This window comes from Elgaria multicarinata, chromosome 1 (genome assembly GCF_023053635.1).
Source record: "Elgaria multicarinata webbii isolate HBS135686 ecotype San Diego chromosome 1, rElgMul1.1.pri, whole genome shotgun sequence".
Lineage (NCBI taxonomy): Eukaryota > Metazoa > Chordata > Lepidosauria > Squamata > Anguidae > Elgaria > Elgaria multicarinata.
In genome coordinates, this window is record NC_086171.1 from 34,232,226 (window position 1) to 35,274,558 (window position 1,042,333).

The 1,042,333-nt window shown below is 40.8% G+C and overlaps 4 protein-coding genes across 9 annotated transcripts; 3 read left to right on the forward strand and 1 right to left on the reverse strand.

The window, feature by feature from the left end:
• Positions 1-36,223: 36,223 nt before the first annotated feature.
• Positions 36,224-76,442, reverse strand: DYNC2I1 (dynein 2 intermediate chain 1). Of its 3 annotated transcripts, XM_063125865.1 has the most exons (25): positions 76,333-76,442; positions 74,501-74,554; positions 72,163-72,604; positions 71,143-71,195; positions 67,563-67,886; positions 65,900-65,967; positions 64,873-64,933; positions 61,850-61,927; positions 61,647-61,718; positions 60,689-60,935; positions 59,573-59,675; positions 58,504-58,633; positions 56,925-57,036; positions 56,652-56,737; positions 56,105-56,234; positions 54,446-54,618; positions 52,706-52,868; positions 51,292-51,405; positions 50,629-50,690; positions 42,860-42,911; positions 42,436-42,496; positions 41,750-41,849; positions 39,812-39,943; positions 39,141-39,364; positions 36,224-36,764 (listed from the first exon to the last, which is right to left on the reverse strand). In XM_063125865.1, the coding sequence occupies exons 1-25, from the start codon at positions 76,345-76,347 to the stop codon at positions 36,593-36,595; spliced, it is 3,228 nt and encodes a 1,075-aa protein (XP_062981935.1). In that variant the 5' UTR covers positions 76,348-76,442; the 3' UTR covers positions 36,224-36,592. The 3 variants fall into 3 exon arrangements, with proteins under 3 accessions (XP_062981935.1, XP_062981942.1, XP_062981943.1); XM_063125872.1 differs by lacking the exon at positions 51,292-51,405; XM_063125873.1 differs by lacking the exon at positions 36,224-36,764 and having other exon boundaries at positions 39,226-39,364; positions 39,751-39,943.
• Positions 76,443-83,248: 6,806 nt separating this feature from the next.
• ESYT2 (extended synaptotagmin 2) lies at positions 83,249-154,720 on the forward strand. Of its 4 annotated transcripts, XM_063125875.1 has the most exons (24): positions 83,249-83,597; positions 102,703-102,744; positions 103,410-103,544; positions 105,786-105,862; positions 108,014-108,086; positions 108,308-108,397; positions 119,505-119,560; positions 124,310-124,430; positions 125,692-125,868; positions 127,618-127,700; positions 128,534-128,582; positions 129,741-129,830; positions 130,650-130,745; positions 133,200-133,301; positions 136,847-136,909; positions 140,162-140,236; positions 141,134-141,220; positions 142,027-142,176; positions 144,154-144,539; positions 145,903-146,001; positions 146,966-147,097; positions 148,044-148,149; positions 150,921-150,970; positions 151,056-154,720. In XM_063125875.1, exons 1-24 carry the CDS (start codon positions 83,253-83,255, stop codon positions 151,099-151,101), a joined length of 2,730 nt encoding a protein of 909 aa, XP_062981945.1. In that variant the 5' UTR covers positions 83,249-83,252; the 3' UTR covers positions 151,102-154,720. The 4 variants fall into 4 exon arrangements, with proteins under 4 accessions (XP_062981945.1, XP_062981947.1, XP_062981956.1 ...); XM_063125877.1 differs by lacking the exon at positions 136,847-136,909; XM_063125886.1 differs by lacking the exon at positions 133,200-133,301.
• A 19,983-nt stretch (positions 154,721-174,703) lies between these two features.
• NCAPG2 (non-SMC condensin II complex subunit G2) lies at positions 174,704-209,836 on the forward strand. The gene is made up of 27 exons (XM_063125874.1): positions 174,704-174,802; positions 175,547-175,735; positions 177,310-177,424; positions 178,313-178,473; positions 178,843-178,977; positions 179,620-179,714; positions 180,922-180,991; positions 182,667-182,753; positions 184,218-184,313; positions 186,840-186,965; positions 187,402-187,581; positions 189,682-189,834; positions 192,340-192,562; positions 193,174-193,277; positions 195,014-195,187; positions 195,621-195,691; positions 195,892-196,045; positions 196,180-196,353; positions 197,501-197,617; positions 197,713-197,856; positions 198,569-198,668; positions 199,730-199,917; positions 201,177-201,323; positions 203,713-203,816; positions 206,079-206,176; positions 207,614-207,716; positions 209,647-209,836. The coding sequence occupies exons 1-27, from the start codon at positions 174,725-174,727 to the stop codon at positions 209,696-209,698; spliced, it is 3,438 nt and encodes a 1,145-aa protein (XP_062981944.1). The 5' UTR covers positions 174,704-174,724; the 3' UTR covers positions 209,699-209,836.
• Positions 209,837-224,518: 14,682 nt separating this feature from the next.
• PTPRN2 (protein tyrosine phosphatase receptor type N2) lies at positions 224,519-914,657 on the forward strand. The gene is made up of 23 exons (XM_063147608.1): positions 224,519-224,669; positions 267,035-267,085; positions 366,542-366,655; positions 438,985-439,102; positions 440,349-440,511; positions 453,196-453,646; positions 459,095-459,340; positions 462,628-462,668; positions 463,903-464,291; positions 487,797-487,883; positions 505,621-505,700; positions 626,046-626,110; positions 800,894-801,109; positions 836,109-836,303; positions 859,651-859,798; positions 862,710-862,783; positions 870,914-870,991; positions 881,133-881,252; positions 883,488-883,654; positions 891,926-891,979; positions 894,368-894,432; positions 909,953-910,026; positions 913,683-914,657. Exons 1-23 carry the CDS (start codon positions 224,519-224,521, stop codon positions 913,752-913,754), a joined length of 3,219 nt encoding a protein of 1,072 aa, XP_063003678.1. The 3' UTR covers positions 913,755-914,657.
• Positions 914,658-1,042,333: the final 127,676 nt, after the last annotated feature.

Here is a 1,042,333-nt window from a genome sequence, read left to right on the forward strand (position 1 = left end):
CCATGAATTTGGCTAAGCCCCTTTTGAAGTCATCTAAGCTACAGGCCATCAGCACATCTTTATTACATGCTGTGTGAAGAAGTACTCCATGCTGAATCTCCTGTGAGTCATTTCCCTGGCGTTGGGATGATTCTTCCAGATGCTCACTAGATGTATTATTTGTTATCTAGGGCCCAAATTATTTCCAGAATGTGTCCACCATGCTCTTCCACCTGTTGTGTTGATGGAAGTCATGGTATCAGCCCACACTGGCCCAAACTCAGCCTGGGCCATAGTTGCTGTTTCCAAGGGCAGACTCACAAGGCTTTGGTCCAGGCCTACCAAAGCCCATAAAAATAAGCTTCAGAGTGTGAGGACACTTTTAAACTTGGTGAAATCTAAGAAGCTCATGGGTGGGCTGGGGTAAGTCCTTATAGCTCAGATGGTACGTCCAGTGTCAGGCACAGAACCTTGCTGGGAACAAAGGCCTATGAAGAGAGACTGAAACCACTGGGCATGTTTAGCCTGCAGAAGAGAAGATTGAGGGGAGACATGATAGCACTCTTCAAATACTTAAAAGGTTGTCACACAGAGGTGGGCCAGGATCTCTTCTCGATCATCCCAGAATGCAGGACACTGAATAACGAGCTGAAGTTACAGGAAGTTAGATTCTGTCTGGACATCAGGAAAAACTTCCTGACTGTTAGAGCAGTACGACAATGGAACCAGTTACCTAGGGAGGTTGTGGGCTCTCCCACACTAGAGGCATTCAAGAGGCAGCTGGACAACCATCTGTCAGGTATGCTTTAGGGAGGATTCCTGCACTGAGCGGGGGGTTGGACTCGATGGCCTTATAGGCCCCTTCCAACTCTACTAGTCTATGATTCTAGCTCTATAAATATGGGTTGGATCCAGGATCTGCGTTCAGGAAGGGCTCCATTAGCGGAAGGTTTTTCCACTCAATTTTTGGAGATCTCCTCCCCACACCATAGCTCACCCCATTCAGCAGGGTCTTCTGACTCTTTGTTTAGGACGGGGTGGAGAAGTTCACTTTCTCCAACACCGTTGATCTAGTGTAAATCTAGATCCAACCCAAAATCAGTTGCAGAACTCAACTTGTATTAACAAAGAATTCTGATTGATTTGTGGGGGGGGGGATGGGGGGGTGTTAGTGTGTGTGTGTGTGTGTGTGTGTGTGTGTGTGTGTGTATCTTTGTTCATATCCTACACTGGACTATGCGTCCCTATGGCTACTGTGTGGCTTCTAACCCTATTCATTGATTGCTACGTTCAACTTCAAATTTGCCATCATATGCATTTGTCCTCTCAACAACTAAGCGATGGAGGTAATTATTATTACCATTTTACAAATGGAAGGCTGACTTGGCTCAAAGTCACACAACAAGTCTGAGACAAGCCCAAGGGGAAAGAAAGACCTCCATCAAACAGGAAACATGCATCCACCAAAACAAAATACACAGACTAACCAAACTCCAAAAATTGTAAAAAGTTCCATAACTTAGCTGAAAATACCCACTTTCTTAAAGTTTATACTGATTTCTAGGAAGAGATGCTACCTTCAAATCTCATGGATCGCCAGAGCTAGGATGCCTTTTACCAGCTTTTCTACAGCATTAGTGCCCTTTCCTAGTTAAGTTGGACCTAGCCTCAGTCAATGAAACCTTACAGAGCAATCCTAAATGGGGACTAGAAAGTTACATGGAGGATGATTCAGTGGAGGCTGTTGACGCCATGTCAGTCAGGTCGGGAATCCACTCCAGAGTTTAGTTAGAACCAGTCAGAACTCTAAAGGAGCTATCAAAGGTGTGGAGCTGGAGAATGCTGGGAGTTGTATGATTTTTTTTTCTGTCTAAACATGCATAGGATTGTGCCTTAAATTGTCTTTTGATAATGTTTCTGAGACTCTCGAAATTTCTAATTTTGTCATTACGGGTTTTCACAAATGCTATTTCTTGTGTGCATTTTTTTTTTTTTTTTTGGTTATGTTACTTCATCGTATTTTTTGCCTCTTCTCAAGGCTTGCCTTTTTGTGAGCTTGTGTATTCACGTCTTCAATTTTGGTGGATGTATGCCTCTATGGAGAGGAAGACTGTCATAATAAATATGTAGGATTTTTATAGTGCTTTAGAGTGTCCGGAGCACTAGATTATCTCAGTGGTCTTTACAACAACCTAGATCAATTTTAATATTCTCATGTAACTGATGGGGAGACTGGGTAATAGTGTTCATTTGAGACATAGACAAGGTTTAAAACAGGATCTTCTTGGTGCCCAGCTGTTTCTTAGTACAATCCTATGCCTGTTTACTTGGAAGTAACTTCCATTGCAGCCCCACTCACTATACTATACTAAAAGTATGTGATGAATGACTTTCCATTAATGAGTAACTCCAGCCCAGCTCCAAAACATATTGGAATAAAAAGCAGGGTTTCCAGATAAAAGGATGAAGCTGTCACAAGGCTTTTTATAAACTCTGCAATCAGAGCAGAATTTTGGTTCATATTCATTGGGTTTTTCTGTCTTTGCCTCCATTCATGTAAAACACTTCTAATATACTTTGAATATTGCATATTGTTTTCCTGGATTTTTTACATCCACTGAGCTCTTCTTCATTCATACTTGCATCACTCTTACAGAATAAGAGAAGGAAGGAAAAACTCACCTGTTTTTAAAAAATCAGGACATAATAATGGAGAATGACAAAATAGAGCTGAAATCCCCCAAGGTCATGTGGCTGACTTACCTGGGGCCTATCTTCACGGTGCTGAGTTAGCGCCACATTTCCCCCAAACCCTCACTTTTGCTCCTGCAGGGTTGCACCAGATAATCCCCATGCCAAGGAACAAGCGCACTATCATCTGCCCCGTCCCTCCCTGAGACCAGGAGGAAGCAGCAGCAGCTAAGTCCCCAACTTTTCAACTGTGCATTTTTGCCTCTTTGCCCCAAGGTGGCTTCGAATCTGTGGCTGCGTCATCTAACCAACACAATGCAGATTCGAAGTCACCTGGGCAAAGACGATGTCAAGACAAGCCCCCTAGTGTCTGAGAAAGACATCATCTGCTATGAGAAACAGGCAGGTGCTTGTGCAACTATGTCCTTCCAGCTGTGGAAGGAAGCATTAACCAGTTCGTCCCAGGCTTAGAAGACTAATTGTTTACGGTCACCCACAATAACTACAATAATAATTTTAAAAATTTTAAGTCCCTCAAAAAAGGGAATGAAAAACTTTACCTAGAGTAGAATACAGGGTTAGATTAGATTGAGGGGCCATACTTAGTGGTAGAGCACGTGCTTTTCATGCAGAAGGTTCCAGGTTCAACCCCTGCATCTCCAGGTAGACCTGGAAAAAATCGTGTTTGAAACCCTGGCAAGCCAGGGTTGGCAATACTGGGCAAGATGGACCAATGGTCTGACTCAGTATAAGGCAGCTTCCTGTTCCATAGGTTGGCTAAAATAAAAGTTCTCAACAAGAAACCTAAAAGGATACATGCCCGGATTATATATCCAGTAGAATCCTGTGGCAAAGCTTTCTCTGGGGCATAGGATACCGCGCTGATGCCACTCAAATGCAACAAGCTAGGAGCAAGACTGGGGTCCCAGGACCACGTGGTTCAGCAGCTGGGGTCCTTCCAGTGATGCTTCTGTGACTTGGAGAAGGAGCTGAAACAGCCGCCAGCCAGAAGCTGTTCCCTGTAGGGTTATTTTTCCTGGCTGGTGCTTGTAAGTGCTCTGCCCAGTCACAGCAGCTACGCCAGCAGGAGCATATCCTGGCACCTGGGATGCCCGAAGTTTGCTGGGGGCTCATCCAACTTCCTATACTAGTGCAAGAAAGAAGTGAAGCCCTTGATGCAATTGAATCAACCAATCAACAATGTAGCTTTGCCAGTAGCGCTTCCTATTTTATCCCCCCACCCCTTTTCCAACTTTGTCAGGATGTCGTATTTAAAATAAATTAACAGAAGGGACATTGATTGACCATAACACTTTGGAACACGCCAAATAAAAATAGCTTTACCTGAACGATTAATTTGGAGAGGTGGTGTGTGATATCTCGAAATTAAAATCATGAGCTCTTGCCAACAATTTAGTTTGTATACCTTTCTCCTGCCGCCCTGCCCCCAAAGATACTTCATAACTATTTGTTTAGCACTTCATGCTTAGTATATCAAATTGTAAATATTTCTGTAACTTAATGGGCTGTGTAAATATTCTTACCATAATACCGCATTATATCTGTGTGCTTTTCACTACAAGTTCAAACCTAACAAGGCCAAATAAGAAAAGGAAATTCTAACATGATTCCTTCTTAATTACCATAAAAGGCATAAACTGAAAGAGACTTTTTTATTTTAACCTCCCATCCTTATGCAGCCATTGCTAAGGGAAAGACATAAAGCTGGCAGGTTCTTATAAATATAAGCATGGCATGTCTACAATCTTAAAAGAAGGGAGCGTGGCTGTGTTTACTTTTGTTGTCGCCTATGACCACATCTTTTTTAAACAATAAATGTGAAGGCTGCTGGGTTCTTCTACAAGGACTTTTTTTTTTACCTCATAAAGTGAAGTGTTAGCAGAATACCACAGACAGCAAGCAGCATGGAGAGTTCTAGAGAATGGATTCAGAATTCAACTTGGACGGGGCAGAGATTAGGGACCTCTTCAAGTCTTCCGCATCAAGCAGTTCTCATAAGACTTATATAGATATAAAAATCCTGGGTATGTGAAAAAAATCTACACAAATGCCATGTGGGCAACTTCACCTCACCTGAAACTTCAGCACACAAGCATAAGGCAATATCCATAGGTATCACCTTTAAATGATATACTGACATCATGGAATGTCACATTGCTACACTTTTCTTCCACACCCAAGGGCTGTCTATACATGATGAAAGACCCGGGATGGGTGTGCGGTGCCACAGCATCAATTATATGAAGTAGAAGCCACTATGCAAGGCATCGCGGGGCTTCCCTCCGAAGCAAAAAAGTTGGGGACTTATCCCGACATTTTTATCAGGAGTGTGGCAAGGACAGGGCATTGTCATCTCTGGGGTTGTGGCGGAGGCGTGGCTGGACAGATGGCAACCCCTGATTGGTTGCCATCTGTCTGGGCAAAGGGAGGGGCGAGCTGGCAAGCTGAATGGCTGCTGGAATACCCCTGCGCTATCTCTGGGTGGGGAGAAGGGTCTCCCTTTTACTGGGGGGGGGAGTTCTTGAAAAAGCCATGGAGATTCAGGCAGAGGCGGCAGCTCCCCCCTCCTCAATGATCCATATAAACCCTACGCTCACTCCTTGGCATGGGGATAACATGGGGCAACCCCACAGGAGTGAAATTGCAAAATTTGGGGGGTTGGTGTCTCCAATGCACCATCATTAAGACAGCCCCTTAATGTCATATTTAAGTGCAATCAAAATGGGTTCAAGCCACCCCAAATATGTATTGTATCCTGATCCCAGAGTTGCTGAAATGACTCACAGACCCCATAGCTACTAGGGTTTGGGGGGAAATTTGTTTAGTTCACATTTTGTTGTGGATTTACCTAATTTCACACTTTTGAACTACCATGCAAACCAAAGCATAGTTACCCTTTGAAATTTGCACTTTCTCCAAATTTTGTAATGGAGTTCTCCAATCGCAAATGGAATACAAAAATGTGTACATTAGGGGGAAATATTCAAAATCACATTATATTAGAAAAATGTGTATATTAGGCCTTTACTTTATTCTCCTCTCAACAGGAGAGAAACAGCTTCAAGAAAAGTACAGCAAACAAACCCGGACATGACACAACTTCTTCATCTATCAGGGCTAGAGAAAAACAAGTTCCTCCGCATATTTCCTTGAAAACAAGCCCCATTTAAAGGATGGACATTTCAAGTAAATGTGTTTAAGACAAAGACTTGTTTTTCCTTTTTTTTTTTTTTTTTTTTTTAGTAATGGAGCATCATCAGATGGGGGAAACTGTGTCTCCTTACTATTGCTTCCACTCCCCCACTTCTGTCCCACAATACTTCCTCTTTACACAGGGAAGAAAGAGGAAGTAAACAATGACCATGTAGCCCATTCAGTGGGTGTTTTTATCCTGTTGCTTCTCCTGCACACAGCAGGAAATGGCGGCACATTTCACTACAGCCAAAAAAGTTGGATTTTCTGGGTCTTATTTTGTGCTGGGAAAATGAGCAGGAGATGCGCGGAAGGTGGACAGCAGCATCAAAAGGACCCACAAAAAACTGAGTGGCCAGTAACAAGCATGTGATAAAACGCATGTCTGGTGATGCTCCTGGACATAAGCAGCTCAAAGGAAAATAGGAAGCTTGACAACTTAGGTCCACATTTTGCTCTAAGGTGTCTGAAGATCCTAAGGAAGTACCATCCATTCAGTGTGCTCACACGCCCTTGCTCTTTTGGCCACTTGCCACATATGGGGTGAAGGCCTACTTGAAAGTATTGATTGGCGGAAGGATGTGGTGGCCCTCTGGCCATTGGCCTGACTCCTTTGTGGAGAACATCAAAGAACATCTTTCTTTTTCTTTTTGGGACAGCACCATCTTCTAGAGGCACTCAGGCAGGTAATCTGGGCTGTAGCTAGACCTAAGGTTTATCCCAGGATCATCCTAGGTTTGTACCTGCCTGAGTGCTGGATGCCCTGTGTGGCACTTAGATGAACAGGTTTGACCCCAGGACAATCCTGGAATAAACCTTAGGTCTAGCTACGGCCATAGGGAGAGTGGGGCTTGCCTGGCCCAAAGCCATCCAAGAAACATTCTTGGAAGCAGTCCTGAGTTCAGAGGAGGGTCTCCTTGAGAAGTCCCACAGCCACTTGGGTCACCAGGCGCCCAATGTGGAGATGCATTTGGTTTGGCATGTGGGCAGCAGCTGGCACAGGGCAAGAGGGGGCCCTGTCGAAAAGGAGGAGCGTGTAACTCCAACAGAGATCCTCACAGCAGCATAGCAGGATTCCGTGCAAATTTGGTCTACATTTGGCCCCTGAGGAATGCCACCAACTTCCCCACCCCCCACACAAAGGTGGTGGGACAATGGTATTTATGGCCAGGGCTGATGCTAGACCAGGAGTCTCCAAAATGGTGTCCGTGGGCGCCAATGTGCCTGTGGACATCTCCTTTGGTGCTCACCAGGTTCCTTGCTTCTCTTGGTTTTTATTTTATTTCTTGAGATTAAAATTTAAAACTTTTTTTAAAAAACTCAGAGAGGTTGGCATGTTGCAAAGTGAAGTTCTGCCCTCTTTCACCATCTTTATTTGGGTTCAAAAGAGCTTGCTCCTGCTTAGTATGGGCAGGTCAATTGTGTTATAACCTGACCAGTTTGACTTCTGGGAAATAGTGTTTGGTGACTGGGCATGCCCACCATGGCAGCCATTTTATGAATGGGCTAGCTCCTTGTGTCAGCCATTTTGTGAGAGTGCCCATGACACACACTCAAAATTCCAGCCACGCCCAATGATCCCAAAAGGTCCCATGCGCAAGACCAAATGGCTTACTAGGAAATGAGAGTTCTTAGTCCCCATGTCAATCCGTTCAACTTTCGAATATCTTCTTTTGTATTGCGTTTGTGGCCTTTTCCATGAGTTCGATGCAGTTTGCAGGCATGATTTATCCCTCTCATATAAGATGACAAATTTGTACTTGTTGCACTGATCACAATCACTCGCAGTCACTCACACAGACACCATTTCTTGAATGGACACTGATGTGACAAATGTTCCCACACATAAACAACAAGGTCAACGCAATGTTAGCCACGCAGGTCAATGTTGCCAGTTTTCCAAGTGAAGGTGAACCCCTAGGATGGCTTTGATTTTAGTTGTCAAGTGAATAGGTGAGTAGATCACACATGACAGTCCTCCACCCCTGCAAATCGGGTGGCCCAGGGGGTCATCTGGGCCACCTGTTCCTAAATCTGGCCCTGCCTGTGGCAACAAAATTACGAGGCAGGAGATTTTACATGATGAGGTGCTGATCCCGCCGACCATTCTTAATTCATTTTTCAGAGTAACCAGGGAAACAGAGGCCTGCGCATACCATGTAGCCTTAAGGAAAATGTTACTTTCGTCCTCCTCCTAAATCTGGCCCTGCCTCTGGCTACCCTTGCAAAAATCCTGAGTGAGACTTACCTATGGCTACCTAAAGAACTTCAAGAATTTGAGCTGGAATTTCTCACAGCCAAACACTTTGGGTTCCATCCAGACTAAATTAGTCACACTTAGTTCACACTGATTTTAGTTAGTCATGACTCAGTTAGGTTCCACTCATTTCAATGGGACTTAAGTAGTATTGACAGTTCAGACCCAACATTTATCCATTGCACAGGATTGACTCCAGCAGAGCTGTTTTTACTGTAGCTTACTACATTAATGGACCTTCTTTTGCCTTGGGAAACTCAAGCTTTATACCACGTTAATGAAGGCAATTTAAGCTGAGGTGTTAGGAAGGGCTGTCCACGTTCTTCATTAAGGACGGTGGGGTGGGGGATCAGGTTTTACACCCAGACAATCCCAACCCTAAACTCAAAATAAAAAAATGAAAGTGCATTAGCTTATTTTGTATAAATGACATGCGTCGTTTTGATGACTGAAGGTTACCTTGCTGCATCATGATCATTTAGTTGAGTTAATACACGCAGCATGACAGTAGGCTGGGAGTTGAATTGGATTTTGCTCTAGTTTCATGATCTCCCTAGGTTCCATCATCACCCCTAGCCAGGGATGATATGAATTGTCATCCAACATATCTGGAGGGTTGGAAAAGGCTGACATAGCTGAATGAAAACAATACTAACCACTGAATTGCAGAGAAAACCTTAGCATCCATGAAGCACAGTTTGCCACATGCTGGCAGAACAATAACCAAGTTCAGTGTTCCCTGAAAAAAGGCATTTATTCCATGTCACTGTTTGAATGAACATTCACAGAAGAAAATTAACCCTAATATCTCAGGTTGCAAATGAAGCAATGGGCCAGGATTGTGGCTGGCCATTTGCTAACAACGGATGCTCTTCATAAGGTAGTGGTTCATCTAAATTCAAGGTTTAGACCTTCATGTGGCAGGTACAGGTTGAGATCTTATCAAGGTCATACCTTTATGACCATGGGCATCTTTGACAAACAACTGTACAGTCAGCCCATTTTGATCACCTAATACTAAACCCATATGCCTGTGGCACAGATTTATTATATTATTTAGATGCCACTTACTTTACCAATACATGCAAAAGTTTTATTCTTTAGAATTAGGCGTTATCATAAATAGCTTAACCTAATGGCTAAAGTAAGGTTAGGTTAGAGCATATGAGTGCTTCATAGGGAATGGCTTTATCTCTGAACATTATATATTGAATTTAATATCTCCTGCCAGGTTTTCAGCAACAGTCTACTAAGAGTAGTTATGGTATTCTGTTTGATTTTCTGACAGCCTTTTTTTCTTTTAAACTGTCAAGTACAGTAAAATCCTAATGTAAATGAATGTGATTTTGTTTTGTTTTTTAAACAAAATGTACAAAATTTATGATGTGTAGGATACACAAGTGTAAATGGGCTGGCTTGTCATATTGTAAGACCACATTTATACCTCCTATTTCTGTTCTTTATTCTATAATATAGTCTACCAAACATATAAGGACATTCATGGTGGATTGTTTCCTACCAATGCTGAAGAACAGCCAAATGTTCAGAACTGTGACCCCCATCCCCAGTCATAAACCCTGGACCTGCTAGCGGTGGGTGAAAATCCTAGAAGGTGAACAAGGAGAGAAGTGATAGAGGTGTACAAAATGATGCATGGTGTAAAGGAAGTGGATAGGGAGACATCTTTCTCCCTCTAGCATAATACCAGGACCTGGGGTGGCCGTGAAGCTGATCTGTGGGAAATTCAGGACATGTGAAAGGAAGTCTTCCCACAGCATATAGTTAAACAATGGAATTTGCTACCACAAGATGTAGTGATGGCCACCAACTTGATTGGATTTAAATGAGGGTTAGACAAATTAATGGAGGACAACATCTATCAATGGCTACTGTACTAGTCATGATGCCTATATGGTACCTCCAGTACTGGAAGCAATATGCCTTGGTATATCTCAATGGCTGGGGAACACAATTGGAGGGTGCTATTGCACATTGGTCACAGTGCAAACAGAACAGCAGATCCAGTACGCTGGCAGAAGTGGACTCCTCCACTCCCTCCATCGCATGGCACCCCCCTCCAGACCCCTGAACATCCTACACAGAGAATCAGGAGACCCTGATAAATGGGGTGAACTGTGAAGCAGGGTGGGGGAATGGGCATCCGTCAAAATCAGGCAGAGGAGCCTTCTGCAAGGGGAGCCATTCCTCTTGCTTAACATCCCTCTTGTGGAAGACAAATTCTGGATCCAACCTCTTTTTTGCATCCTGCTTTCCCATTCATATGCTCAAGGGCGAAAACAAAATAAAAACTGAGTAAATTATGCTAAATCTTTTCTTCTGCCGCTGGAAATGGGAGAGGTCCCATGTGGACAAATGGAAGCAATTATCTGATTCCTCCAACTTGGACTTGATGTTCTCTGTTAGCAGTAGAGATAGCAAAGGAGGCAGTGTATAGCCACCCTACCTTAGTTTTGGGGCTCAACTTAGGGTGACCATATGGAAAGGAGGACAGGGCTCCTGTATCTTTAACAGTTGCATAGAAAAGGGAATTTCAGCAGGTGTCTTTTGTAGGCATGCAGCACCTGGTGAAATTCCCTCTTCATCACAGCAGTTAAAGTTGCAGGAGCCCTGCCCTCTTTTGTATCTGATCACTCTAGTATAGATCCAGCAGCTTTAACTGTTGTGATGAAGAGGGAATTTCACCAGGTGCTGCATGCATACAAATGCTGCCTGCTGAAATTCCCTTTCTTTAACAGTTGTATAGAAAAGGGAATTTCATTTCTGCACTTGCAATGTGATTTACGGGGCAGGCGGGCAATGCATTCGACAGCATGCATATTGGAGAAAAATGTGCAACAAATAATACAGACTTTTGAAAAATGCGCCCAAATCAATGGGAGAAAAATGCATATATTTCAAAGATGCACACAATTGATGTACGCCACCAGAATGCCACAATACCATGAGGTTTAGTGGCAGAGAGGCAGTGCTGTGAAGGCAACCCCTCTATTAAGACCCATGGAGTTTACAGGGTAGAATTATGTCCTTAATTTGATACTGCATATGCTGAAAACTTTATCGAAAGAGTTTTGTTGTTGCTGCTGCTGTTTAATCTATCCTATTCTGGTACAGCTTATTTATTTATTTATTTATTTATTTATTACATTTTTATACCGCCCAATAGCTGAAGCTCTCTGGGCGGTTTCCAGCTTGGAGCCTGTTACGGGCAAATCCATCATTTAAAACTTTCAAAATGCAGTTTACTAAAGCCTTTCCCCCCCACCCTTTGCTAGAAAAACAATATTCCTTCCTCTCCTTGTCAAATTAAAAGACAACAATAAGAGAGCATGAAAGAGACATTTCAATATGAATGCCACCCATCGGCCTGGAAGCCAAATGGAGGCAAATTGAAATGAAAAGCTACAGTTGAACAAGACTCTGCAAGTTCAACACAACTGATGTCCAGAACAGAAACTGAAAATCTGAGGTCACTTCAGGAGAGAGTCCACAATATTTCTCAGAGATGAGAAACAATAACATTAAAGAGCTATTCTTGGGAGTTTTTCTTCCGTGAGACGTGTTCAAAAGACTGCATTTGGAACCTGTCCTAATGCTTAGTGCTTTGCTTCCTATATAAATAAATCATGGAAGAAAGTTACTTGCGAATGAAAATGTCCAACTGTTGGTCCAGCACTGATACCAGTGCCAAAATGGCATTGTTCAGTGATTCAGGGGTTGATTGTCATGGGAAAGTTCCAACATTCTCTATTAAGATGCTAAGGCCCTTTCTACACCTAAGGGTGTAGAGGAAGGGAGGGGGAGGATCACGGACGTACATAGCAAGCCAAAGCAAAGATGGACACAGTTTCAAAACAGGGGCTGTGTTTAATGTTGGTTTACTGAACCAGGATGTGGAACCAGGATGTGATCTTCTACACTACTGCTTTAAAACAGTTTATAACAGTAGTGACAACTGTTGAGGGCCAGGACACACTGCATATACAGTTTTCAAAGTGTCATATCCTGCTTGGTGTAGTTCTGGCCTGTGTTTACATCCTGATTAGGTAAACTGACATTATATCCTGATTACGGAAAAACAGTTCTTGTTTTTAACAGAAAACTCTGGTTTAAAGAAACCATGATCAAAGTGCCAGAGGGGAAGCTTATGGGCCCAACGCTCATTCCCAGATCAATAAACCATAGTTTATTCAGCCAGGTACTTTACATTTGAATCTATCCTGTATGTGATAAAATATTATATATTATAAAGCACCTACTGATTTTAGGTGTTTTATAAATAAAATAGGTTGCTGATGATGTGCCACATTTTATCATAGTAAGTAGTAGACCAAATATCCCATTTTTCCACTATCAAAAATAGAAAATATTGCAGATTATTTTCAATATCACACCAATAAAAATATAGAAGTCCTCCTTGCTGTGCAAATGTTCAGGTTAGTCAGATAGCAATTTCCACCTCTCATGACCCACAATGCATCACTTTGGGGAGTGGAACATGCATCCAAGACGTTGTCCAAGCAAAACTATCCAAGACTGGTTTTGGGATAATGGGATAACAACAGCTGCATCTAATCAGTGACCAAAAGAGTCTTGGGAAAACCCAAATCCAGACTTCTTCCTTGACAGGCAGAAATGTTTTCACTGAGTGTGGGCCCACAACCATGTTACTTCCATTCACATAAATGGCACACACACATAACAGTGCTAACTGTGATGTGGCCTGAGGCCCCCCTCCTCTTACATTGATAGCTCTTTCATGGTAAATTTACAGTATTGGCAGCAGCAGCACTCCAAGGGTGGCTAAAGGCCACCATTTAAATTTCCCACAATGCACTGGAGTGTTCAACAGTTTCACTCTTGGGCAAGGTTGTATGACCTTTCTCACTCAAGGCCCACATCTGGGGTATGTTGGGTGTGTGTGGAGGATGCACATGATATGCGCACATGCACGCACACACATAGTTCTTATCAATTGGATATTTCCCCACTAAGCATTAAAGTGTAGTTCAGTTCTACGCATATCTACAATTCTATGCATACCTAACAGCTTTGAGCCATGCAAAGCACAGCCCAATTCCACAATTTAAAGGTATTTAAAGTTTAAATGCCCAGCAGAATAGTTAAAATGAAATGCCCAGCAGTTTAAATGTCTTTCAATTGCTCTTATCTCCAACCACTGATCAGAGATAAGAATGGTATTTCCCTGCTTACCACTGAAGAAAGCCTCCTTTCTGAGGTCTTCTTTTCTGGGGTCTTTTCCAGCAATGTATGGTAGCTACACAAGCCACAGCTGAAGGCTGTATGGGGGAAATGTATGGGGGGGGGCACACAACCCAGAGCCAACGTTTGTTCATCCCTATGGTGCGAAACTTTCTGGACCACTCCCCATTCTGATTGCTACCTTTTTTAAATTACTTGCTTTGTTCACTTATTATTATTATTATTATTATTATTATTATTATTATTATTATTATTATTAATAATAATAATAATAATAATAATAATTTCCCCCCAGTATTTTGCAAGTTTTGCATTTTGAGGGGGCTGGAGAGGCTTCTGTGGTAAGGAGGGAGCAGGGAAGTCTCACAGCCCAGTTTCCTGCACCTAAATCCAGTCCAACCCTATTTCCGTATGGCTCTCTTTGTTAAGATCACCTGTATGGTCTTAGATGCTATACAAGTAAATCCAGTTAGGGAGGCTGTTAGTCTCTCTCCTCTCATTATCCACTTGAGTACTCAAGTAACTCTGCTATAGAAAACAAGATGAGGCTTCTCCAATTATGTCATTAGTCTTTCACAGATGAACCCAGTTTTGCTCTTTTGCATAGTTCAAAAGACATCTAGGATGAATCACAGCTTTTCCCCTAGACCAATTAGTCCCCTGGGACTAACATTATTATTTTTTTGTCTTGCTTTGTAACATAGGGCAGAGTCATTTAGCTCACATCACAGTATCATCAGTCACATGACCCAGCCCAAGTGAAGCGCTTTTAAATCCTATTGATTTTAATGGGAGAATGGATTGAGAAATGCTCAATCTTTTCCATTTAACTCAAACTTTTCCATTTAACTCAATGGGGCTTAAGGGTGAGTTGTTGACTTGTAGCTCAGTCTTGGCATGGAAAGAGGACGGCCATTTTCTGTGGATCAAATATATTGTGCCAAGCTTTAAATTTTGTGGATCCTTAAATTTATCCAATGCTTCTATGAGTGAATGAAAAGCATCTGTCCTTTATTATGATTTTTCTGGAAAAGGCTAAATTAAGAAGAAAATACTCATGAAGAAAATAAGGTCTCTCTTGGTGCTTCTGACAATTATACACATTAGGAAAATGATTGTGGTAGTGAAGTCTTTGATACAAATAATGGCTAAGTACCTATAGAAACGGTTATTATTCCTGGTTTTAGGGAGGGGTTGTTTCTTCACCTTAATCAGAATTTTGGCTTTTAGTTACTTTATTTATCAGGCATCCAGCCCATAGTTTGTTCTGCCAAATTTAAAAAAGTATTGAGGACAAAAACTACTTCTTGAAATAGATCTATGGCAAGTTGTATTCCCATTAATCTAAAGTATGGTATGGCTGGCTCTCCCTCAATCCATTCATCAGAGCAAAGGAACTCCTATGTAAAACTATGCATGGAAAAACAGTTCTCCAGCCATTCACGTGGATTTTTAAATACTCTCTTCTGATTCAGAACATATGATTTCTTCAGGTTTTTATGTGGCTGGTTCATTCTCATTGCTACCTCTCTTTTTTTTAAAAAAAGAAAGAAAATATATTGGTTTGGATTGAGACAAGGATCCAAAGTCCTACTTCCCAAACACACCAGCTTGAGCACCCATACTGCATTGTGTGTGCCATTCTAGAGGGTGCCCTGGTCCCCAGAAACAATTTGTCTGCACTCACAGGGTCTGCAGCAGAAAGGGGGCAGGGAAGCCTAATGGATAGGAGGCATCATATTGTCTAAATAAGACTTCCGCAACCTGGTACCTTCTAGATATTCTGGACTACAATTCCCAGCAGCCCTGGCAATTAATCATGCTTGCTGGTGCTATTGCAAGTTGAGGTCTAAAACATCTGGAGGTTACCAGGTTGGGGAAAACTAGTCTAAATTGATTTCAGTGGAAACGAGCTTAGCTTATAGAGGAGGAGGAGGAGGAGGGGATAGATACCTCAAAATCCACATGCTAACTTTTTCTAGAAACAAGTCACATTTTCTTTTACTAGTTCTGGAATAGTCTTTTTGTGACTGTGAGCTCCATCCAATGAGCATTTTATTGCACACTCGTTACTGGGCACTCACGGATTGCTCGGAGGTCCCTCACATGATATCGTCTGCCTCTTGAGCCCCTTCTGGCCTAACCAGAAAAAGTCCAGTTGCTGCTCTCTCCTGCTGTGTGCGGGAGAAGCAGAGTGATTACAACACCCAACTGAATGGGCCTCGTGCTCATTGTTTACTTCCTATTTACAAACAGGAAGTAACTGAGCGACGAAGCCCTGGTAGCCAGCGTTTTCCTCCAGTGTGAAGGAGCTTTATAGGTAAATGAAAATGGATAGGAATCAGTCCGATTGCATTCAGTGAATATAATGTTTAGTATTAGGACCAGGAACAAAGTTTACCCAAGAATGTTTAATAAAATCGAGGAGCTAGATAACAGGATAAGGAAAAATAGTATGTCACTACTGTCCCCAAAGAGAATTTAAGTTGAGTTTGAGAATTTAATCTTCTTTGAGAAATTAAGATCATTATATTAACTTGGAAGAATTACAAGGGAGAACTGAAAGTGCATTTAAATACAATCATGATATGCATATAGATAAAAGCCATGTAGTCTGATCCTATTTGTGTTTATTTAGATGTAGGCCCATCTGATTCCAAGAACGTTGCATAGGATTGTAAATCTAAAAATATTTTAATCAAATTGTATGACTTTGGGTAAAATTCAACATAATTCCCATTTAGAATAGAGCCATTGAAATGGTCTTAAGTCCAAGTCATTTCAATGGGTCTACTCTAAGTAGGGCATGTTGCATTTTAAAATATGTATAAATCAAGCCAAAATTGTCTTTGGTCACTTATCAAAAACATTAAAGAAACTATTGAGTAGTAATGTTTGACATGAGAGTTCCATCACAAAGCAAGCTAGTAATCCATTTAAGTTATTTTTCATCCAGGTATCTGTTTCTATGCAAAACAAAAATAATTTATTTTTGCAACTGATTAAGAAACTCAGTAATGCTGAGTGTTTACCATATACTGTGTTGCTTGGTCTGTCAAATACTGGCATTAGAGGTTATGGTGCTAGTTATTCTTTGCACAGTCTGGTGTAACTGCACTGTAATGATGAGGAAATACGGATAAGTTTAGTCTTGTATTATTTTAATACTGCCTTCCCCAACCTGGGGCACTCCAGAAGTTTAGGACTATAAATCCCATCAGTTCTGATCATTAATCATGCTGGCTGATGCTGATGTGAACTGTAGTTCAAAACATTTGAAGGGGGCATTAGGTTGAGGAAGACTCTTGTGTTAAATAGTAGATAGCAATTTGTGTCTTTGGGATTTCTGATCTTCCTGATTTGATTGAACACCTCGCTCATAGATTGCAACATTTCTGTTTGGTTGTTGCTGTTTTTAACTTGCAGGAGGAACGTTTTGCTGTTGCCTTTATTTGTTTTATTGTTGATCTTAGTTAGCTGACTGGGACTTAAGTATAGGAAACTGTGCACCATCTTCAGGTGAAAAAATGCGTGTTGAAAGGTCTATTACATCTGGACACTTAGAAGAACATTTTGGAAGCATTGAAGGCCAGTTGTAACAAGCTGGCTAGGCATTTTGAGGATAAAGGTGTTTGTATTTGAGCTAACAGAGACACCATCATTGATACAGTTAGAAATAAACTGACCAGAAATAAACTGTCCAATTTTCTGTTTCAGTTGTTGCAGTCTGAGAATGTGGACAAGGTGGTTAGCGAGGTCCAACCACCAGTATTGTCAGCACTGATTGGCAGGGGCTCTCCAGGATTTCAGGAGAGCCTTGCTCTACCTGGAGAAGCCGGGGACTGGACTTCGGACCTTCTGCATTCAAAGCATGTGCTCTATCACACTGAGCTATGGCACCTTCTCTTCTTACATCATACCAAAGGGAATTGTAGATCTAAGAGGTTATTAATGCCTCACTGGGACAAGAAGTAGTTCCAGCTGCCTTGAAATAGGCAGGTATGAGACCAGTTCTCAAAAATTACTGGACTCAGAAAATTGACACAACCATTGCCTGATGATAAATATCCCTTTGGGGGCACAGTGTTGAAAAAGGTGTTTGTGATTCTAGGCACTTTGTGGGATGAAATGGATTATCTAGATCTATTTCAATCTGGGTTTAGCTGGGGTTTGGCACTGAAACAACCTTGGTTGCCCTGATGGATGACTTCTGCTGCAAGCAATGGAGGAGTCCAATCCTGTTGATTCTCCTTGATCTCATGCTAGACCAGCTCTGTGGGTTGAGTCTGAGGACCACAGCACTTCGATAATTCTGTTCATACCCATCACATTTGAGCTGTGGGGTCTTCCCATCTTGTCCCTCCTGATTGTTAACACCACTATGAAGCCACTAGGTGAAGTCATCTGGGGATCTAGAGCAAGGGATGCTGATGGTACCCAGCTCTAAGTACGTTGGAGCATCAGTACACTGATGGTACCCAGCTCCATCTCTATGAATCATCTAAATTAGGTGAGGAGATGCAACACCTCCCATATCATCCTGCCTGTTCATTAAGACTTTCAAAGGAGGCCCTCCTCTGAGTACCATCAGTGGAAGAAATACATTATGCATTTACAAAAGAGGCCCTTCTACCGCCCCAGAATGCTGCCTCTTCTTCAAGCACACCTCATTATGCAGCATGTGGGAGATGTGGCTGAATGAATGGAACCAGTTAGTCACCACTAATTGATGTCTCATGGCCTTCTGTGGAACTTTGTCACAACTAAACATTGCTGGAGTGAGACCGGTGTCTCCGTCTTCTGAATGGGAACTACCACATCGGCTTCCATTAAGTCAGGCCTCATTAATGGTATGCATGTATCTGAATCCAACTAAAAAGGAACGGAGTTGAAAAATCCCAGTGAAGTCCTTTGCTGAGCCTGGATCGACATCCTTAAAAGGTAAGCACATGCTTACATGCTTTTGCCAAAACATTAATTTGATAAACAGCAGCCCAAAGCAACAAAATGAGCTTACCTTCGGCTTTTGCTTTTATGAGTGCGTGTGTATATGTTCCTCCTACTCGTGGTAATCCTTTATCAATAAAAATGCATTTTATAGCTCGGTTGTTTCGTTACACCATGAACAGTTTATAATATCGCTGTGTATAACGCTGCTGATGTCTTAACCTCAATCCTCCACTGGCATCCGTGTGTTTGATGCATTTTATTTTATTGGGCTTCTTATCTGCTCCGATTCATGTCCAGCAAAGTGCACCTGCTGTGCGTGCGAACTCCAGCTTTGTGAAACAGTGTGCAGAATAGCTTGTGGTCTACAAACTATTGAAAAGAATGCTCCTTGTGCTTGCTGAATCCTGAGTCTAAAGGTTTCTCCAGAGGTTTCTCCCCACCTAATCTCTCGCTTTGGGAGAGGGCTCAAAGCGAGTGATGGGGAGTGTGTGGGATGGCTGTTCCTCTAAGCAGCAGGCAAGCAGGGCCAAGTTAATGGCTGCAATGACTGCAGGGGGCCTTCTGGCAGGGGAGGGGCCATAGCTCAGTGTGATAGAATTCACCCGTTCTTCCGCCAAGACTCTCATTCATGCCTTGGTTATTTCCCGCTTGGACTATTGTAATCTCCTGCTGACTGGTCTTCCTTCTTCTCATCTTTCCCCGTTGGGTTCCATTCATCATTCTGTGGCTAAGATTATTTTTCTGGCTCGTCGTTTTAATCACGTCACCCCGCTTCTAAAATCCCTTCATTGGCTCCCTATCTCCTACAGAATTCAATACAAGCTTCTCCTTTTGACTTTTAAAGCTTGTCATGGTCTGGCTCCCCCCTATCTCTCGTCCCTTATTTCACCTTACTCTTCTGCTCGCACCCTTCGCTCTCATAACACTATGTCTCCTACTCGCCCAAGAGTTTCTACTTCTCTCACTCATCTTCGCCCGTTTTCGCTCGCTGCCCCCTATGCCTGGAATTCTCTTCCAGCGCATCTGCGAACCATGACATCAATCCCAGTTTTTAAATCTCGTTTGAAAACGTTTCTTTTCTCAAAACCTTATAATCCGTAGTGTGTCGATACTAGTTTTTATTATTTGTTTTATTGTCCCCCATGCTGGTTGGCCTTTCCCCTCCCTGTTTGTTTGTTACTGTGATTTTAGAATGTAAGCCATATGGCAGGGTGTTTTGTATTCTGTTTTATTTTGTTCTGTACAGCACCATGAAAATTGATGGCGCTATATAATAATAATTATAGTTATAGTAATAATAATAATAATAATAATAATAATAATAATAATAATAATGCGCATGCAGAAGGTCCCAGATTCAATCCCCGACCTCTCCAGGTAGGGCAGGGAAAGAATCCTGCCTGGAACCCTGGAGAGCTGCTGCCAGTCAGTGTCGACAATACTGGGCTAAATGGACGAATGGTCTGTCTCAGCATAAGGCAGCTTCCTATGGTCAGATGTTCCTATGAGGTGCAATCCGCCACCCCTCTCAATCTGCTGCTCGAGCAGGGGATTCATAAGAACATAAGAAGTGCCATGCTGGGTCAGACCAAGGGTCCATCTAGTCTAGCAACAGTGGCCAACCAACTGTTGGCCAGGGAACAACAAAGCAGGACATGGTGCAACAGCACCCTCCTACCCATGTTCCCCAGCAACTGGTGTACACAGGCTTACTGCCTCAGATACTGGAGGTAGCACATAACCATCAGGTCTAGTAGCCATGGATAGCCTTCTCCTTCAGATTCACTCTTGCCTAATCTACACCTACTGCCGTTTCGCAATGGAGGAAGAATAATTGTGAGGTTTCCCAGTTCCACGGGAAAACTTACTTCTGAGCAAGCACACATGGAGCTGAAGTGCACCATGTCTTTAATCAGATGACAACCTGTCAGGTTGGGCTAATGGGCAGCAGGTGAAGATCAGCCAGGAGCTGTGGGACAATCCATATGGAAAGGAGGACAGGGCTCCTGCATCTTTAACAGTTGTACTGTAAAGGGTACTTCAGTAGGTGTCATTTGTATGCATGCAGCACCTGGTGAAATTCCCTCTTCATCCTAACAGTTAATACTGCAGGAGCCCTGCCCTCTTGACCAGATTCAAAAGAGGTCCATTTTATATGGTCACCCTACCACTAGCCAGCTATAGGATCACTTTTAGTTACTGGGAGAATTAGCCATAGGTTGGATTGCCATGGTGAAAACAGTTGGAGAGAAGTGGTGTTTACTGAGCCTGTAACTATAGTTTCCATAACTAACTGTGTGTTCGTCCTATGGGGAATGAGCAAAATTGTTCATCAGTTGACAACAGAGATTAGGCTTAATAGCTCAAGCGGAGAAGTCTCGCACCTTTAGTTTAGCAGCTCCCTTGAGTGGTAGCTTGTTGACAGGGTTTCACACATGTCCTGATTTTTTTATTTTATTTTTTAAGTGAAAAATTGTTCCAGTGACTTTGGAGGCATATTATCCGTTGGATGGAGCCACATTCTGTTTAGGCTACAAATAAAAAAAAGGGGTGTATTCAATTGGTACAATATTCTCTCAGTTGTTGATGTGTATTGAATTTGCACAATACTAGTCGGTAAACATATGAGTTATTCCTGTTCAGTTGGCACAATAATTGTTTATCTCACCGCTTTGCTAAGCTTTATGGAAGTTTGCTCTCTTGAAAATGCAAATGTTTTGGCAGAGAGAAAACGGATGTTTAGTACACAACAGGCTGCCCTATTCAGGTATTCACCTGAATGTGTGTATGGACTAAATGCGGTTACGGATGGGGGCCCACATGCTAGCCTTGTCCTTTACCTTCCTGTCCCTGTCTGCGCCACTCTTGATCATCACACCTTTAGGGTTCATCTACACCAAGGAGGATATTCCATTATGAAAGTGGTATATAAAAGACAGGAGCCACACTACTGCTTTATAGCAGTATTGAAGTGCACTGACAACTGTTGGGGGCCATTGACACATGCCATATACCTCTTTCATACCACTTTCATAGTGTTATATCCTGCTTGGTGTAGATGTGTCATGAGCCCCAACAGATGTCAGTGCACTTCAATACCACTATAAAGCAGTAGTGTGGCTCCTGCCTCTTATATACCACTTTCATAGTGGAATATCCTGCTTGGTGTAGATGAGCCCACAGTCTAAGGTGAAGAGGGTTTGACATGCATTCAGGTAAGCACTCGCTGAAAATGCCAACCCAGTGTGCGACCACTGTAAAGAAGGCAAACTCCATGTTAGGCATTATAAGAGCAGTACGACTATGGAATCAGTTACCTAGGAAACTTGTGGGCTCTCCCACACAAGAGGCATTCAAGAGGCAGCTGGACAACCACCTGTCAAGGATGCTTTATGGTGGATTCCTGCATTGAGCCGGCGGATGGACTCGATGGCCTTATAGGCCCCTTTTAACTCTACTGTTCTATGATTCTATGATTCTAACCCATTGCCTGTTGTAGGGTTGTGGGGTGGTTTGTTAACCACCCCAGCAAGCCACCCTTACTGGGTTCAGATGACACAAGAAGCTGTGTAACCACAGAGGAGCAATTGCAAGCAAAATGAAGGCCGGGATAGCGATGCTTCTGTAACAAAAGTGACTCTAGTGTAGACTCTGCCTGGGAATTCCTTAATAGACCTATAGGAAAAGCCAGTCTTTCCCGCTCTTTAGCCATGGAACAAATACCTCTTCTCTCTACTCAACATCTTCTTGAGATTGGAGTGGTGGCACCGCTCAGACTTCAAGAGCAAGTAGATAGTTGAGTCTTTGACAAAAGTGATCAACTGAATCCCCCCTCTTGCTGAGCAACGACTTCCTTGTAGCAGGGCAGGGGAGGGAGCGATGGGGCTGCCATATAAAATGCTGTTATGAATTACTCAGATGAAAATAACCAGATGAAAATGGAATAGGAGCTCTTGATTTAATTGCCACATGAAAATGGCTTCCGTTCACCTGACAACATCCTAGTCTTAAAGATAACAGTTGATTGTTGGATCTCACTGCATTTTCCTGTGAGAACAAGCTGTTGAAACCGACATTTCCTCTCTTCATTTTGGAACCGCATTAGAGATTTCAGATGCAAAATGGAAGTGGAAAGATGGACATGCAGTAAGAATAGAGCCGTAAGAAGATGAGCTTCAAAAGTAAATGAGCTTCAACCCAGACAGTTGGTCTGATGCAGCAATATTAAAATTAAAAGAATAATGGAAAAGCTTATGGGTTTGTCTATGGGGCAGTGATGAAAGAAAAGCACAAAGAGAGAACAAATAGTATAATTGCTCACACATTATCGTATGACAATGGCCCTTTTATAAGTCATTAAGAGGAAAACAGCATGCTCCATTAGTCAAACAATTAAACTTTTAGGGTCCAGCCCAGTTTGTTGCTTACAAGCAGCGTATCAGAAGGCTGATGACATGGACAACGAATTAGCAGTAGAAAAACTCTCCAGCATGTATAACAAGGGGTGGAGTGGGGCAAGGTCATACTTTGAAGAAAATGAAATATCACTCTGGTTTCTGAGTAACAACTCACAATTGGTGTTATAGTTAGGGCTTCATCAGATGGAGTGGGGGGAAATCATGGTTCCCTACCGTCATTTCTGCCCCACCCCGTTCTGTCACACAATACTTCCTCTTTCTCATGGTGAAGAAAGAGGAAGTAAACAAAGACCACGTGGCCCATTCAGTGGGTATTTTTATCGCGCCACTTTTCCTGCACACAGCAAAAGATCATGGCAAGATTCACTTCTAAAAATAAGTTGGACTTACTGGGGTCTTGTTTTGTGATGGGAAGAAGGCCAGAAGGAGCGGGAGATGCATGGGAGGTGGATGGCATCATCAAAAGGACCCACAAAAAAAATGAGTGGGCAGTAATGAGCATGCGATAAACACTTGTCTGATGATACTCTTAGGTGGTTATATTTGCTTTACATGGATAGGAAATGAGACGCCATATAGATCTCATTTCTGTTTTGATAAATTATGAGAATAGTGGTTGTCAAACTGTGACAACCTCAGAAGATCACCATGGTTTTCTCAATGAGCTGATCAGTAATGCTAGACAAGCTGCCCGTGATCCTGAAAGACGGCAAATACACAATTCATACCAATCTTATCCTGCAACGCACAGCTTTCCACACCCAGGCATCAACTCCTATCATCCCCAATCAGCATGACCACACTGACTGGAAATGATGGGAATTGTAGTCCAACACATATGGGGAGTGCCTGATTGAGGAAGGCTACAATAAGCAGTGAAGCCCAAGGGAACTGGTTCATATAAATTGTCTAAACTGAATCTGCACTCTAGCAGACCAACTGAAGTGGAAAAGCTGCCCTTGATGAGAATGTTTGAAAATCACTGATTTGTGTCATACAGTGCAGAAAATCTGTGAGGTTTCATGTGTCTATGATTCTTGAAAGCAAAGATTTTCAGCATTCTAGCAGCAGCTTACAGCAGGAGACGGGGCAGGACGTAGCTGGCTGTTCACAAACTATTATTTTCCTCTCCAAGATTTAATAATTTAAGAGTGCAATCCTACACGTCTGTAGACCAGGGGTGTGCACGGACCCCCCAATCCGCTTCTCTTCCAGATCCACAACTTCCGGATCGGGTCAGCTCCGATCCGCCTATAGTCCGCTCCGGTTCACTGAGAAGCTCCGGATCCAGATTGGAGCTCCACTTCCCCCCCACCATAGGCTTGCATTGAAATCCAAAAAAACCTACAACTTTTTTTCTGTTAAAGTTAGAAACCTCAAATTCGGCACCATGACACCTCATGCACATATACACACGTATGCCAAGACTCAAGCCAATCCAAGCCTCCCCTGATTTTTGGGGATTTTTTGAAAATCGGACACCTCATTTTCAGACATGGACTGTTCTCCAACATTTTGACAGATAAAAACCCATCATCCCCTGATTTTGGGGGGGGCTTTAACCTCCAACGCAGCACCCCTAACCCCAATTCAAACACCCCTTTCTATAGCTCCATCAATTTTCACATTAGAAACCTCAAGTTAGGCACCATGACACCTCATGCACATATACACACGCATGCCAAGACTCAAGCCAATCCAAGCCTCTCCTGATTTTTGAGAAATTTTTGAAAATCAGACACCCCAGTATCTCAGGGATTTAAAGCTGCAGACAGCTCAATTGGGCCATTTCAAAGGAAATCCCAACATGCCATGAATTGCGGAGTAGATAAACCTAAATATGAATCTTCTTCCACACTTGAAAAATTTATTTGGAACTTCAAAAAGTCTAAGTGAACGCAGGAAGGACTTATCCCCTGAGTCAAAGCAAGACACACACAAACCATCCCTGCGAGGCGGGCAGGGGAGGAGGGAGGGAAGGCAGGCAGGCAGCAGACATTTCTGGGGCCGCAAGGAATGAGCAAAGGATGGCTTGTTTCTTTCTAAGCCAGTAGTAACACATTGCAAACCAACCCTGCGAGGCAGGCGCAAGGAGTGAGCAAAGGATGGCTTGTTTCTTTCTAAGCCAGCAGTAATACATTGCAAACCATCCCTGCGAGGCGGTCACAGAGGAGGAGGACAGACGGGCAGAGAGCCAGGCAGAGATATGCCATAAATCTAGTATGGGGGAGTCAGTCCTGGCAGATGCCCCACCACAGCAGCACCCCGGGGGGAAGGCAGGCAGGCAGCAGACATTTCTGGGGGCACAACGAAGTGAGCCAAGGATAGTTTCAAAGCCAGTAATGCAAACCATCCCTGTGAGGTAGGAGCAGCATAGAGAGATGCCTTTTCTTTTGCACCCCATAACTAGGAGGCTAGGAGGATAAGAGTAAAGCTTTGTGATCCTTGCTTCAGAGTTGATTGACTGCACTGTGATCACAGCCATTATTAAACAACAACAACAATAGTAACGTTAATAATAGCAGTACTAATTAATATTAATAGCAATAACAACAACAACAATAAGGAGTTGAACCACAATGAAAGCCTGCCTGACTTCAATGAAGAGGAAAAGCCAGGAGAGCTTGGGCTATGGGGTGTAAATATAAAATGGAATAAATAAATAAACAAACAAAGGAGGGGTGGAATTAAAAGCAGCAGTGTTGCTGAATAAACAACAAGAAGAATTTTTTTAAAAAGGCTATGTCTGTCTTTTACCAGTAAGAGGAAAGTGGATGTGCCCAGGGGGAGGAAGATATGCCAATTTTTGACTGGCCCTAAGTAAGTACCAGTCTTAAGAAGCTACCTGTCACTTCAACTCATGACAGGCATTAGCTTCAGTATCTCCACTGGGTTACTCTTTGGAGGGCTCTGATGACCCTCCAGGGTGGGAGAGTGTGTGCACTGGGCACGTCCACATGCCCTAGGGGACCTCATCCCCTTGCACCACATCTATTCAGTTGTTCACCAAGGTTAGGGTGGGTAGCAGTGCTGTGTTTCCTATTGGTTATTTATTTGCTTAGTATATGATTTCAGGTTGTGTTTTTGCATTTGGTGGGGCTACTGTTTTAAAAAACACTGGGAAAAGTCCGTTCATAGACTAAGAAAGAGAAGTTTCCCAGTATCCCAAGTTACTAAGTATCCCGTTTTGCCTATACCCTCCTCCAACTTTGGGATCATGTGATCATGACTGGGAGTTGAATCTGCCTCTCAGCACTTCAAAAAGGTACCTCTCCTGCTTTTTTTACCCAATTTTTTTTAAAATATAGCAAGCGAACCACACCACGCAGAGTACTGAGAGTAGGCTCAAAATGACCCCCAGCCACAACTCTCTAAGCACAAGAAATTTCAGAAAGATAGCTTTAAAAACAACACAGTTATGCCTTAATCTTTTCCGCAATGCAATCCTATGGGCGAAATTATCCAAAATGGTGGGCGGATCGCTCCGCGAAAATAGAAGCGCTTCTCCTATGGCCGCTTCTCTTCACCATGCTTCTAAGGGTCCCCGGTTTGCTTCTACTCTGCCTCTGGGCAAGGCGGAGCAGGCCAATTCGCTTCTGATTCTCTGATTCTAAGCGGAGCGGAGCACATCCCTAGTATAGACAGAAAAAGCCCTACAACTTCCAGCATGCCCAGCTAGCATGACTGGCTGGAACATGCTGGAAATTGTAGGACCTTTTAAAAAAATTCTGTGGTTTTAGGAATGACTTTATCAGTATATCCATCTTGCCCAGTATTGTCTACTCTACTGCACCCTTCCCCAACTTGGTGCCCTTCAGATGCCTTTCACATCACCTTCTACTCAATCCTTTTTTTAACTGGAGAGGCCAGAGCCCGAATCACAGCGCTTCAAAGTGCAAAGTATGAACTCAACCCTTGAATGATGTATTTTAAAAGTAGGGAACCATTTTCCAATAGAATAGGAAACCCTGATCCTTCTATTCATACCAAAAATGAACCCTTGCCTTTAAAAGCTATAATTAGCCTTAGTCTGGTGCCCTTTATCAGATCAAAGACGCAATGCATCATCTTACTTTCATCCTCCTCTTTTGATATATTCCCATTTCTTCCTAATGAAGAAATAATCTGGAACAGCATAGTGTAATATATATCATCAGTGTCACTGAGTGACATTGTTCCACTAAACCAAAAAATAAAATGAAAATGAAAATAAAGAGAGGTCTGAAAAATGTAAAAAGACAAATAATACCATGTCAGAAACTCCTATTGCCTAATTGCTGTTAAACTTCATCACAGTGGATTTTGTGTCATGCCATCTCCTTTGTGCAGTGAAATTTGGCAGGAGGGAATGTATACATTAGAAAAATAGGCCAGTGTGAGGAGTAATTATACCATGCTGTTCACTGAAAGAGAAACACGGAACAATGATAATTAAAATGCTATCCTAACAAGACAGTTATCAGAGATAGCCTGTTTTTATAGCTGAGTTCTGGACAGTGTTTTGCACTCATATATTCCATTCATTCTGAAAGAAGAAAAGAAAAGATGTCAAGTTTAAAGCGGCAGATCTCGTATTATACGCCGCTATATTGCCTTACAAACTACTTTTTTAAAATTAGACCCAGTCTGCACTAAGCATGCAGTATTCGTCATACTTTATACCATATTACACCCCAAAAATTGCAGAAATATGTCTTTTCATGCCATTTTTAAAAGCCGATGCATGTGAGTTCTCTTGCATGATCTTCATTGCTGCTAAGAACTATAAAAGAAGTAATACAGTCCTTACTCAGAGGGATTACAAAGTTCAAGGAAAAGATTACTCACCAGTGTTTGAAGAAATAATTTCAAACATTGTTTGGTTTTTCTCAAACATGTGCTTACATGCATCATAAAGCAAAGACATTTCTGGAGGCTTACAAAGGGGGAAATTCTGAGTACAATGTTTAAGGAAGTTAAATTTGGAGGCCTATATAATATTTTATATCAGCCTTATATGCTGCGATTCACAGTGGTACAAATTGGCAACAACTAATGCAGCTGGTGGAATAAACGTGTCGCATCTCCCAGCTGCATGCCCCACAATAGGACACAGGGGGCTGGATTCAGCAGTAGCTGAAGTTTCTGAACCATCTTTAAAGTCTGTTCCTTATAGAGAGCACACTACAGTAGTCTAGCCTGGATGTCACTAGTGCATGGATAACTGAGGCAAGGTCAGACCTCTCCAGATAGGGCTACAGCTGGCTAACCAGCCTAAGCTAGTAAAAAGCACTCCTGGCCACTGCCACCAGCTGAGCTTCCCCAGTTAGCCCAGAGTCCATGAAAATGCCCAATGTGTGTATTTAGGATGCTTCCAGACGTTCATTGTGCAATTGCTCTGCCTCATACATGGAATTTTACAGGGGGTCCAGATGACAACATCTTCCAGTTATAACACACACTCTGATGTGTTTTATAACCACTACTTGTCTTTTTTTCTTTCAACAACAACAAAACTAAGGAAGGTAAGAAAACTTTTATTTATTTATTTATTTATTTATTTATTTATTTATTTATTACATTTATATACCCCCCCCCCCCATAGCCGAAGCTCTCTGGGCGATTTACAAAAATTAAAAACAATGAACATTAAAAACAAATATACAAAAATGTAAAAGCATAAAAACAGCAATATCCATTTAAAACAGCTATTCTGGGGTCAGTTTAAAAACTCTCATAAGTTGTGAAGTGCCTGGGAGAAGAGAAAAGTCTTAACCTGGTACCGTAAAGATAACAATGTTGGCGCCAGGTGAGCCTCGTTGGGGAGATCATTCCATAATTGGGGGGCCACCACTGAAAAGGCCCTCTCCCTTGTTGCCATCCTCCGAGCTTCCCTTGGAGTAGGCACTCAGAGGAGGACCTTAGATGTTGAGCGCAGTGTACGGGTAGGTTCATGTTGGGAGAGGTGTTCCATCAGGTATTGTGGTCCCAAATCATATAAGGCTTTATAGGTTAAAACCAGCACCTTGAATTGGGCTCGAGAATGTATAGGCAGCCAATGCAAACGGGCCAGAATCGGTCTTATATGTTCGAACCTTCTGGTTCCAGTTATCAATCTGGCCGCTGCATTTTGCACAAGCTGCAGCTTCTGAACCATCTTCAAAGGCAGCCCCACATAGAGCACATTGCAGTAATTTGGAGGTTACCAGAGCATGGACAACTGAAGCCAAGTTATCCCTGTCCAGATACGGGTGTAGCTGGGCCATCAACCAAAGCTGGTAGAAGGCACTCCGAGCCACCGAGGCCACCTGAGCCTCAAGGGACAGAGATGGTTCTAGGAGAACCCCCAGACTACGAACCTGCTCCTTCAGGGGGAGTGCAACCCCATCCAGAACAGGTTGAACACCCACTATCCAGTCAGAAGAACCACCCACTAACAGTATCTCAGTCTTGTCTGGATTGAGTTTGTTTATTAGCCCTCATCCAGTCCATTGTTGCACTAGGAGCTTAAGGAATAAGAGTGTATACCATCATGTGCACCAACTTTTTGGGTGGTAGTAAGGAGCAGCAGTGTGTCAGTAAAGGAGAAAAAGATCAGGCTGTGAGGAGAAGCTATGCTGGTTGGCATTTTCATTGTTTGTTCACCCTGATGACGGCAACCAAAATTGCAATTATAGCTGTACACTTTACTTGAAAAAAACAAACATCGTGCTTCCTTCCTTTGCCTCACTGGGTTCTGCCCCTTGATCCACAGGGTTCCACCCTCATGGCCCACAAATCCCATCCCTGGGCCATGAGGTGCTAAAATTAGCTTATAGAGTTGATTTAGGGCATTTCTACTTGAGGCATTTATCATTCATTCATCATTTGCTGCTCATGGTTGTTTTAGCAAGTTATTTTAGAGCAGGGGAAATGCAGCATTTAATTCTTAAAGCAAAAGAAATCCTTTTTTTCTCTTCTGTATTTATGCTATTCTCCTACACCACAGTGCCACCTAGAGATTATGTGCTGGAAAAGCAGGAAATGAAATGCTTCTCATGTAGTGCTTGCATCTCAATTCTGCCATGAAACCGAAAGTAGATACAGCCAATTAAAAGCCTCATGTAGGAAAGCTCTTTGACATTAAGTTATTTGTACCTCTGAAGCTTTGCTGGTAACAAAAAGCTTTCTCTCATCCCTTTTCAGGGGATTTTGCAGTTTGTCCCTTGGTAAGCCATGAAATTTTAGTTCTTGCTGTGCCAAAAGATAACTGTCGTGATTCTTTTCCAACACTAACAAGATCCTTGATGTAGGAAATGAATAGTGATATAATGGGGCCACCATTTTGCACCTGGCTCTGGTTGGTCCCACCAACCGGATTTCACCACCTCTGATTTACAAGATTTGAAGAGGTTTATGTTACTCCAAAGCCAGTCTTTACAGATGGGTAGATGTTTCTGCTACTTTTGTGTAAGTTAGGTTTTAATGCCCATTGAGTAGGAGAGAAGTGCTGTAATTTCAAGCACTCCCAGTGAGATGTGAGGCAATAAAGAGATCCTCTGTGCAATCCACAAAAGCTTTATTCAGTAAATAGGTAACTCTTATTTATTTATTTATTTATTTATTTATCATACTTATACCCCGCTCCTCAGCCAAAAAAGGCTCTCGGAGCGGCTTACACTTAGCAAAAACTCTTCACATCTGAAGGGAGTATGAATGCTAGGAACTATCCTCTAAGCTTAATTGGCCTAATAAAACAAGGCACTTGCCTATCAACCAAATGGCCATTTCCCCACTGTGCCCAACAGGCTTTACCGGACACCTCCTTCAGGGAGGGTCTTCAAGCTGTACCCTCTACCTTGTTCACTAGTCTAGCAGACCGCCTCCCACTTCCTCTCAATTCCACCCGCTCAATCCTGCAGCGGATTTGGGGATCTGTCAATTCCAATGCTCCCTCCTGGTCCAACAAAGACTGAGTTCCCAGGGAGGGGGAGAGAGAGAGAAGATGATCTCTGAGCCTGGGCCTCCTGTTCGATAAGCTCCTGGGAAGATTCCCCCTTGATTCCTGAAGAATTTCCTCCTCTGCTTCCTCACTCAGCTGGTCTTCTTCAGCCTCCAAGACAGATTCAGGATCCACACCAAGGAAAGTGGGCCTAATCCTGACACGAAGTATCTCTGGAGGTTCCGACAAATATGTATAGTGGCCTATGGAGGCTTGGTTTGACAGGCTTCAAAAGGACCTCAAAAGATGTCCACCTTTTTTTTTAATCCTTCTGCTGTTAATTAGCACCAGCCCCAATATTTTCTGCTTTTCATACTTTTCTGTGAAGTGCTGCTGTCTCTTTAGCCATCTTTTTGTTCTCTATCATGGAAATCCATGAATAATCCTTGTGCTCTGGCTGAAAACTCTCCATGCACATTTCTTATTTTAATTTGTCAAAGGAAATGTGGAAAAAAATAGTTTATCTCCTGCCTCAGATCAAAAGCTGTACTGGTTTTGGCACATGGCTAAAAGGGCAGAAAGTTCGAGATGAATTTATTCTTTTTCGTTTGTAACTCTATACACTGTCTTGGCAAAGGGACTGCAGGGATTAAGGTTGTTATGTTTGTGAGGGACTGGAAGACAAGCTTGTTGGGGTATATCATATAAATAGCCAGCTATTTGAGAAGTCCTGGGTAGTTTCCATTAGAAAAATTATTTTTATAATTTTATTAGTGTCATTTTTCTGCCTTCTATTTTCTCATCTGCATAAGAGAGATGGCAGCAATGAATTGGCACTTGAACAAGGCTGAGAAGTGGCTTGAAGTTTTTTATATTTTTGGGAATCAGTGGCAACTGAGACCAGTAACTTTCAATATTAGGAATTTAATTTGTTCTCTCGCATCTCTAATATTTATTTATTTTTTGAACGAAAGAAAGAAAACAAAGTGGGACATTTGCTTTGGACCAGAGTCAGTTGTGACTTTGGTTCTACGTGTGGAAGTAAGCTCTCAAGAGACCGTCCTCCCTCACAGAAGGCAGAGGAAGCTCCCTTCAGTGGGTCCTCCTAAGTAAGGATGCATGGGACAGCAGTCGTGCAACCTGAGCATATGCACATTTACTCCGCAAATTATTATTATTATTATTATTATTATTATTATTATTATTATTAATTTATATAGCACCATCAATGTACATGGTGCTGTACAGAGTAAAACAGTAAATAGCAAGACCCTGCCGCATAGGCTTACATTCTAATAAAATCATAATAAAATAAGGAGGGAAAGAGAATGCAAACAGGCACAGGGTAGGGTAAACAGGCACTGGGTAGGGTAAAACTAACAGTATAAACAGTATAAAGTCAGAACAAAATCAAGTTTTAAAAGCTTTAGGAAAAAGAAAAGTTTTTAGCTGAGCTTTAAAAGCTGCGGTTGAACTTGTAGTTCTCAAATGTTCTGGAAGAGCGTTCCAGGCGTAAGGGGCAGCAGAAGAAAATGGACGAAGCCGAGCAAGGGAAGTAGAGACCCTTGGGCAGGCGAGAAACATGGCATCAGAGGAGCGAAGAGCACGAGCGGGGCAATAGTGTGAGATGAGAGAGGAGAGATAGGAAGGAGCAAATACCCCACAGTAAACATCCCACTCAGTTCAATGGGGTTTTACTCCCAAGAAGATGTGCATGACTGATTTCGGGAACCAGAAGGTTTGACCACATAACACCTGTTCTGGTCCGCTTGCACTGGCTGCCTGTATGTTTCCAAGCCCAATTCAAGGTGCTGGTTTTGACCTATAAAGCCTTACACAGCTTGGGACCACAATACCTAACGGAATGCCTCTCCCGACGTGAATATACCCGGTCACTACGTTCAACATCTAAGGTCCTCCTCCAGGTGCCTACTCCGAGAGAGGCTCGGAGTGTGGCAACGAGGGATAGGGCCTTTTCGGTGGTGGCCCGCAGACTGTGGAATGATCTCCCTGATGAGGTTCGCCTGGCACCAACACTACTATCTTTCCGGCGCCAGGTTAAGACTTTCCTCTTTGCCTGGGCATATGGCGGCACATCCTAATTACCCACATGTTTAGTTTTTAATTGGTTTTTAATGCTCTGTGTGTGTATGTACTGTGTTTTATAGAGTTTTAAATTTTGTATTGTTTTTATCTCAATTTTAGAATTTCTGTAATCCGCCCAGAGAGCCCTGGCTATGGGAGCGGTATATAAGTATAATAAATAAATAAATAAATAAATAAATAAATAAATAAATAAATAAATAAATATAAATAACATACATTGGATGGCACCCTAAGAAATACTGTAAACGGCTATAGATAACAGAAGAAATTGTAAGCTGACCAGGAAGTGAGCACCAACATGTTTCTTTTCCAGGGCGCTATTTATCCTAGGGCCAGCCCTGGTAGTGAGATGTGGCACATATAAAAGATTATTTCAGTGATTTCAGTTCATGAGGAGCAGAGGTCTTTTAACCCTGGAATACCAGTCAGCATAGACAATGCTGAACTAGATGATCAGTAGTCTGGTTTGTGATATAAGGTAGATAGGAAGGTGTTCTAATTCTTCTGCTCAGTTTGCACTTCACTGATTTGGGAGCCAAACAGCGGAGCAACCTTTTCCCTTGAAACCTAAGTACAAAGGAACCAAGGTTTAATGTGCCACATGGAGTTAAGGTCTCTCTTTGTTTGCCCATTTCTTGGCTAAGATCATGTGAAGAAAGCAATCTGCATTTATCTTAAAAACATCAACAGAAAAAGAGGCTTTGAAGTTTACACGTGGCCAAAAGCCAAAACAGTCAAAAAATGTAAATCTTTGCTAACTATTGATATTTGAACTTATTTTCAATGTTTTTTGTAAGTAAACTGTGGTTTTGTATTAAAGTTACTCACATTTTGATTAGTTTTTATTTTATAATGATTATTTTAAACCAACCATTGAACAGTTTAAATCTGTAGCTGACAACTGGGCGGGTTTGCACAATCATCGTAGGCTAAACAAGCCATAGTGGTTTAAGTCAAGATGCATGCCAACACAATTTGCATAAACATCCAGCCAGCCTCAGCTTGTTATGCCATCCGAACCCAGGTGTCATGGCTTCAGAGGGAAACAATCCTCAAATAACCTGACAACAGCCCATGGGTTATTTGAGAGTTGTTTCGCCTCAAACAAGCAACGCTGCCTGAGTTCAGATGACATAACAAGCTGCTGCTATAGCTGTCATTATGAAATCGCACCCGCCATGTGCCATTGTTTAAACAAGCCATGGCTTGTTAGCCTACAATGATCATCCGAACCAGGTCACTGTGTCTGGGTTTGGACAGTCATGGGGATACAAGAAGACACTCCCATTATCTGCATAATTACGCTGCAGAGCGGATTGGCATTTTGCCCAGCATGCAGTGTGGCGGGGATGACTTCATACCCATCCTACAACCCACACTCCAGGTTCGGGTGACAGGCCAACCTGTGCTGCAAGGCGGCTAATTATGCAAATGACGGGCAGGCATGGAAGCGGGGGTGGGAGGTGGGGGAGAGAAGCCATAATGTTTTCTTTTACCTTTTTGATTGCACGAACACCCTGTTTGAAAATATTTTTAAATCTGCCCCTCTTGGAAATATATGTGAACTAGATGATGTGCATTACAGATGCCATTTTCTGGGAATGGGGTTAACAATTCATTTATGCACTATTTAAATGATGAAAGCACAACCTCTTCTGTGCCTCAAGTTTATTTTACAAATGCCCATATTGACTGATAATAGTTTGGTGCCCTCTTGTGGACAAAACTACTTAAGTGTAAAGTATATGAATAAAATTCACACCTTGAGCGAAAACCTTTTCAGAGACTAAAATTGCACCCAAGGTCTCAGGATACGCAGAAGCATGCTTAAAACAGCGGCGCAAAGGAAGTCCCTCCCTTTCGAAAAACAATAACCAGAAATTCTAGAGGTTTGTTTCTAGCCGCTGAAGAAGGACTTTACATTTTGAGGCAAGGGTTTCATTTCCTCCAACCCTAGATAATACTACACAATTTGGCTTCAGCTGACTTTTCTACTTCATGCACCACCTAAAATTAATATCTGGCTTTGCTATTTGGAAGCCTGTCATGTTTCCCTTTATTTCTCCTCTCTGCCTAGTCAAAGGCCTGTGTGTCTTTGACTAGGCAGAGACAAATGTGAGTTGCTGTCAGCCTCTATGTTATCAGAAATGGCGGTCAGCCACTGCTTCTTTCTGCCAGAATGCTAGGTGTTATCAGATACCCGCAAACACCTATCAGTAATTTGCTCAGTCTGCAATCACTGTCTTAGAATTGAGCCTAATACTGTAGGCCTCATTGGCCACAAGATCTGGCCTAATTGTTTTAACCTTTCTGTTACTTCTCTCACCCTCTGCCTCTTATTCGACCTAGCCTGATGAAGAGTTAGGGAGAACTCAAAAGCTTGCACTATCTTCTGTGGCGTTTTGGTAGGTCCTAATAAAAGGATTACCCAACTGTGCGTTTTGGATTCTTTTCTTGGATTTCAGATGTTTACTCTCGTAGAACAGTGCAGCTATCTTTGTTTCTTATGTTTTGAATCACTTTAACGTTTAGTTCCTATTAACTCTAAAGGGAGACTACAGTATCAAACTGCTGAATGGAAACTACGTTTTATGCTGCTATTTGGGCATAAATAGAGCCAATGGTTTCCTGTCCCACTATACCTGTAACACAATCCTCCTAGAACTGCTAATTATCACAGCGCTATTTTAAGCTTTAATTGAATTGTCACAAACTGTACAATTCATTCATTTAGGACTTCATTGAGACCAAGGCTTTTTCCTCCACTACAGATCTTAAATTAGTATCCTATGCGTAGGCAGTTCGTGTAACTTACCATCAATTACTGCTGTTAAGAATGTTCATTGTTGCTTATCTTGTATACGTCTGCACAGAAATGTCAGAGACTGTTCCACTTGCATTTCATTACCATTTCGGATCTACATCCAGAACCAGATCCTCATCAAATCCTGCTGCATTTGCAGTTCCTGATCCAGTGTCAGGAGCAGCATATAGCAACGAATGCAGGAGATTCAAGGGCACATCATCCTCTGATCCAAAAAGGGGATCTGTTATGTGGAAACCTGCATTTGTGTACTTATTTCCATTGCTGGATCAGTTGAAAATCCCCAGAGCCAACTGTCAGCAGAAAAAATGCTGGCAGAAGTAAATCGCCTAAAATCTGGATAACCAGTGAGATCTACAGAATGGTTGCTAGGTGCTTGTTTTTCTGCTCTCTATGAAAAAACACTGATAAAATAGAACATTTTAATGTTTTCTGATTTCTCTGTACAATGTGGGGCAGGAAGTGATGGAGGAAGTAGTCTCTGGCCCATAATGAGAACAACACAAATGTCAGTTTTGAGCCAGGGACAACGCAACCTAAATTCAGTAAAATTCTGCAAATGTTTGCAAATCAGGGTTCTAATTTCACATCAACAATAAACATAAAATGACTTTCAATGATAAATTTTAAAAATAATGCTTAAATTTCATGGGATTGCATATTTATAGTTTTATTTAAAAATATCTATAAATATTTACAGTGTATAGCCTATTTGAAGTAAATACATTCTTGGAATTAAATATGAATACAATTAATATCTCCTTTTTAGGTTTGATATCATGAATATTTGTTCTGTGTTATGTTTGATAAAATATTGTCTATTTCAAGTTCAAATACTGTGTTGATACTTTAATATATATATATATATAAATAGCATTTACAAAAATAAATGGAAAAATATGAAACAATCTCTTTTAACCAAGCGATGCCCGGTTAAAGCCCAAATATTAACAAATACATCTAAAATGATGAAGTCATATTTATGTATTCATGGAAAGGCATTTGTCTGGATTTTACAAGGCCTGCTGCAAAAGTAAGTTTAATTTCTCAGACTCCTCCAGTTGAGGTAGTGCCCATTTCTTCTTCACATACTTAATGTCTATTATTCCAGATTCTTTGGCCAGCGCAATCCCCAGGAGACCACTGGGTTTTTCAGGCTCACCCAGAACAGCCATAGTTATAACCCTAAAGGGGGCAGGGAGAAAAGAGCTTTTGTTTAATAGAGGGAGGGAAAGACATGAGGATGATTAGACAATTAGACTATGAAACAGAAAATCCTCCTCTATCAGTCCAGCTAGGACCAACTGCTAGCTAAGGACATAAAAACATCAGAAGTGCCATGCTGGATCAGACCAAGGGTCCATCTAGTCCAGCATTCTGTTCACACAGTGGCCAACCAGCCATCAGCCAGGGATGAACAAGCAGGACATGGTGCAACAGCACCCTCCCACCCATGTTCCCCAGCAACTGGTGTACACAGGCTTACTGCCGCGAATACTGGAGATAGCACACAACCATCAGGGATAGTAGCCATTGATAGCCTTTGCCTCCAGGAATTCATCCAACCCCCTTTTAAAGCCATCCAAATTGGTGGCCATCACTACATCTTGTGGTAGTGAGTTCCATAATTTAACTATGCGCTGTGTGAAGAAGTCCTTCCCTTTATCTAGTTCCTCCCCTTCCAGTATTGCCTCCATGAGCTTCCATTCCGCTTGGGGAGAGAGAGCAAGGCCCCCTCCAAATGCCTCTTGGATCCTCCCCTCCCAGAACTATCTCCACCTCTAGCCATCCCACCCTTACTGCATCAAAGGGAGAGGAGAGGCAGTCCTTTCCATTTGCTGGGCAGCATGGGTGGGAGGGTGCTGTTGCACCATGTCCTGCTTTGTTGGTCCCTGGCCGATGGCTGGTTGGCCACTGTGTGAACGGAGTGCTGGACTAGATGGACTCTCAGTCTGATCCAGCATGGCTCTTCTTATGTTCTGATGTTCCATATCCCTGACTGGAGCAACTGCCAACTTGCGGCTCCCACCCTACTGTCTGATGCAGTGCCACGCTAAGGGAATTTGCTCATTTCCCTCTTCCTGCCTTTGGAATTGTAAAACATTGTTTTAAACTGTAAAACCACCCATGGCAGAAAGGCAGCACAGAAATGTGATTTAAAGAAGCAATTTCTAAGCAAACCCAATGACTGGGAGTTGAAGAAAAGTCGGAAGTGTGTTATAGCACATCTATCATTCATACCGATGGGCCTCGTGGCATGAAATATTTACTCTTGGAATACAAAGTGTGTGTGTGGGGGGGGGGAATCCTATGCTTTTATTTTTCAACCTTCCCCAGGCTGTCTACGTGGGCACCTAAAAATGTCCTAATAGCAAGATGTACTTTGCCAAGGTGCTTCCTAAACAGCCAGATAAAAAGTCATAATCAGAAGTTTTGCAAAAGGTATCCTGCTAGGACAAGCAGCTAAAAAAGTAATTAAAGACTAAGTCTAGTTATATTCCTCATGCTGCCTAGCACAGGTCTGAGAACTTCTCTATATGGTGTATACAGATATAGTATATATGTATGGTCCCGGAATCATACAGACAGAAGGTGCCATCAAGATCTTCTATTATTGCTCCTTTCTAATGTACTGTGATTCTCTGTGATCAGAATCAATGCTTGGCAATAGTGCAGCACTTCAGACAATTCAAAGTCAAACATCATTTCAATAATTCTTACAACATCCTTGTAAGGCAGGGGTAGGGAACCTCAGACCTGGGGGCCAAATGCAGCTCTCCTGGGTTCTTCAGATGGCCCCACCCCCTGCCACCACCGAGCATTTAGTGGTTTCCTGGCTTCTGTGCAGTTCCCCCTCCCCCCCACACACACACATTCTAAATGGCTGAAATGCCTCTCCTAAACCTTAGTTACCGGCAGTAAGAGCTTTAAGCTGCAATATGCTGGCATTTTGTTTGGTTTTGACTCCACCCCTTTTTGCATATGCCCCTCCCCCTTTGCCTGTGGCCCTTGGCAGCTTCTCCAAAATGGAATTTGGCCCTTGGGCTGAAATAGGTTCTACTGCTGCATTAATGTCCCCATCGTGTGGATAGGAGGAGTGACTGAGGTTGAGAGGCATGGCTTGATCAAGCCACTTAATTCGTGGCAGCAGGGAGATTGGACTGGGGACTGCCTGGTTCACAACCCACTAGCAACCCAACAGTCATAGTAGCTTAATTAATAGAATAACACAGCATCTGAGTATTCCTTTTATAACATGAGGCTAGTAGGAATAAGGTGAGGCCCAAGTACAGCACTCAAGGGTTGCCTGTAACATGAAATGCAAAATCAGCTGGCCAAGAGAGAAATATGTATGACGTACCCAACGGAAAGAAGAAAATCTATCCCCAGCAGTGAGTTATCTGCCAACGAAATGAAAAACAATTGCGGGGGGAGAGAGGATTTCCTTCCTGACCCCAATTATGGGGATTACCTGGACTATGGCCTTAATATTAGTATGGATTAAGAAAGCAGAAGATTTATAAGGATCAAAGGTTAACAGCATTCATGTTATGGACTTACTTATCTGACCAGATAGGTTGCTTGGCTACGGGTGACAAGTCATTTTCCAACAGGTCCCAGATGTACACAACAGACGTTGCATCCAAAACAAAAAACACGGCTGGTCTGGTCAGAGCCCACTGGAGGGCAATTATTGGCTGCCCTGTTGTGCTGTTGTTCCACTGCATCAGGGGAAGCTCAGAAGTCATTTGGTGCAGCCTTATACTCCCATCTGAACAGCCCACCTGAAAATATTAAAGGAAAAGCCTGTCGTTACAACGGTAGCAAAAACACCATAAACACAAGCAATCCTGTTATTTATTAAAGCATCAAACAAGTTCTAAAAGGGCCACACGCAACTGCAGCATGTAGAAATTGCCCACTAACAACCAGATGAGGGGCAAACTACAAGTACACCCTGAAATGTTATAACTGCTTGTTTTTATTTCCTATGGCAGTCAAGGGGAGGCACGAAGCTTTGGATTTCTGAATCTCAACTAAGTTCAGTGTCCAAGTTTTAGTGGATGGCCTCTAAACTGGGCTATTTTCTGAAGCAACAAATCAAGGTCCAAGTCGAATCTTGTGGTCAGTGCACACCTCTAGTTCTAAGCCAACTTTCAGACACATTTGCCTCCATCTATATTATGCAGCCCTGACAATTCCGACCAAGAAACGCAGAAGGGAATCCATACCAAAAATATTGGCTTTCCAAAAGGGGAGAAGTCGATTGCATTGACTCTGGTTGATCTTGGTCCTCCCTGCTGGGGTTTGAACCACTTGGGAGGTACTCTTAGTTCATGCCTTGTACCATGACTCACTATAGCCTGTTGATTTAACAGAAAAGAAAGCACCTCTTATCTCTGCTATATTAAATGAAAAATGATGAGAAATATATTACAGAGAGATGTTGGTTTTAATTCAGACTTTAAAATGCAGCAACTGAATGCAAACTTAGCAGTCATGGAACGAGAGGTCCTCTTATGGATCAGTAGCTGGTTAAAGAACAGAAAGCAGAGAGTAGGAATAAATGGAAAATTCTCCCAATGCAGGGATGTAAACAGTGGGGTCCCACAGGGATCTCTAACGGGACCAAGGCTTTTCAATATAAATGACCTGGAATTAGGGCAGAGTAGCAAGGTGGCTAAATTTGCTGACGTCACCAAATTATTTAGGGTGGTTAAAACAAAATAAATTGTGAAGAGATCCAATAGGATCTCTCCAAGCTGGGAGAATGGGCATCAAAGTGGCAAATGCGGTTCAATGTAACCATATGCAGGCATTCAGGATCGATGTATAATCAACATGCGAGGAGGAGGTGCACTCTAGCAATGGTGTGAAGAGGGCAGCCTTCAGGATCTGTAGAGGCTCTCCAGGACCCCAGTGTCAATGAAGGGTGACAGAAACACGTGAGGAGGGGGCAGGGCTAAAGCATTCCTCATCACTTATTGGTTTTATGCAGATCCTGAATGTCTAAATAGGGCTTCTAAGTAATTGTAAAGTGATGCATATTGGGGCAAAAAATCCCAAGTTCACCTATATGTTGATGGAATCGGAGCTGGCAGTGACTGACCAAGTAAGAGACCTTGGGGTTGTGGTAGACACCTCAATGACAATATCAACCCAGTGTGTGGCTGCGGTGAAAAAGGCAAATTCCATGTTCGGCCTCATTAGGAAAAGAATCAAAATTAAAACTGCCCAAATCATACTGCTCTTATAAAAATCTATGGTGTGACCACACTTGGAATACTATGTAGGATTCTGGATATTGCACCTGAAAAAGGATACTGTAGAGTTGGAAAAAGTACAGAAAAGGACAACAAAAATTATCAAGGAGCAACACCCCTATGAGGAAAGGTTACAACACCCCAGACTGTTCAGCTTACATAAAAGGTGAGTGAGTGGAGACATGATAGATGTGTACAAAAAAAATGCATGGTTTGGGGCAGCCTTCCTCAACCTGGGGTGCTCCAGATGTGTTGGACTGCATCTCCCAGAATGCCCCAGCCAGCTCTCTGGGGCGCTCCAGATGTGTTGGACTGCATCTCCCAGAATGCCCCAGGCTGGGGCATTCTGGGAGTTGTAGTACAACACATCTGGAGCGCCCCAAGTTGAGGAAGGCTGGTTTGGGGGAAAACGGACGTTTCTCTCTAATAATACTAGAACCCAGTGGGGTCGTTCTAAGAAACTGATTGGCAGGAGATTCATGACAGATAAAAGAAAGTACTTCTTTACACTAAACTATGGAATTCGCTACCATAAAATGTAGTGATGACAACCAATTTGGATGGCTTTACAAGGGGATTAGACAACTTTATGGAGCATAACACTATCAATGAATACTAGCCCTGATGACTATATGCTGCCTCCAGTATCAGAGGCAATATGCCTGGGAAACCCAACCAGGGGGATGCTATTGCACCCATGTCCTGCTTTTGGGTTTCCCACAGGCAGCTGGTTGGCCACTATGTGAACAGAATGCTGGACTATATAGCTCTTGGTCTGATCCAGCATGGTTCTTCTCCTGTTTTTACATTTAAGGATCTTACCTTTAAAAGTTAATATATCCAAATCTACAACAATTAGGAGAGAAAAGGAGGCAATAATGGAATTCAGATGAGGATATTACTCACAACGTCCGTTCCGACAACAAAATGATTAGGATTTGAAGGCAGGAATTTAATATTCAGTGACTGGGGTACCCCCAGGAACAGGGTATCTTTTGGGGAAAAGCTGGGGAAATGCAAAAGAAATATATATATATCAACAAGTGGAACCGGCCATAAAATGTTGCAGTGCAGGCTGTTTCTGTTCATTATTACAGCTAGCCAACTTCATTCTATTCCTCTGCCTGATTTTATCAATAGGCATTTAGTACTCTGTGGGTCCTGAGGAAACCATTTTCCTAAAGGTTTTTTTGTACGTCTCCAAATTTTGGGTTTCCCCCAAGATTGTGGCTATTTCCTTCTTGTTTCTCAGTGGTCCGGTTTCAGCTAAAATCCTGTCAGCACTTACTAAGTTCGTTCTTCGAGGGAGTGATAAATGGGAATTCTTCTCCCAAAGGATTTTGTTATTTCATTTACAACAGAAAGCTTGGTCTGCTCTTAGGGTTAGTTAGAGATCCATAGCTATAGATGGGTAAGGCATATGTAACCTAAATAGCATCCCCCCCTTAGTAGGGCAATGGAAACATCTGGCAAGTGAGATTTTCAACAATACTAAAAAACCAAGAATGCTAAAAAAAACCAGAGACTAACAGCAAAATGATTGATTTGGTTATAGGGAACATTTACTTCAAGAAGCATGACGTATTTTTTACCTGCAATTCAGTTGAACTGTAGAGCTATGAACCAACTTTATTTTCCCCCCTGGAATTAAGCCTGAAAGCAATAAAACTTGACTGTAGTAATCGTAATCACTTAAAACTACTAACTTAGTTAGATGGCACCAAGATCCCAAGCAAACATAATCAGAAATGAATGGTAGATTCTACTTTTGTTCACAAAGTAAACTTGGCAGATAGAGGATACCATCTCAATGCCTAGAGTGACTCTATCTATACAGAATTATTTTAATATTGTTATTATTTTAATATTTCAATTAAATATTACATGCAACTGCACTGCAGACTGCTCAGAATACCTCCAATCTCCTGTGGTTACAAACAATGCTTCTCTTTCAATTAGCTACTTTCTCTTTCCCCCATACTATAAACAGCTGGTTCTGTAATGAGCTCTACTTACCTAAATCACTTTGTGAGCCAGCCAAATCCCCTTTTTGAAGTTCCACTACTACCTAGAAAATGGCAAAGAAAATAACACATAGCAAGAGGTACCATTGCAAACATTCTTTAAGATAGTTTCATTGTCGCTTTCCATGTCTTCTCTCCTAATGCAAGAGTGAGGAACTTTTTCAGTCTAATGGCTGAATTCCAACTTGGGAAAAGTCTTGGGGGCCACATTCCAACTGTAGGAGGGGCAAAAGACAAAGTGGGTGTGGCCAAAAATGTGATTCTTACCCATTTGAAGCAGGCTCAGAAGTAAGCAGGAAAAGCCTCTGTGCTTGTATTCGGAAGCAAGCAGGGCTGCATCATCCCGCATTACTTCCAAATAGCAGACCAAATACCAAGCCCCTGCAGTTGACTCACAAGTAAGCAGGGCAAGCTTTAGAAATAGTACTGAATCGTGCAGAAGCTTTGTCCACAGGCCCTGCTCATTCTCCCCTGTAGGGAAAAATGCAGGTTGCTTACCTGTAACTGTAGTTCTTCGAGTGGTCATCTATGCATTCACACATATGGGCTTTGCGCCTGCGCAGAGACCAGACCGGAACCTTCTATAGCTGAGTGGAACGTTTTTGGCGGGAACCCCTCCCCCACGCTACCGTGCATGTCCATGGGGTTCCCGCCCTTACCTCAGTTTACAGGAGTCCGACATTGTGCCCCCATAAACATAAGTGTAAATAAAATACAAGTACATTCCACATATAACTGTGTCATTTATAAGTCTCACACCACCAAGTGGGGATGGTGGGTGGGTTGTGTGAATGCATAGATGACCACTCGAAGAACTACAGTTACAGGTAAGCAACCTGCATTTCTTCTTCGTGGTCTCTATGCATCACACATATGGGCGAGTAGCAAGCTGACATATATTTGGAGGTGGGTTGGTGCATCATCTGAAGATCTCTGAGAGCACTGTCCTTCAAATGAGCAGTCCTGCCTCGCACGGGTGCCCAAACTGTAGTGCCTAACAAACGTGGATGGAGTGGACCACGTTGCAGCTCTACAGAATTCTGTCAAAGGAACACCTTTGCCGAAAACCACAGATGTTGTGACGGCTCTGGTAGAATGAGCTGTCACAGGTTTCACCAGTTCTAGTTTAGAGATAGAGTAGGCAAGTTCAATTGTCTCTACAATCCAGCGTGACAGACGCCGGTATGAAACAGGGAGTCCCTTATAAGGCTCCCCATAACAAATAAACAATTGCTTTGTTTTTCTAAAATTCCTTGTCCTAGCCTTGTAAAAGGCAAGAGTTCTCTTTACATCAAGTGTATGTAAAGCAGACTCTACAGGTGATGTAGGATTCGGAAAGAAAGCTGGTAGAGTGATATATTGGGACAGATGAAAAGTTGACACTACCTTAGGCAAGAAGGCAGGGTCTGTGCGTAACACAACCTTATCTTTGTGAAAGATAGTGTAAGGAGCAACTATCTTGAGAGCTCTAAGCTCACTTGCACGTCTAGCAAAAGTGATGGCTACTAAAAAGACAGTCTTGAATGTTAGAAGCCTAAGGTCAGATAAGGCCATGGGCTCGAAGGGCTTCTTTGTCAATGCCTGTAACACCACTGATAGGCTCCATGGTGGAACGATACTCTTTACTGTCGGTATCATATTTTTAAGCGCTTTTAAAAATCTACTCGATGTTGAATGCACAAAAGGTGTAAAACTAATCATGCCTCGATGAAAGACGTAATAGCTGCTAAGTGAACTCTGATGGAAGTGAGTTCGAGTCCCTGCTGATAAAGTGTCAGTAGGTATTTGAGGATTAACGCTAAAGGGCAAGATTCAGGTGCTTGATCGTTTTCCAAGGCAAAAGTTTGAAATCTTTGCCACTTTGCCGCATAAGATTTTCTTGTTGAAGGCTTTAGTGATGCCAAAAATATATGGTCTACAGATAAATCTTTGATACGAGAGGAGGAGTGGATGATATCCTCCATGCCATCATCTTGAGGGTCGACGGGTTTGCGTGTCGAACCCTGCCCTGGTGTCAAGACAACAGTGTCGGTATCGGCGGGAGTCTGATGTAATTCCCGTCCGACAGTCGAAGGGCGTGGAGAACCACGTCTGTCGAGGCCACCACGGTGTGATAAGGATGCAGTCCGACCTGTCCGACTGGATTTTGACCAGCACCTTCGTCAACAGTGGAAACAGAGGAAAGATGTAAAGAAGATTTCCTTTCCAGGTTCTGGTGAAAGCATCTCCTAGCGAGTGCTTTCCTCTTCCTGCTCTGCTGCAGAACCTGGAACAAGCTGCGTTTTCTTCGGTAGCGAAGACATCGACAGCAGGGAGGCTCCAGTACCGAAAGAGAACATCTCTTACTTTGGTATCGAGCTCCCATTCGTGGTCGACGTGGAAAGACCTGCTGAGGGCGTCCGCGATGATGTTTTCATTGCCCGCTACATGGGTCACCGTCAGGTGAGTATTTCTCTTTATGCACCAGTTCCAAATCCTGAGTGCCGATCGATACTTTCACCCCCGAAGAAGGAGGAAGGACATCGAGCTCGATAGCATACCCCGAGTTGATGATAGTGAGCACGCAGGAGTCTGATGTCATTGACTCCCATTGATGGTAATGGGGTGCTAGGCGGTTCGCAAAGAGAGGTGGACGTGGGACAAAGAAGTCAAAGTCGCTGCTTCTTGGTGAAGTCAGGCTGACGCTTGTCTTGTTGAAATGTAGACTGATATGGCCGCTTACTCTGGAGTTGTTGTTGTTGTTGCTGCTTCTGTTGGCTTTGATAGTAGGGCCGCTGCTGTTGTTGAGCAGGCGGTCTTGTTCACCGTCTCAGCTTGTATTGGGCAGGCTGAGCAGAGAAACTTATTTTCTTGGCTGATGTGCAAGCCTTGTATATAGAGTCCAAGGTCTTGTCCGTCTTGCTATTAAACAAGCCCTCGCCATCGTAAGGCATGTTCTCAATCCTGGCTTTGGTGTCATGAGCCAGATTAGCGGAGTGGAGCCAAGCATGTCTCCTCAAGGACACGGGTCCCATCATCGACTTGGAATGGCAGTCAACTTGGTGTCGCGCTGTCGACACTTGTTGCCTGGCTATGGCTGAAGCTTCACTTTGGAAGACTCATGCCCGCTCTTTTTTGTCCTCTGGGAGATGTTCACCTAGTGATCCTATTTTCTCCCAGAGGAAGAGCTGGTATCGTGCCATGGTAGCCTCGTAGGCTGATGCCCAAAGAAGCAGAGGAGTAAATCCTCCGGCCCGTAAGGTCCAACTTTCTGCCCTCTCTGTCCACGGGTGCAGAATGTGCCTTCTGTGAGCGGCCTTAAGCCGACTCCCTACAATCGAATTAGGTTTGGGATGTTGGACCAGAAACTGTACATTTTCTTGCTAGACTCGATAGAGGGTCTCTAGCCTTTACGATGTGGCTTGAGACATAGCCGGTGTTTTCCAGAATAATTGAGCCATTTGCTTTAAAGCATGTGGTGCTGGATCACCAGTCCTAATGCCTGAGCCATTCTAAGCATATGGTCAGAAGATCTGACCATATCGTCGGAAGGGGAAGAAGGGTCGTTGTCATGAACCTCATCTTATGGTGAAGGCATTGATGGAGTAGCCGACAACCCCAATTCAGAATCCGATGAATAATTTTCTTCAGGCAAGGATACTGTAACCACCTGGAGGTATACATGCTCCGTCGGTATCGTGGTAACCGCGGCAGTCGATGCCGATGGCTGTGTACGGTGTCGAGGCGTCGACACCGTGGACATTGGTGGGCGGGCGGTGGAGGCAGCGGTAGATGACACACCCTCGATGTAAGCGAAGGGTGCGCATAATACTCTTCTTGAGGGTACTGGTGGTCACCCTGGAAGTGGGCGATATCGATCCCATTCCGAAGGCGGTAGAGGGATTAGTCCCTGAACCTCTCACGGCCTGGTAGGCTCTCGGAAAGAGGCCGCTGAAACCGAATCCCGCAACTCGCCCTCCGATAGACTGGGAGGGTGCGTCGGTACCGTAGCCATCGGTAGCGGCTGGAATCTCGATACCGAGGGAGGCCTCGGTATCGAAGCGGTCGGTATGGCAGGAGGAGTAGAGTGACTCCTAGCCGGTTCCGCCGCTCCATTTCCGAAGAAGATTTGGGAGTCCGGGCCTTTTTTGGAGATTTTCCTGGCCGCGGGACTCGCCAGTGACCGTCCAGGCGTTAGGGGTATCTGAGCCCTATTAGCCGCTCTGGAATATTCAGGCACCTCAGTGCAACGGTCATCAACGGACTTACTGGCTGCCGTTTTGTCGATCGTCGAAGATTTGGGAGCCCGGGCCTTTTTTGGAGATTTTCCTGGCCGCGGAACTCGCCAGTGACCGTCCAGGCGTTAGGGGTATCTGAGCCCTATTAGCCGCTCTGGAATATTCAGGCACCTCAGTGCAACGGTCATCAACGGACTTACTGGCTGCCGTTTTGTCCATCATCGAAGATTTGGGAGCCCGGGCCTTTTTTGGAGATTTTCCTGGCCGCGGAACTCACCAGTGACCGTCCAGGCGTTAGGGGTATCTGAGCCCTATTAGCCGCTCTGGAATTCTCAGGCACCTCAGTGCAACGGTCATCAACGGACTTACTGACTGCCGTTTTGTCGATCGTCGAAGATTTGGGAGCCCGGGCCTTTTTTGGAGATTTTCCTGGCCGCGGAACTCACCAGTGACCGTCCAGGCGTTAGGGGTATCTGAGCCCTATTAGCCGCTCTGGAATTCTCAGGCACCTCAGTGCAACGGTCATTAACGGTCTTACTGGCTGCCGTTTTGTCGGTAACGGACTTACTCGCTGCCGTTTTGTCGGTAACGGACTTACTGACTGCCGTTTTATCCATAGTAGGAGCCTCCGTGGCTCTGAGAGCTTTTTCCCCCCAAGATGGAGGGAGGTCGTCAGCTCTGCTTTTCTTCGTTTGTTTTGTAAACGACATGCAATGATGGCAGGCCTCAACGATATGGCCTTAGCACAAACAAAGGACACAGAGGGAGTGTCCGTCAATAGGTGGAAGCTTGACCCCACACTTCACACACTTCGTAAACGGGGCTTCAACTGCCATACAGGCCTCACGCGACCGAAGTCGCTGAGGAAAACTATCTACAATATTTTTTTTTTTTTTTTAATATAAGAAAAGTAGTAAGAAGAGTCTTAGAAAAAGATCGAAAAACGAAGAAGATCGTAAAAGAGAGAATAAAGTTAATAAGAAAAACGCTAGAGGTTCGGTTAAACAGGTCTGTGCACAATGGCGGACGAAGAAGAACTGAGGTAAGGGCGGGAACCCCATGGACATGCACGGTAGCGTGGGGGAGGGGTTCCCGCCAAAAACGTTCCACTCAGCTATAGAAGGTTCCGGTCTGGTCTCTGCGCAGGCGCAAAGCCCATATGTGTGATGCATAGAGACCACGAAGAAGAAGTTTTTATTTCCAAGCAGCAGTTGACTGGAGATAAGAGCAGTTTCCCCATTGAGTGCTGCTGAGAAAAGCTCCCAGCAGTCAAGCTTCCCCCACCATAAAAACACTAGGGAAATTCGGGGCAGGGGGCAGCGAAGGGGAGAACCGATCAAGGGTAAGAGCTGGTAGCGAATTTTAAGACTGGAGATTCTTTGCTCCTGCCCTAAAGCTTGACTACATGGCAGCTTACCACAGCTACAACCTGTATTGGTTTGGTTTGGATTCCTTTACTTATAGTCTATTCAAAATAGACTTTGCAGACATACCGCCCACCCCCAAGTAATGCCTTCACATCAGTTTTTCCTTCCCCATCATTTTGCTATGGCTTTGCTTGCCTGATGATTAAATATATCCTTTTCTTTACAGTTATGATCTCCCGCAAAATGAGCAATTGTGCACTCCTGTAACACTAATAATGTACAAGTCATAAAATGCATGATGATAAGAAGCATAATACTGAAATATTATTGGCTGTTCTTTATGAGCGCTGTGGGATAAATGAAACAGATGTTCAAAACAAAACGAAACGTGAGTGCTCCTAAGCTTTAGTGAGGACACAACTTCAGAAAATTTACACCAATACAAGTTTACCAATAGCATAAGTATGGCAGTGACGGTGGTGGAGCAGCACACTTCTTTCATAAAACAAATTGGAAATCCAGATTTAAAAGCAGGATAATTAAAGTAACAAAACCAAATATTGCTAGTGTTTTTATAGGCACCAACCAAATGATATTTACAAACAGTACGCACAATCACAATGGGATGCCTGTGAAGAAACTGACTTTTTGTGAGGTAGTTTAACTGTTATGTTTTGTTTAAGTAACTGAAGGGAATAACAACAGAAGGAAAAATGCATGTTTTTTACTTGAGGCTTGAGTCAGAAGAGAGATCCACTGTACATGTAGTGTTCTGATGGCACAGCAGTTACTGTTACCATTAAGCGGTGAATAAGAGGCCAGGTTTTTTACTTATATATCAGAAGTTACCATCTGATTGGAGAATAACTGAACATTCTAAAGATGCCCATTGGTCCAGAGTTTAGACAGAAGTGGTGTGACGGAATGTTGGTCACCTCAAATCTAAGTGGCTGGAGCGTTTTGATTGGAACAAATATAAGGAGCTGTTGAAAGACATCTGGGGAAAGAGACCAGGAGATGTCTTCATGAGAGGCTGGGAACCTGAGGAAGACATCAGCTAGGAGGAAAAGCAGTTGCAAGACTGGAAGCCAATCTAAGAGCATGTGAGGCAGAAGCTCAAGAAGGTCTGCAAGTGAGGAGAGGAAGACTCCTGGAGCAGCCTTCGAAGGAAAAAGCTCAAGCCAGGGTGTCACCTGGTGCACTGAAGACAGAGCAGCTGATGGACTAAACTGAAGACTTTAGGGGTTCCAGGTGGAAGTCAACCCCTTCCAGAGACAAGATGCATTTCAAGTCCTCATTTCTAGGCCTGGGAGTTAACAGTAGTGGAGCTTGATAGGGGAACTGGCTCAGGCTTGGTTAGTGTTAGGAACTATGACTTCTAACACCTGATTAGTGGCAACAGTAACCATATAGAAGCCTTGTTTTTAAAGTAACAGTATAGAAATCTTGTTCGTAAAGTAACAGCAATTTTAAATACGCTTTCTTGTTTTATTTATTTTTAATATATAATATATATCTTTACTTTCCTCGTACCTTTGATCTGTCTCATGCCCAATGACCAGCTACCTTGAGAAAAAGGCTTATATTAAATAAAGGGGTGTAGTTTAATGGTGCCAGCGGAAGTGAAGGGAGGGATTGCCCAGTGGTGAGGGGTTATCCTCCACAAGTGATGGCTACAGCAGCAGGAATGCTCCAGTAAGAAGAGATGTTCCTCAACATTTGTTGATAGTAATGGGATTGCTCTGGAATAGAGTATTACACCTACGCAAGGTTCATCAATTCCTTAATGGGGGGGGAGGGAAAGAAATTGGATTTTCCAAGTATTAAACACTTTGAGTTGGATCTATATTTAGGCACATGCAACTGAGCTGGCAGAGGTGGACATCCCAGCCTCCTCTTCACAGCAGCCTTTCTAGCCCCTGACAGGGAGTCTGCTGAATGAGATGAGCTGTAGTGTTGTTGTGGGTGAGAGTGGATCCAAAAAAATTAGGTAGAAGAGAGCAGAACCCTTCCGTCCATTGGAAGGGATCCAACCCTTTATTTTAAATGTTTATGTAAAGCCTTTCTCAAAGAGAGCCAAGGTGGCTCATAATGCAGGAAAATACTTTATCCCTTCAATGAAAGCTCTATCCTAGATACTGTACAATAAATGAGTAGCTGCTACTACCCAAACTCACCCACAGACTGAGAGTCCCATTTTCATCCATCGAGGCAATCTGAAATGAAAGTCCTAACATTTCTGTAGAGAGAGAAAAGGATAAACTGGGAATTATAATTTGCATAAATTAAGGGTAAGTATTCTTATCTCATTTTATCTACATAAGCCTGACCCTTATAAAATGTTAGACAGAGATATTGACTTGCCCAAGGCCATGAAGGAATTTTATCCAAGCTGGAAAGAAACCCATCGTTTGATCATTAAAGGCGCAATCCTATGCATGTTTGGACAGAAAAAAAGACCTACAGTTCCCTGCATGGCTGGCTGGGGCATGCTGGGAGTTGTAGGCCCTTTTTCAATCTAAACATGCAGAGGACTGTGCCCTAAATTTATATGTTGCCTTTCCACCAATCACAGAAATAATTTAAAATATCAGTATGTGATGGAATACCAGACAAAAATATATTAAAACAAACGTAGCAGTGAAACTCAACAGCAGCAGCATACAATGCCCAGGTGGCCCCTTCAAAAACTCTAAACAATAAAAAGGTCTAGAACTGATCTCTGAAAGATGTTGCCTGATGAGTATCTTTCAGCAAGGAATTCCGCAAAAGCAACAACTGTGGGCACAGGAAGTCTCTCTACATAATGTTTACTGATTTCTGGAGAGGAGTCCACCTACCTTCTCGAGATGAGAGATAGGACAGCCCACAATTCTGCTCCTTGAAGACAGATGTTGAGATAGATTCAATTGTCAGTACAGGACATGTGTGGCTTACTGAGGCGAATACTCCATCTAAAGTTAAGTTTTTTAAAATAAATAAATAAATAGTTTATTGTTGTCAGGGCCAACCCAAGACATTTTGCTGCCTGAGGCAAAGGACAAGTTCCACCCACCCCGATTTCACGTACAGAAGCCAACTTCACTGGCAGTCGAAACTAACGTCAACACCAGCAACAAGCGAGTGTCCCCTACCATAACTGAGACCAGCAAACTAGTTTAGGGAGCGCAGGGCATGCAGTGCGGTGCACACACAGCTCTGACCTCCAAGGGAGAGGAATGCCTAGGAGAGCTCAGGAGGAGAGCTGAGTGGCTGCCATTGCTGCCGCCCAGAGTATGTCGTCTGAAGCATTTGTCTCCATTTTGCCTAATGGTAGGGTTGGCCCTGACTGTTGGCAATCAGTAAACCCATCCCCAGTCGTGTTATTCAGATCTGCAGTGATCGCTAAATTCCCCCAAAAGACATTTGAAATTAGTGCTCTGGTACTTTTAAGTCATGTTTCAATTACTGCATACGATAATAGGAAAAGTTATCCTATCCTAAGTGGGAATTAAGATTTTTTAAATGGAAGAGACCATATCCAATGCATTTCAAGTTGGCGTGATCTTCATCAGGAGATACAGAGAGCATAATTAATTTTAATTTCTCTAACAGACAACAACATTCATCATGAGTTATAATTAAAGAGGCCTAAGTGGCGAGATACACTTTTCTCTCTCCGTTTGGGAATGGTATTTAAAATTTTTGTAGCTAATATCAATCTCTAAGGACACGCCAAACTTGGGATTTTCTACAAAAGAATTTTGACACCTGCTTATAGTGCAATCCTATGTACGCCTACTCAGAAATACGTCCCATTGAGTTGAATGGTGCTTACGCAAAGATAGGATTGCAGTCTTACTGATCTTTTATCAGTCAACTGTTATTATAGGGGTTCATCTGTTACATTATCTTATTACTACATGTGGCACACATTTTTTGCACAGAATGAAGAAAATGCCTAAAACAGAATTTAAAACTTTTCTATTTTTAAACAAGCATTACTTAATATTTATTTATTGGCTGTTTCTTCTAGTTTATTGTGATTTTGTTTTTGCTGTTGCTTTTAGCTTGTTGTACATGTGTTTGAATGACTGGTTACTGTTTTTATCCTTTTTATATTATGTTATATTATGTAAGCTGTTTTGAAGATTTTTTTTGGAAGGAGAAAAGCAGGAGAGGGGACACTTAAATAAATATATCTTAACAAATTATGCTTGGTCATATATTATGAGTCATAACAAACGGAATATCCTTTAAGGCAGATCGACGAACCGGTAGAAAATGTTGGAGATCGAAATGTCCAGTCTGCTTCGTTGACCTTCATGCCGTGGTGCATCCTAGAATCTTCCCTGAGATCCCATACCAGCACTGAACCATCCACTGTTCCAGCAAACACTAGAGTGGCTTTACTGGGACTAAAACAGCAGCATGTCACCTACATGGCAGGACAAAGTATCTCACAATCACAAATCAGAAAAGGGACAGAGTTATGTTGCATGTGCAGTTTTCCTTCAAGCCTCCCCCCCCCCCCAGCTCCACAAAAATTATTCTGGTTTCACAAAAGTCCAAATTAATTGAAAGAAAGAACATTACAGAAAGCTTCCCATCTTCTCTCAAGAACATACTTGGCATTAGCACTATCCTAAAGACAAACCTATAAGCATATAGTCAATGTTTCCAATGTACAACAGGAGTGCACAACTCGCAGCCTGTGAAGGCCTTAACTGCACGCCTACCCCTCCAGGGTGCTCTGATGCCTCCTGCCATTGAATCCCCCGACCACCAATATACCACTGGTTGTACACCTGTAGTTGCAGCCAGCAACACTTTTGCTGCTGCTGCTTGCGTGCCTTCCCTCACCCTAATCGCTCTTTCCTCACTGGTAGCAGCAATATGAGGAAAGAACAATCTATATTTGGGCCCATAGCAAGGAGTGGGGTGCAGGCTGGGGTGCCCCCCTAGTTTTTCTCTGCTCCCCTAATTTTTTTTTTTTACAAACAAATAATTTAAAAAGTTTACAATTTTCTCATTAAACGGTCTGCAAAGCAGATGAACTGCCTCCCCTCTATATTTCAGGATGGCTACTAAAATAGGATTTTAGGATGGCTACTTTTAGGATGGCTACAGGCCTGTCTGTATCAGGACCACTCTTCACTCCCTTTCCCAGCAATCCTGATACAGAACCCAGTGAGTAAAGTGAGATCTGAAACAGGATTGCTCAGACCTGCGCCTTTGACTCCCAAGCCAGCATGTTATACAGCCCTTGTGCCAAAAAGGCACCCTGATACACAGCAAGGGAAAGAAGTTGTAGCCCTATACCCTTAATCCCATCCTTCTAAAACCCTGGATAAAATGTGATGTAAAGCAATCTGTTTTTCACTTGCTATACAGTATGGGTGAAGACGAGGAAATCAAACTAAGTCTGAACTAAGAATTGGAAGAAACCAAGACAGAACCCAAAGCATTATCTGAATGTTGCTATTGAATCTGAAATTCAACACAAAAACAAAGAAAAAACTGGTTACAAGTTCAGAATACAGGTTCTACCAAAATCACCTGATCTGACACACTCACTGGCTCAATCAGAATGAGTACATCAAATAAAACCAGCATCTAGGAAGATTCATATATTTTGGGCTTGTCCGGGCTTCACTCTCTTCAAGGTGGGCCTGGAAAGCATCAGGCAGTGACTGGGACTGGAGGACTGCTTTCTCTGTAAAGAAGGTAAATCATTGTAGCAGACTAGAAAGATCCAGTCACAAAGGGAAAATAGGCCTCCCAGGCCTTGAAGAGCGCACAGTATAGAGGTTTGTATAATCCCCCAAATGTGTAAATCCTTACAGGTATTGTTCTTTATTTTATGTGCTCATTTTGAATCTGGTGGTGCCAGAGAGTGAACACATCAGATATCTTGCTGAACCCTTATTCTGAACCAGTAACTTGCTTTCTGCTGCATTTGGTTCAGGTACAGGTTCGGTTTGACTCCCTGGGTTTGTCGACATTAAAGTATACCTGCGATTCACAAAACAGTAATTTCTGAGGACTAGAAGGCTGCCAGACATTCCACACACAGATGATGTATTTGCTGTCCAGTACTAGGTCACTCGACGTTTCAGGTAACCCATGAACAGACAGCAGAGCCTGCCTCTGAGCCTGTGAGATGTGCAAACAGGATACTTTCCGACCTAAGGAAAAAAAACCCAAAACTATATATTACATTTTTCAAAAATCTATTAAGGCCAAGAGACATGACATACAAGTGACCTGTGCTGAGATTGCCCAATGTTTCTCTTTTTAGTTAAAAAGCAGGCATGGGGTGGGGGGCTCTGAATTTGATTGGAGTAGGAGTATTGGGGGTGGGTGGGGATTAACTCTTTCTAAATTTCCCTTGTCCCCTGAAACTGCTATTTGCCCTATTGGGGAAAACACAGGCACTTCGAGGCCTTTACACTGCTGCCTGCAAAGCGCCTCTAGAAAAGAGAAGTGCACTGGGAAGAAAGATCCACACCTGAAGTCAAACCAACTAGCTAACATTTATTTTGCACTCGGCTAAGCTCTGATGGAGGACTCAGTGGATATGAAGAATGTAAAAGGGTGGCTGGGATGGTCTCATCGAGCAAAGCCCAGCCTTCAGGATCGTGGTTTGTTGTTTTTACTAACACCCCAGGATCCACCAACTGGAGCCTGGTGCAAAAGACATCCACTTAGAATTTAAAAACGGAATCCAGGAATTTGTTTTGAGTACCAAAACTGAATGGAGCTCACAGTCTTTTGACATTAAACTCTACTCTTATCCTAACCTTTCTTCATTTCAACAGTTTAATTTGGGTGGGGGGCGGGGGTATTTGTTGCTGCTTTTGTTCAACAATTGTACCTTTCTTTTCCTCCTTCCATGGCTAATTGCTGCTGTGGGAAGTGGGCTAAATCAGGAGAAGGTGTTGAGAGAAAGGGGTGAAACCTTCCCCCCATCACTGTGCTCCTCATTCAATATGCTCCCTGAGATGTTAAGCATAAAAGGAGTCATGAGGGGATCTAATAACAGTTCCCCCATATCCCATCTAGTTTGGTCCTCCATTTAGCAGTCAAAAGAGACTGCTATGCAAGGCTTGTGCATTGTGTATATCTAGATAAACTACCAGACATGATCCTATAACCACATGCATGGGCTGTAACCTTGTAGAGCGCTGCAGATGAATCAAACAAATGTAAAGTGGCTCTACACCATCTAAGAATTACTTAGCTGAATTAGACCAAGATTGATCTAGTATTCTATTTCCAGCAGCAAACAGCCTGGTAACTCTGGAAACTCACAAGCAGAATGTCCTTCTCCTATCTTTTGTTCCTGGGATCTGGTAATCAGGAGCTGTGCTGCCTCCGAATACCAGAACATGGAGGTTCTTTTGCACACTGCTCCACATCGTGTGCTGGTGATTGATCAATCACCAGCACAAGACCTACAGACTTCTGCAAAAAAGAAAAATTGAAGTTCCTACTATCCACTAAAAGATGCCCCTGAATCCCAATTGGTGGAGAACAACAGGAAGAGAAGGCCACAGCCCTCATATCCTGCTTGTGGAATTCCCACAGGCATCAGATTGGCCACTGTGGGAAATAGGCCTTTGGTCTGATCTCACAGGGTTTTTCTCATGGTGGAGAGGAGACATTTCTTACCATTCAGGAAAGGAAGATTGGTATTTAACTGGAAGCACCTATCGCTAATGGACAGACTGGATGGTCGCGATCTTAGGTTCCGTCTCGGCTGCGTGGCGACTTGATCCTCCTCAAGCAGAACTTCAATCACCTTTTGAAAATAATACATATATAAACATGTGGAGTGAAAAATTATTTCTTTTTTCCCCTTCAGTGTGGGTAACCTAGCCCTAGACTCTCAAAATATGTAATTGGGCATGACGCTTGCAGAGCTTAGCTCAACTAAGATGACTGTTCTATATTTTTCTGGTTCTCTCAAGGCATGCAGAAAAACTGAATCTGTATAGGGGTCATAGAGGAGTTTCTACATCGTCAAGTATCAGTTCCTGCCTAATTAGGAAAACCATCCCATATATTCAAAGTTGTGGGGGGCACGGCACACACATGCATAGGCAAAGTATTTCAAGTGATCATTTTATCTCTGTATATGCAATAAATATATTAAACTCCAAACTAGATGTATTAGTAAATATTGTAATAATATAAATACTAAATTTTAAAAATATACCTGGCAAGCAGATCGCAGAAAACTTGCTAGCCTCTGGGAATCAATTTTTGGTGTAAGGGCGGATACATCAGTGCTGCTTTTTGGACCTGAAATGAATCATTAGGTTATATGCAAAGCACCATAACAGTTTACCCAGAAAGCTCCATGCTGCCTTGTGACACTTTTTGATTTTGTGCTGTTGAAACTATAGAGATACACAGTGAGGTTTATCTTTTCAACATTTTCTTAAAGTGTATTGCATTTCATCATGTCTATATATCTAATACTAATCACCTCCAGACACAAGGGCAGTTTCTCCAGGATGCTGTGTCCATTTCTCTTGAGTCTCTATTTCCTCAGTCTGAACATCCCTGTCCAGATTATCCTCATTCCACTGAACATAGGCCTAAAGTAGAAAGGTGAAGTTACTGGCCAGAATTTCCTGCTAGCTCTGAATATTATTTAATATATGAATCCGCTGAACTCCAACATATTTCTAACTAAACATAACAGTCACTGTACTAGGTTTCATTCATTAATTTAATTAAAATGATTTTAGGCCACCTTTAAGGGTAGAACCCTTATTATCCTAGCTTGCAATTTAAAGAAAACATATTTCTTTTTTGCTTTGTATATTTAAAATAGACTATTTGAATGTACTTATTAGCAGTCTGCACACGCATGTTTGCACAATCCTAAAATGAAAAATATTTGTTTGGACTCAAAAAGAGTCATAACATCAATCTTGTCTCCTCATCTTGCTGTAATCCATGGAAACCTGGATGCCTGAATGATGCTTTTGGATTACAGTGAATGAAAGTCTATTTTGTTGATGCTAAATGGAAGCTGCTGACTAACAAGGAACACTATGACTGGGTTCAGATGACACGATAACCACTGACGGGTTAAATGTTGTGTGGTGGGATTTTTTTTAACCCATGGTGGGTTATTTTGCTGAAATGACCCACACAAATAACCAACGATGTGCAGAATGGATTATTTAAACCACTGTTAGTTATGTCGTGTGGAGGGCACCACTGGTTATTTTTGTCAACTACAGAACCTCTCGGCAAGAGCAGTCAAAGTGGTGGCTGCCACTCTACTCAAGCTGGCAAAACTCTATTTTCAGCCACAAGGGATGATGGGATACAAGTGGAAGAACTCAGAGGAGGAGGGAGGGAGGGCATGAGATGAGTTACTCAACACACTGTGGATTAATAATCCACTCACAGTTGCTCATAACCAACTCAGTTGATTATTTCTCTGATCGTATGGCGAGTAACCGCAAAATAGCCAATGGTGAGTTGACTCTTAACCCACTATTGATTATCATGGTGTCTGAATGCAGCCTGTATCTCACAATAACGGATAGTAACATCCAAACATTCCCGACCTGACACATTCAGTTAAGGTGCACAGAAAGGTTGTGTGCAGATGTGCATATGACTGCTCAGAGGAAAGTACAACATAGTGGGACAGGATAGGACTATAGGGTTCTCCTAAACCACTGGACAGAGTTCAGAGAGAGTTATAAAGTTATAAGGACCTCAGTGAAGCTCTGAAGTTTAACTAATTTCATTTTAGTGAGACTGACCAAGTATCTAACTTTTCCAAGACTGCACCAACTGTGAATGCTCTAATGTCTGTAATTCCGGAGTTCAAAAAATACTAGCACTGACCAACACCATATTTTTTTTCTTGCTTTGTCTCACCTGCAATATATACCTCATTGTTAGCTCCATTAATGGAATTTAATGGTAGTCTTGAGGCATTGCTGATATTGATACACCACAGCCTAATTAAATTACTGAAAGAAAAATGATTGTTCTGCAAAGAAATGTAAGCAATTGGAATGAATATGCTTTGCTCATACCTGCTTAGTGTTTGTTTTCCCAAAGTTCCGGATATACATGTCATATTCATTCACTGGAGGCAGATCAAACAAACAGAAACTGATGGAAAAGTCCAGATCAATAAGTCGAAGAAGTTCCGAGCTACGTTTCCTTGAAAACATGCCACAAGAAAGCAAAATGGCTAATGAGCACAAATTATATAGACACATAACTAGTATAGATGTTATCACTCACAAAGGAATATGAATGGACTTCAACACGGAGATACAAACATTGAAGGAATGGTTAATATTGGTCATTCCTGTGTCCTTTAAGGAGAATCAAATGAAGGTGACTGTGTGCCTTTCCTTTGGGGAGCACCAAGTATTTGCTCAACAGGGAATTGCAGCAAACCACAGCTCCCTGACACATGTATCTGTACATCTGTTTGCAAACACACATTTGTTACATTCATACTTTATATTTTAGGTGAACATTTAAAACATCTTAGGGTTTAAATCTCATGTGAAAGATGGCTCTGTGTTACATAGCAATAAAAGTAGGCAATAGCAAATACTCTGGAAGAAAAGGTAGAATGGATGTAATGATCTCTGCACTTATCTACACCAGGAAGGAAAATCAGAGCTGCATCTTGGAATGTGTTCACTGGATCATTCTAAGAAAAGCTAAAACTAGAAACCCCAAAAGGACATAATTTTTTAACTTCCAAAAGAGACCCGTCAATAGCCCAACACTGTACTAAAACTGGTGCAAAGCCAGAAATGAAGATGTTAAAGTGTCTCCAAGCGTAATGAAGGGAAAATATAACAGCTGTCTCCTACTGGGGATATGCAAAGCAAAGAACACAGCATTGCTCTCTGAATTATACAAACTGGCATTGGCTAAAATGATTATATCACTCTGAGTCCCAGAATTATGCAAACATATCTCTATTTCTATCTGATGTATTCAATCAATTTAGACCTTAGTACACTTGAATTGCACATTTAAAATACTTTATTGCACTTTGTTAGGTGAACAGCATTTGTAACATTACAATGTTTCATCTTGCAACAGTTACATGTATTGATTTATTTTAATACCACCTACTTCTGCTGACCAGCAATCTTTCTGATACTTTGCCGCTGTTTGGCAGTTTGGAAATCAATGAACTTTCCAGAAACAGGGCTTTGAGCAGATGACCCTTGCCTTTCTGTAAGATAATAAGGAAGTATATTAATTAAATATTTAAAATATAAGTGGATAACTCCAATATAAAATGCTAAACATATCAGAAAACAAGTCTCAATGTAACAGAGCTTCTTTCCATCTTAGGAGAACAGCCTGAGGGCAATTCAAATCTACAAAAGCAGCACCTGAGGCAGTCCTTCCTGGATTGTACTATCTTTCCCCGTGTAAATCTTTCCCTGCACATGGAAATGTTGGGGGGGGGGAAGGTTTTATCCTAGCCTTGTCCATTACTTGCTAGCTTTCCATATGCAGGAACTTTCTGATGTGGGGAACCACTCAAATATACAATGCTTTGTATATTTGTATATCCTTTGTATATCCTGTGGTCTGAATTGTAATGGGCAAAATAAGACACAATGTAGTTGAAGAAAATATAATATGCAAATAATTGTCATAGAGGTCTCGTGCAAGGTACTGGTTCTCCTCTATTTGGCACTGGTTAGGACTCATCTTGAGTATTATGTCCAGTTCGGGGCACCATACTTCAAGAAGGATACAGACAAGCTAGAGGGGGTTCAGAGGAGGGCAAGGAGGATGATCAGGTGTCTGGAAACAAAGCTCTACGAGGAGACACTGAAAGAACTGAGCATATTTAGCCTAGAGAAGAGAAAACTGAGGGGAGACGTGATAGCACTCTTCAAATACTTGAAAGGTTGTCACACAGAGGAGGGCCAGAAACTCTTCTCGATCATCCCAGAGTGCAGGACACGGAATAATGGGCTCAAGTTACAGGAAGCCAGATTCTGGCTGGAAATCAGAAGAAACTTCCCGACTGCCAGAGCAGTACAACAGTGGGACCAACTAGAGGCATTCAAGAGGCAGCTGGACAGCCATCTGTCAGGGATGCTTTGAGGTGGATTCCTGCATTGAACAGGGGGTTGGACTCAATGGCCTTATAGGCCCCTTCCAACTCTACTATTCTATGATTGGTTTGCTTTCATGATTTCTTACCAAAACAAGTCCCTAGTCACATACCCATTCTCATTTTCTTCTCACATTCTTTCGAGAGAAATTCTTTCTGCCTTTGCATGGGGAGGAAGGTCTCAATCTTTTCATTTTCAGCATTAATTGCTTTTTGAATTTCTTCTATTTCTGAGTTCTTGGCTATAGGAACTTTTCTTGCTCTTTCTTCTGCTTCTCTTTCATCTTTTTCTTCCTCTTGACTATTTTCATCTTCCTCGCCATCTTCATCATCTATCTCATCGAAATCATCTTCATAGTCCTTCCAAAACAATAGTAGCAATTACTTCTTTTAAAGTACAAATGAGCAGCCCAATCCAATGAGGGTACTTCGGATACCACAGTACAAAGGTAAGTCATTAATGCCTATTGTACTGCTATTTCTACAGCCTTTAAACCCTCCAATTTTTCTCTTATCACTACAAAGTGCTTTAAAAGGGTAACTGACATTTCATAGATATGATTCTTGTATAGGTAGCTTTTGTGCAATCTGATTTAAAGAAACAGCATCTTCTTAAAGGCTCTTCACCTTAATAGCAACCTTGGGTAGATGCCTGTATAGAGAACATACAGGGCTCCCTGGGACATGAGTTCAAGACCCATGGAAGTCAGAAAGGAGCCTTTGGTGAACATAGCTCAATGGTAGAGAAGATCCCAGATTCAATCCCTGGCATCTCCAGCCAAGGCTGGAAAGACCCTCTCTAAAACCCTGGAGAAGCCCTGAAAGTAAATCTATATATAACATTGTACTAGATAGACCAATAGTCCAACTCAGTTTAAACCAGCTTCCTATCTTCCTTACTGTGTTCCTATGACAGTAGCTGCTGGGATTTTTCTGTTAGCATTCCCCATCATGTATTTGCACAACTCATAAGCGACTGTGAAATAACATGGATTAAAATGTCTCGATCCTTATCCATTTTGGATGAGCTATGCTTATTTTATCCTTCGAGCCTTGTCTATTTGCATTTACCTCAAAATCATCTTCATAGTTCACTGAATAATCATAATCTGTATCTGGATAAGAAGTGCCCTTTTTCTGTTCCTAGCAAGAAAGAGAATTAAATCATAACGTAACTGTAAAACTGAAAACTGTAATGGAATTTATTTTACAAGAGAGATTGTTTGGCACATCTGTGCTCTTAAGAAAATAATTTAATGACATGTAGCCCTTACATTTTCTTCTTTTTCTTCTTCATTTGATTGCGTTTTGTGACATGGTCCCACCGCTGAAAAGTCATCACCTTTGTGGGGCTAATGTATCAATATATAAAACAACTAATAAGAGAAAAGCATTAAAATGTGGATGTGAACTTGATTACATGAGTTAAATATAAATGATTAAAAACATTAAAAATAGCACAATAAAATAATAAATAAAACCATAAGCATCAGCGGAACAAATAAACAAAAAATCTTGCCTACCCCAGAAATTTTACAACACAAATCTCAGAACAGCAGTTTTGAGAGGCCTAAACACATGAAAAATAAGATGGCTTTTAACTAACACTGGAAAACTGGCAGGAAATACAAATTCACATACAAAAATACTTTCTTGCAGCCCCTTTGTTCCTCCCTTTGGGACCTGGAGCAAAACAAGCCAGGAAGCGGGACTTAATCATAACTTCCTGTTATGTCTTGAACCAGGAACTATGATTAATGGTTTCCAAACAAGTTAAGATTGGAAACAAGCTTTAAATGATAGTTTAAACTTGGCTTATGAATCCTGGTTTGGAAGCCCTTAACAATAGTTCCTGGTTTAGATATAACAGCTTCCTGGCTTGTTTACTTGCTCGTATGAAAAGAGTAGTGAAGCGGCTACAAAGGGGATATAAGAAGGTGCATGCCAGTTGGGCATCTTCTGGTTTATTAAGCCAGGATTGCTGGTTTACCATGATGTTCAAGTAAGGCCAATAAATCTATTATGAGTTTAAGGTGTCACAAGATATTTTGTTGTTTTTACAACAACAGATTATGATGGCTATCCTTTTCAATTTTGGAAAGTCTCTACTGAACGAACCAGGAATAACACCCACAGAATAGTGGTGCCTAGGTTCAACAGGGAGAATTACATGGTATCTGTCTGACAATGCCCTCAAAGAAGCTGCAGGGAAGATACCCAGCTACAGGAACTATAAAGGATACATTGTATCATGTTCCACTTTTTTTCAAGCTCAGACTGTCTTATTTAGGATCAGCTGTGAAATGATTTTATTCCAGGTCAGATTAGTTCGCAGTTCCAAAAGACTTTTATCTCCTTGTACCTTGTTTATATCAGCCACCAAGTATGATCATGGTGAATACATTCTTTGATTATATTCATATAGGGCTTAATTGAGACCCAGGTTTTTTCTCCACTACAGATCTTAAATTAGCACTGCATAGGTTACCAGATTGTGTACTTTATCACCAATTACTGCTGTCATGAGTTTACCTTATATGCATTTGAGCTTTGCACAGAAATGTCGGAGACTGTACCATTTGCATTTCATGGCCTTTTGGCATCACTGCTTACATTTTCCCCCTCTATAGCCATGTGTATACATAACTGCCAACTGAAAATAACACTCATGTATCTGATGAAGTTGGCAAACTTACGCCACAATAAATCTATTCATTTTAAGAGCTATAAGCCCTTTTTTGTGTTTGCTGTAAAAGACGTGATACCTCTACCCCAATGAAAGTTGCTCTACTGACATACTACCCCTCTACAAGTTGATCTACTGACCCTTAGGGCCTCCCGCTTTCCAACAGTAATTGCTATGACCTGATTGGTATATGGGCTAATTGGTTTGAAGGGCTGCGATGGTTGTGTCTTTTTTCATCTTAAAATATATTTTATTTCCTCATTGGGTGCACACACCGGAAGGATTAACCTCTGCTAGTTTAACAACAACAACAACCAATAAAGTGCAGTCAGCTGGATACTAAATTATTTTTAGATGCATTTTATCTACCATCATAAATAATTTCAAGCATTTTAAAATGATCCAGAGGAAGAGACTGCATGAGTAGTTTCTAATAATATTTTTAATACATGGTATGATACAGGGTCATTTCAATCCATATAAATGTGACTTAAGGTCATTTCAATCCATATAAATGTGACTTAAGGATGTAATCTTATGCATACCCCTTTGGGAGTAAGGCCTACCAAACAGTAGAACAAACGTCCAAATGAACCACCCAGACAGCTTCAGCTATTGGGTGGTATGAAAATGTAACAAATAAACAAATAAATAAACAAACAAACTTAGCATCAAGCTTTAAGATTCAGTTTCCTGGTTTGCATGTAACGGCAGTAAATTGTGCAGTAATTAACTCACAATTCGCTGGGGTTGCATGTTGACTATGCAACCTCTGATCTGAGGTGATTTTGTGACGTATGAACACTATGGGTTAATTGTGTGTTAAACAACCGTTTACCAATGAATAGTTCTTAGATTAACTGTGGGTTATTTAACCCACAATTAATCCACAGTGTCCAGGTTTGCACCTCACAAAACAACCTCTAATCAGAAGTTGCATATTCAAATAGCACCAGTACACACTACATCAACTCATGGATTAATTAATCATGGCCCATTCACATGTAATCATGGGCTCATTTGCATGTAATGATGACAAATCATGGGTTAATTAACCCATGATCTGCCATCATTACATGCGATTAGGCCCAGTGTGAGTCTGCAGTGATAAAGAGCTTACATGTAGCTATGGAATTCCCTGCCTCTGAAGGTCAGGCAGGTGCCAACTTTGTATTCCTTCCGGCACCTCCTGAAAACGGTGTTGTTCCAGGAAGCCTTCCCTTAACGACCAGCTGTGGTTTATTTTGTACTTTGTTTCTTTTAAAATGTACTTTTAATGTGTCTTTATTCAGTTTTTATTCTATTTTATTTTGTCCACCACTCTGAAATTCTGAATAGGAAGCGGTATATAAATATTGTTAATAAATAAAATAAATAATAATCCAAATAAAGATAAGCTCTGTTAATGTATGATGAAGAAAGCTAAGCACCTAGGCAACACTTCAATTAAAACCAACAGGATTTAAAAGTGCATAACTTTGGCTGGATCATGCCTTATACTGGCAGGTCTCTCTTTTACTCTTCACTTCTTGTTTCTTTGTCCTTCCTTTAATGTACTGCCTATTCCTACAGCACTCCTGCATTCTAACACCCCAGATAAAAATATCTTACTTCTCGCTTCACGTACTCTCTTACAGTCTTGCTGTGTTTCTTTACTTTTTCTTTTGTATTCCTATAAGAAAAAAAAAATACACTGAATTAAGACTGCCTACCAAGAAAACTTTGTTTCCATGGAAAACAGGTGCTTTACACGTTTACAAAGAAACTGCCTAAGAGGAAGAGTGAGATGCTTCATCTATTTCCACTTCTGTTGTAACGTGGGACATAGTGGTATCCGTGACCCCAGTCTCCTTTGCTAGAATAGCACTAAGCTAGTTTTCATCACAATGCTTTGTTCCACTGTAACTTCTTTCTAACACAGAGAACATGCACTTTTCATGTTAGAACATTTCAAAGAACAATAGATGTACTTTAGAGTTCACCCTGACCTTTCTTAGTGGCGGGCTTTAATTTATTTAAAACATGGACCTCAGGGAAACCAAAACATCTGGAAAGAAAGTTAGATAGTTGTCATATTAACTTCAAAAAGCTGAAAAAAACAATTCAGGCATGATCACCAAAATGCCTAAATAAAAAAGCAGATGGTGGTGCTTAAGATTTTGGGGGGGGGGGGCAGTATTCAATGATGCCATTTTGCTCACACAAACTACATTACATTAACAAAAGGGAGCTCTGGTGCAACCTCTATAGCATTAGCTTGTGCATTGGGTTTTCCAGGGAATCCTGTTTCGCAAGCTAAAGCTATTGGCATTACGCTAGAGGTCCCTTAGGCTAGCGAAATGTAATTTGCGGTAGCAGAATGGCATCATTGGATACTGCTCATTGAGTCTAAAAAAAATATGATAAAACAAAATGAGCAAAGCAGAATCCCACGTTGCATTGCCTGTTACGAAGAGGTAGGTAAGCATTCCGCCTTTGCATTTAGAAACAAAGAAGATCGGTCACAAATAAAGCAAACAGCACAATCCTAGGAAAATATTTAACCAGAAGCTAGTCCCACTGTTCAGTGGGGCTTGCTCCTTAGCATGTTTGCATAGGTTTGCAGCCAAAGCATATCAAGTATGTAAAAAGAGCACACCTTTCATGTGGCTGGTCTGTTTCATCTTCATGCCTTGAGCTTTTCCCTTGGCTTCTGTGTTCACTGTGCTGAAAAAAATAATTTAAAAAGTATCATGGCTCACAGCATTTAACTCTTTCAGGTATCTTCTTATCTGAGCATACAGGTAAGAACTCTCTTATATCAAAAGTTCTTACCATATACAGCTTGATTCTTATACTAGACACAAACTAACAGGGAGGCTCCAGAATTGGCAATGACTAAAGCTACTGCTTATGTTGACTAGATATGCTTCACATATTATGTAAACAGTAGGCATAGCTGTGTTTGTAGGCTGCATTCACAACATATTCCTTTTGTTTCTTTTCTAACCCAATACACACAGTGTGAACATGCCATGGGGATCCATCATGACACAAGGCCAAAAGTTATTGGTAAGGCTCTGGTATGTTTAGAAAACATTGAGAATAAACCTGGCACACAGGCATGTGTCCATAAATCGATACCATGAAAAGCAGCCTTTATACTAGGTGAAGGCTGTAATCCTGTACATAGTTGTTGGATATAAGGTTCACTTAACTCAATGAGACTTAATTCCATGAAAACATGCACAGGATCAGGCTGTAGATTACTTTACACCATGGTTCTGCTACAAGGGAAAGTGCACTTTACATATACAAAATTAGGTAGATTTGAGAGACGAGTAAAAGTTGTTTCATTCCTTACACTGTGACTTTTTTATTGCTTTGTTCACAGGTTGATGCACCCTGAATTGACTGCAGAGTTATCAAAATGAATTGATATTGCGAAAAAGGAAGCAAAAATATATTTGCCTTGGTATTATGAGTCTGCTTTAGGAGTACCAACAAATTTTAGTTTTGTGTTATAAGCATGACTCCGCATGAGAGGAAAACTTGGGTTTCCATGCTTCCCTCTTTCCTTTTCTGCCCCTTTGAAAGCTTCAGCTTTTGAGTAAACTACAATTTCCTGTTACATTCAAGCCCGGGAAGCTGTGGTTTATTCTAACCATGGTTAGCTGAAACAAACCAGAATCAAACTGTGGATTGATATCCTGGTTTGTTTTAACTAACCATGGTTAGAATAAACCATACTATTCAAGCTCAGACATAACAATAAACTGTGGTTTATTTAAAAGCAAAGCTTTCACTCTCTTCCTCGCATATGCACATGCAAAGGGAGAGGGGCATGTGAGTCTGAGGCTTGTGCTTGTAACAGCCATAGTTCATTTTTACATCTGTTTGTGTGAACCATGAAAATGGAGTAAAGAATGCAATTAATCTATTTTGTGCAATGAAGCGGGGCTAGATTACTTCAGAAATAAAGACTATGCCTCAAGACCCTCAGATCAGATTATCTAAGGGTCTGCAAGTAGCAAACTTCACAGATTGCTGTGATGATAAAATAGGATAATCTAGTATCTGAAATTCCTTGGAGAAAGAGTGGGATATCAATGGGATTAATGCATAATAATAAATGAATCAATCACTTCATACAATGATTTTTCATCAAACTATACATTGGCCTTTGGCTTAATACTAATAACTTTCCTTTGTGGAAAAGTATCATATAATACTTTGTTTTAAGCCAATGTAAGTAATGTAATAATGTAAGTATCACAGTATGATACATTCTGTTGTGGATTCAAAGTCAATTTGAAGCAAACCTTATGGTCTCTCTTCGTTCTTCCATTGTCTTCTTTCTGCTGTCTTTCGCTGTTCTCCCTATGATGCCTATCTTCATAGTGAGACCGATCTTTATGTTTCCTAGACGTATGTCCTTCTTCCCCATCGTTGACAGACACTAGACTTCTTAATTTCAAGTACTTCTCTTTTCCTTCCACAGTTGAGAGTTCATGTTCTTTCTTCTGTCTCTGCTTTCTCTTTCTGTCCTTATCTGATTCTTGTTCCTTGTGTGATTTGCGCCTGTGTTCCCGTTCTTCATCTCTGTTGGTTGAAACCTCTCCCAAATTGTTCTTGCTTTCTTCCGTCTAAGAAAAAAAATGGCTCAAAACATTTAATATATTAGGTTCGATTCAGATTTAGTGATACTTAGAGGAGACACTGATATAAATGATTAAGTTAAGCCCCATTGATTTCAATGGGTCTATTGTAAGCCTGTGGGCAGGGACTGTCAAGAATAAAGACTCATTCCCTGATAATAGGTTCAACATAAGAACACAAGAAGAACCATGCTTGATCAGACTAAGGGTCCATCTAGTCCAGCACTCTGTTCACAGTGGCCAACCAGCTGTTGACTAGAAACCCACAAGCAGGACACAAGTGCAACAACACCCTCTTACCCATGCTCCCCAGCAATTGGTTTACCTAGGCTTACTGCCTCAGATACTGGAGGTAGGTAGCACATAACCATTAGGACTAGTAGTCATAGATAGCCTTCTCACCCAGGAATTTATCCAACCCCTTTTAAAGCCATCCAAACTAGTGCCCAATGCTACATCTTATGGTAGTGAATTCCATAATTTAACTATGCACTGTGTGAAGAAGTACTTCCTTTTATTTGTCCTAAGTCTCCCGTCCGCTTCATGGGATGACCCCATTGGGTTCTAGTATTATGACAGAGGGGGAAATATGTCTCCCTATCCATATTCTTCACACACTACATAATTTTGTACACCTCTATCATGTCTCCCCTAGCCTCCTTCTGCTACTAGCATGAATACCTTTAATACATCTAATCCAACCTCCAGGCTGTGCAAGGCTTTAACCCATCGCCTGTATACACTAGGGATGTGCTCCGCTTCTCCTCGAACCAGAGAAGCAGGAGCAAAGGGGGGGCTTCGCCTACCCTTAAGGCGGAGGCGAAGAGAATTGGGGGGCACACGGAGTGTTGCGGAGCGGGTCGAGGTGAAGGCGGATCCTTCGCCTCGATCCGGAGCTCCACCAAAAAGGTAAGTGGGGTTTACTTGGCTCTGCCGCGACGGCGGCAGGGCCAGGTAAAAAACCCCCTCCCTCCTCTCCCTTACCTACATCCGTCCGCAGTCCCGCGGCTGCTTCAACTGAGCCCGAGAACTCAACCAGGAAGACTAGGCCGCAACTGTGGCCTAGTCTTCCTGCTTGAGTCCTCGGGCTCAGTTGAAGCAGCCACGGTCCTGCGGACGGACGCAGGTAAGGGAGAGGAGGGAGGGGGGTTTACCCGGCCCTGCTGCTGCCGCCGCCTCTGCGGCGACGGCAGCAGAGCCAGGTAAGGGACCAAGGGGCTGGGGGGTCTTACCTGAGTCCGTCGCGGCTGGGATGGGCTGCGATGGACACAGGTAAGGGGGAGGAGGGGGGCCTTACCTGATGCCACTCCCCGCCACTGCGGAGCTCCGCAGCAGAGCGGAGTGGCCCCCAGGCGGATCGAGGCGGGGCGGAGCGGGCCTGATCCGCAATTTGCGGATCGGCCGCGAAGAGGATCGGGGGGTCCGTGCACACCCCTAGTATACACCTCTAATTCAGCAGGCATGGACTGATTTGGGACCAATGTTGTGAGTTCAGCTCATGAAAAGAAATGCTCTTCTTCCATAACAAGCCAGGCTCTAGAACTCTTTAGACTCACACAAAACTCTTGTGTTAACACAGTGGATTTTTTTTGGCCTTTTCTCTAGGTCTCATTGAACAGTTGACCTCTCTGCTGTATCACAAACTGCTTTTGCAACATCCTCAAAAGCCATTTGCGACAGAGCTACTGCTCAGGGGTGGGAAGGGGGCAGGGAGAAGAGATACCTAAACCTCCTTGGGCTAAAGGAACTAGCTGCAGTTTCCAACGAGGCTCACTGGAATCTCCTCCAGGTGATGGGGGAGAATTCTACCTCTGCCTTTGCAGAGTTGTAAAGCTCTCATGAATTACTGCTCTGGGCATGTCTACACCATACATTTATCCATAGGGCATCCTTAGATCGTCCCTGTGCATTCAAATGATGCACAGGGGGTCTTGGGGGCAAGCAGGGACAACCCTTCCATTTTCCCGGGATAACTGAGACCTCAGTTATCCCAATTTTGCCTGCAGTCCCGGGACCATATCAATGACCACAGGCAATGTTGCGCCTGCTCCTGGCTTCTCCCTTCCTCTGCACAAGTGGGGCTCTTAAAACGAGCATGGAGCTGAGCGGGGGCAGTCTGTGCCCGGTGGGGTGGGGTGAGGATAATAGTTCAAAGGGTTGTTGATGTTTTTTAAACTTACAGGCACTGGAGCGCAATTGCATGACCGGCTCTTCATTAAAAAAAAAAAAAGCGGCCGCGACATCCCTCTTACCTTCTGGGACGTCGCATGGCCGTTCAGACGGTGGGAGAGGATTGCAGAAGCAGGTAAGTCCACAATCCTCCCCCCTCCCATCCCGGAAAGCCCGTAGGTATAGACATGCCCTCTGTCTCTCCTTGGCTAATCTTTCCCATTACTCCTTGCCCCATTTATTTATTTACAATATTTCTATACCACTCCATATCTAAAAAAGATTCCACAGAGGTGAACACAGGTATAAACAGTAAAAAAAAGAAGATTTAAAAAGCAAATTAAAATTGTTTGATTTAAAATAAAGGACCAGGAAAAAAAGTGGCTAGTCAGTTGGCTAGCCCCATGAAACACCTTGTGCTTAGCAGTGCTGACCCAGGGTGTGGGACTATCAGATCCATGTGGAAGGTATAGTGATGGTCCAGCTCAGCTCAGCTCACTCTGGGGCACTGTCGATGCAGAGATAGGGGGCAAGTGTTGACAAGTGCTATGTCATTAACATTTATAAAAATGAAGATGTATTTAAAAAATCAGATTGGGACTATCATATGTATTATGATTGCTTCAAAACACTAATTTAGATACATATTTATACATACCCTATCATATTTGAAGGGTGTAATCAATTCCTTCAAGCACAGATTTTGCTCTTAGGAAGCCATATTCAAACCTTTAACATCACTGCTGCAAAACTGAAGTGTAAATGGCAACAGTGAAATATTCTGGACAGTATTTGTGAAATGCCAATGAAGTCCATGGTATGGAGATGGGGGTATTCCATTAAAAGATTTAGAATGCAGGTTGAGTTGGGTCCAAATTAGATATGTTTTCATGTCAAACAGTTTTCTGTGTCCATAAAAATAAAGCAAATAAATTGTTTTTGAACATGATGGCTGGACAGTATCTATTTGCACGATGTTTACTTTGGTATTGGAAATTTGCCTGAACTATTAATTGCCTTTCGCTTTTACCTTACATTGCTAAGCAACACTTCCTGATTTTTGGCCTTCTCTTACCTTTCTTTCTGAATGTTTTCTCTCTCTTTCTTCATCTTTTACTTTTGGGTGATCTAAAATATAATCACACCTATACAATTAAGAAGTTTATCTTGAGTACATTTCAGCTACTACTACACTCCATAGGAGGTAAAAACGATATACACTACATCTTTGCAAGAAGCATCTCAGGTTTCTTACTGCAATTTCAAGCATATTTCAAGAGAACAAATTCTGTATAAAGGTTCTTATACGATCCTAGAGTAGGGAATTACCAGAAACTTGAAGAAAACAAATACACACATCACAATTTTCTCCCCACTGTCTAGTTATTTTTTGTAGGTTTCCCAATCTGTCCTCATTCCAACCCCTCTTTGGGCCAATTCACACATTGTCCCAGCTTGTATAGTGTGGCATGGGAGAAAAACATCCTCCTATGATGGCAAAGACACCTAACGCCTGGAAAATGATCATAGAGGGAATGAGGGATACTGCAGCCAACCTTCCTGAACAAACATAAACCTGATTAAAAGACAAAGTTGATGAGAAGACATCACTGATGAGTAGACAGAGCACTCAAAAGGTGCAATGATGAATTTCACTCAAAGTAGAAATTCTCAAGGGAAGCACAAAACTCTGAAAAAAAAGTTGATTTCTTTAAAAACCCAAATCCCTATGGATAAGAACTTCTTAAGACTACTGAATATGCTGTCTTGTTAAGGCAGACTAGTGTTACAAAGCAGGAGATGGAAAAACCCATAGTTTAGAGGAGCCTTCAATCAGGGTTACTACCATGTTTCCTGTGCATTAGAATAGTATTGGTTTGGGTCCGTTTTCATCTTCATCTAACAGCTTTCTCCAACTTGTTGCCCTCTAGATATGTTGAACTACAACTCCCTCCCCCATCAGTATGGCCAAGCTGAATGGGGATCATGGGAGTTGTAGCCCAACAAATCTGGAGGGCAACAGGATTGAGAAGGCTGACTTACAGCTATCAAGAGGGTGATTTCAAAATATAAGCAGTAAGCAAACCTAACCCACCTGCATGATCCTTGCTCTCTCTTCTTCTATAATGTTCTTTATCCTTTTCCCCATATGCCTCTGTAGTATTTTGCACCAGTGTTTGATTGGGATCATCTTTCTTATGTTTCCTCTCTCTTTCTCTACCACTGTGTCTCTCTCCACTTTTTCCAGAGAAATGTTTTTCTTCTTTGGCATGTTTTTCATGGCCCACCTTTATTTTCTCTCTCTCTCGTTCTTCAGCGTGATCTTTTTCCCTCTCTTTCTCTCTCCTTTCATCTCTATGTCTTTCACTTGATTTAAATCTCACTTTTTCTCTTGCTTTTTCTTTTGATTTTATTCTGCCCTTGTCTTGATCCTTCTGCAATGCCACTTTATACTCATCAGCATCATTACTGTCACCATCTCGTAGTTTTCTCTGTCGATGCCTCCTGTCTTCAGACTGACTATCCGATCGAGACACCTGAAAAAAGGAACAATGATAACATATTGTTGTATACCAATTTCTGGATACATTTTACTTATTATACTGTGAGCCACAAACAACAGAAGAGCTCTAGAGGCAATACTGAATTAAGTCATTCTGAAACTTCTTAAAATCTGCATGCTTATATTGCTGTTGCTACTGTGGCTGTAAACATCCCTCTAATTTCCCTTCCAGTAATCAATTCATTCTGTGGCAGGGATGGCCAATTTATGTATTCTTGGAGGGCTCTTTAGTTTTCAGACACTAGTCTGGGCACTAGAACAATTAAAGTCCGTTGGGATCATAGTCAAGACCTATAACAAAGTTGGCATCAGCTAGAAGAGAGATGTTGTAGCTATAAAGAACAAATGCTTGGATTCCACAAGGTCATCATTTGGGGAGGATGGGGCTAAGGAATTAATGTTTCCAAAAAGATCCTCTCAGTTACCATTCCAGAGTGTACATGTAGTAACAATACAATAAAATAGGTGAGATACACGAAGAGTATACCATTAGGTATACACTGAGAAGTCTTGGCTTCTGCACTCCCTCTTTCCTTCCTTCACAAACTGCAGTTAGTAACTTTTGATCCCTGTATGCAGCAAACCATCGTTTTCCACTTAGTATGAAAAAGCAAACTGTGCTTTACACTTGCCCTGCAGCAAACTATTGTTTGCCTGCTCAGGCAAAATGGAAAGCTACAGCTTGCCCCAAACAAGAATTGGAAATTACTAATAAGATGTGAGAAGGTGAAGGAGGGAGTACACAAGCCTGAGATTCACTGGCATAATTCCAAGCCATTCTTCAGCATAATTTCTAAATGCCCCCAGGGTCTTCATGGGGTCTAGTCCTTGACATTAACATAAGGAATTCCCTTCTCACAGGTTAGTTTTCAATCCTTAAAGTCCAATTTCCCTCCTTCAGATGGGCAGTCCTCTTACATGTTTCCACCTTGTGTTTCTCCTTGGGCAAGTCAGGGTCTACAGACCACTGGTCCTAGATCTCTAGCTCCTCCCCTCCTCTTCAATGGGCTCCCCTTCTGGACTGGACTGCCTTACTTGGGGAACATAGCTGGATGGAGTAATCTGGTGAAGGGACTCTCCAGGTTTTTCAATCAGTGAGGCTAAGACCTATGTTTGGTGTAGGAGTTCCAAGTTGGGACAGCAACTTGCTGCTCTTGAGGGGTTCCCTGGCTGCCACGCTAGGTAAATGGCTCTTTCCCTGGTTCCTACATCATGAGTTCCTTGCTCTTCCTTCTGACTTCTATCCTCCTCTCTTTGTGCACACCATTTTCCACCACCATCTGTAGCCAAAACTCCACCTTCTCGTAGCTGCAGCATTTGTTCTTGGTCAGCTTGGGTGACATTTATTGAGATGTTTAAAGTGTTTTGCCTGGGCATTTCATTGTACTGACTGAGATGGCAGACTTGATGAGTCCTGGCAGCCTGTTACAGTATGCAACTATTCTTTCTCTTACTTAAAGCATATATATGTATCCTCTTGAGAAGAACCTCAACTAAGTAACTTGAATTTCACTGTAAAACTCAAATTTTCATAGAAATCATCATTAATCTGGGTTTCTATGAATGCTAACTTATAAATCAGACATATAGGCTGGAATCCAAATACCTGTGCAATTAGTTTACTACATCCAGGTGGGACTTTGTGTTTCTTTTTTCTGAAACAGTAAACATAGATGCCACATGATAAACCATAGTGGGAGGGGGGACTATCTTTCAAAAGCATTTTGTGATCTAGCATGGTGGTCTGCTATTCACAGAAACAAGTAAAAAAAAGCCACTGGTAATACTGAAGCTCTTGAGCATGACAAAAAAGTAGTTTGCCACTAAATTTTCTATAAAATATCCAACAAATAGTTGGGGTTTGTCTTACCTTAAGATGCCTCTTTAGTTCATCTGATTTCCAAGTGTCATCTTTGGTTCTTCTCTAGAAAAGAAAAAAAGAAGAAAAGAGGTAAGACATTTTTAATCAGGTCATTGTATTAAGAGGTTCAGGACATATAGTTGCAACTCATCCACATTTAGATAAGCACTTATCTTTCCATGCTAGCAGCACTCAGGGGACAGAAAGGTGTAAACCCTAGAGATTAAGAGAGTTAGCGAGGACTTAAAAGACAAGTAGCATGGTCCTCAAACAACTGATGGTTGTTTAGCCCAATGAAACTAGATGGTTTCAGGGTGGATTGCAGTTTCCAAAAACACCAGACACCTGTACAAAAAAGTTTAATAGGAGATGGGGGGCTGCTCCAATACAAGACCAGGTTTCAATGATGACATGAGATGCAGCACCTAGAGGAGGCAGCAGCTGAGGAATGTGGCCGTTTGTTGGGAGAGTTGCTGCACAACTAGAAGCACATGTTGTAGATCAGGGGTGAGCAAAAAGTAAATCTCTCCAGACTTTTTGGACTTCAACTCCCAGCATTCTTGACCACTGACCTTTCTGGAAGTTTAAGTCCCAAACATCTGGAGACTTATCTTCTGCCCACACCTGTTCTAGATCTTGTATTGAAGATCAGTATCACCTTAACACCCTTTAACCACCTTGCCATACTCAGGACTATGCATGTCTGCCATCCTTTTGCGTGCACACTTATGGTGAAGTGGCAACTATCAGGCTAATGTCATATGTACACTTAAATGGGAATAAGCCCCATTGAATAGAGTGGGACTTACTTCTGGGTAAACACATACAGGCTCTGGCTAGACAGATGATTTTGCAGCCTGATCCTATGCACATTTACTCAGAAGTAAGTCCTACCAAGTTCAAGGGGGCTTACTCCCAAGCAGCTATGAATAGGGTAGCAGTTTTACAGCATGACTCTATGTATGGCTACTAAGAAGTAGGTCCCACTGACCTCTTTGATGGGGCTTACTTCAAGCTCAGTGGAACAGTGCTTTTTATACTGTATTTTGTATTTGTGCTTTTAACCTGTTGTTTTATTATGGGTTGAATTTTTGTGAACCGCCCAGAGAGCTTCGGCTATTGGGCGGTATAAAAATGTAATAAATAAATAAATAAACAAACAGCATATGGTTGCTTCAACCCCTGACATCTCTGGTTAAAAGGCTCAGGTAGCAGGGTGATGTGAAAGCCTTGGGCCTGAGGTGCTTAAAAGCCACGGCTAGTCAGAGTAATCAGTACTGGCTAGATCAGAGGTAGGGAACTTCCATCCTCCAGATGTTGGATTACAACTCCAGTCATCCCTGACTGAGGCTGATGGGAGTTTGAGTACAACAACATCTGGAGAGCCTCAGATTCCCACCTCAGGGCTCAAGGACAAATAGTCTGACCTGGCATAAAACAGCTTCCTACGGTCCTATGCACCGTAGTAAGCCACATTAATCTCAATGGGACTTTTCTTCTAAGTACTCCTACACAGGTTAATTACGCTGTCTGTGCAGTGCCAGAGGATGAATTGTTCTGGATCTAGTACATCCCAATCCTGTGCATGTTTACTCATATTCAATGGTTTATTCTTAGGTACGTTTGAAGCTTAAGACAGAGTTACATGACTATCATTTTGTGGTGTAAGAGCAGGGGGATTACTTATCCCTGCTTAGTACTGTCCAGGTTGCAGGTTCTGTTGCTATCCAAGCCACGTTCCTCTCCCTTGGTCAAGTAGAGCAGACATACCCCTTCCACGGCCAGATTTCTACAACCGACTCCCTCTCCCTCCCCCTCCTTCCTCGCAGGCTGTCCCTCACCTTATCGCCTTCCATAGCGGAGCGTACTTGCTTGGAGGTCCAGCATGCCCGATCGTCCCCGTGACTTTACCTCGGGCTCTGGAAACTGCAGGCCGCAGCTGGGTTAGGAAACCTAGGCAACTGCGTTGAAGTTCTGCCTAGCAACAAGCCGGGAAAGCGAGATCATAGCCGATAGGTCGAGTCGATCTCGGCGGCCAATCGAATGAAAGCTAGAGGAAGACGTAAGATCGCAAAGGGTTCTGGGAAATGAAGTCAAGGCTTGCTTAGCCGCTTCTCCCTCGTACTTACATAGGGAGCGTCTTGGAATTTCAGAAGAAAAGAGTATTGGCAGATAATATTGCCCGAATGGTTTTGAGAAACTCAAGAGAAAGAGGGTCATGATCGTATATTGCTACAGCAAATATAACAACGAGCGTTGAAGGTGCTGCCACAGAGAGACTCTTCATCATTTTGAAGAAATAGATTCCCCCCCCCCTCCACAGCAAACTTTTAACTTTTAAAAATCAAGTGTTGCCCCAGCACCTGCAAAGCAAATAGTGGTCTTTCACCTTTGTGAATTGTCTGCTGGGGTGCAATATTGCATTGTTTCCTACCCCACCTACAGTGGCAGACAGCACTTTGGGGATAAATAGTGGAGCAGTAGATCTGGGCTTTGGGATTCAAAGACCCTGCAGCCCAGGGGGACCCAAATGACCACCCAAAGTGGCAGATGATCAAGGCAGCAAAAACAAACTCCGTTTTATTCCTGCATAGTTTTTATTCCTGCATATTTTAAACTCTCTTAAATCATAGTGCTATGATTTAAGAGTTTAAAATATGAATCTGTACATGTCTAGAGTTGTGTGTTTTTAAAATAAAGATTGGCAAACCATTTTGTGGTTCTATCATATCAGGAATGTATAAGCAATTGTAAAGCACAGAATGGCGGAGTGGAGAGCGTTGTGTGCTTCACAACTGAAGTCATACATATGGTCATCTAAAGAGGACTTCCATAAGACCTGAAATTACCTAGCTGCACCACTGCAAATGGCAGCCTTGTAGGAAGTGCAGGATGCAATCCTGTATTCACTTAACTGGGAGTAATGGGATCGTGGAATCAGATATAGGGCCCTGCCAGCAGCAATCTGAAGTGGTACAGTCCTAAATTCCAGTCTACAATTTCATTCCACTTCATTCTGCTAATGTGATTGATGACTCTGGAAATTTTGAAGGAAACCAAAGTCTGTTTCCAGTCCAAAGAAACTGCCCTATGCAGATTTTATAGAGCAGCTGGTAATTTCTTTCGGTTAATCAATTTTATGTTATCACTGAAGATCCGTTGATTTAACGGAGTCAGATCACAAAAAAGCAAACTAAAACATAAATACATCTAGGAATTTGTGTCTCTAGATGTTTTGGACTTCAACTTCCAGAAGCCCTTAACAGCATGGCCAAATAGTCAGGAATGCTGGTAGTCGAAGTCCAAAACATATGGAGATCTGCTTTCTGGCTACCCCAATCTAGAGTATGTGCTTTTAGTTCTGTAGCAACCCTCCCAACATACCACCACGTTCCTCTGCTGCTGTTGCCTTCTCTATGTGCTGTTCCTCTTGTCATCACTTAAACCTGGCCTTGTGCTGGGAACCCCGTCCCCATTAAATTTTCATGTATAGATGTTTGGTGGAGTTAGCACTTGCAACCCACCCTGAAAACATCTAGCTTCATTGAGCTAAGCAACCTTCAGTTGTTTGAGGACTGCACTACTGCTCTTTTATCCCAAGAACAGCCAGCCAGGCAACAATCCGTAGATTAAGTGCTCTCCTGGGGTGGTTTCTTTCAAGCTGCTCTGGCCGTGCTCTTACTGTTTGGGTTCATTCCAAGTTCTACCATTACATGGGGAGGGCTTGAAGCATCCCAGACAGCTGGCAAATTGTGAGGTGGGGAGCCATAGTGCAACTCCCTTACATTACATTCAACTCATTTGTTCAACCTGAATGTCACAGAAAGGCCTGCAGTACTCTAGTGTGGATACAGCCTCTGCTTTCCTACTCCTCTCAAAATATCCTAAGGTTGTAATGTGTCCCTGTGTGACACCTGTGTAAATCTCTTAGACAAGTTATACAAGTGTGGCTCGCTGAAATGACATAAACAGTTCTCTTGCATAAAGAGCTAACAGCCCAGTCCTAGGCATGTTTACTCAAAAGTAAGTCCCACTGTGTTTAATGGGCTTACATCTCAGAAAATGTGCTTGGAATTGCAGCCTGAATTTAGACTCTCCTCCCATGCATTTTTAGATCAGATGGGGCTGTCAAACTAACTAATGTTTTATCAGCAAACTCAATATTAAAAATTCAGCATATACAAAGAAAGTATACTCCTGGCAAAAATGTGTATGTAGGACATCTATGTATGGATGTCTGATCCTCTTGTAATATCTATATTCTTTTTAATGTTTACATGAACCATCTTGGACATAAATATTTTAAACAAGGCATTAATTAAATAATAACTGTTATAGCTTAGTGGTAGAACAAGTGCTTTCTGTGTATCTGCACAATCCCTGGCATCTCATATTAAAAAGATTTCAGGCAGCAGAGCCTTTGATTTGGTTGTACAGAGCACAGCGGCAGGCAGTCAAAGGTGGCACTAAGGTTGTGAAACTCCCTGCCCTGGGAGATTAGATTGACTCCTTCCCTTATAACCTTTAGACACCAGACCAAGATTTTCCCTGCTGAGGTCATATAGTGTTATGGATTTTCAGACATGTTGGTTCTCCATCATTTGTTTTGTGTGCTATATATTTAATTGGTCTTACTCTGACACCTTGGCTCAAGGTTCCATTTTGTTCCAGAATGCACAGATTGAAAAAGCAGGCGGTAATGTTATCAGTAAAGCTCTGGAATGCTTCAGAGATATAGGAACCACAGTATGTACATGTTTTCTTGATCAGATTAAAGGGAGCTGCTTCCTGTAACAATAGAAACATGAATATGCCTGTCTTGCCACCACTCTGTCAACTAACCCATGAGGGCACCTCTGAATTGGCCAATCCAGAGCCTTGGTGGGGAAAATAGCCCAGTCCTGAAGTGTTCCCACCTCCTGGACAGGTCAGCAAGGCCAAGCACTACCTGAACATCCTTGATTATGCCTTTTGTTGTAAATATCCTGCAACATTTCTCTGAATAACAGTGGTGAGGAACATCTGGACCTCCAAATGTTGTTTAACTGCAACTCTCATCAGCCCTGGTCAGTGTAGCCAATTCTGAGAGATGATGAGAGTTGCAGTCCAAATTCTGGAGAGCCACATGTTCCTTGTCTCTGCAGTATAGCCAGCTAGATATAAATTAATCAAGAGGCAAGTAAGCTCCCTAAGCTTTCTATTCATTCACCAGACCCAAACTATTATTTCCTTTGTTTTGCCCCATGATGAGCTTAGCCTTTGTACCCTTTGTTTTAAACCATATAACCACCTTGGAGTTCAGGCAGCAGTTGACCATTCTTCTTGGGCATCCCTCACACTTATTTGTTTTAGCTCTGAGAAAAATCCAGGATCCGACTGTCTTTAATACCATTCCTCATTACTCTTTCCTAGCATGATTCTCTGCTCCACTCTGGTGCCTACCCCAAGCTTCTAGTGCCAGAATACCTGCAATCTGATTAAACCACCATATTCCTGCATTTTACCCAGAGAGATCTGTTTGCCTTGCATACCTTGGAGAAAGCATTACCATCTCTAGTAAAGTGCCCATTGAGTCCCAAAGGCAGGTTTCCATATGTGAGTTGTGTCTTTCAGTCCAAGGGTTGTTGTTTGTTTTATATTTTTAGTCTTGAAGAGTACCTTAAATGGCTCAAATCCTATGCCTTTCCTCTGATGTCAGGTAATTATAGCTGCTCCTTCTCTATTTTCTTTCTTTCTTTCCATTACTGCCCCTTTGGCCCACTATTGTCACCAGTGCCAATCACATGGCCTTCCAGTCCCCTGCCTTGCCATTTCCCTAGCATTACCTTTCACTCCTTATTTGTTAATTCCCAATCTTCTTCTTCCTCTATCTCTTAGGCCAATTAGATTTAGTACACTGCCCCTTGTGCTACTAACCAAGCCATTTTTCTTTTATGTAATATAAATGTGCATGCATGTTTTAAGAACAATTTTTTCCCATGGTCCTGGGATGATCCCAAGGACCATGGGTGCTGTGGGCACTCATCCTGGCTTCTTCCCTCCTCCCTGCGAGTAGCGGGGGTCAGCAGAGGGAAGGAGCCGGGATGGGGGGAGTCCAGGGACATCAGGGGTAGGACGTGAGTGGGGTTAGGGCTTTTTAAAAAAAAACTTACTTTTTCGCTGGAGGACAAGTGCGCTCCAGCTCCTGCCTTTTTAAAAAAAGACATGGCAGACGCGACATCCTGCTTCCTCCCTGGATGTTGCGCACTGCGTGTGAACCCAGGGGGAGGATTTTACAATCAGCATATTGCGAGATCCTCCCCACTCCCTCCCTAGGTGTAAACATGCCCCTAGCCTATATATAAAAGACATAAATAATATTGTTGTAGAGTAAGAGCATCTTTTTGTTCCTCTGAAAATCTGTAACTTTTCTGTTTTCAGGTTCATGTTAGTACAGGTACTAAACTGATTACTTAATTCCAGACAAAGGTGTTGAAAGCAGCACAACATGCTATAATCTACACAAATAGTATCTAATTTATCAGCTTTTGTTGTCATATAAAATACAGACCGCCACATCAAAATACAGACTCCTGTGCTGCTTAAATGTTTTGGATTACAAGGCTCTAGGGCAGAGACTGTCTTGCTACACATTTGCTGTTTGTCTTAATCACAGTCCGCAATTACAACCTTTGGCATTATTCTTTCTACTTGAAAATTCTCTGGGTCAATATTCTGTAAAAAAATTCAAACTATTTGGAAACCAACAAACCCTCCTTAGAGTTGGGAACTGAAAGTTCAAGTGTCACTTCAGCCATTGGTTTGCTAAATGGTTTTTGAGGTAAATATAATTCCCTCATTGGTCTATATCTCACTGAAGTTGAACATGTGTGCCTGGACTATATCCTGTCAGACTGCCATGGATCTAGAAATCTGGCACTTTACTACTGCAGTAATGCCTGCTTTTGGTACCTCCCCATCTGACTGGGCAGTTTTAACTTCCCACAATACCGCTGACATAGCCTTGCCCCAGGACACTATGGTAAAACAAAATAATAGCTCTAAGTTGCCCTGACACTGCATGCCACTGCTCTCACCAAGTAAAGGCCACCATGGCCCACCAAGATAGGAATGGCCCACCAGAAGGCACTGTCAAATCCAGAGCTGCCTCATGGGAGGCTCACATGATTGAATGCTCCTCCACATGAAGAAAAATAATCCTACTGTAGATTAAGCTTGGCTAAAACTCATCTCCCAGACACATATTTTTCTCTACATGGAGACAATTTGAAATAGCACAGTCTAAACAGAAGTTTATCACCTCAGAGATAAATAACCTTTAGGGTACAATCCTACACCTGTTTAAACACACAGAGAGAAATCCCTTCTGGGGCTTAGCTGGCAGAAGTCATTCTGAGGTTCCACTTCCGGGATAAGCTAATTCACAGTCAGCATGCTGAAACACGTTGCCTTCTAGCTCAGCCTTTTTCTTGGCATTGGAGACCAGCCAATTCTGCCCTCCCTGAAAGGAAACCTGATTGTACTGTGGTCCTGAGCTTCCCAGTTGGGGTGTTTGAGCAGCTTCACACATTACATTTAAAAAAAATCGATTTGTTTCATTGTCTGCAAGCTTCCCCAACTTGGTATCCTCAACTCCCATCAGCCTCAGCTGTCATGGTCAATATTCAAGGATAATGGCAGTGGTAATCCAAATCATCTGGAGGGCATCTGATTGGGCAAGGCTGGTCTATATAAACAGCATTCAGTTGTCTGAAAACATACAAACAGCCTAGGAGCCATGGCCAGTATATTTGGGTTTTAATTCCATCTCCCATTCCTCTTTTCTGGGAATCTTAGGGCGCAATCCTATGCATCTGGGGTGGGTGGGGAAGCCTTACCACTTTACTGTTTGAGAAATGTTGGGAGTTGGAAGACTTTTTTCTGTCTAAACAGGCGTAGGATTGCGCCCTTAAGACTCAATTCCCTTGCTCTAAAACGGGAAAGCATCGGATAAAGGCAAGGGGTGGGATGCAGTTTGTCTGCAGAAGCCTGCTTTTTTAAAAAATGCATTTATTGATTTATTTAACAGCCATGTATTTGTAAACCCACGCCTATTTTCAGAATAGTTTTCAGTGATCAAATAACGTCTACGTGTGTCTAGTCTCCTTTTATGGAATCGACGGCGCTTGTGAGTGCGCGCTTGTGTGTATCTTCCGAGGCTGGACGTGCGTCAACGGGATGGGGACGAGCCAGGCACGAGGGATACCCTTTGCACGGAAACCAGTAGGGCGGGAGGGGGGCTCTGGTTAAGGGACAGGCGCCCATAGGGGGCAGAGAGGCGAGGGGAGGGGTAGAAAGGGGCCGAACCACGCTAAGGAGTCGTATATCCCGGAGAACAGGGTGACCCCTCCTCCTCCCCCCTGAGGTGTTCTCTCCCCGGCTCTGCCCCCTCCCCTGTCACATCATCACAGCGCTGCTCCGCTATCTCCGGCCTATCGCCCCCCTCCCAACGCCCTCGGGAATGGCTCGCTCTGAGGCGGGCGGGCGGGCTGCGCCTCCTCAGAACCCGGAAGCGCGTGCGGAGGGCGGAGGATGGCGGTTGTTGTTGTTGTCACTCAGCAACTGCGAGGCGGGCGCGGTGGGGCCGAGCTGGGCGCGGGCGCGCGCCTGAGAGAGATGCGAGGAGTCGCCTCAGCCGCCGCCGGTCCCGCCCCGCCTGCGTGCCCGCCCTCCTCCGCCAGCGCCTGCAGAGCGGCAGGAAGAGCACCCGCCGAGAGAGAGCATGAGCGGCGCAGGGGCCCAGCCGCAGCCGCCCCCCGGACCCGGGTCGAGCCCTGCTGGGCCCGGGGGGGATTCTGAACCGGAGCCGCCTCCGTCGATGATAAGCGTCGACTTGCCCGGTCTGGTGTCGCAGTTCGCGCGGAGCTTCGCGCTGGTTTTCCCCGTCTACGTGCTGGGCTACCTGGGGCTGAGCTTCAGCTGGGTGCTCATCGCCTTGCTCTGCCTGTTCTGGGTGCGAAGGCACCGAGGCGGAAAGAGCTCCCGCCTGGGCCGGGCGCTCGCCTTCCTGCAGGACGAGGAGCGGGCCGTGAGGCTCACCGTCTCCACCGGCGACCTGCCCGCATGGGTGAGTGTGAGCGGGCGAGTGGCTGGCTGGCATCAGCCCCACCCTGGCTACCCTACTCCACCCACAGGCCCTTCCTGTGCGTCTCCCTCCCAGCTTCCCTGCGGGCACAGATGGGGCTGCTTCTCGGCCACGGGCGCTTTTTATCCGCCCTCCCACCCGCGCTACCGATGCTTAACTTCTGAAGAAAAAGTGCAGGGGTTCAAGCTTTCCTTGATTGTAATGTCTCCTAACACAACTTCATTCTCTTCCCCTCCGGCTGACATTAACCCCCAATCTTAGGTGTGTTGAGACTAGTTGTGGTCCTTATTCCATGGCAAGATACTCATTCCTTCCTCAGTGCTGCCTTTCGGGGCTCATCGGTTGGCATTCAGAAGACAGTATGGGGTTTAGCTTCTAGAGCAAGCTGATTCACAGCCAACATGTGCCGAAACACGTTGCCTTCTATCTCAGCCTTCCCCCCCTTCCCCTTCCTTTTTTTCTGGCTTTGGGCACCAATTAATTTTTGTGAACTGCCCAGAGAGCTTCGGCTATTGGGCGTTATAAAAATGTAATAAATAAATAAATAAATTATTTCTGCCTTTCCCGAAAGGAAGCCTGATTGGACTGTGATCTTAAGCTTATTCCAGAAGTAACTTCCCATTAACCCAGTGCCTATATTTTAGTAGCTTCACACATTATAAAATGGAGCTGTATTTCATTCTCTGTAACTTTCCCCAGCCCTCCAGATTTTTTGGACCTCAACTCCCATCAGCCTCAGCCAGTATGACCAATAGTCAAGGATGGTGACAGTTGTAGCTGATAAATGTAAACAGCTATATAAACAGCTTTCAGTTGTCTGAAAACATACATCCAGCCTTGGACAGTAGATTTGGGTCTAATTCCTTACTTTTCGGGGAGTCTTAGAGCACAATCCTATGCATGCTTAGGTAGGAAAAAAGGAGTTGTAGGATTTTTGTCTGTGTAAACATGCATAGAATTGCACCTTCAGTCTCCTTCCTGGCTCCCAAAGAGTTTAATCAGCGCTTCCATTTTAGAGGAATAGTGTGGGATGTTTCATGAGTCCTCCTGTTTAATTCATTGAGAGCAACATGCTCCTAGTAAGGTGGCAATCCTACTCCATCTGTTTCCCACCCCTGTGCCCCATAGGATCTGACATTTACCAGTGAATCCTCAAGATGGACCTATACAGACTTTGCACTATTATGATGAACATGCATACCTTAGAGATGTTGTCTCTGCTTTATCTGAGGGTTTGTGGGAGGGAGAGTAAATAGCGCTTAATCTTCAAAGTACTGCAGTTGTCCATAAATGTACATCGGGTGGTACCTGCTTTTTCTTTAAACTAACTTGCTCACTCTCTTATGAATTCCAGAAGTTAATTTTTTAATTAAGTAGTTGTGTTCTAAATGAGAGCCCTGTTTTTTAAATGCTTCATCTCCGTTAGTATCTGCATGTAGTGCGAGACAGTAATTTGTGGGTGTGTCTTCCCTCTGCTCGCTAGAAACTTCAAATTGCAAACAAATCTTCAAGACTCCTTGAGTGATTTTATTTTAATTTTTGAAAAAATCAGGTTGTGTTGTTAATGTAGCTTTAGTATGACACACACATTTATTCACACTATTCTTAATTAAACAGGCTTATTAATAAAGTGTGATTTATTAAAATGAGCTGGGGAACTTGCCATTCCCAGGCCTTGTTGGGAGCAGCTCTTGTGAGGGAAAAGTGCAGTTTGATTTATCGGAGCTGCTTTATGTTCTGGAGCATGGGTCATTGTAGAAAGGGATACAAGAATCTGGATTGAATTGATGTTTAGCGAGCAGAAGAGCAATGGAATGTTTGTGAAAAGTAGTCTGTGGTTGGCTGAGGGACTGTGTTCATGCCATATATTTTAGACATGGTTATACAGAGGGACGAGTATCTGTATTAGTGCAAATGTTTAGTTAGGAACTCTGAGTACAGTGGATCTCAGTGTTGGAAACTATTTTTGGACCCCTAGGAAAATGTGTTCTGCAAGGTAGGTCTAGGTCTTTTTTCCAAGATGGCATATGTCCTAGACCCTGTCCTCAAAAGTTGGGCATCTTCTTGGGCCCCCTTCTCTTAAATCCCTTGTTTCCTGCAACCTTTGTAATGTTATTAGTAACTCCAATTAAATCAAATTTTGTAATTCAAGTCATATCACATATCAACCATAAGTCTAGGACTGTCTATTCACAGTTGCCCATAGAGTAGAATTCTGTTCTGTTCCAGGGGGTGGGGTGGGGATCCTAAACAAGGAACATTTAGAAGGTTGTTCTTCAAAAAGTTGAGTAAAATTAGAGTTCTTAAAATTTAGTTCCAGAATGATGAAAGAGCTTTTCCCCAGTTAATTTCCTTATGTTGAAAGATTTTATTGAAGCAGCGCTATTTGTAGAAAGGTAGAACTCAGCCGAGGGCCTTGTTTTAATGAACATAGGGCTTCACATTTTGGGGAATGGGGGGGGGGGTTGATTCGAAAAATGTTAGGATGTTTTGGGGGGCAACTGCCTTGCTAAGGGAACCAGGCTCATGCTCCCTGTCCTGCCATGGTGTGCTATGCAATGCAGAAAAATGGAAGTAGCACATCTGAGACAACTGGATTTACACTTCCTGTTTTGCCCAGTTGAGAGCACCAGTGATAAAACTGCTGTAGTGCAGCATGGTAAAACAGGGTGTGGCAAATTGGTTGTCTTGGCAAAGGGAATGTATTTCCTCCCCCCACCCTTGTTCAGGGAGGGCAAATTGATGAGCTGCACTTTACTGAAAAGGTAATGTAGCAAAATCTAGCTATGTAGTGTTGTTTGAATATGGCCTCTTATTGGTTGGGATCACTTGGGAAAGAATGCTGGTGGGAAGAGAATGGTGCAGCTGCACTAGAAGGTGAAACAAGACTTGCAAATTGCTGTGAAGACTAGCAAGGAAGGTATTGACTGGGAAAAACATTTTGTAATCCCTGAAAACTCTGCTTTAGCCTCACAAAAAGTTCAAGACCAAACATTCTAGCTCCAGTTAAAGATACCAGGGACTTCCAAGCACAAAACAGATGGTTCCCTCCTTTCCTTCTTGAATCCTTAACCAGTCTTGTATTTATGCACATTATTGGTAGCAACAGGTGAAAAGGAATTGCATGCAGATGAGAGAGCAGGCGGGCAGGGATTGCTCCATCCCCCCTCTGCTCCCAGCATAGAAACCAAATAAGCTGTGAGAGGAGGGAAATCCCTTCATCTGCACCCAGGCTGCTGGATGAAGGCTGAAGCTCGCTGTCCCCACTCTACTAGCTCCCTGTAGGGTATCATTCCCACCCACCCCACAAGCTAGTAACTTTTGTGGTCAAAAAGGCTGCCCTTTTCTCTCTGTAACTGCTTTGTATTATTTTAGTTCTTCTCTGCACCATTTATCTTGTAGTGTTTTCTCTGTCTTCCCAATTTACCATTTGCCTTTTCCCCTCATTTACATTTTTCACTTTGTTTCTATAGATGATACATTAAATATTTGTATGCCTGGTCTCATACATATTATTATTTATTTAAAAATATTTATGTCCTGCTCTATATCACTGAGATCTCAGGGCGGCGTACAGATAAAAACGTACAGTATAAAACAATACATATACACAGTTATAAACAAATTAAACCATAATCCAAGTTAAAACAATATATAATTTAAAAGCAATAGATGCAGTTAAAACAGTTAAAACAATGTGCCAGTGAGTTTAACCATCAAAGGCTTTGTTAAAAAGCCATGTTTTTACTTGTGTGAATAAATCTCTATAAAACAGACTTTGAAATTGAGAACATTGCTTATAATTGTTCATGTGTAGAAGCTTTAGAAGTATTATCGAAGCTGAAACCAATGTTGGCAACCTAAAATAATAACATTTAAGCAGCTTTGAGGTATTGGCTACATAGTTGGTTTTGGGTATTGGAAGCTCATTTATGCAGCTTTGTCACTGGCCTAGGCCAAGTCCTATCGCTCAGCTTAATCCAACGTGTCTCATACTTGTGATGTTCAGATACCACTGGAACCCCTCGGAGAAAACGCAAAACACATATAAGAAGTGCCATGCTGGATCAGACCGAGCATCCATCTAGTCCAGCACTCTGTTCATACAGTGGCCAACCAGTTGTCAACCAGGGACCACCAAAGCAGAACACAATGCAACAGCACCCTCCCACCCATGTTCCCCAGCAACTGGTGCACAACGGCTTACTGCCTCTGATAATGAAGGTAGCACATAACCATCAGGACTAGTAGCCATTGATAGCCTTCTCCAGGAATTTCTCCAACCCCTTTTAAAGCCATCCAAATTGGTGGCCATCGCTACATCTTGTAGTGAATTCCATAATTTAACTATGCACCGTGTGAAGAAGTACTTCCTTTTATTTGTCCTGAGTCTCCCATCAATCAGCTTCATGCGATGACTCCGTCTCTCAAATAGTCAGATCTAGACATTGACCTGGTTTGAACTCTCTGTCATCTATACTATGTTGCCCTCCTGTAGTGGATATTGGTGTACATCTTTGTAAGATGATGTGTTGTCATGAGATGTATCCATGGTAGGACAGGGTGAGGTGATGGGACATTTAGGATTTATTTTAGAATCTGGATACTAGACGTCCACATTGTCGAGGCTGTAGTATAAATCAAATATGTGTATATATGGAATAGGCTGTTTGTCCAGGTGCCAAGTACATACACTGGCATATGATATTTGGTGGCAGCATCAGTAGTGTGCTGGAAGAGATTCAGTATGCCTTTTTCATAGGTACATTTGCTGCTTCAACAAATCAGGCTAAGATATATATCAGTTGCTTAATACGCCTTTTGTCATAGATCTATTTATGGCTCTGTTGGTGAGAAGCGAAATAATTGTGCAAGCATTACAAGATGTCTTATTCAGAAATAGCATTTCTTAAATGTTAGGGACTGTATATAGCAAACTGTAGTAAATGTCCATTTTTATGCTGCATTTGTATATATCACTCTTTTAAATTCAGTTTTGATACATCATAAAGTTGCTTTGTGTACATTCTGTAAGCTTTGTGATTTTGAATGAATGCATTATATTGTTGCTTATCTGTAGTAATGGTAAAAAAGTTCAGATGAAAATTTCTTCTACTAATCACCTCATGGCCCTTGAGGACCTATAAGTAGAGATTTGTGGAATGTCTTGCCCCCATACGCTATCTGCTATGAAGAATTAGAACCTTGGAAGGAAATGGATGTTTTGAATGTGGCAGCACCGCTGGAATAACAGATGCCTTTCTTGCTGCAGGAATGCTGACTTCACCCTGAAGTTGCAGTGTTTTATTCTCCTGCTTCTCTTACCCATGTACTATAGCACATAGGATTGGGATTTTGGTTCTAAGCAAGGGAAAGAGACAAGAGAATAGAACACAACAGCATCCCATTCCTTTGGGTGATTTTTCCATTGGTATAAGACATGATCTTAAATGACTTATTCCTTAAAAGGTTGTGGGCAATGATTGGTGGAATCTTAGAAGCTAAAAGTGTGGTTTAATAAGAGCTGCAGTGATCGGGGACTGCAAAACTCCTTGCCCCTCCTCATGATCAGCAACTGAATATAATAAGCCTTAACTAGCTCTTCCAAAAATGTATCAAAGAACTTGAATATTCTATCGGTGCTAACATTCTTAAGGTCCTATGTCATGGATTCTTCCAACCTTTACTTTCACTGGTCATTGAAGCATGTTTCTGAATGAACTAAAAGGAGACTAGAGTGCTGTTTGTGCTTCGAATTTAGAAAAAAAAATTGTCCAGTTAATAAATGTATTATTCTTCCTCTCACATTTCAGTAGTATAATCGATTCAGATTTTGATTTTTGTTTTTGAGACTGACAATATAAATAATCTCAGGTAATAACTAAATAAACTAATAAACACTTTTAAACGCTTGAACAGTGCAATCTGATACATATTTCCTCAAAGTAAATGCTGCTGAGTTAGTTCAATGGGGCTCACTGAAGCTTTAAAACACTTTATAAATATCACTTAAATGCTTACAAAACTGTGCAAACTGTCAGCTTCTACATCTATCTAGTTGGACTTTTATTCACCTGGACAGGCCTAGGAGGCTAATTAAGTCTTCTTTCTTGCACAAACAACTTCTAGGGTGCAATCCTATGTAGACTTAGTTAGGAGTTAATCTCAATGATAAATATGCATATAACTGCCCTGTTAGGGTTTAATAACCTGATCCTTATTAAAAGGAAGTACTTCTTCACACAGTGCATAGTTAAATTATGGAACTCACTACCACAGGATGTAGTAATGGCCACCAGTTTGGATGACTTTAAAAGGGGGTTGGAGAAATTCCTGAAGGCTATCAATGGCTACTAGCCCTGATGGTTGTGTGCTATCTCTAGTATTCGAGGCAGTGAGCCTGTGTGCACCAGTTGCTGAGGAACATGGGTGGGAGGGTGCTGTTGCACCATGACCTGTTTGTTCATCCCTGGCCAATGGCTTGTTGGCCGCTGTGCGAACAGAGTGCTGGACTAGATGGACCCTTTGTTTGATCCAGCATGGCTCTTCTTATGTTCATATAGATCATAAATTTGCACTGTGATCATAAACTTATAATTAGAAATAAAGTATTTTTCTATTACGGTTGATTGCTCGAGGAATACTGGCCAAAATATGGTAGTCAAATTTTGTCCACCTAAATTAAGCAGATACACATGTCAATTGCAGAACTGGTGTGTTTATAAAAACTTCTGGAAGAATCTTATTGGCATTCCCCTGTAATGAGTCAGTGCAATAACATTTTCCAACTGACTTCTGGTGCAGCTGTAAAATTCCCACCAGCAAGTTAGACTTTTACTGATCCTGACTGTGCTTCCTTAGAAGTTCCACTTATTTCAGTGCAAGTTACTTGTAAGTAATACTTCATTGAAATTGATGGGACCTTTATGTATGCTTGGGATTGAAACATTTAACTGTAGCCAAGGCTCTCAGTGAACTCTGTTGAATAATGTACAATGAATTAGTTACTAAAAATGAGACAGTAGTTTGTCTTTGGCTGAAAATAACTGTCATATGATGTGCGTTGCATTGTCATTTGGCTGTCCTTATCATATAGCAGCATGGCTTAAGTGCTACATTTCCTCTAGTTCAAAGGCAAACCCCTTTGCATGTCAAGATAATTTGATTATGTCTACTAACATATGTGAAACACGTTTTAAGTTGCGTTGGATTTTTAATAATGAAGGTATTAACAAGTGTAATTCTTAGCATACCTCTCCAGGATACTATTTTCATAACCTTTATGTACCATCAACTAGTTGTCAACATAACTATCCTTATTTGAGCTTGTGTGTGTTGTGTAATTGTGATACAGCATTAAGTGTTCCATTGCATTCTGTATATATTAACAGTACTATTTTATCCTGGGCTTCTAATAGTTCTAAAAATATGTGGCCTAATGCCTTAGTATGTTCCAAATAGCTAAATTTTGCAAGCATTAACAAAGCTGTCATGAAATGATAGCTAGACAGCAGAGGCAGGGAATAGTAAGACTAAGATGTATGTATATGGATAAATGATATCAAGATGTATGTTATCAAGAATACTTGATTATTTGTGATATGATTTGGTGAGTGTGAAGTACCACATGACTTTTTTTAGTAATTAATGGTAGAAACATTGTATGTCCTCCTATATTCATGTGACCAAAGTATTTATTTATTTTAAACATTTATATCCCGCCCTATATCAATAAGATCTCAGGGCGGCGTACAGATAAAAGCATACAGTAAAAGCATACAAAGTATCATAGTAGCTTTGCCGCTTATGCGATTCAAGCTTTATTCCTGTCATTCCTGTCATGCTGCACTAGTCATTTCTTTAAACTTTGTACCTTGTGGCAGCTGTGCTTCAGCAAAAACTTTTCTTTTCCCTATAGCTTTTAAATATTGAGTTTGTTCTGACTCTATACTGTTAGCCTCACCCTACCCGGTGCCTGTTTACACTTCCCTGTGCCTGTTTGCATTCTCTTTCCCTCCTTACTGTTTACTACAACTTTATTAGATTGTAAGCCTATGCGGCAGGGTCTTGCTATTTACTGTGTAATCTGTACAGCACCATGTACATTGATGGTGCTATATAAATAAATAAATAAATAATAATAATAATAATAATAATAATAATAATAAAAAAAAAAAGTGCTTCTGCTCACATGTTGGCAACAGTAGATTTTCTCTGATCCTGCCTGCCTACTGCAGCTTCCTCTGCCATAAGTATTTCTTTCTTTCTTTATTTATTTTATTTTATTACATTTATATACCGCCCCACAGCCAAAGCTCTCTGGGCGGTTTACAACAATTGAAGAAATGGCAACCTTTTTCATTTGTGATTTGTTTTTCCTGGGGTTGCTGTGATTACTGTCGCCATTTTGTGGTCTTGTTATATCCTAGAAAGGGAGTGGACAGAAAGTAGATTTCAAGATGATTTGGACTTCAGCTCCCAGCATTCCTGATCTTTGGCTGTACTGGCTGGGGCTTCTGGAAGTTGAAGTCAAAAACATCTGGAGATCTACTTTTTGCTTTCTCCAGAGAATAAAAGTACAGTATTGGTCTTACTATCTAATTACCATACTATTGGGCTAGAAATTTTAAAGCATTTATTTATATAGCTTAGTCAAATTTATTTTAATATACAATATTAGCCTTTATCTTGATGTCACTACAGGCATTGTCAGAACATAATTGGCTCACTTTTAAATAGAGTACATGACATGTTAGTTAATGAAGCTCTACATCCATATGTTATCAGTCCAATTGTTTGTGAAGATTGGCATAATAATATGTAAAAATAGCAGATTTTTCTTTACACATTGTAAGTGTACTTGTGTGTTGCTTACATAACTCTTTTCTTAAGGAAAAATAGCTGTATTAGGTTTGAGACAAATATAGATCTAGGTCATACTTTCCTATCACCTCTTCTGCCATTTTTACTTTTTGGTTTTCTGGCTGCTTTCTCAAAACGTTGTTACAGCCATGTGTAAAACAGCAGGCATACAATCACAGGCCTTAAGAAGGAGTTGAGGATGACATAACTCAATCCCTACCCCTGGCTAGATCTCCAAGGCATTCAACGTGATTTGTGCCACACATCAAGCCTCTAAAGATTAACCCATTTCATACTGTCTATTGATGTGCCACAAACGGATGCAGAAGGGAACTAGATGTTTCATGTCAGATATGTGTGCCTGCAGACTTCAGCTTGAATGTTTGGGCTCTCTTGCCCACCCTGATGCACTAGTAAAATTTCAGTAGTTAAAACTGTTTTGTTTTGATTTATACTGCTAAATATCTGAAACACATAAAGGGAATAACTTCTATTTACAAAAGGGCTTTTGGAACACTTTGAGGGAAGTGCCTTGCAGTAAGAGAACCTGTAAGTTTCCTCTACAATAGTGCAGTGGGGGAGAAATAGGTACAGTTCTTCTTGAGTCTGAACAGTGGAAACATTTTAGTAGCTGCTAGCCTTAGTTGCATACCAGCCTGCCGCCCAGAACACAGGAAGCTGTCAATACATGAGACTATTGGTCCATATATTGTCAATGCCTAGTATTGTTGATACTGACTGGCAGCGGTTTTCCCAAGGTTTTGGGTAGGGTTTCTTCCAGCCCTAATTGGAGATGCTAGGAATTAGATTTGGGACCTATTGCTTGTGAAGTATGTACTCTACTTCTGAGTTGGCATTAATGTTAGGTGGTGTATTTACACTAAAACCCATCCAGGTAGCAGAAGAACAGATCCTGTTATTGTGTGCTGCTTTTCCAACCCCGCTGAATACTACTTATTCGAAAGAGAGCTTGAACAGGGAATTCAGAAAATTAATTAGAGTTTTCTGACAGAATTTATCATTTTGTTTGCTTGTCTTTTTCTGATCTATATAGAAGAGAACACCTGAGTCTTGTATTAGATATGTGCTGTGAACTTGGCCAGGTCATAAAATGCCAGTGTTGAAAACAACTTAAGTGTTTAAAATAGGATGATGCAACACTACGATGGCTGCAAGAAAGGCAAATGCTATTTTGGGCTGCATTAATAGAAGTATAGCTTCCAAATCACGTGAGGTACTGGTTCCTCTCTATTCGGCCCTGGTTAGGCCTCATCTAGAGTATTGCATCCAGTTCTGGGCTCCACACTTCAAGAAGGATGCAGACAAGCTGGAGCGTGTTCAGAGGAGGGCAACCAGGATGATCAGGGGTCTGGAAACAAAGCCCTATGAAGAGAGAGTGAAAGAACTGGGCATGTTTAGCCTGGAGAAGAGAAGATTGAGGGGAGACATGATAGCACTCTTCAAATACTTAAAAGGTTGTCACACAGAGGAGGGCCAGGATCTCTTCTCGATCCTTCCAGAGTGCAGGACACGGAATAATGGACTCAAGTTAAAGGAAGCCAGATTCCAGCAGGACATCAGGAAAAACTTCCTGACTGTTAGAGCAGTGTGACAATGGAATCAGTTACCTAGGGAGGTTGAGGGCTCTCCCACACTAGAGGCCTTCAAGAGGCAGCTGGACAAGCATCTGTCGGAGATGCTTTAGGGTGGATTCCTGCATTGAGCAGGGTGTTGGACTCGATGGCCTTGTAGGCCCCTTCCAACTCTTCTATTCTATGATTCTATGATTCTACTGTACACCAGTTATTGTTCATATATAAGCTGTGACTGTGGAATTTTAGAGATGCCCTTAGCCCCTCCCCGGATATTTCATATTTATTTGTAGTAATGTGTCTAAAATTTTCTAAGCACTGTACAGATATTGAAATATATGACAGTCCTGGACTGCAAGTTCAGAATCTAGCAGACGGAATATAAACTGAAAAGGGAGAAAAGATGAAAGCAAGCATTGGAGCATAGCTCCTATGGTTGATGGAGGGGAGCAGGTTAGTCTTCCTCTTGCCCTGATGTTCTTTCTTCCTGGGAGGCAGGGGGTTCAGTCTCCCAGGGGCCCTTGGTCTCTGGCCAGTAGGTGAGGCCAGAATGTTCTGCCTTCTGCTCTCCAGTCCCAGGGGATCTGTGAGCAACTGTGAGATTCTTTTTTTCTTTTTTGACAATGCTCTCCTTGTCAACAGCTTTCCTAAGTGGACTGCTAGCTGAGCTCTTTTTGACAGGTGCATGTTTTCTAGCTAATCTGTAGATCCCCATCTAGAGGTTCTTTTTGTGATGGCTCTTGAAGCTGCTTAGAAGCTCTTCCTGTATAACCAAAAAACAGTCTTCACATGGTTTCATTGCAGATTTATGGGAATTTTTAAATGTATTTGCTGTTAAGCCTACAGTATTTCTGCCCATGAATGTATTATTAAGGAAGCTTCTGTGTTGGAACTAAGGATAGGTTATTCCCTTGTCACAGGTACAAGCTGTTAAGTGGCTTCATAAATCCCCAAAGATAAGCATACTATTTGGGTTTTTAAAATTGACAATGTGAAAAACATCTCCCAAGCATATTAATCTAGGTACTACTTTTTTTAATAAAGCCTGATAACCTTGATGTCATGTAAATCCTCTTTGTGCATGGGGTTGTGAATGTAGACACTTCTGAAAATTGTGGATATAAACAGGATATCTTTATACTGTAATTTTTGCAACTGTAGGGAAAGTAGAATTGCAGATTTATTCTACAATAAGGAACTTACTGTGCTATTTTATTTAGGAAATACAGCCTACAGCAGCTGTCCACAATTCGACGTCTCCAAATGTGTTAGACTTCCATCATCCTCAGCTTGCACAGCCATACTGGTTGGGGAAGATGGGATTTTTAGTACAACACATCTGGAGACCACCAGGTTGGAGAAGTCTGTCTTATTGGCATGCTGCACATTTGGCACGGGAAGAGTTATTGCAGGAAAGTAGAATGTTTCACCTAATGAATAAATCCAGGCTTTGTGTGTGCACATGCACACTATAATATTTGGCTTGATACAGGTAGACGGTTTTGGATTTGACAGTGCTAGACAGCCAAGATCCTATCTGTATGCATAAGAGGTATTGGGCTGCTCTTAAAGTTTTCTAACTAATAACACAAATTATTTTAATTTTCAGGTTTTTGTAAACTGCTTTCAGAACATGCCACCCCTCTTTTCCTTCTTCTAAAACTTGTTTTAGTTGCTGCTGTGTCTTGTTCCATTAATAGTCTGTATGAATCACTTTAGTGCACAGGATTGGGTTCAGAATAAACATCTTTTGAAATGTAGTTTAATGACTAAGCCTTTTTGAAAACCAAACTCTCTATCAATAAAATATGTATTGCCATTTCTCTCTAAACAATATCCCTTTGCAATTGTTTGGCCTCTTAAAAATTACTTAAATACATCCTGGTCATGTTGGTTGTTAAGTTGCAGTATAATGGAATATAGTCTGGATACTAAGTGGTTCATTGTAATGGAAGGTACAATTGTTTTATTAGGTTGCAATAAATAGCTAGAATTCCTTATATCTGTTTTTGAAGATAATGTCATATTTCTACTATTTTCCTCTTGATCATGATCACAAAACGCAGGGGTGGGCAACTTGTGGCCTTTCAGATGTTTCGGCTTATAACTTCCATCATCCCTCACTATTGGCTATGGTGGCTAGGACTTATCAGAGTTGTAGGCCAAACATCTGGAGGGACACGGAGGCAGTATCCATTTGGGGCATTCTCCATGCAACCAGCCCCTCTGCTCGTTTCTGGAAGGGGGAGGCCCTTCCAAAAATGAGCATTTCTGCTCATTTTGGGCCTTGCCCCAAGAAGTACAATATCACATCATGCAAGTGGTAGGGGCCACTTGTCTATCAGGACTGGCAGGGCTGGCCACGTGCAGATCGGAACCGGTGGGGTTGGCCATGCGTGACACTTCCAATTGGATACTCTCCAAATTGCCCAGTCCTGACCTAAAGCACCCTTCCCCAACCTAGTGTTCTCCAGATATTTTGGTTTACAACTCCCATCAGCATGGCCAATGAGCACAGATGCTAGATGAATGTACATTTATTTTTAGTATTTCTATCCCATTTGTTTTCAAAGAGAAAATCAAAGGGGGCTAACAATATATTTTGAAACGTAATATTAAATCTATAGTAAAATCTGATAAAGCAGTTATATCAACAAAAATGAATTGTTAAAAATAGCTGCCTTAAATTTTCACCATCCTTCTAAGAGAAAAAATGGTGGTACCTGGTGAGCTTCCTTAGAAAAGGAGTTGTAAGAGATACAATAGTACACCTGGGAGCCCTAATCTGTTCTCTTGTAAATACTGTCTGAGAGGTGCAAGAATATGCTATATAAGGTCTTCTACATTCAGGTCTTGTAGGCTTTAATTACGACAGCCATGAATTGTCCCCCAAACCTAACAAACAGCCAATGCACAAAATCCAGCATTTTTAATAACCTGCTCCCAAGAGCAACATTTTGTACTGGTTGTTCTGAACAGTCTTCAAGAATAGCCTCCCATAAATTACAATGTATTGAACTCGTAGAAGATGCTTATTCATACATTGTCTGACACAAATGTCAAAGTACTGAATTGGCTATACAGACAAATCTTGAGATACAGATTCTACAAATCATAAGCCTTGTAAAGTAGGTGCCTTTTGTACCTAAAATCATACTTAATTCTGCATAGAGACAAAAATGAAAGCTGAGATTTATAGTAGGAATAGCATTCTGTCCATTTGTGATTTAGCCTGTATTGATAACCACTCTGAGAGAAGAACTGGATACCCTTGGGTTGAGAAGGGGAAGGCACTTGAAGGTATGAAGCTTTATTCTAATAATAATAACAACAACAACAACAACAACAACAACCCCCACCCCCACCCCCTGTACATGGACCTAGATAACCACATCATCAAAGCCAGGTTTGGAAGGTCTTGAAAACAACTCTGGGAAAACACAATTCTGCTCCGTCCCTCCTCCCGAAATTGCATGCAGTGGGTCTACTCTAAGCATGCATAAGAATTTGGCTACCAGGCTAGAGTTTGACTACAAAGCTGTCCCATGTACACAAAGTTGAATGACACTGATAGAGGATAATTGTAAAGGGTACTTGTAAGACAGCCATGATGCAGCTAGGTAATTTTAGACGCTGGAATTTATTTATTTATTTATGGTCTTATTCCCCCCTCTTTGAGACAGCTATATTACCTTTGATGTGGAGTGCACAACTAAAATTATTCCATGTTTTACAACTGCTTCTACCTTCCTAGTGTCTTAGAACATAATAAAACAAAGCAATAGTTTGCCAAAAACAGAAATACTCAGAGCATGTGCAGTTTCTCATTTTAAATTGACTTAAGTCATAGCACCATAACAGCAACAGAAATAAAATGAAGCTTGCTTTTGCTGCCCTAATGTTAAACACATTTCCTTGGGAATAAGTTCCATTTGTTTTGTAGGAAATGATTGTTTATTTATTATTTTATTTACAAAATTTGTACATTGCTCCATATCTGAAACAGATTCTGGAGCAGTAAGCATAAGAATTAAAACAGTAAAAGATACAAAAATTAAAACACCATTATTATATTAAAAAAAGAAAAAAAAAACACCCACAGAATGCCAATAAAAACCTTTGTTGTCAGTCAAGGAATGCTTCCTGGAATAAGACTGTTTTCAGGAGGCGCCTGCCTGACCTCTAGGGGCAGGGAGTTCCACAGAAAGGGGGCAATCACCCTGAAGGATCTTCTCCTGATGGATTCCAATCATGTATCCCTTTGGTTTTATTTTCTACTTTTGTGTTAATGTCCTGTGTTAAATGCTTATTATACACCAGACTTCCCCAACATGCTGCCCTCCAGATATATTGGATGACAGCTGCCAAGATTCCTGTAACAGGGCTGATGGGAGTTGAAGTCAACACCTTTGGAGAACACCGTAGATGTAACTGGTAGAATCGCCCAGTCTGCCTACTTCTGGTTTCCTTACATCCTTTCCCCGACCCTTGTGGCTCAACTGGCATCAAACATTCTGTAAGCTCAGAGATTTTTGTTGAACAGTTTGTGGAGTTAAGAAAAACCATGTTTTTTCTTCACAGACACATGTACTTCTGCCTACCTAGGGAGACCTCTGAGTGGAAGCGGCTACATTATTTTTCATTTTCAAATTGATATGCCTCAACCACCTGAGTTTGCTATTGGAATTAATGACAAGCATATTATCTTATGCTTGAATCATAAAATGTTCTTACCATTGCATTTGTGTTTACTGTCAAAGATGTGCTTTGACCTATGCCTAAGTTGATCCCAACATTAGTTTGTTGCCCAAAAGAGGGTTTCAAATGTAAATGAAAGTATGTTAGAAACCACAAAACCATAGAGAAGAGAAGGATGTTTTGTGAGGCTTTGGCTGTGAAAGGAGTTAAAGAATTTCAACAGCCATATACTATTTTTCAAGACAGTTATTTTAGCTACCCTATGATTAGAGGGTTTTTTTTAAAACTGTTTATATCCTGAAATAGTAAAAAACAAAACCCTGCTTTCATTTTAAACCTTGAGGTCGCTGTATTAACTTCAGGGCCAAGGTCTACATGAGAGGATCAGAAAGGAAGCTAAGAACATTTTATCTGTACACAGAATGGTTAAAACGTTTCATTAAATCAAGCTTCCACAACCTGGTACCCTCCAGATATTTTGGTCTTCAACTCCCATCAGCCTCAGTCAGCATCACCAGTGGTCAGCTGAGCTGGGAGTTGTAGTCCAAAAATAATAGTTGACATTTTATTCCAAATATTTCTCAATTGCTTCATGACCATCACAAGATGGATCTTAGCCTCTTCTTGTAAGGGTTAAATTGTGGATTTCATTTAGAGCAAAAATGGCACACTTAATTTTCCAGAGCTTAAATGAATAGCTGTGTGGAGACATCCCCTTCTTAATACCATAGCTGCCTGTCTGTGTCAGACTTGACTGCCCCATGTGTTTGAACTCAGTATAAATAAAAGATTATATTCTAGTACTTAGAAGTATCCAGTATACATTATTGATAGTTCTCATGTACTTAAGCTCATTAACTATGACAAGCATTTGCAACAAATAGCCCTTTTAGTCCAAGGCGTTACAGGTTTGAGACAAAATAAAACTATATGCAAGCAGTTTAGAAAATATGCTATTACAGTAACAGTGTGGGGCAGCCATCTATTTTTTTCTGCGATGAACCAGCATCAGCAGTAAAAATAAAATGGCCTTTGCCTAAAGAATGTGAGTATCCGCAAGCTGATGTTTTTTTCTTCCCACACCTGTGTATGCCACACCATTAGCGAGGCTGGTCACCAGTACACCTAGGGATGACTACATTACACCAGTTTTAAAATCTCTTCACTAGCTGCCAATTAGTTTCTGGGTGAAGTATAAAGTCTTGGTTATCACCTTTATAGCCCTACATTGTTTGGGTCCATGCTACCTACGGGATCGCCTTCTCCCGTACAATCCACCCCGCACTCTCAGGTCCTCTGGGAAGAATCTACTCCAGCCAACAAAAACAAGGCTGACAACTATTACCCAGAGGAGCTTTTCTTCTGCCACTCCCAGTTTGTGGAATGGCTTGCCGGGAGAGATTCGTCAACTTAGTCTTCCGGAATTTAAGAAAGCCATAAAGACTGATCTCTTCCCGCAGGCCTACCCACTTGAATTTTAAATTTGCCTTTTAATGATGTGCTTCTTTTAGTGATGTATTGATTTTAAATGTTTTAATTAGTTGTATGATGTTGCATTTGTGTTGTGCCCCGCCTCGATACAAAGGGAGAGGCAGGTAACAAATTATTATTATTATTATTATTATTATTATTATTATTATTATTATTATTATTATGCAAATTGTAATAGCCTAAGGCAGGGGTGGGCAACATGCGGGCCCTGCTATCCACCAAAATTCTTGATTATTTTTTTCTGCAAACAAAATGGCAGTTGGAGCTGTTACAGAGCCCCAAAAGGATGAAAATTAGTTTGTTTAGCATTCTGTAGCAACTCTGTGCTAATTGTGTGTGTGTATATATATAGTCCCCATTTCTGGCACCCATGGGGGCAGTTCAGGGAGCAAAAATGACCCCCATACTTCCTGAAGTTGCCCACCCCTGGCCTAAGAGATATGCAGACACATGCTCCTTCTCTCTTAACTATGGATTTGAAGATCATGAGTAAACCTGGTTAAGGTGGGGTTTTTTTTTTTGCTGAAGTAACGTTTAACCATAGTCAAGGTCAGTGGAGATAGAGTGGTGGGAACTTGTACACAAGGGTGAAGGAGAGATAACTTATGATCCTGTCTATAGGTCCCAATCTCTTAACAGTGGTTAACAATCTGGAGGATTAGACATAATGGGATTTGATAACAAGTATCTATCAAACATTTAGAAGTACTGTGGCTACATTAGAACTACAGTGGCCCCTCCTTTGAGGGTCAGAAATTATCAGCAGTCAGGCACACACTTGCTCACCCCATACTTCTCCTCTCACACTAACGTTGTAGTTTAGCAAACTATAGTTTCCTGTGACATGTCATGATTCCACAAACTTATGCTTAGCACTTGCCCAGAAAATCAGTTCAAAACATGATTTCCAATTCGTTTTGGTATGCAAGTGCCACTTGCAGTTCGCCAATTTGGACATCACAGCAATCTACAATTAGCACTAAAATTCAAGCAAATTGAAGCCATTTGTTAGAGGGAATGCATGGGCATGGCTTATTCTCAATTGTCTGAATTAAGCCATAGAGTTGATCTAAAATAAAAAGTTTGAAGTCATAAGGCTCATCTACACCAAGCAGGATATTCTACTATGAAAGTGGTATGAAAGCGGTATGTAAAAGGCAGGAGCCACACTACTGCTTTATAGCAGTATTGAAGTGCACTGACAACTGCTGGGGCCCATTGGCACATACCATATACCGCTTTCATACCACTATATCCTTCTTAGTGTGGCTCCTGCCTTTTATATACCACTTTCATAGTAGAATATCCTGCTTGGTGTAGATGAGCCCATAGTAATAGAATAACATACATTGGTCAGCATCTGATACAGAATGCCCTGCAACAATGACATCCAGGCTGGTTTACTGTAATGTACTGTACATATAATCGCCTTTACCCATACCATCCTGCCCACACTCTTGAGATCGCCACCTGTCAAAGCCATTGGACTAGTAGGCACAAGGAGTAAGGACTACTTGGTAGCAGCCCCCAGCTTGTGGAACCCTGTTCCAGTTGTCATCCATCAGGCCTTGAAGCAGGCCCCAAAGGCTTAATTGCTTACCTTGGCCTATAATTGAATTAGTTGTGTTACTAGGTGCCATGGTGCATATGGTGCTGTTTGGTTTTAATTGATTTTAATTGTTTTATTGTGTCACACAGTTTTAAATGTCACTGTATGCCACCTAGGAAAGTTTTACCCTGCAAGAATAGATAAGTACAATTATCAAATAAGTACAATTCTAATATTTGAAGATACAACAGTTAAATGAGCACCACTTGGATTTTCCATATAGTTGAGTTTTTCTTGGGAGGAGTAATGAGAGTATTTTTCTTTAAGGCTATGGTAAAGCTAGTTTTCAAAACAGCCTGTTTGCAGGGGTAATGTAAGTCTGTATCATTTTAGGAAACAGGCAAAATATACACAAACCATCTAAGGTCTCCTGATATGAGCCAACAGTGAGGCTGAGTGGACATTACTTTTCAGTAGAGAAAGTCAATACCTTCGCACAGGGATGAGTAATTTGTAGGCTTCCAGATGTTTCTGCTTACCACTCCTATCAACGGTAGCCAGCATTGCGAATGGTAAGGGATGATTGGAGTTGCAGTCCCAACAACATCCCAACATCCTACCTCTGCTTTAGCAGCTGGGACCGCACCTTATAATGTAAAAGGTAGTATTCAAACTGGACTGTGCTATATTTATGCTGGATCTCTGACTCCACAAACTGGTCTCCTTTTCAGTGGTGGGATCAATGGGTAAAGTATTGGGCTAGCAAACTTCTTGGGCACTAACAAGTTTGGAGCAGTTCAGCATTTTGGAACTCATTGACTTGTGCTCACCTGTCATTGTGACGTGGTGCTTGAAGGAACTTTCCTCTAAGCATTTGTAACTTTCTTTTTGTTAGGTCCACTTTCCAGATACAGAGAGAGCAGAATGGCTGAATAAGGTAAGCTATTCCTACTGCCGGAAGATTTGATAATAAAATTATTTTTATTGCCTCTTCACATTAAACCGCCTGTCTTTTGACACTCTCTTCTTTGTTACATACTTTCTGATTGTCGGTCCGGAAGCTCAGAGCCTCTTGTGTAGTGCTTGAAGGACCATTAATACTTGCACAAAATACAGAGGAGGAAATGAAGGTCGCCTCATTCTAATGTTGGTAGCTATAATTTCATGCTAGCTAGTTCAAATACTAAATAGAAAGTAATAATTTGAGGTCTTGTATGGTTTCTGGGATCAATCTCATTTCCAGAGAAACTGATGCTATCCTAGGGTGCAGAACACCTAATTTTTTGGAGAGGGTTATTTTCCATAACTGAATTGTCACTAAATCCTCTTGTCATCAGGAGGAAGATTGTCGTAACGTGCTGTGACTAGCAAATTCAGATATAAGCCTTTATTGAATTGAGTGCCCTAATTTAAGGAAGTGATCCTATTATTAACGTTAAGCCGAACTCATGTTTCTGTGTTGGACAATACAAGGAAACTTGACAGTGGTCCACTGTGTGCAGCACAACTAGTACCTGTTATGTTTAGGGTCTCCAATGTGGTTCTATTAACATGATTGTGTGTCACAATTGGAAACTTACAGATTTGTTTTTTATTTCTCAGACTGTAAAACACATGTGGCCTTTCATTTGCCAGTTTATTGAGAAACTTTTCCGGGAAACAATAGAACCAGCAGTGAGAGGAGCAAATAGCCACCTGAGCACTTTCAGTTTCACAAAAATTGATATGGGACATCAGGTAAGTCTCTTCTAGACTGTGCATAGTTCTCTACATACTCTGTTCTCATAGGGCATCAGTTATTGTATTAAGATTATGGGTACACTTTTATAAAAGGCTCATTGGGGCAAATGGATAGTGTGTGAACAAGATTTAAATTGATTTGTTCAGTAAACAATCGTTTGATGTTCTGGGGGGAAAAGTCTGATCTTGTTGATCTGTGTTAAATTATATTTTTGATAAAGGTTAAGAAAATATTTTAACTCAGTATTGGTGAAGCAGCAACACACATCTTAAGCTAAATATTTAGAGGAGTCTTGCAGTATTGACTCTTGGCAGCCATCTCATGATATATTTCACTACAGTGGTGTTATCTGCCACCTTTGTGCTTTTGTGGATTTTGTATTAGTAATTTTTGGGCGAGGATGTACTACTTCCTGTCTTGCTAGTAGTTGATCAGTTGCTGTACTGTTGCTGTGGTGATGGAACAACTGAAGTGGAAGGATTGCAGAACTTAAACTACTAATGTTACAAGATTATTTAAGTTTTTAAAAATCAATGTTTGCAATCTAGGTGGCTATTGAACAACTGTTGTTTCAGTTTCCTTTGGAAAAACTTGCTCTGAGTACAAGACACATAAGCACTGAAGCACTCTTGGTCAGAGCAGGTATTGTTTGCTCAACTCAGCTCTGTGTTGATTCAATAACCAGAATAGTAGTGTCCTGCTGTGCAGATAGTAGTTCAAATATTAGTTCTTTGGTTAATAGCAATGGACAACTATGTAGTAAGCACTTGGACAAAAATAACTTGGATAGACTATTAACACTTGCATATTTTGCCAGTGTGGATGATATGGGGTTTTTTTTTGTGTGTGGGATGTTTTTTGTCTTCATTTCTTAATTTAATTGAAATACAGCTTGGGGTGGGAGTGATGTGAGATATTACTCAGTCATATTTTTGTTTCCTGTGATTTCAGTTTCTAAGATTATATTTTCTAGAAATCGCAGGAAGTACTGACATTTTCCTTAGGTGGACATAAATTGTTAAAAATAATTCTTTCCTCTTTCATTTTGTTTATCTAAAATATCTATATCCTGCCTTTCTGCCTGCCAACAGGCCTCCAAGGTAGTTGACAATAAGTGAGAATGAATGCATAATAAGATTCTTTAAAAATCAGGTGGGAGGCTGGTGAAGACTCTGGGGAAACAATAATGGAAAATATCTACTCCCCAGACCTTAGATGCTGCTGGTAGGGGTGGTGTGATTCTAATTGCTGCTCTTTAAAGGTTCCATGGAGATCATAGGGGGAATAGCCCACTCCCCATGCACTGGATATTTTTGTCCCTGGGAGGATGGGGCAACTCATGATACATATAGCTGGACAACCTGCAACTTCTGGTTCTTCTTTGTGGCAAGGGGGAGGGAGAGTAGTGATGAAGGCTCTAGGGCAGACGTGGGCAATGTGTAACCCTCCAGATGTTGTTGGTCTGCAACTCTCATCAGCCCTAGCCAGCATAACCAATGGTGAAGGCTTATGGGAGTTGCAGACCAACAACATCTGGAAGCCCATCCCTGCTCTAGGGGGATGATAATTGAAAATGTCTGGTACAAAGGTCTTAGATGTTGCTGGTTGTGGTGTGGTTGTTTAAGCAGGACATCTCTCTTATTGTGTGTAAAATACTGAATATGGAACGTACAACGCCTTAGTAAGTTCTCAAAAATGTTTATTTGTCGGCCCATCTACATATACCTATGTTGGTCATTTATAATATGCTTACTGGTTTTTTTACTGCACATGTATCAGCGCTACTCAGGAAGCTCAGAACAATGCAAATGGTGCTCATAGGCACTCTCACTTCCAGGCCCTTGATCAGGCTGAAACCCATGTAGTTTTAACACTGTAATAGCAGTCCATTCCCTCGGCACTGATGGTGAAAGAGAAAAGAGAACGTTCTCTTTACTGAACCTTTCTTGCCTGGATACTTGGATGCAGTTCTTACTCCACACATGTAACCATGTGAGCTGCTTCATAATATTTGTGTATGGACACAGAAAGTAATCTTCATTCTTGCATAGTGCTAGTGTTGCGTAAACAACCTGCCTCTTAGAATGGATGGAATTAATTCATGGTATTTTTCTTGTAAACTAGTTTTTCTGAATCTTGTATTCACATTAGATGGCATTTTACAGTTAAGGGATGAGCTTTACATTTAAGCATAATTTTGATAGAAGTATTTATTAAAATGAAAATCCTTCCTTTAGCCCCTTAGGATTAATGGTGTTAAAGTGTATACTGAAAATGTGGATAAAAGGCAGATCATTTTGGATCTTCAAATCAGGTAATCTTGTCACAATTTATATTAAGTATGTTTAAAATTCTTAATGTGCCTTAAATTGTATTTCATTACATATTGAGGGAAATGTTGTAAAATGCTTTAACATTTTGGAGGAAAATGCCTTTTGTTTCTTTAAAAAAATTGAGAAAACTACTAAAGGTCAATGGCATGATTATGTAACATGAAGCAAGGAGACATTGCTGCAAAGAAATAAAACAGAAATTAGGATTTCACAACAGTGCTAGAATAAAATGTGAAAACACTTTCTCATATGTGTGGATATAGGTTCTGTCAGTAATGATAGGTTTTATTTCCACCTATTCAGGTTTGTCCATGTAACTGTGATGAAAGTAGTAATGAGAAAACTGTCAGCATGTAACTTACTAGGCCTCCTTTCCTGTGCAAGATGTGGCTCAAACATGGAGGGGAAATGGAATATTTGGAAACAAACCTTGCTTCTTCTGTTAATTAAGGAAATGACAGGATTAAATTTGAGATGGAGTGTAAAATAAACAAACCTTCAAGTAACTTGAAAGATCACAATTAAACAAAAACAAAATATGGACATATAGAACACACTCGCGTGCCTTGAAGTGGCTAAAAGCTTCTTCTTCTTCTTTTGGCTGATTTAACTATTGTTACCATATAGTAAAGGATTTTACAACAACCTAGATACAAAGAACCACGCAAATAGGAAAGTTTGGATTTATAGCAGCCCTCCCTCCCTACCCATAGCAAAACTCTTCTGAAACTGAGGGGACTTTCAAAAAGCAGCTTGTGATATGGACCACAGATGGGTGGTGGTGGTCTGCTGTTCAGAGGATGAAAAATCTTATTGGGTATTTGGCCACGATTGAAAGATCTACTTCAAGTCTTAACTGGGACTGCCAGTACTGACAATAGATAGCTTTTTGTGTACACTCATGTGTAGTAGTCTTATTGTCATTAATACACCTATAAAGTAAAGCACCATAAATTTCTCACTTCTTCCCCTAACATTAATCATCTTGCAAGTATTAATGAAAATAAAGTAGTAAATGGATTTAATGAATTCCCTATTAATATGCAACAAGTCTATCTATCATGTTTGGGATGTGCAGGTTAATTTAGCTCAACATAGTTCACAGCCATTATGCACTCAGTGGATAAAGTGTTCTACTTAACTCAGTGTCCCAATAGTAGATCATGTTTCATACAAGCTGTATTGCAAATACATAAGCCAGGAAATATGGGTTGAAGGGCAACAGTTTCATTAATGAATTGCATGGGTACAGCCAGCTAGCTTCTTTACTGGCCCTGTACACTTCTGTAAGATGCATTGATATTGTAAACTAACACAATGCCAAAGAGTCCAATAAAATAAAAAGTAAAAATGCAGGAGATAGATATAGATATAGATATAGTCTTATTCTTGCAATGTATTTAGTTTTTCAAAATATTTGACTGTGTATATATTTTAAATAACAAGCTCTCAAGGCAGTTTCTTCAGCAATGTACTCCTGCAAGGAACCGGTACTGAAGAGTGTGTATGGATCTAGCCAAGTAACACTAGAAAAAAATGAACTTGGTGTTCTCTGAAATTGATTTTAATCCAGGCAAGATATTGGTACTGGGCTGGGAAACCAACTAATCTGGATGGAGGTTTGTAACGCATTTTATATGGGGTTGCACTCCTCCTAAAAAAGTGTGTAGTCTGGAAGCATTCCTGGACTCTGCACAAATTGAGGAATGCCAGGAGGCTGCAGTATCCAGGAGTATGTTTTACCATCTTTGGCTGGTACACCAATTGCAGCTCTATCTGGAGAAGACGGACTTTGCCTCTGATATTCGCACACTAGTGTAGTTCAAGCTGGACTAGTGTTGGTGGGGGTGAGGCACCAGCTGTACTGGTTACCAGTGTGTTTCCAGGCCCAATTTAAACCTTAAACTGTTTGGGACCAAATGACTCTTCACCCATAACAACCTGCCCTCACTTAATGATCAGCAACAGAGGCCCTTCTCATTTGCCCAGCTTTGAGGGCAATTAGGTGGACATGTACACAAGAAAAGCGACCTAGAAATATTTTAAATAAATAAATAAAATTTAAAATTTGGTAATTATTAACAGATTTTTATGTCTAATATAATGCTACAATATGTCCTCACACTTTTCAGTTTTGTTGGCAATTGTGAAATTGACTTGGAGATCAAGAGATACTTCTGTAGAGCTGGTGTGAAGAGTATACAGGTAAATTTCATTTTTTTCCCCCTACTATATTCTTTACAAAAAATAAACTACATAAAACTATACAACTCCACCCCAGACTGGAAGGAAAACTTTATAAATAATTCTGTTCAGTTTAACATTGTTCTAAGTATTCAGGTGTACTAGCAGAGTTCTGCAAAAATATGTAGCTATTTTCAGTATTGGACTGTTCTGACTTTGGTTAATTTTTCGTTTTCTTTTAGATTCATGGTACAATGAGAGTTATATTGGAACCGCTGCTTGGAGACATGCCCTTAATTGGAGCACTGTCGTTATTTTTTCTTAGGAAACCGGTAAGTGAAAAATTTCTTAATTCCTGGCTCTTTATGGCTGCCTTCACACAAAACAATAAGGCAGAATTGCGAGAATACTCGTTTATTGGTAGTGAGCAAGCATGGATCCTTACGTATGTGGGAACAGCTATAGGAACAAAGAACTTCTAGAAAGCTTAGTGTTACACCCAAACCTGGGCTCCTGGTTTGTGTCTCCTCTATCAAGCCTGATTCTGTACCAGGTTTTGTGCTGGGCTTCCAGATCCTGGCTTGTTAGTGGAACAATAATCAAGGGTCAGGTTCAAACATAACACTAACATTTCTACGGCTGGTAATTTCCTGGTTTCTGTAGCTGCTCCTACTTGCGGGAGAAGCCAAGCGGGAACAGGCCAGTAGCTTACAGTAGCACATTCGCTCGTTACTAATAAGGCAGAATTCTTACAATTTCGGTTTACCGTTTAGTGCAAATACAGCCATTTTTACAAATTGTTGCTTCTTTATTTAAATAAATTGATAATGAAAATAATAAAATCTTGGGCTTGGATCCAGAATCTGACTGGTACAAACAGAAGGGCTCCTTCCATATGTGGAAGGCTTCTGGTCCAGCAGTGCATTTCTACTGCTGGAATAGGGGAGGAGGTGACCTTCGCTGATTCTCTTGTCCTCATGCGGTCATCTATGCCCCCCTGAAAATCGGGTCCAAAGGATTAGGGCCCTCTCTGGGAAGTGGGGGGGGGGTGGGATTGGCAAAATTTATCTCACCCCCCTTCCTGCCAACTGGAGTATTCTGAGCAGAATTCCACTCATGGAGTGTTCCTGATGGTCAGGAGAAAGCCAGAACTAACCCACTGTATGTCAGTTTGGAATTTATAGGTAACCCTAGCATTCTTAGGAATTTTATCTTGTTCACCACAGCTTTATATGATACTTAATAACTAGTTTTGAAGGTAACTCTTAAAGGCCTGCAGAAGCTAGGCCTGCCTCTACTTCCAGCTCCCAAAGTGGGTTCCTGGCAGGGTGGCTAGTCTCGTGGCTATAGCTACCACACTTTCTCTACACCCCTTTTCCTCCACAGTGGAAACTGGTCCCAGAGGCCACCCCTTGCTGAGTCGTAATCCAGAAGGTTTTACTATGAAGCAGAAGTTACAGTGCTTTCAGTAATATTGAAGTTCTGTATGTTTGCATTAAAAGAACTCAAAACTGCCTTAGTTTACACTTTCCCATTAGGGCTACTTGGCAAAGTTATAATTTCTGTAATCAAAATACTGAATCAATAATGTTTAGAAATTGGAGATTAATATTTATAATAGATCATATTTTCAGTATACAGTAGGGATGTTCAGGTTTTGTGAAATCCATCCCGTTTGTGTTTCGTGGATTGTGCAGTGTCATTCGTTCCACCATCTGTTCACAGACAGATTCGAATTTTCCCCATTATGCGGAAAAATATGGAAATAATTCCATAAAGGTGTTCATAATTTATATTAATACGTAACATTCAACATATTGTGTCCCCATTCTATTCACATTTTCCCTGTGTATATTTTCTATCATGGCAAATATTTCAGCAGAAACTTGTGTGTTTTCCTGCAAATGAATTTGCATAAATTTGGGGAAAGTAAAAAAAAAAAAAGAATCTGGAAGTCTGTGGACTCTGCGTGGCCTGAGGAAGCTGGTCCACAGCGGGTTCTGCAGGTCGGATTCTTAGAAAGCCAAACTCATTTTAGTCTATCTTGAATTCCTCCAGCTTCCCTAGTATACAGTATCCCACAATTCCCAAGGCTGGTATGGTTCATTAAGCATACTACAGTTGGAAATGACTCATTTAGATCTAATTTCATTGCATCACGGGTATGCAACATGGTGCTCATGGGCACTCCTAAATCCCAGACACTTTTCTTGACGCTTGCCAAGGTGCCCTACACCCTCCCACATTTTCTTACCAGCAGCTGGGATTGCTGTGAAATAGGTTTCTGTTGGTGCTGAAAAATGTGGATTCAAAGGAGTAAATTATGTTGGGGCTCAGACCCCACCTCTGCCTTGTATTCAGTCTTTTGGACAGGTTACTTGTACTTTGCCATGCCTCCCAGCCATTTTATCCTAGTACCCAGGACAGTTCCTCAAATTGCCAAACGTGTCCATGGCCCATAAAGTTTGCCTACCCCTGCATTACATCATTAGCTAAAAGGAAGTAAAACCTGGTGTAACGTAAGTCCAGTGGACTTTCAGTAGAACTCTTTTTAATTGATTTGTCTGCACATTTGCTGTGCAATCTGGTATAGAATTTATGAAAATCTTAGCTTTATTGTTATTTCAAAATGGGAAGTGTCAAGACCTCAGGATAGCCGAGCAGGTGAATCTGAGTATGGCAGTAGCAGTGTCTTTTGAAGGTTCTGAAATGAAACGGAGGCAGGACCTCTGTGCATTATATACTCCCTCCTTCTATGATCCAATTTTGTCTCTCTGCATCTACTGACTGCCTCCCTTACATCCTCTCCTTCACCTCACCAGAATATTCTGAGATCTACAAAAAAAAACACCAATATTGTGAAGCTATGTAAAACTGGAAAACTTCTTTATAGTATTTCTTTATACCATATTTAGGTCTCTTTGATGAAGAATCATGTTGGAGCTAACTTTAAAACAACTAGTTTTAGGAAACAATTAAAACTTCGAAATGATAATGACCCAATTGGAACAAAATACATGGTGTGGGGAAATTAGCTAGCAGACTCTCTAAACTAAAAGCCTTGGGAAGGTGTAGTTCCTCCAGCCATTGCAAATGCATAAATATCTGACCTTGTTATGTCATCTTCTGTGAAAATCATATTTTTCATAAGGCCATTTTGCTTTGCTCGGTTGTAATAGGGAATGCACATTTCCTCAACCTTGTTATATAGAGGATACATTCTTAGCTTAAAATGCCCAAAATTAAGAAATGGAATATAGAAAGCCAAAGTAGTGGTGAGATTTGAATGATTTGTGAGACTTGACGTTATATTGTGATTTTTTTAAAAGTGTTTTGCTGATAGGCAACACCCATCACTTCTCTGTGCCCCCTTTAATTTGAATTACAGCTTGCTGGAATGCAGTCTGGAACTTGTTTTGTATTGCCAAGGGTCAGCCCAGCAACATGTCTCTTGAAAATGAGTAAATATAAGAAGCCTTTTATAGCCCTTGAATTCCATACAGAAAGGGGTTTCTAGTCTAATTTGTCTTTGCAGCTGCAGGTTCAGCAGCAAATACAAGTGGATCTTTAGAGTTAATTTCACACCCTTTTGCAAGGCGCAGCCTTGAGTGCAAGGAAAAGGTAAATTGAAGGAGAAGAGATCTCCTTCCAACTCTCAGAACACAGATCTTAGATGGCGATCTGCGCTAAAGAGAGCTTCGGCTATGGGGCGGTATATAAATGTAATAAAAAAATTACAAGGTTACACACAGCAGAGTTCTTTGCAAAACTGAGCAAGAGACTATTGATACAAAAAAAAATGGTTTTATAATTTGAGTTCAGTCAACTATGTTCAATGGACTTTTTTAAAGGTAGACTATAAAGAAAGAAACTGGTGACAGACAGAATTTCTCATAAAAATTGAAAGGCACTATTATTGGCCATAATTTTCTGTGGTTGCAGAATATCACTCTTTGGCCTAATCTACACCAAGCAGGATATTGCACTATGAAAGCGGTATGAAAGTGGTATATAGTACGTGTCATGGGTCCCAACAGTTGTCAGTGCACTTCAATACCGCTATAAAGCAGTGGTGTGGCTCCTGCCCTTTATTTTCCATTTTCATACTGCTTTCATTGTGCAATATCTTGCTTGGTGTAGATTAGGCCTGTGTCTATGATGAAAAGCCTATATTATATACCTTGCACTGGAACTTAGAGAACCTAGGAAGCTGTATTATACTGAGTCAGATCATCAGTCCATCTAGCCCAGTGTTGTTGAGACTGGCTGGCAAGAGCTCTCCTGGGATTTGGTCTGGATTATTTCCCAGCCACCCAACCTGGAGATGCCAGCAATTGAAACTGGGACCTTCTGCATGCAGAAGTGCTGCCACCCTGTCAAATTTGGTGGCAGCAAAAATAATACCATATTTCTTCGATTCTAAGATGCCATCGATTGTAAGACGCACACTAATTTCAGTACCACCAACAGAAAAAAAGCTTTGATTCTAAGAAATAATAAATGCAGCTGCGATTCTAAGACACCCCCCATTTTTAGAGATGTTTATATGGGGGGAAAAGTGTGTCTTAGAATCGAAGAAATATGGTAATTACTTTTTAGGAGGAAATGGTGCTTTTAGCTGTCCATAGCACTCAAAGACTTAAATTTAGCTTTTTTGCAAGGTAAAGTTGGCTCTTAGAGCTCTGCAGTGCTAAAAGCACAAAACATCTCCTTGGCTTATCAGACAACCTCTATTAATTCTAGTTACCACCCACCCCACCCCACCCCACCCCACCCCACCCAAAGCTTTTTAGCATGTGCAGAGGGCTTCAGAGAGAGGCAGCAATTTCTCTCACTTGCACTGGGGAACAGAGTAAGGAAGCAAGCACAGAGGACACAAGAGAGTGATAGACAGGTCTTTCAGTGCCCCATAGCACTGTGGAGTGCTAAAGGAATCAAATTTAGCTTGCCTCTGAATTTTGGTGGCGAACCACCTTTTTTTGTTAAAAAAAATGGGGGGAATCCCAAGGACTATGACCCATATGGGGCCTTGGGTGGGGAAAATTGCTCCCAGATATCCCACAGTTGCCCACCCCTGATGAAAACCTATTTCACTATGGTTTCTGGCCAGATTACGGGACTGAATCAGCCTGATCACCCTATTGGCTGACCTTTATTGAGAGAGGGACAATGGAAGTGTGACCCTGTTAGCTCTGTTAAGAGTGGCAGAGTGGTGACTCTGATTCCTGTGCTGAATGCTTCCAAACTTTATGCTTGTTTTCAGTAGTGTACATTACATGTTCTGGCCCTAAACCATAGACATCCAACACATGAAATCTGCACATCTAGTCAATAGAGACAATTTCCCTAGCCCAAACACTCTCAGCTGCCTTCAACAGGATCTAACTTGCAGTTTTGAGCAGAGACGAAACAGAATGATTTTTCTCTGCTTGTTGCTTCCCTTGTCCAGACCTTTGAGAAAACTCCACCTCTCTCTCTCAAGCCCTTGAACAAGCACAGAAGGCTTGGGAGAGAGGTGATTTCTCTTACTTGAGTGGAAGTTTGGATAAGATAAGTGGAAGAGATTCCTGCTGTTCCGTATCTTCTTCAAATCTCTGCACATGTAAGTGAGACGACCTGTCTATCACTCTCTTGTGTCCTCTGTGCTTGCTTCCTTACTCTGTTCCCCAGTGCAAGTGAGAGAAATTGCTGCCTCTCTCTGAAGCCCTCTGCACATGCTAAAAGCTTTGGGTGGGGTGGGGTGGGTGGTAACTAGAATTAATAGAGGTTGTCTGATAAGCCAAGGAGATGTTTTGTGGAGCTTTGCTTTGACAGTGTGCAATAAATTGATTTTTAAAAAATCTGTAGTGGAATTCTTATTGAGGTTTCATGTTCCATTTTATGATACACGTTTCCTTTCCCGCCCCCTCCTGTATGACAGTCTGAAAATACTTTTTTGTGTAGGGTGAAAGTGTTACTACAGCCATTTTCTGTCACCTCTAACTTGAGGGACTACATCCAAGAAAAACCTTTCTGCAGTAGTTTGTGAATAGAGAAACAGAGGAATTATTTGGCAACTAGTTATGGATTTTTTTCTTTTTCTCATATTTTCCAGTCCAGAGTAACAATTGGCAATAATTCAGCATACTCTGCAGCCTGTATCTGTTACTGGCCTCAATGACTATATATGGCAATACTGGCTAAATTAATAATTCTGAACATACTTGTCTAATGAGTTTGCTTAAGCCTTGTATGGCTCATGAGCCATACAGAGATTTTGTCAGACATCCCCTAGTTTGTAATTGCTTCAGAATTAGCCATTGTGAACCGCCCAGAGAGCTCCGGCTATTGGGCGGTATAGAAATGTAATAAATAAATAAATAAATAAATAAATAAATAAATTGTGATCAAGTAACAAGATGGCATAAGTAGCCGTTTCTATGCTTATCAAGAGATGTTCAGCTAATGCACTGGAAATTATTTTAACAGCAAGCATTTCCTGGCTTGATAAATCCTTCATGTACAGAATGTTTGAAAAGGAAAGTTCTATATTTAATTCACATTGGTAAATACAGCTTGCTTTGTACAATTGCAGATCCTCCTGTTCCATTCTGGGACTGCTTTGAGTCTGCAAAAGGAAGAACATCCATGCTCACATAAGGGGCTTGGTTTGCTGTCTACTGTTATTGAGGCAGACCAAATCCCAAGGTCTGCGTGATTAGATGTAACATTCCCTCTTTCAGACTTTACTAGTAACAGGAGCGAGTTGGACTAAGTGTGCCAAATTTCAGCCCTTGATTCGCAATTGAAGGATCTTAACCCTTGAGAGCCATTCAAGCTCAAGATTTTAAGCCTTGCGCTCACAGACAGCAGATTGAGGTGTAAACTTAAATCTGGATTGTACTATTTCCGACTGCAGGTCGGGGCTCACATGAGTGAATACCCCTACATGAAAAAATTCCCTGCATAGATTAAAAACTGCTATATCAGGGAGAAGTATGCTAAATCCTTCTCTACACCAAGCAGGGTTTTGCACTATGAAAGTGGTACGGAAGTGGTATATAAAAGGCAGGAGCCACAGTACTGCTTTATAGCGGTATTGAAGTGCACTGACAACTATTGGGGCCCATTGACACATACCACCATATACCACTTTCATAGTGCTGTATCCTGCTTGGTGTGGCCCCCAGCTTTTACATACTGCTTTCATACCGCTTTCATAGTGCACTATCCTGCTTGGTGTAGATTAGCCCTCTGTGACATCTAGCTTTCTATATATGGACAGATTTTTTTGTATGTCTGTGGAAGAGCATTCAGGTTTTTTTTTAGCACCTTTTCTTATAGGGCTGTGGCATGTAAATAAAATAAATACATTCAGTCACAAGAGGTCCTATATGCAGTTTGAAGTGGTACATGTGCTGTTTGTGGGAGCTAGACTATAGCCACTATATGTTTGCCACTTAACATATACTTGATTGGGCTGTATTTACTTTATCCCATTTAAAAACGAGAGGCTCTTGTTGAAAACTGTTTTTTCAGAGAAGGAACTACAGTTGGAGAGTGAGAACCGTGGAGGAGGCAGGCAATGGGATACCAGATGAGGATCTTGGGGGTTATCATGTATCATACAAGTTGTCATACAAAGGTGGCAATGTGTGCTTTTCTAGCAAATGGATAGGAAATGGCTATTTATCCCTAGTAGTTAACATCCATTGTTCCATATCATACATCTAAGGTTTGACTTGCAAAGCAAAATTTATTTGACATTCATGTAGTAGATAAAAATCATAGGACTAGAAGACTTTATAGTCAGTCCAACACCTTCTGTGACGCATCAGTTAGGAGAGAAAAGGCTGCTCTTAAAGTTGAAAATGATAGTAGGGAACCACATAGCACTTGCCACTTAGGAACTTCTGTATTCTGCGGTCTCCACTCCCCCAAATAACACCACCCAACAATCCTCCTATCACTTGGTCCAACATGGGGGAAGAGATACTGGATCAGACGTGAGTGAGAGCCTCATTGCCTCCATGCATTGTAAGACTACCCCATCTACCCTTCGTAAAATATATTCATTCATAAGCATGAGAATACTGTGGGCGCAGAGTTACTTCCTGAGTGTTGGCACTGACAGAGAAGTTCGTCCTTTTCAAGGTGATCTGCTGTAGTACCTTCCCAAAATGATCCTGGGAGTTTGGTTTGCATGCAATGCTGTTTGGCTTATACGCAATCTTACTGTTCCAGCCTGTGGTGGTGGGACATTTTATTTATGTATTTATTTGTTTGCTTATTTATTTATCTTGTGCAACAGACAAGGATGTAGGGTTAGTAAAGGGAAGCATTTTTTTCACCATATGAAACTCTCAGGACAGGCCTCCATAACTGGGTTTGTGGGTTCAGAAAAGTTGCGTAACCTAGGAAGGATAAAAGCTTACCTGTGCCCTAGTTACAGCTAAAAACAGTATTGCTGCGTATGAAGAGGGCTGTACCAAGAGAAACAAATTCAGAAACAATGTTTGGAAGCATTTGGAAACTTTGAGATTTCTTAGCTGAGACTTCAGCTTCATCTTTAGTTGTTGTGGGATGCGGGAGAGGGGAGAAGAAACATGAATTATCGATGCATATATCCTTCAGGTTTGATGAGGCAAATACGTTTGGGTGTATTTACCAGAGTTCAAAAGTACAGTGAAAATCAAGCCCTGCGTATGCCATATGCAGGATTTTCTTCCCAAATTGCATTCCTTGGTAGTCTTATATTGCACACAATAGTCATATAAGGTGCAGTGACTCATCCTTGTTCTCATAAACGCCTGTTTAAAGTTTACTTTAAAGGGTCACTGAGCTGGTTCTTCTGCTATAGAAGTCTTTTTTGTTCTCAGTGGGGAAAAATATATATTCTAATCCCTTAATTGTACTAATGTCACTAGAGTTCATAGTAGGGGCCTTGTACTAGTGAAATGTTTGTCTCATGAGTCCATTACAAACTGAACCCACAACTCCACCAAACTTTGGGCCCTGGTCATAATGGGTCCACCACTAAACAAGCCTCTCTACTGTTTTCTCCACCCACCCACCCACAGTTTTCATTGCAAAGTTTTGTGAATGGGGAACTGGCAGCAAGGAAGACTATGGTAGAGGCCTTTTAGGCATCCTTAAGGCTCAGAAGAATCCATGGCTGCTAGAATTTGAAAAATTGTAATTCTCTAAATTGGGCTGAACCTGAAGTTTGAGGCCCATAAGGCTTCTGCCACTGCTGTCGTTCCCCACACATATGCACTCCACCAACTGTATATTTTCTCTCTCCTCGCAAGAGTAAGTTTGTTTGGTAAATGGGGAAAACAGGCCGGGGTGTCCCAAAGCATTACATTTTGTCTAATTTTTTGTCCGTGCATTTTGTGTACAGATATTGACTGGACTGGCAGTTGAACCTGCAACAGTGGTGACAGGCGGTGGCCTCCACTGCACTGGAAGCAATAGGTTAGCTTAGGGGGGGCGCAGGGTAGGCTATGTGGCATGCAGCTGTGTCCTCCCACACATCCCCTGGTGTCTGTTTGCTGCCAACTCCAAACCAATGCTGCAGTGCAGCACCAGTGTGTGTCAGAGGAGCAAAGCAATGCACGCTCACGCTCCATTCCTGCTGGAGCACGTGGCCTCAGATGGCTGCCTCCTTAGGGGCCTTTCCAAACAGTGCCACCTGTGAAGTTTTAAGGAAATTGTGTTTTCTGGCGATTTCCCCTCAGACTGCCTTTTAAAAATCGTAATAGGTTCCCATTTTCTGTTTACTACAATTTGGCGTGGGGCTCAGAGAAGTGGCTGCCGTGACACTGAGGTGCAGTGACTTTCACACAGAGGGGCTATAACTAGAATGAATGCTTTTATTAGAAAAAATAACGTGCATGCAAACCTTTCATACTTAATGTGGAAATAGAAAAAGAATAGAATGAGCTTACTATATTCACCACTGAATGATCTGTCTTACTTCAAAGACCCTTTGGAATCTTTAATGAAGGCAGAACATGGCACCAGGGGCATATCTCTGTTTTATACCCTTGAACTATGCCAATTTCCATGCTTATTAGCATACTTGCTAACTATTGTGTTTTAAGCTTGCTAATTGGTTACCATACGGTGATCTAGCTCCTTCTAAGTCCCTTACTTTAAATCTAAGTGCCTCCCATCTACTGACATCACTGCTGATGTCTTTGTTAATTCCAAAGAAACTAGAAATGTCCCCAACTTCTCCTTAAGCATCCTATCTCTATGTCCTGCTGTTGGCAGAAAGGTGCATCTATCATAACCATTTAGCAAAGTCAAATGACTACACAATAATTACTTATTGTAATTATTGTATTGTAAATCTGGCTCATACTAGGCCCATAAAACCAGTCTTTGCTCTTTTAGCTATCTCTCCTATATTTATCTATGGTATTTAATGCTACCTATGCTGCTCTTACATGCAAGCAAAACCTTGTGGCACGTTCACATAGCCTTCTGCCTTAAATAACCTCAGTTATAATGCCTTTTAAACTTCTTACAACGATGTCACCTCAATTTTCCTGATGGTATGGTTGGCCTTGCCTGCAGGAATTGTGCCAACATTCTAGGCTGTGTGTGCGCGTATCTATATATCTATATATATATAAATAGATACACTATTTCTTCGATTCTAAGACATACTTTCCCCCCCCCATATAAACATCTCTAAAAATGGGGTGTGTCTTAGAATCGCGGCTGCGTTTATTATTTCTTAGAATCAAAGCTTTTTTTCTGTTGGTGGTACTGAAATTAGTGTGTGTCTTACAATCGATGGCGTCTTACAATCGAAGAAATACGGTAGTTGGAAAACCAGAATTAGTTATGCGGTGAGCCAGGATGGTTAGTTTAAGCGTTGACTATTTTCCTCATGACCGTTTAGATTAACACGATGTAATGTAGCAATTCAGCCAGAAACTGAGGAGGCTTGCAAACGGGCCACAGTAATAAGGCAAGTTATCTCTAATAATTCAAAGTCAAATTGTCAACACTATGTTAATACTATACAATGCAGCTGCTTGTAATTTGTATAACATGTAGCCTCGGAAGAGCTTAGCACTTATTTTTAAAACACGTAAGCTACCATCTTAAACACTTTTAAGAATAGTCCTGAATGATTTAGATGAGACTATCTACAGTAAACTTGTTTCAGAATAACATGTTCTACGGAAGAAATTATTCTGGGGGCTATCCCTCTATTCTTAATCTGTAGCTATAAATACATTGTTTGTATCCTTCCTGATATTGTACGGTACCCATCAAGGGCCTAAAACAAATGCTTTCCTTAGTTTTGGAATTTTGCCTGAATTCTTGTATTAAACTTAATTCTTCCTGCTGCCTGACTGACATAACATATGACCTTTGTCCTTTTTCTTATGCTGTAGGATTTCTAAGCAATATTTAATACTGTTTTTTTCATGTCTTCAGCTTTTGGAAATTAACTGGACAGGACTGACAAATCTTCTGGATATTCCAGGACTGAAGTAAGCTGAAAATCGAATGTAACTATTTTTATCGACACATGGAATTTAGAGTGTGTGTGAACACTGTCTATTTGCCAAGAACTAAATGCATGTATTACATTTGCCTTCTTCTACACTCTTTAGCGAACTGTTAAAATAATATGACTACATACAAAAATTAGTTAGTCTGATCAGCTAGTGGGACTGCTGTCATGGCTCCCAGGACATCTCTTTGCCTTGGTCTGGGGTAGAGACTCATAGAATCAAGGCCCCAGCCTCTGTTGGCACTGTTTATGTGTTTGAAGTGTGGAATAAACCTGTACACAGCAGAGGACTCTGCACTGCACAAGGATCTGGGCTGAAAATGGTATGGAAAGGGAGGCAGTGCTGATGAGAGCCCTCAACAGAAGGGACAGGGAAGCAACCCAATTTCCTAGCAATGCATATGTTTGTCGAGAAAGTTACAGTGGGATTAAAAGGCAGTTCTGCCCCACTTGCCTTGTAGAGATAACAATTCATTAATATATAAGCTTCTTCCAATACAAGGCATTGATCACCTGCTACAAACCAGCAGCCTGATCCTAACAGCTGTAATAAGAAGCTTGAACATTGACAGTAATATGTGAGATTGGGAATACTTTTCCAAATCCAAGTTAGCTATTTTGCAAGCTACCGGGCTGATACACCTTGCACTGTTTGTTTTTACTTTCAGTTGTAGGAAAAATTGCAGTTTTGAGAGAAAGATCTACATAATTATAGGTGGCGAAGAACTGCTATGATGTTCAGCTTTCTAGAATCAATAGCATCTTTTGTAATCTGCAGCAGTCTAACATCTGGAAGTAAAAAAAAGTGTTATTATGCAGGGAAAGCTACGAGCATTCTAGCTATACTTGGCTCACCCTGTCAAAGGAAAGAATGCAGTCATTCTAGTTTTGTTGCAGTCAGAGAAGTCCCAGTCTTGAGGTGATGAATATCTGAGGTTAGCTTGTAGAGCTCCACCCAGTACCGTAAGCTCTGAAATCATGTGCTTGCTCTTAGTTAATGCTTTTTCTCTTAGAGCTCATCACTTAGGAAAATCTGACTCTGAATGTAAAATGTTCAGGCCAAAACTGTGTGTTCTCTCTCTCTCTCTCTCTCTCTCTCTTTTTTTTTATTATTATTATTATTATTATTATTGCAACCACCAAATGCAATGAATTCTGTTGAGTCAGAAGTTCGTAAGCTGATGGGTTAATACTTTTAAGGGAGAAAATATACTGGCAATGTACAGGTAAAGTCTTTGATTAGGTTGCCACATCTCCGCTGCATTTTTTCCCTTTTATCTGCCTATTGACAGGAATCATGGGAATAAAAATGCAAATATTAAATTTCTTAAATGAATTTATAGCAGAAACATCCCTGCAGTTTCTAATTATAACTTGCAGCCAGTATGTGACCACTTCCACTGGTGAGGAGGTTGTTGGTCCAATTTCTCCTGCTGTGCATTTAATGATGTGCTCCCAGCAGATGTATTAACACCTGCACAGGTGTTTGCATAATTACTCACTGTGTAGTGGCTATATGCATGCTGTTGAGTCAGCGGATTTGATCTTTAAACTCAAGCACATCTGACTTTGGTGGCTGAGTTTGTTTTTCCTCTGGGGAATTTCCCCTCCAGAAATCTTTGCATCAAAATCGCACTTGATGGTTTATAGTACCTCACTTTTAGGACATGACTACCTGAGTGTCCAGAAATCCAGAATAATTGTTCTATGTACAAAACATAGAAAATGCCATTTTATTTAATTTTCCTTCTTACTTTCCTGCTGCATTTAGCTTGCCTAGAATTGCTAGGCATGCTAAATGCAGTGTTGCTATTCCGCTTTTGGGAAACCCATCATGCCAGTTTATGCTATTGGCGTAGTTGCTAAAGGTCACTTACACTAGTGCTATGTCAATTGTGTAAGTGGAGCGGCAATGCCCTATGCTTTAAAAAGCCTGGGTGACTTGCTAAATCCTTTGTAATGTTGGCCCATGGGTTTTGAATGTTTTATAAATTATTTTATTATTACTAGTATCTTGGTATGATTTCAAATGGATCAGAAACACTGAGGTAGTAATTGTGTTCTGTCCCTTTGAATAAAGTGTAGAACTTATAAAATGCAAGTAACTTAAAACTTTCCTAGGCAGCCTAGCACAAAATTAGGTACTTCATAAATTGCATGTATTTAACCCTGAAGCTGTATGTAGTTCTGAGGTCTGTTTGTAGGAATAAATATCTGTCAAGCTTGGCACCTGCCTTTTACAAGATAGCAGATGTAAAAATAGGTTTCCTTAAAATGACCAAAGACAAGTCTAATTAATGTTATTCAGACAGCTGCTGTTATAAGAATATCAGCTTTTGATTAAATCTTGTCAGTACTTCTGGGTAGTACTAATTCTGGAGGTGGTGGAAGTAAATCATGGCAAACTGTGGACAAACAAGTGTTGGAAGACTTTCCCCAAAACTGCAACCGAACTGTACTCCATAGTAAAAAAATCCAAAAAAACAAAAACAAATCCATGGTATTTGCTGCTGTTTAAACTATACTTATATCAACCAAACTTGAATGTTTTCTTAGTCTGAATCTTTGCTACCACAATAAAAATCATAGAATCATACAATTGTGGAGTTGAAAGGGACCACAAAAATCTTCTAGTCCAACCCTCTGCATGTGCAGGAAAACCAATTAAACCATCCACGAGGTGTGGCTGTCCAGCCACTTCTTAAAAACCTCCTGAGATGGAGAACCCACAATCTCCATTGGTAGACTGTTCCACTGTTGTACAGATTTTACCATCAAGAAGTTTTTCCTTTGGTTTAATCGAAATCTAGGTAGCTGTAACTTGTACCCTTTATTTTGGGCCTAATTTCTGTGGAAATGGAAAATAGTTCTTGACCATCCTCCCTGGGGCACCCTTTTATGTACCCGAGCACTACTAACATGTCTCCCCTTTTCTCCAGACTGAACATTCCAAATTCCTTCAGCCTGTCCTCAAGTCCCTTTATCATCTTTGTTGCCCTCCTCTGAACCTATTCTAGGTACTGGGCTAGATTAAATATTATGAGGGTCCATTGAAAACCAATACTTTTGATGCAGGGAGGAATGCTATGCTCTCACCTGCTCTTATCACTGTCATTTAATAATTATGAGTCTTTTACGTCCCATTAGATTCATGCATGCAAATACACACCTAGCTCTGTTCTTCATCCTGCATTCAGCTTCTCTGCGGCCATTGTAGTCTACTAAACATCCAGTCTCTTAAGGACAGCTATTTTTAAGCTAGATGGGTGCTGAAAGGCATGCCCTTTCCTGTGGACTCTAATGGAACTATCTCTTTTTATTCTTTGCCTGCCTGCTGTGTTGCAGTACATAACTAAACTGTGTATAGAAAGACTACACTGTTTGCAGATGTGGAAAGAGCTGAATTAGTTTTAATATTTGATAATTGGTCTTTGAAAAACAACAACATTGATTCTTGATCAGAATGAGTGGTGTGTTTCATTAATTCCTAATTTGCCACATGCAGACTACCCACATCACCTTGCAACCATCCAAAAATTGAGGAAAGAGAGTTCTTCCATAGATGGGCACACTGTTCTAATTTTCACTATATAGAGCTGGTTTCCACAATTAAACAACTCATAGTTGTTTAGTTTGCCTTAGAACCGCCTATTTTGTATGTGCTGGCCCTTACGAAAGTGAAGTGATTAACTTTTACACATGGATCACATTAAGCTAACATCTGCTTCATCAATAATAATGTATGAAACCATAACCTGGAGTAATGAATCTTATACACTATTCAACAGTCTTTTATACTCAACAAAGATAACACTGGTAGCAATGAATGTCTAAACAAAGCTGGTTAGGCCTTCCCCTTATTCTGAGTCACTGTTTCCATCTTGTGGCCATTTAGCATAATGCTGGGGTCCATGTAAACTTTGGGACTTAATTGTTTGCTTCCATTTTGAGATCCTTGTGGATTCTAAGTGGTGGATACATTTTATGTATACCGAGGGCAAGACGGGTGGTAAATGCGGTGTAATAAATGCAAATAGTACTCTTCGAACAAAGCAAGTAGCAATAGGAATTATGTCAAATCCTCCCCCCCCCCATGAAAGGTCATCTGGGTGAAAGAGGGATGTAGAGGAGGGATCCACCACCACTGTCTCCATCAGGATCCAGATTACATTTTTTTCCATATTCACAGCTGCTGTTTTCCCTGATTTCCATTTTTTTTTCTTCCTTAGGCAATCCCAGCCAGTCGAGTCACATAGACAGTGTGATCATCCTATTTTGGCTTGCACAATATCATAGATGATTCAAATTCAATCTTAGAGAAGGGAAAATCCAGGATTTTCAAAAAGCCAGATTTCATGACTAGAGGTCTAATCCAGACTGCTAAATAAGATATAAATGGGTCAGAATGTTTTTTTGGGGTTGTCTGCCGATATATGTAGATTTGTTGCATTCTCTGTACATCTGATTGTTGCTTTTTAAATGGAAGTTTAAGAATACTGGAAAAGTGAATATGCTGCCAACTTGCCTGAAACTTTTTTCTATTCCAGAGAACTTTGGTTATGAGGAGGAATATAACTATCATGAATGAATAAATCAAAGAATTGAAATTTTCCAACTATAAAACCATAAGCAGAAATCCTGGTTTTTACTTCACCAGGAAAGAGAATGACTGTTAAATAGTTGACAGCATGTAAAAGTAACTTTGTTCATGTTTTCTCCCTGATAGCGGTTTATCAGATACTATAATACTAGATATAATATCCAATTACCTGGTGCTTCCAAATCGGATCACTGTTCCTCTTGTCAGTGAAGTGCAGATTGCTCAGTTGCGGTTCCCTATACCAAAGGTAAGAATTTTAGCATATTGTTCTGAAATAATACAGTGTTCATCAATACCATTTGAGTACCATTTGAAGAATCCCTCTAATTCATGAAAGAATAACTATTAAGTCTTCTAAAGATCTAGATGCTGAACAAACTATGTAAGTAGAGCAACGTCTGGAAGCTAGATAACAGTTCATTAATGTGCCTTTTATGTGTAGCAGTCAGGACTCCTTCATATGGTTTCACAACAGCATAGGATTCTCTTCCATTCTCCCTCCATTCCACCATGATATTCTTCAGAAGCCTGGGGCCATATGGATGAGGCCAGTTGGGTTGGTCCTTCCAAACTGATCATCAGGTAACTGGGTAGGACTCACTCTACTGGTTCCACTCATGTGATTCTGGGCTTCTAAACATTACTATGGCAACGTAGAAGAAGCCATGGGGAAGTTACTCCTGCACTTATTATAAATGGGCCCTGAGACACAAAGTAGCCCAGTATCATTGATCTCTAACTTTAGGTGGCTGTAACCTAGGCTGAGCCTAGGGATCATCCTGGTACAGTATTTTCAATTTCCTGCCCATGTTAAAGTTGTGGCTTATATTTAAACAAAATTATTAACGACTATTAACTTCCATAGGTTTTCCTCTTGTCTAATATGGTGCTTATTGTAGGGAACTTTTAAAATGGAGAAACTGTAGAATGGCAGTACAAAATCAAATGCACCGTTATCAAAGAATCTCATACAAGCAAAAATAAGATGGCTAAAAATGTGGACTGGGTCATCTTGGATAAACTGAGCAGCTAGAGGAGACACCACTTCTTTCCGCTTTTGTTTAAATCTTCAGACTGTGTTCATATCAGGTTTTTTTATCCTGCTCTTACATGTGGTTCCCATTGATCTCCCATCCAGGTTACTGAACAAGTCTGCACCTGCTTAGCTTTAGCACCTCAAGGGCTTTTCAGAGTTAATCGGCCTCCAAGCTGAAAGAGTTAACAACAAAATCATGAATTTATTTCTGTTCTATTGATAAAAACCATCCCAATGCACCATTCCGTCATAGAAACCTATGTGCACTTGTCCTTAGAACAGAATTACCTTTCTAGGCCTGTGGCACTATGCAACTAACTCAAAGCAGCCCTATGAGCTGTGGCCTATTAGGATAAACTCAGTCCAGTTAATGGCCAGTTCTTCTAGCTAGAAAGAGATTGTGATGATACTTTACCCCTGAGCATTGTATGATGGATAACTGTTTTTGTTTTTTGTTTTTGCATTTTGACAGGGTGTGCTAAGGATACACTTCATTGAAGCTCAGGATCTTGAGGGAAAAGATACTTACCTAAAGGGACTTGTTAAGGGAAAGTCTGATCCTTATGGAATCATTCGTGTGGGTAATCAAATTTTCCAAACTAAAGTCATCAAAGAAAATCTCAATCCAAAATGGAATGAAGTTTATGAGGTACAAATCCTTAAATTACTGACCAATTTTGCTACATTCCTCAAATTTCACTGAAGTACTTCTAGGGCCGTCAGGGCTGATTTGTTATATTACTTTTTCTTAGGTCGAGAGATCCAGAATCTCCCCCCCCCCCAAACCACACACACATCTACCTTTTCTTCTCTTGGTACATGGATTGCTACAAACACGAGCACAGCAGACTACTGCATAAATAAGCCCTGTGTTCCTGCATGCTGTCTTCCTCCTTATACCTTCGTTGCATGCTCTGATTTCCTATCACTTGTGATTTAGTAGTAATTTTCTGTTCGATCTGAACCATGAAAACACTAGTGTGCCCAACTTGGCTGTAACAGTAAAGTTTATTGAGTAAACTGTGATTTCCTATTAAATCAAAACTGAGAGAGGAAATTAGCACGGAGTTCATTCACATAGCCTAACACTGTGCTTTGGCATTTCATTTGAACCCATCAGCAGACAGCAGCTCTGTGTATGTGCTACATTGATCAGTAGGATGAGGCAAGAAGCAGACACCAAGATTAGAATTTGGTCTTAAATTATTGTAACATATTGCGAAGATTATAATATCCATTACAGCTGGTAGGGTCATCTAGTGGTCAGCCTCACTGGCTAAATATGAGGAAATCTCTGGATTGTATTCATGACCCTCTCAGTACAGAGATGTAACACAGTTCCTCTAATATTTATAACCCCTTGGTGTTTTCAAACAAGTTATTGCTCTTTAGAATGATTCAACCCTATCTTGTGACAGCTTTAGCCAGGCGTAAACCAAAAGGGAGATGTTTCCAGTCTCTTGGAATGTTCTGGCCTAGTTCTGTAGCTTTTATAACAGTGGCCTAAGGGACTGCATGTGTAGCTTTTGGTATGGCAGATTAACGGTGTGGCTGTTCATGTACTGTATATGACTTTTTGTACATGAGGATCAAGATTCTCTGTAGCTGGGCAAAAGTAATGTTTGAAGGAGCTTTCTTAATCTCCAAATCGTCTGTTTGCATACTGATTATAAATTAACTTAATGAAATGTCAGGGTTTTTTTTGGTTTATTTAAGGAGGCAGAGATTGCAGAGTGGTATTTTGAGACATTTTCACAGTTATTTTCTGTCCATAACTGTTAATCCACGTAAGCTGTCTTCAGGCATTCTCCTTCCCCCTACCACCCCACCCCACGCACAGGAGGGAGCCTGCTCTTCCTATGTAGGTCCACAGTACAATTTAGAAGCTTGGAAGATCAAGCTTCTAGATAATTTGGGGAGCCTACATGAGTAGAAAAAGCTCCCCATTGCAGAAGTTCAGCCTCCAGTGTGCCGCAAACTATAGGGCCAGGAATGGGGACATGATGGAGTGGGGAAGGGCAGGGAACATGCCCCTTCTCTCTCCCCTCATGTGATTGCAATTGTGAGGACCAGGGAATGCCTGAGTAGGGCTTATCAGTGCAATGTGGAACATCTCCTTCCACAAGGAAGAAGATGTGAAAGAGCTGGCTTTAATTATTTGTTTTTAATCTATCTATCTATCTATCTATCTATCTATCTATCTATCTATCTATCTATAATATTGTAAATGATAGCAGTATATCAGTATCCTTGTCTGTGTGTACTCAGCATTTTTCTACTTGTTTTGTATAGTTCAGTTGTAACTGATATTTTGTATAATTTAGACATAGGCTGCAAGCTGTACCTAATATTTATGTTGAATAGACCAGACTGTTCTTGCTAACTCGTATATTTCCAGGCCTTAGTGTATGAGCACCCAGGACAGGAGTTGGAGATTGAGCTCTTTGATGAAGATCCAGACAAGGATGACTTTTTGGGAAGGTAAATCCCAGGCGAGATATTTTTTATTATTGCCAAAATTACAAAGTGTTTAGTACTTCTTTCTAATCTGAATTTTAATAGCTACAAATGCAGGTCTCCTGTGTTTAAGTCTTTATGTCTTTAGTCCTAAATTTCTGTCTTAGCATGCTACTGTCAAAATCTGTATTTCTATAAATAAAAGGGGAGGGACAGTTAAACTCAGGGCACAGAAGGAAAATAGCTAGCCTCTCCAATACAGTTTAATTGCAGTTATGAACGTATATAAAATTCTATGTCTTTTTAAAATGCCATGATATTTTGTGCCTGGCATTTTAAAAAAATGCCTGCTCCCTAAAAAGAAAGCAAATAAATGTTGATTGTAATAGAGGTAACACTAAATGGTTCCAGTTACTGTGCCTTATCTCTTACTTTATTTTTAACATGATATGTCTGGCCTTAACTATCAGATATGTGCCTGAGGAAGGAATGACTGTAAAAACTTTTTCTTTACCATCTCAAAAACCATGCATTGGTTTATTCCCTCTTAGAATATTTTATCCCAATTCAAGGACCTAATCTCCATCTCCTATCCAGCAATTGCAAATGCTGCTGTTTTTTATGCACAGCTCTTAATGGACAGTTACCCTTTGCTTCATATCTCCTAAACAATTCCTTTCTTTCTAAATGACTTCCTGCCAATTACAGCTTAGATGCTGCTCATACTGCTTATAAATATGATTAGGTTTCCCATCATCTTTTTAAAATCCTTTATTCACCATTCTGCTCCCACTCTAGTTTCATGTCTTATAGTAGAGATAATGGTATTCCTTTAATGCATTGCATTCTTCTCCTAGTCTAATGATAGACCTAACTGAGGTTGAAAAGGTGCGCTACTTAGATGAGGTAAGTCTCTACCTGTTCATTCCAAGGAAAGGAGTGGTGGTGGGTTTATACTCTGATAGTGGTCAGCTGGCTGTGCATTATCACACGCCAGATTCAAACTTCAAAGACTTTGCTGGACTTAGATACAAGTTGCCAGTTCCCCCCCCCCCCCCCGCCCTTGAACAGTGGAATTGTAGGCACAAAGCACTTATCCTGAGTGTTAATTTATTATGGTGGCAAACTATAATGATCCTGAGATTCTTAAGTGATCAAATTGAAGCATGCATGGGTCACAGTGTGTGGAAATAGCCAGTAGTAATTAGGTAGAAAAAGACCACAAAAGGGATGATTGATTGGCTCCTGATAAATCTTCTTAGGGTGTTGTGAAGCAAGACATTGCAAGTGCTGTGCTATAAAAGGTAGCAAATAGACTTGGCTTTACACAAGTTAGAATTGTCCTTCGTTTTTATACATCAGTCACTTAAAGCATACTTACCCAGCTGTCACATGGTGTCTGCCCTCTTTGAGTGAAGCCATGCCCAATGGCACCTCTATAGCTTCCTGAGCAAGGGGTCTGTCCACTCCATTCCCATGAGCCCCCCCCCCTTCTGTGTGGATTGCATCATGGAAGAGGCCAAACGTAAAGCTCTTCTCCTCAGCCTACTAATCTCCGCTGGCTTCAGACTGTATACACTGCGAAGATATGTGTTGGTTAGGGATATCTATCCCAGTGGCTGATGTTACTGCAACCTTCAACAACATGGACACATTTAAATTAATGAAAATCAATTAATGTGTTTTACAATCAAAATAACCTGGAGGTGCACAGCCCAAGGGCCCCCTTAGCATACATGCCAAGTTTCAGAGTGTACGCTTCATGGTCTTGGGAGCTGCAGCAGTGTAAGACAGATAGACACACTTTTTCTTTTATTATTATAGGCCAGTCATTATAAGATCTTTTAATATGAAGTCATTTTAGAGCATAGACTGAATACAAGGGAAGAATGGAAACCATGACAGCTATTTTAAAAAGAGCATAGCTGTCTTCTGTAATTTCCACTGTCGTTTATGCTGTATCAGTGGTATTTCACTTCATGGACCAGGAAACTATAATAGGATAAGTTAATTTATTAGTGAGTGGTTTTGTTTCTCAACCCATTTTATTGACTTTGCTTACAGTGGTTTCCTTTGGATGAAGTCTCCAAAGGAAAATTACATTTAAAACTCGAATGGCTCACATTGATGCCTACTGCAGAAAACCTTGACCAGGTATTTATTTTATATTGCACTGTCACAATTTTAAACAAGTTGAGGCCATTTGAATAGCTTAAAAATTAAGATCTGTGTATTTATATATGCCTGTGTGCACACACATACATTCTTCCACTCACACTCTATTTAAAATGAACATGGGAATAACAACCAGGATTTCCGTGGCTATAAATAATCAGAAATTGACTCAGTAGTTCAAAAATAGTATTCAGAATCTCTTAAGAAAGGCTGCTTCTCATGTAGGCCCCTACACACACACAACGATTGGTGGTGAAGGACAGCTCCTTATTCGTCTACTATGAGAAGCAGGGCTGGAGCCAGATTTAAGCAGGATCAGCTGTGCTGGTGGAAGTGAACTTTCCCGTGCCTTCTTAGCATAGCAGCCCCTCCAGCCCACTGAAAATGCTACACAGAGTCAGGAGACCCTGCTGAATGGTACTGTTGGAGGGGGATCCCCAAAAAAATCAGTCAGAGGGGCATTCTGCGAACAGAGCCCTTCTTCTCAAGGAAGGGAGATCCTAGAAGTGTAACTACAGAAAATGTCTCTGGGTTTTTTCCTTTCCCAGGAAATCCCACTTGTGTCTAGCCTTGCATACATTCCGAGATACATGAGAACATTTTTAGATGAGTGTTTGCTTTCTCATTCCTTGATATAAAGTAAGAGTATTATTTTGAATTGGCTTGTATTTATTGTGTATTGCTACATTTTAATATGCATGCTGTGACTCGCTTTGGTTTTTATTTAGAAGTGATGTACAAAATAATTGAATTTGTAATGGGATAATTATGTTTTGTATTATACATCTTTAATTTTAGGTGCTAAAAAGCATTAGAGCTGATAAAGACCAAGCCAATGATGGGCTTTCATCAGCATTGCTTATTCTCTATTTGGATTCAGCAAGAAATCTGCCAGTAAGTCTCCTCGTGGTAATGACAGTTCTCTTGAATGATTCTTTAATCTTTCTTCTGTCGCACATTGCTTACTACTATGCCACTTTGCATCACTAACCCACATTATGCCATGTTTCTAACTACATTTTCATGTGTGTTCTGTAACATTAGAATATTTTTAGGGCAAACCTGCATTCTGGTTAAATTTATTTTGTGGTGCTGGTCTTCTAATTTTGGGTTTTTGGAATACAATTTTTATAAGTCCCAAAATATATTTTGCTGAAGTTGTGATCTGTAAAGAACTTATATTGAATGGTCCCATAAAAGGGAATTAGGCAGCCCTCAGCCCCAACTTTGTTTAGATTAGGAATATTTTTTTAGATTCAATAGTAGATATTTGGGACATGTATTTGTGAGGTTCTAAGATTGGGGCTGCAGTGCTGTGCACTCTTACTTTGAATCCTTTCATTTGTGAACAAAAGGAGGGTTACACATTCATGGAAGGCGCATTTCCATGACTGAAACTCTCCTTCTGTGAATGTGAAAGACACTGCTACCTTCTCCGGTAAAAGCTAAGTTAAAAGAACCCAAAATTGCCTTTGTACTGTACCTTTTCGACATTAGCTTGTACTGTGCTGAGTAGTTGGGACCTGCTATTCATTCTCCTGTAGTAGGCACATTCTATCCTGAGTGGTACTGTTGCTCAGTTGATGGGAAATGGACTTCTTCACATACTTAAGTTGGATTAGAGACTGCCCCTGCTTCTTGGCTCCACTTACAACTTCCTTTTGCAGAGATGGCAGACTTATTAAACACCTTAAGATTGCCTGCCTTCTGTCTTGTAGCAGGCAAGATGAAATTACAGAAATAGATCCTAGAATGAATCAGGTTTGTTAACATCCTAATGGTAATTTCAAGACAAAATAATAACTGGGTGATCTCATAGTGCGGGCGTTTTACACTCTAAACAATGCTGTGTACCAATAATGCATTTTAAATAACATTTTTGTGATTCATTTTCACTGCAACTGTTAAGATTGAAGCTTATAATATTTATACTTGCTATGTAGCAATTTATAAAACCATTCTTATTTCAAGGAAGTAACTTGCTACAATACGTGGGTACTAAAGTGCTGGTGACTATTTTCTGGATGCATGTTGCAGGAATGGCAGGTTGATCAGCAACTTTGGGACAAGATGTAAAATGTATTCTAACTAATAATCTGCCTGTACTTTGAGATCTTCTACTGAGGTCGTTTTTCAGGTGCCTCTTTTATCAGAGGTACTTTATTCAACACCAGAGGAGAGGACTTTCTCAGCAGTGTTTTCACCATTATGAAAGCCTCTCCTTAAAGAGGTTCACCTGGCACCTGCGCTGCTGTCCTTTGTAAATCAGGCCAAAACCCAAAGATTTTTATTTAGCCAGGCAAGTTAATCACTTGTAAGAATTGTGGATTTTTGTTCTATTATTATTCCTATAATATGATTTGATTTTGGTTGTTCACTGCCCTGAGGTCCTAAATAGGATGATGGACAGTATGAAGAGTCAGTTATTGTAATGGTTAGAGTGTTGGACTGGGACTTAGGAGTCCCGGGTTCTAGTCCCACTTGGCCATGAAGTTAACCGAGTGACTTCACTGATAATCAGTTTAATCTACCTTAAAGGGTTGTTGTGAGGATAAAATGGAGATGAGGAGGATCATGTACCTTGGGTTCCTTGGGGAAAAGCCAGGATATATATGTAGCAAACAGCAAACATATTTTTTTAAAACAACAACTATAAATGGGAATGATAGTGCGTATAGTTACAGTAAGACCTGATGCCACACAATTATTATTCAAATTTACTCTATGGTCTGCCTTTTAACTTGTTTATGTAGTGGAGAAAGTTGTATTATGTGGAAATCCTTATACTTCAAAGGTCCTTTCAGTCAGAAACATGTTTAAGGTAATATTGGAAAAACAGAACTTGAGCCAAATGTGTAAACAGTAGTGGCTTGTTGTAGTTTTAGTAAGATTTTCAACATTTGCTTAGAAGAGATGGAACCTTCCTTCTCACCCAGATAGGCCCTGAATCTGTTCAAGAAGAGGTTACACCACTAATTCCTGCATATTTAGTTTTAAATGTGTCAAAATGGCAAGTAGATGATCAAATGGTGTACGGATTGCTTCATTGACATCTCGTATAAAAGTATAACAAGGTTTTGTTTAAAAGGTCATGTGATTATTATTATTTTATTTTAATCTTGTTGTGCCTGAAACAAATAGAGAGTAATTGTCTTGCAGTGCTAATAAGATGAGACAAAGAGATGAAAAGAGATCCTGACGTGCCAACCATTTTGTGTGTGTGCCAGTCAGTAATTTCAGACTCCTTTGACTGTTTTCCTTAACTGTGCTAATGGTAAAGCTGCTTGAGCATTCACGCTGCCCCAATCCCATCACTCTCTGCTTTCTCCCATTTCCATCTTCCTAAAGAGTATCTACGAGGGAAACTTTGGGTGTGGATACTTAAAAGAGAGGAGAGCATCGGGACTAGTCTTTTGTGAAAATACTACCTCACTCTATAGAGCACTATTTGTGAGTTCTTGGGTGTTACATGTATATTCTCGTTTTTAACTTGCCAGAGTGGATTAGTGCTACTAAACCCACTTAGCCCTAATAGTGGAATGGTGGAGCATGCATTTTTTGTTTACATGCATGGTTTTAAAAGCGTGCATTGTTATACTTTTTACTGCATTTCCAGATTGTATTATCAGCTTAGTTTATTAGGTAAGTTCGCTGATTTTAAGTTAGCCTTTTCAAAGAATAGCATGTTTATCCATTAATCTATGTGACTTGCTAGACGAAATGCTGACATTTGCTTGCAGAGAAATGAAATTGTCATGAATTCGAAGAGTCAACCTCTTTTGTGATTCCTTTGAAAATGAAGTGCAAGTATTTGGTGTGGTGTATGTGAGGGGCTGGAATCTCCTTCATTTGGTTCAAGTTGCACAGTTACAGCAAATGCCCTTTTGTCATTAAGAATAACCCTGCAGAATATGTATTAACATCAGTTGAGAAATATTGACATTTGAGAAATAAAAACCCAAGAAAGGCCTGGATATGCTTTCACAGGCTGCAAGATGAAATGATGTGACCATTTCTTAGTTGCATAAACAAAACTTTAAAAAAAAGTCTGCATTAAGTTTAGCCTAAAGTTAGCACTCTTTCATTATTGTAACATCAGGAGCCTATTTTTACATGAGCATATTCTGTATAATTATTTGTCAGTCCTTCTGCATTTATTGGCTTTATAAACAGTAATCTATCATTTTGGACACATTTCCTGTTGATATTGGTTCCTCTTTACAGGTGTTGTCTTTGTGAGTATAAGACATACATAGACTTTCATTTCTAAGCAGAAAATTGCAGAAAATCCCCACTTCAAGCAACATAAACATAATTTGTCTGAAGTCACTGTCTTAAGTGAATTGATTTTTTCTCTCCAAAGTTTTCAAAAGCTTTGGAAATCTTGCTTGAACACAGAATATTGAGTTCAGTCTCAAAACATATGCTAAATACAACCTGAAAGAATTTGGAAGCATGTAGATGTTTATGTTTGAGATAAGCTAGCTAGCTTCATAAACAGCCAGTAATACTAACAACACAGGGGAAAGCATCATATTTTGATTTCATAATATCACCATGGCCTTCACCCCTTTTCTCACTATTTGAATAATGCAGCACCTAGAGCTTCTGACCATATGTGAATATTAAACAGTAAATGTTCAAATTTGCTTTATTCATCTTTAGTCTTGCACCTGGTGTAACATTTTGGAACATCTAACTAAACAAGAGATTTACCTGGCTGGATGTGGGGTAGGGGTGATATACTATGGCCTATTTCTGGGACACAGCAGAACTAAGCTTAGGGATTGTGAGCAGACCATGGGACTGTGCGAACCCTCCCCTCTCTCATGCAAAACTCTCAACACTGCACCACTTGGATTTGGTATTGCATCCAACTATTGCCAGACTCGGTTTACTTCTAAGCTTACTTTGAGAAACCAACTTTATGCAAGGTTCTCAAAGTCAGTTTTGGAGCATAGCCAATTTTGTGTTTAACCCAGGTGGGTGTTGGTCATGTGTAATGCTGAAACTATGTAGTCATGAAGAAATTTACACATGGGAGGAGAGTGCATGTAATCCCATGCCCTGCTACCAGTCACCAAATCCTGGTTTCACTCTGCCAACAGAATTGTGCCTCATGAGCCTAAGTGGGGATAACTTGTTATAGCTAATGAAGGTTTGTTTCAGAAAAAAATATTACAGCAACTTGACCCAAATTAAAGTGGAGTTCATGTTGTCTTTTCTTTTAGAAGTGACTGACCCCTTTCCCTTCTTATAATTTAAAGCTCCCTTAGCAGATATTTCTATTTGTTTGCATGACAAGGGCATGCAAACTGCACTTCCCCTTCTGCCATCAGTTGCTTTTATTCTGATGTTACTGCCTTCTCTTGATTTAAAGCAGTTACAGTGCTCATTCTAAGTTGGGAAGATTTTTTTAAAAGTAGCGTGAGGCAAAATTTCAGCATGATCGTGAACTTTAACATATTTATGGCGCTTGTGAACTCCTGCGATTGAAGCAGCAAGAACAATCAAGGACTAAACCTTGCATGTCAAGAACCAGTATGGAAAAAAGATGGGATGATTTCCATTGTAGGCAAACATAAGCGCAACATAAAGCCACTTGTGGGTTTGTGGGGGTTTTTAAGCACTTACAGGCAATCTTTCTGTTTTAGGGTATACACAAAGCACACAGCTATTCTCAGTGGTTCACAGGTGGTGCATAGAGAGAGGCCAAATTCCTGCACATGCTTAATTCTTACAATATAAGGCCAAGATGCCAATGGCACACATGTGTTTACATTTTCCTGAGTTAAAGGGAGAATCTTCCCTTAGGAAAAGAGTGCTAACTCAAACTGACCAGTCTTGAGTGTGATTCCTGGGTTACTTTTGTTCCTGTAAAATAAACATATTTTAAGGAGTTCTTATTTACAGTTTATAGCCTGTGCCCGTTCTCTCTTTTATCCACCTAAGGAAGGATCAAACAACACTCCCAACTCCTACATCCCTCAATTCTCTAGGCCTCCTATCAATTTCTGCATGATTCCCTTTCTCACTAAGGCCACAGCTAGACCTAATGTTTATCCTGGGATCATCCAGGGTTCGCCCCTGCCTGAGCACTGGATCCCCTGTGTGTCACCTAGATGAACAGGTTTGACCCCTGGACGATCCAGGGATAAACTTTAGGTCTAGCTATGGCCTAAATCTCATGCTACACCAAAAAACAGTATAGCGACAACTAGATGTGACTAACAACTTCATAACAAAATATCTTTTCTGCAGAAAATAAGGAAAATTCTTGAAATTGAATTATTAAACTGCCTTTTGGGGGACAAAGTAATTAAATTTGCTCTTCCTGTTTTGGGTTATAGCATGATTGCAAAGCAACTGATACACTCTTCCTAAACAACCTGATGTCATGGCTTTTAAACAGGACTTAACCATTGCAATGTGTTCTGTTTTTTTAAAGCCGTGGAATCCTGAACACCTGCTTTATTTGTTTAAAAGCTGCTAATTGCTAAAACAAAGACCTTCTCCCCTTCAACTGGTAGCATTGCAATTTTGCTTTAATGCTTAATAGCTTGCCTAGTTCACTTTCAGGATAACACAGTTTTTACTGAAATAGAATGAGAAATAGTTAAAGGAAATCGTCAGAGGGCTGGCTAATCTGGTTTAAACCACTCCTATTTCCACTACTCATACTCCAAATCCAATAAGAAACTTACATTGTGTTGTAGCAATTTGAAGAGTTTGTGCGAAGAGAATAACAATGGTGGGTGGAGAATCTTAGCCCTACTGCAAGAAAGGCTTTTTGAAATTTGAATGTAGGAATTAAAGATGGAATGAGAACAAAAAGCTGTGTAAGATTATTTTGAAATAACTTTTTAAGTTGTTTTTCCTTTGTTCTGAGAATGTTTGTTTCGTCTCCTGTCGTCCTGTCCTTAATTAACCAAGTGGAACTACTTCGTTGCATGTCTATTAACCCTTCGTATGTTCATTTTCTTCTGATTTAAAAGCATAATCCCCTAGATTATAATCCAGACGCCTTGAAGAAGTCTGCTGTTCAGAAAGCCCTAAAGGTAAAACTAATATAGCTTTCCATCTAAAGTCACACCGTTAAATGGAGACACAAGGTTGCCTACAACAAATAGATATTCTAATGTATAATTTGTGCTGGAGGACATAATGCCTGGTATCAAGAAGTAAGGTCAAGGGGTTTCCTAGAATCCTTCCCAATAGTGACAGCAGCAATGTAAAGCTATTGGAGCCCTTTTATGGCTTTATCCAGAAATGTGACAAGTTCCTTGGTCACCATTTAGCAAACAGTTTAAGATTTGCTGAATTTGGAGGATAAGCACCTTATCAAACAGGTATATCCTTAGAAAGCTCTGTTGAAAGCTGAAGTCCTATTATGAAAACTAGTACTAGGAGCCAAAGAAATTGACACGCACTTTGTAGCCTAGTTAATTCCAACATGTTACTTTCAGGAGCACCCTTCTCCAAATAGGCAGAGATCTGCATAGATAGGGCAGGGACTGTGGTTCAGTGGTAGAGCACCTGCTTTGCATACAGAAAGTCCGAGGTTCCCCAGCATCTCCAGGTAGAGCTCAAAAAATCCCTGTCTAAAATTCTGGAGAGCTGCTGCCAGTCAGTGTCAACAGTACTGAGCTAAATGGACCAGTGGTCTGACTTGGTATGAAGCAGCGTCCTATGCTCCTATGACAAATTGTCAGGGGCGACAATAGCAGGGGAGCCTCCAGTATACTCTACCATAGGAGTAAGTACTCCATATAAATGTTGGAAATACAGAATGAGGCCAGCCTGTGTGTTCTGGGGAGACACAGGATCAGTTTCATCACTTGAAGTGATGAGCTTGCTTCAAGTGCACCCACAAGAACATACGCACAACCACTTGTCCCTCCTCCCCTGTGAACAAGCGAACTGTGAAGCAGATATAAAACAAATATACCAACCTCTCTGTGTGGAGAAAGTCGTGTGAGAGATGAGTCCTGCCCTCTGGCTGTTAGGAACAAGCCCAGCCAAAATTTGCAGGTCCCTGTAGATATACTACTGTTGTACGGCCATATAATTTCTTCCTGTTTAATATTCCTGGAATATTTATGCACTACCTCATGCACACAAACACTTACAATGTTCCTGTCCTTGGAAAAGCAAAATACAGAGAAATGTCCTCTATCGAGAAGGATTTTATATTGGCGTGTATTTCAGGAAACTGCAAAAATAGATATTTTGGTTATTCTTTTCTTTTTTCTGGTAAATTACATGGTTGATTCTTATTGAAGTGTTCAGAGAGACTAAAAAGAGAGTAGTTAAAGGAAAACTTAGGAATAGCAAGAAATAAGAGGAAGTATTCAAAAGGCCAAGACGTTCCGAAAACAGTAAATTATATCTAGTAAAGGCAAGTGATTGAGGTCTGGCAGAGCTATACTTCTTACAGAAATGGAGTGATCACTAAAAGGCAGGATATTCATTTGGGGGGGGCATATTCTGTGGGGAGTGGTATTCAGAGGATCAAAGACAGTCTCCTTTTATTCTCCTGAGCATTACAGATGATTAACAATGTTGCTTACATATTTCTTTTTAAATGGAGTATTGGTCCAAGAAATGGAACACCCTTGAAGATGAATTCCAGTAAGAATATCTAATTTGATCAGATTCAGAACACATTGCATGACTTTCCCAATCTAGAAGTTTAAGCTTCAATCAGTGAGAAAGAATTATCATAAAAAGCAGAATGTTAGGGAAAGCTTGTATAGCAATTAAAACTAAATTCAAGTTGCTCTTACTTTAAAAATTCCAAACAAAAGCTTCTGTGACTAGAAAATCTATGTTTGTTGCCCTCTAACTTCATCTAACATGGTTTAGCTTGAGTTTTAATTGTGTTAATTTTATTCTGGAGTCCCAGTTCAAATTAATAATTAACAATCTCCATAACTGCATTAATAGAAGCTTCCGATTAACCACTGTAACTTCTTTTATTTTTAACGAAAGCTTTTCTCTGAGAAGTTGATGCAAAGCACATCAACAGATATTCATGACTGGGAAATGTTACAATTTCTGTGAAATTATTGTAAGTCATTATTTACTTTTGCAGTTTGACCTAATGCTAAAGAACTAGTGAGCAAGGCTCAAAAATGACACATGGGACCTTGCTAGACCAGGCCTTAGCTCGCCTTCCAACCCGGTTTCCCTGCTGTGTGTCCAGATGACGCACAGGGGAATCCGGCGGCAGGCTGCAGTGAGGCCTGGTCTAGCGCGCCATAAGCAAAGTCGCTTATGGCGCGCTTTTTCCCCAGCTCCGTCCTCAGGCCGGGGCTGGGGGAAGTGTGGAGACTTCCGTGGCTTTTTGCGGCTCCTCGCTTACTCACGAGGAGCCGCGAAAAGCCGCGGACCGGCCTGGCACAGCGCTCGTATGAGCGCTGTGCCCATCGGCCCGGGGGCGGGGGGGAAAGAGAGGGGAGGGGGAAGGATGGCAGGGTGGGTGGCAAGGGGGGCGGCGGGTGACAGAGGGAGCGCTGCGGCACGCCACCCCCTTGCCACCCACCCTGCCATCCTTCCCCCCCCCCCGGTTTTTTAAAAAAACACCCTTACCTTCCAGGAGTCTTCGGGCCACCCGCGGCCCCTTTAAACAAACAAACAAACAAAAAATGGCAGACGCCGCAGGGCTTGCGTCCTCTCTGCGGCTCCGCCGTCTGGAAGCGTGGGGGAGGCGCGCTAACGTTAGCACGCCTCGGCTCCGCCTCCCTGCCGGCATAAGCCGGCAGGTCTAGGAAGGCCCATGGTTAGTCTCTAGTAAGAGCTGGGTAACCCTATACGAAATCATAGCATACCTTCTTTACTGCTCAGAACAAGACACTTTCTTATTCTGGCCTACAGCTTAAGCCTATATTCCATCATACATATATAAAAATAAGCTTTCTAAGCTTGCGCTTCCTCCATAACCCCCATTTGCATGCAGATTGCAACACTCATTTATTTGTTCTGATGTTGCTTCATTGGCTTTGGGGATTGAATGCTTATTAAAGGATGAGAGGTTGAACTTTATAAAACAGTTTCATTAAAAAAAATATAGCGAAAATATGGAAAAGGGTCTGAAACTCTAGTTTGTTAGTAGTATCATGCATAAAATGTTTCAAGGTAGGTCATTGTGGGTACTGTATGCCCTATAAATTTCCCATGAATATATAAAGATTCATAAGGAGTAAAGAATAATGCATAGGAGATGGAGGGAGGGGTTCAAAAGCACTGTTAAAGCGATGGAGGTGGGAAAAGAATATATTAAAGGAGTGTCATTTTTTCCTCACCTACAGTCAGGAAAGAAATTGAACAGCAACCCCAACCCCCTTGTCTTACTGACACTCGGACATAAGGCACAAGAAAGTAAGGTAAGCTTCTACCACCTGAATTTATCTTGATTAGTCATAAAAGTAGCATGTAGTTGCAACCAAAAGTAAGAGATATGTTTGTAGTCACCCTGCTTCTCAGTAGGAGACAAAGAGCTAACACACACCTGGTGACATTCCATACAATGTTTTCCTTATATAGGATTTCATGTGAATCAAACTGCTGGCCATTGTGGACTGAAAGGCCAACTTCATGTGAAATTTTCCTCTCCTAATCCTGTGCGTGGTGGGTGGGTGACTGGCAAGCTGTATTCAGAGAGAGAGAGAGAGAGAAGTGGCAAAGAAGGTCAAAATTGATTAAGCAACTGCTAGTTCTGGAGCAGCAGCCTTCTCGGTATTATCAACCTATTGATCAAGAACTTGGGGCTACCATATATTTACAAGACCCATGTCTTCAGTAAAACTTCCTTCCGATGTCTCTTGCCAGAGGATTTCATATTACATCATTATTATTATTATTATTATTATTATTATTATTATTATTCATTTGTATCCCGCCTTTTGCCCAATACTGGGCCTCAAGGCGGTCAACAGTAACATGCTCATCAGTACTCTTCCTTGTATTTAAAAAGAAGTCAAGTTGTATTGTAACCCAGGCTGACGATTTGTACATTTATCATGTTTGTAATCTATTTTTTTCCTTCAAAGAGCCCAAGTCCTCATAAAAAAGGTTTAGTCTTCCTCAGAACCATTAGGTTAAGAGATGGTGACTTGGTCAAGACCAGCTAGTGAGCTTCATGGCCTCACTTACCACTGCTGTTTGGCCTGTTACTCCCAAGGAAATGTAGCCCTTGGTGGGGAAAGTTCCCCACCTCTGGTGTAAGTTTATCTTGTTTTAGCCATGAATTTTAATAGAGACTTCTCCTTACCCCTGAATAGATTCGCTACAAGACCAATGAACCAGTGTGGGAAGAAAATTTCACTTTCTTTGTTCACAATCCTAGACGGCAAGAACTAGAAGTTGAGGTAAGATGTTCCTTGCTCTTTACTTCTCTGAGGCATTTGCCTTCTCTTCTTTACACCATTCCCAGCTGCTGTCCCTTAAGAAATGCCTTCCAATATCGGTGGGTTATCTTCCTCCTTCCCTGTCTAGTAGAATGCCTAAAGTACCATGGTAACAACTTCCCTAGGGTAGGTGGCCATGTTTGTGCAAAAAGAAATCTTGCAGCACATTACGGACTTACAAATTTGTTATGCTATATGTGAACATGGATTCACCCACAAAAGTATAAACCACAATAAATGTGTTTAATGTGTCAAGTGCTTCAAGGTGTTTGATTCTTTGAACTAGCAATGGTAGTACTGCCTTGGGAAAAACCTATTTCTGGCAAAGCTGAACAGTTTGCACAATCAAATTTGATTTAGTAGATTTGAAATAGCTTCTGTAATGTACTTATTGGTGGTCATAGTAAAGGTGGCTTTCTGTGGAGCTGAATTTTTGGGTGCATGGAGAGTGGAGGGCAATAAACTACAGCCACAACTATAAAAACAAATAAAATCACTGTTAAACTCAACTAATATTAGTGGTGGTGGAATTTGTTTTTGAAGTTTTGGGGGTTTTTTCGCTAGGGAAACTCAAGGTACCTAGCAGCATTTTTGCTTGAATTCATTCTTAGCAGACATTTGCCTTTTTTCATAGAATTAGGATGGTTTAATAATTTGACTTTTCCCCATGCAATCAATAACTATTAGTAAGAAGCATGACATTTTTTTTAAAGGCCTTAAATTTAAATGTAACAATTCCTCTTCCCCCCCTTTTTTTTTTTCTCTAGGTCAAGGATGAACAACACCAGTGTTCCTTGGGAAATTTTAAGCTTCCTCTTAGCCAACTTCTTGCAAGTGAAGATCTAACTATGCATCAGAGATTTCATCTTAGCAATTCTGGTCCAAACAGCACTGTAAACATGAAGATTGCTCTCAGGGTATATTATAAAATTTCTCTAAATGAATATATGTTTAAGAATTGGGTAGCAATATGCAGATTGTATTTCCTGTCTTTGGAAGGAAGAAACCCTATTACTATCCATGTGATTTGTTTCCAAGGGATGGGGAAGAGGTTTACAGCACTGTGGGTTAGATCCAATAGTTTCATTCCACTAGGGCAAGAGAAATTGCTGACGGAATGGATTTCCCCTCCTTGGAGCCTACCATATCTTCACCAGAGGGTTGGGGACACTATGGAACAGATTTGATGGGGGTTGCTCATGTGACATTGGATTCAACCCTGCATAATGAGTTGGGAACTACCGTCCATTATTGATTTTCTATGTAGAGTTATGAATGAAAAAGCAAACATTCTTCAAAATAAGATTGCAGACACACAGGCCTTAGCTAGACCTACCTGATAGTTAACGACGGAGGAGGGAAGATCTCGCATTGTGCTCGTGCAATAAAGGTAGGTTTTTGAATTGCATGGAGCTGGGTCAAACCGCGGCAACGGGCCACACGTTCCGCAGTCTCGGGCACCCAAGACTGTGGAAAAAGCGGGCCCAAAGGGGAGGGCTCTATCCCAGGGCAAGGGAGGGATCAACCCTCCCTGATCCCGGGATCCCCTGTGCGTCATGGGGACGATCCTGGGGTTCGCCCCGTGATAAAGCCCGGTCTAGCTAAGGCCACAGTCTTCCATACTTTGGAGCTCAGTGATAGAGCACACACTTTGCATGAGGCAGGTTCCAGGTTCTGTCATTGGCATCTCTGTTTAAAAGCATCTCAGTTAACAGGATTGGGAAGGACTTGCCTGAAGACCTTGAAGATTGCTTTCCATATATATACTGGGCTAGGTGGACCAATAATCTAATTTAGTACAAGGCAATTTCCTGTCTTGTGTTAGAAAAACAGGGAGCTCCGTAACTGGAATGAGTAACTCTAATTTTTAGTAATGCTTTTTTAATTCGAAACATTTCCCCATAAAATTGCAAGGTCAAAAATGTTGCAAATAAATGGAATCTCTTTCTGAACTTAGGACTAGTTCGTACACTGCACTGTATGAAAAAGGTAGCAGCCCAGATGACCTTTTAAATCTTACCCATTGTGCCCCAAATGGCGTCTGGTGCTCCAATATATCTTGCTACAGGTGAAATCCACATAACTCACTTCCCATATTCCCTCATTCTTGTCTTTGTCTACTTTTCTCCATAACATCTGAAATATCTATAAAGTTCAAAAGTAATTGTGTTCAAGTAGTAACTTCAACAAAGATGGTGGGAGATTGAGAAAAGGGTTGGCGGCAGGGGTTATAAGCATATTGAACAGAATAAAAAGTAGCCAGTGCTTGACCAATGGAGGGGGCTGGACTGTTGTGTAATTTTAATATATTTATGGGCAATAGAAACTTCCATGGAAGAGAAGAGATGGGTTTTTTGCTGCAGAATGCATGTACCTAAAGCTTAGTCAATTGGATTACTCCCACCATATGGAGGAGGGTGGGGTGGGGGGAGGGGGCGAGTGGCAAGAGTTCTACTTGCACAAACCTCTCTCTGAAAGAGATCGCATTAGGGGATTTTTCAGGGATGTTTTTACAGAACCGTTTGCACAGATGGCAGGAATACCGATAGCAGGAATAGCTGTTTGGCTCACAAAGTAGTCTCCAAGCAGTCTTGTCTAGACTTCAGGTCTGGACCTGAATTGGTTGCTTGTTATCTGTTTTTGGCTTGGTTCAGACAACACACTAAGCCATGCTGCTTAACCACAAAATGGTTAAGGGAATGCATTCAGCTTAATGCATTCCATTAACTATTTTGTGGTTAAGCAGCATGGTTTAGTGTGTTGTCTGAACCAGGCCTATGTAAATAGGTTTCCACTCTTTATGTGTGGATTTTGCAATATTTGTATCTTAATTCAGCAGCATGTGAAGCTCTCCTCTGGAATTAATGTCCTGTTCTTTGTTCTGTGGCTGCTAGATCCTTTCTCTTGAAATGCAAGAGAGGTCACCAGACCACCAACATTCGGCCCAAGTGAAGAGGCCCTCTGTTTCCAAAGATGCAAGAAAAGGTTCTTTCAAGCCTCAGGTTCCCATTTCTCCAGCAGTTGACTTGAACAAGCCCCCTGCTTCCACAGCAACAGACACTGATAAAAAGACTGATGTGGTTGAAAAAAGCCACCCCTCAAATCCTAGTCCTCAATGGCCAACGGATCTCAGCAGAAGTTCCTCCAGTCTTCTTGCCTCCAACTTGAGCTATTCACCCAGCCACCTATCTGTCAAAGAACCTACTCCGAGTATTGCTTCGGACATATCGCTACCCATTGCCACGCAGGAGCTGCGGCAGCGACTGAGACAACTTGAAAAGTACAGTCCCAAATTCTTTGTTATATTGCTATGAAGTCATGCGCTTGGAGGGAATATATCCAAGCCTATAAAATAAATGTCAGAAGCCATGATCCCTTTACACATTGTGTTACATAGTCCATATCATGGGGCATTGTTTTGCAGGACAACTAGGATACACTAACAACAATGTGCTTTCAGAGCAAAGGAGCCAAGATGACTCAGTATAAAATTCCTTCACGTTTCCAAATATACTGATTATTTAGGGCCTGAGTATAAAGCAAAACCCCGCCAGTGAGTCTTTTTCAAAAAGTACAGTCAAATTTTGACAATGACTGCATTATTTTAATTACAAACTCAAACCTGGACTTGTGTTTGAAAATAAGGATTGTGCAGCTAGACGCTGGCTGGCTGGCATCCTTGGATTATTAATAGGAACAAAACCCAGTGCACAGATAAATTGACAAGTGCAATATTATCTAATGAAAACATTTATTACTACTGTAATAAATGTAAAAGCACCAGAGAGGATATCAATTAAGGAAAGAGTTGGGTTTTTAAAAAATTATATTCCCTTTTGTCAGCATGCTGAAAAATTTACCTATATAAAATATATTCAGTTTCGATTGGCACACTGCTGCATCCTTCAAGACCAAGTCTAAGACATCCATCTGTCAGGGATGCTTTAGGGTGGATTCCTGCATTGAGCAGGGGGTTGGACTCGATGGCCTTATAGGCCCCTTTCAACTCTACTATTCTATGATTCTATGATCTAGTGAGGATCAGTTTTTAAACTAATGTTGAAATTTTGTCTTGCCTGGTAACTTCTCTGTATCATGCTTTTCAGAACTTAAGACGTGTTTCTCCGTTCACATGTATAAGCCAGTGAGTGGAAGAGAATGTATAGTTTGCAGCTTTCTTAGACATATTTATATAATAAGCAGCCTTTGTTGCTTAAAATTGTCCTTGAACACCAGTTCTTGCTATCTGTTGGCATCTACACACAACAGCAATTGCTTTGTATGCTGCATTTGTATATTTGAATATACCCTCCACTGTATGGAAGATAAATTTAATATTTTTACTCTTCTTATTATGATGATTTAGATGCTGTTCCTAACTAACAGAAACTGAAAGCAAATGTGCATTATGTACATTCTATTTCTACTTTGTGCTATGATATACTCTCCACTGGGTGTGCACTGGAAGAGGAGATGAGTTAAACAACACTGTAACATAACTTCTGAAACTGAAAGCTCATATCCTTACTTCTGGGAAATAAAAAATTTCAGGAAATCTAAAAGAAAGAGCTGTCTGCTTAACTATGTGAACTGTTTCCCCTGTGGCAACTAAATACTGATTGCTAATATTATGATTTTCACAGTGGCACAACGTTAGGACAGTCTCCTCTGGGGCAGATTCAGTTAACAATTCGTCACAGCTCACAAAGAAACAAACTTATGGTTGTGGTTCACACATGTAGGTAAGTATAATTTTGTGCCTTCTATATATTGGAGCAAAAACTCTCCCAATATATCAGAACTCTCTGAAATTACAGAGAACTGAGACTACAAATTAGAGTAGAATAACAATCAAAGATCAGGATTACATGTACCTGTATTCACCAAATGTATATCTGTTGTTGGCTTTCCTGTTGTTACAACGTTTGCTGTCTTCAAGAGAGGCAAGCATTTTTAATACCCATCAGCCATATTTAGAAGTGTATCATGTAACACTAGAAACTCATTTACAGAGGCTTCATTATTTATGCAATTGGCATGAATATGGATGGATATCAGGCCATTTGACCTGAAGGACAATTACATGGCTAGGATACTAATATTGTTTCGAGGTACAGGCAGCTCATGCAATTGCCACTCGTAAACCAGAAAATTACAGTCTGGTACTAAAGTTTAGATTAATGTGACAGGAAAGAAAAGGCTTTAGTTTACTATTGCCTCTAATCTATAGGGTAAAACTCTATGCTCATGCAGGATGTGTGCGTGCATACATACACATCCAGCCCGGTCTAATAAGACTTGGAGCAAGAAATAGAGAAGCAATACTCCATTAGCCATACAATGTTCTGGCCTTATTCCTAAGATTTTCCTGAATAATGTTGACCCCCAAGAAGAAACGCCAATAGCCCATATTTGAGAAGGCAGTCAGGAGAGGGAAGCTTCTCCATGTGGCTTGTTGACAACCCTCCATGTCATCAACACTCCACTCTCCTCCCAGCTGCCTCAGCTTGAAAGTCAGCTGTGACAAACTCCGACCAGCCAGAATCCTCTGTCTAGGAAGCAGGAGAGTTAACTGCATATAGAGGCAGGCAATTGGAAAGGGAGAGCTGAAGCAGGAGTGCATACAGGAAGGCTAGCTTGACAGGATACGTGAAAGAGCTGGCGTGCTTTGTCCTGATGTGGTTATTTTGTGTTCTTTGGTCACAGAAATCTAATCGCCTTTTCAGAGGAAGGATCTGACCCCTATGTTCGAATGTATTTATTGCCCGACAAGAGGAGATCAGGAAGAAGAAAAACAAGTGTTTCAAAGAAGAATTTAAATCCAGTGTTTGATCAGGCGTATGTTGCAATCTCCATTTGCTGCTCTTACAACATGGAGCTAACAAATCATTAAACTCCTTTTGCTTGCACTGAAATAGAAAGAGAACCTTTTAAGACTAAATCAATTCAAGAGTCCTTTCTAAGTTTTATTTTCCATCACCTACTAATAGCCTTAGGTTCTGTCAAAACCTAATAGAAATAGTTTCAAGTAATTTATTGCTATTAGGATTCTAGTGACAGCTGCACCAGTAAAGGTAAAGGCCAAAACTGGTCTTTGGTTTATGCTTATTTCCACCACTGAAATATGGTTTTAAATTATGTGTCTTTGTGACAGTGGAGGCATAATGAAAGGTTTATGATCTAGAAGATTAGTAAGTAAAAACCTTTTATATATGATCTACTTAGGAAAGTTGCAAAGTTTTGGAATTTAACACAATTCTCCAGGAAGGATGTAAAGGCAAAATTTCCATGAATCCCTTTGAAATGTTTTATATAGATTTTAAGATGAAGGTAGAAAGTCCCAAAAGTTAATAATTTCGCAAGGGAAAGTGTTCACCACAAGACAAAAGCAGTTTTTGTCCATGAGTATTTTCTCAGGAAAGTTCAGTTGCAATCCCAAAAGCTGCTTGCTGATTTTAAGGGATCTTTCCTGTAGTCCTGTGGGTTAGAAATATGATTTAAAAAAATGAAGCCAGTGATTCTAAAGCTGCTGATAACCTGAACTAGATGCCTTATTCTGTCAGGTATGGGTCTCATGCAAGGCCGGGGAGAACTGACAGAGACAAGCGTGCACAGACATTCCAAACCAGTTGCCATCAAATCCACCTACAACCCTGCAAGGCCTCCCCAGCCTTGCATGAGACCCGTACCTGACATATTCTGTGTTTCCTTTCACAAGCACAAGCAATACAGATTTCAAAAGCCTTTCATGATATTCTCTCAAATGTTCCCCCTTCTTTCTCAGCTTTGATTTCAGTGTTTCATTAACTGACCTGAAGAGGAGAACACTAGATGTAGCAGTGAAGAACAGTGGTGGTTTCTTGTCCAAAGACAAAGGGCTGCTTGGTAAGGTAAGTTATGGAAAAAGGAAATGTAGGTGCACAAAGACGCACTGGGACACAGGTGCAGACATAGAATCATAGAATCATAGAAGAGTAAAGTTGGAAGGGGCCTACAAGGCCATCGAGTCCAACCCCCTGCTCAATGCAGGAATCCACCCTAAAGCATCCCTGACAGATGGTTGTCCAGGTGCCCCTTGAAGGCCTCCAGTGTGGGAGATCCCACAACCTCCCTACGTAACTGGTTCCATTGTCGAACTGCTCTAACTGGTTCCGTTGTCGTACTGCTCTAAATGTTCTGACCCGAGTCTGGGCCCACCAGCTTCAGCAAGAGCTTAATTCCTTTCTGTTGCTTCGTAATAGGTGCAATTCATTAAAACAACTCTGCAAAGCACAAGTCCTGAAACAAAACTTGGCAAAATTATGTGTCCCTGTAAGAATGCTCCTTTAATAGATCTATTTAGCTTGGGTTAAAAGAAGCTCACACAATGGTGAGATCTCAGCAAATGCCTTCTTGCAAGGTTAAGTGGGTGATCATCTTTTTAACTTAAATATCTTTTAAGGTAATTGTAATCTGTTTAGCTTTAACATCTCTTAAACACAAAATGCTGTATCTGATGGGGAAATCATGGAAGATATCCCATTCCATACATTGTGTATGAAAATGTGCTTAAATTTCCTTTATTTCCTTGTCAATGAAGTGGATTTTTTTCTTGCTGACAATAGCCAAGACCTCCTAAATACTAGCTGCCTATTGTTTGGCTTCTGTGAGATGCAGTCAGTTTCATTTAGGTGTGAGTGTAATCAAATGTCATCTGGATATAAGATATATTAGCCAACGCCTTTAAGTTTCTGCAGATGCTGTTTGTTTTGAAGGTTTGCTTTTAACTTGGTTTTGATGCTGGTGTGACTTTTTCATTTTTTGTGACCTATGGCCGAAGCATTTTTTTTAAAGTGGTGGAGAGGGCAGACTAATGTGGACACAGTGAATTTGGATTTTCAAAACACATTTCTGACAGTTCCTGAAAAGCTCTCAGGACAGCAGTAGAATTAGAAGAGATTGAAAGAAGGAAGCAGAAGATTTTCAGACAGCCCTTCTTGACTATTGTTTTAATTGCACAATAGATGTATTGTTGTTTCAAGGAATCCAAATGCCTTTTCCCTACCCAGTATGGCCATTTGCAGGGGAATAATGTGTTTGCAGCATTATGCAACTCTTCACCCGCCTAGAACAGCACTTGCTGTGTGTAGTGTGGAATGTAACTCGCAACTGCTGTAAGCACTGTTGGGTTAGGGATAGGTCGGAGCGCTTTGTCTCATTTCTTCTCTTGTTGAGTATTCAGGACGTTACAAGCAATGAGAGATCCCTTCTCTACTCCCATCCCCACCTTTCCTATGATATTTATGAACTGCTCTCCCTTTGTAGGCAAAAAGGCATTTGGCTCTGAGATGGTCCTACGTTTGGGACCTGGTAGACAAGGCTTATAAGGACTTACTGATGAGGTGACCCGTCAGTCATCTTCTTTGACTCCCAGTCATCTTCCTGCCTTGGTTAGGGAGGGCAGGGCTTTGAAAAATTCATACTTATACAGAGAAAGAAAAGGGATTAGAGAACAGAAAAGCTTTGAGTCTCGTATTAGCTGGAAGCCAGAGTCCTACTGACTCTGTTGTAACACTTCAGGGAAGGGATAGGGAAGGCACATGGTTCAACACAGTGGAGCTGGACCACCACCATCTTTGTCACAGCCCATAGTTGCTGAATGTGGCCTCCGCCAAAGTCACCAGCCCTTTCATGAGTAGTGAGAGGGAGGGCTTGCACTTAGCCTTGGCTCCTGACCACCAGCTTGGCAAGCAGGCAGCTAGAAACAAACCTCTCCTCTCAGGTGAGGTAATGGTTGTCTCCTGAGTCAACTCCCCATCTCTGTGTGACATACAGTGTATTTAATGGAGGTGGAGTGAGGGTATAATGGAGATGTTTGGTGGGAGCTATTGAGACAAGTAGCAGTACCTATACTGGGTTCTACCATTAAGCCTCACCACATCTCAGGGGAAGGGCAATGGCCTCCTCCATGTCAGGGAAGAAAAGGAAATTCTTATCTGGTGAACTTACTTTCTTCTTATAGGCTGGAGGGCATGCTGCCCACCCAGGTCAAGGATACATTGTGTGTAACCCCAAGTTTCCCCAAAACTGAAATAGTAGAGACAGCTGGGGGTTTCTTGCCCTATTTGAGCAAACTGTTCATTGTTCTATTCCCTTAATTGCTTCTCAATCTCTTAGTTTAGAACCTTGCTGGCAACATTTAGGGAGCCGTCCAACCTCCTCCAGATCTGCTCATTTGCTCTGCTTATGTGATCCCAGAGCTCAGGATCCTTCCTGAGCTGAATAGTTTCCTGCCTATGAGAAAAAGCAGGCGTCCATCAGGAAGAAAAGGTCTTGCATGCATTTAGCTGTCTTCTTTAGACACTGAATGCACTGAGGGGAGACTGTGAGATTCTAGGATCAAAGGCTTGAGTCATTGCTAGGTCCCACCTTTCCACCTTTGGGCATGCGTTCAGGTAGGTTCAGTCATACATTTGTACTGATCCACAGCAAAGGCTTACATGCGCTATTTACTGTGTTGCTGAACACTGACATACTAAACTCAGGCTTTTGAAGCTTGAGATGGGACATAAGCACATTTAGGGTGCTGATGTTTCAAAACCAGAACCTAAAATTACCCCCACAAGACAATTAGCTCATCCAGACTTCTCTGATCTCATCGAGCTTCTTTTCTCTTTCATAGGTATTGATACCACTGGCTTCTGAAGAACTTTCCAAAAATTGTACCCAGTGGTAAGTACAACCACCATGACCCACTTTCCATCTTACCTATTTTTTTCCCTTCAGTAAGACTGTTTTGCTTTTGTTCACCTCGTAGGTATGACTTGACAGAAGATGGTACAAGACCACACGGTGCACCTTAGGCTGCTTCGGATGCCAGAAGTTCCTGTTAGCAGACATTTGCCAACCTTTATATATTTTATCAGCATTGTTCACAAAGACGCACCAATATTATTTTTTATAACTCTTAGTTCATAGGCCCACCCCCACTTCTCAACCGTTTTATAACACCTGGACATTTTATGTAGGCTTAAGTCAGTTTAATTGTAGACCTCCTTTTCTTCATTTGTTACAGCTATTTTAATGTGCAATAGGGTTTCTAGAGTAACCATTTGTTTAAATGGAACCTTTTATGGCGTTTGTACCCTTGAGAAAAGTGAGAAGACCTTTATCTGTTTTTCCTACCTTGTTTCGTATCTCACCAAGGTGTCTGCCATGTAAATAGATACTATTTTTTTAAAATGAATTTTCCTTTGGTTTGAAGGCAGAAGAAAATGTCAAAGCAAATGGACATTTTCTTTTAAACGCATGCTGTAAAATCTTAAGGCAGTGTTTTGGGAATGGGTTTAGCAGCAAAATGGTCTTAATCTTACTAATATTATGGATTTCTTCTTTTAAAAAAAAAGTTTGGGAAGAATTATTGTAATGGTTAGCCCACATATTTCTGGCCTTAAAGGCTTGCAAAAGAGGAGAGTACAAAATATTAACTTTTTAATATTTATATAGAAATGTATTCTTGGAATTTCATTCAGATAATGCATATAATTCACAAATTCATTCAGATATTACAAAGAAAAGTATATATAAATGCTGTATAAATAAGATTATCAAGGTCTTGAAATCACAGTATATTCATCTGGGGTCTCCTATGATGTGAAAGTGAAGGGTTCGGTAGCACAATGTTTTTTAATGCACTTTGCAGCCATTGCTTCCTGTTAGTTTATTTGCCCCACCCATCGTCCTAGGAAAGTGTCTATGCAACAGTACGGTTAAGGTGCATTATGGATTAGGGTTTGATAACCACCTGGATGATCTAACATTTCTGGTGGTGTCACATTGATTGCTACAGATATGAAACTCTTTCACTGGGTCGTTAATATATTTTTTCTATTGATATCATAAAATGCCAGCAGGTCTGTCGTTGCTAAATTGAAACTCAAGTTACAGAAAGTTCCAAACCTAGATTTCTGGCTAACACTTTCCGCAGTTGCTTCAGTGCTGCCCATGGCAGCGCTTGGAGCAGTTATCTCTGTTTTGAGTCTGACCCACGTGAAATAGCCACATTCCAGTTAAACACTACTGCATTCTGCTTCAAAGACCATCACCAATGTTAATTCATTCAGGGCACAATTCTGTGCATGTTTAGACAGAAGAAAACTCCTACAACTCCCAGTGTTCTTCAGAGAGCCTGCAGGGCTGGCTGGGGAATGCTGGGAATTGTACGATTCCCCCCCGACCCCAGTCTAAACATACATAAGATTGCGCTCTCATACATCACCAGTAAAGAGCCCATCACAAGCCGTTGACAGGACAGAGTGTTTCTTCAGAAGTTCTGCTAAACCAACATTTGAATCTGGAATGCGTCACTTCTGAATGATGATAATGCTGTAAAGAAAATAAAAGAGCCATTTAAAATCAAATGTATTTTCTAATCAGTTTAGCCTTTTCATCTGATTTTTACAGGCCCAGGAAATGCAAGAGCAGTTTGCAAAAATGGACTTGATTATGATTTGAGAGTGAACTTTTCGCTTCATTTTATTCATTGTTGCTTTCAGAACAGAATCAGTGGAGCATTATACCTATTCATTTTTCAAAAAACCCTTTCTCAGACGGTTTTAACAAAAATGTACATTTTTGTGTTTTAATCTAGCACAATGCAGTTCCTCTGCTGTCAGTAGCTGCACAGTCTTGGGTAAATATGCAGTTGCTTTTTTAAAAAACAACCCAGAATCAAACAACAAATTGTCATAATTTGGATGGTCTTCGGATGGCTACAAAATAACTTTTAAGGGTGAATAAACTTCTGGAATATTAGCTTTATAATGAAACTTACAGAACCTTAATTCTAGCTTAGCCCATTGGTATAAACTTGCAGGAACTTTCCTGCACAAGCACCATTCAGTTGAGCTTGCACAGCAGATGTTCCTTATTGTGCCCTTTAAGTACGCTACTAAGAATACCAAAGTGCCTGTCATAATCATAGCAGACTGTTCATACCAAGTTTAAAAACATTCATTTTTATTTGTCAATCTGTAGTTCAACATGACACACACATATATGTGTACACATTGGCATCCATAATGTTTTATTTTGCATAGGCTTTGCTAGGCAGCATCATGCAGATATTTGGCTGTGTTTAGAACAGCATGATTGAGCTCTGTGAAAAAGAGCATACCATAAACTTAGACTAACGTGATTTCCCACTTCTTTTTAAATGACACATCCACTGTAGGACCATCATTAGAGAGTTCTAACAAGGGGGAACCTGTAATAGGAAGAGAGAAGAGCCATAAGCTATAGTTATGATGAGCCCTTACAAAAAACATGAAAAAATGAAGATGCAGAAAATGTGAATAAAAGGCTTAATGAAGAAAATCAGTAGTCTATCTAACCCAATATTCTATTCTGGCTGAAAGTCACATCATTGTACAGTGGTGTTTTTTATGCTGCGATTCCTAAATGATGATTTAATTTCTGCTAATGAGAGAGCCTTGGCAAATGGGCGTGGCCAAAACACCAGCATGTGTGTGTGTTTGAGGAAAAAAATAGAAAAAAATGGGTTTGGGTCAGAGGTTGTGCTTTATTTATTCACCATTCCTGCCAAGGCAGGGGTGTCCAAAAAATAAAACATGATTCTCTGGAGTTCACTGAATATGAAATCTGGAAACTGCTTCTTCATGTATCTGTAGGGTCTTCGGCATCAGAGTTTTGGGGGTAGAAATGTTTTAGGGGTAATGTGAACAGCTTTCAGCTCATTGTTGAAGTACAAATCCACTTCCTCCTGGTACTTCAGCAGTTCCAGTGTGCTTTCCAACATGCACAGGTTTCCTGTATGGAGAAATAACATTTTATGGAAGTATTGTCATGTTAAATAATTGGTGCAAAAAGGGATTTGATGTAATGTTAAAAGGTCTCGGGAGGTCCTCAAAGGAAGAGATGGAGAACTCTTGAAAATCTGGACCAAAATCAGGGCAAATATTACATACAAAAATCTTTCTGCCTTTGAAAGTTAGAAGCTGCATGCATGAATCTATTCTACCCACAATTTTGTGGGTGGTTCATAGAAGAATGATGAGGAAGCATGGAGTTTCCATTAGCAAACCAAGAACTGAATGTCATTGGTCTAGCTTTCCGTGTGTTTTTTTAATCTTGTGCCTTAAAGGAAAGCTTAAATAGTTTATGTGTTTAAACCCAAGCTTTGCTCTCTGTATTTAACCAGTCTTTCCATTTTGTGCTATTGAAACTGTTCAATGCAGTGTTTTGCTGGTGAGGAAAGCAGCTACTGTAATCCAAGCACTAAGTCAATGTGTTGCCCAGGTTTTGGATTTAAGATTAGTTTTGTTTGAACCCTCTCTTTATCAGACCTGCAGCAACTGGTGAAAGGAGAAGAAAGGGTGGTCTGTTTAGTACAGATTGCCTTTTTTGCTCATGTAATTTTGCAATTGCATGTATTTATTCAATAAATGATTCATATGGAAGTTATTCTGGTGTTTGGTTTGGGGTTTTTCTACATTCCATATTTATGCAACATAATTGACAGACATTCGCACACTATGAGTGCACTGCATTATCAAAGTGCTGTATTGTGAGTATGTACATTGACTACTGAAATCAAAATGAATCTCTTGTGGTTTAGGAGAGAAACTAATCAATGTCCCACAAGTTATACACTTAAAGACAACAGCTTGGCTTAGGAAACAGCTGCTAGTTAGTACTGAGCCTGTTGAATGGATCCCCACACTAATATATCCCCTCAAGCAACTTTTTTCAGAACTCTGCTGTATGATATCACAACTACAGTCTTGAAGATAGTTCCTTAGCTAAAGATATTTCAGAGAAGGTAGGACAGGGCAAATTAGACATAGTAAATCAGGCATGCCAGGTCAAGTCATGGTCTTCTCTTGTTTTCATCAGCTCCCACAACTTCTTCCCCACTTCAGAAGGCCTATCCTCAATAAATCTCCCTTTAATTCCTGCTAATGAAATACCTTAATAAATGTTTAATTAAATGCACCTTAATTAAAATGGGATAACATAATGCTTCAGTACTTCAAATATGGGACCTTATTTGGTGTATACATGATTCATTCTTTAAATTGATTGTGATTTAATGGAAAATTTATCTAGGAATTGTTATCCACATAACCGTTCTGGGGATGGGCTACAATCCTATACACTTCCATAGAAGTAACTCAATTGGGCCCTCTTTTGAGTGCATAGGATTGCACTGTAAGAGAGGACTTGACAAATAGTCTGAGGCTATATAATTTGCTGTGGCACTTAATATTCAAAGCTAAAGCTATTTATAAATCTTTAGATTAAGCATAGCAGTGATAAGATATTGAAAGTAGAAAAAAATTCTGGGAATAAAGAATATAGATGAAATGTATGAAATGTTCTTCACTCTGGTACATGTTTTCAATGCAATTTGTCCTTGTAATCAGCTTTGTGGAATGATGGTAATTCTACATAATTACAAGCCTTGATGTGCTCCTTAAGGCCTTTGATGGGGGTGCTGCAATAGGGGAAAATGTGAAGGTTGCTTGAAGAGTAGTTCCATTTGTATGAAGAAACCGGTGCCTCGATCTATTTCAGCCTTGTTATGTGGTCTCTGATCTTGATCAGAATTAGAAGCTCTTAAGTTGGATTTCATCTGAATTTTTAGGTTCAGGGATGCACAGAAATACACACTTGTTTTTAGGTTGCTATTAGTTTTCCTTTATAGTAAATAAGGAACTGCTATGGATTCCTAGCAGATAGGTTACCTATCCTTTCCTCCCTGTATCTTGCACCTTTATTCTTCATTCTTTGCCTAATGAACCTCTATGTTCTGAGGTCAGCTAAAACTCTGTGAAGAACAATTTTACCCCAAAATGCACACTATTTGTTCCAGAACAGTCATAATATATGAGTTGTGTATTTTTAATGGTTTACTGACTACTTTTAATGGTTAGCATGTTCTTCTAACTAATACCAATAAATTCTAACCTCATGAAAACCTTAATCATTGTGAATGTACCCAATATGGCTTCTAAATTGGATGTGAACACAGCACCCTATGCTGGCACTAAAACGTAGGTGGTTATACTTAAGTGTCCTGCCATTATTTACTGATTGGTTATAGGCAAATTAGACATTTAGATCTCAGTCCTAAGGCCAGTTAAACCTGATGGGAGTAAGGCCGGTTAAACTTGATGGGACTTAATTCTGAGCAAACATGCATAGGATTCTTCTGTTAATTATATAAATATCATGCTCAATATAAGTCTGAGACTATTAGGAAATTTTAATCTCACCATTCTTTTGAAGACATTCAGAATGTTCCTTGCCCATGAGGATGATTTTTGGATGAGTCACCACCTACCTGCAAAATATAAAACTCTATATCAGTTACCAAATTCATGCATATACCTTTTTGGTACTTCTTTGATTTACCCTTACTTGTCCTTAGTCTTATCTCCAAAATGGTACACAGTATCTCATTAGTGTTATTTTTTTTCTTTTACCTGTATTGTTATAATATTTTTCTATAACTTCTTTAACTTCTGTTACATTTTTTTCCATTATAAAAACCTGCTTCTAGGAACAGCTCTCTAAAATTAAAAATGTAATGGATGGTATGTTTTACAGCTCTCATCCTCACACAGCAAACTTCCCCAGGAATGCTGTAACCCAGTGGTCTTCAGCTGGTCCATACCTGAGACCCGCTTTGGACTCCCAACCTGCAACATCAGACCCACTTCCACAATTGTACAACATGGCAGCAACAGCTTTGCTGCAACCCATCTGGACTGATCTTATGACCCACTTTTGGGTTGCAACCAACCAGTTGAAGACTACTGCTATAACCTATACTCACTTTTCCAATGGGTAATTGATGCTGAGAGCCACTGACAGCACAGGCTATTTTGTAATTCTTAAAAAAAAAAAAAAAAAGTGGAGCATAATATATCAAATGTCCATCAACTCTTACATTCTCTTTCTTAGTGTCCAGCTGGATACTTAAGAGAAGCTAGCAGGCAAGGCGGCAGCAGCCCTTTCATGGTGCTCCCCAGCAACTGGTATTCAGAGAAGACATCAACAGGACAATCCTATATGCATTTATGCAGAGGTCCAATTTGTATAGAATTGCAGCTTTAGATTGCAATCCTATGTATGTTTAGACGGAAAAAGATCCTACAACTCCCAGCATTCCCCAGCCAGCTAGCTTGGGGGTTCTCCTAGAGCCATCTTTGAGGCTCAAGTAGCCTCAGTGGCTTGGAGTGCTTTCTACCATCCTTGGATGGTGGGCCAGCTACCTCTCTATCTAGACAGGGATAATTTACTTATTTATTACATTTCCTACTGCCTAATGCCCAAAGCTGTCTAGGTGGTTCACAAAAATTGAAAAAGTATAGCATAAAAACAATATCAAAGCTTAAAACTACAAGATAACCAGACTTCATTTGTCTATACTCTGGTAACCTCCAAGTTAGATTACAGCAATGCACTCTATGTGGGGCTGCCTTTGGGCATGTCTACACCATGCCTTTTTACCGGGGTCATCCCTGGATTGGGGATCCTGGAAGCAACTAAGGATGACCCCTGCATTTTTGCGGGATAACTAGTTCCCCAGTTATCACGATTTTTCCCATGGTCCCGGGACCATCCCAAGACTGCGGGAGGTGGGCACCCATCCCACCTGGTGACCACTTACTCGTGAGTAAGCACGGCACCAGAAATGGCCATGGAGCTGTGCCGCACAGCTCCATGCCCATCAGGGGAGGGGCCCCAGCAATTTCATCATTCCTGGTATGGCAGGGAGGGTTGGGGGGGCGATTTTGGGGGATTTTTTTTTTCACCTACTGTTTTGTTGGAGCGGGGTTCTCGCTCTTGCCCTGCTGCTCCCCACCCAAGTGGCGGCCACGACATCTGCTTCTTCCCCGGATGTCATGTGACACATGTGAATCCAGGGGGTTGATCTCGCAGTCAGTATATCGCGAGATCCTCCCCCTTCCCTCTACACCCATAGATGTAGACATGCCCTTTGAAGATGGTTCTCAAGCTGCAGCCTGTGCAACATGTGGCAGTCAGATTCATAACAGGGACAAGAAGGTTCTGATATATTACACCAATTCTGACTCAGTTGCACTAGCTGCCTGTATATTTCTGAGCCTGATTCAAGGTACTGGTTTTGACCTATAAAGCCTTTTCGCTCAGCACCACAATACCTGATGGAGTGCCTCAACTAGCATGAACCAACCTGTATGCAGGGCTGGTGTTACTATAGAGGCCACTCAGGCGGCTGCCTAGAGCGCCAAGCTAAGAGAGGCACCGGGCACAGCGCAGCACTCATGCGTGTTGGCTGTGAGCCTACCCGGCCCAAGGATTCAGCTGGGCCTGGGCGGGCGAGATGGCGCCCCGCACCCGCCCAGTCGAAGCAAAGCCAGGGATGCTGGGGTGGGGGTGGGGCAGCTCCACGTTCGGACTTCTGGAAAGCGCCCGGAAGAGAGAGAGAGAGAGAGAGAGAGAATGTATGCGTGCATGGGGTCTTTGAGTGAATGCATGTGTTCATACGTGTGTTTGTTTGGAGTGAGTGATGCTGAGTGTGTCTGTGCGTGTGTGAGTTGGGGGGGTGATTTGGAGGTGATATTCCTATTAAATAATGCATTTCAGACCCATAGACGTTCCTTTCCGATTTGTTTGCTACAATTGGCATGACGTATTTCTTGCACTTTAAAATAAATTTAACAGTTTCAAGTTTTGTGCTTCTTATTTTTTCCAGGAAACATATGTTCTTAAAAATCAAAGTTGGCATTTTTTTTTGTGGTGGTGGGGTGAAAGTAGCTCACCTTGCCTAGGGTGCAAAATAGTCTGGCACCGGCCCTGCCTGTATGCTACATTCAGCATCTAAGGCCTTCCTCAAAGTGTCTTCTCTGAGCAAGGATTAGAGGGTGACATCAAGGGAGAGGGCCTTCTCAGTGTGGCCCCCCAATTATGGCATGAACTCCCCAACAAGGCCCACCTGGTGCCAACATTGTTATCTTTTCAGCACCAGGTTAAAGCTGCCCTGTTCTCTCAGGCATTTGGCATCATATAGTGAGTTTTTAATCAGCTCCTGAATTGTCTTTAGTTGATGATTTAAAATTGTTTTTAGATATATGTTGTCTCTGTGTGCTATATGTTTTTATGTAAATGTTTTTGTACTTTGTATTTTATTGTTTTTTAATTTTTGTGCACCACCAGAGAACTTCAGCTATGCAATATAGAAATATAATAATTAGATGAAATGTTTAAACATGCATAGGATTGCGTCTTTAGTTATTGATAAGATCTGGAAGTTGTAGGACTTTTTTCTGTCTAAACATGCATGGGATGGTGCCTTTTGTCATTGGTGAGATCTATCCTTGATAAACTTATCTCTAGCCCTTTAAAAGAAATTATTTTACATAAGAATAAAATTACATGCACTGTGGCTTTTACAGAGGAGTGAAGCTCATCCATTAGAGATAACCTATGTGACTTCAGAGGATATCATGTTTGTTTGTTTGTTTTAAAACATGTTTCATACGGAGGGTTCCAGCAAATTCTGTTCTAAAAAAAGAGCAACATCACCCTCTTGGCCAATAGCAAAGCATTGTCTTACAACATCTGATTTTGTACTTTGTATGCATTGCATTTATGCTTCGTTTTAAGCTCCTATAATGGCACAAAAACGTCTAATCTTGGGACAAGGGTTTTTATGCATAGTCTCTAATGGAGAGATTTCTCTGTCTCCCACACAATGCTTGAGTAGCACTAGATGGTGCTGCAGATTCTGGTGAATGGCTGCTCTTCCCATTCACTTCACTTTGGGCAGCATTCATGGATAAAAGCTTTCTGATATCTAATTTGAGCCATGTACGTAATGTGCATGTGACCTCTACTGCCTACACTGAATCTGAAGGAATTTATTTTGCCCTACAGAAGATACGAGCTTAAAAGAGGGTCACATTTTCCAGCTATTACTGCACAGCAAAAAATGGATGCAGACAGAATTCTTACAAATAAGATGCTATGATTACTAGCTGTGGATAGAGCTTTTTCTATCATTGTAAACACCCTTGCCTGTACATTTAGACCTAGATGTGCATTCAAGCTACATAACACTGGGAATCCACACCGATTAACATTTATAATTTCCAGCAGGAGAAATTATCTTTTCAAAAATACAGAGAGTATACTGCCTGTATTTTCAAACAACAACTATAATTATTGCAAGACCTTTACAAAGGGGTGGGAGAATATAAGGCAGGCTATGTGCGTGATGGAAATTAGACCATGAACCAGAAGGAGCAGCTGCCACTTTCCTAAAATTACAATTTGGTGGAAAAATGGGAAGGTCAGGTATGCATGTAGGCAAGACGCGCACACGCGCAAAGAGATGCACCAGTCACAGATGTCTTTCTTCAACCTCATTCAAAGTAAACACCATCTGATGCAAGCTGGGTGGGCTTGGATCATGCATTCATCTGTTGCTCATCCTCTTAGGCTTCAATTGGACCAAAACGCTGAGGTTCTTATAAACCCTCTTCCAGCACGCCCTGTCTTTCTACTTTCTTGCCATGTTTTGTGTCATTACCTAGGAAGGAACAATTAAGATAGCCTTTGATGATGGGAGTATAGTTGTCAAACATTCGTGCCTATCGGAGGATTGGCTGTAAAAATAAAGAAAAGAGACTCGTGATATCTGGTCTAGCTGTTGCATGTTCTCTTGAAACCGGTACTTGGATTCAATTGCAGGCCATGCACTGGTGCAGCAACTTGTTCTATTGCATAATTTAAAGTTTAAACCTTGTTGAGCCATGCAAGGTGCATATTGGGGGGATCGGGTGGGGAGGTGTCAAACTTTTTACAGTCCCATTACCTTCAGGAGGCTGATGCTGAAATCTCAAGAACACTGGCCACAAAGTTGTAAATGCATTTGTAAAATAAATATATTGGCCAGAAGACTGGCGATCTTGCCATAAGTGTACCTTATTGTAGGGTGACCATATGGAAAGGAGGACAAGGCTCCTCTATCTTTAACAATTATATAGAAAAGGGAATTTCATCAGGTGTCATTTGTATGCATGCAGTTCCTGGTGAAATTCCCTCTTCATCACAACAAATAAATCTGCAGAAGCTATACTAGAGTGACCAGATACAAAAGAGGGCAGGGCTCCTGCAGCTTTAACTGTTGTGATGAAGAGGGGATTTCACCAGGTGCTGCATGCATACAAATGACATCTGCTGAAATTCCCTTTTCAATGCAACTGTTAAAGATACAGGAGCCCTGTATTTCTTTCCATATGGTCATCCTACTATGTTATGAATATGCCATAAGGCAATGTATAATAAATCAGGAGCAGTGGCCAGTCTTCCCTGCTGCTTACCAAGTACAACACAGTGCTTTAGAATCTGCAGGGCACATTATTCTAAAACCTATCTATAGGATCAAGCTCTAATAGCAGAGATACACCATAATTCACCCAGCACATTAAATAGGGGTATTCCTCCGCCTTGGTTCTTCTAACATAGAAGATGTTTGCACTGATAGCATTGACATAAGAATAAAATTAATAATTCAACAGTACCAAGTTGTTTTATTGTACAATAATTGCTCTGTTTAGCCATTTGAAATGTCACTTAAAAATCCTCCTTGTAATTTTTATTATAGTCAGTGGAACAAAATTACTCTGCAACATTAGAAACAAAGAAATGAAACTAGGCAGTTATTTCTAAATTACTCCTAGTGGAGAAGGCTCCTGACAGGTTTTCTCTGGGAAGAGCTGATCTTTGTAGTGGGAGCAGTCCTGTGATAGAAAAGCTTCTGCCCACCCTGCACATCATTGTCTGCCAGCCTAAGACATTTTTCTGCCTAAGGCTGACCAGCAAATGTGCATACACACACACACACACACACACACACACACCATTCACAAGGCAGGTCGAGTTATTTTGGCACCCGAGGCAGAAAATCACCATCCCTGGCAATACAAATACAGAGATAAATAACTTTAATGACATCTAAAATCAGCTGCCTGAGGGACCTGCCTCATTTTGCCTAATGGTAGGGCCAGCCATGGACTTGAAGATAATTTGATAAGTTTAATTTTTTATTTAATTATTTAGAGAATACACGATCAATGTGCCTAGCCTTTCTAAATTGAGAATCTTTGTGTCTAGAATCTCAACACAAAAGTTAGACATAAGTATCAGAGGTAACATGTGTATGAAATAGAGGGGATACCATATTGTTTCAGGTGACCATATGGAAAAGGAGGACAAGGCTCCTCTACGTTTAACAATTGTATAGAAAAGGGAATTTCAGTCGGTGTCATTTGTATGCATGCAGCACCTGGTGAAATTCCCTCTTCATCACAACAGATAAAGCTGTAGGAGCTATACTAGAGTAAACTGATACAAAAAAGGGCAGGGCTCCTGAAGCTTTAACTATCATGATGAAGAGGGGATTTCACCAGGTGCTGCATGCATACAAATGACACCTGCTGAAATTCCCTTTTCTATACAACTGTTAAGGATACAGGAGCCCTGTCCTCCTTTTCATATGGTCACCGTAATATTGTTTCCATAGGAAACAAGTTGCCTGGTTAGATAGGGAAGATTTCAGTTAGGGCAACTGTCTTTATAGATGCATTAGTTACTTCAAATCCTTCCCCCTCAGCCCCTCTGGCCTAACTGGAGTTAGAGAAATGCTCAATTGCTGGGTTTGTGCATTGGGGGAGAAGTTAGCTATCCTGGAGATTTAAAAAATTAACACACATACCTCCAAGTAAAGGTGTCTGTAAGAGCCTGCTGATTTCCTAACAGTAAAACAAACAAAAATCCCATTAACAACATCTGAATGATTACACTAGTTAAGAAGTACAAAGTTGGAAAATACACAACCTCGGAAAACATTTTTTTAAAGTTCACAAAATTGTGTCAGCATGACGATGGGGTTTGTTGCTTTTACTAATGACATTAGAGACAATAGTTTCCTGGAACATAAAACTGCATTCTACAAAGAAATCAGATGAATATGCTGAAAAAATAATTGCATTTTTTCAGGTACAAACAGTGGTGCTGTAGTACACATTACCATGTAAAGAGGGGATTCTTCCGCCTGTAAGACCATTAAGCCCATAGTCCAAAATTAAGTCCAGAATTATCTAACTGCACCACTAGGTAAATACAGTAATAGCATATTAAGTGAGAATTTGGAAAATTGCAGTATCCTGCAACAAAGGTGCAATCACAAGGGAATTTGTCTGTATAACAACTAGTCATGTGTAAAGGCCTTGAAACCTCTGAGCTGGCCATATTATATGTGAAAGAGAGAATCAAGTGCTTATCTTTTACTTTCCCAGATAGGCTTGGCTACCTGTTGGGGCTCCAAAGGTGTTTGTGGAAGAGGGGCATCAATTTATTGCCTGTGCCTTCTGTAACTTTGTCAAGTGGGACAGATGTCCCATTTGCCAAAGTGAGAAGGAAAGGAAAGCCCCTTATAGGAACTAGCGGATTTTCCAAGTGATCCAGCAATTTTATATAATCCCTCTCACGGCATGTGTGTTCGGTCTTTTCTTTAGTTGCTTTTAAATGAGCCTTTAAGAACTCCTTATTACAATCTGCTTTTAATTGCTGATGCTGACCTAAAGTTTTAAAAGTTATTTGATTTTTGCTGGGCTGGCTTGGGATATTTTTAAAGCTACGGTAAGTATTTAATCATGGAACACTCTCTCCAGTAAAGTTCACCTGGCACCAATATTATCATCCTTTCAGTACCAGGTCAGAACTTTCCTCTATTCCCAGGCATTTGACAGCATATGCTGGGAGATCCAGGTTCTAGTCACTACTCAGCTATCAAGCTCACCAGGTTGGTCCAGTCATGGACTCTCAGCCTAATCTACCTCACAGGGTAGCTGTGAGGATAAAATAGAGAGGAGGAGGTTTATGAAAGCTGCCTTGGGTTCCTTAGAGAAAGAAAAAGGCAAGATATAAATGTAATAATAAATAAATAAGATAAAGTTTTAAGTGATCTTGGGATTTCGGTTGTTTTTTTAAAAAATGTATCTATATTAGTATGGCTATTTTTTTAATTACATTTTTATACCACCCAATAGCTGAAGCTCTCTGGGCAGTTCACAAGAATTATTTGGGTAGTTATATTGTAAGCTGATTTGTGGAGGCCCTTTCCCCCGGGATAGCAGGATATAAAATAAATAACAAGAAATAGAAATGGATAAAAAGTTTAAAGAAAATAAACATTAAGAAAGTTTCCACAGTGGATATAAAGTAAACTTTACTGTAGTATAAATAGCTATTCCTGAATGGACTCCTCACAATCTGAGTGTTTATAAAAACAGAGGCTCATGTCAAAATAACTATTCCTGAATAGGCACAAAGAGTATATAGTCAAAAGGGTCTGCCAGCTATCTATTGTATAATGTCACAGTCTAGGAATATTTTACTTGTATTATTGTTGATAACAGTGGTGAATAATATCCAAAATTACACTGCCTTGCCTGAGGCATTCTAGGCTACTTGACAGCTAGGAAGAGGGCTCACTTAACAGGGAGAAAATGAGAGATTGTCTGGTGAAAGGACAGCATGGAAGCTAACCAGCATTTGCTGTTGCTCAGCAACATTGTGCGGAAGAGCCTCTTTTCAAAGCTGCTTTAACTAGATTTGACAGCAGAATGATAATAAGTAGCAGATTAATATAAAAGGTATAGATTATTCCAAACTGACGTGTAGACATGTCAAAATGGAGGTGTGCAATTTAGGTACTGCTGAAAAAGGGCACCCTATGAAAACTGACAATTGGGTGGTAGGCTCATTATTACTTGCACAAAGCAATTCTTAGCGGAATCACAAAGCCCTACATCCCTTCATTTTGGTTTTCTGGCATATCGCTTCAGATCTGATCTTTGTTATTATTCAGCCTGCTGTGATTTCCATGTCAGGTTTCAGTTGAGTAAGGTGGGGAGGGGGAGGGAAAAGCCCCCTGTATTTGATATGCTATGTCATATCAAATTTTAGAGAGAACTGTATTTCAGTTAATTTACGAGATGGGTATCTTTTAGAGTTGAAACAATAAATTTATAAAAGAAGAGTCTCTTGGCACCTTAAAGACTAACACACTTATTTTGTGACTAGTTGAAGTGCACTCTATTTCATAAATGCTTTTGGCCTAAATGGCTTGGGGCCAGGTTATCTGAAGTAATGCCTCCTCCCATATGTACTTGCTTGGATCCCAAGATCATCTTCTGGGGTACTTCTCCAAGAGCCTCTGCCAAAGGAAGTGAGGGGGTGCCTAGCAGGAAAAGGGCCTTCTCAGCTGTGGCACCCCAGCTGTGAATGAGCTCCCTAGAGAGGTTCGCCTGGCAGCTATGTTACACTCTTTTTGACACCAGGTGAAGATCTTTTTTATTTCCCCAGTATTTTAACATTTTACCATTCTATTCTTTTAACTTGCTGTTTTCAAATCTCTGCATTGCTGCTCAGCTTTATTCTGGTTCTATTTTTTTCATTGTTGTTTACACTTTATACCTAAGTGGTATTTTATGGTTTTAACTTTTATGAAACAGCCCAGAGAGTTTTGGCTATTGGGCAGCATAGAAATACAGTAAATAACTAATTGATAAAGTTTTAGTTACGGTACCACAAGGTTGTTATTGCTTGTTGTTGTTGTTTTGGATACAATAGATTGGCACCATTACTCCTCGGAATTATTGATAGATTTCTGCAATTTGAACCCTGATGTTGCTTGCAAATGGAAGCTCTAGCCATTTTTATTTATCTATTAATATACTTTTAAGCCATCCAATAACCCATAATACACTAAAACATAATACAGTTACTAGGAATAAAAATAGCACATAATAAAACCAAGATAAAATCAGCAGATAAAACCAAAGTAAGCCAATGTAACTTTGGGGTATAATCCCATCTTGCAAGTGTTAAGATTTAATTCTCCCATACAGGCCTCTTCTTGTTCAAACTGGCTGTACCTCAAAACTGCTGCTTGGCAGAAAATATTGTAACCAATGACAGATCCAGTTCTAGAATTTTCGGGGAGTGAATTTGCTAGTCTTCCATTGTAAAACAGATGAAATCAAGATTATTATAATTATTATTATTATTATTATTATTATTAATTTATTAATTTATATAGCACCATCAATGTACGTGGTGCTGTACAGAGTAAAACAGTAAATAGCGAGACCCTACAGCATAGGCTTACATTCTAATAAAATCATAATAAAACAATAAGGAGGGGAAGAGAATGCAAACAGGCACAGGGTAGGGTAAACAGGCACTGGGTAGGGTAAAACTAACAGTATAAAGTCAGAACAAAATCCAGTTTTAAAAGCTTTAGGAAAAAGATAAGTTTTTAGCTGAGCTTTGAAAGCTGTGGTTGAACTTGTAGTTCTCAAATGTTCTGGAAGAGCGTTCCAGGCGTAAGGGGCAGCAGAAGAAAATGGACGAAGCCGAGCAAGGGAAGTAGAGACCCTTGGGCAGGCGAGAAACATGGCATCAGAGGAGTGAAGAGCACGAGCGGGGCAATAGTGTGAGATGAGAGAGGAGAGAGAGGAAGGAGCTAGACAGTGAAAAGCTTTGTAGGTCAACAGGAGAAGTTTATATTGGATTCTGAAGTGAATTGGAAGCCAATGAAGAGATTTCAGAAATGGAGTTACATGGTCAGAGCGGCGAGCCAAGAAGATGATCTTAGTAGCAGAGTGGTGAACAGAAACCAACGGACTGATGTGAGAAGAAGGAAGGCCAGAGAGAAGAAGGTTGCAGTAGTCCAGCCGAGAAATAACCAATGCATGAACAAGATAAGAGTTAAATGGCAGAGCCCCCCCCCCCCAATCCATAGTTGGCTCATACCTTTATTAGAACCAACCAAAACTTCACAAAAGTGTGCAACCTTACAAGTTTATAAACCTTCCACACTTTTGTGGAATTTTGGTTCATCCTAATATTTATTTTATTTATTTATTACATTTTTATACCTCCCAATAGCCGAAGCTCTCTGGGCGGTTCACAAAAATTAAAACCACAAAAAACATCCAACAGGTTAAAAACACAATTACGAAATACAGTATAAAAAGCGCAACCGATAAAACCACACAGCAAAGTTGATTATAAGATTAAAATACAGAATTAAAACAGTAAAATTTAAATTTAAGTTAAAATTAAGTGTTAAAATACTGAGTGAATAAAAAGGTCTTCAGCTGGCGACGAAAGCAGTACAGTGTAGGCGCCAGGCGGACCTCTCTGGGGAGCTCGTTCCACAACCGGGGTGCCACAGCGGAGAAAGCCCTATAAAAGTATTGTCTAGCTATGCTCCCCCGCCCTGGACACGGAGCATGGCTATCCTTGGCTTGTTTTAAACAACATGAAGAGATCCTTTTTAAGAAAGAGAACCCGGATGGGAAAGATAAACTGCTAGCTGGTTACATCCCCACAAACACAATCCATGGGTGCAACAGAAACAATTATTATTATTATTATTATTATTATTATTATTATTTATTTATTTATATAGCACCATCAATGTACATGGTGCTGTACAGAGTAAAACAGTAAATAGCAAGACCCTGCTGCATAGGCTTACAATCTAATAAAATCATAGTAAAACAATAAGGAGGGGAAGAGAATGCAAACAGGTACAGGGTAGGGTAAGCAGGCACAGGGTAGGGAAAAACTAACAGTAGAAAGTAACAGTAGAAACAAGAAAATTATTTTTTTTGGGGTGCAATTCTATGCAGAAAAAAAGATTGCCCCTTTTTAGCCAGAAAACCCCCCACAACTTGGAATTGTAGGACGTTTTACTGTTTAAAAATGCACTCTACAATGCGTGGAGGGGAGGAAAAGGAAAAACGGCGACGCATTATCCCTGTGGTCTAAATAGAGCTTTAGAGCAAGCAAGTTACTATATAGCTCAATAAACAGATTTGAAACGCTATTTTAGTTATTTTCAGCATCCTTGGAGGCTAAAAGCATCTTTGGTTTAACTGCCAGGTCCAATCGTTCCTCAAAAAGTCTTACCACTGGGTGATGCTGAGAGTGGCAAGACTTTTTTCTGTCTAAGCTTGCATAGCACCGCCTCCTTCCTTTAAGGGGCAAAGCGGCCCTTGCAGGGAGAACCGAAACATGAAGCGCAAACAGGGCAAGCGGGCGAGCCTTCGGCTTCTACCAGAAGCTGAAGTGCGCATGCGCGCCAGCAGACCGGAAAAAAAACATCCCTGCTCTTCCTCCCTCCCCTCGAGCTCCTTCGCACGGAGTCGTGCGTCAAGTCAGCCAGTCGTCAACCAACGAGCGTGCGCATGCTCGGTGCGTGTATTGGGAGGACGGTAATCGTTTAGCGGCGCCGGCCGCGGGAGAATTCGAATCGTGCTGTGAGAGCGCCAAATGGAATAGATGTGAGTGCGGGCGGTGAGGGAAGATGTCGGGATGTGGGACCAATGTGAAATCTGAATTACTGTCTGATCACTTAGATGGGTCCAAGGAAGGGGCTGTGAATGTTCTGGCCCTACAAAGGGGGGCGGGGGGAAGGGTCGAGTCTGTTTCAGCTGCTTGTGGGGGTCTGAAGCTGGTGAACTTATTCTTATTACTTCTGCCTTGTAAACCCACAAACGCTGCCAACTTGCAAAGAAATGTTACTCGCTAGAGAGGAGTTTGCAAGGGAGGGTTGCGGGGAGCTCTAGTCCTTCTCCAACAGCCCGCTGCATTTTCTAATTAAGGCAAAGAGGAGAGGGGCGGTCCTTCCTTCCAGGGCCAGCCTGCTGACTAGCCTGTGGCTACTAGGCTAGTGCTTAAATATAGACCTACTTTACATTGTCATTTTGTCCTTCTCCAAGTATTTAAGGCAGTATATATGGTGACAGCAACCCCCCCCTCGTTGTATATCCTGACAACAACCCTGTGAGGTAGCAAAAACAACAAAGACCAAGGCTGGCATCAAGGGTGGGCATGATCAGGCACTTGCTAAGGGTCCATCCCCCAACAAGAGACTTCTCTTCACCTTTGCAACCCACAGGTTCACCTGCCTCTTGCTCTAGTTGGACTTGAGGGGTGGGGTTGGACTTGATGGCCTTATAGGCCCCTTCCAACTCTACTATTCTATGATTCCAGCACACTCAGGTCCTCTGGGAAGAATCCACTTCAGCTAGCAATAACTAGATTAACAGCTGTTACCCAGAGGACCTTTTCTTCCGCTGCTCCCAGACTGTGGAATGGCCTGCTGGAGGAGATTCGTCAACTTGACAGTCTTTTAGAATTTAAAAAAGCAATAAAGACTGATCTATTCTGGCAGGCCTATCCAGTGAAATTTTAGAATGTTTTCAGGATGTTTTAATCATGAATGGTATATTTTAATCCGTTTTAATGTGTATTTTATATCATGTCTTTATACTGTTTGTTTTATACTTTGAATTGTTTTAGTTTTTGTGAACCACCCAGGGAGCTTTGGCTATTGGGCAGTATAAAAATGCAATAAATAATAATAATAATAATAATTATAATTCTAGTCCTGACAGTGATGGTGCTGAGAAGGAGGAGAAGTAGAGGCCACTGCCTTCTTGCTCACTGGCTCTCTGCTTGGCAAGCAAGCAATTGATAGTAGTGATGAGGAAGAGGATGAGTAGCTAGTGTCAATGGTGGGGTAAAGGTAGACTCATTAAGAAAGGCCCCCATTAAGGTTGCCTTTCTCAAAGGAAGTGAGGCAGGTGGCTACTAGGAGGAGAGCTTTTTCTGCTGTGGCACCCTGGCTGTGGAACGAGCTCCCCAGAGAGGTTCAGCTGGCGCCTACACTGTATTCCTTCCGTCGCCGCTGAAGACCTTTTTATTTTCTTAGTATTTTAATACCTATTAACTTAAAACTTTGCTGTTTTAATTCCATATTTTAACCTATATCAATTTTTGCTGTGTGGTTTTATCCTGGTTGTGCTTTTTATATTGTATTTTGTATTTGTGTTTTTAGATTGTTGGTTGTTTTTATGCTCTTCATGATTTTAATTTTTGTGAACTGCCCAGAGAGCTTCTGCTATTGGGTGGTATAAAAATGTAATAAATAAGCCCACCCCCCTCAAATCTAGAGCCAGCACTGACAAAGAGGCTTATGTTAATTGATATACCTAATGTATTATCAGTAGGGTGTTTGTGTTATCAGCAACAACTGCACGTGAATAATAATGCGGTTGTCACTTTTTGCAATTGACTGTTTACAGTTATTTCCCTTGCTGCTACCATATAGAGTATCTAAACCTGAAACTCTTTGTCATACTTCACACATCTGAAAATGTTGGCTATAGGCCACAAAGGCTTATGCCAGGATAAATGTGTAAATCTTTAAGGTGCTGTAAGACTCTTTGTTTCCACCTAAGGTATTTTGTATATAGGCGCTATATAAATGAAAATAATAATAATAATAAAGCTGCAATAGACTAGCACAGCTATTTTCTGGAAACTATGAAGTAGATTACTCTGAGAGTGTCCGGTCCAAGGGCACCCTGTAAGCTTCATGGCTGAATGGGGGATATAAGTCCAGGTTTCCCCAGACCTATTCCAACACTCTTAATCACTACACTAAATATGTTTAATGAGTATGTGTGCAAAGAAATACTTGTTTTCTTGGCAGTTCTAATGGGGGAGAGGCTATATGGGATCATAATTTTTTTTATCACTTGCTCACATTGCCAAGTGTTTGTATATAACAACTAGAAAAGTTATTATGAACAAAGCCATCCATGTACTTTTTTTTTTTTGGGTGGGGGGAGGCACACTAGTATGAAAGAGCAAACTTACAGCAATTCAATTCCATCCTCTTCTTTTTAAAGATTTTTTTCAGTTTCTCTTTTTTAAAAAACATGCATTTAATAAATACTTGAATCATTTATTTATTGAAAAGATGTTAATAATAATAATAATAATAATAATAATAATAATAATAATACCCAACTCTCCCTCTGGATCGAGGTGGGGAACAACATGGATTACAAAATTCCATGTTATAAAATACACAAAATGGATTAAAACGTATGAAAACTAATACATTATTAAAATAATAGCCATCCAGACATCTTAAAATTTGACTGGGTAGGCCTGCTGGAAGAGATCAGTCTTTATTTAATAATAATATATTTATTTATTATTTATTTGATAATAAAAAGTTATTTTGATCAAGTGATGTTCAAGGTACTTTATAACAGATATAGACAGGCTCCACACCCACACAACCCAGCAGCCCTTAGGCCCCTGACTGATGGGTGGGGCTAGTGGCTCAGTTTTCACACAACAGCCGAGGCTTGCCATGAAACCCTGAGTTGTCATGAATGAGCAAGTGTGCCTGTCCCCGCCGTTCAATCACTCCTGCTTGGCTTCTCTTGCCAGTGGGAGCAGCTCAACAACCCAGAGATACTCTACAGCAACTGTAGATATCAGTCAGGTGCTTGTCCATCTCTCTGTGAAAGACAACCTAAGTCCAGGTGAGGATGTCACTCTGAATAACTCAGGGATGGAGTGTCTCTGGATGGTTTAACTGCTCCTCCTGGCAGGGAGAACCTATCAGCAGCGACCAGCTGCTGGTCATGACAGCCAAGGTGCGAACTGGGCCAGTGTGTGCTAACCTTTGGTTCTGCAGTCCCAGGGCAACTGGCAATTGGAACCAAGCTGGTCTGCTCCTTGCTGTGAGGTTCTTCCTGGGAGGAACAGGACAATACAGGAACATTCTGCCTTCAATTTCACAAATGCATGGTTGGGGAAGATATCTGCTTTGAATTATTTTTGGCACCTGGTGAATACTTTTTTTAAAAAAAATATCTCATGGTTTTTAGTTTTTAATGGGTTTTAAGATGTTCTGGCTTCTAAAATGTTACGACAGGTTTTTGTTGATTTTATTGATTTATCTCTGCTGTGCTGTTTTTATATTGTTATATTGTATTTTTAAAAATCATGTTTCTGTACTCTGCCCCAACAACTTTAATTATGGAGTAGCATAGAAATATTGTAAATAAATGAGGGTTTTTTAGTTCCTGGGGGCAATAAATGGGCACAGTAAGTGTGCTTTTACTACAAAGACTCAGCTGTTTTATAGAAATATTCTGCATGTTGTTGTTTTCTTCGTCATATCTTTTCTGAAAATTGAAGTAGTTGTGCAGGACAGTAAAGAGGTTAGAATGACCGCTAGCCATAATCAGAGAGCTATTTTCTGAATCGGTTGCAATAACCCCCTGGAAGTGTTATTTGTTCTGCCCTGTTGACATAGTAAACAGTCCATTTATTTATTTGAGCATGTACAAAACACAGTCCTGTTGAGAGACAGCACTCAAAGCAGTGTACAGGATGACCTAAAAGTGCCATTGTTGGCAAAAGCAACAATAAAAAATCCATTGTCGCCAATAAAAAGCCAGACAGCACAGCCAGGTGAACAATGATTCATAACAAAATTAAAAGATGAGCAGATTAAAATATCCATTTAGCTAGTGGGAAAACATCCTTTAGAAAGAAATAGGTTTTTATGTGTCACACCGAACGGCCATCAGTGTACGGGACAATTTCACTAAAAAGTTCCAAAATGTGAGTGTAGCCAAATTCAAAAGACAATATAGTGTGGGGCTGGGGCAGGGGGCTAGTGAGGCCAGGGATGATGCCTTGGGAGTCTCATGTTTTTAATACAAATGGTATGCTAGGTGCAGGCAAGGGTAACTGAAATGATCAAAGGGCTAGAGCAACTCCCCTCTGAGTGATTGTTTAGCTTAAACAGCTGGGATTGTTTAGCTTGGAAAAAAGGAGAGTAAAGGGAGACATGGTAGAGGTGTACAAAATTATGCATGGTGTGGAATGTGTGGATAGGGAGACATATTTCTCGCTCTCTCATAGTAACAGAACCCAGGGTCATCCCATGAAGCTGACTGTTGGGAGATTCAGGACAAATAAAAGGAATAAAAGGTGCATAGTTAAACTATGGAATTTACCACAAGATGTGGTAATGGCCGCTAATTTAGATGGCTTTAAAAAGCAGTTAGGCAAATTCCTGGAGGCGAAGGTATCAATGGCTACTAGTCCTGATAGCTATATGCTACCTCCAGTATCAGAGTCAGTATGCCTACTAGTTGCTGGGGAATATGGGTGGGACGAAGCAGTTACACTCATGTCTTGCTTGTGGGTTTCCCATTGACCACTGGTTGGCCACTGTGTGGGCAGAATGCTGGACTAGACGGACCCTTGGGGCATGTCTAGACTGGACTTTTATCCTGGCGTTGTCCCTAGGTCATCCCTGTGCGTCCAAATGACGCACAGGGGATACCAGGGACAACCCCTCCATTTCTCCCGGATAACTGGTTCCCCAATTATCCCAATTTTTCCCGCAGCCCTGGGACTGTCCCGAGACTGAGGGAGGTGTGGGAGCCTGTCCCGTCTGGTGCCCGCTTACTTGCAAGTAAGCACAGCACCAGAAACAGGCACAGAGCCACGCAGCTCAGTGCCCATCAGGGGAGGGATGGCAACAATTTTGCGACACCTGGGTTGGCAGGGAGAGAGTTTTGGGGCCAGTTTCAGGGGGGAAGTTTTTTTCCTTTCTTTTACTTTTTGTTGGAGCAGAGCCTCGCTCTTGCGCAACTGGCCCTGCTGCTTCAACAAAAATATGGCGGACGTGACTTCCTGCTTCCTCCCCAGATGTCGCATGACACGTGTGAATCCAGGGGGAGAATCTTGCGATCAGTATATCATGAGATCCTCCCTCCCTAGGTGTAGGCATGCCCTTGGTCTGATCAAGCATGACTCTTCTTAGATTCTTATGTGCTATTCTAGGAAGCTAATTCATAAGAGAGACTTGGGATGTGAGGATTCTTTGAATGTATATAACGTGGGCTGATTCTAAGAAAAGCGGTTTATTAGAAGAGGGTTCTTCTGTGGGTTTATAAAGCTGTTTTCAGGACTTACAGGGGAAAAAGAGTTGCAATCTTCGCCACATTTCCTGAAGGTAAATCCTATTTGTATGTGAGTTGTTAAAAAGGAGTATTTGAGCTGCTAATTTTAAATAAAATAAATTATTGGATGTGGATGGAGATAAGGATGTGGTTAGGGAATGTGCATAAGAACACAAGAAGCCTGATCTTAGTTCAGCATAGGGTTGTGGCCATATACTTTGTCATGGACTGATGTAGCTGAAAGTTGATATGGGCTGATGAAAAATTATGGCTGCTATGGGCTGAGGCAACTGAATAGAATCAGTGTCTATTCTGAACTACTAGTTATTTACTAAAGGAATTTCCAGACATATTTTATTTTACCGTGAAGCACAATTCCACACCTGCGTGGTGAAACTTATTTTTGAAATATCGATCTCGCAATCTGGTCTACATCAGTGCTACTATAAAGTTAAAGTTTAGCTGTCTGAATTGCTATTATATCATTAAACTGGATTTTCTGTTTCAATGCTTTTCCCTTAGACATTTATGAATTACAAATTAATACAACATGACAAAACGTGAGGCTTTCCTACAGGCTGTTTTTAATGGTGCCATCGAAGAGTTCTTGCATTTTATCCAGCTTCATGTAAGTAAATGTGACAAATCTATTTGTGCCAGGGGTGAAGTAAGAGATGGGTGGGGGTTCAAAACAGGTTGCACTTTTATTGAATAACCAGCTTCCAACTGTTTGTGTTAAGAGAGCAGAGACTATAGTATGGTAGTGCATGGAATATGCTGGGTAGCCCAGTGCCCTGCCTGCCACCTGGGTAAACTATTGGATGATGAACAGTGTAAGATACAGCACCTTTCAAGTTGCTGCTTGCTGTTTGAGGGTGTGACTGTTATGTATCCCTGTTGTAGGACAGTTTCGGTGCCTAACATGCTTGAGAGCTCTTAAGATGCTCCCATTGGATTGTCCCATTGTGCCCAACCTTTTATCTCCTCTAAGGTCCAAGTTTTTGCTTAAAGCCAAAGCACCAGTAGTTACCCACTCACAGAACAAGATTAATTATGGGGGGGGGCAGGTAAAAAACAACAACACCCAGGCCATCACAGTTAGGCAAGCAATATGGCAAAACTCCTTCCTGACCTCATCCACAGGCAGTTAATGGAAGTTGCTCCGGATAATCAAGGATACGTGGGTGTTCAGTGCGGCTGGTGGAGCTGTGATCATATTGCTTCCCCTGCTTTTCCTTGGGTAGAAATATTTATTGACTCTTCGTTTGATAACTGGTGGCATGTTAAAGGAATAACTTATCTGACTGCAGTATGACATGAAATATGAAACATTATGTTCAGTGACAAATGGTTGTTTTTGATCATTTTACAGGAAGATGCAGCTGATTCATTTGATCTGAATGAGCTGCTTCAAGAATTATCAAGGAAACAGAAAGAAGCATTATGGGAGAAGTTGAAGCACTTGTTAGCGCAGGTTTTGATAGAAGATCCAGTAGAAGAATGGCAGAGAGTTAGAGAAGAATGTGATGATGACATGGAAACTGAGAGAGCTGCTAAAAGGGTAATTCTTTATTTCAGGTTAAATACTATGTTCTTATGTGCTATCACCCCAACTAGTAAGTTAATATCTCATTTTCTGTTCTGGAGTATATTTTATTTTTTAAAAGCATTTAAAAATCTGTTATGTCCACTTCGTTCATTGTTGTGGTTGTCCCTTCAACTAGGAAACCTCGCATATACATTTCTTCTGTGTTTGTTTCATTTATATCCTTCACGTTCTGATTCAAAGTGGCTTACATGGGGTTTCCAGGCAATCTCTTCCTGACTGCTCTGAGACCTGCTTTGCTTTAATACCACACCAGTAGCATGTACCCTTAGACTGTTTCCTGTGCTTGGTTCCTAAAAGGTCCCTGCTGTGAGGTTGTAGAGCAGGGATCCCCAGTGGCCTGGTTCAGACAACACGCTAAATCATGCTGCTTAACCACAAAATGGTTAATGGAATGCATTGACCTTAATGCACTCCATTAACCATTTTGTGGTTAAGCAGCATGGTTTAGTGTGTTGTCTGAACCAGGCTAGTGTGTTCCTCGCTTCCCATAGTATTCCCCGTTCTTTCTGTCCTCTCCAGTTCCATTTGCCCACTAAACTCCATCTGCCACTTCACTGCCTAGCAATGTCTCCTATCCTTTCAGTCCCTCTTTCTGCCTCCCATCTTTGATTACTATCTTCTTTCTCTGTGCCCTTTCTTCCTTTTATGTCTCTTTCTCTTTCTGAAATTTTTATGTCTCTTTCTCTTTCTGAAAATCTCTCCCACTTTGCTTCCCCCACCTGCCTCTTCTCTTCCTTCCCTTCCATATAACCATTTCTCTGTCTCACACATTCCCGACCCCTCTCAACCACATTTTATGTGGTTGATTATCACATACAAACTCTTGGAACTAGGTAGGACGTATCATTACTTCTTAGCTTTATTCCCATACTTTTAAAATGCAGTTAAGGAAGTAAGTACCATTAAGCTCAGTCTTAGCTACTTCTGAGTAAATGTGCATCAGACCATACGTATAAAGAACACTAACCTGGCTTTTATTAGTGGCCAAATAATGCTCTCATTATCTTTACATTTGCTCTTTTTAAAGGCAAATTTAGTTGCTTGGATTCGCTTTAGTTTCTCTGGTTCTCAGCTCATAATTCAGTAAAGAATATTAAATGTTCTTTGTTCAAGTTCTTCAATTGTAAATTTGTAGGCATGTACTTACGATTTTTTAACATGTGTTTAAATCTTATTTCACTGAAATGAATGGGATTTAAAAGTGCACAGCTCTGGTTAGGTCTTTCCCATAATGTATAGATAGGCCCTTACTGTCACAACAGTTTGAAAAGTGGGTCAGGACAATGGTATTGTACCATAATTGTAAACATTATTGCTTAATCGAAAAATGTGTTATGTGCATATGATGTGTTTGGGGTTGGGGTACACACTTAAAAGTCTTACAGCAAAGTGATTTATACCTAGATAATATTCAGCCAGTTCATGTTCTTCTACTGAAAACTTATTTTCTAGAGCTTTTGCTTTTTTGAATATTTAGCGTTTGTAGCTTCTACTTAATACCCTTGTAAAATATACCTCTCTTTCAGGAGCAAACTGCAGCTGTGATTCAAAGTGTGATAACTGTAGTTACTTCTTCCATATCTATAGTAGATGAAAACATAAACTTCAAAGATCTTTTAGAATGCGCTGTGATATTAAACGGTATGTATTTTGTGTGACACAGAATACTGGGATTTACTGGGGTTTTTTTATGATGTGTTGAACATTTTTTACACAAGCAGGTAAATATTTAAAGTAACAGGAATGCCACTTGAGAATGGAGGCAGTCTTGGCCCATGCAGAGTGCATTACGATATTCCGATCTCATGTCATTACTACATAAGTTCATCCTTTCCAGGTGGCATCGCAGTTACTGCCCCAGCCTAAGCTGGTAAAACACTTGTGGCCACCACTGCTGTCTGAGCTTCCCAGTTAGTGCTGCATCCAGGAGAACTTCCAGACTGCATATGTGGTTCTTCAGGGAGAAGTCCAACTCCATCTAAGTCCAACTGCAAACTTCAATCCAGAGTACTCAGTTGCCCCACCCACTTGTCTAAATTAAGTCTAAATTTAGCTTGCTCATTATCATCTACTTCAAAACGGTCTCCAAACACCAGTTGAAGAGTTCCATAGCCTCCCTGGGATGAGTAGATGAATATGAGAGATAGAACTGAATGTTATTTGCATACTGGGAACACCTACCTCACCAGAGGGATGCTCAAATGATTAGAAATATCCTAACTGCGTGTTGGGTAGCTCACTCATTCATCTTTGTCATATTGTGCATACATCCATATGATATCACACTTCAATGGCTCCTGGCTCTATTGTTATCTAAGAATAGAAATTCCAAAAATATCCTTATGGAGTTAGCACATTGAGACCGACACTAAACAATTTTCCAAAATTGTGTCAATCTGGAGTAGCAACATACAAGAAAACTGCTTTGATATAAGTTTCTAGAGGCACATTAAGATTCCTAACAGTCTCTCTTTGACACTGAAATATTGTTAGACTTGCAGTAAATAACTTCGTTCAATTTTGTCATAGGCATTATTTATGCATTGCCCGACTCTGAAAAATCTCTGTTGAAAGCCATCCAGTGCCTATGTGAACGGTGGTGGGAGAAGGGTCTTGAAGGAAAAGAAGAATTTGGGAAAACTGCTTTCATTATGCTTCTGAAAATCAATCTTGAGAAGAAAACCGTTGTGGTATGCCGTATCTTTTTAGCCATCTAAACAAGATTATATATCAATGTTTATTTAATTCTGAGCTATTTATTCAAGTTTGAACTAATTGATACTGTAAGCCCTAGTCATTATGTTTTATATCACATGACTTAAAGGGACCTTACTATTTTCTGTGGATAGATAAATCTGTGTAAAGACAGAATGTGGTGGGTTAGTATTGATTATACTGCACAGAGCTACACCAGAATAGCACCAAGAAACAAAATTATGCTACATTCACATGTATACGTTGATGATCAGAGTATTATTTCTATTTCTCTGTTGACTTTCTCAGCTTTATGTTCCTTGATTCAGAATCATAACAAGAATATAACTGTGTGTCTCCTTTAGGGGGCGAATATAATCCATCTATGGCATCTTCACCGGGCTTTACTGTGTTTTGATTATGACTTAGAGGAGAGTAATGAAGTGAAGGATTTGTTACTTCGCTGCTTTATGAGTGTCAGTCATATTAAAAAGGAAGAGGTAAGGCTACATTTTTAAATGTGTTTTTAATGATTTTTAAATCATTGGGTTACAAGTAGATACCTTAAAAATAACAACAAAAGGAACTTTAGAAGAATGAATGTGGGAGCAGATTGCTGAGCTGAGTTTTCTCACAAGTTAGGTATTCTGTTAGGAACCTGGGGAATGTGAGGTAGACTCACCTGTCTTCTACTCAGTTCTTTGAAGAAAATGGTTAAGAGACCTACTTGCTTTGTCTGGTGTTTGGAAGATTGTAATATCTGGATAATTAATGGGTCTACTAATTCTTGTGTTTAAGGCTTACTATGTGCTGTTTCTTTGAAATATTTGTTTTAATTATATGCTATGCTGCCTTGAGTGCAAGTTCTGCACTGCAGTTTCATTGACGTTTGCTCAGAAGCAAGGCCCACTTTGTTCAATGGGGCTTACTCCAAGGAAAGTGTGTATAGGATTGCAACCATAAACATATGAATACAGACCATATGAATGTTTATTTATTTATTTATTTATTTAAGTATTTTTATGCCGCCATTCAGCCAAAAAAGGCTCTCATGGCGGCTTACAAAAGTATTTCTTGACATACTTCTTGAATGTTGTAGTACTTAACTGAACATTATAATATATGTCCGACTTCTTTTACAGGGCAGAAGATTCCTGAGTTTTCTTTTCACATGGAATGTAAACTTCATCAAAATGATACACGGGACTGTTAAAAATCAATTGCAGTGTTTTCCTAGGTATGATTCACTTAAGGTGATTGCCACTTGATGTGTTCACACCAAACAATAAACCAGAATTCCAGAGAATTCTGGCTTATTGTTCATGAGTAAGCATGCTGCTGCTTTTTGTCTGATTGCACTCCCTTGGTTCCCCCTACCAGTGGGAACAGCTTTGGGAACCAGGAACTCCTCAGCCATTAAAAGCTTAGTGTTACATTTGAATCCGACTCCTGGCTTGCAGCTTTCAAACAATTCAGGAATCTAAGCCAGATTCAGACCCTGGCTTCAAGCCCTGGCTTGTAAGGGGGGTAACACACCAGAAGTCTCAGTTCAGATGTAATGTTAAGCTTTTTCTTCCTGGTGAGTTCCAGCTTACTAAAACTATTCTTCTCACTGGTGGAAGGAGTCAAGGTGGATCGATCGGGCAGCTGACACCAGCATGCTTGTGAATAATAAGACAGGATTCTTTGAAATTCTTGTTTATTGTTCTGCATGAATGTGGCCACTGTGTGTGATTTGTGGCCCTTGCTACTTCCTTAAGCTGTCATTTTGTTTCATGTTTATGTTCATGTTGCCCTGCAACCCCTGCAGTGGGACCACCAAATGATTAGAGGAAATTGTTCCAAGTCCTGAGATATTTGTTTCAGTTCTACCTGAAATGGCCGCCTCCACTTCCGTAGCAAGAAGGTTTCTGCTCCTCATGCCCATCCTGGCTAATTAAAATTAGAGCTAATTGAGTGAACGATGGAGGTGGTAAATCCCTTCTTACATGAAGGTATGGTCTCAAATTTCTTCTGTGAGAATCCCACCCCACCCCCAGCGCCCTCTAAAGAAACCATTGCTTGATCCAACGAGTCTTAATAACTGTGGAAGGATCTGCCTTGGCTGTGATTACCTCCCCACCCCCAAAAGAACTTAGGATCAAAGTCTTGAGTAGATTCGCAAAAGACAAAAATAAATTACTAATGGCTTAAATAATAATAAAAAATAGAGAACAAAGGTTGATTGCCTATTAGCCACAATAACTAAATACACTCTTCATGTTTATAGGCAGTAGACAACTGAAACTAGATTCTGAGGTTTAAACTAAATTGATTCTTCTGAACTGCAAAGTGCCAAAATGAATTTTAATTCTGTGGCCAAGACTGCAAAATGCCTGGACGGCTCTATAAGCTCATCTTAGTGAGTCTGTTTCCCAAGTCTGTCTCTTAATTTACTAACATAGGTCCTTGATGACACACATTGCTGAAGTTTATTTCAGAGCTTGGAAGAAAGCATCAGGGGAGTTATTGGAGGTATGTTGTTTCAAAGTTATTGGGTTTTTTCATTTCAAGATAGATTTAAAAATCAACTGTTTCAGCACTTTCAGTCTTCATAGGCATGCAAGTAGGGGCAATCAGATTGTGTACATATCACAGTTGAGGAGCTGGAGACTAGTGTGGCGAAAGGCTTCCTTTTCTAAAAAACGTAGGTGTAAAGATCAATCCCAAATAAATACCAACACGGATACTATTTCTTCTGCTGCTCCCAGACTGTGGAATGGCCTGCCAGAGGAGATTCATCAACTTCACGGTCTTTTAGCATTTAAGAAAGCAATAAAGACTGATCCCTTCCGGCCGGCCTACCCAGTGGAATTTTAGGATGCTTTTAAGGATGTCTTAACAATGTATACTGTGTTTTTAATCAGCATTTTATGTATTTTATACTTACTGTTCTTCTCTGCCTTGATCAAAATGGAGAGGCGGGTAAGAAATAATAATAATAGTAATAATAATATCATATAAAAATGGTGTGTGGGTGTTCTTCATACAAGTGGTCAAATAACTTTTCTTTGTGGGGAAACTGGCACTGATGATCTTCCCTAGATTATTGATGAGAAGAAACTGGCTGAAGTTTAGGATTTGGTCCCAGGCGGACCAAAGTTGGGTGGAGCTACTTCTGCAAGTAGCAGGGCAGCAGGATGTTGATCAATTATATTAAGCGGATTAGAGAAACTAACTTGTCCTGTTCAGTAGTTTTATGAGGTCCTGTTCAGTAGTTTGTTTTAAAATATTTAAATCCCACCTTTCCTCAAGGTAGCTCAAGGTGACTAGTGACAATTAAAATTTAAACAATATAACAATAAAATACTAAGATCAGAATTTAAAGATAGAAAAGTACAAGCAGCCATTACAAACAAGTTGACCAAAATGTTTAAAACAATTAACTGACAGAGTTGCTGAATCTCAGGCCCGTGGGCCAAACCCAGTCCACTGGAGTCATGAAACAAAGTCCTGTGAGGAGAGCCTGAAAGAACTGGGCATGTTTAGCCTGGAGAAGAGAAGATTGAGGGGAGACATGATAGCATTGTTTAAATACTTGAAAGGTTGTCACACAGAGGAGGGCCAGGATCTCTTCTCGATCCCCCCAGAGTGCAGGACTCGGAATAATGGGCTCAAGTTACAGGAAGCCAGTTTCTGTCTGGACATCAGGAAAAACCTCCTGACTGTTAGAGCAGTATGACAATGGAACCAATGACCTAGGGAGGTCATGGACTCACTAGAGACATTCAAGAGGCAGCTGGACAGCCATCTCTCAGGGATGCTTTAAGGTGGGTTCCTGCATTGAGCAAGGGGTTGGACTCGATGAACTGAAAGGGAAGATTTTAGCAACCTGGAGCAGAAGTCTAGGAAGAAGTTTCAGAGCCTGTGCTCAGTGACAGAAAAGGCCCTATTTGAAACCTATTTGCTATTTTTTAAAAACAAAGTAGGAAGGGTTGGGCACATTTCTGGGCAACCCAAAAAAGGTCTCCAAAGGACACTCTGGTGCCCACAGGCAACAACCACATGCTGTAAAGGATTTTGAATGTTGTCACTGGCACTCTGAATAAGGCCCAGAAACAAATTGGAAGCCGATACACTTGATTCCATAAGGGAATCACTTGCTTCAAATTTTGTATATTAACAGGAATGTGTATTGTTGTTATTTCAGGTTATTGAGCATAGCTGTATCCAGGATTTCATGCATCATGCAATTCATCTTCCCAGGAACTCCCCACTGCACCCCAAATTGCGAGAGGTGTGTTGCCCATCTTCTGCAGCAGTGGCTTTAATACTTTTTACTTACCGGGTACCCTTTCCCTGTTGACTTGTCTACTGAGAAATACCTTGCGGATTCACATGTTGTTCTGCTGCAATTTGAACTGGGTTTCCACTTCTGATTGGAAGCATGCTATGATTTGCTGTAAGCTGGGGTGGGGAACATTATTCAGCCTGAGGACCACACTCACTCCTTGGAAACCTTTTGGAGGCTGCAAGCCAGTGGTGGAGGTTTGAGACCAAATTGGGGTGGTTGGAGCTATCCCCATGCTTTCTTTCACACACCCCATATAGCCATTCAGTTCTTTCTTTTCCCCCGTTCTTCTCCCCCTCTCTTCCATTCCCTTTCTCTCTCTCTCTCTCTTTTCCCCACCTTCCTCAAACTGCACCTTGCTCCACCCCACCCCTGAGTGCAGCAATTAGACTTTCAAATCAACCTCAATTGTCACCAATGGAGGCTTTTTTAAAATCTAAGTACTGCACAAGGTAGACATTTTTTTCACGAGCTGGTTGAAGCACACGGAGGGAAAGTTTAGCTCCAATGTCTGCACCAGGGGGATGGATGGATGGATGGGGAGGCATCTAGTTTGTGGACCGGAGGTACCCATCCCTGCTGTACCCATAGTTGCTTGATTTGGGCATAACGGCAAACTGTAGTTACCAGGATCCAGGAACTGAGGGAAGGAGTTAAAGCACCTGATAGGAAGACGGAGCACCTAAGCCCAAAGCCTGTTCACAGTAGCCTTGACAATAATTTATATGTGGCATCTGAACAGGACAGGTATTGCTGAGATGGTAATATGAGAACTCCACATATGAGAGAAGTGAAGCTCACAAATGTGGTTAATACTAAGTAGGGATGTTTATTCAATTTGTTTATATGGGAAAAGGGGTACTTCCAACTAAGGGGTACTTCCAACTTTATAACTCTCAGCCAGTGTTAAGTGGCAAAATAGTACTGGCTGCAATCCAAATAGCTGTTTTATGTGCACCTAAGATTTGAGGAATTCCCAGGGGGGATTTTTAAACTTTTTAAATAGCAGAGCCCACTCTCCTAGCTGGTTTTGAAAGAACCCCCCTGTTGATGTGGCATGTGGAGAGGAGAGGTTGCTCCTCAAGAAACCCAAGGTCAAACTCTCCTTTGTCACACAGAATTAAATGTGTGGTTTTCGGTTCTCTTTCAATACCTAATTGAAATATTAATATTTACCTTCTTTTCAGTGTATGAGAGTGAGTGAATATACTGTAGTCTTAAATACATGTTGTGGTCCAATATAGCTGCAGCACTTTGTAAGCATTACTTAGAGGTATGTATGTGGTTTTGTCTGCTTACACAAACCATAGGAATGCTCATTTTGTAAATGCTAATAACCGGATAAAATGGCATGTGTTTTTTTCAAATAGCATATGAAGTGACCTCTTGTACCGTTTTGCATTTTGTCAGTTGCTGAACTATTTCCACAAACAAAATAAATGTCGCCAAGGAGTTGAAGAAGTTCTATACAGACTTTATCAACCCATTCTTTGGAGAGCATTAAAGGTAATTATTTTTTCTAAAATGTCACCTTTTTCTGAAGGTATTTTCACATCAGTATTATTTTCAAAAGTGAATACTAATTTTAATAAGAAATATCTGCAACCAGAGTCCAGTGGGGGAATGGCAAATAAAAATAGAGGTCTTACCATTGAGACCGGCAACACAAAGTTTTGTGGTGGGAAACATGTGGCCCTCCCTCCAGATGTGGTTGGACAGCAACTCCCATCAACCCTGTCCAGCATAGCCAATGGTGAGGGACGATGGAAGTTGCAGGGCAACAACATTTGGAGGGCCACACATTCCCCATCCCTGTTGTAGGGTAGTGGAGCGCTCCTGTTCATGGCTCCAGGCAGCCCGGAAAGGGCTGAACATGAGTCATGTGAATGGGTCTTCTCTGTGGTTGCATTCAAACTGTGGAATTCCCTTCCACAGGAGACCTGTTTGGCTTTCTCTGCCTGTCTTCCACCATCTAGGAAAGATTTTATTATTCACACAAACTCTTAATTTGCCTGATTGTGTTTTAATGGGTTACCCAAATATGTTGGTTACATTTTAGTGGATGCTGTTGTCTTTTAATATATTTGAATTGGTTTTTATTATGTGTTTTATTTTTAAATGATGTATGCTACCCTGAGTACTGTGTTGTACTGTGGAAGGGCGGGACATGAGTTTTCTTAAATACACAGCTGGACAAATAGGCAGACAGGCTGGCTGCCATTTTGGCAGGCTGTTCATGCACTTTCTCTGCACCTTCTGGCCCTGTAAGACGTGAATTGGAAGAATGACTCACTAACAAGGGCAAAATGAATGGTAGTAAGCAGTAAAAAAGCTATGTTGCTTCCCCACCCTTCTCTGACTTAAGCCTGATGAAGAACTTGTCCTTGCTCAGAACATCATGTATTTTTGTCTTAATAAATTTTTATATTCTGGCTATTACTGACTTATTTTTCTCTCTGATTTTTCTTGTCTGGGTAGCCTTGCTCTGGTGTGGGATTAGAGAGTGAGGTAGTAGACCACTGCCTACGTAATTGTTGATCGACTCCCCCCTCCCCATTTTTGATCACAGATTAATTCTGTTGATGGCTTTAAGCATAGCTGGGGAACAGTGTTTAGAACAGGGATGGGCAGGATATAGCCCATGGGCTACAAGCACCCTCTCTTCTTGAATTTGCTCCAGCAGAAGAAAAAAAGAACCCTACAATAGGACATGCAGGAAAATCCACCTCCAGACAAGGAGCACCTTGTTGGCTTGCAAAATGACTCTCTTCTTCTTCTTTTTTTGCCATCACCACAGAAAATTCAGTGGGAATTTCAGTGGGTCCAGATAGTGGGTTCTGGGGAAGGAATGAAGCCCCTGACCCCTAGAAGTTGCCCCGTCCCTCGTTGAGCATGTATTGGGTGGTCATGCTATGCTCCCCCTTCCCCAGCGTGAATCTATCAGCCTTGCATCCTTGTGACTCGTCACTGAGTAGCTTGATGTATATGTGGAAGATATACTTATAATAGGCTTTCTGGTGGTCTATGAAGTTACGAGATTATAAAGCACTTGCATTTGCAATCCTTTGCCTTTATTTTTGCACGGTGAAATCTATGATTGGCAGCTTTTCCTGAAGCTATTCTGTCTTGGCTGCTTGACCTCTAACCTTAATTTCAGTATGGTAAAATCCATGTTCATGTTTGAGTGATGATTTGATGTTTGTTCATATAGTATATTTACTTTGGGCTGTATGGCTAAAGTGTCGGACTGGGAGTCGGGAGATCCGAGTTGGCCATGGAAACCCACTGGGTGACTCTGGGCCAGTCACAGACTCTCAGCCCAACCTACCTCACAGGGCTGTTATTGTGAGGATAACATGGAGAAGAGGAGGGTTATGTACACTGCCTTGGGTTCCTTGGAGGAAAAAAGGCGGGATATAAATGTAATATAAATAAATAAATAAAACGATGATGTGAAATTGCAGAATATAATTTTAGGATCAACGTTCAGCTTCCTAAGAATCTCAGTTTTTCTCATTAAAAAAAAAAAAAACACCAAAATGAGTTTCTGGCCTTTTATAGCTGTGAAACTATTTTTGAATATGGACAGCTGAATAGACTTGAAAAGTGACGACTGAATTAAGATTTCCAGTTGTGGAAGGCTTCTGTGCCGTCGTCCCTCCCTATGATTCACAGAACCAAAATAAATTATGCAAAATGATTTAAAAAATGAATGAAGCTATGCAGAATAAGAAATGTGCTTAATTAATGCAGATTGGGCAAATAAGCTCTTCTGGGTGCAGAAGTTAGAGTACCTTTATACAGGTGTTAAAAATAATTAAATGAACTCTGACTAATTATTACACAAAGATTATAGGTGACATGAAAACAAGATTCCCAGTTAGACTTACAGTACAATCCTGAATAGACTATGCATAGATATAAACCCCATTGAGTTCAATGTGACCTACTCCCAGGCATGTATGTGTAGGGTTACAGCATTATTTTGTTTTGTGGTGTTTCTTTGACCTCTTTTCCTTTCCTTCACAACAGGCCAGAAACTCAGAAGTCCGATCAAATGCAGCATTGCTATTTGTAGATGCATTTCCCATTCTCAATCCATGCTTTAACAAAGAGGATACAGATAATGAAATTCAAAGGCAGTTTGATGACCTTTTTGTGAGTAATTTGTTTTCCATCCCATCCCATCATAACAGTTTTAATAATGAATTCAGCATCTTTGTATTTACAAAGTTGTCTAAAAAGTCAAAATTCTGATAATGTAAACCCTCATTGGCCTGAATTGTCTACGTAGCAATTCATTACCAACAGAATACTGAATGTTGGTTACTTCCCTTTCCCCACAACACACACACACACACACACACACACACACACACACATATATATATATATATATAAAATTGATATGCCATAAAAAGCCAAGATAAACTTATAATATTGGCATGGAACACATAACTAAAAGTTGATTAAAGGACAATCTTATAAGAAGGTCTCCTATGCAAACTGTTGAAATGAATGTGAAAGCTCTGCCCAGTTGCACAGAAGAGTTGCATATCATAATATTATTCATTATTATATTTTCTGCTTATAGACTCTCTTAGAAGATCCACAACCTCTAGTCCGTTCAACAGGGGTGCTTGGTGTTAGCAAAATAGCTTTCAAATATTGGGAGATGATTCCTGCAACTGTGCTTGCTGATCTTTTAAAAACTCTCATTGAAGATCTTGCATTTGATGCCACTTCAGCTGACGTTCGATGCTCTGTTTTTAAAGTAAGTGCCTTTGTGACTAAATAAAATCTTTTGTGTTTTAGTAGTTTCTCCTTGAATTTATAGGCTTGTTAGGTTGGATCCAACCTTTGCACAAGCGTAAGTCTGTTTGCACAACAGGACTATGGGATTTCCGCTCCTTGAGACCTCCCTCTGTCCCCTGCAGCCTCCCATCTGTTCTGGATTTGGGGCACCTGCAGGGGACTGCAAGGGGGAGGGGGGAATCCATTCTGCCAGTGCTTCCCCCTCGCTCGTGGAATGACGCAATGTATTTCCCATTTAAAACAATTCTCGGTGCAGAATTGCTGCATTGAGATGTAACAGCAAACCGTTATTTGTGTAATATGCATGAGCCTTCTGCCTCATAGAATCATAGAATTGTAGAGTTGGAAGGGGCCTATAAGACCATCGAGTCCAACCCCCTGCTCAATGCAGGAATCCCCCTTAAAGCATCCCTTTCATTCATACTTGAGGATAAGCTTAGATGCTTCTGCTTAGCAGGAAGTCATAGTTTGCTGTTGTGTTTACTATGGTTTGGGATCCTGGTTTATGTGCAAACCATGACTTGCTGCAAAAGCAAACTATTATTTGACATTAATGGGAAACACAAATGTCTGATCTCTGCCTATTGCATCCAAAAGAAGGGGAGGAGGGAGTGCAAAACCTTGAGACTTGTAGCAGTTCATGCGCAGAAGAGCAAACTATTGCCTTCAGATATAGCTAAATTTGTGCCTATTACTCCCACTTGTTTCATGAATACCTGTGCAGATTTTCAGGAGGAGCAGTAGAGCAGAATAATAAACCCTGAACCTACCCCCTCCATTCAACATGAGCACACACAACATCCTCCTGTCTTGTACAAAGAGAATGCAAAGCACTTAACTATCCTCCTTATCTCTAAATGATGGAGCAATGGTGGGTGAGGCTGGTGGAGGCCTGCTGCTCATCTTGGGGGCCGGTTGATGTAAATGGTCGCCTGTTCTCTGTCTTCAAATCTCACTGCAGTGGCTTGGATGGGCTGAGGAAATTGAGCACAGAGTTGCCAATTTGGGAAATCAGGCAGTGGGTTATATTTAAAGTGTAGAGCTGCTCTCACTTCCGTCAATTCCAAACATTGGTGTTGACTTTTAAAGCCCTAAACGACTTGGGAGCAGAGTTCTCCTCCCATATGTACTTCCTTGGACCCATAGGCCATCTTCAGAGACCCTCCTCCAGGTGTTCCTGCCAAAAGAAATTCAGCAGGTACTTTCAAGACACTCGGGGGTGGGGGGACGACAGTTCACACAAGAACAGCCTGTGGGTTCTGGGTGGCTTGTTAACCATGGTAGCAAGTCATCCTGCCTCTGTCTCCATGATATGATAAGCCGTGGTGATTGCCCGCTGCAGCTTGAATATTCACAGTGGAGGCTGGCACGTGCCATAAGCCACCATGGCTTATTTAAGCCACACACCTGATTGCGCGAACCCCTCGGGGTTTTCTTAGTCATGACACTGTGTTTATGGATTGCCCTCTCCAGGAAGTTTCATTTGGCACCTACGTTGTTGTCTTTTCAGCAGCAGAGAAAGACCTTTATTTTCTACCATGAGTTTTAGAGTTTTCTTTTTTAATTTTTATGTCTGTTTTTATATTTTATATTACTATGCTTTGTGGTTTTGCATTGTATTTTATTCTTTTGCATTTTGTAATATGTCCACAGAACAATTACTGAACAAATTAAAAACAAAATAAATGAATGAATAAAATACACTTCCCACTAGTATGTTAACTACTGGTATGTCTTAAACTGAAATAAAAACTTCAGTAGGTGTACCGAGCTTTTAAACAATTCCTGCTCTGTGCCTCCATAAATATATTTGTTGTCTTTGTTCCAGTTCAGCAATACATTCCTAGAAAGAATGTTAATAGAGAATTTTTATAAGCACAACACATACCACTTTGCATTTAAACGGCATATTTTTATAAAATGTGTTGCTTTACTTTTTGCCATTCACCTGAGCTGGTTCTCTGAGCAGCATGTATTTAGCAATTAGAATAGTTTCAGCTCTGTATTCCCTGTTTTCCTGTGATAACCTTTTATTGGTGTTTTTCTTTCTCTCTTGCAGTGCCTGCCTATAATTTTGGACAACGTACTAAGCCACCCATTATTGGAACAGCTCCTGCCAGCCCTGAAATACAATCTCCATGACAATTCAGAGAAAGTTAGAGTGGCTTTTGTTGATATGTTGCTGAAAATTAAGTCTGTCAAGGCTGCTAAGGTAGGATAAATTAGGTTTGCTAGGCTGCAGACAAGATGCATAGAACTAGGCAATTTATTTTGGAAGATGTACATCCATCAATACTGCAACAATCTTAAAAGGAAAGGGGTGCAAGTTAACCCGTTAACATTTCACTCCAAACGATTTACTATTGTTGCATTTTAAATTAATCAGTGCCTGGAAACTTTAAGCATATTTTTTCAGGTTTTCTAGCAATTATCTTGATTGTATGTCCAGTAGTCAAGCAACAACTGAGAAGTGGTATTTAATTATCTCTTTATTTATTTTTAAAAATAATGAAGCCTGGTTCGGAGTCGAGACTTGGTATTTTGTAGCTGCAAAAATAAACTGTCTAAATGGGAAAGATTTGGGAAGTGAACGGAGCATTGATTGGATAGCAGATGTTTGGTATACCTGCTGAACAGTTCAGGAGGGTATAGAATTAGGAGGAAAACACAATTCTAACAGAATTCAGGAAAAATGGATGCTGTCGATTTATAAGGATTAGTCAATCAGATCACAGGGGTTATGGTGAATAAATATAATTTCACATCTATATACTCTGTTGAGTCCTTTGTATATCACTTATTTGGTTGTTTATGACAAAAATAATACAAATCTGAAGAAAAAAAACCTTAGAAGACCACTTTCCATTATAGTTGTCTGTGCACCAGCACCTTTTGGAATTTATTTTGGGGCCCACTTTGTCCTAGAACTTTTTTGTGTATTTTCTGTAGTATATCCATGAAGATGAGGGCTTGATTTTTTTTTAAAAAAACAAAACTAAGACTGAAGGGGTACACAAATACATGTACCTATTTTCAGGCTTGAAAAAAGAGGAAGTGTGATTTATTTTTCAGGACTCATGCTGCTATGCCTGCTTGCATGTACAATAATAATAATAATAAATTTGTTATCCGCTTCTCCCTCCGGATTGAGGTGGGGTTCAACACAAATGCAAATGCCATATAGTGTGGCAGTGTGCCATTTGACAGGAGGGTGATGATATTAGTACCTTTTTAAAGTACTGTGGATGGCTAGGTTAACTTGACCATTACTTCTCCCTCCCCTCTGTATGAAGTGAGATCAGGAATGCACCCTGGGCTCCCTTGCTTCCTTTCTGCTCCTTTTTCCATGTTGTAGAAGCAAATGTTCAAAGAGAGAAAGAGATCTGTAATGATTTGAAGGCCTTCTCTCTTGATCCTGGTTATTTGACCTGCTTTGGAGTCAGTATTCATAGTCAAGGGAGATCCCTTGTTTCAGTGAGTTGGGGTTCCCTTGGCTTGCAGGTTCACTTCTTCCTCCCTGCATTCCCATCACATGGATAATATGACTCGAAGGCCCACTCCTGATTGTGCTGTGCAAAAAAGTTGAGGGGGAAGTACAGCCCTTTAGCTGTGAAGAAATAATAAAAAAAGGTCTCTCAATTTCATTCTGCTGCAAAAAGAAAGAAAGAAACAAAGACATTTTCATATTCATGCAGGTGTGATGAGACAAGAGTGAGCATGTTAACTTGTCATAGCATGAGTAAGAGCTTCTATTCTCTGCTGATTATTTAACACCACTGGTGTGCTAGGCATTGATACAATAGATGTGCCATTCTGTCTCCAAGTGGCTTATCTGAAATCAATCCACTGGATTCAGGTTGGAGGCAGATAATTAGGCTTGATACAGCTGAGAGCAAGTTGGGAGAAGACTATTGCTAGTCAAAAGGCTGAAAGGATGGAAAAATGAAAGGGTAGAAGCATATGATTAATTTCAATTAATTACAAGACAGAGAAATCCTGGGTAAACCAAGTGCATTTACAGGAGCTATTTAAAACATACTCCATTTTCTGCCTCCATCACTGTATCGGACAAGTGTTCCAGATAGGGTGTGTACTGCCACTGAGAAGGCCTGCCTTTGAGATATTCCATGGCGGCATTCTGTTGATCGCCTTGCTGATTGTTCCTCAATCAACAGAACGTGGCCACAAAATATCTGGAACGTGGGCCTTCTTTGTGGCACCCATGCTTCCCCCCCCCCCCGTACAGTTCAGGATGCATAAAATGTATGTTTTAAACGCAACCCCAACTTTTTCTGGCTTGTAATTAACTGCAGTTAATCATTTGCTGCTCCATTTTACTGTTCCTTGTATTGCTTTTTATTGTTATTGTTGTTGAAATTGTCTTCAATGGTGTATTTTAAATGAGCTTTTGGTACTTATATGTAAACTGCTTAGAGTTTTTATTAGGTTAACTGGTATGTAAGTATATATCAGTACATAAATAAATAAATGGTGAAGTCATGGTGTTCTTCAGGGGCTTTTCAGAAGCGAGTTTTGAGTAGAGATTTTAGCAGGAGATGCTTTCCCAGACAGGCAGCGCAATTTGTGCGAGAAGACAAAATGGGATTTGGGGATAAGGAATTTAGAAGGCATACATCCAAAGGGAAATTCACAGATAACTATGAAGTATAATCACGATAACTTTTTTCTTCTTTTGCCCCACATCATCACAAATTAGTTTTGGAAAATCTGTCCCATCGAGCACCTCTTAATTCGCCTTGAAATTGATTCACGACCTGTGTCACGGCGCCTAGTAAATCTTCTGTTCAGCTCATTCTTGCCCATCGATCAACCAGAAGAAGTATGGTGTGAGCGCTGTGTTGCACTAATCCAAATGAATCCGGCCGCAGCTAGGAAGTTCTATCAGCATGCTTATGAGTACACTGGCCCGACCAACATAGGTAAAGTTCTGGAAAGTGGTATTCGTGTTGTTGGCCTGGATTATGATAAACAATCTATAATTTAAAAAAGTATTGGGTGGCTTTATTGTAAATGCCTATATACTGGTAACAGCTTCTGAAGAATGCTGTGCCAAATTGAAAGTGCCAGGAAGGAGGAGGGAGAGACGCCGCTATATGGAGTTGTATTCCTGACTTGCATATCGTATGCATGCATATAAGGTGGTATCTACTTGGCTTGCTTATTTTTAAAGGCAGATCCTACTTAACTTCTCCCTAGTGCATAGCCATTGAATGATGCAGCCGCATTTAAATATTTTATTTTGAAATATATACGCATGAACATGCTCAAGGCCATTTACAAATCAATTAAAATCACTAACAAGGAAAATGGTTAATAAAATATTAAGGCCTAAACAGCAGTATGTATTATTATTATTATTAAACTATTTTGCTTTTATATTTTGTTAAAATTGAAGACTTCAAATGCTTAATTTGTTCCTTTTTTAAAAAAATGAAACAATAACTGGGTTGACAGCTCTGTTATCCACTAAGTAAATTGCTCCTATTCCAAATAATTTTTTGTAATTGTACACTTTGTTCTTTAATTCCAGCTAAATTGATGCTTACCATTCAGCGCTGTTTGAACGCTTGTATCCAGCAGGGATTAAAGGCAGCTGACACTGATGATGAAGACAGTGAGAAAGAAAATATGAGTGTAAGACTGCAACAGTAAAGCTTCTAATATGAAAATCCTAATTCATTTTATGTAGCATACATTGGACCTTTTGTCTGATGTTCTTTGGAACAAAATACGACTGAGATTTGTTCATTACTTTATCTATAAAGAGTGTGTCTCGGCATTTTAGGTACCCTTCCATTTCAAAGGGAATAGAGGCTTAATAGGTTGTATTGAATGATTTTCCAGACTTAAAATTTTACCATGGGTCCCTGGTGAGTTTAATTGTTTTCAGGTTGCATTTAAGCTGTAGTATCTCTCCAATAGCTGGAGCGTGTTCAGAGGATGGTAACAAGGATGATCAGGGGTCTGGAAACAAAGCCCTGTGAGGAGAGACTGAAAGAACTGGACATGTTTAGCCTTGAGAAGATAAGGCTGAGGGGAGACATGATAGCACTCTTCAAGTACTTGAAAGGTTGTCACACAGAGGAGGGCCAGGATCTCTTCTCAATCATCCCAGAGTGCAGGGCACGGAATAATGGGCTAAAGTTACAGGAAGTCAGATTCTGGCTGGACATCAGGAAAAACTTCCTGACTGTTAGAGCAGTATGACAATAGAACCAAATGCCTAGGGAGGTTGTGAGCTCTCCCACACTAGAGGCATTCAAGAGGCAGCTGGACAGCCATCTGTCAGGTATGCTTTAAGGTGGATTCCGAAGATGATGATGATGATGATGATGACGATGATTAAGTGGTCTATGCATGGCATCCATTGGTCAGGCGTCAGCTGCCTTTCTTGGCGTAGTGAAGATCTGTGCAGGTGTTTATAGAACTGTTTTGCTTCAGTATGGCTAGGAATGACCAGCATCTAGGGCTGGTTCAGATAGTGACAGTAGCTGTAACACCCCACATGTAGTGGGGTGGAGACGTCAGGACTGTGGGTATCACAAAACTCAAACTAAGAACAAGCTCCTTCCTTGACCTGTGAGTGCCCTACAGGCATCTAAGCTGCAGTCTGCTACAGTGTAGAAAAGCTTAGGCCTACTCTAGATGCTGTAATATAATGTGGTTTGACTAAGTCAGTTAAGCTTGCCTGCCTGCCTGCCACCATGTATAGAAAGTAATGTATGAGCTAGACACACTGTCCATGCAATTCAACTAATTTATGCGTTTCATTTATGCTTTCAATTGCAGTTGTGACATACGTCATACACTGTGCCATCATGTGTAGAATATTACTGCAACTGTCAATATCTGAACTAGCCCTAAACTCTAACAATTCCTCTTAGTTATGACAGTCAAAGTGCTAATCCATTACTATTGCAAAGTTGGTATATAATAATCATGCAGTCATCGGGAAGCCTCACTCCAAAAAATGCTAGTTTCCTTTTGTGTGTGTGTGTGTGTCCTTTTCCAGTGTCTCCATTGGTTTTTGTGTATACTTTTATGTCTCCAATGTCCTTCAGGTGTAATAGTTGGAGTTTGAAAGATCATGAAATTTAGATTGTAGCTCTGAAACACACAATATAGCAATATATAAAAGAAAATGTCAATTTATGTTTGTTTTCCGTGATAACTAGATAATTGACCCTCTCTTATACAGTAGCAAACTTCTAAAATTGCTTTATTCTCAGAAATTAAAAGAACAGGTTCAGGGCATTTACATACTCATGACTTCAGAGAGGCTCTTTCCATTTCTTAAAAGCATATAAACTAATTTGAGACATATTATTCAAGAGTCATTGCATACTAATCCTCTAATATTTGAATTTCAGGTGCCGAATGATGTACTGTCAATTGATGACATACCTTCTATGGCAGGCTTACTTGAAGTTATTGTAATTCTCTGGAGAAGTATTCGTAAAGCACTTGATCGCAATGAAGGAGCCAAAAATCATATTGTCCAAAAATTTGCTACTGTGATTCCTGAATATTTAAAAATATTTAAGGTAAATGCCCTATTAAATATACCTCGAGTCCAGTCCTATGCATGTTTAGAAAGAAAGAAGTCCTACAACTTTTAGCATGCCCTAGCCAGTATGGCTAACTGTAGGACTTTTTTCTGTCTAAACATGCCTAGGATTGCACCCTTAGAAGAGTCATCTACCCATGAACATATTCAGATTCCATGTAAGCTCTAATAGTGCTGTTTATATTTGTAGCACAATCTGGACAGCCCGAAGGAACGAGAAGGAACTGCCAATAAGAATCAGGCTAATAGTTGCCAACCAGTTCTTGACTGAAAAGTTTGAGACTTTATTGCTATGCTATTAATGATTAGTAATTTACTATCAAAATGCAGGCATGGCACTTAAAGCATTTAGTATTCTTGTAATTCATATGTTTAATAAGGAATTTATAAACTTTTTTGCTTCAACCTAGGAGGATCGTTGTACGTCTCCAATAATTATCCTGGCATCTTTCATGCCACCTGCTGCAATTCCTGCATTCAGGTATTCCTTAATTATTATTTTTTAAAGGTTAAACCTGTGGATGAAAACTACCCCCCCCTCTTAAATGTGTGCTATACATATTTAATTCCATTAAGGACATGGGATATTTCTATTCATAGGGGTATTGAAAAGTTCTTTAGATTTTTTGAAGTTTGTTTATGTGTTTAAATGTTGAACATATTATTTTCATTTGTTTCTAGCTGTGGTGTGATCTCTAAACTGAGGAATCTGGAAAATGGTGTCACTGAAAATAAATATTCTACTTTGCTTGACTGTCTGTGTCGCTGGGGGAAAGTGGGACACATTCTTGAATTAATCTGTGATTGGATATCTGCTGAGCCAAATAGGAGAGAGGTGTGTGAAAGAATATCTGATTTCGAATGTGTTTATTTATGCAACTTTTGCAGTTAATATGCTTTGTTTAATATTTTAAAGTGATAACTTCCTAATGCTTAAAAATAAAGGGACTCTCTTCTCCCTGTTCTTAGAGTAATGGGACTGCTGAACGGCGAGTACGTATCCAAGACACACACGAATCAAAACCAGAATTGGCACTTGATTATATAGAGTACTTACTGACTCATTACATGAATCGGGATTGTCTTCTGTCACTCCCCAAAGAGAAACTGAACCAGCTTTTGAAAGTCCTTGAAGCTGCAAAGGTGAGATTTCACTTTTTCCACAATATTGCATGACAATCTGAATTAATTCTAATAACTCTTATAAGGCTTTCGCTAAAAAATCTTCCTCTTGTATGATCTTTTTCCATACCCTAATCGCACAATAAACTTCTGAAACTACTTATTCCAACAAACTAGCAAAGTCTTCATAAGCTATCAAAACAGTCACTTCTTGCAGTCAGATGTTGTGGTCCAAACTAACCTGTTTCCGTGCGAAGTGCGTAAATGGCAGTACATGGCTATGTGAATTCAGATGATATAGACTGATAATATAGGTCAGTGTTCCCCAAGAATTTGTGATAATCATACATACTTGCAAGGACCAGATGGATTGTGGGAATAATTTAATACTGGAGCTATCAACAACTGCAATCACAATAGGGCCTATATTTCCTCAGTGCTCTTTTGTAATGAGTTTCTTTTTGTCTCTTATTGTGGACTTCCTGCAATAAAATTTAACTGATTGGACAGAACAATGCAAATTAATGATAAAAGTCTGTGGTGTTAACAAACTGCTTTTCTGCCAAAAGATGCAATAGGCCAAATGTATGATGCTGGCCAAGAGCCCTGTAGGGAATGATTGGAAAGCTGTTATGTTGTTGGGGTTGGAGTGAATTGCCAGTTTTCCTGTGACTGCAGCCCTTTGTGCTGTATTGGATGTTTTTCCCCTGAAAAATTGGGGTGGGGCTGCAAGGAGCTTTAGTAAGAGGGGACAGAAAATCCGCAATATCAAAGCAAAACAATCCATTTGAATTCAGGCCACTGTGCTGCCAGTCCAGACGTCATAATGACCAGGATTTTAAAAACCCTGGGTTGTTGTGAGATAAGTGGGAATGACCAACCATGCTGGCTCCTATGCTTGGGCTGCAGCTGGGCAGAACTAGGCAACCCAGGAATCTCTCCCCCACAATATGTTAAAGAACCTAAAGTATGTGGATCGCAGTCTTTGAACTAAATACTTTAAGAGCATCAACTTTTGGTAGCTCGGATCTGATTTGTGAGTAGGACAAATACATCACTTCTAAAGTGAAAATTAAAACAATTATATTAATATCCACCTTTCATTCAATCTCTATGCAGAATATTCAAATTATTCCCACCCACCCTAAATGTGATTCTTAAATTTCAGGGTGTTCTAGATTCGTATATCAGAGAAACGGATGCAAGCTCTCCTGGCTTTTACCAAGCAACTGCACTGAGAGCCTTCAGTCTGTATTGCAGATTAAATATACATCTTCAATACAAGGTACTGTAATTTCAAGAGCTACTCTACCTTTGAGTAGAAATGGCTTTCAGATTCTGAATGACCATTATATTTGTGTACGTGTTTTTTCTTAATAGTTTGCCTCTGAAGATCAGGATTACGTGTCAGCTTTGGCAGAAACAGGAGCTTGGATAGAAAATAGCATTCTACCAGCTCTTTTGACAGATGAACAGGAGGGCAGCCTGGGGAGGTCAAGTGAAATCTCTCAACTGGTAGTTCAGGTAATGGATGATTGTGTTCGTGTGTGCTGTCTTACATATCATGGTTTTTGACATAATGTTGGCTCAGTTCAGATACTACTTCAGCATGGCTTAAATTAAGCTTAGCTTAGAGCAGTCCTAAATAGGGGTTGACTTCCAAACAGAGGCAACCCAGTGTTTAGAACTGCTTCTTCACTTTAATTGTCCATCTTCTTAGAAACTCGTTATTTTAGAGAGTTTTTTCTGTTTTTCTCTTTTTATCCTACTCACCTGTCAAGATACCCAGGGTAGCCTCATTTTCTTGTTCCTTCTCAGGACTCCTATTTATTTGTTGTAGGACTTTAAGAGGTGAACAACCATAACTATGCTTTGTCAATGAAAACTATATTCCAAACTATGGTGTGCAAACCTTCAGCCATTTTTTTCATTGTGATTTGCTGGCTGTTTTTCAAACCATGGTTTGTCAATTCAGGAGCTCCTACATCAATGAAAGTTAATCCAATAGCAAGGTCCTAATACCTTCCTTGCATCCTTATGGATTTAGTTGACATGAAAAAATACAATTTAAAAAAAAATCTGGCAAAAATATGTTTCTAATTGTATATTTCTTGTTAGGAATTTGGAATTAACCTAATTCATAACAAATTGTAATCTGAAAAGTGTCCTAATCTTGATTGATAACTGACTGTGCACAAAAATCTAATATAGATAAATTTTCTGCTCCTGTATGTAGACTTACCTTACAGTGTGTAAGGATCTTATAGCTGTTGGTCTTGGTGATTCAGAGTTTCAAGCTCACCTTCTGAACATGACAGGTGTGATTATACACGGAGGTAGGACATGAGTTTTTTATATCTTTTTTTTTTAATCCAGAAACCATTTAAACACTACAAGGCTACAGACAAACAATACAGCCTATAGAATATAACTTCAAATATCTTATATTCCAGTATTGTTCTACAATATAGATACCAGAATGCAAAAACTGGCAACATTGGCAAACAAGTGCATTGTCTAATACAATATATGTTTATTATAATTCATATTCTTTATTAACTTGTAAAAATGTCTGTAAAAGGAAGTTGTTGTACTCAGTAAAAACAAAGTTATATGTTGACTTCCTGTGCGATTCGGTTGCTAATGCAAAACACAGTTTTATAAATGTTTTTAATTCCAAAAAGAATCAGTTCCAGTTGTGGGCTTCAGTTGCAAATTGCACAACTACCATTATATGTCACTGATGCAGTGCACAAACCAGGTCCAATAGGCTCATTGAAGTCAGACTCCAATGAGTATCTGCAAGAATATACTTAATAAGTGCTGATTCATACCCATTTTAGCAAAATGTCTTATTTGTGGGTGAATTAATTAGATGGCAATGCCAAAAAGGAAGCATTCTGTATTGGCTATATCCAGCGTGCAGCCCCCATTGTGTCCCCTTGCAATGCTTGACACCTCTCCCATGTGCTTTTTCTGAATATATTTTCAAGACAAGACTTGGGGGCCTATTTGTTTCAGACTTCTAAAATGCACTTTATAAGTTAATTTTAGGTTGCCTTTATTTCTGGATGAGTGTGTGTGTAGTGCATGTGCAAGAAATAAATTTGAGCATACATAGCATGTGTGAAAATAGATGCATAAGCAGTGAAGAACCTTTCTTTCTTTCTTTCTTTCTTTCTTTCTTTCTTTCTTTCTTTCTTTCTTTCTTTTGACTTTTTTTTAAAGAGTGTTCTATGTACATAGGAACTTAAACGGATGGGGAGAGGAATACCTGTAACATTAGGTTTAGTGGAAGATTGTAGGATCAATAACCGCCAGGGATTAATCAGCCATATATGTTGGAGGGTAGAATAGGTAAGATTATATTCTGAAACTTCCGTTTTTATTTGCTTAGACAGAGGCTACATCTTCATTCCAATATTAGTTTACATCCTGAGAGAGGTGGTTGAAGCTTCTTTAGCCCATGACGCTGATAACAGTGAACATTTGGCAGAATTTCTTGACAATGTTCAGAAGATGTTCCAGAAAATTCTGGAATGTATGGCACTCAGACTCAGAAGACATCGAGAAGAAGGAATTCAGGTATTTGTTATAACTAAAGCTAACCAGTTTGAATTACTTACTTGGGTATTGTGATGGGGAGGAAAACCGTAATGTGATGTGAAAGGTTTTCTCCCTAACATGCACAACTATGTTGGCCAACCAGGCATGGCTACGTCTCACAAAGGAGAGTCCACAAAGAAGGCTATAGGCTTCTCTGAATATCTCCAATGCACCCCAGACTTTTCCTTTCTCCAAAAATAAGGATATCACATTGCTTTTTTGACCAACACATATTGTCAACTAATAATTTGAAAGCTGCTGAAATTTTTCTCCTGTGTGAATTATAAGAAACCCAATGCTTGTTCCTATATCTTTCATTGGAAGCTTTGAAAACTACATTTGAAGGTCATTGTTCACACCTACATTATAGCAAAGATCCGGTATTTCTAATTTTGCTTTTGGAAACACTTTTTAGAAAGGTTCATGATTATTGAAAATGCAAAGAAATTTACAGGAACATGCCAGTTAAATTTCTTGATAAACATGCCCAGAGAAGGAAAATTATTGCTTACTAAAGGAACAAAGTAGACATTAGCTGCCATAGCTTTTCAGTAGCTTTTATAGACATTGTGCCATGTTTTCCCCTCAGTCTCTCTGGAAGGGCTTGGCTGCAATTCAGTGCCTGTTCGAAAGCATTGAAGAAGGGCAGACAGGCTTAAATGGTGTGTCTAAACTTTGCATTCTACCTTCCAAAAGCTGTTGTCTGCCATATAGGAAGTTTGCCAGAAATGTGTGATCTTCACTTTCTCTGCTTTTCAATTCTTTCTCAGCCTTTGATTCTTTGTTTCAGATTATAAAGATTTGTGATTCTGTTTCTTCTTGAACCTTTTAACCTTTCTGTAAAAATAGAATTGTATTGTATGGATTTTGGCTGCTTTTAAGCTTCATAGAGAGATTTGGAATTGCCTTAATTTTGTAATTTCTCCTAAGGTTGGTGCAAAGGGCTAGCAATGGGTGGCTTGTCTGTGAAGTTCAGTCTATGAAACAAACTAATGATGGACTGGCTGGAACTGGGTGTTCTCACTTCTGAATGCAATTAGGCAGTTCACTACTGACGTGCTTTGTCAAGTGATCTGCAATGGCTACATGTTTTAAGCTACAGTGGTTGTCATGGGAGCTCTGTATGCTTCAAATTATGTAGATGTGCCAAAAGGGTATAAATGGCTCAACGTGTTTTTAAAAAAGGAAAATGTATGTAACGATCCGTATACAGTAACATTACTTTTTGCTTCTTCTAGTTAATTCACTCTGTTCAGGAGCCTCTTGGAGAATTTATACGTATAGTCCAGTGTTGTACTTTGACTTCTCCAGCTGTTCGCCATGGAGTCCTTTCTTCCCTGCTAGCTGCAGCAGTAGTTGAGATTGGTTATACCTTACAATATAAGGTACAAGATTTTGTTTTACTGTTTTTATGAACATGCTTTATGTGGGGACCATGGTATAAATATGGCTCATGGGGGTTCCTCATCTGACCCTCCAGCTTCTTCCCTAGACCCTGCCTCCTGTCCCAGACCTTTCCCCTGTTTCAGCACTGAAATAGGGGAAAGGGCTTCTAGCAATAAATCAGAAATAAGCCCTTCCCTGGGGCTGGGGAAAACCCTGGCAGTGACTGGGTTCGCACGAGACAATAAGCCACGGTCAACTGTGAACCTTGTTAATGTTAGTGTGGCTTAGCATGACATACAAACCCAGCACAGACAATTCAGCATGGGTTGTTTCTCCCAAACAAGCCACTTTGAGAATCCATGGCTTTTGGTAGGTTTATTGAGGGTAGCTTGTTCTCATAGTAGCTTGAAGTGAGGTGTGAACCCAGTAGCGTGGCTACCTGGATTTTCCTGGTCCTTCACAAGTGTGTAAGAGCGCAGATTTGCCTGCCTACTCTATGTAGTCTTGCCGCGTCAATTTCCTTGTTTGTTACAGCTGTAATGGGAAGTGCAGAAGTGGAATAAGTAACATACTAGGAAATCGGCAAGGCGAAACTCCGCATAGGCTCATCTTCACACACTTGCAAAGGACCAGGAAAAATAATAATACTAAGAGAAAGCCAGAACCCATTTGTGCAACTCAGAGGCACTGAAAAATATAAAAAAAACCCAAATGTGTGCAAAATAGGTGCTCTGAAAAGGATCACTGGGGGAAGGGCAATAATTTTTGCTTAGCGATGTAATCCTCTCACTATTACACCTTGAATTGACACTTGTCAGTGTCTTCCCCCCTTTCAACTCTTCCCTGGGTCCCAACAAAATTGACAAATGGCAGCTATTGGCCCCAGTGCACTTTTGAGGGCAATTATTTCTGGAGTTACTGTGCTTTGTACTGTCCATTGGGGCCCCATTCATTCAAGGGGTGGGGTGGGGAGTCAAGAGGAGGTGCTCTATTTTACTGCCCTGCCATGAGATTGGCAACAAAGCACTAAGGGGGTGGGGGTGGGGAGCTGAAAGTGGCCAGCAGCTGCAGGAGTGGGACCTTTGGGGGCTGGTGTAATTAGTTCATATGAAGCAGCCTTTTTTAAAAAAATGGTGTTCCACTAGCAAGGTAAGCATTGAAGTGGAGAATGAAATTTAAAAGGACAGTGAAAAGAGGGGGTTGTTGGTATGCTGGGTTAACAGCCTACAGGGAGTCTTGTGCACTTGCACAAGACGGTGTGGGGGGGAAAGGATAAAAGGTTTGCAAGTGCGTTGCAGTGTTTATAAGTGCTCAGAAAATTATTTCCTTTTTGCGATCTGATGCCAGGGGGTTTGGGGAATTTCACTTAGGAAGTGCTGAAGGGGAAGATTAAATTGGCATTGATAAGCTGGGAGGACTAAGGGGAAGCTACCCAAGCGACAGTGCACCGGATTGTCTGAACTCACCCATTGACACTATCCTGAAATGAAAAGATGACTTCTGATTAATGGATGGAGACAATTTGGCACTGCGTAACTTGACCAATACCAGAGCCAATACTATCAGAAACAAGAAACTGGCCTTATGAGCTTTGCATGTTAGCTGCCAGTGAGCAGGCCCCCCCTTTCATACCCAACGTGAAAGCACTACCAATGGCCTTTGTTTTCCATCAGTTATGACACCTAACTCACTGTTAAGCCAACATAATTTTTTCTCACTATTCTAAATAAATACCAGCAAGTCCAACAGACTGTTCAGTCCCTTTCCAGCTTAGTGTGTGTGTGTTTGGAGGTGGTTGGTAATGCACATAGACTATTAATATGCTTTTCATCGAAAGCATCATCCTGGTAAGTGCTACTTTTTGCAACGGGATTGCCATTTCAAAAGCCTCTTATGAGCTCTTCTGCATTCATCATAAGGTAGTTTGGCTTCCTGTACCCATAGGAAACCTGCACTTTTGTTCCTAGATGGATCTTAGTAACAAACAACAACAAGTCTCCAATACATGTTAAAATATTACTCATAGTGGTGTGAAGCAGCTAACCAGGAAGTAGCTGGCCCTGCATTTATCTCAGTCTTGGTATCACAAAACACCTAAGAACATTAGGTTGGAGGAATACTAAGAGCTGAGTTCCTTCGACTTTTAAGCTTTCCAATGGTTTTTTTTTTCATTTTATGCTTTTTAAAAAGCATAACTGAAGACAGTGTTATTCTTTTTCTGTCAGTACTATTATGCCTTACTCCAACCCACCCCTCCAGCCCCCAGACTTTAGGTATTTCAGTGATGGTTAATGATAAAGTAAAGTGACATAAAATGTTGATATTTTACCTGTTCTTTATTGATTTCTGCTTTGCCTGAAGAGTTCCTTTGTATCTCTCCTGTCTTAGGCATCAAATTCAGAGGAGCTAATTCCACCAAAGTCTTTTTCAGATCTCCCTCCACTTTCAAGCATTTTAATGGCAATTGTGAATAAATCAGCAAATGTGGTCAGGTAAGCTTACATTTCTCAATAATGTCCATAGAAAAGCAGTTTCTTAATGTCAATAGAAAAGCCAAGGTTCTTGCATTACCAAACAATTGTGCAGGAGTTAGTGCACCTCCTCTTCTGTACCATGCAGATAACTTCTTGTCTGAAATGTTCTTTCTGTGGCAGTGTTCAATTTGAGCATATTAAAAAGAGAGCTAAAGGGATTAAAATAAGTTTTAATTCCTTAACTCCAGCATACTCATACTTTATAATGGCAGTATAAATGCATACTATATAATGGAAGTATGAATGCCCCCCCCCAAACGTAGAACATTATTTTAGTAATAGTGATATATTGAAGACTCATTAACCATGCTTCCAGTATAGTGCAAAATGGGGTATGTGCACTTTTTTACAAAAATATATTCAGACATCTTTCTAGTTGATATGTAAAATAAATCAAGGACGTTCTGGAAACAATGTATTTATGTTCGTAACTTTTTAACTAAACATTTTGTAGGTTCTTTAGATTACCTATTGCGGCACTACAACCAGTTAGGCTGCTCAACATGCTAGCATGGTAGACAAACTTGTCTCAAAGAAAGAAAAGACAGCTTGCCCAGACCACTTCACCTATTGTTTCTGTCTCCCAGTGAGTGACACGCTCTTCTGCAGCTGATGCTTTCACCTCACAGCGAACTATTTTTCCCTGGGCTTTAAGCTATCAAGTTGCAGCCTCTTCTAAAATACATTTCTTTGAGCAGACTGGACAACCAAGGCCTCTTCAAAGTACACATGTTTGGGCAGAATGAGGGATGGTCTGTTATCTCTGGGATAATTAGAAAACATTGACTAAGAATCGTTCTTCTGTTCATATATTTGTTTCTGTATTTGCCAAAACAGAAGAAATAATAGAAAGATTATAATAACTATTGGAGCTCTTTTGGGAGCTAGCATCAATTTGTGGAGATTAGAGGAGGAAGCCTGTTGAATTTGAAACTACCTTTTTTGCCATACACAAATTCTTTAATCTAAAATTGCTTTTCCTTGTAGCCATTGTCACTGTAACTACTTTTATTTGAGTGTCATTAGCTTACTTGGTGTTCATCTGCACTTGCTTTCTAGTGATAAACCATCTGGTTTTATGATGAGAGTGTGGGTGTATAAGAGTGTGGGGGAATTATTTATACAGGTTATCAGTATTCATTTTGAACTGAACATTGCATTTAAAAGCAACACAAACAGCTGATTGTATTCTGTCTCCCCCCGCCCCGCCTTGCCCCCCCCCCCCGGGCTCATATGGGATGGTTATATTCTCACAGCTTTTTTTCTACATAAGTATAGCTGGATAGTGCTGTAAAAGCCATATGCTTACATGATTCATACATGAACCTGTACGGTTCAGATGGTATTGGGAAAGATATTGGATTCATTATGGTTATTGTTGGTTCTGTCGCGAAGAAATGTTAAGTACACACTGACTATGTTTCTGGATAGCAAAATGGTAGGCATTGGAAAAGGGAAGAATCATCATTCAGCAGTATTGATTGTAAGTTCCTTTGGGTGATAAGCAATTGGAATTTGATCAGTGAAGGAAGTAGTATTACATAATCACATGATAACTGTGAGCTGCCACCCCCACCCCCGGTGAATGTAATTCTTTGATATGTTAAACAAGGCATTTCCCTAGCAAGTATAGGGAAATATCCATGTTCTTGTGTAAGGAATACGATGTCATGTTTTGGTCACCTTTGTTTAAGATGGATACATTATTCTAGCTATTTGCTTGAATTCAACAAAGTGAAGTATATTCTCTAGGATTAAAGATTAAAGGCCTTGGTCTGTGGCAGTATAATAGAATACTGAATATAGCAGAGTTATGTAAGGACAGGAGTTATTTAACTGAAGGAATTATTGTGGGCATAAGAATGGATGACTTGCAAAAAGAGGATGATCGAAATAAGTTAGAAGAAGAGACTGGAAAGGTGACAGGGTTGATCTCTTAAGGGTGCTCCGATAGAGAGCTTTGAGGGTGGAGGGAGAAAGAAATGGTAATATTGGGCTAAGGGTGAAGAAAGGAGTAGCTTTTTTCAGGTTGCTGGGGAGGAAGAAGTGATAGCATGGAAGTCAGGTTTGGGCTTCAAACGTATTTGAAATGAACTTTTGGATCTAAGACCTCTTAAATGTAAGAACTCTGAAAGCTCATATTTCTTCAATTGAATTTAGATTTGGATGGTTCGTCTATTTAGTTCTTCTGTATTTAGCACATATTCTGTTCGTTCTTAGATCTTTTTTAAATGAGTTAATGGAATCCATTGAATCTGAAGAAATTGAAGGAATTATTAGCATTACAGCAATGGTGTATGTTGTTTCTTTAATTAAAGGTGAGTAAATATGTTTTGTCAAATTCACTGAAAGTTTTGTACGTTTAAGTCTGACTTCTGGACTTGCTAAATGCTTCTGACTCTATGCCTCATCAAAAAACCCACAGTAAACCTACTAGCCACGGGATTGATATCTGTTTAAAAAACAAGAAGCAGAGAGTGAGAGGAAAAGGTTCTCACAAGGGAGAGAATTAAGCCACGGTGACACATGCCTTAATTACATCCCAGTTGGATTACTGTAACGCACTCTACGTGGGGCTGCCTTTAAAGAGTGTTCAGAAACTTCAGCTGGTTCAAAGAGCTGCAGCCAGATTGCTGACCTGGACTGGTTACAGGGAGCACACAACTCCCCTGTTATTGGCTTCCAGTTTGTTTCCGGGCACAATTCAGAGTGCTGGTTATGATTTATAAAGCCCTATACGGCTGAGGTCCAGGTTATCTGAAAGATTTTATGCTCCCTTACAAGCCTGCCCGTGCTTTAAGTTCTTCAGGGGAAGCCTTTCTCTCAGTCCCACCAACATCACAGGCGTGCCTGGTGGGAACACAGGAGTGGCTGCTCCAGTACTCTGGAACTCTCTTCCCAGGGAAGCTAAACTGGCTTCCATCCTGATGTGCTTTAGGAGGCAGGCAAAGACTTTTTTGTTCCGGCAGGGGTTTGGCGAATGATCTGGATCTGTGCCAAGGACATTTAAAATTGTCATTTTAAATGTTTAAATGTTTTAATATTGGAATATGTTTAACATACTTTTAACTTTTGTATATCTGTTTATAGGTTTTTAATGTATATGTTTTAAATTTTGTAATGATGCCTTGAGGCCCAGCATTGGGCAAAAGGCGGGATATAAATAATAATAATAATAATAATAATAATAATAATAATAATAATAATAATATAAGATTGATAAGATAACACTAAAAGTAATTATGTTCTTGTATACTGGGCTTAAAAAGCTTTGATGTAAATGTCACACGTTCAAAACCATTATCTGTAAAATTGACATTACGTTATATTTCCTTCTTTTTATTTTAGGAATACATGTTAGTATTAGTTGTTAATATGTTTCTGGAGTATGGAACATTAAAAAAAATGCCATCAGAACACTGGGTTTTCCACAACAGTGCATTTTTTTATTGATAAAATAATTAGATATATTTTAAAGTGCAAAGGCCTAATGCTTATTGAAACGTTGTGCTTTAGAGTTTGTATAAATGCAAATATTTCACTGCATTTGATTTTTAAAGACACTTTGTGCCCAGCTTTTGCAGAACAAATTATTGCCTATTTTCACATGAAAATTAGATGAATGTCTAACTATAATTGTTACTTTTAATCTAGCTATTAGTGGTTTTAGTTTGATACCATAGAGGAGTATACAGACCTAGTTCTACTTCTCAATAAGGCTCACTTGTTTTCAACCTAATCATGTTTTTCAACAGGTAAGCAAAAGCCTTCGTATGTAAAGGACATAGCATCTGCCCTTCAGAGGAAGTTAACCTCATACAATGAAATTGCCGAGGAAGATGTTAGTGGCGTTCAAAGGTAAAGGAAGGAGGTTTATTTCCTTGAAATAGTTCTATCTTTTTTTATGCTTGTGTATAAAATATTGTACACACCGATTTCTATGGCAGTGAGTGCATTATATGAACTTTAATATTGAGTTAGGCCACAGATATGCATGCTTAGTCTCATCCTAAATGGACTGGACTATGGTTCTGGGGATGCTAAAGGAGTTGAGGCTAGGGAAATTTATTCATTAATTCAATCAATCAATTTATGAGTCCTGTAACTATAATTGAATTTATGAGTCCTCTAACTGAAGTTCTTAGTACTAATCTGGGTTCTAAGAATTTTTTAGAGAGGAAGATAAATTGGGGAGAGAACTTCAGACTTTAGATAGAAGAAGTTTCTGTACTGGTTTGTATGAGCCATATGCATAGCTTAGGGACGAGCCATTATAATAGATCTTACCCTTCTACACACACACAGTAGGAAAGCAGATTTTTTTTAAAGGCAGTGGCTGCAATTTTTAGGAAAACTACCACTAGAAAATGGAGAAGGACTGAACAGATATATCTCCAGGAACACTAGGCATTTGAGCACTGGGTTTTTATAGTATTTAGAACCTGGGCATTATGTCCCTGGGCAAAACGAGTATGGAAAGAATACTTCTTTTGAAACATCAGAATTCTCTATCCAACTCGAATCAGGCTGGGATTTCCCAAGGGATCGCTATACTTAATGGTGGGGACTCTGCCCTACCAGTAGAATCATAAAATAGTAGAGTTGGAAGGGGCCTATAAGGCCATCGAGTCTAGCCCCCTGCTCAATGCAGGAATCCACCTCAGAGCATCCCTGACAGATGGCTGTCCTGCTGCCTCTTGAATGCCTCTAGTGTGGGGGAGCCCACGACCTCCCTAGGAAATTGGTTCCATTGTCGTACTGCTCTAACAGTCAGGAACTTTTTCCTGATGTCCAGCTGGAATCTGGCTTCCTGTAACTTGAGCCCATTATTCCGTGTCCTGCACTCTGGGATGATCGAGAAGAGATCCTGGCCCTCTTCTGTGTGACAACCTTTCAAGTATTTGAAGAGTAATTATGCAACACTGAAGGGGTTTGGAACTCTTTGCTTGTCTCCTGATTAATGCACCTAATTCCTTTATGGAGCATGCAATCTTACTGTGGTTGATTAAGTCGTATTGCTACAACTTACCCTGAATATATGTCCAGAAATTCATGATCCTGGAGGTTCTCACTTACTGGAAATACTTGCTCCTTTCAGCCAATGATGCAAGCTCCTTCCCTCCTGCCACCCAAACCTGTCTTTACACTGAGTGGGTGCCAAGCTGAGCTTCTTAAAGTGACAGCACAGTGTCACACAAAATGCTGGAACGAAGTCTTGGGCTCTTATGCCAGGCAGCCTGCCAACAAGCCTGTTTATTCTCATTACGCTAAACTATGGTTTAGCATGAATTCCAAATGCAGCCATTGCCTTCCTCATTGCGAAGTTGTGTCAATATTTCTAAAATCTTCAATCGATAAAGGGCAGTGTAGGTGGAAACAGGACATCTTTTGTGTATCTCCTTCTGGCTCATCTGTTGGGCACAAGAACACAGGCCGGGGATGGGGGCGGGCAGAGAATAATACATCCAGCATAGGGGTCTCCTTGCTCAAAACTGCATGTTCTCCAATAATTTTTTCAGTACAGAGATCCTCGCGCGTTGCATGTGCTCCTGCTGTTGCAAAGCAAGATGCGTGGGTCAAGGCCTTGACGAAGAAAGATAAATCTTAGCAACACAATTCTTGCTAATAGTTCTGTGAAACAAATTCATTTTGATTTGACATCTAGTCTTTTGCATAAGAGCATCAGGAATGTCATCGTAAGCAGATGTTTGAGTTAATGGAAAACAATATTTGCTTATTTGCCAGTCATTCATATAACTTACGCAGCTGCTCACTGCTCTGTTTTCAGAACCCTGTATGAAACAGCTCTACAGATTCTGGATGAAATACTAAGTCCTTGACCACATAACTACCTTCAGGTCAAGGAAAAAGAAAAGAAGATGCGTTCAACCCTTCCAAAGAGAGCCAAAGTAGTTATCTGTACAGTGCCTTGCCTTGAAAAATAATGCTGTTTGGTGCTTCCTTGTAACAGAATTGTACATTTGTGGGGGGTTTTAACAATTGTTAAATGCAAAAAATATTTTTATACATTGTATTAAGTATGGCTAGTATACTTGATTTACATTTTGTATATATTTAATGAAGAGTTTTCTGTTCTTTCTTTTGAACAAAACCCCAAAGCTCGTCACATTAAATCTCCTTCTTTGAGAACATCAGTATAGACATATGAAGTACATCTTTTCAGGACAAAATAAGCCCCTTATATATATATATTAAATATGGTAATTGCTATATAAATCTATTAAATAAATAACTGAATAAATAAAAATATTACACATCATGTAACCATCTGTTAATGAAGAAACGTTGTGAGCGATTTTTAAATATATTTCAAATCTCAGAATTTAACACTTTAGTGAAAGGTGATAAGTCTTACTGACTTATTTTGACAGTTGATGCAGAATTGAGGAAGTCTTACTGACTTATTTTGACAGTTGATGCAGAATTGAGGAATGTATGTGTGTAATATATATATATATATAGAGAGAGAGAGAGAGAGAGAGAGAGAGAGAGAGAGAGAGAGAGTCACTAGAAGAGAGCCTCCTTAGCCCATGCATGCAAGCATCCATAGGTTGACCACTCATTGACTACCTTAGTTGGCAAATGCTAAATAAGACTTCTTCTGTACTGCTAGTGTCTCCAGCATGGAATCCATATGCACCAATGTGCCTGCAGACATCTCTCTTGGTGCCCACCAGGCCCCCTGCCTCTCCTGAAATTCATATTATTTCTTAAAATAAAAACAAAATAAAAACTGAGAAGCTGGCATGCCGCAAAGTAAAGTGCTACCTTCCAGTGTCATCTTCATTTGGATTCAAAAGAGTGTGTTTGTCTGTTTTGGAGCTTGGATTCCACCTCTGCCTCGTGCTTAGGTTGTTGGGTCTTTTAGTCTACCCGTTTGCCTTTTGGGAAATGAATGTTTTGTGCGACCGGCCATGCCTACCATGGCAGCCATTTTGTGATGGAGACCCCTGCTTTAGGGTCTGGTATGCAGAAGGAGACCTACTCTACTCTGAGCTTCCCAAAGAATTCTCCCGCATATTATCAGTCTTATTTGTGTCTGGTTCCAAATTCCATCAGGTTCTTTAGAGATTAAGTATGGGGCATGTCTACACCAGTCTATCCTGGGGATTGTCCCTGTGCGTCCACATGATGCACAGGGGTTCCCAGGAGCAGGGAGGGACGATCTTTCCATTTCCCCAGGATATCTGGGAACACTTTTAGCCTGTTTTTCCCCACGGTCTTGGGATGATCCCGAGGACCGTGGGTGGTGTGGGCGCCTGTCCCAGCTTCTTTACTCCTCCCCGTGAATAGCGGGGGTCAGCAGAGGGAAGGACCTTGGATGGGGGGAGTCCAGGAACACCGGGGGTGGGTGGGGAGTGGGGTTAGGACTTCTTTTTTACTTTTTTTGCTGGAGTGCAAGTGGACTCCAGCTCTTGCCTTCTTTAAAAACAATGGTGGACGCGACATCCTGCTTCCTCCCTGGATGTCGCTTGCTGCATGTGAACCCAGGGGGAGGATCTCATGATCAGCATATCGCGAGATCCTCCCCGCTCCCTCCCTAGGTGTAGACATGCCCCTAGTTTACTGGAAATTGGGGGGGGGTGTTTTAATGCTGCCATAAGACATAGTCTTGAGAGAGAGAAAAAAAGTAGACATTCTCCAAACAAAAAAACCAGGTTGTTTACTTATCAATGGTCACTTTCCTCTGGTCATCTGTGCCCACGCAGAGCACGTACTAGAAACATGTTGAAAATAAGAGTGGAGGAAGAGTATGTTCTGTTTTTCCATTGAAAATTTTGGGGAACACTGAAAAAAATGCAAAATATTTTCTCTTTTAGAATGAGTGACAAGATTTTGCTCACTCAAAATGATTTTTAATGTAAGATTAAAGCATTATATAATGATAATTCCTGTGTAGATTGTAGAACAACTTTTGGGGGTGTGGGTCACATTTCAGTTCTCCTTTATTCATCCATCTGTTCATTCATTCTCTCTCTCTCTCTCTCTCTCTCTCTCTCTCTCTCTCTCTCACACACACACACACACACACACACACACACACACACACACATATTCCCCTACTGCTCCCCCCTTGTGCAATTCAGCTATCTTGCCTCCCTCTCTTGCTCTGAGACAGCCCCCCCATCTCACCTACCTGTCTGCTCTGCTCCTGCTTTCCACCAATACATCTCTGCTTCTCCCCACATCTGCTTCAAGCAGCCTAAAGATTGAAATTAGTACTTAGAATCTTCTGGCCCATCTGTAGTAGAGATGTGAAATTTTAATTCCATCAGGAAACTTTTCTTGCCCTCCCCCCACCAAAAAAAAATTCTGGGGGAAGTTGAAATATATGCTGATTATTTTTACTTTAAGAACATGAAATGAATTGTGTGTAACTTGGCATGTAAAATTGCACTATTTCCTGTATTTATGAAAATCTAAGTGCTTTAGTTGTATTCAATAATAATTACAAATATAACCATTGTTAGAAAGAGAGCTGCAAGCTGTTTCACCCTAAGATGCCAAAGTATATCCTACTTGTTACCAGTTGAGAAAAATAGGCATAAAATAAACAGTAAAAATAGAAACCATTAATATAGTAGTAAACAAAAGGAAGATTTTATTTTCTGGGCTTCGAAACAGCATGCCGTTAAACAGCAGAAGTAAAAGGAACTCACTTTTAGAGGAAAAACTCAGAAAATTAGCATTCCTATAACTAAAGTAAGAGTGGCAATAAATTAGGCTATTCAGTTAAACTTCGTACTAGCACATCATTTGTACAGACCAGGGCTATGCACATTTAATTGGTAATGAGTTCTATTGAACTCTGGCACTCGCTTCTCAGTAAGTATGAATAGGAACAGACTGCAAGTATCCACATTAACTGTAGGGGAAAAAAACCTTGAACCATATTCATTCATTTCTATTTATTTGTAACAAAGTCTCAGTAAATAATTTATCCTTAAAAGTAACTAAATTTATTGCTCCACTCCTGGGTTCTCCAATATGGTGCCCTTGGGTACCAATGTGCCCAAGGATGCCTGGCCCCTCTTGATTTTGATTTTAACTATTTTAATTGTTTTTAAGACACTGGGAGAGGTTGGTATACTGCAAAGTGAAAGGCTGCCCCAATACCATCTTTATTTGGGTTCAAGAGAGTGGTTTTGTTGTTTTGGAGCTCAGATCCCATGTCTGACTTGTATTTCAGTCTTAGGCAAGTTACTTTTAGTCCCACTATGCCTTCTAAAAAATTAATGTTTTATGACCAACCATGGCAGCCATTTTATGAATGGAAAGACATCCCATGCAGCCATTTTGGAAGAGCACCCATTTCACTCAAAATTCTCAAATGTGCCCACACTTTTGCACCCTTGGAAGAAAATGCCATGGTATTTTCCATAGCAGCAGGTAAGAATGTGGCAGAAATCTCCTCTCAGATTTCCACTCCCAAAGTCATAAGTATATCTACAGCCTCAGGAGAGGAAATTTACTATATCCTATGGCCACTAGGATGTTGTCCCCAGGACAAAAGATTGCCCTCTATATGTCTCTTTTGAAGAAGATATTTAGACTGCAATCCAAAGCATACATCTGTAAATTTAGCACCAGATTAACAACGTCCTTGAAAATTGATACCACTGAAATTGAGGTGACGCCTTTCAGAGTATACATTACTATAGTCTACCCATTTTCACACCTATTTTTTCTGGAAAGTGAAAATAATTATTTTTTGTGCTGGCCAATATGTCTTTTTTGGTAGTTATTTCCTTCAACCTTTTGCTGATATAAACAAAATTTCAGAAATCTGCTACCAACAGAACTACGTCACTAATCTAAAACCAAATACCCTAAAATTCATCTTCCCTTGTTTGCAACATGTCTCTACTTTAGAGTTTTTGTTTCTTTGAATGAGTAATGGAGGCCATTCTGCTTTAAAATGAGTCTATTGTTCATACTGTCAAGAAGGAGCATTATCTGCAGATTTGTAGGACTAATCACTGTTCCTGTGTTCCTGAATGGAACTGTGTGGAAAATTTAACAGTTTCTTGTTCATGCTAGTGATGGTATCTATAGACTTGTTCCACAGAAATGCCAAATGTTTGGTTTGGTTTTTTTAACCTTGTACACCTCCTAAATTAATCCTCACTTCTGCTCTGTACTGATCTAGGGAGCTGTGTGGTTCACCCAAGGCAAAAGACAGATCATAGATACAGCCGGATTTTGTGTGTTCAGAGATCAACCATTGTGACTTTTCTTTCCTAAAATGCATTGCTACATGTACCACTGACTAATTCATTCAGTCTGTAGTTGCCATTTTGAGACTGAGTCTATCTAAACTGCAGACCTCATGGCCACCATGTCTGGCCAAATGTTTGGACTTTTCTGTTCCATCTAACCTGAAAAAGAGTTCTGCAGAACTCAAAAGCTTACATGTTTTTGGTGGAATTTTGGTTTGCTTGTTTATTTATTTATTTATTTATTTATTTTATTACATTTATATACCGCCCCACAGCCGAAGGTATTGCCCAACTTTGGAGTGTTTTTAAAATATTTCCCTCATAAACCAGTGTGGTTATTTTTGTGTCCCGTCCCCCCCGTACTTGTTTTTGTAACTAATAAAATGCAGATGGGGAAAAAAGAAGCAAACACGAATGTAGAGTTGAGCTCATTTTAGAGCCCACTGTGTGACAAATCGCAATTACTTCTCTGCCACCGTTGTATGTACACAAAATGCTGTTCAGTGAAGTATTCTGGATGGTTTTGCCAGCATCTGTTTACCAGAAACCCTAGTTGTGAAGCATTTTCTCGATAAGATCATTTTATCTATACTGACTTGGATGCCACACTATTTGCAGAATAAGTAGAGGGTATTCTCTTAGCTCCTTCTAATTGCTACTGTGTGGATATACCTCAGTTACTAAAGCCTGAATATGTTGACTATGTTTGGAAATATTTAGTCTACCATCAATATGCTTGAACCTTGCTTACTGTGGCTACTCACATTTAGTCTAGGAAGAATGAGTGAACGAACCTGGTAGGTGATTAATGCCTCTTTGAGATTCCTGGTCACCTTGAAGGAGATGGCTATGAAAATATTAGTTAAGCCCTATGTGGACCCAAGTTACTCATTTAACTATTGGCTCTCACAAATCTTTTCTCTTGGGGCAAAGTTTAGTTTCCAGCATAGCATTACATAAAAGAACTGTAGCTTAGAGTTGAATACATTAGCCTCTGGCTTGTACGTTCTTCTCAAACACAGTTGTAAACAGGAGATCAGAAGCTTTCACTTCCATTTTCAACTAACCATTGTTTGTTATGTCTGAACACAGACAAACTGTGGTCAGTGTTAACTATGGTTTAGAGGAACAAGACAATATCAAATCATAGTTAATCACCATGACAACATTAACCACAGTTCTCGTTTCAGACAAAACAAGTAATTAGGGTTAGTTAAAAATATAAGCTCAGTCTGATGACCTTGCAGCCACAACAGGGGTGGGAAGTGAGGAGCTTGTACGACAGGCTCATTCCATAGTGCTAGACCATGGTTTAGCATCATGTTCAAACACAGCTGTAACCCCCAAGCTTTATGGATCAGAAAGGTGAGTCAGGCTTGAAAAGTCATCCATAGTTCTGAAATTTGGTTTCTCTAGGGAGAGGGCAATCCTACAAATTACTTTACACAGAAATACAGATTTCTGTTCATACTAATTCCTGAAGGGTTTTTTAAAACATTGACTCAGCTTGAAATATGCCATAGTAAACACTAAACAGATGCTTAGAGCTTCAGTTAACTCTTACTTGCATTTTCTCTTAATGCAAGCCTAATCTCCAGCTATTCTCTCAGATAACCACTAACTGTACTTTCAGACTCAAATTTAGAATGCAACACTCCTTTTAAGCTCCTTTCCAGCTCTTCTTTGTAAATGTGTAAAAGTCATCATTTAGTTATGGTGTAGGGGACAACTGTATTGCCTGTACCTCATTGAGGCTCACCTAAAAGAAGCTTCATCTCAATTTCCTTCTCCTTGGTAAACTGCAGGTATTTGGCAAACATTAAATTGAAATGTGCTTGTATGCTTAAGTTGCAAAAGATAAAAAAATAAAGTTAATACTGTTGCGATTTTAATGAGTTAAGCAGGATATTAACAATTGCTGGCTTCTTCAAATATTATAGATTTTTTTTCTGAACTCACTGCTACTATTATGAAAATAATTCTGCAGTGTTTTCCCATCAGGAAAATGAATGTATTAATCTTAATTTGGGTCGCTCTTCCTAGAACATTGCACAGGTTAGAGTTAAAACATATCTTATTTTCCTCTGTGTTTCATTATGATAAGGCCTAAAAGGGTTTCAGTCTTACAAATATGTATCTAGTGTATTAGTATGTAATTGCAGCTGAGTCACTGTTCAAATAAACTTTACAACGCTGGCAACATACGCTGCTAAATAAACATTGTCAAATAAATATGGCAGTGACTTTAGTGTCATTTCAAACCCCTGGTCATAATCTTGGGAGTGAATGGCAAGAGCAGGGAAGAAGGAATATCCCAACCAGTTTCTGGGGCAAAAAACAATGAAGCAGAACTAGCAGAATGGCACTCTGCTGCCTGTCCCATTCCAGAAATGAGAATTTTGGCTCATTTCTGTGGTTGCTCTAGGAAGCACTAGCTTCCCCTTGCCCTTTCAGTGGGTTCCACTGGTGCAATTGCATCAGTGGATATGCTGTGGAAACGTTGGGTATTGCCCTTTGTTGTGCTCGTTTTGACTTTGGATGTAGTTTAATTTCATTATTGGCTTTATCTGAAATGATGATGAAGTCTTGTAATAATTGAATTGGTTAAACTAAATTCAACACTGGAGGAAAATTAAACTTGATGATACATTGTGCTTAAGCTTATTTCAGTAGGGGATGGGGATTAAAGACTTCTGCCAAAGTTTTAATAGAAAAAGTGTGTTTGAAGGAAGGACTAAAAGAAAAATAGAGAGGTGATATGATGGAGTTATTGTGGGAGGGGGTTCCTGGCATAAGGGGCAGTTTATTTTAAATATTTTAAGTATTTTAAATATTTATAGGCCACCTTTTTGGGCAAAGTGTCAAATGGTTGTATAAATATTAATACTGGCTTGGTGCCAACTTTTTGTTGCGTGGTCAAGACTTTTTTTTTCTCCCAAGCATTTAACAGCATACGCCGAGTTTTTAATTGACCCCAGATCTATATATAGGCCTAGCTGTGAGTTCACAGTTGTTTTAAATATATATTGCCCTTGTATGTTGTCTGTTTTTATGCTTTTAAATTTTGTATAACAATTTTTAATGTTCAGCGTTTTAATCTTTGTAAACCGTCTAGAGAGCTTTGACTATGGGGCGGTATAGAAATGTAATTAATAATAACAATCATCATCATCATCCAATATTGTATTCTATTAAACTTTAAAATGTCAAAAAATACAAAAGTAAGCTGCAGCACTAAGTTTAATTCAGGCAGTAGAAACTATTTTTCAGCAGCATGTCCAATGCAAGCACATCATTTAAACATACTTTAATAGTGAGAGGTTAATAAAGCATTTTTGACTGCTGATGAGGCCAACCATATATGCCTTGTGAGGAAGTTCCACAAAGTAGAAGCCACTACTGAAAAGGGTGAGTTGTCTAAGCAGAAGATCTTCAGAAAGAGGATGATATGCAGAATAGGAGGGTGGAAGGAGTTGGACCAGTAAAAGAATTCTCATCCTTATCTGCAATCTAGGGAATTGGACAGAAAGCCAGTGTTAGAGACAAAGGTTGCCCCTGGAAGACCAAGGCTTTTCAGTAAGGCTGTACTAAAATGGTACAGTACATATGCTTTGCATGCAAAACATTATATCTCTAGGTAGGCTTGGGAAGAACTGCCTGAACCCTGGAGAACCACTGCCAATCAGTGTAGATAATGCTGAGCTAGATAGACCAATGGTCTGACTTGGTATAAGGAAACTCCTGTGTTCAAGGCAGGAAGTAAGTGGTGTATGAGCCAAAGTTACCATGGAATGGAGAAGAGAAGTGATATGTACAAAGTAAAAATATCACTAGAAATATGCTCCCAGCAAAGGTCTCTGCTAAACAGTCTCATGTGAAGCATGTCAATATTCTATCCTAAAGGTGACTGAAAGCATAATCTTACGTCCCATCTGGACCAGCCAACCAAAGAACACAGCCATCTTGTTAGGCGAACTTGCTGGAAACTGAGAGTCTAGAATCTGGACCCTTGGTCTGATCCAGCATGGCAATTCTTATGTTCTTAAATGTAGCAACCCAATGAACATCCAGAGGCCATTGGCTAATGAACCTCAACAACAACAGGCTTTCACCATCCAAGATGGATATGTGAATTCCTCTCACAGATAGTCATATTCATTCTGGCAGGCACATCTGCATGAGGAAGCAAATATACCGGAAACCAATCCCAAATAAGTTTTACCTGACTCTCCAGTGCCTTGGAACTCTTAACTCCATACTCAAATTAGCATTCCTCAAGCTGGTTAATATGATCTTTGGAAACGTGATGCTTCTTAGCAGTTAAGCCTTTTTAACAGCTTGCATGACATATATAATATGCCTGAAAATTCTATTTCTAACCCTAAATATTTGAAATCATGTTGTTGGATGTGAAAAACTAATTTAAACGAAACCTAGAGATTACAAGAATAAATAATACTTTCTCTTTGTTTGCCCAAAGATTTTATTGCATAATGTTATTTTATTCATAACTGCAACTGCAAGATGAGAAGTCAAATCTATATAAAAATAAATAAAGGTGACCATTTCAGATTGCAATAAGAAGTTGACAAATAAAAGTATTACAAAGTGTATAGGGGCAGGGGAGAATATGTTCAGTATTTCTGTATATACATGATCTAACTACTTTAAGCTTCTAATTTATAAAGCAATTCTTGATCAGGTATTGAATTTAGTGTAGCGTATATTAGCTGGCAATATAGAAATAGAAAAACAAAAAGCTAGGTCATTGTGTGAATATTTTTAAAGCTATAGCTGACTGTAACATGCTCAATTCCTTATCCCAAGGGCTCACAGCAAAGCTGGCCACATGAGCTAGTTAGAGGTTGAAAAGGATGTTGCTAACTTTACTTTCAACTAAAGATCAGTTGGGTTTACTTTGTTAGCAAGTGAATCTGTGATGTAATAGCTCCACCTGGATCCTATGTACACATTCTAATAACTTTGTATATTTGTGGTACACCCTGTAAACACGGAACCTTCTCTACACCCTGTAATCATACAAATATATATTATGAAGTAATGTTTGCCCTCCTTCAGAAAGAAGAAAGTGGGAGCAGAACAGTAATGTTCTGGATGTGATCTTAACATGAATTTCTAATACAAAGTAAAAACCTGGCCCACCAATTCATAATTAATTATAAATATAATAGCTGTGGGTTGGATTCAGATTTAGTCAGAGTAGGCCCATTAAGATAAATGGGATTTAAGATAACTAAATGTCAATCCAACACTAGACATTTTAAGGTTTCTGTAACTGCTTTTTTTTTTACTGTAGTCACTTATTTCCTATTCAATGATATTTGATTTACTACTATCATATCCCTGCCTTTGAATGAGCCACTTTTCTGTGTGGTTTCTTTTATTTTGCATTGACTTTCCCAAAGATTCCTTCCATATTCGCCAATCAATTTTATGCAGAACAAAAATGGCCAAATCAATGCTAATACTGGTTTTGATAATTTTTGTACTTGGTTTAGGAAAAAAACCACCCATTTAGTAGAGACCTTTGATAATCAAAGTTGCCTTATCTATTCTGCTAGTTTGTACTCTTCAGTTTTGATTGAAAAATACTTGTTATAAGCATAACTGATGTGTAAACCTAAGGCTTCACTCTTTGATCAAAGCTTCTGGGGTTTATATAGAAGTTTCCCTGTTATTGCAAATTGCCAACCTCATATTTACATTTTTGTATAAATAAAGATGTTGTTACTAGTGATGCAGAGTTAAGTATTGTTATTTTTAATTACAACACACACCTGCCCCCATGCAGCAGGCACATCATTTGAGATCCTTGGTCAAGTAAGTAGTGGCTTAACTGCATTCATAGCTCTTGCATAGAGACACTGCACTGCATATGGTTGATCCGAATTAAATGGGTTCGATGGCATTTGCCATGTGGTAAAAAGTTTTATGTAATAAATACATGAGGCTACTTTCTACTGGCTTATCCAGGCAGCCCAGTGCTGTCTACTCTGACTGCCAGAAGCTCTCCGAGGTCTCAGCCAGAGTTTTCCAGCTCTGTTTGCCAATAGCCTTCAACTAGAAGTGCTAGGGATTGAACCTGGGACTTCCACCATGCAAAGCATGCTCTGTCTCTTAGCCAACTGTAACATTTAAATATTGTGGTGGAAAGCATGTGACCTGGTTCACACATAACAACAATCCAGAGTGTGGGTTGGTGCCTTAAGAGAAAATTGTGCAAAGTGTAGATTGTTTTTTTCAGTTCCTGGGTTATTTGATTCCCTCCTTTTGCCCACTTTCTCCCTATATCCCAAATGCCTTTGCATTGCTGTAGTACATGAACAATTCATGGTTATGAGTTTGTATGTAACAACAACCTATACTTAAAACAACCCAGAGTTCACAACCCAACAACAAACCATGGGTTCTCTTTCTGGATTGTTTGTGGTTAACAACTATAGTTAACCCATAGATTTGAATGTTCACAATCCAGGATTCAACAACCTATACTCAACCTATACTCTCGGTTGTCATTATGTGCAAACCAGCATTGGAATCCTACTTGAAAACAAACAAAAAGGTGTGGGAGGGATGGGGGTGGGGGAGAAAATATTTGCAGACTTCTTGCTTAGTTTTCTGTCATTGGAGAGGGAAAGGGTGTTCAGGATACCAGTTTGACTGCATAAGAGGTCTCCAGTCTCGGAGGGCATGGGAGGGAGAATTCAAAATGATTTTAAATGTGTTTTTATATCACTGGTGTTCATTAAAATGTTGAATTTTTATGGAGCATTTCCTTACCAATGCTTTATAGCTTTGTAGTTAGCTGATTGCAAACAATAGAGACGTTTAATTCGTAATATATTTTGATAAATGGTAACTAATAATAATGATAGATATCTTGACTTGTTATTTCTACCATATGTTCTTGTCTTAGTTGGGAGTTATTTTTTTCCACTTGATGTTCATTCAATATGGGCTCTTTTGCTGTTTTCTTTGCTATGCACACTCTCTCTCCAGCCATATGGCTTGCACAGCCCATGGGAATTTGACAATTTACCTTTCAGCAGTTCCATTTTTCATTGTGTCCTTTCTATATTGCCTATCTTTGCATTTTTGTTTGTTTCTATCTCATACTTTCAGTTTATCTTTCTGAAATTATGGTTCTAGCAATCGTGGACTTTCCTTAAACTATAAATCTTTTCTTAAAACCCCCAGTCAAGAACAACATCCTTTTCTAAATACCTTATCATTCTTTGGCATAAGCTTGTATCCAGAATACACACACACATACTCACACACACACGGTTGGCTATTAATAAATGTGAGTTAAGCAGGACTGGCATACATTATAATTTTGTTGTACTGCTTGCTGCAGGCAATGATTAGCCATAGATCTTAACGTCAGAAAAAGTAGATCTAATCTCACACACACACACACACACACACACACACACACACACACACACACACACATATATATATAATTTCCAGATAAATTGTTACAGTTGTCGTCCAATAAACCTTAATCTGTACCCTACTCTTTTGAATAATGAACCATTTTGGTGCAACCATGACTTAGGCAAGTTTGGGTATTTTTTACCATTTGCTCCAACTTTATTGTTTCACATCATGTTGCATGTCAAAAACATTGGGGCATGGATCACTGTAATGAAGTGATACCAACAGTTCACCTTTGCAATGGAAAAGACAATATGTAACTCATCTATTGGGGGGAATGGAGCTTTGAATTAATCCTTTTGCTAACCAAGAGCTTCACATGTTACTTCCAGGTGCTTTCATAATTTAAAAGGCATTTGCTGAAGGAACAAAGAGCACTGCTGGATCAGAAAACAGGTCCATCTAATGTAACACCTTGCTTCCTACAGTGGATAGACAGATGCCTTTGGGAAGCCTGCAACCAGGATTTGAAGACTGTAATAATCTTTTCCTGCTGTTGCTCCCCAGCAGTTGGTATTCAATGGTATACTGTCTCTGAACCTGAAGTTCCATAGAGCTATCATGATGATTTATAGCCATTCATAGACTTCTGCTCCAAGGAATTTACTTAATCCCATTTTAGACCCATCTCAGCTACTGCCCATTACTGGATTTTGTTGCGGTGAATTCTATTAATTTGTTTTGATTATTTTTAGGTCACCTAAAAACAAAGGTTCTCTAGGAGCCTTACAATGTGGAGCATTTTTTTAAAAAAGTGTTTTGTGAATAAGTACTTCCTGAATCTGCTGTCAATAAACTTCATTGGATGATCCCCAATTCTAGTCTTATGAGAGGAAGAAAACTTTTCTCTATCCACTTTCTCCAGAACAGGAAGTAACTCTACATTCCTCCACAGGTTCAGCAATAAAGGATTCCTGAAGTTTTACACTATTCTATTCTGTCAGTAGTAAATGTAACAAACTCAAAGTCACTTTGTACAATAAATGCCTGTGCAACTGCAACCAAAGTTAATATGGTAGCAATCTTTTGCACCTATCAGATGCAGTTATCTGATTACACAAATGTGTTTGTAGCGTTCTTGGGGATTCCAGTCCTCTCTAGGTGGTTCATCATACGAGCCTTTTATTGCAGGCTTGCTATTGTCCACTTACTGTATGGATGTGTGCACGTCCTTTAGACAACATCTACCTCCCGCATGCCTCCCGCTCCTTCTGCTCATTTTTCCATCACAAAATAGGTTCCTTTTAATCTGACTTTAAAAAAACAAACCCAAATGTGCTGCAATCTCCTGCTGCTTGCAGGAAAAGCTGTGTGATTAAAACAGCCCCTGAATGGGCCATGAGGTCTTTGTTTACTTTCTCTTTCCCCCCAGGGCAGTAGGGAAGTAATGAGGGACAAATGCACAGGGGCAGAGAAGTGACGGTAAGGAAACATGATTTTCCCCTGTGTGATGACGCTCTAGAAGCTTTTGAAGATGTGCATTTATGAGCACATACAGCTAAATGGTACCCCCTCCTCCTCTGGTTTTAAAAGAAACAATGCTGTTTATTTACCATAATTGCTGCAAAACTACATCTAGTTCAGAGGTGAGCAATTTGTGGCCCTCCAGGTGTTATGGCCTACAATTCATATCATTCATCACCATTGGCTATGCTGGTTGGGGCTGACAGAAGCTGTAAACTAGTACATCTGCAGGGTCACAAGTTGTCCATCCCTAATCTAATTTGTGCTTTGGGTTCCCCTTATAATTTCTCTATACTTGGAATGGCCTGCTAAATTGCATTTGGCTAAATAATTAAGGAGATAGCTAGATCGCAAATGTGCAACCTCTTTTTGTAGTGTAATTTGTCCATGTTATACTTTCAAATTTAAGGCAAGAGGACTGGGTGGTAGTCTGTTCTAAATGTTTCATCATTTTGTTTCCAATGAGACATGTTAATCCTGGTCCCATAGCAAATAGGCACTCAAATTGCCCCCAGCTACAGGAGACCTTGAATAGTATCTAATGTTAGTCCTATGTAGAGCAGACCCATTGAAATTAACGAGACTTGTTAGCAATGGTTAACATAAGCTTCATCATTTCAGTGGGTCTGCTCTATATAGGACTAACATTAAATACATCCCTTTTGTCGCTCGGCCCCTCAAGTCCACTGAGCCTACTGCTACGGACAATCTTACCCAGGCAGGGCATGATGTGTCACAAGCCATCTCTTCATGTTCTCTCTTCCCTCTTATTCACACATCAGCCCTCAAATCTGGTATCCAGAGTACTTAAATATTATCGTATCCGAACAGGGAGCTGAGAATCCATTTTGGGCTGTCAGGAGGACAAACCTCACATTCTACTTCTAGGCGGTGAATGCTGGTTTGAATCCTGGCCCTTATAATGGAAGAAGTTAAGCCCGGGAGGGAAAAATTACTGGCAAAGACATAGAAGACAACAGGCTAAAAGGAAAGGTCAGGGCTAAGGGCTCGCGTCTCCTTCATCTGAAAGACTAATGCGGGTTGGAGAGGAAAAACAATGTTGAGAGGAAAGACTGATTTGGGTTTGAGAGGAAAGACTGGTTTGGGTTTGCAGGGCTGTGATCTGAGAGCACCAGTTCTGACTGAGGAGCAGCACCACAGCGTGGAAAAGAGCTGAGGGAAGGAAGGGAGCAGCAATTGCAGGCGGCTCGTTGCGAGGAGGCGGAGGAGGCGCCTGCCGCTGCCAGGCGAGGAGAGGAGGAAGCGGGGAAGGGAGGGGCCGGCTGGCTGAGGCTGCCGAGCGAGAGAGCGAGAGAGCGAGCGAGGGACGGCGCTGGTCGCTGTCCTGGGTGTTGAAGAAGCCGGAGCCGGGGAGCGCTGCCAGCCTGCCAGGCAACCAAGCCGAGGCGCGGCGCTCGTGGCATGGACTGAGCCTGCGGCGAGGGGCCAGGGCGCGGGGGCCAGGCGGCGGGCGTTTGCCATGGGCCACGCATGATGGGGTCGCCCGGCTCCAGCCTCCCGTTCCGCCTGCTGCAGCAGCTGCTCCTGGTCCTCGTCGTTGCCCGGCACCGACACCTCCAACGAACCGGAGCCGCCGCCGCCGCCGCCGCCGCCGCTGCTGCTACCGGAGCCGAGGCCAAATTCGGTGAGTGGAGAAAGCTCGGGGAGCTGGGTGAAGGGACGAAGCGGCACGTTGTGGAAACAGGCAGGAGCCGCCGCCGCCGCCGCTGCAGTGGGCGGGAAAGGGGAGAGGCTGCTTGCTGGACACTGACAGGTGAGCCAGGGCCGCCCGCAGGCGGGAAAGTGGCGGCAGCGGCAGCCAGAAGCGCCGCCATCCTTGAGGTTCTGAGGTAACTTGTGAGGAGAGGAGCCCCGTCTTCTCCCTAGCTACGCTCACCATACCGCAGGGGCCTGCCACAGTCCCCACAACCGAAATTCCCCACATACCTATCACGAGGAGACCCTTTTCTACACACACACACACTGCCCAGACCGGCCATCTCATAAACAATTCCCTCACGTTGTGGTCCACACGTTGCATTATAGTTACTGAAGACTAGTCCAGCCAGCAAGTCAGCCCTTACAGAGGTTGTTTTTAACTTTTATACCTTCCCTCCCCACCCCCGCTCCTACACCTGCTTCTGCATCCATCGATTTAAATCCAGTCCCACTGCTCACCACAGGGAGGCCTACTAATTTGCACAGCCAAAAATCCACCCACCCACCCCAATATTCTCTCCCCCTTGACAGTTGCTAGGTGGAACCAAGAGGCCTTACACAAATCATCCTCTTACAATATAGCTTCTTGATGTTCACAGACACTCTTCAGAAAACCACTAACTACCACCTGAATATATTTTTCTTGCCCTCTCCCCATGTGCTACATACACCTCACTACTGCCCTCACCAAGGCCTACCACCATTTTTAAAAGTGTTCATTAACCTTAGTTAGGCTCACTCACTGTCTAGCTTGGTTTTTTTTAATGTTACTTACTAAACCTACCCAAGTAGATAGCCAGCTCATAACCAGCACCTTCTGCATTCACTATTTGCCACTATCTCTCCATTTAACACATCTTACCGACTTCTCAGTGAAGCCTGATTTCTTCATTACTTGCTTCACTTCATTTTTGATCAAGAAGTTCCCTGTTATCTCCCTCAAACTTTCACTGATTAGTTTCAGACATTCCCAAAGACACTTTTATCCTTGGCAGTCACAAGTTCTCCTAGTGAGGCTTTTACCTTTCAACTGTTTAACTATCAAAATGCCCCCAGTGAATTTGTCTTCTGCACTTCTATTCACCCAGCAATATCTAGGTGAGGTCTTCTTTAGTTATATTTACTCTGTGCACTATTTTCTTTTCTTTCTTGATCCATGCAGCTGAAATCGTGTATAGGTATACTTTCCGGGGAAATCCATCTTGGCATTGACTAACTTTATATCCATCTAACTGTCATGTCATTTAACACCCTGGATACACACTGAAACTTTCCCGATGATACTGCCTTTCTGTTGCTGAAAGTAAACCTTCTAAATCAGGTAAACTGAATAATAAATAATTACTCCTTTTCAAATAACTTCTCTAAATCAATGGTGGGGAGCAAGTGGCCCTCCAGACATTGTTCAACTGTAACTTCCATCAATTCTAGCTAGCTTATCCAATGGTGAGGGAAGGTGGGAGTTGCAGTCCACATGTTCTTCTTCCCTGCTCTAAATTGGCAGTCCTCAAGATAATTTCATAGACATACTTCAGCAAACATTTCCCCAGAGTTCTTTCATTCCTTCAGAGATATTCTCCTAACTAAACTAATCTTGTAAAACTTGCAGCACTCCCTTAACTCTTTCCTCCTCCTGGTAGAAGGTTTCCAGTTATAATGATAGATTTCAGTGATATTCCTAAATTAAAGTCTTCCTTACTCTGCAAGCCAAACTAATTTCTCTTGCCCAAAAGGCTATATCTTGCAGATTTTACAAGCAAATATTTCTAAACAATTCCATGCCACCACGACTATCATGATAAATCTCCCTTAATGGAGATTAAAAACTCCATTAAAAACTTAAAAACTAACAGACTATTTAGTTATAATATATCCTATGTTTTTTCCAAGGAACTCAAGGCAGCATACATGGTTTTCCCCAACCCTTTTGTCCTCATAAACAACCTTGTGAGGTAAGTCACTCTGAGAGCTCATCTACACCATGCAGGATATTGCACTATGAAAGTGATATGAAAGCAGTATATAAAAGGCAGGAGCCACACCAAGCAGGATATGGTGGAAAGAAAGCAGTATATGGAATGTGTTAATGGGCCCCAATAGTTGTCAGTGCACTTCAGTACCACTATAAAGCAGTAGTGTGGCTCCTGCCCTTTATATACCACTTTCATACCACTTTCATAGTGGAATATCCTGCTTGGTGTAGATGAGGCCTGAGAGTATATGACTGGTCTGATACCATCCCAGTGAGCATAGTGGCTGAGTGGAGTTTTGAACCTGGGCCTTCCCACTCCTAGTCCAACACCTGTCTTTACACCACACTGGTTTATTGTGGTATAAACTGAGTAAGGCTATACACACTTACCTGGGAACAAGTCCCATTGAACTCAGTGAGGTGAACTCAATGGGGCATACTTCTCAGTAGACATATATAGGATTGTATTGTTAATCTTTAAGATGCCACAATACTCAGTGTGTTATAGTCCGTAAAAATATGACTTTCTCTCTGCAATTTGTTCTTAGCAAGATTCCCCTGGAATGCATTTTATAATTGAAATCTCATTTTCTTATTAAATTTACATATATAGATACATTAATTTTTTAAAAAAAACACCTATTAAATCCAAAACGTATATACTGAGAATCTGAATCACTGCCATTAATTTATTTATCCTAAACTTATCTTATACTGAAAAAACACAGCCCTTTTTAATCAAGAAGCCACCGCCAGTTTTATAATGACCTATATAAGCCAAGGCAAGTGATCCTCATCTTTGCTATTCTTTTTGTAAGAGAACAGGTTGACCCAGCTTGTGTCCTTGTACTGCTTGGCACTATTGACTGCCTAGAGTAGGAAAAGGATAAGCATCCTTATTTTAGTCTCCATTAAAAGCTTTATGTTTAAAAGAGCAAACTAAAAGAGTATATTTTAATGTTTGTTTTCTAAGCTGACGGGGACTTGGAATTAAACTAATAATATTCACAAGAAAGTTTAAACTCGGGATTAAAAGAATAATGAATTGCATGTTGGTAAAAGGAGGTGACAGGTGTTTAACAAAGATTTTGGGCTAGAGTTAGCATTACTACCAGTTCTAATTGACCCAGATACCTTTCTTTCTCAGATCTTGTGAAAGGATGCATTTAGCCAGATGAATGCTTTATTTGATGGATATTACCCAAAACCCAACCTACCACTGTGCTTTAATATGCTTCATTGTGCTATTGAACATAGATTTGAAATAATTTGGGTGTCTCAAGAAAGCATAAGCAAAATCAGTATATATTTTTCCCCATTTGGTTTTAAAAAGTATGCCTGTGTGCTAGTTTTCCTTCAGATTGGTTTGTGCAAGCACTAAGCTCATTTAAAAGAACAAGCATGTCCATAAATTAAAAATTGAACTCAGAAATAGCAAGCTCAGGTGCAGTGGTAAAAGTAGCTCATTCTTCTTTTTTATAAGTTGGAAATAATTTGAAAACCTACCAGTGAGTTTGACAGGGATGAAGAACCGGGAAAATAAGCATTTGCACAGTTGTGGTAGAAATAGTTTACATATTACATGGAATGCTATCCATCACTTTAGAACATAGATTCAGTTTTACAAAATTAGTATTAGTAGTCCCCCACACCATGTTATTAGGTATTTGGTAATGAGAAAAATGTAGTAGTGGTAGAAAATAAGTTTCTACTTTGTTTTTTTCTGAAACATTTGATTGAATCTATCCAAAGTAAATGCCACTATATTTGAAGAGCAGATATGATAAGTGCAAGGCACTGACTTATGACAATGAAATATATTTTGTTGGATTTTCAATTTGCTTTGTTTTTGTTTCAAAATACCTCTTGGAACTGAACACAAAATATCTCATGGAAGTGAATACTAAATATCCCAAAAAACAAAAACACATATAAATAAAATGTTACTTAGTGAAGTTTACTCTGTACAGAGTAACTTTGTATTTATATGTGTGTTTGTTTATCTGGGGAGTTTACAACTTGCTCTTCAGTCCGAAAAGGCTTTCCACAATGGCTGACAATTGTTAGAAAAACAAATTATGTAAAACCAGATTAAAACAACAGAATAGCAAAAGAAACTTTAAAGACAGAAACAGGTGACACACTGGGATAAAAACAATTTAAAACAGAAGATCTGTAAGGTCTGGACAAATTTTTTAAAAAAGGTCCATTGGGATTGATAGTAGGCAAAGCATCACTAGAGAGAATATTCTAAAGAAGGAGAGCCACAACTGAAAAGGCCCTATCTTGGGTCACTTCCTGCCTTACCTCCAAAGGTGGAGGGACCCAAATAAGGACCTCAGGGGAAGCGCTTACATCTGGATATGATTTTTAAACATAAGCAAAGAAGACATGGTCCTTATTCAAATAATGTATATTCTACATTTTAATACTGGAGGAAGGTGAGAAAGAAAGAAAATAGAGGATAGGAAGAGGCAAAGGTAATGAGATGAACATGTGCATATGTAGTTACATGTGCTTATACTTAGGCCACAGCTAGACCTAAGGTATATCCTGGGATCGTCCAGGGTTCGCCCCTGCCTGAGCACTGGATCCCCTGTGTGTCACCTAGATGAAGAGGTTTGACCCCTGGACGATCCAGGGATAAACCTTAGGTCTAGCTATGGCCACAGTTTCAGTTGGGGACTAAGAGCTTTTCTACATTAGGCAAAAGTCCTGCACCCTTACTGGGCTTTCTTCTAGAGTCTTTCCAGTTTTATGATGTTCAATGAAACATCACCATTTAATGGCTGTATTATAGTGCTACACCAGCTGTGTTAATTTTTATTTCAGCTTATCTCTAATCTTGTTGAAAGCAGGATAAAGGGGGGAAAGTATGGAAGATGACTTGGTTAATGACATCCTGTAAAGTTTCATGAGTGACCAATCATGAACATGAAATAAATAACTTGTGTAGAGAAGCTCTTAAAGGGATGAAGATAACAGAAATATTTGGAGAGAGAGAGAGAGAGAAAAAAGAAAGAGATGACACTATGTAGATATTCTGGGAAAGAGTTCCCTAGATAAAAGGGAAAGCAAGTTATAAAGGATGGAACCTTTTAAAGAATTAGGAGTCCTTTGGAGGACTGAAAACCATGGGCAGCAATATGATGGAAAGTGATGGCAAAATATAAAGAGGGGCATGGTTGTGAAAAGCTTTATCAGTCCTTACCTTTAAGAGAGTTTGTGCAGGATGAAGATGAGTATAGGTAGCCAGTTGAGGAGGGGTGTCATATGATATGTGTGGTGAGAGGAGTGAATGCTTTTTGGAACAGAGTTTTAGATAGGTGTGAAAGGACTGGTATGACAAGGGAAGGTCAGAGAATAGAAAATTGTTGTAGACAAAGCTAAACAAAATTAACTTAGAATTTTAGCTAAAGGTACTGAGCAAGATTATACAGGGAGTATAACTCTAAATTGTTTAAATCATTGGTTGTCATTACATGTTGTGGATTGTTTTGCTGACTTACAAAAGTGGTGGTCAGGAGCGCCAAAAATACCAGCTGACCTACATGCCAGTACTACAGCATTACAAAGTAGTTTGGAATACAGGGAGGAAGCAGGCGAAAGAGGTGAGAAGCAAACTACCCAGGGATTCAGAAAACAAACCATGATTTGTTTGTTCATCTGCCAGAGAATGGCAACAAAACATGGTTAAAAGCATTATGTGTTAACTAGGGCCACAGCTAGACCTAAGGTTTATCCTGGGATCATTCAGGGTTCGCCCCTGCCTGAGCACTGGATCCCGTGTGTCACCTAGACGGCATCTACACGTCGTACTGAAGGCACTTGCGTGTGCCTCCAGTGCGCCCCCAAAACGATTGTGTAGATCCTGCAGAAGAGACGGAGGAAGAGGCGGAGGAGGAGGCGGCAGCGGCGGCCCCGCATCGCCCCTCACGAGGAGGAATGGCTCTGAGTGATTGACATCGTTGGGGCCTAGAGCATCCTTGCTGCCGCCGCCCACCTCCCTGCCGGCCTCCTGCTGCCGACGAAAGAGCCACCCGGGGCGGAAGAAGGCAGAGCTCTCCGCTCCGGGTGGCTCTTTCGCCGGCAGCAGGAGGCCGGCGGAGAGGTGGGCGGCGGCAGCAAGGATGCTCTAGGCCCCAACGATGTCAATCACTCAGAGCCATTCCTCCTCGCGAGGGGTGATGCGGGGCCTCCTCCTCCTCCTCCTCCTCCTCTTCTGCAGGATCTACACAATCGTTTGGGGGGTGCACTGGAGGCGCACCCAAGCGCCTTCAGTATGACGTGTAGATCCGCTCCTAGATGAACAGGTTTGACCCTTGGACGATCCAGGGATAAACCTTAAGTCTAGCTATGGCCTAGGTCAGTGTGGGTTACACCAGCTCTTCAAAGTAGCCCAGTGTTGTTATAACCATATTGCTGAGAGGAGGGGAGAGTTAGAGTAGTGCAGCCTTCCCCAACCTGATGCCCTCCAGATATTTAACTCTCACCAGCTCCAGGCAGCATGCCAATGACCAGGAATCTTAGAAGTGCAGTCCAAACATCTGGAGGATACCAAGTTGGGAAAGGCTGGAGTAGTGTAGTCTATACTGTTATACAGTTTTCGTGTGTGTGTGTGTGTGTGTGTGTGTGTGTGTGTTTTTTAAAGGAGAATGCAGTCTAGGGGCTATGAAGTTTGTAGAAGCAGGGGGCCCAACACAGGGGCTCCCAATACAGCGCCCATGGGCACCATGAGGAGCTCCAACAGCACCCAAAAAGTTCTTCACTCCCTGACCTCTTCAAAAAATGTTTTTAATATAAAACTTGAAAAACGTTAGGGTACCAGGTTCTCCTTCCTGTTCCTGAACCTACCACTGATCAGCTGTTCAGCAAGAGAAGGAAAGAGTTGTCTCTTCGCCCCTCCCAATCTTCTTCCTCCATACAGCCATTTCCCCTTTAATCTCTCTTTATTTCTCCACTCCCAGCATCTAGCCATGCTATTTCTCTCCCCGCAACCCTTTTTCTCACTTTCCCTCCTAGGCCCTAACCTTGCTCTTTCTCTTCCACTCATCCTTTGATTTTGTTGTTTCTCTCCAATACCAGCCTCTAGTTTCACTATTTCTCTCCCTCCACTTCTTTACCTCACTGGCCTCCCCTTTCCTAGCATTTCTCTTCTCTCCACCCTTTTGCCTTGTTATTTTCTCTTTCTTCCCAGCCTCTAGCCTTGCTACCCTACTCACCCAGATCTCTTTTGACTAACCAGACATGGAAGGCAGCCATTATGTGATTAGCCACATCCTCCATGGGAGCCATTTTATGGTGGTGCCCACAGCAATTTCTTAAATTCCTAAATGGGTCCAAATCAGTTGGGACTCCTGTATAAGGGATAGAAGGGATTGTAATGTATGTATGTATGCATGTATATAGGTTTAAGACAGTCTGCAAATTTTATTTCTCTTTCCTCCTAGAGGCCTGTGAAGGTGTCTCCCTCTTAGTGCAGGCACCATGTCATGCAGTTCTTGAGATGTTTGTGTTTTCCCAGAAATTTTATTATTATTGCATTTATATCCCGCCTTTTTTCCTTCAAGGAACCCAAGGCAGTGTACATAATCCTCCTCCTCTCCATTTTATCCTCACAACAACAACCCTGTGAGGTCTGTGAGTGGCCCAAAGTCACCCAGTGGGTTTCCATGGCCGAGTGGGGACTAGAATCCAGATCTCCTGACTCCCAGTCCAACACTTTAGCCACTACACCACACTCGCTCTCACACTGAATTGTAGTAACATAGAATCCTGTTGTGAAGGTACCTGCATTTGTTGAGTGATGCTCAAGAGCAGAGTGGACTGCAAGGCCTTAGCTAGACCTAAGGATTATCCCAGGCAAATGGAGGGGTTGTCCCTGCGTGCTCCCGGGATCCCCTGTGTGTCATTTGGATGCACAGGGATAATCCCGGGACAATCTTGGGATATAGGCCTGGTCTAGCCATGGCCCAAGTTGAGCAGGTTAGCTCACCTCTCATATTAACTACTTCCAATGGCCATTACAGTGATTTAGAGAAATATGTTGTCCAGACACCAGTTCAACAAAATTCAACCAGTTCAACCCAACCAGTTCAACCCAACCAGTTCAACCCAATATGGAAAAAACAAGTGTAGACCTGGTATACATTTCTCAGAAGCCACTTATCTTTGTAAACCTTGCATCCAGAGTTTGTCACTCATTAAGTCACCAGACCTAGTGGAAACAGTAGCCCTGCTCTCTTATGCTATCATGCTTTTGAAAATATGCAACCAGATAAAAAATATGCAGTTCAAGGGGGGAAAGGTGCCATTCCAAAAGAAAATTTGTGAAGTTCAGCATTCAAGTAATGCAGAAGTTGTATTATGGCTGATATAAAAACTGACAAATTATAATGTGAAAAGTAAAGTGTGTTGCCTAAGCTCCTCTAAAACTCTAACCCTGATTCCCATTTCTCCAAACCCAGCCAAAGTCACAACCGGCAGATTCCACTGTACTCTCCACAAAGTGCTCACCAACATTTCCAGAAGAAAGGAAATCATTCTAGAACATGCAGCCACTCTTCCTAACAAGTCAAGGGCAACCAAAATGATCAAGGGTCTGGAGCATCTCTCCTATGAGGGAAAGTTAAATCAGCTGGGATTGTTTAGGTTGGAAAAAAGGAGGTTAAGGGGATAGAGGTGTAAAAAATTATGCATGGTATGGAGAATTTGGATAGGGAGACATTTTTCTCCCTCTCTCATAATAATAGAACCCGCGGTCATCCCATGAAGCTGATTGGTGGAAGATTCAGGACAGATAAAAGGAAGTACTTCTTCCCACAGTGCATAGTTAAAGAATGGAATTCACTACCACAAGATGTAGCGTTGGCCATCAATTTGGATGGCTTTAAAAAGGGGTTGGATAAATTCCTGGAGGAGAAGGTTATCAATGGCTATTAGTCCTGATGGCTATATATTATCTCAAGTATCAGAGGCAGTAAGCCGGTATATACCAGTTGCTTGGGAACATGGGCAGTAGGGTTGCACTCATGTCCTGCTTGTGGGTTCCTGGTCGACAGCTGTTTAGCCACTGTGTGAACAGATTGCTGGACTAGATGGACCCTTGGTCTGATCCTTTGGTCTGATCTTATGTGAAGTTGTTAATGTTATGATAAGGGTGAAGTCAGAAAACACCCGATGTGACATTCTTATGAGTGATGTTCTGTCTTGGTGCATGTGGTTCCCCCACCCTACCTTCTTCATTGTTGTTGTTGGTTTATATTTCTTACTCCAAATGGAGTTTATGATGCCTCTTGTGTGAAGTTTGAATATAACATTCTTTTGCATTAGTGCAGTCAATTTCTAAAGATTTTCTGGCAGTGTGCGTAAGCTTCTAAATATTATGGAATGTGACTCTAAGCAACAAAGCACACACACAAGGAAAATGCAAAGGGGTGTTATAGCAGCATGCACATTATGTGCAAATTATAATCACATACAACTGTGCAGCTTTACCCTACTCCTGCGATGCTCTTGTTTGGAACAATAGATGCCGCTCTTATTCAAGTCTACTTGGAAGTACATTCCACTGAGTACAGTGGGACTTATTCTCAATATGTGTTATATATAGGATTACAGCCATGTGCATCATACTGGAACGCATCCAGATTAGTTTATTTTAATAGAAGTTTGAAACTACTAAAAGATTTGTTGTTTATTGTTTGAAATTAGAGAAGTCAGTAAATCAAGGGCTAAGAAGAAAGCTCTCATAGAGTTTGAATTTAGTATTGGTTGAAAGCATATAAGCTATTGTTTGTTGATTTTTCTGTGGTCAGTGGAATCCTTGGACAAGCCCTAGTCTTAAAGGGGTAACTCTGCAGAAATATGCACAGCCTCAGCTAAAAGAGCTGGGGAATCTGCAGTGAATCCTAAATGAATCCATTAAATGACAGCAGTACTTTCCCTGAGCTAGATCAAAAGAGTTAAACTTGTTGAACTTTACAGATCTCAGCGAGCTTCCCTTTATGTATAAGTGATGGGCATGTTTGGATGGCACGGGAGTGGGGGTGGCAGTGGGATTTCCAGTCCATGGAACTACTGAACCAGATCTCAGCCAGCTTCCCTTTATTAGGGGTGGACCGGGGCCAGTTTCCAACCCCCAGACTCTCCTGGGGATGGTATACTCCTGTTGCCACACTTCTTGCACTAGCAAAGAAGTCAGTAGCAAACTGCTAGAGAGATTCAAAAGGTCAATATTTAGCTTGAAAACAAGTTAATTTGGCATCTTTCAATCTTCCTAGTAGTTTGCTGCTGAATATTGGCAGCAAGCTGCCTTTTTTTTTTTTTGCCACTGTTAAATTTCAGCAGTGCAGGGGTGGCAGCAGGGATGTCAAGGGCTGCACTTCAGACCATGGGGGCCTCCAGGCCAGTTGTTGCCCTGCTTTATATACCGGATCTAGGCCCTCTGTCAGCTTCTATTATTTGTAGTAAACTGCCGTTAATCTGGCTACATTCAGTTGTGACAGGCTTGCAATATCCCAAAATGGAGGTCAACTGCCTAGCGAATTTTTCAGAGCTTGATCCCTTTGAGCTACTTCAGTGAGTGTACTAACCTCTGGGTCTGAAGATGGGGAACTTCTCTATGCTTGGCTCTTAAGAGTGATCATTGGGACTGCATAAGGCTGGGCAGCTTCTTTGGATGGTGAGTTTCCCTGAGCAGAGCCCTCTTCATGGAACAATACAGATTATTTAGCAAGCTTCCCTCAGCTTGCTCAGGGCTACAAGATTGGGAAATTGCACCTTTTCTCTCTCCTTTCATAGAATCATAGAATCATAGAATAGCAGAGTTGGAAGGGGCCTACAAGACCATCGAGTCCAACCCCCTGCTTAATGCAGGAATCCACCCTAAAGCATCCCTGACAGATGATTGTCCAGCTGCCTCTTGAATGCCTCTAGTGTGAGAGAGCCCACAACCTCCCTAGGTAACTGGTTCCATTGTCGCACTGTTCTAACAGTCAGGAAGTTTTTCCAGATGTCCAGCTGGAATCTGGCTTCCTTTAACTTGAGCCCGTTATTCCGTGCCCTGCACTCTTTGAACAGTTTTTAAATATAAGTTCCTTTTATGTAGTTCTTTAAGAATTCTGTCCTGCTGAAAGGACAACTTCCAGTACAAAAGCAAATTACATGAAGATTTAGCAGAGTCCAAGTTAGATCTTAATGCAATAACCGTTTTTTTAAATTGCAAGACAACATGTAGTAATGGACTAGTGACGCATATACTGTAGAAGCTTTCCATAATTTTCAATAAAGAAGTACTCATGCAATTCCATATTCAATTTTTTGTTAAGAGTGCTGCTCTTCGTGAAACATCTTCAGGTTGTGTAAAACATTCCAGAATATAGTAAATTTTATAATGTTTCCAACATTCACTAGACAGCGCCACATGATGCAATGCATGTTCTCTCTCTCTCCCTCTCCATACTTCTTATCATCCTCAAGTTTCTTTCCATTTAAAGCCCCAATAAAATAAAAACATGAATTTTATAACATTTTGTGAAACAGACTTCACACACATTCTCAATAATTAATTTAAATAATTCAAAACTGTTTAAACTTATAGCACTACTCATTTTTGATCTGCAAATTTTCTTTGAGTGCCGCTATTGTGACTGATTTGTGATAATGACAGCCCAGTCATGCAGAATGTCACTTTCACTGATAATTAATATTTCATTAACATTTTTGTCCCAAGCCAGCATAGTTTATATAACTTTTCCAGAAGTTTTGAAGCATAAATTACATTTACTTGGGACTGTATTGGAGTTTCTGCTGTTCTCCCATACTGCTAACTTCTATCATCCCACATAAAAATAGTCTAATCTGATTCCTTCACACTCACTGGCTGATCTGTTGAGTGCAATACTGGTTCTGATGAGCTTGGATTACTGAAACCCATGTTAATATCGCTAACGTTCCAGATGTCCACTGTGTAGGGCCTGATGAGGCCATGAAGGACTAATGGATTCCTGTATACCTAAAATCTCTTGCACTCACTATGATCAGTGAAGAGAGAATGGAAAAGGTATGTTTTAGGTTTATAGTGTGAGTGTGTGTGTGTGTGCGTGCGTGTTGGGGCAGGGAAGAATCTTTTTGGGGCTCTTGTGTGTGTGGCCTTCTGTCTTGTGGAAAGGAGGGAAGCTCTGAGGCTTTAGTCCTCCCCACTCCTTTGGATAGTCTGTGAGTGTGAATTGAAGGACTCATGCTAACTGAGAAGGCAGGATGGGGTATGGGCCTGGGAGTAAGATTTTACCAAGATTCTAACATTCTACCTGGTGCTAATTTACACTATTAGCTGGTGAAAACCATTTTTAAAAAAACGTATCTAGCTCTTGTAGGACCAGAGAGATGAGGCAAAATTAGGATAAATGGCAAAAAGACAGTATTCAGTCTATTATTTTGTAATCAACTAACTTGATATCACCCATACATTTAGAGGAACAATGCTAGTCATAGAAATTAAACATTGTAGAGTGACGCACACACACTGTCTAGAAAGGGAAATTTTTGAACTATTGTTTTTTGTTTATTTTTTGTCTTCCCTAGTGGAGAAGTGATCATTGCCCATAGAAAACAACAATGCATTTGACAACTAAGCAATGCATTTGACAAAGTGCCCTATGATATTCTGATTATTTATTTATTTAGTTGGTTATTTAAAATATTTCTTGGCCACATTTCAGGACTAGAGCCCTCTAAAGGTGGTGTACAAACATAACACTAGCATAATAAAAACTGCTATGCTAATAAAAACAGCACAACAATAAAACTAACATAAAAACTAATACAGTAAAAATAAACAAAAAAAGTAAAAACAGCAACATCAGCTACAACCCATTCCAGTAAAGCATAATCAAGGGAAGGTCAGAGTAAAGTAGTAGGTTTTCAGGGCCTTCATAAAAGCCTGCAATGATGGGGCCTGGAGGATGTCTGATGGCATCTAATTCCAGAGGTGTGGGACCACTGTGGAAAAGGCCCTCTTTCATGTAGTCACCCGGCTTGACAATAGTGCTTGTGAAAAGGAACTTGGAGTTGTAGTTTATCAAAAGCCACACAGACATAATTTCATCTATGGCTGATTAGAGCCCCAAACATGGAACACATTAGAATGTTTGGCAGCAAGGCCTATGCTTATATACCAGAGCAAATACCAAAGCAGAAGAGACTGTGTTAATTGGCTATGCTCTCCAGGAACCAAACGGTATAGAGTAATGAATTTATAAACAAAATGGAGCACACAGAAGAGGAACTGCATTAGATAGCTTAGAGAAGCCTGATGATGGATATAAATCCCTCACTAGTGCACTGGAGTACAATCATCACTACAAAAACAGATCATGAACCAGATATGTAGCAGAAAGATGAGGTAGATAATGCAAGAGGCGAACCAAAGACCAAGTTAGTACACCTAAAGAAGGAGATGTAAATGGAGATGGTGAGACAGATGTGCTGGAAGGTACTGCGACAGTGAATCAGATGCCAGAAGCAGCTCACTCATCATGACCCAACAAAGGCATACCAGCTTGAAGCCTGTCCTACCTTGCAAGGTTGTACCACACAATAAACTGTCAACAAATGCTGAAAGCTAAGGCCAGCCATGGAGGGAAGCAGACCAAGAACAAAATAGAAGCCCTGCACAAGAACAAGACATGGATCATAACCAAACTACCTTCAGGCAAGAAAGCCATAGAATGCAAATAGATCTTCAAGATAAAGCAAGGTGCAGAAGGCAGAATGGAATGCTACAGGGTGAGACTAGTGGCCAAAGGTTTTCTACAGAAGAATCGCGAAAACTTCAATGAAACCTTCTGCTCTGTTGTAAAATACAGCACTAACAGAATACTCCTCAGTCTAGCAGCCTCTGAAAAGATGCAAGTCAGGCACCTAGACGTAAACACTGCTTTTTATATGGAGTAACTTTAAAAACTTTTTAAAAATACAGTCTAAAACATTTTGCATTATAATGTAAACTGGAACTAAATCTGCCAACTGGTAGCAATCCAGAACTAGTAGTAGGCTACATTGATCCAGATATAGCTCCAGCCACAAATCCACCAGTGGATACTTATTCATGTATGGGAATAGGCTGAACAGGATCTACACTACTGCTTTAAAACGGTTTATAACAGGAGTGACAACTGTTGGTGTCCAGAACACACTCCATATACAGTTTTGAAAATGTTTTGAAAGTGTCACATCCTGCTTAGTGTAGTAGCTCTATCATCCACAGAATTTGAGTACATAGCAGCAGCAGAAGCATGCAGAGAATTATTGTGGATGAAACAGCTGCTGATAGACCTTGAAATAGATGAACAGAAATCAATTCAGATTATAGAAGGCAGACAGAGCTCTATTAGACTTTTCAAAATGAGAAAATTCAAGCATGCAGCAAGCATATTGGGGTAAAGTACCACTTAGTGTGCAACGTAAGAGAACAAGGGATTATTAAGATGAGCTACTGTCCAACTTCAGAGATGACAGCAGACATCTTGACCAAGCCATTACCAATAGAACAGTTTGTGAATTTGTTATTCAATTTGTTATTTCTTCTGTTGTCCCCAGAACAGGAAGCATCATTATCAAAGAATCCCATTAAGAAGAAGGTAAAAGGAAAGATAAAAAAGAGAGATAAAGAGACAGAAAGAGCAAAGAGGAGGGAGAAAGAAAAAGGGATATTTGTAGAAAGTGAGTACTAATCTATGGGTTGGACTCTGCAGTTTACTTTGGTGGACTGCAGTTTATGAAAAATTCTTTCTGAATCTTGTATCTGATCGCTCCTTCCTATCTCTCCTCTCTCATCTCACACTATTGCCCCGCTCGTGCTCTTCGCTCCTCTGATGCCATGTTTCTCGCCTGCCCAAGGGTCTCTACTTCCCTTGCTCGGCTTCGTCCATTTTCTTCTGCTGCCCCTTATGCCTGGAACGCTCTTCCAGAACATTTGAGAACTACAAGTTCAACCACAGCTTTTAAAGCTCAGCTAAAAACTTTTCTTTTTCCTAAAGCTTTTAAAACTTGAGTTTGTTCTGACTTTATACTGTTAGTTTTACCCTACCCAGTGCCTGTTTACCCTACCCTGTGCCTGTTTGCATTCTCTTCCCCTCCTTATTGTTTTATTATGATTTTATTAGAATGTAAGCCTATGCGGCAGGGTCTTGCTATTTACTGTTTTACTCTGTACAGCACCATGTACATTGATGGTGCTATATAAATAAATTAATAATAATAATAATAATAATAATAATCATCATCATCGTTGTGGTACGTGTACACTCTAATTTCACAGCTTGGTTGCTGGGTTTGGAAACTACTTTTTAAATGTGCAGCTGAATGTGTGAAAATAATTTATTGTGGTGGATGGCAAGAGGAAAACCTGAAAGCCTGAAGGCCCTGCCATTACTATCTCATGATCAATTGATTCAATTTTCTGATTAGGAGGAAAAACATTAGTATATAGGCATAATAAGGGAAGTATGTCAACTTGTGAAAACAAAGTAGAGTGCAACTGAAAGCATTTTTTCCTCCATGGAATGCACTTAATATGATTTTTTTATAACAAAATAGGAGATTACAGCAATTTTAGGTTTTGCAAATACGTGAGAAAACTGACAGCAGTGGTTTGGTTTCAAGACAAAAAACATCTGGCACATAGGCTATACTAAAATGGCTTTGAAATAGTAAATGGCTTCCAATATTTAATAACACAATTATTATGATTACTGACTATATTTTATCTGCATCTTTGTATTTCCCCAAACATTTATTTATTTATTTAATATGACTTCTTCTTTAATAAATAGTTCTCAGGGTGGCTCATGTAGTGGGACTGTATCTGAGTAAACATGTATAGGATTGCAGTTAGTCTGATTTAAATGAGTGATTTAATCACTCAGTTTAAAATGATTTAAACTCAATCAGACCTAATTATGTGCAGGAATAAAAGATAATTTACATGCAGTACTGTGTTTTCAAGAAGAGATTAAACACTTCTTCTGGCAATTTACTTTTCCTGCTTGTAGAAATACATTGTTTAGAAAAAACTTAACAGAAAAGATTAAACATACACAATAATAACAACAACAACAATACATTTATTTGTTACCCGCCTCTCCCTCTGGATCGAGGTGGGATACAACACAAATGCAAACACCATAAAATACATATAATTGATTGAAACATTTAAAACTAATACATTACTAAAAGCAGCACATTATTAAAAGTCATCTTAAAATTCAACTGGGTAGGCCTTACATTACTATTTTAAACCTGCTAATCTGACATGTTTATATGGAGAAAGCAGCCAAATCTGCACATGTCCTTCTTAACTATGATTACATAATTGCTTCCCCTTCCAAGAAGGCAGAAGTTTCCCTTTGATCAGTTAGGAGCAGATTATGGTTGGTGGTACACCAATAATTTTGGGATCTCTTCTGCAATAATACATACTATTATGATTGCCAGATGGAAGCTGCTTAAATCACTCAGTGGTGCAGGTCTTATCACAGAGTGAGCCATTTGTTTGTACTGGCTCACTTCATGGATTGTATGAGGTTTACTCTGTCACCACAACGGGTGTGGTATAGCATGGCACAGCAAATCTCTTTCAAGAAAGCAGGAGCCTAAACTGCCCTTCTCACTTCCCTTCAAAGAAGTGAATAATTGAATGTTATGTTGGTGGAACTGATTAGTAGAATGCTGGATTGATGAATCTTGATGCTTTTCAAAGCTAGTTGGTAGGCTAACTCCTGAGAAAAGCCTCATATGATATTTTTAAAAGCATTGACAGGACTTGAATGGGTTTCTTCCATAATTGCCTTTGTTTCTGTTGCATGGTAATTGTCCTTTGCATCTGTTATTTGGTAATTATGTAATTGTTCATGATCTCTTACCAAGAGTGAGATTTTCCTATTATTCATAAAAGTCAATAAGAGAAAATTAAATTTGAATATTGTGGACTGGAATTTACAATGTGAGGTAAGTGCCCCAATAACCACTGTAAACTAACTTCAAATGCTCTAACCTGAAAGATTTCTTAATAATGCCAATCTGCCAACCAACAAGGTATTTAAAGTGTTCTTAGCTGGAGTACTAGAATAATAGAACTGTAGATATGAAAGGAATCTGAAGATCGTGTATGGGTGAAAGAAAATATTTTATATGTATAAGAATTGCTTCATTGGACTGGACCAAAGGGAAGCATTTTGCTTCCAGCCGTGACCAACCAGATGCCTCTGAGAAGTTCATAAGCAAGGAATAGTAATTTCCTGTCTGCTCCAATAGCTGCTAATCAGATATATGTGGCCTCTAAGAACATAAAAATGTAAGAATAGCCATGCAGGGTGAGACCAAAGGCCTAGTTCAGCATTCTGTTCACACAGCAGTCAACCAGCTGCCTGCGGAGAAGCCCATATGCAGAACATGGGTGCAATGGTATCTTCCTTCTTATGTTCCCCAGCAACTGGTATACAGAGCCATATAGCCTCTGACAGTGAAGGTAATATATAGTGAAGATAACATATATCAGTGCCACCTGGCTTTCTGGATATAGTGGGCTCACTTTTGTTCTCTGAACTGGTGCTCTGGGAATTGTTTCCTTCTCTGCTTCATGTGTGTATGTGTGTGAGAGGTAAAAAGCTAGAGAAGGAATATGGTGACACAGAGACAGAAAGAACTATGCAATCCTGCAAATTGCTTACTTTTGGTTCTAGCTCTGCCCATTCCCATCCCCACTCAGGCCCAGTAGGTGCAAACACTGTCATATTTTTGGTGCTAGGTTAAAACTGCCCTCTACTCCGTTTAGTGCCATATGATGGGGCATTTAAGCTAGTCATCTAAACAGATGTATTATTTTACTGAAACTATTTTTAGCTGTCTAATTGTTTTAAATTTTGTATACATATTTTTATGCTGTATTTTATAGTATATTTTAATATTTTATGAATTGTTGTAAACCGCCCAGAGAGCTTCAGCTATTGGGTGGTATAAAAATGAAATAAATGATGATGGTGAGTCAACAACCCTTCATAGCAAAAAGCTTCCCTATCCCTCTCCCTTTCTCCAATGAGTGTTTTAGGCTGCAATCCTATACGCCTTTCTTGGTTTTAGGTAGCATTGATCTCTATAATACCGACTTCTCTGTAGGTATGCATAAGATAGCATTGTTTGTTAGTGATCTTGATAAATTAAACTCTAGTTTATCAAGATCATTAAAACACTAATTGGGAAAAGATGTCCCACAGAAATTAGGACAGTCCTTCAGAATAATATAGAAAATATGATATTATTTTAAATTAGTTATTATCCATGGCTAATCCTTTTGGGAAGCATGACTAGATTAGAGACTCTGCAATAAATGAGAGGTCTCGATTAGCTCATAAAATAACAACAGAGAATAATCTGAAATACCCATTATCCAATAGAGAGCAAATAAAACATTGATACTGCACCTCATAAAACTAGGAAACAGGCTTGCAGTAATTGAATGAATTTGGTTAAAAAGTGTTTATTAAAATCTATTTCTGTTTACTGACGTTTTTACAGAACTAATATGCTGCCCAGCGCTGTTCTCAAACCACCATAAGAATTAGGCAATTGTGCCACACTTCTATAGATCCTGATTCAAGACTTTCAGAGTCTTAGGCCTTAGCTAGACATACCTCATAGTCCACGATGGAGGAGGAAATATCTCGCATTGTGATTAATGTGAGATCCCTCCTCCATTTACATGTGAGGTGTGACGACCTCAGGAGGAGAGGTGTCGCGCCCCCCATTTTTTAATTTTTTAAAGACACTGGAGCGCACAAACGCTAGTGCACTAAAAGTAAGTTTTTTTAAAAAAAAATTAAGTACTTTTCCCGCCCCGCCCACCCTACCCCCGATGGGCACTGTGGTTCCGTGTGAGGAATCGCGGCAACGGGCCACACGTTCTGCCATGGAAAAAGCGGATCCCTCCTTGATCCCGGTATCCCCTGTGCGTCATGTGGACGCATAGGGATGATCCTGGGGTTCGCTCCGGGACTTCGCCTGGTCTAGCTAAGGCCTTAGAACCAGGCACCTGCCTTGATCAGGTTGTGGCTGGTTCTGATATCAGTGAATCAGCTTGGACTGATATAACATAACAAAGATCTTCCAGTAGCAGTGGAAATACATACCATCCAATCTAAGGCTGTCTAATCTGATTGACTGCTGCAGCAGTTGGGGCAAGGTGGCTAGAGCTATATAAAGAGGCAGTTTTGTGAAGGAGCCCAGCTCAATGAGCCCCACTGAAGATCCAACATGGCTAATTTGTAAACCAAATGGATGATCACATTTAGATTTAATATATCTTTTTGGGTTTCTCTTTCATAACTGAAGTGGTGGATTTAAAAAGGCAGAGAAAATGCAGTTGTAGTGGTGATCATTTAAAAATATTTCTCACTTTCATCCAACTGGGACTCCATAATACCACCATACCTGCTTTGATGCTAATGTCATTTTAGGAAACACTTTGATCTCTTAGCTAGCTTATGGATTCTGATTAACTCAGATAACCTTCCTCTCATGTTATTCTTTTCTTGTCCTTTATAGTTACATCCATACTATATATACAGAAATACATTACCATATAAATATATTTGCTATATTATGCACACACACATGCACTCACACAATATGCATGTGTACAATTTTTTCATTGATGTACATTTGTGATGAATAATTTTAATGCTTTGGAAAGAGGTCATAGCATGGATACAGAAAGAGATTCATAACAAGTAGATAATACAGATACTACTTCTTTCATAAAATTTTTTTTATTTATTTTATTTATTTATTTATTACATTTTTATACCGCCCAATAGCCGAAGCTCTCTGGGCGGTTCACACAAAAAAAGGAGTAATTGACAATGAATGTTATCGATAAGGATATACACTTCCAAGGCTTCAATTAAAAACTCTCTCACCATGCTATCAAATAGTTGCTCTAAATGGAAAAATGTTGTATTCATATTCCCATTTTGCCCAATACTTTCAAATTATATTTTACCTCATTAAAAGTGAATGCTAGAACAGTATAGACTAAAAATGTAATAGTATAGGTGGAAGGAATTGAAAGGTTTAAAACTGATGAAAAAATGTTTCATGTCATGGAAAGGAAGGGGAGGATTAGTGAATTGCTTGCTACCTCAAATTCTAACATATTTCATTTATAAGGGTGAGCAACTTGTAGTCATCCAGATGTTTTGGCCTACAACTCCCATAATCCCTCACCATTGACTATGCTAGCTAGGCATGATGGGAGTTGTAGGCCACCCCTGATCTTAGGACCTTTACACCAAAGTAATAATTAAGGATAACGTGAATATAACACATGCCAAAAAAGCAAAACAGAAATAATAATCCCATGAACAAAAGATGGTAAATGGATACTGTTGTTTTTATACTGTTTTTTATGTTTTTGATGGTTTTTAAATTTTGTATACTTTTAATGTTTACCATTTTTAATTGTTGTAAACTGCCCAGAGAGCTTCGGCTGTGGGGCGGTATATAAATGTAATAAAATAAATAAATAAATAAATAATTGCAGCAAAAAACAAAACAACCCCCCCTGACTTATCAAAAATAACCAAGTAACTGAAATGTGCCCAGACCACAGTTGTGTATGTGCATATCTGAATCAGAGCCATTGAATGTTTGCAAATATATGGTATATGGTATTCATAGATACCATATTCATATATACAACAGTATCATAAATTTCAAAATTTCAAGTGAACAATGAGTATCATTCAGAAATGCTATTTTGTGACTAAATGTTTGCTATATCTGTAGTGATTATAAGATGTGAGTATTTTCTAAAAGAGTTTAAAATCTTGCATTTTTATCCTGATTGAACAACCAATTTCTATGAGATAAGGTAGGATTCTGTTCTTCAGTTTTGTCTTTCTAATTCCATTAGTATCTAAATACAGAAAAAGGGATAGTTTTAAATTGCTTTAAGTCTAGATGAGTCTAGGGGAAAGGAAAGGAACGTCTCGTGCAAGCACTGAGTCATTACTGACTCTTGGATGGACGCCAGCTTTCATTGACGTTTTCTTGGGAGGCCTTTGGTTTGCCGTTGCCTTCCACGGCCATTATTTCCTTTCCCCCAGCTAGCTGGGTACTCATTTTACCGACCTCGGGAGGATGGAAGGCTGAGTTGACCCGAGTCGGCTGCCTGAAACCAGCTTCCGCTGGGATCAAACTCAGGCCGTGGGGAGAGTTTCAGCCACAGAAACTGCTGCTTTTCTGCCCTGCGCCACATGAGGCTCCCTAGATGAGTCTAGATAGGGTGAAAATTCAAAGCGTAATTGCCTTTCTTTTTTAATGGTTATGAAGTTTTCAATCCCAGTCTTTGATAAATTATTCAAATTAGACTTTAAATTTTGATCAGATTGTACATTGTATGTGGCTTCTAAAGAAAGAGACAAATTACTTATGTTAGATTGGGAGGGTGTCCTGATCTGTACCCTTTTGTCATCATCCTGATTAGGAACATTGAAATGTATCAAGGCTTTAATAATATAGTCTCTCACTTCAAATGGAGAATCTTTGTCTTAACTCACAGACTTTCAAAAGATAGAACAACTTTACCTATGCTTTTGTATGACACGAATAAGTTATCAAAACTATAGCGTTTTCAGTAGCCATTTCTAGCTTAATGATACTTTGCAAGGAAATAGAATGCTAATTAGTTTGTAAAATGGATGACAGACAAAAGTCCTGAAAGAGAATGCAAAATCCTCCTTCCAATGCTGAACAGATGATTAATGGGTGCGGTTATATGCAGTGGGTGAGCAACAGTGGACTGCCAGACTTAACAAATTCATCTCCCCGGTCTCCAGATGCAGATGACCTGGGCTGGATTTATACTACTGCTTTAAAATAGTTTATAACAGTAGTGACAACTGTCGAGGCCCAGGATACACTCCATATGCAGTTTTCAAACCATTTTCAAAGTGTCATATCCTGCTTGGTGTAGGTACTTATAGATCTATATAGTCCACCCATGAATCCACTGTTTTCCTACTTCAAGCAGTGTGGAAATGGGTAAAGTAGAATTAGGCCTTAGCTAGACCTAAGGTTTATCCTGGGATCGTCCCTGTCTGCTCCTGGGATATCCTGTGTGTTATTTACATGAACAGGGATGACCCTGGGATGATCCCAGGATAAACCTTAGGTCTAGCTAAAGCCTTAGAGACCACAGCTTCCAAATTCTTAAACTAATATTCTTGTAGAGAGGCCTTGAATAAAGATCAATATACTGTTTCATAGAGGAGACTTATGATCTTAGCAGTGTTCTGTGCAAGTAAGGAGGAGTGATGAGTTGTGTGTAATAGCAGAAGTGTGATACGAGCTTCTGGGGAATTTCCTGCACTTGATTACTTTAAACTGGGCTATCTCAGAGACTTGGGCCTTAGCTAGACCTACCTGTAAATCTGGGCTAGAGGAGGGGAGATCCTGCAATGCAACTATCGCGGGATCTCACCCTCGTTCGCATGCGAGACGTGACGGGCTCTGGAGGAGAGCCGTCACGCCCGTCATTTAAAAAAAAGTTTTAAAGGGCCAGCAGCGCAGGAACGCTCCAGTGATGGCAGGTAGGGGTTGTATGTGTGTGTTTTAAAAAAAAATTCCCGCTCCCCCACCCTAGCCTGAATGGGTGCAGCGCTCCTGAGGAGTGCTGCGCCCCGTGCATGGCTCCCAGCTACGTGTGAGTAATCACACAAAGCCGGGGAGAAGCCGCTTCAACGGGCTACACGCTCGCAGTCTCGGGCTCAGCCCAAGACCACAGGAAAAACCGGGCCCAAAGTGGTGCCCATTATCCTGAAGGAAGGGAGGGTTGATCCCTGCCTAAGCCTGGGATCCCCTGTGCGTCATCTGGACGCACAGGGGCGATCCCATATATCAGCTAAGGATAACCTCTCATCTAGCTAAGGCCTTATTTTTTGCGCGCCTCATTTGGTCCCTCACTTTGAAAACACTCAAAATTTGCTGTGTAGAACACATGGAAGAAGACATAATTAAGAGTGTGTCTTTTTCCCCCAAGGTGGGTATTATAATGTTGCCAAATACAAGCCATGTAAATGTGTCTTATGTAGGTTACTTTTGGAGGAGATAGTACTTTTAACTCTTATGCAAAAGGACATTGAAGTTAAGCAAAGTGTGAATGATGGGTAGGAGTTTTAATTATGCACAAAATAGCGGTTTGCTTTTGAGCAGCTTGGTGGAGCAAAATGTGTTGCAAAATAAGATATTGTTGACAGGCTGGAGATAATGCCATCTCTTCTCCATTACTTGACTTAAAACTGGAATTAGCAATATATATTTGGATGATCTGCTTGCCAGGCCTTTCTCCTTTAGTGCCAATTTCTCAGAATTACTTTATCACTGAAAGGAAGATTATTGCAAATAGCAGAGAATTCTGGATGCTCAATACTGCAAAACGTGGGGAAATTATCTCTTTAAATAATAATAAAAAAACTCTTGCCTGTCATAAGCTGCTTGAGTTCGTTGCCCCAATCCAATGTTTCTTACAATGTTTTCTATATGCACAAAAGTGACAGATCATTGTGTGGTGGGAGAGATTGTGTAATACTTTGCCCACCACCATCACCTCTGTTAGCACCACACAACCTGTGCAAATTAATTTCAATAGAGGAATAGGTCTGTGTGAGCATTTCTTTGTATCCACAATCAGGTCCCTGGATTGAAATGAATGGGATACCTGCATCTTGTCAAGAGTTTCATGTGCTTAGTCCCTAAATTGGCTTGTAAGAGCACCATCCAAAGCGCCACATGAATCTCTGCATATAGAGGGGCCACTGTATTATTGTCAGTGTCAGAGAATTCAGCCCTCAAATATTCTTCCCACACAGATTAGTTAAGCAGAATCAGAAAACACCATTTGAGCTCATTTCAGGTATTCTGTTTGTGTCTGTTGGTTTGTTTTTGTTTTACTCTCCAGGGCTTGAAGAACAGCAAGTATAAATATCTTTATATAAATCTGCGGTGCAGCCATATATAGAACAGTGTGTACAGTTCTGGTTACAGCATCTTTAAAAAAGTACAGGAAGGCAATTTGCAGCTTGATCCTGAGCATTTTTTCTCAGAAGTCCTAGTTCATTCAGCGAGATTGGATATGATTTCAGACTTAAATTATCAAAGGCTTGGAGTATCTTCTTATGAAGTATATCTAAAATGAGGCTTTTTGGTTAAGAAGAAAAGATGACTGGAGTTGGTGCAGCTTGGCATGATCATAAACCTAGGGTGCCGATATGGAAACAAGGACAGGGCTCCTGTATCTTTAACAGTTGTATAGAAAAGGGAATTTCAGTAGGTATCATTTGTATACATGCAGCACCTGGTGAAATTCTCTCTTCATCACAACAGTTAAAGCTGCAGGAGCCCTGCCCTCTTTTGTATCTGGTCAAGAGGGTAGAGTTCCTGCAGCTTTAACTGTTGTGATGAAGAGAGAATTTCACAAGGTGCTGCATGCATAAGAATTACACCTGCTGAAATTTCCTTTTCTATACAACTGTTAAAGATATGGGAGCTCTGTCATCCTTTCCATATGGTTACCCTAATAAGCCTGAGTTTTTAGGTCTGGCCCTTGGAATATAGGAACATAAGAAGCTGCCTTATACTGAGTCAGACCATTGGCCCATCTACCCCAGTATTGTCGACACTGACTGGCAGCTGCTCTCCAGGATAAGGAAGGATTCTTTCCTTTCCCTACCTGGAGAAGCCAGTGATCGAACTGGGGGCCTTCTGCATGCAAAGCATGTGCTCTATCATACTGTACTCCACCCTGAGATCTTAATGATATAGGGCAGGATACAAATGTTTTATTTATTTATTTATTTATTTATTTATTACATTTTTATACCGCCCAATAGCTGAAGCTCTCTGGGCGGTTCACAAAAATTAAAACCACAGTAAAACACCCAACAGTTTAAAACACATTATTTATTTAAAATAAATAATAGATAAATACTGAGCTATAGGCCCTTCCCTTGCATTGTTTACAGTTGAAAAAGAAGCAGAGGTTCTGAGCTTGATGTGTCTTATATAAAGAACTGTCTTGAAGAGCATAATCCAGAACTGGTGTAGGAAGACTTAATCCCTGTCATGGCAAAAAGGTAGATGAGGCTGTTGTTGTTGCTCCTGGTAGTAGCAGCAGAGATGAAACTGATTGCAATTAAGCAAAGGAACTGTGCTCATTTAGTTGATCTTCTTTTGCCTAATTATGCCGCACAATTGCTTATGATGCATATTGATTTGGGAAATTGTAAACCTACTGGAACAGGATTTCATAAATCATATGGCGTACCAATGTTGTAGCAATTAATTTATATTCCCAGGTGCTCAGAGCATCTAGGGCTGGATACTTAGAGGCTTTATTTCTGGAATCATAGCACAGGATTCTCTAATTTCTGAGGATACCTCTGTTTAAGTCTTAGACTGACACTGTGATTTTTTTTAAAGTAAAATGATTATAAGAGAAATGGACTACATTAAAGCAAGTGTTTGAAAACATTTTAGTTGAGACAGCTGTCACACAATTAAATGAAAACTTGCATGCCTTGGTTTTGTGTCACTATGTTTTAAGATGTGATTTTATGCAACATAAGTACAATGTTCCATAACATTTACAATGAGTAAAACTTTTAGGTCTTCTGTGCTGTGTGGTCCTTGATATAAATGGCACTTGAAGGGAGCATTGGATTTTTTAAAAATGTAATACCTAAACCATTGTTTTCAAATGGTGCTACCTGCCCAGGCCCAGATGTATTGTACCTAGATGGTGGTAGGCTGATGATCCAAACATGTGAATAAGGCAGGGCAATTGTGCAATAAGAGCCTCATCTAGAAGCACCCTAAGTGTACCATGTTGAAAGCTATGAAGCCTCTTGGGGCCTTGCTAGACGAGGCTTTAGCCCGGTGCGAGCCCTGGGCTCACCCTGTGCATCCAGATGACGCACAGGGTATCCCGGGCTCAGGCAGGGGTGAACTCTCCCTGGGCCCGGGGTAACCGGCACCACTTCTGGCCCAGTTTTTCCTGTGGTCTTGGGTGAGCCTGACACCACAGGCGTGTAGCCAGGTCCGCCGCTTTTCTTACTCCCGAGTAGCCGAAAAAGCAGCGGACGGGACAGGAGCACTGCGGCCATCAGGGCTATGGGGAGGACATGGGGGGGCAAGAATCGTGGCCTACAGGACATGAGGGGGCAGGAAACGGAGGCCATGGGGAGATTGGGGGCAGGAAACGGAGGTCAGGGGAGATCGGGGGGAATCACGGCCCAGGGGACATCGGGGGGAATCGCGGCCCAGGGAACATCCGAGGGGACATCGGGGCCCAGGGGCAATGGGGGCCATCAGACATGGCAGGTGGGCAGGCGGGGGGGCATCGGATATTGCAGGTGGGTGGGCGGGGGGCATCGGATATTGCAGGAGGGAAATCGGGGGCAGGGGGAGCGGGAAACCCTTTTTCTTTTTTTAAAAAGCCTACTTTTATCGTTGCTGCACTCCTGTGCACATGGCCCCTTTAAATTGAAAAAAAATGGCTGACATGACAGGGCTTTCCTTTACCCCGTCGCGTGTTACGTGTAGACAGGAGCGACAGCCCGCACTACTTCTAGCGCTGGCTGGCCCCTCCACACGCCCAGATTTAAAGGTAGGTCTAGCAAGGCCCTTGGTTATGCAGATTTATTTTTTATGTAAATCAGAGTATTTCTAGCAGTTCTGAAGTGATGGGATTGTTGTTGTTGTTAAATAGGTGCCTGAAAACATCCGTATTTATAGATTAATTTTCTATCTTTGGCATAGGAAGGTAATTGGATATGTAAAGTCATGTGTAACTGACATCTATTTCTGGATTAAAATTACATGGATAAGTAGGGAAGTCCAAATATTAATGCTTAGTTCTAGACTAATACAACATAATAAAGCTTTCATCTTGGAAACTGAGTCTCCATGTCAATATAACCAACACATATAGGAATTAAAGGTTTTTAAAGATACTTTGAGCAATTGTGTATAATGGACATAACTTACTGATTTTTTTTATTTAGCACCTTTAATATTTTGGTCTTAATGTATTTAGAGTGTGGCCATAGCTAGACCTAAGGTTTATCCCTGGATCGTCCAGGGGTCAAACCTGTTCATCTAGGTGACACACAGGGGATCCAGTGCTCAGGAAGGGGCGAACCCTGGATGAACCCAGGATAAACCTTAGGTCTAGCTGTGGCCTGTGTCAAGCAAAGTATAAGGAACAGGCACGATGTTAGTCATGTTCTTTAATGTCCTTTTTTTAAAAGCTTGGGGTACTTCTAGATGAGGTTTTATTGTGCAGTTGCTAGGCCAATTCACCAACTTTTACTGGGAGGTCCAAACAACATTGGGCTCATTCAGACAGGCATTTGTGTGTGTGTGTGATCATCATTCTTTGTTCACAGGTTTTCTTGTGAGCTTTAGCTGATGCCTTTGCCATGTAGCTGTTGACTCATGCCTTCCCCCCTTTTCCTGTGTTATTTTGTAATGGGGAAATTGCAGTATAATTTTGTGATCATGCAATGAATCCCTCATCATCTCAGTCATATTCAGCTCCATGTCTCAGGGGTGATTAAGCAGCTGGGAGGGTGGTTGCAACAGTCTCTACATGATACAGGCAAAATATGAGCACATGCATCCCATTTTCATTCAATCCCATCTCCCACTGTATACACAAATGAGAAAAGTGTTACTGCTTGCTTTTACAAGGACAATACTGACTTGCAATGTGGGTGGGGGGAAGTGGCCTTCTGAAGTTTCAGCACTTCACAATGACGCAGGGGGCACACTTCCAAAGTTACAGTTCAGCTCTTCACAATGGGATTGGGGGATTGCTCTGCAAGTGCTGCCCTGGAAACTTTTAACCCTTTCTATTCAATCCTCATGTACACACAAAATAGAGAACTGTAACCCCTTTCCATTCAATCCCCTTTCCCGATGTATACTCAAACAAGAAAAATATTACTACTTCCTTTTACAAGGACAATACTGCCTTGTACATGTGGCGTTGGGGAGGGACCTTTCTCTGTAGCCTTTGCTGATCCAATTGAGGCTGGCTTCTGGGCAAACAGATGGTGACAGGAAAGGACATAGGCTGGTTAGTTTAACATCTGTTCCAGGTAAGTTGGTTGAAAGCATTATTAAAGACAAAATTGGTAAGCATATAGAAAGACAAGTTCTTCTGAAAAAGAATCAACCTGGCCTCGTCAAAGGTAAGTCTTGTCTTACTAATCTTTTAGAGTTCTTTGAGAATGTCAGTAGACATGTAGATAGGGATGATGCGGTAGACATTGTTTACTTGGACTTCCGAAAGATTTTTGATAAAGTCCCTCTCCAAAGACTCCTGAGCAAACTTAGCAGTCATGGAATAAGGGAAGGGATCCTCTTACAGATCAGTAACTGGTTAAAGAATAGAAAGCAGAGAGTAGGAATAAATGGTAAAATCTCCCAATGGATTGTGAGGAGCTCCAAAAGGATCTCTCCAAGGTGGGAGAGTGGGCATCCAAATGGCAGATGTGGTTCAATGTAATTAAGGACAAAAAAAAAACCCCAACGCCCCCCCCCCCCCAAAAAACCTTCAAGTATAACTTGATGGGATCTCAGCTGGCAGTTACCAACCAAGAAAGAAACCTTGTGGTTGTGGTGGACAGCTCTGTGAAATTGTCAACCCAGTGTGTGGCTGCTATAAAGATGTCATATTCCATGTTAGACATTATTAAAAAAGGAATTGAGAATAAAAAGTATCATATTGTCTTTATACAAATCTATGGTGTGACCACACTTGAATACTGTATATGGTTTTGGTCACCACACCTTAAAAAGACATTATAGAGCTGGAAAAAGTGAAGAAAAGGGCAATTATAATTATCATGGAACTGGAGCATCTCCCCTATGAGGCATGGTTACAACAGCTGGGATTGTTCAGCTTGGAAAAAAAGAACCCAGGGTCATCACATGAAGCTGATTGATGGGAGATTCAGGCCAGATAGAAGGAAGTACTTCTTCACACAGCACATAGTTAAAGTATGGAATTCACTAACAAGATGTGCTGATGGCCATCAATTTGGATGGCTTTAAAAGGGGGTTGGATACATTCCTGGAGGTGAAGGTTATCAATGGCTACTAGTCTTGATGGCTATATACTACTTTCAGTATCAGAGGCAGTATGCCTATGTACACCAGTTGCTCAGGAACATGTGTGGGAGGGTGTATTGCCCTCATGTCCTGCTTGTGGGTCCCTGGTCAACAGCTCTTTGGCCACTGTGTAAACAGAGTGCTGGACTTGATGGACTCTTTTTCTGATCCAGCATGGTTCTTCTTATGTTCTTATGAATTCAATCTGCTTGGCTGCCAGGCAGCCTTAGTGCCTGTTCATTCAGAAGTAAGTCTTACTGAGTTCAAGGAGCTTATTCCAAGGAAGTCGTATTGTCTCATCCACAGTGGCTACCTTTATTGGAAGAAAGTGGGATAGGGATTGTAGTGGAAATGAAAAGGGGAGGCAAAGAAGTTGAAATAGAGATGTTCCATTCCATGTCGAGAGAGGCTATGCCAGAAGATGTGGACATCTGATACCATCCCACCAGGCTCCACCTACCACTGTAAATGGTATATAGTTATGCAATAATGCTGTGTAAAGAGCTAATTTAAGTCCCAGGGGAAAAAATCGGAAGATGGTACAGTAAATCGCGGGATAAAGGCCTCCATGTGAAGAACCCCTTTGTCTTCCTGTTGTAAACCTCCCATGTTTTCCCATCACTTCTTCTATTTGTTTTCTTACCACAAAAAACCGTTTAACAAGGAAAAAATGGAATAGCTGCACGATGTCTTTTGATTGGAAACACTCCTGGAAAGACAGAGTGGATCATTCCAAATTGCAACTATTATTATTATTATTATTATTATTATTATTATTATTATTCTATGCTGCCCAATAATTGAAGCTCTCTGGGTGGTTCACGATACTGACTTGCGTGTGCAGCAATATACTATGATTGAGTCACTGTTACCAAAGCCTAATCTACACCAAGCAGGATATTGCACCATGAAAGCAGTATGAAAGTGGTATATAAAAGGCAGGAGCCACACCACTGTTTTATAGTGGTATTGAGGTGCACTGACAACTCTTGGGGGCCATTTGACACATACCATAGACTGCTTCCATACCGCTATATCCTGCTTGGTGTGGCTCCTGCCTTTTATATACCACTTTCATAGTGAAATATCCTGCTTGGTGTAGATTAGGCCATAGTGACTCAATCATAGTATATTGCTGCACTATATTTGTAGTGTATGTGAAATTTGAGTTGTAGCTTAAGGAGTTGCCCTGACAAGAAAATGTCATACTATGCACTCCAGAAATATATTGATTTTGTACCTGGAATTTCTCAAAACATTTCTTTCAAGAGCATGATCCTAGTGATTATCTGTAGTTTCAGATTATCCAAATTCATTGCATATCCTCAGATTGGTGATAAACTAAATTGGTGGACTGGCTGAGTGGGTAAGTGGAGTGGTCAATGCTTCCCTTCGCCAAGGAAGGGTCCCAGCCTGTTTGAAGGAGGCAGTGGTAAGACCCACACTGAAAAAGCCCTCCTTGGCCCCCACTGTATTGGATAAGTACCGGCCAGTCTCCAACATCTCATTTTTGGGCAAGGTATTGGAGCGTGTGGTGGCCTCCCAACTCCAGGGATTCCGGGATGAGACGGATTATCTAGATCCATTTCAATCTGGCTTCAGGCTTGGTTATGGGACAGAAACAGCTTTGGTCGCCTTGGTGGATGATCTTCGCCGGGAACTGGACAGGGGGAGTGTGTCCCTGCTGGTTCTGCTGGACCTCTCAGCGGTGTTCGATACCATCAACCATGGTATCCTTCTGGGCCGCCTTGCTGGGATGGGTCTTGGAGGCACTGTTTTACAGTGGCTCCATTCCTTCCTGGATGGACGGACCCAGAAGGTGGTACTGGGGGACTCCTGTTCGACTCCTTGGCCATTGGCCTGTGGAGTCCCTCAGGGCTCTGTTTTGTCCCCCATGCTATTTAACATATACATGAAACCATTGGGAGAGGTTATCCGGAGTTGTGGGGTGCGGTGCCACCAGTACGCTGATGACACCCAACTCTACTACTCCTTTCCACCCAATTCCAAGGAAGCAGTTTCTGTGCTAAACCGGTGTTTGTTGGCAGTAATTGATTGGATGAAGGCGAACAAATTGAAGCTTAATCCAGATAAGACAGAGGTGCTCCTGGTCAGTCGAAAGGCAGATCAGGGAATAGGGATTCAGCTTGTGTTGGATGGGGTTACACTCCCCCTGAAGACGCAGGTCCGCAGCTTGGGTGTACTTCTGGATTCAGCCCTGAGCCTGGATGCCCAGGTTTCGGCAGTAGCCAGGAGTTCATTTGCACAGTTAAAGCTAGTGCGCCAGCTGCGCCCGTTCCTAGAGATTCGGACCTGGCCACGGTGACACATGCCTTCGTTACATCCCGATTGGATTACTGTAACGCGCTCTACGTGGGGCTGCCTTTGGAGAGTGTTCGGAAACTCCAGCTGGTTCAAAGAGCTGCAGCCAGATTGTTGACCGGGGCTGGTTACAGTGAGCAGACAACTCCCCTGTTAAAACAGCTCCACTGGCTTCCAGTCTGTTTCTGGGCACAATTCAAAGTGCTGGTTATGACCTATAAAGCTCTATATGGTTCGGGTCCAGGTTATTTGAAAGAACATATTCTCCCTTATGAGCCTGCCCGTGCTTTGAGATCTTCTGGAGAAGCCCTTCTTTCAGTCCCACCTTCTTCACAGGCACGCTTGGTGGGAACATGGGAGAGGGCCTTCTCGGTGTCTGCTCCGGTGCTCTGGAACTCTCTTGATGGGCTTTCGGAAGCAGGCTAAAACTTTTTTGTTCAAGCAGGCCTTTGGAGAATAATCCAGCCCTCCATCTATGTTAATGTCATAATTTTGTTGTGTATTTTTTAATTGTTTATGGTTTTGTTTCCCCCCCCCCTGTATATTTTAAACTTTGTAAGGCCGCCTTGAGGCCCAGCATTGGGCAAAAGGCGGGATACAAATCATCATCATCATCATCATCATCATCATCATCATCATCATCATCATCATCCTGGATAGATAGCATTCTAGAACATCTCCATATTCAGTCCAAAACCAGTCTTATTGTTAGTATTGCAAGATATATTTATAGACTGTACTGTTTTGTAATAATATAGGAAGTGGAGTGGGGGAGGTTAAACACATTTGATTGCTTTTCTCTAACAAAATATACAACTCAGGTGGAAAACAAATGTTTAACTCTTCCCACTTCCTGGTTCAAGCACAGAACAAAGTCCTGCTCTCACTAATTCATGTTATTCTTGGATGTTAATGATTTGCACATTCGTTGGGAACCTGGATAGAGCCTGGAATAGTGCTCTGCAACCTCCTCCTGTTTGCCACTCAAAGCAAGGGCTTTCTGCTTCACTCCAGGTCATCTGGGGTTACTACTCTTCTTACTTGATTGCATTATACATCCTGAACCCAGTTAAATCATTTTCACCTGTATGAAGCTGTTGAGCTTAAAGAGTAATTCAACCCCAGTATCTCAGCATAGATTGAAAGTAAGATGCAATCTATCTCCTGCAGGCCTTTCAAGGTACATGAATATTGCATTTTGAATGTGCTCTTTTGCTTGGTGCACTACAAGAGTTTTGTCAGGCACAGAAGTAAGGAGTGATCTTAATATTTGTTCAAATGAAAATTTGTCATATGTTTCCCCGCCCCCCTGAACTAAGCAATGCAGTGTTGCCTTGAGCACACTATTCATATATCTAGGCCTTAGCTAGACCTACCTTTTAATCCAGGACAGAGGAGGGAAGATCTTGCATTGTGTTTAACGCGAGATCCCTCCTCCATTTACACATGAGACACAATGACCTCAGGAGGAGAGGCATCGCACCCGCCATTTTTTTAAAAGCAACAGGAGTGCTCAAGTGCCAAAAGGTAAGTGTTTTTTAAAATTAAATTAATTTTCCCACTCCCCCCCCCCTACCCCTGATAGGCGCAGCTCCCAGCTCTGCAGCAATGGCCCACAATGGCCCTCCCTTTTCAATGGAGCGCTCATGCACTCATCTTCAATAAAAAACAAAATAACAGGCGCAATGTCCTGCTTCCTCCTGGGACGTCATGCGCCATGTGTGGACTGAGGGGGAGGATCTTGTGAGCAGAATACTGCAAGATCCTCCCCCCTCCCTCCAGGAATGCCGGGAGGGCTACACATGCTCTGTGTCTCAAGACATATACACACAGCCCTGGGGTGTTGCTAGGTCATTAAAAGATTAGGGCAAGGCCCATGATAAAAATTTGCTTGTGCTAATGTATGCACATCTAAAATGATTATATTTTATTTACATTTCATTGATATTAGCAACAATACCAATGAAATAAAAGAAAGCTTCAGAGCACATGCAGAATGTTCTTCCCTCACCACTAAGCAATTACAACCTCCCCAGCCCCACACATTTCATAGTGATGGAATATATTCTGCTAAGATTAGAACTTCAGCATTTCCTTTATAAAAGATTAAGCACTGGTCATACCTGTTTCAAGAAAACAACAACCAGAACACATACATTCTGTTACCCCCACAATAATCCCTCCTTATTTTTCCATCCTCCAGCAACTCTTCATCCAAACATGTTTTTTTTTGCAAGCCCCTTCTACCTTCTCCTTGTTATGTACAAGCTCTTGTGGTCTCCACCTCCTCATAACTTTGTGCCAATACTTCATCAGGATTCAGCTAAGGAGTATGCTTTCAGTACTATAGCTAAGTTATGGAGAAAGTACCTTTGACCATGTATCAAGTCCCTTTTGCTCACCACTGAAGCTAGAGTATGCAAAAAGCAATATGACAAAACGTGCATAGGATTGGGCTGAAAGGATAGCCAAGTCAGTGGAGTGGAATGGCATGGACAGTTTATTAAGACTACAGCATCACACTCACAATTCAGGAGTTATTTCTGAGAAAACTTGCAGAAGATCAGATTGCAAACCTTCCCCAAAACGAAACTTTTTCTGGAATCCAATGTTCAATTTCTAGGAGTAAGCCCCATTGAATATAATGGGGCATCTGAGTAAACATACATAGGATTGAATAAGTGAGCAGTATTTACAGTATTCCTCACCACCACCAAATAAACTCCTGGTTTGATTAAGTTTTGTCATTCCATTGCTGGATAATGGCAGCTAACAAAACAAAACAGCCCCAGATTACTTCCTCAGCAACCATACAAACACACTTTTATCTAAGAGTTGGGTCAGGATGAGCAGGAGGAGAAAAACATATCCTCTTGTCTGTTTATATAAAGTGAAATACATTTTAGGACTCCTTTTATCCATTGCCCTCCATAGCTCAGTGGTAGAGCACCTGCTCTGCATGTAGAAGGTCTCAAGTTTAATTCCTGGCATCTCCAGATAAGGCTGGAGAAACCCCTGTCTGAAATCCTGGAGAATCACTCCCAGTCAGTCTCAACAATACTAGGCTAAATGGTCCAAGGGTCTCAGTATAAGACAGCTTATGTTCCTAAGCTCCCTTTTGAGAATTCCCCAAGACTTTCTCTAAATCTTAGAGTTTTGATTGTGGTAGCTGTGGGCACCACTGTATCCACAAGGCCTGTCTGAGCTGTCCACCAAGCTATACTCGTCCCTGCAAATGAATGGAACTATTCTTCCATTCATTTGTATTGGGCTAACCAGACCAATGATCTGACTTTCTTGAGAATTCCCCAAGACTTGTCTTAGATCTGGGGATCTCCAGTGCAGCACCTGTGGATGTCACTGTTTCTGCCAGGCCAGGCTGAGGGATCCACCAAGCTATTTCTCCCCCCGTACGAGGGAATTGAGTTGTTCTTCCATTCACTTGTATAGGAGTTGAAAATCCTCCTTGCCTAAAAATGGCCAGAGGGGGACAAACTGCAGGAATTTAAGAAAGCCATAAAGACTGGTCTCTTCTGGCAGGCCTACCCAGTTGAATTTTAAGATGCCTTTTAATAATGTGCTGTGTTTTAATAATGTATTCGTTTATATGTTTTAATCAATTATATGTATTTTATGGTGTTTTGCATTTGTGTTGTACCCCGCCTCGATCCAGAGGGAGAGGCGGGTAACAAACAAAAATCATCATCATCATTCCCACAAGGGCCCTTGGGGTAACAGGTTCCTTCGTGAAGGGGTTGGTGAAGTATTTTAATGCCTTATTGAATATTGAACCACCAGACTGCTGTATTCTGAATCAATTGAAGGCCTTAGCTAGACCTAAGGTTTATCCCGGGATCATCCCTGTTCATATAAATGACACACAGGATATCCTGGGAGCAGGCAGGGATGACCCTGGGATGATTCCGGGATAAACCTTAGGTCAAAGTTTCTGGATAGTCTTCAAAGGTGATCACCCACCTAATTGCTCTCACAGGTGGACTAATGAGAAGAGTCTCTCTTTCTGATCTTAAAGTGTGGGCAGGCTGGTATAGGTGAAGGCGGTCTTTGAAGTAACATGGTCCCAAACTATTTAAGACTTTAAAGGCCAAAACCAGCACTTTGAATTGGGCTTGGAAGCACGCTGGTAACCTAGGTTGACCATATGAAAAGGAGGACAGGGTTCCTGTATCTGTAACAGTTGTATTGAAAAGGGAATTTCAGCAGATGTCATTTGTATATATGGAGAACTTGGTGAAATTCCCTCTTCATCACAGCAGTTAAAGCTGCAGGAGCCCTTTTAAATCTGGTCACTCTAGTATAGCTCCTGCAGCTTTAACTGTGGTGATGAATTTCACCAGGTTCTCCATATAGACAAATACTTGCTGAAATTCCCTTTTCTATGCAACTGTTAAAGATACAGGAGCCCTGTCCACCTTTTCATATGGTCACCCTAGGTAACCAGTGCAGCTAGCACAGTATAGGGATAATACTCAGGTGAGTCTTCTGAACCATCTTCAAAGGTGGTCCCATGTAGAGCACATTACAGTAGTCCAGTCTCGACGTGACTAGTGTATGGATAACTGAGGCAAGGTTCAGCCTGTCCAGATAGGGCTGCAGCTGGCATACCAGCCTAAGCTAGTAGAATGCACTCCTAGACAATGCAGCCACCTGGTCTTCCCCAGTTAACTCAGAGTCCAGGAAGACTCCCAGATGGTGCACTTGGCAACCCCATCTAAGACCAGTTGTAAACCTCCATCTGAAGTAGTTGGTTTCCAACCCACAGTACCTCTGTCTTGTCTGGATTAAGTTTCAGCTTGTTCACCTTCATTCATCTCTAAACCACCTCCAGACACTGGTTCAGGAGTTCCACAGCCTCCCTGGGATGTGCAGATGGAAACAAGAGGTAGAGCAGAGTTTTTGTTGTTTATTCGTTCAGTCGTTTCCGACTCTTCGTGACTTCATGGACCAGCCCACGCCAGAGCTTTCTGTTGGTCGTTGCCACCCCTAGCTCCCCCAAGGTCAAGTCTGTCACCTCCAGAATATCATCCATCCATCTTGCCCTTGGTCGGGCCCTCTTCCTTTTGCCTTCCACTTTCCCTAGCATCAGCCTCTTCTCCAGGGTATCCTGTCTTCTCATTATGTGGCCAAAGTACTTCAGTTTTGCCTTTAATACCATTCCCTCAAGTGAGCAGTCTGGCTTTATTTCCTGGAGTATGGACTGGTTTGATCTTCTTGCAGTCCAAGGCACTCTCAGAATTTTCCTCCAACACCACAGTTCAAAAGCATCTATCTTCCTTCGCTCAGCTTTCCTTATGGTCCAGCTCTCACAGCCATAGGTTACAACGGGGAATACCATTGCTTTAACTATGCGGACCTTTCTTGTCAGTGTGGTGTCTCTGCTCTTAACTATTTTATCAAGATTTGTCATTGCTCTCCTCCCAAGAAGTAAACGTCTTCTGATTTCCTGGCTGCATTCAGCGTCTGCAGCAATCTTTGCGCCCAGAAATACAAAGTCTGTCACTGCCTCCACGTTTTCTCCCTCTATTTGCCTGTTATCAATCAAGCTGGTTGCCATAATCTTGGTTTTTTTGAGGTTTAACTGCAACCCAGCTTTTGCACTTTCTTCTTTCACCTTTGTCATAAGGCTCCTCAGCTCCTCCTCGCTTTCAGCCGTCAAAGTGGTGTCATCTGCATATCTGAGATTGTTAATGTTTCAGTGCAAACTGCCTGATGACTTCTCCCAATGTTTTTATGTGGCAGTTAAAAAGCATGGCGGCAAGATAGATTAGCCCCACAGGCTAATGGCCTCAGGGCAGGAGTCTGCATTGGGCAAGTCCACATGCCCTATGGACATCATCCCCTTGCACCACATCTATTCAGTTGATCACCAAGGTTAGGTGCTGTGTTTCCTATCTGTTATTTATTTACTTAGTATATGATTTAAGGTTGTGTTTGGTGGGGCTACTGTTTCAAAAAACACTGGAAAAAGTCCGTTCAGACAAAGAAAGAAAAGTTACCCAGTATCCCAAGTTACTAAGTATCCCATTTTGCTTATTCCCCCCTCCAACATTGGGATTGGAGGATGCTTCATCAGGTGATCACGATTGGGAGTTGAATCTGCCTCTCATTCCTTCAAAAAAACCTTACCCCTCCTGCTTTTAGCCATTCTAAACAAATTAATAGCGAACAAACTGCAGGAGAAAAAAGTCTGAACATCTCCACAAATGACCCCCAACCACCATTCTCTAAGCACAGTAAGTTTCAGAGATGTGGGTTTCAAAACAAAAAAGTTATACGCTAATCTTTTCTGCAATGCAATCCTATGGGGAAAAATGTCCAAAATGGCGGGTGGAGCGCTCCGCAAAAAGTGGATCGATTCGCTTGTGGTCGCTTCTCTTCACTATGCTTTGCTATCCCCCCGACTTTATTCTCCTCCATCTATAATGGAGGCGAAGCCCCAGACTCGCTATCGCTTCTAACAACCGAAGAGAAGCGGATCACAGCCCTAATCGAAAGCTGCTGAGAAGTTCAGAAGAACCAACAGGGTTTCACTAAAGCCCTTTTGAGAGCTAGAAATATATTTATTTCCCATTTCTCCCCTCTCCTCTTTTAATATTCGAGGTCTTTTTGTATGGAACCCCTGAATGGCTTAGTCATCTAAACTTTGTATATGTTGTCACGACATGTAAATTCCAGCTATAGCTACATATACACTAAGTGCTTCTTTTGAACATGAGCACTGAATCAGTTCTGACAGCAGTTAGCATATTCTCGTTCTGGCAGCCTGAAATACTTGAAGAGGCAGAGCACTGAGTGCCACCTTGTTTCCTTCTGCACTGGGGAATTAGGAATGAGGGAAACAGATGAGTTGTTGTGTGACGTTGAGGAGCACATCTTCCATGCCTAAAAGCCAATGATATTGAAGAAAGGACTGAAACACCAGGAATATGTTTATGAAGCTGCCTAATTCTGTCCAGACTATTGGTCCATCCAGCTCAGTCCTGCCTGCACAAAATCTGAAATGACAGGGATGCCCCTTTCTGCTTCTTTGCTCCACTGCTGCTGTGCCAAGTCCTGCTGCTGCATGCTCAGAGAGGCACACATTCCATTCCCCCCCCCTAGTTTTTCCTCTCCATAGCCCTGATGACTGCAGCTGCACACCAATCAAATAAGAACATTAAACAATGAATGACAAAGCCAAACAGCCACCTGCCACAGCCACTGCTTGCCTGGCTGGCCATTGGAGCATTGTCCCCATGTTATTGGGAAAAAGTAACAGAAAAAGGTGATGCCACAAGGTGGATGAACTTCAGCTGTGGATCAGCCTGTGGGCCAAGGATGCCCCCATCGACCTCTACACTAACACTAACTGGTATCAGCTGTCTGAGGTTTAGGCAAGAGTCTTTCCTAGCTGCACATGGAAATGCCAGAGACCTTTTGCATGCAAAGCATGTGTTGTCCTGGTCAGCTATGGTCTGTCCCCTAAATACCGGGATCTTTATAATTAGGCATTGAGTATTTAGTAGATAAATTAATCAATTGGATTAATTGACTAAAATCATTTGAAGAGGTGTAACTCATTCTCTTTTTTAAAAAGTTAATAATTATTAATACAATTGTGCAAAAAAACCAGGAAATGGCAGGTGCCATTTTCTGATGCATTCCTTCTCTCATGCAGAAGAGAAAGAGTATCATCAGACGGGGAGAAATCATGTTTCCTTACCATTGCTCTTGCTTCCTGCTGCGCTCTGCTATAGCAAGGAGAAGAATCACACAGGAGAGAAAGGGGAAACAAACTGCAACCATGTGACCCATTCAGTGTAGTGGGACAGCGCCCTCTAGTGGCCATTTTATAGCAGAATTTCTCTGCACACAGCAGGAAATGGTGATCCAATTTCATTATAACTCAGAAAAGTCGCATTTTTTTTTACTGTTTTACTACGAAAAAATGGCAGAAGGAGTGGGAAATCAGTGGGAGGCAGGTCGCGAGAAGGATCTGCGAAAATCAGTGAGCATATCCTAAAACACTCGACTGATGACATTCAAAGACTCACCAGAAATTTGCTGCATTATCTAAAAATAAAAATAAAGAATGCCTCCTCTGTTTTTTTGTATTTTTCATATGCAAATGTATGCAGATTCTATTCAGTAGTCAATTAAAACCTCATGTGATGAGGGTTCTTTAATAATTGGGCAACTTCCTTCAGAACTGATTATCCCAAAGTGGCTGAAATAAAAATAAAATAGTTTTAAAATAAAATCTTGATATTTGAAAAAAGCCACATATTGTAAGGCAATGATTGCATTCACTTTTAATTTGTTTAGTACGAAGTGAACTGGGAAGGATTGTCAGAAGCTGGAACACCATTTTTGTAATGCATGAAATGAGTAAAGAATCTGCAGCATATGATACTGTTTTGCTCTTCAGTAATGATTTATTACTGTCATTAACATTACTACATAGATGATATTTAAAATGAAATATAGTGTTTCTTAATGTTATAACAAATAATAACAAAATAAATTAGTATTTAAATAAGTATTTTGGCTCCTGGGTGAAGCATGTATAACATTCAACTTCAGTTAATATAAAACTCCATTAAAATATCGTATAGTTTTCAAGGAGATTTGAAGGTCTTTTTCATTTGCTTTTCACAGAGTTTGCCATGCACAAATTTATTCATTTGCTATTCAAGACACAGATCCTCTGGTTAATTGCATCAGATTCCTAATTCTAATTAGCATGCAATTGCCAACTTTTGTTGAAACACAGAAAGTGTAGCATTATATAACCAGTTTTTCCTCTGCTTATTGAGTACATAAGAGTTAATACAAAAGAGACTAGGCAAAATTAGGATGTTTTATCTTAATTACATATTTGCTCCAAAGCCATTTCTTTAAATTTGGTGACTGGACAATAAAATGGCAGGCACTATCGGACGTAAGTCACTAGGAGCAGTCCGCACAATCCTGGGCTGGGGCTATATGATTGTACCAGTTACCAAGGGCAGCTGTTCAGTTAAGTTGTTTATGCTCTTCTTACAATTCAAAGAAGGTTACTTTGTGTTTCTGTAAGTTATAATAAATAGCTGTTGAGTTAGATGATATTTTTTTTGTGTGTTGCTGTTTCTCATATACTAAATTGTGGTGACAAGGATGGGATTATTTGATGTTGGGAAACATCATTTGTTTTCTCTTCTCCAAGTTGCTACTGTGGGAAAAAGGAAAAAATGGCTACATTGAAGAATTTGGTGTGAGTCAACCAACATCTTGGGATTCATATGCAGAAAAAGCTAATAAAATTGAATGTGCGGAACAGACGTGCGCAATGCTGGTAACACTGAGGACTTCTGGGCTTGCCTATTAAAGAGGCACTACAGAACAAGAGGAATGGTCAAAGGTTGAGGAAGGATTTGAAAGAAGGGAGAGATAAGGCACTAGTACATGTCCAGGGAGAGAGTTTTACTCATAGGGTCAGCAAGGGAGCTGGGAACATTTGGTCAGTTGAAGATGGTAGAGTTGGAGAAATAAAGGTCACAGGTAGGAATGTAATGAGAAACTGCAGATCTTTTCACTGGCATTCAGCCCTTCTTCTGACTTTTGGCCCAGGGGGTCATCTCATTGTCTGAACAATGGGAGAAGTGAATAATTTTGACAGTTCTGGATAGAAGGGGTGGGATGAGAAAGAGGAAGGCCAGAGAGAAGAAGATTACAGCAGTCCAAGTTGGAGATGATTAAGGCATTTAGCTGAAAATAAGACATATACCTTCAACACAAAAAGTAATCAATTATATCATTGTTATTACTGTTATCATTCCCATCTTAAACCATCTGAGTAGCAAATATGTGATACTCTGCCTCACCATGATAGCTGAGAAAATTAGGTAATAAGGCATGCTTCACTTTCAGCTATGATAGAGTGACTATATGAAAGGGAGGACAGGGCTCCTGTATCTTTAACAGTTGCATAGAAAAGGGAATTTCAGCAGGTGTCATTTGTATATATGGGGAACCTGGTAAAATTCCCTCTTCATCACAACATTTAAAGGTGCAGGAGCTATACTAGAGTGACCAGATTTAAAAGAGGGCAGGGCACCTGCAGCTTTAACTGTTGTGATGAAGAGGAAAGTTCACTAGGTTCCCCATATATACAAATGACACCTGCTGAAATTTCCTTTTCAATACTACTGTTAAAGATACAGGAGCCCTGTCCTCCTTTTCATATGGTCACCCTAAGCTATGAACCACAATGGAAAATTGTCAGAATAAATTTGTGTGTGGGTTGTCTACTAGAATTGAGACTACTGGGATGCACCTAACTTTCTAAATCTCTTGTTTGTGTTCATTTTTGGAAGCCACCTTGGGAGGATTCTACTTTTAAAGAAGGAAGCACTTAAAACTTTTTAATTAAATTAATTAATTAATTGTTAGTCCATGTGGATCTAATTTCCTTGAGAAAATTAGATAGCCACACTAGATTTGTATCCCAGCGCAGCTGGAAGTGTTGTATGAGGGCTTAGTCAAAGGAACAGCCTTTTGGAGATTGAGCGCTCAGTGACAGATATTACCTTCTGTATTTTTTTTTCATTCAAATTGACTTTATTGTTTTTATGTTCTTGGCTTTTTTATTGCTCACTTTAGTATTCTAGCATCAGCCAAACAAATGTCTGTCTTGAATTTGAAATTTTATAGCCTGAAATGTTAGACTGTGCTTCCATTTCAGCAATTATAAACAATCCTGATGTTATATTTTTATTGCATTCTAGGATGCCTATTTGAAGATGACCTCTGCAAATCTTTTGAAATCTGCATAAATGGTAAGTCTCTCAATACTTGGCACACTTTGCTAACCAGTTTATTGTACTTTGATGCATGTGGCAATTTGAAAAATCATTTGTGTTTCAACAAGTAAATCACTCAAGTAAGCACTTCATGTCTCATTCTCTGTAACAATGATTAAATTGTGCTACTTCTTGGATAGGGATGAGGAGCAGGAGGACCTAAATCCCCCTTTATAGACTTGCTGCTGCTACTTATATATGGTAGCAACATTCTAGCTACATGGGTCACACCATGATTTCTTTTTCTAACCAGAGAAATGGAGCATGGAGATAGTTCAATTCACAGTGGCATCTTCACTTGTGACTTCACATGTCTCATTGTTTGCCTCTGATAACAGCTAAATCATATTTACTTCCAAAACATTAGAGAGTCATTAAATACTTTATCATAAGCTTTTAAACATAAATTACTTGTGGTCTATTCACTTATAACATAAATTACTATGAAAGCTTTTATAGTTACAGTTTCTACAGCGCTTACCTTGCCCATAAAAAGGTACAGTCTTTCTGAAGGACAACCGGTATATTTGTACGGAGCAAGCACTTAGCCACTCTACAAGTCCTCTTCTCTGCTGATACTGGGGGTTGATCCTTGTGCAGTTGGTGGTGTACTCCCCTGGAGCTTTGGGTCGCAAACAAATTAGCAGTCATCTCAATAAATAAACTCCAGGCTTCAACCTGTCTCCCTTCTGGAGAAGTCTCCCAACTGCTACTGACTAAGCTAATTTGAGGAGTTTCCTCAATGACCTCGTTGCTCCCTGGTGCAAACTGGCAGAGCCATGTCTCAAAACAAGAATAGTTTTATAAAAAAATAATACATGGATAGCTAGATAGCATAAAGGAGCAGTAATGTAGGTTCTATTAATATACTTACTAGTTGAGGAGACTGAAGAAAAATCTTATGGGATGATGTCTCTGGAGATGGAGCATTTAACTTAAAGGACATAGGATTCTGTAAAAGTGGGCTTTTTAGTCTAAAAGACATATGCATAAAACCTTTCTACCCTCAACTTCCTATGGCTGGAATATGGAATTATCCAAATTAAATTATGCTTTAATTGCCATGGCTACCTGATGGTACATTTAATTAAATTTCTCCTTAGATGAGGTTAGTAAAGATAAATTATAATGGATCACCTTTCAGTATTTTCCAATTAGAAGTATCGTTACTCATTTGCCAGGTCTGGTAATTTCAGGCATTGTACAGTATTTTAGAGTGTGTGTGTGGGAAACGATGAAAGGGAACGAGGATTTGTCAAAAATATAATTTATTACAAGGAAATTCACAACAGGTTCCTGTTTTCACAAAGAAATGGGCAAAAGGGTTGCATAGGTCATTTGAAATCCATTTGGAAAGTGATGAAAGAAATGCTCTGATGTTAACATCATGGGCGGTTATTATATAATTAGTACACAATGATGCTTTACCCTATGGGGTTAAAAATGTTTAACTGTGAAATTAGTAAATGCTGGAGAGGTGTATTAGAGACGGTCCCCAATCAGTGTCTCAGGTCCGTGAAAGATTGGAACAAACTAAAACTTAATCTAATCAAGACAAATGTATTGTTAGTTGGTGTGGAAGACCTGATCTAGTATTGGCTAGTATTGCGCTTCCGCTTAAGAATCAGGTTTGTAGTTTGTGGGTGCTCCTGGATCCAGTCCTTCCTCTGGGTGTTCAGGTGGCGATGGCAGCCAGCAGTGGCTTTTTCTAATTTAAGATGGTCCTAAAAAGGCTTTTCTTTTCTGGAAAGTTTCAATTTAGCCACAGTTAAATTGGTGATGTCTAGATTGGATTACTGTAACATGTGTTATATAGAGTTACCTTTTGAAGAGTCTTTGAAAACTTCAGTTGGTCCACAGGGTGCGTTTGGGGGGGGGCACTGCATTATATTATTCCAATATTTTACCACATTGGATGCTTTCCAGCTTATTTCTGGGCGTAATTTAAAGTACCAATACTGACCTGTAAGGTATTCAGTGGCCAAATATTTGAAGGATAGTATCTTCAATCGGATTCCATTTTAGTACTGTTCACACAGCATGGGAGCCTATTGTGAATTACTTAGATCTTGATGAGCCACAGCATGTGCTGGCCGCCATTTTGAATATGCAACTCTCAACTGAGAGGTTGCCTTGTCCGAAACTGGCCATTGGGGGTTAAGCAAATGTTAAACAATTCTCACAAAACCACTGATAGCCAGGTTGCCAACAACAACCCCCAATATTTTACCACATTGGATGCTTTCCAGCTTATTTCTGGGCTTAATTTAAAGTACCAATACTGACCTGTAAGGTATTCAGTGGCCAAATATTTGAAGGATAGTATCTTCAATCGGATTCCATTTTAGTACTGTTCACACAGCATGGGAGCCTATTGTGAATTACTTAGATCTTGATGAGCCACAGCATGTGCTGGCCGCCATTTTGAATATGCAACTCTCAACTGAGAGGTTGCCTTGTCCGAAACTGGCCATTGGGGGTTAAGCAAATGTTAAACAATTCTCACAAAACCACTGATAGCCAGGTTGCCAACAACAACCCCCAATTCGGGGTTGCATATACTTAGGTTGTGGCTCACTATGGCTTAAATAACCCATAGCGAACTGCCATGTATTGTGTGACCCAGGTCATATTGTCATCAGAGGCTTTACTGCACATTCCTATATCCTCCGAAAGAGCCTTTATTGTGATTGAACTCAGGTTAGGGAATTTCCAGGCTATAGAATATGATCCTCCCTTTGGATGGTAAAGACCTTTCTATTCTGAAAGATGTTGAAGAATATGGCATCATATCTGCTCCTATATGTACATTTAATTTGATTGCTGGACATTTATTGTTTTGCTGTTGAGTTTTTATTGTCTTTATTAATTTTAGGATTTATTTAAGAACATTTTTTTTAATGTTTTGGTAGCCGTCGTAGATAGCTTATGATAGAAATGTGGGATAAAACTGTTTTAAATAAATAAAATGAAAACTCTAGCCAATAAGTAAACCTCTATCAGAAGAGTTAGAAAGGGGTGCAAAATGGTGACTAGGTCTGAAAGACTTGATAGAAGACTTTCTCCGCTGCACATATTTTATTTATCCCCACCACCACCATTGGAAAATTAGTTGGACCAGTTTCTCTAGTCAACAACGATATTTAAAGAATAGTTTTAGTACTATTAGACTTCTGTGGTTGCAGCATTGGGCATTGGCTTCTGAAAGGATTATGTTGTAAGAAAGAAAGTATTTAATTTATTAGCAGCTACATAATTATGTGTACTGTATTAATACTTTTAAACGTGTGACACACTTTACTTACAGTCCCAATAATGTGATTATTGAAAGGTTTTCTTAATAATGGCTTGGCTTGTTTTAAATGTATACATATAGTAATTTTATAAAAGAAAGAAAAAAGGAGTAACACCCCCACTCCAATCCTTTTTAGACTAATGTAAAACATATGATGGGAGAGCTTTACTCGTTGTCTCATACATATCTGTTGGACCACCAGCCTCTGTGTGTGTAACAATAACTATTGTTTTTGAGTGTTGATACTTTTGTCATAAAGACTATTTTTGACCTCTCTAATCTCATTTACATTTGTCCAGTAGCTTGTGGTAGCAGTCATGCAGTCTTAATTTTCTTTCATTTTATCAGTTTCCTGAAATCCACTGATTCAGAATTGGTTAAACAGAGGTGTATTGTTTTATGTTTATCTTAATGTCTGGAGGATTCGCCAAATGAGATTTCTCAGGATGTTTTTATCCTGAATTTTTCATTTATAGGTTGAGTTCATGCGCTACAGTTCTAGTCACTAACAGAAAACCGACTAATGTTGTTATAAGCTTGAAAAATGATGTTCCCCAGTAAAATACATGAATAACCAGAATGGAAGAACTAAGAAAGCTTGAGTGTATTGATGCAAGATGTTACTCAAGACACAAGTTACAATAGCAGAAGGCCAACATGCCAATGATCACATTTCACTTCACCTGCCAACAACCTGATTTGCATAACACGACAGCCCACCATGGGTAATCATGAAATTTGCATTTCTTTCCTGATCACCTGCACTGCTCTTTACCCCATATGTATATCTGACAGCTAACAATGAAGACCAGTGGAGGTAAGCAACAAGCATGAGAGGAGCCAAAAGCAGCTGAAGGAGAAGGAGTTTTTTGGGCAGGTGAAATTGATAGTACATGAAGCAGCCTTTAAAAAAAAAAAAGGTGTTCACTAGCAAGACAAGTGCTGAAGTGGGGTATAAAATTGACAAGAGCATTGACATGGTGGATATCTGTATTCCAGGCTAAATAGCAGACCAGCAGTCTTGCATACTTGTGCAAGAACCCTCCCCACAAAGTTCTCAAATGCTATGTTAATAATGGTTAAAAAAAAATCCATCTGGCAATCAGAGAGGGGTGGCAGGATTTTCCCTCAGTAGCTGGCATCTGATGTAGAGATTGAGAAAACAAGGAGTTTACCCACAAGGCACCTGAGATACATGCCGGGAACCAGTAGGAAAACTGAATGTGGAAAACCTCGGAGTGCCCAATCATCAGTTGGGTTAGCAAGTGAACAAGCAATCCATGATGGCTTATTCTCAGGGTGGCTTAGCGTGATGTGTGAATTTGCCCATATCTCAGAATTTCTGCTTTACCAACTTGGGTATCATATAAGGAGGCATCTATCTGGAACACCTGAGAATGTTATGCTGTGAAGGGAGAAGGAAGGGAGGGAAATTATCAATGGAGATAATTCTTATATTCCTGCACAACAGATGTATAGTAAGATTCTATTTCATTCTTTAATTTTGATAGCAAAGAATAAAAGGCAACAATGTTGTGGGGAAAAGTAATTCTATCAGAAGTCCTTTATTGAAATCTGGCATAAGTTCATAATAAAGATGGCTCTAGTTATTTTTCATTAGCATTCAGTGATTAAAGACAATTTTAATCTCGAACAGCATTTAGGAGATTTGGTGTTATGGAAAAAATAAAATTGGCTCATATAATAATGGTATGTAGAAAATGCAAAAAACGCAGAACAAGAGTAAGATCCTTTCCACCAGTATCTACAAATAAGAAACCTTTTGTACATCCAAACCAGGAAGTATAATTAATGGAGGTTTATAAACATGCAATTAAGATATGACCTACTGGTGTGTTTCCTAAATTTTATAAAACATGATGGACTGAAATGTCAGCATTAATTGGTATATTTATTGCTTGAGATCAGAATAAATGAAAATATTCTAGGCATTGGAAGGAACATGTAGAATTATCTAAAAGGAAGTGGCTGTTTAAGATAGAGAGAAGATTAAATACTATTTTAACTGACAGCATATAAAAAGCCATACACTAACATGCAGGCAAATGGTGACTTATGGCATCAGTCTATTGGATATGTTATGTTTACATATGCATCTGAAGATAAAGCAATATTATATTTCCCTTATTTTTTTTTGTACTGTTCTGTATGCATTGGTCAGATTTTCTTCTTTGTCTTTAAAGTATACTTAGTTTTCATATGATTGTTGTGTAAGTTTAGTGAATATTGTATATGTATTTTTCTTTATGTGTTCACAGGTCAGTTTCAGACGCTGCACATCCATGAATGGGGCCCACTGCTGCTTCCATTCTGCAAGTGGCCAGCTCTGCTGATTCCCACTGCTTGCACAATGGAGATTTAGCGCTTCAGGGGCAAGCCCCCAAATGAGCAGAAACTCTTGTTTCTGGAACAGGGTAGGTTGGCGAAGGTTCCTTGTGGGACGGACGCAAGAAATGAGAGACGACACAAGTGCTGGAATTAAACTGGGCCACTTTTATTCAAGATCTGCAAAGGGGGTTCTCCTAAGGCATCCAGCCAGGCCTGCTTGCAGGCCTTCCTAAGTGAAAGGGCGAGCATTCCTGGTACAGCCGGTGGCGCTCAGTTTCGCCACCCTGCTGTCCATCCCCAACCAGGGGTAGGGAGACCTTCCCTTGTCACCCCCAACCCCTGCCCCCCCGGGCTCAAGGTGGGTGAGCGAGGTCGGCCTCAAAGGTGGTCCTTATCCCCCGGCCTGGCCACAGGGCTCAACACCGGGAGCCCTCGGGAGTCACCAATCACTGGAACAGTGCCTTGGAATCTCGCCATTATATTCCCTCTGGATGCCTTCTCTACCTGCCACAGGGGGCGGCAAGCCACTTGCTTAGTCGCTCCCCCCCCCCATCGACCTAGAACGCCCTGAAGTCCCCTTTGAAGATCATACAGAAATAAGTCATTACCAACGTCGGACAGGTGTACGCCATCCTGTCGATATAGCTCCCTCCAGGCCAGTGTAATCACATCCCCATGTTTAATTAGATCGCTGAAGATTTCGCCATTGACATGGCGGCGCGCCCGCTCCATTGGCTTGATCTCTCCAGATCGCCACGCAAACCTGGGCAGTATGCAGGACCAGATTATTACCACGCCAGGCCACCGTTGCCGAATAATCTTGAAGTCGGCAATTGCTTGTAATATTAACGCCTTGCCCTTGAGTAACCCCAGGTCGTTTCCTCCAAGGGAATGATGAGGACCTGAGGTGGCGAGGCCGCAGCTTGAAATAACGTGGGAAGGAGCCGTTCCCACCGCATCCCGCGTCTTCCCAGCCATTGGATGTTGGCCAATTGGCTGGAGCCCAGCTGGGTTCCAAATGAAGAGGTCGCTGCCCTTCTGCCGGCCCAAAAGACCATGCTGTGGCCGCATATGACAACGCGAACAGGCGCACACCTCCTTCCGCGATCTAAAATAGACAGGGTAGTTAGGTATTTGAATTATATGACCGCATTATGACATTTTCTGACAACGCGACAGGCGCACACCTCTTTCCGCGATCTAGAATAAACAGGGTAGTTAGGTATTGAGTTAAATGACGGCATTATGACATTTTCCTGACATACGACCGGAAGGCTGCTGATTTCCATCGGCTTATGCTTTGAATGGTTTGCTGGGGGAGCTGTAAGCTGGCCACCGTGGATGCTGCCCCAATCTGGAAGGAGTGTGTGCCGTATAATGCGTCATGTAGTCCCAACGTTTGCAGTGCTGTTTTGGTTATGGACCAAAATTGATATTTGGTTAGTGGTGCTGAATCGCTGTGGCAGAAAAGGTAGCCCTCACGATTGCCCCGCAAGTTCCTGAAAGTGTGTAATGCGCTTACCGGGCAGATGTCAGTAATTTGAGCGCGGTTAAGAGAAATTTCAGCACCTTTCCCCTCCTGGTCGGTCTTAAACCTCCTCAGCCGCAAAGTGATGCCATGGTCAAATAGAGCTAGGTCACGATATTGCAGAGCTTTGCATGACCGGTCATTCTTAGAACACGCAAGTATCTCCGATATACGGAAGGCCCCGAAGAACGCTGTTACAGCTACTGCGTGAAATAATGCTGCCTCATAAGGCGAATGACATAAGGAGAGCCATTGGCTTTTTAACCTGGCCAATATATCTGGAGTGATTGGAAGGCGATTATCTAGCGGCTGAGGTGAAGCCTTAGACCGCCCTTTCAAGGTCTGTCGGAATCGAAAGTTGTTGGTGTTGTCAGGCACACCCTGCATCTTGGCCAAGAATGCCAAGCCGGCTAACTTCCCCGACATGGTTCGTGCAGAAAGGCCCTTCGAGTGGGAAAAGACACAGAACTGGAGGATGTGATCAACAGGGATGGGCCATGCTAGAGCCAAGTGCCTAGCTACTCTGAAAGCATAAAATTCCTTATCTGCGCGCTGGTATGATGTTCTAGTACTTGGTGCTACCGATTGCCATACAGCGCGCTCAACTTCCCGTTGCCAATGGCCCATAGGGATGGGGGCATGGGTTCCGGCTGCTGTCGCGCCCAAGGTGCCAGGTCTCGGAAGCGCTGCACCTGCTGACGCGATAAAGCGTCCGCTATGGAGTTATCTAAGCCGGGTATGTGCCGGGCACGGAATAAAATGTTATTACGCAGGCAATGCAGGGTAAATGTGCGAACCAGGTTCATGACACGGGGGTTACGTGATGGTTACGTGATGTTAGTGTATTAATGACCTGGACAGTTGCTTGGTTGTCACACCAGAAATGGACGACCGAAGAATTCTAGAATGTTAAATCAGCAGAAATGTCTGCGTGCTGCCATTCAGTCGGCCATTTCTCCGCGCACCATCTGTCCCCTCAAATAACGCCGAAGCCTAAGGAGCCGGATGCGTCGGAGTGAATCTGCATTTCTGCTTCTATCAGCAGATCCTGTCTCCAAAATGAAACACCATTGAATTCGGATAAAAATGTTAGCCACATATGCAGATCCTCACGCATCGCGTCCGTCACTCGGACCCTGTGGGAGGGGCGTTTAAGGCCTCTCATGGCATTGCACCATCGGCGGGTGAACGCTCTGCCAGGTGCGACAACTCTGCAAGCGAAGTTAAGGTGGCCGACCAATTCCTGCAACTGTCGTAAGGTAACCTTATTTGCCTGTGAAGTTCGGTGCAATATATGGCGTAGGGTGTGCAGTTTATCCAATGGCATTCTGCAGCATTGGCTGTTGGAATCCAGTTCGATTCCCAGGAATGTTATTGTTGTAGTGGGGCGTTCTGTTTTCTCATGAGCTGTTCTTCTTAGGTACTATGCCTAAAGGCGAAACTCTTTTAAGTTCGATAAAGGGGGCACCTTGTGAGGACCTGAGACCCTACTAGCGAGTTATTCACTATGTATTTTATCTTTTACTAGGGCTTCCATACTGTTTACTGAATTATGATTATTGGCAAATGTCGCAGTCCTGATCCCCATAAAGGGAATGCGGAAACCATAGGTGAAGCCTGATAACAACAATTCAGCGTCTTGTTTGCTGGGATAAGTGGAAACGAGGGATGAGAGGAGGCCTAATTTAACTGGGCTGGGGCCCTTTAGGAGGAGGCTGTTGCTGTTGCCTGCCCTGCCGCCGCCCCCCTTGTCCTTCCTTGAAGGGGTTATTGTTTGATTTAACTTTGTGGCAACTAGATGAGGGGTGTGCGCCCCCACATGCAAGACAGTCATGTTTGTACTTACATGGGGAGCGTAAGCACATTCCCTTGGAATTGTACTCCCAGCAAGGCGGGCGTGATTGAACCCCTTGCCCCGCGCTCCCTTTAGGGGTGGCGGGTTGATGTTTCGCTAGGACGTGTCCGCTATCCGCCCTATCACGTGAAACCGGTCTGGCTGGTGTCATAAACTGCAGCCATAGATCGTGATCCCTAATGTCCCAATGTGCCGAATGGTCGAAGGCCGCCTTTTTACGAAAGGCTTCGTCATAGGCCAACCAGGCGCCACCTTCGTACTCCATATACGCTCGATATATCATGTCGAGGTATTTCGTCAGCACGAAGGCTTTCGTGGGGAAGCGCTGCTGTAGCACACCCATATAAATGAGGAAGCCAGGCAGCCAATTGGCCCATGTCCGAGCGGCTTTGCGCCTCCTGAGCTGCTCAAGCGCTTTCTCAGACATTTTCTCCCTTTCGCTGCTCTCTAATTCCCAGAATAGCAAAGAAAATATGTCCACATATTCGCCCCTTACAATTTTATCCCGGGTTGATGGCAGCAAGTGGTAGCCCAAAGGGGTAGAAGCGCAGCCCTTTGGAAGAGCATTGCGTTCTGCCCCCGAGAATGGGTCTGAATTTGGTGTATCATTACTGTCTACGATTGAACCACCGCCAGCAGGGCCCTGCCATACTGTAGCACAGGCGGTGGTAACAGCCGATGGGCTTGTTGCTGGTAAATCGGTGCCAGTTGCCTGAACGGTTCCCCCCCTTGTAACCACAGATGAGGGCTGTGCTGCCTTGAACCCTACCCCCCCGATGTTGGCCACAGCTGAGCTGGTGGCCAGCATCCCCGGTGCAATGGATCCCGAGGGGAGATGAGCAGCTGGGGCATGTGGTTGTGGCATGGCCGCCGTAGGGAGGGATGGCATTTGCATATGTGGCATTTGCATGTGTGGCCATGACATGCCCTGTACCCAAGGAAACCAGCCCCATGGGTTCATAGGCATTCCCGGTAGCGTACCTGCATTTGGTGTAGTTGGGATGGGGGCGGCAGGCTGTATCCCGTCCAAAGCCATTTGCGTTTGCAGGCATGATGGCTCGTAGTCGTTGTTGCCGCTTGCGCCCTCCTGGTCAGGGACAGACTGCTGTTCCGTGAGCTGCGCATGATGTGGCTCAATGGCTTCAATCCTAGCAGCGAGGGATTGAAGTAAATCAGCCTGGGTTTGACACCTTGTTTGGCGATGCCTAACCCCCGTTGTTTGAGGATTAACCGCGGGCATGGAGTCCACCACCCCCCTGCCTCTCTCTAGGGCTTGTACTTTGGCAATTAGAGCAGCAACTTGTGGGTCCAGTTCCTCATCAGAGGAATCATCGCGGTGCCTTACCCGTTTTGCCTGTGTACGGGGGGGCTTTTCCCTTCCCCTTGGCTCCACCCAAGCCTTTTTTGGGAGGCATAGTGATAGTATAATACCTGGAGCAAGGGTTCAGCCCAAGTGGTTGAGTTTAAATTCTATACCACCAAATAGCTGAAGTTATCTAGGCCTACTACAGGGCCAGGGGAGGCCCCTAGAGCAGACCTTGGAGAATAGGGCCCCACACGGACGAGGCGCACACACCGCAGCCCCAGGAGAGGACTTGTTGCGCTGACAGGGAGAGCACGCGGCCAGCTAGTAACCAGCGTGCTCCTCCACTTACGCCAGCGCCCCCCCACCCCACGACCTTAGAGAGGGCAGGCCACGTTCACCACGAGGAGGCACCCAAGGTGATCCCACGTGGCAATACGGGCCACGCGGAGGAGGCAGAATAGGCGCGAGGCCAGTGGCCTGCAAGCTAATGCAGTCCGTGGGGCTAGCTTGCTAGCCGCCCCGCCGGACACAAGGACCTACTGCAGCCTCCGCGGTGCCACAACACCAGATCGCGGGGGGGGGGGTCCCTCCGAGGCGCGAATGCAGCGTCCGCCCAAATGAGTCCGCCCCCAAGCCCCCAACTCAGGCACCCCCCAGGCCTTGTAACGGCCGAGGTCAACAATCTGGCTTATCAGAATGCAAGCCTAAGCAGGTCTTGCTATTTACTGATTACTCTGCCCCTCAAATAATGGTAATAATGAAATTATTGCGCCTGCGCAGCAGAAGAAAGGGCCCTCCGCGATTCACCGCTTGCATGAGGAGGAGGAAGCGCCGGCGCACGTGGCCGCTATGCAGCTCTTGCTATTTACTGTTTTACTCAGCCCCTCAAATAATGATAATAATGAAAGTTTTGCGCCTGGGCCTCCGCGATTCCCTGCTTGCCCGGGGAGGAGGAAGCGCAGACGCACGCGGCTGCTTGGCGCTTATGAGGAGCCCACGCGGCCAGTGAAGGCAGGCTCAGGGGCGAGCGCAGTGGGGGAGCGGGTCAAGGACACAGCCCGTGCGAGTGACAACAAAAAAGGGGGGGCGGGCAGGCCGCAGCGCTGCCTATGGCTCCCGGACCCGGTGGAGCTGCTGCCGGGAGAGAGAGGGATCCGCAGCGAGAGAAGCGCCGCCGCACATGTCTGTTCGGGGCGAGTGACAACAACAACAACAGGGGGGGCGGGCAGGCCGCAGCGTTGCCTATGGCTCCCGGGCCCCGGTGGAGCCGCTGCCGGGAGAGTGAGGGATCTGCGGCGAGAGAAGCGCCGCCGCACGTGTCTGTTCGGGGCTTCCGGGGTGTGCGACGGCGGTGGAAAGTGGCCGAGCGCAGAGGCCGGGACTGGGAGCCCCGGCAGCGCCGGCGCTCGAGCGGCTCAGGCACGTTGGGCGGAAGCGGCGAGGAGCGGGGAGCGTGCACGTGGAGTTTGAATCAGAGCAGCCGATTCCTTTTTAGGGCTGCTCCGATAGGTTGCGTGTCCCTCCGCTGAAGCTGCCGGGGAGCTACAGCCCTTTAAAGGGGATCTGCAGCTTGTGGATGCTTCCCACCCTTCCCTGCCTCCAAACCTGAGGGCCTAAGCCCGATGAAGCAGTAGAATGCTGGAGGAAGCTGACGAGGTCCACGAGATCGCGCTCCCGAGGCAGGTACTGATCCCTAGTAGCCGCGGAGCACGAGGGCAAGAGGGCTTGGAGGGGTCGGGCATCCCCTGATAAAGGGCCCCAACCCCCTCCCAGTCCCCAGTGGCCCTGCCAATGCAGGGTGGCCACGTCTCTGGCTTGCCCCGCCCACAAAACCCTCCCCATGCCCAGGCTTTGCCGGGCATGGCAGAATGTGCCTTATGTGAGCTGCATCAACTTGCCCCATTCCAAAATCAACGGTTTCTGCTTATTTCAGGGTTGCCCCTGGAAGCACAAATCCTACGCTGTGCAAGCAGTTGGGCTGCCATAGAAAATAACAATTATTTTTTAAAGTATTTGAAACTTTTATGAACTTAATTGAGAGTAAACAAATTTTCCTCTGGTAATCTCTAACATTTACTATTATCTTCTATTTAGAAGCCATGCTATCTTCCTTTCTCTCTGAGGGTTTGTAATGCTAGGGCAGTCTTTATATAAGGAGGATACAGTTCCTGAAAATTTTCCTTAGTGTGAATCATGACCTGGATTGTATAGATGAAATCAAAATTGACCAGCTTAGTCAATTTTTTTTCAGAAGCAGACCTCAGTGTAATTATTTAATTGTAATTTGTATGAAGAATTGTAATTTATATGAAGAAAACAAAACAGGTGATAATCTTCTCACAAGATAGCAATCACAACCAGATGCAACTAGAATTGTGAGGTGATCTACACACATATATAAAATGTTATTTTTTGAGTCATTAAACGTATTGTTTTATTACGATTTTATACGTCCCCGGGCACATGTATTTATTAAAACATTTCTTACCGTTGTGTTGTCCGGAGAGAGAGAGAGGGGGGGGGGAGGGAGGGAGGGAGGGAGGGAGCCTCCAGCAAGGTAAGGGATTACTTTCAAGTAAATCCCATTGATTTCAACTGTTTACATCACATGCTGGCTTCCCTTTGAGGAAAGCCCATTGAACAGAGAGAGTCTTACTTCGGAGTAAACACATATTGAACAATGCCCATACATATGCAGGGAGCCTCCAGCAGGGTTAGGGGATTTACTGTAAAGCAAATCCCATTGATTTTAACTGTTTACATCACATGCAGATCATGGAAAGGGGAAGGGAAGTTGTGGCTGCAAAGAGGAACACAAGGCAAGAAAGTGTTAAAACGGCTGCTACTTTGGGCGGGAAACACAGGAAACACCCCCAAGGAAGGTGATTGGCTAAGGGAAAGCATTTGAAAACAATGGAATGTTTCTTAAAGACACAATCGGCCACATTACAGAAAATACAGCTACTTACATGGGTAAGATCAGAAAATATAACAATAGGAACAGTAAGTGATAAAATGACAAAAACCAAGCGTCATGTGGTGGAATAAGATGGAAAACGCAATTAAAAACGTTTATAAGAGGTTTATTCACTTATGTGTAGACCCACTCCCAGTACCAGTGAGTCTCAAATCAGTGATGTTAAACTCCCTCTGTATTCCTTCAGACATAACTTTCTGGGCATGTCTAGAGAGTTCACTCTCCGCTCCCTTTCCTGGTTGTGTTTGCATGATTACTTTACCAATAATGTACTTCCAGATCGATAATCAAGCATGGAAAATGTTGAATTTTATTGTATCAGGTGTAGATGTTTTCATCATTAATAATAGCCTGATTCTGTGAAACAGTACTTTGAGCCATGGTAGCCTTATCAAGTATATCTATGAGCCCATCAAGTACATTTCCTTTATATAAGTTGTATAAAAATATATCAGTCCCCACCAGTTCTGCATCCACCATTTGGTTACCCACAAAGTAATATTCCTTTGATTACCCACAAGGACTCTCACATTACTCTATCTCAGACCAACCCAGTGTAGCATTCCTATCCCAGTCATGGCATGAAAACTTCTGACACCTACTGGTGTTACTTCTTGGCGGTAGCAAATTGCCTACTGAGTGACTATCGGTTATGGATTTTTTGCAAGGAAATGAAGCTGAGTTAGTCCCAGATGTTCTCAACTTGGCCAGATGAAAGGTGATTTTTCTCCTTTTGCATTAGAAATTCCTACTTTGTTTCTTTTTATATATTTTGCTGGCACACTATAGTAAGCAGTTCTGTTCCAATAAGAAGTTCCATACTAATTATATAATCTGGAAGTTGGAATGGGTTTATGATAATGCTAGCAATGCTACTCCAAGCTTTGTATCTGAAACCATGACAATGACATTAAGCATTTGTTAAACAAAATCTGCTCTTGCATGCCATACAGTGTGTATCCTGTTTTCTGGTATAAGCTGTTGGCATGATTTCAAGTTTATGAATTTTGAAAGGAATTTAATTAAATGAGAGCCTGTGTGGTCTGGTAGATACAGGGCTGGACCTGGATATAGGAGATTTGGGTTCAAATCCTTCCCAAGCAGCTCTCAGACTATTCCCATCTAACAAATGACATTTTCATTAGATGAGAAAACATCCGTCTAAGTAAAATGCCAGCTCTGCATTAGATACATGTAAGCTTCCAAAATCGGAGGGTTATGTGTATCCAGAACAGATTCTAAAGTATTGCGCACTGATTGATTGTATTTGGTTCTCACTAATTAACCCTGAATCGTTCACAAAGCTTTAAAATTAACAGAATGCAATCAAATAAATTAAAAACAATCCACATAATAACTAAAACCAACATACAAATCAGCGTAAGACTATCACTTGTGTGAAACGCTTCCCAGGAAAATTGTACAGATCACTGAAAATATTTAATTTAATCATTGAACTGCCCACAATATATAAGTTGAAGTGCTCATCCCTTTTTGATAGCCTTCCTGTTGATTGTTTCATGAAGCACATTTTATTGGAAAGCTCTTGACATGCAAATTTTACCAATAACAACAGTTTTCACTATAATTCAAAGTCGGGAGTTTATTTATGAGCATAAAGCTTTTAAAAAAAATAATTAGGCTATTTTTTATTTTAACAATGTACTATACCGTTTTATTTTTAATATAAAAATGTCAAGTATAACTAAACAAACATAATTAATTGCAAGTTGGAGCAAAATGAAATATGAACACAAAAAGGTCTCTGTACAGGTGCAGGCCAAAGTACAATGATGTGCCAGTAACATACTGCTTGTAAACAAATCATAAAGAGATTCAGAGGAGGGCAACAAGGATGATCAGGGGTCTGGAAACAAAGCCCTGTGGGGAGAGACTGAAATAACTGGGCATGTTTAGCCTGGAGAAAAGAACATTGAGGGGAAACATGATAGCACTCTTGTAAGGTGATCACATAGAGGAGGGCCAGGATCTCTCCTTGATCATCCCAGAGTGCAGGACACAGAATAATGGGCTCAAGTTACAGGAAGCCAGATTCTGGCTGGACATCAGGAAAAAATTCATGACTGTTAGAGCAGTACAACAATAGAACCAATTCCCTAAGGAGGTTGTGGGCTCTCCCACACTAGAGGCCTTCAAGAGGCAGCTGGACAACCATCTGTCAGGTATGCTTTAAGGTGGATTCCTGAACTGAGCAGGGGGTTGGACTCGATGGCCTTATAGGCCCCTTCCAACTCTACTATTCTATGATTCTATGATTAAGAGACACCTACTGCTAAAAGTAACCCAGTCATAGTTTAGTTATTGCTCAGAAAGGAAGTCTCTATCTATTAAACTCTATCTGTAAAATGTTAAATAACATTTATATATTCCATGCATTATATATTTATATATAACATGCCTAGATGTCAAAAGCTTACCAGTAACAGCAACCAGCAGCCGAACCATGAGTCTAAGGCCATGGCTAGACCAGGCCTATATCCCGGGATTGTCCCGAGATCATCCCTGTGCATCCAAATGACACACAGGGAATCCCGGGAGCAGGCAGGGATGACTCCTCCATTTGCCTGGGATAATCCTTAGGTCTAGCTAAGGCCTGTGTCAAACTGCTGCATTAATTCTATCGCTTCAACTGCTTCAGAAGAAGCTTTATGTCCCCACCTGGATGCAGTTGCACCTGCCTCGCCAAGCCTGCATATGCATGTGATCCATTCGCCTTTTGATGACAGCAAAGCTCTGGCTGGCCTTGCATCAGTCAGTATCTCAAATCAGTCCAGATGTGAGGCAAACTGTGCCCTGTCAGTATGCATCCTACAACCAATATCGGCAGGTTTGATATCAGCAACTGTATCAAGGTTTGTGAACACTGTGATGCCTTGCTGTTCAGTGGCAAATCATCAACTCTTTGATGCCATGGCAGAAAGGTTCCAGACTTCATCTACAACCCTGACTCCAAAGGCACCGCTTTTGGCAAGCAATTCCTGAAGGACATTCACAAGTACAACAGTGTCCTAGGCTTTGCTTCCTTCTACGCATCACTCAAGACGGCACAGCCCCAAGCTTATTCAGTTGAATGCAAGGAACCCTAATCAGCTCTTTGCTTCCTTTAATTCTCTCCTGAAGCCCTGTTCCCTGTTCTTCAATTCTAAATTCAAACACTTCCTTCCGAACTGGCTAACTCTGCTCCTTCTTTTATTCCAGTCCCCCTATCTTCAACTCCCTCTGCCACCTTCTCCGAGTTCCCGCTGTCTTTGGTTGATAAACTCTCAAGAATACTGTCGTCTTCCAATCCTTCTACTTGTTCTCTTGACCCCATTCCTTCCCGGGTTTTTATTAAGCTTACTTCTGCTATTCTTCCTTCTCTACTTCACATTGTTAACACCTCCCTGGCTTCTGGTTCATTTCCCTCTGTCTATAAGCATGCTACTATTTCTCCTATTCTTAAAAAAAAATCTCTTGACACACTTTCACTCTCTAATTAGTGCCCTGTCTCTTTGTTGCCATTCGCCTCAAAGGTTCTGGAATGGGTGTACTCCCGGTGTCTTGACTTTCTCTCTTCTACCTCTTCCCTTGATCCTTTTCAGTCTGGTTTTCATTGTCTGCATTCCACTGGGACCGCACTTACTAGGATTACTAATGATCTTTTTCTTGCCAAGTCTAAAGGCCTTTACTCTGTCCTTATTCTTCTGGACCTTACCGCGGCCTTTGATACGGTTGATCACGATCTCTTGTTGAACTCCCTTCGCGACCTCGGCTTTTATTTATTTTATTTATTTTATTACATTTATATACCGCCCCACAGCCGAAGCTCTCTGGGCGGTTTACAACATTTAACTCTCTGGGCGGTTTACAACCGCTTTTGCAACTCGGTCTATGACTGGTTCGCCTCTTACTTATCAGGCCGGTCATTTAACGTATCGGTGAACGGCCTCTCGTCTGGTTCCTTTCTCCTTTCAGTCGGGGTTCCTCAGGGCTCTGTACTTGTGCCATTGTAGTTTTCCCTTTACACATTATCCTTGGGTAATCTTATTCGTTCCCATGGCCTTCAATACCATCTATTTGCCAATGATACTCAACTATATCTTTCTTCCCCAGATTTGTCATCTGATGTTCAGGATTGTATCTCGTCCTGTCTCGCGGATGTTTCAGCCTGGATGCTGCAGTGCCGACTGAAACTGAACATGGCAAAAATAGAATTACTAGTTTTTCTTTCTAAATCTCTTCCTTCTCCTTCATTCTCTATCACCATTAATAATGTTATGCTCCATCCTGTTGAGGAAGCTTGTAGCCTTGGTTTTATTTTTAATTCTTCACTTTCCTTTTCTTCACATATCGAGGCTGTAGCTAAGTCTTGTTGTTTTTTCTTGTACAACATCACTAGAATTCTACCGTTCCTATCGGTCTCTTCCGGCAAGAGCCTTGTTCATGCTTTGGTTATTTCTCGCCTGGATTATTCTAATCTTTTGTTAACCGGTCTTCCTTCTTCTCATTTGTCTCCACTGGTCTTCATTCATCATTCAGCAGCTAGAATTATTTTCTTGGCTTGTTGTTTTGATCATGTCACCCCGCTTTTAAAATTCCCCCACTGGCTTCCTATCTCTTATAGAATCCAATACAAGCTTCTTCTTCTTACTTTTAAAGCCTGTCATGATCTGGCTCCTCCCTCCCTTTCGTCCCTTATTTCACTTCATCGCCCTGCTCGTGCCCTCTGCTTCAATAACACCATGTCTCTTACCTGCCCAAGAGTTTCCACATCTCTCGCTCGTCTTTGCCCATTCTCGCTCGCTGCTCCCTATGGCTGGAATTCTCTTCCAGTGCATTTGCGGGCTACGACATCAATTTCTGTTTTAAAATCTCGCTTGAAAACATTTCTTTTCTCGAAAGCTTTTTAACCGTAGTGTGGTCATACTAGTCTATATTTAGTTTTAATGTCCCTACCCCTATTGGTTTTTCCCCTCCCTCCCCTGTTTGTTACGGTGATTTTAGATTGTAAGCCATATGGCAGATTGTCTTGTTTTGTTTTGAAAATTGATGGTGCTTTATAAATAAATATTAATAATAATAATAAAGGTCCCTGTCCATTCATGTTCAAGGTGCAAGACTCAGTTTTCCACCTGATGGGCATTTTGCAATCAGATAAGACTCCTAGCTACGGCCAGCAGTACATTCTTGATACGGACAAGGCCACTATGATTTGCCTCCAGTGAACACACTGGACCACATTCTGCTTGAGTAATTCACTAACCTACTACTTAATGAGTACTGCCATGTCAGTGAAATCCTCCAGCATGAAAACACTGTCACAGTTGTTGCTGGACATGCACCAATGGACATATCACTGTGCTTCCATCACGACTGTAGAATGATGAACACTGTGGCTCACTCTGGACTTTATTATGTTCCCCATGTCTCTGAAATTGCTGCTATGTTTCTTAACGCAGATGGCTTTCCTCCAGCTGATCGTTGTCTGGTAGTATAACCTAAAGGTGGACACTGCTGCAAGATTTCCTACATGGAGAGTCATGGTGACCCTTTGTTGCACTTCCACGCTGAGTCTGGATGGGGTCCTGGCATGTTGCATGTTGCAACCAGGCAAACCAAGTTGGCATCTATCTGCCTACAGCTGTCTTCTTCCATGGACAACTATATGTTGCCATGAGTCATGTGTGCTCATTGGCAAAAAATGATATTATAGTGGGCAACCTGGAGTTTTACACCAAGAACATTGTATAAAGAAGTTTTGTAAAGTTAAAAGATATAACACTTTGAATGTTTCACTAAACACAGTTAGTTAAGTTAAACCTTTTGCTAGATTTGATTTTTCCCACATGTAACCAATTTGTAAGTGGCTAACTGAAACTGAATAGCAAGCCAGAGATAACAGACAAATGCAACTGAATGTCATCGACTTAAATCTTGAACCATTAAAGGGAAATTTATCCCACTATGAAGTCAGTCAGATTGGATTCAGTGGGGTTGAAATTAATATTTGGGGGGTCAGCACCTTGGCTAGCTCCTTTAGAGTTCTGGCTGGTTCTGACTGAAACCCAGGATGGATTCACAGTCCCATTGAAATTGGAGCCACCAGTCTCCACTGCCTAAGATCCCAGTCCAAGATGGTAGGCGTCTCATGTGAACAGGAAGAAGTAAAAGAAGGTGACAGTACTTTAGCATAAGACAAGAAGGGAAATTAATGGGACAAGAATAAAACGTAAGGGTTATAATGAACTATACTATGTTTATATAATCAATATATATAGATAGATTTATTTTGATAAAGATCTATATAATGATCTATATTAAAATAGCTGGTTGGGCAATGCTGGGAGTTGTAGGGCTTTTCTCTCTCTAAACATGCATAGGGTTGTGCCCTAATTCAGCTTTGTAAATCCACAAAAGTTACTAGCCCATCAACATATTTTGTAGTTCATCTACCAAATATATATAAACAATGTGTCTTTATTAGCCTGGACAATGCAGTTTACAAAAGCTGTTGTTGGCTGATACCTGAAAGCAATCCTTACAGGGCAATCTAAGTTCAATGAGACAATTTTTGGAGCCTGAAAAGGTAGGATGCAGTTGTAGGATACCTGGCTTCATGTACTGATTAATTACCATTTACCAGCCACCCTTTGGCTGTAGACCTCAAGTTGTTCTAATTATATTTTAAAAATATACCCATTGCTCACCATTTCAAAATGGTAGTGGTAGCATCAACACAGAAGAGTTAAGTATAATATCTATCTATTCTTGATAGAGACTGCTCCCCATTTCAATTCTCAGTGTGGATCATTCCATGTCCTTTCTGCATATAAAATTAAATCTTGTCATTATGTGGACATAGTCTTTTCTGTAGAGAGACTATTTCTTTGGAAGTTATGCTCTCTCCAAAGAAACCTGTCAGGCTATTTCACTGGCTGCTGTCCTCTGCCAGCAGGTCAAGGAGGCCATTTTATATACATGGCCTTTAAAAGCTGATTTGATTATCACTTTTTTTATGCAGGTATTTTTATTTCTATTTTATACTAATTTACCTATTGGCTTGGTTGGCACATCATGGGTCCAATTGTGAATGACCCTGATCATTGCCTCTGCAAGTAGGAGCTGCCAAATCAATCATGGACCTTCAGTGTGCAGTTCAAATTAGTGTTTTGTACAAACCAGAAACTCTGGCTCATTTCTCCTCCAGAGAAGTAATCAAAGAATAAACCATGGGTTACCCTCTGCTTGTTGGGGGAGAGACAACCCAGAGTTCCTGGTTCGCACATAATGCTAACTAAAACATGCATGGAAGGTCCATGGTGTGTTTAGCCGTTCTTGCTTGCTGCAGGAGTGATTGACAGCATGCACCAGCACATTGCCTTGTTCATGATGATGTTGTATGGACTTGGACAGATAATTTTAAGTGATTGCTGTTTTTCTTTTTTAATATGCTGTTTTGGACAACTTAGAGTTACATGTAATGAAAATAAATCTAGTAAAGGAACCAATAGTATTTTAAGTATTTCACTTTTTATTTTGACGATAGCCCATCCTGTCTCATGATACATGGATAGGATTTAGATTTGAAAAGTAAACTGTAATGGTGATGAATGTTTTAATTGATGTGCTAATTCATATGTGGCTTTCTCAAAATGCTCAAGAGCAGCTAGCAGTCAGTAACAAACTAGAATTAATCACAATAAAATCATTAAAAAGTACATAAAATTTTACTCTTATCCTCTAATAAAAAATGTAAATAAATTAGGGCAGCCTATAGGAAACTGAGGCACTCCAGATGTTTTTGGGCTCCAACATCCATCAGCCTAAGGCATTAAGGCCAGTGCTCAAGGCTGGTAAAAACTGTAGCCCATCAACATCTGGAGATCCACAGCTTCCCGACCCATGGACTAGGGGGTGTTGAAATCAAGTTGGAGGAGGGTTCCACAGCAGTGAGAAGTTCCATCATGTGACAAAATTCTGTTTCAGAAAGAAAGGCTTTGTCATATTACAAAGGTGAATCCTGTTATTATACCAAGACTGGCTTCTGATCCCTAATGCAGAACAGTAATATTGTGCATCCTCTTACTTTGAAAGTTTACTGTAAAGGAACCATGACAACTCTTTGATATTTCTCCCTATACATCAAAGTCAGAAAGAAAAGCAGGAAGTTGAGAGAACTTTAGTATAGTAAATTCAATCCATAGGAGGGAACGGAGCAATTTCTACTAAAGAGCTACCAATAAATGAAATGAAACGAGAAAGTGTTTCTGTTGGCATAATAAATATTATAATATAAAAAGATTGCTATCTCAGTCTTAAGCACAGCCCTTAATTTGAAGCAGTGCTCTCCATGGCTTAGTCCTAGAATATTTAAAATTAAAATTCATATTACCAAATCCACATCAGATAGTAAAGAAAAATAACATTCTGTGTTCAACAAGTGGGGCATTTCCCCCCCCCCCATATAGTATCTCAACAAGAGTCCACTGAAATTGAAAAGAAAATACAAAGACTCCAACTTCTGACTCCAGTTTTCTTCTCATTTCTTTTCTATTTTTAATATATGGGCCCCCATTAATAAAAGAATCTGAGGGGCCACAAAATTGTTCAGAGACCCACCTCCAAGGTCAGAGACAGTGCTCTGATCTCAGAAGGGGGAGTTAGAGTTCTGACCCCCCTCCCCCTCGCAGCTGGTGCAGGAAGAATTACACCAGCTGCTCTCCAAGGTTGGAAATTCAATCTTTGAGAGGGAGGAAAGGGAGTATTTTGGTGGGTGGAGAGGAAACTGAGAGGCCAGGATGCAAGCTATCCCACGGCCTCTCCAAACTCCTTCTCACTCACTTTGAAGCACCCCAGCAAGATGGACGAAAAAGTCCATCTAGTAAAAAATGCAGGGTGGGAGGACAGGAAGCTGAAGATCACCTCTGCTGCTCTTCCTGCCCTGCATAGGATAATCCTAAGCCTCCGAGTTTGGGGGCTTACAATCATTGAGTGTGTAATCAATAGGATTGTGCCCTAGGAGGCATATGGTGACAAGAAATAGGCGCTTCTCAGTGGCTAAATAATATTGTAGAACACTTTGTCCTGTGAAGTGCAGGAGCCCTCTGCATTGTTTTTGTTGGTTTTGCACTAGTTGAAGGCATTTTTATTCCAGCAATCTTTTGCCTGCTAAGTGTTTGTTTTGTTTAATGATTGCTTTATCTATGGTCTCTGCCTCTAAATTTTGATTGCCTCTTTGTTTCTATTGTATTTTTAATTGAATGTATTGTTTTATAATGCATTTTGGTTTTCAAATGTGAGCTGCTTGAGTTTTGGATGGATACTAGAACGGTGGGATATAAATTTCTAAATAACTAAATAAATGTGCATCGATTTAAGGTTGATTAAAATGCCACAAGTGAGAGAGGAAGTTCATTCACTTTGCTGCCACAAGACTTGGGCCTCAGCTAGACGAGGGGTGTGTGGAGAGCGATGATCTCATGATCGTGAGATCGTCGCCCTTGTTTATTTATTTATTTTAAACATTTGTATCCCGCCCTATATCATTAAGATCTCAGGGCAGTGGACAGATAAAAGCATATAGTATAAAACAGTAAATATACACAGCTAAAAACAAATTAAACCATGAACCAAGTTAAAACAATATATAATTTAAAAGTAGTAAAAACAATTAAAACAGTTATAACAATGCACCATCTTAGTGAATTTAACCATTAAAGACTTTATTAAAAAGCCATGTTTTCATTTGGCACTGGAATAAAGTCAGCGTTCGCGCCAGTCGGGCCTCCAAGGGGAGGGCATTCCACAGTCGAGGTGCCACAACAGAGAAAGCTCTCTCCCTTGTCCCATCATAGCGTATTTATTTATTTATTTATTTATTATATTTCTATACCGCCCAATAGCCGGAGCTCTCTGGGCGGTTCACAAAAATTAAAACCATTCAAAATATAAAACAACAGTATAAAACCATAATATAAAATACAATATAAAAGCTCAACCAGATAAAAACAGCAGCAATGCAAAATTACAAATTTAAAACACCATGTTAACATGTATTTATAGATTGTTAAAATGTTGGGAGAATAAAAAGGTCTTCACCTGGCGTCTAAAAGCATATAATGTAGGTGCCAAGCGAACCTCCTTAGGGAGCTCATTCCACAGCCGGGGTGTCACAGCAGAGAAGGCCCTCCTCCTGGTAGCCACCTGCCTCACTTCCTTTGGCAGGGGCTCACGGAGAAGGACCCCTGAGGATGACCTTAGGGTCTGGGCAGGTACATATGGGAGGAGGCGTTCCTTCAGATAACCTGGCCCCAAGCCGTTTAGGGCTTTAAATGTTAATACCAGCACTTTGAATCGGGCCCGGACCTGGACTGGCAGCCAATGAAGCTGGAAAAGGACTGGCGTAATGTGGTCTCGTCGGCCAGTCCCTGTTAGTAAGCGTGCTGCCCTGTTTTGCACCAGTTGAAGTTTCCGGACCGTTTTCAAAGGCAGCCCCACGTATAACGCATTGCAGTAATCCAAACGAGAGGTTATCAGAGCGTGGATAACTGTAGCTAGGCTATCTCTGTCCAGATAAGGGTGCAGCTGGTATATCAGCCTAAGCTGGTAAAAAGTGCTCTTTGCTACTGAGTTCACCTGTGCCTCAAGTGACAGTTCTGGATGTGTTGTGCTGGTGGGATGCGGAGAAGGGCTCCAACAGATCTCAAGTCTCGGGCATGCATATATAAGGAGATATATGTGGTGCATGACATCGTGGCTGCCATTTTGTTTTTTCGTTTAAAGTAGACTGAGCACACGAGTGCTCGTGCACAAAACGTGAGGGGTTTTTTTTAAAAAAAATTCCCTGCCCCCCTCCCCCCGATGGGCATAGAGCTCCTCAGGAGCTCCTGGCACCTTGCAGTTACTTGCGAGAAGCCAGGACAAAGTGCGACGGCGAGCCACACTTTTCGCAGTCTGGGGATTATCCCGAGACTGCAGAAAAACTGTGAAAAAAAGGTAGGGTGATATCCCAGGGAAAGGGAGGTATCATCCCTCCCTGCTCCCAGGATCCCCTATGTGTCATGTGGATGCACAGGGACGATCCTGGGATGATCCCCAGGATATCACCCCATCTAGCTATGCCCATAGACCAATGTTTGATTTAAAGCAAATTATATTTGATGTTATTTGCCTGTTGGTGGAAGTGTAAATGTGTCTCTCTCCCCACCTACCCCACCCCAATTCCATATTTTCTGCATCTTCTGGCATACTTTGCTTCATAGCAGAACAGCAGGAAGTAATTTTATTTTATTTGGTAAGGATGTAAGGAAGTTTTCCTTGTGTGGCAGTTTTTGTTTTATTAATAATATTTTAATACCTACAAAACCTGGGTGAAATTTCAATGAGCATTTGGGAGGAAATTCACAGTTGGCAAATAGGCAAAATATATTTTCTCTAAAATCGCTCATTTTCACAAACCTCCTAAAAATGTAATTTCTACACATCTCAGCAATGTTACTTTGCTGCGGAATTACAGGACTTGAGGGCAGAGTAAAGTGTTTCAAGCTTACTTGTCCCCTGGTTTTTTTTAATAAACTCATTCCTTTCTGAAAGAGAAACAGATAAATACAGTGTCTGGAGAACTTAAACTTAAAATGATGAATTCTGCAATAAATTTCTGCATGAGGTAATGTTTATCTAGCATCGAATGGAAACATTGTCTTGGGAGCAGTTGTGGTGTCAGTGCCGCTCAGCTTGCTTTGCAGTTCTTGGTTGACCTGCTCATAAACAGATACCTCTGCTCACCAAGATGAATTTATTAGAGTGGTGCCTACCAGAGCTCCTGTGATTAAGGGTCTGTCAGCACTTCTGTTATGAGTAATATTTCATTAATTTATGCAACCTTTATTTTAACCAGCTGCCACTATCCTTTTAGAGATCAACTGTGGGTACATAGTACAATGTGTCCTAATGAGGAAAAATACTTTATGTTCATATTATTGAATATCCTAAACAAGGTTACAGGTAAGTAAGAATATTTTTTTAAAAGCCTACTGTGATCCCTTTAAGAACTCATGCCCTGATTCAGCAAGAGATCTTCATGTGCTGCCAATGTGGTTGTACTTCTGATGGATATCTCTGGCTGCATCTTCTCAGTGCAAACAGGGATATACAACCAGAGCCAACAGCTGTTAGGCATGACTAGTTGCCTGTGGCTATAGCTGGACTACAGCCATAAAATGTATATGCTGGTCTAAGTTTCAAAAATCTTTATTTCTTCCCGGTGTATATGTTTCACTCTCAGCTCCCCACTCCAGCACTTCCCTTGACCCTGAATTCCAAAAGTGGTATGCAGCTATTGGGGCAGGTGGTTGTAATTATTGTGGGAGGATGGCTGAGTTACTTATTGCAGGAGTATGAGTGTATGTACTCACTGTGAAAATGGGTTGAATTAAATTTTTATATTGTTTGCAAGTGACACTTCCAAATGACAGGAAAAACAACCACAAATACCCAATTTGCTGGGGAAGATGTTAACAGCCCAGGGACCACACAGAAGAGCTCCACCGGATGGCTACTTGAGGGCAATAGAGGCAGCAAAATAAGCAGCAGGGTGGGCAGTACACCAGTAGCATCCCAATCAGTCTCTATGGTACAACACCAGGTGCAACCCCTCAAAGCCTACTGCAAAGTGGAGTGGTTTCCTGGTAATAGAGATGGGGGTTCTATGAATCATGGTGACTCCCCCCACTGCCCTGGCCCTCCAATCTCTGTTGGTGCTGCACTGAGTACTCAAGTGGGCAGAGCTGACTTAGATTATCCTAACCCAGCTCACCCGCTCAAGTCTCAGTAATGCATGGCAGGTCAGCTTTCTCATCCATGATTAAATTGTGATTAAGTGCAGTCTTATTGAAGACTAACCTGGCATTAAATAGCAGCACCGCAAGAAAGCAGGGCTCAGTAGATGAGCTACCACGTACACGAGAGCTAAAGGAGGGGAGTAGAAGGAGAACAGTGTAAAGATACCTGTGGCCCGTTCTACTTTGATGTCGCAACCCCCTCCTCCTGCCGTATCTCCTTCTGCCCCAAGTCACTGGAATAATGGCACCTCCTCCATGTGCCCCTGCATCAAACATACCCTCAATCATTCAACACATACATTCCACTCATCCAACAATCATCCCCAGACAAACAGTCACAATTTATAGCTTGTGGTTAACTGGCCATTGGTCACATTCAGGACATCAGGCCTGCTAACCAGCCAAGCAACAGAGAGAATAGATAAAGTGCTTGTTTCCAAGCCCATTAGTCCATGCTCATTCTGTCTGCCACCTGGAGTGTGGCCACACTTCTCCTCCTGGCTCTCACCCAAAAGAAACCCCTACTTCAACTACCACAGACTCCCACCCTAGGCAGATGAAGCAGCTCCCAACCTTTGTCTCTCATTGAGGGTGGGTAAGCAATAAGATGTAAACATAGATTCCTGCTCTCACTCAGAGACACCTCACTCACGCAAACCAGGGCAGGATCTACACTACTGCTTTAAAGTGCTTTATAACAGTTTTGACAACTCTTGGGGCCCAGGACACACTCCATTTACAGTTGTCAAAACTGTTATAAAGTACTTTAAAGCACTTTAAAGCAGTAGTGTAGAAGACAGAGAAAAATATATGTGGGTATAGCTGTACTTGCGACATTTTTCAGGCTCTCTGATTAATTGTACTTTTATGTAAGATTTGATCATGGCTTTGGGTCCTTTGGACATGGAAGTCAGGGGTGAAACCTGTGGGTATTAGGGGTGTGCACGGACCCCCCGCTCCGCTTCACTTCCAGATCCGCGATTTGTGGATTGGGCCACCCCACCCGGCCCCTGCTCCACCTCTGTCCACTCCGCTCCGCTTGGAGCTCCGGATCGGAGCTCCGTTTCCCCCCCCCATAGGCTTGCATTAAGCTAAAAAAGTATGCAACTTTTTTTCTGTTAAAGTTAGAAACCTCAAGTTTGGCACCATGACACCTCATGGAGGTATACACATGCACGCCAAGACTCAAGGCAATCCCATCATCCCCTGATTTTTGGGGAATTTATGAAAACCGGGCACCCCATTCACACCCCTTTCCATAGCTCCGTCAATTTGCACGTTAAAAATCTCAAACTCACCACCATGAAAGCTTATCCAGGGGTGCACACGCACGCCAAGACTCAAGGCAGTCCCATCATCCCCTGATTTTTGGGGAATTTATGAAAATCGGGCACCCCATTCACACCGCTTTCCATAGCTCCGTCAATTTGCACGTTAAAAATCTCAAACTCGCCACCATGATAGCTTGTCCAAGGATACATACGCACGCCGAGACTCAAGGCAGTCCCAGCGGCAGAGCCCGGTAAAGGACCAAGGGAGAGGGGGACCTTACCTGCCTCCGTCCGTGGTCCGTCGCCATCTTCAATTGAGCCCGCGGTTCCACCAGGAAGTCTGGGCCGTGGCCCAGGCTTCCTGGTGGAACCGCGGGCTCAATTGAAGATGCCGACGGACCGCGGTCGGAGGCAGGTAAGGGAGAGGAGGGCGGGGAGGGGGGTTACCGGGCCCTGCTGCCGCATGGGCGACAGCGACAGTGTCAGGGCCCGGTAAACCCCACTTACCTTTCCAGCGGAGCTCCGGATCGAGGCGAAGGATCCGCCTTCACCTCGATCCTCTTCGCCATGCTTCGCCGGCCCCCCAATCCTCTTCGCCTCCGCCTTAAGGGCAGGCGAAGCCCCCCGCTTCGCTCTTGCTTCTCCAGTCCGATTAGAAGCGGAGCACATCCCTAGTGGGTATGATCCTGCTCCCTCTCCATACATTCATACCTTCAGATAAGTCAAGAAGAGGGCCTGTGTTGGTGGGAAATCTGTGTTTTTATATATATAATGTAGGAGCAGTGTGTGAAAAGGGGAATACTGTGGGTTTTTTAACCAGGAGTTAAAATATGTATTGGTTTGTTATAATGTAGTTCTGAATGACTTACATACAGCAAGTGTAGTTTTAGAGGTAAAATCATGACAGTCTGTCTAAATGTCCCAGCTTGCAGTTTTTGCACTTTTAGCCATCTAACATTGTTTTACTAAATGTAAGCTTCTCAGAGGAGCTGTTTTCTTCTTGACTTGCCTCATAAATGACTATGCCATAGAGATCTGTAAGACAGCTAATCACCTGAGCAGGTGGTTTCTGTTTACCTGAGAGGGTGGGAAGGGGGATGTTAATAGACTAAAACAGACCTATGTGAGTCCCAGTTTCATTAAGCTGCAGTTTAAAGCACCTGCTGGATCCAAAAAATATTCCATTCCATGATTTGCATACAAAAATTTGACCTGCAGGCTGCTTTAAAGAGAAAACATTTTCAATGTCTGTGCTGATACCCGTTCTGTGCTGAGACCCATTTACCTCCTGAGCTGAGTTTATTAATATGCACAACTCAGGAGGAAAATCTCACTGTGGACCAATTGAATAACCTTAGAATGTGTGATGTTATTTATTGTTTGTATGCATGAGTTCTTTTATGCCAAAAGAAATTGTCATTTGGGGAATGCATACAGCCAATTAACCATTTAGCCAGGAGCAATGAATGCCTACAGTAAAGGAGTTAGCTAGCATGTTACTCAATGCTGTAATAACATTGCATTGTATTATTTGAAGCTCAGGGGGATGTAATTAAACTGTTGCATTTTTAGCCAATATCAATACACAGCAAACAGTAGCATTTTATTTCTATAAAGCAGTGACCCTGGGGTTGATAACATGGTATCTTCGAGACCTTGCTAATATTATTAATTTATTTACATTCCCCATCCCATTCCCAACTGTCAGTTTGGTTAACAATGTAAGATCAACACAAAATTGAAATTGTATAGATTAAGAAGCAGCTGGACAGGTATGCTTTAGGGTGGATTCAGGGGGTTGGACTCGATGGCCTTATAGGCCCCTTCCAACTCTACTATTCTATGATTCTATCAAATATTCTAAATTGGTGAACTGATCTTTTTAAAACTTCTGATATGATACAAAGACATTAAAATATTGGCCCAAGTTCTACCCCTATTTTTTTTTTAAAAAAATATACAGTTTTAGTCTAGTTTATTAGAATTGCAGCTAATAATGATTAGGATTGCTGCCCAATCATTATTAGTTGCAATCCTAACCATCAATATCCTTTTGATAACATTTAATATTAGGTACAATTCTATATCCACTTTCTTGGGAGTAGGCTCTATTGAACTCAATGGGACTATGAGTAGGCATGTTTATGATGGTGATGTATGAGTCAAAAATGGTTTCCATTATTTCAAAAGGCTGCAACAGCTTGGTATCTCTCAATATAGGGAATAAATCCAATTTGATCCAGCTGAGGCATGATCCTGCAGCGTTGGCCCATTTGTTACCGGACAGGGTTGAAACGCTTGTCATTCATGTATAATGCCATAAACAACTTCGAACCGGAATATTTGAGAGAGTGCCTTCTCCTTACAACCCTATCCATTCACTGAGGTCATTAGATGAGGCGCTCTTGGTCCACATGATCCACATGGATCTGCAGTCGGTTTGAAATCAATTCAGACTAGAGACTTCAATGTTCTGGCTTCATCTCTATGGAACTCAGGGCTCTTGTCAGGCCAGCACTGTCATTGTTTTGTTTTCAGCACCTGTTGAAAACATTTCTATTTAAACAAGCCTTCCCTGATTGGCCGGCCATGTTTTACATAACACAATCCAATTTTAAACATTTTAATTCTGTATTATGATTCCTCGTCCTCCTCTGTAAATAATATTTGTCTATGCTAGAATATTATGGGATTAATAATCATAGCCCAATAAAACCATGTTGTCCAGACATATTTAGCATTGATTTGCTATATAGCATTTTACAGCCACCAATGTTTTTTTTGTTTGTTTATTCGTTCAGTCGCTTATGTTTCTGATGCATGTGCTTAGCTGGATGCTACATGCAAATGCATGTCACAGAACCCCAGTACCAGTTTTAAGTGTGTCTCTCTGTGTGTGTTTTAAAATAAGCTTCAGGAGGGAGGAAATTTGGAGCAAAGGAAGCAGGGTGCTTAACCTTTTCTTGCCTCCTCCTCTCCCCTTCTGACCAATCCCTCCATGCAGATTCCAGTTGCCTGATAGACTCAGCTATTCCTTTCCTCCAAATTCCCTACTTCTGAAGCTGTTATTCTTTAAAAACTCCACTAACAGAACTCCCACCCCCACCCCACAACAGTGGCCCCTTAGTGCCCTTTATTAAGAGACTTGGTCGGTCCCTTTCATATGTACACTGACAAAGAAAAACAAAATTAAAAATGCTATCTACCTATAGCAATTTGAAAATGTGGTGTCTTCTTTTCCTTGTTATGCCAAGATCTTGCTGAAGCATTCTAATGTACATATATGAATAATATACTTAGAAGACACTGCATGTAGTATTAGAAGTGAATGTTTGTGTTTTCATTTAATTATACAAAATGTTAATATGAAAAGTAGAGCAAGGTATTAGTACAGCAAATGTGTTTTCAAGCATTCTGATTTGCCTAAAGGCATATTGTCATTGGAAATATAAGTCTAGAATTTGTCTTTTTGTGAGGGTGCTGGGAATTCTTTTTTATAAATCACTAGCCTCTTTTCAACACTACAGTTCCCAAAGTTTAAATATGGAGTGCAGTGTGGGATTAAGTAATGTAACTATTTCATGATGCTAGTCAGCTGAGCGTTTCAGATGATCATTTAAACCTATGCAAATTTCTCTGTGTTTGAATTTTTGATTGTCTGATCTTTTATACATGCCCATCAATAATATGGTAGGATAAATAACTGGACAATAATTATCCAAAAAAGACCATATTAAAGCAAAACAAAGGGCACTGCAAGTTTAGATATGAGCAATTGCTTAAAAAAAAGATAGATTACCTCTACTCAGTCTCACACTTATCCATTTTCTGTCAAGGAACAGCTGCTTACTCATGTGACACAATTGGCTCTGAGACTGCCTTGGTGGGCAGATTTTGTGATGTGTGAAAGTACCAGTTTATAGTTGGAAGAAACTGTTCTTCATTACAGGAGGACATGCCAGCTGCTTTCCCCAACAGATTTCTATTGCATTTCTTTTCTTTCATAAAACACACTGGGTTTTCTTTGTCTTGATCAGACATTTCCTATGAATGTGCATCAAAAGGTACTATTTGCCAGGGTTTCATGGTACCGTTTTCAAATAACATCTCTTTCCCTTTAAAGCAGAATGGTTCCAACCTCCAGTGGTGCTTTCCACCTGTGCAAAGGAGAGTAACCATTTTTTTTGTTAGTTCACCCTGAGATGAGATGTTTAACTGCTATATTGCTATTCTAACTATAGGTGGCACTGTGTCCTAACCAAGGCAGTCCGCTGTATGGCTGTTCTAGATTACTACTGTAAATCTCATGTTGCCATGGGCGCTAGAAGTCTGAGATTGGTTGGATAAATTTTTCACCCATTTCTCTTGTTGTTCTTTAAAAGATAATTGATTATTTCTTGAGGTTTGAGGTCAAGAACATGTGATGTAAGATTTCTCTCTCTCTCTTCTCCCTCTGTTGTCCTTTCAGCTCTTTCTCTTTGTTCTATAAGCGACTGATTTTTCTTCAGTCCCTTTTCCAACATTCTGTGCCTGTCCTTTCATTGCTCAAGCTTCAGTTTAAAACAAAAATGTGCAAAATCGGTCTCGTACATCTCAAATAATAAGACTTACACTACCATATTCAAACTGTATATAATATTCTTGGCAATAAAGGTTCTGTTAGGCATCTGTTTGGTCTTAGCTTCTTTTCTGAAGTAAATTGACACCTCCTTCTCCCTGCAGCCCCAAAGGTCATTTCCCACACCCCAATCCTTCAGATCAGATTTTGTGGGGCATAAGGAGTGGCAGGGAGAAGGAGGGTGGGTGAAAATCAGCATCCCCTTTCCTTCTATTGGCACGAGCCTCTAGTGGATTGAAGCCATTGTTTCATATGGGTCAAAATTAAATTAACCCCCTCCCCAAATCTAGTGATATATTTTATCTCTCATGGATGAACAGATCCACTGTTTTAAATAAGGTAATTTTTGTGCCTTCTTTTTATCTCATCATCCAACCCAATGCTTTATTTGTTTTTTGGTGTAAGAAATGTATTCAGTCACCTGACCTACAACACTATGAATATACTTGCTTTTTCAGTCATCTGTCTTGATGTTAGACTAGCTTTGCTTTCACATCCAGCTCCTTCAAAATTGGGGGTGGGGTGGGGGGGGGGGGTGGGCAAGGTAAAAGTGATTCTCAGCAAAGCAAAAGTACAAAGGCGGGTTATCTGAGGGGAGCAGCAGATACCCCTAGATGCATAGAAGCTTGACTAGGACATTTTATAGGGTTGTCATTAGGAAGACTTTTCTCCTTTAGCCTGTAGTTAATTCTGTTGACCACAACTTGGTAGTGGTGCAAAGACTGAATCCCAACTGGTTGAATCCAATAAGTCTCAAATCCAAGGACCTGAGCGATTACATCTTTACCTCCAACCTGTCATTCTTTATATCAGCACTGAGAACCCATTCCACAAGTGTGTCAAAGCCTCAATCTTGCAAGGTATCCCAAGTCTTGGTGTTCATCCTTCAAAGGCAGAATATAATCCTGTATAATATGTACAGAGTGGAATATTTCCATGATAATTCATTTTTGTGTGCATCAGAAGATCTTGGAGATGCAATGTTTAATCAATTGTCAGTTTTTATTTCTCCTCTGCCACTGCCTCTCCCATTGGAAAAAATGTTCAGAACAGAGAGAACTTTCTGGTTTTATAAAAGCTTGCATAACACTGGGCAGCTTGCCATTTTTCTTCAGTGACAATTTATCCAAAGAAACATACAGGCAGAATGCACCTGTCCTCAGATTGGCATTAATTTGAGAGGGCAAAACCCTATAAAGGAATACATTAAGAAGCAGACAATGGAATATATCTATCTATCTATCTATCTATCTATCTATCTATCCCTGTCACAGGTGGACAATGGCTGTTACTTTAATGATTATATTTTTAGTTGTTCCCAAGATAGTGCTTTATTAAAAGGAATAAAAATGTAAGGACTTGAATATGGAATTTAATTAAATTCCAAAGACAGCATGAACATTTATTGATTTAGTATGTGATTTATGCTGAACTCACATGGTAAATTCAGTTTGGAAACCATTGAATATGTGCATCCTTGCATTCTCACCAAGTTCCTTGCATTCTCACCAAATAGTTAACTCTCCTATGAAATAAGGGATTGCTATGGACTCTAGGAACGTTTTGATATATTTGTAACAATTTTTAAAAGCAAACTTGAAGCACTTCATTCCCTATGTACTGTTCAACAATTATGGTGGCAGATATCCTGTGGTATTTTATCTCTCCCCGCCTCCCCACTAAATTTATTTATTTATTTAAACATTTATGTTTCATTTACTAAGCTATCTGATTTACCCCTGTTGAAATGAATGGGGACACTACCCAACTCCTAAGCTAATTGGGGTCCATTCTGTTCATAGCAACTTCTCAAAACAGTGCAGGGAGAACTCTACTCCAAGCTTTATCTTGATACAGAAGTTAACACTCCCATAGGGCAAACTTCCAACATTGTAGTATTCTTTTGGGGGTGGGGCAGATACATTGAATCACTTCTATTATTTACTATGACCTCAGTATTACCCTTAGGCATTTTTGTTTCTGCTTTGCTTTCTCTTCTGTTAATAACATGGGGCTCATCTACACCAAGCAGGATATTCCACTATGAAAGGGGTATATAAAAGGCAGGAGGCACACCAAGCAGGATATAGCAGTATGAAAGTGGTATATAGTGTGTGTCAATGGGCCCTAACAGTTGTCAGTGCACTTCAATACCACTATAAAACAGTGGTGTGGCTCCTGCCTATTATATACCACTTTCATAGTGGAATATCATGCTTGGTGTAGATGACCCCGTGGTATTATTCAATGTACTCCAATAGTTGATACTAATGAAATCTTTTTTGGGTTGCTGTTAAAGTGGAACCATTATGAAATCAATTATTATAAACTTTATTTCTAGCTAGGACTTCAAAGAGGTCCATTGGATGCCAACAGCGGATTGATTCTGTAAAAAAAATAAATGTTGGAGGAGTGTTAAAGGGCAATAGTTAAGGAAACTGCTGTCTAGGGAGGTCATTTATGTATTGCCAAAAAGGAGGAATTGCATCACCCAAAAAGACAAAAGATGACACCAATTTGCATAACATTTGCCGGTGCAAATTTATATGTATATGTGCAAATTTAGAAATAATAAGTAATTTAAATAGAAACGCAATGCATCTCACCATAGTCAAGAAGGCTGACCAGGTGATCTGTGTGTCTGTCAGTCTACCATCCAAGTGCTAACTGTTGATGGACAACTTCAAGGGTCATAAGGAGAGCCATGTTGGATCAGACCAAGGGTCCATCTAGCCCAGCATTCTGATCACACAGTGGCCAACCAGCTGCTAACAGAAAACTCACAAACAAGACATGAGTGCAACACACATGTTCCCAAGCAACTGGTCTACATAGACTTACTGCCTCTGATAGTGAAGGTAGTATATAGTCATCAGGACTAGTAGCCATAGCCTTCTCCTCTAGGAATTTGTCTAGCCACCTTTTAAAGTCATTGAAATTGGTGGCCTTCACCACATCTTGTGGTGGTGAATTCCATAGTTTAACTATTCACTGTGTGAAGAAATACTTCCTTTTATCTGCCCTGAATCCCACGAATTGTTTTGAAGTGTAACTGAAAAAATACACATTTTTTTTCTTGTTTCCATTGTTGGAGGTTTCTCTGTTGTTTCCCTATATTAAATTTTATGTTGTAAGCATCTCAGGGCAGGGGTGTGTGTGTCTTTCTTTTTGTATTCTGCAAAGAGTATTCTGCACATTGATGGTGCTATATAAATAAATCAAATAAATATAGATATCCTTGTTTTTATCTTGGTTGTGCTTTTATATTGTATTTTATATTATGGTTTTATACTGTTGTTTTATACTTTGAATTGTCTTAATTTTGTAAAACGCCCAGAGAGCTTCAGCTATTGGGGTATAGAAATGCAATGCAATGCAATGCAATGCAATGCAATGCAATAAAATAAAATAAATGAATAAATACATAAGGGTGCAGTCCTATGCATGTTGAGACAGAAAAAAGTCCTACAGTTCCCTGCTGGCTGGGAAATGTAGGACTCATTTCTATCTAAACATGTATAGGATTGTGCTCTAACTGACTTTTAAAATCACAACTTTTTGCTTATATACATATTTGCCTGGCCAAGATGTCAGTTTTACATCCATTTTGGCTTGTGCTTTGTTCATGAAATTGCACACTGTGTTCCTAATAGTTGAAAAATGAACTAACAATTATTCTTATAGTATTTTAGGAAATTACTTTGATTTTTTTTAATCCCATTGTTCTTGATTTCTGAGAGTCCTTTCATAATTGGAATAGTTAAAATATAAACTGTTTAACGTCTTTGCTATTGTAGCTATCTAAAAGTTTAGCATGCATCTTAGAAGTAAGGTCAACTGACCCCTTGAAAGGGCCAAGCTCCTGGCTCTGTTGTCGTAGTTTGTAATAGCAGCATCACTTACTCTCCTAGGAGGGAGTTTTTCTTTATGATCCAGCTAGAATTGGTTTGGGGTATGTTACTTTCTTTCGTTTATCTCTATCTGTTTTCTCCACTCTACATAATTTTATGAACGTCTATCATATTTTAGTCATATGTCTAGAATAAAAAGCATAGAGAAGGTGATCTAACCTCTTGATATATTAGGTTGCCCATTTTACTGAAAGCCCATACTGTAAAATTGCACAAAAATATTGCTAATTGGAGAACATATTGCTGTTTGAAGGAACTGTCATTGTATGTTTTATTTTCCAACAGATGGATGTTGCATATTAATATGGGAGGTTGTTTAACTTTATCAGGAGGCATTTGAAAGAAAGCTTCAGCAATATTAGTTCCTTTTAATTTGTATTCTTTTTCCATGCATGTGAGAGTTGTTTCAGTTTAAATTAAAGTAATGTTCAGTGAGGCATTTGCTACTAATATGTTATAATTAGGAGGTTTAAGAGCAATCAAAATTTAATAGGCTGCATTACTGAAAACTACACTGCTTTTTGCTCCTTAACTGAGTTCTGTTACAAGAAAGGGAGATCAAGTTGACCTCTTATTTCATCAGTTTTCTGTTTCTCCTTAAGAGGGTGTCCAATGTATAAAGAAGAATCATCGTTACTAATAATAGAGAATAATAGAGAACAGGGGTTATTAAATATATGGACTTGGTTGCTCTTATTATGAAAGCATTGCAAAATTATTTGGTTGAATTTATTCACAATTAAATATTAGAGTCTAATAACACATTTGGTTTGTCCCAGAGTAGAATAAACTTTACAAAACATAATGAGCACTTGAAGATTTAATTATTGTAAATAGCATGCGTCTAAACAGGGTAAAATACAGTTCAGAATTGCTGATAATGGAAATAGTTGACATAGCAATATATATTTCTACAGCTTAAACTCCTAAACCTTCTCCTCATCTCTCATTCTCTCTTACTGTCAATGATGTTACGCTTACTCCGGTCAAGGAAGCTCGTAGCCTTGGCTTTATATTCGACTCCTCGCTCTCCTTTATTCCTCATATTGAGGCAGTAGCTAAATCTTGTCGATTTTTCCTGTATAATATTGCCAGGATTCGATCATTTTTGTCTGTCTCTTCTGCCAAAATGCTTGTTCATGCACTGGTTATTTCACGGTTGGACTACTGCAACCTTCTTCTCTCTGGCCTTCCTTCTTCTCACATCAGTCCGTTGGTTTCTGTTCACCACTCTGCCGCAAAGATCATCTTCTTGGCTCGCCGCTCCGACCATGTTACTCCGCTTCTGAAATCTCTTCATTGGCTTCCAATTCACTTCAGAATCCAATATAAACTTCTCCTGCTGACCTTCAAAGCTTTTCACGGTCTAGCTCCTTCCTATCTCTCCTCTCTCATCTCACACTATTGCCCCGCTCGTGCTCTTCGCTCCTCTGATGCCATGTTTCTCGCCTGCCCAAGGGCCTCTACTTCCCTTGCTCGGCTTCGTCCATTCTCTTCTGCTGCCCCTTACGCCTGGAACGCTCTTCCAGAACATTTGAGAACTACAAGTTCAACCGCAGCTTTTAAAGCTCAACTAAAAACTTTTCTTTTTCCTAAAGCTTTTAAAACTTGATGTTGTGCAGACTTCTACTGTTACTTTCTACTGTTAGTTTTACCCTACTCTGTGCCTGCTTACCCTACCCTGTACCTGTTTGCATTCTCTTCCCCTCCTTATTGTTTTACTATGATTTTATTAGATTGTAAGCCTATGCGGCAGGGTCTTGCTATTTACTGTTTTACTCTGTACAGCACCATGTACACTGATGGTGCTATATAAATAAATAATAATAATAATAATAGTCAACTGTATGTATTTTATTGTCTGTAGATAAACACTGTGGTGCTGAAAAGGGACACCTTTTCCTGCATATTTCATTGCAACAGTGGCTAGAGCTACACTACTGCTTTATAGCAGTATTGAAGTGTACTGATAACTGTTGGGGCACAATCCACATTCCATATACCTCTTTTATCATGTTAAATCCTTCTTTTTATTCCACATTTGACACAAGGTGTAGATCTGGCCAGAGTCCTATTGTGTTCCTGTTCTCAGACCTCAAGTAATTGGTGATAAAAACCACTTATTTCAATATCATTGAGATATTGTAAGAAATATGACTGAGCATCTACCAAATGGAGTCACATTGCTTGGCATTTCCATGGTTGATACTGAACTAAAATTATATTTGTGCAATCCTGGTTGTGCAACCACTTCTGTAACTGCTCGTGTATCCATAATAGATTTGTGCAACAGAAAAAATTGATGGAGCTCCACTAGTGCTATTTGAGTTTGTGGAATGACACCATTGGATACTGCCCATAAGCCCTGCTCAGTCGTTCACTTACTAAGCAGAATAAATGCCTGATTTTCAGGAATTCTTAATGCTGTGGAACTGTTGTCCTGCACAAGTACAGGGTGAGAGAAACACATAAGAAGGGAGGTGGGGTTGGAGTATACCCTCTCCTCATACATTCACTCTATATGTGACTGAACGCATATATTCAGAATATATTCAGAACAACTGAATAGGGCTATAGTTATTTACTAAATGGATCAATCAAAATGGTAGTACTGCTCAAGTATGAATTGCCTAGGACTACGCAAGATGAACTTAGGTTCCGAATCCTTTAAGTAGAATAACTACTGTTTATTTAAAGGATTTGAATATCCTTTAATTTGCCTTGCTTTTTGTCTGTCTTGTTTATATTTTTGTTGTTCCCACTTAGCTAGAACTACCATTGAACCTATACTGTCTAGTACTGCTTTTGCAATTGAGAAATCAAATTCAGTGTGGAAATCATCCTTTCTGAGATGTGAGTCAGAACTGTATGCAGTATTCCAAATATGGCTGCACCATAGATTTATATGAGGGCATTGCAATACAATTAATAAGTTATTTACCATGTCTCAAGTCTACAGCACCAGTCTATAGCAAAAGTAAGACAAAATATTGAAAGGTGCTGTGGAAGGCTGGTTTTAATTTTGGGGAAATGCTCAGGTTCGTTTGAGCTTACATCACTTTTGTCAAGTGATGTCCTGCTTAGGCAGAGTCAGACTCAACATTAAGGCAACTGAGGGGCAAATCTACTGGCAAGTCAATAAACAAGAGAACAGTTCAAGGCAGGAGTACTAAGTAAACAGACAATGTATTACTTAGAGAAAGTTCTAAGAGAAACATCTGAGACACAGTCAAGGTTCAAAAACAGGTAATCAGTCAGATACAAACACAGTCCAAGAAGCAGAATAAAGGACAAATCCAAAAGGTTAGTAACACAAGGGTTCAGTCACAGAGCAAGATCATGGATACAAGCACTGGAGCTACTAGAAAGATGTTTCCAGCAGCTAGCAAGCTCTAACTAGAAGCTTATATAGCTAGAGTTTCCAGACCCCCTACTTGCTCTCAGCTAAAGTCAATCACAGACCCTCTGGCAAATGTCCTATTAGTGAGGAGGACTGTGATGTCCACGGCTCCTTTTACCCAGGCTTTCCCTTCACGCCTAGGATAATAAGCTTAAGGAGTGGGATGTCACTGCCAAATTAGTTGTACCCAGTGATTTAGCTAACCTTTTAGCTAGGCACAATTAATGTCTAGTGTGCTGAATTTACTGCTGTTATTGTTATTTCTAATTTAGAAGTGGGTGCTGGCCATTATGCATTCATGTATGAACTAACATAAATGAATACCAAGCTGACACATGGATTTAACTCAGTAACATAAAATAAAAGTTTATTGTTAATCTGGTACTAAAAGGGTTAAATTATGTTGCACTGAAGAGGCTAATTCAAAATAAGATGGCTAATTTGGTCTGGAACGGTAGAATAATTTGCGTGAAAGATCGCCCAAAAGACCCTATATTTTTATTCCAGACCCCTGAGCCATGGGTTTGAAGACCTTGAACTTTCAATACTATGCTAATTGATGTTATCTAACTAACCAAGGCCTTAGCTAGACCTAAGGTTTATCTCAGGATCATCCCAGGGTCATCCCTGTGCATGTAAATGAGACACAGGGGATCCCGGGACCAGGCAAGGATGACCCCGGGACGATCCTGGGATAAACCTTACGTCTAGCTAAGGCCTTGTGTTGTATTGCAAGAATCTTAAGACACCAGAGACATCTTCTTAAATACTCCTTTATTCTCGGCCTAGACTGCAACTGCAACTCTAACAAACACACTCCAATCTTCCTGACTCCACCCCTTTACTTCCTCTTCCTCTCAGCTCCCCTCCATGCCTCTCCTACAACTCCCAACATGCAATTCACCTACCACAATACCACATATCCCCTTTATTTAAACACAATAACTTTTCCCCACCCTAGTACATAACAGACTAGCACATCCCTGCAAACAACATAATACAACTTTTATCCTTGAGTCAATAACATTGTTAATTGCTGCTTATGTAATTACTTAACATAGTCTTTAGCCCATGCAGGCTGTTGTCTAGTGCGCTGAGGACGTTGATCAGGCAGGGGTCTTGGTTGGCTATTTTGAGCAAGGGGCAACACCCTGGAGTCATCAATGCCAACTAGGTGCCCTTCGTGTCGGTAACTGGATCATACTGACTAGGAGCCAGATTCCTGGTCTGCCATCTCTGTCCATTTGTAGATGAGTCAGAATAAGCATGAGCAAGATAGCGAGCATTGCATATACAGCCATCGGATAGTTTATAGGTGTATTGTCCTACCCTGTCAAGTACCTTCAGGGGTAAAGTGAATCTTTGTTCTCCTTTCCGAATGATTCCTGGTTTCTTCACCCGTACAAATGAACCACATTGTATTCCTGGTTCCTTGGCGCCATAACGGTGATCTGTATAAGTTTTATACTTTTGTTGTTTCTTTTGTACTGTTTGCCTCACATCCAATTGCAGGTTCTTTTGTACTGTTTGCCTCACATCCAATTGCAGGGAAGTATCTGGCTTAAGCATTTGTAGTCCAGCAACACTAAGCTTTGTGTGCATCTCCCTCCCATGTAATAGTTCAGTTGGTGACTTCTGTGTTGTGGCATGCCTTGTGGCTCTATATACTTGTAAAAACTCTGTAATGAAAGGTTTCCAAGCCTTACTTTCCAAATCAGCTGTTTGTAGACTTTCCTTCAAACTTCTATTAAAACGTTCTATCTCTCCATTCGCCTGTGGATAATAAACTGATGAACGTCTGTGTTTAATATTCCTTTCTGACAGGAAAGTTTCCAACTCTACAGAAGTAAATTGGGTGCCATTATCAGAGATCAGTTCCTTTGGATCTCCTTCTCTACTGAAAACTGAAGAGAGGAACTTGATAATTGTAGCAGAAGTAGCATTTGGAGTAAAAGCCACTTCAGGCCATTTACTGAAGTAGTCTATAAGGGTAATGGCATAACGACAATCAGCAGGGCCCTTTTCAAATGGTCCCACAATGTCAATGGCCAGCTTCTCCCAGGCTGAATCAGGCAATGGAATAGGCTGTAGTGGAGGGACATGCGTGCTTGCTGTCTTGTCATGAAGTTGGCAAGTCACACAAGATTTTATAGCAGCCTCAACCTGCTCTCTCAACCAGAGAGCTTCGGCTGTGGGGCGGTATATAAATGTAATTAAATAAATAAATAAATAAATAAATATCCATTCCAGGCCACCAATATAAATCACGCAGTCGTTGCTTGGTTCGTACAATCCCTTGATGTGTATCGTGGGCTAGTTGTATCAGTTTTGCTTGTAATTCTGGTGGAACAATGAGACGATGAGTACCCCGGATCACTAAACCTTCGTATAAGGACAATTCCTCACGAATCTTATAGAAAGGCAACAGGGTCTGATCCACATTACACACATTGTGTGGCCATTTCCCCATGAGGTAATCCCGTAGTTTGCATTGCACTGGACAGGACAAGCAAGCAGCTTTAAATTGCTCCTTGGAAATCGCTGCCAGAGCAGATGCAATGGATGCAATCACCTCTGTGTCCTCATCTTGTTCACTCTCTAAGGATGGCAAAGGTAGCTGGGATAAACAGTCTGCAGTAATGTTCTCAGTGCCAGGTCTGTACTCCATTTTGTATGTAAAAGCTAACAATTTAGCAGACCATCTGGTAATTCTCATTCCTGCCCTCCCCAAACCTTTAGTTGTAAGCAAGGTTGTCAATGGATTATGATCAGTACGCAATGTGAATGAACGACCCCATAGATATGTCCGCCATTTCTCTGTAGCCCATACACATGCCAGTGCTTCCTTTTCAACTGTAGAGTATGATCTTTCTGCCCCTTGTAATGTTCTGGATGCAAAAGCAACTGTCTTTTCAATGTTGTCTCCATGGATTTGGGTAAGTACAGCCCCAAGACCATAGTCAGAGGCATCTGTAGTCACAATGGTTGGTAATGCTGGGTCAAATAAGGACAATGCTGGACTATGTACAATCAGTGATTTCACTGTCTTAAAGCTGGTTTGTGCAGCCAATGTCCACATCCAGGGTGTAGATCCACGAAGCAACTGACGTAGTGGTTCTACTACAGATGCATAATCTGGCACAAATTTTGCATACCAAGATGTAAGGCCTAAGAAGGAGCGCAGTGTTTGGATATCTTTAGGTGGGGGGGCTTCTGTAACTGCCTTGACATGGTCAGGATCAGGTTTCAATCCATTTTGTGATATAATATGTCCAAGGAAAGGTAACTCCTTCTGTCTGAACACACATTTGGAAAGGTTCAACTTTAGTCCTGCATCTGTTATACACTGCAAAACAGTTTGTAGATGTTTGTCATGTTGTGCTTGGGTCTGTCCAAATACAATGATGTCATCTAGATAGCACTGGACCCCTGGCTGATTCTTAAGGATCAGAGACATCATCTTCTGAAAGGCACTGGGGGCTGATGCTAAACCATATGGGACACGTTTAAAACGAAACAAGCCCTCATGGGTGATGAATGCAGTGAGATCTCTACTGTCCTCATGTAATATGACTTGATGATAAGCACTTTGTAGGTCAAGGGTGGAAAATAATGTGGCACCCCGCAGTTCAGTAAAGACTTCTTCTATGTGAGGGAGTGGGTGGCTATCAACTACCACTGCCTTGTTTGGCTCCCCCAAGTCCACACACAGACGGATATTTCCTGTTTTCTTTGTAATCACAACAATTGGGGAAACCCACTCAGAAGAATCAATAGCTTCAATGATGTCATTCTGTACTAATTTTTTTATTTCCTGTGATACAGCGTCTCTCACAGCAAATGGTAACCGGCGTAGTTTCTGTTGTACTGGCCTCACATTGTGTTTAATTTTAACTTTGTGAATGAAGCCCTTTGCACAGCCAAAGTCTTCCTCAGTTTTGTGAGCTATTATGGTTGCAAGCGAAGTATGAACTGTGGTAGTGTCAGGTGATATTGAGGTGATAGTCCCATTAAGTACTTGCATGTGTAGTGCAACAAAAAGATCTCTGCCCAGGATGGGTGTTCCCTCTGGTACAACGTAGAACTCAGCTACCACACAATTTGTCTCAAATTCTACTTTTGTTGAGATACAACCCAGAACTGAAATTGGATTCCTTGAGTAACTTATAAGACGTAATTTAGGTGCTGTAAGTGGTGAGCTACTGAAGTATTGCATATAAATAGCCTTGGGCAGAATGGAGACTGCAGAGTCTGTATCTAACATCAACTCAATGTCCTGGGAATTCTGTACTGTAGGGACAGACACTCTAACAATACATGTAATTCTATCCGCTGTAGTTGCTTCAGCAAGGTCTTGCACACTTAAAACAGTAACTTCTGGTACAGCAACTTCACTTATAGACTGTTGAGACTGGGCACTCCGGCATACTCTGGCAAAATGTCCTTTCCTTTTGCACTGTCTGCACTGAGCCTCCCTTGCAGGGCAGTTAGCATAATTTGCTATATGTTGTGTTGATCCACAACGATAGCATAGTTAGTGCAGGTTTTGAGGGCTGTGAGCACTTTTTTGCACCATCTTTGCAGTTGACCAAAGGCCTGGGGACTGTTTGGAAAGGCTGCACAGCCTGCACTGGTTCTATCTTGTCTTGATCCATTAGCTTTGCCTCTGCCACTGCAGTTTCTATCTGGCTGGCAATTGTCATGGCTTTCTGCAAGTTAAGATCAGTTTCTAGCAACAGGCGTTCTCTGATGCGAGGCATCACTGTCTTCTCCACCAACTGATCCCGAATCATTTCCTCTGCTATATCTCCAAAATTACAAGTAACAACCATTTCCCTCAAAGCAGCAATATATTGATCTGTAGTTTCTCCTTGTTTCTGTCCCCGCTGGCGAAATTTATAGCGTTCTGCCACAATATTAACTTTAGGCACAAAAAAGTTCCTTAAAGCAGCCAAAGCTGTCTCATATTTATTATCCACAACAGGTAAATGATAGAAGATTCTCTGAGCTTTTGCTCCCAAGCAGTGGATGAGTACTGCACGCTTCCTTGCCTCTGGAAGCTCCCCTCCATGCCTCTCCTACAACTCCCAACATGCAATTCGCCTACCACAATACCACACCTTGGTTAGTTAGATAACATCAATTAGCATAGTATTGAAAGTTCAAGGTCCCTAAGGCCTAAGACTTTCAGGACTGGCTTTGAAGAAAAGGGGGAAAATGTACCTGATTTTACAAGTGGTTTCATAGAGCTTGTTCAAGGCCATGGTGTGCTGGTAGACTATATGACTGAGACAAACAGAAGAATTGAGCATGCTCAGATGCCTGCTAAGAGGAGGAAAAGTACTGTATACCTGCTGATAAGAGAATATCCTTACTCAACACTAGTTGGGTGGGGGAAGTCATAGCCCTGAGCATAATTGAATAGAGCTATATTATGGTATTATTTTACCAAAACTACTGGGTACAGTTGTGCCATGCAGCATGGGCAGGGCTATACTTTAATAATGTGGAGAACCAGTGTGGTGTAATGGTTAGAGTGTTGGACTGGGATTCGAGATATTCAGGTTCTTCTCCCCAATCAGCCATAAGCTCACTTTGGGTGAGCCACTGATTCTCAGGCCACAGCTAGACCTAAGGTTTATGCTGGGATCATCCAGGGTTCGCTCCTGCCTGAGCACTGGATCCCCTGTGTGTCACCTAGATGAACAGGTTTGGCCCCTTGATGATCCAGGGATAAACCTTAGGTCTAGCTATGGCCTCAGTGTAACCTCCCTCACAGGTTGTTGTGAGGATATAATGAAGAGGCAGAGGACCATGTGAGCCACTTGGAGTTCCTTGCAAGAGGAAAAAAGTGGTACATAACTGTAATAAATAAAGAAATAAAGAGTTGGGAGAGGCATGTCCAGACTGCCTTGGTACAGTTTTCAGTGAAGCTCTTACCATCTGCTGTTGCATTGTTGGCCTGCTGTTGCCAGCTTCCTTTTTCTTCATGGTGTCTGTGCACCAAACATATAGTCTCTGGGCCTGCATAGAGTTTTGATCAGAAACCTTTTATAGTAGAGGAATTTTTGATGGAACCCCCCCCCCCCCCGGTACTGTTCTAGCACACCTGTCTGTAGCAGGTTCATGCCTATTCCCTCAGTTCCTTTTTAACTGTCACTTTTCACTTTTTCCTGACAAGAACAACTTGCTGAAGTTTAGCTTTGTCTTTCTTTCTGTTCTACCTAAGGTTTATCCCTGGATCGTCCAGGGGTCAAACCTGTTCATCTAGGTGACACACAGGGGATCCAGTGCTCAGGCAGGGGCGAACCCTGGATGATCCCAGGATAAACCTTAGGTCTAGCTGTAGCCCTAGTGTCAAACCTGGCTCCCTTGAAACACCAGCAACCAAACACATGTTAAAGAATCAGAAAACTTTATTACAGCAGGGGACAAACACAGGCTCGCTACAAGACTCCATGGATCAGAGTTTCTAGTGAGCCCAAGTTCAAATAAAAAATAATCCAAACAGGAGCCAGAAAAAGGGTGATAAAGTTTAGCAATGTATTCCAGGCTAGTGTCCAAAGGCATGAGATTCAAGGCATGCATCAGCTCAGGGCTCAGAAGTAGTCCCAACGAAGGAGTGTTTGGTACCAATGACTTTTTACCTACGAACATCTTTTGTCTCTGCACCTCCTTTTATGTAGGTGGGGCAACTATGATTCCTCTTTCATCAGTCTTGCCCAATGGGAAAACTTAGCCTGTAGTGAAGAACTCCATTTAACTGGATGCCATTCCTCTTGCCTTTTGAGCTGTTGATGTTGCCTGGGAGACAGCCTTGGGTATGCCTCTTCCTTGGTTGAGTTTATCTCCTAGACACTTAACAAAGAATGTTCCCTTGGCTGTGGCAACTTGGTTGCTTTTTCCAAGGCTTGTTCTAGCTGTAGTTGAGAAGGAGTAGCTGCCTCCCCCTGACTGCATCCTTCTGTGAAACCAGGCAGAGACAAATTCCCACCACCCTGATATTCCAATCTTTGACTAGGCCTTAAATCAGTTTCTTCTATCTCTGAATCACATTATTCCTTTGAGACTGCAGCATCACGTCTAGCAATTGTTCTCTGTGTTTTTTGTTTAGTTCACAATCTGAGCGATTGCCTGAGGGCAGATGGCCCTTTTGGGCTCCTTTCCGCAAATGTGCCTGTTGATAGACATTACGACTGACAGACATTCATTCTGTCTATTTAGTTTGGGTGAAAGGCATTTTGCCAGGACTTTACAAAACGGGCAAGGTGTAAGTGGTCCATCAGGCTTCAAGGCTTGTGGGACCAGGCCTTGAGTAAGATGGAGCATGCAGAGGGCAAGACATATGCAAACATATCCAAGGTATCAAAGCTCCGCACTCCTTTGGGGCATCAGAGACCCAAATGTGGGTACTCCAGTGACTGATTAAAAGGACAAAAAAAACATAAGTTGCAATCAGAGCTGGAGCGGATCTACACATAAGTGGATAAACCACTTATGAACGTTTTTAATGGCGTTTTCCATCTTATTCCGCCACATGATGCTTGGCTTTTATCGTTTTATCGCTTACCCTTCCTGTCGTATTATTTTGTGATGTTATTCTTATAAGTTGTAGTATGATCTGTTATGTGCCCAATTGTATCGTTCCTAAGCATTCTTTCTTTCTATTTTTTTTTAAAGCCAATCAGCTTCCTAGGGGCGTGTTCCTTTTCTTTACTCTTTGCAGCCACAACCTCCCTCCCCCTTCTATGTATGGGCATTGTTCTGTATGTGTTTACTCAGAAGTAAGACTCTCTCTGTTCAATGGGCTTTCCTCAAAGGTAAGCCAGCATGTGATGTTAGCAGTTGAAATCAATGGGGTTTACTTTTGAGTAAGGGAACCAGCACACCTGTAGTTCATGAACTTGAAGATGCAAGCAAGCAGGGAGGGAGACTCCAGGCAGGGTTAGTGGATTTACTTTACTCAAAAGTAAATCCCATTGATTTCAACTGCTAACATCACATGCTGCCCCTTGGTCTGTGCATAGGAAAAGGGCGCAGAAAGAGGGGAAATCTTTCCAGCCCCCCTTCTCTCCGTTTCTCTCCCCTCCAAGCACAGACAGGGCTGGTGCTACCGTTGAGGCCAGTCCTAGAGCGCCAACCTAAGAGGGGCGCCGGGGCACGCGCGCTGGCTACATGAAGGACAGGCCGGGCAGCCTCCTTTTCGCGATGGAGGAACTGGGCTACTGGCAGGCAGCATGGGGCTGCCAGCCGCCTGATTCTAGGAGTCAGCTGGGCGGTTGAGATGGCGCCCGCCTAGCTGAAGGGACTTCCGTGCCCTAGAGCCGCCCTCCCAGAGCCACTCTAGCCAAAGCCTTGGTGGAAGGAGTGCAGAAGCGCACGAAGAGCAGCAGCAACAGACCTAGGCACACTTTCCTGGGAGTAAGCCCCGTTCGCATCAGTGGCTCTTACTTCTGAGTAGATGTGCATAGGATTGCACCATTCACCTCCCTTTCCATTCCAGAGAATGTTTAGTAACAATGCAACAGAACTCCCCCACTCCTCAATTTGCATCTGGCGAAAGTGAAGGAGGTTACTTTAAATACTCAATGCCTCAGCCCACCCCCAGTTAATCAGACCAGACCAGTCAATGGCAATAGGACTCCGTTCTTCTTCGCCTCCTTGGGATTTCATGCAGCAACGCTGCAAACTTGTTTGCTCGTCCCCCACCCCCCACCCCAGGGAAGGGGGCCATGTAGAACCGCCTGGCATATATTTGCAAAACAAGTGAGGGACATTCGGCTTTGTGTTTAAGTTGTTGCTTCCATTCCTCTCTCCCACCCCCACGACTTGACTTGCTCTTGCATTGTCCGAGCCTTCCCGCCTTCCCCTCCGCCACTCCTTAAAAACTTAAGTTACTGAGCCCGCGTCTCGGGAAGGAGATTGCAGAGCCTGGCTCACGTAGTCCGAAGCACTTTCCTGCAATACCTTTCCAAAGAGTTGGCACAGAGCAGCTGCAAATAACTACTTTTCCAATGGCTTCGATGAGCAAAAACCAAAATCACCCTCCAACTTCGTTTTCTGTTTGAAAAGCAGATTACAGTGGCTGGGTATGTGATCAAGATGTTGTTGTCAATGTGTCGTTCCCCCCCCCCCCCCAAGTCGCCTAGCACTAGCAAAGAATATTTATTCCCCCAATTAAGTAAAAACAACACCCATCTACTCCTAAGCTTCTAGGTGCGAAGAAAGAATAGGTTTGCTTACTACTGGCTGCAACGCTTGGCATACTTGCCTAGATCTAAGTTCTATTGTCTTCAATGGGGCTTCCTTCCAAGTAAGCAAGTATTGGATTGCACTGTCAAAATGTAGCTGATCTAGTCAAAATTGCAGGTTATTGGTTTGTTTGTTTTTCACAGTGTATGTGTTTACATGTTTACTCAGAAGGAAGGCCCATTGAGTTCAATGGGACTTCCCAGTTAAGTGTAGGATTGCAGTCTTAGTGTTGTGCCACAGACTTGCCAACAATGGCCTTTTTCAATTGGGATTTTGCTCTGGTTTTGCCTTCTACAATCTGCCTTCTTTAGACAGGTTGTAGTAAACTGAATGTTAATGTTCTGGGTTCGTTCAGGTTTTCTTTTTCTTTCTTTTTTAATGACGCGAAGTCTGATCCATGCCCGAAGTTTACCTATTTGTTTTCGTAGATTTCCTTCAAACCCAGCCTGCTTTCAATAGGGCTAAATCTGAAAGAACAGTTTCTCACGAGCAAAAAACTAGGGTGACCAACTGTCAGGATTTCCCTGGATTTGTCCTGGTTTTTGTTCTTTCCATGGTGTCAGGGGGGATTTTCTATAATTTTCAATAATGTCCTGGAATGAGACACCTTCCTCTTTAAGACTGCCATTAGCATGCTTTGTTGAGGCACATCATTCCCCCACCCCGAGCTCCAATTGAGGTCTTAAAGGGGAAAGTGGGTCATTCGTGGACATTATAGAAAAGGCCCCAATTGGAGTGGATGGTGGTGGTGCAGAATGAAATCCTTTCCCCTCCTCCACTCCAATCGGGTTCTTTAAGGTGGCGGGGGAATAACGTACTTTCTGCAGGACTCAGAAAGCTGCTTACCCACACACACACTAGGTGTCCTCTTTTTTGGTTTCCCAAATATGGTCACCCTAAAAAAACAGACCCCCCCTCCAAAACACAACCCACACACGCAGACATTTTACTTCCTTGTAAGGCCGAAAACTTGTTCAACTCAATGGGTATGAATGGGTGATCGTGCCCATCTCCTAAATCCTGGAGCTCAAGTCTTACTGAACAAAGCAAACAGAGGTCAAATAATTACATTGCTAGTGCAGGATGGATCCAAAGGAGCGATTGGGTCTCTTTCTCAGACTTGGACAGATTTCGGCATGTGTGATAAGGGCGTAATTATACTTGGAATGCTGAGCAAAAAGACACGAAACCAGCTCCTCACAGCCTGAGGTAGTCTTAGGGTCGCAGTTTTATACAAATTAGATGTTTTAAGAAAAAACTCAATAAAAGGAAAATATAATAGTTCAGAAACCTTTCTTATTTTTGGGGGGACGGACGGACGTGCAAGTAGTTCACCTTGCCTAGGGCGCAAAATAGTCTGGCACTGGCCCTGAGCACAGACCAAGGGGCAGCAGGTCATGTTAGCAGTTGAAATCAATGGGATTTACTTTTGAGTAAAGTAAACCCCCTAACCCTGCCTGGAGGCTCCCTCCATGCCTCCAGCTTAAGAAAAGCTCCCAGGTGTAGAAAGAGGGGAAATCTTTCCACCACCACCCTTGCCCTTGGAGGAGGGACAATGGAAAAAAGAGGAAGTGGGAGGAACAATAAGCAGAAGGGGACTTGAGAAAACAATGATAAACATACATTGTGTGACCCAGATCAGCAGATTTCTACAGACAACACAACGGTAAGAAACATATTAATAAATACATGTGCCTGGGGACATATAAAATTTTAATAAAATAATACGTTTAATGACTCAAAAAGCGCCGTTTCATATAGTGTGTGTGTGTTTTGTGCTTTTAACCTGTTGGTTGTTTTATTATGGTTTTAATTTTTGTGAACCGCCCAGAGAGCTTCGGCTATTGGGCGGTATAAAAATGTAATAAATAAATAAATAAATAAATATCTGTGTAGATCCGCTCCTGAAGCAGCAGCAGCAGCAACTGCTGCCTTCTTCTGTCCAACCTTCAGCAGCCTCAGCTTAAACCCCATCAGCATTGGAATCAGTAATATCAGTACCTCCACCATTATTCCGTTCAGCTGTAGAAGATTCCTGATCTAGATTCCGCATGGGCAGAGTCCATATGTGTGAATGCACAGGTGACCACTTGAAGAACTACAATTATAGATAAAGCAACCTGTCTTTTTCATATTCCAGATTATGTTAAATGGGACAGATCACATGGTTTTCAAGGCTTGGCTTATTAACATCCCACTTGAAAACTCTAAGGTTTGGGTAGACACCGTACAAACTGTAAATAGTGGGAGGCTAGAAAAATTGTACAAATTGGAATTATCCTGGTGTTCTAGAATACATCAAACCAGATATTTGACAAGGCGTAGCTCTCAGAATTGTAACTGGGCTTGTGAAATATTAGTGTGTGACCCAAGTAAATTTACAAATGCTGAATCCCAATGACCTAAATGATTTATGTTGGATTTCCTTTGAAATAATTGAGATTGCCCCTAAGGTTATACAAAAACTTTGAGCCTTGTGTATTGTTTTGCTACATCGTATCATTTTAATGGGACATTTGAAAACATTTCAAATATTCATATCAGAAAGCAAGCAAGCAACAAGAAGAACAACAAAAGATCAAGACATCTTTGATGTTTATAAGAGGATAAAACACTCTTTGCTTTTGTTGAAACTTGATTTTTATTTTTTGCAAAAGTGCCCCAGCTGTCCTAAAACTCCATAATTAATGGCTGTTCGGATATAACCCAGCCATCTGTTTACATCTCACTCTTCTTCTGAAATGGAACAAATTGCAGCATAGCTTCTGCTTAAAGGATTTTCTACAGAAGAAGAACATGTGCCAAAAATGGGTTTCTACAGTAGCATCCAAAAAGCATTAAAGGAACTACAGAATTCTAAACTATCAAAGGCCATTTTTCAGAACTAATTTTTTTCTGGAGTTCAGGAAAGCACCACTGGAATCAAAAATAATGAACAACTTGTACTAAATCCTGTGCAATTCACATTTTGAATGGAGGAAAACTCAGTAATCTTCAGCAGGTTAAAGGCTTCACTTTTGAGCATTTGATCCCTATCTGGTAATTGGAACAAGATTTTTATCTGAACAAGTTTGAGTGGATATAAAATGTTTCATTTCGTTGCCTTTAAAAATGGAATCATGCTATTCTCAAAAGACCTTTGTTTAGTGTATTGTTAGTGCAATGTTGCTTTTGCTTATTAAAGCATTTATTTGATAATGTATGTTTTAAAAGTAAAAATTAGGGTTTGTTTACTCTTAACTTGTCATAGTTTAATCGCTTTGCAACATCCAGAATGGTATGGAATGGAAGGGGAAGATCAAAAAGCTTTTAGAAACAAGTTTGAGATGAATAGCTTTGTTCATCATTGAATGTGCATAATGTTTCATACACAAATATTTATCTTATTTTATATTAATAACTTGCTCTATCCTATGGATCCATGAATGGCCCCATTAAGCTAATCAGGAATGACAAATCATGTTGTTGCCCCACACATTCATAGTGTGTAATCTTTTCCCTAGAACATAAATACTTCTATCCTGGATCTGCCACCCACATTTGTATTTGATCCCATTGTGTCATCAAACATTTTAGAGAGTTCAAATGGTTAATCTTATTCTTCTTATTCTTCTTACCATCATCATCATCATCATTTATATACTGTCCCAAAGCCAAAGCTCTCTGGCAGGTTTACAAAGAAATGCAATACAACTTACCACAGTAAGGAAAACTATGTCCCAGTGACCTCTGTGCCTGATCAGTGAGCTATTGTACTGGTGCTAAGTGTTTGATGGGCAACTTCAAGGCATTTGCTTTCCCTCAGTTCAGAGGGTTGATTATTGATATACAGTGATATTATTATATGATGATACTATATTATTGATATTATTATATTGATGTCAGCTCTGCAGAAATGTCAGTCTGAGATGAGGAATTATTATGCTGCTTTTTGAATCAGGGACTTTTACAAGGAAACTTGGCTGGTGCTGTTTTCAACTTGAGCATTCGCCACAAAACCTGAGATTGAGAGTTCTTAATGGAAAATCTCAGAATGTAGCTCCAATGCATTACTTATATCTAAGCCTTCAGTAGTGTTTGATCTCTCCTACATGCTTGCCTTTCCAGTCCTTAGATATAATTGCTGTCCTTGAAATGTTTTAGTTCTTAAAGCAACTGATGATATTTTGTGCTCAGATTATTTCTGACTCCCTTTGCTTGGAGAGGCGTTCCCCCCTCCCCCCATTGTACTTAAGAGAGAGACCTATTCTCTGGTTTTATGTAATGCTAAGGACATTGTGTTATGGAGCTTCATAGTTATTAGCATATTATTTATCAGACATCAAGTCTACCTATTTTTCCTGTGCTTACAAGAAATTAGTATAATAAATAATGTACTCAGTTACTTTAAGTCATTCTTCATTTAAACAGAAAGAAGAAAGTTAAGAACTGCATGGTTACACGTGCATTAGATAGTAGAGGAGCAGATTTCTGTTTTTAAATCTCACTTGAAAACATTTCTTTTCTGGAAAGCTGTTTAACCATAGCATGGTCATACTAGTCTATATTTAATTTTAATGTCCCCTACACCTATTGGTTTTTCCCTCCCCTCCCCTGTCTGTTATGGTGATTTTAGATTGTAAGCCATATTGCAGCTTGGCTTGTTTTGTTTTATTCTGTACAGCGCCATGAAAATTGATGGTGCTTTATAAATAATAATAATAATGGTATACTTCAGAAAAGTTTATTTCCAGCTTCATTCATAAGCAGATTTGGTGTTTGTTTGGTGCTTCTTTCTCAGAATTGGTCTGTTCTAAATTCTTAAGTGTATTTTCTAAAAACTTTAGGTTTCTAAAATTATTACAAAATATTATGCATGTATGTAACCATCCTAAAAGTCTTGCCAGAAAGAAGATGTACTGTATAGATGAGTAATTCCCAGTGACATCTATCACAAGGTGACTTTTTAATAATGCCAAATTTTTATTGTAATGTGATTTGTAAGGTTTATATCTTGCCTTTGAAATCACAAGGTCATTGGGGAGCTATGTAGCAGAACACCCTCTAATCTGGCCACTATGGCCTAAACTATACCAAGCAGGTTATTTTATTTTTATTTATGTATTTAATTTATTTATTACATTTTTATACTGCCCATCAGCCATAGCTCTCTGGGTAGTGCACAACCAAACCCCATAAAATATGACAAGTACAAATTCAAAACATTAAAAAGTTTTAAAAGGCAATATATTGCACTATGAAAGTGGTATGAAAGCAGTATATACAAGGCAGGAGCCACACTACTGCTTTATAACGGTATTGAAGTGCACTGAAAACTGTTGGGGGCCATTGACACATACCATATACCGCTTTCATAGTGCTATATCCTGCTTGGTGTGGTTCCTGACTTTTATATACTGCTTTCATACTGCTTTCATATTGCAATATACCCCTTGGTGTAGATTAGGTAGGGTGACCATATTTTGGAAACCAAAAAGGAGGACAACATGGTCGCCCCCAAAGGGGTGTGTCCAGTACCAAGGGGGCATGCCCACCTGAACATAGCCTTGGTCACATGTCTGATTTTACAGCACACATTTAAGACAAATCTGTTCTACATGACATCTTAATGTTAAAATCACTGAAATAAAGAACAAGTGAGAGATTCAATGTATCTGGAATTAACTTCACTCACTCCTACTTTTGTAGGTTTTGCTGTACTTTGAAGCTTTTGCTATACTCTGTGTGTTACATTCTCCCCTTCCCTCAAATATTTTTTTCTGACTGTATCTTCACTCATTGCAAGCTGCTGTTGTTGTTAACAGGGTTTGCTACTGGCCCCAGATCTGTTTCAAATTTGGTATGGCTAAAGCTCTACCTAAATCCTATCATGGTACAAAGTTTCAGCTCTTTATCTTTAAAAATGACAATTTTAAAAATAATAATTTTAAAACCTCAATTTTTAAAAAAAATCCTAAAAAATCAATGGATGAACAGATCTGATTCAAATTTGGTGTGGGTAAATCTCTACCTAAATCCTTTCATGGTGCAAAGTTTCATGTCTTTATCTTTAAAAATGACGATTTTAAAAATAATTTTAAAACCTCAATTTAAAAAAAAATTCCTAAAAAATTAATGGATGAACGGATCTGTTTCAAATTTGGTATGACTAAAGCCCTTCCTAAGAGCTACCATTGTGCCAAGTGTCATGTCTTTATCTTAAAAAATGATGGCGTTATAAGCATTTTTGTTAATTCCCATTAAAGCTGCTCTTGGAGGGGGGAATCCGGATTTCCCCTCCCCCTCCCGGATTTGCCATCAAAAACCCAGACAAATCCAGACAGATCCAGTCATATGGTCACCCTAGATTAGGCCTATATCTCTTGCCTCAGGATCTAGGTGTTTCCCTGTTGGAGAGGATGCTGTTAATTGATTTCACTGGGAAAGTCACAAGGAGCCCTGTCAAAACTTGAATGTCTTCTGTGCACCTGGGATCATGGTAGAAGTGGAGACTGAAAATCAATTACAGGAGGTTCTCCCTTTGTCCTCGTTCAGCAATACTGTGGCTTCTTTAAACTTTTATGTGGCATGTTCTGCCTAAATTGCAACTATGTGACACTATGCAATTAAGACAGTGTGGGTGTATGCTTTCATTTTTGTATTACTTGAACCCAAATTATCAGTTTAACATTAATTTAAATGAGATAACATTTATAAATGTTAAGTCCTCTCAAAAAAGGCAGAGAAATTTTCATAGGTTCACTAGTTTTTGTCCTTTTAGTGGTAAAGCTTTATTGTTTCAACCAATGGTTACAACAAGCATAATAAAAACAATGCTAAAACAAATCATACATTCTGAAAGGTCAGAAATTTTGCTCTATACATTTGGGCTGTAAGAGCGAAGTTGGCTAATGCCAATACAACAGTCTTGTTATTGCATGTAAACAAAAAGTATATTCTTTCTGAATCAGACCAGCTGAACTTGTTCTAAAAAAAATATCTAAATATTTAGAATGAATTTGAGAATAGATAGGGCTGTAGAACAAATAATGAAGCAGATCCTCCAGGGTGGAGTCCGGAGGCATAAGGAATTTTATTAAAGCCCTTCTAGCACTGCTATTTTCATTTGTTGCATCTTTAATCATGCAAGGGCTGATCTAAGACGAGGGTTAGAAATTAGAGTCAGCTTGTGTTCACATTCAAATTTAAGCTTAGGCCTTAGCTAGACCTAAGGTTTATCCCGGGATCGTCCCAGGGTCATCCCTGTTCATGTAAATGACACACAGGATCCCTGGAGCAGGCAGGGATGACCCCGAGATAAACCTTAGGTCTAGCTAAGGCCTTAGTCTCTGCAAACCAAGGTGCTATCTTATTACTTGAGACTGCACAGCGATCCATTTGAACAGATCTCTCCTTAAAGACTTCTTTGTTGTGAGCTAAATTCAAAGTAGTAAAGTATTGAGAAGAAAAAACATAATAATGAATTTGAGGAATCAGTTTCTGAAACCAAGATGATGTATTTGATGAATTGGCTCTCATTTGCTCTAAAAGACACAATTTAGGTAATCTGGTTGGAGGGGAAAAATAAGTCTTTGGTACAATGATGCAATCACCTTTTAAATTGGAAAAATCAATTATGTTTAAAAGATGTTTTACAGTAAAAAATACTTTTAAAAACATGTTTTAAAATTGGAATTCATTTATATTGATTATGTTGTTACTTCTACATTGGATTTTAACTTGAAAGTACTGGTAGTAGGATAACATAATGGTCAAAATCCATATTTTCCCATGTTATGAAGAAGGCACTAGAGAGGAGGTATTAAGCTTTTAAAGGTGCAGTTCTATGCATGTTTAGACGCAAAAAAGTCCTACAAGAAAGCATGGTTGGCTGGGGAATGCTGGGAGTTCTAGGACCTTTTTTTAATGTAACCATGCATAGGATTACACCTTAAGTACATAAGATTACACTTTCTTAAGTACATAAGAAAGCCGTGCAGGATCTGACCACGGATCCATCTAATCCCGCATCTTGTTTCCAAACACTGACCAGAAAGATGTTCTGGGAAGCCTGTAAGCACAGTTCTCTCAATTATCACCCACACCCCTGGTGTTCAGTACTGTTTAGCTATCATAGCTAACTGGCTCATCAGTAGCTATCTTTCTTGAGCAACCTTTTGAACACATTGCCTTTTGGTGTTGGTTCCAAAGCACAAAACGGCTAAGTCAATGCAGGGCAAAAACATGCACCTAGAGCACATCTCTTGTGGACTGATGAGCAAACAGACATTCTACTTATATGCACTTATTATAGTCATATTTTTCTGCAGTTAGCGTAGTTGGCCCAAGGCCAAGAAGTGCAAGTGCCACATACCAAAACTAAAAGCATTTAAAACATTCTTCATAAATTCATAGTAAATCTTGCAAACATAGTAAATCTTGCACAAGAATACCGAAATGAGTTAGGAGGTATACTGAATGCTTTTGCATACATTATATATCACCCTTTACCAGTATGTAACAGTTAGCTTTAAGTCATTGCAAATATACTTTTGCAATAACTTGATGGCTTTTCAGCAAATAAGATTGCATATAAAAGTTAATAATAAATATTAAAAATAAATATTTTAAAGCTCTTAATAGAGGCAAATCACTAGACATATACAAGAATCTACATCATGACTAACTGCAGCTTTCCTCTAGTGTTTACATGGGTATGAATGGCTTGTAGCCTGATATAAAGACCACTAAGGGCCTTGCTAGACCTACCTGGAAATCCAGCCTTCAGGCGCAGTGAGCCCATGCTACAATTAGCATGGGCCGTCGTGCCTATCCACAGGTCACATGCGACGAAGCCCTGTTGCATCTGCCATTTTTTTTTGTTAAAGCATAAGGATGCGCATGTGAGCTCATGCGCAAAGGTAAGTCCTTTTTTTTTAAAAAAAAATCTCCGCTCCTCCCTTCCCCACGACTCCTCCCAATGTCCCCTGGCCCACAATTCCCCCCCATCTCCCCTGGGCTGTGATCCCCCTCCGCTCGTCCCCTCTACCCTCGCCCTGATGGCCACAGCGCTCCTATGGAGCACTGTGGCCCATTCCACCACTTTTCCTGGCTACTCGCAAGTAAATGCGGTAGCCGGGAAAAGCGGTGGAACGGGCTACACGCCCGCAGTCCCGACTTGATCCCGGGACCGCGGGAAGAATCGCGTTACAAGTGGTTCCGGTGAGCGCAGGGCCAGGGCAGCTCAAGCCCTGCCTCTGTGTGTCATTTGGACGCACAGGGACGAGCACAGGCCTCGCACCGCCCTAACCCCTGGTCTAGCAAGGCCCTAAGTGTAATGTTATGGAACCACATACCACTCACCATCCTTACTTTTCTGAATGCTGTTGACAGATTTTGTGAGAGAGAATTTGAACAAAATGTTGAGCTCTGGGTATTTTTGGGTCATGGAATAGGAATATAGGAATCTGCCTTACACCAACTCCATACCTTTGTCCATCAATTTAGCATTGTCTACACCAGCCTTCCTCAATTTGATGTCCTCCATTTGTGCTAGACTACATCTCCCATGATTCCTAGACAGCATGGCCAATGCTAACTAAGAATTATGGGAATTGTAGTCCAGCACATCTGGAGGACATTGGATTGGGGGAGGCTGGTGTACACCCAGACTGCCAGCAGCTCTCTAGGTTTTCAGACTGGGTCTTCCCAGTTCTATTGGGAGATATCAGGAATTGAACATGGGACTTTCTGTATGCAAAGTATGGGCTCTACCACTGAGTTATGGCCCTACTCTAAATATTTGACTAGAACCAAATAATTGTTTGAGAAGTTAATTGCTTTACTATGCAAAATTATCTACCAAGAGATGGTGCTATATAAATAAATAAATAAATAAATAAATAATAATAATAATAATAATAACATAACCTATGAGGAGGGGTGGGGGAAACACACGTAGAGACTGGAATAAATGTTACATTTACATGTGAAAACATTCATTATTTAGGCTTAACTTCAGAACTGCGAATATGCATTCAGCAAATGGCATTGAGAATTATATGTTCCCATTTCTTCTTGTAATTATGCTTCTACTTTAAATGCATATCATAATGGCTGAAGCTGACTATGCTGAATACATTTTGAAGGCTGAAGCATGATTGAAGGGAGCCTGTCTCTATAACCTCGTAGAAATCCTATTGGAATGGGGGACTTGACTAAGTAATTTGAGCTGCAAACAGCCTAAATTTTTATCTGCTGCTCAGCAGTAATTACCAAGCTAATCCAATGTGACTGGAATTGAGAGGTGAATAAAATTGCATTTAATGTTAGACTCACTCTGACAGATTTCACAGATCTTAACCCTTATTTTCCCCTCACAAAGTTGTATACATTTGAGACAGGATTTGCCATATTTTAATTACTGTTCCTTGACCAAAAGTTTGGGTGAAAACTACTTTTACTGATTTACTACAAGCATCCAGCTCTTCTCCCTGCTGTCATTGCTGCTGCTGCTGCTACAAGAAGGGAGAGGGTAGTGTCTTTCCTTCAGATTGGGGTTTATGGGCACTGGTACTGGTGCACTCAGTGATATCTTAACCCCCAATTGTGTCAGTTCTAGATAAATTAGTGGAAAATATTACAAAAGATAAAATTAGTAAGCATATAGAAGGACAAGTCCTGCTGAAAAAAGAATCAACATGGCTTCTACAAAGATAAGTCATGTCTCATTAACCTTTTAGAGTTCTTTGAGAGTGTCAGTAAATATGTGGAGAGGGGTGATAGAATAGATATTGTTTGGTGAGGCAGGTGGCTACCAGGAGGAGGGCCTTCTCTGCTGTGGCACCCCAGCTGTGGAATGAGCTCCCTAAGGAGGTTCGCTTGGCACCTACATTATATTCTTTTAGATGCCAGGTGAAGACCTTTTTATTTTCTCAGTATTTTAACAGTCTACAAATTAATTTTAACTTGGTGTTCATTATATATTTATTGTATATTTATTATATAGTTATTGTTCATTATTTGATTTAGGACAGTTTATAAATATCCTAGATAAATAAGATTGATTTCATTGCCCTGCTCACTAGACTGCCATTAAAATCAGTTACATTGGAGAGACACTAGGGGACCTTTTCAGCCATTTCCGCTAGCTTTTGGGACTCCATCCCAAGGGGACATACGATTGTTTCTACCAGTGCCAGTATTCCACTGGTCATTTGATTGATTAGTTACTTTTTGCTGTTTCTCTGTTTTTAAAAGTTTGTTTAATAGGCATTTATTGTTTATTGTTTAAAGAAGCCGCCTGTAGCATTTTTTAGTGGACTGAAAGTGTGTGTGTGTGGTGGTGGTGGTGGTAGGTTTAAATCTCCTGTACCTGCATTTAGTTGTCCCGATCCAGATTGGGGCCTTACACTCTTACTTTAGAGCAACCAAGCAAGAGGATGAACTGCACATTATGTATTTAGCTTATCGTGTAGTTTAGCTCTTGAGTTGTTTGTATCTCATAGTACAAGTCAGTTGCTTGTCAGAATTGACCTTTCTTGTGATAATCAAATCCACTGAAACCTTTTTGAGATGGATCATGCTGAGATGCGCACATTATCCGTCATGAGCTTTGTTTGTCCTTCTTCCTCAAGTGCCCAATTCCCTCAATTCTTCTTTAAATTGTGACAGACATTTTGAAAGGATGGATGATCAATTGTATTGATCAATCATTATATAAACTCTAGTGGTATTTAATACAATTGAACAAAGGCATGCTTGATATTGCCTGAACATATCACATATCTCCTTTGGATGACAGCACACAACTACAAAATCTTTTAGGAGTTTGATTTCTTTTTGTATTATCTTAACAATTTTAATGAAATATTTCATATATATATATATATATATATATATATATATATATATATATATATATATATATGAGTTCATTTAATTTTTGATGAAGTGGTTGTTTTTCTTAGACAAGCACAGGTGGCCAGTTAAGCTGTAAAGTGCCTGCCCTAGGAACGTAGCAAACTTTCTCTACCACATTTTAGAATGTATGTTAGTCTTCGTCCAAAGTTTAGATGTTTCCAAAGCAATAATTGATTCAAATAATCATGTTCCCTCATAAACTAAGACCAAACTTTCCTTGTCTAGGTTGATTTTGCTTGAATTTTACAGACAGCTATTAATTGGGACTTTAACCTGAAAAGTATAGTTGGCAGAGAACCCACAGAAAAGGCTGTTGGCAGATTTCATGATATATAATTTCAATAATAAAGAAACTGGAGTTTGTGTTTTTTAATTTGCAATATTCTCTCATCTTCCACAGGAGAGGGCCCCATAGAGTTGACATTTGCAAGGCATATGTAACTCCACGTGGCTATAACATCTAGTTTAACAGGCATTTACTAGCATTTTGGCAGTTTATATAAAGCTGATGAAATTATCAGCTGCTCTTTCTGCCATCCTGTGGTTGCTTTTAAGTACTACACAGGCATGACCTTGTCAAGACTTACCTTAAATATACATTATATGAACAGTACTAGGATGGTGTTTTGCTAGCATGAGCTGTGCTTCTGTGGTGGTATAGTGACTCCTGGGCTGTGTCTATGATAGAAGTAGTCATACATGCACATTGTGGAAAGTCCCCCCTATAAATAATCCAAGTGTCAAAGGAGGTTAATAATCCAGAATGTGTACTTCTGAAATAAAGTTTAATGCCTGCTGTTTTACATGTCCATTCTCTACAGATTAGTGTTGTCATGCTGTTCCAAAAGATGGGGGTAATAAGTGTAACATCAATATGGCAGTCTCTTATTGAAATTACCTTTGTTAGTGCTGGAGTATGCAAATTCCGGACTTTAATATTTTATCAGGTAGAATGGCTGACTAGGGAATTCTTTCTGTCTAAACATGCATAGGATGGCACCCTAAATGTCTCTTCCTCTTTGCTAGCTTAAACCCTAACCTTCAGCAAACAGCCCAAACAGGTTACATGCTTCTCCTTAAAGATTGCAGATTTCTGAGAGGAGGGACTTCCATAACTGGAGTCTTGCCATCATAACTTCCTGTGAGACCTTGGTGTTTAAACTGGACATACAGAAGATATTAATATGTAATATCCAGTTGATCCCAGTTTGTGATGGGACACATGGACAAAAGCAAACTCTATGATATATAAGGGCTACATTCTGATGCATATATGGACCTTCTCTGCCAACATCAACTTTCCTATTCACTTCGGAGAAGAGAATTCAATCCATATGTAACTGAAGCTGGTCTCCTAGACAAAGGCCCTTTCTACACCTAAGGATTATCCCAGAAAAATGGAGGGATTGTCCCTGCCTGCACCCGGGATCCCCTGTGTGTCATTTGGATGCACTTGGGATGATCCCGGGATAAATGGCTGGTGTAGACATGCCCAAAGTCTTTTCAATCTCTTTAATGAGGTATTAGTTTTATATACTGGCAAATGCCTGGTCAGATATCCCTAAACCATTTTCTTTTCTGAATTTGCTTCCTCTCTCTCTCTCTCTCTCTCTCCCTCCCCCCACCCAATGTTTATGCAGGCACCTACTGATGTTTTCACACTTTAGGTCAAGTGTGGCCTAAAGTAATATATAAAAAATCTTATGAAAGATTCCCCTTGTTATATCTTAATATACCTCATTTATGTCAGCCCGAATTAGTTACGATAATAACAATAAATTGCAGCAAATTTGTGAATTATTTGATTCTACAAAATGAACAAAATACTGCTCTTTCATGAAACTGGCCCTGCCTTTGTCTAATTAATGAAATTCGGATGTGTGTGCAAAATTTCTTTTTGATTGGTAAAATTGGCACTGAGGATTTTATTTAATTGATTAATGAAACTGTATATTTGCTGTTTCATAAGCAGTTTCATAACTTTAACAAAAGTAAAGCTTTGGTTGTTAGTAATTTTGATTGGCTTTCTTCTGAGTACCTGTGTGTAATATTGGAGCCAGGGTGTGAGAATTCTCCCTTTTTGCATCTGGTACATTTTAAGATACCGGTACTGGGCAAAAGGTGGGATACAAACAACAAAAACAACAACTCTACTCACTATGTTTCAGGTAGGCAAAACTAGACATTGTTACTGGTGACCTTCCCTTATTATATTTTTTTGTGGATGTTATACAGGCTATTGAATGTTTTTTTTTTCTGTAACACTGTGGATTGTACAGCAGAGGGAGTATTTTGTCAGGAATAGAACATATTTGTCACAACATCACAGAGCACATGCTGTGGCTCTGTTAAAATGTGCATCAAATTTTTAAAACTGTAATAATCAAGGTCTAATCCAATATCAAATAAACTTGTGGACTGGAGTTAGACCAAGAATGGTTTCTGAAGTATAACTTTGTTCTGATTCTATCTTGTTGTCAGATTATATGTACACAATATAGCAATTCCCAACAGGGGAAGTAAATATGAAAGTTTCTCTAATATGTGAAAAGCTCAATTGTTGCTTTTTACTCATGAGGGAATAATTAATCAAGAGCAACACTATAATCTTATAGGAGAGTAAATTAAGATTTCTTATGTAAGGCTAAGTACAATTGACCTGTATTTGAAAAGAAAACAACTTTCATTAGGAAAATCCAGCCATGTTTTCTCCTTTCTCAATATATACATGCATACATGCTAATTTGTGTCTGTTTCAGACCTATACACAAGTACCAATCCTTGGAGGATAATACCTAGATGGTTTTAAAAGGGAATTGGACAAATAGATGATAAGGCTATCAATGGATACTAGTCATTATGGATGTATATTACCTCCAGTGTCGGAGGCAGTATGCCTCTGTATAACACTTGCTGGCTAACATGAGCAGCAGGGCGCTATTGTGCTCATGTTTCGTTTGCAGGTACCCACATACAGCTGCTTTGGCCTTCAGCATGGCTCTTGCTATACTAACGCATGTCTGTCTCCCTCTATAATTTTACAGTTTGGGTCAACATAGCTGCTTCAAATTCTCCTTAAATAAATCTCAGTGTATTGACTGTGAGCAGCTTTAAACCACGAATTTCGATGGCTAGAAAATTAGCAAATGTTCAATTGTAAAACATAAATCTTAAAATGATACAGTTTATTTAATTAAATAGAAGATCATGAGTATTTGAGTTCTGGTGAATTCAGGTACACATTACTCTTATTTTCTAACTTGTACATAATCTTGAAATGTAGAAATTTAGTGTAATAGGTGAAGACAAATTATTCCCACCTTGGCTGTAAATTCTTCAACCATTTTAGTTGTTCAGAGTTGATGCAGACTGCCCCTCTGCAGTGTAATACCTGAAGGGGTTATTAAATCTACAAATATAATTTTCTGCTGTAGTAAATGAGAACTTTTTATCTCCTATTTGCTGAGCATTCATTCTTGATCTTTCAGTGGCACTGCAACCTTTTCTTTATAGTAGAAGTTTTTCCTCTCTCTTTTATATCTAATATTTGAAATATTCTCACAGTGATCCTATCCTTGATTTACACTGGCTGGGTAAGTATAGAATTACTCCTAGGTCCTCTAGCACTAGTACATGCTGAAGCTATACTGGCATAGGGAATGCAGCCTGGCACACTGCTGCACTACTGATATCTACTGTCAACAGAACACATGCTGGTGGAGCCTCCATAGTGCAAATGGTCTTAGCAATTTCTTTATTTATTATTGTTTTTATATCCCACCTTCTTTTCCTACTTAAGGAACCCAAGGAGGTCTACATAATCCTCCTCCTCTCCATTTTATCCTCACAACAACAACCCTGTGAGATAGGTTGGGCTGAGGGTCTGTGACTGGACCAAAGTCACCCAGTGGATTTCCATAGCCGAGTTGGGACTAGAACCCGAATCTCCCGACTCCCAGTCTTCCAGCAAAGCAACCCTCTAATCCATGCAGTCACTAATCCTCCACATGTTAACTTATAGTAACTGTGCAACAAGAGTATGTTCTCCATAAATGTAAACTTTTATAGTTAGTTGGCATAAACTATGGATGAAATTACATCTCTGGCCTCTGGATCACTACCTTGCCCTCAGGAAGACAGAAATTGCACCTATCTAGTTTACAGAAGTTTTGCATTCTATGCTTTTCTCCCTCATTTTTGTTCTATCTCTTAAGTTATTGGAGCATTATATTTAAGGCTGAATTATCACGTGCACACCTAGACATTTTGTTAATCAGCTAATTTCCTTTTAAACAGAAGCCACATCCAACCACTTTATGGTCCTGTTCTAAAGTTCCACATTTTAAGATAACTTAGTCTAATATATTGAGGAGTACTTTGCTGTATAATTACAGTCATGCAAATACAGCTTTATTTTAGGTTAATAAAAGATTGCAGTTTGGGAATGACGGAGTGCACATGAATGGGAACTGTGAGGATAAGTGCTGGGATTGTGAGTAACAATATTAAGTTAAATAAAATGTAGAGTGCAGGTCTTGACATTGCTTAAAAACTGAGGCTATAACAGGCATGATTAAAAGGTCTCTATTCATAAAAAGGCACTTTCCAATAAAATACTGCCTGGGAACGTTGTGTTCAGGTTGCAGTGTGGGGAGATGGAGTGAGAAAATAATATCTTGAATGCCACTTCTATCGTCAGTCTGGATGAAAAGTCCCATTTTGCTTTGCTGCAGCAATTTCGTTTGCCCATTAGCAAGAGAAAACAGCAGTGAGTGCACCTGCTTCTTATCTCTCAGCTTTATGAAATAAGATCACATTTTGCAGAAATTATACAAAGAAAACTCAGCAAGTCTCTAGTGTTATTTTTACATGAATTATAAATATTTTCTCAAGATTGGAAACAAGGGCTTATATGCGGAGTTCACCAAGCATCAATGTCTGCATGTATATCATAGGCTGCGTTACATTATAACACTGTTTAAAAGAATTTATAGCCAGATATTTGTTTATGCGCTTATTTCTAGTGTAAGAATTTTAGCTGGGGAAAGAACACAGCAAAGATAATATTTTGAGAGAAATAAAATGAGAGCCTGATCATAAAAGAGAACTTGTTGGAACTAGATAATAAGTTAAACTAATGGTTCAATTGGGTTAAAAATGTATTGCATTACAGAGAGATAACTTTTGCATAGCTTGTATACATTTTAAACACCTCTAATGTATCTGAAACTAATGTCCAAACTACACCACATAATTGCCATTATTTCAGATTTGGTGTCCTGCAGCAGCGATGAAAGGTTTTTATGAACTCCCGTAATTGCATTGCATTAGCTTCATGCTTTTAACTATACGTCACATTAGCAACAAGTATTGTTTCTCTGTTATCAAGAGGCTTTGAAACTACTCGTATGATCAGCATCAGCAAGATGCCATCTGAAAACCTATGACATATAAGAGGAAATATACCTGATTTACTTCAACAGAAGATGCTCATAGACTTTGGAATTCAAGTTCTAAAGTCTTCCAAATTCCCCTTAGCACTCAGTTTCATAGCTAAATTGCATGCCTTGATCCTTTATGAACTGGTACACCAATGGTTCTATGGTTAGCCATAGGGCTTGCAATGCTAGGCCCACTGTGACATCAGAGCAGAACAGCCACTTACAGCCAAATGACACTTCCAGCTTCTGGGGTTAATCTCAACACACTTATAGGAGCAAATAGTCCTTGTCTATAGGGAGGTTGGTTATGGTATGATGCAGTTACCAAGGTGACAGAGAAAGGAGAAAACAAAGAGACAATTGAGATATCAGTGTCAATAAATACAATATATGAGGGAAGCCAAAGATTATGGGGAGATACAAACCTGTATGGATGGTAGTGTCAGTTGAGACCTGGCATCAGAATTCACTTCTATAAAGTCCATTTATAGAATTGATTGTTAGTTTTAGTCCAACCTCAGCACCATAGCAATATAATGTTTATCTGGATGTCTATCTGGATGTTTTTGTTTATAATTGAGAGAGGAAATATAATAGAATCTTTCAGTGATTTGCAACATTAAACCGCAATATTAAAAACACAATGTTAAAACATAGTATTAAAACACAGCATAAAATACTTCCAACTACAATAAAGGAGCAGTAAAATGGAGTGGCATAATTAGTTTATTATGGCCCAGGGAAAGCTTGGGAGAACAAGTGTGTCTTCAGAAGGTGTTTAAAAGGCGCCACATTTTCTGCCACCTGAACTATACACTACAGAGGGTTTTCCAAATGGTGGGTGCCACTACAGATAAGGTTAAATGCCTGTTTAAAGAGGAAGGTCTTAACCTGGTATCTAAATGTACACTGTAAAGACACTGAACAGATCTCATTGGGAAGGGCATTCCATAGCTGGGGAACCACTACAGAGAACTCTTTCCCTGGTAGCCACCTGTTGCATCATTGTAAGCAGCAGTACCTGGAGAAGAGCCTTCAAAGATGATCTTAGCAATCATAGGAACATAAGAATCTTCCATATACAGAATCAGACCATTGGTCCATCTAGTCAGTATTGTTGCCACTGACTGGCAGCGGCTCTCTAGGGTTTCAGGCAGGAATTTTTCCAGTCCTACCTGGAGATGCAGGGGATTGGGCAGGAATATTTGGGAAAAGGCACTCATTCAGTATATAATATGAACACAGTACATAATACAAACAGGTATAATACAAATCTCTGAAAAAAAAATGTATTTACAGATATCTGGTTCCTTCAGTTCAGAATTTCAGGCCTGCTGAATCTTTAACAGATGACCAATCCAAAGTAACTTTTGTATGCTTACGTCTGACATTTAAAATGCATCATAATCACATGGAAAAGTGTTACTGTATAGGGCTAGTCCAACCATTAGGCAGAGTGAGGTGGCTGCCTCATGCGGCAGATGCTGGGTGACAGAGAGTCCCTGCAAGATACTGGAGGACAGCTGGGTGTGCCATGTGGTTTGTCCTACACCTCTTAAACTAGCTTGCTGCCCTCAGGTGCAGCGAAAGATGCTCTACCATTGCCAGTATTAAAGTGAGATCCATCTGTCAGTTCATTTGGCTTCTGTACATGGAATAACATCTTTGGCTCAGGCGGCAAATGTCTTTGGTCAGCCCTGTTACTGTACAACATAACTGAAGGAGGAAGAAAAGTGATGTACTTTCTGTCTTATAGTTAGTGAAATTTGAAGTTGAACTGCAAGTCAAACTTGTATTGACATATGAAAACCAAACAAAAAAACTTATTTTCAGTCAAGTGCTAGAGAATTAAATGCATTAGCTAACACCAACCTATGGCTTGAATATTAGCACTTATCAACAAATTACTGTAGATGGCTCAGGGAGAAATAGGTCCTCTTGAAAGAAAAAGTAAGTAACAAAACACACAGAAGTTATGCTCTAATACTCAGGGCCTCCTTCCAGTATCATTATGGAGACTGAATTTGAGTTGATTTACTAGGGCCATAGCTAGACCTAAGGTTTATCCCTGGATCGTCCAGGGGTCAAACCTGTTCATCTAGGTGACACACAGGGGATCCAGTGCTCAGGCAGGGGCGAACCCTGGATGGTCCCAGGATAAACCTTAGGTCTAGCTGTGGCCGAGGTGTCTGTTGTGGGGAAATGTGGCCCTTTTGGGGCCTGAAAAATATCCTATAACCTCCGACTCAGCTTGTGTTCACTAACTGAGCCACAGGCCTCTAAACAGAACTTGTGGATTTTCACCACTGTGCTCAAGGCAGGATCTACACTACTGCTTTAAAATGGTTTATAACAGTAGTGACAACTGTTGGGGCCCAGGACACACTCCATATACAGTTTTCAAAATGTTTTCAAAGTGTCAGATACTGCTTGGTGTAGATCGGGCCCAACTCTCCTGTTCTCCTTGCCAGTGCCTGGCAGAGAGGACAGGAGAGTTGTGTATGGTTGCAGCAGGAGGAAGGGAGGGGAGCACCATGTTTGCCCTCCCCTCCTGCCACTGCTGTCACTGCTATAGTGAACAATTCTCTCTCTCTCTCTCCTTGCTGGTGCCCAGGAGGGAGATCAGGAGAATGGCACGTGGCAGCTGTAGCAGTGGCAAGAAGGAGGAGAGCCATAGAACTCTCTTCCCTTTCTGCCACTGCCAGAACCACTGTTGTGTGCAACTCTCCTGCTCTCCCTGTCGGTGTCAAGCAGGGAAAATCAGACAGCTGTTCACAACAGTAGTGGTAGGAAGGGAGGGCAGTGGTACCACCACTGCCACACAACCCTCCCTCTCTGCCTGCTAGTGTTGCCACTGTGAGGGAAAGAGACAAGGTAGGAGAAGAGCATGATGTGCAAAATGACAACACATTGAAGCTGCTATTTGGAGGCAAAGAGTAGCTTTGAAAGGTGATTTGTGCTAAGAAAATGATGTTGTGGAAAGGGTTTAAACTCCCTCCCCCCACTACAGAGCTGATCTGGACTCAGCCCTCCTAGACTTGGTGTGTGTGTACACATGTGTAAACAAGTATTTTATTTTAGATAACAAAGATATAAAATGAAAGCCATCAACTGTTTACATTGTTCACCTACAGAAATGCATTTAATGTATTGCCTGGCATGACCTATAGAAGCAGAATGACTACTTTGTAAAGTGCAGAACATTTTTTGCCAAGCAGCAGATGATTTTGTGTAAAGCTAAAAATGAACTGAGATCCTTATCTTCCGAAATCCATGGTACGTCCTTCGGAATTGTATAAGACAAAAACTGGTATGGGGGCATATTGGTATTCAACACAATTAGATAATGAAAAATATAATCGTTAGTTGATATGTTGGAAAGGTATTTAAAAGGTACAAAAAAAAAACCCCAGTATACCTTGTGTGCCTTTCCCAGCAGTTTTCAACACTCCCATGTCCCTGCAAATGTATTAGCACCTGCGAATTGAAGTGGCTCACCTTTAAACTGATATGCCTTTTTCAGATTGCATTATACAGCAATTTGCAACCCTCTGCAGGAGGTAAAAATGTATGTAGGCGCCCTGCTGCCAAAGGCAGCAAGTGCAGAGGAAGTGTTTCTTTGCAAGTATACAGCAAAGTTCTCAAAATATGTAGGAGGTACTCTAGCTGTGTGCCAGATCCTGTAAGGATACATTATACTGGCATTATATTCTACAGCATATGATATAAGGTTCAACACATGCTGCAGTGACACTAGTCCTCTTCATGTGGTCAATGTGTGTACAAAGAAAACACTTGAGGAGGAGTACTGTAGTCATGCCCCTCCTCTTTCTGACTTGTGTGGAGAGCCTATGCAGATAAAGGAGGGTCACCTCTTCAGACCATCATCCCACCTATGTACAGGGTGATGGAAATTCCTGAGAAGGGGGAGGGGCTAAAGTGCTCCTTCTCACATGTTCACCTTTTACATACAGTGAATGCCTGAATAGGGTACGTCCTTCGGTACCCTATTCTGTTTGAATAGGGTACCCTAAGCTGTTTGAAAGATAAATCCATTGTATCCTGCTCTGAAGTGCATGTAGTATCTAGCCATGCTTAGTTTCAAAGATGGAGCTACTTTAAAATACTCTCAGAGCCCTAGAAAAGCATACCGATATTTATCAGTTTAATGTCTGTAACCAGGATTCAATTATCCAGCCAGGGAACATTAGTTATCTGGCAGTTAACTAACTAAAAAGTAATAAATACATTATTCACCTCACCAGCCTTGCCATAGCAAGTGTGGTGCCACCCACTGACAAGCATGACCAGCTTTCCCCCCAACTTTGAAGCTGGAGAGATTGGCAGGGGTTGTTTTGGCAGTTGCACAGCAATCCCTGTCATTTCTTGAGTTCAAAGTTGGGAGGAAGGCTGGGGATAGTTTGGCACCTGGCAAACATGAAGAATCTTGGCCATGCAGGGCCAAACCAGCTAATTCCACCATTCCTACTTGGGAATAAGAAAGGAAGACAGGAAGGGTGTTGGTACATCACCCCATCCAATCAGTCTGTTGGGATTATGAGTGAGCAGTGAAGTGGCCAAGTTTGCCAATGACACAAATTATTGAAGGTTGTTAAAACACAAAGGGATCGTGAAGAGCTCCAATGGGATCTCTCCAAGCTGGGAGAGTGGGCATCCAAATCGCAGATGCGTGTCAATGTAAGCAAGTGTAAGGTGATGCACGTTGGGGCAACAAACAAACCCAACTTCAAGTATAACCTGATGGGATCCGAGCTGGCGGTGACCGAACAAGAAAGAGGTCTTGGGGTTGTGGTGGACAGCTCGATAAAAATGTCCACCCAGTGTGCAGCCGCTGTAAAGAAGGCAAACTCCATGTTAGGCATTAAAAGAAAAGGAATTGAGAATAAAGCTGCCAGCATCATACTGCCTTTATACAAATCTATGGTGCGACCACACTTAGAATGCTGTGTACAGTTCTGGTCACCACACCTAAAAAGGATATTATAGAGCTGGAAAAAGTGCAGAAAAGGGCAACTAAAACGATTAAGGGGCTGGAGCATCTCCTCTATAAGGGAAGGTTACAACAGGTGGGATTGTTTAGCTTGGAAAAAAGGAGGCTAAGTAGTAGAGCGGCTTAGCATCAAAAGGTCATAATTTATACCTTTTCCAACAAGAATATGTTTGCATCAATTGCATCATATGTTTGCATCAATTGCATCATATGTTTGCATCAATATGCATCTACTGGGGATGGTAGGGGGAGTTAGAGAAACAAAATAACTTTTATTTAACAAGTAATTTCATGCAGTTGATCAATCTTGTGGTTTCATTTATTGCAATACATGTTTGTTACAATACAGTATCCTATGTATCCTTGCCCACTCTACCCATGTCCAATCTATCTCTTCCTATTCCCTCTTTTCGCAAAATAATAAAACAGATCCTAATCTCTTCTAAACCCTAAATTATGAACTCTGAAAGTTTCAGGCTTGCAACATAAAGTGCAAGATTGAAATGAGGGTGAGATAGTGCATCTTATGACTTCTCAGACAAATAGGTAGGAATAAAACATTTATATCTCGACAAGGGTTACTCCTATGAAAAGATTGTTAATGAGTTTTTTTGTAGCAAATTGTATGCTCTTTAATTTTGTACTAAGACATCTTTTCTGTGAGATTACAAATAATAGAGTTATTGTGCTAAAACTGGATTTTGGGTGCCATTTCCCAAGATGGCAGCCATTACGATGATTTCCTGAGATGACTCTATATCTAATTTTAATCTACATGGTCATAAATACTACAATACCAAATTTCAAACTTGAATCACACTGTGAACGATTTGGCCAGAAAATGTCGTTAAAGGGGAGAGAAAGTTATGCATGGTATAGAGAATGTGGATAGAAAGACATTTTTCTGCCTTTCTCAAAATACTAGAATTTGGGATCATCCCATGAAGCTGATTGTTGGGAGATTCAGGACAAATAAAAGGAAGGACTTCTTCACACAGCACATAGTTAAATTATGGAATTCACTACCACAAGATGTAATGATGGTCACCAATTTGGATGGTTTTAAAAGGGGGTTGGATAAATTCCTGGAGGTGAAGGCTGTCAGTGGCTACTAGCCCTGATTGTTATGTGCTACCTCCAGTATCTGGGGCAGTATGCCTGTGTGCACCAGTTGATGGGGAACATGGGTGGGAGGGTGCTGTTGCACCATGTCCTGCTTTGTTGGCCCCTGGTCAACAGCTGGTGAACAGAGTGCTGGACTAGATGGACCCTCGGACTGATCCAGCATGGCATGTCTTATGTTCTTATGATGGACCATTGAACTTCACGGCATAAAGGTACACAGGGAGTGGAGCCCAACATGATGGGATCCCCAGTCCCAGTGGGGTTGACTGGTGTGGCAGCTGGCAATTTCTATTTTTGGTTTGGCCAAAGAGTCTTGTGGCATCTTCAAGACTAATACATTTATTTATTCTGGCATAAGCTTTTTCTTGCTACAGCAGACTAACACAGCTACCCCTCTGGACATTGTTTCAATGGAAGGCATCAAATTTAGCCATCTGGCATGGAAATCATCAGCTTCGTGAAGGAACTTGTCTCGATACACACAGATATCATATTTCTAATGAAATGCAAACAGAAGGATATCATTCCTAAGTGACTAAATATGAAAAACCAGTTGAAGTCTACATACTACACAGAGTATAGTGAGACATTGTGCCATGCTCTCTCCCAAAAGTTACCAAACCACCTGATTAGGGCCTTAGCTAGACCTAAGGCTTATCCCCGGATCATCCTGGGGTCATCCCTGCCTGCTCTCGGGATCCCCTGTGTGTCATTTACATGAACAGGGATGATCCCGGGATGATCCCGGAATAAACCTTAGGTCTAGCTAAGGCCTATGATTCTTTACAACAAATAGAAAAAGATCAAGAATGAAATCTCTGATCGTGAGCTCTACATAAAAAATAACATCTCACAAAGACCAGCACCTGGGAGAAATTTCCAAGGGAAGGCAGGCAACTCATTACACAGAGTTTGACTTACTAAAGAAAAAGACAAATTATCCAAACTATTGCATAAATCGATCAAGTACAATAGGAACAACCTGAATCCATCTGGCAAGACTGTGAATGATCTAGCAACACACTGAACCTGAAATAACTGCGTTCTTTCACAGAGTCCTTCCTTCTGTTCCACTACATCTACACACGTGATACAATTCTGCAGTGACCTAGAGGCTTTTTTCTGCTCTCTATGACTCACTGATCGTATATGGCAGATTTGACCAGCACACAACCACCCTCTTCCCAAAACAGTGCACTAGACATACAAAAAGCATTCTCTCAACTCTACAGGAAAAAGAACTCTGCATGGACCCTCGAAATGGTTGTATCTGGATGGTCGTATCTGAGCCCAAGCTGAGGTAATCAGCAAACAACATTTACCATACAATCTCAGGCACGCAGAACACGATGCCATCCACAGACTCAGAAACAACACTGAGATCATAATTAAAGAGGCTGACAAAGGAGGAGCTGTCGTTGTCATGAACAAGTTGGAGTATACTCTGAAATAAGTAGCTGTGCTTATGAATACTCACTGCTGCCAGATAGTAAAGAAGTTTTACAGGGCAGCATTAATTTTCTAGTTATTTTCTTCATAGTTCAGCAGTCTAGGCACTAAAAATGGTGATATAGTGATTACTTTGCCTAATATTGTTTCTAACATTCTTTAAATATTAAACTTGTTAAAGAACCTGTTATAATGTTGGCCATCAGTGCCCACTCCATGGAACTGAGTTCAGTTTGGTCAGGAGAAAGGACAAGGTGGAGCAGGGAGGGGCGGGGAAGAAAGCATTTATTTGTGTTTCTTATTTATAAATCTTCTGTGTGTTCATTTCAATGCTGCCATCTTGTTAGTGCAATACAGGAAAAGACCAACAACTGTTCCCTTTTCAGTTCTTCTAAACTCTTCATGCTTTTCAGATCCATATTTAGCCATAGTTCATGCTGTACCGAAGAGCTAATACTGTGTGTGCCCTTCAACACTTCATTGCTATCCTCTGTAACTTTTCCAGTTCTGCTGCATTGTACAATGCCAATATATTGTGCCCTCAATGGTAGTGGTTTTTGGCAGGCATTGCTATAACAAACAATTAAATTGTGTTCTGTAAATGGTACATCAGAATTGACAGGAGAGGCACATCTTTCATCTTTTTGATGTACGATGAAATTCAGAATGATCTCTGGTGCTCAGTTGTTAAATAGCCTGAAGAGTCAAGAGGTCCTATGGAGCTTCTTGTTTTATTTATTTATTTATTTATTTATTTATTTATTTATTACATTTCTATACCGCCCAATAGCCGAAGCTCTCTGGGCAGATTTTAAATTTTAAGATTAGCATGTGATCTCCTCTTGAACACATTGCATTCTGATGTGATCTATGTCATTAACAGTACATGCTGAATATGGAATTATGGAGTTCAAAATTGTCAATATTGGGACTCTTTTAAAAAAGGAAGTGATAAAAACAAGACGAGAAAGCACTGTTTTGGTAATAAGCATCTGTGTCACTTTTAAATTAAGAGGGAGGGGGACAAATCAATGCATTTGAATGTATTCCTGTCTTCATTGCCAATGTAATTCAATAAATATGTTAATTAAGTATTCTGAACAGGAAAAAGAATTGAGAGTTCATTTTAATTCTTATTAATTTTGACATTTTTTGTGTTATTGGTCCCCTGCTTAAGAAAGCTGGCTTCAGTTAGGTAGCAAAACCTAGAGGCAACTTTTTCTTTTTCTTTTTAATAGCACTCTTCTTAAAGCAAAAAAAGAAAAAAGAGACAAATTATTTCAATACTAAAATATTAAGTTATTTGTATAGTATCTATTCTCTATAGGCATGTGCTCTGTATAACAGATTATGACTGTGACATGATTAAGGTCCCTATAAGGCCCTGGTACCTGGACTTTCCCAGGACTATGCAAAACACCAACTGCCACCACCTACTGATTTATAGAGAGTGGTAGGTGTAAAGGAAGAACGCCCAGCAAACCGCTGGCTTCAGACTGGATTTAGCACGGACCCTTGGTTTGGACACTCAAAGCTCACACAGAATGAGGTTTAAGACCATTTATTCAGGATAAGGGTAGGAAATACATGGGATTCAGCAGAATAAAACTTAGTTACATGCATAAGTACCAGAACCCAGAGTAAGCAAGCTAAAATCTAAAACTACAGATCATACGTCACCCAGACCAGACTCAGCCGACTCTCCCTGTTCTTTTCACAGGGTTTCTTTATACTATCCTTTTCACTCCATTCCCCGCTCCCTTCAGCTTTGATGCAAGGAGTTATTTCACACTTCAGCCCGGGATGGCTAATCACTCAAGGCCAAAAGACAGTTACAATCGGATGGCTCTGTCTTCTCCCCCTCACGCAGCTGGTCTGGATGTTATCTCCCCTCCTAAAGAACCATAAAAACCATAAAATTCATGCATTAAAAAAACATGCCAGTCCCAAGATCCGCTTAACCCTTACAGTAGGACTCTCCTCTTTATACCACTTAGCATGTAGGGTGAGATGTGCCAATCTTCGAATCCACCCAGACCAGGGGCCTGTCTCGATGAGGGGGTTGCCCCGGGGTGGATCCGCAGTTGTGGCAGGTCATCTATATGACTCATCCGCCATCGCAAAGCCATCCAGGGACAAATCCCCGAAGCTCCAGTTTAAAAAAGTCAGGGACTTACTGTGACTTTTTCATGCCAGGGAGGCACAGACCCGCATCTCCCTAATGTTGCCATCCTCTGGCTTTGCGCCAGTGGCTTGTTCCCTGCCAATAGCGAACTGTGATTGGTTGCTGGGTGGCCAGGATGATGGGGTGGTACAGTGAGCTGAATGGCTGCTGGACTGCCTCCATGCCTCCATGGACTTTGTGGAGCTTCACATAAATAAATAGTAAAAACCAGAAAAAAACCCACAAATGGATTGCCGGCGTACCAGGACAGTGGGGAGATGGCTGCCCATCTCCACACCTCTCTCTAACTATGAAGCTTCGCAGTTAGAGATAAAGTTACAAAAAAGAAAAGACCACAACTGTCAAGGCTCCCCCTTGGCTTATTTTGGAGTTTTCCCACTTCCCTCTTCTATTCCCCCTCTTTCTCTCTCTCCCCTCCCCTCCCCCTCCCCAATCTATAAAAACTCAAATAGGGGAAGACTCCTTTACACACACACACACACACACACACACACACACACACATATGCAAGGTTGGGCACAGAGAAGAAAAACTGAGAATTGTCGCAGTTCTTTCCTAGAAGTAATAAATCTTTGGCTGGAGGAAAAGAAGCATTTGAGAGGCTAACTCTTTGAAGGGGGAACCAAAAAAGCAGTGCGAGTGCACTGGGACAGTGGGAAGGTGGGTGGCGGTCCATCTTCGTGCCTCTCTATAACTGCAGAAGTTTGCAATTAAAGATTTTCTTTAAAAAAAATAATTGCTCAAGGTCTCCCCACCCCTCCCCTGTAAACCTCGTGCTAGCTCCTTTGTGTGAGGACAACATGAAGGAGCATAAACGTGTGTGTTTCACGGCTGAAGGTGCCAATTCACCACCATCAAGACACCCCCCTGAACATATGTATGTAAAAGTATACAGATGTTTTGATTTATTTAACAGGTCAATGTTCTAAACAAACAATAATTGAATAATAATAATAATAATAATAATAATAATAATAATAATAATAATAATTCTAAGAACCTAACACCAAACTTAGCTTTCAATAGCTTCTCTCCCTTTTTTCTTATTCACATACTGTCTCTAATTGTTGTTGTTGTTTATTCGTTCAGTCTCTTCCGACTCTTCGTGACTTCATGGACCACATAAATAATGTGTTTATTTTATTGTATTTTGAAATCTGCTGTAATTCGCTTAAATTTGTTGCATTGTATTTTGACATTTGCCTTTTGAGAACTTTGTCCTGAAAGATAGGATAAAAATGGTAGTGATGATGATAACATCCAAAATCATTTTATTTCTATTAACCATAACTGCAACTTTAATATATGCTATTGTAACTGGAATCCGCACAGCTGCTGGTATCAGACTTGCCCTCCAATGGATAATCATTGAAGGATTTAAAGCATATTCATTCCAAGTCAGGGGTTGGGACAGGCAGTAGCTCACCTTGCAATAGACCACCAGCTGAATTCCAAGATGCAACTATGAGCTTTTTAACTGCAAACATTAACTACAAAATTATAATAGATGTCAGCATTATCATCAAATATAGTTCACCAAATAGTTAATTATATGAACTCCAGCTTCTAAGTTCCTTAGATTCCATACATGACAATGGCCTACATAAGAAGTCCCTTTGACTTCCAGTAAATGGTTTGTATCCAGTGGTAACATTCTACTGACAGAAGCCGTTCCATCAGCAGAACCAGGACAAGGGTGATCCCTCTCCTGTGTGCCCTTGTAATCTGCTCAGAAGGGCTGGCACAAAGGACTGGTATGGGGAGGAGAGAACGGGAGAAATCTCCATTGGGCTAGTAGTCTTTTGCTAGCTAGGGATGAATGAGAGATTCATTTCAGTTCCATTTTGATCAGAATTTACCCAGTTTGCACCTTCTCGATAGAATATAGACACTAACATGAGCTTGCAATGTAATTTTCAGACTCCCAAAAATGTGTTCAACAACATGTGTACATTTGGAAAATGCACTTTTGAAAAATGCACACAAACCCGTTTTAATCAATAGGTGAAGAATGTGCACATTTGGAAAATGCACGCAAAAAATCTGCATGAATTTTCATGCGAAAAGTTTGGCTTGTACGCATACCTACTACTAGTGCAGTGTTGGATTTAAGCCAATGTTAAGAGTTCAAACCTTATGCCTAATTGAAGGGTATGAATATAGGTGTGGATTTAGCCTAGACATGATAAAACTGCCTATTTTGTAAGATGAATGAATTGCCAATTCTAAATTTCTAGTTAGAAACTACCTAGCAGAATAAGGCGTACCATCTGTCCATGTTTTTTTTAAACTAGGGCTAGAACATAGACCACAGACTCAATATGACTGCTACTTTGTCTTAAGATGTGGGATTGAACAGTTCAGAAAGAGTCAGGACCTTGCTCCTTCTCTCCTACCAGGCTACAATGGAAGAGGGCTCTGTAAATGGGGATTTTGTGTCAATGCACCAACCATTTGTAAAAATTTAAGGGCATTTCAAACAGGCTTCTGTGGTGTGGATCTCTCATTGCCAGATCAGCCTATGTGCCTTTGGTTCAGAGATGCATGAAACTCCAAATACACTCCTGAATTGCAGTCTTATGTTATTGACTCTAAGGTGAACATAAGAGTTAAGTGTAAGGAAACAACTTTATTATTATTATTATTGATCTCATTCCTTGCCTCTACCCACTGGAAGCGTAAGTGCTTTATTCTTCCCAAGGCTTAAGAAATAGGCTAGAAAAAGTATTTGAATTCTCTAAAATAATGGAATTTAAGAACATCCTGTTTAATGCTGTGAAATTAATGGCATTCTTTTTCAGCTCAGGTAGAAAAGACTTCAACCCTTTAGGAAGAGCATTAGCAAATTACAGCCAAATTTTCATTTCACAAGTCATTTTCATCCCAATAAGCCAAGGCTCCAAGGTCAACTCGTCAATTTGGTATCCAATTTCTATTTCCATAATGTTGATCTGCAGCATACAGGCATTTTTCCTGGAGCTGTCCTCTTTTCCTCATATGAGTTTTATATGGAGCTTTTGTTACAGGTATATTGTTTAGAATTAAAATACACTCCTTAAGCAAAAACTGGGACACCTTCATGTCTTCATCATTGCTGTTATTTCCTGTTATCTACCTAAACAAGGTATTCTGGTTTAGCTCAAGTTGTAGAGTGGGTGACTTAAGTGACAGATATATAATATGCCCATTACTAGAATCTGCAAATTTTAAGAATACTTTAAACTGTAGAAACATCCTGGAAAATTTGAGCCTTGATTTTTGAATCAAGTAAATTTAGCATAGGTACTCAATTTGTCTTGCCTTCCTCTCTTTGTCATGATGTCTTTGCGCAAGTACTAGTCACTATGCTCTGGCCATAGCTAGAGACAAATGGCAGTAAGTTTTCTTTCCTCACCCTCCTCCTGTCCCTTGCCTCAAACTTTCCCCTTTCTCTCTCCCAGAACACCCTACAACCGAGATTTGCTTAGTCCCGACTTCAACAGTCCCGTCTGTTTTTGTTTGCATTTTATGCTTTTTATGGGTTTAAATTTTGTATATTTCTTTTTAATTTTCACTGCTTTTAACTTTTGTAAACCGCCCAGAGAGCTTCGGCTATGGGGTGGTATATAAATGTAATGAATAATAATAATAATAATAATCAGTTCCTCCAGTATCATAGTCCAGCTTATTCAAGCCTAGGCTTACAATGTATGTCTATGACCTAGCCAACCATGCACAGCAGCCCTCGGTTCAGATTTCGAGGAGACATTTGAACTAGGGCTGTGCTCCGCTTCGCTTTGGAGCGTAGAAGCAATAGCGAGGTGGCCTGATTCACCTCCAACAAAGGACGAGACAAAGCAGGTCGGGGGGGGGCTGCGGATCGAGGCAAAGAGGATCGAGACCAAGCAGATCCTTTGCCTCAATCCGGAGCTCCGAAAAAAAGGTAAATGGAGACTTACCTGGCACTGCCACAGTCCATGTGGCAATGGCGCCAGAGCCAGGTAAGGGGGCAGGGTGGCAGGGTCTTACCTGAGTCCGTCACGTTCCGGCAGCAGCTTTACCTGAGGCTGAGAACTCAAACCGGAAGACCAGGCCGCAACTGCAGCCTGCCCTTCCGCTTTGAGCCTCGGCCTCAGGTGAAGCCACTGCCAGAATGCGACAGACGCAGGTAAGGGGGGAAGAGGGAGGGGATCCGGCAGTGGCTGAGTACGTCGCGTTCCGGCAGCAGCTTCACCTGAGCCTGAGGACTCAAACCGGAAGACCAGGCTTCCAGTTTGAGTCCTCGGGCTCAGGTGAAGCCACTGCCGGAACACAACAGATGCAGGTAAGGGGGGAGGAGGGAGGGGGCCTTACCTGCTGCCGCCACTGTCGCCGCCACTGCGGAGCTCCGATTCGGATCCGGCGCTCCGCAGTGGAGCGAAGAGGACCATAGGTGGATCGACGCGGGGTGGAGCAGACCCGATCTGGAATTTGCGGATTGGGTGCGGATCGGATCGGGGGGGGGCGGGTCCGTGCACAGTCCTAATTTGGACTAATTTTCCCACTTCACAAACCCTGTGAATATCTACAGCATCCATTTTGCCTTTTGCTTCATTTCCTTGATATGTGTAGGTTTGTTGGGTTTATATAAACTGACTGCCTCCCTTCTAGAGTTCATATGATGCCTTTTACCAATTAGCAAATTCCCAAAGTAACTATTGTGCATATTTTTTTTATTCCTGTGCATCCAATAAATAACCCCCTGCATTTTGTGTAGGTGCTTATTGGGTCAAATCTACCAATACACAGTATGATCAATGTTCAAGGACCCTTATCTCTGCCCATGCATACTTTTGCTCAGAGCAGACATTCATTGTCAATATATATATAATCTAAGACAGAATCACAGAAGTACATATGTCATGTTGTTCTACTCTTACTGTGGCCCAACATGAGCAGTTAGCCATGACAGCTAAATACATTCAGAAGCAGTATTTATCTGAATACTGACTGTAGGGGACAAAAAAAAATGCTTTCATGACAGTCTTGTGGATTTCCTGGAAGCATTTGGCTGGCTACCATTTGAAACCAAATCAAAACTAGTTGGAACTTTGGTCCGATCCAACAGAGTCCTTCTGATATTCTTATAGGCAAGATTCTACTTCATCAAATGAACAAATGGGATGCCAATATAATATGGCATGCTCTTACATAGAGCTGTTCAAGTCATTTAAGGGGCTACTGAACTGTAATAGGCTTGAACTAAATTGGAAAACTGTTAGACTCAAAGCTGATCTTGGTTTAAGTATGGTGGTTTAACTGTTTTTTTCTCATGGATTAAGCTATTGGTATTCCAACCTTTAAAAATGCCATGAATGGCTTGTGTGCCAGTTAATCTAAAGTACCAGGACTATAATTTAGAGAATTACCTAATATTGTACTCCAAACTTCTCTGAATCTCTCCAAGGAGGTTTGGGCTTCTGGACTACCCTGTCTGGTAGTTAAGTTACTGTATATTAAAAACTGTCAGAGAAAGAAAAGCAATTTCACAAGGTCCCTAAATTAATGAGAGTCTTGTTGCATGTTGGTTGCTTTATTTCCACGCATCTGGGCCCTAGTTCAGACTGCCATTCTTAATCATATTTTAATTTTCAAATAAATTGCTTTCATTATCCTTTCATTTACAATACCATGTGTGCATTACTGCTCATTAATGTTTGTCATCTACTATTCTGAGACTGGGGTTTTAAATAACCGTGGTTGCAACATAGTAATTAAAGATGATCCATGTTGGTTTTTCAGAAATTATTCTGAAGCCTTTAAAAACAGCATACTCAAAGTGCAGCAAGAATGAATTGAAACATGTCACCACCCACCCCAATACAGAGAGTGTTTTAGTTTGTTTATAAAAAGAAAGGGGCTTAATAGTATTAGCTAACCCAAAGACCCACATTATTCTGTTTCCTCCCATGAAGCCATATTACTTGGTTATAACTGACAGACCTGCTGGTTCTTAGTTCTTGATATATCTTTGTGGCACTGATTTGTACATTAGTCCAATCTTGTTTATCCAAATGGTCAGGAAAGCAACAGAAAACATTTAGATAATTAGATGTTTGATTAGGCAAGAATACTGTTTATGTTGGTTTGTTTTAACATGGTGCTACATGTTAGCATACAGGGAATTTAGATAATTGGGAAAGATAATAGATGTCTGGCTAGTAGGACCTTGTTGTATAAAATAAAACATTTGCATCCCAAATGATTTTGCCACAAACTACTGTTAAAGTAATTTGATTGGTTCTCCTCCAAACTACTTGATGTCTAGTTGGACCTGTTTAATAATTCAAACAGTGCAGAATTATTCAGAACACTGTTTCCTTATCAACATGGAATCACTGAAAAGCAGAAGGGAGTCCTATAGTAGCTTGCAGTAAGTCTTCCAGACATAGCTATTTATTTATTTATTTGGCTTGTACCCTGCTTTCTGCCAAAAAATGGCACTCAAGATGGCTTACAGGTACAATCAAAATGGATTAAAACAATAAAATAATACATTAAACTATAATAAAATGTAACAATTACTGAGTAAAAAGTAATGAAACGTAAAAAAAAACACCCTTCATTCCTTGAAGTCTTAGCATGGGGCTTTTCTTGACGAGGGGAAAGTTCCAGGATGGATCTGCAGTGGCTCTAGGTCATTTATATGATGCAGCAGCCATTGTGGAGCCATCCCAGGGCTTTCCCCTGATGCTCCGAATTCAAGAAGTTGGGGACTTACCCCGACTTTTTCTTCTTTCAGTGAGGCAACGACGGCATCTGCTGTCTGTCGCCTAGCTCGGGGCTGCTTCAGAGGCATGTCTGGCCAATGGCTACAACTGATTGGTTGACATCACTGGACAGGGGGAGCGGGGAAGAGGGGGCAGGCCAGTGAGCCAAATAGCTGCTGGAATGCCTCCACGCTTCTCTGGCATGGGCAGAAGGACGCCCGTGCAGTGATGGCAATTGTGTGGCGGTGCATGGGCATGGCAGCACGAGTGTGGCTGTGCACGGGCGCAGCAGCGGCTCCTGAGGCAAACCCTGTGGAAACAACTGGCAGGAGCACAAGTGCAGGATAGTAGGGGTTCGAGGCACCAATGTGACCTCGTATAGACACCCCCATATTGTCTTTCAAGTTACTTTCAGTTATATAGTAAGCACGACCAAGATCAAAAATAGACGTCCCATGTATGAATTTAAGCAGACCTCATTTTTTACATGTCAAGTAGCAACCTAGGATTGGAAGGGGATGTGTCCATAGAAAAGAAAGGTGTGGCTCTATATTTTAAGAAGAACCCAGTGACTGTGCATATATTGTATCAAGGGCTAAACTCACATGACCCATAGTCCGTCCAGTCTTGGCTAGGAGAATCAAGCAAAATCTAAATGTTTGTTAACAGTTAGAAGTAGTTATAATTGCAAATGGCTTCTTCAGAGCTATGCACTGATTTTGATTTCTGGAGTGTGAGCAAAGAGGTAGCATACTCAATGAAATATGTGATATTATAAGGTGAAATTAGTATGTTCCTCCATCCACAAACCAGTTAAGGATATGGATTTGAAGTTTCAAAACGTGAACTTTAGTACTCAGAACTCTGTCACTCAGAGAAGTACAATATCCAATGGATAGTGAAGTTCTGATCCACACATTAGTCTGAGATGTGCAGATAATTTCATTTAGAATTTTTCAAAGATTGAATTCCCCAGCCATCCCGAGATCCAGGTGCACTATTTACTTTTCCTTCACCTATTCTTTTGGGGCTCAGCCTGGACACTGATTACAGATATAGGAATTGTAGAGATCTGGAATAAATTAAGCTTAAATTCAAATACTTAGATGAAACTAACTAGCTTGTGTGTTGGTCTGTCTTACTCCTGTGTACAAGAATCTTACAAGTCTTCCACCAGTAGCAAGCTTGTTGTTTCTGTTGCCCAATTCTTTGAATGCCTAAATTACCATTTTACCATCTAGAAAGTTGGGGCCAGGGTGGATAAAATAAATTACTTCTTTTAGTTAAAAATAAATAAATGAATTTTAATAAGGGAATAATTTAAAAATAATTAAATAAGTTGTTTTTTTTTAAAAAAGTAAATACTAAATTTCTGTTAAATAATTGTCAATATAAAATAATAAGCATGTCAAACTGACAGTTAATTTCTAAGCTGAATCAATGCATGTACTAGATACATTGAGTTAAAGGACTCCAAGGCCTTTCTATGTAAATGAACAACCAACTTGATCATTTCTCAAATATGAATATTTACCCTTTACCTATCAACACAGACTTTGCATTTTCACCTTATGAAAGTCAACTGCTCTAGTCTATCCAGTAATAATCAGATCTTCTACTCATCTTTTTTTTTAATTGCTGTGTTACATATGTCAGGGTAGAGACAGATTGAAGCAGAAAGAGATCCAAGAAAGGAACAGCAAATCAGCAGTGGGGAACCTTTTTTTCCCTTTGAGGGCTGCATTCCCTCAGAGGAAATCATCAAGGGCCACTTGCTGGCACTGGGCAGGGCCGGGGTGAGTGGAGTGTAGCTCAGTCTTAGAGCACCTGCTTTGCATGCAGAAGGTCCCCAGGTTTGATCCCCAGTATCTTCAGGTAGAGCTGGAAAACCCCCTGCATTGAGCAGGGGGTTGGACTAGATGGCCTTGTAGGCCCCTTCCAACTCTGCTATTCTATGATTCTATGAAGCCCTGGAAAACTGCTACCAGTCATGTCGACAATACTGGGCTAGATGGACCAGGGGTCTGACTCCATATAAGGCAGCTACCTGTGCTCCTGTCCCTTTTCTTATGTTTATGTGTTTGTTTATTTAGTACTTTTCTCATTTAATACTTTTCTCTCTATATCTGGTATTCCTTTTTTTTCTCTGGCATGTGTTTTGGCTGGGTGAACCTGCTTTCCAGATGAATCTTCTTCTCAAGACTTTTTGACTATTTTCTCTGATTAATCAAATGGGGCTGATATTATACTTTTTGTAAATAAAATACTTATTTTATTACTACTGTACGTAAATTAACCTTGTTTAGATGTCATATTTGTATAATTGTTTAGGAAATATCAGAAAAATTATCAGCATATGAAGAAGTATCAGTAGGAAACTTTAAATTGTCCTCCTTTCTTGCTGATTTAAAACAAAAATCACTTGATTTTCATCAATCTACTCTGCTTTATGCAGACTTGAAAATCCAAAGGAAACACAGCCTCCCAACCATTACTTCCCTCATAATGCTAATGTGGGGATGAGGACATGTTCCAAAAAATAATCAGCTGGCAGGAACTGGGTGCTTAACCCTGCTCCTGAATTGAATTCTTTTTTGCAAATGTTATTTGTTATTAATTTCTTTGTTATTGATTACAAAACCTGAAGTAAGTCTGGTTGAAGGGAAAAGTAACCTGGGAGACATTTGTATGGAATAATTGGCCTCCCTCCCATTGCAGATCTTCTGCCGTAAGTGCCTGCACGTTCCTGCTATCTCAGCAAATGTATGCTTTGGGATGCATACTTGCCAAAATAATGTCTAGTTTCCTATCCCCAAAGATACATATTATGTATTTTGAGCTGCAAGTATCTGTGGATGCATAATGTTGAAAATCAACCCCTTGAGAATTATTATGCAAATATAAACAAAAAAAATCAGCTATTCTTTGGGAAGTGATTGAGTACTGAAGGACCACTCAATTCTTTCTCCATAAATGTTCTTTAAATGGATTTTCAAGATGAGATGCTTTTTATATGTTGTAGAGAACAGCACAGAAACTTGTCCAAGGTACATAATTCTCACTCTGTCAGGTCTGGCTGATAACCCAGTGTTCCTTGTGCAGTTTCAGACTTCATTGGGGATGACGTCTATACCTGTAATCTAGGCTGACCATATTTTGGAAACCAAAAAGGAGGACAAGATTGCCAGGCCCTGAGGGGGCTTGCCCACCAACATGTCCAGCCCTCAGGGCACGTATCCAGCCCCAAGGGTGCACGCCCATCCGAACATAGCCTTGGTCACATGTACATATCAGCCAATAAAATTAGTTGTAAACAATAAGAAAAGGGACAGAAGCATAGGAAGCTGCCTTATATGGAGTCAGACTACTGGTCCAGCTAGCCCAGAATTGTCGACATAACTGGTATTTATGTGTTTGTTTATTTAATACTTTTCTCATTTAATACTTTTCTCTCTATATCTGGTATTCCCTTTTTTTCTCTGGCATTCTTTTTGGCTGGGTGAACCTGCTTCCCAGATGAATCTTCTTCTCAAGACTTTTTGACTATTTTCTCTGATTAATCAAATGGGGCTAATATTATACTTTTTGTAAATAAAATACTTATTTTATTAATATTGTATGTAAATTAACCTTGTTTAGATGTCATATTTGTATAATTGTTTAGGAAATATCAGAAAAATTATCAGCATATGAAGAAGTATCAGTAGGAAACTTTAAATTGTCCTCCTTTCTTGCTGATTTAAAACAAAAATCACTTGATTTTCAACAATCTACCCTGTGGATTCTAACAAAACTTTTATACATTTGAAAATACTTACCTTGAAGGCAGACCTTGAATTTCCTGAAGGGGAATAAGAGGTAAACTGCTCCATGTTCTAAATATTTTTAACATGCTGGAGTCCAGGGGCAGACCAGGCTGTGGCAGTGGCTCCAGGTCCAGGCTGGGCAGTGGCGGTTGCAGGCTAGGCCGGGCTGCTGCAGTGGTGACAGTTCCAGAGCCAGGACAGGCAGTAGCTGCTGCAGGACTAGGCCAGGTTAGTGCAGTGGCGGCAGCTCCAGGGCCAGGCTGGGCTGTAGTGGCGGCTGCTGCTGCAGGGCTAGGCCAGTCCAGGCCCAGCTGCCTGCCACTATCATGCCCACCCACCACCAGCTCCAAGGCTAGTCCAGGCTGTGGTGGCTCCAGGACCAGGGCTAGACTGGGTCACTGCGCCTCCAAAGCTAGGCAGGGCTGCCGCTGCCATCAACAGTGTTCATGGTCCCACCGCTAGCCCAGGTGGTCCTGCTGCTGGTGCCACAAGTGCTATTGGTGGTGCTGCCACCACCAGTGGTGGTGCTTCTGCCACCACCAGTGGTGGTGCTTCTGCCACCACCAGTGGTGGTGCTTCTGCCACCACCAGTGGTGGTGCTTCTGCCACCACCAGTGGTGGTGCTTCTGCCACCACCACTGTACCCTGGCCAGCCCCGCTTTTGCTGCTTCTGTGCCCAAGGTTGTCTTGGCATGAGAAAGTGCACTTTGCCTTCCCCGCAGTCTCAAATCTCACGAGACTTCTAGGATGCTGGAATTCTTGCCGGAAGTCTCGTGGGATTTGCTGGAACTTCCTGGAAAAAGTAAGTGGTGGCGAAAGAAGGCCTGACCATCACCGCTGGGTGCCCCAGTAAATTGGCCTCACCCCCGGTTGCCCCAGTCTAGCGTTGTTTTACCGGACATCTCCAGAGATTTCCGGGTTATATGGTCACCTTACTATAATCCAATCTTGCCCCTATCTCAATGTAATTTTTGCCTCATCCCATTTTTTCTATCTATTTGTCTCTTTTGAGTTCAATACATTGTTTAGCACCCCAATGGCATTAAGTAAGGGTGTTCAGTAGACTAATTACTTTCATATTTTGATATTTATAATATTGTGATATTCATATTATAATATAATATTTATTTAATTTTGTGTTCCGTATTTTGTTAATTACTGAGATAAAAAAAAAAATGCACTTGATGTCATTGTGGTCTTAGGTATTTTCTTAACTAAGGGTCAGTTCCAGACAGTAAAGGCTGGGATATGAAGCACTATGGCGTTTAATTTATTGTCCCCCAAAAGCTCTTCCAAAGTCAGGCAGTCTTGAGTGGCACTGCATGAGATGTAAAGGGCTTCTGCTGCAAGGAAATATCACCCCCGGAGTATGCTCAAAGTGTCTGTGTTGGATCCTATCATAAATAATAGTATTTATTTAGGTCTTTATATTGTTATAATTTTTTTAAACTGCCCAGAGAGCTTCGGCTATGGGGCGGTATATAAATGTAATAAATAAATAAATAAATAAATAAATTAAATTAAATCATTTAAACATTTCACATCCATAATCTTCCTGTAATTCTTACAAGAGTTCTGTAAAGTAAGTCAGCATTATTATAATCTATTGCAGATTTTGGGGTGTGATCTACCTGCCTGGCATTGCCAGGCAGACTTTGTCATTGTTAGTTTGGGCAAAGGTCAAGAGGGAGTGCAGCTGCCTGTGGAGCAGCTGGTTATTTCATCGGCCATTGTTGGTTATTTCGTCTGCAACAGAGTTGCAAAGCAAGAGCTGTCAAAGCAGTGGCTGCTGCTTTAGTTCAGCTGGCAGGATAGATTTTCGGCAGCAATAGCTGATGGGATACTAGCGGGAAGACTGATGGGGGAGAGAGGGCAGGGGATGAGTGAGTCAACCTGTTGGTTGTTTTATTATGGTTTTAATTTTTGTGAACCGCCCAGAGAGCTTCGGCTATTGGGCGGTATAAAAATGTAATAATAAATAAATAAATAAATAAACTCTTTAGTGTGAACTAAAAGTCAACTCAGCACTGATCCTAATCCACACCATGGTTGATTATTATCATGTTGTGTGGGGAGTACCCCCTAGATAAACAACTGTCGCATTGATTATTATCCCACCATTGACTAGGCTGACCATATGAAAAGGAGGGCAGGGCTCCTGTATCTTTAACAGTTGTATTGAAAAGGAAATTTCAGCAGGTGTCATTTGTATATATGGAGAACCTGGTGAGATTCCCTCTTCATCACAACAGTTAAAGCTGCAAGTGCCCTGCCCTCTTTTGAATCTGGTCACTCTAGTATAGCTCCTGCAGCTTTAAGTGTTGTGATGAAGAGGGAATCTCACCAGGTTCTCCATATATACAAATGACAGCTGCTGAAATTCTCTTTTCTATGCAACTGTTAAAGATACAGGAGCCCTGTCCTCCTTTTCATATGATCACCATACCATTGACTATCGTGTTGTGTGAATGCAGCCAGTGTCTACTCAGCCTCATAATGAATATTTGATTTTTAATTTAACACTTCAGCACTGGAAATCAGTTTTTCATTAAAGTATGAATGGAGAAAACAAGAAATTTCATCTGCCTAACCTGGAATCTGAAAGGACAAAACGTAGAGACTATATTAGTAATGATACAGTTGGAATTTTCGGGGCTTCTCTACATGATGACTTTGTGGTGCAATCAACATTCCTCAGGCATGGAACGTACTGGGAGTTTTACTTGACACCATCATTCTACTATTTCTTTCCCGAGATGTCCCGTCCTCTAACTTGTTATATTTTAAGCTGCGGGAAATGCAATATTTTTTTCTACTCACGCCATCAGACTGCCATTGCCTGCCTGTGTATTGTTGCCATATCACCTTATGTGGGTGAACTGAAGGGTGTGGTTATCAGGCTGTGACAACGATGGGGCGGTCTGTCACCTCCCCATTCCAGGCACTTCTGCCTCTGCCATTTCCAGTTGTGTTGGCAGGTCAGCAGGAACAATGATAAATGACATGGCTGAAAATGTGGAGTGCGTTTCTCATAGAATCATAGAATAGTAGAGTTGGAAGGGGCCTACAAGGCTATCGAATCCAACCCCCTGCTGTTCCGCATGTTGACCAGGGTTGTGGGGTTTCTTGGGGGAAACCAAGAAAGCCCCAATCGCCTGGATATTTGTGGGTGGGGTGGGGGGGACTAAAATACAGGAACAAGTAGAGACCTGGGTGGTGGGTGTTTTTTTTACAGTGAGGCTTGGCTGCATGGTGGCCCATATTGGAAAGCTGTGCCAAGCACAACGGGGTGACCAATAACCATCTAGGGGAATGGAAATGGGCATGAACCACAGAGGTAGACGCGAGAGTCAAACCTTCTTATAAAGGCTTGACTCACAACAATGCCACTACTCAGGAGAGGTGCTGCCTCTCCGTGTAAAAACAAAAAGTTCTAAAGGGCCCGTGACTGAAGATGGAGCAGAAACAGTGGTACAGTTGCAGGAAGAAAAGCCTCATGTAGAAATGCCCTCTATCCTTCTCTGCATATGAGAGAGAGAGAGAGAGAGAGAGAGAGAGAGAGAGAGAGAGGATGCTCTAGATAACATGTTAACATTGCCAATTTGGCATGCATTTGACTTTATTTCAACTAAAGTATTTCAACTAAAGATTCCCCTTCTCCTTGCCACGAATACTCTGATGTTCCAATGGAATATGTAAATGAGAAATGGCTGTTTGTCTATATAAAGAGTGTTGTCAATAAATTTCTAAGCTCTCACCAAGGAAGGCTAGAAGAATCTCCTTCATGCAAATATATATCCCACCTCCCAGTTTGTTTTGTGATTTAGAATGAGCAGAACTGAAAATTTCTCTCTCTCTTTCTCTTTAGCAATAGCCATTGACTATCCAGATAAAGAGAGGAGTAAAAGATTTCTCTTTTTCCTCCCACATAATGTGCCATTTTCATTTTGTGCTGCTTATAACCCTCCATGTCACAGCTTTCTATTCTTGTCTGAATAGTCAATGAAACATTAGGAAGCTGATAAGAGAAGTCTGGCCTGTTACTTGGCAACGGCTGTTGAGCAGAGCTGAGTGCTGTTGATTGAAGAGATTAGCTGCCATAGATAAACCTCCTCCTTTTTGCTGCCCTGCTGCTGCTTATCTTTCCACCCTTAACAGTTAACAGGTACTACCAAATATGACTGCAACTGGGAAGAATGAGCTTTACTGCAAACCAGGTTTGCTTGACAGGTTTAGGGTAGTACCTTCCAAATCTTTACTTCCATTAAATTGAGTGCATCATGGCTTAAATACTTCTTTTCTACTTCCAGTGTAAAACACCTTACTTTTTGGAAGAATGTTCATCCAGACTTCACGATAAGCATTTGTACCCTTCTCTACAACTATAAGCCCTGAGCCTAAAACCATTTAACTTCAGGGTAGTCTTACTGGTTCTGCAGAGATCTCTCCAGATTAATGGCTTTTAGAACTGAAACAGCGATAGTGGGAAGAAAGTAATATAACATTTGGCTCTGGTTTCTGTTGGCACAACAACTGAAAGAATGAAAAATTAATATGTAACTTTCAATTACTGCCATTGTTAAAATATGTTTAATAAAATAACATGACAATCTTAAATGATAGCTCTGGTATAATGTGACAGTGTAAGTTAAAGCAAAAGATCTGTATCCCCAGTGTAATTCCAATATAACTTATGTTAAAATATTCTCACTGAAAAAGTAGTACTTTACTGGTCACAGGATTGCAAACACAGGTAGTGGATCCAGACATAGGCCTCATCTACAACAAGCAGGATATTGCACTATGAAAGTGGTATGAAAGCAGTATATAAAGGGCAGGAGCCACACCAAGCAGGATATAGTGGTATGAAATATATTCCACAGGAATATCTTAGTCAGAGGCTCTGTTCGGAAGACACCTTAAACCACGGTGGTTAAGGCTTAACCACTGTGGTTTAAGGTGTCTTCCGAACAGGGCCATAGAGAGTCTGATCACAAGCAGTCTGAGAGTTGCTTCATGAGAGAGGTTTCTAAAGCTTCTAATAATAGACTGTTTTGCAGTTAAGAGGAATGTAAATTTGGTGAATATACTTGCAACATTGTTAGTAGAAATTAGCTAAAACTGCAAAAGGTTAAAATATAATGGGAATGTGAGTAGTAACTTTGGAAGAATGACAAATCTCTGGAATGGCTTCTATGGGTATAGCTAGATGGGCGATATCCAGGGGATCACCCCGGGATCGTCCCTGTGCATCCACATGATGAACAGGTCATCCAGGGAGCAGGAAGGGATGATCCATCACTTTCCCCGGGATATCACCCTACCCTTTAATCCTGCTTTTTCCATGGTCTCGAGATGATCCCGAGACCACGGAATGTGTGGGCGGGTGCCATGGTTTGTCCCGGCTCTTCACGAGTAACCACAAGGAGCCGGGAGCTGGACACAGGGTACAGAGCTCCTCAGGAGCTCTGTGCCCATCAGGGGTGGGGCGGGAGCAGGGATTTTTTTTTAAAAAAAACCTAATCTTTTGCGCATGAGCACTCGTGCGCTCCGTCTCCTTTAAAAATTAAAAATAAAATGGCGGGCGCAACGTCCTCTTCCTCCTAGGATGTCGCACGCCACGTGTAGACAGAGGGGGAGATCTCGCGATAACCATATCACGAGATCATACTCCCTCCATCGCGTTAGACCAGGTAGGTCTAGCCATGGCCTAAGAGAAAATTAGCTTCCTATTGTCTAAACTCCAGAGTATTTAAACGTAAGATAGAAAACAAAACACCTCACAGTGATGGCTGGTGATTTGTTAGTCTAAACTGCCAGCCCCCATTGCATACAAACACAAAGGACCTATGAGTAAGTCACTATGAGTAAGTTCCCCAACTAGTTAGAATTAAAGCATTGTGCATTGAAAGCTACATCCACTGTATTATTTAATGAATGCACCCTGTGGGTTGCACAATATGTAAAATACTTGAATAAATGAAGTAATATCCAGTATGTACTCAGTCAATCCTTTGTGTTTGTCTGCTTCAACCCATCGTGAGGGCTCCTCCTTGCTTTTTTGCTTTTTAGCCACCATTGCATGACAATACCGAGGGAGGGAAATTCTCATCTATACCTTTGCATACCAAGGTGAGGCAGTGGATAACAGGCGCTGCAGCCAGCATGACCCACTCTTTTCTCAATTACCTCACAGTGGTAGCTGGTGGTTTTGAGTAAGGAATTTCTTCACCGTATGCTATTGCAAGAGAATGGCCTGAGAAGGGAGAAAAACACATAATCATTAGCCCCAATGAAGAGAGGTTCTGGCAAAAGATTAAAAGAAAGACTGATAGGTAAATACTGTCTGAATAGAGGGAATAATGATATGAAAATCTGCTGATTTATATATATATATAGTGTTAAGGAAGTTGGTTTGATACAATGGCCACAGCATTCTTTACTATATGATAAGCCATAGAAACCTGCTCGAAAACTATTTTTAATGTAGCCATATTTGCAATTGAGCAAGAGCGAAAGGGCCAGCAATATTAGCTCCTCCCATTCATTCACTCATACAAGATTAAAGGCAGCCAAGGGGCTCTTTGACCACCTCTCCCATAGTATGCTCAACAACAAAGGCTTTGCAGAGCTTTGTCTTTGGGTACCTCATCTGTCCTTTGCCTTTGCAGTTATCTTGGGTTCTGTTAGAACTAAGTAGCTGAAATGCTGCCAGAGTACCTCAAACTTCGCACTGCTCACACTTCAGAAGTGGTGTCATTGACCTGTCTCTCAGCTTTGGAGAAGTGGCTGATGTGCATAATGAGGTAACAACAGTATGGAGATGAGTACTCCAGATTGTCATCAGATGGTAAATGATTTTGTAAGTACAGGCAGGAAACTTTATTCTGGTATGTCGAGAGGTAGAGGTAGACCAAATGAGGCTTTCTTCATGTTACAATATTCTTGGCTGTGCTGCTGATTTACCATGACATTACTCCAGGGCAAATAAGAATTTGTAACTCTAAAAAGTAAAAGTAAGACACCTTGAGGCAGAAGGGTGTTTGGAACAATCTCCCACCCTTCCTTTCTTATAGCAAGCATTAATGTTAACACAAGCTTTGTGCACATAGTCTTTACACATTCAATGAATGTGTGGAGGTATCATGATCCAAGGTTCTGATGCCCTCTTCAGGAGGAGAAGCCAAAATATCTGGACAGAGTTGCCTACCCCTGCAGAAGAAGGATGTGGCTGTGGAAGCACCCATTGACATCCCTCTTACCTCAGGTCTCTCGTCCCAGAAGAGCCCATCAGACTAGCTCTCATGCTTTCATGGAAGTCACATTGTCATCTTCAGATTCCGAGGATTCCAGTTCTGAAGCCACCACCACACTCCAGTTGCATCCATGCTGTTGCAGCCAAAGGCTTCACAAGCAAGCATTACTCCTTTTAGAAAGCTTAATGCACTGTGTGGGTGGAGGTACCAGCTGCTATGAAACCCAAGTCCTATTTAAGGCGCAGGGCCTTGCTAGACCAGGGGTTAGCGCGGTGCGAGGCCTGTGCTCGTTCCTGTGCGTCCAGATGATGCACAGGGGATCCCGGCCTCAGCCAGGCCTCGAGCTGCCCTGGCACCGCACTAACTGGAACTACTTGTAGCGTGGTTCTTCCCGTGGTCCCGGCCTCAGGTCGGGCTGAGGCTAGGTCTGCCACTTTTCCCAGCTACCGGATTTACTCCCGAGTAGCCGGGAAAAGCGGTGGACGGGCTGCAGCGCTCTACAGGAGCGCTGCAGCCATCAGGGCTATGGGGGTGGGTGGGAAATGGAGGCCGGGGAGATCGGGGGGAATCACGGCCCAGGGGACATCAGGGGGATTGCAGGCAGGGGGGACATCAGGTGGGGGATCGGACATTGCGGGTGGGTGGGCGGGTGGGGGAAGGAGAATGGGCCTGGGGGGGCGGGCGGGGGATCGGACATTGCAGGCGGGGGAAGGAGAACGGTGCTGGGAGGTGGAGATTGTGGATGGGGGGAAGGAGATTTTTTTTAAAAAAGCCCTACTTACCTTTCCTGTCTCCTGCTGCTTTAAAAATAAAAAAATGGTGGCCACGACGGCCCTCCTCCAGAGCTCGTTGCGTCTGGCGTCTGAATAAGGGCGTGGTCTCCCCTCTTCTCCCCCAGATTCTCACTTAGGTCTAGCAAGGCCCTCAGTCAATAACAGAGTTTGCCAGTAGTTGCAACTGGAGCTCTCTATATTGCTTTCCTATTCCTGTTACTGTGTTCCAGGGAAACCTGACTTCACCTAAAGCCTGGGAAAGACTCAATCAGTGGAGGCTGGTGAGTCCAATTTTGGTGGGGTTGTGAATCCATTGTCGGTTTCAGTCAGAACCAGACAGAACTCTAAATGAGCTATCTAAGGTGCTGAACCCTATCCCCAAAATTGTTTCAGCACCTTGGATACCTCCTTTAGAGTTCTGGCTGATTCTGACTGAAACCCAGAATGGATTCACAGCTCTACCAAAATCTGAGACAGCAGCCTCCACTGGTCCCAATTCATAGTTGAACCATGTAATCCAGGCCTCACCAGTACCAAATAAGGCTATGCCCTTACCATGACAGAGGCAGAACAGAACATCAGCAAGTCCTGCACCCTGAAACAGTATTGGAGGTGTGTATGTGCTATGGCTGTGGCAAGGTCTCTCCCAACTTGTGTGTGTTTATTAGAATGTAGAGAGCCCTGCACATAAATAGGGTCTCTTCAGAGATCATAGAATAGTAGAGTTGGAAGGGGCCTAAAAGGCCATCGAGTCCGTCCAGATGGTTGTCCAGATGTTCTAATGACTTTGTGTAGGCTGGGAGGAGCTTGCCTCAGTGATGCTATGTTCTCCCCTATGCGTTTTTTGAACATGTAAAGAAAGTATTATGTGGACTATAAGTGTTGTGGAGAAATGTCTGTTAAGATTAATTGATCAGCAAAGTAAAGATTATACAAACAGAAAACATAGTTGACAAGCTTAGATATTAGTCAGAAATTATTCTAGATAAATGGTCCAGGCAATGGTCCCACCACAAACTCAGCTCACATTTGAGTACACTGTCAGTATTCCCATCCTTGGGAAGGTTGTGGTCATATATCCTCTTCTCATTAGAACTAGGCAATATGGGTTTTTTCCCTTCTCAGTTTCTTTTAGAGTCATGTTCATTTAGAGCACTTAGACCTTTGTGATGGAGGGAATGAGTGGGCAGGACTGGTGGTGGGTGAGCCCAGAACACATGCACTCACACATTCTCTTTTATTCTCTCTCACACACCCAACAACACAGAGTGATCTTTGTCCTACCACCCAGCTGATGGCTGATCAGCTGGGCGGTGGGGAAAAGTTGGCAGGGTACCCTGGGGCTCTGAAGCCTGCAAGAAAGTGGCCAAGGGCTACATTTGGAGCAACTGTAATTTAGAGGAACTACTACACATTTGCTTGCTCAGTATGTGAAAGAGGAACCATAGTCAACTAATCTGTTTTTCAGTTACTCAAATGTTCCAAGGAACAATTGCTATTTTAAACATAGTGTTGGCCACTTCTTGCAAAGTGGCTATCATGGAGTTTCATCCATGCAGGAAGTCATTGGCCCTGTTCAGTTGTAGTGGAAGAGTGGTTAGGCTAAACACTGCATGGTTAGCACTAATGTCAAGTGCTCCCTCCACATGTGCACTAATCACCCTCCACCCTAACCACACTTCTTGAACATGTACAGCTTTTCCTTGTACTGATGGGGTGTGTGCAGGATCAGCTGCTTTCTGTAAGTGCTTGGAGAACTATAGACTTTTGGCCATCAGCTGTTTAGGCAAGGATGTTTTCGCTTTATGTGATGGCTGCAGGTGTTTGCACCTGGGAGCTCAGAGCTGTTAATATCAGTATAGGATGGAAAATAACTTTGTTCCCCACTAGGGATGTCATGCTCAGCCTCAGCAAGTGCCCAGGGAGTGCTGTGCAGCTGTCCATCTCCTTAGTGAACTGCCATTATGTGTAAAAATGGGAGCTTGTTATTCTGTATAAAATATCTTTTATGGAAATGTCAGCCATAGCTGCCGTTTACAGATGGTTATTCATATCTCTAATGGCAGCGCTAATGGCAGCTCTATATCAGTGTTCAGTTAACCACGGAGTAACCATGGGGGCCTGTCAGACAACATGCTAAGCCATGGTTAAGGCTGCTAACCCTTTTGCAGTGTGTGATTATGTAGCTACCATGATTAGGAAAAATGCTGTTCATACATGGTAAACCATCATTGTTAGTTCAAAATGCTTGACCCTCATAGCTTAGAGTATTGTCTGAACAGGGCCGTTCTGGCTTGCTACTAAGGTCAGAGCCCCCACCGCACACACACACACACACACACTGCATCAGGTCCAAGCTACACCAAACTACATTCCTGGAAGAGTTTTGCAATTCAATGGGAGAAAAAACATGCAATGGGGACTAATCCTTATAGTAGATTGGAATATATGCTGTAATTGTTTTAAGGAATGGCAACATGGAACCATATGATACGGAACCATATCATTCCTCTTCTAAGTCAAAATCACTGAATGCCCCCAATATGAGTTCAAGTTAAGAAGCATGAACAGTGAAATGCACATTTTTCAGGATTGACATCAGGAGCCTAAACAATTTTGCTTTCAGATTTGCTTAGATATATGGCATATTTCCCCAACTTGGTGGCCTCCAGATGTTTTAGACTTGAACTCACAGCATTTATGACCAATGGCCATCCTAGCTGGAGATAATGGGAGATGAAGTCCAAAACATCTGGATTGCACCAGATTGAGGAGGACAGATTTATGGGATCCCTTGAAAAGGAGAAAGATATTTCTACTAGAGCAGCTGTTTGGATGGAATAGTGTTTTCTTAGCAGGACAATTTTCTTATATTCTAGACTGCTAGAGGAAGGTAAATACAGCCAGTAATGTCTTATTGGATCATTCCATTTTTATAAATGAAACAACAGTTCCCAAGGCAGAAATCGGTAATGTAAATTTTAAAACCACTTCTTCACTGCATAAAGTAAAATAAACAGCTGACTACTCTGAATTGTAATGAGTACTCAGAAAATCAGAACACTAAAGATCATAGTTAGAACATATAGAGATATGAAGAAGGAAGTCTTAGGAAAGCACTTTAGGTTTTGCTAGAACAGACTCTGTATCAGGAAAGAAGGTAAACCAAAATAATGTTATGTGGAAAGGGGATTCTCTTAAGTGAAATTAGATTTAATCAGAAGTTTCTACAAAACTGATTTTTTAATCAAACATTTTATTATCCAGAGACTGCTATATTTCTCTTCTCTTCTTAATTAAGAAGCCATTTTGAAAGTGTATAATAGAACGCCCCACCTTCTCTCCATATACATGCAACTATATACATTTAGGGTTCTCTCCAAGCTAACAGAAGCACACTGGTCAGAGGTTGGGATAGTGTGTGACGTCCCACTCCCCTCATGCATTTTGTTGAACATCTGAAAGGGGATGATGTTGAGATTCTTTTTTTTTTTAAAGTGCTGTTTTAAGATAGTTGTTGCTAGGCTAGTCTCCAAGAACAAGAGGAACAAAATAGATAAAACCTTTTATCAGATCAACTTCTGTTACTGTGTACAAGAGGAATGAACGATATCTCCCAGCCTTTTTGTAACCCTTAATAGCTATCCATAGTTGTCAGATACATTTTTTGTATGACAAATATTGTGGCATGGCACGATCTTAGCTAAACAGCCATGCTTGTTTCAGAAAACATTTTGCTTCATGGTAAAATAAATTAAGTGTGCATTAATTGTGGTTCAAACTGTGAGTCAGAAATTATATCTCAATGTTTTTGGTTTTCTTTATTTTAACTTGCCTCTTACTGTTTTACTCTGTACAGCACCATGTACATTGATGGTGCTATATAAATAAATAATAATAATAATAAATTTAGGTTAATACTCCAGTTTATCATCATCATCATCATCATCATCATCATCGTCACCATTAGCAGTAGCAGCAGTAGTATTTTTAACCTGCCTTTCATCCTAGGATACATAGACACCAAAATATGACACAAAATAAAACTTCACAATAAAAACAAATCAAAAGCATAAGGAATGTAAATGACATTGGTATAGGCCTGGACTTTACAATACCACAGAAGTACTGCTCAAATTTTGAGAGCAGATGTTTTTCCTCTTTATTCTTTCATCTGTTGAAACCCCATAGAAATAAATAGGTACTTGTAAATTAATTCTTAACGTTATGTTCTACTAGTCAAATTGCACTGTCCCTTTTGATTATAAATGCAATATCTGCAGTAATTACTGAATTAAAAAAAGCAATATGAAGAATAGCATGCTAATTAAACTTGTTGCATTTGAATGATTTTCTTTGGATCACTGTGTACAGGAGAGAACAACAATAAATGCACCAATTTTGTTTTGTTTTTTGAAGCCTAGAGCTGCAGATGGTCAGAGGGTATTATAAGCACCTAGGTTCTAAATTAGTCTTTTGTATGGAAGGGAGAAAGGTAATTTGAATGTTTGAACTCCCCCTCCCCCTGCCTATCTTCTTCCCACACAGGAAGCTTGTCTTGAAATGAACAATTCTCTAAATAAAGACTAATTAGGACCTAAATTAATTAGAAGGTGTGATATGAAAGGAGTTTGATGAGAAGAGTGTGTCATTTTAGACGAATGGAATGGACCTAAATAAATTAGGTTCCATTAATATCTCATTGTTACACGAGCAGCTCTCTTATATTGCATTCATTAGAGGGTACTACATTAAACTAGCCTTTGCTGCCTATTATCGATTCAACATTCATTTACCACTACAGGGTTTCTGCATTAAAAGGAGAAAATAAAAAATCCTCACTGCCTCTGCAAACCAACATTCATGTTTCCTGGGCAATCTGGTTTTCATTAAGAGTATTTATTTTATTTGTTATAACATTGCCAGAAAGGAAGCCTTATCAAAAAGTGAAGTGAAGAATTTTGTAAGGAAAGATGACCATGAAAGTGTCTCAACAGCTTCTCTCACATTTAATGTAATTGTCATATAGCAGGACATAGTGAAGATAGTAATACGTATCTCTTTGTATATTAGGTGTGTCAGAGAATAATGTGATTTATCTCCTCCCTCCCCCTGTTTCCCCCCCTATCCCCTACCACCCTTTCCCTCTTTTCCAGACGCAGTGTTTGGAAAGTGCCAGCGGGTACCAGTGATAGACGTATACAAGTATGAAGTTTCACCACCCATCCTCCAGCGCTTGCAAATTGTCTTACAGAAGCTGTTGCACAGAGGTAATGTACAGACCAGAATTGGTACACAACATATGGATCTCTTGAATCAGTGGTGTAGAGGGGTGCAGTTTTTGCAGAGCTTTGAGACAAAAATTAATAATTTAAACAAATTTATTTTACAATAAAAATTATAACAATGGGCAAGATCTTCATCCTGCTCATGCCAGATTGGCTTGGAAATAGCTTGAGTTCTTTCCAAAAAAGTCTGAAACCTGTCTCTCTGCCACTTCCTACCGTAGAGGTTAGAGGATGACCTGTGGCTTGCCGCAGCAATCAATGACTAAACTCCTTCTGCTGCACTGTCCAAGGAGCAGGAACAATCCCTTCCCAGTGAGGCAGGGGAGAGTGGAACAGCTCCATGGATACTCTGCTGTGCTGCTTTAGCCTTATCTACTGTCATAGTCTGATGACAATGGGGCTACTAAATCCAGGAGCAGGGGAGGGGGATGTGCTGTTAATGGGTATGTAGTGCCAAAAAAAAAACAACCCCATGTAAGTTCATTAAATTGCCAAATATTGGGAAGAATCCTACTGGGTGTTTATGTCCTCGCCAATTATTTTCTGACCCACCAATTCTCTTCTGCAAGTAGTGAGTCCTGTTGATTGCATTACACAAGTGAGACCCTCCGCTTACGCAAGGGAGATTTAGAGCTTCCAAAATGAACAGCAACACTCATTTCTCGAAAGGACGCAGGTCGGCAGAGGTCCCTTATAAAAGCTCTGCTGCCCTGCCCTCTTCCAGAAATGAGTGTTTCTGCTTGTTGCCCTGGAAGTACATTGCACAAGTGGTGGGGCTGGTTGTACAACACAAGTGGTGGGGTGGAAGAGAATCGGCAGGGGCATAAGCCCCTTGTTAGATTCTGCCCATTATACAACAGATCTCTATTTTCATGAGTTTTTTTCCTACATGCTTTATTCTCTTCCATTTGAATTTATGTTTTCCCTGATAATAAAGTAGTCACCTTTATTGCTTTTACAATTTCCATCTGTGTTTTTCTTTCCTTTATACTGCCATTGATTACTTCCAAAATTATACCTGTGATCAAAGCGGAGATCAAAGTAGTTGTTAGATTCAGTATCAATAGGATAAAGGAAAAAATATTACCAAAACATTAATTCAGAAGACCTGGGTAGACAATTCTAGGAGACTGCAGAGTATAATATAAGGATAATTCTGCCTGCTGTTGATATCAAGCTCCCCCACCCTATTTTTTTTTATCAAAGGCTTTTTTCCTCATATGAAATGTTTCATTTTCATCCAAGCATTCAGTAACTGATTGTTTCTCTGTATACATTATCTCTTTGTTCTCCTTCACTTATTATAGTGTTATAGCTGATATATTGTGTACTATTATAATCAATGTGGAAATGCCAAAATTACTAGATTATCTGATACTGGAAAACACAGTAGTTGTCCATTCATGCTACGTCTTCACCAAACCATATTATCTTCATTCACTTTTATCTTCTACATGTTACTTCACCTGCTATTCAAAGTACATTTCCTTTTCGTAATATGTGTTGCAACATGGAGTCAGCTTGAATTCAACATCACTGCCAGTAATAGATAACAGACCCCATGATGGCCCATAGGTGCAGTTCTGTATGGTGAATTGGCCCATACAAATAGGTTGCCAAAAGGAGGCAATGTCAAGCCAGTTCCATAAGACAGCCATGTTGTGAGAGATGACTCTTAGGCCAGTTTGAACATAATGCGGAACCATAGGTTTGTGCTTCATATATGAACTTGCACAAGTCTTGGCTTGTGTGCTCCACTTCCTGTGTAGCCTCAAGGAGGAGGTAAGAAACTTTAGCTTCTTCCAAACTAACTGTGATGTCTGAAGACAGAGAACTGTGGTTTCTTTAAACTGTGTTTTGTTAGAGTATGGTAATGCAAAAACAACAAGCAGTTCAATATATAATTTGAATTTTGTTCAATAATTGGGACCTGCCACAAAATGCTGCAGTGCGGAGTGCTGCTGTTTAGGATTCCAGCAATTCAATTTAATCTTTCCAACCCCTATTTTTCTGTGCCTTTCCCCCCACAATAAACAAGTAAGCATTCCATGGGCATTAAGCATACTTTGTCCTCACTGATCTGTTTTTGGGGTGCTCCACATTAGGGGTTTTTGGGGACTCCACCAAGCGTGATGATACCTCCCGTGTGTGTGTGTGTGTGTGTGATGCTTTTTAGTCACACACCACTATGGTGCTGAGTTCTTTTTTTTTTGGTCCATGCACTACATTTTAATTGGAATCTGCATTATGTAGATGATGCCCTGAAGATGTAGTAACTTGTATAGCAAGGAAAGCAGGTGGGAAGAACACATCATGCTAGTGTGACATTAGTATGTGTTATTGGTTCTTTCTTTATGATCGTGTTCAAGAATGTAAAAAGTTTGTTATATTTTTATATTTTGGGTCACTTTAGATTTTACTTTTATTATTTAAATTATATCTGATATTTAAACTCCATTTATCTACCAAGAAATACTGAGATTATGGCTCTGTACTTAGAATCATAAAAAGCATAGCGTTGGAAGGGACTTCGAGGTTAGCTATCCAACCCCTGTTCGATGCAGGATGCAACTATAACATCCATGACAGATGGCCACGGTTTAAATATCTCAAGCAAAGGGAGCACACCATCTCCTAAGCCAGTCTGTCCCACTGTTGAACATATTTTCAAGGCTATCTTTGCCTTAAAAAAATGCTTCTTAAAAGTTAAAATTGGGATTCCTAGGAAACTGGATTCTGTGATTAATGTCCACTTCTGGTTATGTGCATCTCTTTTAATGTTTAGTGAACTGCTAGGCAGGCAATGACAGTAGATCTCCAAATATACAAAAACAAAAAACCCATGTTGCTATTGTGATGTGAAGATATAGAAAGATTTTGAAACTTTTTGTCCATTTAAAAAACAACTCTAGAAAATTTCTCTTGGGCATAGTAGATGATCACACTATCTGCAGCCTTATTAACAGCCTTCAGCTCTTCTTATGAAGTATTACATTTTGGGGTATGTGTCTTCAGGCATCATATATGCTTCAGCAAGCAATAGGAAACTGGCATTGTCTTGGGATGTATGTCCAAGGGGGAGGCTGTCACAAGCACTGTGATGCATCTTATGTGCCATATATACAACAAGCATAGCTTTGGCTATTCTTTTAGTATTACTGCATAATATGAGAACTACTTTTTAAATCTGCAGTGAAGCACAGGACCTGGTGGCGGGGAAGGGGGGAAACTACCTCTGGTACCATTCTGTTCACAAACTTCTAGTGCCTGTTGCCTGGCTCCTCTGAAAAACGGAATTATCTTCTCATTAGGTAATCCTACAGTGTTTTGTTCTCATTGGATTATTCCTTATTTTGAGGGTCAATGAGGGCCCTTTTACACATACAGACTGCAATTCTCTCTGTGTTTACTAAAATTAGGGTGACCATATGAAAAGGAGGATAGGGCTCCTGTATCTTTAACAGTTGTATTGAAAATATGGGGAAAGGAAAGGAAAGGAATCTCTCGTGCAACGCCTGCTTTCGCTGACGTTTTCTTAGCAGACTTTGTAGCGGGATGGTTTGCCATTGCCTTCCCCAGTCGCAGTTACCTTTCCCCCAGCTAGCTGGGTACTCATTTTACCAACCTCGGAAGGATGGAAGGCTGAGTCGACCTGAGCCGGCTGCCTGAGAACCAGTTTCCGCTGGGATCAAACTCAAGCTGTGGGGAGAGTTTCGGCTGCAGTAACTGCCGCTTACCACTCTGCGCCACACTAGGGAACCTGGTGAAATTTCCCCTTCATCACAACAGTTAAAGCTGCAGGTGCCCTGTCCTCCTTTAAATCTGGTCACTCTAGTATAGCTCCTGCAGCTTTAACTGTGGTGATGAAGAGGGAATTTCACCAGGTTCTCCGTATATACAAATGACACCTGCTGAAATTCCCTTTTCTATTCAACTGTTAAAGATACAGGAGCCCTGTCCTCCTTTTCAGATGGTCACCCTACTAAAATGTATTTACTAAATACCACTGTGTCTAATGGGACTTATTTCCCCACATGTGTATTTAGGATTTCAGCCACAAGCACACAAGTGATCAGATTCCGTGTGGTATAATGTGAGTGACTGACAGGAAGTTTGTGAGAATGAATGAAGCAATCGTGTGAACAGGGCCAGTTCCACTGCATGGGTCTGTCCCACCAATTAAACACTGTGGTGTGTGGTTGAAAGAGAGAGCGGTGCAGTTCATTTATTTTCCCCCACACAATTCATCAGAGTAATTGCACCACAGGGGACTATTGCCATGCATTTGTACTTTGTATGCATGAAAGAGTCCTGCCTATTATACATGTGTAAATATGACAAGTATGCATTTGATTCTAATGTTATTTTGTGGATTTTCTTCCCCCCTGTACTACTTACATCGTCAAAGCATACTTTATCAGAATTTTTGAAAAAAATGGGACTTGACCCCTATGCAATAGGTGTTAGGATCTTCTTTATTTTGAAGAACTGGTTACACATGGACGGATACAGCAGTTTATAAAACATGAAGTACAAAATATAATGTAAAGCCACACAAAAATTAAAACAAAAAGCATATATGTGCGTGGGCCTGGAGAAGGCATATCTAGTCACTATTGTAGCATGCTTTACATAAGGCTGCCCTTGAAAAGCATTTCAAATCTTCAGTTGCTGCAAAATCATGCAGCTGGACTTGTGATTGGAGCTGATTTCTTGGAACATGTGACCTAATTGTTGTATTAGCTTCACTGGTTTCCAGACTATTTCTAGTCTACATCAAAATGCTGGTGATTTAACTATAAAGTCCTCAATGGCTGGGGCCCAGGATACTTGAAAGACCATCTCCATCCCCATTAACCTGTTTGGCCTGTGAAATTGTTATGGGAGGCTCATCTCTGGATCCCACCATTCTTGTCAGACTTGGTCCCAATCTGATGGGATTTGTACCTATGCTGGACTTCTATCATAAATGGCACCATTAAACAGCTTGAACAAAATAAGCATGGTAGCAAAAGGAACATACTAAATGTAAATAAGTAAATTGATATTGGGCCCAGTTGTTGTAAGTATTCTTTTGCATCTGTCAATAATTGCTCTGTCAATTTCTAATTCTTAAGTGTCTAGGTGATTTGCTTGCAAATGAGTTATTTAAAACTAAGTTGTTATGAACTGCACTTACCTTACTGTGGGAATAAGCTCAATATTATAGGCTGGTTGGGAGCCCTTAAAATAGACATGAATTTTCCTGCAAATTTAAATGTTACTGGCTTAGAGTAAGAAGGATCAGTAAATGGGACAAGCAGTAGCCATGGCCATAACCATGCAAAGATTCAAAGCTTTACAAAAGGAAAATGCTTCTGCAGCTTCAAGTTGGGGTTGGTGGTGGATGGGTGGGCACAATGGAAGCGTTTACCATGCCATTCCTCCCAATCTTATGGAATCTTCCCACACCAGTACCACCTCTTGCTGACTGGCACTAGTGATGGAGAGGGTAGACACTTTAAAGAGGAACATTTCTCTATGCTATTATGAGCATCAGATGAGTGTATTATTGCATGCTTATTACTGGGCACTCACAGATTTTCATGGGTCCTTCTCCTGACATCGTCTGCCTCCCGCGTGCTTCACATCCCTTCTAGCCTTCTTTGCGCCACACACACAAAAAACCTACCCCTGTAAGTCCAACTTATAATAAAGATTATAAGTAGCCGCTATCTCCTGCTTTGTGCAAGAGAAGCAGCGCGATCAAAATGGCCCACTGAATGAACCACATGCATATTGTTTACTTATTCTTTCAAAAGAGGAAGTAATGAGGGAAAATCATGCAAGGGAGTTTGTTCTAGAGTTTGGGAGCAACAGAGAAGAAAGCCATTTCCTGCATGTCCAACAAGAAGCAGCCCTTTGTGAGTGGGAGTATCTCCAAAAGTCCTTTCCTGCTTATCTTAATAACCAGGCAGGTTCAAAAGGAAACAGGCAGCCCCTCAGACAGCCAGGCCCTGAGCCCTTCCAAACTTTAAAGGTTAAAAGAATTGATAATCAGTGTTGGGGAAATGTGATCATGATACTGCGTACCAGTTAGCAGCCTAGCTGCCATAGTTTGCACCAATTGAAGCTTCTGGATGCTCTTCAAGGTTAGTCTCATACAGAGTGCTTTGCAATAGTCTAACGATTATATAACCGTCTTGGGCTCTCCAGCTGAGCTGCATGTTTTTTTGGCTCCTGGACAGAGTATACAGAAAGTTCTGTAGCCCCTTCTTATTGTTATGTCCAAGCTGTGTATTCATCTGTTTCTAACTTGACTACTGCGTTGTAGTTTTAATTTTAAATGCAAGGTCTGGAAATGGAACTAAGAATAAATCACTTTTTGATGGCGAGACTATTCTCAGACTATTTATGCATGTTAAACTTTGTCGAATCACAAAACAGTCCCTTCTTATTGTGCAATCGACATCTAGCGGACAAAATTACTGTGAGGTTTGCTTAATCAGTGGCCTCTTCATGTTTGCTGTGCATTTTATCAGGGTTCATCAGGAATCCATTTGTGCAAGTAAGTGAGTGAGTCAATATATTCCATAAAACAGAAGATACTGAACTCAAATAGGAGATATAAAGTAAGCAACAATTGATCTGAATAGCTGGTTTGTTGTCATGCCTGCTGGTGGATTTGCTTACTGTTCCTGTCATTTTATGTGTTGTTTTAAATACTAAGCATGGTCATGTGACAATTTATGTTTTTTCAAAATATTGCAAATGCTTATAATAATTATTAAATAAAGTGTTAGTTGATCTTGAGGTCAAAATAAAATAATGGGTGCAGTAGAATTTCAGAGCTATAAATCCTAAAGAATCCAATTAGCCCTAGTTAGTCAAATGCTCCCTTAAACTTCCTCAAAACTATTCCGCTGCTGACAGAGTAACAGGCCTGATAATGTTTTGAAGTATTTGCTATTTCCAAGTGAAATTTCAAGATTTTATCTATGGAAAAACATGTATTTACCATGCTGAGGGGAATTGTAGCTTTTTGGTAAATTGTCCACATAGGAGATTGGTACTAGTTCTTGCCATGTGAGGGCATATTTAAAATTTAAAATGCAAAACTGATATGGCAAAGTCATTTGGTGAAGAGTTGGTCCTAATTCAGATTTTTTAAAAAGTGTTTGTCTCTTTGTGATACTCTGGTGTGAGGAATATTTATGGATCTGGGGAAAAGAAAATGTTGGAGCTATTATTGGCTGATGAGTGATAAAAGTTATTCAGGACTGGAAGTTATTTCAGAGTTCTAGTATATTTAAATTCCCATGAGCCAGTATGGTATAGTGGCTAAAGTGTTGGACTGGGAGTCAGGAGATCCTGGGTTCTAGTCTAGGGTGACCATATTTTGGAAACCAAAAAGGAGGACAACATGGTTGGCCTCCAAGGGGGCATGTCCAGCACCAAGGGGGTGTGCCTACCCGAACATAGCCTTGGTCACATGTCTGATTTTACAGCACACATTTAAGACAAATCTGTTCTACATAACATCTTAATGTTTAGATCACTGAAATAAAGAACAAGTGAGAGATTCAATGTATCTGAAATTAACTTCACTCACTCCTACTTTTGTAGGTTTTGCTGTACTTTGAAGTTTTTGCTATACTCTGTGTGTTACATTCTCCCCTTCCCTCAAATATCTTTTCTGACTGTATCTTCACTCATTGCAAGCTGCTGTTGTTGTTATCAGGCTTTGCTACTGGCCGGCCGGATGGCTGGCTTTTTTTAATTTCAATTTTTTAAAAAAGCTTGTGTATAATTGTCACAAGTTTCTCTACTCTAACATTAGGGTGGGTGTTGTGGCAGTGAACACTACTTTGCCTATTCTCACTTCTCACTTATATACATTAGTGTCTCAAGGCTTGTGTGTTGGCACCACTTCGCACATCCAGACTTTGAACTCCTGTCTACTTCATGCACAAACATGTGACTCTGAGACCCTCTTCCTAATGCCCTGCGTTTCATGCCAGCACCATGGGGCTAAGTTACAAGAGATGTCTCTGGGTTGTCTGTGCAGCCTCTGTTGTCTCTCACTCTAAGTCATTGCAGACAAACCAAAGCCTCCAGCCTCAAACAATCTCTCTCTCTCTCTCTCTCTCTCTCTCTCTGTCTGGTGACTCTTACATTATTATTATTATTATTATTTCCCACCTTTTGCCCAATACTTTAAAAACCTCTGCCACCAGCCGCCTCCAACTCCTCTCCTTTTGCACAACTTTGATGCGCTCTTAAAACACTCTGCGTGGCAAGCCAGCCTCAGGGCCAAGCTACAGGTGCATCTGGGTTGCCTTCAGCCTCTCTCTGCCTTATTCCAGCCTGCCAACATTTCCAGCCTCAAATAATCCCCCCTCTCTCTCTGCCAAAGTCTCCCAACTGTCCAGCCAGTTGGAAGACTGTCCAGTGCTGCTTCTGGGGGAGAAATGCTGGACCATCAAGGGTGAGCTATTCCACCTGCTCCCCTCCCTCCCCCTCCACCTGGAGACTTTAAAGCAAGGCAGGAGCTGAAGGCTGGGGAGTGCTGCTTCTGGGGGAGAAATGCTGGACCATCAAGGGTGAGCTATTCCACCTGCTCCCCTCCCCCCCCCACCTGGAGACATTAAAGCAAGGCTGGAGCTGAAGGCTGGGGAGTGCTGCTTCTGGGGGAGAAATGCTGGACCATCAAGGGTGAGCTATTCCACCTGCTCCCCTCCCCCCCCACCTGGAGACATTAAAGCAAGGCTGGAGCTGAAGGCTGGGGAGTGCTGCTTCTGGGGGAGAAATGCTGGACCATCAAGGGTGAGCTATTCCACCTGCTCCCCTCCCCCCCCCACCTGGAGACATTAAAGCAAGGCTGGAGCTGAAGGCTGGGGAGTGCTGCTTCTGGGGGAGAAATGCTGGACCATCAAGGGTGAGCTATTCCACCTGCTCCCCTCCCCCCCACCTGGAGACATTAAAGCAAGGCTGGAGCTGAAGGCTTTTTTCCCCTTACTTGGTTTGTTTTGCTGTACATGCGTGTTTAGTATATTTTGAATATTATTGTGATATTGTTGATTTGTACATTGTTAAATATTGTTGTAGTTTTTAATTTTTGTAAACCGCCCAGAGAGCATCGGCTATTGGGCGGTATAAAAATGCAATAAATGAAATGAAAATGAAATGCACTTGTACCCTGTGGCTGGGGGTAGGGCAACAGTTTATAGCTTTGTTGCATCCGGTGACACTTGTTTTTTTAAAAAAACTCCACCGCCAGCTGCCTCTGCCTGCACCAAAACTAGACTCTGACACTCTTAAAAAGGCTCTGTGTGGTACAGCAGCCTCTCAGGGCTCAGCTACAGCCATCTCTGAGTTGTGGCTTCAGTCTAACTCTGTCTCTAAGAGATATGCCAGCCAGCCAAAGCCAAATCTATCTATTTTTCTCTGGTATGCATTTCAAATGTTCTGCATTGCATCCCAGCAGTGCAGTCAGAGCCTAGCTCACAAGTGTACAAAGTGAAGTGGGAGGGAAGTGGTAGCGAAGCAAAGCAATGATATGCGTGAGAGTTTTTTTCTAAAGATGACCCTTCATCGCCCATAATGTAGAAATTTGAGAAAAAGGCCTCTGGCCCATTCTGTTTTGCCCTGTGGGCGACTTTGACTGACCTCTCCTTTCCCACATTTTGATTTGTGGATGCCTTGCCTCTGCTGAGCTCCAGTTACCCGACTGCACATCAAATCTGCAACAGGAAAGGTGCCCTGCTTGTCCAGGACTTCTTACCTAAAGACTGGAGATCCCCTTAATGCCAAGGGTTGAAACTGCTCACTATGCAATACTCCAAAGAGGAAGTTTGACAACCTGAATTTAAAGGATATGGCTCCAGCAGTTTTAAAACACAATAATTTTAAAACTTTGAACTTTTCAAAAAATCCTAAAAAAAAATGGATGAACAGATCTCATTCAAACTTGGCATGGCTAAATCTCTCCTTAAGAGCTATCATGGTGCCAACTTTCAGCCCTTTATCTTTAAAAATGTCATTTCAAAATAATTTTACAACCTCAATCTTTAAAAAAAACCCCTAAAACTCATTCGATAGGCAGATCTGTTTCAAACCTGGCATAGCTAACGTTCTTGTTAAGAGCAATCAAGGTGCCAACTTTCAGCTCTTTATCTTTAAAAATAACATTTTTTTAAAAAAAATTAAATCCTCAAATTAAAAAAAAATTCCTAAAAATCAATGGATGAACAGATCTGTTTCAAATTTGGTATGGCTAAAGTTCTACCTAAAAGCTATCATGGTGCCAACTTTCATCTCTTTATATTTAAAAATGACGGTTTAAAAATAATAATTTTAAAACCTCAATTTTTAAAAAATTCCTAAAAAATCAATGGATGAATGGATCTGTTTCAAATTTGGTGTGGCTAAATCTCTAAGTCCTATCATGGTGCAGAGTTTCATCTCTTTATCTTTAAAAATGACAATTTTAAAAATAATAATTTTAAAATCTCAATTTTTAAAAAATTCCTAAAAAATCAATGGATGAACGGATCTGTTTCAAATTTGGTATGACTAAAGCCCTTCCTAAGAGCTACCATTGTGCCAAGTTTCATGTCTTTATCTTAAAAAATGATGGAGTTATAAACATTTTCGTTAATTCCCATTACAGCAGCTCTTTGAAAAAAAACCGGATTTCCCCTCCCCCTCCCGGATTTGTCATCAAAAACCCGGGCAAATCTGGGCAAATCCGGTCATATGGTCACCCTATTCTAGTCCCCACTTGGCCATGGAAGCCCACTGGGTGACTGTAGGCCAGTCACAGACTCTTAGCCCAACCTACCTCACAGGGTTGTTGTGAGGATAAAATGGAGACAATGATGATTATGTACACCGCCTTAGGATCCTTGGAAGAAAAAATTCGGGATATAAATGCAATAAATAAATAAGAGGCACATCTTGGAGATATAATTCTTTCTGGACTGTGTGAAATATTCCATAATTTCATTAATTAGAATATAGCCAATTAATGTTCTTAAACAGAAAAAAAATCCAGCTGATTTAGGAAAGATGTTCTTTATCATTATATTTAAATGCAAATTGTTTAAAAGGAATAATATTTTTCCAGAAGAATGACGACCACATGTAGTGGTTGGGTATCTTGATGTTTTCCTCTCTTAGAAGTATACGTTAAGTTTGTGTAAACCCTCTTTAAAACTTGCAAGTTTTTTCTCTGCCTAAATCACAAAATATCCATAATTTCATCCAGTCCCATGACTTGCTTACCTTATCTCATCTCTGTCCAGAATGCTTCAGCAAAAAAAATCAATCTCTTATGTCATTCATACTATCACTCTTTCACAAACCTTTCTATCCCTGACGTTATCCTGCAGAAACTCTTTTTCATCACCCAACCCCATTTTCTGCTCCTTTCCGTTATAATCCTTCTTGTGACTGAGGTTTATCAGATGAGCATTTTATAGCACAGTAACTGCTGCCCACTTACAGATGTGTGTACGTTCTTTAGACAATGACATCAGCCTCCTGAGCGCCTCCCACTCCTTCCACTCGTTTTCCATAGAAAAATAGAGCCCTTTTTATCCCACTTTTTAAAAAATGGAATGTGCGCAATATCCTGCTGTGTGCTGGAAAAGCCACACAATAAAAACACCCAAAATCATGTGGTCTTTGTTTATTTTCTCTTTCCCCTCTGGGAAGAATGAGAAAGTGAGGGGAAGCGACTGTAAGGAAATGTGATTCCAACTTTGCCCTGGCCAAAATTCTACTCTCTTAAATGGGTCTGTCTATTATCGCTTGGTGCCCATTGCGAGCAGAGAATGAACCCATGAAATAACACGCAGACATCAGAGCTTCAGATAAATTAGGGCTTCTTTATTTAATTAGGAAAATTCTCCCCTCCCTGGATCTGCACGTGAAAGTGCAGGAATCTTAAACGCTTTTACTCTAGGCCACTAGCATTTATTTATTTATTTATTACATTTATACCGCCGAAGCTTTCTGGGTGGTTCACAAAAATTAAAACCACAATAAAACAACCAACAGGTTAAAAGCACAAATACAAAATACAGTATAAAAAGCACAACCAGCATAAAACCACGCAGCAAAATTGATATAAGATTAAAATACAGAGTTAAAACAGTAAAATTTAAATTTAAGTTAAAATTAAGTGTTAAAATACTGAGTGAATAAAAAGGTCTTCAGCTGGCAACGAAAGCAGTACAGTGTAGGCGCCAGGCGGACCTCTCTGGGGAGCTCGTTCCACAACCAGAGTGCCACAGCGGAGAAAGCCCTCCTCCTAGTAGCCACCTGCCTCACTTCCTTTGGCAGGGGCTCATGGAGAAGGGCCCCTGTAGATGATCTTAAGGTCTGGGTAGGTACATTTGGGAGGAGGCGTTCCTTCAGATAACCTGGCGCCAAACCGTTTAGGGCTTTAAATGTCAATACCAGCACTTTGACTTTATAGCATGCAAATAAAGGGTAAACCCGGCCCCCTTTCCAAGCTACACTTCAGCATATGGAGGGACCACCCTGCATCATCCCCACCTGGGGCTGCACAGCTCCAGGTAGATGAGACAGGAAGGTCACCAAAGGCAAACCATATCCTGACACGAGAGCTACACAGCCCCCGAGGAGCAGGACCTCTGGACTGCCAATCACCATAAAGGTGCCAGAGTGCTTACCATTCCCATTCTGACCTCATGTAATTACCACACAACCCGCCATAGGAGGAAGCCTATTTATTTATTTATTACATTTTTATACCACCCAATAGCTGAAGCTCTCTGGGCGGTTCACAGCCAAGCCTCAGGCTGGAACTCTTTTCTCAGAATGCCTACATGGCACCACTTCACATAGTTTTAAATTATTCTTCAATTTACTTTGGCTTAATTATTTAGTTTTCATCCAATTAAAAGACACCCTAAGACTGCAGTCCTACCTGTGAGAAAGTTCCATTGAATTCAATAGATTTACTTCTGAATAGACCTTCTATTGTGATGTAAGTGTATTTATCTGCATTTCCTTACATTTATTTCTTGCTACCTTTCATTCTTTCCCTTTCTCTGTTGTTTTTTTGCCCTTGCTTTCCCTTCCCTTCCCTTCTCTCTGTTATCTTCCCCAGTGTTGAAATTTAGACCTCAAGCTCTTTGAGGCAGGTAGCTACTATTTCTGTTTTGTTTATGCCCATTCTGTAAGCATTATATACATAAATGACACCATTGATAGTATAGTAGAAATCTTTCTTATGGCCAGAATTGCAGTTGCTGGAAGAATGGTGTGTGTTAGGACAGTAGTCCAACATTTAGTATGCCTATGTCTTACAGTCAATTCCTGTTTCAAAATGGCTTTTGCTCTCTAATATATACCAGTCTTTACTATTGTTGTATTCTTCCCCTGTCCCTCTTCTTACAGTCCTGATCCAATTTCAATCTTCCTCTTGTCTCCTTGCCCTCTCTGAAACCCTCTTCATTTTGCATTATCATTATCACACTTTGATGCCGCAGGTTGGTTGGACCATATTCCATAGCTGCATAAATAGGATTGTGAATTGCAAGATCACATGGATGGTAAACCGATACAATAATTTAAAAAAGTGACTGAATACGACTGAAGAAATGTGCATTGTTGCTGAATCAAAAGCTGGAATTGACATAATTCTAGGGCACACTTGCTACATTAATTTGAGCAAAATTAGTGTGCATATTGTTACAAGAATCAATGGAAGAATAAAAGGGATGGGGGGAGAGAAAGAGAGAGATAATATATGTCTGGGTGTGGGTGTGCACGTGTGTACATTTGTTTGTAGCAGCAGAAGGGGAAGGAATTGCATTCTTTGAATATATATTACCTCTTTTGTGCTGCTGCACAGTCCCAACAGATGGAGGCTAAGGGTTGTACTCTAATTCCCCTGGGACATGGCCCACAATAATCTGTTCTCATTCTTGCCTACCTGGAGCTTGTGGTATGGTTGATTATAAGTTCTGCAAAGAGCTGGTCTTTACCATTATGCTCAAAAATAAAATTATGATGGCATGAATAAGATATTTTCACTACTTTTGTCTCTTATGCATAGAAAAGTGGGGTGCTGGCAGCAGCTTACCTGGACAAAGAAACAATTATAGTTCCCTGTATGGACAAAGGGACAATAGTAGTTGTGGTCTTTTGATATCTTAAATAAAATAAAATATGGATAAGTATCTCTGCATTTCTGTTTTGCAAATATCTTTCATAAACTGCATGAGCCTGAGGACATTTTTACTTGTGACACTAAAACCACATGGAGTTCTTCTTGTGCTTTTAATATATATATATATATATACTAATGTCACTAATAAGGTATAGAAAGCAGATGAGAGTAACTTGTAAATCAAACATACATGCTAGCTATTGTGTTATGTGTATGTTGCAGAGCCTATCTAGATAAATATTGTGTCTCACTTTATATCTTTTCAATAATCTGCTTATGTATACATATAATAGATTATTCTAAACAAAATTGGTCACTGAAATTCTGATAATGTCTGGACCCATTGAATTCTGTGATTACAATTTCTTTTTCTTATATAAAATTAATGTTCTTTTTAGATATTTTATAGCAGACCATGAGGTTTGAATGGACAATTCAAGAGGACAGTATTTCCTTTCCAAACTGTTGTGGAAGCCACATCTCCATGCTTGACACTCTTAGGGCAGTATCACAGTCTTAATGTATTCATAATTATTTCAAGATGGAAGCCAGGGCATGAAAGGATACAACTACCTGTAAATTCTCCTCATATTCAAAAACATTTAAATTTTATAGGACATGTTTATATTGAGCAAACAGTTCCCAGATTTCATTATTTATTTAGGAATAATTATCTCTAGGGATATATCTCAAATGCTCAAGTTAAATTTAAACAAGTGGATTAATGATATTTTACGAGTTATAGATAGATGGGCGTCTTTAAAATTGAGTTTATGGGATAAGGTTAATAAACTCAAGAGGAGTACTAATACTCAAATTGTTTATGTTGTACATGGGATCCCCTTACATATACCTGGCAAATATTTCCCAAACCGTAATGCTTTGCTTTGCTTTGTTTTTGCGGATTCCCTTCCACCAAAAATATGTCTGAAAAGGATGCAACTTCCAATTAAGGAAGATAGGTTTAGTTTTCAGGATCTTGCTACATATCATCAGGCTTATCTGCTGACCTGTACTAAATTTTGGTCTTTTCTTCTTAGGCCTATGCTAGACCTAAGTGAAAATCTAGGGGAGAGGAGGGGAGACCTCGTGTTATGAATAACGTGAGATCGCGCCCTCGTTTACACGCGAGTTGCGATGAGCTCAAGAAGAGAGCCGTCGCGCGTGCACCATTTTAAAAAAATCTTTTAAAGGGGTGGCTATATGAGAGGATGAGCGGCAAGGTAAGTGGGTTTAAAAAAAAAAAACTTGATTTCCCCACTCCCCCCACCCTAGCCCCGATGGGTGCAGTGCTCCTGAGGAGTGCTGCACCCCATGCGTGGCTCCCGGCTATGCACAGGTAATCGCATATAGCCGGGAAAAGCCACGGAAATGGGCCACACGCTCGCGGTCTTGGGCTCAACCCAAGACTGCGAGAAAAAGCGGGCCCAAAGTGTAGGGATTTATCCTGAGGCCAGGGAGGGATGATCCCTCCCTGAGTCTGGGATCCCTTGTGCATCATCAAAACGCACAGGGGCGATCCCAGGAATCACCCTGGGATAACCCCTGGTCTAGCAAAGGCCTTAGATTTGATATTCCAACTCGGTCAGTTTTGGAATCTTCCTATCTGGAACTTCTCTCCAAATGGATGGCATTAGGTTCCTGGCATATTAAAGTGGAGTTATGTGGCATATAATGTTATGCAGACTTTATACTGTTAGTTTTACCCTACCCTGTGCCTGCTTACCCTACCCTGTGCCTGTTTGCATTCTCTTCCCCTCCTTATTGTTTCATTATGATTTTATTAGAATGTAAGCCTATGCGGCAGAGTCTTGCTATTTTCTGTTTTACTCTGTACAGCACCATGTACACTGATGGTGCTATAAAAATAAATAAATAATAATAATAATAATAATAATAATAATAATAATAATAATAATAATAATATGCCAAATACAGTGTGACCAATTTTTCTATGCGAAATTGACTTTATGGGGAAATACAGATTAAAAATTTGAAAGAAAATGTTTTTGTGGCGGACCTGGATGGATTAAAGGATTTTTACCCTGGATCTATTATTGAAAGTTGATGATGGTTTTTTGCCATTTTCAGCTTTGCGAGATATGTTTGATTTGACTGCTACAGCTGAATGGCAATATTTGCAATTGCAACATTTGTTAGAATCTAGATTTCATCCCACTGCTTTTACTACCTTGGAGTCCCTTTTGCCATTGGAAACACTTATTGAAGTTGACCAAGTTGACCCATGATTCACGTTTATAAATACTTATTATCAGTGAATAAATATGATACATGAGGTCTTCTACAGGAATGGAAGAAGGAATTGGAATGTCCTATTTTGTCTAATCAATGGAGTGCCATTTTAGCATCTGTATGTCTACGGACATCCAGTTATGTCTTATTCAGCAAAAACTTTGGTTTTGGGTTTATTGGTCGCCACAACATCTCTTTAATAAAGGTTTGTCTAACTTGGCTAATTGTTGGAGGTGTAATACAGTTAATGCTTCTTTTATTCATATGTTTTGGAAATGCCTAATAGTTGTCTTCTTTTGGGAGGAAGTTATCAAATGGATAAACTTTGCGTTGGAAAGCTCTTGAATATTTAGTGATGTACATGTTATTATTATTATTATTATTATTATTATTATTATTATTATTATTATTATTATTTATTTATATAGCACCATCAATGTACATGGTGCTGTACAGAGTAAAACAGTAAATAGCAAGACCCTGCCGCATAGGCTTACAATCTAATAAAATCATAGTAGAACAATAAGGAGGGGAAGAGAATGCAAACAGGCACAGGGTAGGGTAAAACTAACAGTATCAAGTCCGAACAACATCAAGTTTTAAAAGCTTTAGGAAAAAGAAAAGTTTTTAGCTGAGCTTTAAAAGCTGCGATTGAACTTGTAGTTCTCAAATGTTCTGGAAGAGCGTTCCAGGCGTAAGGGGCAGCAGAAGAAAATGGACGAAGCCGAGCAAGGGAAGTAGAATAATCTCTTAAATTATTTACCTGCTTCTTGGAATGTAACACATGATCAACGTAAAAAAAAATTTGTGTGCCCTCTTGACTGCCAATAGACTGATACTACAACACTGGAAGGATAAAAGCTCACTGCCTATAATGCAATGGATTGAAGATCTAACAATACCAGCAATATTTGAGAGAGTGTTATATAGGCACCACTCACGAATGGACTTATATTTGCTCATTTGGTCTGCTTTTACTGAAGTTAATGTGTTATTTATTTCCTTTTCCTTTTGTTTTTAGAGTGTTGTAATATTTGAAACTGAGGCTTTTAAAGCATGTAGTTATAATAAAAAATGCTTAAAAAATAAAAAAGAGCAAATAGCTGCTTCTCACTTAAGAAAAATAAAGGAAAAATGTTGACAAAAGTTTAATTATAATAAACTCAATAATTACATACAACCTATGTATCTAGTGGGCTATCACAGATTAAGGGCATCCCTTTCAATCCTTCATTTGAGAGGTAGAACCTTCTGTTAGAGTGGAATATTATGACACAGAAGGCAGACTGTATGAATAGTACAGATGTTCACAAAAAATGTAGTAGACAATTATTTGGTCCTATTACCAGTACTCGGGTTAACCATCACGCTATTCTACTTTCATTTGATGAGTTTTCTCAGCTGAAATCTTCTTCTTTGAAATTAGCTGCATTAATCTTAGGTATCATAAATGTGAGACTCTAGGAAAACTGGCTAACTAAAACCTTGTGAGTAGATAGTAAATTGTAACCTGTGATATGTTGTTCATTTTCCGAAAATGTCAGCAAAAGGAAATGAATGGGTCACTTTTAATTTCTGGAACACACTCTTTTCAAAAATGACTAGAAAAGAGGCTAAATGTTTTCAAAGAAATTGGCAAGCTCAAAAGTACAATTCAATGCTAGAAATCTTTCTTTTTAAATATTTGATCATTTTGTTTATAAATTATTACGCTTAAGATGTTATAAACCATTTTAAATAAACCTATTTGATTATATTTAGCGTGAAAATAAAGAGCAAATCAAAAATATTTCCAAATGCCAATATATTGAAAGCATTTAATCTCACCTCTTGAAATGCTTTTGTGTAGGTTACAGAGCAGCAGGAAAAAACTCACTATACAATGCTTGAGGCTGAGGTTGTAAAAAACGATGCTTTTGTCAGGTCACTGTCGATTTAATTGGACAGAACTGCCTCACATCTTTCTGCAGGAGTTGAACTTTTCAAGCAGAATGATGGTTAGTGACACTGGAACATAGTTTGCAGTTTGAGTGATGATGAAATAAACCCCACCACACAAGAACTTCATGGCCATTATTTTAATTAGATTGTAGTGTGCAACTAGTTCATAAAGAGAAAAAAATGCTAAGAAAATGTTATAAACATGTTTGTTATCATTTTCTTTAAATGCATATTTGTTAAAGAGGAGCAATATTTTTCTAGCAGGTTGACAATTGCATTGTGGTTGTTATCTTAATGTTTTCCTCTCTTTGATTCATAAGGAAAGTTTGTGAGTATCCTCTCTAAAACTTACAATAGATCTGCAGAACTCATTTTTCAATCATGCCTTTGTCTCTTTTCCATATTTCTTCCCAACTCCTCCATCTGCCCTTGATTGTGTTTTTATCTCTAAGTTATCATGTCCTGAAGTCAGTTCCTTTCTTTTCACCATAATCTACCTACCTATCTAAATTGCTGCCTCATTCTCCCTCAATCTCCCCTTTTGCGGTTTCCTTTCCTGCCTCATCCTGCTTCTCTATATTGATATCTCCCCAGCCTTGATCACACTGATATTTCTCTTCCATCTCACCTCAGCCTCCTAATCATATTCAGCTAGGTTCTATGTCTTTGTTCCTTTCTCTTGCTGACCTGCGAATACTTTTGTGGCCACCCTCTCTTACAGTGGCCTTTTTGTAACTCTCATTCATTTATGGCCAACCTTCTCCCTTCTAGATCACGTAGTTTTTCTCTTTTTCCTTCTTCTACCTTAAAATTCCATCAAAATTTATTCTATTCATCTTATTCACGTTTTCCACAGAATGAACTTGGCTTTTCCTGCTCACTTTTTGCCTGTTATATTTTTCTTTCTCATTTTGATTCCTACATATTCTGTTTTTCTTTCTTTCCATCCCCTTGAGCTTGCCCTTCAAATTCCATATCCACAGTGAGGATTCCTTTGCAGCCAATCAAATCCAGTAGAAATTATAGGAGGTTATGTAGCATGACCTATGGTCAGTGGTAAAGTGCATGTTTTAAAGACAAAGGTTCAAGCTCTGGCATCTCCACATAGGGATGAGAAAGGCTGCTGTGTGAAATGCTGGAGAGCCATGGCCAGTCAGTGTAGAGACAACACTGTAAACCATCCAGAGAGCTTCAGCTATGGGTCAGTATAAAAATGTAATAACAACAACAACAACAATAATGAAATAGATGGACCAGTGGTCTGACTCAGTATAAGGCGGCTTCCTATGGAAACAGTAGTTAGTGGATTGTGCCAAGTTTGAAGTGGAGCTTAACCATGTAAGGGAAAAAGGAGGATTTTGTCTTCTTCATAAACAAGATTTTTTCTTCTTCACGATAAAAGTAGTGTGAGGAAGAGAATAAGAATACGTTCATTACTGTATTTACCATTCAAGAATTGAATTATTTCATACACAGAACATTGTTCTCTTGTGTATGAATTTAAAAAAATGCATTTTACTGTATCTGACAAGCCATTAAAATTCAGCATTTAAATGTCATGCTGACATGTAATTTGTTGTCATGAAAGCAGCTATGGATTCTTTCCTGGCAAGACTACCCTGAAGTACTAAACTAAGATACTTTTTTAAAAATGTGCATTTTTTAAAAAAAGGAGCGGAATACTATATATTTGCTATATAGGAAATAAAATGTGCACTGGGGAAGAAAAAATTGGTTTGTTTGAATGGGGATGGGTGGGGGAATTTATGATGACAACCGAAGTCAGTCTATGGTAAATATTGCAATCAATAAATTTGAGGAAAAGGTGGAAATTTGCACTTTTTCCTGACCTTTTCGAAGTTTTATAATCATCATCATCATCATCATCATCATCGGTAGTATTTATTCTGCTTTGTTTTCTGCGTTGTGGCCTCCTAGCCATGGTTTGTCAAGAGTCAAACCAGGCTTTGCCACAAACGGCATTGGTGACATTGATAACAGACTTTTCCACTGGTGATTTGCATGACAGTTGTTTTGCACAGTGAAATCCACAGAAGTTTATTTTTCAGTGGGATTTGGTTTGTTTAACAAGTCTTTACACTATTTTCACACACATAGGATTTTGTGAACATTTCATAGGACTGATTATGCCCAGATATCTTTTTACGTTCTGCAACTTCTAAAATTGGTGTCTACAATAACATTGGAGAGATTGGGCCAGTTCTCCAAATAATTTGTTTGTTCTAATGGAAAGTAGCAAATATCAGCATACTGGTGTGTGCGTTTGTATATTATACAAACATACAAATATTCATTATGGATATGTTGAGAGCTGCTCATATTTTGTGGCTCTGGCAAATTAGGCAAAGTATATTGGGCTAAAAATATTGATTTGGATCCAGATCTAGTTATACATGGAATAGACCATTGAAATCAATTGGGCTTAGGTTAGTCATCACACGAAGTTCAATTGATTTCAATGGGTCTACTTTAATCAACCCAGAATTTGCTTGAAAGTGGTATCACAGGAAATGTTTCTTTTTTTGGCAAATACAATATAAAATACAGCTTTTTGAAGCCATTATCAGTTGAAATCATCTCCAACAAACCATGGAAGTGTGTGTATTATAAGCACATATAGACCAGTTCTAATAGAAGATCCTATTTGTCATTAACATTGGTCGTCTGTATAAAAGCACATTAAACAATAGGAGAACTAATTCTGTGGTTATTGAATAGTTGTTAACTCTGACAGAGAGACAAGTTAATCAGGTCTTTCCCAAAGCTCTGCTGATGTGGCTAGCTATTTGATATTGAAGAAAAACACTGAAAGCTTATGTCAGCTCTTGTGTGTTGTCAGTCACTGCAAAAAAAGAAAAGAAAAAAAGTCAATACTTGGACAGACAAGCAGCTTTCAGGCACTGGCTTTTTTCACTGAAAAAAAAAATTCCAGCAATGTCATCTATTAATTTGTGGTAGTTGTTCAGACTGTGTTATTTTGTCTTTAATGTATAGTAGCTGCCACCTGGAAAGTTTCTGCACTCAGAGAATTCACAAAGCAGTTCATTGAAAACTCATAGGGCAGAAAAGAAACCATAGGTGTGCGCAACACATTTCATTACGATGTGCATCCAGGGAATTAGATTTATTTATTTATTTATTTATTTATTAAAAGCAAACATTTATTGAATAAAGGACATTATTTTTATCCAGTTATTTATTAAACACTGTAGACACTGATGCCCTACTCCTTGTTCAGGTTGTCTGACTAGGGAATGGCCATTGCAGGTGAGGGGGGTTGGAATGAGGAGACACTCCTCAACCCCCAGCATTGGTAGGACTTTGTGGTGACACTGGAGGCGGGTCTTACGAGGTGATATTAGCCTTTGGGGGCCCTCTTCCTGGCATCTTTGAAACATGGCTTCTGGCAGAGAGACATTATCGGTTTAGACATTAGGGTGTGCCTGGGCACATCCTGCACATGCGTGTGAAAGAAACAGTTTTATATTTTTGATAGTTTACTTATTTATTTATTTATTACATTTTTATACCGCCCAATAGCCGAAGCTCTCTGGGTGGTTCACAAAAATTAAAACCATAATAAAACAGCCAACAGGTTAAAAGCACAAATACAAAATACAGTATAAAAAGCCCATGAAGTCTTGCGAGAGTGGAAATGGGAGATATGGTTTAAAAACTTGTTAAGGTACATTTTCCCACTCCCCCTGCCCCCCACCCACATAGCAGCAATTACTTTTGGATAGCAGAAAACATGGGAAATGTATGTCAATATTTTCGTATTTTATATACCATAGTCTAAAGCAGAGAAAGATTATCCATTTAGGGCACAATCCTGTGGATATTTATTTATTTATTTATTTATTTACAATATTTGTAGACTGCTCTCCATTCAAAATTTTGGAGCAATGTACAAAATAAAATAAAAACAGAATAAAACACTTTAAACTATATTTTAAAAGAAGCAAAATGTACAATGAACAGTGGCTGGTCATTAAGGAAAGGCTTCCTGGAATAATGATGTTTCCAGGAGGCGCAGAAATGAATACAAAGTTGGCACCTGCCTGACCTCCAGAGGCAGGGGATTCCATAGGAGGGGGGCTACCACCCTGAAGGCTCTTCCCCTGGTGGGCTCCAATAAGAGGATGGGTCTATGTGGAACCACCAGGAGCATGCCCTTGGATGACCTCTGTGACCGGGATGGTTGGTAGGGGAGAAGGCGCCCTCTCAGGTATTCTGGTCCCAAGTTGTTTAGGGCTTTGTTTAGACAGAGAGCGTCATCAGACTTTATCACATGCTCATTACTGGCCACTCATGGTTTTTTGTGGGTTTTGTTTTTGAGGGTGTGTGTGTGTGTGTGTGTGTGTGTGTGTGTGTGTGTGTGAATTGTAACTTTAATTTATTTTCTATTCATTGCCTCAGGTGCTGAATGTCTTAGAATACTGACAAATGTTACACAAATAAATAAAAGTGCTTATATAGAGTTTCCATACATCTTCCAATGCATGCATCATTTTAAGACCACTCTTGTATGCCATCACTAAGAAAGCCTGCTGTACATATGTTCTTGGAGGCAGTGCCTTTTGGAAAGCTTGCACTGACTAAGGATTTGATCCATGGATGCTTCAGTCACACTTTGGAAGTTATGAGATAGGAGGGAACGTTAAGTCCCCCCATTTTTTTTCTGATGCATCCTCAAGTGGACAGACACAGAACCCAAAGGGGTCATCCCATGAAGCTGATTGGTGGGAGATCCAGGACAAGTAAAAGGAAGTCCTTCTTCACACAACGCATAGTTAAATTATGGAACTCACTACCACAGGATGTAGTGATGGCCACCAGTTTGGATGGCTTTAAAAGGGGGTTGGATAAATTCCTGGAGGCAAAGGCTATCAATGGCTACTAGCCCTGATGGTTGTGTGCTGTCTCCAGTATCCGAGGCAGTAAGCCTGTGTGCTCCAGTTGCTGGGGAACATGGGTGGGAGGGTGCTGTTGCACCATGTCCTGCTTGTTCATCCCTGGCCGCTGGCTGGTTGGGCACTTCTTATGTTTTTATGATTCACAGGAGCCAATGCTTGGTCCGAATGGAATCACTGAGTTAATTTTTACAAAATGGTATTTGAGGCTAGAATGTTGTAAATTTTTTTATCCCACTAACGAAGACCCTGTGGGTTGAAATGCATTTGGCATCGTTGTATGTTTTATGTTTGTTGACTATTTAGTTTGTATTTCAATTTTATGTATTTGTTAAAGTATTAAATATTTATATTGCCAAGTGTTTCTTGATACTGTTTATAGATTAGCTATTTTATTAAAGTATGTATAGCTCCATTTGAATTTTAAATATTGTATCATACCAATTTTCTTAAACGCTTTTTGTTTTTTGGATTGACGTTGGTTTAAGACACCACTTTTTATAATATTGGTGCTTCTTAGAATAGACTCATTGAAATGAGTGGGACTTCATTGCAATGGGTCTACTCTAAGTAGGATTTACATTGGATTTGTTCCTTCATTTAGCATTTATTTCTCCAGTTAGGGCACAATCCTGTGCATGTTTAGACAGAAATAAGTCCTACAGTTCCCAGAATGCCCCAGCCAGCATGGCTGCCTGATGAGATTTATTTATTTATTGCATTTTTATACCTCCCAATAGCCGAAGCTCTCTGGGCGGTTCACAAAAGATTAAAACCATTAGGCACAAATCAAAGTATAAAACAAACAACAGTATAAAACAAACAATAGTATAAAAACACAATAAAATAATATATAAAAGCACAACCAGGGTAAAACCGAGCAGAGATGGAGAGATTTATACAGATTTAAAATACTGATTTAAAATACAGATTTAAAACAGCAAGGTTAAAAGACTGTGATGATAAACAATACTGGGTGAATAATAAGGCCTTCACCTGCTGAGAGTACCTTTCTCTCGAGCCAAAAAACAAAACGTCTCCCAGAGTGTTAATAATAAAACCGTTCCTGCCCTCAAATTTACAATCTGAAGTTATAAGGAAATTTTAGGTAAAGGGATTGGAAGGAGGAACAAAAAGAAAGAAAACTCAAATAATAATGATAAATGTGAGGCTTTACAAGGCTTTACAGTTCTGAAGTGTAAAGCCTTGAGCCTCTTGTTGGCCCTCTTTCGACTAGAAGACTACCTATTGCCTTGTCTTCTGTGATATTCCTGTCAAGCAGAGGGGGCATTCTTGATGGCTGTTACCCAGGCCATAGCTAGACCTAAGGTTTATCCCTGGATCATCCAGGGGTCAAACCTGTTCATCTAAGTGACACACAGGGGATCCAGTGCTCAGGCAGGGGCAAACCCTGGATGATCCCAGGATAAACCTTAGGTCTAGCTGTGGCCCTAGTCTTGAAATCTCTTTCTACTTGGCTCCACCTTAAGATTCACCAAAGCCTTGCCCTCGACATCTTCCAGAGATGATGTATAAAAGAGAGCTGTCCTATTTATTTGCGCAGGCTTAATGGTTTGGGGTAAAAAAAACCAACCTGTCTATTTTCGGGCTTTGTGTAATGAGGTATCAGTTAAATCCAGTTTTACTGCCCCTCTTATAGAAAGTTTGTTATGGAACTTGAATGATAAACATCAATAAATATATATGTCAGAGGCTGGCACTTTAATGTTCTGCTTATTTTCCACTGAAACTATGTTTGCCTTCCCCACTTGCTCTACCCTTACACTGGCACCATCTAAGTAGCATTAGTTTTTTTAGTGCATCAATGTCCTTCCTGTATAGGGTGAAAATGTTGTTCTATAGAACGCTGAAGTTGTGGAAATGTGAATTTGCATAATTTTTGAAATGTTTAGTAGAGGAGGAAATAATGCTGGTCTTTTTAAATGTAAATGTTAAGTTTTGACATTGATCAATGCCCATCCCTCACTTCCCATGTCTCCAAGGGAATGAAGTGTTATTACTAGATAACCAGTTCAACTATACACACCATTCACAGCAAAGCTAAAGTACACACTAGGGAGAGGAATGATTAGCAACACACTCCCGTTTACACTTTGCAGAATGTTTTTGCATCCCAGAATACTACTTCTTTCAGCTCATTTACATGGCAGAGACTGATAGCTGCTGGTTTTTGAAAGCTGTAAATGAGCTTTCCCCCCTCACTAATAGTTTTTACTAGCCGTAGATTATGCTCCCAAGGCCTAAAGCTGTTTCCTACATCCATCATTGATACTACTTAATGAGAGTTCATATAATTTGCCTTGAGGGGACACTCTTTGTAAAGTCCTCTTACAAGGGCCTGCATGATGTGCATAATTTATACATATAGAATTTATATACACATATATTTAAAGTCACAGTACAAGGGTAACACTATTGGTGCTACTGAGCCAAGTGCGCCAAGGAGTAGACATAGCTTCACCCTTGCTTGCTTTCACTGTATCCTTTATTAATAAGACATGAGCTGAACAAGGCCCCAATATAGCTAAGTGCTTATTTAAAGCTTACAACATACTTTTAACACATTTTCTTTTTTTAAATCAGTCCTCCAATCTGATAGTACAGTTTACTTTTGGCTCTCCCCTTGGAGGCCTGACTGGTGCCAACACTGATTTTATTCCAGTGCCAAGTAAAAATATGGCTTTTTAACAAAGCTTTTAATAGTTAAATTCACCAAGTTTGCACATTGTTTTAACTGTTTTATTTGTTTTTCCTGTTTTTAAATTATATACTGGTTTTAACTTGATTCACGGTTTAATTTGTTTTTAGCTGTGTATATTTATTGTTTTATATTGTATGATTTTATCTGTATGCTGCCCTGAGATCCTAGTGATGTAGGGATTTATTTATAAATAAATAAATCCTAGTGATTTATTTATTTATTACATTTTTATACCTCCCAATAGCCGAAGCTCTCTGGGCGGTTCACAAAAAATAATAAATTTCTTCTTCACCTTGCTAGTGAATCCACTGGCACTGCTAGGGCTGGACCATGAGGCCCAGGGTTGAGGCATTGCAGCCTGAAGGTCCCCAAAGAACACCACTGCAATATTTTTGTGTGAGAGTGTGTATGTGTTAACTTTAAACAGAGACCAGGAGCACTGCAGAAAGAAACTCCCTGTCCTGCCCAGTTCATTCCTTAAAGGGCTCTGTACCCATGAGCTAGCACTGCCATTTGGGAGTCCTTTGGACTATTGCCTCCACTACTGTTTCCAATGCTGCTGCTGCTGCCTGATTAAGGATGGGAGGGGGGGGAAGATGGGGTAAAGAGGCCAGGGAGGAAGCAAGCAAAGGGATCCTATTCCTTTCTTTTTTCAAAACTTTTTTACATTGGGCTTCACTGCCCAGCACATCCAACAATCTTTGTAAAAAGTTTGAAAAAAGAAAGGAATTGACTATTGGTTATGAGAGTTTGGGATATGGCCTCTGTGATGAAATTAACTAACTGTATAATCCTATACCTGTCTACTCAGAAGTAAGGACCGCTGAGTTCATTGAGACTTACTTCCAGATAATTGGGTACAGGATTGCAGCCAAATATGATTATATTCAGAGAAGGATAGTTACTAAGTAATTCTTTTATAGAAAAATGAAGTGTCTTTATATTTGAACAAGAAAGTTCTAAAAGGACAAACATTTACTACTAGGAGCTATTTAACTGGTATGAGTTAGATTATTTTATAGGTCTGCTTTGTTACTATTTGTATTTATGAGTGGTTACAATATGGAAGTTAATTGATGTATTTGAATTGATGTAATGAATTAAAATAAAACAACAAACTATCTTCAGAGGAAAGGAAGGTGGGCAGGAAGTAAAGGGTCCGTTTGTTCCCTTTAGCTGCCTGATAAGAGAGTTGTCTGGATTTGAGCAACCAGGATGGAAGTCTTGCCCAAGTGAGGAAAACAAAATAAAAGGGAGCACAAGCCTGCAGGCAATGCAAGCAGACAATAAGAGATGCAAAAAAAAAAAGCATTTTGAAGAGCAAATCACTAACATCAGGGCCAACAATAAAGAATTCTTTAAATATATCAAAGGGAGGAAACCAGCTAGCAAAGCAGTTGGACTGCTGGATGACAATGGAGTTAAGGGAGTACTAAAGGATGACAGAGAATTTGCAGAGAAGCTGAATGAATTCTTCACATCAGTGTTCACTGTAGAAGGACAGATACGTGTGCTTCAGCTGATGTTTTCAGGAAGGGATGAGGAAGTGAGGCAAATAATGGTGAGAAAAGATGAAGTGCTCACCCTTACTGACAAATTGAAATCAAATAAATCATCATGCCCAGATGGTATCCATCCTAAGTTCTCAAAGAACTCAAATATGAAATTGCTGATCTTCTAACCAAAATATGCAACATGTCGCTAAGCTCAGCTTCTGTACCAGAGTAGGCACCCAGAAGAGGACCTTAGATGTTGAGCATAGTGTATGGATTTGACAACACTAAACCTCATGGAAACTCACATAAAACCTCACAAGGAATTGACATAGTCTTTCCGATAAAGGAGTTCCTCCACTGGGAGGCTTGCCAGAGCTTGAGTTTAAACTTCCCTTAAAATTATCAAAAATACCTTTCTCTTTGGGCTAGTTTTTGGAGGATGAGCTTAAATAGAAGAGAGAAATAGAAATGTATGCCTTTATTTGTTGTAAAAATACCCTGAAATATTGATTCTTCTACTATTTGCTATTTGCCCGCAGTGAGACTCTATTGCACGTGTGGGCAACTGCACAAGTAGAGCTTCACATTCACTTAAAATGAAGAGGCCACCCATTGTGCACACCTCCTCATGCAAAAACTTTGTGTGACCACTGAAGAGCACATTGAATTCTGATTCAGGAACATTGCCCTTGGTATTTGATATCTGGGATCCCAAAAGGTTGACAGTAACTAAGGTCTAGCAATGACATCCTTGCTAAAATGGCTAAAGAGAAACCAGATTATTATCTTTGAGGACATGGTAGCATGACAAATGGCATATTCATAGCTGTTCAGAATTCCAGCCAGTACCTTATATGTCTCTTCTGCTCATAATTAAGAAAGACAAATTAAGTTCTGAAACTTCTGCTCCATTATTGGGATTGCAAATACAATAGTAAAGTGGGTTGGAGAGAAGGATGGGAATGATCGTGGGGCTTCTTAGGAAAAAAATAAACATGAAATGCTATTAAGCACCCTTTTAGCAAGACAAGATTGTCTAAGCCTTGAATTTAGACACTCTACCAAATATACTTGCAGTGATCATTGCTCCAATGAGTATACGCAGAGAAAGATATCTTTTACTGCTGAGCATCCTATTCACTGTGCAATTGATTTTTTAAAAAGAACTTTATGCTGTATATAGTTCTGTTAAATCACATTCTTAAGTGTCAACATTTTTCCTTTAAAAAAGTAATTCCCTTGCAGTTGAACTTTTGAAGAAAAATAAATAGCTAGACAACGTATGCTTTCTTTTATATCTTATCTGAAAGGGCAGCCTTTTGTTTAGCTAAAGCTCCATTTTTTTCAGCAAAGCTAGTACCTTCATTTTCAGGAGGACAGAATGTATCAAAATTGGAAGAAACCTGAGTCCTGTTTAAGTCTGAAAGCTTACCAAATGGAATATCCCACTCCCCTATTTTTAAAAGAGGAAGGGAAAGACATTAATGAGCTGTATAAAATGTAATTTTGATTGAAAGCTCACTAAAAGCTATATAGGTCATGAAGACAATCAGTCTTTTATTCTTTGAAATAATTCACATTACAGCTCTGTGTATTACCACCCTTATCAAAGAAAAGCCTTTAGATTTGTGTTGGCAGATAATTACAAATTGATTTTTTTGGACCTCTCATTTTGGGAATGGCTCTGAAAACCTTTACTTTTCCCTTCTTTCCCTCCCCAATCCTCTGTCCTCAGTAAAAGCCTCTTATGATTTTTTTCCTGCATCATACTGAAGAACTACTATTACAGTGAGCTGTTCAGGTGTGCTGAGCCACAAGGCTACATAAAAGAACTGCCTAGTACAAAAGCCAGAATTGCAATGAAACGTATAATGGCAAAGAAAGATGCTGCCACCACAGTGTGTTTTAAATCTAGAGCTATATTTCTCCACTGTGAAGTTCCCAATACCAAACCATTCTACAAAAGAAGGAATGGTTAATAAATAATCTCAAAACATTTAAACATAATCAATAAGTGATAACAGTTTTCTTTGGCCTGGATCCATTGAACTGTGAAATAAGATGTTAGCGTTATTTTTCTCAAACAGCTGCTTCACATACCACATGGCAAACATTTTGTGATGTGACATGGGATTATTATTTTTAAACTGTCAGAAGTTGCACTTGGTTAGTTCAAACCCCTCATATTAGCCTAGCTAGTGGTCCAGATCATATGTGCGACTGCCATTTGCATAATCCCCTGCACTGCAGAGGGTTTGGCATGTCGTTTGAACTTGGCACACAATGGGGATGGCTTCTTAACCACCCTACAACCCATGATGTGGAGTCAAGGTTGTAGGGTGGGTATAAAGCCCCCCCCCCACCATGGTGCACACCACATTTGGACAATACACCAACCCATGCTGCAGCATGGAGAATTATGAAGATGAGTCATGCATCTCTCTCCCCTGTCTGTTACGGTGATTTTAGATTGTAAGCCATATGGCAGATTGTCTTGTTTTGTTTTATTCTGTACAGCGCCATGAAAATTGATGGTGCTTTATAAATAAATATTTATTATTATTATTATTATTAATAATAATAATAATAATAATAATGATGATGCATGTGGGGTTGAGGGGGAAAGCCACAATGGCTTCTTTCCATGACACGATCATCTGAACACATTCTTGAATTCTTTCCCAAGATCACAATGGTGAGACAAAACTACAGACCACAAGTAGGGCTGTAAACTCAAGACTTGAATGTAGATATTGTCTCATACTTGTAGGTCAAAGAGAAGTTGGGAAAAGAACCATATCTTAGTGATATCACAAGACAATATCTTTGACATCAGCTGTTAAAGTACTGGAACTCTTTCCTATCTGCATGATGGCTAAGTGATTGGAATTCAAGGGTGCTGTTGAGAAATTCTATTGGTAGAGTGCAGTAGTATCCCTTTGTAGGAGGTAGTTCTGCTGAAGCATCAGTATATGCAAGAGGCCTTTCTTCCCCAGTATCGCCTTGGTGCAAGAGCTTCTACTGCTCAGAAAAAGATAAATTGTACTATAGAGAGAAAAGGGAGGACCAAGTGATGAATATCAAAAGTAAATAGCTTGCTGGCATAGTTTTTGAATGGAGAGGTGAAAGAGGCTCCCTCAAAGGTCAGGAAGCCAGGCAGAATGTCTGAGAAGCTCCAGAATTAGGATAGAGCAGGAAAGAGAGGAAAGGGTGGATCGCATACTTCACCTGAAGTTTCAAACTGCTCAAGACAAGAACTTTTAGACTGACTCTGAGAGATATGGTGGTAATGGTGGAGATGATGTTGTTGTCATCATTATAGTCAATAATCAAATAGAGGTAGTATCTCAGTGGCAAGAGGCCAGAACAGTAGCAGTGGGGCATGATGAGACAGAGTCAACAGCTGGTCCTTAATCCGATGCCATTGTGGCCACAGTCTAGAAAAGTGAACGAAAAGATGTAGTCAGAAAGAAGAAATGCTAGAAAGAATAAATAAGTGCATACAAATCAGGGAACCTAGTGTCATTATTAAGGGCTTCAATTCACCTGACCTTGTTGCTTAGGCCCTATCCATGAGTGACAAAGACAACTAGTCAATATCTGTAGAATGTAATTTAACTTCTTTGACTCTAGCTCTGTCTACAGCGTCTAGGTGTCCCAGTGATTCCAAGGTCTGTCCATTGCTTGCTTGTACTTACAATAGATCCATCGTCAATGGACCCCTTATATCTATCCCTGAAATAACAGCTTTAAGTTAAGAAAGATTATTAAATGGCTAAGAATAAAAAAGCCTGTTATCTCATCTCCGTAATGGTCAACCCCTGTTGTCTCTTCCCACTGCTGATCCCTGTCTAATGCCCATCTGATGTAAACTTGAAAAATTCTAGGGTACAAGAACATTACATGCTTCTGAATCTTGTGCAGCTCTTTACATGGTTAGTACTAAGTCTGAAATTGTACTAATAATGCCAGTAGACCAGCAGTGGTAGCAAGCTTCAGCATTGTAGTAGCAGCCTTGTACTACAGTGATACTAGTTCACTGCCATGCTTTGTCATGGTTTCCCATATACTCCTTGCCACAATTTCCTTACATTATTCATCCAGCTCTTGTAAAAAATTGCATTACTTGTACCCAACTCTGTCCTTATAAAGTACAGTGTAATGTTCGCCCATTCAATTACAAGATAAACAAAAATAGCCCTTGACAGTCCAGGGTTTTGTCCAAGTCTTAAGTTATTTCCTCAAGACATTTTTGTACTGAAATAAGCATATTTATGTTTGCTTCCCCCACCCTCCTGTCCCCATGAAATATAAACAAATCAAGTCATTGTCAGCCCAGAGAGTCATCTTTTTTTGCCCTTTTTAAGTTTTGAGGCTTGGATCAAGATTTTCCTTATACAAAGGGCATTTGCTGTCTTATTTCCCTGAAAGGTATTATAGGCTATTTTGTAGAATTCATGGAGTGCTGTGAGTCTCTTTCACATACAAGCTGTACACTCAGCAACAATGCAGTGGCTGAAAAAAAATGAGAAGCAACTTTTCTGCTGGAGAATTTATCTTCAAACAGAATTAAAAAGATTGCTACCAGCCGTCATTCTTGCTGCAGTAGCTCTCTCTTATCCAAACCATTTGCTAAATGGGAAGTAATTGAGGTTGAAAATGACTTCAGTGAATAAAGATGGCTGGTGTTTGTGTGAGGAAGAGGGAGCAAGAACAAAGATGACAGGTTTTTCTTAAGAGAGCTGTCATCAAATGAGAAGTAATGCAGCTTTTTAGTAGGAATTCTATGATGGAATGAGAAGGGGGAATGATAGTGTTAGAGAAGAAGGATGCAATACTGTAGAAGATGTAAATGTATATTGCTCCCTCAACAATGCTAAAGCACTTCTATAGTTACATCAGTAGTGGAATATTGTAAGAGGTTCTGAAGAGCTTGGGTTCACAATGTTTGCTGAAGCTGTAAATAAAATGTGGCAATATTAAATGGGCCATCTTCATAAATAACAAGTATTAAATTCCTGCAAATCTACAGCACTGTTGTGAGGATTTTTACTAGGACAATGCTTTGATCTTGATGTATAAATAATGCCATTTGGAATCTATATGTTAGACTTCTTCAAATAAGACTATTATGAAGAACCTCATTCCGCAATGGAGTGCTCTCTCAAGATTGCCACCACTCTTCATTTCATAAGCACGTAAGAGCAGTGGTGGACCAGACCCTAAGCCTATCTAGTTTATAATTCAGTCCCCACTGTGGACAACCAGATGCCTATGGAAAGCCCACAAGCAGGACACAACCACCAATACTCCACCGCCTGTTCGTATTCTTCAGCAATTGGTTTTGAGAAGCGTACTACCACGCTGACAACAAAGGTCCGCATAGTTAAAGCAATGGTATTCCCCGTAGTAACCTATGGCTGTGAGAGCTGGACCATAAGGAAAGCTGAGCGAAGGAAGATAGATGCTTTTGAACTGTGGTGTTGGAGGAAAATTCTGAGAGTGCCTTGGACTGCAAGAAGATCAAACCAGTCCATACTCCAGGAAACAAAGCCAGACTGCTCACTTGAGGGAATGGTATTAAAGGCAAAACTGAAGTACTTTGGCCACATAATGAGAAGACAGGACACCCTGGAGAAGAGGCTGATGCTAGGGAAAGTGGGAGGCAAAAGGAAGAGGGGCCGACCAAGGGCAAGATGGATGGATGATATTCTGGAGGTGACAGACTTGACCTTGGGGGAGCTGGGGGTGGCAACGGCCGACAGAAAGCTCTGGCGTGGGCTGGTCCATGAAGTCACAAAGAGTCGGAAACGACTGAACGAATAAACAACAACAACTGCCACTGATAATAGAGGCACAGCCATCATGACTAGTATTATTTATTTATTTATTTATTTATTTGTTTATTACATTTCTATACCGCCCAATAGCCGGAGCTCTCTGGGCGGTTCACAGAAAAGTAGCCATTGATAGCCTTATCTCTGTTCTGCATAATACATATATTTTAAAAATTCTATACGTTTTCAGAGTTAATATTTTATTCCTTCTAGTATTATCCCCCTCCACTTAAAACAGTTACTCCATGTTGCTTTGTTTTATTGTTTTTATGGAAAATAGCATGAGTACAACTAATAGTGGATCTGTATCAAAACACATATTAATGGTTTCCTGCTTGGTGCAAGCAACTCTAGTAAGAATATATCATATGAATGCGTTAATGGGCCTGATTCTATAGAAATTTCTTTGTTGTTTCAAACATGTGATTACCAGAGCTATATCAGGCTGGGCATATGTAAGGGATAAATTGAACATAAATCAGACATGTCAATTCTACCCTTTTGAATGATAAACTATGTATAAAATACTGTCATTATAGGCTATAAACAGAAATATTAAATACAAAAACTTGAGAGCTGAAATTAGTGTGAGTTAGGACCCTATATGGATTACTATATTCAGTTCAGGGCACCACTAATTCAAGGGAACTGAGAGAGCAATTAGAAAATAACTTTGAGGATGATCTAAGTTCTAGGAGGTAAGACTATACTCTAGTAAGAACTGGTTGTGTTTTAGCCTTGAAAAAAGTCATGAGCACTGGGCAGAAACAAGTCAGAAGTTTTCCAAAAGCTTTAAACCATGTCACAAAAAATTGTTCACCAAGTTTACTGGAGACATTGAAAAGCAGTGGGTATGAAATTTAGTTGGGGAACATCATCCTTTGCCGTATGATCTGGAAATTGAACAAAGATTTTTACCCAGACATTTGAAGTAAGTCTGAATTGATAAGATGTTGAGCAAGGGTATTTGGCTCCAAAGATGCTTTCCCTAAGCTGAGTGTTGAAAGCAGGTTAATGTTCCTGCCAATGTTTTCTACTGGGAACTTCTTGAATTGATGATTCAAGGTACCAGTCACAAATAAGCAACCTAATGGTGCAAACAGGTCTCAAATAAACAGCTGATATATGTGTGTGTTTGCACCCTTGAATCAACTTTCATTGCTATGTCTCAGCTGAATGGAAAATGTGTAAAAATATTCCAGATGATACCCTTGACTGTTATGGGCATTTCAAATACTTTATTTCAAATATGTCTGAAGAAATGCTCTAACAATCTCTTAATCTAGCCAGGCCAAAACGAAATATATACAACAAAATGCTCAATTTATGTCTAAAAGCACCTAATTATACCTACCAGAATTATACAATTCTAGTAATAGAAATAGTATATACAGCCAGAATAAACAAACATGTAAAATATTTCATTCTACCAAACATCCACTCCCCCAATATAGCAATTGGTAATAGACAGTAATTATGTACTAATTAGCTCATTTACTTTGTAATGTATTTGCATTGTGGCATTTATGGCTGTCCTGTTAATGTACATTTTTATGTCTTGTAATTAGAATACATCACTTGATGTAAAAATGTTAATTTTTAGCCATTGAGCCTGAATCATTAGTTTAAACCTAACTGAGTGCTGGGTGACCTTTCAAGATTTTGGGAAATGAATTGGAGTTCAACAAATGTAGTCTTGGGGTGAACGCTAAAATACTTATAAAACAATGTACTAAATGCATATAAGAAGAAATGGAGTTAACCTGAGTTTTCCACTGACAGTTATGGCCTTATTCTCTGAAGTACTAAAACATCCCCATATTTTACCCCCTTTTAAAATATTAATTGCTCTCAGATCCAGGTTCATTCTGTCACCCTTTCTTTTTTGCAAAACGTAACACATTAAAATTTAAATGAAATCAATGTGAAAACAAAAACTATTCTCCCAGACAGACATAAAAAAATGACCAGTGAAACCACAATTGGTTGTGTTAACTCAGTTTAATACATTCAAATTCCAATAACTCTACAGATTGTCATTTATGCTGATTCTGAACATAAAAATCAAGCGAGAATGGGGTGGGGAGAGGAGGGAGAATCCCAGGCTAACCAAATTTAGAATAGGCCAGGTAGAAATTAGGGTGACCATATGACCGGTTTTGCCCGGTTTTGTCCGGGTTTTTGATGGCAAATCCGGGAAGGGAAGGGGAAAGAGCAGCTCTAATGGGAATTAACATAAATGCTTATAACTCCATCATTTTTTAAGATAAAGACATGAAACTTGGCACAATGGTAGCTCTTAGGAAGGGCTTTAGTCATACCAAATTTGAAACAGATCTGTTCATCCATTGATTTTTTAGGAATTTTTTAAAAATTGAGGTTTTAAAATTATTATTTTTAAAACCGTCATTTTTAAAGATAAAGAGATGAAACTTTGCACCATGAAAGGATTTAGGTAGAGCCTTAGCCACACCAAATTTGAAATAGATCTGTTCATCAAGTGATTTTTTAGGAATTTTTTAAAAATTGAGGTTTTAAAATTATTATTTTTAAAATCGTCATTTTTAAAGATAAAGAGATGAAACTTTGTACCATGATAAGATTTAGGTAGAGCTTCAGCCACACCAAATTTGAAACAGATCCGTTCATCCATTGATTTTCTAGGATTTTTTTAAAAAATGAGGTTTTAAAAATATTATTTTTAAAACTGTCATTTTTAAAGATAAAGAGCTGAAAGTTGGCACCATGATAGCTTTTAGGTAGAGCTTTAGCCATACCAAATTTGAAACAGATCTGGGGCCAGTAGCAAACCCTGTTAACAACAACAGCAGCTTGCAATGAGTGAAGATACAGTCAGAAAAAATATTTGAGGGAAGGGGAGAATGTAACACACAGAGTATAGCAGAAGCTTCAAAAGTAGGAGTGAGTGAAGTTAATTTCAGATACATTGAATCTCTCACTTGTTCTTTATTTCAGTGATTTTAACATTAAGATGTTATGTAGAACAGATTTGTCTTAAATGTGTGCTGTAAAATCAGACATGTGTCCAAGGCTATGTTTGGTACTGGACACGCCCCCTTGGGGGCGACCATGTTGTCCTCCTTTTTGGTTTCCAAAATATGGTCACCCTATAGAAATCTTAAAACAGGGATGGTTAGTGTGTCATCCTCCACATGTTGTTAGACTGCAATTACCACCACTTGCTATGATGGCTACAGTTGATGGGAATTGCAGTCCAACAATGTTTCTAGGGCCACACATTCCCCACCCCTGCCCTAAACCCTGAATAATCCCTTGGAAAGACAGGTTCTATTGGGTTAGGACAAGTACTGTTCAAAGCCTCCCACCAAGTAAAACAGTGTACATATGAGATTTTGTAATTGCTTTTTATATATGCATTATGATATAATGCATATATATCATTTTAATCCTATATCATTTACCCTATTTTAATCCTATATCAACTTTGCTGTGTGGTTTTATCCTGGTTGCGCTTTTTATACTGTATTTCGTAATTGTGTTTTAAACTGTTGGGTGTTTTACTGTGGTTTTAATTTTTGTGAACCGCCCAGAGAGCTTCGGCTATTGGGCGGTATAAAAATGTAATAAATAAATAAATAAATAAATAAATAAATAAAGGAAAGTATGACACAGCCTTCTTTGTTCCTATATATTTATTTAAAACGTATAAATTTCTGCTCATCTTTTACTTTTATATAGGCCGAAAATGCTATACTCAGGAATATGAGGGCTGATGCAATGTCAAACACAGAAGGAGTTAGTAAACCTAATAACAGAGGGATCTGAATATGAAAAGCATCCCTGTCACCAAACCTTTGTCTGGAAAGAGAAAGAGAAAAGATTTTATCATACATGGATTCCAGCTTCTCTTTTGTTCAGCTGTGAATAAATATCCTGCCTAAATTCTCCAGAAATGAAATGCCTTTCAGTTTATCTGAACAGATACACTTTATTCCCTTTTCAAATTAGTCATTTCCGCTATGCATGGTTTCTCCTGCCTTTTTGTGTTGTAATTGAAACTTTAATAATTGATGTCACCTTTTACATATTTATTTCCTGTTAAGAAATAGTGTATACAAAACAGCCTGGGAATGATATGGTGGGCAGAAATATATTTTTGGGATATGAACCTTCTCTGTTTTCACCTTTTTCAGCTGTTATGATAAAAAAGTTATTTCCTGTTAAACTGAGGATAAAAGACCTCACATTTTATATACAAAATAGTATGATTTATAAAATGGCTAAACATCATACAACACCCACCTTAAAGTTCATAGGTGTTGTTGAGCAAGACTCAAAGAGGTAGTGTCTTTTATGTGCTGTGGATATATTTAGATTTCATATCTACCAACATGTTTGGGACAACAAGGTTAGGACATACATTTTCTCCTGAAAATCTTAGGGAAGGGGGCGAACACCTCCAGATGCCTTGATAATTTTCCCTCACTGGGTTTGTGAGCTGGCATAGTTTTATGCCCATGTCTGGAAGAAGACATCCAATAATGGAATCTCCGACCCAAATATTCTACTCTATCTGGAAGGTTGTGGACCATTGTGTAGTTATCCTCTCGTTGTAACTTAATATAATTCACTTCATAATATATTTTACATTATTCTTTGTATTTTTACCCTTCAAAACACAAATATCTCTGACTTTTGACTATTTCAGCATGGTAAGAAAAATATAGCAATGAGATTTGGGGGGCATAATCTGGGACAAAAAGCAATATAATTGACTCGTAATAGATTGTGATTTCAGCATGAGTTTGCCAAAGTGAAATTTTCACATAGTATTAGGGGTGTAATATTGATCAAGGCAGATTGAAGGACACTCTAAACAGGCTGAGGCCTAATTAGCAGCAGGTACCAGGGGAGCTGGAATGAGAAGTAGCAAGTGCAGGGGCCAAGCCGTGTGGAGTTTAATAGCATCAAGTCTTAGGGGACTTGCTTTTTGGTGGAGGCAGGTGATTCTTGATTTGTATTTGATATGGACGTATCCAAAAGCATAGCTTGTTGATAGTGGAAGAAGCCCAATTTGTGTCCATGTGCTAACTTGTCCAAGCTATTATATTAACCAAGATATTCTGGGGTGAGGGGAAAACATCAAAGACATCCATGGCATTCACAGATGAAATTATCAGAGAACAATTGTGCTTTAAACATGAAAACCACTTTCTTTCCTGCTATTGGCAACAATACTAAGGCCACAATGGGACTTACAAATAAACAAATTTAGGGAACTAGAAACATTGCAGGTGCCTGGAAAAAGCAATAATTCACAACTTAGAAGTAGAATTTTCTAAAATGGGAGGGGGGGAACTATAGCAAAAAACAAGCAAGCCAGTTACATGGTCTCTGTATATGGCATATGTGGGACTGTCCAAATAAGAAACTTTGGAAAATATATGTATTTTCTGACAATTGGTGAGATATATGGAATGCAACTTATGAATGTTTATAGCCTCCTGTTATAAGGAATGTTATAGGAATGTATCCCTTATTCTAATTAAGAAACTGATGATATATGTAACCCCTGGTTGTTGTAATATCGCTTTAATTTTATTTATTTATTAACTTATTGCATTTGTATGCTGCCCCATAGCTGAAGCTCCCTGGGCAGTTCACATATAATAAAAACGTTTTAAAACAGACATGAATAAGAACCAGGTGTCCGGAGTCCAGCAGAGATGCACAGGCTGGATACAGTGCAGAGCATCAAGGGTGCAGCGTAAATGTCTTTAGAAACAGTGTAAAGAGGGACTCTGTTTGCAAAGACAAGCATAATATAGAAGAGCTTCTATCTCCTGATTAAGACTGAATGAGGGAAGTCATTTCTGATTATCTTGCCCTAAATGCACTTTTTTTAAAAAACAGAATCTCTCTCTCTCTCTGGGCATGTCTACACCTCCTGGTGATCTGGGAAGGAGGGGGAAGGATGTCATGATAGGCTGATCGCGAGATCCTTCCCCTGCATTCACATGCGGCATGTGACGTCCAAGAAGGAAGGAGGATGTCGTGCCTGCCATTTTTTTTTAAAAAAAGACAGGACCTGGAGCACACCAGCGCTCCAGCGCAAAAGTAAGTTTTTTTAAAAAAGATAAAAGTCGCAACCCCGCTCCCCGCCCCTGATGGCCCTGGACTCTCCTGAGGCTGGCTCCTTCCCTCCGATGTCCCCTGCTACTCGTGTGGAAGAGGGAAGAAGCCGGGACAGCTGGCCACACCACCCACGGCCCTTGGGATCATCCCGGAACTGCAGGAAAAACGGGTATGGCAATATCCCAGGGAAATGGAGGGATCATCCCTCCCTGCTCCCGGGACCGCTGTGCATCATGTGGATCTCAGGATGATCCCTGGGATATCGCCTGGTGTAGACATGCTCCTCCCTCTCTCTGTCTCTCTCTGGGGCAGGTGCCCTAGCAGGGGGCTTGAGACAGAAGTGAGGGTAGCTCAAACTAGGTTATATGTATTAATAATAACAGACTTTTTATAAATTGTGGCTTTGTTAAAGTCACTAGAAGGAAGAATGGGGTTACAGGTCCTTCACTGCTGTGGGTCCAGGCATTTCAAGCAGGAAGTTAAATGATGCGTGAAAGGGTGGAAAGTAATGCAGGGGTTGTAGAAACCAAGCAAATTGGGGGAAGTGATTTAGGGAACAAAGAAGGAATAGGTAGATATGCATAATGATTTTTCACATAGGAAGCATAGAACTTTCCAGTAAGTTTTAGAAAGAGTGTGTGGTTCCATAATGTATGAGAAACACAGGCACTGGTGCAAGTCCCTAGATGAGCTGAGGTGGTCTACTCATTGGGCCTTAGCATGGCTGCCTCAGGAAGGGGCAGGACTGTACATCAGCATATTCCAGTATGAGTCTGAAGGCCCTGCACATGACATTAAAGAAGTAAAGAAGTAAATCCCATTTTAAGATTGGATTAAACAGTAATTAGATTAAATATTCTATGCTAGCTAATCAAGTGGTCATACGCATGAGTGAATTGGTATACAGTAGATGTAGCATCATTAACTGCTGAAATATTAATGGATGGGAGAAGAAAATACCAAGATAATGAGAGCAGAAGCTACATGCAAGAGTTTTAATTAGTACCGTGCATCATCTCATATCGCATATATGTAACCAGACAATATAGAATGCAATTGTAGTAATCTCATAGGATTGTTTTAACCTTTAACCCTCTTTTTGTGTTTGGTGTATGAATGCCCTGTTATTATGCTAATGGAAATATACTGATGGAGATGAAGGGAGGGAGGTGTAGTTTTTGCAGCTAAAGCTAGGTTAGTCCTCCTTTTCCCTAATCAAAAGACCATCTTTCTAATTCGTTTGATGAGAACAAGAATAATTGTATATTGCCAGATACCCCCTTTTCAAATGGAATAGTCAGTGGCATATTCCTCACAGCACAATTACTGCTTCTCTGGGTGCCGGTATAATGAAGCAGCAAATATTCCCCAGTCAGAATCCTTAACAAGGAATTAAAATGTTTCTTGAAATTCCACGCTTCTGTATGCTGGAGGGGAAAGAGCTGGACTGTTACCATAGCTATTTCTGAGCTACATTTTAAGAGAGATTCTGCCTGAACAGTCAAAGGTATCTGCGTGAGACATGACCTTTTCAGCTTGTATTTATTGTGTCTTCCAAATACACGTCGTAATGTACAGCACCTGTCAACATTTCACCAGGCAAAACAGGCACTATGAGTAGGAGGGCTGCCTCTAATTCAGTGCTGCATCATTTCTGCATAAGAGAAGCCAGTTATGGAAAGGAAAATGGAATGGCAGGGAAACTGAAGGAGGCAAGGAAGAAAGCCGGCAGTTGGGTGGAGAGGAAGTGAGCCTTCTTTTCTTTTCTTTTTTGGTTTCTATTCCCCGTATTACTCTGCTCAGAATTCTCCCTCTCTGAAACATCTCTCATCTTTCCTATTCCATGCTCCACTGCTTTTTCCCTACATGGAAATTAGGGCTGATTTTGTCAGATAATTGGTTTTCTGTTTTGTGATTATTTTCTCTGTATTTGACAAAACACATTCAGGTTTTCTAGTTTGGATGCTCATCCCTAACGTACTTAGGGATATGCGCAGCATGGCCATGATGGCTTTCCACCAACCCTACAACCCCTACTGCAATCCATGGTTGTAAGATGGGTCAAAAGTCACCACTGCTGTGCCACACACTGGATTCGGATATCATCGCAATTCATGATGCAGTGTAGATAATTAGGGTGATCCTGGTTGCGCAATTGGCACACACAAGGGCGAGAGAAGCAACCAATGCCACATTGTTTCCCCTACTGAACTTCTGAACCTGCCATATCCTACACTCACATATCACAGACCAGAGTAACAACAACAGTTCATTTCTTACCTGCCTCTTCTTCTGGATCGAGGTGGGGAACAACATTAGATACAAATACCATAAAATACATAAAACTGATTAAAAACATATAAAACTGATACAATATTAAAATAACATTCAAATATCTTAAAATTTATCTGGGTAGGCCTGCTGGAAGATACCAGTCTTTATAGCCTTCTTGAATTAAAAAATGAATCTCTCCCGGCAGGCCATTCCACAGTCTGGGAGCAGTAACCCATTAGTTCCCTCTAATCAGTGTGGCAATGGAATGGAGGACATGTTAAAAATAGTGCAGTGACATAGCAGATGCTTCCATGTCAGCTAAGACACAGGAGGAAACAATCCACTATACTGACAGAAACACACCCCATTATCTCCTCCCACCCCATCTCAAACACAACATACAACCTGCCAGATTCAGTGATGCTATAATACCTTCCACTGTTTGAACCACTGTGGCACAGGCAAGAAGCAATGAAGAGCCCCAGGCATCCATGAACAGAGAGGTTCAATTCACCTTATGCAACACATTTTTTTAAATCAGAGTATACAAAAGGAATGTAGGAGATACCATATAGCTCCTTGGAAGGAGGCCTACAGAAAGGATACAAAGCATTTCTTGGAACAAGGGTTCAAGACCCACTGAGAGAATATAAGGATCTTTTGCACAGCAGGGAAAGGGAGAAACCAGAACAGGCAGCAAGGAAGCCACAGCCACAGACTGATAGAAGCAACCTCCAGTAACTCACCAAGCAGGGCAGCAAGTGGGAAGTTCCACATCATGGAAAATGGAAAGAATATTGCCCCACTCACCTTTTGCATGCCTGGCCAACAACAGTCCTGTCAGAGGTAAAAGAGATGGAGCTTCCTGCAAGCATCGCAGGGCAGCTCCTATCCCTCTTCCCTCCTGGACTCCTTTTCCTTGTGTGTCATGTCTTTATTAGACTGTAAGCCTGAGGGCAGGGACTGTCTTTTTTGCTAAGTGTAAGCCGCTCCGAGAGCCTTTTTTGGCTGAGGAGCGGGGTATAAATATGATAAATAAATAAATAAATAAATAAATAAATAACCACAGCAGCAAAAATGAAATGAACATCATGGGGCATTCGTCTTCCCCTGGCCACCAGCCTGAAGGCCCAGTCACATATGCCAGGATGATATGGGTTTTAGGAGAAATGTTAGCTTGGTGGAACAGCTCAGATTTAACATGCAGGTGGCTCTAGGCTCAGATTTAACAAACAGGTGGTTCTAGGTTAAAATCCAGGACATTTCTCCCTAGAAAAGGTGGTGGTTTACCACACTCAGGCTCATTTGAGGGAACTACATGCCCCCTTCCCACCCTCTCAGAGTCAAGACACGGATGAAGCTGCCTTACATCAAGCCAGACTTTTGGCCCATCATAACACATAATAGCTTCGGCTATTGGGCGGTATATGAATGCAATAAATAAAATAAATAAAATAAGTAATTGTCAATCTAAGCTGGCAGCAGCTCTCCCGGGCCTCAGGTATCTTTTCCCAGCTCTGCCACCAGAGATCCTTTTAACTGGGGGCTCCAGGGAATGAATCTGGGAATCTTTTGCATGTAAAGTTTGTGCTTTATGATTGAACTATTACTCTTCTCCATGAGCAACTCAGACTGTCTAATCCCCTCTTAAATCTGTTAAAGTTCCTGGCCACTACATCTTGAAGTAGTAAATTCCATAGTTTAATTAGGCACTGTGTGCAGAAATATTTCCTTTTATCTGTCCTGAATCACCACCTTTCAGTTTCTTTAGATGGTGACTGACATTCACCCATGATTCTTACATGCTTTTTTTTTAAAAAAAGCTATGTTGCTTCCATTAGAATGCTATCCTAAGAATCCATATTAAAGAATATGTCCCATTGAAACAGTAGAATTTACCTCTTAGTAAACATGTTTAGCATTGTGATCTACATAGCACACTGAGACCACAGAATCCAGAGCACTTAAATCACTTTGGTTCAGTGGAATTTAAGTTTGATTAAGATTCTATTGTAGCCTTATTGTTTTTAGTTTGACCTTTAGCATGATTACCTTTTAACATGCATTATGTACTCTTTTGTGAGTTGTTGAATGGAGAAGAAAACCTTCTGTGTTCTAACTCAGCAATATATGCTAATGTTGAGAACCTTCTTTTAAATTTGTAAGCAAAACCTGATTCCTCTCTTAGAGTTTCTGCAAGTATAGTCCTTGTATAATGTATAAATCATTATAAACAAGACTTGAAAGATACTCAGTACCCTGCCCTTTATATGGTCTGAAAGCTTGAAATACTGGGGATTTCAAATTCAAAGGCAAAAGGAGGGAAAGAGGACTCAAATAAAGGTGAATACCACAGTTCAGCTGCACTCCGGAAGTTTAGGATATTAAGCAGATTTGGCCCATGCTGAGAAGAGGCTGAGGAACACATTCACCAAGTCTCATTCCTTCTGTCAGGATTCTGATTAACAAAGACATTTAAATAATGTCACTGCACGCCATAATGATCTGATCCCATTTTCTCTTTTGTGTAACCATGAATGCATTTTTCCAAACTTGCCTTGTTTGACCTCCATTCTTAATGGTGCCAAGCAATGATACTTCAAATTATTTTTCCTGAATATGAATTTAGTCTTCAAAATTAGTAAAAGCTTTTGTCGCTTTAGCTGATGAAAGCACAATATTGCATTTGCTTTTAATAATTAGCCCTTCTGCTGGTACACTGATGAGTTTCTCAGTGTCTCCATTAGAGACTTTTGTTTTCAGAGGCTGTCTTGGGTGAATAGAATAGTTTGCTATTTAGAAAATAGTTGATATGTTGGTTCCAAGAATGAGACACTGGAACAAAAACTAATTTCTTTATAGGATCAACTGATAAGCGGTAAAGTTACACAGTGTGTCATACATTTTTCAGATTTCACTTAAATCATAGAGATGCGAGTTAGAAACACTGAGGTGACACCAGTTGGACAGGCAGAGTACCTTGGGTGATTTCCTGATTGGATTCCATTCTAACCCCATGGATGGCTTTCTGAGCAGGTTTAGGATGGATGCCTCTCCACTGGTGGGGACGGGTGGGTGGGTACATTTGCTTCAGCAGTGTGCCAGCAGAAAGCTCTGTGGATCTAGATATACTACCTTGGCGCCTACACTGTACTGCTTTCGTCGCCAGCTGAAGACCTTTTTATTCACTCAGTATTTTAACACTTAATTTTAACTTAAATTTAAATTTTACTGTTTTAACTCTGTATTTTAATCCTATATCAACTTTGCTGTGTGGTTTTATCCTGGTTGCGCTTTTTATACTGTATTTCGTAATTGTGTTTTAAACTGTTGGGTGTTTTACTGTGGTTTTAATTTTTGTGAACCGCCCAGAGAGCTTCGGCTATTGGGCGGTATAAAAATGTAATAAATAAATAAATAAATAAATACCAGCAGTGTTTCCAATAATTATAGACCAGAAACCGTGTCAGGAACTGTCCTGTCCTGCAGCACCATCTGCTGGCAGCTTTCCATATAACGAGCCGCAGGGCTTCGCAGGATGCGAGCCCTGGCTGATAAAGCCTTACAGGGTTCAGGCCCAGACCAGCAGGCATTCCCAGGTGGGCTCATACGGAACGGCTGGGAGCTGCCAGGAAAGGCCTATATGAGAGCTGCATTTCACCTTCAGCCTTTGTCACAGCAACACAGTCTCTCGTGCTAGCTGCAGCAGGTTTCTGACCATTTGGTACCACAGAGCTCGCCTCGCTGGACCTCTTGATCGTCTCGACCATGCCTCTGCCCCTGGCCCCTTTGCTACCTGGTATGTGCCTGAACCTTGCTTTGCCTTTGACCATTAATTTTTGCCTCTGGCCCTTGTTTGGACTTTGTTCCTCCTGGACTCTGCCTCTTGCCTTGAACCCTGCCCGGACCTTGCCTGCTTGCTGACTGGACTTCTCTTGTGCCTCTGGCCCCTGCTTGGATTCTGAACCTGTCTGACCTTGTGCCTGTTTCCTGGATCTGCCTCTGGCCCTCTGTTGGACTCTGCCACCCAAGACCCGTGCCACACTCCCAGCTTGCTCCACCAGTATTCCAACCGCTCAAGCCGGTTCCGTCTCCGTCCACCCGGCCCCACCGTTTCTGCCTAAGGACCCTGCCGCCCACGCCCCGGATTGTGACAAACAGGGAGTTCTAGGGGCAGGTAAGGCCTTGAATCCATTGGAACTGAGGTCCCTCCATATCCCCAAGAGGTGTCAGATGGGGCCACTTGCCTATCCCACCGTGGAGCTGGTGTAGGTATTTCCTCCCTGTTGATAGCAGCAGGGGTGGTGGTGAAGTAAGCATTTGAAAGGGAAAATGCTGCCTGATCATGTATGCCACTTTGGGCTCCTTGGAGTAAAAGATGGAGAAATAACAACAATAACAACAGCAACACATATCTGCTTACAGTAGTTGTAAAAGTGACTCTTTTTTATGATAGTACAAGATAACATAGGAATTAGTGCCTGAGTTTTCTTCTTTTCCTTTTCCCTACCCATCATTCTTCCCATTGTGTCTTTTTAGATTGTTTTTATCTACCTGTAAGCCACTCAGGGGGGCTTGCAGGTGGGGTATAAATGCTTTAAATAACAAACAAGCAAATACGCCACTCTGAGATCCTAATGATATAAGGCGGGATGCAAATGTTTTAATAAATAAACAAATCATCTGAGCTAAAGCTTAAGGTGTTTTGTTCTTCTAAATCTAAAATGTAATTCTATTGTGAACATTCAGGTTTTCCATAAGAAGTATGGACATACAAAACAAAGCTATTGTGAGGCAGTAGTACATAAAAATCCCATATATCTTTCAGGCTTGTGTAAATAATTTTATGGGTCAGTGACTTCTCTCAGTTGGAATAAGCAGTCTGGCTGCTGACGTGAGAGCAAAGAATCAACGCTGTTGTGTAGATTGATTTCACATGCATAGAAAAATCCAAAGTCCTAATTCAGGTCTGAAGTTCTGATGAAAACATGCTTAAGAGCATAAGAAGGGCCCTGATGCTGGATCAGACCAAGGGTCCATCTAGTCCAGCACTCTGTTCACACAGTGGCCAACCAGTTGTTCACCAGGAACCCACACAGAGGACACTGATTTACTATAGAAAGCTTCCCAAAGCAAAATTTCTATACAGCATATATGGAATCATTTGACAAACGTTCATAATGAAATTTACTTGCAAGCGGTAAGACAACTATGTTTGAAATGAGGAAGCAATTTTAATTAAAAATGACCACACGGAAATTAGTGTTAATACCTACCATCTTACAAAATATTTAGCAAGGATGCAATCTTATATATCTTTAGACAGAAAAAGTCCTACAAGTCCTTTCTGTCTAAACATTCCTTCTGTCTACATGTGCATAGGATGCACCTTTCTTTAGAAGGAAGGTTTGGATCTCAGAGGCTTCTGCGTAGCCAGAGCCCTACAGTGCTGCTGCTGGAATGGTGGGATAATGGACGGAGACGTTTGTTGCCTCTCTTTCCTTCTTGTAAATGTTTTTCCTCTATACAGGGATGCAAGTCAGGTGAGCGTCCAATACACGGGTGTCGTTCTTTTAAATGTTTTTCCTCTATCTGGGCCCATCTAGAGAGGATGCTCTGGCAGTGGCTGGTCTGGGGTTGGAGAGCCTCTACTCTCCCCTCCTGACCCACCAGAATGTCCTCTTTTCCTTCCCACTGAGGCTGAATTTGTGACCATGGGAAGCAGCTGTCTTGGTTCTTTCTGACATGGTTATTAGGAAGCAGCGGTGGGCGATCAAAAGTCAGAGCCCCCCACCCAAGGTTGTGGCAGTGTCTGTTGCCTTGGGAGAGGGACTCTGAACAATCCTATGGTACCTAGGATGCTCTCCCAGGGACCATATCATTGCTCTCTAAATCTCTTTTACTAGTTGATGATTGATCAATAGGTTAGGAATTACACTAGGTTAGGAATAGACTTGGATAGTCATGTAGAGCAGACTAACATGCTGAATTTTATTTTCACGTTCATAATTTAACTGATCATCTGGGAAGTTTTCCCTAGATCAAATTGAGGGGTACTCCAGGATGATTTGGGGGAGGGGTCATCTTGCTTGCTTGCATGTGGCATGTTTAAGTATTTCTTGTCCATCAAGGTTTTCAAACACTATGCACCTTGATTTGCCATCTTTTAGTATGTGACACATTTGAGTCTGAATGAAATGGCCTGCCCCATTTATTCTTAAACTGCAGTTTCAGGGATTTTGTGGCACATTTTCAGGTGGTCCCTATATACATAATGAAAATAACTGAGGGAAAGTATAAAGAGGCAGGGGTTTCTTTGAATTTTCTATCAGATGTGAGAAACAACCCAGTTTTCAGATTAAGTGATGGTCAGAATATGAGAAAGTGTGCATTGTGTCAAAGAATAAGCAAAACAGATTAGTGATGCTTTGTGCAATAAAATTGAAAAACATTTGGCTGACTTGTTAGGAATGGCTGGATGTCTTGCTTCAGCAGTAGTTGATCAAGTTCCTTTCAAACCTAGATTGATTCTTCCCCTTCCCTTGACTGACCGACTGAATAAATAAATAAATAAATCGCTTAAAGTGGAAGGTTAGTATTTTTAGAAAGTGTGTAATATAAAAGTATAGAAGATAACAACATATTCGCTTTTGCATGCCTAATGTATGAATCAAAGAAAACTGAATATATCCAATATTTTAACCCAAGTGTTAATTTTGACAAGTGAAATGCTTTTATTTATTTGAAACATTTGTATTCCCCCCATAGTATTAAGATCTCAGGGCGGCGTGAAGTGTTTGTTTATATATAAAATAAGCAAAGCAGTTGATTGAATGTTAAATTTATTTCTGATTTAAAGTTGGGGTCTAAATCTTAGTAAAAAAAATCAATTTGACATGAATTATTATGTTATTATATTTATTTGTATCCTGCCTTTTGCCCAATACTGGGCCTCAATGTGGCCAATATTGCCAAATATTATTAAATATTATCAAGCCTCAGCCAGAATAAGGTGGATCAAATCCCTGAACCAATCCTTGTGAAGCACACCCATAACTATTGTCATTAGAAATCTCTTAACAAGCAAGCAACTTTTCTTTGTCTATGAAATAACATAAGATGGCCTTTGGTATTTGGCTGCCACCAAGCCAGCTGGAAAAGTCTAAATCAAATATCTGGAAGCAGATGAGCAAGAAACTAATTTCCAAAAAAAATCAGAACTTCCCATCTGGGGAAGTGTATAATTTTATTGTATAACTTTTTCTATCTTATAGGGAGATGTGGTAAAAGTGTGTGTGTATGTGTGTGTGTGTGTGTGTGTGTGTGTGTTGGGGGGATAGAAAACATAATCTGATTGTTGGGATTATTTATTTAATTTTAATGTGTAATGTGTATATAATGTGCCTAAGTATTCAGTATTGCTTCAGAAATCTAACAGTAAATTTTTATTGATCCCTGACATTTCAAGGTTGTACTTTAGAAATAAAACTATTCAAAATATTTAATCCACAATATTAGAGAATTTTCTGTGAGACTGTTTGCAGGTCTCACATCAATTTTAGTCAAACAAGCTTACTGAGAGTCATGCCACTCAATGTAACCCTATTCGGCAAATAGAAAAAAGGAGAAGCTCCAGCATTATGATAAAAATGCTTTTGTAAACCGCCCAGAGAGCTTTGGCTATGGGGTGGTATATAAATGTAATAAATAAATAAATAAATAAATAAATAAATAAATAAATAAGTTGTGAGGTGGTGAAGAACGTCAAAGCAGCACAAAGATTCTCTTGGATATTTCCCCCATTGAACTGCAACTCAGAAACCTCTGAATTAGCTCTGTAGAGTAACCCATTCTGAAGAGTAACCACAACTGAGGCCTTAGCTAGACCTAAGGTTTATCCTGGGATCATCCCAGGGTCGTCCCTGCCTGCTCCCGGGATCCCCTGTGTGTCATTTACATGAACAGTGATGACCCTGGGACGATCCCAGGATAAATCTTAGGTCTAACTAAGGCCTCAACTTGGCAGCCCTTCTCCATTGGGAAATCCACCTTTACCTGATTGGATTTTAGGAAGAGTTGGGTATTACCTTGGGCTCCACTCTTAAGTGTTGGCAACTGCTCAGTAGCAGAGCTGTCACAGCCGGCTCACATGGTATTTGGTGACTTTTGGTGTGTCAAACTTAGCAAAATCACTAAAATCAAAACAGGATTTAAGCAAGGCTGTCTGGTTGAATTGCCAAAAATTGGATAATCGATATGCTAGCATTTTCCAGCCCTCCTGTGATTCTCCTCCCCAATCACCAACTGGGAATTTCCCCCAATTAACTTGAGGCAAGCACTGCCTTGATTACTTTTACCCATCCTAGCTTTCCCTTTTGGAATTCCTGATAGCTTTCACAATTAGTTATTTCTACCTTTAGTTGAAGATCCAAAACTAGTATTGCCTTTACCTGCCCATGGTGGGTTATTGTGTTTTGTGAATCCCATCAGTGACTTGCCTTGGTGCATCACCTTTTTGTCAAAGCAAGTCTCCATGAATTCTTTCCTCCAGTCTTATTACTAAGCCTTTCTCTTCTTCTCTCCCAGTACTGTTAGGGTTCCAATTTGCTTAGGCCTGACCTGTGCTATAGCCCAGCCTAACCCAATGGTGCATGCATGTCTCCAACCTAATCTTTGATTTAGCCTCAGTGGAATCTAAATGTAATTTCCTTACCACTCAGTCTCGCTGCTTGGAGATTTACATTCTCCATTTTGCAACTGTGTACATTTGTTTGTTTGAATCCATCTTTGAATTTATGTAAAAGCCTGTTGCAACTATCTAATTTCCTCAGAGAACTCATTCTATATATATTCCTGGTGTGCTTAATAAGCCCACCCCCCTGTTTTCAAAGAAAGCTGTTTTTGTATCATTGAATAACTTCTGCCAAAACATTCTATTGCCAAAGTTAAAAGGTCCCTTAACAGGTGTATCACTGAAGGCATGTACACTTGTGCGTATGTTCAGAGAGGACATTTGATAACACAAGGCTTTAAGGAATTGTTTTATTGAGCCAATGTGTATTTCAGGTATGTGTTTTCCTCCCTTGTCTATCACATTGCACTGCAGCTAGATTGTCCTTAGTGAAATGCAATCTCTTTGAAAGAACTTTAGGATTCAGAGTTACAGTATATGGAGGTAGGTCAATTGGTCCTAATGAGTCTCGTCACCCAAAGATAGAGCTGACGAGTCTCTGATTACCTGGCCTTCAGTTTACCCTGCTTTTCCTAAACTTGCCTCTGGAGTTGCTTACTCTTGTTTTTTCTTTTATATTGCTTTGTTTTGATTCTAACTTCAGGCTGTACCTTGGTGAGCCCATTTAAGAACATTTTATGAAATTAAATTCAGTGGGTTAATTTTTATTTTTCAAAGCTGTGATAGGTTTGAAATTCTTCATCATGCAACTTTCTCCCCCCTCCCCATTATGCTTTCATTTTTCATCTCCTTTCCTCATAAATAAAAAAAGCTTATAATCGTATCACAAGGACATTATGCCTGGACAGTTTAAATTGTTACCATTTTTCATTTCCTCGTATTATACTGAAATAGATTGCACTTCTAATACCAGACTGAGCTAGCCATTGTATTATCTTTATTAAGTTTACAATAAAATCTTTAACATAATACTCACTGAGGGCAGGTCTTGCAGAACTGTAGAAGCCTCATTATTTTAAGCCTGGCTATCTGAATCCACTCTGTGTCTCTGTATAGTTTAATGCCTGTGCGACCTGACGCAATTTGTACTGCTGTGTACCTGAACTTTTCAGGATAATAATGTTTTAGATCCCCTGTAGGCTGTTTAGATAAATACAACACATAACACTTTTTAAAAAAAAAAATTACATAAAGAAAAAGTATCACTGCAGCTACAAGAGACTGAGCAAGATAATTTATTTTTTATGTTTACTGCAAGTTCTGCCTTTTTAAAGGTTTGGTGGTTCTGTTTTGGATGAGTTTTCTTGGGCTGATCCTACTGTTTTGCCTATGTTTCAAACCAGGTAGTTGAGAGACGTTTAAGGCTGATTCTGGCAGAAACTCTATTAGAATTCACATCCGAACACCCAAGCTCCACAAGGGCAAAAGAAGCGTCACTTGTCTCCAATTTCTGCTGAACATTTAAGCAGAAGTGACATTTACTAGAGCTTGTTTGGAAGATTTATTAACGCAATATATCCTTGGCAAGAATAGCTGCTTCAGTAAACGTTATGCTCTAACACGTTGCCACGAGCCTGAATGCAAGAAGATTCACTAGCACTTAGTCATCGAAGTGAAAGCAAATATTCAGTAGACGTTTTATTAGGGGTGTGCCTTCACTTCTGCTTCATTCCACGTGGATTAGCCTGACATCTGTTGTGTGGACAGAGTGAATCCATGACATGCTAATTGCTAAGACACATGTTAAAAAAGGTAACTTTCAGACAAAGGTAAGCTTTTTTTGTCTAGCAAACTGTGTTGGATCTAATAAATTCATATATTGAGCATATCATGAGTGTAATCAGAAGTGAACAATCTTCATGGCTTTTGTTAGAGTGTATTTTTGAAACTTTCCTGTAATAAATTTCAAGCTATATCTGGAATATTTCTGCAGTTTAGCTCTCTCTAAAAATACCACCTTCTGACTCATTTGACACATTTAGTTGCATTTTGTTTGTACTTCTGAAAGGAGAATAAATCCCTACAAATTGACTGACAGGGGAATAAAAAGCATCCAATATAATTTAGCTCAAGCACTCTTGTAGGAGATATCAATGGGTTTCTATTGTGACATGTTTTAAGATGGCATTGTATTAATATGCATCACCCAAGGGTGACAGATGAGGCTGGGAAGGTGTGGCCATCAGTATAGACTACAACAGTGATTGGCCTCTGGTATCAGATGTGCGGTGTGTGCTGCTGGCCTTTTAATATGCCCCTTTCTACCCCAGTGATGCTTGCTTGCACCACTGTAGGAAGATAGTTGACACAAATAGCTTGCTCTGGTCAGTGTGGCAAGTGGAATCATGAAAGGGACTAAATCACACTATTGCAGTTGTTCAGGTCCCATATGTAAGCAAAGCCCAAATAGCTTGCAGGCCTCTTCAAGAGTTCATTCTTACTTGTGGAGTTCCTCCACGCCAGTAAAGGCCTGTCAGTTCAAAGTAGAACTTCACGTCTATTTCTGGGGCCTTAGCTAGATGGGGCTTTATCCTGGGGCGAACCCCAGGATTGTCCCTCTGCGTCCACATGACGCACAGGGGATCCTAGGTTCAGGGAGGGATCATCCCTCCCTTGCCCCAGGTTATAGCCCTCCCCTTTGGCCCTGGTTTTTCCACAGTCCTGCGCTGAACCCGAGACCACGGAAAGTGTGGCCAGGTGCCGTGGGTTGACCCGGCTCTGCGCAATTCCTCACAAGGAGCCGGGAGGAGCGCTGCACCCATTGGGGCTAGGGTGGGGGGAGCGGGGGAGATAATTCAAATTTTAAAAAGGACTTACCTTTAGCGCATGAGCTGGTCCTTTAAAAAAAAAATTTAAATGGCGGATGTGACGCCTCTCCTGCTAAGGTCGTTGTGTGTCATGTGTAGACAGAGGAGGGATCTTGCGTTAAACACAACGTGAGATTTTCCCTCCGCCACCGCGGGATAGCAGGTAGGTCTAGCTAAGGCCATAGACTTCTCTTCAAGTGGTTTTTAAATTTAAAACTATGGGTTGGTATACACTTTTAAGATGGGGTAGCTTTGTCCTGTGTGTCCCTGCCCAAGATAAATGGTTCAAATCTATTTGCAGCATTGTTTTTTTCCTATGGCAGCTGTATCTATCTGATTTCTGGCAATGACAATGGTAGTAGGTACACATGTGATTAAATACCACATAGCACTTTTTTCTGCCTTGTATGTGTCAAGTGTAAAATTATTTTTCATCAGAGACAACAGATGTCTTGTGTGAGATGTTTTTTTCCCTGACATGTACTGTTGCAAGGCTCAAACCACATGTTACATAGGGTGACCGAAAACAGGGCTCCTGTATCTTTAACAGTTATACTGAAAATGGAATTTCAGCAGGTGTCATTTGTATATATGGAGAACCTCGTGAAATTCCCTCTTCAGCACCACAGTTAAAGCTGCAGGTGCCCTGCCCTCTTTTAAATCTGGTCACAATATAGCTCCTGCAGCTTTAACTGTTGTGATGAAAAGAGAATTTCACCAGGTTCTCCATATATACAAATGACACCTGCTGAAATTCCCTTTTCTATGCAACTGTTAAAGATACAGGAGTCCTGACCTCCTTTTCATCTGGTCACCCTAAACAGGAGAGCCATTTCTCTCCACCCCAGTCAATTTTAAAATAAAAATAAAAATCCAGACTCAGTCTAGGCAAGCTGTGAGCCAGAGCTGAGGAGGGACTGACAAAGGGAGTGTGTGTACTTAACTCTTTTCCCTCTGGTCATTTTCTAGTTCAAAACCACCCTATGTCTCTTTTTCACATACAGGAGAAAGTTATAGGGAAGATACAGGAATTCCTTTGAAGCACAGTGAGGAGCAAATTGAGCTTGGGCAAGCTCAGTTTGTTTAACTTGACTACAAGTAGTGAGGGGCAAACACTCATGCATTAATCTCAAAAAGCATCTAGGGGTTGTGAGCATTCTTTGTAAGCACTCTTAAAGAATGCTTGAAAAATCCAGATGGTTTTGCACATGCAAGCAAAGAGAAACAAAAGCAAAAGAGCTACCTCTCTCTCTCTCTCTCTCTCTCTCTCTCTCTCTCTGTGTGTGTGTGTGTGTAAACTGTTGGCAGGAGGGATCCTAGCTCCCTAGTCAGGGAAGCTGTCTATTCTAACTGCTCATTTGGTTATTGAAGTGGAAATACAGATGTGCGGAAGCATAATTTCCACTTTAGCAGTGGGCTGGGCAAGTAGGATAGCTGACTGCCTGAACAAATAGTGAGCTCCCTCCCTTTTCACAAGCAAGACGCTTTTTCTTGTGAAGATTGGAATGGAGGAGGAAAGAAATAGCAAGATAGGGTGGAAGGCAAGCCCCATTTGAGACTCAGGGCTCATCTACACCAAGCAGGATATTGTACTATGAAAGCAGTATGAAAGTGGTATATAAAAGGCAGGAGCCATACTACTGCTTTATAGCAGTACTGAAGTGCACTGCAGGATCTACACGACCACTTTATAGTGGTTCTGAAGTGCACTGACAACTATAAAGCAGTAGTGTGGCTCCTGCCTTTTATATACCACTTTCATAGTGCAATATCCTGTTTGGTGTAGATGAGCCTGGGTTGGGCTTAAATTCCTGCAAACCAAACCTTTCAACATCAAGACTTCAATGTTATTGGTTGAAATTTTATTTTAAAGAGATGTATTGCCCTTTGTAAGTATTTATGGTTGGTTCCTAATTCAAACTAACACAATTTTCTGTTGATGATTCAGTAAGAGAAGGCACAAACCCTAGGTTTTTCTGTAAAGAAGAACAATCTGTCAAGTAGTCCTGATTTCATTTATGAGACAAGTTTGTAATCTCCCTCTGGTTAAAAAAACAAACATACCTTTACATTTTTGTAGCCTACTCTGATTCAGACATGACCTCTAACTCTAATAAATATGGCAAACTTTTCTAAATAGTATTTCTTCTGGTTGCTTTTTACTTCCTGGGACCCCAGTCACAATGAGAAAGCGTTCTGCCCTAAAAGACTCGTCACCACCAATACGCCATTCTGACTTCATTTGCTGAAGATGTTTTCTACTGGCAACAATATTCTACTGTGGTGCTTTACTTATAGTGACATCTGGTGCCTGCATATTGCATTGCAATATTTATACATGTAATCAATATTGGATTAAAGAGCATTATTATTCCACAATGAAGTGTTAACTAGAGATAGGCAAAGGCAAGATTTATTTCTAAAATACATTTCTTTTTTTCTTTTCTTTTTGTATGAGAAGCAGGGAAAAGGTTTATACCAGAATGGATACATGGATAAAGATTTTTAAGTCATAGAAAAACTGTTGCAGAAGAATTCTTGTGCTGTAATGAATATTCAGACTTGTTCATACTGGTAGTGAAATCAGAATGACTGCATACAGAGGTGTGCATCAGCCCCCTAACTTTGACTCAGATCCTAGTTTGGCACTTTAAAAAATGGCCAAATGGTTTAGGCTTGGATTGATTTGGAGTTTGTTCAGTTCAACTTGGTACTGAACCCAAGTCAAGGTTTGGAAGTCCCATTGACAACCATGGGAATTTTTTTAAAAAATGCTATAACATTTCATTCTCTTTGTCAAAATTGGGGGAAAGAAATGAATCACTTCCCCTTCCCTACTTTTTTTGTTTGTTTGCCAAAATATATGAAATAGACGTGTCCCCAGGCAATAAACCTACAGTGTTTCAAAAGGATAAGTATAGGGCCTAGGAATTGAAAAACAGTTTAAGGCTTTTTCATAGTGAAGCCTAGTGGTCCCATCTCATGGTCCCATCCTTGTCCTCCATCTCATGGTCCCATACTTGCCCTCCACAAAAGCACAGTGATTGGAGCTCCTTGTAAAACATGCCCTAGGATTAGAAAATGGACCTGTCAGTCACTCAACTGCAGTTCTTCCCTCCCTTCTTCCCCCTGCTCATCATCATCATTTAGAGAAATGAAACCAAAAGATGCTATTTGGAGACACATAAATTCTCAACAACAGGAGTCACTAGCAAAGCCTCATTCCTGAGTTGCTATGATTTTGTTGGCTTCAGAGGAAATCCCCCTTTCCCTTGGAAAGCAACAGAACCAGACTGAAGTGGCCCATTTCTGTTCAGACTTCAGGCTTCATCAGAATCTGATACACATCGCTAGTTGCAAGTTATCTTTGTGAGACAGAGGACTTAAAAAGGCTAAAATAAAAAAGAAAGATATCTTAAAATGCATGCATTATGGGTAGGCTTTAATATTATATGTAATGAGTTGTACATTTTAATCTTTGTTCTAATTAGATTGTCATGGGCTTATCACTGTGTGACATATCTTGAAAAAGTATTTGATCCATAACAGATGTTTAATACTGTAAACAGCAAAGAGAAAACCATTCAGCAGATTATTTAAAAACAACAACCAATTTTCTCTTATCTAAATATAAAGAGCAAGTAAGCAAACAATGTGGTAAATACTTTGCAGTGCTCATTCACATCATCAAAATTAATAATTTATTTTAGAACAGTATCTCTTTGCTGTCTTTGTAGGCACTGCTGTACTAGTATGTGAAGTGTTAAAATATGGTAGGAAGTCTTTTCAGTGTCTTTCTATCATCTTTTACCATAGTTTAGCTGGTTAAACAGATTTCTTAAAAATGATATTTTCTATTACTAGTTCTGCCTAATATTAACATTGTAGGAATTCAGACAGGTAAAGTCTAGACTTAAGATTGACTAAAGATGAGGGGAAACTTCTTGCATTTACATCAGTGTCAAAAGTGGCAATAAAATTATATTCAAATTGTTCTACCACATTAAAAGTCTGATAATAAGGTAGTACTTCATAGTCTAGAAAGTTATCACCTTTCCTTGATACTTAAGAGCACTCTTCATGTGTATTGATGTAGACTAGCATTGTAGGAGCTACTTTTGAAGCTATTTCTTGTAGTATTCATGTCTTTTGAAACAGGTAATTACTGCTTTAGTAAAATCTTGCTTTCACTAGGATGTGTTGGGGCAGAGCAATCCATTCCAATTCCTGTGGGATACAGAAATTTCTGCTTGGTTTTTTGTACTTCATTTTCTCTGGTACAGACAGAGGTTTACAGGACATCCTATTCTAGTCAAGTGGGGAAGTCATACAGCTGTGTCCATTTTCAGGTAAACACTTCTCACAACATCCTTTTGTTATTAAAAATCCCCATTGCAAAAAAGAGATGGCTGTTCAGGGACTCTCCATTCTATGGGTGCTTCCAGACAGGGCCGGATTAAAGTATTCTAGACCCTAGGAATTTTCATATTTGCAGGCTCCTGAGATAGGTTTGGACAAGTTTGTGCAACCAGTTCCATATTAGATCTTTGACCCTCTTGACTTATACAAACTGGAAGAGAAGGAACAGCTGGCTGGGCCAGGGATGTGATTAAAGCCTCTTTGTGAAAGGGAGTTGTTGCAGACCACCTCAAAGAGGCAGTGGTGAGACCACCCCTGAAGAAGCCACCCCCCTCCCAGACCTGGAAAATCTTAATAATATTAGGCCAGTGGCAAATGTTCCTTTCCTGGTCAAGGTTCTTGAGCAAGTGGTTGCAAGCCAGCCCTAGACACCCTTCGAAGAGGCTAATTATCTAGATTCAGTTCAGTCAGAATTCGGGTTGGGTTTTGGCCTGGAAACAGGTTCAGTTTCCCTGTATGATGATGTATGTCAGGAGAAAGACAGTGTGTGTGTGACATTGTTGATTCACCTTGATCTCTCAGCAGCTTTCGATACCATCAACCATGGTATCCTTCTGGGATGATTGTCTGAGTTGGGACTGGGACTGGGACTGGGAGGCGCTGCATATGCCACACTCAATGAAAGGTTTCGTTTTCTTGTAGATAGGTCTATGTTCAGTAAGAAAGTGGCCTCTAGAGCAAGGGCATTAATAAATATCTATGCATCAGTACTTGAACATGCATTCACAGATGAATTATTATTGTTCACACATGTGTACATAGCCGGGAAATCTGTGGCAGAAATGATGGACAAGTTGGTGACAAGTTTTCCAAATATTAACATTGCTTTTAGAATATATCTTGCCATTTCCGGAGCACATTGTGAAGGAGAGCATTCATTTTCAAAGTTGAAACATATAAGGAACTGTCTTCGTTGTTTCTGTCCCATGTTGTTTCTGTCTCATGGTCTTCACTTGAATTACACTTAATTGAGAATGAGCTTTTGTAAAAAATGCAATTTGAAGATGTAACTTGTGATTTTGCTAACAAAAAGAGCCGCAAAGGTAATGTTTAGTTTACATTATTATTATTATTATTATTATTATTATTATTATTATTATTATTATTATTATTATTAGACTTACTATTCCTGTATGAGTGAACTGCTAAATCAAACAATAATTAGCTTTATTTGAATTTAATCTTTTTGTATGCCCGAAAGTGTTCGTAGGGCCTTGGGAGTTTTGTAGGACCATGGCACTGTACCTATTATGCCACTATTCTTTTTTTTAGATAAATCCTAAGTCAGACAACTCTTTAGACCACTAGCACGCTCTCTCTCTCTCTCTCTCTCTCTCTCTCTCTCTCTCTGGATGTCTCTGTCTGGTTGTGCCTGTCTGTTTCTGTCGCCAACCTTCCCATCCCTACTCCTGTAAAGTTCAGGGACATTGGTGTGGTTATGTGGTTGGGAACCTTGCTGTGCTATGTTGGGAATGATTTGGGGTCATAATGCTGAAGCAAGGCATTAGTTACCCAGAAGCAGATGTTGGAATCCTTAACTGGCTCCTATGCATTGCATGCTAAGGTCCAATGTAAGATTTTATACATATTATGCTCACCTCATTGAGCATTGTCATAGATAATAACATTTCTGGCAGCCACCACATTGGGGCTGTATTGTTTGAACCATCCCTCAGTTCAGTGGTGCATAAGCTCAGACTGATACATCTCCCTTTTTAGACAAAGCAGAGCCCCTCTTTGTGGCAAAGGTATACAGTTGACAGCCAGATTGTGGGTAGGTGGTTCCCCAGGGTACACATAGACACATCTCTTCTAGCAGAAGAATACACATGCCTTTCTTTACAGCTCAAGATATTTGGCAGTTCATTATGTCTTATGCTGCAGTAGCCTTGGAGAGATACTAATTATACCCCAGAAGGCATTTTTCCACCAAAGAATGATGGAATTTTACACCACTGAGATTAAAACAATGTTTTTTTCTTGCAATTATTTCCATGATTTGTAAAAGAGAACAGAATCCTCCTTTAGAGAGTAATTGATGGACATTCAGAACAGTGAATTATTGACATTTTCATAAAGCTGATAAATAGAAATTGTTTTCAAGTTCAGAAATAAGATTTGAGTTTCTATTGAGAATGGAAAACTTTATCAATTCTGGGGGTTTATATGTATTGATTATATAACAGAGTTCCAGGAACTCTGGCAATGAAGTTTAAACATATGATTTCCTATGTTATTACGCCACACAGGAATACCACTGCTTAACAGAATTGGTGAAAGGCAGCACTCCTTAATTATCATAGCATTAAGAGTTGACACTTTTCCTATAATTGATATATTGTGTGAATATTCCAGATGTGCTCCCCCCCCCAGCATATGGAAATGGATTCTAGGCACAAGCACAGAACATTAACATAAAGTGGCATGGAGACCACAGATGAAAATAAAGAGGCAGGCCAGGAATGCATTATAGCTGCGAAATTTGAATCTTTATTTCAGCCAGAATGGAACAGCTTTACAATCATTTGACTTGTTCAGAGCTATACACTCATTTGTTTTGTTCATCCTCAAAACAAGATTGTTGGGTATCTCATTATACGTCCTTCTTTTTAGATGAAGTATGGCTGACAAATTTTGACTTGCTCTTTGCTATACAGTAAGTTTAAAACCAAGAGCTGTTGGGTAACTGACTGTTCTATCAGACTGGGCCATTTTGAGTGTTGATTCCAATCCCCCCCCCCCAGCAATAGGTGGTTTAGCTGGAGGCAATTTGGACTGCAGAAACACCCTAAGAAAGCCATTGTACAAAGCTAACATGTTTATTGCTCAACTCTTGCATACTATGCCAGTCTAATTTGGCTCAGCCGCATCATGATGTATAATGGAATGTAGGTGTATTTATTGGGGGGGGGGGGAACCCTCTAATGTACAACTAGAAATTAAAAATACTTTTCTGAATGATAAATTATAGTACAATGCAGTGCAAACTAGATGCATTTTGCTGAAGAATGGCAGAATTTCTTGAGCATGTCAAGGACTTCTTATAGAAACAGTTTTAAGGACTTTGACTCCAAATGCAATCCAAGATTAAATTATACACATCACTATGAGAGTTCTATGCATTTTTGTCACTCCTAAAATTCAGACTTAACCCATTGTAATAATTGACATAATGCCCTGCTTATAGCATTTAAATGTGTGTGAGTTGGCTTTAAAATTTCCATCAATACTGGCAAAATATTATATTTACGGTCATCATATGACAAGCAAATGTGCCCCTAGAAAGCATGTTCATTAACATAAACAAATCCAGAAAGTATTTTTCTGCATCCCATTTGTTTGCTGTTTACATTGCAAAGGGGTGTGTGTGAAAGAGCCCTTTGCTTGTGTCTCAATTTGTGGCTTATGTACATAGTAGTGTGTATGCATGCAGCAGGACCTTGAGATCAGGAGCCACACTTAGAGCCAGATGGAAAGACTTTGAGAGCGAGAGTTGGTCCCTGAATCTCCATCAGTTGCCTATTTTCCAGTAACCCAGGGGACGTTTCTTCAAAGGGTGGGGTAAGAACATAAGTGCCATGCTGGATCAGACCAAGGGTCCATCTAGTGCAGCACTCTGTTCACACAGTGGCCAACCAGCCATTGGCCAGGAATGAACGAGCAGGACATGTTGCAACAGCACCCTCCCGCCCATGTTCCCCAGCAACTGGTGCACACAGGCTTACTGCCTCTAATACTGAGATACCATTAGAGCTAGTAGCCATTGATAGCCTTCACCTCCAGGAATTTATCCAACCCCCTTTTAAAGCCTTCCAAATTGGTGGTCATCGCTACACCTTGTGGTAGTAGTGAGTTCCATAATTTAACTACGCACTGTGTGAAGAAGTACTTCCTTTTATTTGTCCTGGATCTCTCACCAATCACCTTCATGGTGATTGGTGGGAGATCATGTCTCCCCTTAGCCTCCTTTTTTCCTAGCTAAACAATCCCAGTTGATGTAACCATCCCTCATAGGGGAGATGCTCCAGCCCCTTCATCATTTTAGTTGCCCTTTTCTGCACTTTTTCCACCATACAAATCTATGGTGTGACCACACTTAGAATACTGTGTACTGTTCTGGTCACCACACCTAAAAGAGGATATTATAGAGCTGGAAAAAGTGCAGAAAAGGGCAACTAAAATGATGAAGGAGCTGTATGATACTGGCCGTTTTATTCTCAATTCCTTTTCTTATAATGCCTAACATGGAGTTTGCCTTCTTTACAGCGGCCGCACACTGGTGGACATTTTCATCGAGCTGTCCACCACAATCTCAAGATCTCTTTCTTGTTCGGTCACTGCCAGCTCAGATCCCATCAGGTTATACTTGAAGTTGGCTTCAAGTATTTTTTGCCCCAACATGCATCATCTTACATTTGCTTACATTGAACAGCATCTGCCATTTTGGATGCCCACTCTCCCAGCTTGGAGATATCAAATACAAATATATAAAGTTAATAAATTAAAATTTATTTATTTATTTATGTAGTTCCCCCCTCCTCCTCCTCCATCCCAATCCCCTTTCCTTTTGTGTCATGTTTTTTAGATTGTAAGCCTGTGGGCAGGGACTGTCAAGAAATACTTTTGTAAGCCGCCATGAGAGCCTTTTTTGGCTGAATGGCGGCATAAAAATCCTTAAATAAAATAAATAAATAAATACAAATATATAAAGTTAATAAATTAAAATCTCTAGCCTGGTCAGTGTTGCACCAGTTTTCTGCATGTCAACCAATACACAATAGAGGATTTGCTTTCTTTTGACTAAAATCTGCTGCATTATATGGCTTCAAATGTTCTTGAGAACATGCAAGTCATTACTGAATAAGTAAATATATAAACTTGTCTGTGTGTTTATATTTTGGCAGTGATAAATTCCTTTTCTGAAGATGTTTGGCTTTGTTTCTAAGCTGTATGTTTTTGAAATAGCCTGTTAGATTTGCAGCCTGTGCCAAATTTTCATTTTATTTTAATAAAATGCTTGAAATAAGCCAGTGGCCTCAGTCCATTTCATAAACTAGTGCCCACATCAAAGGCCACCACACCAAATGGTGCTAATTAGCTTCATTGTTGGCAATCTCATAGCGCAGAAGGGGGCACAAAGATTGAATTACACCTGCACCTGTTTATACACCTGGATTTTATTTGTGTGTTTGTCTAGTAGTTGTTCCTAGGTCATGATAAGGAAAGTTCATGACGGAGAAATATTAGGAAGGGGGAAGTCAGTGGAGGGACAGGACAGAACTTGCATCTACATGCAGTACTTATCTCAAAGTATTATATACCTTGGTGACTGGGATATCTGTATTAATTTATGTTCCTCTGATTTCTGCAACATCATATGGCTCAAATTTCAGCTTCAAGACTGATTTCATGGCAGCAGACCCCTGTTCCTTGATATACTTAACAATATAAACCAGGGTCAATGTATTTGGCTGAAGAGGAATTTGAACAGCTAGTGTATATGGGCACCCTGCTCAGGGCAACTGTTGTGGGTAAGCTCTATTGATAGCAAACAGGTCAGATAGTCCTTTTATCACTAGCAGGAGTCAACAGATACAGGACAGAAATGTGCACTAATCTTTAAATGCAGTAGCTCTTGTCATCCACACTGTCAAGATACACTCCCATTTGATGCACCTATGCTGGCAGGATTTCAACCTTTCCAGAAACCCTATTTAATTGAAATAGGAAGAGGCTGTCATAGTCTGGTTAATAGCTCCTGTAAGAACATAAGAAGTGCCACGCTGGATCAGACCGAGGGTCCATCTAGTCCAGCACTCTGTTCATACAATGGGCCAACCAGTTGTCAAACAGGGACCAACAAAGCAGACATGGTGCAACAGCACCCTCCCACCCATGTTCCCCAGCAACTGGTGCACACAGGCTTACTGCCTTGGATAGTGGAGGCAGCACATAACCATCAGGGCTGGTAGCCTTTGATAGCCCGTAGCTCTGTTTTCCTGTCTGCTCCCTACTTTTGTTTTTGTAAGCAATGGCTTTAAGCTATTGCCTGGCTTTGAGCTCTTTTGGACTGTTTGCTCTCTTCAGCATGCTTTGGAATGGACACCTTAGAGTGGACACTTTGGTTGTGTAGATTAGGGGTGCAAAACCTTTTCAACCTGATGGCCAAATTCTATTTTAGAGAAGCTCTCTGGGGCTGCATTCTTGTGGTGGACAAGGCTGAAGGCAAAAGGGGCTAGTCCAAAATACCCCCAAATACCAGCATATTTAGCTTAAAGCTCTTGCTGCCAGTATCTAAGCCTTAGGAGAGAGATTTCAACCCTTTATAATGGAAAAAAACACATGAACAAAACCCAGGAAACCACTGAATAATTGCTGGTTGGGGGAAAACGGATGGTGCCAGGGGAACAGAGCTTGGCTTTCTGAGGAATCCTAGAGGGCCAGACTGAAACCCCATGCCTGAGGCTCTGCACCCCTGGTCTAGACTATGCTTCTGACCGGTTTTGGATTCTGTTGGGGCTTTTGTTGGACTCCTTTCTGGGCTTTTGCTTAATTGATCCCTCTACAACTTGGTCTCAGAGATGCAGTTTAATCATCAGCTTTAGAGTTCATTACTTGCTTCTAAAAAACGGCATGTACAATTAAATGTTGTTAAGGATCCTTATGTGCCATTGATTTTAATGAGACAGGCACACATAACTGTCTCTTAAGTGTGCCCAAGATCTTCAGTATCTACACCTGTGATGTGCTTCTAATGGTCATGGTCCACTCAGGTACATTACAGTTTGGCCAATGGATATCACTTTTGAAATTGTGTGTGCTTTGTAATGACCCTAGGCCAACCAAAGTTGATAGAAACAAGAATGTTTGAACATATGGGTGGCCCTTTATAAACATTGCCCAAGTAGTCAGTGATTTGCAGTTCTATCCTATGTATAATTATTGAAATTAAGTCCCAATGAGTTTGATGGGCCTTACATCTAATTAAATTGGCATATAATTGCAGTCAGGTCAGCTTGCCATAGAGTTGACAGTGTGCACTTGGAATTTATCTTAAATAATCTTTGTGCTGTTGGTGTAAACATCTATAAACTGGCCTATTTTATTCTTAATACTCAGTTGGAATAGCTGGTTGAAAACCAATAAAGAATCTAGAAATGAAGCAGTTATCTAGGGATTTGATGGAGCAATCTCATGACAAAGTATTAGTACAACTCAATAAATCAACATCATCAAAAGGGAGAGATTGTGCCTTACCTGCCATGTAACCATGCACAGAATTTAAAGAAAATAAAATGTATTTGTTTGTTTGTTTCTTTTAAATGATTTTAGGCTGCTTTTAAAGATAGAACCCCTTTTAATTGACAATGAAGGGGACTTCAATCAGTAGATGATTGGCTATGAACTCTTCAGGTTTAAAAAAGCAATATACATTGTGCTGTCTTTTACTATTGAATATGAAGCAATTTAATTTTTTTAATACTGTGCTACATGCATGGGTGAATGTAAACAAACATAGCTCAAATGATTTCTTATGGTGGATTCAGTTGACAGCCACCTGCACATGAGACAAGTTAGAGCAGAGACTCCTGTATTTTATACTATTTTTTTCACCCCTTCAGCCACAGTCTTGACTAACACATTCACACCAGGGATATGCTGGAACATATTGTTGCAGCCTGCTAAATGTGCTTCCTAAAACAAATGGCTATTGTCTAAAGATGCCAGGTGGAACCTGCTGACCACATGGTGTTTATTTGGAAACAAGAATATCATACTACACAATAAGGGCAGGGTGGACAAGCTTTTTGTTAGGAGTGAGAATTAGTTACGGGATTCTTAAATATGCAAGCATCCCTGCTAGAACTGTTGTGAGCAGAATGAGGATGGACACAGCCAGGCTTAAGGAGCCCTTTGATTCTGCTTACCACCCCCAGCCCTCTGCTGGCTGCTACCCTACCTTCTCTCCCAAGGCCACCCACACCTCAGCTTAGAAAGTAGCAGCTGGTGGAGGACTCCAATAAAGACTGGAGGCTGTCATGCCCCACTGGAAGAGTCCTCGTCAGAGGAAGAGCTCGAGCCCTCAGAAGCCCCAACACTCTGGACCAGGGACGCCAACCACAGTCACAGGAGCCTGAACTCTCAGGGGAGATGGTTGCAGGGCCATCCCTGTCCGGAGAAAGGGATTCTGCCTCTGAGGCAGAAGCTGAGCAACCCCCTGAACCTTGGGAGTGTAGTCGCCTCAAGCAACAGACAAGTAGAACCCTGTGTAAAGGAGTGCTCATGTCCAGAAAAGGTCTCAGGAGTAAGCAGCTCCTAATGAGTAAGGCTCTGGAAAGGGAGCTCTGACTACTGCAGCTGAGCTCTCGGTGGGGTTCAGCAGGCTTTGGTCTTTTAAGCCTTCACTAGAAGCCCAGTAAATCTTGGAACAACCTTGTTTATCCAGCCTAAACTATGCCCTGTGTTTAATGCTCTGTTTCCTCACCTTTTGGACTGCCTAATGACCCTGCGTCTGGACTGCGTAAAGTACCTGACTAATTTACCTTGTTTGACCTCTTGCTTATTATCTTGACTACCCCTGACTTCTGCCTGGATTTAGACCACCTCTGTTGTAGCCTGAGCTCCAGTGGCTAACCATCTGTAGGCTCAAGTGTTTGCTGATTCTACTGCATTTAGAGTGTGCTAAAGCGAAGTCAGGACAGTAACTGGAAATGACAGACACAGCACCTTTTCTGCTAGGGAATTATGGCCTGGGCTGGCTGGAAATGATATCTTGTATGTCATTTCTAGCTGGATGGACAGCCTCTATTGAAGGCCTCCACTGGCTGCTACCATGTCCTCTGTTCCCAAGGTGGATGTTTCTTTGGCCTTGTGGAGAAGGGAAAGGGTAGCAACCTACCAAGAGCCAGGAATCCTCTGTTCCGTGTTCAACTGGCCCTTGCAAACAGGGCACGGCACAGTGGTAGGACACATGCTTTGCATGCAGAATGTCCTGGTTTTGATCCCCAGCATCTCTCAAGTGGGACTGGAAAGATTCCTGCCTGAAACTCTGGAGAGCCAGTCAGTGTTGATAATACTGGCTAGATGGACCCACTGTTTGACTCAGTATAAGGCAGCTTCCTATGTTCTGGGGTTGTAACTAGAATTACAGTTTGAAGTATCTTCCTGGGCAGTGAAGCATTCTCAGATCTTGACTGGCCCTGTTCACTGAGGGTGGTTATCGGGCCTTCCAAGACATTAAGGTCCAGAAAAGGCTTCCAGTTTGCCTGAACAGCATTGGTTTTCCTGGCTGTGCCTTCCTGGTACAACCACAGGCTCCTGCCTTCATTCTGACAGTTGCTTATAGCTGAATCCTGCTGCAGCCAGAAGAGGGCTGGCTTTTTACCTTTGAGCATTATGTCAAACTTTTAAAAGCCTCCTTGAGACTTTCCAAGTCTTTGACCTTACTGTTTGAAGGGTGCAAAAGCTTTTTGGGTTGAACTTGAATCTACCTGCCTATCTTTACTTCTCATAAACTAAATAAGCAAGCTCATGGAGGATGCACACCTTTTCTGTCTTTCCCGAATGAATGCAAAAGCACCATATGCAAAGGTCAGTATTTCAAACTAGGATAATTTTATGCAGAGTGGTAACTCAGTTATTCTGAAAAATTATGTGCAGGACCCTTCTGTTACCCGTAAAATAAAGCTGGCAGATATTGTGCCAAAGTGAAAAAAGAATTTATATGAGGCAGCACAGTATAAACTAAAAGGAATTCTAACAGTATACAGCAGAATTTCCTATTATCTGCAGCTTGGTTGTTCAAAATGTCTTGTTATCCAGATCCACTTTGCATCCTACATGTTCATCCTCTCCATGTAATCCTGTGTAAATACCATTCCTATTTATCAGTTGACCTCTATAATGGAGGATGGGCAGCTTCTCCATAATTATTATTGTAGCCTTCAGCCTGTGCTGAGGGTTGCATTAGAGTACTGCTGCTGGAAAATATTAAACAATGGTAAAATTCATCACAAGAAAAGCCATATTTTTAGTGTATACATAAATAGCAAACACAGAAAAGAGATTTTGTTTGTTTGTTTTGAGAAAGTTCTCCATTAAAACATGTGAACTGGGTTTGTTGTTCTTAAGCTCTGAAAATGGGGACTGGAGATGAGAGTGAATGTTGTTTCTCTAGGGAATATGGGAAGGCAGCCTGCAGAAAGTCACATCTATATGTTGACCTGTTTGTTGTGAAAAACAAAAGAAGAAAGCCAATCACACACAATTCTGCAGACATTCTGACAGCTAACAGAAGCATTAACAATTTGCAACACACATGGCATGGAGGCTGCAATTCTCTGAGAACCACAATCCAGGGTTTCCTCACTGAAATCAAATAGCAAGTTGAAGAAGTGGGAGGTTAGGGGGAATAGTTCAAAGACAAAGCATATCATCTTACATTATTGATTTTTCCTGTGGATATGGGTTAAAAGCTTTATGGGTCCAAACAATTAATTCATGGAACAGTGTGATTGCAGTGTGTTTATGATTTCATCCATGGGATTCAAACATCTGTATCATTTTTTTTAAAAAAAATTAATAGCAGTCTAGGTGTAAATGAATTGTTTGATTATTTAGTGTGGGTAGTTTATTTATGTGGACGAGATCCTCAGATGGCAAAATGAGAAAGCTTGCGGCTGCTCAGAAAGGGAGTGGCAGTGTTGAGGGTTTGTGTGAAGTGGTTTGTGTCCATGCATGGTTGTGTCATATGCTTTGTATGTGGGTGTGGGTCAAATGCTTATGTCATCCTATTAAGTGCTTATGCATCTGCTTTTCCTATATGCCTTCATTTGGGTTAGAATGACCTGCATTAGTAATAGGATTGTATATGGTGTGGGTTCAGAAAGGTTGATAAATGGAAAATACAGAGAAGACATATAATTGGGGCCAAATGAGTATGAGGGTTGTTGTCTGTGTCATCATAAAGTGACACAGAAGTCAGGAAGCAATGCCAGCCTAAAATGTTTTGCTGCCTGAAGCAGAGCCTAAATGGTGCTCCATCTCTGCTTGGACCAGCACTTCGGAAAGTTTAGGCCAGCAATGGTTTAGGAATGAAATACCAATGGAAAATTTAGTTGCATGGAAGCTAAGATATAAGGGAGCACAATATATGGGATGCCAGATGTCTTAACAGTTTCCATGTTTTTTGGTACATGAGTGAATTTCTGTCTCCCTTAATTCTTTAAATCGAAGTGTTTTTGATTTTAGAATTTAGGCTCAGGTCTTCCTCACTTGCTGACAGGGTACTGAAATTTTTAAGGTACATTCTGATGATCTAAAGCCCAGAAGTTTGATAGACATAGTAAGAATCTGAACAGAGTATATTTGTACATTTCTCTTCTCAAGCAGTAAGTGTGTTACTGTCACCTAAGAAGCTGACATTTTATACGAATATAATCCAAAGCATCTTGTTTACTAGAAAAGGCTAAACATAAGACATTTTTACATTTCCTCTTCAAAATAGGGGATTGAAAATGCCCTCTACATGCCCTCAGAAAAGGATGGGGTCTCACCATGGTCCAAATTTGACCTGTCACACTGGCCCATCCAGTGAGACAAAACTGTCCATCTCTGTGCAACTTCATTTTCTAATACGCATGCACATACCAAGAGGGAAAGTGTTCCTTTAAAATAGAAATTCTTTGCTTTTTCAAACTAATCTTCTTTCCTTAGCATCAGTACTTAATAATGCAAAATTTCAACGTATCTTTCTTTTTTGTTACAATTAATAACTTGTCATAACCATTGTCTTAACTACTAGATTCCACAATGCAAGAGTGTGGTTTTTCATTGCCCTTCTATGGGAATTCCCAGTTGGAATATATACAGTGTAGGCAGACCTCCAGCAGGGATAGTTAATTGGTAGTTGTGTGTCCCACCGTACAGTTCCACATTAGTGACATGGAAATAATATGTGTACAGCGGAACCACTGTGATCCTGCTCAGCCATCGGTGTTAAATTGTTATAATTGAGTTGTGGGCCAGAAGCAAGCCACTAGGTGTGGTAGCATAGACAATGGAGCAGGAAATTGCCAAATAGCGTCATTTGCTGTTTTCAAGCCTTAATTTTGATTACAGTTGTCAGCTTGGTATTAGTGGAGTTGTGTAAACTGTTCTACTGAGCACTGTGTCAATAAGCTTTCCCCCTCTCCCCACAAAATGAAACAATGATCGTTTTTTAGGCATTGTTAGTGTTGGAGATTGAACTGTCAGAAATAGATGTTTATGGAAATAGTTTATCACCTTAAAAAGGATTACTTTTGTGCAGATTAATAATCTTATATTTAATTCTTAAAATGTGTACTTAAAAAATGCAAGCATTTAGATACTTTTACCTAGATTTTTCTATCTACTTGTTTCCTGCAGATGTATTGGGTGGGGGATAGAAGTTTAAAGCAACAGTACATCCAGTGTTGTATTGTGGCTTGATTCTCAGGAAGGCCTTGGTTCAAATCTCTGCTTAGCCCTGAAGCTCTATGGGTGAATTTGGAGCAGACACTGGGCTCATCTACACCAAGCAGGATATTCCACTATGAAAGTGGTATATAAAAGGCAGGAGCCACACTACTGCTTTATAGCAGTACTGAAGTGCACTGACAACTGTTGGGTCCCATTTAGACATACTGTATATCGGTTTCATACTGCTATATGCTGCTTGGTGTGGCTCCTGCCTTTTATATGCTGCTTTCATAGTGGAAGATCCTGCTTGGTGTAGATGAGCCCTATCAGCCTAACCTACTTCATGAGCCTGTTGTGAGAATAAAACTCCACACACACAAACCTGAGTTCTTCAAAACAAGAAAGGGGAGAAAAAATGATACCATTTTATAGTAATGTTAATCCTGGCAATACCATTACAGTGACACATCTAAACCCACTATATTTTAAAGGTACATTACATTTGTGGAATAATACTTAAACATGAAGCACACATATTTGGAAGAAAATGCGGCCAGGGTGTGTGTCATTTTCCTTTCCTTTTGTTTAAATTGCAATCATTTTCATTTTACCTTCTTTTTTGAGGGTTTTTTTTTATTGATTTAAATGGAGGTCTGTCTTTTCTTCTGCTTGTAACTTTGTTTTCCATCCAACTGAATGACATTGTCAGGTGTTTTTCTACCCTCCTACCTGAGCATCCAACCTACCAGATTCCAAGCACATTGACAAAGGATCCTTGTTTTAGAGTTAATTAAAAAGGAAAATAGACATAACTGTTTACAAGTAGCAGAAGTTTATCATTTTGTCCAAACAAGGGCAAGCTGTGGTTTGTTAGTTTAACTATGGTTTTTCTGAACAAGCCAGCTTCAAACTGTTTTTATTTATTTTTTTAAACAAGCCAGATTTAGACCTAGCTAGGTTGGATAAAACATAGTTGAAACTAAACGGACAAAAGAACAAACTGCAGCTAGCTGAACAGAAGTGGATGCTTCAAATCTTCTTATGGGTGCTTGCATTTTATAATGCCACCAGTATGGCTGTTGCCGTTGTACTGTGTGTATAAAGGTCGTTTCATCACACAAAACACACCCCACTGAATCGGACACATTTCGAGGAAGTCTGGGGTGCTCTTGTAGTGCTATGAAAAGGAATGGTGGCAATTTTAGTGCAGTGATGGATGTGTTCTTCAGATTAATTGAACAAATAAAATTAGCCCAACAATATCTGTATCAATGAATAATATTTTACTGTGTGAAGTGTGGTGGAGCAAGCAAAATGTCAATAATTACAAGGTGATATATAGATACTAAATAATTATAGATAATTCCAGGTGGTAAGCCTATATAAACTAAAAGTGTTAATCATAACATTTTCGAATCTAACAATTATTCTTGGGATTGTATCATTATTCTAAATATAATTACTAGGTGATCAGTAGTGCGTGTAATTAATGCATAATTGCATGGAATTTGCTTCCACAACGACACCTTGCCCTTGTTTAAAGCTCTCTATTGTAACAGTTAAGTGTAAAGAAAACACAAATTGGTCCCCAGATATAATATGCTAGATCCCATTAGAACAGTTTTCACTTGATCAGTATTATCTATACCCAGGTGTTCCTATATTTTCCTAAGCAGGGCACATAACAGCGGCAATATTTGGAATATATTGTGAGAGTGGTGAGATACCAATCACCTTCTGAAAGTTACTTTCCATTACATACCACTATTCAGTTTTGAACATTTGTGTCTTTTATTTCTGGCTTAGTTATTGTCAAATAGTTCTTCTCTGTAACTAAACAAAAATAACCCTATTACAAAGTAAAGCTGGTTTATAGCCCCGTCAGTGACTAAGAAACACTAAAATTCCATTAAGTATAATCTCCTTTTTAAACCTCATCATAACACCCACTGTCTTCTTGGAAGAGAGCATTTTAAAAGCATCCGTACTTCAGCACAGCACAGTATTTAGAAAGGTCTGATTAGCACAATGATTTGCAGGAAAAGGGAGCCCTGTAGCTTTTCTTTAAGAACAAGTAGAAAGTTTCTTTAAAAAGCTTGGAGCAGTTGAAACTTCTATTCATTATAGTTTATTGTGTAATACAATACTAGTATGTGCCAAGTTTCTCAAACAGTATTTTTTTCAACTGTTCAGGTTTTACATGGCAAGATGATTATACACAGCATGTTATTGCCCATGAACTCTCAAATCTCCATAAGATCCATGACTGGCACTCTGAAACATTCTCGTCAGAGGACCCTGATTTACCAAGGTAAATGTTTGTACGTTTTATGTATCATAATGAAGTTTATGATGATTATGGGATATTTGCAAAACCCCAAAATCCTGAAGACCAGTGGATGGTGAAAAATGAGATGTGTAAATACCATTGACAGACTGATTGGAAAACTTTTTTTTTCTTGGCACCTTTACTTTCCAAGTGCATACTATAGAGAACTTGTTTCTTCTCTGGCTTCTTTTTCTAACAGATTTTCATGTCTTGGAATTATTTATTCATTTTATTTGTACAAAAATACATAAACCATCTTTCTCTGAAAATGGAATTAGCTTTGGTAGACTTCCCTTAGTAGAGGGCAGGGGAACAGTGCAAAAGAATGGGACTACACCAGAGAAGGCCCTGTTCCATGCTATAACTGATTTAAAAAATGGAGTCCAGAGCAGGGGTGCCTCACCAGGTTTTAATGGGGGTAGGAAAGCTTTTATAGAGATAATGACCAGCAACATCTTGTGTCCCAAGAAGCACGACTTTGTGTTTCACTGCATGGTACAAATGACTCTGCATTCAGAGATGTAAGAGCCTCTTGGTTCTACAGGGTTTCTCCTCCAGTGTTGATAAATTTCCTAGGGCAGGGGAAATACAGTGAAAACAGAATGACTAAAAGATAGAGGCCATGAGCTGTCATAAAAATTCTCATCACAGAGACGAAGAATAGCAGTAGTCTCTTCCAACTAAGCCACTTTTTAAAATATCAGTTTGTGTTTTGGCCCGTGTGTGTGTGTGTAATGGCTTCTGGAAATATAGTTTCTAGATGGATGTACTTAATAAAGGCCCTGCCATTGGGGGTAAAACAACACATCTTTATTTTATTATTATTCATTTTTAAAATGAATTTATATCCTACTTTTCTGCCCAAACATGGTACTCAAGTCAGTTTTATTCAGACTGTAGACTAAATGCTGAAATCATGCTTTTAAAATTAGGAATGTGTCTCTTCAAGGCATTCTGCAAAGCTTTCTCCCTTAATTTTAAGAATGTCCATTACTTTTCTTTCAGCCAAAAAACTGGTACTTTTGAAACATCTTAAAAAAGGGGAATTGAGATAGTGGCATTTGGCTAAAATATGACATTTTCCTAGTCTTTTAGTGCTTATTTCCCTCCATGCACTCATACCTAGTTGTACACAGCTAGTTACTATACATTTTAAAAGTGAAGGTGTTGGTTAATGTTTGAGTCTACTGACTATTTTATTTATTTTTCTCTTGATTGTGACATCCAGGAGCTCAAAGCAGAATCCTGATAGCAATAGGAATGTAGACATGGGAAAAGATGTGAACTTTGTCAAGTCTCCTCAGCAATACCTTGCCTACTTGGATATTATCTCCCAGTCTCCAACTCCAAATTTGTATTCAAGGATAAAGGGTAACAAAGCCTCTCTTAAGGTAATGTTCTTTTTAATGTGTGTATATCTCTGTGCTATTAGATTTTGCTATTTGTGTAAGGCTGTAAATAAAATTAAATAAAAATAGCTTCTGAAATAGAGGAGGCTTTAGTCAGGACTGCTTACAATCATTGTGCCTTTCAGTTGACACTCAAGGTCAGAATTTGGCTTTTGGTATATCTTTTAGCAGGAGTCCCTGACTGAAATCTCAGGTATGAACTGGCTAGATAGCCCTGGGCAACCCACTCTCTCTCAGTTCCCTTCCCTCCAATCCCAATTTGTGATATATACCACTAGCCTACCTTTACTTATTTATTTAGAAGATGTATCCACTGCTGTTTGATCATACAATGCATTGCAAGTATTGCCCCCCCACCCTACAATCCAGTAGCTCTTAATTCTCTGGCTGCTACCAGAGGCCAGAGTAGCCTTCCCTTCAGCTTAGAGATAGCTGTCACAGGGAAATCCAGACCTTTTGGTACTTGCCAGATTTCCCCGCTCCCCCAGGCTTGTTTGCATTTGTGAACTGAGCAGGGAGGGTTTCCTGGAATTCCGGGGACTTGTGCGAGGTTTTTTTTTGGTGCTGATAAATTTGCGCAAATGACCTCCATAATTTGTGCCGGACACCAGCAGAGTGAGGGGTGGTTGTTCAGTGGAAGCTGTGGCTGCAGCAGGGTGAGAGCAGGATGGGAGCGCTATGGTGTTTCACTTCCATCTCTTGCCCTGTTGCTATTGCTGCTGTGTGCAACCAGTCACACTCTCCTTGTCGATCAGCATCAGCAAAGGAGAGCGTGAGGGGTTTTGCTGGCAGTGGACGTCTGTGAGCTGGCCTGACTCACACAGGTTGAGTTGGACCAGCTCGCAGAGAAGTGAGCCACAGTCCGGGGGGCTGAACTGCCAAAAGCTCAGCGCTCCTAGCCCTCTGAATGAATTCTTCTGCCATCCCTACTTCAGCTTTGCAGCTCTAGGGAAACTGTTCATTGGAGTGAGGTATTCTTTCAAGCAGGAAGTAGGGAAACGGGTTCAAAGCAACTGCTTATTCTCTTGCCAATGGTTAGGGCTATATGAGGATTTAATTTCAGTTTGCAAATCACTCAAATCATCCAGTCACAATCCTGAACATGAATGGGAGAGCCTTGTCTCTGAAAATGTTTGCAATTTCTTGATCTTGCTTTCATGTTTGCAAAATCCAAAAATTCTCAAAATGTGAAAATTTTCAAGGTGCACAGATTTTAAATCACCCATGGTTCAGTTTATGGGGGAAATTTGCAGAATTTTGGAAATTTGTGCAAATTTAGGAATTGTTTGCACAACTTTCACGTTCGATTGCTGTTTGTTTTGCAGAATTTTCCTGTTAGCACAAAACAAATAATTATTGCAAATATTACTGCAAATTGAGGAGAAATGAGCACTAACAAGATGTTCAGAGAATCTTGGTGAGCTCGAACATCCCTAGGTCAGGCTAGTCTTCATCACTTTGTAATATTCTTCCTGGGAAATGAGGTGCAATCGCCTGGTGAACTTAGTCCTCCAGGCAGTGGCTGAGGCCAGCGTATATTTCTCTTCAGTTTTGCAATCTTATGTGATTGTTGCAAGAGTTAATGACAGAAAGCATATTCAACCATAGGATTTGAACGCAGCCTATAAAGTTCAATTATTCTAATGTAACAGGCATAGAATGGTTGTATCCAATGCTTGTCTAACTTAAGTTCCATTCATTTCAGTTGGTTTACTATAACTAGGGCTAGCATTGGATACAACCCCATGGATTGGTTTAGTTTTGTGGGATATATGAAGTATCATAACTATCTATATAAAGTCAGCAGTAATCCAGAATGTATGGGATAAGACAACAGGTGTGTCTGCTATGGTGAAATGTCAGAGTAGCTGTAGGAAGTAATTAATGGTGCCATTTGCCTCTGGTGCTTTTTTGCTTAGCTTTTTTTGAAACTCAGGTTTTCAGTAGTGAGGCACTGACTGAAGATGTCATTCTTTGAAGCTATTGGAAAGTGAGAATTTGTCCGAGAGGTATTTCAGTGATGCTGTGGATGTCACATGAATTCATAAATAATCTATGCAATGGAGCTCTTTGGTGGGGAAAAGTGCTGGGATGACACCACTCGCCAACATTATTGTATGTTGCTGTGGAGACAGGCACTGAGGAGTGTTGGGGTTGAAGAATAAAGAGGAGAAATCCTGAAATAAGCCTGTATAAAAGCACACTGTGGGCCTTTCCACTGAGGGGCTTTTTGAAACACATGGATACTGTGATATGTAGAATGTTTGCAGCAATGAGAATAGTAATCATATAAGTAAAGAACAAGATAGGAAAATATTCTAGAAATATAGTGTAAATGTAGATCTGTAGTAAGTAAAAAACAAGTGAGCAACACACTGTATTTAGATCACACTATATCTGGATTCTGCTTCTTCAGTTTGTTACAGGAGCATCCTTTGAAAAAAGCAATGTGTTTGAGACAGCTGGAACACTGTATTATCTTCCATGGTTTAAAGGAGAAAGGCAGTGTTCTAAACAGTGAAACTATAAGGATGTTACCTGATCTTCATTTTACAACATAAAAATCAGTCCTTTTTTTTTTTTTTACACTGATTTCAAACAGATCATTACCAGACGTTCACCATATTCTTGGTTTCTTACTACTATTCTGCCATGGGGAAAAAATTAAAGGAGGAATTAAAACCTAAGATAAAACAAAACAAAACAGTGTACAAGCCAAAAATATGAAATCACTGTTCTCAGTTATATCGGCTTCAGTCTGAATCACGAGGCAATAAAATCTGGAGGAATAATTAATTAACATTTAGGGCCAAGTTAGGTGTCATAGGAAAGGAGGATCATAGCAACAACCCACCCTTGCTGGGTTCAGATGTCATGATAAGCTGCAGTGACCACCTGCTGCAGTTTGAATATTTACAACAGCCTCTTGTACATGCTGCAATCCACTGTGTCTTAAATAAACCATGATGGGCTGCAGCAATTGTGCGAACCCAGCATGTCTCTCAGCCATGGTGTGAGCCTAGCTTTGCAACTGAAGTGACTGGTATGGATGCATCCATGCTGGCTTCTCTATCAGTCTTGCCCCTCCCCCATGCTTCAGGAACATTGTCTGAAAATAAGAAAAATGTTTAAGTGCTGCATGAACATTCATGAGTATAATTGTTTATTCATCACCTTATTAATTAACAAAGGAGACTTTTTAAAGATGTAAAGCTGCATTGGGAGGATTGGGAAGAAGGTTTAGTGGTGATACCACAAGGGAGGGGGCAACCAGTCATCACTCTGTATGGCGAGCTTCTGCTGAACAATATGCAAACCATTCTTTTTTTAAAAAATAGTTCATACTTGGAGGGGGTGCATACGTTTGGAACAAACATACTAAGGGAACTCCCAGAGTGGTCACATTAGACCTTATATCTAGACCTATAGGAATCTGAGCTAGGGTGGAATTCATGATTTTGCAGACTTCTTCCTATATCCATTGGTTTTGGGAGATGGACAGAGAAGCTATAACTTAAAGGTACAGAATGTTGTGGAAGATCAAAACTTGAGATGCTACAAAAGTATTGTGGTGTCCAGATCTGTTTATTAGGGATTTTATATTTAATTCAGAGATCAGCTCTGAAAAAGGATGTATACAAGGTTTGCCCCATCCCATTCCTTCCCACCTCCCTGTACCTGTTGCTAGAGCATGCAAAATCCTTGTTTTGACCTATGGTGAGGAAAGCATGGGGGGAAAGACAAAAAACCCTGTATGAGATAACACTTAATAGTCTTCTGTCTAATCTTCATGTAGTTTATTTAATAGTTACTCTTTATGTAAAAGAGGGATGATATTATACCTTGGCTTACAAGTGATTTATAAAGTACTTTGAAGACAAACTGCTATGGAAAGCCTAAGTACGGTAAGTGTGAAGTATTAGCTTAGGACACTAATTAAAAGTGCCACCTAATTAATGAGCAGTAATTCTCTGGATGATATGCAACTGTAATGGCTTGCTTTAAAGTGTTTATCCTTCACCTGGTTAAATTAGTAGGGACTTGAGAAGTAATAAACATCTTAAATTTGTAGTTATTCTGCTGCCTTTCCTGTTTCCTTTCCAGCAAAAGGAGCCAGGTTTAACCCATCTCTGGCATGAGTTATTACCAGTTGATAAATAGTTAAGGCCAGACAAACAGTTTGTCATCCACTTTGAATTCAAAGAAATTGTGATGGAAATGTGATGTCATTTATCATAACCTTGGAGAGAAGTACAAAAAATCTACCAGCACAAACCATTCTTTTTACTTGTCCATCATCTGTAATGATTAATCTGTGGTGGCTCATTGACACGTATAACTCAACAGCTGATGCTACAGTTAATAAATGATGAGTCTGCATATATGATCCCAGCTCACAGTGGTGGTAATTTGCTTCCTTAGAAGGAATTATTATTTTTACCCTGTACTTGTAGGTGAATTGTTAACTGCAAGACTATGTTAGGGGAATGGGCCAAAACTACACCAGAATTCTCTAGTGATTATATACATTTTATAAATATTTTATATTTTATATTATGGTTTTATACTGTTGTTTTATACTTTGAATGGTCTTAATTTTTGTGAAATGCCCAGAGAGCTTTGGCTATTGGGCGGTATAGAAATGCAATAAATAAATAAATGTCCTGTATATTGTGCCTGTATAGGTTTGGGCAATTTGCATGGTCCATGAACCTTCCCTCCAGCAAATACATTTCACATTAAGAAACGGAATTAAGGCAGGGAAAAGTGCCAAAGAACAAGAGCTGACAATGGATGTTCCAGCAGAGCTTGACTGGTACAGAGGTTCTAACATGTTATAAAAAATAGTAGGTAGAGCCCTTTGGGCATTTTGACTTTCCAGTTCAAGAATGAAGCTGGAAGTGCTGAGTTTCATAGAAAGCAAGCTGTGGTATTTATCCATTTTCCTTTCCACAACACACAAGATAGAATAATGTATTTGAATTCTACTTTAACTGTATTTTATAGCAGAGTGGATTACCAAGTGATGAGCAATCAGCCTCCAGTCTGTCCCATTATGTGGCAATAGCACCATCAGGCTTCAGAGGCAAAGCCATTACTAGTTGTGATCAAAAGAGAGTCTTTAGACCCACATTTTGCTTGATCATCCATATATTTTATGACACTTTTAACTAGAAGGTGTTAATTAACAACCTTCATCATACATGTTTCTCTGAAGTAGGTTTTAAAATTATTTCAAAGCTTCAGTATATCTCAGACAGAACAAGGTTATGTAAGATCCTTAGTACGTGATCTATCTTCTCTTGTAAGCCACTGGTGGTTTTATGATATGTTAACAGCCATCTCTCAGTATGTTTGTTGGTTGTTTAATGTTACACCACTCCTATAAGTTTGCATGAAAAAGTTAGAGAGAATAGAACATCATCTATTAAAATGTAGTTCATACAATTTTCTTGTAGCCATAGATATGGGGTACATGTCATGAACTGTAAGAGGTGTAGTACTCCCAATAATGATAGCTATTCAGTACAATAAAGATGTGCAATTGGTATTCTCTCTTGTTCATTTCTTCAGATGAAAGCTTTACATGAGACATTCATGACTGCATACTTTGTTGTTATTATTATTATTATTTATTTATTTATTTATTTATTTATTTATATAGCACCATCAATGTACATGGTGCTGAGATTTACATTGCTGTTAGACTTCCAGAGTTGGTTATGGATATATCCATATCATAGAATCATAGAATCATAGAATAGCAGAGTTGGAAGGGGCCTACAAGGCCATCGAGTCCAACCCCCTGCTCAATGCAGGAATCCACCCTAAAGCATCCCTGACAGATGGTTGTCCAGCTGCCTCTTGAATGCCTATAGTGTGGGAGAGCCCACAACCTCCCTAGGTAACTGATTCCATTGTCGTACTGCTCTAACAGTCAGGAAGTTTTTCCTGATGTCCAGCTGGAATATATCCTGTTTCAGGTTTGCAATATCCCATGAATGCTTTTTTTTCACACTGAAAAATTGTGGATCAGACTGAAAATTAGCAACAAGCTTCATGCTTCTCTCTCAGCAAGAGTCCAAAGTTCACAATTTATCCCTACAAGGAAGCACTACAGACTTTTAAAAAAACGTTCTCAACACAGGTACACCAGCCATTGCTCTAGCTCACAGTACGAGGTTTAAACAGGCCCAAGTCCACAGTTCATGATAAGACCATGCAAGGAAGAAGTTTGGGCCAAAACAAATGACATTCCTAATGCAGGCTCATCAGCCTTTGCTCTGGCGCCTGCTATCAATTTCAAGGCAGACAAGAGTCTCAGGTTCATGATTCATGATAAGTCCAGGCAAGGAAGAACCTCAGGCAATTAAAACAATTGTAAGTCCAGGCAAGAGAGAGCCCTGGGCAGTTGAGATGTTCCCATGCAGGGCCTCTATGATCCAGGCTCCCAAGCAGACTAAGTCCAGGATTCAGAATATGTTCAGGCAAGTTAAAGTCTATTGCAGTAGAATGTTCTCCATTTGGGCCTCTACTGTACTAAATTCCAGATGGGCTAATAGCCCAGATTTCAGGATAAATTCAGTCATTAAATGTAGGTTGAGTCCAAAGAAGAAAGTGGTCCAGGCATTATTTCCAGCATAAGTTTTGTTGCGTCTGCACCAGCATAAATAAAGGGGAAGGGCTATTATAGCTCATCTTCTGACGATCTATTCTGATGGGGGAATCGGGCTAGCATTACGTCAAACAGGGCATCTCTGTTCTGCTTTCCATAGATGCTTCTGTTCCCAAGAAACATATCTGAAACCTCTTCTTCCTCAGCTGAGTCTTCCCCCTGCTTTATTTCTACAGAAGGGTTGACAGCCTTCTGAGCATCAGGCATGTCATTCAAAATCATAACTTGCAGCTAGTCAGGAATGTCCAACTCTCTTGGCCTACTGTTCTCTGTGAAGCCATGGAGAGTTAGGGCCTTGCTAGACCAGGCGTTAGCGCGGTGTGAGGCCCGGTTTCCCTCCTGTGCATCCAGATGATGCACAGGAGAATCTGGGGTCAGGCCGCGCTGAAGCCTGCCTTAAGCCGGCATAAGCGGATTCGCTTATGGCCCGGCTTTTCTGCAGCCCCGGCCTCAGGCCAGGGCTGCGGAACGTCTAGCAGAGTCCGTGGCTTTTTGCGGCTACTCGCTTACTCGTGAGTAGCCTGGAAAAGCCACGGACTGGGCACAGCGCTCATACGAGTGCTGTGCCCATCGGGCCGGGGGGGATCCTGGGGGGGGGGAGAGAGGGGCAGGGGGAAGGCCGGTCATCGGGGATGGCAAAGGGGGGAAAGCCAGTCATCGGGGATGGCAAGGGGGGGGAAGCCGGACATCGGGGATGGCAAGGGGGGGAAAGCCGGACATCGGGCCTGGCAAGGGGGCGGAGAAGATTGGGGACGGGCCTGGCAAGGGGGGGAGAAGATCGGGGACGGGATCGGGCCTGACGGATGGGGGGAGGACGAGCGAGCAGGCAGGGGGGAATCAGGGGCAGGGAGAGCGGGGGGGCTTTATTTTTGTAAAAAAACCCACCTACTTTCTCCGGCAGGGCTCCGGCGCACATGGTGCCTTTAAAACAAAAAAAATGGCCGACACTACGGGGCTTCCTCTTGCCCCGTCCCGTCATGTGTCTGGAAGCCGGCGATGGCGCACGCTAGCTCTAGCACACCATCGCCCCTCCTCCCTGCCGGCTTATCCGGCAGGTCTAGCAAGGCCCTTAGGCTCTCACCATTCTGACATTCCACAGCCTGAACAAGTCCCAAATTCAGTCCCCTGCCTTGCCTTGTTGTTATTGTTATCAGATCGGAAACCAGCCAGAGCTAAGCTCTCATGCCTTGGGATTTCCACAACTGGACTGGGTTCTAAACCATCCCAGTCCACTTCTCAAACAGATTCTGCCTCCAAACTATAGGGGCCACAGCAGCTCTTCTGACGACAATTAAGGCCATTTACCTTCTGTACAACCTCCTGTCAGCACTCTGGCAAGACTTCAGTCAACTCCACCTTATCAAGAACGACATCCCCATTTTTAAATTATCCAGCACCCAGGCCTAGTAGCTGCAATTGCAGTTTAGGGGGTTTCCTAGCTTTTTTAATTTTAGAACATTATTTATCCCCAGACTCCAAAGCCCTAGCCACCAATCAGTCAAAATATGATGGCTCAGGGGCAACATAATGCATTTCCCCCCAACATTTAGCCTGGGTGACTAGAATGTGTGGCTTAGCCAGAAATATATTTGTCATAACATTACTTGTTAGTTCTAATTGGTTCTCATTTGACATAAATGCAGTCTCGGTCTCAGGCACTCTAATACTTCCCATTAATTTCCCACTTAGAGCATAAAGTTTACTCCCGCTCTGTCTTTAAAGGAATTGATAAGGTTTTCCTGTAATATCATTTGCACTTTCTGCCCCCTTGATCAATTTATTATGATCTGTGTTTTCTGCACATATGTCAAAGAGGGCACCTGGGGATAACTGACTGGGTATCCACTAGTTCCACCAAAGAGAAGTTCCATGAGGTTAAACTCCTGTTCTTCATAATTTTGGCTAATCTTTTCAGCTGGTGCTATCATCAATAAAAGTTTTACAAGTATATCAATAAAAACTCTTGTGGGTATAATCCTATCATCCAGTATTTTTTTTTAATATCAGGGAAATAACTTTTGGCTACCTAAATGTCACAACTATATTGCTGTTGTTGTTGTTTGTTGTTGTTATTATTATTAGTACATTCTGAGTGTAAATGTGTTATTGATACCAGGTCAATTTCCTTATGGGATAAGGATAATAAGGCACTTAGATGTGTTTAGCTGTATAAGGAGAACCAAAAAGCATGCATTTCCATTTTATGAAGCAAGAAACTGTTGGAAGTAACTCTACTCAAAAATAAGCAGAGTTGTATTAGAAGCTTCTCTCAGTAGAAACGCAGCAAAGACCCAATAAAGCTCAAATACTTGGTTAAGTTGAAAACAGAGCTTTTGCTGACATAAAGGTTGATTGAATAAATTACAGCACACACATACTCACAACGATCACATCTGATAACAGCAGTAGCAGTAATGATAATGGTAAAAGAAACATACACAATACAGAACTATATATATAGTGCAAAAACTGTACAGTCATCCCAGCCACTAATAATTCAATAATTACATTGTCCAGATGGTGGCCTTGACATTTAAAAGTATTTCTTCATGTTTCTTCATGTCTTCTGCCAATGGGCATGCTAAAGCTCAGGAATAAGGTAAAACTGATCCATTCCAGGATCCAACAGAAACAAGGCAAATTAGGTTGCAAGACAAATTCACTCTCCACTTCAGTACCCTTAGCTTGACTGGAGTAACACACGCAGTTCAAATCATTACCCTTTCTGGTATGTAGTCCTGCCATACAGTCCCTTCATTCCTTCCAGTTCACCTATTTTATGGGCAAAGAGGCTTCAGCCCTTTCCAGTTATTAACTTTGCAAGGTGTTCTGGTTTAACAACAAGCCTTTGGTATCTTGTCTTTACTATTTTAGCAATTAATGTTTTACATTCCAAAGGTGATACTTGTTGTCTGTTGAACTTGGGGCTACACTGTTTTATTGGAGTGGGGAGTCACCAGGAGTTAAGTATGCATATCACTTTGTCACTGCACTGAATAAATATCCTTCATAATTTACTTCTCAGGCAACTCTAAATAATAAACCATTCTAGATTGCTTCAGCCCAGGCAATGAAGACTGGCCAGCTTCATTTTTATCCTGTGTGTCATAGTTGATTTGACTTTAAGTTTCAAAGTAATTTTCTTTTATTTATCTAGTATATTATCTACATCATCTACATCATCCTTGATGGGTCAAGGGACCTGTTCTTCAGAATGGAAAATTTAAAGATCATCCTCAGTAAAGACACTGGTGGCTCAAAGTTAACAAATAGTTTAAATATCTTAAGGTGGTGTCAATATGTGGTTGAATAGTAGTTTCAGCTGTTGAACAATGTATCTTTTATTTTACATTTGCATCCCACCTTTTCTTCCATCCTCAATGTGGCATACATGGGGTTCTTGGTAGTCTCCCATCAGACACTGGTGTGATCCAGACCTGCTTAGCTTCATCTGCCATCAAATTACACCTTTATTTTAAAAAGAAACAAGTTAGTTGCACTTAGTTCCCACTGAAAGTGCATCTTATTTTATAATAGAAGCCACATATTGTTCAGTTGCAGGCTAGAGTACATATGAAGTAGCTCCAATGCTATTGTGGCAAAACCTAAAACTTTTTCACTGTTGTTGTCAGATATTTTTTATTGCCTGGCTCAAATATTATTCCTCGTTGAACGAATGTTCATATTGTTGCTTCCCACTTCCTTGCCAGTGTGTTTTCTTTGCTCTCTTATTCCATAGCTAGCTGTTTCCACTGTCACATGATTAATGTTGCCAGCAAAAAGAATTTACAAATCCCTGTCATTAAGAGCAATTAAGATTTGCAAAAAATAAAAGCCCCTGCTGTGTGGTTACCCTGTGAAACTCATTTAACTTTGAAATAAAGCTAGTAGTGTCTAGTTGGTATTCAACTGGAGTAAAAAGAGCAGATGAAATGGCACTAATAAAAGGCTATGATCTTAATTCCTTGATTAAAAATAAATATGTTTGCAAGAGCACCCCAAGCTGCAAATCTGGTCCTTTAGAAGGATTGCAACCCCATTCAGAACAAGTAGTACCCTAATCTTTGATCAGCTTGATGAACATAGCCTCCATCTTGTCTGGATTGAGCTTCAGTTTGTTCATCCATATCCAATCCATTAATATTTCCAGACAGCAGTTCAGGATTTATACAGACTCCTTGGCATCAATTCAGAGAGAGAGAAAGAGAGAGAGCTGGGTGTAGAGATGAGACACAATCCCAAAATCTGGATGCCTTCCCCTAGCAGCTTAATGTAGATAATAAGCATAATGGAAAACTATAGGCCAACATCCTATAGGCCAACATCCATGGGGCTGGGCAATAGTCCGCAAGCAATAGTCTGGAAACATTCAGACAGAAATTCAGCCCATTCTCATACCAATACCAGGGTTGATTTAATCAAATGCCATTGAGAGTAGAACCAACAGGAATGCATGTCCCCTGTCTCATTTCTGGCAAAGCTCATCCACCAAAGCTGTTCTGGTCCTAAAACTAGGCTTGAGCACCTTTATCCTGGCCAAAGACCAGACTGAGACTGTGCCCTGCAACATGTGTAGAGCCATGAAATCCTTAACTTGCCCTGATGAAGGGACCTCAGTATGGATGTTAAAATCCCCTAATACAGTTAGTTTGTGGAAAGTCGACAGCACATCCACCAGCTCAGGCAGAGAGACGGTTGGGCAGTGGTGTGGGCAGTACGCCAACAAAACCCCTTGGCCTGTGTTATTCTGTTTATCTATAGGAGTTTTTCATCCATTTAAAAGTTGAAGTGACTTGCTGTGAAACAAAGACGGTTCTTTAACAAAGTCAGTCCTGGATAACTTTAGACAAAGGGATACATTTCAATGCAGTCCTCGTTGGCACTTTCAGTATAATATTGAATTGGTTTTCCACTTTACTTTCCAATAAAATAAATAAATAGAGAACTTCACCACAAATATACCAAAGAATAGAGTGATGTTAGCCTGTGTCCGTAGAGACCACCATGGCCCATGGTGGCTTTAAATTTAATACTAAAACATATATGTGAGTATAGACTTTTTCTATCCCTGTGACTTTAGATTGACTGCTAGAAGCGAGGATGCTTTCAAACTAGGCTTACTGCTGTTGAAACCATATTTTAATTAGGAATTTTTGAATAGCATTGCAGGCTGCCGGAGTTGTGACCTGTCAAGCTGTTGAGAGACTGCTGGTCCTCTCTTGATGCCAGCTTAGCCTGCGATTGACACTTGTACCCAATTTGTATAAAACTGCTTGAGGTGTCAGTGTTCTTCTTTTTGATGGACTTGTTTGTTTACAAGAGAATCAGGGAAATCACAGATATCCCAATATTTGAGAGCATTCAGATTCTTTTTGAACACCTATATTTAAAATCCACCCTTGATTGCCCAGGCTGAACCTTTGGCAAGCAGTTTGATAAGGTTTTGTATGCAGGAATAGCTTTCCTCAGCACTGTAAGCTATTGGAATTTGGCCGTATTTCAGAGTGTGAGGCTGATATCCAAAGGGCTCTGTGGATGAATGAAAAGTGGTTGTGCTCAAAGGGAGAGGGGCTAGTAATTTTCTTTTCAAACAGCAATCCTTCCCCCTACATTGAATCCTATTCCAGATGATCCCTTGACCTGTTCGAGATAAAAAAAAATACACATTAAAAGTCCCTGGAACTTGGGGAAACTGAATGGCTTGGCTCACAAAAGCGAGTTGAATTGGTTGCGCCATGTAAGTCTGGCAACCCCAGATTTCCCAGCAATGGACATCCCTATGCAAAACATGCAAAATTATGTAAATGTGCATGCTTGCTATAAACTGTAGAATCCAGCTTTGAACATAGAATGTAGATTACCTTTTATCCATCTATACGAAGTTAAAGCAGGAACATCATTCCTATGTAGTGTAATGGAGTTCCAGTGTTGGCTAATTAGAAAGGGTTGGTATAAGAATCATTCTAACACAGCTTATCTTTTTCTTCCAGATTGATATCCCACCTGACGCCATAATCAACTACATGGTACAGAATTCTAAAGGAAAAACATCTGCTTTGATCCGTTCAGGAACAGCCCATTCAAAATATATTGAAAACTTCCCCATGCGAACCTTCAGCCAAACACAGATAGATACATTCCCACTAAAGCCACAAGAAGAATTTGACAGAAAAGCTCTACTGGCAGCCTTAAATGCATACATCACTCAGAAGGTGACAGCAAAAAACTTTGATGAAACATCATCTGTTAGCAGGACTAAAGAGTCTTCCCCCTATACGAGTAGGCTCAAGCCTCCTCAGACTGACCATCTTGATGGAACGTTGTCCAAAGAAAAAACAGGGGATTTTGACATGAGGCCACCATTCCTACGGAGGCCTGGATCTGGTCTGGTACCTGGTTCTACCCAGAGTGATTTGAGGGTCCCTCTAACTCCAGTAGATGGTAAGAGATCCATATACATGAACTTTGCATGAGTGCTCATATAGTGTTCTAGACCAATAGTTTTCAAACTGTGTTTCAAGGAATCCTGGAATTCTTTGGAAGTTTTTCAAAGGATCCTCAATGAGAAAGTCAGTAATGGCAGACAAGTTTTCCTTAAGGGCAGTGTGCTTACTACTGTTAATATTCCCATGCAAGAGAAAGGCAGGATGTGTTCTGGAGCAGACTGTCGTTCCACATTAAGGTGATAGTGAGACTGAACAGAGCTGGCCAGTTAACCTTGAATAAACCATATAATACTCCCCAGAATCTGTTGCAACATCCAGAGTTTCTGTGAGAGATGTACAGAACTTTCATAGCAGACAAGTCAATGTCAAATTCCTGGAAAGTAAAAAAGGTTTGCTATAGTCGAAAGAAGAATATGTTCAGTTTTGGGAGATGGAATGATGGCTAATCAAATGAGGATAGATCAAGTACGTATGTGAATCAGTCCTGCAATGGAGGGAAATGAGGAACCTGGGAAATTCTGGGCCACTGGCACTTCTCTTAGAACTTTCTCTTAGAACCATGAACTACAGTTTAGAATATATGAAAAAAACACCGAGATATCGGTTTTCTGGAAATTCACATAGAAATATGATTTGATAACTTGCCGGTGACATTTTAATCCTTTTGTAGCTGTATAGAATACTATATATAGTATATCCCATGGTGCGTGTGTGTATGTTTTCACATGTCTTTTTTTTCTTTTGTTCATGTATTGAAGTGTTGCGATTTAGTCAGAAGATAGCTCGGTGTGTACATGCTGGAAGTGACAGCATTCATGGCGAAGCACCTGTCTGATAATAGGTTTCAAAAAGCAAATTTTAATGTAAATACAAATCCAGGTGGCACTGCACATCTCTGGAATAGGATTGCTGTTAAAACAAACTAGGCCCATGCTGGTTTCATTATCATGCACTGTCCTATTTCACCTTTCTTAGCAGGGAACTACAAAGAACAAGTATTTAACACTTACAGAGAATAATATTCTACAAAATGTATTGGATTTTGCCAGTTTGGCTTCCACAGGCATAAGGTATCTTGAAATAACTTTTCACCATGTTTGGGTACAACATTGAGCATTTCCTTTGAATACAAACATATAAACATTCTGCATCCTTTTGTTCTGTAGGCCTGCTACAGCATGGGATGTTTCTAAACTTTCACTTCCCCAAACAGTTTCTTGCTCTGTAAAGTTAATAAATACAAATCAAGTATTTTTCTTAGCTTGCTGCCAACAACCGAATCCAGATTCTTCAGTCTCATATATCTTCTAACACACAAGATATACTACATTTTTCAAAAGTGCTGCCAATTGTGGTTGTGGTTGTTATTGGCCTTTTAACTATCATGGACAGTGGTTGTCGGGTAACAGTGTTTCATATTTTTTCTTAGTTTTCCTTAAGATGTCAGTCATTTCTAACAAGAAGCTTATCTTCAGGAGGTGTTCCTTTGACAGGCAGCATCCTAGTGACTGCCCAGAATGACAAACAACACACTTCAGAGAAGGCAGATGGCTTCTCTATCTTCAGTTTATTTAATGAACTAGAAAGACCTGCAGAGAGTCTTTTAGCAGACTATGGAGTTGGGCCGTTGGCCATTCATTTCCCCGTTTGATTTCTTTCTCCTTATTTTCATTTTTCTTGTGATTGAGGCTGTGCTTTGCTATAGACTATGGAACTAGGGGAAGGAGACTGGAGAGATAAGGCCTGATAGAATGAAGGAAATAAAAGAAAATGAGTTTATAGTGAATGAAACTGAAATGGCAAGGTTATAACAACAGTTTATTGTTCAGCAGCCAAGATGTTGCTGGACAGCTAGGTATAAAGCGAAGGCATTGAACTGAATTTGCAAGGGGGAAAGTCCACCATACAGCAATGTTAATATTACATCATACTTTGTATTGGGCTCATATCTGGCCGTGGAATTCTACAAACGTTATGTAAGGATCCAGGGGGCCTCAAACATGGAACTCTCACAGCAGGGCTTCTATACCTAACTCTCTGTGCTGCTGTGGTAGCTTACCTGCAGGAGCAGCATTTGGCCTGCCCTCTGGTGTGCTTTCACACCATCACTGGAGATAGTTAAAGGATGATATTGCAGTTACCAGGTCATAAGGATTAGTTTACCATAGAAACCAATAGGGTTTCACCTGGTCCTCCAAAGCTTCTAATTTCAGCTTGGCTCTTCAGTTTGAACAACCTGTCTCTTAGGTGCAGACTAAGCCTCTCTCCAACTGACAATCCCTGTTTGACTGCTGGCTGGCTTGATGGTATGTGTTTGATGGCCCTCCTGCCTGCTTCCCAGGTTGACTACATACTTCCAGCTTTGAGTAGATATAACTGCCAAATCTACATAGAGCCTTATTAAATGTTTTCATGTCAGTTATAAGCTGTATTCACATGCAACGAACTAGGAATTAAAAACTTAGCATGTCATCTGAAACAGGGCTCCTGGCTTATCGCTTCTCTTACAGCAAAGGTGTGGAATCTCAGGTCCGGGGGCCAAATCTCCCCCCCAGGTTCCCCAAATGACCCCTTTCACTGGTCCCACTCTCTTTTCTCTAATCACCAGGTGTTTGGTGGTTTCCCAGCTTTTGTGCAGCTTTTTTCTATTCTAAAAGATTGAAATGCCTCTTCTAAAGTTTAGTTACCAGCAGTAAGAGCTTTAAACTAAAATATGCTGGTATTTTGGCCCCCACCTTCGGCCCCGCCCACCACAGGAATGCAGCCCCTGAGAGCTTCTCCAAAATGGAATTCACTCCTTGGAATGAAATTAAACACCTGTGGTTTAAACAAACCACAACTCCCCATGTTCAGCTGTCAGAGGGAACTGTAAGTTTGTTTAAAAGTGGAAGTGGGTAATAGGGAATAGTAATGGGGTTAAAGGTGGAGGTGGATGCTTCTAATCTCCTTGTAGGTGCAAAAGAAGAAGCAAGGGGAGTGAATGAATGGGCCCAAGGCTCATGCAGTCTCATAAACTGTGATTTCCTGTTACGTCTGAATTGGGTCAAAGTGCCCAATTGATTGGCACTCTCACCAATAGATTGGCACTGTTGGCTATACCTTTTCAGATTCCTGCAGTTATTTTTGTGTATTTTTTCATTTTCAATAACTCTTAATATTTTCTCCTTTAAACTTCTGTTAATAACACATTTAGAAGTCTGTTTGACTTTCTTTGTAAATATATTACTAAGAAATCCAATCGATTTGGTTTTTCTTATCTTGCCTCAGATGTCATTTTCCATTTATGTTCTTTGGCATCCTTCACAAACTCACTTCCCCTATTCTGTTCACAGCTGACATATCAGAACAAGATGTAGCTAAAATTCTCCTTTGGAAACACTTCTTCAGCCAGACGAGCCAACATAATAAGAGACCTTTTAAAAATTTGTATTTTAGTATGAATACACAACTGGAATAAAATTAAGGTGTTTTGTTAAAAGGCAAGATTATAACATTTTATTTCCTGATATTAATGAAAATTAGGTTATAATAATAAAAATTACAATTCTAAATGTAAACTATCATGGATATTACGTTACGTTTCATTGCCTTATATAAAAAACAGTGTGGGGAGTCCTTTGCACAATATTTTTTCTGCATGATCCAGTATAATGTCTCAGCTGGCTGGAGCATGTGTTTATGTGGTTGGCCGTTGGGTAGTCAGCCCAACCAAGTAGTTGGATAGTAGGCGATAGCTACTTTGATTATAGCACCAAAGTGACATGATACAAAGTTGCTGAATACTTTGCAAGAGGGAGTGATCCCATGCCGCCAGAAAGTGTCAGTGGGGAAATTACTCCTGAAGAAATCCTCTCTGGACCTGGAAGATCTTAACAAATTTAGGCCAATGACAAATGTACCTTTCATGGGCAAGGTCCTTGAGTGGGTGGTGGCCAACCAGATCCAAACACTCTTGGATGAGACTGATTATCTGGATTCATTTTAGCCATGGTTCAAACCAGATTTTGCACAGAAACAGCCTTGGTTGCCGGTATGATGATTGATGTTGGGAGAAATGGGGAGTCTGACCCTGTTAATACTCCTGGAATCTCGCTGGTTTTCAAAATGATTGACCATGGTATCCTTCTAGGGAGATTGTCTGAGCTGGGAGTACTGCATCACAGTGTTCTGCTCCTGCTTGGACGGTCAACTCCAGAAGGTAGTGCTTGGCCCTGTAGATTCTCCAGCATGGGGTTCCTAAGGGATCGGTTTTGTGCCCTGAGGATCAAGCATCTACATGAAATCACTGAAACCTACATACTATTCAAAATCTATTTGGAAACACTGAGTAGGGCCATCTGGAGTTTTGGAGTGTATGTATGGCATCATCAGTATGCTGATGTCATGCAGCTCTATTCTCCTTTTCATTTTGAATTTGTGCTAGGCAGAATGGTAAACTGTGAGACTTTGGGAACAGATTCTTTTAGCTCATGAACACTATTCAAGGGATCCCACGGGACTGGACCATGACACTCAGAGATATCCCATTGCTTTTTCCCTTCAAAAAAATCCTTTGGTGAATGGGCAAAACATATGGGTATCAGCAATTCAGAATTCCATGGCCATGGCTTATACTTTTATTTATTTATTTTTCTTTGGTAACTATCTAATACAAAAAAGAGAAGCTTGCTCTATTTGGATATTGTATGTAATCTGTTTTTATGCTTTTTATGGTTTTAAATTTTGTTTTTAATGTTCCGTGTTTTAATCTTTGTAAACCACCCAGAAAGCTTAGGCTATGGGGCGGTATATAAATGTAAATAATAATAATAATAATTTATTTTTGTCAGCAGAGTACACATTGCTTGTCCATGCTCCTTTAATGTAATACTGAAACAGCTTCCACTTTTTACTGTGCATTAACAGCATTAAGGTTGGTTGAGTGTATTTATAATTGATTTCTACCATTGTACAGCTTTAGTAAGAGGTTTTTTTGTTTTTTTTTAAAGTCTAAATATAGGGTAAAAGAGTTAATTCAAGTGATAAAATAAATGCCACAATTTTGTCCCAGAAATACAGGTGCACCTATATAAACCATATTGCTTTGGGACAATTTATCAATGGACATTTTTCACCACAACTTTATTCCAAATAGTAGTTCCAGTGGGCGAAGTGCGTCCAGTGAGACAAGTGATCTAATTACTGATTTGCATAAGAAGATAATCCCATTAATTAATAAAATTGCATCAATTCCATAAACACATTTGAATAAGAAAAATATTTTCAAGGATATATTTATGAATACAGATTAGCACTAAATAATGTAGTCAGGACTCCTAGATAATTAAATAGCTCCTATTGAGGACTGGAGCCGAGACCAGAATGCTTTGTTTCTCTTTCGCTTGCACGCAGCATTAGTTTTTTTATATATATAAGTAATCACATTTTCTTGTCCTTTCCTAAGAAATATTTATTCAAGATGTTCTGAGGGACCTGAAGAAACATCATGTGGATGTAGATAAGTTGAGCCCACTGGAGCTGGATGAGATGGCTGATATCATTGCTGATGCTATTCAAGCTGTTGATGTAGATGAAGAAAAGAAAAATGCCCCTGGGAAGGTTGAAGGAGAGAGAGCAGAAAAGGGAGTGGACGCAGAAGGGAAAGATGATTATGAGATGGGATTAATGACTGAAGGTTATCCCATGCAAGGTAGTATATTAAATATGGTTGCTTTCCTTCATTTTATTTTCTAAAGTAATCAGATCTTAAAAACAGCCCTGGAAACAGATGCAAAGAGGAAAAACTTACCTGCTTCACTGCACCACCCTCACAGCTACTTGCTAACTCCTCTCTATTTCTCCCTGCTTTATAGCTTGCTTCTGTTTCTCCCTGCTATGATGATGGGAAGATCATCACCACTCAATTGCTACAATTTTCACATCTCCCCCATCCAGAAAATGCACATTGGGAGCTTGCACAAATCTTATAATTATTTTTACTATAATTCTAGAGAGAATCAGCTTCTAAATAGAGTAAAAAAAGAAATTCCAGACTGGGGAAATGCAACATTTTTATTTCGGATGAGATGGCATTGCAGGAGCACAGGAAGCATGAAATGTTGTATGTCCTGCTCATTTTGCAAAGTTATCACCTCTGAAGCCACTCTGAATTCGTTTTTATGCTAAAATAGTCAGTAGGACATTCAAGAGTAAAGTGTCTGGGACACACTTACATGAAGAGCAGAACTAAAGATTATATCAGAAAATTATGCTCCCAACTCTGTTTGCAGAGATAACAGGAATGTGGAAATTGAGCAATCTCTTGCAGGGGAGGATTGTTGAACAAAGGGGAGGATTGTTGCGCCTCACTCCTGCCCACTGATTCTCCTGGGGCGACCAAGGGGCTCACTTTCAAATACGGATGCTGGCCACTATTATGAATTAAATGGCCATTCTGCCACGCCCGGTATAGCCTGGGCGTGGGGAGGCGTTTGTGGGTGTGGTGAGAGAAGACGCACCCAACCTTGTGTGGCTGGGGCTGGTATGGTGCCACATGAGGGGAAGGGACGGAAAGCTAATAAATAAGGGGCTCTCTCTCCCTTCCCCCTCTTTGCTGTGCAGCTCCCTCCCTCCCTGTAGGCAGTGTGGGCTTGCTGGTTGCCGTTTGGAGCCGAGTTGGAATTTTTTACTCCTGTACTGAATTGTGCAGTAGTTTTTTCGCTTACTTCACACTGTGAGACAGCTTGGGTGTTTTAATATGTTAATTTGTTCTAATTCGGTCACATTTTGCTATTCGGCGCTAGGTACGGGCATCCAGAGTGGTGTGGGAATGGTGAGCATTCACTTGGCACTGTTCACAGTGACTGGTAAGTCTGAGGCTCCCAGCTTTGAGCCCCACGGCCTACCTGGGAGATATGACTTACCTTTGGGGCCGACTCTTCTCACCCATTCAGAGCTGGATGGCGTGAGTTAGGGCGTGACAAAGGAAGGTTCCCCAACCCCACAAGGGGCAGGCCCGGGGGAAGGCAAATGATGCAGCACCTACCCTTGGGCCAAGAATGGCTCGCCCAACTTCAGGGGCCTGGCAACAGGCCATACTGGATGCCCGTTAGGATTCATTCCCTCTTGCAGATCATTTAATAAAATGTGGCCCTGTTTAAATCCAGCTGTAAAGTTGTATTGTCTCTTATTTATTGTCGCGTCTCCTTATTCTCGACCTTTGCTCCCACAAACCACATGGGCAGCACTTGCTGGGAAATCAGTAAGTGGTAGAAAACTTCAGGACCTAGGATACCACTGTTGTAAACAATTTAGTTATACCTCTTGATTCTGGCATTGCATATAAGATGACCTGCTTAAATCTTCTCAATCCTCCCAGAGTGCAGGACACAGAATAACGGGCTCAAGTTAAAGGAAGCCAGATTCTAGCTGGACATCAGGAAAAACTTCCTGACTGTTAGAGCAGTATGACAATGGAATCAGTTTCCTGGTGAGGTTGTGGCCTCTCCCACACTAGAGGCCTTCAAGAGGCAGCTGGACAACCATCTGTCAGGGATGCTTTAGGGTGGATTCCTGCATTGAGCAGGGGATTGGACTCGATGGCCTTGTGGGCACCTTCCAACTCTGCTATTCTATGATTCTATGATTCTATGAAATAATTAGTGATCTGTATGTGTTGTTTTGTTGACAGAAACTATTGGGCTGGTTCCAGATATTATATGACCCATAGATTTCAATAGATCTTCTAAATCTGGATCCACTATATGTCAAAATAATTTCATATTTATTTTAATCAGCTACTTAATCCATCCATTAAAAGTATGGCAGATATAGTGCTAATCTTTGTTTGAGAACTCATGGTCTGAAGTCCCATAAATATGTACCATCTAGTCCTTGAATTCAGTTTTTCCATCCTGCTCTGTAACAGATTATTGGTCCTCCTATTAATGACCTATTAATTAATTGTGGGTTAATTAACGCATGATTTGCTGCAGAGCATTCTGTGGCCAGTTTGAGGATTCAACTTCTGATTAAGGGTGCTATAGGTTATCATGGTTAAAGAATACACAGTTACTAGCAATTAGTAGTTAGGTTAACTGTGGGTTGTTTCACCCATGATTAACCTATTGTGTCTGGGTGTGGAAATCATAGAGGTTATCACAAAGAATACTGAACATTAAAAAAGACTGTGCAATGCATCTAATGCACACCATGGCAAATTGTGGGTTAATTAATCCACAATTTCCCACCTACATGCAAACAGCCCCTACTCTTCACACTCAGTAGGTACATACAGACACATGTGCCAGAAACATGTAGACAACACATTGCTGTGCATGTGGATTTCTGTACAGAAGTCAGAGTTAAAAGGGTAAGCTTGTGTATCATAATTAGCGTGAATTTATGTATAAATATAAAAAAATGAGATTTGAACCCACAGAAGCAGGTTTAACAGAGATGCATAAAATATGTTTATCATACTTACATGTCACAAAGTTTCCTGTTTGTATCCCAAGAGATTCAGTATATCAATATTTATCGGTGCAGTAACTGTAGCCTAGAAATCATTATTTCTTCTATTAAAATAAAAGACTGTCAGAACACGCATACTACCATTTTTCCTGAAAAGTGCCAGAGCTGTAAATCTGTTGCCATTCCTCGTTTATTACTGTAAACATTCTTTCTATGCTAGCAGAATACATAGTATTGATTCTTTCTAAAGCGCTAGTAAACAGAGGTAAATTCGTCAGCCATACTATTGAACTAATTAATATAATGCACTCTTACAGTACTGCTTCCATTGATCTTCCATTAGCAAGCTGTCCAAATGGAGTCAAAGTGACAAACCAGATCTATGTTTTTACTTTCGTCTTTCAGCTACAACGTCTTAATGTTTAATGTACAATAAAAAGAGCATAATCTATAGAAAAGTAAAACAGTGTCTGTATTAAATATAATGTTCTGTGCCTCACAAGTGCTTGTTCAATGTTTCAACAGATGAGGGAGCACAGAATGAAAATGCCAGGATTAAAGAGGAGGTAAGTTGCAAGTTTAAACATAAATATCTACAAGCCATCCCCTGAACAATCTGGTCATGCATGATATAATAAACATAATAAAAATGGTTGAGTCTAGATATCATTAAACTTTCTGGTAGAAATACAATGGCAAGATAAGATGTACATGTTTTTAAGTACTTTTGTTCCAGTTCACCTAACTCCATTGAATTTATTGTTTCAAAACTCAACAGAACTAAAAACAAAGTTAGATATTTATCTTAGGCTGTGAGGATAAAGTCATGTAGGTATAATACCTTCCATTTAAACCAAGTGAATGTGTTTTGGATTATACCGCTGCATACCAGCTGCATTAATCTAAATGACTTGCCCCATACCTTGAATTATTTTCTTTCCCACAACATGAAGCTCATCTGGAGAACTGGAAATATGAAAATCATATAGTCATTAAATGGAAAACCCAAGTCCTAATAAGATAATAATTAAGGGTGACCCAAAATTGGTTGAAAGTTAATTTTTTCTGAGAGAGTGGGTAATTTCCCCCCCCCCCCAAACTGAGACAGATTTTGAGTTATCTGAAGTATATTAGGCTGGGGGCATTTACTATATTGGTGAGGTCATGCAGAAGCAGCTTCCTTTTTAATTGTCCATGGGGAGAATTTTAGTTTTGTTGCGATGGCTGCACCTTCACCCCCAAAATAAATCAAATGTCCTATTCCCCCTTCCCTCCCCCAAATTCACCATGAGCTGCAAATCTGATGATGATATTTTATTTCAGCATTAAAAAATTGGGTGCTAGTGAGATTTGTGGGTTACAGATGCAGCACAGTTAAGTATTAATAAGGTAGGCTTTGTATAAAATTCAGCGGTAGTTCTGTAAACTCTTGTAAATGAATGCTTTAGGTTTCATTGGGAGATATACCTCAATGTCCTCACATGTTCCAAAATAAAGAGCCCCTTGAAAGAATGAGATCAGTAGAATTTAAGAAGAAAGTAGCTGTTTCAAGCAAAATACAGATGCCATTTTCTTTACTGTAATCTAAGAGTTGTCAGAAGTTACACTCAGGGGCAAGCTAAACTGATTTCCAATTTAATCCTTAATAAATGTGCAACAGTATACTTTAAAAATGTACTTGGACAGCACGAGGATTCTGTGAGATTTACAGGATTGAATCCATAAATTATACATAAGTATCCCCCATTAATGCAAGTTTTTTTTAAAAGTGAAATATTCACTACATTACTTTTATTATAGGAGAACCGTTTGGGTACAAAACTACTTGATTTTCTGAATGAGGATATGGCAACTGAAAATCTACCTAAGGCAACTTTGCCCAAAGAATCATTTAAAACAGAAATGAAGAAGTCAGAGGATTTAGATCTTTCCTCTTCCTCTGAGGAAGTGATGGCTGGGATTGAAAATGTGAAGAGTGAAACATTCTCGAGGGAGCTGATAGCTGAAAAGAAAACTGAGTCGGAACCTAACTCTAAAGAGCTGACTGAGCTTCATCACTGGATTATGAATACTTTGATTCAGGATGAAAGTGCTTACGAAGAAACTAAAAAGAAGATGGGAGCAGGCCTACAGCTAGATGCAAAGTCTTCTAAAGAAGAGGAATATGGCTATATTGTGACAGAGAAAGAGTAAGTATATTAGTGAAGTGGAGTGTATTAGTATGTGTATGCATAAAATAAAGCATTGCTACAAGTGGTTCTTTAGGAACATTAAAATATTTATATTATTTCTCACATTCAAATCCGTCCCTCTTGCCAAATTGTGACCCAAATTGTGGATTTTATTGTAAGCTTTAAGCAGCTAACAATAAAATCCAAGAATCAATGTTTGAAGTGTCAACATCGCAACAAAGACAGTATATATTAAACATATCTAAATACTAAAACAAAACAAAAAAGGCAAATTGCAGCACCAATAATAAAGCCAAGAATAGAATTAAAAATATCCATATCAGGATGATGCCATTTCAGTTTTTTTATTTTATTTTAATAATCAGAACATTATTTTGTTGGCTGCTGTCTCACCTGATGGTTTTGAGAGAAAAGTCAGAGCTTTCATATTTCCTGTATAAACACATAAGAAAACCATTTCTCTACTTCTCACATTGTCCTTTGATGGTCTAGTGACCTGCAGAGTGCATTAGTAGTAGTATTAATGGTTTTATAGATGTGTGCTTTAAATATTAGGCTTCACAGTGCAACATAAATGGTTTATTTTAGAATTTTAGTCCCTGCTTTACTGTGATTGTGAATTAGAACTATTGTTATAAGGCAGACAAAGGCATGAATCTAAAGCATATTTATTTGGGAGGAAGCTTTATTGAACTCAGTGATGTTTGTTCTTAGTAAACATATATAGAATTTGGCTTCCTATCTTCTTTTAAGCTTTAGTCTCAGTCACTGCCATGTAGGACCAGAGAGTGCTAGTAATATAATTTATGATTTATTCTAATAATACAACTCACGATTAATTCTCTACACATATTCTGCTTTTTGATAGATAGATAGATAGATAGATAGATAGATAGATAGATAGATATGGAGCTGGTTTGTTGATTTGGGTTTGTTCATTGTATATCAGTTTCCTGGTAAATTGTCCGATCCAATTAATACATGATGCTGCCATGTACAGTCGTGTGAAAAAGAAAGTACACCCTCTTGGAATTGTATGATTTGATAACAGATAACAATCATCTGTTCCTTAGCAGGTCTAAAAATTAGGTAAATACAACCTCAGATAAACAACAACACATGACATATTACACTGTGTCATGATTTATTTAACAGAAATAAAGCCAAAATGGAGAAGACATGTGTGAAAAAGTAAGTACACTCTCACTGCTTCCATAGGAATTAAGATGCTAAGTAACAGGTGCTGCTAATCAAATACCCGTGATTAATTGATCATCAGCAAGTATGACCACCTCTATAAAAGTTGAAGTTTTTTAGTTTGCTGGTCTGGAGCATTCAGGTGGAGGAAAGACATCAGCAATGATCTTAGAGAAGCAATTGCTGCTTCCCATCGATCTTGGAAGGGTTATAAGGCCATTTCCAAACAATTTAAAGTCCATCATTCTACAGTGAGAAAGATGATTCAAAAGTGGAAAACATTCAAGTCTGTTGCCAATCTTCCGAGGAGAGGACATCCCAGCAAAATCACCCCAAGTTCAGATCGTGCAATGCTCAGAGAAATTGCAAAAAACCCAAGAGTTACATCTCAGACTCTTCAGGCCTCAGTGAGCATGTTAAATTTTAAAGTTCATGACAGTACAATTAGAAAAAGACTGAACAAGTATGGTTTGTTTGGAAGGGTTGCCAGGAGAAAGCCTCTTCTCTCTAAAAAGAACGTGGCAGCATGGCTTAGGTTTGCAAAGTTGCATCTGAACAAACCACAAGACTTCTGGAACTATGTCCTTTGGACAGATGAGACCAAAGTGGAGATGTTTGGCCGTAATGCACAGCACCACGTTTGGTGAAAACCAAACACAGCATATCAGCACAAACACCTCATACCAACTGTCAAGCACGGTGGTGGAGGGCTTGTTTTGCAGCCACAGGACCTGGGAACCTTGCAGTCATTGAGTCGACCATGAACTCCTCTGTATACCAAAGTATTCTAGAGTCAAATGTGAGGCCATCTGTCCAACAGCTAAAGCTTGGCCGAAATTGGGACATGCAACAGGACAATGATCCCAAGCACACCAGCAAATCTACAACAGAATGGCTGAAAAAGAAAAGAATCAAGGTGTTGCAATCGCCCAGTCAAAGTCCAGTCCTCAACCCGATTGAAATGCTGTGGCGGGACCTTAAGAGAGCTGTGCATAAACAAATGTCCTCAAACCTCGATGAACTGAAGCAACGTTGTAAAGAAGAGTGGGCCAAAATTCCTCCACAACGATGTGAGAGACTGATAAAGTCATACAGAAAATGATTACTTCAAGTTATTGCTGCTAAAGGTGGTTCTACAAGCTATTGAATCATAAGGTGTACTTACTTTTTCACACATGGTTTCTCTATTTTGGCTTTATTTCTGTTAAATAAATCATGACATGGTGTATGTCATGTGTTGTTGTTCATCTGAGGTTGTATTTACCTAATTTTTAGACCTGCTAAGGAACAGATGATAGTTATTATGTCCTGATATGTAAAATCATACAATTCCAAGAGGGTGTACTTTCTTTTCCACATGATTGTAAGGCTGCTACTTGAACAGGATCCTGAAGGGAATAGGATTGCCTGGTCACTTTAAGAAAACCTCTAACATCTTTTAAAGAAAATGTATGGTGATGTCAGCAATATCTTGTCCAACATCTGAGCAGAAACCTGGTGAAAGTTTGTAATAACATTTCTGTTATTACGTGGATTATGCTGAATGCTCATTTCTTAAATATTTCATATTTATCCAGGTTTAATAGTGGCATGCATAGTACATAGATTCAGTGTACTTGCAGTCTACACATTTCTTTCTCCATGTTTATATATGGCGGGGAGTCATGATTGAACCCAATGTCTCATCATATATATGTATGGTGAAAAAATGTTTCCATCCCCCTATACCACAGGTACACACATGCTGAGCCTGTAAAGCATAAAACAATCCTAAGTAATATGGATAAAACAGAGGGGGATTATGGTTTGATTAAAGATTTAAAAGAATGGAGAAGAGTTGGTCATCTGTACGGTACGGTCCAGTAATGGAAGAAGGATGGTTTGATGGAGAGCAGTGTCACTGTTTCAGGAATTTGGAAAGAAGCAACTTGAAAGAAATAATGTGATAGAGGCATAGGCCTAGAGCACAGAAATCATATATGGTTATTATATAAAATTATACTGCTGGGGCAGTTTTGGGGAGGGTCTTAAGATTAAAGATAGTGTCGAAAGTGAGAGAGAGATACAGAGAACTAGAGCAAGCAAAGCTTTTCTCTTTATTATCATGACCAAATATGGCAGGGATCCCAATGTTTTTAGGGCAATGGGCACATTTGGAATTTTGAGAGTGCTGTGGATGAATTCATGAATGGTTGTCTTGGGGGGGCTTCCCCCATTCAAAAACGGCTGCAATGCTGAGCATAAGACAGAGGTGAGATCTGCTTCAAAACACAAAAACACTCTTTTGGATACAAATAAAGATGGCACAGCATCCCAGGTAAAAATAATAATTATTTTTAAAATCTTAAGAAATGAAATATAAATCAGAAGGAGTAGGAAGCTTGAAGGGTGCTGAAAAAGGTGTCTGTGAACACATTGGAGCAGATGGGCACCATGTTGGACACTCCAGAAGTACAGAGTTGAAATAGTGTTTCAAATACTGAGTTGGTAGAGATTTAATTTCTCAGAATTATTATTATTATATGTAATGTGGGCATTTTTCCTGTCACTTTTATAGTTCAGGCATGTCAAAGCTACAGAACTATACGCAATTTAAAAATAAACACACTGCATTAGTGGGCAACAAAACGATATTTCATAGAATCATAGAATAGCAGAGTTGGAAGGGGCCTACAAGGCCATCGAGTCCAACCCCCTGCTCAATGCAGGAATCCACCCTAAAGCATCCCCGACAGACTACATTTGGACTACAATGTTAGATAAGTGGCTAAGTTTTTTAAAATAAAAAAAAAATTGTTATTCCTAAAATCACTGCCTTACTGATTCTATACACTGTGATTCCTTCTTGACAGAATTTTATTAGTAAAGCTGTTTATAATAAAGAAATGAAATTCTTCCAGCCCTCTATTAGCAGAAGGGGTCTTATATATTCATGCATTAAGGTTAATAGCTTGGAGTTCTTTTTATTTTGTGATCTCGGATGTGACTGAAAAAAATTGTACTCAGCGGTATAGTTAGAAAGATGTCAAGAGGTGATTCATTCACTCTTGGATTCTCAGTCATTTGTTGGCTCCAGAGTCGTGATCCAAGGAGATATTTAAGATTGCTTCTCTGTATAGCAGAGACCAGAAATTTTAATTATGTCATGGAGTGAAGATAAATATTTTCCTTGTAGTTCTCAAAGAAAAGCTTTGTGATAGTTTAAAGTCTTGTCAAAATGGCAGCCTGCTTGTCAGTGGCAAGAACAATAGGTCACTCCTGCTGTTTGCTGAGTGACCTTTCAGATCCTTAGAGCGGTGTGATCTATACTGATCCATACTAACCATCAGCACTAATCTTAGGGATGAATTGACAGTTTTAGTGTAGGTAATTGTCTGGCAAATCCTCTCGGGTGCTACTTCAGCATTTTGTTATGGGTAGAAACTGATCAAAATTGGTAATTTTCTGCTGCTTCCTGCAGATTTTGTCCCCAGTTTATGGCATGGATTCTCTCCCACCCCTACTATATGGTAACTATGGGCTGGATTCAGATTTAGTCGGAGTAGACCCATTGAAATAATTTGGACTTAAGTTATCATTACTAAGTTAAGTCCCTTTATTTCAATTATTCTACTCAAAGTATGACTAAACCCTATGAAATTAAAAAAGTATTATTTCATAAATGACACCTTACAGAGGCTGCTATTGTTTAAGCTAGAGTTAAGGTTGGCAGAAGAACCTGGGGAAATAGGGGCAGAAAAGGCCGGAGCCTAAGAAAAGGGAAGGCAGAAGCTCCCGAAAGTCACAGAGAACTAGGAAGGAAAGACTAGAAGTAGGGGTGAATTAGGGAAAGGGGACAAGGCTAGGTGAGGAAACAAAATTAGTTCCAAACTGGTAATCTCATAGGCTTCATCTGGCCCACAGGCTGCTTGTTGAACGTCCATAGTCTAGCAGGGTGGCAAAGCTTCCCTTTCCTCAGTCCCCTTTTTCAATTTGTTCTTAATTTCTCAGGAAAACATAGAGAAGGCCTTGGGAGAAACTAACAGGGTTGCTAGACCAGGGTTTAGCTCGGTACAAGCCCCGGCCCGGCCCCTGTGCGTCCAGATGATGCACAGGGGATCCCGGGCTCAGGCAGGGGTAACTCTCCCTTGGCCCGGGATAACCGGCCCCGCTTCTGGGGAAATCCAGTATTTTCATGGGAAATCCGGTATTTCCCATGGTCTCGGGCTGAGCCCGAGACTGCGAGCGTGTAGCCCTTTCGCCGCTTTCCCCAGCTTCCGCATTTACTTGCGAGTAGCCAGGAAAAGCGGCAAGTGTCACACAGCGCTCCACAGGAGTGCTGCAGCCATCAGGGCAGGGTGGGGAGATGGGGGGAAACGGAGCCAGGGGGGATGGGGATCAGACATTGCGGGGGGGGGGGGAACAGGGGCAGGGGGAGTAGGGAACCCTTTAAAAAAAAACCTACCTTTTTCATTGGTGCGCTCCTGCGCACATGGCCGATGTGACGGGGCTTTCCTTTACCCTGTTGCGTGTTACACGTAGAAAGGAGCGACAGCCTGTGCTACTTCTAGCGTGGCCTGGCCCCTCCACATGCCCGGATTTTAAGGTAGGTCTAGCAAGGCCCTAAGGCAGACTTCCCTGCTGCCCTTCATTATTATTATTATTATTATTTATTTATATAGCACCATCAATGTACATGGTGCTGTACAGATTACACAGTAAATAGCAAGACCCTGCCGCATAGGCTTACAATCTTCCTTCATCCTTACATCCTTCAGATGTCTTGAATGATGACTCCCATCATCCCTGACCATTGGCCATGTATGATAGGGTCATTGGACTTGAAGTCCAAAACATATGGAGGGCACCATGTTGGGAGAGGCTGAACGGTATAGGGTATGGGTGTATAAAGTGTCCTTTAGGCAAGCAAAGCCTGAATGGCACCAAAGAACACCCAATCCCTATATGCCTAGGGATGGGACAGATGTGAAAACATACAGAGCCAGTTAAAAATGGGCATGGTTTTTTATTATTATTTTAAGGGTTTTGATAGCGATGTTGTTATGTTATAAAATGTAATATCAATTACAAGGTCCTGAGGACCTTTTCTTCTGCCTCCCCCAGACTGTGGAATGGCCTGCCAGAGGAGATTTGTCAGCTTAATGCTCTCTCTGAGTTTAAGACAGCTGTAAAGACTAGTCTCTTCTGGCAAGCCTACCCAGATGAATTTTAAATCTAAGAATTTTAAGATGCTGTGATTGTTATTTTAATATTGTATTGGTTTTATATGCTCTTTTAACTAATTTTATGTATTATATTTTATTTAGTGTTGTTCCCCGCCTCGATTCAGAGTGAGAGGCGGGTAATAAATTTATTATTATTATTATTATTATTATTATTATTATTATTATTATTATTATTATTATTACAAAAGTGGGTTTTATTGTTTTAGATTGCATATTGATGAAATGTTTCGTAATAGTCTTATTACTACGCTGTTGAACTAGTCCGTGATCAACTAGATATTCAACAATAAATGTTCCCATTTCTACTGTACATCCTTTTTAGTCATCAAAGACTAAAGTGATGATAGATGTGTAATATTTAGTAATGGCAGATGTGTAACGTAAGTCAAAGAGTTAATCTGCATTACTGTCTCCCCTATTTGTATTCTTAAGCAGGGCAATCACAAAGCAGCCCCCACCCTTCTGGCCCCTTTCTATACAAGCACTAAATACAGGTGGGCCCACATTGGCCTAGTTAACAACCCATAGTTAAACCATACTGCAGGGTTCACACGTAACAACCCATGATTCAACAATAACCCACGATTCAATGACAATCTATACTTAACCCATACTGGTTGTTGCTACATGTGGACCAGGTCATCAAGTGATTTGGGGTTAGCATGCAAAAATTGCAAACAAGGACTCATCTACACCAAGCAGAATATTGCACTATGAAAGTGGTATGAAAGCATTACATAAAAGGCAGGAGCCAGACCAAGCAGGATATAACGGTATAAAAGTGGTATATAGTATGTGTCAATGGGCCTCAACAGTTGTCAGTGCACTTCAATACTGCCATAAAGCAGTAGTGTGGCTCCTGCCTTTTATATACCGCTTTCATACCGCTTTCATAGTGCAATATCCAGCTTGATGTAGATGAGCCCCCAGTCAGGTAATCCCATTTACCACAAGAAGATATTTTTGCCATGGTGGTGGTGGGTTGGTGGTGGAAGTGGTGTCTGTAGCAATCAAGGCAATGCTGTATGTTGCCTCTTCAAACCTTGTTGGCCTTTGCTGGATGTATATACCTGTCAAAACCTCCTAAACCTTCTCCTCATCTCTCTTTCTCTCTTACTGTTAATAATGTTACACTTACTCCAGTTAAGGAAGCTCGTAGTCTTGGCTTTATATTTGATTCCTCGCTCTCCTTTATTCCTCATATCGAGACAGTAGCTAAATCCTGTCATTTTTTCCTGTATAATATTGCCAGGATTCGATCATTTTTGTCTGTCTCTTCTGCCAAGACTCTTGTTCATGCATTGGTTATTTCTCGGTTGGATTACTGCAACCTTCTTCTCACTGGCCTTCCTTCTTCTCACATCAGTCCGTTGGTTTCTGTTCACCACTCTGCTGCTAAGATCATCTTCTTGGCTCACCGCTCCGACCATGTTACTCCACTTCTGAAATCTCTTCATTGGCTTCCAATTCACTTCAGAATCCAATATAAACTTCTCCTGTTGACCTACAAAGCTTTTCACTGTCTAGCTCCTTCCTATCTTTCCTCTCTCATCTCACGTTATTGCCCCGCTTGTGCTCTTCGCTCCTCTGATGCCATGTTTCTCACCTGCCCAAGGGTCTCTACTTCCCTTGCTTGGCTTCGTCCATTTTCTTCGGCTGCCCCTTACGCCTGGAACGCTCTTCCAGAACATTTGAGAACTACAAGTTTAATCGCAGCTTTTAAAGCTCAGCTAAAAACTTTTCTTTTTCCTAAAGCTTTTAAACTTGATTTTGTTCTGACTTTTATACTGCCTGTTTGGTGCATTCTCTTCCCCTCCTTATTGTTTTATTATGACTTTATTAGAATGTAAGCCTATGCGGCAGGGTCCTGCTATTTATTGTTTTACTCTGTACAGCACCATGTATATTGATGGTGCTATATAAATAAATAAATAATAATAATAATAAAACTAAAATGGAAAACACTGTGGTATATCATATAACTCAAAGATAAATGCAAAGGAAAAAAAAATCTTCTTTAAAAACTATTGTTACGTCCTTAACTGTGTTAGTGTTATAGATGGAGCCAGTGTGTGTTTGAAGTGAGACCCCCAAGTATAGCCTGGTTTAGTGTCATATTTCCATAATAACTCTGGAGAGCTGATCCCTCCTTCACTCCTACATTCCTGTTACCTTTTCCATGATATGTAATCTTCATTGACCTTCATAGTCTGACCACTGAAATTGATTTTTGCAAAGTGTCATCTGCTTTATAAATTGGTCTGGACTTGAATCTGTCTGCATTAAAAGGTTTAAATTTTACACCTATTTGTGGTGAGAATGGAGGAGAAGGAAGGTATGTGCATAAAATGTGGGAAATGGCTGTCTTGTCAAAACAGAAGTAAGCTTATGAATGTTCAGTAGCTAATAAAGCCGTAGAGGAAACAAGGCTGGAGAAATGGATTGCAGCCAGATGAAGCTAAATTGCAGTGTTCTTAAAATCATTACCACAGGCTTGTTTGAGATCTTAGGTAACAGAACTCTGGGACATCTATTCCTGGCACAACGTAGTTACCAAATAGCAATCCTGATTAAGGTTTCAGGATTTGGCTAGAATCCAAGACATGACGTTGTCTACAAGTCAAATGGGAATTTTTTGGCATTTTGTTTGGATTACTGTGCATTAAGATATGGCATATTAATTTATTTAGAATAATGAGTCCCAATTAAAATGAGTTGTGATAGCCTCCATTTGTGCATATAAGGGGAGTTCATAAGAAACCCCTCACATGTGGAAAGTCACCAGCTAGCCCTGCCCCACTGATGGTATGTGCAAGCCCCTTGTCCCCCACTGGCTGTGTGTTCATTTTCCACATGAAGGGGATACCTATGTGTATATTGACATGCATGTGTAGGGCTCCACCACAGAAAGGGGATTTTGATTGGACCAAGTTTCCCCCTCACATGGAGGAAGCCTACATATGTCTGTACACAGATAAGACCTTTTTTTTACAATGATGTTGGATGCGTGCATTAGTAGCAAGAGGGGAGGTCTAGCCAATGCAACTCCTTCATGCATGCTTTCAATGTTGAAGGGTGTTGTGTGAGTTCCCTATAGATTTCTTGTTATTAATGTACACCCATTCCATGTATATAAGCCCTTGAAAATGCTAAAGTAGCTGTTTGGCACACTGCATATTTGTAACAATGATTGCATCTCAGTAGCCATTAATTAATATTCATTCCTGTAGAAATTAACAAAGGCAGAGAGGAGGCTGATTGGGGTTGCGCCTACTGGCATTGACATGTGTATTCTTGACATAAGCTTGCACCAAGGTTATGTACATACACCCTAATGTATGCATACTGTATACCCTAATCCATATCGGTTCTTCCATTGTGATCTGGCATTTTGCCAAGAACCTGGATTGTGCATCCTATATGCAATGAATGTTCATATGTACACAACTGAAGTATGTGTAGGTCAGGAGCAGTGCCAGCAGCCTAATCAGCCCTTCCATGTGTTCCCTTGTGTTTGAATGAACAAGTGCTAATGTTGCTCCACCATTATTGTGGACAGTGTTTAGGTGATGTGCTATAGTTATCTCCTCATGTTTGCAGTTCAGAGAAACAAGATGAGCACTTGTACTGTGTAGCTTGAAGTACTGTGACCTAAATAAATTCAAGAATGGGGATAACATTTTACTATTGCAGGCATGCAATAGGGCTCATTTGCCAATTAAGATTTGTGAATTACTCTTGTCCTGTTCTTCCTCCTGTGAGCTCAGGGTTAATATACATAGGCATAATCTCATTTTATTCTCCCCACTCCCCAATTACAACTATCATATAAGGGAGACTGAGCTAAAAGGTATTGACTGACATAGGGTTACATATGAATTTGACTGCTGGGTGGGGATTTGAACCCATATCTTCCAAGATTAAGTCTGACAACCTGTTCATTGCATTACACTAGCTTGCTAAAAAATGCTTAGATTTCTAGGCATGGGGGCATGGAGGGAAAGAATGAGAGGGGATATATTGCAGTTACCAAACCTGCACTCCCAAATTAATAGGAGAAATGAAATGTAGTTCTTCAGCATATGTGCTTTTCTGGATTTTGCCATGCACTTCTCCAAACAAAAGATCCATAGAAAAATGTGTATATTAGGGGAAGGTGGGCACAAAATGTGCATATTAGTGAAATAAACATATATAAAGCATTATATAAGAAAAATGATTTGAAAGTAAAGCATATATTAGGCAAAAATGTGAAAAATGCATGTATTATGAGAAGTGCATAAAATGCATACAAATGACTTTTTCAAAAAAAATCACAATGCTTTTTTGTATGTCTCCCCCCACAAATATACACTTCTTTATGCCAACTTTCCCCTAATATACATTGCAAAATACAGAAAAGTGTGGATTATATTTCTCATATTAATTTGTGAGTGTGATTTTGTAAATTCTCATAAAAATATGAACTATATAAAATCCTCCCTCCCCCTCCCATATCGATTCTCTGGTTTCTGCTTAAGATCGTGGTGGTGTATGCTTCCTCTTTAACACTAATTGTGGTACACAACTTCTTCAAGGTTTATGCTACACTGGAAATGTAGCTTGAACTATAAAAAACAACTCTGATTTTTCAAAAGTCTTAAGAAAATGAGGCCTTTATTATACTTACCTACATATTCCACCTCTTTGGGAAATAACACAATTTGCCTACTGTAACTCTGATAGTTAGAAATATACTTAATTCTTTTTGGAACAAAAGTTGAAATTCTCAAAATACTCACTGCTTGAATTAAAGTGCTCCCACTTATGGGCTATATGTTGTCCACTCCTGTAAAAACAATTCTTTTCGTTGCATTATTTGTATGAGGGAGTTAGTTGACTCATATGATGCCAGTGGAATATTGTGTTCCATGGAATATTGTTATAAGCCAACAGCTTTGTTAAAAATTGTTTCATGGTTTCAAGTCCAATTAGATATGGTAGTATTCAAGTAAAGTAGAATGAGCATAAAACTCAATGTCAGGCCCATTACCATGTTTTGGGTTATATTTCACTATTGCAGAAAATCAATTATTTGAACCAAACTGACACGGCCGTCTGGAAGTGTAAGAGTCTGCTCTGTTACTAATAGTCCAGAAACACACACACACACACATAGAATTCAAGCTAGAATGCTAAGTGGTTTTTGTTTTTGTTTTCATGGTGCAGTAAGTGATTTTGGGGCCGGGGGGGGGGGAAGTCACTTGGCAATCGTGAAGAGGAAAAACAAATGAAAGTTAATGCTTGTTAGTCTGTGTGTGAAACTTTTCTTCAAAATTGTGTGTTGCTCTTGTTGGACTAGCAACAGACCTGGCATATGTTGACAATCAAGCGATTTGTGTAACTGGATGAGAACTTCCATTTCAACAAATGGATGAATTCATTGGACAGTTTTGACAGGTGTGTTGGGAAAAGCAGGAAAAAGTGCCATTCTCAACATTGTTTTAGACTCGCTTAATCTTTTCCCCTTTTGTCATAATACAGTAGATGTTATTTAGTATCTAGACAGTACCTGCCATGCTCACCCTAGCATTTCTAATAAGACATTCCTCTTTGTACAATTTTGTGTTTTGTTCTTAACGGAACATCTCACACACATAAACTTGTAAATATAACCTAATCCTTAGGTAAGTGTTTGGTAACAGTTATCTTCTGTTGGTTTAATATGCCATATTCCTGTTAAATGCACATGTCTGTGTTTTACAAATCTATTGGCCTGAATGTGAATAGTTGCGTTGCTACTTCCATGTGCCCAAGGAGGACTGATGTTTGAGAAAACCAAGTTCAAAGCACCCACGTCACATGGCAAGTTGATTGCGACATGGCATATCTATGGGCTTCATCGCACCAGCGTTATGCTCTGCAATCCCAGTGAGTTCAATGCAATCGGCTCACATGATGCTTGCCCTATAATCTACATTCGTGGTGAAGAACTCCGATGTGCCCTGCCGTGATTGCGCTTGAAAAGCCAAAAAATCTGAAGAAAATAAGAATGCAGAAAGAGCGATTCTTATTATACCTCGAGCAGCCACTGGGGGTGCAGGATGACGTGGGCCCCCCAAGTGAGTGTGCCCAGGCCAAGCTGCCACTGCTTGCCCCAGTTCTGAGCAGGGGAGGTTGTGCTTGAATCTCCCCCTCCCCTTCCCAGCCCTAGTTCTGCTCTCCTTCGAAGAGAATAGCGCGAGGGACAGCATGAGATCAAACTTCCCACAAGTCTGGCAGGGCAGGCTGACACCCTGTTGGCATCGAGGGCTCTAGGGAGAGGCCGTGATTCACCCCACCCCACCTGCGCACCCCGCCTTGATTGACAGCACACGTGGGAGACTTTGCCCGAGGCTTCGCTCACTCTTGTGTCTCCCTCCCTCTTCCCCAACAATTCTTCGAATGGTTTTGTTTGTCGAGGCCAGCCCAGCCCTCCCAGGTGTGTGATGGAGCAGAACAACAACAACAGCTACAAATACAACCACAGTTTTCTTACGCTATGAGATAGTTCAAGGGAAAACGGGTAGGTGTGATGAAGCTGTGTGCCTACTGTCCAAAAGACAAAAGTACACAATATGTTGGACATGCCTAAAATAGCTCTTTGGGTTCTGGCCAGTGCCTCTAGGAACTTATTTTCCAGCACAAAATGAGAACTATTCTTCCCTCTCTTCAATAAGTCCAATCACACAGTAATTGTATATGACATTCGACAAAAGATGTAGGTTCACATTTCAGGCTGATACATTCTCTGATGTAGTGCAGTCCTCTCATTAAATGGTACCGGTTCAGATTTCATGTGTGTGTAGTGGACTAACTTACTGATAGTTTTCTCATATCAAAATTACATGCAAAAATTCTTACACTTCACAGATAAGGCTTTTGGATTATGAGCTACTCTCCCCTCTGATACCCTAGCTTTTCTAGAGCTGGGAGTTTGTCTTGAGAGAAGCAAGATTGGCAACAGTATGAAGGTGGTGGTGGTGGGAAATGCATTTATAGCTCTTTTTACAGAAGTATCAACCAGGGATCATGATGAACATAGGTTTCCTTCAGACTGGTGGCAATCCCTGATGTCTGGCTAATGTAAGCATTGACATCTAGAGGCAGTGTTAGCCCACACACTCTAGACAGCCCTTTCATGTTTTTTGTACACAATTTTACTGAATGCTTGAATAAGGTTATAATGTATGAATACTCTAACCTACATTTACATTCTCAAGAGGAGAACTATGCTATATGCTTTGACATCTCTTGGAGCATTTTCTGGAAATGGCATAAGATGTTTTTGTTATGTATTTGATAGTTAGATCAAGCTGAATAACTAGTGGCTTTTCTGTATATAATTTCTTTAGAATTTACTTCTCTCTAGTACACTGCATTCAGATTGTTTGTTGCTTTGATTAGAATATTTTTCCTTGCTTTTCCTCAGGTCAAGGCAGCTCACAATAACAGAAGCATTAAAACATATTTTAAAACCTTGAATCAGACCTCAGGGCCAGGCTCATTGTCTAGGGGTTGTTTTCCTTTAGTTTGGATTCAAGCCCTTCTTCAAGAAAATTTGAGACCCCAATTTGGATGTCTGGATAGGTGTACCCCCCATCCCAACACCTGAGATATGGCAAACTGCAGTATTTATTCAAATTAACAAACTGCTGCAGCACTTTTTAAAGAAAGTAGCATAGACAAAACCACAGATCTATCCCCAAATTTAAAAATTTCCACCTTCTCCCAAGGTCTAGATGTGCCAATGAAAAATCTATGTTGGCCTTACAATTAATCCAAGGATACAGTCTATTAGTTGGTATTCCTCACTTGCTCTGCCAAAATACAAAACATTGAGGATGTTGCAAAACAGTGATCAGCTGGTGGAAGCAAAAGGGCTCCTGTGGTTCCATTTGGTCTCTGCAGCTTCAGCCAACAGGATCAGCCTACAAGGATCTCAAATATCAGAAATCCCCCAGTATGATTCCAGGAAATATGAACTGGAAATCAAGATCCAAGCTACTAGGGTAGCTCAGAGACTCCCTTCATAGTAGTGATTTCAACCCAGAAAGACCAGTCAACTAATTTCACCCCCATAGGAATTATAGCAGATTCAGTTATTCTTAGACCTGTTAAAATCAGTGGGACTTAAGTTAGTCATCAAACCTTAGGATTTCTACTGAAAAACTTAGCAAACCTCTTTTTCAAGGATTCCGCACAACAGTAATTCATCTTTTAGAGACCTTGCAGCAACAATATCTAGCAGTAACCAGTCAGCTCTTCAATCGTCACTCCATAAAGGAAGAAAGTGATTCCTCATCTCTGCCTCCTGTCGTCACAAGAGTTGTAACAGTGTGTTCTAAGTACCACTTGTACTCAGGGTGAGGAAGAGCCACAAGTGCCTCACAATCACCAGTTTGTTCCTTAGCATATTGAAACAGTTAAAACATATATTGCAGCTCCACCCAACATGCATATCACCCAACATGCATATCCACCCAACATGCATGCATTCACAGTGAGTAGCTTGGGTTCTCTTAATAGTGCAAGGTCTCTCCATTTGGTGGCTTATGTCTCCCACAACCACCACCAAAGTTCTACAATGCAATAACAGCAACAATAAAGCAATTTGAAATCATGGATCTCCACAGCCAAATGTCTTTTGGAATAAAAAAATGTTTCCGAAAAGAAAGAAGCAGCTTTGCACCTCACCTCTAAAGGGCATTCCAAAGTTTTGAGGCAGCAGAAGTAAAGGCCCTACTCCTTGCAGGTATTTTTTTTATCGCTTAAAATGAAGGTTTATCAAGCAGAGCCCAAGTAATTTCTCCTTCAGCCAGAGAAGTTGTGAAACTCACAAGCTGCTTTGGTTCTCATTAGCTTTTGGTTAAAATGGTGTGATGCTGTTATGTACTCTATATGACTTCTGTTCTGTTAAAAGATCAGCATCATCTCTGCCATCATCACTTTATTTACCTTTTGAGATTTGAAAGGGATTAAGTTCTGTCTTGATAAAGGGCAGCCTGGTGGCATTGTTATAGCAATCAGAAGCATGGAAAATTCCTTAAGATTAGTGAGTAGGTGTCTTGTCTTGAGGTACAAGTCCGTAGAGTATTGGATTTGGGTGTTGGATATCTGTGTTCAGTTCTCTTCTGAACCATTCAGCATCATTGGATGATCCTGAGTTCCAGTATTAGGAGAGAGGGAGAAAAGCTAATCTCTCCGCTACATACATATTTTTATAAACCTCTATCACGTTCCCTTTTGTTTCCTGTCCAGCTGGCCAGGTTCTCTGCAGGCCCTGCCCTTTCTCCTCAGGCCCCATTTTTACACTGCTGAGCTGTAATCTACTATCAACTCTGCTGGTTGGCAATTACAGCATCTCCCTTTCTCACCATGCAGCACAGAAATGCGATGAACTGCCCATGGCGGGAGAGATAGCTGTCTCCCTCCACAGCCAGTTTGCAGCCTTTCCATGCTGATGAGGAACTTTGTCAAAAGCTTTTTGAAAGTCTAAATAAACAATGTCTACTGGATCACCCCATCCACATGCTCAAACAGCTGTAAAAGGTTATGCAGGACTTACATTTGCAGAAGTCATGTTGACCCTTCTTCAATGAAATCTGTGGTTCATCTGGCATATACACCCTGAAGAGGCCAGGGGTACATCTTGACGTGGATCAGCAGTGGTGGCAGGTCATTCATATGACACAGCCGCCATTACAGAGCCATCTGAGAGCATTTCCCCTGAGCTCTGCTTTAAAAAAGTCAGGCATTTACCCCACTTTTTCCTGTGAGCAAGGCTCAGATGTGCATTTGTGGTCTGTCGCCTTGCTCTGGTGATACAACTGAGGCATCTGAAATCTCTTCATTGGCTTCCAATTCACTTCAGAATCCAATATAAACTTCTCCTGTTAACCTTCAAAGCTTTTCACGGTCTAGCTCCTTCCTCTCTCTCCTCTCTCATCTCACACTATTGCCCCGCTCGTGCTCTTCGCTCCTCCGATGCCATCTTTCTCGCCTGCCCAAGGGTCTTTACTTCCCTTGCTCGGCTTCGTCCATTTTCGTCTGCTGCCCCTTACGCCTGGAACGCTCTTCCAGAACATTTGAGAACTACAAGTTCAACCGCAGCTTTTAAAGCTCAACTAAAAACTTTTCTTTTTCCTAAAGCTTTTAACACTTGATGTTGTGCAGACTTCTACTGTTACTTTCTACTGTTAGTTTTACCCTACCCTGTGCCTCCTTACCCTACCCTGTACCTGTTTGCATTCTCTTCCCCTCCTTATTGTTTTACTATGATTTTATTAGATTGTAAGCCTATGCGGCAGGGTCTTGCTATTTACTGTTTTACTCTGTACAGCACCATGTACATTGATGGTGCTATATAAATAAATAAATAATAATAATAATAATAATAATAATAATAATAATAATAATTGCCAGGACGGGGTGAGGGGGTGGTCCAGCAAGCCTCTGCCTCCCTGGACCCAAGAAGCTGCACAATAAAGACAAATCATTTTTTAAAAAAAACTGAAGTGAGGCGCGGGGCATGGGGAGAGGGTGATCCAGCTATCCTCCACCTCCCTGGACCCACGAACCTGTGTAATACAGACAAATGCTTTTTTAAAAAAGTAAAGTGTGGCGCGAGCAGAGCGGAGGGGGTGATCCAGCGAGCCTCTGTCTCACTGCACCCCTGAGCCTGTGAAATACAAGAAAAATAGTTTTAAAAAACAACAACCCTAAAGCGAGGAGCGCCTGTGCCTGAGCTGAGTTGCAGTGCACATTCGCTCCTCCTCCAGTGTAAACCCCACTAGCATGAAAGAGTGCAGATGCGGGGGTTTGTGGGCTGGCAGCATCTATGTGCCCCTCCCCTGATACACATATAAACACATGTAAATAGAGTGTGTGTTTTCCACTAAGGCCCTTTGGGCTCTTTGGCTATCATTTTCCTACGTAGTTCTTCCCCATCCCCATCCCCATTTGGATCAGGTCTGGCCTTAGCTAGAACTAAGGATTATCCCAGGCAAATAGAGGGGTCGTCCCTGCCTGCTCCTGGTATCCCCTGTGTGTCATTTGGATGTATAGGGATGATCCCGGGACGACCCTGGGATATAGGCCTGGTCTAGCCATGGCCTCTGACTGATTCTGAACTGGATTTCACCTTGGGGGTTTGTCTTGAGAGTGCTTTAATCATGGAAATCTTAATGATACAAGCTACTACCAAATCCATTGCTCGTTACACAAATAGCGAGATGCAAATGTTTGAGTGTACTTCACTTACATGTAAGCTCTGTTATTTCTGCTTCCTGAGCCATATGAAACAGCCCAAAATATCTTCCCTGAAGACAAATTCTTTGCCAGAAGCATAATGAAAATAATGTTGTTTGAATTTGTTTGGTCTGTATTATGTTTTAGGGAGTCCATTCTCATTATCATAATGGATCCCTCTTACAATATGTGATTCAATCCTGATTTTCTTTTAGAATAATTGAACACTGAAAATTCTCTTATAGGTCTTTCTAATCATGTTTACTTGGAAGGTATGGTAAGGACTGAATCTTACTGAATCATTCTTACCCATCCCTTCCTGCCATCATATATACTACAACAATTTTTTGCTTTGCGTCTTTGTTTTTATTATTTTAAGTAGTTTAAACAAAATACAATTTTAAAAAATCAGGAAAAAGTAGCTTCTGAATACTGTTGTTGGTTCACTAAAATTATTTGCTAGTCCTTAGCCTCTTTATTAGAAATATGCTTTGACTGTTGCTAACAGAGAGAATGCATTACAAGATAATTGACTCTTGCAAAGGATTGTTGTTTCTCTAAGGAAATACTGAGCTACACAGTAACGACCCCTGGGCAGAAAGGAAAATGCATTTTAAGGAAATGGATAGTGGATTTAGAGTCTTTTATAGAACATGGTAAGAGTGGTTTTAGTCAGGCCTAGCATTTAGCCAGGCCTGACAGGATTTACTGGGGATCACACCTTTGCCTGCCGCCCTTCTGCCCCCTAGAACCATGCTTGTGCCTGTCATATGTATAGTTGTCTATATTATTAAGAAGCCTGCACAGTTTAGTTTCTCTTTCTTTTCTGGAAGCTTGCAGGGTTGATGTGAAGGGGGCATGAAAGGCAGCCTTTCCCACCCCCCACCCCCCAATAACTAATTTTAGATATAATGAACTGTCATGTTTTTACTGCATCACGAAATCAACATGTGTAAATTGTATATTGTTTCTTTTTATTTTCCATCCTCTTCTCCCTTTATAAAACAAGACTAAGCACCAGCTTTGCTAGCTATGGTAACTATACATTTGAGAACCAGTCAATAAGTATAATGAGAACCTGCCTGCTGCAGTGAATGGAGGGATTACGAACAGGGTTGAAATGCCCTCTTAGTTGTGAAGCTCATTGTGTGATCCTGGGCCATTCTCCAGTTCTCAGTCTCGCTTCACAAGGTTGCTGTGAAGATAAAATGGGAAATCTGCATATACTGTTGGTATTCTGTGAGTTACCTTTAATATAGGAGAGAATGCTTTAAAGAAATATAAAACAAAATAATGTATGCTGCCCTGAACTGCTTAGAAGATGCAAATATGATTCACCGCAACCAATATGTGGCGTGAGAGGGTGGCAAAAAGGGCTGTTTTGGAAGGGCATACAATGTCAAAAACAGACACTGCAAATCACCTGTAATAACAAACCCATAATTTACTTCAGCTTTGGTTTTATTTATACCTTATAGGAGTAGTTAATACTTTGAAATGAGTTAAGTGGGCAGTTGGGAGCCTTTGTTTTATTTCACCGATACAGGAGCCCCCACATTTGTGGAATCCCCGCCCCCAATTACTCCACCTGGGGCGGATCTACACAGCGTACTGAAGGCGCTTGCACTCCGACCCGGGTGGCTCTTTTGCCGGCAGCAGGAGGCCGGCGGGGAGGTGGGCGGCGGCGGCGGCAAGGACGCGGCCGGATTCCCCAGCCTCCTCCTCCTCCGCCTCTTCCTCCGCCTCTTCCAGGGCAAGATCTACACAATCGTTTTCGGGGCGCACTGGAGGCGCACGCAAGCGCCTTCAGTACGCTGTGTAGATCCGCCCCTGGTCTCTTAACTTGTGGCCTTTAAGTCGAATCCTAAACACTTCATTCCTCCAAGCTTTTTATTGCCACTTTGTGAAGGACTTGCCCAAAAGGCAAGGTAGAAATACATTTTAAAGATAAAATAAATAAATGTATCTTCAAAAACCTATAATGTAGACAACATTATTATCAATACTTAGGCACATAACTTGTTGCAAAGCAGAAGTGATAGCAGGTGGAGATTAATCTTGGCTGGCCCTTTTCAGAAGACACCTTAAACCACAGTGGTTAAGGCTTTTTTGAAGCCTTAATCACCGTGGTTTAAGGTGTCTTCTGAACAGGGCCGCTCTTTCCTTGGGGAAGCCTTGTATATTGCAATGTATAATTTTAATGTGTTGATTGTAATGCAGTTCTGTCTGCATTTACGTAGCAGGCAGATGGAGATAGGCTGTCAGACCCACTACCAGATCCATTGCCCTGCAGTTTCTCTGTGACTGGGGCCTCCGGTAGACCCCTCTGTTTACACACGGCATGTGACGGCCTCAGAGGAACAGGACGTCGTGCCTGCCATTTTGTTTGTTTTTTTAAAAAAGAGGGAGCACACAAATGCTTTTGCGCTGAAGGGTAAGTGTTTTTTTAAAATATAATAATTTCCCGGCTCACCCCACCCCACCCCCGATGGGTGCAGAGTGGCTCCTCACGAGTAACTGCAAGTGTATGGGACAAACCATGACGGTGGGCCATACTTTCCCCAGTTTCGGGATCATCCCGAGACCATGGAAAAAACGTGCCTAAAGGGTAGGGTGATATCCTGGGGGAAAGGGAGGTATCATCCCTCCCTGCTCCTGGAATCCCCTGTGCATCATGTGGGCACACAGGGATTATCTCCAGGATATCACCCTGTCCAGCTATGGCCCAGGTGGGAGATGGCAGGGAGCAGCATTGTCTTCACCCTTCTCCAATTAAGTACAATGGGAGAGTTTCAAAGCTGGTGTAGTGTCTCACTGGTTTATGGGAAGTGTCATGGAAATGATAGGGCTTAGGATGCACCTCTAACATGCCCTTGTTCTATCGGCTATACAATAACCAACGTGAACTTTAGAAGAATCCCAAATGAAATCCCAGTAATCCATTGTTGCTCTGTTCATTTTAAGCATGGAAGATGAACTGAATAGTGGTTGCATGGCAGCCATGAACAGTGGAAGATGCTAATTGATAGTATTAATTATTTCTGAGATTTTGCTCGTCAGCATTGAAAGACTGTGACAGTTGTCTTACTCATTTATGGTTCTGCAGGGAGGATTCTGTATTAGTATATATACATGTCTTTACTTTGCACTTACCTCTATTCCATATGAGTAATTAAAGCTAGTGAAAGAGCAATATTGTATTCGTTTCTCCCTCTTGCTTTCCTGAGGGTGTTTGCAACCCTGTTGGATATTAACACCAAACTGCTCTGATCAGCCTTACCACCGTTGCTTTCGCAACTCATTTTGACATTCACTTACAATTTCCTAGCCTCCAGAAATATTATAGTTTTATGCGTACAAATGATAGCAAGGAAATGCCAACAACATATTGCATGACTTTTTCTGCACCTCTGGGTAAAAATAATATTACAGTGTTAAAAAAAAACCTACTCCAATTTCTGACACCTATCATCTTCCACACATTTGAACCACTGTCCTCAGGAGTGAAGGATCTAATTAACACACAAGCCCCTGAGTCACTGTGACAGCCTGCTTTCATGGTGACTTGTAAAGAATCAGAGTTCTACCCACTGCCAAGCCTTGAAATTCAAGGGTGGCTTTTTAATGAATAACCCAGGTACAGCATTTTTCCCTGTGGAAATACTAAAACTCCTTTTTTTTCTTAACATAATTGTATTACATACCTGCGAAAAAAACCTATATTTAAATGTTAGCCAAATACCCTAGCTCTGCATATATGACAGAGCATCACTTGAGTTCTTTAGAGTAGAGGATGGATGAGATTCAGAAGGAATCAAGAATGTTACTTGCTAGATTGGGTACAAATGAAAGATCCTGTTATAGAAACTGACATATCCTCAGGGCACTATATACATTCTTTTAAAGGTGCCTTAAACTAAATGGTAAGAGCAGCACTTTCAGCATAATATGTAGCTTGTACACCTCACTGCTTTTGTAACATGCATCTTGCTCATAACTAATTGGTGATGATGTAGGAGATATCTTTTCATTGCAGTAATTAAAACGATGAGGCTGAATGGGTTGGGGTGGGTGCTGTTATTTTGACTTCTTATGGGTTATTTGCTTGAGCGATAGGAGTGCTATTTTTATGGCTTTCTGTTTCAATAATGAAATTCTGAAATAATGTCTGACGCTGTTACAGTGAATTTTGAGGTACTAACTCTGATGCTGGATGCTATAAGAGAATGGAGTAGTTATAAATTCCTGAGGATTGCTTTTTATTAATTTCATGAAACACCCTATCATCTAAATTGAAAAAAGTCAAAATAGCGTTCTTTAAGCTTAGTTCGTTTTCGTCTTTTAAAAAAAAAAATGATACGATGGCAAGAATTGTTTTACTACACAGTCTAACATGGCCAACCCTTCAGTGTAACATAGATGTATGTGTGTGCATGCGTGAAAGAGCAAACAAGAGAGAAAGAGATGTAAAAATCGAGTTATATGCTATGGCTATGAGTGAATGTTGGAAATTTGGTGAATGTTGACAGTCCCAGTAAAATTTTATGAACATTAGCATTTAGTGTTATATGTCACCACTTGTTGAATCTAGAGTAGTGAATGTCAATAAGCTCACTTAGGACACAGTCTTAAGAGGATTGTTGTTGTTTATTCCTTCAGTTGCTTCCGACTCTTCTGACAGTCTTAAGAGGATAGTTCAACACAAAAGAACTTGGAGGCTGCCAAGTGTCCAATATAGGGTGGCTGGAAGGCAGAGACCATCTAGCAGTGGTGCTTCGGAGCAGGAGGGAAGGAGGCTGGGGCAGCCATAGAAGATATCATACAGTCACAGCTCTAGTCTCCTCCACTCCCCACACTCTGCAAAGCCCCCTTTTTCCTGTCTCTGCATTCCATTTCTGAGCACAGAGTTGTAGCCAGAACTGCACTGGCTACAAATGAAGGGGGGTCAGCATGATTTCTGAGCTCCTAGGTCAGAGCCCTGTTACTGACCTCAGGGCCCCAAAACCAAACAATCCTGTATGTCCCCAGATTGCTCGCTTAGATGACTTACAGCATTCGCTAAAGTTATTGATATGCACCCCCCAAAAAAATCATATATATCACACACAGTTTTCTAGTTGTAATTTTTTTTAGAACTTTATCATGTTGGTTTAAAGCTAAATCTGTTTCTGGATTAAAAAGTAAAATATATGTGATATGCAAGAGGCTTGAAGACAAGTTGTTTGAGCACCACACCCATATCCCCATACAACACAAATTAATTCCAACCCCCTGATCAGCCTATGCAGGACAGTCTAGATAGCTCTGTTGTTTGTTTTTGAATTTATGTCTCCTTTGGGGGGGGGGAGAATTCATTTTAGAAACTAATGAATTGCAGGGCGGGGGCAGAGATTTCCCAAGCCATTTGATAGAGTCCTGCAATTTACATTTGTTGTTTGTCTCCAGCCATCTCTTGCTATTTTCCTCTCCCCACCCTTGCTTTCTTTTCTTTTTTAAGCTGCATTACATTTTTTATTGAGGACCAAGAGGAACTAGTCCCTGCATCATTGGGCCCATTACACTTCCTAACAATTCCATTTACACCTTATTGTTTGTCTTATTGCTGGAAAATTCAGGTGATTCATCATGCCAGAGGAAGCACCTGATCCCATTTCCCCCGATATCACAATCGCTATGTGACAGGAATACTGTAAGCGTTAGCTTTCAAACTACCTAACAGGCCAAGGTGATAACTCTGTTGGGACTTTTAGCCTCTCATGTATTGATGAGTTCCATTTTTGTAATGCTGTGTTTTCTTGCTTCCTTTCAACAGCCCTCTGAGTGAGGAAAAGGGTTTGGAGTTAATAAAGGAAGTTGCGGGCCTGCTGAAGCTCCAAATGACAGCCTTTGCTGATATCAGGTATGCACACAGAGTTCAATCCTTCTATTAATTTCCCCTTCATATCTAGTTTGCTTCAACACTAAAAATCTATCCAGTTTTTGACAGACAAAAATCAAACCACAATGATACAATTGTTCTGAATTGTTTTATAATGGCGAAAAGAGAGATTTTTTTCCTTGCCCTCAAATGAAATTGATTGGCAGTAGGTTCCGATTGTATAAAACATAGTGCTTTTTCACAAAAACACTAACTTCTGGAATTTACTACATCAAGATGTGATATTAAATGACTTCAAAGGCCTAAGACAAATATATCAACAGCTATTAGCCATGAGATTTAAAAACAAAATCTTCATATTTAGAGGCAGTATACCTCTCTAATTATTAGGTCCAGCATGCCCTACTTGTGAGCTTCCACAGGGCATCTGTCTGGCTAGTATTGGAGGCAAAATGCTGGACGATGTGGATGTTCAGTCTGATGAAGGAAGATACTTCTTTATGTTTGCCTCCATGCTGGCGCCCATCATATGCTAGAAAAGTGCTTGTGTGCTTCCTAACTCACAGAAAAGAATATGTTACATACTCTAAATCTGAGGTTAGTTAAACATAAAGATTTGGACATGTGAGTTGTCAGGATTGAGGATGCCACATGCACGCTTAACCGCCCTGCTGCCACCGGCATCACACACTCAGTGTAACATCTGAAAAATGCTTGTGTTGAAGAAGATAGAGGAAAGCAAAGCAGGGAAAAACCAGAAGCTGAGCTTCATCAGATTTAAGTAAGAGGGGAAATGGGTGGTCATTCATTGAGAGGAGAAGGAAAGAGTGCTGCTAAATAAAAGTAAAAGCCAAGGACATACAATTTCCCAAGAGCTGCAGTATACCAATTGGAAGGGAACCATGCAAAGATTCAGTAATTTTTCAGTTAGTTTTAGCACAGCCAGCAAAGGCGTATAATGTGTACTAATTTCTTTAAACAACAACCGAATGCTGGACTACATAGGCCAGACAAAGTCTTACACTCTTACGGTACATGTTATTTTGATCTTTATGACTATAGTAAGCTGCCCACTGTTGAACTCAAATTATTACAAAGTTTTCTATGATATATGTGGCATTTATGCGATGAGATGTGTATATATTTGGGAAGTAAATAATCACAAATATCAAATGGTGAAAATAAGGGTATGGTGTCTTAGCTGGCGGTTTGGGTTATTTTCTAGCTCTTTTATAGAAGTATTAGTTATGGTTAATCTGTTTTGTTAATGGTTATGTAGCTGTGAAACAAATTCCATTATTTTATATTATATCATTTGGGACCATTAAAGGAATATTAACATGCTAGCATAATTATGCAAGCAGACATAAAATGATGATCGGTTTGATTTTATAATCTAATTATGAATGTATGTGGCCTCTAATGATTGTTTGCTGGACCAGGATAATAGGGGATGAAGGGGGGTGGTGGCAATATCAGGAGGTATTTTGTTGGTAGATTTGCAGCAGTTTTCACCACAATGGGTGTTGTAACAATGTTTTCCTCTCAGCATTTTTCATCTCCAATCTTCATAATATGAATTTCTGTATAACAAACCAAACGAAGGTACAATATTAAGAATGTAGCATCTGCATTTTGTTTTATTCTTCCATAGCGTTGTTGTTTTTATAGTGCATTCTGTTTAGCATCCTAAAATATAATCGTCCAATCAATTGAGTTCTATGAGGCAAGCAAGTAAGAACATAAGAAGAAACCAAGGGTCTATCTAATTCAGCACTCTGTTCACACAGTAGCCAACCAGCTGTAGACCAGGGACCCACAAGCAGGACACAGTGCAACAGCACCCTCTCGCCCATGTTCCCTAGCAACTAGTGTACACAAGCTTACTGCCTCCGATACTGGAAGCTGCACTTAGCTATCAGGACTAGTAGACATTGATAGCCTTCTCCTCCAGGAATTTATCCAGCCCCCTTTTAAAGCCATCCAAATTGGAGGCTATTACCACATCTTGTGGTTGTGAATTCTATAGTTTAAATGTGTACTGTGTGAAGAAGTAGTTCCTCTTAGCTGTCCTGAATCTCCCACCAATCAGCTTCACGGGATGACCCCGGGTTCAAGTATTATGGGAGAGGGAGAAAAATGTCTTCGATTCCAGATTCTCCACACCATGCATAATTTTGTACACCTCTATCAGGTCTCCCCTTAGTAGAAAATGAGACCTAGTTGTGCAAATGTTTGAGCTAAATCTATCTTTACCACATGAACATTTATAATAGGCTAATCAAGTTGTGCCTGGTATGGCATACTTTAGCTATTGCCTGCCTCTCCAACCATTTTAGCAGTGTTATGAACCTGCTTTGATTTTTGCCTTACAGAAGTCCTATTCGGAACAGAGGAAGCTGGCTTATACTGACTCAGATCCTTGGTCCATCTAGCCCAGTATTATCAATACTAACTGGCACCAGCATTGTGTATTTATCCTGCAACTAAATCTTTCATCTTATCTTTTGGAATGAAACAAATGAATCACAGGAAAGTCCCTCTCTTGGGTTACCACCTAACATCCACAGCCAAGGCCACCTGCAGAAGTACCTCCGATGATAAATCACTTCTGCTAGACATACTTGTATGAGAATAGGTGGTCTTCAGATACCCTTGTCCCAGATAATTTAGGGCTTTAAAGATTAAATTAAAACTCTGAATTATGTTCAGACTCAAACTGGGAGCCAACGTGGCTCTTTCAATGTAGGTATGATCATATCAGCCAGGCTGTGTCAACAATCTTGTTACCGTATTCTGCACCAGTGGAGGTTTCCAAAGACTTTTCACAGTCCTTCGTGATCTAAAGCATGGGTAACTGACCAGAACATAAGTGTGTGTGTGTGTGTGTGTGTGTGTGTGTGTGTGTGTGTGTGTGTGTGTCACAATGTGGATCAATGTGCTCAAGGAGCTCAAAATGCCACTGCTTTAATAACTTGAGCAATATTGCTGATGATAATATGTATATTTTGTTGACATGTGAAACATTATGGCAGTTGCTGCTAATGTTTTCTTCTATTTTCTTTATTTTATTTTCTGATTGTATTAAGACAGGAGAAAAGTTGCATTTTGTTTATATTTGCTGATAAATAGATCAAATCATGATCCATAGTTACTTTAAAAACCAACAACACACAACACTTCATTTCAACAGTCTACTATAAGACGCTGCATAATCATGTAACTTGCTGCTTCAGAATGGTTCATCTGCTCCACATAGCCCTCATTATCATCCTTAGCATTTCTATAGCAGGTTTAAAGAGTGTTACATACTTTCTTGTAAAAATCCTAAAGGAGTTCAGCATTCTTATTTCCAAATTGCTGAAGGGTATGTGCATGTATTGAGTCTAAGAAAGTGGCTTACTGAAGGCCATTTGTGAGTTTATATTGCCCCTTGTTCCTGAGTATATGCAGAATATTTTTCTCTCACCATAGTTTAATAACTACTTGTTCCTCATACTTAGGATAAAGAAGGATAGCTTCCAGAAAATCTTTAGACTTTCTACATTAATGAGGTCTAACATGAAATGCTAATGTGACTCGTGGTATGCGTTAATAGTATTGGATGTATTCGTTTCAGTTCACTTCAGAATTGAGTCTGGAATTATGAGCATTTTTGAAGAATAAAACTGCTCTTTTATGAAGAGTCTAAAGTGACTCATAATTCTGGATGCACGGCACATCTGCATAGAGATGTGATGGCCTGGGTGAAAAAAACAATTCGGGGGGGGGAACTTGGGTCCCCCCCATTTTTTTCTTGAGGACCATTTTTGGTTTTGGTTTCCCTAAAAATTAGAAATATTTTCTTTTAGAATTTAAGACAAAGTATTTATATATTGTTGTCCAGATCTCACCCCCCTCAAAATGATTTGTCGACATAGCAATGAAGTTGTAACTGCTGGTACCATTTATATTGTTTTCCTTAACTCTGTTGCAGTCATTCAGTGTTTTCTGTTAAGGTCAAGTGTGGTTTCTCGCTTGTGGTTTATGTTTTGTTTTTCAAATACATTTTCTGATGGGTTTTCTGGTCACAGTGGCTTCAGTGTGGTTTGGGAGTGTGTTTATGATGCAATACAGGCTTTTTTTCTTTTCTTTTTTACAACCCTGGGTTACCATGAACAAGTCAATGTGCTAGTTTATGTGACTCCTTTGCTTCAGCTTGGCTCCTCCTGCCAGTGACAGTGGGTAAACAAGCTAGGAACACCCTGTCTCTGGGTGGGTTAGTGTTGCATCTGAACCCAGAATTCTGACTTGTCTCTCCCCTGACATGCCAGAGTTGTAACTCCGGGTTTGTTCTCAGGTTCTATCTCCTTGTCAGGGAAGAAGCAGGCCAGAATTCTGGAGCATTCCTGACTTATTTATACACTTCTGCTGGCAGGAGGAGTGAAGCAAGAGTGATCAAGCCACGTGAACTAGCATATTGGCTCATTCATGGTAACTCAGGGTTTATAAAACCCATGTGTTGTCATTGTATGCAAACTGGGCCTAAATATACCATCTTATTTTACTTATTAGATGTAAACACTCCAGAAGTGGGATAAAAATACTTTACATAAAGAAATTGTCATACATAAACATAGAATCATAGAATAGTAGAGTTGGAAGGGGCATATAAGGTCATTGAGTCCAACCCCCTGCTCAATGCAGGAATCCACCTTAAAGCATCCCTGTCAGATGGCTGTCCAGCTGCCTCTTGAATGCCTCTAGTGTGGGAGAGCCCACAACCTCCCTAGGTAACTGGTTCCAATGTCATACTGCTCTAACAGTCAGGAAGTTTTTCCTGATGTCCACCCGGAATCTGGCTTCCTGTAACTTGAGCCCATTATTCCGTGTCCTGCACTTTGGGAGGATCGAGAAGAGATCCTGGCCCTCCTCTCTGTGAAGAAAGCTATCATGTCTCTCCTCAGTCTTCTCTTCTATGGGCTAAACATGCCCAGTTCTTTCAGTCTCTCCTCATAGGACTTTGTTTCCAGACCCATGATTATTCTCTTCGCCCTCCTCTGAACACGCATCATGAGCCCTCCTCCTTCACATCCTTCCATTGTTGTGAAAATTGCTAGAGTAAGAACGTGAAAGTTTTTTGTTCACAGATATCCATATCCCAAGTGCACTTGCTTGGAACTCCCAGTTACATCACTGCATTAAACAAATGCATTTAGGATTGGGGTGAAAATCATGTACAGATGATTTGGTTTGGCCTAATGGATAATAGGGCAAAGCACTTACACTCTAATTCCTTTCTCATGCCTGATAATTTATGTAGAAAAGTGTGTACTTGAATCAGTAGTTCACCAACGTAAAGCCTTTCATGGAAGTTATGGTCTTATTATATTGGTATCAATCAGCCATTTAATAAACCCACTCATCAAGAACCTAAACAATACTGTGATATGTGGTTTTTCCACTTCATCATGCTGATATGTGGTTTTTCCACTTCATAATTTCCCACTTCATCATGACACAAAGCATGTGTTGGTTGCAAAGGTGAACATCTAAGGAAATTATCACTAGCTCAGGTGCAGAATGGCGTAAAACTAATTTATTTAACCCAGCATGCAAATCTGGAGAACTAGAGTTTGGTGCTTCTTGTTGGATCTCAGCTGAATCTTATCCAAATGGGTATATTGCAGTTACCATTTAATGTATAATTGGTTGGGGTTTGTGTTCAGCACAGACTTATGCAACATCTTTGAGGGTGAAAGCTGGCATCCCACCATAGAAGCACTTATGTCCTCAGTTATGTCAGTGCCACAGATGAGGGCACTGATTGTGAGAAGTCATCTCTCCCCTTCTTCTGGATCTCCAATATCTGGATGCGATGGGTTACATTTTTAAAAAAAATTACCAAAAATGAAGTTATTTATCTTCTAAAACTTTGGTAAAACTGCAATCAGCTTCTTATTAAAACAATGAAAAACCCAAACCTCTAATAAAATCAATCTTGGTAGTGTGTCCAGTAAGTGGTAGTTTTGTAAACATGGGGGGAACCAAAAACCCAGGGTATGTCTACACCTGCCAGATATCCCGGGATCATCTCTAGGTTGTCCCTGTGTGTCCATATGACACACAGGGAATCCTGGGGACAACCCGGGATGACCAGGGATTTTCACCAGGATATCTGGAACTGCAGATATCCCAATATTTCCGTGGTCCCAGCACCATACTGAGGAACGTGGGTGCTATGGCTGCTGCTCCCAGGTCGTCCCTTCTTCCCTGTAAGTAGCCCATGGGGTAGGATGGGGCAGCAATTTCGCCATCCCTGGGATGGCAAGGGGCGTGGGCACATTTATTTATTTTTTACCTTTTTCAACGCGACCAGCTCCTCTTTTTAAAAAGATGGCAGCCGCGACATTCCTCTTCCCTTCTGGGATGTTGCATGGCTGTCTAGATGCTGGGAGAGTATCACAGAAGTAGGTAAGTCCGCTGTCCTCCCCTTCCCTCCTGCTACACCCTTAGATGTAGACATGCCCCCAGTTTGAAAAATAAATGTAGAAGCAAACAGACTTTTTATATACATTTTTCATACCACTTTCATAGTACAATATCCTGCTTGGTGTAGATTAGGCCTAAATTAAACAAAAATACAGGAATACAGTGCAGTTTCTCACTTCCTTTCACCTCCTGTGCACTCTTCTGTATGAAGGATTCCCCTCCCCAGCCATCTACAACCTGGTGCCCTCAGCTACCATCAAGCCCAGTCAGCATGGCCTAACCCCTGTTCTGCTGCCTCTCATACCATGTGAAAAAGCTGCTTTTGTTTGAAAATTGTGAGCCCCCACTGTCATGCAGGGGTATGACAGATGGTCATGCCCAGTATCCACAATTTATTTGTGATGTTAAAATGTGGTTGATAGAAAAACCTCAAAATAAAAATGCAACATCACATTCTTTCAACAGCAATTATTAGAAAGCCAAATGCATCCCAGACAAAGTTATCTTGATAAATGTAAGCCAGTTTAGTTGTTCAAGTTCCATCTTTTAGGTATTTAGAAATAATAAATTACTTATCAAAACCCATTCTTTTGAGCTTTGTTCTTTAGGCTTGTTTGTTAGGGACCTACTTTTCAGGATAGCATTATTACTTTCTTCGTAATGAAAATGTCAAGTTTCTGACTTGTCTGATATTGATAGAAAGATCATTTGAAAACTCTGCAAATAATTTATTTGGCTTGAGGAATGATCAAAGAGATTACATTGAATGAAGGATAAAATTTAGACCAGAAGTTCAATTTATACTCTGGTTGTCATTAATATTTTACTTAAGTGAATTGTAGGTTTTCTTCATCTTGGTCTAAGAGTGCAATTCTATATGTGACTCCTCAGAAGTATACTGAGTAAAGAAGTAGATGACTTTAAAAGAGGGTTGGATAAATTCCTGGAGGCGAAGTCTATCAATGGCTAATAGCCCTGATGGTTGTGTGCTATCTCCAGTATTTGAGGCAGTAAGCCTGTGTGCACCAGTTGCTGGGGAACATGGGTGGGAGGGTGCTGTTGCACCATGTCCTGCTTGTTCATCCCTGGCCGATGGCTAGTTGGCCACTATTTGAACAGAGTGCTGGACGAGATGGACCAGCATGGCATTTCTTATGTTCTTACATTCAGGTAAGAGAGTAGAGGATTGCAGTACAAGTGTAGCATAATTACACTTTTATATTGATTGGTTTTAAGATACATTTTGTACATTGCAAATTCACACCAATATATTGAATGCATATGTGTTATGGGTAACTGGAAGTGTATTAAATGGGATATATAACTTAATCTGAGGAACCTGCCTTTGGGGAAACTACCTGAAATTATTTTGTTATTAGAATGTAAGCCTATGCGGCAGGGTCTTGCTATTTACTGTTTTACTCTGTACAGCACCATGTACACTGATGGTGCTATATAAATTATTATTAATAATAATAATAATAATAATAAGAAGAAGAAGAAGTATCATTCTTGAAGACAAAGATTTTCTTACTATTCCATTTTGAGAGGGATGACACGTGTGAATAGAGAAACTTTTTAAAATGCTGAGAGAACCTTAAATAGATATGGGTCTATCTTTCATAATGAACACAACATATCACTTCACTTTCAGTTTTAAATCATATTGCCAAAAATGGAGAACTGCCTATTTAGGTAGTTTAGAGTTGCCTATTATTGGAAGAGAGTCCTTTGTTCTGAGGTGTGGGCAAATTTTTTTGCACTCATTATAGTTAAGCTTCAGACAGTCAGGCATCTACCTATTATGCGAAACTACATATGGTAAATCTGTGATCCATTATCCATGCGTAAGTTTTGCAAACATCAAAAATGGGATTTTTCAGACTTGTGTTGCCAACTATTTCAACTTGTAATAGACCCTTTCTGTAGCCTGTTTCATATGACGCTGCTTTATAACAAATCAGACAATTGGTCCATCCATATTGTTTTCTCTACCTGGCAATCCCTCTCAAGAATCTCAGCCAGAGGTATTTCCCAGGCCTGCAATCTGAAATCTTTTTAACTGTGTTAGAAACACGATTTGAAATGAAAATGCTTGGACAAAGTGGTGAAAGTTTAAACACTCTGTTTTATTGATCAAACTTGCAAGTCTGGGTGTCTAGGCAGGTAGGCACACCTACCAGCTAGAGCAAAACCATTTTATCCCTTAGCCCGGCCGAAGCGGTCCCTCCCCTATCACTCCATTGGTTAGAGACTCAAGGGGTTACAGCCTATCCCGGCACGCCTTGTAACTCCGCCTCTGTTTACCTCCCTGCCTCCCTCATTTGATATTCCACCCACTCCTGTTTACCTACTTCCATATTAAGAATTAATTTTCCATTAGCCCACCTCTTGATTACTCTGATTATGCCATCCTTCCATCTAGCTTTAACCACAACAGATGTGTTTCGCCTTTCATCCCTTAACCTAACCACAAGGCCATAAATTCTGACAGTTGACAAAGGTGTATAACCACAAGGTCATAAATTCTGACAGTTGACGAAATGTGTTTCAGGCTGTGCCCAGTTTATCTAACTCTTCTGACCACAAGTCTGACCACAAAATTCCATTACTCTCATTATCTCAACTGAAAAAGGACCCTCCACCTGCTAAGTCAAGCCTTCCTGTTTTTCTTATATTGCTTCAGTTATAACATTGCTGTTAGCTGACCCTTTTCAGAAGCCCTTATAATAATATTTTAATAATGCATTAGCCATTATATTTTCTCCTTATGTTAAACATTGTAATATGAAAAAGTAACATATCTATTCATTTCTATCAACTGCAGATGCCCAGGATTGAGCATGGACCTTCTACATGCATAGCATGTGCTCCACTAGTGAGCTTTGGCCTTTTTCTTTATGTGTAGTTCTTCTCTGAGTTCGCAGCAAAAAGTTGTTTTGCAATGAACATCACACTCAGTAGTGTCTCATGCCCAGGCCTGGCTATTATTATGCTCCCTTGCCAACCAACGCCCCCAGACTCATTGCCACTTGGCCCCCTGGCAGTGCTGCTGCTGCAGCCACAAGCTTTGCACTCTCCCTTGAGCTCACCTCCAGGCTTAGCCAGTGTTTTTTTCTTTTTTCTTTTATTGTGAATTTAAAGACAGAACAGAAAATAAATCATGGAAAAGACCAAAAACAAACATTACATACATAGGAATGTCATAATTTCCCCCCATCAGATACACCATTCAGAAAAAGGGGGGAGAGTTATGCATAGGTTTCAAGAAAAGCAGACGAAATATCCATGTATTTATCTACTCACAAGTCTATATCACACCCGTTCAAATGTTGATAGCATTGTTAAGTCCTCAGTCCATTGCATTATGGGAGGTGAACATTTATCCTTCAAACGTAATAATATAAGTCTTTTAGCTGTCACAAGGGCTCTGAAGATCCATTTGTGCTGACTGTGGTGATAGCATTCCGATGGACTGGGAGCAGAGTGCCTGCTTGCTATAAACCAGACATACGGTGGCTGCCATAACTTACACTGTGGGAGATTTTTTTAAAAAAATTGCAACTCACTCCATGCACATCCCCTGTCCTGCTGGCCTAGCTTTACTTTGTGGTTGCACTGAATGACATAAGATAGCAAGTTCATAAAACTATATTATCATCAGCATACCTTAAAATCCATAATTATTTTCATGTCTGTATTTTGGTTCATCCACAATTTGACCATTTGGAAAATGGCCTAATTCAGCTTGGACTCTTTTGGAGGCCACCCATGTTGAATCAGAAATCCATGTTTCCAATTGACTATAATTGGAAACCAACAAATGACTATAACAGCTTTTTTTTCATTCTTTCAGAATTGGATGATATTTGCAGGCATAGTAGTCCATTAAGAGATGTTACGCCTGACAAATTTCAGACAAATAGATGCAGGGAGTTTTGCATCTTTAAATTTTGATGTTTTTAAAGGGAATTGCTAATCACTTTTTTATTTCTTGGCAGAACTGGATGAAATTTGCAGGGATAGTTGCCCCCTCGGAGGGGTCAAGCTTGCCACATTCAGATGAATAGGTACAGGGGGCTTTGTGCAAGAGCAGCTTTTACAATTTGAGTGTTTCCAAAAAAGGACATGCTTATCGCCTACTTTGTTTTGTCTACAATTGTTATGAAAATGACATACAGCTCTAGTTCAGATTTCAGAAGGAAAGATGCAATGTTTTTTGTGGAGGGGGAATGTTCACATTTGCAGTGGGGGGATAAAGTGATCCACTTCTCCTGATCTTCTCCATGATTTTTTTTTCAAAAAAATTGAACGGAAATGGCATGTGTCAAAGAGGTATCCCTAGGCATGAAACCTGCGAAATTTCAGAAGGATGTGTGCAACTGCTAGTGAGTTATGATGAATGAGAAAAGTATAAGACTTTTTTATTTGTTGCTCACAGGGCACCAAAGTCACAGGGCATGTCTACATGGGACTTTTATCCTGGGGTTGTCCCTAGGTCATCCTTGTGTGTCCCCAATTATCCCGATTTTCCCCACGGTCCCGGGACCATGGGAGATGTGGGCGTCCATCCTGCCTGGTGCCTGCTTTCTCACTTACTCACGAGTAAGCACAGTACCAGAAATGAGCATGGAGCCACACAGCGCGGCTCCATGCCCATCAGGGAAGGGGGTGGCAGCAATTTCGCCACCTCCGGGATAGCAGGGAGGGGGGTTGGGGGCCAATTTCAGGGGGAAAGTGTTTTTTTCCTCCTTACTTTTCGTTGGAGCGGAGCCTCGCTCTTGTGCAACTGGCCCCACTGCTTCCAAAAAAAAGAGGTGGCCATGATGTCCTGCTTCCTCCCCAGATGTCACGCACGGCATGTGAATCCAGAGGGAAGATATCACGATCAGCATATCGTGAGATCCTCCTCCCTCCCTCCCTAGGTGTAGACATGTCCACAGAGTGCAAGAGGCCAGGAGTAGATGATAGATGTAGAGTATACACTGGCAGAGGCAGAAGGACTTGAACATCCAGCATTTTCCAAGCATACAGCCAATGGTACGACATCCCAGATCCCACAAATCTCTTTTAATGTTCCTGAATTAGAGAACTAGCAAAGAGCACTGAACACTGGATCAAATCCTGGGATATAGTGTATTACTTGAATATCTCTCCCCCAGAGCACTAGGACTGGAGAGCCCTGGTTAAGCCATTCAGTGTTATTACAAGCTAGAGATGCCATTTTATAGAACTACACCTCCTCCTCTCCCTTCCTCCTCTCCATCTTAATGGCCCTGTTCAGAAGACACCTTAAAGCTGTCGTTTAAAGTGTCTTCTGAACAGGGACAATGTCTTCTTTATATGGAAAGCTCGGAGGAAAATGTATTAGTTTTTGGAGATGCACTCCTCTGTGTTCTCCAAAATCTGAATTTTCAGAAGTGCTTAGATTTGGATTCAAACATCTTCCAAATCTATCCCAATCTGCCCAATTCAATTCAGGATTCAGTTGAATCCAAAGTATGCCCCCAATATTTGTATTTCCCATTTAGATGCAGATATGGATCAGATTTGATGTTATACATGCTCAAGTTTAGTATTTTCAGTTCTTTAATGTTGTTTATTTATTTATATTTGTTACATTTATATACCTCCCCATAGCTGAAGCTCCCTGGGCGGTTTAGAATGTTGTGGTACTAGAAGATACTCCCCCACTTCCTCCAGATACTCCACGTTAGAGGGTGTTATACACTGAGCCTATCCAAAGATTAATTTGTGCAAAAAACTGAGACATTAGTGATTTGGATTTTTAGAAGTGCATTAGCATATTGATTTCTTCATAGCAGCTTAGAAATTTAAAGCAGGTTATTAGGAAGATACTCATGAAGTAAATATCCACATTTAATCCCTCTCTGAATCTGGGATTTAACAGGACTGTTTCATTGGTTTGATCAGTGCATTTCAATGCTTTATTTTGGGAATAGTGTATGACCACGTGTGTAGGAGCACAGGGCACCTGTGTAAAACATGTAATTTTAGCAGGTAGCAACTGTTAGAGGCACAGGGACCTTGACCTCCTTTACAACTAATTGTGAAATTCTAGGACATCATTTCAGAGCAGATTTGTTTCCTTCTGCCACCAGCTCCATGCCTTGTTGCTGATAGCAGATGTGGCTGTGCCAACAGCCCTTTCTTCTCAAATCTTTTTCCACTAGGGGGTATGGCAGACTGTAATTTTATTTCACAGTGATCTTTCCCCCCCTTCTAATAAGTACCTAAGAGAGGAAGAAGTGAAGTTCAATTCATAATCTATAAGAATTTGAATGCTCTCATTTATAAAAGTAATTGCAGCCCTACAACTGAAAGGGATGCATGCATTGCTGTATTGATTATGTCACAACTCTCTGTCTCCTCCTTGTCTTTCAGTTTGTTCATTCATTGATGAGAAATAATATGCTTCAATTCCATGTGAGAATTAGAGAAATAATAATAATTATAATAATAATTATAATGGAGAAATTTGTTCCCCATGTGTGGTGCTCAAAGGGAAGGAGTATAGTATCATTCATTTGGAATCAAATAATTTCAGTATAAATGAAATTATCATGTAACTTTACTGTAAATCAGCAATTAATAACAGAAAAAAGTGACATATTTTATATGTTTCTTTTTAAAAAAACATTCTAAGTTATGGCTGATATGAAAGTAACACGATGTGTTTCAAATTATAATTTCATGTAATATTTTGGACTGTAATATATTGTGGGCTGCCTTGGAAGAGGTAACATTGCATTTTGAATAGTCAGGATTGCTCTCCTTGCTCTGTGCAGTCCTTTCTACGTAGACTTCAAGTATTTACTTTGTTAAATGGATGTAAATCCATGAAAATAAAAAAAATACTTTATTGAAAATTTGAATGAATGCAGCTGACAGTGCAATCTAATTCTCAAATATGATTAAGACCCTTTATTTGTCACTACAAATATGTAGCAATACTTCTTGGGTGTTTTGATTAATTTGACCAGCTGGGCTTCATGATTTTATATTTATGAACTGTTTTTCATCTGAACAATTTGTTGGATTTGTGTGTGATGTAATCTGCCCCAAAGGAGGCAATGCTCTTTACTAACCAGCCGGATCGTGGATGATATGTGAGAACAGTTTGTTCGCAATGAAATGCATTGGGTTATAAACACCAGTATGCCCTTCAGTGGGAGTTAGTATTTAAGAGCAGTTTTGAAACAATTGTAGTTAATATTAGTCAATCTTCACAGAGCATTATGTAGTACATAACTGCTGCCAATGCAAAGATCTTTCTTACCAAGTCTTAGTAGGCGTGAGATTTTATTTAGTTCTGTATTGCTTCCATAGCCAAAGCTCTCTGGGCAGTTTACAACCAAAGATATTTTCCCCCATTTCTTTAGTGTTCTTTTTCTTGTTACATATTTTCATACATATCATTTACTGGTACTAGGTAGAATTAGCATGAGGCAGAACACTGCGTTAGTTTTGGCTACAGAAAAAGTAGGTTGAAATCTCCACTCTGCTGTTTAACACCCTGGATGGACCTGAGCAAATTGCCCTCTCATTGCTTTAAACTTAACTCAGAGGTTGTTGTGAGGCTTAAATTGCTATTCTGTACTCCTTCACCTCAGCAGGATGCAAATGTAACAAATACTGCTATTTGACATGTATGTATCAATACCACTGGCAGTAAAGGGTTTGTTGCATACACATTAATTGTTGCCAAAATTATTTTTTGTTGGTCTAATATATTTACCTTTCACATAACGAAAAGCTCAATTTTCCCTAGAGTGCACAAATTCTTAATGACATATTTTCCTTTTTTTAACCAGGAAATGTAGGTTTTTTTATGAACTGTTGCTTACAGTCAGTCAGTTCCCAACCTATCCAATACAAAATAAAATTTGGACACACTATACCATCAAAACTGATAGGAATGTATGTGAAGGAGGCCTTTAGCTAATGGGAAAGCAGTAGATTGCACTAATAATATGGCTATTGAAAAACTTAGTTACATATTTTATATAAATTGCTATACAATATGGGCTTTATTCCAATAAGAATATTCCTGGCATCTCCAAGTAAGGCTGGAACAATTCCTGCCTGAAACCCTGGAGCACTGCTGCAAGCCAGTGTTGCTAATAATGCGCTAGATGGACCAATGTTCCCACTTAATAAAAGCCAACTTCCTGTGTTCCTTGAATGCAAGAAGACCCCTGCTGGATTGAACCAAAGATTTATCTACTCCACAATTTTGTTCAAGCAGTAACTTTCCTTCTCCTCTCTAAGAAAAGATCTATAATAGCACCCCGCCCCCATCTGCCCAAATTTAACTGGGATGGCCTGGGGAAAATGCTGCTTTCCAAACATCCCAATTTTTAGTAAGCAACTTTTGCTTCGCTAGTTCCTCTTTTTCTTTGAACTAGGCAAGAACACAATTGAGTAGCTTTTCAAATTGGTATCTATAGCTCTGTTCTTGTTGCTGTTTTTGACAACCGCATAATAATGGTGACACCAAATTATAATTGTTGATCAATTAATTATGGTTTATGTGTTGTGAGTCAAGCAAAGAACCTGGCATAAAATGCCTTCTTTTTAAATGCATTTGTTATATTTGCCCCCTGAACTTTCCTTCTTAAAGGCTTCAATGCAATGTAAATTAGATGCTTTTAATACTGGATATAGAGCAGCTTTAGAGGTGGAGGTATAGTTGGAAAGGGCAGAAGTTGTTTGGGTGAGGAAGCTTTCTGGCTTCCATTCCCTTCTTTTATTGATCAAACATCAAAAGGGCATTAGAAAATGAGGAAAAGCCTTCTTCAGCTGTGCTGCTAGGTCATTAAACACGGAGGGGGGAGAAAGTTTAGGGATTAATTGGAGCGAGAGAGGGTAGGGAAAAGGAAATGGGGGGTGGAGGAGAGAGAAAGACAGTAGGAAAACAATTTTAAAACTCTTAGGAAGGTGGGTAGAGAAGAGGCTGAGTTGATTTAATTCTAAAAATTTGTGAAGTATATCACTTACCATAAATGGTGTATTTTCCAATATACCAATGCCTTGTGGTTCTTGCTTTATTTTAAATTCCAGGAAAGTAAGAAGTTGACTAGCTGTGGCTTAGTAACCACTATGTTGAATAAAATTATTCAGAAATAATATTAGCTGTAGTAGCTAGAATGTGTAAATGAGCCATAGGCCTCTGGCTCAGAATCCCTGCCAAAGAATTGGGTGTATATGCAAGATAATGCTGGGTAGCCGGAAAATAAGGAATTGTGACCTAATTGTGGATTTTAACTGGTTGCAGTCCTGAAACTGCTCATTTGTCAATGATTGAATAGCACTTTTTAATCCCCATTTTAGCTGTCTTAGTATATAAATGGAATAAAACACACATGCATACACACACCATTATCAATACTTCCTTTTGTGCTGAACTTTGGAGGTCCTGTGATTATTAGCTGGAACCCTTACTGTTCATAAGGGTTGGGGATAGACTATAACATTATTTTTCAGGTCCCCAGACTAGTCTCTTCAGTGTGTCTGTCAACCATACTGGATGTCTGGTGCAGTGCACCCTTCCCTACTGCAGAAGACATATGCACAGGAGTCCAATATGAAAATGCTCTTGCATAATGATGGGGTGCATTGCAAGGAATGCTCCCCCCTCCATTGAGAGTCCCATGTGTCTACATGTCCTTGCTCAGAAAATATTTTCCTCTATTGACTTCTGTGGGAGAAGTATATAGGGTGTCAGTGGGGAAATTGTTGGCCAGAACTGTGCTTTTCCCCCCTACTGACACTGAGGTAACTGTGCCCATGATTACAATCCCTTTTCTTTCTATTATAAAAGTAAGTGGGAATTAGTCACTTCTATGGGTAAAGTTAAATAAGCTCCAAACAGGAATATCCCTGGGAGCTAAATCTGTTCCTCTCCCCAGACACTGATAACCCCAGTATCAGTGCTGCTGGAGAATAGAGTTTGGCCTGATCTCAACTATCACAGAGAGGTTGTGGGCTCTCCCACACTAGAGGCCTTCAAGAGGCAGCTGGACAACCATCTGTCGGGGATGCTTTAGGGTGGATTCCTGCATTGAGTAGGGGGTTGGACTCAATGGCCTTGTGGGCCCCTTCCAGCTCTGCTGTTCTATGATCTATGATTCTATGTCAATGAAAGAGATTAAATTTTATGGACGAAAGGAGATTCAGACTGTTACATCATCACATCAATAGTTAATATATAAAGCCTACGAGAATATGATTTGAAATGATTTGAAATGGGGATGTACAAGAATTTCCCTTTCCCTTTTGTTACTCTATTGATTTCCATTTTTTAAAAAAGTTACTCATTTCATTTTTGTTAGTAAAAACTGCATTCATTTTGTTATTCATTCAATATTATTGTATGCATTTTCATTACTCACATTTGTTTTCAAAAGGTTTAAGATTTGTTTATTTATTTGCTGTTGGCTGTAGATATTGGCTGTAACCTTCTAGCAGTTGCCATTTTCTAACCTGGAATGCCCTAGAAAAATGCAACATCTGGAGCACTTTGAGAGAAATTGCAGCTGTTAGGAGGTGGCCATTGAGAGGATCTCTATTGTGTTAGAAAAGGTAAATCTGAATGAGTGATGAATGGATATGAACCATTTGTACCCATTCATTACTCCTGACCAGTTTTACCCAACTTGATGCCCTCCAGATGTTTTGGATTTCAACTCCAATCAGCTCCAGCCAGTATGGCTAATGGTTAAGAATGCTGGGAGTTATATTCAAAGGGGTTGGATTCAGATTTACACTGGATAAACTGCACTGATGGGAGTGGACTTCCCACCCACTCCTTCCTAAAGCTGCCCTTCCAGCACTGTGAAAATGCTACAGAGAGTCAGGAGATCCTGCAGAATGAGTGCATTGTAATCTGGGTGGAAGAAGGATTCCCAAAATCAGGCAGAAGCACCTTCCATGAGTGGAGCCCTTCTTTTGGAGAGAATCCCTTCATTGCATAGATGGCAGATCTTGGATCCAACCCCATAATGTCTGGAGGGCACCAGGTTAAGGAAGGCTTCAATTAGCATTAGCATTGTAATGAATGAAAATATAACTGAATGGACCCAATTTGATTCATTTTTTTCATTTGTAATGGAATGAATGTGCACCCTACCTTGAGAGTGAGATTTAAAATTATTTACAAAATTGTAGCTGAACCTAATAAAGCAAACTGAAGATATTATCTTGAATATATCATGTATGATGTATTTCTTGGTTACCAATCTCTTGTTTCAAATCATTTTTGTAGCATGCTGGGGCCAGCTGTGACCTTCAAAGTGCACTCAAATATCCTCAATGTCACCACTGCTGATGTTGCCAAAGCAGCAGGTAAGAATCCTTATTGTCCAATATAAACTTTTCTCCACCCACTATTGAATTTAGAAAGACAGACCCAAACAACAAAACACTCCTTCTCACCAGAAGATTGACATTTAATGAAAAAGACATTTGAAGTGGGGGTAATCCAAATGTGAAACTTAATTGTGATATCTTTCACTTAATTAAAACTGTCTGACACTTCCTTGTTTATAAAAGAACTGAATTAAAGACAGAATGATGCTTGGATTTCATAGAAAAAGAGACCCCACAATGTTGAGTTCGAAAGAAAATTTACTGTTCTTAAGTGACTATTTGACATTATTGACTTCCAAAAAGTATAGTTATATGACACAGAAGGAGTATTACTACAATTAAGCCTTCTGGACTGTATATTGAATCCAGAGTGAGATTGCCTAGTTTTGCTTTGATTTATTTGCCTTGATATTTTGGCCAGGTTTGTACCTAGGAATGTAATTACGTCTAAGGTAACTAAGGTAATTACGTCTAAGGTAGCCTTTCAATGAGTAAGAACAAATATTTATATTAGTTTACAATTGTAGCTTATACTATTTTATTAAAATGGGACTTCATCATGGCAAAATTATTACACTAGGGTTGCAGTGCTATGATAACCTCACTTTTTTTAGTAATCACATATGCCTGAGCTGTAAGACTGTCTCCAATCCAATAAAGCAGGAAATGTAAGAAAGTAGTCCAAGATAAACCATATCTCAAACATCAGTATCGGTGTGGCAAAAGATAATCCAACATAGACACATTTGTGAACCACGTGGAGTCACCTTTCCACACATTGTGCCAGTACACAGTAAGCCAAGAGGGAGTACATATTATACAGTTAATCTTAAACTAACCTGTAGCTTTTTGCATGTGCAACCATAGTCCAAAGGGCTGTGAGATGATATGGTGCTTTAAAGTGGCATCTTGAATGCCATTTTCTTGACGGAAATAGAATTAAATAAATAATAACTGCTGTACATACTGAACTGGGAACCAGATTGTAGACACTTTATCCTCATCCCTTATGTAGTACCTCTCATAACAAAAGCTCCTTTTACCTTTACAAGCCTATATTCACAATCACGATGCTCAGCAATATGGGGCACTATGGAGTGAAAATTAATTGCTTTTGGTTGCCATTAATTACATTTGGAGAATCTTAAGCAAAGGCTTAACTTTCCTATTGAAATCAGTGGGATTTGAATGTGCTTAACTCTGGCTGGATTATGTTCATGGTGTTCTGTTTTGTTTTTTAAATACATGCACTGGATATAACCAATTAACTCTTTTTAAAATTAAGCTAGCGTTTGTCCTTCCATTTATGAGTTTATCTTATTACAGATGTTCTCTTTGAGGTGTTTTGCACGCATCCCAGCATCTTTATTTGTATTCCAGGCCTATACAGCTTATTTTTGTACTCCAGGCCTGTACATCAAGCCAAATGCAGCCCAGCAGCTCCTGGTTTTGCTGACTGCCTAGGAATAAAAAAAAAGGGGGGGGGGTGTTGTCAAGCACCTAGCAGTCCATAAGGCATATCTGGTGGACAGTAATTGGCTTGGTGAGTGATAAATTTTGCTGCTGTGCTATAAAGTAATTGAAGTACAAAAATAGTACAAACCTTTCAGTTTTTGTTTGTTCGTTTTGTAAGTTAGAGTTTCCTTTGGTACAGAACTGCTTCTAGGAACTTGATATTAGTTCCAGGGTACATACTACTTAAGGAAAGGATGATCTATTTGTTTTTTAAAAACTCTAGTTCACAAAATCTGGTAGATTTTTAAACCTAAATTTATATGTGTCTCGATAATTTATCCTCTGTCTAAAGGCCAGACTTTATCATTTTGGAAAGCCGACAGTTCTCAGTGATTGCACTGAACAGTATTGGTGTATCACCGAAGATTTCATCTTGCCAGTATATCAAATTTAATATCTCTGGATGCTTGAAAATCATTTGCATTATATCCTATGCAGATGATGCCATTCAAAACACAACACTTAGCATGTTTTATGGCCACATTCAATAAATACATTAATACTGAATGGCAATGAACAGGAGAAAAATATAACAATATCTCACCCTTTCTATCTTCAGACCCTCGATGATCCCCAGTTTATTCACTGGGCGAGGACTACAAATTGTGTGCTGGATTGTGACTAGCAGAGAACATGTGGTCCACCTGATGTTAGACTGCAGCTCCCATGAGCCCTAGCCAGCATAACCAATGATGAGAGATGATGGGAGTTGTGGCCCTCTAGATCATGTTGGACTACATGTTCCTCATCCCTGATTTAGGGGACTAAGTGGCACATGCAAGGAATCCCCTCTGCCACCTTCCCCTTCCCCTTGGCAGGGAGGAATATGAAATTCCCTGTTTTAAGACTAACCCCCATAAAAAAGTACGCCGCCCTGAGATCCTAATGATATAGGGCGGGATACAAACGTTTTTTAAATAAATAAGTAGATTTTGGATAGCCTTCTGATTTCCTTCCTTCCTTCCTTCCTTCCTTCCTTCCTTCCTCTTCCTTCCTTCCAGGAACTGTTTACAGACAATATTGTGGGGAGGTATATATATTTGTTTTTTTAAAAAAAGTATGTTAATGTGCATTCTGATAATGCTTGTGGCATTTATTTCCTTGCATTCCTTTAGCTCTCTAGGGCTAAAACAAATATAACTTGGTAGCTATTTTCAATAAGGAAACATTTCTCTCTGTGAGACAGTCCTACAGATCTTACAGACATATTATAAGTGTAATTATAACTTATATAATTGCTCCATATATAGCTAGTACTTTTGGGAATCCTATCCTTAAGTAGTCCTTCTATCTACAAATTATATTAGACTGAAGCTGTGTCACCTAGGGGTATATGCTCTTCAGCGAGTTTTCCAGGAAACAATAAGCTTATTAAGATTGCCTTGACATAGTCAATAATTAAGGTGGTAGTGTATGAAGTTGATGAGTAAAAACACACACACACTCAAAGCCACCTTCATAGGTGTTTCTTATATTTTCTTTTGTTCCATCCCGAATTAAAACATTCATTGGGTATGGCCTTGAAATATGTTGAATGCTGTGGTTTGTTTTGATGACAGCATCTACCTAGGGAGTAATACAAATTATTTCCAAACATCCTTCTTAATGCAGCGTAGCTGTTTTAAGCATAGTGGCTAAGTACATAGTGGTTTGTGTTCACCCTTCCCAAGCTGTGAGATATGTTCAGGGCAGCCTTTTAGGATTAATTTTCTTTTGGAGGAAAGAACACTGGAGAGGTATGGTGTCTTCAACCTGATCTATAGGTTAACATCCCTTAAATAAATTAATTCAATTGAAATTTATGGGATTTATTAGTGTGGATGGGTCTGTTAGTCTGATCTTTACTCTTGTTAAAACAATGCATAGATACATACATTTGAAATCGTACAGGTGACTTTAAACTGGCTTTAATCTGTAGAAATGCCCTATGGTCAGTTAAGCTGTGGCAGTTTACACCTGCTAGGTATTTGGAAGTTTGCCTGTAAATATGCATGTTTGAAGAAATTTGGCCAGAACTTTTTGGATGAGAAACAAGCACATTATAAAGCTATAAATGATTGAAAAATCTCTTTAAAGCATGCATAGGCAACATCTGCTAATTCTTTGAGCAATGGTGCCTAATTTGGCCTCGTTCCTTAAGTGGCATCATAGTACAATTTCCCAATGTTTAGCTCCACTATCATTAGCTAAAGGACTTACTGCAGTCAAGCTGTTACTAAAACAGTTGGCATGAGAGTGATGAAGCCAAGTGAGGAATGGAAACCTTAATCTTCATTATAATAATATGATTGGACATGGTGCCTAGGAGCTGTTTCCTGGAAAATAGCGTGTCAGTAGATTGACTCATAGGCCAGATCTACACCAAGCAGGATATGACACTTAGAAAACAGTTTGAAAACTGTATATGGATTGTGTCCTGGGCCCCAACACTACTGTATATGGAGTGTGTCCTGGGCCCCAACGCTACTGTTATAAGTCATTTTAAAGCAATAGTGTAGTGGTGGCTAACATATGGAATATGAAGCACATGTAAGCTCTTTTGTTTCCATCAGTTTTTTCCCCTAGTCCGAGGCATGTGTTTTCTTTTCCTCCCTTATTTGGTTGGTTATTTATTTATTTATTGCATTTTTATACCGTCTAATAGCCGACGCTCTCGGGGCGGTTCACAAAATTAAAACCGTTCAAAGTATAAAACAAAAAGTATAAAAAGCATGATATAAAATAAAATATAAAAGCACAGCCAGAATATAATCAGCAGTAGTGCAGAATTACAAATTTAAAACTGCAAAGTTAAAATTAAGTTTATAGACTGTTAAAATGCTGAGAGAATAAAAAGGTCTTCACCTGGCATCTGAAGGAATATTGTGTAAGTGCCAGGCGAACCTCCTTAAGGAGCTCATTCCATGGCCAGGGTACCACAGCAGAGAAGGCCCTCCTCCTAGTAGCCACCTGTCTCACTTCCTTTGGCAGGGCTTATGGAGAAGGACTACTGAGGATGACCTTAGGATATGGGCAGGTACATATAGGAGGAGGCGTTCCTTCAGATAGCCTGACCCCAAGCCTTTTAGGGCTTTAAATGTTAATACCAGCACTTTGAATTGGGACCGGACCTGGACTGGCAGCCAATGAAGCTGGAAAAAGACTGGTTTGTGGTCTCGTTAGCCAGTCCCTGTTAGTAAATGTGTTGCCCTGTTTTGTACCAGTTTAAGTTTCCGGACCGTTTTCAAAGGCAGCCCCACGTATAACGCATTGCAGTAATCCAAATGAGAGGTTATCAGAGCATGGATAACTGTAGCTAGGCTATCTCTGTCCAGATAAGGGTGCAGTTGGTATATCAGCCTAAGCTGATAAAAGGTGCTCATTGCCACTGAGTTCACCTGTGCCTCAAGTGACAGTTATTTATTTAGTTATAAATTGACCATCCTGTCTTTACAATAGAACAAAATCCATAGATTGCAAATTCATGCAAAGTACATATCATAAAAATTGAGGTACAGGATATATATATATATATATATATATATATATATATATATATATATATATATTATATTATCAAACCTTTACAACTGCAAAAAACTAAAATCAGGCTGCAGTTTGCAGGAAGGTTTGATGATGCAGAAATGGTCTTGCTTACACTGGGAAGCATGAAAGGGGCAAAGTACTGGTGGATCTGTCTAAGGCAGGAGTGGGCAACCTGTAACCCCCATCAGTACCGGCCAGCATGGCCAAATAGGATTTGGAGTCCAACAACAGGTTTTATACCCCAAGTGCCCGCATTAGCAGTGTGTTCTCATGGAAGAGTCTAAAGAGCCACTTTTACTCCATTGCACATGGAGGTCAGGGCCTCTTGAACTTATCAGCATATGTGACATTTCATATGGAAAAGATAAATACTATGGTTGTAGGGAGAGCTTCAAAGATATGTTGACAAATCATACTAAAGAGTCAAGTGCATATATGGAAGCTTTTAAAAGGCTATAATGTGTCACCCCACCCCAAATAAGAATGAGATTTCTGTAGGAAAATGCACTGTATGTTTCATGTGTGCACTGTGCACATATTAGTATACTTGTGTCAATTAAAATCAGTTGGCTTCATGATTGTGCCACATTGTTCCATTTGGGAGGGACAAAATGTAGCAGTTTTTGCTTTATTTTCTGAACAGCAACCCTGCAATGCCACATCATAAACTGCTGTTTTAACAGTGATTTGGGGTTGTGGGCCTTCTCATAGAGCACCCACTGTATTAAGCATTGTAACAGCATTAAAGTTTCTGACTTGTAGACCTCTATGATTATAGAACTGGAGATTTCAAAAGTATAAACCAGTCCAGAAAATGTTTTAAGATGGCATCTTCTTCCACATCCAGAACAAACATTTAAAGCTCCGATTGCCTTTCCCTGCATCTTACATATTAGTCTTCATGTCTTATTATATCCTGCTTATTACTTTTCTCCTCCAAATCTACCAGCCTCAGCAACCAAAATTTCTTCTGCTCTTATAAATGATTCCATTTGTTTTTCTCTTGCTGCCATTTGTGAAAACTGGGGCTGCTTAATATACAACCTGAACACACCACATTTTGAATAGTCAACCCTATGAACAGCCAATCCTAAGGGTGATAAATAATTAAGAATTAGGAAAGCATATTCAAAAGAGCATCATCAATGTAAAATGCTTTAGATAAGCACTCCACTTCGATTACATGGTCAGTACATTCTTAGGGAGGTAATTTGTGACATGATAAGTAAGGGGGCCTTCTCAGGTGCAGATAAACCTAAAATATAGGTTACATCCAGACTTGATCCAGTTCACACAATCACGATGGCTTAAATAAGCCACAGTACATGCCAGGTACCAGGTATCTACCCAGGCTTGTTGGGTTATCCAAACCCAGGCTTGTTTAAACCGTGTGGTTGTGTGAAGTAGACCAAAGTAACTTGCAACGGACAGCAGGGCACTGAATACCAGGAATTCCTCATTATCTAAACCCTAGCTATCTGAAATGTCTGCTTATTGGAATTCACTTTGTGCACCTTGATTTCAGTGTAACGGTGTTAAACTGTTTTCATTTAAATAAATCTGTGAGTGTCCATATTAATGGTATGTTCTTATAAAATTAATTTCATATCTCCATGTCCCAGTTTAGGACTTGTTTAAATAAGTTCTTCATGGAAACTCTATAGGTATATTATAAAGTTGGAGTGGGGAGTGGAATCTGCAAAATAAAGATTCTTGGTTGGGAATTAGTCGAGTACAAAAGTGTAAGGTATAAATTACATGAATTGCTCCAGGCTCATTTCCTCACCTGATTCAGTGGCACAGAAACATGATGACAGTAGTCACAGAAATGGAAGGCCCATCTAGTGGGTCTTTCTATCAATCTCCTTTAGTGATGGCAGGTTTGATTGGCAGGGGATCATGTAGCTAATATTTAATATCCTATTAAAAAGTATAATAGACTGGTAACAAATTTTTGTATGCCAGATTCAAGAGGATGCCTCTTGGCAAAGCTTTCTATTTGTTTTAGATCAGTAACAAGCAAAGGTGGGCAGAAGCACCCCCATTACTCCTTCCTAAACATCTAGGTAATTACTTTTGACAAGTGTTTGCTGGAGAGAAGGTCATAACTGTCAGCATACAAGATCTATGCTAATCTGTTCAGCTGGAGAAGACTCAGGTAGTAATGTTTTTGTAATTAGAAGTTGTGGAAACCAGTTTTCATTACAGCTTTGCATTGAGAAAAATGGAGTCACTAATATGGTGCAATTTCCTTTTTGTAGTTTACATGGGTGCTTGATTTGTAGGTGGAGCAGAGAAGGATATCAGCCACACATTCTGTAATTAGAGAATGATTAATAACTGAAATATTATCTTAGTTCATAAATAGATTTTCTAAGGTTATTTTTTTCTGTATCCACTATTTATTTATTTTTGGGCTCCTTCACATAGAAAGCACTTCTGTATTATGTTTAACTTGCATGAACATAAGTATGATGCTTGAAAACATATGTATTTTGCTCAATTGTTTAATATATGAAGAGGACTTTTGTCAGCTTTTTCTCTCCCATTCATTACTTCCCATTGTCCATCACCAACATGTGCCTCATATGGGCTTCTTGTAAAGCCTTTTTTTACACTCAGCTCTTAAAAAGAATAAAATAAAACCCTACTTAGGCCTGCACAAATAGTGGCAAGCTAAGTGGCAAGCTAAGTGTGGCACATTACAGCTAAGTGTGGCACCTCTACATGATTTTTATAGGGCTCATCTACACCAAGCGGGATATTGCACTATGGAAGTGATATGAAAGCAGTATATAAAAGGCAAGAGCCACACCACTGCTTTATAGCAGTATTGAAGTACACTGACAACTGTTGGGGCCCATTGACACATACCATATACTGCTTTCTTACCACTTTCATAGCGGAATATCCTGTTTGGTGTAGATGAGCCCATGGTCTCATATCTTACACAGTACTATCCATAATTTGGAATGGATGGAGTTTGCATATATTTTTGCATATGAGTAAAATCTTAATAGATAGCAGAAATGTTTGCATGAGAAAGCATTTACAATTTTGATGGAGTTAGTTAACTGATATGCCCTCTGTTGATGAAGGGCAACATACGTTTCCATCAACCCATTCAATGCAATGTTGCTCTATGTGATCCGTTGCTCTATGTGATGCTGCCTTTGAAAAGTGTTCTAAAACTTCTGCTAGTACAGACTGCTATGCCCCAGCTGTTGACCAGGCCCTTGTTACCACAGCTTCATTGGCTACTGGTCTTTTTCCAGGACAATAAAAAATGCTGGTTATAACAATTAAAAATGCTGGTTATGACAATAAATTTTAATTGTTTGTGAACCGCCCTATTGGGAAGTATAGAAACATAATAAATAAATAAATAAATACAAACCCTGTACAATATGGGATCAGAGCATTAGAAAGACCACATTCTTTCATATGAGCCTGCTCAGCTTTTAAGATTTGTGGGGAGGCCCTTCTCTCAGTACTATTGGTGGTGTTTCATGGGGGTGCCCAAGAGGGTCTTCTCGGTGGCCACTTGTAGGCTTTGGGACTCTCTGGCAAGTGAAGCTGGATTGGCTTCCTATTTGTTGTCCTTTTGCTGGCATGCAAAGATGTTTTTATCCAAACAGGCCTTTGGCATGTAAGCAGGTTTGTTTACCCGAAGGTTTTTTTTTAACTGGTTTAGGTGCTGTTTATTTCTTTTTATTGTTATGTTTTTAGGTTTTTGTTGTTTTTTTGTAATTCTCTAATTGAGATTTTGGGGGGTTATGTAATTTTGAGCACTATTTTGGCAGAAAGATGGGCTATAAATGAAAAGGGACAGTTTACTTTGTATTTAATAGTCAAAATAGGTCAGCTAGATACCTGTGATTTGGTTGCCCTATTTCTACTTGGCCTTGCGCCCTAATAATGTAGCAAATGGCTGGATTGTCCCAGATTTGCTAGATTAAAAGGTGACAACTCATAAGGAACTTCAACAGGCTAACAGAAAAGGAGAAGAGAACAGATGGTCCCTTTTAGCCAAAGCAGGCATTTAGTTCTTAGTAAATATACTGAGCAAAATCTTTCCAGGTTAGGATATTCTGCGGGATGCATGCCTGTTCTCTTGCACATAGTGAAATATAATGTATTCAGTAATAAGCCACCAAGGCTTATTAATAATATGAACAAGAACCGCTCCAGGGTTGGTGGGGATCACTGTGTGAGTAACATTAGCATGCATGTTTCTCTCTGCATCACATAAGTAGATCAATAAGGAGTAGTGTGTGATGACACTTTAACACTTATTAAAGGTGGATTGTACCATTATTTCTTTTAAATTTAAATATGTTTTGCACTCTATCAACACCTGCCTCACTGCAATTGTAAAGTACGAAAAGGTGAACCTGGCATAAAATAATCCTCTGTACTACCAATTAATGAATTTTCCTGAGGTAATGAGAATAAAAAAAATATCTGTAACAATATGCGTGGCTGCTACTACTTACAGATCCTTGTGTTTTCGTTATAAAGAAAACGTGTTGATAATGGCAGGAAAGGTTGTGATCTATGTAGTTCTCAGAGAACAGGAAAATTGGAATAATAATTTCTGAGCTTTAATATAATACTAATTGCAAAAGCTGATATGGCACCAGGGCCAGCACCACCATTTGGCAGAGTAAGGCAGTTGCCTCAGGCGGCAGTTTCTAGGAGCCGGTAGAAAAGCGTTGGGGGAGAGAGTTGCCTGCCAAGCAGCCTCAGCAAAACCCCAGCTCACCAATGTTCCCCGAATTCCATCTTGAAGTTTGTTCTGACTCGAGTCAATATCAGATTGCAAGCTTTGTTTTTTTTCTTTTTGCGTGACAATCACTGTGTATTTTCATGTTTATATTCCCAAATGTACGCATCAATTGTGCACGTCTTTGAAATGTACTCATTGATTAAAGGGTATTTATGCACATTTTTCAGAAGTGCACATTTTTTCATGCACTTTTTTCAAATTTATGAGTGATTTTGAGCACAGTTTTTTTGATCCATGAACCATATTGCAAGCTCAGAAATGTACAGTCTTTGACCGCAGATTGGGTCTGAGTTTGTGTTCAGTATGGAAGGTGCAAACTGAATAAACCCTGATTAGTAACTAACTGAAACAAATTTCTCAGAAATCCCTATTTTGAGGTATGGTGGAGGATGCTGGTCCATCACTAGTACTAAAGAAAGATTCAGCTTCCATTAGTGCTAATTATTAGATGGTTAGCAGTTATTCTATCTTCTTTTTCTTAACGGATTTTCCAGACTAAGGCCTTAGCTAGACCAGGCTATATCCCGGGGTGATACCCAGGATCGTCCCTGTGTGTCCACATGATGCACAGGGGATCCCGGGGTCAGGGAGGGATCATCTCTCCCTTGCCCCGGGATACAGCCCTACCCTTTGGCCCCACTTTTTACACGGTCTCGGGCTGAACCTGAGACCGTGGAGCGTGTGGCCTGTTTCCGCGGGTTTACCCGGTTCCGCGGCTGGGGCGCTGCACTCCTCAGGAGTGCTTCGCCCATCGGGGGTAGGGTAGGGGGAGTGGCGAAAGTAGGTAAATTTTTTAAAAAAACCTTACCTTTGCACACGAGCTTTCGTGCACTCCATCCCATTTAAGAAAATATTTTTAAAATGGCGGGCGCAACACCTCTCTTCCTGAGGTTGTTGTACCTTCCGTGTAAATGCGGGAAAGATCTTGCGTTAATTGCAATGCGAAGTCTTCCCTCCTCTCCCCCGGAACAAAAGATTGGTCTAGCTAAGGCCTGAGACAATTAAGAAGCAGTGGTGGGAAAATGCAGGAGGGTTATGAATGGAAGATGACCTTGCCCCATCAAATTCCATGAATGAGGTAGGGTGATGGTACAATAAAAGCCTCATCTAGAAGTAACTACATAATCACTGTATATACAGTGAAAATGCCATCAAAATAAGCATACTTTTCATGAATAAATTCATTTAAAATCCCACCCTGAGAGCCACCTTTTAAAGCAGGAGAAAATGACAAACTAATTGGCTGTCTTTTGAGGACCAATTTTTTCATTTCCCAAGCTCTGTTCCATTTTATTTTATTTTATTTGGGTCATGATTTCTCATGTTTTAACAGAAGCCATTTCCCCCTTTTATCTGTAATTAAATCCACAAGTTGTTATTCTCTGAAGGTCCTTGTGAATTGTGACTTGATTTTACAGAGAAAGAGTGACTTAAAGAGGTTCCTAAGATCAGTTCAGTTTAAAAATCTAATTTATTCATTAATTTGGCTTTTATTGTAAAAACATTAATAATAAAGAACACTTTGGTTAGGCTGGTGCATGTCACATACAATTGCTAAGTTTCCCTACATACTCCAGAAATGATCTGGCGAAAATTAAACTCTGTTGAGTTCATTGAATCCAACAGTGCTTTATTTTTAAAGGGATGCCTAGACAGCTATAAAGCAGTAATGTGGCTCCTGCCTTTTATATACCACTTTCATACCACTTTCATAGTGGAATATCCTGCTTGGTGTAGATGAGCCCTGAATATGCACTGCTGCCACTGCATAACACAGCATATGTTTGAACTCTGCATCAGAGATGTTAAATCCACATGGGGAAAAAATCCATTGATGCAAACTAGATTTACAAGTAAATGTATTTAGGACTGGGGTGAAAGATGTAATGAATTCTGATATGTGGCAGTGCTAATTCTTGTTCTCATTTAATGATAGTAGGGGAGCAAAAGCTTGTCAATCATTGAAAAGTGCTATATTGGTTCTTCTTGACTGCTTACAGTCCTGAGACAAAATGAGAAGTTCATTTTATGACCATTTTCACTCCCCACAAATCCCCTTTCAGATTTATCTGTCCATCACTTTTCCAAAAAGGGAAGATGTTGAGGGTAGTGGAACACATCCCCATTCTGAGGCTTTCATGCTAATTTTTTATTTATTTATTTAAATTATTTATTTAATTTATTTTTAGGCTACCTTTAAGGGTAAAATCCTGGTACTCCCTTCTCTAGTTGGTTATTTGTGGCAGAATGTGAGTCACATTTAAAGAATTACAGTGCATTGACATTGCATTCAAATGCATGTCTGAATGCACTTTTTAATGTGGATGTTAGTATTGGTGGTCTGCTTCATTATTTTCACTGGGGTATACATTCAGATGTGCATTCTGCGGCAGTTAACAATGCATAACTATGTGCACCTGGGGAAAGGCCTATCATACAGCACTGGCAGGCAGTGAAAATGCTAGCACATCAAGAGTGTTGGCCAGACTCCTTGGCAATAGGGACACATTCCCTCTAAACCAGGGATGGGCAACACGTGGCCCATGGGCTGCATGCACCCTCATCATTTTTGCAGCCCCCTCTCCCCCCAAATCGCTATTGTCCTGCAGATGTGTGGCAGCAGCAAGAAAAAAGCTGAATTTGTGCTTTTAAACAAGGTGTATACGAAGTGCATATCTTTTTAAATAAAAATTGCACTCCCCTGGGGCTTCCTGCTCTAAACACTCCCATCCAATCCATGGAGCTGCATGGGTTTAATTTGACCACTGTGATTTTGCCATGTTGTAACCAAATAATATTAGCCATATGGCACTGTGACATCACATTTTCTTGCTGGCTGGAAGGATGTGATGAAGAAGCCTTTTCAATTTTTTTTAAAAATCCTATAGCAGTAGTGTGGATTGGAGGAATAGTAGTTGTGGAGAGGTGCAATAATGTGCAAAACAGGTAACCCCAATAATATCACAGACATTCAGCACAGTGCAACAATCAACCCCCAAAGGGTAGGTAGCACTTTCAGTGGATGGGCTCAGGTTCTGTCCTCTGCAAACAACGATGAACCTACAGAGTTCTTGTGGAAGCTGTTAAGCTTTTACTAGCAGCTCTTAGCAGCTCTCATACATGTTGACCTCCAACTTTGGGAATCAGTGCTGTACGTCTTTGCACATTTTATTAAAAGGCACTCAGCAACAGTGGGTCACATTTTACTATTCCTGTTACATTAAAAAAGAATTCAGTAGTGCAGTATTAGGAGCCTTGAAAGAGTGGAAGAGAAGGGACCCATGTCTGAACTGGCAATTGAGCTGTCTTGAATAGAAATGTGGCATCATTTATCACTGCCATTGTTATCACAATAATCAGCCCACCAGCAGCAATTAGAATAGCAACAGTAAACTAATGCTGGCCTTGTCAGTTCCTTAAAAGTTTCTTTACACTGATTACAGATCATTCTAAGTATGTCAGGTGTCTAGCCAAGGCTTTCTAATGCAATTTCATTGTTTCATTTTGAGAGGAAATTAATTAAAATGCATTCAAAAATTTTAATATGGAACCTGGGAGAGGACTATTCTAAATTGCTGATCATAGATAATGCATAGCTAATGCAATATGCAGAAATATCTCATAATTTATATATCTAAATTAAATGGAGCAAGTAGATTTAATAACAGTGGTACGTATCTGTTACTTTAAATAAAGCTTAGGTTTTGTGTACTCTCAACATGAAACACCTCTCTAGTACTCAATTGTTTCTCTTCATTCACTAAAAGTTACGGGATTGCCTGCCTCTTCATAATACATGCACTGGCTTATTTAAAAATGTAAAATTAGGAACTGTTTCCCCAATAGTTTCCACTATTGGGTGGTTTAGAAATGTAATTTCTCCTGCTACCAACTGTAACTGCAGAGGCCACCAGAGAGGGAGGAAGCAGCAGCCAGGCACCTCTCCACCGTGCCTGGGTCCAGCTCCAGCTGAGAGCCCCCTCCCTCCTGCTGTCACCTGTAACTGCTGAACTTTCCAACTAAGATTGTAGTGCCTGAGTTTGCTTTCCTTTTCCCCCTCCTCCTCCTCCCTCCCAATCCCCTTTCCTTTTGTGTCATGTCTTTTAGATTGTAAGCCTGTGGGCAGGGACTGTCAAGAAATACTTTTGTAAGCCGCCATGAGAGCCTTTTTTGGCTGAATGGCGGCATAAAAATCCTTAAATAAATAAATAAATAATATAATTAATCAAGGCATAAAAATAAATACTCCTGGCCATTGTATGTGGTTTGATATGTATATGTGATGATTTTTTCCAATCACTTTAATTGAGAGGACAGCTCTGTGTCTGAATTCTTTTATACATCTCATATTGAAAATGATTTTGAGATCATGCTCAATTTGCAAAATATTACTAGGACACATGTTATGCATTAAAAGCATCTAATAATTTCACTGTGCAGCCATTTCATGGTCTAGATTCTTTTCATTAATAGCTAACCTAAGTAGCCTCGGACAACTGTTGCTTACTGGCATATTTGAATAAAAACTGGGGTTGTATGAAACATTTGTTTTTGTAATACTTTGTATCCCCACCCCCCCACCCCCGTGGTATATTGTACTTGGCATTGTTTTTTTTTATAGTTTCTGAAGAAGGTCAAAAAGCACTGAGCAAATGTCACATAAGATAACTTATGAGAAGTGGATGCTACACATAATAACCATTAGGAAATATTTAACAAAAAAAGTTCCTTCAGTAGCAGTCATTCTCATATTAATTTAATCCTGCTGTCTACGATAATACAATCTCTTTGAAACAGTCTCAATTCTTCAGCGCAAAGGGACCTTTTCTGGATCAGAGGCCAAATTTCCATTACCTGATGAGCTAATCTGACGTGACAGCTGCATATGCAGATGGGGGAATCTCTTGTCAATAGTTTTTCTTCAGAGACAAAGAGAGACAAATGTCTATATTCATTCTCTCACTTCATGCATGAGTAACATTACCTTTTCTGCCTCTTCTCTGTCTTCATTCAGGTAGTCATTGAGAAGAATTTAAATATAAGCTTTTGTGCTTCTGAATTAGCTTATGCATGAAAATCTGTTTATTGAAGATGGGCAACTTGGCTATTTGTTTATGATACCATATGTATTTTTTTTACATATAATTTTACAGGAGGCATACTTAATCTCTCATATAGCTTCCTCTCTGAACCTGATTTGAAACAAAACAAAAAGAAGAGCAATGGGGATGGCAGAATGGCAAAGAAAGACACAGCTGAGACATGTCCTTATCAATGTTTTATGTTCATTCAAACACACAAATATAAAGAGTTCCAGATATTCCAGACTTTAGGAATGATGAGAGAGAAGTGAACAAAATAAGTATCAATCTTTAAGCTTGCTTAACTCTGTTAGATTGTGGCCAATGGTGTGGCACAGAGCGGTAAAGCAGCAGTTTCTGCAGCTGAAACTCTCCCCACGGCCTGTTCGATCCCAGCGGAAGCTGGTTTCAGGCAGCCGGCTCGGGTTGACTCAGCCTTCCATCCTCCCGAGGTCGGTAAAATGAGTACCCAGTTAGCTGGGGGAAAGGTAATAACGGCCGGGGAAGGCAACGGCAAACCACCCCGCTATAAGGCCTGCCAAGAAAACGTCAGTGAAAGCAGGCGTCCCTCCAAGAGTCAGTAATGACTCAGTGCTTGCACGAGAGGTTCCTTTCCTTTCCTTCCCCTTCCAAACTGACAGCCTTTCTCCATTCTGAATATAAAAAATGGAATTGCCATTATACTAGGTATTGGGAAAATGGGGGGGGCAGTTGTGGAAAATGTGCTCATCCTACACTAAGCATTACAATTCTGACTGTTCCTTCATTACAATCGAATGTTACTAGTAGTTTGTAGTGCTTTGGAAGATATTTGCACCAAGGATAGCCACAGGGTTAAATCCAACACAACATGAGTAGACTTCTGCTTGTTAACAGAATTTGCTTTGCAACCCCCTGGGTGCACCCTAAATCTGGAGCAGATTCTGGGAGCTACAGGGAAAGGGGGAATCTATTCCATTTACAGATGCCATTCCATTGGCAGAAGTACACCATTGAATTCAACCCACAGTCATAGAATCATAGAATAGCAGAGTTGGAAGGGGCCTACAAGGCCATCGAGTCCAACCCCCTGCTCAATGCAGGAATCCACCCTAAAGCATCCCTGACAGATGGTTGTCCAGCTGCCTCTTGAATGCCTCTAGTGTGGGAGAGCCCACAACCTCCCTAGGTAGCTGATTCCACCGTCGCTTTTGAGTGAATTTACTCGTATCAGATGGTAGAGGCAATTCCTTCTTATGGAGTGGCGCTTAAAATCTAATTAAATGTACAGTGTCAGATCAAAGAATCAACATCAGGTCCCAAAAAACATTAGCTGTATTACATAAGGAAATTTCGCATGAGTCAATAAAGAAGTGCCAGCTAATTTTTGTTTTTACTCCTTCACACATCAAACAAGTTAATACATGGTATTAGTATCATACTTCCAGAACACTAACTGTGACCCCTGTTTTCATTTAAGGCAGATTCCTCCATGTATAGAATTAAATAACCAAATCCATATCGAACTTGAGCCTTTAAAATGGTTGTATGGATGCCACATTCACTAAACCATCAGCTAAATTATTTTTTGTAACTTGCTAGGAGCATAGTGGCTCTGGAGTGTGGAGGTTTGAGATGGCCAGGAGCCTGCCATCTCTAATCTCAGAAGATTTGTTTAAGAAAGGAAAAGGGGGGGCAATTTTGCTTGCATCATTCTGATAGTATAGAGTTTTGCTGGAGTCTCATTGATAATCAGTGGGATTTACGTACGCCTAACTTTCTGTGGATTATGTCTGTCATTGTTGTGGTTGGAAATCTCATGCTATTTCATTTGATGCAATGTAAATAGGAAGCAGTGGGGATCATTTTATGTAAAATGTTTTTTATTAAAACATGATAATATATAAAAGATTCTAATAGTGCTTTGCCATAGAATTTATCCTCTGCAAGAATAACTGTAACTGCATCCAGGATTCTCCTTTTTCATGCTTTGCCTTCACATTAAAAAGTAACTCACAGCTCCTTATACTGGGCCATGTTAATAGGAAGTGGGGGTGGGGTAGGGGTTCAGTCTGAAACCATAGCAACTGGAAGTGACGATTTACATGTTTGAATGAGAATGTGATTGTCTCATCACCAAAGATAACTTGCTCAACACTGAATAGCAGGAAAGTATTCAATTTTAAGGAAGTTTAGAAAGAAAGGAGTAACAATTGAACAATGAGTTTAGTTTAATAGGGCTGTACTGACTTTTCGTGATTTTTTTCACAAGAAAATGTCCCATATGGGGGGAACTGTGCTCTTAACCAGCAGTGTTCCCCAGGGGTTGTGGGGGAGTCTCTTTTGCTGTGGGGATATATTCCCCTCTCTTGGAAAAGAATTTGCCAGGAGAAAAGGAAGAATTGTACAGTGGATTGCTTCCTTTAAAGTAGCTCTTGCCACATCATAGGCCATGGCTATACCAGGCCTATATCCCAGGATTGTCCAGGGGTCATCCCTGTGCATCCAAATGCAGGGATGACCCCTCCATTTGCCTGGGATAATCCTTAGGTCTAGCTAAGGCCATAGACTACAATGCAGAACCTCCAACTTTCTTAGCAAAGCACATGCCAAACAACACACTGATACTGTTTTCTGGGTCACACTGCGGGTCAGCTCCTTTAAGACTGCTATTAGCACTTTAAAGGAGGTGACCCAAAGCATGATTCCTTTCTTGGCAAGTGCTGTCAGTGTCCAAAGTTCATGGGTTAGATTTTTTAGAGAGTGCACTTGTCTTAAATACTTGGAATCACAATTCACACTACATCTCTGTCTGTCTCTGTGTCTGTCTGTCTGTCTCTCTCTCTCCACTTTTCTTTTTCTGCATTATCTGTGAGCGTCATCACATCAGGGAAAATTGTGTTTGCTTACTGTCGCTTCTCCATCCTCGCGTTTGTAATGTGCACGTGGCCCATTCAGTGGGCCATTTTGATCACGCTGCTTCTCCTGCACACAGCAGGGTATAGCGGCAAGTTCCATGTCAAAAAAGAAGTTCGACTTATTGGGGTGTTGTTTTTGTTGTGTGAAGAAGTCTAGAAAGGGCAGGAAGCGCATGGGACGCAGACTCCGTCATGAGAGGGACCCACAAAAAACTGTGAGTGCCCAGTAACGAGTGGGCAATAAAACGTTTGCCTGATGGAGCGCTATATTCTTATTGTGTGGCTATAAAGTTTAATTTGTATCTGGGTTTTTATTTTTAGAGTTGTATATCACTATAAAGTTGTATATCACTGACTGGTGCAAGCTGGGAGTTATAGGGCTCATCTACACCAAGCAGGATATTCCACTATGAAAGTGGTATATAAAAGGCAGGAGCCACACCAAGCAGCATATAGCGGTATGAAAGCGGTATATAGTATGTCTCGATGGGCCCCAACAGTTCCCAGTGCACTTCAATACCGCTATAAAGCTGTAGTGTGGCTCCTGCCTTTTGTATGCCACTTTCATAGTGGAATATCCTGCTTGGTGTAGATGAGCCCATAGTCTTTTTTCTGTCTAAACATACATAAGATTGCACCCTTAGTCTGTTTAAGGTAATTGCAGCATGTAGCTTTTTCAAGCAGTTTTCATTGAAGGAGCAAATATGAAATGTTGGGAAATTACCAGTTGTTGGAGCTCTGTGTTTGTGTTTTCATTTCTCTGTGGATTTTACAGCTATTTTTGATGCCTCTACTTGTTTATATGTGAGTTTACCCCCGTGCACTTCAACCATATGAAATTGGGTGGCAGAGGATTTGATGTGGCAGCCAGGAACTCCTATGCATGCAAAATTATACTTGCTAGTACTTGTAATAAAATTACATCTGTGATAATAGGCTCTAGTGAAAATTAACTTTCCTAGATAATCATAGGCCTGCCTTGTGCATCAAATGATACATAACCCTGTCTCCTGCTCTTCTGCTTGAGATTTAGTTTCTCATTAATGGTGGAACCAATAGATAATGGGCACTTGGAAGTTAAAGCTTCGCTGTTGCATAGTGTCCTCATGTATTATGAGTGAGAAACAAAGGCAGCCGAGAAACTTCAAAGCTTCCTGTGGCATTCAGAACTTTCCAGCTTCAAAGAACCTCTCCCTTTTGTAGTTCAGCTCTGGGTTTAATTAATACATTTTAAATATTGTTACTGTAAACAGTGTCATCATCTTTGTCTCCTGCACATTTCTTTTCCAGAATAGCCTCATGTTATGAAACTATCTTTCAACTTTATTTAGTGCCTCTTAACCTCTTTTCATTAACAAATGAATAGTCACCTCCAGTTGAGATGAAACACGGCTTGGAAGGCGTACGCACGTGCAGCTGGCTGAAGGGGGTCTAAAGGAAAAAAAATGCTGTGCCTGCCTTTTATCTAAACTCTCTAAAGTAAAAACCAGGCATCAATCTCTCTGTTCATGCATTAACAATATTTTAATATTTTAAAACTATACAGGTACATGAGGAACATATATAATTGGGCTTTTCTTAGTCAGAAAGCTAACTCTTTAATTATGGGGTGGGGAATCTCAGGGGAAAACGTGATGGGGAATGTTTGTTTCATAGCAATCAATTCAAAAGAAAGGTCAGGTCTCATTCTGCCGCTCTCCTTTTGTACGAGGGAGCAAGAACAACTAACCAGAGTGGATCTTATTCTTTTCTTTGTTTACCTTTATTGTTGGTCTTTAATTTGTTGTGGCAAATATTTTTACTTGTAAGCTACCTTGAGCTTATTTTAGCACAGAAAAGATGGTGTTTTTTTTATAAATGTATGTATGTATAAATAAATAAACGCTGTTCCACTGTTTATTTATTTATTTATTTATTTTATTTAAGGATTTTTATGCCGCCATTCAGCCAAAAAAGGCTCTCACGGCAGCTTACAAAAGTATTTCTTGACAGTCCCTGCCCACAGGCTTACAATCTAAAAGACATGACACAAAAGGAAAGGGGATTGGGAGGGAGGAGGAGGAGGAGGGGGGAAAGGAAAGCAAATTCAGGCACTACAATCTTAGTTGTAAAGTTCAGCAGTTACAGTTGACAGCAGGAGGGAGGGGGCTCTCAGCTGGAGCTGGACCCAGGCATGGTGGAGAGGTGCCTGGCTGCTGCTTCCTCCCTCACTGGTGGCCTCTGCAGAGACAATGTCACTACAGCAATGTGAGGAAAATGCGTACATAGGCCATGATCAAACAAAACTATATGAGTGATCAATAAAGATCTGCAGATCTAGCTGGAGATTACTTTTAAGAGGGAAGCCAATTGAAAATGCAGCTTGCCTCATCAGCAGTTCACAGGGTTGTGGTGAAAGGGTTGTTGCATCCTGCCTATGCAGTTATCTATTACCACAGCTAGACAGTTCGACCTCTGTATTGGTGAATCTCTCTAAAAGGAACCAATGGGAATACAAGGAGATGGGCAGCAAGGTGGTTACAGGGAATCATTAATTGACTGTAATTTGGGTCATACTTAAAGAGATGATGAATAAAATGAGCCTTCCATCCCAGACATAGGAGTGCCTGAGAAAGGGGGAGGTGGTCTCACAGCATGCATCTGTTTGTTTTTCCCATCTGTGAATGGCTGCTATGCAGTCCTGTGAGGAAAAAATAAAACAATATGCTTGGGCACAGCCTTGTGGTAGAAGCAAAATCTGCCTACTAACTATACACTGGGTGGCATGGCGTCCAGGCATCCACTTGGAGGGAAGCGTGCAATCTCTCTGGGGAGCAAAGTAGACCCCCCCTCCTCCTCCTCCTCACATACCTTGTTTGCCATACAACAAGAATTTCACTAGTGAAAGATAAGCCAGACTACATCTCCTCCCCACTGTTAATTTATTTTCTTTCATTTTGAGAGTGGATTTTTGTCCTCATTTTTGTCTATAGAATTTCCTTTTTGGAAGCTTAATTTTTTCAACAAATACAAATCATACTTAATTTCTCTTTTATTTATTTATTTATTTATTTAAGGATTTTTATACCACCATTCAGCCAAAAAAGGCTCTCACGGCGGCTTACAAAAGTATTTCTTGACAGTCCCTGCCCATAGGCTTACAATCTAAAGGACATGACACAAAAGGAAAGGGGATTGGGAGGGAGGAGGAGGAAGGGGAAAAGGAAAGCAAATTCAGGCACTACAATCTTAGTTGCAAAGTTCAGCAGTTACAGTTGACAGCAGGAGGAAGGGGGCTCTCAGCTGGAGCTGGACCCAGGCACGGTGGAGAAGTGCCTGGCTGCTGCTTCCTCCCTCACTGGTGTCCTCTGCAGAGACAGTTGGTAGCAGGAGGGAGGGGGCTCTGAGCTGGAGCTGGACCCAGGCACGGTGGAGAGGTGCCTGGCTGCTGCTTCCTCCCTCCTTCCTTGTGTTTCTCATTCCTTTATCTGGTTCCTCCTTCTCTTTTCCCTACTTCTACCAGCTTCAGTTCTATAATCATTGTCATCCTCATCAGATATTATTTTTGGTTTTGTTAGGTTTTAGGGTATGTCGGAAGATTCTTCTGAGTAACGTTTTATTTAAAAGTGAGAGAGGCCAGTAGACCATTCAGAACTATTTTTCTAGCAACTTGTAGGGCACCTGTCTCTCATTTGCTATAACTATAGTATAATGCCTATAGAACACAAATTCTGTCATTTTAAAAATCTATGTGGGCACAAACTTCAGATGAAACTATGAAAGCTAAATAATGCATAAGCATCAGAAAGCACACTGTGCCCTGTCTATCTTTGCCAATCCTCTGGTCTCTATCTAAATCAATACTAGTGTACTGCTGTGATGGCTCACAGCATGATATGCATTTGGCATACTGAAGCAGTTAAACTTGCTTTATTGCAGCACATAATCTTTTGAAAGAAACTTTCCCCTCAAAATGCTATTGATGTCAAAATGCCATATAAATTGTCAATAATGATCACTACCTCTCCCCAACAAAGACAATGGAACAATGTAGACAGTAGAGAAGAAAGTGGAGCAGGGAATTCTGTTCTGGCTTTAAACTATTAGTTTCATTTCATCACTCCATAAGACCCATGTAATTATTTCTTGACTCTGGGGCTATTGCTTATTAACTCCTCACATTTATTCTCAGATCTTTCTGATGCCCATTACTACTTAAAGCCATTTAAACAAACATATTGTAAATCTATAATGTGAGAAATCAATTTAATTCTCAGTGTCAAGGTTATATAATATTCATCAAGGTTACATAATAATGCAAATATTAGAGATGGTAATTAGAATATAACAATATATTTTATTCCAGGTTTGAGTACACATCCATGGCAGCTTCTAGAGATGCCTTCTAGGGCTTTTTCTTCCTGCTGGGAGTGAGGCCTTTCTTGAAGTTGGATAAATTCCTGTAGGGGGTAGGTTGGATAAATTCCTGGAGGGGGCTATCAATAGCTACTACTCTTGATGGCTATGTACTACCTACAGTATCAGATGCAGTAAGCCTATGTACACCAGTTGCTGGGGTACATGGGTAAGAGGTAAACCCATGTCCTGTTTGTGGATCCCTGGTTGAAGCTGGTTGGCCACTGTGTGAACAGAGTGCTGGATCGTTGGTCTGATCCATCATGGCTCTTCTTATGTTCTTAAGTGGCAGAGTTGTCAATTCCAGATTCTTCCTTAAGGAATTAGAACCCCTCAGCCTCATGGGCACAGTCAGGCATCAAGTCCTCTTCCACTTTGGGGCCAGTAGAGTGTTCTCACTTTGACTGTGTAATGCTGTACCTTGGAATCTCCAGCAAATGTGAAGCAGACTCATATTGACCATATTCTACATCTGGAAAGGTACCCATTGCACACTGACTGACATCTGGGGGCTGAAACATGAAAGTCACTCTCTGAGGATCGAATGAAGGGCATTGATAGTTAAGGGACATTAAATCTGGTACAAATAAACCTGTGGACTGAACTGCATGTTACCTTAAACTTTGTAGTTAGCAGCTTATGTCTTCTTTTTCTTTATAACTCAGTCCAAATTAAGTGCAGAGGACCTGATCTGGATTGGGACCCTAGTGTGAGGGTTAGAGGCCTTCAACCCTTTGCCCGCCAAACTTACTGTGATCCTGAGCTGGATCAGGGGTCTTGCACCTACAATTTATAGATATTGCAAGTGTGTAAGAGGCTTGTTCCTGATTAGGAATGCATGATTAGGAATAAATGGTTAAAGCACCCCTACCTCCCATATTAGAGCCCCAATTAGGCTCAGGACCATGAGATTTCTTTAGAATAAAAAAGACAAAACAAACAAACAAAGCTACCAACTCTGACTTTAATGTGAAGTTTGGCCCTGTGATGTGTTGTTCAGTGGGTAATGGGACAGGGTGAGACTTTATCCAGGTTTGAGGCTTGCTTGCCTACCACATCAGGTACAGAAATGTCCACCTAACCAGGGCTTCAGTAAAACATTTTATATATGTTTGAACTGATCATTTTGTGATTTAGGCCACTGTGAGCCTGGCTTTACTAAAAGATAAAGCAGGATTCAGTTCTCTGAATGTGGCTGCACCAACACTAGCTGGATTTTGTTTATGAGGACGCTGCAAAGACAGTGGCAACATACATCATGTAACTCTCGTGTAGTGCTTAATTTCTGAAATGAGATGTGGAAGCCAGTAGTTTAATCACAGGTATATTTTGGTGGTGGGGGGATTGGGGTTGCTCCTCTCTAAATAATCTTAACTATATTTTAAATAACCCATTATTTTACATGTTGAAGGGGTATATGAGTCCTTGAACTAAAAACAGGTTGTGAGGCTTTTTTTCCTGATTCAAATTTAGGGGTGTGTGTATGTATGTATGTATGTATTGCCACTGGACATTTAACAAGAGAATAGAAGTTGAAGGACTAGATGGAAATGCCTTTTCCTATATGAAGATCTTTATTAGTTAAGATCTGTAAGTAGGGTTCTTTACCAGAGTCCCATCACCCAAAGAGAGAAGGACAGCAGCAGAGAGTACTGGGTCTTTTCCACAATAGCCCTGTGTGACACTCGAGCAAAGTGCCAGGAGATGTGCATAAATGTGACTCATAGGTAAGATTTCAGGAAAGTTATGATTCCTGTTTATTTAGGTGAGCTTTTGTATGCTGAGCTATTTATGGCTGCTAAAAGTGATTAAATGGTGCTGCTCACAGGGAAGGATGACTTTTTACTGCTGATGTTTTTATTATTAGTTTTATTGCTGGTTGTCATTTACATTACGATGGTTAGGTTGTTTTTATGCTTGTTTTTATGGTAAACTGGTGTGAGAGATTTGGAGAGGTGGTATAAATTAAAAATAAGCAAGGCATGGGATCAACAACCTGACACAGTATTCCCAGTCATGGCAGAGATGGTCCCAAATACATGCTAACCCTTTCCCCCTCCCTAGCTATAGTAGGACTACAAACATAAATGAGCAATTGATGTAGCTTCTTGTTGAAAATGCAAAGGGGTGGATGATGATAATAGCAGTACAGAAGTTTCCTAGTCTCTGCTATCCAAGTGTCTATGATCCAGTGAATTAAAATCTACTTCAGTAAATTACCATTTTTTGTGCCTCCAGCAGGCAGAGTTAGGATTTTGCTAGCGTACAGAGTGAACTGCCTCTTCATGCAGTTGGTAACTTCCAGTGCAGTTTCTAATATACTTCCCTTCTAAACTCCTCCTGCAGTTTCATTTTAGATGCACAATTACTTTTCCTTGCCTAAAATGCTGTGAGTACATGAGATAAAAATCCTCCATGCTTCTCCACAGTGGTCCCAAGGCTTGCTATAGCAAATGACCACCTGGGGCCTATTTCCATGGCACCACTTTGCTGCTCCTTCTCCCTGAAACCCTGTCATATTGCTGCTGCAGGGTGGTGGGGGCTGGAAATCCCCACACCAGGAGGGAGTGCAGGTTTTCCAGCAGTCATTCAGGTACTGGAGCCTGCCACCCAACCCTCTTCCAGGCTTCTGGTGACCAATCATCGTTCCCCATCCACCCCAGAACACCTCCGGATCAATGCTGGACTGAGGTCATGCGGGAGATAAGCTTTCCAAGGGAAAAATCAGGGTAGGTCCCCAACTTTTTTATGGTGCAGCTTCAGGGAAAAGCCCCATGGTGGCTGTGAGTCTGCGGCTGTGTCATATAACTGATGCAGCACCACTGCGCAGCCATCACGGAACAAGGAAGATGTTTAGACAGCTTCATGGATCGAAAGGTCACATGAGAAGAAGGGATAAACAGTGCTGAAATACATTTGTCTTTTGTGTCTCTATCCTGCCCTTCTTCCAACGATTTTATGCTGTCATATATGAGATTCCCCCTGGAAGGGGTTGCACTCCCCCAAAAGGATCAGGTTCATTGTATCTAATGTTGTTCCCCACTTCGATCCAGAGGGAGAGGCGTGTTGTTGTTGTTGTTGTTGTTGTTGTTGTTGTTATTATTATAGTTTTCAGGTGCTCATGGACCCAGCATTGTCACTAGAGACACACGTGGACAGAGGAACACCTTCTAACATCTTAGGCTGAGGTATCAACTATGTCATTATCTGGACAGAGATAGCCTAGTTATACTTATTCATGATCTGATAACCTCTCATTTGGATTACTGCAGTATGTTGTATATGGGACTGCCTTTGAAATGGTCTGGAAACTTTAAATGGCCCAAAATAGGGCAGCAAGATTATTAACAGGAACTGGCCAATGCAATCATATTATGCTAGTACTTTTCCATCTGCGCTGGCTGCCAGCCCATTTCTGGGCCCGATTCAAAGTGCTGGTATTAACATTAAAAGTCCTAAATGGCTTGAGGCCAGGTTACCTGAAGGATCATCTCCTCCCATATACACCTGCCTGGACCCTCAGATCATTTTCACCAGTCCTTCTCAAGGAGCCCCCGCCAAAGGGAGAGAGGTGGGCAGCTACTAAGAAGAGGTCCTTTTCTGCTGTGGCACCCCTGTTATCTGTGACACCCCTGTTATGGAATGAGCTTCCCAGAAATACTACTCTTTTCAGCACCAGGTGAAGGTATAGTTTTGTGACTGGCAGTTCTAGCTTCTAATCACAGTTAACAGTTTTTCAAGATCTCTCTAGTCCCAGTGCTCTGGGGAAAGGAAGTTGAAGTAATATACTGCAGGACTGAGTGTTCAGTGCCTTTTGTTAGTTCTCTCTCCCAGGAGCAGGGTGGAATCTGTGGGACCAGTGTGGGTATACCATTGGCTGCTTGCTTGGAGTTTGCTGGATGTTCAAGTCATTTTGCCTCTGCCACTGTATGTTTCACATCCATCAACCACTTCTTTCCTATGGCACTTTTTGTGACTTTGATGCCAGCTGAGTAGAAACAAAAAAAATCTTCACCCTGCTTGCTGCCACGGAAATCTCTGCAGTGCCACTTTTTCTGAGGTCAGTGTCATGACCTCAGAAAAGGATGAAGAATAAGGACGTGTGCTGGCAGGCAGAGAGGATGGAAGGCAAGGATCCACAGGATCCTTAAGCCTGTCCCCTCCCCAGGCTGCACAATATCACTAGATGGACTCAGAGGCTTATCTAGTGGAAAATGCTGAAAACGAGAACAAAAAAGCAAAAGTCACACGTTTCTCCCCACTTCCAGGCTGCTGAATGTGCCTAGGCTTCCGTCTAGTGGGCAGCAGTCCAGTGAGATTGCACCCTTTAACTGTTTTTCATTCATCATGCCTCCCTGGTCCTTGCATTTATCCTTTTGAAAATGTACAGGTTTCATGCCTAGGAACATCTGGTGTATGCTGTTTTCATACAAATTGTCAAAAAACAAATGCACGCACGCACGCGCACACACACACGTGGGGGCTAAGGGAAAGTGGATCACTTTACCCATGCCAAATTTGGCATTCCTGTTCTGCAGAATCTTTAGCTCCTGTTCTTTTTGAAATTTATAGAGCTGTACATCATTTTTACAACAATTGCCCACAAAAAACATAGGGGGACAAGCACATCCTTTTTTGAATCCCCCAGACTAAAATTGCACAAAGCTTCCCACACCTATTTGACTGAAACTTGGCAAGCTTGATCCTCCCTTCAAATTTCATCCAACTCTCCCAAGTAATGAAAAAGCTATTGGCAGTTCTCTTTTTAATTTATTTACTTTATTAATTTATTACTTTTCTATACCACCCAATGCCTGAAGTTTTCTTTTAAAAAATAATAATCAAAATTTATAGGCATATAATTCCCTGCACCTATTTGTTTAACGTTTGGAATTACTCATAAGGGACAACTGTGCCTGCAGTTGGCCTCCAATTCTGAAATTGTTAATTTACAGTGATAGCCAATGGGAGGCATGAAGATTGGTATTTCTGAATTGAAATTCAGATTTGGATCCAAGTCGCAGTGGGTGGTCTCCAAATCAGTCTGATCTGAATCACGTTGTTTTCCAAATCAATGAATCAGGGTCCAAACTGACTCTTGTGGTTGCTGCTACTATTTATATATTCCAGACATATTTTAAAAGCTGTTTTTAGTTCCATGGTATCCAGGAGCACAGTACAGTTCAGTAATTTGAGGAATTCCCTATATAGCTTCGAATTCTACAGTGCCATAACAGGTAATCAAGAAAATTATTGTAAATGCCAATTTTCAATACTTTTCATGCCATGGAATATATTTCTGGTTTTGTATGCTGGACCCCTTTATTATGGCAGAGGAAAGAGAATAGCTGACTTTTAAACTTAATGTAAATTCATGCGAGTCATATATGATGGAAAATAAAACGTGTAACAGAATAGGTTAATGTATTCTGTCTTCCTCCACTTTGTCAAAGATCAGTCCTTCTGACTTGAATATCTGGTTTTATTCATCTAGTATATTCAAATGGGGCTATCTTACTGTGATTTCAAGGAAAAGTTTAGAAGCCAATCTTATTTTAATATGTAGAAAGTAGCAAATTAGGGGTTCAGAGTCCTAGATGTGAAATTCTGTTATACTTGTGAACCCTTTAGATAATCAAAACGTTTTGTGGATTATTAACAGGTGACCACCCACAAGCCTCTTTCGACTTCCCTGTAGTTCTCATAGTGAATGTCGTGTTTGCATCAAGAAAACTGCAATGTATGATGTACTTCTTTGTCAAAAGGTGCAAAGAAATAAAGATTTGCTTCTGATACATTTTGGATTTTTTTACTTGCATTTTACTTGGTTTCCTTACAAATATAAATCAGCTGTTAAAGGGTGGGCGTTTTTAAAGGCAGAATCACAGTCTGGCCATGTGCACTCTAATCTGTGACAATATATTAGTAATTTTATTGCATAAGTAAAAGAAAAGAAAAGAAATGGAGTTTATTTTTACACAGCTTCAGTCTTCCCAAACATTCCAGAATGTGAACTAAGGACTAATTTTTAGGCAAAAAAGGACACACACACACACACACACACACACACACACACACACACAGGTTGGTTTAAAACAGATTAGTGAGCTGCAGTACTGAGGCACTGTAGGTGGCAAAACTCAGTTATCATGTGTATGATTACTTTCACCTTGTAGCTGTGTGTCTCTGGAAATGCAATTAACAGTTTTATATTCAGCATCACTGTTTTATTTTGTTGCATGGTGTGCAAGATTTGGATTGCAGGAGAGTGAGGTGGGGGCTAATTGGTAAACACAGTCTTGCCAGATTCTCTGCAATTCACCCAATTCTGTTAAAGTTAATTGGCTCAGCTTCAGTGTGTGCTGGATGGGTTTTCAAAGGCAGCCACAGATTAGAGAGCTGCAAGCACTTGTGTTTCACAGGACTGACTCCAAGGAGACTCGGGGATATTTTTTTTTTAAAATTAATGTTGAATGCAGGCGAGCTCTCTTGACCCATGGTTGCCATGGTTACCAGTTTGTCTGCTAATCTGATGGTGGTGTGTATGTTTATTGGTACTCATTTCTAATGATCTTCAGAGACTAACTCAGCTGGATAGTATTATTGCACCACTGTGGTCAGAGGCATCAGCTAACTGATTACATCCTAAACTCTGCCATTGTAGATGATGATGATGATGATGATGACGATGATGATTTTAATTGTCATTCCCTGCAAACTAGACTGGGCTAGAAATCGCAATTGTGATACCAAGATGCATGTTTACCCTAAGGTATCATAGTTCCTGTATGTAAAGTTCCAAATGAAAGCACTAAAGAACACATTCTCAGCTTGCTCAGTTAAGGGATTTGCCTGTTCTCTGTTTTACAACAGCCTGTATTGTCCTTTTAATCAAAATAGTGATATGTTTTCTGGGGGAGGGATGACTGAAACTAACATGTGTGGAGAAGAACAAATGGTTTTTGATCTGGTGAAAGAGTTAACTTAGGGTGCATCTAGACCAGCATTCTCCTTGCATTTTATTTATTTCTTAATAAAGCAATTCTTAAATTAAGAGTTTCTTTCTTAGTAAATGCTGACTTGATGCAGTTTGTGAAAAAGGCCAGTGGGGAGTGGTGAAGTGCCAGGTTTAGTTTTTCTAAATGAAATTAGCATCTGAAATGAACAAAGTGTCTAAGGGAATAGGTGCACATGTACAGTGATGCAGAGTCATGGTTCAGGGTGCAATCTTATGCATGTTTTGACAGACAAAAAATCCTACAAATTCCAGCATTCCCCAGCCATATGGTTGGGGAATGTTGGGAATTGTGGGAGTTTTTTTCTGCCTAAACATGCATAGGATTGCATCCTTAAAAAAATAAAGAAGCTCTTATAATTAAAGAGCAGACTTGGAAAATGAACAAGAGAGAAAGATGAGGTATCAGTTCTTTACAAAAGCATCTCTCTCTCTCTCTCTCTCTCTCTCTCTCTCTCTCTCTCTCTCTCTCTCTCTCTCTCTCTCTTCCTCCTCCTCCTCCTCCTCCTCCTCCTTCTTCTTCAATATAAGCTTTTGGACAAAAACAAAAATAAAAATCACCAATCCTTCAGGAAATGAAGCATACCCACGGCCAAATCACAGAATATTTCATGTAAACATTGTTGGGATACAAACAAAACACAAAACTCAAACCATGTTGATGCAGCTTTAGTTTGCTGACCTATGTATATTGTAGTTGGAGTGATCCCTTTTCTGCTGTGGATTGGTTGTGGGATTTTCCAAGATTGTTTTAAGATTCTCTAAGATCGTTAGGGTTTTTATTGATTTCACTGTGAGTGCTTCTAAATATTGTAAAGGAGGCTCAGACACATTGCAGATAAATGAATAAATACACAATAATTTACAGAGCACTCAAGCACTTTCCACAATGCTCTCTTTCGTGGCAATCTATATATTATCCTCCAGAGAAAAGAAGAAACTTCTGTATGAAGTATAACTATAGCCAAACTACTAAGATGAAGTCAAATTAGGCTAGGGATTTTATTTTGGAAACAGTTGTATATCTCATTTGGAGCCTTTTCATCTGTTAATATTGTTTTTGCTTCATTGGAACATTTCCAGTTGGATGTGACATGTGATAAAAAAAAATACACTCAATTCTTTTTTCTCTTTCCTGCTTTTTTTTATCTCTCCCCCACAGTTTTTCTAAAATCAGATAATTTTGAGAGGAATACATTTTGTCTTTTGAAAACTTCATCACTATTCACAATAATTTCTGTCCAGTTGCGATATTATGATATAAATGGTTGGTTATATGAATGTCAGACTGGTGGGCTGTGATTTAAATTAGCAGTGTATGTCATCCAAGGCAGCATAAAAAATTCAGGATACAATCAGACTGTATGATTAGCTGTAGCCTGCACCGTTAGTACAAGTTTCTGTCTCTTAGCCCAACTCATACTGAGGGGTGCAGACTGCCTGTGCAAGCCTCACACGTTGCTCTGAATTCCTGCACTATATGAAACCTGGTCCAATGGATGTTTTAACAGGAAGTAAAACTTTCTCTCTGGCTGTATGTCAAACCCAGAGTGGCACTTACCATCCAGTACTGCTTTCCTCTTTGCTGATATGCCACTCACAGACTGATGGCAGCTCCAAGAGGTCACATCTGACTCAAGTGATTCTCTGGAAGAAGCTGATGACAGACCCAAAAGTCAGTTGGTTAAGCCTAGGAGAATCAGTGATGAAGCAGGTGGAGCAGCCAGCATTTAAATGCTGGCTGGAGACGGAGTGGGGGAGAGGGACAGAGAGAGAGAGAGAGAGAGAGAGAGATGAAGGAGGTTCAAGATGGTAAAGATAGAAGAGGTCTAGAGGAAAGAACAAGAGGGATGTAATGATCATCTGAAGGAGATAGGCAGAGGGAAGAAGAGATATTTAACCAGTTTCCTAGAGGAGGGCTGAACAAGATCACATTACTGAGTGGAGGAGGAGAACTTACCCACCCAAAGAGGACTTGGCTTACCTCAGCCACAGCTGAAGAATATCGTTCACCCTGTGTTGAATGTGGTCATCTCCTCTTAAGAAAAGGAGCCACCCTGCAGTCTCTCTTCTGTCCTCACCTTGCCTGAAGCAACAGGTGAGGCAAGATGTGTCGGTCCTAGGCAAGATGTTGAAATAATGGGTGACAAAAATCACTCTGTAGAAGGCATACACAGGTAATTCCTGAGTTCAAAACTGTGATGGATTGCTACCTTTTGAAGGAGGTCACATCTTAGTCAATAGGTTGGAACATACAGGACAAAGCGTGAGGTAAGCCTTGTGTGTGAGCACCAGCAGTGGGTATATAGAAACAGTTCCTGGAAACAGATGTCAGTGCCACAACCCATCTGGCCTGTTGTTCACCTTCTAATGCACAGAGTGAATTCAACTCACTCAGGGTGGAATACATCCGAAGGTCCAGAAGAGTTAGACCTGGTCCAGTATGTCTGCTCTGGAAGAGACAGCTAATTCCCCTGTCCTTAAGGCACCAAACAAGGGCCCTACCTTCACGCCACCATGTTGCCTCTGCTTTGCCGCTAAACCCCATGTTTTCACTGCTGTGGGGTGACAGTGGGTAATTCTGATAGCAGGAGGCAGCGCACCATTTCCAGCAGCCATTCAGCTCGCTGTGCCTGCCCCATGCCCAATCAGGGGTCACCATGTATCCCGGAATGCCCCCAGCTTGAAGCCAGAGAGAGGTGGAAGGGTAATGGTGACCTTGCTTTGAAGAAAAAAGTCAGGGTAAGACCCCAACTTTTTAAAAGCGCAGCTTCATGTAAAAGCCCCACGGTGGCTGCGACTTGGCAGCTGCGTTGTATAACTGACGCAGCCCCACTGTGCAGAGAAAAGGCTGGAAACTGTGTAACCTCACATCAGTAAGTTCAGTGAAGTGGCTGGACACATTCCAAAACAGGAAATTATTCTTAATATTCAAAGAGCACACTTACAGTTGCCTTGTGAGTGTAGAGGTTTGCTGGTGTTCTTTCTAGGAATAGCTACAGGTTTTTTCACATTAGGAGGATCAAATGCAGTCCCTATGGTATATATGGGCAAGATATTACAGTTCTTATGCAGTTACTGTATTCTTGTGCTGGAGAACTTACTAATAGACAGTGCTCTGTGCTGCCCACCCTCTGGTTTCCGTGAGTGACTAGAACCCACATGAAATCTGCAATGAATAACGTGGCTTTGTGGGGTGGGAAGGAGGATGTTTCTGTCAGTTCCTGGAACATTCTTTAAATATTCACCCCAGTACACTGTGAGCATAAGAATCTACCATTTGCCTTATTTAATTCTAGAAGTCCTTCTCCAGTAGGTGTTTCAAGAGAGAAGATTTTTCCCTTATTAGGCATACTTATTCATTACTAAGCAGTATGCATAAGCTCCTGCAGTAGTTGGTTCTTTTTCTAACTTTCTGCTTATCTAACTTTCATTTTAGAGCTGCAAAACCTGTTACTCGTTATAACTTCTGTTAATATGTATACCAGTTGCTCAAGAACATGGGTGGGAGGGTGCTGTTGCACTATGTCCTGCTTGTGGGTCCCTAGTTGACAGCTGGTTCGCTACTGTACGAACAGAGTGCTGCACTAGATGGATCCTTGGTCTATTCCAGCATAGCACTTCTTATGTTCTTAATGCTAAAAAAAAACACACCAGTGGAACTTTAGTTCCAGGGCAGAATGATTTGGTTTATACAGAAAAAGATGTACACTTTTTTTTTTAGCCATCACAATAACAAAATGCAGTCATAAACCTTCCAACTTTATTTCACGGATTTCACTGGCACTTGGGTTGAATCCAAGAAAACTATGGAAATAAAATTGCTGACCCTTCATGTGGTGACTTCCTAAGTGACCCACTGCTTGTAGTTTAAGAATTTTCTTGCATTTGTAAATATTTCTTTGCTGGTCAATATTTGTGATGGTATTGCTCCTTTGCTTTCTGGAATACATTATTCTAACAACCTAAAGGAGGAGTCATAGCCAAAATGCCACTCATAATCTTATTTTTGGTGTCTAGAGTATGTATTATTAACCCCCGTCTTTATTTACCTTACTGATAGATTAGTAATTTCTAAGCTATCCTAGAAACATTGCTTAGTGACCTTTTTGTTCTTTATGTTTTGAGGCAGTGGGGAATCAGCAAAAGAAAGCAATAGTAACCTTTCCATATTCATTACCATAAGCTGCACTGACCTTAAAAAACATAGTTCAACAGTATTATATTGAGGACTGCTCCTTTTTTTATTTCCAGTACTTGACAATTTTTCAGCTCATGAGGAAATAGAGAAGAAAATATATATATACATAATACAATTCTTATAGATTTTGAGCTCTTAAAAGTAGTTTATAAACACTCTTGCAACAACTTATGTCCCTAAGCTATCACTATCATTCCTAGTTTTACAGGTAAGAAATAGATGTTGAGAGAGATGCGAACTTGAATAAGGGTATACAGTGCATTCATCGCAGAGATAAAGCTTGAAACCATGATTGAAGTCCAGCTCTCTTTAATTAAGGATGGGCATATTTTCATGAATGTCTCTCCCATTAGCCTGACTTTATATGACATATTTTGTCATCTCATCTCACACTATTGCTCCGCTCGTGCTCTTCGCTCCTCTGGTGCCATGCTTCTCGCCTGCCCAAGGGTCTCTACTTCCCTTGCTCGGCTTCGTCCATTCTCTTCTGCTGCCCCTTACGCCTGGAACGCTCTCCCAGAACATTTGAGATCTACAAGTTCACTCGCAGCTTTTAAAGCTCAGCTAAAAACTTTTCTTTTTCCTAAACCTTTTAAAACTTGATGCTGCTCGGACTTTAGACTGTTAGTTATACTGTTATACTGTTAGTTTTATCCTACCCTGTGTCTGTTTACCCTACCCAGTGCCTGCTTGCATTCTCTTCCCCTCCTTATTGCTTTACTATGATTTTATTAGAATGTAAGCCTATGCGGCAGGGTCTTGCTATTTACTGTTTTACTCTGTACAGCACCATGTACATTGATGGTGCTATATAAATAAATAATAATAATAATTGTCTTGCCTTCAGAAATGCTTTAGATTACCACAAAATCTCTCTAATAAATATCCTATTCATATTTATACGTATTTATTTGGAAGCAAGTCCTGGTGCTTTGAATGACCTTATTCAGTCCCTGGAAATCACATGTCAAATGTGTCCTTATTGTTCCTTTAGTTCAAAACTAAACCGGAGAATAAAAAAGCAATATTATATATCAGACTATAGCGAAAGAGGAGGAAGAAGAAGAGGAGGAAAAGGAGGAAACCAAGATACATTATTTGTGGTCCATGCCTGAGCCCAAAGTGAAGAAATGTCTTCTTTGTGTATTACATTTTCTTGAGTAGCTACAACTACTGGCTATGGTATATTATTATGTATGAAATATGTGTCTGTAACTTTAAGAGCTATGGTAAGATTTTTTCTGCTGCCATACCCAGTCAGTTCTAGTTAGTCTTGTTACCAACAACAGAGTTCATTGCTTGTTTGCCTGTTAGAGGTCTACATGTGCCTTTTAATACTTACCCCTGAGAACAACCTTCGAAACCTGTATCGTGAATATGACTGTATCCTGAGCACAGGAGATGAAGAATACACCAGATCCTTTCTGGGTCTTGTCCCAACATATCTTCATGGTCTTGTGGATCACACATGTGGGCTCTGCACCTGCACAAAGCCTCTATTAGGGAAATGTCTATAGCTTAGGTGTTTTAAGTGGGAACCCTTCCCTCACCATCTACTGCACATGACCCAGTGGATTCCCACCTATTCCCTCAATTCTTTTTTGTCCGCCCTTGTGGCAGCCTCATAAGGGAAGCTTCTCTCTGATCAGCTTCTCTGATTATTTAACAAGGTGCTTTATTCTATCTTTTCTCTAACTATTGTATTTCTATTTTTTCTTTCCGTGTTATTTGTTGTTTTTTTTTGCAATCTAGTGATCACACGAAAAGGCATATGGCCCTCGGAGTCCCTTCAGAAAGTGTGTGCAGTGCGGCAGCAGTTTGTCGCCTTTAGACAGCCGCTCCCTCTGCCTTTTTTGAATATCTCTAGCTTGCCACACATAAGAGTATATTATAACAGAATAATTCTGTACTTGAGCATGACTAGTTTAGAGAACAATGATCTTCTGTACACTACCCTTGAGTAACCAGCTAGCTAGAGAGTGGATGCTGTTGTATCTAAAAGTGAAAACTGCCATACTGTCTAAAGCATGATAGCAGGAGTGAGTTTAACACGCATTCCCTGCTTTCTAAGGCATTTGTTTTCAGGGCAGAAAATTCATCTTCATTTCCATAACACAAAATATCTGTCTGGTTGTTATTTTTTATCCATAGCAATGTAACTCTATTCTACGTCCATAACACATTTGCAACAAAGACAGTTCTACTTTCTCTGAATTCCCTTCTGTGTGCAGGATAACCCTTATACAGGCTGCATTTTTCTAAGCTTCAGGGATCCCAGTGGCAGTGGTGATCTTGGCACAGTAAGAGGAACTGAGGGAGGTCTAATTTCCCCCTCTTCTTTCTCTCTTTACTCATTATAAGCATCAGGAGGAAAGGCTTTGTTGGTCCTTGGAAAAGAGACACTTGCTGGGAGGGAGGGACATTTTTCATTGGGCCATTGGGACTTTCCCTCATATCCCCCTTTTTCCTTTTTTCTGCATCAGGACCGTGTCCTGCTGCCGCCACCCTGTTACATTGAAGAGAAGAAGGAATCCTTGTACTTGAATCAGACTTTTAGTCCATCTAGCTCAGTATTACTGACACTGCCTGGCAGCACTTTCCAGGGTTTCAGGCAGTTTTTTCTTTCCTGCCCTAGCTGGAGATGCCCGGATTGAACCTGGGAACTTCTGCATACAAAACGTGTGCTCCACCACAGAGCTATGGGGAGGGGTGGGGTGGAGATGGCTGAATGGGAAATGTCCTGGTCCATAGTGGTTTTCATTGCTGAAAAGAGGCTTTCCCCCAAACAAGAGGATGGGAGGCAGGCCCAGGATTGATTAAGGTGACTTTGTGGTGGAGTGAGGTTCAGACTCTGGACAGGAGCAGGTTTGCTGGATCTGAAAGCTTTAGAAACATGAGCAGTGACCATGCAGCTAAGAGCAGAGGAAGAAGTTACCTCAGTACTGGCTTACTGCATTTACCAGAGCATTAAAGTCTGGCCTGGAGGATCAAGACTGAAGCCCTACCTTCAGAGTGGGGCTACATACCATTGCCAGTTAAAGGGCCAATGTCCACTGGTGCTGCCGTTGGCTCCTTCTGGGCTGCAGAGACTTGGTTGGGAAGCTCTGCATGGCTTTTTTGCTCCTCAGAAGAGTTAGTAATCTAGTTCTCATAAGTAAAATACCTCGTCAGGGATCAGAGAGTTATTTGCAGATCTGGTGCCAGCAGGTCTACTTAGGATGGGCCATCTCTTCCTTGGAACCATTATTGCTCAGGACTTCTGAATATGAGGACTTGAGATCTTGGGCCATGACAGGATGGATAGATTTGGGGGCAGGGTAGATGGGTAATTTACAAATGTCATTTCAGCTCAGGAAATGATCCAAGGCAAGCAGAAGGAAATCTGCCTTCCTTACTACAATCACTGTCTGGTTGTAGAGACCTTGTGTGGATTACAAAAGCCTATGTGTGCTCTCAGGAGCTGCTGAACCTTCCTCTTATCACTCCAGGCTCTTGGGCTCACAGAAAAGTCATTCCAGAAAGTCCATCAGGAACAATTCCTAAGGTGTATGGGTGTTGCATAGGACTCTTGACATGACCAGGCCCCTGTTGTTCATCAAGGGCTAGCATTAGAGGAAGGACTTGTAGATCCATTTTAAAATGGCCCGGTTCAGATGTAACAGCAAGCCAGGATTTTTTAAAACCCTGGCATAGTGTCACTGAGTTAGTGTCCCAGTAACTATCAGTCAGTTGTTCCTACTTGGCTCTTCCTGCATTACATCTGAACTGGGAACTGTGGTTTGTCTGGGGAGAGATAAGCAAGAGTTCGTAGATCAGGTGTAACAATAGCCTTCAGGGATAGAGCATCCCATTGGTAGAAGTAGCTAGACACATGCACTAGCATGTTGGCTCATTCCTAGTAACCCAGTGTGGTTAAAAATAATAATAAACTGGATTGCATTTAAGTATGAACTAGGCCCATGCATCTTTTCTCCTTCTCTTCAAAATAAAAAATTAAAAAATGGAATAATGTAATAGTTCTGCTGCTTATTACATTCTATGCATTGTAGGTGGGTGATGGGTGTATGTGAGAGGAAGACATTTGCCCCATAGTTATTTTAGCGATATGTATTGAAAAAGGTCAGGATGTTATATTTGCTCCCTTAGTGTTTTGTGCTAGATAGCTAAAAAGGTCATGTTTCACCACAGCCTGAGGTGTCTGTCCGAAACTAGGGACCATGTTAACCAATTGCTATTCCCTACCTCTCATAAAACACAAAATAAATCACCAATTGTGTACTTTGTAAAGTGAACATAAACCCTCTGTGTGGCTTTTCAGGCTGGAGCCTGTAATGATTCCCTCTCCCTTTTGATTACATGAGACTAAAGTAGAAAATGTTCTATCAAAAGAAGAAGGAAAAAACAAGCCATAAGAGGGCAGTTTCTGTGTATCCATGAAGCAGCTCCTTTTTGAAAATTAAAGCTAGATCGGAACATTGCCATGTAATCGGTTTCCACTTACGAGCATCCATCTCAAGAAAGGAATTTGGAGAAATTTCCCAGCTATCCATTGCCTTCATGGGGATAGAGAATAGATGTTTTTCATTAAATTATTTTGCTGTATATGCATGTATGTTACTTTTGCTTTAAGAAGAAACAGAATTCAATGATATACTTAGTTTGATCTTCAATTTTAAATTAGTTAGGGAACTGGAGATTGATTGCTGTTAATGGTCACATTCTTCCAGTTATCAGATGCCAAGGGAGGGAGCAAGAGATCACATATGGAGAACCCAGATTGAGGAATAGTTACAACAGCAGTGGTATTTCATCAGTGTTATTCTTATCTTCAACAGCGGTTATCTTCCCATATTTTTTTTATCATGTTACATCCTGGGTTGACTGTACTGCTGCAGGAAATGGTTGCTGATATAGTGCCATCATAATGTGATGACAGACGTATATTGCTCCATATACTTTAAATCATCTGAAGAGCCCCTGCTGCAAATGTCACTACCTTTGTGCTGGGTATTTACAAGAACTAGAACCTTTTTGGTTATGACACTGCCATTTATGGAATTCTCTGCTTCACCTTCCAAAGGATGGCGGATATTATTTTCTTCAAGTAGTTCTTTGTTTTTTTGTTTTTACTTTTCCAGAGCGCATGACAAGGAGTTTTCCCAGCCAAGCTCACAGAGGCTCGTCTCTATGGAAACATATTGCTGGCAGTTTAATTTCCTCAGCAGAATGCTCATGAACATTCCGCAGCATCACATTGGTCCAGGGGAATAGGAAACCATTTGGGACCTTTGTACACATTTGGCAATTTGAGAAACTGACCTGGACACTAGCACAAAATGGCTGCCATGTGAGATTTGGCTAGTCACAAGGAACAATTAACCTGCTCTGATCTTGCATAAATTGTGTCTTTAAGGCCACTATTTGCATAAAAGACCTTTTACACAGAATAACGAGCCACCATTTTTATGCAAAATGATAGCTGGCTGTGCAGCACTCATAGGGCCATCCAGTAGCTCATGCAGCATGAAATGTGGGGGGAAGCCAGCCAGCAAGGGTCCACAGACCCCAGTCCAGCAGACGAAGTAGGGACGGGAGAGTCTGACGGAATCCACCCCTGTATCGGAAGGCAGGCATCCCTACTTGGAATATTGTCTACAGTTCTGGTCACCCTGTAGACTTGGAGAAAAGGGCAACTAAAATGATCAAGAGGCAGGAGCAACTTCTCCTATGAGAAATGGTTACAAAGTCTGGCACTGTTTTGTTTAGAAAAAAAATGGTGAGGGAGGGGAGATATGATAGAGGTGTACAAAATTATGCATGGTATGGAGAAAGTGGATAGGGAGACATTTTTCTCCCTCCCTCATAATACTGGAACAAGGGTCTTCCCATGAAGGGTCTTCCCATGAAGATGATTGGTGGGAGATTCAAGGAAGATCAAAGGAAGTACTTCTTCAAACAGCCCATAGTTAAACTATGGAATTCTCTACCCCAAGACATAGTGATGGCCACCAATTTGAATAGCCTGAAAAGGGAATCAGATAAATTCCTGAAGGAGAAGCCTATCAGTGGCTATTATTCCTGATGGGTATATGATACCTCCAGTATCAGAGGCAGTAAGCCTGTGTGTACCAGGTGTTAGGAAACACAACCAGGAGAGTGCACTCATACCACACTTGTGGTTTCCACAGGCAGCTGTTTGACCACGTTGTGAACAGCTGATTTGCATCATTATCCTTGCCAGGCACAGCTTCTCATGTTGTCTGAATCCAGCAAGGGTAGCTTGTTGGGGTGCTTCATAAACTACCCAGAACCTGTGGCCTGTTGTAGTGTTATGGGATGGTATAATCACTTTTGCTGTGGTTCTGCTTTCAGAGAACTTCTTTATATGCAGTGATCAGAGCAATACAGCACATTGCAAGCAGTAGATCTTTCTATTTGATTTGATAGTATGGATTGGGTAATTTTCCGAATCACTAATTCCTTGGAACATCATACAGGACAGGTGGCTAGTGATAACTCAAGCTTAACCTCAAGATTCACAGAGCTGACATGTTTGTGGCAATGCTGCCACTGTACACGATGCTATAAAGTATTGAGTAAAGCAGAAAAGGAGGAGAAAAGAGATGTGATTAGATTATATCAATAATATTTGTTCTTTTTAACTTTTCTCAGTGTGGGGGCATGAAAAAATATATGCAGTAAACTGGGACTTGAGTGAAGAATTCAAATACTACTAAGTTGCTGAATCTCCATGAAAAACAATTTTATACATGAGAATGAGATATGAAAGAGTTGTTTATTTAAATGGCAAAGAAGAGAGGAACTAATAAAGCTTGGAACTAATAAAAGCTATAGAGAGGAGTGTCTGCTTGTTTCCTTTTAAGCACATTTAAATCTCTTTCAGATTAGGAAATTGATCTTGGGAGAAGGCATTAAAATACAGCACACAGCTCCAACCCTGTAAACAGGGATTTGTTCACTGCTGGCTCTGAGTTTATTCTGCTGACATGCAGAGATCAGATTGTATCATTAGCAAACCAGTTCAGTGCAATATATTGAAGGCTCCGAACTTGGCAGGCAGTTAACTGAGCAGACTTTTATCAGGCTTGCCCCAAATATTCAAAACTCTTGGGTTACAGCAGAGTAGGCCACACTGCTTAAGACTAGAAAACTATTTTCACATCACACAATTTGCACTTCGTACTTCTCTCTCTCTGACCTCCATTAGACGGATGTTTTATTACATGCTCGTTACTGGGCACTCACAGATTTTCGTGGGTCCCTCTCACAATGTCACTTGCCTTCTGCATGCCTCTCGCCCCTTCTAATCTTCAAACGACAGAAAAATACCCCAGTAAATCCGACTTAATTTTTGAGACAGAACTTGCCTCTCTCTCCTGCTGTGTGCAGGAGAAGCAGCGTGATCAAAATGGCCCACTGAATGGGCCATGTGTACGTTGTTTACTTCCTCTTTCCTATCCCTTGAGAATGAGGAAGTAATGAAGGACAATCATGTGGGCAGAGAAACAACGGTAAGGAAACACAATTTTTCCCTGTGTGATGATGCACTCTCTCTCTCGCTCTCTCTCCAGACTTGATTGTAAACTATGGAGTGTCAACAGTCGTTACACTCATAATTGAAGGCCGATGTACTTGTGGCTAAGAGTGTGAGCTACAAACAGCAAAGGCCACAGTTCAAATGTTACTTTAGCCAAATTTCATCCTGAGCAATCCCATGCAACTGGGAAAAATAAAATGTCTTTAAAAATATTCATGCAGATGACAGGTTGAATTCTTTGGCTTCTCCCATTCAACAAATCATACATAGCAGGTCTGGGGAAACCCCATGCCTGAGACATTGAGAAGCCTTTATCAGTATGAGTAGCCAATATTAAACTAGATGGTTCAATGGTCTGATGCGGCAAGTGTTTATTTATTCATTCATTCCTGTTATTTGGACTCCATCCCAGGAGTCTATCTTTAAAACAATAAAACAAATACAGTGAAAATCAATTAAAAAAAATAACCAAGCTGTGAGCACATAGTAAAATCAAGCAGAATAGTAAAAAAAAAAAAAAGTAAGTTATACAATTTAGGCAAACCACTATTTATTAATTTACCACTATTTATTATAGTATTAATTTACCAGTATTTATTATCCCACCATTTGCAATATGTGATTAACAATACCTACTCCTCCAGGTGCCCCACTAAATGGGGCAAGGTGGGTGGCTACAAGAGAGAGGGCCTTTTCAGTGATTGCACCCTCTCTGTGGAATGTCCTCCCCTGGCACCTATGTTATGCTCATTTTGATGCCAGGTGAAGACCATTTTATACTTCCAGACATTTTAAGAAGTGGAGCACCTCTCCTATGAGGAAAGGTTACAACAGCTGGGATTGTTTAGCTTGGAAAAAAGGAGGGTAAGGGAAGTGGAGAGTGTGGAGAATGTGGATAGGGAAACATTTTTCTCCCTCTCCCATAATACTTCATCCTATGAAGCTCATGGGTGGGAAATTCAGGATAGATAAAAGTAAGTGCTTTTTCACACAGCGTATTGTTATATTATGGAATTCGCTACCACGAGATGTAATAATGGCCACCTATTTGGATGGCTTTAAAAGGAGGTTGGATACATTCCTGGAGGAGAAGGCAATCAGTAGCTGCTAGTCCTCATAGCTATGTGCTACCTCTAGTATTCTCCAGAAAAGGAGATCATTACCTTGTCGTGGTGCTGGAGCTTGAGCACCTCAAGGATGCCATGAGCTAAACCGTGAAGGGACACCCAAGACGGGAAGGTCATGGTAGAGAGGTCAGACTAAATATGATCCCTGGTGAAGGTAATGGCAACCCACCCCAGAATTCTTGCCATGAAAACTAAATGGATCAGTACAACCAGAGATATGTCGATATACCATCGGAAGATGGGACCCCCAGGTCGGAAGATGGTCAAAATGCTACTGGGGAGGAACAGAGGATAAGTTCAACTAGCCCCAGATGTGATGACGCAGCTAGCTCAAAGCCGAAAGGACGACTAGCGGCTGACGGTGCTGGTGGTGAACGACGAATCCGATGTTCTAAAGATCAACACACCATAGGAACCTGGAATGTAAGATCTATGAGCCAGGGCAAATTGGATGTGGTTATTGGTAAGATGTCAAGATTAAATATAGATATATTGGGTGTCAGTGAACTGAAATGGACTGGAATGGGCCACTTCACATCAGATCACCACCAGATCTACTACTGTGGACAAGAGGATCACAGAAGAAATGGAGTAGCCTTCATAATTAATAATAAAGTGGCTAAAGCAGTGCTTGGATACAATCCAAAAAATGATAGAATGATCTCAATTCAAATTCAGGGTAAGCCATTTAACATCACAGTGATCCAAATATATGCCCCAACCACAGATGCTGAAAAAGCAGAAGTAGATCAGTTCTATGAGGATCTGCAGCACCTACTGGATAATACACCAAAAAGAGATGTTATTTTCATTACAGGAGACTGGAACGCTAAGGTGGGAAGTCAAATGACATCTGGAATTACAGGTAAGCATGGTCTAGGAGAACAAAATGAAGTGGGACATAGGCTGATAGAATTCTGCCAGGACAACTCACTGTGCATAACACTCTCTTCCAACAACCGAAAAGACGGCTTTATACATGGACTTCACCAGATGGCCGACACCGAAATCAGATTGACTATATCGTTGGCAGCCAAAGGTGGCGGACATCTATACAGACAGTAAAAACAAGACCTGGAGCTGACTGTAGTTCAGATCATGAACTTCTTATTGCACAATTTAGAATCAAACTAAAGAGAATAGGGAAGACCCACAGATCAGTTAGATATGAGCTCACTAATATTCCTAATGAATATGCAGTGGAAGTGAAGAATAGATTTAAGGAACTAGATTTAGTAGATAGGGTCCCGGAAGAACTATGGACAGAAGTTCGCAACATTGTCCAAGAGGTGGCAACAAAAAACGTCCCAAAGAAAAAGAAAACCAAGAAGGCAAGATGGCTGTCTGCTGAGACACTGGAAGTAGCCCAAGAAAGAAGGAAAACAAAAGGCGACAGTGATAGGGGGAGATATGCCCAATTAAATGCAAAATTCCAGAGGTTAGCCAGAAGAGATAAGGAATTATTTTTAAACAAGCAATGTGCGGAAGTGGAAGAAGACAATAGAATAGGAAGGACAAGAGACCTCTTCCAGAAAATTAGAAACAGCGGAGGTAAATTCCAAGCAAAAATGGGTATGATCAAAAACAAAGATGGCAAGGACCTAACAGAAACAGAAGAGATCAAGAAAAGTTGGCAAGAATATACGGAAGATCTGTATAGGAAGGATAATAATATCGGGGATAGCTCAGACGGTGTGGTCAGTGAGTTAGAGCCAGACATCCTGAAGAGTGAGGTCGAATGGGCCTTAAGAAGCATTGCTAATAACAAGGCAGCAGGAGACGACGGTATCCCAGCTGAACTGTTTAAAATATTGCAAGATGATGCTGTCAAGGTGATACATGCCATATGCCAGCAAATTTGGAAAACACAAGAATGGCCATCAGACTGGAAAAAATCAATTTATATCCCCATACCAAAAAAGGGAAACACTAAAGAATGTTCAAACTATCGGACAGTGGCACTTATTTCACATGCCAGCAAGGTAATGCTCAAGATCCTGCAAGGTAGACTCCAGCAATTCATGGAACGAGAATTGCCAGATGTACAAGCTGGGTTTAGAAAAGGCAGAGGAACTAGAAACCAAATTGCCAATATCCGCTGGATAATGGAGAAAGCCAGGGAGTTCCAGAAAAACATTTATTTCTGTTTTATTGACTATTCTAAAGCCTTTGACTGTGTGGATCATAACAAACTGCGGCAAGTTCTTGGTGGTATGGGGATACCAAGTCATCTTGTCTGCTTCCTGAGGAATCTGTATAACGAACAAGTAGCAACGGTAAGAACAGACCACGGAACAACGGACTGGTTTAAGATTGGGAAAGGAGTACGGCAGGGTTGTATACTCTCACCTTACCTATTCGACTTGTATGCAGAACACATCATGCGACATGCTGGGCTTGACGAATCCAAGGCTGGAGTTAAAATCGCAGGAAGAAACATTAACAATCTCAGATATGCAGATGACACCACTTTGATGGCTGAAAGCGAGGAGGAGCTGAGGAGCCTTATGACAAAGGTGAAAGAAGAAAGTGCAAAAGATGGGTTGCAGTTAAACCTCAAAAAAACCAAGATTATGGCAACCAGCTTGATTGATAACTGGCAAATAGAGGGAGAAAACGTGGAGGCAGTGACAGACTTTGTATTTCTGGGCGCAAAGATTACTGCAGACGCTGAATGCAGCCAGGAAATCAGAAGACGTTTACTTCTTGGGAGGAGAGCAATAACAAATCTCGATAAAATAGTTAAGAGCAGAGACACCACACTGACAACAAAGGTCCGCATAGTTAAAGCAATGGTATTCCCCGTAGTAACCTATGGCTGCGAGAGCTGGACCATAAGGAAAGCTGAGCGAAGGAAGATAGATGCTTTTGAACTGTGGTGTTGGAGGAAAATTCTGAGAGTGCCTTGGACTGCAAGAAGATCAAACCAGTCCATACTCCAGGAAACAAAGCCAGACTGCTCACTTGAGGGAATGGTATTAAAGGCAAAACTGAAGTACTTTGGCCACATAATGAGAAGACAGGATACCCTGGAGAAGAGGCTGATGCTAGGGAAAGTGGAAGGCAAAAGGAAGAGGGGCCGACCAAGGGCAAGATGGATGGATGATATCCTGGAGGTGACAGACTTGACCTTGGGGGAGCTAGGGGTGGCAACGGCCGACAGAAAGCTCTGGCGTGGGCTGGTCCATGAAGTCACGAAGAGTCGGAAACGACTGAATGAATAAACAACAAACCTCTAGTATCAGAAGCAGTAAATTTTTATAAACCAGTTGTGTGGGTGGGAGGGTGCTGTTGCACCGTGTCCTGCTTGTAGGTCCCTGGTCGATAGCTGGTTGGCCACTGTGTGAACAAAGTGCTGGACTAGATGGACCCTTGTGGGCTCTTCTTATGTTCCAAGTTCCTTTAGTGCTTTTAGATCATAGCACTTTTATTTCATTTCATTTATTATATTTCTGTGCCACTCTGTACCCAAAGCTCTCTGGGCAGTTCACAATTTTGCTGCTATTTTTACTTTAGTTTTATGTTCCATTCCATATTTATTCTTTGCTACTGGCTTTGTCTTTGTTTTATTATGTGCTGTTTTTATTCATTGTTTTATTGTTTGCATTTAATTTTTAAATGTATTGTATGCTGCCCAGAGAACTTGGGCTGTTGGACAGTTTAAAAGTGCAATCAATCAATCATCTTAAAGGTGTTGTAAAGATTGCTGAGATAATGTACATGAAGCACTTCTCTAAAGTACAATATAAATGCAAAGTATTATTAATAGTAATGGTGAATCTGAGCGTATTTCTTACAAGATTTAGGCAGTGGCATACAAGCCCTTAGAAGGATAGCTGTCATTAAAGGAATACTTGAGCTGTTGGTGCAGAGGCAATGAATCTGTGTATTTAGGAGGTATATCTTTATATTTGCTCTGCTCTATGGACGTTACTGAAAGCATGCCTGTCACAGTATTGGCCATGTATTATTCTACAGGGAAATAGTGTGGAAAAGGCCAGAGTCATAAGTCCTACCAGCTGAGACTATTTAACCTACCATCTGTTTCGGAACTGCAGCTCTATCCTCAGGAGTTACTGAGAGATCTGCAGCTGAGTTAACCTTACTGAACAGTTTATTTATGGACTCGGGCTAGTACAGACGGAGCAGAAAGCAGCACACATCTGATTGCCTAAGTTCCATGTGTTTCCTCTGTCCTGTGGATTCTTGTGAAAGTACACCAAATTAGCACTCCTTATGGAACCTCCTGAGAGAGTGTGGGATGCTGACTAAAGAACAAATTATTATTTTGCATCTATCAGCACATGGTAATGGAGAGCATGCAAACCAAGAGTTACTCAAGATTAGCAGCGTGTTTGCATGAAAAAGTCTCAATTCGTAAAATCTGCAAATACATCTCAGAGTACATGCACTTAAATTTGTTTTGCTGTGTAATTATTTGGAAGAACTCCATACTGCCATATTTTATAGACTATAACCACAGAGTCAATGCTGACCATATTGCTAACTGAGCTTGTTTTGTTTATTGACACCTTTTAGGAGGACTGTTAATGCAGTGGCAGATATCTTTTACTTGGCATCATCAACTTGGGAGATAATTATTCAGTTATTCAGGGTGCAAAGGGAGGGTGGAGGACCTGGAGTAATTGGGGTGGGGGAGAGACCAGGCAACAGGGCAGAGACAGGGTTAGGCAAAGAGTTTGTAAGCTGATTGAAAGGAAGCAGCAATCTTTTGATACAGAGGGATCAGGTTCATTTAGATGCACGCAAGAAAAAATAAAATAAATTGGGACTCCTATAGGGGGAATATGTTACTATGGAACCTGGGTGTAGCTTAACAAACTATGCAGGTAGACAGAATGTCTAAAGAGAGGTTATCAGGTATAGGAAGTCCAAGGTAGGGATGTGGTGCCATCCATATCCCTACCCTGGGAAACATATTTTAATAAGTTGACTAGCCCATTCTTTGTCCATCTAATATCTGAATCCAACAGATAAAAGGCTATTTTTATCAGGCTATTGCTGATTCATGCCTGGGTCTTTGAGGAATGCTTAGAGCCATTATGTAAATTCTAATATTCTGCTACCATAAATGCTCAAATAATGTAACACAAGGAAAACATGAGAACATTCCATGGTGCCATTTCACAGGAGATTGAATTCAGCAATATAGTAAGTTTTAGGGAAATCAGGCTTACATAAACATCATATATAATTTATATGGGAACTAATTGAGACAAAACTTCTTGAGGTCTTTCTAACTAAATTTCTAAAATTCCCACCAGGAATTGCAGCAGCACGGAAGTAGGATGCATGTACACAGAAATGCAGATTCTTATGCCAATCATATCGTATTATTTTAAGAGCAAAAGTTTGGAGGAAAGTAGATGGCCTCTTAAGAAATGTTTACTAGGATAGATGAAAATGAACAAACTAGTTAGTTGTTTCATATGCAGGAGTTAGATACGGATCTACATAATTAAAGGCTTTGGTATTTGGGTCAGATCTTGGGTCTGTTAGAAATTAACCATATGTGCATCAAAAACTAGATGGGTTTTAGGCATCAGAATTGCCTTTATTCTATACTCGTATTGAAAATACACACATGTGCTTAGAGAATTACCTCCACAATCTACCTTTAACTCTGTTCTTGACTTTATTTGCTCTAAGATATCAAACTCTGCCAGTGGAGTTCCTTGAGGGCCAATATAATAAGATCTCAGTGGCCCAATATATGTGATGCTCAGTGGCCCAGTTTATGTAATGCTGAGGATCTAAGTCACTGTGTTTTTCAGTGTTCTGAACGAAGGACAAAATATCTCTCTCTACCATGTATGCATGGGGTGTTTAAAATAAAATATCCTTTGTTACAAGACAAAAATGTTACTTTCAGGCCTCCAAGAGAATTGTTGAAGAGAATTGTCGTTGCTGCTGCAACTATCTATTTGGCTGTCTAATCAAATCTGATTACACCTGAAAGTCCAATTTCAGCTCTTGACCCTGTATATCTCTCCTCCTCCGTAGGAACAATGAGGGATCTATGTAAAATAAGTCCTGAGTGGATAATGCCCAAAATATTTTAAGCTGTTGAAATTGCCCCCCACCCTCAAAACTGGAAACAATGGAAGTGCCTTATACTGAGTCAGAACATGGGTCCATCGACTCCAGTATTGTTGACACTGTCTGCCAGTGGCTCTCCAGGGTTTCAGACTGGAATATTTCCAGCCCTACCTGGAGATGCTGAGGAGTGAAACTGCAAACAGAGCAGTTTCCAAAGTTAAAAGGCACATGTATGGCACTCACACTTTACATGCAATATAGGTGTGCCTACAGCAACCATGTTGGTCTCATTAAAGGCAAAGTAGCTCTCTTTAAGTCATAACTTAGTATGCCTCTATTTAAATACCACCCACTCGAACCTGAGAAAGGAATGAAGCATTAGCTTCCTTTATTAAATGTTCATTCTTGCTTGCTGTACAGAAAAGCTCTCACCTCTTCTTTTTAATGGTCCCAGTGAGCAAAATTTTGACATTGCAGTCCACTTTCCTCAGTTTGAATATGAGGCCTTAACTATAACGTTAGTTGAAGGGAATGTGTAAAAGGAACGATCCTGTGGGTACATGCCTTCTTGAACTGGTAACAATTCCACCAACTCATTGACATCAAGAAATTGTGACATGCTGCTGTTGCTTCAGAAGACTTCCAGCTTGTTAGCCTTTCACACTCCTGTTAGGATGCTCCTGCTTTCAGTTCAGTGAGAAAATTTAGTAATTATACTTAAGGGATTTATCAAAATCTCTAAAGATAGCTGTTGGATGAACATTAGAAGTTTCAAGCTGTGTAGCAACAGGAGTTCTTGGAAGCTGGTATTTACTGACCAAAGCAGACCTTTACATGTGTGTGTGTGTACAAACACAGACACACACACAGCCCCTCCACTTACATTATGACGGCTTAACTAGATGTCATGAGAGACATAGAGCCCTGGCCTGCCTCTCTGGCTCTGAAATGCAAAGAATGATGATCATAGAATAGTAGAGTTGGAAGGGGCCTATAAGGCCATCGAGTCCAACCCCCATGTGTGATGTTTCACCACACATGGTTATGTAGATTTTATGAGGAAGAGTGAGCAATAAACATGGGGCAGTGGCAGCTGGTTATGCCCTAGGAATTTTTTAAACACTTTTTTTGGATTACCATATGCTGTAATGCTATCAGTATACTTGTGTCACTAATAAACTGTAAGCAACATCTGAAAAAAGATATTTACAGTTCAGAAAACAGCAATTCAATCCAGAAAGATGGTTTAATGGGCTGTGTATCCATGCAGATTTCTTAAGACGTATAGCTTCCTGTTCAGATGTAATGGTGGTATTTGGTAGGGGTGTACAAAGCGGGTCTTCCCTGTCTCAAAATTCGAGCCAGAGCTCCGTAGAGGCATACCTCTGCCCCAATTTCTGGAGTGGGTCCCTCTCACCGCTCTTCCAGATAATTAGATGAAAAAAGCGGTATATTTTGGTCAGTGGTTAACCAGTATATTTTTGACAATGGGAATTAACAGAAATGCTCACAGCTCCCTCAGTTTTAAAGATAAACACATGAAAATTGGCACCATGACAGCTTTTAAAGAGTGCTTTAGGCATGCCAACAGTGGAGCAGATCCCTGCATGCAGTGATTTATAGGGAATTTTTAAAGTCCAAACTAAAATGTCCTCTCCGCACCTCTTATTTTTATTTATTTATTTATTACATTTATATACCGCCCCACAGCTGAAGCTCTCTGGGTGGTTTACAACAGTTAAGTAACAGTTAAAAATGGTAAACATTAAAAAGTATACAAAATTTAAAAAACCATCAGAAACATAAAAACAACAGTATAAAAACAACAATATCCATTTAAAAACAACAATTCTGGGGTCCATTAAAAACAAACTTAACATTGTTAAATGCTGTTAAAATGCCTGGGAGAAGTGAAAAGTCTTGACCTGGCACCGAAAAGATAACAATGTTGGCGCCAGGTGAGCCTGATCGGGGACATCATTCCACAGTCGGGTGGCAACCACCAAGAAGGCCCTCTCCCTTGTTGCCATGCTCCAAGCTTCCCTTGGAGTAGGTACTCGGAGGAGGACCTTCGATATTGAGCGCAGTGTACGGGTAGAGGCATTCCATCAGGTATTGCGGTCTCATGCCTTGGTCTGGATGGTGAGGAAGAGGGAAATGAAGCAGCAGGACATGCTTAGTGCAATAATTACGTAAATATTAATAAAATGCCATAACAGCAGCACACAGCTTGCCCATCTTCAGAAAGAACAGGAGGCTTGCAGGATGAAGAGGAGGAGGCACCCCTCCCACACTGTCATAAGGCATTGGCGCTAGTCGAGTCTAGGCAACAACAGCTATGCACAGCTTGGAGGAGGAGGACCTCTGAAGCCCAGCCAGCCAATAGGAGTAATAGTTAACTAAAAAATACCCTGCCTGACTCAGGTGTAGAAGCGTACTCACTCAGCCCAGCAGCGCTTTCACACTGTGTCTGACTTCTATGAGTCTGAGCAGAACCGCGCAACCAGTTCTCATAGATCAATCAATCAATCAATCAATCTCTCTCTCTCTCTCTCTCTCTCTCACACACACACACACACACACACATTCCTTCTCTAACTCTTACTTTTCAAACAAACACATCCTACCCTCACTAATTGGCATCTCCTCCCCCAAACACTGTGATTGAAGGAGAGCGCTGTGGCAATTCCTAATTGGTTATGCACAGATGTCAATATCAATTACCACAGCTACCCCACCCCATCATCCCATGTTCCTTATTGAGAGGTTTTCAATTAGACACACCACATACACAAACGGTAGGATCATTTCAGAGATGTTAGGAGCTCCAATTGTGCATATCTCCATTCTGATATTATTTGATTGGTTTAGAAGCAGCCAATCTCTGCTCTGGAAGATCAAATACTCTGAGGATGTTTGTAGTTATCATATAATTCCTGGGCAGAGAGCCCACCCCTAGTATTTGGCTGCAATTCATGGTTTAATTAATTAATTAACAAATTGCTAGGATGTACATGGCGTGTGTGTGTGAGCCGTTTCCTGGAACAACTTACAAATGCGGCAAATTAACCAAAGAACAAACTATGGGTTAACTTGGGATTGTCTAACCCATTACTGGGAGAGGATGGACCTTGCCTCAGTTATCCATGCACTAGTGATGTCTAGGCTAGACTTCTGTAATATGATGTAGGTGGGGGCTGCCTTTGAAGATGGTTCAGAAACTTGTGCTGGTGTAGAATGTGGTCACCTAAGTATTAGAGGGGGTGTAGTTGATGCATAGAGAGTGAGGGTTAACCCTTTCTTCTTTCTCCCAGTCCTGATGATGTCCCTCCCTCAGTAGATAGCATGTTTGGGTGAGTGACTGTGCCTTGAGGGAGCTTTCTGTTATGACTTTGAAATGGAGATTGCATGACACACTTTGATTGGTGTGACTGTTAGAGCAGTACGACAATGGAACCAGTTACCTAGGGAGGTTGTGGGCTCTCCCATCCTAGAGGCTTTCAAGAGGCAGCTGGACAACCATCTGTCAGGTATGCTTTAGGGAGGATTCCTGCATTGAGCGGGGGATTGGACTCGATGGCCATATAGGCCCCTTCCAACTCTACTATTCTATGATTCTTTTTACAATATTGTGGAATGTGTCTTTTGAAATTTTGAGAAGTAATTAAGCACTGAGACACTTTTTTTTTTTTACATGGATTGATGAAGCACTGCATTCCAACTGGCACTTGAAGTTCTCCTGAAATGGGTTGAGTGATTGGTTACTCATTGATTCCCCTTTTTCAGCAGTGTTTATATTTTTACTTTGATGTTAAAACCAAATAAACCAGAGCAAAGCAGGATCAAGACGGTTATTAAAACAGCTTCTTTTTGAGCATCTAAAAGGACTGGGTAACTAAAAAGGCAAGGCAAGGCAAACTACATATGTATAGTTCACACACTGAACACAGGCTTGAATGGGGGAATTTGCAATCCAGTAATATATTATGCTTGAGAGTATTTCCCACTAATATGTTTGGGGAAAACCACAGATATGCCATTCCTTCTAATCTGTATGAAATTTCAATTCTGGGGAACTACTGTAGTACCTTACCAATATTTAGCAAGGCCCAACTATCTTCATCTGTACACACACACACACACACACACACAGAGAGAGAGAGAGAGAGAGAGAGAGAGAATATATGAAGAAGAGCCAAAAAAAGAATGTGACATGCAACAGCAGGGAACCTGATTTTTTAAAAATAAATAAATAAATCCAAATCTCAGACATTGGTTCTGTGTAGCGGTGTGCCGACAGGAAGCAGTCATAGTATTTCCCTGTGAACTGAAGCAGCAAAAAGTGCACAACAGATCTACAGGTTTGATTTCAGTGCCAACAGCTTGGCAAGAAGCAGATCTCTTGTCTTGGCAACCCCTCTCCGTGTCAGCAGTAGATCGAGTTATCCTGACTTCCCTGCAGGGAAGACAAGCTCAAGAACTGTTCAGCCTGGTCTTGCTGCAGCAGCTGAGCACCTCCAGCAAATTAGGATGTAGTCGTCCCAGTTACTTCCTGCCACATAGCCAGTCCTCATGGGAGGAGGAAGGGTACAAGGCTGTCGATTGCCTAAAGGCAAGCTGTTGAAAGAAAGAGAGGTGAGGGGATTGGGAATCCCAAGGAGGCTTGAAAAAAAATGCAAGTCAAGATCTTCCTAAAGATGTTTCAATGTGTTGTTATTCCCATCAGTCTTCTGTATCTCTCCTCAAATGTAATTATTCAGAGACTGCTTCCTATTACACATATTACATATTTCTATTGTTAGGAAAATGTAGGAGGCTCTGTAGTTCTTTAATATAAAGAACAGTCTATAAATACACACACAGGAGTGAGGGGAGTCTGCTACATTCATAATTGACTGTGTAGGTAAAGTAAAGCCAACATTTCAAACTAAAGATTTATAACCAGTTTTTCAGCCGGGTAGTTTTCAGAGCAGACTAGGGTTGATCCATCCTTTGTGAGGTAGCCATAGCATCTGGAGATACACAGTGTTACAGTAGCGTTTCGCCTAGCAAACACGTAAAGTGTACGCAACATACCCATGTGTCTAAATAATAAAATGGAACTACATCGTGGTTTATGCATGTGTATACGTTGGTATTCAGCATAGCATCCACACTGTACATGTTTCATCCAGTGAACACTGGTGTACCTGCAGCAGTCAGTGAAGTGTGCAGCCATCTTTATTCATAGTTCCTTATAGGCATCAACTCAATTCTTCAGTTTACTTTTAAGAAACTGTCAGCTCCAAACAAGGTTGTTCATTTTGTTTTGGAATTCAAAATCACCTTCACAAAGCAAATATTGCATAGTGGTGGCAGGGCTTTCACAGGCCTGGAAATGTTCCTTGAATAAAACCTTAAATGCCTAACTTTTTCAAGGTTGCTGCTTTTTGTTGTTGTTCCCATTTACTACCCCTATCAGCACTATTTTAAAACTTTCTAGCATTATGATCCTAGCCAAGTAGGGAGATAAAGTTTCCAGTACGATGATGTCATGATACATCAACGCCAGTTCAGAGTGAGAACAGTGTTTCCTGTCCACAGGCTGAATGGGCAAATACATTTTCTCTTTTTGCAGCCCTTTCAAAAACACTAAGGGGAGAGCTTTGGGAGGGGGGGAAGCTTGACTCAACTTTAATAAAAAGAACAAATTGTTGTTTATGTAACAAAATACAAGGTTGCCTGCAAGATACTGTTGGAATATTAAACCTATTTTTGAAAACAGCCCAGAGAGCTTCGGCTATGGGGTGGTATATAAATTTAATAAATAAATAAATAAATATTTTGTTGCCCATATCACCAATAAACAGCATTACATTTGTATTATAGCACAATCTGCTACTCTTTTTTTACTGTGTAGTTTGTGTGTGTTCTGCACTGATGACTCTACAACTGTTGTAGCCTTGGCAAACCAAAGTCATACATTGAACTTTCCGATGATGCTACTGTGACTAGGGTTAGTTCTACACTAATGCTTTATAGCGGTATTGAAGTGCACTGATAACTGTTGGGGCACAATCCACATTCCATCTACCACTTTCATAGTGTTGTTTCCTGCTTTTTATTCCACGTTTATAATGATTTGACACAAGGTGTAGATCTGGCCAACAGGGCCTGGTTGAGAGCTGCAGGTCTCTGGTGTCTTCTTCCTTAGGCTTTTGTGATACTCTGAGCAGTCATAAAAACAATTGGCCCAGGAAAGAGAAGTACCAGTGATAATTCTGTTGCATTCCTTAGCCTCCATGTCTGCTTATGTTTGCTGAGGAGGACAGTCACAGAATTATTTCTGCTGGAGGACTGGAGGCGAAAGGGGTATATTTTCATCCATATGGTAATTTTAGAGATTTATCTCTAAATATTTTTCTCACTCAAGAATATAACATTTCAAAATCACATTCTTTCACACTTTGTAAAACTGCTTTATGTGTGTAAAAGTGAAGACACAGAGAGATAGCTGGCTCCCAGTTGTTGTTTTAGTTAGCTTTCTTCCAAATGTTAATAAAACTTATTGAAAATAAGACTGTACATAGCACTGTTGAGCACATTTACTTTAGGATTTTGATTGTGCTTTGTTATAGGTCTCCAGGCACCTTACATTTATTACCATATCATCTCAACGTTAAAAACCAACAAGAAGCTAAGAAAACAAGGGTTTTAGGGAATTTGCAGTGTTATAGAGAGATTTCTATCACTTCATGCTACACTGGCCTGTGTTAGCATGATCACATTTTGACTTTTTGCTTTATGCACCATTGGTTAGTTACAAGCACTATACGCCTATTAATTTATTAAAATATGTAAGTATTAATCCATAGGCTGAGATGATTTGATACACATGAACTAAAATAACAAGAGGCCATAATCCATCACCCATGAAGAAATGGTATCTGTGCAATCTTGGTCATAATAAAATGTGGCTAGAGTTTCTGGTTCCTCTTTATATATTATACAATTACAGATTAATGAGGGTTGTTGCTGTTGTTGTTTTTTATTTATTAAATGTATGTGTCACTTCCCACTACAAAAAGCTGCCTAAAAGTGACTTTATTTGTTTGATTTGTACCCCACCTTTCCACTAAGAAAATGGCATTCAAAGTGGCTTATAGGCACAATTAAAATTAAATAAAACAATACATTAAAATACAGTAAAAACATTTTTTGGGTGGTAATGGCCCCCAACCCAAAGATCCATTTACAGGCCAAAGACCTTAAATTAAACGTTCTTGGCCTGCTCACAGAAAAACAACAAAAGGGGAGTTAACCTAGATCCCCTTGTGGTGGGAATTCCACAGCTGAGAGTCTTCACGGAAAAGGCCCTCTCAACTAAACATTGCGAGGCAGACGCAAGGAATAAAGAGACGACACACAGAACTTTGGGTTTAAACAAGGGCCACATTTTATTCAAGATCTGCAAAAGGGGGATGATCCTATCAGGCATCCAGCTTGGCCTGCTCACAGACCTTTCTGAGTAAGGGCGAGCATTCTTGTCCAGTGGGTTGGCACTGCATCCTTCACCCTCCCACTGGCCGTCCCCCTTATGGGGTAGGGAGACTTTCCAATGTCACCCCCGCCAACCCAGGCCACTAGGCTCAAGGTGAGAAAGGTCAGTCCCGGAGGTAATCCTTATCTCCCAGCCCAACCATAAGGCACAACACTGGCAGCCCTCCGGAATTACCTGTCACCGCAACAGTGTCTATGAATGTTCACCATTCGAAATCCCTCTGGATGCCCATTCCTATCTGCTGGTAATGAAATGTGACCAAATTAGCTAGCATTGCCAAATCAACCTATTTATTCTCCCCGCCTGTCTTACAGTGTGGAGTAGGTGAAAAAACTCATGCCCAATTTAGAACATGAGTAAAAAATTTCTACTCTGTCCCCTAATGGCAACCAGCAAGCTCACACTGCCTACAGGGAGGGAGGGAGGGAACCAAGAGGGGCTGGGAGGAGTAAGTGCCTGGCTTTGGCTTGTCGTTAACCCCTCTCAGCCCAGTGGCGCCAAACTCAGTCCCAATCAAAATTGGGCACGCCTCTTCCCTTGCCCTGCCCGCAATCCTCTCCCCATGTCCAGGCTGTGCCGGGCATAGCAGAATGATCATTCCTCTGAAGATGGCTGTCTCAAGAGGAAAGCTCCAGGCAGGCTTACAGGGGAGAAGGTGGTCTTTCAGGTAGCTTGGCCCCAAGCCATATAGGGCTTTGTAGGCCATAACCAGCACTTTGAATACATGCAAATACAGAAATACATCATTAATATAACATAGTTTGATCTGCCTTTTATTTCAATTTTAATCCCTATCACATGCTCCATTCCATATATATTTCTAGTTCCAAAGCATTGTCTCCTATAAAGCTTTTAAAATGTTGGGTTCATGAAGTATATTTTTTATCTACTTGCTAATCAAAATGTACTCTATACATGTGAATAAGGAAGAGCTCCTAAGTGGCCAATTACAAGAAAGTTGTATTCTATGAATTGAGATATTTGGCAATGGGCCAGGACTAGATTTGGCTCATTTCTAGTCTTAGAGGAAGTTTGCTCTGGTCACTATTGAGCTTAGTACTGTCCTTATGGAGTTCATGACCCTATGCATGTATGTATTACCTTTGTAGCCCAGCTTTCCATTTTTTCTAAGTGTTCAAGCTATCTGACGATAATAATAGCTAACAATAAAAGTATCATTTCCCCATTTATTGTCTGATCGTAGATCATCCACCAGGATGACAAAGGCAGTTCCTGTAGCAAACCTTAAGTTGAAACTAAATTGGAATTATCCTAGAAAATAAGGGTTTCCCATGTATCCTCGGAGTTTAGCTGCTACCATCTACTCAAGTACCTTTCCCAGGAAGGTGAGATTCACAACGGATTAATAGCTGGAACAATTCTCTGGTTCCAAGGATAGTTTCTTCAGGAGTCTCTAATGACTCCCAGATCACACTTCCCTACCCCACCCCCCACACAACTAGTTGTTATTAGCCAAACCAGGCAAGCTTTAAGCATACAGGTGGTATGTTAAGCTTACAGGTACCTCCTCAAATGTGTTCATCCTCAGGCTGTAAAATGCTACCAAGCAATGGCAATAAGATGGTTGTCTGAGACTGTCTAGTAATTGTACTGTACTCAAAGTGGCATCCAAGTCAGAGTGAATGTGAGCATTTCCCGCCACAAATGGATCAGCCAATAAGTCATGGCAGATTTCCAAGCATTTGCCATGAAAACCCTGAGGGCCAACATGCCAACAATATTGTAGTTAAACAATTAAGTGAGAGCTTCTCTGCTTTCTTGCGGTGGTGCTGTCTGACAAGCAACTTCTGCATCTGAGCTGGAAGGATGGAACATCTCCTGCTGTCTTGCAAGATACTTTCCTAAGAATGTACATTATTCTTGATTAAATGTTTTTTGCATAATGTAGGATCAGTTTTATAATACCATAGAAACCTGATCCATCAGGCATTGAGAGAAGGATGCTGGAAAAGAATGGGTGAAGAGGCAGGGAACAGATGACTTGTGGGAACCCCGGAAAAAGTAGAGACTTGCGTTAAAAAGAAAATAACAGTTGTACTCAATGGTTGTGATTCAGTGGCTCAATATATATGCCTGGCTGTGTTCATATGGGAACTTTACTGTTAGGAGAAGGAAATTAGTGGCATATAATCATGGGGCATGCAAGTTGGGTGTGAACTATCTCTGTGTCCCTCTCATAGAAGAGAATGGAAACTCCAGTGTTGGTGAATAGCTAATGGGTATGCTTCAGCCTAATGGGAGTGGGGAAAGAGGGCTTCATCTTTTTCACCAAACTCATTCTTCTTTTCCTCTCAAAGTTTCTTCCTTTCTTCTCATTAGAGAGGAAAGAACACTGCAATTATATTTACTTATTTACTAATTCCTGAAGGTTGCATGCCCCCTGGACCCATCATCCAGAAAAGGAAGGATGGGTGAGAGGTTGTTCTCTAAGGCGGTGCCTATACAATGACACTTTGCCTCCCCATTCCCCCCAAACCTCGCAGCAGGAAGCATTTTCAACTGGAGCCCCATCTTTTTCCCCCTGGTGGTGGGGGAGGGAATCAGATTTAGTGGTGGGGTCAGTGTGGCTGTTCCGAAAACATTTGCCCCATTTTGAATGGAGAGCAGAAGCACGCTGTGGCTTCGAGGATGCATTGCCACTTGCTAGGAGCCTGGGATGCTTCAGAGCAATTAAAAAAGTTGTGGTAAAAAAGCACAGTCTTGGAGGGGAAAGCCTGATGTGGCCGGAAGTTGGCATCTGAGTCATTTAAATGATGCAGTGCCACTGCGTAGCCGTGATGGGGGTATACAGGGCGAATATACGAGCCCTAAAAATGTACAGTGCTTTTGATGGGATCATCCTAGTAAATTATATAGAAGCAGCTGGGTCAGTGTAAAAGGCTTCTGTGTTGACCTAGGTTCACCTAGCTGTTAAACTGAGAGAGGCTTAAACAGGAAAGTCCATATTGCAATTAAATACACCCAGAACAGTGCAAAAGGTCTGTCCAGCAAGACTTCTGTGTACCTTGATGAGTTCATTTTTGAGTTATTTCCAGCTAAAAAATAAATAAAACTAATTAAAATGCAATAAAATAAACACAAACTGAATCACATTTAGGAGCACTTTTCTAGGAGTTTTATTCCCAAACAGTTCCACGCTCCTTTGCTGCCGATGAAACAATGTCCCTATGGAGAAAACTACTGTTTTAACAATTCTTGGTATCACACAGAACTGTTAAGAACAGAAAGTTTAAAAACACACCCAAAAAACAGGACCTTCCTCTCTTTTAATATACTGAAGGGAACATGAAAGGAATAAAGCCATTATATAAAGACCTGATCTAGACAAAACACAAGGAAACTAATGTGAAAATATGGGAGAAGGCAAGATATAATTTATCTAAACTGAAAATGTAATTGGATACTATGGAAGCGTTTTCCTGTTTATTTTGGCTAGACCACTGTGTTTTGAATGATCTGAAAGTCATAAATACTTCCACGTTTAATTATTCCACAAGTTTCACAAAGCCCTTGAAAACTTTGCTGAGGCAGGAAAAAAGTAAGTCCTTTATTGGGTACCCTGGGCTTCTTGCTTAAGACACCTGTATAAGGACAATGCAAGATTACCCTCCCTTTTTGTATGACTTGTTGGAAATACGTTTTGAAAAAAGTTTAGCAGCAGGCCCAAGTGTAGTCAGGTGGGGGTAAATTTCCCCTGTGAATTTAAAGTTATTAAACTGCTCATGTGTGGGTGCATCGTAGCATTTTGAAATCAATTCTGTTTACAATTTTCTACAACGCTCTCAGAATGCTTTTTAGATACTGCAATATTGTGATAAAGAATCCATGAGGACTACACAGGCCTGGACATGGCTAAATGTATTACTTTCATAAGAGGAATATTGCTTAGTTTTCTCACTTTCCTTGCTTGTGTTTTTTCCCCCAGCTATTCATTGCTTGGTAGGGAGCTAAAGCTTAGTCATCTATCGTTCCTATGTCAGAGGAAGAGGGAAATCTGGAGGAACTTTAGACTGGAAACTGAGGGAAATTATTTTTGAAAGAGGAGAGATTTATTTTTCACAGTTCTTCATTGTCTCCTTTTCATAAATAGCATTGGATCTGGTCATTAAAATAATTCCTGCTACGCAGCTGGATTTTATAAACCAGTGGTGGGCAAAATGTGACCTGTCTGTCAGTGTTGCCCCTTCCACCAAATTCGGGGGTGGGGAATGAAATGCCAGATTAAATGGTACAGAGTGATAAAAAGATCAAATTTAACTTGAGAACTCTGAATGCCCCACAGAATGCGGCCTGCAGGGTAGTTCGGATGAGTGGATATGGTGTCTGGACCCCCCAAAGTTGCCCAACCCTGTTATAGACCATCAGCCCAGCTCACAGCCTAGTTACTAATGAGATCCAGTTTATACAGCTGTGTAACTGAATCTAACTAAGCCTAACTGAACTTTGATCTAAGCATTTTGAATTATCTGAGCTTTAATAAGCCTCACATTGGTTTATAAATGCTATATTAAGTTTAATAGCGTGAAATTATGAAATCTTCTTGAGCTATTTAGTTTCAAGGAGGCATTGAAGCAATAAAGTTTACTTCGTCTCTTCCTCACTTAAGCTTATGGACTATTTCTGGTTTTTTTATGGTTTTACATTGTATTAATATTCCTGATACAGAGCACTTTTCCAGTATCCAAACTGTATTGTATACATCTATTGCATATAGCACTGGTTGGTGGGCATTCCAAGAAATCTTTGCACCTCACATTTGCCTATCTTCAGCATCTAGAAAGTGGAGTTTATCCAATCAGAGAGGACATATATCAGCGGCAGTTTAGTGAGAAAGAGATGAAGTAAACTTTGTTGCTTGGGTACCTCCTTGAGACTAAGTAGCTCAAGCTTTTTTCTTACTTTCTCTTCTTCCTTTTCGACTAATGGATCCATAGATTGGTGTGCTTTGCTTCTCAGTAGGGTAGCCTTGCTCCAGTTTCTCCTGCACCACAAAGTAGCTCAACATGGGAATAGTACTGGGGAAATCACCGGATTCTGTATCCTATTTCTGACATAGTATTCCTGTCCTTGCTAAACTCTTTGGGAAACCGTGCCGTGGGACAGCGTAAACACCGAGGCAGAGAACTGCATTGCCCCACTACAAAGGACTTTGCTATGTCTTATTTATTTATTTCTAAGATGTATTAATTACCCTATAGCTTATAGATCTCAGGGCGATGTGCTATATTCAGACTCATTCATCTTATGCACACCCATTTCCATTTCAGTTATGAAGAGCTAGAACTAAAAGATGGTAACTGGTCTTGGACCAACCAGTGAGTTCATAATGGAATTGTATTAACATCAAGTGTCTCAGGCCTAAGACCAACATTCTGTGCACTAGGTCTTACTGGTTCATTGTTAGCCTGCCCAACAACTTCATTGTGTTGGAAAAATTGCAGTTATTCTATTAAAGTCTGTGGAAGTAAATTATCTTTAAATATATATAAATACATTTTACCAATATCCTATTCTTACATGGGATCCCAGAGGTTCTATTCAGATCATTGACCAAGTCCACATCTGTGTAGCTTCAGCAATGCTATGCACCTTTGGGTTTCTCAGAACATTCACATCTAATTAGCTAAGTTGTATATTTGTGCTTCCAAATCGAACAGCCTTTGACAAATAGCTCCATCTACCTTATATTATATGTGTGTGAGAGTGAGTGTGTGGAAAAAATGAGATTTTTCAAATTCTGGTACTGGATAGATCGATAAATCTACAAAATACCTGGGGCTAAATCCAACATTATGCATGTGAATTTCCAGGGGCATAATAGGAGTTTCCATTCCTCTCCTCCCCTCTGCAGCCACCTACACACCCACACCGCCAAATCTGTTCCAAAAAGTCACCCAATACTCTGGAACAGCTTTGAGGGGCATGCATGCGGAGGGGAGGGGGAATTTAATCTGTCAGCAGTGTCTGTTCCATTGGCAAAAAGACACCATTGGATACAATCTCTGGTCAAACCATCATCCCTTTTTCTAGTCATCATTTTCACAGATGTGTTCAAAATGTTTCTTCTATTGCAAGGCAATAGAAACTATGGTATCAAGCATTTAGGATATTCAAATCAAATATTATAATCAAATATTTCTATCTGTAGGCTTAGCCAAACCTGAAACACTTTACACAAAATGCTGTTCTTCTACTCAACATTGTCCTTTTTGGCATAATAATGTTGGCATGTATATTGGAATTTTATGAAAATATACCGTAATCATATGTATTTAGCTCACTCTGTTGAGATTATCTGTTCTTTAGAATCCAACTCCTGTTCATTCATGAGATTCCTTTCCCCCTTTATGTTCTTAATAACATGCACAATTAATACATTACAATTAAAAAATCTGATAGTCCCTCAAGCAACCTTGATACAACAGAATGTAATGCCATTAAACTCTTCCATTGAGACAGGATCACACTAAATTCTCCAGATTCACACACTATCATTGCTGTAGTCTCTGTCAGCACACAGTTAATGAGGAGGGGGAAAGAGCAGCAAGAGGGAAAAATGAAGCAACATTTTAAAGATGGTTTGAAAGCTGTTGCTGACACTAAAGTGCAATGCACATTTTTGGGTTTTGGCTAAAGCTCTGAAAAATGGGATCTGCAGGTTTTCATAGGTTTGGACTGAGCAGCAAAAGCTGGCTGAGAAGGTACCTCTTGGCTAGTGCCTATAACACAACAACACACCTTTCCACCCTTCAATCTCTCTAGACCAGTTTTGTAACTTTTTATGATGGTTCTTCTGTTTTTGTAAATTGCATGATGAGCATACATATACATAAAAGCATATGTTCCTTTTTTTCTTTTTTGATGGATAGCCTAGCTTGTGCAGAGAGGGAGGGCGAGGATGAAGGCAGATAGTTGCGAAGTTGGGTTCACACCTGAGGTGAATGACCTGCTTTAGTTCTTTTTGAAAATCCTGTCTTCTCCCTTTGATAATGTGATCTGTTAAACTGACTCAAAATTTTCATAGGGAATTATTCTATCTGGCTGTGGGTTCTACTCTTCTAATTCCTCCCCTTTAGTGTATGTTAATTATGCCAACAGGAACTGGAGAAGAGAAAATAGAAATGCCTGGTGAAGGTGTCACCAGGCATTTCTATTTTCCCAAGAAACCTCCCAATGATTCCTTGTCCTTAGTATGGTTGTCGCTTCACTTTATTTGGTGTATGAACGTTGCTGCTGTTTTGAAGGGAGATCTCCTGTGGCTGCTATTCCTGAAGAACTCTTTCCCACCTTACTTGACAGCTTAGGATTTTTACATGTCATTGTTATTTCTAATACCTATAATAATATTTCATTGGTTTATTATTGGTTTCACTTTTAAGCTCTCTCAAAGGTTTAGTTAGTGAAGACTTCCAGCATGCTCAAAACTATGGGGAGAGCACTGCCACACAGAAGGTATATTGCTCAAGGCTGAATGCAAATATTCTGCTTTGCATATACTCCCAAAGGTCTGGATTGCTGCAGCAAGACCTAGCTGTTAATAAATAAGCTTTTAGGAACCCTGAGTTGAGTAGGCAACTTGCCTGCATGAATTGAACATTTTTCTTCTTCTCCATTGTTTGATTCATAATTTTTCACATCCTAAAAATTACTTGTAACTTTAAGATTTGACCTCACAGTTGAATCTTAAGAGTCTCATACTTTTATATGGTGGCAGGAGAACGTTTTTCTTCTTGACTTTTAAATGGCTAAATCAGCACAATCCTATGCCCAACCCAATGCATATCTAGTAAATCACTGTGAGCTCAATTCGACTTTTCACCTGCACTTCCCTGGCTGTTTGGTGCTGCCCAGTTTGTTGATTGCTTGTTCTCTGAATTTAAATGTTTTTATTGAGAGTAGCTTTGATTTTTGTTTTGTTTTAAATGTTTTAGGCAAGACATTTTGTATTTTCTGTTTTTAAATATGTAAACTGTGGATATTTTGTATTTTAAATGTTTATGCTGTAAACTGCTTCGAGATGACTTTTTAGATATTGCCAAGTGGTCTATAAGTAGTCCCAGGTGAGTGTATATAGGACTGCAGCCTGAATACTTTAAATCCATTCAAAAATTGTAGGATTCCCCCCTGCAAAATTAGCTTATTTTATAATGGAGTAATGCCATTAAAGCCAGTACTTTTGACTCTATAAACTGACAGAAAAGTCTGTGAATTAGCATATTGGTCCCTGTAAAGAGAGATTTCTTATCGCAAACAAAACTCCTCCTGTGGTTCAAATACTACCATCAATCAAAAGTATCACATACTGAGAGACGCTAGTGCATCAGTCAGACACTCCTCCATCCAAAGCTGAGTGGCTAAATGTGTTGGTGGAATATAACACCAGCCATGTTGTGTACACTCTTCAAAAAGGCACATACACAGACAATGTATTATATGCATACACCATGAGCTTAGAAATGAAATCTATACCGCACAATCTACAAAAAAATAAATAAACCCTGAGGCACTTGAAACACAGATCATCATAACACCTTCACAGAAGTCTACTAAAACGTCCATATAATGGAATCATCTCAACACAGTGTGTATTATTCATGCTCTACTATGCATGAATAATACCATTCATAAAAAGAAGCCTCGAAAAGTAATTCTTGCTGGTGAACCTGACTTCAGGAATAGAAAAATGTTCCAACTTAGATTTTAAATAGATGCATTATATGGCTAAGTGGCAGGGAGGCGGCATCTTAATCTTAATCAAAAATCTTCCATTTTTGGGCAAGGTGATTGAGAGGGCAGTTGCCTTCCAACTCCAAGCAGTCTTGGTTGATACAGATTTTCTAGACCCATTTCAAACTGGCTTTAGGGCAGGATACGGAGTTGAGACAGCTATGGTTGCCTTAGTGGATGATCTCCGCATGAGCATTGACAGGGGGAGTGTGTCCCTGCTGGTACTTTTGGACCTTTCAGCGGCTTTCGATACCATCGACAATGGTATCCTTCTGGAACGCCTGAGGGGTTTGGGAATCCGGGGCACTGTGCTCCAGTGGTTCCGGTCCTACCTCTCAGGTAGATTCCAGATGGTGATGCTTGGGGATAGTTGCTCCTCAAAAAAGGAGCTGTTATATGGCGTACCACAAGGTGCCATCCTTTCCCCAATGCTGTTTAACATCTACATGAAACCGCTGGGAGAGATCATCCGGAGGCATGGGGCGGGGTGCTATTAGTATGCTGATGACACCCAAATATATTTCTCTATGCCTTCAATAACAGCATCAGCTAAGGATAGTGTGTCTCCTCTGAATGAATGCTTGGAGGCAGTAATGGGCTGGATGAAGAAAAACAAACTGAAGCTGAATCCAGACAAAACAGAGGTGCTTGCTGTCAAGGGCTCTAACCTAGGTTTGGAGGTGTGTCAACCGGTTCTGGATGGGGTTACACTCCCCCTGAAAGACTGTGTTCGCAGTTTGGGGGTGCTCTTGGATCCGTCGCTCCAAATGACAGCCCAGATAGATGCGACGGCCAGGAGTGCCTACTATCAGATTCGGCTGATACGCCAGCTGCGCCCCTTCTTAGAGTCAGAAGACCTAAAGACAGTAGTGCACGCGCTGGTAACCTCAAGGCTTGACTTCTGCAATGCGCTCTACATAGGGCTACCATTGTACCTAGTTCGAAAACTTCAACTAGTTTAAAATATGGCAGCCAGGTTGGTCACCAGTACACCTAGGGGTGACCACATTACACCAACATTAAAATCACTCCACTGGCTGCCAATTAGTTTCCGGGCAAAGTACAAAGTGTTGGTCATCACCTTTAAAGCCCTAAATGGTTTGGGTCCAGGTTACCTGTGGGATTGCCTTCTCCCATATAGTCCGCCCCGCACACTCAGGTCCTCTGGGGTGAACTTACTTCAGTTAGCTAAAACTAGGCTGACATCAGTTTCCCAGAGGATCTTTTCTTCTGTCGCCCCCAGATTGAGGAATGGCCTGCTGGAGGAGTTTCGTAAAATTAACACTATGTGTGATTTTAAGACAGCTTTAAAGACTAGCCTTTTCCGGCAGGCCTATCCAGATCAATGTTAAATCATGATTTTTTAAGATGTATTGATTCCTGTTCTAATGTTGTTCCCCGCCTCAATCCAAAGGGAGAGGCGGGTAAGAAATAAATTTATTATTATTATTATTATTATTATTATTATTATTATTATTATTATTATTATTATAATTATTAAATTTTCTAACAGGAAATGTTGGGCAAGTTCACATGTCATGCTAAGCCACCGTGAGAATAAGCCACCATGAGTTAGTTGTTCACTTGCTGACCTGAAAGATGATTCGGTGCTCTGGGTTTTCTGTGGCTTGTTTCCACCCCCAGTCCTCCCACCACCTCCCAGCATGGATCCCAGGGGTCTTTGTGGTAGAACTCCTAGTTTCCTCCATCCTTATGTCAGCACCCTTTCAGCAATTAGTCTGCCAGGTTCCAGTTCCCAAAGGGAACTTCCCTTCCTCCTGGATCAGATGGCCAAATGGAATTTATATTCTGAGTTCTTATGAATGTGGTAACCATTCACAAACATTGCGGGAGAATCTTGCGCAAAAGAAGGGATGAGGGAGTATGGGGGCAGCAATAGCGAGGTTCAGACATTATAACAAGCCACCCTGGGGAAAAAAACTATTCTGAACAACCCACAACAACAAGCAATTGATTGTCAGGGCAGCTTGTTCATGAAAAATAAGCCACTCTGTGGAAACCACCCCGGGTGGGTAATCATGTTGTCCAAACCAAGACAATGCCTTATGGACTTAAAATGTTTGAGACTATTAATGAGCTGTGGGGAAAGCATACAAACAATAAGTATACCAAAGAGAAAGTTTTGCTCTAGCCTTTCCTTTACTATGGTTGCTTTGTATTTGAAAGAAACTGGTGTATTTTATTGTTGTATGTGGGTTGAGGTGGGGCATTCAGACATTTGATCCCTAGTCTGAGTTTGAAATAATATAGTCCAACAGCAGATAGATTGTATGGGGCTTCTGTTCTTCTTATACTGACTGAGGTCAGAGTTTCACCCACATAACTATTTGATCATGTCTATGGATATTTAATTCTGAACTTAAACTAAATTGCTGCAAGCTGCAGACTGTTTAGGTGAATGGCAAGTTTTCCATTGAATACTGTTTTGAGGATGTATCTAAACATGGATAATGAAGCCAAAATTGCTTGGCTGCAATTGCATTATATGGTAAATTAGTTTGTGAGCTTCCAAGATCTTTCAAAGGTGTTTTAGAAATATAGCTATAAATTTCTGTTCTCTAAGATAACAGCTGAATATAGCATTATATCCATGAAAGTACCTCCTCTTAGCTTACAGGCAGGTTAAGGTTGCTAAAATACCAAGGTGCAGGGCTCGCTACGCAGGTTTCCAGGCTAAACCTGAAAAGCTTAGGCCTCTCAACTGTATTAAATTTATCTAACCTGAAATATTTCTGGATCAAAATACTCAAAAGGACATATTAAGGAGGACAAGATTGAAGGGCATCCATGGGAGCTGAAACTTTCTGACCTTGTTCTGCCAACTCAGAGAATGAAAATTTACAGGTTAGAAAAATTCACTCAAGACAAAGTGCCAAGGGAATACGGTCATTTTGGGATTTACAATGTCAATGTTACCCCTAGGTTTGGTCCAATCAGCAGCAGCTCACAGATGACATGGGCACCATTCTCTGACATACTTTTCTGCCAGATGCTGCTTTAGCCAAGGAGAGATTTTATGTCTTATGACATCTGTTTTATGGCATCTTGCAGAGATGTATGCATATACTCTCATAGCTGCCCTGTGTGTGCCCTCCAAGGGGATAACACTCCCCATACACAAACACACACTAGAGGAAACCATTCGCTTAAGAATGAGTGGTTGTCCCCTTAGAAATAACATGCCCTAATGAATGATAGTACTATATATCCAACTAAGGCATCTGGCAATAGTGGGTTTTGGTAGGTACTTTTTCTGAAGGAAAAAAATGTCTCCCAGATCTGTCCAGACAAACCTAATGGCTGTACAAACTGAGGTGTGGGCCATTCCCCCACCCTGAGGTGAGTTACGTATTTATTCCTAATATTAGTCTCTTCTCATGGCCAAGTCCTCACAAAGTGATGTATGCAAAATGAAAGAAATAATGACATATCAAACAGAAAATGTGACTATAAGATGGACACATAAATAAAAGCTGGAGAACAACTGTTTCAGATCACAAAATTCACTTAAGGAAATGCAGGAGTAACAGACCAGTTTTTAAGGCCTCCGTGAAAGCCTGTACTGAAAGGGCAAGTTAGGAGATAACAAGGAGCATGTCTAGATAAGGGGGGTTGAGGGGGATGATCTCTCGATTTATGATCATGATATTGTCCCCCTCATCTACATGCGGCACGTGACGTTGCAGCTGCCATTTTGGATTTTTTTTAAAAAGGAAAAGGAGTGCACGAGCGCTCGAACGAAACGGTGAGGGTTTTTTTAATTAAAAAAGCCCACCTTGTGTTCACCCCACCCCACCCCACCCCTGATGGGCACAGAGCTCCGGAGGAGCTCCATGCCCAGTTCCCAGCTCCTCGCGAGGAGCCAGGGAAAAACCACGATGGTGGGCCACACGTCCCATGGTCTTGGGATCATCCTGAGACCGTGGGAAAAAGTGGGATGGAAGGGTAGGGCAATCCTGGGGAAAGGGAGGAATCATCCCTTCGTGCTCCCGGGATGCCCTGTGCATCATGTGGACGCACAGGGACAATCCTGGGGCAATCCCCTGGATATCGCCCTGTCTAGCCATGCCCATAGAAACAAACACCTCGTGTAATCTGTTGAACATGTTTACTTTGGAATGAAGAAAGGGCCAAGGCTCAACATCTCTTTGTCTTTCAGTGCCAGCTAGTTATTTATTATTATTATTTATTTATATAGCACCATCAATGTACATGGTGCTGTACAGAGTATTCATGGCTACATCTGTTAACTACATTATCTGTGGAATACAGTCCTGAAGGTGTGTTCCTTACTAAAATGATTTCATCCAGCATAAATGTGATTTTCTTGTTGATAACCCAATGGTGAACCTTGTTGGGAAATGATACACATTCAGTTATTTGCAAAATCATCTGTGATCTTAGTTTGCAGGAATGTTTGCTCTGCAATATTGAGCTACAATGCAGAAGGAACTTCTGATATGGCCATGTAGAATTCAGACAAGTTGCTTCTTAAGGGAATACTGCATTGATCTAGCCACATTAGACAGCCCCAGAGGACAGTTCCGACCAGTGCTCTAATCATTGGACATTGTTTTGACATGAGTATAACATCTCTATTCTCTATATGGGTGGAAAAGCAATCTTAATTAGTTCAACAATGAAGATGTTGTATCTGAGGAAGGTAAGACAAGTCTGAATGCTCTTCTCTCCTTTCATGAGACCTAATGAAGATATCATCTCAGTGGGGGTGAAATGTCACCTTGCAAGCTATGGATGTGCCACTAAGTCATAGTTGAAGCGAGTTTGATAAGAAATTCTTCGTATTAGACATGTTTGTGGTAGTAAGCAAAATGCAAGTGTATGTTGGGCATGGAGTGATCAAGGATATGGAGATATGCATTTGCAAGATTTATGGATACAACAAAGATCTTGGTGCTGCAATTGTCACTTTAGGATGGAAACTCTGCAGCCATCTTTCTCATCTAGTAATTGAGCCAATTCAGGATTAAAATGGTTTGAAGGCCTGCATTCTTTTTGGTCCCATTTAATTGACCAGAGTGTTTGTGGGACACCTTGCTTTGAAGCACAGTAAATGGCATGTTTGAATATTACTTCTTTCTTCTCCTGCCATAAAGAGGAGTAATTCGCTAATTTATTTATTTATTTATTACATTTCTATACCGCCCAATAGCCGGAGCTCTCTGAGCGGTTCACAAAAATTAAAACCATTCAAAGTATAAAACAACAGTATAAAACCATAATATAAAATACAATATAATAGTATTGTAATATTATAAAAGCTAATGTATGAGTTGTGTACAAATATATGGTCAGATTCTTGCAATGGGAAAGGCTGTGCACATTCTGCAAAGGACGGCATAATATAAATTCTGTTATAAACAAATAAAGAAAATATGAGACATCCAAGAAACGTTTGAGCTGCAGTGAAAGCCTTTATTGTCTTTTAAGGAATATGAAGTTTTTTTCAGAATTTTGAAGGCCTTCTCCCATGAGTTATCGCCATGGCCTCTGCAGTGTCCATTTTGAAAAGAAAAAGTTGCTATAATTTGAGGGCAAATGTTCTTTGATGTATTTTTCTGTCCTCTCTGTACAACCTCAGAGCGGTACATGAGGTTATCCCATATTATCCCCAAACAACTCAAAGGTTAGGCTGGGAGATGGTGATTTGTCCAGGGGCACCTAGAGATCTGTTGGATGCGATTTTGTGGCTGCTGAAATTATGCCTTTTAAATTTTTGGATAGCAAGTACAAACAATTTTGTTTGAGCATGCCATTTAAGGAAAGGGAGAATATGACATTAGGAAGTATACTTCTTTTATTTCCATGAGAACAAAAATCTTCATCAAGTCCCTTAGGACTAAGGGAAGGACAAGGAAAGGAGCTGGGCTGACTGTCTTTCTTTCACTATAAGCTCCAACAAAACTCTGCTATGTACTATCCAAGCAGGATGTAGTATAGGAAACTGGGTAGCTCGTCCTTTTGGTATCCTAGCAACTTGACCTTGCCTGTAGCAAAGAAGAGGTGCTATTCCAGATGTGATAGCTGAATCCCTCTGGCATCTTGGGAGAAAGTGCTTTCCCTTATGAAGGAGAAAAACTAATAAGGTAGTGGTGGAGAATTGGAAAGAAGGTAGTGCAACAAAGATGCCACAGACATATCAGAATAGTTGAATCTTAAACTATAGTATATACATATTCCTCTTCCACCCAGAGGATTCTTAAAATGTAATAATATTTTTCATCTCTAATCACTAGTGTTACATGTCAGTATCTCTTACTTCTTTCCTGATTTGACTGACACAGTGTGATATGTCTAATGACAACTGGAACAGATTTCAGTAATGAGGTCACCTTGGGTTTGTATTACTGCCTGGCTGCTGTTTTCCATAGAAATTATTTGTGAAAGCAGACCACATGCTCTGCATAACATCCTCCACTTTGCCCGAGAGTGACGAAAGGGAGATGTGTTATAACTTGCAAGATGCAGAAGACTTGCATTGATCTATTTCTGATTTTTTTAGTTGTAAATTGATATGTAATGAAAAAGCTACTACTTCAATTTCCAGGAAAATGAGGAGGCAGAGGGGAGGGGGCTGGAAAGAGATTAGAATTTTGGCTGAATCATTTAATATTTTTTCCTATATAAATGAGAATCATGCAGATACAAAGCAAAAGATATGCTGGCAAAAAAGAATGAGAAAAATGGTAAGGCTGAGACAAAATTAAGATCCCATTTCTGGCTATAGCTCTTGTTCATTGGGGATTTCAGAGAATGAAACAAAGTTGCTGTCTCCGGAGGGGTGTGTGTGTGTGTGTGTGTGTGTGTGTGTGTGTGTGTATGTACACACACACACACACACACACACTCACTGATTCTGAGTGAAATTCTGCTGTCTGATATGGTAGAACATGAAGCATATATTAAAAGGCAGTATTTCTAATACTGATATGCTTTCAAATCAGAATGTATATCAGATTGTGACTCTTAAGACAAATTTGGCTTTCAGTACACTAAAAGAGTCTGGGAGTTTTCTGATCTACACTAGTTGATGATTTATTTTAGATCGCCTATTGAGATTTTTGTCATTCACTTCTAATGGTCTTTTGTCAAGAACATGATCTTTCAGGTGAGATTTCCCCCCCAAAATATGCTGATTCAGCACACCAAATTTACACAGGGTCTGTTCAGTAGCCCAGCCCACTAAGCAGTATCAGTAGCCCGGCCCATATGAGGGGCACCTAATTTAAGGGCAGTTCATCTGGCAATGAGCAGTGTAGCAAGCTGATGTGTAGACAGGTCTCAAGGTAGTATGTTAGAGCAAATTCTATTTAAAATTGTTTACGGGGTCATTAATAGTTTAATAATAAGTAGCATTCATAGTCACTGTTGCAGGAAAACATGTATACCACCATATCTGAGCTGTGGGTAAACCAGCAATCATGAGATTGAAAAGCAGTGACCATATGACCGGATTTTCCCGGATTTGCCTGGGTTTTTGATGGCAAATCCGGGAGGGGAGAGGAAATCCGGATTTCCCCCCCAAAGAGCAGCTCTAATGGGAATTAACAAAAATGCTTATAACTCCGTCATTTTTTAAGATAAAAGACATGAAACTTGGCACAATGGTAGCTCTTAGGAAGCGCTTTAGTTATACCAAATTTGAAACAGATCTGGTCATCCATTGATTTTTTAGGAATTTTTTAAAAATGAGGTTTTAAAATTATTATTTTTAAAATTGTCATTTTTAAAGATAAAGAGATGAAACTTTGTACCATGATAGGATTTAGGTAGAGCTTTAGCCACACCAAATTTGAAACAGATCCAGTCATCCATTGATTTTTTAGGAATTTTTTTAAAAATGAGGTTTTAAAATTATTATTTTTAAAATCGTCATTTTTAAAGATAAAGAGCTGAAAGTTGGCACCATGATAGCTTTTAGGTAGAACTTTAGCCATACCAAATTTGAAACAGATCTGGGGCCAGTAGCAAACCCTGTTAACAACAACAGCAGCTTGCAATGAGTGAAGATACAGTCAGAAAAGATATTTGAGGGAAGGGGAGAATGTAACACACAGAGTATAGCAAAAGCTTCAAAGTACAGCAAAACCTACAAAAGTAGGAGTGAGTGAAGTTAATTTCAGATACATTGAATCTCTCACTTGTTCTTTATTTCAGTGATTTTAACATTAAGATGTTTTGTAGAACAGATTTGTCTTAAATGTGTGCTGTAAAATCAGACATGTGACCAAGGCTATGTTCAGGTGGGCACGCCCCCCTGGTACTGGACACCCCCCCTTGGGGGAGACCATGTTGTCCTCCTTTTTGGTTTCCAAAATATGGTCACCCTACATGTAATGATTCTAAATTATATGGATTCAGTTGCTATAGATAATGTGGCCTTGCTGAAGGCCTTTCCTAAAATAGTTAACCTAGTTGCCAGTTCAAACACGCAGAGATATTCTGCGCACTGGCTACCTGTCTCCCCGCTATACAGGTTGCCTCCATTGTGTTTCCATACGAATCCTTTTATAGACCACCTTTGCCTCTGCCTTGTCCCTGCCTTCCCCTTCCTTGCTTTAACTTCAGACTTGCTGTGCATCCCCCAACTTGGGTCTGATCGGTAAATCCAGAATTCCAAATTGCTGTCCTGCTTTCTGAAGAGTCAGTGGACAGCAGAAACAAAGTGAATGCATTTGGCCTTTCATCTAGTATAATATGCTTGATCTGTAACATTTTATTTTTGATTCTCATTAATTTAAAACTATATCACCTGCTCATCTAGTGAGATCAATAATGTCATATAAAATATTATAAAGGTAGTACAGATTTTGAATTTTTGGTGTTTTTGAATTTGATACCTCTTGATACCAGGGTTTTGCCTGGTTCCAGTCCTACTTGGATGGAAGGGTTCAGGTGGTTACCATGGGCATCTGTACATCTACCCCCACAGCCCTCCCCTGTGGAGTTCCACAGGGTTCCATCCTTTCACCTTTCATGTTCAATGTATATGTGAGGCTACTGGCAGAGTTAATTAGAGCCCATGGGCTGAGTTACCATATGTATGCTGATGATACCCAGCTTTACATCTCAGTGGGGTCTGACCTCGGCGAAGCAGTTGCTACTCTGTCTTGGTGCCTGGCTGAGATCTGTAACTGGATGTCTAGGAGTAAACGAAAGCTTAACCCAGAGAAGACTGAGCTGATGGTGATTGTCCGAGGTCAGCGGCTGGCAGATTTGAGGTAGGAGCTTGTAGATCTGCCTATTTGAGGAATCCAACCAAGGATTGTGACTGGGTGCTATTCTTGACCAGTCCCTAACTATGTCATCACAGGTGGGGGCCGTGGTTCGGAGTTGCTTATCAACTACATGTGCTCCGCCAAGTTTGCCCCTTTCTGTCAGAGGCTGATCTTACCACCGCAGTCCAGGCCCTGGTTCTTTCCAGACTGGACTATTGCAACCTGTTGTATACAGGGCTTCCCTTGAAGCAAATCCAATGCCTACAGGCTGTACAAAATGCAGCAGCCAGGTTGGTCAAGGGGCTTCCAAAGTGGTCTTCTATCACTTTGGTGCTTCAAGAGCTCCATTGGCTGCTGGTGGCTGCTAGGGTGCGCTACAAGGTTTTGTTGATCATGTATAAAGCCCTGCATTGCTTGGGTCCTGGATACCTGAGCACTCGCCTTTCTCCTGTGCCTCACCATTGGCAGACTCGCTCTCAGGAGCAGGGTGTCCTGATGGTCCCCCGCTACAAATTGGAATGTGCCGGGGCCAGGGCTTTTTCAGTGGCTGGTCCCCGGTTATGGAACAATGTGCCACTGGAGATTAGACAGGCTCCCACTTTCAATTGCTTCAAACGCCTTTGTAAGGCGTTTTTATTTTCACAAGAGTCTGGAGAGGGGGTGGTTTAAATTGGGGTTGAGGGCTTTTAATGGTTTGAGGGTGAGGGTTTTAATGGAATTGTTTTAATGTGGGTTGAGGGTTTTAATGGAATTGTTTTATACGTTATTGTAAAGTGCCTCGATGCCAGAAATGGTGAGGCGGCGCTATAAAAATGCTTTAAATAAATAAAATAAAATAAATAAAATGAAATCATTTTTTACTCTCATGTATTTCTGAGAATCTGATACTGACTCATTAATGTTTACGTTAGCCTGTTTCTGAGGTAGCAAATTCTGTAATAGTTACTCCAGAACTTCTGCCAGCAAACTAGCCATTTATTTTTGAACATCTGCTTTGTTTTTCATGCCAGCTCCCTGTTAGAGATCTGCTATGTCTTTATGTGCACTTTAGATTAATATACCACTTGTGAAACTGCACAATAATTATTAGTAGGTTAACTATAAAGTTAAAATGAAAACATAGCATTCCTAAATTAATTCAGATGACATTTTTCTGAAGTGCATGTTTTATAAGCAGATGAAGAAAAGAACTTTTAAACTTTTCATAAAGTCTGTGAAATAGTTTTCTTGGATAATTTAGTGTTCCTTAATAAAGAAGTTGAAGAATTTTGCCCATTTCCCCAAGAGTAATATGAACACATGCCGTGTACAGACGGGTGTACATGTTTTGTTTAAAGACTAACACAGACATGCATAGTTAGTGAAGGCAGTCGAATTTGAGAGCAGGAGTGTTGGCAAACGGTCCCTTATTTTACAAGATCCCAGATCCTCATCATGTTGGCTCCTTTGGACAGCCTTCTTCTTTGAACTGTCTGACTCAATATACCTGAGGGGGGATCCTCTTCCCGGAGAAGAGGTTGCCAATGAGTGCTCATGGAGAACAAAGTTCAGAACTTCTGGAACCTGAACCCTGGAAAGGCACAACCTGAATGATTTAAACTAATTAGGTCTGATGAGGAACAAAAACCAATCTGTGATGTTTTTAAATGAAAATAATGCCAAGGGCAATTAGAATCTTCATGGATTTTGTGAGCGGTGATTTTAATTTCTGTAGTATTTATAAACATAACTAGAAAGTATGTGCATGTGTGTCTTTCTGGAAGTGAATATGTATAGTGAACATATACACTTTGCCCCCCCCCCACACACACATCCCAATGAAGATAAATAAACTTTGTCCATAGACTGAGAATTCAGACTCCGTACTATTAGTTTGGGCGACCATATGAAAATGAGGACAGGGCTCCTGTATCTTTAACAGTTGTATTGAAAAGGGAATTTCAGCAGCTGTCATTTGTATATATGGAGAATCTGGGGAAATTCCCTCTTCATCACAACAGTAAAAGCTGCAGGAGCTATACTAAAGTGACCAGATTTAAAAGATGGCAGGGCACCTGCAGCTTTAACTGTTGTGATGAAGAGGAAATTTCACCAGGTCCCCCATATATACAAATGACACCTGCTGAAATTTCCTTTTCAATACAACTGTTAAAGATACAGGATCCCTGTCCTCCTTTTCATATGGTCACCTTATGTACTATGCCCCAAATAACATACCATTTCCCAAATAAACTCACTATTAAATGTATGTAGGACCTTTGGGCTAAAAAAACACAGGATTAGTTTGAATTACTTAAACAACTGAGTGATTTCCCCCCTTTCCCAATTCCTCTCTATTCCTTCATGCAATCAATAATTGACACTGTAGTATCTAAACAAACAGCACTTATAGTATATATTGTTGTCAGTTGTTCTACTATTCATTAATCAGTGGTGAAAGACTAAGCTGCTTAGTGCACTGATCAGGAGTCAGGGGACTGTATGTCATGTCCGCATTTCATATCCTTCAAACCTAAAAAGAAATGGTCAGGCAAATCTAATTATAAATGTGTCATTCAGTATTTACTTTAAAAGAAAACCTTACCAAAGGAGTCTTAATGTAGATGACAAGTGAAACTGAAATGTACCTCAAGTCGATTGCTACCAGAAAGATTTTTAAAAAATAAACAAGAGCTTGTTTCTTTCTCATTGTAAGAAGAAAAAAAAGATTTTAAAACTGATTTAAAAATATCAAAGGCATAATAAGTTTCTGTAAGCTTTCATTTTGTATTCCTATTACAGATCTGGCTATTTGAAGATGACATTATTTTTGCATGCTTTTTCTGTATTTTGTCTTGGTTTATTGGGCACAATGTAACAAAAGTTAAGCATATTTTAAATATACTTGTATATTATCAGAGTCTTAACATATGTGTCTTTTTACAATATTGGAGAAGACCACTACAGTGTCCCTTTAATTTGTAGTTTCATCAGTTAAATTGACATCCACTGATTAATCAGTTTAATCAATAGCTGAACCAACTAAAGCTTTAACTGATTAACAACATAATCCTATGCCTGTCTACTCAAAGTTAATGTGCATTGAGTTCATTGGGATTTATTCCCAGGTAAATGTATGTAGGATTGAAGCTTTAAGATCCATCAGAATCAATGGTTTAATTCCCTCCATTGAATCAATGTGACATAAGCAACCTTCACTTTAAACTATTCTAACCCCTCTGTCCATCAAAAACAATACATTTGAGCAATTTCAATATATTTGTTAAAGGGGCTAGGTATTCTCAAACGTTTCAGTGATGAGCTTCCCTAAATAAAGTCTCAACCCTCCAACTGTGGTCCATTCAAACAAATGGGAATATTATCATTGTTTTCAATGGTATTGAATAAAATCCTACATTCATTTCTGTAAAACTAATACCTTAGGGCTGCAGTCCATAACACACACCCATACACACCCATAAGTAAATTAAAGTGAGTAGAGAAAGTGGGCTGTTTTAAATATATTTTCTATTTGCATTTGTCATATAGCTATTGAAGTTCATGGTCTCCAAGGTAGCCAATTATACCATAGGGTCCCAAGTGTCAGGAGGAAGGGTTTAGATTATTTTTTTAGTCATTGAGGAACTGATTTCTTTCTTTCTTTTATGCAAATTGCAGATTGAAATAATTATATAAAAGATTATAACAGTTTTGTCTGCCAGTGGAACCTCTGCACATTACTGATATTGTAGGTCATTTTTCTTCACAGCAATACAAATATTTACTTGGCAGTTTGTGCTCCTTATGGAAAAAGTCCATTCATTGATTTTTCTCGCTGACAATTCATTCAATACGGAAAAGCGATAGACACACTCCACAAGGCTATATCAAAGAGAGAGACATCCTTCCTCCCTATAATTGCTGTTTGTGCAAGAGAGACTTTACAAATGTCTTTTTGAATCCAGAGCTTTGATTCTTCTGCTTCTTCAAACTCATTTGGGGCTATGTGCAAAGACAAGTTGCAAAATGAGAGGGTGGGGCAAAAACAAAGGAAGAGAGATTTGAGTGCTGATAGAGCAGCTTCTGCTTTTTAGCACTATGCTTTGAGAACAGAAGAGACTGAGGGCTCATCTACACCAAGCAGGATATTCCACTATGAAAGTGGTATATAAAAGGTAGGAGCCACACTATTGCTTTATAGATGTATTGAAGTGCACTGCAGGATCTACACTACTGCTTTATAGTGGCACTGAAGTGCACTGACAACTGTTGGGGCCCATGATACATCTACACCAAGCGGGATATAGCACTATGAAAGCGGTATATGGTGTGTGTCAATGGGCCCCAACAGTTGTCAGTGCACTTCAATACTGCTATAAAGCAGTAGTGTGGCTCCTGCCTTCTATACTGCTTTCATAGTGCTATATCCTGCTTGGTGTAGATGAACCCTAATTCTGATTTTTGCACTTGATGGGTTTGGCCTCTTCAATGGCCATTAGATTTTTCCCCTCCCACTTAAAAGTATGCTTTTCTCTTCTGCATCTAGCAATTAAGTTGTGTTTTAGATTTATAGACTACCCCATCTCTAAGAGCTACAAAGATTTTGCAGAAGCTTCTAGAGGGGAAATGTAAGTGACTCATGCTTCTGGGAAATGTTCAAAGCTGGGCAATGTTCTAATCCCTTGCAATGCCAGTTAAGATTCATTTAAAATATAAGAAATATAAACCCCTAATTTCTCTTCTACCTTATCCTCAGATCATAAAGACGACACACTAAGCCATGGTGGTTAAGCATTTTGAGCTAAACATTACGGCTTAGCATGCCATGTGAACCATGACTTGGTGTGTCGTGTGTACCATGGTGGCTACATAACCATAGTTTAAACACGCTCACTAACCAATAACAGACCCCATCAATAAAGTCTTGAACCTTAGTGTGAGAAAAATATTTTTGTTGATGTTAATTCTTTTATTCAAAAATGTGTCCATGAACTGTAGAAAGGAATATGGAAAAAATGGCATACTACAGATAACCAGCTCCTATGTGCTTGCACTTACCTGCACAGCTTACCTGTGGTAAGATTATAGGCAACCACCAAGTGGTAAATTACTGTCTACAACCAGCCATCTTCTAATTTGATCTGAAAGGGCTGTTTAAGATATATTTTAAGACCATGGTGAGACTCACACACAGCTTACTTGTGTACTTGTTTTCAACAATTATTCAAGTGTTAAAAGTGAAAGGCAGCCTTGAATTTTAATCCCCCAACCCCATATGAAGTGCATATATTGTGAAATAAGACAAAGCACCCACTTCACTTTCAATTTGTCTGCCAAATAGCAGAGGTGGGAAAGTGTTACTTTTTCCAGCCCAAGAACAAAGCCCCTGGAGTCTCAGACATTCATTTAAAAAAATACTATGGGAGCTTAATTAAGTATGATAATTTATTGATATATATGAAGAGGTACAGCAAGATAATTCCAAATAAATGACAAGACGTGCCTGGAGCGGCTAAAAAGGAAAGGTAAATGAAATCTAATTAGTAGTAACAAGAAATCATAATTATTTGCTCCTTCAAGCATTCTTCATCAGGAAATTGATGGTACAGTCAAAATGGACCTAAAACAACAAACAGTTTTACTCTTTTTACTGTCTTCAGTTTTCTACATTGTAAAAATATTTTTGACATTATTGAATGGGAAACCTTAAGTCAATCAGGTCTCTTTTGCAGGGCTCTGAGGCTCTAGGTCCTTGCACTGGGAAGGCAGAACAGAATGATTTCCTTTAAGCTGGGGAGGGGTATTGTTTGAAGTCCAGGTTCTGATTGCCTCTCCTCAACCACTATGGACAATGGAGGACGCTTGACATCCTCAGGTCTCCAGCTAGGGAACTTCACTCCATTCGATTTTCCCTGCCTAGTGAAAGCTCAGGTAGAGTCAAGACAACTTTACTCCTCCCAAAATCCTTCCTTTGGGGAACAGGAAGGAAGAGTGAAGCTGAACTGGCTCCTCTATTAGAGTTTTATCATACCAGGGTTATACTGTGCAATCACTGCGAATTGCGCACAAAGGACTCCGAAGTTTTTCAGCTCATAATCTGCTTTTATTGTGAAGTACTCTGAAGTTTTCCAGTTTATAATCTGCTTCCTGCTTTAATTGTGCTTCAAAGGCAAAAGACCTCACCTATTTTGGTACTAATTTTGGTAATCATTTATTGTTTTCCAAGCGGCTACTGGGCGCAGGAGCAGGATTTGATAGGTTTAAAGAAAAATTAAACAAATGCTTATGTCTGCGTAAATTTTAAAGATAAAGACATCAAAACTGGCACAGTAAGAGATATTAAGGAGAGCTTTAAGCATACCAAATTTGAATCGGATTGGGTCATCCGTTGATTTGTTATGATTTTTTACATTTCCCCCCTTAAACCCATTTCCTGGTATGCAAAGGTTCTTAGGAACGCTGCTGCCCGGGGTGTGATTTAGCTAACAACAACACACTGTAGGGGATAATTCGATGGAAACAGATACGTGGGATGAAGCTATTACTTTCTAACGGAGAACCGAAGGAGGCTAAGCAGGCTTTGCTCCTCCCTCACATTCCCCACACAAAACACAAGGAAGGAGAAAAGCCAAGCTGGCTTAGTCTCCTTCACTCCTCTGTTACCTTCCAAAAGAAGAGTGAAGGCTTTGCTCCTTCCCAACTTTGATACACATGGGCTTTTTCCAGATGCTTCCATGGCTGAGGCACTGGTTAGAACCCTTCCACCGGCTGGACATCAGGAAATACTTCCTGACTGTTAGAGTAGTATTGAGCTTTTATATTGTATTTTATATTATGGATTTGTACTGTTGTTTTATACTTTGAATGGTTTTAATTTTTGTGAACCGCCCAGAGAGCTCCGGCTATTGGGCGGTATAGAAATGTAATAAATAAATAAATAAATAAATAAATAAATAGTATGTCAATGGAACCAGGGAGGTTGTAGGCTCTCCCACACTAGAGTCATTCAAGAGGCAGCTGGGCAACCATCTGTCAGGTATGCTTTAGGGTAGATTCCTGCATTGAGTTGGGGGTTGGACTCGATGGCCTTGTAGGCCCCTTCCAACTCTGCTATTCTATGGGCCTTGCTAGACAAGGCGTTAGCGCGCTTTGAGGCCTGGTTTCCCTTCTGTGCGTCCACATGATGCACAGGGGAATCCGGCCCCAGGCCGCACTAAAGCCTCCGTTAACGCACCATAAGCGAAGTCGCTTATGGCACGCCTTTTCCGCAGCCCCAGCCTGAGGCCAGGGCTGCGGAACGTCTAGCAACTTCCGTGGCTTTTTGCAGCTACTTGCTTACGAGTAGCTGGGAAAAGCCATGGACTGGGCACAGCACTCAGCGCTGTGCCCATCGGGCCGGGGGGGGGATCCCGGGGGGGACATGGGAGTGGGAAGGCCGGACCGGCAGGAGAGTGGGATGGCGCAGGGCGACACAGGAGACGGGAAGGGCGTGCATGCGCAGGGTGGCACAGGAGACGGGGAGGGAGGGAGGGGAAAGAGTGGGGAGGGGGCTTAATTTAAAAAAGGGTGGGGGGCTTAATTTTTTTAAAAAAGGCTCTTACCTTCTCCGGAGTCTTCGGGGCGCACATGGCCCCTTTAACAAAAAAAAAAAAAGAAAAGAAATGGCCAACACTGCAGGGCTTCCGTAGTCCCTGCACGTTGGCCGTCTAGGAGGCGGGGCCGCGCGCTCTAAAGTTAGCGCGCCGTCGCCCCGCCTCCCTGCCGGCTTATCCCAGCACGTCTAGCAAGGCCCTATGATTCACCCCATGTCTTGGTCGAGGTGGCTTCACCTGCCCCATCCTTTCTCCATTGGCAAGGATGTGGGGCAGGCAAAGCACTTAGCGTTCCAGGGAGAGCAGCTCACCAAGAGAAATCTCTGCTGTTATTTCCAATCAGTTATCAAAGAGAGCATCAGGGATTCTCCTGAATGCCTTTCTAGGGGGTGAGGGCTTCAGAAAAGGCTGGCTTTCGATGTTTCCGTAGGGTAATATTTTTCCACTGCTTTCCTTCTTTCTGGCCTAATCTACACCAAGCAGGATATTGCACTATGAAAGCAAAATGAAAATGGTATATAAAAGGCAGGAGCCACACTACTGCTTTGTAGCAGTATTGAAGTGCACTGACAACTGTTAGGGCTCATTGACACATACCATATGTCACTTTCATACCGCTTTCATAGTGCAATATCCTGCTTGGTGTAGATTAGGCCTCCATTGGACTCCTCAGGGCTCTGAACTTGGTCCTCTACTCTTCTCTCTCAAAACTTTGTTCGTGGGTAGGCTCATCACTTTGCATGGCTTTCAATACCAACTATAGCCAGCTCTACCATGGATCTTTCACCCTCCATCCAGTCCCACATCTCCAACTGCCTCTCTGATATTTCTGCTTAGATGCATCATCATCATCATCATCATCATCATCATCATCATCATCTCCTCAAGCTCATTGTGTACCAGACTGAATTTCTCATCTTTCCTACCAAGCCCTCATCACCTTGTTCAGTCTCCTAATCTATTGACTATGTCACCATCCACCCTTTTCATCAAGTATGAAACTGTTTTCTTTGACTTTTGTCTCTCCTTTGCACCCCAGATTCAATCCGTCATCAAAACTTGTTACTTCTCCCTTTATAACATGACAAAAATATGACCCTTCTTCTGCCTCTTCTACAAAAACTCTTGTCCACGCCCTGATCATTTCCTGCCTTGACTACTACAGTCTTCTCTCTGATCTTCCTTTGGCAGGATCTACACTACTGCTTTATAATGGTTTATAACACTATTGAGAACTGTTGGGACACATGACACAATCTGTATACTGCTTTCAAAACATTTTCAGAGTGTTTTATCCTGCTTGGTGTAGTTCTGGCCTTTGTCTCACCTTCACATAGGCACATTTATTGCGTACTCTGTTGCCAAAGTTATTCACTTCTCTCATTGTTCTGAGCAGGTGTTTCTACTCCTTAAATCCCTTTACTGGCACAAGCTTCTTGTCCTTACCTTCAAAGCCATCCAAAAGCCTGGTCTCTCCTTCTCTCTCTGCACATTTATCCTGTCATATTCCTTCCCGCGAAATCTTCACTCGGTCAGCTCTTTCAACCTTGCAAAGGTACCCTGCTACCTAGCCTCTTATTCCTGACTTACACGCAACCACCTTCCTCCTCAAAATGCCACTTTTCTAGGAAGCCTTAAGATTCAGGGTAGGACAGTGGCCAGGGAAAGGAGTACCCACTTGCTGGAGAGAGCTCAGTAGTAAAGGCTTACTTATCAATAAGGTCTTGCTCATGAGTAAACTTCTGACAAAGAACCTCTGATGTGCTGCAGCTGAGTTTTGGGTTGGGCTGTGGAAGTTCCAGTTTATAAGCTCTCCCTTGAGACCTGTTGCTTGCTGGAACAATATCTTACCTCAGCTTCTAGTATCTTGAAATTTTATGTCCTTGATACTGCTGTTCCTTGAGATGATTTCTTATGCTGCTGACTCTTGGGCCTCAGCTAGACCTACTGGTCTAGCACGATGGAGGGGTGAAGACAAGATCTTCACACCCCCATCGTGCTAGACCAAAAAAACACTTACCTTTTGCGCACGAGCACTCGTGCACTCCTTCCTCTTTAAAAAAACCACACAAAATGGCGGGCATGACGTCCTCTCCCTCTGAGGTCATCACGCGCCATGTGTAAACAGAGGGGGAGAGATCTCCCCCTCTGTTTACACATGATGCGTGACAACCTCAGAGGGAGAGGACGTCGCGCCCGCCATTTTGTATGCTTTTTTTAAAGAGGAAGGAGTGCACGAGTGCTCGTGTGCAAAAGGTAAGTGTTTTTTTAATTATTTTTTTAAAAAAATCCTGCTCCGCCCCCATCCCCAATGGGTGAAGAGCTCCTGAGGAGCTCTGCGCCCCGTGCGCGGGTCCCAACTCCTCATGAGTAACCAAGAGAAGCCAGGACAAACAGCGACGTCCACCCACACATTTCATGGTCTCGGGATCAGCCCGAGACCATGGAAAAAGTGGACCTAAAGTGTATGGCCATATCCCAGGGCAAGGGAGGGATCATCACTCCCTGATCCGGGGATCCCCTGTGCATCATGTGAACACACAGGGACAATACCGGGGATCGCTCTGGGATAAAGCCCCATCTAGCTATGGCCTTGGACTCCTATAAATAACCTTGGACTTCCTTTAATCACTTGTATTGCTAAATCCTTGGATATTACTGTGCTCTGAGGACTTTTTGTCTTTGCCCTTGGACTGACTTCACCTTGCTACCTCCTTGCTGCCCAAATGAACGGGATGCTGTGTACTTTGAGGTGTTTCAATTTTAGACCATTATTCTCTATCCAAGCCCCTGTAAACAGGACATATCTTTCCTTCAAAGAAAAGGGGGAAAACATCTAGTGTTTCAATTTAATTAGGCATTGTGTAGATAAAGAGAGAATTTTCTCCCTTTCTCACATTGTTAGAATTTTCTTTTGGCACTAAAATAAAATGTATTGATAAGCTGACTCAGGACAGAAGAAAGAGTGTACTTCTGCACACAATGCATAATTACCCTTCAGAATTCTGTGCCACAAATAGAGGTGATGCACGCTGATTATGGATGGTTTTATAAAGGTTTTTTTGGGGGGGGCAAAATCATATGTCTATTACCAATAGCTATTAGCCATGATAGCTATTATTCTCTATATTCAAAGGCAGTATACTTACAGTGCAGTATACATCTATACCCTATACATCTCTACTCAGAGGTAAGCCCTATTGACTTTAATTGAATGCATGTATGGGATTGCAGCCTGATTTTGTTTATTTAATGAAACTTATTTAATTAAAATGTTTATATACCCTCTTTAAGATAAAAAAGGTATACCCCTGATTACCAGTTGCTGATGGGACACGGTGGATCAGGGCTGTTTCCTTCCTGTCTTGCTTGCAACCTTCTTGAAAGCATCTATCTGGTTAGCTACTGTTGAAAATAGGATAGTATATTAGATGGCCCACTGGTCTGAACCAGCAACGCTCCTTGCACGTCCTCATTCAACAAATGCAGCTTTTCTGTGGGTGTAAAGGCTGCATCTACAGGTCTTTAAACATGAAAAAGAAACATCCCCTGAAAAACATAGCGATGTTAAAGGGTCTGGAAAAGGTTCATTGCTGAAGGACCACCACCACCACCTATACTAGACACTTTCCCCATAACTTTTATAACACTCTCCTATTAAGAATACTGTTACTGAGAAGCTCAAATATGCTTCAGCTATTGGGCAGTATAGAAATGCAATAAATAAATAAATAAATAAATAATAATGTGTTTTGTACATGTGCAGTTCAGATTTGGATTTGTGTTGGCATCACCATAGCACCTTGTCTTTTATTCTGGGGAAAGCGGCATGGCCAAGGGTCTCATGCAGCTAGGATAAAGTGGATCCTTATGGTGGGATGCTAGGTTATCTGTTTCTTTTGAAATTTAAGTTCATGTATGTCTTCCACCTGTTCTGCTTTGGCCCTGATTAGGTCTTAAAGTAATTTTGGCTCTGGTGAGGCTTGGGTTACAGGATTCACTGATAGATTGGGGGTTTTCAGCAGGGTTTCAGGAATAGAACCGCACCAGGGAAAGATGCAAGTGATGCTGGAAACCAGATTGGCTTGTGTGTATGTTGCTCCATCAAGGAGCAGAGCAAGACTGATCCTTAAATAAGAATGTAGTTACATTTAGGCCTGTTGGCCCCACCTCCATCTTGATAGAGGCTTTGTCTCTTAAAGGAGCCTGGTCTGTTTAGCAAACTCAGGCTGCAGTGTCATGGGAATGGCTGTGGCATGCTAGTATTCTCGTGCCTTGAGTTCTTAGACACTAAGGATGGTAATGCAATGCCTCTGGATGCAGGGCAGTTGACCCTGGGGTCTTTCTGGAGGACTGAGTCCTGGGAAGATGGAATCCCCATGTTGCCTTTCTGCAGCCTACTTTTCTCCCATTAACTCTGGAGTCCCTTCTTCTAAGGATAACAGGTAGGGATCCTCTGAAGATGAGAGTTTGAAGTCCTGGTCCATGATATTGCCTTAATTGAATTGACATTCAGTTATACCATTGCATGATCCAAAGGCTGATCAGCATTAAACTATCCTCTGTCCACTATGACCAACCACAAAATGAATTCCTTTGTGCTCCCCTTAATCTGAAACAAGGTAAATATGTCTGCCTCTCAAAGTTATGCCATTATCAAAGCACACCTTGCCATTTCCATAGCACTCTTCCCACCCCTTGTTTGGCAGACAACAATTCCCTAATTTTATCTTCTTTTGTTCTATTATGGTTATTAGGAGTAATCTGCTGGTCCAGTGCTGAGAGATTCCCACTTCAGTCAAACACAGTGTATAACATGTCATGCTTCCATCCCTAGAAAAGATCCTACATTTCTGAGTTTGTTGGGTACACATGCATACATATGTGTACTGGCACAGTTGGTAACAGCACAAAAGGCAAGCTATAGCTTTGCTTAATCTCAATTAGGGTATTCTATGCCAATGTCAGAAATATGGAAACTAGGAAAAGGTTGTGTAACTCTTTAACAACCAGCTGTTTGTTTTCCCCACCCAGCACAGGTAGGCAACTGGTAGGCCAAAACATCTTAAAGGTCACAATTCCCATCAGCCCCAGCCAGCATAGCCAATAGTGAGTGATAATGGGAGTTGTCCACCCCTGTAATAGAGTGTATTAACAGGTCCATGGAAATAGATCCTGACTACATTGATAGGGACTTAACTACACAAACTTTTAGAGTACTTCACTATTCTTCTATTCCTTCCAGGTTTATGCTAGTCTTCTAATTTCTGAGTAAAAAAAGGCTCTTGCAAGTTTTAGAAGTATGAATATGGGGAGGGAAATTAGTGAGTCATGTATCTCACAGTGAGAACCTTTCCACCAGCAGCAGCAGTTTAGACTAGCTCCTGATGAAGAATGATAATTTGGCTGTGTTATTAACCACTTCTAAAGTCATAATCTAGTAAGAGAGTTGAGGGCTAAGTGGAATCTCCATATCTCGTTACAACTGACTTCCCACATCAAATTCTCACTGTCCTTTTCTATTTCTTTGTTGTTTTTCTTCCTTGTTTTTTTTTAAAATGACTTAAAAAAATTAGAGGTAGGCAGTTATCCTGAATTATGTGCTGCCTTTCAAATCATAACGATTAACAGATGTCAATGAGCGTTTAAAACCTAAAATTTCTGGTGTATGTATTTTTGCAAGTACACAAATTTTAATAAAATTAATATTTTATTAATATTAAATATCTGTTAATATTACATATTAACAATATGTAAAGATTATTAGTTAGAATAAGCACTTTATTTTATACGATATATCTGAGAGAGTTATTGTTTGTGAATCATTTTTCATTCTACCTGAAGTATATGATTGTGATTCCAAGGGCCCACCAGAACAATTAGAAAATCAGAGTTCTAGCCTGTATAAAACCTAAAATCTCATTACTATCGCATATTCCGCCTACTGGTTGGCAAAGTGTCAGGCAGCCTCATGGATCGAGAAATATACATCGTAATTTACTATCTTCATATAAAACTAGGCAAATGTGATTTACCTCTTGTGTCATTTTCTCTTTGGATTAACCCCAGTTGCTTGTTCTGAGTGAATATATGTTGTGCACATCAGATGAAGAAATCATCCAATGATGAAGAATTTTTATAGACCCAGTTGCCAACAGTCAATTTCCATGTGCTGCTTGGTCAACTGGACATGAGATTTGTGAAGGGGAGAGGGACACATCAAAGATTTCCAGAGCTACAGAAATGAAACATCATGATTAATCGGTGAGGTCAGTCAAGGCCCAATGCCTCCACACGCTCTTAAATCGATCCTAACCACCTGTAAGTAGATCTGTAAACCTTTTCCTTTGAAGTCTATTGCCATGGGAAAGGGGTCTGTATATAATGGTGACTTTTGCGTCTTCTCTCCAAGTGCACTGCAAAAGAGATCTACATGAATACTGAACTGGAAGGCTGAAAATTGGAATTGTATGGTTCACAGCACTTCACATTAGCAGGACTAAAAGTCCTCTCCCTACCTGTATAGGCTTCTAATTTCCTTCTGCCAGAGTATCACTTGGCCGTTAGTTAACTGAGTGCTTTTTAGGCTGCTGGAAATAAACTATCAAATTAAGTTCAAATAGTTACCTTTTTATCCTGCCAGCAGCAGCAGGTTTCTTCTCACCTGAAACCTTTCTTGACATTGATTAAAATATGGAACACTAATAGTACTTTTCACTGTTGCTCACATTTTAAGTTTCCTCTGTCATCTGATTGGGCAGGCAGTAAAAAGAGTGAAGAAGTGGACTCCATATATTACATGAATTGGGCATTTCACATACAGACTTGTTGACAAATCAAGGATAGGATTTTGCCATTGTCATACATGCTCTAGTAAATGGTGATGCACCAAAACTTTTAATTAGTCAGTTCCTAAGTTGAATCTAGAATGTTCATAATTCTTGAATGCATAACAAGCCCTGACTTCAATCTACTGAACTTTAAATTTTTCATAATTCAAACCAAGATTGATTGCTAGTTAATTTATGTTTTCTGTGCCTGTGTGGCCTGCGTGGTTGGCATGACTAAGTAGCTAAACTCCACCATCTTTGCACTTGCTCAGTTGTTGGTTCTTGTAATCCTTTAATTACTGAAGGAAATGAAAAAAGTCCTGTTTACAATGCAGGTTCATTTAAGAGTAATTCAAAGTTAGAATGCTGCAGAGAGATATTAACAGTTGTTGCTAAGCACCCCAATATTCTTCTTTTAAAAAACATGGAAAGGAAGGCTTAATTCCTGCTTGAAAAAGCACAGAAAAAGTCGTCCCAAAAGCCAGGCCTGTCAGTTGAAGCAGAATGGTGTACGTGATACAAAACCATCACCCTCACTGGCATAACCATTGTTTTCCTGACTTAATCTCTTAACCTCTATGAACCCTACAGTGAAGCTTCAAATGCCAGCCTAGGAGAGCCAACACTTCCACTTCCCTTGCTCGGCTTCGTCCATTTTCTTCGGCTGCCCCTTACGCCTGGAACGCTCTTCCAGAACATTTGAGAACTACAAGTTCAATTGCAGCTTTTAAAGCTCAGCTAAAAACTTTTCTTTTTCCTAAACCTTTTAAAACTTGAATTGTTCTGACTTTTATACTGCCTGTTTGGTGCATTCTCTTACCCTCCTTATTGCTTTATTATGATTTTATTAGAATGTAAGCCTATGTGGCAGGGTCTTGCTATTTATTGTTTTACTCTGTACAGCACCATGTACATTAATGGTGCTATATAAATAAATAATAATAAATAATAAATAATAAGTAAATCTAGTCAGCAGCCTGTTAATATTTACCTGCCTGTTTAAGCTGGGAAGAAAGGAAAATACTCAGTTTACACCCAGCCTAAGCATGTGTCTTAGTTTCAATGAGCCAGCAGAAACATTTTTGTTGTTGTTTTTGCCATGGTCTGGTTTTTAATGCTTAAGTGCAAGTGTTGGACATTTATGCACCATCCTGTCCACCCAGTAGTTAGGACCCTTTGACTAAAAAGCCTAACTCTCTCACAAGAGGAATCTTGTGAACCGCTCTTCCCCTTCCTTTCTCCCTCTTTCTCTCTTAGTTGCTAAAGACGCACCCCACTTCCTCCAACTTCATTGCATCAGACTATGTTGATATGGATTGGTAACACCCCTCCTTTACTAACCTCTTTAGTAACCTCCGAGTATCTGCAAGGAGATAAGCATCTTGCTAGCTGCCTCTCTATGTTCACAAGCTTAACTACCAGCCTCCTTCCTTCTATCCATGGTTAGGGCTTTTTCTTCTCCTCCCGCGCCCCAGCCCATACTACTAGTCAGTAAGACTGAACCATTGCTTTTAATGTATTGGAGCCATCAGTTTAAATGGATAAGATTTAACCCCACAAAATGCTCAGTAATCAGTGATCTTTAAATGTATGTTTCAATTCCTATCAATAAATTACTCCTGGGTTAAGCAAGTCTGTTTTTTAAATCTCCAAATTCCTCAACACTTAAAGAGCTAAGCTTTGTGATGCTTAGTGCTCAATGTTTGTTTGTTTATTATTATTATTATTATTATTATTATTATTATTATTTATTTATATAGCACCATCAATGTACATAGTGCTGTACAGAGTAAAACAGTAGCTAGCAAGACTCTGCCGCATAGGCTTACATTCTAATAAAATCATAATGAAACAATAAGGAGGGGAAGAGAATGCAAACAGGCACAGGGTAGGGTAAGCAGGCACAGGGTAGGGTAAATCCCTTTAAGTAGGGTGACCATATTTTGGAAACCAAAAAAGAGGACAACATGGTTGCCCCCAAGGGGGCGTGTCCAGTACCAAGGGGGCGTGCCCACCTGAACATAGCCTTGCTCACGTCTGATTTTACAGCACACATTTAAGACAAATCTGTTCTATGTAACATCTAAATGTTAAAATCAGTGAAATAAAGAACAAGTGAGAGATTCAATATATCTGAAATTAACTTCACTCACTCCTACTTTTGTAGGTTTTGCTGTACTTTGAAGCTTTTGCTATACTCTGTGTGTTACATTCTCCCCTTCCCTCAAATATCTTTTCTGACTGTATCTTCACTCATTGCAAGCTGCTGTTGTTGTTAACAGGGTTTGCTACTGGCCCCAGATCTGTTTCAAATTTGGTATGGCTAAAGCTCTACCTAAAAGCTATCATGGTGCCAACTTTCAGCTCTTTATCTTTAAAAATGACAGTTTAAAAAATAATAATTTTAAAACCTCATTTTAAAAAAATTCCTAAAAAATCAATGGATGACTGGATCTGTTTTAAATTTGGTGTGGCTAAAGCTCTACCTAAATCCTATCATGCTACAAAGTTTCATCTCTTTACCTTTAAAAATGATGATTTTAAAAATAATAATTTTAAAACCTCAATTTTTAAAAAATTCCTAAAAAATCAATGGATGAACAGATCTGTTTCAAATTTGGTGTGGCTAAAGCTCTACCTAAATCCTTTCATGGTGCAAAGTTTCATCCCTTTATCTTTAAAAATGACGGTTTTAAAAAAAATAATTTTAAAACCTCAATTTTAAAAAAAATCCTTAAAAATCAATGGATGAACGGATCTGTTACAAATTTGGTATGACTAAAGCTCTTCCTAAGAGCTACCATTGTGCCAAGTTTCTTGACTTTATCTTAAAAAATGACGGAGTTATAAGCATCTTTGTTAATTCCCATTAGAGCTGCTCTTTGCGGGGGGGGGGGAATCCGGATTTCCCCTCCCCCTCCCAGATTTGCCATCAAAAACCCGGGCAAATCCGGTCATATGGTCACCCTACTAAGAGTTAAAGTTGTAAGTCTGAAAATGTGCACTCAGGCCTACAGCCATGCGGAAAGGACACTTTGTAACACAATTATCTGATGAGGCAAACCTTCAATAATATTGCAGGTTCTCATCGAGGAAAATGTGTGGCTAAACTTGTAAAACTAAGAGCAACATATGTAGTCATTGTGATGTAGGAGGGTTTGAGGCAAAAATCAATACTTTCTCATTGAATCTGCTAAATATGGGGAAGTAGAAGAAAATTAGAGCCAGACATCATTTCTCATGAATGTGATGATAAAGTGTGGATAGAGCAGACATCATGCAACATAGCCCACTGCCACTAGATCCAAATTGTTGATGATACCAGTCTCTGTCCACCATGGCTTAATTTACCCACAGGGAGCTATCACGTTGTGCCAAGAGCCCATGGGCACCTGACTTGTCATGGTTTGTTATGTCATGTGAACCCAGGAAGCAGGAGTTGTTTCATAACCCTCAAATAACCTATGGCTTGTTTTAGAGTTATTTTGGGTTGTTTAACCCTCAAAACCCCTGCCTCCTGGGTTCATATGACAGTAAATTGGGTGCCCATGAACACCATGCAAAAATGGTGCCCACAGGTGCCCAGCATGATACAACAGCCCCCACAGGTAAATTAAGCCACGGTGGGTTGTCGTGTCATGCGAACCAGGTCACAGTCTCTTTGAGAGAAACTGTAGAGAGATGTATCAGGGAAGGGTGTGTCAATAAGAAGCCAACATAAACTCACTGAGGGGGACATTTCCCTAGCTGTGTTCACTCTTCGTTCATGCAGAGCAATAACAAGGCCCACTAGGCCTGGTGATTCATTCTCACCAACATCGGAGCTGTGAGGTTTGGATTCCCCAACTACTGGTGAAGCAAAAGAGCCATGCAGATAAAAGGATAGTTTTGGGATAATGTTGCTGTAACAGCAAGGCTGTCCAGGTCAGTAACTAGTGCAGTGGTATAGAGTTAAGGAGCCCGTTCAATGCAGTGTTACACTAGGCAACAAGTGAAAGGTTTTGTAGCTACTGCTTTGCGACATCCTGTCCTAGAGCATTGACAGGGCCTTAATCTAGACTCTAGGGAGCTTTGGCTATTGGGAGATTTAGAAATGTAATAAATAAATAAATGAGGTTATTGAGATAATGATTCCTTCTTTTGAATAGGACTCAGATCAAGAAGACTCTCTATTCTAGTTGTGCACTGCACTTCCTAGTCTCGGCTTTAGCTTGGACTTGTTGCTGTTTCTGCCTGAGGTCTCGGGGTTGATTGACTAGGATGCTTTAGATTCCCTGAATCTGCAGACATCTTGAAAGGGATGACTCCTGGGACAGTATCCTAGATGAAAATTAGGTGTGTCAACCTATCCTACTGGGAGCTGTGGTGGGTTCCTTCATACAGGGGGCTCAAGATCCCCATTGACTCAGTCTCCTATTCTGAAAATGCGTCTTCTGGTCAGCGTTGTGGGACACCTTGTCAGTGCTACATGTGAATTAACTGCACACTCTAGAACATGTACCAATATCTTCAGCAGATCTGGGGGGATTTTTGGCAGTATGCACAGGATTTACTGAAAGTAGAAAGTTTGAAAATCACAGATCTAGTGGATCTATTAGATCTATGGGATTCACACAGATGCATTTACTTCCTCTTAGCTCTTTTATGTTAGACTTTCCCACTGCTTCATCCCTTGCTACTGTTCCCCCCACCCCGTTGTTGATGCATTACAAATTATTAGCTTCACTACTCAACACAGAGCTGATGTATAGGACAAATGGTCCTTCCTCTGTCTTTCCAAGTAAAAGGGACATTGAAATCATTACTGAGAGCCTACCACTTGTCTCCCTAAAGCTGCTTCATTCCAGCCCTTCCAACACATTCAGTCTAAATGTGTGCCTCGTTTAATGTGACGATATCAACTGGACCGCGGGCATATATATCTCTTGCAAAATCTGAGATCAAAGCTGATCTGTCTAAGGCAGGAAGACAGTTTGGCCCACTGCAGAATTTTTTAAGCTCTAGGGGCCTGATATCTGTAAAAGCATTTGCAGCCTGGAAAAAAGGGCTACTGAATATGTTGGTAGAAAATGTTGGGAGCTTTTAATGTGTGATGTAATCACTTTTGAAGTACAGATCTGGGTTTTGTGAAAAAAATAAGAAATAGATGGTGGTTTTTATTTAGGCATTTAAATCAGGATATGGATTTAGGCATTTAAAGGCTATTGAAATCTATCTTTTCATGCAGCCCCAAATAACAAGTTTTCAGATGAATACTGTTCCAGCTCTTGTTGAAGCAGCATCACCACTGCCTTGTATGTAATTCACTTTCATAACAATAACTTTCTATACTCCCTGAAGCATTGTTCAAACTATGAAACATTAGTCACTTCCACACCATTGATCAGAATGTAAAAAGTAAAACATCTGAGACCAAATATCTTAGCAGCCCATAGAATCTGCTTCTCAGTGTGGCTTATTCTGCCATAAGGTCTGACATGAATTAGAGCAAGCCTCAAAAGGGTGAAACTGCATCTTAGAGGGTACATTGGGCTGCCACCACCAAAAATGACATCTCTGTGTAATGTTTTTTTCAATTTCTTTTTCAATTTATCAACATGGAATCTGCCTTACACTGGATCAACATTTTCATCAAGCTAACCACCACAAGTCCAAGATCCTTAAGCAGCCACCGTCAGCTCAGAGCACATCAGTTTATGTGTGAAGTTAGGATGTTTTGCTCCAATGTACATCATTTTATACTTGCTGACACTGAATCACATTTACCATTTTGATGCTGTGAAGAATTTCCCCAATGTGAAGAACTCCTTTGCATTCTTCACTGATCCCCACAACACAAAAAACAATGACTGTTAACCCACATTTTCTTTCTGTTTCAGTACAAATCCATTTTACACAATAATGAACTGAGGCAAACAGGCAAGACACTTGACAGAGATCCTGCTTTCAAGGAAGGGGTGTGTGATGAACTCCACAGCACACAAATCTGTCTTTGAACTTACTTTTCCCCCCAGCACAAACCAATTTAACACAAAGGCAAACTGAAGATGGTTTAAAGAAGTGAAAATTTGGGGTGGGGGGAATAGGTAGTGAAAGGGAATTTCTGCCCCCTAAATTTCAATGATCACTTCCAAATCCACAGAATGCAAGTTATTTTATTAAGTCTTGGTTCATCATCATCATCATCATCATCATCATCATCATCATCCCTCTCTCACACACAATCCATCAGGATAACCTTCCAATTGGTACATGGAAAAAAAGGTTTATAAATTGATGCTCCTTCTGTCTTCTTCTTCTTTATAAATCCCATTCTCTGGGTTAAATCATGAAGTCTCATCTCTGTCTTTCCTTTCTGGAAACCTTACAGTGAACCTCCATTATCTAGACCATGATTCCTCACTTATAAAAGCTAGTTCTCTCCTGTGAATATAGCTAAATACTATTTTCTGAGTCAGTTCTACCAGATAGCAGTATCTCCACCAGCTGGATTATAGCTAGGGGTTGCTGCCCGAAGCAGTTCCCCTACTACTAGACAAATTCCCTAGTCATCTGTTGTTTTTAAGGGATGAACTTTCACCCGAGCAAATATGGTAACACCAGGATTCCTCAGTTAAAGATCAATTGTGGCAGATATATTTCTCTGAAATACAACTTCTCCATTACCAATAATCCCTTGAAATTTCAAGCATAGGAGAAACTTGCATTTGTTCTAGGTCACACTGTCCAGGAGGGAATCTACACGTCGTTGTGAGGGCGCTTATATGCGCCCCCAGTGCGCCCCCACAACGACTGTGTAGACCGAGAAAGAAGAGACGGAGGAAGAGGCGGAGGCGGAGGCGGCTGGGGAACCGGCCGCGTCCTTGCTGCCACCGCCGCCGCCTCCCCGCCGGCCTCCTGCTGCCGGGGTAAGAGCCACCCGGGGCGGAGAGCTTGGCTTCCTCTTCCTCTAGGGCAGTGGTGAGGCCAGGCAGACCTGGACTGTGAACTGCTAATACACCCTAGAACATGCCCCCAGAACCTACTACAATAAACTAGGAGACATACAGGAGTTCCTCAACAAATGCACTAATGTGGGAAGGATTCCTTTTAAAGTGGAAAGCTTGAAGCTATTGCTGTAGTATACTCAGGAGCAGCTGGACTCTGGCAAGTAGTTCTTGGAGGCTTTCTATAACTGGAATTACTGTGAAAATAATCACTACGACCCTTCCAACTTCAAACATTGTTTCTCAATGAATCTAAAATGTTCAGGCTATTGAGCACGGACATTTTTGAAAAAGTTATATTTGTCTGAAACGAGATGCACGTAGATTGTTCAAAATAATGCTGGCTCGATACAGGAGCATTTCTTTCACCAAGGATGGCTCATGATCAAATCTCATTATCAATACTAATCTGTAATTCATGAACAGAGCCATTAATCATGCCAATTAATTGATTGTGCCTTTTAATATGCATTAATATGTATGGCACTCTTTTCTCATGTAGTAGCTGCTGAAGGAACCTACCTCCTATCTTTCACTATATCTGTTATAGTAGCAAGAGTGAGGAGCTTTCGTAATTGCACTGTCTGACAGGCTGTCTCCAGAAACAAGCATTTGATTGTGATCACCCTTGACAGAGACATAGGGCACAAGCATCCTTTCGAAGCCTAATTTATGGATTTTTATCTGGTTTGGGAAAATGTGTATAGGATAAAAATTGCCAAATAGGAAATACAAAATGAGCATGAGAGAGACACACAAGCTGTTTGTTGACAAGAAACCATAGGAGAACAAAATACATTGAGAAAATGAATGTACTGTAAGTATACAGATAAATAAAAGAGGAGTCCTATGTTAAGCAGTGATCCTAGGCATTTAGGTGCTCCAGAGGAAGTATTCAAAATATCATCTTATTCCTCCTCTGCAGTGGCTCGAGCATCCAGAAATTGAGAGCTTCCTCGCCCCGCTCTTCTTGGATACACAGAATCATAGAATAGTAGAGTTGGAAAGGGCCTATAAGGCCATCAAATCCAACCCCCTGCTCAATGCAGGAATCCCCCTTAAAGCATCCCTGACAGATGGCTGTCCAGCTGCATCTTGAATGGCTGTAGTGTGGGAGAGCCCACTAACTCATTGGGTGATTGGTTCCATTGTCGTACTGCTCTTACAGTAAGGAGGTTTTTTCTGATGTCCAAGTGGAATTGGTTTCCTGGAACTTGTTGCCCATTAGTCCATGTCCTGAACTCTGGGATAATCAAGAAGAGATTTTGGCCCTCCTATGTGTGGCAACTTTCAAGTATTTGAAGAGTGCTATCATGTCTCCCCTCAATCTTCTCTTCTCCAGGCTAAACATGCCCAGTTCTTTCAGTTTCTCCTCATAGGTCTTTGCTTCCAGATCCCTGATCATCCTCGTTGCCCTCCTCTGAACACCCTTCAGCTTGTTTGCATCCTTCTTGAAGGGTGGTGCCCAGGACTGGACGCAATGCCCAAGATGAGGCCTAACTAGTGCAAATAGAGGGGAACCAGTACCTCACACAATTTGGAAACTGTACATCTATTCATGCATCCCAAAATAGCATTTGCTTTTTTTGCAGCCATATCACACTGTGGGCTCATATTCAGCTTGTGGTCTACAACAATTCCAAGATCCTTCTCACTTGTAGTATTGCTGAGCCAAGTGTTTCCCATCTTGTAACTGTGCATTTGGTTTCTTTTTCCTAGGTGTAGAACTTGGCATTTATCCCTATTAAATTTCATCCTGTTGTTTTCAGCCCAGCACTCCAGCCTATCAAGATCACTTTAAAGTTTGTTTCTGTCTTCCAGGGTATTAGCTATCCCACCCAATTTTGTGTCATCTGCAAATTTGATAAGCGTTCCCTGTACCTTCTCGTCCAAGTCATTAATAAAAATGTTGAAGCGCACTGGGCCCAGAACTGAGCCCTGCGGTAGTGTGGTACCCCGCTTGTTACCTCCCCCCAGTTTGAGAATGTACCATTCATTAGTACTCTTTGAATCTGATTCTGTAGCCAACTGTGGATCCACCTAATAGTTGTTCCATCTGACTCATTTTTGACTAGTTTGCTGATCAGACTGTCATGTGGTACTTTGTTAAAAGCTTTGCTGAAGTCAAGATATATTATGTCCACAGCATTCCCACAGTCCACAAGGGAGGTTACTCGATCAAAGAATGAGATTAGATACTTGCCATCAGATCCTGTAGATCAGGGGTGGGAAACTTATGACCCTCTAAGATGTTGTGACCTACTGGCCACCCCTATTCTAAATTATTGAGCTTTCCAGAAACACTTCACCATTCTCTTTCCTACAGCCATAGTAACCATATTCTGAGGTCCCTTCTATTTAACATCAGTTCCCTAACTCCCAGCTGCACCAACTTATCCAGTGCTGCCAGTAACAGAACTATACAGTTTTAGCAGGAAACATAAATATCCAAAATGTCATTTAAATTTTACTTGATTTATTGTATTTTGAACTTGTAAACTGTCCTGAAACAAAATTTGGAGAAGGGTGCTATATAAATGTTTTGTTAATAAATTAAATTAAGAAAATTATCTCTGTTTTGATGAGTAAGAATTAGAAAGGCTCTAAGATGCACAAAATACAATCCTTATACATGTCTACTAAGGCATAAGTCCATTAATTTCAAATGGTCTTGCTGTTAGGTAAGTAATATACATTCCCATTCCCTTTAATAAAGTGTTTGAAATGTGCTCTTTTTAAAATTGAAAGGGGCATTATTTGTACAAAAGCATGATTCCATAAATAGGGATTCAAGAAACTAATTAAATCTTGCTGTATATCTGGTTAATTAATTGATTGTTATTATTAATACTTAATAATATTAATACTTAGTAATAATACTTTTCCACCAAATTATGTTCAAGGCAGGTGACAAAAATAAAATAATAATACAAACACAATAAATATACTTGGATACAATAGAACAATAAAATACAAACTAAGAAATGTAGAAACAAAGCAGGTAGAACTTCAGTAAGCAGCTAATACTTGCAACATAATTACAAGTTAACTGTCTCAATACAAATGCTTTTGCCTGGTCATTAGAGACAGGACTAGCTGGGACTTCCTTGGCAAAGAGTTCTAAAAACTGGGAACAAGTCCTCTCATGAGATCCTGCTGAGTGTGCTTCAAATGTTGGTTGAACAGAAAGGGACTCATCTCCTGAAAATCTGGGAGAATGTAACCACCCACCTCACCTCGTTTGGTGGAGCATCTGGAGGAGGGCCTTGGATGATGACCTTGGAGTCTGATTAGATAGATAGATAGATAGATAGATAGATAGATAGATAGATAGATAGATAGATAGCAAGTTCACTCTTCCTTAAGACTACCTGGCCTGCAGTAACCTTACTCATTTACAAATCAACCACTTCATTGTAGTTTCCCATCTGAGAAGACGTAGATACTTATTTTCAATGCCAGGTGACATAAGTATAGCTATATGGCACACAATATTTTGTGCCAACAACTGTGCTTGGCAAAGTGGGGAAAGCTGATTTAGCTATGAACCATAATGCTGCAGTTCTAGTTCAGTATAGAATATTAACCATGGAGGCTGTACTGTTATTATCAGGCTCCATGGTCTTTATCGCATCCCAACCATACGGCCTTCCCACCTTCCAGCTGTTTGCCATGCAAAATGTTTTTGCTACTATGCCTCACCTGGTAATGAGAACTCTTACAGTGTTATTTTGCAATCCTAGTGCAACATCACTATTTGTGACATTTTGCTATCTCTTTAAGTTGTTGTGGCTTATGTTCTAGGCACCTATTTTCTAGAATGGCAGCTGACACAATCCACCAAAGTTCATCCATCAGTCTAATCAAGATTTACAAATTGAAGAGAGGGCTAAGAATTCTACATAGAGAATATTCCTATCAAATATTCACCAAATGCAGGATACTGTTGCTGCTTTTAAGAAGCTTCTTAAATTATTTAATGTCCATATTTTCTATTGATTATTATTTAACCATTTTTTAAATGGAACCAGATGCCTAATTATTTCAATAAAACCTTTAGCTCCTTTGAAGGTCTTTTGAAGGCCTGTGCTACCTGTACAATTTAATAATAAAAAAGAAAGAATAAAGATATGAGCCACCTTATTAGAAAGAAAGAAAGAAAGAAAGAAAGAAAGAAAGAAAGAAAGATGAAAACCTAGAGAAGTATTAGAATCTGTGTCTGAATGAGATGCTCTATGGTTTCTTAACCATCAGTCATTATGGTGATAACCAAGTTTACTTATGGTATTTCTTAGAAAGGGGATAAAAGTTTATACAGGACATTCAATGCATTTTAATAAAAACCCTATTTTGCAAGTAGACTTTTGATCGTTATCATATGTATATTTTTTTAACATAACATGCCTAATAGGTCTTTGGGGAATAAAGAGGCTCCAGCCCAAATGACCTATATGCTACATAATTCCTACTGCTGTTTCTGAACTGCTCTTCCATGCATGATGATAGCATCGTAATAATAGACTTCTCAGAGAGTATATCTTACTAAAGTCAGGGCTTAACATCATTTAGTATCATTGAGGGGGAAAAGGCCTGCATTGGATTTGCTAAAGGTAAAGCCTTCAAAAATATGAAATTGGTACATACAATTTGTGCCATCAAACAGTTGTCCTTCCTTTGATGCTGCTGTTCTCTTCTGTCTAAAGTACTTTATGTTCCATACCAAAGGAGAGGCTTCACTTTGAACAACTAGAGTTCAAACTACATTAAAAACATTTAAAGAGTCACTCAGAGTGACTCTCTTCAGATTTCAATGCTTTATCAAAAAAAATTAACATTGCAATTTTCTAAATAATGATTAAAATTGGAGAAAAACATTTTAGAAGAGACTTATTACTTTAATGTTAAAACATGAATAATATAGCTCATCCTCTACAATGAACTGTGCTTATATTGCATGAGCTTATTATGCAAATGGTAGTAACCATTTTCCATGGAGAACTGCTGCTTGAACTATGCAACTCTTAAATGGAACAAAATGATTTTTGCATTAAATGCAGGCAGTAAAAATGAGTATATTGTCTGCATTTCCTCTGCTCTGACTTAGAGTGAGAACAAATCATACTCTAAATTATCACATTTTAAAAAATTTACTCATTGCATTTCTATTTCATTTTTCAATGCAAATTCTTAGAGAGGGTAGCAATCAAGGGGCACTTCCAATGTTTTTCCCCTCTTCATATGGAAAGTGGGAAGTCAATGGCAGAAGACCTGTGTCATCCTAATTTTGGAAGGGCCAGACGTGAGTATAGGATGCACGTCTCACAACTCTTCGTAGCATTTTCTCCAGAATTTATGTATCTTGTACTGGTGTTTGACCTTTTTGAAGCTGAAAGAGAGATGCATTTGATCACTTCCTGGCAGCTTTCCTGGGTTTCTTTTTAAAATGCAGAAGTATAGCATGAGAATGAACAGAATGTTGTGAGCCTGGGAAGTAGCCAAAGGCCTGTGTAGTTTCTGTTGCTCGTTTTGGAACAACTGTGGCCATAGCTAGACCAGGTAAAATCCCGAGATGATACTCGGGATCGTCCCTGTGTGTCCACATGATGCACAGGGGATCCCGGGATCAGGGAGGGATGATCCCTTCCTTGCCCTGGATTCTCACCCTCCCCTTTGGCCATGGTTTTTCCACGGTCCAGGGCTGAGCCTGAAACTGCAGAACGTGTGGCCGAGGGCCGTGGGTTGACTTGGCTCCGCGTAATTCCTCGCAAGGAACTGGGAGCCACGCACAGGGCACACCGCTCCTCAGGAGCGCTGCGCCCATCAGAGGTAGGGGGAGAGCGGGGAAAATAATTTAAATTTTAAAAACCCACTTACCTTTAGTGCATGAGCGTTCGTGCGCTGCTGCCTCTTTAATAAATAAAAAATGGTAGGCACAATGCCTCTCCTTTTGAGTCGTCGCGCCTCGCATGTAAACAAAGGAGGGATCTCGTGTTAAACACAATGCGAGATCTTCCCTCCTCCATCGCGGGCTATCAGGTAGGTCTAGCTAAGGCCCGTATCTAAGAATGCAAAAGCCTCACTTGTGAGTTTGCTTTTTCAATTCTTATTAGAGACTACTACATTGTATATACTTAGATGTGTATGTAAACACTGTACTGCCACGCCTGACATAGACTGGGTGTGTGGGGGGGGAGCTGTTGCAAGAGAGGAGACATGGGAGCCAGCCATTGGCTGGCATCAGTCCGGGTCACGTGGCTGGGAGGGGACTCGAGTCAATAAAACTGCTGCTCCCCCTCCCAGCTTCCTCTTTCATTGTGCGGCTCCCTCCTTTCCTCCCTCCCACCCTGTAGACAGTATGAACTTCAGGTTGCTGAGTAGGATTTTTTTGCTCTTGTACTAATTTGGCCAAGACTTTTGTCACCTACTCCATACTGTAAGACAGCTTGGGAGTATTAAATAGGTTAATTTGGTTCATGTTCATAATTCGGTAACATTTGATTAAGGGCAGTAGGTAAGGGCATCCTGAGAGGGGCTCTGGAGTGGTGAGCATTCTCAGGCACCTTTGTGGTGAGGGGTAACACCTGAGGCTCCCCACTTTGAGCCTTGTGGCCTGGCTGGAGAGAAAAGGGTTACCTCCAAGGCCGACCCTCCTCTCTCACTCAGGGCCATGCGGCCTGTGCTGGAGCAACACCGGAAGGTCTCCCTACCCCATAAGGGGAAGCCCGTGGGATGGCGAAGTTCCAGGCACCAACCCATGGGTGGTGAATGGCTTGCCCAAATGAGGAACAGGCCTGATTGAGGAGGCCCTCTTCGGATAGGATTTCCCCTTTGCAGATCACTTAATTAATGTGGCCCAGTTTAAACCCAATACTATGTGTTGTCTCTTTATTTCTTGCCTCCACTCACCGCAAACATTAACAGCTCAGTTCTATGCATGTCTAGTCCCAGGTAAGTACGAATAGAATTGCAGCCGGGCTGACCAATCTTATATGCACATTACGCTGGCTTATAGGGTGGAGACAAGAGATATGGCTCTAGTTTTTCTGAGGTGTTCTGCTGGTGTATTTATCGTGGTGGTGGTGTGTTTGGTGTTCTGCTGTAAATAGGGCTTGTACTAGACCATATACCCCTCAACTGGTGTAACTCAAATATAGGATTGCACCCTAAATGTAATTCAGTTTATTAATTCTGCCCTTCCATATATTAAGAACACTTCTTTGCACTTTCTGGAGGAAGTGTGCTAATTGTAGATAGATCTTAGAAGTTAACTTTCTCTTTGGTAATTATTGTTTAAATATCTGTACTTGTCCTTCAGCACCAGGTCTATTTCTTTATTTTAAAAAATACATCAATCTACTAGTTTATTAATGAACTAGAAAAGAACTTGTGAGTTTTCTACAATGAGAAATTAAGAAAAATGAATGGCATGAAAATATCATCTATTCCCTGTATATCTCTTTCTAGCACTGCATTTTTGGTCCACATTTTCTGAGTGTTATTTATTAATTAAAACATTTATATCTTGCCCTTCATTCCCAAATGGGAACTTAAGAGAAGCTAACAAAAAACCCTAAGGGTAGTTAACAAAGCAAGCCATAAAATAATACTAAAATAAAAACTATAATTAATTATACAGCTTTAGGATAAGACAAGCAAATCACAAGCAACAATAATATTCAGCGGCAGAATCAGTTAAAGAAACAGTGTGATAAATGTACTTCTGTTGTGGCTCAAACATTGAAGACACTTCTTATGATCCAACACATCTTTAATAGAAAGAAAGGCATTCACATTGCAATGGAGAGAAGACATGCCTCTACCAAGAAATATACTTCTCTGAGGATTTCTGGGTGTGCCTGCTGCTTTTATTAGACAATTCAACAAAGGAATAATAATAATAATAATAATAATAATTATTATTATTATTATTATTATTATTAGCATCCCGCCTTTTGCCCAATACTGGGCCTCAAGGCGGTATTACAAAGTTTAAAACATACATTTTAAAACATAGGAAAAGAAATGTAAAAAAAAAGAAGTTTAAAATGTACAACAAAATTATAAGTCAGTAGGGGGAGAAAACAAAACAAACAAACAAGGGGTACAGGCCCTCGCCTTGGTGTCGCCCCAGACCCGCCCCCAAAGGAGCCTGCCTCTTAAGCTCTCAGTCCCCAAAAGTTGTTGCAGCTGGGGGTGAGATGGTTCTGTGCTGGGAGCCTGAGTCTGCTAGGAGGCAGTTGGAAGATTGCGGAGACTAGGCAAACCCCCAAGGCAGGACAACAGCAGCCGCTGATTGGCTCCTTGCTTTGTAGGCTTCCTCTCCTGGTTGGATCAGATGGACACGATCCCAGGTAGCAGGAGCCTGCCTCTGAAGCTCCCAGTCCCCAAAAGATGTTGCAGCCGGGGGTGAGATGGTTCTGTGCTCAACTCTATTGAAATAGAGCATGCGCAGAGAGCTTTGTTTACCAAAATGGAAATTCTAGCTGACCACAACTTTCCTGCAGTAGACCCGTTACCAAGGCGACTGGGGGAAAGAGGAAATCTGCCTCACTGCAGACCCTTTCGCAGAAGCGAGATGGAGGTTCTATGAAACGCAGACAATTTCCTAAAAGCAGCTGGTCTGACCTTTCTATCTGGATTAATCAAATTGATCAAACATGGCTGCTCTTATGTCAAGATATACCATTATACTTCTAAACCAGCCTGTCCCTCCAGATGGACTACAGCCTCATCATCCCCACCCAGCATGACCATTGGCCGTACTGGCTCGGGCTGATGAGAGTACTTGGAGGGCATCAGGTTGGGGAAAGTTGATTTGAACAATATTGTCTTGACAATCACTCCCCACACCTACATTTCTTATCTAATTTCTTTTAAGCCCCCTATGTGATTTCTACTGACGTTATTAATGTATTCAGGGCCTTAAAAGGCATGGATGTTGGAGAGCTATGGAGAAATATATATTTTGTGAAGCACTGCTAGACTAGTCAATCCAGGACTGATTATTTTGGATAAGGGAGCCTTTCGTTGTATACAGGATACTTGGACGAGAGGTGGGCGCAGGGACTCGTGATTGTGGGAAGTCATACCACTTGTCCCGAGAACTTTTCTCTTTCATTTGGAACAGAAAGGATGAGATTGCACTTGCTCAATGGAAATGGAAAAGCACTCTGCCTATACTCAGAGGTATTTTTCCTATATTTCAGCTAGCAGATAGAATTATTGGCTGCCAAGCTGAGACACAATTTGTAGACCCCTGGTTTGTTGCATGCCTTTGTTTTCATCTCCCCCATTCGTTTACTGTTGTTTTTGTCAGTATTTGTGGCTGCAGCAATGGAGTTGATATCAATAGCTGCCTCTTAGTGGGCGTCATTTCCCTCCCCCCCCAAGGATGCCCAAAATATTGTATTCTGGGAACATAAAATGGCAACTGCCTCAATTTGATTCTTTTTTTTATGTGTCATGAAGCCAATGCATGCCTTATTAGAAAGGTGAACAGCTGTGTGCTACAACTTGGTCAGCATTAACACTTTCCTTTGCTGCCTCACAACACCTTGCACGTGTCTCTCTTAGGTAGGCTGGAGCAGGGACATCCTTTTGTTGTATTGGAAGGAAACATCAATTCAGATTATTAGGTAGTTGACGCTGAAGCTATCACTGTGTGTCTGGCATTTATGTTGTGCACTGAGAGGATTGTTGCAGTAGGTTTTACTGTAACTTATAAGGTCTCTCTTTTTGCTTTGGCAGCATCAAAAGGTCTCTCTTTTTTGCTTTGGCAGCATCAAAAGGTCTCTCTTTTTTGCTTTGACAGCATCTAAAATTTGAGCAAAACTCATCTCCGACAGTGCAGTTGATTGTTCTGGGGATGCACTGACTTAATGCCCTCCCTAACTGTTTTAATTTTCAAACTATAATTATCCTTTTTAATAATGAATTTTACACAATGTATTGTGAATCTATTTTAGCTTGAGCATTTTAGGTCTTGTTTTATGGTGTATTTGTCTTATTTTGTCTTAGCTGTTATGTAAGTGAATGGCCCATGGCCCATAGCCCAAGCAAAAAATAATAAAGACAGTAGGAGCATCACGCTACTCACTGCTCAGCACCACTTGCTGTTTTGGGCACTCATGATGCATGTATCATTTGTCTAATATATAAGCAAGGTGAAAAATCCTGTAGGTCACGGGTGGAGAATGTGTGACTCCCCAGATAATGGTGGAAATCTGGCATAGCCAGTGGTCTGGGAGGATGGGAATTGCAGGCCAACAACATCTGGAGGTAGGGATGGATGAACGAGCGATGTTTGAACTCAACAAGATTCTCCAAACATCCATTTACTGCTCATATTTCTTCAATTTGTGCCTGCGTTTTCAATCGCTGCTTGTTCCGCACGAATAGAAAAATTGCACAAAACTGCCAGAACCCCCCCTCCAAATTTCCACAAATTTTCCCCATAGCATAAAGTATGGGTGATTTAAAAGTTGTGCATTTTGAGAAAGTTCTGCATTTTTCTAGTACAGCTGTTCTGCAAATGCAAATTTGGGAATTTGCGATTTTGGAGAAAAGGCACTCTGATTCCCATTTTGGGCATTTCTGAGTGATTTATGAACTGAAACAATATTTTCATACATCCCCATCTGGAGGGCCACATGTCTCATCCCTGTTTAAGGTGGAAGATGAAGCAGTCACCACTGCGACAAATCCTATATTCTGAACAGACCAGTATTGCCCTCTAGAGCATCTGGGATCCGACCACTCATCTGGAAGTCTGTCACAGACCGATATCCTGCCTTTTATTCCACAATATGTATTATCAAGTAAATTGTTCTTGATTTTTGGTTTACAGTGCCTCAGCTATACAAAATTGGCTAGTTCCAGAGCCAATAAGGAGGTAGAAACAACACCTAAATCAATTTCTGATTGTCCACCTAAACCACTGTCATCAGAGATATTTTGTCCAACAACCCATTTCCATCAAGGGGCTGAATTTGATAGTCTCCAATTCCATAAATAGGTAAAGCCTCACTTCAGTATTTTGTCTCTTGGAACCTCCAAACAGATTCTCTCTCTCAGACTATCTGCTTTGTGCATGTTCTGTACATGCAAAGATTTCTGTGCATGTTCGGAAACCCACGGTTCCACTAAAGTAGGTGAAGTGGACTAACTTAGCCTGACTTTATTTATTTGCAGTCCTCTATGACCCTGTTCAGATGACACTCTAAGCCACAGAAGTTAAGCATTTTGAACTAAACTTTATTTATTTATTTATTTATTACATTTTTATACCGCCCAATAGCCGAAGCTCTCTGGGCGGTTCACAAAAATTAAAACCACAGTAAAACACCCAACAGGTTAAAACACAATTACGAAATACAATATAAAAAGCGCAACCAGGATAAAACCACACAGCAAAGTTGATATAAGATTAAAATACAGAGTTAAAACAGTAAAATTTAAATTTAAGTTAAAATTAAGTGTTAAAATACTGAGTGAATAAAAAGGTCTTCAGCTGGCGACGAAAGCAGTACAGTGTAGGCGCCAGGCGGACCTCTCTGGGGAGCTCGTTCCACAACCGGGGTGCCACAGCGGAGAAAGCTTAACGTTATGGCTTAACATGTCATATGAACCATTCCTAACCATGTTGGTTTCATAACTATGGTTTAAACACACTCATTTGCTGCAAAAGGGTTAGTGGCCTAACCGTGACTTAGCATGTTGTCTCAAGAGCCCAGTGTGTAATTTAGTGCCTTCCTTGTTGTTTTTATTTCCTCCTCCCACCCCCACCTTTTCCCAAATAAACTTTTTATACCTTGACATTTGGATGAATTGTTTTAAAAAAGGGAAGTTTGCACAAAATCTTCTCGATAGGCTAAGACTATGTGGTTGTTAAGCTACCTCTTGTGTTCCAAGTACAGTTTACACACTTCTGTAAGGCTGTTCTCTGGCCTTTGGGAAAGTAAATCCAAAGTGCCTTCCTTTTGATGTCGTCCCACCCTCCGCCGCCGCCGAGCTGATTGAGGAGAGGAGTCCTTGTCTTAGGAACTCCCAAAACAGCTGGACAGCCTAGAGTGTTTCAGTGACAAATGGCCTGTGGTTGCTGGCAGCACATCAGGATACTTTTGCAAAGAAGGGGATCCTCTAGTAGAGAAAGCCCCTCCCCCAAAACTGTTACAATCACTTTAAAATGTTGACATCTCATCTCTTTCTTTGCACTTTTTGCAGGCCAAGCAGCATATGTGCTTACTTAGTTCAATTCGACAACAATAGATTAGATAGATAGATAGATAGATAGATAGATAGATAGATAGATAGATAGATAGATAGATAGATAGATAGATAGATAGATCCCACTGAGTACATGTTGCTACCTCACCCAGGAAAAGAGTGCACTCCAGATCAACAAGAACAGCACCAGGGAAATTCCAATTAAGAAACATTTCTGCTGAAATATTAATAAAACTTCACTCTGGTCTTAATTGCTATAATTTAATACACTGCATGGCATAAATATTTTAGAAATGTAAGAGATGAGGGTTAAGGGATAATAGTATACAACCTCTCTGGTTGGCAAACCCCGTCCCCCCCCAAGGAACTGAAAAGTCCCGCATACTTCACCCATGATATATTTGTATTACTGATCCACAGACTCATTAGAATACTGGGGTAAGCAAACTGCAGGTGTGGATGTCTAATATAGATGTGAGTGTGGAAATAAATACACAGAGATGCTGAAAGATAGAGACTTGCAGCACCTTAAAGACTCATTAGTCTGTTTACAGTCTGAGTTTCATAGCCAAGAGCCTCCTTCATCAAATGCAATCTTGTAAGTGATTTTGAGCTGTACTTGTCTTGATTTTTGCCTCCAATATTACACTGTTTTTGTAGATTCTCTTTAATGTTTTTATGCCCTGATCTAGATAAGGAGATATGCACATAGAAGCAGCAGCCCCACCCCACCCCACCCCCCATGCTTATCACTTGCTGGATCAGGAACTGTGGGTAAAGCTGACATCCAAGTGTGGGTGTCTTCTATCCACATTGCATTATTTTCAAAAGCGCATCCTCATCCCCATTCTGGTGTGGCTAGTCATGTGTAAATACCATTTTTACACATTACTAAACTAGACAGGGGTATAAATGATGTTTATTGCTATCCACTTTGAGAAACAAAGTTGAAAAGCAAGCTATAAATCCTAAAGTAAATAATTTTAGGACTGAAATACATGTCAGCTTATCCATATGTTGCTTATGTGTGATTACATTCAGAAGTAAGATGGTAAATACAATGATATATGCAAAAAAGAATTAAAGGAAGCAGCTTACTCTGTATTTGTTTAGCTACTGTAGATGCAGATCGGCTGTCTCCTCATTTGAATTGCAATGTTCGTATGGGCTCCACTGAATTCATTATATGCATCTTTTTATGTGTATGGGGATATTGGTGATAATCTGGGACCAACAGTTGTTACACACTTAGAGGTGGTTCACATGTAATACCAAGCCCATGGTTTGGCACACTTTGGAAATAATAGTGTGCTTGCATATTCTCCTCTCACCTTTCCTCCACATCCTCCACTTCAATGAGCTGTTTTCTAGTTTGATCAAAACTACAGTTTGGCATAACGTCCAGACTAGCAAGCTATGGTTCTGCTCACTCGCCAAACCAGAATTGGAAACCTGATTCAAACCATGGATTGAAAACCTGGTTTGGAGGAGGCACAAAACACAATTTGCTGATTTGGAAGTATCGTTTGATCAAACCAGCATGTAACTAATTGAAGTGGAATGCACAAGGTAAGAAGGAAGAGGAGGCATACGTTTAAAGTTTGGTCCTATGGTTAGTGTGTGTGTGTGTGTGTGTGTGTGTGTGTGTGTACACACACACACACCTATTTGTCCCAAAAATATGGAAGAGAGTGCTACATACATTTTCCTGGTTTATGAATTCTTTAACAAATATTTACAGGAAAGAATAATTATAGTCCATATATATATATATATACACACACACACACACACACACACACACACACACACACATCTGGTTTGGAGGAAAGGGCAGATCCCCATTTGAATGCCTAGTAAAACCCATGTATGGAGGATTTTCTACTACAGAGAAACAAGGAATGCAGCTGAAGGCTCTACCAGCAAACAGTCCTTGAAGTTCGTTGCAAACAGGAGGGGGAGCTCTTGCCACACCAGCAGGGGAGCAAGGCCGGGGGGGGGGGGGGAACGGGGACTCTCCAACTGCTTTAAGCAAAAAGGAGGGAATTATCCTAAAGGCTTTATCCCTCTTCCACGATTCCTTACTGCCTTTAGTTATTCCCATCTAAAGCTAGCTACATGTGGAAATGTAAGTGTATGTGTATGCTGGTTCCACATTTTGAGCTCCCACACCACACAACCCCTCATCTGTAAACTGTGTGTCTTCTCCTGACTTAATAGTTTCATTAAAGCCCACTGAAATCAATGAAATGAAGAGGGGGTTTCTATGGCCTAACCGTCAAAAGGCCATTGAGGGTAGTTCTGTTTACAAATGCACAAAGAATGTAACAATGCAGAACAAGGGCACGTGTGTTTCTGTGTGTGTTTTTCAAATGCAAAATGTTTACCCTGAATTTTTCATAACCTGTTGATTTGAAATAAACTCTTTTGACTTCAGCAAAATAGCTTCTTAAGTCTTTATTGAGGTAAGACTGCAAGAAGGGGAGAAATACAGTCAGGTGTTTGGAAAAATGGGAGAAACTGCAGCTCATCGTCATTTTCATCCGAAAGCTTTATGGTGGATCTTGTTACTAGGGGTGTCGTTGATAATAAATATTTTTGTTCTCTTTCTCAAGGCACTGCAAATAGATTTTGCAAGCGGATGACCTTGTGCATTAACTGTGGAACTCATGATTTAGTAAACCAGTCAATTGAAATATTGCAAATGTTTTCCCAAATCTGGCAGATTCTGGTTGTGACAAGAGGGCATCGATAAATGTACCTGTAGATGAATAGTAAACAATAGGTTATTACTGAAATGGACCGGGAAAGTGTTGCTTAATTTGGCATGGAACAGATCTGTGGCTAAAACAAAATTGAAACAGAAGTGTTCATTCTATTTTTGTTCATTACAGCATTGTTGTTTTTAAAAAGCTTCATTTTGAGAAGCAAGTCTATTGCTCTCTGAAGCACATACTATTCTCTAGATATATAATTGATCTCCCCAAAGAACTAATATATGCAAGTTATAAAAATAAGAAGCAAAGAGACATAGAGCATCCTATCACTGAGGTACTGATTGAACAGCCTTTGAACAAAATAATTTTGCATCTGAAATATCATCAGCTCGGCTTTCAGAATATACCAGGCTTGTTACTTGAGAAATTAAATTTGAAAACTTTTAATATGTCTCTTTTGGATCTTCAAGCTTAGTCTCTTTTGGATCTTCAAACAATGGGGAATTTTATGTTAAAATTACAGCAGCAGCTTTTTGTTGATTAATCAGAATCTAATCAAATGAAAACCTTTTGAGGCAGTCCTGAGTAATTGGCAGATTTAACAAAGTTATTTTAATGTATGTCTGTTTACGTTTAAAACATTTATTTCCTAACTTTCTTAAAAAGTTCACAGGGCTAACATGGCTGTGGATATGGAAAAAGGAAGTACACACATGTATATACAAACTGGAGATTACAGGCACTTTCTTAGAAGAGGGCTTCTACCTTTGTCACACAAGAAGGAATGCTTCTTTTAAGATGGTCCCCAGATGCAACATGTGCAAGCATCATCTAAAAACAGGGAGAGTTATGGATTTTTCCTCCTCCAGTACAATTGTTTGGTTTATTAATTGTTTAGTTTAATAATATGATTAATCAACTAAGATTTCTTTAACTTTGCAACAGCCCTAGGCCCTTTCTACACCACATTTCCCCCCCAAGATCGTCCCGGTATCATCCCTGTGCATCCAAATGATGGACAGGGATTCCCAGGAGCAGGGGAGATGAGCACGGGTTTTCCCAGGGATAAATAAACTCAGGGAAAACCCGATTCTTCCTGCGGTCCCGGGATTGTCCCAGGACCGTGGAAGGTGTGTGGCCACTTGCCTCTGCTTCGTTCTGCCTCCTCTCAAGTAAATGCGATGAGGTGGGAACCGGGCACGGGGCAGAAGCTCTTCGGGTGCTCTGTGCTCATTGGAGGGGGGAGCAGGAGCGGGTTGTTGTTTTGTTTTTAACTTACATTTTTGTTGGAGCACACGTGCACTCATCTCTGGAGGGTTTTTTTAAAAAGAAAATGGCGGGCGCAACATCCCTCATTCCTCCTTGGATGTTGCATATGTGTGTGGCCCCAGGGGGAGGATCTCGTGAGCAGAATATCGTGAGATCCCTCCCCACTCCCTCCCAGAAGGCCGGGAGGTGTAGAAAGGCCCCTAGTTCTAACTGAAGTTAAATGCTGGTGTTAAACTAGTGATACAAATCCTATATTATAAACCTCTAGTCTGGCCTTTACTGTACTATAGCTGCATTGTCATGTCTTCAGAAAAGCTATGAGAACCTAAATTGCAAGCTCCAGTGAGATTAGCAAAAGAAGCCCTAATTCTGCTTTTTCTGTGTCACTTTTACTGGGTGTAGTGGCCTTTATGGGAGCAGTGCATTGAAAATTGCTGTAAATAAAAATCCCATTTTAAATTACTCAAGGCATCAAGATACAGTTGCGGGGGGGGGGGGAATCCTTTCAACAGATTGGAAGCCGAGATGCTGCTATGAAAAATTATATTAATGCAAAAGAGATTGAAACAATATCTAATTAAAATCACTTGAAAAATGACTTGAAAATTGGATTTGACATAACATTTACAAGGCTGTCACTATTATTACTGTGCAGCTTAGCCTTTTTGTGCCACCGTTTTCATTGCAGGTTTGCCAGAGATTAGAAAAGAGACAAGTGAGCGATAAAGGTCTTGCATATTTCCCTTCGTTTGAATGGAAAAGGAGGGGGTGAAGATAGCTTTCCTCTGCAACCTTTTGGCCTCGTCTTTGACAAATAATCCCTTTGGATATGGAAAAAGGAAGCGTTTCAGTGTTGCGCCTGACCATTTAAGTCAGCTACATTGTCACTTCAATGTCTGTAACATATAGCTTGTTCGTGGTGGTTTTTAAATTATTAATCTCTTTAGTATAGCATTGAAATTGGTAATAAAGCAAAGACCAAATGTGCTAAGCCCAAAAGGAATAGGATGGCAGGAGGAAACAATGCAGTGTTGCGAGAAATCTAATCATTTATAGTGACTGTGACTATGGTAATTTGCTAGAGAGTTAATAAGGGTTAGCAATGGGTTTAGGCACAGCCTGGACCAGGTTTGGCTTTACGCTCCGTATAACTGCATCTTGTCTCCTGGTCTACACCTTCCATCTCTGTGCTAAAACTACATAACTCTGGGGATCTGCTTCCCTCATACTGTCTTTCTTCTTTTCAGCTATGTGAGCCACAGGCTGGTCCCAGAGCAATTACAACATCTTGGGGCTTTCTTGAACTTGGCTGCTTATAGTCATGCTTTATATCGGGTGCAGAGCCTGAGGGTCGAATCTGTTTTGGAGAAGCTCTCAGGAGAATAGATTGGGACATTTGGAGGGCTAGTTTTGGTCCCCAGACCTGACTTTCTGCACACATGCTTTATATAATGGCAGCACCATTAAAAAAAATGTGTGGGGAGGCTTATGGGAAAACATACATTTTCGAAGGCAGCATGTGAAAAAGTGCCAGTGCTTCAAGGAACTGTAGGAACTGAGAAATCTGGGGAGGAATAGGAGGTGAGCTATTTTCCTAAGGGTCTGGAAGTGGTACTTCTTGCCCCTACACCTTTTGTTCCACCTACAGCTGTACAAGTAGCAAATCAAAACAATAAGCTGGATGCAGGTTTAGTCATGCTAAGACCCTTTGATCTGTTATCAAAGGGACTTCGATCAGACATTGTCCCATTGATTTCAATGAGTCTACTCCAAGCATAATGAAAGGCACAATCCTGTGCATGTTTAGCCAGGGGGGAAAAAGTCCTACAAGCTATGCTGGCTGGGGCATGCTGGGAGTTGTAGGATTTTTTTTCTGCCTAAAAATGCATAGGATTTCATCCTAAATCTGGATCCAACCCCAATGTGCATGTGTTCTAATTTAGCTGTCTCTGAATAAATGTGTTTAATTCATCCATTTTACTTGCCCAGACCTACTGTTAGTAAGGCGAATTCATATTAACTAATTTACATTTACCACCAGATGTTCCGAACCTTGAAAAATTGGTTGCTGTTTGTTAAGCAGTTTCAGATCCTCATATGCAATAAACTATGCTATACAAATGTCAACTATTTATTTCAAAGGAGCAAATATACCTAACATTTCCGCTTCTCCTGCAAGGTAAACACCCAAAGGATACTGAAATGTCAGTGATTTCTTTCTCTCTTTTCTGATCCCGTTTTTCACTTTTATAGTAAAGAGTGTGAATTCCACCATAGTTTCAAACAAGGAAGTCAGCAATGTATAAATGGAATTGTTTTGGCAGATTCAGGGGTCTGGCAGAAAACTCCTGTTTGGTATCATGACCCAGCATGTTTAGTACCCAAAACTTACCTAAAGATGCATTTCTCAGTGAGGTTACTAAACATGAAAGCATCTCCAGATAGCAGAATTTACAGCTGGGACAGAATCAACAATCATCAAGCCCAACCCAATGGATGTCTTGCTTGGCAGTAAAACAGAAAGAAATACATTCCCCACATGTAGATGGGACCCAGTTGCTGATAGGATTTGCATTGCCCATTGAAGAATTTCTCAGTTCCTTTTTTTAAGAGCCCCATTGAAGTCTGTTGTATATTATGATTTAAGCAGTTTAAGCATTTCAGTCATTTTTTTCTCAGAAAATGTTTTCTTTCTCCACCCCCTCCAAACCACCAATACAAATAAATTACGTTGTCCAGGAAGTGCTCTACCTACATCTCCTTTAGAGAATCAGGGCCCTGGGCTGTGGCAACCTCTACATCTCTGAACATTCAGTAACCCTCTAGTCGTGCTGCTTAATAGAGCAAAACCATTAAGTTGTCCCCATTGTAATTTAGATCACAGAAGATACTTCTACAGATTCTTGCAGGTTAAAATAACTGGTATAAAGAGAGCAGGCGATATTATTCCACTATAGCTACGTGCTTAATTATATGGAATTGTCAAGTGCAAAGAATTATTCTGATAAATTAAAATACTAATTAAATAGACTATTGCTGAATTTTGAGAACATTATAGGGTTCCACTTCTTCAGGTAATTTGCATATCCTTCATCTACTGAATTTAATTTTAATGGACTTCTTTTTGTGTGTTCGGAAAACCTTTTTGTCTCACAGGGAGTTGTTCATTGCTTTTTCTTAAAATAGCAGCTCACATTTCTTACATCTTTCCTGGCAATATTTGTTACCACACTATATTTTCAATCGTTAAGAAAATGTTATAGTACAAGTTTATCAGTAAAGTTTAGTTTTTTGGGGGGAGGGGGGGTTGTTGTAAATTTCCTAAATATCTACCAAAACATATCTGGCATTGGAGCAGAAAGAAACATGACGTTTCCATGCATCAGTTTGTACACAGTTGTTCTCCAAACATTTCATATTTTTTAAAAAAGTCCGTTCTGTGTCCAGTGGTGCTTTGTACCTAGGAAGTGTGTTGAAGACTGCGGCCTTAATTTGGATACTATTTCAGTCTGTCCTCACAATTGCTAATACAAATTACACACTCCACACTTGAAAGATATGGTGTGAAAACCATGCACGTGCTTCAAATACTCCACGAAACATGAGTAAGTAAAGGGCAGTATCCAATGGTGTCATTCTGCAAACTCAAATGTCGCTAACGGAGCTCTGCAGCGACACCCACCTTATACTGCTCCTTTATTCTTTTCCTGAACCAAAGGACCCAGCACAGGTGCAGGTGTCAAGCAGTTTGAAATGCTACAACTGTCCCTGTGACTGACACGCCATTCACTTCTTAGGCCCCACAGCTATACAGCTTAGCACCCTTACCCCAAATTCTCCCTTCCGCTGCCATCATAGACCTGTACCCTTTCCAGGTACTCCAAGGACCACACCAGTTATAATGAAATATAATTTATTATAAGTAGTTAGTGCAGGTACAAAAGCTTAGCAGTTTCCTCAGCTCTCAAGCGTAATGATTATAAAGCACACTGCGTAAGGGTTTCAGTCAGTTCTTTCTCTTAAACGTTTCACAATATGTCTTCAGGTTCTCCTACTTACTCTTCCCTTACTAGGCTACACTATTCTGTTCCCCACACACTAATCCACTCAAACAACAAAGCACACAGACCCTTCCTAACACTATCTCAATCTCTATCAATCTCTCTTCCAAACTCCAATCCAAAACTCATCCCTTCTGTCCTGTCAGCAGAAGCATATATACTCACACAGTCCTCCGACTTCTCCTATTCTCTCACGGCCAATCCAGACGCTCCACACCAACATCCAATTAGCACTCTCCTTCCATCCGGCACTCACTCCCCTTCTAATGCTTTATACTTACTGATCTACTATAAATACACATTGAGTACCTCCTTTAAACTTTTTCATCATTCTTATTAATGAATGAACTTTTATATCAAACTTAACAACACAGTCTAATGCAGTATAACCTCACAAGCTCTGATGAATCTTTCCATTGCACATGCAGTTGCCCATTACACTTGCACAACTGGCTGTGCAAGCAAAATGTCCAAAACAGTTGTGCAAGAAAGGGTTATGCACAACTGGTTGCACAGTAGCTTCCACAACTGCTGGTGACTTAAGAACCTAGTTTCTGTTAGTGCAGCATCATTTTTGCTAAGGGAATGACCCAGTTGGGTACTGCCCATAATATGTTAAAATGGTGGGGGATTTCCTATTATTTCAGCAGTTAGTTGCGTTCAGATTTTAATGTTGGATTTTTGATTTTAATGTTGGATTTTTGGATTTTTTTACAAATCAAACTGGCATGTTCTCACAACTGCTAACACAGGTTTGAATAATGTCTCTTCACTTTGAAAGGATGAATAAAGCCCACCTTTTTATTTTTTAAACAGACGGGTGATTAAAAAAAAATCCCAAAGGAACTGTGTAACTGCCAATTATTTTAAAATCTTCATTCTTGGGGCTGCAGACATCGGTTTGAGGAATAAATTTAAACTCACCATGCTTAACTTTGTTTTAATTTTGCCAAAGTCCTCTTGATTTCAATACCTTCTAGAACATGTAATAGATGCTATTCACTGGGGCTTCTATCATGCAAGGACCACAAATGACCCAGAGTATTCGATTTGGACTAGGGGTGTGATCCGCTTCTCCTCGGATCGGAGAAGTAGAAGCGGATCAAGGTGATCTGCCTCCGCTACTGGCGGAGGAGAAGCGGATTGGGGGGGCTGGAGAAGCATGGCGAAGAGAAGCAATCATTCTCTTTTCGCGGAGCGCTCCGCCCGCCATTTTGGATTTTTTCGCCCATAGGATTGCACTGCAGAAAAGAGTAGTGGATAACTTTTTTGTTTTTCAAGCTATCTATTTGAAACTCGCTGTGCTTAGAGAGTCATGGGTGGGGGTCATTTTGAGCCTATTTTCAGCACTTTGTGTGCTGTGGTTTGCTTGATATATATTTTTTAAAAAGTAGGGTAAAAAAAGCGGGAGAGGTACCTTTTTGAAGTGTTGAGGGGCAGATTCAACTCCCAGTCATGATCACCTGATGAAGCATCCTCCAATCCCAAAGTTGGAGGGGGGATAAGCAAAATGGGAAACTTAGTAACTTGGGATACTGGGAAACTTTTCTTTCTTAGTCTCTGAATGGACTTTTCCCAGTGTTTTTTTAAACAGTAGCCCCACCAAACGCACAAACACAACCTGAAATCATATACTAAGCAAATAAATAACAGATAGGAAACACAGCACTGCTACCCACCCTAACCTTGGTGAACAACTGAATAGATGTGGTGCAAGGGGATGAGGTCCCCTAGGGCATGTGGACGTGCCCAGTGCACACACTCCTGTCCTTGGAGGGTCATCAGAGCCCTCCAAAGATTAACCAGTGGAGAAGCTATGCCTGTCATGAGTTGAAGTGACAGGTAGCTTCTTAAAGACTGGTACTTACTTAGGGCCAGTCAAATTGGCATAATTCCCCCTCCCCCTGGGCACGTCCACTTTTCTCTTACTGGTAAAAGACAGACATAGCTTTTTTTTTAAAAAAAAAAAATCTTTTTGTTTATTCAGCAGCACTGCTGCTTTTAATTCCACCCCTCCTTTGTTTATTTATTTATTTATTTATTTATTCCATTTTATATTTATACACCCCATAGCCCAAGCTCTCCTGGCTTTTCCTCTTCAGTGAAGTCAGGCAGGCTTTCATTGTGGTTCAACTCCTTATTGTTGTTATTATTATTATTATTGTTATTAATATTAATTAGTACTGCTATGATTAACGTTATTATTTTGTTGTTGTTTAATAATGGCTGTGATCACAATGCAGTCAATCAACTCTGAAGCAAGGATCACAAAGCTTTACCCTTATCCTCCGAGCCTCCTAGTTATGGGATGCAAAAGAAAAGGCATCTCTCTGTGCTGCTCCCGCCTCACAGGGATGGTTTGCATTACTGGCTTTGAAACAATCCTTGGCTCACTTCATTGTGCCCCCAGAAATGTCTGCTCCATGCCTGCCTTCCCGCCTCCGCCTGGGTGCTGTTGTTTTGGGGTATCTGCTGGCCTAGTGTCAGAGGCTTGGAAGTTGCTGAAGGCCCAGGGGATCAGAATCACTGACTGTCCCCTCTCCCCTGTCATTCATCCCACGGAGAGTCACATCGGAAAGAGAAAGCGGCTGGCATAGCTCTTCAGTGAGCCAGCCAAACCCAAATATATCGTTCTGATGGGGTCCTTCCTCAGAGCCACACATGGTGGAGACTGGAGAGGTGAACGGAGGTGGCGGGCAGGCAGATGGGAGGATACGAGCAGAGGCAGGGGAGTCCATGGAGGGGGCAGGAGAGCAGAGATGAACGGGCCCCAAAAGCAGGGAGGAGGAGGAGATGCATGGGCCTTTGGTTGTACCATGCCCAAGGGTACCCAGATATCTGGCACTGACCGGGCATACATGTCCTCAGAATTAGAATTAATCTTCTCAGTTAACAACTCAGTTATTTGGTATATTGAACTAAATCAATGGGGTTATTAGTCCAGATGAAAATGCATAAAACTGTATAACAAGGAAGACATGAAAGCATCCATAAGGTTATCGTTTGAAATCATTCCTTCAATAAACCTTGCATCTTAATCCCTACTCCAGCATTGAATCTGAGCAGGCAGCAAGATCTGAGTCATGTCTCTGCCTCAGTTTGTCCTTCTCTTTGTACAAAAGAAATTTAATAATATTTACTTAGCTATCTCTCTGGGGAATTGTAAGGATAAATAAATAGAGCGATGTTAGTTGAGTCTTTGAATACGTGAAGCACTATATAAATAACTAAATAGCTATACAGAATTGAATTATCTATCCATCTACACTTCTAGGCTGCAGTCCAGGAAAGCTCTTGAGCATATTTGGAAGCAGAAGTGTGTGTGGGGGTGGGGGAGAGAAACACTTTTAAAGATCTGACACAAACTGTAATGGGAGGTTTATATGTTTGAGTAAAGTGACAGAGATGAAGATGGACTTCAGAGCACATTTTATACAGCAAAGTCCATCTCCTAGAATCATAGAGTTAGAGGGGACCATGGAGTTCATTTAGTCCTCCACCACCTCTGCCCCCCACTCAACAGGATTGCTAACTGAATTAAATCCAGGTCATATGCTTGTAATGACCCCCATGTGATTGCTATTAAGTATATATGGGGCAGACAATGGACTTGTGACCTGATGGGAGCATGCGGAGGGTATTGTTGTATGAACCATTAACTCTATGTGGGGTGGGGCCTATATATGTTTTCATGTTTGATTTATTCCTTTCCTTATTGACTTGTATTAAAATATATATCCTGCCTTTCTATTTATGTATTTATTTATTTATTACATTTTTATACTCCCCAATACATTTTTATACCCTGGGCGGTTCACAAAAAATAAAATCATGAAGAGCATAAAAACAACCAACAATCTAGGCAAAAATGCCTGTTCAGATGGATAAGAATATCTTCAGGAAGAGTGCAAAAGAAGTTGGAGACCTTCTCACCAGAACTTCTGACCAGCATTAGTCCTATGCAGGCATTTGCTTGCTCACACGTGTGGAGCTAAGTGGGAAGATGGAGGTGGGTGCATGTGTAATCCCCACCCCAATGTCTCTTCTGGTTAGACCTTCATGCATTGAGTACGAAGGTCTGAAATGAATTCTGTCAGTGTGTTCAGCACTTATGGAGCTCCCGTGATCAGAAATGTTGATAAGGCTGGGTTCCCAAGCACAGGAGCTCTGTAAGTGCATTCATATTTAATGTTGAAGGTCTACATGGCTGCTGGGTGACAGGAATGTTGGGGATGGGGCTTGCATGCGCATCCATGTCCCCCTCCCAGTTTAGCCCTACACGTGAGTAAGTGAATGCCTGTATGGGACCAGTATGTATGTATGTCTTTTCTAGGTTTATGCAATTGCTGCAGCTATCTTTCCAGCTGCTGTGACTATGCAAATGATGTGTATAGACCCTAGTACAGGGGCAGATAACTTGTGGTCCTCCAGATGATTTGGCCTAAACTCCCATCAGCCCTAGCTAGCATATCCAATGTTGTGGAATAATGAGAGTTGTAGACCAAAACATCTGGACAGCCATAAAATGCCCACCCCTGCTCTAGTATATACAATTGGCACCTCTGTTCAATCTTCGCCAGGTCACAAGGCCACCAACAGCTAGCAGCTGAGTGCATGAGGGATATCAATTGGGTGACTGGACCTCTATTGCTTAGTTCATGCACTGTTGTGTGACAAATAGGCCTAGTTGGTCCAAGGACTTGATCCTAGTTCAGATACATGCTTAGCAATTGATTTGTTGATTAACGGAAAGCTCATTGCTATTACTCTTCTTCAGGATATCTTCAGTAAAATGGAATATTAATCCATGTCACATAGATTTTTTTTTAGAATGAATGACGCAAAACAGTTGGCACCTTGAGAACATTATAGTTGCGATGAAAGTATATGATGCAAACTCAATCCAATCCTAATTTTTCTTTAATTCTGTCATTTTCCATTTTCCTAACAGCTGACAACAAAGGCATACTTGAAAAAGGAACAGGATTGAAAATTTTGCAGATTGGCATGGGGGAGGTAGGTGACTACAGTGTATCTCATTATCTAAAACCTTTGATTTATTCTTTTGTGAAATCCTAGATCTGGATGTTTGTTGGTGGATTGTGTTAATCAACCTAGGGTTTTTGGGTTTTTTAAAAAAAAAATCTGATTATTAGACTGTTGCATCTGTTATAATACAATCTCATATTTTACCAACCATATGAGTAAGGCTTTGTGGCCTTTAAGAAATATGCTTCCTAGTTTTGTCATATGTCAGGAAGAAAATGCCCTAAGATGAACAAAGCAGTTGATGTGTCTGATTATTCCCACCTGGTCTCATTGAAGCTCTGTTTCATCTCAAGATCCACAGAGATCTAAATTTAGAGTAACGTGTCCCTTAATGTATGGATGAACTTTTTACTGAACTACTTTCTAGTTATTTGAGCTTTTATATTCGCTTAAATTTGCAGTATAACTAAAATACTACTCTCAGTCATTATCATCTTACTACTAGGCAAAAACTGTAGTAAAAAGCTCATTATAAATGAAGAAGATGCTATCTGCCAGAACTTGCCATGAATCACACCAGACTGCAGATTCTGTATTAATCGTATGTTGTGGTTTAGTTGTAAGCCACTTCTGCAAAACATGAGACACCCCAAGAGAGAGGGGAACATCAGCAGTCCCTATTACACAGTTCTGGGTGGCCATAATATTCTTATTTATTTATTTATTTATTTATTACATTTTTATACCGCCCAATAGCCGAAGCTCTCTGGGCGGTTCACAAAAATTAAAACCACAGTAAAACACCCAACAGTTTAAAACACAATTACGAAATACAGTATAAAAAGCGCAACCAGGATAAAACCACACAGCAAAGTTGATATAGGATTCTTGTTTATATGTAGATCTAGAGCAGCATAGAGGTCCCCAAAAGTCTCTCTTCAGAGTCAGGCTGATATGCCACGAACATAATCGAACAGCAACCTTTATTGCAAATACAATACAGGTTAGGATGTTGCTGATTGAAAGAGGCAAACTGGCAGCTCAGACTGCATACCCTGGCTAGACAACACTTAGGGCTATGGATGACCGGGGGGGCGGGGGGGAATGCCAGAAGCTTAATTGTCACACTTACACTTCTTTCAGAACGGAGGGTGGGAATCGCATTCCTTTACTGTCACTCTTCCTTCCTGCTTCTCTTCCGTAATATAGATGAGAAGAATCACATGGGAGAAAAGGGAAGTAAGCAGCAACCACAAGGCCCATTCAGTGTAGTGGGACAGCACCCTCTAGTGGGCATTTTATAGCAAAACTTCTCTGCACATGGCAGGAAATGGTGACCAATATCAAAATAAATCAGAAGAGTCACATTATTTGTGGATTATTTTCCCACCCCCCCAAAAAAAAAAAAAATGGCAGAAGGAGCAGGAAACTAACAGAGGAACACATTATCATCAAAAGGACCCATGAGTGGCCAGTAACGAGCATACTATAAAACGCTCATCTGATGGCGCTCTTAGCCTTTCATTGTAAAGGCTTCCAATCCACTGATTTAGGCTTTACATTGACAGCAGACTGGCTATAGTCCTATGAGGAAGGAGAGGCAGTACAACTTACATGCCCTCAAAAGTTTCCTCATCCAGGATTGTTGCACTGCAGTTGAATAACCAATAAGAAGCTACATGTAGAAGCGTTGAAGCCCTGTTGTTTGCATGCTTACCAAGGGCCAAAGTGCATGTGATGCTAAGCATGTCACTTGCAGTTTTGAATCTTTTTTCAGTTTTAAATTGCACCAGCTGGGACGTATTATTCTGCAATGGGATCGTAGGGGCTTAACCCTTTTCTCCCACACTGTGGTCCTGACAAAAATTACCTCCATCGCAAGTTGCTATTTCACACAGGAGGAAAGGTCGTTTGGCACCAGGGACCAAGGTGCTCAGTGGCTTGTATTTTAAAGCTGCAAAAAGATTCATGCAACCGCAAGTGACATGTGTCCCTAAAGCACATCTTGCTGTATTAAATGAAACTCATTCCCAAGTAAGGGTGAATAGAAGAGCAACACAGAGACAGAGACAAAGAGTTCTTTTTGCATTTGCAACATGACAATTCTTAAGAAGATTCTAGCTGTTAAAGGGATAGAGACAGCCTGATTCACACCAGACAAAGGTGGTTAATAAGCCATGGTAGCTTGTTTAACACCTCCACACTTGCCAGTCACATGTCAGCTCATTTCCTAATTACCCTGGCTGAGCATGGGTTGTCGTAACATGAGAACCCAGTGAGGGTGGTTGGCTGGCATGGTTCACAAACTACCCAGCAACCCTATGACAAGGGTGGGTTCTGAGTGGTTTATATTAACCACCATAGCCAGCCAGCCTTGTCGGTTTCACATGTAATGACAAGCTATGCCTGGAGAGAGTAATTTGTGAAATTGGGCAACATGTACCTTGCACATACAGGAGTGGTTAATAAGCCACTGTGATTTATTAACCCCCTGTGTGTGTGCAAACCTAATCAATTTTTGCACAGCTTGTTATAGATAGGGGATATTTCTGTTTTTATTAAGTAGTATATTTTTTGCTGGTTTTTAATGTTTTTGTTTATTTTTAGTTTATTTATTATTAGCATATTTTACTCTTTTGTTTAAAACATGCACACGCACGCGCACACACACACACAGACAGGATATAAATAATTAAAATAAGTGAAAAAAATAAATAGACCTGAAAACCTGTTCTCCATCTAAATTGTACACATGTATTTTTAACTTGTGTGTGCATTTAGTTTTAGGTTTTAGTTTTAAGTTTTTGTGAACTGCCCAGGGAGCTTCGGCTATTGGGTGGTATAAAAATGCAATAAATAAATAAAAATAAAAATAACTCTAATCTATGCCAATATGCACATTTAAAATGTAGAGCACAATCAAAGCCTTGAAGATATGACATTTGCCTGTCTTCCCATATTTATTTATTTATTTATTTATTACATTTTTATACCGCCCAATAGCCGAAGCTCTCTGGGCAGTTCACAAAAATTAAAACCACAATAAAACAACCAACAGGTTAAAAGCACAATTACAAAATACAGTATAAAAAGCACAACCAGGATAAAACCACGCAGCAAAATTGATATAAGATTAAAATACAGAGTTAAAACAGTAAAATTTAAATTTAAGTTAAAATATTGAGAGAATAAAAATTTGTTGAAAGGGAAGCTCTAGGTTTTAAGAGATCATTCACTGAAATGTGCATTTAAGCATGTACCTCTTAGGCAGCAAACCTAAGCAGAATTACTTGGAGGTAAATTCCATTGAAATCAATAGCACTTGTTTCCAGATAATGTGTTTAGGATTGGGGTGTTAGTGTGAAAAGTAATTAACCCTCAAGCATTTAAAAAGGTTAGCAACTTTTCAGATGCAATTCTAATTTTATTGAAGTCAATGGGAGTGCTTTTCTGAATTGGCATCTGTGCTAGACGGATATAACAGGGAAATTTCTACAATTGAGTATATGCCTCCTGGAGACAGACTGTCAGATTATTATCTACATTGATGTAATTAAGCGAGGAAATCTGCAGCATAGCAGATAATTGTGAAAACACATCTTCAAGGTATAATGCTGCTCTGTATTACGGCTCAAAGAAAATTAGTAACAGTATCACAAATGGTAAGTAAGTATTCACAGCCATGTAATGGTGTCTTATTATGGTGAGCCCCATGAGATCGCAGCCTTCACACATCCTAATAAAAACAGTAGCAGTCTCAGTCCAGATGACCCAAATTGCTACCAGTCCTGTTGCATCAACTCTAGCACAGCAAGCCATATGCTTTGGATGGCAGTGGCTGTCACAGGTTTATGGTGACAATTTAGATCAACCTGCGTCAGCCCTGCCATCCAAAGCATATGGCATACTGTGCTAGAGTTGATATAGCAGTATTGGTGGCAGCCTGGGTCGTTCGGATAATACGCGCACAAACATTTTAATTAGCTCTAGTATCACAATACAGACAAGGCTTAATTCTCTATTGACATGTTTGTTTGTTTCATTTTTTTTTTTATCCTGCTCTTTAGCCAAAAAACTCAGGGTAGTGCACACACACCCTGCACCCCTTCTTTTCAGTCTCACAGTAGCCCCGTAAAATAGGTTAGGCTGAGAGAGAATTACTGGCCCAAGGTTACCAGCTATGTTTTTTGGCTACACAAGGATTCAAACCCAGGTCTACCCAGGGCATGTCTAGACGAGGGGAGTTAAGGGGCATGATCTCACGGTTTTATGATCGCGAGATCATCCCCCTCGTCTACACACAGCGCACGATGTCGCACTCGCCATTATGGATTTTTTATGTTTAAAGGAAAAGGAGCACACGAGTGCTCAAACGAAATGGTGAGTGTTTTGTTTTGTTTTTTAAAAAACCTCACGCTCCCCCCACCCCACCCCCAGTGGGCACAGAACTACTCGCGAGGAGCCGGGGGAAACCGTGACTGCGCGCCACACGTCCTGCGGGATGGAAGAGTAGGGTGATATCCCAGGGAAAGGGAGGAATCATCCCTCCCTGCTCCCGGGATGCCCCGTGCGTCATGTGGATGCACAGGGATGATCCCAGGGTGATTGCCCCATCTAGCCATGTCCCCAGTCAAGTCAGTATTCTAACTACTGTATCACCCTGACTGCAATTTAAAGAAAAAGATGAAAAATATCCTCCATGACAAATATTGGGGTGGCTCCAGGGATGCTTCTTCTGATAGAGGAGATTCATTTATTAGCATTGCCTTCCCCACCCTGGCATCTTCAAGCTGCCAAGGTGGGAAGTCCAGCTGTGTTGGGACTACAATTCCCAGCATGACCCATGCAGCATAGATGGGAGTTGTGGTCCAACACAGCTGGAGGGCCCCCAGTTGGGGAAGGCTGCATTCGGGAAGGGTGCTTCTTTCAATGGTAGAAACCCCTTTCCTCTGACACAACATCATGCATTGGAGAGATATGCAGATAATAGCTCTTTTGAGTCTCTTCTGTGTTACTTCTTCTATATATGAATGTAATAAATATATAGGTTTTGCTTTCAGATTGGAGCCTGTTGTAAGCAGCAGCAACAACAACAACAAATTTAGGGTTGAAATCAAATCCACGCTTAGTTGGGAGTAACCCTATTAAACAGAGTGGGTGATACGTTTATCTCTTGATAGGGTATTGCAGTTTGTTTTTCATTAAGAAATAGCAGCCACAGGGGAAAGTGTTTAGATCCAGGTTGAGACCACAGCACATGGTGAGGAGGATTAATTACTCCCTCCCCCGGTGCCATTTTTCCATTGGAAATCACACACTCTCAGCTGCAGTGGATCCTTGGGGGCAGATTGTAGTTTTGCAACACATCTCTATGTATGTGTACTCAGATGCAAGTCCCATTGAGTTCAATAGGAGTTACTTCCAGGTCAGTACCTGTAGGATTGCAGCCTTGGAGGGGTGTTTTTGGTTGTAAAACGGTGTAGGGGGAATGATCAAATTGCAGACTGCAATCCCAATCTGGACCCACATCTACCCCACAGCCCAATTTCTTTTTTTAAAACAAAACAAAACAAAAAGCAACAACCCTAGGATAGACTACCATGTAGCAAACATATTGTTTATTACTAGTCTAAGCCCCAAAATGTGAAAGTTTCTCTACAGTTCAACCCTATGCATATTTACTCAAACAGAGCCTCTGGGATTTTCTCCCATGTCAGTGTGCGTAGGATTGCACTGTCTCAGTCATTAAGGTGATAAGATGACTGAAGTGGTTCAAACGCAAGTGATCCCACTTACATTGTTTGGAGGGGGTAGTAAAATCCATCATAAAGTGGCATATTGAACTATTTGCTTCAGTCCTGCAAACACTACAGGTATTATCTTTATTTTAAATACAAATGTGACAATGACTTGCAGGAAGACTGTTGTGTGATTAAAGCTAATCACATGCCCATCCAGTGCAACTGTGTCTGTCACTTATCAAAGTGTTTATCCCTCTTGAATATTGTGCAGAAGAAGTATTTTGGCTTGTGACTGACAGGTCGCAGCTTCAGCCCTGAAACTAGTTGTCTCCTGTAATCTCTCCTCTTATCTTCTGATTCCAATATCCTTACATCTGTTTTTGTGCACATTTTGCATAAGAAAATGACAGGTAACGGTAGCACTAAAAAGTTATAAATGGGTTCTGAAATTCAGAGGCAGCTATTGGTTTATTCTGATACATGTTGTGCTCTTGAAGCATTGTAAAAAAAAGCACAATAGTGAAGTGTCATGTTGTCTCATGAATGCCTCTGTATGGGAGTAGTGTGTGTGTGATTTTAAACTAGCAGAATTGCGAAGTGATTGAGTGGTTACTATGGTAGCAGCAGAAATTCAATTTTTATTCAGCATTATGTAAAATGAAAGAGGGGAGGTATGCCTTGTGGCTGTAGCAATGCATGCAACCTGTTTTGTTTTTCCATTTTTAAAAATAAAAAATATCAATATATGTAACATATGTTAATGTAAGTTACTGTTTGTCTTTGGGCTCTGCAATGCTATTAAAGTAACCAAAGAGCTCAAAAGAAAAGTATATTTAAGTCTAGCACAAAACCTATTGGCTACATGTTAAAACACAAAGGCAGAATTAAAACTGAGGGAATTTTGTTTTAAGACCCAAGATGTCATACAATACAGTCACTCAGCCTGGTCCTCAAAAATAATGTTTAGGATGGTTTGGGAGAATGTGTAGCCTATGTAGGCTTCACTAAATATGACAATTTCTACCATCTATTCTTGTATAGTGATTTTGAGTGACCAACAGAATTATGCCAGATATTTACATGTGCACAAAACCTTTCCATAGCTTCTTTACATAGCATTACCAGTTTATGTATGACTTGACAACACATCATAATAGGTGTATGCCCAAAGGATCTTAGGATTGGTTGCAGAAAATTGATACTTGTGTGTCACCATTGTTTCTGTTCAGTGTTGCTGTTGGCTGCCCTATTCTAAGTGGTTGGTTACATCTTGACCATCAAGGTATGATGAGGAGTCATTGATGGATCACTGTGACCACTTTCCTAAAAACTTTGCATTCCAGCCTGGACTCCACATTGTCCTTTTGATGTAGGTGGTTTTCAATTTGTGCAGCAGGAAGAGTTGGACAGGCTCCTTAGAGGTGTACAGTTAACGAATTGCAATCTCTACCCTTGCCTGTCCTGGCTGATTAAGGTAGCCAAGGCTTTGTGGGTAGAGAGGACTGCGACTGTCTTTCTAAATGAAGCCATAGTACTATCTGCACTGAAGGAAGCTGTGGTTAGGCCATGGCTGAAGAAGCTCTCACTCTTTTGTGGGGGGAAACTACTGGCCTGTGTCAAATTGACTAAATTGGACAAGGTGATCATGTGGATAAGTCACGGTCCAACTCCAGAGATTCCTGGATGAAACAGATTATCTTGATCCTTTTCTGACTGATATTCTACCTGGGTTTAGGGCTGAAGTTTCTTTGGTCACCCTGGTGAACCAACTTTGCCAGGGACTGGGCAGAATGTATGTGTCCCTATGGGTTCTGCTTGCCTCTCATCGCTTTCAGTACTATTGGCCATGGGGTATCGTTCTAGATCTTCTGGCCAGGATGAGAGCAAGTAGGCATGAAATTTCAGTCCTACCCAAAAAGGTTCCGGAAGGTGTTGCTGGGGCACCACTGTTCATCCCGTGGTCTTTGACCTGGAGAGTCCCTCAGGGTTCTATCTTGTTCCCCATTGTATATGACATGTACATAAAACCACTGGAAGAGGTAATTTGGATGTTTAGGCTGGGTTGTCATGAATAATTACTTCTCCTTTTCATCTAATTCCAGAGAAGTAATAGAGGTGCTGAATCAGTGATTTAGCCTCACCACACAGGTTACATGTGCGGCCTTTGTTTTTAGTATTGTGTGTGCGCTACACATGACTGTCATGGACAGTATGCAAAGCAAACGCTTTGCCCCAGTGTTTACCTTGAAAGGGCTTGTCTTCCAAATGCTGGCAGATGTGAGTGTGCAAGAAGCTGGAGGCGGTAAATGCCTGGTTACAGTACACACGCTTATAAGGCTAACGATTATTTAAGCTAATAGATGAACTTTAATCCAGACAAGATGGGGTGTTTTGGGGATTAGGTGTACAGGCTCATTGAATCTGATTGCACTCTCCATGAAGGGCCAGATCTGCAACTTGGCGATGCTCCAGAATCCAATTTTGCTCTTGGATGGTCAGATGGTTAGTAGTGTAATTGCACAACTCCAGCTAGCATGCCAACCACACCTTTCTCTGGAGAAGGCAGATCCGCCCACTGTCTTCAGTAAGGCTGGTGGAATAGTCCTGGTCTCCCTCTCATCTCCCTCAACCCAGCCTGCTGGGATGCATGTGCATTTGCCCATTTGATAAAATACTTAGCAAATCTTTTGCTCCATGTCCAAACGTCATCAGAGGTTCGGTTGGCAGTGACACGAAACAGGACATTTTTGGTAGTGGGACCTAGGTTGTGAAATTCCGCCCCTTTCGGGATTTGTTTGGCACCATACATGTTGTTGTTCAGACTGCTTTATTTTGCTGGGCCTTTGGCTTTGATTTTGTTTTGCTCCTGACTTCTTTCTTCTTTTGTGATAGAGACATTTTCTGCTACATTTGCTTGCTAATTTTTCTTATTTTATGTTTGTCTATTTTTTTTGTAGTTAACTGCATTAGCTGCTTTGAAAGCATATGGGTGAAAAAGTTGGTTATATGTTGTTGGGTTTGTTATTTTTATGACGATAAATATATTTATACGTACATATTTATTCATATTTACAAATTAATATAAATAAGCAAATGTAATCTAAGTATGGGGAGAGACTGAATAATAAACTGGAGTGGTTGTTTGGTTGGTTCTGTTGGGAATTTCTAGTGAATCCAGACATACAACTTGGGTTCAACTTGATCATAGGCGTCATCTACCCTGCCCCCTCTTGCGCCTCTTTTGGGAGCTTCATGAACCTGATAATATCTAAAAGATGGTACAAAGTTGTTGAATGGCTGCCCCCAGTCTTGCTTAAGCCCTCCAGCGTTATTGTATTTTATAATTGTACAGCCCTTTTCTTGTCCTGTTCTTCTGTGATTCTCTGATTTTCAAAGAGGTATCGCTTAATTCCGTCTTTAGAATATGCATGTCACTCCTATTTGCTTCAATGAGAACTATCTACAGCGATAAAAGAAATAACTGACCCCTTAAGGCAATATTGTACTTTTGATCTCTTCCATAAATCCCATTGTTATCAGAGTACTATTTAAGAGCGTTCTATGTCATCAGGTTGGGGAAGAAAGGAAATAGAGATGCAGTTTTCTGAAGCAGAACTGAGAACTGTGTTTCTGAGAGTGGAAACTATGGATCTTTAACAGAAAAATCCTGGTTCCAGGCTTGTCACCACCACACAACATGGTCTGACAAAGGCTAGGGCACATGCTACTGGTGACACTACTGCCTGAGCCCTCCTCTCAGGACACCTTCAAATACTCTGGCAGTATTCTGGCAGATCTTGAAATAGAAAACTGTCCTCTGTTAAAAAAAAAACACAAAAAAACATGGCCACCTCACACAGTGAGGTGTTACAGCCCCAATCTGAATTATATTGGGACCTTGAAAACTGAAGCTCCACAGTAAAAATTACATAGGGATCTTGAAACAAAGAGCTCCAGTGTAGATGTTTGGCCCTTAGGAAAAAGGGAGCCTATGTATTTGACAAGACTTTCGGCTTGGATGATAAAGAAAGCAATGGGCTTCTTTAAGGACATCTATTTTGCTGTTCTATTTCATTGCTTTAAATTGATGTTTTTTTGTGAATTGCCTTAAGAACGTGCAAAAGTGTGGTATAAAGGTTTAAAATAAATAAGTACATTTTTAAAATGAGCTATTTCGTCCTCTGATTAGAAATACATTGACTTTCAAAGACACTTCCTTCCAATTAGCCCTAGGATCATACAGCCAATGTGTTCATAAGACTAAGAAAATACACTTCTAGCTATAGTATGAAAATCAGTCACAAATCCCAATCAGGAACCATTGTTTTTTGTTTTATTTCCTCTTCTTTGTGAGATGTCATGTGTAGTGTGTGTCCATCCGAGGACTGAGAAACAAAGATAATGAATTTATTTTATAAATGCTATTGATGTTTCTATGATACCACTTTCAGCTGAGACATAAAAGATGCTGATTGTTAAACTACTAATTTACAGATTCCCCTAAAGAGAATGCAAACAAATTCTAGAGCACAAAAGCTCTTCTCTCCTATACAATGTTCAAATTTTTAATTTCCAGTCTATCTTAGATTATGGCGATGAAAAACAATACTTAATCCCTCGTTAACACATGAATAAGTGGAAACTGTCATTTTTCCACCAAACAATAATGGGATTATCTCAGGAACTGTCAGCTTATGTGAAAACATTATGTTGCCCAAATTTTCATAAAAATTAGTGGTGGATAATATTCAAGATCAGAGCAATGGAAAGAGCAAAAAAAAAAAATCTGCATTCATGGTAATAAATATTCATATTTGTCTGCTCAGGAGATAAAAATCTAATCAAGGGGCTATTGATGCGCTGGCGCTCTCTCTCTCTCTCTCTCTCTCTCTCTCTGTTTAAAACCAAGATGTTTCATCTAAATTGGGTTTGATATGGAAATTAGTCCCACTCCAAGTCCTCCAGGCCATAAGCATGCTGGGATAACACTAGAGGAGGCCAGAGCATCAGATGTTGCTGCTGGCATGTGCTACTGCAGACAATTCATATATATATATATATATATATATATATATATATATATATCAGTCACAGTACACAGAGAGAGAGTACATACACACACATGAAGAGAGAGAGAGACGGAGAGAGAGAGAGAGAGAGAGAGAGAGCAAGCATCTTCCCAGAAGAATGGAGTATTTAAATAAAAGTACAGAAGTACAGAAACATGCATAATAATTTTTGTGTGTGTGCAAAGAGTCTGTGTAAGTATAGGGTTAAAATTAGTTGTGAGGTCTTTTTCCCCACCCTGCTTTTGTTGACAATTACCATAAATCAGAAGACATTCTACATGATGCTTAATGAAATATGGATGATTTAAAAACGGGAGGATAACTGCAGTATGTCGCTTTGGGGTGTTTTGCTTATGTTTGTGCATTTTGGTGCCCATTCATACACACAGCTAGATCCTGAAGCACTGCATTCTTTCATTTGATTTCTGTGCAACCAACTGAATAAGCAATTGGATATTTTTTTTTAAAAAAAAATCAAGATTATAAGGGGCATTATACTATGTAAATTTTATGTATCCATTTTGAGAAATACTGCATTTTTGTTATTCTCTTTCAAACAAACTATTAATGTGCTTAATAATCATATGCCTCAAGAGTTATACCCCAAGGATTCACATAAGGCAATCTAAGGTACAGCTATACCCGTAACCTTACTCTTATACCTATAACCTTAGGCAGGACTTGGAATAATTTCCTGCAAATATAGCAAACACTAGATTGGATCCAGACTTAATCTTACTTGGGTAGGCCCACTGAAATCTTACTTGAGTAGGCCCACTAAAATCAATGGGACATGTTTGATTTTGATTTTATACTGTTGTTTTAAGCTTTTCATGTTGTATTTTGTGGTATTAATTGTTGCGAACCACCTAGAGAGCTCCAGCTATCGGGTAGCATATTGGATGATATTAATTTTTGATTTTTTAAAAATTTATTAATTTCTATACTGCCCAATTGCCAAAGCTTGCTGGGCAGTTCCTGGAGCCAGCATTGTTACTTGAGGCTCATGTGGCCACAGCAGCTGGGAGTGCCTTTTACCAGCTTTAGCTCACTGGGGATAGTCTGGCCCACAATGGTCCACACTGTGGTATCCTCCCACTTCAATTACTTTCATGTGCTGTACATTGTACATGAAGGGGCTGCACTGATTGTCTAGTTGTTTCCTTGAGAATCTCACTATTATTGCCTCTGATGGCCTTATTGCCATTTGCTGTCTCTGTGTGGAGCACTTTGTCTAACATGTCCTGTAGCCCATTAAAGTTCATGCCACAATGAATTTGTTGGTCTTTAAGGTGCCACAGGAGGCCTCTGTAGGGAATTACAGCAGGTGGGGCACAGTTTTTTGCCTTGTTTTTCCAGGACAAACATGAAGTGGCTGAACAGGAGTAGTAAGTGTAAGGAGTAGGGTAAGATTCCACCAATTAGCACAGAAGGCTTCAGTGGTTGGACAAGATGGCAGAAAATATAGTGGATTCATAGAGGCATTTAAAAGAGGGAGCAACCTTGACTTGATGGACAGGGCTGTGGTGAAGCTGTGCCAAATGTGATAGGTGACATGAAAGCAGCAGATAGGAATGGAGCAAAGGGGATCAAACAGCAGATGAGCCTGCCGTGAGAAATTAGAGAGGACATTCCAACGGGAGCAGACCCTGGATAGCAGGACAATTGAAATGAAGAACTTATACTTTGAAACTGATGAAAAAAGTAACTGAGAGACAGCAACAAGATTTAAGAAAAATAAAAGTATTTATTTCGTTTCTAACTTTCTTCCACTTTGGAACTCAGGTTCCTTGAAGATATCTCATCCTGGCACTAACTGGAACCCAGATTTGCTTAGCTTTAACAAGGTTGTTGCATTGGGTGCCTTAAGACCATATCTGGAGTCCTTATAAGCTGATCCGTCACTCAAAAAAGGAGACGTAAAGCCAGTTCTTGTGCTCAGATTTCTTTTCGCTCTACAAACAACAGAGAGTCATGTCACACCTTAAAAATTAGGTTCTTCTCCCCCTCCATTTTTTAATTTTTTTATTTCAACAGACGTGGCTACCCCTCTGTACAGCACTACCCCTTTTGCTCTCTACAGTAATCTAATCCTTCCTTCCTTCCTTCCTTCCTTCCTTCCTTCCTTCCTTCCAGCTACTTCCATGCTTTTCTCATCCATGTTGTTGCTAAAATATTCCTTCCAGTTATTATGAGAACACTAGGACCTTATCTATACTGAGCAAGATATTATGAAAGCGATGTATAAAAGGCAGGAGCCACACTACTGCTTTATAGTAGTATTGAAATGCACTGATAACTGTTAGGGCCCATTGACACATACCATAGACCACTTTCATACCGCTATATCCTGGTTGATGTGGCTCCTGCCTTTCATATACCGCTTTCATACCTCTTTCATAGTGCAATATCCTGCTTGGTGTAGATGAGGCCAATAGTTTGTAGAAGTAAAACAAATATAGGGAAATTGGTGCAAAGTACAATGTCTGGAGGCAGAGAGTTTATTTTGATGTGTCTTTAGGCAGCTGCTATATACATGGGAAATATTTATCTGCCTATTGAAGCAAGATGTTTCACTGCAAAGTAGTTTTAATTAGATTTTTAAAAAAAGTTTGAAGAACTGCTGAATGGGACATCTACTTCCCTATTGTGCCACAATTGTTTCCAGCATAACTATAATAATGCCTCTTTCAACATTCAGTTTATCATGCAAATAGGTTATTGATAAGTGAGTAGATTTGACACCACAATGACAGGGAACATCTATTGGCAGGGCTGGCATCCTTTACTGTACAGTCTGTGCTGGCATCACAGTCTAGATATTATTTATTTTTACCAGAGACTTTCTCTTTCTAATGATTTCCCTTGACAACTCAACCTTAAAAAAGCATAATAAAATAAAAGCATGTGGTGTGTATAGCAGATGGCTCAACAGCTCCAGCATACAGGTGACGGGCATGCAGGTGTTTAATTTTGAATTTGCTACGTGTAGAATCCTAGCCAGATATTTTGCAGAAGTTCTCTAAGGTTGTTATCTGTGGAAGCAGCTATCCATACACCCTACCACATTGGTTGGGGTTGCCAATTTCTTCATCAGGGAGGCCTGCTTAAGTTTAACCAACCAGTGTTTCTACTGTCATTGATGTAGCATCTTGCCTACCCACTGTGCAGGCCCCTATGAAGTTGTTTAACCCTTGCATAACCCATGGTCCCTGGGTTTGCACAACATGACAAGCTGCAGCCAAGCACTGAATATTCAAAATACTCAAGGTTGTCATTTGGACATGGCTTAGACTCCTTTCACCTGCTGTTCTTCAGGTTACTCTAGATTTGGTTTTAGCCCATTAATAGTTAATTGAAGCCTTTTAATTTTTATTTATTTCAAAGGACTCACAATGTTTGAAAGAATTAGATCTTTTAAAAAGTGATAGAAGTAAATAAGCTGGTTTGTGGACCCCCTATATACCTGTTCTAGTTTGTCACACTCTAGGTTTGTGTTTGAACTTTAATCTCATCCAGCCTGAAAGGCTGCTCATTATGTCATGCAATCCTGTCTTGAAATAAGACAGGTAGGGATGGGCAAAACCCCGTATTATTAACATGCATAAGATTGTAGTTAATTGATTCTAGATTGGCTAAACCTATGAGCACCAGGAGCTTTGCAGTTGAGCCTTTTCTTGTCACCAGAAGACTCCTTTTTCTGAACCTATAAGTCAACCTTAACTAAGCACAGAAAAGGTACTTACCCATTTGAGGAACATAGCTGGAAAATAGGGACTGTTGCAGAATAGTAAGCAAGGCAGTGTGGTAAAAAATCATACAGTCTGTGCTTGAGTAAATAAGGATTGTTGATTTAGGACAATTTTCATCCAACAACCCCTGAAACAATGTCTCCCCAATCTGAGTGTGTAAAGAAACACTGTGGATTACATCAGTCAATCAGTTCAAATGCAGAATCTCCATTCTCTAAGGCCAAGACTGGCAAACAAGTTCCTACATAGCAGAACAGTGTCCTTTTCTTCTTTGGTACAATAAGAGCAGCACATGGGTTACTCTGCTGATGGTGCAGTTTTCAGAAGAGTGAATCTGACCATTAAAGGGGTCTTTCTTTTTTGCCCTCTTCACTTACTTTGCGTTAAGGACCTGTGACTACTTGCCTGCAACATTGCCCCCCAAAACAAACTCTTCCTTTGTTTGTATTTGTACATTTCACAATGACCGCTCCCTTCATTTCTTTGTGAACCCAATCAATCAATCAATCAATCAATCAATCTCTGGCTGGTGTAAACAGCTCACTTTTCCTGCACAAACCTAATTGAAATCAACAGGGTTTGTTTGGGCAAAGTCCCTTCACTACTGTCAGTAGTTCAGGGAATGATTTTTTAACACCGGGTACCCAAAGACATACAATTCTGCCATTCATCCCCACACAAATTTTGAAGGTATCATTGGTAAACAAATCATGTACTTATAGTCCAGAGGGCAGGACTAGGACCATTGGATGGAAATAGTAGGGAAACAGATTTTACCTAGACCTAAGGAAAAACTTTCTAAGAGTAAGAGCTGTTCAGTAGTGGAAAAGACTGCCTTGGAAGGAGCTGGATTCTTGTAGCTGCATTGCAGATCTTTGATTCTATATTTGTTCGCAACATGCTTTTTCTTGTCCCAAGCTGTCCCTCACTCTAAACTTTACAATATATGACTAAGCATGTTGTGTTCTGCTCTTTCCTCCTTAAGAAAGCCTCCTTGGCATTGGAAGAATACGTGTTTCAGAAGGAGAGGTGTAACAGTGAGGTCTTCACTAGTGTTGCTGGTACCAGCTATTAAGAACACCTCCCTGAATCTATGTGCTCTGTGGGGGAAAAGAAACAGATAACGTATGGATACCTGTAGCCTTCCCCCATGGGAACAAACAGCAGCTTTGGAAAGATGGTTTTACTGGGGAAACTGCATGGGAGAAAGTGTTAACCACCATCCTGTCCCCCAGCATGACAGCCCTGATCCAATTCACCCTCCTACACATGGCTGTTATTAATCTTTTGAAATAATAACAACAACAATAATAATAACCCACAGAGATCTGCGTCACATCTCGTTTGGGCCCTAGGCACTTGACTAAGTTTGCCTGATTGAAGCTATGTTTGGCTGCTTTGTGACCTCATAGATTCACCAAGATCTCCTAAGTCATGGTTACATATCAGTAAATTAAGCTCTATCTCCACAAGAATAATGATTGTTGTGCACCCCTGAGATTGTTTATTTGAGATTTTATTAAGTACTCTGAAGTTCTTTACTTCCGACTAGAACAATGCAGTCAGCATTTATGCCCAGTATACAATCAGCCAAAATAGAAACTCCTGTGTAATCAGTGTTACCACAGGGGCGTTAGTAATAAAACTAATCACTCTTCTCTAATAGTTCTCACTTGGGCAACCTATGCTTCTCATCAGGAATTACGTGACCTCTGTACAAGGCAATTGTTCAAGTAGAGTGATTAGTTAATAGCTTGTGGCATCATAGGTTATAGTTTGTACAATTATACTCAGAGACTTGGCGCGTCATTTCACCTCAAAATGGTTCCTGATGCTGAACTGTTTATCAGCACATGTTCTGGTTACAAGCATTGACTGTCACACTCAGGGCTGTATGTACTTTCATTTGTCATATTTACTAGATCCAAGATTATCACTATAATTTTAGAAACAACAGACTCCTGTAGCGCCTTAAAGACTAACACTTTATTTATTTATTTACAATATTTATATACCACTCCCCATTCAGAATTTTGGAGCAGTAGACAAAATAAAATATCTTGGGAGGTTGTGGGTTCTCCCACACTAGAGGCATTCAAGAGGCAGCTGGACAACCATCTGTCAGTTATGCTTTAGAGTGGATTCCTGCATTGAGCAGGGGCTTGGACTTGATGGCCTTTTTGGCCCCTTCCAACTCTACTATTCTATGATTCTATGAATAAAAACAATAAAAACACATTAAAGTTACATTTTAAAAGAAACAAAATGCAAAATAAACCGCAGCTGGCCATTAAGGGAAGGTTTCCTGGAACAAAAACGTTTTCAGGAGACACCAGAATGAATACAAAGTTGGTGCCTGCCTGACCTCCAGAGGTAGGGAATTCCCTAGGAGGGGTGCCACCACACTGGAGGCTCTTCCCCTAGTGGACTTCAATTGCATGATAGGTCTATGTAGAACCACCAGGAGCATTTATGAATATAGTTCATGAAAGCGTATGCCATAGTAGTACATTAGTCTTTAAAGTGTTTGTGCTGCAGCAGACTAACATGCCTACTACTTTGGAAATTACTAAAACTTTAAAATGTCATGATATGAAATTTATAGAAATTTGGGCCACAACATGTGGGGCAAGTCACTGACTATTTGATTTTATTCTTTCTTAATCCAAATTCTTACTGTCAATGGAACTGAACATTTTACATTAATTTTGCACTTTGAAGTTGGCTTTGGTTTACACTGCATTAATCTTGACAAGTGAGTACAGTGCCATGCCCCAGTTTTGGTGGGCATTATATTGTCGATGTACAGCAGTTGATATTCTTTCACATATTTTAAAATCTAACATAAATCCAAGGCTGGACCTACACCTACAGATCATCATACAGATACGATCCCATCATGATAACACTATATCCCTCTGGCACATTTATACCTCATAGCACACACAATGGCATCAGCTGTGGCATTTTGGATAATACAGAATAAAAAGTGGGAAATAACATTGGAAAAGCAGTATATGCAGCATGTCCTCTTAGCTGTCCCGACAGTAACAGTGCACCTCAGAACCGGTAAAAAGGCACTAGTGTAGATCCAGCCCTACTTAGAGTAGATCCATTTAAATGAATAAGATTAACTTAAATCATGGGTCTATACTAAACTGGATTGCATTATTTCTTAGCCATAAATTTTAGGCTACCCTACAAGGCATAGAGTACCCTACGAGGTACTTTTCTTAATTGTATTTTAAAAATATGTTTCTTGTAAAAATAGTCTTCTAGTATACTTGAATAAAAGTGAATACTGCCTGTAAGAACCACATGTCCTACTTGTGGGCTTTCCACAGGCAGCTGGTCAACAGAGTACTGGACTAGATAGGCCTTTGGCCTGATCCAGCATGGCTGCTCTTATGTTCTTAAAACACTTGGTATACTACATATTTATGATAAAAAAACATTGCAGGCTGTATTTTGACAGTATGCACTTCACACTTTGGGAAAAAATGGCCCATGCTAAAATGTTTACATAGCATAAAGAAATCCCTGCAACTCACAACATAGCAAATTTCTGTGTGTCATGCTATTAATTGACATTATTGCCTAGCAACATTTATTGTATAGGAGGAAGCATAATTTCTTGCATGTTGAAACCAGTAATGCTTTAAAATGTTTTGTTATTTTATAGCATATGCTACATTGAACAGCCTGGCGCTGGGATCTAGTGCAAGAACTGTGTTGTGATTACTGAGTTTTCCACTGTCTCCATGCCTCAGATCTTTGACCTCATTAGAAGGGTCAGGTCAAATTAATATGACAGTCAAACAACTTCAGAGCATCCTAGGTTAGGCATCAAAGAAGTTGTGATAAGTATCCCAAAGGTCGCTCACTGATACATTTTCTGACAAGTGCAGTGTTTCGTTCTGTGTCTCTGACATTAAATATAGGCACTGAGTGCAGCAGATACATTTCGCCATTCTTTGAGCTTATGCCTCACTCTGTTGCATATGGAATTCACTACCCCATGTGCGCTTCATTTTGAGTTCCACAGAAACTCATCAAGAGAGATTTCGGTGGCTTAGCACTGTCATTTTGCAAACTCTAGCAAATCCTTTGAGGACCCTATAAATGGGTCCTACTCTGCCATAAACATGTCATTTCTTCTGATTGCCTTTTTCTTCTACTCTCTTCGTTGCTTGTGCTGAATACAGCATTGATACTTTTATAGACCGTGGCTACCATGTTGGTCCCAAAGGACAGGATATAATTACAAAGTAAAAGGACATATGACGGGCAAGTATATTCTGCCTGATAAAGAGTTCTGTGATATTTGCATGAAATATTTCATTGTACTTATCTTTTCATTTCTGCAATGACAAAGCCAAATCATTTGTATGACTTATTTTCAGCAAAGTTACATGAATACCAGTTCTTCCATCTATCCATCCATCCAACCATTCAAATACTCTTATCATTGTTATCATTGCTAAAGAACTAACTCAGGATGGCTCATAGCCAGCAGCAGATTTGCAGCATTTAAACAACAACAACTTTTCAGAATACAAATTGTATTTTAAAATTTGTGTTTGGTAGCCAGGAAGAGAATTAATAGTTGATTCAATGCCCGTCTTTGCTAATGCATATTTACACTTTCAGCGCCTACCTGAAGCTTGGGACGGGGAATAAAAAAGCAATAGCATCAATGTATGGCAACAGAATGTGATGTTACCCTAAAATTGCAGCAAAAAATTGCATTCACTATAATGACCTTTTGCAGCACATGCCTTCATATTTATGGTAAAGAGGTAAGTCATGTTATAGATAAATAGCTTATGAGCTAATGTAACCTATTACATTCAAGTCTAAGTAGTTTTGCTTCTTGTGCTTCTATTTGTATATATTTTTATAATTTCATGATAACCTGTTTTCAAGCTCTCCAGAAGTATTCAGCTGCCCACTGTTGGAAACAGAGTGCTGGAGTTGATGGGCATTTGGTCTGATCTAGGAAGGCAGTTCTTAGGATACAATATTGCTGTTGGAGTATTTCTCCAATATTTCCCCAATACCATATGAATGTGTGCTTTCAATGTGCTATAAACATCTTAAAGCATCTGGTCTACCTATTTTCAGAATATAATTAATATGTGACATGCCACTGAATCATTTACTTTCTCCTTCACACTAGTGATGATTGGTTATTATGTATAATTAACTTCCCTTTTCCAACTCTTTTCAAACACTTCCAAGTCTTCCATTTTTTATTCTATCAAGTATATTACAAACCAGAAGACACCATCTCAAATATACAACTGGCAGATAGGTTCAAATACATAGTCGGTAAGCATCCTCACCATGGCCATCAAATTTTTGTCCAAAGTCCGATTGCAATTTTTATGGGGTTTCAGTGTTGCTACAGCAAACAAAGATATGATTTTAGTACCTTTGGATTGTTTTAAGCCAGGAGGGAAGATGTGATACTGCTGGCCTTCCTAGCATCTGAGTGTTCTCTCTTTCCCTTTTGTGTCAAGCACTCATGCAATGTACAAGCAGCAGGTAGAAACAAGAATGTTAGAAATATTCTGTCACACTTGGTATATTCTGTTACACCTGATATTAAGATCACAGTGTGGCAAGCTGAGGGATGTCAGGTAGAGATTTAGCTTTCGGACCACCAAACTGTTCTTGTCAAATGAAGGAACTCTGCAGGAGGACCACCAGCTATGTCTTACACAATGTATGGCACTTGGCTGACCTTGGGGAAAGTTACCAGGTCAGCTTAGTCACTCATCTGCATAAGTAGGACAGACAGCATTGGCTGTCCCATGCTAGCTGCAAAGCTCTGTTGCTTTTCTTCTCTTCTGCAGAAAAGAAGCTAGGTCTGACAGCAGGCATGATATTCAGAAGAGCATAGCCAGGTTAAGAAAGGTGTCTGTGCAAGATCATTTAAGCACTGTCACCTTGGCAAATTCTATTCACGACAGCTACAAGAAACTCTCCGCTGAATTCTTCTCACCTGGCGGTAGCTGACCTAGTTCTCAACCGGACACCACTGGGACCTGTTATTCTTTATTGCAGACCAAAAACTTGTGGAACAGAGTGTTAAAAAACACATTCACTTGAAAGCTATGACAGATTTATTTCATTACAACTCCTCCTGGACCTCATCTTTCTAAGCACTATCCAAATGCAAAAAGATAGCCATTGCCTTGAAGATATTATGGCCATATTAATGAGGAGGAGGAGGAAGAAGGAGGAGGACATAGGAACATAACGGAAAGCTGCTCTAGGAGATATAGATATCAAACTGAGATAGACACATCCATTGACTTATCCATTGGACTAAGCATCCTACATTTGGCACTGGATCAGTACTGTGGAGTTTATTATCATGATTTTACTTCATGAACTGCTTTGGGATTTAAAATGAAAAGATAACCAATATAGGAATGTTCTGAAATAAATAAATTATAGCATTCACTGCAGTTAACCTAGCACAATACAGCTTCTATATTCTTTATTCATTTCTCAGTCCTGCTTATGACCATGTAGGTTGGTCATTTGTAGGATATAGTCCCATCCCCATCTTCATATTTATTCTGTGCCAGCATGGCTACTCACCTTACTTCTTAGTCCCTTGCTGACTGCATGTGTATGAAAAACAAACAGTCATGTTCCTCCTGAATTTGTGGCACTGCTGACAGTCTCAATTCTTTTCTGGGCAAAAAACTTACAGCTTCTTCCTAGACATAAGTTTCTGCTACCCTAAATTTTGTGTACTTCTCATTATGTCTAGGCAAGTAGTTGTAAAGATTGAAGGCATTTGGAGGGGAATGTCTTATAGTTAAATTGCAGGGCACATTATGACCCTGAATATAAACTAATTTGCTAGGTGGTCACATTTGGTTGAACTGATATGATATTTTACTGATTCAAACAGTGTGATGCCTCTTGCCACCTTCTTTTGGCTATCCTTTGCACTCAAGATGCTCTGGATACATGGAGAAATCAGCATGACATATTTACTTATTCTTCTTGTCAGGGGGGCATAAAACTTTTCAAAGCAACATTTAGAACAGGGCCAGATCTACACCAAGCAGGATGTGGAAATGGTTTAAAAGCTGTATATGTACTGTGTCCTGGGCCTGAACAGTTGTCAAAACCATTATAAACTGTTATAAAGCAGTAGTGTAGATCCTGCCCAAGAGTGGACAATTTGCAGCCCACATGGTGCTTAATTTGAATAAGGGTTCAGTACATTTAAGCCTGGAAGATGTTTTCAATGCCAGGAGTTCACCCTGGGTCCTGGAACAAGGCAACAGCACAGAACACCATCCTCAAGAATACGAAGAGTCCCTTTCCTTAGCTATTGACTAACCACTACAAGCTGCTGAGAATATGAGACAAGCTCCCAGGAAGAAAGGCTCAAATCCCAGCATATCTCATTAGAAAGTAAACTATTTTGATGAACATCGCCCTGTATCAACTGTGCTTGAACGTATGTTGTTGAGCAGATCTTCATAAAAAAAGGAAGAGATGCCATCAACAAGCTGCTATGGGTCTAAGATGATGATGGTGATGATGATGATATCTTTATTTATTGCCCGCCTCTCCCTCTGAATTGAGGCGGGGAACAACATTTAATACAAAATATCATATACTGTAAATCAAACGCATAAAACTGATTAAAACATATAAAACCAATACAATATAATAATCAGACATCTTAAAATTCATCTGAGTAGGCCTGCTGGAAGAGACTACTCTTTATAGCTGCCTTAAACTCAGAGAGAGTATTAAGTTGACGAATGTGTGGATCGGGAATGGCGATAGTGTTCTGTTGAATTAAATGCAGCCATTGCTTAACAATACTTTCCAGGAAACTAGGGGCTCACTGATCAGCAGAGCTTTCATGTCAAAATGGTTCATTAGATGTAGCCATTACTTAACATTTTTTTAATGTACAGGAAGAGCACCTGCTATAGGCCTCCTGAGATTATCCCATTCAAGGTGTATGTAAGGTATTAAAATTTCCTTGCATGTATAAATGTAGCATTTCACTGAGAAGTCATGTACATAGGATTGCATCTGATGCACAACTTTCCAATCAATACTCGCTCCTGGCTCTTCCCACATTCCTATGTGACCTCACATATGCCCTCTCTCCCCAATGCCATTCTATCAAAGCATTTCACATGTGCAAGACTATTTTTTTAAGTGTATATTGTTTGGTAGGGTGACCATATTTGGGAAACCAAAAAAGAGGACACCTAGTGTGTGGGGGGGAAGCAGCTTTCTGAGTCCTGCAGAAAGTACGTTATTCCCCCGCCACCTTAAAAAACCCGATTGGAGTGGAGGAGGGGAAAGGATTTCGTTCTGCACCACCACCATCCACTCCAATTGGGGCCTTTTCTATAATGTCCACGAATGACCCACTTTTCCCTTTAAGACCTCAATTAGAGCTCGGGGTGGGGGAATGATGTGCCTCAAGAAAGCATGTCATTCCCTCCTGCCATGCTAATGGCAGCCTTAAAGGGGAAGGTATGTCATTCCAGGACATTATTGAAAATTATAGAAAATCCCCCCTGACACCATGGAAAGAACAAAAACCAGGACAAATCCGGGGAAATCCTGACAGTTGGTCACCCTATTGTTTGGACAATTACAATGTAGTACTTCTCATTTGCATAGCATCAGTAGACATGCCACTTTAAAAAGCAAAGAGCTTATCATCAGAGAAGGGACGGGTGAACTGCACAGTAACAAAAGAATGTGGTATAAGTTGTATCATAAGTGGCAATATTTGATAGAAATCCTGGAAGAGATGGGCTTTGAAAGGATGAGAGAGAAGCTAGAGGACAAAATTCCTGTGATTTTCCAAGGCACTTGTCTCCTACTGATAACTCTGGCAAAAAATTTGGAACAAGCCTCCACTCAGAAAACCAAAAATCTCATAATACAGATTCATCCCTAGTCACAGTAACCAGAAAACAGAATCGAAGGAAATAAGTGGTTATTTATTCTGGGCAAGGGCAAAAGAATGGAAGAAGAATGCAAGCTTTGTGCAACCCTTGAGTGAACCAAGCTACATACATACATCCAGTGATTTTTGTGTATTGGGTAAATGGGAGCACTCCCTAACATATATGATTTTTCCATTTTGGATGAATGAAACAATGGTGGCTTATTTTCAGTAGAATGGCTGGGGTATGTTGGAGAGTCTATGTTGAGGTAGGGGCCTGTCAGAATAAGGATACACTGGACTACTGAAACCCAAGCCAGCAGCTCATGTAAGAGACACAAACTTCTTGATAGATTGCTTCCCACATTAGCCCTCTGGAAATATGTGTGACAGAGGTTATATTCTAAAGATGTTCTATAAACATCGGTGGAGAGCATGTTCTTACAGAAGCAGCAGTCGATAGAAGCCTCCCAGTCTCCTGTAGATGGCAGCACAGCCTCAGCTCCCCTTGCACTGATGGGCTACGACTCAGCACAAGCACTTTTGCAGGGTTAAGTGATTGTCAGCTGTATCTTTTCCCCATCAATGGAAATGCAGATGAGATAGAAATGGAGGAGCCATGTGGCTTTCCCAAATACTAACTTTCAGTAGGACAACCCACAAACTAGACATTCAAACTGCATAGGTGCATGTACCTTTCTCATCCAGATGAGTTATATTTAATTTTATTCTTGTGGTTTGTGCATAGATGAAATAATTTCTTTCTGTTTCACCTGTATATATAAATGTTCTACTTCAGTGTTGAAAATATGACTCTGAGGTTAGATACCTGTCTTCAGAATTGAGTGTTTGACTATAAGTAGGGTGACCATATTTGGGAAACCAAAAAAGAGGACACCTAGTGTGTGTGTGGGGAAGCAGCTTTCTGAGTCCTGCAGAAAGTACATTATTCCCCCGCCACCTTAAAGAACCCGATTGGAGTGGAGGAGGGGAAAGGATTTCATTCTGCACCACCACCATCCACTCCAATTGGGGCCTTTTCTATCATGTCCACGAATGAACCACTTTCCCCTTTAAGACCTCAATTGGAGCTCGGGGTGGGGGAATGATGTGCCTCAAGAAAGCATGTCATTCCCTCCTGCCATGCTAATGGCAGCCTTAAAGGGGAAGGTGTGTCATTCCAGGACATTATTGAAAATTATAGAAAATCCCCCCTGACACCATGGAAAGAACAAAAACCAGGACAAATCCGGGGAAATCCTGACAGTTGGTCACCCTACTATAAGGCACTCCCAAAACTAATTGCTGCTGTAATAATCATTGTTTATTTTGTGGTTTTTATACATGTTCTTTTCCCAAGGAGTTCAGACCAACTCCATCAGTTAGATTAGGCTGAGAGGACAATGTAGCTGGATTTTGTAGCTGGATCTACTTCATCCAATTTCTTCCAGTATCCCAGCCATTGCACCATGCAAGTTATTGAATATGGCTGCTATGCGCCAATTCAGGCAGAATGCAAGTAAGGCCTGCACATATATTTAAGTATAAAACAGTTAAAATATTACATACTCACTTGTAACAATCTCTACAGAAATCATTTACTGTGCCTTATGAACCGTTTATGGGTAGTATTGAAATTGTGTTATTGTTTACATGTATGCACAGACTTTTCTAACTGATTTTTTATTTTTTTTAGTTATGTGTTGTCTCATTTATGTTTTATTTATGTATTGTTACAGTCCCTTGAAGAAGGCTTAATAAAAAGCAAGAGGCCAAAGTGTGTTGGGGAAGGGGGTGTTCTGCAGTAAATTTGTTCATAACATCCTGAGACTATTCTCTCTTTTTGTGTTCAAAATATCTGGACAGCCGCAAGTTGTCCACCCCTGATCAAGGCCAGCCTTCCCCAACCTGGTGTGCATCCTGGCTGGGGATCATGGAAGTTGTAGTTACCAGGCTGCTCTAGACTCTGGAAATAATAGTCACTTTCCCCAGCCATTTTTCTTGATGTGGGCTTGTTCTAAATCCTTTAGAAAACATAAGGTGTTGAGAATTTTTAATTTCTTCCGGTTTATTCTATACCTTTTAAAAATCAAGGTGTCAGTATCTTACTCTTTTAGGTTATCAGTAAATTAATAATGAGCACTACCTCTCCCTAAAGGGCTACGCCTTTTTTAAAAGTACATTTTAGCATTTAGTGATCGAGTCAAGGTTATACATCATTCTTAACATACAGGTTTCGGTGATTTGTGTTTACTACTGTTGTGGTGCTTTTGTTTTGGTTTTGCGTCTTTTTTGTTCTCTCTTCCAAGGCTAGAGAGACAGAGGTCTGAAGAGGGTGAACGTGCTTTGTGTGTTTTTTCAGGAAAACCAGTTCACACTTAGCACACATTCATGGTTTCTGGGTATGCATTGAAATAATCATAAGCAGCCTTCAATAAACCCACTCATCAAAAGGCTGGGGCAAGATAGTCTTAGATGTTGACGAGCAAGTATGCACAGGGAGAAAGGGTTGTTTATTTGTTTATGTAGTAGATTTGTATACTACCCAAATGGCAAATGCCCTTGAAGCAGTTTGCTGTCATAAAGCCAATCAACAACAACAAAGTAACACAAAAAATTCATATGATATTAAATATTAAAAACGTTGAGGCGCCATCAACAGATTAATAAATAAATAATAAATAAATAAGCAACAGGTTAAAGGTTAAATGCCTGCTTAAGGAGGAAGGTCTCAACCTGGTGTCTAAATGTACTGTATACAATGAAGACACCAGGCAGATCTCCCTGGGAAGGACAGGGGGGTGGTCACTGCCAAGAAGGCTCTATCCCTGGTGGTGATCCATTGCGCCATTCTGGTGGTGGCACCCGGAGAAGAGTATCTGAAGAAATCTTGGCAATCGGGCATGAACATATGGAAGAAGGTGCTCCTATCTGGCAGCCAGTGCAGTTGATGCAGCACTGGAGTGATATGTTTAAAATGACAAATCCCAATAAGCAGCCTCACTGCTCCAGTCTGTACTAACTGAAGTTTCTCAACTGTCTTCAGGGGTAGCCCTGCATATAACATATTGCAATAATCCTGGGCGGGAGTTGACCAATGTGTGGATAACTATAGCTAGTCTATTTCTATCCAGGAAGGATCATAGATGGTATATCAGCCCAAGCTGATAAAAACATGTTGTGCCACTGAAGCCACTCAGACCTCAGGTCCACAGAGCTGGATCCATGCGCTTCCCCAGACGATGAATTTTCTCCTTCTGAAAAGCCTGAAGTAGATTTTTGGGAGAGTCTGTATTTTTAGTTCCGAATGGCACCTGCAGGGGTTCTTTGTTTGCATATGCTAATTTATATCTATATATGCTAATTAGACATAATTACTAGGATTTGTTTAAATTTTACAGAAGGCAAAGTCAGCCAATTAGTTTCTTATCCTTAACCACCTCAAATAAAACAAGTTCTTCTATAAATTTGCACCCTGCCTCAAATAATCTTAAATCAGTAGTTTCCCTTCAAGTGAAATTAATTTGCAATACTTTGGGGTGGGGAGCAAAAAAGAGAGTGACTGGTTGTCTGTCTGTCTGTCTGTCTGTCTGTCTGTCTGTCTGTCTGTCTGTCTCTCTCTCTCTCTCTCTCTGTGGCCTTAGCTAGGCATAAGGTTTATCCCGGGGTCATCCCTGCCTGCTGCCGGTATATCCTTTGTGTCATTTACATGAACAGGGATGACCCCGGGACGATCCCGGGATAAACCGTAGGTCTAGCTAAGGCCAGAGTGTGGGTGTCTCTGTCTCTGTCTCTTTCACACACATGGCAACTTTTTCACCAAAATGGAGTTTGAACAAATTGACAAGAGTGCTAATCCAAAAGAAAGCCAAAGGCAAATTAGGGGGTTCCCCAATTAATTTCCCAATTCCCACTTAGCTGCTGCTCCAAAATGTAAATGAATTCACCTTCAATTAATTATTCCATTCATCACTCATCACTATCTCCATAATTTATATTCAAACTAAAATAAAGATTTGCACAATTCCATGGGGGAGGGGGGTCAAAAACCTGGATGTGTGCTTGAAGGAGAAAGGGTGGGGCAGAGGTAGAAGATTAGGAAGGAATGTCAAGGGGGAGGCTGGAAGGGAAGATGAAACAGGCAGGTTTGGAGATGGGGATCAGAGGGAGAAGAAGGATGGAGCTTGATCCAGGCAGCACGGAGGAGATAGAAAAGCCTATAAAGAAAAGGCAGCAGAGGCAAGGAGTGGGTAGAAGAACGGCTCTCACTCTCTCCCTTTCTTTGCTCTGTAGTTTCTGGGGTGTCACTCCACATGGTGCGACTTGTGACTTTTCATCCAAACCCCAATACAAAGAGAGAGACACAAGCAGAATAAGTCAGGATGCTGTACCTCTCCATTCTTCACAATCCAGGGCATACAAAGTTTAGGAGGAGCCATACCGCACATGCACAAAACCAGGATCTAACCTACAGTTGGGGTACTTGGAGAAGGACCTGCTGTCCAGATTATTTAATCTTTTCAAAGGGCAAAGAAACACTTTATGCTCTCTCGTTCTTGCCCATTCATTCCTCCCCACAATGTCCCCCCTTTCTGTCCCCTCCTGGAGGAAAATTATCCCACCCCATGGAATTATGTTTAGGGGGAAAAACATTTCATTGGCGAGAAAGATCTCCCATTTTCTAATCTTAATTGCCATGCGAAGAGGGATTCTGGGGGTGTTGTAGCATGTGGGGAGAAGAGGGTTGATCCTTTGCTCCCCATCTTCTATCCTCATGGAAATTCGCTCCCCTGCATGGAAATTAAGCTGGGGGAGGACCCATTGGCACTAATAGAAATATTTTTTCCCTAAATTTAATTGCCATGTGGGGAAAGATTTTTTGGGAGGCATTGCAGGGGTGGGGTGGGTTGACCTTCCCTACCCAGCTACAATCTCCCTTGAAAATTGTCCTCTGCATGTCAATTAAGCTAAGGGGGGAAATCCTTCCTTCGGCACCAATTGACATTTCAGGTTCTGGAAAATAAACCCTGGGCCCTGAGCAATAGATCTTGGGACCTGCCTCCCCACGAACATGCTCCTAGATCACTTCATTCCAGCTGCAGGTAGATTTTTTAAGAACAAGTAAAGTTGGTTTTGTAAATTGTCAGACTAACTGGATGGGAGAAGACAGGGATTAACTACATTCGTTTATTCATTTATTACATTTCTATACTGCCCAACAACCAAAGCTCTCTGCAGGGCTGGTTCCAGACTATTTTGCGCCCTAGGCAAAGCGAGCTACTTGCACCACCACTACCCCAAATTGCGCAGAAGTCTGAACGTGTGTGCTGAGTGGAGAACTGGGACTGGCTCACTTTGATTTGGGACCGAGCCGTCTGGAATTCACTGGGATTTACTTCCGTGCGAACGCAACCTGCTATGCATCCTGGCATCCTGATCCCCTCCGCAGCACGTTTACTTGGGGGAATAAGGCTTCTGAGTAAGGAGGCATAAGCAGATTGGGCCGCACTGGTGCCTCCTGGTGCAACGCTTTCTCGGATGCAAGTCCCGTTGATCCACGCGTGCAGGATCGGGAAGCAAGAGAGTTTACCTTGCGAGGAGTCCACAAGTCCCTAGCTTTCCTGGGGGAAGGGAGAGGGAGTCCCGCTTGCCCACCTGCCTGGACATCGTGGCCTGTTTGAGGAGAGAGGCAAGGCGACCCGGTGCCCTTTCCTCTGGAGTAAGACAGAGGCTGGCTTGAGCCAGGGTCGAGCTCGCCATGTGCTTTTTCTTCTTCTTCTGGCGGCGGCCTCCCGGCTCTGGGAGGGTGGCTTCCGGGTGGCTAGAGCGGCTCTGGGAGGGCAGCTTCTGGGCGGAAGTCCGAACATGGAGCCGCCCACCCCAGCATCCCTGGTTTTGTTTCGGCTGAGCAGGTGCGGGGCACCATCTCGCCCGCCCAGGCCCAGCTGAATCCTCGGGCCGGCCTGGCCCAGCTCACAGCCAACAACGTGCGTGAGTGCTGCGCTGCGTGGTGCCCCTCTTAGCTTGGCGCTCTAGGTGGCCGCCTGAGTGGCCTCTATGGTAGCACCGGCCCTGGCTCTCTGGGTGGTTTACAAAGATTTAAACCCTAAAAATACAATATAATAATGCAACGTAAAACCATCCACATCTTCTTAATTCCCTCTGCCTTTCTTCATTTCCCAGTTCCACTGGCTTCTCTCTCTCTCTCTCTCTCTCTCTCTCTCTCTCTCTCTCTCTCTTTCTTTCTTTCTACACCAGAAAAAAGACCATCTCAGAAGGCTAATTAAGATCAGAAACAAAATAACAACATAAGACAGATTGTGTTTGCATGACATGATAAGCCACAGTGGCTTGTGACTCTTGTTTGTGTCAACTAGAGATGTATGGATTTTGTAGCTCCATCTGCATTTCACAAATTGTCAGGTGCCTTTTGTTCTGTCATCCACTCATGGATGGAATTTTCCATTTCCCCAAATTTGTGCAAATTTGCATTTGCACAAATTAGCACTTGTGAAAATATGCAACTTCCCCCATGTGTTCAAATACTCCCCAAATGCACATTTTCATGCTTTAGCCTATGGAGAAAATGTGCATTTCCAGCTGGTGTTTTTTCGTTTGTTTTTAAATGCTATAACTAAATTGCATAAAATTCCAAAAACGTTTTTTTGAAAAAGATCCTGTTACAGATGTCCACAGAATCATGTCATTTTGCAGACTGTACATAACAGATAGGTGAATCTGCGCACTTGCAAAGAACTGTGGCAGAGGGGGAATTACAAAAACATTTGAGTACTTCAGAAGCAGTAAAAAAAAAAGTGGGAAATGAAGTAATTCCTCCCAAAAGGGTTGCGATCAGACCGGGGTGGGGGGAACCAGTAAATTTCTACTTGTCAATTGAATATTATGTCCTGAACTGACACTTACCTGTTTCACACACACGCGCACACACACTTTAGTGCCTCCTTTGACCCCAAACTCCAAAAGCACCAAGTGAGTGCTTTTGTGAGTGGGATGGAGCTATTGGGGCAGGTGTAATTACTCCCACACTAGAGGCCTTCAAGAGGCAGCTGGACAATCATCTGTCAGGGATGCTTTAGGGTGGATTCCTGCATTGAGCAGGGGATTGGACTCGATGGCCTTGTAGGCCCCTTTCAACTCTGCTATTCTATGATTCTATGATACTGTGGGAGTATGTGTACTTGCCATGATGGGGGAGGGGAACGAACCCATTTTCACACCTACTCCTGCAGTAATTATACCTGCCGGCCCTAATAGCTCTGTCCCATTCAGCCACTACTTTTAGAGTTCAGGGTCAAGGGAAGCATTGAAGTGAGGCAAGGAAACTGACGAGAATATTTGTCCGTTCAGGAGGTAATACACTGAAAGAATAAAATTGCCTAGTTGGATTGCAACATGTACAGAGGGGTATTGATCTGTACTGCTGAAGAAAGTAATAGCAGACAGGTAATTTGTGCAATTATGCCCTTGTGAATGACAGATTTTTTTAAAAAAAACCGATACCATTTGCGTATGTCCAAGGCCACAGGAAAAAATGGTTATGAATGGAAAAATTGTGCTGAAAAGGGATAGCAATTGGAGCAGGAGCAGAAGCTGGAAAAGTTTCCCTCCATAAGGAGAAGAATACAAGAGGGGTTGTGTTGCAATGGCCCATGGGATATGAGTCAGGAACGGGCAGGAGACTAAGAGGTCAACAAGCCATGGCAAGCTGAAGAGATCTCAGTCATCTGTCGGGAGTAATGTGGGTTGGTGAGCGAACAGCCAACCCTCAGTGGCTTATTCTCAGCTTGGCTTTATAATTATGTGCAAACCAGCCAACTGGCTTTTAAAGTAGATCTGCTGCAAGTGAAGAAGACAACTCTGGAGTGGATGACTTTGGGAGAAAGGGTGAGACTGGGGACGTTTCTACACCTGCCTTTCCCCCCGGGATCGTCCCGGGATCATCCCTGTGCATCCAAATGACACACAGGGTAACCTGGGAGCAGGCAGGGATGATCCCTCCATTTGCCTGGGATAATCCTTAGATGTAGAAAGGGCCACTATCTCCTAGCCCTTTTATCCCTGATTTTGAAAACAGAAGCTTGCTGTCCTACGTTGGCGCTTGCCAGGGAAGGGAGAAGCTGCACGGGATTTATGGGGACTGCTAGCCCTTCTCCTTAATTCTATAGAAGGGGCAAGCTTCCATTTGCTGAGTGGGGAGGGGAAGACATTCTGCATATTTTCAGAGATACTTTTAATATATGCTTGCTGGTTAAGAGATATTTTTGGCTACTAAGCCCAGATATCTTTTGTCATCCCCTGCTCACTGTGTAAGTTTTCACAGCCCAAGTGTTGTGTGTAGGAGAACCCAAATAAATCCAAGGCCATATTCATTGGTGTGTATGTTTGTCATCTGCAAATTTGTGCATGACATTGTCTTCCAAACTATAGAGAGTGACAGTGTAGTGTCATGCAATATAGTATTGTGCAATTTGTCTGCTCGGCATATGGCGTTGATCGCATTGGGTCTCATTTCTGTTTCATTTCTACTTCCTGTCTCATCCCTGCTGGATGCCAGTTGGGATACCATTCAGGAACTTGCTTACATCAGCATGCATAATGAAGTGGATTGACCATATGAACAAGTAAAATGAACATGGGTACACTCAACAGTAAAAATTACCCAAAGATGTACATGTGTTTAACAGAAGTTCTGGAAATGCAGGGTTCTGGGATGTACACGGACAGCACCATGTGTGTACACATGTACATACAGGAGTCCTTTCAGACTTGATAATGAGCACACATACCTGCTACTATGATGCTAACCCACATGCACATACATTATATTCATGAAAAACATCTGAAAAGGGCTAATGATGTGTGAACAGGGCTTTTAAGAAGGTGATATCTTCTCAGAACCTCTTCGTTATAAACAGAATTGCACAACATCCATTCTGGGGGTTTTCAGAGCATGTTCCCAATGAATTTTTTTGAATGATTTAAGAAAACTATTTTTAAAAAGGAACTTTCACATGCAGCGGTGTTTCTCTCTCTCTCTCTCTCTCTCTCTCTCTCTCTCTCTCTCTCTCTCTCTCTCTCTCTCTCTGTGCGTGTGTGTGTGTTTGTGTGTATCCAAAGTAAAGAAATAGTGTATATGACTATAAAACTTGCCTGTAAAACTGAGTACCCACATACTCTTCCTTCCATCCTCCCCCTACCCACACACGTAATTGTTAATTCACTAATGCTAGAAGCTACCATAGCATTGTTTTCTGGTAATTATACACACCTCATATGCTGGCTTTTTAATACACTAATTGCATGATTAGTTTTATGATTTCTTCTGATTACCAATTAAGTTACCTTTTTTCTGTATTTCATACATACCATTAGACTTTATAGCACTCCCTTTTTTAATTTCTCACCTAGCAGGGGTTCTCACACATTTGAAGACTGCATTATCCACTCAATAAACAGAGAGAGTTTAATTTTCTGTGTAACGTATTGGTGTGGACTTGGAAGGATGATGTTTCCGATATTATGCTATCAAGAGTGACATTTAATTTTACAGGGAAAAAATCTTGTTTTTCACTGTCATAACAATGTTCACAGAGCATGATTTTAAAGATGTGTAGAGACCAAATCAAGTGATTTCCCGTCTGTTAGCTTAGTTGAAGTTGTCATATCTCCCCAGCCCTTCTTGTACTGCCAGCCGCTTAGTTATTCTAGCTTAGTTGCTTTCTTTATAAAGTTGTATGTGCCTGTGTGAATAGATGAGTCCACACTACCATCATGTTATGTCCTTCCATATCACAATCACAACATATAAATAAATATGCAAAGTGCCCAAAGGAACTCTCAAGGAAGCTTCTTTTAGGCAGACAATTTGCTCACCAGTTCCTCTGGAGTTGTAATATTGAAGATGATGGTCACTACGATCGACCTTCTTATGAATTAAAATTGCCCAGGTGAGAGTAAGTACTGCAGCCATTTCTGCTCATCCAGGTCAAGAATTTGACCTACCATGTTAGTATAGTAGCTGCTTAGCAGAGTATAAAAAGTGCAGAGCTATGGACTGACAAGCTGCCATAGTTAGCTAAGGAAGTCCTTGGGCTGTATGTTTGGGCAACTCCAGCAGATGGTGGACTGATCACGTATATTATTTATGCATTGGCTTATGCCAAATATATTGAAGGAATGCAGTGGATTTGACACGTATAATATAGATCACTCCAACTGCTGCAAATTTACATCTCCAACAGGATCCAATATTTCCATTTTCATAAAGATTTGTACATATATTCAGCTTCAAACAGAGGACTGGAGATGGATTTTCCCCCTGCTTGGTAAATCATTTTTATACTCTGGTACCATTTTACATATTACACTGTTCTTAAAAGACTAGGTATTTTATTAGTAGAAATAAAATATGTGCTAATACAGGAGGAGAACCGTGGCATTAAAACTGTATCTGTTACTTTTATTTTTACTTTCCAAACTATTAGGCCACGTGCTCAGTTGCAGGAAGCAAAATATGCCAAAGTGGCAGGTGGTGTGTCCTGGGCAGCCAGCAAGATGGAAGTGCATTAAAAAAAAACACCAGAAAATATTAGCTTCCAGTGCTAAAGAAGGAGAACAGACATATTTCACAGCACTGAGTAAATTTCATAGATATGCTGAAATCTATTTTAACCATGAAAAACTATAATTGTACTCACAAGGCAATTCAATTCATGTTAATGTTTCCTACAAAGCTATATTTGTAGGAAACACAAATTGTTCCTTAGAAAAGAACAATACAAACCTACATGCTTTTTTGTATTTGTTCCCAGCATTTTTAGAACATAAATGGCTTGTATTAAAGCATCGTTCCTCAAGCACAGATTGATTTATCTGTCTATCTAATAGTAAACATGAGACTATCTAATGCAAATCCATGCATAACATAAAAATGTGTAGTATTATAATTGTGGTTTTGTGGACACTTGAGTCCCAACCTTCAAATAATAAAATTAATGGGTAATGAGATCTATCATAGTGTATGTGGTTTTAGGCAAATTAGTATTGATGAAAACCAATGTACACTTCAGTATTCTGGGATGATCCATCATACTAGTGCCTATGGAGATGCTTGGAATTCTACAATATTTTTAACTGAGCCTTGTTAAGAAAAAAAATCCTGCCTTTGAGGTTGATTCTTACAGTGGTTGCTTGCCAGAGCTTGCACTGTGGCTCTCTAACAGAAGCAGGAGAGGCCACGTTGTACCATATGCTGTTCTGCTAGCACCCTGTGGACTGCAAGTCAGCATGGAGAAATGTGCAAAATTGAAGGTGTTTCTGTAATAACAAGTAAGAACATCTCCAGCTCTGTAAAAGGTGCAATCTTTCCATAAATTGTAGGGGGTGAAATTGAGTAACCGTTACTTATCCATAGTGGTTTCTCCCCCCACCCTTAAAAAAAAAAAAAAAAAAAAAACCCTCTCACTTTTAAAAGTCTGTTTCATTCATTGTCCCGCTTACTGTTGAATAATACATGAGAGAGAGGCAAAGTTTCTCAGGCCAGAAAATACAAAGACTCTCCTAGCTGAAATGCCAGTTTTAACTGGCCTGACAAGGTCACCAATATAATCAGAATTTCTAAAATGTGCAGCTCTCTTTTAAGTTTGCATGAACCAGCAATTTTGCCTATTCCACAAATTAAATGTATATCTATGAGAATGTAGTCCTATCTGGGGATATTAAGTGCCTTATTTTTATAATGTGACATTTCCTTTTCTCTTAAATTGTGGGGAGCATGAAATCTCTTTTATTTACAGCTGAGATGGGGATTGTATATTTCTGCTTTCTTTCAGTTACATCTGCCAGAATATTCTTCTCATGGAAACAAGGTTTACTTTTAGTAATTATGTTTTCCTTACCTTCTGCTCTTTTGCTTTTAGCCATTCATGGAAAGTTTTAATTTAGAATGAATAATAAGGAATATGTGAGCTAATAGAAAAGCTACCTTCTAAAAACTGAAGCAGTGTACATTCTGTCATTTCTTTTCCTTAGCCAAAATTGCTTGGCTAACGTTCCTGATTTGTAAGATATTTGAAAGACACGCAACACTCACACACACACACACACACATACATCATCATAATTGACTAGTTTTCTTTTTGAGCCTTTCTTGGCACGATGGCAAACCTATGCTACACTTAATGTGTGATTCATTGTCACAAGGAAAGTACTCCACTTCTTTATTTAAATTCAGCATCTGCTCCTTCAAAGCATACTCATTACCATTAGCACTCAAAAAATGCTAGGGACATGGCAAAGAGCTTACACTGAACACAAACAATATTTCCTCTGCTTCCTCAGAAAGAGATCCTGTTACACTCTTCATAGTAGAAGAGGCTGAATTTAGACATTATAGAAGTCGACAGAGGTATGTTATTTTAAGCTCAATCCTTTGTATGTTTACAAGTTGGAAGCAAGTCCCACTGATTTCAGTGGGTGTTATTTCCCAGGTTAGTGGATATAGGATTGTAGCCTGTATGACCTTTTCCCTACAGTACTGCAAAATCTGCCACTCTACATCCCACAGAACTAATCAACAGGCTAACAGAGAACAGCCACAACCACATATGCCACTGTCAGCATAATCTCTGCTTCAAAATATGACCTCCCTAACTGGATGTCAGCACAGAAGAAAGCATCATGTCAAATCAGTTTTAGAGATTTAGCAATATCAGATATTTTGACCAGTTCAATGGTGTTTGAACCTCAGGCTGCTGAATGCATCCCTTTCAGGACTACTTCTTGGAACAAATGTCCCAAAAGGTCAATAGATGGGCCAGCCCTGAAAAATTCCTAGGGTTTGCTAGCAGATTTGCTAGTTTTCTTCACACAGGGGCATAAGTGTCAGTTCCATAGGAATGAGTATGATACCTCCAGTACCACATACCTCCTGCTTTGTTCCACTCTCTTGCAAAGCAATCCAATAACCCTCCATGAACTATTTCAGTTCTCTTGAGGCCTACAGTAAGCCATCTGATGCCCCAGTATTGTGTGTGTGTGTGTGTGTGTGTGTGTGTGTGTGTGTGTGTGTGTGTGTGTGTGTGTGTGTGTGTGTGTTAAACTGAGCATACTAGGGGGGATTGGATTGGGGCCATGACACTGTGAAGTGTTTTTAACTCTTTTCCCCATGGTATTTTACCAACCTGAATAACTCCCCAAACTACTTCCTCTGTGGAGTAAATAGCAGCTCTGGGAGGAGTAGGTCATTTATATCCTGGGAAATGGTGGAATGGAAAGAGTTAACTCTCTTTCCCAATGCAACAGCTGGAACCCCAGGGGAAGGGGAATGGTTGCTTTAAAAAATAACAACAGGACGATCAGATCCTAGATCTCTAACCATCTTATTTATTTTGGCCCTTAGACTAGAAGCAGAGATTGGATTTGGGTTTCACAAATGATAATGTAACCTGTTAATGTTGCTATATAGTGGGCATGCTATAATTGAAGAAGAATGAGAGAATATATGAGGGAATGTGATCAAATTAAAGAGTAATTTGAACCGCCCAGGGAGCTTTGGCTGTTGAGCGGTATAAAAATGCAATAAATAAATAAATAATTGATTACACACACACCCAAAAAAACCCTTTCCTACCTATTCAACTATCTCCTTACATTAGCATTTTGAAGTCATTTACCCCTTGTACTTGTTGAGCTGTACAGAAGCCAAATATGTTGTAGCCACAGCAACCACTGGAATGTAGGGGATGTAGCTGGAGTTGATGTTGTGTATGTAATCATTTAACTGAAAATTACTTGCAAGAACAGTTACTTCTTTGTAGCTGTCAGATTAACTCTAGGGTCTCTTTGAAGTAAATTATGATTTGGTAAACAGAAAACAACTGGGACTAAATGTTCCACAGCCAAAGGAGCTCCCATTCCCAAATGAAAAATCTGATAGTACAAAAATTTGTGCCAACTTAGGGCAGATGATAAAGACTGGGTTGTGGAATTTGATTACTTATGAGGACTTTTGGGAATATTTGATAAAGTAAACTTATTTATGAGTTATTTATCATATACTGCCCAGATCCAATACCTGTATTGGCCAGATCCAGAGCAGCCTAGGTTTTGAAATGGAATTGCATTGGGCACCATCTGACTACTGTCTGAGTCTTGTAGATTCTTTGTTAATAAGTTTTATATCTTACCTTTCAACCATTGTTTCTCGAGATGGCTTACAATAGTCTATAATGATCCCTACACAAACCAATACAATCCAGAATCCCTTAGTCTCCTGGACAGAGTATGCTTTCCTTCAGCTCTTTTGCCCCAAGGCAGCTTGCAACTGGAACCAAGTGTTCTTTCTGGAAGGAAGTGGGGAGCAAGATCCCTTTTAGCTGTTCCTTCTTTAGAATGCATGGGGACAACCTGGTCTCTCCTTTGTCATGATGTTTCCCTCCTGAGAGCTAGGCATATAACCTCCCAGTGGCTCTTGGTTTCCTGGCTGATGGCAAAGGCCAGACTGTGCTTCTTTCCTTCAGCCCTCAGTATATATTTAATGAAAAATCATTGAAATATAGGTATACTTATGTATATCTCAACAAAGATGGATCCATTCCACCTATGAGTATTCCTAGACCTCTTCTGCAGTCATTATCTTGGATGATCTTTCTAGTACATCTAGTCTATGTTGGGTACACAATGATGGCCTCACAAGACCCAGCAATATTTCAACACGACATGCTTCTAATAAGGCACAGAGCAGAAGGTTTTTGAAGGCTTCTGCCACTAAGAAGTGAACAAGGGTGGAGGGTCCTATATCATTACTGATGGGCATCAAGAGGTGACATGCAAGGCAATGGTGTGGCTGGGTCAGCTGTTTAAGAACATAATAGCTATGCTGGATCACGCCAAGGGTCCATATAGTCCAGCATTTTGTTTACACAGTGGCAAACTAGCTGTCAACCAAGAGCTCACAAGCAAGACTCAAGCACAGCAGCATCCTCCAACCCATGTTCGCCAGCAACTAGTGTATATAGGCATGTTGTCTCTGATACTGGAGATAACATATAATGATCAGGAGTAGTAGGTGTTGATAGCTTTATCCTTCATGAATTCATCCAATACCCTCTTAAAGCCATCCAACATTGTGGCTACTAATACATATCACTATCATGGCCTGGCCCGCAGTGACTTGCTTTGGCTGCTGACATCACTGGCCAGCAACCCTTCTGCATGGTGCTGATCCAGTCTCTTTCTGCCTCTCACACTGCTTTTCAGTGCTCACTGGTAAAGATTTGGGCCCTACTTTCACTTTAGTAGCTCCACAACTCACCGGCCACATCAGTGGCTTTGATGGGGAAAAGTTTATCCAGGTTGCCAATCTGGCACATGGCAGAGGCATAGAGAAACTTGAAATGTTGCTGGAACAAATGTTGGAGGATCAGTGTCATCATCGTGATAGCATGATAGGTACAAAGCATTAATGGGCCTGGCAAACTGCTTCCTGTGCAGTATTCCAATTAGGAACATCATCTGAGGTCTTTGGCATTTGTACTGAAAAGGCAGCTTAACAACTGATAAAAGTAATCTTCTACTATGCACAAGATCTGTACCAAATTGGTGCATTTATGGCCTTTTGTGTTTTCAGGAAACGTTCCATGCCAGGATTTGTTTGATATGGAAATGCTGCTTTTAAAGCAACTGCACAAATGCTGAGTTTATAAAATCACCAGTAAAACCTGTGTGTTTTTCTGTAGGCATCTTCTTCAGCAATTTAACATGAAAGTCTTGGGTTTGGGGCTTCTACTTTTAAATAGATTCTCCTTTGGACTCCAGTCTTTGGAATACATTTCTGAGAAAACAAATGCCTCTCTCTTTATTTAAATAGAAAGAGTGAAGGTGATAAGGCAGCATATATTTTTAAAAGTTGCTGGCAATAACATCCTGGGGGGGATCTACACTACTGCTTTAAAGCGCTTTATAACAGTTTTGACAACTGTTGGGGCCCGGGACACACTGCATATACAGGTTTCAAAATGTTTTCAAAGCACTTTAAAGCGCTTTAAAAGCAGTAGTGTAGATCCCCCCCCCCCCCGGTGTTCCTATATTTTCTACTGGCATCAGTTATATTACTGCTCTTAAGAAAGAATTCAGCTGTATGTACTTCAGAGCCTGGCTGCTCCATGATATTTCTGCCTCCCAGTGAGAGAAAGAATATCTACTGGGGTATTAGAAAACTAGTTTCCTATATGTCTCCTTGTCCATGTAAAATAGAATAACAGAATGGGTTCAAAATCCTTTCCACTCCAAGGAAAATAGAGAGGGGTAGCAAGATTGCTTCTGGTCTCCTCCATTCATGAAAAGTGTGGAGAGTGTTAGGGCAAGAAACTTGCCTCTTACATATGCAGATTACTGGTGACTGGTAGAGTTGCCCCCTCCCTTCCCCCCAATTATGGCAAGGCTCCTGTGTCTTTAAAAGCTGTGCAATTGTTCGAAATTGAGGAGTAGAATTGTCTAACAACTGCATTTGCAGCCCAAAAAACTAGAATCATAGAATCATAGAATAGTAGAGCTGGAAGGGGCCTACAAGGCCATCAAGTCCAACCCCCTGCCTATTGCAGGAATCTACCTTAAAACATATCTGACAGATGGTTGTCCAGCTGCCTCTTGAATGCCTCTAGTGTGGGAGAGGCCACGACCATTGTCGTACTGCTCTAACAGTCAGGAAATTTTTCCTGATGTCCAGCTGGAACTAGATAATTTCTGTTTCTCATGCAGTTGATGAAGTTACAAGAGCAATGCCAGACAAAAATGGCAACACTAGTAACTAATGACTGCAAAGCAGGACCATGTTGGGTTATCATTTTCACCCCAAAAGTTCCCTAAGGAACAACTGTAGTCATAACACTTCCATTATAGCATATGAGTGCTAGAAAGTGATCCTCTAGGAAACACCCTAAAGATGCTCTTTCTGAAAGGGAATTACAGTGCAAGGAATTATAAAAATTAGTGTAACGGTGCTCATTATTTTAACAGGAGGATTTATAGAACAAGTGCCCTGCCCAGCAATGCCTTGTATTGTACACTTGCATGGGGTAATATTCTTTACCACTCTGGAACAACATGGATGGATCATTTTTCAACATAGAACCCCTCAGTTTCACAGAATGAATCCTTTAGCTGTTAAAGCTTAGCATATGGTAACAGGATACAGGTGTGGATAGACTATTTTACCTGCTATGGTAATCGTTTTGTGGTTAAAGTCATAAACTTCCATTGAACACTACACACCTCTCTCACTTTCTCTCTCTCTCTCTCTCTCTCTCTCTCTCTCTGAAGGAAATTTGGAAGTAATGAAAAATTATCTCCCAACCCACTAGGGTTGTTCAAATAATTGTATATATACATTCCATGGGGGAGCAGTCCCCATGATCCTTCCTCCAATGTCACATGCCCTATAGGCCCTATCTCCAACATAATATGCTCAACAAGATGTTTGGAAAGGGAACCTATACATCTAGAGCCATTTATGCATTTAAGGACTCCATCCAATCAGGAACCAAAATGGCACAAACATCCCAATAGGGGGTAGAGCCTATGTTCATATAGCAATACACACATCACAAGCTCCCCTTGCAAATATCACACTGAATGCATAGATGTTGCAGGTCAGGACCATGACCTGACCTCCAACATCCATGTGACATTGAGGGAAGCAGTCAGGACAAGCAGGCGCAGCCCCACTCCCTCTTCAGTCCATTGGATCATACTATTTTAGAGTCATATCGGTAGTTCATGATATTTAGTGATCTATATGAGTTCTGCATGGCACCGCCAACACATTACAGAGTCCATGTTCATATAATTAAGAAGAATGATATTGTGAAGATGCCAGTAGAATTGCAGATCTGTTGGTAGAGGGTCATTAAGGCAGTGGAAAAGATGGTGGGAAGGTAGAGGTTTACTTCAGCTTCATGTTATAGTGACTTCTCTCCCATATTATTTGCCACAAAAACCAAGAGACAATTCAGTGGACCTTGCTGGTGTGGTATCACTTTAATTCATCATTGCTAAGTTACTCAGTGATACTCCAAACGAGTATTTCAAGGATGAGAAATATCTTGTGTGTTTGCATGCTGATTCTTTTCTACATTTCTGGGATTCCTCCAGCTTTTGTATGTCATGGTGTCCAAATCAGGTAACTATGGTTAATGCTAATCTCTAGACCATGGTCTGCAAACCAATTCCAAACCATGGTTTGGAAGTTAGTGATCTGGGGAAACAAAATGTGATGTATCTTAATAAGGCTATTGTATCTTAATCAATATGTCTTGTGTATTGGTAGCTTTATAGCACATATTTACACAAATAAAATAGTGTCTCAAAGCTGTTAAATCTTCCTCTTTTTACAACATATGCCATTTGGCTACAAAACAGTCAAGAATTCTTGGCCTGGAATACGTTTAGACCTTGCTGAATACATTTTATGTTATCTGTTGTTTTGCAGGAAGATGACTTGGAATTAAAGACTCATTTTTTGGCTGTCTTTTTTAGAAACTTTTCTTAGGCAGATGATATATTTAATTGTGCCAGAGCTCAGTCAAGAGAGAAATTCAAAGGAGTAAGAAGGCCATAAGAGGCATTGGAAGAAAAGCTCATGCTTGCACTGATTAAGGACCTATTCTCACAACCATTCCTGGCATGATAGTGTTGACAACCTTGGGTACCCTATCACTCTCACACCACTGTGCACAAAGCCAACTGGCACTGAGTTCTGCACATGATGTCAGCCTTGCCACAATTGCTTCAATGTGGGCACCTATGGCTGGAAGTCTGATGATTGTAATGGCTGTGAGAATATTACAAACATTTACGGGGTAGTTAGAAACATTTAGTTGCAAACATTACCAGGTAGTTAGAAAAACAAGGACAATTGCACTTTTCAGGAAAGATTGGAGTAGCAATTTAGATGTAGATTTGAAGATGGGCATAGTGTCCTCCATTTTCTTGTATTGCACATTGTAGGACACAGTCTTGCAAGTACACATATCAAATTAACACATATTAGCAGGTGCGAGTTTAATATTGCAGGTTAGATGTTTTAGTTCTCCATGTTTCAAGTGACTAATTGAGGCAAATCCTATGACCAGCACTAGAAATTCAATAGATTGGATCCAGACTTAGCAATACTTAGAGTATACCCACTGAAATAAGTATAACTTAAGTTAAACATGACTTACTTAACTCATATTGATTTCAGTGGATCTGCTCTAAGTATTACTAAGGCCTTTGCTAGACCTACCTGAAAATCTGCGATACAGGAGGGGAGAGCCCGCGATACAACTATCGCAGGCTGTCGCCCCAGTCTACACATCAGACGTGATGGGCTGAAGGAAAGCCCCGTTGCGTCTGCCATTTTTTTTCATCTTAAAGGGCTGGCTGCGCACGAGCGACCCAAGGTAAGTTTTTTTTTAAAAAAAAATCCCCGCTCCCCCCCCTGCCCCCGATGGGCACAGCACTCCTGGGGAGCGCTGTGGCCCATGCGTGGCTTCTCCCGGCTACACGCGAGTAACCGCATGTAGCTGGGAAAAGCGGCGGAATGGGCTCAGCCTGGGACTGCAGAAAAAGCGGGCCCAAAGGGGTAGGCTATATCCTGGGGCCAGGCAGGGTTGATCCCTGCCTGAGCTCGGGATCCCCTGTGCGTCATCTGGATGCACAGGGGTGATCCCGGGTATCAGCCAGAGATATAGCCTGGTTTAGCAATGACCTAAGTCTGAATTTAACACAGCATATTTATGTATTAAAATGTGTTTGCTTCCTTTATTATTATAGCATACAATAATTTAATATTATAAGGTACCAAAACGGAAAGGAGAAATTCAAGTAACCAACTGGCACAAATGCTTTTTATAAGACTTTTAGATGCCTGAATATCACAACTTTTCTACATTTGTTGTCTTAACTTTTATAAATTGCTATTGTTACTAGTGATTTATATGGTGCCTTCAGTGTATATTACCTTGAAAATCTATACTACTTAATGGTTCACATTTCAATGAGCCCCTTTATTATGTGTTCATCTGTTTTTTAACTGATCCCACAGGGCATACAGCCACATATTATCTTGGGAAGGGCTTTATTATTACTAGTGGGAGTTAGCCATTTCTCCCAAACAGAAATCTGACAAACTAGCCTTTCACTGTTTACTTCTCATGTTTTAAAATATCTAAATAATGTTCTGTCACCATCATATTCAGTGATAGAGCAGTGATATAGAATGGGACAGGAATTGTCCGATCCTATTTAGGTTTAATTTTCACTTGAATCTGCAGAATTTTTAAGCGTTTTTGCTGTTCTCCCAGCTAGGAAAACGTATATCCTTGTAAGGGTCCTATTCCATAACAATCTTCACTCTTCTCCAGACTGCAAGGGCAGTCTGGTGTTTTGCTTTTGTATTTATGAAGGTACAGAGAGATGTATTCTTCTCCATAATTATACACACACGTTAGTAAGGCTGATGTACAAGCTAATTTTAAGCATTTGGAGCATTGGTTTTCTAGCCAAAATTGAAATAGAATTGCTGTCTTGACCTCACAGTCTTCTGTTTGTTACTGATTTATTATAGATTCCAGTATCTACATTTACCTCAGGGCCATGCACTTATGTGCACCGTAATGTATTGAGGATGCAGCCTCCATGTTAACAGCAGAGGGAGGTACAGCACAGTGTATATTGCAAATATCCTCACAGCAGATCAGTGAAAGAAAGGGCGAGTTATTACTCTCAATTAAAATTTGCAATAAAAGCTTATAACCAAGTAGCAAATATGTGAACAAAAATACCTTTCTAGGTCATATTTTTTTATTACAGTTTCTAATATAATCACAAGCATTGTTGTTATTCTGCATTTCTTAGCATAAGCAACCTATGGGGGGTGGGGACGGAATGCAGACTGCTTGATAGCTTAGCCTTTTTAATGTTGGGGGAAATCAGGGTGGGTGGCGATAGTCCCTCTTCCTGGGGACAATGAAATTAAAATTGCAATAAATTAGAAGTGCTTCTTAAATAAATTCATCCATTAAAAAAAAAAGGTAATTGCCATCTGTAGGTCTACATTTCCCCCTCTGAAGAACAACTCATTGAAGTTCAATAACTTGCTTTTGGATTTATCACTAATAAAGGTTAAACCAGTGAGAGGCATCATTCTGCTCTGCACCTGTTGCTATAACCTTTTTTTATGGAAAAGCAGGGCCCTTCCTGGCAGTTTCCTCAGAGCTGTGTCACTTGTGCATCCTGGATAAAACCATAGGTGATGTCAGAAGGAAAGCCTACTTCTATCTCTATGTAACATCAAGCTTGTGGGAAATAGGGTCGTGTTAGTGACTATTGGGTACCCAGTAGAATAGGTCACCCTAGTCATAGCAGGAGCACTTTCTCACAATGCCTTCTGTCTGACCACATGAGCAGATGCAGGGCACAACAACTGTAAGACTGAAGCGGGCCTAAGAAACATTGAAATCAGGGGAAGGATGCGTTGTTTTCTATGAGACACCAACATGCTTAACGTTCTCCTCCTTGCTAAGACCTCTTGCAGAAACAGAAAGAAAACATCTGGGATTTAAAATCACCAACTGCAGCAACAACCCAACAGTAATAAATGGCAAAACTTCCACTGGCTTAATAGGGCCAGAAACAATGGGAACCCTTCCTTTCCATTTGACTTTTTAAATGTGCCACTGATTTTCAAAAGTGCTCAGCAACTAAAATTTCTCTTAAAAATAATGGTCAATGGAGATACTCAGTAATTTTGAAAGTCAACCTTTTTAGGCTCTCCCTCTTTTTCTAGTTTGGACTCCTGAAAAGCCTTTTCAACTCTGCAAGCATTGCCACCAAAGACTTATTTGTAAAACACGAAAGCACTGTCTCATAAAGCCTATATTTCTATTAACATCTTTAGTCTTTAGAGGTATGGAAGACTTGAAAGCACAAATATTTTAAAAGTTTCATTATGAAGATGGCTAATATTTCCCCTAATTCACAGAGCCTTGTTGACTGAACACAAAATAGCAACTTCTCCATTAAAAATCAAACAAAACCATTTTTTGTTAAAGGTGGGGAACCACCCCACTCTAGTGCTGGCATGGGAAGTCCAATAATAACTAGCCCACAATGTGAATTTACCTACCCTACAATATGTGAATATATGTACTGAAGTGAGTTCTCTTCCCCCTGAAAATGGTCTTCTCCTATCAATTTAAATCAAGAGTATTATTTATGAGCATATGTGCCTGTTTTGTTCCTGCGTGGTCTGCATTCCTCTTCACAGATGCCCCACGGGTAGTGCATGCATCATGTCAATGTGACCTTTACAAAAGCAGTCCTCCCTGGTTTTGTTTTGTGAGAAAACAAAAACTTCTAACCATGCGGGAGGGTGGGGTGGGTGAGGGTGGGCGGGGGGGGGGAGGGAATTGTCTCATGAAGAATAAGCCAGCCAACTAATGTATGGTCTTCCCAATTCCCCTCCTATAATTCCCCTCCTGCTAGGAACCCACACTATGTATCACATGATGGGATTGGGCAGAAATTTTCCTGCTGCAGCAATAGAGGCATCTTCTTGGGTGGTAACCACCACGTATTTGGTAGGTACCACTTCTGCCAATGTTCCCACCATCGTGTCCCCCTGCCTCCATACTGCAATCCCCAAGAAGTAGAGCAAAATGTTCATGGACAAAAAAAGGAAGAAAGAAGGAAAAACAATAGAAAAGGGTGCTACCGTTTTATCTTCAACCTGATTCTCCTCCCCACTAGTTCAGCAGTAGTGGTATGTCAAACTCTTCTCATATTGCTTATTTTGTCCCAGTGATAAAAAATAAAATAAAAATCTACTGAAAGGGTGTTTCTTTTCAGTCTCCTGGCCAGTAGCCCTCCCTGCTGTTTGCAATTATCAGAATCCTATTTCTGAATGCTGCTACTTCTCTGTCTTTCATCTTTTATGGCTCCCGATTGTTTTTATTACTACTTGAGGAACAACAAATGTAAATCTCTGGGTTGTTTGTGTGCATGCACAAGCTGCTGATATACAGTACACCATCCATACATCACGACACACAAACACAAACGCCTCATGTTAGAGTGTGTACAACCTTGAAATCATTAAAAGCAATGTGAAAGTGTTTTTTTTCAGTGCTTACTCTGAGCAGAGAAGGTGCAAGAAGAGTAGAATTAAGATCAGCATTAGGCTTACTGTGCACAGAGTGTAAGAAAAATTCACACAAAGAAGAACCTGAAAATGTTTTCCATAATTGTGTATAAAAAATAATGCTTTGAGAATGGTGACAAATAAACCAGACAAACCAGTTCAGACAGAGTATGTATGGGTAATGAATTATATCCAAAATATGTCATTTTCAAGGTTCAGAAACACCTGTGGTTGAATGGGCCCTAAGAATCATTTATCTAGAAGGCACAGAATTTCTGTGCTTTCCTACAAAGCTGCCTATCCAAGATGACATACATATATACGCACCATCATCTCCTTGCATGCTTCCTTTGCAGTCCCACAGGGTTCCATCTTTCTTTTCTTCCCTTTCAATAAGCATATAGACCTGTTGGGTAAGATTGTGCATGGATTTGGAAAGGTGTGTGGTGTCTGTCAACAAGCTGATTGATGTCATGGACTTCTCCTTCTACTCTGACTGCAGCTCTGCAATCTCCTTTTCTTCTGTGGAGAAGCAGAGAGGTGTTTATCATGATTTAAAAACTGCCCTGTATGGATGTGGGCCCAGGAGCAGTCTTTATAAAAAACAAAAAGCAATTCTATCAAAACAAGATGTGTATTAACTTAAAACACACACGCACACACACACACACACACACACACACACGCACGCACAGAGAGAGAGAGAAGATGAAGAACTTTCAGAAATAAACTAGTTGATAAGCTGCTCAGCCCTTTCCTCTAATTAGCCTTTTCCACAGCAGAAAACATGATCTGGAAGAGGGGAGGCTCTGGGGCCGAACCAGATGTTTGCATGGTTATTAAACTTGTGCTTGCTGGTTTGAATATTAAGCAGGGTTAACTTTTAACACTAAGAGGAATGCATGGAGGAGAATGAAACCTGCCCCCTCGCTTTTATGATGTTTTCCCTCAACCCAACTCTGATACTGAAAATCAGCCGGCAGGAAGAAAACATTATAAGGGTGCGATCCTACACATGTTTAGACAGAAAGAAGCCCTACAATTCCCAGCATTCCCCAGCCATCATGGCCAACTGGGGAATATTGGTGGTTGTAGGACTTGTTTCCATATAAATGTTTATAGGATTGTGCCCTAAAGCAGGGGAGTGAAGTCAAATATTGTGGGGGAGATGGTGGGTTTCAACCCTCATATTCCTTTTAGTGTGACAATTCAACCCCTACCCCTTCTTTATTGGTGAGCTGGGACATGTCTATTTAATACACATACACACATTTGGTTTGGCCCTCTGACTTGATGGTTCTGTAGCAGATAAGATGTCAGATCCCTCATCTTCTCCTCTGGGGGAAACAGCAGGGAGAGGGTGCTGCGTGTGGCCATCCAGCTCCTTCCTGCCACTGGAAGATCCCTGAAATTGATTAATAAACTCAGTTCAGTTGCAAGCATTAGCTGTATCAAAATACTTGAACTCTAGTCTGTACAGATACCAGCAGAGTGGTCAATGGATTATACCTAAGAAGGGTTACCTGTCAGCCTTGCAATGGAACTTTGTGAAAGCACCATAATCTGGACCATTTGTAACGTGAACCTGTATCCTGTTTGATGCCTGTATAATCAATTTCTTTCCACTGGATGTGGGAGTTTTTTCAAGCCTTTCTTACTCCCTCCCCCTGGTTGCGCAACTACCATCAATAATGGCTTCTGTGCATGCATGTACTTTCAGATGTGTTTATAAGCTAAAGATACCTGCCATGATAGATGGTATTTTAACAGTAATTAGAGCAAACGGTGACGCGAAGTCTTAATAGAAACAACTCTGTTGCAAAGACCTCATGCTGTCAGTAATGGAAATCTGACATTTACGCAGCCTATGTAGTCTTTGAAGCCGCAGTCCATTATAGCTGAACTACTGTGCAGCTCTGTTCAGCCATTCTGTTTCCTAAGGTGTTTTGAGGACATAACACAGTATCTTCTTATCCTTTCCTTTGTTATTTTGCAATAAGGCTACTAAGTTATGTAGCTTATTCCTTAAGTCAAAATGAAGGAGGGGAAAAAAAACACTAAGCGAATCCAATGAAAAAGAAGAGATAGTCTCTAGAGTTTGAAAAATAGAAAAAGGTTTTTATTTTTTGTAACGTGTATCTTCAATCTTTAAAAATTGTGTTGTTGTAAACGGACTATTATTATAAAAAGCTCAACGTTTCGGATCTCCCGATCCTTTTTCAGGAGCTTCTGAAACAGAATAACATCCGTAAACCACAAGTCCAAATGCCGTCATTTGAGGACATAACACTCATATTACTACATTTATTCTTCATTTCAAAGTACATTTCAGTTAAACATAACTTAATAACATAGCTATTGTTCTAGCACAAGACACTCTAAACTGCACTCTTTTCAAGGATCAGAGCCCTTGGATATCTCTGCATAATCTAGTGAGGGCTGCATGACAAAACTTCTGCTTAAGACTGATTTTCTAAAAATTGTCCCAAGAGGTTAGCCGCATGGTTGACAAGCAGTGTTAAAAAAGTGAAAAGAAGTCTGCCTTCAAAAACTGGAAGTCTTACCCAAAAGAGGAGACCAAAACAAGAACACAAACTTGGATGAAAGAAATGCAAAAAGCTAATAAGGGATGTGAAAAGGACTGTGAGGAAGATATCACTGACAACATTAAGACCAATGCTAAAAAGCACACACACACACACACACACACACACACACACCCTATAAATATATTAGAAGAGGAAGCTGGTTAGGAAGGTGATTGGACTGTTGGATGACAACAGACTTAAAGTGCTAAAGGATGATAAGGAGATTGCAGAGAAGCTTAACAAATTCTTTGCATCTGTCCTCAGTACAGAAGATTTAGGGTAGATACCCATGCCTTAAACTGATATTTTCAGGAAGGGAGTCTGAGGAATGGAAGTAAATAGTGGTGGAAAGGTATGAAGTTCTAGACCTTATTGACAAATTGAAAACAAAGAAATCACCATGTGTACAGTTCTGAAATTTCTTTCTTTCTTTCTTTCTTTCTTTCTTTCTTTCTTTCTTTATTACATTTTTATACCACCCAATAGCCGAAGCTCTCTGGGCGGTTCACAAAAATTAAAACCATAATAAAACAACCAACAGGTTAAAAGCACAAATACAAAATACAGTATAAAAAGCACAACCAGGATAAAACTACGCAGCAAAATTGATATAAGATTAAAATACAGAGTTAGAACAGTAAAATTTAAATTTAAGTTAAAATTAAGTGTTAAAATACTGAGAGAATAAAAAGGTCTTCAGTTGGCGACAAAAAGAGTACAGTGTAGGCGCCAGGCGGACCTCTCTGGGGAGCTCATTCCACAACCGGGGTGCCACAGCAGAGAAAGCCCTCCTCCTAGTAGCCACCTGCCTTACTTCCTTTGGCAGGGGCTCACGGAGAAGGGCCCCTGTAGATGATGTTAAGGTCTGGGCAGGTACATATGGGAGGAGGCTTCCTTCAAATAACCTGGCCCCAAACTCAAATGTGAAATTGCTGATCTTCTAACAAAAGTATGTAACCTCCCAATAAGATAAGCCACTGTACCAGAGGACTGGAGAGTGGCCACTAGTTTAGATGTTTTTTAACAAATAGACAAATGTCTGCAAGATTGTCTGTCAGAGTCAATTAGTCGTAATAGCTGAATGGATGTTCTTTTCAGAGGCATATACCTATGGGTCAGAATCCACCAGTGACTGCCCATGCACAGCCAGCACCACTGTTCCACCACCATGCCCGCCGCTTGCGGAATGGAGATTTAGCGCTTCCAGGAGCAACCCAAAATAAGTGGAAACTCTGCCACCCTGCCCTGTTCCCGAAACAAGCATTTTTGCTTATTTCTGGACTTGCCCCTAGAAGCTCTAAATCTCTGTTGTGCAAGTGGTGGGTGCTGCTTGTACAACAGAATTGGGGCGACACACAGAGCAAAAGCAGTAGTGGGTCTCTTGTATACTGACCCTGGTTACCAGATGCTGAAGGCAAAGGGATTGGCTATTTCCATTGTGCCTTGCTTATGAGCTTCTTGGAGTTGGTATCTGGTTGACCACTATTGGAGACAGAACTTTGCCCTGGATAGAATGTGAATCCAGTTGTATAGTCTTAGTGTATGGACTTTGGCATCATCTGATATGTGCTCTTTAAGGCAAAATGCATATTCAGACCATACTCAACTTCTATCACCTTTGCCTTTGTTTCTTTTCTCGCAGCTTTGGCCATTCATGTGCAATTTACATGATCTTGCAGCTTTAGGAAACAGAACCCATCTCTTTTGTGCTATTGACCAGTGGCATTTCAAAAGAGGGGTAATTTAGAAAATGTGGGCTTCACCCTAGTACTCCAGGGAAAGCTGGAAATTGCAGGGAGCTGATGGTCATCTCCTGGCTGACAGGTAGGTTTTATAGAGAGGCTGTAATAATCCCTAGTCTTCCACCACTGTTTAGATTTAAAGCGGGGAATTTGGTGCACCACTTCCAATGCTGACAGGATGCTGCCTGGTTCTCCTTCCCCACCTCACCATCATTCCCTCTCTCTTATTCCAACCACAAAGAACCTCGTGCCAGTGGTGGAGAAGCTACTTACTGGTAGAGAGGCCAGCACTGCTGTGGCTCAGAATAAGCCCTGATATAATAGCTTCAACAGATAAGGAAATAATAGCCATATTAACCTGGAATAGGGAACGCATGCTGCCGTTATTCCTGTTTACACATCGATAGTAAAAATAACTTCAGAATTAATCTTAGTAGAAGTTGGTAGCTTGGTAGAATATTTTGAAGAGGTTTCTATATGGCTTGGGTTGAATACATTAAACAGCCTTTTAAATTATAGGCATCAGTCTAGCACTCTTAGCAACACAGAGCTAATAGCAGGGCATTTTGACACTTTACAATTTACATTAACTTTCTTGCTTCCTGTCAAACATTTTATGTTGTGGTGGTAGTTGCTGATAGTAAGCCAGCACATATTGATTGTGGGCTTCATTTTATGTTCAGTCATCATCCGTCCATCAAGCAAGGTGTCATGTAAGCTAGCTGATAGTGTTGAAAAGATTTGTGAATTAGGCTAGCTTGCACTAGACCCAACTTGCATCATTGACATCATTTCTATAATGTGTGAGTTATTGATAAGAGGAAAATGCTTTTTAACTTTTTGTATTAAAACCAGTAACAGTATCTCTAAGGAATCTCTTCAAAATGTAATCCCAGAAGTCTTGCATTTTGGGCGGGGGTGGATATAAACTATATTGAGATAACTAATTCCATTATTCTATATGTTGATGATGTAAATTTAAAATTAGGAACGACATGGTAATTAGCTCTCTGCTTTCACCCATAGTGTAGGTTAGATGCAAGAACACTAATCTTCTTGTTTCTACAAACTCTCTGGTTCTAGTTCCTTAGCCTTTCCCAGAGGAATAAATTTTCAAGCAGTTTACCACATATTTTGAGATGTGCATATGCACCATGAGAAAGATTGCTAAACTGACGGCAGCAATATGTCTTTTCAAAATGATGAGAATACTGCAGGATAAATAAATCAAATTCAGAAAGGAACTGATACTGTGGGTCCTACAAATATATTTTATGTATTTTTGTATTTTTTAGAGATATTTGGTTAGACAGCACGCCGTTGCTTCACAAACTAATTCACAAACTGAAGTGCATCAGTCTTTTGTGAATGTGACTTATTTTGTACTGGACAAAGATGCTGAGAATTTTAAAGAATCAAAAGAGCATCACATGACTGTCAGAAGCCCAAATCAGACCATGTTAGACATACGGCCAGGGAGATGGATGCACTGATCAGGGCAGCAGCTGAATGCATTATTTCAGTTTCAACAGAACAAAGGAAGGCCATCATGGAACCTCAGAGAGCAAACTTCAAAACAAAATTATTAATAGCCAAGAGAGTGAAAGCTTTAGTAAAATTCAGGACTCGAGTCTAAATAGAATTTCTGCTTCAAGAATGAATAATAGATCGGATCCAACTGTTTTGTAGCTGAGCACAAATTAACGATTCATTGATTGTAATCAAAAGCAGCTGCCTTTAATCAAAGAACAGGTTCTGATAGGTCATTATCAAATGGTATGGTAATGTTCAGTGTATAGTGAGAGCAGAGAAATAGCCTGTCTTTAGGATACAAAATGCATTATTTTGTTCAAAAGTTTACCTAGCCATTGCTTCTCTTTCATGTTATCTCTTTTATAGTGTTATAATGAATCCATCAAAGGTCCTCAAGATTATGTCATCCTAGAACTAACTTCTAGGATCACATTGCAAAATACAATACTTAGGAATAAAAAATGTCTTGTATTATCATTCCTGATGTGGTTAATTCAGTATCACTAGTCTTTTCCGCTCATGCTAGCTAACACCATACCTTGATATTTTTTTTCAGTAGTGAAAATGTCACAAATTGTATTCTCAGAAACACAGGTCCCTGAAAATGAATACCTTAGTAGGTTCTATAGTGGGTAGCAGTTTCATGTAGATGCTGAACATCATGAGGGATAAAAGAGAGCCCTGTGGAACCCAATAGCATAGTTTCCAAGACACAGAGCAATAATCCCCCAGCACCACCTTCTGGAATCGGCCATTCAAGTAGTATTGGAACCATTGCAGTGCAGTGCCTCCAGAAGGATACCATGGTTGATGGTATCAAAAGCTGTCAAGATGTCCAAGGGAATCAACAGGGTCCCACTCCCCCTGTACTGTTCTTGGCAAAGGTCATCCCACAAGGCAACCAAGGCAGTTTTCATTCCAGAATCAGGCCTGAATCCCTGTTGAATTTCACTCCTTGATGGCCAATGATGCTTTCAGATTCTACAATATATTTAGATAAACACATCACTGTCCTTCTTAGGCTGCAATCCTGAACCTAATTACCTGGTGTAAGCTTCATAGAGGTAGAAATGTATAGAAATGCATTATCTATGTATATAACATGTTAGTGATAATGAGATTAGGTGTAAAGTTAGGATGAAGTTGGAAGCTAAGAGAAGTTAACTACATTTCTTTTTAATCTAGGCAGTAGACAGCTTGAGGCATATATGTGATATTTTAAAGTTAAAGCCAAAGTGTAGGTATGAATCATTTTCTGCCTCATTTCTATTGTTGCATAAATCATTAGCTATAGTTATGAGAACAGTGTTATAGATTGTTCCATAACAGTCATTTTTAGAAGTAGGTTAACAGTGTGGACCGGTTTCTGACCCTTATGATGCAGAGTTAATGATCAACACTCTTCAAGAGAGCGGCATAACCTCATGGCCTAAGATAATGTCTCATTCTAATCCATTTTTAAAAGTTTTTGTCTGTAACTGTGAATTCAGTTTGGTAAATTTTTGAGCCACCTTTTCTAGTGTTCAAAGTGTTTCCATTTTGTGCATAAAATGTCTAAAGTAAGAAAAGTGTTATAAATACTTCATACAAAAATAAATATCGAAGTTCTTTTTCCCCAAACAAAAATGTAATCTTAAACCCATTTTACTTCACAAGGAAAGTTGGATTTAGATATAAACAATATCATAAGAAGTCACAATGGCCTTTTAGATTCCAGTTTCTCTGTGGTATGTAAATGTGTCACATTTTGTGCTACAAATGTTTTGTGCCACTACCAAAAGGGTAAAAATGGCTCAAAGGTGGCACAAAACAACACAAAAATAGCACAAAACATTGGCATAGGTTTGGAATTAATACAAAAACATGGATTTTTTTTTTGCCCCTAGCCCACCTCAGGGTATGTCATTGTCATGCTTTTTGGTGGTGGCACAAAACGTGAGAATTGTGATACAAAGGATCACAAAACTACCACAAAACATTGACATGTGTTTGGAGGTTATATGAGAATGCTGTTTTTTGTGTGTGTTAACTACAAATCCACAACTGATGTGTCTGTACACAGTTGTGGATTGGTAGCAGTGTAAAACTCAGGATTTGTGGCTCAAAACTATGGCATATGTTTGGAGGAGGTACTCATAGTTAACAGAGCCTATATTGTGTATCTGTTTGCAAACTTGTCAGATTTCAAGTTGTGAGTTTTACCTAAAAATCAAGACAAAAATGGGGTACATCTTAGCCAGGGAACTGCAGTTCACCAATGGTCCCCATTGACCACAAACAGTCTCTCGCACAAACTTCATGAACTATCTTTCATATATGTGCTTCAAAAAAAATTCTGCCTTTATGATCAGCATAAAAATAACACAGACACCATAGAACAAACTATAAGCTACTGGGGGACTAATCCATCAGGGCCCAGACACCTTATTCTCTGTGCCACTGAGGCAGATCACAGGGTTGAAGGAATTACTAGCCTGATTTTTCATGTGCTACAGCACAACCACCATTATGATGGCACTGTAGCTCATCAACTCAACTGAGCCAAGTGACTTGTGCAGAAACAATGAGGGCCTGGTTGTTACTCTAGGCTTGATTCCTCAGCCTGAACAATTTGTCACCTGAGTAGCAACACGAACCTCATGTTGCTTGCCAAATCTAGGATCTGACCACCAGCCCATCCATGACTATGGCCTAATCTACACCAAGCAGGATCATACCATATACTGCTTTCATAGTGCTTTCAAAGTGTAGGGTGACAATATGAAAAGGAGAACAGGGCTCCTGTATCTTTAACAGTTGCATAGAAAATGGAATTTCAGCAGGTGTCATTTGTATATATGAAGAAGCTGATGAAATTCCATCTTCATCACAACAGTTAAAGGTGCAGGAGCTATACTAGAGTGGCCAGATTTAAAAGAGGGCAGGGCACCTGCAACTTTAACTGTTGTGATGAAGAGGAAAGTTCACCAGGTTCCCCATATATTCAAATGACACTTGCTGAAATTTCCTTTTCACTACAACTGATACAGGAGCCCTGTCCTCCTTTTCATATGTTCACCCTATCAAAGTGCTATATCCTGCTTGGTGTGGCTCCTGCCTTTTATATACCGCTTTCATAGTGCAATATCCTGCTTGGTGTAGATTAGGCCAATATCTCCTGTCTCTGGCCCTTGAGGCAGGAGACCCTGTTTGCCTGCAGTGCCTGATTACTCTCATATCCTTGACCATATCATCAGATTGTGGCCATTTTGATCTCAGTCTCCCTGTGCCAGAACATGGCCAAGTCCTTTAAGAAACACTCCTTGGTAATTTTAGACAACACTTCTGAAGAAAATAATTATTGGATTGTGCTATTTTAGCTTCATATTGAGTGATCAAAGAGAAATAGAATATTTGCTTCATGAAAAGTACTACCACCTTGTACAAATGCACGTTGTGAATCTGCTCAGAGCCAAACTATCAAGACAAAGATGCTGATGTACCAGGCTTGTTCTAACAGTGGAACATGGGCCACTTCTAGTGATCAAGAGAAGAAACCAAACAGCTTCCACCTCTGCTGTTTACATCACATCCTTGAAATACGCTAGCCAGTGACAGTGCATTGGGCTAGACACATGTGCAGAATGCAAGATGTGTGATAGGTGTGTATGTATATATCTTTAAGAGTCCTGCAGCTGTTAGCTTCCCTTTACTTTCTGGAGGCCTGGGCAGGGCATCTATTCTCTTCTCTTTGGCTGTGTTCGGACGACACAATAGTCAATGGTGATGGGAATAGTCAACTCACAATGGGGTACTCCCCACATGATATGTTCCTACACAACTGTGGAGTGGTTGGGGCTGGCGTTGAGTGGACTAATAGTCAACCCAGGATTTGACTGACACAACCCCCACCCCTGTCCCCACCCCCCTCCTCCCTCAGTCCTCCTGGTGCTATCCCAGCAGCCTCTGCCAGTTGTGCCAGCTGTAGCAGAGCAGCCAGCATGGTTTTTGCAACTCTTGCCCAGGAACTCTGTAGCCAACCAAGATTGTCAACTCAACCCTGCAAAATAGTTTACTGAGCCTGACAGACAACATACTAATCAACAGTTGTGCGATTAGTCCACTCTGCAGCGCATTGTGTTTCTCAGTTGGTTGTTTTGGGAAAATAGTCAACCGTGGGGTGGTTTTTGCCCAACAGACAACACAATAACCAACTGTTGACAGCTCAACTCACGGATGACAACTTAAACCACCATTGGTTCAGTTCTGGGCTCCACAATTCAAGAAGGATGCAGACAAGCTGGAGCGTGTTCAGAGGAGGGCAACCAGGATGATCAGGGGTCTGGAAACAAAGCCCTATGAAGAGAGACTGAAAGAACTGGGCATGTTTAGCCTGGAGAAGAGAAGATTGAGGGGAGACATGAGAGCACTCTTCAAATACTTCAAAGGTTGTCACACAGAGGAGGGCCAGGATCTCTTCTCAATCCTCCCAGAGTGCAGGACATGGAATAACGGGCTCAAGTTAAAGGAAGCCAGATTCCAGCTGGACATCAGGAAAAACTTCCTGACTGTTAGAGCAGTGCAACAATGGAATCAGTTGCCTGGTGAGGTTGTGGCCTCTCCCACACTAGAGGCCTTCAAGAGGCAGCTGGACAACCATCTGTCAGGGATGCTTTAGGGTGGATTCCTGCTTTGAGCAGGGGGTTGGACTCGATGGCCTTGTAGGCCCCTTCCAACTCTGCTATTCTATGATTCTATGGTTATCCAATGGTGCCATTGAGTGGGCTTTGGAGCCAGGCTCCTCAGGAGTTAGTCTTCTCCCACGTGTTTACTGTTGTGGAAGCTTCAGAGTCATTACTTGGCGAGCAAGGTCTAAGGTGAACTGCAATTTGAGCAGGTAAGCTCACCATCACATTGCCCACTCCCGAGGAACATTACAAGATATATATAGTACATACCAATTTCATACCTTATGGTGAAATGCCAGGGTTAAGAGGAACATAACTTGCATGTAATGATATTTATAAATGTGTCTTAGTACAATGAGTGGGATAATTTAACGAATGAGAGGAACACCAGGTGCCATAGATTCCAGGCTGCCACACAAAACTGAAAATAAATAGTTCCTACCTGTTGGGCCAAGCATCAATGTAAGAAGCAATGTATCTGTTTACAGATGCAGAATGTGCCACAAGAATGTGTTTCAAAGCTGCTCCCTTCAGTTACTAGCAGAAATGTCATTCTGATCACCTAAATTATCCAAAGGTATGCTGCAAGTCCATCATCTTACAAAGATGCCAAGCTCTCATATATGATCTGAACGATACTAATTGGATGGACACTGGTACTCAGACTTTGCATGCGCTAATCAATCTTCAAATGTTTAGAGCAACATCAATTGCTTTCACTGTGTTTGTGGCCTGTGTGTTTGTGACCATGAACTCAATCACTGCACAGTGGGAGGTGTGACTAAATGGTTTAACACATAATAAGTAATCAAGATGAAAGAATTGACACTGTACCCAGTGCAAAGGCTGTTTCAGTTTTTAAAATGCAAAATTAATTTCAAGATTGATTGAAGTAATTCTCTGTTGCTACTGACAATGGAAGCACCAGTATCAGGGTCTCTTCATGTCTCTTTGTCTGGCATATAGTAAAGTGTGCTTCGTCCTGTGTCAAGAAGGTTTTTTTGTTATAACTAGAGAATAACCTTTATATGTATCATTTCTCCTTCAAAGTTTGCAAAGAATTTTATGTGGTAGGTAAATGAAGAGGAGGTAAAAGCGCCTTCTGTTTATCCACAACACAATTCCTGTGGATTTAGTTTTGTAGCTGATACCATTTATCTGAGCATGACCTTGAGAGGACGTATTTCCCTGAGTCTCAGGGAATCTTTTTTCTCTATTAGAGTTCCCCACTAGAAGCAAGAAGTGTGTTTGATTCTGGAGCACAGAAAGCTCCAAATTTAGTATTAATTTAACATGAATTTCATCATACCACCTCTATACTGATTAGGATAGTATGACCCGGTTCACATTATTATTATTATTATTATTATTATTATTATTATTATTTATTTATATAGCACCATCAATGTACATGGTGCTGTACAGATAACACAGTAAATAGCAAGACCCTGCCGCATAGGCTTACAATCTAATAAGTTGTAGTAAACAATAAAGAGGGAAGGAGAATGCAAACAGGCACAGGGAAGTGTAAACAGGCACAGGGTAGGGCAAAACCAACAGTGTAAAGTCAGAACAAACTCAATATTTGAAGGCTATAGGGAAAAGAAAAGTTTTGAGCTGAGTCTTAAAAGCAGTGATTGAGTTTGTAGTTCTCAAGTGTTCTGGAAGAGCGTTCCAGGCGTAAGGGGCAGCAGAAGAAAAAGGACGAAGCCGAGTAAGGGAAGTGGAGGTCCTTGGGCAGGCGAGAAGCATGGCATCGGAGGAGCGGAGAGCCCGAGCGGGGCGATAGTGTGAGATGAGAGAGGAGAGATAGGCAGGAGCTAGGCAGTGAAGAGCTTTGAAGGTCAGTAGGAGAAGTTTATATTGGATTCTGAAGTGAATTGGAAGCCAATGAAGAGATTTCAGAAGTGGAGTGACATGGTCAGAGCGGCGGGCCAAGAAGATGATCTTAGCGGCAGAGTGGTGGACAGAGACCAGCGGACTGATGTGAGACGAAGGAAGGCCAGAGAGAAGAAGGTTGCAGTAGTCCAACCGAGAGATAACCAGTGCGTGAACGAGAGTCTTGGCAGAAGAGACAGACAAAAATGGTCGAATCCTGGCAATATTATACAGGAAGAAACGACAGGATTTAGCTACTGCCTCAATGTGAGGAGTAAAGGAGAGCGAGGAGTCAAATATAAAGCCAAGACTACGAGCTTCCTTGACCGGAGTAAGCGTGACATCGTTGACAGTAAGGGAGAATGAGAGGTGAGGAGAAGGTTTAGGAGGAAAAACTAGCAGTTCAGTCTTTGCCATGTTAAGTTTCAAACGACGATGAAGCAGCCAGGCTGAGATATCTGAAAGACATGCCGAGATACGATCGTGAACATCTGGAGAAAGTTCCGGAGATGAAAGATATAATTGTGTATCATCGGCATACAGGTGATATTGGAGGCCGTGAGATTGAATGAGCTTGCCCAAGGGCAGCATGTATAGAGAGAACAACAACGGGCCAAGCACCGAGCCTTGCGGAACCCCAACTGAAAGGGGAAAAGAGGAGGACGAGCTGCCATTAGCCGACACGCTGAAAGACATGTAAAGACAGCCCAGATTATGGATTGTTGCTTTACCCAGAGTTTACCCATGATTTGTCTGTCATATGACTGTGCAAAGCACAGATTCCCCGACACACACACACACAAATCCTGTCTTGTCCCTCCTCCTTTGCACGCTCCCTCCCTGTACTGGGATTTAGTGTGGCTGGGGTTGTTATTTTTATCACTGTTGCCCACCACCTCTGCAGCCTGGTAAAATAACCCATGGTTCTTGATTTTCACATAACGACAACTCATAATTTGCACATAACAACAACTCATAAAACCCAGAGTTCACAACCCAACAACAAACAATGGGTTCTCTTCCTGGGTTGTTCATGGTTAACAAACTACAGTTAACCAATAGTTCCAGGTTCACATAACCCAGGATTAAATAACCCATTACATGCAATCCAGGTCTATCTTTTATTTGTATTCTGTGTATATAGAATGCATTGTTAATAACTTGCAAACCCTTTATACTTTTTCAGATTCCCTAAATGTTTAAAATAATATCCTTGGCTTCTAGTTGTGGTATAGGTTTTTGTAAAATAGTTCTTGATTAGTGCAGATGGAAGTAGCTTTAGAATGGAGTAAGAAACATGTGGCTTGTGGCACAGGCACACACAACCTGCAGCCCTGCCACTGAAATTTGTAGCAGAGGCAAAAAAAAAAAAAGTGGCCATTTACTGTGGTAAATAGTGCAATATTAGCTTGTTCTTAAGCTAAATTTGATGTTTTTTCTGCTCTGGATCAAGTTCAAATTTTGCTTGAGAACAAGCTATGATTGACCCACTTATCTCCCCATAGTGGTTTGCCTCCATATTTCAGCAGCAAACTGCAGATTTTTTGGGCTGGTGGTGCCCCATGGAATTCTGACAGCAGCAATTCTCCGACCTGCATGGGGGGGTTGGGGGCAAAAATGCTCCCTAGAATCCCCGAAGTTCCCCACTCCTGCTTTAAAGCTTAGAGGAAAGTCTGAAGTATTCCATTTATCTACATCTTAGTTCATGGGGGTTTTAGGTTTTGCCACTTTGCTACTACGTATATATGCTTTGTCCTTGCTACTATATATTCTTAAGTTCATTGTTTTCGGTGGGGCTAAATTTTGGAGATTGGAAGCTTGACACAGCCAGATGGAGGAAGAATTCTTTCATATCCTTTGGTTTATTGTTTTTGAAATGGTTCAGAAGAGATTTTTAAAATTTATTTTTTTTACAAAGCTGACCTCCCCAGTTTGAAAAAGTATTTCTTATCTCAAAGAAGGTTGGCTATAAGGAAATATAACACCCTTTTACTAATAGTTTCTTTTTGGAATTTCAACCAGCCTTTTGTCCTCAAACTACTTTTTCTGGAGTTATCCCAAAGACTTCAATATGCCTCCTTCCAACATGAGCAATTGAAGAAACCTTATCATGTTATCCCAAAGTACTCAGAGAAAGCTGTGTCTGAAGTGGATTTCTGTGAGAACAACTATAAATCTGCCTGAAATTGGCATAAGCGAAAGCCTCTGCTACTAGTTTTCAACATGGGAAAGCCTTAAAAATGTGATTCCCCCACCAGCATGTTGGTACTATTTTGGCAGGACTTCTAACATGTGGTTTTGACAGTATTATTATTATCATCATCATATTTTAAACACCCCAATAACAAAGGTACTCAGGGCGGATTACATAATGTGCAGCTCCACTATAAAATTGTGCAAGGTTTTAGAAGCACAGAATTTTACTAATTCTCTTAGTCCAATAAAAATATTTAGTCCTGTTTTGTACTCCTGAATTCTCTATAATCATATTTATTATTTACTAAGCAGATATAGTTAAATGTGCAAATTGGGTCAGGATGACCAGGTAGGCCTTTGGCCTGATCCAGTCTGGTCATTCTCCTAATCCTAGGCCTCTGGATTAAGGCCTAACCATTGTTGTGACCATATGTAACAGCATCCTTGCAGTAGGGTAGTATGGGAAATGTGGTTTCCAATACATTCCAGAACCAATGGATGCTGACAGAATGTTGGGAAATGCTATTTCCTGTGCTTCATGCGATTAGCAGGCACTGGTAGCATCCATTGATTCCAGGAACCATTGGGAACTACATTTTCCATACTTCTTTGCACAAACTGGACACCACTGACATGCATGTTTACTACAGTCTCTTAAGCCTCTTTTAAGAACATAAAAACATAAGTGCCATGCTGGATCAGACCAAGTCCAGCACCTTTAGCCCTTCCATCAGCAAGGTAGGTTTGAAGAAGGCAAGATGGGGTTAAGGAGATTTAAAGGTAAAGTATTTGGCTTTTTCAAAACTTTGGTAGTAGCGGGCCTCATTTGAAAAGTATTTTGGACTGCTGAAAATCCACTTTTTGAGCTCTCCCCTCCCCCTTTGAGATTTGGCACCATCACTAATTCCCCTTGTCATTTTTTTTTTACTGTATAAGAAGTTCATATACTGTGGCTTGATAATCTTCAGAGAACTCAGCTCAATTCCCAGTTAAGTATCTGTCTGTCCTCCCTCTCGCCTTTCTTTCACACGCAACAAGCACAAGGCAATTTTCAGGTGCTTCTTTATGGTTCAGTGTAGTACATGTCAAGTCCAGAGGACAGATATTGAACCATGTTGCCAATCAACGTGTTTAATCATATTTGTTACGATAGTGCTGGAGCCAACAAGTAATCCCTACCCTTGTCCCAAAGAGTTCACAGCCTGATTAGACATGACAGAAATAAGTTGCAGGGGAAAGTGTAGTGATGGGTGCAGTCTTCAAACATTGCAATCCACTTGGAGATTATCTTGCACAAGCCCCATCAAAATGAATGGCTTTGCAGTCCTCTGGCACAGTTCTCGACTGTTTCAGCGATATGACCAAGCTCTTGGCCAAAGCTCTTTCATTTTTGTATAGGAGTATAGGAGTGTGGAACACTCCTGATGGATGATGTCAATGAAGATGATGTCCTCCTTAGCAAGTGGAGTGAAAGGATAGGCTTTTTCCTTTATTTGTAATATAATGGGACGTGGATATTTAAAGGAAAGAAAGAAGGAACAATTTCCCATTCTTGATTTGGTTGGTTTTGGATCCATTGCGTGAGCATCTGTGTGTATCTTCGTTAACCAAGGGCTCATCTACACCAAGCAGGATATAACACTATGAAAGTGGTATGAAAGCAGTATATGGTATGTGTCAATGGGCCCCATTGTCAGCGCACTTCAATACTGCTATAAAGCAGTAGTGTGGCTCCTGCCTTTTATATACAACTTTCATAGTGGAATATCCTGCTTGGTGTAGATGAGCCCCAAGTGAAGTCTGATTCATGTGACCAAATTGATATAAGCCCTATTCATACCTTCAAATGTAGTCAATCATATATACATTAGGTTGTGGGCGGGGAGTGAGATAGCCACAGGCTATCATTTCAATGTTCAACTGAAGCTGTGTAAGTTCCTGTGCAATTAGGAATCCTGAAAAAAGCAGGTTTACTGGAATGCGCAGAGGGAGTGCTACTTGTGTACAATTGCATTCACATAGAGCACTGTATATGCCTGTACTTGTATATGTATCACCGAGAAAAAGAAAGGGTGAGACAACAGGGTTTAGTGTTTTGATTTGGGGTGTGCTGGGCTTTTGTGTTCAGTTGTATACCTGGCCCTGTTCTACACTGATGGACTTTTCACCCAGGCCCACCCACAAATTGTCAGATGCCAGCTTTTGGCCCACCCCAAACCACAGGGCTTCCCCCTCAGACCCACTCTCAGACTTGCTTATACTGGGCCAAAAAAATGATGCTTCAGTGCTTTTTATTGGGTGGGGTGTAGATAGAAGCAAAAGGTGGTGGGGGGAACCCAACAGTGTGCAAATCTAATGTCTGCAAATGCTGCAGGAACAGCCTGTGTGGCCTGCAATATTTGATGTTCAGTACTTCAAGTGAATTTTGAAACTGTAATGAAGCATAACTCCTGTGGAGAAGGAAATGTGTTTGAAGTAGCTTGTCATATTCACTCAGACTAACTGGAGAAAGTTTGAAGATCAACAAGTTCAGGTTTTGTAAAAGCAACTATCTATAGTAACATATAAAACAATAGAAAATAGGAGTCTTTGGTTTTCATAGAAATAATAGCTAATGTGTAATATTTAAAATGAGAGCTAACAGGGCTCAGGCCTGCCACTGACATGGAATCAGTTCCCCCATTCCAAAACTGCAGGTGCTGGTTGTCGTTCTCAGTGGTGAGAGGAAAGCACTTCCTTTTTTCATAATTCACATTTTTGCTGGTACTGGAAACCTGTTTTATAACTATGTGGCAGAGGATTCCACAATTCACAGAGATGGGTGTGGTGTCCTTGCTGTTTTTGACCTTTCAGAGGAGGATTCGTGATGATTTTCTTTAAATTTAGAGACCTAAAATTAGGCACATAAAAGCCGCTAATATTAGGGTCCATGCAAATTTGCATTTCGATCAACGATGCCTTTGTCATCTTGCATCATTCATTTTATGTGTCATGTCCCACCTCTTTTCCTACCTTTTTTCTAAATAAGGCCATTTGTTATAAATGATTTCACCTTTTATAACATCCTGGTTTCCCCCCTTTTTTAGAGCTCAGAAATGACATATCAGCCGGGCAGCAGATTGTTATTTCGCCTGCCTCCCACAATCCATCAGGAGAGGGTTAAGAAAAGGACCAGTTATCTCATAGCAGACAAATTCCTTGTACATCATTGAGCTTTACACTGAGCATCTCTGTGTGCTGTCAGCTGCACAGAAAGGAGATTATACTGTCTGTCTGAGACATGAATACCCCATAAATAGTGCTTCGACATAAGATGAAAAGCATCTTTCTGATCAGCCAGGAAATATGTAAAAGTGAAAAGATATTTTAGTCAATTGTATTGATAGGTTAGGATGTTTAAAACCTCCGCTGTTTATTTGTAGCAATTCTTCATACACTTCAGTATGTATGAATCCCTGTAATTTCATGGTTTATGTGTGGGTAAAGACTGTAGCAAAAGACACAATACCCCAAACCATGCTCAGCCAAAAACCCAAACATGCTCAGCCAAAAATTATCTTCCTAAAATGTTCTGCTCAAAAAATGAGGTTGTTTATTTATTTATTAACTTTATATCCCACCTTTCCACCAAAAACAGCACCAAAGAAGCTATGGGGGAGGGAGGATTTTCATCAAGCTGCCTCTCTATTTACTCCCCTGCCCTTTTGCTGCTACCACTTTTTCCTGTAATCATGATGGTGGCAGGAGTTGTGCTCCTCACTTCTCGTGGGTCCCATTGCTTCTTGCCCTCACTCTCATTTGTCTGTAATTAGGTAGCCAAATCTTAGGGCCTACATGCCCACACTCTGGTGTCTTCTGGCTCAAAAAAAAAGTGGTGTCCAAGAGCCATGGGGGTTGGGGAGCACATGAGGCAGGGGCAAAGTGCAATCACGGTCATTGAAAAGTTGGGTGAACAGTTTGAACCTGCTTGCCAAATTGCAAAGGGAGAGGAAAGATTTTGTTCAGCCCTGATTTATATACTACCTGGCATAAGCTTTCCAAGTTGGAATTAATTTTGCACAATTCAAGATGAATGAGTTTCTGTATCTGATGAAATAGGCTCTTTTCTTTAACAGCTCATGACACAATACGAGTGTTAGTCATTTTGGTACACCAAGGTTCTCTGGTGTGTTGCAGAATGTGGCTCAATAATATGGGAAAGACTCCACTACATATTATTTCCTGAAGAAGAGACGGAGTGCCTGGACAGCATGATTGCCTGAAAGTGCCGTTCCCCGCCTCGATCCATAGGGAGAGGCGGGTTATTATTGTTGTTGTTGTTGTTGTTGTTGTTCATATATGTGTAATGGTTTCAGACTTTGAATTAACACTGAGTCCAAGCAGAGTCATCGGTGTATTCAGATATTCAAAAATTCAGACACTTTTATCTCTCATGGTTGTGGTTTGCCCCTGACGATATGTTTACCCAGAATAAAATCCCTCTGTGACCACACGGAAGATGTTTGAAGTGGCTATCAACTTTGATGCATCTGTTTGATCTGCTAACATTTGAGGGACTAAGTTACAAGAACGTTATACTTGTCATAATGCTGTGTGTACCTTATTACTGCAATGTGTACAAACATCCTGGGAAGATAGGAGGAAACATGATGTCTTAAAGCACCCATACAAGTAGATCTACAAACCAATTAAATATGATATCAGGATGCTACATAGTCAACCAGATTTGGCCATATACTAATATACTAAATGGCAAACAAGCCATTTCAGAAAACATTAGCCTATTCTGAATAGCCAAACAGCTTTACCTCCTTTTGATACAATTGGTTGCCAGATGCTGTTGCTTTTTAATGCTATAAAAATGTTTACGCAAAACTCCTACTTTTTTGCTCATTTCTAAATTGGTTAGCTAGTTTTGTTAGATAAACTGGTTGTATTAATTGGTTATTTTTTCTATAAAATTATAAATTTCTAAATTAGTCTATGGAACCAAGGCCTGATTGATACATCATACATTATATGCTTTTTTTCTTCTTCACACTATACTTGCACTCTTAAGCAGACCTTTAGGCAGTATGACCCATGGAAGTCAGTGAGACTGATTTCTAAGTAAACTTCCTTTTGGTTCATGCTGTAAGACAGGAATGGGGAACTTGTGGCACTCTAGTTGTTGCTGGACAGCAGCTCCCATCAGCCGTAGTCAGTGTAGCCAATGTTGAAGGATAATGGGAGATGCAGTCCAACAACATCTTGATGGCCTCAAGTTGCCCCTTCTGTAAGATTTAGAGTTGAACATGGGAAATGCTTCCATTGAAAAAACATTTTGTTATTCTTAATGTGTGATGATATAAAATCTCTGACTATGATGCTTGGCCTGTGATAGCTGTTTCACACAATCAAGTCATCTCTATATGTTGCAGTCATCAAATGAGGTATGTGTGAACCCATCCTAAATCAACTATTCTACTTCAATGTCTTTGGGATTGCTTCAAAAGGCATTGGGACATGAACTTTGTTATAACTCTAGGTGGTTATAACTCAATTTTTATTGAGTTTGGATTCTCCCTCACAACTGATCAATTAAGCATACATGTTTAAATCAACTTGCGATATGCATTGTTGTGAACTGCCCAGAGTGCTTCAGCTATTGGGCGGTATAAAAATGTGATGTATATCTCTCTCAAATGAATGAACCAAAGTGGGTGGAATCACTTCGGTTGTTGTTAGTTTTCTGTATCATAGACTCATAGAATAGTAGAGTTGGAAGGGGCCTATAAGGCCATCGAGTCCAACCTCCCCACTCGGTGCAGGAATCCATCCTAAAGCATGCCTGACAGATGGTTGTAAAGCTGCCTCTTGAAGGCCTCTAGTGTGGGAGAGCCCACGACCTCCCTAGGTAACTGGTTCCATTGCTCTGTCAGGAAGCTTTTCCTGATGTCCAGCCGGAATCTGGCTTCATGTAATTTGAGCCCTTTATTCCGTGTCCTGCGCTCTGGGAGGATCGAGAAGAGATCCTGGCCCTCCTCTGTGTGACAACCTTTTAAGCATTTGAAGAGTGCTATCATGTCTCCCCTTAATCTTCTCTTCTCCAGGCTAATCATATCCCTGAAATTTGAAAGACCTCCATCATTTTTGCTTGGTGCTAGTAGATCAGCAAAATTGCAGTTAAAACCCTGAAGAACTTCTGCCAACCAGTGTGAGCTGAGTGCACCAAGGGCCTGGCTTGGTATAAGGCAACTTCCTATGTCCCTACGACTTCCAGGTTACTCTGTGCGTACTCCGTTGAGAACAACATATCGTTCTGTCTTGCCCCAAAGTTGATTTTGGACTTTAAGCGAATTAGAGTAGATATCCCTCAAATCACCGTTCTCCCCCCCCCCCTTAAAAGCTTCCCTTTTCTGAAGCGAAATTTCTACCTGCCTGCTTGCCTTGCACATTCCACAGAAGAAGCAGAAGGCTAATAGATCAACATTTCAACTCTGGCTGTCAAGCAAGTTGCAATAACGGCCCTTCATGTGGCCATGGAGCATCCATCACTATTACAGCAAATGAACTATGGAGGCTCCTTGACTGCCAGCCTCTCCACCCCGTGTTGTTTTGCAACACGTCCATTTAGCTCTTCAATGAGTTTCAGTGAAGAGGCGACTTGAGTTCATTTGAGTTAAAATATTAATCTGAATTTGATTCAAATTCTATTTGAGAAATAATAACCTTAACGAAATAATTTATCCCTGCTCCCCATTATTAAAAAAAGGAAACCATAAAGAACATCTTTAAAACACACACAGAGAGAAAGAAAGGCAGCAACTCTTCGTATTTACTTCATCTCATGAGTTCAAGGCAAATAGCAATGCTTTAACAATGAAAATGTGTATGAAAATAAGCATTCAAATCAATATGAAGTATAAAATGTTTTTAAAAGCCCACTCTGGAACATGTTGATTCCACCATAAAATTAATAAAAATATGTATACTGCTGTCTAAGCTGAAGACCTTTCGGTTGGATTTGTATCATCCACTTAACTTGGTGGATTGTAAGGTTGAGCATATCTGTAGGCAACAAGGTTGGCAAGTCCAAACAAGATCATTGTCCTCAAATAAATATTTATGCATTGATTGGTTTATGTCTTTGTACAATTTATACCCCACTATTTATCCATGATGAAATGTAGGGTGTTGTACGTAGGGTCTTCCAGAAATCTCCTGTCCGCTGGCCAGACCCAGACCAGCTTAGGAAAGGGTGTTTTATTATGTGCTATGGAATTCTCAGCTATTTGAAGTATTGTGTCGGTTACAACTTCAGATGTTTTAGTAATTTCGGAAATATCACAAAACATTTTCACTCCTGGGATCAACGTATTATAAACAGTGCTATTTAGGATATTTTCCAGTTCTGCAGTGTTGATTTTCAGATAAAAAATAGCAATTTCAGGTTTTACTAAAAGTAAAAGAAAAAACACAATTTGAGTTAATATTCCCCTCCTCCTTCTTGCTTGGTGTCATTTTTCTCTGGCTGCTATTTATTTCCCCCTTACTAGATTAGTTACATGCATGATACTACCCAATCAGGAATCACGTAGCAAATGGCATCGATATGGTATGTAGTCTATTTTGCTACATAATAACACCAGTTACAATAGTTGAGGGCAAGGGCAATACTTCCTAGATTACTCACATCACTGGTTTCATCAAATCAGCGATCATGCCATGAATGAAAAGGAACCACAATCAGATCTGGAGCATTTCCATACGAGCCTGTTAATCCACTGTATGTGCTTTTGGCTTCATCATAGAATTGAGATCCAAGGACTACACTAAGGGCCTTGCTAGACGAGGCCTTAGCGCGCTTTGAGACCCGGTTTCCCTGCTGTGCATCCACATGACGCACAGGGGAATCCGGGGTCAAGGCGCACTGAAGCCTCCCTTAGCGCGCCATAAGCGAAGTCGCTTATGGCGTGCCTTTTCCGCAGCCCCGGCCTGAGGCACATGGGAGGGCGAGAGGGGGCGGAGGGCGAAAGACACAACACACGGGAGGGCGAGGGGGGGCGGAGGGCGAAAGACATGACACACGGGAGGGCGAAAGACACGACACACGGGAGGGCAAAAGACACGACACACGGGAGGGCGGAGGGCGACACACGGGACGGGGATGGGGAGGGAGGGCGGATGGGGGGGCTTAAGTTAAAAAAAAACACCTTACCTTGTCCGGAGACTTCGGGGCGCACGTGGCCCCTTTAATAAAAAAAAAAAAATGGCCGACGCTGCAGGGCTTCCGCAGTCCCTGCACGTCGGCCGTCTAGGAGGCGGGTAAGAGTGTTTCCTTTCCTGCCTTTTCCACTACATAATCTTTAGGTGGCATTGTGGTATAGTGGAATAGCACAAATGCACAAGTGTGTGGGGGGGGAACTGCCTCACTTTTACAATTCAATACCACATTTTCCCTGCTCTAAAAAACCTCAACAAAAGTGCTCTGTAGACACAGATGTGAAATTGGAAGGTCACAACATCATCTAAAGATCCCATAAACAACCATGAGTAGGGAATGATGAGTGCACGATATGCCTTGTGTAGAAAAGTCCTTGGATATGTGATAATGTTACTGAGGTCAAATAAAGTCTGTGATAAAGAGCACAAGGTAATGCAAATGAATAAGCAAGCATTTCCACAAGGAATGAAAAAAAATGGAAAGGGGGAGATGTTTTTCCACACTGTCAAAAATATTCACAAGAAACCCTGCGAGTTGCTTCCGCTCAGCCCTAATTATAAGTATTTGAAGTGGAAAGAAAACCTTCTGCTATTAGCCCAATATCACTGTCTATTTAGCTGAGGAGGATCTAATTTTCCATTCTGCCTAATGAGTTTTATGTAATTCAACAATCCGTGTGCTCCTAAACTGACAAAATTCAATCATTATTTGCAAACTCAGGATACTATATTGGACATTTAAAATAATCACATGTTCTCAAGCTCAGTGCACCATCAGTTTTTTAGCTGGGTAGCAAAAACCTGGGATAGCAAATTGTGCTTATAAATGACATGATGAAATTGATCTGATGAAGGTAATGATTAGGATGAAGTGATTGGATGAAATTAAACATTTCTATAAATTATGCAATTATATCCAATTGAATCCTTTTCTTGATCTTATTAGTTTAGTTAACAGGGGTGTGATTTCATTTATATACTCCTATGTGAAAGCAAAAATAAATCCAAATCCATCAAAGAGCAGGAACTGATCAAGGACTGGTTTATGTCCTCCTGTAGCATTTATTTCCTGTTACTCTTGCCTATTAAAAATTCAATATGTCCTTTAAAATCCTATTTTGTTCTCACCTCCTTCACTACATTTCAGCATTTCTTAATTTATAATGGGGAAATGTTCTGAACCTCTATTCACGATGTGTTGATATAGTGTGGGAGAGAACAATCACCTTTCTTTCCTGAAGTCTGGTGGCATCTTTTCTCTTCTTAAATTCTGAACTGAAGCTATATTTATATTTCTCTCTTAATGAAACCATAGTGAAAGGGGGAGGGAAAAATCTCCTTTACTTTGTGGCATAAAGCACTACAGAAAAACAAATGTGTGAAAATGAATAAAAGTTTCAAGCCCTCTGTCTCTTCTCACATTAATTTTACTCCAGGCTAATTTGACAGGCTGTAATGACAGTTTTATCTACCAAAAGCATGAAGTAAATGTAAAATTAAAAGAAATATTGAATGCATGGGTTATAAATGTATCATTATTTCGTTTGGGAAATGCAGTACTGAAATAGAAACTATAATTTTAAAAATCTACCCCAGTGAAATTTTGCTAGTTTGATTTTTGTTAATGTATATCTTTTTCTTACATTTTAATATGAAAACTTAACACTGTCTTGGAATTATTAGTGTTTGATGTGTGCCATTTTCATATAAATTGTCCAAAAATCCACAGTGGGAAGTGAATCACTCACCTCCTCCCCAAATTTGAGGACTTTCCTTCCACATAAACTGCTCCACCTATACTCCCAAAACTCTGTACGTTTCTTACTTACGGCCGCTTCTATGCTGACTGCCATTTTCAGAGTAATGGTCCACAGGGAATATAAGGGGATGTGCATCCTTTTGTTGTTGTTGTTGGATACTTTTGCATAGTAAAGGCTACTTTTGCATAGTAATTCCTGCACCTATTCATCTGAAACTTGGCTTACTCCCCTCTTAAGGGTAACCATCCCCACAAATTCCATCAACTTGTCAACCATTCCCAAGAAGAAGAAGAAGAAAAAGAAGGAGGAGGAGGAGGAGGAGGAGGAGGAGGAGGAGGAGGCGTATAGCACAAACAACAACAACCCAGCAGCTATTTTCCTGAAATATGGCAGGCATAAGAGGCTACTATATCTGGAAATTTCATCCAGTTCTGACAGAAAGAGAAAAAAGTTACAGTGGTTTTAATTTCCTGTGATAGTCAATGGGGCATGAAGCCTCAGATTTCTGGATTGTGACTCTGGTCACAAGTGCTGGTGGCTGGCTGGCTTGCCGAGCAAGGAGGCAGGCACCTAACTATAAGGATGAACAGCACCATTGCCATTATCCACCTAATAGCAAGCAGGATCAGCATGCTAAGGGGCAGAAGTTAATCTAGGTGTTCTGGGTGGTGGCTGCACCAAGAGAGCTGCTGGGTGAAGAGAGCAGCAAGAGGCAGAGGCAGACGGTAGTGCTGATGGAGTCTTACAGGCTGGCAGAGCGAGGAAGCAAGTGGTGAAGGAGGCAGGCAAAGTGAGATGGAGGCAGATAACTCAGTCAGATAACTGAGTAAGCAGCAACACCCTTGCCAGGTGGGCAAGATCCCCCTGTCCCTGGATAACAAATGGGATCACCATGCTAAGTGACAGAAGGTGAGCTAGAAGTCCTGGATAGTGCTTGCAAGTGGGTGGAGGAGCCTGGCAAGCAGATGCAGGTGGTGGGGGAAGACTGGCAGGGTGAGGGGGCAGGTGGTATACACACATACAAAAATACTGCCAGCCACAAGTAAGCCTTAAGCATGTGAATCGTCATACACAGGGTGCAACTTATGAGCCCTGCAACTTTGCCCTGGCGCCAGGTGGCTACTGGCAGGCAGAGAGACAGTGGCAGGCAGACAGGCTCCCTCCCTCATAATCCTAAACCCAGATAAACCTTGCATAAACCTTGCAAACTAGAGTCAGTGCAGATTGGACAGACTAGGCATGATATGTTCAAAATGCTCAGCTCCAATCAGCACCCTGATTTTCTCTGCCTAGTAGGTGTGGAGCTGGGAACTTTTGCTCTATTTTCCACACCAGGATGAGAATTTAAATATGGGCTACGGCTCTCATACCGAGGGAATAACACCATGCTGAAGTGGATTAATGATGTCAATTTGCAAGCTAAATTATAATAAACCAACAGCGACGGTTACTCACTTTCTCCCAGCAAAATATTAAAACATGCTGATATGATATATAGATTTATTTTCTGTTTTGCCTCCTTTTAAGAGAAACTGGAATGGAATCTTCTAGTGAAGAGTGAAGATTAAATACTGGCCATTGTTTGTTGCACGTAATTCAGACCCATTTAATAAAATAATATGACAAGAGGAAAAATTCAACAATGCGGTATTTAAAATGTGTGTGATGGACAGCCGTGTCCTTTATGGTAACATTCTTTCCTGAGTAGGTTGATTATTTTACATTGGCGACATAGAACAAAAGATAATCAATAGATATGGAAGAAAAGAAAGATGCTTGACAAGTGACGAATGTTGTACTTTTGGAGTGCTTCGGGGCCACACAGTTGATAGCCACAACTCAGGAAACTACATGCTCAAAGGAATTGCACTGTTGGCTAAGTAAATGTAGAGATATGCATGCCACAGTGTCAAAACTGGTTCCCCTGTGGTATCCCAGTTTCCATAGCACTCTACTCTCATTCTCAGGAAAAACCAAAGAAGCCATTCCATTTGCTAAAGTCCATCATAGGTTTCCCTCACCTCCAGTCTGCTCCTCCTTACTTCTCCCAGCCAGGGCCAGACTATTGTGCACCCTAGGCAAGGCGATCTACCTGTAAACCCCCCCCCCAAATTGCCAACTTCGATTCAGCTGTTCTGAACTATTATATTTTCCTTTTATTATGTTTTTTTCTTAAAACAGCTAATTTGTATAAAACTGTAACCCTTAAAGGGCAGTACTGTGCCCCTCTGAGGTCTGTGCCCTAGGTGGCTACCTAGTTGGCCTAATGGTAGTGCCGGCCCTGCTACCAGCTGTTCCTTGCCCCTCCTCTCCAGCCTATAGATCACCAGCCACACTTGAGCCTTCCTGTCTTTCAGTTATTTGTGGGGTATTTTCCTCAAATCAAACAGACCTCATAGTCACCGCAATGAGAGCACCTCCAGACTTTAAAGGCTCCATCACACGTAATTCCGCCCCCCACTTTGTCTCCATGTTTTTTTAACCTCCGATGCTCTTTCACTAGTTTGCTCTTCCACTCCACCCCACCCCTTCTCTTTCTTCTTCCAGTTCATTGGTTGCTCCTCCCCCCCCCCTTTAACAAGACAGGTCCTGTCAGGTGAGTCTATAAGTGAGGGTCCACCTTTCTGCCCAGCAAAAATGGAATGAACCTTTAGTCTGGCTCTTCGGGAGCTGCGAGGGAGTACAATCCTGTCTCTGCAAAGATTTGGGCACTGTACAATTTAAAAAAACCCTTTTGAGATGCAAGGTTTGGGATGCAAGGTTTGGGTTTTATATTGAGGCTTGGAGCTGGCTGCTGGGAGAGATCGCTTTTCCCTGCCAGGACCTGATGCAATCCATTCAAGCCAACAGCAAGGCTCCCGTCACAGTACATGTCCCCAGTAAAGGAAAACACACTTAGGGAAAATAATCCTGACTTTAGGTGTTCTAGGAAAAGACGGAAAAGGCTGGGGAAGAGGCGGGGTGTCAGCAAGACAGGCATGGCGTCATGTGAGTACTGTGCTACAAATCCGCACACCAGGCATGGCGAGAGTGCACTACATCGCTGGTGTGATGGAGCTCCAAGTGGCAGAGACAGTCACTGTATGTTGTTTATTCATATAGCTTTCATACTCTGCTTTTCAAGACAAAAACGTTCACAAAACGGCCGCACCATGTAAAGTGCAGAAACATGTAAAGTGAGGGTGACATGCTTGCAACCGTAAACACCTGTGTTCACACTTCTGGGAACCCTGGCTAGTAATTCTGATGGTTCCATCCTGCCTACCAGGAGATACCTGCTCATGCTCTACTACAAGATACTCTGGGCATCTGCATCACTTATAGACCAAAAGGATTCTAGGTTAGCATGGAAGAGGAGGTGATGCTGCTTATGGCCTGTGTGGAACAGCTGTATTGTGCGGGGATAAGGATGCTGAAAGACAGGAAGCAGTGCGTAAAGGTAATTACCATATTAGGGCTTAAAACTGGCAGATTACTTCTTTTGTACAGTCTATACAGAGAGAGAGAGAGAGAGAGAGAGAGAGAGAGCACTTACTCATAGAAACAGGCTATTAGGCTGGATGTTTTTGTGTGTGTTTAAAAAAAATAACTTTCAGCTTTTGGGGAAAAAATGGTGATTTCCTATTCATGTGATTTTTAAAAATATTTACGGTTATTTTAAATGTTCATAACTAGGGCTACACTGAATTTTCTTTCTTGTTGATGTTTGCTTCTAAATCAGCTGATTCAACATCACTAAATGTATATCCTCGACTCGTCCAACATCTGCATTGGTTCAGTGCCCTTTTGTTCTCCTGGTTGCTGCTACTTCTCAGTGCCATTTTCCTTCTTTATTGACCTCACTGTGCTTGGCCTCATTTGTCTTTGCTGCCATTTAATCTGATTGGATGTGGCAACCCATATGGCTTTTGTTTAGACATTTGTGATGTCATCGCTTCGTATTTAGCATTGTAACTTTATTGGCAAAATCACCTGAATAATCGTAGACAATCAGATTAAACGGTAGTGAAGCAAAATGAAGCCAAGGATCATGAGGGGAAAGAAAAGGATAGCGGTGTCAAGATGCAGCTGGGGGAATAAAAGGGTCCTGAACATAAATATGTTTGCAGGAAGTGCTGAAAAATAAATCATTGCAAAGGGAGGCTCTTTCTGACACTCATGAAAAAGAACATAAAACTAAGCAAGTAATTTTATCTCAGCTATACTCATAGTCCTCCTACAGGGATACAGGGATCTGATTAAGGGTAAAGTGTATAGTTTTCCCTTACCATATATGAGACACTCTTTGTGTGGATAGGGAAGGGAATGAAAGACTTTCAGATATAAAGGGACAATCTAGAAGTGACACCATTAACACAATTAGCAATTGTGTGGATTTATTTATTTTTAGAGTAAGTAGGAGGCACAGGTATTCTAAACAAGTTACAGCAGAAGGGCTTTGACCCCTGCTGCAACCCCAGTCTGGATTGGGCCACCTCCACCTGTTCTTTTCATTGGGAGGAAAGCTTCCATTGCCACCAAATAAGAATGCTTGTGTGGAATGTTATTGTAAACCACGTTAGAGATTGTCAATATGGAATTAAGGGATGGCAACTGCTCCAGATTAAATTAAAACAGTATGAAAGGTTAGTATCTTGTGTAAGCGCCTGCCATTTCTCTTTGATACTCTTGGAATCTTGAAAACACAGGAAATTGGTCTTGCTGAGATAAGCATGCTTTAGAGGGAAAAGAGCAGCATAATTTCTTATGATTAGACTATCACAACACATACAGGGGGAAGCATACAGGCTTCTCCTAAACGTGTGGTACAATTTAAGTTATGACCATTAAACGTATTTAGTTGTACATAATGTATTTATTAGCCAGGTTGTAAAGTGCTTTGGGATAGTAGGCAACACATATATAAAACAATACTAGATTAGTATCTTACTTTCTTTCTAATCTGCTTAATGTGATTCATAATCATTTGAAGGTGCTTCCACACAAGGCTTTTATCATGACATTACCCTTCCTCATTCACAGAATGGGGAGGGGGCAGATGATGGTCATAACTCTCCCATGTTTTCCTACTGATTATTATGTCATTTTTCTTACCACAGAAAATCCATTACGGAAGAAAAGACAGAATAGCTGCAGAATGCCTTCTGATAGTTCGTGTTAGGAGTCCTCCATCTGGAAGCCCCTGACTGTCTGTGGGCATGTTTACATTAAGGGGAAATTGCGTTGCTTACTTGGGCATTTGTGCTTCCTGCTTTTTGGCGCGATTGTTATGGGCTACATTACACAGGCAGAGTGGAGTGGCTGAAATTATTATTATTATTATTATTATTATTATTATTATTATTATTATTATTATTTATATAGCACCATCAATGTACATGGTGCTGTACAGAGTAAAACAATAAAATAGCAAGACCCTGCCGCATAGGCTTACATTCTAATTGAATACTTCCCCTCTGTTCAGTTTCATTAATAGAGCACCATCTAGTGGCAAAAGATCTTGCTTTTTCAGGTTGCTACCACTTTTGATACTGCAGGAGACATCCTGGAAATTGACGGTGTCATGTAAAAGACCTGCAAACTTTCATGAGTGGCCAATCACGAGTGTGCAAGATATCACTCATTTAGAGGAGCCCAGATAATAGTATTAAGTACTATAGCGTAGATGCTAAAATATATTTAGGTATTCCAGTATAATTTCATATGGTGTATACAAATAACTGATAAATTCTTCAGCAACATTAACAAAATAACTTCTACTTAGCAGAGCTATGACTCACCAATGTCATTTTGTGCCCTGCAAAAGCAAGTCTGTGCAAGCATTTTTTTTTACTTCCAAATATTCTGTTGTGAGTATATAGTACAGTACAAAAGAACCTATTTTATGCTATAAAGATTACTGGTGAAACTTCCCATTTATAAGCCTACTAAAAAAAAATCTAATAATCCATATTTTCCAGGTGCTCTCTCCATGTTGTGATACCTTCTTCACAGTACATCTGCACTCTAAATGTCAACTGATTTAAACTCAGTTTACATGTAATGCCTTTCCTTCAGTAGGCCTGAAAATTGTGGGTTTGTAAGACCAGCAATTCTCAAGATTCCTACCCTACAGCACACAAGTTCTCAGAGTTCCCAGAGGATGATGGTAGTGGTTGTTGATGTTTAAAACTTGTTATGGCAGTTTTCCTGTCCCAAATTCACTGGTTTATTATCAAGCGGCTATTTTGTTAGCAATGCTTCCATGATTTCTGAAAGGTAGTTAGACCCAAGAGGATATACAACTAGAACAAGAATTTGTAACAGAGGATTTAAAATATCTCCCTTTGGCAGAATATAGAGCGTGAGTATTAATGTAATATTTACACACATTTATATCTCTAATTAGAGGTTGGGGATATGACCTTCTAAAACATGGGAACTGCTTAAAATAATTAAGTTAACATATCTTAATTTTTAAAAAATAGAGTTAAAGACTTAAATTACTGGAAGTATGGATTAAATTTGTAAACTTATAATTATAGAGGATTATTTAAAACTCTGTGTGTGTGTGTGTGTGTGTGTGTGTGTGTGTGTGTGTGTGTGTATCCATCCAGTGTGGTGTAGTGGCTAGAATGTTGGAATGGGAGTCGGGAGATTCAGGTTCTAGTCCCCGCTTGGCCATGGAAACCCACTGGGTGACTTTGGGCCAGTCACAGACTCTCAGCCCACCTACAGGGTTGTTGTTGTGAGGATTAAATGGAGAGGTGGAGGAGGAGAATTATGTACACTGCCTTGAGTTCTTTGGAGGAAAAAAGGTGGGGATACAAATGTCATAAATAAATAAATAAATAAATAAATAAATAAATAAATATCATGAGTTATACTCTAATTTTTAGGTCTGCATAATACTTCATCCCTAGGGGTCAAATCCAACATCACATGAACAGGCTTTCACTTGCGCAACAGAGCTGTAACTTGCTCTCCTCTGCCTGCAGCTCCATGCAACCCCCCTCCCCAAATCTGCTCCAAAGGGTCCTCTAAACCTCAGAGCAGATATGGGGGCGGTGGAGGGGCTGGAGCAGGGACAGGAAATCTGTTCTGCCAGTGGTTTTTGTTCTGGCAAATAGCCGGTATTGGATTCAACCAAATGCATACTTCTTCACATGGTGCACAAATAATGGTTGGGTTTACAGAGTGGTTAGAAAAAATTGGTGGCTGTTAGCTGTGATGGTTATATGAAACTTCTATATTCAGAGGCAGAATGCCTTTGAATACTAGTTGCTGGAAAGCAACAATAGGAAAGAACTTTTGCATTCATGACGTGCTTGTGGACTTCCCAGAGGACATCTCTTTGGCCACTCTGTGGAAAATGGACTTCTAGTCTGATCCAGCAGGGCTATTCTTATGTCCTGATATTTACCTTTCAGAGCATCCATTTGGGCTTCACAGATTCAGAAGTAGTTTGAAGATCATAATGTACTGATACCCTCCAAATATCTTGCCAGTACAAGCCCCAAACAGTCTGTTTATCTTGCATATAAAATCAACTGAATGCAATTGACTTTAAAAAGAAGTGCTTCAAACAACAAAAAGACATGGACAAAAGTAGAGATAACTGGCAGCACCGTCAACAATTGTGATCTAACTTTTCATCCAAGTATGAAGTAGTGCCTTCTACAAAGCATTCACATTTCCTGGAAATTATTAGTCTCCAGGAATTGTCCGTTACCAAGAATGTTGTGGTCCTCTATTACACCAGGGAGTCTGTCATCTTTAACTAATCAAGAAGATGACATTTTGGCAAGTTCACTTTAAAAGTTGATAAATATGGTGCAGTTTCTCTGGTTTTGGAAGGAAAAGAGTTATTGCTATTTCTAAAGTGATGGACGAGCACGTTAGTAGGTGATACTATTGGCGTCCATGCTTATAGAACCAATTGTTTGAACTTTTAAAAAAAACATTACAAGTCATAGGAAGAATTTATGGCATAAGTGTTGTGTTTCTGGAAACATGAAATGGAGATACTTTGCCTGAAAGAGTAACAATGAGGATGTATGGCCAATATGTAAGTTTTAACCCTTTAAATATTCTTACAGACTGTAGCATGTGAACATGTGGCATAATTCCCCAATGGGGGAGGGGGAGGGGGATTGTTGTGCCTTTAAAATATTTTTTTTTAAAAATAATCTGTCTCTATTAGGTAAGTTAAAGTTAGCTGTGATGCAGAGTTTGTCCCAAAGAATAACACATCATTAAAAATGTTATTGTGTTGGTTCCAGATTGAGTCATTGGGTCTGTTCAGACAACACACTAAGCCATGGTTAGGCTGCTAACCCTTTTGCAGCAAATGGTTAGTGAGGGTGTTTAAACTGTGGTTAAGTAGCCGCCATGGTTAGGAATGGTTCACACAACATGCCATGTCATGGTTCACACAACACGCTAAGCCATAGTGTTTAACTCAAAATGCTAATTTACCTTGGCTTAGTGCATCATCTGAACCAGGGCCATAGTTAATGTAGACCCATTGAAATCAATGGGACTTAAGTTAGGACTAACATCTGGAATCAATTTGTTGGCAAAATGAGATTGCATGTGTGGCTAGCCTGTATTGTGCTGCTCAGTTCTGGAATTAATTTGCTCTTACAGATTTTCTCAAAATTCTCAATTTGTCCATTTTGACATCAAAATTCTCAACATGGTCTTTGAGTACCCAAAATATTTTATATCTGACATAGGCCTTTGCTAGACCTACCTGAAAGTCCGGTCAGGAGGAGGGGCGAGCCCGCGGTACAAGTAGCGAGGGCTGTCGCCCCAGTCTATACGTCAGATGCGACGAGCTAAAGGAAAGCCCCATCGCGTCCGCCATTTTTTTCATTTTTAAAGGGCCGGGTGCACAGGAGCGCACGATCGACAAAGGTGAGTGGTGTGTGTTTTTTAAAAAAAGGTTTCCCCACTACCCCCACCCTGCCCCCGATGGGCACAGCTTCTCCCGCCTACACGCGAGTAAGCGTGCGTAGGCGGGAAAAGCAGCAGAACAGTCTACACCTTCCGCGGTCCCAGGCTCAGCCCGGGACTGTGGAAATATCAGGCTACAAGTGGAGCCCATTATTTTTTTATTTATTTTTTATTTATTTAAGGATTTTTATGCCGCCATTCAGCCAAAAAAGGCTCTCATGGCGGCTTACAAAAGTATTTCTTGACAGTCCCTGCCCACAGGCTTACAATCTAAAAGACATGACACAAAAGGAAAGGGGATTGGGAGGGAGGAGGAGGAGGGGGAAAAGGAAAGCAAATTCAGACACTACAATCTTAGTTGGAAAGTTCAGCAGTTACAGGTGACAGCAGGAGGGAGGGGTGCTCTCAGCTGGAGCTGGACCCAGGGACGGTGGAGAGGTGCCTGGCTGCTGCTTCCTCCCTCACTGGTGGCCTCTGCAGAGACAGTTGGTAGCAGGAGGGAGGGGGCTCTCAGCTGGAGCTGGACCCAGGCCTGATGGAGAGGTGCCTGGCTGCTGCTTCCTCCCTCACTGGTGGCCTCTGCAGAGACAGTTGGTAGCAGGAGGGAGGGGGCTCTCAGCTGGAGCTGGACCCAGGCACGGTGGAGAGGTGCCTGGCTGCTGCTTCCTCCCTCACTGGTGGCCTCTGCAGAGACAGTTGGTAGCAGGAGGGAGGGGGCTCTCAGCTGGAGCTGGACCCAGGCACGGCGGAGAGGTGCCTGGCTGCTGCTTCCTCCCTCACTGGTGGCCTCTGCAGAGACAGTTGGTAGCAGGAGGGAGGGGGCTCTGAGCTGGAGCTGGACCCAGGCATGGTGGAGAGGTGCCTGGCTGCTGCTTCCTCCCTCACTGGTGGCCTCTGCAGAGACAGTTGGTAGCAGGAGGGAGGGGGCTCTGAGCTGGAGCTGGACCCAGGCACGGTGGAGAGGTGCCTGGCTGCTGCTTCCTCCCTCACTGGTGGGCTCTCCAGAGACAGTTGACAGCAGGAGGGAGGGGGCTCTCAGCTGGAGCTGGACCCAGGCACGGTGGAGAGGTGCCTGGCTGCTGCTTCCTCCCTCACTGGTGGCCTCTGCAGACACAGTTGGTAGCAGGAGGGAGGGGGCTCTGAGCTGGAGCTGGACCCAGGCACGGTGGAGAGGTGCCTGGGTGCTGCTTCCTCCCTCAATGGTGGCCTCTGCAGAGCATTAATACATTACCCTGGGGCAAGGGAGGGTTGACCCCTGCTTAAACCCAGGATCCCCTGTGCATCATTTGGGTGCACAGGGGCAATCCTGGGTATCTGACCGGGCTGACCCCTCATTTATTTATTTATTTATTTATTTATTTATTTATTTATTTATTTATTACATTTCTATACCGCCCAATAGCCGGAGCTCTCTGGGCAGTTCACAAAAATTAAAACCATTCAAAGTATAAAACAACAATATAAAACCATAATATAAAATACAATATAAAAGCTCAACCAGATAAAAACAGCAGCAATGCAAAATTACAAATTTAAAACCATATTATTTAAAATTTAGCAAAGCCCATACAGTAATGCTTTCTTCAAACCAGGTATTAAAAAAGCTAATAAGAAGTAAACCCAGTGCATTTAATGACAAGTCTGTGCTAGGTGTTTTAGAAAACAAAGATGTTGCATGGTCCTAGACCCATAGAGTTTACATCCCAGTAAGATGGACAGGACAAAGGGGAGGGGAGAACCAAAACAGTAAAGAATGAGGGAGAGGGGGTTAACAGTATAGAAAAGATAGAGCTGTGATGGCCCCTATTTTAGGATTGTGTTCCACTCCATGCTGTGATGGAAATGCATACTACATTTTGCTAGCTGCCTTCAGGAACCTTTCTTTTAATTCCCAAAGCTACTTGTCTGATTAAAAACCAAAAGCAAAATGTGCCTAAAGTCTATAGTATAAGCTTGAATTCAGTTGTGAAAGCCTTTTTGTTTCTGAAATGCCCACCTCCTTTACTTGAAAAGCTGCACTGTGTGAGTCTTCCCAGTGTGTAATTACTTAGGGATCTATAGGTAAGACATTTTGGTACTTAAATAAATAGTATATGAAGACGGCATGGTGAGGTCTTTCATAAATCAGAGCTGGCTTTGGTGCCATTGATTTGATGATGCAGTTCACTCTAGGGGCCATACATGGTGGAGTTTAATGAAGAATATTGAAAAGGTTACAGTGCTTTCTCAAGCCTCTTTTGCTGTTTGTTTTGAAGCTAGTGTCAGAGCAATAGGGATTTAAAAGTTATTAAAATACACATTTTTCTTTAGAGTCCTTCAAGTTCACTCGGGAATACATACAGAGGGGACTTGGGGGATTATTCATTCTCTTCTGGTTCAGTTTCATCTGCTTTTTTGTTTAATCAGTAGTGTGCCTGTAATAGGCCCTTCAAAATATATTTAGCCAAAAAAATATATGTAAGAAACAGATTTGTTAAATTTATCTGTGGCTGTATTAATATGTTTCTAAGCGATGAATCGATGCAAAAAAGACAGACCAAAAAAAAAGAACAGTTTATCCAGATAATTATTCTGTTCTGACCATGTGAATAGATAGTCAAATGCCTTTGGATAGTCAAAGCACAATTTCCTTTTCTTCTGCACCTTCTTGTAGTGTATGGTCCTAAGCATGTTTTCATGTGTTGCTACTTTCCTGGAACAGTTGCAAACTAGCTTTTCATTTGCCCAGATGAGTCAATGGTAGTGCAACTTGAAGCCATTGAACAACTGAAATGAATACACTGTTGAAATGAAATATAGACAGATTTAAAACAAGACACAATGGTGGGTAGAAACCGAATTGTTCTGAAGCCCAATTCACACATGAAGTTAGCAACGTGGAAGGTGCTTGAAATGAAACGATAACCATCTGAAGGCTTCTCCATGTGGCAAGCCACATCCATGAAGCATCTCTTCATGTAATCCAGTGATTTTCTTGTGAAAGTCATGGAACCATGGGCCTTACTAGACCTGCCGGCAGGGAGGCGGGGCCGAGGCGTGCTAACGTTAGCGCGCCTCCCCCAGGCTACCACACGTCGGACGCGCAGGGACATCATGTCCCTGCGGCGTCCGCCATTTTTAAAATTATTTTAAAGGGGCCGGGTGCGGCCCGAAGACGTCGGACTGGTAAGTCCCGTTGTTTTGGTTATTTTTATGGGGTGGGGTGAAGGATGGCAGGGTGGGTGGCACGGGGGAGGGCGGGGGAGATCGCGCCGCCCGCCGCCCGAGCAAGCAGTCTGCTTGCTCGGGCGGCGCACGGCGCGATCTCCCCCGCCCTCCCCTGTGCCACCCACCCTGCCATCCTTCGCCCTCCCCTCTCTTCCCCCCCCCCGCCGATGGGCACAGCGCTCCTATGCGCGCTGTGCCAGGCAGGTCCGCAGCTTTTCGCGGCTCCTCGTGAGTAAGCGAGGAGCCGCGAAAAGCCGCGGAAGTCACCACACTTCCCCCAGCCCCGGCCTGAGGCCGGAGCTGGGGAAAAAGCATGCCATAAGCGCATTCGCTTATGGTACGGTGACCATATTTTGGAAACCAAAAAGGAGGACAACATGGTCGCCCCCAAGGGGGCGTGTCCTGTACCAAGGGGGCGTGCCCACCCAAACATAGCCTTGGACACATGTCTGGTTTTACAGCACACATTTAAGACAAATCTGTTCTACATAACATCTTAATGTTAAAATCACTGAAATAAAGAACAAGTGAGAGATTCAATGTATCTGAAATTAACTTCACTCACTCCTACTTTTGAAGCTTCTGCTATACTCTGTGTGTTACATTCTCCCCTTCCCTCAAATATTTTTTCTGACTGTATCTTCACTCATTGCTAGCTGCTGTTGTTGTTAACAGGGTTTGCTACTGGCCCCAGATCTGTTTCAAATTTGGTATGGCTAAAGCTCTACCTAAAAGCTATCATGGTGCCAACTTTCAGCTCTTTATCTTTAAAAATGACAGTTTTAAAAATAATAATTTTAAAACCTCATTTTTAAAAAAAATCCTAAAAAATCAATGGATGAACGGATCTGTTTCAAATTTGGTGTGACTGAAGCTCTACCTAAATCTTATCATGGTACAAAGTTTCATCTCTTTATCTTTAAAAATGATGATTTTAAAAATAATCTGGACGCACAGCAGGGAAACCGGGTCAGAAGGCGCGCTAAGGCCTCGTCTAGTAAGGCCCCAAGTGAAAGCTGCTTTATACACTTGGAGTGGCATTCCTGTTTTTGGATTTTCAGGGGGCTACCACAACACTGAAAACATGTATTGCTCAAGCCTTAAGACTTCTTTAAATGAGTGATGTATAGCAAGATCATCACTGGCCACTCATGGGAGTTATTTTGACAATGTTATGAGCCTTATGTGTGTCTCCTGCGCCTTCCCCCAGTTATTCCATTTAAAAATACTGTGATTTCTCAGTATAGGAATTAGCCTAGGTGAACCTCAAGTACTTGCACTCCCCTCCTCTGATACGGTTGCAGTGAAGAAATCAGAAGCTTTTGCTTCCATTTTCAATTAGCTAGAGTTTAACTTTATGTCTGAACCTAAACTATGGTTAACCTTAACTACAGTTATTGAAATAAGCCAGCATTATAAACTGTTTGAACTTGACTTGTTTCTGTAAGCCAAAGTTAACACTAATCATACTTTAAACAGTTTCAGACATAATGCTAAACTGCAGGTAGTCAAACAGAATTGAAAGTTTCCAATATACTCTTCATAGCTGCACTGGACGAGGAAAGGGCAGTGTGTTTCACCTAAGCTCGTCACTGAAAAATTAACCATAGTTTATTGTTGTGTCTGAATGCAGCCTACATAAGCATGATGGAGGTGGTTTGACCTTGAGCACACATTTCTGTCCCGAAAACAATACTTCAGAATGCAAGAAATGTGTTTCAAAACCACTCTCACATTTTTTAAAAGTTTGTATGTCTTAATCCTATAGTTTTAACAACTACAAAACTCAGCTGATGAGATGAAAGCATTATTGTTTAAAATACTCATTTGAGACTTTTCTCTGCTCACTTTCTGAAAACAAAATTGATTTTTTTGGGGCGCCACAAAAAGAGATGTGGAATATAATAAGGACATAATAAAATGCCATTAGAAGAATCAGTTATTTGCTTTCGTTTGAAATATAGTGTGTTGTGGCTCACCTAAAAAGGGGACATTGCTGCTTAGGAGGATTTCAGAAGATGTGAACCGCCCAGAGAGCTTCAGCTATTAGGTGGTATAAAAATGTAATAAATAAATAAATAAATAAATAAAATGGTAATAACAACAGCAGCACAACAACAACAGGAATCACTTAAGGCCTGGAGAAACTGTCCTAGATGAGAGATCCAAAAGGCTAGAGATTGTTAACTCTAGAAAAAAAGACAAATAAAAGAAGGCATGATAAATGTATAGAAAGTGATGAATAGTATTGAAGACAGGTCGGGAGATACTCTTTCTGTGTCTCAAAGCACAAGAACAAGGGAACTTATAATTAAATTGAAAGATGGCAAGCTCACAGTGGATAAAAAGGATTGCCTCTTCACGCAGGACACACTTACACTGTAGACTTTTGCCACATTTGCAAAATGACATGGTTTCTGTCAAGAATCCAGTGAGGTAAAAGAAGGAAGGACCAGACATCTTTGTAGGGATATAGGGATAGCTCACATTTCTAGCTTCACTTCTGCCAGAAAGGGTTGCCTTGAAAAGGACCAGCACTGGGGGTACATGGACCAGTCAAACAGACACCAGTTCTGTGCCCCCTTGAAAGGATCATAGAACTGCAAGGTTGCTTCTGCGCACCCCAGGACATTTGGGATCACCTTCCAGACATCAGCCCTGGGCCTCCCAAAATGTCACTGTGGAGAAATTAAAAACTGTTTGAGCTTTTCTACAAGAGGCATTATTGTGCCTTACTATTCCCTACTCACAGTTGTTTATGGTTCTTTAGACAACATCAAGACACACACACAGTTTCACTTCTGTTTTTAAACTGCACCTTCAGTGGGGGGTTTTAGAAAGGGGAAAATACAGTATTATTTGTAAAAATGAAAGGAAACCCTTTTTCCGCTTGTGTAATTACACTATTCTACTATGTCACAGTGCCATCTAGAGGCTATGTAATGGAAAACACTATTTGGATCTCAGTTCTGCAACAAAACTGAAAGTAGATATAGCAAATTAAAAGTCTCAGCTAGAAAAAATATTTGTGCAGTTTCCAATGCAACATGGGGGGACTGCAGCTGGAAGCAAAGATTGGCAAAGTTCTGTGAAGATACAGAAGTGATTTAGGTGTGTGCACAAGACTCTGGGTCCTGAATAATCGGTGACTTTTAGCTCCACACATACCCTTAGTGCCCACAGCCAGCTGAAGTAGATGAAGTTTCATGGACATACTGTATACCTTGCTTCGTCATTCTGGCAAAGGATGATCCTGGCTTATGCATCCTGGGGAGGGAGGAGTGAAGTGCTGAGCTGATGCACATTATATTCCTTTGTCAAATAGAAAAATAGATCATCCATAAACATTTAGATTGCAACTTGTTTTTACAGAATTCTCTTTAAATGTGCTGTTAGATGCCAGAACATTTTCTTAAATAATACTCAGCTTGCTATAAGCAATGATGAAAACAAGTGAATTAAGTTTAAGACTATGTTCAAAGCAATTGTATGATAATGGGAGCTATAGAAAATTTTAAACAGTGTTATCTCAAACCATTATTTTGTGTCATGTAAATATCTATAGAGTGGGAAATAGTAATCATAATGGGAATTTTCAATATACTATCTTCACATTAGTAGTAGAGTTTTTTTGTTTTGTTTTGTTTGTTTTTAACATTGCCATTGTTTAAGTTCCAAATTTTTCCAGCTAGCTTTGTGCTTACAAACTACTCTTCTAACAGTAAGCTCCACTGATTTCAGTGAGACTTATCCTCAGGTAAGTGTGACTAGATTTGCACCCTAAATTAACTTTTCTACAGTCTACACATTATTATGGGCTGTGGGATTTTTAAAAATTATTACATGCAATGACTTGCTGTTTATAAAGCATAAAAACACTGCATGAAACTTGTAAGGAAATGTTTTCCAGTGATACTAGAACTACATACAGCCATCATGATTAATAGCCATTGATAGACTTATGCCTCGTGATAATGATAACATCATTCAAATCTACCCTGCCTCTATCTCTTCCTCTACTACCCTGTCTTGGTACCAGTCTCTTGTTCCTCCTTCCCACTTTCCACCTTTTTAAAACTGCAGTAAGATTTGATGGTGTCTGTAAAGAATGGTGTGTGGGGGGAGGGTGTATTTGAATTCCCCCTCTTCCCTGCTGCAATGATTTTTTTGAAAAAGGTTTGTTTTCCTTTTGTTTTGCTTCACCAAATAAATGTCCCCTAGTACATTTTAGGCATAACCTATTGTCTGCTTGTGTTAAATCAATTCTATAAAAAGTATTGATGACATACAATTCTTTGCAAAATACAGAAAAGAGGAAAGATAGGATGGCTGAATGGAATTAACTGGGATGTCACTGTGGCTGAATGGAATTAACTGCAAAGTCTCTCTCCTAATTTTTGTATCTTGTTAGGTTGTATTGGGAACATTTGCACCTCGGTAAAGCGATGCCACTTGACCCACACAAACACAACATCAGGTGATGCCTATAGTGACTCCCAGATGTTTTGCCTGCAGATGCAGCCAAGCAGCTACTGGTTAAATCAGCTTCTGCAGTAAACTATACTCAACTTTCAATGTCAACAAGCCCTCGGTGTTTTGTTTTTTTATGTAAGCAACTGCTTATCCTGATACTTCTCTTTGCGTATGTACACTGGAAGAAAACTACTTAGCTATTAGAAGCTGCATTGGCCTCACATGGCTAGACCCAGCTGTAACCTGCTTGTATGTCTTAAATATGCAATTATTCAAGCCCATAAACATTGCATTCCATTGGCTTCTTGCTCATGTTGAGCTTCTGGAAAGGTGCCAACAAAGGAGGAAGGGATTATTATCTCTATAAGGAAAAGGCTCCTGTAGAAAATGTAATAGCTGCAGACCAAGAATATTTATCTGTCTTCTAGGAGGTTGGATTCCTCTCCAACTTCGCTTCCCACATTCTATTTCCTTGGTTTTCACCAATGTTATCAGCATGCTGTCATCCTGAAAAGTCAAATGTTACTGCTGGGAGATCAAAAGTAAATTCCATACTTTTTATCTGTGATTCGTTGGAGAGTCAAATGGCCTTTGTTTGCAGCTTATGCAAACCTTAAAACACTCTGTCAACAGAAATTGGTTATGGAAGGTCCTGTGGTGCTTAGATGTCCTCACCACTCTCTGAACACTGATTAATAATGTGCAAATATGGTGGCTTGTAGAGATACTTCTTTTTGGCAGAAACATACATCTGGGAGGTTCTATAGATGGACAGGACAGAGGGAGGGTGATATTCTGTCTCCAGCTATGTAATGCAATGGATAAGATCCTTGAATGGCTTTCTATAAATAACGAGGATTTTTTTACCTGGTCTTTTAAATAGAAGTCCTCTCCACACCCCATCCTCTTACAACAACTCACTTTTTAGAAGTGTGTTCATTCTTTCTCCCTTCATTATACATATTTGACTCAAAAATAACCTTGAGGATTGCAGGGATGTTGTGACGATGAAGCAATCACGCTATCATCTTAAAGTAGTATCCTAACTCTGGTAAGTTTGTTTCTGGTTCTATGCCTGTTCAGTTGTTCCCTACTGATCCCATTACAATGAAGAAAATAACAATTACAATTGTACCAGTTTCCCTTAAGTTGATTGTAGGACTGAGGCAGAACCGCAGGCTGTGGCAGAGTAGCACTGAAGACCTTAGTGCTCCTGGTTAAAATAGTCAGGCTTCCAAATGTTTTTGCCTGAATCTCCAGTTTTGTTCTTTTGTGTTTGTTTGGATTGTGGGAATCTGTTACCTAAGTTTAAGATTTACGAAAAAGTGATAAATACTAATGGCAGGTAGGTATTCATGGTGATCACAAGGCAACTCTTTCTCATCTCATCTGAGTTACTGAGGATATGATTCTTCAACTCCTACAGTAAAATTACAGTTCTTTCTGCAGGAACGAATAACTTGTGGTCCTCTAGATGTTTTGTCCTACAACTCCCGATAGCCCTAGCTAACATAACCAATGGTGGGGGATGATGGGAGTTGTAGGCCCACAACTGGAGGTCCACAAGTTGTCTACCCAATAGCTAAAACTCTCCAGGCTCTTCACAAAACAAATCATAAAATACATAGCCAAAAATAATGTACATTTTTTTAAAAAAAGAATAATAAAAAAATAAAAACTACAGTAAAAGCCAGCAGCAGGGCAAAGAAAATGCATGTTTTTTAAAACTGAAGGACTAAAAAGCCTGGGGAAAAAAGTCTCTACCTGGCACTGGGGGAAAAACACAACGTGAGTGCCAGGTGAGCCTTGCTGGAGAGAACATTCTGCCACTGGAGCACCACCACTGAAAAGGCCTTCTTCTTAATAGCCATCCACCTCGCCTCATTTGGTGGGGGCATCTGGGGGAAAGTCCTCTTAGGATGATCTTAGGGTCCGGATAGATATGTATGGAAGGAAACAATTATTCAGGTAGCCTGGCCTAAAGCTGTATATGGCTTTGTAGGTTAATACCAAAACTGGTTCCAGAAACAGACTTGCAGCCAGTGCAGATCATAAAGCACTGGTGTAATATGACCCGTGAACCGCCCAGAGAGCTTCGGCTATTGGGCGGTATAGAAATGTAATAAATAAATAAATAAATAAATTATCAAATTAGCCAGTCCTTGGATTGTTTGAGCTTCCACAAAGATATTGCTTTTCCTTTTTCTTCACTTCTGTTTTCTCAAATCACTACAGTCTATCTTCAACCAGTACTCTGAAATACATCCAAAACATTTGAATAATGTACCTTTTGATAAACAATAGTACTAGTCCTGGAGCATCTCGTACAACAATTTGAGATAGTAAATCGCTTGAAATGACTGAGATTTTGGGGCTGTCTGGCTGTGGTCAAAGCTCCATGATGGCTGTGAAACTGAGCTGTGTCAGTTATATGATGCAGCTGCAGATTCTCAGCCACTGCAGGGCTTTTCCACAAGACTGCCCAGTAAAAAAAAAAAAGTCAGTGACTTATCCTGACTTTTTCAGTGGGAGCGAGGTCACCCCAGCTCTTCCACCATCTGACCGCGCTCTGTGGCTGATCTGGGATGTGGTCCCTCCTTGACATGGGGATTACCCAACATCACCCCGGGTAATTGAAACCATAGGGTTTAGGAGGAACGCGGCACCAACTAAGTGCTGTGAAGACAGCCCCATGGATTCAGTAACCATTCTAATGTATGGTATTGTGTCTATTCCCATGAGCAGGTAGGTAGATTTAACGAGGCATCGTAAGGTGAAAAGTGTCTTTAAAAGCATTTTGAAGGGCTTGGGAATTTGGGGGAAGAAGCTACAGTTTAACTAAACCTATAATTGAACTGGCTGTTGCGAAAGGGTCTATGAACAAGAGAAGAGAGAAAATAAACATAATAAACATGCACTCCAGTTCTGCAGCATGTGTTTCATACCTGGACATGACACCACCACTCACACTAGAATGAGCTGCAAAAGGTAGTCAGCAATTGATGGTGTATCTGCTGTGAGCGGTCAACTGCATATCAACTACAGTCCTTTTGTCAATTTGATGGCCAGATAATGGAATAGCAAACGTGTCCAATATAGGGTTGTGGGGTTGTTGTTTTGAAGGTTGTGTATCTTATCTGGAGTCAGAGAACGGTAGTAGCATTCTTTGCTCTCTCTGAATATGTCATGCATTATATGTCACAGGCTAAGCTGTGTGTTTTCTCCATGTGCAACCAAGCTGCAGTTTTTCATTTTTCCTGTCAGTCACAAATGTGTGTGCTGAACCAAGAGCATAAAGGAAAAGAGATGGAACCAGGCTGGCATGGATTTTGCTAACCACCACACCATCCTAGCTCAAGCTGCATGTCTCCAAACTTGGGGAGCTTATAAATTAAAAGGAAAAGAGCAATTGTAAAATAGAGTGCATGGCTTGCCATTTGGAAATGTCTGTCATTTTGCTTTTTAACAAATGCTTCTTCTGTTGTGTCCTGTGTATGCCGTTCTATGCTGCTGCCTTCCATGTGTTCCATTAGCCCATCAGTATTATTTTATTCGGTTAATCGCAAAATGATATAGGCTCTACTTAAGCTTGAGTGGGGTGGAGGAAACTGTAGATTAAAAACAAATATTAAACATGGCAAGTTTACAAACAAATGCACAAAATCTTTTTGCCCTTAAAAATACGTCCAGCGCCCACACCTTGTCATTTATAACATATCAATGGTATGATGGAGGGCGGGTGTGTGTGTGTGTGTGGAGAGAATAAACTGATTCCCAGTTTTTCAAAAGCTTCTGTAGCTTGTCATCTAGAGATTATACTTATTCAGCTCAGGCTACCAAGAAAGTGACTCTTTATAAGCCTTTGGCTATTGGACAGTATAAAAATGCAATAAATAAATAAAATAAACAGTGAAAAGGTAACAGTTGAAGCATGAGATGGTTTAATCCTACCCCCATTAGAAACTATGTTCTGGTTATCCCTGGGCTTTGTCCCTACAATGCCTTCAACAGTTGCTGAGCTCTCAGATGTTAATGATTGTGAGCAGACACAAAAATGGCTCTCTGTGAGCTCTAATTGTCCCCACTAGGCACACGGGTGACCAGCTGGAAGCAATATACTATGGTCCAGTTTGCACAGAATACTAAACCATGGTTCAGTACAAGCTGGAATAAACCTGAGCAAAGCCCCTGGCTCATGCATGTCCCTGTCCACTCTCCTCTGTGCAGCTGGGAGCAGCCTTTGCTAGCATTCGAACATAAGAGCCATGCTGGATCAGACCAATAGTCCATCTAGTCCAGCACTCTCTGTTCACCAAGTGGCCAACTAGATGTCGACCAGGGACCCACAAGCAGGACATGGTGCAACAGCACCCTCCCACCCATGTTCCCCAGCATTCTGTTTCCCTTTTTTTAAAAAAAAAAAAAAAAGGCTGGTTTGTTCTTACATACAAACCAGAGGGCATGGTTTATAACAGGAGTGAACTGTTCCAATTACTGTCCGCCCTTACAGGCTTTCAAGTGAGCCCTACAGACTCATCCATTTACCTTGACCTATAATCCAGTTAGGATTCTACTAGGGCTCTTGACCACAATGATACTGTCTGGTTGTAATTGTTAAGGTTATTTTTTATATAATTGTTCTTGCTCTTTTGTTATGTTTTGTGGTTTAATATTTTGTTGCACACCCCCTTGAGAGAGTTTAGCCTAAAAGGGAGCTTTTAGGCTAAAGGGATTTCTCCTGCATTGTTATTTAATTATGTTTTTATCTGATTGTGGATTTTATAGTTTGGACCTCTTGCAAATTGCCTTGATTGGTCTAATAATAAGGTGATATATTAATACAATAAATAAATAAATCTGGCTGCTTTCTAAACAAGCCAATTCTGATCCATGGTTTCTGAAGCTGGCATATTCATTTGGGATGGAGCATGTAAACCTGAGGTTTTCTCAGACCCGTTTCAGGTTATGCATGTAGTGCTCAACCGTGGGTTAGCGTAAGCCAGTATACATATTCATTCAGGGATTGGACTCACCATCAAATCACTTTTTCCTGTGAAATCATAGATCTTTACGGATTTAAACATTCATTTCTCAAGTTTATAAATTGATTTATAGTTCAAGATTCTCAAAGGAATTAATGGAAAAAAATCAATAAACATGACACAAAACTGGTAAAACAACAAAGAACAATTTCAAAAACTAACAAATCATAAGATTGATAGGTCAAAGGCAGATATAAAAACACCAGCTTTTCTATTCAAAACACAACAGGCTGAATCTGGCAGTACAAATGCCTTTCAAAATAGGGTGATTATCGGCTTGTTTGCATACTTAACCTGTTGCCTGTACCTCTGAAAAAGTGATTCTGTCAGCCTCTGCCCCAATTAATTCTCTCAACATATTTGATTCAGTATAAAGTTACTTATTTTTCTGTCCCTAATATCCCCATTAGAATATTTAACCTACTTCTTATGCTGCACAATTCCACCTAAAGTAAACATGGCATTTTGTCAGGGCCCTTTCCATATACCTCATTTCACACCTTCCCTTTTTTGCTCCAGAAACAAGATGCAATTCCCTATATCTATCCTTCTAGATTTCTGTAGTTTTTCTTCTTTTGTGCATCTTGCTGATGAGATAATATTCACTCTTCTCATAGGCAGTCATTTTCTGGGTAATTTCTTTAAGTATCCATCGCTCATTTCCTCCTACTCTCTTTTAAGAGCCTTCTGGGAGTGGATTACCAGATTATTCATTTAATCTACTTTTGGATGGTGTTTCTATCCCATGCTACTTCTATTTAGATTGGAGAGCTCCATCTGCAAAGCTATACCTTTCAGGATATTTTTTTTTAAAAAAATGTAAGAGTGATGAGTTTAATAAGGATATATTTTTAGTTGTTTTGTTGTAAATTGCAAATGCTAAATTAATGTAATCTGTTAACAAAAAATACCATTTGCACATCTAAATGCATTAACTGTAGTGTGGATTAAAGTGGTTTTTAATGGTAGCTCTAGCCATTTCACCAGACATGCTTTGGAGGTCTAGGAGAGGAGCCAAGTTCTCATGATGATACTTAATAGCCCCATCAGTACACGACATACAGGACTTATTTACACAGCTGAGGTTTAGAGGCTGTTACCTGAGGGTTGTTATTGTGATATAACAATTCTTGTTATATTAAGAAAAAGATTTCCAGTGGAGATAACCTTGCTATTGGTTAAGTTATACTTATTGAGATGGAGATGACACAAAGGAGATGACACACATTGACACTTTTTCTGTTCACCTCAGCTTCTGAATCACACCTTCAGCAAATGAGATATTGATGTGAGTTCAGGGATTGTTATTCCAGAGTGATTAGCTAGTTTTCTGAAGTGATCATTGTCATGGGCTGAGCCCATGGTTCCTTTAAGAGAATATCTTTTGCTTCATCCAAGGGAGAGGGAGAGGGGTTTCTTTGTGTCTGAAAAGGGAGTAGCAAGTGAAATGCCAAGGCCGCACTGGGCAAGAAGTGCCTGGCAGCTGATAACGCCTCCCCAGGCTGGTACCAGGGGGAAAGTAACAAGTTGCAGCTGTGCAATGTCTGGGAGCATTCCCCCCTCCCTTCGGGAGAGGTGTGGGTTGCTATGGGGTTTCTATTGGTCAGGGTGGGTCTGATGACAAGGGGGTCCCAGAAAGGGATAAAAAGCCTAGGCACCCAAGGGTCCGGTCTCTTTCCTGTGGGTGTCAGGAGTCCAGTGTGTGCGTGGTGAGTTAGAGCTTCCAGGCTGGGCCAGCTGGATGGCGGAAGCTCCATGTGGCCGCTGAGGGAGAGTTCTAGTTCGAGTGGCATAAAGTCAAGTCGGAGTGAGCAACAAAGGGGTTGAGTCACAGAGTTAAATGTTTGTTATGTTTTGGTCTAGGTTTGGGTACAAGTGGGCAAGGGACCTTGCCGGAGTTATGGCTGGTGGGGAGAGTGTGTGAATTTATTTGGCTTGAGCGTGTAAAGGGGGAGGGGGAGGTATTAGTCCCTGCTGTCCTAAGTGTGTCATTCTTTTGTCCATGTTTTTCCCACAAACCTCTTACATGTTTACCTTAATGTGTGGACCCTTACGGAAGTGTGTAGTGTGAAGAATAAAAGTGTTTGGTCCCTATCTCTGGAGTGTGGTATGGCTTCCTTGAGAACCTAGACTCTAAAAGGTTAACAAGTGGCAGTGAAGGGGCGTGTGTCTGGGCTGGTTAAGTCAGACCCCCCTTCTCTGGCCGGGGTCAAACCCGAGTAGAGTCAAACCAAGTAGCGGCATATGTGCTGAGAACATGAAGATGTTGTCCATCTTGCAGATTGCTGAAGTTGGAGGATAGAAATATTGAAGAATGTCTTGGCCACCATTTGGGATAATCAACACCATGTTAGGGACTAACTCAGTGATAGAACATACACTTTGCATACAGAAAGTCCCAGGTTCAGTCCCTTGGAGCTAAAAAGTTTAAAAAGGGCCAGGTAGCAGGTGTTATGCAAGAGCTGCTGTCAATCAGAAAAGATAATACTGGAATAGGTGAACAAACAGACTGACCTGGTATAAGATAGGTTCCTATGCTCACTGCTCTGAATGTTTCCGTGTACATTTTTCCAGTCTTTTTTAAAATAAATTGAAAAAATAATTGGAATATTTTTTTAAAACCATCTGCTCTTAAATTACCAACATTTTTAAAGTGCATTTTTAGAAAGAGGGAAACTTCTTAATAAACATTTGGTATGATGCGAAGACAAGCTGCAATGTTTTCCCCATAGGGAAATGATCCACAAGTGGCATTTATGCAAACTGACTATAGAAGAACTTCATATTTTGAAGGTGTCTGTTTTCCTCTAAGTATGAATAACTTATAAGCTGGCATTTTAAAAAATATATTAATATTGTTTGTGACTAGATAATCTGGAGTTTTCTGGACAGTTTAAAAAGATTGAAAATCTTAAAAATACATTCTACGTAGTATAGAAACATTTACATAGAAATATATAAACAGACAGCATACACAGAGGCACACATATAACTAAAGAATCCAGGACCTGATTAAAACCTCTCAAATTTTCACACACATTTTGATGGAGATTTGTTTCAATTTCCCGCTTTATTGGTAATATATTTCTGTAAACAATTTTAAATTTTTTGTGAACCGCCCAGAGAGCTCCAGCTATTGGGCGGTATAGAAATGCAATAAATAAATAAATAAATAAATAAATAAATAAATACCTTTTCTGGATTTAAAACAAAACAAACAGCCCTTTTGTTCCCGTCACCTACCACCCAGAAAGCAGTGTTGCACCAACAGCATAGTATTCAGGTTTCCAGCAACCATTTTAGCATAAGAACCAAAAAAGAGCCCTGCTGGATCAGACCAAGGTCCATATAACCCAGCATTCTGTTCACACAGTGGCCACGCAGCTGTCAACAAGGGACCCACAAGCAACAGCAGCCTCCCACCCTGTTCGCTGAACTGGCCAAGTCCCATCCTGGGAACACTGAACGGCACCCTTTCATTTGTAAGTAGTAGGACTGCAACTTTAGTTGATTAGTTAGTTCGATAAATTTATTTAAAAATGTTGATCACGTTTGTTCTTTTTTTGTGATTTTGTTCTGACTTTATACTGTTAGTTTTACCCTACCCAGTGCCTGTTTACCCTACCCTGTGCCTGTTTGCATTCTCTTCCCCTCCTTATTGTTTCATTATGATTTTATTAGATTGTAAGCCTATGCGGCAGGGTCTTGCTATTTACTGTTCTACTCTGTACAGCACCATGTACATTGATGGTGCTATATAAATAAATAAATAATAATAATAATTAAAATGTACCCTTATCAGGTAGCAGATTAAAAACAAAGTCCTGTAACTACTTTTTTACCACATGTACTTACAAGAACAGAAGTACGTAAGTGCCATGCTGGATCAGACCAAGGGTCCATCTAGTCCAGCATTCTGTTCACACAGTGGCTGACATGGTGCAACAGCACCCTCTCACCCATGTTCCCCAGAACTGCAAAAGGTAGCCATGTTCTTAGAGGAAACATTCCCCATCTCTCTCATAACAGAGAGAGAGGATTGCCCTTTATAAGATGGTTCCTGCTACAACACAGGTGTACATCATATAAAAACGAAGAATGTGTGCTTTTTCTTCCCTTCGAAATTGTTTTTACTCATATGAAAATGTATCCACATTTCGCAGTACAATCGTTTACATGTCTACTCAGAAGAAAGACCTATTGAGATTAATGGGACTTGCTTCCAGGAAAGTGGATATAGGTCAGGATTACAGTGTCTGTTGAGTAATCTATTAATTGACAAAAACTGATGCATTTAATTTGCTAAAATTTCTTTAATCAAGTGACAATCCTAATAAATACTGTTACATATTGAGGCATGGCATCCCTGTGACTAACACTCTCCCGTAGAGCTGTGAACACCATGTTTCCTATACACATTTTGTCAGTATCAAACTGAGCCTGCATCTGCATCAGATATCTTTTCCTATAATTAGAACTAGGGACTTAATCCTATAGATAAATGCAGGGATGAAGTTGCCATCACATCTGCTAGCTTTCACTTTATAAGGGAAGGTCTCCTGAATGGGCTCATGTGGGATGCAACAGCCAGGATACATTTTGTCTAATGGATGATTATTGTACTGATAGACAATATCAGATCCTGAAACCACAAAGATATACTCTTAATCTGGCAAAGTAAGTAATAAAGCATTAGCATAGCCTGCCATAGTTTGACAAACGGCAAGTAAGTATGTTTAGTGTCAATCCACCTTTTATATCTGGGTGTATTCTGATGGAATGAACTAAGCCATTTGGATGTGTTACTATAATCAAGAGCATAATTACTATAATCAAGAGCATTCCAAATACTCAACTTTGATTATGAAGGAATTATTTTATTTATTAAATTGGATCCATTCATTTTCTGTCCTGACTGAGTCACTCGTTAATATTTTTTAAGATGCTGAATAGTATACTGAATCCACAAGGGCAGATTTTCTTTTTAAAAAGTGTCTAAATTTAAACTCCTGCTAATCATTGCACATCATGGAAACCTCTGCTTGAATCCACGCCTCACCTATTTTGGAGAATTAAAGCAAATGATAGCCTGAGATCTGGTGACCTGTAAAAATGAAAGCCAAGCTCCATGTGACTCCTGTTATTTTATGCAATGCCAATTGGTGGAGGATATCAATATTAGATGATATCCCTCTCTCTATCATTCATGGATTGTATTGTATCGGCCTAACTCAAATGGGCTTCTGGCTTCAGTGATTGCAATGAATGAAAATGTATTAGGATTCTCCTAATCATCATAGCACTGGTAACTCAAGTTGAATTGAGAGTTCTCTAGTACTGTTATCCTTTAAAGACCTTTTCTAACAGGAAAGGGAATTATCCTGAGTTGCCGAAATCAAATGTGACTCTGTTTCGTTCCCCCTTTTCTTTTCCCTCTGCCAGATTTCTTGTTTGTTTGCCTTCGTCTCCCCATACCAATCTTTTCCCCTCTCTTGATATTGTCCCTTCCTAGGTTTGTCTCAAATCTAACCTCATCCTTCTTTGTCTTGTCTATTTTCTCTGATTTCTTTATTTCAAGAGAGAGGCAGGGCCATTGCCATTTCACCTCTTTCCTGGAGAAGAAAAACAACAGCCGTATTCCTTTAGAATAACAGAAGGCGGCAGCTTTATTATAGGTTAGAAATTGGACCAGTTCAAACAATTCAAGAAATACAGTTTCAATAACACCAGAGCTTGCCAGTGAGCGGAATATCATTTGAGAAATTACTAGTTGAAAGGATACCCGCCTGCCAGCATCTCATCCAGAGTGTGAGCTTCCCCCTCTCTTCCAAATTTTTAAACCAATTCCCAGAAGCACTCACATTTCAACTGCCATGCAGGTTGCTCTTTGACTCCTCCATGACTTCTTTCTGCGTCTGTAAAAAGCACTCTCTCGGCTCGCTTTGTCAAAATGTTTTAATAAGAATATTCGTCTGCTGAAGAAGTGATTTCTTCCAAAGTATTAAAAGGAGGTTTTAAAAAAATAATGTTACAAGTTTTCTAAACCAGTAAGAGTCCAGCCAGCAGCCAATGGGGTTGGGTTTGAGATGCATTTTTAGTACTGGCATGCAGAGATTCCTACCAGCATGTTCCATATGGTTCCTCCATGCCTAACCAGTTATGGAGACATCAGGCACAGCCTGATTGGAATAAGCGCCTTGTTATGTCATGTAATCCTATGTACATCTACTCAGAAGTATGTCTTATGACATTCAGTGGGACCTTCTCCCAGGTAAGTATGTATACAATGATAGCTTTGAATCCTGATACCTGGAGAGCAGGCCAAAGAATGGAATTAGGGTGGCCATGTGTGCTTTTTTACTGAGGACAGGCCTCTATTTGAAGAACTGCCCCTCTGTTTTAAGATGCCCTCTGTCTGAAGGCTGCATAAAGATAAATAAGCAACTGAAGGAAGAGCTGGGCCTTCAACAGAACTTGAAGCTGAGCAAGTACAGAGGTCACCTGCTCACAGTCTTCCACACTATGGTGAGATGTGCTGTATTTCTATTTTAGGGAGCAATCCTATGCCCCCTAGACTTATAGGGCCTATAGGACTGTTCAGAGTACCTCCTTTGAGGTTGGAGACAGTGCCCTGACCTTGGAAGGGGGATTCAGAGATTTGATCCCCTTCCCCCTCTCAGCCAGTGCAGAAAGAACCACGCCAGTGGCCTCCAAGGTCTGAGTGGTGGAAAAGTTGGCATTTTGGTGGGCAGGGAGAGGAGGAGCCTTGAGAAGCCTGGACATGAGCTATCCTGAGCTTCTGCCAGCCACCTTTCCTCCCCTTCCAAAATATCTTTGGTAGGTGGGCAAAAAAGTCTATTAATGATAGGATTGTGCCCTGCATTATAATAATTATTTCTAAACTTGAATCTATATGTAGAAATTAGCATGTGCAAATTGTATGCACTTAGCTGTCATGATTTGTCCTTTTGGGGGGGGTAGGTGTTTCCTCTTTTTTGGTGATTTATTTATTTACGATATTTATATACCGCTCCCCATTAAGAATTTCGGAGCAGTAGGCAAAATAAAATAGAATGAAAACAGATTTAAAACATGTAAAAAGTACATTTAAAAGAGCTGGTCGTTAAGGGAAGGCTTTCTGGAACGACGACATTTTCAGGAGGCACTGGAAGGAACACAAAGTTGGCGCCTGCCTGACCTCCAGAGGCAGGGAATTCTATGTGGGGGGGCACCCTAGAGCCTAGCTGTACGCTGTGGGAGTGGGAAGCCGGATTTTTTTCATTCAAAAAGGAATTTTCATTGAAAAATGTCTGATAACTTGCCTTTAACATGTAGTGGTACTTCTCATTTGCCATTATTTACAGAAAAATAATACAATGAATAGTTCAATCCTATGCATGTCTACTTAGAAGTGTGTCCTATTGAGTTTAATGGGGGTCGCTCCTAGTTAAGTGTGTATAGATTGCAACCAAAATATACAAGAACCGCATTCAAAATCCATTGAACCCTGTCTTTAAAAGGCAAGTGGGCGTGGATGGAAAAATATGTACAAGTGGAATAAACTGCAGATAAAGAACTTCCTCAAGATATCTGGTTAGTCACTCTGAGAAGCAGAGTGCTGGTCTAGATGGTCTGATCCAGCAGAGCTCTTCTAATGCTTAACTTCTCAGAACAAGTCTTTTGTGTACATGTGACCTTGTACATGTGAAATGCACCAATGAACTGCCATGTTGAAATCACTGGTGCCATTTCACCGTGTATCACCCAGTGTGTGTTTATTGCTGTAAGCATGTTATACAAAACACTGTGGCTACCAACCAGCCCGTCCAAACTGCAGGTCAGAAGCTGAGCCCACAGGTATCTATGGCCACCTTGTCTTTAACTTCTGACTCCACCCAAGATTCCAAAATGTTTGAAATCAAAAGTTAGCAACCCTACCTGTTTAAACTGAGGACTCTGGCAAGGTTTTTATTCCATATGGGGGTATTTAGGGAATGCAAAATTCTTCCGCATATTTGTCTTATCCATGAAGTGCAAGCCTTAAGTTGCACTTAAATTTCATCACTCATTTTATCAGTACCTCTTTTTATTTATTTATTATTACATTTAAACCCCACCTTTTTTCTTCCTTAATGAGCTCCTCTCCATTTTATCCTCACAACAACAACCCTGTGAAGTAGGTGGGCTGAGATGAGAGTCTGCGACTGGCCCAAAGTCATCCAGTGAGCTTCCACAGCTGAGTGGGGACTAGAACCCGGATCTCCCGACTCCCAGTCCAATACTCTAACCACTACACCACACTGACTCTCAATTATGTGATTAAAGCTGCAACCCTAAGCATGCATGCTTACATCTGAATCGGCTGTTAATGAGACTTGATTCTGAGAAAACAAGCATAGGATTCTGCTGCCTCTTCTAGTTGAATTCTTGCAGATTAGAAAAATAATAGATGTTCTGTAGGTGTGGATGATAGTGTTACCATTGCACATAATAAATGCATTATATTTACTTAGCCCAGAGAAGGAACAGACTCACAGACTCTTCTTTTACTCTTTTCCCCCTAATGTTTTAAAAGAGAGAGGAGTTCTCAAATTAATTCCACAAAGAGGTGAAAAAATGAATACCTTAGATAAAACAAGCATTTATTGAAAGCATTTTCCCCGTTGCAAGCCTGGCACTGTTCAGGTATTTTAATTAGCATTTTTCTACCAGGCTGCTGTGTCATTGGTTATCTCAGTCCCTTGTGCATTATGTAGAAATGATTGTTATTCCTGTTAATATTTAATTAAATCTGTTTAATAAACTCTATTTTGGACTGAGGGAATTAATTTTATTTTTCTTATCAGCAAGAATTCTACTGTGACCTAATCATGTAATTTTGAGTTTGATGAATATCGAGAGAAATCTGAATAAATATGAAAAACTGTGGTTCAGCAGAGTTACATGTTATAGTCACTAAGAGACTAGTGATACAGATATGAAAAGATAAAGCAAAACCAATAATTGAAAAGTAGCATAAGCAACTGGTTGGTAGTCTCTGTGGAAAGAATCATGTTCCATAGCAGACATTCAGTGGTGAAATAATTCTATTTGTGAAGTGTTGGTGTTTAGATTGTTTATCAAAACCCAAGCCAACATGCGAGCTAAGCCATCATTTGTCATTTAGTTAATGAATATTATGCATGAGTGTCTAGAGTTTTGTTTTTGCGCAGCACTATCACTGGAAGGCTAACACAACAGTAATATTACTTTACGTAGTTTTTCTTTGCAATACTAAACCTTTTTGTCATTTACAACTGAATACGCAAAATTGGATGCAGGACTGCAGCTTAACACTATGGATGCAATATATATGTTGTTTTTCTGTGTTGTAGTATTTTTAAAAAATAATTTATTCATTTAAAACATACACACACACTCCAAAGCTGCAATTCCTAGCACACTTACTTGGTAGGAAGACCCATTGAACAAAGTGGGAACATTTTGTAACTGGCCCAGTTATAGCATTTGTGCCAGCAGAACGACGCTCTTGGATACTGCCCAAGGTCTGCAATGCCATTGACTTCGCAGGTGACATATTTTAATAGGGAGCAAAATTCTGAAAGCATTTCTGCACTGGATTTCTTTGTGCGATTCTGTTTGAGTTATTGCTTGTTGGGGGGGAAATTGATTGAATTTATCTCACATAGCCAATGCCACAATGTACCAGTAGAGCATTGCCCACCTAGAAAAGTGCCCTCCCCACCCTTTACCTGTCTCTAGCTGGTAGAGGTCCCTGGAAGAGTACAATTCCCGAGCAACAAGGTTACTTGTCTTGGCTGCTGACTACAACTCAAGACATGCACAAAATGATTTATGAGCAAATGGTTGACCCCCTTGCTGGCGAACTACTTCATACATTCTGTCTCAGTCCTGGCCAATAGAGATGGCTTCTTCCAGATGTTACCTGGATTCAGCAGAAGGTAATAAGTGCTGCATTATTGGCAAATGGGGCAAGCTGCTTCTTCCTCAATCTGTTGGCAGTCTCTGTCTGGAGAGAAGGAAAGGGGGTCATGGATGAGTTTCAGCAACAAAGAGATTATGTGTGTGTTGGGGAGAAGAATCTCCAGTACTGCCAAGGAAATAATACCCCAAACTGAATTTCCAGAAACTGGTTCCACCACTGCATTTATAATTCAACATCCCTCTTCTCACTTCAGCTTGCTGCCCTAGTATCCTGCCTCTTGAAATGGTATGGAATTCATAACTCTTTAGATAGAGATCGGAGCCTTCTGTCTATCCTATATCCTGCCAGGAAGGGCAGGCATTAGAGACAATTTTACTTTCTGTTCCTCCAGGCTGTCTAGCTAACTTGCTGGTGGTGGGCAGGGCCAGCAATGGAGAGGCCATAGGATTTTCTGGATCCTGGCCAATCCCCTCTCTGCTCCACCTACCAGCCTGTCCCCTTCTAACCCTCTCAGGGGAGCATGCATGGTGTGCTTTCTGCAGCAGCTGCAAGGGGGACAGGGGAGGGATTTCCCCTCCTAAGTTAATAGGGGTGTCTATAGTCTCAAGAGGGGAATCCAACATATCCTATAGTCCCTGGGATTTCCCCCCCACCAACCCTGAATGATAGGATTGCTCTATAAGCCAGTTCAAGAAAAAATGCATGATCTTGGGTTGGATCCAGATTTATGCTGAATCAACTGCACTAACAGAATTGGACTTCCCTGCTCTTCCTTCCCACAGCAGCCCCTCCAACTCCTTGAAAATTCTACAACAGTCAGGAGACCCTGCTGAATGGGATGAGTTGCTGAAGGGGGGATTCCCCCAAATTAGAGGGATCTCCATGAGTGGAGCCCTTCTTCTTGTGGCAAGTCCCCTTCTCTTGTGGAAGGCTGTTCCTAGATCCAGCCCCTGAGTGTATTGGTGGATTTTCCCCATCCTTTCAATGCATGTCTGATCCTCCGTCTCTCTTTCAACAGTTTTTGTTTCACTTTAACATTGCCTCCTTGTTTTCTTTGTCTTGGATATCTTATATCCAGAGTTTCCTTATATTTTACCTAGACCCACTGGCCTGAGTTGTGATGATTAGCCAACTTCTGATAAAACTTGGTATCAATAGTTGACACTTTTTGATTTCTGCAGGGCTCCTGCATCTCCTAGCATGGAGATGCACTGATGGAAAACTTCATCTGTTGAAAATCTGCCTCTTATGCAGCTGCTAAAGATGTAGGAGCTCTGGATGTTTTCTTGTTGAATATATACCATGCAACTGTGAAAGACTAAGCCTTCCATTGTCAGGTAGACAGATCACAAAGACTTCCCATTAATTGTTTAGAATTTATTTTTGACTTGCATAAAACCATTGACTCATTCATGGCCTTTCTAGCTGTTCAACAGCCATGTGCCTACATCAGCTTGATGCAAGGGCGCTTGTCTCCATTGCTGCCAAGCAGCCCTATCCAGTAAGGTTGGAGTCCCCTCTCCCTTGTACCAGGATTCCCTCTTCCTTGGGCAGTAATTAACAGAAGCCTCTTAATACTGTCACACACACACACACTTTGTGAACTACCACTGATACTTGTTGTCATCCGAACCAGCTCCCTGTGAGTAGCCACACATGTCGACAAAAGAAACACTTCAGTGGTGGTTTGAAAGAAACTTTACTTTAGGGATAAGTGACTTTCCATCCTAGGATAGGATGGCTCAGGTCAGCCATGTGGTCAGCAACCCATAAGGCAATGAACAAGAAAGAAGAAAGAAGTAGAGGGAGGAGACAGGAACGGGAAAAACAAGCACTCCAGTAATCCCCTCCCACCTTGATCAGGTACACATTAACTCTTTAGCTCCAGATTCAGTGACCTGTAGCCCTAGTTCTGCTAACAATACTAAGCTAATTGCAACGTTGTCTGAATAAATAGAGGTTTTTTGGTTCTGCAATCCTGCCCAATCCAGGTAACCCTTGAACTTGAACTGGTGACTCGTGACCTAGAACTGGGGAACAATGTTCGTCTGATACTTGAAAGTACATTCAAAAGTTGACATGTGTGGGGTGGGTGGGGGTGGGGGCAGAATCTTCATTAGATTTTACAAACTCATCTTTACTGTTGGTAAAGCTGTTGGCTGTTGTTTAGCTGTGGGTTGTCACTTGTGGCCATGTTGTGTGTAGTATCTCCCTGCTCACATTTAAAACACATATATAAGTGAAGATGTGAGAAAATGGCCAACGTTTTTGTAATTCCCAACAGGTAAGATGCAATGCTTGTGACTTCATGTCTGACCTTTCTATCATTACAAAGACATGTGTCTTTCGTCATTTCTTTAATCCTGACCGTGCTTGAAATAGCCAAGTTCTACAATGTTAGAGTCAGCGTGGCTGCAAGGTCTGGGCTACAAAATATGGAGGTCATTTTGACATCAGAACATACTGCTTTCCTTCAGCAAAACTGTGCAGAGCGAGACGACAATAGTTTACAGAGTGTGTTCCCGCTTGAAATGATTTCATAACAAATTGTATATCAGGCGTCTCCTCTCAGTATGCTGCAGGGTGGGGTTATGGCTTGCTTATTTCAGAGGTGTGGGGAAGAGAATGAAATAGTGCGAGTTGAGCCATTACTGCTTTGATTGCTACTGGCTCATTAGCATTGGCCACGCTCCCTCAGATTAGCAGTAATTAAACTGTGAAATCAGACCGATTGCCTTAAGCTGAGACACCATACCAGGCTGTCAAGAGAAATCACAGGGGATAAATCAAGGGCCCTCTGCAACGCGTATCACCCTTGGCATGGGTGAGTGTGTGAGAGGCGGAATAATGAGAACATTCAAGGTTTTTTTTGTATTGGGTGGACTCTCGGCAGACAAGCTTTGGAAGCGTTGTCATGACGATGACAAGAGCAAGGATAAACTCTTACTCCCACTAGCTCTGGTTAATGAAGATGATAATGAAAAATTATGCCAACATAACTGCAATTTTTTTTTTTTTATTCCGACTGGCACTTGTAACCTTACGCCTAATGACACCACACAATGGTGACAGTAATTGTGCATTGATAAATGGGGCAAAGATGCTGGAGAAATGGCTGGCTCCAAGATATACAAGTTTAGTTAGCTGCATAATTTCTTCCAATGAGCACTTGCTTTGTTCTTTGAACTCTCACTAGGTGGCTTTGGCCTGTGCATGCCAAAAAACATCTCTAATCACTTTCCATTGTTTACCAAAGAAAGTCTGGCAATTAAACAAAAAGCTTCCTGTGTCTTCCCCGCCCCCTGCCCCTTGTAAGCAGAACAAACCCAATCAAGATCAGTAATAAAGCAACAATGCCTTTGTACAAGTTGAATTGGAGTAGCACTATAGAAGCCTGTGGGATTACTTCTAAGTAAGTGGTTTGAAGCTTGCAGCCTAACTTTAACTCCATGTGATTTCTCTACTACAGCATGAACCGCTCAGCAGATGAATCTTATCTAAGAACATTTGGGTCTTTGACAATCGCTAGCATGTTTTAATTTTGTTCAAACTGTTCAAAGTATGTTTGCATGGATATGGGGCCGAGTCTTTATTTGGGGCAAAATAAAGGATGTCACTTTGGTGCTTTCAGACAACACAAAATCCTGTCCAATGACTTCCGAATAGGGGTGCTTAGGATGGATTTATGATATCTGGAAACAGATTGTTCCATCCATAAGAAACCACAGAGGCATAGTGCAAAGTTGAAAACCACTACTTAATAGCAACAAGAAGCTGTTTCAATAAGTTGAGGTGGAGACTCATAAAAAAATTTACCAATGCAATACCATGGACTGTAAATATATCCTCTGGGATGCATTCATATATGGTGAAATATGTACTGAAAATGGGCAGGTTTAAATTAGTATGGATAGTCTCACATGCTTGATCATTTCTTAGAGTTTTCTTTCCTTCCCTCCCACTTTTATATATAGCTCTTACTTGTTGCAAATGATTAAGTTGTTTCCCCTCTTCTGTTCTAAGAATATAAGACTTTCTGAGCATGCAGTGCAAAATAATCCTTAGGCTTTCCATTTTATCAACCTTTCTTTTAAAGGTAGTTTTAAAATATCTTTAAAGACTATGCATTCTTTCTCTCTTGCAAAAGCAGGAAAAGTTGCAACTAGTAGCATGGATATTCACTTTCAGACAAGTCTGCTTCCCCCTCAGCAAGTCTGTCTCCCACCTACATAGCTATTCCTGCATTGATCATATGCGGATGGCATATCACTCTATAGGCAAATAAAATGGACTTGCAAGAATACTGCACTGGGCAAAGCTGAAGTTGTGGTGTGATTTGTCTGGCTATATGGGAAGGCCCTCAGAGAGCAAGCAGGGTTTTGCATGTGGAAGGAAAGGAAAAGAACCTCTCGTGCAAAGCACTTGAGTCATTACTGATTCCTAGAGGGACGCCTGCTTTCGCTGACGTTTTCTTGGCAGACTTTGTAGTGGGGTGGTTTGTCATTGCCTTCCCCAGTTGCAGTTACCTTTCCCCCAGGTAGCTGGGTGCTCATTTTACCGACCTCAGAAGGATGGAAGGCTGAGTCGACCAGAGCCGGCTGCCTGAGAACCAGCTTCCACTGGGATCGAACTCAGGCCGTGGGGAGAGTTTCGGCTGCAGAAACTGCCGCTTAAATTATCCAGGAAGGTCATTGTGGCATTAACCCACAATTGATTATATTGTATATGTCTAGATTAGTATGTCTGGTAAGTAAGCAATGTTAGAACTGAGTGGGTTGGTTTGTTGATTTATTTATTTATTAAATTTGTATACCGCCCCATAGGGGGGAAGAGGAGTATATAAGGAGTGTGTTGGGGGTTGTGGAGAGAGTGTTTTTAGGTTTTGTTTTCTTGTGATTTTTATTTGTAAAGTAAGAGTTTAGATTCTCAGGATGTAAGTTTAGTGTAAAGAGCTAGAGATGGTTGGTGTGTGGAGAGATGAGATTAGGCAGGATTGAAAGTATTATAATTTTATTTAAAGTCTTTAAATAACAATACACTTATTATTATTATTTTGTTAGCTACCAAATACCACATGTCAGCTTGGCATTATTTACCTGCCTTACAGTTATTAAACACCCACCCCATATTATACCCACAGCATATACCCAGAGCAGGTCCTGCATGAAACCTGTTTCCCTCATAGCTAGGAGAAAGGTTTTAATTAACCCTCCCTCGGGTTTTCAAGTGGTGGTGCTTGGCCTGAGAAGGGTTTATGCGACAGGCCTAGTGTAAGAGTTTGTTACGTCGCAGTCATTTTGGAAGGAAGTCCCAGCTCTTTTCATCAGAACATATGGAGGGAGGAGATTGAAGTTGTGACCCTTGACTCCATCTCCAACTTCAAACTGCAGGATTGCAGTTTGAGATTGATAAACAAATGGTCAAAGAACACCTAATTTCCTTGAATGAGTTCAAATCTCCAGGGCCCGATGAACTGAATCCTAGAGTAATGAAGGAGCTAGCGGAAGAACTCTCAGAACCTTTGTCTATTATCTTTGCAAAATCATGGAAGACGGGTGAGGTGCCGGACGACTGGAGGAGGGCTAACGTTGTCCCTATCTACAAAAAGGAGGAACCTGGGAACTACAGACCAGTCAGTCTGACATCCATCCCTGGGAAAATTCTGGAGAAGATTATAAAGAAGTCAATCTGTAAACACCTTGAAATCAATGCAGTGATTACTAGAAGCCAACATGGATTTATCAGGAACAAATCCTGTCAGACTAATTTGATCTCATTTTTTGATCGGGTAACCTCCCTTGTGAACTGTGGGAATGCTGTGGAAGTCATATATCTTGACTTCAGCAAAGCTTTTGACAAAGTGCCCCATGATATTCTGATTAACAAACTAGCTAAAAGTGGGCTAGATGGAACAACTATTCGGTCGATTCACAGTTGGCTACAGAATCGGATTCAAAGAGTACTTATCAATGGAACCTTTTCACACTGGGGAGAGGCAACGAGTGGGGTACTGCAGGGATCAGTCCTGGGCCCAGTGCTCTTCAACATTTTTATTAATGATTTGGACGAGGAGGTGCAGGGAACGCTGATCAAATTTGCAGATGACACAAAATTGGGTGGGATAGCTAATACCCTGGAAGACAGAAACAAACTTCAAAGTGATCTTGATAGGCTGGAGTGCTGGGCTGAAAACAACAGAATGAAATTTAATAGGGATAAATGCCAAGCTCTACATTTAGGAAATAGAAACCAAAGGCACAGTTACAAGATGGGAGATACTTGGCTCAGCAATACTACAAACGAGAAGGATCTTGGAATTGTTGTAGATCACAAGCTGAATATGAGCCAACAGTGCGATATGGCTGCAAGAAAGGCAAATGCTATTTTGGGCTGCATTAATAGAAGTATAGCTTCCAAATCACATGAGGTACTGGTTCCTCTCTATTCGGCCCTGGTTAGGCCTCATCTAGAGTATTGCGTCCAGTTCTGGGCTCCACAATTCAAGAAGGACGCAGACAAGCTGGAGCGTGTTCAGAGGAGGGCAACCAGGATGATCAGGGATCTGGAAACAAAGCCCTATGAAGAGAGACTGAAAGAACTGGGCCTGTTTAGCCTGGAGAAGAGAAGATTGAGGGGAGACATGATAGCACTCTTCAAATACTTAAAAGGTTGTCACACAGAGGAGGGCCAGGATCTCTTCTCGATCCTCCCAGAGTGCAGGACACGGAATAACGGGCTCAAGTTAAAGGAAGCCAGATTCCAGCTGGACATCAGGAAAAACTTCCTGACTGTTAGAGCAGTAAGACAATGGAATCAGTTACCTAGGGAGGTTGTGGGCTCTCCCACACTAGAGGCCTTCAAGAGGCAGCTGGACAACCATCTGTCAGGGATGCTTTAGGGTGGATTCCTCCATTGAGCAGGGGGTTGGACTCAATGGCCTTGTAGGCCCCTTCCAACTCTGCTTTTCTATGATTCTATGTTCAAGGTCACATTTGGACAGATCCTATGTATATACAACCAAATATGCCCAAGCTCCTCTATGCATCTGGTTCTTTGGAAAATGGTGAGTTCCAGATGAAATGTACAGGTGTCTATGTAGATTCAATATAAATAGCTCCATGCAAACATGACCCTTGGCTGTGTGGAGGTCAGTGCCAGGAGCAATGGGTTCAACTCCAATTAGCAACCTCCATGTATTCAGATGAACACCTGATCGGGGCCGCTGTGGAATCTGAAAGCTTCTTTCATTCTGGCCTCCTGCGTTGCTGTCAAATGGAGGATGCCACCGAGGTCTAGGTTCTCATCCGTTTACTTAAGGGGTGGGACAGCCACAAATAGAAATGGGATCCTCCTATTATATTGCCCAAACATTTAATTCACTGGGCTTCCCACTGATGTGATTATTATGCTCTTTCATTCAACAAATGTAGTAAATAACACAATAAAGAAAACCAAATGATTTCATCTATGGAGCAGATCCCAGTACTGGCAAAATCCAGCTTGAGTGTATTGCTGCTATGAAGGCACAGTGCTCTGCTCCGAAGAATAGCCTTATTGAGGGTGAGAGTGTGCTCTATTATAGTAGGCTCTTTCTGGATTAGATAAACAAATGCAAATGAATCTTTTGATGCAAATGAATGGTTTAAAGGAGCCAATGTTGTTTTATTTACTGCAAAAACAAACTAAGAGAATAGCTCTTTTAATAGCTTGAGAATGGTGTTTTTCTGCCTTGTAATCTTCTGCAGTCCCCTAATGCTTTCACCCCGCCAGTGCTTTGGCACCTCAGTCCTAAACATGTATTTACTTGAAAGGAAGTCCCATTGAGTTCAGTGGAACAACCATATAAATAAATATGCTTAGGAGCATAACTTGCCATCCTGTTTCGGGGGGGGGGGGGCTTTCCTGGTCGGGGTCCAATCCATAGCTTGTGCTGCTGTGCCAAAGCAGCAACCTATCTCTGGAAAGCAGAACAGAACAGATGATGGAGCAACACTTTATAAAGTTGACCCTTAGTCCCCTTAGGGCTGGGATGATCAACTGGCACCCCATAAGCTGCATGTGGGGTAGTGCATGTGGTTTTCTTCCTACTTCTCCACATCACACTGTGAGCACAAAGCTCCACTTGCCTGGGGCAACTTCCCATTTCTCGATTTGGAATGCACCTGCTAGTTTACTGTTTGCTTAAATTCCTACAATGCCTTTTTGACCTAAAAAAAAGGAGGGGGCTCCAGCTTCTTCACTGGGAAGAAGAGTGTTCTAGGCCAATAGGACCAAACAGCCTTCCCTGACTGACCATTACTGCAGTCCCTGATTCCATATAGAATTGGGAGCTCGGTTCATGCCATTTCCTACCATTTCAGTGGTGATGGGATAAAATGACCTCCTGTCTATTCTGTCAGGGAGCTTATACATACCACCATAATCCAAACTTCAGCACAGCTCTGGTACATGTGCACTGTAGATTTATATAAACAGAGGCTGCTCAGCAATGTTCACTTCAGGGTTGGAGAATGTATTCAAGGCTCGACTTCTGCAATGCGTTGTGCATAGGGCTGCCATTGTATCTAATTTGGATACAGTTAGTTCAAAATATGGCAGCCAGGTTGGTCACCAGTACATCTAGGGGTGAGCATATTACCCCAACATTAAAATCACTCCACTGGCTGCCAATTAATTTCCGGGCAAAGTACAAAGTGTTGGTCATTACCTTTAAAACCCTACATGGTTTGGGTCCAGGTTACCTGCGGTAACCTTCTCCCATACGGTCCGCCCCACACACTCAGGTCCTCTGGGGAGAACTTACTTCAGTCAGCCAAAACTAGGCTGGCAACTGTTACCCAGAGGACCTTTTCTTCTGTCACCCCCAGACTGTGGAATGGCCTACCGGAGGAGATTTGTCAACTTATCTCTCTCTCTCTGAATTTAAGACAGCTTTAAAGACTAGCCTTTTCCAGCAGGCCTAAATGTGAAACCAAGAATTTTTAAGATGTGTTGATTTGTTGTACTAATGTTGTTCCCCGCATCAATCCAAAGGGAGAGACGGATAAGAAATTATTATTATTATTATTATTATTATTATTATTATTATTATTATTATTCAACAGGAAGTGAATGGAGGCAGCCCCTGTTTTCACAGAGCGCATCCGAACCCTTGCATGCACCCTAGTCTAGAGGTATTAGATGAAGGCACATGTCTATATGGAGTTTGCAGCTGCTCAACTGCTGTTTCTTTAAGGAGAGCTCCCCCCACACACACATATTTAGAGGTGTATCCAGTAGCCAAGGGACTCATCTTGTCTTTGCAGTATTTGTCTTTCCTGTTGTTGAAAGACAATATTAAGACACTACTGTTTGTGATTCATGGCTGCAATTCTCCTTTTATTGCTCAAGTCCAGCAGTGAGTAAAAGCCAGCCAAGGACACGCTGCCCATTACCCTGAACTAGGGTATACTTAACTGAGGCTCTTCTGCTCCCGAGAGTGAGACTATTGGAAAAGGGGGGAGTAGTTTATATAAAGATGTGGTAAAGTAAAAGTTGCTCTTCCGTCAAGCTTGCAGAAGCCCATTGTTTAACACTCCACGATAGAGATTTTATAGATTCTCCGTAGGCTTTCTGTAGTGTTTATGTACTGCCTTATGGCTATTGTTTGTTTGCTTGCTTGTTTGACTGGATAAACACTATCAGAAATGGTCCTGAATCAGATTCCATTGGTAATAACATGCATGCTATCAAGCTTTATAGAAATGTCATCCATGGGGCAAAGGCTTGCACATTCTCAGACTTCGGTGTAACAAATGTGTTACCATTCTTATTTAGGTTGAGCTGGTTCTGACAAGACTTCTGGTGCTAGGAGGATGACTTCTAAAGTGGCCATGTCATGCTATGCATTAAAAAAGTTATGGCAAAAATGCACAACCCTATACATGTCTATACATCTCATTGAATTCAATGAGATTTACTCCAAGGTAATCCTAGGGATGTATGAGAAATTTATTTCAGTTGTTTTTTTTTATCAGGGTTTACCCAGTCCACACGTTTTGGACCAAACATGGACTCAAATGTAATCTGCGGTCTAAATCCATACATTTCCAAGCTTGCAATGTGATTTGCAGGTTTGGGGTTGTTTTTTTAAAGACGTTTCAACAGCATGCACACATTTGGGAAATGCGGATGAAAAAAAATGTGCATTTTGAAAAATGTGCACAAACACACTTAACCAATGGGAGAAGAATGCATACATTTCAAAGATGGGCACAATTGACACTTACATTTGGAAAAAATACACATGAAAAATCTACAAGCGGACTCTAGCAATTAGCCAGGAGATCATCTCAGGGAACCATTAAAGAGGATTATTCTTGGGAAATTTATGTGATAACAAATTCTACTGTAGCTTTCCTATATGTAGGCATGGAAGAACAACTTGCAAATGTCATCAAACAATTGATACATTATTATAGTCAGTCCTTTCCCTAGTGAGAGGGCCTTCTCTGCGTGGCCCCACACCTCTGGAACAAGTTGCCATTGGAGGTCCACCATGCTCAGGCTTTTAAGAAGACCTTGAAAACATAGTATTTTACTGTGGCCTTCTCTTGATATGACTGCTGTTATTACCCATTGTTATTGCTGTTGCTAGTTTTATTGTTGCCTTTTATTGTTGCTTTTATTGCTATTTTATTGAGTTTATGCTTTTTAATCGCTTTTAATAGTTTAACTGTTTTTATGTATTTTATTGCTGTAAGCTACCTTGGGAAGGCTTCTGCCCTGAAAGGCAGCCCAGAAGTGTTTTAAACAAATAAAATAAATGGAGTGAAGTGTTGAGGTTCTCAGTCCAGGGACTCCAGCAATGGTAACCAGGTGCATTACTTTGTATGCTATTATGACCACTTGCCAGAGGAAGGAGCTGCTCACTTGCTTCTGCCCATGAATCCCACCATGACAGATGGGAGCTTACAGTCCAGCAGGAATCAGGTGACAAAAAGGGTCAGTAGGGCTCTACTTGCTTCTGTAAAGCTGCCCTGGCTACTTAGTCTCAATTTAAAGATAATATTGGGCAGCCAGGAAGAATTGACCATTTGGAATATCGTGCATCTGGTGTCTTGCTTAAACCAGGCGCTCAGCTCCTATGAAGTGCAATGTTGGCTTCCCAGGCTATGAGTCCTTGTTGTGGTAACAGTGCATTCACCGGCAAGGCAATCTGATTTAAATGAGACTCTGGGCAGTGCCACATAGGTAAGGTATGAACAACTTGCTGATCAGGTACAGACTGAGCTGTTCTCAGACTGTCTGTTCCAACCCCCACTTTCTTGCTGGCTGGTTTGACAACTTGCCTGCTTGGTTACCTATTTGCTTTTCAGCTCAGCTATTTGCATACCCAATTCTCCCTTGCCTCTGGATCAACAGCAATGACATCTATATTTCATGAGCACTCAAAAAACCAAAAACTAGATTTCTGCTCTGGCTACTCCAGGATAGAGGAAAAATACACTTGTAGCATTTTACTACAGCGGTGATCCATGAAGGACTCACGGCTCTTGGATACTGTTCACATATAGTTATATTTTGATACATCTGTAAGTTATAATTGATTCATTACATTGCTTAGTTTTATTTATTATTTTTTCATAATAGCAGTTAACTGACCTGGGTGTTATTTATTTATTTATTTATTGCATTTCTATACCACCTGATAGCTGAAGCTCTCTGGGCGGTTCACAAAAATGTTCATAAGACTTTCTTTTTATTAGAGATCTAGTAAATGAATGTTATTTATTTACACAATGTATATACCACTCTATATCAATAAAATATTCAAGTGAAGAACAATAACAGAGGAAAATAATAATCAGAATTAAACCCTTTAAAATCAGGTTGTGCCAATAAAACTATAGCTGGTTCGTCAGGGAGGCCTCATTTAAATAAAGATGTCTTCAGCGTGTGCCAAAAACAGAACAATGTTGGTGCGTGTCTGACATCAACAAGCAGGAAGTTCCATAGAAAGGGATCCAATACAGTAATGGCTCCACTCCTAGTGGACTCCAAATGGACTGCAGACCCATGGGGAATCATAAGGAGTCGCTGCTGTGATGACTTCAGTGATCAGGAAGGCTGGTAAGGGAGACAACACTCACACAAATATCCCGACCCAAAGGGTTTAGGGCAATAACAAACCTTACAGCTAGTCTGGTAGCAAATAGGCAGCAAATAGAAGTAGTCCCCTCAGTAGAGGAGTTATATGCTGAAAAGGGACAGCTCCAACAACAGTCGAGCTACTGCATTCTGCACTGGCTGAAGTTTCCAGACCAACCCTATGAGCAACCCCACATAGAATGTGTTGCACTGCTCCCAATCTTGAGGTCACTAGCACATGTTCACTGTGGATAAGCTATCCCTGTCCAGGGGAGGCCATTGTTGGCATACAAGTCGAAGGAGCAGAGCAGGCTCTAGAGTGCCAGAGAAGGCTCAGCACTGTCTCCCCATTCCAAAGTAAGGTTAGGACTTTGGCTAGATCACCAACTCTCTCCACTGGAAAATCCCTGAGAGCATTCAGAAATCCTTTGGATTCCATCAGTCTTCTTTGGTGGACCATCTGAATAGGTCCACCCACCCCTGTAGGAAGGAAATGACACCATGAGCTCAAATCTCACCAGGAAATGGTCTGGCCATAACTACGAGATTACTTGATCCCACCCACCCACCTGATTTTCAGATGGCTTATCTCACAACTCAGAGCAAAGACCAGATTAAAGGTATGGCTCACTTCATCTGTTGGGTCAATGACAAAATGAGACAACACCATAGCTGTCATGGAGACCACGAAGTCCTGAGCTGGATCTCCAGAGGTAGTCTGGGAATTGAAGTTACCCAGAACCCCTTTTAGTCAGGGAGGCTGCTGTGCAGCAAGGTGGGCAATACATCAGCAGCATCCCCAATGTCTCTCTATGGCCCAACACCAGGTGCAAACTCGCAAGGCCTGCCCCAAAGTAAAGTCATTTCCTGATGAAAAAGATGGAAGTTCTATAGATCACGATGATTCCTCCCACGTCCTGGCCCTCCAGCCTATGTTGGTGCTGCACTGAGTACCCGGGTGGGCAAAGCTGAGTTAGATCAACCCCACCCAGCTTGCCTACGAATATCTCAGTAATGCACACCATATTTTATTACAGACCAACCAGGCATTTAATATCAGCACTGCAAGTCAGGATTATGTTTTGGGTTTGTTTGTTTTTACTGTTGAACTACCAACCCTGGAAACAAGACCAAGGAAGTAATAGAATAAGAATTAAGCAGTATTTGCTGAGCTGAAGCCTTTCCTCTATACATGTTGGGCTGTACTGTGCATGATACTACTCATGTACCTGGTCCCCTTAATATTCTCTCTCTATATATAATTGCTTGAATTAAATATTTTGTCTGTAGAGTGCATGAAGTCTGTAGAAGCTTTGATACAGATTTCTATACTGTACTGAGAAAAGGGCTTCAATTACATTGATCTCTAATCTCTTTTACCTTTATAGCCTCCAGTTTCAAAAAGAAATTTACAAAAGCCAAAGAAAATACATCAAAACATGTCATCAAAACATTAGTACAGCATTGGGAAGTGCAGAAGGGGGAAGCAACGCTCTGAAGTTGTGAGAGAGAGAAAAATCAGTGATGGCAAGAAAGCTGGGACAAAGGATCAAAAGATGGTGCAGCCTCAGAGAAAAGGGTGCTAAAAGTGCAGCTAGCTGTATATTTTAGTGAGTTTCAAATACAGAAACCACTGGTAGAAAAAGCACATTGCTGATATTTGAGAGTTTGGCATCTCAAACCTTCGATAAATGCATGCTATAGGTAGTTATTTAAGGGGGGAAAGAATCTCACCACATGCACAGGAGTCCGGGGGGGGGGGGATTGCCAAGATCTTCAAAGTCAGAGATCACTGAAAGCTCAAAGTTTGTCACAAAAATAGTCATTTGTGAGTTTATATAACTACTCTGTGGCCTCAAAAATGTGAATAGGGTTGAAGGCATGTTTCTGTCGCATTTTCATGGAAAGTATGGGACAAATCCACCTTATTATATTGTCATGACATGAATTATAGAAGTTCATTACCTACTCCCCCCACCACACACACAATCCCCTTAGGCTGCTATTTGATCAAAAAGATTCCCAAACTTTCCCCTTCCCTCCACTGGCCGCTCTAGAGGATCTATCTACCAATATCTCTTAAAAGTGTGTTCAGGCTAACGTAGGGCTCCTCTAAATGAGTGATTTATTGCTCACTCATGATTTGCCACTCACAGAAATTTACAGGTCCACTATACGATGTCGTCAATGTCCAGGTCGCCTCCTGCACTATCCCCTGGAAATCCCACAATTAAAAGAACCACAGATAATGTGATCATATCTGGAAAAAAGTGGGATCTTCCGCCACTAAATAGCACTGTTTCAGTGGAAGTGAATGGAGCACGTTTAGCGGAAGTATTTAATCCAAATCACATGGTCGCCCCTCTCCGAGTTTATTGAAGCTCATAACAATCGTGAGAAAGAAGCAGGACGTGCAAAGCTCCAGTAAGGCAACCCATTTTTTCCTTTAATGTAGAGATGCTCCTAGAACAGGGGTTGGATCCGGCTTTATGCTGGATCAACTGAGGGAACAGAAGTTGACTTTCCTGGGCCTTCCTTCCCATGGCAGTTCATCCATCCCCCTGAAAATGCTACACAGTGAGTCAGGGGACTCTGCTGAATGGGATGAGCTGTGCTGTGGAGGGAAAGGAAGAATCTCCCCAAACGTAGCAAAGGGACCTTCTGGGAGTATTTTCTTGTAGAAGGCAGATCGTGGGACCAACCCCCATGTTGTAAAGTAGTCTTTAGACGGCAGCGATTTCTGGATACTGGAATATTCGCTGAATTAAAAATATATAAGGTAGTTCTCTCCTCAAGTAGACTGAACACTCACTAGTGAAAATGAGTGATCTTTTTATAGCTCGCTATTGGGTAGATGGCAATTAACCACTCAGGAGGGCTGCCAGTTCCTCCACGAACACAGTCAGCCACTTCATGCTTTAAAGTTAAATTATATTTGACATTTAATTTAAGCTCATACTGCCTTCATTCAAAATAAACCCTACTGCATTAGTAGTGGAAAAGCAAAAAGGGTTATTGTCTACCTCCTGTTTCTACTCACGAAAACATATCCTCATTTCCCATGCTTAGTTTTTCAAATTGATTATGCATGACTCTTGATTGATTGCTGCCAAAGTATTAAGCATACGAGTGGAGAAGCAGTAACTGTCCTTCGGGATTTTTTAATTATAATTTTGAGCAATATATTGCGCAAAACTTTAATTTCACAGCCTTTATGTGTTTATTATTTATTACATTTATACTCCCAACTTTCCTCCATGGAGCTGAAGGTGGTGTTTATCGTTCCCTCCTCACCACCAGCACCCCAATTTATTCTAGTACAGTTCTGTGGGGCTGAAATCCCCACTTCGTACCAGAATGGAGATCTGAATTGGTTTTTCTCCATCTTAGCCTGCCCACTATACTGTCTTTGTTCTCACTACATACCATACTATACTGGTCACAATGCCAAACTTAAACCAGGTACTTCTCAGGGCTCTCCATACGAGCATCTCAAGTTGACCTTCAATATACCTGACTCCTTCCCAGTACTGTTTTTCTTGTAAGGAAGTAAAGGGGGCACATGAGCCTGTGCCAAAAAGGAATGTACACATTGTGTATTACAGGATCCTGGGGGTGTGGGGTGCAGTCGTATGTTATTGCATGGTATCCTCCTTTCCGAAACCATATAGCCCTTTATTTCTTTATAACAAGAATTCAGCCCTTATTCCCTAGAATGGCAACCCCCCCTTCCCCTGCTTGAACCAGGCTACACATTAGTAACTAGTTTAAAGTGTTACAAGCTTAAGGAGAAGTAATGTAGGGTCAACGACATCTGACGGCCATTGGCTTCCTCAGTTGAGGCACCCTTGGAGGGACTGAGAAGCTACCATCCAGTTAAAGATATAATCATACATTATCGTGGTACTTGGCTTCTAGCTAGAGAACGACCTCCGTCAGGTCTTTAGAAAGGCCTGCATGCTAGATTGTACCACAACAAATGCAGTGATAAAGTGAATATGCTCTCGTTCGAAGGGTGTTTCCAGACAAGGCTTTTTACCCTGCAATCACCCTGCTTCAAACATGGAATTTTATGGGGGATGGGTATTCAAACGGAAGATATTGGCATCTTCCATTTGAAACTCTTCTGTTTTTTTCATACTACTCCATCCATCTTTTTTCATACCAGAAAAAAATCCATTAAGGAGGAAAAAGCAGAATAGGTGCACAATGCCATCAGATTTCTAGTGCTAGGAGCCCTCCATCTGGAAGTACATCAAGTTCAGAGTATATTGCAAAAGAAACCTGCTAGATTAGATCAAAGGCTGATCTCATCTAGTAGCCTGATTCCCACAGTGGCCAACCAGATGCCCATGGATAGCCCACAAGCAGTACATAACCCATTAGCCTTTGACTCCTGCTGTTCCCCAGCAACTAGTAAAGAGAAGCAAGTTGCCACTGTTCCTGGCAGTAGTATACTTTCACCATGGTTTGTAAATCTGCATATGCAGTTATGCGTAGTCTACTTTCAAGATGGCTGTTTTAAAAAGAAATAAGGTTTCGGGGTAGAACTGGGATGAAGACAGAATAGGGGTGCTTCTGGGCGAGGAATTTTATGAAGGAGTCCAAACGTTGTCATCCTCCACTTTGTAACCCTGCAGTGTTTTCCTACCATCTTTATTCTTGCTACAGAAAGTCTCTTAAGGAAAAAAAGACGAAAGAGCTGCACAATGCGAGACAATTGGTAGGGTTATAATCCCGGGAATGGATTGCTGATGAAGGAACTTGTTTATTAATAGACAGGACAGGTGTGTGTGTGTGTGTTTATGTAAAATTTTAAGAAAGACATAAGGACCAGGGGGGAATCCACACGTCATTCTCAGGGCGTTTCCATTCGCCCCCAGTGCACCCCGAAACTCGCCTGTGAAAGAGCCGAGGAAGAAGCGTCCTTGCCGGCGCCGGCGCCACCCAACTCCCTCCTCGCCGGCTGGGATGGAGAGCTCAGGGGAAGAAGGCAGGGTGGAGAGCTTCTTCCGCTCTCCACCCCGCCTTCTTCTGCCAAGCTCTCCGAGCCGGCTGGCGAGGAGGGAGTTGGGTGACAGCGCCGTCGCCGTCAAGGATGCTTCTTCCTCGGCTCTTTTGCAGGCGAGTTACACTATCGTTTTCGGGGTGCACTGGGGGCGGATGGAAGCACCCTGAGAACGACGAGGTCAAGCCTCTGACCTTAGTATTAGAAACTTTTTGCAGCAGTAATGTTGTTTTCATGTCATCACGAGACATTAGCCACACATTTTCAAGTTGTGGGGCACTTCTTCAAAGAGCAGAAAAGGGGTGCCACATTTTACTTCTTTTTTCAGGTATTGATTCCCACACTTCCTATTTTACAATACAATATAGAAGAGAGTGGGTGAGAATGCTGCCACATGGATCTGCCTCTCAAAAAGCAGAAATATTTAGCTTATGTTATTCTGGATCAACTACTGGAGGGTGCAGGGTCAAATCCTGTGTCCAGAGGAGAGCCAGCTTCTCCCCCCGTTGCAACCAACAGGCAGGAAGAGTGTAGAGGGCTGGAGATGGGACCTGACCCACATTCCTTTCTCAAAGCAGTCACCCTGTAAAGCTAATGTAAGGTTATTGACCAGCTTGTTGCTTCTTCATTTATGAATACACATTCAGGCTCCTAAAAAAACGAAGAAGTAAACATTTCAGGCCATCCCTTGAATCAGTGCCAATTAGCACTAATGCTTCAAACATCTTATAAAAGCCAATTTTGAGGAATTCAAATTACTGTCTATTATTCCTTTAGACAATAAAGTAAATACGGACTTAGTTAAGTTTCTTCCTGCTAAGCCCAAATTAGTTTTCAGTCCATATTATGTCACTAAAGCAAAACAGAATACTCCCCCCAAAGGAAAACTCTTTAACACATTAAATAATTGTGATTAACAAATAATTAAACTTTGAGTGAAATGTTTGAAAATGCCTTTGCTGCTCAGCAGATTATGCAGCATGAAAACCACTATTACTGGAAAAGAGGATAAATATTTGACATCAAATAAACGGTGTGGTTAATAAATTCCTGCTAATCAAAGCACACCTTGCCTTATTGTTACCATGCATTTTTAAAAAACAGAATTTTGAAAATGACATTCCCATACTTGAAAAATGTAATATTTTAAACTTTCTCTAGAACTCCTGTATATGATGAGATATATTTTCATTTGCTTTTCCATGTCAGTTTTCTTATTTGGGGACAGATCATATGAGGTGGATGGCAAAGGCATAGTGGATATTGAGTTTTATGGAAAGGAAATAAGCAACAAGTTAAGATGAAAGCTGGAGTTGGGAAAATAAATAAGAGGTCAGGCAGATGATGATGATGATGATGATGTTGATGATGATGATGCAGTTGTGAAAATGGCACACCATTGTCACGTATTTTGGTTTACTCAAAAGTTTCAATACATAATCCACTACATGAAGGAACTCTGGATAGAAAAAATATCCACTCACGTATGTGAGCCAGTTCTTACATCTTCCCTATAGTAGTTTAAGGACTGGATGACTTTACTTTCCCCAGTATCATAGCGATAACTAATATACCTGCGCTTTTCAGGTACAAAAGTGCTGTGGATGGTACCAAATATACCCCCACCCCACCTCCACACACACACACACACACACACACACATGCTTCCAAGTTGCACTAAGCTGCCTTTAGGCCTCTCAAAAGAGCAGTTTTCGTATTGAAAACTGAACATCATAAACGTTCAACAAGGTACTAGATTGGAATGGTTTTGCTGGACCTTCTCAGTCACCACTGCAGCCTGATACCTGCCCATGCCTGCATAAGACTGTGATGGGCAAATTTAAAAGAAAACAAGTACATTGTGTGTATTTACTTAGTCAAAAGTTAAGCTGTGGGTTAACTGTCTAGACAGCCTGTGCAGGCTTATTGTTCTGGCTAATACTATTAAAAATTGATAGTACTCCAACCCAGCTATAAATGGGAGCAATCTAATGGATTGTACTATCAGCATAGTCATTCAGATGTAGCCCTTGCTGAAGGGACTCCAGCTTAATAACTTTCTAATTGCAGCTGCTGTATAAGCGGGGTGACTTAGCAGTCAACTGACAGGTTTACATTTCCTTATAGACTAGCTGGTACTCTGTGTATTAGCCAGCACTAGAATTGCAAACAGAAAATAATTAGCTTGCTTTTAAGCCTTCCCAAATGGCTTAAATTAATGGCCGCATGGATCAACACCAAGCCTCCATGTGAGCATTTTTAACCCCCATTGATTTCCTCCTTCGCAGGGCAGCATGACTTTGGCTAAGGAACCCTGGTGACTGGAGAGCTATAAAGCTGACAAGTGAATGGAGCTTTAGGTGGTATTAGATTGGTTCCTTGGTATTCACGAGCACACACGATGCAAAAAGCAGGAGGTTGCCTGCTCTCCAGCCACAGCAGACATTCGCTCGTATTGTTTTGCGCGGGGAGCAAATCTGCTCTGGTTCAATCCCTGTTGTTCAGAAATCTGTGGCCTTCATAAGATGGATGCTGCTACTGTTTGAACCGCTAAAACTCCGTGAGAAATTATTTAGGATGGCAAATATTTCAAGGGGGAGGGGGGGTTTGCTTTGAAATAGTGAAAAAAGCAGATCCATAACAAAAAACTTAATCTGGAACACATGAGCCTCCCTCACCCCCACAGGTATCCCCACCAGCCCTTGTGAAGGCTGTTGTCAGGCCTGCTGCAACCAAATGGGATCTCAAACCAGGAATTCTGGGAGCTTGCTCCTGGAACTACGCCTTTTCCTCGCAGACCTGGTGCCTTTTGAGGCCCAATTAGCCCTAATCTTGTTGCATTTCTCATCCCTTTGATGGGAGATGTCACTGCGCAGTCCTACACAATGTCTTCCTACCCGTAGTCTCTTAGCTAGACCTAAGGTTTATCCCGAGATCGTCCTTGCCTGCTCCCGGGATATCCTGTGTGTTATTTACATGAACAGGGATGACCCCAGGACAATCCCAGGATAAACCTTAGGTCTAGCTAAGGCCTGAGTGTGTATGAAGGCCTGTGTGGGATTCCCAGATCCTAATTTCTCTCTGAGCTCATTTGTTCCTAGGCTAGCCTTTTCCCGTACTTTTCCTTATCCTGCCTGCTTGGACTACTTACCTAGAACAGAACTCTGCAAAATCTACTAAGTGACAAACTTACATAGACCTTCTGCAAGATGCATTGACCCGACCTTGTGAAGTATGCAAATGTGTAGCTATGTGACTCTTCCACCTCACCTCTAAAACCCTGCAAAAAGGTATACCTGCAGGGAGGCACTAAATCCATCCAAGGAATGAGCTCCAGCTTGTCTCCTCTCCTTCGATTTCATAAGAACACCTTTAGCTGCCTTATACTGAGTCATGCCACTGATTTTCCTAGTCCTGCATTATCTGTTCTAATCCCTGGTACATGAGATGCCGTGGACTGGAGCTGGAACTTTCTGCATACAAAACGTGTACTTTAGCATTGAACTGTGTGTCTTGCTTCTTGTCCCAGAAAAATCGAGTTTTCTTTTCACCGCTTGGAATGTATTTCTGAATCAGTCCTGACTTCCTGTCCTTGCTGCTGCTTTTTCTACACATGAGTTGTATCAAACAAAGAAAAAATAAAGCTGCTTCCGGTTCCAGCCACCCGAGGAGCATTTACCCAACAATACCCTTAGGGGGAACAAATGCTGTGATACATGCAAAGGTCACGAAGAAGTAAATGTCCTTGAAGGCTTTTCACTCACTTCTGCCTAATATGGATGCTGCTAGTTAGCTTGTATTTCTAGCTGAGAGACAGAAGGAGCACTCAGCGCATAAAGTAGAATCTACCACAGGAGAATAAATTCACTCCAGGGCAAAGGAAGAGAATGAGACCATGCAATAGCAAATTTAAGAGGGCCTCACACCTCTCTGACCCTAGAACCCTGCTCTCTCATCTTCCTGGGCGCACAAATGGATAGACGTACAGGACCAATAAACAAGCACATCGCCTTCCTCTGTTCTGGTTGTGTTGTATTCAGGGACAGTGAATTCATTGTGCACCCTGCCCTCAGCCTCTCTTTCCTTGGACTAGAAGGCGGCCTGCTGCAGCCCTGTATTTTAGAGCCCTGCTAGGGAGTTGTACATCCATCCCCCTGAAAATGCTACACAGTGAGTCAGGGGACTCTGCTGAATGGGATGAGCTGTGCTGTGGAGGGAAAGGAAGAATCCCCCCAAACGTAGCAAAGGGACCTTCTGGGAGTATTCTCTTGTAGAAGGCAGATCGTGGGACCAACCCCCATGTTGTAAAGTAGTCTTTAGACGGCAGCGATTTCTGGATACTGGAATATTCGCTGAATTAAAAATATATAAGGTAGTTCTCTCCTCAAGTAGACTGAACACTCACTAGTGAAAATGAATTCACTAGTGACAGTGAATTCATTGTGCACCCTGCCCTCAGCCTCTCTTTCCTTGGACTAGAAGGCGGCCTGCTGCAGCCCTGTATTTTAGAGCCCTGCTAGGGAGTTGTACATCCATCCCCCTGAAAATGCTACACAGTGAGTCAGGGGACTCTGCTGAATGGGATGAGCTGTGCTGTGGAGGGAAAGGAAGAATCCCCCCAAACGTAGCAAAGGGACCTTCTGGGAGTATTCTCTTGTAGAAGGCAGATCGTGGGACCAACCCCCATGTTGTAAAGTAGTCTTTAGACGGCAGCGATTTCTGGATACTGGAATATTCGCTGAATTAAAAATATATAAGGTAGTTCTCTCCTCAAGTAGACTGAACACTCACTAGTGAAAATGAATTCACTAGTGACAGTGAATTCATTGTGCACCCTGCCCTCAGCCTCTCTTTCCTTGGACTAGAAGGCGGCCTGCTGCAGCCCTGTATTTTAGAGCCCTGCTAGGGAGTTGTACATAAGGAGTTAGCAATGACATTTAAAGCCCTAAACGGCTTGGGACCTCGGTACTTGAAGGAGCAGCTCTCCGTATAAGTGTCTGCCCAAGATTTGAAATCTGTTGGAGGAGCCCTCCTCTGCATCCCACCAACGTGAGACCTACATTACGGTGGGCCATGGGAGAGGGCTTTCTTTGTTGTGGCACCCCGGTTTTGGAATACCCTTGCCTTGGAGGCCTGACTGGCACCGACATTTTGGTGCCAAGTTAAAACATGGCTCTTTATCAAAGCCTTTGAGGGCTACATTCTCCATGGTCACACATAGTTTTAATTCTTGTTATTGCTTTTAAAAAAATTCTACTGGTTTTAATTCGTTAGCAATTTAATACTTTTTTTAGCTGTGTATATTACTTTTACATTGTTTTGAAGTTATCTGTATGTTGCCCTGAGATCCCAGTGATATAGCGCAGGATACAAATATTTGAATAAATAATAAATAAATAATCCCATTTAACAAACCCATTATATTACCATTTACTATATGAAGCCTGAAGTAGTCATCAGACGTTCTTTATTATGTCTTAGCAAATTGCCATTATACACAAACACAGAATAAAACACAGGATAAAACACTATACAAGTTCAACAGACAACATGGATTGTATCCACCATTGCCATTATTATGATAGAAGCAGTTCCGTCAGTGGAACTACGTGAGGGGAAATCCCGCCCCTTCTGCAGTGTCCTATGCACCCTAAAAGCTGCTCTGGAGGGCTGGGACACACTCCAGAACAGATCTTCAGGTGGCAAGGATGGCTCTAGGACAGAGGGAAAACATTTCATCAGGTATCAGACATCTACTAGTGCTTCTAAAATATCTGTATTTATATGAAGCAATTCAACTCACTTTAAAGCTCTTTTTCACTTGTTCCATCTTTTGCCATTGCATAAGCTATGTTTGTTACAGCCACAGAGACAAAAATGCTTATGACACCTTAGACTACATAGTTCATTATAGAATGAGATTACTTAGGCAAGATTTCTCTCTATCAAATGCAGAATCCCGAGCATTCTGTTCCATAATTCAAACACACATCAGTCTGCGCTGGACTGGTGGCCCTCTGGCCCACACATGTGACCATTCCAAATTGTGCTTTCTGCAAGCTGGTTTCGTGCACTGAGTACATACATTTTCCCAGGGAAGTTCCTATGCAGCTGCTTGTATGTTAGAGTTCCCACCTAGGTGCAAAGACAACTTGCCTTTAATATAGTCTATGTGGCCTATTTCTTATTTCCTTGGTGGATGTTTCCATATGGTCAGATCCTGTGTTTTCCTGGTGGGTCTAGTAAATGTAATAGCTTCTCATACCAGTGTTTTAAATAGCCCCACCCCAGGAGGGTCAGTGTCCTGTCCTAATAAAAAGCAGGCGTCCATAGGAAACATTGGATGCCTGAGGCAGGTTGGGTCAGCCTGGAGGTGCAGAGCCTTGGATAGCTCCAACAACCTCTGGAATTCAACTGAGGCCTTTTATCCCACTTGGGCCAGACCAATCGTCCCAGGCGCTGACTCTTCAGAAAGAAGAGCAACTGAAGAGCAGGAAGCCTTAACAGAGTAGACCTGTGGCCTGGAGGCAAGCTTTCTAGTTCTTCGCATTCAGCTTCCATCTCTTCTGTTGCCTACACTGGGGAGCAGGCACTGAGGTGTATGAGGCCCTTGGGGTAAAGGTGACTGGCTCCTCAGGAGAACCTGGCTCAGGAGGTGCTATCTCTAGAGGTCCGGGTTTGGGGGTCACTGGTGAAAGGGGCTCCTGGCTAATAGGCTGCACATCTTGCACCACAGGCCTTCCTGATCCAGCTTGTTCATCCTGCTGCTGCTAGGGATGGACAAATGTGTCCAATTTGCTCATTTTTTCCAGTATTCACTTTGTTCCATCCTGTTCTGCATCAGTTGCAACTTTAAAAAAAAAACTGAGATGCATATTTGGTTATTTCTCCTAAAATACAATTTTTTTGCCTAATATACACATTTTATGCAGGCAGTTTCTTCTTAGATAATGCTTTTAAATATATATTTTCAGTAATATACACATTTTTGTGCACTCTTTCCCTAATATGAACTTTATTGTTGTTGTTTGGAGAACTGCATTGCAAAATTCTGAGAAGAATGAATAATTACTGCATTCCAGTTCACACATTGATTCAGTAAATGCGAATGTGGTACGTTCATAGTAAAATGCAAACTGAACAAAAACCTGCCCCATCCTTATCTGTTGCTCAGCTGAGGATCACGAGAGTCAGACATTGTATGGGAAGTAAACATGTTACTTGCTCATCCCACATCAATGGGTGGCTGCTGTGCAAAAGGCAAATTCCATGTTAGGCATAATTAGTAAAGGATTTTTAAGCTTGGAGAAAAGGGGAGAGAATAGACTTGTATAAAATTATGCATGGTGTGGAGGAAGTGGATAGGGAGACATTTTCTCCCTCTCTCATAATACTGGAACCCTGGGTCATCCCATGAAGGAAGTACTTCTTCACACAATGCATACTTTACCTATGAAATTTATTTCCACAAGATATAGTGACAGCCACCACTCTGGATGGCTTTAAAAGTGAATTGAACAAATTCATGGACAATAAGGCTATCAATGGCTAATAGTCCTCCCGATGGCTACAGGCTGCCTCCACTATCAAAGGCTGTATGCCTATATAAAGCAGTTGCTGGGGAACATAGGCAGAAAGGTGCTGTTGCACTCATGTCCTGCTTGTGAGTTTCCAATGGGCAGCTGGCTGGTTACCTGGCTGATCATTGTGGGTAGTATCCAATAGGGTGCAGCCAGCCCCTGGTCTGGGTGTGCACAGCCCTGCCAACTCAGGTCCATGCATGGCATGATATTGCATTTCCAGGGGCAAGCCCTGACACACACACACGCACAAAGCAGGCCTTTCTAGAAGGGGCAGGCCCTGTTGCATACTACCCTGCGTGGACAGAATGACTAGATGGATCCTGGTCTGATCCGCCTGATAAAGGGATCTGCTTGTTTTTCCTCCTAAACCTTCTCCTCACCTCTCATTCTCTCTTACTGTCAACGATGTCACGCTCTCTCTGGTCAAGGAAGCTCGTAGTCTTGGCTTTATATTTGATTCCTCGCTCTCCTTTATTCCTCATATCGAGGCAGTAGCTAAATCCTGTCGTTTCTTCCGGTATAATATTGCCAGGATTCGACCATTTTTGTCTGTCTCTTCTGCCAAGACTCTCGTTCACGCACTGGTTATCTCTCGGTTGGACTACTGCAACCTTCTTCTCTCTGGCCTTCCTTCGTCTCACATCAGTCCGCTGGTCTCTGTCCACCACTCTGCCGCTAAGATCATCTTCTTGGCCCGCCGCTCTGACCATGTCACTCCACTTCTGAAATCTCTTCACTGGCTCCCAATACACTCCAGAATCCAATATAAACTTCTCCTGTTGACCTTCAAAGCTTTTCACGGTCTAGCTCCTGCCTATCTCTCCTCTCTCATCTCACACTATTCCCCCGCTCATGCTCTCCGCTCCTCTGATGCCATGCTTCTCGCCTGCCCAAGGACCTCCACTTCCCTTACTCGGCTTCGTCCTTTTTCTTCTGCTGCCCCTTACGCCTGGAACGCTCTTCCAGAACACTTGAGAACTACCAACTCAATCACAGCTTTTAAAACTCAGCTAAAAACTTTTCTTTTCCCTATAGCTTTTAAATATTGAGTTTGTTCTGACTCTATACTGTTAGCTTCACCCTACCCAGTGCCTGTTTACACTTCCCTGTGCCTGTTTGCATTCTCTTTCCCTCCTTATTGTTTACTGCAACTTTATTAGATTGTAAGCCTATGCGGCAGGGTCTTGCTATTTACTGTGTATAATCTGTACAGCACCATGTACATTGATGGTGCTATATAAATAAATAAATAAATAAATAATAATAATAATAATAATAATAATAATAATAATTTGCATATGGAAATTCCTGTGTTTTCAATGGAATGTGCACACATGTAAACTAGGATTTCAGCAATTATTTAGCTGATATTGTAAACGTCTTTCACCTGTGAAATAATTATCTGCTACTATGGACTCTCCAACAGCAAGTATGACAATGGTGGTGCCATTATACCAGAATGTGTAAACATTTTAACATTAAAACCTCACTCTCTGTGATATTTCAGCTGTTCTTAAACCCCATGAGCTGATCTTTGGTATATACATGGCTGGTGCATTCTTTTTTAGCGATAGAATGAAAACAGCCATTTCTTAAGTAAGTCAGAAAAAACATTTAGGGGTGAAATATTAATATTTACATAGTATATGGCTCCTAACACAATCCTGGACTTTAAAAAAAGTTTTTTAAAACATTTAAAAGAACTTCTACATGGTATAGTTTTATTTTATTTTATTTTATTTTATTTAAAAAGAAAAGTATAGAATCACGGGCAGTTTGGATTTATTTGACCTTTTCATAGTGCTTCAGATATGTTGAATGATCCAGTAGATTTCTATGCTGATTATGTGTTTTAGCTGATTTTTCACTGGACTTGAATGGTTACAATATATTACTTCAGTACATCAATGAATTGTATTTGGGATATTTTGGTAGAATCTCAGCTTTATTACCTTCGTTCGTTTTGGGGCCTGGGGCAACAAAAATAAATGGGGTGGGGAATCTATCCAGGCATTTTTAAAACAATAACATCATGGGCTTCCAAACGTTTTCCCATCCATCCCAAGTGGAACTTCCCCATGCGGAAATTTATTCCATGCGTCACAGTATACTAAGACCCCGTTTCCTTCTCTATGTTCTTGCTACCTTCTTCATCTTAATTTAATTTACTTTTCTCATAGTGCACAAGAATTAGATAGCTGCATTTTCTGCCTTCTCCTCACATTCTTGCTTCCCCAAGAATCTGGCAACAGAATCGCATTAGGAGATCCTAACCAATGTTAGATGCTTTACAAACAGTAATGATAATCCAGTGTGAAACTATTTTACATGAATTCTTAAAAGAGCTGCCATCTCTGCCAGAGGGTGGGAAGGGTTGTTGCTCATTTGCATATGTTTATTTCCAAATATTACTTTTAAACTTCCATTTAAAAGCATTAATCTTTCTTTAAAAAATAAATAAATCATTGCCCAGAAAAAGATGTCGTTCTCACTTTCTACTATCTTGCAACATCCTGATTCTTTAAACTGTGTCGGTTCTTCACAGTGACAAAAAGTATATGGATCGAGGAACCACTGTATTTTTGAGACAGCATAATTGACCAGGGATTTATCCTTGAATATGGTTATGTTTAAGTTTGATTCTGTAAACTCAATCAAAGTGATGCTCTGGTACTGATAACTGAAGGACTATCTCCTCCTGTATAAATCTGTCTGCAAGTTATAGTCACCAAGGAGAGGCCTTTTTGCATAATGTTCTCCTGCTGGGTGAGGTCTTGAAGGTAGAGGTGCATATTCTACTCAGTATCAATGCTCCAATTTTGCTTGTTGTATTAATTATTTTGTGGTTGCATGATTTTACTCTTTATATTATATTTATAAGCTAGCCTCTGAGTGCCCTTCCTAGGTGAATGAGGTATGATATAAATGATTCTATAAATAAATAATTCCCTAATATCCAAACCTACCTCCATCATGGGACTCAAAGCAACATATATGCAGTTCCTTGCTGGTGTCCCATGACGGTAGTGACCAAAGGACAGGCCTGCTCAGCTTCAGTAGGGTTGCTGCATCATGTGTTTTCAAACTACGCCCTAGGACCAGGCAAACCGATACTGTGGTGCTATAACAAGTGACAGGTACATGTAGTCCAATGCAAAACTGAGACACTGAAGCCCATTGCTTGGGCAAAGCAATGATTCCATTATACGGTCACAGCAACTTTACTTTTGCCACTATAAAAACACATAACCTACTGAAATAGGCCATTTATTAGTAGCCCATTTATTAGTAACTGGTTTTAGTAGTTTATCATACATATCTCTTTTTAAATTTACAATACAGAGGGTCAGAATGTCACCATAAACCAAATGGGTTAGGGCCAAATTGAATGGGATGTGTAGTGAGGTGTTATCTTCCACGCAATGCTGCCCACCACCAAAAATAGGTTGGTAAGCTGAATGTGAACAGTGGAACAGCGTGGGAAGGGGCTGCTTAAGCGTTTTCCCTCCAGGTTTTTTTCTCTCTCAGTATTGCAGCCCCTCCAGTTGCTTTTGTCATTGTAGTTGGGAAAACTGTGTATGGGGGGCAGGGGGGCTGGCAATTTGAACAGAAAAGCAGCCAGAGAAAAGGGTTGAGCATTCTCTCCCCTTGCCTGTTCACTCAAACATGCAGATGCCTGCATGTCTGCAAAACCAAATAGGAGAAAGATGCATATAAGTGTGTAACACATCTAGTTTGGACCTGAGGGGGAGGAATAGAGACAGGGGGAATGTGTGTGTGCGAGAGAGAGGAAGGGAGAATGAAAGCAACAGGGAGAAGCTCAAAAAGTGTTAATCGCATCTCAGAAGTTGCTAGGTAACAGCATCTTCCCTGCAGGACGCCTTTCTGCAGAGCCAGTTTTGATATGATGTAATGCTTCTGCTACAGATGATGTAATTATGTGTTTCTCTGGCTGAGTGCATTATTTCTGGAGAACTTGAAACTGGGAGAGAGGAAAGTCTGGGGGGAGATGGAGGGGGGACTCCCATATCAAAGTATTGAGCCTTACATTTGAGCCTTGAATCACCGGGACCTAGCCACGAATCACAGGAATCAGTCCAGGAATAGATTAATAAATGCTTCTGAGCATCTTCAAACTGCCACTTCTTCCTCAGTGGTTAACCACAATCAGCCACGAAACCTAAGGGATGAGTGGAGCATTGTTTCTTTATTTTAATAACTATAGCAATTTTATTACCAAAGGTGTCAAATGAAAGGTCTACTAGGCCAAAGGGCTTTGACTTCTGAGCAGTCTTGAAGCTCTAGCTGCTATCATCCTAAACATATTTACTGCAGAATATAGTGCAGTCGAACTTATGTCTAAGTAAACATGCATCTGATTGTGCTGTGCGAATGCCAAACTTAATAGCAGCTTCTAAATGAGTTTACATCTTCTGGGGTTCTTAATTTCCACCCCTCCTGATTGCCTGATTTGAATTATTCTCCCACAAAAAATCTCCTTTGTTATGATGGTTCTAATTGAATCCTGGCCTAGACTCTTTTAAGTACTTAGGCCAAACATTATTACTACAAAATAAAGTAGAGCCTCCCGGAATATAGCTTAACATTAACTAGAAATCACCCTGCCACTAGTCAGTTATAAAATTTTTAGAAAAAATGCAGCCGCTGTGAGAGCAGCGAAAGGTCAGTTTGGCAGGGAGAAAAACTTCCTATGGGATTAAGGGACAGGAGGAACTGCATTCCACTGAGGGCTGAGCATTCAGAGGGCTTGAAGCCTAAGAATCTGAGGATATAAGTGAGCCAGGGAAGAAGAAGGGAGATGGAAACACATCTCAAATAGGGCTTACAGACAGAAGAGGACAAATGTTATTGTTGGGTTATGATGCAGGGAGGTGGACTGAACTTGACATATTGAGTCAAACTATCAGCCAAGCTTTTGCTGTTTTTTCAGATAGCACGTCTTCATTTCTGCACTGGTGCCCCCTCTTCTTGCTTTTTTCGGTACCAGAAGTAAGTAATTATATTCCAGAATTTATATGTCAACCATTCTATTCTATACTCATGCAGAAGTGAATAGGAAATCATTATTAAAGAAATTCTGGGTAAATTCTAGGAGCATTAGGAACATAAGAAGCAGCCTTATACTGGCCCTGTTCAGAAGACCACTGTGGTTTAAGGTGTCTTCTGAACAGGGCCACTGAGTCAGACCACAGGTCCACCTAGCCCAGTATTGGTGACACGAACTGGCAGCAATTGTCTGGGGTTTCAGGCAGGAATTGTTCCTGCTCTACCTGGAAGTGCTGGGGATAGAAACTGGGACTTTCTACATGCAAAGCAGGTGCCCTATTGCTCCGCTCCAGACCCTTCCTGAGTAGCTACAGAATATCACTTAGGATGGGACATAGCAACACGTCCCTTCATACTTTCATAAAACACAGAGGAATTGCAGGCAAACACAGACCGTTTCTATACCAGCCCGAAGTCCCTGTGCATCCAAATGACACACAGGGACTCCTGGGGACAGGGGGAACGAGTGCAGGTTTTCCCAGGGATAAATAATCCCTGGGAAAAATCTATTTCTTCCCGCAGTCCCGGGATCGTCCTGAGACCGTGGGAGGTGTGGCCACCCGTCCTGGCTTCTTCCCTCATCCCCATTAGGAACCATGCCGGGAGGAATCGGGGGTGGGGAGGAGCAGGGTTGGGGCTTTTTTAAAACAGCAACAACAAACAAACCTCACTCACTTTTCGTTGTAGCGCATGTGTGCTCAGCTCCTTCAAAAAAAAAAGGGAGGTGCGACACTCTCCTTCCTCCCGGGATGTTGCGCCCACATGTGGACTAAGGGAAAGATCTCACGATCAGGATATTGTGAGATCCTCCCCCCTCCCTCCCTCTACAGTGGGCTGGTGTAGAAATGGCCACAGTGTACAGCAGGGGTGAGCAACATGTAGCTCTCCAGAAGTTTTGGCCTATAGGCCTAGCTAGCATAGCCAATGATGAGGGACCATGTGGGTTGTAGGCAAAAGCATCTGGAGGGTCACAAGTTGTCCTAGCCAGGGTATATAGAATTGATTTTTATAGGTTGTGATCTTCTGTGGGCTCTTTTGCTAAGCATGCATGCCATCAACTTACATCCTTCAGGCATCTTGTTCTATTAGTATGGAGCGAATGGACACAATTTTCAGTACTACAATTGGAATCAATGCTCGATCTACACTTCTGCTTCAAAGCGCTTTATAACAGTTATAAAGCGCTTTAACTGCTTTAAAGTGCTATAAAACTGTTATAAAGCACTTTAAAGCAATTGTGTAGATCCAGCCGGGGGTAGTTGAAGTTTTTCTCAGTACCTCATCTCCATGCTGGGGATAGCTACATTGCTGAATTTCTGTTTGCCATACAGCTGTAATGAGTACATGAGGCTTGCTAGCAGAAAGAGAGAGGACTGTAGTTTAATAGCAGAGCATGTGTTTTGGATGCAAAAAGTCCAGGTTCAATCCGCAGCATCCCCAGTTAGGATGGGAAATGTCTGAAACCATTGAGAGCTGCTGTCAGTAGACCAGGGGTTGCCCAGATGTTTTGGCCTACAGTTTTTTCTTCACCAAGCTAGATGTTTGGCTCAGTGTAAGACAGCTTCATGTGCTCCTAAAAGTGGCAGCTCTAAGGATAATTTACATAAAACTCAAAATGCAAGTACAAAACCCACTATTTTGAACTGAAGCCCACATCTTGACTCCAAAATGTGAATATGCCTTCTCTACCACCATAACTACAGCAGCAACAAAATCCTACCTACAATTTGTGGGAAATGACACAGAACTCAAATTGGAACAATGATTAGGGCTGCCAGGCTGCAAGCTTAGAGATTCCCATTGTAATTTTATATTCACCAAGGAGGTACACGATGAAGCAGGCATAGCTTTTTCTTCCTGCTCCTTCCTGATTCCTTTTGACAGCCCCCTCCACTTCCTGTTGTAGTAAGCAAGGTCCAGGTGTATCACACGCCAGATAGGATAGCGTAGTTGAAAGGGCCAGAGAAAGAAGAGGTAGAAATTCCATTTCCTGCTTCCACAGTAGAATCATAGAATAGTGGAGTTGGAAGGGGCCTATAAGGCTATCGAGTCCAACCCACCCCTCAATGCAGGAATCCACACTAAAGCATACCTGACAGATGGTTGTGCAGCTGCACCTTGAAGGCCTCTAGTGTGGGAGAGCCCACAACCTCCCAAGGTAACCGGTTCCATTGTCATACTGCTCTAACAGTGAGGAAGTTTCCCCTGATATCCAGCTGGAATCTGGCTTCCTGTAACTTGAGCCCATTACTTTGTGTCCTGCACGCTGGGATGATCGAGAAGAGATCCTGGCCCTCCTCTGTGTGACAACCTTTCAAGTATTTGAAGAGTGCTATCATGTCTCCCCTCAATCTTCTCTTCTCCAGGTTAAACATGCCCAGTTGTTTCAGTCTCTCTTCATAGGGCTTTGTTTCCAGATGCCAGATCATCTTGGTTGCCCTCCTCTGAACACGCTCCAGCTTGTCTGCAAACTTCTTGAAGTGTGGTGCCCAGAACAGGATGCAATACTCAAGATTAGGCCGAACCAGAACCAAATAGAGAGGAACCAGTACCTCACACGATTTGGAAGCTATACTTCTATTAATGCAGCCCAAAATAGCATTTGCTTTTTTTGCAGCTACATTACACTGTTGGCTCACATTCAGCTTGTGATCTACGACAATTCCAAGATCCTTCTCGTTTGTAGTATTGTTGAGCCAAGTATCCCTCATCTCGTAACTGTGCATTTGGTTTCTATTTCCTAGATGTGAATTAAAGGGAGAGGACAAATTTCCAGCCATCAACTCAAAAAACAAAAACAAAAAAGGCCTTCCGAAAGAAATCTAGAATTTATGAGAAGCATCATACAAGCATGAGCTTTTTCCTGCTCAGTCCTAATTCCTTATACCTGTACCAGTCCCTTCTGTTTTGCAGGTACAGATACCATTTACCAAATGTGTGCTATAGTGCATATGCATTATGATAGAGATGCTTTCCATTGACAGAAGGAATACTTGGTACTCAAAAAAGGCCCAAAGAGTGTTTAATCAGCAGTAAGACCAATGTTAGTCTAACTTAAGTCCCATTCGTTTCAGTAGGTCTACTCTATGTAGGACTAAGCTTTGTTGGTCTCTGGTCAGCAGCTGTTTGGCCACTGTGGGAACAGAGTGCTGGACTAGATAGACCCTCAATCTGATCCAGCATGGCTCTTCTTATGTTCTTAAGCTTAGATATAACCCTTTGCTTCCAGTGAGATCAGTAGCGATACCTCCCATGACTTGTGTTGCAGAATTCAGCAAATTCAAAGATGATTCTGTGGCAGTGAAGGAGTTACAATGGATTAGTCTCACAAAGCAGCTTGATTCTTTCTCCTCTCCATGCCACCTTCACTTTCATTAACCTGTGATGGCCAGCAGTTGAAAGCAATTTATGCAAATCCTTCTCTCAATACCATACCACATTTTACCTTTTGATAATAGGCAACCAAGCAGGTGACAGGACCCCAGTCATGCACATTTTGAGGACCCAATTTCAAATCTGAGTCACCATTTTATTTTATTTTTTAAAAAAAGGCTTTTGTAAGGGTAAGATAATAGTGTAAAACTCAGTTTGGTGGAAATGCTTTAAAAATCCAGTTTGAATTAGTCTTAAACTGAACCAGAAAACCCCCCAGAGAGCTTCAGCTATGGGGCAGTATATAAATGTAATAAATAAAATACCATGTGATGTGCATAATATTATTGTGCAGCTCCCTTCTCTCTTCTCTTTGCCTACTCCTGGTTCCCCCATAGCAGGATCCAACAGCAGATGGAGTTATGATGGGCAAAGAGCTGAGGGGATGCACAGGAAAACATACAACTTTATCCCCTTTTGACTGGTCAGCTGTTTTGAGGAGCAAAAGTGGGATATGAATGGCTAGATTAGATAAAGACTTCTGGAATGCTCTAATCACTGTCTGTCCAGGACCCTAATCCCTCATCCACAGAGGACAAAGCTCCTAACTTAAGAGGGCTCAGTTACAGAAGTGTGTCATGGGTTTCCCACCTCTTTAGTATCTATTTCCCCATAAACCAGCTCCCCTGTGTTCAGAGAAGGTTGCATTGCTGTCCTCAAATTCTGAGGACTCTAGCAACAAAGAAACCATAGCTACTTCCATGTCATCGCAGCACAAGGCCGATGAAACAGACCAGGCCCCTTTAAGGGAGAAGGCATCAGTCAATAGGGAGCTGGGGCTAACAAGCTTAAAGGAAGCCAAATCCATACTTAAGGCTCACCCCCCCCCCCAATCTGCTGCTTGTTGGAGCAGCATACAGGCAAGTTTGTCTGGTTTTCAGCCAGCATCACTTCCAGTGCCAACATCACTTGGATCCCTCTGTAGTGCTACTCTATTCTTGTTCCTGTCTCTGAGAAATCTTAACTCCTGCTTGGTCAGAATCCACTGAACTTGATGCCCCAAGTCCTTGGTGAAGCTAGGCCATCAATGGAACAGGGCTTCCCTGCTAAACCAGAACAATCACAGAATTTATTGCTCTGTAATTTGTAAGGGTTGGCTTTTTCTGTTTAAGACTTTAAAAATATTTGTTTCTGATTTCACAGGAGCCCGTTCTGTTTGTACTGTTCCATCCAATTGTAGATTATAACAGTCATAACAAAGGATGATAAAATTAATTTTTGAAAAGTAGAAGTTGTTCCAACCTCTTCTTATAAATCAGCACTGTACCTTAGATCCCAAAAAGACATGCATGCTTACTTGGAAGTAAGTTTATTGAATTCAGCACTGGATCCAGCTGTAAAAAGGCTGATGCTAAAAACCGCCCACAAATCATCTGGAAAATGTACAAATTCAACAAGCAATTTTCTGGGTCAAGCAAATGTCATGGCTAGGTTGCTCTGTGTTTAGTAGATTGTGGTTTAAGGCTACAGTTAAAAGTCATCTTTTAAAGGATGATTTCAGAATAGATACTAGACAAGAGTAACTAGAATGCATGCTCAGGCACACATACCAAGGACTTCAGGGGACAACTGCCAATTCTAACAGAAGCTGGCATCCTCAGCTGTGTGCCTGCCATCACAGTGTCACTAGCAGGAGTAAAGCAACAGACTACTTCTCTTTACTTCTTTTTCATGGTTTTCCTTCTAACGCTTCCCTTATGAGTAAAATGATCTGGGCACGTTATGCGAGTTATATAACTCGCGCAAATTTTCTAATTCAGGTTAACTACCATAAGGCAGTAGTTTTCAAACTGTATCCAGATACTTTTCAGAGATTACTTGGTGAGCAGATTGTTCATCTTTACAGACCTTCCTTGCAAAACCTAGGGAGTGTTGGGCGTTAACCAGAGTGCTCTCTCAGTTTGTGCAGGGGATTTGTTTTACAATAAGCCCCAGAATCGTCTGATTTGCTGTCCTTGCTGAAGCTGCAGAAAAGGGAGAGAAAGAAAGTGGGGCACCATCAGCCTTCCTGAGAAGCCAACTTCATTGGGTTTGCCTCTCTCCTGTTGTCTAGGGTGACCATATGAAAAGGAGGACAGGGCTCCTGTATCTTTAACAGTTGTATTGAAAAGGGAATTTCAGCAGGTGTTATTTGTATATACGGAGAACCTGGTGAAATTCCCTCTTCATCACACCAGTTAAAGCTGCATGTGCCCTGGAAGTCATCCCCCCCCTCTCACTGAGTCAATGGCTGCCATGAAGCCACCATTGACGCAGTGGGGGGGGGGAGTGTGAAATATCCACAGCCTTTAGAAATTGTGCACTCCCCCCCCCCGGCCGCTTTGTTAATGGTGGCCACCATTAATGCAGGGGGAAAGTGCACAATTTCTGCAGGGGCCACGCCAGTGCTCAAGCACGCATCTCTACCTGCGCCGAGCTTCCCTACCTGGGTCTGGGGGCGTGGACACGAGGAACTCCATTGGACTCCCGGATCCAATTGGGCACTCGGGACATTCCTAATCTTGCCTCTGCCATGAACTCAGTTGGTGGCCTCAGGCAAACCACTCTCTCTCAGCCTCAGCCCCCAACCCCGCATTTTTATTTATTTATTTATTTTATTTATTTATTTATTACATTTTTATACCGCCCAATAGCCGAAGCTCTCTGGGCGGTTCACAAAAATTAAAATCATCATAAAACAACCAACAAGTTAAAAATACAAATACAAAATACAATATAAAAAGCACAACCAGGATAAAACCACGCAGCAAAATTGATATAAGGTTAAAATACAGAGTTAAAACAGTATAATTTAAATTTAAGTTAAAATTAAGTGTTAAAATACTGAGTGAATAAAAAGGTCTTCAGCTGGCGACGAAAGGAGTACAGTGTAGGCGCCAGGCGGACCTCTCTGGGGAGCTCATTCCACAACCGGGGTGCCACAGCGGAGAAAGCCCTCCTCCTAGTAGCCACCTGCCTCACTTCCTTTGGCAGGGGCTCACGGAGAAGGGCCCCTGTAGATGATCTTAAGGTCCGGGTAGGTACATATGGGAGGAGGCGTTCCTTCAAATAACCTGGCCCCAAACCGTTTAGGGCTTTAAATGTCAATACCAGCACTTTGAATCGGGCCCGGACCTGGACTGGCAGCCAATGAAGTTGTAAAAGGACTGGCGTAATGTGATCTCGCCAGCCAGTCCCTGTTAGTAAACGGGCTGCCCTGTTTTGTACCAGCTGAAGCTTCCGGACCGTTTTCAAAGGCAGCCCCACGTATAACGCATTGCAGTAATCCAAACGAGAGGTTATCAGGGCATGGATAACTGTAGCTAGGCTATCACTGTCCAGATAAGGGCGCAGTTGGTATATCAGCCTAAGCTGATAAAAGGTGCTCTTTGCCACTGAGTTCACCTGTGCCTCAAGTGACAGTTCTGGATCGAAGAGCACCCCCAAACTACGGACCCGATCCTTTAGGGAGAGTGCAACCCCGTCCAGGACAGGGCAAACATCACCTCGCCGGACAAATGAACCACCCGCTAACAGTACCTCCGTCTTGTCTGGATTGAGTCTCAGTTTGTTAGCCCTCATCCAGTCCATTACCGTGCCCAGGCACTGGTTCAGAACAGTCACTGCCTCACCTGGGTTTGATGAAAAGGAAAGGTAGAGCTGGGTGTCATCCGCATATTGATGACACCTCAGTCCACATCTCCGGATAACCTCCCCCAGCGGCTTCATGTATATGTTAAACAGCATAGGGGATAAAATAGAGCCCTGCGGAACCCCATGGCTTAGGAGCCACGGCACAGAGCAATAATCCCCCAGCACCACCTTCTGGAATCGGCCATCCAAGTAGGAGCGGAACCACTGCAACGCAGTACCTCCAACTCCCAGTTCAGACAACCTATCCAGAAGGATACCATGGTCGATGGTATCGAAGGCCGCTGAGAGGTCCAGGAGAACCAACAGGGTCGCACTCCCCCTGTCTCTCTCCCGACAGAGGTCATCCCACAGGGCGACCAAGGCAGTTTCCGTTCCAAAACCAGGCCTGAAACCCGATTGAAATGGATCTAGATAATCCGTTTCATTCAAGAGTGCCTGGAGTTGTCCTGCAACCACCCGCTCAAGCACCTTGCCCAGGAAAGGGATATTAGCCACCGGCCTGTAGTTGTTAACATCTTCCGGGTCCAGATTAGGCTTCTTCAGGAGTGGTCTAATTACCGCCTCTTTTAAAGAGGCCGGCACCACTCCCTCTCTCAAGGAGGCATTTACAACCTCCTGGACCCAGCCGGCGATCCCCTCCTTATTTGATGTAATGAGCCACGAGGGGCAAGGGTCAAGCACACAGGTGGTCGACCGGACTTGGCCAAGCACCTTGTCCACATCCTCGGGCCTCAATAACTGAAACTCATCCAATAAAACTGAGCCGGACGGCGCTCTGAACGCCTCTACTAGTGGTGCTGCATTAAGTGTGGTGTCCAATTCATGACGAATCTGAGCGACTTTATCTTCAAAGTGCCGTGCAAACTCGTCACAGCGTGCTACCGAGGGTTCAACTATCTCACGCCCTGGCCCAGAGTGTAACAGGCATTTTCAATATATACTGATTTATCCTACATGTTATTGTAAGAATTACAACTAGATAATGCATGTGAAACGATTTGATTACTTGTATTATAACATGTCGAATTTGAGGTGTTGTTGTTGTTGTTGTTGTTACATATAAAAATCTTATTTGGGGATTGATATTAAATCTGAATTAGTGGATAGGGCCTAATAGTATCTAGGATCCTGTTCATACTAGTTCCTTTCATGAACTATAGATCCTATAGGCTCTTATAGTCTTGGGTCCTCTTGTGGATAAATTTAAGCAAGATTAATTACTTTGGTCTTCAAGAAAGCCTGAATCACATTCTCATTGCTCTCCTGAATTTTCTATTAAAATAGAAATGTATGAATATTTATGGAGGGAAAATCACCCTGATTTTGCTTATTATTTGGTGCCATTTGGATGTCCATACAGGCCTATTTTTATGTATTTACCATGGCTTCTTTAGTCCAGCAACTGATAAGTTGTGAAGCACCAAAGCAAGGGATAAATTTCAGTGTACCAAATGAAAGGGGGAGAAAAGATTCCATGAAGATTTAAATAATGAATAAATTTTGCCTTTGTACTTAAGACTAGTTAGCATTCTTAGCGTTATAACTGAAGGTCACAGGTTCACATCCCGGTTGTGTGAAGTTGGTATTTTCCATCATCCAATGTCTCAGCATGGTGTAGAAGGGGAAGACAGGAGGTTGAAAAATGAAACTGTGGTGGGAATACAGTTGAAATGAATAAATAAACCCCACAATTTCATGGTTTGTTTTATTTTATTTTATTTTATTTCAATGTTGGTTTTGAAAATAAGCGGACAGAAGTGAATTGCAGCTACTTTAAAGATGTATAATATAAACCAGATGTAAAGCACACACACCCAGTGCTAGATACGTTGGGTTGAACTGACTGCTGGAGCTGTTCATTGCACAGTAATTGGTTTATTTTAAAGCAGCTTTACACATCTGGAAAGTAGATATATTGTCAGGTTTTAATATTTGTAAGTGTTATCTCCACAAAAAGGCACCTGAGCCTTTGTATAGTAACATCCACTAAATAATACATTCCTTTAAAAACAAAATCACACAAATAAATATGAGTGGAAAATAAATTAGATTTTTTCCCCAGAATGTATTAATTATATTACGTACGTTTCCAAGCCTGATTCAAAGTGCTGGTTTTAACCTATACAGCCTTACACAGCTTGGGACCACAATACCTGACGGAATGCCTCTTCTGACATGAACCTACCCTTACACTACAGTCAACATCTAGGGTCCTCCTCCAGGTGCCTAATCCGAGGGAAGCTTGAAGGATGGCAACAAGGGAGAGGGCCTTTTTGGTGGTGACCCACCCCCCAATTATGGAACGATCTCCCTGATGAGGCCCGCCTGGCACCAACATTGTTATATTTTTGGCACCAGGTCAAGACTTTACTTTTCTCCCAGGCATTTAACAGCATATATTGAGTTTTAACTAATTCCAAAACGAGCTTTGGTCTGGCTGAGTGTTTAAAAATTGTTTTAAATGTTAGCTGTTTTTATGTTTTTGTATTTAAATTTTGTATATTGATTTTTAATGTTCAGTCTTTTTAATCTAATCTTTTAATCTTTGTAAACCACCCAGAGAGCTTCAGCTATAGGGCGGTATATAAATGTAATAAATAAATAAATGCATAAATAATATTATCCCACTTGATCAATGGAAAATAAGCATGCATATGCTTCGGTTTATGTATTCATTACATTTTTATCCTACCTTTTCTCCATGCTCAGGACAGTATATTTGAGGGTTTCCTCACTTTATCCTCATAATAAACCTGTGAGGTGAGTTTAGACTGCTAGAGTAATTGGCTCAAGGTCACCCAGAAAGTGTCATGGCTGATTTGAACAAAATGCTCCCCAGTCCAACACTATCCACAAACAACACAATCTTATACAAGTCTCCACAGAAGTGTGCATAGGATTGCAACCTAATCGTGGAATCCTATGCATGTTTATTCAGATGTAGGTCCCATTCTATTCAATAGAGCATTCTCCTTAGTAAATGTTATTAGCGTTAACGAATTGGATTTAGCCTAAACTCACTGTGAACCTAAAACTCACTGGTTAGACCCACATTAGACCCACATTCCTGTGTAATGTGACTAGACCCTAATATTAACAAAAACTTTGAGCAATCAATGCCCTCTCAAATCCTATTGACACACCTGCAGACTTGTTTCTATTCAGTAGCAGTTTTGTGCAATATGAAACTGTAAAATGATCTTTCAAATGCCAGTTTCTGATAAGTGTTGCAGGAGGAAGTAAAAGAGACAAACATTTATTTACTGTATGCTACGCAATTATGTTATTTCTTTTCTTTTCTTTTCTTCATCTGCTTAAATTCCTGCTTTTCACTTTCAGCTACTAATAGTTTAGGGTGGGGGGAAATACACAAAAGGGATGTCAGATTCTAATATCACCCCAGCATGAATAAGAAAAGTAATTTAGCTTTGAGGAGATGGTGACATCTAATTTTAAAGTCAATCTCTCAATGGCATTTCTGAAATCAGCATCTTTGTGTGGTATTTTTAGGATGACAAATCCTTTCTTCAAAGAAGATTGTGACATGTCTGCCCTCTCAGGAACAGTTCCTTGGACCTTAGGTTTTAAAAATGGTTTTGTAATGTGTAACTAGATTAATGATAGGAATAACTGCCGTGAAATAGAAGAGTGGATGACACCCACCCATCTCCTGCTTTGTAGAGGGAGAAGCTAAATCTCCAGATCATGCATCTGACTTGTTGTGATTGATAGATGTCAAGAGACTGGAGCAGACTTATATTTGAGAGCCGCCTAACAAAATAATGACATAAAAGCTATGAGAGACTCCTTAAAAAAATTGTTGAAAAAAACCTAGGCCCTGCCTCATGCTGAATGCGGTCATTGTGGCCAGTTAAAAGCTTCACTAACACATATGCAATGGACCTATTCAAGAATTTTATCCTTATTGTCAAGAGCTTAGTGTTTATATGGTGGGGTGTGGGCAAGTACAGAAGTCCAAGGCCTATTTATGATCACACTGAACACAGAGATGTGGATGGAGGTGGGGAGGAGAGAGATGTAATATCAGAGCATCCACAAAGTTAATCCATGGCAGGTCTTGCGATTTGAATCCAGGCTTCCAAAGGGTATATCCAATGCCTAATTCAAAAGGCAAAATCGTTGACAAGTATCAGATTCATATCAACACCCTTTGTAATGTTTTTGCAGCATCTGCTGAAACCATCGTTTTTGATGCATAGGCCTTCAAAACATCAAAGCCATGAGTGATCCTTGATCAAATGCAGACCTTCTGTTGACATTAAAAAGAGACCTGTGGGTTGTTGTTCTTTATGCCAAGTGCATCCCACGGATTATAGCTAAATATGGAATGTGGGTCTGATTAATTTAATAGGATGTGGCTCATAGTATTTTTGTCTCATAATAGTTGATCTATAAAGCTATGATATCCAAGAAAAAGAGGGCCACAGAGTCACCATAGTAGCTTAAGCCTACAGTCCTATACATATTTACCTGGGACTACGCTCCACTGAACACACCTTGCATGGGATTCTACTGCATGTTGGTCATGTTCTGAACTGTGTATGACTACTGAAACATAGAACATAACTGACTTCAGAATTGTTTTCACATAAACATAAAGTATTGTCTCTTCTAGTCGTATATACACATTGTGGTTGGTGCCTGACTTACTGCATTCTAGAGGGAAGGTGCCACCACATACAAGGCGTGTTGCCATGTTGCTGCCAGATACAACTCTGCAGGATGTGGCATGAACAGCAAGGCTTTCTCTAAAGGGCATAGTGGTCTAATGGGTCTATATAGGGAGAGATTTTTTTAGGTAACCTGATTCTAAGTTGTTTAGGGTCAATAATAATACCTTGAATATGCCTCGGTAGCAAATTGGCAGCCAGGGCAGCTCTTTTAGCACATTTCATTCAACAACCTTGCTGCAGCATTCCGTGCTATCTGCATCTCCTGAACAACCCTCAGTCTTCAGGTTACCAATGCATAGATCACAGTGGTCAAGCTATCCCTGTCCAGGAACACACACAGTTGACAGACCAGCCAAGTTGGTAAAATGGGAGTCATTTGAGCTGTCCAATGACCGTGATGAATCTAGGAACACCCCCAAACTACATACCTATTCTTTCAGGGGGACTGCATCCCCATCCAGAACAGGTATACTTCCTAATTCCTGGACCTGGGAACCACTAACCCACAGTGCCTCCATCTTATCAGGAATCAGATACTGGTTATTGGCTCTAATGTAGCCCACCACTGTATCCAAGCACTGGTCTAAGGCATGCACATCCTCCCTTGATTCAGATGTGATGGAGAAATAGAGCTGAGTGTCATCAGTGTATTGGTAATACCTTCCCCCCAAACTCCTAATGACTACACCCAACAGCTTCTTATATATGTTAAATAGTATTGGAGACAAAATAGTACTATGCAGCATTCCAGAGCATAATTAATTACCAGGGGCTGAAATACAGTCATCTAATGCTATTCTCTGGATGCTACCTTGCAGATAGGAGATATGGTCAAAGATATCAAAAGCCGCTGAGAGATCAACAGAACATCTTGGCCTCTGTTCCTCTCCCGATAAACGTCATCCATCTGGGCACCCAAGTTGGAGTTCCGTTCTTGGAGTGGGAGATCTGAAAAATCCTTTGGACTCCGGGGAAGCCACGTGTGTTCCGAAGGATTACAGCTTTACAGACCTTTCAGGCCTCAGTTGCCCTTTCAAGGCATTACACAAAATGTCGTAAAAATTTATTCATCATAGTAAAACATAATAATATAAGCATCCATTAAAACCACATCATACCCCCTTAAAATTGAGCAATTGCTTTTAAGCAGCTCTGCACCATGTGTGCAAGCATAGATGTAGCTTATCTACATATTTCAGTATGGATTCAGAAGTCTGACATTAGTCATCACTTTCCTTGCCTCTAACCTGTTCTTCATTGATTGAGGTACCTTGTGATTATAAGGGGGTTAGATGATTTCTCTGCCTAGCTTGCACAATTGGGGAAAAAAGAAAATCTAGACTTCTGACACTTGCTGGAGATAAGTTGCATTGGAAATAAGTTGTCTTTAAACGCATAAAGAACAATTTATACTGCCTCCCTTCAACTTTCCCATTGACTTTGGTGTGTTTAAGTCTGGATCCACCCCATTGTTTTCAGTAGGAGAGATGCTTAACTCTCCTATTGTAATCAACAGGTCTAAACACACCTAATTCAGTTCTGAAAGAACTGAAAGAACTGAGCATTTTTAGCCTGGCGAAGAGAAGATTGAGGGGAGACATGATAGCACTCTTCAAATACTTAAAAGGTTGTCACACAGAGGAGGGCCAGGATCTCTTCTCGATCCTCCCAGAGTGCAGGACACGGAATAACGGGCTCAAGTTAAAGGAAGCCAGATTCCAGCTGGACATCAGGAAAAACTTCCTGACTGTTAGAGCAGTACGACAATGGAACCAGTTACCTAGGGAGGTTGTGGGCTCTCCCACACTAGAGGCCTTCAAGAGGCAGCTGGACAACCATCTGTCAGGGATGCTTTAGGGTGGATTCCTCCATTGAGCAGGGGGTTGGACTCGATGGCCTTGTAGGCACCTTCCAACTCTGCTATTCTATGATTCTATAATTCTCATTTGGGCTGGCTCATTTCCAGAATTTATCCTATTCCTTTCTTTGAACATAGCCACTACCAGTTTTGGTGTGTGTGTGTGGGGGGGGTGATTTTCCCTCCCCTTATCTTATTTTGTGGATGGAAGATGGCCACAGCAACAGAAAAAATGAACTGCTGCTGGCTATGTTGGGGCCCCAAGGCACTATGGATTAAGATGGTGGATGCCAGCCATAGTCACTCAGACTCCAGTGCTGAGAGGAGCAGTGGGCCCAGGTGGCTTTAGTGGTGGACCTTCCTGAAATATCAACAACTGCCTGGTGGTGCTGATGGCTGACATCAGGCCTGGCTTTGATTATTATTATTTTTCTGTGAGTCATTGCATGAAGAAAGGTAGCCAATACTCAGTGAGATTCTTCAGTCTGGGGTGGGGTGGGGGAACATGGTACCAATCTGGAGCAAGTTACATACCTCCAAGCCCCACTGAAATCAAGAGAGATTAAGTGTTCACAAATCACACTGATTTCTGAGGATCTTAGTTCAACCTAAATTTCTCCATGACTATAAAGAGGAAAAGAACATTTCCTCTTTTTAAAATCTCTCTTAAAACAAGAGTGTTTATATAGCACTGCCAGAACAATGATAAGTTGCTTAAGGGCTGTACTGGCCTTTTTTTTCAGACAGCTAGATTTCAGCTTCATACATGGGCGAGGGGAAAATGTATTTAGGCATCTCTTAGAAACATTTTCATATTTTTAGACTGAAGTCATCTCCGTTCCAGTGCTGTAGAATCGATGTTATTTCTTCAAATAGCATGATACCGTATAAGAATAAAGAACATTGAAACTGGTGAATTTTTTAGATGTCATCTGCATTAGGAGATCAGGTTAAATGTCAGAGCCTCAGGTTCCAAGGAAGCGCCTGCCTTGCATTCCCATCGCATTTGAGGTATGGTAGGGGATCACCCAGGACAGGGCCTTTTCCATGGTGGCACTGAGACTCTGGAACTCCCTTCTGGGGAAGTTTGTTCCATTCCTTCCTTGTTGAAGGAATGCAAGTGAAGGTTGTGTTGTTTGCAGCTATTTTACTATGGATTTATTTTTCTACTGATTTGATCATTGCTCCACTGTTCATTTATTTATTTATTACATTTTTATACTGCCCAATAGCCGAAGCTCTCTGGGTGGTTCTCAAAAATTTAAACCATGAAGAGCATAAAAACAACCAACAAATTTAAAACACAAATACAAAATACAATATAAAAAGCACAACCAGAATAAAACCACACAGCAAAAATTAATATAGGTTAAAATATGAGATTAAAACAGCAAAGTTTAAATTTAAGTTAAATTAGGTGTTAAAATACTGAGAAAATAAAAAGGTCTTCAGCTGGCGACTGAAAGAAAACAATGTAGGTGCCAAGCGAACCTCTCTGGGGAGCTCGTTCCACAACTGTGTGCCACAGCAGAGAAAGCCGTCCTCTTAGTAGCCACCTGCCTCACTTCCTTCGGCACGGGATCACGGAGAAGGACCCCTGTGGATGATTTTAAGGATCAGGCAGGCACATACGGGAGGAGGCATTCCTTCAAATAACCTGGCCCCAAACCGTTTAGGGCTTTGAATGCTAATACCAGCACTTTGAATCGGGCCTGGACCTGGACTGGCAGTCAATGAAGTTGTAAAAGGACTGTACGCTATTGAGTAATTGCTCTGAAAATATATTTTAAACTTGTTGTCTTCAGCTTCATGCTATTTAATCCAATTGGCTGTGGCTATCCACGTGATTTTGTTTATGAGAGACCATGTGGCCATTGAGTCAGAAATAGCATTATGATACCACCCACAAAAATCACATGGTTCCCCCAAGCCAATTGGATTATAGGCAAGTGAGCTTGAGGGCACAGATGACGGAACATGGTGCTGAGAAGAACTGCACCAAAGCAATATGAATATATTACCCAGGTTAGTTGAAAATTGCCTGGAAATGGAGGGTGCTTTTTGACACTTAGGAACATGAAGCCAGGCAAGTAGTTTCATCTCAGTCTTCTTTATAACCTTTACATAACTCTTTAAAGGTTACTGGCCTGTCACTCCATTTCCTGAATTTCTGCCACTGTGCCTGCAAATGATCTGCAAGTTATGCTGGCTGCTAAAGCTCCCAGTAGGAACAAGAAAGTCTCAGTGGTAGTTCCATGGTGGCAGTGTTGATTTGTAGCGTGGGGGAGCTTGCACCAAAAAAGCACGTTTATAGGTTGAGCCAAGGGCATAGTCAAGGTGGCATCTCTTTCTTTTCTTTTTTTAACCTGGTAATCATCTGTTCAATGAGGGGGGAGGTAAGAAGGCAACTCGGCATTCTATGAGTCAGGCCAATTTACTTCCACTCAGCTTTGCTTCCAAGCAACTTTGTTAGGCACCACAAATGTTAAATAAAAAGAATAGTAAAATTGTGTAAAACTGTTTAAATATTATATATTGGCATTTCCAGAGCTCATGAATTGTGAGCATCATTTGGAACAAGTGGCCGATCTCTTCTGATATCACACAGACAGAGGCATCATGGCCTTCAGTCTTTTATTAGCTTAGGAACTCTGACATCAAAAGGAAATTTTGATTATCAGAGTGGGTACAGAATCCATTCACACTGACTACATTGAAAGTGTGGAAATCGAGGATGGAAATATTAACCCCAGGGCTCTCGCTACCTGGGCTCTCCCTCTTTTGAAGGGGGATTAACATCAGTGGAAATGGCTAAGGCGAAATCCAGAGGATTTTAACATCTCATGGGTTTCTTTAAAAATGGGTGATTGATCAGTCAGGAACAATTGAAAGAAAAATTAGGCCAGGAGGGGGTACAGTGGTTAACCATCCCACAAGTATGCTCTTTTCTTTTTCAGCCAGCAATAACAGACTCTGGCTACCAGGAAACTGACTGCCTTCGAATGGGAGGTGGCGAAATATAGAGAAGTAATGAAGGGTTTGACATCTAATTTATATAAATGGATAGTAGCTCCCGAGGCAGGTATAAGTGATCCACTTCAGATGGTGTAGGAAACTGATCTTGGAATTCATATAGAGGGAAAAATTGGAATGCATTGTGGAACAATATCTAAAACAATATCGATAAAAAATAGGGAGTTAATGTTAAAACTGACTCACAGATGGTATCTCACACCAAGGAAACTATCAATGATGAGCCCAGAGACATCCCCTGAGTTTTGGAGGGGGTGCTTAGGCTCAGGAACATATATACATATGTGGTGGACATGCCCCAAGGTAAATAATTTCTGGATATCAGTATTTCGAGAGATTAGTTCAATAACAGGGCAATGGGTTCATCCATCTCTGCACTTATCCTTGCTAAATTTATATACAGGATCAGACATTAATATGCTAAGCAAGGAATTAGTGAGTCGTTTATTGTTAATGGCAAGATGTCTGATAGCTAAATACAGGAAAGATTGTAAAGGGCTATACATCAAAAACTGATACCAGAAAGTATGGTAGATTAACATAAAAGTTAAGAATAACACAAGGACAATTAAATAAAGACAAGTTTGAAGGGGTCTAGAAGAAATTCATTGAATTTGTAAATATAGCAGAACATGGGAGAATGCCCCTGTCAGCATATACAGGGCTATGAAGAGCATATAGCTAAGGAAATGAGACTCCCTTTCCAACATGTATCAAAGAAAACCTGGCTCATAAACAGGAAATCTAGGGATTAAGAATTGTGAGTAATGAAATAATGTGTATTAAGCAAGTTAACAATTAATAAATACTAAAACCTGGCAGGAATTGGAATTGAATGCAAATGAATGACTTATTATTTGACTTAAAGGTCTAAAACTTAAGGTCTAAAACTTAACTTTAGACTTAAGGTCTAAAAGGAAATAAAATTATTTAAAGAAAGAAAGAAAGAATGGTGGATTGCCTAGTGTATCTAGCTGGAAGAAACCTTATAACTGATATTCAAACATCTGTAAGCGTTTTTTGTTAAATTAAATTGGACAAGTATTGCATACATCCCATAGTCTTTCAACTTGTTGGTGCAAATTGATTGAGCAGTCTTGGAGTGTTTTAATAAAACAGCCTTTGGTCACTGAGAAACATTTCCTGCATGATTATGTGATTGCCGATATTACGTATACTGAATAACCTAACATTTCTTTCCAACAGCATCCTTAAGTTTCAGAATATTATTATTATTATTATTATTATTTATTTATATAGCACCATCAATGTACATGGTGCTGTACAGAGTAAAACAGTAAATAGCAAGACCCTGCCGCATAGGCTTACAATCTAATAAAATCATAGTAAAACAATAAGGAGGGGAAGAGAATGCAAACAGGTACAGGGTAGGGTAAGGAGGCACAGGGTAGGGTAAAAGTAACAGTAGAAGTCTGCACAACATCAAGTGTTAAAAGCTTTAGGAAAAAGAAAAGTTTTTAGTTGAGCTTTAAAAGCTGCGGTTGAACTTGTAGTTCTCAAATGTTCTGGAAGAGCGTTCCAGGCGTAAGGGGCAGCAGACGAAAATGGACGAAGCCGAGCAAGGGAAGTAGAGACCCTTGGGCAGGCGAGAAAGATGGCATCAGAGGAGCGAAGAGCACGAGCGGGGCAATAGTGTGAGATGAGAGAGGAGAGATAGGAAGGAGCTAGACCGTGAAAAGCTTTGAAGGTTAACAGGAGAAGTTTATATTGGATTCTGAAGTGAATTGGAAGCCAATGAAGAGATTTCAGAAGCGGAGTAACATGGTCGGAGCGGTGAGCCAAGAAGATGATCTTTGCGGCAGAGTGGTGAACAGAAACCAACGGACTGATGTGAGAAGAAGGAAGGCCAGAGAGAAGAAGGTTGCAGTAGTCCAACCGTGAAATAACCAGTGCATGAACAAGCGTCTTGGCAGAAGAGACAGACAAAAATGATCGAATCCTGGCAATATTATACAGGAAAAATCGACAAGATTTAGCTACTGCCTCAATATGAGGAATAAAGGAGAGCGAGGAGTCGAATATAAAGCCAAGGCTACGAGCTTCCTTGACCGGAGTAAGCGTAACATCATTGACAGTAAGAGAGAATGAGAGATGAGGAGAAGGTTTAGGAGGAAAAACAAGCAATTCAGTCTTTGCCATGTTAAGTTTCAAGCGACGATGAAGCAGCCAAGCTGAGATATCTGAAAGACATGCCGAGATACGATCGTGAACATCAGGAGAAAGTTCCGGAGATTACAGATATAGTTGTGTATCATCGGCGTACAGATGATATTGGAGGCAATGAGATTGAATAAGCTTGCCCAAGGGCAACATGTATAAGGAAAACAACAACGGGCCAAGCACCGAGCCTTGCGGAACCCCTACTGAAAGGGGAAAGGAGGAAGACGAGCTGCCATTAGCCAACACGCTGAAAGAGCGACCCGCTAGATAGGAGGCAAACCAGTTATAGACAGAGCCACAAAATCCAAGGTCATGAAGGGAATCTAAGAGAAGATCATGATCAACCGTGTCAAAGGCTGCATTCCCTTTTCTGTCACCGAAAAATAACAACACATTTAGTACCATCTTTTAGAATCTGAAGAGATCCAGTACTGAATACATTTTGTAGCAGTTGTCAAAACCACTTCTTCTGAATGGTTCTGCTCCAGAAAAAGATGTCCAAACTAGGTTGGGAAAATGCCCAAATCGTGTTATTCATCTCAGAATGTGTTTTTTTGTTTAAAACCAAAACCTGGCAACCAGAGGAAGGGCAGGTGGAGAGGAGCTGCTTAACCTTTTCCCCTATGGACATTTTTAAGTTCAAATTTGCCCTCTCCAAACTGCATTTCACCCACAGTAGGGGGGTGGGGGAAGAGAGAGGCAGTGTTAGCAAAAATAATGTGGAGGAAGATAACACAGAACACTGTGTAATGTTTAGTTTGCTACTCAGTGAACTCAGAATTGTTGGATAACAATCTTTAAGATTTTGAGCGGCATGGCATTTCACTGAAAGACATGGTAGTTTGTTCCATAAAGTTATAGGAGAGTGGCACCCCTGTCACTTTTCACCCTAAAAATACTGCTGCTATAGAAAGGGTGCTTCCAAACCGAGTGTTCCTTGCGTTACCAGTCAAAAGGCACCAAATCTGTAGTCAGACTTGTTGGGCAGACTTGTCAAATGGAAGGGAAGAGACCTCCCATGGAAGGGAAAAGAACACTTTCCCTTATACTAAAATCAAAGAGCTGAAAGGGATCCCAGGCTTTATTCCTGCTATATGGCATATGTTGCTGCTTCTCCATCTCACACCTTCCCGTTTCTTGCCCTGTCACAATCCTGTTGTCCTGGTTTTTAAAAATGTGTGTCCACTTTATGTGCAGCAGACTGTCACCATAAAAAAAGAAAAAAAAACATTTTCACAGCCTCGAACTGCAACTGTGCTGTGTTAACAGCATTCACACATGGGACAACAAGCATAAGAGAGGCACTACAGCGCTATTCAGTGCTATATGTAAACACTCTCTTGGTATGTAATTTAAAGGGTTTGCTCTTTAGTGTGACCCACAAAGTGGAATTCAATCATCTTTCAGAAAATCCAAGGGAAAAAAACCCTTCAGTTTGTGGGTAGAACTGCCCAAACTCTGCAGTGTTTATGTGAAATTTCCAAGACTTGATTCCAGGCTGTCCCTACCCAGCAAACACCATGGCTGCTTACACCAAAAGAAGTGGGGACAAGAAGTACTCACATAACATCATTCAACAGAAATCACCTAGGAGTGGAGAAACAGTAATATTTACTCCCGTTCCTAACTCATATATGGATAATGTCCTGAAAAAAACCCTACGAAAGTACCTATTACTGTTCATGTACACCAAGCATGATATTGCATTATGAAAGCAGTATATAAAACGCAGGAGCCACACTACTGCTTTAGAGCAGTATTGAAGTGCATTGACAACTGTTGGGTCCCATTGACACATACCATATACTGCTTTCATATCACTTTCACAGCGCTATGTCCTGCTTGGTGTGGCTCCTACCTCTTATATACCACTTTCATAGTGCAATGTCCTGCTTGGTGTAGATTAGGCCATATTTATATGAATGGGAGAAGGGCCTTATTTTCTCTCCCCATCCCTGGGTTCCTAATGCACAGCTTCTATTGTGTGAGATCATTACCAAGGTCACCATTATGTGCCTAAAGGCAGAGTTTAACATAGGCTGAAATCACATGTGCATTTTAAATACTTTATCATTAGGGAATCTTCCCCCACTTCGTTGAATGTGCTTTGCCACCATTCACAAGTTATTCTTTTCCTCTCTTTAAGTGCCACAACACGCCATTCCAGCTATTGCAGAAAACAATCCTCCCACTTGCCTACCTCAAATGTAGACCTGTAGTGCCATATGACTATATTTGGATGCAATCCCATAACATTGTATGTGTAATCCTGTCTTTCCACATTACCTCCTGCCTGCTCCTCTGCCCGAAACAGCACAATGCAATTGCTTATTGTCCGTTTTCCCTCTAGAATGCCTTGTCAATTTCTTTCTTCTTTTAATTAAAATATTACTGGGTGTTCCAGCATGGCCTTTGAAACAACATGGAAGAAAATAAGGTTCTCATTTGCTGCATATAGTTATATTCCTGTTGGATGAACAGTGTGCCTGTATGTGGTAAGGTGGAAGACTGGCCTCAGGAAGGCAAAGCCAGTGTGAGCCGAGTGTGGAAGATTATGTTACTGCTGGGTTCCCTTTTCCTTTGCTGAACCTAGCATTGTGGGATTTTTTGCCTTCTTCCTGCCTTTTATTCTGCTCAAATGTAATCCATTGTTAAGTGTGGCAAGAACACGTTTTTTTAAATTCTTGGTTTTAGTTCTTAACCACTCTATAATCTTCTAGGGTGGGCTAGAAATGTGTGTAAATAAATAAATAAAAACATGATGACACAACTGACTAACTTTTAAAATATGGTGCCTATTAATAACGATCAATGAGGCACTTTAATATAGGGCAAAGAATTTAAAATATAACAGAGAGAGAGAGAGAGAGAGAGAGAGAGGGAGGGAGGGAGGGAGGGAGGGAGGGAGGGAGGGAGGGAGAGAGAGAGAGAGAGAGAGAGAGAGAGAGAGAGAGAGAGTCATTCCCTAATTTGTACAGATCTATGGGTCGGGGGGATGCCAGGTGGGAGGACTAAAATTGTGGCTCAAATGGAATATTTTCACAAGTGACACAAATATCGCAGAGAGGTTGAAATGTGATTGTAAATGCAGCTCCCTGTTTGGCCATTCATTGATTTTAATAACTGATGCAAGCGCATTTAAATGCAGAATGTATGTCTTTCACATATGTACGCCATGAACAAGAGAGAGTGGCATAGATGAAATTTTACCATAGAGGGCAAAGGATTGTTGACCAGGGAGCAAACAACGCCTCTGTTAAAACAGCTCCACTGGCTTCCAGTCTGTTTCCGGGCACAATTCAAAGTGCTGGTTATGACCTATAAAGCCCTATATGTCTCGGGTCCAGGTTATTTGAAAGACCATCTTCTCCCTTATGAGCCTGCCCATGCTTTGAGATCTTCTGGAGAAGCCCTTCTTTCAGTCCCACCATCTTCATAGGCGCGCTTGGTGGGAACATGGGAGAGGGCCTTCTCGGTGGCTGCTTCAGTGCTCTGGAACTCTCTTCCCAGGGAGGCTAGGCTGGCTCCCTCCTTGTTGTGCTTTCGGAAGCAGGCAAAAACTTGTTTGTTCTGACAGGCCTTTGGAGGATAATCTGGTCATCTATGTTAAGGTCTTGTAAAACTGTCATGTGTTTTAAACGTTTAATGTTTTAATATTGTAATTTTTTTTAAAAAAATATTTTTTTGTACATTCCTTTTCCTAGGTTTAAAATGTATATGTTTTTAAATTTTGTAAGGCCACCTTGAGGCCCAGTTTTGGAGAAAAGGCGGGATACAAATAAATATCATCATCATCATCATCATAATAGAAAGATGTATGTTTGTCTATGCTGTTGCTAGTAAATGTAGTAATTCCTCCCTTCCCAGTGCCTCATGAAGTAGCAACCTGACAGGCAAAGGAAGTAAATGGAGGGAGGGAGTCTTAACATCACTATTAGTGACAGTGTTGGAAGATGATACCCAGTTTTCTCCCTCTGGCTCTGTTTGTTCATATGGACAAATATTTCTATATGAATTTTGCAGCTCTGGGCAGGTGGTGTGTGTGTGTGTGTGTGTGTGTGTGTGTGCGCGCGTGCGTGCGCATATATGCATGTGCACCACATGTTATTAATTCAAACCTACTGCTTCTCCTTCAGTGAGATTGAAAGCATTAGTTGAGTAGTCTGGTGCAATTAAGCGATTGATTCATTAATTGTAGATTTAACATGGACTTTTAAAAATAGGATTTTAATCCAGGCTGTCCCTTGTGAAAGACTACTCAGTGCCAATGGAACTGTACGCAACCCACTTATTTCTACACAGGGAGTGCTTTTTAAATGGTTTGATCAAACAAATTGTTTCAGTTTTTCAGTTAAAGGAAAACTATGTTCTTCAATAACTTCCAAATATCCGTTGTGTCATTTTATGGTTAATGACTTAATTGATGATACAAAAGTAGACAAGTTAATCAACCAAGAACTTGTATAAACAGGCAGTATTACTAACAGGTATTGTCAACTGCTGTGAGAGCTTTGGCTGTTGGGTGGTACAGAAATGTAATAAATAAATAAATAAATAAATAAATAAATAAATAAATAAGCTTGAACTGCATATTGCCTATGACCATTCCATAGCCAATCAGATTCATAAGATGTATGAGTTGATCTTCCAGAGTGAAAGACGTTGGGCATATAATCACAGTGGCTATGTTTTTGTTTTGTTTAATATATAAACATCTATAAATGAAATCCAATTACTTAATAGGGATCAGTTACTCATTAATGATAGGAGCATTCACTAGTGGGAGTTGGCACTCACACAGGTTTATTGAAGATTGGCAAAAGGGTGATATCTCTTTGTTTTTAAATTAAACTGTGCAGATGGACTTTAATTCTATGGACGGAATGGTTTGTGGGGATGCTGGTTAATAGGGGTGGTTCTTTTGGAATAATTGATCCAGAAAAAAGGGGATAACTGTATTTATGATTATTTTTTAAAGGTTCTTAGAGGAAATACAAAAGCAAGCTTGTCTTGGAAGTTTTCCTCCCCACATTTTTTACAGGCAGAAACACAGGAAAATGACTCATACTGAGTCAGAACACTGGATTATGTACCTCAATATTGTCTACACTGAGTGACAGCAACTCACCAGTGCTTTAGATGTTTTGGTTCTTTGCCCAGCCATACCTGTTGGTGCCAGGGATTGGAGGCTTTTGCACACAAAGCATGTGTTCCACCACTAATCTAGTGGTTTTTTGTTTTTAATCATTTTGGATTGCCACATTAACGTAGAAATTATAGTGCCATGGAAAATCTAGACTTGAACTTTGCTTGAGTGACCATATGAAAGGAAGACAGAACTCCTGTATCTTTAACAGTTGTATGGAAAACGGCATTTCAGCAGGTGTCATTTGTATGCATGCAGCACCTGGTGGAATTCCCTCTTCCTCCCAACAGTTAAAGCTGCAGGAGCCTTGCCCTCTTTTCTAACTGGCCAAGAGGGCAGGGCTTCTGCAGCTTTAACTGTTGTGAAGAAGAGGGAATTTACCAGGCGCTGCATGCATACAAATGATACCTGCTGAAATTCCCTTTTCTATACAACCGTTAAAGATACAGAAGCCCTGTCTTCCTTTCCGTATGGTCACTCTAAAGTGACTTGGCACCTCTGGTTTGAGATTCCAGCCTTCTTATGGGACTTAGCTATTTCACGTCAGCTGTAAAGCAGAAATTAGAAACATAGGAACACAGAGAGCTGTGTTATACTGAGTTGGACCTTTGATGCAGTATTGTCGTCACTGGTTGTCAGCAGCTCTCCAGAATTTTAGGCAGGAGTTTTTCTGGAGACGCCAGGGATCAAACCTGGGGTCTTTTGCACGTGCTGTACCACTCTGAAGGCCCATCTCATAAGACACTGACAAGGCCCTAAAGGTAAAGATTGCACCACAGCCTGCTTTTATAGGAATAACAAGTCTGAACTGAGCTTGATTAGACACATCTCCAATCATCCTTTCTCACAATTGATTACATTTCCTGATTGTGAAATGGCCCGTTATATTGGAAGTGTTTGCTGTTATAGAAGGGACTTGTGGGGTTATTCTGGGGGATGTGAGGGAAAGATTGGAAAACCCTATTGGGGTGGGAGTAGGGGATACCGTTCAAAGGGCAGCTTCAATGAAGGGTGAGACAGAGTCATAGGAAGGTGGCAGAGCAGCTAGCTGCCTCCTCCTGCAGCTGGGGGCCTACAAAGGGGGTGAAAAGGGCTTGTTAGGGAGAAGCTTACTTTGCCGTGCTTGAGCCTGCCATCTCCAGCTGTCGTAGCAAAGGGGGGAAACAATAGCAGAGGGAGGCGGGAGGGGAATGTGGTGGTTTCAAGAGTGCCAGAGACTAAAGAGGCCTCCCAAAGACTTGTCATCTGCATCTGACAAGAGCTCCTTCCCCCCCTCACACACACACACCCGGTTCATTTCTTTTCTTCCTTTCTTCTCCTGTTTGCTGCAGCTGTGGGATTTTCAAAGGCACTGTGCAAACAGATGTTTGGTTTAACCTGCAGATCTGCACCCTCCCTCCTTCACTTCTGCAGCATGGTGGGTTGTAGAAATGTTACACTTGAGGAAGGATGAGTGTGTAAATGTCACCTTAATATCTGAACTTCATCAGGGGAAAGAGTTAACTGAGTACTGACTAAACATTTAACACTAGTTAAATGTTAACCATCCATCGCATGTGAGCACCAGTAGTAAGGAACTGAGTTCATCAAACATCTGATATCCAATTATGATTGAGGGGACAATCTTGACTCTGTTGAGATGAAAAAGGCCTAATTGCACATCCTCAGTGGCATACTGGGCACCCAAAAGCAATGATCAGGTAAATGGGAGTTTGATTTACTTTTCATATGTGTTATGTCTCGTGAATACAGTGGTGGCATTAGATACCTAAGCATTTGTGAGAATTGAGCTTTGGACAGTTAGATTCTGTGTAAAAAATGTTCTTTACAACTCTTATATTATTTTCTTTTCCTTTGACAAAGACCCGCACTTCTAGTCATGCTAGATTCTAAAACAAGGAGCAGAATCTCCTTAAATGAAGACAGATACAAAATATTTTGAAAAAAGAGGCACAATGAGGGGCATCAAACATTTGTGGAACGTTCCCTTATGGAGAGATGGGGGTCTTTGGGGGTTCAATTTACAGAATCAGAGTGAGGAGTGCAGCTGAGGAAAAGCCCCCTGCATTGTTAGCTTGGCGAGCACTATAAAGCTCTGCAGGAGGCATTAGACACAGTTTCAGGACAATTCAGAAGTACAGGAACACTTGGTGAGAATATACAAGAGTAGTGTGGGACAGTTTTAAAGATTAGGTTCAGAGTGGGGACACAACCAGGGACTTTTGGGAGATATGTAGAGGTAGGAACCTGTTCCCAGCGACCTTCTCTGTCAGAAGAAAGGCTGAGAAAGTGACATATTCAAGATCACATACCATGATTAAAGTCCGTCTTAAATACAGGTTGTTCCAGGGATACAAACAATATTCATTCTACTGGACTTTACTAGCTGTTAAACAAGGAATAGCCAAACTGTGGCTTGCGAGTGACATGGAGCAACTCAAGTAAGTGGACTGCAACAGAATTAAAATGATGTATCTCTCCATCCTCAGTGTATGTCATGGATACATTAGGGAATGGTGTTTGTCCAATGTGGCAAGCAGCAGAAGCTGAGGGTAAGCTGATGAAGGGGAAAGAAGAAGGGAGTAACATTTATAGTGGCTTTTTTTTAAAAAAAATTGTGTGGGTGGAGAAAAAGGGCTGTCAATCCAGCCCTGGAGTTATCCCAGCTTGGGTCAAATCATGGCCTTCTAAACACAATAACTAAGAGGACCAGAACAGTAGGTAAGCATCCGTGGTCCATGGCAGGAGATGGTTGTGGAGGAAGAAATGTTTGTATTATTTGAGGAAGGGACAATGCTCAGAGGGAGAACCCTTGCTTTGCACATAGAGCTTTCCATGTTCAATCCTTACATGTCTGTTTTTTAAAAAATCTCTGTTTGCAGCAGGACAGCCGCTCTATATCTTGGAGACCTACTGCTGCCTGTCAGACTAGACAGTGGTGACTTGGATGAACTGATGGTTCAATTCAGCATAAAACAACATTGTATGTTTAATAGACACATATGTGTGACTTGTAGTCCAGATCTACAAAAAGGCAGAATATGACTCTTACCTTAGGATCTTTGCCACATCAATTATATAGTAGTATTAGCTGGTTATTTAATCGCTCTCCAAACACTAATGAAATTAGTCTAGCACTTTACAATCATTTAACAGGCCCCAAGACACTAATAAAATTAGGTGGAGTTTCCCCTTCAACAATTGAATAGTTCTGCAAACAGGAGTTCTAACAGTTCTCCCTGATATTTTGCCAAGGTGGTAACAACCTTATTTCTGACAGCCCTTTTTTAAAAACAAACAGCACTTTGAAGGTTGTTATTTATTAAAGTGAAAATATGCCCCTTCATGGAGAAGAGCTAGCTTGAATATCTCCTCAATATTTCCCCCCTTGAGGAAAAGTCCGTGTCAGAAGAAAGGAAGACGCGGGCATTTTTGGTGCTATATTTTCATGCAAATAGTAAGGTTGAGGTTGTTTTCTTGGTTTTTTTTTTTTTTTAAGGTTGTCATTGATGTTTGAGCCTGGGGAGGGGAAGCGAGAGCGAGCGAGAAAACGCTCCCTTCATTGTTCGCCCTTCAGCTTCCATTTGGCAAGAGTGGCACAAAAATACTGGGGTGGGGTGGGGGGAGAGCAGGGAGTCCGTGTGTGTTTGTGCGTGTGCGTGCGTGCGTGTGTGTGTGTGAAGGGAGACAGCCGCAACCCCAAGCAGCTTTTACAAATGAGTGACAAAGGCGATGCCCATTCATAGCCTCTCGCGCCGGCGAGGGGGTTCTGAGGAGTCCAGGCCCCGTCAGCCAATTGCTGTCAGCAACCTGTGGCGAGGAGGCATCGCTATAGCAACCAGTGGATGGGCCATGTGCTTTGCCGCCGACAGCAGGGGCTGCGCGCGGGCGAATATAAAGGAGGGGCAGAGCCGCCGAGCCCGGGCGGCTGGGACGGGCGTCTTTTGGCGCGCGCGCCGCGTAGCTTCTCTCGCGCCTCGTGATGGACAGCTCCGCTGAGGCGCCCGCCGGGGCCCTGGCGCACCGGCGGCGGGCTCCGGGGCAGAGAGGGCCGTTCGCCCGCAGCCGTGGGACTGGGAGAGCCTGGGAGCAGCAGCAGCAGCGCCGCCTCTCGCCTTTGTGTCGCCTGGCGTCCGGGCGAAGAAGCAGGAAGGACTTGGGGAGCCCAGGAGAAGGGGGCCAAGTTTGGCGGAGCAGGAGCAGGATTGCTGGAGCTGCCTCTGGGGATTGGGAGCCCTGGGAGAGCCGGAGGGATGGCCGCAGGTAAGGGACGCCTCGCGCGCTCGCCCCGCGGCCCTGGCGCGCGGACTTGCCTTTCGGGCGCTGCTTGACTTCGGAGTTTGGGCGCTTCGACTCCTCCACACACACACCCGTCCCCCTCGGCGGATGCTTCCGTCCCCGAGCGAGGAGCGCCTGCCCCAGAGGAGAGGCTGCTGCTCCCTGGCGGGGCGTGCGTGCCCAGAAGGCCCCCTGCACATGCTCAGGGGTTGGGCTGGGGCCTTGTGGACGAAAAGACAGTGGCTCCAGCCAGTCTGATCCAAGAATCCCCTTTGGGGGGCGGGGTGCTCACTGGACCCGCGAACGCAGCGCCTGGCTCCGCAGTCAGCCCAGGAGCCGGGCGTGGGACAGCTGCTCGGCGAGGCTTTGCCGAAGGGAACCTGGGGCGGGGGCGGCGATGGGCGGGAGGCGAGAGTTTGCCTCTTTCCTTCTCGCCCCGAAGTCATGGACACAATCGCGCCTGTGTTTGCACATGGCCGGTGCTGGGCAATATTGCCAAGGGAACCAGGATGCTCGGTGCTTTCCCATCACGCCCTGGCGATTTTTTTTCAGCGCTTACTGAGAGACAGACAGACAGAGAGAGAGAGAGAGAGAGAGAGAGAGAATCAATCTGCACGTTTGTTTCTTCTCTTCGTCCACGTTCTCATTTCTCTTTTCTGGGGAATCTCTCGCTGGCCCGTGTTTGGAATTGCACCTTGTAAGCTGTGTGCTAGAACAGTAGCTCTCCCTCTGTGTGTGTGTGTGTGTGTGTGTGTGTGTGTGTGTGTGTGTGTGTGTGTGTGTGTGTGTGTGTGTGTGTGTGTGTGATGGGATACACAACCTCATCTCCGCTTTACCCTAACTGTTAGGTACCCAAAGGTGTATCTGATCTTGCAATGTCTCACACACTTGAAGGATGAAGTATTCTCTCTATTATTGCATTTACCAGTTTAACTCTTTCTTGCCCTGCGATGGTGATGGTGAAATTCTGTTCTTTGGGATGAAAGATTTATCTTCTGAAATAAAGAGTGTGTTATTCCATGTTGTAAGACAGTAGTTTTCTGTGCAAAGGTGGAGTCTTTACATGCATTCCTGGAGTGTCTCTGAACTCACCCCAGGGTCTTTGGGGTTCTCTCACTCTCCCCAGCCAAAAGCTGTGCCTGCCATCTCCTTGTGGGGAGTTACTGAAGAAACTCCTCAATCGCTTCTATAGTCTGTAGGAAATCTGTGCTCTTATCCATAAGGAATAGTCTTAAGGTTTCTTCTGTATCTTCTCTATTGGGGTTGTACTGACATCAATTGGTGAATTTGTCCCCAGATTGGGATAATCATGTTGGCCCCACGAGCTGCAATTTTTTCAGCAAGTCCTCTATAACGCTGTTTCTCGTCCTTTCTTAGCAAATCCCAGAACTATGGGGAGGAGGAGATGTAGCTGGTTTAGTAGAGTTTCCTCCACTCTTGTGCCTGTACTAGTGACTCACTGACAAGGTGGAAAGCAAAGTTTGGCTACACTGTTTCCCCTTTTATAGTCCTCTCAACACTTCTTAAATTTAGCTGCTGACGTATTGAGAGCAAAATCGTGAGTTGAGAACAAGTGCATTTCTCTAGGCTGTATGATATCGACACTCAAAATCTATGCCTGTGACTATTTATTTATTTTATTTTATTTATTACATTTCTATACCGCCCAATAGCCGGAGCTCTCTGGGCGGTTCACAGTACTGTGAACCGCCCAGTACTGTGCTTATTATATTGGAAAGGAATAATGCACAAATAATGTATGTGATTTAGGGATCCTGAATTTTCAGACGGGCAACCTATTCTGCTATGATTTATTTAATATATTAAATACACCTATTTTGCATCTTTCAGCATGGTCATATGTGAAGCTCATAAAATGCAAGATACATTTTTTAAAAACTTAAGTTGATGTTTGTCAATAATGAACATTTGTCAATAGAGATTTTTAGTGTAATAGGCATAGTCAGGATATTGACAAAATGACAGAAAACAATGAAAACAGATGTCAGTGATCTCTCTCTCTATACAATGTATATACAATAACTACAAGTATATAAGCACAAATACCTACATGTACATAGTAAAGTGTAAGACTAGTGTTGTTTGTGAATGTGTATTCATACACACACACATAGATACACACATATGAGAGGGAGAAAGATCTCACAGGAGCTCCCTTTACCTATATTTCAGCAACTAACAGTTGTATACACTGAAAATGTATGTGGGTAGCCTGAGCCATACACCAGTTATGAATTCAGTGCAAACATATTAAAATGAATTAAACCTCACCTGAAATCCAGGTTCTTTAGCTTAAATTGATTGTAAATCTGCTTGAGGATGTGTACTCTTACACAGATCTATTAGATACACTTATGTTTTACATGTACTATTCTTTCTTTCCTATTTTGCTAGAAGAATATTAGAAGGCCTATGTATTTCATAGGGACACATGCACACACACCCTGTCCCAAATTTATTTTAACCCTTTGGACTACTATTAAAATTGTAGCATTATGTAACAAGATTCAGATCCTTACAGAAAAACTATTATAATTTTTAATAGTTATTAAAAACTATAATAACCCTTTCCTCTTGTCAAACAATAAAACAGCACTTTATTTACCTTTAGGAAACAAGAGGGAAGTACCTTCCATTGATGCTGGTATCTTTGAAACTTAGTTGAATCCTTGAATCCGATTCCTTCATTGTTGGGGGATATTAATCCTTCTAAAAGATATAGAGAACCCCCCCCCCAAGTGCTTTGTGGGGTTGAAGGTTGAGGAAGGATCATTGTGCCCCTCCAGATGAATAGGTCTGTGGTTCTCACCATGACCTTTCTCAGTGATTTGAATAAGCTGGAGTTCCCAGAAATCCATCTGCCTTTTGTGTGTGTCGATTTTGTCTAATCTTTCCAACCTCTCGAAAGAGTCTCAAAGAAGGGGGAAAGCACCTTCCCATCTGCAGCTGCCCCCCATCTACCCTCACAAAATAAAAGCATTAAATTGACCTTGTTTCAGGTGATGAACTGACATCTGCTAAAAGTAATTCTGAAGCAACATCTGAGAAGTTGATGGAGAACAGAGAGCTACAAAGTTCTCTATCCCTCCCTATATCCAAATCTCTTGTTAATCTTAAAGAAGCTCATCTGAGAGTGAAACACTAAAAATAAATGATCTTGCTCTGTGGTAGAAAATGTGGCAGCCAGTAAATACACAGGAAGACTTCTATGTCTGAGCTGTATCTATACCATCAGGCCTTGCTCCTATAATTGGGTTGTGTTGCATCCTAAACATACAGACATGGGTATCAATCCAGATGGCTTAATGTGATCTTTAACAAACTTGGAGATATATTCCATTGATGCTAATAGGTTAATTTGCTTCCAAAAATATGTGTTTAGCACTGAGGTGATGACTACCATTATAAAGAAGAAGAACTGAAACAATAAAGACTCAAATTTATTGTAAGGATGATTTTGCATATGTCCTTTTAAAAAATTAAAAAATAATTAGACATATTTATCTTGCACTTTTTTCTTGAGATTTTTTTTTGTCTTCTATATTTTACTTAAACGTCACTGTTAAGTTAAAGTGTAAGTGTTTCTCCTTATTTAGTTCAATTGAGAATGTGATCTTTATAAATACACTACATGAAAACAAGGCCCATTAATTTCAGTGGAATTCTCCTGAAAAATGTGGTTATTAATAACTGTAATGCTATTACAGTTATACTTCTATACCATAATGTCAATTTACAAAAAAAAATATTTAAAAAAAAACTCCTGCTGGGGCCAAGTGTATATTAATGCAAGTTTATAGTCAAGAATAATTATTTTCTTGTCATTCCTTTTCTTCTGCTTGGGACTCTCCCCCCCCCCCCTTTCCTTTTCCATTTTTTTTTTTTTTTTTTGGCCTCCTTGAATGGCAGATTTGCAAGTACAATTTCATCAGCACAGAGGAACAATAGCTTTCAGTTGCACAAAGGATTTCTCCCACCCTGAATCTCAACCACAATGCCTCTTGCTCTGATAATAGCTTCTGAAAAGATTTTGTAATGTAGAGAATTAATACATGATTATTTCTGCCTGACTTCTCCCATTTATTAGGTTCTGGAGTGTATTCTCAATTAAAAATAACATTAAGGTTTTTTAAAAATTCATATTTTAAGATAAATCATATTCTAAAGTTTTATATCTCTGCATACTGAGATGTTTGGTTCACATTGTTATTTGTATTCAAATCTATTGTAATGTATGACCAACAGAGAATTATATTAAAAAAATATGGGGGGGGGGGAGCCTCTTCTGCAATATGTACAACTGAATAGTACTGCCAAGTTATTTTTGACAAAAAAAAAAGCTATGGAAATGCATTTTTCTTCACAGAAGTAGAGAAAGGCTGGCTGCAATAACTGCCAGCCAAGTGTGTCCTTATCTCACACTAGCAATAGCTTTTGAAGTTTGGGGGCTTAAATTCTCACATCCTTAGCTGAATAGCATTTCCATTAATAAAGTTTGCTTGCTAAAACTGCAAAATCCATTTTTAAAGGGTGGAGGGAATTGTTGTTTAAGGCTGATATGTGTAAAGTAAGATCGGCATCTTAAGGTAGTATGTGTGTTCTAATAGTATCTATACCAATTGCTTCAATAGCAGGTGCATTCACTCGTCTGCATGTAAGTGTGTATTGAGTGTTTACAAACAGTTGTTGATTTGGAATGTAACCTGTGCCTGCACTCTCAGGTCTAGCTAGGATTGCAATCCTTCACACATTTCCTGTGAAGAAAATTCTATTGAAGTCACTTGGATTTACTCCTGAGGAAGTGTGTGGAAGATGGCTATGACTACATCCTCTAGGAAGTGAATGCAACTGAATGATACCATCACACCTTGTTTGATTATATTAGCTCTTTAATTTTTCGGTTCCTGGAGACTTGCCTTTGTGAAACTCAACCTTGTAAACAGTTCTTGAAGGGTAGCAGTGAAGTATGGGAGGTTTGAATTCAAATGTCTCCAGGTGCTGCTAAATTGCTTCCTTCTTTCCTTGAAGCTATGATGGAAAGTGCAATAATATTTTTGATTGACATGTAAACTACAGTTTGTTTGGGAGTCATGTTTTGTACTCATACATTGGGTAGAATTCATGCATTTATATAGTAGTTGTCATCTGCGTTGACATAATGGGCTTAAGCCAGCATTTATTAGAGTTCCTACTTCACTATCCCAGACTAAGGCCCTTTCTACGCCTAAGGATTATCCCAGAAAAATGGAGGGATTGTCCCTGCCTGCTCCCGGGATCCCTGTGTGTCATTTGGATGCACAGGGATGATCCCGGGATGAGCCTGGAGAAAAAGGCAGATTTAGAAATGGCGTAAGTAAAACTTGGAGTCCTTACTCTAAAAGGCAGAGATGCTTAAGAATAAATATTCGATAGATAACTCTATGGCATTCCACTGTAAGTATTCCTCAGGCTCTATTTTACATATTTGTTGTTCTAGAAGCAACATCACTGATCTGTGCATTTGGTAGGCCTTAAACTTAAAAAGAAAGACACTGTGTGTTGGTCCCCTTGTTATGCAACAGCCGCTGTCCCTCCCCCTGCCCTCATCATCCCAGGCACAGATGAAGGGTGGTGGTGATGTGCTTTAAACGACATCCGACTGTAAATGTCAAATTCATACATATTTAAAGATTTTTTCCCCTCCTCCCGATTTCGAGTCAAGTCTGACAGGGCGCCTCTAATTAACCCTGGATTCAGTTCCGGGCTGAGACCTGATTGTTGGATCCAAGAGAGGCATCTGACGGGTTGTGGGTGGGGGAGAGGCTTAGGCAAAGGGAGAGATTACAGTGAGCTCCTGGCCTAAAGGACACTCCCCACCCCACCACCACACACGTACATCCCCCACCACCACCCATGATAGCCTGATCTAGGATTGGAAACAACACACACACAGGTTTAAAGCTTTTCTTTCTTTTTAAAGTACACATTCCGTTTTCTGTTCGAGAGACATAGCAATTATTTTACTTCTAAGCATTTATTTCCAAAAGCAGGGAAACAACCCCTTATGTTCTATCCTGTGTCACTTATGTAGGGTTAGTGTTGGAAAAGTCCCTTTGGTTCCTTGATGAGTGGAGGTTTGCTTCTAACCTCTTGCTCATGTCCATTTTTTCCCCATTCACAGCTCGCCCATAGCCACTGAAACTTCGTGGCTGACCGAGAGATAGTAAAGCATAGTACAGAGTTAGTAAGCAAGTAGTTTATTTGTGTAGCAAAAGCCATTACAATAAACAGCATAGTATAGAGTCTATTTGATCTAAATTCAAATCCTGCCCACTCCAGGGTAAAGAACTTTATTGCCAAAGCACCAGGTTTTGCACCTCTCCTGTTAGAACATATACACACGATCCCACCTTTGTATTCCTCACCAACCTGTCCTGTATAAGTGACAGCACTTGCCTAATTCTGGACTCAGGAGATCATCTCTGCTGCTAAAAACTCCCGCTGGAACGGTGGAGGAGGGCCATTTGCCAAATCAATCATGCTGATTGTGAAAACGGCAGGGTGCTTAATGGACCTGATGGGGTATCTAATCCGTGTTAAGCAGTTTTGAGAATGCGCCCGAGGTACCCCTGATTTGAAATCATCTACCATTGACTTCATGGCATAGCAAGACCTTCAGAACTCTAAAGTAGACCTCAGTGCCTTACAGAGCGCTAATGGCATATACATGTTTTGCAGTAGCACTGGGCATGCCTTTCTGGGGGAATTAAACCTCCCCTCTGGGTGGTAGAGAGTGCAATTGGTGGGAGCTCTCCAAGGAGGATCCCTGAACCAATGCCATATGCTTTGGAGGGGGAACATTGAATGGTCCAGCTGAACTGAAGTTAATGGGCGGAGGGGGAGGGATCCAGTTAATGAATCAGGATTGCACCCGTGCTAAATTTAACTCAGCATGAAAATTCTAGGAGAGAGTTTCCGAGCTATCATGTTTTCCTAGGGTATTTGCAAGTCAGGAATGAAGCAGGCCCAGTTTCAAGAAGAGGACCCTTCTACCTCCGAGTCAGGCAGATCTAACTCGGAGGTAGAGTCAGAATGGAAAGGAATCTAACTGTTGAGAAATGCGAGGGGTGGCTTTTCCTTTCCAGTCTGCAGTATGATGAACAAGGGTTCTGTGTAACTCAAAAGCAGGCCGATTTCTCCAACAACAGAACCGGGTCCTATGAAGCACTTCCACCATTTTTGCCTTGTGCTCTTTGAAGCCAAAACTGCCACTGCCATCTACAAGCTAAACCTGGATTTTAACCTAATACAAACAGAAGCAGGTGCTGAATTCTATATCTGCGCATAATTTTGACAGGTTAGGAAGGATGTAGACTGAGAAGGAGACAGTAATAGCTCCTAGAAGTGGACCAGCACCAAAACAAACAAACAAAAAACATAGGTTGGGGAAGAGAACATGCAAGTGAAGAGATGGATGTTGCTTTGTGTTTGGTCGCCTCCCAGAAAGGTGCATATCGGTAACAAAACTGTTTACACACACACCGAGGACAACTCTCATTTTAAATCTTGGATGTTTTGTTACTTGCAACCATGAGGGCTAGAAACACGGAGGTTTAAACATGGGGCTTGACATGATTTCACTTTTCTGGAGGTGGCGTTGGGTAAAATACTTGTGCTAGAGAGGGAAGGCAGAGTTCTCCTCCGATGAAGTAGGGTACGAAAAGTAGCATGCACACCTTTTGGCTTAATCTTCCATTCATTCGACAGCTACATCCAAGTCAATAGAGGGACGCAGGGCATGGGCTATTTTAAAGCAGAAAGCACACGCGCCAGAGTGTGTGTGTGTGTGTGTGTGTGTGTGTGTGTGTATTTTGCCAGATGTTGCGGGCTGTTTTCCAGGAGGAATCCGCGTTTGGAGCGGTTCTCAAAATGTCTTTCAAGAGATTCTTTACCGGCATCATTGTAGGGCCGTGTGTTTTTCCATCCTTTGACAACCCAACTTGCAGAGAAACTGGACAGTTTCCACATCTGAAACGTTGTGACCCCTGTCCCCAGCCCTACTGCTCCTTTCTCCCACCCCACTTTTCTCCCACAATGCCCATAGGTTGAAGTGCTGGTTGAAGTTGAGAGGAAAACAGGCCCCTTGTTTCGGAAGGCAAAATCGAAGCAGGCCGCTTCAAAGACTCTGGCAATCTACTCTTTTCAAAGTGTGCTTACAGTGAGGAGGGGGGGGAGAGAAGGGTATTTACCACCCCGGGTCCTGCTAAAATGGTTTCCCGTATCTTCATTTTTCAACAATGAACAGCCAATTTGTAATGCAAATTAAACTAATTTACAAACAACAGGAACAACCCAAACTCTAAACCCCTCGGTAAACTGAAAGTGAATTTAAAAATGCATACACAAACAAAACAGATTTGTCTTGTCCGTTTAATAAAGTGCTGTCAGATGTAAGAATTAAAGTGGACGCTGTGCACGCTGGTTTCCTCATAGTTTTTGATTATTACAAAAATATGAAGAACCCCCTTTATTTTATACTAAGAGGACTGCTTACCTTTATCAGTTTTATCAGGTATACAACGTGCCTCTTTACACAGTGAATTGTGCTCCTTCGCTTTCTACTTCATGATATACAGTAGGACATTGTTGGTCCCATTATATAGATGGGAAATTGAGGTCCAGAGAGAAAGATCCTAGTATTTTGGCAGGTGGGGATTTAAAATATCTACTGTAGACAAGACCGAGAGTCAGTAAGTCCATCTTCATTTCTGACGTTGTTTTAATATCTGCACTGATGACAAGAGCAATCTAAACAACCAAACGTGTAATTTACAGAGCAAACTTCCATGTATACGTTTCTAAATATAAGTGGAGTCGATCTTCTTTCTATATGACATTTTTATGTAGCATGCGTGGGCGCGCATCTCCTGAATGTTGTAACAATCAATTAACAGCCCGATCCAAAGTATATTTAGGCTGCAGTCGTGTGCGCACGTACTTGGCAATAAACGCTATTGAACTTCATAGAATTTATTTCTAAGTCAACATGGCTTTGCTCAGGGTGGCTTACTTCTGAGTAAATATGCTTAAGAAGGGACTACTAATCTATTTACTTTGACTTTTAGATACACCCCGTCCTATGCATTGTTTAGCAGAAGTGAGGTGTCCATTGGGACTCCTCCTACGTATGTGTGGATGGGCTTGAAACCTTAAACTTTAAGGTTTAAAGGGACCAATGTCAACAACGCCAAAAGGCAATCCTATACATGTCTACTCAGAAGCAAGCTCCATTTAATTCGATGGGGTTTACTCCCAGGCAAGTGAGTATAAAATTCTAACCTTAGATTTAAATGCTCCTCTAAAGGACCCTGGAAACGATGAAATAACCATTTGGGCATTAGAACCCTAGGACGCCCCTTAGCAACGTGTGTGTGTGTGTGTGTGTGTAAGAGCTCAGAGTATATATGCATGTATGTGATATTAAAATAGGAGGGGCCCGTATAATAACGTCGCCCGCCCCATATAAGATAACTATTCTTAGGCAGCAGCCGCGCACCGAAAAACGCGCGAGCTCTGCTGCACAATACAGACGGATCCTGCTTTTCTTTCAAGGCCGGGATGTGAAAAGCATGTGGGGTTGCAATCTGTGTACTTAGGTGGGGCAGGGCGGTGAGAAGGGCGAACAAACGCTGACTTTTCAGTAAATACGTTCAGGATCGGGGCCGTGCGCGCCCTGCCGGAGACGGGTCTGCGGAAGGAGGCTGCCCCTTAACCTCTGCGCCTCGTTGGGCGCGCAGCTACCCGCGGAAGGGGTTGGGGTGTTTCTGCAGCAGCTGGTTCGCTTAGCAAGCCTGACCGGTGAAACAGCCGCTCCTTCCGTCTCGGGGGCTTTGTGGCGTGTCCAAGGCCCCTTCATGGCTGCACGGGCCTGGCTGGGGGCAAGTCGGGGCGAACGAGGCCGGGTCTCCTGTACGGGGCAAGATCATTTTTCAAACGCCCCTATTTAGATGGCGATGGAGACCTCTCCCCTGCCGGGGGTCGGGTGTATGTGGGTGTGTGGCTTTCAATGAAATGCTAATAGTGAAGCCAAGGCCAGGCTTTGAGCTGCAGGCCTGGGCTGGTTTGCTCGCCTGCTCGCGAAGGGAAAGCCCTGCCCTTTCGCCAGCAGAGGAGAGCTTTCTTGGGCGACCTCTTTCCCCCCTTCAGCCTTTCCTTCCCTCTCCCCATAAGGAAGGGCCGCAGCACCACCGGCAGGAAAAGAAGCCAGTCGGGGGCGAGGAGAGCCCAGCTGAAGGGCTTTTGAGAAGCTGAAGAAAAGAGCCGCTCCCTGCGATGCTGGGGGAGGCGGCAGGCGAGGGGCATCTGGTCTTCTTAGGAAAGGGAAAGCGGAGACAGCGGGCGCTGGGCGGGGCTTGGAGGCAGGGGGCGGGGAGAGACGCGCGAGAAGGGGAGAGAGAAGTCAGGAATCCCAGTATGCGCGTTTACACGGAAGTAAGGCCCACTGGGTTCAATGAGACGCCCAAGGAAGCATGCGTAGGGCTGCTGCCCAAAGTGACAGCTCCTCTGAAAGTAAATCTGACCTCTTCGTTCTGGGCACTTGCTTCCAAGCAAGGGTGACCCTGTGTGTTCCGAGGCCTGCCTAAGCAGGATGCAGATACCATATGGGAAGTGAATGGGTTCCACTTCGGTTCAGGAGCGGGTGCCGGCGCTGGAGTCCCAGGCCGTCGGAAGCTTGCGGGTGTTTTTACAGCCCAGTCCACGCATTGGTTGTTGCGTGGTTTGTGGGTTGACCTCGGCTCGGTAAGGACGCTCAATATCAGCGGCTTTGCAGGAGGCTTCCAGGGAGGGTGCCGAGAACCGGGTCCTCTGCTCTGGCCCAGTTTATCTCTCATAAATAAGGTTTAGCAAAGCCCCTATATGACTAGGGTTAGCGCGTACATAGACTTTAATGGGATTCTTGGGATTATAAACCATACTCAATTTAAGCATGCACATACTGGGAATTCAATCCGAATCGAATGAGTTTTGGATTCAAGATGCATAGGGCTGTAGTACACCAACAGCATAATCCTATGCATGTCTACTCAGAACTAAGGCCTACGGAGTTCCGTTGAACTTACTCCTAGGTAAGACTGTATCGCACTGCTCTCTGAGTAGGCATTGAGCTGTTCGTTTGTATTCCTATGCGCACGTACTTCGAAGTAGCATTGAACTCCAATGGGAGGCGCAGCCTGACCCAAGTTCAGTGGGGCATCTTCTCAAGAATGTGCGCGTGTCTAGGATCGTAGTTTTATAGCCCGATCTGTTTTCTCTGTCGCAGAATCCGTTTACACCTGTGGGACTTACTTGCGGGCTGTGCTTTAGAAGTAACCCTTCCTGAACTCGATGAGATATGCCGCCCTGGGAAGTGTTTCACTATGGCTGAGTTCGGACGACACGCTAATCAACTGTGGTGTGTGTGTGTGTGTGTGTGTGGTGGTAATAGGAACAGAATGGGGAACAACCATTGATTAGCGTGTCGTCCGAACTCAGCCTATATGTTCCAGGGGATTTACTTACTCCAGGGTGCACGGTGTCGCATGCCAACCCCCAACCACGAGCGTTACGGATTATAACAGAACTGTTAATGGGCTGCGGTTGAGAGAAAGAGAGGCCGCTCCGTTCCCTCCCTGCGCGGTAATCTCCAGAGAAAGGAAGCTACGCGCGTTGGGGGTGCGTGGGGGGGGCGGCGGGAGAAAGTGGTCTTGAGGACAGGCAGGCGGGGCCGTGGCGTCGCTGGAGAAGGCGAGCTTCGCGCCTCTTCTTCTTCAGAATCTGTGCTGTGCGCCAGAGGTCCCTCTCCCTCCTTCCCTGCGCCGGGTTAAGGAGGAGAGGCGGCAGGTGGAGACTGGGAGAGAGACTCCTCCCGCTGGCTGAGGAGGCGGGCGGGCGGGCGAGCGCATCCTTCTTTGGTCCCTCCAGCGCTGTGGAGCAGCGGCAGCATCTTCATCTTGAAAGCGAAAGTGGCGCGAGCGGCTGGCGAAGGGAGCCCCTCCCTGAGAGCGCGCCCTGCCTGCCTGCCTGCCGTTCAGTCACTCCCTGCTCTCTGGCCGGCGCGCCTCGCTCCTTTGCTCCTGCGCAACAAAGCTGCGAAGGGCGGGAGGAAGAGTTTGCTCGGACCTGCCTTTCCGTTCCATTAAGCCCCAGAGCCCCGCGCTAAACTGGCGCGCCGCTAAAGCGAGGAGGCTAATTAATGGTCAGCTATTTTCCCAGCCAAGACGCGGCGCTAATTGCTTCGGTGGCCTTTCTGATTCTAAGATTTAAAAGACAGAAAGAGAGAGAGAGAGAGAGAGAGAGAAAAGAACCGGAGCGGGGCCTGACACGAGAGCCGCTTGTGTACGTGGCTAGCCGGGAGGAAATTAAGCGGCGGCCAGCTGAATGCGGAGCAGAAAATTACTAAAGAGAGGCGAGATAATGAATAGGCCGGGCCAGGCATTCAGGGGGGGAAATCCATTTTGTTACCCCGCGAAATGAGGTGGTGGAAAGGACTTGGCTAATTGTTCTCATCTTGTAACAACCAGAGCTGAGGCAGGGGCGTGCTTTCCCATTCATTTCCCTGGTAATTGTGAAGCGCTGGCCAAATGAACGAGCCGGCAATCTTGCGTGCCTGGGCTTTTCATAGCCATGTTGCGATTTTAATTGTTGCTAATATAGCTTATAATGAAGCTAATGAGGGGAAATTATTGGACAACTTTTCAGCGCATGGAGACGAACGAAAAGCATCGCCAGGATTTCTTTTCTGTCGCTGCACGCACACGCACACACGCATGCACACAATTGCACACATTTTTAAAAACAGCAAACCTGGATGAGTTTGGAAACGTTTCCATTCCCCCGTCCCCTGAAGAGAGAAGGGGTGAACTTACTTTTGGTTTTGTTTCCAGGGAGGAAGAAAAAAGAGCTGGATTCTGCTCTTCCCATTTGAAAACCCTCCTTCCTCATAAGCAAAAAATAAAAACGAAATGCTAACTGAGAAGAGTAATTTTTTAGAAGCCAATTGGACAGATTTTCAGGATGATTTGTCAAGCAGAGGAAATCCACGTTCCACTTCTTATATATAAATATATATATATATATATAAGGAAAACTAACTATAACGTAGATCAGGTTTATTATTGGAATATATATTTTCCTAGAATAATTTCAATAGGATCCTATATGCAGTTTAACTAGAGTTTTAGCTCTTTGGTGAACAATGAGGCAAGGTATGTGTTGTTAAAAAATTACCTTTTTAATGAGTGGGGATGAAAACTTGGGCCTTTCTTTTCAGATAAATCTGGATTGATTTGCTGTGTGTTTGTGTGTGTGTTTTGGTCTACTTTATTTAAGGCTACAGTCCTATGTACAGGATTTGGGAGAAAGCCTCACTGAATTCCATGCCACTTATTTCTGAGTAAATATGTATAAGATTGGGCTGCCTGTGCAATCTGAAATACACTAAGTGAAGGCAAATCTCATTGAACATAGTGAAATATAGTAGATTTTTATAGATCTGTTAGCAGTGGACTTGCAAGTTGGATTCCTAGAAAAGCCCATGCCAAAGAATCTGGATCAATTACAACATATGTAAAGACCAACAATAAATAGTGCAGTGATATACATACCTACTTAAAAGTACGACTTACTGTGTTCAGGGGAGCTTATTTCCTAGTAACTGTGTATAAGATTGCACTCACAGTTTCTTTAAAATATTATTTTAAATGCTTGATTGAAATTTTATGGTATGGAAGTATTTTCAAGTGGTGGTTGCTAAGTTTCTGCTCTTGCTGCTTTCTTAAAAATACTATTAAATGAAACATATAAAGAGAAAATATTTAAATATCCCCCTTTTTTTATACAGAAAAGCAAGTTGCAATTTTTGCCCCACCGTGCCCAGGAGGAGGAAGACACCACCAAATTCATCATACTGACACTCCTCTCCATTGCTTGCATTTTGGGGGTTCTTCTGACTTCTGGGGTCATTTACTGCGTCCGACATGGCTCTCATCACAAACTGAAGGAAAAGCTGACTAGCCTGGGCTCTGATACTGGCTCCGACGCTACTGCCGCTTATCAGGTAAGAGGCTGTCTTCTCCACTCCATCGGTTCTTTATTTTTCTCAGATACTTAAACCATTATTTATTATCCCACACATGAGGGAGTGCTGCTTTTATTTATTTATAGCTGAGGTAGGTTTTTTCTTTAAACAATGCCTTACTTGGAGTCCCTCCATTAATATTCCCCCGATAGACTATAACAGCTTTTTATTGCTAGTTATTAATCTTGGCTATTCTTGTAGCTTGCTGTAAATATGCCTCTAATTAGAAACGTTAAAAGAAGTAGTTGCCAATTGCATTGCCTCTGGACCCCCCCCCATTAATATCTAGAAACTGTCACTGCGCTGTAGATATTAAAAACAATACAATTTATGAGGCATGGATCATACAGTTATCTGAAGGCGTCCCTCTCTTTGAATCATTGACTTCTTGGAAGTCTGATATGAAAAGAACCTTTGACCTGCACAGTTGTCAGTTTCTCCCATTATTCAGATAAATTGGAATGTAATGCTGATAAATTTGCACTAGCTAGAGAAGTTAAAAGCAGGCCTGTTTTATTCTGAGAACAATAGCAGCAGATATGTGCCGAGCAACAAGAAAAAGATAATAGATGAATCTTCTGCAATAAATTATGAACTAGGATAAAAGGTGTGCTGTTTCAGAAACATTCGCAAAGAACTGACAGCTTATTTCCAATACACAATCCATATATTTGGTTGTCTGCATGGACATTTTGTATATTATATTGAATGGTGTATCATTGAAGAAATTATATGGTTACATGACTAGGGTCCATAAATCTTAACATTCCTATAAAATTCTCTGAAATCATATAAGAATACTCAGAAATTCTAAATACATCTTTGGAACAATGAGCTGTGCATTCAAATTATAAAATATTTAGAACACCTTTTGAGTTAGTTTCGTTTTATTATTTTTACCATTATATTTCAGATGTACTTGCTTCTGTATCCTAGAGTACAGAAGGTGGAATTTTGAAATGCTCAAAGATATTGTACCATGTCCTGCTTGTTCAACCCTGGCCGATGGCTGGTTGGCCACTGTGTGAACAGAGTGCTGGACTAGATGGACCCTTGGTCTGATCCAGCATCAGGGCACTTCTTATATGGATCCACCTTTCTCCCTCTAATTTCTCTCTCTCTCTCTTTGTACAGTCATCTTTGTACTCACTGTGTTTTCCTTCCTGAGGGAGGGAAACATTGCATACCCATGAAATTTTCAGTAAGAGTTGTGAATTCAAACATGTGCCAAGTTATTAGCATTTCAGGGGAAGAACTTTCAACTTGAATTTTAAGCATAAGGAGAAAACTCTCTAAAGTAAAGAAGTAATGCAGAAAGAATGGATTATCAAAGAGAGAGGGGGGAAAGAGATTTTCAGGGGAATGAAGGTACATCTGTTGAAACCAAAAAAGTGTGTAAATAATACTGAACTTAAACTAGTTTTGTTTCTGTGGTTAAACTGTAATTATTTTTTAATGTAAAGTGTTAAATTGTAAATGATAACAGATCTCTTTTTGTTAATGCATATAAATTTAATAAACTGAGACAAATCATACTTATTTGTGATAAGTAAGAGGACAATCTTCTCTGTGACAGTTCTAATTAATAGTATCTGAAATTAAAATCATGCTCTTCCAGCAGGAAAATTGTTTGAATTTCTGGGAGTGACCTTTTTGCCATTTCTCTTGGGGCACACTGGTTAAGTTGATATTGATTTTATAATGAGCTCTGGTTTGTTTAATAGGAATCTGTAATCCAGATGCTAAATGAAGTCTAGGCTTCAGTTCTTCCATTTTCATCTATGATCTTTTTTAAATTGCTAAAATTAGATCTAAGAATTAATAGTATACACTTAAATTTATTTTTATTTTTAAATTAGCATTTTAACATAGCAATCCTATGCATGCCCACTCCACAGTAAATCCTATTGAGTTCAATGGGGTTTACTTCCAGGTAAGTGAGTATAGGATTGCAGCCTAAATCAAATTTTCAATTATAGTTGAAGTTTCTCCACCACCACTTCACCCAAATAGACCCATTGGTTCTTGTTATGACAGCGATGATAAGTGTAAAGGTAGGATGTTGTGAATTTAAATTCAGGTTTTGATGGAGGGCATGATTTTTGTGTTCTTGAAATCAAAATAATGTCTGCCTTTGAATTCAATTGCAGTCAAAGCACAATACAAGATAGTAACCAAACCAAATCATGAAACATTAAATGCCCGTTTTAGCATCACCCGGTGGTAGTTAAGTAAGAAGTTCTGTTTATTTTGCTCTCAAGTAAAATTAGTGGCAAAGTCTTATCTTGTGGTCTCTGATAAACTAGAATTCATTCTTTAAGTTCTTAACTAATTAATATCATTGTTCTGTTAATTTTAAAGGAATTCTTTAAAATCTTGAGGGAATATAGATTTTCCCACCACTTCACCTGTTCGGAAAAAAATTCATGTGTTCAATAACCATGGGGCGATCAAACAAAACATTTTTGTAATTGGAAGTTTTGTGTGGTATTGTTGACCTAGGGCTACACGAGTGACTTACAGCATTACAAGGAACGTACAAAAGCTAAAGTTTGCATGATGTTTTTCTCACCATATTGAGAAAGTGATGGCACAAGGTAATCATTCTCTGATTTTGCCAGGCATTACTGAAGAAGAAAAAGTATTTTAGTGTAGGTACAACAGAAAAAATGCCATTGAAGCGAGCCTAAACACAATGATTCCACCAGCTTTCAGTTGCAGTCCTCACTTACTAAAGCATAACTGCAATTTAACTTAGGGGGACATCTTTGAGTAAGCATATTTAATAGGAATGTACTGCATATATCTAAAATTGAGTAATGTATATTTGTTTTCATATGCAGCCTAATATAGCTGCAGCACACTTTTGTTTAAATATTACATCCATATTTTTCCATGTGATGTGAATAGGGTAGAAAATCAAGTATATGAATATAATTGGCAAATAATGTGTTTGACTGTCATTCTTATATCTTCAAAATATTATATTATTCATATGAATAAACCTTATCGACTTTCTCAGTCTTTCAAAACAAAAACAAAACTCTCAATATCCATCTGTCCCCTTAATCCAACCATGGGACTTCAAGATGTTTGTTTACCTATGAATACAGCATGGCCCTTGCAGTAGCTTTGATTCTAATTTATGTGCTGTGGTAATGGGGAAGTGAACATCGAGGGAGAAATGACAAATCACATTGTCAGTGAGAGAACGCTTCCACTGCTACTCTTGCAGGATTTTATTTTAGGGTGAAACCTTAGTCTTATTGAAGTCAGTGGTAAAGCTTCAACTGACTTCAGTGTGTGCATGATCTCATCAAGAGGTTTTGTAATAATCATGCTGTGCACGTAGCCCATAGTTGTTGAGGCATAATGAATGTTATGAAACATAAATCTACTATGCACCAATCGGTAGCTGTTCTCTTTTTTTCCTTGCAAAATATTTCACACACGTATTGTGTGCCTGATCCAGTTTCTTTTGGCAAATAGGGTGCAGAGCATTTAAGACTTCATTAATAATAAATTAAACAAACCAAATCTGTCAGCCATCAAAGAACCTTTCAAGTTGTCACCTTTTGAAATACAAAATGGCAGACTTGCATAACACTTTGAACATTTGGAATTGTATTTATGAAATGGGGGCCTGACAGATATAGTTGGTTTGTGAATTTTGCTTTGTTTTGCTTTCTTTTGAGTTTAGAAAAAATGCACATAATCAATGTGTTCTTGTTTTTTTGGGAACAGAAAATAAATACTTTGGTTTCAGCAGTTCGTCTTTCTACAGTCCATGTGAAATACAATACATTGTGAATTATCACATGTGCATAACGTGCAGTACATGCATGGACACACACCATCTACTTTTGTGTCCATTTTAATACTTTCACATCCTTGCCTAATTGCACGTGTAACAATTGATTTAAATCAGTGTCAGAACCCAGGGCATTTAGAGATTCTTATTACTTCCACTAAAAATCCTTAAAGGAAAAAAAATACTCTTCTTTTTTAAAAACAAAAACCAACCTTTCGTTGCTTTAGATAGAGCCAGTTTAATATTCTATGAACGCCAGCTTCCTATTGTGATTTTTGTAACCAAAGCTCCAAAGAAATCTTTAGCAGTTGCTCGATATTTTGCAACATTGAGCTGGTCTTGCTTGCATGCTTTGAAGCCTCTAGTTAGTACATAGCCCTAGGTGTGTGTGGGGAGAGGGAAGCATTCAAGCATGGAGTGCAAGGGGGACAGTGTGTAAACATTGCCAGTAAGTGCATATTTTCATTGTCATTGGTGCCATCAGTGAGCAATTTATTAATGGCCATGTGCATTGATGATTGCTGCTCTTTAGGGATGCTCTACTGGTCCTGTTCCAAGAGATGTTTTTCTGATTCTAACTGCACTCTGGCTTTTGACCCCTACATGGCAGAGTGCTGTGCCAGGCAAGACGATGCCAAGTCACCTCGCTTGCATTATAATTTTGAATTAGAGAACTTTATTAGTGAACATAATCTCTTAGGCCACTGGTGATTATCACTAAATCATAGTTCCGGTGAGGGATTAGTCTTCATGTTGAAAAAGAATGATGCTGAACTCACTAAGCTTACCCCTTTGTACCTATCAGATCTTACCAAAGACGAATGTAACAAAGTAGTGTGCAAGTCAATTGGAGTTGTGAAGCATCTCTAAACATCACAATAAACTAGATATACCTCTTTCCATGGCCAGAGATCTGTATTCAAGATTCTAATTTCTGTTAGGAACGTATGAAATTGCTGTCATTATCACCTATTAATGGTGATAGGTATTTTGCTTGCTGAATCCAGTGTTGTTAAGATTGTGCACTAAAACATTAAGAACCCCATTCGCTGGGATTTATGATGTGATACAGAGGCATAAACCCTTTCCTGACTCAAAATCACTTGTACAATTTACTTTTAAGTACTTTGGGTTGTCTTCAGTCAAAATCAAAGGAACTCTCTTCTCCGCTTGAATAGCCTCCCCCACTTTAATATTTTATCCTAAGATGCCATTTTTCAGATTGTTTTTGACAAATAATGTTTAGAATGATACATCTAAGAATAGTGTGTGTCCTGAGTTTTCTGTGTTTAATCTTCCCTCCAACCTTGTATTGTCAAATATGTTTCTATGTATACAGTAGTTGTTACGTTAGATGACTCAGTATTTCTGCATTTAGCTTACAGAATGTGTCTCATAAATTTATGTACCTTTTATGTGATACTGAACACCAGCTTGCTCTAAAATAGAACAGAAACAACTTTGTAAAACAGTGGAATCTAATAAACTGTATAAACTTAGGAAGAAAATAGGATCTCTTTGCAATTGTATCAAATCATCAGACAAGTTCAAATACCATCTTTGGAAGAGACTAACAGCATCTGACAAGCTGGGATATTCAAAATGTTTAACATCGTAACATATGACACAGAGAATCACTCTGTCCTAGGAGACCTATATAACAGCTCAGCATTATGAGTGGTGTTGAAGCAATTATATGTGTGCGGAAAACACTGCAGATACATATAGAAGAGAAGGATGGAAGTTAAGCATTGATGCAATGTAGGGAAGGGGCTTGGGGGTGATGTTAGGATTTTTATATTACTGTGTTGGTGTTATGAAACATAATTTATCCTGATATTAAAAATGAAGTATCTCTTACACTGAATGATAGGATAGATTAAAGTAGACTACTAATTTATATTTGTTAGAAGTTGTTAAGACTTATTTTCAAACCCTAATTGGCTAGGAAAAAATCTTATTTGCATTTTTAAAACAGCCGGATTTGGGGTTTATAAAATAACTTTTGTAAACCGCCCAGACAGCATTGGCTATGGGGTGGTATATAAATTTAATAAATAAATAAATATTTAATGCATGAATGACTGCATAGTTAAACTAGAATGTCCAATTAAGTAACAGTTTATAGTTAATGTATCACGTGATACAGATATAGATATGAATAGTGCATTATTAGCTGCAGAGATTTAACTGGATAAGATTAAGACTAATTGCTTGAAACCAAAGGAAGTATTTACATTGGTTAGTTCAGCACAAATATTTTATTAAAAGTTAATTAAACACTGTGTGCCTGAGGCTGATGTTGGACCAAATATACTGGTGCTAACAGGTGGAGTTGATCAGGCCGAGGTAGATAAAAAGTACCACAATCATTCTCGTCATTCATCTAGCCTTGTAAACCAATGTGGCTTTGATTAATATACTGCCAGCCTTTATTTTCCAACAGCAACATACTCTGTGTCAGTGTATGTTTCTATAGATAGATGAGTTTTTAAAAACCACTTTTAACTACCTCAGGTATTTCTTGCAGCATTTATTGGTATTGTTAAACACCAGCATTATGCATAGAGATTACTGCATTACAGGATTGTTTTGATAGGTCCTGTATACCTTATTTGTCAGAACAGGACCTGGATCTTTCATTTGGTCTGAGCTGATCTGATTTCCAAAACTTTGGTCTTACCAAAGGGAGCTTGTCATTGTCTGGCTGCAGAAACTCATTTATCTCTTTGGGCTACATTGTTTGCATTGCCAAGTATTAGCCACACGCTTCTGCAGTGGTGGGTCCCACCCCATCCCTTGGGACTTCCAGTTCTAGGATATACAAATGTGCAGACAGAATTTCTACCCTTAGTGGGAATATAGATTTTGCTATCATCATGGTTTTACTGTTTTCTCAAGTTTTTCTAGCTTCATAGTAGGAGGGTTTATAAAGGAAACCTGTAGGACACCCTTCCCCAACCTGATGTCCTCCATTGTTTCCAGTCAGAACGGCCAATGGCTATGCGGGCTGAAGAGCATGGGAGTTACATCTGGAAGGCACTAGTTTGGGGAGGGATGCTCTAGCAGTTTAAATATTAGGACAAGGGAAAAACTGAAACTTTGGGCCCGTTCAGCAGAGACCTTAAACCATGGCTTTAACCATGGTGGTTAAGCCAGAAAGCCAGGCTGTGTTCAGAAGACACCTTAAACCATGGCTTTAACCTCTGTGAATAAGGCTTTTTGCTTTATTCACCTTGGTTAAAGTTGTGGTTTAAGATGTCTTCTGAACACGGCCTGGCTTTCTGGCTTAACCACCATGGTTAAAGCCATGGTTTAAGGTGTCTTCTGAATGGGGCCATAGTCTTGTTTTGTTCCATTGTTAGAGAACTCTATCTGTAATACTTCTGTTAGGAAATAAGTGTTGCTGGGTAAGTTGGGAGAACAACATTTCTCCAAGGCAAACTAAAATTTACAAATACATTTCATGGTATTCTCCAGAACAAGGAAGAAGTGGCACAGCAGTCTGAGTTAAATCTTCAGGAGACTATCATTTAAAGTAATTAACTCAAACCTCGCCCCTTGCATTCTTTATTTCTTGGATTTTTTTCAAAAACATTTTTATCCTAGTAAATGCTTGCCATGCCCATTGGGTGCCATGCTGTCTTACAGACCAAATAAATATTTATGTGGTGAGAGAATGGTAATGACATAAGGAAAAAGAACAGAAAATGAATTGAAAGACGCCATTTAATTTGAGGTGGTATTCCTGGCTTTCCAAAACATAGCATACAGTAATATCTCAAGGATTTCCCCTGGATGAGTTTGGTATGTGAAGCTGGTTACTTATTAGTTTCAGAATGTTTGTGCTCATGAAAGAAACTTTTCTAACTCAGAGATTCATGTTCCTGAATTTGGCGCACTCTTGGTGACAGGAGGGGAAAGCAGCTGGTACTAGACAAGTTGGCACTATTCTTTGTTCCCTCCTCCAGGCAAGCCAGAGTAGCCAGCATATAGTGCTGGCTCTGAATCCTTTTGCCAGAAACTACTGGGACTTTGTTCTGCAATAGCTGTTAGTTTGATTTCTATGCTTGATGTGATGTCTGCTACTTAGATGACAGATCTCTGCTCTAGCTCATTGCACCGATGCTTTCTGGAAAACTCTAACCCGCGTCTTTCTGACACAATGGCTAATTGCCTATCTCTCCGTGTGACTGTTTCAGGAGCTGCTATTAAGCAACAGAACAGTGTGGATTTTGCTTATAGCACAACAATTAGGGTCTATGCATGTCCTTAAATGGACAAGAGTCATTCGTAGCACATATCACACGTCGTATGGAATGGAGTGGGTAGCGAAGTGGTGGCAAGAGAAGGAGAGGTTTATGGCTGAAATGGGATGTCATGCCGTTGTGTTTGCCTCTGCAACACAATTTTTGTGGGTTCGTGACAATAAATCCTTGCTTTCCTTTGAGGTCCCCCTCTCTTATATGATCTATTTGATGCAGAGACATGACACATAATGATCAGTCTCCCCTGAAGTCTCTGTTGCTGGATTGTACCACTTCAGATTGTAAGTGGGAGACTGAATGTTTGAAAGCTTATTTGTTGTTGATTATGATGATTATAATTAAGAATAATAATGATCTTTAAGAATAATAATGATCTTTAAAAAAAGAAGCTCCCTGCACTTTTGGGAGAAGACTACACTAGAACCTTCTCTCTAACATGCTAGTTCTCAATGTGCAAGGATTTCTTATATGTGGGGTAGTACTCATTTGGATTTCTCCTCTGCAGTCCGAATCTGCATGGTCCTGTGACAGGTACATCACAAGAGGCTCCTCCTCCTCAGCAGTAATTCACCTTTCCCTATAGTCCCCTATTGCTGGTCCCCTCTCTGTCCTCTGTGCCTCTCTGCTTCTCTCTTCACCTGCCACTATCACCTACCCAGTACACTCTCCCCCCCCCACGAAAATCCTGAAATGTGTACACCTGCATGGCCATATAGTGATGAATGCTGTAGTCAGGAGGCCACATAGGCTGCTACTACTATAACATGATTCTGTAGGTGCAAGAACCTTTAAGGCTGGAGGATGTAAGAGTTGCAGGTGTCTAAATATAAGATGCAAAGACTCCTATGAAGCAATGATATTTTACTTGACTGGTATGTGTTGTTTTTAAAAGCATTCCTCATAGAACTGGACATGACATGCATTCAAAATGTGTATAGGGAGAGTGCCTTTAGATATTTCCGCACCTGAAGTGAAAAGTCAGCTAGGAGCTCTAGTTTAGAGCTTAGTTTAAACATAAAAAAGGCACTTGCAGACAAATCAGAGACAGGGAGCAGATTCCTGCCATGTCCCTGAAATAGCTGCTTCATGTTGCTTCACTTGTTTGGTTTGTTTGGGTTTCTCCCCTTGGTAGAGTTCAGGACAGGTAACCATTTGAGTATTCTGCCATATCCTGGACCACTAGAAGCCAGTTTGAATAAAAACCACTTCCAGAAGACATGTTTTCTTTTTCCTCTAGAGGATTTCTGGCCATTGCAGTTCTGATTAAGTGCATAGGAGAGGTATTTTATCAGGGGGATGATGATCTCTTGGACAGAATGGGCTGAAATTGATTAAATGCAGTTGGCATAAGTAAGATTGCCATTAGCGTTGTGTGTTGCCAGGAGTGTGTCATGATGTTTATAGTAGCAGAGTTTGGAGGGTTAGAGACAACTAGGCCAAATAAGGACATTGTCAATGGTTTTTAGCTCTGGATCCTCTGATTGATTCAGGAGCAGTGTTTCTACTTTACAATAAATCTTTTTCTTTCTTTCCAATCTGAGTAGAAGTTTGCACCTCAAAAAGGCTTTTCAGCTACTTCTGACTATTATTTAGATAAAAAGAGGATGAGATCAGTCCTTAAATGAAAATGAAGGAACTTATATTTGGAGATGTAGGAAATGTATCACAAATTCTTTGTCCTCCTACTTCATTTGTGGCCCATTGCTAATCTTCATGTATTCTAGTGTTTGTGCTTTTGGACTCACACGTCATTGATCCTGTGGTAGAAATGAGTGAGCTTGTTGGCTCCTGCGGTGTTCTCTTCCCCGGCCCCCAGTGCCCTAAGAGGTGATTGACTAGAGGGAGGAGATGGACACCTGGGCTTCTTTTCCCACTGCCCAGCTAGGAGGAAGGCACTGAAAATGGATTTTTAGATTAGGTCCAGGACTGGATTGAGAGACAATCCCTCTTCCTCCAGCAGACAATCCCTCTTCTGTAGGTAAGATGACAGAAACCTGTGCATGGGGCATGGACTGGAGGTCATATTTTTGTAGTACTGGAGGATCTCCAAAGTAAAGGAAAATTTCTTTATTTTTAAAAGACATCTTTCATAAGAGTGGATAGACATTTTTTCCCCATTGGGTTGTTGTACTAGAAATTGGTGCCACTCCATGAAACTGATTGGCAACAGTGTTGCTTAATGTGCTGCTCCAGACACGTGTGCGAACTTACTTACCTCCTCAGTATATGCACTTGTTAAGGGACCTTTTAACTTGGCAAAAGGATGTTTGACAGGAGGAACCCAATGGGGCTGTTGCACAACACAATAGTCCACCGTGTGAAGTACATGCGGCCATCATTTTGAATATGAGCTGTAAGAATCCAACTCGGTGTGGTGTCACTGTTTAGCATTTTAGTGACACTAGCTAATAAAGGAAGTTCTATCAGTTCTAGGTATTCTGTGCTTCTGTGGAATAAAATGTTTTAAAGCAATAAAATAATACGAACATTCATTTCAACAATTTACAGCCCTCCAAGTGCAGATTCTATTTTACATCTTGTATAGGTGTTGTGCTAAAATTTCCCAGGCATGTTCCAATATAATACAGTCTCCAGTGGCCAAGAAGCCTTTACTTTTGTATTTCACATTTAGTAGCTGAATGCTGCTGCTTTTTCTGTTGTCATTATTTAGACACAAGTACAATGGCTTCAGCAAGATTGTACAAGAGAAGCTGTGGTAAGGGGTAAGCATTTTTAGAATTGGGTTATTTAAAAATAAATAAATCCTAGCATAAAGAAAATACCAGTATTTGTGCAGAAGGAATCTTATTTTACTATAAATTACATCACCAAGATGATAAATGAATTGGATTTTCTCTGCACAGTTATTTCTTGCTAGCTTCTCTAACTTATGCTAGAGATAAACAAATGAGAATATATAGTATAAATTTGACACTTTGTTTACAAGGCTCACATTATGGACCAATGGATGTGTCAGCCACAATTTTTAGAAATAATAATAATAATAATAATAATAATAATAATAATAATACCATTCCTCAGATTGCAAAGCCTGAAACTGAGCATTATAATGTTAACTGCCCAGAGTCTGAGAATACAAATGCCTTTAATCAAATGGAATTATTTTACTGTTCTGTGAAAGCACTTTCAAATAGGATTTGGTAGACCTAAGTATATTGTGTCATTCTCAAATGATGTAACTGCTCTTCTTGTTGGGGTTCTACTCTATTTTGGCATTCTATTCAGAATCTGATTTGTTTCCTTTCCCCCATCTGCACCATACATGGCTGATAGGACTATAGAAAATAAGACAGCAGGGCTTACATGTCTACCAGGTTTCAGTGCTACCTTGGAGACTCATAATAGGTTCAGTTCTTCCCTTCTACTTTGGCTCCTGTTGTAGTTCCAGTGAATTAACTTTTTCCCTGTGTCTCTCTCAACCTGCCCTTGTCTGTCAAGCTTGTAGCTATCCCCAACAAGGCTTGCACCCAGAGCTTCTGTGAATAGCTAGCAGAAACCAACACAAAGATTTCTGGTGTTGATTGTTCATCAGCAATGAAGTGCAAGATCAGGGCTGGTATCAAAGGCCAGGAATAATTGGGCACCTGCTGAGGGTTCACACCCCAGCGTGGGCCTATTGGCAAGATCCCCCTAGAGTGGATCCTCCTCTTCACCATTTACTTGCTTGTTAACTTGCATGTCACTCTGACCAAGACAACAGCAGTAGTGAAAAGGTGGAGCAGTAAATGCCACTGCCTACTTGCTCATTGACTCTCTTCCTGTCAAGCAAGCAAATGGTAGTAAAGAGGTTGAGGAGCAATAGCAGCTGGTGACCATAGTGGGGGGAAGGTAGACTCACCAAGGGCTTAACCACACCGTTTTATGGTTAAGCAGCAGGGTTTAGCATGTTGTCTGAACCAGGCCACCGTCTTGCCCAAGGGCCGTCAAAAACCCGGAGCAGGCCCTATGCAGGACTCCTATTTTTTTCGTTAACTATATCCAACCTAGTGTTTCATATAGATTGTACAGCACATCTAATGGCAGGAATGGCTCAAACACTGTTCACCTGGAGACGTTATGCTTAGTTATTCCAGTAAGAGCAATACCTCAATGGTATAATAAATGTAATCTCTCTCTCTTTCTCTCTCTCTCTGCACTCATTTGCAACTGTTCTTGTCAGATGAGGTATGTTCCTACCTTTATTTACTGTAACAACTGAATATAATTTCTAGGCCCACATGAAAGGTGGAAGCGACTTCCAAGAATTCAGTGTGCTTCATTCAAAGTCATCCCACAGGGAATGTAAGCATCCCATGCCAGTTGTCTAGCTGCCTTTCTAAGCTCCTGTAAAAATAAAACAGAGGCAGAGCAGAAAAAAGGGAACAAAATACAGATGTGGAGGTAGGGAAGGGGGAAGCAAGGAAGAGACATGGGATCAGGATCCCTCTACAACACCTGTTTTCCTGGATGGACAACATGGAGAAATACACTTAAGATGTCCTTAAAGGAGAAGCAGCCCCTGGCATGGAATAAGAGGAAAGATGTGGGAAAAGAGTGCAAGATATGTTTTGTTTGAATAGGACCCCCAGGTGATCTCCCGGCAAATGGCAGGTATGATGTCAGCACCTGGACTGGACTGGACATGCTGAGGATTGCTGGGGAAATAAATAAATAAAGCATCTTTATTTGTTTATTTATTTAAATGTTTTATATTGGGGAGGGGGCAGCTGGCTTGGCATGTACATGGTTATAGATGCACATTTGGTCATTTTTGCTTTTAATATATATTATCCTTTTAAAAAAAATATTGGTGCTTATCCCCAAGTAAATGTGTTTAGCCTTATAATGGCAGAAGGAAACTCCCTTTTTATTCCCATTGTCATGATGGTGCTGTATTTTAAGACAGCTTTAAATGCAAAACAGAGTATTTCTTATTTCTCAGTGTTATTTTTCTGTTCTAATGTATCAGAAATGTAGAAGCAGTTGTAAAGCATGGAATGGGGAAAGAGAAGAAAACTGTTGTGTGCTTCCTAACTGAAGTAATACTATCTAATGCCTAACTAATCTCCCACCGCCCCTAAATATGGCTATTAATTCCAGAGCTTCAAATTACCTAGCTGCACTACTGTTGTCAAGTGTACTGTCTGCAGTGAGCTAGGGTGAAAAAATGCAGTAAGTAGTGTCTTTAACCTTTCCAACTTTAAGTAAGTGCCAAGCTACACTTGGTGCCTTAGTGTTTTTCAAGTGGGCTGTCTGTGCTGCAGTGAACGAGGACAACCATAACAAAAGCAGTAAGTGTCTTAAACCATTTTTTTCTAAATTTGATAGGTAGTAGATACTACCTGGGTAAGGTGGTGTCAGCCTTGCTTGTACTATGTGACTGGTTGGCATGCAAGGCAGTTCCTAGGCTTAGTCATATGGTTCCTACAGCTTTGTATTTCGGGGCAATGGTAAAGTTCAAAGCTAGCGGGGAAAAGGCAGCAAGATCACAACAAGCCATGCCTGGCAAGGGTAATTCGGTAAATCAGGTGGCATGTGCGAGGTGGAGGGGTTAACAAGGTATGTTGTGCGAACTGGGCCACTGTGAATGAGAGAGGAAGATGGAGAGCTTTGAGGGTCTGAGAAGAGAAAATCTACACAATCCAGGTCCTAAGCTGAGCAATCTCCAAGGCCTACTTTTCTCACATCCTACAGCTGCTGATTTTCTCCCATAATTAGACTATTGGGCTTAGCCTAGGACCTGCATCTCCCAGTAGTTCTTGTTTCCTGAGCCTGACCTGAAAAAGGAAGTGCTCATGTTCTGAGAAGGAAGAAGCTAGGGCTAGGCTGGAAAAGGGGTGGAGGGAATGATGGAGAGAGAGAGAAGGCTGCTGCAGCCTGGGATCCCAGTGGGATCCTAGAACTGGAGCAGGAGAATACTGGCAGCAAAGCAGCAAATTATAGAGCACGCTATGGACCCTTTTGATGGGCATTGCTGGGAAAGCCTGAGAGCAGTAGGGTCTGCTTCGCTGCTCAGTTTTGCAATCCTGCACAAGCCACACAACTTGGCAACATTGGAAAAGCTGGCCCTAAGGGGGTGGCCACTAAGACCACTCTTTCCTCCCAGTGTGCTATTTTCCCTAGGGCATTATTTGCCCTGCCTCCCATTTTCAAATTGACATTTTGGGCAACAGAGCGCCGAGTCCAGCGTATGAATTTCATTTCAGATTCTCACTTCAGATTCCACGGTTCTGGATTCCCTGAACATGAAGTGAAATTAAAAGCAAAACAAAACACAGTGGGGATGTAAGGCAGGCTGTGTTTTTGAGCCTGATGGACACATTTGAGTGCAAGGTCATCTCATCATTCTTTGAAGCAATTCCTTATGTTCCTAATTGCACAGAGAGCTGTTGAATTAGGGAACGCTTGGGGACTTCAATTACAGTCTGCCTGGGAGGTTTCTTTTATCCCCTGTCCGCCCCGCCCCCCCCCCCTCCAAACTTCTGCTAGTCCACATTGTCTGTAAGAGCAATGACGCTTTCCTCAGGGCCTACAACAGCAATCTCTTCCATTTTATGGCTAGGAATCCTAAGCTTGTCGTCCAGGCCTGTTAAAATAAAAATTGGCTTTTTGTTTTTAATTGTCCTTCCCCTTGTTTGTCCTGTATATCAGTAAACCTCAAACCTCAAACTTTCTGTTACCATGTGAGAGTCTCTAGTTTTATTTAGATAGGTGAGGGGAGTGCTTTCTAGTTCAAAATCCTGGTATTAGCAGTAATCATATTATTGTATTTTCTTGATAGTTTCCACTTTAGATTGTTTCCATTTTCATACAACATTGACTCTAAACTTTATGATGAAGGGGCAGCTTCAGTATAATGTTGCTTGTGTTCATGCACCACTTGTCAGGTTCAACCTTTGCCTAGGGAATGTAATCCTATTTTTGTGTTGTATTTTCCAAGCTCACTTTTGAGAACTTGTTGACACAGGTTGTCGCCAAATGGTAGATTTAAATAAATAAATAAAAAACTTGAAGATGGTATGATAAGATCCATTGTTGCCTGTGGTTACATGCTAATTTATTTTGTTGTGCTATTGTCCCTACTCAAACAGGTTTTCCAAGTTTTTGGAGCACTACAGAAGCCTAATTTGTTTGAGCAGAGACAATAGGAGGACAAAATGAGTGTGCACACCAGGATTGTGTGTGTGTGTGTGTGTGTTCATCAACAACATTGTTATTTGTTCTGTCCTACTGTTGTGTCTGACAAGCAGTATTGTGGGTTTGTTCACTCCATGCAGTCCATTGAATTGGCAAAAGGAACCTCCCAAACTTAATAGAAGTCTACTTGAAATACCCCGAACACAAAGAAGAACTCAAACAATTGCATGCAAAGATAAGGAGGCCAAAGGGAAAGTGTATTAATTGCTATGCATGCACACTTTAGTGGAGTGAAATGAAACACCTGTAAGAAATTGATTGAGGGAGTCAGTGCAGGAACTTCTCTTCAAACAATGTGGTTGCACAGTCTACTTGGCCTTGAAGATGGTCACAAAAACCTGGACGAAGCCCTGGAGAAGCCCTGGAGGATACTGTACCTCCACTAGCAACTATAAGCAGCTTTCCAGGAAGCTGCTCTCCCAGCTTGGAAACTATGGATAAAAAGCTCTCCCTGTTTTCTTTATAATTGGCTATATCAAGATAGAAATTATCCTGATGACTAATTTTTCTTTCATGTTGTGTTTTCTCCCAGGAACAATGGGCTCATATTACTTTAGATTTATATCTAATCCCTCTTTCTAAATTGCTAAATTCTTTGCCACAACTATTTCCTTGTAGTAGGGAGTTCCATAATTCAGCTTTCTTTGTATAATCAAGTCCTTGTGTAGAGAAACTGCAATATTATTTCTGTATGTGGGAGAGTTTTTGTAAATTAATTCTTGTGTGAAAAAAATTCCTATCTCGGACTCAACAAATTTAAAGTGATGGTGATTAACTTTCAATCCCTAAACGGCTTGGATGCATGATATCTGAAGGATTGCCTACACCCATACCACATTGCCTGTGGAGAGACCCTTCTCTGTGTCCTACCTAGGCTTGGTTGAAGGCCATAAATGGCTCCACCAATATGGTGAAACACCTTGGCCCTCTCTGGCTGTCTTTTAGCCTGGTAGGCTTTTACCTGCTAATTACCGGTATCTGCTGTTTTATGTAAGGGTAAAGTTTTATTGGAGGTCTCTAGCTTTGTGTTTTTATAGTATTTTATGACTTCGTTATTATAAACTGCTGTAAGCCACCCTGAGTAGTGGATAGGCACTAGAAGGGCAGGAGAAAAATCTGCTCTTACCTTTCTCTAGGGAAGAGAGGCAGGAATTGTAGAGTAGGGATGTGCCATTTATGCCAACTAGTCCAGCCCCGTGCTCAGTGCAGGAATCCAGTATATAACATCCCTGATGGTCTTTACCTGAATACCTTCAATGATGGAGACGACCCCCCGCCACCTCCCTAGGTAGTTGGTTCTATTGACTATTAGGAAGTTTTTCCTGATGTCTGATGAAAATCTGCCTTCCTGTAACTCAAGCCTGTTATTTCATGTCCTAGATTCTTAGATGATAGAGAACAGGTTGTGGCCTCCTTCTGTGTAACAACCTTTAGGCACTTGAATAGTGCTATCATATCCCACCTCAGTCTTTTCTTTTCAAGGCTAAACAAACATACCCAGTTTCTTCCATCTTTCCTCAATGGACTAAGTTTCTAGTCTATGGTCATCTTTGTGACCCTTCTCCAAACCCTTTCCAATTTAACTGAATCCTTCTTCAAGTGCTGTGTCCAGAACTGGACACAGTATTTGAAGTGAGGTCTGACCAGAGCAAAGTAGAGTGCAGCTAATACTTCCCATGATTTAGAAACTATACTTCTATCGATGCAACCTAAATTGAATTCGCCTTTTTTTGCAGCCACATCACACTACTGACTTGTATTCACTATGTGATTGACTACAACTCCAAGTTCCTTTTCACACATACTCTAGCCAAGCCAGATATCCCCCATTTTATATCTGCATTTGATTTCCCTTTCCTAAATGAAGAACTTTCCATTTGTCTCTGTTAAATTTCATTCTGTTATATTCTGCCCAGTTTTTTTGAATTTTGTTTCTATCTCCTAAGGTGTTATCTGCAAATCTGAAACTTCCCCCCTACCTCTTCCCCTACCATTAATAAAAGTTGAAGAGTACAGGCCCAAGACTGAGTCCTGTGGCACTCCACTTGATACCTCCTTCCAGTTTAATGAAGAACCATTGATATGCACTAGCTGAATATGGATCTCCAGCCAGCTGTGGATCCAACTTGAAGTAGTGGCATCAAGTCCACACTTAACTAAGGCCGTTTCTACATCTGCCTTTTTTCCCCTGGATCATTTCTGTCCATCCAAATGCCTTACAGGGGATCCTGGGAGCAGGCATGGACGATCCCTCCATTTTCCCGGGATAACTCTTAGGTGTAGAAAGGGCCTAAGTTGCTAATCAGAATATCACGTGGGACTTTGTCAAATGCCTTGCTGAAGTCAAAATATATTATGTCCACAACATTTCCATGATCTACTAAGGAAATTACTTCATCAAAATGGGGTATGATTAGTCTGCCAGGACAGGTTCTTGACAAATCCATGCTGGCTTCCATTGATTACTGTGTTACTGTCAAGGTGTCTACGGATGAATCTCCCCAGGATGTGAAACACAATGTCTATGGATTGGATCCAGATTTAGGCATGTGCAACTGGGCTGATGGAAGCAGACTTTCTCAACCCCTCCTCTCCATAGCATCCCCTTCAGCCTCCTCAAAATGCTTCACAGAGGGCATGAGGACCCTGCTGAATGGAGTGAGCTGTGGTGTGGGAAGGAAGAGGGAATTTTTGAAAATCAGGGTGTGGAAGTCTTTTGCTAATGGAAGGCAGATGCTGGATCCAGCCTGTATATGTAGAAATCATTCACTGCTTGCTGTTTGGGCTTTACTGTGACTAGTCTCTTCTGATATCCTAAAAGTACAGATTGCTAACATGACACTTATCCAAAATAGTAATGAGTGAATGACAGAAATGTCTCTAGGTGGAGAAAGTAGTAATCAACAACTTGTGCTGATGTGCAAAATATTACCTTTTTTTCTAGATGTTTTTCTGGTCTGGGATCTATTTCAGACTGATCGTAAGTTGAGCTGAGTAAGAAACATAAAAACAAATTTATAAGGGTGGTTATCATCCAGAGGTAGTTTTTCTTCTCTCCCTCCAGCACTCTTATCTGCTTCCTCACTCTCTTATTTAGTTCCTGAATTGATTGCAAGTGGTAGCGCATCAAAAGATTGATTATAAGTGGCTGCCGTTTCACAAAATTAGACATATAAAAAACACTAGATGGACAAAACATTTTGCTTTACATTGGCATTCAACTGTATTACAATTAAGGCTGAATACTTATCAATAATTTGGGGGTAGACGTGGTATGGTGGGAGTGGAACATAATTTACATTTAGTAGAACTATTAACCAAGGGACACTACAAATCTGGGGACATCTGAATTTCATTGTTGAGGTGTGAAAGTGTGTGTGTGTATGGTGGTGGTGGTAAGGAATCATGGGCAAAGTACCTACATGCTGCCCTCTAGTATTATTTATTTATTTATTGCATTTCTTTTCTTGCTTTTTTTTAATACTATTTTTATTATTTATTGCATTTCTATACCGCCCAATAGCCGAAGCTCTCTGGGCAGTTTACAAATGCTATTCAGTAACCAGGTTCTTGTGGCTTGGCTCATACTGGTTGTAGTACAATCCTAAAATAAGGTTAAAATATCATGATTGCAGGGACATTTTACTCGTTTTTTTCCTATATGACTTTGTATCCCTAAGATGGAGCTCTTAAATACAACACCCAGTTTTCCTTATCAATCATGGGGCTACTGTAGTTTCTGTAACTTGAAAGGAAAAAAATATGAGGGCAATGGGTTAGGGTTTTCTATTTTTTTCTTTTTAAACGTAAGGGACTTGCGTTTCTATATAAGCATACAATAGGGACCCTAGGGTCTACCTTGTATTCCCTGCTGTTCCAAGACTTCTGGTCTAATGCCACCTCTCAAAATGCTGGTGTGTTTGTGCTCTTTCTCCCACCCAATACTCTCTGCTTTAAGTTCTAAAAACTGTGACCTTCACATGGAACTGTCTTCAGTCCTTTGATTACTAAGGGACAGATTTATTTTTGTATCCTGAAGAGTAAAATAGAAAGCTCTACAGTCTAGTTTATAGGCACAGGTCTGGTTCATTAGATCAGTATGAGAGCTAGAAGGCTGAGGACAGTGTATTGGATCCAGATTAGTCATTCTTAAGAGAAGACCCAATGAATGAATGAGGCAATTCTAAGTATAACTAAGTCTGTATTTAACCCCTTGAGTTGGATCCAGATTTAGGTGCATGCAACTGGATTGGTGGAAGTGGTCTTTCTTGCTTCCTCCTCTCTACAGCAGCTGCTCCAGCCCTCGGAAAATGCTACAATGGAAGGCAGATCCTGGATCCAACCCATTGTGTTCATTACTTCTCTCTTCCCATGTTGGTGCTCCTGTGAAAAGTCAAAAATGGCACCTTCCAGTATTCAAGGGATCCGTATAAGCTGCTTGAGTCTTTTGAAAAAGTGTGAAGCTATATGAATTATGCTTTAAGAATTCAATGACTTGTGATTCTTAGGCATAGTTTGATTGCATGTATCTTAAATGTACTGTCTACATTGTTTTCATTTGGTGGTCTTTGAGCATTTGATTCAGTTGAGCAAGAATTTGCTAGAGGTTAAGGGCTCTTTTTTAGAATATCTTTGTCTTGGTACAATTCATATCAAAAGTGTAATTTGTACTAGGGTTTGAGAGGCAGTGTGGTATAATTGTTGTTAGGGTGTTCCATAAAGCTCATTGGTGACATTGGGCTCCTCCTTTCTCTAAACTTAACCTACCTCATAGGGTTGTTCTGTAGATAAAAAGGTTGGCCTGATTGCCAGAAATTTGTCCTATGCAAGCACAGTTGAAGTGAATGAGTCATGCCATGATAACGTTCACTGGGATGTTCTTGCACAAGAGACATTTCCGGTGGATTATGCCCATTCTCAAAATATCCCATTTTAAACACAGTAGAAGCTATAATGAAGATTATAGAGTATAATGAGTAACATGTTTCATCAGTTTGTCTTGAGTGAAATATATCCTTAAAAAGAGTTGCATCATGAGAATCTTGTGGCATGATTCCCAGAAGATACCCATCCAGGTAAAATCTTGTGTTTTGCCTACATGTGTCAGTGCCATTTATTTTCATGTTATCCGTTATAGAATACATATCAAGAGCACATGAAACTGCTGCTCTTAAATGCCATAGTTGCACAAATGTTACGTTGAGCTTTTTTCTGGAGGGGGGCGCTCACTGAATGAAGATTTACAGTAAATAATCTGAGATGTCAGAAGCTTTCTTATAGAACTACCAGCCAGTAAAACCAGAGTGCTTGTATATAAGGTTAATAGACCCTTTTAAATCAATAGGTCTGAAACCAGCTTAAGCCCATGTGTACTTTATCAGTCTACAGATTAATCAGGCAAATAGGCTTTTATAAAATGGAAGCAAAATATTAAGTAAGAGAGCTTAATTAAGGGGAACAAGAGCTAGTTTCAGTTTTGCCTTCTACTTGACCATAACATCATCCCCTCCTTTACAATGGAGATCACGTAATATTTTATATTAAACCAGGTGGTTTTAATAGATTTTTTCTGGACAATAGACATTTAAAACCTTGTCTGGTTGTTTCCTTCAGTTTCTTTTCTGTCCCTTACCCACCCGTCTACCAGCACCTTTCTCCCCCCCCTCTCATTTTCTCCATACTTTTGTGATAACTTGATGGCTGTCATCCGCTGTGAAAGCATGTGGCAGCAAAAGCGCATCCCTGTCATGGAGCAGGGACATCCTGAAAGAGATGGCACTTGTGGTGTTATGCAGGCTGCACATCCAAACTGGTCTCAGCTTGAAATCTTTGCTGAAATGATGAGATTCACTTTCTAAAGGGTGTGTGTGTGTGTCCATCCATCCGTGTGTGAATGCACGTGCACAATGTCTGCTCTGACAAAGGTCATGAAACCAGAAAGCTTATGCTGAGCATAAGAGTTAGTAGCGGGAGCTCAGATGGAGGAGCACCTGACCAGCAATGTACGGAACATGTGCCCATTCTGTGTTTAAGATTAAAGGGGCTTTCACTAATCCAATTTCTCTCTGTGGCTTAAGGGAAACCTCAGCTCTATTTTGAAAAGGGAGAGTATTTCAGAAGGGGTTTGCTTGCATACCTTTGCTGAATACTGTTCGACTCTTCTGGTAGTGAATCTCATGGATGATGTTCTGATTAACTTCTGTTTAAAATCTGAGAAGTCGCTGGTTACCAATAACTGCACTGTCTCCTTGGCTAATTGTATCTGACAAAGAAAGGTGTGTGTGAGGGGAAGTAGCAAGCTATCATATGTAAACAAGTTGGGCTATTAATCTCCAGCTTAAGCCTGACTGCTTTCACTTTATAGTGTTGCGTGATAAATGCATAAACTGGCCCATTCTTCTTCAGAATTCTGTTTCAGTATCCCTGACTATCTATCCAGCCATGACTTGCTGAGAAATGGGAATTCTTCCAAACTTACTTTTTTTAAAAAAGCTTTATCTTGGGCTTGGGGAGAAAACTTTAGTTTCTATTTTAAAAAATGTTTATGCCCTGTTTACGATCAGTACTTTTCTTTTAGGAAAGTTCAATAAAAGATCTCTATTGACGATCAGAGCACTATATGTATTTCAGTAGTGATGTTTAGAAATACTTATTTTGGTTGTGTGGTTTTTGCCATACAGCGGTAAGATTTTCCATTATATATGATACACGCCTTATACATACATTTGGTAGTAAATGTCGGGAAATGAAATAAAATGGAAGTGTTTCCATTAGGAAGCAATTCTCATGTAATGAGAAACAATGTCATAAACTTCAAATTACCTTTTAAATAGATGTTTATTGGATAATAGCTCAAAAGACCAAGGGATCATTCTTCTGTATTTACTATAAATTGTGAAGGGAGTTTAAGTTGTAAGCGATGCCTGTTAATGATGAACTATGGAGTGTGTGCCACACAGCATACTGTTCTCTCTGTGTTAGGAAACATCCTGCATGAAAAAGGTTGTTAGGTGTCCAGGAACTGGGAGAAGGTGGAATTTGATAGTTAAAGTTGGAATATTCAAATGTACCCCTGCGTTGATCAAACCCACATTCCATCAGGCAAGGAATAAATCTTCAGTCTTGCATGGGCTATCCTCCAAGCAGCAAATGAGGACATATCCATTGGTTTGCAAATGTGTAGTTTAGGAAATGTTGGAAGGATTGATTAGGATGGATGGTTAGCCTTAGGACATGGGCTGTATCCAATGTTAGTGTAACTTAAATCCCATTCATTTCAATGGGTTTACTCTAAGTAGACAAAGTATTGGATTCAACCAGTGGATGGCAAATCTACATCAAAGGTACCACAGGCACTTGTGGACTGGATCATGAAGGTCTGCTTGTTGTTGTTTATTCGTTCAGTCGCTTCCGACTCTTCGTGACTTCATTGTCACGCCAGAGTTTTCCTCATTGCTTCTGCTGTGTTTAGAAAACTAAACACAAAACTCGTGAAGACACAGGAGATAGTCTATATACTGCAAAAAAGACTGTTTGACACTGTTCTGTTATGTGTTGAACATTATAGGGGAGGGAAGAGCAGCATCAATTGATTTTTTTTCATCTGAAATGCTGAAATACCTAGGGTCATTTCTGATATGAATAGTCTCTCTAGAGCTGTCTGATACTGCAGATATTCCTGCTCAGTTTGGGGCAACAAAATATCTTGAGCTGGTTCTATATAGAAGTTGGTCACCTGGCAGTCCCAGCATGCATAGAGAGAGTTTGCATTTGTAATATATAATGAGCTAGAATAAAGAATGTTGTCCTTTCAGCCTATTTAGGTAATAGGCTATGTTGAATTTTTTTGCCTTCAGTCTGCCATGCCACTTGGCGACAGATTTTTTTGGGGACATAGGTCTTAAGCAACTAGAGAATGAAAAATTAATGAGTGTGGAGCTGATATTGTCATTTTGGTATGGATTCACACTGAACATATTTTAGATGGCTGGAAACAAAGGCAGGTCAGTATACTCATGAAGAACTACAGTTATGATTGCAGTTGCTGAGGACATAGCAATGACATTAGTAAATGTGGGTTCATAGTTCTAATTTTTGGTTTATTCTAGAGGCTAGGATTTCCGTCCACAATTTTTGTGATGTATGATTCACCTGATAACTTCTTTCAAATGGAAGCAGCAGCAATGGAAAAGGGTGATTAATGACAAAGTTAACAACATCTGATTCTTCTTTGTGGTCTCTGTACATCACACATATGGGCTCGGCGCCTGCGCAAAGCCCAGCTTCGGGAATTTTCTATAGCTAAAAGACATTTTGGGTGGGAAACCCTCCCCTTCCACTGCGCATGTGCAGGAGGGTTCCCGCCCAGAATCCCCAGTTCTTCTTCGACCGTCTTGCAGACAGCCTCATCGCGAACAATGCTCTTAAAAACGATAGCTATGACTTACCTTTTTTCTTGTTTCTATATATATTTTTCCTCAACTTTTTATCTACTCTTCATTGTTTCTATATTTCCTCCTAATTTTTTTTTAAAAAAATACTTTCTCTTTACCTCTTTTTCATCCTCTTTAACTATAATTCTGACCGTATGGGCCCCAAGGCCCCATTTAAAAAGTGTGCCCGCTGTGGGACGAAACTGCCCCCATCAGATGGCCACAATTTTTTTGTTATCTGCTTGGGAGAAGGTCACATGGTTGACACCTGTACCCATTGCCAAGCCTTTTCAAAGCTTACAAGGTGGCATAGAGCAGATAAATTGTGGGCAGAGCTGTGGGAAGGGGCGCTTGCATCGGTCGATAAACCTGCAATGGCTTCCCAGCAACAGCCAGTAGCGCGTCCAGCTCCTGTCGAGCCACCAAGGATTCAGGCCAACAGACCCCGCCAGGAAACCCCTGCAACGCCAGGGCGATCCCTGATTGCCTAAGTAGCAAAGAAACTAGCAAAAAATGCACGTACTCCGAAGTCCGCGGAGATTGTGAAGCAAAAGAAGGCCAAATTGGCCAAAAGCCACGATCACCGTAAAAATCGGGTATTGACATCGACCGTACCATCGGTGGCTGCCCCTACTCTTCCTTCGATAATGGAGACGGCTTCGATCGCTGTACCTTCTTCGATATCAGCGACCGCCCCAATGCCGACGCCATCGTTATCGGAGGGCAAAATTAGAGACAGCGTATCGCGTCAAAGTAGAGAACCAGGATACCCTGCAAGGGGGTCAGTTAGAGGCTCACCTCAGCGAAACTTACCAGCCAATATCCAACCTCGACACGAATATCGAAGATCGCCCACACCGCTCGACTGTCGACCACAATATCAACGCTCACCGGATTCAGCCCGTTCACTCGATGATCGATATCGGGAGGACGAACGTTACTTCTACACCAGACGATACCGATCCAGATCTCCTGTAAGGGAATACGATAGACAATCAGAGTACTCTCTCCCACCAAGACCGACCTATTATTATAGGGACTGGCATGAGGAGTATGATCGATATTGACAAGAAACCCCTCAACGTCAACAACCACCTTCCGCTACGATATCGACACCAGGACAAGCTACCGAAATACTACCAGCTCCACTACCCATTACGTTAGTCGAACCTACAGATCGGGGTCGACAAACTACACTTTCTGTAGTAGAGCAAACCGGTGATATCCAAACCGTGCAAATAGCTTCCTCTCCCGAGGAACCCGATGACTATTGCTCAGATTCAGACTCTGGTATTTCACCTACTCCATCAATACCATCACCAGATTTGATAGTGGAGGCACAAGGATCAGTCTCACCATCTGAGGGACTTGCCCACTTTTCAGACCTCATTCAGAGGATGGCGCAAGCATTGGGCATAGAAACTCGACAAACGTTGGAAAAGTTAGTTGATTACGTTTTCGAGGCAATATATACTGAGGCAGCAACACCAATTGCTATACTCTTCCTACCAACTTTAACCAGGGCAGTCAAAGAATCCTGGAAGGACCCGGCAACATTACAACCGTCATCAAAGTGGCTAGATAACATGTACAAAGTCCTGGATAAAGACGCGGAGTTCCTTTTTACACATCCTCAACCGAACTCGTTCATCATAGAGTCTGCACAGGGTCGATCTCAAAGAGTGCATACAGCACCGGTAGACAAGGAGGGTAGACGCCTCGATTTAATGGGGAGAAGATTTTACTCTACTGCAGCACTAAGCCTTAAGGTATCTAATTACCAGGCTACAATGTCCCGGTACCAGTTGTTCCTATGGGATAAAATGATGTCTCTATGTGATAGTCTAGGAGATGATCAAAGAGAACTAGCAAGAGTTTTCCATGCTGAAGCCACCAGGATGGCGAGACAACAAATAGCCACAGCTATGCACCAAGCTGATTGTGGTGCAAAAACCATGGTCGAGGCAGTTGCCCTGAGAAGACATGCCTGGCTCATATCCGCTGGTTTGTCTCAAGAGGCCAGATCTCGTATTGAGAGTCTTCCCTTTGATGGCACAGGTCTGTTCAATTCCACAACCGATGAGGCCATGGATAATGTTCAAAAGGCGAGAATAACAGCACGCAAAATGGGGATAGGTCCATCCCAATATCAACAACAACACTTTAAGCCTAAAAGATGGTACAGGCAACCTGGATTCGCTACCACAAGATACCAATCTGAAAAACAGGCTTGCAGACAACAATTCCAATCTCAGCAGGGAAAGAAACAGTTTCCACCCTCAAAACCCAGATTCCAGCGTCGTAAACCCGATTACACGCAAAATCGACGTCTTTGACTTTGATATCCACACCACAACCACTCCCTTTGGCGACAGTCTCTCGACCTCGAGGAGGGCTTGGAATCGAATAACTATGGACAAATGGGTACTTTCCATCATACAGAATGGATACAAAATAGAATTCGATTCCTTCCCACCCTTGGGAGTCCTGAGATCAACTACACCATCGCCACCTCTCCTGCAAGAAGTCTGCTCACTCCCAGAGAAGGGAGCAATAACATCAATACCAGAACATCAAATAAGGAAGGGATTCTATTCCTGATTCTTCACTGTCCCAAACGCCGATGGAGGCATCAGACCCATTTTAGACCTACGCAACGTGAACACTTTCATAACACCAAAAAGGTTTCGTATGGTCTCACTTCCGATGATCCTACCACTACTCACAAGAAAATCGTGGTTTACTTCCATCGACCTCAAGGACGCTTATTTTCATATAGCCATCCACTGGGACAGCCAGCGATACCTACGCTTCGCCATAAACCAAACGGCTTTTCAATTCCGAGTCCTACCTTTCGGATTGTCAACAGCTCCCAGAGTATTCACAAAGTGCATTGCTGTAGTTTGTGCTCACTTAAGAAATCAGGGAATTCAAATCCACCCTTACATAGACGACTGGCTTCTAGTAGCGGACTCAAAACATGCCCTCCAGCAACACATAGCGTATGTTTGGGACCTGATGATGGAGCTAGGTCTATTAATAAATATCGAAAAGTCTACCCTCACACCTACCAAAACCATAAAATTTATAGGTGCAATCTTGGATTCGCACACCACCAAAGCATTCTTACCAATCGAAAGAGCCATTGCTATCCAGAACTAGCAAATGACCTCTCCAAACAAAAAACCACTACCGCATATACAATCCAAAGACTCCTGGGACTGATGGCTTCAACCATCATGGTCGTACCGTTCACAAAACTCAAAATGCGACGCTTGCAACTCTGGTTCACCAGAGTATTCAACCCATTACAGAACGCCAAGCGTACTTTTCTCTCCTTACCACCGACGGTAACCAAATCCCTAAAATGGTGGACGGACCATCACAACCTACTGAAAGGCGTATCGTTCCAACCATCAATGCCAACGAAGTCGATCACAACAGATGCCTCAACAACAGGATGGGGAGCCCATCTCGACTCCCTAAGAGTACAGGGCACCTGGTCTGTGACAGAGAGAAAGGCGCACATCAACTACCTCGAGCTGCTAGCAGTTCAAAAGGCCCTCAAGGCATTCGAAGCCGTGATATACAACCACCACATTCAAGTGACATCAGACAACACAACAGTTGTCTTTTACATCAACAAACAAGGAGGCACAAAGTCTTTATCCCTAGCAAAACTCACCATACACATATGGGAATGGTGCATTCGACGTCGACTGTTCCTGACTGCAGTTCACATAGCCGGTCTGTCCAACACGCTTGCAGACAATCTCAGCAGGCACTCGTCGATAGTCCATGAATGGTGCATTCATCCTCAAGTTGTCAGGGAACTGTTTCACCTTTGGGGACAGCCAAACATAGATCTGTTTGCGACGGAGAACAACACAGTGTGTCACCAATTCTGCAGCAGAGCAGGAATAGGAAGGAAATCATTAGGAGATGCATTCCTCCACAGGTGGAACACTTACCTCTTGTACCTATTCCCCCCCATTCCCTCTGATAACAAGGATCCTCACCAAGATTATTCACGACAATGCGAACTGCATAATTCTAACTCCCTGGTGGCCCAGACAGAACTGGTTTGCAACCCTTCTCAACAGGTCACAGGGTCACTTCCTACGTCTACCAATGATACGAGACCTTCTATCCCAGGATCACGGCCGGATATATCATCCAGACCTCGACACCCTTCACATGACAGCGTGGAGGCTGATCCCTCAGTAGAGGATAGAGATCTGGCAGCTAAGATCCAAGAGGTTTTGGATGCAGCACTAAAACTGTCAACAAGGCAGAACTATAACAGAAAATGGTCTGCATTTACCACTTTTGCCTCTGAACATGGGTTCTTACCCTCAAACTGCTCTATTAATCACATCCTGTCATTTTTATTAATGTTGGTTGACAGGGGTTTAAAAGTTTCATCTTTAAAGGTGTACTTGGCATCTATATCCATGTTTCATGACCGTGTTGATGGTCTTACTGTTTTCTCCCATCCTACGGTTAAACGTTTCTTAAAAGGTTTGTTAAATCTAAATCCACCAGTAAGAACATTTTCACCTTCTTGGAGCCTATCAGTGGTCCTACATGCACTTTCAAATAAGCCATTTGAACTTTTGGCAACTACTGACCTGCGCCTCCTGACTTTGAAGGTGGTTTTCTTGGTGGCAATCACATCAGCAAGACGTGCCAGCGAACTATGTGCGTTAAGGATAGATGAACCTTGCCTCATATTCCATCTTGATGAAGTAGTACTTCGTCCTGATGCTCAATTCCTACCTAAAGTTGTCTCCAGTTTTCATGTCAACCAAGACATCATTTTACCAACATTTTTCCCAGCACCTTCATCTGCGTTGGAAAGAACCTTGCACTTATTAGATGTCAGAAGGGCCTTAGCCTTCTACAAGGATTGCACTGCCTTTTTCCGCCAGTCACAACGCCTATTTGTATGTCATGGGCAAAACAAGAAAGGCTTAACAGTATCAGCTCAGAGACTCTCTTCGTGGCTGGTGCAATGTATCATCCTAGCTTACCAGTTGCAAAAGTTAGACCCTCCGACTTCAGTCAGAGGGCACTCTACTAGAGCTGTCTCCACATCCTCTGCTTTTCATCGTGGTGTCACGATCCCAGAAAAATGCAAGGCAGCAACATGGGCCAGACCGATGACGTTTGTATCTCACTACAAACTGGACGTCAGGTCAAGGTCCGACTGCTCCTTTGGCAGAGCCGTGTTGTCATCTGTCTTCACCTAAGGACACCAACCCTCCTCCGGTGAGTAAAAGCTTGCTAATAGCCCATATGTGTGATGCACAGAGACCACAAAGAAGAAGGACAGGTTGCTTACCTGTAACTGTGGTTCTTCGAGTGGTCATCTGTGCAGTCACACAACCCACCCACCATACTCCCCACTTGGTGTCCATCATTTGTTACTAATGTTACTGTTAGTATTTTTTCAGATACACCTAGAGGTGTCTATATTCCTCAGACGAGGCTCTTAGGTCTCAGAAGAACTGGGGATTCTGGGTGGGAACCCTCCTGCACATGCGCAGTGGAAGGGGAGGGTTTCCCGCCCAAAATGTCTTTTAGCTATAGAAAATTCCCGAAGCTGGGCTTCACGCAGGCGCCGAGCCCATATGTGTGACTGCACAGATGACCACTCGAAGAACCACAGTTACAGGTAATCAACCTGTCCTTTCAAAAATATCCCCCCTCCAGTTGGGCCAGAAAGTTGAAGTCAATCTTCTGGGGGGGAACCAGTGCAGAATCTTAATGTTCAGGGGTGGAGTCAAAGTATAGCTTGGAAGATTATGGGTATAGGTTGTTAAAATCCTCAAATTTTCCACCTTTTCAGATCTAGTACCCCGATAGGACACAATTTTACTGACTGGTCTATTAAATCTTATTTATTTATTTATTTGTTACATTTTTATACTGCCCAATAGCCGAATCTTGGTCTACTAAATCCCCATCTCTAATGGAGAACATGATATTTTATATATTTATTGCATTTCTATACCATCCAATAGCCAAAGCTCTCTGGGCAGTTTTAGTTTATGTGTATTCCTGGGTGGGCTCCCATTTTATCCTTTCTGTTGCAGATTAGTTTGAATGATATTCACATGCATGTTGCAAGCAAAACCTTTTTCTAGGAGATGTCAGCATGCACATCAAATCTATCTGTTCTGGAATGTTTTGTGAGAATGCTCATTTAGCAAAATGTTAAATTTGAAACAAAGATTAAGACACAAATACTACATTCTACTTTGTGTTGGCCAGAAAAAATATATGGTTGGGTAGTAGGTTACTAGTGTCAGCACAAGAGCTCATCTTACATAGGCCTTGCTCAGTGCTTGTGCAACTTTTGCCTAGATAGGAACATTAATACATGGAATTTTAGTCTTTTAACTATCTGTAATCTTCCTGGAGAACATTAGCTATTGGGTGGATTAAAAATATAATAAATAAATAAATAAATAAATAAATAGGTTTCCCTCTGCACTTTGCTGGTCTCACATACTTCCCTCTCACAACTCTCTGGTTCTGCTGCTGCTGCAGCAGAAGAAACAGACAAGTTGAGCTACAAGAAGTAAATTAAAGAGCTGTCATTGCTCTGGAGAAGTTTTATTTCATCTTCCTTCTGATAGTAGAAGCAGTTAAAATAAGGTGGAGATGGGGGAGTTAAACCTGTGACTAATATTATTTTAAAAGTGCATCCACTTTGAGCTGTATTCTTGGAACATTTTGGCTAGCCTTCCTGTTGTGTACCCGGTTAACTGATTCTGCTTCTTGGATGTGCAAAGCAATTATAGCGGACACAGGAGATGCTATTTTGGTGAACCCCTCAGTAAGAAATTGAATTGCATATTAATACATTATTTCCTGTTTTATGTCTTTGTAGCCTTGTGGAAAATAAAAACCTCCTGCCCTAAGAGCATAATTATTTCGTATTTCTTCTGAAAAATAATTTTGTAGAAGAGAATCTTTTTCTTAAAAGTTGACATTATGCCATTTCTAACCCTGTTATTCTTCTTTGTATATATAGCAGCTGCTAATTTCTGAGAATTCACTTGTTCCTAATGTTTCTCTCCACCCCCTGCTAATGTCAATCATCTATGCTAGAAAACCAGTTGTAGTAACAGATGATTATGGCTCTAGGCAGGACATAATATATAAAATACCTCTGTTACTTGAAGAGTTAGTGCCCGTCAAATCACCTGGTATCCTCCATCAGAGTATATATCTGTCCAATATGTGAGATATGTAACAATATTTATTACAGTCATACGACCAGTTGAGTTAAAAATACAAATTTATCCAGTTTAGCAAATATAGTCAGCTTATGTGAGGTCTTATTTTCAGAACAATGAATAAAAATTTAGCCACCTGCTCAGTAATATACCTGATAGGCAGTGCATAACCAATTTTCTGTCTGGTAAACTAATCAAAAGTGAGGGAATTCTATGATATCTCAAATTTGAGTAAAAATCATAATACATAAGTATATGTGTTATACTTAGGACAGTTTTGGGGAACCCCCCCTTTATATGGACATGAACATCTTAGAAATATACACTAGAGTACTACCTGTATATATGATGATGCTTGTTCCCAAAATGTCCATGATAGCAAGAGTCCGTTTCTTAAAAGCCATTTCAGATGGCTCTCACATCAATTCAGATGGTTTCAAAATGGATTCTAAACACACTGTTTCGAACTCAAGCAGCTCAAGGCAACTATGCACTGTGCTTGCATGTCAAGGGAGAAAAGGACCCCCAGTTGATCTGCCAAGCAATTCCATTTAAACCTTGCAGGCCTCTCACTGGTTTTGAAATGCAATCAGGATTGCCAGAAAGGGTTGTGTAGCAATTTGTAGGAAAGTAGGAAATTAAGGTTTTCAAAACTCATGCAGATAAAGGTATGGTTCCTGCTTGTGCCTCCTTGGGTACGGGTTGTAGCACAGTAGTAGAGCGCATACTTTACATGCAATAGCTTCTTGGTTCAATCCCCCACATTGCCAAGTAAGGCTGGAAAGGACTCCTGTTAGTGTAGACAAAACCAAGCCAGACTGCCTTAGACAATACCAAGCTAGATGAATGAACAGTCTCATTTGGCATAGGACAGATATTCAGTCCACACCGAGGTGTTTTTTGTGGGACAGATTTCCTACACAGGAAATGTATTTTTCTCTAAATAGCAAGAAACGTTGCTTACAGTGAAGAGAGAGGTTTTGTGCTAGAGAGGAGAGGGAGTTGTTCGTGAAGTCCCAGCCTTAGATGTTTGTGAGTATAAGCCATGTTGATCACAATTAGCTGGAGAGAGCACTGTTGCAGATGCGTTAGCTCTTCCAGACCTGTAAACAAAACAAGGTCAGCTGAAGGGGGTGACATGCTTCAGGCCTATATAAGAGTGTGTGTGTGTGTATATACATACACACATGCTTTGTCCTCAGGCAGTGTGATGTTTTTGCAACCCGGATCACCTCAACTCAGGTCAGCTAGAGTTTCTGTGAATGTCAAAAGTACTTCCAGTCTTGTACTTCACATGATATATGAGATAAAAGTTGAAAAGTATTGAATCTAATGATGCTAAAAATTCCTATTCATTCTCATCCTTCATAGAATCATAGAATCATAGAATAGCAGAGTTGGAAGGGGCCTACAAGGCCATCGAGTCCAACCCCCTGCTCAATGCAGGAATCCACCCTAAAGCATCCCTGACAGATGGTTGTCCAGCTGCCTCTTGAATGCCTCTAGTATGGGAGAGCCCACACTAGAGGCATTCTTTTAGACTCATTGAAACCCAGGGAATACAAACTCCCCAGAGTATAAATGTTACTTAAGGAGTATATCTGCACAATATTTAATATCATGTACATTGGCCTAATCTACACCAAGCAGGATGTAGCACTATGAAAGTGGTATGAAAGTGGTATATGGTAGTTGTCAGTGCCCTTCAATACCGCCATAAAGCAGCAGTGTGGCTCCTGCCTTTTATATACCGCTTTCATAGTGGAATATCCTGCTTGCTGTAGATTAGGCCTTTGAAGGACCAAAATTGCAAGAAGCGAAGAATTTGAAAACCGAGACAATTATTCACAATTCTGTTATACTTCTTTCTTTGAAAAACTCTGCAGCCCAGAGGATTTCCCACTGAGGCACTGTTCAGATCCAAACCTGCTTAGCTTCAGCAATGGTTGGACTGGTCAGGGAATCACCTGGTTATCACTTGACAAATACCTATGTGTTTTTAGTTTAGTTAAAATATATCAGTTTGGAACCAGACTCAGTTCGTTGCACTTAGTTTCCACTGAAACCAATGAGACTACACTTGTAAGTAACTTGTCCCATTGTTTTTAATGTCCTAAATGAAACTAACTTAAGCTTTCTTCAGTTGTTTACTGAAGAGGGGTTAATTGTAAGCCTGGAGGGAGCCAGGGGCACATGCTCAGCCCCTCTTCTCCTGACCACAGGCCATAGCTAGATGGGGTGAAATCCCGGGGTGATCCCCGAGATCGTCCCTGTGGGGATCCCGGGATCAGGGAGGGATGATCCCTCCCTTGCCCCGAGATCTCGCCGTCCCCTTTAGCCCCAGTCTTTCCATGGTATCGGGCAGCCCGAGACCACGGAACGTGTGGCCGGGTGCCGCGGGTTGACGCGATTCCTCACGAGGAGTTGGGAGCGCTGTGCCCATCGGGGGTAGGGTGGGGGGAGCAGGGAAAATAATTTAAATTTAAAAAATTACTTAACTTTTGTGCATGAGCGTTCATGCGCTGCTGGCCCTTTAATAAAAAAATTGTGGGTGCGACGCCTCTCCTTCTGAGGGTGTCGCGTGTAAACAGAGGAGGGATGTCGCGATAAACACATCACGAGATCTTCCCTCCTCTGTCCCATGCTAGCAGGTAGTCTAGCTAAGGCCACAGTTACAGTGACTGGGAACCCGAATAAACCAGGGTTCCTGGTCACATGGAGCTGTGTAGTGTGTCCAGCCAAATGTGCTTAGATTGCCCTTAAAGACCTAACAGGGAGGTCAGTAATGGAGAAGGCAGAGCGCACATGATGGCTTCCACTGTGTTTACAAATAACCCTTCTTCTGCAAATGCCTGAAGAGGACTATAGCCTGCAACCAAGCCATTCTCATCTTAAAATAAAACTTTTCATTTGAAGGTTAAAATTATCCCATTGATACTGGCATTGCAGTTAACTTTTTAGTTGTTTTCAAGTGATCAAATTGATTATCATATGTGTACTCTCTTTTTAAACAAGTGTATTTTTGTTAGTTAGTCCAGATCAAGTAATTAAGGCACAAGAACATGAATATGAGAAACATATAATATGCATCAAACCATTTATACCATGAGTAGCCAATTCTGACTTTTTGTTAATAATAAATATGAACATCCTACATTAAAAAAAACCGATTTGGCTAAGATTTATTACATGTGTACTTGTAAATCAGCTATGGTTATAATATAATTGGCTATATTTTAAAAGCTCATTGGGCTAGTGTACATTGAATTGATCTGAGAATAGTTCAAGTAAACGTGTTTGCTTTTTTCTGGCTTGGTTTACATTTTGTTTTTTACTTCTGCTAAAAACTGTTGCTATGTTAGGTCTATTTTCTGTTGTTTTGTTAATTCTATACACCATTTGCTAAGGCAGGCATTCAGGTGTAAGGTCATTGCTCACAATAGTTTAATGAAGAAAAAAATCAACCAGAATCTACATTTTTGAAGTTGCCCAGTTGCTTTCTGGTCTGCCATTTTAATTCTGGACTGCCTTGCTCTCAAAACATGAATAATTTAGTTATAATGTAAGGTAGCATAAAAGAAATCATCTGGATTTTCCAAACTAGAAATATAGCCTACCGCTAAGTTAATATAGAGTACATAAATTTCCAACTTGTTCGGATGAAGACTAGAATTGCAATAACCATTTAGTCCAAAGTAGCTCTACTGAAATTGAGTAAGAAGGTTGCACTGGTCATAGCTTTGCCTCTAATCTGTGTACTTCGAAGTCTCATGTTTTGTATAAACCAGAGGAACGGGGAGAGCAGATGTCAGCTATACAAATATAGCTATAAATATTGGTTACCGTCCTGCCTACAGACAAAGGCAGATATTTGTGCTTTCCTACTGTCTGGCAAACAATTTTAAACTTCAGAGGCAATAACAGGAGTGCAGCCTGTGTGCAGGATCAAGCCCAAATGCATGCTTTGATAGATGATTCCTCAGATGCTGGTTTTCAATCTACACTATTTTTTTTGTCTCCTAGGAGCTATGTCGCCAGCGTATGGCAGTAAAATCATCAGATCACCCAGAGCCTCTGCATACTTCTCGTATTAACAGCATATCTTCACAGTTCAGCGATGGCCCCATTCCAAGTCCCTCTGCTCGAAGCAGTACTTCATCCTGGTGTGAGGAACCAGTTCCGTCCAACATGGACATTTCCACTGGTCACATGATACTGGTAAGGCCCTGAAATAGTATGAAATCCAACTAAATAGTGGAACTTTAATCAGAATTGTGGACGATACTATGGTTGCATAGAACAATTAACCCTCAGTTTTTTAAAAGCATCCAGCTCTTTAAAATCAAAATATTTTTTTTCTATTTTTAATCATATTTATTTGTATTCTTATTTACCCTAATTCTTGTTAGTGTGATGTGTTTTTAAAGCAAAAAGTCTATTGATGCCTTGACTGGTCAAGGAATGACTTAGGCCTAATCTACACCAAGCAGGATATTGCACTATGAAAGCAGTATGAAAGCTGTATATAAAAGGCAGGAGCCACATTACTGCTTTATAGTGGTATTGAAGTGCACTGACAAGTGTTGGGACCCATTGACACATACCATATACAGCTTTCATACCACTTTCATAGTGCTATATCCTGCTTGGTGTGGCTCCTGGCTTTTATATATTGCTTTCATACCGCTTTCATAGTGTAATATCCTACTTGGTGTAGATTAGGCCTTGGTAATCGCTTGACAAATAGCTATGTGTTTTCAGCTTAGTTAAGATATGTCAATTTGAAGCTGGACTTAATAGAAACAATCAGGTTCTTAGTCTGAGGATTCTCTTGGATCTATCATTGCTCTTGTGGCCCAGAGCATGCTAACTAAAGCTCATATGCCAACTACCCTAACCTGGACAGAGATAGCCTTGCAACAGTTATTCATGCTTTTGGTAACCTCCCTTTTGGATTACGGCAATGTGTTATATGTAGGGTTGCCTTTGAAAATGGTCCAGAAACTTCAGCTAGTCTAGAACAGGGCAGCTAGACTGTTATCTAGGACTGGCCGATACAATCATATCAGACAATACTCTGCCATCTGCACTAATTACCATTCCATTTCTGGGTCTAATGCAAAGTGCTGTTTTTCACATTTAAAGCCCTAAATGGCTTTGGGCCAGATGATCTCAAGGAGCATCTCCTTCCATATTTACCTGTTCAGACCCTAAAGTCAACCCTAATACCTCAACCAAGTGAGATGAGATGGTGGCTACAAAAGAGGGCCTTCTAAGTGGTGACACCCTATCTGTGAAATTCCTTCCTCAAGAGGTTCCTCTGCTGCCTACATTATGGTCTTTTTTTGGTGCCAGGTGAAGATCTTATTCTCCCAGGCATTTTAAGAACCATTTAAGTATTTTTGGACCTCTGCACAATTTTATTTTTTTGCTTCTGTTTTTAATTTGTGTTATTTTATATTGTGCTGTTTTATTATTTTATTGTAATTTTATATTGTATGTTTTTCATTTACTTGTACACTCCCAGACACCTTGATTATTGGGTAGTCTACAAGTGTAATAAATAAAATATTAACCACTTTTAATACCTATTGCTGGAATAGATATGAATCCCTAAGCATATATAAACTTTTTTTAATTTTTTTTTGAAAATTGATGCCTCCATTCTAATCACATTTATTTAGAGATGAGTCTCAGTGATTATAAAGAAACTTGCTTGTATAAATGTATAAATGTAGGAACATTTATACTTGTGCCTGTAACTTATCTCTGAACAAAAGTGTAATTTCCTCTGAAACAAGAATTTCTTCCTTCTAATCCTGACTACATATGGAGGCTGGCTGTAGTTACTTATTGGCTAATGAAAGTTCCTCTTTGCCCTGGAAAAATAGTTAAACTTTATATGGAATAGAATAAAATACTGTAAAGCTTCACAGCGGTCCTGTACAAATGTCAAGGTTCTCATTCAGCAGGTGATCAGGTACTTGGAATCTGTACTGCATGTGGTCAATGTTTTGACATCTGGGATGGAAAAGGGTTCTGGCTCTTAAGTCCTATTGGCAGCCTAAATGCATCTATTGTATAGTTGAATAAATGCAAGAAAATGTCATGTACTTTTAGATGTTTGAGGTAGGTTAAAAAAAAGTGTTTGGATGCCATTGTTGATGCAGGTCTGGTGGATATAACTGGCTCCTGCTTGTTCAATTATAATGGATACTTTTCAATTTGTACAGCCCAAGGATATGGACAGGATTGTTGGAGAGGTAAGACCTACCACTTGTGTGCTCAGCTATTCTCTCTCCTGGTTTATAAAAGCAGCCGGGGGATGGGGACTGGCTGAACGGGTATGGATAGTGGTGAATGCCTCTTTATGGAAAGGTGTGATTCCATTTTGCTTTAAAGAGGTGGTGGCAAGACTTTGTATTAAAAAACAAAAAACAAAAAAATGCTCCCTGAATCTTACTGAATTAGATCATTTCTGGCCCTTTTCCAATATTCCATTCTTGGGCAAGATGCTGGAGCGTGTGGTGGTTTCTGAGCTCCAGGGATTTCTGGATGAGATGGATTATTTAGATCCACTTTATTCTGGCTTCAGACCTGGTTATGAGACAGAGACAGCTTTGTTTGGCTTGGTGGGCGATCTCTACCAGGGACTAGACCGGGGCAGTGCTTCCCTGTTCGTTCTGCTGGACTTTTTGGCGGGTTTCATAATATCCTTCTGAGGCATCTGTTTCGGATGGGAGGCACTGCTATACAGTGGCTCCAGTCCTTCTTGGAGAGGTGATCTCAAATGGTGGTGCTGGGGGATTCCTATTTGATGCCGTGGCTGGTGGCCTGTGGTGTTCCTCAGGGTTCCATCTTATTCCCTATGCTATTTAACATATACATGAAAACACTGGGAGAAGTTGTCGGGAGTTTTGGGCGTCAGAGCCACCAGTATACTATGCTGATTGCCCCCAACTCTATCTCTCCTTTCTATCTAAATCCAAGGAAGCTGTTCCGGCTCTGATGTCAGTAATAGACTAGATGAGGGCAAATAAATTGAAGTTTAATGCAGACAAGACAGAGGTGTTTTTTGTCAGTCAAAAGGCAGGTCAGTTAATAGGTATTCAGCCTGTGCTAGATGGGGTTGCAATCCCACGAAGGTGAAGGCTCGCAATGTGGGTGTAATCTTGGACTTGGCCCTGAACCCGGATGCTTGAGTCTCAGGGGTGGCCAGGACTGTGTTTGCACAGCTACGATTAGTACTCCAACTTGTCCCTGTTTCTAGAGATATCTGATCTGGTTACACATGTGTTTCAAGATGGGACCCAGGCTCCCTGGTTTGGTTTCAGATTCTGAGTCAGACTCAGAGGCAGAGCTAGAAGAATCTCAGTCAAGACAGAATTGCCCAAGACTCTCCAGGAGTAAGGGAAGAATCTTCCCAGTTGCTTATCAAACAGGAGCCCCAGGTTCAGAGACTGTCTTCCCCCTCCCCCTTAGGACCTCAGCCTTTGTTGGAGGGGGAAGGAACACTGGAATTGACAGAACCCTGAGTCAGCCACTGGGTTAAGTGGGCGGAGTTGAGAGGAGGTGGGAGGCGGTCTGCTGAACTGGCTGCACATCAGAAGTTGGGTCAAGACAACCCTCCCGAACAAGGAATTCAGTAAAAGTCTGCTGGGCATGACAAGAAACCATCCATTTCATTGATCGGCAACTGCCTTGTTTTATTTGGTGTGAAGAGGTGTTTTGTTTTTATTTTTTACTGAATAAAGACTTTGTGGATTGCACAGCGAGTCTCTGTTGCCTCTCATTTCAGTGGGAGGGCTTGGAATCCAGACAATGCTTTAGTTACATCCTGTTTAGAGTACTGTAACATGCTCTATGTAGGACTGCCTTCAAAAACTGTTCAGAAACTTCTGCTGGTGCAAAATCCTACAGCCAGACAGTTGATCAGGGCCAGTTACAGGAAACATATGGCTCTCTTGTTACAGCAGCTTCACTTGCTACTGATCTGTTTCTGGGCAGAATTCAAAAGTACTGATAATGACCTATTATGTGGGATTTCAGGTAGCTTGGGACCAGGCTACCTGAAATACCATGCTCTTGCTTACGAGCCTGTCTGGTCCTTAAGGACTTTTGGAGGCACTATTCTTTCGTGACTGGCACCTTCAGAGGCAGCCCAAGAGAGGGCCTTTTCAGTGTCCACTCCTTCCCAGGGGGGCCAAGGTTCATTCTTGGCTCTGCTCTCATTCTGTTGGCAGGCAAAGAGAGCTTTATTCAAGAAGGCCTTTGGCCAGTAAGTGGGTCTGTTGTGGTGGGTGCTATTTTTAATTATTTTTAATGTTATTATTCTGTTTTGGATTTTAGCGTATTGTTTTTCAATGCATTGTTTTAAATTGTTCCTGTAAGCTGCCTTGTCATTTTTGTAGTCTTAAACTCAAATATGACAGATGCATACAAAGATAAGGGAGTAGGGGTGGGTTCGTGACACCCATGCACCTTTTGTGGCCTACAATTCCACTGGTTACTCCCAGAACTAGATTACCACCCCTGCCCACTCAAGTACATTGGTTTTCTTTTTGTGTGTGTGTGTATCACAAATGACAGAACAAGCAATTAGTTCAATAATATTTGGATCACAAGAGGATTTTTTTTAAAAAAATTAAGGTTTAAGTATTATGCCAAAAATAGGCTTAGAACTGATTCTGGAGATGAAATCTAATAGAATATGGACAGATAAATAGAATGGCACATACTAAAAATGTTCACTAGATCTGCCAACTCAACAAAACAGCCAACAGTGGCATTGGAAACATCACGTTTCTGCAAATTTCTGGTGTTTAGTTGTGGTGTTTCATTATTCAGCTGGTGTCATTCAAACTTCAGTGAATGGGGAATGGGGGCCGTTAGCTTTCAGAACATGTGTTATGCATTAGGTTGTAAGGGTTCAAAAAAGGGCTGCTGAAATGATACAGCATCCTGGAAAAGAGAACTACAAGTGTGTACAAATAGCAATAATTCGGAACAATTCTGTGTTACTTTATCTTGGTCTTTGTTAAAGGAAAAGGACAGAAAAAATATATGCTCTTATTAGGAGGCAGTAATAATATTTTTTAAGGAGATCAAAATTGAAAGGGACAAAGATTGGAAATTGGAAAATATTTTTTTTAGAGAATTTTAATAAAAAATGGGGGGAAGAAATAGAGAACCCCCTTCTAAAAAATCACTGGGAAATATGGCGTGTATATAAAAAAGGATTTACTTCCAGGTATTTCCCCAATAACACCAGTGATAATGTTAGGAAACTTTCCAGGGAACCTAAAAGGTAAATTGGGGGAAATTTTAATAGAGGGATATAATGAAGCTAAAAAATTGGTTAAGGAGGATGAACACTCGAGAAGAGTTAGAAGAGGCACTAAAGGAGAAGAATTTATCGTGGTTAAATTATTATCAATTAGAACAGTGGACAAAGAAATGGTTAAAGGACAAGGGAGAGTGTAGAGAAATGACGAAATTTGAGGAATTGATTTTAAGGAGAGAAGTTGAGAAGGGAGAAAATAAAAGGATAAAAGGTTTGAAGAGTAAAATATATAGAATATTGGTTGGGAAGGGGGAGTCAGAAAATATGGGCAAGATGGTCTGGGAAACTGATCTGAAGGTACAAATAGGGCAACAGAGTTGGGAGGGAATATGGAGACAAAGAGTGTTGAGAAACATGTCAGTGAGAATAAAAGAGAATTACTATAAGATTATATGGAGGTGGTATCTAACCCCGGTGAGATTAAATAAAATGAATAAGCTGAACTCAGCAAATTGCTGGATAGGATGTCAAAAAAAAGGAACGTATTTACATATGTGGTGGGAATGTGAATTTGTTCAAAAATTGTGGAAAATGGTGTTTAAAGAGATAAAAGACATTGTTGGAATGGAGTTTGAAGAGACACCTATGGTGGCATTGCTATCATTATATGGAGAATTAAAGTGTAATAAAGAAACAAAAGAATTGATAACGAATTTGCTGACAGCAGCAAGGTTGATCATATCTAGGAACTGGAAGGTACAGGGAGATTATCATGTCGAAGATTGGTATAAAGAGATTTGGGATATTGCTATAAATGCTAAATTGACATGTAATGTAAAAGTAAGAAGAGGAATAACAAAAATGAATGATTTTGAGGGAATTTGGAATCAGTTCCTAGAATATGCATTATCTAAGGGGAGTGGAAAACCACCTCCAGAAGAAACAATGAGATTTTGGAAACAGGAATAGATCCCGGGGTGGGGTGGGTGCACTTTATGTTATGGGATGATGTCAAAATATTAAATTAGAAATGTTATAAGGTTATTCAATTCTATGTATTATGATTTTAATTTGTACATTTTTTTGTTTTGTTTTGTTATGGCACTGATGTATGTTAAAGTTTAATAAAAAATATTTGTTTAAAAATTGAAAGGGTTGATTTTCCTTGAACGCCAAGAAGAAATGTTACCCTAAACGGAAACTTGAAGAGATGGTGGTTTGCCCAATGAAAATTCCAGTGCCTTTTAAAGTCATGTAAGGGGTAGGGTGGTGTACAGAGCCTTACATTGCCCACATGTAGTGGCCAATGAGCCTCCTCCAGAACTCATATTTGAGTATTCTAAATCTCTTATATGTACACACATCATACGCTTTCACGGACTTTGTTTGCAATTCAGGCATTAGCATTCTGTCTCCATCTAGGTCTCTGAAATGCATCCCTGTACTCCAATGCATCCAAGCTTTCAACTGTACCTATACTTCTGTTCTAGCAGGCAGCAATTGGATTGAATAGACAAAGCTTTTGTTCCTCTCCCCATGCAAGTACTCCCCACTCACCTGTCACTGCCGTCACCATTGCCGCCGCCTCACTCCTGCCGCCATCGCCATAGCTGCCTCCTTGCTCCTGCTGCTATCCCCACTGCCACCGCCATTGGCGCCTCCTCCTCCTTGCTCCTGCCTCCATCGCTGTAGCCACCTCCTCGCTCCTGCCACCATCACCACCCCTGCTGCATCTGAAAACCAGGCCGCAATTTTAAGATATCTCGAGGGCTCTGATTAGTACCTCTGTGGCACCGTAGAGGTACACAAGCTACAGTGGCCACAGAGGTACTAATCAGAGCCCCCGCAATACCTTAAAATCACAGCCTGGTTCTTAGATGCGGCGGCAGGAGTGATGTAGCGGCAGTGGCAACAGGAGCATGGAGGAGGCGGCGATGGTGGCAGGAGCGAGGAGGCAGCAGTGGCAATGGCAACAGGTGAGCAGGGAGAGAGGCCCATTGCCACTCCGAAGTGCCCCGAAGCTTTGGTGCCAATCGGCTTCAGCTTCAGGGCACCTCGGGCTGACACAGAACCAACTCAGAACTGAGGTGAACAGCCCAATGAATTATTCTCCCTGAGCTGCAGGCTCTGAAAAATGGGGTTGGCCTATCAGTTTTTGCCTTTTGTTTCATATTCCAGATCCTTATGCTATTCTATCCCACCATGTTGCTTCTTTAGGAAATCATCTTACGCATTAGTTATCTTGTGTTTTACTATTCTTTCACATTAGGGGTTTGCCCAATCAGGAATTTTGGGCAGATCCAATCCTAGACTGATTGTGTGAGATATGAAATACATGTAATAATTAAAGGAAAACCTTTCCCTGAATGGTTTTATTAGCACAGCTTGATTTTAAATACTTTAATTTTGTATTTTGATAGGGTTTTTTCTTTTTACCATTCACCATTCAGGAATCTTATTAAATATAGAAATGTATATAAATTATCTAAATAAGTAAATACATCTGAAAACATAGTATTATTTTCCTAATCAATATGCATGTTCTTTGTGTGATTTGTTTTATTCTTCTGTGTCTCTTTATGTCTTTGAAGTCTCCTGTAAACTGAACATCATAAATGTCTTTCTCATCACACCTGAGATCATAGGAATGTGAATTATTTTACCTTCCTATACATAATATAGAAAACTATTTATTCAAATATTCTTCCTTTTTGTATTTAAGATTTTGGTACATTTTTTTTTTAAAGAAAAGCCTTGATAGCTGCAGAGGAAAGCCTTAAAAATGTTATTCAGGTGCCCATCTTATGCACTCATATTGACAGTAAGTCCCAGTGAAGAAGATCCAAAAGAAAGAACCTGTACAATATAAATATGCTTAAAATTGTAGTACGCTTTAATTAAACTCTCATTGTGTTTGGTGGGGATATTTAGTCATGACGTTTGAAATATGTAGTAACTTTGAAGGGGGGAAATTTGCATTTATGCTTATGCTAGTCAGAAATTGTATTTTAAATACCAGGAAATAAATTACTCTTTGCACTTAACTGCCTGTCAGGGAAATAGACTTTCACCATTCTTTGCAAGTGGCAGCTTGGGCTCTTGACTTGTAGGCTTAATAAGGTCAAAAATCAGCTATGGTTTCTCCATTTCTATTCTTAATGGCTGAGGGCACATTGCGTTTTGTGGAGATATTATTATTATTATTATTATTATTATTATTATTATTATTATTATTCAAACTGTTTATATCACACTTTTCAAACTAATTTCCAAATATGGCTTATGTTAAAATAAACATATTATAATAAAATTAAGGTACAATACAATTGGGACCCTGCAACGAAAGGTTGTAGTGTGAAGTGCTTCTGTTTATTCCCGTTCTTCAGCATGCTATGTCTTCATTGGGCGGGGGGCGTTACCGGGCCCTGCTGCCGTCACCGCATGGGCGACAGCGGCAGGGCCCGGTAAACCCCATTTACCTTTCCGGCGGAGCTCCGGATCGAGGCGAAGGATCCGCCTTCACCTCGATCCTCTTTGCCACGCTCCGCCGGCCCCCCAATCCTCTTCGCCTCCTCCTTAAGGGCAGGCGAAGCCCCCCGCTCCGCTACTGCTTCTCCGGTCCGATTAGAAGCGGAGCACATCCCTAATTACTAGCATGTGAGCTCAGGAGCAAATGGGTAACCAGTGCAATTGATTTAGAATAGGTGTGATGCAATCCAAATTCTTTGCCTCTACCAGTGTATTGGCAGCCTGCATTTTGTACCACTTGTACTTTCTAAACTCTTTTTCAAGGCAGGCCTGTGTAGAAAGCATTCTTCAGGAGGATTCAGCACCACCTAAAACATCTAGAATTTCACTCCACAGGAAAGGTGATGGGAATGAGTTGTTAAGCTGGCCGTCATCAGCATAGTGGTGACCCTTCTGTCCATATCTCCAGATTACCTTATCCACTGGCTTGATGTTGAAAAGCATGAAGACAAGATGGATTGCTATGGCACCCCATAAGTCAAAATCTTCCAATGCTAGGAAGAAAAATGGATGGTAGATCTGGGACTTAGGATGGATGTGGTCTTGTGTGTATTTGGTTTTTCAATTAGCTGGAAATTAATTTTCCTAGCCTATAACTTAACACTTTGCATTTTATGTGTACGTGCCTGACAGATGCCAAGTTATAGTCTGTGGCTGTGATGAATTTATTGCACTATAAACAAAAAATGCTGGGGACTGTGTTGGTCCATTAGGAAAACTCCAAAACCAGCAATAGAGTAATAGCTATACAAAATTATGTTTGAAACATATGTGCTTGAAGGGGAAATAAAAGTTACACAATCCACAAAGTGTGCTACAGAAAGGGCAAAGGGAGACAGTGGCTTCCTTGAAAAATCCCTTACCTCCTTATGCCTTATACCGAATGAAAGACAAATGGGGCGTGCATATTTAGAATAAATTAACCCCAAAGTAGAACAAAATATCTTGGATTTCTGGCTGCAGGTAGTTTTGTCAGCAAATTGCTTGGAGAAGGGCCTTGGATGATCCCACACACAAGTGGTCTGCCAAGATCCCTTTAGTACAGTTGTCATTCTCTGCACTTATTTTGAAGCATTCCCTCCCCAGGTTGAGAGTGGCTAATTTGCACGACTGCTGCCTTCCTTCGGCATGGTAACTGTTTGTCAGGCTCCCTCTCCAAAGCCATTCTTTACACTCACAGTATCCCAGAATTTTCGGTTCATCTTTGGATATAGGAAGTATAGAGCAAAAATTACTAATTGTCTGGGAGGGTTAAAGGTCAAAGGTAGCATATGTGATGTATTTGGCACATGCAGTGTCAAATGTATTTTAATTTTTAAACAGTATCTTAAAATGCTTTGAAATAAATTAATAAAGCTTCTAAACAATCTGATATAAAGTGCTTCCCCTGCCCCCCCCCCAAAAAAATCTTGAATCAGGATACGAATTCAAGGATACGAAACCATATTGGTAGTAATATACACATTCAGTTCTGGTCTTACTGTCACCCAAATTTGCAGAAAGAAAGAAAAAGGCACAAAAGGAATTTGATAAAGGGAGGTAGCCTGGATGAATAAACTCCCTTTCTTTACCATATTCTCCTTATTAACTCTATAATTAATTATACATAACTATGGAAAGCTATGGAAATTGCATTTTGAGATGTATCATATCTGACTTCATTTCAGACTTCCATGCAATTTACTATTAATGAAACAGGGATGAAAGCTCCAAATCTATAATTATTACTTACCATTTGAATGACAAGCAAAAAATTGTTATCAGCATAGTTTCAAATGAAAGAGGATTATTGGCTAATGTTGAAATTGTTAAATCTTTCTTATTAAACAAATAATTTTGACGAAAGCATTTTGGCTGAAAGGGATTTCTAGAACATTGTTTGCCATTAGAACAACCATCTCCCATGTCCGGCATGCATTTTTCTAAGTTTGACAGCCGGGTGCAAATTTGTTTCAAATGAATGAATATTTTATAGTAGCTGAAGCTGTTCATGTGTTCACTGTTGAAGAGCTCCTTGCAATCTCTCTTTATTTGTACAAATAGCAGAAGAGCCACACAATATCCAAACAGAGCAGATGTCTAGAACCCAAGATGTTAAGATCTGAGTTTTGTATTGGGTATTGCTTGCAAAGCACTGTTTTAACATGATACTGGTGGTGGTTTTGTTTAATGCTTGTTTCATCTGCCTAAAAGTGCAGATGAAAAACAATATTGTTATCATTACCATGCTAAAAATGTCTGAAAAATTAGCATAATGCCCAGCAAGTGAGGCTTGTAATTATAACAGGAATTACCATTTCTAGTCAGGAATTTCAATATGGTGTTGGATTTGATATAGATGTTGGACTAAATTACAGAATAAGAGAAACAAAACCAGTTGGAATATGCAAGCTTCCAAATTATAGAGAATTCTTGTATGCTGATCCTCAAAGTATATCTTGAATTCCAGTTTAAAATAGATTAAGTCTACTTCTGAGAAGTTGAGGCCCAGCACTACCTATGTGGAGCTATTTCCACTTGGAAGGGGTATTTAAAGTGCCAAAGAGAGGATCCAAATGTCTTTATTTGCCCTGTCACCATGTAAATATGTAGAACATAAATACATTCCATATTGGGTTGAAGGTGATCTCTAGAGTGATTCAAACTAAAGCTTTGAGCTTTGAGGTTAGGCCTGGAGTTAGGCTGATAACCTTTTAGCTATGCCTTACTGACTGTAGGTTCATATAGCCTGGGAACCTTTTCTGGCACCTTCTTATGCAACTCCTGCAGTAATGTGAGTTTTTTGTTGATGAGGCCAATTACACCAATCTTTCCCATCTGAAAGTTTGCCGTTGTTAGCTGATACTGGCTACAGGGAACACCTTTTGCTAGTATTGAAATAATTTCACTGTTTGAACCATCTAAAGCCCATTGCAGGTTGTGACCAGAGTACTTGATGGATCACTTAGTCCCATAGGAACCTGCCCAGTGGTCCTTTTCTGCTGCCCCCACTTTCAGGTGAGTGGTAACCAAAGAGGTCTGCCTTGGTAGTGTCATCCTGTTTATTGAATACCCCCAACCCAGAGAGGTCTGCCTAAGACCCTCATTCTTAAGTATCAAACCTCTTTATATGCCAGATCCTTTCCATGAAGTGGTCTGCTTATCTCTCATGCCCACTCTTCTTAGTTTTATTATCTGCTGACATAATTGTGGATTATTTTTATGCTGTTTTGTTTTATTGTACACTGCTGGGTTCATTGCATGCCACTTTGAAAGTTGTTTAGTTGAAAAGCAATCTCTAAATTTTAGAAATAAAAAAAAAATGGCCCCATCTATGTGGTTGTGTAATACACACATTACAGATTGGCCAAGGAAGAAGCAGCTGCTCTGAATTTGGACTTTGGGTGAATACAATGTGTGTGTGTTTTTTAAAAAATCAATTTTAGCAAGTGGTAGTTCTGTACAGATAAATAAGTGACCTTAAAAGGAAAGCTGAACTTTATACAAAAAACCCCTGTTAAAGCCTGCACTTATTATCTTTCAAAAATGCATAATGAGCATCTGTTAAAACACTTGAGTTGAAACTGTTACAAATAGAATTTAAGGTTGCTTTTCTATGCAAGAGAGAGAACCACTGGAGGGAAGAACTGACTTAAGAGAAGCATTATAAATGACACCCACAATGTAATCCTATGTATGTCTGCTCTAAAGTAAGTCCCAGTGGGACACTTCCAGGTACGTGTGTGTAGGATTTGCAGCCTAAATCATGCATTGTAATTATGATTAGGATTCCGACTAGTCTCAGGAACTATCAAGTGATTGCAGCTGCTAAGATCCAGGGAAATCCATCTCACTAGGATCATCTGCTGAGCTCAAATAGGTGAGCTTGTACTATTTCAAGTAACTGAGTCCTTCAGTGTGTTCAATTCTTTAATTAATTATGAATGTTTGACACTGTCAACCAAACGGCATTGATCCTATCAGCAATTCAGGTAAAATAAATGTGTGTATGAGGGGGGAGCCCAGTGTGTGACACACACCCCCATACATTGGGTTTGTACAAGCAGAGGTTGAGTGAGAGGTATAAGAACATAAGAAGAGACCTGTGGAATCAGACAGCATTACTCAAGGATCCTGTACAACTTGCTTTTATTTTATTTTGATCATTTTGTTTGTCTCATGTTCAATAAGCAAGAAAAATGCTTCCTTTTCGTTCCAAGTTGTGATTTTTTTTGTACCTTTTCGTTGTGAGATGAAAGTTGTGTAAAAGTAGGAAAAGTAATTGTATTACCCCTTTTGACCATTGTCCCCTCTCTTTTGTTGAAAATTTATTTCAGGCAAAGTAATTGCAGGAATGAAACTTGGTTGCATAATTTGGATTATTTTAAGATCTAAGAGATACTAGGCATAATAAATTAGGGACTCTTTTGTGCAAATCTCAGTCAAGTTCCAGGTGGGTTGTGCCCACCAATAATAGCTCTTAATCTCTAAATCAGGATTATAAATAGCTTACCTACTTAACCATATCTACATAACCTAAGTGCTTCTATAGTTTTTCCATTTAGTTTTCCAGTTGCCTTTTCTTGTTTCCTTTAAAAAAAAATCTACCTGATGCCGTCCTTTTGAACTGCTAACAATGATTAGAATAAAATGTAATTTCCAGGTGTTTCAAAGGAGCTGGGGAAGAGGACAAAACAAAGCCCTGCATTAGTCCCCACTAGGCTGTATCCAGCTATTTCATTTGGATTTCACTGAGCACCTTTTGGCAGCTGGGAACTGTAAGGAAGGAGATTAGCAAGTGTTTGTCTGACACACAGTGATCCCAGCACCTGCTGATTGGATTGAAATAATCCTTTTACACGTTGCAAAACTCTATTATCGGAACATTACAAAAAGCGGGGCCAGCAATATCCACCGCATCATGAGTATATTAATTTGGGTAAATAGAGCCCAGGTTGCCATTTAGTGTAAATATTTCATTGTGTCACTTAGTCTGGAAGGTACTCTAGATTTGTCTTCAGTACAAAAATGTGATTTCCCTAGAGAAGCTGGAGACACTGGTTTTTTTTAAACAAAGGGCTATGCAGCAATATGGTGCTTCCTAAATATAATTCTGGTTCAATAGTCTTTGCATCTGTGATTTGCGTCAATTAATATGTGATGTGTTTTTATTTGTTCAGCACTGCCCCATCTGAAAATTCGGTTATTTAGTAAATCACATACTCCTAGCAAGCTCCTTATTTGAAAGAGTAATTGGAAAGGAGAGTTGTGATTTTCTTCTCTTTGTGTGTATCAAGGGCTTTAAACTGGCTGGGTAGAAACTGTGTTTCTTTGCCTTCTGCAAATAGTATTTTAATAAGGCTTAATAGATTTTCAGGATAACCTTTCAATGACATTATTACTGTCTCTACAACTACGGCATAACATGGTTTGTAGCACCCTGATAATGTGATTGGCATGCGCCATTGTGGTCATGCATTGACCAGCCCGGCATGTTTTTAGCCTTAAATGTGGTCAGATATAATGCCCTGAAAAATGTGGTATAGCCATTATCTTTTCCGACAATGAGGAGGAAATCAGCAGTCGGTATCTCTGGTGCTTTTTTAGATAATTAAAACAATGTCCTGTCACACATAGCGTTTTCCTCTGTGACCTCCCTGGAAACAGATTTTAATGCTTTTAATGTATTCTGTAAAAGGGTCAGAAGATCTTTCAGGGAAGGCACAAATTGTGGAAAGCAGGAGAGGTTTTCTGTTTGTATGAAATGCATACATTATATGTTGAAAGGCAACTGACACTTTATGACAAAAGTGTTAATTTACTGAATTTGCCTCTGGGGGATGTTCATCTGCGAGATGCAGAAGATGAGCTAATGGGTCTCAATTTTAATTCTGTTTAATAGATTTTTTCCAAACCAACTCTTGCTCTGAGGCGCATCAGACGCAATAAACACTGCCACCCCCTCCCATTTTAAAAAATAAAAATAGAAACATTGCTTAGATTAAGTCTTCCATCACTGGAGGAGTGTAGCATGTAAGAAGCATATTTGTCTTAGCAACTGTTACAACCTCTGGACAGTACTATTTCAGCTTAATATGATCTCAGCAACATATGTCAGCTTTGGAGGGAGTAGATCTTTTCAAGTAAGTTTTAACAACTTCCAATTATATGAGCTACTGGGCTCACTTTCAAAAATCAGTTTCCAGTGAAGGGAAACTATGGAATCATTATCATTTGTATAATTTAGCTGCAATTCCTGTGTATAATTTTCCAAACAGGACCACTAGTTACTGTCAAAATGGGCTAGTTTAAAGTGCTTATTTTCTTCCATGAAGATGACTCTCTTGGAATGATCCAAGTGGATATATATGCACACAAATGTTTGTTAATACTGTATAATGATGCACATAGTTTCTTCACACGTCACTTTCCAGATGAGAAAATGTAGATTTGGGCTCTCCTTTGATTTTTATGTGGGTGCTGTTGCACCATGTCCCGCTTGTTTATCCCTGGCTGATGGCTGGTTGCCCACTGTGTGAACATAGTGCTGGACTAGATGGAGCTTTGGTCTGGTCCAGCAGGGCTCTTCTTGTGTTCTTATGTTGGAAATGCTGGGGGGGAAGCAGTTGTCTTATTCCAGTGGCCTCTACAGATGGATGGAAATTGAGGACTTGCAGAAGAAGGGCCTCCAGTCTCAGTAGGAGCAGCCCGTAGCTTTGTTTAAAGCTGCAGTACATCACTTAACCTGGCAGCCTTCTCCTTTGCTTATTAGTCAAGCAGCTGCATCTCAATTAAGTGATGCATTGTAGCCCTAAACAAAGCTAGGACTCTTGCTACACAAGCCAAGGGTAGGAGTCCTTCTTCCTTCTCCTTTTTTTAGGGGTGGGGGAGTGCAACCGTAAGCCATCCCTCCCAAAGTCTCCATCACTATTCTCCTATCATGACTGATGGTAAGGGAAGTCTACTGCCACCTTTCTCCAAAACTGACAGAGGGGCACTTGAATATTTGAGTTCCCTCATTAGAAGTAGAACATACGAAGTGGTTGAAGATGTATCCTGTCAACAGTCGCTGGATGCTACCCTGGATAGATCTAGTTAAAAGGTTTGTGTTCTTGCAGTCTCCATGGATGGCTCATTCTGGCTAAACTGGGTGTGTAATGACAATCATCCCAAACAGTTTTAAAAACATTGCCCTGAGCCATGATTAGCTGGACTGGCCAATCTTAGAATAGGGTTTAGCCAGCTTGAAATGTCCACCATTGTCTGTCTGGGTGCCCAAACCTGCCAGGAAGAAGCTGGGAATCAGGACTTTTGTAAGCCTGGCACCATGTGCCAATTTTCTAGAAACAAAAACAGCCATTAAGAATTAAAAGCTGTGCTCTTGTCACTGTCCCAGTACTCCCTCAAACTTGTTTTCTGCTGGTAAAGCTGGTATTGATATATTTGATGCTAATGAGCTCTCCACAGCAGCCCTGCAACTACACAGAGGGTTGAGGGACCTCACTGAATGTGGTGAGTTATGGGGCAGGTGGGGGCAGGGGACAGGTGCTCCCCCAAAATTTGGCAGAGGCACTTTCTGTGAGCTGAGCCCTTCGGTCCATAGAATGCATAACTTGGATCCAACCCAATGAATGAATTTCTAAAGCATCCGTACTTACTTGAAATTCGGGTTGATCTGGCTGGCTGAATGACAGCTGCAAGCTTAAGGAAGTTCTGAGAACTGCACAACCAGTACAAGATATGAGCTTTGGAGACAAAGTATGTAGTGCCCAGATTTTGTATCATTTTATTTCTAGTAAAATGTCAATTACAAGAAAGGTTGGCTGAAGGTGTTGTTGTTGTTGTTGTTGTTTGGAGAAATAATAATAATTAATAATAATAATAATAATAATAATAATAATAATAATACAATGATAGTCCAGAACTATGAAATTCTGGAAATAAAATTTGAGATTCTTTTTCCAAATTTTGTGTTTGTGTTCATACTTTATCTTGGAGTTGATTGCAGGATTCATGGTAAATAATGAAGGAAATGGGCAGGTCTGTTCAACCAGGGTGCCATTTGCATTTTCTTAGCTTAAAATGTGTTATGGCATCTTCTAGACAAAGCCTCCCAAACTGCCAACCATTACCACTGGTCTACACTGACTAGTTGTAGTTGTCAGTAGTTGTCTAGGATCTAAGACAGAGGTCATTCCCAGCTCTACCTGCAGATGCCTGGGATCGAACCTGGATCTTCTGCATACAAAGCAAATGCTCTACCACTGAGCTGCAGCTTAGGAGCTCTCCTAAGAGCATCTGCTGTCTTTTCCATCCCCATCCCCTTAAAAATGTCAAATACATGCAGAATGAAGAGTTCCACATTGCACGGAGTCCACAGCATTCACCGACTTAAAGGTCCAACAATAGAATCAAAAAAGGATAGTTACATTTGAGCAAAGGGTGCCTCTTAGGCAAGACTTTAGGAACAGGTTGCAAGCCTGTGCTACTTTTTAAGGCTTTAGTATTAATTATGCTTCAGCTCCTATTAGTAATACTTTATTCTTCAGTTTATCCACTTCTCTGCCTTGAATGTGTGTGTTTCAGCTAAATAATATTTAAGGATATATTTAGTACCAAGGACAGCTCAGTGTTTTGTATGGCCTGTGTAAGCCTGCTTCTAGACATCCTCCTTGGCTATATTAGTGCCTGAATTGTAATTGTAAGAAGTAGTATCTCGCAAAAAGAGGTACTCATAAGCATGAGGAGGTTGGCACTACCCTGTCTCGTTTTGCACAACAGTTCCTGAGGCTTTTGCTCTGATTCTACTTCAACATTTGGAGTTGAAGCATGCAGACTGGTGTAGCCCGCATGTGGCTTGCATAGGTCAGGCATGCTGGTTCAGTGCCCAACTCTTGCAAATCCTTCTGTCTTTGAAGCACTTTGAGGATATTCATCTGAGGGCAAGAAGCAGGTCTCTGTGCGCCATCTGTTTCCCTTCATTATGCTGTAGTACAGGGTACAGAACCTCAAGCCCAGGGGCCAAATCCCACCCACTTGGAGTCCCAATCTGCCCCCCCAGGGATCCGTAGAAGCCCAGCCCCCTTTCTCCTCACCATCAGTTGTTCCCTGCTTTTGTGCTGTTTTTTCCCCAATCTGAAAGATTGAAATGCCTCTCCTAAGGCTTAGGCTTAATCTACACCAAGCAGGATATTGCACTATGAAAGTGGTATATAAAAGGCAGGAGCCACACTACTGCTTTATAGCAGTATTGAAGTGCATTGACAACTGTTGGGGCCCATTGACACATGCCCCATAGACCCCTTTCATTCTGCCTTCATACCGCTATATCCTGCTTGGTGTGGCTCCTGCTTTTTATATACCACTTTCATGGTGCTTTATCCTGCTTCGTGTAGACATGGCCTTATTTACAGGCAGTAAAAGGTTTAAGCTAAAATAGAGTGCTATTTTGGGCCCCGTCCATTTTCCCTTCACCCATCCCACCACTGGAATGTAGCCCCGAGAACTTCTCTGAAATTTATTTATTTATTTACTTATTTACAGTATTTATATACCGCTCCCCATTCAAAATTTCAGAGCAGTGTACAAGATAAAATAAAAACAGAATAAAACACTTTAAAATAGATTTTAAAAGAACGTCCCTCAGGCTGAAAGAGGTTCAACATCCCTGCTTGTAGTAGCAGTATGAATGCATTTTAGTCATCAGGGGTACGGTGTCATCAGGGGTACGGATTCACTATACCTCAGCATCAATAAAATGGAAATAAAGGCTGACAAAATTCTCCCAAAGCCAAATATCACAATGGGATTGGAACCGGATTTGCTGCTACACCTTCATTGAAAAGCATAGGCTACAATTGTAGGTCCTCAATGAGGTGTAACTTAAAGGTAAATATCCTGGGGAATCTTACTGGGCTTGTTGAAATGGGAAGCAATGTAATAGTGACCACCATTTTGTGAGCTGCCTTGTGTATTTGATATGGCAATAAAGAACTGGAAAGATGGATTGTGGCACCATAACTGCTGGATGGATTTCTGTTGATGTATACCTGCTATGCTTATAGTGTCGATAAAACAGCTAAATTTCTGTCTACCAAAATTTAGTTTTGGAATAAAAGATGCCTGGAGAACCAGATATGATTTAGCAATATAAGTGAAGTGTCATTTGAAGGTTTGGTTTATTTTAATTTTCTTGTTCTCTGCAAAAATATATATATATATATATCTTGCCAGCAAATTTGCTTTAATTTGAAAGTCACATGAAACACTGAGCCTGTAAATCAGTAACTACTAGGTTATGTAGGACAGAACATTTCACACCCCCCCCCCAATATTGAATGGATCACAAAAGCAAAATCCTAACCATAAGTATCTTGGTTAATTTTAAGGGGTGTCTGGGTGGAAACTTCTCATGTTGCTCATAATCAGAAATGAGGGAAGTGGGTGAAGTATCTACCTGGGGAAAGCAGTGACAATTTTCCCAATCTCGCTGCATTAACTATATGAAAAGCATATCTGGAGTCTTTGGAAACGTGTCTGGAGATGGCAGACCCTGCAGTTACTAGCATACCTGGAGTCTGAGAATTTAACCAGGCTGTATGTGGTTGCAACTGTAGTTCCCAGAAGCCATTTCCACTATTACAGGGGCACCCTTTCTTCCCCCTCAGTATCACGTTTCCAGAAATAATTGTGGACAAATGCGGATAACCAGCTTATCGCATACAAAACGTGGTAAAGCTGTACCACCTACAGAAGTATCTCCCAGTTTACCACATATGAGAATGTAGGACAGATAGAACACAAAATCTGTAATACAGTTGGCCAAGGAACCATGCAATAGAAAAGGCTATGACATGATACACTGGTTGTCTGTATTCACACTGCTATGGGCTGTAGCTGCACATAATGCTGATTCTCACAGAGGTCTCTTTTCTTTGAAATGGTTCTTTATAAATAAATGGTTGTAGCCAATGTTACTCCTACTTAATGGGACTTAAGTTAGTCATGAAAAATAAGTACATGTGGTGGGCTCAGTTACATTTTGTATGCAGAGGGTCTAGGGTTCAATTTCTAGCTTCTCCTGGTAGGCCTGGGAAAGATTCCTGTCTGAGAGCCTGGAGAGCTGTTGCCAGTCAGTGTAGGCAGTGCTAGGCTAGGTGGACCAATTGTCTGGTTTGGTAGTAGCCAGCTTTCTATGTTCCTAAATAGCTGTTTGCATATGTGAACTGACCCTTAGAATTTCCATATTCAGTATGGAAGAGGGCTCCTTTGTCTCTGCAGTCCTTGTGCAGATGGGAGAATTTTCAGCAGGTGGGGCTTTTATTACCTAGACAGTACTAAGCTGCATTTGTCAACTTTTTTTCAGTTCAACTATTGAAAGCACAGAGACTCAATTAGGTATCAAAGCCTGTCAAACAACCTTCATAGCTGCATGAACCAATGTAGAATTTCAAAGGCAGATCCAGGTGTTCCTACAAACCTTTATTTATAGTAATATAGGATTCTGTACAGATGCAGGAGGCTTACTGGGCCAACAAAAGCAGATGTAGTGTAAGCTTGTGTAACTTTTTGTTTTCATAAGGATTGTTACATAATCTCTGAAAATCTCTTTTATTAAGTGTGTCTTCCCTTATGTGTGCCAAATGTCTTTTATTTTAATGGAATAATCCTTTCGCATCAAAATAATAGTGTACCATGGCACCTTAATAGTGTACCATGGCACCAAAGACATACCTATCAGCCTTTTTTCTGCCTCCATCGAAACAAATCTGATAATCCAAAATATCTCAGTGGCATTAAATGTGTGTTTCTATTACACTTGCCCTACTTTTGCAAATACCTCTGTTTTTATTTCAGCTGCCCTTGGCAGATACAATTTCCATAAACAGGCTCAGAAATGTGCATGACTGTTTTGTAGAAAATTTGACAGCATTTTCATACCAACAAACACATGTTTTGACTTGCGAGGAATATCAGCTTTCATTTGTTCATTGTATAAGTAGAAAACTGAGATCACATTTTTGCTAAACTGATGGAAAACAAAAGCAAAATGTAAAGATTTTATCAGTCTTTCTATTTCTGGTATGGAGAGTGGAGGTTGCAATCTTAGCCAGGTTTGTTTATTATTTTATTTATTTTATTACATTTATATACCGCCCCACAGCCAAAGCTCTCTGGGCGGTTTACAACAATTAAAAATGGTAAACATTAACAGTATACAAAATTTAAAAACAATCAAAAACATAAAAAAGAGTATAAAAACAACAGTTTCAAATCAGTGGAACTTTTGTGTACATGTGTAGTCAACAAAAACATAAGAATTGCTATGTTGGGTCAAACCAATGGTCTATTGGGCAGTCAGCCACCAGATACCTTAGCAAAAACTCTTGGGGCTCAATGACATCTCCTATTCTTAACACCCAGCAACTTGATTAACGCCAATCAAGCCAAAGTTGATTATCATGGATTCCCCTATGGCTATCACAGCAGTCATTACAGTTAGTCCTATGGGTTCACAATGCACAATGTGTAGTACTTATATTCTTCCTCTTACCAGATTTTGGGTGTGATCATTTGCATATTTAGACAGAAAAAACTTGTACAACCCCCAGTATTTCCCAGCCAGCCATTTTTTTCTGTCTAAACATGGATTCCCAGTCATTAGAAGCCCGTTTTGTACCTTCAGGTCTTCTGTATCTTTTCTGAGGATGTAGTGAGGCTAGAATTACTATATTTATAAAAGTCTTTTGAGGTATGAACTACTTTATTCATTTTGGTTTTTAATCAGGATATGAAAATGCAAGATGAAATATATATGAATTAATTTGTTGTGGGGTGACATGGTATCAGTCTCAAATGAGTGTTTTGCTTTTTTCCAGTTGTGGAACTACAAGAAATTAATAACTCTGGTGTAGGATAACGTTGATACTGGTTATATGAGGGTTTTGTTTGTTAGCTAAGACTTATCAAGAAAAAGAACAATAGATTTCATACTTACTGTATCCTTTTAGGCTACATTTCATGTCAATATGTATGTCTCTCAAGCAAAGTATCTGTTGCACCTCAAAAACAGAAATCTCTTTAATACTGTGAAAGTATATTGTCACAATGGGTTTAAAATAAGACATGTAGTAACCACCTCCTGCATGTCTTATGAACATTTTTTTGCTAATTTAACTCTCTAAACTTCTTCTTCTAAAATGTGTACATAATTACGTTTCATTCATATGCATCATATTAACAATAGTTATCTGGTAACTCTGTAAGGATTAATAATTATAACTGCTCAGAAATTGATTTTCAGGGTTAGTTCCTGGTGTTCCTGGAGAATGACTGGTTTTGGATTGAAGTAGGCATTGCACACTGGCCTTCCAGCTAGTACAAACATTGCCTCTGTTGATCTGAACTATCAGAAGACTTCAACTTCTTTCTACTCACACTGGATACCTGGGTCCGTTTTGCACTTGCTTTTGCTTTGCCTTCCATGCTAGCGCTTTTTGCTTGTTTTATTCACTCCTGCCCTGCCAAATGCTACTAAGTGACCTTTGCATCCACCTCATTCAGAACTATATAGAGGTTGGGGAAGGAGAAGTGGGTCTTCTCCCTCATGTCTCCTTTAATGTCTGAAGTGTAGCGCTTTATAGATGTTGCCCCAGGTGAATCCTAGAATTCTCACCATAGAGCTGAACAGTGGATTACTCTGATTCATATTTTAGTTGCATGCACAGACTAGGAGCCCAAGAGCTATTTTAGATGTACCCAATGGTTTGGGGGATTTCTGACTCTTCTCTTCCTCTTCCCACCTTACTCTGCCCCAGCAATATTGCAAGCTGGTTTTTGAAATTCCTCTCAGATTCAAAGCTGGTTGGCTATGTAGGCTGTTTTTGAGAAACTCAAATCCCAGAAGCAATTATTTTGGACTCAAGCGAAAGTATTTTAGCCCAGAGGTCCCCAATGTGGTGCTTGCAGGCACCTCCATTGGCACTCATGAAGGGCCACCCAATATGGCATCTGGAAAACTGTATTTTTATTTTCTCCCATTTTTTAAACATACGGATTTGTATATATCCATAGCAATGAATGCATATGAAATGGATAGAACTTTCTAGTAATTATACATAGGCTCCACAAAAGCAGACCAAATATCCAAATAAGTATCTATTTGAAGGTGGTATCTGTATGCCACCTGTTCAAATATTGAAAGTGTTGTAAGGTGCTCGATCCATTGCTGCCATTGTTGTAATATCAATCTTCTACCTGTCAGGAGGGCGTGGAGAATCCATTTACGTTGAACATCCGTTAATTTCCATGAAGCAAATAAACAATTTAAAAGAATGTGTGCATCAGTGGATATTAAAGATTGTTCTAGTAGAAAATGTATCTGTATAATAACCGCCTTCCAGAAAGAAGCAAGTACTGGACATTGCCAAAACATATGTTTAAAAGAAGCATTAGTTGTATTGCACTGTCAGCGATTACCTGAATTAGACAATCCCTATTAAAGAGACATTGTGGTGTCCAATAGACACGAAACAAGCATTTTTGCTGAATAAGACGCAGCCCAAGATACATCAACACGACAGGCAGATGCCAAAACAGCAATCCACTGATTAAGCAATTTTGTAGTGGTACCCACCAGTTTCTCAAATTCCCAAATGTGCCCACTGGTTCAAAAAGGTTGGGAACGCCTGCCTTTGTTCATTCACATTTTAATTGGAATAGTACAGTGTTGGGTGTTTGAGAAACATAATTTTTGATTAATTCTTCTCATTTCAGTCCTACATGGAAGATCACTTGAAGAACAAGAATCGTCTGGAGAAAGAATGGGAAGCGCTTTGCGCTTATCAAGCTGAGCCCAATGCAACTACCATTGCCCATAAGGAGGAAAATGCCCAGAAGAACCGCTCTCAAGATGTAGTAGCATGTATGTATAGTTTAAACTCTGTGGGTTACTTCTGGTTTTTCATCTTACTTGCTGCTTCAAAGTACTTTGTAATCAATAGTGGACAGGCAAGAAGGGTGTTAGTCATTCTGTATAAGAAAATCCTACTAGTAAATATTGTCTTAACCTATTTTCTTGTCTTGCCATGTGCTTCAGACCTTTTATAGCGGTTGTTGCTTGCAAAATATGTGGCTGGTTTGTACTACTTCCCAATATATCAGCAAGTGCTGTTTTTGTATAGGCTTATGTAAAGGCATCCAGTTCATCAGGACACGTGCAGTTTTTGCACATGGTAAGAAATGCTGGTCATTTGTTGGAAAGAACTTTGGCTTAGCTTTTGGATACAATTCCATTTCTCCAGAAAGTGTTTAATGCTATCAGCTTGTAATTAGAACTGCTTGAGCTATTCATCTGGTTTTCAGCTATAGTGACTGAGCGCCTGTTGGCTTCAGAAGATGAGCTTACAAAGCAGATGTTCACTGTGTCGGGCTTAAGATGAAAAACACAGCCAAGAATGGCCAAGGTGTATGAGCTCCTACAGGACTCTAGGCTTTTTATATAAGTTTAAAAGCAACATATTTCTCTTTGTGTACTTGATGACTCCATTAGTTGTAACCAATGTCCTGTGCTGTATGTCAGATGGCTGAATACATGGTGCTGTACAGTGACATGGATGTTGGTTTGTAGTACATGTGAGCTTGGGGCAGAAGTTATTTTAACCTAAACTTCATTGCTGACAACAGCCTTTTAAATGCTGTCTTGCTCATCCCAAGAAGGACAGGGAAAGATGTGTAGGACACTTTGGCACTATTTGGGGATATTGAACCGGAAACACAAACCTTATTAATGAAGTGGGGTTTTGAGTTTGATAGACCTCAGGTCAAACGCTTAGGGTATGTCTACACCTCCCAGCAGAGGGGGGAAGATCTCGCGATATGCTGATCGTGAGATCCTCCCCCTTTGTCCACACGTGGCGCACGACGTCCCAGGAGGAAGGAGGATGTCGCGTCCACCATTTTTTTAAAAAGGAAAGAACCTGGAGCGCACCTCCAGCGCAAAAGTAAATTGTTGTTTTTTAAAACTGATCCAGCTCCCCTCCCCACCTCCGATGGACATGGAGCACTTGAATAGCTCTGTGCCCTCTGCCTGGTTCCCGGCTCCTCATATTTACTTGCAAGGAGCCAGGACGAAACCGGGACGGCTGCCCACACCTTGCGCGGTCTCAGGATGATCCTGAGACCTCTGGAAATACCGGGGTAAAAGCCGTCCCGGGTATCCCAGGGAAATAAAGGGATCATCCCTCTCTGCCTCCGGGATCCCTTGTGCGTCATGTGGACTCACAGGGATGATCCTGGGGTGATCCCCGGGATAAGGCATGGTGTAGACATGCCCTTAGAGAGGTTCTGATATGAAAGCATAACAAGATCAAGTTTAGGTGTTTGGGGGAAATGAATTTGTGTTAAATTTCAAGAGCAAACTATTCCATGCAAAGCACACTCATCTTGGTATATATCTGCATGGAATATTTAATGAGATGAATTCTTTCGCTAGGAACATGTACTGTCTTTATTCAACCTGCATCTGCATTCCAGTGGGCCAGTTCACGCGTCATGCTACGCCACCCTGAAAATAACCTATGGTGGGTTGGTTGTTCGCTTGCTAACCTATGTAACTCCTGACAGACAATCAGGCACTCTGAGGCTGACTGTAGGTTGTTTCCCCCTTGGTCCTCCCAGACACTCCTGATATGTATTCAATGGGTCTTTGTGGCACAACCTCAGTATCCTAGTCTGCTAATGAGTGCATTTGCACTCACTAGTGGGACAGAGGGTTTTTTGTAGTTTTTTTTTTCCTTCTCTGGAGAGATGAAAAAAATTGTTCAAATTTAGCAGGGGGGTCTTTTTCAACTTGGGGAAGATTTGCACAAAATTAACTTTTTATTTTTTTAAAAAAAACCTTTTGGAGGGATTTGTGCAATCCAATAAGTAGTTACTGTGCTAAAGCAGAGTAGTTTCTGTGCTTTAGTAGATTTCTGTAAATCTTCCCCAAAGTTGAAATATATATATATAATTAAAGTTAAATTTACATAAATATCCAAATGGTGAAAATAATTTTAAATTTGTGCAAATCTCCTCCAAAGGGAGGGAGGGGGAGTGTTGCTTTCTGGGAGGCAACAAACTGAAGGAGTAAATTTTCAAGATGTAATAGAGAGTGGATATCATTAACATGATAGTGAGGAATGGCTATCAGAGTTTTTCAATGTTCTTCCCAGTCAGATCTCTTGCCATTTTAAATAACCTCACACTGAAGCGACTCTGCCAGGTTCAGATGTCACATCAAGCTACCCTGAGAACAAGCCTTCCTAAACAGCTTTAATATAAGCCATGGGTTCTCAGGGTGGCATGTTTGCAAAACAACCCATGATGGAAAAGCCATGCCGGGTTCAACCACCTATGGTGACAACCTACCATGGCTTAGCATGACACGTGAACCAGGTCATTGGTTCAGTTTGGTGCCAGATCATACATGTGGATGATTACATTCAAGGAACAGTACTGGTCTATAGATTAGCCACACTGAAATATTCTTGTTTTTCCTGGAACTTCTAACTAGGCTTTCTATTTAGTGCTCAGTTATGCAAAATAGGAATATAGGATGTCCTTAAGACTTAACTATCCAAAACAGATGGGTTGGTGACACATTTTCAATATGGAGAGCAAGAAAGCATTTTGTTTTCACAATCTAAACTAGTTTTTCAGAGAGCTGCACATCTACAAGCAAGTGTGCTGACTAAGCCAAAGAGTATTTTTCTGTTGAAGTCCAATGTTTGAAAGATCTGCTTTAACACCTATACACATGCATTAATAATAAACATGTGTTTTATTTTGGGCAGATGATCATTGCAGGATATGTTTAAAAGCTGAAAACAGTCATGACAATTCAGATTACATCAACGCAAGCCCAATTGTAAGTATAATTTTGAAAATAAACAATTTTCCCGCTTCTGAAATAAAAGGCTAATTTTGATGTGGTTAGTTAGTTCTGATGCAAGTGAAAGGTTAATTGTGATGCATGGTCATGGCAGCAATTTCTTTGATCTGTGTGTAATTCTCACAATCATACATTTTTAAGAATTATGTGTTGCTAATTGCTCCTGCATCAGTTTTGGTATTATTTGTAGTTGTAATTGGTAAGATACTTCTGAAATTTGATAATTCACCTTTCCTCCACCCTCAAAATTATTTTTCACTACTATAGAGCTCTAAGCTTTTCTTCACATGAAGACATTTAGTGCTGTTCCTAAAACTACTAGTGTGTTGCCATGGTGACATTCATTTATTTTTCTTCTTGTGACTTCTCAACCAGCAGTTTGCCATTTAGTTGCATCCCAGCTTCTGATAGGGGTTAGATATAGCAGATGTTCTTCAAAGCTCTCAAGAGTTGGAGCAACTGTTAATTTTATAATGCTGCAATAGAAGTGTTTAGACAAATGGAGAGGTTCTGGGTGGTGAGCATATATTTATTCAGCTCCTTGCAATAGCTTTCTGTTTCTGTAAGATTTGCCATAGTTCAGACTAAGTGATTCTTCCCATAGCGGTAGGAAGAACTGCTTTCTCCCAGAGACAAAATACTGTCAAGAACATATCGTATATCCCTTTACCAAAAGTATTTATCTTAAGATACCTTAAAACTGAGTTACAACTACTCCTATTCATTATATGAGGAAATGATTGTGTGGAAAGGCTCTGATAAATCAGACTGGCAATACTTGCCAGAAAGTGAACTGTTGCAGGATCAAAACCCTGCTTTTAAAAAATATTTTTGAGTCCCCCCAAAATAATTGAGAACTTTTAATCCAATTTCCCTTTGATTGTACTTTAGTCAAACATTCCAGCCAAAATATATATTTTAGAACAGATTGGCTAAAATTGATACTTTAGTATGCTTTCATCTAGGTTTGAAATCGTTGTGTTACAGAGATGCTCTCCTATTCCTTGGTGATAGTTTTGAATAACAAAACATACTTTTGGGGTGAACTCTGGGTTTCATAAGTACTATTAGAATATTTTAAAATCCTAGTTCAGCCTATTGAACTAGATTATGCCTTCACTGGAAGTAATTAACTCTCTGGTGCCAGGATTGTCTGGTATTTTCTCTGGCTCCCTTTTTAAAATGTGTTAACTAAATGTTGTAGAAGGTAATGTTATTTTGTGAATGTTAACTCTCATACCAGTGGTATAAATTCCTCTCCTTTGTTGTTTGTATTTTGAGAATTTTAACCCTAGTCTAACCAAGAGTGAGAGGAAATGGCCAATGAAGCATAGCAGATGTGTGAATCCTTAGAGAAGATTTGAAATACCAAAGATTTGTTGCTATTCATGCCTACAAAAGTCTTAGTATTGTCACTTTCAAAAAATGATGTTGCCATCCAACTTTAGCAGCCTCCTGTAATTATTATGCCAATAAAAATACATATCTGGTTCATTTGTATGTTGCAGTGTTTGGATGTTTAGCCAATTGCCAAGTGGAAAATTAATCATGCTAGAGCGATAAACTATGAATTAGACTAGAAAGTTTTATTTCCACCAGCACCCATCAGTGTGTAAGATGCCCGATAAAGCCAGAGTGTAATATAAAGCAATTATATTCAGGCCTTGGAAAGGGAGGCTTCCAGGGGTGTACTTATAGCTGTATATTTCCAGCTTCAGGGTCAGTGGTCCAGCCTCCAGCTGGGGCTCACTCAACCTTGGCTTGAGTCTAAATGAGTAAAGCTATACATGCTGGAGGGGGTGGGATTTTCTTTGCACTAGACAATGAGTTGGCCACCTGCCCACATGTTTCTTTCTTTCTCAAAACTGCTTAGCAGTCTTCCCCACCCCCCTTTCCCACCCACCCCCAATATGTTATGAAAGTCCAGGAGTTAGACTTTGTGCACTCAAAAGCAACGTGGAATGAAGTCCCCAAAGAGATCCCATCAAATACCTTCTTGATTTTTTTTTATTCTAATGCAGAACTGAGAAGAAGGGATGTTTAGAAATTCCTTGCAATAAAATTAAGCTGGAAGTCTTCTTTCCTGTTCTCTGAAATAACATAAAATACTATGGTAATAACTCTGCTGCCAGCAGTTGAATGAAAAGCTTGCAATTACAGCACAAGGAGACCCTGACTGTGCAGAATAAAACTGTGATAATTACATCTGTCATATTTGTACTTAGTCCTCATTAAATTTCAGGAAAATCATCCAGTAGTAAATAATGTGCAATCTTTGCTTTTAAATCAGAGGTCATGAAAGCAAATGGGAATTCTGTTTTTCCTCTTTGGGTGTTGGAAGGGGGGGTGCCCATCAAGTGCATTAAAAAAACACAACTGCCTACCCTTCAGCTTGCTTATTATTGAAGCCACCAGACTGAGGAATGTGATTAACATGACAGTTTGCTCAAAAACTGCACACAAATTTTATCACTGAGAATAGACTCTAAAATTCGTAATGACATTGAAAACCAGATTTATTTATTTCACTCCATTGTGTTTTTTTAAAAGGATTTAAAACTGTTTTGTTTAACATTCAAGCATAAAGACAGGAGCCAATTATCCTAAGCCTTTTTTTTTTTACTTTACATGGAAAGGTGGAAATGATGACAAGAATATTATATCTGCTGGAAATTCTAAGCGTTTTTTATGTTTCAGTTTTCAGAAATCCAGAAGTAGGTGTTTAACACTGCAATATGAAAACAAAACTGAGTCTCTGAGGTTGCCATTAATCTAGACAAAATTAATTTCAGAGAAGTCCTTTTAAAGTCCAGTTGATTTTATGCACATTAAGTTTAAAAGTGCACTTAAAATAAATACATACTGGGGATAAATGGAAAAATCAGCAAATACCTTCACAGAAATGAATGTAGCCAGTTCCTAGCTATAAATATTACATTGCTCAAAAAGAAAGAATTAAATAAAAGACCTCTGAATCTAATGTCAGCACAATAACTCTGGGGAAAAGTTTGGAATTAAATTGGCTTGAAGCTGATTTAAGTTGAGTCAAAAAGAACAGACATATTGTTTGTAAAGATTTCATCATGAGGAGTAGTGGTGTCATGTTTAAACCTTTCCTCTTATTCCCTTCGTAAGTAGCAGAGTATTTTTACAAAATGAAAATCTGGAATTTTTCAATGCATAAGCGTATTCATGAAATGTGTTAAAACAGAAGGGTAAAATAACAGTCTCTAAAAATAAAAATCTGAATTTAACACATTTGCATTAACTTGGGGGCAACATACAAAAAGAATTGGCATGAATATTTTTAAAATTCAGACAGAGTTGACTATGGGAGTGCATTTGTATTCAGAGAGGTATCTTCCAGTTTTAACACATTTTAACTCAATCTTAATTGGGGAAGAGAAAACCTAGACGCCTTGGTATTGACACATCATAGGTTTGAAGTGGTTTGATTTGATCCCTTGTGGGATGGTTGATAATTGTTCTAGTGAGCCAGCTATTTAACAATCTCAGGGCCAAACTACACATTACATTTACGGTGTACCATGTACCTACAGTTTTTGTTTATTAAATTATAAGTGTCTGGGGTTTTTTAATTACTATTAATGTAGCGTATGGCAATGATGGGCTTACTCTTTCCTTCCCTGATCAGAATAGAATTTGCCCCTCTTAGAAATTGCCCCAATGACAGCTTTTTTAGAGACCCTAGACATGAAGATGGGACTGGAGGAGGTCAGTGGTAAGCCTTTCCTTTCAGTACGCTACATCGATGGTAAAATTGTGTACACTTTCCCTGCTCTTGTAATTTAATTAACAAATAAATGTAGCTACATACTATGTGGTAAGTATAACACGTAGTTGGCCCTTATTCTCTAAAATGATCTAGGTTACTGCTTCTAATTTTTCTATTCCTATTGATAATTTCTGGAATGTAGAGAAAGAACCTGTGCTATGATCTTCAACATGTTAAAGTACAACATACAGATTTCACACATCTTTGTTTTTTCTGTTTGCAAAAGATCTAGATGCCCTTAGGGATTGTTTATAAACTTAAGAGGCCTAAGCATTTATACTTTCATTGGCTGATGCTTCCAGCTGGATTATATCAGTTTACTTGAATTTGAGAAAATTGACATAATTGATGCTAATGGCTGCAGTGGTTCATAGGATTTGGTTGAAGGGTTTACACAAGCACCAGTATAATTTCTTTCCACCCACACTGGGATCAGATTCTGGTTTTGGGTTTGTTGGTGCATCCATCAATGTTGCTGGAGGGGGTGGAGGGGACGGAGCCAGGATATGCATGTCATCCACAGTTACAGTTTTTTTAATGCCCTGTTCGCTTTCTCAGCGAATATGACTTCAGTGTGAAAAGAAGCAGGAAGACACTGCTGATAGACTGAGCTGGAGGTCTTGGCTAAAGCTTCTTGATATGAAATTTACTCATGGTCTAACTTTTGTTCCTGCTCGCCTTGTACCATTTGTGAACCATTCTCTTAAACCTTCTAAAATCTCTCCCAAGTCTTGCCGGTTTGCTGCCCTGCTGCCCACTAGCTTTGATCCTGTTGCCATTGGGCATGTCTGTGTCATGGGTTGTCTGTCTATTTAAACCAGGAGCGGGGACGTTTTCAGCACAAGGGCTGAATTAAATTTTGGAGAGGTTGTCAGCCACTGCTTTCCAGTAGAATGCAGAGCTGAAGGCCAAAGCGGGGGGGGGGGGGGGCTGAAATGACAAAACATCTCCACATATTGTAGCTGAAAGGTCTTACTGCCAGTCCTCCCAAAGCATATGCACTAAAATTCAAAGATTTAAAAAAGTTAATTTATCATCAGAAGCCTCCAGCATGTTTGCCAAATTACACAGTTTAATTTTGTAATGCATTTTTAATTATAATATCGAGATGTTCAAGTGAGAAATGGCCAGAATCTGAAGAACAGCACAGTTATTCCATGCTCCCAAGGAATCTTTGGGTCCATGGTGTTGGTGTGTGTGTGTGTGTGTGTGTGTGTGTGTGTGTGTGTGTGTGTGTGTTTAAACATCTTAAAGCTGTAAATTAAAAAAATTGAGATTTTTAAATCGACAAAAATTATAAACTGGAGGCACTAATAGTGGTCGTTTTGTCTTGTTTTTGAAATTGTGGACATTTCAAAAGCAGTTTGTTCTTCCTGCATGGTGATATGATGTTCAAAGTGAAAAAGTTAAAAATAGCAGTGGTCATGCCCAATCCCTTAAATATACGTAAAATAGCTCTTTAGATCCTGGTCAACTTATTAATGTGTGTGTTTTAAAAATGAGTAGACCACAATTACCTGATCTCTGAATGGCAGCTTTGAGATCATGGAATTGGCCACAGCTAAGAACCAAGTGCTCCTCTCTGAAGTATTATACTGATAACACAAGCAGACTGCCTCCACAAGTGAATAGAGTTTGTGAAAAGTAGTGACTAATCCAGCTCTGTGTTTAGGAGAACTGCGAAAGGATCCTGGCAAAAGGAGTAGTGCCCCAAAATTTCATTCCATATGGTTCTCTTATTCAAAATCCCAAACCCCCCACCCCACCCCAATGTTGGTATAAATTCCACTGAGAAAACAACAATGTGGGTACCAGTATTTCAGAAATATAAGGAGTCCTTTTACATTGGGGGAGATGGCTTTCAGAGAAAAGGCTTTGAAAAAAAAAACTTCCCCCAGTGTTGCTGCCGCACGTGTACAAATTGGCACCCTCTTATGAATACATTTGGTGTTTAGTTTTTGTTTTAAATAGGGTGACCATATTTTGGAAACCAAAAAGGAGGACAACATGGTTGGCCTCCAAGGGGGTGTGTCCAGCACCAAGGGGGCATGTCCACCCGAACATAGCCTTGGTTACATGTCTGATTTTACAGCACACATTTAAGACAAATCTGTTCTACATAGCATCCTAATGTTAAAATCACTGAAATAAAGAACAAGTGACAGATTCAATGTATCTGAAATTAACTTCACTCACTCCTACTTTTATAGGTTTTGCTGTACTTTGAAGCTTTTGTTATGCTTTGTGTGATACAGTCTCCCCTTCCCTCAAATATCTTTTCTGAATGTATCTTCACTCATTGCAAGCTGCTGTTGTTGTTAACAGGGTTTGATACTGGCCGGCCGGATGGCTGGCTTTTTTAATTTCATTTTTTTTAAAAAGCTTGTTTATAATTGTCACAAGTTTCTCTACTCTAACATTAGGGTGGGTGTTGTAGCAGTTTACCTAAAGACTGGAGATCCCCTTAATGCCAAGGGCTGAAACTGCTCAATATGCAAAACCCCAAAGAGGAGGTTTGACAACCTGAGTTTGAAGGATATGGCTCCAGCAGTTTTAAAACACAATAATTTTAAAACTTTGAACTTTTAAAAAAAATCCTAAAAAAACAATGGATGAGCAGATCTGATTCAAACCTGGCATGGCTAAATCTCTCCTTAAGAGCTATCATGGTGCCAACTTTCAGCCCTTTATCTTTTAAAAATGTCATTTTTAAAAAATAATTTTAAAACCTCAAACTTTTTTAAAAAACCTAAAACTCAATGGATGGACAGATCTGTTTCAAACTTGGCATAGCTAAAGTCCTTGTTAAGAGCAATCATGGTGCCAAGTTCCATCTCTTTTTCTTTAAAAATAATACTTTTTTTTTAATCCTAAAATTTTAAAAAAATCCTAAAAAATCAATGGATGAACAGATCTGTTTCAAATTTGGTATGGCTAAAGCTCTACCTAAAAGCTATCATGTTGCCAACTTTCAGCTCTTTATCTTTAAAAATGACTATTTTAAAAATAATAATTTTAAAACCTCAATTTTAAAAAATTCCTAAAAAAATCAATGGATGAACGGATCTGTTTCAAATTTGGTATGACTAAAGCCCTTCCTAAGCGCTACCATCGTGCCGAGTTTCATGTCTTTATCTTAAAAAATGACGGAGTTATAAGCATTTTTGTTAATTCCCATTGGCGCTGCTCTTTGGAAAAATCCAGATTTCCCCTCTCCCTCCCGGATTTGTCATCAGAAACCTGGACAAATCCGGTCATATGGTCACCCTATTTTAAATTGGGAAATCCCATCACAGATCACCCACTTTAGAATGGCTTGCCTGGGTTTTATAAAGTTTTTTTCTATCATGTTATGGGGTGCTGCCATTTACTATTTAATTAAAAACAACAACCCCAGGTGCATTTTGGGGTTGGGGTGATTTCAGTTGTAGGATTTAGTACTTGCTGAAATAATTTAGATTTGTCCTCTTGTAACTGCAAGCAGAATGTGGGCCTTGTTCCTTTTGTATGTGTGTGTGTGTGTATGTGTTTGCGTGTGTTAATTCTGTTTTAAGGGTTACAATCAATGGGCTTTTGTTGTTTTTCTTGTGGTTAAATTCCCATCGGCTGATCTTGTCCTTATCAGGAGAATGGGGCCAAAGATTTAGGACCAGAAAACCCACCCATCAGTTTGAAAACATTCATTGTAACTACCTAATCCTATTTACTCTTCATGGCTTTGTTTCTGAGGATCTCCTTTTTTTCTGCTCAGTCACTCTTTGAAATAGATGTAATAATTAAAGTCTTTAAACAGAACTTTCTCTATTGAGGGTTAGAAGCCTGCATTTTAAACAAATGAACTAACCAGAAAAGGCCAGGATTGAGTTTGTTCTTTAGGTTTGGCTTGTTTTTAGGTGCATGTGCCCTTGAGTACTATGATGGAAATAGGAAAGATACTTAAATGTGGCCAGCATTCCTAATGGCCTGTATTGAAAAATATTTGAAGTGGCTTGTAGGTTGCTACGAGACAGAGCCTCCACACACCCTGACTAAATGCATTTTGTCAGCAAATGCTCCTTAAACGATTTCATGTTAAGTATTTGGAAAATAGGATGTTGATCATTGGACATCTTAGTATTGTACTACTGCTCCTGTTTTCTCATGTAAAGAAGCTGTTATACTAAGGAAGGGAAATAAAATATTTTTTGCTCTTCTCAGGAGATGAGGGAAATGCTTTTCCAGTTGATGTACTTCATTAATACAATACAAAACTGCAAACTCTTATTGAACTCTGGGTCTAATTGTTTCTCCCCCCCCCCCCCCATTTTCAGATGGACCATGACCCTAGGAACCCTGCATATATAGCTGCTCAGGGCCCCCTGCCCTCGACAGTCACAGACTTCTGGCAGGTAAAAGCGTTTGTTAATTGCATTTCTTTGTACAAGTGTTTATACTGTGCTACCTATTAACATAGGCATAATAGTACAGCAAAATAATGGGTTGTAGTACATGAAATACCGACTTGTTCTAGGTTGTGTGTGAATATGATGATGATCTTGCATGTGGACACATGGACTTGGTTCACTATACATATATGGGAGGTGGAGAGTGTTAGAACAAAATATAATCTCACAGGCCACAAAAGGCTAATTACTTCTCCTTAAGGACCAATGAGGGGCTTTAGCTTTATTAAGAATGTGTATAAATTGTACTATACCCAGTTGAAGTAAACGTGGCCAGAAAGGAACAGAACAGAACCCTGAATGGATTCCCTTTTGGAGCAAGAGCAGCAGTAGACATATTTCTGAAGTCTTATTTCCCTGTTGAATTACCAAATTACCCAAATGTTGCATTACCAACCATTTAAATACTGCAATTTTTTATTATTCAAATTTTATTATTCAAATTTTTTATTATTCAAAAATTTGAATAATTTTTTATTATTCAAAAAGGGTGTAAGATCTGCATGCTTTTCTCTACTAGCACAGTACTGTTAAGCTGGGCATTGGAGGTTCTGGAATTTGGTATTTAGTTTGACCCCTATGAAAAATATGGGAATTTGCAAGGACAAGGAGACCGGTAGGAAATTTTGGAGAGACCAATACCAGTCCTGAGAAGTGGAATACAATACAACACCTATATTAGGCTGCTTCAGACATAATACCAAACCATGGTTTGGTGCTACATGAATGAGCACTGTACCATGTGTGTTCCCTGGCATGCTCTGATTTTTCTCTCTCAATTTCAAATCAGTGCTAAACCATAGTTTGCTGTTACATCCAAATCGAGTTTACAATTGTTTTGAGCAGACTGTAATTTGCCCGTCCAGATTTGTAAACCCAGTTTAAACTCGAGATAGCACAGCTCTTTGAAATACAGGGGGAAGCCAGGTATGCTTTAGGGTGGATTCCTGCATTGAGCAGGGGGTTGGACTCGATGGCCTTATAGGCCCCTTCCAACTCTACTATTCTGTGATTCTATCGGTTGTTTAAGAGGTTGTATAATTACCCTGAGCATATTGTTAGTCCATTTTATGCTGGAGTAAGAAGCAGCGTGGCACAGATTATCTGTAGAGTGGGGGCTATAGAAAGAATTTTAACTTGGCACAATGTGCCTCATCCATTCTTACCAGGAAAAGTCACTTCCAGCATTCAGGAAGATATTGCACGATCCTTCACAAGTTATAAAACCTCACAATGCATGTGGAGATCATTGTATTCAGATGCATTGCTAAGACATAAAGGAGAAGAGTCTGGCTTGGTTAAGGAGATAGTGTTGTCTTTGATTCAGAAAGATGTACTATTTCGGGCCATAATATGGAACCTGTGGAGCTCCAGTTGATGAACTCCAACTCCCAACAACCCTGTTCATTGACCATGTTTTCTGGGACTGATGAGAGTTGTGGCTCTTCAGAAGTTGTTGAAGTTCAAGTTCCCTGCCCCTGATTTAAAGCCATGTTTACATTCTTTTTTACACAAGGGCAACACTGTCTTTGCATAAACATTAATATATTTCTACATGTATATGATGCTATACCATAGGCTTATTCTGCATATCTTTTGTGCAGTGGTGGTGGCAGGGTTCTATGAGTGCCCATACATTTCTAACTAGTATTCAGACTTGGCATTGTACCTTTCTAATGACACTTGTTTGAAGTTGGAAAAGTCATTTGCATACCACTAATGTGATTTTTAATTTTGCAAGTATTTGCTAACACAAGCATATTGCTGCAAGTTGATTGATAATGAGCTGTTGGAAACTAGATACATTTACACATCACTGGAACTTCCCTCTGGACCCAAAGACGTGCTTTTTAATTAGCTTAGTTTCATATTATGAATGTCATTTAAGCTTTCTCCCATTCGCTTATTGGTGCAAAATCAGATCTTTAAATGAGTTTTCTTCAATAGATGAAGATGAAGTACCTGTATCTTGTTATATATGTGAATAGAGCATCATAACTGCAAAGTTTATTACTATACATTTCTATTTCTTTGTAATAGTTTGCCGCTGTTCTCTTAGACAAGAAGCTTCTTCTGCTTTTTTTCTTTTTCTTTTCATTTAATTTTCCTGCCAATCTCCTTGGAAGGTGCAAACTTCAATTTTCAGCACACTTATTACGATTTAATTTCCATGTACAGGAAAGGCTGCAATTCTAAACATATTTACTAGGGAGAAACAATTTCAACTTATGGGACCTAGTGATTAAGCATGTTTAGGATTGAGATCCAGATGAGATTAGACTGAGGAATTAAATAAATTTATAACATCTTAGTTTAATAAGAGTCTATTAAATTCTACACAGTATACATATATTTCAGTGCCTGACGCAAATAACATAGACTCTGCACAAGCAACCTTGTGTACTGACTATGCTATGTAGTTTGCCCATTAGCCTAAGTAGCATGTGACTGAGGGCATGTCTACACCTATGGGTGTAGAGGGAGGGAGGGGGGAGGATCTCGCGATATGGTGATCGCGAGATCTTCCTCCTCAGTCTAAACATGGCGTGCGATATCCCAGGAGGACGGAGGATGTCGCAGCCACCATTTTTATTTTACTGAAAAGGAGCACTCGTACGAAAAGTTTTTTTTTAAAAAAAAAATCCTGCTCCCCCCACCCCACCCCCGATGGGCAAGGAGCTCCTGAAGAGCTCCATGCCCGGTTCCCAGCTCCTTGCGGTTACTCACGAGGAGCCAGGACAAACCGGGATGGCTGCCCACACATCCCACTGTCTCAGGATCATCCTGAGACTGCAGGAAAAATCAGAATTAAAGGGTAGGGTGATATCCCGGGACAAGGGGGGGATCGTCCCTCCCTGCTCCCAGGGTGCCCTGTGCATCATGTGGATGCACAGGGACGATTCTGGGACAATCCCTGAGTTAGGTATGTCATCAAGTACCTAAAGGGGGTAAATTGCATTTGCAGTGATGTCATTTCTGCCAAACAAACAGTAGTTCATGATGTTTTCTCAAGCTTTAAAATGTCCTTGTGTGTATACTGCAGAGGAAAGTAGGCTTACTTTTCACATCTGGTGTGCATCATAACATTTGTTTGACTTGGGTTCATTCATGGATTTATTCTGTGTTGTCTTCTATGGTACGAACAGATGATTCTTTTGAGCCTATTTTTTTTCTGTGCAGGAGAGAAAAGTAAACATGGTTTCAAAGAGGAGTAGTCTGTGTTAGATAAAAATGTCTCTAAACAAAAACTACAGGCTCATAAATTGTGACAGCAAAGGTATCAGGTGTTCTGGACACTATATATTCCAAACAGGAAAATTGGTTTTCCAGATTGGTTGATGATCACTTTTGAATGCTTAGCTCTAAGGTCCTCCGTCCAGTGCCTGTGCCAACCTACACCTCCTTTGGTATCCACCAAACTTCTTGCCCCTAGTGATTTTTAAATGTATTTTGTAAACTACCATTTTTTAAAAAGCAAACACTGAAAGACTAGTGTGCTGCAAAGTGACACACTGGCCTGCAGCACCACATTTTCAAAAATGCCCCTCCCCCCTTGGATAAGTTTCCTTTTTTATGTGAGGTCGAAGTATTTTGCCTGTGTTTTCCCAAGCATTACCAGTTTGCCTTCTGTGAAATGGGTATTTTGTTCTGCTTTATAGGAGCAAATATATGATTTGGCATTTAAGGCTCAGCACTCATCTCTACTTAGTGCTCATTTCCTTGCCCAAGTTACTTGGCTCTCAGCTTCAACAGTCTACCTTCTGTGAAATGAGTTTTTGAGCAGAAAACTATGGATTATTGTGCTTTGGAATACATCTGCCTTGTATTCAGGCTCTTGGACAAGGTTTTTTTTTGGGGGGGGGGTTGTTTTGTTTTTTTTAGCCTTACCAGTTTTCCTTCTGGGAAATGGGTGTTTGTGACCAGCCATGCCCACCGTGGCAGGTATTTTGTGACAATGCCCATGATATTCTCTCAAAATTCCAAATGTAGCCATTGGACAAAAAAGGTTTGGGGACCCCTGGCTTAGGTATTTTGGTAAACATACCTATGCATACTCAGAAACTTAGGAAATAACCATTTGTAATGCAGTTGAGCATTTGAACTGGAAAAGTTCGTATCCTGAGCCAACTAATTATAAGCTTTGGGAACATCAGTAATTTTCTGTATTACTTTAACGTTCAGAAATGATGTGAGGATTAGAGCAGGCCTGCACAACTTTAGATCTATCAAGCACATCCACCAGTTATGTATGATGGCTTTTAGAGGGAGACTCTAACCTCTTGCCACCTGCCGCAGACTATAAAAACAGAGATTATCAACCAAATCATAGTAATAGCTGTTATGATGAACTCACAAGTTTGTGCTGGGCTGCATTACAATAATAATTACATTAAGGTAATTGCTAGCATCATTTGAGAAAATTTTCTGGGAAGTGTATGCCTATTTTGTAGGTTCTTTCCAGATGAGGACATGTTCCTCTCTCTTTCTCAAATTACCTGTTGCTTTAGATATTGCTTTAGTTCCAGTTGAAAATGAAGACTTGGATTGGGAGTTGCACGGAGAAGCATTCTACAAACTCGATGTTCACACTGCAGAAAGGGACAAATTGGTGACTTTTGCCAATTCCCCATCCCCACAAAGACTTCTGTGCCCCCAAAAGTCTACTCTGGAGAGTTAGGATACTCTCCAGAACAGTGTGTGAGGTGGGTCTGCAGGGGGAAGGATGAATAGGTGAAAATCAGCACTTCTACCAGCTCCTGGCTCCCTTCCCTAACAGAAGGAGCCCTTCCAATTGCAGTGTGGCAAGTCTGAATCCAACCCAAACAATAGTTAATATGAGAAACATTCGGAAAATGTGCCAAATGCAAAAGTGCCTTCTGTTCTTTTTCTTATTTTTTGTCGAAAGGGTCCACAGTCACCTAGCTGTTTCACATCAACAAGGTGTGATTGAAAAGTCTATGGAATCCAGGCACTCTTTATGCAGGTTTATTTAACAAATTTGTTCATAGGATACCATTCCAATTATAAGTATTTTGATTTCTCTTAGCATTCAGCTGTCTGACTTAATGCTGCCCAGGCCCACGATGACATCAGAGCAGTTAAGCCAGTGGCAGCCAGGGGAGTCATGTGACATGGGTTTTCTTTCTGAGTTTGATGTAGTTAACAAAGGATGGTCAGAATTCACAACTGCCTGGAATTCAACAACCTGTACCATGGGTTAGCATTATGTGCAAACCCATGTACTGATTTATACTAAGCTGCTGTGATCTCTCGAGTAGATCAGCCTTCCAACAGTGAAAAGTTTAGAAGGCAAGGAGGAGACCTTATGGGAGAACTGAAATGCAACCTGTGTTTTTATCTAGGTAGGCTTTTAATTAGTTCCACATTAGCTTTTGCTTGTTAACCCATGTGCAGGATCTAACAGTGTAATTCCACAAACTCCCAACAGCACTAATGGAGCTCTGCAAAAACTTTTTGTTGTGCAAGGGGTTGCCCATTATCCTTGTGCCGCCCTTTGTGCTGCCAGTTGCACAACTGTAATGCACAATGGACTGCACAAATATAATGTACAACCTGTTGTGCACTGGATTGCACAATTGTGCTTCCATAAAAGTAACTTCAGTTGGATTCTCATCTTGCACATAGTTCGGAATCTACTTTCTGCTGCCACAACATAATTTGCACTAGCAGAATGACACAGTTTATACTGCCCCATGCTTTTCACAACTTTCGCAAGGAAACTGGTCCTCTTTCTGTTTTATTTTCTGCAGTGCTTCGCTTGGCTGAGATCCCCTTCATTTCTGATTTATTATATTTGCTAAATGTAACATATTTAAGATTTGGAAGCCTACTAGAAAATTAATAAGAAAAAATAGGAGAATATATCTCTTCTTGTTTTCTTGGGCTATATTTGGTTAGTGGTGAAATGCCAAAGTCCATGACATTGAAATTGGGATGTCCAGTTATCAACCTGAACTAGGAAGGTTAGTTGTAGTAAACTGGGTATCTTAAGGGCTAATCCTGATGTTATGCTTCAGCTCCATGTGCTGGTGCTTAGACGCTCTAAATGACTTGGGATCAAGGAATGCCTTCTCCCATATCAATCTGCTCAGATGCTGAGGTCATCTGCTAAGGCCTTCGTCAGGGTGCCCCTGCTTTCTAAGGTGAGACCAAAGGCAACCAGGGAAAGGACATTCTTGGCTGCAGTAACCATCTGTAGAACCATCTACTCAAGGAACTTCACCTCGCGCAACTTTTAGACACTAGAATATATATATATATATATATATATATATATATATATATATATATATGTATTTTAGCTCTGTTCGTTACTCTCCAGCCTGCTGCTTCTAGACTTTTTAGTATAAGTCTCATTCATTTTAATTATAAATATGGCTGTATGCATACTGAATTGACATATACAGAGGAAGTATAGGGGAGAATATTAATGAAAACAGTGTTTCCCACCGCTAAGGTAAAATATGAAATGTGCTTTACAGTGTATATTATAAATAGAAGATAGGGGTGGATTAAATGGCAGAGCCTGACAAAAGAGCAGTGCAGTGAACCAGATGGCAAAGGAGGTGCCAAGGCTAGGGTGCTTCAGGAAAGCCATTGCTGAAGAAGTTAATTATGGGCTGACTGCCCTGTGCTCATCTAACACCAGCAGGAGAGCCACTACCTAGGGACAGAGGTTGGCCTGCAAAGTACCTGTAGGCCCCAATTGGGGATAGGCTACAACCCTCTGGCAGCCAGTGGCAGTTAATAGAATAGAACACACAGTGGAAGTCCAGATTCTGTGTCCTGGAAAGCACACTGTGGAAGCCGGAGACAAAATGAGATTAACTAGCAGGATTAATCCCTCAATCAGGGAGCAGTGAATTCAGAGTGTTATTTCAGTTCTTCTCTGGAGATTTCTGATGATTGAAATAGTCAATTAGGGTGGGTGTTTTAAGTTCTGTCTTCCTGGAGGAGATCTTCTAATTAAAGCAGCCGCACGCTATCCGAGGCGTGTACCCCAGCAGGCCAATATTGTCCTGAGCTACCTCTAGGAGTGATGTAGTTATGAAAGCAGGATTTGTAGAGCTGCAGAAGGTTTTGGGAAAGTGTCTGTCTGAGAATGTGGGTAAGAAAACTTTAGGAGTGATGGTGGAGGTTTCACAGTCCTTTGGGTGCCTCAATCAGTGTTTCTCAAGATGTTCTAGAGAGAGTATCTCTCCCACTGTCAGAATTCCAGGCTCCCTTGCAGTTGTAAGAGTTTGAGGTCCAGGTTATGAGTATGATGCTTGTTCAAAAATAAATGTTTATAGCTTCAGGACTTGCATATGTACAATGCCATCACACATAAGTTAGCTTTCCATGTATACAGGGAGACTTTGATGCAAGGCCGTTCTCAGACTTGTGACCCCAGGGATACAGGTGTGTGCCTGGATAGGATTCATTCTAAAAAGAAGACATGGAGGTAGGTAGGGAGGTTCTTCCAGGCACGGAAGTAGCATGAGTGGAGATGGACTGGGAGGAGGAGACAAAAGGTGTTTAATGTTGATGTTTTAACAACATATGTTGTTGGATATTCATTTTCTCTGGTTCATTTATAGTGGCTAGTCTGCCTGGTCAGCCATGAAAGAAATATTCTATTTGGTGCACCGAACATATCTTCCTGTAGAAAATGAGGACATAATAAGCTAGCCTTACTATGGAGCAATTGCCTCAGGTAGCAGAATCCAGATGGATTGTAACTTTCCTTGTTACAATTATAAAGTAGTATATCAAATAAATAAATAAAAGGAATCTCCCAATATCATTAGTAAGTGAATACCTAAGCAGTGTCTTTTTGCAGCAAGTACAAAAATACATATGGCCAGAAAACACTACTAAGAAACCTCAAGGAAAATGGGTGGGAGAGAATGCTATTTTTAAAAAATGGGTAAATATTGTAGACATCAGTGTTAAATATAAATGCGATATCCTAAAATGTCATTGCTGGAATTCAATTGTATTGCTAGTTTGAGTGTCATGTGCTTCATTAAAAGACTTGTAAAGAAATATGGTACCCTAGGGTAACTTTGAAATTGTTTGTTTAAATTAACTTTCATTTGGATTTATGCTTAAAGGGAATTTTCAGAGATTTGAGGCAGCGTCTCTGTAATGAAATGCTGCTGGGGGTTTTAGTCAGTGAAAAGGGTTGCCAAACTGTAAGGACTCCTCTTCCCCTCTCTAAATGACTGGGCTTTCATAATGTTACACTTGGGTGGCACAAGCTACTGCTAGATGATTAGTTTATGACTTAGATCATTGTGTTTTTATTGCACTCATAAAAACCATGTTTCTCCTCATTTCCGTAATGGCTTCATTGAGCTTCTATACCTTCTAAAGGCACATTAAATCGTTATATGATAGAAGCTCCAGCTAGCCTGGCCAATTTGTTGTGAGGTGTTTTTTTTTAACACAGATAACTTAAAATAAGCGATATAGTTTAGAATTTGGTGAAGAGTGTGAATTAATGTAATAGGACGTATCTTTTAATATGCTTAGTATTCCATTTCCCCCCCTTGAAATTAATTTGTCTTCAAGGGGAAAGAAAACTCTACATCCCTTGCATTCTTTTTACATTGTTCAGAATTGGTAGCAAAACTAAATACCTTCACTGATTTCAGTGAAACCAGAAAATCTTTTGGGGCCTACATCATTTTGGGTTGTCATAGAAGGCTGTAAACAGGGTTTGTGTACAATTTGTCCTAAGCATTTACAATATATGTCTTTGCTTAAATGCTATCAAATCTTTATATTAAAATATTTTTAAAATAAAAGATTAATTGTTCTATAAACAAAGCAAATGAAAAAAACCATGTGCCACAAAGAAGGAAGCTTTTAATTGAATGTAACATTTCTATGCTGCTAATCCAAATGGCCCATTTTTCTTGTTTACTCCATTTACATCTCAATGCAGTTGCTTATAAATATTTCTCTGAAATAAATGTAACCCTTTGCAGAAAGATCAGTTTCCTTTTCATGAGGTAATTTTATATGCTAATAAAAAGACAATGAAAATTGCATGCAAATATAGCATCAATGTACACCATAATAATGAAGACTTTTAGTGATTATGCAGCTCCATATTAATTCAGCGGAGGGTTTTTGTTCAACCACAGGCTGTGTATGCAACATAGATATACCATCCTGGCTTGTTTTGTTGCTTCTGTGAATAACATCTAGCAAACCTTTGAGAATCTTTTAGATTCTTTTTTGTTTCCTCTCGAGCTACTATAATTATTAAATAGTCGCACAGTTGAAGTATCCCTGTTCTCATCTGTTTATGATACTTGTGTATTTTGGGAGTAGGTTGCATTATCTTTTATTTGGCATATATATATCAAATAAAAGGTAATGCAACCTAGGTGGAACTGTAGTTTATTTATTTATGACTTACATATTGACTTCTAATAGGAAGGTTCTGATGTGAGTTTAGCAAGGAAGGAGGAATATATAACCATGAATACCTTTTCAGAAGACTACTAGTCTTTGGTGTGTGTTTTTCTGAAATCAGCTTTTATAACTGCATTTTATAGCTATAAAATGACAACTCAACTGATAGTCTTTTAACATGACAAAGCAGCTAAAGAATCCAGCCTAAACAAACAGCCAGTATTTCTATTTGACTTAGCATGGTAGATTTTACTGGTTTCTTGTTAATTACATACATCCATATTGGTTTTTGCATACAGCAAACAAATACGATACAGCAGAGGTTTTAAAAGCACTATCCATTGTTTACTCTGTAAATTAGGAGTGTGAAAGTGAAAAAGGACTGAAGATAATTCCAAAGAAAGGCATAGAATCTATTTAAAATGCATTTGAAGGAATTCTTTGAAGATTCTTTAATATTTCATGTGAACACACAAAATATGATGCCAGTTCATCCAGAGATTTGGAAGCAGCTGCAGAGAAAAGTGTCTAATGAAAATGAAATACATTTCCTGTGAATGGAATAAATTTCGATTGTGTGTCTGAGTGCAGTAATTATACATGTCATGCAGTAATTAGGCAGTCACAGTGTGGCCACGGTGTCTTTCTTTGTCTGCAGATGGTCTGGGAAAACGGCTGTGTCGTTATTGTCATGCTGACACCCCTTGCTGAAAATGGAGTCAAACAGTGTTACCACTATTGGCCAGATGAAGGGTCAAACCTCTACCATATCTATGAGGTACTTAAACAAAATATCTGCTTGTAAACCTGACAGTAAGTGTGTGGATTGATTTCATACAGAGCAAAATATTGCTTAATGGGATTTGACCTGCAAACTGAGCTGAGGTCTACCATAAAAATGCAATCTTGTGGTTCTTGAATCATTTCAGCTTCATTGAAAATTCTATGCATATCTTGATAGCGTGGTTAACAGAAAAGCAATTCTATGCAGATTGTAAATGTATACATGGCCAAAGAGGTTTTCAAATTAGAATGCTTTCTTTCCAAGAATTTAAAATACAAACAAGGAGGGAATTAAAATTTATACATTAACAGAATAGTGTGCCCATAAATATTTAGCATTAGCTGTAGGTTCTACAGCTTATATCAAAAGTTTTCTTATCATTTGGATAATTAAACTAGCTTTTATTTTGCTCTTTTTTTCCAATTCAGATCTATTGATATACGTAGCTATTATATCCCAAAGAGCAAATTGCACTCAGGTAGCTGCAGTACCATCTTCAGTCAAGCAAGCTGGAGCAAGTCTCCCTTGCTCTGCTGCCCAGGCCTTGCAGTCCCACTATAAAAGCTTACACTTAAATTTGAGTTGGGTCTGTGGTGACTGTAAATCCTAATAGTGCATAAAAAGTCTCTGCACTTATTCTTGCCATCATACCAGCTATTCATTTATTTAGGATTTCTGTTCTACCATGTGTCTCTGAAGAGGCCTTGGCGGGGTTTATAACTGCCATCCTGACCACTGCTTTGCTTTAAGGGTGGCTCGTTCAGCCATTTATGATAAAAGCCTCATTGTGGATCTGGCTCTACACTTAGAGCAATTTGTTACTATATAAACTTGTATCAGATTTTAATTTGTGAGAGTTTTTCTGTAAATAATACAGAAATCTTAGAATACCAGACAAATAATGACAACATGTTTTGAAGCAACATGGTACGAAGCTGCTGTTTATGCATTCCAGCTGCCCATCTCCACATGTATGGGTCAAATAGCGCTAGCTGCTGGCTATATAACAATAAACCCCAGCTGCTATGTGCTTGGGGAAGCCACAAATACATTGCTATGTCTCCCATGTGCACATGCATGGGAATCCATTACACATGAGGAAAATTGTTTTTGCATGCCCAAGTTCTTCCTCAACCAGTGATCACGATAGTCATACAGTATGGATAGCTCTTCAGTCTCTCTAGGCTTTATCTGTGTCTCCTTGTAGAAATGGAATATAAGCTGTACCTTTTTTGCTTCTCCCGCATGCCAAATATTACTTTATGCAGGGCAGCTTAGTTTTAGGACGGTATTGCTCCGATTCTGCTAGTGTAAAAGCAGGATAAAGATGCATATTTGTTTAAGATAATTCACTTATTCAACCAATTCAAGGTAGAGTATTTGCATTTAAGCAGTCTTACTAGGATTGTTTTTCTTATGAATCAATCACAGTGTTTGTGCAATATTTGCAAAGCAATACCATTCTAGTATTCCAGGGGCATGGGGAATAAAGGAAGTTGTGATACTGAGTCCAACCACTGGTCCATCTAGTCCAGTATTGTCTACCTTTGACTGACAGTGGTTCTTCAAGCTGCCTAGGATTAAACCAGGACCTTATGTATACAAGCATGTGCCTTATCTCTAACCCGTGGGTAATTTCTCCAGCACAAATGTTTAGGATTGGGATACAAGACCCTTTTCAGTGAACAGTACTAACAAGACTATTCAGCTAATAACTTGAGCCTATTACTTCACTGTGACCCAATAGATGAAAACCCATGTGTCCTTCCTTGAAGAGTTTGTGATTTGGGTGTAAATTTGGTTTAAGTAGAAATGTCCTATTAACTAATTTGTGGATCACATTTGACAGACTGTGTTTAGGATCTCCCTTAACATAATTTACCATTTTCATCTTATTTATCCATTCTCCCCTGATGTGGGAGAGAGATTAAGCGGTAATGGTTTGCCCAAGGCTACGCAGTGAGCTGGACAGTGAACGAACCTGGGCTTCTACATGCAAATCCAACCCTCTGTCTAACATTTTACCACATTACATCTTCAAATGTCTACAATTGTTGGGCTAATGTCTGAAAAGAACAGTCAATGTTACCAAGTAGAGGTGGTTAGGGGTAGCTGTCATATCCTTGCTGTTTAGCATCTGTAAACCATTATGGTTAGAAAATATGTAATATATGCTTTTACGTTATATTCCTTATTTTATTCATTTTTGAACTTTTTATGTAACTCTAGGTAAATCTGGTTTCTGAGCACATCTGGTGTGAAGACTTCCTTGTGAGAAGCTTTTACTTGAAAAACCTTCAAACAAATGAGACACGGACAGTGACACAATTCCACTTCCTTACTTGGCACGATCAGAAAGTTCCTGCATCCACAAGGTCCCTCCTGGATTTTCGCAGGTAAAACACAAGGAGTTAATTGTTTAAAAGTAATCCCCAAGGTGAAGAGCAGTTATCAGTACAAGATGCTGCCGTAAATAACTGAGTTGTATGATTACTTGAATGCCACATAGATGCCATCACGAATTGATGGCATAATGATGAGGGAAACTCAGATATTATTATGCAAACACACACACACACACACGGTTAGTTATACATGCCCAGGGTTTTGCATTTAAAAATGTCACATAGCAAAGAATTCCACATAATAACTTTCCCAAAAACAATGGATACTTTTTCATGTTAAGCTTGTGCTACAAGGATGTTAATAGTGGAGTTGCAGGCATATGTAATAGTGCAGAGGTCGGGGTTCTGCATGTATGTAGATAATGCCATACTGTGCTTTGAATACCATCATTAATGCACTAACTTGTAATCTAAGCCAACAATTCTATTTATGCACAAGTTTCTTCTTTGCATTAAGCAGGAATGTTTCATGTGCAGCCAAGCATACAAGATTGGATTCACTGTATGTGTCTGCATCCATGTACAGGATATGGACAGAGCTTTCCTGCCAAAGTCATGACACCCGGTGACCAGCTTTGTATGACAGTGTCACTTTGCCCTGCTTTTGGGGCACCCAGCAATGTGGCCATTCACACATGCATCGCTCATACTTAGACTGTGTGAAGCATATAACTCAAAGAAAGCTAAAGATGGTATGAGGTCCTGATTGTGGGTAAGGAAGTAGGATGAGAGTTTTATAGCCCTCTCCAGACAGAATCTTGTATTTACCAGGTTGCTTTCCATAAACTGGGAGGGAGAAAGGCTCAGGTGACCCATTATGTTTACCCAACTCCTGCTTCTTCTCAGACCCCCAGGATATAGGTGGATATGAGCAAAGCTCTTAGGAGGGCAGAGATACACCACGGACGGTGCTTTTCCAAGGGCTGAGATGTAGGATCTCAGCCCCCACATGTAAAGGAACTTCTTTGTCACATTTCAGTGTTTCCCCACCAACAATATGTTGCCTGGTTCTAAAGATGCTTCACATAAAACAGTACTTCAGTAAACAGTTCTGGGCAACAGGCCAGTGTTTCCTTCTTTTATATCCCAACTATCTAGGTAGGTTCTGAAACTCCAGACTGTGCATGAGCACTATCCCTCACATTAGGAATCACTCTTAAGGTCTACTAAGTTGTTCTCTAGAGACGTTCATTGAACAGTCCATACTGGTTCAATGGAATGTGCAAATTGCAGTAGAGATTATACTCAAATTGTTACAAGTAACGTATCACTAAAATAACTTAGCAAGTGCTGTAAATTAGCGCGTTAACAATCTTATGTCATCAACATTTTCACTGCCAAGTAAAGCAAATAACTGGTCTGTATGGCTTATAGTTGTCCCTCAAAAGGGGGTTGCAGGATGATTTCTGTTGTGAATCCCCCTTAGTTTCCATTCTAATCAGTGGGACTTTAGTTATGATCAACTTTTCACATGGATCTCAATGGAGTCTGGATCAATTCCATAGCCATTGACCTGGCTCTCACAATCACTTGTTAACCATCCAGCCAGGGTAGCTTGTGGCCATGCTTAACAAGCCCCCCAGAACCCATGGGCTGTTGTAGGCCATGGTCATGCAAACCGGGCCATCAAGTTACTTACATTTTTTTACAGTACTAGTATTACAGGTGCTGCCTTCTGTTGCCATGTTCCATTGACCCACTCTGCTTGCCTCGGCTGTATTCTAGAACTACTGTTTATATGCAAAACACCAGTATTAGTATATTGCTGCAGTCAATAACAGGTAAAATCCACAAGCCTTGGATGTGTAGTGAAATTCCATAGGGAATGAAAGGCCCCAGCAATGATAGTATTAAAGGTTGGAGGGAGTGGATAGAATCCAGCTGGTTTTAAAAGAAATGAAATTAAAAATGTAATCTGCAAATAGTTTTGGGGATGTGTTTCCCATCAGACAGCCAAATGCTTTGTTCTAGTATGACTGCTTTATTTTGATTTTTTGGTTTTTCATTTACAACTTTCCACAGGTATTGAAGGTTTGTTTCGTATAAAGTATAGATCCATTTTACATGTCTTGTAAGACTCCTACTTGGAGTGAAGGGCATCCTTCACATACCAAAAGCTATTTTTAAGGACTCTTCGTTTCTTGGCAATCTTAACTTCCATTCCAGTAATAGCATTTTTGAAACTACAATAAATACCCGGCCACCTGTCATGAAGTCATGTTTTATACTTTCAGAAAAATTAGCATTTTTGATTTAAACCCTAAAAATAAGCATCAAGACAACTACAGATTCTTAAAGTGATATTTGCTAAGTGCGACACCTATCCTTTTTAGATGTCCATGTTTTGATGTGCATCCAAAATATTTATCTACAAATATATATTTATATATGTGTTTATATTTATATACTCACATACATATATATATATATATATGAAGCTACATATATATATATATACACAACCAACCCTCTATTAGTGTGACTCATCACCAAGAAAAATTGGATTCCCCAAATTACCTTGCCCCAGAGTCTGTTGAAATATGTACATGTTTCATTCTATCTGAAGCAATTTTTTGTGAGACTGAAAACAACGAGCTTATGCTTCTTTTGTTCCTCTGTATTCGACAGTAGTGTTTCAGATGATACTGTGTTGAGTAGGTGACTTAAGCCTAGGGGATTAAAATTTCTTGACTAGTAGAAATATTGTGCACTCGGGTATCAATTGATGAATGAAGGCAGACTTTTCTTCCCTCCGTAAGCTTAAAATATCAATGCAAAATGCAGTGTTTCAAAGGTGAAGGTGCTCCTCCTCAAAACACTGGTCAGTTTTAATGGTTATCGAGTCCTAATTTTATGTTGCACAATAGACCAAGCGTTTTAACTCTGGACTAGCTTGTTAGTCATGCACTGATAATGTGTAATTAAATATTTCTTGGGCCCGGAGGGAGCACATTTACACTTTAAAGAGACACTGCTAAGCTAAAAGACAATTAGTATCACATGTGAGGGCTTTGCTTAAAATATATATTATGCTATCACTGCTTGCTATGTGCAATGGCATTTACTAACACTGCTCACTTTAAAAATGGTCAAATTCTTATTTTGCCAGCTAATTAGCGGTTGCCAGTGTCATTTTTGTGATGTTGCAGCTAGTAATATAAGCCCAGTTGCATAGTCACAAAAGTGATCATTGGAAACTGTGACTCTCCTGCAGGGACAATATGGGAAACCCCTTTTCTGAGCCTCTAACGACCTCTGACCTTTGCTTGCTGATGGTTTGCATGGTGATTTCTTTTTCACTCAATGAGCCAAGGGTTGGTTTGTATTACTAATCATTCTTTCCTAGTTAATTCTTCCTCTGTGTGTGTGTATGTGTGTGTATGTATTTTATTTAAATATTAATCGTTCAGAAACTTTACTTATGCTTTTTTTTACTGGGTCTGAAAGGACTAAACTTTGAATGAAATGACACTGCTATGTATATCTCAGCGTTTCAAAACTATTTATCAGCAAAGCTCATTTGAAACAGTTATTTTCATGTGCTTTCCGAAAGATGTGATGGTGAAGGTGTTTGAAAAGGTGTCAATAGAAAATGTCTAAGAGCACTTGCCAATATGACTGCCTATAAGTAAGGGATTTTAAATGGGTATATTGAAATATTGGGAACACAAATCTGAAAAGAAATTATTCACGCCCCTAGCTAGTTCTCTTAAGAGGTAAAGCTGCTTCAATCAGAGACCCTGTGTGTATAATGCTGCTTGCTGTTGTGAAGTGTGAAGGGGAGATGGGCATCCCCAAACACACAAGGAATAAGACAAGCTATACCAGGCAGCTGCAACTGGCTACAGCATTCCTTTGGGTTTGGAGACACGTGATACTTCATGTATTTACTAGAAAATGCCAATATACCTGTGGTGTCACATAAAGTGTAAATTGGCTTTCACTGTGTGTTCAAAAGAAAGACTGTTAATGGCCTGCCCAGTGGAAAATGAGAAATCCTTCTTACAGAGCCCTCTTTATAAAACCAACACAATGGTATTTAAGCATAATGAGAATGAAAGTATTAGTTATATAAAAATATAAAACCTTAAAAAAAAAGGGGGGGGTAGAAAAACAGGAAGTCATTGGCTTGCCTGCTCATGTTAAGTTGATTTCAGGCCATATCTAATGTTTGATTATCCCAGTACTTTAAGAATTGCTGTATTATACAATTTGATCAAACACTTAGCATTATAAGAATGACAGTACAGATGTCACACTGCTCAGTTGTCAAACCATGGTTTGACAGTTGGAAACACCCAATAAGTTCATAGCTTCTCCTTTTCCATCCCTCTCCCCTTTTGCATGGAAACAGCTACCCTGACTTTCAGTTTTGGAGACAACTTTGGTAACCGTTAGCTCTGCTCTGATGTTTTTGCTAACTGAACCATAGTTAGCATTAAACCATGGTTAGATCTGCAAGCCTTTGGGCGTCGGGTAGGTAGTGAAAACTTCATGCCAGGCTGGGAGCCAAAGACCATCTTAGGTGCTCCAAAGGGCTTGGCCATGCCCATATGGAGTTGTTCTTGTTGTTGTTATTATTATTATTACTTTTGAACAACAGACCCTCTTGCAAAATCACAAACTGCTTTTGGAATACTTCTCAGTTTTGAAAACAGCTTGTCATATAGCATAAGGGAGAACTGTTTGAAAACAAAAGTCTAAGGTCCCATTTGGGCACATGAAACTAATTTTGCAGCTCCTTGAATTTATGGCATAGTCAGGATATGCTTTGCCTGGGTGGGCTTTTAAAATAGAGGGTAATATTTAGTTCTGAAGTATAATGTGAAGATTGTTAGTTATAGTAAGCCTCCAAATACATTTTGCAACACAGTAAGTTCCCAGTGTCATTATTTAATATATATAGCCCAATTCACAGACATTTTGTTTTTACTATACCTAGATTTAAGGAGAATTGGATCAAATAAAAAAAATTGGTTTGGTTATACTATTAGAAACACATCATAGATAGATAATTAATTATGAAATTATTGTGAGGTGAACTATCTCCAGTTTAATAGGTTAATCATTCATATTTGGGCAACTTTTCTGCTGTACTTTATTGGAAGGAGAAAAATAATCTTACAGAAACCTCTGGAAGAGTATGACATTGTTAATGGATTAATGGAATTCATTTACCAAAAAATTTAAACAGCGTCATGCTACATAATTAAAAACTAATCCTTATTTCATGATGAATAACCTTTGGACTATAATGTATCTTAAACAGAAAACTATCTTTAAATAGATTTTTCCTCAAAAAGCATTTTATTAAAAAATCCAATTTAAATTTTAAAAAATCTGTTTTGTTTTGTTTTTTAAAAATCATTGATTTTTATTTACCCTGTAGACAACTAATTTATATTTAAAAACTATCCCTTAAACATTGACACTTTATTATTAACCATTAAGGAACATTTTTAAATGTGGACAGTAGCTATTGTTTATCCTTGCAGCAAGTTTGTAAGGCAGATAAGTCATATTCCTACTTTATAGGCGAAGAAATATAGTAGAGGCAGCAAGGGCCAACAACTGAGGCAGGGAAAAGGAAATATGCTTACTTGGAGTTTATTTCTCTGGCTAACGTCCTCCAAAATGGCATGAAGCATGTCTTGGTGATCTCACACTGTTCCCCACACCCTGCCAGGAGCATGACATTATATCTCAATCTTAAATACAGTAGAGTTGGATCCAGTTTTAATAGTACTTGGAGTACACCCATTTGAAACCTATGGCACTTAGAGGTTTTATTGATTTCAAATGGGTCTACTTTAAGTACAGCTGAATCTGGAGCCAACTCAGTTACTGGAAACTAAATTTCAGTGGGAAATTAGCGATGCAAACTTGTTTTCACATTAACATAAGAGGACCCAAATCGATTTTGTGCTCTTCCCCCTGTCTCCCCACCCCCCACAATTTAATTTTAAATGCAGTGATGTGGGTTTTCTGTGAAATTATTAATTAGAGCATCGGAAAATGTTTAGTCTGCATAGGAAAATGTTCTGATGCCCTAGAAAGTTAGCTAATTTAGCATGTTTATTTGATTTGTATTTAGTAAACAATAAAGCTTTTTAAAAAAGTAGCCATGCTATTTCAAACATGTCACAGCTATTTGACCTGGAATATTTGAAAGAAAAAATTAAAGCACACTTAATGTGATTTAAATGTTATATTATGTAGAATTTCTTACTGGAATTCTTGAATATTTTTTTAAAGAGAATAGCATGCACTTGCCTTACATTGTTTAAATGTAAGAAAAACCCCCAACAAAGATTCTGAAAATTATTCTCACACTAATTCAGCCTCCCCTAACCTGGTGTCCTCCAGTTGTGGAAGTTGTAGTCCTCCCAGCATTCCTACAACTCCCATCAATTATTATTATTATTATTTATTTATTTATATAGCACCATCAATGTACATGGTGCTGTACAGAGTAAAACAGTAAATTGCAAGACCCTGCCGCATAGGCTTACAATCTAATAAAATCATAGTAAAGTAATAAGGAGGGGAAGAGAATGTGAACAGGCACTGGGTAGGGTAAACAGGCACAGGGTAGGGTAAAACTAACAGTGTAAAGTCCAAACAACATCAAGTTTAGTCAGCATGGCAGTTGTGGTCCAAAACATCTAGAGGCCATCAGGTTATGGAAGATTGCATTAATTAGTTTTAGCAACCCAAAGATAGTGCATGATATACTGAGAACCACTATTTCAGCAGAGTTGAGCTCTCTTCGACTAAGGTTGTTGGGACACCTTCAGTTTCATTGTCACTGGCCTGGTACAGACAACACGCTAAACCATGCTGCTTAACCACAAAATAGTTAATGGAATGCATTCCATTAGCCATTTTGTGCTTAAGCAACATGGTTCAGTGTGTTTTCTGAACCAGTCCATTGTCTATTAGTTTTGTTTTCCTCTAAAACATATGTGTATTTCAAGGACGTATATGTATTCTATCACATACTTTCTCGGGATAATCATTTGGAAAAAAAGTAATTACAATTTTGAAACTGCCAAGTTTGCCTAATATTGTATTGGCAATTGGTATCTATTCATTGTTACTGATGAATTTATGAAGTGGAAAAAATTCTGAAGACAAATAAAGCACTTGGAAAATGTCCAGCCTACATCACTGCTTAAATGTTTGATCTTTTTCTGGCATTAATAGATTTTTAATTATATCTTACTTGAAAACAGGAGCTTATAGCTATATGTTTTTGCTCTGAAATAGCTGTTTTTCGGGCTATTAAAGGGTCTTCCAATCTCATGCCATTTCTGTGCATGTATGAGGAATAAAAAGAAGTGCCCAGATCCAGCTTGGGACACTTGCTAATGTATTGTGAGCTGTGTGAAGAACTGCAATGCACCAAATGGGTTCTATGCACCTAGTTCCCCTTCCCCAATTCAACAGCTGGGGTTGTGCATGCACACCCAGTTTTCAAAAACTAAATCCTGTCAATTGAGTATTCAGACGGAAGAGAAGGGATCTACTTGATCTCTTTATTTTCCCTTTCCTGCTGAAAAACTAATTAGTCAGATTTTAGCTTTTGAAAAAGGGCTTTACTGCTCTGCTCACACTCTCTTGTGTAAAAGTGAAGAGACCATCTACAGATATAACATGCATTCTCGTTGATAAAGGTTTTTCATTCCTTTGTATTACACATGTGAGGGGGGGGAAAGCATTTTTATTGTACTGTATGAAAACATTTTCTTTGGCTTAATTTAAGAATTCAAGTGGAAGTGTATACATACACAGAGGTTCATTTTGAAGTTGTCCAATGTGTTAGGATGAATGTTTACATGATGTACCATGTAAATAATATGGGGAGAGTATGTTGGTATGGTGATAACATGTGTGATTTTGACTTAAGCTGACATAGTGGGAAGGGAACAAAAAATCAGTTTGATAAGAAGTCTAGTAGCATCTTCTAAGGCTGATATTATCAAACTATGTACATTGGCCTAGGGCAGAATCCACTAAGCACTGTGCCTTCAGCGAAATCTTTTTTTATTCCAATGGATCTTGTGTAGGAGCAGTGTTTGGAGGATTGCACCCATTGTCCTAATGATTTCATCAAGCCTGAACTGGGAGAACTGCTTTGAAGATTATAGCCTATTGAGTTAATCTAGCCATCTTTTGTTGGGTTGTGAAAAACATTTTATTTGCTTCCGATAACTATCTGAGAAACTAATATATTAATGTCCATGTTTGTTTTTATTTCAGAAAAGTAAACAAGTGCTACAGGGGTCGTTCATGTCCAGTAATTGTTCACTGCAGGCAAGTATAATTTTAAAGCCAGACTTGGAAAAGCTGTTAAGGAAATTGCACAAAGAGAACCAAATATGTAAATAGTCCTGTACATTAATTTGCTGGAAAACTAAAAGCAGTCCCTTTTTGTTCTGATCAAACAAGTGTACATTTTCTGCTGAGTTGAGTTTCTAGTAAATGCAGAGACTCGTCATACTTCAGATGGAAAATCTGCTTTCTTCAAGAAAATATATTTGTTGCTTAAATTAACTGTCTTCTCTGGCTGCTGTAGAACTTTTGACGAAGGGCCAAACTACATGTTCTACTAATCACGCCAGTGTAACCGACACTACCATTTTTATTTACTTTCATGTAAACATGTGATCCCACTCCAGACTGGGACAAGGACACTGGGAGAGGTGGGTTTAAGTTTCCTCCATCCATTTTAAAAACAATAACAACAACCACAAGGGTGGTGGTGGAATGTCAGGTAAAAACAGGTGGGTGAAGCTTAAACCCTCCTCTCCCAAAGTCCCATGGTCTCACTCTGGACTGGGACCTCGCATGCTTACTCAACAGTAAAAAAAGAAAAGAAAAGGCAATGTTGACTTCGCTTATGCGATTAGTAGTCTCTCTGCTTCTGCAAAGGAATTGCCCTGTATCTTCAGTATTGCCTGCTTTGCAAGTCATTCTGCATATGTTTAAAAACCTCTCAAACATTATGTTTCATAGAATATAGGACAACATGTAATTCATGTGTGGAGAGCATAGCATGTGCAGTATATAAGTGACATGGTGTGGAAGACTCAGAACTGGGAAATTCAAACTGCCTTTACTTGGGGTCCTCCCAGCTGCTGTTTTCAAATAAACCACACCAAACAAACAAATCAGCACGCTAGTAAGGGAGAGAGAGGCTTGAGATGAAGGGATTCCTAACTAGGAATAAACTTCTAACTAGTATATTACAGTATTTAGCACTCTGAGACTACAGGATGTTTGATAAGCCAGTTGAGAAATTGCTGCAGGAAAGAAGAACACATAGATTGTGGTTTATCACCAGAAAACCTTGCCAGTTTTGAGGCTCAGTTGGGTATGAATTCAGAGAATCATGCTGTTTTCAAGGCTCTAATAAAATTAACATCTGAATTTGCCCTTAGTGGCACAGCTTATTTTGTCATAATTGGGAAGACACGTGTGGGTTCTTATTTTTATGTAAATTATTATGTCCATGTCACATAACTTATAAAACAAAAATACGTCTTCATGCCTCTTCTGTTGACACTAAACCCCTTTGCCTTGTGATATTCTAGCATCATTAAATCTGTGGTTGAAAAAATTGAACAAGAAAATTATACTTAAATCAGAATGCATTCAAAATTATAGCTGCGTTATGGTGTCTTCTTCCCCCCTCCAGTCCTTCAATAATTTTTGCAGGTAAAGAAAATTACAAAAACAAATCACTTCAAGTGATCTCACTCGCTCTCTTTTAAAGCAAGCATTTCCACAAAAGCACCATGTTAAAAATACGGGAAAGGGGTAAGAAAAATTGATTGCTTAAAAATCTTAATTATGTTTGCTAGCAACAGAGACACAAACCATCACATTGCCAATTATAAACTGGCCTCTGACAGCAGTGCAAACTGCGTTCAGATTAGAGACCTTGCCATCCTCGCACTTCTCAATCACAAATCTCCCCCCAAAATTATGTGTTAAAAATACGTTTCAGAAGATGCGTGCCTTTTCTTTCTTTCTTAATACAACAGCTTCTATACTGAGGTGAAAGTGGGTGTGTGTGGGGGGGGGGAATAGCTGGCAGCATGTCATTTTTTTATCCAGGCCCAGGTGGCTAGTATCCAATTACTTGGTAAGGAAATAATATGATCTTTAAATAACAAAAGATTTTTCGCAGTGTAAGGAGAGGCAGGTGATTGAAAGGTCAGCTTGCAGAGCATCAAACGTTCCTGTAAGCTCAAACACCAGAAAAAGCAGTCATTTGAGGGAGATGCTGTTTTGTTCTTCATGTTTTCTTTACAGGCCTGGATGACCACCTCTTGATCGTGGATATAGGCTCCTAGAATTACTTCGTTACGATTTTTAAAATATTGGGGTATATTGTTCCAAAATAAAGTAATCTTTGTCTTTAAATAAGTAAATTTATCTTGCAAAACAAGCTGATACTCACACTTATATACACTATGCTTGTATGGATAGTACATTAAAGAAATCCTCCTTTCCCTCTCCCCTCGTCTAGTTGTACATCATCCTTCTGTTCTCCTTTTACCTCACCTCAGCCCCCCATCTTATACTTCCAACATCACATTAACAGTAGCAAGATTTCTGTTGGGTTTTTGTGCACACTGAATTGATTGGTGGTATTTCCCCCCCCCCCCCCCCGTTTTCCTTCCTGTCTTTTTGTAGTGATGGTGCAGGAAGAAGTGGAAGCTACATCCTAATTGACATGGTTCTCAATAAAATGGCCAAAGGTGAGAATAAAAAAAGGGGGGGCTATTGCTTTTGAGTTCTGAGATGCGGTGTTGTTGTCATGGCAACGTAGGCACAATATTCACAGAAGGGCTTCAATAGAGGAGAGGCAAATTTTACCCTTGCCTGAATGTTCTTAGTGCTCTAATGTCCTCGGTGATTAAAAATGAAGGAAAATTACAACCTCCAAAGCTCTGTATGAATGGATCCTACGCATGGGTGGTTGGAAAGTACAGGATTTGTACTTCTACAATTTAAATAACTTTAATTGGCAAAAGGGTTTTGAAGTACACAGTAAATATTTATTTAGGATTGCCTCGGTGTGTAGGCGTTTGCCTCTCCATGTGTTACGCAGCAGTTAACATGCACCTGATCTTTTCAAGGCCTTCTCTTGTGAAAGGTGGGCAGAAAACTGGAATAAATAAGCAGAACATACCTTGACCTTTGGAATATTTCACATGACATTCTGGATAATATTTTCTCTCTTCCCGCCCTCCTTCTTTCCTTCTATGTGAACAGTGTACTCAAGCAGGACTTTTCCACAGTATTCAGTTATAGTCATCTGCAGAACTGCAAAACCTACATAAGTGACCATCAGAGCTTCTGGCCTAACACATAACTTTATTAAACTGGAAAAAAATCTGGCCTTGCTCCTATGCCTTTAAACAGCAACCTAGCAATACAAATTATGCAGGTGAAATTTTTATCAGCACTTAGCTCTATGGACAGAATGCAATGGGGCACTTACCCCTCCCCCCGGTGATGCAGTTCCCCACCAATTCCCCCACCATTTAGTGCTAAGTCACACAGAGGAGGGCCAGGATCTCTTCTCGATCCTCCCAGAATGCAGGACACGGAATAATGGACTCAAGTTACAGGAAGCCAGATTCCGGCTGGACATCAAGAAAAACTTCCTGACTGTTAGAGCAGTACGACAATGGAACCAGTTACCTAGGGAGGTTGTGGGCTCTCCCACAATGGAGGCATTCAAGAGGCAGCTGGACAACCATCTGTCAGGTATGCTTTAGGGTGGATTCCTGCATTGAGCAGGGGGTTGGACTTGATGGCCTTGTAGGCCCCCTCCAACTCTGCTATTCTATGATTCTATAAGTGAAGGAGTTCCGCTGACCAATCCCAATTTGAGGAATGAGTGTTTCCGTTTGTTTCAGGGCTTCCTCTGGGAAGCACTTACCCTCTTTTGCACAAGCAGTGGGTCCTGCTTGCACCATGGAATTGATGGGACCCACCACTTGTGCAACAGAATCTGTGGGGCATAAGAGAATCAGTGGGGTGTAAGAGCCCTGTTGGATTCTGCCCATTGCTCGGAAAACCTTCACCTGCTTAATTTCTGTATGTCAGTCTTCTGTTACACATAGAAGTAGGGCCAACCTAGGAAGGAGATCATAATGGGAATGTTCAGCATTGTGCTGGGCTAAATATGGTTCTCTGGGCCATGCCATCTGGCTCCCCAACTAGTAGCCCTAGAGCCAGTAGGGTTTGACAGCAGGCTGGATTGGGGGGCTGATGGGGACTTGGACCTCTATCTACCACTACCACCCCTTGCCAGACTTGTTCTCCAGCAAAACTAGTTGCTGACCAGGGTTATACATTGTATAAAATGGCTCACAATGTTATCAGGTAATAGATACTTCCTCTTTCTACAATTATGAACCTTTAGAATCACTTCCAAATAAGGCAAATAATATATTCAAAATTGATCAGAAGAAAGGCAATACTTGCTGCAAATAATTGCCTATGATGATTATGTCAGATAGCTGTTATGCCAAGTCTCACAGGTCATTATCCTGGCATAAATTCATGTTCAGGTAATAAATACAATGAAAATACAGACAACAAAAAGGAAGAAGACCTCAATGATGCAAAATGATCAGAAAGTAAAAGAAAAGGGGGAAATGCAATTCCATGTTATTACTTGGTCACTTTTATTACTACAAATATGGCACCATCTTCTTCTGCCACACATTAATATTTATGGTAAATGTTGGGGTCTTTTAGGTGGCAAGGTTTTCCCACATTGTCATATGCATTAGTAATCCATGGCTGTTGAAAGGGAGTCATGAATGTATTTTCTGCAAGCTATAGAGTGTCATTGCTAGAATAGTCTTTTAAAGAATGGCTTGTTTCCTCTGCCTCTTCTCCATGGATTTCACAGTTCTGAGTATTCGTTTACTTTGAAGTGTTAAATATTTTGCAGTGTGCATGAGATGCTTTAGGTGTTTAAATGCTCTTTTGTTTCAGTGAATTTAAGGTGACTCTCATTTTGGTTCATGTGTTGTGTGACAACGGGTTGGTGTGTGTTGTGTATGTGTATAATTAATCTTAATGAATGAAGTGAACTGTGGGGGTTCTCTTTCTGTTCCACAGGGATTGTGCTCATGTGTGCACAATAGATAATCCTTTCAAAATTAAAGAGGAAATGGTTGCTTGAAACATTACATAGACGTTACATCCACACAAGCTCCTCATCCTTGTCTTCAAAGCTTTCCGTGCCTCTGCTCTTCCTAATCTTTCCACTGTTATATGCATCCCTTACCATGGCCTTTCTGCCTTCTCCCTCAGACAACTCCATCTTTTCTCTGTAGCTGCCTCATATGCTTCCCAGAATACCCATATGATGCCAAACTAGCCATGATGTTGAATGTGTCATTAGCAACCATTATCTGTGTATATTTAAATGTATCTGCAGGTACAGGGAGCCCAATTTTTATTGGGACCACAGCATGTGAGGAAGGGGAGATTTAATCCTTTTGTTTCCTTCCTGCAATTCACCACACACACACACACACACACACACACACACACACACACACACACACACCTCCTATTAGCCCTGGAAGGAAAGTTCCTATTGGCACCACACAAAGAATGAAAACTTAACATATGGTACTCAGAGACCCTTCAGAAAAGAGAAATAACACTTTTCTTTTGTGTTGTTCAGTGTATAGCTACTTCCTTTGTGATAATGTAGTTTGTGTGATAGGAGTTCAGTAGTACTGAAGAAAACACCTGTAAATACTGAAAGATGAAGCTGCTGTTTATATATTTTCTGTATTAATGTCTATCAGTGTTGAAGAATCCTCTCTTATCATACCTGCACCACAGACTGTATGGAGCTTTCCTTCCAAGGCTAATAGTGACACTGGGAGGGCAGTTTTCCTTGGGACCACATTAAAGGAACAAAGCGTTAAATCTCCCTCTCCCCAGCACATGCAGCAGTGCAAATGAAATTGAGGAGGCCTTCCTGCTATTCGTTTAACACACACACACACACACACACACACCCCACTAGCAGGTTGCTGATGACCTATTTAGAATCTCATATAGTTGGGTCTTAAGTAAATGCAACTGAAATAATAGCACATTTTCCACTGTTTACCCCTGCCTCCACTTCCTTCTGTACTTCTCCAGTTTTGCATTTTAGACTGTAAGGTCCTCAGAGAAAAACTAGTTCTCCATAAAATGGCATGGCCATTTATGGTTCTATGAAACAATACATATTGAAATCCAATGTAAACACACCCATAGTATGAATTTAATTTTAAAGACTGTGGTAACACAAAAAGCCATCTACTTCTCTTCCAAAAAAAAAATGGACCAGGAAGTAGTAATAAAACATTATAGCAATGCATGCTGGGATAGGTAGAATTAATGTCTTTACTCCATAGCATCAGAGTAACCAGCCACAGTCATCTGTCATCCATATTACTCGAATTGAGCACAGATTTAAGGAACAAACTTTCTTATATTTCCCACATGATAATTTGTTTTTCTGTGTTTACTCCTTTTCTACATTGGTTGGAGAGGAGCATGAATGTGATGAGATTATTATTCTTGCAAACTGAGAAGGGAGAAAGAGCAAGTCTCGTCAGGGGAGCAAAGTTCAGCCCAATGCTCACCAAGCTTTGCAATCTTTATTATAAATCGCAGTGCAAATTTTGAATTGAAGGGTATTGCAGAAATGTTCTAAATTAAATGTTGACTCAGAAGTCAGTCCCATAAGTAATTATGATTGGGATAACGTGTAGCATTAAATGAAAATGAAAAAGGTGAGATCCATTTCCCAATTTTTAGGAAAGCCTTTTGACTGAAACCTGAAAAACACATTTTATAGCATTTCTTGTATGTGAAGACTTTTTTCTTCACAAAGGCCAGATGAGTAACTTAAAAAGAAAAGCATGCAGAGAACTGGTTTACAACCACCTTATTTTTCATCATATGCTCTTGCTTTCTGCCTTTGAAATCCAGTTCCTTTACTGGATCCTTCTGACTAAAACCTTTTGTTTAATCTTGTTCATTTTAGGGGGTAGGATGGAATAGGGTTAACATTGAGCTGGAGTACTGTTATACCGTTCCATTGTAAACATCCGTACGTAGCACCCTCTGCGCAAAAGAGAATTGTAACCTGCAGTTACGAACTGCATGAACACTCACAGTATTTTCTGTTTTGGATTAGTTAATGTGGATTATATTGGTGTGGTCTTTTGTTCGTTATCTTACATGATCTATAGTCCTATGCTGGGCTATGTACTCAAGATTATCTATTCTAGATTAAGTATTACTAAAATGTACATTTATCACTCTTTTCTTCATGTGATCAGATTACTGTAGAGTGGTAAAGATGTGAAACTAGCTTGTGAAATTTTAGTTTTCCCCAAATCTAATCGGTATTAGATCTGTGCATGGAACAGCTCCAGTGCCTTTTTTGCACTCCTAGATCCACCCCTCATACAACAGTAAAGATCCAGGGTTGGATCTAGACTAACAAAAGCAAAATAGGTTTTAGGAAAATTGTACAAAAAACCTATTTTGTTCGTTGTTTACGAGTGGTTTAGCATAGAACTGTTTTTATGGAGATTAGATCCAGACTTAGTCAACTGAATCAATAGCACTTCAGTTACTCATGTTTTCAAAATTCAATGAATTTATTGTATTTGTGGGATGATATCTGAAAAATGTTTCCCCAGTGAGCAGACATTTTTTGGTCAATAAAATGGTGTTTTTTTACATAGATTGTGTGAATATGTAAACATAAGTAAAATCTTTGTAGATGCAGCAGTATGCAGTCTTTAGTTACATAGAACGATTAGAAGGTTTTGTATCCTGAAAGGTGGGAGATAAATAATTGTAATTACCGTATTTCTTCCATTCTAAGACACACTTTCCCCCCCATATAAACATCTCTAAAAACGGGGTGCATCTTAGAATCGCAGGTGCGATTATTATTCTTAGAATCAAAGCTTTTTTTCTGTTGGTGGTACTGAAATTAGTGTGCGTCTTACAATTGATGGTGTCTTACAATTGAAGAAATACGGTAATATTAATTAAAATCTGGCTCATGTAATGAGGAATTCTGTACAACTCAACAGTGTGCATAGATGGGCAACTAAAAAGTTGATCCAATGACAGATAATGCATTTTAAAACTTCTACAGTGCTGTTCTGATTACCAATGAACTTGGAATACAAGAGGATTTGTAATATACCTTGAGCACACTTTTGTTTTGTCAAACGTTCTTTAAAAGTGGTTATTTTTTCCTGTCTCCTGTACCCTCTTGTGTATGACTTGCAGTGCCTTATCCACAATTTGTCAACTGGGTCATGCTGTTGCGCTTACCCAGATATTTTTGCACAGCGGTTTCCCTATTTTCATGTTTGAAGGTTTGCAGCTATTTGAAAATATGGTAGTCATTTTTATTTTTATTTTTAGTTCTGGCAGCATGACCTTGCCAAGCATTAGGGGTAGTTTTTCTTCCCCACATATTCACAAGCAGCCCATGGAACTGAATAGTCCTTTTAAAAAAAAACCTCCTAATTGTATGCATATCTTTTCCACACACTATATTGCAATTTCCCCCCATTTTTTTCTAAAGCTAAATGAGGATGTTTTTGCATTGTGCAAAAGGCATTTCAGCTGCTTGGAATGTTAGAATTTCAAGTGGCATCTTGATCTGTCTAAATAAAAGTTATTGTATCGGGGGGAACAGATGTGCCACCTCTATTAGACATTTGTTAAGCTCATTTCAGTCTTCAGCAACAAGAGGAGGCAATGAAAGCAAGATTGGGAAATATATATACAATTTTGTTGCATAGGATAGTAAACAAGAAGCATTTTCTAGTTTCATGCTTTCCACCACTTAAGAGAAGGATTGACTTTGTTACAAGAGCTCCAAAGAATGCCATTTATTGACTCCATTGTACCATGTAATGTCAAATTCCATTTTAAGTGTGGGCTTAGTGTTACACAATGCAAGACAAGTCATGTGAAACTGGCCAAAGAAAAGAGTTGCAGGGTTTTTTAGATTGGTCAACCCCATTTTGTTCTTGACCTGCTCCCCTCTGCCATTGGGGGTGTGCAATCTAAAATCCCTGACCTGGCGCTTTGGGCAGTTTAAATGAAAGATCAAAGGGCAGAGCGGGCATCTCAGCCCTGCTGAGGTGGGCCTTTCCCAGGCTGTCACACTGTGAAGCAGCCAAAGGTTTTGTTCTGACAGGAATCTAGGCCTGGTCTGTGAGGCCTAGCCCTCCTTTGTCTGGCCTGAGAAGTTTGAGGCCCAGGTTGAGGATCCAGTGTTCATCAAATGATCAAAGGCCTGAAGTCCAGGACATGAAATCTTTCTTTCCATTTCCTTTTCTTAAAGAATGAATTGCACAAGTACCAAAGAATACCATTGCCCTTGCTTTTTCTGTGGTGCAAGCACTAACTTTAGAGTCCTTCAATTCTAAACATGGAAATGTAAGTGCACTTTCAATCCAGGCCCAGCTGCAAGGCCAGCATCTGCTAACATGTTTTACAAAAAAAAGGGGGGGTCTTAAAGATTAAGGCCTTCAGGTTTTGTGTTTTTTTTTTTTTTAAAAAAAGGTCTTTTAAGAATAAACTTAGAATAATTTGAGTACTTGGTCCACTCTGGTTTATTAGAAAGCAGACAATAAAGACAATAATGCATTTTTAAATCAAAGTAAATAGGAGACCACTTAGTTTCAGCAGTGGGAAAGTGGAAAGAAATCAATAAAATGGTTTGATTCTTTAAATAGTGCATACTTAGGAAAAGGGATCCCTTTTTCACATAATTATTTTTTAAAATTTGAAATAGTTTCCCAGCTGACTGTACATATTTGCAGTGGGAACAAGCATTAACACTTGTTTCTTATTGCAGTTTTTCAGAAATTGGTGTTTCTTGGGCTATTTTTCCTGCCTTTTTTAAAACAAGCATTCAAGAAAACACATTTTAAAAAATCATGTGCGATTTTAAGAAAAATCCAAAGTTTTTGAGGCTGCAGTCCTCTTCACATCTACCAAGTTGTAAGTCCCATTGCACTCAACTGGGTTTACTTCAGAGTAGACATATATAGGTTCACGCTGTTAGAATTACAGATTTTATTAAGTTTGATTTCATGAATTTGACATTTGTCAAATGGCTTGATTTGACTTCATATGTGTTTTGTATAGGAATATTCCAGGCATAGTTTTATTCCTAATATTAAGTGTTTGGTGTGTTTTTCTTCTGTGTGTTGTGTTTGAGGAAAGGGGAGGGAATATTTACAGATCTCATGATGGCCAGAGGAGAGCTGGGCTGAGTACACACATTCCAGACCCTTAGTTCCCTTTGTCATTCAAACAACTGCACAATGCATCTGTAGAGTGCTTGGACTTTTCTACAACATGAAGGATTTCCTACAGCTGTGTCTATGTGCGCTTCAGATGAATCATGGGGTATTTCTTATTTACAGTCCTCTTGTTTCGTGTGTTCTGTTCTGTTCAGAGTGCCACTCTCAACCAATTTAACAGTTATCTTTTTTTTCCCCTTGTTGGAAAAAGGAAACATCTTGGTACCAAACATTCAACACCAGTTTTATTTTTCTACAGCCAGCCATGAGTACCAAAGGTGCAATCCTTGTCCCATCCCAGTGAAACTAATGGGACTTACGAAAGAGTACAGATGATACAATTTTCACTTAAGTCAGGACTGCAGCTAGGATATTAGAAAAGGGGGCAGTATGGTGGGAGCCTGATAACTATCCTACCAAGCCCTGACATTATCTCTGTCCTTGTTCCTAGCACTCCCTCCCATAACCCCTATGTGGTACAATATTTCTCTACCTTTTAAATCCCACCTCTACAGCCTCTTTTTCCAAGAAGTCTTTCATGCAAGCCCTCCTCCCAAACTAAAATAAAGACTAACCATGCAATTCTAAGGATGTTTACTCAGAAGTAAGTTCCACGATGTTCAAAGGGGCTTGCTCCGAGTACGTATGCATAGGATTGCAGCCTAAATATGTAATGGCACTCATTCGCGATCCCTTCTTGTCTTCTCCCACTTTTGAGATAGATCCTCTAGGCAAAAGTCAGTTTTTCTTGTTTTCTGCAAGGTGTTGTGTCATTTACAATGCCAAACACACATGTTATAACATAACTAGCATGCATGCAAGCAACAGTTGAGTTACACTCCTATACTAAGGAATGAAATCATGGAAATCAGGGTTGTTGTGGGGTGTGTGTGTTGGTAAACACATTCTTTCTTTACTCTGCAAAGAGCAATCTTTAAAAACTTGATTCACAAGTTTGCAATTCAGTTAAACTGAAGTGTGTGGTGCTACACTGTTTTTTTCTATACGTGTTGGCTTAATTAGAAATGTAAATAGATAACAATGCAGCTGAAATATCACTAATTTCCACAGTAGTATAAATCTAGAATAACTTTTTGAGCTTCTGCCAAAGTTAACTTTTGCTTCTAAGATCCAATTTACCGTCTGCAGATAAACACCTACATAGGCCATGTCTTATTGGTATATTTTACCATGTAGTTTTGGGGGCAATATGCAGAGTTATTGATCTGCTATTTCAAAGGGTATGAGTGGGTTGACACAGACATAATTACTGAGCAACATAAGGAAGAGAAAAAGTCTCCTATTCTGTTACTTTTTTTAAGCTGTCTTGCCTTCTAGCTTTTGAATTGTATTGAATTGCTAAGCCTTGAACTTTGTAGCTCATTAGACCCAGTCAGTTATCCTTTAGGGGGGCAGATAGGAGGAGTAAAAGCAGCAGAGGAAGCCTGGATCTTGCTTTCATATTTACGCATATTTTTCACCAGCCAGTTTTCAGTCTTTTCAGTAAGGACATTTATGTTCTCTGAAATATTATGGCTGCCTTTTAGTAAAGAAAAATAGTCCTTTGCATTCACACAAAATTCTGTGAGTGGGCTGCTTTAAATGTATTGTTAAGTGGCGATGAGTTAACCAGTTTAATACAACTATGCATTTGTCGGCTTTTTCCTCCCGATAATTGACCACAGTGAAAGCTGTGCCTCAAGCCATATTCAAATATAGTGAAGCTGGGAGCTGGTTTTAGCAGCCTGTATTGAATCAGGAATATGTTTGCTGTTAAAAAGAAACAACTAATAACCTATTTAAAACTCTAAAACCATGCTTTTAGATAATACATTTTTGTGAGCTTTCCACATTTTTCAGATGCTTTATTGGAACTACTGAGTAATGCATTAATAATGAAACTAGTGAGAGGCAGACTAAATAGTGGATATGTTAGACATCTGCATCGCGGTCCAGCTTGCCATTGTGAGCTCAGAATTTTAAGCATGGAAATAGGGAGAGAGAGAAGAGAAATAATTGGTTTACTAGTTGCTGATGTCACAACAATCCTGAACGCTGCTTAGAAAAAAACGTTAACCTTTTGTTTTTTCTATGGAAGTTGTCACATGGCCAGAGGTCACATCTCTCAAACACAAGGCTATTACCTTCCTTTCCTGTAACCTTTATGAGAGCCCTTTTTTTGCTTCTGCCATTGAAGCAGATCAAAGGCAGGGGACAAACAGATATCTATTTTGGTAGTTTATGCAACATGGAACCATTTGAGCAGGTTTAAGAAAGTAAGAATACTGCTGAATCAGATCAAGGGCCTATCTAGTCCAGCATTCTGTCCACACAGTGGCCAACCAGCTGCTTGTGGGAAGACCACAAGTAGGACGTGGGTGCAACAGCATCCTTCTCTTTGTGTTCCCTAGCAACTGGCATACTAAGGCATACTGTCTGATATTCGAGGTAATATATAGCTTTCAGGACTACAAATCAGGTTGGTAGCCATCACTATATGTTGTAATAGCAAATTCCATAGTTTATCTATGCACTATGGGAAGATCTTTTTTTTTGCCATGATTTGTTTAATGGCTGTAAACAAAGCCTTCTTTGTCATGGTACCCCAGTTGTGGAATTCCCTCCTGAAAGAAGTTCAACTAGCCCTAACCATGATGGCAGGCAGCAAAAACTTATTTTTGGTCTCCCTTTCAATTGCGTTAATTAGAATGTTGGAAGTTCTATTTTTATAGTACATACTTAGGGTAAAGAAGTAAAGGCCTTTATTTTAAAGGGGCAACATTTTCTAAGGTAAGAAGTCTCCCTGGGGCCTTAGAATTGCCGTGCAGGATCAGACAATAGCCCCTTCATTCTGTTTCCAACACTGGTCTTGGAAGCTCACAACCAGGGCATGATGCATTGCTTCCTCCCCACCCCCCTCCTATTAATTTATCCCCAGCTTTTGGTACTCAGATATATATTGCCCCTGTAAACAGGATTTTCATTTAACTTTGATGCCTAATACACACAGTTAAGAAAGACAGATCTATCAGCAACTAATTACTTCCTTGTTAATTATCTCCTTCACCTCTTGTACCTGAATGATGTCAATGATCTCTTCATGGCACAGTGAAACTCAGCAATGGCATAAACATTTTATTTATTTCGAAATGCAATGTGCTCTATGTAGGGCCGACCTTGAAGAGAACCCAGAAGCTTCAATTGGTGCAAAATGCAGCAGCTTGACTACTAAGTGGTGCACAATATCATGATCACATTATCTCAATACTGAAAAGATCTGCATTGGTTGCTAATTCAGTTCAAGGTGTTGGTTTTAGTCTTTGAAGTGGTAAATATCTTTAGGGCCTGGCTATCTGAGGGACTGCCTATCTTGGTGTGAACCTGGTCAGTTATTAAGATCAGTAGGATTAAGATCACTTTTGAAAACACTCTTGCTTGCAGAGGCCGACTTGTCGAGCATTCAGGATGAGATGGGCAAACTATTCATGCTCCATCTGACTAGCTTGTTTCTCTTACCTGAACAGGTGTGCCTGTGACACACCTAACCAAGAGAGAAAACAGCAGCTATATGGACAGATCCTCAGTCAGCAACAGATAAGTTTGCAATGATCACCGAATCGTAGAATTGGAAGGGGCCCATTAGGCCATCGTGTCCAACCCCCTGCTCAATGCAGGAATCCACCTTAAAGCATACCTGACAGATGGCTGTCCTGCTGCCTCTTCAATGCCCCTAGTGTGTGAGAGCCCACTGCCTCCCTCGGGAATTGGTTCCATTGTCGTACTGCTCTAACAGAAAGTTTTTCATGATGTCCAGCCAGAATCTGGGTTCCTGTAACTTGAGCCCATTATGTAACTTGATGAAACAAGCAAAAGACATTACTACATACAATGCAATTAGGATGATTAGAAGCAGAATAGAAATAGTGGCTAACAGATTTCTTAGTAAAAATAAAGTTCTATTCCTCCAACCAATGAAGCTGTCGCAGAGCTTAGGTAATCATATTCAGTAGGCTTCTTGTTCTTCCTAGATCTTGCTGGTCAACCATGTCAAAGTTTACCACTTATATCATTTGACATAGCAATACCTCTAGTTCTTTTATCTTAACACACATCTATGCACCTTGATTTCTGGAATTGGTGATGGTTCCTACTCATGACCTCAAGAGGGCTTCTCCATAATACAGCCAGGCTTACAGCTAATTTCAGAAGCACCCTTTGAGAATCCATCTCCTCATGAGCTTCTCACTTCCAAGAATTAACCAACTCACCTGTGGCAAGCTTTGTTGCCCCTGTTCCAAGAACACACTTTGGCCAGGCAAGTGAACCCTCTCTCTCTCTTGCACCTGTGATGAGTGCCCCAGCATGCTGCCTCTCCTTTGCGGGCTGGCTGGCTCCCACCTCTGTGGGTGCTTCCATCTAGCTGCGGCCTCAGGCCTCAGCCCAAGCGACAGTTTCCACAAGCAGGTTGTGGGCAGGCAAAGGCTGCTTGGGAGGCAGTTTGTTGCCGGAGGGGCTCCGAGTGGCTTTAGTGAGCATCATTCCCAGAGGTTGTGGGCTCTCCCACACTACAGGCCTTCAAGAGGCAGCTGGACAACCATCTGTCAGGGATGCTTTAGGATGGATTCCTGCATTGAACAGGGGGTTGGACTCAATGGCCTTGTAGGCCCTTTCCAACTCTGCTATTCTATGATTCATGCAAAGGTTATACTTAAGATAGCATACAGAGATTATTATGAATAGCACGCCTATGAAATACAATGAATTTTTACCAACAGCACATGTTATATTCATATTTTGTGACAGGGAAAGGGCTTTCTTTGGTATTGCAATTTCTGGAATTCATGCTGGAGTTGCAACTCGTCTCCATTCTCTCTGTATTTAGGAAGGAGGGTCAAGGCACATATTTTTAACTACACTTTTAAAATCGTTATGGTTTTTAAGGTTTTGCAAAGGACAGAATCTAATGCCTCCCTTATGCGTGCAGCCAGCCTCTCCCATTCTGGTCCACAAGTGGCCCCTGCCACTCATGGAACAGTGGTTTATCACTTTAGAGGCAAGTTGAAATGAGTGGAAGGGGGCAAGATGGCGAAACTTGCATAAGGGTAATAAATGTTGATCCTTAAGTTTAAGCTTATTTGCTGTTGAAGGAAGCTGTAAGGCTGCAACTCTAGGTTGTCAGTGTGTTGTTCAACAGAAAATACCTCTTCGCTCAACTTTTTTTTTTGAACTCTGATTTCAGGGTAGTATAAAGGAGTACAGTGGTATAATAGGGCAAATATGTGAAAAACAAAATCTACCCTATGGAGCTTTCGCAGACTGAGCAAGCTTTTGTGTGTGTATGTTAAAAATAAGACTGCATAAAGATGATTTAAAGACAAAAATACTACATGTGTTGTATGTAACAAAGTGCTGAAAGTGGACCAGGGTGGCTTGATTTCAAATCCCGTCTCAGCCATGGAGCTCCTAGGTGGGACCATTACTATCTCTCAACCAAATTTACCTCCTGCTTAGAGGATTGTTGCACAGAAGAAATAGAATAATTCCATGTACATCGCCACGAGCTTGATGGAGGAAGGGTAAGATACAAATGTTTGAACCTGGTAGAGATTAATAATTTTGGTTTATTATCTGATTTTGCTTTGGAAATGGATAATTCACCCAGAACAATAAGGTTAATCTCTTAAGGTTTTCATTTTAAAAAAAAATCAAAAGAGCACCAGAAACAAAACAAAAAAATCTTCAGCTAAAACTTGTAATGTTGAGAGCAGAGCTTGGTTGGTTGGTCCCACCTAGGACTGTTGGTGTGCAGCTGTCTGAAATGCAGATTAAGTAAGTGCCTCAGGGTAACATGGGAAGATCTGTCTCTGAGCTGGGAATTAATTGAAATCCAGGTCTTCGGAGTCCAGCACCACATCTGCTAGGTCTACTCTCTGCAGCTACATTTGCCAATTACTTTGAAAGTGAAATTGGTAACCTTAATGTAACCTGAACAGTAGATAACTCACTGGGCCTTTTCTGCTGCCATTCATTTCAGCGTGAATGTGATCTTTATATATAAAGTAAAGGAATAAAAAAATTGTAATGTTGGTCTTCGTTTGTTACAAATATTGTATGGAAGCCTCTCAGACCTAGGTTCATCTCATGTTGCCACTTCCTTTATTGCATCTTCCCATGTAACTGACTGAGTGGAAAGAACTTCTTCAACTGGACCTACTCATGTGGTGCCGCCTTTTAAATGTTACAGTAGTAGTACGGGATAAACCCATGACTGAGCAGCTCCTAACCACTAGTGTAATGTGTGAAGGCACTGATATCCTTGCTGTTTGGCATGTTCACTCACATTGTCCTCTCATTCTAAGATATCTATAACTGTTTGATGACATTCCTTTGGAGATCTTGTAAGGTTATATTATTTTGTATCCCACACTTCTCCCCATTAATCCTAGCAACAATTGAGCTAAGGATGCAATCCTATGGTCCCTGGAATGGCATCCCAGAGGCCATAGGGTATGGCAGACCTCACTTTCTGCAGGAAGAGAAGAAGGTGTACTCCTAGAATGGTGGAAAGCTCTGCTGCCATCCCTCCTCCACCAGTGGCGCTTGGATGGAAGGGGCATGTTGGCGACAGATTGAGGGAGGCTTGGGTTCACAGGTGCCTACCTCCTATCATTCCCCTGACAAGGACGGGAAAATACATCAAATCTGGAGCCAATGTACTTACTTTCCTTGCAAGCCTGTCCACACCTCCTGCCCTGGTAGGACTTTGGAAGTGATTCCTCCTCTGTGGACTCCTGCTCCCCATACCCCATAGGATCGTTGGGCCTGAGAAAGTAAGTATAATGACTGAGTGGTGTACCAGAACCCAAGTTTCTGTGATGCACCACAAACACACTATCCGCTGCTCCACGCTATCTCTACTGTAGTAACTAATCCTTGTTGAGTAGTCACATCTCTAAAAATGATGTTGAGCTTCACTTTGGAATGTCGTGTTTTGTCCTGAAGTCACCGTGTGATTGTGGTTGCATGGCATACAATGCTGGTGTTCCTCCTACAGGCCAGATACGTTAATCCCCCTGAGAACTGGTAGTCCCTATGGCAGCTGTTTGGTGCCAGCCTTTCTGCTTCACTGCCACACAGGGGAGGAAGCGGGTTGAACCCTACACTTGTGAAATAGCTTCTTTCCTCCTGTTTCTCTGACACCAGAAAAATGAAATCTAGTCTGTATTGGACTGTTTATTTTGGGTGTTGTCCAAGTTCAGACATTTTCAATGTGTTTGTTTAAAGTACTAGTTACTTGATACTAAAAGTGGGATTAACACCATGTTCTCTCTCCCTGTGATTATCTATAACTATGGTGTTTTGAAAAGTCACACAATGAATGTGCCGCAAGGAAACTGCACAAAAAGGTAAAAGAGAGCGAATGGTAATTTAAACCAATAGCCTTAAACATAGAGATCACCACTGAAGAATCACCTCAATATATACATAACGAAACTGAAAATCGAACACTGAAATATTTATAATTATATTATATCATGTACAAGAATAATAACATCTTACAAATCAGTTTGAAAAGCTGAGTTCTTCGTTGACAATAAATACATTTAGCCATGTGTCAGTATTAATGGAGACATTTTTAAAGAATTCTTTCTGGTTTATTTATTTTTTAAATAACTAATGCTAATCAAAGCTACCCTTGGCTTTTCTTTTCCTCCCTCCCTATCTGAATGCCAATTTTAGAGCAGCCTGCCAAGTCTGCTGAGAGATGACTGTATAATTTTCAACTGGGCTGTTAGCCCAAAGGGAATCCAATAGCAGAAGATTGACAGATGCAGCGAACATTATCATTGCTTTGAACTCTGCTGAATTGGAGATTATTTCATTTCATTTTTTGCAGGTGCTAAAGAGATTGATATTGCTGCTACTCTGGAGCACTTGAGGGACCAGAGACCTGGCATGGTCCAGACAAAGGTACTGTCAATACTGGCTTTAAAATACATTCATAGCGTAATCCTACAGTGTCTCCTCAGGGGTAAGGTCCACTGAATTCAATGGGGCTCTTACTCCCAAATTGCTAAATGTGCCCATGGTCCCCAAAATGAATAAATGATGCATTGAACTTTGTCAAAGAAAACATACATTCCAAAAATTAGGAATCTTAAAAGGAGTTTATCCATACGGTACTGTGGATAGAAATACCTGACCACAGAAGCAGTATAATGCCGGGGATATATTGGCTTTGTCCCAAAGGTTCACAAGTACTTCCGCTTGTGTGAGGGTCCCAGGTTTTCACCAGTTCCCCCTTGATGCACTCCCTCCTGTGCCATATCCCATTCTGTTCCCAGCCCTCCAGAGCAGATTATTTTAGGCTGTAAGGGAGCTACTGTGGCAAGAGGGAGGGAAGAACATCCCATTCTGTGAGCAGAACTCTACTAATAGAAGCTAAGATCGAAGCCATTATTGCCCTATGTCCAAACTCTGATGATGATCTTGACATATATAAAAACAATCTCCACCACCAGGGAGTCAGAAAATGTAGTTGTCATATTTCAACAAATTGAGTAGGTAAATGCATTCTTGTGTCATGACAAAAAGACATTGGGTTGGATCCAGAATTAGTTATACTTCGGAGTAAACCCATTGAAATAATTGAGACAAGTTAGTAAACAATTTATTTATTTATTTAATTTAAATCTCATTTATTTCAGTGGCTCTATTCTACATGCCAACACAATCCAGCATTTCTAGCAATCCTATTTATGAGTTCACATTTTGGGTATGGACATAGAATTAGGATTCTCTGACATATACTTGAGAGTTAGCTCCAGGCATAGTTTTTTTTTTAATTGCTTAGAAGCACTTCATCAATAAATTTAGCATGATACTACGATCTGGTATTTTTGTTTAAAATATTGATTAAAGGTTTTTCTCCCCTTCATTTTCTCTTTTTGACTGCTCATTCCCTTGTTAATATTGCTCAAATTCTTTCATTGTGCCAAGGGCAGTGAAAAAGCTTAGAGACAATGGTCTATAAGCCTCCGAAACTGCAAACATCATTTTGGGGGCATCTAATTAAATGAGAGGTTGTCTAAAAACATTTTGTTGTTAATGTAATTCAAATAAGAATGGGAACACAGTTTCTTTTTTATGTATTTCTTGTTTGAATAGTTGGCCGTAAATTGTATTTGTTGACTATAGGTTCATTGTACTATTGTATTCTTGTTAAAGTGAGAAACCTGGCTCATCAGTTGGGTTTCATGTTGATCAGCAGGAGAGGAGGCAGCAGAGGTGGCAAGACCAGGCTCTCACCCTGCCCACCCACACCCAGCTATGCTTCCAGGATGCTTGCTTGGAGCTGGTGCCTGTTTTCAGTTGCCATCAGCCACTTTAGCAAGTAGGGGTGCCCTGCTCTCTGCTATACCGGGTGGCCAGGGAAGAAACACTGGGTGAGCTTTACTCAGGTTGTGGGGACTCACATCAACTCCACATACAGTACCTGTTTGGGAGATGGTGTTGACAGCAGACACCCACTGAACGTGCAGCAGTAGGTACAGGCATCTCCCACTTAGTGGCTCTCAAGCCATTCCTGAAGACCCTGAATGCTACTGCCACTGCCTCTCTTACCACGGACACAAAATGCAGTGATAACACAAGAGTAGCTTCTGAAAGGTTCCTTCTGCATCCTTCTCAAAAGCACTGTGGTTAGAAGTAAAAATAAAGAGAGAGAGTCCTGGTTGAGCTATACCCTGGTTGGAATCTAGACTATTACACAAAAGTACATTCCCCACCCTGGAGAGCTGGGGGTGGGGAGAGATCCGTAAATTTGTGCTCTTGTTCCTCCGAATCACTCCCAAAGCTTCGGAAGGACCTAGAGTTGTTTTGAAGCAATTTGGAGAACCCTTGCCTCACTTCGGATGAATCCAGACTCTGTCCAACTCAACCTGTTTCAGTTCAGGATTCATCTAAATTTGATGCACACCCCTAATCTCTAGGCAAAATAAATAGCAATGACATTGGGTTTCCATTGGACAATGCACCATTTTTCATAGCTCACTAGTTGGTGGGAATTAACTATTCAAAATATTTTTCAGTAATAATAATAAAAAAAGTTTCTAAGTACACTAAAGAAATCGTGACTACTTCTCTTGGTATGTAGGGGTCTACAAATATTCTTAGATCGTATTGGGGGAAGTGATTGTAATTCTTCTAGAGTTCTATCAATCAACAAAAAATGGGAACATATATGAAGGTATCTTCTGCCAACCCAGACCTTTGGTCTGTCTAGTACAGGGGTTGGAAAGTTGTGGCCTTCCAGATGTTTTGGCCTTCAGCTCCCATCAACGCCAGCCATTATAGCCAATGGTGGGGGGATGATGGGAGTTTTTGCCCAAAATATCTGGGATTGGATTTAGATTTACAATGGATCAACTCCAATGATGAAAGTGGACTTCCCTACCCCCTCCTTTCCATGCCAGCCCCTCCAGCACCCAGAAAATTCTACACAGAGTTGGGACACCCTGAGCTGTGATGCGGAGGGGGGGATCCTCAAAAACTGAGTGGAGGGACCTTGCACAAGCAGAGCCCTTCCTCTTGTGGAAGGCAGATGCTGGATCCTCTGGAGGGCCAGAAATTGCTTCTCCTGTAGCTCATTTTCTAGGATAGATGGGTGGGGGTGGGGGGGGTGAGTGACTGAGTGAGACAGAGAGAGAGAGATCTTGCAGTTGTACCCTTCTTAGTAAAAACTATAATGTATTTTATGCATTTATTTAAAAGTTTTATATACCCTGCTTCATTGGACCTTCCAAGGCCGTTTCCAAAACAAAATAAAACACACAGATAATGTATATACATTGGGCTACGCATTTTTGTTTTTAGATTTAATTGGAATTAAACAGTAAAGCCTCTGTAAATTTGCAAGCGCCAAAGAGCACATTCAGACAGAGGACTCGTAGTGCTACCAGTACAAATGCCTTGTGCAGTTGCTCCACCATTTCTTAAGGGATTATGTGCAGTAAGAGAAAAGATGGAAGTGGTGGGTTGTCAGCAGAACCCCTGCCTATAAAATTCTGTAGATGAAGTAGGGTCATGGCACTATAAAAGCCTCATCTGGAAGCACCCAGTTTCAGATCCCCCCAATAATTAATCATCAGGAACACCTGGTGCTGTAAAAACAACAACTAAGAGGGCATCTCTCAGGTGATCGTTGTCTGGATGGGATAACTGTGGGTCTTCTCAAAGGAAAGGGTTGAGAGTCTAAAATATGAGCACATGTGTAATGTATCCTTAAGAATCTGTAGTAGGAGAGAAAATTCGGTCTCAGACCTGTTTGCCATGCTTCGCTTTCCAATCTACCTCCACATATTGGCAAGATCTTCGTACTGATTACTGCTCATAAGCATGTATCCTAATAACTAGCAGTACCAATAGTGCTTCTGAGTTATTTCTAGTTTAGGTCGCTCTGAGCTGCAGTGGTCAAGCAATACGATAGATTGCCTCCATGATCTATCTCAGGACATTTTCTTCTTTGCCTTTTGTTACGAACAGTTAGTCCTGAATATTTTAATAAATGTTTCACTGGGACTCCTGGAAACGTTCGAGAGTATTAATTCTGACTGTTCTCTCCACAGGAACAATTTGAGTTTGCATTGACAGCCGTTGCAGAAGAAGTGAACGCAATACTCAAAGCCCTTCCACAGTGAGCAGCTCATTGTCCCTGGGAAGTTTCCAAAGGGGGTCTCTCTGTTTCATTATCCTCGGTCCCTGTAATTGTTGTTGGAAACCGTGACTTCACCTTAACTGTGTGTCTGCTATTGTAACCACATATTGATAGGCTCTTTTCAAACTTCTATTGCCAGTTGAAGTTCAACAGTTAACGTGTACTCCATTTTTGTTACGATAGTTAGAAATAATAATACACAAAGGCCTTGGCTTAAATGATAAGAACAATCCCTCTAGTAATTTTTGCATCCATGAAGCCCTAAATTTCACACATTGAAAGCACATGTACACCTTTTTAATAGGAAATATACAGTGTTGTGGGTAAGCAGTGAATTCAATGTGTCTTTGGCAACGTAGTGTTCTCTTACGTTTTTGTAACTTTTCCAGGACTGAATAAAAGAAGCAGGGGGCCTAATTATTATATTTTTTCTAAAGCATTGGGATTGTTCTTACAAAGGCCAAGCAAGCGCAGAGAACAATGGCGCGTGTGTTAGTAAACACAGGTCCGATTCCTCGCCTCAAGAGGCTGGGCCACTTCATGCTGCGAGCTGATGCTTTTCTTAACTGTTGTTTACTTTTCAACTTTCTGCAATGAATAGAAGCAAATCTGAGCTCTTAAGTCCAGAGACCTGCATAGTTATCACCACTATGGAGGAAAAGTCGGTCACATTAGCAGGAGCCCAAGTTTCCAAAGAGCACAGCAAACTTTGATTGTGTGTCACTGCCCTCACAGGGGAACGGCAGGCAGATGAACTGAACTTCAGTGGGTTTTGGAAGCTCTCTGCGTTGGCAGCGTGTTGAGAGCTTCTTCTTTTTAATTAGAGGGAAATGTGCATCTAGCCTTGCGTTTTATATCTTGAGATTAATTTACCTTTCTAAATACCCAAATACTATACTATTTTTAAAGACCAGAAAAGAGATTCTTCTAATAGCTTTTCATATCTGATTGAATTGCTGGCATAGTTATTCAAAAACAATGGCAGGTTCCCTGGTATACTTGTTCCTGAATTTGCAGAATTATTTAAAGCTAACATTCCTTGCCTTCCTTCCTGAATTTATTTTAAATTATATTACTTGCAAAGAAGAGCTTTTGGGGTTTGCTGCCTTTTACTATAAAATGGTCAACTAATCCCTTTTTTAAATATATAAATGGGATTCATCCCGTGCACATGCAGAGCTGTATGCAGGGAGATTTTCACGCCCCTGGCAATGGTTGATTCAAAGAAATTGAAGCACGTTCGTGGGGTGCATCTTCATTTGCTTGGCTTTGAATTAAAGAAAAATAATAATACTTGAATTACTGTGTAGTATGCTAGCTACTAATTATTTGTTTTGAAGCTTCTGGCTCTTATTGTGGATTTCATTCCAAATGTGTGTCTACTAATTTCTAGTCGGTTAAGATGTAAAAGAATTGTAGAATTTGGGTAGAACACGAAGATCACCGCATTTTGTAAATTAAATCATATGTTGCCATTCTTGGGCACAATCCACCAAGCAGAGCTGCAGCACACTCCATAAATGTCATGGGGCTTCCACGGCCTTGTCCTCCAAACACTTGGTATTCTTTCTTCACCGTTGTAAGTCCCCTTGTAATACATGGAAGACATACATCAGCAGCGCCTGGAAGATTGGACCCATTATCTCTAATGTTTAATGTAAGCATAAATACAACTTCTCATAATTAAAGAACTGTTTCAAAAAGTTCCAGATGTGTTAACTTTCATGCATAGAATTCTGTGCATTGTTCATGGCACATGTAAAATGCTTCGTTTGCACAACTCATTATGGCATTGGTCTGCTGGAGTAGTTAAACAGAATCCTCTATCCTCTTTGTATACACTTGTTCCACATTTAACCATGTTTATTCTACGGCATCAGCATTTTAGAGCTGTTCTAGAAATAAGTAAAACAAAAAGGATATGAATAAGAAAATTGTCTTTTTGTTAAGTAATTTCTGCTTAACAGGTTTCCTTTATTATATTATCAGGCAGAGAATAGGAATTAAAGTGAGACAAAATCAGTTGGAATGATATCTGCCAAGCATGTTGAATTAGATTTACTGGAGATAAAGAATATGCTATGGATTTCTGCAAATCTATGCAGCAACATCCAAATCAAAATGTCCATTCCAAAGAGGCATGTAGCTCTTCATTACTAAATACCATGTTCTTGGAGAGTGACTGCAAACTGATGGGAGTGAGTTAGGGCATGCTTAGATAGTTCACCTTTGGGAAATCCAGGACACTGTTTTGTTGCTTCAAGTGCCAAAAGTCCAGTATACACTTCGGCCTGCTTGGATCTCTGCTGTCAGTGTGGCTGAAAAGCCCCCAAAGTGGACCTGTGTGGGCTTTTCAGTTTTCAGGGCTGGGTTCTCAGGGTGAACATGCAAATCTCAGGATGGGAATGAACCAGCCTTTCCCCCAGGACATTTCTTCTGTTTCTGATTGTGTTTACCACTCAGATGAATTTTGCTTTCTGCCCGTGCCCTTAATAGTTCAGGTCTGTCCACTCTGATGAAATATGGGCATCCATTATCCTTATAGTAATAACAAACTAACGGTTTACATTCCACCAGTTATTTTGAATTATTTGGAAAACTCACTGAAAGCCAAGTTACGTTTTATACTTGCTCATCACCTAAGCTTTAAATGACTTCTGTTATTTGGGATGAATAATTGGCCTGCAAATCTGTATAATATTCAGCAAACAAGGAATGATACAAAGCATAATTTGTTTTCCCCCTATCAAATCTATATCTCACCATAGCTTCAAACACAAGATATGATTTAATTTCAAGAATCTGCATGAAATTCGATGGTTTGATTTTTTTAAAAAATAGAATAAAAAATTAAGTCTAGTACTTAGTGCTAAATTAGCTACTTAAATTAAGACCTTTAGGTTAATTACCTATGAATAAAGCATTCCATATTCCAAAGGCTGCAGCCCTATATATTCATGCTAGGTGACCACATATAGGATCAGGCTGCCCACCATGGTTACATTCAGACAGTCAAATCTTGGTTTAGTAAGCTGAGATATGAATGAGACTTCTACATCAACCGGCAAATGCAGCACACAGTACATGCTATCATTTCAGACAGCTCTGGGCCCCTCTTTGGGAAAAGGAGGAGGTTTTAATCCAACACTATACAACCCACCCACCCCAAATAGATCTTAGGCCCTGTCACAGCTGGCAGCATTAGCAATCCTTCCATTCAACATTATGTGTACAATTTCTGATTCTGACATCTGAGTGCTGTGCAGACCATATTTACTGAAGGCAGGCTGTTTCTTTGATATCTCTGCTGCAGCATCCTGTCATTTGTGTAGGTCCTGATTAAGCAAGAGAACCTGCCCATAGATCTTGCTTGATCGATCCAGGTGAATATGTCGTTCCAGGTGAATATTGAAAACTACTATCTTAATTGGTGCACACTCTAGCACTTTGGATTTGGGTATAAGAAAGCCAGGTTCAAATCCCTTCTCACTTCTACAGGTAACTTAGCTTCCAGGGCTTGCTGGGAGACTAACTTAGCTTAGAGTGTTTGGTGGGAGACTAAAAATGCCATTCCAACTGTGGGGGGAGGGAGTGGGGGGTGACAGCAGGGTACAAATATAGCAAATTACTCTAAAAATATTGCAGTGGGTGAGTGAGAACTGAGCTTCACTTTACTACATGTTTGTTTTCCATATAGCATTGCTTCCATATTGTTTGTTCCATATTATTCAAGACATTCAAATTTCTATTTTAAAAACATTTTATTTCCCCATTTTTCAAATGTTAAAATAGTTTTAGCTGTACATTGCTCTCTATGTGTAAATTAAATGAAAGGCATCTCTGTGCTCAGTTTACTATTAATACTATTGTAAACTTCCTAGAGTGAGTTGCAACTTTTGGTCTATATTTTGTTTTTGCCGGACTAGGGCGAGTCGGCAGATGCATGGTATTCACACTGCTCTGGCAAAAAAGTTGGGGTAAGTCTCTGACTTTTTAAACTCGCAGCTTTGCGGGAAAGCCCTGCAGTGGCTGCAAGGTGGCTGCCTCGTCATATAGCCAACACAGTGCCACCGTCCACCCACCACAGGATTTTCTGAGTGTCTAGGCATCCCCTGTTGTCTAAACTATTCAACCAGGTAATCAATGCTAATATGGAAGAGCTATCCATTCATACCAGTCATATTAGGGCCATGCATTCACCAAGAAGACTTTCATTTATGTATCCCCCACTGTATGACAACACTTACATCCAAACGTGTGCTACGTGGTCAGTTCCTCAGACTAAAAGACCTATCTAGTAGCTGGGACTTCGTATATGCAACCATAGTTGAACTATGTCTGGGTTAGGAATAGTAGAAAAGGGAGCAGGATTCAGTTCCCCTCAACTGATTAGTAAAATTAGCAACAGTTTAAATGGGGCTGCATCTGTAAAGCTCAGTGGGTTATGTATTAGCAATATTTGTATAACCCATTTCACTTGAAACAAATCCCGAAAGGGGTTACAAAAGAATTTAAAAAGACCAAACAAACGCAGACCATACACACAATGGCATCATGAGGTTGGTATAAAGACTGTTCACAGTTGGGGGAAAGCCAAAGCACACATATGTTTTCAATAAATACCTAAAACATGCTAGCCTTAAGTCCTGATGTACCTTAGAGGAGAGTTTGTTCCACAGGGAAGGTGCCACAGCAGAGAAGGCCTGTAGGCCATATGAAGATGCAGTAACAAGCTGTCATTGTACATGAAATGTCGTAGTAGGCATATTTGTCTCACCATCAGCTCTCCTCCTCTGCATTATAGCATGTGAAACGCTCTATCTTTCCTATCAATTAATTACAATTTCACCATTTTGATATTTTCTATTATGGATGTATAATTTAAATCTCTATGATTGGATGACCCTTTAATAAATAAAAAAAAATTTATGCTTGATCAAAAGGAACATCGGAAATACTCAGAACTTTTCAGAAGTTCATCTGCATTTCAGCCTAAAATCTAGTTTTTATAACCAAAACTTAAATTATATTTTTAACACCACTTAATTTTAATAATACTTAAATAATTAGGCTTACAATGACAGAAGAGAGTTTATGGGTAGAATTGTGACATCATACAAATACAATGATATTTTAGGTTCCTTTGTCTTCAGTGACAAATCACTATTTTCATTATTCTAACTTCCATATAAATGGTTCTATTCAAACTGCAAATTAGTTTACTTGATAATTAACTTCTCAAATCAATTTTGCCCATCAAATTTTACTGTACAATTCTATACATTTTACTCAGAAATAAGTTTCATTGTTTCTAATTAAGTTGGTGTGGTGGATTAAAATACTTTTCTTCGATGCATGCATAAAATAAAAGCAATAACCCGTCTTTTTTCAAATGTGACAATTGTATTAATCTTACATTATCTTTTACCTGTATTCCTTTTATGAACACAGTTTTGGCTTCTGCATTAAGGGAAGGGAAGGAAAGGAACCTCTTGTGCAAAATAACATTTAAGATCAATAGGATTTTATTGCCCATCTTTAACAACCACTTTCATATTTGCCAAATATGTTTTCAGTCATTTGGCCCATGGAGGGGTGGCTGGGGTCATCTGGCCTCCCCACTAGGACCCCCTTCCCTGAAAACAGATTTCCCTCCTCTTCTTTTCACTTGTGCATCTTATCATTTTAGTTTGTAAGTCTGATGGCAGGGCCTATCTCTGTTTTATTGATGTGAGCCACTTAGAGAGAGAATAAAAAGTGGGATAAGAATGCAGTAAATAAATAAATAGTTCCCACTCCATTATTATAATCTAGACCAATGGTGGGCAACAAGCCCTCCAAATGTTTTGGGCTGAAACTCCCATAATCCCTCAGCACAAGTTGTCCACCCTTGATCTAGTCATTACAATAAATGTCAATCCAAACTGGTAATGTGATAGTCCAGTCCTATGAACTGCAGCAGAAAGACCAGCAGCCAGGATTCTAGCAGCACTACAAGGGGCCAGGTTACCTCCTTTGGTAGCAATCTGCCTAATTTTTTATCCAAGCCTTCCTCTCTAAAGATTATATGTATCCGCCCAACAACCCTGTAGGGTAGATTGGACTGACGGACAGTGACTAGCCCAAGTTCACCCAGTAAACACTGTGGCCGAATGGGAATTTGCACTTCATGGCTCTGTCCTAGTCCAACACACCATCCTCACTCTGTAAAGGGACCTGAACCCTAATCTCACATCAGCCATCACTGAAGCTTCTGCACTAGTCTCAGTACGAGACTCAACCGTCTTACACAAACGTATTGAGTAGGAAGCAAGGAAAGATTGCTAGAAGCCCCATGAACTGAAACCAAAAGGCTCTGAGGTGTCCTCTGCATAGCTGCAGTTGCATGGGAGCCATTTTATTGTTTCATGATCCCATACATGTAAACTATGTGGATGGTGTAGATCACATGGTTATTCGTCACATAATTAGCACTCAAGTGCCAGCCGTTTGGGATTGACCTACATGATCTTCCCTACCTACATGGTTTCATCACACGTAATGCTCAGCCAAGCAGGGTTGCATTATAGAAAAATAGTTTCTACACAGCTGCATGTCAAACACACCTGAGTGACGCTGTATATAGACCTTCCCATTTTACTATGAAGTGATAAAAATGTAAACTCTCCTAATTTAAATACCGCAGAAGCCATTCTAACTGATTAGGACAAAGCTACCTACAGACAACAGTTTTCCTCTGCTGTCCATTGGATGTCCTCCAACATCCAGTACGTAGGAGAGGAGGATATTTTAACCATTTATTCATTTACTCTGCTCCCTGGACTATTGCTGGCTCAATAGATTACTATTCTTCATAGCATAAGAGTTGCATAGAGAAGTTCCAAATTTTCCCCTTGTATTTGTAGGGAGGGATTTTATGACTACCATCAAACCTTCTAAACATAGCTTCATAAAGTGTAAAATACGACGGTCTTGAACTTCCTATAGATTTTATCCAGGATATGTTGAATGCCATTGTTGACTTTGGCTTTGAATAGGCTATAGTAGCAAATGCATGAAAGTCAGTCCCAAAACAGAATGAAATTTATCTCCCCGCCCCCTCCTCCCCCACATTTTCGCTCGGGGAAAATGTTGATTGTACATCTTTCCTAAAATACATGCATAATATACATCCCGCTGAGGAATGACTGCAATATTACCTGTAATTTGTGAGTTTGTGCTTTATTAATCAAGTAGAACATTAATATAAAACAGCCCTACTTCATAATTACTGGGATAGGCCTTAATTTTTAAAAAAGGAACAAAACCTGTTTATTGGAATAGAAAACACAAGTATTTGATTAGTTTGGTTACAGAACAATAGCTGCCTTTTTAATTTACATTTTGCCTCTGTGTTTAGGGAACTCTCCTAAGGGAAATGGTTATGGTAATTCACTTTTTTAAAAAAAAAATATGTACAGTTTCTGTGATTTTGCTTTGATAGAAAATTCATTTTGGCATTCGAAAATCTTTTCATCATTTAGGTTTCTAGTAAAACCAAATGACAAAATAAATAAATAAATAATAATAACAACAACAAACAACAACCTGAGCAGTTTAACCTAATTAAAAGCATGGCACGTTTTACCTTAAGTCTTAGTTGCCTCCTTTTAACAAAACATTACACACCAGCAAGATTTTATGGAACGATGGGGTGTGATCCACTAAGCGCAGGAGCTGCTGGGCCACTTCAGTTTATTTCAGTGGGACTTCTGGCAGTGAACCAGCAAGTTGGACGGCGGCAGCAGGCCTTTTAGCTGATCACACCTAACTTTCATCTGCATGCTATTTGTACTGTATCTATCGGACAGCATAACATGTTTGGTCTTTGAAGGTTTCTCTTGTTCAATTAAATATGTTAAGATTATTTATATGTATATAATTTAAACACACGAAAAATATATAAAGTATTTTGTTCTACCTCTGTAAAAAAAAATCTCACTTGTGAATAAAGTTATGCTGTTTGTGGACTTTTGTGGATACTGCAAAAAAAAAAAAGTCTGGTGTTTTGTCTCTAAAACAGGGAAGTGCTTGAATCTGAGAAGGTGGACTGAGGAACCTCAAACACACGTGCAATGTGAAACAAAGAACACTATTTCAAGACTGGCTGTTTTATTTAAGGCTGCGCATATGCAATCCTATAAGCCAGAAAAGAAGAGGTCAGGCCTAGACCTCACCACCAGTAGCCACTGGCAGAAGCAAGTCAAGTTACATGATCACCAGAGTCACGCGCTGATGCAGCTCTTGCTACAATGTGCCAGTTTAGACACTGTGTGGGGAACTACATGTTTGAATGCTGCCTTGTATTGAAAAACAATACTCCCCACACATTAAAAAAAAGGCCTAGCATGTTAGGGAAATGCATTAGCAGAAAGAACCCTTAAGAACATAAGAAGGGCCATGCTGGATCAGACTGAGGGTCCATCTAGTCCAGCACTCTGTTCACACAGTGGCCCACCAGCTGTCAATAACAGATCCCCAAGCAGGACATGGTGCAATAGCACCCTCCCACCCATGGTCCCCAGCAACTAGTGCACACAGGCTTACTGGAGGTAGCACATAACCATCAGGACTAGTAGCCATTGATAGCCTTCTCCAGGAATTTATCCAACCCCCTTTTAAAGCCATCCAAACTGGTGGCCATCGCTACACCTTGTGGTAGTGAATTCCATAATTTAACTATGTGCTGTGTGAAGAAGTACTTTTATTTGTCTGGAATCTCCCATCAATCAGCTTCATGGGATGACCCCAGGTTCTAGTATTTTGAGAGAGGGAGAAAAATGTTTCCCTATCCACATTCAACACACCATGTATGATTTTGTACACCTCTATCATGTCTCCCCTTAGCCTCCTTTTTTCCAGGCTAAACAATCCCAGCTGTTGTAACCTTCCCTCATAAGGGAGATGCTCCAACCCCTTAATCATTTTAGTTGCCCTTTCTGCATTTTTCAAGCTCTGTAATATCTTTTTTTAGTTGTGGTGACCAGAACTGTACACAGTATTCTAAGTGTGGCCACACCGTACTTTTATATAAAGGCAGTATGATACTGGCCGTTTTATTCTTAATTCCTTTTCTTATAATGCCTAACATGGAGTTTACCTTCTTTACAGCGGCCGCACACTGGGTGGACATTTTCATTGTGCTGTCCACCACAATCTCAAGATCTCTTTCTTGTGTGGTCACCGCCAGCTCAGATCCCATTAGGTTATACTTGAAGTTGGGTTTTTCTGCCCCAACATGCATCACCTTACACTTGCTTTACACTTACACTTGCTTACACTGAACTGCATCTGCCATTTGGATGCCCACACTCCCAGCTCGGAGAGATCCCTTTGGAGCTGTTCACCATCCTTTTGTGTTTTAACCACCTTAAATAATTTGGTGTCAACAGCAAACTTGGCCACTTTGCTGCTCACTCCTAATTCCAGATCAACCCTTCTTCCTGACATGCTTATTTTCTACACACAGAAACCTTTTTGTTATAATTGAAACAAAAATGTGATTTCCCCCACTTGCAGCCTGAAGTGAAACCAGCCCAGCAAGAGGTTCCCTGTGAATCTCCTCATCATGTAGCCCTCTAATTTAGCATTGCTACGGTGCATGTACCAATTGCTGGTGTATACTGAGCAACCTAATAATGAAGATTTGTGACCAGCTGTGAGTAGCACAGTATTGTCTTTTTACCCAGTAATTGAACCTCACGACATTGCTAGAGTGTCTTGCAATTTGAAATTCTGGAAATGTTAGCATTTGGGAAGAGAGATTTTCTGCAAGAGAGGGAAGTTCTTAGTGCATTCTGCTCATCAACAGCACTGAGAACAGAGGATTGGAATATATTTGTGTTTAGAAGGCGAACGATAGCATGAGTCTCTGAGTGACAGTAATGTCTGACATTCCTGGCACAAGAATGTTCTGCCTGGTACTCCTCTCATGCTGTTTGACACACATAATGATACTGAGTTCGATGCTGCCATGTGTCACAATCCCAGCGATTACGTACTGGGCACTGCACTTCCAATGTACATAATCAAATCGCTAACAAGTCTGGTCATCTTTCCAATCAGATGTTCCAAGGTTTTCCAATCTGGTCTTCAACCCAAGCCTTAGAAACCGTTCCTTCAGCAATCTGAAATCTTGCCCCCGCCTTCTTTATTAGTTCTTAAATTAACTTAACAACTTGAACATGGGATCAGTAAACAGCCTGATCTTACGCAGAGTTAGCCATGCCGGAACCCACTGAAATCACCTGGCTTAAGCATTCCTAACTCTGCGCCCAGTTTAGAAGCACATTCCACACACTCTTTAGTAGGCCCCTTTTTATTGCATCCTAGCCATCATCTTTTGCATACACACACAACACAACTTTCCAGAGCACCAGCTCGCTTCTCTTCAGGAGTCCCTTGCTTCTATTTATTTTGTGAAATGTATAATTTGTCCTTCCTCAAAGGTACTGCAAAGGTACACACATGGGGCTTTCCAGGTGGCCTGTCATCCAGATCAAGACAAGTGTAGCTTCAGAGATATACCTGCAGCATGTGCCCTCAGGTCATTCCTAAGCTTTCTGATCCTGCCCAAGACTTTGAGAAAGGAGGCCTGTGCTGTCCGCCCCGCCCCCTGCCTTTTACCCAGGCTTTCCCTATTATCCCTTCACACCTAGGATAATAAGCCTATGAAGTGGGATGTCACTGCCAAATCAGCTGTAGCCACAGACTTAGCTAACCTTTTACCCAGCCACAATTAATGCCAAGTGTGTCAAATTTACCACTGTTACTGTTATTTCTAATTTGGGGAAGTAAGTGCAGGCTATTCAGTGTATGTGTATGAGGTGTAGTGTAAGCGAAGTCCAAGCTGGCACACGGATTTAGCTCAGTAACACGAAATAGAAGTTATAAATATTATTTATAAGGTGTTGTTTCAATGTTATATTTTATGGTTTTTAATTGTGCACTGCCCAGAGAGCTTCGGCGGTTGGGCAGTATAAAAATGTAATAAATAAATAAATAAATAAATAAATAAATAAATAAATAACATAGATATTGTTAATTCCAAACCCCTCGCTCCCTTATTGACTGACAACACAGAAAATAAATCCTCCTGTGACATCACTCCCTACCCCCTCCTCCATGTAGAACTAGAACAGCCAATCACACACAAGCCCCATCCTGCCCACAGATAACCCTTACTTGTACATACTTTTCCTGCAAACTAAAACAGATTATTAATGGGAGAGGGGCCATAAACTCAGGGGTGGAGCATCTGCTTTGTACGCAGGAGGTCCCAGGTTCGATCACCAGCATCTCCAGGTAGGGCAAGGAAAAACTCCTGCCTGAAACCCTGGGGAGCTGCTGCCAGTCAGTGTCAACAGTACTGGGCCAGATGGCCCCATGGTCTGGTTCAGTATAAGGCAGTTAATTGTGAACCGCCCAGAGAGCTTTGGCTATTGTAATAAATAAATGTAATAAATAAATAAATAAATAAGCTTCCTATGTTCCTATATTCCTAGATTAACATATTAAGGAGTGATTCTGTCACAAGGCCTAGTCTGTATCCTAAAACTTCAGCAGGCCAAATACTTTCTCCTAACTTTTCTCATTTCTCACATGTATTATTATTGTTATTGTTGTTATTATTTATTACATTTATATACCGCCTCATAGCCGAAGCTCTCTGCAAATGTAGATTTAAAACTACCCTATTGCAGTGTTTACAGATACTAGGCTGAGTAGGAAAGTACTGTATTTCTCTATCCAAAACTGCTTGTAGAACATAGGTTGGGTCCAAAAAAGGCTCTTTTGACTGAATTTCAGGGATTCCCCCTACCCACATCTCAGCCTCATTCAGCAGGGGAAGGCAACCTGTGTAGCATTTGCAAGGGACTGCTAGAAGGAGGGAGCAAGGAAGTCTCTTTCTACTGGCCTAGTTGCACATGCCTAAATCTGGATCCAACCTCACCAGTGGTAAGGAACTAACACCTAAAAGTCCCTTTCACTCATTCCTGCCTGCATACACTAAATTTGTGAAGGGGGGAAGGACTGTGCCTGTTGTCCTCGTCCCCAACCTCAGTGTGACCCTGTTCAGATGACACTTTAAGCCAGGGTGGTGAAGTATTTTGAGCTAAACATCACAGCTTAGCGTGTCATGTGAACCATGACTTAGCACATTGTGTGAACCATTCCTAACCATAGCGGCTACATAGGAAAGGAAAGGAACCTCTCGTGCAAGCACTGGGTCATTACTGACTCTTGGAGGGACGCCAGCTTTCGCTGACATTTTCTTGGAAAGCCTTATAGCAGGGTGGTTTGCCGTTGCTTTCCCCGGCCGTCATTACCTTTCCCCCAGTTAACTGGGTACTCATTTTACTGACCTCGGAAGGATGGAAGACTGAGTCGACCCAAGCCGGCTGCCTGAAACCAGCTTCCGCTGGGATTGAACTCAGGCCGTGGGGAGAGTTTCAGCTGCAGAAACTGCTGCTTTACCGCTCTGCGCCACACAGTTCAAACACGCTCACTAACCATTTGTGGAAAATGGCTTAGCATGTTGTCTGAACAGGCCCTAAGTGTCATTGGCCATGCTCACCAACATCTGTGCATTGAGTGAAATGCATGGAGAGAAGTAACAATGTACTGTGAGGGAGGGGCCATAGCTCAGTGGCTGGCAAGAGGGAATCTTAACACAGCAAAATAGCATCAAAAGACAGAGCCGGTGGGTATGTACATTTAGGATATGCATGCAGGAACACATATAAGAAGCTCTACATTATCACCAGTGTTATTTTGTCACTGGCAATTTCACACTTGTGGGGGAAAGTGCCAGGACCAGGAACTGAAGACTTCCAGGATGATTCTTCTTGGTCCCGTCAATGTCCACACTGGGACTGTCTTGCCTGGGGCAGCTCAGGATGTCATAGCTGCCATGGTAACCATTGGGCTGTCCCAACATGTCATTGGTCCACCACATTATATGAATCAGCATGTACGCTAGATCCGGTGTACTTATTTGGACACAGGGAGAGTAATCTGGAAGTGGAGGATTTGACATCTATTCTTTTGTCCTGGTTGGATCACGCCCTATTGAGGCTGCCAGTGGCTGTGCCCCTGTGCAACAATGGGGTCCTATTTGTTAAGTAGTAAAAGAACAGGTAGTAGGAATCCATGGACAGTTCTCACAATGGCAGAATATAAACCGTGGGATCTCCCAAGGCTCTGTGCTGGGCACAGTACTTCTTAACTATTCATAAATGACCTGGAATTAGGGGATGAGAAGTGATGTACCGAAATTCACTGATGGCACCAAATTATTTAGTGTGGGCAAAAACAAAAAGACTTGGCACAGACACCCAAAACAACCTCGCCAAACGGGATGCAGGGGCATTAAAATGGAAAGTGCTGCTCAAAATAAGTAAATATCACGTGTTCCACATTAGGGCCAAAAGGGATGGAGGGAATCTAAGTTTGGAGCAAGAGCCCACATCAAGAAGCATTTGAAGAAGACAAAGAAAACATCCAGTAGAGGGGAGAGAGCAATGCAGGCTGCACCAAGCTGAAAAACGTGGTGGGAGGGCGGACAGTGCCCCTTAAGAAATCACCGAGAGATTTCATCGTTTGGGGCTTTTCAGCTTAGTAAGCCTCTGTACACCAGTTGCTAGAGAACATGACTAGGAGGATGCTATTGCATTGACAGACTATCTGTGGGTTTCCCACAGGCAGCTGCTTGGCCACTATGGGAACAGAATGCTGAACTGTATAGGCCTTTGGCCTAATCCAGCATAGCTCTTCTTATGTTCTTTATGTTTTTGGGGTGGCACATAGAACATAAGAGCAGCCATGCTGGATCAGACCAAGGGTCCATCTAGTCCAGCACTCTATTCACACAGTGGCCAACCAGCCATCGGCCAGGGATGAACAAGCTCATGTTCCCCAGCAATAATAATAATAATAATAATAATAATAATAATAATAATAATAATAATAATGTATTTATTACCTCTCCCATTGGATCGAGGCGGGAAGAACACTAAATACAATATAATACATAAATGCAACTGGCGCACACAGTTTTACTGCTTCAAACACTGGAGTTGGCACACAACCATTAGAGCTAGTAGCCATTGATAGCCTTCTCCTCCATGAATTTATCCAAACCCCTTTTAAAGCCATCCAAATTGGTGGCCATCACCACATATAAGAACATAAGTAAATAAGTAAAAAACATAATCTCATAACTCGGTGGGCTGCTTTGCATGTTTCAGGTGCAAAATGGTCAACGGGGCTTGTAAAACGCCACATGGAGCGAAGCACATTTAGTTTCCACATGTTTCAAGAAATAACTAATGGAAAGCAGTCGTATGAGTGCCCCTGTACATCTGCTTTTCGCTAGAACTGAGCCAAACCTACTTCACAATCCCTTTAGGGCAGTGTCAAAAGGTAGCTCTCCTTTCGTGTGATTTCTCAGCTAATTTAGTTACATTGCCCTCACGTGCCTGCAATGATGTAATAATAAAGCCAAATCTGATTGATTACAACATGTTGTGGTGTAATCCTGCTCACTGCATGGACCCCGAGTAGGTTACATTGCCCATGTGACAGATCATTCACAAAGAGGAAGCAGCAGCAAATAGCATGGAAAGGACACAAAGGCAGCAGAAGAGGACAAAAAGGGTCGAAAATCTTCACAATCTCAATATCTTGGGGTGGGTGGGAAATCTACCCCACCCAAAATTGCTTATTTCTATCAAAAAGACAAAACAAAAAGATTCAGTGAAGCTTAATTTTAGAACCTTTTATACAGTGGCCCTATGTAAAGGGAAATTCCAACTCTCTGATGTATTTATCTAAAAGAATACATACAACCAAAAATATAGTACTTTTGATTAAGGGTCAAGGGAGAAACTTGAGACTGTTGGACTGGACCTTCAGACTGTGCATGCTTGATAGTCCACATTATGTCCCCTGGCATCTAATTCATGGCAGTGATTACTCAAGACATGGACTGGGTGCGGGAAAGAGGAAGGTCTGGTGTTCAGATTTGGATCTGAAAATTTATGTCTATTTTCCTTGTCACAGCTGTCAGTTGGTTTTATTTCCATGCACAAACATGCACAGAATGTATTGTTATGCTTATACACATCCATGCCTATAAAGATAACACCTATAGGTCATGGCTCCAGCGGGGTTTACTGGGGTAGTACAGGTAACTCTGATAGAAGCATGAACACGATACCAAACAGATGTGGGTTAACATGCAATCAAGTGTGCCTTGGGGCAGGGGGGGAATCAAAATGTTTCTCAGGACTAACTTGTCTTATGTTACCAGAAGATACATAGAATTGTTTACCTTGCAGCCTTTGATGCCATTCATTATGTCATAGAAAGGTGATAGATGGACTCAAATCTGCCTCCTTTCTACAGTCCTAATCTCTTTACTTTTGCCACAGTGGGACATATTTACCCTCTTCTAATCATTAATCTTGCCTGTCTCCAGACCATTTGCTCACGCTCTATTTTTAACCAGATTAAGACAGAGCATCTTTATTTCTTGGCTACCTTTCTATGAGACCAAATCATGCTGCTAAAGTTGTTGTTGGGCAAGGTGATAAATGTGGTGCTGCTTTCCTGGGTTCCTAACAAGCAAGCGAAATAGGTACATGGATGCAAGTACTATAACATCAAAGCATCTCTTGCATTGCAAGACATTTACTCCTCTCAAGGCAGAAAAAGGGATGCAGAGAGTCTATTTGATAGGATATGGAGCATAGGAGTTATACAACAACTGGGAGCACAAGAATTATCTCGCTAGATCAAACCAAGATGAGTCCATCCAATCCGGCTTTCCATTCTCACAAGGGTCAGAAAGAAGCCTCTGAGGCTTACAAGGAAGGGAAATGCAAGTTCTTTCCTTGTTTTGTGGGCAGAACTGGCCTGACATCATGAACAACCCAAGTGAGTTCTTGGGAATATTTTTAAGGGCTCTAGCATGGGATCCATGAGATGTGTTCCTGGAAGTGAGATACTAGGGATGTAATTCTCAGACTGTAAATGCAATGATTTGGGGGACCCAAATAGCCCTGGGAATGGTCCACTGATGGAAAATATACCGGACAACAGGAGCACCAGAGGAATCTAAAAATGAAATCCCTGTTTAAAGCAACCATCTCAGAAGTGCAGGTTCAAAAACATGGGAGACCTATGGACCAGTTCAGACACTGGAAAATCATCCATGCAACTCGTCTCTATGGATAAAAGTAACCACATTTACTAACAACACTTTCTGACAACGATTCTCATGAATGTGGCAGCACGTTATTTTCTGCTACCATTGCTCAAGCAAATCAGCAGGAAGCAGCACTTAGAAACGTGTGTAAGCACCACCCTGGCTCAGATGTGACTTCCTCCAGATAGCTTTGATAGGGGACAGAGGCACACTGCACAGAGGCTTTTTTGGAATCTGACCCATCCCTATTCTGGGACACTTTAAAAAGCTATTTTCTTTTATAAACACATTTTCACAGAGTCCTAAAAAAATCACACATTTTAATCTTGCAAATTAAACCCCCCAAATATAACATTTCATGCTGATTCTGGATTTATAGTCAATTGTCTGTCTTTCATATGGATATTGGCAGATACATTTTCTTGAAAGACTGGATGTCACGATGGAAAAGAACCAGTTTCGTTTTTATTTTATTTTTGAAAGATGAGTATCCTTTGTCATGGGCCTGCACTCAAAGATAATTCTTATGCTTGGGCCCTAAGTGAGGAAGGGGTCTGCTGTTATTAATTTTAAGAGCATGGGATATGCATAGGTACACGTGCCCAGATATCTGGTGGAAAAATGAATTGCTGCTTTCATCTTCCAGTTCCCCTTCCAAGCAACACACATCCTGTACCCTCTGCCCTTCATAAAGGGGCAGTTGGCCAATTCTTCTTTAAGCATCCCAGACCGCTTTGTGATAATCAGCAACATTGGCACGGGAGGAGCAAATCTACAGAATACGATCCCCCACCCCCCAGCCGCAAAAGCAGATATGGGGAGGGGAGAAAACCATAATGGCAAAAGAAACCATGAAGCAGAAATCCCCAGACAGAAATGTAACCAGGAAACAAGCAGAAAGAGAACAGGAACCCAGATAAGATGATTTAATAAGACAGCCAGCATAAGCCTTGGACTCCCTCTGTATTGCTAAGGCCTCAGGTGCTGTAACAATGGGAAGCTGGCAGCAATATGATCACCTAGGAACAGCACTCACCCCGTACCTCTGCAGGAGGGCTGCGGATGAAAACATCACATCTGTGAATGACAAGCTCTTTTAACCCTAGAGAGAAGGGCATTAATTCATTAGTCAAATTAGGAGGAGGGCTGTGACAGACAGAACAATATTGGTGGTTTTAAAAGAGAGAAAGGGAAAGGACATTTCCTTTTAAAAGGCCTATCAGGAAAGCATTGAACCCAAAGAGCTGTAGCCTCTCCTGGAAGGTCAGCTGATGAAACAAAGCTACATGGTAAACAGAATTATTATATTGCAATCATATTACTGCATTCATTTTTTAAAAAAAAAAACCTTTAATGCTCCCCTATAAAATGTGCACAAAGCATTGTACAATAAAAAACTGCCACCAATAAAATCTCTTTCATAAAAAACAAAAACAAGAAAATTCAATTAACAACAAAAGTAATATTGAAATCATACAACTCAGTCATAAATCCTCCAAAAGACAACACACGTTTCAGTGCACAGTGGCATGCATTAAAATCTCATTGAAATAAATAGAGTTTTAAGCATCTCCAACTCTCTGCTGGGTTGTGACCAAATATCAAGTAGAAGCCGAAAAACTAAAATTGCAAATGCCTATCTGAACAGGAATGTTTTCACCAACAACTCAAATCAGTAGATAGATGCAGCCTGGCCAGCCACCAAAGGAAATAATTTCCTGGCACCTCCCTTTAAAAAGATGACGTTTAGGGTACTTCCCAAATGGACTTTCTGAGGACTGGGGCCCTCAACAATATTTCCTCAAATTACCTTAATAAACAAGAAAGCTGTTACGGGAGAACAGTCTCCAAAAGGTATGTAGGGGCCAGAATACAGCACCATTATCTATCCAGGTTGATCTATATAGCCTTGATTTATTTCCTGGTGATTTGTGAAATGGTCACAACCTTCATTACAATTTGCTTTTCAAATAGGCTCTTCCATTGTATGTTTTTGATCATTCTATTGTCATCTTTTTTGCCTGGTTCACTGACCCATTCTCATCCCCAGTAAATGCTTGCAAGAACTTCACTGGCAAAGCTTTAAAACGCAGAACAAAAAGAAGGCCAGACCAGGCATCTGAACGCCATTTGAATTAGCCAAGTTTGTCAGCCATGACCTTCACTATGAATTCTCAGTTAAAAGCTTGCATTTGCAAATGTCTTTAATCTTTTTTTATTTATAGGCAAAGACTCCAATGTAGTTGATTAAAAGCCTTAAATATCACTAGCACAGTCCAAAAAGGACTGCAGTGCTACATACAACAGATGGCGAAGAGCACCTTGAGAGGTGCATTATGCACACAGTCATCATAACGCTCCTACAGTGCTCCCTTCATCGTGAGTTGTACATCTGGTGTTCCAATATGACAACCACCACGAAGCCCCCCTTCTTTTAGGTAGGGCTTACATTTCCCCCCCTAAAAGCTGAGCAGGTATTGTGCGGATGGAAATATAAGAACTGCATATTGTAGAATAACTTAGCTGAAGCATATAGCAGGGGATCATAAACTTTGTTCCAACAACAGCTGGTAACTAAACATCAGATTCATGGACAGTTTGGGGCCTGCCTCTTCCCCTCTCATTTCCACACACCCACATCATAAATGGTGTGTTTAAAGAAAGGGAGATTAGGGAAGAGCAATGCATACGCCACTTGGAGGTCTATCTCCCACTTTGAGAAATATGAATATAGGGCGACCATATGAAAAGGAGGGCAGGGCTCCTGTATCTTTAACAGTTGCATTGAAAAGGAGATTTCAGCAGGTGTCATTTGCATATATGGGGAACCTGGTGAAATTTCCTCTTCATCACAACAGTTAAAGCTGCAGGTACCCTGCCTTCTTTTAAATCTGGTCACTCTTGCACCTTTAACTGTTGTGATGAAGAGGGAATTTCACCAGGTTTGCCATATATACAAATGACACCTGTTGAAATTCCTTTTTCTATGCAACTGTTAAAGATACAGGAGCCCTGTCCTCCTTTCTATAGGGTCACCCTAATGAATATCTGTATTATACTTTTTACTAGGGTGACCCTATTGAAAGGAGGACAGTTGCATTGAAAGGGGAATTTCAGCAGGTGTCATTTGTATGCATGCAGCAGCTGGTGAAAATACCTCTTCATTACAACATTTAAAGCTGCAGAAGCTATACTAGAGTGACCAGATACAAAAGTGACCAGATCCTCCTTTCTATATGGTCACTCTACTTTCTACAGTTGTTTCACTTTGTCTTTATTATGCACACGATTGATTAAATGTTTGGCTTATACCTCCCATTGTAGGCATAAATAGGACATGTTACAGCAGTAACAAAGCACTTAGGAAGTAGGGAAATGTCACTAAATTAATTAATGGTATTTCTGGCCCACTGCCATCTTGCAGTGTTTTTGTAGCAAAAGGTCTCCATTGAGGCAGCATTGGTCAGAAATTAGATATGTGTTTTCGTGTGCAAAAGGCCATGTTATAGGAACTATGCATACAATGGCTAATCCAGAGTTTTTAAGCATAGTTATACCCAATCCAAGTGTGTGTGACTCTATGTTGGACTGTGGCCATGGACAATCACAACCTCTGGCAAAAATGCTTTACAGTCTACTTCTGTGTGTGTTTACTCAGGAGTAAGTCAAGTAGGCCTTATGCCTAAGCAAATGTGCATAAGATTGGTGTCTTAATTAATCTGTTAACTATTAATAATAGCCAATACAATTTTGTATAGAAAAGGAAAACTTTGACATCAGTGGTGCGCCACCCAGTGAAATATAATAAGCTCCTGACTGTTCTGAACTATAATGAACTCCCAGGAGAACCAAAACTCTTGAAAAAATGTAACTGGAAAGTTTGAAGAATGGGAATAAAAGCCACTCATAGAAGTACTTTGTTTGATGCCAGAGGGCAACTTGCCCAGATAGGCAATTTGAATAGGAAGCCCAGAAATGTGCACATGGCAGCCAAAAAGGGAACCTTTGGAGAAAGAAGTCTTCTGTTTCCCCCTCCTGTTCGATATAGCAGAGAAGCTGTCTATAAAATGGTACCTTAGTTTTGTCAGTTTTAGCATCTTCCAAGTATTGGAAGACATGATCTAGGGCTTGGGGAGGGGGGAATCAGCTGATTCCCAAGACAGCCCAGCATGGAGGGGAATGGCTGAGCCAGCTCCTCCCTACCCAGATGGCGTGCTACCCCATGTCCACTGTGCCCATTGAATTGTATGCACATAGGTAGCATTTAGATGTTCTGTCTTTGCATATACATGATGGGTCCTAAAGTTATTTTCTGGCTTAAAGTTTGAAAGAGATGATGATGATGATGCCTCTGTGTTTTTGCCCATTTCTACATTGTACATTAATAACATCTGCCTGCCAGGGATGTGCTGAGACTTGGTTGATTTGTCTCCGCAAGAGATGTTGACAGGAATTACATAAAGTGAGAACCACTAATATTATTGTTGCAATAACATTTTAAGTTAATGGCAGTTTAATTATTTTAAATAAGCAATTATACTTTGTTATTCTGATTCCCTGCCACTACTGCTTTAGCGTACTTTTAGCTGAATTCACTGGGAATACAAAGAGACATTGAGCTCCATGAGATGAGCATTTCATTGCACGCTCGTTGCTGGGCAGTCACGGATTTTCGCAGGTCCCTCTCATGACATCATCTGCCTCCTGTGCGCCTCCCGCACCTTTCTACTCACCAAAAAAACCCACACCCCAGTAAGTCCAACTTATTTTAAACACAGAAGTTGCTGCTATCTCCTGCTGTGTGCAGGAGAAGCAGCACGATAAAGACGCCCCCTGAATGGCTCACGCTTACTTTTTACGTCCTCTTTCCTTTCCCTGAGAGAAACAGGAAGTATCGAGCAATGAAAGCCACAGGAGGCAAGCGTCAATACCCTACTGATATTCAGTTATGTTTCTTGCATTCCTTTGCACGTGTGGTTCACATCTAGATTCCTTGAAATGAATAACCCACTTAAGAACATAAACTGAGCCATGTTGGATTAGACCAAGGGTTGATCTAGTCCAGCATTCTAGTCACACAGTGGCCAACCAGCTTTTGACGGGAAATGCACAAGCAAGACATGAGTGCAACAGCAACCTTCTGCCCACGTTCCCCAGCACCTAGTGTACAGGCATATGGCCTCTGGTACTGGAGGTAGCATAGAACCATCAGGACTAGTAGCCATTGCTTGTAACACATTGCACTTCTCTGGGTTATGGAAAGCTGATAGCAGTGGCTTGATATCATCTGTGGGGACCTACTTTCTTGAGTTAGAATCCCACCAGTGGAGGTTGGTGGCTCTTATGTCAGTGAATCCACTCTGGTTTTCAGTCAGAACCAGTCAAAACACTGAAAGAGTTCAGCACCTGAAATGGGTCCAGCACCTGGAATTGGTCTTTTAGAGCTCCAACTGGTTGTGACTGAAACTCAGAGTGGATTCCCCGCTCCACTGAAGTTGGAGCCATCTGCCCCCACAACCCTCAGGTCCTCCTGCTCCTGCCCAGGTGAGCTACAAGCCTCTGCTTGACCTCCCGTGGCTCAGATGTCTGAAAACAACCCCATCCCTTTTCTTAATATCTCCTCAGCCAAACTTGGCCACCAGTTCCTTGATTGTGCCTGCCCAGAGGACTGTGCTCCTTATTCCTCACTCTCATCTCTGCTTCCCCACAAAAATTTATCAACTCCTCTGTGGCTGGTGATTAGGTCAGCCCATGTGGAATGCTTGAAGTATTCAGGCCAATTAACACCCTTTCTGGGTGACCAGTATCGTGGATCGATTAAGCTGCTCTCGCCTGCTGTGAGCGCTCACTGCTGCATAGACAGGAGCCTGGCCCCAGATGCCACGTCAAACTAGAATTAACGAAAAGCTGGTGGAGACTGACAGCTCAAAAGCTTTTGACTTCTGGAAGCCACCCGAGAAGGCTTTGCCGGGTTCATTGCACCCTCAGAGCTCAGGAAAGAAACAACATCTGTCACCAAAGTGTGAAGTTACTAAAAAAAAAAAAACATACAAAAAACCCTCCACTAATATATTCCATGAGCTTAATACACAGACAGCAATTTAACAAAGCAAAAACAAACAAACAAAATCCTCTGCTCCAATGGTCTGTATGCTCTAGGGACACGGCAGTCTCATGCTGCTCTTAAGGCACTCTTCAGAATTGTACATTAAATACTCCATTTACGATGGATTATAGCACAATCTTGTTTATTGAAATGGCTCTGGAACCACATACACCTGGATAACCAAAGTCAGATAAAGAATAATAATACTTGGATAGCTGCAATTTGTTCAAACACTGAATTCAGTTAATAATCAGAGACATGCTCACTTGGGTCACAACTGAATTGGACAGAGTGTTGAATATGAGTCAGGGAATCATAATTACAAATCATACCCAACCAGGAAGCTCATGGAACAGTTAGGGCAAATAGTAATAAATTTATTTTATTTATTTATTTTATTTTATTAAATTTATATACCGCTCCATAGCCAAAACTCCCTGGGCGGTTTACAAAAGTTAAAAACAGTGAACATTAAAAAGTATACAAAATTTTAAACCCCATGCATGTCTACTTTGTGTTCCTTAAAGGAAAGGAAAGATACTGATCTCCTTCAGAAGGGGAAAAATCATGTTCCCTTACCGTGGCTCTGCTTCCTGCTTCTCTTCCACGTTTGCAACAAGCTGTAATCGCACGAGGAAGAGAGCAGCCACCACATGGTCCATACAATCCAATGGAGCAGCACCTTCTAGTGGGTGTTTTATAGCACAACTTTGCTTGAACATGGCCGGAAAACTCGACAAATACCAATATACCTCAGAAGAGTTGGTTTTTCTGAAGTTTATTTTTTACCGGTAAAACCGTGGAATGAAGCAGGAGATGTGCAGGAGGCTGACGTCATTGTCAAAATGACCCATGAACATCTGTAAGTCATGAGCATGCTGTAAAACACGCATTGAAAGAAGCTCACAATCAAATCCAAATTGCAAGATACACGGATTGGATAACAACAACAGCAGCTGCGATAACACCCCAGTCTGTTTATGGCTCACTTCGACTGGAGGTTCCCGTGGTCATGATGTCACTGTGTGTGTTAAGTAAGATGGTTGTTGGTACTGGATCAAATAGAAACAACTGTTCTGTTAACTCAACCCTGCTTGTCCCTCAGCTGATTAGCCTTGTATGGCTAATATACAACATTGTCTCCCAAATGGTCCATACTGGGGGTGGGGGGGCAGAGAGCTAATTTTTGACATGGGGAAGAACAGACAGTCAGATCACTGAGAATTGAAGCATAGTATTTTGACACCACCACCCCCAATTCTCCAACTGCAGGGAGAGGAAGCCCTGTGGCAGGTTGGCTTCAAAAATACTTTACAGTGGCATAAAAGGGGAAAGGAAAGGAGTTTACTACAGCTCTATGCTTCTCGCAAAGCTTCTACAGTGTCAAAGTATTTAGCAGGTAGACACCCCCCTCAAATTCCTTCCCTCCTTGTCCCACCTATGGCAAAGCTAGACTTAAGGTGCAATTCTACACATGTTTAAATGGGGGGGGGGAGTCCTACAACTCCCAGCATTCCCCAGCCAGCATGACTGACTGGGAAATACTGGGAATTTTAGGACTTCTTTCCTGTCTAAACATGCACAGGATTGCGCCCTTAACCTCTGGGTTTGGCTTACATCTCAGAACTTGTAAAATCTCACCGAAAGGCTAGTTTTACTGGAAGGCCAAAGCGGATTGGCCAACACATTTCACTGCCAGGGCTACGAACTCCCTCCATTCAAGCGTCTTTGCTGGGGTGGTGTATTGGAGACAAAGGCCGTTTCTACACCTAAGGATTATCCCAGGAAAATGGGGGGATCGTCCCTGCCTGCTCCCGGGATCCCCTGTGTGTCATTTGCATGGACAGGGATGATCCGGGGGGGGGGGAGGGGGGAAGGCAGGTGTAGAAACGGCCAAAAAGATTGTCTCCAGCATCTAAACCTCTGCAAATTGAATATTATAAACCAGTTTCTTCTTGCAGCTTCAAGGTGTTGTACACACTTTCAACTCATCCACGAAATGTTAGTGGCCCATCTGACAATGAAACTAGCAATAAAATGGCGATCTCTAGAGCTTGTAAATCTAATTGGATGGTTTTCCTCCCAGCCACCCTTCACTTAGACACAACTATCAAGTACACAACACAGAAAAATATAATTGTATTGTCTCATTACACTGTCTTGCTTTACTGTCCGTCCCATTAATCTTTCAAGATGCCTGGTTTGCTCCACTACAACCAGTCAATCCACAAACAAACACTGAATGCTCTACAAAGGAGGGGGGAAAGGAATAATAAATTTGGGAAGCAGTAACTTTGAAACATGGCCTTGATTAACATTCTATTGTGGTTAATCTGTTTTATCAATTCCTTAATACAGAGAATCAATGGTTACACACAGCAAAGCAAATGAGTTCCTTGCAGGTAGGAGGGGGGGAAATCTATAAAATGAAGACTTCAAGTCTTAAAAGCTGCAAATTAAAAACAATGAGTGCCACTAAACTTTTATTCAAGGTGAAAATTGCTGGTGCCTTAGCCTCATACACAGCTGGAAGCATTGTCAACGTTGCAACTGACAAATTTTTTTAGAACCACAACTAAGTACCATAATGACACTGCTCCTCTCTCAATAGTCTACTAGATCTGCAGGTAATACCATTTCACTTTAGTAGCACTAATTTAAATGCGGTTGTTATGGCACACTTCTGGTGGTAATAATACCAATGCCCCTCACCTTGCAAAAATGTGAAGGAAAAATGTGAAGGTAAAGCAGAAATTCTATCATCTCCTTCTTGCTAGGATGACTTAGTTGTAGATGATATTGAAATATAGTAATGATATTGTTCTGATCCATATATATTTATAAAAAAAAACCTTCATTTTTGTAAAAGTATGTTGGAGACAGTTCACATGCAATACGTTTGTATAGTTAAGGTTTTAAAGCCTACAAATGCTGTAACTTGAATGTGATTATGTGTTTTCACATGCGAGGACGATAGGAGCCCAAATTTCCTGACTGAGTATATCACATACTAACAAAGAACTCATTTGCCAAGTGTGGAACCAACATAAACAAAATAGCACCATCCATTCCAGCAAGGTAGGGACCAAAAACACTCCAATGAGCTGACCATGTTCAGTGTGCAGGGGAGGGTAATCATGTATCTCACTGGTTTTCAAGCTGTGTTCCACACAACTCTAGGATACTATGGCAGATTATCAGGTGTTCCACAACAAGAAGACTGGTAATGGCAGAAGACAAGATACTTACACTATTTCTCTCTCCTGGAACCTTAGTATCTCTTGTTGTCTGAATCAGCGCCCTGTGAGTAGCCATGTGTTTCGACAAAAGAAACACTCCAGTGATGGTTTGAAAGAAGCTTTACTTTAGGAATAAGTAACTTTCCATCCCAGGGTAGGATGACTCAGTTCAGCCATGTGGTCAGCAACTCATGAGGCAGGGAAGAAGGAGGAGGAGGAGGAAGTAGAGGGAGGAGACAGGAAAGGGAAATACGAACATCCCAGCAATCCCCTCCCACCTTGTTCAGGTACACATTAACTCTTTAGCTCCAGGTTCAGTGACCTGTAGCCTGAGTTCTGCTAACAGTATCCATAGTTAATATCCATTGAAGGCTATAGCACAGAGTCTGATCAGCATTTTCCTAATCAAGAGGAACAGGTTCTGGACTACTGTGTGCATTTCCCACACCGGAGCCAGCAACTGAACGACAGGGAGAATCAAGCCAATTTCTATCCCTGATGGATGTTAGCTTTAGACATGAGATGTAGAGGAAATAAGAAGCATGTGTGACGCACACTTTCTGTGCTTCTTTGTAAATAGCTGAAGTTAAGGTGAGCATATGAAAAGGAGGACAGGGCTCCTGCAGCTTTATATCTTATGATGAAGGGGTATTTCACCAGGGGCGGATCCGCACGTCGGCCCCAGAGCACATTTATGCGACCCCAGAACACCCTGAAAACGATAGTCTGTACCTGCCTGTAAAAAGAAACGAGGAAGAGACGCCGCTGATGACGCCGCCGACACCACCCAGCTTCCTGCTCCCCGGCCGGCTCGGAGAGCTCTTTTTGAAGAAGGCAGGGTAGAGAGCTTTTTCCGCTCTCCACCCAGCTCTCCGTCCCGGCCGGGGAGCAGGAAGCTGGGTGGCGTCGGCGTCGGCATCGGCGGCGTCTCTTCCTCGTTTCTTTTTACAGGCAAGTACAGACTATCGTTTTCGGGGTGCCCTGGGGTCACATAAATGCGCTCTGGGGCTGACGTGCGGATCTGCCCCAGGTTCTCCATATATACAGATGACACCTGCTGAAATTCCCCTTTCTATATAACTGTTAAAGGTACAGGAGCCCTGTCCTCCTTTTCATATGGTCACCGTACTGAAACAGAACTCATGCAACGTCAAGTGTAATGAGATTCATAAGCATTCCCCACATCAACAGTACACACATCTCACCACAGGGAGAGGTGTGCAAGTTCTTAATTTTGACATCACATGGAAACATAGAGTACAGTGTGCATGAAACACTTGTGCTTCCTGTCCCCCTCCCACACTTTGTAGGTTTCCAAAAGCCACAGGAATACAGCTGATCACCATCAACACCCCCTACTACTTCAGTGAAATGAGATTATTGCTCCTTGCTTTTCTCTACTCCTATAATAACTTATTAATACACAATTCTTGCTATTGCACTTTTTACCTATATCTATCTGTTTGTCCTATATTTCTGCTTAGCATTTTTCCTTCGGTAAAACTATTCGACTCTCACTTTTACTCATCACATCTTCTGATTTTTTAATCAAAGAATCTTATTTTTGTGTCAACGAGCTGAATTTATTGTTCTAGTCTACCAATCTCAGAAAAAAGCGGCATTTAAACCTCCAGTGCATTTACTCACAAGTATGATCTCAGTGGGACTTATTCCTAACCAAGTGTGTGTATTGTAGCCCTTTAATAGGGGGCATAAAATGGAATCGCTGACATGAAATGGCACTTGAAAATACATGATAGATGACACGCAATAGTATTTAGTCAGTTTTGGTGCTTTACATGCAATGGCATTTGATAGCTAGCATTCCTGAAACTATTGAGTAGTTTTATCGAAACAACAATCGAGACTGCCAATTCTAAAACATTCACAGTTCAAATCTGGGGAGAGAACTGGGCTTGTTTCCCACCTTTGTTGAAGTAGCAAGCTAAGGGTGGGATTAGGGAAGACATAGGTCAAGAGATGGCCTCATGTCTGCAGAAGCCTTGAGCAGTGAATTAGACTTAGATGGTAGTCAAAAGAGGTGGGGTGCGCAATTGGGTAGGATCACCCTATAGAAAGGAGGACAGGGCTCCTGTATCTTTAATAGTTGCATTGAAAGGGGAATTTTGGCAGGTGTCATTTGTATGCATGCAGCACTTGGTGAAAATCCCTCTTCATTACAACAATTAAAGCTGCAGAGGCTATACTAGAGTGACCAGATACAAAAGAGGGCAGGGCTCCTGCAGCTTTAACTGGTGTGATAAAGAGGGAGTTTCACCAGCTGCTGAAATTCCCCTTTCGATACAACTGTTAAAGATACAAGAGACCTGTCCTCCTTTTTATATAGTCACCCTACCCGAGTGAGCATCTGAATTAGGATGGGCAAGAAATAATTTTGTTGTTTATATTCATGAAATAGACTGTGAAGGCTCTGGAAACAGAAATCTATCTTTTATAACAGGGCTGCCTAAAATATTTCATACCTAGGGCTGCAAGCAATGCCAGGTACTGGGTCAAGAGCTGCACATGCACAGACATACTCACTCATATACAAATACACAGTCCCTGCATTGTCACTGTGGACAGGAAGTAGAGGCTTTGCTCTCACCTTCCAGCAATCCTGATGCACATTGCTGTTTCCTCACTTCTAACAGCCACAGGGTTGATCAGCTGGGCAGCAGGGGAAAGTGGGTGGAGCACCGCATGGTTCCGTGGGCTGCAGAGAGAACAGCCAAGAGACATGTGTCGCCCATAGGTGTTTTCTACCACATGTATAGTAAGCTCTTGGGATAGGATAGGTGATGTCTAAATAACCAACTTTGGAGTAACTCACTGTAAGTAATGAACAATTCCCAGACATACAAACAAGAGCAAGCAACTGCAAGCAATATGCGTTAAAAACTTAAGTGTTCGTTTCACATTCTTCACTCCACCCACCCACCCCCACCCCCGTTAATATCTGCTATGGCTTTATTAAAATGAAACCTTTCATTCACTCTTGTTAGTTTTTTCTAATACATATGATGAGCATCTAGCAACAGTGCTCTTTAATTAGCAGCTTCTTTGTATTCTGGTTCCTGTTCATTTTCCTTGCTTCATGCAGAAAAGCAGACCTATTAATAGCGCCTCCAACAATGCTTTGTGTTGGCGTTAAGTATGTTGACTTCTGGATGCATATCCCTATTGCCAAAAGAAGCTCGCGGAGGTGGGCTGCATTTACACACAAGACTGCAAAGGTCATTCCCTGCTGGGCTCTGGACCGGACTTATTACTAATTCTCTTTGTTTCTGTTTCCTTGCCAGGCCTTTGTACCTGCTTTTGTCAGGCCCAGCAAGGGAGGACTGGGTCCTTGAGGAGCTACATGTTAAAAGCTTTCCTGCGCAATCTTTAGCCATAACTGCCAGGCCGCTTAGAATCGCCAGCTCTGCTCTCTGTACAGCATGGGAGTATTGCTGCCCACCAGTGGAGTCCTGGTGACTTTGACAGAGTCCAAGGAGTCACAGATGTTGCTGCTCGTGCGCATCGATTGGAATTAGGCCCTTCGGGAATTGTGTGAAGTTGAACGCAGAGGTCCTCAACTCCAGCCACCTGTAGCATGGAGAAAGGAGCTTCTAATTCATATCAGCAGGCCTCTTTGGAGATGCATGGAATCTGAACTGAACATTAGTCAAGGGTTCATAATGCCAATGCACTTTCATTTCTGTCTGAGAAGAAGGAACGGGGCAGGGAATGGGAGAGTCTGAAAGGAGTACATGGAAGTATTTTGGAACGCCAATCCAGCCTAACACAGAAAACTATGCAGATTGTGAGAGAGGCTGCTTCTTTGTGCTGGGATTTTTTATCAGTAGCCAGCCTCTGAATCCATCTGCCCCTCTCTCTGGAGGCAAGAGCCTGAACCCTGAACTGTGTCATCAAGGACCAAACTTCCACAAGAGATTCTTTGTATCCACATTTTTTCGTGGGCTGTATTTGTGCAACATTCATGCAACCACCCCAGATGCAGGAAGGAAACAAATGTCCATCTTTCTCTTCCTTCTGCCCATGTGACAATCACTGGATGTGGTGTCGATAGGAACCTAGAGCGGTGTCACGTAGATACCCACTCCCACCAGATCAGACTTGCCTAGGAAAGCAATCACTGCAGAAGACAGGATTTGGTTGATGATTTCAGCAAGACCGGGCCTGGCAATCTTCCCTAAGAGATGTGACTAAGCAAGAAACCACACCGCCCTCCCCTCACTCTTGCAAAGTTGCATTGCTTCTGTACATTAGGGCATGGATGAGCAAGCCACCTCTCATTATCACTTCCATCTCTCATGCTGGCTTTTGTGGTGTGATAAAGAATTAGGTTTAGCAAATTAGATGAGGGAGAGGGAATTTAGAAATGACACCCTTGATGATTGATGATACTAATAAGCCGTATGCTAAGGAGATTTCCTCTCCACCTCCTCTCACCCTCCACCAACCCCTGCTCCTGTATGAACACAGTCTCAACATCAGCCACTCTATATAAAATATGTACTGAAGCATCCATGAAACAACAAATGGAAAATGGGGGTGGTGGTGGGAAACCATGTGAGGCACTAGATTTCAAACCCAAAGGCCTTCTGTGCTATATTTTCTGGGATCTTCAGTTATGCAATCATTAAAGCATCTACATTTTGTAACAGTGTCTATTTAGCCAATGGGATTAAGCTGTTGGTGTGGCATTGTCTTTCCCCAAGGCTCCTTTCTGCTCCTCCTCACCATACCTGCTGTATTGTGATTATCCAGCACCCAAATTACAGCAATTGTGGAGTGACCTATGAGGTTGAGTTGTTGTTCTTTTCCCCCTTACTGATTACATAAATAACCACAAAGGGGGAAGTGACCTTTAGGTTAATACCTGATTGCACTTGTGCTGAAACTCGCTCATATTTTATTCTGCAATCTAGGATGCACAATTGGAGGGAGCATACACAGGAATATTCAGAACAATGTTTCAGAAAGGGGAAAAAATGGGTCTGCTTTCAGCCTCTGAATTTTGTTGATCTTGAAGTCTGGGAAGCTACAGTACAATGTCAGCCATGTTGGATGCTGCCAACAAGCAGTGACAGAGGAAGCAGACATGATCACTGTTTTCACTTCCTGTCAAAGTTGGGACTTCTGTATCCTCCCCACAGCGATATACATGAGAGCCATGTGCCATGTTTTTTGTATATCATTTTACAAAATAAAATCACAAGTTCATGTCAATGGGGAAGTTTCCAGTTCTCATGTTATATGTAAAGCCTAACCACACAAGTTAATTGCACTTCCTCTATAACTTTAAGTTTCTAATCCTTGTAGCAACTCCATGGGGACGCTATTTTGAGTGCAATTAGCAGAATATTCTATAGCTTTTAGTGGAATCATATAGCAATTCCAAGGAACTCAGATATTTGCCTCAACAGCTGAATGGTAGAAACAACATATAGTAGATGTATATTCTGTACTTGCTCAGTTAATATATCCCAGGGCTGAGCTATAGCTCAAGTTAAGCCATAGATTTCCTCCAATATTTTAAGTTTTTAGTACGACAATGGTTCTGGTGTGTGTGTGTGTGTGTGTGTGTGTGTGTGTGTGTGTGTGTGTGTGTGTGTGTGTGTTCAATGCCCATGCGAAAAAAATTGTTTGGAGAAACCAGCATTATGGTGACTTTTCAATGGCAAAAATGGTTGTATAGAAAATCATCCATTAACAGAGCAGAGGAAGCTCTGCTCTGAAAAATGGTAATTTTATGTCTCGAGTAGCAAGCACGGTGCTAGTATTCAACATGCATCTTTTATGTTTTATAGAAGCCTTTCTGCATGTACTCTGCAACTGCTGAGCCACCTGAGACCATGGTGAAGGGACAGAGAGGCATCTCACAGCGTTCCCTGTAATAAAAGCACAGGCATCTGCACTCTCTTAAGCATTGGTGTGCATCATGATCAGAGCCTAACTTTTCCCTGCAAAGAATCCCCTGCTCTTTATTAAAGCTCTTTCGTCTGATCCGCAGGCAGCAGAAGTCTGAACTGGTACTTGTTTCATGATCCTTTCTTCTACTCCTTTTGGAGTAATACACTACTAGACCATGGTGGCTGAAAGGCCATTCCCCACATTAGGCAGCAACGAGCGCAAATATTCATTTGGCAGGGACATGCGCAGAATCAACCCCAGGTCTTTGTACCTCCATGATGCAGGTGTTTTCAAAAAACTGTTTGTTGCATTGACACTTCACATTTTTTAGGCATTAAATAAAAGTGTGTGAAGCAGCCCTGTGGGCGAGGAAGAGTGCATGTCCGGGGGGGGAAACCGTGACTCCTTGCCCACATAAACACTGCACCACTAATCTTCTGGGATGTGATGAGCTTGGTGCAGTCATCTTATGAGACATCTAAATTCCATGCCTGTTCTCATTCAGATTTTGCTGCCTCAATGGATTGGACTGTTGTTGCTGTGTCCCTTTTGATAACCATGATCTATGATGGAAAAGGATCACAGCTCGGCAGCTGGGCACATGCTTTGCATGCAGAAGGTCTCAGGATCAATCCCTGGCATCTCCAGTTAAGAGGATCAGATCACTGCTGATGGGAAGGAGCTCAGCTTGAGGCCCCAGAGAGTTGTGCCCATCAGAGTAGGGAGACCAAGGCCAGATAGATAAACACTCTGACACAGCACAATGCAGGTTCCTTTATTCTGATGGTATCAGTGTGTGCAGAAAACATCTTCATACGGAAGTTTTGGATACAATGTTCCAGTGAGGCACTGGAATTTGGGGGCAGTAGCCAACCGAGTCATTCCGTTAATGCAAATGATGCCACCCAAGCAGAAACAGGGCTGGGCAGAGGGGGGGCAGTGGGGCCAGTTGGCATGGGTCTATGATTTTGAGGGGGCCTACTCCGAGTCGCCCCAGGCAAAGTTGCTTGTTTTTTTTTGTTTTTGTTGATGAATTTGCCCAAAGAAAAGCATGTACAGCATTTCTGAATGTGAAGAAGTTATGTGTCTTATATACATCTTGAACAAAAGTGCTTGCCATTACCTTTTTTATAAATCATTCTAGTTCATATGTATTTAGAACTGATTAAAAATATTTAATGAGCAGTTTGAAATCGGCCTACATTTCCTATCTGGCCAGGCCCTATTACCAGCTTTGCCCGGCCTGAGCAGAAACTATTTATGCGCAAGAGAAGAATTCAACCAAAGTTATGTTTTGCAAGCATAGTTGTACAAGCAGTTTTGCATTCCGCTCGTGCAATACATTGTGCTACCGGTTGTGCATTCTGCTTCTGCAACTGGTTATGTAACCGCTTCCACTTGTTGTGCAACCCAACCATTGCACAACAGGTTGTGACCCAGTTGTGCAACCATAACGGGCAACCATTTGCACAACAGAAAGGCTCAGCAGAGCTCTGCTAGCGCTATTTGAGTTTACAGAATGTCACAGTTGATAACTGGCCTTGCGTTCCAGGGTCATCCCTGGGTTCTTTCTCAACCAGCTGTCAGCTGTTGTTTTTTCTGTGTCTGTCAATGTTCCATGCCATTGGGCTATTTTGGTAGGAAGCAACTCCCCCATCTTAGGGTTTTTCCCCTTAAGGCTTTTCATATCCTTGCAAAACTCAGGGTTATCCACATCTGCTGATTCCTCTTTCTTGTGTAGATGGTGCAGTTTTGGCTACATTGACATCAGCATGGAAAAACCTGAATCAGTATTTGAAAAAAATCATGCTCCCAGCATCACTAGGCAATAGCTGGTTTCCCTGATACTATATTTAAAATATGGCAAATGAAGCACACAATTTCTAATACTGCTTTATGTACAAAACTGTCTCTCCATGGGGACCTGTGGCTGGTCAGGTAAACAGGCCAAGCTCCATTATGACTTTTCTTGCACTGCTCGCTTTTTCTTCATGTCTAACCTTCACCCACACATATTTTTCCTGTCCTTGTGAATTCTGCCTAATTAAGAGGCTTTCCGATTCTCTCGTGGCCCAAATTTTGTCATGCAGAACATGGCATTGAAAAGGGGAAGGGTGGGCGAAAACTCGATATGAACATGTTTTTTCAGGGTCAGATGGATGCTCTTTAAATCGACAGCTGTGTTATAACTCCATATCTGAGTGAGTCTTAATTAATGAGTGTAAGGAATGTGATTTAAGACTCAGTGGTGATATTCAGTGGTGATGGCTAGCTTCAGTTTTGGGGGTACACGTGTGTATGAATCACTTTGTTGCTGGTTCATAACGCCTTCAACAACAATTCAGACTACATGGGAATTTTACAGCCTTTGCTCGCATTATCTCCATCCTCAGATATTTCCTGCTCCCTTAAACAATGTCATTAATTCTCCCTTGATGGCCCTTATAACTGGGACTAAAACACCAATAGGGTGCTACCTCTCTCTCAAACCCATCTTTTCCATCAGAGCTTTGGTTTAAATCCCTTACAGAGCACTTCTGTGCACATTTACTCTGGCAGATTTCAATGTGGTTTGCTCTCTAATACAGATGCCAGAGTAATCTGCAATGGAATCAAATGACTTCGGATTTCTATGACTCTGACCAATGGATCCCACAGTGGTCCAGCTTTTCCTGGGTCGCACAGATTCCACGGGCTTTTGGACTGGTTATTTCACTTTCTGAAATTTTACATAAATTTAGTTGTAGAAAAATACATAAAATAAAATTTAAAAAACCACCAGCTGAAAATATCCTTTTACCCCGTAACATGCAAATGCATTTTGGGGCGATTACAGATTTTGTGGAGAATTTGCACAAATGCAAATTTGCACAAATTCGGGGAATTGAAAAAAAAAGATTCAATCCACAAGCAGACGATGGAACAAAGATAACAATTCACAAAATGCAGATGGAACAGATTTTATAAAATCCATTCATTCCGACTGTCAAGTAACTGTCTTTATGATTGCCACCTTAGTCCTCATCTCCATTCAAAACAATACCTAAGTACGTATAGTGGCATTTGTTCACATTCATCCCTTGTTATCTTAGCCTCTTTCCTTCCTTTCCCACCTTGGTTGTCTCTTTCCAGTGTTGTAGCTGAGGCCCAAAGAACATAACTTGGCTGTAGAACTGCTGACCCCACCCTCTACATTTCGCCATATAGAGGTGTGTTTTTTTAAAATGACACGATTACTATTGTTTCCCCTACTCCTACAAGCAGCAGCCAATAAAGTGGAATTGCAGCAAGAAAGGCTAATGTGATGAACAAAGCCCTATGAGGAGAGACTGAAAGAACTGGGCATGTTTAGCCTGGAGAAGAGAAGACTGAGGGGAGACATAGCACTCTTCAAGTACTTGAAAGGTTGTCACACAGAGGAGGGCCAGGATCTCTTCTCGATCCTCCCAGAGTGCAGGACATGGAATAATGGGCTCAAGTTACAAGATGCCAGATTCAGTATGGACATCAGGAAAAACCTCTTGACTGTAGGAGCAGTTCAACAATGGAACAGATTCCCTAGGGAGGTCATGGGCTCTCCCACACTAGAGGCGTTCAAGAGGCAGCTGGACAGTCATCTGCCAGAGATGCTTTAAGGTAGATTCCTGCCTTGAGCAGGGAGTTGGACTCGATGGCCTTATAGGCCCCTTCCAACTCTACTATTCTATGATTCTATGACACTGGGTGCCTATTTTTCCAATGGCATGCTAAAGGTGGGATGCAGGTCTGTGATGACCATGTGTCTCTCCAGAATGTGCTGTTTGGGCCTTAGATTGCAAGCTCCTTGGGGCAAGGACCTGCCTTTTTTTCTTTCTTTTACTCTAAAGCACCATATACATTGGTAGTATTATATAAGAACCACAAGAAAAGACGACAAACCAAATGCACAGTTACAAGATGGGGGGATACTTGACTCAGCAATACTACAAGTGAGAAAGGATCTTGGAATTATTGTAGATCACAAACTGAATATGAGTCAACAGTGTGATGTGGCTGCAAAAAAAGCAAATGCTATTTTGGGCTGCATTAATAGAAGTATAGCTTCCAAATCACACAAGGTATTGGTTCCCCTCTATTGAGCACTGGTTAGGCCTCATCTTGAGTGTGTCCAATTCTGGGCACCACACTTCAAGAAGGATACAGACAAGCTGGAGTGTGTTCAGAGGAAGGCAACAAGGATGATCTCTTCTCGATCCTCCCAGAGTGCAGGACACGGAATAACGGGCTCAAGTTAACCAGATTCCGGCTGGACATCAGGAAAAACTTCCTGACTGTTAGAGCAGTGCGACGGTGGAATCAGCTACCTAGGGAAGTTGTGGGCTCTCCCACACTAGAGGCATTCAAGAGGCAGCTGGACAACCATCTGTCAGGGATGCTTTAGGGTGGATTCCTGCATTGAGCAGGGGGTTGGACTCGATGGCCTTGTAGGCCCCTTCCAACTCTGCTATTCTATGATTCTATGATTCTATGATCAGGGGTCTGGAAACAAAGCCCTATGAGGAGAGACTGAAAGAACTGGGTATGTTTAGCCTGGACAAGAGAAGATTGAGGGGAGACATGATAGCACTCTTCAGGTACTTGAAAGGTTGCCACACAGAGGAGGAACAGGATCTCTTCTTGATCATCCCAGAGTACAGGACATGGAATAATGGACTCAAGTTACAGGAAGCCAGATTCCAACTGGACATCAGGAAAAACTTCCTAACTGTTAAAGCAGTGCAACAATGGAACCAATTACCTAGGTAGGTCGTGGTACAGTCATGTTTCTAGCTGTAGCTGTTAACAGTGTAAGCAAAGTCTTTTGCTACTATAGCAACTAAAATATCCCACTTGTGTTTACATGCACTAAGAGACCCTCTTTGCCGGTACAAGGCTATGCTGACATTAGGAGGCATAGGCCCACTACATTAAACTTGGGGATAAAGTGCAAGCAGCTAATGAGGGCACCATACCCCCCTCTCTCTTACTGGCCCCAACAGTCCAGAGTGGAATGGTCCTGCTGTTTTGATGCAGCCATGGGACCAGCTTTCAGATCTGTGAAACAAGATGCTTCAAACCCAGCAGTGCAGCTTGAGTTGGACCTCAGGGCCCAAATCCAGGGTCCACAGACCAGCCCAACACAGACCAGCACCACCCACCCATGACCACTGGAGAGTGGAAGGTGAGATTGAGGCAGTGGCAAACAGGCCTGGTATTGGCCCCTGGGCATTTAAAAACACATTTTATAGTCAGGAGGTGGCTGGCTCAGCATATACATGATTACAGATGTTCACTGTATTATTTTTACTTAAAAATATGTATTATCATTTCTACAACAAAGTAGTTCTTATTCCCAAGTAAATGTGTTTTGTATCAGGACAGCAAAAGCAAGCTCCATTTTATTCCTGGGGTATTTATTTATTTATTACATTTATATCCCACCCTTTTTCCTCCAAGGAACACAAGGAGGCATACATAATGTTCCTCCTCTCACAACAACTACAACCACAACCCTGCGAGGTAGATTGGGCTGAGAATCTGTGACTGGCGCAAAGCCACCCAGTGACCTTCCATGGCCGAGTGGGGACTAGAAGCCAGATCTCCCGACTTCCAGTCCAACACTCTAACCACTACACCACACTGGTGTTTTGATTTAAGTGAGTTTAAAATGTGAAACTGCACTTGCTCAGAGCTTTCCCTTTTTAAAACAGAGTTACACCAGGGGCAGTTCCACATGTCGTTCTCAGGGTGCTTCCATCCGCCCCCAGTGCACCCCGAAAACGATCGTGTAACTTGCCTGTAAAAGAGGCGAGGAAGAAGCGTCCTTGCCAGCGCCGCCACCCAACTCCCTCCTCGCCAGCCGGCTTGGAGAACTCGGCAGAAGAAGGCGGGGTGGAGAGCTTCCGCTCTCCACCCCGCCTTCTTCCGCCGAGCTCTCCATCCCGGCCGTTGAGGAGGAAGATGGGTGGCGGCGGCGGCGGCAAGGACGCCTCTTCCACGATCGCTTTAGGGTCGCACTGGGGCCGCATGGAAGCAGCCTCAGTATGACGTGTGGAAGAGCCCCAGGAACATAGAAGCAGTTGCATGGAATGGCAATAGGGTGGTGGCAGAGAGGAGAGGAACGTTAGCTGTGTGCTTCACAACTGAAGTAATACAGATGACCATTTATAGTGGGTGGACGGGAAGCATACAACCATTAAGCCCAGGGTCTGAATTACCTGCACCACTCTTCAAAGCTTCGGAGCTGATGCTTTGTGTAAGCACAGGATCAAGCTGCAAGAAAATGTCTTAACAGGACTCATTTCTGAAGCCTACATTTAGCACTCACTCCAGAGCAAAGAGTGCCACCTTCTGAACATTAGCACCACCCAAGGGGAGGTGTTCCAAGGTGATCTCCTTCAGCTCTCTGCATGCCAACAAGTTGAACTGCCCTGCTTCTCTTAATAAAATCTAGAGGCTTTGTTCTTAAAGTGCATCATTACCGAACAGGAGAGCCACAAAACTAATATTCAAGGAAGGAAATTTCTCTCTTTAAGAATGGTCCTTTTTAGCTAATCCCCACATCTAAGTACACCTTACATTTATGGCCAAGATGGGGAGTGTTTAAAAGATGAAAAGAAAATACAATATTGTCCCAGTCCCACTCATAATTGTGACCGCAAGGATTTCATTTGTGGAAACAAATTAAACGTGGATTGTTTCCTGGAACACTCTAACAATTATTAAATTTCCCCACAGCCATGTTGGCAGAAGGCAAGAAAATAAACCTCTTCAGAACTGCAATAGAAACAATATTTGTCTCCCCTCCCCTGACTCATGGGAAAACACAAACTTTTCCTACTGTTTTAATAAATCTTACTTAAGGTTATTTATTGCTTTTTGTTGTAATGATGGATCAGGCCATTCGGCATGCATTTATTCTTTTGTTTTGGTTATGATCCATAGGTCTATAAGTTTGGTAGAAGGCAGAGCATGCCTTACTCTGCAGTACCTGGCAAACAGGCAGTCAGCATGCTCAGCAGCAACAGCACCAATCACTGGGGGGGGGGGTGACCTAGATTGGGTCTATGTCACCTCAAAAGATGACTGGCACCATCTAAGTTTACTATACCCATCACGTTTTTATCCCACTCTCTTTCCAAGGAGCATAGATACTGACCATTTCTCAGTGGATACACCCAAGACTCAAAACAACGTATAAACATATAAACTGGGTGATAGATACTGAATTTTGCACCATGCTTTGACATGGAGGAGCATTCAGCAATGTGAGCTTCCCATCTGCATACCAAGGCATACAAGTAAAGACTATCACTTAAACAGAGAAAGTGGCAGCTTGGTAGTAAACTTGTGTCTAGACAAGAGTTCACCTTAGCTGGCGCCATATGCTGGAACCCCAACAGACACCTGACTCTGCTCACCTCATGCGATGAGCCGCTGGGTGCTTCATGGATGCCCGGCGAGCAACACCTGGCCACCCACTCCCTCACCGAGCTGCCATTTTGCTTAACAATGGTTCTTCAACTTTTTCATAAAGGGCCATTTACGCAATATTTGAATAAAGGGCACCATTTACACAAAATGGTGGCTCAGCGAGGGAGGGAGCTTCGAGCCCCAACTGGATGCCCGTCTGTCCCTAGTGTGGACTGTACTTTTTCAGACTGAAGGTGTGGGATCACATCATTGAATGCCTCCTGTCATAGACAATTAGGAATTTAACATGTGAAGTTATAGGAGTTGCATATCTGAACGGGCAGGGCTGGTGACAGTGGTGAGCACCATCAGGCACTTGCAAATGGCCCATGACCTCAGGAGGGCCTACTGCAGGCCCCACACTTCCAGTTTCTGACTCACCTGCAGTCATCTGGAAGCAACAATCTAGCGGTGGGCCAGGGACGAGTTGCTGATGCTCAGCCGGGGAAGCCCTACTCCTCCCAGCCAGTGACCAGTAATGTGGTACTGGGCCATCCCCAGCGCCAACACAGATTCAATGAGAGGTATCCAGTCGTTGTGCTAGCAGAAACCAGGTTCTAAACTATGCACAAGGGAAGAATCCAACTAATGTTACAGTTGCACAACCAACTGTGCAACCACCCATTGTGCAAGCCATTGTGCAACAAGTTATGCAAGCAGTTGTGTGACTGCAATGCACAAGCGCCTGCACAGCTGAAAGATTCAGCAGAGTGCTGCCAGCGCTATTTGAGTTTGCAGAATGACACCTTGGATACTGCCTAAAATATATTCATTGGCAAGGAGGTATAACTCCAGCAGCCCTGGCAGCTTCAAAGTGCTACTAATCACCACCACCACCCCAAAAGTAACAGAATGAAAAGGCGCTCCTGCTAACTCCAGTCTTATGTGAAACATTTCATATTTCTTGAGGTTTACCAATATAAATTCCAAGGCAAATGGAGTTAACTATCCCTGTATTGCAGCTTGGAAGGTGATGTGCCTTCGAGAAGAGTAGCTTAGGACAACCCTGCAGTGTAGCTCATGCTGAATGCTGCAGGTTGGGCATTAGGCTGAGAGAGAACAGCACTGAAGGGTTGTCTAGTAGTATTATACTCCTACTGCAGGTTGGGCTGATGCTGAGAGAATAGCTGACACTGCAGTGTTCTCTAGTACTGTTATCCCCCATGTTAATGGCGGATCTGAGAGAGCAGCATATTTTATAATACTGCAGAGTAGTTCATTGTCATACTCTGTTTATCCTTGATGGGGCTGCTGTGTTGAGATACGTAAAGCTTGTCTACATGAGGTATTTATCCTGTGCTTGTCATTCCCGATACACAGTTGTTTGCATGTTCTTTGAACATCATAACCCTCCAGGCTCACACATTGGAAAGCTCCTTTAGAGTTCTGACTGGTTCGGACTGAAACCTGGAGCGGATTCACCCTCCCACTGACACTAAAACTTGATTTTGTTCTGACTTTATACTGTTAGTTTTACCCTACCCAGTGCCTGTTTACCCTACCCTGTGCCTGTTTGCATTCTCTTCCCCTCCTTATTGTTTTATTATGATTTTATTAGAATGTAAGCCTATACGGCAGGGTCTTGCTATTTACTGTTTTACTCTGTACAGCACCATGTACATTGATGGTGCTATATAAAAAAATAAAATAATAATAATAATAATAATAATAATAATAATAATAATAATAATAATAATAACTAGAGCCACCAGCCTCCACTGAATATGTGTGGGTGTGCATATACCACTTCGTTTAATTTCAAGGCAATTAGCAATTTAGCAATAGCTATTTAAGGCAAAACCAGCAACTGCATAGATATTTAAGGCAAAAACAGCAACTAAAACAACATAAAATGACATTAAAAGCTGCAGGAAGGCTATCACAGCACTAAAAGCAATAGGAAAATAAAGCAACACATATCCTAACTATATGTTATAGTAAGTACACAGTTTAAAGTGTATGTTTACACTCTTTTTTTAAAAAAAGCAGACTTATGGACTCCCAATTTGATCATGTGGTAGGATTGCTGAACCATTCACAATAGCACAATATCCTGATTTACCCATTCATAATATGTGTGTTTCAAGCATTCTCAATAACACAGTGGCACTGTTTTAACCTTTCACAATATCCCAATGGTGGATGAGATGGGAGAGGTGTTGGGTAAATTACAGAGGTTTCATTCAGCGCTTCCATTAAACTTCCCTGAGTAGGGAATCATGGACAGGAGTGCGGAACAAGCCTCTCACGTTTGCTGAGCAGCTCCTACATGGTTTATTTATTTATTTTATTTTATTTATTATTGCATTTATATCCTGCCTTTTTTCCTCCAAGAAACGCAAGCCGGCATACATAATCCTCCTCCTCTCCATTTTTATCCTCACAAATACAACCCTGCGAGGTGGGTTGGGCTGAGAGTCTGTGACTGGCCCAAAGTCACCCAGTGGGTTTCCATGACCAAGTGAGGACTAGAACCTGGATCTCCCGACTCCCAGTCCAATACTTTAGCCACTATACCACACTGGTTGATGATGTTCAGCTCCTCTCGCTGGACTCTGCCCACCTAGCCCCGAAGTATGGCTCTGTGACCCATGAAAGTGAGTTTTTAGGTAGCGTACACTCCACTTCTCTTGATTCATGTGCTGCTGATGGACCAAATCGATCTCATGAAAATCCAGTTATAACCATAAATTGCTTGACATACCATTTCCATGTAGATTGGGCCAGAGTTAGTCTAAAAAGTTTGACCCATAAGACACAGACCTGGCCTGGAATCTTTATGTCTGCATTGCCCACTTACAAATTCTAGTATCTATGCTATACTAACCATGTGCCTATGAAAGTTTAAAAAGTTGGACCTGCAACAAAACGTTGCAATATGGATTGCTGCTCTTCGGGATTCCAGCCAGCCAGCTAGCAATGTCCTTTTCCCAGATACTCCATTCCCCTTACGTGGTTTTATGACCTCACCCACCACTTAGCCAATCAGCATTTCATGGCCATTGCGCTCCCTTAGGATTTTTTAATATATACTTCTGCAAGCCTTGGGGTTTACATGAGCAAGCGGATACTTCCCTCTTGTGCCTGGTTGTTGCTGTTTTGGCTCATTTGTCAACAAATGAGTTTGCTATTGGTATATAGCAGGTGAGGGCAATTTGTGACTTTCCAGGTGTTTTGGGTCTACAGCGCCCATGATCCCTCACCACTGGTTATGATGGCCAGAACATATGGAAGGCCACAAGATGCCCATCCCTGGTATGTAAGATTGTCAAAAGAATGGAGTTTTAATTATTTCTCTATTTAAAACATTTCTTGGCCGCCTCTCAGGGCAGAAGTCCCTACAATTTTTCCCAAACAACAGTACCTCCATCTTATTAGATTAGGGCCTTACCTAGACCTACTTGATAGCCTGCGACAGAGGAGGGAAGATCTCGCGTTGTGTTTAACGCGAGATCCCTCCTTTGTTTACACACGAGGAGTGACGACCTCAGAAGGAGAGACGTCATGGCCGCCATTTTTTCATTTCTTAAAGGAGAATCAGCGCACGAACACTTGTGAGCTAAAGGTAAGTTGGTTTTTTTAATTTAAATTAGTTTCCCCGCTCCCCCACCCTACCCTTGATGGGCGCAGCACTCCTGAGGAGCGCTGCGCCCCATGCGCGGCTCCCGGCTCCTCGCGAGGAATCGCGCAGACCCAAGTCAATCCGTGGCACCCAGCCACACGTTCCACGGTCGCGGGCTCAGCCCTGGATTGTGGAAAAACCAGGACCAAAGGGGAGGACGAGATCCCGGGGCAAGGGAGGGATCATCCCTCCCTGATCCCGGGATCCCCTGTGCATCATGTGTACGCACAGGGACAATCCCAGGTATCACCCCGGGATTTCGCCCGGTCTGGCTAAGGCCTATGTTTCACCCTCAGCCATCCCAAAACACCCTCCAGACACATGTTCAAGTTTCATCCAGATGGGCATGAAGTTGGCCAAGGTTGGGAGCATGCCAAGCAGACGGTGGATATTGCTCCACCCCTTACCATACTGCTCAGCAGCAGCTACAATGCAAGTCTGAGGTCCTGGAAACATGAATTGACATGATGTTCACCCATCATGTGGCAAACTGCCTCTATAAATGTACCACATTGCTAAGGTTTGTCAGGGTAATCACTTGAGGATCCATCTATCCTCAGTTTAAAAAGATGGAATAGAGACCTTGAGCCCCCCTTTCAGGCCTACAGGTTTATGGATCTCGGGAACATTAAAAATGCAACACCTAATACATCAATCATCAAAACGTATTGAATTTAACCATTGCTTTACTTCTTCCCTCTTCCTTCCTTCCTTCCCCGCCCCGCCCTGGATACCACCCATTTCCCTTGCAATAGTTGGATGAGGACAGTGTTGATATAAAGAAGAAAGGATCAGTAGACAAAAAGAAAAAAGGATGGAAGAAACGAAGGGACCAACTTCAAACCTACATGAAAAAGAAGCTCACCAGGTTGACTTCCACACTGAAAATAATAGGGTGTTTTTTTTAAAAAAAAAAAAAAAAAGTTTAAAAGGTTTTAAAAGGTCATTATGCATTTAGCAGCCAAAGAGCAGTATGAATTTCTAAGCAGCAACATCTGGAAGATCAAAAGAAATCATACTTCAATCAACATGAAAATATCTGCTCATTACACGCAATCATATTTAGTTATTAATAGACACTGGCTAGACACTGACATTTTACACATTTCATCGTATGATGCACCAGGGACACTTCTGGCATTTAGTTTATCATTTTCATCAGTGTCATGGAAAGAGTGACCGACGTGACCCCCGGAACCCTCAGACTGTCACTCATCGTAAGTGAATTTATCAACACACACAGAATGGGAATACACAGGAGAGTTTTAACTGTTTGCATACAAAATCATTTCATTCTTCACGCTTCAAAAAAGAGAGAAGCAGAGCCCTCACTTTTGCATAATAAATATTAAGGGCCAGCAGACAATTACATAGGTGGAAATAGTATGCAAAATGATTGGAATTCAAATTTGTTGTGTGAATGTAACTGGAGGTGGCTTCAGTAATCAGCTGCAACGGGTTGATTTTCCTCCATTGTTAGAGGTTAACACAAAAGCTCTCTAGCTTATAATAGAAGCAGCCTTACTTCAACTGCAAATTGGCACATATCTCATTAGTATTTTCATTCGATGACATCTACTCTGATGGACTTAGATGCACAGGCTGGAAAATATTAAAATTAATTGGGCTATCGTATTTAAGGCAAGGGAAAAAATTAAAAGTCTTGGTGAAGGAACTTCTGGGGGACAAGTAGCACTGACCCCAACATGCAAGACACATGGAATTTTTCTCTCCTTATGTCAGAATGGTTTGTTAAACTGGCATATCCCCTTACTGCGGGGTTAAATGATTGCAATTAAATGAACAACAAGAGCAAATCTTCTCTTCCTCCTACTGTACCAGTTGCAATAGCACACACACACACACACAATGCCAAGGACATCTTCAGTCTGAAATGTGACTTTATTTCTAATGATAACTATTCAGGGGATTGGATTGCAATTTTAGTTTTGCTAATTAGGTCCGTTGCATCCTTTGATGATCCTTCACCAGAATTATATTGCTGTTTTAGCCACTTTGCAGGCTATGCTTTAATAATTCTCAGGACAAATATGCAAGGGACTGGATTATATTTTGTGTCAGCACTAATGTAAACCTCCTTCCATGTTTCAGTTTAGAAAATCATCCTGATCACTGAACCAATAATTCTCAGAAAGAATGGCTGTTTCAAAGGGATTATCCATAAACAGATTATAAACATCTATAATTCTTATGTTTTAAATTGAAATTAATATATTTACCAAAAGCCTTAAATAAAATGTTTTGGTTTTTAATTTGGACATCCCAGCATACATTGAATGGTAAGCACAAGCAATTGGACATTATTTAGCCTTTATCTGGGTGGATTTCTCTTAGGATAACTGGTGGATTTACAATAAATGTATTCACTTGCAAAACTTATTCGGAATTTTAAAATGCAGTAACATTTCCTTGGATCTCTATAATCTACATTATTACTTATTTTAAAACGTTCTTTGTGTAATCACTCCCAATCTAATTTTTTGTGTGTCTCGCCCCCTCAATCTATTTCATAACATCTGCTTGCAATGGCTAGATTTAATTTCTCCAAGGGATGCATTCATGCTAGGTTTCTTCTCATGGTTAAAACAGCTTGCAGGGTCTCTTAAGTGCCAATTCAGCTTTGGTTACAGAGAGGAGCTTTTACACCTAATCCTTTGTGCCCTGCCTATCCCTTAGAGACTGACCATCAAAAAGGGCCGCACCATACTAGTAATGCTCCAATTTGTAAGAGGGGTGATGCTAATTTTGGAAGGAGTTACGGCATAGAATCCTTCCATATGATCATGGAGTTCTAAGTTATGCAACAAAGAGCTGCCTTATACTGAGGCCTTAGCTAGACAGGGCTTTATCCTGGGGTGAACCCCAGGATTGTCCCTGTGCATCCACATGATGCACAGGGGATCCCGGGATCAGGGAGAGATCATCCCTCCCTTGCCCCGGGATAGAGCCCTCCCCTTTGGCCCCGGTTTTTCTGCGGTCCCAGGTTGAGCCCGAGACTGCAGAACGTGTGGCCAGGTGCTACAGGTTGACCTGGCTCCGCGCGATTCCTCGCGAGGAGCTGCGCCCATCGGGGGTAGGGTGGAGGGAGCGGGGGAAATAATTTACATTTTTAAAAGGATTTACCTTTAGCGCATGAGCATTCGTGCACTGCTGGTCCTTTAAAAAAAATTTAATGGTGGACACGATGCATCTCCTGCTGAGGTCGCGAGAGCGAGATGTTCGTTAAACACAACGCAAGAGCAAGATCTTCCCTCCTCCGTCGCAGGATAACAGGTTGGTCTAGCTAAGGCCTGAGTCAGACCATTGGTCCATTTAGCCCTGTATTGTCAACACTCCAGGGTTTCAAGTAGGATTTGGGGGAATCCTACCTGGAGATGCTGGGAATTGAACCTGGGCCCTTCTGCAAACAAAGCATGTACTCTACCATTGAGAATGGCCCCTTCTGTGCTGCCGAAAATACATGGGGTTGGATCCAGATTTAGGCTCATGCAACTAGGCTGGCAGAAGGAGACTTCCACGGCAGCCCTTCCTGCCCCCTGAAAATGCTACATAGAGGCCTGTGGGACCCTGCTGAAAGTGGGGAGCTCTGATGTACAGGAGGAAGGGGGATTCCCAAAAATCAAGCAGAGGTGCCATCCATGATTGGAGCCTTTCAGATCCTAGATCCTATCAAACACTGTAAAACATGGATGATACCATTTTCTAATGGTATTAATGTGTGATGTCATCCTTTTTCCAAGTTCCTGAACCACATTCTGACAGACACAACACACATATAACACTTTGAAAGAGGTTTGAAAATGGTATAGGGAATGTATCATGGGTCCCAGCAGTTGTCAGTACACTTCAATACCGTTATAAAACAGTAGTGTAGATCCTGCCCAATTCGCACAAGTAGTTACACAATAAGTACTTCTGAAATGCAGTTCCACCTAATTCCCAGTACGTTGCAACTACAAGGGTCAACACACATTAGGACTGAAGTATTTGTCAGAATCCATCCATAGAGACTTAGCACACATATGGGGCAGGGGGTGTAGAGGGAGAAGAAAATCAGTAAAGAGCTGTCCCCAGAACCACCCAATACTGCTACAAGTCTGTGGAAAGCACAAAACTAACAGTGTAGCAACAACAGTAGTTATGGGCAGTGTTTAAAATATTTTCCAGGATCCCATTTTATGGTAATGTTGCTTAATAATTAATTTTGTTAATCTTAGGCTTAGACTTCAATTTCATTCAGGTCTGCTTCAAAGTGGCAACTTTTGTTATTTAAAGGAGCATTAGAGTGGGTTAAGGCACGGAACATTTTTAATGAATTTACTATAATTGAATGCACAAACTCAAATAACGCAATCTGAGAAAAATAAGGCACACAGCAATTACTGAAACAATCATAAACATTGCTTGAAATAAGGAAATGCAATTTCTAGACTTACAATGTCACCATGAATTACTAAAGGTGGTAGCTAAGATCCATCTTAGAAGAAGCTGGGGAAGCAGTTAAACAAAGACTTGCAAACTGTAAGATTTCTAGTACCAAAAGTAATAAGGAAACCACCACAGCAATGCTTGATGGATTCCACCCAGAGCTTGAATTGTGGGAGGAAAGAAAAGGGGACCTTAATGAAATCTCCAAGCCCCTATCTTCTAAAAATGTTAGATAACGAATCAAAAGTAAAGGACCTCACCGTAATTCAAGCACTGATTCCACCTAGTCTTCGGTCTTCCCATTATTTAACAAAGGAACTACTGCCAGCTGTTATATGAGATGACAGCAAAAGATAGACACTTGAGCCTACATCATCATCATCATCATCATTATTATTATTATCTAATACATTTATATACTGAAGCTCTCTGGGTGGTTCCGGAGCTCTATGGGCCAGGTTTCATTAGCTACTCCATGGTTCTGATGTAATAGTCATTAAGATGCCATAGGACTTTTGTTCAACCAGAAGGCTAAGTTCATGCACATCTTAACCATCGCATGTAACTGATTCTTTATGGTGTGATCCTATGTAGCTGCAATATCTCTCTGTGTGTGAGAGAGGGGGGGAGGGGGGAAAGAATGAATACCCTGGCCATATCAGTGGGCTGAATTATTAGTGGTGGTAGGTTCTTTCACACCCAATTACCACCTCTCTGAGGAGGATGGTGTTGAGAGTGTGGAAAAGATACCCTCAATCAGCCTTGCATGCTGCAGCATTCACACTGCAGCTCTGTAGGATAGCAGCTCTACAGGGAATCACCTCCCACCCACCCATAGAAGTGGGTGAAGGAAGCTTCTGGAAGTTGGCCTGCACTTAGTTATGAGATCATTTTTGCAACACATAAGTAGAATGTGGCACAAACATGTGAGAAGATTTGTGTGAACTGGCTCTAGCAATATGAACTGGGATCATGCAATGACGAGGCGGGAAGCCCCTCCATTCCAGCCAAAGAACACAAGAGGATGATAGCGCAACGTTAGCCAATGTGGTATAGTATAGTTGTTAAGACTGTTGGACTAGGACTTGGGAGATCCTGATTCAAGTCCCCACTCAATCATGAAGATCGGTGGGTGTCTATAACACCCCCCGCACCTCACCGACTTCATAGGGATGAGAGGAAGAAAACCCTGAGCTCCGTGGAGGAAGTAAGGCTCAAATAGATAAATACCTCCTCTAAACGTAACAGATAAACAACTCAAGGTTCATCTACACAATACAACATGGCTCAAAGAAAGTCATGGAGGTCTGACACCCACAGGCTTCCCTCCCATTCATACGAGGAAATGAAATCTCTTCTAAAACCTTTTGTGGACATCTGTGGTGGACCCATAGAGTCTGTGATTTGCCTAAAGTCAGGGAATAGCTTGGGGGGGGGCATTTGCAATTCTTCTGAGAATCTCCTTCTGCCTTCTGATCCTATGTTCCAAACACGCCCTCCTTCTAACTACTCCTACATATTTTGTTAACTAGCAAATATGTGCGCATCTGTAGAGATATAGATAATGGGAAACATTTGTTACCTGCTATAAAGCAGCCCTGTGTTTAAGCACTCTCTTGGTAGCCATGGGTGACAAAGAACAGAGGAGTGAGAGGACTGGGAAAGAGGGGCTGCAGTCCTCCATCCCTCCTCTGACCTCAGCATACAAACCAAAGGTTGGCAGAGGAGAGGAGCCCCTTCCTCTGTGCTCTGCATGGAAATGCAGTGGGCTGCTGTAGAAGCTCCTTGACCAGCTCCTAGCAGGCTGCTGCTGCTGCTGCTGCTGCTGCTGCTGCTGCTATTATTATTATTATTATTATTATTATTATTATTATTATTATTATTATTATTGGCTAATAACTTCTGTAACCTCCTTTACAGGGCTGTTTCCATGTGCAGTTCCATCCCCATTCCAAGGTTGCTTCTAGACAGACACCTATCAAAATACATTGTGCAGTTAATTTGTCTTTTCCTCCTTAATGGATTTTCTGTGGCAAGAAAAAAAAATCTGGTGGGAAAACACAGGAAGGTTATAACTGGAAGACGAGGAGGTCATATGAACCCCCCCCCCCCCCCGAAAAATTCTGTGAACAGAGTGCTGGACTAGATGGGGCTTTGAGCTGCGTTTAGACATAAACAGTAGTCAACGGTGGTGTAATAATTAATTTGACAGTTGCTTATCTAGGGGGTATTCCCCACACAACATGAGAATAATCAACCGTGGTGTTAACTATTAGTCCACGCTGAGTTGACTCACTCACCTCCTGCCCTCTCTCCCCACCCAGTCCTCCCAATAGTATCCCATCAGCCATTGCTGCCGAAAATCTATCCTGCCGGCTGGACTAGAGGGGCAGTCACTGCTTTGACCATTGCCTTGCAACTCTGTGGCTGAGGAAATAACCAACAGTGCTCCCCACACAACACGATGGTAGGTTGACTATTTAAACCACCATTGGTATTGTGTTGTCTGAACCCAGTCTTGGTCTGATCCACCATGGCTCTTCTTATGTTCGTATGCTATCTTCTTCTTCTTATGTATTATAATGAACATACTTAGCTAGGGCTGAAAAATACAAAAGAGCACAATGCCTGATTTCCCAACTTCTGCATTAACCTCCATTTCTATTCAAGCTTCATTACTGTATTAAACTTATAACAACAAGATGCTGTTGCTGAAGATCTTTTTAACATTAAGAATGGGTGCCCGTGTTGGCTTTTCCCACCCTCTTTCCTCCTTGCCCCCTTTTCCTTTTGTGCCATGTCTTTTTTGATTGTAAGCCTGCAGGCAGGGGCTTCCTTACTTCAGATTATGAAGGTCACACAGAGAGCCCTTTCAGCTGAAGAGTGGGGTAAAAAAGATTTAAATAAATAACAAGAAACATAGTGGAATTATAAATCCTTGCATACAGAAACCCCTAAAGACGCAGTAAGAGAACCTTAACTATACTTTAATGGTGCTGATGGATATTTATATCTCATATATTTGCTGCTTCTGCCTTAAGAAATTCTTTCTTTTCCATTCAAGTACAGATATAATTGAAATGGAATAAAAATGCCCATCTAATTGTGCAGATGCACCGTTAATCACTTAATTCAATTCAATTAGTTTCAACAGGATAAGAATGTAATCTGACAGTCTAGGGAACAATAGGCATTTTTGAGTATAGCAAGTAGTTGTGATAACATCTAGTTCTGTGTTTTTCTGCATCAACCTACAAACATTAATATTTATGCTTAGTGCAGTTTTAAAAAGAAAAGAATCTGGATAACTTTTAATATATAGAGTAGATTTCAGGATAAAAATAAAATCCCCATTACGGTGTTTGATCAATATTAGCAAGCTTTATTAAAGGCAAACACAGATGCAATTGTGGAAAGATAAGCAGCTCTCTAATATAGGCATATGGAATTTGCTTTGTGATGGGAGCTTGATCAAGAATATATGTGCTCACAGTTTCTAAATACATCCCAGAACAAAGCAGCAAGCCAACCAGAACCAAGAGCCCAGACATTTTGCCAACTGAAATGGAACAACAAATTGCACCCCCACCCAGGATTTGCAGGAAGCCACCTGGTCCACAGCCTAGAACCAAAAGTGCTTTTTCATAACCAGATTCCTTTCGTTTGTATTTCTCTTAACTGTGACAGAAATCTTTTTTCATGTCTGAGAGATGTTAAAGATATATCCACGGTGGGTGGGGAGGAATAATAAAGAACAGGGGAATACACCTCACAGAACATGGGCCCATCCCTGCTTGCTGCCTGCCGTGTACTAAAGTCCTCTGCCCACAGAGAGGTGTTAAGGTAAGGAAGAAGGTGGGAGAAGCGTGGCTTGGTGGCTAATACAACAACTTGCCAGTCAGAGCTGAGCAAATCCACCTTCTGCTGAAACCAGTACAGGTTTCAGCTCAGCTTAATTGGAAAAAGGTTTTGTGCATGACATGTCCACAAAATATAGTCAGTTCACTTCTATCGTGGGCTTTACTGCTCAAATTGTACTTGTTAGTACTTGTTAGTACATAAGTGATGATTTCCATTTTTATCTATTTATTATTACATTTATATCCCATATTTTTTCCTCCTAGGAACCCAAAGAGGCGTACCTAATCCCCCTCCTCTCCATTTTCTCCACACAACATCAACCTTGTGAGAGGTTGGGCTGAGAGTCTGTGACTGGCCCAAAGTCACCCAGTGAGCTTCTATGGCCGAGTGGAGACTAGAACCCAGATCTCCTGATTCCCAGTCCAACATTCTTGCCACTCTACCACACTGTCTCTCCAGCCTTCTTTAGAAAACAAATACTAAGGAACTGAAGAGAAGGGTTTTTTAAACCTTGCAAGCAATAGCTCTCTTTGACTCCTTCCATTCCTTATACTGCAATAGATGAAAACAAAACCTGGGAGGGCACTGAACAACTTGACAAAATATCTAAGCAATTCATCTGTTTCATTTCTATGCCATGCTCTGCTCCACTCCCTCGCTTTGCTGTAAGGACGGTGTAAAGGCCAGAACTGTTCCATTTGCTGCAAACTAGTGGAAGTTCATGAACACAAATGGGTCTGTAGCTCTCGTGCCATGAGTTGCTCCCTTAAAATTATTCGCTACAGGGCCAGTTTTAAGGTTCTTACACTTGTGTACAAAGCCCTAAACAACTCGGGACCAGGATACCTGAGAGAGCGCCTTCTCCCCTACCAACATGCCCGGCCACTGAGGTCATCCAAGGGCATGCTCCTGGTGGTTCCACATAGACCCATCCTCTGACTGGAGTCCACTAGAAGAGCCTTCAGCATGGTAGCCCCCCTCCTATGGAATTCCCTGCCTCTGGCGGTCAGGCAGGCACCAACTTTGTATTCCTTTCAGTGCCTCCTGAAAACGTCATTGTTCCAGGAAGCCTTCCCTTGATGACCAGCCACAGTTCGCTTTGCATTTTGCTTTTTAAAATATAAATTTTAAGGTGTTTGATTTTGTTTTTTACTTTGTTTTATCTTGTACACCGCTCTGAAATTTTGAATAGGGAGTGGTATATAAATATTGTAAATAAATAAATAATAAAATTAGCAGAGCTGTAACATGCTGGCACGTGCACTGATTATCACCCTAGAGCTCAGAGGGCAGTGGCAAAAGGTGTAAGTATGGAAATCCTCTATGCTCACACTGACCTGGTTCACATGACACAGCCGGCTCATAAGAACAAAAGAAGAGCCATGCTGGATCAGACTAAGGGTCCATCTAGTCACAGTGGCCAATCAGCTGACGACCATGAACCCACGAGCAGGACATGGTGCAATAGCACCCTACCACCCATATTCCTTTGAAACTGGTGTACATAGGCTTATTGCCTCTGGTACTGGAGGTAGTACACAGCCATGATGACTAGTAGCCATTGCTAGCCTTCTCCTCCAGGAATTTATCCAACCCCCTTTTAAAGCCATCCAGATCGGTGGCTATCACTACATCTTTTGGTAGTGAATTCCATAGTTTAACTATGCGCCGTGTGAAGAAATATTTCCTTTTATCTGTCCCGACTCTCCCACCAATCAGCTTCATGGGATGACCCATTGGGGTTCTAGTATTATGGGAGAGGGGGGGAAATGTCTCCCTATCCACATTCTCCACACCTTGCATGACTCTGTACATATCCGTTTAGCCTCCTTTTTTCCTGCAGTGAAACAATCCCAGCTGTTGTAACCTTCCCTCACAGGAGAGATCCTCCAGCCCCTTGATCATTTTGGCTGCCGTTTTCTGCACCTTTTCCAATTTTACAACAGCGTTTTTGAGGTGTGGTGACAATGCACTGCAGTGCATGTCATGCGCATGTGGCCACCGTTTTGAATGCAAAAAACAACAACCCAGCAGTGCAATCAGAGGTTTTGCAGTGTGGTGTGAACCTGGCCATCGTGAGTTCTTCGAGAGTGAAACAACCCTCAAATTAGCTGCAATTAGTAGGCTAGGTGGCCTTAGGCAAACTATTATTGTTAAACCTTAACCCTGCTTCCACCACCAGTAATATGGGAATATTGATACTGACCTACCTTACAGGGTTATTGTAAGGATGTCTGGGACAATGGATTCAAAGCACCGTTAAGAGAAGATCCTGACACACAGAAATTAAGTTTTTTAAGCTTTTCTAGGCATGGAGAGGGAAAATACTTCAGCTGCTTAATTTGTGTGTTTAAGGTGCATGGGTTACTGTTTTACTCTGTACAGCACCATGTACATTGATGGTGCTATATAAATTAATAATAATAATAATAATAATAATAATAATAGTAGAAACCTATCCAAACCTATGCATGTTTTCTCAGAAAGAAGCCCGCCCACCCCCATATACAAAAGGGGTACATCCAAGTAGGTGTGATTATGATTATAGCCTTAATATTAGATCCAAATTCCTGAACCTGCACATCAGCTCGGGTCCATTTTAATTACAGCTGACTTCACCGCCTCCCTCCATGGCTTCAACATTTCAACACATTTTACAGCTCTAGCTTGTATTGCAGCGGGAGATCTCCAAGGAGCAATCCCAAGAGCTGGAAGCAATAAAGCCTAGAGAACTGATTATCCCAGAGTTTATTTCTTTTTGGGGTAGGATCTCTCTTCCTGTCAATGTGAGAGTCCCTTATATATCCATTTTCGGGTTTCCCCCTCCCATTTTCTTCCTGCAAAGCTATTAAGTAAGCTGAGTTGCTAGGGGCCAACCCATTCCTATTTTCTCCAAAGGGGGTAAAAATAGCTTACGAGAATCCAAAAAATCTCCCACAAGAATGCCATCTACTTTAAAGAGAAGGCAACCGCCTTTTCCCCCCTGCTCTCTTCCTTGTTATCCAATCATTTGGGGAATAAGGCCTAGAGCTAGTCCCACTCTCAGTTTTTCTCTCTCAAATCTTTGACCCCTTTCTTATAAACAGCATAGGCCAATATGCCAACGTTAACTTCATATTTCACATCCCTTAAGGGGTCTTAAAGTCTCTTTTTTCCCCTGCCTTATGGTTAAACTGTTTTGGAAAGACAGTTAAACTTAGGGCATAGCTAGACCAGCCAATATCCCAGGGATTGCCCCAGGATCATCCCTGTGTGTCCACATGATGCACAGGGCATTCTGTGAGCAGGGAGGGATGATCCCTCCCTTGGTCCAGGATATTGGCAGGCCCTTTAATCACATTTTTTCCATGGTCTCGAGATGATCCCAAGAACGCAGAACGTGTGGGCAGGCGTCACGGGTTGTCCCAGCTCCTTGCAAGAAACCGCGAGGAACTGGGAGCTGGGCACGGGGCACGGGGCACAGAGCTCTGTGCCCATTCGGGGTGGGGTGGGGGAAGCAGGGATTTTTTTAAAACAACAACAACACCTCACCTTTTGCACACAAGCACTCGTGCACTCCATCTTCTTTTTTAAAAAAACCAAAATGGTGGGCGCGACGTCCTCTTCGTCCTAGGACATCGCGCGGTGCATGTAGACAGAGGGGGAGATCTCACAATAACCATATCGCGAGATCCACCCTCTGCTGTCACGCTACACCCATAGGTCTAGCCATGGCCTAAGACTTTCTGATCATGGATCAGAAATCATTAAAGGCTTTTCTCAGTGGGTTTAGGCTGCAGTATCTCTCACCACCACCACCACTACCACCAAAAACCCACGTGCTCACAACACCAGTCTCAAAAATATTATGTCCTGATTCAAACAGATCTACACTAAGCAAGATATAACACTGTGAAAGCGCTTTGAAAATGGTATCTGGAACACATCAAAGGTGTTCTCTAAACAAGCTATTTAGAGAATGGAAGTCTCTGGGTCAATTTAACGACACTGTCCTCAAACAGGAGGTCTCTCATATTTCCCCCCTTTATTCCCTTTTAAAATACTCCACAGATAAACTAGAATAAACCCCTAACGGCATGAAATCGGCATTCGTGTAAAGCTGGCATTGCACTATGAACCTGCCGAGGACAGGAGGAAGGACTTTGAATGGAGGGAGAAGAGGGTAAAATGCCTCCTTGCAACAAAGGGAAGCAGATCCGATCCCTGTGTGTCTACTCAGAAGTAAGTCCCATTGTGAAGAACCCACCCTCCTTTGCACACATGCCAGGGAGGGATGGAGAGAAGGAGGCGCTCCCCCCATTCAACTGTGTCTGCCGTTTAAAGGAGCCCTGAGAAACAGCAGCAGGACCTTCCCTCTCCCCTCTCTTGCCGTGTAACCCAATTCATATCAATTCGTATCAATCCCGCCAAAGAAACAGGAAGTACAACAGCACCAGATAAACAACTGGATTTGCCTTAATGTAGAGAAGCTCATAGGCCCCAACAGTTGTCAGTGCACTTCAATACCATTATAAAACAGAAGTGTAGATCGTGCCCTACACATTGCAGCAATTGGTGCTGCATGGATGTAGATAGGGTGACCCTATGGAAAGGAGGTCAGGGCTCCTGTATCTTTAACAGTTGTATAGAAAAGAGAATTTCAGCAGGCGTCATTTGTATGTATGCAGCACCTGGTGAAGTTCCCTCTTCAACACAACAGTTAAAGCTGCAGGAGCCCTTCCCTCTTTTGTACAGTGACCAGATACAAAAGAGGACAGGGTTCCTGCGGCTTTCACTATTGTGGTGAAGAGAGACTTTCAACAGCTGCTGCCTGCATACAAATGACCCCTGCTGAAATTCCCTTTTCTATACAAAGATACAGGAGTCCTGTCCTCCTTTCCATATGGTCGCCCATAGACGAAAGAAATGTGCACTGCACCCATGTACATGCACAATTCTCCGTCCAGTTAGGGAGAAAAGGGGCAAAGCAGTTTCAGCATGTGCCTGACACGTATGTACACACCCACAGCCACACCACTACCCAGAGTGTTTGCTTAACGTAGTAACTGTTCAACTTGACATTTAGAGGGTACTTAGACACACAAAGAATGGATGGCCTTATCAAATGGTTGCTTCTCTCCCCCCCCCCCGCCCCCACCTACAAACATGAGGTTTACATGGATTTTTGCTTGAACACTGGCCAGATTTTTAAAACAAATTATGGGGGATAAACTGCTTTTACGTCATCAGCATGGTACTCCTCTTTTAATTCTCACGGGCTTCTTCCCTGCTCATTTTGTTGTTATCAATTCTGTAAGCTGCACTGAGCTGGGGAGGGGGAGAGGAGAAGAGGGCAAGGAACAAATAAATAACATTCTAAAAATGTGGCTCTTTCCTGCTTTTTCAGCCAAATCAACAACATGCACACACAACTCAAGAAAGGCTCAAAGGTACTTTTAAGTGTCATGCATGCAAATGTATCAGCTCTCTTTGTAGTTGGCAACATTATTGCATATGCATCCTTGAGCTTTATTCTTACACATTCAAAGAACACGAGTGCTTATCACATTTGAGACTTAAGACGGATGCTCCGTCAAGACACTTTAAAGAGGCAGTAGTACGATATATCCAACCCACATAATGGATATCTTTTTTTGTGCAAGGAATAGGTACTCAGGTATAGGGGATTTTCAGACAGGCGGGAAATCGTGTTTCATTACCGTTGCTCCGCTTCCCGGTTCTCTTCCACAATAGGGATGAGCAGAATCACATAGGGAAGAAGGCAGCAATCACGTGGCCTGTTCAGTTTAGTGGAACAGTGCCCTCTAGTGGGTGTTTTATAGTGCAACTTCTTCTGCACACGGCAGGAAATAGTGACAAATATCACTATAGCACAGAAAAGTTGGGTTTTTGGGGTCTTATTTTGTGAGGGGAAAAACCAGCAGGAGCGGGAGTGCACAGGAGGATCACTGCATCATCAAAATGACCTGCAAACAACCGTGAGTGGCCAGTCATGAGCATGCTATGAAAGGCTTGTCTGAAGAAGCTCATACTCTGTGTAGGGTGACCATAAGAAAAGGAGGACAAGGCTCTTATATCTTTAACAGTTGTGTAGAAAAGGGAATTTCAGCGGTGTCATTTGTATATATGGCGAACCTGGTGAAATTCCCTCTTCATCACAATGGTTAAAGCCGCAGGAGCCCTATCCTCTTTTTCATATGGTCACCCTATACTCTGTGTATCCCACCTTTTAAGAAAATCCTGATAGCACAAAAGTCCCCGGTGTCCTAGTTAAAGCCTGGTCAGTATCCAGTGTACTAAGACCACTCTCAGGAACATTAACCCTGAGCTGAACCTCAGATTGTATTCTTGCATACAGCTCATGCCCTTGTGCCAAAGTCAGAACCCTTAATCCTGGTTCTACGAGCTATGCCTATGCCATGGATCATAGTATTTAGCCATAAGACTCCTGTACTTCTTCCTGTTTATAGCTATTAGGAATAAATCCAAGAGCAGACCTATTCAATGCTCTTTCCAAATGAATAACACGGATTATTACGATCAGCGGGCATGCTGGCATCAGGTGGCTTGAGAGTGCAGTCACTGAGAAATCTGGTAAGCTCAGCTGCCTCTGTGTGCCTGTTTGTGAACTATATTTAACTCTTACTCAGCAGTCTGTTCGCACTCCTGTAAAACGTTGCTCCCTGGATTCCAGTGCTAGGTTGGGTGGCTGAGGGCAGTGCTTCGATTCTCATTTAATTAAGTGCTCTGTGTCTTAAGAGGGTGATACTGCTGATTAGTGTTCTCTTTCCAAAGCATTTCATGAAGGAGAAAAGAAGGTTACTTGCCAGTAAACAGACCTTGCCAATTTCATAATCTTCACTGGGACTTACCCCCCATCATTGTAAAAAACCAGTGGCAAAACCTATAGTGGTTCATGAGTTATGGTTGAACTGAACACACAAAAGCTGGGAGATCATTTTTTTCAACCATAACGCCAGCCCCCTTCCAAACCACAGTGTACCTTGGGCAAAGGGACCAGTATATATGTGGGAAGTGATGAAGGGCAGGAATCTATTGGGATGCAAACGTGACTGTTGAACCACAGGGCTCTTGTGGTTTGTGTTTACTCTTTAGCAGTGGGTCTTCTATCCTATGCCATTTAAAGTGTAACGTCAGCCACCCATGGGAAACTTCTCTGTAACTCAAACAATCTTAATTAACACTCAAGTGGCCCTAAATGGAGTATTTGGGTCTGCCAGGCATGCTGATGCAGAATGTGCCAATATCTGTGAGTGTTATCAGATGGGGGGGGGTCGCATTTGCCTCCTGCTTCTGTCCCACAATAGGGGCGAACAGCTTCCTCTTTCTTCACACAGGGAAGAAAGTGGAAGCAAGCAAAGACCACATGGCCCATTCAGTGGGCGTTTTTATCGTGCTGCTTCTCCTGCACATAGCAGGAAATGGTGGCAAGTTTCACTATAGCCGAAAAAATCAGATTTTCTCTGTCTTATTTGATGATGGAAAAAAGACCAGAACGAGTGGGAGATGCGTGGGAGGCAGACAGCATTGTCAAAAGGACCCGTAAAAAACCATGAGTGGCCAGTAATGAGTGTGCTATAAAATGCTTGTCTGATGAGCCCCTGTGTCAGCAGAACAGGGAATTAGTAGAATCACATCCACACAAGAGATTCCCAAAGGATTGCTACATCAACGTCCCTGCAACATGGTATTTCTTTCGGATAGGTACTCCTTTCCATACACCCAATTTAGTAGCAAAACAATGCAGTCATCAGTTCAGGGAGCCTAACAATGGGAAGTAACTGCCTAAGCAACAACACTTCAGAGAAAGATGTAGGTGCCATGCACATCACTCAATAGTACAATATTCTGGCATAAAAGGACAACACTGTTTTATGTTATTTTTAACGGGAACGTAAGTTTCAAAACATTGTTAAACGACTAAAATGATTAAGGGACTGGAGCATCTCCCCTAGGAGGGAAGGTTACAACAGCTGGGACTGTTTAGCTTGGAAAAAAGGAGGCTAAGGGGATGCATGGTATGGAGAATCATTTTTCTCTCTCTTTCAAAATACTAGAACCCAGTGGGGCCATCCCATGAAGCTGATTGGTGGGAGATTCAGGACAAATAAAAGGAAGTACTTCTTTACACAACGCATAGTTAAACTATAGAACTCACTATCATAAGATGTTGTGATGGCCACAATTTGGATGGGTTTTAAAGAGGGTTAGATAAATCCCTGGAGGAGAAGGCTATCAATGGCTACTAGCCCTGTTGGTTATGTGCTGTCCCCAGTATTCGAGGTAGTAAGCCTGTGTGCACCAGTTGATGGGGAACATGGGTGGGGTGCTGCTGTTGCACCATGTCCTACTTGTGCATCCCTGGTCGACAGCTGGTTGGCCACTGTGTGAACAGAGTGCTGGACTAGATGGGCCCTTTGTCCAATTCAACATGGCACTTCTTATGTTCTTAAGAGTGGACTTTTAGGGCACAATCCATCACAAAGCTCCCCTCAGCAAGCCCCATGGAAATCTACAACAGCTTTGCAAGAACGCCACCACATTCATTTTAACAGGCCTTGTGCATTGGACCTGCCTGGTGAATTGTATCCTTATGCCAGCAGTGGCAGTACTATATTGAGGGCACAGTACTCACTTCTAGGCAAGATGGGAAGAATTCAGAGGAAGGCAACAATAAAGGTCTAAAGAACAAGCCACATGAATACATCAGAAGCAGGAAACTAGCTAGGGAGCCTATTGGACTGCTGTATGACAATGGAGTTAAAGGTGTATTCAGGGAAGATAAGGAGGTTGTAGAGGTGCTAAATGAATCCTTTTCATTTGGCTTCACTGCAGAAGACATGGGGCAAATGTTGATGCTTTCAGGAAAGGAGTGTGAGGAAATGATGCAAACAGTGGTGAAAAGAGATGAAGTTCTAGATCTTATTGGCAAATTAAAAGCTAACAATTCATTGAGTCCACATGGTATTCATACAAGATTTCTTAAATAACTCAAATGTGAAATTGCTGATCTTCCAACAAAAATACATAGCATGCCCCTAAGATCAGCCTCTGAACTAGAAGACTGAAGAGAGGTCAATGTAACACCAACGTTAAATAATGGATCTAGGAGAGGTCTGGGAAATTATAGGCCAGTTAGCTTAATATCTGTTCTACATAAATTGGTGGAAAGCATTATTCCACCAATGCTTTTTCAACATTTTTATTAATGACTTGAATGAGGAGCTGCAAACAAAGCCCTATGAGGAGAGACTGAAAGAACTGGGTATGTTTAGCCTGGAGAAGAAAAGACTGAGGCGAGACATGATAGCACTCTTCAAATACTTGAAAGGTTGTCACACAGAGGATGGCCAGGATCTCTTCTTGATCATCCCAGAATGCAGGACACAGAATAATGGGCTCGAGTTAAAGGCATTCAGATTCTGGCTTGACATCAGGAAAAACTTCCTGTTAGAGCAGTATGACAATGGAATCAATGACCTAGGGAAGTCATTGGCTCTCCCACGCTCGAGGCATTCAAGATGCAGCTGGAGAACCATCTGTCAGTTATGCTTTAATGAATTCTTGCACTGAGCAGGGGGTTGGACTCAATGGCCTTATAGGCCCCTTGCAACTCTACTATTCTATGATTTATGATTCTATGAAAGATATAATAATCAAATGTATAGAAGAACAGGTCCTGCTGAAAAAAGAATCAACGTGGCTTCCACAAAGATACATCCTGTCTCACTAACCTTTTGAGAGTGTCAATAAACATGTGGACATGAGTGAACTGGTAGACATTGTTTTCCTGAATTTCTAAAGAGCTTTCGACAAAGTCCCTCACTAAAGACTCCTAAGCAAACTTAGCAGCCATGGAATAAGAAGAGAGTAGAAACTAACTGGTTAAAGAACAGAACACAGAGAGTAGAAATGAGTGGCAAGTTCTCTCAGTAAAGGCATATAAATAGTGGGGTCCCACAGAGATCCTTATTGGGACCAATGCTTTTCAACTTGTTCTTAAATGATCTGGAATTAGGAGTGATCAGTGAGGTGCCCAAATTTGCTGGCGATGGCAAATTATTTAGGGTGGTAAAAAGCAAAAATGGACTGTGAAGAGCTCTGGAAAGGATCTCTCCAAACTGGGTTAATGGGCATCAACATGGCATATGCAGTTCAATAGAAGCAAGCGTAAAGTGATGCATGTTGGGGCAAAAATATCCCAATTTCATGCATGCACTCATGGGACCTGAGCTGACAGCAACTAACAAAACTCAGTAAGCAGTTGCTGAGATAAAAGGCAAATTCCATGTGGGGCATAATTAGAAAAGGAACTGAAAACAAAACTGCCAATGACATACTGCCTTTATACAAATCTATGGTGCAGCCACACTCGGAGTATTGTGTTCAGTTCTGTCCACCGAAACTCAAAAACGATATTGGAGAGTTGGAAAAGTTGCAGAAAAGGGCAACCAAGATGATCAAGGATCTGGAGGATCCCACCTATGAGGAAAGGCTACAATGTCTGGGGCTATTTAGCTTAGGGAAAAAATATGAGTAAGGGGAGAGACGCCAGAAGTGTACAAAATTATAATGGTGTGGAGAAAATGGATAGTGAAACACTCCCAGATAAAATGAAGTATGGCTTCACATAACAAGGTATTTGCTACAACAAGGGGGCTGACTTCACGGTGCTGAGTTGGCACCACAGTCTCCCTAAACCCTGGGGTTTCATGCCTGTGGGGTGGCATCTGGGCACTGGGGCCACGCCTCCCTCTTCCTGGCTTCTGGCGACTAATCGGTGGAAGCCATCTTCCAGAATGCCCCCCGAATCGACCATGGAGCAAGGTCAGATGGCAGAAGAGCCGGGGTGACTTCACTTACATTGAAAAAGTCAGGGTAAGTCCCCAATTTTTTTACCATTCAGCTTCACAGAAAAGCCCTGCAGCTGCATCATATAACTGACGCAGCACACATTTGCAGCCACTGCGGGGCTTTAAGCATGTATAGACAGCCCCAAGGTGTGGTGATGGGCAGCAACATGTATGGCTTTAAAACAGGATTGGACAAATACATAGGGAATAAAGCTATTATTGCTTACAAATATATCATGCATATATATTACCACCATTATTGAAGGATGGGGAACATGAATTGCAGCCATGTCATACTTGTGAGCTTCCCACAAGTTGGCCAATGTACAACCAGAATGCTAGACTAAACAGGCATTTGGTCTGATTCAGTGTAGCTCCTCTTATATTCTTAATCTATCAGTATGTCCCAATCTACATTCCTTGTAGGTTTAGAGTCAGTGATACATTTAAAATTTAAATCAATGATGAAGGAGCCTCGGTAGTGCTGGGCTGCCAGTAAGGGCCACTGAGGTTCAAGGGCATCAGATATCACAGAGTGCTCAACTACAGACAGAATTACAAACAACGGACACAAGTGCCAGACCTCAGTAGTGATGGACTGATCAACCAATCACATCCTTCAGAGCTTCAGCCATTGTTACTAGATGTAAACAGTCACCATCTAAGGCCTTCACTACATGTTATGGTAATAGCGTGGCAGCAATTAGCAACTTGGAAAAAAGGTCCCATTGATTACAATGGGAGCTGTTTTTCTATTGCTAATTACAATGCAGGTGGACACTTTTCATTGGAATCACACCTGGGGAGGGAAGTATTAAAGCTCCCCTTCCTGCAATGCTATCGGCCCAATTCAAGGAGGGGGGTGGTCATACCTTGAAGGGCGAGAAAACATTCCAGCTCTGACATGGCTGCACATGTGTTTTGCATAGAAACAATTGTGGTTTTGATGCTAGCAAAATGCAGGCTACCAATCTGTTAAAGAAATTTATTCTCCTTTCTAAACCGAACTTGAAGAGATCCTCTGCTCCAGATCAACCTGGGAATTCCGCACTTCTTCCATTATTTGGCAACCTTTTCATTCACATAACAGAGATGTAAGCAAAGATCAAGCGGTGCTAGCGAGAGAACATTGTTGCAAGAAGGCAACAAAAAGCAGGGAAAGGGACAATGAGAATCCTGAAGTGGAATATACAATGGGATGGCGGATCGTGAAGAGGGACAGAGGGGGGACACTCCAGTAAGGACAACAGACAGAGAAAGGGAGCAATTTCAGAAAGGGCTGAAAAGGAAAAAGGTTTCCAAGATTAGACTAAGGTAGACAGTGTTGTTTGCCCCTGTTGCTTTGTGGGGCCTTATAATGCACAGTGAATGAACAGCTTTTTCAAACGTTAGTTAGAAAAGGGAGGAGAACCCCAGCTGCGCCAGGAAGGATGAATAAGAGGGGCAGAGAAAGGCAGCCATTTTGTACCATTTTTTATTTGTTATCTATGGGGAAGTTCTCAAAAATTGTAGAAAAGCAGAATGGGTGGATCTCAGGTCTTTTGCTCTCAAACTGTTTCTTCCCTCTCTCTCTCTCTCTCTCTGTATGTGTGTGTGTGTGTGACTTAAAGGAAATCCCGGTCAAGCCAAAAAAGGAACAGCATTCGCTTGCAGAAGGTACAAATCCTCCCATAATATCAAATCTTTTCTACAATGTACTTTTGTGACTTCTGTCAGCCAAGCCAGAACAAAAAAAGAAAAGAAAGAGGGGAGAGACAAATTCTCTTAATAATTAATCCTAACCTTGTTCATTCATAAAAAAAATATGCTTTTTAGCAGAGCTGTTCTAGAGCGCAAATCTTCTTACGCAATCCTCTCTCTTTTTTTAACATGTCATCTGAACTGTGTAGGCGGTGTTATTGTCAGATTGTGAAGCCATCACAACTGAAGGGGGGAAATAGAAAGTGGGGGAAGAAAACCTAATGTCGCAAGGAAAACAACAACAACAAATGTGGTGCAATATCAGCAGGATATTTCTGAATAAATTAAGAATTTTATCTATACCTGTTTCCAAGAGGGAAAAAGAAAGGTGTAAGCAAACTTGTGTACTGAAAGCGTTTTTATTAAAAGTCACAAAACCTTACTCTTCAAAAAAACTGATATTGGGTGGTCAGAGTTGATTTTGAACTTTAGTAAAAAATCATACCAAGGAAAACAGCCTGCATCTACTGAGACGAGTAACTGGTTTACGCCACATCCAGGTAGCTTGTTCTCAAACTTGAACAGGTGTATCGGAGGTTCACCAGGTCAAGAGAGAATGCAACGGCTTTAAAGGACAAACCTCACTCAGTGATAGATTTGCATTTTTTTACCAAGTGTTTTGGGCTTCAAGAATTAATGTATGGATAGTGGTCTCTGATACTTCTCTCAAGCCAGACAACACAAATATGGTACTAAAGAATATATATTTATTATTCAAAAAGTCTAAGAGGATAACAAGCTTCAGTGAAGACGAGGCAGATCAGAAACATCCCTAAATACACTCAAGTCAGAATCGCTAAAAGAAGAATGAAGATAGTAGCAAGCATATTGTTAACAAAGTAAAACCCAGATTCCTCTCAATCTAACAGTCAATAGCAAAGGTTCATATTTACCAAAATGGAAGGCATGGCGGACAAAGCCAGCCTAAGCATGTATGGCAGGTTTCTCATTCTCCCAAGATCTCTCTTCCAAACCAATCAACCATGGCTTTTTTATGATGCTGATGACCTCATCCTTAGTTTTGGACCTGGTGATACTGCTGTTCCCATTTTTCTCAACGTAGCCAGGTCTGCCACTGACACCAGCATCACCCAGACAAAGGTATCCCTGCTAAATTAAGCTATTATTATTATTATTATTATTATTATTATTATTATTATTATTATTATTATTATATAGCACCATCAATGTACATGGTGCTGTACAGAGTAAAACAGTAAATAGTAAGACCCTGCCGCATAGGCTTACATTCTAATAAAATCATAATAAAACAATAAGGAGGGGAAGAGAATGCAAACAGGCACAGGGTAGGGTAAACAGGCACTGGGTAGGGTAAAACTAACAGTATAAAGTCAGAACAAAATCAAGTTTTAAAAGCTTTAGGAAAAAGAAAAGTTTTTAGCTGAGCTTTAAAAGCTGCGGTTGAACTTGTAGTTCTCAAACGTTCTGGAAGAGCGTTCCAGGCAAAAGGGGCAGCAGAAGAAAATGGACGAAGCCGAGCAAGGGAAGTAGAGACCCTTGGGCAGGCGAGAAACATGGCATCAGAGGAGCAAAGAGCACGAGCGGGGCAATAGTGTGAGACAAGAGAGGAGAGATAGGAAGGAGCTAGACAGTGAAAAGGTCAACAGGAGAAGTTTATATTGGATTCTGAAGTGAATTGGAAGCCAATGAAGAGATTTCAGAAGTGGAGTTACATGGTCAGAGCGGCGAGCCAAGAAGATGATCTTAGCAGCAGAGTGGTGAACAGAAACCAACGGACTGATGTGAGAAGAAGGAAGGCCAGTGAGAAGAAGGTTGCAGTAGTCCAACCGAGAAATAACCAATGCATGAAGCTACATGCTGCTTCCAGCACTTGACCAACCCATTTGTGGCAGCCTCCTTCCATTTCTAAGTATATATTCCATTGCTCATAGTTATCTCACAACACTTACATACGGTGCTAGTCACACCTACAAGAAACAATCAATTCTTATCAATCCTACACACTACAATACATATTCTGCTACACTAACACTGGTACAATCCAACAAAGCTTCAGTGAAGAAAATAGACATGAAGCTAGCTGTAGAAGTGTGACAAACACATGGGATCTGGTTAGTGGCATGTCCCCATATAACAAAGCGAAGGCCAACTTTCTGCCCCCAGTGAGAAGCCAGGCACCACACAGGTTGAGCAATGGCTGAATAGGCACCAGGAAACTTCTGACAAGAGTGTGGAACGAGACATATCCTCCTATTTACAACTCCCTAAAAGCAATTCCGCTGAGTGTTAAAAGCAACAAGCAGATCCAGGAGAATATGATTAGGATCACATCCCCCACTCTATTTCCCGGCATAGGTCTTCCACCATACTGACTGAAACAGTTTCTGTGCCTTTCAGCCAAAGTTCTGTTAAGTAAAAGGAGGATCGTATCAAGTTAATGTTGGATTTTATCACTGGTAAATATTTCCTGAAAGTCAGAAGCCAACAGCGCATCGCATTGAAGAATAACTAGGTAAAATATGGGATCCAGCTGAAAAAGCAATGATCAAATTCAGCAAGCATTCTATGATCATAGATATCCTAGAACAAGTTATATCACAAGGACATCAGCCCCCCAAGACCCATATCAGAAATAATTTCAGCCAACTGCATAAATGCAAATGGTGTTCCAGGAGAACTTGAACTTCCTTCGAAGATTAGCAGGGGGGTTACTCACTGGGAAGGTTAGTAATGGAGATCAGTCTTCCTTAAAAGCCAACATCCACCATTACTAATCTTATCTTGCAATGCTCAGCCAGAGGAGAGTATTGAGCACTTTTACTTCACATAGGGCAGTGGTCCCTGCCAGTATTCTGCATGAACCAACCCTGCATTCTAGAATTTTCTATGATGTTTAGGCCAGGGTGACCTTGGCTGATAAATCAAAGTGGAAAGAGTTCCTCGGAGGTAAAAAGCTTGAAAATCACCAGTAAAGAAAGTAGATTTATACTATACCTAGTGGTCTAGCGGGACGGAGGGGTGAAGATCTTGCAATTTTTTTTATCGCGAAATCTCCCCCTCTGTTCACACATGGTGCATGATGACTTCAGAGGGAGAGGCGTTGCGCCTGCCATTTTTTTTTAAAGAGACCGGAGCGCATGAGCATGGGTCCCGGCTCCTAGAGAGGAACCGCGAGGAGCCGGGATAAACCGCAGTGCCTGGCCACGTGGACCTAAAGGGTAGGGCAAGATCCCGGGGCAAGGGAGGGATCATCCCTCCCTGATCCCGGGATCCCCTGTGCATCATGTGGACGCACAGGGACGATCCCAGGGATCGCCCCGGGATTCCACCCCGTCTAGCTAAGGACCTAGTCACACACACAAACACACCACCGCCATCACCACCATTCAAATTAATTCCAAGCTGAATTATCTGGCTCTTATTTGCTTCTTCCTGCATCTGTATCCTCCAAAGCAGATTTCCACAAAGGATACCAATGTGTGCCTTTAAAGCAGCTATTGTTAAAAATATCCCTTCTAATACCAACAACATGTTTACTTCTTTGTAATCTCATCAACTGTGGCACTATATAATTATAGATTATTCAAAAGCTTCATCTACCCACTCAGCCCTAGAATGAAAAATGACTAGAGAAATCGGAACTAAGGATCACGACCATGAATTTGAGAATGGCTTTGTAATAAACTATTGGTTGGTTTGGGTTGTGTTTGTTTTTTATAATGTTGTAAGAGTAATTATTTGGATGGGGATAAAAAGAATAATGCCCTTTATGAAGGGAAAGTGGATGTACACATGATCACCCTGTCACTGAAATAAAAGCCCTCAGCCAATTAGAGTAGGATAGTTTGGATACATCTTCCATAGTTTGGATATATATGGCAAAAAGTGCACACCAACCAGATTTTGATACCTTCAGCACCACTGCCAACACAATGCGGCATAGTTCATCATAATGAATTCCTCTGGGGGGGATGTTCATGGCACCAGGTTGGTACCACCTCTCTTTCAAACCCTGCACTTTCCTTCCCCTGGGTGGCATTCAGTAACCCCAACACCAAGAAGGGAGCGCAGGGTTTATGGGTGGCCATCCAGGGACTGGAGCCGCCCCCGCCCTCTTCCTGGTGGAAGGCACTGCCTGGCCATGCCTCTGCTACAGCTCCAGAGCAAGGCGAGGGGGTGTCTTGAGTCGAGGTAAGTCCCCAAATACTTTTCTCCACAGCTTTGGAGAAATGTGTGATTGCAGTTTCGTTGTATAATCAATGCTGTGCCAACGCACACCCACCCCACACCCACCGGGGGTTTAGACAGCCCCATGGTCTTCTTTTTTGCCCTCTCCCTGCTTACTTTCTCAAATACATCTGTCCCTACCATGTACTCATATTGCAGGGATGTTGAACCTCAGGCCAGTGGGCCAAGTCCAGTACACCTGGCATCCCAATCTGACCCTTTGAGGTTCACCATATGGCCATGCCCGGGCCCCATCCTCTTTTCCCAACTGTGGATCATTTGGTGGTTTCCTAACTTGTGTGTGTGTGTGTGTGTGTGTGTGTGTGCGTGTTTGTGTGTGTTTTCTGGCAGTAAGAGTTTAAAGTTAATATATGTTGGCATATTTTATATTTTGGGCCCTACCCCTTTTGCCTATGACTTCTAGTATTTTGAGAGAGGGAGAAAAATGTCTCCCCATCCACATTCTCCATACCATGCATAATTCTGTACACCTCTATCATGTCTCCCCTTAGCCTTTTTTCCAAGCTAAACAATCCCAGTTGATGTAACCTTCCCTCAGAGGGGAGATGCTCCAGCCCCTTAATCACTTTAGTTGCCCTTTTCCCAGCTCTATAATATCCTTTTTTATGGTGTGGTGACCAGAACTGTACACAGTATTCTAAGTGTGGTCGCACCATAGATTTGTATAAGGACAGTATGATACTGGCCATTTTATTCTCAATTCCTTTTCTTATAATGCCTAACATGGAGTTTTTGCCTTCTTTACAGCGGCTGCACACTGGGTGGACATTTTCATTGTGTTGTCACCACAATCCCAAGATCTCTTTCTTGTTCGGTCACTGCCAGCTCAGATCCCATTAGGTTATACTTGAAGTTGGTGTTTTTTGCCCCAACGTGCATCACCTTACACTTGCTTACACTGAACTGCATCTGCCATTTGGATGCCCACACTCCCAGCTCGGAGAGATCCCTTTGGAGCTCTTCACAATCCCTTTGTGTTTTAACCACCTTAAATAATTTGGTGTTGTCAGCAAACTTGGCCACTTCACTGCTCACTCCTAATTCAAGATCGTTTATGAACAAGTTGAAAATAATTGGTCCCAATACCAATCCCCGTGGGACCCCACTATATCTTTGCTAAAGCAGATTTAAACCAAACATAACTAAAATACAGGTCTGAAATGTTTTCAGAGTACCTGAAATGCTGAAGAACAAAGGTGATCCCCAAAGATTTATATTAATTAATTAATTTACTTATTCATTTCATTTCTATACTGAAATATATTTCTATACTGAAATAGCTGAAGCTCTCTGGGCAGTTCACAAAAATTAAAACCATAAAGTACAGCTTAAAGAATAAAATATGGAAACTTAAGCCACAATATAAAACCACAATATAAAAGTACAATGAGAATAAAATTGAGCAGCAGTGCAGAGATTTAAAATACTGATTTAAAATAGAGATTTAAAACAGCATAGTTAAAAGACTAAGATGATAAACTGCTAAAACACTTTGAAAATAAAAAGGTCTTCACCTAGCACTGGAAAGAAGTCAACTGCTCTATGAAGCTCATTCCATGGCCAGGTTGCCATGGCAGAAAAGGCCCTCTTCCTGGTATCTACCCACCTCACTTCCTTTGGCAGGGGCTCACAGAAAAGGACACCTGAGGATGATCTTAGGGTCCAGGCCGGTACATACGGGAGGAGGAGATCCTTCAGATAACCTGGCCCCAAGCCAGGTCTTTGAATGTTAATACCAGCACTTCTAGGAATCATCATTTATCTAGCAAAGTTATTCTCAACAGTGAGACCAACATTAATATTGCAGTTGTATTCATGTGTATTCAGAAAGAAGTTCCATTAAGTTCAATAAGGCCATCCTCAGATGAATGTTTTATAGCATGCTTGTAACTGGGCACTCATAGATTTTCACAGGTCCTATTCATGATGTTGTCTGTGTCCCGTGCGCCTCTTGCCCCTTCTAGCCTTCTTCATGCGACAAACCCAACCCAACCCCCAGTTAATCTGAATTATTTTTGAGACAGAACTTGCCGCTATCCCCTGCTGTGTGCAGGAGAAGCAGCATGATCAAAACGGCCCACAGAATAGGCCATGTACACACTGTTTACTTCCTCTTTCGAAAGAGGAAGTAATGAGAGACAAAACAGCAGGCAGAGAAGCAATACTCTATGAATGAAAAGTTGGTCAACTTGTGGCTCTCCAGATGTTTTGGCCTACAATTCCCATCAGTTATTGGCCCCAAATGTTCCGTTCTTCTGTAAGCAAATTGATGAAACAGCATTTATGTTGTTAAAGGGGATACTAACAAAAACATATGTGTGACACTATGAAGGGTGGAAATACAATGGAGCAATTTTGGAGGGAGGGAGGATGATATAATGCACTTCTAAGAATCCAAATATGGTTACAGATATCACAGACATATCAGCTACGAGTGGTATATAGGCCACACAAAGATTTAACAATGCTCAAGGGCATACAAGGAACAAAGAGACAGAGTATGTTCTGATGCTGCTATACACTTCAAGATGTACTTGCCAATCTCAGAACTGAAACAGAAACATTTTCAAACAGGAATTTCAAACACCCTCCATGTGTGGGTGCATTGAAGGCAAAAATTCCGGCAGAATACCAAAGAACTGAAACCTAGCTCGAAATCATTTATAATAAGAGATGCATGGCTGCTAATTCAATTAGAATTAGTAACACAGGAGATATTAAGACTTTGAGTTTGTGTTTGGGCTCTAAGATCTGCAGTTAATGTATCTGAAGAAAGCTTCCCTGGACCCGGAAAATCTCCTCTAGTAGCCCGGTGGCTACTAGGAGGAGGGCTTTCTCCACTGTGGCACCCTGGTTGTGGAATGAGCTCCCCAGAGAGGTCCGCCTGGCGCCTACACTGTACTCCTTTCATCGCCAGCTGAAGACCTTTTTATTTTCTCAGTATTTTAGCACTTAATTTTAACTTAAATTTAAATTTTACTGTTTTAACTCTGTATCTTAATTTTATATCAATTTTGCTGCGTGGTTTTTATCCTGGTTGTGTTTTTTATACTGTATTTTATATTTGTGCTTTTAACCTGTTGGTTGTTTTATTATGGTTTTAATTTTTGTGAACCGCCCAGAGAGCTTCGGCTATTGGGCGGTATAAAAATGTAATAAATAAATAAATAAATAAATAAATAAAATTAATAGCTACAGGCTGGTGGCAAATGTTCCATTCCTGGACAAGGTCCTTGAGTGGGTGGCTGCGGGCCAGCTCCAGATACTCTTGGATGAGGCCAATTATCTGGATCCATTTCAGTAAGGTTTCAGGCCTGGTTTTGGCATGGAAAAAGCCTTGGCCACCCTGCATGATGACCTATGTCAGGAGAAAGACAGGGGGAGTGTGACTCTGTTGATTCTCCTTGATCTCTCAGCGGCTTTCGATACCATCGACCTTGGTATCCTTCTGGGATGAGTTGTGAGTGGGAGGCACTGCATTGCAGTGGTTCCACTCCTACTTGGTGGGTCGGTTCCAGAAGGTAGTGCTTGGAGAACACTGCTTGGCCCTGTGTATTCTCCAGTATGGGGCTCCACAAGAGTCAGTCTTATCCCCTATGCTGTTTAATATTTACATGAAACTATTGGGTGCGGTCACCCGGAGCTGATGACATGCAGCTCTCCTTCTCCTTCTCTTCTACATCAGGAGAGGCTGTGGATGTGCTGAACCAGTGCCTGGCTGCGACAATGGACTGGATGACAGCTAATAAACTGAAACTCAATCCAGACAAGACTGAGATGCTGTTAGTGGGTGGTTCTTCTGACTGGATGGAAGGTGCTCAACCTGTTCTGGATGGGGTTGCACTTCCCCCAAAGAAGCAGGTTTGTAGCTTGGGGGTTCTCCTAGAGCCACCTCTGTCACTTAAGGCCCAGGTGGCCTCGGTGGCACAGAGTGCCTTCTACCAGCTTTGGTTGGTGGCCCAGCTACACCCCTATATGGACAGGGATAACCTGGCTTCAGTTGTCTATGCTTTGGTAACCTCCAAGTTAGATTATTGCAATGCACTTTATGTGGGGCTGCCTTTGAAGACAGTTCAGAAGCTGTAGCTTGTGCAAAATGCAGCAGCCAGATTGGTAACAGGGACCAGAAGGTTTGAACATATAAGACCAACTCTGGCCCACTTACATTGGCTGCCTGCACATTTCTGAGCCCAATTCAAGATGCTGGTTTTAACCTATAAAGCCTTGCATGGCTTGGGACCACAATACCTGACAGAATGCCTCTTCTGATATGAACCTATCCGTACACTACGCTCAACATCTAAGACCCTCCTACTGGTGCCTACTCTGAGGGAAGCTCGGAGGATGGCAACAAGGGAGAGGGCCTTTTCAGTGGTGGCCCCCCAATTATGGAATGATCTCCCTGATGAAGCTCGCCTGGCACCAGCGTTGTTATATTTTCAGTGCCAGGTCAAGTCTTTTCTCCCAGGCATTTAACAGTATATGTTGAGCTTTCTAACTGACCCCAGATCAATATCCGTTTAAATAGATATTGTCTTTGTATATTATCTGTTTTATGGTTTTGAAATTTTTTATATTATGTGTTTTATGTTTTTACGGGTTTTACAGGTTTTAAATTTTGTATATCTGTTTTCTTAAACGTTCAATGTTTTAATCTTTGTAAACTGCCCAGATAACTACGGCTATGGGGCACTATATAAATGTAGTAAATCATCATCATCATCATCATCATCTATTCAATAGGTACAAAATCTATTAGTGACTGTGTACTGTATTTCTTGCTTAATGGTAGAGCTCACCTACCAGCTGTCTCTATTTGGCTGCTGGCAAAATACAGTCTGTCTTACCTGGCAATTAGATCTCACAACCATTAATGTGTGAGATTTCAGAATTCTCAATATTTTTTACTGTTTGGGGAATGGATATTCTATATAGTAGGAAAGTTCATGGTTTTTTAAAAATAAAATAATTGATGGGATATAGTGCCTGAGTATACTGAAGCAACTTTCTCATTTGGTTTACTTGCTATCATATTTAATACAAAACAAGTGAATATTTTCTTGCATATGATGATGGAGGATATGCCACAAATATCCCTTAGTCTTATAGTCTCATTTTATATTCAGCAGTTTGAACTACTCCCAGTGAAGAAACTCTTATGGTGCTGTCAAGCCTCAATCCAGCTGTTGGCAAGGAAGCTTTGATGTATGTATAGAGGATTCCCACTTGCCAAAGTTTTCTCATTCATTTCAATGGTAGAGAGAACTCTTGACTAGGAACATAGGAAGCTGTCTTATACTGAATCAGATCATGGATCTATCTAGCCCAGGATTGTCAACACTGACTGGCAGCCACTTTACAGGGGGCTGTCTTAGATGACGCAGTCGCAGATTCGAAGCCACCCTGGGGCAAAGAGGTGAAGATGTGTGGCTGAAACATCGGGGACTTACCCTCACTTTTCCAGCCGGAGTGAGGTCAGCCCATCTCCAGGGGTGTTCCTGGGTGGAAGGTGACCTCCTATTGGTCTCCAGGGGCAGGGGCGGGGGCGGGGGCAGGCCCAGAAAGCCTAATGGCCATGGGAAAGACCACATTGCCTCCCCTCAATAGGACAAGTTGCCGCTGCCAGGCACCAGAGAGCGCGTGGGGTTTAGCAGAGAAGTGGCGCCATGAAGACAGCTCCAGGGTTTCAGGTAGTTTTTCTTGGCCTACCTGGAAATACTGGGTATTGAACCTGGGACGTACTGCATTCCAAGCATGTCCTCTACTACTGAGCCAAGCCACCATCCCTCAGATTCAACACTTAATTTACAAAAAGGGGATAGTTATAGGCATGCGCAAGGGGTGTGGCAGGTGTGCCCAGGCACATCCTAATGTCTCAAGCAATAAGTGCTGAATTGAGGGGACCATAGAGTAGGGATCTAGAGGGGGATCCAAACGCAGTTGGAACAGCCCTCTGGCTGTCCTCCAGCTGCTCTGCTGCCATGCCAAAGAACAGCTGCCTCTGAGAGAGCTCCATTGCTCTTGACAGCATGAATGAAAAGGAATCGCTCTGCTGGGAGCTCTCTGCTAGGAGTAGGGTATCAGTGTCTACAGTGTTTAATAAATAAATGAATAAAAATAATGTCCTTTATGATTGAGTATTCAATAAATGTTCACCTTTTAAAAAAAATCCCTAGGTGCACACACTAATGTAATGTGCTGTGCACACCTATGTAAATAATATTGACCTACCTTTGAGGGTGGTTGCAAGGATTACTGAGATAACAGCTGAAACTTGCTACAAGATGTTGCAGCTAGCCATGCCTTTTTCCAGGATACTCCATTCCATCTTTACTTCCTTCCAATTTTTCTTTCCTTCTTGTTTTTCAGTGGCCTCGTTTTGGTTATAATCCTATGAGGAATCACCATTTACTATTAGAAGGATACATACTAAGAGATTTGGACACTCAAAAACACTATATAAATGCAAAATATTATTAATGGATGGGGCAAATATTTATAATAATGAAAATATTACTTGTGCCACTATCTCAATGAGAGTCAGAGGGTCAGGGAAATCAACAGTGCAACCCTATACGTGACTACTCAAAAGTATACCCCACTGAGTTCAATGGTATTTATTCCTAGGTTGCAATCCTATATGAGAGTAAGACCCATTGAATTCAATGAGGCTTACTTCTGAGGATTGAGTCATGAACGAATCAAGCAAACAACACTTCCCATATCTTAAACTTGAAGTGGATATATTCTTTATGTTATAAATACCAGCTGGATACTTTACTTGTCAGCAACAGGCATTATGCATGTTTTAAAAACTCACTAAATTAGCACTTCTACCCCAAGAAAAAGTTATTTATGCTATTGATCAAAGTACATGCTGTTAACATCCTAGGTCATATTTGGGCAAACCAAGAAGAGCCCTGCTGGATCAGACCGAGGGTCCATCTAGTCCACCACTCTGTTCACGTAGTGGCCAACCAGCTGTTGACCAGAGACCAACAAGCAACAACACCCTCCCACCCATGTTCCCCAGCAAATGGTGTATATAGGCTTACTGCCTCTGATACTAGATTTTGTTGACTAAGGAAGCAGGAATTCTGTTATCTCGTCTGGAACCAAAACTCAGCTTGGAAACTCTGCTGGCAATAATATTGCCATATACAGAATTACATTTATTTCTAATCAGTACACTTTACCATTCAGAGGTCTGGATCACATGTTGCTTTCTGCAGCAGCAATATCAATAATAATAATAATAATAATAATAATAATAATAATAATAATAATAATTTGAAAAGACAATACCCCCAACAGTGTCAGAGTTCAGTGCAAATCCTACAAGATTTTTCTGAAAAAATAACAGATAGTGACCTTTTGGCCTTCACTTAGCATAAGAATTAACATCAGTATTCAGGAGTTTCTACTGTGACTGGGGACTACGCAAATGCCAGATTCTGATTTAAAACTCTGATTTATTTATTTTTTAAGAACCCAGAAGAAAAGGGGGTCTTTGAAGCTCATCTGCATTACAGATCAGGCCTCTCTGAGAAAATCAACCATCCATAATTCATTACATGTTTCCTGCAGGGCTTGGAGACAGCAGAGATCCTAGCAACAACAGAGTCATAGCAACAGCTGTAATGCCGGCCAATCCGGTATGAGGCTTTTGGATGCCACATAACCAATCAGGCTGGGAGAAACCAGACCGAAATGTTGTCAACCAACTGGTAATTCTGTCATGAGCCTGTTTTTTTACTAATATGCTATCAGAATTTTCACTAATACAGAACAGGGAATGGACTTACATCTATGTGCATTCATATGCCTAAAACTATTTTGATTGACGCATTGAATGAAATGCAATGTCAAATTGAAGTCTTGCAAATATTCCATTCATCCAAACGCATCAATGCATCATGCATCAATTAAGGCTGCAATCCCTATGCACACTTACCCATGAGTAAGTATCATTGAACACTGCGGGACTTGCTTCTGAGTAAACATGTATAGCATTGTTCTGTAAATGTATTTAGAGTGTGGAAGCTCATCAAAACCCGATTGATCAAAATAGGTTTCATTCTGATAAGTTCTAAATTTAAAAATTGATTTAATCTTTAATAGTATTGTTCCACCATATTTGTTGAGTGCTCTTGGAATATTTTACAATGTATTTATGCTTAGGAACAAAACCATGGAAATATTCCTCTTGCTGGAGGGCACATGGGTAAAAATGCGCCATCAGTTACTGAAGCGCTTGCTTGATTGTGAATGTGTCCTTGCATTGTTCAAGCAGCCAATAATGCTAGAGTAACTACACTTTTGCAATGCAAAGTGTAGCACTTTACTAATCAGAGATCTGCTTTTGAAATACTTGCTATTTTGATTCTTTAATATAAGCTGCTACAGTAATTATAATTTTAGTGGCATTCTCCTTGGGATGCTAATGGTTTACTCAGCATCATGTGATGCACCGTTTGTCCTGAAATGACATCGTTGAGAACAAAGAAAAGAAATTGTATAAGGGCACGTGGAAACAAATGGGAATAAAAAAAAAATCATCCTCAGCTGAGCAGACCTTACAATTTTAAAAACAGAAGAGTTGTCAAATGGGGAGGGTGAGATGAGAGAGATAAAACATCCTGAGACTTCATAAATACAGCTCTGACGTATTCTATGGACTAGTAAGGACCTCAGAAGATGTTTACACACAAGCAGAATCACGTGATTTCTCTCACTATTTTCTTTAAGAAAGGTTCAAGTACTTTGTTACACTTCCAAAATATTATTATTGCCGGAAGCCACACCTGATGATGATTAAAGATTTATTCCATCAGAAATATGTTTCTGTACAATATGATTTTTATCTTGCCTAAGAAAATTAGAATGGCAACACACAAATTATTTGTAGTTGGGTTTGCTCAGGGGGGAACTACAGTGTTCCATATAAAACGCATACATAGTATGGGAAAGAAGGTATATAACTCTTCCCGTACGGCTTTATCTCCTATCACATATCTTTTGGAGAAAATGAAAAGTAATCATTCATCTTTACCTGAATATTACCACTTGAAGCTAAGATACTGGAGGTTATCTTCGTGAATGCCTTGGCCTGCTGCCTAAAAGCCTCTCCTAAATTCCACTCGAGTGCCAATGTTCCTCCACGAGTGAAAACTGAGATTAGAAGATTTGCTAAGGATGCTTCAAAATGTATTTTGGGACCAATTGCCCTATTTCGAACTTTCTAGACGACACATAAATTGTCCAAAGCTGTGAAGGCTGTCAAAGGATGCCTAGAATATATCTTTTTTCAGTTTTCCTTCACATATTGTATAAAAGATGTGCTTTTTCAAGTAGTAACTTTTTAGATGCCATGGATGAAAAGAAATTACCAAGTACTTTGTCATCTTACATAAAGAATAGAAAATTCCAGATGTAAGCATTCCAGGTCCAAATAGAAATATTTATTGGGTTGTATGTTGTTGTTTTAAAGTATTTAGAACTATTACAGGTCTGAGGAGTCAACAACCAAATCAAAATGTTTGTGCCACCTGGTTATAAAAGAAAATTTAGGAAACATGTCTCTGGAAACATAATTACTGTCTATAAATGGAAATTTGCATTTTATTTTCCTGTTAGGGTGGCTCTATTTGGCAATTGCATATTTTTGTTGCAATTAGACACTAATGAAATGGGGGATTTTGTATATCAGGCCCATGACTGTTCATTAAGCTAATCTAATGAACTCTTTGGTCTGCATAGTTAAAAATAAGAAATTGCCTCATAGGATGGTTAAGTGGTCCCATACCTTCATCCTTAACTTTGACAGCTTCAATGCAGAGCTGGGAGGCATCCTCGAACTGAAAAGCAGAGGGCTCTCTAATGAGCTGGTAGAATCATACAACTTAAGCTAATGAATTTCTTATCCTCTTAGACTGATACAAAGTTTTCTGGAAGAAGTCAAAAGATCTCTGTGTTTTTTAAGTGGATTTGTACTTTCCATTTCCAAGAAGAAGAAGAAGAAGAGGAGGAGGAGGAGGAGGAGGAGGGGAATCCTAGTGATGGATAAAATCCACAGCATAATTCTGAAAGAACAATTGTGTGATAATAATTAGTAAGGGGGAAAGCCCTGTTCTGTGTTCAAGACACAATGCAATGCTTCTTAAGGCACAGACACAAAATGTCCACTATGGTCCTAAAATATATATAATATAAAGTTAGTATATTCCAGGGTGCCTACTGGTTATGCCTTTCATAATATTATTCTGCAAACCATATTTCCCTAAGGCGTAGAAAGTTTTAAGGGCAGCCCTTTATAGGGACAGTTTCCTTGTAAGAAAACGTAATTGAAGACCTATAATGTTTTATGAAGTCTTGTTTTGTTGTTATTGTAATATCTCTTTATTACAGATATTCAAAAAGAGTGTGGGGAAACAAGCAGACACCTAGGCAGACAGCAGCCACTGAATTGAAATTCATTAGCAAATTTCACACTATGGAATGTGGACTTACTGGAAATAGCTTACTCATTACAGAAAGCAAACATCTCTCCTTGGGTTTCCACTGTTGATTTTGTTATGCCTATTCACCACCAGTTTACACTATTTGTACACAGTTTACTGGGGCTGCCACATTCACAATAGGGCATATAGCCTTGGCTTTTTCTTTACTTTCCCGTCTTCTTTTCCCCCTGTATTCATTTTGTTATCATATTGTGTTATCTGCTGCTTCACATTTTATTTCTTTATTTTTTAAAAAATTAGGCCACCTTTAAAGGTGGAACCCTCTCATATGGTCCTTCCTCTCTGTCCCCTTGGAAAAAAAACTCTAGTCCATGCCTTGCTCATATCTCAGCTAGTCTACTGCAATGTTTTCCTCTCTCCTCTCCCATTGTCTCATCTTGGTCCCATTATATTAATTCACGACTCTGCTACCAAAATTAATCACCTCTTTGTCACTCTCATCGCATGATGCCACACCTTAAACCAAAACATTCACTTTCTGCCCACTCCTGGACCCAGTACAAGCACCTTCAAAGCCATCCAGGGCCATGCTGCCTCACCAGTATCTCCCTACTCTTACATCCCAAAATATCCCTGTGTTCATTCTCCCACCAGCTCCACCATCCTCACCTGTCTGAAGTTCTCCTACGTCTTCAGAAGATTCCACTCATTCTCTGTTGCTGCCCCCACATGCTTGGAACTGCCACCCAGCACACTTCTGTGATTTCACCTTTCTTGCTTGCTTCAAATCCCTCCTCAAAACCCACTTTTTCTGTGACGTCTTTGGCACATTGCACTAATTCCCGTCACCTACTGTAACTTAGCCAGTAACAAAGTCTGAGCACTACAAGTGAAATAAATGCACATTGCTTCTCTGCTTACTGTGGCGTTACACCCCACAAGTCAATTCCAAATGTATGTCTGCAGTTTGTAAGTCTGTGGTTTTTAGAATGTTGGCCTGAGTGGGCGGAGTTAGAATGTCTTGGGAGTGGGAGGAGTGATATATATAAGGGAATGACTGAGGGGATTGAGAGTTCTTGTTCTTGTTCTTTTCAGGGAGACTTATTAGGGACTCTTAGAGTCTGTAGTGATCTCTGTGTTTATGGTACTTAAATTCTGGGAAATTTGAGAGTCAGTGTAGTGAGTGGTGTCTTTAGAGTGTGGTGTGCACGTAGTGGAAGTATATTAATCAATACTGATAATAAAGAAAGTTCAAGAGTGATTGTGTGAGAAAAAGGAAAGCGCGAATGTGAGAGTGACAGGATTGTATGGAAGGTTTCAAAAAGGTTTTTAAATGTTGTTATTTGAAACAAAGCTTATGAACTTTTAAAAATAAATTTTGATTGTTTTAAAACTACCACAAAAATCCCACATGTCTGTTTGGCGTTTATCACCTTAAGTTTACACATTCAGCACCCACTCTGACAATCATTCACCTAAGCAGATATATCTCACAGCGCATTATTATATATATTAAAATCCTTTTCCATTTTAAACCCCTTTCTCCACATAGTTTGGAGGAAGGTGGGCTTCATCCCTTGCCTCAGGCGTATCAAGCGGTGGTGCTTAGCTTGAGCAGGGAGTAGCCTCGGCCGGGTCTGGTGTTCAGAGCCTGTGTCGTGGCACTTACCCCTGCCGTCCCTTCCCTGTCTTGTATTTAAGCTAGTAAGCTCGTTGGTGCAGGGACCTATCTTCTTGTGCTCTATAAAGCATTATCCACACTGATGGCACCATAGAATCAATTAATCAGCCTCATCGATTGATTAAAAAAAAAACTTTTTAAAATTCTTTTTGCAATATAAACCCCCCCACTCAAAGAAAAAGGGGGGAAAGGAGGGGGAAACAAAAAAACCCCCTAATAAAACAATGAAGCAGAGGGGGCAGAATCCATTCACAGTAAACCTTTTAACTAAAAATGTGCCTGGTCTCAATGCCGACCCTGAAGGAGAAGAAATGAGATCTTTAGGTCTTGATGCTGATGGAGGTTGTCAAAAGTGAGAGGAGGTTGCTCCAAGGTATCTAGCCCTCCAAGGTATCTAGCCCTCCCATGCCTTCCCCCGATAATCTTGCTTTTAAAAAGATCAGAGATAATGCACTATTTTAAATTATCGTGGTATATTGTGGGCCATTAGATAGTGGTGTTTCATTTAACTTTATGGAGCATTGCCAAGAGAGGAAGTTTACAATTACAAATCAAGTGGTAGCCATTGGTCATAGTCTAAAGCAGCTGTAGTCAAAACAAAAAGATCCCAGAAGAGGAAGAAATTGTAAGGGTGCATTTTTCCCCCTTAATGCAGAGATGCTCATAGACATATTAAATACTAGCACTTATAAAAACTGCATATGGCATGCACCTTTCTCTCACACACAGGAAGAATGCCTCTTCCAAGATGATGACAGTTACAATGTGTGTGCATTTTGCTTCAGAAACATTGTCCCAAAAAAACCAAATTGTATGACTAATCAATTAACATTTATTTAATCAGGCTGCTTACAGTACTGCTTACACTGCAGATCTTGCAATGCTTATTTATCACTAGGGACTGCTACTGAGGAATGGATAACATCCATGCTGATTGGATATTTTATTCCTTTGATAGGATTCTGTATACATATGTGTTGCACATAATATATTGCAGATAACTGTCTCTCATTTCTCTTGGCCTTTTGGCCTCACTTCACTCTGTACTCAGGAGATATAAATACCCACTTAGGTGACAACTTCATACTTGGGTGGAATTAGTATAGATGATAAATTAATTCATTTGTGGTGTCTAAAAAGACTCTTGTTTATTTTTATAGGCAGCATTCATCTTTAAAACAGCATCAATTCCCCAAAAAGTAAATAGAGGGGCTGAATTACACATTATGCTAATTGCATAGTTTGGGGAGTTGTTTTTTTCATAAATTTATTACAGGTGTGTGGGCAGGGTTGTTGTTTTGGGCAGAATCCAATGCAGTAAGAGTGCTAATGTAAATGATGTTGAGCTAAGGCATAAAGGACCTGTAGTGCAACACTAATAGCATTACCTGATGTGTCAGGATTTCCTGAAAAACCAGGGGGATCCTGCTAGCTAACACTATTGGCACTGAGCCAGAGGTCTCTTACACTGGCGCAATGGAATTTTGTGGCAAAGTGTTTCCAGTATACTGGCAATACCGAGCTCCGTTTCTCTGTAACATCTGAATTGAGGCTGTGGGAGAGGCTGTGGACAATCTGAACCAGAGCCTAGATGCTATTATGGTTTGGATGAGGGCCAATAAACTGAAACTGAATCCTGATAAAACATAGACCTTATGGGTTGGCAGTTTTCAGGTCCAGGAATTGGGCAGTTTGCTTGTTCTTGATTGGGCTGTTCTGAAATGAACAGGTCCATAGTTTGGGGGTGCTCCTGGATTTACCTTTGTCATTGGAGGTCCAGGTAATCCCGGTGGTCCAGAGTGCCCATTACCAACTTTGGTTGGTACACCATCTATGCCCATCCCTGGATAAGGATGACCTAGCTACGGTGATCCATGCACTGGTAACCTCATGATTAGACTACTGTAATATGCTCTATGTGGAACAGCCATTGTGCATGGATCAGAAGCTGCAGCTAGTGCAGAATGCAACAGCTAAGGTGCTCACAGGGATACCCAGAAATGCTCATATAACACCTGTTATATGACCTGTTTTAACACCTGTTTTAACACCTGTTAAAAGAAACTGCAATGGCTGCCTATTAGCTACCAAGATACTGCAAGGTTATATTGGCCCCATTCAGACAGGGAAGGCCGTCTGCTAAGTATCCTGCCCCCAAGTTATTTAAGTCTTTCTAGACCCCATTCAGACAACACGCTAAACCATGCTGCTTAACCACAAAATGGTTAATGGAATGCCTTAGTTGTTTCTGTGAAAATGACAAAAGCCTTTGCAGAAGGAACAAAGGACTTCCCTTTTCATCACTGTGCTTTTCCAAGAAGGGAGAAATGGCCTCCTCAGTTAATTAATGCCCTGTGATTAGTTCCTCTCTCCACATCCAAGAGAGGAGAAATAGGCATGAGAGAGAGAACTAATACATCTCTTCACATATGTATGCGTGGAAGAGGGAGAGGGGGAGGGGAAGGGACAGGTGAGGGAGAAGGAGCAGCCACAAAGGCGGCCATGGCGTTGGCACAGCACAACCATTCTCTTTGATAGATGATCAGAGGAAATAACCCTTGCTGCCTCCCTTCTGCATAGAAAGGAATCCAACCAGGGAAATAATTGTTGGCCTGTACTCCCCACTCCCCTTTAAAAACATTAAAAAGGAACAGAGTAAAACATGTCTTGCTTCTTTCAATTCTTCCCTTTATATAAGTAGGCAAAAGATTTTTTTTCTTAACTATTATTTTTAAAAGGAAATGTGCTCAAAAAATAAAAATGGAAATGGTTTGATTCTTCATCTTCCCTCATTGGAAATAAACTGTTCATGCAAAGCAGAAAGGAAAACGGAAAGGGGGACAGAAAGCATTCGTGGTGGGGCTTGCATGAGACCCACCATTTCCCACCTCCCCCCATATAATAACTCTTTGATAGGCCATAGCAAAGACCAGGCCAACCACTAAAAAAAAAGTAGGGAGGGGGTTACTGTGAGTGTGTGTTCAGATCAAAAGATACCTTGGGCGCATAAAAAGGGAATCATTTCTCAACCAGATGGGCGATACCTAGTCTGTATTTATTTACTGAGGTCCATAATCGTGTCCAACTTAAAGCCCTGTGATAGGTTTGCCATAATGTGATGCAAACGTATTTCATGGTTGTACCTTTGATTCCCTGATCTTCTGCACACAGAGCCAAAGGAAACAGGGCCCTCTTTTAAAAAGAGAGTGTGTGTGTGTGTGTGTGTGTGTGTGTGTGTGTGTGTGTGTGTAGGCACACACACACCATCATCACGTCCCACTCAGAGTGAGTTGAAGGAATGACCTTTGGTTCGCTCCTCCACAGGGAGTCTGAGAAAATGACCCCTGACCTTTAACTCAATGGGAGCGCAGGAGAGGTCAGGAAGAATAACTCTTGCTCCAATCTCTCTCGCCACAGGGGTTTCAAAGGGGAGGGGGAACCCCAAGAACCCAGGAGTATGTGATCAAGTAGAACGAGCTATTTCTGAAAACAAAGCCAGTGCAGGAGGGGAGAAGATAGCATGTTTACCTAGGTCCCTGGAAATATATATATATATATATATATATATATATATATATATATATATACTGCTAAGAAACAAGTATACCTATTTTAAGCAAGAATGTGCCTCAGCACTTTGACCTGCAAATCAGAAGAATGATAAGAAGTGTGCGTGAGGGGGGCTGGGGGAGAGAAACAGGATGTAGTTCAAAATCAGGGTGCTCCCTCTGAAGAGATGCAATCAAGACTCCAAAGCCATCAGCTACAATAGTTTTACTTAAAGGAAACAGCTCAGAATTAAGTAAAGTGGTTTTGTTTTAATGAGGCGATCTTTTCCCCATCACTTACAGGCGTCTTTCCTGAATGTAGCATCAACTAAAGGGGGAAATCTGGATTATTTGATGCGAAATCATCATCAAGGGCAAAGGAATTAAAACTTCCAATCTCTACCTACGTTTCTTTCTTAGTTTCCCGAGTGCCTATAGAGCAATCAACTGACAATGCTAGCTCGATGCTTCTGAATGGGATTTTTTTATATATACATATAAAGACTGCACAAAACACAGCACTCCAGATCTTGTCCAAACAACCACTAACGTCATAAAGTTATTTCTACCACAACAGTTGGGTATGTTCCTTTTGTCTTACCTGACAAGGCCTATAGCTCTGCTAAGCAGCTAATTTTTTGAAATAAATAAATAAATTGTAATTATAACAACAGCAACAAAAGAAAGGGGGGAGCTACAAAAGAAAATGAGAGTGAGGAAAAAAGAAGAAAAGAACATGGCATAAAACATATCCATACACAATAATAATTTACAACACCATTAATAAAAGAATGGGGAGGAGGATTTGAAACTTCTATTTCAAATATATTCTCTCTCTCTCTCTCTCTCTCTCTCTCTCTCTCTCTAAGCAAGTCCATATATCTAAATAAGCATCCTTTTGAAATTGACGACTGTGGGAGATAAGTTCAAATGTACCAGCAAGATCTTCATTCCATTGAATGATAGATGGTGGTTGTTTATTCTTCCAAGCTTGATGTATCAGTGGCTGTCTTGATGACAGTGCATTTATTATTATTATTATTATTATTATTATTATTTATTATTACGTTTATATACTGCCCCATAGCCTAAGTTCTCTGGGTGGTTTACAAAGATTAACACATTGGTGTTGCAAGCCCTCAAAAACCTGCGGTTTTGCTCCTGCGGGGTTTTGCCATGTTATCCCTATATGCAGGAGCGAGCATGGGGGTTTATATATATCATCATCACGGGGGGAGCCACTGCCACCACTGTCTGTCCCTCTCTGGCTTTGTCAAGAACTTCCCAATGGAGAGACTATTTTCCCCACTCCAGAGGTAGTGCAGGGGTGTTTCGGCGGCCATTCAGCTTGCCAGCCCACAGCCCCACTCCTCCCTCTTGTCCAGGCGGCTGGCAGCAAATCATCACATCCACCATGTCCCAAAAGCGCAGCAACAGATGGTGATGCACCATCCTCGCCGCACTCTGGACAAAAAAGTCAGGATATGTCCCCAACTTTTTTGTTTCAGGGCTTCAGGAGGAAGCCCCAGGATGCCTGTGCAGTAGCTTCTGCATCATATAATCAATGCTGAACTCCTGTGCACCCACCCCGGGGCTTTCATCGCCATATAGACAGCCCTCAGTCTCTTTGCAAATCCCCACATCACAGGAATACAATTTAAAAACAAATGAACAGCTGCAATTATCACAGTTTTTTCCCAAGAACAAAATTTGTAGGAGCTATGACTTCCAACCAAAGAGAAGCCATTACAGGGATCACATGCCTCAATGAGGCATTGTCCACAGTATATTGCCAACATCTAGCACAGCTATCCAGCTTCTTCTTAACAAGCCTCTGTGGTGTCCAATATATGGAAAACATCATTTTTTGTTGAATTGCCTTCCATTTTAAATTTACAAAAATAATACATATGGAAGCTAAGGCAACTTTCCATTGATTAGACCGTACAGAGCATTTTAATTCTCTACTTCATTCCCCTTTGACAGTCTGAACATCTACTTTACTACATTGCAAAATACAGAGAGCTTCGGCTATTGGGCGGTATAAAAATGTAATAAATAAATAAATAAATTTATAAACAGCTATTGTAGGCTTTGCTTTCTGTAAAGAACCAAATAATATCTCCAACAGTTTAGAAAGTGCTGCAATACTGATCACCAATGGCCCATATATAGTCTCCAACAAATGCTGTCGCTGAATATATTGCCAGCCAGCACTAGACAGTAAATAATACCCAATCTGCAGTACTGAAAATAGAAAAAACTCAGCATCCAATCCTATTAACTGATCTAAAGTATAAATTCCTCCACATAAAAGGCCACCTCTCTATTTTCATTTTAGCATGAGAGTATGAATAAAATTGCAGCTGATGCCAACTCTCTAGCTGCTAAAATTGCAAGTGCAACCATTCCTTTATTTTTAATATACCTAGATCCTAGTGCCATCCAGAGGAAATAGGTGTCAAATAAGTTGACTCTAGAACAACTCACAAAGAAGAATTAAAAGAAAAAGGTGTTTTCCAATCATTTGTACAAGTTAACAAATAAGCCTTATGATATAAACTAAGATATGGAAAACTAAATCCTTCCTTACTGATCATCAACTGGATCTTCTTAAGTGAAAAACAGGGAGGAGACCATCACCACCACCACCAAAAAATAAACTTCTGAAATGCTCCTTAAGGTTTTTGAAAATACATTTAGGGAATGTATAAAGAACATAGAGCACAAATTACCTGTGGCAAAATATACATCTTAACCTTATCCTAGGTACTTAAATAAAGTGATGCCCTCCTTTCAAAGTCAAGAGATGTTTCCACTAGTATTCCGCTTATATTCAGCTTAATCATTTGAGAAATATGTCTAGGAACCAAGATGCTTTATCATTTCTAGACACCAACAAAATTGCCATTTAGTAACTACATTACGTATTTTGATACTACCAACAGGCATTAGTTGAGACTTTGAGCAATGGATAGTAAAACACAGAAAGTGTATCAAAAATATCAATTAATCTTTTTAATTTTGGTATAGAAGGCTCTAATATACTAATAAATAATAAGTTCATTGGCTGCCAGTCCAGGTCCGGGCCCGATTCAAAGTGCTGGTATTGACATTTAAAGCCCTAAACGGCTTGGGGCCAGGTTATCTGAAGGAACGCCTCCTCCCATATGTACCTGCCCGGACCCTAAGGTCATCCTCAGGGGTCCTTCTCCACGAGCCCCTGCCAAAGGAAGTGAGGCAGGTGGCTACCAGGAGGAGGGCCTTCTCTGCTGTGGCACCCCGGCTGTGGAATGAGCTCCCTAAGGAGGTTCGCTTGGCATCTACATTATATGCTTTCAGATGCCAGGTGAAGACCTTTTTATTCTCCCAGTATTTTAACTATAAATAAATTTTAACTTGGTGTTTTAAATTTGTAATTTTCCATTGCTGCTGTTTTTATCTGGTTGAGCTTTTATATTGTATTTTATATTATGGTTTTATACTGTTGTTTTATACTTTGAATGTTTTTAATTTTTGTGAACCGCCCAGAGAGCTCCGGCTATTGGGCAGTATAGAAATGTAATAAATAAATAAATAAATAAGTCATCTGCGTATAAGACCATTTTGTAATCTACCTGCTCATGCACAAAACTGTAAATGTCTACTCTGCCTAATTGCACATGCCAGGGGTTCCAAGAACAAATCAAATATTGAGAGAGCCTGAGGCCAGCCCTGCCTTGGGCCTTGCTCCAAAATAAAGAAACTTGACAGAATTCCATTTGTCATCACTTGTGACACAGGAAAGAGATATGAAATTCTAATCCTTCTTTAAAATTCCTGTGGAAATCCATTTTTTCCAAGGTCACAAACTTAATGGAATAAAGATGTTGGAAAAATATGTAGTAGCTTTATTCTGAGGAGTAGTCTTATGCATTTCAGCCCTGAGTAATATATATTGGCCTTGTTCAGGGCTCTGTATTTCTAAAACAATTTGCAGAGATCTCCAAACAAAAAAATGCAGCCACATTGGATCATCAGAGTAAAAGTTAAAAAATAGTCAGCAAACTTTGTAGGAAAATTCTTCAGGCTGGATGTTATCTTAAACAAAAACAAACAACAAAAGTGGGTGGGGAGGTGTTTTGGGGAATGGTGTAGTTTCCGAAATGTAGAAAATTTCCAGTATAACTTCCAAAATCTAGGAAATGCAATTTTAGAATCAAAATAAAATCTTTTCCTTCATGAATCATGAGACTGTATGCATGGTTTGGAATCATGGCACATCTTATTATTATTTATTTATTTATTTATTTATTTATATAGCACCATCAATGTACATGGTGCTGTACAGAGTAAAACAGTAAATAGCAAGACCCTGCGGCTTACATTCTAATAAAATCATAATAAAACAATAAGAAGGGGAAGAGAATGCACCAAACAGGCACAGGGTAGGGTAAAACTAGCAGTATAAAGTCAGAACAAAATCAAGTTTTAAAAGCTTTAGGAAAAAGAAAAGTTTTTAGCTGAGCTTTAAAAAATGCGATTGAACTTGTAGTTCCCAAATGTTCTGGAAGAGCGTTCCAGGCGTAAGGGGCAGCAGAAGAAAATGGACAAAGCCGAACAAGGGAAGTAGAGACCCTTGGGCAGGTGAGAAACATGGCATCAGAGGAGCAAAGAGCACGAGCGGGGGAATAGTGTGAGATGAGAGCGGAAAGATGGGAAGGAGCTAGACAGTGAAAAGCTTTGTAGGTCAACAGGAGAAGTTTATATTGGATTCTGAAGTGAATTGGAAGCCAGTGAAGAGATTTCAGAAGTGGAGTAACATGGTCAGAGCGGCGAGCCAAGAAGATGATCTTAGCAGCAGAGTGGTGAACAGAAACCAACGGAATGATGTGAGAAGAAGGAAGGCCAGTGTGAAGAAGGTTGCAGTAGTCCAACCGAGAAATAACCAATGCATGAACAAGAGTCTTGGCAGAAGAGACAGACAAAAATGATTGAATCCTGGCAATATTATACAGGAAAAAACGACAGGATTTAGCTACTGTCTCGATATGAGGAATAAAGGAGAGCCCCCACCCCAAAACGATGCTTAGGGCCTGTTCAAAAATCACTGGTAGTTCCATTGAATAGTCAGGGGGAAAGAGATTTGTCCTTCTTTCCATCTATTGTTCCTCTCTGTTTTATTTTCCTCTTTCCCTCAACTTCCCCATCTGGACTCGTAATTAGCATTTGATTTTCACAATTTCCTGCAAACTTGCATGTTCTTTTCTGAAGCAGCATGTGTTCTATCTTCATGGGAAATCAAAGTGACACCATGTTTACATTTCAGCAATGTGTGTCACAGAAATTAATTTAGCCTTACATGCACAAAGACACCTCTGAAAAAGAAGAAAAGAAATATTAAAAGGAAGTGCCCAGCTGAGCACTATCAGATAGTTGGGATAGACAAAGAAGAATAGTAAGCATATCTGGCAAACAAAAATGCATGAAGGATTCAGGCTGCCTTGGCCTTTGGAATCTCTTATATTGTGTATATCAGCCTTCATAGCCTGTTGCCCTTTTTGGTCTATGGCTCCCAGGATTCCTGACTATTGGCTGTGGCTGAAGGGTGTTAAAATCCAAAACATCTGGAGGACAACAGACAGATTGTGAAGACTGGTGTAAGGTCTATATTTTATTTCCAAATGAAATAGTTCAAAGAGTGAGCTAACTATGAGATGGAAATCCTTAGTTCAAATTTCCATCTAGCCATGGGCTGGGTGCTTTTGCAAGGCACTATTTATTTATCTATTGTGCACTCTTCAGCCGGAAAGGCACTCAAAGCATCTTATGGATCAATAAAAATAAGGCACCAACTCTTGTTATACGGTTCTTATAATGACCAGGTGTAATGCCAGATGTTGTTGGTCTTATCACAACCACTGTGATGGAAACAGCTGAAAGAAAAGAGCTAAAATTTGTTGGTCTCACAGCTGAGCAAATGGAATGGTCTGGCTGTGCTTCCTATACCCCTCCCACATCTACAGCTTGATGGAATATCTGCTGGACGATGGTTGGAGCCAAGGCCTGGTGAAGTTGGCTTCTCAGGGGGGCTGATGGTGGCCTCACTTTGTTCTTCTCCTTCTTCTAAAGCCAGAGTGGCTGCAGTCAAACTTTTGTCAACTTCAATGATCCACGTTACAGAAGAGGATGGGAATGACCTACTTTGCTGAGACAACTGCTCTACATACAACACACTGTGAGGTTGTGGGCGGCTTTGCACACAGTTATTGAGTGAAGTGGTGGACCGGTGAACTGGGCTTTCAGGACACTTCCTTGCATCCTTTAAAAGAACCTATGAGAGCTGGGCCTGGACTGGCTATTTAAAGCCAGAGTTGCTACCTCCCTAGAACACTTCTTAGATACACAGAGAGAGAGAGAGAGACAAAGAGACAGAGAGACTCACTAGGGCTAGGCTGATGTGGGTTGATGATTTTGAGGGGGAAATTAGACCACTTAGCCCAGAGTACACATGTCCAAAATTTACAGGGTTCCCCCATGAGAAAAGTGCTAGTTAATACTAAACTTTATCATTGTTATAAAATGTAATTACTTTCTTACTGATCTTAAGAAATCTTACTTATTTCTTACATTTTTAGACGGCCTAATAACCAAAGATCTCTAGGCAGTGTACAAATTAAAAAATGAGTGATACTTTATGTTTTTGACTTATTACTTTGTTTCCACTCTTTTGTCAAAACCTACACGGGAAAATGGCAACAGATCATTATATTGCTTTTAAAAAATACTCTTGATCGTGAAGAAGTATTCATGCTTTGTCTTAATAAAAAGATTTTATTTTGCATAGGAGTTCCCAATTGTATACTAAAAAATGTAATCTCTTTCTGTCTGGTAGACCTCTTGCGACGCATATACAAATTGCAATTTTATTACAGATTTCAGGAATCTTCTCTTATATCTTTTGAAATGCAGAGAGGGAGAATTTAAGGACTTCCTGTCAATTAAACAGTCTGTTCCATAATTAAAATCCCCCAAGATAATGAGTGCTCTTTGGAAGTTCAGTACCAACTGAATAAGAATGTTAATATATTCTTGAGTGCTTTTGTTTGGTGCATATAAATTATAAATTATAACACTGATGTTGAGAATATCTGGCAAGATATTATTCAAAAAGTAGGAAATATTTTCTTTATCAATATAGCTAACCATCTTTTCGTCCTCATCAGAAGAAACTTAGTACTCCATTCACCCCTGCCCTGACTACCTTTCTACACTCACACACACAGACACTGGCTCAGTTTAGACAACACGTTTCTCAACGGTGGTTTTAGAGCTCCACGGTGGAGGTTTTACACCCACACTGTGCAGAGGAGAGTTCCTGCACAACAGTTGTGATGTGTGTTGTGTGGAGGGCTCTGTGGAGTTTTCCGTTGCGTTGAGTTTTCCTATTAGCTACAGAGTTGCCTGGCAAAAGCGGAGAAAGAAGTGAGTGCCTCTCTAGGAATACCACTGGGATTGTTTTTTTGCAGCAGTGGCTGATGGGATACTACCAGGGGAGAAGATAGGGTGGAGGAACTCTCAATCAAATGTCATGTTCCCTTTTACTCAACTCCATGGGAGCCCACAGTCACACAACGGTGGAGTTAGAACATGTTGTGTGGGGTGTACCCCCTAAAAACTCGACTGAGTGGAGTTTTCACACTGCATTGACTAATGCGTTGTCTGAACTGAGACACTTTTTAATAGATATTTACCCATCATAATGTGCATTTTCTTCAAGGAAAAATTAAAATTAAAAAGTTGTGAAGTTACGGGGCTCATTGCATATCCTTTTCTTTTCTCCTCCTCACGCCACATTAAAAAAAGCTACATAAGACCTCATGCAAGTGCATCAGATTTACTGAACTTTAAAATTTGGTTTAAACATCTTCACAGATCGTTGGGAAAACTTCTGTCTTATCTTCAGTTATGTCATAGGCAGTGCCAGTTGTACAAGATGAGCTGAACTTCTGGTGGGGATGGGAAAGTAAGGTTTTGAATTTTAGGGTGGCAATTTAAGAATGATTTCCTTTCAACAGCTGGGTTTTGAACTTCTATGTGTATTTTTAATCTAAAACTAAGAATTATCTGAGAGTAAAGCTCCTTAATTACAGTGAGTAGAAAAGGAGCCATATTTTTGTCTCCCATACTCTTCAAGAAGGCCAATCAATACCAAGTTTTATCTCCTTTTCCTGTCTTCCAGATTTCTCCACTTCATCTTCAATTTTCTGTTTTGTTTTTTATAATCTCATTTAGAATATAACATAAATGGAGGATCTGAGGCTGCTGAGGTTCTCTGTAAAGCGGAACTATTCCAAAGGGTTAGATTCACTGGAACCCATAGAAATCAATCTAAATACATCTTCATATTTTATTGTACTAAGAGCAGATAGAGAAAAAGACTCCAGGGAGAAATAGGACTCAGGAACACCAGCTCAATTTGGCACTACCTTCCCTGGTGATAAGGACAGTATGGCATGCAGGACTAACAGGATGAACATGAGATGCAATGACACATACTGCTGCTTGTATTATGGCTTCTAAAGTTATTTCATGGATAGAACTACTGTAAGTAATTCATGGTTACTCCATTATACCATGTCAGTGCAGAAACTGGCAATGGGCACAAAAGTGAGCTTTCATTAAAAAAAAAAGGTTTTGAGTCCTTAAGGCTGCAAAGATAAGGTGAATAGTACATACACCAGCTTTTCCCAAGCTGGTGCCCTCTAGATATGTTGGACATCAACTCCCATCAGCCCCAACGCGCATGGCCAATGGTCAGAAATGCTGGGAATTGTAGTCAAAAACATATGGAGGGTACCAGCTTGGGTGAAATCTCTGAAACCTGAAAGAAGCTGAGCAGGATTACAGTGGCTAAGGAGCAGAAATTTGGTGTCATACATAGCTCTTTGCTCCTCTTTGTAAACAGAAGCAGCAGGAGAGACTTTAGCTCAGCAGCAGAACCTATGCTTTGCATACAGACGGTCCAAGGTTCAATATCTTGTTGTTGTTGTTGTTGTTGTTGTTGTTGTTGTTTAAGTATCAGGTAATAGGTGATGGTAAAGACCTTTCTTTGGACTTTTCTACACAAGGTATTTATCATGTGTGCATCATCCCCTACTCACTGTTGATTACGGGTTCTTTAGACAAGATCGTGACCCTCCAGTTTCACTTCTGTGTTTAACCAGCACTTCCAGTGAGGTGTGTGGGTTTTTTTGAGCAGGCAAAATGCTGCATTTGCAAAAGCGAAAGCAACCATGATTTCCTCTTGTGTATTTGTGCTATTTTGCTATACCACAGTGCCACCTAGAGGTTATGTAGCCAGAAAGCAGAAAAGGAAATGCAGCAGAAGCAGATACAGTGAATTAACAGCTGATTAATAGCCTTGTGTAGAAAGGCTTTCTGTCTGAAACCCTGCAGAATTGCTCAGTCTGAGCTACATAGGCAAAGTAGATACTAGGCTAGATAGACAAACAGTTTGACATGGTCTAAGCCTTACACTCTAAAGCAATTTCATAGGATAAATTGCACCCAACAATGATGTTCGTGTGCAGAGTTTATAGAGATTGTATAATTCAGCGTGGCACACAATTTTGATCATCTAGTAATGCGAAGGCTAGTATACACAACGGTATCCATAGTGTTGTATTTTCCAATCTAATCATGCCACAGCTCAGGGTTCCATGGGGTTAATCTATTAAATAAAATTAAACTATTCTTCAAATAGCTTTATACTGTTCACACCCTTGGCATGCAGGTGATCTATTTCTTGAGAGCAAATGAATTTTGACACATATATAATGAATTCTTAATCTAAATCAATCTAAAACATATCTTAGGGACATGTAAAGAAAAAGCAATGTTAAGTGTGTGTGTGTGTGTACATATATATATATATATATATATATATATATATATATATATATATGACCAATACAGAAGCAATTGTAGTCTTGGATCCATTAAGGCTTAAGGAGATCAGTTCAGCTTTGGGGCTGTATTGCTTTCTAATTTCCAGAGACACATTTTATTTATCTGGAAGACCATATGGCTTATCGGGTGAGTGTGTATACAGTATACCTACAACAAATCCACAAGGAAGATAATATTTACCTAATAGACCATAACAGTGCAGAATAACACAATATGGCCTCCTATTTGATCGTGCTTTTTGGTACAATCGCATGCTATCCAAATGCAAGCCATTTACAGAGCAAGCTATCACCCCAGTCAATCCATATTTAGGCAATTCAATTCAAAGTGGATTTCCGACAACAGAGAGATTAGAGGCATCCCTTGGATGCATTATGGCTCATGTAGTAATTTGGAAAATACTTTGTACATCGCTGATAATTGACTCCAAAGGAGCTGTTAGGCTTTTATCAGTTAAACACATCCTTTTGATATGCTGGGTAAATTTGAAAAGCAAAATATTTGCTGAATAATTTACTATGCTGGACTGAGTACAACACATGTATATTAGGGGCTTGATAGACTTTACAGTACATTATATTCTGACAACGAGGAGATGAAGTCAGGGGATGGTGAGGAGTAGAAACCTACCCCAGAGCTTACTCAATGCAAATGGAAGCAGCACATGTTATGCCCGCCTTAAATGATGTCCCCATGAGGGAGTGAAACAGAATTAAAGCACATGAGCCGAGCTATTCAAGGTGCCCTCCAGGAATATGGTTCCATATTCCTGGATTGAATGATGCTATTCATGTATAGGATTTGCTACCTTGTGCAGAAGATGCCATCCTAACAATCGCCATTTGTATTTTTAAAGCAAGTTTCTTGTCCTCAACATTGCAAAGATGGCCTATTGTATGATTCTTTGAAGGCTGCTGAAACAGCACTGCCACTGATGCCATGATATAAGACCATAAAAAGAGCCATGCTCGATCAGACCAATGGCCCAACTAGTCCAGCACTGTGTTCACATAGTGGCCAACAAGCTGTTGACCAGGGACCCCACAAGCAGGAAATGGCGCAACACCACCCTCCCACCCATGACAAACCCTAGTAATCCTCTGATGTGGCTTGAATATTTAAAATGGCTGCTGGCTTGCAACACAACCCACAATGGCTTATTTAAGTCACACTGCACTGCGTTGATCATGCAAACCAGGTCCCTACCAAGCCAAGTGCTACTACTGCTGTGAGGTCATTACAAAACCATGGAAGGTGGAGCCAAACATAGCTGTGCAACTGAACCATTATTTTTGCTTAACAAGCTGACGTTCCCACAGAGAAAGTTGGTCTGCAACTAGAGGCAATTGTTACTATATCAGATGTTTAAAAGTGAACTCAGCCATGAACTTCCACCATAATATGGGAAAGAATTGTAAGGGAAATTGGATCCTTATGGGGTTCTCTCATTTGGAATACTATAGCAAGGGGATAGATAGAGGTATTACAACTGGCACAGTCTCTGTACTTGTGTGGACAGCGCTTAATTGGGTCAGGTTGGCGAAGGGACGAGAACAAATAGACACATAATAGTATGTGGTAATAAATTGGCCACAACTTTATTGACTTACTTGAATAGGCTTGGCGGCAGCATAGGGCATGGATCCTGTCATCGGCCAACCTGCCTGGTGATCAATTCCCCTTCCTGTCCGCATGCCAGAAGCACTAGTGGTGGATGCAGACCGCTAATGTAAACCTCTTTCCATCACCACAGATGCAGCCAGCTTGCAGCCCGCAAGCTGGTCTGTCTTGGTACCATGTCCCCGAGATCTGTAGCAAGGCGAAAGACAGAGGTATTACAACTGGCACGGTACTCTGTACTTTCTGCACTTCAATTCCCTTTAGACCTCTCTGTTTACAATCCCCAATCATGCGTAGCTCAGGATACATCTGATGAAGTGGACTCTAGTGCATGAAAGCTCATGCTATAATAAATGTGTTAGTCTTTTAAGAGGTTGATGTTTCTATGTGAAAATATAGTTAGTCCTTAATATAATGTGTTGGAAGACTATTCCTGTAAGAAAGAACTTTAATATGATTGATCAACCGACTTTGTGGTTGATGTAAACCACAACTTCATTTTTTTCCTTTCTTGTTTGATTTTGTGTTTGTAATACAAAAGGGAGTGCTGAAAATTATCTGGCTTGCTGTATGGTGGCAATGGTAGCCATAGTGTATGCATTAGTATGCATTTTTCCACATGCTTTATGCTTTCCATTATGAGAGCTGTAAAAACACAACAAATACAATAAATCTGCTAAAGCTGAATCAAGTGAAGTACTATGTTTGGATGATGATGGGGTTGCCATTTTATTCAGAATCCATCTATCAATCTATATCTGGGTTCTGTCATGCTAATATTACCAGGGGAACTATGCAGATGAGGGTATGAAGATATCCTTATCCAGTAATCATGCATGTTCCTCTAAATTCCTCAAGGCAGAGGAGATATTTGACGCTACTACATTCCTTGTTCTCCTCCTCTGCTTGCCATAGCCAGCAGAATTCCAAATTTGCCCCAAAACTGGTTGAGGAAGAGATCAGGAGAGAAAACAGGCAAGAGTTCAATTTCTGCATTTTCTCCTGTTAGGTGCTAAGAATCCAGAAGAGGGTAGATTGTCATGAAAGTGGGAGAGAAGCCATATCTGCTCAAATTCCTTGTTTGTTTGTTAAATTCCCTTATATTAAAGGAAAAGAAACCTCGTCCACCTTGGCCTCTGGTTATGCTCTCTCCTACTGCTTCGTGGCATTTAAAAGGATTGACAGGCAGGATTTCTCAATGAATATCATTTCAGTTCCATACAATTTTGGGATATCTATGGAGTATTAATGTATCAGTGGGTTTTTTTAGGGGAACAATGCATTCCACAATGTATATGAAGTGTGTGTATGTGTTTTAATCCTCTTATTGCTTATATTCTCAGAGAACAGATGAATCAAGGTTGCCTGACGATACTAAGGCGTGTTTGCCTTATTTTCCTTCAGCCTCTGAGCAAAGAAAATCTGAGGCTGAAGGTGGTTGGGGAGCCATTGCCCTAGGATACTAGAACCCATAAATTGGTGCTTAGCTGCCCAAGTTTTAAGATGGTATTTCCCCACCCCTATAAGAAATGTGACCAGAAACGTGACCAGGCAGAGTTAGTTAGAGCTCATAGAATATTTTAAAGATGAAAAGTACTTGTTAGCTTTTCAAATATCTGAATTTCCTCACTTTGGTTTTAATTGGCTTGGTTCATAACCCTCAATGTTCTTTCCCTCTATTTTTGCATGTGCCTTATTTCTTTGTAGGCGAAATGAAAATGCATCATATGAAGCCGCATGAATAACAAAACCCAGCATTCCAGCCTAGTGGTGTTTAATTAAAGCTGCTTGCCCACTCTTACTTCGGTGACGCTTCCAATTGCTCCCACTCACAGCTGCAACTCAAAAGGGAGCACATTTGAAGGAGGGGGGGGAAGACATAACCCCGTATTTCTGCATTGGGGTGGGAGATGTAATCCCATGTTTCTGGATTGGACGGGGAAGGTATGCAATCCTGTCCTTCTGGATTTATGTGCTGGATTAAGTGACATTGGTGCCTTAAATGAAATAATCTGCTCCTCCTCTTACACTTACACACACACACACACACACACACCTTTGCCTGCTTTCACTCTGCCTATTCAACTACACCAGGGCAGCAAACACAGAAACCATCACTCTTCAACCACTGATATTATTATTATTATTATTATTATTATTATTATTATTATTATTATTATTATATTCCACCTTTTGCCCAATGCTGGGCCTCAAGGCGGCATTACAAAATTTAAAACATATACATTAAAACCTTTAGAGATATACAAAAGTTAAAAGTATAATAAACATATTCCAATATTAAAACATTTAAACATTTTAAATGACAATTTTAAAAGTTCTAGCCACAGACAGAAGTCCAGATTATTCACCAAAGGCCTGCTGGAACAAAAAAGTCCTTGCCTGCCTCAAAGATGAGTGTCATATAGAGAACATACCTGGAAAGGCTATCGGTTATAGTCACTAACGTATGGCCACATGTAATGAATAGCACAGATCTACTTTTGGCATTCAGCATAATGAGAATCAGGTGTTTGAGGGCTGTTCCAAAGGCTGCTTCACATATTACACTTCTCCTATGTGGAAAACCCTTCCAGTTAGGGAAACATGTCACCCACGCATTTAGGTAATCTTTTGTAATGATCACACACAAGTGTATATTGTGGTACATATATGCACTGGAAATCTGTGATTGGCCATAGCTTTCTAATGTATGTAATCCTTGTATACACACAGTGAAATACATATGTGCATTGACCACACATGATAATCTAGATGCAGGTTTCATGCCTCTTCCTACATAGAAGTCCTTTCCATGTAGGAAAAAGTGTAATGGAAAGTGGCACACAAAGGAGCTCTCACACTGTTGATAATTATGACAATAAATGTCAGTCTTGTGCAATCTCCAACAGCAACCGTTCTAAATGCACTGCCTATACATGCACAGTACAGCATATTAAGGGCCCTAGGAGGCTGGAGGTACCAGAGCCCCAAAAGTTGAGTTCAGTGCATGCAACCATCTCTGACCATGGGTTCATCTACACCAAGCAGATATTCCACTATGAAAGCAGTATATAAAATGCAGGAGCCACACTACTGCTTTATAGTGATATTGAAGTGTACTGACAACTGTTGGGGCCCATTGACACATACCATATACCGCTTTCATACTGCTTTCATGGTGTTATATGCTGCTTGGTGTAGTTGTGTCATGGGCCCCACCAGTTGTCAGTGCACTTCATTACCACTATAAAACAGTAGTGTAGATCCTGCAGTGCACTTCAATATCACTATAAAGCAGTAGTGTGGCTCCTGCCTTTAATATACCGCTTTCATACCACTTTCATAGTGGAATATCCTGCTTGGTGTAGATGAGCCCTAAGTCAGTGTTCCTAAAAGTTAATGCAGGTTTTCCAAAATGTGCTCAAGAGGTTGTGAGAAAAGGCCATTAGTCAAGCTTAATTCGATATTACTCAAAGCTGCATATATACCACCTGATCAATAGCTCCTTCCTGTAGTACCTTGCAAAAAAAAGAAAAAGTTAGAATTCTGAAACCTACGTCTTTTTTTTTACTTTCCTATGTAACTTATTTTAATGATTTTACTATGTCCCATAATTCTATTTTTACTAAGGATGAGGATGGGCAAAAAGCTGGAAATCTTACGCAGCAGCCTCTAGTTTTTGAAATGTCACCAGGCATTGACCACCTACCTCAAACAATAGGAACAAGAAACTCAGTTTTGAACAAAATGGAAGTTGATATTGGTGGAAGAATCATCTTTCTAACAAAACTCTGTTTATATGTCTATGCGCCCACACACTTTGAATTTGTGTTGTGGGATTGCAACACATATATCACTTATTACTTTGACATTCCCCTTTCAACTTTTTACAGACCATTCTGTGTAAATCTTCATACCTCTAGACAGTAAGAACTACATTTCTGTATTATGTAGTATCTAGCAAACTTGTACTAAAATAAATGGCAAACCACAGTAACAGGAGTTCTCCCAAAAGGGATTTTTAAAGCGTAGATCAGATTATATATAAACCATATGAATCTATTCATTCCTTAAGGACTATACATCTTCACTTAAAGAAGAATAAAACCTGTTTGGAACCTGGTTAACTGAAGAGCCGCTGTATCCCACAAGAGCCTGACCAAACACTACTTTGCTCATCAGAGGCTTATTTTCTGAAGTAAGACAGGTGGGGACCAGACAGGGTCCTTTCAGTTGTGGCACCATACATCTGGGAACACCACAGCCATGGGGCTTGCCCTTCACCCAATCAGGCAAAGGGGATCAAGCAAAGACCTTTTTATTTGACCAACCCCTCCAGCTTGTCACCTGAGCTGTTTTTATCTGCTGGTCTTTTAGTGTGTGTTTTCTGATGCAATGGTTTTTATTATTTATTTATTTATTTATTTATATAGCACCATCAATGTACATGGTGCTGTACAGAGTAAAACAGTAAATAGCAAGACCCTGTTGCATAGGCTTACATTCTAATAAAATCATAATAAAACAATAAGGAGGGGAAGAGAATGCAAACAGGCACAGGGTAGGGTAAACAGGCACTGGGTAGGGTAAAACTAACAGTATAAAGTCAGAACAAAATCAAGTTTTAAAAGCTTTAGGAAAAAGAAAAGTTTTTAGCTGAGCTTTAAAAGCTGCGGTTGAACTTGTAGTTCTCAAATGTTCTGGAAGAGCGTTCCAGGCATAAGGGGCAGCAGAAGAAAATGGACGAAGCCGAGCAAGGGAAGTAGAGACCCTTGGGCAGGCGAGAAACATGGCATCAGAGGAGCGAAGAGCACGAGCGGGGCAATAGTGTGAGAGGAGAGAGGAGAGATAGGAAGGAGCTAGACAGTGAAAAGCTTTGTAGGTTTTAATGTGTATATTCTACAATATTGTTATTGTATTGTATTTTATTTGATATTATTTATGACTATGCAAGCAGGCCCTTGAGAGTTGGTTAAAACTGAAGGGTAGCATAGAAATGTTTTAAATACATAAACAAAATTTATCTAGCCAAGATCCATTTGCATTAAATTTACACAGCAAAATTGCCCAATGATACAACCCAAATTGAACAACAATACAAATAAACCTTTGTGAAAGTTCTAAGATTAGACAAATAGATAACATTATACACTTACTTATGGGTTTAGAAGCATACACGGACAGCTCTGAAGAAGGCTATTCACAGTATAGAATAGGCAGGTACACAAAGGCCTTAGGAAGGTAGGTAGCTTTCTCCAATTATGGCAAGAGAATACTGCCTACAAAACGGCTGCAGCCAATGGCTTCTTGATTGGGTAAACGAAGAGCCAAGAAAGCTATTGCAATCTCTAAAGATACAGGAAAATATCACAAAATGTCATTGCAAGCCTGTAATGCATAGCTCCCTTAGAAGCTTCAATAGGGGAGAGAAGGGTTAGTGCTGAGGAGATTCTAAGAGGTTTTGTGAGGGGATTCTGTGTGTGTGTGCGAGAGGGGGGGGGGGAATTTGAGAGAGGAAAGAGACTGAAGACATCATGGAAGATGAACATGGCCGGATGTAGATCCCAAGTCAGAGAATATGGTAGAAGCGAGAACTGCAGCCCTCACAGTGTTAAATCAGTTTAAGTGTTGCAGTTTCATAATCAGGGAGTGACAAAGACATACATCTATTGCTCCATGCTAGCCTAGAATTGCATAATAACAAAGGGCCTATCTGAGAGAATTTAGTCACACACCAGTAACAAAATCATTGAACTCTATCCCATACTACTGTTTAGTTAGTGGTTATTTCCCACTTCCTATTGGGCTGCATTTTTTCCTTTTGCTTCTTCTCTTCTCTCTCCCCTACCTTCTTAATTAAACTCTAATGGTTGTTGTTTTCCCATTTTATTAATTTAGGGTGACCATATGAAAAGGAGGACAGGGCTCCTGTATCTTTAACAGTTGCATAGAAAAGGGAATTTCAGCAAGTGTCATTTGTATATATAGAGAACCTGGTGAAATTCTGTCTTCATCACAACAGTTAAAGGTGCAGGAGCTATACTAAAGTGACCAGATTTAAAAGAGGGCAGGGCACCTGCAGCTTTAACTGTTGTGATGAGGAGGAAATTTCACCAGGACATGTAGAAATTCCCTTTTCAATACAACTGTTAAAGATACAGGAGCCCTGTCCTCCTTTTCATATGGTCACCCTAATTAATTTACATAATGGCACCACACACACTATTTAAGGGCCCCTGGCAATTTCCTCCCTCATCCATCCCAGAATTTCCCTCCACAACAAGCAATTGCTGGTAGGAAAGTGGAGCTTAATTTAGGACGGCCTGTGTACAGACAAAAAAAGGCCTACAATTCCCAGCATGCCTTGGGTATCTATGCTGGCTGGGGCATGCTGGGAATTGTAGGCCCCATTTGTAGGCCCCTGTCTAAACATGCATAGGATTTGCACCTTGCTGTGAGGAGTAGGGGTTGGGAAGTCTGAAACTGCCAGCCCATGTGCTAAAATCTGAATCCAGCTCATAATATTTCAGAACTATTCATTCCACAATTCCATTATGATACAAATATTTATTTTACCCAGTGCCTATGTACTTAATCATATTTAGCATGTTATGGCAATGAATACTACCGGGCCTTACAAGAGATATTTAAAGGTAATTCAAGCCTATGTTGGTTTTAAATATTACTTTGTCACAGGCCCACAAAGAAGTCCATATTTACTGGATTCCTTTTAAAATCTTTTTGGAGGAGAAGGAATCATGCAGGAATATAGGTTTTCTAGGTTTCCAAGAGCTGTTATTGCCATTTTAATCAATTATTGAGCAGCTAACAGAACTGAAAGAAAAGCAACAAAATGGGATATTTGGGTCAGTGGAGACAGCTACCATTATTCAAGGGTAGAAGCATGTGAAAAGTTAAAGAGGGTTTAAAGGGATGTTGCTTTGTTGTACTTAACACTGATAAATGACATACAAGTCAGGATAACAGGGCAGAGCTCCTGTCAGGAAGACGATGATAAACGAGAAGCCCGAGACAGAAAGGTCTGCTAAACAGAAATCTGTATATGACACCTTTCTCATTGATAGACTTGTCTGCACGGACTAACTAACCCACAAAACTAGGCTAGCTAGGTTCCTAGTTGAGTCCATCTTGCACAGTGACCCGTCTCTTGTTGGTCTTTTTCATTTCCATGTGGCAGGGATGATCAATTGGCCTTAATGAAGGCAACACACACCAGCCTAAGAATTGTGGGGGTGGAGGAAGAGATGTGGAGAGCGCAAGAGAAGGAAAAATAGCCTCCTGCGAATATGACTGATACCCATTTCAGGCGGGTAATTGTAAAACGAAAATGAACCCCAAAGCAACAACAACAAAAACCTTTTTCCGTTATTACCACAGCCTGAACAATCTCATTCCTCCTTGAAAATACCATGTTGATATAAAAAACTTTGCCTTTCAGGGGTATGTGAGAGAATCCCTATTCTTTATGAAAAAGGCACAGCAGCTGTGCTTCATATAGGAAAGCTCCAGAACTCACTGCAGCCTACGTCTCCCGGACGTCTTTATCCTAAAAGAGGGCAGATGAGGAAGGGAATGACAATGGAGAGCGAGAGAAAGCCATAAAAGGTGTTTCTGTCACCAGTTTATAGCAGGTCAGAAAGAGAATATCCAAGAATAATCACATGTAACATTTCTTTTTTAATAGATTACTATCTCTTGGTCTTTCAGGAGGATGTTTGTCACTGAAGGATAAATGTTATCAGGTAATGGGCATAGAAGAAAGACATAAAAGCAAAATGAGTCAACTTCGGGAACAACACCCTAAGATACTGAAGAAAACATGCTTTATATAACACAAAAGACTTCTCAGGTGGAAAAGTACCTCAAATTTAGCAAATAACGTTTTAGTATACCCAGTCAGTCTATGGAAGGCACTGTGAGTGTATCTTAGAACAATCCTGAAGTGGTACTGTACAGAAAAAAGGCTGAATTAGACACCCACCAGCTCTTATAGCATTAGGAAACAGAGGCCTTAGCTAGACCTACCGGTCTAGCGGGACAGAGGGGTGAAGATCTCGCGATATTTTTATCACAAGATCGCCCCCTCTGTTCACACACGGCAAGCGACAACCTCAGAGGGAGAGGTGTCACGCCTGCCATTTAGTGTTTTTTTCTTAAAGAAGAAGATGCGCACGAGCTCTTGTGCACAAAAGGTAAGGTGTGTAGGTGGTTTTTTTTTTTTAAAAAAAATCCCCACCCACCCACCCACCCATCCATCCCCGATGGGCGCAGTGCTCCTGAGGAGCTCTGCGTCCTGTGCGCGGGTCCCAGCTCCTTGCAAGGAACTGGGACAAACCGTGACGCCCACACACACGGGCCTAAAATGTAGGGCAAGATCCCGGGGCAAGGGAGGGATCATCCCTCCCTGATCCCGGGATTTCACCCCGTCTAGCTAAGGCCAGAGACACTTTTTAGTAAGCATTCACCTTTAATTGTTGCTTGGACTAATTGAGTATGTCCAAAATTGTTGTTGTTGCTGTAAAATCCACTTTCTCCAAAGAGCTCAGCATGGTATACATCAATTTCTCTATCCTGCTGGTGCCCAGATATGTTGGACTACAGTTCCTGTCATTCTCAGAGCACATGGCCAGCCATGATGGCTAGAGATGATAAGCTCTGTAGTAGAAGGCATCGAGTTCGCGGAAGGTTGGTATACATAATTCTGCTTTGTCCGCTGCACCATCTGATCCTTACACGTCACAACAACCCTGTGAGATAAGTTAGGCTGAGAGAGTGACTGACTGGTCCATGATCACTGAGATTCTTGACTGAATGGAGATTTGATTCGTTTTTAAGCTGGACGTCTGCAATGATTTTAAGATTTTTTAGCTATGTTATTTTACAATATTTTTATTGTTATTAATTAAATTGAGGGTTTTATCCTATTATTATTATTATTATTATTATTATTATTATTATTATTTATGTATTCCATCTTTTTCCCAATACTGCGACTCAAGGCGGCTTTACAAAATTAAAACATATACATATAAAAGGTGAAGTATAAATAAATACATCTTTCTGCTTCCCTTAAAATTAGATCTCTTTGTAAATTAGAAATTACATAATTATGGTGTGTCAGGGACAACAATGAAGATTGCACAATATTAATAAATTATATACCATTTTGGAAATGGGTCTGTCAGCTATTCTATACATAGACTAAGGACTCAGTCTAGTGGGTTGTGCTCGTGATAGACAGAGTATTCCTTAAAACACTTTCCCAACCACTGTGGTTGGAAAATTCTGGGAGTTGTAGGACGTTTTTCTGTCTAAATATGCATAGGATTGCGCCCTTACTGCATATAAATTTAGCATATATGGGAGAAAGATAAAACAGAGCTTTCTCTTGTATGTTTGCTACATACAGAAACTGTTTTACATGGGGGCAGCATATATCCATTCAATCTGCAATCTGAAGTGCTATAATCTAGGATTCGATCTACGACCTCATTTTGTAATAATGGCCCCATTCAGAAGACACCTTAAACCAGTGCTTTAACCACCATGGTTTAAGGTGTCTTCTGAATGGGCCCAATGTGTAGAATGGCCAGGCCATTAACCAAGAACACTCTATTCTTATTGTTTATTGGAAAGATGGATGCAAGCAAACCCCAAATGGGTACCATTGCAAACTGAATATCCTGTGATTTTACCAAAAGATCTTACCCCTTTCCTTCTGCCTAGTGACTCTGCTTCTAGGGCATGTGTTTTGGCCTACCACCCTCATCAGCCCTAGCAGAATAGCCAATGGTGGAAGGTGATGGATGATGTAGGCCAAAACATTGGGGGATTACAAGTTGCCCACCCCTGTCAAGGTATAGTCTCACAACCAGACTATCTTCACTGGTTGTAGTACTTCTCTAACTCCATAATTTTGCTGCATTTTCATGATAATTTGCTTTCCAAAAACAACATGCTTTCAGACAGTGACATCCTGCTAAATAGAACAGAGCAAGTAGCCGGTTTAAAGCCCCAGTTTTCTTCCAACCTGTAAGCTAGGAGGGAAAAAAACTTACTCTAGTAATTCCTTTTGGTAGTAGTCCGTGTAGATTTCAATGGGACCACTGTGGAGTAAATTGAACTACTGATTGCAAGTTGAATTATCCCGCTCACCCATCTGCAATTTTCTGCTGTTACTTTGCAACTTTATCAGGTTTCCCAGGCATGGCCATTTTTATCACAAGATTTAGGATTGAGGAGGAGGGTTCAAAACCTAGAAATGCAAGATTTGAGATAAACCATCACATTCACAATTTTCATTTGATGCTTTAGCTATCTTGGCTACAAATAGATCTTGAAGAATATGATTGGAATGTGCCTTGAAGACATAAAAACAAAAGATAAAAGCAAAGGACCTCTTTTTAAAAATGTATCTGCTTTATTTTGTTGATGTACTTTTTTTTTACCATTTGCAGTAGATGCATTGGCTCAAAATTACCCAAGTCATCTTAGCCGCTTGACAGAGAAATTGTCCGTAGAATTGCACAGTGAATTAATGGGAAACTGCCTTGTCAGTCATGGAAAGTGTGTGTTTGTGTCTACGCTTGTTCTCCTTGCTATATCCTCCTTCATGCTCTGAATCTTGCAGGCATTCTATCATTGGAGAAAATGCAATTTCTCTCCATCCATCAGAATGCAAAGAGGGGAAAGTATAGCATGCTAGAGACCTGCAGCCAAAGAATTGTTCCTTATATGCAATTCAACACCATACAATACCTCACTATCCCTTTAGGAGTGCAAGCTCTTAATTTTCCCTTCTTTGTATGCTTAATAACACAGGAGGAGTGGTCTAGATTTAACACATTTAAGACAACAATCTTACTCCCACTTATCAGGGAGTAAGAACCATTGAATTCAATGGCTCTTACTTCTAAGTATATGTATAAAGGATCACAAGAATGAGCCATACTCAGAACAATGTGCCACTATACTATAGCACTTACTCTCAGGTAAGTATGCATAGGATTATAGACCCAGTCTCTTTAGCTCCATGGCACACAGTTTCCCCCCAAATGTTTTTCCTCTGGCCATTCTCTCTCTTACATCTTTTCTTCTATTAGGTTTAGTAATGCACCATTCCTTTAGCCTCCTGGTCTGTAGTTTCAGTGCCTTTTAGGCTGCAATCCTATTAGATAGTCATCCCCACTGCACACAGTAGGGCTTAGTTCTGAGCAAAGATGCGTAGTATAGTGCTGTGTGATTCTCTACCTTTGGACATCCCCATGTCAGCTTTCTAACATAGCCTACACCATTTGGCTCATCCTTCCACAGTTATAACTATCCCTTCTCATAGAAACTGGACTGAATAATTAGTTTAGTTTTGTTCTTTGATAAGTTGTTATGTTTATGGTAATTCCATAGCATCACACTCATGCATCATCTTGATGTCAGAGTCTTCATGCTACAAGAGGAATCATATATAGATGCCCCACATTTTCAATACCAAAGGTACATGCATTGTTAATTCCTGGTTTTAGTGTATGTGTGTTTTAACTGAAAAGTGAAGAATAAAACTGAACTGTAAATCAGAAGAGATACTTTAAAAATAGAATAATCAGTAATATACAATGCAAATTAAATATGTGCTGAATCCTTTGTCATTACTTGGAGATTAAAAGAAATTCTGCTTTACGATCTCAATGTTAATATTCACATCAAATTAGAAAATTGTAGCTTTTCACTGGAAATTGGGTACAGCATCCCTAAAAGCAAGTATAAAGAAGAAATTAATATTTTACATTGCAGTTTGATGCGTATTCATCTGGGAGAAGACCTGCTCACTAAAGAGTACAATTTGCCTTTATACAATTTAATTTAATAGACTGGCATTGAGACATTTCTTAATCTCAGCTCAAACTAAAATGGAAGTGATAAATAGAATTTGTGCATATGGGTTTAGCACTTTGGTTTGTGGTTTGTGGAAAATAAAAGCAATCCAATGAGAAAAATGCACAAGACAATTTTGGGAGGTAGTAATTAACTATTAACTCTAATCTGGCATTCCAGTTTGAGCCAGTGTGGTGTAGAGGCTAAAGTGTTGGACTGGGAGTCGGGCGATCTGGGTTATAGTCCCCACTCAGCCATGGAAACCCACTGGGTGACTTTGGGCCAGTCACAGGCTCTCAGTCCAACCCACCTCACAGGGTTATTGTTGTGAGAATAAAATGGAGAGGAGGGGGATTATGTATGCTGCCCTGGGTTCTTAGGAGGAAAAAAGGTGGGATATAAATGTAATACATAAATTCCTTGCATTGGTGTGTTTGCCTGCAAGTATGGGAATAATATAATGCAGGGCCAGCTCCAGGTTTCTGGGGGCCCTTGGACAAGACACCCTCAGTGGGTCCCTCCTCCTCTTTCTCATCATTGCTACCACTTGCTTACTTGACAAGTAGGAAGACTGTGGCATCTACTGTTCCTCCTTTTCCCCACCACTGTAGTCTAGACCACTGCAAGGGTCAAGTGAAACAAGCAGTCTGCAAGGGTGAAGGGAAGGGGCAACTCCACGAGGCTCTTGCCAGTGGGCCCCTGCTGGGAAGTGAGCCCTCCCCAGGTCCCTGACCATGCCTAGTCTTGATGCTGGCCCTGATGAAATGGTGGAGGACCAAACAGCATTGTAGTGGATGGCACCACCCATTTAACAGGGAGGAGCTGTAGCTCAGTGATAACACACGCTGCATGCAAATGTTCCCATGTTCAATTCCTGGCTTCTCAAGTTAAAAGGATCTTAGTCACCTCTGTCTGAGACCCTGCATAGTGGTTTGTTAACTCCAGTGCGCATACTGGTCGTGTGCTGGATGGATCCCCCTAATTACCTTCACTGGTGTGATTTAAGTGGAAACTCTATGTTGAAAATAGCAGCAACAGTTGGCTTTGGATGATTTAAAGATTTGTATGCTTTTGTTGGGGTTAGGATATTCACTCATAACTGATCGTTAATTGGAACAAATCCCCATGATATAATATTTAGGTTAAGTGGAGTTAGTATTAACAAAGATTCATGATATAAATATTAATTTGAATTACAATTTCATAGATATTATATTTTCGTGTTTAACATTTTAATATGAATATTTTTGAGATATGCCTTCTAAAATGTATGAATATCGCAAATAAATCAACTGAATTTCAAACTTAAGAGAAAATTGGTATTTTAAATACATTAGGAGTGCAGTCCTGTGGTCCCTGTGGTTACTACAGACCTCCCCCTCCATGAGTAATGAAGGAGGTCTGTCCATGGAGGTTCACCCTGGACAGTGTTGTTGAAGCTTTTGTTTTATTTATTTCAGATATGAGTAGGCCGCCTTTAGGGGCGTATTGGGGGCAGATCAAGAGTGGCTTAGGAAGTGGTGGTTTCTTCGCCATGGATTCTGCCTCTCCCATATGATTACTCTGTAAAGTTACCTGTGTATTGCTCCATTGACTAGGGTGACCAACTGTCAGGATTTCCCCGGATTTGTCCTGGTTTTTGTTCTTTCCATGGTGTCAGGGGGGATTTTCTATAATTTTCAATAATGTCCTGGAATGACATACCTTCCCCTTTAAGGCTGCCATTAGCATGGCAGGAGGGAATGACATGCTTTCTTGAGGCACATCTTTCCCCCACCCTGAGCTCCAATTGAGGTCTTAAAGGCGAAAGTCGGTCATTCGTGGACATTATAGAAAAGGCCCCAATTGGTGTGGATGGTGGTGGTGCAGAATGAAATCCTTTCCCCTCCTCCACTCCAATCGGGTTCTTTAAGGTGGCGGGGGAATAACATACTTTCTGCAGGACTCAGAAAGCTGCTTCCCCACACACACCAATATGGTCACCCTAGTACTATGACTGTTGTGGTTGTTTATTATGTTATAAAAAATAAAGAAATGGTTTTATATAAGTGTAAGTTCCTTTTTTAGTATTTAGTATATTATTATAGTAGTTGTGTGCCTTTGCTACTCATTGGTTGCTATCATTTACTTTTTGTGAACCGCCCAGAGAGCTTCGGCTGTTGGGCAGTATAAAAATGTAATAAATAAATAAATGTGACCGAGGCCACGCCCCTTGGAGGCCGGACATGTTGAGTTGGCACTGCTTTGGGGGTGGGCATGTTGGGGTGGCCACGCCTCCTGAGGGCGGCCATTTTGTCCTCCTTTTTTGTTTCCAAAATATGGTCACCCTACCATTGACCAGCACCGTGTTTTAGTAAATTACTATTTACAGTTTTCTCTTCCTCTAGGGAGCTCAGTATTCATAGTTCTCTCCAATACTACTGTATTTCTTCAATTCTAAGACACACTTTTTTCCCATATAAACATCTCTAAAAACGGGGTGCGTCTTAGAATCGCGGGTATGTCTTAGGGTTTTTTTTTTCCTGTTAGTGGTACTGAAATTAGGGTGCGTCTTACAATCGATGGCGTCTTACAATCGAAGAAATACGGTCGTTTATCCTCACACCAGATCACTAACTCCCATCTTAACCTACCTCACCCCCATGCCAACCACCATTATGAGTATGCAGCCCCCGACCAGAGGTTGTTGTGTCATGTAAACCTGGCCAATGGGGGTTATTTGAGGCCTAAATAACCTTCACAGAAGCCATCATATGTTGTAGGGTTGTTTAATCCTGAAATAACAGCAGCCAACACGTGCTGCAGCTCCTCGAGGATCAATTAACCCACGATGAGCTGGCGTGTTGTGTGAACTGGCCCAAGGTCATCCAATTAGCTTTGTGGCTGAGTGGATCTTTGAAGCCATTTCTCCCTGGTCCAAGTCCAATGCTCTAATCACGACACCGCCACACTGTCTCCCTTTCGTCTGACTGGTACCTATCTTTCCTTCTAGGTGGTAGAAATTAGAAAAACAAAAATGGTACGAAAGCATACTGTTCAACTGCATTACTTCAATAGGGGTTGTTTTTACACCACAGTGGCTGAAATTGAGCAATAAATGCACACTAGTTAATTTGCATAATATTCATGGAGAAAAGAGGCAGAGTAGAATAGTGGTTAGAGTGTTAGCTTGTTTCCCCACTTGATCATGAAGCACACTGGTTGAACCTGGGCCAATCACAACCCCACAGTATTTGGAGAAAGGATATAATCTGTGGAAGCTGATGGCTCTGATGTCAGTGGGGCGGTGAATCTGCTCCAGGTTTCAGTCAAAACCAGTCAGAACTCTAAAGAAGCTATCTAAGATGTTTTATAGCTCCTTTAGCGTTCTGACTGGAATCCGGAGCGGATTTACTGCTCCACTGACATCGGAGCCGCTGGCCTCCACTGGATATAATTGTGAGGAAGCCAGCAAAATATTAACTGAAAAAAGCAGTGGTACAAACAGGTCAGACTTTAGGGCAGAACGCCAGGGCCCCACTCGCAGAATGAACAGGGTGAGGCCCAAACACCTAGGCCTGTTACTGCATTTTGAAGTGAAGTCATCCGCATTATCATGTAAAGACCACTACATCCAAAGTCTGAAATTACTTAACTGTACCACTGAAAGAAAGTAGGCCTAATCACAACAGCTTTTAAATTAAACCAATATTAGCAAATAGTGATTATACTGTACTACATAAAAATAAAGAGAAAAAAGTATATTACATTGTAGTAGAAAGGGTAATGAAAAGATATCACCCAGCGTTAGCAGGTGCTTGAAGTTAAGCAGTGTCAGACAGGCTTCTTTGAAGATGTGTATAAAAACACTAATAAAGTAAATTGATCTGAACTTCTTTTAACCTGGCTCTCGTTTGCACTTGGTGCATTCCCTTCGCTTTCTTATTGTTTTATTATGATTTTATTAGAATGTAAGCCTATGCGGCAAGGTTTTGCTATTTTATTGTTTTACTCTGTACAGCACCATGTACACTGATGGTGCTATATTATTATTATTATTAATAATAATAATAATAATAATAATAATTTCCTTCAATACTAAATGCTGTGTTGCCACACTTTCTTTCTATCTAAAGCAATTCTGTTGTAAGTCACACCAGACTTCCCAACATATTTAAGCCAAGGCGATTTCATCTTAGTTATCCATTATGTTTAGAGTCCCCTCATAATTGGAGGCCCTAAGCCATGGCTTACTTGGCTTGTTCCTAAATCCAGCACTGGCTGGAATATCAACATTTCCATATGAGGCCATGTGTCCTCATTTATAGAGTACAGTTCTCTACGTGAAAGGCTGCCAGAGGACCATCGTTTCTTCAAAGGACTGCCCAGTCCAATATTGGTTTAAAGATAAAGAACCACAAGCACTGTTGCTCATCAATACTGAGCACCTGAACAGCAGACTGAAGAGGCAGGTGCACAGGTCAGCTGCACTGGGATGTGATATACTGTATTTCTATTTAAATTCTAATACTTATTTCTCAATTTGCAGCTATGCATATAAATTAGCTTATGCAATTTTTATGGAAACCACTGTTGTCTTTGGTCCTCACTTTTGGTGATGCATTTCCTTCTTTTGGGCAATTCATAAGTGGTCCCCTTAAGTCGACCTACATGTAATAGGCAGTTCTGTGTCTCTTCTTCCAACATTTTATTTTAATGAAAAGCATCCCTGGGGAAGGCTGGATTCAGTAGCAGAGGATGGCAGTGGGGTGGGTCTAGTTAAACCTTTCCCTTCCTACTGTCTGTCTAATTCAGCGGTTCTCAACCTGTGGGTCGGAACCCCTTTGGGGGTCGAATGACCCTTTCACAGGGGTCGCCTAAGACCATCGGAAAACACATATTTCCGATGGTCTTAGGAAACTGTATTGACTGAACTATGTCATGTATCATCTTTTGTATTATTAAAGCTATTGTTATGTATTATTTTCATTAGCAAACCATCCCATGACAATGGATCGTGTAGAGAAGAACGAAAATAATTTTATGGTTGGGGGTCACCACAACATGAGGAACTGTATTAAAGGGTCGCGGCATTAGGAAAGTTGAGAACCACTGGTCTAATTGAAATTGTCATCTCCAAGTTACTCTAAAACATATATTTTCCCCTGCAGACAAATAAGGCGCTTGGAAAGGACATTTTCAAAGAGTCCTCTGCCGTGAAGTCTGGTGGCTCCAATTTCAGTGGGACTGTGAATCCATTCTGTGTTTCAGTCAGAATTAGCCAAAACTCTAAAGGAACTATCCAAGATGGTGAATCCTATCCCCAAAGTAGGCCTGGCAACTTGAATAGGTCCTTGAGAGTCCTGGCTGGTTCTGACTGAAACGCAGAATAGATTTGCAGCCCTCAGGAAGATGAAATTTTGTTTGTCGGAGGAGTGGGACAGTAAATGAGATGTTTCTACATCTCTCCTTCAAAACAGGGGCAGTAATAATAATAATAATAAATCTCTTTTCTCATTTGTGGAAAAAGATGGACTTGACAGGCTTTGCCAAGTCATGCTGTCTTTTACCGATTCAGGAATTTCCTGACTATTGAACATGTTTTAAGTATGACTGCTTTCTGGATGTTGGTGTGGATGTTGTTGTTGTTATTATTATTATTATTATTATTATTATTATTATTATTTGCATTTTTATACTGCCTCTTTGCCAAGGGTCTTTGGATGGTTTACAAAGATTCAGACACAAACTGTACCTCACAAAGGTGGAAGAAAGTTGAAATTTGGGACCCCATGTAACTCAAGAAATACCCCAAAATCTGAGATTGTAATAACTAGTAATAAAAGCCCATAATAGAGGGCATAACTCTAGCAGAAGGAAACCCATGTGGAATGAAATATGTACCTGTACAAGTTCCATGTCTCCCTTTCTATGCTTAAATAAGCTTTCTGGACATTTCCACTAGCAACCAAGAGCTTGCATTATTTCTGAATGCAAGCTGAATTTACTACACATTTCGCTGTCTATCATATTTTAAACAGAGGAGGGCTATAGCCCTTGGTGCTAGGGATCCTTCTCTCCAGTGTGAAAGAAATTACATACAGGATTGATGATAAAGACTTGGCGAATATATTCTGCTGTTTGGAAGAAACATTTACACTTGGATATAATTTCATATATATTCCTTTGTTATTTTTACAGGGAGAAACAAAACACAACATATCTCGGTAAGAAATACAGTTTCATTATTTAGAAGATGACTTGCATGCCGAAATAATATTGCACTACCTTACAATACTATCACTTAAATGACAGGCCTTGGTGTGAGATAGGACTCAGTACCTGGGCATTTGAATTAGAATTTGCCAAGTTTTATTTACAAAAATGAATTATGAGTGCCCCTGGGAGTAAGCAAAGTTTTCCCCCCAAGGCAATTTTAAAAAATCTATTATTATTATTATTATTATTATTATTATTATTATTATTATTATTTCATTTATATCCCACCTTTTTCCTGCAAGGAACCCAAGTTGGCATACGATCTTCCTCCTCTCCACTTTATCCTCACAACAACAACCCTGTGAGGTGAGTAAAATGTCCCTGAACATGTGCAGAGTGTCTTTCTTTTGGGAAGAAAATGCTTACTTGCCCAGACAGCAATTGTCTGGATACGCTGTAGGATCAGGTATTCCATGCATTTTCCTTGTAGCTAACAGGCAAAATGACATGGCGACTCAACTCAGGGTTTCTAGGCATGGCATGTTTACCTGAGCCATGTGCATACATCATGTCTTGTTGAAAGCACCCTCTAAAAATGTACCACTGACAATACCAAAATGGCTTGACTAGATTTTCAGGGGGTTCCCCTCATCCAGATCTGACAATCAACTAAGAGGGTAAAATTCTAAGTTATGCCTATAACATTGGGCCAGTTGGTATTGCTACCTAGAATTTGTGAAGAAATGAGAAATTGACATCTGAATATGTGTAAACTGCTTTCTGCTTACTGGTGAGTAATTACAATCCCATCACACATACAATCTAGGATCAGGGAAGGATTCTCAGGTCAAGAGGTACGGCTTCCGTACAGGCGTTGAACATTTTATTTGTAATTTTAGCCAGTCCCAAGGCATCAGAGCAGATAACAGCATTAAAATAATAAATTACCCACTGAAGTACTAAAATACAATTAAATGTACTCCTGTATCCACCTTTTCCCATTCAAATGGGGCTAAAGCTTTAAAAATTATGGAAAACAATCACATTATCTTGCATTGCAAATATCGTAAGATGAAGCTGGAGGCCTTAGCAATAAACATGATGCAGGAACCATTCTGCTATCCTTTGTTCTTACCTCCCTATGTATATTCAGCTAATAACCAAGGTCATGTTACACTCTCCATTTTTAAACAGATCAGACGAATTTGCTATCTTCCATTCCGCCATGGATGCTCTGAATGCAGCTGAACTTCCTTCCCTTTCTGTAGTAAACATGTCCCTCCAGTGGCCTCTTCAAAAACTGCACCATAAAATAATGCATCTCATATTTTGCTTGTATTAGAAAAGAAAAAGAAGTGCAGATTTGGGGCTTTAAAAAAATAAATAAATCCAGATCCATTGGCTAACAAACACCAAAGCAGTATGCACCTCCAGTTAAGAAGATATAATTCTGAAGGGTACCAATGTGGAGAAATAAGAGCCTTGGAATTTCATCCAAACCAACAAAGTATCTTGTAGCACCTTATGGCAGCAGCCCATTTTGCCAAACCCATGAAGCCTATTCTCACTTTATACACACACACACACACACACACACACACACACACACACACACACACGAAGAGGCAGAAGGGGTGCATATCATTACCAAAGGTTATTACCATGCAAAGTCAAAAGCAGGCAAAGGTTAGCGATCCCATCTGCATGGGTGTGACCACTCCAGCAGTAATGAATTGGAAAAACAATTCACATTCAGCATTACAGACAAAACCATCTCCTGATCCCAGACTTGAGGGCGCCCTCCACATGATTCCCCTCTGTGAGCTCCCTCAAACACTCAGAGGATTTACCAGGCAGCAGAACTCCACCAATCAGTGCCAAGTGATTTGAAATGGTGACTTGTAGCAGCTGCCTGTTGGTCAGTGAGTTAGGGGAGCTCTGGTAGGCATCAATGCTTGTGGACAAATCCAGGATACGGTGGACCCAGCAACTGAGTGAGGATGGCTGGTGTTGACATATGCATGAACAAAGGAGAACTACTTTCTGTAGTGAGCCAGCCAGTCCATGTCTTTATTCATCCTAGATTTGATATTGTCACACGTGTATATAAATGCCAATTTAGCAGCTTTTAATCTTTTCCACCAGCTTTCAGGTCTGTTACTGAATATCCAAGGAGAGAACGAAAGGTGCCCCCACTAGTTTCTGAGTGTTGCTATTATTAATATCTGATATGCGTCATTTCGTTTTCTTGAGCACACTGTCCAGTTTGGCCAATGTAAATGGCAGAAGGCATTGCAACAGACTCTAACCCAGTTAGTAGCTATACTTCTGCGATGTGTCACAAAATGTTGCCCTCCCAATAGCTTGACATCTTGGGCGCTGAGGTAAACTAGAACATTGCCTATTAAAGGGGGATATATCTGCCCTTTCATTTATGGCAGAGCAGACAAATGTCAGCCATATTGGTCATTCTTATGGAGCCCTCTAGCAGCCGAATGGGATTGTTGCAGGCTATCAGGCTATTATATTTTCAGAAATAACAGAGGCCTTGGCTGTGTGGGCAAGGAAATTAGTTCACACAAACTGCTACTTTCAGGGCTTGGACGCCTTTATTAGGTTTACTTCTTCTTTTCATTGCCACAGTAGCAAGTTAAAGAGTTGTGGAAAGATTTGCATGTTTTAAAAATACAAACGGCATAGTAGAAATAAACACTTCTGACCCTGCTGCTCTTGATCCTGTGCAGGTGACAAGAAAATTAAATAATCATATTGGTAGTTTACAATACCTAAATCAGTAACACAAATAAGGCTCAGAGACATCAGGGAAAGGAAACATGTTTGTGGATTGTACCACTTGAGATTATATGTGGGGGGGATTGTCACATGACTGAATGCTTCTGCATTCAGCTATTCCCTGCACATAGAAAACTAGATATCCAGGAGAAACCCAGTCTTTCCCCTGACATACTAGTTTTCTTTGCTAAGGGTTTGTTTTTAAACAGAGTAATATTCAGTCATGTGACCCAACACCTTCTGTTTAAATGGATACAAATCGGTAACAAACCGTGTTTGCACCCCCAAATCTGCGAGGCAGGACAGGCTGCAAGACACCTTTGGTCTATTCCTGAGAGGAAGGCTGCCACTACCCATGTACTATTAATATCCCTTATGGAATATTAATATCATACCTTGGATATGTGGGGAACCAGGCTTAGGGCTTATATATGGAGGAGCATAGGGCCCCTTTTGCAGAGTTTCCTTTAAACTCCTTAACAACCAGGCTAGTGTGTTTGCCAAGCGGTCTGGCATGTAAGTAAGGCCACCATACAGACCAAGCAAGAGAACCAAATCAACTCGTTTCCAATTTAATATATTTATTACAGAACAAACCAGGGAGAAGCTGAGAAATAGTCAGTTGCTTTTAAAACAAAATGAAACATCGAACTAGCTCACTAAAACTTACTGATTAGGATCCTAAGAGTAACTCACCAAAACAGCTGACAGGTTTGAGCCTACCTGCGCTCCGAACTGGACCTACACTAGTCTTATAACATTGCTAGTGTCCCTTTCTAATGTGGTTCTCTGTATCACGGGGCACACTAGCGTGACTTACATTTAGCTGTAATGTTACTGCAGGGCACATTGTTAAATCCTTTCCGTTGTTCTCCCTCTTCTCTGAGAGTAGCAGAGTTACTGGGTTTGCTCCGCCCACTGCCTGCCTCATTCCTAGCCAGCAGTGCAGGGCAACAGTCATAAGCACACACAAACCCCCTCCCAAAACATTAAGTCCTAGGAAATTGCCTGAATGCATAGGAGCCAGCCACTTTGCTGAAGCTAAGCAGGGTTGGGTCTGGTCAGGGTTTGGATGGGTGACCAAATTGAAAAGTTTTAGCAGCAGCCCCGTTTTGGACTGGGAGCAGAGACCTTGTTAATTTTCCTGCATGGAGCTACAGCGATCCTTTGAGCGCTCCTCAGCTCCTTTGCAAAGAGGGGGGAAATGTTAAAAAAAAATCATAAAAAATCAACCGATGACCCAATTTGCAGATGTAAGCATTTGTTTAAAATCCTGCTCCTGCACCTACAGCAGCGGCTCGGGTGAATCTTTTGCAAAAGGAGCACAATTAAGGCAGGATGCATGGGAGTACTTCACAATAAAAGCAGATTCTAAGGTGGAAAACTTCTGAGTCCTTTGCATGCAATTGTCAGTGATTGCACAGTATAACGCTGGTGTGATTTATCTGCTGTAGCAGATAAGATAGCAAATGGGGCGAAGGAAGGAGAACAGGAAGTGGGCGGAGCAAACCCAGCAGCTCTGCTACTCAGAGAAGAGGGAGGAGAAAATTACCAGTAGAACGAGGCACATGAATCTGTAGCCACGCTGGAACTAAGAAATAGAACCTGTAAGTACAACTCATTTACAACGTTAGAGACCCAGGGTCACAGTAACCCTGTGCGTCACAGTAACCCATTCAAAACGTTAGAATAACATCAGTGTAGATTCCCACCTGGTCTTTGTCTTCACTCTTCACCAACCAGTCGGATGCAAAGAAACAAGTTCTCAACTCAGATATTTCTATGGGGGTTGGGCAGCTCACAGAGAGGGAAATTGAAACGGACCAATCGATAGCCTGAGGACCTGATCTTGCATCCTCTAGGACAGGGGGGAGGAATTCCAGTGGGGGGGGGGGGCAGGGCTGAATGCAAAGGAGTTTGGGCAAAAAATACAAAAGAATACACACAGGTTATTCTTTTATATCTGTTCAAGAGGGCAGGGCACCTGCAGTTTTAAAAGTTGTGCTGAAGAGGGACTTTCACCAGGTGCCTCATGCATACAAATGACACTTGCTGAAATTCCCTTTTCTTTACAACTGTTAAAGATACAGGAGCCCTGACCTCATTTTCATATGGGCACCCTAGGACCTGGATGCCACCATGTCATAAACATCCACTTTTACTTATACATCTCTGGTTTCAGTCTGGTTTTGACCTTATGGAGAATCATTGGGCCTGTGATGTTTGCCAGTTAAGGAGAAATTTCTAGCATGGTTGTTTCAGTCATCATGTTGGGAGAAAACATTTGTAGTTAAAGGAGGATGAAACCCTCAGGGGCTCAGTCACTGAATTAACAGAATTTAAAGATGGGATGCAATGGTTCCCTTCCTTGGGAATAACAGTAAATGAGCTTGCTTCATTCTCCCATCCAACAGTTACCACACCAGCATGCAGCACGCTTTTAAGAATGACATTATGATTCAGTTTTATAGAAAAGGATGGCAGAGTTAATCACAGTTTGACAAGTATTAAGGATATAACTAGAACTGTGCAAGACATTGAGTGGTTTCATGTTCCTTAACAAGAGATTTAGTTTCAGTTCATAATCAACGGTAATTGGCTTGATTGGGCTCCCACTAAATTCTATAGGAGTTCAATTAGGCTTAATGTGAACCAATTAATGCCTATATATAATTGATAAGGAGCTTGGAACAAGCCCATATGAAGGACCACGGAACTATGTTCCTAAGCATGTTTACTCAGAAGTAAATCTCACTGAGTTCAGTGAGACTTATGCTCAAGCAAGTGTGCATTGAATTGCATTCCAAAGCTGCACTCCTAAACGCAATTACTAGGCAGAAAGTCTCATTGAACTCAGTGGGACATTCTTTTGAGTAAATGTGTTTAGGATTGCATCTGGATTCCCATCAGACTCCAAACTTGGAGGCTGACGGGAATCCTATGCAGAGCGGGAGGAGTACGGAGGTGATTTTCACGTCCATGCTCCTCCCGCTCTGCAATTTTGCAAGAAGGCATTTTGCCCATCTAGCTAGAGCTCTGCGGATGGGGGGGTGCTGGTGAGGGCTGGAGATAACTCATACCCCACTTCCCCATCCCCCCACCCACAGAACCGCCCCTTTCCCTCCTCTCTGAGGTCATGTTTGAGACCTCAGAGAGAGATGGTGCAGTTCTTTCTGTGCCAGATGCAAGGAGGAGGAGGAGAGGTGGCGAGTTCAGACTCCTGGGTCTGAGCTTGGATCCAGGAATCCAAACTATCCTATGTCCCCCACCACTGATACTGAACACCACAAGCAGGAGTCCCACTTTCAAACTACCTCTTCTGCTGGAAAGAAAGAAAGAAAGAAAGAAAGAAAGAAAGAAAGAAAGAAAGAAAGAAAGAAAGAAGCCACCATTCATACCTGCCCAGCCCTGTTAGTACATCCAGTCATTCATCCTAGCCAAAGCCTGCAATGATCTCTCCCCCAAAATCATCTGCAGAGGGCGCTCTTCCACTCCATGTCCTGCTTGTGAGTTTCCTGTGGGCAGCTGATTGGCTGCTGTGTGAACAGAATGCTGGATCGATGGACCCTTGGTCTGATCTGGCAGGGCTCTTCTTATGTCTTGCTCAGTATTTCTTTATGGACTCTATATGCCCATAAAGAAGTACTTTCGCAGGAATTTGAACAGGGAGCCCTATCAGAGCGAACATTGCAGGCTCTGTATATAGATCATGGTCCCATCTGGAATACCTTGCATTAAGGATTGCAAAAATATGTATTCTTTTCTTCTTTCAATCTTCTCCACAGCTGGAAATGGATGTCAGGAGGCGGGGGAAGGCAGAAAACCTTTCAAGCCACTGTAACAAGCCAGCACACACACACACACATGTTGTGATAGGAGATCACCTAATCCACTTCTTGCCTGAGTGGGCTCTCCAATTTCTGCCTTAGAACTGACAATTCCCTTTGGCTTTATGGAAGGAAGGTTCTTGTTCGTTTTTATTTGCTGAATTTGTCTCCGGGGAAATCTCAGAGGATCTGCTTCGTGCTATGAGAAATAACTTTCCCCCCTTACCTTTTTAGTCATTTAGATAAGCTACACAATTCCATTAAATGTTGCTTTTGTTAGGGTTCCTTCTTTCTCGCTTGGACTCTGAAGCATTTGGTACATCTTAACAGCATAATTTAGTCAGGCCAGCCTCTACTATGCTAGGCCTCATCCGAGAGGCAAACAAAAATGGCTCTCAAAAGTGCTTTCATGGTAGCTTGCTGTGAAAACAGGATGCTGGACTAATAGGCCTTTGGTCTGACCCAGCAAGGTCTTCTTATGTTTTTAATCCCAGGGGTGCAACCCAAGGGCCACATTCAATTTTGGATAAACTTTCAGGGGCTGCATTTCGGCGGTGGGTGGGGCTGAAAGCAAAACCAAACCAAAAATGTAGGCACATTTTAGCATAATCCTATTAATACCAGTAACTAAGCCAGAGCTGGCCCAAGAGATTTTGCTGCCTGAAAAAGGACAAGATGGCACCTCTCCCATTTGTCATACAAAAGCCAACTGAACTGGCAGATGAATCCGTCTTCAAAGTGATGATAAGACAGCACACCCTCCACTGCACCTGAAGGTAGCAGGCTTATTTAGGGGGCTCAGAGCAGACCGCATGGCCCACATGGCCCTCCAACACCTTGCTGCTGCCTAGTTTTGTGGGAGGGCCATGCAGGACAGGTGGTTTGACACATACAGCTCTGTCCTCCAACTTTTCACTGCCATTCTCCACTTCATAGCATTTGCTGTCAGAGGTGGCTACTGGCCCTATTAATGTCTCAGATTACTTGCAAGACCAGTTAAGGCAATTAACTGGAACTTCACTGAACATGGGCTATTACAGACTCTGAAAGTCAAGGTGCATATAAAAAGGGGTCTCGGGGCTTCTCTAAACGAGCTATTTATAGCACGCTCCTTTCTGGTCACTGATGGAAGTTTCCAGGTTGTTTAAATGATGCTGAAAACAAACAGGATCTCTCCCATGGTTTTCCCCCTCCACTTATTCCATTTTAAAATAGATCAGAGAAAATTTGGAACAACCCCTTAATGGTGCAAAATCAGCAGTGTGTAAAGCTGGCATTGCACTATGAAGTTGTCGAGGAAGGACTTTAAATGGAGGGAGAAGAGGGTAAAATGCCTCCCTACAACAAAGGGAGGCAGATCTGATCCCCATGGGTCTACTCAGAAGTAAGTCCCATTGTGTTCAATGGGGCTTACTCCCAAGTAAGTTGTGCCAAGAGTTGCAAACGACAGCACAAACTTCTACTCAGAAGTAAATCCTGGCTTTCTTGGGGGCTGCGAGGAAACAGATGAAAACCCACCCTGCTCCTTTGCACACTTGCCAGGGAGGGAAGGAGCGAGGGAGGCGCTCCCTTGATTCAATTGTGTCTGCCGGGAAGTAACAAATCTTCCACCTTGTTGCTCCTCTCCTCCCATGTAACCCAGCTCATATCAATCGTGCCAAAGAAACGTGAAGCACAATGGGATTTCTCTTACTGTAGAGATGCTCTCAGTCTACTGCACAAATTCAACACCACAGTTACCTCCACCAGTATTGTACACAGGAACAACCCAAGATTCTATCCTACTAACAAGGCGAAGGTCTTGTTACTTAAAGCCAAATATAATATTAGCAGAAATCAGGTGCCAAGTTGCTGGCACCATCTTCTTTCTCACATCGTCATGGGATTTGACATCTCATGCCCGAGTGATTCCACTTTTATGTTGGTAAAATCCTTCATTTCTCTGTCTGGCTCCAATTTCTAGCTGGTGCAGCTTATCATCCAGAAGTGTGATTTCAGAGAGAGCAGCAGTCTATACCTTATCATCAGAGGGATGCACTTTGCTATATTAATCAACAAAGAATATGGTCATTTAGTTCAGCAAAGAAATTGAATTTTTAATCATTCTGTTTAATTCTGATTTGAAGAGGGTTTTTTATTTTTAAAAAAGCCATGAGTAATAATTGCCTACCGTAAATGAATAGTTCAAAATATGAAAGTTCCGGGTCACTTATTTTTAAAATTTTGTTTCATTTTTGGCTTGCAAGTATGCTATCTATTGAGGGTCATTCTCAAAATGTTTGGATGGTGCATAGCTCTTGCCTAGCTTTCTCCAGCACATTGTAACATCACTTCATCATGCTCATAGAAATATTGGTTCCCGGGACAAGTGTTTTTAGGATAGGTGGGTATAGGAGTTCCTATGGTTGGTCTTGGATTTGTTCAGGGGAGCAACCATACTTCAGTGGTTGAGTGCATGCTTTCCATGATGCAGATAGCCCCAGGTGGAATCCCAGGTCTTAGGTGCAATCACCAGGTAAAGGATCAGGCAACAGGTGGTGTGAGAGACCCACATCCAGAGACCCGAGAGAGCCTCTTTCAGTCAGAGGAGATAATAGTGGACATGATGGAAGAATATTTTGGCCAGGTATAGGCAGCTTCCTTCGTTCTATGCCAGGGGTGCAGAACTCTTTCAGCCCGAGGGATGAATTACATTGTGGAGAAGCTCTGGGGGGGCTGCATTCCAATGGTGGGCAAAGCAAAATGCAAAATGAGGTTGGCTGATTCTGAGCTGTGCACAATTGATGAATTTGCGCAAAGGAACGAAAATTCACATACAGATTGTGTCAATGTGTGGATGGCAGAACAAAAGACACAGACAATCCGCGAAACACAGATGGAAGAGATATAATAATAACATAAGAAGGGCCCTGCTGGATCAGACCAAGGGTCCATCTAGTCCAGCACTCTGTTCACACAATGGCCAACCAGCTGTTGACCAGGGATGAACAAGCAGGACATAGTACAACAGCACCCTCCCGCTCATGTTCCCCTGCAACTGGTGCACATAGGCTTACTGCCTCGAATACTGGAGATAGCACACAACCATCATAAATAATATATTTATGTATTTATTTCTTACCCGCCTCTCCCTCTGGATCGAGGCAGGGAACAACATTAAATACAAATACAGAGCGAGACAAGGATGTGCAAGATGGTGTCAAGGCAGTCCCTCGCCTCGTTCTAGAGTCGTGGCAGAGGCGATTGGTTGCCTTCCACCAGAAAGAGGGCGGAGGTGGCTCTGGTCCCCAGATGGCCACCCAAACCCCCTACACTCCCTTCTCGGTGTCGAGATTACCTGACACCACCCGGGGGAAGGGAAGTGTGGGGTTTGAGAGGGAGGCAGCACCAACCCAGCGCCGTGAAGACACCCCCCTCGACTGAGTCCTAACAAGAAGAAAGTCTGATGGGTGGGCAATTCTTGGGGCCTGCAATTGGGTAGATAACCTGTTCTGGATAGGGTCTCACTCCCCTGAAAGATCAGGTGTGTAGTCTGGCAGCACTCATTGATTGGTGTTTGCAGGAAAAGTGGTGGTCCATGGGGAAGGGGGTGTAGCCACCTGGGGCACTCTGGAGGACCAGATTGGGACCCAAGGTGGTTAAACACCTCTCTGATGTTGATGGATAAGCAAGAGAGGAAATCAGTGTGCCCCTTCTCTCCTTTCCTCCCATGCCTCCATTTCCCTGCCCTACATTATTCCCTTTACTTACAAAATTTGTGTCACTATTTGTTCTTTCTCGCCTTATGTTATAGTCTTGGCTGTTTCCCCTTCCCCCTTATGAAAAAAATTGAAGAAGTTTAACCCCCACCCCCAAGAACTAATAGCCACAGTCAAACCATCAATTGTTTCTACTGAACCAGGATAGCTGTGAAGGGAAGAGCCTTAGTCTTTTGCTTTGTTTTTTAAAGCTGTATCTAACTGTATACAACTTTGGGGGAAGACAACTTAGTTCTACCTGCCTTTTAGCATTGTAGGCAACAGCAGCTGTGATGGAAAACTTCTCTGGCAAACTTCACTGTCTCCCGTATGGATTTTCAGATGGAGCCCAAGATCTTGAGCCAGTTTTTATCCTTTTGAGTTTTGCAAACTTGGCCCAGTCTTTTAAAGAGAGCTGCAGATCTTAAACACACGTGAAGAACGGACAGAGGTAGCATATGGCCTGGGACATTTGGAGCAAAACTCAAAGAGGAAGAAGTGGTGCTTTTTTTTTTTCTAAACTTGCATTCCAGATTGTTTTATTTGCTGCCATTACAAATAAGATTGGGTGAATGCCACTCCTTTTACCCTGCCAAGAAGCAGAGTTTTCCTTTCCATGAAAAGAGGGGAAATATATTTTGTGCCAACTGACAGAAGGACGGAGAAATCTAACCTGAGCCTTGTAATGTATGTACTCCATATTGTGTTATTAAAACTATATGTAAGATTTTGTGTGTGTGTGTGTGTGTGTATTTATACTATATAGCTCTTAAATGTACCCTCTAATAGAAAGAAAAATCAGCAGATAGGAATAGAAATCAGAAGTATGGATGAGTTATTATTCAAAAACAGAACAAGAATGAAATAGAAATGTAATAAATACTGTTTAGACCATCATATGGGAAAAAGGATTGAGAATGTCACCATGTTTCAGTCTCACTGGAAATATTTGATTCACAGAGTGCCATCTGACTCATGAAAGCAAAAGCAAACTTATTCCATGTTTCTTCTATCTCTTGGTGAACTTATCAGAGCAGGTACGGTGGACAAGATGTGCACCTACACAGACATTTTGGCATCCAGTACTGATAAAATAGATAGAAATGCCACAGAACAATTCAACTGGACTCTCTCATTGTGACATAAGGCTATTTAAAGAAATCTGGTTTCAGATAGGACTTTAAAGTTGTTTATAATTTATTAATGATTAGGCATTTAATAGCTTACTATGGAGATGGGGGAGGTTTTATCACGAATGAACAGGGAGATGAAATGCTAGTTGTTAAATGTTTAATGTTGTTAAATGTTTAAAGCTACTGGTTTCCTGTTTTACAGAAAAAGTAGAACTAACATAGGGATGATAGGCCTTTTTATTATTGAGAAAAAGAAAGAAAACAGGTTAGGGTTCAACTTGTTAAGGATTTAGTAACAGTGATCAATGAATGAATAAACTGATAATCTGATCATTGATGTTGGAATGTTTAAGTACTTTTTATTAATTTTATAATGAGTAAACGAATGAGTAAACTAGTATCATATAATATTGTTGATGATACTTTGATACTGAAAAACAAACAAAAACAGGAAAGAGAAACCAGTGGAAAAATATATTGGAATTAAAGTTGCGGTTGGGAAGATCAGACCTATTTTCATGACCTATTTTAACTTTTTTTATAAGATTTAAACAAGACAAAATGGAATCAATTTTCCTTAAAAATTGAAGCATTTGTTCTGGGCAATGGGGGTGAACAATGTGTTTTTTCGTTTCCTACAAGGTCCCATTACCAATCAATGCTTTGCACAGCCGGATAAGGGATGATAGGAGATGGCTTTCTGATGATCAAAAGGGCCAGCCAGTCAGGATTTTGCACAGCCAGCTTTTCCTGGAAACAGCAAAATTGACTGTTCCTGAACTTGATTTATATTTGAAAAAGTGTATCCCTGCTCAAAAAAAGGAGTAAGAGCTTCATCACACCAGCGATTTAGTGCACTCCCACCATGCCTGGTGTGCAGATTTGCAGCATGGTACTCACATGACGCTGTGCCTGTCCTGCTGACACCCTGCCTCTTCCCCAGCCTTTTCCATCTTTTCCTAGAACACCTAAAGTCCGGATTATTTTCCCTTGTTGGGGTGTGTGTGTGTGTGCTGTGATGGCAGCCTTCATCTGAACACATGAACATTTGGTTCATGTGTGTACCAAAAATCTTAGTGTGCAGGTAAACCAACTTTTCATAAGCACGATGACAGTTATTCTGTCATCAAGTAGATATTTTAATTGTAATATTTTTACAGATATTTTTGTTTTGCTAATTTGGAAAGATATTGACATTAAATCTTTGCATTTCTTGGAACCCCACACACAAATATACCTTTTTGAGTGAAAGCATGGTATGCCTCAATTTTTAATCTAGAAATTAATAATCCGGTGCTCCTTCCAGCTATCAAAACACTAGAAAACACTGTGCTAGAAGTAGGTGTCCTTTGCAGGTTTGTGAGAGACTCAAAAGAGTAATAAATTCTCTTCTCTTTTCTAAATTGATGCTCTCAATAACATAATATTGGTTATTTTGGAAACATAATGCAGAATCTGGATTTTTAAACTGTCCTTCTTTACCATAACAAGGTCTGGGATTCTCTACATACCTTTCTGTGTTGTCTTCCTGTGTTGCGTGTATTCACCACATGGGGGTGCATTAACTCAAAAATCTTTTAATCGCCACAGATTTTCCTAATATGGTGGCTGGAACAAATTTGTAGGCATCACGATTTATCCTTAGTCTAATAGTGCCTGCATACCATCAAAATGGAGCTAACACATTTATAAAACATGTGAAAGGCACTCATGGGCTGGTTCATATATGAAGAACTATATGCAAGGACTTTCTCTATGATCCATTTCAACATATAAATATGCAATATAAACAATATATTTTTTAAAAAAAACAATACTAAAATTAATATTTTTAATGATTAGAGGGGATTTTTGTATATTGCAGATGCACATTTTTGTATTGCATTGTTTTTAGATTATGCTTTTATTTTTATGTATATTAATGGTTTACATTGATTTTGGCTTATTCTGTTATATTAATTATGGATTACTTTATTTGTGTATATAATTTATAAAAGTTGCTTCAGCACTGCTTTTTGCAGGAGGAAGCGATGCAATAATACTCATACGAATACTACTACTAATAATAATACAACCATCATCCCTTCAATAACATTAACTTAAATACATCTAACCCAGTGAAAACACTAAAATCCAATTAATATGGATAAAACTACATCACATATCCAGCAACGCAATAAAAACTTTTTAGAATGCAATGGAAAACAAAGAAATCTTTAGGGCAGTTTTAAAGGCCTGCAATGAGAAGGCCTGAGTCCACAAATGAGGGCCCTCTGCTGAAAAAGTTCTATTGCTCCTGACAAAGTAGTTCTTACACATGTGCATGTAAGCAGTCTTCAGATCGCGATCTCAAAAGTGTAGGCTGGCTGATAAGAGAGAATTTGGTCCTGGGTACCAAACCATTTAAGGGATTCAACCATTTAAGTGTTGCCTACTCAACAGCTGAAACAAAAATAGTAGTTTATTTTTGTTTGGAAAACTGACAGTACTGACGAGCATGGTAGGCATCATGTTAAGTTATTATTATTATTGTTACAACTTCAGTGCCCATTCAACAAACGGTATGTGTGTGACCAATTGTGATTAGATCCACGTGTTCCGTGTTATCATTTTATTTGCCAGGGATAAATGATGCTTATAAGCCGTGTATCAAAATGGTCAACTGGGCTACAAATGTAATACAAAGTAAGGCATTCAAATGTTGAAGAAATGGAGAAGGGCACTGAAGAAATTCTTGGCTTGGAGCCCAGGTTGATCTAGAGATGGCCCTGCACCTTAAGCTTATGGGACTAGTCTCAGTTTTGTGGATCCTGGCCAGAATATCATAAGAAATCAAAGTCAAAAGAAAAAAGTCCCACCCGTCTTTCACCCTAGATTGGGTGCATGTTTAAAGAATGTAACCCAAATCCAGAGACAATAATACATTGGCTATGGACCTCACCGTAACTAGGGTGACCATATTTTGGAAACCAAAAAGAAGGACAACATGGCCGCCCCAAGGGGGCGTGCTCACCAACATGTCCAGCTCCCAAAGGGGCATGCCCACCCAAAATTAGGCCTACCAAAATACAAGCACACCAACATCCAAAAAGCATTCATACATAAAATATGTTCAATAGTCAGGGAATTTCTGAATCAGTAAAAGACACCATCACTTGGCAAAGCCCATCATGTTCACCTACGAAAATCACCACGAGCAAGAAAAGAGAGATAAATAATGATGATAATAATAATAATAATAATAATGGCAACCCTGTTAATTTTTAAAAAGATTTTTAAGAAGGATGGACAATTATCAGCAATTTTTACAAAATATACGTCATGCCAATTATATCAAACAAATTGGATAGTAAGGTCTATGGGTAAAAATACATTATTTAATAAGAATATCACCTCCAAATCATCCCCCCAACATGCAGAAAACCATGGTCCTCCCATACACACACACTTGCCAGTACACTGCCAACACACACACATCCATTCAACCAGGCACCCTATTCACCCATACACTTTCACACATACACCCACACCCACCTTTGTCTTACCTTCTACTTGCTTCTTCTCTTGCTGCTGCTGCTTCCTCTTCTGCTTCCTTTTCTGCTTCCTCAACACGGGGGGGCATGCTGGAGGATGTGTCCCCAGAAATACGAGAGCACGGCCCCACCCCGTCACCTCACGTCGATCCAGGACTCTCCCTGGTCGCTGCAGTGACGTCACTGCAGCAACCAGGGAGATCCCTGCTGGTTGGCAGCGGGGGCCATCGCGCCCGCTCAGCTTAATCCTAGAGTGGTGCCAGCTCTGGGAGGGCTGCTCCAGGGCGAACGCATCCTAGAGTGGCTCCCGGAAGTCCGAGAACGTATGCGCTGTGGAGCCCCCCCCCCAGCATCGCTGTAGGCTTCGGCTGAGCGGGCGCCATTGCACCTGCCCAGCTGAATCCTAGAACGG

Coding starts and splice junctions, on each gene's coding strand:
- ESYT2 (XM_063125875.1), top strand. CDS start 83,253: ATGAGCGGCGCAGGGGCCCAGCCGCAGCCGCCCCCCGGACCCGGGTCG. Junction 146,002..146,965: donor GTTGTGGTTCACACATGTAG/GTAAGTATAATT, acceptor CTTTGGTCACAG/AAATCTAATCGCCTTTTCAG. Junction 147,098..148,043: donor AATCCAGTGTTTGATCAGGC/GTATGTTGCAAT, acceptor CTTCTTTCTCAG/CTTTGATTTCAGTGTTTCAT.
- NCAPG2 (XM_063125874.1), top strand. CDS start 174,725: ATGACAAAACGTGAGGCTTTCCTACAGGCTGTTTTTAATGGTGCCATC. Junction 178,474..178,842: donor TTGAGAAGAAAACCGTTGTG/GTATGCCGTATC, acceptor TGTCTCCTTTAG/GGGGCGAATATAATCCATCT. Junction 206,177..207,613: donor TGTTGTTTCTTTAATTAAAG/GTGAGTAAATAT, acceptor GTTTTTCAACAG/GTAAGCAAAAGCCTTCGTAT.
- DYNC2I1 (XM_063125865.1), bottom strand. Junction 65,968..67,562: donor GAACGAAGAGAGACCATAAG/GTTTGCTTCAAA, acceptor TATTTTTTTCAG/CACAGTGAACACAGAAGCCA. Junction 41,850..42,435: donor ACAGTTCAACTGAATTGCAG/GTAAAAAATACG, acceptor GCATTTCCCCAG/CTTTTCCCCAAAAGATACCC.
- PTPRN2 (XM_063147608.1), top strand. CDS start 224,519: ATGGGGTCGCCCGGCTCCAGCCTCCCGTTCCGCCTGCTGCAGCAGCTG. Junction 836,304..859,650: donor CCACTGGTCACATGATACTG/GTAAGGCCCTGA, acceptor TTCTCATTTCAG/TCCTACATGGAAGATCACTT. Junction 870,992..881,132: donor CAGTCACAGACTTCTGGCAG/GTAAAAGCGTTT, acceptor CTTTGTCTGCAG/ATGGTCTGGGAAAACGGCTG.